The following is a 1,153,433-nucleotide window of genomic DNA, read 5'->3' as shown; positions in this document are numbered from 1 at the left end:
TTCTTCTTTGCACTGATGAATAGCAACTTCTATAGAAAAAAAGCAAAATTAAATGTGAGTTAATTGCCATCCTTAAAGACTGTTTGCCTTTTTTTATAACGTGACTCATGAGCAGCTACTGTCCACTGTAACGCTGTTGCCTACTGACACCCTGCAGCTGGACACAGCCTGGTCATTACTTCTAGTCATGCTCATCTGTTTCTGAGAACTGCTGTAAATTTTGAGTACCTTGTTCTGGGGCCTTAAAGCATGTTACTCGAGACTTTTAAGTACTATGAATAATAAAAACTTCAGAATCCTACCTCTTTGATGGTCCTTTCTCCTGCAAAATTACTTTATACTGAAATCTCCCAACAGAGCACCAGTGAAACCATCTGGAGCTCAAGCAAGAGCTGGCCACGTCTGGGCTGTTCTGCAGCCAACCCAGAATATAGGTTTATTTTTCTCTGCTGGATGTACTCCCTATAGCCCTCCCCACTGTATTATAGAGAGGAATTTTATTAAAAGCTGCTCTTTTACCTTCTATGGTGTGTGTTATAATAAATAATGTACTTTCATGAGCTGGAGACTTTTCTTGGGGGTCAAGTTTGATTCAGATGAGAAATACAAGTCGTCTAAGTGCAATATCATCTAAAAGCAACCCAAGCAATGATCTGTTTTATAGAGTTTAAGTATCTACCCAATGACTGATAAAAGTGTAGGCACATGTGCTTTCATAATCTAACAAATTCATCAACCCCTTTAGTTTTGTAGAACAGAAGAGCTAGGAGGGACTTTTATTATTGTTGTTGTTATTCTTTGAGGGAGGAGTCTCTACAAACTGAAGATCCCTGTAAACTTCTATTCACGACCCTCTATTTATTGATAGTTTGCTTTAAGATGGAAAATACTTTTTGGAGCTTATAAATTCAAAAGAAGTAACTGATTAATGTCAGGTTTCCCATGTGTTTCCAAGAAGTAATTTAAAATAAAGGGTTTAGGAATTCTATTTCTTATAAGAGACGATGAGTTTGCATGAGACAGTTCTTTCTCAAATAACAATAAAAAAACATAAAACAAAAACTACCCAAAGTCCTCGGAGAGTGACTAAAACAGAAACGGAAGGAGAGTCCAGACTTGGAAGAAGAAAATGACAGTTCCTTGTTTTTAATAGCTTCTTACGTCTAAGGGCAGGTCCTGGTCCGTGACCTGTACAGCAGTTAGAACCAGATAGGAATGAGTCATCCTAATCCCAACTAAATAGTGTCCTGACTGAGGGAGGGATCAGAAGGCAGAGTTTAGGACTGCCACAGCAACTGGAAGGAGGGAACCATCAAAGGAAGCTCAAATTCTGAAAATAAAATCTGCCCAGATCTTTGCCTTACTCTTGAAGCATTCATGCATAGAATAGACTCCAAGGCTCCAAGCAGTTTATTTAAAACTTAAATAACTAAACAAAGATTTCAGCCACTTCCCACCACAGTGGAGAGAGAATTTAAACTTTGAGTTCAATCAAGTGAACTAACTACTCAAACAAACAAACCAATCAATACTATTTGGTGAAACATATAAAAATCCATGGTCTTTACAAAATATCATTCATGATGTCCAAGATGCAATACAGGATTGATACACATACAAAAAATGCAAACATGACTCATAATAAGGAGAAAAGAAATTAATAGACACCAACTTTGAGATGATGCAGATATTAAAATTACCAAGATAAGTATTTTAAAGCAGCTATTATAACCATGCTCAATCACATGAAAGAAAAAAACACTCATAATGAATGAATATACAGGAAATCTCATGCAGGAACATATAGGACATCTCAACTGGAAAAGAACGTATCAAAAGGAAACTAATGGAAATTCTAGAACAAAATTAATTAATTAAGCCTCTGAAATAATAAATTCACTGATGGGCTTTATAGCAGATTGGAGATGACATAACAGAAAGATAAACAGAAACAGAGCAATATAAATTATTCAATCTGAAGAAGAAAGAGAAAAAAGATTGGGGGAAAAACTTAGCAGTGCATTAGTGGAACAATATCCACAGTTCTAACATATGTTTAATTGAAATCCCAGGATGAAAGGAAGGAGAGACTGGGAAAAAAAAAAATGAAGAAATAGAGACTGTAAATTTTCCAAATTTGACAAAAAATGCTGAGTGTTTAACTGAGTTTCATACTGGAGACCATATTCATTTGCTTTCTAAGAGAACTAAAAAGTGGATTGAAACTCCAACTTGTCAGGCTAGGATTCTTTAAAATAAGATGTTATTCTGATTGCCTGATGATATTTTATTTGGGTGGCAGAAAAATAGGCAAAATATGAATGGTCTTTCAAAACCCATGATTTGGTTTAATAAAGAAAATCTAAATCAGATGTTAATAAACAATTAGAAAAACCTAAAGCCGAAATGAAAAACACACACAAAAAAACAAAAGAAATTAAAACAATAACAACAATGACAAGAGCAATATGAAACTACTACTACTGAACCATAATGGTCTGTAGAATATGTCCCAATTTACTAGCTTAAATTTCAAATTATCCTAAGAAAAATCACATCACTGTGGAACGAAGTCAACTGGGAGAGCTTGGTTTGTTAGTAAACTTTTTAAATATCTAAAGTAGACTCAGAATTTGAGATGGAAGGGGCTTTTAGAAATGAGCAAAGTTGGTAAAAATGTTGAGGCCAGGGAGGGCTCAGAGCCAATTATTCCAATTTACTTCCCTTTTATATAACCTGGGAATGTTAGTTAATCTTTGCTAATCTGGGAAATAGGCTTTTAAGAGAACTATATGAGGCATTTGGGCACCTACCAAAGTATTTGGCCCAATTATCCACAAAGTTAGTGCCTGTCCCTAGTGATGTAACCAAGGCCACGTACCTCTCTAGGCATAGATCTACTCCCATCTGGTCTTGGACTCTGCCTCACAGTGCTCTTCCTCTCCGCATTTCCCATCCTGAAAATTTTCCTTCATCCCTTTGTTCCTGGGGTCCAGGAACATACTATTCCCAGAGAACTCAAATCAGGCACTACCACTTTTCCTTTGGATCCTAGAAATGGATCCCTGAAAAAATAGCTAAATTCAACCTGAAGCTACATTCTAATTATATATTGATGTAATTATAATATCCATCACAATATCTCCTCTATCTGAAAAGGAGGTTGTGAACTCAATAGGAGGCGTTGAGTGGAAGTTACATCCAGGTACGGTGAAAGGTGAGAAGAGCACTACGGAACTTCCAGTGGTGTCCTCGCTGGCTACGTGACCTGGTCAGAGACCTTCACCTTTCTGACCCGAGGAGGGTTTTTGTCTGAAAAATTATAGGCTTGAGACTCCTCCTATTTCTCTCACAGATTTCTTTCTTGCAAAAGGCAGATGAAATGATGAATGTTTAAGGGGCTCTGTAAATGATAAAATGTTATGTAAATGTGATTTTATCTTATCAATTTATGGCAGTTCCTTGAAGAGTTAATAGCACCAATCACACTGTGATCACTGTTGAAACTAGACTCGTTTGCAGTGCAGTTCTTTCCTGTGAGCGCTCTGGGCGTCTTTGGTTTATGTGACGATAAATCATGTATGTGGTGCCAGATGCTCCTTTGTCCCCGAGTCCTGCAAAGCACGTCAGGAAATGCCAGAGGTGACCACTGGAAGGCATTCAGGGTGACCTAGTGAAGCTCTTGGTGTCTAAGATTTATATCAAAGGCGGTAGACAGTCTTAGCTATTTAGTGTTTAACTTATTAGTTGATTGATATTCAACCCAATGTGCATATTTGCAAAAGTCTATATTAAAATACAAGACTTTCCAAATGAATATAAAAATTTTAAATAATACTTATCTAAATCACATCTACAAAATAACATGTAGCTGTAAGTCAAATAAGATTTGTTCTGTGCTGTCCATTTGCTCTCTTGAAAATTATGGTTGAATGGAATGTGCCTTCTTATGCCGGTAAGTGGAAGGAGATTGACACGCTAACAACTTAGTTGACTGCTTTCCCTGCATTGGGCGAACACACGAGGCATGTGTTATTAACCTCTTTGTAGTTACAGACTCTCTCTTTGGAAAAATGCTCAAGTATTCAAAATTGTTCATTCTGTTCATGGAGCCACCAGACGGCAATTGGCCTCAGATTAAGGAAACCCAAAGAATAAGGAAGGCAATATTAATTTAATTTTAATTTTAATATTTAAGGCAATATTATATTAATTTTTTTAAAAGACCATTTCTGTTCTCCTCTTAACCCACACATGCAGTGAGTGAAAGAAGGATTTTGCATTCATGTTTGACAGACTAATGCTTGTCCACAACCAGTGGGTCCCCTATGCCATTCAAGGAGAATATCGTTTTTCCTGTTCCATAGTATGTTGAGGAAAAACGAGCATGGCCAGAGGCTGTGCGCGAAGTAGGGCAGGATTGTATCCCCTCTCTCGTCCCTTTCTTGCCTTCTTCTACATTTGAGGAGAGCAGTGCCTTTTCAACAAGATAATTTTGAGGCTATCACATAAGAAGTGGTCAATATTAGCAAAAAGAAGGTGGTTTTGTCTGTCTGTCTGTCTTGCAGATGCTCTACCCTGAGGAACCTGAAGGACCTGAGGCCTCCTCCGTGGGAGCTGGGTGAGGCCTGCCTTCGCGCGTCCTGGTGAGAGCCGTGGGGGCTGAGGAGGTTCCGCTGAGATGGCCCTGGGACCGAGGACAGGAAGATCGAGGGGTGTGCAGGGACACGGGAGAGGGGTGAAGAGGAAGCGCTATCAGAGAGAGGAGGAAACCCAAAATGAGTTCTCTATGGGCTGAATAGTAACATGAAGGGAGTAGCAAAAAAAAAAAATAATAAAGATTTCCACCGTTATATAAACTCTAACATTTGTGCCCATCATTACAGTAAGAGAGCTTTTCTTTCAGGTGATAAAGTGAACTAACACACCGTTCCAAATACTGCATTACTGGCGAAAAGTTGGCAACTCTTGCTTTTTGAGGAAGACTGGCTTTTATTCAGAGGGAATGTGTGCTTCCTTCAGCGGGAACTCTAACCGCGAAAGCGTGGCTGAACTAACCGAGGCGCAGTTCGCAGACAGGCGGCTGGCCTCTGGGCCCGTTTTGAGCAGCACGGCCCAGCCAACATCTAAAGTAGGTGAAGTTAAACACCGAGAATTTGGGTTCTGAAACCAGGCAGGTCTAGATCCGAGTCCTGGGTCTACTGCTGACTAGGTGCGCGCTCGGGGGCAGATTGCTTAATTTTCCACTGTATCGGATCAGCGGAGATAGTCGCGGTTGCATCTCCTCGAGCTGTGAAGATTTAACAGAATTAATTTCTATAGTTTGTTTTAGCAAGTAGTAAGTACTTAATAAATGTTAGTTTTCAGTATTATTTTTCTTATTTATTCATTACACATTTGTTGAGTGCCCACTCTTCGAAAGGGCCCTGTGCTAAGTGTTAGCGATACAAAGATTAATGAAACGCAGTGTCTGTATATGAGAACCTAATAGCTTAGGTTCTTTCCACTTCTGAGATTTTAGACTCACATTGTGGGTCAATCACTCTTTTGTTTTTTTTTTTTTAGACAGAGTCTTTCTCTGTTGCCCTGGCTAGCGTGCAGTGGTGTCATCATAGCTCACAGCAGCCTCAAACTCCTGGGCTCAAGCGATCCTCCTGCCTTGGCCTCCCACGACATGTACAGTGAGTGCAGAGGTAAGATTCAAGTACAATGAAATGGAAATTTTGAGCATCTTCGTCTGGAAGTTACAGAGAACCTCAACTCCATCTGGCTGGGGTAATGGAAATGTACCAGCTCACATGACCGAAAGTCCGGGGTGGGTGGGCTTCCGTGCTGACTTGCTCCTGTGGCTCTGGATCCATTCTTCCTGGCATTCCTACGACTCAGCCTTTTGCAAAACACCGGCTTCCCCTCCAGAGTGGTAGAGAGATAATGATAACTTTTCAGATTTCACAGTTTGAACCTGGTCAGATCAAGAGAAAGAAAGAAGAGTTACTTTCAAAAGTTTATGCATAAAAACAAGAATGAACTTTCCCCAAACCCTTAATTTCTGTGTCCCTAATTTGAGTCACATGCCCATTTCTGGGCCAATCACCAGCAAAGGAAATTGATTCCCCTGGGCCTGTGGTTCTCATAAGAAGGATAGCAAGGGAGAAAGCAACAGCGTCCCCAGTAGGTGTCATGGGGGCATGACAGCAAGGCCCTCCAGGAATGCCTGAAGTAAAGAATCGCTGTACTAAATGTCAGATCTTGAAAAGCTTTTACAGATAATCTATTCCAATTCTGCATTTTATAGGAAAGGAACTCAAGACAATAAATAAATTAAGTGATTTTTCCCAAGTTGCATAGCCAAAGGTGGCACAGCTGCGACTCTGACTGAGGTATTATTATTTCAAATCTATTATGCTTTCAACATCAGCCTATTTTTTTATCCTAACCAATAAAGACAAAATCAAAGCATATAATTCTGATTGTTTTTCCATTGCTTTGGGATTCCAGCAGCTGTTGGGTACCATAACTTGTACAGAGGAGAAAGGTAAGTGCAGTTTATGTGATATAACTTGTTTACAATATCCTTTATTTTGAGGGATATAGATTACCTTTCAACATTCTGGTCTTGTGTCTGTGTTTTGTTTCTTATCAATAAAATTTTAAAAGGGCATCCAATGTTCTGAAAAAGAACAATATTACTTGGGGAGCAAAACTGTATTAATCTGTGATGGCTATTGTTTCGTATCATAACCTTCTGTCTCTTATCGAACCAGGTTTTATTGTGGGTGGATTCCTCGGTTTTCACTGTTTAGGTGTGCAGAATTTTACAATTATTAGAAAGAAGTTTCTGTTTTGAAGCTTTTCCTTAATGTATTATTTCATTGTACAGTATTTGGAGTGGCTCCCAGAATAACTCTTATTCTAGTGATCAACTCTACATATTGAAGGCTTTATACTTAATTATTCCAAAAATAGCTGCATACAGTTTATTGGACTTTTTTTGTTTTTTGTTTTTTGGTCCATGTCCCTGAAACAATGTTCTGGGATGAAGAGATTCCTGTGGGAAGCCTCACTGGTGTTCTGTTTCAGGTCAACAACTGAATATTTAAAGTAATTCTTTAATGTCCAGTTCTTAATGTAAAAAAAATCAGTCACCAGACTGGCAGACCAAGCACTTTATCTGGCCTGTGACCACAGGTCTCTTCCCTTCTGTAATGTGCGTAAGTGATTTGGTTACCATGTGAAGACGTCTGTAAAGCTTTTAATACCTTTTGGGTACACAGTCCCATTGACTGTTTCTCAAATTCCCACTATAAGGTTTCTGTTTTCATAGGCCAGTAAATCCAGTGTTTTAATAAAGTGTCTGGCTTGGGCATATTTAAGCCATGGACCCTAAGCATTCCTTTCTTATTCTCTTAGTGTTTTCTAGCAAGTATCGCACCATTTCTAAATATTTGATGAAGGCGATGAAGCAGCTTAGCTGGCCACGCTCCAGTGACTTGTGGGTTTGCTCCCAGTTGGAAGCATTTCTGTCCTGGGAATGTCAAAACCGGTGACCTTTTGGATGTCAATTTGTTTCTCCCTCTGTCCCACAGTGTAGACGTGAGAAACTGGGCTGACGCTATCCAGCTATGCTTCGCCTGCCTTTAGAGGTCAATATGTTGATTCCTGTATATTGAACCTCTCTGGCAATTTTGCACACATGCTGTCTCTCTTCACTAGAGTGAAGACAGCTCACAAGGAAAGGGGGTGATGATAAAACCTAAGATTGGTGGTTCATTTCCTGCTTCTTTTTTTCGTATATAGTTTCTCATGGAATTAATATCTTCTAATATTCTAGTCCTTTTACTATCCCAAATGAAATTATCTAGTTTTTTTTTTTTTCTAGCCAAGTAAGTTGACTGAGGTATAATGCTATACACTGGAAAAAGAATGATGTTATAGGAAACTGTGTTTTCATTTTCTGAATTTCTGTCAATTTTGTCATATGGGGAGTTGGACCATTGTAAAAATAATCTATGAAATAATCTTTTATATACTTGTCAATAATCAAATTAGAGATTGAAGGGAACAGATGTTGTCCTAATAATTTCCAGAATCATGTCATCTGTTTAAATTAAAGGGAATTAAACCAAGTAAGTAGGTCATTAACTTGAGACATTGTTTAAAATCCTGATTTTATGTAATTATTTTTTACCCTTTTATTTTTGAGCAGGTAGGTGGGAAGAAGCACTATCAGCTCATTTATACATAGTCCTTCTTGTCTGCATGTTATTCATCCTTAACCCTGACTTTGGTATAGAACACATAGCACATCAATTTTATTTTGTTTCATTTAAAAATTGTTGAGATTCTGCTTCTTGTTCAGGTTGCTTTTCTTATGTGCTTCAGAGATTGATGGCTTTTGTCTGGATTTTCCAAGCTCCCTTGGTCTCAACCCTGGCTATGCACTTCCTTCCTTTGTCCAGTTTTGGTTTCTGGGTCTGGGTCATTCCTTGGCCTCCACCCTTCATGCCAAACTCAAAGATAACCTTCCCAGAGCACAATCCCTGATCTTGGTGAGGCATTTCAGGCTCTGAAAGTCCCAGTGCAGACAGAAATTGTGCTGACTTATCTTGCCTTACCCTTATTTATAAATTCCTGGGAGCCTGAGGTCACATCTTGCTTCATGAATGAAGTCTACTATAATCCAATGCAAATGTTGGTCAAAATTTACCAACTGGTGGCCCAAGCATAGGATCAGCTCACACAAATGTTTTATTTGGCCAGAGGTGTGTTACAGAAAAATTTGAGTGTATTCAGATGGAGCAAGGATCCTCAGGCTCTGAGTATGGGTTCCTGCCACTGTGGTAGTCTTAAGTCTTAATGCATTAACATTACCTGCTTGTCCTGAAACGTATTTGAGATTGAGATTGCAAAGTCATACAATTATTTTAGGTTAACCCTGTACTGATTTTATTTTTTAAAGAAAACCCAGCTTTTCATCATGTCTAACATAAGGTTTTCTTGGTGCTATGACATCATCACTGCTTTCATACTTGACATTGTTTTATTCTCAGTGATAACACAAAGACAAACAGGAGTGATGGGGTATAATGACCTCTGCACCATCCTGCATGTGTGAGCAGTGCTAGTCACTGAAGACTGTGAGTGTGATGAGGTGCTATTTGTGGCCCTGGTGAATATGCTTCTGGATGTACTTAGGCTGCCCCATTTATCATGAATGCTCTTCCCATTCTTTAAAAAATAGTCTGGGCATGGTGGCTCACGTCTGCAATCCCAGCACTCTGGGAGGCCAAGGCAGGACAATTGCTTGGGGCAAAAGTTTGAGACCTGCCAGGGCAAGAGCAAGACCCCGTCTCTACAAAAAATAGCAAAATTAGCCAGGTGTGGTGGTGCACACCTGTAGTCTAAGCTACTTGGGAGGCTTAGGCAGGAGGATTGCTTGAGCCTGGGAGTTTGAGGTTGCAGTGAGTTATAATGATGCCACTGCACTCTAGCTGGGACAGCAGAGTGAGACCCTGTCTCCAATAAAAACAAAATGCAAAACGTATCCCTTGTGCTTTGATGATTCTGGTGTTTTATTAGTCAGGATTAGATTCAGTTACAAGTGATTTAAAAAAAAACAAAAATAACAATGTTTTTTTAAAAACTGTACACCTGTTTATTTCACTGTCACTTAAGAAACTAAGGAGGTGGTCCAGGGCTGGAACGAGCTCAGGCTCATTCTAATTTCCTACTTCATACACTGTCCTTAAGGCTTCCCCCTATGATCTGCATGGCTGCTTTAGCACCAGCCATCACATTCACATTTCAGCCAACAGGAAGGAAAGTAGGGCAAGAAAGGGCACATTCCCACCCTTTAAGGATTTATGCCAGAAATTTCACACACACACACACACACACACACACACACACCTCCATTTATATCCCTTTGTCCATAATCATCTGGCCATAACCAGCTACAAAAGAAGTTGGAAGATAGAATTCTTGCAGACAAGTGCCCAGCTACAAATTAGATATTTGATTACTATAGAAGAAAGGAGAGCAGATATTGAGATGCAGCCAACAATCTCTAATTTCAACATTTATAACAGAATCACTGTTTCAAAAACTTAATTTTTCATCTATTGTGCAACCAACACAAAGATATTTGTTTTCTGCCCAGAAAAAAATGCATTGCCCGATCACACTCAACCTGTCTGAAGTCAAGAGTGAAAGAGTCCTAGCTCCCAGATGCATTATTTACTCTAATAATAGCCATGCTTATTGTAAATGATAAATCTTTGCTATAGATTTTTGAAATGCTAAAATATTTAACAGTGAGTACCTATGGCCATTTTAGTTTACCAAATTAATCTAATATGTGATAGATTTACATGTTGCATTGTTCCATGAGAAATGAATATAAGTTCAGCAAATAAGCAATTCGTAAAACATGAGAAAGGATGGCCCAACATGTGAGCCTCACTTAGAGAATTAATTAGGAGCCACACCAGGAGGAGTTTCAGAGAGCAAAAGAAAACGGGAGAAGTAGCATTGAGCCACCTACAGAACTGGGGAGGTGGCTAAAGGGTCATGTGCCATCAAAGAAACCAGAAAGAAGGCCTCTCTGATGGAAAGCACAGTTGGCAGCTGAACGCCTTGGCCAGAGCAGCTGCCGGCAGATGGTGAGAACGGAGCATCGTGCTAGAAGCCTCCACGTGGTGTCTGGGGAACACTGATGTGGAGCCGTTTTTAGCACTTGCCAGGAAAAGAGGTGACCCTGCTCGGTTGTTTGGGGCCCTTGGGCCTGTAGGATGTTCACTTTGGCAGCAAAGAACCCCATCTGCAGAGTGTCCGTTTCCCTGCACCATCAGAGGGCCCGTGGTTACAGCTGCATCCACCCAACGGGAACCCACTGGGCTCCCTCAACCGGGAGCCCTGGGCACCTCTGCAGACAGCACTCAACTGTCTCCCGCAGAAGGTCAAGGGGAGACCGCGGCACTCAGTTCTGGATGCCTCCCACGCAGTGCTGGTATCTTTTTTTTTTTCTGAGACAGAATCTCATTTTGTTTCCCAGGCTAGAGTGAGTGCCATGGCATCAGCCTCGCTCACAGCAACCTCAAACTCCTGGTCTCAAGCGATCCTCCTGCCTCAGGCTCCTGAGTAGCTGGGACTACAGGCACGTGCCAACACACCCGGCTGATTTTTCATTTCTATTTTTAGTTGACTGGCTAATTTTTTGTCTATTTTTAGTAGAGACGGGGTCTCGCTCTTGCTCAGGCTGGTCTAGAACTCCTGACTTCTAGCAATCTTCCTGTCTCGGCCTCCCAGAGTGCTAGGATTACAGGCGTGAGCCATCGCGCCCGGCCGGCGCTGGTATCTAGATACAGGCCATAGATCCCCCGTGAGCAGCATGAGAACCGCACTTCACTCTGGGGTGACTGGACCGTTGTCTTCTCCCCCAGGAGAAGTTTACTCATCACCAGTCTCGGGGATGACCCAATAAACAGAACACAGACGGGCTCCCAAGGACTCAGAAAAAAGGAAGAAACACCCAGAAGTCATCAGTTAGGTGGACTGAGGCTACATGTTCACATTCCTGGAAAAAGAAGACACAAAATGTGGAGGGATGGATGACAACAGCGCACACCCGCACGCCCTGGAAATGAGAGGTGGATGTGCACACGGACAGTGGCCAGAGCATGCGTGAAAACAGAACTCCTGCGCTCAGCCTGCAGCAACCTGCCCTGGAAGCGGCCCTCTCTCTACGTAGCCGGTCGGGAGCCAGCCTGCTACTGGTAAGCCGGACTCGTGGGCAACCGAGGAAGCCAAGCAGTAACTTCTGTAACAAAATGGCCAGGACTTGATTAACAACTAACAGCTTCCTTAATTTCTGTCCCTAATTCCAGCTTAGGACCAACCGGAGAAAGCCAAACACGCCCCTTGCCAATCGCGTGGGCTGCCCACGTCTAGAGCCGCCTCCAGCTTCCCCGTTCCAGCAGCCTTCCGTCGGAGACACTGGAGCCCCCTCCTCCCCACGCTGAAGCCTCCCCACCTCTCTGCCTGCCTTTGCGTCTTTGCCGAAAGACGAGTGCCAATGACTGACTCTCTCACGAGCTCTGAATATGGAGAATTTACTTGTTCTCATTTCACGGGTCTTCATTTATTTCTGCAGAAACTATGCACTGCTGCAAAACTAATCTCATCGGCTCTCTGTGCAACTCCTCATTATTTGTCACCTTTATTTTCCTGTCCCAGAAAGCCTTCCTCTCTCTTCTCCACTCTTACACATCATGCTTTCCCTTCCAAACCCCGCTTGTGGCAAGTAACCCCACACTTTTGGTCCACAGTGGTTGGTGGTTCCTGTCACCTCCTCAAGGCCATTGACATTGGATATCTCTAGAGTGCATTTTGGGACTTGAATTATTTGGTTCTGTATTATTGGTTGTCTTATTGCCTAATTCAAATGTGTTTCAGTATCTTCCCACAAAACCCTGAGAATTTATTAAACGGTCTCTGATAGTAGTGTTACTCAACGTGGGTGCACTGCAATTGAGATGTCTCAGAAATGCATAGCAGTTGGGCCCGCCCCGGCCTGCCTAATCAGAAGGCTCCAGGTGACGTTGGTGCACACTGTCCTTCGGGAGACACTGCCCTGCAGCCTCTGGCACTGTCTGTGCATCCTAGGAAGTGTTCAGTGAATACTTGCAGAATGGAATTGATTGCTTCCCTTTGAATGAACCAAAGCTTCAAATAGAAATGCTGCCTTTTGTCCTCAAGGACTGAACACACGCAACTGAACGAAATTTCTTTGGCCTGAGAACACAGGGTAAAAACACATTGAAAGGCAGCTCCTTCCCACACATGCACCTTCACGTGCTCAGACACTCCAAGGAGCAGAGATTTTTGTGGTCTGTAAAGAGTGAGTTGAATATTAGCAAATTTACAGATTATCAGCGGTGCCCGAGTCGCCTACTAGACAGGAGTCTTGCAGAAGAAAGGAAGCTAAGGACCAGGGACGGGGCAGGGGCTGCTTCAAAAGCCAGACACTCAAGAGGGTGCAGAAGTCTAAGGTACCCATGAGCAAGGGGAATATTGCCAACATGAATCCGAGGCACAGTTGTGATGCAGTCAGGAATCTGGGGATGGTGCTGCCAAGCAAAACTGCCTAAAACAAAGTCTTTGTTTTCCTCCCCCAAGTGTAGCGATGTGTGCGAAACCTGGACTCTGTTAACAGTTGAGACCAATTGGAGAAGGTGAGAGTGTGACATTACGTTGGGGATGGAATCTTGCGTGTGGTGTGTAAGGATGTGCAGCTACAATCACTCCTGAAGGAAATCAGAAAATCAGCTGCCCTAGTCAGATCCTGAGTACCTCTATTAGCTCCACTTTAAGGAAGGAAGGCCAGATGACTGGGTTTGTTTTTTTCTTCTTATTATTATTTTTTAGAAGCACATGAAGTTGGCAAGAAAAAGGATGTCTGAAACGAATGAAGGAGATCGCAGCACCGGCCTTGCGAGCGCACCCCTGGCAATCCACAGCCCTGCGAGCCCTGCCATTTGCAATCACCGTGTTTCTGAATCGTTCCTGGGGCCCTTTGGCAATAGAGGCTGCAAAGGGGACTCTGGGACAGACAGTGAGAGCCACATGCTGGCTTCGCTAACGCATCCAGAGGCAGTCTGAAACAAAACCCAGGCTGCTGCTGCTAGGCGAGAGGGAAGACACTGCCATGGCCCAAGAGGCCTCATGCCATACATAACCACATAGGCACGTTCCATGCAAATAGCAGGCTTCCTTTTAAATAGGCCTTACCACTGCTACGCAAGCTCCATACTGTAAGAATCAAATTAAAAAATAGAGTGTGATGTTTGTTATTGGGTTGGCAGTGCTGTGTATGCTATGCCATTGGTGTGAAATACTGATAATAATACCCAAACAAAAGCAAGTATATTTAGTCCAATAGTATCTCCATCTCCCCTCTAAAGGCAATATATGATTGAAATTCTGCACAAAGACGTGAGCTTGCCTGCAGACGGGAAGGCTGGTAAATACATTAACGCCACCTTAAAATGTGAGTCTTATCATGGAACCATCTCAGCAATTAGACAGGACAGCGCAGAATAAAGAACTAAAAGCCAATTATGCATCCCCTGGGTTCTACAGAGATAAAAAATTAATGCTGGGTGAAACAGAAACCATCTGAACTACAGCTGGCAAGCACATGCAGGGCACTTTGATCGCCAAGGCTAGCAACAAAGAGCATTTTCCATTATTGTTTGTTTGACTGGAAAGTTCTTCTGTCGCATTTCCTGCCTGTGCTGAAAGGCATGTTTCGGCTGGAGAAGAAGTGGTGGGAAGTGAGGACTGGAACGAGGATGGCACTTGGCCTGTTGTGTTTGGAGTAAATGGGCGGTTCCAGCCTGCTCTGGGGAACCAAGGTGGGCTCGAGGGTGTGAGCAAACTTCCACAAGTCTGAACCGTGGGAAAGCACACTTGGGGGCGGAGGCGTCCAGGGCAGATGAGAAGTGTTGCTCTTCTGCTTCACTGGGAAGCTTAGGGGCGGACTGTAAGCCTTTGAGGGGAAAAGACGGCCTCCTTTTCTGTTCCCCACTGAATTCCTGCAGCTCCTAACAGAGTCCCTGACCCATACAAGGGTCCAATAAAAACTAGTCTATGGACTGACCAGGGTGGCAGAGGCAGCCAGCCGCAGGGACGGGCCCCGCTAGGTCCAGCTGGGCATGTGCTTTGGTGCTGCCACTGAGACCTGGGCCTGTGTCACGCTCAGGCAGAGCCAAGTGTGTCTTCCAGGAGCGACAGGAGCCCAGCTCTGAAGAGACCCTGGAACATGTAGGTTTGAAACAAAATTTTGAGAGAGAGATGAAAGCTTGGTAAGCATGCATTTTAGCTGAGACACTGGATTTGATTTTTAAAACTTTAGTTTGAGTCCCAGATCCGTGACATACCAGCTGCGTGATTATGAGCGAGTCCCTTCCCCTCTCCAAGGCCCAGTTTCCTTATTTGTGTACTGGAGGCATTGTAGGGGGTTACTGTGGGAATTTAACAGCAGTTCTAAAAGTGCTTTCTAGGGAGGGTATAGGGACTGGGCAACTGCAAGGTGGTAATATTGCACAATGAGTCACAACTGTGCTTTCTAGAATCGATCCCAATTTAAAGAAGGATAGAAAGTACAGTTGGTTCAAGTGAAAGTATAATAATATTATAGAGGCAAAGTTTTAAAATCAAAGTAAAATACTTCTGATTTCTCTGCCTTTCTTTAGACAGTTCAACTTTAGGACACCTATTATACATATATATGCATACATATATAGGTCTTATTTATTTATAAATACACTTTATATGTATATTTATATCTCTCTTGTAGAATTCTTACATAATAAAAAGATTGTTTTCCATATGAAAATTAAAATATATGTTACTAAAAGTAGATAGATAGAGGTGTAGATTTAAAGAACTTAGTACTATGGGAAATTATACAAATTAGTACTGAATGGGTCCTGAAAGAAATCATACCATGTTAATTCTCCAGTTGATTTAATTCACTTGATTTTGTTAATCTATGGCATATTTTAATTTTAATTTTCTTTTCTTGTGGCAATTTCTCCCTCTCAAATTGGGATCTTGGCTCAGGTTTCTGAGTTCCTGGGGTTGGGAACAACACAAGCAAAGCGAGGATGCTGGAAGTGGCTAAGAGCACTGAGTGGATTTATCACCATTCGTGTGTTCACCCAGTTTCTGTGCCAGTATTTCCAACCTCAGCCTCTGACAGACATTTTACAGGAATGGTGACCTCCATAAATGTCCCCCAATCAGAGCAGGGAGGACAGTGGTCTGCAAGGGAAGCCTCACAGTTCCCCAGGTCTGGTGGTACAGGACATCCTCTGTGCTCACGCCATGCTTCATACAAGGTGGGTTTGATGGATTCTCTGCTTCATGTAGCGTCAGCTACAACTCCTCGGCTGGGACCAGAGGATCCACCTGCAAGATGCTCACACGACTCCCAGGCCTACCGGTTGGCAGGGACGGCTGACTCTTTGACTGCTGGACTCCTCTCTCTCTCTCTCTTCACCTGCTCTCAGGACCTCCACCTTTCATGTGGCGTCTCTGCATGGTCCCTCCACACAGTAGCTGGGCTACAGGAGTGTAACTGGACTTCTTAATGTTGGTTTAGGGCTCAAAAAACACAAAATGGAAGCTGCTACGATAACATATAGCTTAGGCTGAGAACGGCACAGTGTTGCTTCCACTGTACTATGTTGGTTGAAGCCCAGATTCACTGTGGGAGGGGACTACACATGGCCGTGGATACCAGGGCACATGGGCAGTTGATTCAGGTTTGGAAACAGCTGATACTTGGTGAGTGAATGAGCACGATCATAAAAGAACCCTTTAGGTCTGAGGGAGGATATTTTAGCACAAGTGAAAAAAGTACTGAATAAAGCCAAAGGCATACATATATATATATATATATATATATATATATATATATATACACACACACACACACATATATATGTATGTATATACACACACATACATACATACATACACACAGTACCCTAGGAGGCTGCATACAAGGTAAAAATATAGTAGAGAAATACATGGACACAAACTGACTTCAGTTCCATAAAGCACAATGTCACATGACATCACATAGTTAAACTTATAAAACATTACTGGTTCTGTTCCCCAAAATAAAAGGTTTGAAAGGGCTTATGGATTCAAATAATCAAATCAAAGAATTTTTGTAATCAAGGACAATGGCCTTATGGAGTAAGTCATAGCTGTTAGAGGACTTCTTTTTACTTACGGTCGATGCCAGATCATTATCACACATGGAGTACAGGAGTAGGACAGACCACTCAAGACCCCTAATATAACTTCTCATACTCATGGGCACCTGTGCTGTCTTTTTCAGAACACAGGCACAAATAACTCTTCTAGTAAGTCATAACATCTGAATTTATTAAAATATATATAAACTATTTTTTTAAGTTAAAAATGTGTCGTGGGAAATATTTTCTATGGATCATGATACAAATCCATATGGTATAGTGAAGTATTTCAGATGGCATTTTAACCACTTATGGTTACCATTGTACGGAGAGAAATGCACTAACGGGAAACATTCACGGGAAGGGCCCTGGCACAGTTAGCTGAAACCTCACTGCAAAAATTGCTAAGTGAGCATCACAGAAAAGAGAACTTGCCCTGCTCTTTGGCTGTTTCTTAGCACACACACGTGTGATTATGCAATGGCTTTGGCTGGCTTGGAAATTCACAGATCATTGTCCAGAAGTTCTGCTGTAAGGAAGACCCTGCAGAACATCACGTCCCTTCCATTTCCGGCCTGGCTTTACTACAAGCTCCTCTTCCAGTTTCCAAGTTTCAGAACCTGCCTCTGCAGTTGCTGCCTCCAGAAGAGCCCTGCAGGCTGGTGTTGGTGCTTCACCTGTCAGCACGAAGGTGCAGGTGTGTGCTCGCAGCAGGGCAGCAGCCCCTTGGGCAAGGGCCTGCCATAACAAGGAGGCCCCTGCCGGCCTGCTCCCTTGGCCTTCATTAGAGGAGTTTGTGAGATGCCCGGAAGATCTGCCCAGGAAGCCTGCCCGGATGTGGGCTCCCAGATAGAACTGGCAACCGTGTGGAGACTGGTCCATTCACTTGGTGTACTGCATCTAAAATCCTTCTCCGACCCACTCCCCTGCCAGCTTCCTTATGGAGCTTCAAAATGGAAGAGTTTTCATTTGTTTCAGTTAGAAATAGACACATATATCCTCACATATACAACTACAACCACCCAATTATAAATCTAACCCCTAACCCCCAACAAGCATGAATTGCACACGAAACTCCTGAGAGCTTAAATGCTGATTAGGACACTTCGCCCCGAATTGTCTGAAACTATTAGCAAGGTAAATATTCACTTCTCTGGTAATGAGAAAAGACAGATAATAATTATTAGAAAAACAACAATATTCATTATGGATGAGATAAGGCTCAGTCCATCCCTACCACTATTGGTATATTTATTTGGAGCTAGCTTCTTGCCAGGAATGGCACAAAGTGTCTTATAGGTATTCTCTTTTTTGAGCTTCATAACCTTGTGAGGTAGACACTATTGTGACCACCATTTTACAGGGGAGATTAAGTCAGGGGTCCTCAAACTTTTTAAACAGGGGGCCAGTTCACTGTCCCTCAGACCGTTGGAGGCTGTTGGAGAGTGCGGCCACACTCCACACATGTGCGCTGTGGGCCCGGGACGAGTCAGCTGCTGAGCAGGACAGGCAGCAGTGGCAAAAACACCCAGCGGGCTGGATAAATGTCCTCGGGGGCCGCATGTGGCCCTCGGGCCGTAATCTGAGGACGCCTGGGTTAAGTAATGTACCAAAGTCACACAGGTACTGACTTCAGCTGCCTGTTGTTATCCTTGGGATAACAGGCAGCTCCTACTGCACTTGTGTGTGCACACACATGCACACACATGCACGCACACATGCACGCATGTACACACGCACACACGCACACACAGCTAGTCAGCACTCTGGCAATCTTAGTGAGGCAAGTATTGTTTGTAGAGCATCCTCATTACCTGGTGTTGGTTGTCATTTTTGGTTGCCACTATTTTATTACAACTAATGCATTTGTAACAAATTTTCAGAATTATTGATAGGTTTCATTTTTGTTGGTCATTTTATTCTGTTAAAAGAAAAACTACAGACAAATTAATTTTAAAGAGTTTAATAGAGCAAAAAAAAAGAATCAGGCAGCCCATTGAGCCAGAATAGATTCAGAGAGTCCAGTGCTGCCTGGAGATCAGAAAGGTTAGAAAGACAGAAAAAGGAAAGTGACGTACAGAAACAGCTGGATTGGTTACAGCTTGGCGTTTGCCCTATTTGAACAAGGTTTGAGCAGTTGGCTGCCTCTGATTGGCTGAAACTGGTGATTGGTAGATATTTTGTTTACACATCCAGTTAGGAGACAGTTTACTGTTTACAGACAAAATTTCTGATCTGAACATAAGATGCTGTAAGGAGGCAGCTTTAGGCCGAACTTAACAGCTCATATGCATTGCTCTGTTATTATTGTAATTGCTATTTTTCCATAATGTTTTATTATCATTCAATGCTTTTTCTCCTGCAAAGTTAGATACATGGGATGAGCGAGAGTAGGGTCTCTCACTTCATTTCAGCGGTCAACTGGGCCTCGCCAGCAAATGAATGGAATTGAATGAAACCACGCAGGTGTCTGTATTGTTTGTGGTACAGCTGGTTATGACTTCTTCTTCTTTTATTATTATTATTATTTTTTTGAGGCAGGGTACCTCTCTGTTCCCCAGGCTGGAGTGCAGTGGCAGGATCACAGCTCACTGCAACTTCCAACTCCCGGGCTCAAACAATCCTCCTGACTCAGCTTCCTAAGTAGCTGGGACTACAGGTGTGTACCACCACGCCTGGCTAATTTTTAATTTTTTTTTGTAGAGCCAGGTCTCACTATGTCACCTAGGCTGGTCTCGAACTCCTGGCCTTAAGCTATCCTTCTTCCTTGGCCTCCCAAAGTGCTAGGATTACAGCACCAAAGTGCGCCATCTCATCTGGCTGGTTATGACTTCTGAAGGCGTCTCTCCCCACTCTGGATGTCTTTCACAGTTTACATGAAAATCTCTTTCCTTCGAACTTGAGAAGTCTTCATCTTCTAAGAGATATAGTTTTTGTTGACCTTTGTCATGTTTTGTACGGTCTTTTCAAGCTTAAAAATCTCTGGAAGTCTCTTTAAACTTTCAAGGTCTATCAGGACTCTGGAGGAGTTGAGAACACAGTGGGCAATGTTTTCTGGAGCTAAACTCAAGTCCAAGAGACTCGGCATGGCTGAGACAGCCCCTTGGTACTTCCCCAGTCCTCCCCTCGGTCCGCACACTCTCACGCGTACATCACACGCACTCACACAGACGTGCGCACACTCACACAGTCAGACACAAACGCACACAGACAGTGCATGAGCATGGAGACACACACAGTCACAGATACCCTTACACGCAGATACTAAGACCCACTCACAGCCACACCATTGTGCACACCCTCACCTACAGACACAAACAACAGGCACACACACAACCACATGCAGTTGTCTGTTGTCTAAGAGTTTCTGCTTTACAAGAAGGAAATATTCTGGAGATTGCGCAATAATGTAAATATCTCTAATAATGTGAGTATCTCAATTGTGTACTTAAAAATGATTAAGATGGTAAATTCTATGTGTTGTTTTACCACAATTAAAAATAAAAATATTTTAAAAGACAGAGGTATTCACAGTCAGTAGGTGAGTGCATTAGTAAATCTCTCTTTTCTTTCATTCTCCCTGGGTGGCCCTGCTTTGAGGCAGTCAGCCTAGCAGCGTACCCTGCCCCACAGGAAGGTGGGTTACGGGATGAGGATGATCGTGGATCCCTGGCAACAGTGGGCCATGCCCAGGGAAGCTGAAGCAAAGGGAAAACTCCTGCCCTCTGGCACTGCCACCAGCGTGGATGTACATGTCTCCTGAAAGAAGGAAGAAAAGAGGCTCTTGGAGGAATGCACTTCTCTTAGCCCCAAACCCTATTGTGGTGGCAGCTGCAATGGTGCTTTATAAATTCCTTCTTGGAGCTTTAAATGTCATTGTCAGACTTTGTGAAAACTCCCTGAGGCTTCTATAAAGGTGTGAATGGATACTGAGAGCCACTCGCCTTTGCCAACTGCTTACTACCGTGGCTAGAACCGTGATTATAAACTGTTCCCGCAGCCTCCCTTCCATCCTCTCCCCCAGAATCTCTCCTCCTGGAGTGGAAAGTTTCCCCCAAGTCCTACAGGTTCAAGGTCAATGGGGGAGAAAGACTCTCTCCAGAGATGGTCTTGGGTCATTCATGTCCACGGGACTGGCATCTTTGCATGAAGCCAGTTGTTATTTATAGCCACTCAACTCCCTTTGGAACTACATCAATAACCAACAAAACCCAGGTCTTGTTCAGTAGGAAAAAACCAACAGTGTCCAGAATTGCCTGGGTTTTTTGTTTGTTTGTATGTTTGAGATGTGAACTTTTGCATGTAAATCAAATAGAGTTTGCCGGAAAATCCATCGCCTGAGCAAATAAAGTCCACTCCCTGGGTGTTGCCAAGTGGGAAAAAGATGGTTTGTCTGGAGAGGAGAGAGTGTCAGTACCATAGAAATAAAAACTCATAACTAAAGGGTCAAGGTCAGGGAACCTGGAATCCCTCCTTCCATGCATTTCCTGTTTTTCCACAAACCAGGGAGGTTGCTACATCTTTCTGAGAGGAGCCAGGATCCCAAAGGTGATGTGTTTGGGGATTCTTGCTCTGTCCCTTGAGTATGAAGTGAGGGGTAAATTGCAGCTTTCTTCAAGTTTCAGTCAGCAGAACACTGGGATGAGGCCCCCGGCAGCTGCAGAAGAGTGGGGAGTGTGCCAGGCCCCGCAGGCAGAGGGACTGCACACCCCTCGCATCTCGTCCTGAGCCGGTGAGACCATGAGAGCAGGGGCAGAATGGAACTTCCCCAGTGACCTTCCCACTGGAATCTCCTCTTGCTCTGGGCCACTGCTGACATGTCAACAGCAATGTCCAGAGGGGAGAGCGAGGGACTGGCTGTGTTGTGATGAAAGTCCACAGTTTGTTGTGCCAGCCCTGGAACTGGTTTTCCTGAGAGCCCCTCTACACCCTTCCCCAGTATTGGGGGGAGGTGGGAATGGGAGAGTGTGCAGGAAAGAGTTAACATAGCAAACCTGAAACTGGCCTTAGAAATGCCGCTTGCAACGTTGGCCCTTGGCTGGCATCTGGGAACTTGGATTGCAGGGGTCTTCCCACCAGTCCCTAACGGACAAGTGTAGTTCATGTGCTTAACCTGTACAACACTGTGGTTCACACTGAACACCTGCTTTCCTTCAGGGAGTCTGGAATTTGGGTACCAGGTAGGCAGAGGGTGTCTATGTGACCAGCCCTGCCCCCCAGTCCCTGCGCACTGAGGCCCGAGCAAGCAGCCCTGGCAGCCGACACTGCACATGCGTTGCTGCAGCCCACGCCTGGGGAGTTGACCTGGCCGAGGGACGGCCCGGGCAAGCTTCCTCTGGACTTTGCCCACGGGCCTTTTCCCCGTGCTGATTTTGATTTGTATCTTTGCACAATAATTTATTTTATATTATATATAATGTACGTACATTTACATGTGGTCACAGCCCTGAGGATGGCTGGGTCTGGCGAGTCCTCCTAGTGAATCACAGAATCTGAGGGGTGTTGGGGTATTGAACGACCTGTTGTCCTTTTTACTTCGTGGACCAGAATCCTATCGTACACAGGAGAAAGTGGTACAATCGCAGTTTTGACTTTAAGCTTTTAAGCTCTCTTAGCATCTTTATTAAAATCCCACCATGTGAATCAGGGTGGGCAGAAAGGCCTTTCTGGCATTTTTATGTTTTTAAAATTGGTATAAAACAGGATGTTATCTTAGCCCCTCTCGTTTTTTTCAGTGTGTGCTTCATAACTGGGTCAGTTTTCAAGAACAAAGCTGCTTCCTTCCTGGGGTCGGTTTTGCCTGTCACCGAGCTGGTGTCTGTGGCAGACACACCTTCGCTGCGCACAGGTGCAGACCCACAAAGACAGGCCACGGCCACACAGTGGTGGGCACAGCCACCATTGCCAGCCTCCGCACTCGTCCCATCGGCTCCCCTGAGACCCAGCCTGCGCTCCAGCCCCTGCCTCCGCCAGTTCGGGGAGACCCCACGCCGACCCGAGACTGGCGAGTTTCTGGTCCGCACCCTGCCGCCCACACAGCGCCGCCCGCATTCGCGCCCACTGCTCTCTGCACTGGGGCTTCTTGGTAGCCACCCACGGCATTGGGCTTTCGCTCACTCAGTAAATCCTTATAACACAGCTAATGTACCTCGAGCATCCTGACTTGAGATCCGGTTCTTGAGTTTGTCCCTCATTCCTCAAAAGGGGGACCTAGACCACGGTTTTCCCAGCCCCTTCCATCTGTAGTGACTACGCTTCCACCTGTCACTCAGTCACACCCCACTTGTGGGCCAACACTGACCATGCGGAGATGCCCCACTCACGGTGGGTTGGACCTGTAGCAGGTCTTCCTGCTGTGGGCGCCGTGTCCAGCCCACCTGGAATGAACCCCGGCACTGCAGTGCTCTCATACTCCCTGCTGTACCGCCTGCCCCACGCAGTGCGTCTGTGCTTCAGTTTCTCAGCTTGCGTCCTAGCCTCCTTCCCAGGCCTGGGAGGGGCCTTACCCCAGTCCACCGAGGGGACCCTGGATCATGGGGCTGCCAGTGTCTCCTCCAACACTACCAGAACAGGCTGCTCTGTGCACCCACTCAGAGTCTTGTCCCATGCAGAACTGGATCGTAGGACTTGTTCTGAGGCACAGGAGGAAGAGCAGACCAGAGGGACAGCAAAGCCTTGGAGAAGAAGGCGATAAGGAACAGGGTGCGGTGGACACAGAGCTCTTGGTTTGGAGAAGAAGCAGGAAGAGGGACCTTTCCCACTTTAGAAACAGGAAGAAAGAGGGAAAAGATAGACAAGGTCACAGGCAAATTCATGAATTTGGCAGCAGAAAACTGAGAGAATTCCTTACGAATGGCATCTTTGTTTTTCCCCCTTTTCTCCCTATGACATTAGGAGATCCACTGTCAGGATCATAAATTTGAAGATAGTGAAGAAGGTTAGAAATAGTTATAATTGAAAATAGGAGTATTTAGAGACACAAAGACTCAGGAAAATATATGGAAAATTTTAGGAGGGAAATTTTCTTTCCTTTCTCTCTAATTTTTGAAGATACACCAAAATGGTTTTCAGGTAAAAAAACAAAGTGTCATTCCTAACTTGTGGGGCACCCTTAAAGGTGTTTACTCATCTTCCCTGGGGCCGGGCGCCTGCAGGCAGTCTGGGGTAGGCTGTGGCCACAGCTCCCTGCAGTGATTCAGGAATGCAGACCCTGCCCCTCAGCCTTGTTTGCTCAGCAGGGACACGTTCCTCCAGCTTGATGCATGGTCACAGCTGTCCTGTGACCTGTCTGCGGGAGGGCAGACCTGCCTTCTACCAAGTCCTGCCAGCCAGCCTGCCTGGCACAGCGTTCCTTTGTGAGGGGCCCTTCCAGCCTCTGACCAGCGGGCAGGGGTGGGGACTGCCTGGCACTGGGGCTCCCAGCATCCAAGAGAGAAGGGGGAGGCAGAACTGGGGGTGGGCATGGGGCAGCAGCAGGAATGGGAAACTGGGAGGAAGGGGGGAAGGGGGAGAAGGGGCACATGCCGGATGGCAGAAGTAAATGGAAAGTCCTCAAAGCTCCTCTGCTCCCTCCAGCTGTCAAGAGGGGGAGGAGAAAACCCCGTGGAGGGGGGAGGAGAGTGAGGGCTCTTAGGAAGTTATTTAAGAGCCAACTTACTTGTCCCATTTCCTGCCTGCCTGTGAGGAAGTAGCGAGGCGCACAGAGGAGCCTGGCCAGGGCCCTGCAGGGCGCGCACCAGGTAAGCCGCCCTGACCCCGCGCCTGCCGGGCACCGCCGCGGTGTCGCCGCCAGCGCTCAGGCGCTGCGCTGGGGTGCCGGGCGCAGGTCAGGGCCCCGCCTGTCCAACTCCCGCTGTTGGATCCCAGCTCCGCATCTGCACAGCCCCACTTCTGAGCGGGACTTCTCTCTCCCGTGCTCCACGAAGCTCTCCCGAGGGCGCTGCTTGCTGAAAAGGCCACCAAATGGGAATGGGGGAGTTGGGAGTGCTCCCCCCAGGACAGGCCCCCTTTCCTCAGGAGATCAAGCGGTGGCGCAGGGACACAAAAAGGTGGAAGACAAGGAACAGGAGTTAGCTCCCTGTGTCTGCACACTGCCTTCCCTCACCCCAAAGCAGAGCTGAACTTGAATCCCCTGCCCTCCCCCAGACTCCCAGAAGGGGGTGCTCCTGCCCACCTCGCCCACCCAGCCCGGTCTGCACCGGCTGGGACCTGTCTCGCCCAGGGACCTCTCTCGCCCAGCATGGTGCTGCGCTGTTCTGCGTCCTAGCGACCCCACAGCCCGCCCTTCCCGTTAATATTGCTCACCAGGAGACTGCTTTTTCCTGCCTTTCCTCCATCATTGACCTTTTTCTCTCTCCTCCCTTCCTCTTCCCCTGGGCTCACTGGTGAATGTCTGTAAATATGTTTACAGATATTTATAGATACCCATTCAGCCTTAGCCTTACAGACACGCCTGTCTCCTTCCAAGACCAAATGCCCAAGGAAGAAGCTCTCTTGTCCCCAGTGTGTTGCCATTACTGCACAGGTATCTGGAACAGTTTCTACTCTGGTGGCCTCTGTAATTGTGACTCTTCATCGTTTGAGGGTGTGCCTGGTTTCTGAAAACAGCCAAGTTGCCAGGAGTCATGACTGGGAATGCAGGTGATGAAGGGGGAAAACTTCATTTGGTCCAGAAACAAAGTCCCCGTTCATTCAGTCGGTTGGTAAACAAGTACTTACAGGGGCTGACAGGCGTGTGGCGTGTACGCTGGCTCTGCGCCTGCACGAATGCCAGCCGGGGGAGAGCAGGCTTGGAGCAAGGGCAGCGTGCACCTCTCACCACACGAGGTCTACTGACAGCCCTGCTTGCAATCGCAGCCGGCCTCCGTCCCACCTCCCCAAGCTGCTCCAGCTTCTTATCCTCCCCCATGGGGTTGGTTCCAAAGCAGTCCCACCTCCTCACCCCAGCCAAGTTTGTTCATGGATCTTGGTGAGCTCTTTCCTCGCCCCACCAGACTGCAAGCTCTCAGGGCAGAAATCCTGTTCTGTTCTCCGATGTATCCCAAGTACCTAGACCACAGCTTGGCACATCGCAGGCCCTCAGCAAATACTGGCTGAATTAAATTGCAGATGTGAACGCTTTAGAGAACAACACTGACCTGGACATGTTGTATGAGTTATTCTACCAGGGACTTACAGTCTTGTAAATCTCTATGACATGAGCACAGGCACAGTGCACGCATGCGACAGTCAACGTTTCTTACAAGGACGCTGCCTTTAGAGGTCCAGGGGTGGGGGATCTGCTCTCCAAACTCGCTTAAATTTTCCATGTCTTCAAATAAACCCTGCTTTCCATATGCTTTGACACAGATGAATGCATCCAGCTCCTCGGGGATGCATTCCACCATTAGACTAATCTTTGCTTCCACTTCTCAGTTTTTATTTATGTGAAACTCAAAATGTGTTGCTCAAGTGCTACCACACACGGATATGTCTGTTTCTCTATTTTGGAATCCTGGTCTCCAATGTACTTCCCTTCATGTGGCTTTTCTGCTATCTTTTTATTTTTTTCCCAAGGACTTTATAAAGCTGAGAATGTCGGAAACCTCCACGCCCGCCTTTGGAGGCAGGAGGGCAGTGCCACCCAACACCTCCAACGCAGAGGAAGATGACCTCCCCACGGTGGAGATGCAGGCCCTGGTGCCCCGGGGCGTCAGTCTGCAAGGTAGGCGCTCACCTCCCGCCAGGCACAGCGCCGGCCTCTCTTCCCTGCAGGAGGGCACCCTCTGTCTCCACAGGAGCTCCCACTAAAGGAGGCTCCCTGGTTTTTATACAGAAAGGACTCAAAAACCCCCTTTTAAGTGGGAAAGCACCAGAGACCCAGATCCTTGTCCCAGTTCTGCCACTTACTGACTGTGTAACCTCAAGGAAGTCACTTTGTCTTTCTATCTCTCAACTATTTCCTCTATAAAACCAGGGTGCTGGATTAGCTGGAGCCTCTTCCAGCCCTACTGTTCAATGCTTTGGAGATTTTTCTCTGGCTGGAAGATTCCACTTCCAAAATATTGTGGCTGTTTTGATTGTCTGGCTTGCACCTCCTTCCTCCTCCCTCCTCCCTCCTCCATCCAGTGCTGTGAATCTCAGAGCCGGGGAGAGGTGCCAGACTCTGACAGTAGCAGAGATGGAAGCCTCTATTTCTCTCCAGGGAAGCTGGTGAGCTGGCAAAGCAAGCTGCTTCCCTGCCTCTTGCCTCTGCCTGATCCCGAGAAACCTGCTCTGGGTGCAGCAGCCAGCAGCTGACCTCTTCTCAGCCCTGTCAGCTGTGACAAGGCCCAGGTGGCAGCACTGGCTTAGTGATACAGACGCCAGTCCCTTGGGACACAGCAGGGACAGTCAGACTCATTTCCCTGAATGGCAGCTAGTAGGGAGCCCTTTTTGTCAAGAGCCTTCATGCACCAAAATTCTGTTTTGCTCCTGAGGGTGCTCTGTACTGGGTTTCAACGGGGGCCAGACACTCATGTGCTGGGGCAGGTGGGCACAATCATTCTGGAGCCAGGTGGCTGACTCGCCTCATTGCAAGAAGAGCAGCTCTAGAAAGCCCCAGATTGACGCAGCCCTCCTGGTAGCACAGGGAAGGGCAGGGCTGGTTGCTACCAGATCAGCAAGTGAGAGCCTGGCCCAGATATTGCAGGCAGGTTTGATTGTGTTACTATCATGTCTCTACAATTGCCATCAAACTGCAGAAGCAGAGAGGTATCCAGTACCATCCACCAGGCACCGTCTACGTTTGGGGAGGGAACAGAACAGCAAGTCATCGTCAGTCTAGCCATAGAGTGTGAGGGGTCAAGGCAGAACACTAGTTCTGAACTCTCCACCCCAGCGGGGAGCCTCACTCTGACACCCCACCAGGACAGCCACAGAACCAAGTTGGAGAGGACTTGCTGACCAACCAGCCTCCATCCCCACGCTGCAGGTCAGGAAATGGAGGCCCACGGCACGGAGTCGATATTCACTCTTTCTGGCCCAGTCTCCCCTCTTTTTATTTTGTAAGAATGAAAATAAAATTAGAAAGCCTGCAGGCATCACACTATTAGGCAAGTCACCTTGGTGTATCCAGTCTTCTAGCAACATTCTCCTCTGGCAGAAAGAACTGTGGGCCCCTGGGAAGTTCCCAGTCCAGGCACTGGGAAAAGTGGGCAGGAAGAGCAGGAGGAGCCCCCCAGTTGGGGAGGAGAAGGGGGTCTGCACAGAGCAAAGAGTGCCCTGGGCCAGGAGCCAGAGGTCTGGCTTCCTGTCCCTCATCTGCCTCTTCTTGCTCACTCTGGGACCCAGGGCACCCCGTCCTCAGTTTCCCCATAAGCAAAAGGGAAACAGTACTGACTTCCCAGGTTGCCATGAGGGTCTAAGGAACAGTGTCTGTGATGGTAGCCGACCCACAGCACACAACCAGCAAGTGTTCATGGGTTTGGAATGTGCCACTTACCGTACCCCAGCAAGGTCAGGAAAACTCTCCAGTGAACACTCGCTTCTACGGGGAACATGTGCAACCGTAGCCCCTGCAAATGTGAAATCTGGACAAAAGGTTGCCAACAACACATCAAAACTGCCAGAGAACTTGAGCCGGTAGGTCAATTAAGAATAAATCTGGGATTACCGTTTCTGTTTGTTTATTTGGGGAGGCAGAAGTGAGGAGTAGCTACACTGAATTATTTTGAAAAATCAGTCATTGTTTACTTGGCAGTCATATGTGTCCACAGCCCAAGTGACACTCTGGATATTCATTACACACCCTGGCACGGGAGTGTGAGTGCATGTCCAGTGGCCGTTTGTTGAATGAATGCACGGACACAATCACTTGCGAATTAAATGCCTCATAAGCTCTGGCGTCATTATTATCTTATTATTAATACCAAGTTCCAGATTTCATAAATATGCACATATTTAATACTTTTCACACAGATAAGCTAAGTGCCACATGCTGTGGGGATAGAGTCTCTGAACCCAAGAATTGTGACACTAAGTCCCAGATGAGTGGCACAGGAGAAAATACCATCACACAAACAAGGAGGTCTGTCTCCTGGTTACCTGCATTTCAGATTTGGTTATCTGGTTATCTGCATTTCATATTTCTAAATTTCTAAATTATTCTAAAAACAGGTTTTCTGACACTATATCAAGTTTCCCCCAAGTCACCTGCTAAGGGACTAAACCTAGGAGGGCATAGTCACTCAACTGTAAAATGCCATCTTCTTACAGTTCATCCAGTGGCCACTAGTGGCCTCTCAGAGGACTTCAGCCTCTCATCCCTTCTGAGGAAGCTGACTGCAGGAACAGAGGCCCAGTCAAACTCTCTCTCTTCATTTTTTTTCACTGGAGCTCTTTCCCTTAGCAAGCTGCCATTGTGAAACTGACTGAGAAACACAGAGACACAAGAAGAGGAAAAGGGGGAAAATGCCAGGTTTTTCATTTTGAATAGCTCTGAAGCAGTGAGTCCAGCCCATCCCTGTGTACAATGGATATAATTATATTATACAAGCATAGTGAGTATGTGCAATACCCTTAAGTTATGGCTTGGTGACAATTTCATTAAGAATTATTTTGGTAAAATCTCCATTTCAAAATGTATAAGCTCATGTAAAATTTCCTCCCATACACACCATCACCATGGCATTTAAGAAGAATTGAAATAGTTGAGGTCACACTGGATTCCCAGAGGTGAGACCAGCCAGTCAGCGGTGATGTTCAACATTGTCACGTGGTTTTAGGCATTCTTAATGCCCCCCTTTGAACTCAGTTGTAGCCAGGAAAAGTATTGTGACAATCCCCTCAGATTTGGATTTGCATCAATTTCTAGTTGATTTTTCAGTTTCTGAAAAACCTCTCTCTAGCCTTCCTGATCGGAAGGGTTGTGTGTAGCAAATGTAATGTTCCAGAAAATAACTTGATATTCTTGGACTGGTTTGACTCTATATCATTAACAACAGGTGGTCATTTGTAGCAGCAATTAGAATACTTATCTGACAGGTCTAATGTATGGAATTCAGACTGGAAAGCAGGCCTGGTTCTGTAAAAAATCAAATGAAGGTGGGATCTAGTAGTTTTCAGGCTAGTAAGGTCTTATGCTTTTCTGAGAATCCCCTCCCTCCCACCACTCCTTGTTAGAACTAAATGAACTAATTAGCCAGTTAATGATCAACCTTTCCTTTGTGCAAAGTAAACCTCTCTGGTTTCAAGGTTATTAAGAGAATAAGAGAGGGATTCAATATATGATTGAGAAATAACATTGTATAGCACAAGTTCATCCTTTCATTCAGTTCAGGGAAAACACATACTGGTTGTCACATCTGTGTCAGGAGCTGCTCCAGGCTCTCTCTGGGAACACAAAGATGAGTCAGTCAGTCCCTGGCCTCAAGCAACTCTCAGTCTAGAAGACAAAATAAGCAAATGAAAGGTAACTGCAGTTCAATGTAATAAATACTGTGACTGAGGTTTATGTATTAATAAGTTGCAGTGAAATAACAGAAAGGAATGTCTATTGTGGTGTGGAGTGGGGAAGAGGGTGAGGAGGGCTTCGTGTGTCTTGACAGGCGAGCACGTGGAAGGTCATTTGCAATAGAGGGGACAGCGTATGTCAAGTGAGGCATGACTAGAAGACAAAAGGCCGTGGATGAGCCGGGAAAAGAAGGCAGGAATCACACTTTAACAGGCCTCGAAGACCTTACCTTTCATCCTGCAGATAACAGAGGCCTTGCAATGGATTCCAAAAAGCAGAATTACTTAATCAGAATCATGTTTTATAAAGTAGTAAGGAAACATGGAGAGAAAGAGATACGTTTGGAAGCTATCCGGATACCCCAGGTTAAAAGAGGAGTAGACCAGAGGGATTTGAACCCCCGGAGAAGGCGCGGGTCTTGTTTTTCTTGTTCTAGCTTCCTCCAAGGAGCTGAGCATTTCTTCAACATAATAAGGTAAAGGACATCATAATAGCAACATTTTTAAAAATAAGCCCCTTAAGAAAATGTTTTTAATCATTCTAATTAATGAGACTTAAAAATTCTGGATATCCATAAGAAATGTTAGAAAGATCTCTTTTTTTCTGTTTTCTTTTCACAATAAACAGAATTAGTTCTTTGTGGATAGCATTTATGCCTGTAGTTTAGTAATATTACCAAAACTGCATGAAGAACTAAGTTCACTGGGGAATTCCCAGAATATGAACCTAAATATTTACCTTATTTCAAGATTCCATCTGTGACAGGTATAATCATTCTCTGAAGAATATTTTTAAAACTTAGGGAGAAAATAATCCACTTTTTTTCATATTAGGGAAAGAGTAGGAGGACAGGGATGCAGCTGCTCCTAAGGAGAGATTTTTTTTTTTATCTTCAAAAGTCCATTTCCTAGTGTTTTTAGAATTAGGCTAAATTGTGTTGGGCAGACATTTTGAAAGCTGTCACATTGAGAGAGCGAGCTGTCAACCCCAGCCACAGCATCTCTTACAAAGGGCACCAGGGCTTAGCAATGAGCTGCTCCATCTTGCCAGGACCTGGGCTTGGACAGGGAGAAGCAAATTCATTTCCTCTTTGTGGCAAATGGAGCCTGGATGATGAGAAGGCTCTTTCAGTCTAAACTATGTCTTGTTAAGCCAATAAACAAAGGAAAATCAATATGCCAACTTAGCCAGTGTTTGCTAAGTGCCCACTACATGGGACGGGGCACTCCTAGGACAATAGAATGAACTCTGATATTTTTATATCTATGCTCATATTTTATGACAACTATCTTCAGAGTCCTTGCCACTGTCAGATATTATAAGAACCCAATACTTGCCTTGATCTTTGGGTGACTGACCATGAGTAATGGAAATAAGTGTTGTTTAATCAGCAGTACTGGGGACCTCTCTTCCTTTCTTAATACTTGGGTCAATCCCCACTAAATCCTATCAGGAGATTACATGGGGGAAAGAGCAACATGGCTGTCATTTCCTTCTTTTCCTAAGGAATAATCCACTCGCCCTTTAAGCTTCCAGATGTCTCATACATTTGACTACAGTCTAGAACATTATTTCTTCAAACTCCTGACCTCTCAGTGTAGATTTTGATCTTCCACATCTCAGCCAAGTTGTATTTTTTAATGAAATACCTTCTTATTTTCAGATGGATTTTAAGAGATTAAAATAGGGAAATTTTACTTATCACTGCCTTAGTTTTTCTCAGTGTACCACTGTGATTTTTTTTTTCTTTCTTCCTGAAGGCTTCCTGTTGACTTGTTAAAGTGATATTACAAGAGCAAATGACAAGATAACTTAGACACAATAACACTTTTAAGAACTTCATACTTAGAATAAATGTCAAAAGTATAAGAACATAAACTACATTATTTTAAAATAAACTATTTGTAGATTTAGATATAGATATATTTGTTTGTGCTCACTATGAAAAAAACTGTATACCCATGAGGTGTGTTGTTTTGTTTTCTTTTGGCTTAAGTTTTATATACTCAAAGGTATTTATTAGCACCCTTTTTGCTTACCCTTTCTTGTAAGCAGTACGAGCAGCTATGAAGACATGGCATTTTTATTCCAATATGAAACAAAACTGCTCATCTGAAGGCTTTGCGTTATAAATCTTTACTTCACCACCTTCAACAATATATATGGTCTGAAACTGGAATATTTTAAGAAAGAAGGGTCTGATCAATGACATTTAAAAGACATCTATGGTTAATCCTACAGAAAATGGAATAATCCATTTTAAAATGAATGATCAACTCCAAATTCTCAGGAAAAAGGTTCTACTCACATTGAGGTGGCAAGCTTGCTGTGGCATTGTTGCACATTGCCCCAGGCAGCCGTCCCCAATCTTTTTGGCACCAGGGACTGGTTTCACGGAAAACAGTTTTCCCATGGACTGGGGGTAGGGATGGTTTCAGGGTGATTCGAGCACATTACATTTACTGTGCAAGTAAACCTCTCTGCTAATGATGATCTGTATTTGCAGCTGCTCTCCAGCACTAGCATCCCCGCCTCAGCTCCACCTCAGAGCATCAGGAATTAGGGTCTCATAAGGAGCACAACCTAGATCCCTCGCATGCGCAGTTTACAGCAGGGTTTACAGTAGGGCGCGCACACCTATGAGAATCTAATGCTGCTGCTTATCTTACCGGGGGCAGCGATGCGGGCAGCGATGCGAGAGACGGGGAGCAGCTGTAAATCCAGCTGAAGCTTTGCTCGCTCACCCACCACTCGCCTCCGCTGTGCAGCCTGGATCCTAACAGGCCACAGACTGGTACTGGTCCTCAGCTCAGGGTTGGTGACCAGGTGTGATGACAGGGTGTTAAAACATAGTCTAGTCCTCAAGGGATTTATAATCTCATGGCTGAAAAACCATCCCTATAAGAAGAAAATACAAAGAGGTTAATGATAATATACAATTTTCTTTAAAAAAAATAGAAATGTATTCCCTTGGTGGAATCTTTGGGGTTTTCTAGGTATAAAATCATATTGTCAGCAAAAATATGTGCCCATCAGTTCATGAGTGGATCAACAACATGTGGTATATGTGTACTGTGGAATACTACTCAACTATAAAGAAGGATGACTTAATAACTTTTGCAACAAATTGAATGGAATTGGAGACCATTATCCTAAGTGAAGTATCTAAAGAATGGAAAAATAGACACCATATATACTCACTATTAAATTGGAACTAACTGATGAGCACAAATGTGCATAGAGGGAAGTAAAACTTAACGGAAATCAAGCAAGGAGGAGGAGGGAGAAGGGGGTGGGCGAAAACCTACCTAACGAGTACAATAAACACTATCTGGATGATGGGCACACTTATACATGACTTAAGCACTATAAAAGTGATCCATGTATCCAAAAATATTTGTACCCCATACCACTTTGAAATAAAAAAAGAGAGAGAGAAATGTATTCTGAGAATTGAGAAGAAAAAAGGATTCCATTAACCTGTAGAAATACAGGAAAGGAAACACAAGCCTGTCTGGCTCAGAAGACAGGGTGTGTAAAAAGACTTGTTTCCCTGGGAGGGTTGCAAGGCCACTTCTAAAAGCTTCCCAGGGGAGATTCTTTTCCATGGTGACTCCTGTTGCTCAGACTTCAGCCTTCCACCATGCCCTCTCAGCTACTAGATTTCTTAATTCCTTGACTCTATGAGCCCATCCAAATGTGCAGTGCTGTTATGATAAGTATTGCTGTCACTGACCATGTGCCAGGCCCTGCGATAGAGCTCTTGATTCATTTTCCCATTTAATCCCCACACAAGCACCATTTTACAGATGACAAAACTGAGGCACAGGACAAGGTACAAGTAACTCTCCACGGTCACAAAGACAATAAGTGACAAAGTTGAGATTTGGGTCCTGCCAGTCTGACTCAAGAGTCCATGTTCTTACCAACTATGCTATTCTACCTTAATAAATATTTATTAAGACTTTACCAGATGCCAGGCACACTATGAGGTAGGTACTGCATTCCCATATTAAAGATAAGAAAACTGAGGTTCAGAAATATTAAATACCTTTTCTGAGGTTGCATAATTAGTCATTAGTGAAGCATTTCCCAAAGTATATTCTATAAAGCACAGATCTCAAAATAAATAAATAAATAAATAAAGTTCTCATGGAGGGGAGGGGGAGTAGAGGAGGCAAGTCCTGGGGTGCGGGAGGAGCAGTGCACTCCTCCCCTGCAGGCGACACCCCTCACCCAGAAGCTGCAGCAACCTCCTCACTGGCCTCCCAGCCCCCCGCACTGCTCGCATCAGCCCCTTTTCCGCTCTGTCACCAAAAGCAGCTCACATTTATTTAGATCTGTAAATATAATCAGGTCAGTTTGCTGTTTCAGATTCTTCACTGGTCCCTAGTGTAATTAAAATCCAAACTCCTTAACACGGTGGGCAAGGCTTACGCGAGCGGGCTCCCCGCTCTCCCTCTGCCACCCTCCAGCTACCCAGTCGTCCTTCAATGTGTAAGTCACCACGCACTCCTTGGCCTCAGCCCTTGGGTATCCTCCTCTCTCTGCCTGAAGCATTCTTCCCCGCCCGCCTTTCCACAGGGACAACCTACTCCCATTGTGACCGCTGCTTCTGCCTCATTTCCTGTAGAACATTTCCTTCATCCCCCAGTATAGGTTAGGGGATCCTTCCAGCTACCAGCCACCCGATACCCTATACTTCCTTTACCAGAGTATTTACTACATTGTATCATAATGATCTATTTGCTTTTTAGTATCTAACACCGTGCCTTTACTTACCTTGCAGTTTTTAGGTGGTTGTGTAGTCAACATTTATATCCATATCCTGAGCAGTGACACAAAATAGCATAAAATTCCTGGAGGACAGAAAGCTAGGGAGACTATTAAATATATTGAATGCACACATAGGTTCTAAAATTATCTTAAAAGCATGGAACAATGAACCAAATTCAATGAGAAGAAATGTCATATGAATACATGTAAGTCCTTAAAATTAAGCTAAAAAGAAGAAAACAATTGTACAAATAGATATGGCCAAATAGCAACATGAGTGAGTGACTTGTGGGGGTATGGATTGAATTTTAATCCATTATTGGTAGAAATGACATTAGAATGTATTTTTAAGGGTTTTGCTTCAGCAGATGCTTAATATAAATCAACAGTAAGATAAGAATGTTGAAGACACTGATAATATTTTTAGCTGAAATAATAGTAATATACTATTTATTTTAGAAGATGTAATGGTCTCATTGTTTTTTATTGGAGAAACCACAACCAGAGTAATGTAAATAATTATAGAGAAAACACTTCAAGAAAGAAATTGACAAATAGAAATATTTCAAAACACAGTAATGGGTAAAAGTTCTGGAAATAACTTCTTAAAGAACATTTTAAGAAATGTGGAATGTTTTACTCAGGGAGAACCTAATAGCAGTCTTTAAATACCTAAAGAATGCCAGATGAAATGAATAGGGGGCTTATTCCATGTTTATCCAGCATTCAGAACGAGGATCCATGGTTAGAAAAATTACAGCGAAGCCGATATCAGTTCATCTTAAGAGGATTTTTCAAATATTTAGATTTGTTTAAAAATGGACTGTTTGTCCTGTGAGATAGTGAGTTCCCTGTTCAGATGGCAGCTGGGTGCCCAGGTATTAATACTAAAGCTTTACGAAATGTTTCATGTGGTTCATAGCAGGTGTGCCAGATGGTCCAGAAAGTTCTTTGCCATCTGAGATCCTGTGAGGCTGTAATGTCAGTATATTCCTTCCTTGGGTGCTGATGGATGGAGAACTGGTTAAACCTGCTTCTGGGGATTTAATTTTTTAGCTTTTAAAAAAATAATAATGATCAAAAGCCAGCGTGCTAAGAAAGAGGACCAGATGAGCTGTTCATGAAGGTCCCTTTAAACTGGGGCATTTATGATTCTCTAGCTCTGTAATAGGCTGGTTTATCACTGGGGATTGTAACCTTAATCAGACCAGAGAACTTAGGAGAAAGCCTACTTGGAAGAGAGATGTCTAGAGAATTAAACATCTTTAGCCCACAGCATAATAGAAAGAAAGTGCCCTTCAGGGGGACATGTACTACGACGGGATTCTGAGATGCGGTAAAAATAAAACTGCAGCTTGCACTTTCTGTTTGCTGGAATGCTGCAGTCAGAATAACCCACAGAGCACCGGGCCATGTGAAATGGCTCCGTCAGTGTGTGCGTCCTGGGAGCCACAGGTGAGCCTGTGGCCGTACGTCCCAGGCATCATACCGGATGAGTTTCACCGTTATCTCACTGACTCTTCATAGATGTTCTTTTTTATTTCAGAATATTTTTATTTTAAAATATTAATGTTTTTGTTACATGGCATGAGTCAAGGCTATAAATGTGCCCATCACCTCAATAATATTCATTGTACCTCTGAGGTGGATTTTTGTCCCTCCCTCCTTACCCATCCCTGCTGCTTGATTTCTAATGACCTTTACTTCCTTCTGTGCACATGTGTTCCCATCGCTTAGTTCCATTTATTAGAGATTACAAGTGGTCTTTGTTTTTATATTCTTGAGATACTTTGCTTAGGATAATGGTCTCCAATTCCTTCCAAATAGCTGAAAAGGGCATTAATTCATCATTTTTATGGCTGAGTAGTACTCCATGGTATACATATACCATATTTTGTTGATCCACTCATGAATTGATGGGCACTTGGGTTGATTCCACGTCTTTGCAATTGTGAATCATGCTGCAATGAACACTCTAGTGCAGGTGTCTGTCTTTTTCATAAAATGACTTCTTTTTCTTTGGGTAAATACTCAGTAGTGGGATTGGTGTGTCAAATGGTAGGTCTACTTTTAGTTCTTTAAGGTATCTCCGTACTATTTTCCATAGGGGTTGTGCTAATTTGCAGTCCCACCAACTGTGTAGAAGCATTCCTTTCTGTATCTTTCTGTATCTCTGTATCTGTGCCAGGGTCTATTGTTTTTGGACTTCTTAATAAAAGCCATTCTAACAGGAGTAAGGTGATATCTAATTGTGGTTTTAATTTGCATTTCTCTGATGATTAGTGATGTTAAGTATTTTGTCATATGTTTGTTGGTCATTTGTCTATCTCCTTTTGAAAAGCTTCTGTTCATGCCTTTTACCTACTTTTTAATGGGGTTTGATTTTTTTCCTGGATTTATTTACATTCTTTATGGATTCTGGATATTAGCCCTTTATCATATGTATAGACTGCAAATATTTTCTCCCTTTCTATAGGTTGTCTATTTGCTCTGTTGATTATTTCCTTAGCTGTGCACAAGGTTTTTAATTTAATTAAATCCCATTTATTTATTTTTTGCTGTTGCTATAATTGTCATTAGGGTCTTAGTCATAAATTCTTTGCCTGGACCAATATCTAGAAGAGTTTTTCTTATGTTTTCTTCTAGAATTCTTATGGTTTCATGCCTTACATTTAATTCTTGTCTCCATTTTGAGTTAATTTTTGTGAGTGGTAAGAGATAGGGGTCCTGTTTCATTTTTCTGCATGTGACTAACCAATTTTCCCAGCACCATTTATTGAATAGGGCTTCTTTTCCCCAGTGTATGTTCTTGTCTGCTTTGTCAAAGATCAGTTGGCTATAGGTACATGGTTTTATATCTGGCTGCTCTATTCTGTTCCCTTGGTCTGTGTCTCTATTTTGTGGCAATACTATACTGTTTTGGTTACTATAGCCTTGTAGTAGAGCTTGAAGTCTGCTAATGTGATGCATTTAGTTTTGTTGGTTTTGCTTAGAATTACTTTAACTATTCAGGCTCTTTTCTGGTTCCAAACAAAGTATAGAATTATTTTTTCTACATCTGTGAAATATGATGTTGATGTATTGATGTGCATTGCATTGACTCTGTAAATCACTTTGGGTAGTATGGGCATTTTTACAATATTGAGTCCACTGATCCATGAGCGTGATATGTTTTTCCATGTGTTTGTATCTTCTGAAATTTCTTTCCTTAGTGTTTCATAGTTCTCTTCATAGAGATCTTTCACCCCCTTGTTAAGTAAATTCCTAGGTATTTTATTTTCTTTGTAGCTATTGTGAATGGTATTGAGTCTTGATTTGATTCTCAGCTTAACTGTTATTGGTATATAAGAAGGCTACTGATTTGGGTACATTGATTTTATAACATGAGATTGCTGAATTTATTTGTCAATTCTAGTGGTCACTTGGTGGAGTCTGTGAAGCTTTCTAGATACAAGATCATATTAGCAGTGAAAAGTGATTATTTGACTTCCCCTTTCCCAATTTGGATATCCTTCATTTCTTTCTCTTTCTTGAGTGCTCTAGCTAGGACTTCAGCACTATGTTGAATAGAAGTGGTGACAGTGGATACCCTTATCTTGTTCCAATTTTTAGGGGGAATGATGTTGGCTGTGAGTCTGTCATATATGGCTTTTATAATATTGAGATATATTTTTTCTATGCCTAGTTTGTTGAGGGTTTTTATCATGAAAGGGTGCTGATTTTGTCAAATGCTTTTTCTACATCTATTGAGATGAGCATATGGTCTTCATTTTTGCTTGTGTTTATGTGGTGAATCATATTTATTGATTTACATATGTTAAACCATCCTTGCATCCCTGGAATGAAGCCGACTTGGTTAGGGTGAATTATTTTTTTTTGGTATGTTGTTAAAGTCAGTTTACTAATATTTTTTTTGAGGACTTTTGTATCTATATTCATGATGGATATTGGTCTGTAGTTTTCTTCTTTTGTTGTGCTCTTTCCTGGCTTTGATATCAAGGTGATACTGGCTTTGTAGAAGGAGTTGGGAAGGATTTTTCTCCTTCACTTTTTTATGGAATAATTTCCCAATATGAGTACCAGTTCTTCTTTGTTGGTCTTGTAGAATTCAGCTGTGAATTCTTCTGGTCTGGGGCTTTTATTTATGGGAAGACTTTTTATTAATGCTTCAGTTTTGCTACTCATTATTGATCTATTCAGAAGTTCTATTTCTTCCTGATTAAGTCTTGGAAGATTGTGTATTTCCAGGAATTTGTTCATTTCCTCTATGTTTTCTAGTTTATGTGCATAGAGATTTTCATAGTATTCATAGATGACGTTTCTTATTTCTGTGCTAGCAGTTGTAATATATCCCTTTTCATTTCTGAGTGAGCTTATTAAGTCCTTTCTCTTTTATTCCTGGTTAATCTAGCAAAAGATCTATCAATTTTGTTTATCTTTTTAAAGAACTCACTTTTTATTTCACTGACCTTTTGTATTATTTTTTTGTTTTCCATTTCATTTAGTTCTTTTCTGACTTTAGTTATTTCTTTTCTTCTGTTGGCTTTGAGTTTGATTTGCTCTTCCTTTTCTAATTCCTTGAGATGTTATATTGGGTTGTTAATTTGTGATCTTTCTGAATTTTTGATGTGATCATTTTATCAATTTACCCCTTAGGAATGCTTTTGCTGAATCCCATAGATTTTCATGGCTTGTGTCCCCTTTGTTGTTCAGTTCAAAGAATCTTTTGATTTCCATCTTAATTTGACTGTTGACCCCATAATTGTTCTATAGCAGGTTCTTTAATTTCCATGACTTTGTGTGGAATTGAGTGTTACTCTTGGAATTGATTTCTAATTTTATTCCACTATGGTCTAAGAAGATACATGGTATGATTTCAATTTCTTAAAATTTGTTTATAGCAATTATGAGCCTATGATTTAATTCCTTGCTTAGCTCTAGTAGAATTTGTTGTATGTATCTAGGAGCTCTTGTGTTAGATACATATATATTTAGGATTGTTATGTCTTCTTGTTGAATTGCTCCCTTTACCATTATATAATTAATGACCATCTTTGTTTTTATTTGCCAATGGTCATTTAAAGTCAATTTTGTCTCATGTGAGAATGGCCATACATGCTCTCTTTTGGTTTCCATTTGTGTAGAATATATTTTTCCATCCTTTCACATTGAGCCTGTGTGCATCCTTGTGGTTTAGATGTGTCTGCTGAAGACAGAAGATGCTTGGGTTGTGTTTTTTCATCTATTCTGCCAGCCTATGTCTTTTGAGTGACATATTTAAACTGTTCATGTTAAGAGATAGAATTGATATGTGGGGTGCTGCTCTGTTCGTTATGTTTAGTAGTAGCTTATTGTTTTGTTTTCCCTGTTGTGCTAGTGTTTTATATGAGTTGTGAGTTTTAGCTTTTTAGGGTGATTTAACACTGCTGAGTATCTATTGTGCTAATTTGTGTATGATGCAGTTCTGAGTATTTCCTGCAGGGCAGATCTGGCCATTACAAATTCCCTCAGTGTTTGCTTGTCTGGAAATGACTTAATTTCTCTGGCAATTGTGAAACTTTGTTTCATAGGATAAAAAATTCTAGGCTGCCAGTTGTTCTGTTTAAGAAGATTAAAGATGGGGCCCCACTCCCTTCTGGCTTGTAAGATTTCCACTGAGAAATCTGCTGTTAGTCTGATGGGTTTTCCTTTGTAGGTCAGTTGTTGCTTATGTCTAGCTACTTGTAGAATTTTCTCCTTCATTATGACTGTAGCCGGGTTGACTACTATATGTCTTGGTAATGTCTTATGTGCTATGCATCTTCCCAGGGTTTGATGACCATCTTGTATCTGGATGTCTGGATCTCTGGCAATACCAGGGAAGTTTTCCTCAATAATTCTCTCAAATAGATTTCTGTGCTTTTAGCTCTTTCTTCCCCTTCATGGATACCTATAATTTGCATGTTAGTTCACTTCACATAGTCCCATAATACTCTAAGTGATTGATCGTCTTTTTCTTTCTCTTCTCTGCCTCTTTAAATGACTGGGTTACCTTGAGAGCTTTGTCTTCAAGCTCTGAGATTCTTTCTCTCCTTGGTTTAGTCTGTTGCTGAAGCTTTCTGCTGTGTTTAGAAATTCCTTAAATGACTCTTTCATTTCTTTAAGTTCTATTATATCCTTTCTTATGTTGTTTTCATCAATTTTTTGAAATTTTTTTGGCTTCATTTTGTTGGTTTTCAACATTAATTCCTTTCATCTTATTTGCCACCCATACTCTGAATTCTTTTTCTGTCATTTTGGCAATTTTCTTGTATTTGCAGTTCACTACTGTAGCTCCATTGTGATCCCTTGGGCCTGTCAAACAGTTTTTCTTTTTTCATGTTGCCAGAGTTCTTTTCCTAGTTTCTTCTCATCTGAAACCTCTTTTCTTAACTCAGGGATAATAGATTTTCAGGGCACCTGTTCTCTGCTAGGGACTCACCTGCTTAATTAGAAGAAGGGGAGGTCTCTTGATGGCCTTTTCCCCCCTACTCTGGCATGTTGACGTGGCAGGGGAGGGGCTTGTGCACCAGAAGGCTGTAATGCAGCTGTTCTGCTTTGTCCTATTCACCTGTGGTTGCCACGGTTCAAGCCTGTGTGGGATGATCTTTCTGCTGGGTGTTGGTTGTTCACCAGATAGTTGTAGAAAATTTGAGTTCGGAGCTGGGCAAGACCCTCTCCACAGAGGCTGTGAGTATCGCTCTACCTGTGGTCTGTCCACAGAAGTGACAGCGGCAGCTGGGTGAGGCTGTCTAGGTAGTAGCTGTGATTTCCCAGCCCGTGGGTGTTTGCTTGAACCAAGTCCTCATGTACCAGCAGCTTGAGGCTGGTGGGGGGTTCCCTGGTGGGGTGTTGGACCTTGAAGCAGTGGTGGAGGCTCAGGTGTGGGGTCTTGTGGTCCAGGTGCAATGCTGGAATCTCAGGGGTTGGTGCCCCAGGCCTGGCAGGAGCTCTGGAGCCACAGGGGCAGAGCCTTGGCCTCTGGCATGAAAGCCTCAGAGCTGGGACTGAGGAGGAGCCAGAAGCAGGGCTTCTGAGCAGGGCCTCAGAGCTGGAAGTGAGGCCCTACAGACAGTGGACTGCTCCAACGTGGAGGGCAGAGTCAGGGCCAAGCAGGTGGCAGGTTTTTCCACAGGCTCAGGGACTGTGCAGATGCCAAGTTATGCAGGCAGAGGTTGGTTCCAGTGGCCCAGGGACGGCAGAGTTCTCCCTGCACCCCCCACCCCAGGACCCACTGAAGTAGTCACCCAAGGCCTATCAGGCTGGCGCCTGCAGTGCCCCCATGAACCACAATGCTCAGATCCTGTGTGTAGGGGAGGGGAGCTTGGCTTCCAGTCACAGGGTATGGCTCAGAGGAGCCCTGCGTAGCCCACTCTCCTCCCAGCCCAGTGGGGCGAGGCGGAGCCACCACTGCAAAGCTGAGTCCCGTGCAGACCCAGTGCTGCACACCTCAGATCACAGGATGGCGTCAGCTGCAGAAACCCGGGATGGGCTGCTCCACGATCCGCCCCACACCTGTTATCTGGTGAGGCGACTCTGCACAGACTCCAGGCAGGTCCCCAGTGTGCCCAGGCAGAGGCCTGAGGCAGTGGAGGGAGCCCTTTCACCACTCGGCCACAGTGTCTGCAGGGCGAGCATGGCACCCTGGCCCTCTGTCTGCCTATTCTTCCCCGCGTGTAGAAGCCTCCCCAGTGTATCGCCCGTCACCTTCTTCACAGTAAATGTCCTGCTTTGCTTCTCTGTGCTTTCACAATGTTTCTTCCAAGAAGGGCTATCCATAGGTAGCCATCTGCCTGGAAGTTACCCTTCTTTTCTTGAGAACAGTGGGCTCTTGTAGTCCACCCTCCTTTTCGAACTCCGAATCTTCATAGGAGTTCCCAAGGCATTAGTAACCTCGTGTCAGGGGCGAGGAAACAGATTCTGAAAGCAAAAGTACCACACCTAAGTAATTTTGAGACCTGAGATTCAAACTCTGGATTACCCGAACTTGGAATTTATCAACAGTGTTTCAGTGACTCCTAGAATTTAGAACTGAAGAGAATCTTAAAGAGCTCAACTTCCTGGGTTTGCCTATGAGAAAAATATGGGGGCCCAGGGGGCTAGGCATCCTGTACAGGATTCCTGCATAAAAGCAGAGGAAGCCATTGGATTATTGCCGCCCATGGGCAATAATGCCAAGTGCAGCAGCAGTGCTTTCTGTGTGTCCTGTGTTTACAGCCATAAGGATAAAGCATGCAGCAGGCGGGTTAGGGGGACAAGGGAGGAGGCAAGAGACCGTACATACCCACCACCCTCTCAGCCACCCTTCTCTCTTTAGTGGCCGCTTGGAATTTAGGGGCACATACAGAAACCAGTCCCTAGACTAGATCTTCTAAACTGCAGTGTAGATAGACAGTTGGGGTTACCTGCCCATTCCATGATTATTTGCAGAAGGGAAAGAAAAAGGGCAGGAGGAGAACAACGCTTCAATTAAGGCTATTATATGCTAGACCTTTGCTAGATGCCTTCATACATGTCATCTCATGTGGTCTCATGTCACATTTATTCTTGTTGCCCATAAAATGCTGTAACATAACATGTTAGTCTATCAAATAAATGTTAGCGCTCTCATCTCATGATGAGACCATATGCAAAGTTAGACAACTAGTAAACATATAACTGACATGTACACTCTTGACTCCAGAAGTCAAAGGAAACACTTGTAAATGTTGGCTCAAACAATCCAGGTTTTGCTTCCAAATTGGTTGTTTAGTAGCTAAGGAACCCCAGGCTAGTTTCTGCCTGTGTAAGTGGAAACAGTTGTACCTATCTCATAGAAATGTTGGTTTCCTTCCTCCCCACCTGTTCCTTCTCTTTTCTGCCTTTGAGGGGCGAGATCTACTTTTAGAATTGGAGTAAGAGGCAGTTGACCCTTCCTGAGGTACGAGGAGACTTTTGGATTAATGGCCAACTTTGTCCTTAGAACATCCCTTTGCGACTTTGTCGGATGTGATTCCTTCCTTCTGAAGGGTAAGGAAATGGAGGTGGCTCCCCGCTTACCCCGACTTAGTCACAGAGTGAGGCCGTTGCCATGATGGGGTGCGCCTGACACTGAGAACAAAGACTTCGACTCTGGTCTGGCTTCTCTGTATCTGGATCTCCAAGACAGGCGTCCTTCCATCCCAGACTGAGTGCCCTGCGGTTGGAAATGATATTACAGGTTAAAAAAAAAGCTTTTGAAAACTCTCTTCAAAAACAAGAATGTCACAAGAGGCTGACTCTCGAGTCTGTACCCCCTCATATAGAGTTTCCTTTAGCAGAACTGGCTACCTGCCTTCTTTGGGAAAAATAATTTTTTGAGTTTGTGTTTAAACAAACGTTAATTAATGCTTTTCTTCTATTGTTTCCTTTGTGTTTAGACTACCTTAATGTCACCAGTGTTCACCTGTTCAAGGAGAGATGGGACACTAACAAGGTAGATCACCACACTGACAAGTATGACAATGACAAGCTCATTGTACGTAGAGGGCAGTCTTTCTACATCCAGATAGACTTCAATCGTCCATATGACCCCAGGAAGGATCTCTTCAGGGTGGAATACGTCATTGGTGAGTGCCATGTGCAAGCCCTAGTCATGACAACATGGGTAACATTGTAGAGAGGGGCAGGTACAGGTGCAATTGTATTATTTTCTAGCATCTTAGCTCAATAATAGTTGTAGCTAGAATTACTTCAAGCCTCTGGATCACTCTGTGCTCCAAGATGGTTCTGTATAATGCCAAACATCAATAATTTGGGCCTACTAGGCAAAAAAACAATAGTACCTACAATGGAGACAAAATGTTGGTTAACTGAATTATTTTTTCCCAAACAAATGATTTTGGCATGTGACTTTTCATTTATCTCTGTGATTTAATTAGTCTCTTGTGTGCTGAAAATATTTTCAAATCTTAGCATACAATCTCCAAATATGCATTTCCCAAAGTTCATTCTGCTCTAATCTAGTCCCATGGGATGGTCCATGAAAAATGAATGGTCCAAGAAAGTCTGGTAAACAACTTGTACTCTAATCTCTTGAAGATTGACAATGAGCATTGGGGTCAAAAGTTCTGTCTGGGAAGTATCAATATCATTTAGCTTTGTTTGATCTGGTGCATCTCAAATTAATTTGGTCATGGGGCCCTTTTTAAAAATTATGGCTATTAATGTTTGACACATTTTGGTAAACATATCTCTAGGAATTTACAAGACTATCAAGGAAACACAGGCACAGAGAAGCAAGCAAGGGTGGCTCATGTAAGGCAATCTGCCCATAAAATCCTGCACACAGATTAAAGGAAAAAACTAAGCAATCAAATCAATAGTCACTGAAGAGTACATAAAAAAAATTTGCATCATTTTTGGAAAAAGAGTTTAAGTAAGATAAAAGTAGAAGAAAACTTTTTAATTATAACAAAGATTTTTATTACCTCAAAGCAACTTTTAATATCTTAAGTGGAAAAAAGTTAACAAATTTAATTATCATCAAACATTAGACAGAAATGCCTGCTCTCCCCATATTCTTTGTGAAACATTGCTTTAAATATTTTAGCAGATTAACAACATAAGAGAAATATCTGCTATACACATTGGAAAATAAGAGATGAAACTATATATTTTGCTAATACTATGATTGTATATGTAGAAAACCCAACAGATTCAAAGGAAAAAGCATAGTATTAATAAAGCTTTGTAAAATGGCTAAATGGGAGATAATTACATAAAAATCAATAGCTTTTTATCTTCTCTAGCACTAAGCACCTAGAAATAAAAATAAGAAACAAACATAATAGTGACTAACACTATGAAATGTTGTATAAACTTTAAAAACAGGACACATGACCTATGTAAAGAAGTTACTAAATCTTAATAAAAGACAGGAGAAATCAATAAAAAGTTAAACATGTTGGACAAGAAATCTCAATATATATATTTTTTAAAGTCTCCCAAAATGTTGGTCAAAGGATAGAAAATTTCATTTAGACAGGAGGAATTTAGTGATCTATTGCACAAGATGGTGACTATAATTAATAATAATGTATTATATCCTTCAAAATTGCTAAAAGAAATAGATTTGAAATACTCTCACCAAAAAGAAATAAGTATGTGAGGTGATGGATGTGTTAATTAGTTTGATATAATCATTCCCAATGTATACATAGATTAAAACATAACATTGTAGCTCATAAATATATATAATTATTATTTAAAATAATTTTAAAGTCTCCAAAGTTAACATGTGAATTTAGTGCATTTCCGATTATAATCCCAATGGAGTTTTAAGTTGGTTTTTGGGTTTTGGTTTTTATATATTTTGGGGGACTTGGATAAATAACCTTAAAGTTTATTTGAAAGAATAATTACCTGGCAATAACAAAGAAAACTATACAAAGAAATAAGTAATAGAATATTTCATATCAGAAGCAGCTATCAGAACATACTATATAAAATATTTAGTAGAACACAACAGAGAATCCAGAAATAGATTTCAGTATATGAGTAATATAGTTGTCAGTTTCACGGACTAAGAAAAGTACATGGGTTTTTTTGTTTGTTTGTTGCTGTTGTTTTAATAAATAATGCTAGAACGACTGGCTCTTCAAGGAAGAAAATAAAAAATTGACTCTCATCTCATACCATATACAGTAATAAACTTCAGATAGAATAGATATTAATGTAAAAAATAAAGCTCTCATAAGACAATTTTATGAGAAAATGTAACAAATTTAACTAAGCCAGAAAACTCTGACACTGTAAAAGAAAACGAAAACTGTATATAGTCATGTGCCACATAATGACATTTTGGTGAGTCACAGATCACATATACAATGGTAATCCTATAAGATTATAATAGAGCTGGAAATTTTCTATCACCTAGAGATGTCATAGCTGTCATAATGCCATGGTACAATTACTTTATTTTTTAATCAACTTATTGTAGCGTAAGGGTACAGTGTTTAAAAAGTCTACAGTAGTGTAGAGTAATGTCCTAGGCTTTCGCATTCACTCGCCACTCACTGACTCACACAGCAACTTCCAGTCCTGCAAACTCCATTCATGGTAAGTGCCCTGTACAGCTGTACCATGTTTTATCTTTTATACCATATCTTTACTGGAAATTTCCCATGTTTAGATGCACAAATACTTACCATTGTGTTGCAGTTGCCTACAGTATCAGTGCAGTAACACGTGCACAGGTTTGTAGCCTAGGACCAATAGGCTGCACCAGATAGCCTAGGTATGCAATAGACTGTACCATCTAGGTTTGTGTCAGCACACTGTGAGGTTGACACAGTGACGAAATTGCCTGAGACAAGTTGTATTCCATGCATGAAAACAAACACCCATTTGAAACTCTGTCCACAGTTCTGTTGCAATTATGAGGGCATTTTTATTTCCACCTTTATCGCCAAATATTTAGGGCAGGGAGAAGAGGATAGGGATGCTTCAGCCCCGAACTGGACTCGTTTCAGGTCTGAAACACTCTCCCACAGGCCATTTGGAAAATAATTATGAAAATTAAAGTCTTAGTAAGAATGATGAGTGTCTTAGATTGAGTTCCCAGGAGACAAACTCTGAGAAGGAGACGTGTGTGCAGGGAGTTGAATGGGGAGCACTCTAGGGTTCACATCTGGGAGGGAGGGAGGGAGTCCAGCAGAGGAAGGAGTTGAACCTTCATGCGACAAAGGCCTCCATGGGTCCCAAGGTGAGCTCTGGAGAGGGGTAGGATCTTCAGAGCCAGGGCATGGGCCCTTCACACTGTCCCACCGACTGGAGCTGTCAGCCAGTGTTGTTGGTTCCCTGTGCTCAGGGCAAAGCCCTGAAGGCAGCGAGATGAATACGGGCTGTCAGCCCTGGCACTCAGCACTGGGGAAGGTCTGGGCTGCAGACACAGTGTCCACTACAGTGGGCACCTGAAGTCTTCTTCTCTTTTTTATATAAGAAATATTATTACTCTTTGTTCCTTCAGTAACAAAAAGAGGGAAAGCATAGCTAATTTGACTTTCTGATAAAATCTGTCCATTTTTTAAAAACTAACATGTATTCTGAACCTTTCACGGAGCCCATGCTGTGTTCTTTCAGAGTTAACCTACATTCCAATGTATATAGCCCATAGGCATTATTGAAGATTATTGAAGATTTTCTGTTTTTCCAATTTATTGTAGACACAAGAAAGGAAAATGGCAAAACCACACTCTGCTATTCGGTGTATGAGAAATCAAGCATACTTCTAAGGGTCCTTAAAAGACCAATGGCAGACAAGTTATGTTGACCAGTGTCCTTTCTGCATCTCATGTCATTCAGGAGCTTATAGGACAACCTCAACTTCCCTCCTGCAGTAGTGCTAAGTCTGAAAAAAAAGAACATTTGGGGGCACTCATTGGGGAAATAATTCTCTTAGAATTCAGTACTTGTTTCAATTGGACTGAATAAAGCCACAGAAATTAGATTTTAAAGGTAATTGCTGTAATGAGAAGAGACAAGTATCAAATGTGAACTAGAAATGAAATTAAGTGCAAAGGCTCATATAAGCAGGTACACCTCAATTTCCAGAAACTCAGAAAGTAAAACTAATGATTTAAAAAACAGGAGAGAGAATACTTTGTTGAAACTAAAGGGCACATACAAGAACGTCTACCAATTCTTCTATAAGAATGTTTATAACATGAGACTTACCAACAAAGATTGATTTACTCACTATGTATTAATACTTTTAAAGAACAGAGCTGTTGCATCAAGCAAACTAATATTATATTACAAATACAAAAAATTACTTTACATTTAAATTGCTTCCAATTTGCATTCAGTTCTTCGTTATTCCTTTCTCTTTCCTTATGACTGTGTATAAGGTGAGCTGGGATGCACCAATACACTGCAGTGTCCTTTTGTTATCCACAGAACCTAGGTTATGGGATTTATTTACAAGTGATACTACCTCTAAACAACTAAGTCCCTCCCTCCCTTCTTCCTTCCTTCATTCCCTCCTTCCTTCTCTTCTTTCATTCTCTTCTTAAATATTTAAGTAAATAGGCTCTCTTGGGTGATCCCAGATTAACCGACCTGTGCCAGGTGCTCTGGTAGGGAAGGTGAACAGGAGAGCTAGTCCATTACTGGCTGGGTGTGATGAACTTGGGCCACAGGGGCCTCTGTGCTTTGATAACTGCATTCATTAGTCGCTGGCAGAGCACAGTGATCTCTGGAGTTAGGTGGGAGGTGTTAATGCATTTGAGGAGGTGGACATGGCTGAAAAATGTGCCTGGGCATCTGCAGGGCATTTTCTCTCCTTCCACCTCTGGGCCTGCAGCCCTGACAGTCATGAAAGGCAGGGAGCGGAGGTTTTGCTAACCAGCGGCTGGAGCTGTGAAAACTTGGGAACAGCCTGAGGTGTTAATTTACTGCTACTTCAACATGGGCCCCTACTTCTTTGATACCCAGTGGAGGGTACTACTTCTTTGATACCCAGTGGAGCTGTACTCCTTACCAGCCCTCCACACCCTGCCCGGGGGCCCTCCAAGTAAGGACAGGCTCATGAGCAAGTCTCTGTCTCCCTGGAGTCCAATCACAGGAGTCCACGGGTGTCCAGGTTGGCTCCTGAGAGATTCTCCTGACCTTTTCCTCAATCCTACAATGGCCTCGCAGCTGTGGGCTTCATATTTCTGGTTATAGCAGAAAGGGGGAAGGATGGCTTTCGCAAGACCTAGTCCTCTTATCAGGAAAACAAGAGTTTTCCCAGGAGCTCCCAGCAAACCACTTGAGTCTCATTGGCTGCCCTTGTCTGTAAGGGACGCTGTGAAAGTATTTCCTTTTTCCAGTCTCTTCAGAGGAGAGAAACAGGGAGAGCTGAGGTGGACGCTGGTAGCTCCCCAGTGATGTGTGCGAGGTGTCCCTTCCAGCTTTGCCATCCTCCGGTGCCGGTGGCTTTGAGCCAGGTCATTCATCTTGTGCCGCGGCATTTCCAGAGCTGGGGCAATTGCATCATTGACCCCATAGAACATCAAAACCTCCTCAGCAGCACTTCAGCATTTCTAATTTACTCATTTCTTAAGTTGCATTTATCGAAAGCCCATTGGGGCATCAGGCTCTGACGTGTTTCCATGATGGGAGTGACATGGATGATTCAAGACAGCTTGCTCTAACCCACTTTGTGGATTTGGGAGGATCCAAGACAAGAGAAGAGATGTTCAGAGGAGAGGGGGTGAGAGCCCGGGTTAGGGCAGTGGTTGTGGACAGGGAAAAGAGTAAAATCGACAGGACTCGTGATTGGCAGTTGGTGTGGGGCGAGGGGCAGAGAGTCAAAGTCGACTCCCAGGTTGCTGGCTTTTGAGACTCTGATGATAGATGCTGGCACTTCCAGATGAGAAAAAGAATGCAGGGGATTCCAGAGGAAAAACATAAAGCGTAGGAAATGACAATGACAGTAGCGGTTCCCATTGATAACTCACTGGCGCTGGTACTGTGAGAGTGCTATGTGCTCCCCATTTAATTCTTCGTATGTCCCTCCGGGCACCATAGTCATGTCCATTTTTCAGACGAGGTAAGGGTTGGAGTGGTAAAGTAACTCACCCCAGGCCACACCTGGAAAATTCTGGGGCTGCAATTCAAAGCTAGGCAGCCTCTTCTAATCACAACACACACTACCTCTACCAGGGAGACCTCCAGCAAGGAGACAGAGATGTGAACGTGATTCTACTTGAGCCTGATGAGTTTGAGGGGAGTGAGAGACATTCAGACATACACGTCCAATGGACAGTATGGGTCTGAAGCTTAGGGAGGGTATTTGGGTTGGACAAATAGAAATCTGGATATCATGCACACATAGATGGGCAAGCTCACGCAGAAAAAGCATCAAGTAAGCAGTGTACTGAGACTCAAATCCTGGGGAAAGACAACTTTTAGGGAGTAAGTCCAGGAACTGGAGCCGCTGGAAGAGACAAAGACCGAATGATCAGATAAGCAGAAGGAAGATCAAGGGACAGCAGTGTCGCTAAATCCAAGAGAGCTGGATGTTTAAAAAGGAAAGAGTGACCAACTTTGTCAAATGTAGCTGGGAGATGCAGTGACGTGAGAACTGTCCATTGCACTCAGCAGTTGGGGGGGGGGCTGGTTACTCGAGGAGAATGCAAATTTTAATAGTCTGAAAGTAAATGAGATGCAAGGAAGCGGGTGTAGCAAATTTGGATTAATCTTTAAAGAAATGTAAAGGAGAACAAAAGAAAATTTGGATGGCATCTGGAGAACAATGGGGGTTAGAAGAGCAGTGTTTTGGTTGAGGTATTTGTTTCAGGATTGCAAGGACTGGAATGTGTATGTAGACAGAGGGGAAAGGACCAACTGAGGAAGAAACCTGAAGATCAGGAGAGACGTTGGATGACTGGGGAGAATCCTAGACGAGGTAGAAGCTTGGAGTGCGGAGACGTGGATGAGGAATGATTGGGAAAGAGAATGCCTTGTCTTCTCAGCGTGTCTGGGAAAGAGGTGAGGGGAGAGCGGATGTCTCAGGCCGAAAGAGATGGACTGAGCACTGCACCTGTCGGCCTCAAGCTATTCCAGACGTCCGGAGGTGAGCAGGGGCTACGGGAGCTTAAGGGGAAAAGGAGTGTTCTTGCATCTGAGAGCGTCACCCACATCCTTTAAGATTATGTCTCCCCAAGGATTTTTGTTTCAGAAAGTCCTGATGAATTCATCGTACTGATGTGTGATTTTCAAGTGCATGACATAGCATCTCTGTTGAGGAATTTCTTGCTCCAAACAAACAGCTGGTAAAGTATAAAGAAATAGATCTTAGCCTGTACTCTTTCAATTATTTGAAAAGTATTTTGTGCTGCATTTTGGTAAAAATAGGCTACCCATTTCATAATTTGAAGCAGCATTTATATAGGATGTCATTTCAGATTTTCACTCCTATGGGTTTCTGCATTGACGATCAACATGTTTATTTTTAAATGTCTCTGTGAAGTGACTAATAATGGCATCTAAGAAACTAGGACAGTGTTTCCCAGAGTGTGTTCTCTATGAACATCTGTCATGTGAGATGCTCCTTGGGGAAAAAAAAGTTCTGTGGTCAAACACATTTGGATCATGCTGTGTTTTTGTGTGTGCTCTCAGAGTCCCAGCGCACACGGGTCTATTAAAGGCTGTGTGTAGACACACGGTCAAAAAATGAATCTTGTTTAGTCTGTTTCCCAAAATCATTTCACTACAAACACTACCCTATCACATTTTTTATTTTTATAATACCCTCTAATAAAAGGCAGAACTCACTCTAGGAAATGCCAAAGTACAGTTGCATATATTACCCTTATTCTGTGGAATACTGAGGAGGGGGGTGAGGAAGCCTGAGTAGATTTGTAGTCTATGTGCGATGGCAACTTAACATAATATCCATGTTTTCCTTTTTGACACTTAAGATTTTGTGCCAACATTAAAATAACTCTATCAATTTGGCATTCATATTCAGTAACTTTTCAAAAGTGATTTTTAAGAAATCCTTTTATATATTTATATAATTATTTTCCATATTTTTATTTGGCTTCTTTTACCATAAAGCCCATTGACTTTCCTTTCAAATGCACTTACTGAACTCTTACTGAATACGTAGTGTGTGCACACAACCATACTGGGATTAGAATAGTGAGATATGCTTCTCTCCTGCCTTCAGGGGTTGACAGTCCAGAGGGGACAGTCTGAGTGGGAGAGGGTGAGTTCAGTGACAGCCTTTGGGCAAATGCCTGGGAAGCACCTTGGACAGTGACTGACAGCACCTCTGAGGAATCCCCCAAAAAGTGCTGTTTGAATTGGGTCTCAAGGGATGAGTAGGAGTTGACTCAGTAGAATAGAAAAAATATATATTCTAGGGGGAAAAAAGGAGTCAAGTGCAGCATGAAAACTTGGAAACATATTTATGACTTTGTATGACTTGATAAGAAGTTTAGATGCTATTCTATAAAGAGCCAGAGTTCTCTATAGAAGAGTTTTATGTAGAATGTTAAGAAGATCTGATATACTTGTTTTTTTCTTACTTTTTAGATTACTGTAGCAGAAGTATGGAAGATAAATTGCAGGACTGAGATTGTTGTCAGGGACATTAGTAAGAGACTTGGAAAATAAATCTCACTTGGAAAATAAATCTTTAATAAATGGTAGGATAAATGCATGCTGCATGGTTCTATATTTTTTATATTTTTTCCCCCTCTCTTTCTTTCCCCAGAAGAACCTATGTTTACTTCTGTAACAAGAAGTAGTAAATGGGTATGGTTTTTATGCTTTGGGGTGCTTTTTGGTGGTTTTTTTTTTTTCTTTTTGCATAGCAAAATAAGACTCAGCTGTAGTAGGGTAACGCACTATGGCCTAAAGACTAGCAGTGTGACTGGCCCTCTCCCACTTGTGGGATCATTTCAGGGATGATAGCTCCTCTGATAAAAAGGCTGGAAGCAGCTGGTGGGGGAGGAGGCTGTGGACTCAGGCGAATCCCAGCTCCACCATGGGGAGCAGTGTAGAATCACTTAAACCCCTAAATTACTGTTTCCTCACCTGAAAATATAGGGATTATAATATTTACTTTAAATGGCCATTCTTGGACTAAGGAGGACAATGTGTATGAAGCATGTTTTTATCATCACAACAAAACTGGAAAGCAGGAGATGGGGTAGGAATAAACTTTGTTAAAAATGTGAAAACCAGAGCTCATAGGAATTAAGTTACTTACTCAGGGCTGTGGGCAAAAGAGCTGAAATGACATTTCTCAAAAGGAGACATAGGAATGCCCAACAGGTATATGAAAAAATGCTCAACATCTCTAATTATCAGAGAAATGCAAATTTAAACAACAAGGAGGGGGGCGGAGCAAGATGGCGGACGAATAACACGGCCAGACAGAGGGTCTCTGCAGAAAAGACCGATTCTAGCAGAAACTAGAGGAAAGAAGCAAGAAGACGAGCATACAGCGGACAAGGGCCGGAAGGAGGGGTACCTGAGACCCCGGGAGACTCCACGGGAGGAGGCTGCGGAGGAGAACTGGAGGCTGAGACCACCGGAGCAGCCCGGAGACCAGCGGCAAGGGTAGGTGGATTCGCTGTTTCCCCTCCCCTGCATTCGGGACTGCTGGTGGGCTCCCAAGCGGGTGGAGAGACCTGCGGACATCAGCCCAGAGACTGCCGCCGCCTGCCAACGGTGAGCCTGTAGCAGACGTGGCACCAGGTTCCCAACTTCCTCTGGGCACCTCCGTGTGCACGGAGAGCCGCGCGGCAGGCGCCATATTGCCTCCTCCTCCCCTCCGCCGACCCTACCCGTGGCTGCCCAGAGAGACAATACAGCCACCAGCCGGAGGCACCTCCAGGGAACGGGACCTTCCCGTTTGGGACCCTGCCCGCCCTCCCAGGTGCTGCTGGCACCGTGTTCCCAGGAAAACGGTGCCGACTCAGAGGCTGAGAGACATAGACCCAGCTTGGGCTCCCTGTGGGTGAATTAGGACCGGAAACCCTCTCCCTGGTGGGAATACAGTTTGAACTCTGGGACCCAGAGGTCGGACCTGCAGACCAGATCCCCTGCACCGAGGGCTAGCATTGCCCGGGGCACAGAAGGATTATACGTGAACAGCCTACTGAGGTCTGTGTGCCTCCAGGGGCAGATCGGCGTCCTAGAGGGCAACCCTCCTCCCAGGAGGAGGCCGTGCGCCCAACCCAGGTGGCGTTCCTGTGCAGGGAACCTCCCCGCCAGCATCACAGTCCGGGGAGGCCTGGTGGCTTGTGGTCTGGCCTGCTGGCAGAGGCCCAGGAGTAGCTGCGGAGTTGGGGAGGGTGGAAAGAAGCGAGGCCTGCTGCAGACTGTGGGTCTCAGACAGCCCCACCCCCACACCCAGACTTTCTGGCTGAGCGGGACCATTCCAGCCCCGCCCTGACAGCAGAGAACAGAACTTTGACCCCTGCTAACGGCCTGAGGGCAGGCTTACCCAACCCAGCTCCGCCCAGAACGAGAGCTGATAACAGGACTCAAAATCAACACCATAGCCTGTTCCTCCAAGCAAACGCCACCTACTGACAGGGACGGCATCTTGCACAGCCTTTCCACGGCACCCACTGACTCAATATACAGGGAGTGGTCCAATTTCACCCACAGGCACCACCTAACGCCTCAGAAACTAAACAAGGTGTGTGAATACCCAAACAATAACCTAAGGAAAGAAACAACAACTGATCGACATGGGAAGAAATCAGCGAAAGAACTCAGGAAATATGAAGAACCAAACGGAAAACACACCCCCAAGGAGGAGCACCAGCCCCCTAGAAACGGACACCGACCAAAATCAGGCAACCAATATGACAGAAAAGGAATTTCGTATGTGGATCATAAGAACACTCACCCAGCTGCAACAACAACTCAATAACCAACACCAAGAAAACACAAAAAACCTCCAAGAAATGGAACAAAGGTTCAACAAAGAGATTGACACAGTGAAGAAAACTTTAACCGAAGTCCTGGAGATGAAGAATCAACTCAGAGAACTACAAAATACTGTGGAAAGTCTCAAGAACAGGGTAGATCAAGCAGAAGAAAGAATCTCAGAGCTTGAAGATAACACCTTCCAATTAAATAAATCAGTCACAGAAATAGAGCAGAGAAACAAGAGAAAAGAGCAAAGTCTACAAGAGCTGTGGGATTATGTGAAAAAACCTAACGTGAGGGTCATAGGTTTAGCCAAAGGGGAGGAAGACAACACTCAAGGGCTGGACAAGCTTTTTGAAGATATAATAGAGGAAAATTTCCCAGGCCTTGCTCAAAATCTCGATATACAAGTTCAAGAAGCCCAGAGGACCCCTGGGAGATTCAATGCAAACAGGAAGACGTCACGTCATGCAGTCATCAGACTGACCAAAGTATCAACTAAAGAGGCCCTTCTAAGAGCTGTAAGACAAAAGAAGCAAGTGACATACAAGGGAAAGCCAATTCGAATAACATCAGACTTCTCTAATGAGACTTTACAAGCAAGGAGAGACTGGGGCCCCATTCTCACTCTTTTGAAACAAAACAATGCCCAGCCTAGAATATTATTCCCTGCAAAACTAAGCTTCATATATGAAGGAGAAATAAAAACATTCGCAGACAAGCAAAGGCTCAGAGAATTCACCAAGACAAGACCAGCCCTACAAGAAGTACTTAAAACAGCGTTATGCACGGAACATCATAATAATAATCCACGGATATAAAAACAACCAAAACCCAAAGATATTAAAGGCCAGATATTACAATGGCTCAAGACAGAAATCATAGCAACAACATCCAACCCAACAGAATGATCAGTAATCTACCTTACCTATCAGTTCTCTCAATAAATGTGAATGGCTTAAACTCTCCACTCAAGAGACATAGGCTGGCTGAATGGATAAGAAAATACAGGCCAAGTATATGCTGTCTTCAGGAAACACATTTAACCTGCAAGGATGCACATAGACTAAAAATAAAAGAGAGATCAATAAAATAAAATAAAAGTGGAGATCAATATTCCAAGCAAATAGAAGCCAAAAGAAGGCTGGTGTGGCAGTTCTAATTTCAGATGATTTAGTTTTTAAACCAACAAAAGTAGTAAAAGACAAAGAGGGTCATTATATAATGGTGAAGGGCACAGTCCAACAAGAAGAGATAACAATTTTAAATATATATGCACCCAACTTAGGTGCACCCAGATTCATAAAGCAAACCTTACTGGAGCTAAGCAAATGGATTAATAGCAACTCCATAATCGCCGGGGATTTCAACACCCCACTGACGGCACGAGACAGATCCTCCAAACAGAAAATTAATAAAGAAATAATGGACTTAAACAAAACTCTAGAACAATTGGGTCTGACAGACATCTACAGAACATTCTACCCAAAATCCACTGAATATACGTTCTTCTCATCAGCTCACGGGACATTCTCTAAGATTGACCATATCCTAGGACACAAAGAAAATCTCAAGAAATTTAAAAAAATAGAAATCATACCATGTACCTTCTCAGATCACAGTGGAATAAAACTAGAAATCAACCCTAACAGAAACTCACATTTCTACACAAAAACGTGGAAATTAAACAACCTCCTACTAAATGATTACTTCGTAAATGAAGAAATCAAGACGGAAATAAAAAACTTCTATGAAGAAAACGACAATGGAGAGACAAGTTATCAACTCCTCTGGGACACAGCTAAAGCAGTTCTGAGAGGAAAGTTTATCTCCATAAATGCCTATAACCAAAAGGCAAGAAGATCACAAATAGACAATCTAATGAAACGACTCAAAGAGCTGGAAAAAGAAGAACAGACCAACCCCAAACCCAGCAGAAGAAGTGAAATCAACAAGATCAAATCAGAACTAAACGAAATTGAAAACAGGAAAGCTATTCAGGAGATTAATAAAACAAAAAGTTGGTTCTTTGAAAAAATAAACAAGATTGACACGCCGTTGGCTAAGCTAACGAAAAGCAGAAAAGAGAAATCTCTAATAAGCTCCATCAGGAATAAAAAAGGAGATATCACAACTGATCCCAAAGAGATACAAGATACAATTTATGAATACTACAAAAATCTTTATGCACACAAACTGGAAAATGTGGAGGAAATGGACAAATTTCTAGAAACACACAGCCTCCCTAGGCTCAACCAGGAAGAAATAGATTCCCTGAACAGACCAATCTCAACAGCTGAAATAGAAACAGCAATTAAAAATCTCCCTAAAAAGAAAAGTCCCGGTCCAGATGGCTTCACACCTGAATTTTACCATACTTACAAAGAAGAACTAGTACCTATCTTGCAGAAACTATTCCACAACATCGAGAAGAACGGAAACCTCCCCGACACCTTTTATGAAGCGAATATTACTCTGATACCAAAACCAGGAAAGGATGCAACAAAAAAAGAAAACTACAGACCAATATCCCTAATGAATATAGATGCAAAAATTTTCAACAAAATCTTAGCTAACCGAATCCAGACACTTATCAAAAAAATAATCCACCACGACCAAGTGGGCTTCATCCCAGGGATGCAGGGATGGTTCAACATACGTAAATCTATAAATGCAATTCACCACATAAACAGAAGCAAAAACAAAGACCACATGATCCTTTCAATAGATGCAGAAAAAGCTTTTGACAAAATTCAACACCCTTTCATGATACGAACACTTAAGAAAATAGGCATAGAAGGGACATACCTAAAAATGATACAAGCCATATATGACAGACCCATAGCCAACATCATACTGAATGGGGAAAGATTGAAATCATTCCCACTTAGAACTGGAACCAGACAAGGCTGCCCACTATCTCCACTTCTGTTCAACATAGTGCTGGAAGTCTTGGCTACAGCAATCAGACTAGAAAATGGAATCAAAGGTATCCAAATAGGGGCAGAAGAGATCAAACTTTCACTGTTTGCTGATGATATGATATTGTATCTAGAAAACCCCAAGGATTCAACCAAGAAACTCCTGGAACTGATCAATGAATTTAGTAAAGTCTCAGGATACAAAATTAATACACAGAAATCAGAGGCATTCATATACGCCAACAACAATCTAATTGAGAACCAAATCAAAGACTCAATTCCCTTCACAATAGCAACAAAGAAATTAAAGTACCTAGGAATATATTTAACCAAAGAGGTAAAAGACCTCTACAGGGAGAACTATGAAACACTGAGGAAGGAAATAGCAGAGGATGTAAACAGATGGAAATCCATACCATGCTCGTGGATCGGCAGACTCAATATCATCAAAATGTCTATACTACCCAAACTGATCTACAGATTCAATGCAATACCTATTAAAATCCCATCAGCATTCTTCACAGATATAGAAAAAATAATTTTACGCTTCGTATGGAACCAAAGAAGACCCCGAATATCAAGAGCAATTCTAGGCAACAAAAACAAAATGGGAGGCATTAATATGCCAGATATCAAACTATACTACAAAGCTGTAGTAATTAAAACAATATGGTATTGGCACAAAAACAGGAATATTGACCAGTGGAACAGATGTGAGAATCCTGATATAAAACCATCCTCATATAGCCATCTCATCTTTGACAAAGCAGACAAAAACATACGCTGGGGAAAAGAATCCCTCTTCAATAAATGGTGCTGGGAAAACTGGATAGCCACCTGTAGAAGGCTAAAACAGGACCCACAACTTTCACCTCTCACAAAAACCAACTCACGCTGGATAACAGACTTAAACCTAAGATATGAAACTATTAGAACTCTAGAGGAAAAGGTTGGAAACACTCTCCTAGACATCGGCCTGGGCAAAGAGTTTATGAAGAAGTCCCCAAAGGCAATCACAGCAGCAACAAAAATAAATAAATGGGACATGATCAAACTACAAAGCTTCTGCACAGCCAAAGAAATAGTCATGAAAGTAAACAGACAGCCTACAGAATGGGAGAAAATTTTTGCATCCTATGCATCCGATAAGGGACTGATAACTAGAATATACTTAGAACTCACGAAAATTAGGAAGAAAAAATCAAATAACCCCATTAAAAAGTGGGCAAAGGACTTGAACAGAAATTTTTCTAAAGAAGACAGAAGAATGGCCAACAAACATATGAGGAAATGCTCAACATCTCTAATCATCAGGGAAATGCAAATCAAAACCACAATGAGATATCACTTAACCCCAGTGAGAATGGCCTTTATCAAAAAATCTCCAAACAATAAATGCTGGCGTGGTTGCGGAGAGAGAGGAACACTCCTACACTGCTGGTGGGACTGCAAACTAGTTCAACCTCTGTGGAAAGCAATATGGAGATACCTTAAAACGATACAAGTGAATCTACCATTTGATCCAGCAATCCCATTGCTGGGCATCTACCCAAATGATCCAGTGACACTCTACAAAAAAGACACCTGCACTCGAATGTTTATAGCAGCACAATTCATAATTGCAAGGCTGTGGAAACAGCCCAAGTGCCCATCAATCAAAGAATGGATTAATAAAATGTGGTATATGTACACCATGGAGTACTATTCAGCTCTAAGAAACAATGGTGATATAGCACACCTTATATTTTCCTGGTTAGAGCTGGAACCCATACTACTAAGTGAAGTATCCCAAGAATGGAAAAACAAGCACCAGATATATTCTCCAGCAAACTGGTATTAACTGAGTAGCACCTAAGTAGACACATAGGTACTACAGTAATAGGGTATTGGGCAGGGGGGAGGGGGGAGGGGGGCGGGTATATACATACATAGTGAGTGAGATGTGCACCATCTGGGGGATGGTCATGATGGAGACTCAGACTTTTGGGGGGAGGGGGGGAATGGGCATTTATTGAAACCTTAAAATCTGTACCCCCATAATATGCCAAAATAAAAAAAAAAAGAAAGAAAAAAAAAAAAAAAAAACAACAAGGAGACATTACCTGCCACCTGTTAGAACAGCTGTCATTGAAAAGACTAATGCCAACAAGTCCAGTGAGGATGTGGAAGAAAGGGAGCCCTGTACACGACTGGTGGGAACATAAATTAGTACCAGCACTTTGGAAAACAGTACAGAGGTTCCTCAAAAAACCAAAAATAGAACTATCACATGATCCACAGTTCCACTACTGGGTTCATAGCCAAAGAATTGGAATCAATATGTCAAAGAGATACATGTACTCCCAAGCCCATTTAAGTACTACTCACATTAGCCAACATGCAGAAGCAACCTAAGTGGTGTCCATCAACAAATGAGTGGATAAATACGATGCGGCGTGTAAATACACAAGGGAACACTAATCCAGCCTGAATAAAGAAGGAAATTCTGTCATTCGTGACAGCATGGTTGGAAATGGGGGACATTGTGCTAAGTGAAATAAGCCAGACAGAGAAAGACAAATCCTATATGATCTCACTCATATGTGTAATGTAAAAACTCAAATTTGAGACAGCGAATAGAAAGGTGGTCAAAAGAGGCTGGGAGGGGAGGGGCAGCGTGGGGAAAGGGAAGATGTTCATCAAAGTGTACACAGTCTCAGACTGGAGGAATAAATTGTAGCGATCTGTTACACTGTATGGTGACTACAGTTAATGTATCATATATTTCAAAATATAAGAATGGATTTTGAACATTGTCATCACAAAAAATGATAACTATATGAGGTGATGGGTATGTTAATTAGCTTGATTGAATCTTTCTACAATGCATGCATAGATCAAAGCATCACATTGTAGCCCATAAATACACAAATTGTTATTTGTCAATTTTTTAAAAAATCTACCAAAAAAGCTTTCAAAAGGCAAATAGGAGGCGACCACGCTCATGTCTGTTGTCTCCTGGTGGCACAGACAATGTTCACTGAACCTCCAAACAAAAATACCCATGTCCTTGCAACAGCCATTCTGACAGTTTCGTTAGTCTAATAGGAGCCCTGACAACCCAAGGCCAAGTTCTGCCTGGAATTATTTGCCCACAGTTCTAGCTGCAGGGACAGAGATGGTTTAATCTCAAAGCAGGAAAGATTGCCATCCTTATTCTAGTTCCAGAGACCGTCCATGCCCCTCCCTGCCCTGCCTTTGACCCACATCCCATCCTGTGGAGCTTGTGTTTCTGAGCGAAGCTTGGGGTCCTCAGGCTGAAAGAGTCCCCAGTGCGTTTCATCACAGCAAGTGTGCTGCGCAGAGGCTTGCCAAGGACCATGGGCATTGGAACGGGAACACACACAGTGCTGCCTCACGCCCGCCACTCTCTCCCCGTCTTCCAGTCCACTAATGTGCCTTCACCTTGCTCCTCTCTGTTCCTCTCTGACTTCACATTTGTGTCTTACAGTGACTCGTTCATTTATGAGAATTCATAAGCTTGGTTCATTAGCACCCACATAATTGAGCCTGTACTCTTCCCAGAAAGGCAGGGTCTGAACTCAGGAAAGATGCAGTGTGGGCATCCTCTGGCATTTCCACATAAATTCTAAAACATTCTTGCAGTATGTGAAGCAAGAAGTAAAAAAAGGTGGGGAGAACATTTAATGAAAACAAATGTCCCATTGCCATACCTTGCTCTTAAGCCACCAACCTAAAAAAAGAAACTGTGCAGATGGAATTAAAATCCACTGGGGAAGGGCTACAAGTGGACTAAGTACCCATCATCTGTGCCCTCTAGTTACCTCGCGAGCACGTTATAGGATTGACGAGGGGAATAACCGGAAGCTCTTTGAACTGCTTAGTGATCGTTGCGTGCTAATAAGATGACCCAATTACTGGCCTTATTTTGAATATTGCAAGTATATAGGAAAGCTCGATCCTTATGGTATTCCTTCAGAAGCATAACCTTCATAAAGTGCTACTATAACGGCAACCAGGGCCAGACAGGTGTTAGCTGATTGTAATGTAACCATTTATATTTTTATAAATAGCTGTTCCCCTATTTTGTTATTCTCTTCACCTTCTCTTTCTCCCCAATATCTCAGCCCTTTTTCTCCTATTTCTCGTAATTTCTATCACTCTCCACCTCTGTCTCTCCATTTCTCCCTTGGTCTCTCTTGTTCTCTCTCTTTCATGCACATGCACACACTGTCCTGGGGATGAATGTCCAGGGATCTGCCCAGTAGTAAGGGGAGTAATGGGAGTTGCTCTCAGGAGGTAGGTATAACAATCGTTTGTGTGTCTGTTCACAAGTGTATCTTTAGCCTCCAGGAAGCCAGCACTGGCTGCAATACACGCACTGCCCACCTCTGGCTAGAGCCCAGCTTAGACATTTGGACGACTCTGCCGCACTGTTGGAAGTCGTGCTGCGGCTTCTTCAGTTTCCCTGTCTACTTCCTGTCCATTTCTGTTTATAAGCCTTTGTAACATCTCATCTGGCTCAGTGAATTTCCAGTGCAGAAACCTCTGCTGTGTCCGGTACTTTGTGACAGCCCATGGGGGTTTAAGAGGAGTTTAAGATTCCATCTGTCTGGCAAGAGCTGACTGTAGTTGGGTGAGAGGAATTCCACAGACGAGGAACATGGCCATAGAGTGTATCATCGAGTGCTATACGGGTACAATTCTCGGCCAGAAATATGTGACACAGGCCAGCAGAAATGACTCTGGGTGGCCAGGAGGGAGAAGATAGGCCGGAGTTGAAGGGTCAAGTCTTGGAATAAGGCAGACAGGTCTTTTGGTGGCTCCTGAGGAATTGGGAGTATTCCAAGAGGGACAGGAAATGCATACCCTCCTGTCTGAGAGGAGGGCATTCTGGGAAGCTTTTTGTTCTGCTACTGTACACAGGCTTCCAAAGAAAAATAAATCCTTCACTGAATCAAGTTATTGATTTGGGGCTTAGGCCCACTCACTACAGGCTCCTGGAGCGGTGAAGAGCTTACAGCCCAGGGGAGGCCGGCCCGGCAGGCTCGGCATGAATGTGCCCACAGGGGAGTCAGTCTGTAGTTACTGCCTGGTCAGGACCCCAGGCGGACAGGAGCCTTTAGTATTCTGAAGCAATTAATTTCACAAAAAGAGACAAAAACAATGTTGCTGTGACTGCAATGATGGAAATGAAGTAGTAGAGACAGCCTGAGTGGCATTTTCCATCAAACAACTTTTTTTATTTATGCAACATGTTTCTAAGCGATAGAAAATGACACCCTGTCTCCATTGCTTCATTGCCGTCATTTCAATCTTTTCTAACTTGCATGTTTGTGAGACAAATTGCTTTAAACATGTCAAAGACACTTGAGTGGAGTGTTAGCCAAATTTTAAAAATAAAGATGATTCATAAAGACAGCACTTGTGTTTATAGCCGTCAAGATAAAATTTCAGGGAAAAAATCACAGACCTGATTATTTAAGGCCCAACATAAGGTAATCATCTTCAGAAGTTAGGAACAAATCTCTTTTTGCTCTCTGCCTCATTGCTCATAGATTTATATGGCATGGTAAACCTGGCCTTGTGGCTACTCAATCATCTGGTTTCAGTGATTTACCAAGTAACCACTCGCATGGTGATTTCTCCCACCCCTGGATTTGTTTGCCTTGGTATACAACAGGATGAGCACCTCACTGAGTTCTGGTTTGCACCAGCTAGTCCTGTATTCTCTTATGGCTAATGCTGCTTGAGGAGAAAGGCCACCTTGTGCCCCTCGTTAGAGAGAGGGTGTTGCCTAGTGTTCAGCAACCAGGAGGGTATCTCTTCAACACGTACTTTTGGAGAAGTGATATTGATGCGCCAAACAAACTTCAAAACGTTGCCCTTAAGAAACTTAAAGGCCTACCTTTATATAGGTTACCACCTTTATATGGGTTACTTAAATCTGCTATCAATACTTAATTTGATGTTCAAACAGTCCTGGATTTTGCCAGTTGGAAACTGTTCCAATTGGCTTCGGTACCGTTACTTCCTTTTTCTCTGACATGATAAGATGTTTCAGGCATATTTTGTGTTTTTTCTGCCCCAGCCCTGGAAACTAAAGGTAGGCCTTTAAGTTTCTTAAGAGCAACATTTTTAACTAATGGTAAAAAAACAAAGGACATAAATATACAGGATAATTGTGGAAACAGTGGGTACATGTATTGTTTTGTTGTTATTTTAAAAAAATTTGAAACAAACTCCACTTTACAGAAAACTTACAACAATGCAAACAACAATATAAAGAATTTCTGTTTTACTCCAGAACCATTACAGTTGTCAGTGGGATGTCCTATCATTCCTGAATACTTTAGTGCGTATTTCCCACGAGCAAAGATATTCTCCTATATAAGCATCAAACTAAGTAAATTAACATTGATACTTTATGGCCATACAATCCGTAGAACCCACTCATGTTTTGCCAACTGTTTCAATAATGTCCCTTATAGCAAGACAATCTAGTTCAGGACCACATGTTGCATTTACTTGTTGTGCCTCATCTCTCTAGTTTTCTTCAATTTGGAACAGTTTTATAATCTTGCTTTGACTTTCATGATTAGGCACCTTTGCAAATGACAAAGCAATAATTTGTAGAATGCCCCTCAGTTTGGGCTTGTTTGTTTTTTCCTCATGATTAAAATCAGGTCGCTTATCTTTTAGAGGAGTATCACAGAAGCAATGCTATGTTCTTCTCAGTGCGTCCTACCTGGATGCACAGAATGTTTTAGATATTGTTACTGATCATGTTAACTTTGGCCATTGGATTAAGGTGGTGCCAAAGGTTGATACCTCAGTGAGTAGACTTTGAAATTAGCATGCGAGCAGTTGATTAGGGAGTGCTCTTGGTATCAGCCCTTATGGAAGGAAGCAGTATTAGCGAATAGAGAAGTCCGGCAGTGATGCAGTCACACCAGAGGCCTCAGCTGGCCCCATGTGGAGCTATGGCACTGGGGGGCTCTTCAGAGTTCTGCTGAGCTGGGGACAAAGGGACTGGACTCTATACCCCCATGTTGATCATCCACTGGATGTGAGCTACCCCTGGAATGAGGTGCAACCCTGGATGAGGCAATTTTCTTGAGCTAAAGCAATTCCCAAGGAAGCCTTTCCCACCAGGGACCATTTTCTGTCATCACTTGCAGTAGCTGAGGACAAATCTGCTTGTCATTCCTAAAGGGGGCCCTGGGGAGCACACCTCAGAGCCCCCCAGAGAGGTGTCTACTGAGATTATCCCCTGGAAAGTTCCCTTTGTTGTTAATAAGTAGTTTACAGGAAAATACCTTGAGACTGTGAAATTATCCCACTTATCATCAAAAGTTTTATTGATAGAATAAATGATTGATAACAGTATGAATTTCTGATTTTCTCTTTTAATTATATAAGTTACTTAAATCTGTTATTATCATTACTTAATTTGATGTTCAAACAGTTCTGGGGAGAAAGGCATAATGACAGATGAAAAACACCTCCAACCAGAGTGTCTCTGAAAGAAGGAAAGATTTTAGATGAAAGAATAAAAAACAAACAGGCAGACAAACATAGATCGCATGAGGTCTGAAGGATGGGTACCTGCGTGTACAGGAGACTCCATGGGAAGAGGTTGAAGAGAAGAACTGGAAGGAGAAAGGCATGGGCAGGATCTAAGCCCTGAGAGGCTTCAAGACCAGTGGCAAGGGTAGGTGGAGCAGTAAAATTTGCCTTCCCTTGCATTTTGGACTGCAGGTGGGCTCCCAAGCTGGTAGAGAGACCTGCTGCCACCAGCCCAGAGATGGCTTCCACCAGTGAGCAGTGAGCCTCTTGAGGACAGAGCACCAGGTTCCCAGCTCCTTCAGGATAACTCCTGCCCCACAGACCCAGCCAGAAATATGAAGAATCTGGAAATACCATGTTTCCCCAAAAATAAGACCTACCCATAAAATAAGCCCTGGCAGGATTTCTAAGCATGTCGGCAATAGAAGCCCTACCCTGAAAATAAGACCTAATAATGGGCGTGGCTATGCAGTGTATCTGCACAACCCATGCATTTCATTGTGGAGCGGTAAAGAAGATGAGCAGCACTTCTCATCTGCCCCATGAGAGCTCTATTGCTCAACATGAAAGACTAGGACCAATGGTTCTAAAAGAAATAGAGTCACAAGAAATTCAGGATGGAATTCAGGGTTTGGAGAGTTATGATGATGTTCCAGAAGAAGATGACTTAACTTTATTTGAATAAATGTAGATTGTTGTACCGTACTTAAAAAAAAATAACACATCTACTGAAAATAAGCCCTAGGGTGACTTCTTAAGGAAAAATAAATATAATACCCTGTCTTATTTTGGGGGAAACACAGTATGAAGAATCAAACTGAAAGGACACTCCCAAAGGGGAACGCCAGCTCTCTAGCAATGGATATCAATGAAATTCAGAACACCAAAATGACATAAGAATTTTGAACTTGGATTGTAACAAAACTCAATAATACGCAAGAGAAAATGGATACCGAACACAAACCACACACACACACACACAAAATCTAGGACATTGCAGAAAAATTCACTAAAGAAATTGAAATACTACAGAACAATCAACCAGAACTTCTGGAAATGAAGAATTTATTCAAGGAATTACAAAACACAGTGGAAAGCCTCAAGAATAGGGTAGATCAAACAGAAGAAAGAATCTGAGGGATTGAAGATAATACTTTTCAATTAAATTAGACAGTTGCAGAGATAGAGCAGAGAAATGAAAGAAAAGAGTAAAGCCTACAGGAAATGTGAGATTATGTGAAGAGGCCTAATATGAGAATCATAGGCATCCCTGAGGGTGAAAAAGAAAATACACAAGGGTTGGATAAATTATTTGCGAATATAATGGAGGAAAAATTTCCCAGCCTTCCCAGATATCTAGGTACAAGAAACTCAAAGAACTCCTGGGAGATTCATTACAAACAGGAAGACACCACGGCACATAGTCATCAGACTGCCAAAAATAAACATGAAAGACGCCTTCCTATGAGCTGTAAGGTGAAATAAGCAGGTAACCTACAAAGAAAAACTCATCTGACTAACTGAAGACTCTTTAACTGAGAACTTAGAAACCAGAAGAGACTGGGAATGCATTCTCACTCTTCTCACAGAATAGTGCCCAGCCTAGAATCTGGTACCCTGAAAAACTAAATTTTTTATATGAAGGAGAAATAAAAACCTTCTTAGACAAGAAAAGACTGATGAAATTCATCAAGACAAGACCTTTCCTCCAGGAAGTACTCAGAATAGTGTTGCATACAGATCAGCACAATAAACACTCACCAGTGTAAAACCATCCAAAAGCTAAAGGTCAAAGGCCAGACCTTTGACCTGGACCACAATGGCTCCAGGGAGAAAAAAAAGCAACAAGTTAAACTCAACAGGTTGAACAGAAATCTGCTGCACTTATCAATTCTTTCAGTAAATGTGAATGGGTTGAACTGCCTACTAAAGAGACATAGGCCAGCCTAATGGATAAATATATGTAAGCCAAGTATCTGCTGTCTTCAGGAAACACATCTAACCCACAAGGATGCATTCATACTCAAGGTGGAGGTATGGAAAATAATATTCCATGCAAACAGAAGCTAAAAGAAAGCTGGTGTAGCAGTTCTGATTTCAGATAACTTAGTCTTCAAAAGTAATGAAAGACAGTGATGGTCACTATATAATGGTCAACGGTACAAATCAACAAGAAGACATAACAATTCTAAATATTTATGCATCTAACTCAGTTATACCCACATTCATAAAACCAATTCTACTTGATCTAAAAAACATAAACAGAAGAATCATAATAGCTGGGGACTTCAACACCACTCTGATACAACAGTACATATCCTCCAAACAGAAAACAAACAAAGAAACAAATTAATTAAATAGAACTCTAGAACAAATGGGCCTGACATTTAGAGAACATTCTAGCTCAGAACCACTGAATATATGTTTTTCTTATCAGCTCATGGGACATTCTCTAAGATTGACCATATCCTAGGCCACAAAAGCTGTCTCAACAAATTTAAAAAACAATGGGAATTATACCATGGATCTTCTCAGACTACAGTGGAATAAAATTACAAACCAACTCCAACAGAAATTCTCATCTCTACACAAAGTCATGGAAATTATACAACCTTCTGTTGAATGATTATTGCATTAAAGAGGAAATTAAGGTGAAAATCAAAAGATTCTTTGAACTAAATGATAAAGGAGACATAAGTCATCAAAATCTGTAGGACACAGCTAAAGCAGTTCTGAGAGGAAAATTTATATCCATAAATGCCTACATCCAAAAGACAGAAAGATCACAAATCATCAATGTAATGAATTGTCTCAAAGACCTGGAAACGGATGAGCAAACCAACCCCAAACCCAGTGGAAGAAAAGAAATAACAAAGATCAGAGCAGAACTCAAGGAAATCAATAACAAAAAATCTATACAGAAGATTAATAAAACAAAAAGTTGGTTCTTTGAAAATATAAACAAAATTGAGAAGCCTATTGCTAGATTAACAAGAAGCAGTAAAGAAAGGACTCTAATAAGCTCAATAAGGAAGGAAAAAGGAGAAGTTAGAACTGGTACCATGGAAATGCAAAATATCATGTATGAATACTGTAAAAACCCCTAGGCACATAAACTTGAAAATGTGGAGGAAATGGACAAATTCTTAGAAACACACAGCCTGCCTAGGCTCAATCAGGAAGAAATAGAATTCCTGAACAGACCAATATCAAATACCAAAATTGAAGCAGCAAAGAAAACCTTCCTAATAGGAAAAGTCCTGGACCAGAAAGTTTCACAGCCAAATTTGACCAGACCTACAAAGAAAAACTGATGCCTATCCTGCAGAAATTATTCCACAACATCAAGAAGGAAGGAATCCTCCCCAACATATTTTATGAAGCCAACATCACTCTGATGCCAGAACCAGGAAAGGATGTAACAACAACAAAAAAAGAAAACTACAGACCAATATCCCTTATGAATACAGATGCAAAAATTCTCAACAAAATCCTAGCAAACCAAATTAAGGTGCTTATCAAAAAAATAATTGATCACAACCAAGTGAGCTTCATCCCAGAGATGCAGGGATTGTTCAATGTACACAAATCTGTAAATGTAATTCAACATACAAAGATCACATGATCCTCTCAATAGATGCAGAAAAAGCATATGACAAAATTCAGCAGCCTTTTATGATAAGAACACTTAACAAAATAGTATAGACGGGACTTACTCAAAAACAATGAAAGCTATATATGACAAACCACATTGTACTGAACAGGGAAAAATTGAAAGCATTATCACTTGGAATTGGAACCCAGAGGATTGCCCTGTATCACCAGTTCTATTCAACATAGTGCTGGAAGTCCTAGCCAGAGAAATCAGACGAGAGAAGGAAATCAAGGGCATCCAAATAGGGGCAGAAGAGGCCAAACTATTGCTTTTTGCTGATAATATAATCTTATATCTAGAAAACCCCAAAGATTCTGCCATGAGACTACTGGAATTGATAAATTCAGAAAAGTCTGAGGTTACAAAATCAGTGTACATAAATCAGTAGCATTCCTTTATGCCAGCAACAGTCAAACTGAGAACCAAATCAAAGACTCAATATCCTTCACAGTAGCAACAAAGAAAATAAAACAACCAGGAATGTTTTTAACTAAGAAGATGAAAGACCTCTACAGGGAGAACTATAAAATACTGAGAAAAGAAATAGAGAATGTAAACAGGTGGAAAACAATACCATGTTCGTGGGTCAGCAGAATTAACATTGTTAAAATGTCTCTTCTACCAAAGTGATCTAGAAATTCAACACAGTCCCTATTAAAATACCATCCTCATTTTTTGCAGATCGAGAAAAAATAATTCTACACTGCATATGGAACAAGAGAAGACCCCATATAGCAAAAGCAATCTTAAGCAAACACAACAAATTGGTAGACATGGATTTACCAGACTTCAAGCTCTACTATAAGGCTATAGTAACTAAAATAGTATGATACTGGCACAAGAATAGAGATATAGATCAATGGAACAGAACTGAGAACTCAGATATAAAACCATCCTCATATAGCCATCTAAACTTTGACAGAGCAGACAAAAACATACACTGGGGAAAAGAATCCTTATTCAATAAATGGTGCTGGGAAAATTGGATAGCCACATGCATAAGACTAAAGCAGGATCTGCACCTCTCACCTCTCACAAAAATCAACACACAGTGGATAACAGACTTAAACCCAAGGCATGAAACTAAGAATTCTAAAAGAAAGTGTTAGAAAAATTCTTATAGACATTGGCCTAGGGAAAGAATTTATGAAGAAGACCCCAAAGGCAATCACAGCAACAACAAAAATAAATAAATGGGACCTGATCAAATTAAAGCACTCTTCACAGGCAAGGAAACTATCATGAGGGCAAAAAGACAACCTATAAAAGCGGAGAAAATGTTCATATGCTACCCATCCAATAAAGGTCTGATAATTATAATCTATGTAGAACTCAGGAAAATACCAAGAAAAAAATCAAGCAACCCCATTAAAAAGTGGGCAAAGGACATGAACAGAAACTTTTCAAAAGAAGACAAACTAATGACCAACAAACATATGAAAAAATGCTCAACATCTCTAATCATCAGAGAAATGCAAGTTAAAACCACAGTGAGATATCTCTTAACTCCAGTGAGAATGGCTTTTATCAAAAAGTCCCCAAATAATAAATGTTGGCATGGATGTGGAGAGATAGGAACACTCATACACTGTTGGTGGAACTGTAAACTAGTACAGCCTCTATGGAAAGTAATATGGAGAGACCTCAAAGAGCTAAAAGTAGAACTACAATTTGATCCAGCAATCCCATTACTGGTCATCTACCCAAAGGAAAAAGATATTCTGTAAAAAAGACATCTGCACTTGAATGTTTATAGCAGCACAATTCATAATCGTAAAGATGTGGAAACAACCCAAGTGCATGAGTGGGTTAATAAAACATGTTATATGTATACCATGGAGTTCTACTCAGCCACAAAAAACAATGGTGATCTAGCATCTCTTATATTATCCCAGATAGAGCTGGAACCCATTCTACTAAGTGAAGTATCCCAAGAATGGAAAAACAAGAACCGCATGTACTCACCATCAAATTGGTATTAACTGATCAACACTTATGTGCACATATAGTAGTAACATTAATTGTGTTTGGGCAGGTGGGAGTGGGGAGAGGAGATGGTATATTCACACCTAATGGGTGCAGTTTACATTGTCTGGTGGATGGACATTCTTGAAGCTCTGACTTGGCCGGGGCAAAGGCAATATGTGTAACCTAAACATTTGTACCCCTGTAATATGCTGAAATGAATAAAATAAAATAAATAAATAAACAGAAAAAAAAAAGCCCTGGGTTTTGCCAGTTGGAAATTATTCCAATTGACTTCAGTACCCATGCTTCCTTTTTCTCTGGCCCAATAAGATATTTCAGGCTTATTTTGTATTTTTCCTGTCCCCGGCCCTGGAAATAATCATTTATCCAAGAAGAGTTATTTCTCCAAGAGCTGTCCTTCCTTTTAATAGAAACTGCTATTTAGAAACCGAGATCTGGGTGCTAGGCATGCTCATTGCTATCTTACCTCTCTGAGTATTTTCCAGTCTAACCTCAGTTCATCTCACTTACTGTTGTTTTCGCCTCCTTGTCATGTTAGGGTGATCTCAATTCATGACTTCTGTTCTCCAACTTTTTTATCCTTGAGGCTTCTCCTAATTCACACCTTAGGAGACTTGAGTGAATATGGGCTAAAGCCAGAAATCATATCAGCTAGCGTTCACTGAGTCCTCATGATGTGCCAACAGGGTGCTTTGTGTTCGTTTTCTGCTGCTGCTGTGACAAATTATCATACTCTTAGTGGCTTAAAACAACATAACTGTATTATTTCATTATAAGCAATGAAGACATATAGAGGTGTAATTGATACTTTAACTGAGTCCTCACATCTAGTGTCTTCCCATAAGCAAGAACCAGTGGGATTCAGATCCTGGGTATTGGCTGGTCCCAGTGTGCCTGGCCTGGCGCTGGACCCGTGATCTGGAGAGGTCTTGGAAGAAGGCAGGGTCCACAGAATATGAAGTAAATAACAGGAACCATTTATTCTCTCCAAATTTTATGCAATTAATGGAACTCTCCTATGGCAGTTTATTCATTTACGATGTTAAGGAATCATTTTGTACAAAATATAAATATGGAGGTAAGAGGAAGTACATACAGTCTTCTCACATATTAAAATTTTAGCAAGAATGGATTCATTAGCCTCTTGCCATTAGCTGTTAGCTGAGACTAGTTACCTTAGCATGTGTTGCCAAATGGCTGATTTCATGGGGTGCAATGTGATGTTCGGTGATCAGATGCTGCCAGGAAGGCAGGTCCAGGTGAGGATTCTTCAGCCACTCAGCAGACAAAGTGAAACTCCAGGCTTTTTGTTCAAAGCACTTTGGAGCTTAACAGCAATGGCAAATGTTGTGGACAAAATTTCCTCACTGTGCCATTTTCCAAAGGACTGGACTTGGGTGTCATTTATGGAAAGCCAGATTGTACCCTTCATCCCACATATAGAGAGATATTCAGCAATCACTGTCTTTGGAGAAGACTAGGCAAATCAGCAGGGAACAAGTGGCCAGAAGAGATGTCAAGGACAACAATGATGTCCCTCACAAGGTGTCCTCAGGCAAGGCTTCACTGGTCCACCCGGGATGCTGTGTTTCAAATGTGTTCATGGTCTCTTGTGCAGTTTGTCTATTTGTTTGCAAAAACCAGGCTTGGATACCGTTCTTTTTATGATACTTTTAACCGTAAATAGTGATCACCTCATGAAGTAACAATGAACCTCTATAGCAAACAAACATCCACATGTAAATATACATATGAATAGGTAAAATATATTTCTTCCTGTCCATCCTTCAAGTTGTGTATTTGTTGTTAAGTTGTTAACAAAATTGTTCTTGACTTCTCCAACAGCTACTGCTCTTGGTCTGTTATTCTCATGTGGCATTAGTATGCTGACTTAGATTACAGTCTAAACTTGGATATTTGATTATAAATCCATTAAGCATAAGAAATATATGTATCTCAGCACACTCGCCACCCTGTCTCTTCCAGATTAAGTGGTATTGCTTTGCTCATAGTAAGAACAAGTAAATATCTGTTTAAATAAATGTTTACCGAGTATGTGTTCTGAATATCCACTTATAGATTAATATCAGATTGACTGCACTTTATTCCTTTGAATGTTTATGTTGATTTTTGTTTTTACCAATAATTGGTTTCATCTCTGGAAATATAAACTCATTTAACACTTGCTGTTACATAGTACATTAATATTTATTGCATTCCAAAGACAAACAAATATTTTGTCAGATTTACCAGTGGTTTGTTCTTATTCTCATTACTGTTTTCATTAAATTATTAACAAGAATTGACTGTTTTAGTGAAAATGTCATGAGCTGATCTGTTTGGCTTGAGGACATTCAGCTAAATTTTTGGTTTTATCCTTATAGACTAATGGCATTTTATTTAAGTCAGTTGCTGTGACTTTAACTGAGTGAGTCTTTCTCATAAAACCTAGAAGCCTCATTCTGCTCATATAATAGACGGAATGCAAAGAAAACAAGCCTTGGCTTCACAGACTTGCTATTTGCTAGGGAAATTCTGTTTTTGTAAGAGAGAATTCCTTATGGCATGCTTTCTGAGCCGATCGAGCGCGTGAAAGAGGTGGGTCCCAGAGCTGCCAGCTGCAATGCATCCGGCCAGCGTCCTTCATGTTTCATCCACAGCTTGTTTCCCCAAGTCCCTCTCCACTCCTTGGGCTTCCAGAGCCCAGCCTGCGTGGGGCAGAAACCCAAGAAATATGGAGACATTCTTTGTTCATGGGAAGAATTGCATAACTGCTGGGGTCATATGGGCAAAAAGCTGGGTATACAGTTTACTGAAATCCAGCAATTTGTTGTCATTTACAACAAATTAGACATTGCGACACCAACGTCCTATTGTTTTCCCCCATCTCATTGACTGAGAAACCAAAGCCTTCTTTAAAACAATGCCAGGGCACGGGCTGGAGATTGCACCCAAAACAATGGTGATGTCGATGAACCTTTTACTTTCGATGGCCACAGTTTTTATACCATCTCCCCTGCGCAAGTTTCCCTATTTCCAATGTCCCTATTTCCTATTTCTCAGTTCTCTCCCCACTGTGAAAACCAGCTTTTAGGAAAGATAAGCTGATCAAGTTGTATATTATAGCGTAACAAATGTTAGCAAGCACATTCCCTTTCCCAGAGATACAAACATTGTAGCATTGTCTCTAATTTCTCTTCTATTGGCAGGATTTTCATTACCAGCAAGCAAAGGGGGAATATTATAAGAGGTCAAGAGATCTTCCTAGCAATCTTGATTGCTCTTCTGCAATCTTCACACAGCAACCAAAGTGATTTTTTAAAATAACTTAAGGGAGACCATGCCTCTTCTCTAGGGACTTGTTTTCTCAATCAGAATAAAATGCAAAGTCCCGACAATGGCCTGCAAGCCTCTGCTTGATCTCTTGGTTCTCTCCACCTGGGCACCCCGTCTCCCACAGTTGCTTCTGCTCTGGGCACACCAGCCTTCGTGAGTGCTTGAGTGTGCCAAGCACTACGTTCCTCAGGCCCTTTGCACATACTACAACACTCTTCCCCTGCTTATTCCTTCACTTTTCCCAAGTCTGGGCTCAAATGTCCTGCTCTGGCCACTCCCTCCAAATGAACACCCCAGCCCTACTCCCCTGTCTCCGCGGAAGCAGCTCCAATCCTTTTTTCATACTACTTATCTCCATTTGACATGGCATATATTTATTTATTGTCTGTCTACTCCCACTAGATCTCTACGTACCTTGTGTGTATTGACAACACTGTATAATCAGTACCTAGAATAGTGCCTGGGACTTAAATGATGCTGAATAAATAACCGGTTGTTTGACTAAATGCCTGAATCATGCCACATCCACAGACATCTTCTTCACTACCTATGTGGTCGTGCTCAGAAATAAAGATAAAATAGATTCAGTGTTTGTTATTGTGGCCATTAGACACCACATAATTAGAATAGTAATAATTAGTTCAGTTCATGAAACTCCCTTCACATACATTATTGTTTAATCCTCACCTTCTATAATGGCCATTTTATAGATGTAAAATAGACTGAGAGAGTTCATTAGTCTCCCCAGTCACAGCTCTGGACCAAACAGACCTGGACTCAAATTATTGTTCTGCAAACTGATAGCTGTACAGCCAAGAGCTAGTTACTTAAGTTCTCTGAGCCTCAGTTTTCCCATATGTAAAATGGACTTGACTGTTAAAGCCTGTACAGAGTGTTGATGCAGGGTCTGGCACATTGCAGGGGCAGGAATTCTATTCCAGTGTGTGGGATAGAAATTGCTCTAGGTTTTACGAGCAGTGGGAGTTTAATGAAGGGAATCAGTTACACAGGTGAGGGAATGACTAAGAAGTCAAGCGAGTGACATGGTTAGCCTGCCCAGGAATTAGTAACAAGAGAAAACTGCCACCACACTGGAGATGGTGGCACTAGAGGAGCAGGTCCTACCAGAACTAAGAAGCCACCAGCAGGAGCTGGAGCCAGGGCAGGGGCCACCCAGTGGGAGCCAGGAGCCACCCAGTGGGAGCCAGGAGCCATGGAGAGGACTCAGACTCTCACCCCAAGACACACAGAGAGAAGGGGACACACGCTGGTGCCTCCCCTCCTCCTCCCCCTGCGTCCAGTCCTCTCATTGGCCAAACCTGCCTGGTATCTGGAGGGCAAAGGAGCCTGGGAAGCGGCTTCCCGGCAGCGGGCAGGGGGTCTGGGGAGCGCAGGCGGAGTCGAGAGCAGCCGCAGTCAGCAGGCGCAGTGGCTGAGCACAGCAGTCGTTGCTGTTCCCGAGTGGACAGTAGGAAACACAAACCCAAATCCTCTGATTCCTCTTCCTCTTGTTTCTTGGAAACTGAATCGACAATATGAACAAATCTACGGTGTAATGCTATGTTCTGTGACCAACTTTGTCTAAATCGTAGAACGTTCTCCACTGGTTAATTTTTCTTAAAGACTAAAAATAATTCTGTTTTGTCTCAAGTGAGACAGAAGGGAATTTCCAGAAAACTAGCTTCATTGAGTAAACTTACATTGCAGTTAAAACCCTACCAGGTTCTCATTTTTGGAGCAGACGCTTTACAAAGTAGCACATTCGTCCATGTTTGCAGCTTCGTCACGACTCTTCGGGTTAGAGGTTCAGGGCTGCGTGTCATTTAAAACAGTGCCTGGCAACTAATAGACACTGAAACTCTCTGGTGAAGAATGAGCAAAACCTGGGGTCACCTTCGACTCTGCCCCTTCACTCAAGAGCGGAGTCTCACACCTACTGCCTCTACTTCCTGTTTCTGCCCGATGCTCTCCATTTCCTTGCCTACAGAGCCAGTGAAGGACACTGCCCTCCTCTCGAGACCCTTCGGCAGCCCTCTGACTGGTTTCCCTGGCTCCCTTCTTGTCCCCTGCAAACCATTTTCCACCCGGCAGAGTGAACTTCTGCAATGCAGTCTCTTCAGGCCACGCTATGGCTCCTGCCCACCCAAGGACACACCCCAAAGCCCTTTGCACAGCGGCACAGGGCCCCGTGCTGCTCACCTTGCCTGGGTCAGCTGCCACAGGGTCTGAGTCCTTACCACCCCCTCGGGCACCGCGCTTTCCTTATTTCCTCTCCTGGATCTTCCCTCCGCTGGGAGGCTCCTCCTCGCCTTGCCCACTTTTAAGGTTATATCCCAAAGCCCTTTCTTTTTTTCTTTTTCTTTTTTATTTCAAAGTATTATGGGGTACAAATAATTTTGGTTACGTGAATCACTTTTATAATGCTTGAGTCATGGTTATAGGAGTGCCTGTCACCCAGATATTGTTCATTAACTGTACCCATTAGTTAGGTTTTTGCCTGTCCCCGCCCTGTCCCCCACCACCCTGTTTGATTTCCGTTGAGTTTTGCTTCCTTCTACGCACAGGTGTGCTCATCCGTTACAAAGTCACTTTCTCTGAGGAGTCTTCTCTGACTTCCGCAGACGCAGTTAGCCACTTCCTCCACTGGGTTTCCACACTGCTCCTGGTGGAGTCCCAGCAAAAGCTTGCGATGCTGAAAGAACATTTAAAATGCATGCACATTTTCTTAAAGGAGCTCTGTAGTACTATTTCACAGAAACAAGACATTCTTAGGAAGAAATTCTCCTATCTCAGTGCTGTCAATGTGTCCTCTGAATTTTATCTCATGTCCTTTACTTCCTCTGTGTGTCATGGGCATCCCCCTGGGCCTGGGTCACCTCACATTCAGACTATTGCATGATCAGCCATCTGAGTGGCCCACTCCTTAAAGCCAGGAAGTGGGTGGTTAGCAACATGCAGTAGGCTTATTGTTTTTCTGGATCACTCAAAGAGCCCAGCACAATGCTGGTTTCATGTATATTTCATAAAATTAGACCTTACTCCAGAAAAGGTTTTAAGCGATTTGGGAAGCATTGAAAAAAAAGTAAAATAAAATCAAGGTAGACAAGACACCCTGAAGAGCACTTAGCTTCAATTTGCGAAATATCTATTGAGCACCTTCCATGTTCCCAGGACTGTGTAAGCCACTGGGTGTACGAAGTTAAACAAAACTCTCTATCTTCATACAGCTTCCCCATCCCCCTACCTCATTTGCTTGAGCCAAAATAAACATAGCCAGGAAGCTCTCTTCCTTTAGGAAACATCTAGAAGTATGTATACAATCTTCCAGTAGCAGGGTGTGAATGCAAGGGCAGGTCTCTACAGTAAGGACTGCAGAGATGATTTCCTTTCAAACACTTGCATTTCTCTCCTCCTCGTTGCTATCATCCATGATTTCTGTGCCTTTTGGATTGTTTCTCTTTTGGTGGCAGTGTTTTCTTTCCCTAGTTGGTAACCTGGTATTTCTAATAGTTATTCAGGGACTTACCCCAGATTGGTTCCCCACGCACCCCTATCCCATCCTCAGACTGTCTGTTAGAACGAGGTTTGCTTCCCTTCCAAGGCGACTCTGTGCACACTGCCAGCACTGCCACATGCATCATGCTGTCACCGTAATACTTCCAGGGCCTGTTTGGAAATAGATTGATTATTTTGAGCACGAAAGGTACGTCTTGGGAAAAACAAATGAATCAAATGGAAAAATGAATTAACGTCATGAAATTTACCTTTCTGTCTGGAGACATAATATATTCCTGTGTTCCTTAGAGACCATCCTCTTATAAGAATGCGCTATTTAAGGAGGTCTGCAGGCAGGTGGAATCAGAGCTCAGCTTAAAACATGCTTATATGTGAATGGAAAATACCCTCTGAAGGAAAAAGTTCAGAACTAGAAATTTTTGTTTCTTGTGAGGGGTGCTTGGAACAGAAAACCAGCTTGCCACAGGCATCTCATTCCAGAGCTGCTGGTGTCTCTGTGACGGTCTTCATGGGGCTTGACATTTGCAGAGAACTCGGTCAGTCCCATTGACATTTATTGGGCACTTACTTGGTGCAGAGCATTGTGACATTCAGTGGGGGCCAAAAAGACATATAAGACAATGTATTTAGTTCTGTTTAATAAGATAAATAGATATCTAAGTGAATAACTAAGGAGAAAAAGTGAGTTTTTTTTTTTTTTTTTGGCTTTTCTGGCAACTAATTAAGACTCACATGGCCAGAGTTTGATTATTATTAAGTATAGCATACAAGGAGAGCAGACTGCAGACACTTGACTTACAGGTAACGTGCTCAACAGCTTAGAGAAGCGGGGATGTCTTGAGTTACTGCCTTCTTCCCTTTGGAGCACCAGAGGGACGGTGACTGGCAGATGTGCCTTCTCAGTCACTGGTCCCTGTCCCCTCCTGGGTGCTGTGTATGTTCTTCCAGGTTCTAGATAGAGTGCAGTGGAGTCAGAACAGTTCTGTTAACAACAATATGCAACCCTACTGACCATACTGTGTGCTAATTATTGACCTTTCTAGGCTACCTGGGAACTTAATCACCATCCTGAACATTGTGTTTTTAATGTAAAAATATTTCAAAGCGATGAACTGACAAAAAAAATCAATTTTTAAAAAGGCAAGAATTTCCTCCACTGGGCGCTGTCTCTGCAGGCTTTTGCACGCAGTGGAATCTCAAGTCTGTGGAATGGGTGGCTGAGAGAAAATGTGCCCCTAGGTCACACAGGGCTGAGTCAGCTGCAGGTAGATTTCTCTTGCCCATCTTGTGAGAACACTAATCTGAAGAAGCCATGCACACAGCTGAAGCCCGGATAGCCAGCATAAGAAAAGAATAACATCTTAATGGAATTAAAAATTTTCATCCTCTTCCCCCTAGCTCCAGGCTAGGGGGACGAAGGTGGGCGCATCGCTCTATATTCACACAGGTACGTGTAAGGAGAGCAAGGCCCTCACGGAAGGGGCGGGGAGGCGTTCGAATATAGGCATAGGGTCCAAGTAGATTTTGCCTTAAAAACAGTAGTTTTGTGGCCTCAAAAATAACTTACAAATTAAAGCAAGCACATAAATTTAGAGTGTATGATAGGTAAGTTTTAGATCACTTGAGAAGTTGGCACTAACTTTACATAAGCGTGAAAGAATGCAATCAGTAATTGTAATGTTTCTTCACGTTTAGTGGTCCAGTTTTAAAGACTACATTATTAAAAACAAAATAAAAGTCTTTCGGGGAAGTTGTATTTCCTGCTTTGCTTTCCTTGCTCTGATGTTTTTGACACAAAAGTTGTACAATTTGAGGAAAGCACGCCTATCCAGGCGCTGTATTTCCACAAACACGTGCGGTGGCCCCTGCCCGTCCCTCCCATGCAGATTGGCCCTGGCTGCTGATGGATGGGTGTTCCAAGTGGAGCCTGACTGTGGTCTCTTAAGCATGCCGACTCCTGGGGGCGAGAAGGGCTATTTAGCAAAATGAAATACTACTCTGTCACAACCTCCTCACTCACGATTCCGTCATGGGAAATTCTTCCCCCGCGCTGTCATTGAAATCATTACGTTCAGCATTAAACACGGTGTAACAGAGCAGCCGACAAGGCCCTGCGGTTCTGCTGACAGGGCAGGTCTCACGTTCGTAGCCAGCTCTCCCATACGGGGAATACGAAAGGCCTGCCACTCTGGGTTCTTATCCTCCCGCGGAATTCGTGCAATCACTACCGGTTTCTGGTCTGCTCCACCCTGGAGCGGGGCCACGCGGCCTTCCACGTGAGCAGGCCTGCGCGTCCTCGCCGCATCTTCCTTCAGTTTCCAGCTTTACTCTGCTCTTGGCTTCTTCCATCTTCCCCGAGCCTGCCCGGCCCCTCCACCTTCCTCCTCGGGGCCGCAGGGCGCAGAGCGAGGAGAACCGGCTTCACAGCGCAAAGCCCCGGCCCTGTGCGCCTCCACCCGGCTACACCCCGCCAAATGCCCCCGCAGAGTTTTAATAAGGACCCAAGTGACAAACGTTCATTCCCGTCACTTTGTTCTCATCTCTATGCGAACTGCCCGGACAACTTTTAAAACAAATTGTATGGTCTTAAAATTGCACATTTTAGCTATGGATTGCAAGATCAGTAAACAGTTTACAACAAAACTTCATACACTCTCAACACCCCCTGAGACTGTGAGGACTCTAACGAGGAGGCTTTAAGACAACTAAAAGTTGACCCAGTGGTAGTGCAGATGTTTGTGAATATTTTAGTAATGTATCTCCCTTTGGAAGGAAAAACTGTGCGATGGTATTGTCTTCTTGGGCCCAAGTCTTAGACTGCAAGTGTCTGTAACAAATCACCCCATAAGTAAATAAAATGTAAAACCTGTAAGGCAGGTTGGCAAACTCTTACCATAAGGGCCAGATAGTAAATATTTTGGGCATCACAGACCATATGGTCTCTGTCACAGCTACTCAGTTCTGCTGTTGTAGTGCTAAAGTACACAAAGAAATCAGCATAACTGTGTTCCAATAAAACTTTATTTATACTAACAGGTGGTAAGTTATATTTGATCCACGGGCTATCGTTTGTTGACCCCAGCTCTAAAGGAGGAATGGAGATTGCAGTGACCATTAATGACTCAGAAAATCAGAAATCATGATTGGATAGCAAGTTTCAGATTCTTCTGCAATGATTCTGGAATTATTAAGACTTTTTAGTTGATACTGAATGACACCACCTTTTTATTTTTTAATTTTGGCCTGTACAGTTCTGATGGAAAAATCAGTCAGCTCAAGATTTTTTATAGAATGGGGGATAAACTGGCCTTTGAAAGTAGACTTGAGTTCTGTAGGTTTGTGGGCAGTTGGTGAACCTAGCGCTGCTGGGCTTCCCACAGCTAGAGCAGAGACAGGATCACTTAGAGCAGTCAGAGCGCCTCGGACAATGTGGAAATAACAACTGCCACTTGATGGGCTGCCTTCCCCATCACAAACCATGGCCACTGTTACCTCCATTTTATAGATGAGTGAGGTTTTAGTTGACAGGGTGAGTGCTTTGCCCAGGGTGACACAGCGAGTGTCAGAGCCAGCCGACTGCTTTCCCCTTGGCCACAACACCCTGCTCAGCACAAGGAACCTGCTTCCCCTGGGACATGCACCTTTCTTCAGGTTCAGAAGCAGAGAAGAAAAAAATCTTCTTCCTTCTGCCTTTACTTTCTACTTTCTGTTATGTTTAAAGACCAAGCAATGCCCCTGAGCCAGCCCCTACTGTGTGCCAGGCATGAAGCTTTTATTATAAAAGCTTTATAAAATGAAATTTTCTTTTCATTTCCAGAACTAAACTACAAAGAGTCAGGAAATGGAAGCTAAGATAATTAAGCAATTTGCCCCAAGTTGCACCCCGTTGTTAATTGTGGAGTCAGAATTCAACAGAGTTCTCACAAACTGCAAAGTGTTTTTAACTCAGACTATGGTAGAACTTGGTGGTTAAACTCCCAGACTCTCAAGCCAGACTGTCTGGGTTCAAACCCAAACTCCACTACTTGCTACTTGCATTACCCTGGGCAAATTGCCTAGTGACTCCACGTCTTAGTTTTCTGATTTGTCAAATTAGAATAATGATAATGGTTTCCTTCTTGTAGGTTTTTATAAGGAACAACAGGAGCATAATAAACACTACAGGCATATGCTCTCTGTGGAATATAAGTTCTTTGAGCACTGGAGTTATTGTCTGTTTTGTTAACTGTTATAGCCCCAGCACTTAGAATGATGTTTGGCACATAGTAGGCAATAGTGTATGAATGAAAAATGTCCAAACTAGAGTCTTTTTCTTCTTTTCTTTTCTTTCTCTCTCTTTTTTTTTTTGAGACAGAGTCTCACTCTGTTGCCCAGCCTAGAATGCCATGGCATCAGTCTAGCTCACAGCAACCTCAAACTCCTGGGCTCAGGATATCTTCCTGCCTGAACCTCCCCAGAAGCTGGGATTACAGGCATGTGCCACTATGCCCAGCCAATTTTTTTCTACATATTTTTAGTTGTCCAGCTAATTTCTTTCTATTGTTTTAGTGAAGACAGGGTCTCACTCTTGGTCAGGCTGATCTCAAACTCCTGAGGTCAAACAATCCACCAGCCTAGGCCTCCCAGAGTGCTAGGATTACAGGCATGAGCCACCATGCCCGGTCCAAACTAGAGTCTTTAGATTAGGTTATGACTGGGTTCAAAGTCAGCATAAATAAATATAGCTCTCTTTTTTCTTTACTGTTTTTTATATATATATATTTTTTTATTTTGGCGTATTATGGGGGTACAAGTGTTAAGGTTACATATGTTGCCCATGCCCCCCTACCCCCTCGAGTAAGAGCTTCAAGTGTGTCCATCCCCCAAATGTTGCACATCTTACTTGTCGTGGTTGTATATACCCATTCCCTCCTCCCCCCTCCCACCCTTCTGACACCCAATAAATGTTACTCCTATATGTCCACTTAGGTGTTGATCCGTTAATACCAATTTGCTGGTGAGTACATGTGGTGCTTGTTTTTCCATTCTTGAGATACTTCACTTAGTAGAATGGGTTCCAGCTTTTTCCAGGAATATGCAAGAGGTGCTATGTCACCATTGTTTCTTAAAGCCGAGTAGTACTCCATGGTATACATATACCACATTTTATTAATCCACTCATGAATTGATGGGCACTTAGGTTGTTTCCACAGCTTTGCGATTGTGAATTGTGCTGCTATAAACATTCGAGTGCAGGTGTCTTTTTCATAAAGTGACTTTTGATCTTTTGGGTAGATGCCCAGTAGCAGAATTGCTGGATCAAATGGTAGATCTACTTGTATCGCTTTGAGGGATCTCCATACTGCTTTCCACAGAGGTTGAACTAGTTTGCAGTCCCACCAGCAGTGTAGGAGTGTTCCTCTCTCTCTGCATTCTTTACTGTTTTTGTATAACATGGATTTGAAAGGTAAAATTTAATGAGTCTTTGAGTCATCATTCGAAGTGTAATATTGAAAACTAATGCTTGTCTTCATTCTTTCAATGTCCTCAACAAAAGTAGAAGTTAGTGCCAAGGTGAAGCTGGGGGTTGAGCACACAGCAGGTGCAGAGTGCTTTCAGATTCGCCCTCCTCGCTCTTTGCTAGCCCCAAAGGTGCACACTTATGTCATTAGTTCTAAAAGTCCTTTCATCCCTTATTTTTTAATCTGTCATTATCACATAGATTTTTATCTTTGAAAGTTTATTTTTACTAAACTTGTGTCTTTTTTAATACTGTGCATTCTAAATCCAATCAGAATTTAGTGGCAACAGCTACTGGGAGCCACCATAATAACTGAATTATAGACCCCGTTTACCTGGAACGGTTGCCTTTGGTGCCTGTCCTTCAGCCATGATAGGGCTTCCAGAGAACAGCAAGGGTTTAGGGGAAAGGGCAACCTCACCCAGGAGGCTGTGCGTGCTCAAAGAGGAAGCGTAAGCAGGCAGTGGGGGACAGAGTATCCTCTGGAACAAACATGCTCCTGCAGGTGGATTTATGGAGACGTCCCTGGAGGCTGAGACCACGAATTCCCAAGGCCACTGCTTGGATGCCGTGGTGCCTTGGCAGCAACTCATTAAGTTCTTATTGGATTTATGATGAATATGTGATATTCGTTCTGAGTGGTCATTAACCGATACCCCAAAACACGGCAAAGCAGTGGGCTTCTAATTTTTCTTCCTGGTTTGCACCGTGTAAATTATTATTTTCATTAAGATTAAGCATCCTCACAGAACCACCCAGCAGTAACTTATGTCACCACCTCCTTAGAATGCTCTATTTCTGACCAAAGCCCCTTTCAAAGATTTTTAAAATTACTTCAGTAGCTGGGGAGGCTGAAATGTAACATTGTTTGTTAGTTTTCATGTGAAACCCTCTACGTCTGTGGTCCCCAACCCCCAGGCCATGGCCCGGCACTGGTCCGTGGTCTCTTGGGAACCGGGCTGCGCAATACAGCCTCACCCCTCCCCCACCCCGTCTGCGGAAACATTGTCTTCCAAGAAACCGGTTCCTGGTGCCAAAAAGGTGGGGGCTGCTGCTCTACATGGTTTATATAGAACAGTTGAAGTGCACACATTTTGCTCTTGAAGGTTCTTTTGCTTACAATCAAAATAATTTGCAGACTTGTCTGATTTGTATCATTTTTTAAGCCAAAAAGAACTAATCTATCACATTATGGAAAAGTTTATAAGTGAATGATTTGCTGCAGTTTAAAATACCTATGAATTTTATTATCCTGCAAACTAAATCATAAATGAAACTATGAATTTGATCATCCTGTGAGCTAAACTGTAAACTTTAACTCCATAAGCTGGAGTTAAAGAATGCTGTGAAGTTGACTCTCTCTGTAGTTTAGGAAGCCAGTGGTTAATTTCAGTTTTGAGATTAGGATGATGAAATAAGAATTTGGTCCAAAATGGCTGCAATAAAGAAAAATAAGGTTTACATTGAGATAGCTTATTCATAAAATATGATGTGCCTAAAAATGTGGTAAAATGCTCTGATGTTTAATCTTCTATTAATAATAAAGTAACAGTTAAAAATTTTCAAGTATTTGTTGTGCACAAGAAATATGTGCAAAGCATCCTACGTGTGTTCTTTTATTTTGTCTTTCTATAAGATAGGTGGTATTATTATCCTCGTTTATTGATGAACAAAAAGGGAAAGAAATAGGGATTTGTAAAGGTCAAATAATTTGCCAGAGGTTGCCAGAGTAAGAAGTAGCTGAGCCAAGATTAAAACCAGATCATTTGCCATGGAGCCTGAATTCTGAGCCACTGCCTGTGACATAAGCCTAAATCACTAATGGGATTGGCAATAAGCATGTATTTAGGTTGGATATGAGAGTGATTACTATAGTCAGCCTTTTAGTATAATCACATTATAGGTAATATTGTAATAAATAAAGAAATTGTATTCAGAATAAATGAAACCCATTTGCCTTATGGCCCTAAAAACAGTGTTGCGTAACTAATATTACTTCTACCTAATAAAAAACTTCTAACTTTTTAGAGGGTAGAATTTTAGGGAATAACCTTACAGTACCTTACAAGGTTTGTCTTCACATTGCAATTAGTGCTTTTACATCTTTTTTGAATTCAATATCTAACCAAGCAACAAAAATCTCAAGGCTTGTTTTCTTTTTGTGAGCATGACAAATCTGAGTCTCAAAGAAGTTAAGAAAATCCATTGCTATCATACAGCTAGTTGGTAGCAGAAATAAAATCCAAACCTAAAGTTTATGATTTCAAGTCTAAAGGATTATTCTCACTCGCCCCTCTTTCAGCTACAAGATAAGTTAGAACAAAAATGGTTTATGAATCCACTCAACACTACATTTCATCTCTCTTCTCGTAGGCCGCTACCCCCAGGAGAACAAGGGAACCTACATCCCGGTGCCTGTAGTCCCAGAGCTACAAAGTGGAAAGTGGGGGGCCAAAGTCGTGATGAATGAGGACAGGTCTGTCCGGCTGTCTGTCCAGTCTTCCCCCGAATGCATCGTGGGGAAATTCCGCATGTACGTCGCCGTCTGGACCCCCTACGGCATACTCCGAACCAGCCGAAACCCAGAGACCGATACGTACATTCTCTTCAATCCTTGGTGTGAAGGTAAGGGGCAGGCACTCAGTTTTCTCGTTTAAAAATGTGCATATTTCCAATGCACCTCTCTTCGGAGAGGTAGCATTATTCTAGAAGACATGTCCTTTTCCTACATGCACTGTTTTTCATGATTAAAAAAGAGAGAAAGATATAAAATTCGTCCTCTGTATATGTGAGGATAAAACCTGTATATGTGAAGTTAATGCTGCTACACATTTATTCCAGGATTAAATGAACATTACCTAAAGTTGCACAATGAGTTAGTTATTTGTGGAGTTATATGTTGATGGTATATCCTCTGTATGCGATTGCTTTGTAAAAGAACGGGGCTCATTAAACTTGATTATCAAAACTATTACAATCCAAACCAGGTGCTGTGGCTCACACCTATAATCCTAGTGTTTTGGGAGGCTGAGGTGGGAGGCTGGCTTAAGTCCAAGAGTTCAAGATTACCGTGAACTATAATAGAGCCACAGCACTCTAGCCTGGGTGACAGACCAAGAACCTGTCTGGAGGGGCGGGGGAAAAAGGGAATCCATAATTCTGACTTCAGAAAAATAGAATCAAGTCAACTCTGTTCATACTGAAACTAACTTTTCCATCTCCCTAATTCAAAACAGAAAGCCTGAATATCTAAAGGACGTCACAAACTTGTTTATGTGCACAATGGGTGCAAATTTCAAACCGTAACTCTGAAGTGCAAACCTTTAACTGTATTTTAATACAATATAACTTGATCTCTACTGCTATTTTCAGTCTTCCTTTCTGTCTGCTGCAGAACTTTAATCTAGTTGTATTCAGATAAACTCAGTCAAGTGCCATGATGTCTCCATCAATTCTGTTTAGCAATGCAGTCTCACACAGGACTTTCTCGCTATCCCGTCTCTACCCTTCCACATCTCTCCCTGCTCCCATATGTGGTGCATGGCTGATCTTAAGTTCCCGAGGCAGATGTAGTTGTTGCATAAGCATTGATGGTGGAGGGGTCCACTTTTAGGTCTTAGGAAATGAGTCAAAAAACATATAAAAGCTGAGATGGGCCAGGAGACTTCTCACATCATCCTATCCCATATGAATTGCTAATATCTTCCGAAATGAGTCTATATTTTTGCTGATTTTGAATGACCCTTGTTTGTAAGAGTTGCATTTGGATCAAGCTTCATCTGAACTACATGTAGATAATAACTGGACAACAATGTCTTCTGCCCATCTAGAACATAAGCCTGGATTTCACTGGCCTTTTCTTTGAATCATCTGTTCTGCAGTGTTGGCAGATGGTACCAAGCTAATTCTATACTCCCCACCCAACCATCCTCCTCATCTTGTACCCAGTGCTCCTTTAGATGAGATAGATATTCAAGGTTGATGGTAACAGAAGATGTTGTCTGGGCCGTGTGAAGTTCAAAGGTGGACTGCTGTTTAGAATGGTCTCATCAGCCAGATGAAGCTGTTTAGTGGGGTGATATTTACAGAGATGAAAAGTCCTGAGGGGATCAGAGATATAAACTAAGATTTTGAAAACGTGAAGTTGGAGGTAAACATAGATGTACAAGCAGAAATGAGAAGTAGGTGTGGGGATCTGGAGGGGAGAATGAGAAATGTATATGTGGGAATTATCTGCACCCAGGGCAAAAACATAGCTAAAGGAAATAGGCTGTCTATGCAGCCCTCGGGAACGCCGGTACCTAGGAGTCCAGTGGAGAAGGAATCAGCAAAGGGGACTGAGAGGGAGAAGTATGTAGGAGATGAATGGATAAGATGGATATGAAAATTATATTTTAGAAATCCATACTTATAAAATAAATCAGGAGTCTGTTGTCAACTTCTTTTTCATTACAAAAAAAATCACAGGCTTCATATAGCTATCTAGCACCCTAGGACATTTCAAGAATGCTATGATTTACTGAGACTTTGGTTTGTTCACAACTTTTCTGGGCCACATCATCTGGGTGAAATGGGGTCCACGTCCACTGGCATTTCAACGTATGTGGCCACTCTTCTTGAGGTGAAAAGGGCTGGTCGTGCTGCCTGACATACTGCCTGCACAGGAGGACCATTCAGGAGGTAGAGAGGCTAATACCTTCTGCTGATCGCTGCCTTGGTCTTCAGCTGCATCCTGGTGAGCAGTGTCCAGGCACCTCTGTTGCTCAGATCTGCAGGTAACACTGCCCCTGCCCTGGGTGGGACCTCACTGGCATTTTGGTGTATATAAAGGATTTCTGGAAGGTGAGCTAAAACCAGATAGAGCAGTTTGGAAGCTCTGGTCTGGGACAAGGATGATGATAGACTACACTAGGGCGGCTGCAGTGGAGAGGAGGAGAAGGGGGTGGATTGGAGATCTATTTTGGATTCACAACAGAAATTGCACAGGGACTGAAGATGAGAGGTAAAGAAGAGAGGGAGGTCGAGAATTACTCAGCTGATTTGATCAACTGGGTTGATAGTGGTCCCATTTTCAGAGCTGAAAAGACTGACAGAAGTGGAGGGGGAGCTCTAGGTGTAAAACTATGAGTTACATGTTTATTTGCTGATGTCTGGGAGACATCCAGATGAAACGTCAAGTAAACACTTGAATAGGTGAATCTAGAACTCAAAGGAGATGGCTGAGCTAGATGTGCAAATATGGGTCCCATCAGGAGCAAGATTGAACCCAAATGGACTCAGGACCATCAACAATTAGAGTGGAGACAGAGGAGAAGTCAGAAAAGGGGACTACGCAGGAGCAGTCAGTGGGGACAAGGAAATCAAAAGAGCAGAGAGCCAGGGATATCCATAGATGCAGGAAGACAGCAGTTAACTCTGCTGAATGCTGCTGATTTCTTGACTGAGATCAGGAAGGACAGTGGTCACACACAGTGGCAATACGGAAGCCATTGATGATCTTGAAAAGGACCGTTTCACCAGCGTGGTGGGGACAGAGCCAGGGAGTGAGCAGGGACTGCAGCGTAAACAGGAGGTGAGAAAGGAGAGAGCAGATGATGTCATCTCTCAGGAAGATTTTCTGCAGAACCTAGGTGTTGATGTGAAGGTGAAGGGAGAATTTTTTAAAGACAAGAGAGTGGGAGTGATTTGACGGTAATGGAGATGAGGCAGGACAGTCTACGGCCCAGAGAGCGGGCAGCGCCGCGCAGCGTGGCCGCACACTGCAGTCGCCGGGGAGCTTTGAAACTGCTGGTGCCTCAAGCCTCCCACGCAGACATCCTGCTGTAGCTGCTTGGAGCGCAGCCCGGGCTTCGGGCTTTTTTATAAGCTCTGCAGGTGATTCTTGAAGCCAAGGTTGAGAAGCACTGGCTTCAGGAGCGAAATGCTTGAGTGGCCGGGATCCAGGGAACAGGTGAAGGGCTGGTGACGGGTGAGGCTGTCCCCCTCCACGAGACAGGCGCACGGTGGGAGAAGACGGGCCCAGATTTCCTAGTGTCAGTGGAAGGGGGATGAGGCTGTTTTCATTTTGTGATTCTTTGTGTCTCAGTGGAGGGTTAAGCAAAGTCATGGGTTGAGAACAAGGAGCAGGGAGGGGCTACGGGAGGCTTGTAGGGAGGATGTGCTGCGAGCTCGTCATCTGGGGAGCGGAGGGTGAGCTTATGACAGAACGTGCCAGCGGGTCCTCCCTGCTCGCCAGAACACGGGGAACTGCCACAGTCCTCTTCATTCTTTGGCCCATGGAAGTGCAAACATTTCTGTCAAATTCCGTGGGGATTTCTCTTCTCGTGGCTGTCTCTGCCTGTAAGACTCCTGTTCCCCACACACCCAGTGCTGATGCCCATGATGCCACAGGTGAGAAACTTGGCCCTCCTTCCATTTCACCAGCAGCAACAATGAAAACAGCCGCACAACAGTCTGTGATGTCTAGACCTTAATTGCACTTTGGTCTGGAGAGCAGGAGGAGGAAAGATTTACTGAGTGGTTCTCAACCTTAGAGCGCAGCAGAGTCACCTGCAGGGCTCGTTAAAGCGCACCTTTCCATGTAGCACCTGCGGACGGGGCCTGAGAATTTGTATTTCTAACCAGTTCCCAGGGGATCTATGCTGTTGGTCAGGGACCACACTTAGAGAACCACTGCTTCACTAAACAATAGTTACAAAGCCAGGCGTGGTGGTGCCCACACCTGTAGTCCCAAATACTTGGGAGGCTGAGGTAGGAGGATTTTGCTTGAGCCTAGGAGTTGGACTCCAGCCTGGGCAACATAGTGAGACCTCATCTCTGAAAAAAAAATAATCACAAAACACAGAAGAGTCTTAAATTTCACTGGCTCTTCCCTGAGCCTAATCTTGGTCTCTCCCCCTTAAAAACTCTTCTCTCTCCCTATTACTCTCTCTTATTCTCCAAACGTCTCTCCCAGGCGCAAGTTCTCTTTCTTCTCTCATGCAGAAGGTCCAGCAAGCTCTTTTATTTTGTTGCTTGGGCTCCCCCAACAACCATGCTTTTGGGCAGTACACATTTCTTTTGTTTTATTTTGCTTTGCTTTGTTTTATGAAATGGGAGAAAAGTCATCTCCTCATTTTACTGACTGTGTGGTTTCCCAACCTAGCAGCCAAAGCAACCCCAAAAGGGGATTGGTCTGATGAACCCCACACACACAAGCAGATACACAATAGCCCAACAGCCACCACTCCTTGTGCTTGCCGATGCTAACGTATGTCACAGGACTCACAGAGACTGAAAAGTAGGTCAAAGCAGAGGGGTGTGGCCTTTCCCCAGTGGAATAGATAACAGAAGAGGAGAAGGACAACCATTCCCAAAAATTGTCAAAGGAGAGCCGGGTGAGCAAGATACAGGGAACACTACACACCAGATGTGGAGCTGAGGTCCAAGGCGGCAAAGGACGCTGGGTTGACAGTTACACGGCACATGCAGCCCTATTGATGGAGGAATCTTCGGCTGTGCTCCGAGGGCCCTGCAACCTGCTTTGCATTCACAGGCCGTTTGTCCTCCTAGTCGCTAATGGAGATCAATGAAACACCGCACCGGCCAGGGAGGGGCGGGTGCAGGGAGCACTGCTGCTTCGTTTTCAATTTACCAGTGCTGACCGCCTGCAGGTCCCTTCTGTGGGGACACCTCTCACAGGGAGTGGGAGAGAGCTGGACCCACAGAGGCAGCAGGAGCGAGTGGGGCATTTACTATGAATTCTTCTTGTGTTTCTGACCACTCAGGAACTCTAAATTATGGAATGTATTTCACTATTTAAATTTAGAATGTTCCAGCATTAGTGCCAGAGAGTGGGTTCTGAGAAATTGAGCTTTCTGATAGCTGAGCCAAGCTCCCTGGGGCGGTGTTTGGCTGCACTCTGGTTGGGTGCCGTGACTCTCCTGGGGCTTCCTCGTCCTGACCGCTGCCCCCCCACCCCCCGCACTGACTTCTCTTACCTCGCCCGGCCTCACGGCCCTGGCGTCCGGCACGGTGCCTGGCACATCCTTGATGTTTAGTAAATGCTGGGTTGATTTAATAATTCCAAGTAAATACTTTTTAGGTTCCCTGCACGCTGTCATCAGAATGAGATAAGTCGTAAATGTAACCCCAGATCTTACCATCCTGAAAAACGTGAAAGCCATCTATGGTGTGTTGCGGGCAGGGTGTGTGGAGTGATGTGTGTGTAGACTTCCCTTTCTCTTAGCATCTGACACCAAATTAGCGTCTGGCATTTCTAACTTTTTTGTTCAATGTAATTTTTGCATTTTTCCTTAAAGAAATCTATTTAATTTAATGAATCAATAAGTTCCCGATACTTCTTTTAATAGGCAGTAAGTAAATTCAACTAGCTTGTATTTTATTACTCAGTTCATCCTTAGACTATCTGCTTTGTAGATAGTTATAAGTGGTCTTTTAGCCCCTTCAGTACAGAATGGAGTAATCCCCCGGGACTGGTATCCTCGGAGTAACAATGACCAACAGCTCTTCTCCCGGAGACCCTTGAGCCCAGACCAGAGCTGACACCCTCAGGCTGGAGTCATTCACGCATCAGTCCATGGACACTGACAACATGTCTGCCCTCATGCCCACGGCAACACAATTACCCCTGCATAGTACACCAGCATTGTTCGTTCCTCCATAAAAATTGAATCAATACTGAATTAAGTACTGAGAATAGGGCAGTTAAAAAGACAGACACAGTCTTTGCCCTCATAGAGTTTCTAGCAAGGATTTTACAAATGAGCTACTAATAAAAAAACTAATTATAATTGTAAAAACTACCAAAATAAGGAGAACAATCAGGGCTCAAGGAGAACATAAACAAGAGCCTCTGACCTAATTGAAGAGTGAGGAGACCAGTCAGTGACTTAGCTTTGTATGCTCTCTAACCCCAAAACAGTGCTTGCATAGAATAGCAATCAAATAGTTGGTTAACTGAATTTTTATGAAGTTTTAATACAGCTTATGTGAAAATTTTAGCCCTTATTTATTCAAGCCTTGTGTTTAGTAAAATAGTATGTGTCACTCTTCCCAGTGTCTGAATCACTCAGAGGCTCATTCATCTTTTCTATGCCAAGTGTGTGCCACTGGGTGTCGGGCACTGCAATCTCAAGGGATCCCAGAGAGCTCAAAGTAAACCTTCTGTTCAGTGGCATACAGGTGACCCTAGGAGAAAGGTCAAAGCTGATTATGAGATGTTTCTAGAAGGAGCATGGCTAGAAGGGTTGCACAATCCTCATCTCATGCCTTGCATGTGCCTGGCACAGAGCGGATGTTCCATAAACGTTTGGTAAACTCAACTGATAACCACCACCCTGAGAAGCAGGGAGAGATTATTGGATTCATATCTCAAAAGAGAAAACAGGGTCCCTGATGTGACATAAATTTCTCAAGGTCATATAGGAAGGTAGGAAACAAAGTGGGACTACAGCTTGGGTGTCCTGACTCAGGCAGGGTAAGCTCTTGTACTTTTACAACAAAAGCCACTGGTACCTAGCCATATGTAGCAACAGAAACAAGAAGTTGGTGGCCAGCCGGGAAGATTCTGCGATGATCTAACAAATGTTGGAAAGTCCCGCCACCGTGAATAAGTAAGTAAGAAAGTAAATAAGTAAGTAAATAAATAAATCCAGGTTGATATTTATAAGATCAAATGAAAGTTGTCTCTGAGGGAAAAAAAAAGTTTGCCAACAAGGGCACAGGCTCCCTTAGAGGATATGTGCTGAGTAAAGAAGCTCTGACATTTTCTTTGTAGAATTGCTTCATGAATAATAGTCTATCTTCTGAAGATATCTAAGTACACTAAAAACTCCTTAACCAGCAAAACTAACAAATTAGCACAAGTCGAATAGCCTTCGCAAGCTGGTATGGGCTGTAGCACATACGCTTGCAAGGAATGCCCGGCGCCCACACTGTGGAGGAGCCACTTGTCTGTTTGCTGGATTTATTGCAGTCCAGAGGTAGTTGGTAGGAAGCAGGGCCTCTGGAGTGTCTGCATTAAGCCACCTAAGGAAGGCAGTGGCTGTGGAGCCTTCCAAAATAAACGGCTCAGACCCCAGGAAGGCCATTGCTTCATGGGCTCACAGCTGCCACAGGCGGCAAGCTGTTCCGGAAGTGCCCGCAGCACGCCGGCCTGCTGGAGTCTCGGCCCCCTGACTTACTTTGGGTTGGACAGACAGATCACGATGACACGGCTCTGGAGCCGCGTTTGCTCTGCAGACCAAGCCACGCACGCCCTCCGGGAGTGGTCCCACCGTGCTCCTGCGCCAGCCTCCCTGTCAGGCAGCTGGGCTTCTGTATGAAGGGGCGGCAAGAGGGGGCCATTCCTAATGCCCAGGCTCTGATTCCTGCCTTGCCTAAGAAGGCGATATATTTTGTCTTTGTGAAGGGGCCAAATCATTATTCCTTCTAAAGGATGAGAAATAAAACCAAACTTGGATTGAAACTGTTGGCCTCTTGGAGATGCCTTGTCCGACAGCCTCCCTGGCAGCGCGGTTTGTCTGATGCCTGCGCGCCCCTTGCTCAGCGACCGCCTAAAGACCAGGGCGTGGCGCTGTTCTGGCTTTGGACAGCATGCAAATAAGGGAAAGGAATGCATCAGCCCGTGCAGTGGTGAATGGTCCTCCTTCCCCCAAAGAGGTCATACAGATACTAAAAGTCAGTACGCTCAGCATTCATTTTTGCATGTTTATTATAAATGCTTACTTTTTCTGGGTGGGGAGGATGGTGGGAATTTCCAAGGGTGCCTGAAATCAGCCCTAAAATTTCTCAACCCACCATCTTTTTTTTACTATCCCACCATTCCTGCCAGAGGAACAGTCAAATAAATGAGATCATCATTCTTGACTACTTGCCTCTTGTAAATGGCTAGTCAGCCCAGAAGGTGGCTATTGACCAGGCGCCCGCAGGTCTGTCCTGGAGGCAGAGCCGCTCCGCACAGGCAAGGGAGATGCCGTGGCGCAGTCACCAGTGACGCCAGGTGTAATCTGTTTTCTTCCGGAGTTTTACTGTAGTGGCGGTTGTTTGCCAGAGGTCACTTAGGATTGAGAAGTTGTCAACAGGTCCCCGGTGCCACCAATCACTCTGTGAGCCACCCAGACCCTCCTCTCAGGCCACACGCAGCTGAGAAGTGTAGCTTCCGACTCACACGAGCACACACACCCACCTGCCCTCCAACGGTCCAGACTGCTGGGTTTCAAGGACACTGAGTTGCTGGTTAGTTTGTTTTTTTCCTATTAGTAGAGTTCCGCATTTTACTAAGTGGAGAACAAGCCTCCCCCTAGAACTAGTAAAACCCTGCTACTCCTCTGAAACCAACCCCAAATTAAAAACAAACAAAAAGATCATCACCAAAACCCAACAACAAAAATCTCCAGAGGAAAATGATTAAATTTTCCTATTTTTGTTGGCCTTTCAAACATAGGGAGTTTTTTGGAGTTTCCATGGCGATATAATTTTTTTTTTAACCTAGCTTTGGACAACTATATTTTAAAGTGACAGATCTGAATAAAAACGGGAAATAAACCACTGCTTTCCACCTTCAATCTTCTTTTAAAATCATAAATAAATTTAAAATTAAAATCACGGCTTCCCATTTGACTCCCTCGCCTGGCTGTGGATTCATGGTGGTGCCGCCCACTTGGAAGTGAGATTTAATTCAGCCGCTGGAAGGAAGAGGGTGGCCCAGTCTTGAGCTTCAGAACTCCTCTCTATTCATAGTTTGCCACCTAAATTTATAACTTCCCATCAATACTAACCCAAAGCCTAAAGGTAAATCCTTCATTTTCCTGGACTTCTCTCTCACTCTCTCAGCTGCAGATGTTGTCTCTGTCTCTAATTCTTTCAGGGACGTTTGCTGATTTCCTGCCATGCCCTCAGGCTCTGTGCTGGGGCCTGGATCCCTCCCACTCCAGGTCACAGCCTACTGAGGAGGCAGCTTAGTATGCAGATCCTGGCTTCACATCTCACGAGTACCTCGGCCTTGGGGAAGAGTTACTTCCCTCTGCCTCAGTTTCCTTGTCTATGAAATGGGAATATCTTCCTCATAGGGATTGTATGAGTGTTAATGAGTTGATTTTTCTTTATCCAGCACTTAGAAAGTTCCTAGCACACAGTAAATACTAAACATATGCTTCTTCAATAAATAATTAAATGGCGATGTCCATACTGTGGCATGAAAATTACCTCCCATCCCTAGGGCACTAAGGGAGCAAGGCTTAATCTAACCTGTGCTGAAAAGAACAGGGTATGAGAGACTTAAAGAGGAAAAGTTATGTTTATCTGATGATATCTAATAAGAACGTTGATAACTACAAAGAGCACAACCCTTTTACTCTTAAAAAATTAATACATAAAGTTGTTAACCTCTTATTAAATACTTAGTTTCACTTAAATGCAAACACATTTTACAAAATAACTTTCTGAGGATGAAAATCTTATTATAGAAATAAGAAAGTAATAAAAGCATAAAAAGAACTCAGAGGTCTACAAATCAGAGACATTAATGGTAGATACAGTTGTTTTCCCCTGGGAATTCCCTAGCATTGGAAGGTTGGTGAAAAGGAGAGTTTCCTTTTTATTATCTATGTGTGTATATTTGAATATATTCAATTAATTGTCAATTAAAAATGAAAATCATTAAAACTACCATTGCAGATGCTTTGCTATCATTTCACGTATTAATATCCATATGCATACCATAGATGTGGACTTTTAACCACAAATAAGACTGTGTTTCACATGAGCTCTATCCCTCACTTTCTCACACAATGTTCTTTGGAGCGCTTTCTGTATCAGTACATGCATATGCTTCTTAATGGCTGGTTGGTATGATTGTACCATAACTGAGTTGATCTTTTATTTGCAACTATTTGAAGTGTTTCCCATTTCACTATAGCACATTAAACTGTACTGAAGGTTGCACATACATTTGGTACAAATGCATTTCTGTAGAATAGCACCTAGAAATGGCATTGTTTGGTCAAAGTTAATTCTCACTGTCGGTTTGCATAGGTGCTGCCAAGTTACCCTTTTAAGAGGCTGAGCTATTTTATACTATAGCCACAGGATACAAGAGTATCCCATTTCTTCACACCCTCATTGGTTCTAGGTATTACCATTTATTTTAATACTTGCTAATATATAATAGTAGGAAAATTATGGTTTTTCTTTGGTGTTTCGTGGCTATTTACTTTGTCTCTAATTATTAGTGAAGTTGAGCCTCTTTTCATATATTTATTGAATGTTTTCTTTCTCTACCCATTCATATCTGGAACATGCTAGGTAAGTTAAGGATTGGCAGGAAGAGATGCACATGCACCTCTTAAATCTATGGATGAGTTTTGTATATGATAAGAGAAAAAGATCATACTGACATTTTTCTTCTCATATAGTTAGCCTGTTATCAAAACACCAATGAATTGATTGGATCTATCATTATTCATTCATGTTAAGTCCTGTCTTTATCATATACTAAGATCTAATATACATACAGTTCATCCATATATTTGCCTATTGCTGTGCCCATGTCAGCTTTAATTATTGCTTCATTTCCATTAGCTATGATCAGAGTAATGCTACATTAAAAAGAACCAGAAAATCTTGGCGGCATACAACAATAAGCATTTATTCTCATAGATCTGGGGCTTGGCTGGGGTTGACTGGTGAGCTCTGCTTCAGGCGGGAACAGCGAGAGAGGCTCTGCCTCTGCCCGCATGCGGTGAAGGACAGCCCCCCACACCGTGAGATGAGGGTTTCCTGTGCTCCTCAGCCTCCTTCCACCAGGGCTTGCTGGGCATACTTTCTCATTTATAGTGAGAGCAGAGTTGTAAGAGCTCATGCTTGGCTGTGCACGCACATTTCAAACCTGCTTGCATGGCTTCTGCTAACACCCGTTACCCAAAGGAAGCCCAAGGTCAAGAGGGAATATTCCGTGTTTAGGGGGAAGAACTGCTAGTCACATGGAAAGGGGCGTAGGTACAGGGATGTACAAATTAGGGTCAGAAGTTCAATTTACCATTGGGCAAGCCCCTCAATCCTCCTTGTTTTTCAACATTTTAGTTTTACGCTATTTTTTTTATACTGTTTCTTCCAGATAAACTTTCAAATCAGCGTGCAGAATTCTAAAATATCTGAGTGTAATTTTGATTGGGTTCATATTGACTATAATGAACTAATTTGGGCTGAATTTATATCTTTACATATTGAATTTTCACATCCAATTAAAAATATTTTGTACATTTTTACTTATTTGAGTTTTCTTTTATGCTTTTTGACAAAGTTTATTTTTATTATAAAAAGTTTAAGACAAACTCAGAAGCAGAAAGAGGAGTACCACTGCCTATTGATACATCTCCCAACTCGACAGTCATCGCATCTGCTTTATCTATCCTTGTTTCCGTTATTTTTTGTCTTAGTATTTTCAAGTAAATTCCAGTCATCATGTAATTTTACCTCTACATATTTTAGTGTGCATCTTTTTAAAAATAGACATATACACAGTATACACATATATGTATGTGTTTAGGAGTATGTGGATAATTATTACAGCTAATAACATTCACAAGAGTTCCTTAGTATTACCTAATGATCCATCTTGAATCAAACTTCCACAATATCTAAAATATATTTTTATAGTTTGTTTGAATTAAGCTCTATAAATTAAAGTTAGTTGTCTTAAGTCTTTTTCTCCAGAGCAAACCTCTTTATCTGTTTTTGTCATGCCACAAACTTGTTGCTAGAACTGAATCATTTGTTGTGTAGAACTTTCCATGTTTGAATTTTGCTGATTCAATACCCTGGTGTCATGAAATATGTTTCTCTAATGCCTGTGGTGTTTTCTGTTAAGCAGTAGTTAATCTAGAGACTCAAGCATACTCAGCTTCAAGTGCTTTCTTTCTGGTGGGGGTAGGGAGCACAGCAAAAATACTTCCTAAGTCATGCTACGTGCTTCCCAGCACATTCTTCTTTTCACGAGGTACATGTTTAGATTTATCATTAAGATCAGGCTTTATCAGTCTCCTCCACCCTTACAAAGTTCCGCTCTTAACCAATTATTTCAGCCTCGATCCGTTGTTTCATTAGGGATTGCAAAATGGTGATATTCAAATTCTATTCTTCTTTTTGCATTTATTAGCATCAATTATTTTGTGACCTTGAGGTAGAATTCACATAAGAAAGTCTGGATACCTGTTCCAAACACACAAATTTACCTGGATGTGATTTATACTTGCCGGGTCCAGCCTGTGTCAAAGATGCTTTGCTGTTCTCATACCAGGCCTGGGAATAAGTGCCAGGCTGGTTACTAAGTGGGTAGATGGGGAGCGTGGCCTTCCTGCTTCCTGAGATTATAGCCACGGGGAAGGAAAGTCCTTCAGTGGAGGAAACTGACCAGGGAGGCCGGTGAGCACACACACCTACCCGCACATCCACGAGTATTTTTCACTGAAAGGAGACAACTTACAGCTTCCCTGCTCCTGCCAGCCGTGGGCCACAAACCAGACGTGATAAAGGATGTTGCTGTGTTCATATGTGTCCCAGATTTGTTTTAAAAATCATTTTCAATTCAGCTAGGTTTCTCTTAACATTAAAAGATTGGAAATTGTTTTTTGGTCTGTGTTAGAGATTTGCATCTGCATCATAGAACTCTGATTCTCAAGCTACTGATGCACTGGAATCATAAAATGTTTAATGAGACACACCAGTTTAATTGTGCTGCTTGGCACTTAAAGAGCTGGAGTTTGTCGGCTTTTTGCTGACAAGTGTCATCATTTACAGACTGGTCTTCGCACTGATGATGTTCACTGTCGCTAAAAATGTTGGGAAATGAGGTATGCTTAGTGAAACAAAAGGCATTTTTTCATTTAATTGATTAAATTGCAGTTTAAGAACAAAATAAACTTGCAAGTATTTGGAAAGAGTCTGGTTTGGTAATGGTCATTATGTTTAAATCCTGATGCAGAGGATGCTGTGTATCTGGACAATGAGAAAGAAAGGGAAGAGTACGTCCTGAGTGACATCGGGGTAATCTTTTATGGAGATGTCAACGAGACCAAGAGTAGAAGCTGGAGCTACGGCCAGGTGAGCCATTTAAAATCTGTCATCGTCAAGGATATTTTTACTTAATATTTTTTGTCACGTGTATCCCTGTAGGGTGCCATAGATCAATATTAGACAAGCACAATTTCCTGCTTTTCAGGATCTGAGACTCCAAGGCAGAGAGTATAGCAGTAGAGACTTATAAAGACAACTGAATAATTTATCAGCTGAAACCACATATCTGTGGTTATTACAATGGTACAGAGCAGAGAGATTCTATGGATAATGTGGCATTCTACTGAGAAATGCTTTTGCATCTTAGTACAGTGAAATCTCATTAGCTCAACCTGGAATGGACTGAAGTATTCCTTTTCTTATATAGAAAAGTATTTTGATAATGATACAAAGAAAACTGCAAGGTGAGTACCCAACTCAAAGAAATAACTTTATTTAAAAGTATTAGTCTAGGATACTGCTAATTAGAAAAGAGTGCTACCATTTTGTTCAAGAAGGGCCCACTGGGCTTTGTAGAAACATTTTATCAGCTGCAACTCAAGCTACTGTCTAGATATAAAGCAGCCAACGATATTTTTAAAAGATATTCAATAATTCAAATGATTTCAGTTTGGTATCTTTAACAATGAAGCAAATGCATGATATTTTACCATTTTTTCCGTAAACGAATACATATCCTGTGATTCAGATGTGATTTTAATTAGCAGCATGAGAGGAGGGAGACGTGCCATCTCTCAGGGAGCTCTGGCTGGCGCGACTGGGCTTTTGCATCATTGCCCTGGGCGTCCAGGGGAGCAATTTCACAGAATCTGACTGCACCAGGTCACATGGTACTTTCTTGGCTCCAAGTCCCTTGCTTTGACTTCCATATGGGATCTCCCTGTGTCCCTCACCACTGCTCCAGCCTGACCATTGGTGCCTGTGCCATCCTGCTACCTGGCTCTGTGACCAGCCTCTTCACCCTGACTCCTGAGGATTACACGCCCAGTGCTCAGGCTTGCCTGCCTGCATTTCTGATGTCCTGCCAAGCTCGGATCTGCATTTACTTCCCCTGTCTTTGGATTCCTGCCTGGCTCCCTGGTTATAAGCCCTCCCCTTCCTCAGTGACGCGCAAACTTTGACTACTGTCCCCAATTCTTAGCCTTTAGCTTAGCAATTCTATTTATGGCCCCAGTGTGACCATCTGTAGAAAGCTAATAAAGGGAAAAGGCATCACTAGGTGTAGCAAGGAGAACTGGGAAAGTGTCCCTGAACAGCCAAGGCACTCCCCGGCCAGCATGCCTTCGGGTGGGCACCTCTAGCAGAGGCACTGTCTGCATCTACTGTCATTCACACAGGCCTTTGATACGGATCCTTTAGCCAAAATAACCAACCAAGCTAGTTGTTTGTAGTGATGCAAGGAAACAACTAGTTCTATGACCACCTCATTAAGTCTCCAGCTAGTTTCTATTATATCCCACAAACACGGCTGAGAAATGCTGCTTAATAAGAAGAACTAGGACAACTATCCATTACTGCATCCGTCCCATCAGTGTGGGCTACACCCAGAGCTGGTATTCTAACTGTATTTAATAAAGAACTACATGGTAATTAGCCATTAAGCTTGTGGTTTCTGTCACAAGTATGTGGGTTGATACTGGGCAAGGTTTCTGTATTCAAAGAAATCTCCTTTTGCAGTAAGCTACAGTGTAGGTGCAATCTCCCCATATTGCCATTTTATTACTGTTGGCTTTTATTCCTTTTTAAGAAAATTCTGGTATTGCCTTTGGCTAGCATTTCTTTCTAAGGAAATTGAACTTGTACCAGGCTCTTCCCTGGATAGTGTAATTAATCTTCTCTGGGACTGTCTGTCTTCTCCTTGACCCTGGAGCCACCCTGTCTCAGAAGAGGGAAACCTTAGAGGCACAGTTACTACATGGATCTCCTACTATTCTGGGTCCAGCTAACTAGGCCTGAAGTACCTTTCTGTGGTACATCTGAAAGCACAGGGACTGTGTTACTTGTGAAGTCCTGAGACTGGCCTGGCTTTGGTGAATCGTCTGTGCCTCCACCGTGGGCACTGGAGCCAGTATGTTGGAGAGATCTTCTCGATTAACATGTACCACTTTCTAAATGGCTTCAAGTCAGTTCATGATCCCTGAGCACATCAGCTTTCTAGGAGTTCTGTTTATGTTTCTGGCTTGCTTTTTATGTTCTTATTCACTTCACTGAAAAATAAAGGAGGATGTCCCCTTCCTTTCACTTTAATATTTCATACTTGAGATTATGGAAGATTACTATATCAGATATACACATTTCTAAACATTAGGTTATGCTTTCATTTTATTTGTCATCAGAGAATATCTTCTTTGCAGAGTGGACATTACATACTTTGTCATTTTTTCCCCAAAAAAGTTTGAAGATGGCATCCTCGACGCTTGCCTGTACGTGATGGACAAAGCACAGATGGACCTTTCTGGTAGAGGGAATCCCATCAAAGTCAGCCGCGTGGGGTCTGCGATGGTAAGCAACAGCTAGACTATGAAAATCTGTATGTCATTTGCCTTCATCTGGATGCCAGTTCAGTAAGAGCTGTTGACATGAAGACTTATAAGTAACAAACTTTTATTTGCAAGATTCTGGCTTATGGCACCCAGTGTAGCTCTTGGAGTTCCCTGAGCTTGTCATGGGCTATAAAACAAAATTCTCATGTCAATACAGTATGTTTCTTTGGCTTCAGACAAATGGTGATGGATATCAGATACTATAGGCCAGTTATTCTTAAGAACTTCTTGCCTAGGGACTGAGAAGTAACCATGACAAAAATGTCAATGACTATAATCAAACAGTCTGTCAATCAAATATCAAGGAGTATAGAAGCAGATGTGCAAGATGCAGCTTTTCTTCATTTGCATGTGCTAGTAAGAGTAATAAAATGAATGGCTCTGTCTAATAATACTGGCTCCTATTACACTGATACCTCACCACAGGGCTTCCTCACTTATGAAGTGGTATTGACTCTCGGTGGCAATCCTTGAGGTCAGCAGGATGGGCACGCATGCCTCATGATCTTTTCCAAGTTAGGACACAGGGTGAGGGCAGCTTGCCAGTGACAAGCCTCAGCTGGAGCCCAGGTCTGCTGACCTCAAATCTAGACATTTTCTACCTTCCATGTTGCTCTCTGTAGGAGATCCTGAAACATCTTTGGAAATGCAAAAATCCTTCAGTGGAGCAGCTTGCTGAGAGAGGAGCTAGAACTGCCATGAGTGGGAAGGGTGGGGCCAGGCATGGGACGTGGATTCCCTGTGGTGCCGGGTCCCTGCGGAGTCCTGCACTGCACTGATACACTCAGCACATAGCCCCAGTCCTTGGTGTAGAAAAGCATATCAAATCTGGTTCAAGAGTAGAATATTTCTGAAAAAACATTAAGCTGGGTGGCATTTCATACAATCAAAGACTAAGAAAAAAATCTTTGTATTACAAATTTCCTCAAGTTTTCTAAAAAATTCTCTCTTTGGAAGAATTCTATCTTTGAGTTTGGTTTTGTGTACTCTTTTGAGTTAAACAAAATCAATATTGTTCATACAAAATATTAGACTGAGAGTGATGTGAAATGTAATTTCTAGTTAGCTTTTAAGAAAAGTTGTTTTTATTTTATTAATAACTAAGCTACATGTAAATTTAAGACACAGTGGAGCTTAAAAAGTGAAGGAGAAAACTAACATCTAAAGGCAGTTTTGTTTTCTGTTAGTTATTGTTGCAGAGTGAAAAGATAACAATGAATTCTAGAGAATTTAGGAATCTCTTTGTAATAACCATATATAACACCATATATTAGGCCTGCAGCCAATCACTATTTTTCCTGATGTGCAGACAAGATTTCCCTTTTTCTTCTTCTTTGAAGTTACTGTGTCAAGTTTGCCGTGAGGCGGGAAGCGCTAGCTAGCAGTGGTTAATGTAAATTAATTTCTTATTGAGCATTCTAAAATGGCATGCTCATCAGCCTGAGCTTACTCACAAATTACATGTATTTTTACTAATCCAGAAATCAGAAATCACTGTCTAACACAAACCAATGCAAGAGGGACGAAAACGTGAAGCAGCTAACTGAATGCTGTCTGTAGTGGCACATGGCCAAGCAGAAAGCTGTTAAGTAGTGAATAAGCACATAATCCTAATGCAAATTGCCTTGAAATTTTATTAATCATATAAAGCTTATGAAGTTCTAATTTTGAAAATGTATATCCCAATTAAAAGGTTTAGAACTAGACAGAGAGCATCTTTTTGGAGAATGGTGTTTGGGTTCGGTTTTATTTTGGGAGGGGGAGGCCTTGGGTGTCAAGGGGTGGAGAGCTTGCCGGGCCATTTAGAGCAATATCTCCGTTGCTATCACATCATTGTTCGCATATGCAAAATGTTCGATAGTTTTCAAAACCCTTTCATCTCTATTATCTGCTTTAATCCTTAGAATCTTTTCAAAATCTATTCAGTTATAATGAATTTAAAAACTAACATTTTGAGACTCTGAAAATCTATGAAAAAGATGACAGGAAAGTTCAACTCTTCTTTGGCCATTCGGGCTGTTGTCCTCCTATTCAAAAGTCCAGAAATCTATAGTGAAATTTCTGAGCGTAGTTGAACAAAAATAAAAAACAAAAAACCCTTTAGCCTTCTCAATTAAAGATTTGCCCTAAAATATGAAAAGATGTATTCAGAGGGCCCAGGAAGAAAATGTTTTGAAGTTGCAGGAGTCTAGCCAGAGCCCCGATTTCCCAGGGAGATGGCACGTGTGTGCCTTCTAGAACGGAGGCTGCTGCACAGTTGTTTCCGGAGTTCCTGTTAAGCCTCTCCCAGCCCGGTCACTGAGGCTGCAGATCCCTTTCTCAGGATATAAATGTCGGAACAGAGACACACGTAGCATGCGAATTCCTGGGAATGGTAACACATTGACTTCTGTTCCTTGACTTCTGTCCTAAGAGCAGGTGTTCCCGGGAGAGAGTGGGGATGAGGAGCTCAGCCCTTGGCAGCTGTCTGAAGAGGGTGTAGCTGAGTGGGGACAAGGCACAGGGGCACAGGACTGGGGCTCCAAAGGCAAATTTGTTTACTGTGGTCAAGCCCAAGTCTAGCACTAAAGGTTGGCAAGGAGTGTGCAGGGAACAGGTGGGTGGATGATGCTAAGAAAGGGGAAAAAAAAGCAAAGATAACCCAAAGTGTGCAAACGTTTTAATGATAATAATAATATGAATCTGGATTTTAAGTGTACAATCCCCACATACAATCCAGATTCATATTATTATGAACACAACATTTATTGTCCGGTAGACAACGCTGGATAATCACTTGTTGTGGGGGCTGTCCTGTGCATCTAACAGGTAGATGTTTAGCAGCACCCCTGGCTCCTACCCAGCAGGTGCAACTAGCATCTTTTCCCCACCAGTTGTGACGACCACAAGTGTTTCCAGATATTGCCAAATATTGCCTGGGGGTAAAAATCACCTTTCGTGAGTACCATAGCACTAAACCCCTCTGTGGCTCAGTTTCCCTGCCTGTGGAATATCAATAACTCTCTCTTCTCGCCTGTGTAGAGGATCTTAACTCATTGAAAGCCGCTGGTTTTCATTCCTCTGTTGGAGAGAAAGTGGAGGCAGCACCGTGTGGGAAGAGCCTCCGCCACATCAGCTCAGACCTTGGCTCTGGGTCTGCCGTTACCTTCGAGTGTGGCCCGGGATAAATCACTAACCTCTCCTTACCCCACAGCTCATCTTTAAAATGAAATTTTGTCTCTGTACTCAAACCACATTTGTTATTCCCAGTGGCATCAAGAATATCCTTTTATTCTTCAAATCAGTACTCTCCTTTCTTCTATATTTTTCCTTTATAGATTCAGTATCTTCCCTTGTTCTTATTTTGAGTTGCTGTTATTTCACTTTGATGTAAAAGTAGGATATGTTTATGACATTCTGGACAGCCTCGGGCTATAGGACTTTCCCAGGAGACAGAAATCCAAAAATCCTGCATTCTCATTGTCTGGGGATTAGGCCTGAGATGTTATACCTTACATAAGCTAACTTTTATTTAGGCTTTTCTAAATACTGAGTGGTGTGTTTTACCAAAGCTATACTGCAGATTGATTTAAGAGGGAAAAAAGAAGAAGAAATTAGAAAAAAGAAGAAACTTATACTTCCTCCTTTAAACTGCATTGCTTGATTGCTGTTTTCTTTCCAATGCATTTCTGATGTGACAGTCTCCACCAGGAAAATTGCCAGGAAAAGTTAAGAAGGATGTTTTGTGCCATCTGAAAACTGACTTCCCTCGCGTGGCATTAATACAGCATTCCACTGCTGGCCCTCCGTTGCCGTGAGGAAGCCAGACGCGGCCTCTGAGCTCCCAGTCAGCCTATCGGAACAGCTGGCATGACATGTTGTGGCAAGAACAGCATGGTCCTGGGGAAAGGGGAAGACTGTGACAACAACCTGCATTGTTGCAGGGTGGTTACCTGCCCGTGCCTGTTGCTGCCCGTGACTGATTGGATCTGGCAGCAACTACGGGCAGGGAGCTTCCCCCAAGGAGACACAGCTGCTGCTGAAATGGCTGCTGTTACCGCGGATGCCTGATCATATATTCACTGTGAAAACCCTAAGTATCTCGCTTCCATCCCGATCTGCTCCTGTTGGTTAAGACGTTACCAATAGAAGATCTATGTTGAAATACGCACAGAGCTAGCGAGCGAGATCAGGAAGGCTCTCCAGGGTCTCCTAAGTGAGGTGGCAGAGGCCCTTTGAAGTGATGTCGCTGACATAAAGTCACACAGCAAATGAGTGGCTGGGCTGGAACTAGGTACTGTCCTCACTCTCAGATCATATTACCTTGGAGGGCCACTACCAACACGTTATTACCAATAACAGTTATTATATCAAACTGAGTAGCTGGCTCCCAGAAAAGAACAGTGAGCCCCAAGGGAGTAGAGCCCAGATAAGGTGAATTTTGAAAGAGGAGAATAAGTAAAGAAAGGTGTAAATCAGAGGATTCGAAATAGTCAAGGCACTAGGACCCTGGAGAAAAGTGCCCAGAGGGGACTAGGTACCAAATATAATAAGATGGTGGTATTGGTGGTGGTGGTGGTGATGGTGGTGGTGACGTGGAGGTGGTGGTGGAGACAGTGATGACAGTAAAACACTCAATGTTAACTCATCCATTCAAGAATTATTTGCTAAGAATCTACCAGTCTGGACACTGGGGAACAATTGTGAACAAAACATCGTCTCTCCTTCACAGAGCTCACAGTCCAGTAGAGGAGACAGACTAGTAAGTAGAACGTTTCAGCTCAGCATGGCATAATCTCTGATGGAAATAGGCACAGGATGATTGTATGGGAAAGCAAATCCCGCAAATTTAGCTCTAAGTTTTCCCGGGACTAAGCACCGACCTGACAAGTGTTCACATATTGGATGGAAAGATGGAAGAATGGCTGACAAGGACCCACAGCAATCACAAAAGTGCTACTATTCACAGAAATCCTTTCTCCATAGCGGAAATGAGATTTGAATAACCAGTCACCAAAAGCACTGGAGAAAAATGTCATAAGGGGTAGTATGCTCCTCTGGGGGCTTGCTTTGCAATTCAGAAAACATAAGGTTGCTGAGACTAAAGTTTGTTCCATGGGGTCCCAACATTTACAGTTACTTGATCTCATGGTATTTTGATTCAATCTAGTAAGAAAAAAGATAATATTAATGGGAAAATTTAAAAGGTAGGAGAGGAGAAAAAAGTCAATATAGTTACATATTTTTAAATTCCAGTGCTTTATACTGGTGCCAGACAGGACTTTCCAGATTCCCTTGGGATGCCACGTTTATTTTTAACCCTGGTCTTTTGCTAATATGGAACCACAATGCCATCATTAATCCCCATTAATACTTTGCTCTGACTGTGCCTTTGGGGAACTAAATCATGATTGAACTTTTTTAGCCAACTGATGTTCGATGTACTCCTTAGTTTTATAAAAAAAAAAGTCTTGAACTCCAGCTAGTAAATCAAACTGGCTGCAGCTGGGCACAGGTCCTGGCTCTTCCTGGGGCCCACGCTAGGTGAGCAACCAAGGACCTTTGAGAGGAAGTGGAGTGCTTCTGATCCTCGAGCACCTGTGACCCCACAGATAGACTGAAAATAAAGTTATTTTCACTTTGTCCATCTCTTCTTCCCCTTCTCTTTGTCCCAATATTTGGAAAGTTTTTTTCTTTACATACATGAAAAAGACAGTAGTGATATCACTACTTTGATATGATGCCAAGCTGCTCTACAGGGGGCTTACTATAAAACCATGCTTTTTATTTTCCTCCAGTTGTTTACTTGGCCGTCTTATGGGAAGCCTCATACTCAGCAAACCTCTTCATGCAACAAACCTTACATACAGATATTCAGATTACATCTAAGAATTCACTTGAGTTATAAATTTCACTACTGAATCATCCCAAATGAAGTCTAACATCAGAAATAAATACAGAAAGTCTACTCCCTGGTCATATAGACCAACCATAGTGTAATTCCCTAACAGTTTTATTTTTAAATAATTTTTAAGAACATTTACAAAGAAAATCTAAGTGCTTCTTTGGTTTATAAAGCATCGAAAACTCCCTTTCTTGGAGGGAACTGCCATAGAGAAATCTGAGGACCCAGGTGCTCAATGGCCATTGTCTCTGATCTTTGTAAACCATGAGGAGCTTTGTCATATTTCCCTATATGGATCTTATTTTTTGAAAAATTTCATCTGTTGAGTAAGCATGATAATATTTCCCCCTTCTTGGGTCAGATTTATATAATTGCCAATCAGAACTTCTGACGCTGGTAGTGGTGGTGATAATAATCACTACCAGATAACTGGTGTGACCACACTGACTGATTTGGTGCCACCTTTGTGAGGAGGAAGATATGACTTCCATCTGGTGTCCTGTAAGCGTGACAGTGATACAGCTGCATCCTAACTTGCAGATACCTAGAGGTCAAAATTTCCAGACTGGTGGCCACTGCCGGATACAGGCTCCATGATTGATTTGAGTCCCCGTCTAGAGTTTCAGGGTCTCCAACCACATCAACTTTTATTTTAAATTGTTACTGTCTCTCTTCATGATTCAAGTCAGAAATAACATCCCTCAATTTGAGATGGCAAAAAAATACCAGTTGATCCAGCAAGCCCACTACTAGGCATCTATCCAAAAGAAAAAAACACATTGTATAATAAAGACATCTGCACTAGAATGTTTATAGCAGCACAATTCACAATTGCAAAGATGTGGAAACAACCCAAGTGCCCATCAATCCATGAGTGGATTAATAAAATGTGGTATATAGGTACCATGGAGTACTACTCAACCACAAAAAACAATGGTGATCTGGCACCTTTTATATTATCCTGGATAGAGCTTGAAGGATGGAAAAACACGCACTGCATGTACTAACTGATCAACACTGAGGTGCTCACATGGTAGTAATACTCACTGGGTGCCGGTCAGGTTGGGGGGTTGGGGGTAAACCCACAACTAATGGAAGCTGAGTGCACTGTATGGGGAAAGGGCACGCTTGTAGCCCTGGCTTGGGCGAGGCAAACGCATTATATCTAACCAAAATTTTTGTACCCTCATAATATCCTGAATTTAAAAAACTAAAAAATTAAAAAGAAAAAGGGTAACCTTTCCAGTGGTGACACATTTCAGTCAGTAGGAGCACCCAGGGTGGCAACTTCTGGATAATCTCCAATAGGGTAAAATACTAAATTACCAACTCTAAAGAGATTTTTAAAAAATCTTTAAAGTTGGAGTCAAGGTGTTCCTAAGAATGGGAGGCATTTCTACAATTCTGGAATGGCCAAGGGAAGATACAGAGTCAGGACAATTCTCTAATACATTTCAAACTACACATAATGCCACAAGGTCACCTAATTCACCAGGGATTTTCATTTCTGTTTGTTGGAGAGTTTTAACAATTGACAAATATATTGGAAGCAGTGGGAAAATAGAATTTACCCAACAGAAAGTATCTTCATAGCCGTTTTTACGAAATTGTACCCATTCCACAAATAACCAATGTGCAGATGGAGAGACTGAGGATTCGAGAAGCTAGATAACTTTATCCAAGGTCACTGGCAGTGCTGGGGGTGCATCTCGGGTTGCCGGATCCCACTGTTTCACACGTGATGTTGATGTGTCCTCTGCCTGTCCTCTCTGCCCGAGTGCAGATGTAATCCTGTTACATGCCCTGTCTGAGCCAAGCCTTCTATTTAGGGTAGGGGGAGCGAGGGACAATGAACTGTTCAGACATCATCTTTTTCTGTTATGTAAAAGCCAGCCATATAATGAAGTTTTCATTTGTGGGCAAACAGCTTGGTTTCTCAATTATTAAGGTTGCATTTCTTATGCCTGCTCTCCCCATATTTTTGGAGAAAAACAGACATTTATTACAAGCCATCTCTCGAATGTGATAATCACAGTCAATCTAAATGTCTGCTTTCCTTGAATTGCTTCCTGGAATGAGGTTTCAATGCTGCATCTATCTGGTAATCACGAGGCTATTTCTGAAACACATGGACGCTTTTCAGCACTCCCTCCAAGCTGTGCAGCCGGTGAGCTCTGGTCTCCTGAGGCCAGTGTCCCCAGGACAGAGGGATAGCAAAGGAGCAAAGCCAGTGCAGTGCTGTAGGATGGGCACAGCTCTGCCCACTTTGGGTTCCCTTCACTCCCTCCCTCCCCTACCTCCTCCCTTGCCATCCTTCTCTCCTTCCTCCCCTGCTCTGCACGGTCCCTCTCCCATCCACCCGGTCCCTCCACTCAGACATTCCTGCAGGCCCACTCCACCAGCCCCCACCCTGTGCAGCAGGGGCGTGGCAGTGAAGAAAGCAGACCACATTTGGAGACCTCGAAATCTCTGTTTCCCTCTTTCTTGGTCCACGTTTGGTTTTTCGTTTCATGATTGTCGATCAGCAAAATATGTTTTGTCCCAGTGAAAATCCTCAGCTACTAAGGAAGACAGGGCAATAATTTCTTGTTGCAATGGTTATCATGAAAATGAATCTGATTACCCACCCCTGTCAGAGCTTGGGTCATATATAAACATTCACTACATAACATGTAACTACATGTAACATGTAACTACATAATAGTAGTTACATGCTTCATGTTGATCAGGATTAGTTCATGGGGTTTTGTTTAAATGAAGTAAAATTCACATACAGTAAGAAGCATGAGTATAAAATGCATAATTTGATGAGTTTTGATTGGGGAAATTATCACCCCAATCAAAATATAGACATTTCCATTAGCCCAGAAATTCCCCTTGTGCTCCTTCCATTCAACCATCACCACCTTAGGCAACCACTATCCTTATTTCTTGCAATTGATTATATTTGTCTATTCTAAAACTTCACATAAATGGATTCATACAATATAGATGGGGCTGCCTTCTTTTACTTAATCAATTATTACATGTGTTTTTAATTTTTTCCTTATGATTACTGAGAAGTATTTCATTGTATATTATGTCACTATTTGTCTACCCACTCACCTTGATGGGCATATGAGTTGTTTCCAGTTTGGAGCTATTACAGGTAAAGCCACAATGAACATTCTTGTACAAGTATTTTTGTGTACCTATTTTCACATGCCAGGAGCAAATAGCTAAAGGTGCCATGTCTAGATCAGAAGATATGTATGTGTTTGACTTTATAAGAATCTGCCCAGTTTCCAAATTGGTTGTACCATTTTACATGCCTGCTAGCACTGTATGAGAGCTCCGGTTCTTCTACAGCTTTGCCTATTCTTGATGTTTTCAATCTTTTTAATTTTAACCAAGCTAGTGGATATCTCATTATGTTTTTAATTTTCATTTCTCTGATAGCTAGTGATGTTGAGCACCTTTTCATACATTTACTAGCCATTCCTGTATTTTTTGGTACATAATCTTTTCAAATCTGTGACCATTTTCTTATTGGTTTGTTGGTACTTTTATTATTGTAGTTCTTTGTGTATGTTCTGAATACATATCATTTGTCAGGTATGTATAAAGGATATTTTCCCCAAACTATGGCTTCCAATTACATTTTCTAAGTGGCATATTTTAAGTAATAAAAATTTTTTAATTTCATAAAGTTCAATTTTTAAATGGTTTTTTAATAGTCCTCCCCAGGAAGGACTATGGTCATGAAGATATTTTATGTTTTCTTTTTGAAGCTTTATAATTTGAGCATATGCATTTTGGTATATGATTCATCTTGAGTTATCCTTTTGTGTGGTGTAGGGTAGGGATCAAGGTGGTGTTTTGTTTTGTTTTTCTCTCAGTTTAACCATTCGTTTCAGCAGCATTTGTTGGAAAGGATTTTATTTGCTGAAAAGACTTTCATTTGTTGAAAAGACTATCATTTTCCTCATTGAATTGCTCTGATGACTTCATTGAAAATCAAATGACTATATGAGAGTAGCTCTATTTCTGGACTCGCTGTTCTGTTCCATTGGTTCATATGTCTATCTGTGTACCAATACCACACTGCCTTGACTACTATTTTGCTATAGTAAATCTTCAAATCAGGTGGTCATCAAACTTTGTTCTTCCTTTACAATATTGTTTTGGTTATTCTAGATGCTTTGCATTTCTATTAATATATAAATTTTAGAAACAACTTGTCAACTTCAACAAAATGTCTGTTGGTATTCCAATACATTCATTTGACCTAGTAAAGAAATATGAAAAAGTGGCCTATGCCCCTGTCATCTAGTAATACCACCTCCATTCATTCAACAGAACATATTGAGTGTCCCCTGTGCAGCCCTGGGACTGCAAAGTCAAAGCAGTGTGGCGCCTTACTTTCCCCTGGGAGCGTACAGCCTGGTCATGGAAACAGAGACAGAAACCAGCGACACGGTGCAATGTGATAGATGGGAGGATAGAACTAAGCAAAGAGTGTATGTGAGCATGGGGTAAAGACAGCTAATCAAAAGGTAATTGGTGGTATAGATTTCCAAAGAGAAACCAGCTGAGTTTTAAGGAATCAGTAGGCATTCACCAGGTAAAGAAGGGGTTTGAGTGTGGACTGGCATTCCAGGAAGAGACAGTAACATTTCCAGTAGCAACAAGGCAGAAAACGACTTGCTGTGAAGCCCAGCACTATGAAAAGCCAAAGAGAGAGATGGTAGAGGCTTTCTTTTCCTTTGGATCAAGTGTGTGCCCCTGGCTGTTTTAAGTGCTATGAAAGGATCAAGGACGAGGAGCCAAGCAAGGAAACAGAATTCCTACTACCCTGTTTCTTTTCTCTTGTGTGTTTTTGCTGGGCTGCCTGTTCACAGCGTAACCTGTCGGAGCACTTTGTCTGCAGCTCCTCTCTCTGTCGATCCTTAGCACATAACTTGGCAAATGGGACAGCAGGCACAAGAAATAGATCTCTGTGTTCCCAGACCAACGGGTTTTCAAATTTTATTTTATGTTTTAGAACTATTTTTTTTTCAAATATCAATTTAACCCAAATACACAAAAGAGAAAAGGCAGGGCAACAGTTATTGAAGAGGGGTGCTTCCTGAAGTCCCCACCACCAACACTCAGTCCTCTCCTGCCCACCCCCAACACAGTACCAACCGAGCTGCTTTTGCAAAATGCTTGCATGCCATGGGGCACAATTTGACATCCACTTTACCACTTGCACCTAGGTAGGTTTCAGATTGGTCACCACCAGACTGTGGGTGGGGACTTTGGAGTCACAAAACCTAGAAAGGATTTTCTACAAGGAATAATTCTTCTCCTTCCCAAATTTAACTCTAGGCCTTTAAACCTAGTTCATGTTATCTAAAATCGAAATTTATATCCAATGGACTTAGAGAAACTATTATAGACAAGATTAGATATAAAACTATTTTCTGAAAGAAATCCAAGCCTTTCTACAGAATTCTAATCTTTAAGAGAACATACCTTTTAACAATGAAATTTAACAGAATATAATAGGTTTATAATGGAGAAAAGTTATTTCATCATAGCCATATAAAATGTGCACACAGGAGAAGAAAAATACCTTTATATATTTAAAGAAAGCAGGAAAAATAGTAACTACACAAAATGTTAAGGTCTGTGCTACAGGAAACTGAGGAATCAAGAAATGCCCATTTCTTCATCTGTCAATGTCTAGTTAGAATCTGCTCAAGCCCCAGTGACCAAAATTGGAGCCAAGTCCAGTGTGGGTCGTGCTTTAAGGTTCTTCCTATCCTTTGAATTATACAGGAGAAATAGTTTTAAAATCATAAATATTATTATACTATAGATGCTAGTTTAATTTAAAAGTATTACATTTACTTTTTATAGCTTTATTGAGATATAGTTGACAATAAAATGTACATATGTAGAGTGTACAATTTGATTATTTTGACACGTATGTGCACTCATGAAGCCATCACCAAGATCAAAATAACAAGCGTGTCCATCACCCTAGAAGTTCCCTGTTGTAATTTCTCCCTTTAGCCACTCGCAGCCCTGTGGACCATCCCCAGGCAGCCACTGGTTGACTTTCTGTCACTATGGGTTGATTTGTGTTTTCTAGAATTTTAAGTAAACGTAATCATGCAGTTTGTGCTCTGTCTTGGTCTGGCTTCTTTTTATGCTTCTTTATTGCATTTTGGTTGATCTCTGCTGTTGTTTGTATCAGTAGCTCATCCCTCTTTATTGTTGACTAGTATCCCATTGACGGATAAACTGCTATTGTGGATGGACATTTTGGCCATTTCTAGTTTTTACCTCTTACAAATAAAGTTGGAACATTCATGTAAAAGTCTTTGTATAGACATATGCTTTTATTTGTCTTAGGTAAATACCTAGGAGTGGGATAGCTGGGTCATATGGTAGATGTTTGTCTAATTTTTAGGAAACTCCCAGACTGTTTTCCAAAGTGTTTGTGCATTTTGCATCCCCACTGGCAGGATATAAGGGTCCTCAGTGTTCCACGTCCTCCCCAAAACTTGGTATGATCAGTCTTTTTAATTTTAGACTAACAGGTGTGTGGTGTTATCTCACTGTGGTCTTCATTTGCATTTCCCTAGCAACTAATGATGTTGAGCATCTTATTGGCCACCCATGTGTCTTCTTTGTTGTAGTAGCTGTTTAACCATTTTTTGCATGTTTTTAAATGGCTTGTTTTCTTATCTTGGGCTTCAAGTCTTCTTTACATATTCTGGATACAAATTCTTTATCAGATATGTGATTTACAAGTATTTTATTTATGTTCCTTAATTTGTTTTCTTCTGTGCATGATTTTTTTCATGCTATCTCTCTCTCTTCCTACCCCACTCTCTCCGCCCAACCCCATACTGCTCTTTTTTCTTTCTGTTCATGGTGCCTTTCAATGAGGAAAAGTCTTTAATTTTGATGAAGTCCAATTTATAAATATTTTCCTTAGGGATCATGCTGTTAGTATTATATCTAAGGAATCTTTCCCTGACCAAAAGTCACACAATTTTCTCCTGTGCTTTCTTTTAGAAGTTGTATAGCTTTAGGTTATAGATTTAGGTCTATAATCCATTTCGAGCTAATTTTTACATATGGTACAAGGTATGAATCAAACTTCATTTTTTGCATATGAATATCCAATTGCTCTAGACTTATTTGTTAAAAAAATTATCCTTTATCTATAAAATTGCCTATGCAACTTTGTGAAAAATTAGTAAACCATATTTATGTGCATCTATTTCTGTGTTCTCTATTGTGTTCCACTAATCTGTTTCTCTGTATTTATGCCAAATGGTGTCATCCAACTTAAAAGTGTTACATTTAATTGTACTCAAATTCTATTTAATTTTAAGTTTTGTTTAATTTTATTAAATTTCATTTTAATGGGAAAAAAGCTGAATTGCAACAGAAGAAATTGTTAAACTTTAAATAAATGTTTCTTCACTACAAGAGCTATCATTTCCTAACGGGTCCCTCTGAGGTTATTAAAAAATTATGAATACCACTAACAGAATAAAGTAATTATGTACTTTTAAATTATGTTTTAATTTTAGATGGTATCAATTAACTATGAGAGACCAACACATTAAAACATTAGCATTTTCCTTCTTCCTCTCCTCTTTCCTCCCTCATGTCTAATTTTTTTCTTAGGCTGATTATTGCTTTTACATTATCAGATTTAAAAATTTATCTGTAACTATAATTTCCAAAGATGCTTAAATTACGTGGACTTTCTTCACCGCTAAATCTTTTACCAGAGCCTCTGTTCCTGGGTTATTTGATTGATTAAGCCCTTAAATACAATATCATGATATCCCTTTTCAAGCAGTTTGGTTCTGCTGGGTACTATGTTCTCTGGTTCCTCCAGGTCTGAAAATGTGCACTGGTTTCCTTTACATGTGCACACCATCTCAGCTGTGCATGGTATTCTTGGGATAACCTTTCTTTCTTTCAGAACTATGTAAATAATGATTGACAGTGCTTTGCCAGTGAGTGGTACTGCGGAAAAGTCTGAAGGCAGTCTGATTCCCTAACTTATTGCTAATTTACATTTTATGTCTAGATGACTAAACAATTATTTCTTTATCCTAATGTTCAAATTAATTAAAATTCCTTGGCATTAAACATTCTGCATCAAATTACCCTGGAGCACAAATTATTCTTTCAGTGTATAGATTCAATTTTTCCTCCGTTAAGTAGAAATTTTTTGCACTATGAATGTATCCTCTGTTTCATTTGTTGGGTTCTCTATTTTAAGGACACTAATTATCCTTATGTTGTATCATCTTTGTCTGCTGTAACTATGGAACTACTAGCTCCTCTTTAAATAAATCCTCTCTTTGTCTTTTCATTAGCATTTTCTTTGATTATCTCAAACTTTTCTTCTATGTCATTAATTTTATAGTTAGCAGTTATCTATTCTGTTTCTTACAGCTTATAATTTATTATTAGTTGTATAATGTTATAACTTGATCCTCAATATGTTCCCTTTGGTCTGTGATCTCCTAAGAGATTTTGAAAAAATTCTTTATGTTCCTTAATTTGTTTTATTCTATGTATGATTTTTTTCATGATCTCTCTCTCTCTTTCTCTCTCTCCACCATGCTGCTATTTTCCTTTTATTCATGCTCATACTTGCATAACTCTTTTCCAGATATTTTATTTGCTCTAATAAATGAACTCTGGACTCTCTTCTTGATATAAAATTCATTTGATTTCTCCTCTGGTCTCCAACTTGAGGTCAAGGTATTTCATTGTATCTACTCTTTAGTAATCTGAGAGAGATTTGAGTGAAGAAGGGAGGTTAGCTGAGGATATGGGCAATCTTTGCTAGAATACTTAGGCTTTGCTCTTTCTGTTAAACTTCTCATTCCAGAATCCACTCTCCCTACCTGGGTATATCTCATTTCCATGGGGGATACTCTCAGGCCTAGTATCATTTTCCCATTGTAGTCCCAGAATCTCTACCTTTATTCCGGTGCAGACACTTTTTCATTGGCTTCTTCCCCCATTCTGGCAGAACAAGAAAAAGATCAGCATTTTGATGCGGTTTTTTTCTGTCCAGATTTTGATATATAAATGAGAAATCTCAGGATTGTGTTGACTTGCCAGTAAGGCTTCTGAAAAACTGTGGTTAGGGTTAGGAGCTGAGTCATGCTGCCTCTCTGGTCCATGCCATAATCCCCGTCTTTTCTTGGCACCGTGTTTTAAAGTGCATTGCATGTGTTATGCCACTGAGGTTACTGATGGCGACTTAGGGGGTGGGGAGGCCTGTTTTCATTTCTCCAATTCCATAGGTATTATGGGAGGGCAATTTAGTGCAACCTTAATGAAGTTAAATAACTCTTCCTGTCCATAGTTCTGGGTTCACATTGTCTGCCTGACCACCAGTGACACAAGACCAAGAATGAAATCATTCTGCCACTAATCAAACCCTGAGTTCATGGTAAGGTGTTAAAATGGCCAGATGCAGCATGAAAAAGGACCAGCATGCCCTTGAAGTGTCCTCCAAACATATCCTGTTGTCTAGGGATGGAGATATTACTTTAACCCTTTACATCTCTTACTAAAGACTTATCTCTCTGAGCTCCCCAGAAATCAATGTTGTAATTAGAAAACAGTAGCTAATCTGGCCAAATGCTAATAAATGAGAGTTGTGATTTATCTAGCAACAGGGGAACAGATCAGCATTAACAATTAAAAGGTCTGCAGAGGACAGAGCTTTTTTTCTTACTCCTCCCCTTAGCTGATTGAGTTCAGCCTTGTGTTATAAATAGCCCTTCTAATTAATGGCTATCTGTTTGAAAATCAGTTATCAGAACCACGGTTTAGGAACCTTTACCTCTGAGATTCATAGTCTATTCTATTTCTCAATGATAAAGGAATGGCAATGTGAGTTCAAAGCTGAACCCACCCACAAAGACCAAACCACATCATAGCACACTAAGACACTCTTCAGGCTTTATTATGATAGGTACAGACTTTCAAATAATCAATCCAACTGCAAGGAGAAGTATTAATCATGAATACAGCCAGAACGGTTGGCTAAAGCCAACTATATCCCAGTCATTTCATCAATCTACAGGCTACAGTCAAAGTTTGCATCAAAGGCATGAGTTTGCAATTAGCTGAGCAAGGGCTTTTAGAAACCTCCAAAGAATTATAGTTTTCTACATTGGAAAAATTAACTGGGCAGTTACTAAAACTTTTCTTCACTTTAACCTGACTGGATACTGAGCCAAAAATAGTATGTCCAAATCAAATCAAATCAAATCTAGACAACACTCCCCAGAAGGACCCTCTTGGGGAAACACCGCTCAGTGCTGGAGTAAATCTCACGTTTCAGTGGAGGGTTTGACATTCACAGTGGAAGGTGTTTTCTTCTAGTATTTTCTGTTTCATCCAATATTGCCTACTTACATGATACCCATGCAGAGCTACTAGTAGGTCCCTGAACCTACCATATTGTTTCATGACACCAAGCATTTATTCAAACTGTTTTTGCCACGTAGATGAGCTTTTCTGGTCAGCTTGCATGTCATCTCCTTTATTAAGCCCCCAACTCCACCACCACACCACCCTCCAACCTGGCTGGTTACCACCTCCTTTGGGCCCCACCCCCACTCTACCTGTGTGTTTTTCTGTCTTAATATCAAGAACCTTTACTTCCACTGATTGGCTTCTTGTCCATCTCTCCCTAGGGAGAAGCTCTTATTCTCATTCAGATGTACAATGCTTCTTTACTTGTTGACTATACCGTGATTATTGAACAGCTATTGAGCACCAACTCTTTGTTAATACTTGCTAGATTCAAAAAGGCAAAGATTTTTTTCTCTGTTCTCAATGAATTCTCGAACCAGTGAGAAAGGCAGGTTCCTCTACAACTAAATGCAGCAAGCCAAAGAGAAGGGTCTAGGCAGGTGCTGAGGCTGAACTGTTAGCTGGGAGGCAGCAAACAAATAAAAAACTCACCCTATTTTAATATATCTCTTCCGTAGTTTTCATAATTCAAACAAACATGCTTCAACCATGTGTTTCACATTGCTTGCTAATGTCTTTTCAGCATAACCCTTACTTCTATGCTGTGCACACAGATCACCTGGGGGATCTTGTTAAAATGCAGACGCTTATGCATGAGGTCTGGAAGGGGCCTGGCCTGGAAGGGGCCTGGCAATTGACATTTCTAACAAGCTTCCAGGGGATGTCAATACTGCTGGTCCACAGACCACACTTTGAGTAGCAAGGCTCTAAACAATTGCCGTGTCAACTATAAAAATTGTTGAAGTGGTGCTAGTTTTTGGAAAAACTTCTACCTCTGCCCACCTAGACTCTTCTAACTATATTAAAGGTGATGAAAGTTACGAGAGACGTAGATTCAGCAGTACCCAGAAAAGGCCGGCAGGATGCCTCAAAACTGTTACTTCTTGTCCTTTGTTTTATTGTCTGACAATAAAAGGTCTTTGCTCTTGTATTTTAGGTCTTCTGCTACTAGGTGGGTATAGTCTGAAGGCACAGCAAGTTTTTCCAAATATTCAAGATTACCTTTCACTGCTAAGTTTCCTCCATATTTAAACCATAACATTGCAGCCCCTTTATGTAAATAGAAATACCTTTTAACAAAATTATAAAACTTTAATCACTTTAAACAAGCATAGAGTGCTTAAGTGAATTTTTTTTAAAAAAAAACAACTGTAAGATTACCCTGGGAACCTGTTTTCTTACTAACTCTTAGTGGTTCCAATGGCAGTGTCTGCTCACTTTTTCAATTTATTAGAGTCTGCCATTCAAAATAAAAGTAAAAAAACCATTAGACCTCTACTTTCTCATTTGTCAGTTTTGAGTTTTCATTCCACCAAGACAAGATCCCTCCTTGAGTTCTTTCTTTTGCAGGTCTTATTCCTCATGTCATGCTCCAGGAATATTCCAGCTCAAACCAAGTGCCTCTGTGTACTTTCCCCCAGTCATGCAGAGAAGAGGTCTCGGCCCCTCCTGTCTGCTACTCAGCTTCACCTTCCACACTAAGATGCTATTTAAGAGGCAGTCGTGGTTATTTGGTCTCCCCTCCCACACTTAGTTTTCTCGTCATTTTCCTTGACAACACAACAATGAATTGAACAGAAATGGGACTGTTTTCCCTGCTCAGAACACATGAAAGGCACCGAGGGAAGCCTTGGCTCACCACATGCCGTAGTCTGGGGAGGGAGGACTCTTCTAGATGAACTTCCTTCCTTCTCATGGCTCATGGTGTCATTTAGGTTAATGCCAAAGATGATGAGGGTGTCCTCGTTGGATCCTGGGACAATATCTATGCCTATGGCGTCCCCCCGTCAGCCTGGACTGGAAGTGTTGATATTCTCTTGGAATACAAGAGCTCTGCGAATCCAGTCCGGTACGGCCAGTGCTGGGTTTTTGCTGGTGTCTTTAACACATGTAAGTATCCAACTGAGCAATTTTTTAATGTAAAGGAAATTTTACTTCAAAACATTTTATCTATAACCTGGCAAAGTGACTCAGCAGCCCCTGTTGGCACTACAGAATTTATGGGAGAGCATTCTGGGATGTAGTCAATGCATAATTAAGTTCTACTGGGCCAAATATGTTCCTAGTTTCTCTCTGACTGCAGAATCTTTATAGAAAGAATGACGGACCAGTTCCCATATAATCTTCCTTCAACACCCAGAGAAACGGAGAGTCACAGGGGCCACCTGAGGATGTAGGGGAAGACAAGCCACTTTCTGTTCAGTAACCACATTTGTAAAAGACTGAAATAGGAAAACCTAAAATAATAAATAATAAGAAAAGATATATACTATGTATTTGTTATTGAGAGTTGTACAAATATTTATTTGCTTATTTATTGTTGAGATGTTTTATAAATATATCCACTAAATTTTTGTCCCAGCTATGGAAGGGATTGTGGCAGGTGGTCTCATCTCCATTTTTACTTGTGCCCCATGCCCGTGAGCAGTCAGAGACCAGAACGTAATCAACAGTCTCACCTCCCCGCTTCCCCTCTAGTTTTTAATCTGCCCCACACCCGATCTGTAGAGGAAAACATACGGGAACAGAATTATTCTTTCCAGCCTTGTGCATCATTTTTCAAAATGGCATTTGCCTCTCCAGGCCTGGACAATGTTGCAATTAATTCAGTGAATATTTTAAAAAATACATTTATTTCAGTATGTCTTCATCCTTGGTAATGATTTTCGTTCACATGCCATTTCTGCAGCCTTGGAGAAACATTAAGCTCAAGTCGGCATGTCCTTTCTGCCTGATCATTAATAAAGAAGGTTTTACCTAGTTAGCATTTTTTAAATCAAAAAACCAAAGAGGGGCTGGAGGCTTGAGTAAAACCATTTTAAAAAATGATTATGAAACTATCAGTTTTAGCTCAAATGTGCAGCAGTCTAAGCCTTAGTCAGTGATCCAAGTAGGAAGAAAACATGAGTTTTGTTCCTTGTGGCATCGAACTGAATAAGGTTACGTTCTTAGCTATTTAAATATACCTAAGGGCTAAAGGAATATGTGTTTTCTGGAAGCAATAAAGGCCAAAAGTGTCAGTCTTCTGGAAGCACTGGTCTGCAGTTCCAGCTAGCAGCATGAACTTCATGTTGGGTTAAGGGTGGAGGTTGTCCCTCCCTCCAGTCTCCCAAGCTGAGACCAGGAAGCAGCTGCCCAACAGAGGCACCTACTCTTGTGAAATGATGTTAGGAAACCAGGAAGGACCCAAGCCCTCCCAGGCCTACTGTGGCACTATCCCAGTGTGATTCCTTCAACCTAGAATCAGATAAGATAGTGAGCACCTTACATCCACCTATGCCTTTGGTATAAAAGGGTTATCTGATTTATGCCTAAAAACAGGCATTGGTGGTAAATGAGGAAAAGGCAGAAACACACTGTGGGGAAGTTGCCGAGAGAGTAAACCCGAACAGGGAATTTGGGGGAAGGAGGAACTGGTGCTCCAAAGTCGACCTCCACCTGTCTTAAAATTATGAATAATGTGGACTCTTGACCAACTCTTATTTTGTAATAATGTGAATTAGCGTTCAGCCAGAAACAGGATGAGAGTGGCAATTGTTTCACTGGTAAGAGCAGGGTGAACAGGGCTGCAAGTGAATAGAGGAAGGGGGAGAGGGAGGCCCCTGGTGGCCTTGTTTGAGGTGTTAAGATCCAGACTCAAGTTTGCACTTCCAAGGTTGTTTGTTCTGTTGAAGGAGGTGGTAGTCTTTGGTTAAAAATGCTAAACTATTCTAAAGGATAGAGAAAAAAAAAGGCAAGCCAAGTCATTAATCTTAAAATTGTCAGCTGAATTATTTTCAATGAGCCCTGATGTCTCGCGTCCCAGGAGCCAGCGAGGGCATTTGGATTAAGTTTAATCAATAGGTACATATGGCAAGAGATGTATCCAGGTAATTTATTATCTAACAATTAAAATGAATCTGTGGTGTCACCCTCCACTGAGTGTCACAGAGCAAATTCCAGCCAGGAGAGCAAATGCCACTGAGTACCTGCTCTGCAAATTCCTAACTTTCTTTTTGCTGGGTTTTAAAAATTTTATTTTCAGGAACATAGCCCAATCACTGAACTAAAATTATATTAATTTTATGATCATATGATCAGAAACTAAACAATTAGGACCCTGTTATTGGGATTCTATTCCAGTTGGCTGCATTTGGCACCAACTGCTGTTCTTGTACCAACATTTCTCTCTAGAGCCCCCATGAGATTGAGTGGTCACCTTTCTTCAGTATGGAACATTTGAGGACAACTTGTCTAAAGGGGCTTTCCATGTTGGTAAAGAAGAAGGTCCCATATGAGAAGGGATTTTTCGCTATGTATTTATTTAATTTTGGTGATGTGTTTAGTTGTGTTCTGTCCTTGTTTCCTGCAGTTTTACGATGCCTTGGAATACCAGCAAGAATTGTTACCAATTATTTCTCAGCCCACGATAACGATGCCAATTTGCAAATGGACATCTTCCTGGAAGAAGATGGGAACGTGAATTCCAAGCTCACCAAGGATTCGGTGTGGTGAGTTTGATTTATAAGGGCATATCAAATTATAGTGACATTACACATTTACTACAAGACAGGCTTGGTCTAATATTCCTTTCCCTTCTATTTTAAGGATCCTTCAATAGCATGGGCAGAAATGCCTGACTGTCAAAATTTTTTTTTTAGCTAATGAATTAGAAATGTTACTGAACAAGTAATTTGGGTTCTCAGTGATAAAAATCAGTCATCCATTATAACACCAACCACCAAAAAAGGCCATGGTTTTGACTGCTATATATGCCTATACCAGTTCTCTTTACCTTAGCACGTTAACATTACGGCTGGTGGCAGAAGTACTGGAGCCAAGCGCTCGCTGTCTGTCACTTGGGAGTAGGAGAGCTGACGTTTATGAGCGTTTGCTATGTACCCGTCTCTGTGTGTGCATCATCCTACCTGATTCTTTCAACAGTTTTATCAGGTGGGTGCTATTAAAAAATCTCCACATACAGATGAGAAAACTGAGGCCCAGAGAAGTTTGCTCAAGGTCACACATCTGATAAGCTGGGAATAAACCCAAGCACTTCTGACCCTTAACTATTAATACAACCCTTTGGGTTTTTTTACCTCTGCAGTATAGGATTACTCTTTGAATGTAAAGATGAGGAAGGATCTTCTTGATTGTTTCCTCACCTTTCATCCAGAGATAGAAATGGAAATAAAGCTGGAATTGTTTCTAAATACCATCCACTTGGTCCTTTCACTGCCATGAATGGCTACAACATGAGATAGCTAGAGGGAGTTTAAGATCCCAAAGAAATTTTATTTTTCCTTGAAACCACCCTCATTTCAAATAAAAACACTAAAACGAGGGTAAAAACCCTGAATCCAAATTGGAAGGGCAGTTATGAAGGTCTATAGGGAGGAAATTGGGGCATAATTTCAGCTGTTGCCAGGCCTTGAACTAGGTAGAATTTCTGAGCCAAAAATGTGTCTCGTACAGTTGTTCTTTACAAACAATAAAGCTGAAACACTGTCAGTTGTAAAAGCATCCACATGGTGATGGTAGGAAGTTATAAGTTCATTTTAAATAAAATTAAAAGTTAGAAATGCCTGGACTCCCCTGTGACTCAGGAACAGGTCACAGTCATGGGAGCAGTAGTAACTCCGGGACTGCTAACTGCTCACTGGAGAATGTTGAAAGATGGAAATTGCTGAGCTAGTGGCAAAGTGCTACAATGGATAAAAAATAGTGCAGTTCCTTGGAAGGGGACGAGCGGTAAGCTGGAGAACACTGGCAAGACAGAACCTCCCCTCTGGAAATTGAACAGAAATTTAAAGAACCGTTTAAGCCTGCGGAGCTACAGTACAGCAGCCCTGCGTGTATATGGAATGACAAAAACAGACCAAGACAGTTCCCCAAAGCCCATTGTGGTAGTTAAAAATGGCAAAATGAGAAATAGTTAGCATTCTCCACTCCATAGCCCTTCCTTCCGCGCACGCACACATACACACACACACACTCCCAATGCCTTTGCAACCAGCTGCAGGTTGAAGTTACCCCTCGCTGCTCCTTGACTCAAGTTCCTCCCCATCATAAGGCCCTATGGGGCACCCAACAAACAGCCCCCCAGGCCCTAAGCAGAACTGATACAAAACTGTGCAGCTGCTAGACCTCGCTCCTGGTCACCCTTTCCTCTTCCAGCCCCCTGCTCTGAATTCTGTCCCCTGACATCCTTGCTCTTTCAGTGCCTTCCTCAAATATGCCATCACCTGGGACCATGCTCTCTGGTCTGGGACCTTCACCCACCCTCACCTGCAGACCACTGCCCTGGGCCCCTCTTCTCCCCACTAGGTTGGCTTGTAGTAGGTTTTCAATAAATGCTGACTGATCACGGGGCTGATGCCAGCCCAACTCAGGGCACACCCAGACCATGCAGCTCAGGGATTAGGGGATCCATCAGGTGTGAGGCCAAGGCCTGGCTCTGCCACTGACCAGCTGTGTGACCTTGGGCAAGACACAACCTCTCTGTGCTTCTTTCTCCTCTAAAGTAAAGACAACAACATGCCCTACTTCCCTCAGCACAAAGCAGAACATACCAGGTGCCTAATGAGCGTGAGCTGCTCTCATTGCCTTCGTTATTCGTCACACAGCTGGACTTTCATGCAGGCAATATGTTGCCATCAACCTAAGCACATCGAAACAGTCAGAGAAAGAGGGGTGCCCAGTTTCCTGAGATGATTATGCTATTTCTGTCACTTTGGGGTATCTTTTAAAAAAAATCAGAACTTGTGCCTCCCTAGAACAAACACTGGTGTACCTTAGGAGCCATAGGTGTTCCCAAAAACCAAGAGTATGCTTGGGAGAGGCTGGGTTGAAGAGGCTGAGGGGAGCTGTCCTTGGACACATCAACCAGTACGTGGTCACCACAGCCACAACCCCACGTCAAGCTCCACCTTGGGCAGTTACTTGCTGTGTGGCTTTGAGAAAATGACTTCACCTCTCTGAACTCCTGTTTCTTCATTAGTAGAAGGAGGGTGATCTTAGTAGTTACTGTTTCCTGATGGGAGGCTAGAACAAATGAGGTCATCCAGGCAGAGCACTTGCCTTAGTGGTGCTCAGTGGCAGATGTGTGGGAGCCAAGCGTGTTCTTTGCCCGTGCCCTAGGAGCTCTTACTTCTCTGGTAAGAAGTAGGGGCTGCCTGAGCTGCAGGGCTGGTGAGGAAGACGAGGGTGAGGCCTCGAGTCTGAACAGAGTCTGAAGGGAGGGCAGGAGTGATTTGCGGGACATCAGCAGAGCTCTGCAGGGTCAGTGCAATGTTGGCTGCCAACACGTGCTTTAATGACTCTCCTAGCAAGGGTCGCAGGTGCAATTGGCCTCCCCCAAAGCCCAGACTCACCTGCCTCCACAGGCTCTGGCCCAACAAACCCAGCCAACCTGTCTTCCTCGCCCCTGGTTTGTGCGTGGCTCAGGCCCCTCTCCTCCCCAAGGAAAGGTGACAGTGAGATGCCCTCTCTCTCTCTCGTCCTCCATCACCTGTTCTTCAACACGTGGCTCACAGTGGTCCACAGCGTGTGATGACTTGATCTGTCCAGTTAAGTCCCAGTGACCCAGGGCGTCCTCTTTCCTCTTCTCCATTGACTCAGCCAAGCCCCCCACCCCACCGTGCCAAAAGCGGAAGTCAGCCAGGAGGGCCGTTCCGAGGGAGAGCTTGGCAACGTGCAGGAGGGTTTATTATGCACATTGCACTCCAAAGCCAGGAGTGACAAGTTTGGATTCCATCCCTTGCTCTGACACCTCTCCCCTTCTTACCACAGACCATCAGGGACAGACTGCTTATTTTCACACCTCCTGGTTTCCCACCCTAAGTCCCCTGCATGTGGATTTTCTCCTCCGAGAGCCTCGGCTCACAGAGGCTGCAGCTTTGCACGGAGTGCACCCACTGTCAGCGCCAACGGAGGCCACAGCTGGGCTCCTTGACTGTTCAGGGGAGGGGCGGGGGCAGAGTAATTGGACCCCCAGGTAGCAAATGAATTTCCAAGTGGGCAAAGCAAGGTAACAGATCCTGGAAGGAGCAATTTCGGCCGCCTGTCCCCAGTGTGCTGACGGGTTCTGAATTATGTGTAACCTCTAGGGAAAGGCAGCTATGAATCACTGTGGACAGTTTAATGAAGACGCTTGCTCAGTGTTGAGCTGCAAATAGCGAGCAGGAGTGTGAGGGCTCGGCAAGGAGGGAGAGTCAGGCTCACTCGGCTGGGCGGGGGAAGGTGGTGGCTTGGCCTCGCCTCGGAAGAGCTCAGCTTGATCACCTCATTATACAAAGGTCACGCTGGAAATGGAAACAATTTTAAAAGACAGAGATGGTGGCACTTACTAGGATCATGAAAGATTTTTCAATGAAAGGCTTCGCTCCTTCTAAATGAAAGCATTTCCCTGTATCCTTCTGCTGGAGCCAACCTAGTCTGATGGGATGATTCGGGGTGGAAGATGGTGCCCTCCTCTTGGTTTGCCCCCACCAGAATTCACCCCCCACATTGGGAGAGTGGTTTCCAGTCTATTTTATTTTTGTTTGTTTTGCCAGCATGGGACAGTCTGCAGGGCATAGAGCAAGGACTGAATAAATGGTGTGAGTTGGAAAAATTTAAAAATGAAAAAAAAAAAGAAAAAAACCTCTGTGCTGAAATGTGTAGTCTTAATCTATAAACAAATCTCTTTCAAAGCAAATTTTAGAGCAAACATTAACCAGCTTTCAAACCCAGGAACCTGCCCTAACCAGCATGCAATACTAACTCTCATTGCACCATTAGTGCTCATATGGTGGTTCACACATTATACACACATTTTTTAAATTCAGACTCTTCCACCTTTACATTATTTTAGATGCTCTGTATGATCCAGCTAGTTGGACTTTTATATTGTTAAATTCTCTTCAGTTTTAATCATTGTCTATGAAATGGAATGACCTGAAAATGAATTCCAAATAAAATATTATAGAAGAAAAATTCTGAATTTAGGCCAAATTGCTTAAAGATGCTTAAGGATTTATAAAATTATCCCATGGTGCATCCAAGTTACCAATTCTAGACAGTCATTAAAGATACTTCTTTCCAAACATTATCTCATTAACCACATTTCTGGCCAAATTGGTTTTTGGAAGTCACCTGGAACCAGATCATGAGCTCTATCATTAGAGGACTAAGGATACACATTGAATGCACACAAGGATGTTGAGAAAAGAATTGAAAAAGTTATTTTCCATCTTCAAAGAATAAAAATAGCTCATATTTATGAAATACTTTCTTTGTATCAGGCCCTGATCTAAAAGCTGACATGTATTACCTCATTTAAGCCTTTTGACAGCATAAGATGATTAATATTATTGTCTTCATTTATAGATGGAGAAACTGAGGCACAGCAATTTAACCAAGGTCCCAGTCAGTGAGCAGAAGAGCCTGAATTATAGAGCCAAGGGGGCTGCTCTAGAGCCCACTCTCTTTTAAATAACATCCTTATTGAAATATCATTCATATACCACAAAATTCACTCTTCTAAAGTGCAGAATTCAGTAGCTTTTAATATATTCATGGTATTATGCAACCACCATTATTATCTAATCACAGAACATTTTCATCCCCCTATACCTGTTAGCAGTCACTCTGCATCCCTCCAACCCCAGCAACTACTAACCCACTTTCTGTCTCTATGAATTTGCTTATTGTAGACATTGCATACAAGTGGAATCACACAACATGTGGCCTTTTGTGTCCGGCTTCCTTCATTTAGCAGAATGTGTTCAAGGCTCATCTATGTTATTGAGTGCATCAGTACCAAATCCCTTTGTATTGAGGAATAATATTTCATTATATGGATAAACAAAATGTTATTTATCCATTCATCCATTCTACATTTGGGTGTTTGGCTCTTATGAATAATGCTACTATAAAAGTTTTTATGTGAACACGTTTTTATTTCTCTTGGGTATATACATAAGAGTAAAATTTCTGAGTTATATGGTAACTCTATGTTTAACATTTTTTGAGGAATGGCCAGACTGTATTTTATATTCCATTTTACTTTCCCACAAGCAATACACAAGGGTTCCAACTTCTCCATATTCTTGACAATGGTTGTTATTTTCTGTTTATTGATTACAGCCATCCAATTGGGTGTGAAGTGACATCTCATTGTGAGCTTAATTTGTATTTCCCCAATAACTAGTAATGGTGAGCATCTTTTTATGGTTTTGTTTATATATCTTCTTTGGCAGAAGGGTTATTCAAATCCTTGTCCATTTTAAAACCAGGTTGTCTTTGTATTGCATTGTAATTGTTCTTTATATATTCTGAATGCAAGTGCTTTATCATATATGTGATTTGTAAATATTTTCTCCTATCTATGGGCTCTCTTTTCTCAATGATGTCTTTTGAACCACTAAAGATTTTAATTAATTTTTATAAAATCCAATTTTTCTATTTATTCTGTGGTTGCTTATACTTTTGGTGTCATATTGAAGAAACCATAACCTGATCCAAGGTCACAAAGATTTCCTCCTCTGTTTTCTTCTAAGCATTTTGCAGTTTTAGATCTTATATCTAGGTCTAGGATCCATTTTGAATTAACTTTTATATATAGTGTGAAGTAGAAATAGAAGTAGAGAAGAGAGAAAAAATAAGAAAGAAAATAAGAGAGAAGACTAAAATTACCTTATGGATGATCTCTTGTGCATGATGAATCACTTTTCTCATGCTGTCTTAAAGACTCTCACTTTGTCTTCAGCTTTTGACAGGTTGGCTTTCATGTGTTTAAGTATAGATCTTTTTGAGTTTATTATACTTGGAGTTTTTTTAACATCTTCAATACATATAGTAATGTCTTTCATCAAATTTAGAAAGTTTTTGGCTATTATTTCTTTAAATATTCCTTCTGCTACTTCTTTTCTGTTCTTATGGGCCTCCCATTATGAATATATTGATATACTTGTTGTAACTCATATGTCTCTGGGGCTTTGTTCATTTTTCTTCTTCTATTATTTAGTTTGGATTATTTCAACTAGTCTATCTTCAAGCTCACTGACTCTTTCCTCTTTTGCTTGCTTAACTATACTGCTGAAACACTCTAGTGAATTTTTCATTTCAGTTAGTGTGCTTTTCAGCTCCAGAATTTCCTCTTCATAATTGGTTCCTCTTCATAATTACTATTTTTTCATTGATAGTCACTACTTGATAAGGGATTATTCTCATGACTTCCCTTGGTTCTTTGAATATGTTTATAATACCTGATTTAAAATCTTTGTCTAGTAAGTCCAATGTCTTGGTTTCCTTAGTGAAAATTTCTCTTGGTTGCTTTTTCTTTTCTGTATATGAGCTATACTTTTCCATTTCTTTGTGTGTCTTATAATTTCTTATTGAAAATTGGACATTTTAATTAATATAATGTGGCAATTCTTAAAATCAGATTTTCTGCTCCCCAGGGTCTGTCAATGATGCTTGTTGCTTTTATTGTTATTATTGCCTCTGCTGCTATTTATCTATTTAGTGAATTTCCTGAACTAATTCTGTGAAGTCTGTATTTCTTATCTTATTTGGACACTGAAGTCTATGCTGAGTTAGCTTAGAAGTCAGATAACAGTTGGACAGAGATTTCTTAAATACCTTGAGCCAAAAATGCCCTAGCCTTAACCAAGAAGCTTTGTGTGTGTTATGGAAAGTCTTTAATTCTCCAGCAAGAAGTTTACAATTCTGCCATAGCTTTCACTTCCTGAATGAACAGAGCCTCAAGGTCAATCAGAGATGAGAGTTAGGACCTTCTTGGGGTTTTCTTGGGCATGCTCACAGCCCTGCACATGTGTATGGCCATCTATGTCAGAGTTGTACAAATCCCCCTATGGACATTACATTCCCTGGTTTTTCTTTCTTTGGGGCATAGCCTTTTGTTAGTCTCAAGTGGTATTGCCCCCTTAGGCACCTGTGATATTAAACTTATATTTGCTTATAATTGTTTATGAAAAACACTCTATGAGCAGAGCTATTTGTACAGAATGAACTCTGAATCTGATGAAATAAAAACAAGCCCTGAGAATGGAGCTTTTCGGAGAACTGCCAGCCAAGGTAAATAGTGACAATTTGGAAAAAGAGAGCTTGGAGGGGGATTCCAAACCCATTTTTTCACCTTCATTTGTTTCCAGGCAGCAAATTTTCATAGTTACTGAAGATGTTGGTTTTTAAGACTACTATGGAGCTATAGAGAGGGGTGGGAATAAAGCAAGTTAAAACTATGAAGTTCACTGTTCTTAGTGACATTCATCTGTTTTTCTTAAACAAATGCTTCCCAGATTGTTGCAAGTTTTTGGTTTATTTCTAGAGTTCTGGAAAAGTCAGTTTTGATCACCTTTGTGAGTGTTCTCATGGGAAATGCAGAAGTTATTACTCTGCCATTCTGGAAGTGCTTCCCAGAGTCCACTCTTAGCCACTACACAAATGCTTCTATCAAATGGGGGGGGGGGATCTACTACAGCCCTCAGGTGTTTTACATTTTGTAGGGCTATTTTTGGCATCTAGTAGTCTTTCTGACATATATATGTTGAAACTTATTATTTATGTTTATTCTTTTATTTCTTCATTTCTCCTATAAATTATAGAGCATTATCTTGATCTTTTAGAAATTATGGATATAGAAAACAATCTTTGGATTTCTTTTCAGTACAATGAAGGGATGTTATAAAATATTTGTTTAAACACTAGACAGGGGCATTGCTCTTTGAAGGTTGGAGATCACTTCCCAAGACTCTCTGATTCCTATCACATCTCTACCCTACCCCTGGTTCTGGAAGATCTCCAAAAAGTGTCTGTAGCCCCTCTCCCACGAAAGTCTCACTTGACAGTGAACAAAGAGGGAATTGGATGGTAAAAAGTGAGAGGCCATTATAAGTATTTCTCAGGAAATTAGGCAGAATGGGAAAAAAGTGGGAACCATCTAATAAACCACATAGAACACACTAAGGTATTTTCCATATAAAATTGTCATCTTCTGGTTAATCATAAATTTTGCCTATGAGAGGTATTTTATATATATCATTCAAAGGTTACTAGTTTTCAAATAAACAGAAGCTAATAAAATATGCACCACCTAGGCTATACTGAATGTAATTTAATTTCTTTTGCTGATTAATAATGCCTCTAGAAAAACTTTATAAAAATAAGAGCTATCAATTTTAGGATATCATATTCATAAATAGCTTTATAATGCAAAACAGTAACTTTGGTTCCTACTGGGCCTATTGGCTGGATATTTTTTTAAAAAACCCTCTTCAAAAATTATGGAGAAACTTGGCCTGAATTTATCATAGAAAGTTTTTTATACATTAGTTTTACAGACAAATATTCACAAAACCCAATCTTTTCTTCATTTTCAGTCAGGGTATCCATTCCTAACTTGCTATGTGAGAGTAATAAAATGGTATGAAGTCTCATTTTCAAAATGAACCCAGCAGAGGAAACCCAGCAGAGCTCGAGAGGGCCTTCTGCTAATTAGTGATGACAAATGTGGTTCATGTGGACAGGTGGCATCTACCTTCTGAGAATTTCTTATTTCATTTTCAATGGGGTTTTTGCCTTGTTTCGTTTTGCTTTATTTGTGGGTTTCTTTTTTCTTTGTTTGTGTTTTATTTTTGCCAAATTTAGTGCATTCTCTCTCTCTTCCATTTGCTAGTACTTCATTAAAAAAAACAGATAATCACAGGAGATGAAGCAATGAAAATAGGGGAAAAAAAGAAACCTGGATGAGCATCCCTTATATTCCTAAATATTGCTATTAATAAAGTTGCTATAAAGTTTAAGAATAGAGCGGAAAGGCTGGTGGTACTCTCAGGGCTCAGGAATGACAGGCCCCCAGGAGACTTTGTAAATGGAGACTTGTTAATTTTGCTGCACATGTGATTGAGTACATCTGGACCCGGTTTAGCTAGTATGCCCTGGTAGGACCACACCAGCATGGAGAGCCAGTGTCCTTTCTATTGACTGCAGCATCCAGTTGGTTCAGGTCTGTGTCCAAGCAGTTACTAACTATTTTGACTATTACCCCTACTATAAATACACCTCGTGGTTTTATATTGGGAGTTACACAGTCCCCAAGTCCACCCCCCACCTGCAGCCCCTCCATTGGTGTCTCTTGTGCTACAGCAGACTGTGCCCAACAAGCATCTTCTCAACAAGCATCGCAGAACCTTTTGCCTTCATAAGACAAGCAAGAACAAATACCTTCATTACTTTTCTTTTTTCTGGGTGGGCAATTGGTTCCTACAACAATGTTATTTACTGAGCTGGGATGTCCATGTTGTCCCCATTATCTCCCCATGAAGTCACCATACAAATGAGGCCATTCACAACTGGCCACCCCTGGCCCCTCCAGCCAGCTCCCAGCCAGAGGGAACCGAGGTAGCTGAGCCTAAGGGAATACAGGGGCACCAGCCTGGTCTCCACCTGGTTTTACCTCTGGCTTCTGACCAATGTGACCCAGTGGGCACCCACATGCCCCTTCCTGGTTTTAGCACTCCACTAGCCCTTAACAGTGAACAGCCGCACTCTGTCATGGTGGAGTGCTCTCCACTCCCAGCTCCACCAAACGCTCCTCCAGCATGGCTCCCTTCCTCTGAATAATTCCTTTGTCTCCTCTTGCTTCATTGTGTTTCCTAACCAACAAGCTTTTTCTCAGTCCAGGCTTTCATTTCCACCTGCAAATGTCTGGTTAGACAGGCCTTAGAGTCCACCAAATTGCTCCCACTTCTTTCCAATAACTCCCAGCCTGACCCTTCCCTGCTGCCATTGGAATGGCCAGAGTTCAATAATCCCAGGATGTGCTGTCATTTCTGTCACCAATATCTTGCCTATATTTGGAGTGTATTAGCAGAACCCAAGAGGTGGGGCTCTGCCTATATGCTACACATGCACAATTTGCAAGATAGACCAGTGCCTTTCTTCCACCCTCTACCATTTGTTCAAGAAAAGAATTCAAATACTTTGCTTACATTTGGCGTTGGTCCAAGACATCTCCTCCAGGGCTTTCTCTCAATCTTATCTGTGTTCTCCCCTAAGCCCTAATAAAGCTACACAAATAAAATTACAAACCCATATCTCTTCCTTCTCTTTTAAGAACTCTTCTTCTCTGAAACCTTTCTGGACAGATTGCAAATGGGATGACCCTGTGGAGCGTCTAAACAGTTAGCCAAGTTAAAGGCAGTAAAGGACTCTTTGTTTAAATTAACTACTTTATTTTCTTTGAACACATGGCACACAGAGCCCCGGAGCTCATGTTGGTCTCAGCTGTGTTCTCTGGCCAGCTCTCCACCATCCCATGTGCTTCTGCCCCTCCGGATGTGGCCTTAGCCAGGAAAGATTTTGAACTGTGCTTTACCTTTTTTGGGGGGGAAAGTAGTCCTCTGAATGTTTTGGGGGGGAAACTAATACATGTTTACTGTAAAAAAACTTCAAAAATTGCAGAAAAAAATACCAAAGTAAGAATCATCCACTTTCTAACTACTCTGAACATCCATAACATTTCATTAAACATTCTTTAATATGACTCTTTGCATATTATGGGCATTTTTTATTGATGCATACTAAAGTACCACAAACTGAGCAGCTTAAAACAATACAAACTTATCATCAAGCAGTTTCTATGGATCAGGACTTTGGGCATGGGCTGGCTGGGTTCCCTGCTCAGGGTGTCATGTGACTGCAACCCATGTGTTGGCTGGGACTGTTGTCCTATCTGAAATTCAGGGTCCTCTACCAAGCTCATTCGGGTTCTTGGAAGAATTCAGTTCCTTGCTGCTGTAGAACTCATGGAAGCTTCCATCTTCTTCAAGGTTAGCAGGAGAAAGTCTCTGCTTGGAATTCCTGACTTGCTCTGTCTCTAACCTCTAGACCCAGATTTAAGGGGCTCATTTGATTAGGTGAGAACCACCCTGATAATCTCCCATCTAATTAACTCAAAGGCAACAGATTAGTAACCTTAATTACAACTACAAAATCCTCCTTGATGGGTAAAGTAACATGATCACAGGAGTGATAGCCCTTCCTCTTCACAGATTTCTCCTACACTCAGAGGAGGGAATTATGCAAAGAGGAGGGTAGCAGGAGTCATTTAAAATTCTGGCTTCCACACTTATATATGCATACAATGAACACATACACTGTACATGGTGTTCTGTAGTGATATTTTAAAACACTAATATGCCATGACGTCTTTCCTGTCTAATAAATATAGATCTGCATTTTTATGGCTGAATAGGATTCTATTTTGAGTTTCAGAATACCTAATCAGATCTTGGACAGTTAGGTTGCTTCCAATTTTCCCTTCTTATACATTACACTAAGATAAATTTTCTTATGTACAGTCTTGTCTTCACATTTGTGTGATTATTTCCTGTGCACAAATTCAAAGCAAATGGGTTTATGAAATCAAAGGATAAACTAAACCAATGCTGTGAGGTCCCATGTAGCTAGGGTCTGCCAGCAGGGCACGGTGCTATTTTTCTAGTGAAGTTCTGTCTTTGGTGAAGATTCTTGGATCCTTTGTACCATTTCTGCTGAATTATTGGCATCCTTGAAAGGAGTTCTAAAAATTACTAGCTGTCACTGCACGGAACATACGAGAAGTAGCATAAAGCAGAGATGTGTTCTTCACTTGTCATCTCCACCATTAACCCCCTAAAAGCTGTTCCATTTGAATTAAACAACTATCAATAAAATAGGATCTTTATTTTAATTTCTACACTGCTTCTTTAAAAAGAGGCAATGAGGAAATTAGATCATTTTGGAAGTTCATAATTTTTTTTACCTATAAAGGGACACTATACATTCTGACTGTATAGTGAGAACTCAGGTTTCAAATGCAGACTCTTAGAAAATATAATTGAGTCTTAAGAAGAAACAATCCAACAAACATTTAATTAAATTACTTTGCGAGATGTCCTCATCATTCATTTAACCAATACTTAACAGCCCCTCCTGGAGGCCTGGCCCTGCTCCGGTGCTGGGATGGGGGTGAACAAGACAAGCAGAGCCCCCAAAGTGGATTCGGGCACCCACAGAGAGACTACTGTAGATCTACATAAAGAAGCTTTAAAATCAGAAGTAGCGTTTCAGGAATCAGTATCTATTTCCCAACCTATAGAGTCAGTAGATAGAATTAAGAAAAGTCTGTACAAGAGAAATAAGTGTTTGGGATCTAATGCACAGTGTGGTTACTATAGTTAATGATAATGCAGTGCATGTTTTAAAATTGCTAAGACAGTACACTTCAAATGTTCTCACGACAAACAAAAAGTATGTGAGGTGACAGATATGTTAATCAGCTTGATTTAATCATCTCACAATGTATAAATATAGCAAATCATCACTTTGTACTTCTTGAATATATACAATTATTATGTGTCAATTAAAATGTTTTAAAAGAAGTGCTAAAGGAAGCTTTTCGGCCCAAAGGGAAATGACACTACTGTGTCTGGAAATTTAGACCCTCCAACACATGTGTGAATTGCATCAAAATCATTAAATATCTCGTGAAAGCCAGAGACAATTTTTTCCCCTTTCCACTGAAATTTCTCTAGAAGTCATTTACATGTTTAAAAACAAACAATAACAAAACAAAACAAGGGGAAGAAATGTCTGTAAACATGAGCCGCTTTCATGGGGGAACTTGGGATGTGGAATGTGGGCATTTATGGGCAGAATTGTGTGACATCGGTCCAAGGGGAGCCTCGCGGGGCACGTCTCTGGTGGCCGTTCCTGGCAGAGAGGACCGCACGGTGAAAGGAATCCCACGGCCATGGAGGGGCCTGCCCCTCGCTCGGCTCCTGGCCGGTCTGGGCCGCTGCCACCAGCTTTCCACTCGCCGCGAGGCCCGGCCGCACGGGGAGCATTCCCACCCTCGCCTTTGCAAGCTTCCGGCCCTGCCAGCAAACTCTCCCACCTTAAACACACGGTGACGTCTCAGCCACAGGTGAAACTGGAAGAGGTCACGGGTAGCTCATTCGATGTCAGAGTGAGAGAAATAAAACTTGTCCCCAGATCCTGAGCATTTGAAAAGAAATATTCTCAAAGAAAAGTCTTCACTTGAGATCTGAAGTACAAAGCATATTTATCTTGTCGCAGGCTAACCTTGCCAGGGAGATTGGAATTTAAATGAGGCTGTTCTGGAGCGCATTAATCTCGGGTGGCGGGTGGGAAGCAGGGCCGGCCCATTCGGGGTCACCCGGGTTTCACTGCCGCTTCCCCCTGGGGCCCTCTGCCTGATGGGGCGACGGGGGCTCTTCCAGGGGAGGCTGGCGGGGTCACTGCTGGCTACGCGCAGGGACCTTCCTTCCAGCCTCCAGAAAAGATGGGGACTCCCAGGCGGGAACCGGTCGTGCTCCTGCTCGGAGACCCGCACACCTTCCCGGCCCCTCTGCACCCTCCCCCGACCCGCCCCACTTCCCAGCCCACGGGGCTGCTCTCAGCTCACTGCCCCTGCTCCCCTTCCTCCGGGAGCAGGCCTCGCCCTCCCAACTTACAGGCGATCAAATCGGTCTCCCCTGCTTTCTGTGGCGTGCTGGCCACTGCGCTATGCTCTCTTCCCCTTCACAGCCCAGGCCACTATTGAGGAAGAATCTACACTGCCCTCTCCCCTTCATTCACTCCTCTCCTTTGCTCAACCCTCCTGCATCACCTGTAAAGACAGCCAGACCTCGGCCTCCTGCTCTGCCATCCCGAGTGTCCTGTATGCACAAGAGTGCCCCTGGGGTCCCATCGCCTGGATTCCCGCAGGCACAACCTCATCCTGGGCGCCCGCCCATCGCCCACCCCACCACAGACCTTCTTCTCGTCCCCTTTTATTCCGAGTCTTGGTAAACAAAGCCATCGTACTTCCCGGGGACAGAGAAGTCTTTTCCAGGTCGCCCAGGCCCCTGGCATCTCCACAGGCTGGTTGGATTACCTTCCCACGGCTTCTCCCCCTCCCTGAGGTGAGGGCCCCTCTGCCCTGGAAGCTTTCGGTCCACTGAAGAGGACTGCGGGCTGCAGGGGTCGGGGGAGGGGAGAGAGGGACTGGGCTCAGGTTCCTCCTGCCTCTCCACCCATCTTCCACAAACTCAGATCTGCAAATCTAGCCTTTCTTACGTTATTTCAATGGCCTCTTATTGCCTAAGAATAAAGCGCAAATATTTAATTTGGCACAAAAGGATCTCACCATCTTATCCTCACCTATATCACAGCTCAGTGTTTAAAAGCATGGACTCTGTCACTCACTGGCTGTGTGATCTTGGGCAAGGGTCTCAACCCCTCTCTGCTTCAGCTTGCTCCCTGGAAAACTGGGGATAATTATAACACTATCGCTCCATGGGGCACTGGGAACATCAGATGTGTTAATGTGCACAAAGGTTTTAGAACAGCACCTGGTACATAGGAAGCCTTGCATGTATTGGTTAGTTTTGTGGGTTGCCTGATGTCACTATGGTCCTCCCCTACACACAAATATGCACACATGCTACCCTCCAGCCACAGCTAGTGGCATGCTGTTCCCAGACACACCATAGTGGCTATTTCATGCCCCTGAAACTTTAGTCTCCTTTTTTTGACCTTCTAAACTTCCAATTACATTCCAGGACTCAGATCAATACCACTTCTGCTGGGGAGCCTTCCCGAACACCCCGAGACTTGTGCCCACTGAGACTCCATTGCACCTGAAATGAACTTCCATGTTAGCATGCATCACTGCAATTAATGATTTTTAAAAGTCTGAGAGTCACCATTTTTGAGCATGTGTCACATGCCAAGCCCTATTCTAAATACTAACATGTATTAGCTTATTTACGCCCCACAGCAAACCTATGACCTGTTTTAATCATTGGTTTACATGTCTGTCATTCCTCCCAGCGTGTGAGGTCTTTGGGGCAAGAATCTATGTCTGGATCATCTTGGAATTTCCAGCACCTAGCAAGGTTCCTGGTGCATAAGGGGCACATGGTTAAATTAATATCCCATAACTGAGCCGATCAGAAATGGGCTACACTCTGAGAAAGATGGGAACACGCACAAATTAGTGACATTGAAGGACATCCAGAGTAAGGATCCATGGTAGTTGGATCTGAAATTCATCAGTGCCATAAACAAAGACTGCCTTAACTACCTCCCCTGTTATTAAACCCTTATTACTGTGAACATTTTCTATGGTGCTGAGGGGTTAATGTGCTCTCATTTGATTCTGTACTGTCATATAATTTCAGGTCTTTCCAAGGACATAATAATACAATTCATCATGACATTTTATTTCATGCTCTTGCTTCAAGGGTCACATACAAAATTCTGAGAAGTGTTGCATGGCCCTTAGCTCCTAGATTGCCCACCTTTGACGAAGGGTGAGGAGACACTCACCCTGACCACTGTTCTTCCTGCTGAACACCACATGTAAATTTGCCACAAATTGTAGAGAAATACAGTCAGGAGTTAATGTTACAGTTTCTATGGCAATGGTCAAAGACCATAAACACAAGTATTTATTGCTTAATTATTGCAAAGAAATATGCTTTTCTACATCAGAACTATATAAAAAAATTCAAAGATAAGTATTTCAGTTTCAGTTAACTTTTCTTTCCACCCCTTCAGCACATAGTAAGTTCTGTTTTATTAGCCCACAGAGAATGGTTAAGATCAAAACTGTCTGATGTGTTTATTAAAATATCTCCGGGTGTCCTTGAAGCCGATCTTAGCAGGCGGAGAGGAACATCCGGCCATGTGAGTGCCCCCACGATGCCAGCGGGAATGGAGGTGCCCAGCACATGCAAACATGAAGACCCAGAGTGTCTCCTGGAGCCCCCAGATCTGGCTTACTCCATTTCAGTAATCCGTAGACAGCATATGCACAGGATTTAGGGTCACTTTTTAATTTCTTGAAGCATTGAATGTGATGGGAAGTGTAACCTCTCATGGCTGTGTTTTCCAAGGAACTACCATTGCTGGAATGAAGCGTGGATGACAAGGCCTGACCTTCCTGTTGGATTCGGAGGCTGGCAAGCTGTGGACAGCACCCCCCAGGAAAACAGCGACGGTAAAACTGTATCCTCCCTCTGGGGACTGCTTGTTCACCGTTGATCTTTATTTCACTTTTACGCTTGCATTTGATGTGTGGAAACCACACCCATTGGCAACCGACATCTGAAATGTGCTTTTTAGGCACATGTACAACTCCCTGCGAACCAGGTTTAATTTCATTTCAATAGTCAGCTCTACCCTGATTATTTTACAACTTTTAGGAAAATAATATAAAATTTAACACATATAATTCATTTACTCTTGCTTTGATAAGCAGTTTTGAAGACAGGAAAAATATTTGTAAGCATTTTTACTAGGCTATAAAATATACTCCAGCCCTCCTGACACACCGTGCTAAGCTATAAGGCAGTAGAGAAAATAGAGAACTCAAAAAATAATTATAGATCATCCTTTAGATTGTTGTTTTTTTCCAGAACCTGATTTCTTTTTATGTTGTGTGATTTCTTCCAAAGCTTGCGGATGTGGTTATTTGTCTTCTCACTTGCCAACTATGCTAAGCAGCGGCAGCTCTGGCCTCCCCCAGATTTTTGTAAAATCATATTATAAGCCTCCACCTCTCTTTAATATGATAATATAAAAAAATCAGTGGACTAGGGACATTATGTTTATGCCCTGAGGTGTTGAAATGAGATTCTGATGTGTACACAGAGGAGAGATGCATCAACATTCAGTGCATATTCATAATAGAACTATATTACTGTACTGGGCTCTAAAGAAGAAAGTTCAACACTTCCTGCTGCTGTGGATAATATATCACGAGGAGACTTCAGAGGTGACTAAGGGCGGCTAATTTCTTATTAGCTATGGATAGGTGGTTAAAATTTAAAGAATTTTAGAAGAGTAACATGAGCCTGCTGACTTCCTGAATGCACCGCAGACGTTGGCCCACGTGTGTCGTTAATGTCCAAATTCTCCAGTTAAACCTGACATATGTCCAAAAACAAAAGACAAAAATCAAAACAAACAACAACAGCAACGCACACACCAAGGACACATCAACATTTCCCACATTTCAGACACCAGCTGAACAGGGGTGAACACTTGTGTAAGCCGACCGCATGGCACCAACACGCGCGCGTGTGCTTGCAGTGGCAGAGCAGCTCCAGGAATAGCGCTGCCTCACATTCTTTCCATGGCTTCGAGTTTAGCTTTGAGAAGGCATTGCCAACAGAGCCCTCTTGATTCCACACATGGGTCATCTGCCCTCTCGAGCCATACAGTGTACTGGCTAAATCAGGGAGGGCACTGGGAACGCTGGCCTCTATGGAGGCCCCCTCAGTGCTATGAACCGTGCGACATCTGGACAGATTGGAGACGACATACTCACCCACGCCTCCTCTGTGTGCTACAGGCATGTATCGGTGTGGCCCCGCCTCTGTGCAAGCCATCAAGCACGGCCACGTTTGCTTCCAGTTCGATGCGCCCTTTGTTTTTGCAGAGGTAAGTGAAGAGCTAGAGGGAAATGTTGTTCCCTCCCCAACCTCTTAACTCACGGAAGAGTGAGATAGAGGTTGTTACTTCTGGCTGTCCCCAGTATGTGGTGTATGCTTTGTGTTTACAAAGTTAACTGGCATCATTCCAACCTCCAAGTTCTTAATGCTAAATGCAATTCTTACTTAACGTTTTTCTTTTCTTGATGTTTTGAGATTTTTTTTCCCAAAAAAACAAACCCTTTACTACCTTACCTTAGTTCTTTGCACCTAAGAAGTAGATGTCAACTGCTCCAGAGAAATTGAGTGGCTAACTGGATCACTCAACTAAATAGTGGTGGAGATGGTCCAGGAATTGAAATTTCAGAGAGTACCGCTTCCCTCTGAGACTAACCCAGCAATCCATGAAAAACAAAATCCACACGTTTTCCAAACCACAGTCTTAGACTGGGCCATGCAATCCATGTCCTGCCATTCCAGGTCATCACCCGTGGCCAGGGGAGGCGGGGAGAGCTGAGTTGCTAAGCAAGGGGGATTGCAGGGGTCTGCTCTGACTGGGCAGTGCAGCCCACCTAATGGTTTGGTGGGGACACTTGGGTGAAGGGCCTGAAATTCTGGAAGAACCAGGTGGGGTCCAGAAGCAGAGGAGGCTGTTAAAGGATGCTCCAAGGAGAGCCTTGAATATCAAATTAAAGGTAAGAGGTGTCAGGTAAAGGAGAAGGCTGGGAGGCTGCTGGGAAGGGTGGGGTATGCACGAGGCTGAGAGGCAGGACTTCCCCAGAGCACGTTTGCACCAATGAATACAGTGAAATAGTGTCTCTCACTGTGTCTACCATTTGATGCTCTCAGCAACCCTTTAAAATATGTATTAAAATTCTACCCATTTTACAGAAAAGAAAATTGAGGCAAAGAGTGGCTCAGTAACCATTTCACAATCATCTAGCTGATAAATAGCGGTGCTAAGATGTGAAGCCAAGCAGACACCTGAGCTCACACTAGTAACCACTACACTCTACTACTCTACAAGGAATAAATAGTTATTACTATTAATAATACATATCAGGCACTGTGCTGGAGGAATTCAGAGGCTCGTGTCCTTAAGAAACATAATTCTAGATGTGAGGTGACAGGACATAAACACACCAAAAGTGAAATAACAATAACAACAATATAAGCAGTGCTGTGGAACTAATTGTCAGATGGGCAGTGTAGGTGACACATGGCCTGCAATTGTGCATACAGACTCAGTAATTGAGAAACAGGGGCCAGGAACTGAAGTAGGGCAGCAGAAACCACAAGACACTGTCCGGGGAGGGGAGGGAGGGCAACCTGAGAACTGACAACAACGATGCCCCGTGGGAGTGTCGCCACGGTAAACAGGGGCAGAGAAGTGTGGGGCCCATGGGGCGGAGGGATGATTAAGCAAAGGGGGTTAGAAGAAGCCAGAGGAAGGAAGGAGCTGTAGGCAGAGGGAATGGCTGGAGCATCCGAAAGCTGTGTGCGGGCAACTGAGAGCTGTGCAGACTCGCTGGAACACCAGGGGCGCAGCTGGGATGTCAGAAGATGAAGGCGGAAGGAACTCAGCTTGGGGGACCCCATGCCCCAAGAAATTTACCCCTCACCCCGTAAGCGAGGGAGAGTTGTCACTGGGGAGTGGCGTGCGCAGGGCGCTGGTGGCCTCATGCAGGGATTGGAGGGGATGATCACGAAGGTGGCAAGAGCTGCTAGAGGGCCAGGTTGTCGCTCTGTCCCGGGGACAGAAGGCCCTGAACTAGACAAACAGCAACCGCAGGGGAAGGAGGCGGCAGGATTGAGAACACTTAGGGAGTAAAATAAGTGTCGCTATCAGAGAGCTATGAAATCAGAAACCTGAAATACACGAAAGGAACAGCGTTCCTCTCCTCCGCACCTGTCACGGCAGTTTGTAGACGCCTTGGGAGACCAGGCTTACTGGACTAGGAAGTTTATCCCCTTGATTTCACTTTGGGATTTGAAGATTTATACAAACCTCCCCAGCTGCTATCTGGTAATTTATGATGCTCTGAGAACCTCTTAAGGGGAAATCACTCTAAAATCCACAAAGCCTGTGTTCATCTTTTTATTATACTTTATTGCTGCAAAGAGGAGAGAGGAAGGGCCTCCCTGCACAAGTGAACTGCCTAATAGCTGTTAATGCGAATGCTTTTTGCTATTATTAAATATAGATCGGGTGTTATGAATGTCACCAGGATTTGCAGGTTATAATTACTCCTTTCTCACCCACTGCAGAGGCGTGTCTGACAGAGAGTACAATTTGTTGCCTTGGCACGGGCTGAGCTCCAGGGCTGAGCCGTTTGTAAGAGACGCTTGAGCTGAGGAGAAGTGTATGAGGAATCTTTCCTCAAGGGGCCCAAAGTAGGACCCCGTGAGGGGCGTCGAAGGAAACTTTAATGGAGCCTACGTGCCTCAGGCCTGCGGCTGCGGCGCCCTCCCCTTTCCTGCCCCCTCCTTGCAGCAGCGAGGCTGTGCCGCCCGGGCGCCCGCGGGAGTTCGCCTGTCCCCCCTCTCAGCGCGCTGACTTCTGGGTCATCCCCTGCTCATTTCCCGGCCAGATTGAGCATCATGTTCAATGACTGCGTTGTAGTTTTCCGAAGGCCTTGGTTTCCTTGAGTGAAAACAGGACCCAGCAGGAGAGGGGTGTGCTTCCAAGGCACCCCCACTCTGCGCCTTCTCCTCTCCTCCCCCATCCTGGACGTTTATCTTCCACATCCCTGCACTTCTGCAGGGCTTGAAGCTGTTTCTCCAGCCCTCCCTTCTCAGGCCTCACCGCTGTGGTGGTTCCTTCAGTTCTGAAAGCCCATCTGCCTTTTCTGTCCCCATCTCATGGCGGCCTAAGGCTTCCAGAGGTGAGAGGAGAGCGGAGCAGCTCTGCGTGCCTGGAGTCATCTTCCGGGTCCCATGTTCACTAAGCACTTGGGGTTCTCAGCGGAGAATTCTCCTCATCTTAGTAAAGGTGGTTCTCTTTGTCTTACCTTCTTCTAATTGGCTCTCTTGTCCCTTCACCCTACTCCACCCCAGACTTACACACGCGCACATGCACAGTACGGCATGCACACATGTGTGTACATGTGCACACTCCTACTTTCCCTCCCTAACACTGACATGATTCTCACGGCAGCAATGACGCCACCACCACAAGGCCACGTTAACCACCCCCTCGCTCCAGAGGCTAAGCCCTCCTCAGCTCTGGCCGGCAGTTCTGTGTACAACCTGTGCAGAGGTCTCTCTGTGCATTCTTCCTTCTCAATTCAAACTTGTTTATTTTGCTACCACTTATTAGGTACAGCCCAATTTTTAGCATCTCCTAGTTGAATCAAAAATAATTCAACCATTCATTCAAATAGCATATTAAACATTGGAATTATGTTGACTTCTCTTCTTAAGGCTGCTCATGCATCTTGCTAGAAATAACTTTCAAAAAATATCATGGATCTAACAGCTTCCACAATCTCAATTGGTGCCCACTGAGCCACATGAAATCACCTCCTGACTCACCTCTCTACTTCTTCTCTCACCCCTTTTCTGTGTACTCCCACAAATCAGCCAGAATTATCCTTCAAAATGTAAACAGAAACATCACACCCCTACCCCAAACCTTCCACCCTTAGAATAAAATGGAACATACATTTTTATGAGATTCGGTGTGACCTGCCACCTGGCTTCCCTTCTATTTTGTCCCTTGCTCATTTCCTTCCAGCCATACTGACCTTCTTACTCTTCTGGAAGCATCCAAGCATGCTCTTGTTTCAGAGCTTTTATACATACTGCTCCTCTTGCTGAGCAGGTGCCCTCCCTGCTCTCTCTTCCTGCGGTGGAAAAGCGTCTGCATGCCCGTCCTCTCTCCACCGTCAAGTCTCTGTCCAGTCGCCTCTGCAAAGACACCTTCATTCACTCCCCCACCACCTAAAATATCACTGTCTGCCCTGTTGTTTCCTCCTACTCTGCCTTAGTGTCTGTTTCTCTCTTTTCTGAAATATACTCTCCATTAAGGTAGGGTCTGGTGCCAGGAAGACCTCCTGGCCAGGCAGGCATCCCCTGCCTCCACGTGCCCTCAGAGCAGCAGCACTGTCTTGGCAGACCATGGATGAGGTTATCTCCACTTGGAAACAAATGAACAAACCAAAACAAATGCTGCCCACAGTTCTAAAACCAAGAGTGAGTCTCCATCCCCAGTGGTGATGAGCACAACTTCTGCCAGCCATGGATATGTGTCCACGTTCTAACAGAAAATTAAAAGTTTGCAGAGAGTATTCCTGCATGCAGCCTGCTGCCCACCCCAGCTTTCCTGAGCCCCCAGGACCTGGACAATGGCAGAGGTTGCGTAGGAAGTGCCTGTGTCTAACAAGCAAGGGTGTGGTATTGCAAAGAAAGCACTGGATTTCTTGTATGGATGCCCAGGTTTGGCATAATTATAGCTCCTTCAAAGACTAGATAGATGATCACTAAGATTTCATCCCATTCAAAAGAATGAAAAGAAAATAGTCTTAAACTTAGGACTTTCACAGGTAGTATTGATCTACCTACCTACTCTGCAAGCCAGGTAAGCTCAGAGAGATTCAGTAACTTATCTAAAGCCACACAGCCTAAGTCCAATGTTCCTCGAAGTATTCCCTGCACTTAACGACTGTTCTGTTGTACAGTTAGTTGGTCTTGGTGGGGCCGATCACTGGTACATTTAAGTCCCTCAGTGGTTCTCCTGTGTGTCCAGGATAGAGAACCATTATGCTAGTGGCTGAACCTGGAAATAGTACTTTCCCTCCAGGCCTGACCCCCAGTGTACATATATAAAAGTCAACTCATACATATGTCTCTCCTCTAACCCCCACAAGGGCTGTGCTGTTGGGCTGGCCTGAGATTTTCACCTATGTGAATTTCTGTAGCCATACTCAAGAGGAGCCCGGGATTTAGCCACTGTCCTATTAGCTTGCCTCCCATAAGCCGTTGTAAGGGTTGTTATTAAGAAGATATTTATCGCCCATGCTGCTATAATTTGCAAGTGGGAGAGGTAGCTGTGTGTGCCTGTGTGGCTTCCTCCAGAGGGAATGCCGAGATTCCCAGGCAGTTCATTTAAAGTTTCCTTAACTTTTTTTCCTGAAGTGACACATATTCCTTAGGTATCTGCTCTGTCCTTTCCTGTCCTCATTCCTGATTGCACACCACGGCCTTTCACACCGTATGGCTACATAACTGAGTTCCAGACACTCTGCTGAGCCACCATTCATTACCCTCAGAAATTTGAGCCTGAGCACAGAACCAGCCCCCACCTCAGGGTGGTGCCCCTGGCCCCGGGGTGAGCGGGGAGGCAGTGCGCTGCCAAGGTCAAGGCAACGGCTACTGACCGCTCGGGTTTGCACCTCTCCACCAGCTCCCAGCCACGTGACCACGGACACTTTGCTTCCCCCTTCCGAGACTTGGTGCCCTCGTCTGTCAGACGGTTATAACAATACATGTTAACACTTCACAGGCTTGTTGTCGTGAGGTTTAAATTAAACCCTTTATAAGTCCCTGAAATATTGTGCGTATTCAGTGAATGTTGGCTATCTCCTTAGTAGAATTCAGACTTTATATACCCTCAGAACATTTGTGAGAAAGGAGAGAAAAGTTGCCCTCTTTGATCTCAACTTTAAAAGATAGGGATATATCACCTCGTTTCCCCAGTACCCAATAATAATGGTTACAATTTTGCTCAATTTTGAAATTTACAAGTCTTATTCACTTAGATCTTATATCACTCTGACCTAAAAGGTTCCTATGAAGTTAGCAGAGCAAGAGCAGTCATTTTCATTTTATGGAATCAGGAACTGAAGTTCAGAGAGGCTAACATGACTTTCTACAAGTACACACCCAGGATCAGAACCCAAGTTTCCTGCAACTGATCCGGTGCCTCCCTCAAATACCTGCACATGGTCTCACCTGCCGGTCCCTCTGCCTATTCTGTCCGGCCTCCCCGCCATTCCTCAGTTCTCCAACCCCTCTGCATCGCTCAGGTTTCAACTCGGCTGTTAGTTCCTAGCTGCCCCGTGAGCTCCCAGGTATCTTGGACTTGCCCTCTCAAGGTACTTACTGTGCCGTACTGCAGGGCTCTCAGGCCTGGGCATCCAGTAGAATTATCTGAGACCTTTTGAAAAATAGAACAGATGTAGGGTCTCACCCAAAACCTCCTTAATCAAGCATCTATTTTTCAAAAGTTCTGCAAGCGATTCTGATGCACAGCGACACCGTCACTAGAGCGTAAACTCTGTAATGGTAGTGACCAGATCTATTTTGTCCATCATTAGGAACCCGGAACCTTGAGCAATATCTGGCTATGTTATTAAATTATATGTTATTATCAATAAGATTTATTGAGTGTTTATACCAGGCACTATGATAACTAATTTATTTCAATTAATTCTGCCAATCATCCTATGAGGAAGGAGTTGTTATTACCGTATTTAAAGAGGGGAAGACTGAGGCTTGGAGAGGAGCTTGGAAAACATTTAATCAATATATCAGTGGCTGTCAGCAGTGCAATTCATGTTTCCTACCTGCTTCCATGCTAATAAATGGAACTCCCAAGAAAGTGATTATAAAAAATACAACAAAGGACTCTGGGAAATCAGCTTTCAGGCACAGATTAGACATTATCTTTTTAAAATAGAGTGATAAAGCAGAACCCTGGAGGAACTTGGGGACCCACCAGCATGGCCCCCAGATGCTATTTCCAAGTGCCATAGATAGCATATTTTAGTTGTTGACCCACCAGAAAATTGCCTGAACTCCTCCTGAATAGTCCAATATCGTTTTTTCAATTCAGATGCTTTGGGCTGCAAGTAACAGCATTAATATGACTGAAACGGTTGGGGGTTTATTTTTCTCATATTAGGAATCCTGAAGTAGGTTGGTCCCGAGGCTGGCGTAGCCATTTAACAGCATCATCAAGCCCCCAAACACCTCTCATCCTTCTCCTCTGCTGTCTTCTGATGGTGGCAGAGTTTCCCTTCATTGACCCAGGATGGCTCCAGCAGCCTCAAGAGACACTTCACTTTGCGTGAAAACCTCTGAAAGCAGAAAGGGAAGGACAAACTCTCCCGTGTACCTCTCTCCTTTTGTAAAGCAGAAAGATCTTTCCCAAAAGCATCCAGCAGACTTCCTCTTCTTCCTAGAAGTGGGTCCATAGCCACTGCTAGCTTAAAAGAAGTCACAGAAAGCAGGTGATAGGCATGGTGGTGTCAGCTCTCCCTTAGAAGGTGGAATTTACCAGGAAGACAAAGGAGAGAAAGAAACAGTTGCTGCGTAGACAACTGATTGCCCTAGTCTCAAAAATTCTTCATTTAAAAAAGTGATGATGAATCTAAACTGGATTCCCCTACAGAACATGTGAAAAACCAGCTTAGCCCTGTGTACCCAATGCCATCAGAGAAAAGAGCGTGTTAGCTCCAGGGATCTCTGGATGACTACACTGTGGAGAGGTGGAGATTTTAGTGACAAGGACATTTGATCATGGCTGACGCTGTCCCCTCCTGTTTCCAGGTCAACAGTGACCTTGTCTACATCACAGCTAAGAAAGACGGCACTCATGTGGTGGAAGCTGTGGATGCCACCCACATTGGGAAATTAATTGTGACCAAAGAAATCGGAGGAGACGGCATGAAAGATATTACTGATACTTACAAATTCCAAGAAGGTAATTTACTACAACCGAATGAAGATTTATTTGCACGAGTCCACTTAGTATTTATTCACTGTCACTTCAAGATGTGTCCCAGAGAATGCACTGGTGTTTGCAGCATTTGGTAGCAAGAGCATAAGTATAAACTCTCATGAGTTTATAGAGACACATCACACACTCGATTTTTTTGTAGCTTTGTGTTCGCTTTGAACAGAATCCCCCCTCATGCGGCTTATGAGATTATTTGGTTTAAAGTCAGATCTATTTTAACAGAATATAGAATATGTTCTTGCCTATAAGAATCTTTATTTTAAATAATCATTTTAGAAAACACTGTATAACTAATGTTATTTTAGTTCAACAATAGAAATTTAAATAACTACTTCACATGTCTTTAGTACTTTAAAAATTATTTTCAGATATGTTTTCCCATTGAATTATCACAGAAGCCCTACAAAGGTGGATAACACAATATAAGTTTCCATAATTCAGGCCAATTAGGTCAAAGGCCAATTTCAATTATAAAATAATATTATAGTGGGAGATTGTCAATTTTTATTGTATAGAATGTTTCAAATGACACTGTGGAGTTCACTTCTATCTCAGTCACTACTGTCTATTCTATATCTGCCATCAGTTTGGTGCTGGGGGTCTCAGTAGTAAGTAGGACCTAATTTCTGTCCTGGGCCAAGTGATAGGATTATTATGCAGAGGGGGCTTTGGCAACAAGGAAGAGTGACATTCAGTCCCACCAAGAGACTCAGAAAAAGCAGAGCCCAGAAAGAGAAGTGAGAGACCTGAGTTCAGGAAAGCTGGACAGAGGTTTCCAGGCAGGGGGTACATGAAAAGAGGCAGGAGGTGTGAAGTTGCCCCGTGTGTTTAGGGTCTTGAAGGCCTTACTAATGCGTCAAGCTTGGAATGCCCAGTGGCTGGAGACAAAGCTGCCCAAGGTCAGTAGCAGCCAGGAGGTCGAGGACCTTGGGTGTCTTGACAGGGAACACAGAATATATTTTGCAAATGTTTTACTGCCAGAGGTTCTTAGGAGCAGCATTTATTTTATTGAATGGATAAAAATGACAAGTAATTACCATATACCTAAATATTCATTGGTATTCCTGAAGTGCTAAGGAGTGCAGAATTTGTTTTAAATATTTTAGACAGTTTCCCTGCTCTTATTTACAAAAGCAATTTGCACTATAAAGGAAAAGCTTGCTGAATTGAGAACTCATGCATAGTCTCAGAAATGGCAGATTTTTGTCATCTGAACTAGTGAATTTTTACTGTATTTCTGAAATGGTTCCCTCTCTTCTCCTGTTGGTTTTCTTCCATTGCATTACATAGATGCAAAGGGTTTTTTCTTTTTGACTTTTTTCCTAAAAGGGAAGTTAAAAATAATATAGGCACAATAGAACAAAACTAACAAGCAATGCCCTTTTACTATAGAGTTACAAGCAAAAAGGTTAGAAAGGGAAAAAGCAGGGTTCGTAGAAACAGCTGCAACATTCACTCATTTAAACATTCATCCACTCAACAGCTTGCCCCTACCACCTGTCACATGCGCGGCTGGGCAGGGCTGGAGGCATGTACAGCCCCGCCTTCCCACCCAGCAGGAGGGAAAAGTAGACTGGGCCCTCACCGTGCGGGTGCAAACTGCTCTGTGCACAGGATGGACAGGTGCAGCAGGGCGCAGGGAAGAACCGGAAACCCAGACTCCGCTGGCAGGGAGAGCCCTAAGGGGGAGCTAGCGATGGGTAACTCAACCCAAAGAGTGGACAAGGATTGGCAGGTGAAGCTGGGGAAAGAATTCCCCAAGAAAAGGTAGCAAGGCAGGGACTGTGGTGTGAACTGCCCTACTTTGGAGGAAGTCCTGACCAGGCAGTGCAGAGAACAAAAGGCGAACCGGCAGGCAGCTGGGAGCAGCCGTAAGAGAGCCGTCCACACGCCCAGCGGCTCACGGAAACCACAGAGCAGAGCACAGCTGCCACTAGCTGTCGCTGTGGAGGGGACAGTGAAGGCCAGATCAGGAACAGGACAGGATCAGAGACCACAAGAGGAAAGACCAAAAACCAGTCCACGAAAGAGGAGTTGGGGGCTGGGCCAGGGGTGGGCTCTAGATTAAAACAAATAAAACGCATCACCTCTGCATGAGGAAGACACCTGAGGTCCAGGCAGGAAGGCGGGACTCGGGGAGAGGAACAGCGGGGTCTGGCCCAGCAGGAAGAACCCCTGAGTCCACATGGACGGTCGTAAGAGACGACTCATCCCGCCTCTGGGGCGGAGTGTGGTCCCAAGTGGATAATTAGCCCCTTAATCAAGGGTCAAGTCCCCTAATCACACACACTACACATGCTAACTGTGGAAATGACTGAGTAGGGTGCTGCTGTGAAGACCCGAGCCTGCACCCGAACACGCTGGGACACGGTGACCGGCTAACGTTGTCCGCCACCAGCACGCAATGAGGGCAGGCCGCTCCGCGTCCCCGCACTGACCACCCCCGCCCGCGTCCCCGCGCTGACCACCCCCGCCCGCGTCCCCGCGCTGACCACCCCCGCCCGCGACCCCGCGCTGACCACCCCCGCCCGCGTCCCCGCGCTGACCACCCCCGCGCTGACCACCCCCACCCGCGTGCCCGCGCTGACCACCCCCGCCCGCGTCCCCGCGCTGACCACCCCCGCCCGCGTCCCCGCGCTGACCATCCCCGTCCGCGTCCCCGCGCTGACCACCCCCGCCCGCGTCCCCGCGCTGACCATCCCCGTCCGCGTCCCCGCGCTGACCACCCCCGTCCGCGTCCCCGCGCTGACCACCCCCGCCCGCGTCCCCGCGCTGACCACCCCCGCCCGCGTCCCACGCTGACCACCCCCGTCCGCGTCCCCGCGCTGACCACCCCCCGCGCTGACCATCCCCGTCCGCGTCCCCGCGCTGACCACCCCCCCCGCGTCCCCGCGCTGACCACCCCCGCCCGCGTCCCCGCGCTGACCATCCCCGTCCGCGTCCCCGCGCTGACCACCCCCCCCCGCGTCCCCGCGCTGACCACCCCCGTCCTCGTCCCCGCGCTGACCACCCCCGCCCGCGTCCCCGCACTGACCACCCCCGCCCGCGTCCCCGCGCTGACCACCCCCGTCCTCGTCCCCGCGCTGACCACCCCCACCCGCGTGCCCGCGCTGACCACCCCCGCCCTCATCCCCGCGCTGACCACCCCCGTCCTCGTCCCCGCGCTGACCACCCCCGCCCGCGTCCCCTCGCTGACCACCCCCGCCCGCGACCCCGCGCTGACCACCCCCGTCCGCGTCCCCGCGCTGACCACCCCGTCCGCGTGCCCGCGCTGACCACCCCCGCCCGCGACCCCGCGCTGACCACCCCCGCCCGCGTCCCCGCGCTGACCACCCCCGCCCGCGTCCCCGCGCTGACCACCCCCGTCCGCGTGCCCGCGCTGACCACCCCCGCCCGCGACCCCGCGCTGACCACCCCCGTCCGCGTCCCCGCGCTGACCATCCCCGCGCTGACCACCCCGTCCGCGTCCCCTCGCTGACCACCCCCGCCCGCGTGCCCGCGCTGACCACCCCCGCCCGCGACCCCGCGCTGACCACCCCCGTCCGCGTGCCCGCGCTGACCATCCCCGCCCGCATCCCCGCGCTGACCACCCCCGTCCGCGTCCCCGCGCTGACCATCCCCGCGCTGACCACCCCGTCCGCGTCCCCTCGCTGACCACCCCCGCCCGCATCCCCGCGCTGACCACCCCCGCCCGGGTGCCCGCGCTGACCACCCCCGCCCGCGTCCCGCGCTAACCACCCCCGCGCTGACCACCCCGTCCTCACTGTTCAGTCGCTCGCGTGATTCCTCTGACCCGCAAGTGCTGACTGGACACTGAATATGGAGATGAGTGAAATCGTGGGGAAGAAATTATTAATTAGAAATTAATAATATTAATGAATTAAATCATGGAAATATCATTTTTCACTTTCGACTTACTAAAGCTTAATATTAACTTCATAACTTTTTTCCAAAATATACAAGTAAGAAACTACAAAACTTTGAAAGCTAGCATGCAGAGAGCTGCTCTCTGGGCAGCATACCCTCCTTGACGACGGTGCCTTGACCTCATCGTCGCTCTGCTCCGCAGTCGCCTCCTCTGTCGCCGGTATCTCCTCGATTTTCTCCCTCCAGTGAGCCTTCAAGGAGGCTCTAGGGTCTCCTGTGTTTAAACACAAAGGTACTGAAGTGTTTTTCAACACTGTATTCCCTGCCAGACACGCCCCACTCTGCCTTCCTTCCCGCCTCCCTGGACCTGTGCGCCCACACGGTCCTGCTCCCCATTCCCGCCACCGCGTAGCCTTGACGCTGTGGCGCTCCGGTTGCCCACGCTTCCTACACTTCCCGGTGTGTCCTTCGCTCTCCTCTCTTGAAATCTTTCCTTATCTTTGTTTCCACAACCCTGCTCTCTCCTGGTTCCTCCACACCCACCTGGCCCTTTTTCCCTCTTTCTGCAACTATACCTTCCCTCTGAATGTCACTTCATTCTAGGCCCCAGTCCTTCCCCCCTACTTTATGACTTCCTACATAGCTGGTGGCGACGTTCACATATATCCTGGTCACCCCAAGTCTGTGTCTCTGCCCAGACTTTCTGTAAATGTCCTACATTCCCAAATGCCGCCTTCTCTCTCTCCCCTGCCCATCCCCGATCTATTTCTCCTGAGCTCCCCTGGTGAAGAGAACCACCATCCACCCACATTTAGCAAATTACAAGTGAGTCAAGCAGCAAATCCTCTAGATGTCCCCTCAGATGCATCCCCTCCCCTCCAGCTCCATGATCACTGTCCAAAAAGTCAACAGTCTCTGGTGTGTAAAATCCTTACTATAGTGCTGATACATAGCGCATGTCCCGCGAAGTTAGTCCCACTCCCGCTTGGAGTTCTGTGATTGCTGCCATGGTCTTCCTGTTAGCTTGGGCTACGATTATTTTTCTCCTGGAAAAATGCCTGCTCTAGCTTCCCCATCCCACCTTCCCTCCTCATCCCCCCCTCCTCTCAGTCTAACCCCTGCCTTGCTGCTACAGTGACACTATCTGCCATGTAAGCCCGAGCCTATTCCCGCACTGCTTCCAGGCCCTCACGCTCTTCCTGCCTCCAGGGCGTTCCCTTCCTAACTCACACAGCCTCTGATTAGCTGGCCTCTGCGCGCCCCTCGCTGTGCCCACAGGTACCCGCCCAGCAGCCAGCTGAGCCGCTGGCAGTTCCCCCAGCAAGCCACGCTCTCACCCGCCTCCCTGGCTTCGCCCTGGCTGTGTAGGAAAACCCCATCCAGGAAGTCCCCCCGCCACCCTCATGTTCCCATGCACCTCGGCCAACCTCTGTCCCAGCATCTGTGACGAACACATCTGTGCTCCGACAGTTCTTCACCTGTTCCTCTGGTACCTGTGAGGGAAAGGCCGTGCTTCTCGTCTGTGCCAAGCACGGTGCCCGGAACCATAGGGGCTCCCACAGCATGAGATGACAAATGAATGGTCACCGAGGTGACACTTTCACAGGGGGGCTTAATTAAACATAAAATGTCCTAAACTGGACTGTTTAGTGCCTGGTATAAAGATGAGAATTTTGCCTCTGGCTGAAAGCAAAGTGCTTCTCCAAACGGCCATCCTGCGGATCCTCTGTGGCAGGTCAGGCCCAGACCCTGGGGACACAGACAGAGACGGACAAGTCAGACTGCATGCCCGTGCTCACGGAGCTTGCATTCCGGCAGAGGAGATACTGTCACACAGTGATTAGTGCTGTGACAAGCAGGGGAACAAAAACCAGGCATGTGTTAGTGAGAGACGAGAGGACCAGCGTTTGGGGACACATTATACAGGGTGAGGGGGGAGGACTGAGGAGGTGACAGTGGACCTAAGGCCAAAACAATAACAAGAGGCTTCATCCAACATAAAAGGGCTGTCTTATTATATCCTAGTTAACACGAAGATTTTTTTTGACCTTGTGACTGGAGATTCCCACAGAGGAATCTCACAAAATAAAATCTGGCTTTGGATAAATTTCTCATAGCACTAAAATTTTGCCCATGGCTCTGAATTATGTAAGACACCAGAGCGCAGAGCGTAACTGTAGGAAACGGGCATGACTGTGCCCTGCTCTGGGAAAACCCTGCAGCTCCTTCCTCTTCTCCGGGCCTGCGCTTCCCGCAGCAGCCCAGCCTGCCCCTCCCGGGCTGCCCGGAGGAGAGCTCCAGGTGCCTGCACTGCCACGCGCTGCCCAGCTGCTCGCAGCCTGCAAGCCTCCCTCTCCCCGGGCCTCGCCCGGGCCAGCTCGCCTCCTCTCCCCGAAGGCAGCCCCTCTCTGATCAGATTCCTGCTGCTCGGATTTGCCTCCTGCATTGTGCTAAATGCACATTTGGCCCCCGTCCAGAGTGAGAATCGATGGTGCTTTCTTTCTCACAGACTTACCTGCCAGATGATTCCTGCTGACACGTTCCACTGCGCTGTCCTCACCCTGCCTCTCCTTCGCTTCACGTTGTCTCCTCCTGTGGACCTATGAACACCAACTCCAGCCAAGGCTTACCCCGGGCCAGCTGTTTCTGGCACATCCTTGCAGTCCTGACAATCAGGGGAATCGGTCACACACACACACACACACACACACACACACACACACACACACACCACCTGCTGGCATTTTCTGTCTTCGCAGAGTAGCTTCCTCTTATTATTTGCCTACCACCTCTAATCCACCTAACACTCCGAGGATGCAGGAAACAAAGAAACTGATGGTGTTAACAGTGCCTACCTTGTAGAGCTCTTATGAGGATTAAATGAGATAATTCACAAAAGCACTTATCCCGAAGCTCGGCTCACAGTTAGCGCTCAGTGGTAGTTATTGTGATTAATTGGCCTCTTAATCACCATTCTATTTCATTATTAACTAGGTAAAATAGAAGGCAATATCTTAAAATTAACATAATTATAAAAGCCAGAATTCATGTTTTGAAGTGATTTTTTTCTGCTAGCCATTCTCATGACCGGTTTTTACAAGCCAAAGAATTTGCCTTCATCTTTGCATGCTGTCCTCCACGATGCACAGGGGTAGACCCAGGGCTATTTAGGATGGAAAACAGAATGGCCGCCACCCCTCTGCACCTCCAGCAGCCCTGTCCCCAAGGCCACGCCCTGTCTCCGCAGCTCTGCGCCCCTGCTTGTCAGTGGGGGCAGGGCCTCTCCGAGGCCTGACCCGTGTCTGTGTTTCCTGCCTCCTCGCCTACACACAGCTCCCTTTCTCTTCGTCCAGAGCTCAGCCCTTCCCCTCCTCCCCACACCTTCATCTCCATCGCGACCAGCTCGGAAACCCCACGCAAGACATTTTCCTCAAAACACGTCAGCCGGCGTTAGAACGTGGGTGCGCTGCCACCAGCCAATAGCTATCCCTCAAAAAACCACATCCAATGTCAGATGCATTTGGGAGACCTTACATTAAAGAAAAGTAAGTCGGTCTCTTGCTGTAGGGCGTCATCTCAGAGCCTCTGACGGGCTAGTGGCGCCGGAGGACACGCGGGGGCTCTGCACAGCTCGGTGCTCCTCCCGCGTCTGACCTGAAAGCGCTGGGACAGGGAAGGCCTGTTGATGTCTTGCCAGAGCCCAGTGTGCTGGGGCAGCTCGAGGTGTGCAACTCTGCGTGGGGTGGGAGGGAGGTGGGGGAAGGCAGGGCGGGAGCCCTCTAGGTCAACCCAGCAGAGAGCAAGTGGACAGGCCCAAGTGGAAGGCAGGAGGGGGAGGACAGTCTTGTTGGGGATCCATAAACTGGAGAGAATTTATACTGCAGGAGGTGGAATGGCAAGAGGCAATAATTTCCATGATCGATGCCTAGAGGTCCCCAAGTCCTTGCTACATGGCTAGGACTCAAGAAGGGAAGCAAATTCACCCCACAGTTTGAGAAGAGTCAGATTTTGCCAATTTTACCTGGTGACCCCTGAAATAGTGGCACTGGAAAAACAACTCTTAGCACATCCCTTTCTAGATAGGCCCTGGCACTGCCAGCTGCAGACTTGGCCACCCAGGCAGGTCACCTACTCTCTGGAAATCTGAATTTGCAGAATTTGTAACAGAGGAATAATGGTGGCATCTGCCACCCAGGGAGGTCATGAGGCTGTAGAGACACTCCGGTGAGCACAGTATGCAACGTGTCTATTAATGTGACTTTCTCTTTGTGGATTGCAATTCTTTTTCCCTGTCATTATCTCTGGATCTCTCCTAGGTCAAGAAGAAGAGAGATTAGCCCTAGAAACCGCCCTGATGTACGGAGCCAAAAAGCCTCTCAACACAGAAGGTGTCGTCAAACCAAGGTCTAACGTGGACATGGACTTTGAAGTGGAAAATGCCGTGCTGGGGAAAGACTTCAAGCTCTCCATCACCTTCCAGAACAACAGCTCCAGCCGTTACACCATCTCGGCCTATCTCTCAGGCAGCATCACCTTCTACACCGGGGTGGCGAAGGCAGAATTCAAGAAGGAAACATTCGAAGTGACGCTGGAGCCCTTGTCCTGTAAGCTAACCAGGGCATGTTCTCTCCAGGACTTGCTGCCTGGCTCCCTGTCTCTCTAGGACAGCTCTCTGTGCAAGTTAGCGTTATCTCCCAGAGCTCAGGAGTGTGACCCTCTATTCTAGACCAGCCTCAGTTTTCTTCACATCTGATGCATAGAAGTGAACGTTGAAATTTTCAAAGCCTAGAGCCCCATGGGTCCTGGGAAGTAGATGGAACTTAACGTCTTACCGCTCACGGTGTGGTCTGGGGACCAGAGGCATCAGCATCTCCCAGGAGCTTATCAGAAACGCAGGATCTCAGGCCCCGCCCCAGACCTCCTGAATCAAAATCCCATTTTGACAAGATCCCGAGGGGACTGGAGCGCCAGGAAAGTTGTAAAGCACACGTCTAAATGACCCGTCTCAGAAAATGGGCTCGCAGGTGGTGCCTCTCTCCCAATTTAGGGAAATCTTTTGGGGGATGCCCAGAAGGAATGTGTTTTCTCTTACTTTCTAGAAAGTAGGGAGATCTAAGGCCTGCATGCAGACTGTTTCTTAAAAATACTCTGATGGGCAGGGAGAGAACCCATCCCCAGAGATTGCCTTCCAGGAGCCTGTGGATGGCTTTGTTCTCTCTGCCATCTCTCGTGGGGCCTCCTTCTCATCCTTGTGCACATGCCTTCCAAGCATTTTCATCACTATAAAAATGCAGGCTATTTTAAGCAGGTTGGGATCCGCATGCCACTGGTTACTTTGGGGATTACAGTTTCAGCCAGTCTCATTTCCCTGGTGCTAGTATTTGGTGGGCACAGTAGTTGGCCACATGACTGGCAAAATGAGTCAACTGGAAGAAGCTGGGCTCCAGGCAGGAGTGTCAAGTTAGAGAGAGCAGGTTGCAAGGACCTGAATATTTCAGGGCACGGATTCCCATTGACCTGACATGTGACACTAAAAAAAAAGAAGAAAATAAAGAAAAAGATATTCAAATAATTTTTACAAAGCAGAGGCAAGCAAGACTAATATGACCCCCTGGGATGACCAAACCATATGTCTCAGTCGTTCTCAAGCTCTGTCCCTGTTGGCTGTCACAACCCACAGTACCCTTGCTGAAGCTTTAGAGAAATATTTTTAGAAAAATAGGAAACTATTCCTAAAAATTCTATTTCCAAGAAACGTACCCAAACCAAAAGGAAGTAAATCTCCCTAGCTTCAGTGATATTGCTAATAATTAACAAATCACTGTGGGTTTTTTTTGTTTTTTCCCGAAACTAGAAGATCTGACACTTTTCCTCTTCCTAGAGATGGGAAAGGGAGTCCCCATAGAAAAGGAGAGTCAGTGTAAAGGCCTAAAGAGGACAACAGTCACCGTGATTGCTTGAAACAGGCACCCACATGTGGTTTCCGAGAGCTTGAGCCTTGAAGTCAGACAACTCTGTGTGTAAGGGTGTGCTGTGTCACCTACCGACTTTCCCTGGACCAGTTACTCAAGCAATCTGAGCTCTCCCTCCTCATCTGTAAATGAGAACAACCCACCACTCCACAGGATTGGTCTCCCCAAACCTTTATTTAGTGCTTGCAAGTCCAGGTTCTGTTTTGTGCTCGAGATGTAGCAATGCCCTCCCCTTATGGAGTTTCTGGTCTCGTGGGGGAACTGGACAGTAAGAAATCAAATGAGTGAATATATAGTATGGCTATATGGATAATATCAACTATAAAGCAGGTGGCGGGGAAAGGCAATGCTGGTGGCAGTGGGATAGTTGGGCAGCCAGGTCTCTGTTAAATGTCTCTAATAGGGTGACATTTAACAGAGACCTAACAGAAGAACACAACTAAGCATTCCAGCCAGAAGAAACCATATGTGCAAAGGCCCTGGGGCCAGACCATGTCTAACATATTCAGTGAGCAGTGTGGAGCTAGAATTAGAAGCAAAGATGGCAAGGGGGAAAGTGGTGGGTGAAGATCATATAAAGAATTGTAGGCCCTCGTAAGGACTTTGCCCTTGATGTTAAGTGAGCTGAGGAACCATTAGAGGGTTTTGAGCAAGAGTGTGGCATGATCTAACTTAAGTTTTGAAAGATCATTCTAGCTGCTGTGTTGAGAAGAGACTAAAGCAGAAGTAGGCCTGAAGCTTAAAGACCAGTTAGAATGCTTTTGCAATCATTCAGCCGAGAGGTGGTGGTGGTAGTGAGGGGAGCAGTGAGAACTGGTCAGATCTGGGTGTGTTCTGAAGGTAGAACCCACCTGAGCAGCTTATGAATTGGCTATGTGTTATGAGAGAAAAGGAGTGTGGAGAAAACCAAATAAGACAATTTATATGACATGCTTTGCACATGGTAGACTTTCAATGAGTGGTAACTTCCAACATATTTACATTGGGGGAAACTGAAGCTAGAAAGATGAGTTGATGTGTTCAAGGCCACACACAGCAATTAGAGGCAAAGTAGGTAATAGAACCCAAGTCCCATTCAGGCAATGACAATGAGCCAGTTCAGGACAAACTTGGCCCCGGGTGGGCCAGTTACCTTCCCTGTGTCCTCATCACCTGCAGTCCAACCCAGATCTTTAGGTGGAAACTAAACACCAGCCTTTTCCCATTTCACAAGAGCTTTGTCTCTCAATCTCCTTCCTCTTCTCTCTATGCTCCAATTAAAGAACAAGCTCATGTGAGTGAGGGGGCTAGAATGGAATGCTTATCATCATGTCAGTCATTAATCTAGGGACAGCCTACCAAACTTACATCTGAGTTAGTAGGATCATGCTTCCACCCACTTGGCCAAACCTAGGGCTTGTCCTGAATAACCTGAAGGGAACTGGAGACTCTTTGTTCCTTTGCCCTGCAGGTAGGTGGCATTAACTGCCATGCAATGAATTGCATATTGCAATCTAGAATAAATTGCAGAATATTGCAAAAAGCATCAAATATTGCAAAACACATCTTCCAAGCATTTAGAAGACATAATTCTAGACCTCGGTCAGGCATTCTTAGATCCCTCTGTTGCAGAGACAGTCCTCTAAGCAAAATGGGAGGCGAACTTTCCAGATTGATAATTATAAGGAATGTGTGTGCTAGAATCAGCTTGGAAGATCTGAATAACTTAAACCTCCCAGTACCTTCAAAGGTGCTATCGTTTCCACTTGGCTATATTTAGTTTTCTCTGCTTTTTGGAAAAGAGATGAGGCAGCTCCAGTCTGTGTCTCCCTTGGCTTTCCCCAGACACTGTAAACGATACTGGCAGCATCCCAGCCCCTGCGCATAGAGTGAAAATCTATTCCTCTTTCCCTTGCCACGTTTAATAAACTTTATCTAGAACAATTTCTTGTGCAGTGGCAAAACACAGCACTTACATAACGTACTATTTCAGGAGCACTGTTCTCTTGGGCTCTGAAACGCAGCCCGGTTTCTTTAGTGCTGTGACTTAGGGAGTGTTCTACCTTGGAGAAGAAAGGGGTCCTGATTCCGAGATTATAAAAGTAGCAAGAGTCTCTGCGAAGAAGCCAGGCACATCCCACCAGCCTAAAGAAACCCAGTGGTCAAACACAGCCCTCTATAAATAGCCACAGGCAGTCTGTTTTTAAAAAATTATCACTGGAGGCAGCTGGAGGCAAAATGCATGTTCTCCAAGGCCTGCCACTTTGCCACTCCATCCATCCAGATCTGGGGACATGAAGAACCACATTGTCATCATCTGAGCCAGAGCCTCCCTCATCTGGATGGGGGAAGTAATTAATTGCTAAGGGAGCCATGGAGGAAGCAGGGTCCAGGCTCATGTCCAAAGAAGGTGGACAATTATGAGTGGGTCATTTGAAAAGGCAGAATTCAGGGGCCAAGGTGAAGGCAAGGTCATAGCTTCAAAGAACTGGCTCTAAGTGGAATAGCACCAAGCCAGTTGTTTATTGCTTGCCTGGAATGGACTAATATATCCTAATAATCTGCATGGCTCAGGGCAGGGATCCTCAGTCTCAGCAAATTGACATTTCAGGCCAGATATTTCTCTGTCATGGGCACTATCCTGTGTACTACAGGACATGTAGCAGCACTGTTGGCCCCTACCCACCAGATGCCAATAGCAAGCCACCCTCCACTTCAGCTGTGGCAACAAAAAGGTCTCCAGACATTGCCAGACATCCCAGGGGGAAGGAGGGCAAAATTCCCCGCCATTGACAACCACTGGGTGATGGGGTCCCAGGGATGCAAGACTTTGGATTTCAAACCCAGACCCTCCTGAGTCCACCCTCATGCTTCTCTAACTCCCCCTGCCTTATTTTGTTAGAACCTCCCATCTCTCAGAGCTGCTCACACCTGAATAGGCACCTCTAGGACCTCATTCAAATGCAGAACCTGCATCTCTCACAAGCTGCAGCTGCCCTGACATGGTTGCGGTGCCCTGGTCTGCAGAGCACTGGGAACCTGCCAGGGCCTCGTCTAGAAGGGCCACCCCCACTCTGGGAGCAAGGATTCCACCTGCTGGCTCTGTGGGGAGCCCTGGTCATTGGAGCAGGCCTTCTCAACCCTGGCTGCACATCACAGTCGGCTGTGGACTTTTAAAAATGCTGATGCCTAGGCCCCAACCTACAAGGCTCTGATTTAGTTGGTCTGGGCTGGGATATAGCATGGCAAGTTTTTAAGGGTCCCCGGGTGATTGTGCCATGGAGCCAAGACTGAGAACTCTTCAGTCCGAAGGTTAGAGGCAGGCACAGCAACTGCACGCCTGTACAGAGACTTCCAAGTTGAGGTGTTGCCCAAGGCCTCCCCAGCCTCTTTAGTCTTCAGGGTCTGGAGCAAGCTGCTGCGGATCCAGTCCAGGTGTGAGAGTCCAACCACGGGTGACGAGCACAGCTCCATAAACGCTCACCTGTGAGCCAGTGGCAAGTGGAGCCCTCCCCCTGCCCTGGGGCTTGTCTGCCCACGGGCAGCATCCCATCCTCCCCACAGGCTGCTGCTCAGTGCGGTGGGCGAAGCGAACTGCCCCCTGCCCTCAGCTACTGGCCAGGGGAACTGCTTCCCACAGTAACTTGGCAGGAGGCCAAATGCCGGGCAGGGAGGCAGTGGAGATTTGCCACGGAGCACCACGGAGTCTGTTCCCTGTGTGTGGGAATGGAGGCGTGAGTCACGCACCCCCTGCTGGGCCTGCCAGCTGTGGGTGCAGCACAGGCACCTGGCTCAGACCAGGTAGCAGCAGGTGCCACGCCTGGGCTTGGCCTGCAGAACTGCCCTTTGCACTCTAGAATCCCGGGCTCTGGGAAATGGGGGTGGTAGAGAAAGTGGGCCAGAGCCACAAGCTGGAATGCACCATCCTCAGCCAGATGGGGATGAGAGGGGAGCCAGGACCACCCTCCTCCTCCCAGTGCCGTCCCCACTGGCTTGTCCTCAGGACCAAAAAAAAAAAAAAATCAGTGGCTTGAGAAATATGCATTTGGCACAGAGGTCTTCTAAATTACAAATAGGGAGGGGCTTGGCGATCGTTGAATGTTCCAACAGCTTCTTTGTCCATAGAAAAAGCATGATATCAGATAGGTGCAGAAAAAGCCAGAGAGAAAATGTGGAGCACTATAAGGACAGTTTAGATAGTTGACAGTTTTGCCCAAGTGTGGTCCCTGGCCTGGATGAGACATTTTCTTTTCCACAAGGGGTCAACACGTGCAGTGGTGGCCTTGGAACTTCACCACCCCACATGTGCCATTTGGGGACTAAACCTACCCAAATCAAAGCCACAGTTAAAACACCTTGGCCCTCCATTTGAAACATCTTTGCCATGGCCTTCCTTTTACAACAGCAAAAGCACTGATTGGAAAGTTCGACACATTTTCTCCAGTAAGACTTGGCTGAATATTAAATGTCCAGCACATTCTTTGCACAAGAAGCAGAGAGCTTGTCCCCGATTCACTCCAGTGCCCCTGGCCTGTGCTGTGCTCCGGGGCTGCCGCGCTAAGGTGGGGAGGACGGGACCTTGGGAGAGTCAAGCAGACCCCGTCTCAGGTCCTGACGCTGGGCCTGTTTTTCCTCCTGCCAGTCAAGAAGCAAGAGGTGCTGATCCAGGCCGGCGAGTACATGGGCCAGCTGCTGGAACAAGCGTCCCTGCACTTCTTCGTCACAGCCCGCGTCAACGAGACCAGGGATGTCCTGGCCAAGCAGAAGTCCACGGTGCTGACAATCCCCACGGTTGTCATCAAGGTCAGTCTTAGCGTCTCGCCTCAGACAACGGCGAAAGGCAAGGCTGTTGACTGGGCCCCAGGCCTGGCATGTGTGTGTGTGTGAGGAGTGTCTGCTCAGACACAAAACACAGTGGAGCTAGAATCCTCTTGCTCTTTGAAGAAGTAAACTGCCCTATATATAGACGCGCACACAGAGCGCTCTCCGCTCCTCTCCAGATCCAATGCAGAGATGTGGCTGCGATATAAATATCCCCCGTGGGTCTAAACACACTGGTGAAGGAAGATAAGGAGGTGTGATGGCTACAGGCACTTAGAACTTTCAGCATCTCCAGAGTAACGCAGGCCGGGCAGGCCGGGAGAGAGGGGAACTGCCCGGCCAGCGTCCCGCCTGCGTTTTGGACAGTAGTGTTGTTCACTGCGGTGCAGCGGTAGACAGCAGACTGCACAGTCCAAACGCGCTGCTTGATGATTTTGTGCATCTGTGGATACCTTGCAGCCAGCAGCCACATGAAGAGATAGAGCCTTTCAACACCCCGCACAGTTCCCTCAGGTCTCAAGTAGTCGATAAGCCCCTAGCCCATCACCGAGAGGAGCACTTTTCTGACTTCTAGCACCATAGCTTGGTTTTGCCCAATTGTTCAATAGTTTTAACCTTGCCTCTGCAGTTACCACCAGAAGTCTCTGCCCAAATGGCTCAAAGGAATCGGCAGAGGAGGATGAGGGTGGACAGGAGTGGGAAACTGATATAGGAGCCTGTTCGCTCCTACTTTTCAGGGCCACAGCCAAAGCTCCTGGTGGTATCTGTGGCCACATCCCTGAGACACCTTCCTGCCCTGGAAGCAGGAACCCAGACTCCAACAGAGACGCAGGGAGGTGACATCTTATGCTAGCCCTTATTCAGGGCTGAGAGTCCTCCCCCAGTCTCTGGGGAACGGTCTTGAAGTGATTAGAGCGATTAGCACGACCCTGCGAGGAGGCCTTCCTCTAGAGTGGGAGTAAATCAGAGCTTCCGTGAAGTCTGTCATACTTTCAAAGGTTTTGGGGGCAGGGTGAGGGTAGGCCTTGTTTCTCATGAATCTTCTGCTGTGAATCATTTATAGAGCTCAGAACTGATGTATAGCATTCAAAATGGCTTTGTTTGAGCACCTACGGGGTTCAGACACCATGATCACCGCTTTACAGGCATGGTTGTGTTTTCAACCTCAGCAGCCCCACAAGGCAGGGAGTACTGACATCACCACTGTACAGATGAGAAGACTGAAGACTAGACAGGTCAAAATAACTCACGCAAGGTCACACGGCCAGCAAGCTAGGCCTCGAACCCAGGCCGTCTGCCTGCAGAGGCGGGGCTGGGAACCGGCTCCTGTCACGGTTCTCAAGGACTGGCCCTGGATAGATGGCACAGTGAGCCACCGAGACAGGGCTCGTCCAAACTCACAGACGGGTAGTGACCGTCGGGGAGCAGAACACCAGGCCCTTCATTCTGGAAAGGCTCCATCATCGCTTCTCCGTGGTTCTTTCACCACCTGTGTCGCTGCCCACAGGCCCACCATGGCACTGTCATCAGCACAGGAAGCCTTAAGAAGCAGGACGAAAACGAGGATGTGCAGGGTTTGCAGGCAGAGTCAGCAACAAACGCAAAACCAAGAAGTGGGCATTGACTTTCTGCAGAGGAGCCGCAGCCCTGTGAGAACGTGTAGCGAGTAGCGTAAGGAGCGAGGCGGCCTGGCCAGCAAGGCTGCCCGGCACGGCGGCCGCCCTCTACATACGTGCCAGCCCCCCAGGCCTCTCCCAGCTGCACGCAGACGCAGCTTTTGCCAGGCTGGTGGGGCCGCTGAGCAGGGCTGCTTCATGAACTCAGCCCTGACCCTTCCCCCCAGGGGCGAGGCCTGCCAGCTGTCCTAATTACAAAGCCTGGCCTATCCCTGCCAAGGTCTCAGGAGAGAACCTTCCCAGGCTATGAAGTGCTCAAACCACAGCAGAAAGTAGAATCTAATTGCACCACTGATAATAAACTGGAGGTAGGAAGGAAACTGGTAACTTTCATCTTTTAGGCATTATTAATTTGAAGGATTATTTGTGAGTTATCTTCTGGGTTTACATAAAGTGCAATTTAATTCCCCAGGGGCAGAATCAGAAATACCTTATTCCCACAAGTTAGCAGACCTGGGCAGGGAGGTTGTAGTTTAAATAAAGAGTTGTGTTTGTGTTTGTTTCTGCAAGGGAATCAGGGATGCCGTTGCTGGAGTAAACGTGTGTAGAGGTAGGGCCGTTTGGCACTCCAGTGTGGGAGACATGGGACTTCTGGCTTCTGTCTGTGCTATGTTGGTTCAGAAAAAGGGGATGAGGCATCCTCCCATCATGTCTCTTAACCATTAACCGCAACGAGAAACTAACTTCAAACAGGGGAAGGGTGTTCCTGCATAAATCACCTTGAACCCTAAAGACCACCCCGGTGTGACAGGCCCTGATTCCAGAACTCTGGCTACTGGGCTGGGGACCTGGAACGCTGCTTAGCCTCCTGGAGATGTGAAATGTGGGCCGTGGTGGAGGAAGGGAGGAGAGAGGGGAGGAGAATGAAAAGAAAACATCCAGTTGAAGTACCCTGCCAGGGACCTCAGGCAGAGGAGTTGCATAGATCAGATAAAACAGGACTTGGAGAGGGAGCTAAATGCGGTAAAAGTAGAAAACTACCATGGCTCAGAAGTCCAGAATTACTGAGTGTCCCCAAATTCTAGGAAAGTGCTCCAACCCTTCCTCGATCCCTTTGGACCTGAGACAGTCCCACAGCTCCTGAGCCTCTCACGGCTGCAGGGGGTGAGCGTGCGGGCGCAGGGTGAAAGGCTGCAGGGACAGAGAACATGCCGCCTCCTGCTCAGCTCACAGGCAAGAGGAGGGACGGGACCGGTACCTGCCCAGCAGTGACAGCAGCTGTGGCTTATTAAGCACTACACTATTAAGCATTTCTCTTATACTGTCTTCTTTAATGCTCATTAGCATCCTATGAGGAGGATATTTCTGTAACCTCCATTTTACAGATAAGAAAACTGAGAAGCCCAGAGAGTAGTGCCTTGTAGCATAGTGGCCAAAACATGAGGACTGGAACCAAACTGATTTCAAAGCCTGTTTCCTTAACATAATGACCCTGTAAGCCTGAAAAAAAATCATTTAACCTCCCTTGGTTTCTTTTTTCTCATCGGCAAGACAAAGGTCATGGCAACATGCCTCCTAGGGTTCTTGCAAGTATTTAATGAGTCCATGGACTTATGGGGCCTGGGTCACAGTGACCACCTGGTAGGTGGTGGCTATGGTTATTATTGCCATTGTTGTTGTTTGTAAGTAACTTGCCCCCAATCCCAATCTCAAGCCTAATGAGGGGTGGCACAAAGCTTCAATCCAGGTCTTCCTGGCTCGGAAGCCTGTTCAAGTAGCCGATAGGCCAGGTTGCTCTCACAAGGGAACTTCACAGAAAGCAGAGGTGCTAATTGCTTTCACAAAGTAGTTTATGTTCCAGGCAGGTGAGATCACACAAGCTTGAGTGGAGTGGGGCATCAAGAATGAGGGCTATAGAGTGACAGGTGATCCCCAGCATGGGGTAGCATTCAGCCAGTCAAGATGGCGGACAGACCATTCCAGAGACTAGGAAAGAACCTTCACAAGGGCTGGGGCAGGTACACAGCAGGGAGAAGCCTGCCACGGCTGAAGTGGAGGCCAGGGACAGCGGACAAGTGACAATAACCCGACGAAGGCGGCTTGGGGCCATTTTGAAGTGCACCTACAATTTTTGGGTGAGAGGTTTATAATCAACTCTGTGGGCAAAGCGCTTTGGTGAAGATCCAGAGCAGGGATGTGACATGACTGTCAACTCCGCCCTCCCACCCATCCAGCCTCTTCTTTCTCCTTCTCTTCAAAGCCTTTGGCCAAAGTACTGTCTTCTTCTGGGTGTCCCCAGCTCAGCCTTGGGACTGGAGTGGCCTCGCAGCTGAGTTCCAGCTGTTCTTACCTAATCCCTTTTTAGAGTAAATCTAGGCCGACCTGGAACAATCCAGGCCCACCTGCCCGGATCCAAGTCATCTTCAGCCCAAGCCGTTAGGCCAGAGAGTGCGTGTTGAGAGTCCTAATCCACCCAGTCTCATTCACCCCGGGTGATGAAGACTGGGACTGGGGTAAATCGTGCTCCCAGTTAACTATCCCAGCACCCACCCTGTGTGAGTCAGAGTGTGAGATCCCCTTATGCAAAAAGACAGGGAGCGGCAGTCATTAAACTTTAATGAGCACACATCTCGTTCCCCATGCTATCAAAATATTTTGATGAGAAAAGTATATTTTATTAAAATCAGACAGAATTTTTCTCTGATTTCTCGTATTTTGACTGTTCTCTCTCTCTCTCTCTTTCTCGCATTCTCTCTGAACTTCATTATCCCCTCTGCAACATGAATAATTCTAATAATTAACACTAATAATTATACCACTCCTCCTATTAATTACACTCATATATAAAACGCAGAGCTATTGGGGGGCTCATGTCTGCGATAATGTTTGTGAGAATTTGCAGCCCACGCCAGGACCTGGTAGTTGCTGGTAAGTGCGTCCTCCCTCCTCTCTAGTCCTGTCCGTGCCTCGAACCCAGTGGTCATATCCCTGGGAGTTGTGAAGGGCAGTGGAAGGTCACCCTCACCTAGTGGCATGGGACCTCTTGACTCTGGTCACCTCTGCGGTGTTCCCCAGGGAACCCAGGGAGGCTGGCCTTGGGGAGCCTGGGGAAAGCTGTGGGGAGACAGTAGGCGCCCCCGGTTTTTCAGACGCCTCTGCTTGTGTCTGTCGTTCTAAAACACTCAGGAACCAACACCTCTGTAGCATTATCACGAGGAGCAAGTCCTGCAGCCTTTGCAGAATGTCACCGATCACCAGTAGAACAAATTTTTTCATATAAACTAGGAGCAATTTTGCTAGGGAAAAATATTGCCACTTTCTATGTAGGTGATTTTTTAAAATTATAATCATGAGCAAATAAGTGCTTTAAATTTTTTTACATGTTTAAACTTTTAAAATGTGAACAACTGTTTCCGAGAGTTTTTATTAACATACATTTGCTCCTTATTTTGTTACATAAAATAACTTTATAGTATTCATTCATCTCTTTGCTTAGTCACTCATTATTTATTCATTCATTTATTCAATTCATTCGGCTTATAGTTATTTGACGCTCACTCTGTAAATAAGTTGTGGCAAATATGAAGGGCTTTTTAAAAAAACATCAGAGAAAAATTCAACACTGGGAATATGTTCATTGCCTATTTATTTTAAACGAGGAGCGATTGCTGCTACTTCCCTCAGCGCCGGCTCACCCGGGCTGCTCTAGGAGGGCGGCCGCTCTGTGTCAGCCGGAGCCAGGCGCCTCTCCCGCGGGCCGGCGCTGCTCTCGCGGGGACGCCGCTGCTCTCGCGGGGACGGCGCACGCGGCCGGCGCTGCCCTCGCGGGGACGGCGCACAGGGGCCGGCGCTGCCCTCGCGCACGCGGCCGGCGCTGCTCTCGCGGGGACGGCGCTGCTCTCGCGGGGACGGCGCTGCTCTCGCGGGGACGGCGCTGCTCTCGCGGGGACGGCGCTGCTCTCGCGGGGACGCCGCACACGGGGTGGGAGACAGGCTTCAGCCATAGGCCCCCCCTCAACCAGCAGAGTGTGCACAGGTCGGCTCTGAGCGTGCCAGCACTCCGTGTGGGGAGCACAGGTGCCACCGGAAGCGCCACGTGGGCCCCAGAGAGGGCGGGCCTTCCTCCGGCTCCGGCCTCGAGCCCAGCGCTTCGCCTGCAGACGCGCCCGCCGTCTGGGCGGAGAGCTGCACACCAGCTGCCCCAAGCCCTGCGGCCCGGCGGAGAGCTGCACGTCCTGGAGAAAGGGGCTCCCCGTCTGCCTTGCTCAGACGCCCCTGCCCCTGGCCCGTGGCCAGGCCTCTTCCAACATGGGGCACCAGCTCGTTTCCTTTCAACAACCATCCTAACGTTTTGTTCTAACTGGAGCCTTTGATGAGCAGTCGGCGGTTTCTGCTGAGGTTAGGCGAGGAACCCTCTTCAGTCCTGTCCTGCTCACGCCCCGAGGCCGCCAGCGCGGAGCCAGGCAGGGTGGGGTGCTCAGGTGGGCGCTGGGCCTCGCTCCCCCCACAGCCCCCTTCATGCGCCTTTATCCTGGAGCAAGAGTTAAAGTCAGGGAAACCACCCGAGGTGTAATAAGCCACTGGTTACATTGTGGGACTTAACTGCCTTTCGCTCTGTGAGAGCCCAAGTATCCTCACTTTCCGTCAGGGCAGAGAGTGAACACCAAGACTGCTTGTTCCAGTGGTCCCCGGACCACCGTCTCCCTGCGGGTCTCCAACGGGCACATTCTCCAACCCCTGTGCGCTCTGGCTCCGTGGCACCTCCTGTCACCAGGACTCACCCCTGCCCTGCCTCCCCCTCCGCCCCCGCAGGAGAGGCGGGGCTGGGACTGAGAGTGCAGTGGGCTTCTCTGCTTCTCTCCTTTGTGGTTCTCGGCGCCAGTGCCTGAGAGCCGAATCCGCACCATTCCCCGTAGGGGACCTTATGGGTAAGGACCTTCTCATGGTCACCCTGGCAACACTTTCTCCGGTGAACCACAGATTCCATAAATGCTAGCATGTTTCAGACCCTCTGCCATAGATCATTACATTGACTCATCCCATTAACCACATAAGAAACTAAGGCCCAGAGAGGTCCAGGGGCTTGCCCAAGGACACGCAGTGGCAGCTTCTGGTCCTCAGCCCTTGAGTCCAGCTTGCTTTCCCCTCAGCTTCACCAGGAATGACATTGTTGTCTGCAACCCAGCTACCGCCGTTTTCTTCCTGACACTGTGCCAGGCGGCTGTGAAGTCCTGCCGCAAGGCCTCTGAGCAAGGGAAGACTCACTGGGTACCCCTGAAGGGCACCTCCAGCCTTTGCATGCTTGGGGCAGCGACTCTCACCCACTCTGTTGGTCCCCAAGGATTTGGCCACGGAATCACACGGTGTATATCCCCAGTCAGCCAGGACACGACATCCTAGACTGTGTCCACACGCGGGCCCTGCCCCTCTGTGCTGCGCATTTCATCTCTCCCACTGGGCAGCTGCAGAACAATGGGCGTTTGGGAATGGAAATAAGAAATCGCTGGTAACTAGAGTTCGCTCTATGTATTTCCTGTTGGCTATTTTTTTTTTAATCCTAAAAGAGACACACACAAAGAAAAGCATCAAGAATAACCAATCCCATGCACCTGTTGTGTAATCCCAGTATGTTTAGGTTACTGGTTATCATGTAAAAAATAGCATCTCTATCATTTTTTAAATAGAAAATCCTATATAGAAATTCCTTTTATTATCCAGTGGTACATATCAAGGCCTCAAGGCCACTTTGTCACATATTACTCTGGCATAGGAATCCAATTCTTTCCCCATAAAGTCAAAAAGAAAGAGGTGAGTTGTAGCTGTGTTTTCAAATTTAGGTCAGAGTCAGCTTATAATCACCCTCAACTGCTACCTTAGTGATAACATAGACAGTCGCTGCAAATGATTCTGCTGTGGATTTCAGAAAATAAAGAAACACTTGCAGCAAAAAAAAAAAAAAAAAGTCACTATTTTTACCTCTCTTCTGTCAGAGATCACAGCGGATGTAGTTTTAAAGACAAATGATTTCGAGTCAGAAAGACCTGGATTTGTATCCAAGTTCTGCCACTTTCATGGCATTTTATTTATTTCCAAGTTTCATGTCCACATCAATAGAATGGGAATAACCATAACGCCTGACCCCAAACCCTCGGGGATGTAGAAGGGATCAAAAAGGGTGGTACACATGAAGCAATGAGCAGACTTCCTGCTGATGAAGTGAACATTGGATAACTGTAAGCTGTCTGCTGCTGTCATCATTATTGTTACTAACGGGAGTCAGATCAGGACGTGGTTAAGCAATGACTCGGGCCCCAGACTGTCCGCAGTCTAGTCCCACCTCCCCTGCTTACTAACCAAGTGAACCTGAGCAAGTTACTTACCTTCTCTGTGCCTGGGTTTCCTCCTCTATGAGATGAAGACTCACAGTATCTACCTCACAGTGTTGTGCGGATTAAATGACGTGGTAGAACATTCTAGGATGTTGGGAATGGTCTAAATCTGCACTGGCCAGTGCAATAACCACCAGCCACACGGTGGTTACTGAGCCTTGAAATGTTGCTGGTGGGACCGAGGAACTGAATTTTTTTCACATTTCATTTAATTTAAATTAATGTAAAAGCAAATAGCCAAGGGTGGCTAGCGGCTACCATAATGGACCACACAGACTGAGAACGCTGACCATGGTAGAACCAGTAGTGTTAGTTAGTAGATGCTCATCTAAGTGTCAGCTAGAAACAGCAGTGGTGCAGGTGCTGGTGAGCAGAGTTTGCAAACAACAAATGGCTCATTCTAGCAGTGACCACAGGCTGAGAGAGAGAGAGAAAAATTCAGTTCCCAGTAATCTGTGGAATACATGATTGAAAGCACTTGAAATCAAGGCTGTTAGGTGCACTGATAAATCATGTGCATCAAATTATCAACTTAATTCATTCTTACTCTTCCTCAAACTTTTTCCTTCATTTTAGTTTCAGTTTTGAATACAGTTACGTATTTTGTGAAGCATATGCTCAGTGGATGATATTTTGTAATTTCCTAAAAAGTAACTTCTTCCAAAAAGTTTACATAAGAGACTGTGTGTGTGTATGTGTGTGTGTGGGGGGGGGGGGCGGTAACTTTCTTGTTTGCTAAAGAATTAGTAGCAGCTCATTAGCATGAAATCATGTAAAGAACAAGAACTCAGTGTATTAACATTGGTGAGTGGTATTTGCAAAAGTATATTACGGGTCTATTTTTAAAAACAGACATATTTTAAATGGACTATTGAAAAAAATCACAGCTATCCAATGTGCAGAAAACCATTCAGTGTCACTTAGTATGACGTATGCTTTATTCGTTTCTCTGGTTCAAGTAATGGGTACTCTTCATCTAAAGTGAATACACATAAAAGTCTCTTCTTGATCTAACCTTCTCCAAATTGCCTGAAGGCTGCCTTTATTTAAGATTTTATGAGCACAAGAAAATCAGAAATACAACTACGAAGGTATGGAATTATGTTTACAGCAATAAAGAAAAGGGAGCTGTGCAGATTCCTAAAAGAGTTCGATGCAAACAGACGCTTTCTCCCATAACAGTCATTGTTCTCAGCCTTTTATAGACACCATAGCATGGCGCATCACCTAAATCAACATGTAACTTGAAAACACTGTGTGGAAGCTCCATTTTCCTCAAAAGATGTGAGGAGGAAGAGACTCCTCCACTTAAATTTCCCAAGCAGAAAACGATGATGTTGAACTGGTGATGGGCAGGTTTTTATGTTTAGTTTGGTTTGCGTGTCTAAGGTTCAGTATCATCTGGGTAGTCAGAAGCAGGAAGTTTAAATTCTCAGTACAGGAAACAAATGTTAGCAAATGTACAAGGAGTCTTTGTTAGTCGCAAAAGAAACACACCACAAGCAGAGAAGGGCCTCTCCTTTCATCCCCCCTCCCCAGCCTTCGTCCCCCTCCAGTATCGGGGAAGTCTGGGCAGTATTGATATGCCCATGCCAGCAGCTATTTACATAGGAAATATCTGGAAGCACACTGATTAGGCATGACATATGACATTACCCAAGAAGGCTTAATCTTCTGATCAGCTTCAAATCTGAAGTCTGTGCATGAGAGCCCAAACGCATGCCAGCCTTTCAAATACAAACTGTTCTCTGTCACTGTCATGAGTGCCCCAGAAGGGTGTACTTTGCTTTCTGCAGCATCAGGGTCTTCTTGAAGAGCTAGCATACCAATATGGAAGGTTCTTAAGCTGGGGATCATGGGCTCCTAGAGAACCATGTGTACCCGGCATGGGTCTATAATGCATTCCCTAAAAACATAATACATGCTCATAGTGTGTATATCTTGTTTGTCACTATGCATGTCTGTGTGGAGGGAGCGTCAGTAGCTACTATCAGGCTTATTTTTTTAAAGGTCTTATGCTCATACTTATAATGCCATGACATGGAGAAGCCAGATGATGCCAAAATATTCTTTCCAGAAAGAATTACAGTGATCATAGCAAACACTTTTACCAACAATGTCTCTGTAGCAGTGCCACCTTCTCCATTTGAAAGAGCTTTTGTAAATGTTATCTTAGTTTTGTATTTTTTTTAATCCAAAGATTTTTTTAAATTTTCCATAATGCATGAAAAAATAGATTGGACGCACTTGAGAACTAAACCAGGGCACAATGTAAAGTATTCTAATGTACTTCTATACCCCAATGTCTAAATGGATCGAGTCAGGACATCAGAGAAGAAAGTGAAAACTTCAGTCTGTCCTCCACATGTTGTGTCTGTACCAGTGGTTCCCACCTGGAGGAAGTGGGGGTGGGGACATGGTGGCAATTTTGCTTCCCAAGAGATATTTGGCAATTGCTGGAGACACTTTTGGTTGTGATGACTGGGGCAGGGGTTGCTCCTGGCATCTCGTAGATAGAAACCAGGGATGCTGCTGAACATCCCACATTGCACAGGACAGCTCCACAACAAAGATGAATGCAGCCCAAAATGTCAATACAGCTGGTGCAGAAAAACCGCAGGCCACACCATGAGTCTCGGCTTTGCCACAGCCTCCAAACGAGGCTGACCCACCCACACCCCAGGTGCCAGCCTACCATAAAAGTAACTTCTCTTTCATGTTCCAGTTTGTCCATTATTTAACCAGCATCCTCCCCACTGGGCCTTATTTATTCTCACTCTTGTCATTGCATCTTCATATCCAACACTGCTCCCACCAATTTGATCATCTCCCTTGCTTCCCGGCCGGCACTGCAGGCCTCAGTACAAAATGGTTATTGCTGAGCCGTTGGCTTTCCCAGCTCCTCTGGCCTCAGAGGCCAGAACTGTGTCTTAGAATCCAAGCTCTCTAGTTAGATGGACTTTAACTGAGTGCCAGCCTGGTCATTTAGTAGCTTCCGATCTTCGTGCAAGTTACTTATTTCCCTGCACCACAGTTTCCTCTTTCATAAAATAGAATGTCTGGCATCAATGATTCTGCCCCAGAAAACCTCCTGCTTAAGGGAACAGCTATTATTATAGTATTCTCTTGTTCCAAAGTTCCCTAGGGCCGATACAAATCCAGCCCTTGTGTTGGGAGGCTTATGGGAGAATATGTATGAATCATTGTCGTCAACTGGGGTGGTCCTTAGAAATCAAATAAATGAATCACAGGCTCCACCACCTGAGATTCTAATTTAATTATTCAGTGTGGATCTGTCATTTTGAAGTTCCCCTGGTGGCTTTATTACGTATACCGGATTGAGGACTGCTGGTTACAGTGCTGGACTCCCTGTGTGGCACACAAGCCATGCTCTCCAGGCACACCTGCTCTTTTCGCCTCCGTGGTCATTGTCTGCCCTACCCCGATCCTCTTGAACCCAGCCCTCCACCCACTGCCCCCCAGGACATGGAGATTTACATGTTACAAACCTGGGGAATTGGCTTAAAGTTTCATTTTTCTTATACATTTAAAAAATCCTGTAGATATAAATTTAGGCACAAACCATGGCTTGATTAGTAAAATAGGATTTTAATCTTTTTCTATTGATATAATATAATATAATTTACAAAGTACATATGGTATTTTGATACATGACAACAATGTGTAATGATCAAATCAGGAAAATGTTATTCTCTACTGTAGAGAGAATAAGCGATGGTCCTCTTCTCTGGTCCACATCCTTCATCTTTTCTTCCATTCATAAGAAAGTCTCATTTTCATGTGTTCTTCCGTATTATATGTTGGCTAAAAAAGAAAAGCCAACAACAAGGTATGATAATGGAATGGCCACGTTGTCACATTAAAAGCTCAAACATCCAGTAAATTCTATTTTTGAGCTAGCAACCTAATTTAACAAATATTTATTGGAACCTGGCTAGGTATTGGAGCTAAAAGTGAGCTAAAATATACAGGGAATGCAACAAGCCGCCCACAGCACTGCTGCTCTAAAACAACAGAGCTGCCACCACATGAGCCCGCCGCGAGCCTTGCTGTGTGCCAGCCGCCTCACGTGTGTTGCCTCAACCCAGCCCTTTCTCGGAGGGAAGGACTACTGTTATTATCTTGTTCCCAAGTCACTTAGAGCTTCTACAGATCCACTTGTTTGGCATCTATATCGCCTAAACAAAGAAACAGGTCTTAGAGCCACCTGGCCATTTTGCAGCACCTTGTGTTTGTATTGCGAACGCGTGTCGTTCTCAGTATGTGACATACAGTAAACGCAGCATAAGATGCACTAATAATCATAGCATTCCCCATAGATTACCACATGCAAATGTCAGTCCAATCTAGAGACAAGAAAACCAAGTCTCGGAAAGCTTCATAAGTCACCGAGGCGCCCCTGCTGGTGAGTGCTGCGTCTGGGGCAGCTTCCGCCATGTCCTGGGATGCTTTGCCAAATGCTTGATCCTTCGGAGAGTCTTTATAGAGAGCCACCAACAATAGCCCTGTGCCCTCCTGGACTCAGATGTTGTGACTGCAGATAAAAAGTCTTTTCACTATTTTAGTGTACAGAGTCTCCTTCCTCACATTCAATAGCAAGGATTCCTTCGTTGGGCATATCTCCTTCTAATAGATCTAAAAGTAAGAAGGCACAATCCACCCAGAGCATTTTCTACCTCTTGACCCAGGAATCCCCTGTGTCCTGGCAGGAAAGTTGAGCCCGACCAGAAGCAAAGTCCACCGGCAGCCCTCACTCAGAAAGCTGTTGCTACGCCCACTGCACTTCCACCTCCTGCTGACAGACAGCGGCCAGTGGCCATGGCTATTGGCCTGAGCTCTAATTAGGTTGGTTTTATAATGAAGAAAAGAGCGCAATCCTGATTAGTAATTTTCCATCTTTTTCTCAATAGGTATCCCCCAGCAATAAGCAATAAGCTAGCCTCCTCACACTGGTTCCATGGCCAAAACAATAGTCGTACTCTACACCTTTAGCAAAAGGGGAGATGGTTAGGGAGACAAAAGAGTAGAAAGAGGTTTTATCTCCTGCTAATGGCTTCATTCTCCTTCAACTTGTTTCTTAGGTCCGTGGCGCTAAGGTAGTTGGCTCTGACATGGTTGTGACAGTGGAGTTCACCAACCCATTGAAGGAAACTCTGCGGAATGTCTGGCTATACCTGGACGGTCCTGGAATACTGAGACCAAGGAGGAAGATGTTCCGGTAAGCCCTGGGCGCGGGGTGGGGGGCAGACAGTGTGGGGCTGCAGGAAGCTTTCTCTCTCTGCCTTCTACAAACATACATATAATCCCCAGTGAAAATGCTGAGGAGATGCTACCTTATGGACTACTTCTGTGGGCTGTGGAGTAAAAATGGGTTGGTTTGACCAGCACTTGCATTGTTTAATCCTAGAACCACTCTAATGAGGAGGGCACCCTTATTATCTCCCTTCTGTAGCTGAAGGATGTGAGGCTTAGAGAGCTTGACGGGTTGCCCTCCAAGTTACAAAGTTTATAAGAGTAGAGCCAAGATTCAGACTCAAGGTGGCTAATTTCGGAACCAGTCCCGATCATTTCACCATACTGCTTACTCAGGTATCAATTCTACTAACATCTGCTGAGTTCCCACCAGGCATCCAATATTATGCTGGAAGGTATTCTTGTCCCTCTTCATGGGCCCTTTCTTTCCAACTCCATCTCACAACCCAGCCACTGTCCAGAACTGTTGCTTTCTATTGCTATACTTTCAGTTGAGCCTAAGGACTTCTAGACTTGGCTCTGATTCAGGGGATCAAAGACTACCCCAGGCTCTGAAATAAAATGAATGAAACTCAGCCTCTTCCACACATGACACCATCAGATTGTGCTCAACACGTCTTAGTTTCTGTGACTTCCCTGACAAAGAGTCACCCAAGAAGATAGCCCCTCCTGCGGTCAGGTAGCTCTAATGGTAAGAATGCATGCCTTTCCACCTATTGATCCCACCAGTGATCCTAATTCTGCCTTCTGGACTGACGTGAAATCAGTCTCATATCTCTTCTGCCACGTGGCCTGTAGGTGTTTGCAAACAGCTGTCTTTCCTTGCATCTTTTCTACCTGGGGCCACATATCTGCCCTGACTTTATCTTTCTCCGCTAATGTGGTTTCAGCTCCCTCTCTCTCCCACACATTCCAATTTGTCAGCACTACTCTTAAAGTGTGACACCCAGAATGGATCCCAATCTTTGAGGTTTATTACTTTCATTTCTACCACAATAAGTCTCTGTCAGCATCAATCAATCAAGCACATTTCCTGTGGGGTGACCTTCTAAGGCATGGAAAGGGGGTGGAGGACTTTGGAAACTGCCTTATGACCAGCTACGTTAGGAATTTTCCCAATGCCCTTTGTGAAAGTTACCCCCTCCAGAACCTGTGGGATGGGTGCGAGGCCTCACTCGCCCGCTCTGGGACACCTTCGCTGCCCATGAACTGCTCTCTGCACTTGCTGCAAGTTGCAGTGCACAGCTCAGCATCCCGTCATTTCAAAGATGCGTGATTGCAGATGCAATAAACAACAGAGAAAATAATTTGAGTGCTTTTGAAAAAAAACACAAAATATAACAACCTTCCTGTGCTAATAAGAAAGTTGCAAGAAAAAAAAAGGAAGTAAATTAGTAATCAGGCCCAGCTGGAAGGAGGGGTCAGCAGTGATAGCCCTGCCTCTGTCAGAAACGACAGTCTCGCTCACCCACTCCTGCACCTTCCCACTCGAATCAGATGCAAGAATCAGTCTGGCAAAGTAAAACACATTTCCTCTTCCAAACAGCGCCCTGCTGTATCCAGTTTTTCCTTCTCAAACAGTAACCCCACAAGCTGCGTCTGAGTGTACTGGAACCTCCTGCTACCTTTACACTTTGGCTGTCCCAAGAATCCCACCTTGATCAAAGCTGAACACGAAAAGGGACATTCTGTGTCTTAGAAAAAAGGTGAATTCCCACACAGTGCAATGACCCCCATTTGGGAGGCATAGGGCCCAAAGTAGGTTAAGTCCCCAGACGCGTTGCTTGTTGGCAACGTATGACACTGGGGTTGGGCAAAGTGCGGTGAATCAGGGAAGGGTGGGCAAGGCAGATGTCCGGCCCACGCACTGGCTTAAGGCCCTATTGGTAGTTACTACAATCATACAGGGCTATGGCAGATGGGTGGACAGACAGAAAGCTGGGTGCTCTTATCAGGCTGCTGTCGCAAGTACCAGAGACCAGGGGACTCAGACAACAGGCATTCACCTCTCACGGTCTGGAGCCTGCTGGCCAGGTCGGTCTCTTCCTGGCTTGCAGACTGCCATTTTCTCACTGTGTCTTCCCACAGTGCACAGAGAGGCAAGGCAAGCACTCCGACGTTTCTTCTTCTAAGATCACTAATCCCATCACGGGGCCCCACCCTCATGACTTCACCTAAGCTAATTACTTCTCGAAATCTCCATCCTCAAATACTATCCCATTGGGGGTTTGGGCTTCAAAAAATGGATTTTAGGGAACACAAATATTTAGTGCATAACCATTCTCAGTCTCTTAAAATAATGTTTTATGATACATTGTAATTGTACATATTTATGTGGTATGGTTTGGTGTTTTGACATATGTATATGTTATAGAATTATCAAATCAGGGTAATTAGCCTATCCATCACCTCATGCATTTATCACCTATTCATGGTGAAAACATTCAAAAGCCTCTCTTCTAGCTATCTTCTAACAGACAAAACTCCACTCTTAGCCATCTTCACCCTACTGTGCAATAGAACACCAGAACTCATTCCTTCTATCTGATTTGCACTTTGTACCATTGATCAATCTCTTCTCATCTCTCCTCCCTCCACCCTCCCCAATCTCTGATAGCCACTGCTCTACTTTCTGATTCTATCATATCAACTCTTTTTTTTAGATTTCACTTGAATAAGATCGCTCAGTGTTTGTCTTTATGTGTCTGGTTTGTTTCATTTAACATGATGTCCTCCAAGTCCATCCATGTTGTTGCAAATGACAAGATTTCATTCTTTTTTATGGCTGAATAGTTATGGGAACCCAGATTCAGGGTGGAATCTTGCCCAGACAAAGAAAGCCTTATTTTTTCAGAGATATTCAAAAATTGGGGGAAAATCACGATATAGACAAGATTTGTTATCTAGGCTGGGCTTAGGGCTTTAGAGCCAGCATTACTTTCTCTGTTTCCTCGTGACTCCAGTGCACACCTTCACAGCCAAGGCTTGAGCCAGCCTGCACTCACTTCCATATGGTCAGATAATTAGAAACACTCACTGCACCCGGTGTTGCTGAGATCTGCTCTAGGAATGCCAGATTCATGTAACAACTTGGACCCCTAGAAAGTGAAATTCCCCAGAGCCAAAATCCTTTGCAACACCGTATTCCTTTCTGGGACACAGATCTCAAATTGTCGGGAAATACTACCCCTACTCATCTGCCCACACCCCTGCCAGATGCGGTGTCTAGAAGGCAGGGGGTGGTGAGCCCACAGCAGAGGGCCTGGAAGGCGGGGGCTGGTGAGCAGAGAATTGGAACTAGGAACAAAGAAGGCGGGGCTGGTCACTCCCCACTCCACGCCAGTCGGCCTCCCTGCTCTCCGCCTGCCTCCTGCCTGTCTGGATGCCCAGAGCTTCCACGTCCATAGACTCTTTAGTGTCTGCACTTGGTGCTTCCAGAGCATCAAATAATTCATCTTCTAGATCCATTTTTCTCTTTAAAAAATGATCAGGTTCAAGAAGTTATTCCAAGAAAAAAATTCCCTGACTTTGTGATTTGGGTTTAAACTTTAAGTTTCTCAAGTAGGACAGAAGCTGAGGGCTAGACACGCAGAGGACAAACTGCGGGTAGTTGCAGTTTATTGTAATAATAATCCCATTTGCCTGCGTGCATTCGAGATGATAAATGGCCAGTACGGCCTGATGGCTCAGCACATTGCTGAGAATCATCCATCACAGCGTCCATCCCCAGGAAACAGGATTATTCCAGCACTGCTCCACTTACCAAAACGGGTAAATGATTTCTCTCTCTCTGTTACGTATCTGTCAGTAGGTGAAACGGCATGCATGTGTATCTTCATGTGTGAGTGTTTCTGTATGCGGGCACATTACACGATGCTTCCAGGAGTAAGAGCAAATGATGGGTCCCGCTCAAGATTTCATTTCTCTTTGAGGCGGTTACCTACAGCACGTGGTCCTGGGTCAGATCCTAAAGCAGGACGACTGTTTCACAAAGTGACACTGATTGATCACTTGGGGAAACCAGGGGAGAGAGAATGAATGGATATGTGTTAAAGTAGCACAGCCATTGAGAAATAAATATCTCGAACTATATCCATATTGAATTGATTACTGTCAATTAAGGACAGAGAATTATCTCTCTGCGCACAGGCAAAAGAAACTTTCCTGATTATTTTGCAGAGAGTTCCAGCAGAGCAAACAATAACCGCAAGGATGGAGGTGATAATAATAGTAATAAAAATAACATATCTCTACCATTTCCTGGCACTCACCATGTGTTGCCATGGTTCTCAGTGCAGCGCAAATATTGACTCACCCCACCCTCTCCTCGCCCTACTCAGTATCCCACTGTGTCCACCTTTTACAGGTGACGAAAACATGGAAGTCAATGTCTTTCAAACCTGGAATCACAAACTCAATTCACTGGGTTTGACAAAATACATACATTGGTTACATCTGTGTGCATTTTTCCCATAATTTGGCTTTTATATAACTGATTAAAATAATTTAGACAGCCACATTTATAAAGAAGTAAAATTAAGAAAAATATTAACAAATAGCAAATTAATGTATATATTTTAGATTGTGCCTTTTCCAACTCTTGCTAGCCACAGATTTGACAGAGAAAGGGATTTCTTTTTTTTTTCTGTTTTCTTTTTTTCAGCATATTATGGGGGTACAAATGTTAAGGTTACTTATATTGCCCTTGCCCCCTCCCCCCTCAAGTCAGAGCTTCAAGCGTGTCCATCCCCCAGGTGGTGTGCATCGCTCTCGTCATGTATGTATGGGTTCTTGACTTTTGAGATTTGGGCCTTTCCCCTTTTTACCCCAAGGAATGTACACCCACAGCCAGCTGAAATATATATTGTTTTACTGACATTAGAGAAAATCTTGAGGCTCTAATTTTACCTGGATTAGGTAACGTACAGGTGTGTGGTGTCAGATCGCCCCCTCACTTTAGCTCTGTGTGAAGTGGCCCCGTCTGGCCCCAGGCCTCCCAGGGCAATTAGGGACTCATATAGCTGAAGCCTTTGAGTCGCTCTTGACTTCCCTTGACAAGTCCCCTTCCCCACAACTCCTCCCCCAGCCACCTAGTCCCAAGCTTAGTGTCTCCCCTGCTCCTGGTTCCCAAACCCATTAGAATTCAAATTCAGTAAGTGCCAATTTTAGTGACCGTAAAGTAATTTTGAGACTCAGCTGGGCTTACATCCGAACAAGTCATGTTTGGAGCAAGTCGTGCACTACATCGTGCAAAGACACATGGAGCAGATTGTGCTGTGTCATCCCTGGTGGAAGCAGCCAGTATTTTGCTATGATGCAAGTCTTTTTAACATCCTTTGTTTTCCTGATGTTCAAGTTTTCATGAAACGCAAAATAGTATAAACTCTGTTCTACTAACAGGAATCTAGGAAGAATATGCAGCTGGCTCCAATCCCAGCTCCTCTGTTATCTGGGCAACTGGGTTCTTGGAGACTGTGTAGGCTCCTTAGGACCTCAGTTTCCTTTTCTGTAAAATGAGACAGTTGGACTAAGTGATTTCTCAAGTCCTTTCTGACTCTGACCTGCTGTGCCGCAATAACACCCTGACAATAGCCAGGCCCCTTTTTCCTCTTTTCAAGACACTCGTGGTGGTCTCGCTTCACCTACCTTCCACGCTCCCAGAGAAAGGGAGGCAAGGGTTCCATGCCAGGTCACTGAGCACGTGCCCTCCCTGAGGGCTGGAGAGCATAGGTCAGGAATGCTCCGTGAACATTTGCAGGAAGTTCTTAATACTGAATAGAGGAGGATCTGTCTTGAGGAGTAAAAGCTGTGAAGAAGTAAGCATGGTGGTCAGAAAAAGTATTTCTTGTGGAATATAGCATGAAATTCAATGTGCAGTAGCACTAATAGAAAGAACATGGATTTGGGACTCAGATAAACCTGGGTTCAATCTTGTCTGTGCCCACTTATCAACTATGTGATCGTAAAAAAGTAACTTCGTTTGTTTAACCCTCAATTTGTCTTAATTATAAAATGTGTTGAATGGTATCTACCTCGAAGGACTGTCACACATGTAAAACCTGAATGTAATCTCCTCCCAAGGCTTATAGAGGAGCATGCATGAATGTATGAAGCACCCAGAGAAGCCTAAATCTCCCCAACCCTGATTGACCTCCGTCATCCACTGGAGTGGCTTGTCCGTGAGACTCAGGAAGACCTCAGGGCACGGGCTGGGAGGAAGGAGAACACCAGGACCATTGAAGACTACATCATTATCAGGACAGATTAGAGCACTGGGAACAAATGAGTAGCAGAAACTTGCATGGGTGGATAGACCCAATCTGGTGGTTGAAATAGAATCACAAATTACAGAACATGAAGATATTCAAAGTCACATGGCAGCAGGCAGGGTTATGTTCCAGATGTTGGGCCTGAAAACAAGGTCTATCCCAAGGGGGCTGGCTAGCTGGGGTGTCAGGGTGCCAGCAGAGGCAGCTAGGGGATTCGAATGGGGCTCCAATCCAAGCAGGGAACTGAATGGCAAAAAAAGAGCTCAGGCAGAAGATTAGTCACATAGCTAAGGCTGCCATGGAAGGCCTGAGGACACACTAGGGCTCAGCCGCCTGGTGCTGAGTGGGGCTCAGCCAGCTCCTCACAGCTCCTGGGAGGCCACCGGATGTATCCCAGTGGAGGAACGTGACCCAGGGGGACTGTGGGTGACAGGCTCTGCAGAACCCCATGTGAAGACCTCATTAGGCTTGTAACATACTGAATCAGCCAGCCAGGCCCCTCAGTCCACTAAGTACCATCAACTGAGAGAAAGAAAGCAAGAGGTCCGGGCAAGGGTTCTCACTGCTTCCTGACCAAGATGGGAAGCTGGATTTGCCAACCTCTCCTCTCTTTTCCATCCTTTCAGTGAAATCCGGCCCAACGCCACCGTGCAGTGGGAAGAGGTGTGTCGGCCTTGGGTCTCTGGCCCTCGAAAGCTGATAGCCAGCATGACCAGTGACTCCTTGAGACATGTGTACGGCGAGCTGGACTTGCACATTCAAAGACGACCTTCCGTGTAAATGTACAAGAGGCTGAGGTGGACCCAGGCTCTGGGCCTCTTGTAGTTGTGGCTAAGGAAACCCTAATGCAAACATAATCAGCTTCTGCTTTAACGTAGGTGTCAAGACCCAGACAGGACCGGAGAGGGCCTCAGAGTGCTGACGCCATGTATTACAAAGATATGCTTTTCAAAATCCAGGCTATTCAGCGTGGAAGTTAGTTTTTAATGGCTCCCTCTTCCAAAGGGTTCTGAGCATTAGCTTTAAGCTCTAATTAAGCTCTCATGGTGCATAAGAGTAAAAGTCGTCATTTATCATCATGATCGGCTGCAGCTCCAAATAGCAAAGGCCCCCTAGCAGGAGGATTGGATCTATACCTGCGACTTGTGATTCCCCACCCAGTCTTTTGGGGCAACACATTTCCTAAAAGGGAGGGAAATAGTGATTTGGGCCCTGGAATTTTATTCCCCTTTCTTGGAATCGGGTTCTATCCTCATGTCAGAATATTTTTCCCAGGACTTGAGAGCAACATCATTTTTCTTCTTGGCATAGCCAGGGAAAGGTCTTTCATCTTGCACCTGAAGCCAACCGACTGCCTGCCAAATTTCACAGATTTACCTTTTGAGAAGGTGCGGCCCCACATTAACAAATTGCATTTGTGGGAAACTTAATCACCTAAGAGGAGATAAGAAAGCAGGTGCAATACTCGGGTCTATTAAATAATGTGGTTTATGGTGCATTTTATAGAAGGTGTCACACTGTGGCCTGATCGGCAGCAAGCAATATCCCCTAATTTAACCCTTTCTGGGATGCAGCACTAGAAAGTAAAGAGGCTGGTTTGCTACTGGAGGAGTGAGGTAGTCTCCTTAAGTGGGGTTTATACTTCACCTCTCTCTCTGGAATCTTCTCCTTCACACACTGATGCAGGCTCAGGCCCTTCTGTAGAGAAAGAACAAGCCCAACAGGTTGGAGATCTAATGGCCAGACATGTGGAAGGACAGCAGCCACTGACTCTCCTGTCCGTCCCATCGCCTGTGTTGGGCCCCCAGCTTGGCACTCAGGTGCTGAGAGGTAATACAGACTCAGCTTTACAAATAGCCAGTGATAGTTCTGACCCAACGACAGAGGACACTGACATCTTTGTGTTATGTTCCAAAGCACCAAATGACAAGGCTCCCTGGTATTTATTTGCAAGGCTGATTTATGATCAGAATTTCCCACTGATGTGCCTAAGGTGAGATTTAGGTCAGCAGACTGTGATTCTTAGCAAAAAATGAACAGTGGGAAGCACGCTAGGGGGAAAGCCAGAATTCAATACCCTGGTTTGTATAACTGCATTTCTAAGCTTTTGACGCGGTTCCTGAGCCTTCAACACTAACCTACGAGGGTTAGCTGGTCCCCTCTGCGGACACATCATACGTGACTCCACTAAGGCATCTCCCAGCATCTGCCAAGCCTTCCAATAACCAATTTTAAAATGAAATTCATTTTCTAGTCTGTTAAACTGGCTTAACTTAGTATATTCTTATTAATTAGAATGTAATAGAAGCTTAAAATAAAGTTAATCTGATTATATTTGCATCTGCACAGACGTGAATGTTTTTAATTTTCAATACAACACTCTACTAACTAGAACTGCTTGAGAAATCACCTTTCTCCACAGTAGACAACCCAGCCCAGATGGGAAGACAAGCATTTGTCTTTTAAAGAAAGTTACCCCTGGCCGGGCACAGTGGCTCATGCCTATAATCCTCATACTCTGGAAGGCCGAGGCGTGCGGATCACTCGAGGTCAGGAGTTCAAGACCAGCCTGAGCAAGAGTGAGACCCCATCTCTACTAAAAAAAATAGAAAGAAATTAATTGACCAACTAAAAATATATATATACAAAAAAGAATTAGTTGGGCATGGTGGCGCATGCCTGTAGTCCCAGCTACTCCGGAGGCCGAGGCAGTAGGATCTCTTGAGCCCAAGAGATTGAGGTTGCTGTGAGCTAGGCTGATGCTATGGCACTCACTCTAGCCTGGGCAACAAAGAGAGACTCTGTCTCAAAAAAAAAAAGAAAGAAAATTACCCTAATCGGTGTTAAGGTCACAGTTAGCTTTCTTCACCTCTGTCTCTCTCCATTTTATTAACCACATTCAGAGAAGGAGCAAATTGCTTATTTAGTTCAAAAACCAGCTTCCAGAAACTTCAATATCTCTGCAGATATTTTCTTATGAACCATCTCATGAACCATTATGGTGAATTAGTGGACAGCCAACATGGAGATCTATCATCATGAATGCCTGATACAGTTTTAGAACAAGGATGGAAAATGTATGACGAATATGTACAGGAGAGCCTATGTTCATGGCAGACAGCCTCAGAGTCCTTCTCAACTGTCCTTAGCAACTACCAGCTGATTTGGCACACAAGATGAAACCTGTTTGTTATGCCTGCCTTAGAGCTAGCCTGTCCTCATTAACAGCTCGGACTCCATGCTGTGTAAGAATGCCAAGGCTCTAAGAATCAAATTCTAGCAATGGTAACAAATGATATGTCTCAGATAGTGGCAGAGATTTTGGGCTCCAGTTTCTGCCTGTGCTGGTCCTCAGTGCTATCAAACAAATCCCCGTTTGTGTTTAGAGCTTCAGTGACAAAAGAAGAGTAATAATACTTATATTTCCACAAGGTTCTTATGGGGGATATATCAAACAAACCTTAACAACAATACACATAAGATGACAGATAGATAGTTGTGCTTTGTTCAAAAACTTTCACCTCATCGACCTTGTGAACGAAGTAAATATATTTCTTTCCAACGTGTTGAGGAAGAACCCAGTAAGGCCGGAGAGCCTGTGTCATGGCAAATCAAGCTGAGGGTGGGAGTAGGGAGTGAAAACAAACTCTGGTTTCAGAATTACCGCTTGCTCTTGTTATCTCCTTGGAGTTTAAGAATGCTGACATAAGACCAACTTCAAGACTCTTTGAACAGCTGCAGTATAACAACAAATAAAAATATGTACCAATTTATATTAGGAATGTGGAGGGAAATGAAGTTTGTGCTAGACTCATTGGCAATTGAAAGTCACAAAATCCCAGGTGTAAGGTCATTTTTATGAATATCTATCCAATGTTGCTATAAGGTGAACAAATAGTTCAACCAACCCAAACCATCCATGCGTTCCCCTCTTCTTCCATCTGGACACCCCCCTACCATTCAGCCAACCATCCAGCCTTCAACCATCTATTCCAACCATCCATCCATGCATGCATCAGGTATCATTCTAGAGCCAGCAATTCAAAGATGAAAATTCCATAGTCCCCACACAGAAAGGGTCCATAAGGCAGAGGAAATGCAAGATCTATAAACAGATAAAGAACTACAGGATAGGTATGATAATAGAGGAATGCCCGGGGTACCATGGGAATAAAGACAAAAGGATGCCTGAAGACGATTTCCCCAAAATCACCAGGAATAAAGAAGAGAAGGTTTAGATTGAATCATGAAAAAAGAATAGGAGGTAAGTAGGAGACCAGTTAACAGAGAGGAGCTCATATAACAACCTGGAGAGAAGAACATGAACCCAGCCCCCCGTCAGCTTGGTATAGAGAGATGGTGAGTACCCAGCACAGAGAGGCAGGGCCAGGAACGAGGGGTCCATGTGGGTCCGAGTTGGAGTACTTCCTGGAGTGAGAATTTGTTCCTTCTGGGGCGTATTGTGGAGTGGAGCTAACAGAGGCTGCTTGCCACAAACTGGATATGGAACTATAATGAAAGCTTCAGATGAGTCAAGGAGTGACAGGGCCAAGCGAGCAGAGGGTGGAGTGCCTAATTCAGGTCAGCGAGGATGGTGTCAGATGACAGATGTGGCCACAGCTGGGCTCTGGGATGGGCCCAAAGGGGTCAGTGGGAGAGCTAGCATGTGGGGTGCTGTCCATGTTGGACACTAATAGAAGTGTGGACACACAAGTCCCCAGAAGCTAACACTGGGGCAGCCACATACTCACCCTGGGCAGGGACCACTCAAGACCCAGGATCTTGCCCCAAAGGTCATGCTCACTTCCGTATCCAAGGCAACTGGAGACGCCCCTTCCCAGCTCAGGCCAAGTTTGTCCCTCTGTTCTCAGCACCTCTGCGCATTCAGACTCATAAGCACCTGCCTTCCTATACAAGAAAAAAAACAAGCCAAACAAACAAACAAAGGCTGTCTGTAAGAAATTACCTTATAAAACAAACAAATAAATAGATGAGAAACAAAGCACCCCAGTGGCACTAGGAAAAGGAACAAGGAAATTGTGCTCCCCTCAATTGGCAGGAATTATACTAAGCATTTTCTAGCTCTAAAGACAATGGATATTTTTAAAAGATACTTGGTAAACTCGTTGCTGACACAATTCATGAACACTCATTAATTTTCACACTGGCCGTTACTCTAGGACTTAAGTAATTATCTAAGCACTGTTTTACCAGCCCTGAAACTAACATAAGGGCTCCTAATGAGTATTCCCTATTAGTAAAAGTGTGCACCTATACACAAAGAGGATTCTTTCCTCTTCTCTCTGGTGTGAGCAAATTTAGACAGTGAGTAGATACAGCAAGAAAATTAAAAAAAAATTACACTAAGATTTAGACTTTTTAATCTGAAGATGGCAGATTTAAATTACCAGAAAATGATTATCACCTTTTCTATGGAGAAGTGGGGTCTGCATTTCCTCTCTTCCCCTTGATTCTAGGCCAGGTCTGTGACTGCCTTGATGGGCAGAATGTGACAGAAACAATGCTGCCAGTTCTCAGGCCCAAGCTTTGGGAAACTGGCAGCTTCCACTTCTTGTCTCTTGAAATCCTCTTCATAGAAGCCCTGAGCTTCTATGTAAAAGTTCAACCACTCTGAGACCGCCATTGCTGGAGAAGCTACAAGGAGACACTCCAACCGTCCTAGCTGAGCTCAGCCTTCCAGCTACCTCCGCCAGGCACCGGACACACTACTGAGGCCATCTGGGGCCCTCTAGACCAGCCCATCTGCCAGCTGAATGCCACCGAGTGACTTCAACTGACATCACTTAAGAATCCCCCTGCCACGCCATGCCCAAATTCTGGTCCCACCAAATCATGAGATATGATTAAACAGCTGGTTTTTTAAATTATTTTTGTTGATATATAATAATTATGTATATTTATGGGGTACAGGTGATATTTTGTTACACGTACAGAATGTGTGATGATCAAGTCAGGGTATTTAGGGGTGCCCATTACCGTGAGCGTCTGTCATTTCTGTGTGCGGAGAACATTTCAAGTCCTCGCATCAGGCTGCTTTGAAATGTACAATACGTTGTTGTTAGATGTCGTTTTGAGTCACTTGATTTGAGGTCATTTGTAATGCAGCAAGACGTTACCAGAACGCTTCGCCTTGCAACCACATAAAAGAGAGCATTTACCTACTAATGCTATTCTTTGCTTCAAGAAAATGCTTGGTGTTTTTGAACTTCATCCTTTCTTTCTGAAGAATGTATACCATATGTAGTTTGTTGTTTCTCAGCAGCCTCCACGTACTTCAGGAGACCTAGTGTGCTTGCCCTAGTGGAATTGTTCCAATATTCCCAGTTTCTTTAACTCTTCCCGCTAAACTGGGTTTCAGGGCCTTTCACTGCCCCATCTCCCTCAGGGTTTGGTTAGATGGCTTTAGGGGTGACTCTAAGATGAGAGAGAAGGATGCTCTTATTTATGAACCATAGCATTTAAAGTAGATTTTGAATGTTTTCCTTACCACAATGCCATTTTTATTCTTTTACTCTTAATGACATTGTATCATTCACTTTTCTTTACTATTTCTGGTGCTAGCCACTTACGGCTAATATTACCCATATTTCAAATTTGAACATTTACATCTTCCAAGGACTTTTAGGTGTCAAGTACACACCCCACCATGCATTCCACTACCCAAATCAAGTCCATCGAGGCTGAAGTGCCATGGTGTTGGCCTGCTACTGCCAAACTTGCTTCTTTGTACACTACTTGTATTGTAGACACAAGGCTTGGGTTGTGAGTATTATTCTTTTGGCTATAGCTATGAATTAAAAAATTATGACTCCAATAAAGGAATATGCCTTTTATGCTGATCATTAAAAAGAGATGCTGGGTATCTTCAATAATATCCCAATTAGCTTTATTGAGTGTACAATGCTAAAAACTCATGTAGATCAACAAAGTGTTATTACTGACATAAAGTTGAAAAATAGGTATAATACTATAAAATCTCTCTCTACAATGAAAAATAATAAGCTTTAGTGATATCTTCACTAGCAATGTTAACCAGAAAAAGAAGACTATTATCTGGGAAATTTAAGCTTTAAAAAAAGCCTGAGCTCACCTGAATAACCTAAAGATTGGAAATATAATATAAAAGCATTCTACTTTAACCATGTCCTTTCTTTAATCCTAGCTATCTCCTAAAAGTCTAATTTAAGGATAACTATAGTATCTCTGTGTGCTAACTCATGCCTAGTATTTCGTTCTGTTAGTGCTCCATACACATAAAATAATAAAATATAACAAAGTGCTGACTGTATCTTTGAAAAGTAATACATCAGATAATTAAGTATCTGAAAGATCTCATTGACATACTTGGTCTTGTGCTAAATTGAGAAGCAGCAAAGAATCCTGATGAAGTTGTGAAATGAAAGTTGGTTCTGGACTGCTGGTGAAGTGTAAATTGGTGCAACCCCTTTGGAAAACTATTTGGCATTATCTATTAAATCTGAACACTGTGACCCAGTCATTGCACTCCTAGGTATACTTCCAACAGAAATATGCTGCAATGGAATGGACAAATTGTGACATATGCATACAATTACATAATATACAGCAGTAAGAATTAAATATATATAAATAATAAAATAAATATCTTCCTAAAATACAAAATGATATAAAGTATTATAATATAAAAAAGCTGCAGCCAAACATTGAAAGGAACCAGACACAAAAAAGTACCTGCAGTAACATGACTCTATTCACTTAGAGTTCAAATATAGGCAAAAATAATCTATAGGGCTAGAAGTCAGGATGGTGATTTCCTTGGAAGAGAAAAAGGGATTATAGAGGGACACAAGAGGGCATCTGGTATACTGGCCATGTTGTGTTTCTTGACCTGGATGTTGTAAAACTTCATTGAAATAAACATTTATGGTTGTGTTTATTATTTATTGCTGCTGTGACAAAGTACCCCAAAACTTAGCTGCCTTTCAGTTTTTGTGGGTCAGGAATCCAGGAATGGCAGAGCTGGGTCCCCTGGCTTGAGGTTGCTCGCAAAGCTGCCATCAAGGTTAGCCAGAGCCAAGGTCTCATCCGAAGGACCAACTGGGTGATGATCTGCTTTTGAGCTCGTTTGTGGGTTCCTCACCATCTAGGTGGCTCTGGCCCTAGCTCCTTGCTGGAGCTTGGCTGGGGCCCCCCCCAGTTCCTTGTCATGCAGGTCTCTCCTCAGGGAAGCTCACAACCTGACATCTGGCTTCCACCATGGTGAGAAAACAAAAGAACAAGAGAGGGCATGCAAGGCAGAGCCAAAATCTTTTTGTGACCTAATCTCAGAATGGCATCACATCATTTTCATCATATTCTACTGAAAGTGAGTCACGGGGTCCAGCCCACAGTCAAGGGGAGGGAATTACACAGGGGCGTATAAGGGGCAGGGATCACTGCACACCAGCTTAGTTATACTTCAATAAAAGTCAGGAGAACAAAGAATTCTTAGAATCACCAAGAGGAAGTCACAGGGTCCAGCTACACAAGTTTTTTGTTGCATATTGTCTTTCTTCCTTGGCTTAAGAAGCTGTCCATGAATATTGAGTTCTGATTCGTTTTCTAGAGGACTTTTCCTCCGTAACATAAGACATCAAGTTTCAGGATCTACTTCTTAACAGAGCACCATCTGAGTAGGCCCAAATGAGCCACTCTGACCTGCTAGTCAGAGGCTCAAGTTCTCTAGATAGAAAGGCGCCTGGATGCCAGGGAAGGAGGCACTGCTGTTCCCACTTCAGCACCGCATGACAGACACAGCTTGGAAAAGGACCTGCAAAACTAACACTCTTCACTATTGATGTTGGGGCCACCTCAGTGGAGATTTGCTTCATTGTACCTGAAAACAACTAAATGCAGCAGACAATGTATGGCAGACCATATGTTAACACATGGGGAATAATACCCTTTGAGCTTAAAGTTGATTGTCTCTTTCGTCCCTGCTGTGCCTTGGCATAGCTTCCCTGACAATTTCTACCAAATGTTGAAAGATGTTGTAGTGTCTGCCCCTGACCCATCGCAATGATTTCCTTCCCCAAAAATGTCTAACAGTCCCAAATGGCTAGAATAGAGCTCATTTAGGCAAGTACCACTTTTCAGTATAGAAAAGGGGCTCTGTTGTTCTGGCTACAAACTGCCATGTACCTAGTGCAGAACGAGCATTTTTTGAATGAATGAATTATCCTAATGGCCACACAATTAGGAGTGGGGAAGGAGTGGGGAAGGAGTCTTCGTCCCCTACACTTCATAGTTCAGACGGCTCCTGTCATCTTGGTTACTCCCGTTCAGGCATTGCTACCACCAAAATCCCAAAGCCCTTTGTCTTCAAGAAGTTTATTTCCTTCTTTACCATTCTACCTTCTAGAGGTGACCCAAGCATCAAAACCAAGTCAAGATAGGATAAGAACCAGAATTGACCACTGAATGTAGCTTGTTTGAATATATTCTGTTGTCTATCTGCTCCCCCTGGAAAGGAAACATGCTGAATCATCCTAACCTGAATTATCCTAACCAATTTTTCCCAACAACCCACCTCCCATTTTCCCATATGCAAGATAATAATCAGAAAACCAAAACCAATCCTTTTCTCTTCCCCATACTGCTGCCAAAGTAGCTTTAAACAGAAACTCCAGAAAACACTCACCGTCACTCAGAGCTCCTTTCGTTGCTGGGATTAGGGTTCACAATGGACCTAACTTTAAGAGATGAAGATACAGAAAAAGAGAGAAGTCAATTTTTCATTTTCTATCTCAAAACCAGGCCCCATGTGCTGACCTCATGGTGACCCCATCAACACCCTGAGCTGAAACAGTCACTGTGTCACTCAGTCTTTCTTGTGGCCAAGATGGCTTGTGGGTTGTGTTTGCAGTGTGCTATGGGTTGTGTTTGCAGTGTGTGTCCATAAACAAGAATTTTGTTTCCTTACCCAGGTAAGAATTTAACACACAACTTCAGCCCCATCAGCATACACTTCTAGCCAAGTGTCTTGATCAGGTAAAGACAATGTACCCATGGAGTGCCAATAACGAAAGGTGATAGGAGTAACAAAAAGAGAGAGACTTCCCAATTTATTAGCTGGATTCACAGACTTTTTCCATGATACCTGACACCTGATTTTTAATGACAATTGCCTTCCAACTAACAACCACAGGATGTTGGTAAAAGCAGAGAAAATAAAGGTCTGGAAGCAAAGAAATGTTGACAACTCAGCAACTACTAATAATCCAGGCTCCAAAGATAACCGTTAATTATATTAGTTGCTTGGAGGAGGTTGAATTTGCAAGAAGCACTGCATATGTACTGGAAGCATAAATTCACATGAAAACATGGGGCACTGTGTGCTGCATGCACCCGTTCCTAGCTAAGCAGGAATGTGGACAATGCAGAATGTGGACGCGCTTCCAGACAGCCAGGAGTGAGAAGACAGGGCTGGGAGGAAATGCTGCCAGGAGCAGGACAGGTGAAGGACATGTAGTGAGGCAGAGGCTCCTCCTGCATCCAGGTTAGCTGAAAGGGGAGCCCCTCCTTTAAGCATGGGAAGTGTCAGGACCCTGGCTGGGAAAGGTAGGTCAGAATGCCCAGAAGAATGAAGGGCCTGGGCCCAGCAAACGACATTACGCAATAGAGAGACAGGGCGTTTGAATAAGAGAAGTACCGAAGTGTCCCCTACTTTACAGCTCTGCATTCACTTCATACTACTCCACCTTTGCTCTGCTCTGGGAGAAGCACTAGCGGTTCTTGGGCGCTGGTCCTTGGGGAGCACGTTTCTCTCACCTTCTCCCGCAGGAGGCAGCAGGAGTCTCCTGCCGGGCCCTGCTGAGCGAGGCTCTTCCCTGACGACTCCGCCCACACAGCCCACAACCCTACTAAAGGTCAGAGAAAATTGGGATTATCTGTTCTGCAAAGAATAAGCATTAAGGGCTGATGATATAATTACCCTTTCTGTGCCCTTCATCTTCGTAGAGCACAGGAGATCCCAGCCCTGCACGGAAAGGATGCATGTTCAGATTTCATTTTTGAATCTCTTTGCCTCCCTGGAAGTAGTCCTCTGGGAAAGAGAAAGCGTGTAATTCCAGATACACAGACGTCTCATTTAGGATGAAATATGGAAGTTTATTGTTTCTAAATTCTTAGGGCTTTAAATGTGTGAGAACCATGGTCTCAGGGAAATCTGAATTAAAAGAATTGATGACATAAAAACAGAAAATTATCTGTTTCTCCAAAGACTACTCATGATACCATGTCTCCATATATTACATATATTGTCACTAAGTCCTAGGAAGGGTGAGACGGGCTGAGGGGACCGGGAACTGGTTAGGTGGCCTGTCCACAGACAGACTGCCTGGCACTCCCCACTGTCTCCTCTCACAGACTCCGCAGAGGCGCGGTAGCTTCTTCCTCTGCCTTCTCCGGGCCCTGTGGGAGGCTCCCGGCATGTTGGCCTGCTGTACACATCTCCTGTCCATTTCGGCTCATTTGCATGTGCCTGTGGGAAATGTTAGGTTTTACAATTCCAGGAAAGGACAATGACAGCAGATGCGCGGTTTGGCTCTGGCTAATCCCTACGTGGACCCAGATTAAACTATGGGCAGTGCTGAGCACAAAAACAGTATCAACTATGGAGCTCACCAAAGGGATTCTAGATTTGAATAGTAAGAAAGCTTAAGATAAAGACAATAGCCTTCCTCTTTAAAGATGTAGTCACTCTTAGCAGGATCTATTTTTGTTGACTTTCATGACAATTTCCTTTTAATTCTATTACATTTAAGTCTCTTTCTCATATATTGAAAGAAAGGAAAGAAAGAGATGAGTGAAAAGCAATTTCAAAGTTAAATGACAGAGATCTGTTTTTTCATGATCTGTCTCTTGATGACCTAGGTAGTCTATGAACCAACAATGATGATTTCATTGCATATAGTTGTTGGAAAGAGGGATCATGTTAGTCTTAAAATGCCAACTCATTATCTATGCTTCAGTCATTATCCACATCAAGAAAATAGCCATTAGACTAAGGCTTACAAATTCAAGGTTATACTTCCTGATTTTGTAAAATAAATTATTTTTCTTATTGGATCACCTAAACCAGGCTTAATTAACCATTTTGTAAGGCCATCCAGGTAAGAGTAGCTAATCCATATAATTTGTCTAACTTCTGTTTTTCTATATCATCTATATAATGCTTTACATGTAGTAAGTTCTCAACTAAGTGTAAGTGGAATTTAATTTCATTTTCAATTATTGGAAGAGTCATAATCCACGTGGAAAAAAACGCTTAAACTCTCCTCCTTTACACTACACTAAAATCATGGTAGTTTTACTATTTCTTTGCAGTTTTCCCAAAGGCCATGGACTTATTGAGAATGAAAACTGGTTAAGGTCAGATTCTCAAGGTGTCACAAAATGACAGGGCCCAGGAATATAAGATGGGGGTCGAAGCCCCTCCAAAGGTCCAATGATGTGTGCAGGGACAGAGACCCCACTGCAGCCACCTGGAATACTGCCAGCTCTTCTAGAAACGGTGCAGGGCCAGTGATCCGCCGTGGTGCATGGGCATGTGACCCGCAGTGCCCAGCACTGGATGTGTATAGGAGAAACAAGGTTCCAAACGTAGACAGCTGGAAGCTACTCTGTATAGACTTGTAAATAGGGATTCAGTTCTTATCAATACCAAGTCAAAATGAAAGAACTCTATTGTCAGATATGTACTAAATAATACAGCATATGTAGTTTTAAACACTCCAGGTGACAGTTTTTTATGGAAATAATGTAGAATACAATTATGAAAACCCTTGTGTTTAAGCACATAAGCAATTACATCAGCATGTGAACTTGTATGTTTTATGCATTCCAAAATATCAGATTACATCTTAGCGGTTTGATGCACCTAATCCAAATAAAGTCTGGTAGTTCCAGATGAAACATCATGAAACTTCCCACTGGTGCAGTGAAACAGGCTAAAGAACCAAGCATTCCAGTGACAAACTCCTACACGTATTCATCAATCCGTCAAATGTGGGATGTAATAGTGATTTGATTACACAATTATACAACTAATCATAACATAACAGTAATTTAAAAATGCATTTGAATTGCTCTTGCTCATGGTTTAATACCAGGTAAATTTTGAGATATTTTCAAAATCCTAGATCATACTAAAATTCAAATGCGACTCAAAGAAAGAATCCTAATAGAAGTCAAAATATAAACTAAAAGAAACCTTGGATAAAAGACTGATTCCAGGGATAGGGATGGGAAAATACAAAGTGAGCCTGGATTATTTCATGGGAAAGTCAAAAAGTACTCAAAGAATGTAGGGATATGTGAAAAGAGCACAGAAGCCAGCTTGAGGAGACAACCAGAGACTAACCCTGGCACAGTTTTAGCATCCAATAATAATGCCAAGAATTATAACCTATTGAGCAAGCCAGGAATCCTTGATACTACACATACATACACAAACTAACAAACAGGTAGTGTTTGACTTACACCAACTAATGAACGTAGAAGAAATAATTGAATTATAAAATAACCATTTAGCAACCATCATAATAACTAATTTGGTAAAGAAACACCAATGAATACTAAAAGCAGTGAAAGTTTGATGATAAATGGGAGAGTTAAATAGTCTTCAAAAATTTTCCCACAAAATGTATATGAATTACAGAAGGAAAATAAGTAACTTAACAATGGAGAAACCAGGCAGACATTACCTTAATCAAACGGTCAAAGTTAATATCACCAATAATGGAACAAATCAAAAACCTGTGTCACCTAATACAATATAATAAGAAGAAAACAATAATCCTGTGATATTCCTGCCACAGAGGCACAACTTGAACAGAATCATAAAGAAATATCAAGAAAACCTAAATTAAGAAACACTTTACAAAATAGCTATTTTGTAATCTTCAAAAGCATCAAGATTATGAAAGCCCAGGAGAGACTGCGGAACTGTTCCGGGTGGAAGAACTCTAAAGACATTATCGTTTAGAGGTCCCACAGACCACTGCTGGGACCACTGCTGAGATGTGAACGGGGCCTCCAGATTGGATGGTATTGATATATCAGTATCAATTTTCTGATATTGATGGTTCTGTTGTAGTTATGTAGATGAACACATTCGTTTGAAGGAAATGTACTCTAAGTATTCAGGCAGTGAGGGGGTGTCATGTCAGCAATTTATATTGAAATAGTTATGAGTAAAAGGTTTTCGAATGGCACTTTCAGCTTTTCTTTAAGTTTGAAACTATATCAAAAGAAAAAATATCAAAAGAAAAATGTCAAAACTTGTTTTGTGTTATTACAATGGAAACTAAAACCTATGATAGTCAATATTAGAAATATAATGAAAAGAATCAGGATAGTTAAGAAAATATAGACAATAAAAATGATAACAGAAGAAATAAAGAAGATTATGAGAACTGGTACACTCCCAACCAGGAAACAAAAATTTAAAAATTAAGATAAATAAAAAGCAAGAAAAAAGATGAAAGTAAGAGTTAATAATTCACACAGTTGTACAGCCAATAAAGCATGCATGCATGAAAGTCAACAGCAGCTTCATTTGATGAATTTGTTGATGTCAATTTGTACTGTGATCTTTCCTTATGACTTATTATAATAAAAAATAGGGCTGGGTGTGGTGGCTCACACCTGTAATCCCAACACTTGGGGAGGCCTAGGCAGGAAGGCTTCTTGAGTTCAAGACCATTTCAACATAGCGAGACACTGTCCCTACAAAAAATAAAAGAACAATTAGCCAGGCATGGTGGTGCAAGCCTGTAGTCCTAGCTTCTCAGGAAGATCACTTGAGCCCAGGAGTTCCAGGCTGCAATAAGCAATAATTGCACCACTGCACTCCAGCCTGGGTAACAGAGCAAGACCCTGTTTTGAAAGAAAGGAAAGAAAGAGAGAAAAGAAAAGAAAAGAAAAGAAAAGAAAAGAAAAGAAAAGAAAAGAAAAGAAAAGAAAAGAAAAGAAAAGAAAAGAAAAGAAAAGAAAGGAAAAGAAAAGAAAAGAAAAGAAAAGAAAAGAAAAGAAAAGAAAGGAAGGAGAAAGAAAGAAAGAAAGAAAGAAAGAAAGAAAGAAAGAAAGAAAGAAAGAAAGAAAGAAAGAAAGAAAGAAAGGAAGAAAGGAAGGAAGGAAGGAAGTAAAAGAGAGAGAGAGGAAGGAAGGAAGGAAGGAAGGAAGGAAGGAAGGAAGGAAGGAAGGAAGGAAGGGAGGGAGGGAGGGAGGGAGGGAGGGAGGGAGGGAGGGAGGGAGGGAGGGAGGGAGGGAAGGAAGGAAGGAAGGAAGGGAGGAAGGGAGGAAGGGAGGAAGGGAGGGAGGGAAGGGAGAGAAAGAAAGAAAATAGAAAAGAAGAAAAGAAAGAAAAGAAAAGGAAAGGAAAAGAAAGAAAAGAAAGAATTCCATTCAATAATCTTTAATAAAAGATAGTTTGGTTTTTAAAATCATGATCCCCAAAATGTTTACAGAGAATCAGTCAGAATAGACAGTAAATTTTAAAAAGATTTTTCTCAGACAGCTATTTTAGTAATGAAAGTTAAATTTTCGAACTATTATGAGATCTTGGCTAGCCTATTATAAAACTAAAGATTTTGTTATTGTTTTGTCATTGTTTCATTCACTTTGTTGGTAAACAGCTTTTAGCAAGGCAAATATGACTTACATCACATGAATTTTCAGACAGGACAAATATATTAAAACCTCTTGAAAGTCTTACGACTATATTCCACAGAGCACAACAAGCATCTATTTATTGGGATTACATTTAAATAAAATAAAAATGCACAGAACCAACATCTTAAAGAACAGATAAGAAAGAACATCATTTTGAGGTGCTATAGTATAGTTGCACTTGCTACATTTTTTATGTGAAAGAGGTTTGTTCTTACATAGCTCATGCTGAAAAACAGCACTCTTCAAATAATAAAAATATGATTGAAATTGCCAAGCTAATTGCTAAATATAATCCACTTTTCTTGACCACTTAGAAGGATATAAATAAGAAAAAACAAAGTGACTAATTGATCCAAAATGTTTTTCAAAGAATTAATTGAAATAATGAAGAAATGTGTATACAAAATTAAGTCAAACTAATATTACACTATTATTGTAGAGTCTACAATACAGGTGAGAAATGCCGATCATTTGGGGATTATTCTGCATACATATTCTAATGTAATATGCCATGAATGATGTATAGTATTTTGCCAAGTGAAAATCATGTATCTGTGAATTTATTAAACAAACTGAAACAAGGTCTGGAGGATTGTAATTTGCCACTGAACATTTGTGTTCTGTCAGTTAACAATGAAGTTGTTACAAATAGTGAGAACAAAGGACTCCAAGTTCTTTTTCAAAAACATTAGTAGGGTACTTCAACTTGTAATCATGACCAAACAATGGTATGAGACTAGTTCTTAATCTAAATAAAATGTAAGAAACAAGTCTTTCAAGATGTGGACCATCAGCAGTGCAGAACGGTGTTGCGTGAAAGAAGGGAAAAGCAAAATAAGCCATGTTATCTCCCCAGCTTTCTGCCTGGACGTGCTTTTCAGGTTGTAGGAGGCACAGGAAGGTTTGGCCCCAATAAAACGTAGCAGTTCTGCTGAGCTCCAAGGATACAGAGATCCGAATTCAAGGCTACTGAAGTGTCAACATTTTGTAGAACAGAGTATGACGTTGAAGAGAGCTGTGAAGAGAAGGGGCTCCAGAGATCAGCAGAAGGGTCCTCATGGGGTCTTGCTTAAAAGGGAAGCTGTGTATCCACAAGGTGAGATTCCGAAAGGTCAAGCAGAATACAACTACCAGGAAAAGAAGAATTACTAAGCCCTGTAAACTGAACAATTACCAGAGGTCACCAAGGGCTAAGAAATAGTTTAAAACCAATAGCTCTCAGGAGATATCCCAGAAAGGCCAGGCCTTAGAAATAGGGCTAATCTAGTCCTGAAATAGAGGCTGCTCTTGATTCACCGTAACAACACTTCAAAACTAGGCTCAGACAGATCAAGTTAGTGCTCACTTGATCATTATTATTTGTCCTCCAAGGACAAATATTAACACTCTATTAACTCATACAACATACTCCAGACACTAAAAAGTACAGTAGCTATAATAATGTAGCATCAGCACACAATTAAATTCATTAGCAATGGAAAGTAGCAGGAAAATGTGACTCATAAGCAGGGAAAAATTGGTCAATATAAACAAATCCAGAAATGACAGAGATGATGGAATTAGCAGACAAGAACATTATAAGAGCTACTATAAACATGGGCAAGGATTTTTAAGAAAGCATCTACATAATAATGGAACAAATAGAGAATGTTAATATAGAGAATTAGAAAATATAAAACAACTAAATGGAAATTCTAGAACAAAAAGGCATATTTAAAATGAAAACATTCACTGGATGTGTTTAACAGCAGGTTAGACAATTGAAGACAGGGCAATAAAACTATTCAACAGAAGTACACAAAAATGTCCTAAACAATGAATATAACTTCAATAACACATAAAACAATATCAAGTAATCTGAAGATATATAAACATAATTAGAGTACTAGGGATAAAGGGAGAGAGAGAGAATAGAAAATGTATTTGAAATAATAATAGTTAATTTTTTAATATTTGGTGAAAAAGCCCTATGGGCTTTATTCAAGCAGTTTAACAACCCCCAAGTAGGATAAGCAAAGAAATCCATACCAAAGCACATTATAATCAAAGGGCAGAAAATGGGTGGTAGAGAATAAAATGTTAAAAGCAGCCAAAGAGAAAAGGCATACTACATACAGGGAATTACAGTAAGAATTATTATTGACTACTCAGCAGAAACAATGCAAAATAGAAAACAATACGAGGACATATTTAAGGTGCTGAAGCAGAAGAAAACCCCATCAATCTAGAATTCTATCTCCAGCCAACATTTCTTTCAAAATACTAGAAAAAATAAAGATATCTTCCAGAGAAACAAAGGCTGAGACAATGTCTTCCCACCAGACCTTCAATACAAGAAATGTTTATTTAAAAAAGTGTTCTTTGGCCGGGCGCTGTGGCTCACGCCTGTAATCCTAGCTCTTGGGAGGCCGAGACGGGCGGATTGCTCAAGGTCAGGAGTTCAAAACCAGCCTGAGCAAGAGCGAGACCCCGTCTCTACTATAAATAGAAAGAAATTAATTGGCCAACTGATATATATATAAAAAAAATTAGCCGGGCATGGTGGCGCATGCCTGTAGTCCCAGCTACTCAGGAGGCTGAGGCAGAAGGATCGCTCGAGCCCAGGAGTTTGAGGTTGCTGTGAGCTAGGCTGACGCCACGGCACTCACTCTAGCCTGGACAACAAAGCGAGACTCTATCTCAAAAAAAAAAAAAAAAAAAAAAAAAGTGTTCTTTAAGCTGAAGGAAGATGATAACAGATGGAAGCTTGGCTCTACGTGGAGGAATGAAGAGCACTAGTAATGAGTAATTACAGAAGTTATTTTCTCATTTCCTAATTTATTTAAAAGATAATTAACCGGTTAAAGCAAAAGTAGTAACAGTGCACTATAGAATTTGTAACATGTGGAAGTAAAAGCATATAGCAACAATAACATAAAAGATGAAAAGAAGAAAAATTAAAGCACAATGTTGTAATGTTCTTATATTATAAGTGAAGTAGTATAATATTATTTGCAACTAAACTGTAAAAAGTTAAGACCAAATGTTAATAACTTTAATTTGTTAAAACCTTAATTTGAGATGGGGAAAAGAAGAATGAATAGCAAAATGGTAGTCTTATATCCAACTATACGAAAATGTAAATGGACCAAACACTCAAACAAAAAGATAGAGATTTGTAGAATGGATAATAAATGATGTCCCAATTATGTACTGTTTACAAGAAATACACCATAATATAAGGACACAGATATAGTAAAAATAAAAAGATGAAAAAACTGTAAATAATACAAACACTAATCATAAAAATGCTGGAGTGACTATGTTAATATAAGATAAGGTAAACAGAAAGACAAGGAGTATTATCAGAGATTAAATGGTGGATAATTCATAATGATAAGAGTCAATACATCAAGGAAACGGTAATCTTAAATATGTATGATTTAATATATTCATTAAAAACACATGAAGTGAAAATGGATAGAACTGAAAGAAAAAATAAACAAATCCACAATTATATTTGAAGATTTCAACATAGCTCTTTTATTAATTTTAAAAACGTGTAGACAAAAAATCAACAAAGATAAAGAAAAATTGACCAACACTATCAACCAACTTGACTTAATTAACATTTAGAAACCATCACAACCAACAAAAGTAGGATTTACATTACTTTCACATATTTATGGATCATTAACCAAGATATACCATATTCTGGGCCACAAAACAAGTCTCAATAAATTTAAAATAATAGACATAATACAAAGTATATTTTCTACTCACAATGGAATTAAATTAGAAATCAATAATAAATGGTATCAGGAGATGTCTCAAATACTTGGACATCAAACAATGCTTCTCTAAATAACCCAATGGTAAAAGAAGAAATTAAAAGAAAAGTTAGAAAATATTTTAAACTGCATGATAATGAAAATACTACATACCATAACTTGTGGAACATAGCTTTAAAAAGTGCTTGGAGAAGTGATATAGCTCTAAATATTTTATTAGAAAATAAACGCCTTAAAATTAAACGCCTAAACTTCAACTTTACTAAGCTAGAAAAAAGAGTAAACCTAAAGTAAGTGGAAGAAAGGAAACAATAAACATTTTTAAAAAGAAAATTATTTAAATAGAAAATGGACAATTTTTAAAAATCAATAAGACCAAATGATGGTTCTAAGAAAATATTAATAAAATAGAAAAACCCTTAGGTAGATTGGTCAAGGAAAAAGGAGAGAATACACACATTGTTAACAAGAAAAATGAGACATTGCTATATATGCAACAGATATTAAAAGGATAATAAGGGAATAGTGACTTTATGATAATAAATTCAATAACTTAAATGAAATGGACAAACACATTGAAAGACACAAAACTGACTTAAGAAGAAACAGAAAATCTAAATCACCCTATATTTTATCAAGAAATTTAATTTGAAAAAACAACAACAAAAAAAAAGAAATTTAATTTGTAAGTAAAAACCTTCCCAACGCACACACACATATGCACACACACACATATATGCACACACGCACACACATGCAAATCCAATCCAGCTGACTTCACTGGTGAATTTTATCGAATATTCACAAATTCTACACAAGCTTAGAAAATAGAAGAAAAGGGAACCCTTCTCAGCTTATTAGGCCAGCAATACCCTGATACCAAAACCAGACAAAGATATTTTAAGAAAATAAGGTTGTATCTTTCATAAATATAAACACAAAAAACCTTAACAAAATATTAGTAAATCAAATCCAGGTATATACAAAGAGGATAATATATCATAACCAAGTAGAGTTTATTCAAGAAATGCAAAGTGTTTTTTAACATTTGAAAACCAAATATACACATTAACAGAATTATGGAGAAAAAAACATGATCATCTCAATAGAGGCAGAAAGAACACTTGACAAAATTAAGCAAAGTAAGAATGGAAGGAACTTCCTTAACCTTACAGAACTCACATGGAATAGAATAATTTATAGTGAAAAATGGAATGCTCCCCTATTATAATTGGAAGCAAGGTAAGTATATCCTCTCTTAATGCTTTTATTCAACATTATAAATGGAGGTCTTAATTAACACAATAGAAAATAATAATAATAAAAGGTATATAAATATAAAAAGAAGTATTAAAAATGTCTTTATTCATAGATGACATGACTTTTGCTTATAAAATCCCAAGAAATCTGCAAAAGTATAACAATAATAATATAATAAAATATCAAAAAATCTCTACATTGAAAACTATAGAACATTATTGAGGAAAAATTAAAGAAGGCCTAAATAATGGAGAGATATACAATGTTCATGGTTTGGAAGTCTTAATACTGTTAAATATTAATTCTCTTCAAATTGATCTTATATATTTAACCAATTCCAATAAAAATTCCAGAAGGGATCATTGTAGAAATTGGCAGGCCACTCCTAAAATTTATATAGCAATGTAAAGGGCCTAAAATGCCCAAAACAATCTTGAAAGAAAAGAACAAAATTGGAATATATATCCATATAACATGATTTTAAGGCTCACTGTATAGCTAATGAAGATATCAGTGTAAAGATAGCTCTATAGATCAATAGAATGAAATAAGAGAGTCCAAAAACAGACCCACATCTATATGATAAATTGAATTTCACCAAGATATCAAAGCAATTCAATGGAGAAAGAAGGTCTTTTCAACAAATGGTCCTGGAACCAGTGGATAACCATGTGAGGAATAAAATGAAACTTGATTAATACCTCACAAGATTCACAGAAATTAATTTTGGATGACTCATAGACCTAAATGTAAAACTTAAAAATATAAATCTTCTAGGAAAAAAACATAGATGAATATTTGGAAATTTTTCTTAATGCTTAGCATATATATATCCTATGAACCAACAATTCAACTTCTAGATATTTACCCAAGAGAAGTGAAAAATATATGTACATAAAAAGAGCTGTACGTGAAGTTCATTAGTAGCTTTCTTCCAAAGAGAAAATAAACTTGGAGGAAAATGTTCCCAGCAGGAGGATGGATAAACAAATTGTGATTATATTCACACAAGAAATAATCCTTAGCAATAAAAAGAAGCAAAATACATATACATGCAACAACATGGACGAATCTCAAAATCATTTTGCTGAACAGAAGAAGCCAGACACATGTATGATTCCATTTAAATGAAATTCAAGAATAGGTACAACTAATCTACATTGGTAGAAAGCAGAAAAATTGTCTCTTGTGGTTAAAGGTGTGGGCCAGGATTGACTCTGAAGGAGAATGGGGATTTTCTGGGATGAGGAAATGTTCTGTATCCTGATAGGGCGTGGGTTACACAGATGTAAGGTTCTCCAGTCTCAGTTTGCTCACAGGCCGCACAAGTCAGTTCTCTGCTGAATACACAAGAATGGATGAGGTTGCATGGCTGGTTCAAACATTTTGTGAGCTATGCTGCCAAAAACAAGCCCCCAAAAGCATTTCGCTTATATATCCCATACAAGTTGGAGGGTGAGAATGAAAATGGTAAATGAGCATGGTGTTCCTTAAGGATAGACAAGCTCTGGTACTAACGCAGTATTTCCCCCTGATCCACATGTGTTGGGGTAAGAGAATCCAGGCTCAAAACCAAGCTTGATCTCTTAGCAGGCTCTGATCATGTACCAGATGGGACTATTCAAATATACCCAGAAAGACCTCTCAGTGACAGTGAATTTTAGCATAGGGAGGTTGATGTTGCCATTCCTACACTTTCATTTCCTGTGATGCAATGAGCTGCTTTGACATTACTCCTGGTTAATGATAGTTATTAAGATGCTTTGATTCTCTTTCTCACTCTGTGGACCATTTTACTGCCCATCAGTGACTTTCGATGCTATTAGTGACAAATCAATTTTATTCACAAGCTATCAAGGTCAACTTTAACAAATGCTATAGTCATAGGTACAAAGCATCTGTTAAAGCAGAGTGCAGTTGAGGGAGCAATTTACTACTTCCCGTCTCATGGCTTGACTATCCCTCCAGTGGGTGATGTGATTCATTTGCTTGCCCAACACAATGAATCAGCACTTCCCATGTGCCAGGGCCCTGGGCACAGAGCAGTGATCAAAACAGACACAATCTCTGCCCTCGTGGAGCATATATTCTGGTTGAGGGAGACACATGATAAACAATTTAGTTAAATAAACTGCATATTATGTCAGAGGTAAGTGCAAGGAGACAGTTAAAGCAGAGAGCAGGAGAAGGAGGGCTGGAGCCCAGCAGTGGGGTGGGTTTTGCAATTTTAGATGGATTAGCCAAGGAAGGCCTCTTCAAGGAAGAATGACATTTGAGTAAATACCTGAAGAAGAAGAGGGTGTGAGCCATTCACATCTCTCGGGTAAATGCATCCAAGCTGAGCAATAGCAAAAGCCAAGTTTTGAGGCAGGAGAGTATCTGTCATATGCAAAGACGAGCAATGAAACCAGGTGGCTGGAACAGAGTGAGCGAGTGGAGGGTCTAGAAGCTGAGTCCAAAAAGGTGACTGTTGTCCTGATCACGCAGGGCCCTAGAGCCGTCCCAGGGGCCTTGCTTTCACTCTGAAGTGGGAAGCCACTGAGACTTTGGAATAGAGAAGTCACATTCCAGTGGCTCTGTTGACAATGCCCAAAGGAGGTCAAGGGCAGATGTAGGAAGACCAGTGAAGTCAACATTATACACAATGAGCTTTGACTAGAGGTTTCCTTGCCCCAGCCTCTGGTCCTTAAGCTTATACATCCAAGTTAAAGCATTGTCAGGGGAGAGGAAAGAATAAAGCCATTCAAAACAAATCTACCTAATTTCTTGGCAACAAGTTATAAAAATTTTGAAGGGTAAGTAGAGAGAGAACACATCAAGAATTATTCTCCTTCGCCTTTATTTCTCTGTTTTTAGCCAAGCTCTGCGCACTCACGTAAACTCATGGCACTTTTCTCTGCAAACATGACTGATGTTGGAGGTGAAGGCATGATTCTGTGACTTAGTGGGATTCCTGCTGCACTTCAATGTATCTGTGAATTAAAAGGAAAGACAAGTTTCCTAAGAAGGACCGAAGGGAGTTAGGAAGGTGTGTTATAAAATGGGAGAGAAATTCCTAGATGGGTGTAGAAGGGTAAAAGGAAATCCTATGACTCGATCTCGTTAGGAAGCCGACCTAGAAAGACTGGGCTTTGTGAGAAGTACGCGCCCTTAGTTACGAGGCAGGGAACGTATAAAAACGTTGGAAAGGTTTTCAGTTATTACTGTGAGGGGCTCCTCCGGATTGGATCTTGAGCCTCGGGGAATAAAGCACAGAGGGTACCCTCACAGCTCCTTGAGGTGATCTCACACGGAATGAACAAGGAGAAACAGCGCAGTTATCACAGGGGGTTTTAGGCACAGGAGAATTTCCTGCAACTGGCGTGGCGACTGCTCTTTACACGAGCTTCTAAGAAGACAGTCCCGGTAGCCGTCTTTGCTTTATTACCCACGGAGCACGCGTCTGTGACAGCTGGTGCTTGAGGCAGGGCACGGCCACCAGCAGCGGTTGAAAAGTCTACCATAAGCGCATTACAGAGTTGGGCAGAAATATAAAGTGGCATTAAGTGTGCTAGATGCTGGTATGGGGCTGTGGAGAAGATGCAGGAAACACTCTCACCTCCCATTGTTTCACTCAGCATCATTGGGGATTGAGGTAAGAAATGCTCAAACTGGAAATAGTGAGGTTTCTCCTTTCCTGATTTCTGCCCAACTGCAGGGGTGTCCCCAAGGGCTGAACCTGGCAACATTGATGGCCACCATCTGAGCTCCTTGCTCACACCAGCACAGGAATTTTGCACTATGAACATTACACATTGTTGGGATTTGTTTCAGGCATTTTTTCAATTGTAGAACAAAGGTCCTTTTGGCTCACAAAATAGCTCCAAATATTGATTTCAGACTCTCCAAATATTTCCAAAATCATTAATATTGATCTTGAAAGATGTGTATTACAATCTCTGCCACACTCTAGTTTTTTCCTTTGGAAGAAAGCATCATTTTATGGCAAAAGAGAAAGCTGGTATATTTTTACAAAGGTTCTTTCTCTCAACGAATCTTCTCCCCATTTTTCTTTCAAAGTATTCACTGGTGTGTTCAAGGATAAGAAATGGCCTACACTCCCTAATACAACAAGGATTGGCAGTTTCTATCCTATCATGGTCCCTCAAGCGTGACTATTCAACCCCCTATAGTGAAGTCCTATAATTCTACGCTGCTCCAGCATCCATGTTGAATATAAGTTGTACCTTCTCACACAGAGGCAGGGCTCAGTCACTCTTGCTCAGTTTCTGGTTCTTGGCCTCCTCCTAGTTCCTCAAGGTGGTCATCCCAGTTATCTGCCTTACACAGACACCTCCTGGGGACCACCTCTCTTTGGGACAGGTGGATACAACCTACTTGACTCACAGCCCTGACCCCACACTCCACATGAACCATGCCAATGTGCCACAGTGACCACCCCTCAGTCACAGTGTGACCCCAGGGAACTCACACCTGCTGCTCTACACCCACCAATCGACCTCCCCATGGGGAATCTGCTTGAGTGACATCCTGCACCCCAGTAAAGGCTTTGGCCCACAGGTCCCTCATGCTTTCTCTCTCCTCCCGTCCATCATCTCTCGTTCCCCACCCGTTAGTTGAACATGCATGTCCCTGTCAGCTCCTCACTTCCTGTGGGCCTTGTGAAGTGCCCTCCTCTCTCTGGGACCTGTGAGCAATACACTGTTGTGGGATTTCACATGTTCTGCTGGGCTGCCTCTCTGTGTCCCACCTGATCAACACACCTGGACTCACTTTCCTCCTGGTCAGGTGTCTCCTAGAGAGTGGCTACCTTGGTAGGAATAAACTGGACACAGGCCAGACAAGAGCCGCAAGGGCAACTGCTAGTATAAGCACGTTTCGTGTGAGAGGGACACCCAGTCACCTTGGACACTTAAGCATCATACACTTAAGCTGCCCGCCGGGATAAAGGAGTGCCTCGCAAAGGACACACAGTAGACACCATGACCACCTCCCCTGGAGCCACATCAGCTGGAGAGAGACCTCAAGACCGGATTAGAGAAAACACAACACCCTCTTACTTGTCACTTGCCAAGAAAGGGTGCTAAGTAATCAGGTCTCGATTTTCCCCTGATTTTACTCCTGTTCTCTCCCACCTAGAGAGTTAACTGTAAGTTGACTTTTTCTCTTATAGATTTGCTAAAAGCAAAAGCAACAATCTTAGCCATCTGAATATGAGACTTGTTACTTGTAACCAGAAAGACACTAGTTACAAAAAGGAAATTATCACCAAAGGCCTGTGGTGACCTTGGTGCATACCACCTTCCTGTCATGGTTGTGCCGGTGTGGAGAGACCTCAGAGCATCTGGTCCGATGGCAAACAGACAGACACACTAATTAATGCTCACTTCTCTCAAAAACTTTAATGATTTATTTGGTTGGGCCAGTTTTATAGTTTCTACAACTTTGGAAAGCTGTCACTCAAAACAATCTCTGGCCATTTGTTCATTAGATGGTCAGGCACGAGACACAATTTTTCCTCTGATTACCAGCAAGCTAGAAGGGGCTGAGAATATAAACTATTTCTGGTTAGCCCAGAAACTCCTGCAAAGGTTGCTGTTCTTCCCAACTGACTAGTGTCAGAAGCAGGCAGTGGAAGTAGCTAAAGTGATTGTCCAAAAGATAGAAGGGTCGAGAGCAGCCCTGTCCCGTGGAAATATAATGCAAACCATGCATGTGATATGGAATGTTCTAGTAGCCACATTAAAAACAAGTAAAAAGAAACTGGTAAAAATCATTTTATTACTATATTTTATTCAACCCAACCCATAATATTACTATTTTAATATGTAAGTAGATAAAATAGTTTCCTTTTGCTGCTATAACAAATTAACAAAAACTTAGCAAATTAAAACAAGACAAATGTATATTAACTGGAGGCCAGAAATCCAAAATGGGTCTCACGGTCTAAAATTGAAGCATTGAAAGAGCCGTGCCCCTTTCTGGAGTTTCTAGGGGTGAGTTCGTTGTCTTGCCTTTCCAGCCAGCAGAGGCTCGTCACATTCCTTTGCTCATCTTCAAAGCCAACAATGGCTAGTAGGGTCTTTCTCACCGTATCATTTTCACTGACTTCTTCTGCATTTAAGAATCCCTCTGATGACATCAGGCCTACCCATATAATCCAGGACAGTCTCCTCATTTAAGGCCAGCTGATTAGCCGCCTTAGTCCCACCTGCAGCCTTGATCCCTCTTTGCCCCGTGACAGAACACACAGGGCCTGGGGGTCAGGACATGCACACCAGGCCAGGGGGCCTCATTCTGCCACCACTGCTAATATGAAAATTATTAATGAGATATTATTTTTGTCTTCAGAGTTTTCAAAATGTGATGTATATTTTGCACTTAGAGTACATCAGTTTCGACTGCAGTCACATTACAAGAGCTCGATGGCCACATGCAGCTAGTGGCTACCAGAATGACAGCAGAAGTCTGAAGCAACGGTTCTCAACTAGGGCGCACACTAAGATCCTCTAGGGAGCTTTGGAAAATCCTGATTCTCAGCCCATACGCCATCCCAAAGCAGTCAGAAGCCAGCCATCGGTATTTTCTTAAATCTCACATGATTCCAATGTGTAGCCAAGACAGAGAACCTCTGGTGTACGGCAAGAATAAATCTTGTTTTTTCTATGCTATTGAGACATTTCCCTAATCTCCCTCTCTCAAGAACCAGAGCTATTTCTCGGTTGTCAGAGGCTTAGTGGTTGTGCCATCCTAGGCATCTAAAATGGCAGGTGCCAAGTGCGTGTGAGTGTGCGTGTTTGTGCATGTGTGCATACAAACGTGTGTGCGCTTAGCTGCCAACATTTGAAAACAAACTCAATTTAACCTCTGAATGTTCTGATTAGGTTTGAGATCACATATGTTTGCTTGTTCACTAGATATTTACTGCATACCTGTTGTGTGCAGAAAACATGCCAGAACATTCTGGCTCCTTCTGTCTATGGTTGGTGAGAAAAGATGCTATGGAAGAACTGTAAGGTCAAAATTTCCATCTCAGAGTGTCTGTTGATTCATCTGGGAACACAGACTGCACACACACACACACACACACACGTCACAGCATAGGCACTGCTGGAGTTAGATCTGGCCAGATCCATTCTATTCCTGGACAAACAACTCAGGATGAACTCATCCTCAAAGAGAAACTGTGAAACCTTAACAGTGACTCTGCTGCAGAGTCCCAATGGCGAAATGGTTCCTGCATCCTTAAACACCAAACTCCCTTGCAGCCTCCTGCAGACCTTCCCTTTCTGCCACCTTCTCTCTGCTTGTGTACTTCTGGGTCTCCTCTCTTCCTCCGGAAGATGAGCCGTCTGCCTGCCTTCGACCCTCCTACTTTCCCAGGCAACTGGGTTATCATGTATTAGACGTCTGTCACCCACAGTTCCAGTTCCTCTTCAGTCGTCCCCTCCCGCTATTCGGCACAAATCTCACCAAACACGACCACAGTGCTCTTCCCTAATAAAAACTCTCCTCTCTTTCTTTCTTCTTTCAGCATTTATTACACAGAGAATAAAATCTAAGTCCTTTATCATCTTCCACACCTTGTCACACAGTCACATTTTCACCTTCCTCGCCCACTGTCGCCTCCGTGTCAGGTCCTTTGGGCAACAGGCTCTGTTCCTCCCTGGAGAGACCGCGCTTTCCCCAGGGGAGCTCTCCCTTCTCGTCAGGAGTAGGTGTCCTGCCTGCACTGCATGCTTCCTCCCCACGGCTCCCGCATAACCCTCCCCCACGGACCCCCGAGGGTGCGCTCTGACTGGTGTCTTTGTAGGAGTTGTGTCTGCACCTCTGCACTGGTCAGGCTTCTGCAGAGAGACAGACCCAGTAGGACGTGTGTGCGTGTATAGGGAGAGAAAGATCTATTTCCAGGAACTGGCTCACATGATTATGGAGGCTGACAACTCCAAATCTGCAGAGTGGGCCATCAGGCTGAAGACCCCGGAAGAACCAATGTCAACAGTTCAAGTTCAAAGGCTGTCTGCTGGCAGAATTCTCTTTTCTTGCTGGGAGGTCAATCTTTTGTTCTACGCAGGCCTTCAGCTGACTGCAGGAAGCACACCCGCATTACAGAGGGCAGTCTGCTATACTCAAAGTCTACGGATTTCAATGTTAATCTCGTCTAAAAACACCTTCCCAGAAACATTCAGGATGTTTATCCAAATATCTGGGCACCATGGCCCAGCCTAGGTGACACATAAACTTAGCAGCCACCACCTCTTTGAGCACCCAGAGGGCAAAGACTGTCACTTTCTCCTCACTGCAGGCACATCTGCATCTGCTGCCCGGCACGCAGAACGCGCCACGGCTACCCGAGACAGGCCCTGGAGCCCTGGGCAAAGCACACACCGCTGCCCTGACCGTGACAGTATGTCAGGAGTCTTCACCAGACTAGGTATTTGAGAGGCTGTCCTTCTGCAGAACTTCTCTTGCCTTTGTGGCTTTCTCCTCTCTCCACACTGCACTTGCCTATAAGTAGCATCACATTTTTTTAAAAAAAATTCAAATCAAAATAACTACCTATATTAAAATATCCTGGATCCTAATGAAAATTTCAAACCACAACTTGGGGCATCAGAATGGCTAACTGTGCCTTTGGCTAAGCGGGTGTGAGGATCCTAAAGAGAGAGCCCGGAAAGCCAGGTCTGGTTTGCTGCCCTGGGCACGCACGGGCTTGCGGGACAGAGGCCTCACCTGCGGAGAGGGGAGTGAGGAAACAGGGACCCCCCACACCCCTACACTGCCGCCGCGCCGGGCAGAGCTGAGCAAGGCCCTGGGGACTGCAGCGAGCAGGGCGGGGGCAGGCGCTGCCAGCCCGGCCGTCCCTGGAGCGCCTTACGGGAAGAGACGGGGCTCGGGGAGGCTTATTTCCTTTTATTCTTTCACTAAGACCGTACGGTTTCATAATGGCATTTTAAGCTAGCTGTTAATGTGGGTAATGTAGTTTGGGAAAGAGCAGAAAGGCCCAATTATAAGAATCAATATATCGTGTGAAGGGAGAACTAAAGCCTCTATTAAATATGAAGCAGGGCTTCAGTTCCAACAGAACCAGGCCGAGCCAGGAAACAGAAGCCACCGCGGGAGACTGCTGCGGGAGGGAGAGAAGGGATGTTGCTCTGCGAGAGGGAGAGAAGGGATGTTGCCCCGCGCGTGTTCGTTCCGCCTTCCTGTTGAAAACGCAGCAGCGCATTGGGCAAATTAGGTGCGTGATCCCAGGCCCAACCAGCACAGAGCACACGATAGGTCCTGGGAAATATTTGGTGACTTACTGAACGAACAAATGAGTGAATAGACTAGTTGACGATGGCCCTATCCTTTCTTTCTTTTAGGCCTGTACTTTGCAAGTGTGGTCCCCCGAGCAGCAGCACTGGCATCCCCTGGGAACTTGTTCATAAGGAAAGGCTCCCTCCGCAAAACTTTGGGGCTGAAGGCCAGCAATCTGTGCTTTACCAAGTCCGGCCTGCGACCCTGATGCACACTCTGTGTTAGGCAAAGGCCAGGTTCCAACTGGGAAATCTACCACCCAAGAACTACGCATTCTTAGCACCACAGGGGTAAAAATGTGAATCTGACATAGCTACTGCCCTCAAGGAGTCTTTGGCAACCATTTCTTCAAACTAGTGGCACTTACAGGGTTCAATAAGAAATTCTTAGTCTTCCCTCCCACTGTCCCTTCAAAGACAGCTCAAACCCAACTGTGGGCTAGCCTGGCCTTGACTGCTGGATGAAATCTCCTGCAGGACTCATCATTTCTCCAGACTTTCCAAAATAATAAAAAGGTTTTGGTCCATTTTAGTTTATCTAGTTGAGTGTCAAAATCACCTAACTCCATACTCGTATTCTTTCCCTCCCTCCAGCTCTGTCTTGCTTCAAACAGGAAGGTGGTAAGGAAGAGTGGGCTTAGCCACCTTCTGCAGGACATTTCTCCAGGCCCTTTGGACGTGATTAAGTCAAGACGGTAGAGCCCTAGTGAATGGGATCAGATGCCCTTATGAAAGGGCTTGACCCTCCCACCTTCTGCCACGTGAGAGCATGGTGTCCCTCCTCCCTGGAGGATGCAGCCTTCAAGGTGTCATCTTTGGAGCAGAGAATGGACCCTCACCAGACAATGAACCTGCCAGTGCCTTGATCTTGGACTTCCCAGCCTCCAGAACTTTGGGCAATAAATTTCTGCTTTTTATAAATTACCCAGTCTATTGTATTTAGTTGTGACAGCACAAAAGGACTAAGACACACCTGGGGATTTAAATCTGTTCTCGCCTCTCTCCCGTCCTGTCCCAAAGGTCCTGAAGTGCACAGCTAATGGCCTCATATTGATTAAGTTCAAATAAAACTTCCATTCGACCAGAATTCAGAAGAACCTGGCTCTGTGGGCCTTGAAGAAGTTCCTCCACCCATCTGCACTTTGGGTGTCTCACCTACAGACCCATCTCTAACATGACGTGATTATGTGATCACGTGATCAACATGACGTGATTATGTGGGTTCCTGTACTTTGCCATCAAGCAGACAGCTGCAGGAACTAATGCAGAACTGCTATACTTAACCAGAGATTTCAAATATTGATAAAGCTTGCCCCTCAGTGCCCAGGCCCTGGCCAAAAAACATTAAGTATTCAGGAAAACGCATAAAGCTAATTGCTAAACAGCACTCCAGAGTTGGACTCTCCTTACGGGGCCAGTAAATGAAGCATGTGAATAATTTTACAGCACAAAGAAAATTGCCTCCAATCGTATAGTGTATATTCTCTGTAATGCTTATAAGTGGGTTGACCGTACCTCCTGCATCTGCTCATTCACCACCCACTCACTACTTACTTGTAATTGCTTTGAATGTCCGGAATAGCCAGCCCTGACCTCTTCATTCAAAGAGTTTGGCATTTTTCCAAAGCTATGACCCTCTCCCATACTCGCTGGCCCCACTCCACCCAAGGAAGCTCTCTTCCCTCTTGACTGACTTGTCTGATGCCCTTTCTTTGGCTCCCCCAGTAGTATAATAATACTACTATTATAATAGTATAATAGTAGTATTATACTTACTAATGATATGTATAATACCATTTTCTCCAAATTTCCATTCTCTGCTGTCTTCTCACCCCATCATGCTCTAGACCCTCTACTTAAGGAACATCCTTTTCCAGAGCTATATCACCAACTCCAACCTCTCATCTGAGCTCCAGTCCAAATTTTCTAAGCCCCTGGTGGGTAGTTGTACTTGAAGGTTCTTTTGGATGCCTAGCATAGGAACCCCTTTCCTATCTGGGGAGACATCCAAGAACCAATTAGCTTTGGTGGGATACAGAGGTAGCACCCAACTATAAATGAGCTGAAAAAAACACATACTTTCGGGCCAGGCGTGGTGGCTCATGCTTGTAATCCTAGCACTCTGGGAGGCTGAGGTGGACGGATCACTCAAGGTCAGGAGTTCAAAACCAGCCTGAGCAAGAGCAAGACCTCATCTCTACTAAAAATAGAGATTAATTGGCCGACTAAAAATATATAGAAAAAAATTAGCCAGGCATGGTGGCATATGCCTGTAGTCCCAGCTACTCAGGGGGGCTGAAGCAGGAGGATTGCTTGAGCCCAGGAGTTTGAGGTTGGTGTGAGCTAGGCTGATGCCACGGCACTCTAGCCCAGCCAATAGAGTGAGACTCTTGTCTCAAAAAACAAACAAACAAACAAACAAAAAACCCCACATAGTTTCCCCGCTGCACTTGCAGCTAGGCATGGCGGCATGGCCTGGCCTCTCAGGTGCCCCTGTCCTTCGTATCAGGAGCTAATGACCCAAGGAATCAGGGACCCAGAAACCTAGCAGTAGTGGTGACTGCTACAGTGGCCATGAGTGTCAGGAGTTCTGAGGGGCCTGCTGCAGCATCCAGGGCGTAGAAGCAGCCCCCAGGGATGAAGCCCTGACTTGAGGCACTGTTTCAGAATGGGAAGCCCTAAGTCTGGTCTCCATGCATCTCCTGAAGACTCTGCAAATGATTCCATCTCCCTTTAAAATGTTCCTTTGCCTCTTAAACCAGAGTTGGTGTTGGTTGCTTCCAACTAAGAATCCTAACTGATACAGGTTCTTATCCATCATCTCAAATGCAACTTGTCTAAAATTGAATTCTGTCTTTTTCCCTAAAATCTGTTATTTGTCAAAACTTTCCATTTCTTTCCAGTGACATTACTCTCCCAGTCACCCAGGCTGTAACTTCAGAGTTACCTTTAACTTTCTGTATTCTCTTTCCTCGAGCTTCCATTCAAGCACAGCTACCATAAGTTTTTCCATGATAATGTCTTCCTCCTTCATCTTTTTTGCTTGTTTGTCTGGCCTCAGCCCTATTCTTCTAATTTAGTCAACTTTAGCATTATATGAATGCAACAAGCAGTATTCTAACTGGTTTCCCTGCCTTCAAGTTTTCTGCTTTCATTTGAAGTGCATTATCACTTGAAATGCCCATAACACTATTTTCCACCATATTAGCTCTTGCTTAAAATCTTGTGTAGAGCTCCCTAATTCCAGAGTAAGTTCCAAACAGTTTAGTGTCACCCAGAGGCCAATTGGCCCTTTATCCTTGGGTTTCTCCTTCCAGACCCAGTATCTGTGTTTTTCCCCACATCAAACTGGATAAAGAGCTTAGCCCCTCTTTGGGTTTCCACAAATACACCAAACATTGCAGAGTATTAGTGACCAACTGAGACCGTGAAGATTTCATAGGAGACATGGAATAGGGCTCACATTGCACGCCTCTAAGCAAACATGGTAGAAATCTATACTCAACACCTGTGTTGCTTAAGTCCTTTCTTGGCCATGGAGCCATTAGGGTTGGTTTTTGTTGTTGTTTTTCCCTATCTGACCCTTTCCCCACACAACACTCAGTCTCCCAGGCCTGTATCCCCTCCTCGACTCACCCCACCTGCTCTTTATGCAGAGCAAGACAGCTCTGCTGACACACAAACTGCAGTGGTTATGAGCCAGCGTAGGCCACTTACCAGCCAAGTGGCCTCAGCATGTTTCTTACCCCCTGGTGCTCCGTTTACCTGTCTGTGTGGGTTTGCTCATGGGCAAGATGAGAATAATAGCAGAACCCAACTCATTAAGGTCTTTGTGAAGAGTAAATGGACGGCTGGATGTAAAGCACTTGGACTAGAGCCTGGTGCTATACACATGTTTATTATCATTGCCCCGAACTTCCCAGTTACATAAGCAAATTTGGGTTGGGTTCCTGTACTTTGCCATAAATGACCTGACCATAAAAAATATATAAAGATCATAAAAGATACAATTGTACAAGGTAGGTTTTATTTTCCTCACTTTTATAGTGACTTAGTGAAGCCAGGTAATATTCTTTAGAGTCTTGTACCTTTATATTTTGGCCTTCAGTGCCATTTTAACCATGAGAAATTGGTTTATGGTTATCATAAATATTTTACCTCTTAGATTTTCTGAAACTGCCTCCAAATACTATAATTCATCCAAAGATCTGGTTCACTTATTTTTTTAAATGACTTTTAGCTATGAAATATTTTAAACATATAGAAAAGTACTATAAATAACAGACATCATGGGTTTATTTATAAAATGTTAGTTTGTTTTTCATAATAAGTCTGTAACTATCGGGAATTTATTTTTGTGTATAGGAGGAAGTGGGGATCTAATTGCGTCTTCTTCCATATAAATAACCAATTGATATTCTATCATTTATTAATAATCCACCCTTCCCCCAATAATTTATAATGCTGTCTTTATCATTTATTAAGTTCCCAGATATTTGTGACTCAGTTTCTAGACTCTTTATTCTATCTCATCATGTATCTCTGCCTCTGCTGCTCCCTCCCATGACCGAGGGTTTTAATCGTTACAGCTGTCATTATCTCTGATACTCCCTTCTTCAGGTTCTTTTGTTCCTCTTTCACCTTGATCCCTGGAGCTATTGCTTTAAAAAGCCTTTTTTTCTCTCTCGTTTTTACTGTTTATGACTCTTTTCTGTTTTATATGAATTTTAGGATAAACATACTGAGTTCCATAAAAAATGTTCTGAGAATTTTTTGTTGAGTGGGATTTTACAGTTATTCCAAACTGTAAGGTTCTGATAACCTTACAGTTTGGAATAACTCTGATAACCTTACAGTTTGGAATAACATTGTACAGGTTGTTTTTTTTTTAACATAACATCATTAATCATAGTACTGCTATTTAAGTATGCTATTAATTCTGTATATTGATCTATAGCTACCGAATGTTCATTAGTATCAACAGATTTCTTGATTTTTCCATATAGACATTCATATCATCTGCCAAAAAAATAACAGTTTGCTTCTTCCTTTCCAGCCTTTACGTATACTTCAGTGTCTGGTCTTACTGCTCTGACAAGGGCCCTATGTACAATATGTAGTTGAAACAGTGACAGCAGACATCCGTATCTTATCCCCAACTAATTCTCATGTATCATCCTAAAGAAGCTGCCTTATTTACCACTACATTAAATGCTTTTATCTTAGATGACTGTTGAATTTCCATAAATATTTTTCCTACATCTTTTGAGATCAGTCTCTTCTTTAATCTGTTCATGTGGTAAATTACATTAATAGATGTATTATGTTAGATTATTAATGTTAGATTATTTGCCCATTCCTTGATTTGAAGTGTTATTATTTTATTGAGAATTTTTCTTTCTGTGCTCCTGAATGAGAATTGCATAAATTTGCCTTGTTAGTAATGCCCTTGACCAATTTTTGTAACAAGATTATAGGAGCCTCATAAAAGGAATTAGAGAGCTTGCCTTTTATTTTATTCTTTGGAACACATTACATAAGACAAGAATTATTAGTTCCTTAATATTTGATGGAAATAACAAATGAAACAGTTCAAGCCAGTATTTTCTGGGAAACTTTTTTTACTATCTATTCAATTGTTTTAGTCATAAAATGATGTAGATTTTCTATGTGTCCTTGAGCAGATTTTGTTTCATATATTTCCTAGATGATAATGGTTATTTCTACTAAGTTTTCAGATTTATTGGCATAGATTATTTTATGATGTTTTACTATCTATATAGTTACTATAATTAAAGCTCCTTTTTAAATTTCTAATATTGTTTTTTGGTGTTTCACTAACCTTAAAGGTTTATGTTATTAAGGATTTTTTTTCCTTCAAAGAAATAACTTTTGGTAGAGTTTATCTTCTCTAGGGTTTATGTCGTATTTCTTTAATTTCTGCTCTTTCCTTCATTATTTTAGTCTTTGAATTTACTCTGTTTTTGTTTTTCTAACTCTTCGAGTTGTACATTTGTGAATTTTTTTATTCTTTCTTTTTTAAACTATATGCATTTGAAGATAAGATTTTTTTTCTAAATACTACTTTATCTACAACCTAAAGTTTTTGTATGTAGAGACCATGTTGTCATTCATTTCTAAAGATTTTGTAGTTTTCATTGTGACTTCCATTGACCCAAATCATTTAGAAGTGTGGCTTTCATTGTCTAAATGTATAGGGTGGTTAGTATCTTTCTTTGACTGATTTCTAATTTTATTGCATTGAGATGACAGAATGCTGACATCAACAGATATCTGTATGATATCAATTTCTTAACATTTTTGAGACTTGCTTTATGGCTTCTTAAATACCCAGTTTTATTTTAAATGTTTTATGTATGCTTAAAAAGAATTTGAATCTCTAAATATTCGATACACCTGTTTATGTAATCCAAATCTTTCACATATTTATTCATTAGTTGTGAACTTGATCTGCCAGTTTCTAATAGAGAGTGTTAGAATCTTCCACAAATATGTGAATTTGTTTATTTCCACCTATAATTATATCAATGTTTGCTTTATATAGTTTGGTGGTACTTTGTTAACTGCGTACAAGTTCAGGATTAGTCTACTTTCTGGTGAATTATTCCTCTTGTCTTTGAGTAATGGCTATTTTTATCTCAAATAATGCCTTTGTCTTAAAGTCCATTTTGTCTGGTAATGTTACTGAACCAGCTTTCCTTTGACTAGCATTTGTCTGAGACAGTTTCCATGCTTTATCTTTCAAAATTTGTCTATCATACATAAAACTATCAAGTTTTATGTATGTATATCTTATAAACAGTGGATTTGGTGGATTTTCTTAATCTAATCTAGGAATATCTGGTTTTAATAGATTTTTTTATTAGTTCCCCATTTTTGTAATTATTACTTAGTTTTAACTCATTTCCTTTTACCTTATTTTGTGTTTTCTATTTAAGCATGCTTTTTTTTTTTTTTTTTGCTTAATTTCCTCTTCTAGTTTTCCTTTTCTTCATTAATTATATTTTTTATTGCCTATTTTCTCTCCCTCTACTGAGCTGGAAGTTCTGTATTCTATTTTTAAGTGGTTTTATTTTAAATGTGTAATTATTTAGAAAAAAGTAGGGGGCTAGAATTACTATTTCTACCTTCCTCCTGAACAAGGCCAGGACCTTGGACCATTTTAACTCTGATTGAGATTATTCCATTCCACCTTTCCTATCATTACTGTTTAAATTTTAGTTTCACCTTGTTTTTATTCCCCTAAGTAGTCATGCTGTTATTATTATTGCTTTTATTGACATCGAGTGGAGATGGGCTGTCTCTAACCTCCTGTTTTCCGATTTCTTTAGGCATCATTGCTCTGACATACCACTCCTTACTTTGGGGCTCAGTTTCTTTTCCCTCAATTAGTTCACTTTATGAAGATCCATGGTGTCAATCTCTCAGTTTTAGTCTGAAAATGCCTTCATTTCATCTACACACTTTAGCGGTTGTTTCTCTGTGTAGAATTCTGGGTTAATTTTATTTTTCCTTGGCCCTTTGAACCTATTATTCCATTGACTTCGGGCTTCTATTGTTCCTGTTAGAAAGTCTGTTTAAAGTCTGCTATTTTTCTTTTGTAAGAAAGTTTCTCGCTGAGGCTTGGATTGTCTCTTTGATTCTAGTACTACTACACAATCTCACTGTAATATTTCTATGTGTGGGTTCATTTTTATTCAGCCTACATATGACTCTGGAGTTCTTCAATCTGAGGCTCATTGCTCTTCAATTCTGGTAAAATCTTCTACCATTATTATAGTGTATGCCTCATTCTATGTATTCTTCTCTTCTGGAATTCCTATTAAATAAACTATACCCTCTTATTTTATTTTCCATGCTATTAACTTTGCCTTCATGGCTTCCAACTTTTTATCTCTGTTTGCTGTATTCTTGGTAATTTTTGTTAGTATTACAATATCATTCATTTCATTACTTCTCTGTTTGTAACTGTTACTTAACATATACAAAGAGTTTTATATTAGATAACTATATAACTATGTCTTCCAATTCTAGAACGTAAACTGATACCTTTTCAAATTTGCCCATTCTTTTCTCAGGCTCTTGCTATTTTTTTAGGGCACCAATTGCTTCCCATGTCTTTTATTATTTTAAACATTCTTAATTTGTATTCTCTTTCAAGTGATCTACTGTTTTAAGTTCTTGGGGGAAGCGAGTCTAACCCTACTATCTATGTCTGCTCTTGCCCATGGTAAATTATTTCCTCATCAATTTTGTTACTTTCATGTGGGCCCATTTTAATTTAGACTTCTTTTTTTTTTCTGTGAGAATGCTTTGTGGTCTGGGTTTTGAATGCGCCCTTCCAGAGGGATTCTGGTTTGGCTCTGACACAGTGTATTAGCATCCCAGGTTGAAGTTCACATTAATATTTATTGATTTAGCTTTATGACTACAGGAGTAGTGAAACTGGAATTCCAAACTTCTGTGATGTTCAAACTTGGGTTTTAGAAACCTTACGAGAGTCCTATTTTTTCTACTCAAAACCCAGTAGATGCAAACAAGCTTTATTTTCATGTTCTGATTCACTCTTTTACTAAGGATGCAGCCCTTCAAAGGGTCTTCCATTATAGCAGGGTGCCTTAATTCCTGATTCCTGCCTCACATAGACCCAGGGCTTCATCTTCTGCTCCCATGCACACCTGGCCACCTAAGTCAACACGGCCAACATACATTCCCTCCCAGGACACCATACCCTTTCACTCTGAGTTTTCAATTTCCTCTCTTTTATGCCACTAGAGCTAGCTTTCTTTCTTTCATTCTTTCTTTCTTTCTTTTTTCGAGATATTAGCTGTACACATACACAGACAGTCCCCAACTTACAATGGTTCAACTTATGATTTTTTGACTTTATGATGGTGTGAAAGCAATATACATTCAATAGAAACCACACCTCAAATTTTGAATTTGGATCTTTTCCAGGGCTAGCAATATATGGCTTGATACTCTCTTGTGACGCCAGGCAGTGGCAGCAAGCCACGGCTCCCAGTCAGCCACAGGCTCACAAGGGTAAACAGCCCACACTAGCTGTCTTCCTCAAGAACACTGTGCCTACCAAACTGCCAACAGGTGCCGATGCCCCAGGACCTTCCTCCAGCTATTCTTGAGCCTCATCAGAAGAGTGAAAAATTGATGACCCTGTCACCATAGCATCCCCATCATCCAGCAATTAATTTTTTTGAGACAAGGTCTCACTCTGTCACCCTGGGATAGAGTGCAGTGGTGTCATCATAGCTCACAGCAACCTCAAACTCCTGGGCTCAAGCAATCCTCCTGCCTCAGCCTCCCTAGTAGCTGGGACTACAGGCATGTGCCACCATGCCCGGCTGATTTTTTGATTATTTGTAGAGACAGGGTCTTGCTCTTGCTCAGACTGGTCTCAAGCAACCCTCCTGCCTTGGCCTCCCAAAGTGCTGGGATTATGGGTGTGAACCACCATGCCCGGCCCTAGCAATTAATTTTGAATTAATGCTTCGAACATCCTTCAGGCCCAGTGTGTTTTCAGCTGTGTTTGTTAATGGTGAGTACCCAGACAGTCACTCTATTTTGTACTTATAGTGCAATATGCAATAAGTTAAATGAAATATTCAACACTTGATTACAAAATAGGCTTTAAGGTAGATGATTTTGCCAAACTATTGGCTAATGTAAGTGTTCTGAGCATGTTTAAGGTAGGGTAGGTTAAGCTATGATGTTCAGTAAGTTAGGCGAATTAGATGAATTTCAACTGACAATATTTTCAACTTACAGTATGTTTATCAGGATATAACCCCATCCTAAGTTGAAGAGCATCTGTATTTAAAAGATTTATTTGTTACTGTTTTGTCCACTTCTCCTAAGTCCTTGGAACAAAAAGGCTTCAGGTTGCCTTGGTTCATCCTATTGCTAGAGACAAGCCCCTCATGCGTATGTCTTCTTAGGTTTACCATCTCTAAAAACAATATCATAGGAAAGTTGGGAATAACCCAGAGAATAGTTATGTAACATACTTTCTCATTCATAGTTCCCTACCAGTCATTGCTTATTTTCAATAAAATCCCACAGATTTTGTTGGAAAGCAATAGGTAAATTCCATATTAATACAAAATGACAGAGAGCCTCTGGGACTACTAGTAGTAGTGTTCTTTTGAGACAAACTTCCCAAAGTTCCTAAGGAAGAAATAAAATGAGCAAAAATACCTTTGAAGGTGGGCCAGGTACAGTGGTTCATGCTTGTAATCCAGGCACTTTGGAAGTCCAAGGCAGGAGGATCATTTGAAGCCAGGAGTTGGAGACTAACCTGGACAACATAGCAAGACCTCATTTCTACAAAAAGTAAAGTTAGTAAAATAAAATAAAAACAAATTTGAGGGAAGTAATATTTTCAATACCAGATATGAATTAGTGGTGGAGTAAACAATAGTTTCAGCAATTGAAAGATACAGAAGTGGGAATGCATGGCTGTTGCCTTCATGTGGATGTATTCAAGGTGACTTCCTAGTGGTTTGAACAGATGAACCTTTACCTTTCCATGTGAAAATATAGTCAATGGGACCACATCTTTCTTTGAAATTCCCCAATCACATACTAAAATCACAGATTTTCATAAGAAAAATGAAGCAAGAAGAAAGGATATTTTATTCCACACAGTTAGACCACCTAAACTTTACTTCAGTACTGAGAAAGCATTATGGTGATGAAGGGTCCCTAAGGTCAGACCTCTGCGAAGCCCCAAACCAGTACTGTGCACGAGCAATATAATGTGAGCCACACATGCAAGTCTACATTTTCTAGAAGCCACATTAAAAAAGTAAAAAGAAACAGGTGAAATTAATTTTAGTACTATATTTTATTTAATCCAATGTGTCCAAACTATTAGCCCTTCAACATGTACTCAATATAAGATCTGTTTATTAGATATTTTACAATATTTTTTGTACTAAGTCCTTGAAATGTAGTCTGTATTTTGCACTAACAGCACATCACAGTTCATACTGGCCACATTTCGAGTACAGATGCTCCTCAACTTGCAATGGGGTTAGGTCTCGATAAACCATGGCAAGCTGAAAATATCATAAGGTGAAAATGCATTTAATACACCTGGCCTAGCCTACCTAAAGATGCTCGAAGCACTTACATTAGCCTACAATTGGGCAAAATCATCTAACACAAATCCTATTTTATAATAAAGTTGAATCTCTCATGTAATTTGTTGAATACTGGACTGAAAGTGAAAAACAGGATGGTTGTATGGGTACTCAAAGTACATTTTCTACTGAAAGAACATCATTTGCACCATCATAAAGTCAAAAAATGATTAAGTCAAACCATTGTTAAATTGGGGACCATTTGTACTCAATAGTTACATGACTAATGACTACCATATTAAATGGTTGCAGCTGTATTAACCATGTTGTCTTATTTTCTGTATTTTTATTGATACATAATAATTGTACATATTTGTCGATAGTAGAATGATGGTTTTCAGAGGCTGTAAAGGGTAGGGAAGAGGGGAGGATGAAGAGAGGTTGGTTAATGGGTATAAAAACACAGGTAGAAGCTATAAGTGATCGTGTTCAACAGCACAGTAGGGTGACTATAGCTGACAATATTTTTAGTATTCTAGAAGTTCTGGCATCTGAGACCTTGCTGGCGCTGGAGGGACTTCCCAACCCAGGATGAGCTTATTCCTGGAGAAAACAAAGGACTTGCCAGTGAGCACACCTACTGGTTAGATGCAAACCAAGCAATCCCGTATCCCCAACTTTTGTGGCTCTCACACTGGGGCCACTAATCCCTCTCCCCTAATCACTGCAGAACCAGGTACCTGACAACTAGGGACAGCCCCTACAGCCCAAAGCCCACGGAAATTTTTTAAACAGTTCCACCCTAAACCTGTTCAGCCTATTCACCTTGTCCTGCCCATTCATTCCCATGAAAACCACAATAAAGTGTCCCACCAGCAGTCCCCTCCTCAAGCTCATGCCACCTCAGTGCTTCCCCAGGAGGCTCTACATAACATGCCACTCTTCCTGTTTCCAGAGGACTCGAAACATAAAAACTTCCTCCTTCATGACAGTCACGCTCGTGTCTGCCTGTCTCTTCATACTTGATACTTCATACTTGATACATACTTCAACAAATCCCAGTTGCTATTAGAACAGCAGCTCTAAACATCCATATGTAGACGTACATTTTTTACAAATATATTTCTGTGCAAATGTTCTATTATTTCATCAAAAGAAATCCTAAAAGTGCAATTTCTAGACAAGGAGCAAACAAATATTACATTTTTAATTCATCACCTAGTTGGCCTCCAGAAATCTGTGTTAAATCAGAACTTCCACGCAGTGACAGTGGTGTCCTCTCTCTCTCTCCATGATAGTCCCCTTTAATTGGAAGACAGAACGACATGCAACTAAAGTACCATCAGAAAAAAAGTTTGAAAACCAAGACATATTACTTACGTTAAAAAATTATATTTTCCCTAATTAAAAATTAATGCATTCACAGTGCATTGAAAATATTAACAAAGAAGAAATCATTTATAATCCAACAAACCAGGGATACCTGCTGTTAATGTTTGGGTTTCTGTCTTCCCAGATTTATGTCCTATCCTTTACTTATTTAAATAAACCTAAATACACAAAATTATGAACAAGTAAATGCATAGCACAGGTATGGAAGAGATTAAAAATTATAATAGAACACAATGTACTATGTTTAAAAAAATTAAAATCACAATAAAACAGACCATTTTATGCAAAAGTAGAAGCTGCAGAAATTGCTCATGAAGAAGTTGAAACTGGCATAGTTTACAAACTTTGGAAAAATATGAAAAAAGGAAGTATCTCCCCCAAAGTCTCTAAGTTTAGAATGTTTTACAAGTAAGGTCCTTAAAATTTTAAGAAATAGAATTCTGAACCTATATAAATAGTTTCAAAGCCTAGAAAATAAAGGAGAGGATAATCCAAAAGGTTTCAAAAGCAAGAGGGTTGAGGCTATAAAGAGATAAACTTTGAACATGGACTGCATGATGATTGTCCTCCTTATGTATATGCTGTGACTATTATTCTATACAAATTGCTCATAAAAACGTCATAGATTTAGTCCCTCAGAATCCTATTTTATCTATTAGGTTAGAAGTTTTTTAAACTCTTTATAATAGCCTGGCCCTCAGTCTTGAGGACTGAGTATTACTCAGTTATAAACTTGGCTTTCAAAGAGATTCTACTCTTCATAGGTTAATAATGTCATGCTAGCGCACCAAGAAAGATCATTAAAATATGGCCCCCAGGCCGGGCGCGGTGGCTCACGCCTGTAATCCTAGCTCTCTGGGAGGCCGAGGCGGGCGGATTGCTCGAGGTCAAGAGTTCGAAACCAGCCTGAGCAAGAGCGAGACCCCGTCTCTACTATAAAGTAGAAAGAAATTAATTGGCCAACTAATATATATACAAAAAATCAGCCGGGCATGGTGGCGCATGCCTGTAGTCCCAGCTACTCGGGAGGCTGAGGCAGGAGGATTGCTTGAGCCAGGAGTTTGAGGTTGCTGTGAGCTAGGCTGACGCCATGGCACTCACTCTAGCCTGGGCAACAAAGCGAGATTCTGTCTCAAAAAAAAAAAAAAAAATATGGCCCCCAATGAAAGATAGATAGGTCCAAATTTATATTCATTCTAGAAACTTTCTATGACTTCTTTCCTATAATAGTAAAAATCCAGTGACTATTTTTTCTTTCTTGTTTTCAGAAGTTCTGGGTATCTAGTTAAAATCAGTTTAATCTATTCAAGAATGATTAATCACGATTATTGAGTCTATTTCCATTTCTTTCTCTTTTTTAAAATCAAATTGTTTTATAAAATTTGCTGTGCACTAGGTAATGATGTACTTTAGTTATATAACAATTGCCTGGAGAACAGAGATTGTCTCCTTTCACAATGCTGTTTGTCTAACCCAAATATTATTTGCACCTAGAAGGTAAAACATGGCATCAGTGCTTCACTGCAAAAACAACCTTAAAATGTCTGTCATGAGAAATAACTCCATTCTACTGACTTATAAGTAATTCACCAATGCTAGGCAAAATTAAAGGCTTTTCTAAAAGGTATGTTGTCTGTGAGTATTAGAAGAGGAAATATCACAATGGATGAAATTACCTCTCAAAAAAACCCTAAGACATTAGATTGCTTCTTTTACTTCAAAAGCTTTCTGTAAAGTTAATATCCTATCTTGAAATTTTTAAGAAATTTTATTTTTTCATATGTATAATAAATAAATGCTTAGTCTATTAAGGGTCCAATGTTATGATAATATATGCTCTTTGAAATCTAGGGATAAAAGGCATTCAGCAGAGCAAATTTTTATTATATTTTATTTTTTTGCATATAATGTTGCTTTGACCACATCTGCTAAGAATGTTTTGAGACACCAAAAATAAAACTTTAAAATAAGAAGTTATACTGAGGAGCTAAGTAGCTCTTTCTTCTTTGCTTTTTTCCACCTAACTATAAATCTTAGAGATATCTTATGTTAGTGCATATAGATCTATTTATTCTTTTTGATACCTACTTAACATTACTCCATAACATGGAGTGGTCATTAATGAACACGTCTAGTTTTTTATTACTATAAATAATGCTACAGTGAACAAAAGAGATGAATATGTTTTTGCACACTTGTATTTCTGTCAAAGAAATTTCTAGAAGTAGAGTTACTAATTCAAAGGACATATGAATTTTTGTTTTGATATATACTGCCATATGGTTTATAATGAGGCCATATAAAGGTAAATAATATGAAAGCTCTGTAAAATATAAGAAACATCTTATTTAATCTATTGCTAAGCTAGCCCCTCACCCCAAAAGGAAGGAATCTTCAAAGTAAAAAAAAAGAGTAAAAGTGAAAACCTTAGATTAACAAAGCATCCAAATTGACTTTGGTCCTGACATTGACCCACAAACTCCTTGATCTTGTAACTCCGCTTTTAGAGCTACATGGACCATGGGTAAAACCCAGGGTCCAACCAAAGTAGGAATCACATAGAAAATCCCCACATAAAGCTGGGACCCTCAAAGTCCTAGAAATTCTCTATAAGGGTGAACAGGAAATAAACTTTCAATTGGAAACTTTCTTCTCTTGACTCTGGTACTTGATAAAAGGCAAAACAAATTGCCCCAAGAATTTTTAACAAGTTAATTCTCAAGTAAATTTGGGTCCCACTTGAAGCTTTGACTCAGGTGGGGCAAAGGCAATATATGTGACCTAAATATTTGTACCTCCATAATATGCTGAAATTAAAAAAATTGAAAATTAAAAATAAAAAAAAATGTTTGAGTCCCAAGTTCACACTACCTTTGCAATCCAAAAAAAGTCTTGAATGGATAATTTAATTTACTGTAGCCTAGGATAATGAGTGCCCCCAGGAGACTAGAAGAAAGAAATGCAAATCCTCAATGAAAGACTATAATTTCAATGCAGGCCTCAAAGCATTTTTAAAAATAAAATTCCAAGGAAATAAATTTATAGTTCAAAGTCATTCACCAAAAACATAGATAGAGAATGAGCACTATGAGTGACAGCCAGCAGAAAAAAAAATAGAACATTAAACTCAGAATCACAAATACTTCTGAAAATAAAAGTAATATCTTTAATATTAACAAGAAATAAAAGTGAGACTTAAAATATGAAAAAATAAGATCTTAATAATAATCAAAAAACTTGAAAAAGAACATAATAGAACCAGTGGCAATATTAAACTCAAGGATGACTTAAACAGAAGTATAGACACAGCTGAAAATAGAGCTAATGAACTAGAAATGGTCCAAAGAACCACTTACAGAACGCGATCTAGGGAGACTAACAGATAAAAAATATAATATGGATATTAAGAGACATGGAGGACAAAATGATAAGACCTATCTTACATTCAATTGAAATTCCAGAAGAGATAATAGATTGATATTACTGAGAAAACCAATGTTCATAGAGATTATGACTGAGAATTTTTTAGCACTGTTGAAAGACTCCAAGTTGCATATCTAGAATGATTAAAGAATCTTAAGCAGGATAAATAAAAAGGAATGGACAGCTAAGCACATTGTTGTGAAACTAAAGAACATCAAAGACAAAGAGAAAACCTTAGAAGCAGCTGGAAAGAAAAGACAGTTTACCTATGAAGCAAGATACTTAGACTAATGGATGACAGAACACAATGGAATAGTATCTTTAATGAGCCAACCTAAAATTCAATGTGTAGACTTAAAATTACACACTCAGTGAAACTGTCTTTCAAGAATAAAAGTGATATAAAGACATCATTCAGATAAATATAAACTGAGATGGTTTACTACCAAAAGACCTTAGGAAAGGACCTAAGGAAATCACAATATTTGTAAGAATAACTTCATGTTTTAAAAAATAATTTATTGTCTAGGGTACTGTGCAAATCAAAGGTAGTATTTTAAACTACTAGACATGAACTAGCACAAAATAATATTACAAGTGACTTAAGAATACTCAAACTTTACTCCACAAATAAAATATTTCAAAAATGTTTACTATGGTTTGGCTTTTAGTTCCCTAAAATCTAGAGAACACAAACGTATTTTTAAATTGCTCAATCGGAAGAATTTTGAGTGTGTATGATCTACATTAAGTTTATGCATGATTTTCAACCTTTTATAAATATTGGTCCCATTTAAAACTAGAGGGAAAATTCTAAGGTTTATAAAGATGCAGCATGACTAAGACGGCTATTTTGCTTAACTTCCTCCCCAAATATGCCTTTATTTTGGTGGTCTCATCTCATAAACTTGGTCTTAAAATCCCCATCTTAAAGCAGAGTTCTAAATCCTAAATCCTTTCTAAGAATCCCTGTAGCTTTAGACATATAGACACACAGATAAATTAGACATCTAGATATATCCCTTCTTTTGTCATTTTTCTTCCTATGCATTAGCCTTGAATCCCCACCCAGACTTTAAGCCCACTGAAGACAAAAATGATTCTTTATTGGTTTGGTTTTTTATGCCAACTTAGCATTTAATAAATGTTTGTTGCAATTGGTGATCGTGAAAATAATGATAATTTTGAACTCCTTCTGTCCAAACCTGCTCAAAACCCATAATTATCCCTTCCTCATCCATGGAAAGGTCTACAGGTTATCTATGAATGATCTATAAAAACATCTTATATCCTGCTTCCATGGGTCTTCACTGCCCCAAACTCTGCCACATCAAAGCCACTGTCCTTACCAGCCCGATGTGTAAAGAGTTTAGAAGTCATCATTTCCACCTTCGCAATAAGGAGAAGAGGCCAAAAAAACTGAAAAATCGAAAATTCTTCTCAGATTTATCAGAGAATTGCAGTTACAGGGAAAACTGCTACCACAAAAACTAAAGAGACAGGTGAATACAGAGAATCAATCACAGATTAATACAATAAGGTAAGAATAACAACAGACTCCTGTCCAGAAACCATGGAAGCAAGAAGAAAGTGGAGTGAAACATGTAAAGTGTTCAAAGAAAAAGACACCAAGTTAGAATTCTGGGTCTAGTTAAATTAACCTTCAAAAGTGAAGAAAAAGTAAAGACTTTTTCAGACAAACAAAGCCACTGACTCACCCCCTTCCCTGAGCTTTGCCACACGGCCAGCTTAGGCCACCCCCATGGGAGTCCTTGTCATGCTCCCAACACTGACAGTCTAGCTCATACAGTGCCGCAACTACAGTCTCTTGTGAAATAAGCCATAAAACAATCTTTCCTTCTGTGCTTAATTGGGAGACAGAGAGGGAGGGAGAAAGGGGGTATCCCATCAAGTTTGCTGAAGGTGTACAGCAGGGGTCCTCAAACTTTTTAAACAGGGGGCCAGTTCACCGTCCCTCAGACCGTTGGAGAGTGTGCGCTGTGGGCCTGGGACAAGTCAAGTTGGCTGCTAAGCAGGACAGGCAGCAGCGGCAAAAATACCCGGAGGGCCTGATAAATGTGTTAGGCAGCCCACATGTGGTCCTCGGGCCGTGGTTTGAGGACGCCTGATGTAGAGAGTAAGCAAGCATTCTGCACCTCAAGATCCACTGTCTCCTCCCACGGCACCTACACACCACTGGCGTCTCTCTGTGCTCTCAGTAACTCACCATTCCTTCCGTCAGCGCCATTCCCATCGCCCTTCACCCACTTTGCTTGGCCGACAAATCTGTATGTGTCCGAGCCTCACCTAAACATACCATTATTATGTTCACAATGGCAGGTTCATAAAAAATAAAAATACAGTTAAAAGTTCCATCCGCAACAGCCAAATGTAATGAATGGACTTTGTTTGGATCCTGACCACCCATCCCCTAAATTACACTTTTGATTAAAAATTAGATAGCACATGATACCAAGAAAACATTGATTTTGTTGGGTGTGAATAATGGCAACGGAGACATACGAAAGTATTAATATTTTTTAGACATGAATACTGAAGTATGTAGAGATGAAATGGCATGCAAAATGGAATTTGTTATAAAATATTTCAGCAAGGAAAATAAAAGGATAGAAGCAAATGTTGCAACATGTTGATACTTGTTAAATCCAGGTGATAGGTAAATGAAGGTTTATTCTATCACTCTATTTTCGTATGTGTTTGAAATTTTTCATAATAATTTTCTTTAATTCCACTCCCATTACTCCTTCAGGAAACATCTTGTTTTCCATTTAATAGATGTAAACAGGAGCAAGAACAAGACTTGCTTACCTAGATTAAGTTCCATTCATTTCCAAGTATAGGACTAACCCAGCCAAGACCCATTACAAAAATAGCATTTCAATAAACACACTGGTACCTTAAGTCTTTGCTCGCCTTTCTTATTATGATAAATTTATTGAAGGTAGTTCCTGAGTCCTATTGATTGTTTTTCGGAAAGGTAAAACCAAGTACATTCCATCCAGTGGTAGACAAGGTGCCCTTTTTGCCAACCTTTGCCAACATTGGGTTGTCATTTCCAAAAAAAAAAAAAGCGTTTGCAAGTGCAGTGCAGAAAGACAGACAAGGCTCATCTTGGCCCAAGCAGGGCAAAGGACGTTGGAGGAAGCAGAAGCAGCCTCTGCAAAGGCGCAGACGTGGGAGCCGTCTGATTTCTGCAGTCCTGCATTACCAGAATTCATTCATTTAATAATTATTTTTTGCCCAGAGCCTCTATATTTTGATAGATGTTAATGGGGTTAGCAGTTGAAGATATTTTAGTAGCTAATCGAGCCTTTCTTCCAGAAGAAGTAAGCAGACATGAAAGGGCATGGCTTTAAAGTTAGCGGCTTTCCGAGGTGTGAAAATCACTCTTCTGCAGACACTACGGAATATCTGGAATATTGTCCCTGCATCTTCCCCTTTCTTCCAGGACTTCCTCATTGCACTCTGATTCCTAGAATCTTAGAACGCTATGGAGACCAATGGTATCCCACATTTTCCTTTACCTAGTTACCCTTTCCCAAAGTGTGATGGCTGAAAGCCCTTCTTGCAGCAGAAGAGTCTCGAATAAGAATTAATAAGCTCTTCCAGAAGAATTAAAAAGCAAGCTCCCCTTTAATAAAGACTGAGAAAGACACATTCACTTTCCGGCCGGACTGAAGTTCTGAAGACTCAATAATTAGATCCCAGGCTCCAGAAGTCATGATGTTTACCGTGAAGAGAGTAATGCCTCTTCCAGGTTAATTGGACAGAAAGGACGTTCCCTTCGGTCCTCGCTGCAGCTAAATTATCCCTGCACTGCGAAGCCTCGTTGCTCCGCGTTAGGTTTAAAAGCGGAATTTCTCAACCTAACGAGCTGCTTTGCTGTATTTAATACTCTGGTCGCTCCAACCTGCAGGCCAGCGGTTGCATTTGAACAGGAAGGACTGGGAAGGAGGAGCGGAAAACAACAATTACCAAGACAGTGAGCGCGAGCCCGGGGAAGCGGGCGGAGGGGGGCTGGAGGGGGCGCCGTGGCGGGGGGGTGGGGGGGGGTGGGGGGGGGGTCGCGACCCTCGCAGCAGCTCCTCTGCTCCACGCCCTGGGGACGGCCGGACAGAAAATAACTTACAATCGGGATTCTTCCTTCCGGCGCTGCAGCTATCAAAGTCTTTTTCGAGAAATGCATATTCTCCCTGCAAAGGAAAAAGCAGCAATGCCTACCCTTAAAAGCCAGAATAGGGCCGGGCGCGGTGGCCTGGCACTCTGGGAGGCCCAGGCGGGAGGATCGTTTGAGTTCAGGAGTTCGAGACCAGCCTGAGCAAGAGCGAGACTTCTCCACTGAAAATAGAAAGAAATTACTTGGACAGCTAAAAATATACAGAAAAAAATTAGCCGGGCATGGTAGCGCATGCCTGTAGTCCCAGCTACTCGGGAGGCTGAGGCAGGAGGATCGCTTGAGCCCAGGAGTTTGAGGTTGCTGTGAGCTGGGCTGATGCCACAGCACTCTAGCCTGGGCAACAGAGTGAGACTCTGTCTCAAAAAAAAAAAAAAAAAAAGAAGCCAGAATCATGAAAAACAATGTTGCTTAAAAAAAAAGCCCTACTTTGATTACTTCAGATATGTTGAGTAAATATGCAATACGTACTTGCTTTACAATTGAATGCAGTGTCATGTATGCTTCTGCAAACCATGTTTTCACACGTAAACATTCTCTCATCCTTTGGGGAAGAGAAAGGAAATTCTTAAGGGGGTGTTAAATAGACAAAAGTGCTATATTGCATTATATTGAGATATGCTGTTGTAATCTAGGGCATATTTAATACTATGTAATATACAGATAAATATATACATAAGAGCAGAGGTACAGTGCCCTCTACTGGATCAAATTGAACTTGATTAACCTCTCCCTTGAAATAGTTAATTTAGCATTCCTCCAAATGCCTATCAGCCCCAAAATATAAACTTTAATGCCAGATAATTCTTCATGTCAGGTGATTCTTCTCTGGCTTATACTAGAAACAAGCAAAATGCCCTCGCTCACATAATTTGTCTTGATGATGCTTGCTCACTATGCCTTGTTTTCTGATCATTCATGTTCAAAAGGATTGTTATTCAAATTGACTCCACAAGCTCGCTTGTGCTGCTCTCTGGGATCTTTGGAAGACAGTGTACAACACAAAGAAAAGGGAAATTTGACTGATTAATTTGTTTGAGCTATCCAAACAATAATCCAGACTGTAATTGCCAAACTGAAAGCAAACTTCCTTTATTGTGTGCTATTTAAACTAATCAGATGTAATTTTAAAAACCAGGGATTCTAACACTGTACCCATGTTCAAAAAGTTGGGCAATTCAAGACATTTTGCACATTGGGAGGTATTGATTTAAAAGCAACAATATAGAGATGACTTAAATAATACAGAAATCATCAACCTGAATAATTTCTTCTTCAGTAACACAAAGGCCCCATAGAAAACACACATCTGCTCCCAAATAAGCTGGCAATAAAAGCTCTTGTGTGGATTCTTAAAACTGGGGGATAGTAATTCCATTAGGGACTCTGTGGTATGGAAATAATTTAAAATGATAGAAAAAGCAATTTTAAAATAGGAATAGTTTCCAAAACCCCACACACTACAATTTGATGTGTATGTGACACCAAGGGATAGCTGGACAGCCGACAGTCAGTACTGGGCCATCATTGCACTGCAAGAGCCTTCTCTACTATGGCAATGAAAACATCCGTGTTTCCTTCTCCTGAGACTTACTCTTCTCTTGCCCTTGCCTGACCTGCACCTGGTCTCCTGGCCACTAAGTGCAAAGACCCTCTAAGTTCACCTTCCACAAATGTTCACAAGCTGGGCAGAGCTTGTTATGGGCATTCACAACACAGCTAATGCACGCCAGCTGGAAATAGGATACCTGTCTCCCTCACGCAGGAAATTCAAAAACAAGATGTCAGGCTGATTGAAATCCCATCCCACCTCTGCTGCAAAGAAACATGGGAGAGGAATTTTCTAGAGCCTCTCAGCCATCCCTATCAGTAACATGAAGCCTATGCATCATTCCTGGGAGAAGAAGCATGGCTGGAGGCGAGGTTCACCCTCCCACATACCTGGGCTCCCCCCACCCCAGGCTTGGGCAGCGTGTGGGGCACTTTAGCTCTACAATTCAACCATCCTGTGAAAGTGTCGACCCTTCTACAGAGCTCAGTCCTGTCCAAGGTAGAAGATAGTGAAGAAAGGCCACCAAACTCTCCCTGGGCACTGGCTCTCACACCGTAGTGAATATAGGAACGCCTGTGGGCTGTGAAAAATCTAGAGTCCACGGCCACTCCCTGAGTCTCTGATTCAGCAGCGCTAGGGAAGGGCCCAGGAATCTGCACTGTAACAAGCCACCAGAGTCACCTGGTGCAGGTGACCCATGAGCCACATGTTAGAAACACTGCTGAGGAGGTGAAGAAATGTATACTTAGCCAAACACCCTGACATCTTTGGACCTTCTCTTTATGAACATCCATCTTTAAATGAGATCCTCATGGAATAAAAACTCCTTTGTACTGATCTCTGTCCTTCCCTAAACAGTATTATAATGCATGTGACTGTCACTCTGAAATTCAGCCAGATGACAGCATACAGGACCTCCTGCCAATGTATATACCCAGGACATTTCGTAGTCCCAGGCTAGCCCCCTGCCATGCTTTTGTATTTTGTCCAGAAATCGGATTTTCTTCTCCTTTCTTAAAATGGAGACGAACGGGTTCTGGATTCAGACTGCAGTCAGCACCAGCTCCACTCTGAGTTACTTAATTCTCTACTCCCGCGTTTCCGCACCTGTAAATTAGGGATGGTGTAATACTGCTTGTGGCATCGTCACCTGTTCTTTCGGAGCAGAATCTGCTCCCTGCAGCACTGCAGGGCACACAGGCTCATTGCCTCCCTCCTCTGTCTGTCCTGCCTGGAAAAGAGCACAAGACATTTTAGGTTTCCCTTGAAGCTTTATTAAAAGCAATGAGGAAAAAACAAGAGGAAAATAAATATGGACATAGAACTAGAACAAAATCTCACAGTCTCATGCAGAAGTTACTCCCGAAATCCAGTTTTCCTTTCAGCAGCCATTGACTCCACAAAGACGATACCTGTTTTATTCCTTTTCTACTTGTTTCTTTCCTTCCTTCTTTTCTTGCTTTCTTTTTCCTCCTTCCCACCCTCCTTCTCCCTTGCACAAGCTTGTATTCGGTGTGCACTGTGCATTTTGCTCCCCGGGCTTGATGGTGGAGGCCTCGGGCGCAGGCAGCGGTGCAGCAGGGTGCCGTGGAGCACAAAGAATGGAGGCTTCCCAGCGAGGCGTCAGCGCGGGCTGCTAGGAGAAGAGACCGGGAGAAAGCGCAAGAGTTGACGGAGCAGGGTGTGGGGAAAATGGATTCCCATCAGCAGAGAGAACTGCCCCCTATGAACCACAGAGAAATCAAACAGGGCATGTCCTGGGAACCCGCAGCTCAGCAGAGTTGGGAGCAGAGTTCACTGGAGAACTGGTGGCAATTGGACTGGAATGGGAGGGGGGGTCAACTGGTTAAAGATCACATGGACCACAGTAGTGAGTGGGAATTTATCTTATATACCATGTGTAAATGACCATATAATGACTTCTTATAACCTACAAAGTTGGCCATTTTATACATCTAATCATTTAAGGTCCGAATCAAATGGGCGTGGGGAGGACGGGGAGGAGGCGCCAGGGCTAGCAGCAATTACACCAGGGCGCAGGCCCCGAGCTGGGCTGCCTGGGGCCCTGGCGTGGAGTGTCCGCATGCCAAAGTCCTTGACTCCTGTCTTCCTCCTCTTGGTGAGAAAGTCTTCATCTTAAGGACTTTACCCACTTTCTCAGCCAAATACCATAGGTAGAGATACTTTGGGGCAAGACTCAGATGCCCTGTTGTCTTTAAGTTCTTTTCTCTTCACAAAGAAAGGTTCTCCTAGGCATTTTCTTCATTTAAAAAACAGCAGCTTCTTGAAAGGAAGAATGGAATCCTTCAGTAGATGGTTGGTGATACAGATCACAATGTGACTTGCCTAATCAATCCTTATTTTTTTTAACTCTTCAATAATAAATGATAACAGGGACTGAGTTTCTACATGATCTTGGAGACACAAGGTCTGTGATTTTTTTTTTAAGTACAAAGAGTATCTTATATGTTTTTAAGCAGTATCTGCCTTTTATATTAATCAGAGTTTTACAACAGACTGTATTATCTTGGGGATCTAATAGTGCTCATCTCATATTATCAATAGCATCATGACAGTCTGACTTCTAAAATTAGTTTAAGGAGCCAGTGGGAGGGATGGTCTGCTCTCGGACCTATCCCCTGGGCTGGTGAGGCTGTGTTGTCACTATGCTGGAAGAGTGCCTAGGACCTTCCAGCCACTGCGTGGGCTCAGTCATTTTTCTGCTCATAAACCAAAAAAAAAAAAAAAAAAAAAAAAAATCACAAATTAAACAAGTATTTGGTACTGCTCCAGGGCTTAGAGTGAAATATCTTTATCTGAGGACTAAAGAGTCTCAGGAGCAGACATTTTGTGATGCTGTTTCCCTTTCAAAGCCCTTAATCCTTTTTTGCCAGTGAAGCCAGCTGTAGACTAAATGAACATTAGCAGGTCCCACGCCGGCCCAGGCAGCTCTGGCAACGAGAAAACACAGCCTCTTCTGGACTTCTCTACAAAGGTCACTGTATCCTGCTCTGACAAATGGTGTGTGTGTGCAGCCAATCGTAAGAGGTGGTCCAGAACCAGGATTCACAAACTGGAGACCTCGTTAATGTGCAGGCACTGGGCCCGGGGAGGGGACTGGGAGTAGATATTTCCAACAAGCTCCCAGGTGAGGGCACCGCTGAGGGTCTGCAGACCACACTTGGAGTCCCAAGGCCTAAACCACATTCAGAAACTAAAACCTCAGTGTTTCTAAGATGTTTCAATGGTAATGGAGACATCAAGCGAGAAAAATTGAGATGTTGAGTCAGTCCAGAATATCTGAGATGTGTGGTTCTCTTTCTTTGTACCCAGTGTCACTTACACCCCTATATGGGTTACAGACCATCACAGTTTCTCACACCATTGTCCGGGCAAACCTGTTTTGGATCCTCACTGAGGCTACTCCTAAGCACACAGGCAATCTGCAGTGCTGATCTTGCTCGTGTTCCATGTGCTTTTCCCATTTCATGGTGCCCGTTCCCCTTTCCCCACTCCCTCACTCAACCCCACTTCCCACCTTCACCCAAACCAAGTGCTTCTCAATCCTGTTCCCAATCCCCCTGCCCCTAGACACATTCTTTCAGGAGGGAAAGTGCCCCGTTCATGCCCATGTACATAACCACAGCGTCCAGACCCTCCTGTGGCCTGGGGTCCCACAGACCCCTAGAAGGAACCTCTATCCCTAGAGTGGCCCTAAACCTGCCCCAGGGCCACCGCAGTCCAAGCAGGCCCCTGGCCAACACCTCAGGACTGGTTTTATGAAGACATCTGATGCCCTGTTGGGTATCACATTCCTTTTTATAGCTCAAATTATCTAAATGAAAATTTCTAATCTCAAATTTATTTGCTCATGTTCACAGAGGTAATGGACGGAGGTTGAAACCCCCTCTAAGTGAAATCTTCTAACCCCTGTAGAACACCAGACTCTGCTGTGGCTGCAGGCGGGAGAGCCCTCTAGTCCTCGTCTTTGGGCGCATGACTTCCGTCAGATATGGGCAAGTGGGGGGAGCAGGAACAGACGGCAGGTCTCTGTCCTCCCCTCTCCCCTCTCTGTGTCTTCAACAGCACCCCTACGTCCTGGCCCAGTGGAAAAATACAATGATTCCTGCGTCACATGGGTTGGCTTTCTGGGGTTAAACTGCTGGGACTGAGCCACTGGGGCCACACTAAAAAACGCTATTGCTGTAAGTTGCCCAGTCCGTCCATGATGTCGTTTATGAGGTAAAGAAAACACTGAATCAGGATACAAGACGACTCTGGAAAGACCGGTAATGAGAAAACAGAGCCGACCTCTTCCAGCCAAGCTAGGAAGTGGCAGGGGAATGCCAGAAGCAGCTGCTCACTTTGGCAGCTGCAGTGAAGGGCAATGTTGTGGAATGTCAAAAGATGGCATATTTCCCTGCCACTCCTCCACTGGCCTTTGATGATTCCGGAGCAGAGCCATCTTTAACGACGCTTGGCGTGCTATCTGCTTTAAAGGCAAATAAAATGTTCCCGTTTCATCAGCCTTTTCAGAGAAGGAGAATTTGAAAAACTGGAGAGAAAAGGATAATGGTCAAAATACTGTTTGAATGTCGGTGTGTTGCCTGGGAGGACCACGGGCACGGTCCTCTCCTTTAGCTTTGCCTGGGAAAGAATTTCCTACTTTGCTTTGAGAACATCCACTGAGACGTTTTTAGATCCCATTCCTATCGTGATATGCAAATACCCTAAATAACGTGAATCATATTTCAGGATACAGCACTAAGTCAAAACAGAATTTTTACAACCGGTAGCCTTGCCTAGGGCCTTCCTGATCCGACAGCGAGCACGCTTCATCATCATCAACTGCAGCGTGTTCACTTACACGAGCTGCATCCTCACCAGCATCCTCACCACAAAAGTCATCAAAGGAGGTGTATGAAAATGTTTTCTCCCAGTTCAGCTCCTTACACACAGCATGAATAGAGAAGAGGATGTGGTGGTCACCGTGTTTGATCGAACTCAAAGTAAATCAACCGACTAGTTTTGTTAAATAAGTCAACAAAAACACTGTAATGTATAACTTTTACTTAATGTTCACACCAGACCCAGGTTCAACCAAAGAATCTCAGGGGCTCTTTAACAGACAGCATTTCTGTCATTATGACACACAATATATAATGTGCTATGTGCAATGGATTATATTACACAAAATCATTGATTTTCTCCCAAGATGTTATGGCTTTGAGACACCTGTCTTGTCAATATCAATTCTGAGGTGCATTACAAATAATATATTTCACTTAATTATTAAAGTGCTTGAGTTTTTAAATAATTTTCCTTTTATTTTGGCCACATAAATCGCCATACATATGTGTTAATCAGATTCAAGGTTATTCTTAATACACCATGACTCTCATTTACAATCCATCTGAATTGTTCTCTTGAGAGAGGTGGGGGAGGACAGAGAGAAAATGAAAGAGAGAGAGAGAGAGAGAGAAAGAGAGAGGTGACAGCAGGGAAATGATTATTAAGTCAAAACTATGCACACCCAAAGGTAAGCAACCACTGTAACTGCCATCAGCAATTGCATTTGAAAGGACTACTGATCAACACCTAAGTGCACATATGGGAATATCATTTATCGGGCATTGGGCATATGGGAGGGGGAGGAGGGGATGGGTATACACATACATAATAAGTGTGGTGCACACCGTCTGGGGAATGGACACACTTGAAGCTCCAACTTGGGTGAGGCAAGGGTAATATACATAACCTAAACAGTTGTACCCTTCTAATATGCTGAAAGAAAAAAGAAAATAAATAAGTAAATAAATAAAAAATAAAAGGACCGCCCTGACCATCCATTTCATTCACGGTGTTCCCAGCCCGCATGTCCCACAGGAAAGCCAGCTATGGAGATGTTCTTACGGCCCACGCCTGTGAGGAAGAGTCAGGCCATGGGTTGGGAAGCTACCTGGCCCTGCCGAGCAGATGGAAGGGAGAGAAGCCTCCCAGGAAGCCAGTTACCCACCAAAGTATTGGCAGGAACTACGCAAATCTTCCAACGCTGACCAACCTGGATATTAATTTTAAGAATACAAACACAAAATGAAACATCTGAGTAATGTAAACAATTGGCCCCCAGTAAAACTGAATTAAGGCAGAGAAGGACAGAACTTCTGAAATACTCCACTGTGAAGCCTCAGTGAGATCTGAGAAGTTTGGGAAGACAAAACAGAATCAGCAAAGGAACAATATGAGCGCAAGAAAGAACTCTTGAGAATAAAAAATAAAATAAAAAACAGATGGTAGGATTTTTCCACCTAGAAAAATTCAGAAGAGTTAGCTGAAAAACTTTTTTAAACTATACATTTTGGTAAGTTGTTGAGTTAAGAGATAATTATAGAGTTTTTTAATCTTCCTGAATCCTCCATAAAAACAAAAAATAGGATCACGAAACCAAAGAACCACAGATAAAATCTACAACAAAGTGAGATGACGTGACATTCCCAAGAATCTCCAAGAGGAGCAGGTGGGACGCGTGTGGCGTCAGCAGCCCTGCAGATGGGAGCAAGGGAGGCAGAGGGTATCTGACAGCCCTGAGAACAGAAGAGCTCACAATTGCTGAGCTCGTCACCTTCAGGCACACTGACCTTCAAACATAAAGTCTGCAGAGAAGCCAATTTGGACATGCAAGAACTCAGAGAATATGTTCCCATAACCCTTCCTGGAAAGAAAGAACAAGCCACCATCAACCAAAATGACTAGGAGACCTTGATAATAAGATTGGAAGGAATACAGGCAACAGAGGAACATGTTAAATGACACCACCCAATTCAAATAGAACATTTCCGAAGGTGGGGAACTCTAGAGGAAAAAAAGACCTGAATTCTTCAACAAGAAGCAGGAAAAAAAGGGAGGATGAACTGACGGGTTAAAAAACATTTATGAGACATCAAATAATTACAATGTATAGAATTTATTTATGTCCTGAGTCAAAGGAATTGTTTAATAATAATTTAAAGATAATTGGGAAACTGCGAATGCTGGGTATTTAATGATATTAAGGGACAGTTGCTAGCATTATTTAGGTATGATAATGGTATTGTAGTTATGTTTTTTAAGCAAGAGTCCATATCTTTTAGAAATCTATATGGAAATATATATGATATCTGGTAATCACTTCAAAATAGCCCAGAGTTGGTGGGGAACATGCAAAGGGTACAGATGGCATGGGATTGTAGCCACGTGACAGATGTTAGACTGAATGCCAGGAATTTATTGTATGTTCCATTAATTCTGTGTGGGTTTGGAATTTTCTATAATAAAAACTAAAATAAAAATAAATAAATTTATAAAATCAGTAGCTAGCATTATTCCACAAATAATCCATGAGATAATATAATGACAAGAAGGAGGCACCATTCTTAATAGCAACAAAAAATACATAAAATACCTAGAAATTAACCTCAGAAATATAAAAGATATAAAGGAGGAAAAATGAAATTACAAAATTTAACTGAAATACATAGAAGAGATTAATCAATAAAGAGACATTTGATGCTCCAAATGTAAAGCCAACATTTGAAGATGTCATTTATTTACAAGTTTATATATGCATTTAATGCAATGCCCATCAACATTTTAACATGATATTTTTGAACTTGATTGATTAGTCAGAAAGTTTGACCATAAAACGAAAGACAAGAAAATAATAAAGAAATTTTTGTAAAGCATCAAGAAGAGAGAGTATTTGCCTTACCAGTTAACAAAATATATTACAATGCTGGGGAAATTAAAATAATACAGAACTGTTCTCGCCCAGACAAATTAATCAGTGAAACAGAATAGAGACTTCTGGAGACAGCCATGGGTGTTTACAAGAATTTATTATAGGGTAAAGTGACATTTCTAATCAATGGAGAAAAGATGGATTATTCAATAAGCACTGTTGAGACAACTGGATCTCCATTTAAAAAAGAAAAAATGTTAGATTCGAACCTCACAAAAATACTTTCCAAACTGATTAAGTATATAAATGTAAAAATTAAAACCATCTGAACATAAGAAATATGACAAAATGTTTTTATAATTTTAAAAGTTGGAGAGCTTTCTTATTGAGGTACTCTGCAGTTTTAAAAAGAATGATAAAGTGTACAACACACTGATATGGAAATCACTCCAAAATATACTATTAAATGAAAAAAAGGTACAAAATATGTGCATAATTTTCTACCTTTTGTGTATATATATAAAATTTGTGTATTTATATATACTACCTTTTGTGTATATAAAAAGGAGGAAAAATAGACATCTACATTTGTATTTGTTTCTATACAAAAAAATTAACTCTGAAAAAATACATAAGGCACTAATAATTGTAGTACCTGTCATGGTTGGCTGGGGGCACAGAAACTGGCTGGATGGGTGCAGGGGTAGAAAAGAGACTTTTCACTCTACAGCTTTGTGTTGTTGCTTTTTTTATTTTTTAATTATGTGAATGTATTTCTCATATAAAAAGTTGGAGAAATAAATTCGAATTTCAAAATTAAAATATTTTCACTATAACAGACACTATAAACAAATTGAATTGACAAATCACAGTAGAGGGAAATGTTTGTCACCTGTTAAACTCCTTAATATCATAAAGCTCTTTAAATTAAAGAAAGGGAAAAAAATAAAACACTTGGATAGAAAAGCAAACAAAATACAAAAGTAAATAATTTACTCCCTGCCACCCAAAAAAGCAACCCCAAAATGTTCAAAGCCTTAGATAAATTCAAAGTCAAATAACAGATATTTTTGCCTTCCAAATCAGCAGAATTGGTAATACCTAACGTTGGTGAGATATAAGTGAAACAGAACCTGCACGGGAGCAGGCTTCTGGAAGTTGAAAGAAGAGATGCGGCAGCAACAAAGAGACATGCTTTTTATTGTTGGGGTGGGGGGGCGGTGTTGCAGCAGTGGCGAGAACATGGTGAGTACTTATATATGGCTCAAAACAATAGTACAACATGCCACGGGAAGGTGTGATCACATCAGTTCATAAAGGAAATTACACTTTGGTTACGTAAGTGTGCTTACAATGGAAGTGGCGATGGCAATAGCCTCATATTGTTCCCCAGACTTGTTCTTGACCCCTTTCAATTCATTCTTCACATTGCATCCATGATAGTCTTTTTGAATGCAAATGTGGTCATGTCATTCCTCTGATTAAAGTCCTCCAATGGCTTCCCATTGCTCTTACAGTGAGTCTAGACTCATCACTGCACCCTGCACTAGTTGGCCCCTGCCTGCCTTAGTGTCCTCCTGTGAAACTACTCTGTTTGGCAATGGTTAAAGGACTGTAGTAGATCTGTAGGTACAGACATGGAGAGTTATCCATGCTGTATAGTTAAGTTTTATACATAGGTTACAGAGCTTAAGGACTTCTGGTTCCAAAATGGCAGTTTAGAGGCAAGCTGAATTCACTCCCCCCACATAAAACCAAGGAAAAAAATGCAATGATGAGATTTTCACCAGCAACACCCCAGAGTTCAAGTATGGGGATGAGATAGTTCCTGGGGCCACAGAGAAGTAGAAAAATTGTGAGCAGATGAGAGGAGAATCAGACTTCCATATCCATGATGCCCTTCCCCTCCATTCTGCCTGGCACCAAGCATGCAGAATATCCCCTACCCCAACTCATGGTTTCTACAGTGGAAAAAGTGAAATTGAGATGGTCAACCAGCCTTCCCACCTTCTTGGATTCTCTGGAAGGAGATCTGTCCATGCCTTAACCCACAGGAAGCATCATGACTGCCTGAAAGAAGAATTATCTCTGAGGACAGGCAGAGGCAATGAGGCGAGGTGGGACTGCCATCCCCAGCCTTGGAAACTCTGCTCTGTAAATCAACCAAAGGAGACACCAAATCAGAGTGGCTGTTCAGTAGCATCACACTGTAGGAGGTTCATTCTACGGGGCCCCTGGGCATGAACATCTAACCACCCATCCCACACTGCCAGGATAATGCTTTTGGGATTTCCTCCATTCAGGACACAGTACTCAGACCATTTACTAGACCTGAGGTGAACCTGGGCTTAAGTTGCCACCTAAAGCTGAAAAGAAGGCAGTGACCTAGTAATAAAAATTCACTAAGCAAATTTATTCAATAAAAACAAAATAACCTGGATACAGAAAACTGGAATAAATAACTAATCCTTCAATGCAAAGACATCAATGTATACCCACAAGAAACAAAAAAAGCAACAAATTAAAATATACTACCAGAGATAATCACTTAACCACAAAAGAAGACAGTAAGAAAAAAAGAAAGGAAGAGAAGAGTCTCAAAAGAACCAGAAAACAAGTAACAAAATGGCAGTAGTAAGACCTTACTTACCAATAATAACACTGAGTGTAAATGGTCTAAATTTTCCAATTAAACGGCATAGAGTGTCTGACTAGATAAAGAAACAAGACCCAATGATATGCTGCCTTCAAGAAACCCACTTTCCCTTTCCCTGTAAAGACACAGACTAAAAGTGCAGGCATGGAAAGAGATATCCCATGCAACTGGAAACCAAAAAAGAGGAGGAGGAACTATACTTATATCAGATAAAATAGATTACAAATCAAAGACTATAAAGAAAAAGACAAAGGTCACTATACAATACATATTTAGAATTTATATATATGTGTATATACGTAAATATATATATGGAATGAGAGTCTCCAGAATTAATAGTGTTTTATTTGTAGACTGTTGTTATGTAGGGGAGAAGTTGACTTTCTATAGTATATACTTTGTCTTTAGGTTATACAATACACATGTATCACTTCTTGTTTTGGGGAGTTTTTGTGCTCCTAAAGTCATTTATTCATATAAAAACAAGATTTCTTATACTATATTATATTTTGTGGTATATATCCCTTTCTCTTCTTATTTTTTTGGGGGTACAAATTTTAAGGTTATGTATAATGCCCTTGACTCCCTCCCCCACAAGTCTGAGCTTCAAGCATGACCATCCCCCAGATGGTGCACATCTCACTCATTATGTAAGTATAAACCTGCCCCCCTCACACCTCCCCCCTCACACCTTCCCAATACCCAATAAATGTAATTTTTATGTGTCCACTTACGTGCTGATCAGTTAATACCAATTTGCTGGTGACTATATGTGGTGCTTGTTTTTCCATTCTTGGGATACTTCACTTGGTAGTATGGGTTCCAGCTCTATCCAGGAAAATACAAGATGTACTATATCACCATTGTTTCTTAGAGCTGAATAGTACTTCATGGTATACATATACGACATTTTATTAATCCACTCATATATTGATAGGCACTTGGGGTGTTTCCACAACTTTGCAATTGTAAATTGTGCTGCTATAAACATTCAAGTGCAGGTGTCTTTATTGTAGATTGTCCTTTGTTCTTTTGGGTAGATGCCCAGTAGTGGGATTGCTGGATCAAATGGTAGATCTACTTGTATCTCTTTAAGGTATCTCCATATTGCTTTCCACAGAGGTTGAACTAGTTTGCAGTCCCACCAGCAGTGTAGGAGTGTTCCTCTCTCTCCGCATCCACGCCAACATTTATTATTTGGGGGCTTTTTGATAAAGGCCATTCTTACTGGAGATAAGTGATATCTCATTGCAGTTTTGATTTGCATTTCCCTGATGATTAGAGATGTTGAGCATTTTTTTCTATGTCTGTTTGCCATTATTTCGTCTTCTTTTGAAAAATTTCTGTTCATGTCCTTTGCCCACTTTTTGATAGGGTTGTTTGATCTTTTTCTTGCTGATTTTCGTGAGTTCTAAGTAGATTCTAGTTATCAGCCCCTTACAAATGTGTAGGATGTGGAATTTTTCTCCCATTCTGTATGTTGTCTGTTTTCTAGCATAACTGTTTCTTTGGCTGTGCAGAAACTTTTTAGTTTGATCAGGTCCCATTTATTTATTTTTGTTCCTGCTGTGATTGCCTTTGGGGTCTTCTTCATAAATTCTTTGCCTAGGCCAATGTCTAGGAGAGTGTGTCCAACATTTTCCTCTAGAATTCTAATAGTTTCATACCTTAGGTTTAAGTCTGTTACCCAGCGTGAGTTGATTTTTGAGAGAGGTTGAAAGGTATGGATCCTGCTTCAGCCTTTTATAAGTGGCTATCCAGTATTCCCAGCACCACTTATTCAATAAGGATTCTTGTTCGCAGTGAATGTTTTTGTCTGCTTTGTCAAAGATTAGACAGCTATACGAGGATGGTTTTATATCAGGGTTCTCAGTTCATTCCACTGGTCAATATTCCTATTTTTGTGCCAGTACCAAACTGATTTAATTACTACACCTTTGTAGTACAGTTTGAAATCTGATATATTGATATCTCCCATTTTGTTTTTATTGCCTAGAATTGCTTTTGATATACTGGGTCTTCTCTGGTTCCAAGCGAAGCATATAATTATTTTTTCATATCTGTGAAAAATGATGTTGGGATTTTAATAGGGATTGCATTGAATCTGTAGATCAGTTTGGGTAGTATGAACATTTTAACAATGTTGAGTCTGCCGACTCACGAGCATGGTATAGATTTCCATCTGTTTATGTCCTCTGCTATTTCCTTCCTCAGTGTTTGATAGTTTTCCCTGTAGAGGTTCTTTACCTCCTTAGTTAAGTATATTCCCAGGTACTTTATTTTCTTTGTTGCTATTGTAAAGGGTATTAAGTCTTTGATTTGGTTCTCAATTTGACTGTTATTGGTGTATAGGAATGCCTCTGATTTGTGTGTATTGATTTTGTATCCTGAGACTTTACCAAATTCATTTATCAGATCAAGGAGTTTCATGGTTGAATCCCTGGGGTTTTCTAGGTATAATATCATGTCATCAGCAAAGAGTGAGAGTTTGATCTCTTCTGCTCCCATTTGGACGCCCTTAATTCCACTCTCTTTGTCTGATTGTTGTAGCGAGGACTTCCAGCACTATGTTAAACAGAAGTGGAGATAGTGTTCCAGTTCTAAGTGGGAATGCTTTCAATTTTTCCCCATTCAGTATGATGTTGGCTGTGGGTCTGTCATATATGGCTTGTATCATTTTTATGTATGCCCCTTCTATGCCTATTTTATTAAGTGTTCTTATCATGAAAGGGTGTTGAATTTTGTCAAATGCTTTTTCTGCATTTATTGAAAGAATCATGTGGTCTTTGTTTTTGCTTCTGTTTATGTGGCAAATTACATTTACAGATTTGCATACACTGAACCATCCCTACAGCCCTGGGATGAAGCCAACTTGGTCACGATGGATTACTTTTTTGATAAGAATCTGGATTTCGTTAGCTAAGATTTTGTTGAGAATTTCTGCACCTATATTCACAAGTGATATTGGTCTGTCATTTTCTTTCTTTGTTGCATCCTTTCCTGGTTTGGGAATCAAAGTGATGTTGGCTTGGTAAAATGACTCTGGAAGAATTCCATCCTTCTCAATGTTGAGGAATAATTTCTGTAGGGTAGGCACCAGTTCTTCATCATAAGTGTGTTAATATTCGGGTGTGAAACCATCTGGGCCAGGACTTTTCTTTTTAGGAAGGTTTTTAATTGCTGTTGCTATTTCGGCTCTTGTTATTGGTCTGTTCAAGAATTCTATTTCTTCCTGGTTGAGCCTAAGGAGGCTGTGTGTTTCTAGAAATTTGTCCATTTCCTCCACATTTTCCAGTTTGTGTGCATAAAGGTTTTTGTAGTATTCATAGATTATATCTTGTATCTCCATGGGATCAGTTGTGATATCTCCTTTTTTGTTTCTGTTGGAGCTTATTAGAGATTTCTCTTTTCTACTTTTCATTAATCCAGCCAAAGGAGTGTCAATTTTGTTTATTTTTTCAAAGAACCAACTTTTAGTTTTATTAATCTTCTGTATAGTTTCCCTGTTGTCAATTTCATTTAGTTCTGATTTGATCTTGTTAATTTTAGTTCTTCTGCTGGGTTTGAGGTTGGTCTGTTCTTCTTTTTCCAGCTCTTTGAGTTGATTCATTAGATTGTCTATTTGTGATCTTTCTGACTTTTGGTTATAGGCATTTATGGAAATAAACTTTCCTCTCAGTACTGCTTTAGCTGTGTCCCAGAGGTTTTGATAACTTGTCTCTCCATTGTCATTAAGTTCAAAGAATGTTTTATTTCCACCCTGATTTCCTCATTTATGAAGTAATCATTTAGCAGAAGATTGTTTAATTTCCACATTTTTGTGTAGAAGTGTGAGTTTCTGTTAGAGTTGATTTCTACTTTTATTCCATTGTCATCTGAGAAGACACATGGTATAATTTCTATTTTCTTATAACAAAAACACTTAATTCTATTTAAAAATTTCTTTGGGAATTATGCAATTTTTAGTGCTTCTGAGCTGTGATTTTATAGTTAATTCTGTTTGAATTTTTAGTCGACCTCAAGAAGAATGCACCAGCAGGTAAGGAACACGGCTGATAGGTACATCCATAGCTTCAGTGCACACGAGTAAGAAGGACGCTACAAAAGTGCTGCTTCGCACATCCCAACTGTTATTTCAAAATTGAAGGTAGACAAAATGACTATGCAAATGAAATCAGCAATAATATTATTCATAGTGATAAGAGTATGCTGAAAATCGATAAATCTGCATGTTGCAATTTTTGCATGAGATAAGTTTTATTTGCATTCATTCTTTAACAGCACATACTTGCTAGCTTGTTAATTTTACTTATGGCGTGACAGTCTAGAAGCATCAAGTCTCTTTTTATGAGTTTAATCATTTTTTTCAAAATTGGATAAGCCCTATTTTCTTTGTAAAAGGACAAGTTTTGAGATCTCCAGAGGCTGATTCTTTACTCACATGTTTATAAAATATGTTTTATGAATACCATAAAAATTGTAATGTTATTTGCTTTACTTCCCTGCAACATTTCGTGGGGATTCATAAACATTCAGAAATATGTATGGCAATGTGTGGTGCCTGTGAACATCGACCCTCATTCGTGTGGAAGCAGGAGAGGGGGAAGGGTGAGAACCTCTGCTGGTTTAACAAACAGAGGTCAGAGCCCTACATGTGGCATTGCACAAGGCCTTAGTGCCTGCTCCATTGCTGGGTTCTGTGGAGCTTAAATTCTCCAGCTCCTTTCTGTCAGAACACAGTTGCAATGCCAATGTTGCTGGACCAAAGCACTTACTTTAAAGGTCCTCAAATAAAAGACACATGAGATAACTACAGAGCGAAAGAAGGCCTGTGACCTTGACTTGACCTTAGCCAGGAATCTGCTGATGCAGCACAGCTCTCTACAGATATTGTAGAAAATGCTCCATGGTTGTTTCGTGCTCCAATCTGATACCACTTGTCACTTGTCTGAATACCCACAGTGATGGCAATTATTGTTCTGATGGGAAATCACCATAAATAATAAGTAATGTGACTCGGGAGTTTAGTAAGGGCACAATGTCATTTTTAAAAATCTCTGCCTGGCAGTATTAAAAATAAGCTCATGAAATAGACTTAACACATTAAGCATTGTTTACTCACAGCTGTATCTCTTCTCAGCTAACATTCCATTCCTTCTGAAAATGTCATGGGCAATTGTTTTGTTACCAACGTAATCTATTTGCCGTCTTCGCCAGCTGCTTATGACTCCTCAGAGAGAATGGCACGGGAGAATATATTTTGTTTTGTTTTTTATTTCTGTGTTTGTTGTTTTTCAAAAATGAGGCCATTTCAAGCAGTGATGCTGAGGGATTGTTTGCTTGGGGGTTACTTATTTATTGGTGGCTCCTTTATACTTTCTTTTAGCTCTCCTTCGACACATGAGTTTTATGTGTGTGGAGCAGCCTGTCCTTTGTGGGGACAAGGGCTCCAAACAGCAGCGCCTGATGACAAACACGGTGAGGAGCCTCCACATTCAGGATTCGATCTGCACGCAGAAGCGTACCAGACTTTTTTCTCTTCTTCAGCCTCCACAGCCTTTCATGGCTCAGCAACCCTTTTACTGGTCTCTGAATGCTTGAAAATAATTTTGCTCATTGCTGTGGGCTGGGAACAAGCCCAGGTGGCACCTGAGAGTCATAGTCTCGTAAGCTCGTATTCAAGGGGCACCATGCCTCACAGCTCAGCCCCCACCCCACAGCAGTGCTCTGCGTCCACGCCAGGCCATGTGCAACCCAGCCAGCTTGAGTCCCCACATCCTCCAGATGGTCTGTTCTGGCGTCCATACGCAGCCACTTCAAGATATGCAGCCCCTCACAGACAGACTGATAAAACTCCAAACTCTGAACCTCTTCCACATTTCCTTACCTCTAAAATACACTGGGCTCCCCCTGGAACTGAAAGGGATGGAAAATCTAAAGTCAACAGCCCCCAGTCCCCAGATGTGTTCATAACAGGACCCAAAACACACACCTCTCCCTCTACCCAGGCTACTTCCAGCTGCGTGCTGGCCGCACGGCCTCTTATCAGCCCCAGGGTTGCTGCAGGGGATCCGGAATCTCTGGAACCACCCAGAGCATAGGAGTGTGGGTGAGGACACCAGTCGTCACGACGCACCTCCCCTCTCATCTCCCGGGCCGTGGCAGGACAGAATGACGAGTCTCCTTAAACTTCAGAGGATAAAAGAAAACACCCCGGTCACGTCCCTCCTGCCTGTGCTGTCCGCCCTGGCTCACTCATTTGCCGGCCAGCGCAGGACACGCCGCAAGAGCCACTCGACGCCTTTCCATCTCAAGGGCTCGGGGACAGGAACTACTGTACATTTTTTACAAAGTATAGTTTTGGCCACTCCATTCCCCTCCCTCAAGTTTTCCCATCAGAGAAATAAAACAGGGGATTAGAATAAATGGTCTTTAATAGCTTCCCAGCACCAGCCATACGAGAGGAGCGAGTGGTGATACCGTGTGTGCGGGGACCCGTTTCTGGAACCCTACCAGACACGGCGCGCTGATCACAAACACTCCATTTCAGGCACTGAATCTAAGCTCTCTGTTGTAGCACTCTGCAACAAGTGAAAAACATTATTAGAATTTTTTTGCTACGTGTCTCTAATGCTGTGTTAACAGATGTTCATAATTTCCAACTCGAAGCACTGCGAAATCTTGTCAGATATTGTCAGAGAGAAGAATGTATTCAGTTTAGTTTTGATAGTCTTGAATACAGTCTTTGGAACATTGGTTCTGTCACCTCTCCCTCATCAGAACATCATAGTCCCACCAGTCTGGAAGCAGTTTACCACAAATAAGTTAAGCTACACTTCTGTCAGTGATACAGTGAGAACATTCTGGCGCTCTGGCCTGATGTTTTTCAGACTACCTTTTGTTTATATTCTTTTCCTTAGTCAAATGTCAAGAATTATTAAATATTCATGAGAAACTTATTTTGATCCTTTGCTATAAACTGGTAAGTCTTATAACACTCACATGTGAAATACTGAAATATAGCCTATTTTTTCCAAATGTGAAGAAAGTACAAAAAAGTTGGGATACATGCCAGAGGTGAGCATGGGTCTGAAGACTCAGGTAGGATAGGGCTCTTATAAGAAAAACTCTGTAGAAAGGCCTTCTTTTGGCCCCACTTGTGTGCATTGATTGAAGGCTGAGACATATGGCGCCAATATTGACAGCTTCATGATTGATCAGATCCACAATACTATAAATCTGATTTAGTTTTAGTATAACTATGGCCCCAAAGAAGCCAGGCTTTTGTATTCCTATATTAGTCAGCCGTTGGCTACAGGAGATTACCTGGCTTGGAGAGTCGACATAACCTCCTGCTGCTGGTGAAAAAGAGGCTCCTGTTAGTGGAGGGGACATCTCCACAAAGCTACAGCGTGCAACCTGGCAGACCGCACCCCAGCTAGCAGCTGTGGGTTGGAGGCACCCGCCAAGGGAAGGTGAGGTGGGCAGGCACCAGCAGCATCTACTACTCACACTAGCTTAAGACTGCCTCTAGAGCTAGGGGAACATGGGGGGCAGTTTGTCCCAAAGCCAAAGCAAACATGTACTCAGGATGATGAGAGATCCTGAACACCTCATAATTTGGAATTTTCAGAGGATATATTTTGAGTGTAGGAGAAGAGAGTAACAATAAATCGCCACCCTTGGAAACCGGAAAATTTATCCATTGGTTTATTGATTCAGAAAATATGTCTGAATCAATAATGATTCAGACATATTTTGAATGTCTAATATTTGGTCGTCTAGACTTTGGAGCTATATGGATGAATAGCCTTGTGCCTGCCCTTAAGTTGCTCACCATCTAGTGATGAGGACAGGCATTTGAACAGGTGGTGACAGTTGAGTGATGGCATGTGTAATGGCAGAGATACAGGGGCACCTGCAAAGAAGAACAGTTGCCTTATTTTGGGTTACTCTGTATATATACTTATGTAATTTCATTGCCACAATGACCCTATCAGATGAGCTCTATTACTGTCCATTTGCATATGAGACAAATGAGGCCCAGGAAGATTAGGTAACTTGCCCAAGGTCACACAGCTAGTAAGTGACAGGTCCAATTTTCTAACTCATGACTAATTTCCAAGCCCATGCTTCAGACTACACATGTGCCATGGCATATTAAGCTGGGAGGGCAGAGAGAAGAAATAGAGAAGTACTATTTCTGTTTATTTTAACCTCTGAATTCCAAATCTGGGGAGTTAACTGGGAAGAGAAAATGGAATGATTTCTAGGATTGATTGAATACAGCAAACATCATGTTGTTTTTGCATTCTAAGCAATTGGTGTATTTTATGAGCAGTCTCATGAACTGCTACACTATGGTTTTGAAGAAGAAGAAAAGTAAAATCATGTGCCAACCTGATACGTCTTATCTGCTGAAGCAAGTTAAAATTCTTATCTACATTTTTTTTTCTCTAAAATAAGGGATATATATTATCAAATTGTCTGTGAGTGCAGAGTTGTTCATTATTTATATAGTAATGTAAATGCATGTGGCAATTTACTATACATAGCACCTGCTGAACAAACAACTCCCTCCCCCAAAGAGCAGAGAAGAGTACAATATAGAACAATACAATGCAGGAAAACCATAATCTAGACAAATAGAAGGTAGTTTGTGGTCTTTATGGCCAGAAAGCTTCATAGAACAGATATCATTCTGTGTTTAAAGTATTCCATGATGAGCCTCTGTACATTGTATTTGTAAAATATGGATTCACCTAATCAGATCTATCATTTTTATGTGCTTCAGGAAACCAATGAAACCATGTTTTGAAATCATCTCTTTGGGAATCAAAGCTGAAAAAAAATGGCAGTGGTTTAGGAAAGAGAGTTGAAGAGTGCATAGGAAAGATAAAATAGGATGTAAAAATTAATATAGAACTGGTCATGGTGTAGAAAGAATTTGCCGGAGAGTTAGAGAAGGGCTGAATGTCATAGAAGTGTGTTTCTGGGTTGGGGACGGATGAGAGTAAGGTTGACATGTCCCAGTGCAAATTATTTACTTTTATCTGTGGCCACAGATTCAATCCCATGGTACATAAACAAGTCACAAATGCAGCTTGTAGATCACAAGAGGAAATTGGCCAAAGCATGGCTTGAGGGACAGAAGGCATTTTGGAGAAGTTATTTCAAGTGAGCTTCTATGCTGATAGTAACGATGTTAAATCACATTAGCTAGTATAGGTGAGTTGTTTTAAACTGATACTACTTAAGTTAGTTAGAGATGTTCTTTAAAATGGTGTGACTGTATCATCAAAATACTCAGCCAACTAATAGTAGGGTAGGTGGCCATATAATTTCTTTTCTAAGCCAGGAACACTTTTGATGGTAAAAGGGGCACTATAATCACCCTATAATCACCCTAACACAATATGGGCAAACCATGACTGTTTCAGGCAAACCTGGACATATGGTTACCCTAACTATTCATGTTCTGTGTACAAAATAAGGAAACTGGATAGGTAAGCAAGAAAAATCTGTGACAACTGAATCCTTTTTATTCATCTTCGGCCTTCAAGGAAGTCAGTTACCCTCCAGGAAGTAGGATAAATACAAGACTGCACTCCACAGAGCCTACTGCATAGCAGCCAAAATTAGGTTGCAAACAAGTTTGAAGAGTGAGTTTGTCCTTATCATCTACTGCATTTCTTAACCAGTTTTATCGACTTCAAGGAAGCATTGAAGAAAAAAGAGAAATCTTTAAGATGTGTGTGAAAACCACATATAAAAGGCATATTTGGCAGTATTTCTGGCTCATTGCTTAGGAATTTATGACCTGGTGAATGTGAGTCAGCATTTATTCATACAGCAACTCTCCACTTTTCAACAGAAGACAATGGACTTATTAAGTCTAGACCAGAGTTTCTCAACTTTGCCACTAGACATTTTGGGCTGGGTAATTCTTTGTTGTGGGGGCTGTCCTGTGCATTGTAGGATGTTTAGCAGTTCCTTGGCTTCTGCCCACTAGATTCCAATAGCACCCTCCCCCTAGTTGTGACAACCAAAACCACCTCTAGACATTGCCAAGTGTTCCCTGCAGGGCAAAATCACCCTCAGTTGAGAACCACTGGTATAGACCATGACCCTCTTTTGCTGTCCCAACCACTACCCATTAGTCCATGACTTGGAGGCCTATCAGTCATTACATCCTTCAATTAGAAGAATCTGAAAGGAAGTAAATCTTCTCTCCCACTAGTTTATTAAAGCATCTGTAACATCCTTGGCAGGTGATCACCCAGATTCTGCTGGGCTATCCCAACTGATGTTGGGAGCTCACCTTCTTGTGAGATAATCAATTTCGTGGTTAGACATTTTGAATATGAGAAAATTCATTAATGCTGAGCTGAAATCAGCTTCCTCGCAATTCCCCCTCTCATCCTGACTATCCCAAGCAAACTCTGTAGGAGGTGTCACCTCCCTCTTTTACCACACAGCCCTTCTAATATTTGGAGTCTCCTTTCTTCCCAGAGAAGCTTCCCTCTTTCCTTCCACATTAACTACCATAAACAACCCTCTAGTTTATCTCTCTGTTTCAAGACTTTCCCAATAATGAAAATCATGATGGCAGTGACAATAAGGATGATGGTGGTGGTGGTGATGATGATGATAATGATGGTGGTGGTGGTGATGATGATGATGGAAGTGGTGATGGTGATGATGATGATGGCCATGCTGCTGGTGGTGGTGATGATGATGCTAATGATGGTGGTGGTGGTGATGATGATGATGGAAGTGGTGATGGTGATGATGATGATGATGGCCATGCTGCTGGTGGTGGTGATGATGATGCTAATGATGGTAGTGGTGATGATGATGATAATGGCGGTGATAATGATGGTGGTGGTGGTGATGATGATGATGGTAGTGGTGATGGTAATGATGAAAATGGCCATGCTGCTGGTGGTGGTTGCAATGATGGTAATGATGATGGTAGAGTTGATGACGGTAGTGACGAGGTAGGTGATGATGGTGGTGATTATGATGGTGGTGACAGTGGTGGTGATGACATTAGCCACCATGTATTGAGTTCCTTCTATGTGCTATATGTTCATCATCCATCACAATGCAATCCAATGTACCCAGCATACTAGCTACCCCAAAGAAAGCTGGCAAAATAATCTATCTAAAATATCACTTTCACAAAGTCACTCCCTACTTCATGAATCTACCCTGGCTCTCTGCTACGCAGTCCTCTTCTAGGCCTTCAGAGCCCTTGTTGAGTTGTCTCTACTTTGGGGAGCCAATAGAGGGCTTCCACTATTAAGCCACTATTTAGTGGAAAATAGATTCGCCACTTTGCCCCACTGAGAGGCTCCAGTGCTGTCTGCCCGGTCTCTTCACTGTCCCCTACCCTCCCACCCACCCCACCACAAACAGGTAAACCCACAACTACACACACGCTGATCCTTCTTTCTCTTGAGTGTGCTCCAACTGTCTATGCAGCCACTCGAATCTTGTTCCTCCTGCAAAGCCAGGCTGGAGTCCTTCTTAATTCGCTTCCACTCAGTTGCATTTGCCAAACACAGTGCTGCACACCGAGATGCAGAACTCCTAGCCCACATCTCAGATGACTCGGGACAGAGATCAGATTTGGTCATTGGCCAGGGTCCCCAGCCTTCGCTCCTTCCACTTCCAGCCCAATCAAAGCACCTTATCTGGCCAGTCCAGATTCCTCTCCTCTCTCGTCCTCCACAAGAACCTTTCCCGGTCTGGCTTCTGAGGCTGTATGGAGGAGAATTAAGGGAATGGACAGAGGAAAGAGAAGACATATATACTGAAAAAGAAAGAAAAAGAGAGGGGAAGAGTTAAGAGAGGCAAAAGAGACAAAATAAAAGGTCTGGGTTGGGTGTCAGGAAAGTTAGGGGTATTATGTTTGAGCAGCTTTTGAGCAGCCAGAACTATTTGGGATCACAGGGAAGAAAGAGACTTCTGAAGAGTATCACTGTAGGTTAAAAATTAGACCCCCTTTAATGTTCTTGAGCCACAGGAAACATTTCTGATTACATTTGCCTACTATTTTGTGCTTATTTGAATGCAACAGCATAAAAAACCTGGGTTATGTTGTCCTCAGTTTATATTTGTGTTATATTTATCATCTAAACTGGGACATTTTTTAGAGGAAAAGGGAGAACTATTATATTAATAATTATTCTGGGGTAACAGACATACCAGGACTGTGCTGGGAAAACTATGATGTCCAGTCACCCAAGTTGTAATCATAATAAAATGTGTTAAATAAGAGGATGAGATATGTCCAGGACATCACTAAGGCCCAAAGGAAAAGCATCTCACCCAGTGGGTGTCAAGAGAGAGGAGAAAATTTGGGAGAAGAAAGAGTCTCTCCACCTTCACAGGCCTAGCGAAAGTGGACTTTCTCTTTTCTGAATTGAACACCCTATATCAACTGTTACTAACTAAATTACATTGTATCTCATGTCATTTGCTATTTTTTTCTAGAGTGTTGACAAAGAGTAGAAATATAAAGAAAACATCAATCTTTTATATCATCAAAAAGGAGCATCATTCTTTTATATCTCTCACAATACTGGGCAGCATGGGAGATACAAAACAAAGTTGCACAATAAATACATGTCGTCTGAGCAATCTCATTCCCCCAGACCACGGGGTGTGCACCCATTTTCCAATTATTCTGTGATGGCCTTTGCGCAAACGCTCAGTAGTGGGGCAACAGCATAATGTCGATACTTTCAGACAAGCAGGCAAACATTTCTATTTTTGATTAATGGAGAGGAGAGTGAACTGGAGTCTTATTTACCAGGCTTCCCCAACATCCCAAACCATCACTAACAGCCCAACACATGATACACCTACATTGCCAGGTGGAGGGAAACACTGTTTGTCTTCAGCCGTGTAAAAGAAAAATGCTCATTACACTCACCATCACTTTGCTCCCTCCACCCCTAACCTGCTGCTCCAACACTGCACTAGTTGGCTTGAGTTAACAATTTCCACCACTGTTATACAACCAAGAGAAAATCCACCATATTTCTCGCTCAGTTAAGCTCACTGTAACACAGAACATCAGACAGCAGGAACTTCACCCTGAAACCACGGCTGCAGCAGCTCCTTTAGGGCAGCAAATTACAGGCAGTGGGGGAGCACAATGCTGCGAAATCACCTCTTCGGGCCCTTCAGACAGTGCAGCTGGAGTGGTGCAAATTGAAAAAGACCAGTGAAATGTACGGTGGTGAATGCCCGGACTCCAGACAGGGATGCCACAGGTGGAGAAGCGGATGCGTGGTGACCCAAAACGGCTCTCTTGATTTAAATGTCAGGTTCACCCTGGCTTCATGCCAATGAGAACAAGAATGTTCTCTCACCCCGCCAACTGGGGCAGAACCTCTGCTGGTTGATAAGTTCCATTATAAAATTGTTTCTTGGGTACCCAATTTTACGACATATTGCTTAAGATACGTTTCTGCAATGCAATCAGTTTTCCTAATAGCTGATACTTATTCATTTATCTACATATGTACGTATTTAACATGATAAAAAAACTCAAGCATTGTATTCAAGGAAGAAAGAAAGGAACGATGTTTTATTACAACCAAGGTCAGGAGGCTGATAAGGCATTGACAACAGTTTGTTGGATTCCACAAAATGACAGAAACTTGGATAAACTACTGGTGAAATCATGTCACCCCTACCTTCTCCCTATTCTACTCCTTGAGAAACATACGGGACTCCAATAAGACAAACCCTGATTTTCAGTACCAATATTCTTAAGGAGTTCCATTTTAAAGAACAATGAAATATGTGCATTAATAAAACTACTTTCCTACTGTTCCATCAAAACATCATTGTCACCACCACTGAAGGGAACTAGAAATGTCACCTCAACACTAGGCTCTGTTCAAGGCAGACTATAACTAGGTACAATCTACCACAAGCTTTTGGTACATTTTATTCTGTTTTGTGGCTTAATATGAAACAATTAGGCCAAAGGGTACAGGAAATAAAGGCCCATAAAGTTCTGGGAGTCTAAACAGTCATCTGTCCTTTTATTTTGCTGTTAATAAATACGTTATTGCTGTTTAGAGAATATGTAAGTGGACATTGCGATTTCCTTCCTGCCACAGTCCTAGTAATGGTAGTCACTGCTTCAAAAGCAGAAACAAGAATTTCCTTTTAGCTGCTTGCCTATGAAGAACACTTAGACATGCAGCCAGTGTGCTTCTAACAGACTAGGCAAGAGATTATTTTGTTTTAACTTATTAAATAGATATATATCTAAAGAGATAAATATTAGACTTTGGGCAACCTTTGCTAAGACATTTGATCTTATAGCTGAAGTTGTCTGCAATTTACAGTTCTTCATGGTTTCATAATTTAGAGATCAGTGCGTGGAGAAAACACCCAAATCAATTTTCTTATGCACTTATAATTACTGACATGCCTTGTCTTCCCAACAATACTAGGAAATATCTTGTTTCCTACAAACATTAAATTTGGAGCTCCTGAACTTTGGAGTTGAATACAAGCTTCATTTTTTAGGATTCCATCATGTTTGTGAGGATCCCCCAAAAGTGTACTACACATTTGCCTGCTTTCTTAAAGAGAATATAATAGGAATGTAATACTATCCTGGGTTATTGGGAAGGCTGCCAAGACTTACCGCAGACAGTTCCAGGGGGAAGGACTAAAAGGAAGCAAGAGACCTATTGCATTAGAAACTTGAATCCTTCCATGGGAATCACACAGACCACCTCTGGGATTTGTTGTCCTCCTTCTCACTCAAGTTTATGAAGCCTCTGGGAAGAAAGACATTTATTCCAAATCCCACATACTCAGGGACCCATCCGCTGCCACACATGCTTGCAAAGGAACACACAGAGGAGCCGCACCGAGGAAATCCACCCTGCTTATCGAGCTAGGCAGAAGAGCAAACTCAAGCCCATAGAGGAACCAGGTAGATAAAGTAAAATAAGTATGGGAAGTGTTTGTGGGAAGGGCAAGAGGGAGCACTGCAGGCTATGAGGAACTGGGGAGCACAGTGTCTGTCTAAAGGGGGAAGCTACTCCTCAACTCCAGCTCATCGGGGCCAGCAATCTTGCAGGCTCCACTGTTGCCAGCTTGTCTGACTTTACAAGAGCAGTGGGAAATCTAGATTTTTATACCATGTGTTCCTGTTATTAAAATACTATGCAGAATAAATAAAAGCTATCTCAGGTCAAGGGCGAACTGAGGTCCGTCTTTTGTCAACACCTAGTTAAAGGCATTGGACCCAAGGTGAAACCCATCAGCTGAGTGAAGCATGTGCAAGCCCCGCAACTTCCACTCAGTGCCTTGGGACCAGGACTCAGAATCAATCCCAATCAGTCCTGTTGGTTCAGTCTCCTAATGTCTCAAGAATCCATCCACTTCTTTCCAATTCCACAGCCACCACCTTGCTTGCTCACCTGCCGCCTGTCTCTGCCTCCATTGAAAACCTTCAACGGCTTCCCATTGCTCTTAGAATCAACTTGGAACTCCTCAAGGCGGGGTGCAAGCCCTGGCTCTGTGCCACCTCCTCTTGTCCCCACCTCCCCCTTGCTATTCTTCGTCATTGTGGGCTGGGCTGTTTTGGGCTCTCCCATGAGCAAGCTCCTGCCCACCACAACTCCCTAGTACAGGTTTCGTACTGTTCCTGGAATGTTCTACCCTCGGCTGTCCACCCGCCCAGTTGTTCCTTTCTTCCCCCAGATCTCAGCATAAGTCTCACCTCCTTGAGGAAAACATCCATGCCCCCTGTGGTGGGTTGAATTGTGTCCCCTGAAAGGATACGTTGAAGCCCTAAGCCCTGCTGCCAGCGAATGCGACCTTATTTGAAAACAGGGTCTTTGCAGATGCTCAAGTTAAGACAAGGTCATTAAGGTGGCCCTAAACCAGTGTGGCTGTTTCCTTGAAAGTGGAAAATCCGGGCACAGACGCACACACAGGAAGAACACCATGTGTGAAGATAAAGGCAGAGGTCAGGGCGATGCACCTGTGAGCCGAGGAATGCTAAAGGCGGCGGCAGTCGCCAGAAGCCAGGGGCAGGCGTGGAACATACTGCCCCTCACAGTCCTCCGAAGGAACCAACCCTGCTCACACCTTGATTTTAGACTTCCAGCCTGTAGGATGGTGAGAGAATAAACTTCTGCTATTTAAACTGCCCTGTTTATGGTAACTTGTCACGGCAAGCCTTTGAAACATATATCACTCAGTCCAAAGTAGGTTCCTCCTGCTATCTCTTCTTTCACAGTTTGTCATTATTTACTGGTGTGCGTATCTGTGTCAAATCCGTCTCTCCTACTAGACCATAAGAGGCATGAGGTCAGAACCACGTCCATATTATTCCTCACCCTATACCTAGACAGCACCGGTCTCACAGAGGGTGGCTTAGTTCTGTGCATTGTGCTTTAATACTTCATGCTCCTTTGGGCTCTTGAGATGTGTGGGGTGGCTTATCCTAAAATTAAATGGCCCCAGAGTGCTGGCCTGATACAGTAAGTGCAGGACTAGTAAAGTCCTTCTACCCATGAATCATGGAATCATAGTGCTAGAGGAAAGCTTAGAAGTTACCGAGCTCCCCCCACACACCAGCCCCCACGGGTTTTTCAGATGAGAAAACTGCACCTCCTCCGTGTGCCATGAGCTGTCACTTCTTACAGCTATCAGTATCTTCCTGCAGTGAACAGCAGCCCCCACTGGGCACGGCTGCCTAGCCTGCGGGTCCGCAGATAGCTTTCCCCCACCTGCAGAAGAAGCACATGACTCGGTGACAGCTATTCACTGCTTGATGACATTTTTGCCTAATTAGAATAATAGAATTTTAAGCCTGGAAGGGTCCTTCCATGTCATCTAAGGAACCTGCCTCTTTTATTGAGTAAGAAGTCTCATGCATTTTAAAAACAGCAAGATTGATTGCCAGGAATTTGCCACTCCCAGTACAAGTACAGGTTCCCCCAGATTTTTCTGAGCATTTCCCAAAGGTCCACCTCCAAAGGGCCAGAAACATGCCCCTCAGATTCTGCTGTTCGAATACCTACCACCCTGGGCCTCTTCTGGTACCTTCTGTTAACCTCTTGTGTACTTCATCCCAAATGTGGGACATCATTCTTCACTGTACAGCAGATGCTGGGCTGTAAACTTTTAGTGAGACTTTCCAGAAGGTTCAGGGACAATAGAAGTGAAACACAACACAGAAGATGACACTCTGACCCCACCCGGGGCCTGCCGGGCTGCAGCCTGCCTTCCCTGCTCCGAGGGGCGGTGGCCCGTGGCAAGTGGGTTCACTCCCCGCTCCAGTGGACCTGGGGGGTGGGGAGAGAGAAGAGAGAAGACAGGAAGCCCCACCTCCAGCTCCGTCTGAGGCCTCCCTCACGTTCTGCTCAGAGACCTATGCCTCCTAGGAAGTCCATGTCTTTTAAGGAAGCCCCACTGACTCTGAGCAGTGTCATCTGTTGCACTTTGCTAGTGCTGCCGTAACAAAGTGGCACAAACTGAGTGGCTTAAAAAGCAGAAATTTATTATCATACATTTCTGGAGGCTGGAAGTCCAAGATCAAGATATAGGCAGGTTTGCTTCATTCTGAGGGCTGTAAGAGAGACCTATTCCGGCCCTGTCCTAGATTCCTGTGGTTTGCTGGCAATTTAGCCTTCCTTGACTTGGCTTATAAATACATCGCTCCAATCCTGACTGTATTCCCACACAACTACCTTCAACTTATCTTTCCTCTGTGTGTGTTTCTGTCTCTGTGTCCAAATTTCCCCTTCTTATAAGCACCAGTATTGTTGCATTGGGCCCTACCCTAGTGACTCCATTTTAACTTGATTGTCTCTGTAAAGACCCTATTTCCAAATAAGGTCACAGTATGAAGTGCTGGGGATTAGGACTTCAACATATCTTTTGGGGTAAACACTTTTCAACCCATAACACCCTATAATCCCAGCAAGACAATCACATCATAGCCTAATATCAATCTATTTCTCAAAGTCTGAGTTAATCATTTTGAAATAATGCCTTGCCAACTACCCTATCCAGATCCGACTGCTCCAAGCTCATTCAAATTTCTTATTCAACTCTCCCCCCCAAAATCTTGAGGTCCAGCTTCACTCAGGGTTATATGTTTTACACACATAAGTAATGCTTTGAGCAGTGACTAAATACCCCAGGGGCTTGGAGCGCTGTTCACCTCTCCCTTCACCCAAGTCTCTGAATGGTGGTGTACTCACATAACACAACACCAGTCTGGGCAAACACTAGGCACCTCATAGCAAGCCTTTAGTAGAAACTGGATTAGAGAAAAATATGGCTTAAGCTTGAGGCCTACATACATGGGTCTCCCACTTCCCACTCCAAATTTAGATCTTGGAGTTAACACCACACCCATTTGTCTCTACAAGGAAAGAGAGATGAGCGGGTTGCAGAGTGGGGAGATTCCAAGTTCAAGTACACAGCAAGTCGTCCTTGGAACACAGGTGGCATACAGGTCAACCTCAGAAGTCTCCTGAAAACACAAAAAAAGATCATCACGCAGCATAAGAACTGACCAATAGCACAGTGAGCCAACCCACTTGGGAAAAGTGATTCAAAAATACCAGGCTCCAAAGAACCAGAAGGCAATTGTGTGACTGAGAGACAAAAGTGTTGCACCGTGGCTCCCCTGAGTGAATAGAACCCACTGCGGTCTGAACAGTGAAGCCTGAAACGTAAAGCCAGACAGGGTTTCTCTCTTCTCGGTGCCACCTGCAATGCACGCCGCCTACAATGAGCTCTTTCAATACAATATCACACTCTCTTCTCAACAACCCCCATTCAGTAAATATCTTTATACCCGTTTCAGAGGTAAGAAAGCTAAAGACAAGAGACAGTAAATAATTGGGCCATGTTTTCAGAGCCAACACATTTAGAGAGGAAGCCAAAACCCAAGCCCACGTCAGTCTGTCTGACTCTGAGCTGTGACCCAGAGTGTGATCATTTCCATTGTGCGTTAATGAATGATTCACGATTATTAGGAATTTATTGGTTGTGATTGGCAGGGTTGGATTTACTGTTTTATCAGAGCTAGAAAAATTAACTTCCCAAAGTTTATTACCGGGAGCCTCTTTGTCACAAACGGAAAGGAAGTTTATCCAAAAAGTTTTCATAAAGATTGTCCAGAGCCCAGCCTCACACCAGGGACAACTGGGAGCCAGAACGCCTTGTTGTGGCTGCCTCAGTGCCAGCTGAGCTCTCTTTCCAGCTTCTTCACAAAGTAGTTCTTGGCATTTGTGGCCAGCCTTGCTTCTGTCTCAGGATTGTCTGTGTCTGAGCAGCACAAGTTCTAGAAGATATAATCACAGTTTTCAGAATAATAGTTGGGAAGAAATATGTGTCTTCAATAAGATGAATCAGTTGAACCTAATTTTAAAATCATAGAATACTTTAAGAGCAGGAAAAATGACACCAAGCAGCTCTGTTAAAAAGAAGTGGTTGCTCATTCCTTTGTGTGGCCACAGGGTCTTAATGGGCAGGTGAAGTGTTCAGTCTTTAGTGACAAACAGCCACTTTATAGAGGCCACTTTTAAATCTCCTTCTAAGTGTAAAAGAAAATGATGGAAGCAAACCATATTCCATTCAAATAAAGAAAGAAGAGTTGCCAAATTTAATAAATTCCCTGAAAACAGCTAATAAGGTCATTTAGCAGGTACAATAACTAGGAAAGATGAATGTTGACACCTTCAGGCTCTCGCCTCTGCAAATGAGTGGGCTGCCTGCAAGGGGGTGGCCCAGCAACCTGCAGTAACGTGGTGAGAAATGGTAAGCAGTGGGAGCCACAGGCCTCTGAAGGTTGAGAACAAGCATCAGCTTGTGAAACACCTGTATTGAGTGAGGTTTTTGCAGGGTCTCCAGAGTTTTTAAAGAGATGCTGTTCCCTTCCCGCACGGGGCAGGGAGATGCTTCTGCTGGCCTGGAGAGTACAGGGTTATCTCAGGTTAGATATCATTAGGCTCATTCACCCAAATGTCGTCATCTCAAATATTAGGGTGCCACTCTTTCCCTAACATCCTACCTTGCATTTAGGAGACTGATCAAGCCTATGTACTCAGTCTGCTAGCTCTGATACCTTAAAATTAAATTCTGGCCTCATTTTCAGCACAGTCTGAAATAAAACTGCTGAATTTCTTTAAATCTTTAACTATCCAATATGGTAGCCACTATCCACATGTGTCTAATGAGAACTTGAAATGTGACTACTCTGAACTGAGATGCTAGAAGTATAACTAAGCATATCTAACTGGTCTTGGAAACTTAATACCAAAAAACATAAATAGCTTATTAATAAGTCTTTATATTTGTTACATATTGAAATAATGTTTTGGATATATTGGGTTAAATAAAATACATTATTGAAATCAATCACACCTGTATCATTTTTACTTTTTTTTTTTTTTTTTTTTTTTTTTTGAGACAGAGTCTCGCTTTGTTGCCTAGGCTAGAGTGAGTGCCGTGGCATCAGCCTAGCTCACAGCAACCTCAAACTCCTGGGCTCAAGCAATCCTGCTGCCTCAGCCTCCCAAGTAGCTGGGACTACAGGCATGCGCCACCATGCCCGGCTAATTTTTTTCTATATATATTAGTTGGCCAATTAGTTTCTTTCTATTTATAGTAGAGACGGGGTCTCGCTCTTGCTCAGGCTGGTTTCGAACTCCTGACCTCGAGCAATCCGCCCGCCTCGGCCTCCCAGAGAGCTAGGATTACAGGCGTGAGCCACCGCGCCCGGCCCATTTTTACTTTTTAACTTGGGGCTATTATAAAATGTAAAATTGCATATGTGGTTCACATTACATTTCCATGGATAGTACTGCTTTAAATGCTTCCATGGGAGCTTTCAGGCTTTTACAATGTGCCTTGAGATGACAGTCGGTCTTTTTCTTTTCTCAAAGACTCCAAATCTATACAGAGTCCATCAATTCCAATCTGCATTTGTCAAAGTACATGGAACTTCACAGCACAAAGAGTGAACCTTAACATATGTGAATTTTTAAAAATAATTTAAGAGGTTGGGGAATCCGAAGATGGAATGCAGGATATGACAAAAGAGTCTAATTATCATACAAAGGTGTGAAACAACCTCACTGAAGAGGGTTAGGGAAAAAGGTGTTGACCAAAGTAACTTGGAACTGAGTGGAGTCTGTAAAACTAAAGGCAAGAGGAACTGCACATACACAGGACAGGCATGGAGAACTCTGGAGTGCCAGAAAGCAAAAAAACGTGCTTCAATAAAAGAAAAAGGCCTACAATTATGGGATATTGGAAAGGGATACAGGGTCCAAATGAAAGAGCTCCCAATGGTCAAAAATGGAATACGAGCAATAAAATAAATAAAATAGTATCAGATTACTGCTCAGATCATAAAGCATCAATTATTTCATACTGATATCAATGAATGATTGAATACATAAATAAATGAGGGATAAGAGACAAATATCCTGTGCATAAGAATTCCAAAAAGTATGCTGCAGTTACCCTCAAGGATATGAGCATAACTCCCCACTCCATAGATGTGGGCTTTGCATAATGACTTCCTTCCAAAGAATACAGGATGGAAAAGGAAACATAAAAAGTAACTTTGAAGTAGAGAAACCTAGCAAATGCTAGGTAATCAAGGTTAACATGAACAGTGATAAACCATTTCTTAGTCAACTCTGGCTACAATAATAAAATACTATAGACTAGGTAGCTTAAACAAGAGAAATTTATTTCTCTCAATCCTTCAGGTGAGAAGTCTCAGATCCAGGTGCCAGCAAGATAGGTTTCGTTTTGAGGCCTCTTCTCTTATAGGCAGCTGCCATCTCACTGTGCGCTCACATAACCTCTTCTTTGTGTGTGCACAGGGAGAGAAAGCAAGCTCTTTGGTTTCTCTTTTTGTATGGGAACTCATAAGGACACTGATCCCATTATGAAGGCATCACTCTCATGACCTTAGCTAACCCTAATTACCTCTGAAAAGGAATCATCTCCAAATGCTACCACATTAGGGGTTGGGCCTCAACATATGAATTTTGATGGGCCACAAACATTCAGCCCATAATGGTCATGTCAATAGCATTCCCTTGGTATTGTGTTATGAGAATGGTACTTAACTTTCAAAATCCTCTTCCAAAAACTCATAATCACAGTCTAGTCATGAGAAAAACATAAGGCAAATTTCAATTGAAGAAACTTATATGAAATAGCTGGCCATTACTCCTCAAACTCTAAGTTATCAAAAAGAAAATCTGGCCGGGCGCTGTGGCTCACGCCTGTAATCCTAGCTCTTGGGAGGCCGAGGCGGGCGGATTGCTCAAGGTCAGGAGTTCAAAACCAGCCTGAGCAAGAGCAAGACCCCGTCTCTACTATAAATAGAAAGAAATTAATTGGCCAACTGATATATATATAAAAAATTAGCCGGGCATGGTGGCGCATGCCTGTAGTCCCAGCTACTCGGGAGGCTGAGGCAGAAGGATCACTCGAGCCCAGGAGTTTGAGGTTGCTGTGAGCTAGGCTGACGCCACGGCACTCACTCTAGCCTAGGCAACAAAGCGAGACTCTGTCTCAAAAAAAAAAAAAAAAAAAAAAGAAAATCTGAGAAACAGCCACAGCAAAAATAACCCTGAAGAGGCATGAGAAGTAAATGTAACGTGGTATCCTGGATGAGATCCTGGGGCAGAAAAAGAACCTGAGGTAAAAGCAAAGGAAATCTGAATAAAGTATGAGCTGCAGTAACTATAACAAATGCGCCATATTAATATGGCACGTTAACAACTGGGAAACTGAGTGTGAGATATATGCACACTCTGCACTATCTTCACAATTTTTCTACAAATCTGTTCAAGACTAAAACTATTCAAAACTAAAAGGTTATTGTTTAAAGACTCAACTAGAAATTCTTCTGTTATTGTCTTTCAGAACAATGAGTCAAATTAAAAGCCTAATCAATCTTTAACAATGGTATAGACACAGATAAAGAGATAATTTATTAAATAAAAACTGACAAAAGAAAATATCCAGAATGAGACATGGTAAAACAAAAGGATGAAAAATATGAAAGAGTAAGACACATAGAAGACATAATAATAAGGAACCACAAAAGAGCCAGAATAGACAAAAGCAATCTTGAGCAAGAAGAACAAAGCTGGAGGAATCACACTACCTGATTTTAAAATATACTACAAAACTATAGTAATCAAAATAGTATGTTACTAGCATAAAAACAGACACATAGACCAATGGAACAAAATAGAAAGTCCAGAAATAAATCTACTCATTTATTATCAATTGATCGATCATCAGCAAAGGTGCCAAGAGTATACAATGAGGAAAAGACAGTCTCCTCAATGAATGGTGTTGGGAAACGGTATATCCACATGCCTTTATCTCACACCATTTATAAAAATCAACTCAAAATCCATCAAAGACTTAAACATAAGACTTGAAACTGTACATCTACTAGAAGAAAACATAAGAAATCTTTCTTAATAGTCTGGGCAATTATTTTTCTGATATGACCCCAAAAGCATAGGCAACAAAAGCAAAAATAGAGGAATGGGATTACACTAAAATGGGACCAAACTAAAAACCTTCTACATAGCAGTGGAAACATAAGCAAAGTGTAGAAAAAACCGACAGAATGATAGAAAATATTTGCAAAGAATACATCTGATAAGGGATTAATATCCATAATATATAAGGAACTCAAACAACTCAATAGCAAGAAAACAAATAACCCAATTAAAAAATGGGCAAAGGATCTGAATAGATATTTCTCAAAAGAAGAGATACAAATGGCTAGCATGTATATGAAAAAAATGCTCAAAATCACTAATCATCAAAGAAATGTAAATCAAAACCACAATGAGATACCACCTCACATCTCATCTTTTAGAATGGCTATTATCAAAAAGACAAAAGTGTTGGAAAAATGTGAAGAAAAAGGAATCCTTATACACTGTTAGTGGAAATGTAAATTAGTGCATCCATTATGAAAAGCAATGGAGATCTCTCCAAAAAATTAAAAATATAACTACCATATAATCCAGCAATTTTGCCTCTGGGTACATATCAAAGGAAATGTAATCAATATCTCAAAAAGATATCTGCACTTCCACGTTCATTGCAGCATCATTCAGAACAGCCAAAAAATGGAACCTACCTAAGTGTGTATCAAGTGATGAATGGATAAAGGAAACATGGTGCATGTGGGGGTGTAATAGGATATTATTCAGCCATAAAAAGGAAGGAAATCCTGCCATTTTTGACAACATTGTTAAACCAGAAGAACATTGTGCTAAGTGTAATAAGCCAGATACAGAGAAACAAACACTTTATGATCTCAATCATATGTGGAATCTAAAAAAATTGAATTAATAGAAGCAGAGAGTAGAATGGTGGTTGCCAGGGGTTGAGGGTGGGGGTGTTCAGGGGAACACTTTTACACAACAAAAACTGAAAAAATGTGTCATTCAGAAACCTGCACTAAACAAAAATGGTCCCAGTTGGAAGATCTGAGATACAGGAAGTAATGAAGAACAATGAAAGTGGTAAATATGTGGAGAATATGTAGATAAATATGAAAAAATGTTAAACATATAAAACAGTAATAGCAACATCCTATTATGTTTAAAATGTAAAAAGAATTAATATGCACAAAAATGATAGTATGCAAGTTGAAACAGACAGCAAATGGAGTTAAAGATTTGAAAATTCTTGCATTGTCCAACAAAAGCATAATTTATATTAGACTTTGATAAATTTAAAATGTATGCTGTAATTTATAGGGTATCTAAAGCTATAGTAAAATAGTATATAACTTCCAAGATAATACAGGGAGAAAATGGAATTCGAAAACATAATCAATCCAAAAGAAGGTAATGGAGGAGATAAAAAGAAACATAGAACAGATGAGACATATAGAAAGTATATAAAAATATGGTAGATTTAAGCCGAAAAATATTGGTAGTTTTATTAAATTTAAATGCACTAAATGCTATAATTCAAAGGCAAAAATTGTCTGACTGGGTATTATGCTGAGTATAAAAAACTAATCGTAAAAGTTACACACTGTATGGTTCCATGTATATAACAGTCTCGAAATGAGAAAATTATAGAAATGGAAAACAAGTGATTGCCAAAGGCTAGGGGAGGGGAGAGAGGGTATGACTACAGAAAGGCAGACCAAGGGCTTTCCTTTGTGATGATAGAACAGTTCTGTGTCTGGATTGTGGTGGTGGCTATTCAGATCTATATATGGTAGGTGATAAAATGTCATATAATTATATATACATATACATATAAAAATGCACACAAAACTGATGAAATCTGAGTAAGATCTGTAGTCTAGTTAATTGTATAATGTCAATTAATTTCATGGTTTTGATAATGTGCTATGATTTTATAAGCTGTTACCATCAGGAGAAGCTGGGTGAGGGTACACGGGACCTCTGTGTATTATTTTTGCAACTTTTGGTGAGTCTAAAATTATTTTTTTTTAAAAAAAAGCATTTTTAAACTTATTTGCAGTAGTTCCCCTTTATCATCGGTTTCCATTTGTGCAGTTTCAGTTACCTGTGGCCAACCACAGTCCAAAAATATTAAATGGAAAATTTCAGAAATAAACAATTCATAAGATTTAAATTGGGCATTGTTTTGGGTAGTATGATGAAATCTCAGGCCACTCCACACTGACCTGCTCAGGACATGAATCCTCTCTGTTTTTCCACATATCCACCCTGTAGACATTACCTGTCCATTAGTCACTTAGTACCTATCTGGGTTATCAGATATTTTGAGAGAGAGAGAGAGAGAAAAAGAAGGAAAGAGAGAGAGAAAAGCCACATTCATCTAAATTTTATTATAGTATATTGTTATAATTGTTTTATTTTATTCTTATTGTCATTAATCTCCTACTGTGCCTAATTTATAAATTAATCTGTATCATAGGTATGTATGTACAAAAAATATAGTATATATAGGGTTCAGTACTATCTGTGGTTTCAGGTATCATTGGGGGTCTCAGAACATATCCCCCATGGGTGAGTGGGACTACTGTAATACTAATATGATAGTTTCAGCGGTAGGAAGAAACCAACAGAAGGGAGAATGTATCAAACGTCTCACTTTATTTAGGAGAATATGTTTGTACTAACTCAAAATATTTTTTAAGCCACAAAAAATATAGCTTGGAAGTGGAATATACTGGAATATAAATAAGATAGTAGAAACAAGTCTAAATACATCAATAATTGCAATTAATGTAAATGAATTAAACACAAAATTAAAAGATAAATAAATATTGCTAAATTGAGGTTATAAAAATCTACCTATATGCTACTTACAAGAAATACACCTATAGCCTAAAGACAGGCCAGGGTTAAAAGTAAAAACATGAATAAAAAAGATATATTAGACATACAAACATTAAAGAAAACCAAAAAAAAATAATAATCCTGTCCTAATTATATTAATTTCACATAAAATAGACTTTAGCAAAAAAGCATTATCAGATACGGAGAGGATTATTACCTAATGATAAAAGCATTCATTTCACCAAAAAGAAATCATAATTCTAAACAAGTTCCACTTCATAAAATACTCTAAAATAGCCATGAATAACCAGGATACTTCTGAAAGGGGATCAGGAAGGTTTCCCCTCTGCAATATCAGAATTTACTGTGAAAGAGTAACAATAAAACCATGCGGTGCGGACCCAGCGCCAAGCATATGGACCAGAGGCAGGACGGCGGCAGAAGCCGGCAGTGTAGAGCTCAGGCCCTGCAATCTCAGCGAGGGGAGGAGGGCTGGCCAACACGTGCAGCCGGGAGAATGGCTGAGGATCTAGAAAAAGCTGCAATTGGATCCCTTCCTCAAGCTACATACAAAATTGATTCAGCCCATCTTCCTTTCCCTGTCCTTCCCCTCTTGTTTTCCTTCCTACCTTTCGTTCCCAGCACGGAGGAATTGCCCGGTGGCTGAGAGCGAAAGGTAGAGAGGGGGCAAGTGGAGACGCAGGCCTGGACCCCAGAAAGTGAGGATGAGGAGTGGCGGGGGTGGGGGGCAATCAGGGATCTGGGCATGCGCTGTGGCCTCTGGCCTGAAGGCTGAGCACGCAGGCCAGGGAAGGGCAGCGGGAGCCTCAGGGACAGAACCCAGGGCTGGGGGGAGGTGGAGGGAGGGAGCCTCAGGGACAGAACCCAGGGCTGGGGGGAGGTGGAGGGAAGGAGACAGCTGCGTGCTTAAAGATGGTTACACTGAGCCAATAAGTACATTGTCTGAGCAAATAAGCAATATACTGAGTCAAGATTCTCAAGCTATTAATATTTACATATAGGGAATGAGGGAAGGCTAGAAAGAACTCTGAGTTATGGGATTGATATTGAAAGTATCAGTATAAACTCATAATTTTATAACAGCATTATACAGACTGTACAGATATAGAAACAGCGGTGTGTGCGTGTGGATGGGAATGTGTGTGCATATGTGCACGTGTGTATTTCCTATCTCTATAGGGCCTAGAAGCAATGACATACTAGTAGCAACGGGTACTTCTGGGGCCTGCATCTTGGCTTGGAAACTTAAAGGAACTAGTGCTTCTGGAGAAATAACTGATTCCAGGGCTGGGGCCAGACAAGATAAACCTAGAATATCTTTTTGTGTCAGAAAGTAAGAATTCTCAATGAAAGTTCAGGATTCACTGAAAGGACACAGAAATTAACAGAAGCAAAATAATAAGAATGAATCACAGCACATTAAATAAAATACTAATCTAGGCCAGGCACAGTGGCTCACGCCTGTAATCCTAGCACTCTGGGAGGCCGAGGCGGGTGGATTGCTCAAGGTCAGGAGTTCGAAACCAGCCTGAGCAAGAGTGAGACCCCCGTCTCTACTATGAATAGAAAGAAATTAATTGGCCAACTAATATATATAGAAAAAATTAGCCGGGCATGGTGGCGCATGCCTGTAGTCCCAGCTACTCCGGAGGCTGAGGCAGCAGGATTGCTTGAGCCAGGAATTTGAGGTTGCTGTGAGCTAGGCTGACGCCACGGCACTCACTCTAGCCTGGGCAACAAGGCGAGACCCTGTCTCAAAAAAATAAAAAAATAAATAAAAAATAAAATACTAATCTATGAATTCAGAATGACATAAACAAGTAAGGAAATAAGGGAACAGGGAAGGCTTTTCCTTACAGTTGAATGCCACATAATAAAATTAGAAGCAATGAGCAAAATAGAAAATCATTTGGCAACCACTGTCCATGTGGCTGATTTGCACAGGAGTGGGCAAGGCGTGCTAAGGCTGTAGGGAGGATTTGGTGGGGACTAGTATATCAGTGTAATCGCAGAAGACTTCCCCACAAAGTTCTAATTGGGAAATGGAGAATTTAAGGAAGAGAAACCTGGCAGACACACAGCCAAGGTAACATCACCAGTGGTGGTCAACGAGGTAACATTATTCATCCTAATAATTCCTATTCACACCGAGAAGAATACAGTTTTGTTTCTGAGCTGATCCCAACCTAATTGCATGCTCTGAGCATGCTCATGAGGAAAAATCAGATGGACCACAGTGAGGTCATCCTAGAATAAGGCCTATAGTCTTTGAAACCATCCAGGACATGAAAGACTGAGAGATACTGCGATTTTTTAATGTTAAGCAAGTTTTAACTGCATGCCTGCAATAAACTATATATGCTTTCTCTTCTGTGAAGTTTATTTTAGGGTGTGTGTGTATGCCTTAAAAAACTGGTTTTGGGGAGTTCTTAAGTTCTTGATATTGATTTTTGTGACAGTCTGTAATTTGCTCTTTTTTTTAAGGTGTTACTTGGCAAACAAAAGTTTTTCATTTATTATAAGCAAATTTATCAAATTTTTTAGTTCACATTTTTTATGCTTAAAGTTTTAAAATATTCACCTACATGCTTCACTTAGTACTTTAAAGCTTTGTTGTGCACATTTAAGTCCTTAACACATCTGAAGTTAATTTTTTACAAATTATTTTGAAATGATTTCAAAGTTAAGGGAAAAAAATACCAGAACAAAATAAAGAATTTCCATACCCCTTTATCCAAATATTTCCCAGTTATTAACATTTTGCTGTTTGTTCAATTGTTATTTATCCTCATTACATTATCACTATTTCTTTCCTGAATTGTTTCTATTAATTAGAGATAAGATCTCTCTCTGTTACCAAGACTGGAGTGCAATGGTACAATCACAGCTCACTGCAACCTCCAACTCCCAGGCTCAAGATCCCCTCCTGGCTCAGCCTCCCTAGTAGCTGGGACTTCAGGTGTGCACCTGGCTAATCTTTAAAAATTTTGCAGAGATGGGGGACTCACTATGTTGTACAGGCTGGTCTCAAACTCCTGGGCTCAAGCAATACTCCCCCGTGGCTTCCCCAAGTGCTGGGATTACAGCTATGAGCCACTGCAGCAGGCTCCTTTCCTGAATCTTTGAGAGCAAGCTATAGATATGGTGTCTCCTCACTCCTACACTCTCTAGCATTCATTTCCCCCAAACAAGGACAGTCACGTACAGCTCTCCAATCAGGAAATCAATATTAGTGTAAAACTAATACCTAATTCACAGACCTCATTCAAATTTTTTCAATGTAGTCTGTCTCTACTGCAATCAAAAAGACCATACAAAACTCTTGGAATACTGAAAAGAAAGCAGGTTAGAGAAGCAGGATACAGTGTTTCCAGAGCAACCTCAGGGGACCATCCTGTCTGGCTGCCTGGAGTCATCTGTCTCTGCCAGGGAGCAGTGCAGACTGGCTTGTGGGGGAGGACATGAGCAACATGATGCCCTAGCAGTGGAGAGGGCAACTCTGGTGAGCAGCTTGCAGACTCGGTGGCAATGGGGGATGCCCAACCAGCATGGACATCACCCCAACTGTCCCAACAATTTCTCTGTCCGTTCTTGTCTAGGATCTTCTCTAGGAATACAGGTTGCATTTAGTTGTCATGTCTCTTCCAATAGTTTCAGTGTGAGTGAGGACCAAGTAGACGTTCACTCTGTAACAAATCAATGAGCCTGGAGTTCTTGTTTTGTACATTGTTCTGTGTGTACATTTCTTAATAAAAATGTTTATTTTGTAATAAAATGTTTATTTTTAAGAAGAAAACTAATCACACTCACACATTTCAAACAAGCATTTGCTCCCAGAATTCAAATGTCTGCATAAAATCAAGTTTCTTTAGTCAGCCATATATTAAAGCCTAGAAGTTTCAAACAATTTGGGTAAGAGTTTCATGACAAAGAGTGAAAAAATCGCCTAACCAAGCAGCAGATGCAAGAATAGACCCAGGACTCCAGAAGGGGATTTTTGTTGGGACTCTGACCAACATATATATTTCCACAAAAATCTCATTCCCCTCCTAATTTATATGATTGTTTAAATATGATATAGTTATTATTTCAATGAAAAGAGCTATATACATTTAAATTCATATTTTGATTAAAGGTTTTAGTTGAAGGTATAAGAATGGCAGACTGAATTTATGAGAGAGATATATTGCTAAACCAATCCATTCTAATAGAGCAGTGGATTTTTTCTGACCTAGAAGACAGAGATGGAATTTCCTAGTGGCCTTGGCAACAGCTCTTGCAAATAATTTCAAGGGATGTTTGTTGAGATAACAGCTTCTGGAAAGTCCACCTGTGATGGATTGATAGAGGGTGTCGGCGGTCAATTGGTACACTGCTCAGTCAGACTGGGGCTGTGGCAACATGAACTGAGAAAGGAAATTGGTGCCAACCAAGCTTAAAATTAGACATGGTCTCTTTCTGGCAGTTTTAGAGATAAGGAGTTTTGCATATTTATTGCCTTAATTATGCAGACTTACTTTTCTGGGTTCCTTTGGCTCAATTCAACATGAAGACCCAAACAGTCCCAATGGCTTTTTTCTCTCTCCTGAACTGTATTTGTTTCTTTAAACAGAATTACTTACCAAAAAGAAATACACTCTTTGCAAGAATTGGCCTATCACAAGCATTCTTGCATAGACCTTACTCTTTGGGCGGCACAGTCTCACCCCCAATTCCATCTAAAGTATTCTAGAAAATCCTTGGCTCATAGAATTTCAAAAGTGAAAACAGCCTTGGAAATTACAGTCCTGCCTCCTTTATTTTCCAGAAAAGTGTAAGCTCGGCCTACTACCTGAATTTCTCTTCCTACTGTACCTTTCACCTCAAATATGATATGAGATGGGCTTTCACACTAATAAAAGAAAAGAGGAAAGTTCTCCAATGCCACCTTCAGCCAAGGACGTTGCCTTCAGTGTTACGGAATAGTCAGCATGCATTGGCCTCCAAGGATTACATTACCCTTTAATTAAGGACCTAGGAAGAACCTGCATGGAGCCTCAACTGCAGAAAGATCTGTAATTTAAAACATAAGAGCTTTAAAAATTAAAAAAGAAAAAGCCACCATTAGCATCTGCTTTCAACCATTCACTCGGAAAATAAGTTATGTACAGCACTAACTCTGCTCGCCTCCCACTTCACTTTTAAAAAGACCCAGCCAGCGACGGAGGTGGGACAGCGCGGGGAAGTGGCGAGGGCAGGACGAAGCGGTTGCAGGGGCGGCGCGCAGCCTCCGCAGGGCACCAGGGAGAGCCCGGCGGGGGCCCGTCCGCGGCTGAGCGCACGCGCGGGCCCGCGGGCGGCTGCTCTCCCGCGCTCCGCTCCACTCCGCTTTATTTAGCCCTTCGGCGCTGCCTCTTCCCACGTCCCCACCGCCCAAGTTCAGGGCGACAGAGGACGGGTGGGGAGGATCCCAGGGCTCCTCAGACGACGACGTGTTGGAAGACACTGCGGTGTGAGCAGGAGGAAAGCAAGGACGTTGAGGGCAAAACACCTTAAGGCGCCCCAGCCCGCGCTCCGCAGGGTGCGCGAAGGCCCGCGCTCGAGCCCGCGGCCACGCAGGGCACAGGCGGCGCGCGCGAACCCCGCGGGCGGGGCGAGCCGTGGGCGGGGCCCTGGCGCCCACCCCCGCCCTGCCATTGGAGGGCGGAGGGGGCGGGCCGAGGAACGCCCCCCTCTCGCCACCAGCCCCGCCCCGCCCGTGCCCGCCCGCGCCCACGTCTTCGGCTCTTCCCGGAGCCTCCCAGCGCAGGGGAGGAAACACCGGGGCCGCCACCGGGCCCCTGGACGCGGGAGCGGCGAGCCCCCTGCCGCCCCGCCTGCCCGCGGGTGACGTCACCAGGGGCGGGACGAAGTGGCTCCGCCCCCGGCCACAGCCGCAGCCTCGGAGCGTGCGGCTCCCGCGGGAAGCGGGGCGGGGGTGTCGCTCAGCGCTAACACCGCTGGTCACCCTTGGCTGCAGCCAGGACCCGCGGCTCCCCTCGTCCTCTCACCCTCCACCCACCGTGCATCCGTCACTTTGCACCTTTCTCTTCCTTTCCCGTCTGAGCATCTCCAAATGTCCGAGTGTGGGGACTAGATGGGTGCACGAGGGCAAGCTGCCTGGAGAAGAAAATTCCATGCCAATCTCCTTAATCCGTTTGCATTTCTACTGCTTGTTTGGTATTTTGACATCATCTTGTGTCGTTTTGCAAGATTTGGGAGGAGGTCGTTTTCATTTTTTTTTCCTCCTCACAGGCTTAAGGAATAAAGTTGGCCCATGCCGCCTTTGGCATTTGAGTCAAGCGGCTAGGATTTTGGGGTGTGGGGGTTGGTGCAGAAGAAGGAAAGAAAACCAAAGTTTAGCGGTGTGTAGAAAGGAAATAGCCCTGTTAATTTTCTTTTTTGCCTCAAGCTATCGTGGAGAGCGCCTTGCACAGAGCACAAACACAGCTGCGGGAGCATCTAGTTGCAGAGCAATCTGCATGCGTAGGGTCTGTGCGGGAACATCAAAAGACAGTGCAGGTGTGTGTGGGTCTGGGTGTGCGTGTGCGTACGTGATGTGCGTGTGTGCGTGTAGTGTACGTGCGTATGTAGCCCAACAAATAATCCCAAGAGGCACGTCAAGATTAGAAAGAAGCCCGTACACTAGCTCTTGACTTGGAAATTTCCTAAAGCTCTGAGTTAGTAAATCGGAAGTCCCTGAAAATCGTCTTAGCAGAAGCTGCTCCCCCAAGGCCCTCCCGGCCCTAAAACAGGTGTCGCCGTGTATCCCAAAGCTGCCCTTGGCGCGCGGGCCTCGGAGGTGGTGAAATTCACAGAGGGCACGCCGCGTATATTTCAGAAGCCCCACGTGTGCAGACCAAACCCCCAGGGCCCGGGTGCGTGTGCGCACTCGCGCGCAGTGTGTTCAGAACTGCCAGGGTGCGCTTGGCACGGTTCTCGGGCGCGCGCGTGTGTTTGTGTGCGTATGCCCGTGTGTGCTCGTGTGTGCTCGTGCGAGGGGCCGGGCCGTGTGCTCACGCGCTCCAGGCTGCGCCCGGAGCTCAGCGGCTGGGTTGGAGAGAAAGAGGATAGACAAGTGCAGGGAGTGGGCGGCCAGGGGGGATTCTGAATTAGCAGAGCTGGCTTAGCTGTTTTTCCCTCTCCCGCATCCGCTCCTTTAAACCCCACTGCGCCGCAGGGAGAGGGCTGGATTCGCTGTAGTGCTGGTGGAGGAGGGGGAGCAGGTTGAAACAATTGAGTGGGCGCGCCAGGACTCCCCGGCCCCTGGCGGGGAGGGGAGGGGTAGCCCTAGTTCTGCGCAGGGAGGAGGCGGGGTTGGGGGCCCCGGGAACAAGGAAGGGGGGTGACCGCGGGATGGGAAGTGGTCACCCCTAGGAGGCGAGATTTCGTTCAGATCGCACATTAATTGGGGATATCTGATTAATTCCAGTTTCTGATGACTATAAATGGCGATTCTCTACCAAGGTGTCTATATTAAAAAAAAAATCATTCCGTGTCATCCCCCACGTCAGGCCTGCTCGTGGGCGTGAGGCTGTACTTCCTCCGCCCCCTCCTAATGGAGTGAACCATTCCCAGCTCTTCCCCTCTCTCTCTCTCTCTCTCTCAGCCTCTCTCTCTCTCTCTCTCTCTCTCTCTCTCTTTCTGTCTCTTCCTCGCTCCCTCTCTCGCTCTCCTCCCTCTGCCTTCCCGGTGCATAAAGTCTCTGTCGCTCCCGGAACTTGTTGGCAATGCCTATTTTTCAGCTTTCCCCCGCGTTCTCTAAACTAACTATTTAAAGGTCTGCGGTCGCAAATGGTTTGACTAAACGTAGGATGGGACTTAAGTTGAACGGCAGATATATTTCACTGATCCTCGCGGTGCAAATAGGTAAGTGGCCGCCCAGCCCGGCTCTCCGCGGGAGGCGGAGGCAGCCAGCCCCGGCCCGAGGCGCAGAGGGGTACCCGCGGGCCGTGGCCGCCCGGGGTACCGAGAAGCCGGCAAACCCCCGAGGGTGGGGGCATCAGTTCCTGGGGACTTGCGCGTCCCGGTTTGGTTTTCCTGAAGAAGGAGACTCCAAACGTTCACCGGGAAATGTGTGCGGCCGGCCGTTTTCCGGATAGGGCTTATCCCCCTTTTTCCAAAGCACACATCCATTTTTGCTTCTCTTTTGGGGGGTTAGACCGGGTTTGATGCGCTCTGGGGCAATGCATTGGCCCCTGCAATACTGCAAGATTTTATTTTGAAGGGTCGAAAGGTGAATGCAGGAACAAGATGGCTAGGCAACTAGGACTGGAAAGTTTATGTGCAGAAAGCAAAGATATTCCGGGGCTCAGACTGCTGCATTTAGAACTTTGTCATTCTGCCGCCCCTCCTCCCCCCATATCCTAGCTGCAGCGTTTGCACCGGGCACCGCAGACCCGGCTGGGGGGCAAATCCAGAATGGTAGGGAACCCCGGACCACATACTTTAATATGCTTACCACTGAGGAGGATGAATTCAGCCAAATATACGTGGATATACTTTTCTAGGCGCATTTGCCTGTTACTTTACAAATCGGCGTCTGTATTTTATATGTAGGAAAGGGTTAAGAAGTGTTTGCAATATGTCATGTCGAGTGTTCCTTATTTTTTGTTTTTGTTGTTGATTGTGGACGGATTTATTTAGTCCCCATTTTATGTTAAGGAATGTTGAGTTATACTGTCAGGGGGCTTTTTGAAGTTGACATTTTTTTCATCCAGAATGAATTAAACACGTGGGAGGGGTACTAGAAAATCCCCGTTCTCAGAATCCTGGTCAGAACATTAATTAAGGTGGCCTAAAAGTGAAAGTGAAGCAGGTTATTAATAGAATGGAGGAAAGGTGGAAGAAAAACTCTTCAAAGGGGTTTTCTGGAGACTAAAGGAATTGTTACCTCTTGTCAGTTCAGGCTGTGGCATTCTTTGCAGACATCCTTGCAGTATTGGGGGGGTGCTTTAGGGAATTGGTTTAGGGCAAGAAAGGGAATGCATAACATGTATTATGAAAAATGTGGAGGAAACAGGGTTTGAGTTCTCTAGACACTAAAATGGATTCTTTGCAGTGGGGTTTTATGCATTTGACATGATTTTGAGTATCTGATTTTTTTGCAGAACCATTATAGGGATTTTAGAGTGTGTGACTGCGGGATTTTGGCGTTTTCCTTTAATTCGAAGAAATGTCACTGCTATGAATCTGGTTGTTTTGAATCTTTGACATTAGTGCAAAGATCTGCAATAAATGAAAAACATTTCTAAGGGGCAGCAAATCCCTTAAATGTTGGAAATAAGTGAATTTGGCATTTTGCAACTATCCTATGAATGTTTAGGAAGCAGAAGACAGCAGTTGTTTTTGAGATAGGGGTTTTAATCAGAGATATTTGGGGCTCTGTTTTCCCAGTGCGAAATAACCTTACTTTGAGAGGTTAAAAAAAAAAAAAAAGGTTGTGCATGAGGGATGCGTTTTGAAGACATTAACTTCGGCCTGAAAATGACCATTTGTTGGCTGTGGAATTGAAATTGAGCGTATTTGTTCCCGAATGTCTGCTCTTCCCTGCACCAGAGCCTCGGTCTTTATTAATTCATGGCTAAGAGCTGTCCCAAATCATTGACATTTGGCAAGAAAAGTGGGGGTTGGGGAGGGGCGGGGAGGTGGAGAGGGTGGTGAACGTGAAAGAAGACGCGGCGGGAGGAAGTTTGGAATGAATGAGAGGTCGAACAATTGAATGAACGGATGGAAACCGCACAAGAAAGAGACGCCAGAAAGGACGAGGAAGGAGCCAGGGTCGCCCTCCCGGGCCTCGCAGACACGGGGTTTGGGAAGGACAGCGAAAGACGCGCGGGCTGCGACCTGCTAGGACGCGTGCGCCTGCAAAACCCGTCCCGCGCGCAGCCTCCCGGCCTCCCGGAGAAGGCTAGCACCCGAGGAGTCACAGTTGCAAAAGACAAATTTTCACGACTTCTTATTTTACACACGCACACACTCACACATGCGCGCTGTGCGGGGTTTTCTCCAGCAGCGCCTGGCATGATAACGTGACAAGAGCGCTCCCCACCCCCGGCGAGACCCAGTTCCCCTTTTAAAAATTGTCAGTGCATCTATGGGCTTCTTTTTCGCCACCGAATTTTGGGGGTGGAGGTAAGGGGTTAGGAGAGACTGGAGGGCTGGGTAAGGGAGGGCGGACTGCGGTTTTTTTTTCGGTTCTTCGCTTCAAAACGGTATTTCTGACATGCATTACAGAGGAAGATGTGCAGGGTTTATTTCATTTTGAACGAGTTCGATTAGGACAAAGATTCGTTTATTTTTAAGATTCTACATCAGTGTTCGATTTGCCATTATTGCAGTTGTGAGAGCATTTAATCGTGTGTGTGAGGGGAAGCGGGAGGTGTAGGAAGGGTTACGTGTCTGCCCCCACGGAGGTCGAAGTTAACATTGGTCCCTTCCCCAGCGCTTCCCGTTCCGGATTAGAAAGCGCAAGGCCCGCCTCGCTCTTCCTGCAGCAATTTACAAACGGTACGCTCTCTGCGGCTGCTACGGGTCCGGTCACCTTTCTCCTTGTCTGCGTCTGGCCGGACGCTTGGGGACGGGCGGCTGCGTGGGGGGACGGGGGCAGTGAGGTGTCCGGTCCTCCTGGGACACAGTCATACTCGAGCCGCGGCAGCCAGAACACCGCCGGGGAGGCGGCCGGCGCCAGGGCCGTGGGCACTGCGTGCTGATTTCGATCCTGAAATTTACCCCTGCTTCCTGTCCCCGCCCAACAGCCCAGACCTAGGCCTCTCCCGCGCCCTCCCGGCGCCAGGTGCTTTGACCTCTAGGAATTGAGCCTCCAGCCCGGATCTCTAGTCCCAGGTAGAAAGAAATGGCCTTGGCCGTGCCGACCGCCTGGAGCCTGTCTCTCCCTTCCGGCGCCTTGGGGTTTGGCTGACCTGAGGCGACAGCGAGGACATCCGAGCGGCCAGGGCTTCCTCCTCCTCCTCCTCCTCTTCCCGCCGCCCCAGCTTTTATCCCGGCTCCCTCTCCGGAAAGCCCCAAGCCAAAGGCCTTGAGCCCCGGACCGCAGCGAGTTCAGCGCTCTGAAGCCAGGCTGGGATCTGGGACCTGGAGAACGGTCTCTCCTGGCTCCGGTCCCGAGTGGTGGCAGGCTTTTCGGGGGCTGCGTGGAGAGCTGGGGGCAGGCAGAAGAGAGCAGGGGCCCAAGGCCTCGGCGGAGGTGACCCAGGGTCACCCGTGCAGACACATCCGTGACCCGCCCGGCCGCTGGCCCTAACCTCCCAGACCACTCGTCCCCCGCGCTGGGTCTCGCACGCCCAGGTTGTCCTCTTTCCCGCGGGGCGGGGCGCATCCGAGGGTTTCACTCGGAACACAGGCTCCATGGTATAGGCAATTGGTTTTATAAAGAAACAAGCCATTTCAGTGACTGCTCGTGACTTCCAGAGACTTTATTTATGCGTTCATTCATTCAGCAGTGTTTGCTGGGCGCCCACCCACCCGGCGCCGCGCCTGAAGCTTATTAGGGCGAGGTGGCGTCGGTTCGGCTGCGTGACCCCACTCCTCGCTGCCTCCCCATCCCATTCTCGCCCCCGCACCCTGCTGTTAAGACCCCTTCCGTCACCTCAAAAATGGAAGATTGCATTACGAGAGCCGTGACAGGACTTGCTGGGGAAGTGTTGGGAGACGAAGGAGGGAGTGAGGAGAAAGAGAAATAAGAGATGAGGGAGGTGAGAAGAGGGGGCGATGGAAACAGAAAAAGATACAGAGCGAGATGCGGGAGGGAGCTGGGGGAAAGGAATGGGCTCACCTACCTCCACCCACCCACACCTGCTCGCACTCGGACAATCTGCGCTACATAAGGCGCTGGGTGCAGGTCAGTCATTCTTGGACCAAGTCTTTCAATCACCTTTTTTAACACTGGGTTGCCCGAGGCCGGGCGCTGGGAGAGACTACCTGAGGGGCTATGGCGCAGAGTCGGGAGAGCGGGCCGGGGATGGCAGGGCGGAGTTGCAGGGCTGCTGACCAGTGTCCCCTCCTCCCCGCAGCATACCTCCTGCAGGCCGTGAGAGCAGCGGGCAAGTGTGATGCGGTCTTTAAGGGCTTTTCGGACTGTTTGCTCAAGCTGGGCGACAGCATGGCCAACTACCCGCAAGGCCTGGACGACAAGACGAACATCAAGACCGTGTGCACGTAAGTGTTCGCTCTGGCGGGCTGGGCTTCTGTTTTGCGGGCGCAGCTGAGCCTGAGAGCACGGCGCCTCCCTGCCAGCGCAGCCTTCTGCGCCAGCGTGAGTCCGCGCGCTCTTGCCTTCTGGCTCCCACACCCCAGCCCGGAGGCCCAGGCCCCTGGGTTGGAATCTGCATTGTCCAAGGGGACCCCACCGCCTGGGGTGGGGTGCAGTGGAGGATCCTCCAGCAGGGTGCCCGGTGTCAGTATGCCACAGCCTCACAGCGCGCCGATACCCAGGGCGAGGGGCAGGGAGCTCTGCCACCAGTTCCTCGAGCTGCAAAATCTCTCTGCTTTGAGGCAGTCTTGATCATTCTTTCCTCTCTTGCTGGAGAATGAGTGGCCAGCCAACTACTCTCTGAAGAACAGTTGGTTTTGGTTTGAGGAGCCTTTTGGGGAGTACTAAATTTGTCTAAAGGGAGAAGCACTCCCCTATTCTGTCCATTTCCTGTGATAGAAGGCCCCACCAATATCCACCAAGAAAATGTGGGAAGAGGCAAGGGGGAGGTGGTCTCCCTTTCTGTTTCTAGGAGAGAGATTGGAACAATATTTTATTGTGTGCTAATGACTTTGCCCCAAAAAGAGTGTGTCTGGGTTGTCTGGTGACAGTCTCTGCTGGGTTTGTAGCATATCTTGAGGTTTGGGGTAGCCACCCTTCTTGGTTTCCTACCCCTTGGCATGTCTGCACAGTTTCCCCAGATCAGGCTGCTGTGGTCACAAAGAGGGAGGGGAAGGAGTTCATGGCCAGGCCCAGGATGTTTTCCCAGAGTTTGGCTGAAAGCAATGCTCCCACTAGCCATGAGAGTAAGTGGCAGGGCCCTGCTGCAGTGGACCTGCAGCACCGTAGCTGCTGCAGACCTTAGAAATGCCCCCACCCTCTGCAACACACATTCCTTTTATCTTGGAAAAGAGAGAGCGAGCTGCATTTTCCTACCTCCACAATGGCTGGTTGAATAAAGTCAAGGCCTGTTTGTTCCTTGTTCTCAGAGGTTGGAGTGACCCTTTTCTGTGGCATCCTTTCCATACTGTGAAGTCCTTCCTCTCTCCCTAAGGAGGAGGGTGGCAGAAGGAGGAGTGTTTGTCTGAATAATGAAATGGGGGTCAGTTTTCCTACTCTCTTTCCTTAATACCCCAGTGCCCACTAGGAGCCAGAGCAGCTAAATGGCTAGTATCTTCCTATACTAGAAGGGGCAAAAGGCATTTAGTTCCAGAAGTCTGGTAATAGGTAAGAATGTATCTATGAGGCATGACAAAAGGTTACACATAGAGCAACTTCCAAATCCTCCAGCATCTGCTGGAATTTCGTTATTCCAAACTATTTTAATTTTTTAGCAGAACTTTGGTTGTGGTTGTGGAAACCAAGGAAATGTGGAGGGTCTCTGCCTGAGGTCACAGGCCACAGCTGGGTTCAGGTCTTATTCAGTCAGTGGGGCTGGTGACTCAACACCAGCTGAAGCCTACCTCCTCCCAGCCCCAGGTGGGTGTCTGCCCTTCTTTGCCAGCTCCTTCTTCCAGGAGGAGGCTGTCCCCATCTGGGCATGATAAAGAAGGGAGCAATGTAGACATCCTTTGGGAGGTACAATTTAACAGAAGGTCTTCAGGAGAGCAGTCACCTGGGGCTCTTGGTGTCTCTAAATGTTGCTATTTATTACAAGTTGAGAAATTCGCAAGCCCTGTGTCCCAGGCCCCCAGTCCTTATAGATTAGAGGTCATTAGAAATCATCCTGAACTTGAGGCAATCCAGCAAGCAGCTATAACTTCACCATTATCCAGAAGATGGGGTGGGAGTGGGAGAAATCAAAGCCCGCGCCTGCCTCCAATGCGCTTACAGCCCAGGCAGGCGCGCAGGAAGAGAGGGCAGTCGCGGGTGGCCTGGCACTGGGGCCATGGAGAGGTGGGGGCCAGCCCGGAGTTACTGAGACTCACAGATCGACCCAGCTCCAAAAGGAGACAGCGCCCCAGGAATCGATCACGGGTTGGGATTATATTTAGTCTCGGGATCTATTTTGGGTACTCTGAAGAAAGGGGGACAATAAAAAAGGACAGGTTGGATGAAGGTTGTGGGGGCGGGGCTAGGAGCTGAGCCTGGGAGGAGGAAGGGGCTGAGTTAGGCTGGGGCTCGGGGCTAGGGGAATTAACGGGAAGGACGGACTGGGGGCCTCGAGGGCTGGCAGCGGTGGGCGCCGCGCCCGCCCTGGGTTCCAGCGGGGACTCTACACCCAAAAGGCGGCGGACAGGAGGCCCCGTGGGACCCAAGCCCACGGAAAAGACTGGGATAGGCGGGCAGAGGAGGGACCCAGTGCGCAGGCCTGGAGCACTGGGATTTGCAAGAGCAGGAGAAGGCTCTGAAGCTGGCCCGGGTGCCCGGCACTAGCACTCACCGACCTCGAGCAGGAGAGAGGCAGGCAGGAGTCTTCCCGACTGAGTCGGTGCCGGGGCCTGCGGAGCCAGCGGGCTGGGCCACTGAAGACCGCAGGGGGCGAAGAGGAGAAAGAGGAAGTGAGGAACGGAGGCGAGGAAAACGGAGGGAATGGCAAAGGAAAGAGAAGGAAAATGAGAACGGGAAACAAAGGAAGAGGTGGGGTGGGTGCAGGGAGAGAATGAGGGCGAAGGCTAGAGAACGGCGGGGAGGAGGAGGAGGGAGGCAGAAGGGGCGAGGGGGAGGAGAATGTGAGAAGCCCAGAGGGGAGGGCCGTGCTCGGAGCTAGTAACCCATCTTGCGAGCTAAGAGGCATTAATGGGCGGCAGCTTGCAAGGCTTAGCACTGTGTTCCCAGCTTTCCCCGGGGAGGGCTAGCAATCTGTTTGCGCAGGCAGAGGTGCCAGCGCGACGCTGCGGGTGCGACCCGGCTCTCGCTGCGGGTCCTCGCCCCGCACCAGCGAGGTGAAACCAGACAGGGGAGGGTGCGGCCCCTCCCCTGGGACAGCGGCTGCGGGGTTGGCCGAGGTCCCGGGAGTCCAGACCTCGCAGCCCAGGCGCCTGGGCGGTGAGGAGGAGGCAGGGGGGCGCCCCGGGAGTGCGCGAGGCCGCGAGTGGGGAGGCGCAGGGGCGCGGGCCTGAGGTCGTCCCTGCGCCCCAAGTGAACCTGCTTCTTCTTGTGTTTTGTTCTGTTCCTCCCCAGATACTGGGAGGATTTCCACAGCTGCACGGTCACAGCCCTTACGGATTGCCAGGAAGGGGCGAAAGATATGTGGGATAAACTGAGAAAAGAATCCAAAAACCTCAACATCCAAGGCAGCTTATTCGAACTCTGCGGCAGCGGCAACGGGGCGGCAGGGTCCCTGCTCCCGGCGCTCCCCGTGCTCCTGGTGTCTCTCTCGGCAGCTTTAGCGACCTGGCTTTCCTTCTGAGCTGGGGCCAGGTCCCCCGCGCCCACCCACACTCACTCCATGCTCCCGGAAATCGAGAGGAAGATCCATTCGTTCTTTGGGGACGTTGTGATTCTCTGTGATGCTGAAAACACTCATGTAGGATTGTGGGAAATCTTGATTCTCTTTATTTCATTTGATTTCTTTCTTTCTTTCTTTTTTTTTTTTTTTTTGCCAAATGTTACCAATCAGTGAGCGAGCAAGCACAGCCCAAATCGGACCTCAGCTTTAGTCCGTCTTCACACACAAATAAGAAAACGGCAAACCCACCCCATTTTTAATTTAATTTAATTTAATTTATTTGGCAAAAGAATCTCAGGAACGGCCCTGGGCCACCTACTATACAATCATGTTAATACATGAAAAATGATGGGCTCCTCTTAATCGGAAAGCGAGGAGAGGAGAAGGCCAGGGGATGAATTCAAGAGAGATGCCCACGAGCGAGCGAGGCGGGTGGCGAACAATCCGCGCTCACGCCGTTCTTCCACAGGGTCTTGTTTTGATCATTTCCACTGCACGTTTCTCCGCAAGACAGCGAAAGGACAGATTGTTGGCTTTGTGTTTTAAGGACAGGAAAGAGAGGGAAGGGGTTGAGGGAATGAATCTCTGATGTAAAAGAAACGGCTTCCCAGAAGATGCTGCTGTGGTCACTGAGGGGTTAGCTTTACCTGCTGTTGTTGACACATCTTTCCACGTCCACTGCCTTTATTTTCCCTCCTCTCTCTTGTTTTAGCTGTTACACATCCAGTAATACCCGAATATCCAACGGTATAGATCACAAGGGGGATGTTAAATGTTAATCTAAAACATAGTTAAAAAAGATTTTGACATAAAAGAGCCTTGATTTAAAAAAAAAAACAGAGAGAGATGTAATTTAAAAAGTTTATTATAAATTAAATTCAGCAAAAAAGATTTGCTACAAAGTATAGAGAAGTATAAAATAAAAGTTATTGTTTGAAATGGGGGTGTCGTTTGTTTCCTACCCCAGTCCTGCCCTCTCGGCCGAACTCTCAGGGCCGGGGGACACACGGTGCCAGGTGGTAGCTTCACCTGCTCACAGAGCTGCCGGGAACCTGCCGCTTCACTCAGACCCTCCTCACTGGGATGCTGCCGCTTCTCCGAAATCCTGCTTAAAGAGGAGAAAATGGAAGTTGCTTTTTTTTTTTTGATTAATGAATTAGAAAGCAAAGATGTTTCTAGGTGAGGTTTGGAGGAACCGGGCTGGCTCGGAGAGCCCAGCGCCGGCCCGCAGCCCGCCCGGCAGGCCCTCCTTCCTGTGCGGCCGGCGAGGAACCGCCATTAAGGGCGCGGGCGCAGGCCGGCGCGGCTGCGTTCCCTGCCAGGGATCAGGTGAATCCTTTCATAATTAATAAGACAGCTCTGCTGAAATGGCGAGGAGACGGGGCCCTATTGATCTGGCAGTAGAGCTGCTTCCACCTCGCCTATTTATGGGCCCCGCATGGCCTTACAGAGAAGTAAATATTCCAGCGTAAACACGAGCCTGGGCGACCCGGGTCGGGGCTGCGGGCCTGGCGTAGGCGGGGGAGGGAGGACTGCCCCTGGGTCTCAGAGCTCAAAAAAATCGAAATCCGATTTCTTGGAGAAGGTGGAGGCGGGAGGGAGCTGCGATGCACCCCACCCCCACCCCCGGGCGTGGGTGGCGGAGGGAGGAGGATGGCGGGAGGCCCTGGAGGCCGCGGCAGGTTCCCGCTGGAGAAGCCCGCCGCCCGCCGCGGGGAGGGTGCGCCAGGGCTGAAATGCAATGTGTAAACAACCGCTGGTGTAACAGTTCATAAATCAAACCCAGTGGGTAGCAGCCCGATCTGCATTCCCCCCACGGATTGAATTCCAGCAACACATGCGTCCCTGCGCCCCGAGCGATGGAAGCTGCACCGGTTCTTAATGGCAGCATGTATTACCGCGGCGATCCACGCACGCGCGGGCCACTCCCGGGAGCGGTCTCGCCGCTACCCCCGCCCAGCCCCCTCCTCAGCCGAGCCCCGGTTCTCAGGCAAAGCCAAGGGAGATCCGCACTGCGTGCGCGGGGCGGCGGGCCACCTGGAGACGCGTTTGTTTTGGAAAATAGTTGCGTTTTGTCTGTTTCATTCCGATAGTTATTTTTGGTCTACGTATAAATAGAATGATTCTAACCCGGAGTTCAACCCCCGGAATTCAAATTAAAATATCTGAACCTATTTTAAATAGGGATCTATTTAACGAGGGAGAGGGGAACAGGGAAAAAGAGGGAGGGTCTTCCCTCGTCCTTTTTGCCATGATAGCGCGCTGCCTCCGATCGGTATGACATCTTTTCCTCTGAAAATTGGAGGCGAACCAGTGCGCACAGTTGGGCCCCTAGCTTGCCAAAATAAAGGCACGCGCCGTCCTCCTCGGACTTGGGGGGAAGGGGACTCCCGCGACTCCCGCAGGACGCCCCTCCCTTCGCGGCGCGGGCTCCTCCACCAGAAACGCCTCTCCTGCAAGATCCAGGAGGAGGCAGCGGGAAGGGGCAGGAGTGACGAGGGGGCGGGATTGGGAGCGCGGGGCTCCTCAGCTCTCCCAACGGGGTTTTCTCCAGGAACCCGCTTCTACTGCGGTTCCAACTGCTTCCCCTCCGCCGCACCTCGTCCTTGCACGTCCCCCGACACCTGGTCCCAGGACGCCCCGAGTCTGGAAACCTCGGCTTCCCAGTCCTGTCCATGGCTGGGGACCAGGCTTGCAAGCACTCGGAGAGCTCTCCAGGAACCCAGGCGAGGTTCTTGGAACCGCAGGCTTCCGCATCTGGCTCGTTAGAGAACATTTCTTGTTGCGGTGATTGTTTAGATTATTATCACGCCATCTTCGACTATAATTTGCTGTTTAATCATGATGACATCTCCATATGTTAGTTGATGTTATTGTTTTTAAGCAGCAACGCGGCTAGTCTTGTTGACAATTGGGGAAACGATGTTAACCGGGGCGAGCATGCCCCATCAAGAGGTGAGGGTCAGATAGGATGGACCGGCGTCAGGCACCGAGGACATCAGCACAGGTACCTCGGCCCCACGTCGGAGCAGGCGCTCCAGGTCTTCGCGCCGCCGGTGGCTCTCCCTGGGGCCCACGGCGCTGGCTTCGAGCCCCTGAGAAGCTGTTGGGGTCACCCTTTGCTCCTTCCCCTGTCCGAGCAGCTTCCAGACACCGGAGTTCATTTCAGTGTGATGCCGGACAATACTTGTGAAGGTGTCAGAGGCCCCTTCCAGAGCCCAGTCGCAGCCGGGAACCCAGGGCCCGGGGAGTGGAAACGGGGGGAAAGAGTAAACTGGCAGGAGAGGGATGCGGGCGTGGCAGACGGCGGGCGGGGAACGAGGAGAACGAGAGTAGGGTTCTGCAGGGGACAAGCGCGTGGTCGTCTGAACACAGGAGGAGATGATGGAGAACAGAGCTGGAGCCGACGGAGCCGAGGCGAGAGGTGACGGACCGAGGAAACCTGGACTTAGTGTCATTCAGGACTCTCAGAGCAGCAAATGGGCACAAAGACCCCGCACAGATTCTGCTTCTGCGGATCCAGAGGGCCTTCCACTGCGACCCGAGCCACGGCCAGGGCCACAGGGGACGTGGCGAACGACCCCAGGCTCTGCCCTGAGTCCTGCCCAGGCAGAGATGGAGGCAAAGACTCTTACTTCCCGAATTCTCCCCCAAATGCCCGCAGAGCGGCTTCCAGGAAGGCGTCAGCCATTCCTCCCACCCCCTCCCCAAATACCCAAGCTGTCCTGCGGTGGCGCCGGCGTCCCGGGCTCCGCCCTCTGGCACAGTCGGTCTACCGCTCCATCCTTGCCCCACTCCTCCCTCCTCCGGAACACCTACCAAAGGAAACCAAACCGAAGCCTTGACCTCCTCCCCCTCAGCACCCCTATCCTTTGGCTCGGAAACAAAGTGGTGCAGGCAAATGGAAGGGAATGGCGAGCACGCCAGCTGTGGGCTTGTCCCCTCCACACCCCCCTTTCAAGTCACTGCAACTCCCTAGGCCAGGAGGTCTGTAACTTTGTCAAAAGTTGTACCTTGTGGTTCCTCACCCCCTACTCCTTACACCCCAAAGAGGAGAACTGCGTAGAGAAGCCCCCTAGGGGCCCTGCCTAGCGGTCAGCGCCGGGCGGCCTCTGCCCCAGACCGAAGGCTCGAACAAGGAATGAGGGCCCAGCCAGGCCCAGCTCCGGGCAGGGGTGCTGGGCTCAGAGCCCGCCAACTCCCGCAATCCCCGCCCCCACGCGCAGCGGCTCCTTCTCCGCTCTCCACTCTCAGGGCCGGGGAGTGTGATATTTCCATCCCGATTTGGGTCCCGATCGCCTTTAGGGTATCTTCCAAGATCTCAGACTTCACTTCGGAGCTGAAAGACCTCTGTTACCACCTGTGTGACCATGAGTGGGTTACTGAACCCCTATGCCTCAGTTTCCTCCTCTGTAAAATGGGGACGATCATACCTACCTCACAGGGTTGTGCCTTGCATCAGAGAGGTAAAGCGCTCTGCGATAACATGCCAATTACCTCGTGCTGGTATTATTCATTTAATTTCCTCCTGCTGTGACCCAGCCTTAATCCAATGCGTTTCACTGAATTCTTCAAAGTAACGTTGAGTAGCGAAACTCATTCTGATTTTTAATAGTTTTTCTTTATAGGTTAGTAATTTGAATCCCTCTTGCTACAGGCTATGCCGATTGCTCCATACCCCTGTCTGGCCTTCTCAGAGGATGCTCTAGACAAGCTCCCTGAATTAAATCAACCCTGCTGCTCAGCAATGACTGGGTGCCCAGACTCTACTCCACCTCACCTTTAGCTTCCCCCAGACCCCCAGCCCCAGTCCCTGGGTTCTCCTGGCTAGGGATTCCCTCTGTCTTTCCCCATATCTTCTCTTCCCACCCCCCTCACTCCTCCATTTATATTAAATTCCTCTCCAACATTAAAAAAGTAACTTAGTTATTGTAAACAAGGAAGCAACTCAAGGATATGTAGAAGAAAAATAGCAACCCTGCCTCCCCTAACAGATGTTAGTAGGCTGATGTGTGTTCTTCCATGCCTTTCCCCCTGCGCCTGTCAACGTTTATTAACATATACCCATATGGAGGGGATCTTGGGGCTTTTTTTAATTTATGTAACATTGTAATATATTTCTCTGCAACCAAATTCTTCAAAATCAATAGTTAAATATCTCCTCCTTTTAAATAGTCACACAATATTTCTTAGAATGACTATACTACAATTTATTTAGTTTTCCACCTATTGATGGACATTTAGGGTTTTTCAAGGATTGTTTGGTTTTGTTTTGTTTTGCTTTGATTTGGGTACCCTATGAATATTGTTGTCATAAATATTCCTGTTCTAACAACGTTATATACAAGTATTTCTATTTCATCCATAGAATAGATTCCCTCAAAGTTGGGTTGCTGGACAGAGATATGTATGTGTGTTTTCAATTTGAAAAGATGGTCGGTTACTTTCCCAAAGGGTACAGAGTGCCAGTTTCCCTGCATTCTTCTCAGCACTGTATATTAATACATTTTTTGTCTTTGTCAACCCAGTAGGTAACTTTGCAGTTTTCTGGAAGGCCAGCCTTTCCTGGCACCTGCATTGGGTTCCATGGGTCCTTCTCCGGCCCTGAACATCACCAGTGTGTTCTCCTGCACTGGCAAGGGGAAAGGTCTAGCTAGACTTTGGGGGCGTCCCTCTCCCTGGGACAGTGGCAAGGGGCACTTAAGTAGTGACTTTTGTATAAAGCCAGGTGTAATTAGTCCTAGAAAACCCTGTCTCTGGCTCATTAATCTAATCAAAACCCTTAGGGAACTTAGGGTTTGGGCCTTGGCAGGCTACTCAGTGAGTGCTTGTGGGCACCCAGAGGTGGGGCTTAGCTGCAGGAGCCCCCACTGCACCTGCGGCTTCCACTGGGACACTCCCTCTGTGCCAGCTTCCCCCGGTAGCTGGGCCGGTGCCAAGGCTGCAATCCCCTGGCCTGTCTGCAGTGGAGGCCTGAGATGGAAGGAGGCAGCAGAAGAAAAGAAAACAGCGGCAGCAGAGCAAGGGCAGCAAAGATGACAGGTGGGCTTTTCTTTTCTTCACCCAGAGAGCCTGAGAGGCTTCTACAGGCAGGATCCAACCCTGGGTGGGTGGCCAGAACGGGTGAACTATCTGTGGGGGAGACAGTGTACAGAGACCCCAATTACACTCTCTCTTCTCTCCCTCTCACCACTCCCACTCCCACCCCATTTACTCTGCCTAACTTTTAAGAAACTTTTTCATTGAGCAATTACTACATGCTAGGCATCATGCTAAAGCCTTGCAAACACATCCATTCCCTTTGCAATTTCTGTAAGTGGAGTGTATTACCCTGTTTTACAGAGGAGAAACTGAGGTTTAAAGAGAGGTTACTAGCTTGCCCAAAATCAACAGGTAGCAAGAGTGGGAACTGATATTTGAGCACTAATCTGTTTGGGGAAACTGTTTTAAGACATCACTTCACTTTTTTGTTCTGTTACTATTTTGAGCTAAAAGAGAGCTAACACAAACAAATAGACAATAACAACAACAAAAATTTAAGTCCTGGCTGGGCGTGGTGGTTCACGCCTGTAATCCTAGCACTCTGGGAGGCCGAGTCGGGAGGATCGCTCGAGGTCAGGAGTTCGAAACCAGCCTGAGCAAGAGTGAGACCCCGTCTCTATAATAAATAGAAAGAAATTAATTGGCCAACTAATATATATAGAAAAAATTAGCCGGGCATGGTGGCGCATGCCTGTAGTCCCAGCTACTCGAGAGGCTGAGGCAGGAGGATCGCTTGAGCCCAGGAGTTTGAGGTTGCTGTGAGCTAGGCTGATGCCAGGGCACTCACTATAGCCTGGGCAACAAAGCGAGACTCTGTCTCAAAAAAAAAAAAATTTAAGTCCTATGGTACACAGAATATCAGTCTCACAAAAATGTTCATGTCCCAAACTCTAGAATCTGTGAATATGTTAGTTGTGTGACAAAGGAAAATTAAGGTTGCAGATGGAATTGGGCTGCTAAACAGATGACCTTAAAATGGGGAGATTATCCTGCAGCGTCCGTGTGGGCCAATGTAATCACAAGGTCCTTAAAGTGGAAAAGGGAGGGAGAAGAGGTCTGAGTGATGTGATGGGAGGACTTAACCCACTATTGTAGGCTTTGAAGAGTAGGAAGGGGCCACAAGCCGAGGAATTGGGGCAGCCTTTAGAAACTGGAAAAGGCCAGGAAATGAATTCTTCCCTAGAATCTTCAGAGGAGAATTCCACCCAGTGATTTTAGCCCAGTGAAACCCTTGTCAGACTTCTGAACTACAGAACTAACTGCAAGACAAGAATATTGTATTATTTAAGCCACCAAGTTTGTGGTAATTTGTTACAGCTGCAAATAGAAAAGTGATGTGAGCCCTAATTTGCATTGGTACAACTAAATTGTACCAGTTTAGTTGAGGAAACACATCCCATCCAGAGAGGCTAGGGCAGTTTCTCAGGGCCTTTCTGTGTCCCTCTGTGTTCAGAGGAGGTGGCAGCCTCATTTCTGCCTGGTGTGATGGTGTATGTGAGAGAAAGAGGACATTAGGGAATAATTTTCTACAGACAGCAAAAAGTTGTGTTGATGTTTTGCAATGTCTTGATGTCTCACACTAGAACCTTATTCTGTTATTATTAAACATCTTCCCCTTTTTGTGCCTCTTTTGGCTGCAAGAGCCTCTTATTTGCTTCCTTTCCCTCTGGTAACTTAATAGACATGCAGAGCAGTTCTTTGGCTCTGAAACAGTTATGGACCTGTCCTAGTATACAAAGTTCCTCATTACAGCGATAGAAGGCTTGAGATACGTTCATGGAATGTACCACCAGATAGCTATTCTCTTGATAAATCACAGTGACTATTATTAGCTACATATCTCATCACCTGGACAAATCGTGTTGGATTGCTTTTGATGGTGGTGGCATTTCCAACGTTGTGTTGTGCATTACCCAGAGCACAGAAGGAAATGGGTCTAGTCTTTGTGGAATACCTGAAATGAATCACTTGCTATGGATGTGCCAAGGGAGGGACACAGGCAACCACTGCCTTTCCCATCCAGAAACTTCTTAAAAATAGTCCGGACCTCCTCTGGGAAAGAGAAGGAGAAAAGGACACTTTTGTCCATCCTTGATCTGTTAATCAAGTCACAAATTGCTTTGTTTACATTAAGACACCACCATGGGAGACTCTTCCTGATTAAGAAAGAAGCAAGACCAAGCAAGCGGGCTGGTGCGGTGCCACCCGGATAATTAACTTCAGCGCCCCGCTGCCCACAGCGCGGGTTCCTGCGCCCGGACCTGCCTCGGACTTTCCATTTCCTGGGAGAGGTCAGAGCAGCTTCAGTGAGTGACTGTGAAAAATGGCTCTCTGAGTCCTGTGGTTGCTTGCTTCCTAGGGCTGTCACCTGAAGCACGTTGAATTGTGCTCTCCCTGGGGCAGGAGGAGAAATCCCAAGCAAAGTGGTTCATTTAACTCTGGCCAAACACAGATTCTTCAAAACAGGCAACTTTGAAGGGGATAAAGAGCATCAGAGCGCGTGGGAGGCGCATCCGTCAACCCCAGGCCAGAGCTATGACGTCCAGCCCCTCTCGAGGCTGGGCCTCCAGGAGGCTTCTCACCACTCACCCAGCAAGGGGGTCTGGTCGGGCATGCACGCTGCTTCTCACACTGCAGCCTCCCACGTGATCATTCTTCTCCCTTCTGCTCATTTGAACATAATGAGGTGCAAACTGCATTTCCTCACTTGCTTTGTTTATAGGGATCGGTGTGTATTTTTTCCTATTTCTGAATAGCCCTTGGACATTTCTACAGATAGCAGAGAAAAACAGCTCAGTCACTGCCCAAATTTTTGTCTTCAAGAGTCGCTATAAAGTCATATCTGAAATGCACTCATGAGTACCCACTTACACAGATATTCATAATTATGTATTCTCTAATGCAGATATTTGCTAAGTCACACAGACCCACACGGACCTGTGTGCACGCTACACTTGCAACCTGGACCTTCCTCCCTCTGGCGGCCTCTTGGGTCTCACCTTCTTCATTGTTTTTGCCATTTTGCAGCTCATCCTCTGTGTGCTCCTTCCCCTCAGCTCACAGACACACTCAAGTCTCTTGTAGCCTACAAGAAAACCCCCTTTCCTGTGCTCCTATGCCGTGCTACCCTGTTTCTCTTGCAAACTCCCAGAGCAGGGCCCAGCCCCAGGCAGGCACTGCGTGGGGAGGGGACGGTGCATGAACCGACTTCTTTTTCCCTCCTTGCCGGCTTCCCCAGCCAGGTTCTTCCCTACCTGCTGCAGACACCCCATTCTCATTGGCCTCCTTCTTTTCCCTCATTTGTATCTTACCCTTTACAAACTATTTTGTGCATTCTATTTTTAAAATTTTGCCAAGAGTCCACACTCACTGTGGGAAAATTAGACACTGCAGGTGACTCAAAAGGGAAAAATTAAAATAGTCATGATTTCTTCAACCAGAGATATGTATTTTGGTCTGTGTCTCTTGTGTTAATTCTCTCCCCTCTACATGGGTGTGATAATGTCATTTTCCTCCTTAAGAACCTTCACTTCCTTCCCATTGCTGAGTCATTGCTGAGTGATTCTGACTCCCTGTGTGGCACCGAAGACTCACCAGGATCTGGTCCCATCTCATCTTGCCAGTCTCCTTCCCATCCACAGCTCTCTGTGCCCCCCGCCCATAGACTGCAGCAACAGTATACAGGTGCAGCAACCCGACATTTGGGTGGCTCTATTACCTCTTGTTCTTAATTTGGTGTTATAATTAGCTGTCTGCTGATTCATTTGATTCATTTTTTCTTTAAACCTTAAGTTCCTTGAAGTCAGGGACTATGTCTCATTCATCTTTGAATCTCCCACAATACTTAGCACTGGGCCTGCCATAGAAGTTTATTAAATAAATAACATTCCCAGCCCCTATTGCCTCACATATACATAGTTGCACATTCTAATTTTGAAAACATAAATAAAGGTATTGCTGATGCCAGCCCTTCTCTGGGCCACTTCTTGTTAATGCCTTTTTGCCCCCAGAAACTCCCCCTTGGCAGCCTAGGTGTGTGTTCCTAGGAGAGCAGAGGCACAAAATTGTTGGACGAATGTCATGAAGTACCTACCATGGTTAGAAACAAAGGAATAGATGCACCCGTAGCAATGCAGATACAAGGAAATGAACAAATGATGGCTAAAACAAGAGGGTGGAAAGAGAAAAGAAGCGACACCTACTTAGTATAGCTCATGCATGCCACTTGGAGCAACTTACTCAGCATTTCATTAGCATGTTGTACTTTCTCATAGGCTGCAAAGAAACCTGGGACACTCATGCTCCGCCCCTCATTCTTTCCCTCTCATTTAAAGAACTCTTGAAATCTATAACTTTCCTGCTCCCTCATTTGAAGAAGAGGATTTTCCATGTCTCATCATCACTTAGGCTATGCACTTACCACCTAACGTGTGTGCAGTGACTGTGCACATGGTAGCCATCCCCCAAACGGCCTCCAGTTATCCTTGACTCCTGGTACACATGCCTGTGTGTAGTCATTTTCACAGTGAATCAGGGCTGGCCCTCTGTGGCCAATAGAATACGAATGAAGTAATGATGTGTGACTTCCTAGGCTAGATCATAAAAGGCATTGCAGATTCCTCCTTGGTCTCTTGGATTACTTCCTTTGGGGAAAGCCAGCTGTCATGCCATGAGGCACTTAAGCAGCCCTGTGGAGAAGTCTACCTAAAAAGGAACTGAGACCTCCTGCCAACAGCCAACACTGACTTGGCAGCCACATGAGTAAGCCACTTGGAAAAGTAGGTCCTCCAGCTCCAGTCCAAACTTCAGGTGACTACAGCCCCAGCTGATACCTGACTGCAACTTCATGGAGACCCTGAGCCAGGACCATCCAGCCAACCTGCTCTCAAATTCTTTACTCACAGAAACCATGAGAAATAATGAGTGATTATTTTTGTTTATACCACTGTTTAAGGACGACTTGATGTGCAGCAATGGATAACTATTCAAATGCATCTGGCATATTTTTTCACTTTACTTTTCAATGTTTGTTCATTTGTCCACATATGTTCACATGAGTGTTGATGGTTTTGCTTGTAAGATCAATAAGAAAAAGACTTTATATATTTAACTCACTTTATATAGTGAATAGCAAAATACTTTGAGCATTTAAATTCTTTAAACAATGATTCACATCAACTTTGAAGTAATTTGGGAATATATCAGTAAGTATACAAATAGGAAACCAGAAAACAGTCCAGATATTTCAAACAGAGAAAACTCCAGACAAGAGATTAACTGAAAGACTATAAAGGAGTAGTAATATTACCCAGAGACTAGTAGAAACCACTGCAATACTCAGGTCTGAATGAACAAATGGGAAAATGACATTACCATTGTCACACCAAGCTGCTGTTGCAGGGCTAGAGATACCCCTAGAAGTTGGAGGGAGAACCCTTGTCTTAACTTTCCTCCCACCTTCTAATCTCCTGCCAGAGCCTCCCATTGGCAGAAGCTAAAAGGAAGCAGTAGGCAAAGGATTCTGGGAAATGTAGTTTGCAGGCTTCTTGCCCTGGCAATAGGGAAAAGCTATAGAGAGGGCAACTAAGGAGCTAAGAGCCAATAGTCGCTATTCATCACCAGGAACAATAACAGAGATAGTGGAAATAAAGGTGTATGTAATTGATAGGGCTTTACTCAAAAATGAAATAGCCAACATCTGTGATTATAGAAAGTCAGATAAATTAAAATGATCCCACATTCATCTTCCAAGACATATTCCGGGATCCCAACAAAAGACTGGGAACCACCATTGGTTCAGACATCTAAATTCTTCAAAATGGCTGCCATAACAAAGTGCTCTTGGTAATTGGAGAAGAGCATCCCTATAAGAAGAACTAACACACTGAGTACATAATATGGGTCAGGTGCTGTTCTAATTGCTTTTCAATTGTTAACTCACTTACCTCCCACCACATCACCATGAAGTTGTTCCTATATAACCCATTTTACAGGTGAGAAAACTCAGTCCTGGAGAAGTTAAGTCACAGAGATGGTGAGTGGCAGAGCCAGGTCCCAATATGGCCGTCTGGCTTCAGGGGCTGTGTGTTTAACCTCTCCACTGTGCTGACTCTCATGCTGTTATCACATGTCCTGAAATGTGGGAGCTACTTATCACTGGTTGAACTATTTTTCACTGGCCCAAAGTATCAAAACAGATTAACAATATAAAAAGGAACAAAAGAACATACCCTGTAAAAATCCACCCCGTGAGCTGTAGGACCAATCTTCAACTCAGCTTGTCCAAATGCTGACTCTACTATAGCAGGGCCCGCTAACTCTTTTAGAAAGGCCAAAAAAAAAAAAAAAAAAAAAAAAAAAAGGCCACAGTTATTGAATTATCTGGGGCCTTTTTCCGAAACTCTGAAAGAGCCTTCTTAGTGTGGAAATATCCCTCCCAACCCAAGTGTGGAGAAGGGTCATTAACCAGTACCCCGGGGGGACCTGTGAATGGGAGAGCCATGTGCTTGGGCAGTGACGGAAACCCATTAGGGTGCTGTTTCCTGCCCGCCTGGGCCCAGGCCAAAACCTGAAGATGATCATTGCGACAAGCTTGCCTGGGTTCCTTCCTTTTGATGGAGAGACAGAAAGAGAGAAAATTAAGGTCTTCAGAAATGTCATTCCAGCATCTCTGACAATTTTATTTTTTCATGTTTGAGAGATTTATCTTATTTTATAAACAGCAGGTGATTTGCACCATTTTGAAATAATCAGTACCCTGCTCATCATATCTTGAGAGAGACTAGGCTAAAGAGACAGGAGCCCCGGGGGCGGGACACATCCCATGGCAGCACTAGACCCTTCTATCAACTACCCTTGTTTTCCAAAGGTGCTGTTTCCTTCTTGGAGACTACATGTTGGGCCTGTTAGGTTTTAAAAGGAGCAGAAGGAGAGCAGTGGAATATATGGATTCTCAAGTAATTTCAGATGGCAGACCGGCACTACCTGGGTTCTATTTAGACAGAAGACATACGGTACCCAGGTGCCACTGAGGCTAATACCTGCAGCACTGATACTTCTTATGCACTAGCAGTGGCAGAGGGTGGAAGGGCAGAGCTCCATTGGGCCCAGAGCTGTCACCAGGCACTTTAGGGCAGTGCTGTGTGCTGGGGTTGCACTGTATAAAGCTAGCCAAAGTGGGCCCAATTCATGTCCTCTCAGAACAGCACCTGAAACAGAGAACATTGACATGGAAACAGACAGAATTATATACCTGTGATGCTGATGTAAGACACTGGCTTCCGTGTAGTTTATGAGAATAATATTCATTGTTTTATAGGCATTCCATCTACACACTTGCATAATAAAACAATCAGGTTTGCCTTTGCCACATATTGCCTTGCTCATGGCCAGACAAGAAAAATTGGGGTATCCCAATTAAAAAGAAAGTATTTGGATGTCCATGGCTATGGATGGAGGAGTGAAGAAAGAAGAATTAATGCACACAGTAGCCTTTCTCAAAATGAATGGCTTGTTTTAAAGAATGTGTTCCTTTCTCTGCGAGTACAGAGCTACTACAAAACAACCATCTCTGCCGCCGCCTTGCACGCCCAGTGGGAACGAGCCCTCTTCTCTTGCTCAGAGGATGTGCCAACTGTGAACTTTTCCCTCCACACATCCAACACAGGGGGGTGGTAACTCCAAAGCTCATACACACCCAGAGCAGCCTTTTTAGGTTTTGTCCCTCTCCCTGAGGGTCATTTTTATAACACAGCTGTCCACGTGACGAGAAGGAAGTCAGCGCCAAGCTGATGAGCTCCAAGAACTCGCTGATACAGACAGTGTTTTCTGAGCAGGGGCAACAATAGGAAACAGGATGAGAACTACCAAACCACGGAAAGATGCCTGCTACCGAGAGGGGAAGCAGAGAGACGGGAGAGCCTGCCGGGGCGTGGATCTTCATTCGCTCTTTCCGCAACGCGTCTGCCCTGATTCAACACCTGCCTGACTCTCTCACCTCACATTTTAACAGCACTGTCTCCGCCTGGCACGCTCCAAGCTTATTAAGCCTTAATGCCTTTGAACTCTTCATTTCTCTACCTCTCTTTCCCCAGCTCTTTGCATGGAAGGCTCCTTCTTGCCTGTTAGGTTCAACCTCACTAGCATCTCTTCAGAGATACCCTCTCTGACCTTCCATTTTAAAGTGATAGTGACCTTCTCTGGAAACCCTCCCAGCAAACAGGCCCTGTCACATTGCCTGGTGTTGTTTCATTTACAGCACTTAACATTTGCACAATTAAAAAAACAATCATTGTCGCATCCTCTAAGCGTTGATGCCCTAGGCGCAGCTGTGCCCTAAGACTCTTTCGGTGCAGTTTTCTGACTCCTAAAGATGCTGAGCTGCCACCTCCAGGCTGCTCCCCTGCCCCCTGCATTTGCACAACTACAGCTCAACATCCAGACTTTATCTCCGCCACTCAGCTCATCTCCCTTGGACTTAACAGTAAGCGGGCCTCACTCAACACAGCGCTGGGGAGCAAGTGCCGGACACCCTCCCGAGGATCTGGCGTGGCCTGCCCTCCACATACACGGCACAGTTGGCAGGTGACAGTGACGCTGGTTTGGTTGGAGGCTCAGCTGGGTGAGCTTGGTGCTGGGGGCAAGGTGGGTGTCTGATCATCACGGGAGTGGCTGACTGCACCCCAACCACAGTCAACACCCAGAAGCTGATGTCCGATTACAGTAGGAGGGTCCAGATGGTGCTCAGCCCAAATCCAGCACTGGCCGGAAGCCCCTGTCCAGCTGTCATCTGCACAAACACAGAGAGTAGCCGAGGATAAGACAGTATTTATACATTAATGTTCACTTCGTGCGAAACCGTACCATCTTCACAATAACTTAAATGATTATTTTTTTAACAAACTTCATTCCAATAGGATATATATAACATACTGCCACTTTCCTAAGTAAACCCACCCCCAACTTCTGTTCCAAAAGATCCACTTGTTTTGAGGGTCTCCAGGAAATTATTTCTACCACGACGAGGCTGCCCTCCAGTGGGCACAGCAGTCTACCCCTGACATCCTGCTCCTGCCCCAGGGGAATGGATCTCAACCCTGTCCACACCCCCTGATCTCCTGGGGAATGTTTTGTTTGATTTCTCAAAGTACAGGCCAGCCAGGCCCTATCCCAGTCCTGCTGAATCCAAGGTCAAGTGCGGGCCAGCACTGGTCATGGACTTAGTAATTGTAGTTGGAAAACTCCACCGATGCTTCTGGGCCAGAGCCAGGCTGGTGCTCACTAAAACGTGGATGAACAGCCCGTTAACTCTCCCTTAATTCCCCATTAAACAGCATGGACAAGACAAGAACATTTTAAAAAGACATTACCAAAGACCTGAGGAGAGGAAAATGAGCACAGTAATACCCAAGTAGATGAGCAGGGTTGCAAGTCTCTGCGCCGGGATCCCCTACAGCACCAGATTGAAAGGAACAGTAAACTAGAACGAAGTTCTGTTAACATTAAAACACAAGAGATGTTTGCACAGCCAAATGGGTTTGGGACACGCTGTTTATCTGCTCCCAGTCTTGGCAGTCACCAAGTACATTGCATTTTGAAGTTTTCTGAAAGTCCTACAGCAAAGAAACCCGTTGACATCTGTGTAGCCCATAGTTTCCTAAATGTGCGTCACTGCCAAAGACATGCTAAAGCACTTCCAGATCTGTTCGAAGCCCACAGCCAAGGCTCAGGGAGCAATTTGGGGCTCTCCCACCACCTGCTTGGCCCAGCTAGAGCCTCCTCCTCTTTGGGCAAGTTATTTTCTTCTGACAAAACCCAGGCCTACCACGGGGCCACTCCACAGGCCAGTGCATCAGGATTCAACACAGTGAAACTAAGGACTCCTCAGGCATGCACACAATACAGTAGCAAAGAGTTTTGACTTAAAACAGGAAATTGATGCAGCTGATAGTCCACCCAGATGAGCAGAAAGTCAGCTGATGCAACCCCCTTCTTCACAGCCTGCTGTGGGGCTCACCACCCCACCACCGCACGGGCGACATCTCTGATGCAGGCTGAGATTGGAGAAAGACCGTGTGAGGTCGGGGAGGAAAGGAAGCTCTCTGAGACGCTGGGTGAGGCCATCAGGGAGAGAGGGAACATGAGTTTCTAGGGTCCCTCGCTGAAATTTGGAACACTTTTCCCAGTAGATTAGTGTTTCTCAACCAGGGGTAGGTAACATCTGGAGATCTTTTTGATGGTTACATCTGGGGAGGGTGCTGCCGGCGTCCCGTGGGTGGAGCCAGGGGCGCTGCTAGCACCCTACAATGCACAGGACGCCCCCACAACAAAGAGTGATCTGTCCCAAAATGTCAGCAGTGCTGAGGTTGAGAAACGCTGTGTAGAACAAGGATGTATGTGGTGATTTGGTCATTAGATTTAATAACTCAGCCATGCTGGCTTAAATAGGTTTCAAATTAAATAGGTTTTAATATCTTGCTACGTGTCTCCACACGATAGTGTATTTTAATGTTTACTTGGTCAAATAACAGCAATTACATGGCTCACACACAGTAAGTGTAATATATACATTCCCTTGTTCATTTCCTTCACCACACTAATCATGAACGGAGCAACCTTTTTTAATTTGTTTAATTAATGACTATCTGCCCCAACAAGGGTATAAGCTCCTAGCCTGATCTGGAGTAGACACTCAATAAATATTTGCTGAATTAATGAATTCAGACAGTTGGCAACTGCCTGTTGTTCTTGGGAGCAGAGGCCATGTCTTGTGTATATGTCCATATCCACAGGGCTAGCCCATATTTCTGCATATAGGGGAGGGACTCAGTGCATACATAAATCAAGGCATGTGAATAAATGAATGGGCAGGCATTATTATCTGTGTCCACTGTGAATGAATAAACATGCATGCTACTGTAGAGGATATTTGAGAACACACGGTGAGTGTAAGGGGCCTTGTTGCTCTATGCTCCAGATTCTCCTCTCTAGAACTTTCTCCCAGGGATGCAGGTGAAGAGTATAAAATGAGTGCTAGAAACGGTGGTTCTTTGCAGAACTCTGAACCCAAGCTGAGGACGTGATGATTCTGCTCCCTTCCAAACTACTTTCTAAGAATGTTTTGGCCTTCTGCCATCAAAGTATGAATGCCGCAAGTGGTATGAGTTAGTAATATGGGCAATGTGGTGATTCAAATGGCTTAGAGGAGGCAAAAAATAAAAAGACTTTGTTACATAGTTTTCTCTTTTCCTATTCTTTTTAATAAATAATATGCTGATTTTTAAGAGCTGTTAGATTTTATAAACTTGCTTTCCAGAGTGTCAAGCATTACTATCATCCTGTAGTTCCATATTCCTCTCCTGTGAGCAATAATTTATCCTTTTTTCCCTGAGATAAAACTTTGCAGGATTAGCAGGTCTCTAATTAGGGATTATAGTCATTTTGGAGGTCTCAGCAAAGAAACAGCCAACAACTTCAGGTGAGGAGACTAAACACAAGAGAGAAACAAATTTTGCAAAGTGTCTCAATAATGTCTCCCATAGTGCCTTTTTCCCCCGAGCCAGGATCCAACATGGGCTCATGCATGTAATTGTCATGTCTCTTTAGTCTCCTTTAATCTCCAACAGCTGATGGGCAGATCCTTGTAGCAGGTATCAGTTAAGGAATGCTAGCACTCTCCAGACCCGTCAGCTTGGTTAATTGGAAAGTTTTATTTATTTATTTAAGAGATGGGGGTGGGGGATGTCACTCAGTCACTCGGGCATGAGTGCAGTGGCAGGATAACAGCTCACTGCAGCCTCAAACTCCTGGGCTCACCTGATCCTCTCAACTCAGCCTCTCAAGTATCTGGGACTACAGGCATGTATCACTACTCCCAGCTGATTTTTTTTTCCCATTTTTTAGAGAGGGAGGGGTCTCCCTACATTGCCCAGGCTGGTCTTGAAATCCTGGTCTCAAGCAATCTTCCCACCTCAGCCTTCTGAGTAGCTGGTATTACAGGTGTGAGCTGAGCCACCAGGCCCAGCTCTGGAAAGCCTTTAATAATTGTTTTAGTACATAAAATTAAGAGTTGCTGTAAGAATCATTAATAACACAGTATTTTACAATAGTTAATATGTATGCATCAACCAACCATAGAATTTCAACATGTAAAGCACATAAAGAGAGTTTTCACCCTAAGTTCCATCTAGAATGCTTATCTATATTTGAAAATGACTATTCAGATACTGACAATATAACCAAATGGTATCTTATCCATATTACTTGTGTTGTCATGATGATTACATGGGATAATCTAGGCATTCACATGCTCACTAATTGCACCCAAGGGCAGAAGTGTCAGACATGACAATGAAGTCAGTGTTCAATTAGTTTACCTTCTCAAGACCAAGGCCAAAGCCAAATAACAGATTTTGATTAAGACTGAGGTTGTAGCCAATTTTTGCACATCTACAACATGTCAAGGTGGCTTTACTGTGAAGCTAAGTAAGTTAAGCTGGGACCCTCGCCGTGTGCTGGCTGGCAGGGACCCCGGCATGTGTGCCATGGTGCACTACGCACCTCCCCTTCTCTGCACATGGCCTCCCAGCACACTTTTTACTCCAGTGATGCTGCAGGAATCACCCCCTGCAGGCGTCACTGGGGCACTTGCCTCAGCCACCCCACATGTCCCTCTGCCCCAGGGCTTATCTGACTCCGAAGTGATTGATGCTCCCAAGAAGCCCATGCAGTACTCACACGTGTACAGTCTGGAAGTGCAAGAAAAATAACTCTGTGAGCAACTGTTGATGAATGGAAGGCAGGAAGCTGGTGAGGAAACGCTCCCCTCTTCTGAGACACTCCCTGCACATTTTCCCAGAAGATCCTTGCAGCACTGAGATGCATTTGCCCACAGAGGTGTCTCTCTTAGTCTGTACAAGCTGCTACAACAAATATACCACAGACTGGGCGGCTTACAAACAACAGATAATTACTTCTTACAGTTTTGGAGACTAGAAATTTGAGATCAGGTGCAGCATGGTTGGATTCTGGTGAAGGCCCCTTCTTAGTTCATAGATAACAGTCTTCTTGCTGGTCCTCTCATATGACAGAAAGGGGAGGAGAAAGAGAAGTCCCTGGGGCCCTTTCATAAGGGCACTAACCCTTTCATAAGAGCCCCACCCTCGTGACGCGACCACCTTGCAAAGCCCCCACCTCCTAACACCACTGCCCTGGGGGTTATACTTTCAACATATGAATTTGAGGGGCAGGGCACGAACATCCTCTCCATAACAGTGACCAAATTAAGAACTCACCCTTTGGACAATCCAGGAAGGGAAATTAAAAAAAAAAAAAAAGTTAAAAGAAAAATGTGATAGAAAAGTTAAAAACATGGAGTCTTCATCCAGGAGCTCACATATTCACTGATGGAAGCTCCAGAAGGAGAGAACAGAGAAAGCAGGAAAAATGGTTGAAGAAATAAAAGAAAATTTCCCTAGCTGAAGAAAAGCACCAGTTGTCAGTCGACGTTGCCTGCCGAGTGACTTCTGGCTGTTACCTACAGTGGAAAGAGAAGCAACCCGGCACTGCACTGCCCACGGCAACACGGATGCCGCGAGACCCAGGGGCAGCAGTGCCAACCTGCCAGTGGTGAAGCCTCCACCGCGTTTCCTCCCTGGACAGAGGTGTCTTTTCTCTCCCTGATGGTCGTGGCAGTCTGGAGGTCTCACGTTCTGCTTTCCTGTCTCCTGGCCGCTACAGCAGGACATCGCTCCAGGGAACGAAGTTCGCTTGCTTCAGAGTGTGGTGCTCCGATTTTAACCTAGAATCTCACGCGTGTGTTGGCTATAAACAGGGAGATCGGGGAGGGCGGGTTCCCGGACTCACCTCTCGGGTCTGATGCGGTTCTTTATTACCACCGGAAGATTTGCTCCGTGGCCCTGGCTCTCTTGTTCCATTTGTTCTCTCTGGATTTGGAATCTCTCCGGATCAACTCTTCTCTCAGGCGAGCTGTGGCTGCAATGTTCTGTTCATGCCTGTCCTCAGTGTCCGCCCACTCATTTCCTATCTTCTTTCCAGGGATGTCTTGACATTTCTAGTTTTTTGATGATGGTTTCAGTTCATGTTTTCTTTATTTGTTGTAAATATGTTCTTTTACAAGGATAGTTTTTATTTTAATAGATTCAGGATTGGAGGGAAGGTGAAAAACTGTACTCAGTTTATATCTTGATCTAATATCATTCATGTGTATGTACTAATATATATCTCTGTTTTATATTTTTATATGCTGTAGAAAAATTATACTATAAAATATATATTAAAACTCACATTGTATGTGTTATTTTGTAGTCTCTTTTCACTTGGCATTGTACTTTAAACACTTCCCTATAGAAAGACTTCATTAAATCTCTCTCCAAGGACAATACCATGGGTAAATTTGGCACATGACAAGAAAGAGGATACTAAAATTTAGGGGCTATTAATTAACTGAACTGAGAAGTGTGTGATATATTCTTTTCTTTTTTTAAATGTCAGATCTTAAAACATCTGTTTCTTACCCTACCAAAAACTTGATCACATTATCAATGTATGTATTAATTCAGCTGTTTTGAAGACCAGTAGTTTCAGTTTCCTAATGGCTGGCTGTGTCAACTGTGTAAGAATCCAGTAATATAAAGTCAAACATTTGTTCTGGTTGGATATTTTTTTATTTATAGTTATATTCATAACATGAAGTCAAGATGCAAGGAAATTGCACAAACATCTCTGTTTAAAAAATGTCCTTATGGAAACATCAGAATGCAAGGATTGTATATAAATTTAAAAGTCTAGGGGAAAAAAAATAGAAGGCAAGTGAGAAAACTCTTTCTCCTCTCCTGGACACATTTTTTTCCCCCTCTGAAAAAAAAAATAGGGAACTTTATGATCTAGACCCTCTCCAAAAGACCTAGTAGAAAGAAACCAAACATATACAACAAGGAAAAGCAGAATATATTGTAGTTAATGACTCTAAGGAAAAAAAGAGAGTTCAAGGAATAAAATAATGATATTGAGGCTCTGCGTAAAGCTCAGTGGGGAAGGGTAATAATGTTCTTTGAGAGTTTTCTAAAATATAAAGGAGTTCTCCAAGAAATATTAATAGCAATAGCTGAAGCTCTTAAAAATAAGAAGCATAAGGCTAGAGACTTTACAAGCATGTCTTTTTGATTCACCAAGGAGCTCACTCAAAGTTCTAAAGAAATTCTCTCAGGGCCCACCTACCTCAGTCAAATGAACGTCTGTGAGGTAGGCAGAATAATGGCCCCCAAAGACATCTGCCTGCGAGCCTCCAGAACATGATTCCTTCCGTGGCAAAAAGGACTTGGCAGATGGGATTAAGGTTAAGGATTTTGAAATAGGGAAAGGAGCCTGGATTATCCAGGTGGGCCCAATATAGTCACATGAGTCCTTAAAAATGGAGAACCCTTCCCAGCTACAGTCAAAGAGCTGAGAGGGAACAAGAAGAAAGAGAGATTGAAAGCATAAGATGGACAGAGGGACCCCAGCCACCACTGCAGGCTTCAAAGATAGGAGATGGGAGGAGGGGCCATGAGCCAAGGAGTGTAATGGCCTAAAAGTTGGGAATGGCCCTCCCCGACAGCCAGCAAGGAACTGAGTTCTGCCAACACCCCAAATTAGCAGGATGTGGATTTTTGCCCTAGAGCCACCAGAGAGGAACATTCCCTGAGTACTGCTTAATGTTCTGCTTGGCCCAAACCAGGGGATATTAAATTATCTAAATTCAGCTGTTGGTAACTACCTTTGTAAGTATTTTGATTAGCAAGTTTATCAGACATTGTGTGGATAGATCTAACTTGGAACTGTAATGTTTCCATATTTTTAAACAAATCTATGACTAAATTATATCCATGCTGTGTGTGTAGATTACATACCACAGACACTGGTCAATTATGCATGGTTGCAGTGCAGATTTAGGACAATAGTTAGGTACACAAAGAAGGTTTGGTATTGCCATGTACCTCAGGATTCACCCTTGTAACTGAATGTAGTTGAATTCGCCATTGTAACTGAACGTAGTTGAAACTAGCTTCTTGCTTCCCACTTGCCTTCCTTATCCCTTTTTCCCTATTTTATTCATCAGGTATTTATTAAGTCTCTACTATGTTATCCATTGTTAGTGCTAAAAATTCAATGATTAGAAAAATATGTATGGCTCCTGTCCTAATGGGACTTAGAGTCTAAGAGGTCAATCAGACTTTAAATAATAGCACCAACATATATAAATACACTCTAATAAATGTGTTTAAGGAGAGTCTATAGTAGGGGGCCTAGAACTGCTTCAGGGACTCAGAGAAAGCTCCAGAAGGGAGGTAACCCTAAACTACCCTGCGAAGTATGAGAGGAAACCAGCTAGGACAGAACAACATGTGCAAACGTCCCAAGGAGGGGGACCATGTCAAAGACTTTCCTCCTTATCAAAAAAGCAAAGGGAAGACATTGAGGAGGAAAGGATAGAGTTAGATTGCTGAGTTTTAAAAAAAAATCTTTGTGAGTACAGAAATGATTAGGATGGGATAGGGGAGACAATAATGATCAGGTGAAATGGTGGCCTGTAAGGTAGGCTAGAATGGAGCACGGGGAGGTGTCCGGACTCCCTCCCTGGTCTCTCTAGTAGGAGACTGGGGGGATTCACTCGTAAAGCCATCAGGTCTGGGGCTTTTCTTTGTCTGGAGATTTTTTTTATTACTGATTCAATCTCCTTACTAGCTATAGGCCTATTCAGATTTTCTATGTCTTCATGGCTTAGTCTTGGTAGGTTTTGTGTTTCTAGAAACTTGTCCATTTCATCTAGGTTATTTAATTTGTTGGGATACAATTGCTCATAGCACTCCTTATAATATTTTTTTATTTCTGTAAATCAGATAAAAAAGATCCTCACTTTCATTTCTAATTGTAATAATTTGACTCTTCTCTCTTTTTTTCTTAACTCATCCAGCTAAAGGTTTGTCAATTTTGTTGATCTTTCCACAGAACCAACTTTTGGTTTTGTTGATTTATTCTATTATTTCTCCACTCTCTATTTCATTTTTCTTTATTCTAATCTTGATTAAGGAAATGGTATTTCATGAGAGAAATAATAACATGTTTTATGCTAATGATTTCAAAGAGAAGGAAAAATTAATTGATTTAGCAAAAGGATTTCTAGAAGAATGTCTTTGAGTTTGTCAGAAGAGGTGTCATTTAGTGTGAAGCGACTGGATGGCTTGGATAAGCACACGGATAGGTCATCTAAGTTCGTGGCGGGAAGGCAGAGTGAGTGCGTGCAGAAGAGGTGGGAGAAGGTGGGGGCCATTGCTGTTGCAAGAAAATCATTGCTTCTCTGCACCCTCACTGTCTCTGCAGCTACACTCTGGGGTGCAATACACAAGAAACAGAGTGACGGGCAGGGATTGGCTTTATTGTTTCTCTAGCTGAGAATTTTCTTGAGATTCGCTCAAGAGCAGGCTGTCATGGAGTCGGGGCCAGGGTCATAGGGTGGTGCACATTCACGAGGGACATGACTTCCAAATGACACTATAAGATGATCATTGTGTGTGTGTGGAGTGTGCTAAGTGTCAAACCCAAACATCTGGAATAAGTTACAGTATGTGCTACTTTATCAGTTCTAAATCATTGTTATTTAGGCCCTCAACACTAGAACTGGCTTAGTTCTGTCATCCTCTGAGATGCGGATCTGAAGAGCTTGAGAATCTAAGAGTTAATTGTCTTCCGCACACTGAATTATACTGAGCCCTGATGAGTGTTCAGCCAGTTCTTTACTGAATGGTCTTGCAAAGGTCCCAGAACCGTGCGGGGCTGTCACAGGAGGGGCCTGGGGCATGTACCTCCAGCCTACCTGCCTCATTCCCCTGCGTGAATGAGGGTAGAGGACTCTCCGCCACTTAACACATTTCTCCACCCCTGCATTTCCTGTAGGTTATGCTTAGATCTGGTGGCTTGATTAGATTCTGGTTTCATCTAGATGGTGCTAGTGTTGTGTATTGCATGGTATCTGGGGTACACTGTGTCTGTCAGTCCCACTTCCTGTATGATAAGGTTGATGCCTGTGTCCTTTTTAGAAGACCCCAGGAATCTAATCTCGGACTGCTTTTCTTCCTGTCTCAATTTGCACATGTCCCGCTCCAGCCTTGGAAATGGCTACATTTCTAAAGAGCCCTGGTTCCTTTTGGTGAAAGGTACTCAGAGACCACAATCTGAGTACTTGTGGAGTCTTCCAACTTGTTTTTCTAGGGTCTGCTTGTCTCTCATAGATCCACCAAAAGTAGCATTGCCAGATAAATCTTCCTGCACCCCAGGTGGGATGTGTTTTCCTGCCATTAAGTACCTTTCAGTGAGGTTCTGCTGCCAACAGGATACAAGCCATTGGCGTCAGCCTAGAAGTCAAAGCCTCGTGCATCAGCCCTGCTCTCATCTCTCACCGCAGCTCTGGCGGCACCAGGATCCAGCCCGCAGCCCTGCCTGCTGGAGAAGCTCACGCCTCCCCAGAGCGGCACTGTTGGGCTTGGGCCAGAGCGCGAGAGGTCAGACACCACCGCATTAGGGTTGGCCCCGTGTGTCATTTCCAAGCTGGTGGTTTGAGTTTGGCTGCAGACTCCTCATTTACAAAAAAGGAAGATGACAACACAACCTCACAGGGTTGCTTTGAGGATTAAGTGAGAAGACTTCCGTAGATCATCTAGCCCAGGACACTAAAGGACGATAAATAACAGTTCCCTGCCCCTTCCCTGGATCACTTGCCCTCAGTTATATAATCAGATGGTTTCGAATCTAAAAATTCTGAGTTCTTCCTAAAGTGCTGTTGCTATTTTTACCTGTCCTTTCACAAAAGGTTACAGCCCCGTCCTGTTGTCGGGGAGAGGGCAGCCCTGAGTCACTTCCTCCCTCCCTGTGCTGGTCCTTCTGTGCCCAGCTGGACCAGGGCCAGGAGGCTCACCGAGAGCTGCCCATGCCACAAGGGCTTGTGCTCGTTGACATTCAGGACGGTTTTCATAAAACCACCGGCTTTGCGGGAGACTGGGCTGACCTCCCACTTCCTGAACTGGTCATGCACCTCCACTTCCCTCACATCCTCTCTGAAATTGATCATCGTTTCTCCCGGAGTCAGCAACAACTAGCAGGTGGTTGATATTAGAATTGAAGGCTGACGTCTTTGGGCTTCAAACAAGTGCTAAGACTCTTTCCTTTAAAAGATGAGAATGAGTGTTTAGCTGTGATTCACAGCCTTAGCTGCATCTCAGAATGACAAAGGGAGCTAAAAAGTACTGATGCCTGTGTCCCACTCCAGAGACTGACATAATTGATCTGGGGCATGACCTGAGCGTTGGGATCGTTTATAAACTCTCCAGATGATTCTAATGCACAACAAAAGGTGAGAACTGGTATAAGGTAAATGCTTAGGTAAGTGCAGTTTTCTGTCCCCAAGCCCAAGCAGGTATCTTATCAGCTGGGGAACTACAAAATAAAGCTAGCTTTCTCTGGCTTCCAGGCCTCTCCTGTGTGCTGTGCATGCCGGTGAGGTGAGGGATAGAAGCACTTGTCAAGTTGTGGAAGGTTTATGGGCCATGCCAAAGGCCCTGGGCTAGATCTTGCTAAAACCCTTGTTGAGTTTTCAGCAGATTGGCAACTTGGTCAGGTGTGCACTGTAGGAAGTATTACCTGACAGCACGGGAGAGAATGGGTTGCAGTAGGGATGGTCAGAAGAGGCCAGGAGACCACTGAGGTCCCAGGGAGATGGACAGAGCCTGAAACAAGGCAGGCACGATGGCAGGTGGCCAGGGCACGGAGAGAAGAAAGAGGGGCTTCCCTTCCTCCTCCTGGCCTTACTGCACTGAGCTTGTTCTAGCTGTTGCCTGCTGGTCTGTTGGGGGTTTCGTATTGTACCCAGGCCTCAGTATCTCCACTGAGTTGTCTCTTAATCATTATAATGACTCACATTTAGTATGCTTGTGCTGTGGGCCAGGTACTGGCTCAGAACTCACTTTACCATTAAGAAAACTGAAACTTAGAGAGGTTAAGTAACTCGTCCAAGGCCACACAGCCAGGAGGAAATGAAGCTGGATACAGAGGCAGGTTCCTGACTTAAGGGTTAAATCACCCTGTCTCCACTTCCCACCGGTGGCTCTGCAGGGCGCTCCCAGGCTGAGGCCACTGCCTTTTGAATTGAGCCTCGGAACCGGCCACACCACAGGCGTCATCAGATTCTCTATCCTGGTGGTTCCTGCCAGCCTGGCCTCGGAGTCTTGGTCCCCACATGAAGGAGAGTGTTGGGCAGGGACCAAATCTGCAGGTGGTGGAGGCAGGCCAGGAGGGCAGTTCCCAGGGCCAGAGAAGCCGGGGAAAGGGACTGCAGGAAAACACAGCTGACAACAGCAAAGAGCCGGAACGTGAGGTTCGAGGCATCCACACCTGTGCAGCTGCAGCTGTGTTACAAGAGCACCTGTTGATCATGGATATCAATCACCTGCTGACATCCCACACCTCCCATAAGCCCTCCCCTCCCCCGGACCAGGCCAATAACAGGAAACCACCTAGGAGTCCTCGGCGTCTTTCTCTTTCTCCACTCATGGAGACTGAGCCACTCCTCTCTAGAACGTACTCCTGCTTTGTAGAGCTCCCTTCTTTTCTGCAATGAAAGCTGTTTGTGTGGAATTGCTTCTGTCCGTGGTGGCCACTCGCTGCACCGGCCCTGCTTGTGAGTTTTCCAAGCAAGGAGCCACAGAACCAGGACAGCAGCCCCGAGGAGGCCAGGCCTGACGAGAGGCTCCAACTTGTGGTGACACCGGCTAGATTGGCCACCTCCGAAAATATTTCTAACTTACATTACTTCAACTCCTCTTTCTTCATGACTAAAAATATCCCCATGTCCCTTAAATCTCCCATATGCTACAGTGTGGAAGCCCCATAATTTCACCCTTTCTTAATCAGAAAAAAATTTAAAACTAGTATTGGGTGAAGAACTTAATCTTTGTGACTAGTCAGGAGTTCCTATGTTAAGACTTGGAGTTCAGGTTCTCAATACCCCTAGAAAAATCCAGAAGGCTTAAGGGGCGGGGGTTACACTTTAAGAACTTCCATGTCAACACTGTTGGGAACGCAGCCCGGAAGTGTGCCCACAACATTGGAACTAACTTCTTACGAAGCTTTTGTCAGTTTCCAACAGTGACCATTTACTTAACCATGTTAGTATTTCGAGGTTGTGGTGAACAGTTCGTGAGTACGCGTCAGGGGCGACTCTGGGCCGAGTGCTTTACGTAGGTCCTCTCTCACCGTGGCATCCCGTCACACAGACAAGGAACCTCGGAGGGTAAGCAACTTGCCCAACTCCCTAAGCTGGTATGCAATAGAAACTGCACTTGAAACTAGACTGGTCTAACCCAAACACCATGCTCTTAACCACTCCCTATACTGTTAGGACTCGCGATACTATAAAATTATAGCCTAATGTGTATGTTATTGTCCACCACTTCACCCATGGCATCTATTAGCAATAGCTGCTCTGAGCTTTGTTTTTAAAACTTGTATATTAGAGGGGTTTTTTTCCTATAGCTATCATTGTAATATTTCTCTTTCACTCTAACCTTTGTACAATGACATCACAGGTGTATTTCAAATAGATTTGCAGTCAGTGATGGTGTTGCCAGGGTCAAGTTTCTTGCTAATGTCACAGAAAGGAATTTCAGGATGCGCACACGGTTGAAAGACAGTGGCAAGTTGATGAAGTGGATGCAGGCAGGCTTAGAAAAGGCTGTGCAGCAGCAAAAGTGAGCTCTCAAGAAAGGGAATGAACAGGCTCGGAAAGAGCAACTGCCCTGAACCCCAAGCGTTTGCTGCTTTTATTTGTGGAAGTCAAGGAAGGCTGAGCAGTCAGTGTTCATTGTCCAACCTCAGTTCTTACTCATAGTTCCCGTTTTTCTGACAAAGGGGGTCAAAATCACAATGTTAATTACTGTACTTGTGGCACCATGATGGAAAGGTCACTTTGCACCTGTGCAACGCTGGGAATCAATGGCTCCTTTCTTCTTCTCGGGTCAACTATGGACCCAGCTGCTTGTTCAGGGGCTGCTTGTTGTGCCGAATGGCTAACCTTTCTGTTCCCACCTCCCTTGCTCATACCCAATCGACTGCCTGCTATAACAATAGTAGATAAGCAAAGGCATAAGGATTAGAGGATCATTTCTTCTTGAGATCTTTGAGCACTGGCTAAGTCTCTGCCAGTCATGTGGTGCAACAGGGAAGCCAGTCGTCGGGGCAGCTGGGATCTGCCAAGGGTTCACTCAGCCTTTGACTCAGGGTGGGGCATGGGATAAGTGTTCTCCCCTCCCCGTCTCGGCTTCCTGCTCTGCAATACAAGATGTCTCACAGCTCCAAGCTTCTGTGGTTCTCTGGCCAGCTGCTGCCAGTGCATTAGCGGCTCTCTGAAGAGTCCTCTGGCGCCATGATTTTACAGCTTTATTGTTGTCTTTTAAAAACAGGAACCCATTTATATTTTGCAGAACTCATGTTTCCCAGCCTATGACATTCATTAACATCAACCTCTTGTTAATAAAAATGAAGCAACAGTCGATTCAATAAGAGGTTTCTGAAAAAATAAAATCAGCAGAACTCAGGCATTTATGACCACTGGAGACTCCACCGGTCACACTGGAAAGCCAGGCAAGCGTGAGGAGGCACCAAGTGCACTCGGTCCCAACTGCCACCACCTGACTGTCCTGTTCATCAAGTGGCTTTGCCAGGCCACCTGCTGGCAGTATTGTTTTCCCTGTGTAGTCGAGTGTATCTTTAATTGTGGGAATCCCAGGCTCATTACCAGTTTGAAAGAACTCTTTGGTAATCTTGGGGGAAACGTTAAGAATTATTTTGGGATATGGATAATTTCCTCAACTCTATTGGGGGGATTTTTGTGTGTTGGGTGTTATTTGAGTATGGCAATTGTAAGACTGTTGTAAAGAACCGTGGGCTGGACTAGCCTGGGAGCTCCCTGTGAGCAGGAGCCGTATGCCATCTCACCTGGCATGAGCAGGTCCTCAGTATGTGCTTGTGGAATGAGCGAGTAAATGCATGAACAGTTAAATTTCAGGACTCAAAAGCCCCTTGAATTCTAATTTCTTAGCTTTTATTTTGTAAGAATGATTGAATTTACTTAGATGCTATAGATATATGTCAAATTTATATTACAAACATACTGTTTACATTTTATAGACTTCTAATACTGAAGAGGGTGAAATGAGAATAATTATTTATGCTTAATGATGTTCTCCAGTAGGATTTATGATTCGAGAGTATGGCTTTCTTTGGTATAAAATGGTATGTGAACAAGGGCAGGAAACCATATAGGAGGAAATTAAATGGCAGAAGAATTTCTTCCTTCATTTAGGTAGAACTGAAAGAAGAGGGTTTTTTCAGATCTGACCACAGAGAAGACACTTGTAAAAACTTTGGTGTGATATTCTATTGGGTTCTGTTGATTTAATAATGCCAGCAAATTTTCAATATATATACTACTCAAGTAAAATAACCCCTTAACTATGAATATGATTCTTCATTTAGATAGATGAGTATAAACATGGATCAATTGGCACTAAGCAAGCTTTAGAATCAGTGTAATTATCTAGATGACATTTTTAAAGTCACCCCTATCCTTGCAGGTGCAGCATGACATATAGGACGTTGTCCCTCCCCCATGGACAGGATGGAGCCTTGTCACGAGCGTCATGTCAGGCAGAGTGTGGCATGGCGGTGGTGTGGAAGTTTAGCTGCGGGATGACGGTGTGATGGCTTCTGTGCCGAGTGATGCCAGCACCTTCCCTCGCTCCTGCTACATTGTATTCTGCATTGCCAGAGAGAAGCCTGCAATTTCTTTTCCTAGGATGGTTCAGAGTTAGGCTTTTCTAATGAAAAGTGGAAGAAAAGAATTCTTTCAGGCAGGTGAGCCAATTTGCTGTTGCTTTTGTGGGGAGCGTCCCTCAAGAGCCATGCACTGCCGCAGGCAGCTGCACTCACTGGAGGCAGGTGGCTGCAGGTGCCCTCCTGAGAATCTCCTGCTTTGATGCCACAAGGCAGCCGAATTCTAGGTGGCGGCTTCTCTCTAATCCCTGCTCTTCCAGATTCTGTACTAGCAGATTTCCTGACCCTGATTTTCCCAGCCCTACTCAATGGCCACATACTTCCTTGAATTCAGTCTTTCTGTTTGAAATGCTTAATGTCTCCTTTCTTTTTCCCTGAAGGAACTCTGCCTGTTAGACCATCTTCACCAACCTCACAGCCAAATGACCCCGAGCCCAGCTTTCTGGCAGTTTTAGAATAGGGGATGGGGAGGGAGCTGTCCAGTTTCTGAAAGTAAATGGAATTCACACCCTGGGCAGCCCCAAAACATGAGGCTCCAGGGGTGGGGAACAAGAATGGGCTCAAGGCTTGGGTTGGCCACAAGGAGCAGGGGCAGCGTGGAAAAGCAGAGCCCATGAAGGTCATCAAACAAGGGCTAGCGGGGAGAAGAATTTTTAAAGGGAATCTCTGGTGGGTGGGGGAGGGAGATTGGTTTTGGCTGGGTCAGTTCTCAAAGACATTCCTCTGGCTGTTAGAGGGCATGTATAACAAAGGAACAGACCAAAAACTAACTAAATATAGTGTCTTTATGAGGAAGCAGCATCATGCACAGATTTAACCTGCACTGACTGAACTAAGACCATGTCTTTTATATAATTAAAAGGATACCATAAGGATTCATGATAAATTGAATTATTCGCCCCATTTCTTCATTCTTCAGTAGTAATGCTAGGCAGCCACATTTGGCCATGGCCTCATGGTGTGAGAAATGTACTTCCCTGCCCCTTGATTTTGGGCTTGGCCACGTGACCTGTTTTGGCCAATGTAACATTAAAATGTGTTGATGCGAAGAGAGGCTTCACATGCACTTACACGGTTGGCCTCGCTCTCGTGTGTGTCTGCCGTCACCACGGGAAGAAAACACCCTAGACAGCCAGTGTCTGTCCAGCCTGGGCTCTGGAACAGGCACCGGGAACAGAGACACTGCAAAGGACCCACACACTCAGAGGCACGTGAGTGACAAATGCTTATTGTTTTCCACTGAGATCTGCAGGCTGTTTGTTATGCAGTGAATTCGTAACAATAGCTACCCGATATAGGTTGTGTACACCATATCATAGACGTTGTTCTTTATGGAGTAATTAAAGAATTTTCAAGGACACTTTGACTATATTCAGTTTTCACAATCAATGCACTGACTTTAACCTCAAATTCTTGTGTAAGGTAAGATTCCACCCTGCTCTCAACGACAGCTTTGTTTCAGTCTTGTTTCATAAGTAAAAGCTGTGCCAGTTTGTTGCAGCTCATACCCTAGCTGGCTTCCATATCACTTAGTTAATGAAATGATAGGCCTAGAATTTACATGGACAAAAACATCTACAGATACAAGTCCATAGAAATTCTTTCCTCCTCTTATCAGCAACTAAAACCTGTGCTTTTAGATAATTTTACAATTGTTTTCATCTTCCATTTTGCATCTTTAGTGAAATTCACACAGCAGAGAAGTGTCTTTAAAAATGAACAAACTTATGAAAAAAAAAGGCATAGAGAAATATACATGATTATTCATTTGGCACCATCGTCTAAAATTTCACACTTCAGAGATAAGCAAAATGAGTATAATTCACTTCTTAAATTGCTTACTAACACTGTAAGCCGGGCCATGTAGGAGGAGGGAAATTGCAGCTTTCAATGAGACGTGACAAAGTGGCCCTCCGGAGGGTTTCAGTGGACAGAGTGATGCTGACAGACGCCAAACCTACTGACCCAGCGCCGATGGCTTCTCGGTGCTGAACTGTCTGACCCACTGTGCCCCTTTGCAGACAACACCCAGAGTCTGGTCAAGGGAACTATTTCAGTCGCCAAATTTTTCCACTGGCTTTTGCTCTCTGCGTTGAATGCCAATGGTAAGCTATGCAGGCAATAGTTCTTTAGGACAAAACTCTTTCCTTTCTGTGGGGGTAGAGACTGGGGTATAGCATGGTCGCCATGGTGACAGACTCCTTCCCTGAGTTCAGAGAGGGCCCCGTGGTAGCCAGGAGAGCTCTGTCTGTGCGGGCCCAGTGCCCGAACACTCAGTCTCAGGGGGCGGATTGAGAGACTTCCCCAGCCGGTTTCTTACTGTGCAGGTCAAGGGAGGAACGGGAGCACCTGTGACATGGCTCCCAAGGTACCTTGCGTCGCCTGGCCGCATGTGACTCTGTTTGTTCCCGCTCCCCATTCTCCCCCAGGCCCTGCACAGGTACAGTATGGAGTGGCACCTCTGAGTCCCCACCTGACCCCTCGTAGCTGAGTGAACGTGCGCAGGTTACTGAACTGATTTAGGCGCGATCATCTGAAAAGGGGAGACAACAGCGCCTACTCTGCAGGTTTGTTTACTGTGAGAACAAGGTGAGATGCGCCCAGGAAGGTTCCTGGCACAGCATATGCTCTCAGTTACTGTTCCCACTAACGTTAGCTGCCGTAATACTCAGGTAATCACTATTATGAAGGGAAGACGCCACAGAGCAGGCCCCTTCCTGGTATGGCAGGAGGGCTTTCAGCACAAAGACAGCAGAGAAGATGGGGTCCGTCTCCACCACCCACGCCCTCCCAGCACCCCTCACGGCTATAGACGACACGGCCGGCGCTGCGGGGCCCGGGTGGGCAGAGCGGCCTGCCAGCGTGGTCGGGCAGAGCCGGCCGTGACTCACTCCTGGCGGAGCAGGACGGTGAGGCAGGACGGGACGCCCGGCTTGCAGGGGCTGATTTTGACATCTTGTTTCGGGTCTGCTGAGGTTGCCCAAGCTCCCCCAGGCCTCCTTCTTTTGCGGTTTGACACACACATCTGTCATTGGGTACATGCTATTTGGGGCCACACAGTGACAGGCAAGGCCACGTCCCCTGGAGCTACACCACCAGGATGAGCACGAGGAGGAAAAGCACGTGCGTGACACGCCTCTCGTTTCTGGGATGCGTCTGGCACCTCCCTCCCGCCTACGCTTCTAGCTCCTGACGCTGGGGTTCGGAAGAGCCGCAACTGTGCTACCACTCTGCTCCAAAATGCACTGCTTTGAAGCCCCTGGTTCCTGTGAAAAAGCACTGAAAGGACTCCAGGCCGTGTGCTGCATGGACAGACCTCTTGCACCTGAGTTTGGGGAACCTCACCATGGGAGCCCTGCTCAGCGTGGGGAAGGCTGGCTCTTGCTTCCCTGACCTTGACCTTCACTTTCTGCGACTGACCTGTGAGCTGTATTCGTTCATCCCATTATCCGAAGTGGAGGGGCTGGGTACTGCGACAGACGCCAGGACACACAGCCCCGCCCGGACGGTGGAGGGGCCACCAGGGAGTGGCTGCTATGAGGACCCATGATGAGGACCACAATATAGCAACAGAGCAGAAAGGGAGGCAGATGAGGAAGTGCCTGAATCTTCCAAAGGGACTCGGGCGGGGGTTGTCAAGGAAGGATTAACAGGAACTGACGTGTGAGAAGGGTCTAGGAAGAATTCCCCGGGTGGAGAAAAAATGAGCATGGTGTGAGCGGGAGAAAGGACACTTCAACCTGAGAGACGAGCACACCAGGTCGCCTCCCCAGTGTGGCCGGAATGCAGGGGGTGAAGGGGGGTGACAGTGAAACGCTGGCAGGGCCCAAATAGTGAAGAACTTTACACACTTAGAGTAGCGCTTTAGGGAGTCTTTGTGAGCTACTTTCTGTGCAGTGTCCTCAAGGGCCACGTGTAAAAGCAGTCCATTGCCCCAGTTTCATATGGCATCCGGGGCAAGAGCAGGAAAAACTAGCGGAAGTATTTCTTCCTTCAAGATTAACCTTCTTGCCACGCTAGACAAAGGTCAGAGGTAAATCAACCTAGAAACAGTCTTCTCTAGATTAAAAACTCAACCCAAGCGCTCATCTTTATGGAAGGAGACAGCGGCGTCAGAAGAGCTCAAGTTCACGGAGGGCTGGGGGCGCCCGAGCTGCGCAGTCCTAGCCCGCCCCGCGCCCCGCTCTCAGCGTGCTGCGACGGAGAGGAGCCAGTCCTCTCAGGGCGTCCCACTGCAGCCCAGAGGAAACTGAGACTCTTCAAGAAGTTAAATGAAGGCATAAAATTTTAAAATTTTAAAGTCAGAATCACGCAAACTCAAACTGTCATCACGCGCAGACAGGATCGAAAAAGCCAAATCTTCCCAAATGCCCAAACCGAGTGACTCTGGCAAGTGACTCTGGCTGTTTGCTTCAATCAACCTCTTCGCTCTCCTTTGCCTGTGGCGCCTCGGGGCGCCTCGCCCCACCTGCCCGGAGAGTGAATGCGCCTTTCCACTGGGCACTTCAGTGGGGAAGCAGCCTACGGAATTATCTTGAGTATTTTTAACACAAACTTTTAATTTTGGAATAATTTAAAATTTTCAGAAAAGCTGCAAGGATAGTACGGAGTGTCCATGTGTCTCTGGCCCAGTGTCCCCCAGTGCTAACTTCTTGCCTTACCGCGGTACACTGGTGCACTGCCATTACTAAACTACAGACTTTATTTGGAGTTCCATAATTTTCCCCCTAAATAGGTCCTTTTTTGTTCTGGAATCTTACCCAGGACCCCACATTGCATTTAGCAGAATTTTGCTTTGAGGTCCCTGCACCCTTAGTGAAAATTACTGTAAGTAAACAAGGCTGTTTCTAAGCGTTTAGAATTTGGACTAATAATTTCAAAGGACAAGCTTACATTTCCCCTTTGTTTTGTGTCTGTACACACAGTTTAAATAATTAGCTTAGCAGTCAACCATTTCCAAAAGAAAAATTGAAGTCTGCTTTGGTTTTTTTGTTTTTTTTATTTGCAAAACACATTTTCTACTCCTGACTCCTCACCCAGAAGCGGCCGCAGCTGACTCTTCTCACTGGATGTGCAGAACTCCCCACAGGGCAGAATGCCCGCTCTTTGGAGTCCCACGAGCCCCAGGGAGGCTGGGGCAGGGTTCCTTTCCCCTGTAGGTGTGATGGGAAATGTCTGTCCTCTAACAAATATGAGCAACCGGCTTCCTGAACACTCTCATGAGGGTGTGAGGCCCAAGACAAACCACATTCCTAGCTGAGAGCTCCGGCCTACAGCTCTAAGAAGTGCTGCCTGGCATTTGTGTGACACCTTTTCATGGAAAACTCCTGCAATGGCGGTGACACTGTCAAGTTCAGAGCTGGGTGTGCCCGAGGACCCCCAGCTGGTGCCAAAGGGCCCCGGGCTGGCTGGGACAGAGAGGCGCACACGGCCCTGGCTTCTCTTCTCACGGGCTCTGCGAAGCCCCGCAGGACAGCGCCTGCTGACGCACATTGCCACGAATCCCACTGTCCCCTCATGAACGAATATACTGGGGGGGGGGAGGTATTGAAGGGTGATGACCGTGACAACTGTCATTCATATTGTCACAGGCAGTCCCTGGTTAGAGACAGCTTGACTTACAGCATCCCGTACTTACAAACGGCTCCCGAGTCTCCCCACAAGGATAATTTATAATTAAATTAGTAATTCGGGAACTAGTTTCTTCTGAGCACGTAACCAAACCTGCATGGCACCTGTGTGCTAGCGCCTGTCTCCTGTAATAAGTAGAGGAGGAAGAGCAAGGACAGGAGGAGTCAGACGACCCAGAGCCAAGAAAGTTCACGACAAAAGAATTAGCTGGATCTTCGGTCTCATTGAAACAGGATTTGTTGAACTTGAGGAGCAAGATCCTAACACTGAGTGGTCTACAAAGGTTTACCCTTCTCAAGAAACCGGCTTCCGTGGTAGCCCCTCCTCTAGCAGCAGAGTCAAGCCCTGACTCTCCAGCTCCCGCCCCTTCCCCTCCTGCACTGTCCTCATCATCACCTCCCACTAATGTCAGCTGCCTTCCTGCCTCAAAGTGCCCCTTCCCGCAAGCAGGACGCTGACGCAGCATCAGGTGACCGATAACCTGTAACATTCTTGTCTGAAATTTCTCCTGTCTTCTATCTAAATGTGTTGTATTTGTTTTTATGCACTATTTGTTTGAATTAAGGAAATAGCACAATAGTTTCTGTAACTTATTATTACAGGGGTACTATTGTTATTACAGCATTACACTGTAGTATAATGCCCCACATGGGTGTAACAGTATTGTTACAGTGAGGGTAACAGTATTGTGATTATCATCATTACCAATATGCACTGTTCATCAGGGATCTGAGTTACAGACATCATCTGACCTAGAGACGTTCTCAGGAATGAATCTTGTCCATAACCCGGGGACCACCTGTCTTTAAGTATTGAGTGTTTCGACACATACCACGTGCTTACTAATACGTGCTAGTTAATTGATAAGTGGCCAGGATGAATGAAAACTTAGAAGAGCACCAAACTTGCTAGAGCTACTTTGAGGAGCACGCTGTGTTCGTTGGCGGTGAGCAGGGCATGGGGAGGGCTGACGGTGGAGAGAAGGGGCGGAGAAGGAGGCCGCCACCCCCAACAGATGTTATCGGACCCCTGACTCTGGGCACGTCTCTGTTTCCCTTTGGGGGCAGCCTTCCCTGAGCACTTTTGTTCCTGATTCATTCATTCTTTTCAGAGAAAAGTACAATCTCAAGAAAACTGCCTTTAGAAATTTCAACATCATTTAGTCATTTTTTCATAGGATGATAAAAAATGATTTTAAACTAAAAATTATTTTTGTAAATAGCTAAAGAGTGCATCATGTAATTTTAGCTACAATTTTAAAAATAGTCTGTCTTTCCTCATTTAATAAGTAACCTTTTGTGCTTCCTTCTTTAAATGAATCACACAATTATTTGTTAACAAACTACAAAATTATCTGCATTATATTTGTATTGGACCAATGTATATTAACATATATTGAAATTTAACTATACATTATAGTGTTAAAGTAGATGAAATTGGTTTATCTATATAATTGTATTGTTTTGTTTCAAAATAACAACAGAAGAGAAAGGTTATGTATTATTATTTATGAGTTCTTTGCCACAAATAATGCATTCCAGGGTGAATAGCAGACATCTGTACCAATAAAGATTGTGTTTGTTGGTTTGTATACTATTACATCATATAGAACCAACTGGACGGTCTTTCGTTAGGTATAGAGGGTGTGTTTGGGATAATATGATTTACAATATAGTCTGTATGGCACAAACAAAATTCTGTCTGGTCACCTAGAAAGCACTGACAGGGCACAGACACCCTCCCAAGTAGCAAAAACAGGTCAAGTTAGAGGCTCCTGTGACCACCAGGCAGGAGCCTCTAGCTTTTCAGTTCTAGTATGTACTACACGCCATGACTGCCTTGGACATCGTCAACCCTGCTGAGGCAGCTCTGCTGAATGCTCAACAGAAGTCAACCTGCGCCATCTCCAGCTCCACCAATTAACTAGAGGTGAGACTTTGGGAAAACCTCTTAATCTTTCCATGCTCAGTTTCATCTGGGAGTCCACACTTCAGTGGATTCCCATTCCGCATGGCTTCCAGCAGGGTTCAGCCGGTAAGAGGCTTATCCAACAGGAGAACACAGACCAGGGCTGATCACGGAAGGTAACTAAGTCCAGAGGATAATAACCACAGCTGATGCATGTGACGTGTTCTGTGAGTCAGGTATGGACCCGGGTGGTTTTCATGTGTTAATCCATTTAATCCTCATGACAACACTGAGGTGAGTAATATTATTATCCCCCATTTACAGATGAGGAAACCGAGGCTCAACAAGATTGCTTGAGTAGTGAGTGGCAGAGCTAGGATTGGATTCCAGAGTCTGTCACTCTGAGAGAACCAAAGGGACCAAGGATAAAGACAAAATGCCCTATGTCTGAAAAGCATCTTCCAAGCAAGGACCCATCTCAGCATGTGAGTAGGTAACTAGGAGGTGGGTGCCCTTGGCAGGATGAAGAAAAGAGAGTGGATTGACAGAAAGATGGATTAGATACACTCTTCCTTACAGGTTTGCATGCACCTGATCTTCAACCTGTAGGCCAGGGACCTGGCCTCGTGGTCTGGCAACTCGTACTGGTATAATTCCAATTGCGTGTAGAACAAAACACCAGAAAGTTGCTGTATCCTGTTTCATCTGCCAGCATATGAGAGGCAAACAGCCAGGCACTATTTCCCAGCCAGGGATCATGTTACTTAGGTGGCTATCCATTCTAGTAGGGTGGCTTGAAAACATTGTCCTATTCTCACATGGCCTTAGAGATTCAAGAAACTGCTAGTATTAGGACCAATCTAATCCAGACCTTTTAAGGAATGTTGTATAACAGGACAAACAATCCATAATACTCATTAAGTTAAATCAGGAAAACTTCTAAATTGCAGGCAGGAAAGAAATGAAAACCAAATTATTCTAGAATTGCTTTTTAAAACATACAACCAGAGTAAATGTCTTGCTAATGATTTTATTGTTGCTATCCCAGTTTGCCAGAAACTTTTTTAGCAACATTTACTCCTCAAAAAAAATTTTTTTTAAGATATAATAATATCTAGTTTTCTCTTATTCATAACTTCAGCAGAGTTGCTCAAATACTTGGCTAAAAGTATCAGTGCCCCCATCCAGGAGGGCAGCCCACTGAGGAAAACAGCCGATCGCTGCCTCAGAAGCAGCGGGGGAGGTAAGAAACCAGAGGGGTTGGAAGACAGACAACCAGAGCTGCACCCTGTCAGGAAAATGCATGGTAGATATTTCCCCTGCAGGAGCCTCCCATAAATTCACACTATGTACCACAAAAACAATCAGCATGTGGATGCCTGCTATACTGGGGCATTGCCTCCAATGCCATTTAAGTAAGAGACATTTGCCTTTTCCTTGCCTTCATCATCCGCAGCCCAATACTCTGGAAAGCCCCAAGACCCAGAAGAGAGGGTCTTTCCAGAGTCAGACAGTGCCCTCGCCCACCCCAGTCTAAGGTAAGACCAGCGGCTTTTCCACACTCTGAGACCTTTATGCCAAAGCCTTGCTGGGGCTTAGGGGAAGGGACTGGAATTAGATTTGAGACTGGAGTTTCAGTCTGGATGAAGTTTCTGATAACAGAATGTCATTAAGTAGTTAAGGAATCTGCCCACTTTGTCAATATGGAGTAAGAAAGGGGGATTTAGAACCACTTAATTGGGGAAACGATAGGAAAAAACTCCATTCATGTTCTCACTTTTTTGAGTTCAAGCTGCTTCATAAGCCCATGGCTAGTGTGAGAACTGCAATGACAGGTAAGACTGACTGAGACCCCTCAACCTAGGAAACAGTGTGAAACCCCAGGGAGACTGTGACACCTTTAAGGGGCAGAGAGGAGCTCTGTGTGGCTGAAGCTAGGAGGCCGGATGTGGGGTTGGGGTGTGACAGGGAGAGATAGTGAGAGACGTTGGCAAGGCAAGCAGGGACCAGACCACAAAGGACCTTATGAGGATCAGCCACCCTAACGATGTCATTCTAAAAAGAATGGGAAGTTGTGAACGTGTTTTAAAGCTACGAGGAGGGAGAAGGAAATGGGGTGGAGGCCGTCGCACTAATCTAAGCAAGAGATCATGATAAACTGGCCCAGGATGGTTGGCAATAAAAACGAAGAGCCCTGGGAAGGCGTGAGGCGAGTAGGCTTGCCAGAGTAGGATCAGCAGAACCTACTGTGAACGGCGGGGTGCGCGGCAGGACAGCTGCATGGGGGACCGAGGAGAGGACGCCATGCAGCTGCTACTCTACCCGATCTGGACCCACGGTGCCGGAGGATCTACCACCCGCCGTCTTGAGTGGAATGCTTAAATTCCAGCTAAACAAACCAATTGTAGGGACCAATTCAAGGGCAAAAAGCCTAATTCATTATGAGAAGGAGTGTATCAGTGCTAGAATCATACGAAGTAACAAAACCCTCCCCAAACTCATTCTCTTAAAAAAAAGTATTCATTTATTCTCCTTGATCTGTACGTTTTCCTGGGGAAGGTCATCTTTTCTGGGCTCCATGGGGCATGCTGCTTCAAATGTAGGTCTCGCTGGCTTTGGCTGGGGGCCTCTGTTCCATCTCATTCTGCGCTGAAGTAATAGTTACTTGAAGAAAGTGCATCTCATGAAGTTGGCAGAACCTGGAGAACAATCCTCATCACGTAAGTGCTCTTCAAGCCTTCAGTCACGTCACATCATTAACATCATCTTGGCCAAAGCAAACCCTACGGCCACACCCAAAGTCAACGGGCAGGGAAGTATACTCTGCTCATAAGCGTGAAGGTAGAGTGGAAGTGAATATTTCTACAGGGTAATGTGGTCTACTATAAGGAAATATAATAATAGAAGAGTTTTCTCCCCCTGTGTAACTCTGCAGGGCACATTATTATAGGTTGTGCAACCAGACAGGGAAATGAATGTACTACCTCAAGCAAGATTGCTGCAATATTCAAACTCAGTAGAGTGTAGAAACAATTCCAATTCCACTGAAAATTCCCAACATTGTATAAGTTAGAGGTTGCAAGGCTAGTCCTACAGGACTCATTATTTCATTCTAGACTTTATGTCTAAAGTTTCTATAGCCACTGCCAGGTGAGCAGTGATACCTGATGTATGATAATGTGGACCAAATGGTTAAGCATGTGAATCGCAGAGAGACCAGACACAAAACACACAATTCAGTCATTCATGAATTTTCTACCAGAGTGTAACTTCTGATTCAAATAACAGCATAAATATTTACCCTCTTGCTGTGTACAAGTAATTCTGTATTTAGCTTCAACTGTTATTAATCACTATCTTATATAACTCTGGTTTTAACTTCCAGACTTGAGGTTAGAAGCCTCTGGGGATGTACACGGGACTCTTGGCATTTGGCCCCAGCGCTGCAGCTTCAGAGCAGTTTTCTCAGAGAAGCCCTTGCTAGCGACTTGCATTTGTAATTTCCTTCTGTCCCCAGTCTTACAGCCCCATACCCTTCCTCCACAGCCTTCATAAAGTTTCTGATATTTGGCTGCAAAGTGCCAACTTCACAGACACCCTCGGAACATTTTAAAAGGTTTTAGGTATGTTGCTGACCTTTTAAAGTAGGTGAGATTTCAAGTCAAAATCCAGTCCTCTGGTTTTCCTTGGAAGGTCAGCAGATCTGTGTGCTGCGGGCCTGAACCTGTGGGCTGTGATGACTGGCAGGGCCCAGTGCTACCCCCTGCACCTGGGCTCGAGTCTCCAGGTCAGTCCCAAACCTCCCTTAATTTACATTGTCGGGTTGGCCCGGGAGGCCCTTAAGTTGCCATCCTGCCTTCCATCTTTGCACCGTCTTTGCTTGAATGACAGCCTCTCTCCACCCCGTGTAATCACTCTTGTGCACAGCTTCCTCTCTGCCGCAGAAGTGAAATTGATCTGTCTCTCCCCTCCATCTCTGCTGCGGCTCATCCCATATATCCTCATAGGTGAGAAGACGGCTCTCCGTGTCAGCATAAAAGCCTGTGGTGGCTGCTTTTCAAGCAGAAAAATATCTCCCTGGCCATCATCCAACCATCTTACCACCCAGCTTTCTTGGTGGCCTCTAAATCTCAGTTTGTTTCAAATTATTTTGCAGAGAACACTCAAGTCTCTGAAGATCATTCTCCACCCTCGTGTCTCCAATTTACATTAAATGATTTCTTCAAGTGGCATGTTTTCTTTAGAAGACATTCGGAAAGCCACAGTTTTTAAGCAAAATTATACAACAATTTTTTTCACATATACTTCACAAGTTTTTTTCCCCTTCTAAAAATGTCTAAAGAGTTTCCTACTGAATATGGAAAGGCCTACGGTCCCCCCCAGTGACCCTTCATGGTTTCTTCAAGCTATAAAGACTTTTAAGTTTTCTTTTAATTAATTCTCCAAAACATTCAACTCTCTACCCAAGGATTTCAAGGTGGATTCAAGAACAATGATAAATGTAAGAGCAGCACATCTTAGCAGCTAACTAAATTCTCTCTTAATCACATGTGAATGACCAAATCAGTATAATTGAAGGGAGAATAAAACAGACAGCAAAAGGTTAGCATTCTTCCTTGTTCAGAAGTGGAGGCAATTATTTGTTTTCTGAGCTGCCTGTGAAAGGATGTACCTGTGTCTGTGGTCTCAGCCTGTCCACTGCTGCATTACTTGACAGAGCCCTGAGAGCAAACCAAAGGCAATTCCAGAACCCCCCCCCAGTCACACTCACATGGAAACCCCAGACTCTTCCTAGGCAGAGACACGACTTAAGCAGAATAGACTTAATCTAGCTGTTTAGACACATCCCATCCTCCTAAAGAATCTATTTCTGGCTCTAGGCTTCATTATAAATGTCAGGACACGATACAGTTATGGTTACAAAGGCACTTTCATTATAAATCCCTCTTCCTAGACATTTGCAGTTTTTGGAATAAATTACCCTTTGGGAATGAAATTTCTCCTCAGCATAAAGGTAAATTGGTGTAGAAAGCTTGACAAAATCCAGGTTGTGTTTTCTTTTTGGCGGGTGGCAACACAGCATAAAGGAAATGAACGGTGCCTGACACTAGAATCTCAGGGGCGTTGGTTGCCAAGTTAAGGTGGGACCGCCTGTCTGGGTGGTCTCAGTATTTGCAGTTTCATTGTTTGATTTCATTATCAGTAGTGCATCAAAGTGGGGGGGCGTCTAAAAGGGAGTGTCTAGCTCTGTTACTCTGACATGCAGGTAGTCACTGCCCTTCTTCCCTCAAGGGGCTGGAGGCTGGGAAGCGGCTAGAGTTTGGATGTTTGACCCTCCAAATCTCATGTTGAAATATGATCCCCAATGCTGGAGGGGGGTGCCTAATGGGAGGGGTTTGGGTCCTGAGGCAGATCCCTCATAAATAGATTACTCTCCCCCTGGGGTTGGGGTGGGTGAGTTCTTGCTCTGTTAGTTCCTGAGAGAGCTGGTGGTTAAAATGACCCTGGCACCTCCCTGCTTCCTCCTGCGTGCTCTCTCACCGTGTGACCTCTGCACACTTTAGCTCTCCTTCCCCTCCCACCACAAGTAGAAGCAGCCTGAACCCCTCACAGAAGCAGATGCTAGCACCATGCTTCTTGTACAGTCTGCATAATCCTGAGTCAAACAAACCTCTTTTCTTTACCGACTACCAAGTCTCAGGTATTCTTTTATAGCAACACAAGCAGACTAAGAGTGTAGCTAAAGTCAAAGGCCATTTCTATAGGGCCTGAGTGAAAGCAGGGGTGTCCTCTACTTTTCTAGGTGGCAAGGCATGCTAAGAGCTGAAAGGTTGGCTAAGTGAAAGTATGCAGGAAGAAAAGCTGAGTTCAAATACAAATTCCAGGAGAGCAGAGAAAGGACTGAGGTCAGAAGTCTGGAGGCAAGAGTTGAGTTTCATTGGAATGAAACTGGAACAAAACCTAGACTGGTGGACTGTGGGTGGGTGGGAGGGGCTGTACTGGGCTCTCCCTTCTGCTTGACAGTAGCTGCAGAGTTTGATGCCACTTCTCAAAAGGGTCACCGGCAATGCAGAGAACGTGAAAAAGGCAATGATTTCAAAGACCAGTTTCCATGATGCCGCCATGCTAGCTGCAAATGCAAATGGCTGGACATTAATGTTACTGACGTGACCTGAACATCTTGTCCATCCCAAGAGTCAAAACTTGGAGTGAACGTTTGGAGACAGGTGACCTTCGATGTGATTAACTAGTTGTTCAACTGCTTTATACTTTTTGGTTTTGGATGACAATTTCTGAATTCTTTATAAGATCCAAACAATCAGTAACTGTGATCACCCCACATAAATCATACTGAATATTTTGAATTAAGAAATATTTTGGTGAAAACTTGAATGCTTGAGAAATATTGGGCTGCATCTTACTCCTCCCCACTGAGTGGGCGTAGGAAGATGGGTTGCAATAGCTCTCTCTTGACATCACCCCCAGCTATGGCATGTGAAGGACCTCCTTACTGCCAAAAGAGAAAAATTCCTGCTTTCACCCTGGAGCCTCTAATTTCTTCTATATTCTGTCTCCTGCCTTCCCATCATGTGTGGGTGAACAGTAAATGCCTTTGACACTTTTGAATAGACCTATGTTAGGAATGAATCTCCAGGGCTTTTAAAAACCACCCACTGAACAAGTAAAAGTTGTCTTTCTCACCCTGATAGAGATTTTCCAACTTTTTAATAATAATGTATCAGGGTAGAAAATGCGACGTACATTGAGCCGCCACACTAGTAATGAACATCCAAGGATTTTTTTCCTGGCACATTTATAGCCCAAAGAAACCCTTCAGATCCCCAAGCATTCTGTAAAAGTTGACTTATTGGATCTTTGCAATCCTTGCAGGATATGGAAAGGCAGCCCCCATTAAGATTTTCCCTCTCCAGGGTCTAAGCCACAGTTAGAAGAAAATTCCACAGCTGAACTGAACTCAAACAATGATAACTGAGCACCCTGCCAAAGAAGCAAAGAAAAGATTAGTTGGCCAAATACTTCCATAATTACACTAGAAGTCCTCTTTAAAATAGGGGTCATTTGCACCATATTCTTGTGAGAAAAGGAGAGTGAGATTGATGGAAACATTTAGATTCTGTTTACATTAAAATTCTGTCTAGAACAATCTGGGGAAGAAAATAACTTGTGGTTCTTTTCTCAAAGCAAGATATACATTACCTTCTGCTTCAGCATTGAGTTGCTGAAGATTTCTGTAGCCACGGCGGCCTGTTCCTGTATCCTGGTAGGAGACTGACATTGGGGGGCCCTGTTAACAAGGGTGCAGATACTCACAGTTTTTTTCTGTCAGTGCTCAAGCCACAGCGTGAAGCTCTTTCAAGGACTGAGGTCCTCTCAGCACCCTGTGGCAACTCTGATTCAATTAGCACCTGCACCAACACTTCCACACCAAGAAGTTACTAGATTTCTGACTCCTCCACCACAGAACAGACTCCCCTGCCATTCTGGTTTTCCCACATGCCAGGCTCATTGACCTGTAAACTCAACTCATGCTTTTGGAATGCTTATGCTTTTTGCCAACACCGAGGCAGATTCACCCTTGGGAACTGAGCTCAGTTCTCCGTCCTCTAGTCTCCCCTGCCCCAACTCTTGTCTTCACTGAGGTTCCCCTCTTCTGTTAACTATTGCTTCACCTTGTCTTGTTTTTCTGTTGTGGAGTAAAGTTTGCTGAATGAGAGGCAACCCTACCAGGCTCAGTCTTGCCAAATGGCTGAGCTTGCACAGTCCCGGGAAGGAGCACGTGAGGGTCTCGTGTCCACCATGGCTATAAGCCCGGGAGCTGGAAAGAATGACCCGGCCACAGGCTTTCTCTATGTCTCACCATGTGAGAGGAGTTCAGGCCTCTTCACAGGGGATTGCCTGGGTTCCTGATAAGCACTCCAGTTCCCCTGCTGGAATGGCCGTGACACTCTGGTTCTAAGAGACTCGTGGAGAAGATCCTGCTTAAGTCAGCCTCCAGAGAAACAGGCCTTTGCATCTGCATTCAAATCAGTTTTGTTCTTTACCTTATCTCCAAGAAGATAGGCACCAAAGAAGCCAAAGGTTCTCCATCTTAATTGCATTTAATAAATTTTGCTGAGCCTATGTTGGAAACCATCCATCATTAGTACTTGGGCACCGGTAGTGGGTAGGGAGTAGATAGGAAGGCGCTTGGAATTCGAACGTGGCTAAATCAGGGTGTCTGCCTTCATGGAGTGTACGGCGGGCTGGAAATAACCACATAAATAGCTAAGTGCAGTATAATCCAGATTATTATAGTTATTATAATCAAATTTTCATGGGTCACAGAGGTGGGAGGACTACAAAACAGTCCTTCTTAAAGGAGATAATATTTTAACTGGAGGTTGAAAAATGAAGGAAGTATAATAGGTAGAGATGGAAGTGAAGTGAATTAGGTGAGTAACAGGTAGGGCCATCAGAGGGCAAGGCCTGTGAACACCAACAAGGTATCTATCCTCATATCTGAAATCCTGGGCTGACAAAGGAAGAGGAGTAGCAAGAAGCAAGACTGGAGCCACAAAGTGAAGAATCTTTTTGAGAGATGGGGTCCTTTGGCCATAAACAAGCCTATCTGTTTTCGTACAAATGCCTGTGAGCCCACCTCCCTGCGCCGTTTGAGGCTAAAATCTGGATGGGGAACTGTTTCCAGTTCATGGGTATCTGCCCGAGCGATTCTTAATCTCCCTGCCGCCTCATCCCCTGCTTTCTCCAAGAACAAGAGAACATGCTCTTTCCCAACTTCTCCCCCAACACTTCTAGAAATTTGTATTTTAAAGTATTTAAAGATAATGGGAAAATGGGTTTATTTTACTGTAATTTATTTCACTTAATGCAGTCTTTATTTCTTGGTGTAGATTCAAGTTTTTATCTGGTATCATCTTCCTTCTGCCTTGAGAGCTTCCTTTAACATTTCTTGTAGAGTAGGTTTCTGGCAGTGAATTCTCTCAATTTGTATTTGTTTGACAAATTCTTTTATTCTCACTGGGTATAGAATTCTGGTGTCATTCCATTGTCTCTGGCTTTCATGGTTTCTGTCGAGAAGTTTGCCGTTAATACTTATCTTTGTTCCTCCATAGGTAATATGTCTTTTTTTCCTTCTCTTCCCTCAAAATTTTTCCCTTTATATGTTGTTTTCAATAAGTTAAATGGGATATGCCTAGGTATGTGGGTGTTTTTTGAGCTTCATGGATTTGTGGCTTTTCTGTCATTAATATTGGAAAACTCTTGGTCATTATTCCCAATATTTTTAATCTAGAACTTTAAGGATGGCCTTGATTTCTCTCATTGTTTATTATATTAGACTATCTCTGCTCCAGATTCTCAAGGTAATTTGGTACCTAACCCACTTTCAGGACTTGGCAAATATGGCCAGTTTTCAGCCTGCATTGACCTGACCCCTCAAAAGGGAAGCAGATACATGCTATGTAAGAGGAACTTAATTTTGCTGGTAGCATGGGAGCCATATAAGATTTTAAGTAGGGGAGAGACTTAATCACAACTATACTTTGAGAAAATATAACTCAATGCAGAGAAAAGAATGAGCTAAAATTGGTAGAGACTAAAGGCAGGGAGAATACTTAAAAGGCTAGTGCAATGGTCTGGGTAAGAGGGAAATTGCAGAAGAAATTGGCAATAGGTACATCTGGGAAAGGCTTTTCGGGGCCACACTCCTAACAGAATTCTCCATATTAGTTAATAATGAACCACTATTAGGCAGAACATTAACGGGAGTGCTAAGGAAGTTTCTGTGGCTAAAAACGTGTGGGAAATTCTGTGTTTGATAAAGTTTAACTGGTTTCTAAATTGCAGAACTTCTCAAAGCCTTTAATATGCTAACACACTCTGAAAATCTCTAAAAAGGGATACAATATGTAGTGTTTTCTAAACTTATTGTCTAAAGAATACTGTTCTCATAATTTCTCCAATAACACCTTCTGTGTTCCATGGCTCATCAGTTTGGGAAATGTATTTCCCAATAAAACTCAAGAAAGCTGCAAACGTTTGAATACAGTATTAAGCAGTTCAAGAGAGGGGTGAGAGAGAGAGAGGAAGGTGTTGACCAGAGCTCTGAGGTTTTTATCCTGGATAATTAACTGGATAGTGATGTCAAAACTTAAGAGGAGCAGCAGGCTTGGGGGAAGAAGGAGAAATTCACTTTTGGGCATGAAAATATAGATGCTGAAAAGGAGAATGGTTCTTTGATCTTTCCTACAAAAATGATTCATCTCTGCATAGGAAATTTCCAACATAATCAAAGATAAATCTTACATCATCTAAGCCCATTAACTAGAACAAAAATCTATCCACAAATGGAAAGCTGGATTCTAAAAACTTGGATTTAGTTACCTAAAATTCCTCTCCCTTGGACTCTCCATATTACTACAACCACCACCAGCATGGCCTTGGGGAAGGGCCTGCTCATGACTGTAAGTAAATTCCTGACCTAAATTGGGAAACATGACCTTCCCATTTATACTCAATAGCGTGGCTAACATAGAGCTGGAATTTTACTAAAGGCTTTGGCTGAACAAAATGAAAGTAATCACAAGAAACTGCTAATCTGCCCTACACACGATTATTTCCTCACCTTCCATTTTAGGGCCTAATCAGTTTTCCCTCCTTCACCTCCTGTGAAGGCTACCACCACCTCCCTCACTCAGGAGCAACCTAAAAGACAAGACTACCTCCAAGTCTAACACCAAGAATGTGATGGTCACATGTAGCACACTGAGCACCCGACACATAGTAGGCTCCCAATAAATACTGTTGAGTTAAACCAAATTTTGTTTGGAGACAAACGGAGTTTCTCTTCCTGCTTCCAGAGGTTTGTCTTCTCCATTCTGCTTTTCTGAATAAGGACAAGCCTTGTCTTCATGTCCCTGTCAGTAGGAATGGCTACTGCCCCCTACTCAGGAGAAAATACAAGCCTCAACATGACAACCGCATCAGGATACAAAACACGATGCAAATCACAAAATACAAAACACAACACCCTCAACGCTTACTGGATATACGCAGCAATCCCGTGCAGGGAGAGGGTGGTCCTGTGGCACTACAGGTCTGGCTACTGAGAGAGAAGGAATTCAACTTTGAAGAGAATCTGGTGTGAGCAAATGATGTGTGGTGAAGCAGCAGGGGACAGAGGGGTGGTTTGAGAGCTGCTGGCTCTCCCCAGGTGTTTGGGACCAAGTGACAGGGTCCAGGGACATTAATCAAACTTGTCAGTTTCCTTCTTTATGGATGTGTCCAATCAAGTTGGCACATGTTACGGAAGGATGCAGATGGCATGTGGCCCCCCTGTTTAGAATCAGGTTTAGGAGAATGAGGCATCAAACAGTGAGTCCTTATGTGGCTCTGTGTAAATCTAAAATCCTGGATGAGTAACTCCTTGGAAGTACTTGGAAGCAACACCCTAAGTTACCTGGGCTTCTTTATAATATTTCTTGGCCTAGTCCTTCAACCTAGAGGTTGCTATCTGACAGCCCATGGCTAAATCATGCCCTCAGAGGATTCTTATATAGTTGGAAAGGTGTTTTGGTTTCATTTAAATTGGTTACAAACTTTAATAATCCAGAGAGTTCATGCAAAATTCAGACTTCCAACTTCTCCTGAAAGCTCAGAAGATTTGGCAACGCCGAGCCTGCAATCCATTATCAGCCAGACCCGAGTGATGGCCATGCCTTCCTCAGCCCAACGCAGCCCCTCTGGGCCCCTGCACTCACATAACTCCCCTGCCTGGTCCCCACAAACATCTGAGCGTGTGACTCCTGGTTCAGACAGGGCTGGCTGGGGCACAGTCATCACTGCAGAAGTGGGCTACCCATGTGACATCCGCCCGCAGCTTCAGCCGTTGGTAAGGAATTCTGCAAAGAACTGACTGTTTCTAGGAACTGTTCTCCTGGAATATATCTGGCATGCTTTGCCAGATGTACACATGGCTCTCTTCACCCAAGGAAAGCTGCTCCTTAGCTGTATGTTTCATTTTGTTTACTTCTGATTACCGTTTAGGTAAATTCCACATAAGGCAAACATCATTTCCCTGTGATTCCCTTTGAGACAGAACCTGTGTTCCAAGGCATTTGGCTGACTGTGGTTGGCTGTAGTCTGGTCCCCAGTGAATTTAGGAACATGGTTTAATGACTCATTTTTCAGCCTCACCAGCAGCGTGAAAAGTGAGTGGAGGGAAATGAAGCCAAGCAGCACCTCTGGCACCTTTAGGCTGCAGCTCAGCAGTTCACAGGGTCAGGGGCCTCTTCCTGCGGGCTTGGTGACCAGGGTCCGGGGAGCTGCAGAGAGGAACACGAGCTGGTCAGAAGCGGTGAGAGGCACAGAGGGGGCAAGAAGCAGTGGGGACCTCTAGGAGAGAAGCACAGAACCAGTCAGAGAGGGACTCATGGGGGAGGTGCTTTGCATAAGATTTCTTTATGGCAGAAGTTGTAAACTGGCCATCTCAGGAATGAACTTGGCCTGTAGATGTATTGTGGTTGGTCTACACAGTGTTTGTTTTCGACTTGAGCTAAGAAGATTGTACAATTTTTAAAAATCTAGATTTCTAGTTTTTCTTCGAAAAAAATAGGAAGATGTTGCCATACCAGGCAAACATTCCAACAGGGCAAAAATCTGCTGCAGCTCAGCGAAGGCTGCACCCTTGCACGCTGGGCTTCATACAGCTCCCCGTGCACAAGCACATGTGAGCATGCTCACGCCTGGCCTCCTCTGAGCACCGGCATCACCGGCCTGCTCCAGGTAAGCGTTTGGGTTGAGACCTCTGCTTTGTAGCATGGAAAGGAAAAAGTCAATTAACCTGTGTCTGATGCTGGCTTAGCCAATTGCTATCTTGTGGCCTTGGGCAAGGCACCTCACCAAACCTGCACCTCAATATTTTCACCTGCAAAATGATCTGTACACTTGCATATAACTAAGAAGACAAATATTATTTATATTTAATATTTAAATTAAAAATATTATTAAGATTATGTTTAAATTTAATTATTTTAAAATATCTAATATTAAATATATAATTTAATATTAAAATACTATTAAATATTTTTAAAAATATTATTGAAAATATTTAAATATTGTTAGAACTAATTAGGCCCAATTTGCCTTCTGAGGTGAGGAGGGGTGTGGATATAATTGCATCAGAGGGTATTGAAACCCCTTGCACAGACCGGGCAGGGGGTGCCCTAGAGCCCTGGGCCCACTGGCCGTGTGAAGGGAAGCTCAGAGCCCAGCTCAGGTGTAGGGGTTGGAGACAGCTGAGCTCCTCTGAATGAAAACCTGGGAGAAACTGAGTTTGCAGGAGGGCAGAGTGTTTCAACAAAAGGAACGCCCAACGTCCAGTTCTCAGCTGTGTGTGTTGGGAGTACAGTCCCTCTGCTGCCTGCCCGGGGGAGAGGCTTTACGTGAGTAGGGGGCTTTGTGGGCAGTCGAGGGAGGCGTTTAGGTCCTTGGGTATCTGGGTCATCTTAGTGTGATAGGGTAGCTGCCCTCACAGGTCACGACAGAGCTCAGAAAACAGGAGCAGCCCACCGCCCCCGTCCCTGGAGAGTGTGGGAAGCACACGGGCTCCCTCTACAGGCGGGGCAGGACTGGAGCCGACGCCTTTGAGCGCCAAACACTGGGCTTCTGCGTGGAAGTCTGAGACGCCACACTTGTGAATGTGCGTGCGCGTGCGTGTGTGCGCGTGCGTGTGTGCGCGTGCGTGTGTGCGCGTGTGCGAGTGCGAGTGTGCGCATGGGTGTGTGTGTGTGTGTGTGTGCGCGCATGTGCGTGTGTGCGCATGCGTGTGTGTGCGTTCGTGCGTGTGTGTGTGTGTGTGTGTGTGTGTGTGTGTGTGTGCGCGCGCGCACATGCGCGCTGTTCTATCCTTTCCTGGACTTCTGTCTCTAAGGCTCCCTTCTCCAAGCTGCCAGGGCACGGTTGTGAGTGGCTTCTCTTCCCCTGGAAAGCAGGCGGATTCGCTGCTTGGGTTGCTCGGGGCACCATGAAGGGAAGACCCCCAGCAGCCAGAGCGGTGGGTTCATGGCCGCCCTTCCTTCTCAGGTGTGCTTCAGAACGCGCAAGAGGCCGGAAGAGTCCCCGGGGTCACCTGCCTGGGAGCCGTGGAGGAGCTGCTGAGGGGCAAGCCTCCGGGCATGTGTCCAGGGCCACCGGCAGGGAAGTCCTGTCATTTCCCTCCTTCCTCTGCAGAACTCCAGCCCTCACTCACAGAAACACTGGCCCACGGGCCTTTTCTGTTTAAAGCATTTCCATTTAAAAAGCACCGTCCAGAGGAAGGGTTTGTTGGGGGTGTGCATGTTCGCTCTGTTGTTACAGCCTCATTTTTACACACTGGCTCCTGCCACGCTTCGTCTTAATCCCCAAGGGCAGGGATGATGTCATTTCCAGATAAGTTGTGATGTGCCCAGAGGTGCAAGCGGGCCAGAGCTGTAAGGCCCAGGGAGGGGTGGTGACGTGCTTGCCGGCAGGTGTGCGTGCGCTGTGGATTGCTGCTGCCTCTCGGCTAACGACTCTGGTTGTGCGGCCTTGCTCCGCCCCCACCCGTCTGTTTCCCAGCTCGTGGCTTGGGCCGTGTCCTAAAGCATTTTGGCACAGCTGTCTATTTCTGGGTCAACCCCCCAAAAAGAGAATAGTACTGACTGCACTCATTCATTCATTCAATATCTCTTGAACAACTTGTATGTTCTAGCTCCTGTGGAAAAGCAGTGAGCATGAGAGAGATAGTCCCTTTTCATATTGTGCTTGCAACCTTGCAGACATTAAACGGCTAATTAGACAATTTACCATTTATTACAGCTATTATTAGTACTGTAAGGAGCTACTGGGCTCTGAGAGAGCATATAAAAGGATGGCCCGGCCTGATCTGGTGTGTCAGCAAAGGCTGCTGTTAGAGACGACTGTATCCCATTAAGTCTCAGGTGTCACCAAATGTAACACACACAATTATTGTATGTACCACTAAGAAAGAAAAAAAATGCTTCCAATTAAATATGACACAAGGCTGTCTCAAGACTTAGAATATTCATTTTACTTTTAATTTGATGTAGATTTTCATTAAATATCATTTTGTGCATAAGTAAGAAAAGAATATAATCAAAATAGGTTCTTAAGGAATTCCTAGAATTTCTCTAGAGTCAGAGTCCATTTCTTCCCACTCACTTTCAATGCAGAGCTGTTGATGTCTATATTTTTCCCCACAATACCATTCTCTATGCGATTAAGAGCATTAATGATATGGTATTTCTTTATTTTATTTTTATTTTTATTTTTTTAATTTTTTTTCTTTTACATTTTTTTTTATTACGGCATATTATGGGGGTACAGATTTTAAGGTTTCAATAAATGCCCATTTCCCCCCCCCACAAGTCTGAGTCTCCAGCATGACCATCCCCCAGATGGTGCTCATCTCACTCATTATGTATGTATATACCCACCCCCCCTCCCCCCTGCCCAATACCCTATTACTGCAGTACCTATGTGACCACTTAGGTGCTGTTCAGTTAATACCAATTTGCTGGTGAGTATATGTGGTGCTTGTTTTTCCATTCTTGGGAAACTTCACTTAATAGTATGGGTTCCAGCTCTAACCAGGAAAATATAAGATGTGCTATATCACCATTGTTTCTTAGAGCTGAATAGTTCTCCATGGTATACATATACCACATTTTATTAATCCATTCTTGGATTGATGAACACTTGAGCTGTTTCCACAGCCTTGCTGCTGTGGAATTGTGCTGCTATAAACATTCGAGTGCAGGTGTCTTTTTTGTAGAGTGTCATTGGATCTTTTGGGTAGATGCCCAGCAATGGGATTGCTGGATCAAATGGTAGATTCACTTGTATCGCTTTAAGGTATCTCCATATTGCTTTCCACAGAGGTTGAACTAATTTGCAGTCCCACCAGCAGTGTAGGAGTATAGAATTTTTTTATTTCCATCTTGATTTCTTCATTTATGAAGTAATCATTTAGTAGGAGGTTGTTTAATTTCCACGTTTTTGTGTAGAAATGTGAGTTTCTGTTAGGGTTGATTTCTACTTTTATTCCACTGTGATCTGAGAAGGTACATGGTATGATTTCTATTTTTTAAAATTTCTTGAGATTTACTTTGTGTCCTAGGATATGGTCAATCTTAGAGAATGTCCTGTGAGCTGATGAGAAGAACGTATATTCAGTGGATGTTGGGTAGAATGTCCTGTAGATGTCAGTCAGACCCAGTTGTTCGAAGGTTTTCTTTAAGTCCATTATTTCTTTATTAATTTTCTGTTTGGAGGATCTGTCTCGTGCCGTCAGTGGGGTGTTGAAATCTCCAGTGATTATGGAGTTGCTATTAATCCATTTGCTTAGATCCAGTAAGGTTTGCTTTATGAGACTGGGTGCACTTAAGTTGGGTGCATATATATTTAAAATTGTTATCTCTTCTTGTTGAAGTGTGCCCTTCACCATTATATAATGACCCTCTTTGTCTTTCACTACTTTTGTTGGTTTAAAAACTAAATCGTCTGAAATTAGAACTGCCACGCCAGCCTTCTTTTGGCTTCCACTTGCCTGGAATACTGATCTTTTAGTCTATATGCATCCTTGCAGGTTAGATGTGTTTCCTGAAGACAGCATAGACTTGGCCTGTATTTTCTTATCCATTCAGCCAGCCTATGTCTCTTGAGTGGAGAATTTAAGCCATTCACATTTATTGAGAGAACTGATAGGTAAGGTAGATTACTGTTCATTCTGTTGGTTTGGATGTTGTTGCTTTGATTTCTCTCTTGAGCCATTGTATTATTTGGCCTTTAATCTTTTGGTTTTGGTTGTTTTTATATTCGTGAGTTTTTATTATGGTGTTCCGTGCATAACACTGTTTTGAGTAGTTCTTGTAGGGCTGGTCTTGTCTTGGTGAATTCTCTGAGACTTTGCTTGTCTGAGAATGACTTTATTTCTCCTTCATATATGAAGCTTAGTTTTGCAGGGAATAAGATTCTAGGCTGGGCATTGTTTTGTTTCAGAAGAGTGAGAATGGGGCCCCAGTCTCTCCTTGCTTGTAAAATCTCATTAGAGAAGTCTGGTGTTATTCAAATTGGCTTTCCCTTATATGTCACTTGCTTCTTTCATCTTACAGCTCTTAGAAGGGCCTTTTTAGTTGATATTTTGGTCAGTCTGATGACTGCATGTCGTGATGTCTTCCTGTTTGCATTGAATCTCCCAGGGGTCCTCTGAGCTTCTTGAACTTGTATATTGAGATTTTGAGCAAGGCCTGGGAAATTTTCCTCAATTATATCTTCAAATAGCTTGTCCAACCCTTGGGTGTTGTCCTCTTCCCCTTCTGGTAACCCTATGACCCTCACATTAGGTTTCTGCACATAATCCCACGTCTCTTGTAGGCTTTGCTCTTTTCTCTTGTTTCTCTGCTCTATCTCTGTGATGGTTTTATTTAGTTGGAGGGTGTTATCTTCAATCTCTGAGATTCTTTCTTCTGTTTGATCTACCCTGTTCTTGAGACTTTCCACTGTATTTTGTAGTTCCCTGAATTGATTCTTCATTTCCAGGAGTTCAGTTAAACTTTTCTTCATTGTGTCTGTTTCTTAAGTGAACTTTTTTTCCAGATCCTGGAGGCTTTTTGTGGTTTCTTTGTGTTGGTTATTGAGTTGTTGTTGCACATCGGTGAGTGTTCTTATGATCCACATACGAAATTCCTCTTCTGTCATTTGGTTGCCTGATTTGGGTTGGTGTCCGTTTCTAGGGGACTGGTGCTCTTCTTTGGGGGTGTGTTTTCCGTTTGGTTCTTCATATTTCCAGAGTTCCTTTGCTGATTTTTTCCCATGTCGATCAGTTGTTGTTTCTTTCCTTTAGGTTTTTGTTTGGGTATTCACACACCTTCTTTAGTTTCTGAGCCGTTAGGTGGTGTCTGTGGGTGAGATTCGACCACTCCCTGTATAATGAGTCAGTGGGTGCATGAAAAGGCTGTGCAGGATGCCATCCCTGTCAGTAGGTGGCGTTTGCTTGGAGGAACAGGCTATGCTGTTGTTTTTGTGTCCTGTTATCAGCTCTTGTTCTGGGTGGAGCTGGGTTGGGTAAGCCTGCCCTCAGGCACCACCAATGCTGTTAGCAGGGGTCAAAGTTCTGTTCTATGCTTCCAGGAAAAGCTGTCAGGGCGGGGCTGGAACGGTTCTGCTCAGCCAGAAAGTCTGCTTGTGGGGGTGGGGCTGTCTGAGACCCGCAGTCTGGAGCGGGCCTCACTTCTTTCCACCCTCCCCAACTCCGCAGCTACTCCTGGGCCTCTGCCAGCAGGCCAGACCACATGCCACCAGGCCTCCCCGGATTGTGATGCTGGCAGGAAGGTTCCCTGCGCAGAAACGCCACCTGGGTTGGGCGCACGGCCTCCCTTTGGGGGGAAGGTTGCCCTCTAGGATGCTGATCTGCCCCTGGAAGCACACACACCTCAGCAGGCTGTTCACAAATATCCCTTCTGTGCCCCAGGCAATGCTAGACCTCGGTGCACGGGATCTGGTCTGCTGGTCCAACCTCTGGGTCCCAGAGTTCAAACTGTACCCCACCAGGGAGAGGAGTTCCGGTCCCAATTCACCCACAGGGAGCCCAAGCTGTGTCTGTGTCTCTCAGCCTCTGAGTCGGCACTGTTCTCCTGGGAACACCGTGCCAGCAGCACCTGGGAGGGCTGGCGGGTAGGGAGCTCACAGTCTGAGTTCCCCTTAGTCAGCTGTAGGGTCCCAAAAGGGAAAGTCCCATTCCCTGGAGGTGCCTCTGGCTGGTGGCTGTATTGTTTCTCTGGGCAGCCGCGGGTAGGGTCAGCGGAGGGGAGGAGGAGGCAATATGGCGCCTGCCTCGCGGCTCGGGTCTGTGCACACGGAGGTGCCCCGAGGGATTTGGGAGTGTGGTGCCGTGTCCGCTACAGGCTCACCGCTAGCTGGCGGCGGCCGTCTCTGGGCTGGTGTCCGCAGGTCTCTCCACCCGCTGGGGAGCCCACCAGCAGTCCCAAATGCAGGGGAGGGGAAAGGTGATTTATCCACCTACCCTTCCCGCTGGTCTCCGGGCTGCTCCGGCGGTCTCAGCTTCCAGTTCTCTTCCGCAGCCTCCTCCCGTGGAGTCTCCCGGGGTCTCAGGTACCCCTCCTTCCGGCCCTCGTCTGCTGTAAGCTCGCTTTCTTGCTTCTTTTTTCTAATTTCTGCTAGAATCTGTCTTTTCTGCAGAGACACTCTTTCTGGCGGTGTTTCTCGTCCGCCATCTTGATCCTCCCGATATGGTATTTCTTAAAAGGATCCACAAAAGAACTAAACTCTTTTTGCTCTTAAGCCAAATTTGCAACTATGTAGAGCTAACCTATTTTTGACATCTGCTTGGGGAATATGTGTATTAAACAAATCCGATCCACTGCCTTCCCCACAACCACTTGCTTCCTAAGAGTTAAGAGAGTTCTCCACGTCAGCTCCAGGACTGGCTGCCGAGCCCAACCCCATCCTGCAAGTCATGAGACTGGTGCTCTGATACGTGCACGGACAGACAGCCATGTCCCCACAGCTGCCAGCCAACAACTGTCCCAGCGTACACACCCCAACTTCAGAGATGTTAAAATGTGGGAAAAGTGTTTTAAAACCAATGAAGCATGGTAGATTCTCAGATAAGATCTTATGATTAGCAAAAAGTAGCTAAGCAAAGAAGGGAGCAGGAGAGGGAGTGTTCTGAAGGTTGAGAGAGTACCCGTGGTGGCGCCCAGGTGGGGGAAAGCCTGGCACATTCCAGGAGATTAAAAATGCTAGTGTGGCTGACACCCAGAAACAGGTGAGATGGGAGGGGTGAAGTTAGCTGGTAGGTAGGGCTCTAACTCGTGCAAGTCATTGCAAGTCTTGTGAGGGATGTAGAATCTCATCCTGAAAGCAACAGGGATCCTTTGAAAGGTTTTCCACAGGAAGTGGATCTGGGAGGGTGAGTGACAGAGGCGTGAGATGAGGTATTTAAAAGAACTCCCCACCGAGAGTGTGGAGAACAGACTACATGGGGCCTGACTGGATACAAGAGGATCCCGCGCAGCCTGGTGGCTTTCTCGTTGGAACCTGTGGCCGGAGTCATGATTCTCTAGATAGGGGCTGGGGAGAGGGAAGGAGGAAGAAGGTCGATTCCCAGGCAACCTCATGGATGCTCTGTTCCCGGAGTCAGCAGACACTGCAGCAGGACTAGGTTTGAGAGTGGGAACAGCACTGGTTCATTTCGGCCAAGTTGCCTCCGGGGTAGCCCTGAGACATCCATATGGAGATGTCATGTAGGTGGAGGACAGACGGGTCTGGAGCTCAGAGCAGATGTCTGGACTGGAGGAGTGAATTTGACAGTCACCAGAGCACACCTGGCAGCTGAAGCTAGTGGCTCCTTAGAACTTGGGCACCCCAGAGAACTCCCTCCAGAGTGTGGCCTCATTCATATTTCTGTGGTGCCTTTAGCATTTGCCTCCTTTGTAAAGTCTCTTGGTTCTTTCCAACAAGCCCAGTTTCATTTGCTTTTACATGGAGTTTACACCTACTCGTCACCTCTCCATTTGGGCAACTTTAACCCAGCTCTCAGCAAGCTCATTAATTTGGGTCCTGGTTATAAAACTACTGAGTACTCCTGAGAAGAGAGAAAGAAGAGAGATGAAAAGAGGAAGAAAGTAAAGGAAAAAGAATGACCAATTATATGAAGCACCTCTTCTGTACCGTTTCTTACACTTGTCTATGCCATGCAACATGATGCAAATGGGTAATATGATGCCCATCTTACAGAAAGGCAACAGGCTCCGAGTGGTTAAGTAACTTGGGCAAAGTCACACAGACTGTATACTGTATATACTGAGTCAGGACTTCAGCATATATCCACCTACTTGAAAACATCTTCCGAGGGGCAGTCCCTTGTAGGAGGCTCATGAGTGCTTGTGGAACACAAACATATGATCCGTGAAGCAAAAGGGACATCTTACAGTAGAGACAGATTCCAGTGTAAATAAAGAATTGGTAATAGTCGACAACGGAAGTCTAAACATGACCCTGATGAATGACCCCCCATGAATAAATTTGCTCCTTTTCCTTTAATTACATTGGTGGGTTAGACTTTAGTAGAAATATGTGTGGTGTAATAGATTTCTTGGTGGCAATTACAAGTGAGAAGTCTCCTCCAATGGGTCTATTTTAATGGGAAAAGCGTTCAGGGGAATGAGCAAGGACAGCCTATTTATTTCTCTGCCTCACTTGTTAGCGCCTCTGGACTCTGTAGGAAGCTGCGCCTAATGTGGCCCAGATTCCCTTCAGAATAGGCAGGGTCCTCACCGTGCTCATTAGGAGCCACTGGGCGGGCGCGGGGGGAGGAGCTGAGCCGGGGCTGTCCGAGGGGACCCAAGGAGCTGTAACCACCCTAGCTATTATTTGGAAGAGGTGCTGCTTTGCGCTGAATATTCTGGAAATTAACAAATAACAAACATCCCTAAAAGTAGCCTAAGGCTGCCAGTTCCTATTTCTCTTGCCGACCAGAGGGGCTAAGGTTGAGTGAGGAAAGTGGCTGTGCGCCCAGAGGCTGCTTTCAAAGACTGGAGCAGATTCAGCCGCGCACGTGTGCAGGGCGGAGGGGATGGGGGGCAGGGTGGGGGGCAGAGTTTTGCCACACTGCTTTCACCTGCAGATGATCACTGGAGTGTCCCCCTGACTCTCAAAGAAAACATCTGGGACATAAGCTTAGTTCTGTAGGAATGTGGTGGGCAAATGTGCGCCCAATCTTCAAAACACAGTTTCGGGTTGTAGCACCTTGACACCACATAACTAAGGTGGCTGACATTACAAACCGGCATCTTCAGGGATTCTTTTGTCTGTGTTCAATATAGGCTTCTTTGGGTGAAACGTCCCAGGTGAGGGTGAGGGTGTAGAATAAAACAGAGTGGGAATCCTCTGAAGTGTGTCCAACATCTGCCTGGAGCATTCCAGGGGATCTTCTGCTCTCCTTTTCCCACCCCTCTCCTTCCAAAAAAACTAGATATAAATATCAAGAAGGGTGAATAAAGAGGGGGGTGACCCAGTAAAGAAAGTTGCAGTCAGAAGATCTCGATTGTGTTTCCTTTTTGCCAAACAACATGGAAATCTGAGAAGGGTGCTGAAGCGCAGACTGGCTAGTCACTAACTGGAATTACCTTCCCAAGGGTGATCATACTGCGGCAGTTAAGAGGGGATGGGCCTTCTCAAGCTCTCTCTGCATCTACCTTGTCTTCTGGCTAGCTGATGTCAGGGTTTCCAAACGTTGGAGATGGCTGTGCCTCTTCCTGGAAGGAGCTTGGATCCCTGAATGACTGTGTGGAACAGAGCCACTGAGCACACTGAATTGTGACAAAAGCAAGCAATAAATTTGTGCCAAATAACTGAGATTTTGAAGTTAATCTTTTTCTGTAATCGGCATCACTTCCTCTAATATAGTTGCACAGTTATTAGAGGTTGCACAGCTAAAGTCATGGTTTTTGCAGTAAGCCTCCTTCTTTCTCACTTTCTAAAGTCCTTAACATCTTTACAAAAATCAGGATTGGGTTTTATTGTTGTTGTTCTTGGGGGGTTGTTATTGTTAATGAATTTGTCAGGGGCAAATCATTTTGTCAAAATAATTATTAATGAGCAATCAATAAAAAAGCTCAAGCCAATATAACAACTTGGTAATTAATCATTCAAAATGGTAAGTTGGATGTTCAGGCTCTGATGTGCCAACCAGGTAAAATTACAGAGATTTGTTTCAAAAGCCTGTTCAACATTTTAAGACAATAACAAAAAGTGCTCCTTGTTTTCTTTTCTGAGCCTTCCTGTTTTCACCTCTTGCACTGTCCAACATCCTGTGTCAGCTCTTTGGAACATGTGCCCTCACGTGTCCTTTCCTGGGGAGATGTCATGTGCTGCACTTCAACTAACAGTTCCCAAACATGGCACCAAAAGACTATGCCTTTGTTCACTGTAACACAGTCATCCTCTTCTTCCCAAAGCCGCATTTCTAATTCTCTCCCCTGAGCCCAGAAAATGTTTTTCCCTCACCACTTCTATCTGGAGTTTGACTTTGTGGGCTTGAAAGTGACGTCATGGGAACCAGAAGGAATTGGGAACCAGAAGAGGTGAAAACACAGACTCCAGCCTCCAGTGCATTTCTGCCTCCGTGGCTTCATGCAGCTCTCACTCCTGTTCCTGAAATGTCTTCTTCATTCTTCTCAGCCTCTCTAAAGCCTCCTAATGATGCAAGGCCTGTCACTAATTCCCCCGAAGGCTTACAGAATTTCCCACAAGAACCCTCAGTAGGTTAAAATTTCCAAGAGCATGAAGAACACATTTGGTTTGTTCTCCACCACTTCCCCAGCATCTAGCACAGTGTGTGGCATTTGTCCAACACTTGAAAAATACCTGCTGCAAAAAAAAAAAAAAAAAAAAAAAATCTGCTGCATGAATTGATGTCTTTGAATGGATGCATTTTGGGCCCTTAGCTCATCTCCAGAAAATGTGAATCATCAGAAAGAGTGGAAAGGAAGAGAGATCCATTCATTTTTATCTCAAAACACACATTGTCTGTAGTTAATTCAGCAACTGACCACATTTCATGCTCATTTTGACAGAGCCCAGAACCAGCAGCATTTATTTTCATGTCACAACACTTCTAACTCAGCTGACTTATTGTGGGGCAAGGACAGATCGGAATTATTAATACGAATAACCGAGTATGCAATAACCTCTCCCAAATACCCAAAGTGGACAAATGCATTAATGAATATTGAGCTTCTTGGGGTTTTTTCTCTTGTTTTATGTTTTGTCTTTATTTATTTAACTTTTTTTTAATTTTTTTGAGACAGAGTCTCACTCTTTCACCCTGGCCCATGGCATCAGCCTAGCTTGCAGAAAAATCAAACTTCTGGGCTCAAGCAATCCTCCTGCCTCAGCCTCCCGAGTAGCTGGGACTACAGGCATGCGCCACCATGCCCTGATAATTTTTTCTACTTTTACTAGAGATGGGGTCTCGCTCTTGGGCTGGTCTCAAACTCCTGACCTCAAGCAATCCTCCCATCTCAGCCTCCCAGAGTTCTAGGATTACAGGTATGAGCCACTGTGCCCAGCCTCTTGTTTTATTTTTTTTAACCCAATAGCAGTATCTGTTGATCTACAAGACATTTTGTCGGCATAGAATTCTTTGAAAAATATCCCCGCTGAGTATGATAGGTAGAACGAGGGCCCCCAAAGATGTGCATGTCCTAATCCCCAGACCCAGTGAATACGTTCCGTTACATGGCAAGCGGGAATTAAGGTTGCTAATCAAACTGGCCTTAAATAAGAAGGTTGTCCTGGATTATCCTGGTGGGCTCAGTGCCATCATAGGGTCATTAAGCATGGAAGAGGTGCAGAAGAGAAGAGCCAGTGTCAGGTGCTGTGCTGTGACAAAGTCCCTTGGCCATTCCTGGCTTTGAGGGTGGAAGAGGGCCACGAACCACGGGATGTGGCCAGCCTCTGCAAGCAGGAATAGGCAAGGACAGAGATTCTCCCAGAGCCCCAGAAGCAATGCAGCCCTGCCAGCACCTGGACTTTATCCCACTGAGACCGTTTTGAACTTCTGACCTCTAGAACAAGATAATAGTTTGTGGTGATTTGTTAGAGCAGCCACAGGAAGTTATACACTGGGCATGCTGAATAGAATGGAGAGTGTTGGGGTGCAGATGTATTTTATAATTTGTTGAAAAAAAAGATAGAATAAAAGCATTTATTTTTCTATTTTGTCCACTTGTATTTATTTTTTTCTGTCCCGTCATTCTTCCCAGCGGAGATCAGAACTTCTGCTTTTTCAGTATTCAACACAGAACGACACATGCAACAGGTGGCCAGCAAACAAGGACAGGTTAACAATACATGGTGAAAAACAACAGACACATTTGATTACTCAAACTGCACTAAATTGGTGTTTTGCCAGCGATTTTTGATGATACATTGATGGGAAGACTCACAACTCAAAACAGAATTATCGTATAAACGAGGCTCCCGTGGTCCCCAGTGGTTGGGGATCGGCAGATCCCAGGGGCAGCACCCGGGCCGCCACAGCAGGGCACAGGCTGTGCAGAAAGTGCCCTTGACAAGGCATCCCATTAGCTTCCAGCTCCTCGCCCACCCGGCCTTTAGCAGCGCTGGTAACAGGTAACGTGTCTGACAGATTCGAGCTTCTGCTCATCTCCTGTTCCGTTTGCAAGGGGCACAACTACCAACAGGCACAACGGAAGGCGGGCAGGAGGAAAAGGGAAAGAACAATGAGCCCAGGCTATTTTAAAACCTTGGTAATTGGTCCTGGAATGGTCAAGAATAGGCATGTATTTTATGTAATAGCCACACCTAAAAAGGATTATTTTCCAAAGGGAGAAGTAATTATTAGCAAATTCAGCATTTCATGGACAACTTGAAAAAGAATCGCTTGTCATTTGCAAGCATTAGTTCAGGAGCCCAAGCCCTTTTCTGAAACAAAAGCTGAATGCAACACCAACACACTTGCGGGCATTTACCGGTTAGTAACTTTAATATCAGCTATCAAGTAGGATTGTTGTAAGCATTAACTGAATCAGTGTTTATAAAGTGTTCAGAATGGTGCCAGGCACATGGTAAGCAGTGTGGGTGTCACGAATCATTATGGGAAAATCAGAGGAAACCATATTACTTAGAACTCTGATGCAAAAACAGAACATGGTTCTTTCCATTTATAAAATGACACACCAGGGCTTGATGAACAATTTGGTTCACAATTTGGTGGGTCCCAGTCAAGTTTGTGCAGCTTTCCAACCCGAAAGAAATGAAAGGAGCTAAGGCAAGGTGCTCATGGATGTGAGGCAGTAGCAGGGACAGGGGCAGGGCATGCCACCCGTCCAGACGGCCTCACGGAGCAGCCCCACTCGGGCACCAGTGATGTCACGTCAGGAAGCCACACGGCTGTGGTGTTACCCACCATGCATCTGTCAGCACAGCCTACAAAGAGTCAGGCTCCAGTCCTGATAAATATCTATTGGCTGAATGAATTAGCTGGGCAAGTGCCCCCCCCACGCACACACATGCACGTGTGTGCGTGCACACACGCACACCCTGAGCCTCCATTTCCCATTCTGTAAAATAAAAGGAATGAACTTCAATCAACCTCTCTAGAGACTGTCCTAGTGCCTTCTTGCTATATTTTTTAAAGGGTCCTCTGAAAGATTATTGAAAAATAATAAGGGAATCTGTGTTTACAAAACAAAAGCAAATTAAAGCAAGCTCACTGGCATCTGTTCTTCTCTCAGTTGCCTTTTCCTTTCAGACTTTATGGGACACCACCTGACCATAAGCAACATGCCAAAGAAACCCGCATAACTATTTTAGGTCAGTTTTCCAGGGAACAGACCTGAGACCCGTGTGCAGGAGTCTGTCGGGGAGTGGTCTCAGGACCCACAGCCAAGGGGAGTCAAGAAAGGGGCGTCAGTGACAGGGGGCTGTTGAGCGGCCCGGCAGTCACAAGAAGGCCACAGCCAAGTCCGTGGAGAGCTCTGGCATCATCCTCCAGAGCTGTCCCCGCCTGAGGCAAGCAGGCCACGCCTCTGCCCTGCCCCACTGACCAGTCATCGACTAGTTATCGGGTCTGCAGGAGGGGGCCTGGCCCTGGGGGAGGGGGCTGCCTGCATTTGAGGACAGTTCCCAGAGAGGGACTCGGCCACCTACACCCTGGGGCAGCAGTCTGGGCCGGGCTTATCTGGGTCTTCTGCTCGGCGTCCCGCAGGGCTTCCATCAGGGAGTCCAGCAGTGTCCAGCAGAGAATTCAGGCAGTCTCATCCGAATCCACCTCCACGAGCATTCGGGTCAGCGGCGGGACCTGTCGCCCCGCACCGTGTGACTGACGGCCTGGCTTTTCCATGGCTGTTGCTTAGAGACCGCCCTCAGCTCTACAGCCACCCACAGTTCCCGGAGTTCACCCCAAGTTCCTAGAGGTCACCCAGAGTCCCCGGCCAAGCGGGCTTCCCTAGCACAGCCACCTACTTCGTCAGGAAGACTCTCACCGAGGGGAGGGCCAGCCCCTCGCTCAGGGATGTTCACCTCAGTCACACCCTTGCGATTCACTCAAAACCAATGGATTTGGGGACTAAATTACATCTGCAAAACCCTTCCTTTGCCTGTGCTACGTTCTACTTAACTTTCTGGGGTTCTTTCTCAAAGGCAGCTGAGGCCAGGTGGGGACAACACTACCTAAATCTGTCACTAACGAGGGAAAAGCCGCAGCTGGGTGGGTGTTGGCAGGGCCCTTTGCACACGGTGAGACTCCTTAAATGTCTGTTGGATGAAATTCGTTGTGACTGAGAGCTGTGGCTTATGCCACATGAGAGATGTTTGTCTCTCCAATCTGAATCTTCACCCGAATGTCTAACCACTCCTGAGTGACCAGATTGTCAGGGAAAATAATGGCCAAGTTTGACTGCCTGTGAAAGTCCGCAGGAGTGTGTTTCTTTTGTCAAGTGAAAATGCCAAGAGAACTCAGAAAAAGTCTTCCCTAGACTATATAAATTCATGTTTATAAAAACAAATTTTAGTAGGTAGGGTACATTTACAAGCTTTTATTTTTTAAATAGAAACAGAGTAGAGGGCAATATAAAAATTGATCTGAAGATGCAAGACAGAACTTACAGGAACCCCAAACTCCCAGTGAGAGCTACTGGTCTTGGCACTCCAGTGTGGGGGCTGAGTCCAGCCATTGAACCTGCATCTCTGATTGACAGACCCAAATGGAGAAAATTGTTTCCAGACAGGAGGGGAACTATCTGCTTAATTCTTTACATATCTCGTTGGCAGTTAATGCTTCAGGGTAGGTACAACACCTCCCTACTTATCCTTGTTTTATAGAAGAGGCAACAGTCTTTGCTGCCACATGGTTCAGAGCCTACAATGGCAGGCAGAGGAGGAGAGAGGCCGCAGCTGCCCAGCGTGGTCTGAGGGAGAATGCACAGGTGCACAGCGGCAGAGAGGAGGGCCCCTGACCCAGGCCTGGGGAAGGCGTCCCCAAGGAGAAGAAGCTGACATGCTGTCGTTGCCATCATGGGGCAGTGGAGAGGACAGAGCATCTTGCATGTTGGAAAGGGAGCAGAAGGAAACCCTTCTTATACTTTGCAGTTTTGCCTGAAGCAAAGCTCTGACAGTTCTTGCCACCCGAGAGCCTACAAGCTGAAAATCACTGGTGTCTTGTGTGGAAGAGGATGGCTTCTGGCTAGTTCAAATAAATAAATGAAAAGAGGCTCGACAGACAGACAGACGTAGCTTACACAGATACAGCTTATACAGCTGGTAAGAAGCCCTGCTTAGGAACACAAGGTACGCTCCTCCCCTTCATTGAAGGTAGTTTACGCTAAATGTTGCTTCTAAAAACTCAGATGTCTTTTTTGATGAGTTTTGGAAGCTAAGGATTAATATGTCCCCTCTCCCTTTCTTCCCTAGCATGTTTCTCCTCTCAATTAGGTGTCTTCATTCCCACACCCGGAAACCTGACGCACTCTTAGAGCTGAGAAGCCACATAATTAGGGCAACCACAGTATTTCTCATCCAAACTGGGAGCACTTATGAGAATGAAAGGGAGCATGAATGATAATTACCCCAAGACAGCAGGCAGACACGGGGGCCACCCTGAGCAAACGGGGACTGAGTGTCACACAGCACTACGCGTGTTGGGCTCAGCCCTGTTAACATGGGCGTGCTGCAGGGAGGGGCTAGACTTTCCAGCACTCGCAGTTGCTTCCATCTCCCGGGCAGAAAGAGGGCGGCGGCAGCGCTTTCTCCTCGTTCCAATTTCTTTACAGTGTCGCCATCCTTTCCCTGAAAAGAGTGCTGCTATTGAGCAGGACTCTAGACGCCCTGTGCGTGCAAGAGAAGGGGGCAGATAATAAACGTTAAGTTGATTAAATGCCAACATTTTAAGAAATTGGGCAATTTTTTTAGAAAGCTCATTTTTATCCCCTCAAAAAATTATTCTGTTCCACCCTAGAACTGAGAAGACATGACGTTGTAGAAGTTGCTCTGTGATTGCCAAAGTCACTACGTAGGGACTTAGATGAGCCCCCAAGCTTTGCAGTGGAACTAGTGAAAACTCCATATGCAGGGGAGTGACCCATCCGTAGGAGAAACACATCTGAGAACACGGTTGTAAAATGCTGCATGGCGGAGGCCAAGGAGACATCGAAACCTAACTTCAGGACCTGGGATACTTGCTGGTGGGAATGGAACTGATGAACAATGCAGCTGTAAGCTTACCGGTTCAACTGATATATCTGAAGACAGAATGTCTTCACCAAAGAAAGACAGTTTGCATAAGGTCTAATAAAAATTGCATAAGATGAATATATGTGTGCTGGTGCTTATCCAACAAAGCCCAGGGAGGGGAGGACTGAATCTTTCAGATTGGAATATTGTGACTATAAATGTGGTTTTCTGTGTTAACAAGCAGGGAAAGCCCCTCAGACTCGGGCACAGTTTGAGTGAAAGAAATCCTCTTCTCCCCCCAGGAAAAACTCCTCCAGAGCAACTCACTTTCCTCTGTGTTAATTATACATTTGTCAAGAAAGGTGCTGAGTGATCCCCCCATCTTGACAGAGACTCTCTGATTTTCTCAATCTACTGTTAATTATTAGTTAACAGCATCTTGTTGATGGACTTCATCACCAATAGTCATATCTATAATTCTCCCAAAATATTAAGAAGATTAAAGATGACAGTTTCAAAATCTGTTTAGATATGAAATATCACAGAAAAATTCTCACATTAATTTGTTTTCACTTGCCACTTCACAGAATCTCACATTAATTTAGATTATTAGAAACTAAAGATAGTATGCTATGAAGATAGTATGCTATGAAGATAGTATGCTATGGTCTGAATGTTTGCGTCTCCCTCCAAAACTCGTATGATATTAGAAGGTGACGGGGTCAAGAAGGTGGGGCCTTCATGAATGGCATCAGTGCCCTTATAAAAGAGGCCTGGGAGAGACCTTTTCCTCTTCCATCACGTGAGGACACAGCCCGAAAGTACTGTCTATAAGCCAGGAAGTGGGCCCTCACCAGACACCAAACCTGCCTTTACTTTGGACTTCCAGCCTCCAGAACAATGAGAAATAAGTCTTTGTTGTTTATAAGCCACCCAGTCTGTGGTATTTTGTTAAAGCAGCCTGAACAGACTGAGACATAGTAGAAAGAGAAATACTGATAATGTAATGTTATTGGACAATTTTAATTTTAAGTTTAAATTTAAGTTTAAATGTATAGCAATTTAAACAAATTTTCTAGTCCTGGGAGGACCAGCTAATAAGGACTGGATAATGTTTATCAAACAAGATACAGCTGTTAGCATCATTTCCTGGTCACTAAGATAGAATTCACAGGATGTCAATGAAATTGTGAGAACTGACCCCCAACTCAACAAACCAATATTTTCAATCTGGTGATTGTATTTCAGTTGAATGGAATCAAGGAGCCTGACACATATTAGCCTAATACACATTATAAAAGACCATATATAAGCCAAAATGATTATTTATTCTTAAGGAGTGGTTCTTCTTTCCAGTAATAGGAACTTGTGTCCTATTCTGTCAATCCTGTACGAAGCCACTTTTTTTATTCTGGGACAACTTCCATACACTATTGCTTCCACTCCCTGGAGAGAAACAATCTGAAGGATGACAGTCCTTCAGATTGTTGCAACCAATTCTTGTGTGCCTTGGAACTTATTTCTTCTCCAGGTTAAATATTCACAACTCCTTCAACCTTCTGAAAATGTGATTTTCAGAACTAAACATGATTTTCAGATGTGGTCTGACCAGCTAAGAATAGAGGATAACCATGTCTTCTCTTGACTGGTCCAGTTAAGGTAGCTCAAGACTGCATGACTAAGATTCCATCTACTTCTCTGTGTGTATGTGTATGTGTATGTGTGTGTGAATTCAACTTTTTATTTTGAGATAATTACAAATTTGCCTGCAATTATAAGAAATAATACAAATAAAACTTGTGTAGACTTTACCTAGTTTTCCCTAGTGGTATCATCTTGCAAAACTAAGTACAATATCACAATCAGGATATTAGCGTTGATATAGTCAAGAAACAAGACATTTCCATCACCACAAGGATCACTCATTGCTATGGTTTGAATGGCCCCTCTAAAACTTAAGTTGAAATTTAATTGCTACTGTAACAGTATTAAGAGGTAGGATCTTTAAGAGGTGTTAAGATCCTGAGGGCTGTGCCCTTGGGAACTGATTAGTGCTGGTTTTGCCGGAGTGGATTAGTTATCATGGGAATGGGTTCCTGTTAGAAAGGATGAGTTTGGTCCAGTTTCCTCCCCTTTTGATCTCACGTGCTTACTTCTACCTTCCACCTTCTTCCATAGAATGACTCTTGCCAGGTGCTGGTGCTATGCTCTTGGACTTCCTAGCCACCAGAACTGTGAGCCAAACAAATATTTTATCAGTATTAATTGTTCAGCCCAGTCTGTGGTATTCTGTTATAGCAGCATAAAATGGACTAAGACACATGTTGCTCTTTCATACCAAAGGCCCATTTCCTTCCCACCCATACCCCCTACTTAATCCCTAATAGCCATTAATCTATTCTTCATTTCTATAATTTTATCATTTTATGTTATATAAATGGAGTCACATAGTAGGTAACCTTTTTGATTGGCTTTTTTTTTTTACTGAGCATGATTCTCTACAAATTGATCCAAGTTGTTGTGTGTATTGATAGTTTTGTTTCCTCTATTGTTGAGTAGTAGTCCATAGAATGGATGTAGCACAGTTTGTTTAATCATTCACCTATTGAATGACATCTGAGTTGTTTCCAATTTGGGGCTTTTAGTAATAAAAGTGTCATAGAAATTCATGCAGAGATTTCTGTGTGAACATAAGCCTTCATTTTTCTACAAATGAAGGTGTGCAATTGCTGAGTAATATGGTAGCTACATGTTTAATTTTTTTAAAACTCCCAAACCATTTTCCAGAATGATTTCTACCTACTCCTTATCAAGATCTGTAGTCAAGCCTGCCGTGTCTCAGTCTAAAAACATAAAGTGTTTGTGTGTGTTTGTGCTTCTGCATTTTTCAGTTTGGTCTCAAATGCAAAATATAGTATTTATCTCCCTTAACACATTAACTGCCATGTGAGTTGTATTTAACACATGCTAGTTTTGAGCCCAGGGCCTTGTAAAGCATATATAACTTACATGTCTCTTTACCTTGGGTGCCTCATGGTGTGCAGGCAACTCATGCTGCCACATGCTGTAGCATATGTGATGGGTGCCCCCTGGGCAAAACCCTGTAATTGGTTCATGAAAATCTTACTTGTTGATGTTCTTATTGTTACAATTAATATTTATAATTTAATTGCATATAGCTCACACATAGAAAACAATAAAAATAACAAAATTTTCATTAAATTTGAAAGGATCATTGTGTTTCTGAAGTTTTTATTCTATTTTGTAATAAAACACTATAGCCTTAAGAAAAAAAGTTTTTTTCAATGTGTTAAATATTAGTATGTTAATTTTATCCTAATATTCCAACATATTAACTATCCATCTTGATTTCATTTTATCAGTATATTTTGTAACTATGTTTATTAAAGCTTCCTTCTTCAAAGCTTGAGAAAAAAATTGAGCAGGACAAAACCCCAAAGCATACTATTAGAGACAAATTCACCAACTATAATATCAGCCAAAATATATTGATTGTCCTTCCTGTCCATAAAGATGTCAGCAAAATTTTTAAAGGATTTGTAAAATTCAGATTCTCATTTACATAAAATTTCCATTTCTATCAATCTAAGCACTTTATTTTAAAAAGAAAGAAAAATTCAAGTTTTTAGGTCACGCTATTTCACTGTGAGCACACTTTAGTTCTTATGGATCGACATTTTCTTTTCTCAGATAATAAAGACTGAACACATTAACAAAATAGCTTCATCATGGTGGCTTGCTCTTTTAACCAAAGGCTACAACACTCTTTTAGGGCACCAAGAGTTTGGAAATGTCATGATGATGATGATGGTGGTGGTGATGATTACAGCTAATATTGGTGGCATGCTTACTACGTGCCAAACACTGCTGAAAATGACGAGGTTCTGTTTCATTTTTATAACTGTATCTGTTTTTCCCATAATCATATTTGTGGTGATTAGGAATATGTGTGTTCTTCTTGATTCACTGTATAGCTGTCAGGCACTAATCGTAAGCTCTACTTGGGGATGTGTCTGAATTCTTCATGGAAAAGAAAACCAGTCACTGTAAAATAAAAGCCAAAGAAAATTTTTGTTTAATTATCTAATTATTTTAAGCATAGTGAGATTGGAGAAGTCTGATTGCCTTAATTTCAGTCACTATGAACTAGATCCTTAAATAATTTTAATCTATGTCCTTTTCTATTTTAGCTCACAAAAATCACAATTTCAAACAATTAAAATTAAAATCAAAAGTTTAATAAATAAAACATCTTAAGCTGTTTTAGTTTTCCTCTGATTCTCAAGAAAAATATTAGGTTTGTGATATGTGATACAAGAAAGAAATATGCAATTTAAAGAAACAGTATAGAATGCCAAGAGAAAATAGTACATGGTTTGATTTATAATGTTATGAGGATGGGGAAAACAGAGGCTATTATGTCATACTTTTTTATAATAATTATCATCCTAATTTAATTGTTTTATTATTAAAAAGCAAAAAAGTTAATAAAAGCTTTAAAAATGTTGAAAATCAGCCTGACTTAAGAATCTTTTTGTATCAGTTTAAACAGCCGTGGAAAGTGCAAAGCTGCCCTGTATTAGAAGAGAGATGCAATGCAATAAACAGCAAGATATTCTCCTCACGTGGAGGCATGCAACCACAGTTATAAGCAAGAGCTCATTCTGGCTCACACTGTAATGATATTCCAGAAATCAGATAGAGGAGTCAGTACCAAAATGGGATTTTTAAAAAAACAAATCAGATCTTGAAGAAAGTCTTGGTTGAAACATTCATTTACTTTGTTAAATCCAAAGAGTATTGGCTTGCAACTATATAGACTAAACCAATTGTTACTCAGGAAGCACTGTGTTATTTTTTTATATGTAACTTCAAAGCAATTGAAACCAATAAGTCAGTTTGAGCACAAAACAGTCAGCTACTGGCAGACAAGGAGATACTAGTGTTTGGGAGCCGAGATGCTGGTAAGATGGCAGGGCGCTCCGAGTTGATCCTTATCACACCCAAGAGCAGTTACTAGTCATGTGACCTTGAGCGAGTTTCCCTTAGCATCTCTGAGACTCAATTACCTGCAAAACCAGCAGTTAAAATAACTGCCTTGAGAGAGTATGGAAAGAAAACTATTCCAGTATCTTGTGCAAATTGTTGGGAGTTTTTGTCACTCAGTCATGTATTTAATGACTATTATGTATTGAGCATTTATGATGGGCCAAGAGTAAGTGTTGATCTTATTATCCTATCAAACCTTTACAATCCTCACAACCCTCTCAGGAAAACACCTTATTTTTCATTTTGCAGATGAGGAAACTGAGGCACAGAGGCTAAGTGAATTGGATGAGATGATCGGTTAAAGGGGAGTTAGCCCAGATTTGCCCCTGATTGGTGAGATGGCAGAAATCAAGGACTTGATCATGAGACTCTATGGCACGAATTAAATGACAATATACTGGAAATAAGAAAACTAGGGTCTTCTGACTTGGACACCGACTTCCTCGATTTCAGGCTGAATGAGCTTGGACTTCTATAAATCCATTTTCTTTGCCTTTATTTTGGTAACAAATAGGTATTAATATCTCATTATATTTTATAAACCCACAGTAGGTATTTTAGGAAACACAAAATTCTTAAAAATTCAACACAGTCACTATTCTAAACAGCAGTCATTCCACACAGTGTGACTCTGCCAGGCACTGTTCTGAGCATTGAGGGTACATTGGATAGACCACAACCTCTGCCCTCATGGAACTGCCTTTAAAAAAAGAATTATTGAGATACAATTTATATACCATAAAATTCACCTATTTAATTGCATGATTCAAAAATTTTTAGTATATTTAGAGTTGTGCAAACATCTCCATAATCTAAGTTTAAAACATTCTCATTACCCCAAAAGAAACTTCATATTCATTAGCAGCTACTCCTCATTTCCCTTTGCCTGCCCTAGGTAACCACTAATCAATCTACTTTCTGTTTCTATACATTTACTTCCGTTTTGCCCTTGGAAGGTTTGCTGAAAAATCAACTCACAATAAAGCAGATTAATAAGAGAAAAGCCAGACAGACTTTATTATTACCATGTCCATGGGGACAATCACAGAGTGCCTGATATCCCAATGAGACCCAAATACTTACGTATCTTCATTTTTGACGGAGGAGGAAGATGAGGAATATAGGTGATTCTGTTGTGAGACAATAAATGATTCCTAGGGAGGATGAATAGATACTTGGAAGAATGAATGGATGGGGGGGAACAATTGACTTGTAAATTATTCTCTTTTGAAATTAACCTGAGAGACAGATATTATTTTGAAAACAGACTGGGCCAGGTCTGGTTGATATTGAGGTGACAGGAAGGGAAAGAAGAGACAGTTGTTCTTCTTGATGGGTCTCTCTGGTCTTCAGGGAGATAGAGAGAAAACGCCCAATGCCTAAGGGCTTTTAATTGATCTATAAAGGACCTTTAATTCAAAATATGCTTTATGCCAAGGAGTAATGTTTTGGGGTGAAATTTCCTGCACTCCTTCACTATAATGAAGATTTCATATAATGAAATCATATAATAGGTGATCTTTTTTGCCTGGCTTATCTCACATAGATTAATGTCTTCAAGGCTCATCCATGTTTTTGCATGTATCAATAATTTATTCATTTTTAAGCCTGAATAATATGTTATTGTATGACTATACCACATTTTATTTGTCTTTTCATCAGTTGATGGACATTCGGGTTATTTCCAGTTTGGGGCTATTATGTATAATGCTGCTATACATTATGTATACATTTGTGTACAAGTTTTGAGGTAGACAAGTATTTTTATTTCTTTGCAATAGAACTCCTAGTATTGGAATTGCTAGGTCATATGGTAACTCTATGCTTAACATTTTGAGGAACTTCCACACTGTTTTCCAAAGTGGCCACATCATTTTAGAATACCACCAGCAATATATGAAGGTTCCAATTGCTCCACATCCTTGCCAACACTTGCTATCCACAACTAGTTGTTGTATGTCTTTTTGAGGATAGCTATCCTAGTAGTGTGAAGTGGTATTCCATTGTGGTTTTGATTTGCATTTTTTGGAAGGACTAATGATTTTGGGCACCTTTTTCATGTGCTAATTGGCCATCTGTATATCTTCTTTGGAGAAATATCTATCCAAGTCCTTTGTCTCTCTCTCTTTTTTTTTAAATTGGGTTATCATATTAAATTGTAAGTCTTCTTTATGCATTCTGGATACAAGTCCTTTGTCAGATGAACGATTTGCAAATATTTTCTATGGTTCTGGTGGGGGCGGTCTTTTCACTTTCTTGATGATTTGTTTGAAGCACAAAATTTTTTTAATATTGTAAAGAATTTTTTTACATATTGTAAAGAATTTTTTTCTTATTTATTTACTTATAAATCGTAGTAAAGTATACACAATATAAAATTTACTATCTTAATCGTTTTTAAGTGTATAGTTCAATGGCATTAAAGTACATTCATATTGTGCAACCTTCCACCATCCATCTCCAGAACTTTTTTCGTCTTCCAAAACTTAAACTATGTACCCATTAAATAACTACTTATTCTTCCCGCCCCCTCCCCAGGCCCTGGCAACACCATTCTACTTTCTGTCTCTATGAACTTAACTACTCTAGGTACCTCATATGAGTGGAATCATACAGTATTTGTTCTTTTGTGTCTGGCTTACTCCCTTTAACGTAACGTCCTCAATGTTCACCATGTTGTAGAATATGTCCTCACAATTTTCTTCCTTTCTAAGGCTGAATAATATTCCATTGTGTGTATATGACAAGTTTTGCTTATTCATTAAGCCACTGATGAAAAATATTTAATTTTTATAAAGACCCACTTATCTATTTCTTTATTTTATTTCTCATGCTTTGGGTGTAATATCTAAGAAATCATTCCTTAACCTGAAATCATAAAGACTTACTCCTAAGTTTTCTTCCCAGAGATTTACAGTTTTAACTCTTACATCTACGTGTATGATCCATTCAAGCTAATTTGTATATGTGATGTGAATATGCAGTTGCCTCTGTACCGTTTATTGAAAAGCACTATTCTTTCCCCATTGAACTGTCTTGGCATCTTTGTTGAGAGTCAATTAATCACAAATGTAAGGTTTCATTTCTAACATCTCAATTCTATCCTCATTGTCTTATCTTTAAATGAGCAATTTGACATAGACCACAGTGCCCTCAAATTTTCCTGATCAGAATCATGACTGGTACTTGTAAAATAAAGGTCCTCAGATCTCCGTCCTGGTGACTCTGATTCAGTAGGTTTGGGGTAAGGCTGGAACCTGTTCTTCCTCCAGTATTCCCCAACCCCGGTTAACAGCAACACATTTTACCCAGTTACTCAAGCCTCAAACTAGGAAGCAGCTATGACAGTTATTAATAGTGAAACATTCTCTCTCATTCTCAAACTCACCCTTCCCCCCTCTGCTCTGGTGTTGGGGCTGGGGCTTGGCAAACCACATTTCTCCTTTGCCAGCTGCTCTATATGAAGTTCTGATAGCAGAAGGAATTGAGAGGGAAACTGGGGAAGAGGAAGATCTTGCCCCTTCCAGTGGGCTTCCTGTCTGCTGGGGTCCCAGGGCATCACTAGCAATGCTCACTCACCCTGGTGGCAGCAATTCCTTCCCATTACCAGCAATTAAATCCAGTGGTCAGTTTTAAAAATATTTTCAGAAACAGCTTCATGAAACTGCCAAAGAAGACACTAGGACCAACCAGCCAGCACCCTCCCCTAGGATATCTGGGTTCCAAGCACACAGGGCACTCCTCCAAGCTCAGAGACACCAAACCAACTCCTCCTCATATGTCTAAGTTTTAGCTTCACAGGGCTCTTCTTCTAAGTTTCCAAATTTTTTTTTCTTTTTTTTTTGAGACAGAGTCTCACTTTATTGCCCAGGCTACAGTGAGTGTCGTGGCATCAGCCCAGCTCACAGCAACCTCAATCTCCTGGGCTCAGGTGATCCTGCTGCCTCAGCCTCCCGAGTAGCTGGGACTACAGGCATGCACCACCATGCCTGGCTCATTTTTTCTATATATATTAGTTGGCCAATTAATTTCTTTCTATTTATAGTAGAGACGGGGTCTCACTCTTGCTCAGGCTGGTCTCGAACTCCTGACCTCGAGCAATCTGCCCACCTCGGCCTCCCAAAGTGCTAGGATTACAGGCGTGAGCCACCGAGCCCGGCCAGTTTCCAAATTTTAATAATCCCAGTCTCTTCCCTTTGTTCTATCAATACTGGGATTAGCAGCTGCTTTCTGTTGCTTATGCTTCCACCATACTTTAGAGTTTGTTTTTCATTCTTCCAGTTACCAATATAACAATTAGCTAATAATTTTATATATTAACTTATCTTTATGGACTTCCACTACATGAAGGGGTAATTTGTTTTGGAATTGCTTATTGGACAATAAGCAGCTGCAGGACTATGGTCCCTGAGCAAACAAGGGAAAGCAAACAAGGGAAGCTCTATAATTGCCCCAGATTTCTGCCTGTGGGTAATTCTCACCCCATGGCACAGACAGGGAGGGAGACAGACTGCTAGCAGACAGACCCAAGCAAAGTCCAGTGTGCTTACTGAGTTGAGGAGACAGCTGCCTGGACATCCCAAAGCAACTGGAATTTGCAGAGCAGAGTACCAAAGAGGAGAGAGGTATACACAACAAATATGCATAATAGTCCCTTGTAGTCTTTGTGGTATGCTATTCTGGGGATGCATAAGGTGAAACCCTGTGAAGCCAGGCAAAGAATAAGTGACTGGAATGAGGAAATGTTTAAGTTCTAATCAACCTAAGTGGAGAGAACTAGTTGAATACCTGGGGCATTCAGTAGATGACCAGAAGGGTCAAACTTTAATAGTAGGGCTAAATTATCTTAAAGTGAAGGCTTCAGTAGATACACACTAATAAAATTCATCAACAGGCCTTGAAAGGACCAAGCTTACCTGTAAGTAACTTAACTGCTTCCCAAAACAAACAACTTCAACTCTCTTTAAAAGAACACAATATATCAGGAGAAAGAAATTAGTCAACAGAAACCATGTAGTCCAGATTCTCCAAGAAGCTGACACCAAACAGGACTGAGCATGTAAGGATTTTATTGGGAGAAACACCTACATGCAAGAAAATGGGGAAAGAGCCAGATAAGGCTTCACTCAGGGTCAGACAATGTAAGTCTGGGCGCGGACAGAGGGAGAGAGAGAAAGATGGAGGAAGAGAACAAAGCCTTAGTGACCTAAAAAACAACATCAAGTGGTCTAAAACATGTATAATTGCAACCCCAGGAGGAGAGGTAGAGCCAGGACAAATAGCTGAAGAAATAATGGCTGAATTTTTTCTACATTTGATGAAAACTTTAAATCCACAGATCCAAGTAACACAATAATCCCAATCAGAAAACCATAAAGAAAACCACACCAAAACACATCAGAATCAAAGTGCTGAAAAACAGTGAAAAAGAGACAAGTGTAAAAGCAGTCAAAGAAAAAGATACACTATATACAGGGGAACAAAGATAAGAATTAAAATAGGTTTTTTTGTTGTTGTTTTTTGTAAGAGATCACGCAAATCAAAAGACAAAGGAATAGCATCTTTAAAGTTCCAGAAGAAAAACTCTGTCAAACCAGAATTCTATATCTAGTGAAAATATTTTTTAAAAAAATACAGAAAAAAGAACAAAAACCCAAGAGGCTGTCACCATCAGACCTAACGTATAAGAAATGTTTACAGGAACTTTCACTCTAAGAAAAGAAAGCTTTTCAGAGTGTGCAAATATGATACCAGATGAAAACTTGGGTCTATAGAAGGAGAGAAGAGTGCCAACAAATGGAAAATGTAAGTAAATAAAAAAGACTTTTCTCCTTGTTCTTGAGCTTCTTTAAACTGCCCCTGTTGCAGTAATTTGTGTGGTTTCCGTCTCCGGACCGAACTCTGATGGAGGCCACGGCCTCGCTCTCCTATCCATCAGCCCAGAGGCCTTCGTCAATCTCATCGTGTCACTGCCTCCTGACAGCTGCCCCTTATTCTTAAACAACTAAAAACTTATAAAACAAAAAGGAACTGCTTTTGTTGATTGCCCACTGTGACCCAAGTGCTGCTTTTCTCCCCACCGTCTCCTCCTCTGACCTTCTCTCGTCTGACCCTGCGAGCTTCTCCAGCTCCATCCTCTGTTCCTGCCCACCTTCTGTCCTCCAAATCACGCCAGCCTTCCAGTTAGTTCCTCAAACACATCAAGGTCGTTTCTACCTCAGATTCTTTTATACTCTCTGGTCCTTCCACAGAATGCTTTTCCTCAGATACAGGCATGACTGACTCTTTATTAATAGGATCTTTGCTTGAACGGCATTCTGAGAATGTTTTCCACCTTCCTATCAAAATTAGCCACCCATTTGTTTCTCCCCACCCCCAACACCACCACCATTCATTTCCTATTCTGTGACCCTGCTCAATGTTCTTCAAAACATCACTATTGGAAATTAAATTATTTGTTTATTTTCCTATTAGGTCTTTGGGTTCTCTAGTAAGCTGAATAAAGTCTTCCCAAAAAGGTTCATACCCCAATTCCTGTTACCTGTGAATATATTGTTACATGACAAAAGAATTTTGCAGACTAAGTTAAGGATCTTGAGATGATGTGATTATTGTGGATTATTTAGGTGGGTCTGATGTAATGGTAAAGGTCATTTTAGGAGGGTCACACTCACAGCAGGTGATGTGACCATGGAAGAGGAGGGTCAGAAAAGGATACATGGTTCTGGAAGCAGGGTTTAGAGAGAGGCACGTGGAAGACATGAAGGAGCCATGAGCCAAGGAATGCAAATAGCTTCTAGAAGCTAGAAAAAGGAGGAAATTGATTCTTTCCTGGAAACTTCAAAAGAAACCAGCACAGCCTATACACCTTAACTTTTGCCCGATGACATTAATTTTGGACTTCTAACCTTCAGATCTATAAGATAGTAAATATGTGTTGTTTTGAGCCATTATGTCTGTGATAATTTGTTACAGCGGCAAGAGGTATCTAACATAGATTCCCACTCTAGAACATAAGCCACGTGAAGGAGTTACATTATCTTTCTTTATTCTACATCCTACATCTAGTATCACCAAATCAATCACATCAGTTCTTCCTTTAGAATACATCCAAAACCCAACAACTTCTCAAGACCACCACACTGAGACCATAGTCCAAGCTGCCGTTTTCTTTTACTGGGAGTATCCAAAGACCTCCTAATTGGTCTCCCTGCTCCTGCTCCTGCTCCTGCTCCTGCTCCTGCTCCTGCTCCTGCTCCTGCTCCGGGCCCATACAGTCCATAGTCCACAGAGCAACCACAGCAGCCTTCTCCAAATGTAAGTCACATTGCAGACGCCTGTTGAAAACTCCAAAGTCTGTTCTTGTCACTCCAGGGAAAATCCAAAGTCTTTACTGGGGCCTCAAGGCCATGCACCACCCGGTCCTGGGCGGCCTCCCTCATCTCATCCCCAGACATTCCACGTCTTACTCTCCTGATAAGGCATTTCGCGAGTATTTGATGGACACGTGGCAGAGTGGGAGTTCAGAGGAGAGGGAGAGCCGTGAGGGCTGAAGGTAGTCAGGGAAGGGTCCATGAAGGAAGCAGGATCCCAAGAATTTTTAATAGATCAATAAGGGAAGAAAAAGAGAAAGGCACATTCTATATGATGAAGAATGACCTGAGTGCAGGCATCATCTCCAGGAAAACAATCCCAGCCTGTGTGTCCCTTTGCCAGGCTGGCAATGGCCTTTGACTCTTCTCAACTCTCTGCAAGTCGTTTCTGCCCCTTTCAGTTGTGACAGCCAGGACTGGAGCCAATACAAAGGGGTGACAAGAATTGTATATGGTAAGTGATCCATGTCATGGTTTCCAAAGGTTAAATTTGTATGTTATATTTTTATGTGTTAAAAAATATAAAAATTCTCACTAAAAATAGGGTTCAATTGTTCTTTCCCAGCCAGTAATATTATATTATACTAAAGTTGGTTGTGTAGCTATGTGTCCTCTTTTGAACTCCAAGATCATTGTGTCATATTCATCTTGCTGTACTCACAACATAGCAGAGTGTGACATACAGAGTTGAAGGGGTTTGGGTTTAATGGATGAACATCCAGCTTTTGATCCATTAAAATCCCTAGATGTTTTGCCGTCATGTCACAAAAAACACACTCAACACATATGCGCACACACGCACAAACACAAACACCCCACTTCGAGATGTTCCCCTAAAGCATGTGCTGTGACAAAGTGTGAACAGGACTAAAAATATGGTCTAGCCTATCAGGAATCATGGCAGTGCTCCAATAACACAACAACAGCAACTACCACCACAACGCTTGTTAATCAGAAATCATGCTAAATGCCTTAGGCGTAATTTGTCATTTAATCCACAGTAACTTTATCCTGAGGAGGATAGTATTGTTAATTCCATTCTATAGGTAAGAAAATATTAACAGAAGCTAAACGAGGGTAAATGACAAGCTTGTAAGTGGCGCAGTAGGATTAGGGCCTAGGACTCTGCTGTCACGCGAGCTCAGCCGATCGGGTTTGATTGGGCATTTCGACCAGGTGCCAGCGAAAGTCTGTCTGTCTCAGGGTTCCACTGCGCTGCGTGGGATTCAGCTGCTCATTGAAATGCAGATTGCTGGGCCACTCTGCCAAAGAGTTTGACTCAGTTGTACTGGCATGGGGCCCAGGAATCTGCCCTAAATATTCAGATGCACGTTGTAGGCTGAGCATCTCTGTGCAGCTCCGTGAACAGGGTGGGCATTTCTTCTTTTTAATTCGGCTGAACATGTGGCAACAGCACCTTGTGGGTGGGCACAAGTGAGCCTGACTTAGGAAACCCAAGACCAGAAAGACCGATTTGTGTCCCATCAGCTCTCTCAGCTGAGCAGCTCTGCAGGAGGCCAGCTTAATGGAACTGCACCGCTATGGGAAAAGCCAAATAGTTACGGGAAAATTATCACTATTCCTTTATCTGCCTAGTGTTTCCTAGACACTAAAAGAAATCTTGGTTTCCCCAACCCCCGAAAGCAGAGGACAGGGCTGGGCATAATGGCAGATCCATTTACCAGCTGAGGTCTAGACAAGCACAGGGACGCCGCCGATTGGCATGAACAATTCTCTTGGGAGATCTGGGCCAACTGGCCAGTGTCTGGGGGTGAAGAGCACAGTCCAGGGGGTCTGACTGACCCAAGTTTCAATTCCGGCTTCATGACCAAGCAACTGTATAATCTTAAACAAAGGACTGCCTTTCTCAGCCTCTGTTTCCCCATTTGAGGATACTCATAGAACCTATTTCTTGAAGTAGCTGTGAGGGTTAAACCTGAGAATGTCTGCAAAGCCCTTATCCCTGGAGTGCAGCGAGCGCCCAACACCTGTTTGACCATCATAGCCCGTCGTTCTCGTCTTTGCCTTAATCACCTGCTCAGCTTAGCTTGTTTGAAGGGTCGTTGTTAGGGCTTCATTTTTCCATTAAGGTTTCCCCGAATGCATCCCATAGCCCCCCTAGAATGCACGCAGCACTCCATTCACGGGGGGCTACCCTCAGACCTGAGCCCCGACGGACAGCCGTATCTGCAAATGGCTCATCTGTTTACACCTCCGCGTGCCTGACGCCACGGCGCTGGGGGCCGGGGCCTGCTCTAGGTGGCATCAAAGCCCTCCCTCAGCACTGGTTGCTATGCTGAGCATGCAGATCTAGTATGTACTCAGGAAAAACATGAGTGAATTCGGAGGTGGAACCCTGGGATTCAGGGATGACACAGAGGCCCTGCCATTCCCGTAACAGAGGCTACATAAGGAAGCGAGTTTCACTGGGACTTCATTGCCATCACTCTGTGGAAACGATAGTGATGTAAGCATAGAGTCAGCTTTGTCCATGTAAAGTCTGAACAAAATTGGGTCTTGGGTAAAATGTTTCAATAAATATTAAAAATGTGTTCGCTGACACTGGAGCACCTACTCAGACGGCAGCAGAGAAACTAGAGACTCGCTTCTGGGCCTGCACGGCTGGGCCTGGCTGCCACCCTGGCTGTGTTCTGCCTGGAGCTTGAGATTCTTGACAATGAATTATCACCTGCCAGAGGTCTCATAAAAATAAGAAGTGATTATATGAAGAAACTCAAGACCTTACTGGTCTTTTCAGGGACCAAAGTCCTTTCAGCCACTGCCACCCTTATTAGGCAGGACCACATAAGACGTGACCTTCTGAGCGCCCCTGCGTGGCGCGGTGTGAAGGGCTCGGGCTCTGGAGTCCCGCTCTGCGCCCACGACCTGCCGCCTCAGTTCTCAGCATCCCGTCCTCGTCCTGGAAAAGCTGACGGAGGACTGCAACGAGCTTGCGCATTAACAAAGCGCATCGTTCTTACCCAGAGGGCGATACCTGCAGGTGTCAGTCATCCGGGCGGGACTAGGAAATTGCCGCAGCTGTGTTTAAAGGAAGGGACCGGGACGTGCTGGAAGGGCGGGAGGAATGACTGTCCGTGCGCCTGCGGGACCCGCCGAGTCCCAGGGCGCACGGCAGAGCGGAGACGCAGGCTCAGGAAGCCCGCGCCGTCAAGCCAGGACGGTGAGGACTGCACAGTGCCGAGTCGGGCCGCGGCCACCAGAGTGCCTGTCGCCATGCACGGAGTCGAGGGTGCCCAACTCGTTCGTGAAAGTTGCCGTGTGAGCGAGAAAATGGCTCCGGCCTCCTTTGGGTTTCGAACCTCCCGGCACGTGCGTGTGGTAGCCAGCCCCTGGGACGCCCAGCGACCCCTGCTTCCCGCTGTGCCACCTAGGGCAGGCTCCTCCCACGTGGCATGAGGGTGGCCTGTGTGAGCAACAGGGTGCAGCAGGAGTGACGATGTGTCACTTGCAAGATTGGGCTGCAGAAGCCACTGCGACTTAGATCTTGGTCGTGCATTCGTGTTCTCTCTCAGGTCTTTCGCTCTGGGGAAACCGGCTGCCCTGTCATGAGGACACCCAGGCGGCCTGTGGGGACGCTCACGTGCGGGGGCCGAGGCCTCCGGCCAGACCCAGCGCAGTGCGGAGGCAGCTCCTCCTCCACAGCCACCGCGGCCTCGCGAGGGGCCGAGCCAGCGGCTGCTCGGCGCCCGGACCCCTGACCCTCGGAGCGGGGAGAGGGAATGTTTACAGCAAGTTGCAGAGTGATTCGTTACACAGCCCTAACTGGGAGGTTGCATGCGGCTCCAGCCCCAGCAGCAGGCGCAGGGCACCGCGTGCAGCTCCGGGCGGGAGGCACACGAGGAGGGGGAAGCACACGAGGGGGGGAGGCACACGAGGAGGGGGAGGCACACGAGGAGGGGGAGGCACACGAGGGGGGGAGGCACACGAGGAGGGCAGCTGCGGGCGGAGCGGCCCCCCAGAACGTGCCACACCTCCTGCACCAAGGGGGCCGACGCGATCGCGTTTGCGAGGAGCGAGGGATCCGAAAACCAACGCGCCGTGCCGGAGTCTCGTCCACCTGTGCTCAGTCTGGAGAGTCAAGCCCTCCTTTTCTTGTGATCGGCATCCGCCGGGAGTGCCTGTTTCCCCCTGACTGCAAAGAGGGGACAGAACTCTTTCTGCGTCACACAGAACGTCGCGGGCTTCTCCGCCCCCAGAGCCGGTTCCCGGGCCTTAGAGGCAGCGCGGATACTCGGCCAGAAACAACCGGCGGCAGGTCAGGAGCGAAGCCGGTCTGGGGACTAGCGACAGATCCGTGTGGCGGGTCCACTTTGGCTGCCGTGGGACGGCTGGCGAGCAAACGGGGGAGCAGCCCTCTGCCAGCCCTGCCGCCTCTCCGGGGAGCGGAGCGGGAAGGAGCCGCAGCGCCACGTGCAAGGCGCAAGTTGTTTTCCTTTGTGCATCGATCACAAAGCTGTGTGGAAGAAAAGGCCCGAGGCTTTCAAGCAGCTCATGCGTTGTCCTCCAAGGGCCCCACGCCAGGAGGAAGTACCTGAGGCAGGTGCTAGTTGCAGTGACGGACACATTTGTGCCTTTGATTTCCTGAAGCCAGAAGGGCCATTTCAGGGAGAAATGGTGCCCTAGGACCAGGGCCTTGGCTTGGGAGGCCAGGGAAGGGCTTTGGACAGAGGTAGTAGGGCGGGCAGTTCTCAGAGGGTAAGAGGAAAGGGTGGCAATAATTAATACCTTTTCTCCGAGAAATTATAAAAAGGCTGACACAAAAGGGGCAAGAGACTGAAAGTGTCCCAGAGTGGATGCTGTCTACGAGCAAAAGTCCTGAACAACAAATGATTTATTAAGGGCCCTTTGTAAGAGGTAAGCAGGGCAACAAACACATTTACTTTGTACCTAGGACTCGTGTTACTTTAACATGCAATATGACAATCCGATTGATTCTCTGTGCAATTTGAAGTCAAGGAACAATATTAGAGAATCTTATTAAAAGACAATGCACAAAAATCAAATGTGGTTGGAGAATTTATAATTTCTTGATCTCTGGGAAGGAAACCTGATTTCTAAAGTATAGCTATTTTGGTCTCTTAGAATCACAGGGATACGTTGTATACAAATACTGGGACCAACAGGCAGACAGCTCTCCAGGGGCAGTTCTTCACTGTCATGGTATAAATGGAGCTCTCCTGGGCCCAAGCAACCAACAGACCTGGGCTTCTTCCTTCCTGCCTGCCTGCCTGCCTTCTTTTCTTTCTTCCTCTCTCTCTCTCTCTCTCTCTCTCTCTCTCTCTCTCTCTTTCTTCCCCTCCTCTACTCCTCCCTTTTAAAAATAGAAAACAGCCACTGCTTTAATTACACACACTCACAGATACAGCTTAGAAGTCGTATCGAGGCAGATGTTGACATAGACATAGACATTAACACACATACACATACATGAAGTCTTCTGCTCACCTCTGTCCCTTTCCAATCAAGGAAGTTATTTAATGGGTGAAATTTTAGGAGCTGTTTGATGATAGAACAACGTAGCTTGTGGGCTGGGATAGGGAAATCATATTGCAACCGTGGTCCCAAACGAGGCTTGTGTCTGAGACGGGGCTCCTTCTCCTCTTTCATGGCTCACTAGGAGATTGCATCTGCATGCCTGAGTTCTGCAAGCATCTGGAAGAGAACTGGAGAGAACAGATCTTTTAGAAATTCAAGAGGTTTTAGAAACTGACATGGCCTGCCCTCTTCCTATCTCCCATTAATGCTTATTTTAATGATAAAAAAAAAACACAACACCTCAGTGTTTTTGCCCTTTGGTGCAGAATTTCTTGCTGTGGTAATCTTGACTAAGGGAAGGATGATATACACACAGGGTTTAAAGCACAAAGATGTTGTGATGGCCAACAATGACAAGAAAAGTAAACAACCTAAGAGTCTCCAATAGAGTCATAACTAAGAAAATTATGACAAGTGAATCATTTGTGTATATTCTAGGTTCTTTGGTTCTAAGATAAGCTCAAACTGGTGGGGATGAGGGAGCTGTATTAAAGTGTCCCTGGGGTGAGAAGGGTGATGTGACAAAGAACAGGAGCTGGGGTCTGGCCAGTTCCCAGGAAAACAGGAGCTTGTCCAAGAGAATTCCGGGGATCCTCACTGTGCTGTTCTGTCTCTAGTAAGTTCCGCCACTCTCTCCCTCTCTGTCTGTTCTCAACTTGCTCAACAAAACTGACTTCCTCAGTTACCACCTGGAACCTCTTCTCTCTACCTCACAGCTTTTCATGATAGTTTTTATATCATTAAGTTATTTTTACTATTCATGTGTTTTGATTCCTTATGACTTTAATTTGCCATGACCCATCAGGATGCTCCTGGTACTTTCATCTAAACTTTAACTCTCATCGGTAAATGGAAGATTTCATATTTCCATTTAACCTTTCTAGGAGAGGGAAGTTGACCAGTCCAGTGAATAGCTGTCACCACTGTCAGGGCTGAGCCTCTAGGTGTCAGGACTTATTGTAGGGTGCCGCTAATCCTGTGGGTTGCCTGCCCTTGTGTGAGCCATCGTAGGGAGGGATGGGTTTCTATGTTAAAAACATCACTAGTAGGATGCCTCTTCAAAATGAACCAGGGTAAGCAGCTTCCCTTATAAGGCCTGGGCAGGTGGCATAATTGACAACTCTAGTGCCCACACTTGGTGTAGTGCTATGAAAGCATGACAACTGCCCACCTGGTGCCCATGCGTGCTCCTAGTAGGGAGGATATTTTGGCAGTGTATATCAAATGACTTGAATGTTTATAGAGTTTGCCCAATAATTCTGCTTCTAACATTTTATCTCAAGGATAATCAGAGATAAACACACAGATCTCCAGAGAATCTGAAGTTCTCTGGAACTTCACCAGAGAATTATTTGTATTAGAAAAAATATTCAAAAAGGAGACTAATTAAGTTATGTTACATACATGACACATGTATGAGTATTATGCAGGTTTTTAAAAGGATGGTGTGTGATACAGACAAATATGTAATATTTCAGAGGTATGTTCAAGATACAAAGAGAGAAAAATAGATTGAAACAGTAACATTAGAAACATTTAGAAACTTAGAAAACATTCCACAATTTTATTTGTAAACACATATGCAGTAAAACTGCGGGACTATGCAACAAAATCTTAGTTGTGGTTATTTTTAAAGGGAGAGATGATGGATAATTTTTCTAAAATTTTCTCTGAAAACTAGCTATCATTTATATCATACAATTTACCTTTAGCATTCATGTTTAAAAAGAGTTTGTGATAATGCTCATTTTATAATGTTAATTCAAAATGAGGACACAAAATTAAACATTGTGTATGTTTACAACTATACCAAAAATGTCAAGAAAAAAATACAGGAAAGATATTTCATAGTGAAGATGTCTATTTCTGGATACTTTTCTGTAGGCTACATTCTGAGCCTACAAGTAACTTTTTATTCTTTCTACATTGCTATATTTTGCATGATTTTCTAAAATGGTATATATTAATTTAAATCTTTCCTTTTTTCTCTCTCTTTTGCACTTAAGGAAACTTGAGGATCAGAGAGATTAAGAGATTTATCAAAGGCCACAGTTGCTAATGGACAGGCTGGGATGAGAGGGCAGCTAATCTGATCAGGGTGCAGTGGATGCTGCGGTGTGTTGCCCAGAACCCCTTCAGGAATGAAAGACTTTCCCCCTAGCTGCCCTCAATGTCAAAGTGCCTAAGCCATATAAGCCTCCTTGCTCAAGGTTACATAAACTTACCAGGGTGGCTCATAGCCAAGGATAGTGGATCACAAAGGACTCCAGTTGGGATCATGCTAAGGCTGTGGTCCCGTGCCCTGGCTGCAGACTGGTACTGGTCCGTGGTCTGCTAGGAACCGGCCACACAGTAGGAGGTCGGGGTGGGGTGCTTCCCCGTGGCTCCCGTAAGCCCCGCCTCCTGTCAGATCAGCGGCATTAGGTTCCCACAGGAGCTCAAACCCTACTGTGAGCTGCGTGTTCCAGGGATCTCAGTTGCGCCTCCTCATGAGAATCCACTGCCTGGTGACCCGAGGTGGAGCAGAGGTGGTGATGCCAGTGCTGGGGAGCGGCTGCAATCAGATTGTCATTAGCACAGAGAGGCCTGACTGCACAATAAATGTGATGTGCTGGAATCTCCCCAAACCATCCCCCTTCCCCTGCTCCGGTCTGTGGAAAAATTGTCTTCCAGGAAATCCGTCCCTGGGGCCAAAAAGGTTGGAGACTGCTGCTGAAGAGGACGCCTCCACCTCCAGAGCTCCTGGAGGGGTCGCCTGAGGCCTAAGTTGGAGCGATTCTCAGCTTGACTTCTTCCCCTGCCAATTCTGCTTTCTTCCCTCCCTTCACGGTGCGGCTCCCAGGGCTCTCTCAGGAACCATCCTGCACAGTGGTCTGCACTCGGAGTCTGCTTCCCAGGGGACGCGACGGGTGGCAGCTGACATCAGACATGGTCTGAGGAAGCAGACGTGAAGACGGGGTGCTGGAGCTGGTCTCCTGCCCCTAGGCTGACCGTGGACACCCTGTTGCTGGTGGGAAGTGGAGGCCAGACAGCCCTGGCACAAGAGGGAGGGACACTTGCTAGGACTTCTCCAGTGGCGAGGCGGCACAGCTCACCAGTGGTGGGGAAAGCGTTGGCTGGTGCCGTTCGCCAGGCATCTGCGAGGGACGAGGGACACCGTCTCTGTAAGGACAGCATGCTGGGTGTCCACTGCTGAAGTTGACTGGCTTCTGCAAAAAGTTAATGGGAAGCTGAGCGTGATTAACCAGCAATTAATGAAAAGCTAGGTTTGAAAGCCAGAGGGCTTTCTTGGGAGCCTATAAAGAGGCTCGCGTCTCCTGCGGTGGGAGAGCAGAGAAGGTCAAAGACCAGGCAAAGAATTAATCTCAAGAGCAGCAGCGTTCCTGAGAAGGTTGCACTTCTAACAAGGCAGGCCTGCTGTGCGCGGCCACGGCCCTGCTTGGGAAAGAACGGTGCCCCGACACCACGTGGTGACGTCTGAGCCGCCGCTGCTGAGGACCTGGAAAGCCGGGCTTCTCCCTAGCCCCCCGAGCCTACAGAGTGGACCCTGTCCCGGACCCCTTCCTCAGATGGTGCACAGGCCTCTCCCCCATAACACATGTGCCCATCAGGATCCCACCCACCTCCCCTGCTGGCCACGAGTCCTAGAAATAGGGTTAAGTCGCAATGTAACCCAGCCAGAGCCATGCTGGGCCTGAGGGAGGAAAGGGACTGTCCCTGAAGGAGCTGCAGGACCCAGGCAAGTGGCGCAGCAGGACGGGAGGGTGTGCATGGACTAGACACTGAGGGTGCAGAGTCAGGGTGGGAGCACATGAGATTTGATCAAGGAAACGTTGTCGATTTGGGCCCACTCTCCCTGGCTTCAGGATGGAACAGCAGATAGAGCCCTGGGAGCTGGGCATGTGGCAAGGATGGCCCCACATAGCCTGGGGAAAGGGACAGCTGCCCCGAGTGGGGCGGATGTGCTGGAATTCCAGCGGCACACGGTGGGAGAAGGGACAGTGGCTCAGAGGAATGCGCGTGCTCGAGCGATGCCCTCCACGGCAGGGCGTGTGTGCCACAGGAGGGTCCGGGGCATGCGCCGTTCAGCAGGCACTGAGAATGCACCAGCGAGAGGGTGCCAGCTTCACTCCGAGCCCGGTGGTGGCTCTGAAGGAAGTGCCACAGGACTGGGCTCCCCAGCAGGAAAGGGGATGAGCGGACCCCAAAGCAACAGAGAACACTGCCCGGTACAGCACCATCAGAAGCCCAGTGGGACAATTGTCATAGCAAGAAGTTAGGGGGCCTTGACCCACAGGGAGTTAGGGAAAGAATTAATGAAACACAGTGCCCAAGGGGCAGAATAAATGGGCAGCTAGTGAGGACATCATTCCACCTGTGTCATCAAAGAATTCAAGGGTGGCTGAACTGAAGGCCAAGAGCTGTGCTCCAGCAAATGGTCCTTTGCTCGGTTTCCAGACCTGCTCCAGACTTTGGATCCAGAACCCACAGCCGAAAGGAGAGTCTGGGTTCCCACAGGAAGCGGGAGGGTAATCCCTGCAACAGCATGGCAAGTATACATGGGCATGACTCACCCAGCCTTCCCCAAAGGGACGGTTACTTGGATAACTGCACTGGGGCAAGGCAAAGGCCCAAACATTTGACGACTACTGGACTCAGAGTCTCAGCTGACACTGTGGAGACACAAAGCAGGGCCATGCCCCTCACCTTGGATGCAGAACATACAGGGCCAGGTAAAAAATGGAGTCTTAGCCCAGGCCTGTCCACTGGGCCCACATTCAGCCTGGCAGTCAATTCCCTGCCCCTGCATGTATACTTGGGACAGAGAGATTGCAGGTGGCCCGGCACCCACACCGAGTCCTTGGCCTGTGGGGTCTAAGCTCCACAGTGGAAAAGCCACGTGGAGGCTCTGAACTTCCTGCTCTCCCCAGCCACGGGAGTAAATAGGGGCTGGCAGACTTCTGGACAGGGCAGGGAGCACATGTTTTAGGCTTTCCGAGCCAAGAAGCAACGTCCTCAACTTCCCCACCCCCCACCAAGGCTAATTGTCTTTTTTATGTTTGAAAATATAAAAAACCATTCTTAGTTCACAGGCTGTGCAAAATCAGAGAGCAGGACAGAGACTACAGTGCAGTCTCTGTCAAGTTCTCCGTTTTTAAAGCTGGCCTGGAATGCCCGAGTGGAGTGTGAGTTCCCTCAGGAGGCACAAGGGAAATGCAATTTTCCTTTGGGTCAGATAATCTCTAGGACGGTGGATTGTTGAATCTTGGACACATCTGAAGTTTATTATGATATTTTTTCAAAACTAAGGCACTAGTTCCAAGCAGAATAAACTTAAATCAAAGGTTTTTAGCCTGGTAGTGTAGCTCGTGCATTAAACCGCATGCAAAGGTGTGTGTGTGGGGGGGGGGGGGCGCCCATGCATTGCTTCTTTACATGTTCAAAGACTAGAAGAACCAGCATGGGCATGGGCTGGGCATGTAGGGTGCCATGCCCAGCCCCACACCCTGCAGGACAGAGGATTAATGCTGCCTGGCTTCCCTGGTGAGAACTCACCATCAACAAAAGCCCTCTGGGTGGCCACCAGCTCCAGAGGGGCTTCAGGTGTCCGAGAGATGTGGGGGGGAAAGCGGCCCCAATCGATAGGCTGAACGGTTCAATGACTCATTTTGCTGCTGAGGCAGTAAAATAAATAAATAACAACCTGGCTGGAAGCTGAAACCGTCCGTGTTCAGTGCTTCTCGGAGGCCAAGTTGATGGGCTTTAATAGCGTCAGTCGGCGCAGAACACAGGCAGACTGTCCCAGCAGTGTGCCCTCTGTTTCCCAGGCAACCAAACTTGAAATAAGATGATGGCTCAAACTGGGTACCAAATCAATTTGTTGGAGGTCCAAATGTGGGGAAGGCGAACTTCTCGTAAAACCACAGACTGCAGCATCTACTACGTTGACGATCACATCAGTTCATGTGTACTACTGCTCATTTACCTCCCACCCATGTCACCAGCCCCTTCCTTGCAACCCCAGAGCCAAGAAAAAAATTCAGAAGTTCCAATTGTGCTGTCATGATCAATGAGATGCTTCTTTCCAGGCTGCCTGTCAGGGGAGAATCAGATGAAAGAGCCAGAGAAAGATGTGCATGGGCAAAGCTCTTTTGTGTTACAAGACTTAGTGGTGGGGCTCTGCCTAAAGCAAGGATCTGAGAACTGCTGTGTGAATCTGGGGTATAAAGAGATTGTTCCAGGGCTTTCTCACTAGGGAAGAAAATTCCCAACTACTCCAGTGGGCCAGCCAGCAATTCGTAGCCTTTACCTGGCTTTAGTCTCAGGGCATCTACACCTCGGCTCCATCAGAGGGTAGGATGGATATAGGGAAGAAGCCTCCCCTGGTGTCTTGCACCACTCCGATCCTAACACTCATCATGCTATATCGTAATGCCTAATAATTGCTCCATGCCGTCTACTCATCTACTCGGCTATGTCTTAGTAAGTGGAAGTAGCTCACAACATGCTTGATGAATGAATGAGCTTTAATGGAGTTAGTGGTGAGAAATCCCTCAGCTCGTGCACAACCCTTGAGGGCTTTTATTCTTTTGTCTTGAGTCTTTACTTCCCAAGCTTGCAAAGGAGAAGTGCACCCTCTCCCTTCCCTGAAGCCACAGGGCCCTGAGTAGGAAGCATTCCCCCCGGTCTGACACATGCCTGGCACTCAGTCAATGCTTGCCAATTAGGCTGCACTGATTATCATGCAAAGTAATCTGGCATTACTTTAGAATAGGCTTTGGGCTTCCACCTTTTATATTGTCAATTTAATAAGTCAAGACACTTTCATTGAGTGTATCAGGCAGGACAGGCAGGCATCAGCAACCTTTCTCTGACAGGGCCAAATAGTACAAGTTGCTGCTTTGCAGGTGGTGTCTGTTGCAACTATCCGTGGCTGTCACTGCAGTGCGAAAGCAGAGTGGACAATATGTGAGTGAATGAGTGTGGCTGTGTTCCAACGAAACTTTATTTTAAAACACAGGTAGAAGATCCGATTTGGCCCACGGACCATAGTTGGCCAGCCCACAAGCTGGGCTAGGCTATCGTAACAGACACCACCAGTCTCGGAGGCTGAACACACTGAAAGGTCATTTCTCCCTCGTGCAACCTGCCCAGCATGGGTTGATGGGGAGGGGGTTGCTCCACAAAGTTGCTACCTCATCGTATGACAGCACTGTCTCTGCGTGAGGCTTCAGTGTCCCGGGGCAGGAGAGGAGAAGGCCATTGAGTCAAGCCCTGGCAAATAAATGCCTTAGCCCCGCAGGGACAACATCACTTCTGCTCTCATGTCCTGGTCTAGAACTCACCACCTAACCACTCCTCATTTCAAGGGTGAGGAAAATTCCAATCCAAAATTAGAAGAGAACTGAATATTGGTGGGTCTTAGTCATGTCTACCACGTTGAGCATTAGTCATGAGCAAAACTCCAATCAGGAGGCGAAAGTAGCTAAGAGGAAGCTCCAGCTCGACAGGCATCCAGTCAGGGGCAGAGACAGACACTTGCGGAAGGAGCTGCTGCAAGGCAGGGTGGCAGGAGGGCGGGGTCCACGCTCCCCTTGGCCCTAAGCTCCACAGCCAATCCTAAGCATGATGATGACGAGAAGCACACAACACACGGCAAGGATATCGGGCAGGAATCCCAAATCTGCACATCCGATGGGCAGTGCAAATCCGGATGACTTGCGTTCTGACATCCGCCTCCAACCTGCTTCTAGACTGAGGGGTGTGGGCTACTGGGGAGGGGGGCGGAGCAGAGAGAAGGAAGCAATCACAGCCTCCCATGGGCAAAGTAATAATGTAAATTCAAAAAATAAAATAGTTACCTGGAAAACAGTGGGAGGCTATCAAGGGCGGACATTGGGCTCACGCATGCTTTATTCCACATCAGCGACAGACACTAGCGGTTTCTCATTTTGAACATCCAAGTGTGGCTTTGGGAGGAAAACCCTAGTCAGATTCACTCGTAAAGCAGAGGATACTCTGGAATTTGAAAGACCTGGAGTGAGGGTGGTAGCGAGGGGTAAAGAGGAGAGGCGCGGCCACGCCACGCGGCGCCCTCACCCGGCCTCGCCCCTCGCCACGGTGCGGCAGAGGCCCCAGGCCGGGCACGGAGAACGTGCGGGGCAGATGTAGGCACGGGGCTCAGGGGAATGGTCTACCTGCTTAATGAACAATCCATTTTGTCAGTTCCCAGGAATATTACCTTCTCCCCAGAGACTTCCAAGAATTAATTAATACTAAATGCTTGTCAGGCCCTTTGCCAATATTAAGGATTTGTTTAATCTGAAAGGCCAGAGTAAGCACAAATGGAAGAGTTTCTCTTTATTTTATAAATACTCTCTCTGACAGCAAGCAAAGTGACCTTGCGATGTGGAAAGTACCAGAGAGGCCTTCCTACAAAAGAGTGCTGTGTGGGGACAGGAAATGTAGGGAAAATTTCTGTACCTTCGATTTGATTGTGCTATGACCCTAAAATTGCTCTAATATATAAAGTCTGTTACCAAAAAAAAAAAAAAAAGCTGCAGTTCTTCGGCGTTGCTCCCATGGAGTGGTGCAGGGGGCGCTATCTCCCCTCCTGTTAGATCTGGGTAGGCTGGAGACCCCAGGGCTTCCCGGGCCAGCTCAGGAAAGACAAAGCTGCGTCCACTTTGTTTGATGGGACGCTCACCTTTGGAGCCGCCAGGATCTAAGCCCAGGCCACCTGAGAGGCCAAGTCCAGGCGTTCTAGCCGCAGAGCCAGGTGAGGTCCCAGCTGACAGCCAGCATCACCTGATGGGCATGTGGATGCCTCTGGGTGACTCCAGCCATGACGAGTCAACTCCAGACACACGGCAGACCAGAGGAAACAAGCTGTCCCTGCTGTGTTCTGTCCCAATTCCTGAGCCAGAGAATTTGCGAGCATAATAAAATGGTTGCTTTATGTCACCAGGGCTGGGGTGGTTTGTTACACAGCAATAGTAACTTAAACATGAAGATTGTATAGAGTAGTGATTAATAGCAGGTTCCAGAACCCATCTGCCTGACTCCCCCACTTAGCACCTCTGAGACCTGGTGCAAGCTATTGCATCTCCGTGTGCCTCCGTTTTCTCCCGGGCAAACTGTAGATGCTATTAGCATCTACCTTATTAGGGCTCCTGAGAGCATTAAGCAGCTTAGCAAGCACTTAGGACACTGCCTGGCACCCAGTGGACCCTGTTTAGCTGTGAGCTGCTTCGATTCTGATGCCTTCCCTGACCACATCGGCCCATGGTGGCCTCTTTTCTTATCCGATCGCTCATCTAGCACCGCTCGTCTCTCCTCAGGGACAACTCTCAAGCTGTCTACGCATGTCTCCTCTCCCTGGCTGGGCTGCTGGGGCCTTCAGGGCAGGGAACAGCGAGCAGCTGCTGTCTCAGCAGCGCTGGGCACAGGGATTTGCCCAGGATGGGTGTTCTACAAGAACATGTTGAAGAAGAGAAAACAAAGCCCAGATAAGCACATGGCTGGCACTCGGTGGCACTGCATGACAGCCGGGGGCGGTGGGGGAAGTCATGCTCCACCCTCAGCATGGTTGGCCCGAGACCATCCCTCTCCCTGGCGCTTCTCCCTTTATGCTCTTCATTTGCTCCCTTGTGTTCCAGTCTCTTTGGAAGACTTTGGTTCAGTGAGTTCCTTTCACCCTCAGTGTCAAAAGTACTTAAACCCTTTATCATATTTTCTGACAAACAGTTGTTTGGACCAGGGAATCCACACATACAGAAACTCCTAGCATCACCCAAAGCCGATGTGGGCCTGGGGAAATGGTCACTGCCCCGCCCCGCTGGTGTGTGTGGATGCAGGCATGTTGGAAAGTGAGCTGGTGATGTGCATTGGAGGCCTTAAAAAATGTATACCCTATTCTGAGAATTTGTTCTAAAGAAATGCGCCATGCATGCACAAAAAGTTTTGCTGGAGTGATAGAAGTTCACTGCCGCATTATCTACAAGAGTAAAGAAAAATTAGATACAATCAGATGCCAACGTACAGGCTGGTTCACCGTGCCATGATCTGCGCAGGTGTGGCGGGCTATCCTCCACCCAGCAGGGGTGCGTCAGGGGCCTGCTCTGCACCAGGCACGGCTCCAGAGACGACAGGGGCGCAGCGGACAGACAGACAGAAATCCTTCCCTTGAGGAGCTGGTGGGAAACAAAGGCCACAAACACAATACATGTTTGGTAAAAGTGCAACATGTGGTGTGTGACAGGGTGCTATTGGGCTGTGGGGAGACATACAACAGGGGAGGGGGGGGATGCGTGCGGAGGGACTTGGGGAGGAGCAGAAACTGTTAAGGAGGGTAGTCAGGAAAAGTCTCATGGAGGAGACATTTAGGTTAACACCTCCAGGACGCGAAACAACAAGCTGTGCAGATATCTGGGGAAAGAGTGTTCTAGAAAGAAGAAGGAGGAGCAAGTATGTGGCCCTCGGGGTAGAGCATATTCAAGGAACAGCAAAGAAGCCACCGCGGCTGATATGGAGTGAGCACAGGGGACAGAGAAGCAGGTGAGGGGCAGCCAGATGGCATGGGGCCCCGGACCACAGTGAGGACTCCAGAGTTCACGCTGAGCAAGGGGGCACCAGTGGGGGGACAGAGGAGGATGAGGAGCGACAAGATCCGGCCCCGGTCAGACGGTCCCGGCTACCATGCTGAAGACGGACTTCAAGGAACAGGGCCAGTCGGAGACCTGTTGGAAGGCCCTTGCAAATCCCCAGCGCGAGGTGACGGAGCCCCCGGGGGCAGCAGCGGCACGCTCGCTTCCGGACCCGCTCCACGCTGGACACAGGATGAAGCGCAGGACGGAAGTGAAGAAGAATCAGCCACCTGAACGCGCGCGGGAGAAAATGCATGATGTGAGAAATATTCAGAATACGTTCCTACGCGATGACGCATGTGATGAAACAGTATTTTCAAATGACTTTATTTTTGGAAAGGAAAACACATGTCTAGGTAGGCAAATACAAAAGGCCTGAGATTCTCAACTGAACGGGGAATAGCGGTTACTTCTGGAGTAGGACTATTTGTGGTTTTTATTTTCTTCCTTTGCCTATATTTAATTTCTACTTTGAATACGAATAGTTTTTTAACTGAGAAAACTAAAACAAATAATTTAAATTTGATCCCTCTGCCCATCTCCCTAACCCCCAGTCTATCAAGACGGGACTCTCTTTTGAGGTCACTTCATGGTTTTCCCTGTTTCCCTGATGGTGATTTTGGCTATTTAAGACCTTACAATGCGAAGAAGAAAGACAGTGAACATTCAGAAATCCTCGTTTTATTTCTCAGAAGCAACGCCAGGCAGAAGGGGCTCTGCGCCTCCTGACTGCAAGGAAAGCAGACGCATGGGGAGCTTCTGGAGGCAAAATGCCACAGGGTCGTATGGACGTTTCCGACTCATATCAGATAGTTGCACATAAACGAAGGGCCCGCCCAATATCAAGAACAATCATGGGCACCAGGTTGGAAGCGTGACTCTACCTTGCTGTTGAGGACCCGTCTCATGCTCTGTTAGGAGAGTCAAGACACACATGTGCGGAAAAATAAAGGCGTATGTTGTGTAGCTCAGTCAGTGTTACATGTGGGTGGAGAGAAGGTGAGAGAGTGTGCTGAGATATTTGGGGGCAGCTGACTGGAGGTTGTGAGAGGGGACCCCAGCCCTAAAGGAAGAGAAGGGAGGGGTGAGGGTAGGCAGGGAGGAGAGAGGAGGACGTTCCAGGTTAAATAAGGGGGCTGCGGTTTCTGTAGCTAGTCAGTAAATGACGACAGCTTTTTGGAGAAATCCTCTTAGGAACATTCCCCCTTCCTTTTATTTTATTTTCTTCTATTAATTAATTTATTTTTTGAGACAGTGTCCTCACTCTGTTACCCGGGCTAGAGTGCCATGGCGTCAGCCTAGCTCACAGCAACCTCCAACTCCTGGGCTCAAGGGATCCTTCTCCCTCAGCCTCCTGAGTAGCTGGGACTACAGGCATGAGCCACCATGCCTGGCTAATTTTTTTATATATATATTTTTTAGTTGTCCAGTTAATTTTTTCCTATTTTTTTAGTAGAGACGGGGGTCTCACTCTTGCTCAGGCTGGTCTCGAACTCCTGGACTCAAACAATCCTCCTGCCTTGGCCTCCCAGAGTGCTAGGATTACAGGATTATAAGGTTTATAGGATTATCACTTATTTTGATAACATGAGGTCCCATTACTTCTGGTACACAGAGGCTATTCACCCAGCTCTCCTTGTGCATGGAAATTTTCCTACCCACCTAAAATGAAAGTCTATTGAAGTTAGGATTATTTAACTAATTCTTCCCTTCTTTTAAATGAACAGTTAAAAATGAAACCTTTGAATTATGTGCATGATATTTATGGGTTTAAGAAATGAATTTCTTTAGCACAATAATTTTAATATTGTCAATTTCACAGTTAATGACTAAATAAATGACTCCCCACTTTTGGGTTTGGTAAATATTTCTCTCTCCATTATCATTTATTCTCTTATGGGAGCCATAGACTGCGTCATAAGCCCAGCACAGAGAATTGTTTTATTTTATGCAATATTTAGTAGAAACTTTCTATAACATCCATTAGGGAAGATAATGGACTTCTTTCCTTTTCTAGAAAGACTGTACTCCTACTACAGTCATAAAATGAACATTTTATACACTCTGGACCTGGGTCTACCCAAGTTCTCAAATTGTGCAAATGTGGAAATAGGCATGAGAGCAATTCTCTGCCATTCTGTAAATATCCAGCCTTTGTCACCGCCTTTCCTGTAGACGGGAAAGATCTGCCGTGTGAGACTGAACACCCGGCACCCCTGAGAGTCTGTGCGGATGCCTGTGTTTGAGAGCCAGCGGTGTACCCTGAGTCTGTGACCAGTGACCTGGAGGGCGTGACACAGCTCACGGAGGCATCAGGGGCAATGCTTCTCCCTTAATGGCAACAGAAGGCTCAATCCGTGGAGTGCCCGGTGTGCCCGCTGCACGCCAGAGAGGTGGGCTGTCTCGCGCGCTCCTGGAGGGCAGGCAGGGCCTTGGTCACCCACGTCGAAATGCACATGGCAAGGTTTTGGCCTTTCTCTTCCCCACACAAGCACTCTCTCCAGCCTCTCCTCTCCTTGGAATGTTTTTCAAAGCACCTATCGCCATCTATATTAGCCAGGGTTCTCCAGGGAAACAGAACCAATGGCATATATAGAGGAAGATATAGGTGAAGACTTATTATGGGAATTGGCTCCTGGGAGTATGGAGGCCAGGAAGTCCCTATGTGCCACCTGCAAGCTAGGGACCCAGGAAAGCCGGGGGACTCCATCAGTGTGAGTCCAAAGGCCTGGCTGGGGGAGGTGCAGGTGTAGGTCCCAGAGTCCAAGACCCAAGAATCAGAAGCTCCAGCATCTAAGGATAGAAGATGGATGTCCCAGCTCAAGAAAAGAGAGAAAGAATCCACCATTCCTTGACCTTTTTGTTCTACTCAGGCCTCAACGCACTGGGTGGCACCTGCCCACATGGATGAGGGCAGACCTTTACTCGGTGTATCAATTCAATACCAATCTCTTAGAAACGCCCTCACAGACACACTCAGAAATGTTTTACCAGCTATCTGGGCATCATTTAGCCCAGTCAAGTTGATACATAAAATTAACCATCACACCTAATTTGCCTAATACTTATGTTACCTTACTTAGTGTCTGTCTCCCTGACAAGGCAGGCTCCGGGAGGGCGGGGACGTTTGGCTGTTTGTACAGCTCAGCTTCCCGGGTTGCTAGTGCGCTGTCTGTCACTAAACGAGTAATTGGTGAAGAATGAGTGAGCTGTCCCATAGTACCTGCGAGAGCACCTAGAACAGTAGGTTCTTAATAAATAACTGCTGGATGAGTGAGGCTTTACACATTTTTTCTCATTTAATTCTACATGATAGGCATCATTATCCCCATTTTATAGACAAGAAAATGAGACTCAAAGGGGTTCTATAGCTTGCTCAGGGTCATGTGAGTGGTTAACGGTGGGGAAAGGTGGCAAAGCTAGTTCTATCTAGTGCCAACACTCTTATAATTACGCTAGGCTGAACAAGCGCATTTAACATGGAATTTGGAAACATCCATCGAAAATGCACAGCTCTACTGATATCTATGAGTACATTTAATTACACCTTGTAAATACTAATGACCTAGAGAAAAACAAATCTAAGATCTCATTCAGGTTCTCTTTTGTAGTTATCCATTCATCCTCAGATTGCTTCTGCATCATCAAAATGTATTCAGCAAATATTTACTGAGCATCTATTATGTGTCAAGCATGGTTCTAGATATGTCAGGATGTGCCAGTGAACAAAAACAAACCATCCTGTCTTTGTGGATTTTTTAAACTTGCAGGGGATAGAGATCATAGGCAAGAGCTATAAGAAATGAGTGTGTTACCTGTTGTGGGAGAAGGCGATGAGTAACTGGGGTGGGAGCCGAGCAGGGTAAGGGAAGCCAAGCGCAAAGGAGACAGCAGACTGAGCCGGGAGGGATTTGTGAGAATTAACCACGCAGAGAAAAGAGTTCTAGGCAAAGGGAACAGCCCAGGCAAAGGCCTACGGCTGGGTGTGTTGGGGTGTGGGAGGACGGCAGGGGCCAGTGTGGCCGCAATGGGGGAGCAGGAAGCAGGAGGCAGGGTCAGGAAGGTAAGGGGCCAGTCCTGCAGGGCTGTGTCAACCACATAAGGACTTCTGCTTTTATCCTGAGACAGCTGGGCAGCCACTGGAGTGTTTGTGCAGAACAATGACATGATTAACTTCAGTCTCAGAAGGATCACTGTGGCAGCCGTGTTGTAGACTTCAGGGGACAAAGGTGGTAGCAGGAAGACGAGGTAGGAGGCACTATGGTGACCCAGACAAGAGAAGATGGGGTTCTTGGAAGGGTAGCAGTGGAGGTGGTGAAGAACCATCCAGGTTCTATTTTCTAGCACGTCAATGCTTTCTTCCTTCAATACTGCTATCCCTGCAGCACCTGTCTCTCTGTTGGGTTTCACCAGACAGTGCCTGATCCTAAGCGTATGGCTTGATGAATGTTCAAAATAACACATTCACCACCCAGATGAGCACCCCTGAAGCCTCACTGGTGCCTCCTCCTGGTCACTACCCTCTTTGCCTCTATAGGGGATTGGCCTCAAATACCAGAGATTAGTTTTTGAAATTTATGTAAGACTACACAGGCTCTTTTGTTTCATGACTCTTTTTTTCAATGACTTCATAGTGTGTAGCAATAGTTGGTTCATTTTATCATACTTTCAGCCATTTTATCCATAATTTATTTTCTTTATGATCAATCATAATTATTTTAAAATCCATAACAGACAAACTCCAAGATCTATCAGCTGTAGGTCTTTCTGTATTGCCTGTTTTTTCTCTTTTGATTGAACACTGGCATCATGTGTGGAAAATTGTAAAGGCGCTGGATGATGATTCTTCATCCCAAAAGGATTTATTTGTATTTCTTGCAAAGTTGAGGCAGAGCACCCTAATCTAATCTGCAGCTGAGCTGGTTGGGAATGTGGCTTCAGCCTCAGAGGGTTGGTCCATTTCTAATTCACCCTTACCCTGGACTACTGTCTCCAGGGTCCCTCCTCACAGCAGCACTCAGATCCAAAGTCTTGTCTTCTCGGCACTGTGAGACCCTTGAACTCTCTGCTTGGCTTCTCTGCTTCATGGCCACCACTGTCTGCTTGTCTTCTCCACATTTCTGCTGCAAATATGTGGACAAATACAAGAGAAAAATAACACCAGGCTCACTCTCTGTGCTTCCTTCTGTTCCAGGTTCTTGGCTCCTTACACTGTAATTGCTGCAGTGGCCTTGAAAACCAATGTTCTTCTTCACAGTCCTGTGAAATTCTGGGAACTTTCCTCAGTTTCTCCACCTGTTAGCTGAGGTTTCCTGCTCTAGGTCACACCTCTCCACCTGGTGGTGCCGTAGGAATCGTCAGATGCCTCAAGAGGACAAGCACTGAGGAAGGCTCAGCTCGCCCTGCACTCTGGGACGTTGGTCCTTCCAGTCCGACTGCCTTGGTGTCTACTTACACCTCCAAGGGCTTCACTTTGTATCTTACTCAGCTGTTCTAGTTACTTTTGGTAGGAGGGCGTATCCACTTCTCTGATACAAGTTAGATCACCATAGTCACAGGCAGAAACCTAATCTCCCATTTCTCTTTAGTCTTCAATAACATGGTCATATTTGCCCTTGCACAATTGAGCATTTCACGATACGGCTGAAGAGGCTGATTTTCACATGGTCTTTTACATAGTCATGTAACCTTGTAGTCACCTTGTCTCCACTATTCTTCGTGGCCACTATTCTCTGGCTGCACTGACTACATTTTCCACCCTGACCAATAGCCACCTGAACCATTGTCCCCTAGTCTTTATCTTTAACTTAATTTTTTTAAGTTGACAATTTATAATTGTACATATTCATGAGTTACATAGTGATGTTTTGATACGTAGAATGCATAGAGATCAGATCAGGTTAATGAATATGTCCATCATCTCAAACATTTGTCATTTCTTTGTGTCGGGACTATTCAATATCCTCCTCCTAGCTATTTGGAACTGTATTCCATATTATTGTTCGCTATAGTCACCCTACATGCTATAGAACACGAGAACACGTTCCTCCCACTTAGCTATAATTTAGAATCCTTTAAGTTTATCTCTGTTTTCCTACTGCCCTTCCCATCCTCTAGTATCCTCAGCTCCTCTGATCATTGTTCCCAATCTTTTTTTTTTTTTTTAGACAAGGTCTCATTCTGTCACCAGGTTATAGTGCCATGGCATCATCATAGCTCACTGCAACCTCAAACTCCTGGGCTCAAGTGATCCTTCTGCCTCAGCCTCCTGAGTAGCTGGGACTATAGATGTGGACCACCATGCCCAGCTAATTTTTCTGTTTTTGTAGAGACAAGGCCTCACTCTTACTCAGGCTGTTCTCAAACTCCTGGGCTCACGTGATCCTCCTGCCTTGGCCTCCCAGGGTGCTATGATTACAGGCATGAGCCACCACACCCAGCCTTATCCCCTAACCTTAACACACTAACTGCCACGTGAGTTGTAGTTAACTCACACTAGGTTTGAGCCCAGGGCCTCGTGAAGGTTTTACCCTTTTACCTGGGTAAATCCCTGCAGTTGGTTCCTGAAAATCTTACTTGTTGGTGTTCTTATTGTTACAATTAATATTGACAATTTAATTCTAAAAATGTGGATTAAATGAATAAAAGTCAATAACAAAATGTTCATTAAATTTAAAAGAATCATTTTGTTTTCAAAGTTTTTATTCTATTTACATAATAATACTCCATGGCCCCAAAGAAAAAATTTTTTCTAGTGTGGCAGCCAATGTGTTAACCATCAAATCTCATCCCTCTTGGCTTTAAATGAATGATCCTTCTGAGCTTCTGCTATCACCACGGGAAAGTGACCCTTCCCACAAAAAGAGGCTTGTCTGCCACCCGCTTCTGTGCAGCACGGTGGAGGACACTCTGGCAGAAACTTACAGAATCTATCACATACCATAGACACCGAACACTCCAGGTGGAGTTAAGTGTCATTGCCGCTCCTGCTGAGATGAGTCTGAGAACCTTGAACCCTCGGTTCCCCGTCCCTCTGGGAATGGAAGCAGCTTCCTCTCCTCCGCTGGAGGAAGGCAGCCTCCCATCACCTGAGCACCACAGGCAGTCCTCGCCTCACGGGGCCACTGCACGATGATCCTGTCCTCCACAAGATGCACCCTCGCCTCACCTCGTTCCCTCAGACCCCTAACTCGGGTCAGTTCTCAGCAGAGCCCCGGACAGGGAAATGCAGTCCGATTGCAGACACACTTGGCAAAAAATATTCACTAATTATTTGGTGACTAGATTAGTAACACTCTTCAGAATTCAACAAATGCAAGTGTGGGTGTCCCCATCACTCCCCCCTTCAATCTATACATACGGTCTCTGCAAAAACCTAATGGACTTTCATGAAGGATGGAAGACGACCAAGACCGTATCTAAGTGGCAGTCCCAATTGCTCATGGCTGCTGAGTTGAATGTAGTATCTCTACTGGAACAGATCCACACACCCTTTGGTTCCTGGGCTGTGGATATCCATCTGGCAAAGGAGTTAATTTCCAACCTCCTTGGGAAAGATGATCAAAGGCAGTTGTGTTTCACACAGAAGGGACGTAAGTGCACATGCGCTGCCTTTCCCCAGGCTGTGTCCGTCCCCTGGCTCTCTGTCATCTTGACAGTCCGCAGAACATCATGCTGGCCTGCTTTAGTATTGACATGATGCCAACTGGACATGCGAACAGGGCGTGGCCAGTGCTCTGGATGCCGTAGGAAGATACAAGAGGGCGGAGCACAAACCTTCACAGTATCAAAGTCCTGCGTATTGGTGAAGATGTTAAGAGTCCCACAGTTTGAGGCCTGCCCTCTAAGGCAAAAAAATTGCCCCTATGAAGAGGTACATTGTTTGGTGGGCCACTTCGTATTTTTGGAGTCAGTCAATATTGCAACCGAGGTTGTTCCTCTGGCCCACTTTTTCAGTGATTCGAAGTCTGCCAGTTTTGAGTGAGGCCCAGAGCATAAGAGGGCTCTAAAGAAATTCTAGGCTTCAGCACAACCTACCCTGACGTTGAGGCCACCTAACTCCACAGATCCAATAGTGCTACGGGTATCCATGGTAGAAAAGGATGCTCTCGTCCACCCAAAGGAACAAAAGTCATTCTATAATAAAGACATCTGCACCCGAGTGTTTATGGCAGCATAATTCACTATTGCAAGGATGTGGAAACAACCCAAGTGTAAATCCATGAGTGGATTAATAAAATATGGTATATGTATGCAATGGAATACTACTCAATTATAAAAAATGATGGTGATCTAGCACCTCCTATATTTTCCTGGATAGAGCTTGAGCTCATCCTGCGAAGTGAGGTATCACAAGATTGGAAAAATAGGCACCACATGTACTCGCCACCAAACTGGCTCCAACTGATCGGCACTAAGGTGCTCACACGGTAGTAATATTCTTTGGGGGTAGGGGGGCTGGGGGTGGGTAAACTTCACAACTAATGGATATGGTGAGCGTTGTAGTGGGGGAAGGGCACGTCTCAAATCATGGTTGGGATGTAGCAAAGTCATAACATATAACCAAAATGTTTGTACCTCCATAATTTCCTGAAATAAAAAAGTAAATAAATAAAAATTTTTAAAAAAGGAAAGGATGCCGTGGGAGCCCTGGGCAAGCCTGCTGAATTATTCTCCTCTGACTTTGGGTAGATTCCTGAGCGGCGGGAGCTGCCACTACAAGGTGGAGGCAGGAGGGAGTCATGTGTAGCAGGCTGCTCCCTGCCCCCTCTCAGTGTCCCAGCCCAGGAAGAGGGGGCAGCTGCACAGTCATGCACCAACAATGGCAGCACAGCAAAGCGCCGGGACCTCTCGGCACTTTCCCGGGCTGCTCTACCGGGTTAGTAGCCTTAATCGCGGAGGTGCCGTGGAGAAGGGGACGTCTAGAAAAGGTGTGGGGAAGGGATAGGAGGCATTAGCTGCAGCCTCAAAGCCAGCTGCACCAGTCGGCACTTTAGCCTGGGACGTATTCTTTGAAGAGTGAGGAACCTGCTGTCCCCTCCAAGACTTACCGACAGTGAACTTGATGTAGGGCTTGGGCAGATCTGAGTGGCGCTGGGTGGACCTCAGGAGATGCTTGGGAAGCCCCACACCACACTGTGCCCTTTGACCTCCCTCCTCCTTCAGGGTAGCCCTGGTAGGGAGTGTCGTGCGACTTCCACCCGAGTGGCTCTGCGTTCTGCTCCGGGCAGGACACCTTCTCAGGGCACCTGTGGGCCCATTTGGCCCACGCCCAGCGTAGCCCAGAGGTGCAGGTGCATGGCCACACCCGGGGCAGCCCTCCAGCAGTGGGGGCTGTGGACATGTGCTCCCACCTCCCAGCCCTCAAACACACACCAAGAGGCTTCCTGTGCACCTCTCAGCCGTCCCAGCAGATCCACCCCCTCTGCTCACAGCAGCCATCTCAGTAATGCACCACACTGTCAGCGCCTCTTCCTTCCCTCGCCCTCCCTGCCCTCTCACTGCTACCTCCTGGATTGTTCTCCCATTAAAGGTAACTGCTCCCAAGCCCTTGCCTCAGGCTCTGCTCTCAGGGTTTCCTGAACTAAGGCAATAGCTGCACCTGCAACATAGAGGCTATTTGTTAATACCTGATACAACCCAGGTAAGCAGGGTTCTATCCAAAGTCAGAGGAGAATAATTCAGCAGAGTGAGTGTGGGTGTATATGGGTGGAGGGGGCATTTTTATAAGTTCAAGCCTACCAAGTGCAGTACATTCAACAAGCCAATAACACAGGTCTTTAGAGCTGACATGAGAGGGATAGCATACAAAAGCTTAGGCACAGAGAGACAAGTGTCTTTCTCCTTTGCTTTGAGAACATGTGCTTGCATGGTCTGGGCGTGCAGGCATGCACACACACACACACACACACACACACACACACACGACTATAAGGAGGAGTCACCACAGCCATACAGGGAAACCTGGCTATGGGGACCACACGAACATTCTCCAGGCGTCATTAGTGGAAGGTAGCCTAGTTACAAGCCAAAGACTCAAGAGTAAAAAGCCTCTGGAGTGAGTAAACTGATAACACCAGACATATGTGGCAACTGCAGAAGCAAAGGGCAGAGCAAGTCCCTTTCCATTTTTCGAGGGAGGGAATTTGCACACATCAATCACAACTGCCGCCGGCCGTACTTCCAAGAGCTGTGCATATTCCTTGTGAAACACCGGGGGTTCTGTGAAACACAGCTTGAAAACGTGGCTAACCCATCCCCTTCCTTCTAGAAATGTCTCTACTTGGTCTCTGCATGTCCTCTAGTGGACAGGACCCCTTCATTTTGCTGAAACACCCCAGAGGAGGCCGAGCAGACTCCGTTCAGATACCACAGTGCTGCTCCACCCTGGCGCGAGCGGATGCTGCCTTAATGCCGCCCACCGCGGCTCGGTTCTCATTCGTCTTGTCCTGACCTCAGTGGAAACAGTAAAACGTTCCCATCATTTTATGTTACGCTTTTACATACCTCGAGGTAGTTAATGATTAATGGGAATTAAAGGAAGTCGAGAACATATGAAGCAATTCTTATTTGCAGTGAGTTTTTCATTCAGCTTGTGTTTGCCGCCTGAGTAGACAGACTGTGCTACAGTCACTTTTTTCTTATTGCTAGAGGCTGAATTGTGCCCTCCCTCTCCCCTGAAAGAGATGCTGAAATGTTAATCCCCGGTACTTCAGAAGTTGACTTTGTTTGGAAATAGGGCTGTTGCAGATGTACAGTTCAATTAAGATGAGGGCATACCGGAGTAGGGCGGACTCTAATCCAGTGTAACCGGTGTCCTTATAGGAAGAAGGCCGTGTGAAGACAGACGCACACAGGAAGGATGCCTCGTGACAACGCAAGCAGGGATTGCAGCTCTGCAGCTGCAAGCCAAGAAATGCTGAAGATTGCCAACAACCCACCAGAGGCTAGTGGAGGTAAAGAAGGATTTCCCTGCAGGGTTTAGAGACCTTGATTTCAACTTCCAGCTTCCAGAACTGTGAGAAAGTACATTTCTGTTGTTTTAGGCAACCTAGTTTGGAGCACTTTTGTTATGGCAGCACTGAGAAACTAATACATTTATATAAGTGATTTCTCTTTGATCAAGTACCTAAGGTGTATTGATCAGGAAAAAAGTGTGTTTCCATCTTTTTTACCCACTTTAGAGACTTTGGAAGTTTCTGAATTAAGAGGCTATTTTCAGGAATAGTAAGACAAGTATCAGTTTTGGATTTATTTAATTATAATTTATAAATGAGCAATACTGCTTCCAAAAAGAAGCTACATCCATCTGAGATTCAAAGATGAACTGAATGAACTCACTACCTCTGCTGAACCTAATAGATACATAATTCTCTCTAAGAATTGCAGAGCATTATTCTAAAATTAAAATAATCACTAAAGCTGGGTGACAGAATGCCTTTATGTGGGGCCTCCACAGGCATGGCTATGCCAGATTTAATTAAGTAGTTTTATTTGCATCTATAAATTATTATCCAAGGTAAAATAAAAGTTATTCAATTTGTTCACACTCAATTTCTTTTAGGTGTACAATTAGTGGTTTAAGTCTATTGCAAAATAATTCAGCCAAGAAATCAATTTTAGCACCTACAAAAAAGCCAAACCAGGCTATAATTACAATCTTCCAAATGCTAATTGCATACAGTTTTGGATGGGAAATATACATATGTATATATCATCTTACTGTTTACCATCAAAAAATTATACTTGCATAAAACATGAGAAAATTATCTACATTATTTATGACTCTCAAAGGTTAGGATGCTCCTTTTAAAGCCCCTTTAGGATTGGCCTATATTAGTGATTAATTGTCTTCCTGCGCTGTAGTTGTACCTTTTATTCTTCTTGTGCCCAAATGGGTTGAGATAGAGAACCCCATAGCAGGAGATAGCAGGTGCCGGAGATCAGAGAGGAACTGGGACCTTCAGAGAGGGGGCTAGGTTTCTGGGAGGCTTCTGCCGTCTGCAGCGTCAGTTTCCTTGGCTGGACAACCAATTCACAGTGTTGTCATCTATAAGAGAAAAGGTCATTAGCTGGAGGATGAGCAACTAGTAGAATGATTGATGTAAACAATGTTTGTTTCTTATTGATAGCATGAAATTAGAAATATGCCCCAGGCAGGCCATGAGGTGGCCACACTTGATGGAGAACAGTGAGAAGTAAGATAGCATTCCATAGGTTGTTCGGAGAGCCAGTGGCCTCTAGAGCAGTGTGTATCTCAAAATTTTAGGTAAATCACCTGCAGCAATTTAAGAATGCAAATCGGTATCCATTTGAGTTAGGTTGTGTTATATTGACTATATTCTCTCACTCTCCTCCAAAACCACACTCACTGTGACAATGATGCACTCACTGTGTTTGTATAGTAGTAGGTCACAGTCTGTGAGGGTCCAACATGTGTGTCTCTCCCCGAGAGGTAGATATGCAAGTGATTACTACTGTCACGCCCATTTCAGAGTTGAGGAAGAAACTGAGTGAACTGAAGAAGAAATTGAGGATTGGAGAAATCAGATGATTCATCCAAGGCCCTATATAGCTACTCCAGCACCACATTTTGACATTGTACATATTTAACATCTGCATTTCACAAGCAGTGGTGAATACTACAATAAACAGAAATGCATTATTTTCTTTATTGTAAAGAGTTATTTTGTATGTTATTCACTGTACCATACAGTGTCTTCTTTCCTGGACTGTTGAGAGAAACTTCCTAACATCTCAGCACCATACAAACTGCTCTCCTGAGCGTTGGGGCAGTTGCCTATTCACGTAGCTCATTATCCCGCTGGAGAAATGGATGTGCGCTCTTCTGGGTCACCTTTGCTCATAATGATGCCTACATATCTCTCCATGGTGAGATATGTAGGCATCATTATCCACAGATGAAGATGGGAGAGGCAGGTAGAATGGGTAACAGTGACTGGGATGAGAAGGTGTCAGCTTCCCCACACTGACCCCTGCGTGGCTCACTCGTGGGGACTTCACATGACTTTGGCACTACGTTTGAGGACAGATGGTGATGAATGCAGCACTCTGAGAAGGAGGAATGGTGGGCAGTTGAGAAAGAATTCTTAGGGGAAGCTGTTGATGGAGCTGAGAAGAGTTTAGTCTGGATTGGAGAAGCCTTGGGAAACATGATACCTGCATTCTCCTGTGTACTGCAGATAAAGAGGCTTGAGAACTTCTTTGGTGGCTGCACGGGGCATAGCGAGATCACTGAGAAAAGATTGCCAGGAAGGAAGGAAAGCTCACCTCAATTTAAGAAAAAGCGTTCTAACAATTGCAGCAGACAAACAGTGGTCAGGGTGTCCTGTGGAGCTTTCCATCCTAGGTTGGAAGTTTACAAGCCATGACTGGATGTCTGTCAAAAAAAGAAGCACATGAGGTCTCTTCTGCCCCTAAATGCTGATGATTCTAAGAATCAATTCTGCTTGGCTCCCTAGTTTCATTATTCTTTGGTGTTTGCTAGAGACCACTCCACGGGGCAGTAATTCTTTCTACCTACCATGATCTCAAGGCCATGTCATAGTATCATCCCTTGAGCTTGTTTCTTCTACTCTGGCTCCTTGCCTCTGAAGAGCAATGCCAAACCCTGGAGAAATCATGAACTGCTGATGAGAAATCTCCATTACTTGATGGTACTGTTATCTTAGTAGAATTTTGTGTCTTGTAAGTACCTCACAGTTTGCAGGCATTCAACGACATCTTGATGGGTGAATGCATGAATGACCGTGTGCGTGAGTGTGAATATTGGCTAAACAGCTAACTATGAAAATGATAGTCCAGGCTTCAAGGAGAAAAGAGAAGAGGGAAAATACAGAAAATCTTTTGAAACTTTTAAAGTAGGTATAAGTTAGAAATTAATTAGCAATACTTCTTATGATTTTTTTAAAAAAATACTCTTAGCAAACTAGAAATAGAAAATTTTCTTAGATTGATGTTTTTAAATATATAAAAATCTCTAGTATATATCTTAATAAATGGCAAAATATTATTATAAAAGCAATTCCTTTGAAATCAAATAAAACAAGGATGCTTGCCAGTGCCATTTCTAGTGAGCATTTCACTGAAGGTCCTACATTGTGCAATAAGACAAGGTAAGGAAATAAAAGGTAGAAGGACTATAATATTTAAAGCAAAACTGGCATTATTTATGTATAATATGATTTTTGACCCCAGAAACCCAAATGAATCTGAGTTTAGTAAGGTTTTTGGATATAAATTCAATATATAAAAGTCAATTGAGTTATCTACACACCAACAATTAATGGCTAAAAAAATACAAAACTAAAAATTACAATTTATAAAAGCAACAAAAATATAAAGTATGTAGGAATAAATATGCCAAAAGATTAAAGAGCATTTAAGTAAATAGTTTTAACCTCAGTAACTTCTGCCAGAAATGTAAGTTTTTACAATCACTTTGGAAACATTATTTAATAATTTTAAATATGTGCATATTCTATGACCCAGCAATTTCATTCTCAGGAATATATTGCAAAAAAGTATTTTTTCATGTGCACCAAAATATGCATACAGAAATCTTCATGGCAGCATTGAAACAGCAAAATTTTAAAACTATGTCCATCAATAATAAATGTCCATCAATAATAAAATGTATAAATATATTGTACAACACTAATAATAAAGGGGGTGAGAGGAAATTTGGGGACATGATGGATGTCTGTGGCCTTGATGGTGGTGATGGTTTCATGGGTATAGTATGCACATTCCCAAACTCTTTGAGTTATATACATTAAATGTGTACGACCTTTAAATGTCAATAATACCTTATATATTACATATGTGAGAAAGAGAGCACGCACATTTATTCCATGAAATATTATACATGAAAATGAATGAATCACAGCTATACACACTAGAATGGCTTAATCTCAGAAGTAAAACATGGAATGAAAGAAGTAAGGGAATAAAGAATACACACGGTGTGCAGAAAAAGCAAAACTAGACAGTTTGTTATTTGAAGATACATACGTATGTGATAAAACAATAATGAAAAGCATAAATAGATTAAAACAACATTAAAACTTTGTTGGGGAAGAGCTTAAGGTGCCTTCAAAGGTATTGTGAGTGCTCTATTTCTTAGGTGGGGAGGCGGGCCCATGAGGGTTTGTTTTACTTTTATTATTTACACTTTCATCTGGGTCATATTTTTCAGCTCTGTAATTATTTTTAGGAAAATGCTCTTTAAACAAAGTATGGTATTTATCTAAATTTATCCATTCATTCTACTGATGATGTATTACTGAATAACTCCTATTCTAGAATGACTAAAAATACAACTGGGGTGCCATAGACTTTAAATTTTAAAATGCGAAGATTGAGAATTGGCTTGAGGAGATTATATAGGAAGAAAGTTCTCTCTCATATTTAATAATATGCAAGGTTTAGAAAGATCTACAATCTACACAGTGCAATCTACACAGTGCTAACACAGTGATGTCACTGGTCTTAATTAATGATCAAATTGAGAAATTATTTGCAAAATAATTGAAATCAATCGTGTTCAGAACATGCCATAAGCCAGCACATCACCTTTTGTGCAGGCCACATGGGAACTGCCCAGGACTCTTGGTTGTAAGCCAGCGGTCCCCGCCTGAGACTCCTGAATCCTAATTTCTAAAGCTGGTAGGAAGCAGGAGAAGGTGCAGCAGAAACCTTCCATGTTTCTAACCTGCACCCAAGGTGATGTTTTAAAATTTGAGAATTAGTGGCATAAATAACGCAGATCCACAAATCATAAAGTGCTACTCTTTTTGTGACTTTCAGTGATTAACTTTACTATTTGAAGAATCAGGGCATGTCTTAAAAGGATTCTAAATTTCCTTTCTTCCTAATGGTTTCTTTACCAATTTATTTGTCTCTGTGTATATTTCTTAAAGTTGCATAGCAGCTATTTCAACTTAAGAATGAACAATTTCAGTACTTGAATACTTAGAAACTCATGAAAACATTACCTGAGTATCTAAAATAAATATTAATAGTTGTCACTTAACTAGCAATGCCTCTACATCAAGCACTGTTCTAAGTACTCTACATGTTTTATCTAATTTAATCCTTCCAACAAACCCTATGAAAGACCCACTTTACAGAGGATAAAACTGAGGCATCAAGGTATTAAATAAGGCAGGCATCGTGGTACACACCTGTAGTCCCAGCAACTTAGGAGGCTAAAGCAGGAGGATATCTTAAGCCCAGGAGTTTGAGTCCAGCCTGGGCAACATAGTGAAACTCATTTCTAAAAAAAAAAAAAAAAGATGGTAAATAAGTGGTAAATAACATCCCCTCCCCCTGCCAGATCCAGCTAATGAATGGAATAGCAGGGATGTGAATGTAGGTAGTCCACTCCAAGATCCTAAACATGATTTATTCATAATACTGCCTCAGTAAATACAGACTTGATCAACACAAAACTTAAATTTAGAAATTCACTTTATGGTCATAAGTAAATCAGAATAAAAATAAAGCAAAATAAACAGTAAAGATTTATAACCTCTAAAATGATGTCTTTTTAATTTGGCCTTGACAAGTCTGCTTTGACTGTCTCTGTTCCCAGTGGCTAAATAGCATGTTAACAAAAGGTTTCTGCTCACTAAGTTTCTGTGAACTCACCTGAGTTTTGACTGTTTCTTTTTGTTGTTGATGTTAACAGATTTATCGAGGTATAATTGATATAAAAACTGATATATAAACTGTTTATATATGTTTATATATACTGTATATATATACCACGCATATGTTTAATGTATACCGTTTGATACATTTGGACAGAGGCATAATACCCATGAAACCATCACCATCTGTCAAGGCAAGAGATATATCCATCACCCCAAAGGTTCCCTTGTGTCCCTTTGTTTTGTCTGTGGTAAGAACATTTAACATGAAATCTACCTTCTTAACACATTTTTAAGTTCATAATGTAGTACTGCTGACTATAAGCAGCATGCTGTACAGCAGATCTCTAGAACTAATTCATAGTTCATTACTACAACTTTATCCCAATCGAGCAACTCCCCACTTCCTCCTACCCCTAACGCCTGGTCACTCTATTCCCTGCTCCGTGATACCTCCTATAGGTGGAATCATGCACTGTTTGGCCTTCTGTGACTGGCTTATTTCCCCAGCATGATGTCCTCAAGGTTCATTCATCTTGTCACATATTGCGGATGTGACCTCTTTTGTAAGGCTGGACACTATTCTGTTGTATGTATGTGCCACATTTTCTTCATTCATCCATCAATGGAAATTTAGTTTGTCTCCATTTCTTGGCTATTATGAATAGTGTTTCAATGAACATGGGAGTGCAGAGATCTCTTTGAGATCCTGATTTCAATTTTGGGGACATATACCCCAAAGGGGGATTGCTGGATCATAAAGTAGTTCAATATATTTTTAGCTTTTTTTGAGGGAACTCCATACTGTTTTCCACCACAGCTGCACCACTTTACCACGCCCCCGGCAGTGTAGAAGGGTTCCAGTTCCTCCACATCCTCACAACTGACTGCTCCCTGTCCCTCCGCCCCCACAGCCAGCCTCTGTTCCCCTTCAGGAAGTCCCGCCCATCTCCAGTGAGCAGCTTCCTGTTGGGAGGGGCGTCTCATCTTACTCTTTATAGCGCAGCTCTCCTAGAGGAGCCTAAGGCAGACCTTTCCTAGCTGCACTTCCTGCTTTATGTATAGTTTCTATAATCCAACTGCTAGGGACTCATCATAGGTTAAATGTAGTTGATTCTCTTAAACAAGAATTTAAATGAAATTGAGGGGTTTTTCCACACACCCGCCATGTTAAATAACTGCGAACAGAAATACGCTGTGGGGCCAGAACAGGCACACATAGGAAAACAGGCGAATCGATGAGCATCGGCTGCAAGAGATCGCTCGCGAGCTCACTGCGTCCCTCCCGCGTGATCAACATAGCAGTGGGCGGAAGAAAAATAGGACGTGGCCCTGCCCACAGTGGCACCAGTCACAGTGAGGCAAATAGTGCCAGCTATTGCAACAGAACAAAAGCAGATAATATATGCTAAAGAGCTAAATTGAATATTCCCATAAACAGATGGGAAAAACTGTGGGCTGGGTGACAGAAGTGTTGGGTGATTCACACATAACTGGTTGAGCAAACATACCCATGAGGGCCTATTAACGAACAAATGTCAACAGATAGTGAGATCTCTATTGGCTCCATCCTCACCGCAATCTTGTGCGACATTTTGATAAATGATTTGGATAAGAAGAGGGACAGATAATTGATCAAATCTGTGATATCATGGGACTGGAAAGGATAGTAAATACATTGAATAATAGAATCGGAGTCCCGGAAGCCTGAGGCCAGCCCCATCTGCCAGTGTGGTCAGTGGCGTGGTGTGAGTGACTGAGGGAGCAGATGAGCGTGTCATGCCCAGCGCTGTGCTTGCCACACCTGTGGCGGCCCTGCTAGGGCAGCTCAGTCAGAGGGGAGTTTTAAAGCAGAGCTGACTCTTGGCACAGTGGCCAGGAAAGTGTGGCTTGAACCCCATGAAACTGGGGAGAGGATGTGCAGTCTGGCATAGGGAAGATAGCCTATGATCTCCTGATCATCATTTCATACATTTAGAAGAAGAGATAGGAAATAGAACTTCAATTTATTTGATGTCATTCTGCAAGGCCAAACCAAGATAAGACACAGATTGTAACTTTATAATATAAGCCATGCAAAGAGAAAGAAAAGGAATATTGATTTATACCTATCCAGTGCCAGAAACTGTACTTAGCATTTCATACTATCCTCCCAGAAATCAAATAAGATATGAAATATTATCCTGTTTTACAACTATTCCATTTATCTATTGCTGAATAACAAACTACTGCAAAACTTAGTACCTTAAAACAACAATTTATTATTCTTACCCCTCATCATTGTGTGGACCAGTAGTATGGACTGGGCAGAGGTGGAAGAGCTTGTCTCTGCTCCCTGGTGTCCGGGGCATCAGCTGGGATGTCTTGAACGGTGGAGGCTGTTCAGGCAACTCCCTGTCTTTCCACACCCAGCGTCTTCCTCTGTGTGCTTCCTCACAACTCGGGGGCTTCTGGGTAGGACAACTTCGTACATAGTGGCTCAGCGGCCCAAGAGAGTGAGACACACGCTGCCACTCTTCTTAGGTCCAGCCCTGGAATCAGACCATCACTTCCTCTTTACTCCTCTGGTTGGAGTAGTTGTAGAGCCAGCCCACATTCAGCGAGAGGGAATGAAAGGAACATCAAAGCAATTTATGGCCGTCTTTAATCCATTACATAGACAGTAAAGTAGGAAGTGGCTGAGCCAAGACTCAAACTGTATCTGACCAATTACCCTTCTCCCCTCATTACCCTCGGGAACGTATCTGTGTGCATGGGTTCAAGGGTCTCCTCTAAGATAACCTTAAACTGTGTGTTTTCAAGCCTAGCCTTGCTTCCAAGCTCCAGACCTTTACCTCCAAATGGGAATTCCTCATCTCCCCTTGAATTTCCTCAAAGCAACTCATACTCAGCAGGATGAGACAAGAATTCAGAACTTAACAATGGAGATGGATCTTGTCTCCATCCCCAACTAGGCAAACCAGCAGCACCAAACACCCACCAAGTTACACTGGCTCAGAATCTCACAGTGACTTCTGTCCCTGCCCTCTCACTCATTTCTGTGTGCAGCCAGCTCACTGAGACCTGTGGATTTTCAGGCACAACAGCCTGCAAGGCTGCTCAAGGATCTGACCTGCCTACCTCTCCAGCCTCCTGCACCACTCTCCACACTCCATGCTTACCCACCCCAACCACACTGCCTGCTGCTCCTCAGAGAGACCACCCTGTCAATCGTTACCTGATATCTCTGTATCTGTTTAGTTGCTTATTTACTTATTGTCTGTATCTCCCACTACAGCAGTGCTATTCAACTGAATTATATTTGAATCATGTATGTAGTTTTACATTTTATAGAAGCCATACTTAAAGGAGGAAAAAGAAACAGTTGGGATTAATTTCAACAACTTATTTTATTTAACCCAAGATATCCAGAATGCCCTCATTTCAACCTGTAATCAATATGAAAAAAACCATTAATGAAATATCTTCATATTTGGGGCCTAAATTTTGAAATGTGGTGTGTGTTTTGCACTTAGCACTCTTCTCATTCAGACTAGCCACATGTCAAGGGCTCAGTGGCTGCATGTGCTGGTAGCCAACATCTTAACACAGCTCCAAACCAGAAGCTCTGTGGGCATGGCCTTTATCCTCCTTGTTCATCTCTCTTTTCATGGTGCCCCGAACAGAGCCTAGTGTTCAGCAAATTTTGCCATTATTCTGCCTATTCTTTTTTTCCCCAATATTTTTGAGATATAGTTAACAATTAAAAATTTTATATGTTTAAAGTGTATAATTAGATGGTTCAATATATGTATACCTTGTGAAATATTCTCCACAATCAAACTAATTGACATATTCATCACCTCACATGGTTACCATTGTCTTGGTGTGGTGAGAACACTTAAGATCAACTTTCCTTGAAGTATCCCAAGAATGGAAAAATAAGCACCACATGTACTCACCAGCAAACTGGTATTAACTGATCAACACCTAAGTGGACATATAGGAATAACATTTATCGGACAACAGGCAGATGGGAGTGGGGGGGGATGGGTACATACATACATAATGAGTCCGATGTGCACCGTCTGGGGGATGGACTCTCTTGAAGCTCTGACTCTGGGGGTGGGGGAGGAGGGGAAAGGCAAGACACATAACCTAAACATTTGTACCCCCATAATATACTGAAATAAAAAGAAAAGATAACCTTCTTAGCAAATTTCAAGTGTATAATACAATATTGTTAACTCTAGTCACATTTTGTACAATAGATCTCCAGAACTTATTTACCTTATGTAACTGAAACATTGTGCCACTCAACCAACGTCTACCTACTTCCCTCACCACCACCCCGGGAAAACACCGTTCTACTCTCTATTTCTATAAGCTTGACATGTTTAGATTCCACATATAAGTGAGATCATGTAGTATTTGCCTTTCTGTGTCTGCCTTATTTCATATAGCATAATGCCTTCCAGGTTCCTGTTGTTGCAAAGGGCAAAATTTCCTTCTTTTTAAAGGCTGAATAATATTCCATTGTATATATACTACATTTTCTTTATCTATTCACCTGTCCATGGACATTTAGGTTGTCTCCATATCTTGACTATTGTAAATAATATTACAAAACTATAGTAATCCAAATAGCATGGTAGTGGCATAAAAACAGATACATAGACCAATGAAACAGAATAGAAAGCTCAGAAATACATTCAAACACATCTGATAACTGATCTCATTTTCTTTGGGCATATACGTGCCAATAGGATTGCTGATCATATGGTAGTTATATTTTTCATTTTCTTGAGAAACCTCCCAGTAGGGGAGGTTTTTTCCATAGGGCTATGGAAAAAGCCCTATTTTCCATAGGGCTGTACCAATTTATAGTCCCACCTTCAGTGTACAAGGATCCCTCTTCTCCACATCCTCACCAACACTTTTTGTCTTATCTTTCGGATAATAGCCGTCCTATCAGGTGTGAAGAGATTTGCATTTCCCTGATGATTACTGATGTTGAGCACCTTTTCATGTACCTATTGGTTATTTGTATGTCTTCATTTAAGAATGTGCTTTGTCTATTCAAGTCCTTTGTCTATTTTTTAAAAATTTTAACTTTTTAAAAAATTGAGACAGGGTCCCACTATGTTGCCCAGGCTAGTCTCAAACTCCTACACTCAAGTGATCCTCCTGCCCCAGCCTCTCAAGTAGCTAGGATTATAGGTGCACACCACCATGTCCAGCTTACTTTTGTCCATTTTTTAATCAGGTTATATGTTTTTTCTTATTGAGTTATACAAGTTCCTTATGCATTTTGGGTGTTAACCCTTTATATGATATATGTTTTGCAAAAATTTTCTCCCATTCTATATGTTGCCTTTTCATTTTGTTGACTATTTCCTTTGCTGTGCAGAAGATTTTTATTTTTTTTATTTTTATTTATATACTAAATTTAGGGGGTACATATGTTACCTGGGTATATTGCATAGTGTTGAAGTCTGGGCTTTTTGTATAATCTTCACCCAATTAGTGTACATAGTACCTACTAGATATTTTCTCATCCCACTCTACCCTTCCACCCAATGTCTATTATTCCACTGTTTATACCCATAAGCAGTCATTATTTAGCTCCCACTTAAAAGTGAGAACATGTGGTATTAGACTTTCTGAGTTATTTTATTTGAGGTAATAGCCTCCAGTTCCATCCATGTTGCTGCAAAAGACACAATTCCATTCATTCTTATGTCTGGGTAGTGTTCTATGGTGTGTGTCTGTGTATGTATCGCATATCTTCTTTATCCAATAATCAGTTGATGAGCACTTGGTTGATTCCATATCTTTGCTATTGTAAATGTGTTGCAATAAACATATGAGTATAGGTATTGTTTTGACAGAAGCCTTTTAGTGTGATGTAGTCTCACTTGTTTCTGTTTGCTTTTGTTGCCTGTGCTTTTGGTGTCATATAAAACAAAATCATTACCAAGACTAACGTCATGGAGATTTTCCTCCATGTTTTGTTCTTGGAGTTTTATAGTTTCAGGCCTTATGTTTAAGTCTTTTTGAGTTGATCTTTGTGTATGGTGTAAGATAACAATACAGTTTCATTTTGTTTCACATGGATATGCAGTTTTCTAACAGCACTCCTTAAAGAGACTATCTTTTCTCCATTATATGTTCTTTGGCAACTTTATTGAAGATTAGTTGACCAGATGTGTTTGAGTGTATTTCTGGGCTTTCTATTTTGTTTCATTAGTCTATGTATCTGTTTTTATGCTACTACCATGCTATTTGGATTACTATAGTTCTGTAATATGTTTTGAAATCAAGGAATGTGATGCCTCCAGTTTTGTTCTTCTGATCAAGATTGTTTTGTCTATGAGGGGTCTTTTGTGGTTCCATATGAGTTTTAGGATTGTTTTCTCTATTTTTTGTAAAGAATGCCATTTGGGATTTTGATAAGGATTGCATTACATCTGTTGATCCACTTTGGGTAGTATGGATATTTTAACAATATTCATTATTTCAATCAATATGGATTCTTTTTCATTTATCTGTGTCTTCTTGAACTTTCCTCATCAATGTCTTATAATTTTCAGTGTCCAAGTCTTTCATCTCCTTGGTTAAGTTTATTCCTAGGTATTTTATTCTTACTGTTGCTATTGTAGATGGAATTGTTTTCTGAATTTCTGTTGATTGTTTATGCATAAAAGTGCAACTGATTTTTATATGTTGATTTTGTATCCTGTAATTTTACTGAATTCATTTACTAGTTCTAACATGGTCTCTTTGTTGTTATTGCTGAGTCTTTAGGGTTTTCTATGTATATGACCATGTTACCTGCAAATAGAGATAATTGTGCTTCTTCCTTTCTGACTTGGATGTCTTTTATTTCTTTTTCTTGTCTAATTGCTCAGTTCTGACTTCAAGTACTATGTTGAATAGAAGTGGTTAGAGTGGACGTCTTGCCTTGTATCTGATCTTCAAGGGAAAGCTTTCAGTTTCTGCCCATTGAGTATGATGTTAACTGCTATCATACTATTCTTCAGCAATCTTCTCTGGTTCTCCCTGTGCCACTGACTCTTCCACAAATGACCCAGTCCTCAGATACCCTTTTCTGAATGTCCATAAAATTTGTCATCTATAACTTTCATTTCACATGTCCTTTATGTCATCATGTATTGTTCCCTGAACGAAATGTAAAATCTGGGAAGGCGTGGACCACATCTCACCCTGAGGGTAGAAAGCATGGCAGAGCAGAAAGGCAGGGGACTGGGAGCCAAAAGGCTGCTGCGTTCTGTCCCACCCCTGGACTGGGACACTTTGGGCAAGTTCTGAACATCTCTGATCCTCTTTTCTTCTCTATAAAACAGATAAATCCCCGACTGTAACCCTAGCCATTGTAAAAATTACAATAAAACAAGATAACAGTGGAAAACAAACAACTCAACTAAAAATGGACAAAGGACTTGAATAGACATTTCTCCAAAGAAGATATACAAATGGCCAATAAGCCCATGAAAAGGTGTTCAACATCACTAAGCATTAGGGAAATGCAAATCGAAACTACAATGAGATACCATTTCATATCCAGTAGAGTGGCCATTATTATTAAAAGGACAAAAACCCAGAAAATAACAAATGTAGACAAGGATGGAGAAACATAGGAACCCTTGCATATTGCTAGTATGACTGTAAAATAGTAAAATGGTGCAGTCACTTTGGAAAAGGTATAGCAGTTCCTCAAAGAAAGTAAACGTACAATTACCATATGATCCAGCAATCCCACTTCTGGATACATATTCAAAAGAATTGAAAGCAGAATATCAACAGATATGTGTACACTCATGTGCACAGCAGCATTCGTGACAATAGCCAAAAGACAGAAGCAACCCAAGTATCCAAAAATGGATAATGAATAAACAAAATATGGTCTATCCATACAACGGAGTATTATTCAGCCACTAAAGGGAAGAAACTTCTGATACTTGCTGCAACATGGATGACTCTTGAGGACATTATGCTGTGGTAAATAAGCCAGTCACAAAAAGACAAATACTGTGTGATTCTGCTTATATGAGATCCCTAGAGTAGTCAAATACACAGAGACAGACAGTAGAATGGTGGCTGCTGGGGGCTGGGGAGAGGAGGTACCGGGGAGTTGGTGTTTAATGGGCAGAGTTCCAGTTTGGGAAGGTGAAAAAGTCCTGGAGGTGGATAGTGGTGAGGGCTACAAAACACTGTGGCTGTACTTAATGCCCCTGGACTGTACACTTTAAATGGTAAATTTTATGTTATGTATATTTTGCCACACACACAAAAACACGCGTACAACATAAGGTGGCATTATTCCTGATCTCCCTGACCTCTCCCCGCATACACCCGCCCCTCCTCCTGTGCACATCCCAGATTTCGGTAAAGACTTGCTAAGCCAGCGTGTCCCGGCAGAACACAGCCTCCTCTTTTCTTCTTCCCCTGCCTGTCTGCGGTCGTGTGTCGCTGCCTGTCTTACCTGAATGTATCTTTTAAACCATAGCAGTCTGAAAATTTTTAATGTGGCAAAGCATGAAAAGGAATGGAGAAAGCAAGGGAGAGATATGTGTGTGTCTTGTGCATTCATGGATTTGAATTTCTACTCCAATGATCTTGTTATTTTTAAAGTCTGCTAAAGCTGGTTCCACCTGCTGGTTTCTTTCAGTGCCCCAAATCTGTGTGTGCATTCTCCATATGCTTTGGAGTCAGCGAACACGGGCTGTTTGTCCCCCGTCTGGCTTTACACAGCAGAAGAGGCACAAACAGAATCCACAGCACGTAGGACAGGGAGCCCGAAGTCCCAGCCACGCAGCACGCCGTGTGTGCAGGAGCCAAGGGAAGCAATAAGACTTAATAACCTCACCCGTTCTCCTAATTGCTTTCTTTTCCTCACAAAAGAACCACACCAGCAGCTCTGGTGGCCCTCGGGGAAATCTCTGCTTGTTATGAGGCTGGTGGGCAATCCTTTCATCACTGTGAAATGCTGGCAGTTTGTGTCAACAAATCCAATTTCAGTCAATCAATAGGCACCCGGGCTCCCAGCTCTGTCCTCCCAGCTGGGCAGAGCTACAGAGCTCGCCTCCCTCCCTCCTACCCGTTGCCCCCATGCTCTGGAGCCCCAGCTGCAAGAGCCAGTGCCCACTGCCACTGGCTGGGTGGGAGGATGCCCAGGCAGCCCGGGGCAGGCTGCATGCGGCAGAGAGCAATCGACAAGGTTGGTCCTCCTAGAAAGACATTGTGATGTGCAGGTTAGAAGAGCCAGGTTTATGCAGACAGGCTTGGGTACAAGGTCTGGTTCTGCCACTGCAGGCTGTATGAACTTTACCTTAAAGGCAAGATTTTCACCTCCTTGAACTCTAGCTTTCTTAGTTATAATGTATAGTGGGATGACAATGGTGCCTGCCTACAGGACTATCAGTAAACAGTGATACAATGCTTGCAAAGCACTTTGCCCAGTCCCTGGCACACAGTAAAAAAGGGGGGGGGGAGAGTGTAGGTGACACTAAGTCTTACAAGCCAAATAGGGCAATAAATGGGAGCTTCCATGATTGTCACTATCATCATTAGCAGCATCATTGTCACCATTGTCATGTTGAGTGTTGCACAGAAAAGAGCTCCAAACTGTCTACCCGTGGGGTGCAGGGTAGAGGAGAACAGCCTGAGGCTCTGCCAGTGCAGGACAGAGCCCTCACCTCTAGTTCAGGAAGGTGCACTAAGCAGAGACGTTCACTGGATGTCATCATTTTGTAAAAAGAAATAATGGAATTGTAGGTGTCCATCAAAGGGCTGCCACCAGCCTTGGGAGGGCATTCCCAGGTAGAAGTGCTGTTGCATGGCCACACGCGGTAGGAAAGGAGCCCGGTAGTGGCTCCCTGAGATTTCTGCATTCCCCTGGGAAGCCAGAGAAAACAAAGACCTTTCCACAAAGGAGCTCTCTTGCTTGTAGGGGAGATCACAGCTTCATAGAGAGCTGTTTCCCTTCCAGTGCTAGAGGTCCCTGCCGGGCAACAAAGAGTTAAACACAACTCTATTGCTTGCTAGTAGCTGTCACACCTAGCAGATTGGGGCCAGACATCTCTGCATTCCTATGTGAATTCCTCCAGATGAAGGCAGCAGCAAAGCCCTGTGGAACAAGCCACAGAACAGAAAGAAGCCAGTGAAGGAGTGCACTGCTTTACACAAGATCCAGAGGCTTCTGATATGGGAGGAGCACGACATTTTTAATTGACTGAGGATGCAAGAGTTCCTCCAGCAAGAAATGGCTAAGAGCACCTTGGAGCTCCTTTTGTGGCTTCTTCTGCTGCTGCTGCTGTTTGTATAGTTGGGGAGGGACAGTGAATAATCAGAGGTGAGGTTTTCAGTCACAGAATGCCCTAGGATTCACTGACTTCACCCCTTTTGTCAAGTGAGAATGCTGAGGCCCAGAAAGCTCCAGGACAGCAACCAGAGGTTGGCAGAGACTTGCCCAGCATGGCAAGTCAAAAACAGAACTCAAACACAAGCCCTAAAGATGCAGACCCCTCCTGACACCCCTCATCTCTCCCTGCCTGCTTGCTCAGGCAGGCCCCTGATGGGCTTTGGCTCATCAGAAAAAGTTCTGTGGGAGAGAAAAGCTTTTTCCAGGCAAATCTGCCCTTGAACAGCGGCCAGCCTTCTCCGCACAGCCCAAAGACACATCCTCCTGAACATTCAGGCTAGTCCTAGATATTTGGGGGAGAAATTCAAAGATTCTAAATTAAAAAAAAAATTAGAAAGACATTCCTTCTTCAGACCACATGACTCACATGAACATGACTCGCATCTGTTATGAATTAAAGGGGGGTCTTCATTGTGTGACAGGGGCCCTCCACAGCTCCCAGATCCTGTCTGAAATTTATCTTAGTAGGATGACAATGGTAAACACACACACACACACACACACACACACACACACACACACAAAGCAAGTAGCTATGCATGTTTGGGCGACATGCAAGAGTGGTAGGAAGATTCACTGCTCCTGGAAATTTAATTGCTGGATAGAAATGGACATAGAAATCTGAATTTCCGGACAGCTCCATGACAGCATATCAAACTTCTCCCTGGAATCCCTGCTTGGACGCCCCATAGGTGGAGAACATGCAACATGCCAAAAGCAAATGAATTGTTTGATGTTATGCCATGCCTACCACCGCCACATGTCTCTGATTGCAATCTTAGTCTCTCCTCTATGCATCACTGGTTCCAGAGAGATTTTTCTAAAATCCAAATTTCACTTTGGCTATCCCTACTTACTACCTTCAATCACCCACCAGCATAGATGGTTCTAAGGCCCAAGCTCCTTAGCATGGCATGAACACCCACACGAACCCCAGAGGGGAATGCATTGTGCCTGGCTGCAAAGTATGTGCAGTCTAGTTAAATAAGCACCATCTTGATGGCTAATTTTATATGTCAACTTGGTAAGGCCATGTGTATGAGTCTGCTGGGGCTGCCATATAAAATACCTGGTTGCCCTTAAAAACAACAGACATTTATTTCCTCGTTCTGGAGGCCGGAAGTCTGAGATCCGGTGCTGGCAGGGCTGGTTTCTCCGAGGCCTCTCTTCACGGCTTACCACCCTCTTGTTGCCTCTTTATATGGTTGTCCTTCTGAGCATATGCACCCCTGGTATCTCTCTGTGTGTCCTCATCCCCTGGTCTTACAAGGACACCAGTCAGATCAGATCGGGTCCCACCCTACCAGCCTGGTTTCAACTTCATCACTTCTTGGAAATGCCCTCTCTACAGTCACATTCTGCGGTACCAGGGCTTAGGGCTTCAACGTAAGAATTTGGAGGGGGCCAAATCTCACCTGTAACAGCTACAGTACCCAGGTTTTGGTCAAACACCAATACTGAAGTTGCTGTAAAGATGTTTTTTAAAGATGAGCTAAACATTTAAATCAGCAGATTTCTCGTAAAGTATATTACCCTTCATAATGTGGGCGGGCCTCATACAATCACTGAAGGCCTTAAGATAAAAGACTGAATTCCCCTGAGGAGAGGGAATTCTGCCTTCAAACTCCCTCAGACTCCAGCTGCAACATCAACTTCTCTGCAGAGTTGGAACTCGCCAGTCCCACAACTGCATGAGCCACTTTCTTAAGATAAATCTGTCTGTCTGTCTGTCTGTCTCTCATCCTCTAGGCATGTGTGTACGGGCACACACACACATATAATGTATACACATACATAAAGGTATATATCTCATGTCTATCTGTATCTTGTTAGTCATTTTTCTTTGGACAACCTTGACTAATACAATCATATAGCCCCCTGCCCCCAAATTTGATAACACAGAAGAATGTATGTTCAGTGGCAGGCAGTCCAGAGCTGGTGCAGTGTCTCCAAAACCATCAGCGACCTAGGTCCCTCCATCTTGTTGCTCCACAATCCTTAATGTGCTGCCTCATGGGCCAAGTTGGCTGCTTGAGCTGATATCATGTCTCTATTGCAGCCAGCTGGAGAGAGGAAGGGACCTAAAAAAGCCTTCCCTACCTAGTCCAGGGACAGTTTCCGGAAGTAGAACAGGAACACCCCATTGGCCAGAAATTAGTCACATCTAGTTGCAAGAGAATTGGGAATGTAGTCTTGATTACAAGAGCCATTGCCCAGCTAAAACCAGGAGGTTTTGCATAACGGTGGAAAGGGGGAGTGGATGCGGCTCTGCGCCACAGTACGTTTGCTACAGGTACCAAGTGATGGGCGCTGAGAATTTTAGACATTAAGAGGAGAATAACGCAGGCTGGAGCAGGCAGAGAGGGCTGCACAGTGCAAGGGGGACTCGCGCCGACTTTGAAGGAAGAGCGAATGCGCCTCAAACACGCGAACATTGGAGCCTCCTTGCCCCAGATGAGCAAAAACACGGTGGAGAAAAGCAATGGCACCCGGCGGCCTCCCGCCAGGGTTCCTGCAGCTCGAGGCCGCGCGGAGGCGGGCTCCTCCGCGGAGACGTGCGGGCGGGCAGCAGCGGCCGCGCCGGGAGCCCCGCGCCCGCCCGCCCCGCCCAGGGCACCGACTGCCCGCGCGGCGCTCACCTGCGGCGCGGGCGGGGCTCCCGGCGCGGGCGGGGCGGGGCCCGCGGGGCCGCAGCCATCGCCTCAGGGCAAACCAGCCAATGGGCGGCCTCGCTGATGCCGTCATGCTCCAGCTCGGCCTTTCATTGGCCAGCTCCCTTTCTGGGCTCCAGGTATTTATGAGATTTTTTAGCCACTGCGAATGGGCGTAAACAAAATCGGGGAGGGAGGGGGCGCCGGGAGTAGGGAGGGGACCCCGGCCCCAGACGGGGCTCCCCCAGGCCCCCCGGCCCCAGACGGGGCTCCCCCAGGCCCCAGCAAACGCTGGAGGCCGCCGCTCCCGCACTCGGTCTGCAGGGGCTCCCCCGTTGTTTGTGTTTTGTTTTTACCTTGTTACAATTCACGTTTCTTACTGTGGGTCGCTCAGAGCCTTTAACGCGCCAGAGGGGACCGTGAAGCAACAACAGGGACAGATGTTTGCAGGAAGTAGCGCTTCCCAAATTTGGCCCGTGTTGGAGCCCTTTACTCCCGTAGCATGTCCCAGGTCCAGCGTTCCACAGGGCACACTCTAGAAAATGCTCCTGTAAAGAGCAGGCCACGCTGGAATCCCCACTCTGGCTGTCCTTCCCACACACTCGCCTTGGGGCCTGCCCCGGCCAAACTCTGGTTAGTTCAAGATCCTGACATGACAAGGCATGAGCAGCTGCCCCTTGCCACCTTGGCCCCAACTAGGGGTGGGAGGTGGGAGGTGGGGTGAGCAGTTTGGGCTGGGAGCCTCGCTCTCCCTGCCATCCTTCCCCTCGCACAGAGCGGGATCCCAGGTGGCCCGATCCCATCCAGCCAGCAATGCCTGAGGACCTTCTTAGCACCAGCGTCATCAGTGCTGGAGGCCGACTCTGCCTTAAGGAGCTCACTGGGAGGACGAAGAGACAGAGAAATAAGCAAGTCATTGCAATGCAGTGTGCGGGGTACAAGAGTGGGGGGTGACACCAGGTGTGGGGGTGGCTCCAAAGGAGGGTGTGTTGCCTTGTTTGGGGTGGTGGGCAAGTGGGAGGGGCTGTGGCAACAGGGAGAAAGAGGGTAGAAGAGGTAAGGACAGAAGTCTGTGTTGGAGATGGTCAAATGACAATCACACACAGTCCAGTGGCCTCAAAAGTGTTCTCATCTCGGGAATCAAGTCTGGAATCCGGGAATCAGGCTGTTGTTCTTATGGGACAAGGGCCAGCCTGGGAGTTCAGGGAATGTCCAGGGCCTCTGAGAGGCGCAGGGAGCCTGGGTTGGTGCATGCCGTGGCCAAGCCTGTGTCTGGTTTTATGCTGCAGCTGCTGAGTTCTGCTAGATCCCACAGAGGGAGCTTTGGTCAGGTGATGGCCTCAGGCAAGCCCCGCAGCATGAAGTAAATCACGAGGTGGTGGGCAGGGGCGTGGGGGTCGATGCTGCAGCAGTGTCCTTACAGGGCTGAAGGGGTAAGAAGTAGCTGGGGGCAAGATGGAGCAGAGACAAGGTGAAAGGGGGTGGGGGCAGTCCCAGTGCTGTGGGGATCAGGAGCTTTGTGCTCTGGCCCCAGCTCCCCTACGACTGCCTGTGTGACCGTGGGCCAGTAGTCTCTGCTCTGGGCCAGGTCCCTTAGCTAGAAAATGCGGTGGGGAGAGCACTGTGATCTCTAAAGCCTACTCCTCCTCAAGTGGCATAAGTATTCTCTTTTCTGGAAGAGCTCTTACAGCTGCAGCTGTTGCCACCGTGAGGCAGAATGGGCAGATGGGTGCAGATGGCACAGGGGTGCTGACGGGCGGGGTGGTGGTGCTGGCACCCCGATGACTCAGAGTGGTGCAGCCTGAAGGCCTCCCTCCCTCCTTCCTTCCCCTCCTGCCTGCTGCACCCCCAGGACCCAGCAGCTAATGTAACAATCTCCTCTTGCCCGTAATGGCCCTGCGGCAGCCCCGCCTCTCTGCTGGCAGCAGGCTGCGAGTTCAGAGGAAAATGAGCTCCCTGCTCTCAAGAAGGCGAAGTCAGGCTCCAGGGTCAGCCCAGGACAGCAGCAGGGCTGCAGCGTCCTCTGGACAAGGGGCCTGTGCGGGGAAAACCCCACCCGCTCCTTCGCCCCCCAGAGTCTAAGTGGAAAACAAGGTCCTTTGCTCTTCATTTGACACGGCGTCCTCTCTAGCAGCTGCTTTCAAATTGTGTTTAGCTAAGAACCCTGTCTTTAAGTGAAAGATGCTATGGAAGCAGACAGCACATCATTCAATAATGATGTCTCGAAATAAATGCATGCCAAGTACCGTGTTGAGATCTAGGCACACAAGGGTGGCCCAGACAGACTTGATCTCTGCTTGGTTTAAAAGGCGAGGCCTGCCACAAACGAGCAAATATTTAATGACTCTGATCAGTGTAATAAGGGGAGAAATATGGAGCAGCGGCAGGTCGTGTTGTCCACCGTGATTTCCTGAGCGAGGAGCGTGCTCCTGCGTCGCCGGGCCCAGTCGGTGTGAGAGCTGGGCCGGGACCAGCGCAGAGCTGGGGGCGGCTGACAACATGTGGGAGGAATGGGTGGGTGCACACGCAGAGGGGACAGGAGGCCCCTGCCTGGGGCACATGCGACCTTCCCCACGGTGCAAACCGAGCCATTAGCTCCCACCCACACTGCAAGAGGCCAAAACCCGAGCTGCAGTTTAACAGGAAGCAGCAAACAGAGAGATTTGCACACAATCTATATATGGAAGACATTTAAGGATGCTCAACCCGGTAAAAGGGCATCAGCAAAAGAAAGAATTTATAACTGAAGAAACTAAGCTAATAGTCTAATCAGAACTGAAATGTAAAATCTGTATATTTAATGTCTTGGAGAGATATGGGAGAGTGTCTATATCTCACATAAAAGATGGTTATGGTCAAGAGCTGGCAGTTATGAAAAGAATCAATGGAAGATCTTAGAAATGAAAAATGTCAGTATTCAAAAATCACTCTGGCTATAGTGAGAATGAATTGCAAGGAGGCAAGATGCATATTGTCCAGGTGAGCGGTGATTATGGCGGAGCAGACGGAGCCAAAATAGATTCTGAATAGAGAGTCTGCAGCACTCGCTAACTACCTGAGGGTCTGGGCGTGAGGATGGGGGCAGGGGCATCTGGGGATGAGGTCTGGAATGGATGGGGCCCTGCTCTGGGTAAAGGGTGCTCAGAGACTGTAACGCCCTGGCCCCCTGCGTAGACCGCAAAGGCCTCTTTACCCCTGCGTGTGCACCAGACGTCAATTTAGGTGGCCCTGGTCATCGTGCAGTCCTCAGACTGCATCCTCAAGGCTTCCTCCTCTCCCCCCGGCCCTTGGCCAGACACTACCCAGAGGGCTGGAAGGCAGGAGGAAAGCCAAGCCCAGCACTGGCCACTCTGGCTGTCACCCCTGATGGCTTCAGGAGAGTCTGGCTGTTCAGGGAGGGAAATGTGACGATTGCACCTTGGATGCCCTTGAAAGCAGACTCTAAGAGGGAGATTTTTGTGAAGAATGTTGATGAAGGAGTCGATACCTGTGAAAGGAAGGGGCAGGAATAGGAAGGGAAAGAAATTGAGCCAAGGCCAAAGCCAGCCTCAGTCAACCCCATGGGCAGGGCTTGGGAGCACGAATGCTCTTCAGAGTTGTTCCCAGTTGGGCTAAGACGCCAGATCTTTGTGTCCACATGTTCAGTCATTAGATTTGTGCCCCCTTGGGCAGGGCTGTGACCTGTGACGCCAGCAAGGCTGCCCTTTGTGTGCTGGCAGCATTGCCCACCCCTGGGGCAGCAAGTCCTTATGGAAGGGAGAGTTGGGTGGCACTTTATGTTGTTCACCACCGTGACTAAGGCTACGGCAGCCCCTCCAGTGGCTTGAGGTACAGCCTTGAAGGTACCTCGCTGTGCTTTGTATGCACCTGCTCTGAGGTCCTTCCTGAATATGGCTCCAATATTTGAGGGAAATCAGAAGTTCACAGGCAAGGACAGGTCTAAGCAAAACCAAAGAGAAGGGGGTAGAAGAGAAAGGGATGGCTTTATACACAGTCAGCCTAAAGCTGAAGGTGCCTCGCCCGTGGCAGCCTGTATCATCTAAGCAAGAGTCTTTGGAAATCCATGTTCTGCGGTCCAGATTCTACCTGTTCTGAACATAAATATTCCGCTGAGAAAAGTGAGTGTAACTCAATTGACAGTTGTGGCCCTCTCTGCTGATTTCATTGCAGTTCTCAGTTGACCTGGCTGCCTGTGGGCTGAGCCCAGGCTCTCAGAACCTTTGAAGCATTGGACGTATGTCCGTGAGCTGCCACAGAATATGTGTGTGCCCCCACACTGCTCAGTGACCCCATGTTGTACCTGAGTTGGCTTTCGATTTGTGAACATTAAAACTGAGGTGGGGCCAGGCACAGGGCTCACACCTGTAATCCTAGCACTCTGGGAGGCCCAGAGGATCACTTGAGCTCAGGAGTTCATGACCAGCCTGAGCAAGAGTAAGGCCCTGTCTCTACAAAAAATAGAAAAATTAGCCAGGGTGGTGGCATGTGCATGTAGTCCCAGCTACTTGAGAGGCTGAGGCAGGAGGACTGCTTGAGCCCAGGAGTTGGAGGCTGCAGTGGGCTATGATATGATGATGCCACAGAGGTGGTTGCTAGCAAGAAAAGATATAAACAGAGACCGCTCTCAGCCATTTGGTTCAACAGGGCCAGGATCTTTGAAATTAGAAGCTGACCCTGAGCTGAAAATTCATGAGAAAGTGATTGACTGGGCCGTACCCGCTGCGGGGAGTGAGGAAGCGCAACAGGGCGGAGAGGGAGCCAGGCAAGGGTGCACCGTCAGGCAAGCCGCCACCCTTGCAGGGTTGCCAGCTCCTCCCACAGGGGTCTAGAGGCCAGGAGCCCCTCCACCCATTAGCTAAGGGCTGTCTCAGAGAGACGTGCATTTCCAGGCACTCCCCACTCTGTGCCCACAAGCACAGCAGCTTCCAGGAGCGCGAGGGCAGCCCTGGGACAGAGCAGCATGAGTTCCGGATGCTGGGAGTAAAAGAAATGGGGAGCCGGGCGCATGAAAACGGGAAGAGACCCAAGGAAACAGAGTGCAGCTTCAGCCACGGGTGGGCTCACAGCTACCGGGTAGCACCTGCTGTGCCGGCACCGTCCTAGGCATTGTGCAGCAGACAGACATTGCCAGACGTCACCACCGTCATCAGTAGGGACTACTGTCGGTCCCTCCGCACATCAAACCAGCATTTAAGGTTCATAATCTCTCCCAGAAACGGCTTCCCTTCCTGGGATTATGGCAGTGAACATCAATGGACTGTTAGGACCCATGACAGCAACGTGGCCAAGAGCAGCTGGGTGCTCACCACAGCTCCACCTGGGCACACAGCAGAGTTTCTATTCCAGACCCCTTGGATCTAGGTGTGTCAAGTTCTCCACAATGAAGTACTTCCAAGCCAAGTTAAAGCACTGTGACTTTCCTTCGGCAACCTAAAAGTCCCTGTGTCGGAGACAGTGGTGCCACAAAGGAAGGGCAGGATTCTTGAGTCCTTGGGTCCCCAGGAGAGCTGATCAGCACCACCTATGCTGGACTGTGTGTGAGTGAGAAGTAAACTTTGTTAAGCCGCTGAGATTTGAAAGTTGTTAGCAGTTAGCTTGCTATAAGCCAATTCATACTGATAATCACAGTGGCAACAACCTGTTGGGTCTTATCATTATTCTCACTTCGTAGGTGAGGAAATTGAGGCTCAAAATGGTTAAAAATCTAGAAGAAGGCAGAGCTAGGGTTCAAAATCTATTTTATAAATCCCTATCCTGTGCTAATTGGTCAGGAAAACCTAGTGTGAATACGTTTGCTGCTTCGCCAGGGCAGAGAGGAGGATGTGGAAATGCAGGGTCCCTCGGGAGGGCTGTGGGGCAGGAAAAGGACGCAGAAAGGCTCCCCACCTCAGAGGCGGCTTTGGGCACTCCAGGATTTGCTAAGGGCTCCCTGCCTTCTCACGTGGGATTGTTCCTCAGTACGCTCACTCTAATGTAATGTGTAATAAAAACACATTTTGCTCATTTCTCTGATGTGATTCTATGGACTATCTGCTACCAAGGAGAAGAAATGAGATAAACAAAGGGACATCCCCAAATTTCCAAGGCTGTGCCCCTCAAGTCCAAGCAGGGAAAGCAGAGAACCCTTGCTTAACATGGACAAGCTGGTTGCCTTCCCATCTGCCACTCACACATTTCCTTATTAGTAGAACTCCGATTCTGTTCGTCTGAGTCCAGGTTATCAAGTCCTTCAGGGAAGCCAGGCTGCTCTGCTACCTGGGGTGAGAGTTCATGGTCTAAGCCAGATGTGATGCAATGACTAGGTTTAGGCATGGGCCTGGGATGCAGTTTGGGCCAATGGAACTAAGAAGGAAATTTGCTGATGGGACTTCTGGGAAAGTTTTCCTTGCTCAAACAAAAACCAACCAACCAAACAAACAAAAAAAAAAACCCCAACCCAAACCAAACCAAAACAATAACAAAAAACAAAATAAAAATGTTTGCTTTTCTGTCTTTGGACTTGGACTCTGTCTGTTGTTCCTGAAACCAAAGCAGTCACCTTGGGTCCATTAGGAGTGTTTAGGGTGGCAGAGCAGAAAAATCAAAATAACTTGCATTTTGAGATGTTGGTGAGCTGATGAATTAATCAACCCTGGAACTGTCATCCCTCTGGACTTCTTATTATTTGAAATAACAAATCAGCTAATTGTACAAATCAGGATGAATTAGGGTTTCTGTTACTTGCAGCCAAATGCATTCCAAATGACTGAACTGATATTCTGTCAGATGCTCTTTGAGAACAGGAAGAGTTTCTAACTCACACAACTCCTTAGTGACTCAGTCAGCTTTCTAGCTCAACTCTCAGCTTACACCCCACAGCCTGATTCGTAATTAACTGTATCTCTCCTCCCTTACTCATGATTCCACTCGTCTTAGCTCCTCACCTGTCAGAGGAGTCCCTGCTGAATCCCAGCAGAGCACATCCGTGCGTCTACCCGCCACTGGCCGGCTGCCCGCTCTCAGGGCTGTGAGCAGGAGAAAGATGTTGGGAACCACGAGTCCTGACAGCGCTTTGTCAGGGGACGGCAAATGTTTTCTTGGGTTTCCACAGGTGAGTAATTGGAAAGACAAGGGGAAAAAAATCTCATTTTTACTAACACTAATTAATTCACACAAGGTCACATTTTTCATCATTTTAATTAACTTTCATTGAGTTCATGTTCAAAATGAGAGGCAAAAAATGTTCATATATTATGACTCATGTTCGAGTCATAAAGACCCTAGGAATAACAGCGTGGGGTATTTAAACAGAATAGAAAATTGGAAATCTTTTCCTTCTGCTCTCACGTATGGTGGAGTTTTGTGAATTCCTAACTTTTTTCCAACATATCCCCTTTGCAGATGATAGGAAAAAATAGACTTGCAGGCGTTATCTCTTTTTGGAAGCCTTTCCCAAGACTTCTCACCCTGCCTGTCCCTTTCCCCACTAACACTATGCAAACTCCATCTCACAGCCACCACGTTATCTTGGAATTAACTGTTTACTTTTGTATTTTCCCCACACTGTTGTGAGCTTCTTGGAGGGAAGACCTTGTGTTATTTCTTTCTTTATCTTCCAGCATGAAGATGTGTGGCATGTAGTAGCTGCCCAGTAACCTTGGGAATGAATGAATTGAAAGCCAAGAAAATGTTTTCTGGATTTCATTTAATTTCACTAAGAATAAATACATCTATACTGCCACATGGCACTGCATACAATGAAAAGAAAAAGGGAAAAGTCCTTTGTAGTAGGGTCAAAGGGCTGCAGGGCAGCCTTCATGGGATGTGTGCAGGGTAGCTGGTGGCTGGGCCAGTCTCTGAAATGTGGACTTAGGATGAGTGCTAATCACTGTGCTTCATACTAGGGTGACAGAGGAGTGACGCGTCTTAAAGCAAGTCTGGTAGCACATCTGCACTGATCTGGGTGGCTATCAGAGATACTCTGTTCCATGTTTTGGCTTTTCAGATTGTCCCCAAATTAAGCAGAAGCATTCTTCTTAGCTAAGCTGACACTGACTCTCCAGATCCTTGCCCATCTCACTTATAAATCCCCCCAACTCACTTTTCAGTTCTCCACAATCTCATCAGAGGAAATTTCATCCCATAAGTTCTTGTTGAGCACATTGATGTGCCCAGTTGTGGAACAAACCCAAGTGCAGAGCTCCTGGTTGCCTCATTTGTGTCCCTCCTCAATGTCCACTAGCCCCTAACTCACCGTCCTCCTCGTTCCAACCCCCACATGCAATGACCTGGCCCAGCCTCACTTGCCAAGCCAGCAGGAAATGACCTGGAGGAAAAAGCAATGGTCTTCTTGCCTTTGAGAGGAAGCTTTGTCTCTAGGCAAGTTTGAGGCTGAATTTCCCCATGCTTGGATTGATCTCGTTGAAATTTGTAAGTATATACTCAGTGACCTGCTTCTAAGAAAACCAAGTGTTCAAACTTCTAAATGTAGACTCAAACATTATTCATACAACTAAAGGGTTCTCCCATTTTCCAAGGAACTGTCTTGCTTGAACTGCTACAAATCAAGAATGAGACTGATAACCAAATAGAAAAATGGACAAAATGTTTGAACAGACATTTTTTGTAAAAAGTTATCTAAATGGCTATAAACATGGGAAATATGCTCAGTTTTATTATTCATCAGGGAAATGCAAGTTAAAGCCATAATCTAATGCCAATAGAGTCCCATCAGAATGGCTAAAATGAAAAACATAGAAAATAGTTGATTGTTGTCAAGGATGTGAAGCAACCGAACTCCCCACACGCTGTTGTGAGAGGCTGAACTGGTACAACCACTATAGAAATCTGTTGGACAGTATCTCTAACACTGAGTATGCACATAACCTGTTTGTTGCAAATATTCCACTCTTAGGTATATACCCAACAGAAATGTACATATACATTTAATAACACACATGTACTAGGATATGCATAACAGCATTATTTGTTATAGAATAAAACTGGTAATTCTACAAATGTAATCAGTGGCAGAATGAATATAAATAAATTGTGATATATTCACACAATGGAATATTCTATAGCAATGAACATGAATCTACAACTACATACAACAACATGGGTGAAATTTACAAACACAATGTTAAGCAAAAGAAGGCAGACACAAAAGAGTATAAACTAAGTACTACTACTTTAAACAAAGTAAAACCTGGAAAAATTAACCTATGCTCTGAGAAGTCAGGACAGTGGTTATCCTGGGGGTAGGTGGCCAGAAGAAATACAGGAGTTTAGAGTTTTGATAACGTTCTATTTCCTGACCTGAGACTGGTTACATAGGTGTGTTCAGTTTGTGATGTTCACGTTTTTGGTATATGTATTATAGTTCAACAAAAGTTTTTTTAAAAATATGTCAGTTTATAAAATATCCATGCCATGTTAAACTTTCTAGAAACACATTTTCTGTCCAGTGTGAAATGCACCACCCATGTTCAAATGCATAGAGTATTTTTCCCTCCTACCCTATCTTCTCTGGTTTATTTATTCTGAGAAGACAAGGACTTGAGTTAGGCTTTAGGGAGCCACCTCTATCTGCATGGCATTGGACCTGCACTTTGGGGTATTATTTCTGATTGTTTCATGGCCATGCAGTCAAATTGAGAACCAGAGAACAGGGAACATTATACATTCTCCTACTTCTCAATGGCCAGCTGACCAAGGGCTCCTTCAGAGGGACACAGGGCTGGGCTGGAGAGAAGGATCCCTGTTCCTCTAACCCAGCTGTGGAACCAGTTCTAAGTGGCTGCCCATCCTTTACAAAGAGAGCATTTGCTTTGTGCCCGGCACTCACAGGCAGCATCTCAACTCACCTGCACGTACGCTGTAACCTATGCCCATTTTATAGAGTAGGAAACTGGGGGGTATCCTATCCCCCAAAGCCACACCCCAGGCAGTGATCCTTTGGGACCAGGATCCAGCCAGCCTCTGCCAGGACACCACACTGCCCAGAGTTTTCTAGAGAAGGCCTCAGTCTTTGATTTTATTTCCTTACTTAGGTGGCTGCCTGCCTTCTGCAAGTGACCACCAGGGCTGCTGCTGTTCCGGCCAGCCACTGGCGGGGGGCTCTGATGCCCCCTCCTCCCTCCTAGAGCCCGGGGACACTCCATCGGGTTCCCTTGCCGGCGGCGGTGGCTCTCTGCAGATCCCAGCAGCCCAGAACAGTCTCGCCAGACTCTGAATCCGCCTGTTCTTCCTCTGCCAGGAGAGGAAGGAAGCCCCCAGAGCTCTGCCGGCTTTTCTATTCCAGGCAGAGTCTAAAAGCCACCCTGCTCAGCACCTGCGAGGGTCTGCTGGGTGCACAGCCCGGCCTGCCCTGGTTACAGACAATGTCAGGCCTCCTGAATGCCCCCAGGCAGCCTGACTGCAGCTTCACATCACAGCCAGCCGGCCAGAAGTCTCCACCTCCACTGCTCACACCAGCTGCGCTCCGCAAACGCAAAGCGCTCCGCAGTGTCCGGGAGGGCGCAGTGCTACCCAGCCGTGTGCCTGCAGCTCTGCACGGTGGAATGAGCCTCGGGCCGCTCAGCCAGCAGCCTGTGTCTCTAAGCCAACTTGGCCCCCACACCCGGGGCCTCAAACTTGACCTGTGCTCTGTGCTCCGGTGTTGCCATGGAAATCAGCAAGGGCAGCCTCACAGGCAGTGTCTAAAGTGGCCATCATGGGTGGGGTGGCATGTGTACCATGCATCACTATGCCAGGGTCCCTAGACCCCAATCTTTGGCCAACCTCCAGGGGTGAGTTCTGCTTCCCTGGCCCTGGGGAAGAGAAACCGCTGCGCGATCTCAGCAAGAATCCCAGAGTTTCGGTTTGGCCAGGACCTTACAGGTCATCTGTGCTCATGAGGGAACAAGCCCAGAGAAGTTAAGTGACCTGCCCAAGGTCACCCAGCTGTGTGAGCAGAGTAGGTATGAAGGGAATCCAGGCCTCCTAATGGCAACCTCCCCCACCCCCGACACACACACAACAGTTCAGGCTGGTTTCTTTGAAATTAGGGATTCCTCTAAGCCCTGGATGGGTTGAGGCTGTGGTTTGAGGAGTGTCCGGGTGTGCATCTGCTTCCACTGGGAGGCCAGAGAGATCTGTGGAAGGACCTTCAGGGATGATGGGCTCTAGGGGACAGAGCACCCTAGCCACCTGCAGGCCACTCGCAGAACAGAAGAGCAGAAACTCAGCCTGTTTGGAGCAGTGGGGGGAGGTGAGGACACCTTCACCCCCTACCTGCAGAGCAGCACTAGTCAGTGGTCCTTCTAGGGGAGGTGGCAATGGCTGGCCGCCCCGAACGTCTCTGAGAGCAGCAGTGATGTTGAGGTGACCTTTGTGCTTTGCTCAGTGCGTCGTTGGAACCTGAGAAAATCCATCCTGTCTCCTGGAAGCCTGGCGTGGAGAGCAAACCAGGCAGCGACGGTGGCGTCAGATCTGTGAGGAGCCGTGGTGCAGCCCACGTGGCCACTGCCAGTACTCGAAGTGGCCAGAGCAGGGTCGCACGTTGGCTTGATGTCCAGTCTGGAGCTGGCATCTCTGCAACTGCCCTTCTCTTCCCAGCCCCAGGCAGGGCCCGCACACCCGCTCCCTCAGCTGTCACCTCACTCCGGTTCCTAGAGTTTCTTTGCTGTGAAGTCCCTGCAGGACAGAGCACGGTTTCTCTTCAACCACAACGTCCAGCTGGGCCTGAAGCAAATAGCACTTTCGTGTCAGTGGGGGCGGGGAAGGCGGGGGAGGGCTGCCTGAGGCTCCAGGGGCACAGAGGGGCTCCAGGGGCAGTCCGAGGTTGCATGCTCTCGGGCTCTGCCAGTCTGCGCTTGTTCTTCAGCGTTGCGCTCGCCTTTCTGCACCCCTGCAGGGCCCGGCCCTCGCCTGCCCTCACCTGCCCAGGGAGCTTCCTACTAATACCTGATCCCGAGACAGGCCCTGCTTCGGCGTTTCCTCCTCACCCCCCTGCCCACCCTAGCTTGCCAGGCGGGAGCCCACCTGCAGGGCAGCTGTCTGGGGGCTAAGGCTGATCCGGTACCACGTGAGGGTGACCACGGCGGCTGGTGGTTTTGACTGCGAGCCACCCCCAGATTACTGCTAAGAGCATCGGTCCACCAGTGCGCCACCCCGGCCAGGCTCCGCCCCTCCGGCCTCTGTTTCTACAACTGGAGCTCTAGATCTTTTTTGACAAGAAGAACTGTGCCCCCACCCCAACCCGAAGGTAGTGCTGTGACTTTTATGAGAAAATGCTCTTACATTTGAGACAGAGTCGAGGCTCTGAGTTCAGACAGAGCAGATCTGAGCCCAGCTTCGCCCCGCCCTCGCCGCCTGTCCCCGACCCCTCGGTTTCCTCATCTGTATTATAGGGACGGTCATAGTGTCACCCTCATGGCTTGTCTGAAGGATTAAGTGAAACAATACATAGAAAACGGCCGGCCCCGCGGCGCCCCGGTGAATGTGCCCAACGCTGGCACCGTCAGTCCTGCCATGGCAGCAAGGGGCGTTCGAGCATCAAAACGGTGAGTGCAAGAAGTGACCTGCTAGCACTAGGGGAGCTTAGGCCACACCAGGAGAGGAACCGAGGACACCTGCCAGTCCCACCTGCTCAGCGGGCCCGTCTCTGCCCCGTGGTCTCGGGTCTCTGCGTGGGCGTGGCAGATGCAGAGCGAGGCGTTCTCCGGACTGCGCCGCATGCCAGAGTCCTGAAATGAACACACTCCTCAGAGTTCGTCCCAATGATTTACTTTATAGGTGAGGAAGTTAAACCCAGAGAGGTCAGTGACATGCCAGGCTCACACAGGTGGGTAGCAACCTGTCCCCCTCTGCGGGGACCAACCTGTCCCCATTACCTGAGGTGCTGTCCCCTCTTTGATTCAGGGCTGGAGACTTTTGATCTAGGTGGCTGTTGGCGCACTCACTCACTCCCAGGTCCTGGAGCCAGGGAAGCTCCAGTACCTCGCCGTCCAGGACCCTCTGGGGACAGGGAGCCCCTCCTGACCCCGCCGGGCCCAGGCCTCTCCTGCCTGCTCCCCAGTGCCAGGCTTCACCCCGGCCAGGCCGCGTGCCTGTTCTCCACACAGCTCTGGTTGCCTGTGGCTCTTCCCCTCCTCAGGCCTAACGGGGCCTCTCTGTCACCTCCAGCCAATAGGCCACGGTCAGAGCAGGAGGGACCAGGGCTCGGCTCAGCGTGGGTGGCCCCTTGGCCCGGCAAGGGGCAACAAGTCCCTGCTGCAGGGCCGCAAAGCTGACCGTCCCCTGCGGCCCTGGTGGGCCAGAGCCACCGCTGACTCCCCTCCCCGCCAACTCGGTCACTGTGCTGACTCCACCCCAAACTCTGGCTCTGGGGCTCCCAGGGCAGCAGAGCCCGGCCAAACCCCAGCTGGACAGACGCTGCTGTGCGCGGGAACAGAGTCGGCGCTCACAGGCACGTGGGCTCCCCTTTGTTGAGCCCAGTCTGGAGTGTTCATGCGGGGCCTGGCCCCAGAGGTGAGGACGGCCCGGCAGGAACCCCGAGAGGGTCTTCCTCCCGGGAGCTCACAGGAGAATGAATACTCAGGTTTGCTTGAGGAGAGCCTGGCTGGTGCTGCTTTTGACAATGTTGAGGGCATTTTGGGGTTCGACTCTCATTTTTAGGAAACAAACACAAATATTTATTTTTCACAACAGCCAAATTTATGTTTTTTACAAGTTCCTATTCACAACCATTTTCCTACTATAAAATTAGCAAAAATTTAAAAAACATAATATATAAAGTTGGTGAAGATATTGCGAGATAAACATTCTCATTCACTGATGCCAAAAATTCCAACGAGAACACATTTTCTCAAAAGCAATTTGGCAAAATGTATCAAGAGTCTAAAACATCTATTTTATCTCTCAATTATACACACACACGCACACAGAGCAAAAGAAAATGCAATTTCCCCCCAAATCAAAGAATAAACACAAGTATTTTCAGGCCTCAAGCAAAGCAAGGCGTATGTCTCGGCTCAGAGAAATTCTCATCCACCAAACCCAGGGATCCAGGCACAACCTCAAACTGGGGCTCAAAACACTCTCCCGGCACAAGTCCCAGCTGTGACGTTGCAGTGTGACACTAGGCCTCCTCAGGGGGCTGTGCCTGGCAGGTAGGGGGCACTTGCGGGCGGGGCCACAGGGGGGCCTAACGTCTCCATGAAATTATGACAGCCGGGAAACCGAGGAACTGTGACCATGGCCACAAAGCCTGTGAGTGGCACAGGTGGCCCGAGCCTCACTGCCACCTGGGGAGGGCAGGGAGCCCATGGCGGCCCACCAGTGGCCCTGAGTCCCACTCCTCCAAGATCCCACCAGGCCCGGGAGGGCGCAGAGGAGACACGGGCAGGCCACCAGGGCTCCTCAGTGCTCAGCCCCTCCCTGGGTGCCAGAGCCACCCCACCCCACAGCGCCCGGGGCTCCAGGTCCGCTGTCTTCAGTCCCTTCTGCAGCTACGCTGTGCTCGTTTCAGGTTTTTAATTTTTTTCTCCTCATTTTCTTGTTCCCTCTGAGAGGCAAATGCTCTAACAAAGATGTGCTGCCGGAACGAGGCATTAATTTCAATAGTCACTTAAAAGCAATTGCCTGGGAAATATCTCATTTTCCCGTTAAACGCCGCAGAGGCGACCCTCGGTGATTCTCCTTCCCCCTGCGCCCCCCTCCTCCTCCCCCCACCCCTCCCCGCTTCCAACAGCTCATTTAACGTGGACACAGTTTTTCGCTTCCTGCCCTAACACGCTGCCCTGGGTAGGTAGATGACTCGGTTTGGCCTCCGGACAGCAAACGCGCCCCAAGTCTGACTGTGAGCCAGACCGGGACAGACAGGGTGTCTTCTTGGGGGCACAGGCAGGTGGCTGATCTCATTAGCAGCTCTGCGAATGCTGAGTTCTCCAGGCTGGGGACACGGGCAGGCAGGGGCCAGGCAGGGCCCCGAGGCCTCCCCTCGATGATGGGACAGAGGTTTCCAGGTCTTCCCTGGCCTCCACGAGACACCCCAATAAAGGCCCCTTTAAGGGAAGCTGTGGTCGGGGGTCAGAGCCTGACACACGTGTGGTTGTTGGCTTGGAAAATTGATCGAACAAGAAAAGGAGTCTCATGCTCCTGAGCTGCCCTGTGTCTCCCCACCTGGCACTGGTCCCCGCTAGGCAGGCCCTTCTCCTGTGCTCTGTTACCACAGTGAGCTGTCACCCAATCTCCCTGCAGCAAATCTTCATGATTCCCTCCTCTTGTGGCTGTTCACACTTTGGCAGATTCCAATTATTATTATTAAAAATAAGAGCAGGCTGTTTGAGAGCCCTTTATCTGAAGTCTCTGTTTCAGCGACGCTTGTCAACCTCTGTGTGTGGAGGTACCACTATTAGCACCAGCCCCAGCCCACAGGGGCTCAGTAACGTCCCTAAGGCCACACAACTGAGCCTGGAGGTGTGCTTGGCTCCGGGACCTGGACACTGGGCCTCCCAGCTATGGTGCGCGTGCAGCCTGCAAGACTCGGGGACTCCTGCGCAGTAAGGGAGCTCTGAGCGCTGGCAGTGCAGAGCTCCCTGTGGCCTGGGGACCCACCCTGTAACCTTTGTGCCATGCCACAGCTGGCAGCACCTGCAGCCACCTCTATGCGGAACCCTGAATTATAAGGCAGACCATGAGCCGACAGCTTTGCATATGTTATTTATGAGTCTTAGGGAAAAACTTGCAAAATAATCTTATTGCCACTTCATAGATGAGAAGTTGAGGCTGAGAGAGGTTAAATCAAATGACAAAGTCACACAGCATTTGAGGCCTCTGCTCTTGCTGCTCCCCTCATGCAGCTCTGATGTTGTTGCTCTCTCCCTCCCTGGTCTCTTGGGGGCTCCCGACTTGTCCTCCTTGGGTTTTGATTCAGCCAAGCTCTTGGGGTTTTACACAAGTGTCGACTCAGAGACGTGTGTAACAGAGTGGTCGCCTTCCTCCCACGGACATGGACGTGTGAAATTGAGAGACGGGAATATGTAACAGCGAACAGCCTGAAATAAAAACAAACCAGCACAAATATGTGTCCCCTCTTTTGTCCCCACCCAGGCAGTGGCTGGCAGGAGCAGGGAGAAGGCCCTTTGTTCTTGCACCCCAGGCAGTGCCAGCCCCGGGTGGGCAGCTGGTGGAGGTGACAGGCTTTGTCTCTGGCAGAGACGAGACAGTTAGAATAGTTAACCACGATGGCCTAGAACTGAGGGGCCTCCCTTTAAAAGCTCTGTGCTTCTGCATACGTTCAGGAAATTTGGGTTTTGAGATGAGAAGGTCTACCATTTTTCCTTCATTGCCAGCAACAAGAAACTTCTCTTTCCTTCTCCTCAAATCACTTGCTCTCGTTCTTCTGATGTGGCCTTGAGGACAAGTGCCGAGTTTTCGGCCACATGTGCTTGTGATTCCTTTGTGCGCATGCAGCCCATCTAGCACACGGATGTGGAACAGTGAGCGAGACGTCCTGGCCAGGCCCCAGAAGGCCACCTGCGCAGGCTGGACACCACCCAGGCTGGGCCACAGAGCACACGGTTCCGTCGCCGCCCGGCTCCCTGAGCCCCGCCCACGCAGAAAGGCATCTCCCTCCCCCAGGAGCAGCCTCGCGGCCGAGGGACCCACATGGCTGTGAGTGGCTGCTCAGGGTCGTCAGGCTGTCTGGGGTCAGGTACAGCTTCCAGGGGCCCCTGGCCAGGTCATGTCTTTCCTGCAGAAGCAGAAAAATCAAAACACAGTTAAGAAGACCGCAAGAAGGGGGCCATTTTCCTCCCTGAGTTCCTGGGGAAGACTGTGCTTGGAGAATTGGCTGTTGGCGAAGGCCTCCCCCTTCCTGCGGCCCGGCCCGCCGCCCTGCAGCCTCACTGGTGCAGGTGGCAAGAGCAAGCGCAGAGCTCTGTGATCTCAGGGTCCGAGGCAGCCCACCGCAGCCAGAGAGCTGCCCCGGGAGAACGCAGCTTTGCACTCCCTGTGGCCGCCATTTCTGCCAGCGCTCGTGTGGTTTGAGGCAGGTAACACAGCAGCCAGCCCAGGGCCAGGCAGCGTGGGGCCAGGCAGTTAGCGTAGGAGAGCGAGCCCGGGCTAGGGACCCAAGAAGACAGCTCTGTCGCTATGCTCTGGGCGACCGTGGTGAAGTTGCTCAGCCTCTCTGAGCCTTAGTTTCCTCACCTGTGTGACGGAGGCAATAGTGTCAGCTCTGCAGGCTAGTGTGACAATTAAGTGAGACCTTCACAAGAGCCTGGAAAGGTCAGTGTCACAATGATGCTGGCCCTACTGCCACCAGGGGCTGACATTTATTGAGCACGGACTATGGACTGTGTTCTGTGCTGAGCATTTCATATTGTCCCATTAGTCCTCCTAAAATCTGATGGGATACCAGATAAGTGTTATTACTCTCTCCATCTTACAAATGAGGAAACTGGGACTTGAAAGGGCCAGCTACGTGGCCCCAGGTAACCTCGCAGGGGATGCGGGGGGGGGTAGCGAGGAGGAGCCCCAGCTGTGGGTGCCCACCCTGCTCTGCTGCCTGCCCGGCCGGTGCCCCCAGTGCCATTCTAATGGATTGAACGTGCCTGTTCGTTTAGTCTAGGTAGGTATGTCTGTCATTTTCCAAGTGAAGACACTGCAGCATTGGGGGTTAAGACACATAGCCAGCAAGTGGCAGAGAGTGAAAGGAACCAGCAATGAAGCGCCAACTGTATGCCAAGTGCTGTGCTTATTTCATGATCCCGTGATCTGCTGGATGCGGTTTTCAGGAGATGGCCTTTTGTCAGCTTCCTATACTACCCTGCAGATAAGGTCTTGTTAGCGTTATCTTCATCTCACAGACGAAATCGGGGCATGTTATCAGACTCTGAAGGCTGCTGATGGGGAAGGAGAGGGTCCCCCTCTGCTTCTGAGGAATGTGTGGGCGGATGTGACTCTGGCCCCAGGAGGAGAGGACACGGCGGGCTCCGCGCCCCTTTCACAGGCCGCGCCCCACCCCGGCCCCCAGACTCTCAGGGAAGCTCTCTAGCCAGCGCTTCCAACAGGGCTTCCCGCAGGTAGCGGCAGGCCTAAGTGTGTGTGCCCTGCACTCCCTCTTCCCCACCCCTCCTCCCTGAGCCCGGCAACGCCCCGTGGCCAGACAGCCCCAGGGACGGCAAACAGCACAGAGCGCACGTCCGAGCCCCCGAGAGTGCAGGGTTCCCTGCACACCTAGGTCTAGCAAAAGCAAGCTTCCTTTTCTAGCAGTGCACAGAGGAGTGAGGTCAGTGCTGGGTGGGGTCTAGAAGGACACCAGAGAACAAACAGGCTGCGAGGGAAAGGGAAAGACCAAGGCCGCTCACCTTGCCGGCCCCTGAGGAGCCCTGGGTGGACACTGGTCACTATTCCAAACACTGAACTCTAAACTACTTGCTCACTTCCAGTGTCAGTAAAATTAATTAGAGCATGTATCCCACAATGTGGATGACTACCGATTTATAGATTCTATACACGTGCTACTGAGCTCATAAAAACATCACAAAGCAGACACAAAAGTTGGTGTTTTATAAGGATAAGAGGAAACCCTAGCTGGGGTCTCTGATGCTTTCTCCTTGCACATCCAGCAGTTTATGGCGCGCCCTCTGGGCACTGGGGCTTCTGTGCTAGGCCTGGCTGCCACGGGACCCTGCCCTCCCTCCCTGCAAGAGGCCGTGGAGCGCGGCGTCTGGCCCAGGCTGTGGGGTCAGACGGAAGGGGCTCTGCTCTCCGCTCTGCCCCTGAGGAGCCGTGCCCTGTCCCCCACCCCCGCCCCTGTGCAGAGCGCAGGCCGGACCACAGGGCACAGCCCGGAGCGGCACGGAGGGAGTGGTCACCGGTGACCTAATTAGCAACCAGCTCCCAGTCCCCTGTGCCGCGGAGGGAAGGAGGTGGCCTGCGTCTGAAGGTCAGTCTGCAGGGTGAAGTCTAAGTGGGAGCCTGCGGGGGCGTTTCTGGGCACAGCCCCTGCCCGACTCCAAGCTGTGCTACCGCGGCTCCAGGTAGAATTCCACAAGCGGAAACACACACACACCTTTGATTTTATCCCTCTTCTGACATCTTCCCAGTTCTACTGACAAAGGCTCGTGAGTCCCTTTGGCAATTACGAAGCATAGTAGAATCAGAAAAATAATTCTGCAGCAGCAGAAATTTACTTTCGACTTGGAATAGCCCCGTGCACGTACTGGCCCCCGGCAAAGCAGACCCCCTGTCCCGTGCCCTTCAGCAGGACTCACACACCCCTCATGAGGCCCCCAAAGAGACCAGACACCTCCTAGGCCACAAGCGGCAGCCGTGAGGGGGAAATGCCCAGGCGCTCCTTCCGGGATGAGGGGCAGGCTGCCCGCCACGGAGCTGCAGGAGGGAGGCGGGTCATCACCGCTGTGGGCTGCTCCGACCACACCTCAGAGTGGCTCCGAGGCTGTCCCATGGCCAGGGACAGAGTATTTCTAGCAATAGCAGTCCACGGCTGGGCAATCACCGGAACGCCTCCCCTTGAAGAATTGCATTCAAAATGCCACCAAATTAAACCCCGTCTCCGCCTGGGAGGGAGGAGATGTGTAATGGTGGGGTGCAGGGGGAATTGGTCCCAGGGTGAAGAGGCCTGCATTGTTTTCGCCAGAGGGGCAGCCAGCTCCCTTGGGAACCAAGCTACTGTTCTTTCCAACATCCCTACCCCAGAGAGCTCCCTGTCTGAGCTTTGTGCGCAAGTATTAGATTCCCAGTGGCTGCAGCAGGCAGCTGCTTCAGAGACCAGCTGGGTTCAAGGACTCTCCCCTGGTGCAAGCCTGGATTGCACAGACCATGGGGCTGGTGGGCTGGAACAGATGCCCCTTGATTACCCATATGCCCTAGTGTTCCCTTCTGCACCTCTTGCCCTGCCCTCTCTGCCTTTCCCCCTCAGAAGTGAAGGTGCTCCCAGTAGCCATCGGTGTCCTTACAAAGCATTTAGCTTAAAGTTGCATAATTTTTAACTTTCCCCAGGCCCCGGCCTGTTGGTCTCTGAGACAGCCACTGTGAGGACAGGAAGAATTCATTTGCGAAGGACAAGCACAAACCGCCGGTGGAAAACAAACGCAATGTACCATAGTAAATGGGAGCAGCTTAAAAAAAAGGCACAAAATCCATTGGGGACCCCGTTGCCATAGGAACTGGCATTACAGCTTGCTTCTGATAATTAATGGAGGGTTTTGCTATTACAGTATTCTTGAAATTTCGCTCTCCCTGTGCTGCACTGCAGAAAGCAGCGTTCCTCCCATTCATAAATATTTCATCACCGCCGCTGCCGGTCTCATCGCCGAGAACGCTCAGCCTACCCAGCCTCGCCAAATTCCCGTTAGCCTGCCAGAGAGCAGCCTCCACGCCTTCCTCCTCCATCTGCAGGCTTCGCTCATTTGGTCTGAAGTTCTTGACATCCCCAAACCCAGAGGTGGCTTCACAGGGGCTTTGTCCTTCCTGAGCCTGTCCCACTTTCTGGAGGCCGCGGCCTCCCCCAGAGGCCTTGGCCCTGCCCAGGCCCTGCTGCCCTCTGCCGTCCCGGCTGGTGGAGTCCTGGGAGGACACTGGGCGCCCAGACTGTCATTTGCAATAACATCGATGAACCTAAAGGAATGTTGAGTGAAAGAAGCCAGGCACGGAAAGACAAATGCCGCATGATCTCTCTTGTGTGTGGAGTCTGAGAAAGTCGAGCTCAGAACCAGAGACGGAATGGTGGTGACCAGGGGCTGCCGGGTGGGGAGAACTGGGGAGACGTGGGTCGTGCTGGCTGAGCCCCTGTTCCCTCGTGGTGGAGTAGAGGTGCCTGCAGGCAAGGAGACAGGGTGAGACCAGACACAGCGGTGTGCCCGGCCCATGTCTGGCCAGGGATGGGCTCAACATGGCGGTGGTGGTGGCTGGTGTTGGTTTGTTCTCTTTGATATCTTGCTTTTGTCTAGATTGAATAAAATCCATAACTTTTTAAATTGACAAATAAATTGCATATATTTATGGTATACAATACAATGTTTTGATATGTAATACATTGTGGAATGGCTAAATCATTACAATTAACATATGCATTACCTCGCATACTTATCATTTATGACAAGAGCACTTAAAATCTGTGTTAGTAATTTTCAAGTATACGGTACATTGTTATTAACTATAGTCATCATGTTGTACAATAGATCTCTTAAACTTACTCCTCCTAACCGACATTTTTTATTTTTTGACCAATATCTCCCTAATCCTCCCCACCCAGCAGCCCCTCGCCACCACCATTCTGTTCTCTGTTTCTGTGAGTTCAACTTTTTTAGATTCCACATGTAAGTGAGATCATGCAGCATTTGTCTTTCCGTGCCTGGCTTCTTTCTCTTAACATTCCTTCAGGTTCATCAGTGTTGCTGCAAATGGCAGGATTTCCATCTTTTTAAAGGCTGGATACTATTCCATTGTGCACATAGACCACACTTTCTGATCCATCCATCTGTTGATGGGCACTTAGGTTGATGCCGTATCTTGCAATTGTGAATAGCACTGCAGTGAACACGGGAGTGCAGGTACCTCTTCAACAGATTGATTTCATTTCCTTTGGATGTATACCCAGAAGTGGGATTGCTGAATCATATGGTAATTCTATTTTTAACTTTTTGAGAAATCTCCGTATTTTTTTCCATAATGACTTTAGCAAGTCATATTCTCGGCAATAGTGCGAGCCTGCTTACAAGGACCATGGGAGTGAGGGCTGCAGATTCCCGCCAGCACTTGTAATCTTTTGTCTTTTTGATAATAATCATTCCAACAGGTGTGAGATGATATCTCATTGTGGTTTTAACGTTCAATTCCCTGATGATCGGTGACATTGGACATTATTTCATATACCTGCTGGCCATTTGTATGTCTTCTTTTGAGAAATGTCTATTGAGGTCCTCCTCTGCCCATTTTTTAATTGGTTTACAGATGCCCCTCAACTTATTATGGGTTGCATCCCAATAAACCCATTGTAAGCTGAAAATATGGTTAAGTCGAAAATGGCACTTAACACACCTAACCTACTGAACATCATAGCCTGGCCTAGCCTACTGTGCTTAGAACCCTTATATTAGCATACAGTTGGGCAAAATCACCTAACACAAAGCCTATTTTATTATATAATAAAGTGTTAAATATCTCATGTAATTCATTGAATACCGTACAGAAAGTGAAAAACAGAATTGTTGGTTGGGCACCATGGTAAAGTTGAAAAATCGTAAGCCAAACTATTGTAAGTCAGGGACCATCCATATTTATTTTCTTGCTATTAAGTTGTTTGAGTTGTGGTTGTTTTAGCCTTAAAAGAACTTCCTTCTCCTCACCGCCGCCACTGAGGGCAGTGAGTCTGGACTCTGTGGCAGGGACGGCCAACAGCAGGAACACGGGGGTGCGGGGGTGGGGGGTGTTGTCATGGTCTCTGCTGCAGGGCTGGGGCTGGGTAAAGGCACCAACGTGTGATGATCTTACCCACTGTGACTGTGTTTCTCTTACTGCCCTGGGCTCCTCCTCCAAACCCAGCCTTAGTCAGAGATGCGGGCTTGGTGGCTGCCACTGAGCTCAAGAAACCCTCACCTAGGTAGGACCTCCCGTCATGGCAGTGTGCACTCGGGCCAGCGGCTGCTGGTGGACACACTCTTCCCTGCCCCTAAATTCCCCACATTGCCCCCAGAGCTTGGACCCCTTTGACAGAGCTTTCGGCCTTCTCCTCAGACCGAGGAGGAAGCTGATCCGAGACTCAGTGCTCACTCTGGGCGCCCAGGGGGCCCTAGAGCTGTCTGATATTCCTCTCTAACCCCCCAGTTGGGGAGGCCTCGGACCTCAGGTCCTGGGAACATTTGCTGGAAACCTCTGCTGCTCTGGTTCTGCCAGGCCCTGCCTGTGGGGTGGGCTCACGCCAGCCCCAAGGAACCAGGCCCTTGGCACCTGCATGCAGCCCTGGGGGCAGGACCCCTGCAGCACCCGCGTGTGGGGGCCGCTCCGGCAGGCTCCCTCTCCTGGGCTCCTGCTCTAGGCTGGTTTCTGAGATGCAGATTCGGTCGCCTCCTTCCTTCCCTGCCTATCTTTATTCTTACCAGTGTGCGTGTGTGTGTGTGTGCGCGTGTGCGTGTGTGTGTGTGTGTGTGTGTGTGTCACTATCTATGTATTTTATTCATAATATAAACTTTATCATCTTAACCAGTTTTAAGCATGTAGTTCAGTGGCATTAAGTACGTTCACATGTTGTGCAGCCATCACCACCATCCATCCCCTGAAGTTTTTCATTTTCCAAACCTGAAACTATGTTCCCATTAAACACTCCCTCCCTGTCCCCCCTCTCTCCAGCCCCTGCAACCACCATTCTACTGTCTATAAATTTTATTACTACAGGAATCATTTGCTATTTGTCTTTTTGTGCTGGGTTTATTTCACGGAGCATAATGTTCTCAAGGTTCATTCGTGTTGTGGCGTGTTCCAGAACTTCTTTCCTTTCTAAGCTGGACAACACCCCAGCGTGTGTGTGTGCCAGATTGTGTTTGTGCGCTCACCCTTCAGTGGACACTCGGGTTGCTTCCATCTTTGACATCGTGAATAATGCTTCTGTGCACACAGGCATACAGATACCTGTTTGAGACTCTGCTTTCAACCCCCTTGGGTATATACCCAGAAATAGCATTGCTGGATTCTATGGTGATTGTTTTTAATTTTTGGAGAAACCTTAATACTGTTTTCCACAGTGGTTGCACTATTTTCATTCCCACCGACAGTGCACAGGGGTTCCAATTTCTCCACACCTCACTGACACTTATTTCCTTTCCTTTTAAAATACTAGCCATCCTAATGGGTGTGAGGTGGTATCTGCTGGTAGTTTTGATTTGCATCTCCCTCATGATAGTGATGCTGAGCCTCTCTCCATGTGTTAATGGTTATCTACACGCCTTACTCAGGGAATATCTGGCCAAGTCCTCTGCCCACATTTTAATTGGGATGTTTGTTTTCCCGTTGTTGAGTTGCGTGACTCCCTGCCTCTTTTAAAGCTCTTTGTGGCAGACACCTTCACTATGAATGAGCCCCAGTGACTCCGGCCGCACACCTTTAAGGGTCCTTCCGTCTCCCCTGCCCTGTCACAGCCCTCCCCAGGTCCCTCCTCGTCCCTTGCAGCCAGGATAAGAAGCACACACAGTGTTTTCTGGGTTCCTGGGTCCCTGGGTCCCCTTGTATAGGGCGAGTAATGTGTTACTCCTGGGGCCTCCCCTCCTGCCAGGGTCCCTGCAGCACCCAGGGTCAACAAACTCCGCGAAGCATCAATGAAGTTCCTCTATCGCCTTTCCCCGGTCAGAGCAGAGAGCTCAGCACCAAACATTTCATCGTCGCCACTTCAAAGATTCCTTACCCTGCACACTTCAAGGATGTCTGAAGGGCGAGGAGAAAGGAATTGTGTGTGGAAGTGTCATTTCGCTTCATTACTACTACCACAAGTACCACGTACTTACTCCCAGGCCCCACCACGTTCGGGCCTGGAGCACCTGGCCACCAGGCCAAACGCTGGTCCCAAAGGGCTTCTCTGAGTGACTCCCTCGCATTTCCAGCTTGGTTTCAATGACGCCACTTTCGAGCTCTCTGGAGAATCAACACAACAAAAGGGGGGGAAGCAGAAGAGAAAGCAGACAGATGGACAGGGGGAGGAAGGAATGTCCCAGAAAGGGTCCCCTCTTTCACCCTCAGACCCTCCCTCTGTCCTCGCTCCCACTGGGAGAAGTCCCCTGGGTGGCTGCCCTGGCGCCTGCTTCCTCTCAGGTCTGAATCTGGTGGCTGCAGGCTGCACTAGGGCAGGGGAAGCCTGGGACGGCACAAATGCCCAGGGTCTGGCTTTCAAGGACAGTGACATCCCCCAACATGGGGACATCTGATGTATTTGCAGGTTAGACCTGGCATCGGAGGGAGGGGGTGCCCCAGGGAGGGGGCAGGTGGAGGTGCACTGGGAGGGTGGGAGGCCGGGGCCCAGAGCACAAGAACAAGGTGGACTGGGCGGGGCGCGGGGAGACACTTGTGCCGCGCAAGAGCAGCCGGCAGCGCCTGGCACAACAGACATGCCCCCAGGATGCCCTTCACATCAGACTGTGGGGCTGGTCCCACTGAACCCTGTGGGATGGGGGTTCTCCTCGTGGTTGCTGACCACTCCCTACCCGTATCTCATCTGTACACAATAAGAGCTCAACATGTGCCCTGTGGAACTCAGAGTTTCTCAGAGGTGCCTGAGCCACCAGGTTGCCAAGAAGGGGACATTGCAGGGAGGAAGGGGCGAGCCTCCAGCCACCAGCCACTGAGAGCCACTCAGCTTTGACCCATTTGACGTGTATTCGAAGGATGTTCCACTGCTTAATTAAACATAAGCACGTGTACCACTGGCCTGGAGGCCCCCGAGGACCCTTCCACCTCAGACATCCTGTGGTCTCCACACTCTCTATTAGCCATGAGGAGCTGGCCAGGTGTGAGGGGCCACCCAGAGGGGAGGGAGCTGGACCATATTCCCTGCCTGGACCGAGCAGGTCCATGCTCCTCACCGAGAACTGTCACCCTGAGAACTGGGAGACGTTGAAATTGGTCAGACACCCACGGTGGCCTGGGTAGGCCCAGCGTTGCTGGAATCACTAAAAGGACACCTTCTGGGGCCTGGTGTCAGTCAAAAGGAGTTTAAAAGGGAAGCTGTTAACTTTATATAAGAGACGTTTTAGAAAAATGAAATTGATTTTTGGTCAAATGAAAACCACTAGTAGAAATGTTTCATAAAACATAACAAACACTCATTTAACCATTTCCCTATCACTCTCAAAGTCTTACCTCTCTCTAGATAGAGGAGCTGACAGAAACCTGCAGAAATAGGAGAATCTGTTGATCCTAACACTGGCTGCACCCAGGGGCGGCCGATGGGTTAACACTGAGGTGCCAGCCCCACCCGCCACTGAGGCAGATGCAAATTGCTGGGTGGAGTGGGCACAGGGATTATTTAAATGCTCACCAGACCGAGGCAGGAGGGTCAGTTGAGGTCAGGAGTTTGAGATCAGCCTGAGCAAGAGTGAGATCCTGTCTCTACTAAAAATAGAAAATATTAGCCGGGCATGGTGGTGCATGCCTGTAGTCCCAGCTGCTCAGGAAGCTGAGGCAGGAGGATCGCTTGAGGCCAGGAGTTCAAGGTTACAGTGAACTATTAATATGTTGATGCCATTGCACTCTAGCCTGGGTGACAGAGTGAGATCTTGACTCAAAAAATAAAAAAAAAAATGCCCATCAGATGATTTCAATGGGCTGCCAGGTCTGGGAGCCACTAATCCACAATAAAAGTTGCACAACTTCCAGTGGCCACATTCCTTATTATTTACACAAAGGAGTCGAAAATTTATGTCCACACAAAAACCTGCACACAGACATTTATAGGAGTTTTATTAACACTTGTCAAAACTTGGAAGCAACCAAGATGTCCTTCAGCAAGTAAATGAATAAATTGTGATACACCCAAATAATGGAATATTACTCAAAGCTCAAAAGAAATGAGCTACCCAGGCCATGAAAGGGCCTTAAATGCATATCACTAAGTGAAAACAGCCAATCTGAAAAGGCTACAAACCAACCATATAACATTCTAGAAAAGGCAGAACTGTGGAGACAGTTAAAATATCAATGGTTTCCAGAGATTCATGGGGCATGAATAGGCAGGGAATAGAGGATCGGGGCAGTGAGACTACTCTGTGATGCTCTCACAGCAGAAACATGGTGTTGCGCTCACTCAAACCCACGGAGTGCACAACACCAAGAGCAGCCCAGGGCGAACTATGGACTCTGGGGGACAGTGAGTGCCCATGTAGGTTCATCCACTGCAACAACAGAACACCCTGGAGCAGGATGTTGGTCACGAGGGTCACGAGGGAGGCCGTGCATGCGTGGGGACAGAGGGCACATGGGGACACCGTACGCTCCACTCAAATTTGCTAATTGAACTTAAAACTGCTCAGAAAGCAATGTCTTTAAGAAATAAAAAGTTAGGGCTTTGTTCTTTTCCCCATTGGAGAGAAAGCCATGTCTTCTTATGCAGCTCGGCCTCATTAGAGACACGACAGTGAAAGTCTGACTAATTGGATTTGGCCACATTTAGCACCTGGTCACCAGAGGTGCTTTTAACTCTGGTTAAGTGGGTATTTTTGCCACGATGACCCTTTTATTGACCTCAACGCAATGGTCTACATGTTCCAGCATGAGCCACTCACGGCGAGTTCGATGGCAGAGTCGGGGAGAGAACGGAAGCTTGTCATCGATGGGAAGCCCACCTCCCTCGTCCAGGGGCAACATCCTGCCAGCGTCGGGGGCGAAGCTGGGGCTGAGCATGCTGTGGGTCCACTGGCGACTTCAGCACCACGGAGAAGGCTGGGCTCGCTTGAAGGGTGGAGCCAAAAGGGTCGTCATCTCGGCCCCTTCTGCGGATGTCCCCTGCTCGTGATGAACCTTGAGAAGTAGGACACCTCCCTCATCACCAAACACTTGGCCCCCTCGGCCAAGGTCATCTAGACCACAGGCCATGCTGTCACTGCCACCCAAGGACCACGGATGCCCCTTCTAGGAAACTGTGGCGTGACAGCCATCGAGCTGCCCAGAACATCATTCCTTGGTGCTGCCAAGGCTGTGGGCACGGTCGCCCCTGAGCTGAATGGGGAGCTCACGGGCATGGCCTCTGCCACCTGGAGAGAGCTTCCAAATATGACAGCACCAAGAAGGTGGTGGAGCCGGCATCGCAGGGCCCCTGCAAGGCATGCTGAGCTATCTGAGCACCAGGTTGCCACCTATGTCTTTAACAGTGACACCCACTCTTCCACCTCAGTGCCCGGGCTGGCATTGCCCTCGACGACCACTTTGCTAGGCTCCTCTCCTGGCATGGCAATGAATTTGGCAACAGCAACAGGACCACGGGCTTCATGCTGCACATGGTCTCCAAGGAGTAACCCCGCTGGACCGCCAGCCCCGGCTACAGCAGCAGAGGAAGAGAGAGCCTTCAGCTGCTGGGCCTCCCCACCCCAGTCCGCCCCCCACTGAGAATCTCCCCTCCTCCACACAGCTTCCCTCCCAGACTCCTCAGAGGAGTGGGGCTTACAGGGCTCCGGCTTGTCGGGTGCCATCGATGAAGTATACTGCACCCAGCCAGAGACAAGTGCACATCTTAACATGGGCAAGAGTCTTCTCACATGATTCGCTGCTTCGAGCTTTTGATTAGTGAAACAGAAGAGGGAAACACCTTCTAAAGATTCTAATCATGTATGAATTGACAAAAGAAAATCATTACAGCCTGTCGCTGCTGGTGTGCCACAAGAAGTGCCTTTGGGGGAAAGTGCTGGCGTAAACTTTCCCCAGCTAACCTCGAGACCGGCTGGTGGCCAGCTCTCAGGGGGGACTTGGGGAGAACAGGACTCCAGAGATGCTGGGAATCCCTCAGCCAAAAGGAGCACGCCCTAGCTCAGCGCTGCCTAGGGTTCCAGCCCGCCCCGCCCAGCCTTTGGGCGGCAGATGTCCCTGGGTGTGTGCGTGTACACTGTGTGGGTTGCTTTGTCACCCCTGTTCCTGAGAGCGGGCACGACAGGAAACAGCAGGACGCAGGGAGACAGTGGGCGAGGGGAGCCCGCTCACCCTTCCCTCCAGCACAGTGGTTTCTAGGGCGGCTCTGGGGCGGGGCCTGCTGCGGGAGGGGAGTGTCTCCAGCAGGCCCCGCCCCCGCCGTGTGCGGGAGACTATCCCAGCCAAACCCTGGCCGGAGCCGCAGAGGCTGAGTGTGTGCGGCTGAGTCCCCACGCCCCCCCCCCCCCGCCCCCATCAACTGTTGGTGTTCACACACATCCAAAGAGCAAAGGTAAACAATCCATGTCAAAATCCATGCTAAAACTTCAGCCTCTATCCCTCTCTCCTCAAAACTGCTTTGGGAGTATTAGTTCTTGAGAAACCATGCTCTCTGGGTCCAATTTCAAGACTTTGAATGTGTCCCTTGTGAAGGATGCTATGCGTTTCTCGAGCCTGAACCATTCCTTAACGGGCCCCAGCTGGCCATTCCAAGGTCAGTGTCAGAACAGGGAGGGGTCGTCCAGGGAGGCTGGGGGTGACTCGCCCCTGCGGATGTTCGTTCTATGCAGGGCACCTTCAGGTCACAGTGGTCCACATACAGGGTTCAAAGGGACAAGTTCTGAGCTGTTTTGCAGACCAGTGAGCTCCCGTGTGCAGACAGCACTCACACACAGCCTTCGAGGCGTCAGCTGGGCCGGCCGGGCTGCGGGCTGCAGCTGGTGCCTGAAGTGACATCCCCTCTGCGGAGGGATCCTGGACCCCTGCTCACTTAGGAGGAGGATATCGGAACGCAGCAGAAAGAGCTTCAGGTTCAGAGTCAGGAGGCCTTCTGTACAACCCTCTGGTCTTATCTTCATCTCTGAGCTGGTGCAAATGCCCTGTGGTGTCTACCATCCTGGAGGGTGTCAGGGTCAGACGGGCTGTTTTGGAAACACGTTGAAACTGTATAGAGCTTTCTGGATATAAGAGATCATTCTTTCCTGATCTCCCAGGGGCTCTTTGAAATGGGATCAGTGCTGAGCAAATGCAAGTCTCAGAGAAGTCAAGACACAGGGAAAATTGGTTGTAGAGGCCATCGGTCCCACCCTTCACATCATAGACGCAGTAATTCTTTTGGGCTGCATGATGCAGGTCTTAGTGACTTCCAAAACAATGAATACTTTAAGGTCACATTTTAAAAAATTTTTTTTCTTAATTTTTCAGAGTTCAAATTTTGCCTTCAGTGTCTGTTTCTGCAGAGGACTATTAACACTAATAGCGCAGTCTCTGGTTCTGTGGGCAGGCCCGCTGTGCTGGGGCCGCAGGGCAGCCCTCCGGGGAGCCCTGGGCACCACCCGGCGCGAGAGGAAAGAGGGAGCCCGCTGCGGCCCAGCTCTGAAGGGCCAGCCGTCCCCTCTGACAGCTCCTGGCTCCCTCCAAAGGCGCGTGGCAGCAGGGCCCCTTATAAATAGGCTCCTCCAGCTCAGGCAGTTGACAGTTTCAAGAAATCCGTTAGAAGAAACAGCCAGAGTTGCGATGCTGGCAAAATTCTAGGGCTTTTTTTTTCTTCCCCATTTTAACTGTTAAAATTTATCTCCGACATTGCACAAACGAACGAAATCAACAGCCTCTTATCAGATCCCAAATCTGTCAGCCAATGTCTACCAGCCGCCTGGAGCCAAAAGCCTCTTAGCACATGTGCGCCTTGAGCTGAGAAGGGACGGGACAGGAGTGCAGGCAGCTTTGTGCTGGCACCCTCGCTCCCAAACATTTGCTCATTTGGGGCCCGGCGGCAGCGATGCCGCCACTGCCTCGCATCTCGGTTCTGTAGGCTTCTGGACGCGGCCCAGACGCCTCCCTGACACGCCTTAGTCTCCTCTTTCTGCAGGCGCTGGCCACACCTGCGCTCTACGGCCAGTGGCCAGACGCCGTGCTCTTCTCCCAGCCTTCCACGCATGCCCAGGTCTCCAAGGGGTGGGAAGAGCCAGGGGTGCCGCTGAGAAGCCACAGTGCCTTGGGCTGAGCCAGGGAGTGGAAGAAGGCCAGCGTCGCCAGGGCAGGCTTACCCTGGCGCCCATCTCGGGCCGAGCGCCTTCGGGACCAGGGGGCTGTTTAGAACGAGTGTCCTCAGGCAGCACCTCTGGCTGGCCCAGCTGCAGGAGTTTCTGAATGTGGACAGATGCCACCGTACGTCTCTCCAAGACATATTTGTTCCGTTATCTAGTGGAAAGACACAGAAAGCTTAACTGAATGCAAGCTTCCTTAGAACACGTTTGGGTTTATCCGTCTGTGTGTTTCTGGGGTTGGCGCATAACAACTACCAATACTAGTATTATGCATGGGGCATCTGCCACATGCCAGGTACTTAGTATACTGGCAGAGCTCATCGCTCCGTGCTTTGCCTTATTGTGCTCTGGGGATATTGCGTTGTTTACAAATTGAGGGGCTGTGCAGCCCTGCATCAAGCAAGTCTATCAGTGTCATTTGTCCAGCAGCATGCCCTCACTTCATGTCTGTGTCACATTTTGATAATTCTCATAGTGTTTCAATCTTTTTCATTATTATTATACCTGCTATGGTGATCTGTAATCAGTGATCTTTGACATTACTATTAAATTGTTTCGGGGTGCCCTGAGGCACGCCCTTTAAGACAGCGAACTTAACAAATGTTACCTGTGCTGTGACTGCTCCACTTACTGGCTGCTCCCCGTTTCTCTCCCTCTCCTTGGGCCTCCCTATTCCCAGATACACAGCAATATTGAAATTAGGCCAATATTGAATGAATAACCCTGCCATAGCCTCTGAGCGTTCAAGTGAAAGAGTAGTGTGTCTCTTACTTAAATAAAAAACTAGAAATGACTAAGTTTAGTGAAGAAGGCATCTCAAAAGCTGAGATAAGCTGAAAGCTAGGCCTCTTGCACCAAACAGTTAGCCAAGTTGTGAATGCAAAAGAAAAGTTCTTGAAGAAAATTAAAAGTGCTGCTTCAGTGAAGGCACAAATTAGAAGAAAGCAAAATAGCTTTATGGCTGATGTGGAGAAAGTTTTAATGGTCCAGATAGAAAATCCAACCAGCCACAACATTCCTGTGAACCAAAGCCTAATCCAGAGCAAGGCGCTGACTATCTGCAATTCTAGGAAGGCTGAGAGAGGTGAGGAAGCTGCAGAAGAAAAGCTTGAAGCTAGTAGGGGTTGGTTCCTGAGGTTTAAGAAAGAAGCCATCTCCATAACATAAAAGTGCAAGGCGAAGCAACAAGTTATCCAGAATATCTAGCTCTGATCATTGATAAAAGGTGGCTGCATAAACACCAGGTTTTCCATGTACATGGAACAGTCTTGTGTTAGAAGAAGATGCCACCTAATACTTTCATAGCTGGAAAGGGGAAGTCGATGCTTGGCTTTAAAGCTTCAAATGTGGCGGGAGACTTTGGCTAATGTAGCGGGAGACTTTCAGCTAAAGCCAATGCTCATTGACCATTACAAAAATCCTAGGAGGACCCTTAAGAATTATGCTAAATCTACTCTGCCTGTTCTCTTTAAATGCCTGTATGACAGTACATCTGTTTACAACAGTTTACTGAATACTTTAAGACATATTGCTCAGCAAAAATATTTCTTTCAAAATATTACTGATCATAGACAATGTACCTGGTCACCCAAGAGCTCTGACAGAGATGTACAAGGAGATGAATGTTGTTTTCATGCCTGCTAACACAGCATCCGTTCTGTAGCCCATTGATTAAGGAGTAGTTTCCACTTTCAAGTTCTATTATTTAAGGAACACATTCCATAAGGCCATAGCTGCCACAGATAGTGACTCCTCTGATGGATCTGGACAAAGTAGATTGCAAACCTTCTGGAAAGGATTCACCACTCTAGATGCCACTAAGAATATTCATGATTCATGGGAGGAAGTCAAAATGTCAACATTAATAAGAGTTTGGAAGAAGATAATTCCAATCCTCATGGATGACTTTTAGGAGTTTAAGACTTCAGTGGAGAAAGGAACTTCAGGTGTGGTGGAAATAGCAAGAGAACTAGGATTAGAAGCGCAGCCTGAAGATGTGACTGAGTTGCTGCAATCCATGATCAACCTTGAACAGATGAGCAGTTGCTTCATCTGGATGAGCAAAGAAAGTGGTTTCTTGAGATGGAATCTGCTCCTGGTGAAGACACCACGAACATTGCTGAAATGACAACAAAGGATCTAGAATATTCCATAAACTTAGTTGATAAAGCAGCAGCAGGGCTTGAGAGGATTGACTCTAATTTTGAAAGAAATTCTACTGTGAGTGAAATGCTATCAAACAGCATCACATGATACAGAGAAATCTTTTGTGAAAAAAAGAGTCAATCAATGTGGCAAATGTCACTGTTGTCGTATTTAAAGAAATTGGCCAGGCATGTGGCTCACGCCTGTAATCCCAGCACTTTGGCAGGCCAAGGCAGGAAGCTCACTTGAGCCCAGGAGCTCGAGACCAGCCTGAGCAACATACTAAGACCTCATCTACAAAAAATTTAAAAATTAGCTGGACCTGGTGGTGCGTGCCCGTAGTCCCAGCTACTCAGAAGGCTGAGGGGGAGGATCGCTTAACTCAGGAGTTTAGGTTGCAGTGAACTATAATGACACCGTTGCATTCTAGTCCAGGCAACCGAGCGGGATCCTATCTCAAAAGAAAGAAAGAAACAGAGAAAGAAACAAAGAAAGAAAGAGAAAGAAGAAAAGAAAAAGAAGAAAGAAAGAGAAAGAAGAAAAGAAAAAGAAGAAAGAAAGAGAAAGAGAGAGAAAGGAAGGAAGGAATAAATAAATGGCCACAGCCACCCCGACCTTCAGCAACTACCACCCTGATCGGTCAGCACCAACATCAAAGCAAGACCTTCCACCAGCAAAAAGATTATGAGTCACTGAAGGCTCAGCTGCTCATTAGCATTTTTTAGTAATAAAGCATTTTAGATTAAGGTATGCACAGTTTTTAGACATAATGCTATTGCCCACTTAATAGACTATAGTATAGTGGAAACGTAACTTTTATATGTACTGGGAAACCAAAAAATTCATGTGACTTGCTTTTTTGTGATATTCATCTTACTGTGCTGGTCTGGAACCAAACCCACAATGTCTCCAAGGTATGCCTGTACATCATCTTGTGGGTATCAGTATATTTTTCACAGTAGGTAAGAGGAAAAATCTAGAAAGTCAAGGAAATTTTCTGATGTAGCAGGACTGACAAAGTCCCTATGCATTTTCCCTCTACTTTGTTATCGCAGTGACTGATGAGTGAACATGATAAAAGGATGAATGAATGAAAGGATGAGTCTCTATTTTCCCATCTGTGAACTGTTGGTCTGTCTGTCTGTCTGAAGGCAGGGAAAGAACGTGGCCAAAGCATGAGTCTGGGTGTGAGTGTCAAGATGGGGGAGCTGAGAGCTGGGCTCCCAGGTGGGGGCGTGCGCTCGGACTCCTGTGCTCTAGAAGCAGGAGCACCTCCTTCCTCCCCTGCTGCCTTCCTGCCCCACCCCGGCACTACAGGGGTGTAGAGCCAGAGCAGGGGTCCCTCTCTGTGCAGGCCAGAGAAGAGGCCATTCACATGCTGCCACCACTGCCAAGCGGAAGAGGTGGCACTTTTGGCTCTGGTGGCATCTTGTCCTTGCACAGCAAGTTTGCCTCAACCAGATGGCCCCTGGTGGCTGTGTTAATCTGATTTATCCTGCATACAATGCAGCAGGGGAGAGGGGAGACGCAGAGGGGTACGATATGCCCACCCAGCCTCTCCAGCAGGACCGCCTGGCCCTGCAGCCTCTCCGTCCCGCCCGGGGAGGGGGGGGGAGTCACCACTTGGGGAGCAGCTGGAGGGGTGGGCCCAGACATTCTGCCTTGGCCAAAGCCCCGCCTTCTCCAACAGGGCCTTGGCCTTCCTCTTCCCTCCTCCTGCACCCTCCCTGCCCTCACCCTCAGCCGGCAGGGCCCTGAGGCTGCCTCGAGGGGGACAGCACTTTGGTGTGCCAGCGACTGCTACTCCGGTGCCCCACAGACAGACACCTGGACGCCCGCAGGAGCCAGGAGCACCGTGTGGGAGCTTGGGCAGGGTCCATGGAGCCCTGACCGTGCCCCGGGCCTGTGCGGAGCCAGGAGGGCTGAGAGAGGCGGAGGCGGATGAACCAGAACAGGTCTCCTGAGGGACACATGAGCACGTGCTTATGTGTTTCAGGGCCACCCAGGGTTGCTTTGCACCAGGATGGCAAGGCATGCAGGCACGAAAATGACTGTCAGGAAGGAAGAAACATCGTCTCACAGATCCCTGGAAACAGAGGCAGGCAAGGCACAAGGGGCCACACGGTGACCTGGGGCAGCAGGAGGGGACCCAGGGCAGGAGCCTTTGCTGTGGCTTCCTGGGGAGGAATGGATGAGGCAGGGCATGCAGGTTAGGATCGGCTGGTTTGAGGAACTTCAGGACTCTGGGGCATAGAATTGCCGTAGTTGCTGGCACCTGGGGCAGCCGCTGCGACAGCTCCTGACGGCTCTGTGCTCTCTCCCCAGGGGCCGGCGGAAGCCGGGGACCGCTCTTGGCCTCTGTGAGCAGCTGGAGATCACTGAACATTCCCGCAGCCTTGGCAAGCACAGGGTCTTCACAGAGCCTTTCTGCTCAGTAGGAATGTCCCATGGGCTCCAGCATTTTGGCAAACACCAGCTTATTCTGGGGTGTGGCCTGCCGGCTCCATCCCTCCCGCCTCGCTTTTACTTTGTTCTGGGGATGGCTCACTTCCATCTTGTGGAGAGGACCTTGGGAAAGCTGAGCTCTGCACAAACCCCCAAGGGGCTGTTGGGACTATCTGCAGGTCGCAGAGCAGCCACGCCGTGGCACCAAGGAGGGACTACGTGGAGGCTGGTTGGTTAGGTTTGACCTCCCTTGGACTGGAATACTCAGAAGCTAAGTGTCATTTTCTGTCAATGTAACTCTTTATATATTTTCTTTCATTTAAAAAAATATTTTCCCCGAAGTCTAGGGTGCATGTGTATATGCCCAGCACTATGAATCCTTTCTGGCATTTTCTTTTCTACCAAAATTCTTGCCCAATTCATCTTCATAGATCAAAAATAAATCCAGATAGTAGTTCTTATTGGTTCCTCTTTTTGCTTTCATTTTATAGTAAATTCAATGTTTATTTAAAAATATTGTGAAGTATTTAATATGTACTCAATGTTTGTAGAATAATTCAATGAACTACCAGGCGTCCACCATCCACTGGAAGAAATACACCATTCTCAGTACATTTGAAGCTCTCTGGGTACCAGTCCCAGGCTGCATATTGTATTAATACCTCCTGCAAGTAGATAAACATGACTATGAAATTAGAGTTTATAATCATCACACTTTTCTTTATACTGTTACTACAAATGCTTGTGTCTCTACATAGTATGTAGTATTTTTTTTCATGTTTTATACTTACTACAAATGAATCTTGACATATGTATTCTTCTGCAACTTGCTTTTCTTACTCAACATCACATATCTGAAATTCGTGCATGTGGACATATAATAACACTGGCTCATGCATTTTCACTGCTGGGTAGACTACTACCTTGTATGACTATATCATAATTCATGTATCTAATATTATTCTACTGATGAACATTTAAAATGTTTCCAGGTTTGGGGCTTAGCTTTTTGTTTTTGTAATTCAAAGAATGCTGCTATGGACATTCTAATACACGTCTTCTTCTTTCAATGTGGCACATCGTCTTAGTAGATTTTGTCATGTTAAACCGTCTTTGCATTCCTGGGATAAACTCAACTGGTCATGATGTATTTTTATTTTTATACATTACTGCATTCATCTTGAAACTTAACGCAGGGACCTGCATTTGCAGGTAGCAGGTAACCTTTTCCAAAGGTCAGGAATATCCTTGAAGAGCTTTGTGTCATTCAGGGGTGGGCAGCACGACCGGACTGTTGTGTCTGTTCCTGGCCCCAACCTGAGCGTCCTGTGCTCCCCTCCCCTTCAGAGACACCCTTGACCCCACAGCAGAGCCCCCTACAGTGCTCACGGATGGAACAGCCCTCCTCCCACCCCCTGGGCCATTGCCAGGTGGCCGTACCTGCCTCCCCTCCTGTCCCTTAGCTAAGGCTCAGTCTTCTGCTGTGGAGCCCAAACCACTCAGAGTCCATGTTCACCTCCCCACTTCCGGGGCAGCTGGAGAAAAATGTCGTCTGCACAGCCAGGTGCTGCTTTTCTGTTGACACTGGAAAACTCAATTTGGGAGAGACACAGGTCCCATCTGATTGAGAGATGATGGTACACACTTGGATGAGAAGTACATTTTCTTTATGTGGACACAAGGATTTGCAAGAGGAATTATTTGGCAGAGTGCTATTTTAAGAAATTAATGAAGAGCGAGAGAGATAAATAAACCCCAGAAGGGAAATAGCCACATGAGGTGTCCAGACTGGCGGTGCCACAGGAAGACACACAGGAATTCTTTGTCCTTGGTGTGGCCTTGGGAGCAGCCATCCCCAGACGCCTGCCACGGGCAGCTCAGCAGCATCCTGTGCGTAATGGTTGCCGAAGACCGGGCGGACGCTGCCCTGGCCAACTGCTTTGTTAAACCCCAGAATTCTAGCCCAATGTTAGGGGAGTGGGAAACCATCATTATTAGGTTTTTTTAATCTGCCACAATGGAAGTTCAGAGTTAAAAAGTGCATTCTAGAAAATGTGAAAAGGTACATATTTTTGCACACCCAGTTTGTGGGCTATGAGTCACACTTGCTACCCATCAGTATGTGGGAGATTCTGCCATTCTGCGTCTCGTGAGCCCAAAGCTGTGAAGAAGGCTGTCCCTGCACACCGTAGACGGTGCCCTCAGCAGGCAGCAGCAGCCGCCTGCGTTCTGGTCTTGCAAAGTCACACCCACTGCACGGCAGCAGGCCCCTGCCCCCCCTCCATGGGGCTGGCTTCTCCAGCTGAGCAAAGGTAGTGGGGGTGCACAGAGAGGTCCAGTGTGTGCCAGGCCCTCAAAGTCCCACGGCAAGTCTGGCAGCGAGAGAGTCACGCCAGGGATTGAGCATGTGAGTTTGCGACCTCTCGTTCGTGGGTTTTATATGACCGTGACAATCACCCGATTCCGCCTTTGCTCGTTTCCCACTGGGGCCGCCGGGGTGGGCTCGTGTGGCAGGGACATTTGATGCCATGCAGGCTGGATGTAATTAGGTGCCACAGAACACGCCGGTGGTTCTATTGTATTAAAGAAAAATGGGAATAAATTCATCTCACAGAAAAGATCAAACCATGAAGTCATACAGAAAAAGAAATAGACCAGAATGTTCTGTGTTGTGCTTGGCACCCATTCCTGAGGTTAACAGTTAAATTGTCTTTTAAAGACATTTTCTTTTGTCTCCCCATTTTGAACTAATTCTGTCCGACCATGCAGCTCAGATTCAGGACTGTTAACCTGGGAAAGAGGGGGATGCAGAGGTCTCCTTGGCAACTCCGTGTGCACGCTGGCTGGAAAGCAGAGCGCCGCCCCCAGCTGCTCTGCCCGCTCTGCTCCCAGCAGCTTTGCCTGCGGCCAGCAAAGGAGGTTTGGAAAGATCAGCGCCAAACACCCTGTGCTCAGAGCAGTCTATGCCGGGGTGACACAGCCCCGCTTCCCTCAGGACTTTTAAATTTGCTCATTACTATCTGTTGCACATCTGCCTTTCTGTATTCTCAAGTTTCTGTTTATATCATCAGAAACAGTTTGAAATAAAATAGTACCCTTTGATCTAGAAACTTTCCCCTGGGAATCTAGCCCAAACAAACTAACCCACAAGACAGCAAAAGCTGAATGCGTGATGATGTTCACTGCAGCATTTTTTATACCGGTGACAAATATCAGCTTACATATAAAATAATAGGAAGATGATTGTGTAAATTGTGGTATATCCAGGCAATATATTATTATGCAGTCAATAAAATTATAACTAACACTATGTGGCAACAGAGAAAAACACATCTTATAACCTTAAGTTTTAAAGGATTTACAATATTATAGTAAGTAAAAAATATATGCACGGGAGAAGGGGCTAGAAGGGAATGCACAAAATAGCACTAGTCCTTATGTTAGGTGAGTAGCTTTGAGCGTGAGTTCCCTTCTGCTTGGGTAATTAATAAAACGAATAGCACCCTTAGCTGCTTCAAATATAAATCAATGTCATAATTATTTAGAAGACTCTCTTACCATTTTTTTAACTAAGCCTATTAGGTATGGGGCCAAGTGAGTAAAAAAAGATGAACAATGGGGCTTTTTCAAATGTGAAAAATGATCTCTTTTCACCAGGACAGTAAAATGGCTCTTTTTTCTACCCCCCTTTTGTTTTTGTTTCTTTGGATAAATTGCTACTTTTTATCACCTATTTTTTAATGCTGTCTCCCATGCAAATTTTTGATCTTCAGATAACTATTTTCCTATTGATCCTCTTATCCTTGCTGCATCAGTCTGGCCCTTGTGTGTCACCACCGCAGACTCCGGGAATCATTGCACGTTAGCCAGGTGCAGTGCTCACTCCTGGTCCCAGCTGGGGCAAGCTGAGGGGGGAGGATCGCTGGAGCCCAAGGAGTTCAAGCCTGCAGTGAACAATGATCCCACCTGTGAATAGCCACTGCACCCCAGCCTGAGCAATATAGCAAGCCCCTGCCTCTGAAAAAGTAAATTCTTTTTTAAAAATTAAAACAAAGGAAAATAATTACATGTTAGAATGGAAAGGGATAGTACAGTTCTTATGCCACGGTCTCTCAAACTGGCGTCAGTAGGGGGTGGGGAGGCTTTGCTTTTACTTCTTCAATTTGCTTTGGGTTGATAATTGTATAATAGCTGTAAGCATAAGGCTCACAGCTTAAGGCTTTGCAACGGACTGACTGTTTGTGTTACCCCAAATCTGTGTGTTAGATTACTACCCCGCCAGGTGGTGGCATTAGGAGTCGGGGCCTTCAGGAGGTGATTGGGTCAGGAGGGCGGAGCCCTCAGGGTGGGATTAGTGCTTGCGCTGGTGATTTGGGGCATCACTTACTGGATCAGGGATCCTCAGAAAGCTCGTAGAGTGTTATTCTCAACGCCTCAGCAGGTGCTGAGCTGCCCCCTTCTGCTGAAAGGGAAGCCAGGTGGTTCCGCCTTTGATTAGGGTGCTGATGAGCCGCCCTAGGCGAGGCTGGCTCCAGAGATGGGTTTGGGAGTCAATGAACTGAGCCGGGAAGATTCACCCTGAACGTGAGCAGGTGATCAGCTGGGGGCCCAGATGGAACCAAAGGCTGGTGGAGTGCGGGTTTTCCCTCTTTCCTGGAGCTGGGGCTACTTTCTTCTCCTGCCCTTGGTGCTCAGAACTCCGGGTTCTCTGGCCTCCGCACTCGGGGACTCACACCAGAGTGCAACGCCAGCCTGGGACAGCCACAGGCACCCAACTCCAACCTCTGAGAGCTGCCTCGGGGACCCCCCCCCCAGTGAGTTTGGACGGCAGGACATGGAGTAAAAGGCGACTTAACGCCTGAAGATTTCACGTTGTTTGCCCCATTGGTTTTGGACTTGGGATCTGTTGCCTCTGCTTTCTCATTTCTCCCTTTTGGAATGGAGACGTCTGTCCTTAGAAACACGTAACTTGTTTGATTTCACTGCTCACTGCAGGAGGAAAATTTGCCTCAGAATGAATCATGCCTTGAGTCTCACTCTGGATTTAGGCAAGACTCTGGAGTTTAGACTTTAAGTTGATGCTGGAACACGTTAAGACTTTGGGGGCTGTTGGGATGGAATAAATATATTTTGCATGTGAGAAGGCCATGAATTTGGGGGGGACCAGGGCAAGATGCCATGGGCTGAATGTGTCTTCTCTAAAATTCAGGTGTTGCCAATGTGGTGGTGTTAAGAGGTGGGGCCTTTAAGAGGTGATGGGGCGCAAGGGCTCCTCCCTCTTGAATGGGATCAGGCGTGCTGATAAAAAGGTTTCACAGAGGGAGTTCGTCCTTTTTGTCCTTCTGCCTCCTGCCATATGGGGACACAGCATTCCTCACTTCTGGAGCACACAGCGATAAGTCCTCAGTTTCCCAGTCGCCCCATCTCTGCCTCGTCTGGGCGCCTTTGCACAGGCTCTGCCCTTGGCTGGGATGATGTTGTCCCTTCAACTGGCACCTTCCCACTCTTTGGGTCTCAGATTCAACCTGCAGAGACACTTTCCTGACCAATGCATCTAAAGTGTACCCCGTCGCTCTGGTTCAGGGTGTGCTCATTTTCTTCATGGCTCCCGTTACAGTCTGTACATACTTATTTGTCTCTCTGACTTCTCGCTGCGTTCTCACTGGAACGCCAGCACCATGAGGGCAAGGCTGTGCCATCCTTGTGGACAGCAATGTCATACTCACACGCCTAGGCGAGGCCCGCACTCAGCGTGTGGTAAACTGCCAATCAAAATACTCTGAATGACCTAACTAACCTTGACCGACTTTGCCTTTTCACAGAAGCCCGTCAGCCACCTGCTGCACAGGACGTCCATTTGCAGGCCAAAGAGCACAGCCTGCCCGGTGGATCCCAGGGGACTGTCTGCGCCAGGCAAGCTCTACCCCTCCGCCTCGGTGCAGCCAAATGCAGGCTCGCCTGTAGCAGGGGAACACATATCTCTTACGTTAGCCTGAAAGTGGCACTGAGTGTCCTCACATTTTGTGTCACCAAGCAGGGGTGTCACGTAATGTGGCATTGGACGTTGTGTGGGCCACGGGCAGATGAGCTTATTCTTCTTAGAACAACCATGAGTTCTAAGAAGTTGAAATGCACCCAAGACCACATTTGGGAAATGTGATACCTCTTCAACACGACAGCAGAGAATTTCTGTCTTTTGTTTCCATCAAAGAAGGTCACTGAAACTAAAATTAAGCATAAAAAGGAGGTTGAGGTTTTATTTGTATGTGTGTGTGTTTCATTTTAGCCTATAACTGAACCATCAAGTATGGCTTTTTGCTCAAAGTGGCTGCTTTATGTGCCTCTGGCACCTGGTCCCCAGTCAAGCTTCCCTAGCAGCCCCACGGGGTGGGGGAGGGGTGGGGAGGGGGCGGGGGACGGGGCTGCTCAAGAAATTCCCGTGGCCTCCTACACGGCCGCACCCTCTCGAGGGCGAGCACTTCCAAATGTGGACACATCAGGCTTATTAAAGGGCCCAGTGAATAGGTGAGAGGGAACACAAGCCCAGTTAGAAGTGTAGACAACCTGTCCAAGAAACAGTAGGTGGGGTGTGGGCAGGGCGGCGGGAGCATGAGGACTCTTCTGATCGCGTCCACACTGTGGGTGAACAGAGAATGGCGGCCTCTCCCGAGTGGGGGCTGGAACAAGGGACACTGGAGGCCCAAGGCGAGAGGAGGGTGAAATGGTGTCCGGGAGAGGGGAACTGCCGACTGGCACACTGCAGTGGGGCTGGCCACTGAGCTGCGGTCCCGAATGCGGACGGCACCCATCGGTGCTGGTTGGTCTCTCCGTGAGGCTGTCAGGGCGCACGTGCAGGGTAAGTGGGGAGATGCAGACACCGGGGGCGGGGGTGGGGAGGGCGATTTCCAGGCAAGCATGAGGAGGGCAGGGAGGCACTCGAGTCGTAGATATTTTCCAGGGACTGATTAAATGACGGAATATGGTTTTACAGTTTCAGATTTTACATTTAAGTCTTTAATCCATTTTGAGAAAATGTGGGGAGAGAGGAAGCTTCTTGACATTGGCCTTGGCAATAATTTTTTATATGTGACCCCAAAAGCACAATCGAAAAAAAAAAAAATAGACAAATGAGATTGCATCAAACTAAAAAGCTTTCTGCACATAAAGAAAACAACCAACAGAAGAAGACACAGCCCATGGCATAAGAGAAAATATTGCAAACCATATATCCTATATGGGGTTAATCAAAAATATATAAGGAACTCAACTGAATAGCAAGAAACAAATAACCTGATTAAAAGTGGGCAACAAACCTGAATGGACATTTCTCAAAAGATAATGTACAAATAAATGGCCAATAGCTATATGAAAAAATGCTCAACAGCACTAATCATCAGGGAACTGAAAATTAAAGTCACACCTGTTACTCACACCTGTTAGAATGGCTACTATCAAAAAGATAAAAGGTAGGCATTGGTGAGGATGTGGAGAAAAGTGAACCCTCGTACACTGATGGTGGGAATGTAAATTAGTACAGTCACTATGGAAAACAGTGTGGTGGTTCCTCAATGAATTAAACATAGAATTACCATATGCTCTAGCTATCCTACTTCTAGGTATATACCGAAAGGAAATGAAATCAGTATGCCAAAGAGATAATTCACTCCCTAAGTGTCCATCAAGGGATGAATGACTAAAGAAAATGTGGTATGTATTCACAATGGAATACTGTTTGGCCACAAAAAAGAATGAAATACTCTCATTTGCAGCAACATGGATGGAACTGGAGGTCATTGTGTTAAGTAAAATAAGCCAGATGAGGAAAGACAAATACTATGTGGTCTCACTTATGTGTGGAGTATAAAAGTTGAACTCACGGAAGCAGAGTGTAGAATGTGATTACCAGTGGGGGAGGCTAGGGGATGGGATGGGAAATGGAGAGATGTCAGTCAAAGGGTACAAGGTTTTAGTTAGGAAGAATAAGTTCTAGAGATCTATTGTACAATATATCATGGTGACTCTAGTTAATAACAATGCATATTTGAAAATTACTAAGAGATGAGATCTTTAATGTTTCTCACCACAAAAAATGATAAAAATGTGAGGTGATGGATATTAACTAGCTTGATTGTGTCAATCATTTCACAAGGTATACATTCATCAAAACATCACATTCACAGTAAATGTGTACAATTTTTAATTGTCAGTTATACCTCAATAAATCTGGGTAAAAAGGAGTTCATTCAAATGCCACATTAAATACACCTCAATGTTTTTTTAATGATGGAATATTGGGGTCTTTCCGTTGTAAGTTCTTTTGTGCCATTGATTGGTTACCATGTCCGTAATTGCTAGCATTTTTAACTAGTAACAAAGAGTAAAGCAGATGTTGGTCAGATTAAGAATGAGAAGGTCCAAAGAGATACCACGGGGAAGCAAGTGTGTGCGCACCCTACACACCTGTCAGGTACTGTTTCCTCCTCACACTCCTGGGGTACAGGAATCAGCAGGACGTGGAGAGTGGGGAGCGCCCCCTAGAGTCTCCGGCACCTCTGAACAGGTTTTCTAGCCAGTTGGCCTCTCTCCAGCCTGGCTCCCACTCTTCCTATGGTCAAGTCCACTCCACTCTTCGTTAGGTAAAACACCAGTTCATAGACCAAAGGCAGGAAGGCCGCAGAGACTGGCCATCCACTCTGAGCTGAATTGTTTTCCCCCAAATCCACCGTTGAAGTCCTAACCCCTAGTCCCTCAGAGTATGACTGTATTTGCAGAGAGGGTGTTTACAGAGGTGATTCTGTTAAGATGAGGTCGTATGGGTGGACCCTAATCCAGTCTGACTGGCGTCCTTCCAAGAGGAGACGAGGACACAGACGCACAGAGGGAAGACCAGGGGAGGACTCAGGGAGGAGGCAGCCGCCCCAGCCAAGGACAGAGGCCGCGGGAGAGACCAGCCCTCCTGACGGCTTGATCTTGGACTTCCAGCCTCCAGAACAGTGAGACAATCAACTCCCGTTGTTTAAGTCACCCAGTCTGCGGCACTTCTTTACATTAACTCCGGCAAACGAACACATCGTCCAAACTAGGTAGACTGTTTTTCTAGAATATTACTAAATCGTGTCCAATATTTAAACACTGTTTTATAAAATACAAGCTGAAGTGTTTCAACAAAGTGTCCTCATTTGCACATTTATGCGCTAGTGAACTGCTGGTTGACATATTCATAGGTTTAAGCATATGGTATCTGGTTCGTTTCATATATGTGTTTGGATTCATCTCGCTGAATTCTTCTGTTATTTTTATTAAGTCCCCAAAGGACCTCTTCATGCAATGTTAAGGAGAGATCACGAAATAATTAAACCAGATAAATAAATTGAATCAGATGGATCTGTTAATGGAAAAAGACCCAAACTCTGTAAAATAATTTGAAGAGGTTGATTCTGAGCCAAATGTATGAAATCAACCCAGAGCACATGGCCTCAAGAGATCCTGAGAAAATGTTCCTGTGGTAGCTGGGTCACAATTTGGTTTTATACATTCATGGAGGCATGGACTGTCCCAAAAAGGCAATATATCTGAAGCAGGGGTGCTTACAGGTTATATGTGGGTTTAAAGAATCTTTGATTTGTGGTTGATTAAAGAAATAAAGCTTTGTCTAAAGCTTGGAATGTTTTAAGATAAGGATGTCTGATAATCAGAGATAAGCCACTGGACATTTACAAAACTCAGGTGATCTGTTGAGTAAATCAATTGCCTGCAGGTGTGGTTTAAACTTTGTCTTGTATAGCCCTAGGCCTGTTAATGAGTTACATAGCATATCTCCAAGAAGGGAAGGGGGCATGAAGAAGCATGTTTTATCTCCCTTCTCCTGGCCAGCAACTCAGCTTTAGGGTACTTGTGGGGTCCCCTTGGCCAAGAGGGGGCCCATTCAGTCAGCTATGGGGGCTTAAGAATTTATTTTAGTTCACAAATGCAACCTGAATTAAAAGTCATCATATCAGGGTCAAGTTTGCTCTATTATGGAATTGGACGTAAAACAAGATGCATTCCTAATTAAGTATGTGTGTGTGTTTGTATGTTGGTATATAAATTCTGGGCAAAAATTTTTTTTTAAAGAACTGATGGAAGGCACCCAGGAGTGGTTAAGAGCAGGCAGAAACTGGAGGTGTGTGACTCTGTAAGGGATAGGTGCTGTCTGGCATCCGCGGGGGCTGATGCAGAAAGCAGTTGCACGGCGCACTCTCTCTCAGTGCCTTGAGGATTCAGATGGGGAAGGGCTTCTTTCCTAAATGGTTGGAAGATGGGGAAGGGGCCTGGAAGGGAAGGCCTCCTAAAATCTGTGCATAAATCCCTCCAGGTCCACAGCTGAACTCTAGCCTGCACCTGAGTGGGGGAGAGTCAAGAGAACCTTCTAGAAGGAGCCAGCTGGAGTACTCAGGGGAGAGAGGGAGGGATCATAAATAAAGCATAGTAAATCTCAAAGGTTGACGGTTTGGGGAGCTTGTTCTCTGACCACAGTGGAATTAAACTAGAAATCAACATCTTGAAAAGCCTGAATGGCTACAATGGACATTATTGGGGCAACTGATAAACTTTGATTATGGAATGAGAATTAACAACTAATATTGTATCAATGTTAAATTTCCAGATTCTGATAGTTATATTGTGGTTATGTGCAAGATTGTCTTTGTTCTTAGGAAATACTCACTGAAGTATTTGGAGGCAAAATGTCTCTCTGTCCGGGAAGGGGGAGGGGAAGTGGGGGAGGCGGGAGGGAGTGACAAGGCAAATGTGAAACAACTGGTGAATCTGTAAAGGCGAGATGGGACTTCCTTGTACTATCTTTGCAACTGTTTGGAAAGTTTAAAATTATATCAAAATAAAACCTTAATAAAACTAACTGTGATCGTATTTTGCTTCCATTTCCTTCTGGAATTGTCTGCATTGGAGACTGGCGGCAACACTTTCCCCAGGATGTGATGCCTCTTCCGCCCCCGCCCCAAGGGAGCTGCTGTGACCAGTAAGGTTGGGACTGTGCCCTAACAGTGGACAGGGGCTTTGTCACCCCGCATGAGGGCAGACAAGGTCCCCGAGGCTCCCTCCGGCTGCTGGGCACGTCTCACTGTCATTGGGCTTCTAAGTGGACAACAGCCAGGCCCTGTGTTAAGCTGCAAAGCAAATCACAGAAAGCCAAAGGCAAGGATTAGCGTCCACTAGACAAACGACCAGCTGCTGTTATTATCTTGTTCAAAGTTTAGAAACCTCTAGATCAGAAAGGTGAGAGAGCAACTGTGTTTGAATAACGAGTTAGCGTGTGGTGGGAGTGTTCACGGAGGAAGGGGGAAGGCTGCCTTGCAGGAAGAGCCCTTGAAGGAGCAACACTGGCCTTGTGATCTGCCTCTATCTTAGCATTTTGCAGGAGGCGACAAGAGTGCCCGCATTCCCGCACATCCCCACGTGCCAGGCTCCTGAGAGATGTTCTCTCCTGTCTCTGAAGCGGGCAGTAACTCCACACACTCCTCGTCCGGAACCCCCTCTCTGCCACCTCCCTGTGTTTGGGAGATTTCTACCTCCGTGTCTCAGTGTCTCAGCAGGGCCTGAGCCCCACGGTAGAAGGTCAAACGCCAGGGACTTGCTTTCTTGGCCTTCCTTGCGGCAGGGGGCGAGACATGACCCAGCCTCCCCCAGTCAGGTGTGTTTTCCCGGAGGCCCGGGAACCCCAAGGCCCTCTCTCAGGCATCTGGGATGGCTGCAGGTGACGGCGACTCTGGGCCAGCAAGCAGTGCAGCACCTGGTGACCCGTCTGCAGCGGCTGCAGTGGCAGTGTCCCCAAGGACTCCCCAAGGACCGGTTCCAGGTAGATCCCAGCAGGCCCAACCACTCTCCGACTTGCCCAGTATCCTTTTTTTTTGCAGTTTAATATCTACAGTTTAAATTATTGTTATAAAATACACACAATATAAAACTTACTATTTTAGCCATTTTCAAGTGTACAATCCAGTGGCATTAAGTACTTTAACAATGCCGTGCCACCACCGCTACTATTCTAGAGTTTCTTTATCACCCCAAACGGAAACTCCGTACGCATTAAGCAGGCTCCATTCCTCCCTTCCCTCACAGTCCCTGGCAACTGCTAATTTGGATTCTGTGTCTATGGATCTGCCTGTTCTGGCTATTTCATATGAAGGGATCGCACATGGCATGGTCCGGCTTCGTTCCCTTAGCGAGCTGTGTGCGAGGTCACCCTTGCCGCAGCGAGTGTCAGCGCCGCAGTCCTCGAGATGCCGGACTGGCAGCCCCTGAGTGTGCGCGCGTTTGGCTTATCCATTCACCCTGGACGGACACTCGCTGGTTTCCAGCTTTTGGTGATTGTGAATAGAGCTGCTATGAATATTTATGTGTGAGTTTTTGTTTGAACACCTGTTTTCAATTCTTTTGGGTATATACCTAGGAGTGGAATTGCTGGGTCATATGGAAATTCTGCATTTAACTCATTGAGGAATTGCCCAACATCCTTTTAATTTTAATTTTTTAATTAAATTTAATTTCCCTCAGCATTCTTTTGATACATTATTTTCTATTTAATATGTGCAGTGTTTATTTCTTTTTTTTTTTTTTCTTTATTCACGTGAGTTGTCTAGTATGCAGTGTTTATTTCTGTTGCTTGCAACTAAGAACCCTGATTAACATCTCATTCCCATCTTACTGGCGTGAACACTGAGGCTCAGGGAGATTGAGTGGTTTGTCCAGTGCTCCTGGCTCATAGGGGCTTAGGCCAGGCTACGAATCCTCTAAGTTTACAGGTAGGACTCGAGGACAGTGAGATTCCCTTTGCATCTTACTTCTTGCATCTTGTGGTGCTGTGGTTCCCAACAGGGTCCCTGGAGGCCAAGAGCACCATGAATTATTGACCAGGGTCTGGAAGCTATTTTGAATATTTCACAAAGTGTAATGGAAAACCTCCACTTTCCCGCAATGAAGCTGTTTAGGCTATCTAAAATGTCAGGTTTCTTTGCTTTTGGCAGGAATTAAATCAACCCAGGGTGGTAATAAGGGTTATTGCCTGCTGATCAGAGAGACTCTGGCTGGCAGTTATGTATATCTTTGATTAATTTTAAAAATGGGGAAAATGAATAAATTATTACTTAATAAATGCAGTTGTTTGGTGGATGAAGATCTTTTAAAACATGGGGTCCTTGGGGAGAGAAATCAGACGTGTGTTTCCGGTTGGAAAGAAGTCCTTGAGGCCTGGGGAGCATGTCCTTGGCCGGGCATCTGGGGCTCTGCGTCTGGTCTTGGTTCTCCCACCTTGTGCAAGTGACCGCCAGTGACCCATCTCTACCACGGAGGGGCTGACTCGCTGTGGCTCAGCTTCTTAGCTTCCTCCCGCTGTAGTGTCCTTGACTCTCACCCGCCTATGAGGGAAAGCGGCAGTGAACAGGGCGAGATCTTTCTTCCTGGCACTGGTCCATGGCCCGTTAGGAAAACAGGGCCACGCGTCACCGCCTGAGCTCCGCCTCTCCCACCCCCACACCCATCCATGGAATACCTGTCTTCCATGAAACCAGTCCCTGGTGCCAAAAGGGTTGGGGACTGCTGTTCTAGATGGCTGCGGCACAGTCTGGTTTCCCAGGACACAGCGGCACGACCAGTGAGTGACAGGGGATCCCGCAAACCTCCCTGTCTCTCTCCAGACGCCTTCTCCTGCTGCGTCCTCTGTCTTGGGGATGGCCACTGCCATGCGCCCGCACCTCTGCCCTCACCCTCATCCCCCAGCCTCCCATCGCCAGGGCTCTCTGTCTCCTCTGGCCCAGCCCCCTTCGTCCCCATGCTGTCCCCTAGGGGACCACAGCTGGGCCTGAGCCTCAGTCTGGCTGCTCCCAACCATCCCCAGCTGCTCCCGGCCAGCTCCGCAGAGCACGGAGCTCGTCCCTGTTTGCCAACACGGCGCCCGGCATCCAGAGCAGCACGAGCCGACCCCCGCCCCCCGGCACAGCTCTCACCAGCCCCCTCGCAACACCTGTGCCCCAGCCGCGGTCCCCCAGCTGCCTGGCGGTGCTGGTCTCCAAGCCTTTGGGTCACCTGTCATTGCTTTCCTGACATTTAGCTTAATAAAGTGACAAAGGGCTTAGCGTTCTAATTCCTGGTGACACACACTGTTCCTGACAAACACAGGAAGCCGGGTGGGCTCCCGTGCGATTCCGCACGGCCTCTCCAGCTCTCCGCACCTCGCCCTCTCACCACCGGGAACATTTCCCACCTGCCTGCCTGGGAGTCACAGACACAAACAAACTGCATTTGCAAAGCGCTGGACACACCCCAAGGAAAGGCACCGGCCGTGAGTAAACGCGCCTTGCCACGTGCCAGCTCCGGAGGGCACCCTCTCGTGTCGTGACTGGCAACGTCTTCGACCATCAACCCACAGCAGGTGCCGCCACCCCCTTCCACAGACAACCCCCCTGCCCCCCCCCCCGCCGGCAGCAAGGTCTCGAGGGCTGAGCCCAGCAGGAGCTCACGGGCAGCCCAGTTGCGTGGGGCGCTGCCGCACTCGGGCTGACCACGCCGCCCCGCCCCGCGCCTGCCTGGGGCTCTGAGCAACAGAGCCAAGGAAAGCGTGTCCTGGCCCAGGGCGAGTCCCCAGCACATGCAGGCACTGGCTCAGGAGAGGCCAGTCAGCGGGCGCCTGGGCTGGGCCCAGGCAGGGACAGCACAGCCTAACCTGGGCGGAGCCAGTCAGCCCCCAGCGAGCCGTGAGGCAGGGAAGTGGCCTTGTTTAGCTTTCCCCTTCGGGGTTCTGTGGTGCCTGTCTCTAGGGACAGAGAAGCTCTGCAAGCTCCTTCTTGCCATGCTGTTAAGAGGCCCTGCGGCCTGTGCCGGCCTGGCCGTGGAGGTGATTAATGCACAACGACAGGAGCGTGGCCTGCTGCCCTGGCTGGGAGCAGCGATTGGCCAGGCGTTGCTTCCCTCCTCTAACGGGGTGAACAGGTGGCCAGGCCCAAAGAGCTTCCCTCTGTCTGGGGGCCGTGGCCTCATTGCCACCATCTAGGGCTGAATGAACTCGGGCCAGAGCAGCCTTGTCCAGGTGGGCGGGGCAGGAGGCAGGTGGATAGGGGAGGCGGGGAGAGAGGGGCGGAGGCAGTTCCCTTGGGCTGTCTGAGGCCAGGGCTTTGCCACAGGGACAATGTGAGAGGAAGGGATTAGAGAAGTGACTCTGATCATCCAGAATTCCCTTGTGACAATCAAGACTTCCTTTAATGGGCCCCCATGCCCTAGCTCATTTTAGCCTCACTACAATCCCATGCCTATGATTAGCACCCTCATTTTGCAAATGGGGAAATTGAGTCACAGAGTTTCAGAATCTCCTCAAGTTCTCCCAGCTGGTTAGTGGCAGAGCCACAGTTCAAGCCTGATGCCCGAGGTATCTTTAACCCTCAGCAGGGCCATCGGCTTTACCCACTTGGGGGTGGCTAGTCGTTGCCCTGTCCAGCTCAGATGTGTTACCTGGGGGTGAGGAGCTTTGGATTGAGAGCGGGTGCTGGTCTCCTAACCCCATCTGGGCGGAACCAGGCTGGTGGCAGGGCTGGCGGCGGAGAGCAGGCGAGAGGGGCTCCTGCTGACTCTCCTGGCTGGGAGAGGGCTTTCCTCGGCACCAGGAAGCCACAGGCACCTGCCCTGGCCTTGCTGTGTGGTCCCTGGGCAGGGGTCGGGCTCAGGAAGTGCTTCGTTGTGAGTTCCACGCCGCCTGCTGCTCCAGTTCGAAGGGACTTGGGGGCTTTGCCATCAGTGGGGCTGGGTCCTGCCCTTCCCCCTCCTCTCTCTGCCCGCCCTGAGTCCCCCTGTGGGTTGCTGGGGCCCATAGGAACCCACCGCCTCTCTCTCTTTGTCCTTTGCTGGACTGGGCTCGAACCTCAGACACCTCCAGCTCCACCCTGTGGTTTCATCCATGTGGCTGTGACCCTCCTGGAGAGAGCTCCACCCCCCAGGTGCTCATCAACTCAAGGATGACCTTGTCCCCAGAGTCCATTCAGTGCCACCTGCTGCGTCTCCCGTGGAAGCCCTGCTCGCTCGGCACCCACCCGGCCTCTCTGCTTTGCAGCTGCAGGGCTCGTTTGGTTGTGAGATGAAGCAGGAGTCATTTTTCTTCTTCTTTTTTTTATTGTGGTATAATTTACATACAGCGAAAGGCAAAGATCTTAAAGGGTGTAGTTTTATGTGTCGGGACAAACACATTCATCTGTGCACCCCACACTCCTATCAAGATACAGAACATTTCCATCACCTAAAACTCACCTTGTGCCGCTTTTCAGTAAGTCCCCTCCCAGCTCCAGGCAACTCGGGTCTGCTTTTTGCCACTGTAGATTAGTCTTGTCTCCTCTATAATTTCATAAATTCGTTTCCCTGATGACTAATAATGTTGAGCATCTTTTCATCTTACTGGTCATTTATAAATCTTTTTTGTGAAGTGTTTTGTGACGTGCACCCCGAGATCCGTCCTGGCCTGGGAGAGGGGCAAGCCGCGATCTGCACACAGCCTTGGGTGTCCTGGGTCCCGCACGCGACGCTCTGTTAGCCGAGGGTCAGCGTTGCGGCGGGACGTGCCGCTCTGGGGAGCCCGGCACACCGATTCCTTTTCAGACCGATCCTTGTGGATTACCCAGTCTCCAGCGCCCACGCTGATTTCTCCTGTTGAGCTCAATGTCCCGCCATCACTGTGACGCGTGAGCACGCCACGCCGTCCCAAGGCTCCCGTCCAGCGCAGACACACACAGGCTGACGTCATCTGGGGAGAGGGCCGCAGAGGGCGAAGCACTGCCCGCAGCGTCCCCTCTGTCTTCGGCACAGGTGGAAGAGCACGCGCTCAGTGCCACAGAGAAGGGGCCTCACAGCCCAGCTCTCACCTCACGAGCCGGAGAGCCTGGTGCAGTCCTCAGGCCTCAGCAGACACGGTGGCCACCTTCCACAGCTTTTCTGAGGTGCAAATGAGATGCCTCAGAGTCTTACACACACCGTTTTCTTACTCCTTGCTCAGCTATTCACACTGGCGCCGAGGTAGGAAGGGCAAAAACTATCGCCTCCATTTCAGAGTTGAGGAAAGGAAGGCTCGGGGACGCTAATGACTCATCGCGGCAGAGCTGGTCTGGACCCCGACTGGGCCCGGGCTTGCTCCGTGCCGGGTGGGGCGCTCCCGCTCCAGTCTGCTCAGAGCACAGCCCCCCAGCTCAGAAACGGGCTGGAGGAAGGACAGAGCAGGATGGTCTTATCCCCATCCTGGAAATCTGTCTGCACCCTCCCTTTGAGGAGGGCACCGCTTTGTTGGTTTGTTTTGCTGTTTCCTTTTAAAGCAATGAGGCATTTCTGGTACAGCAGCCACTCAGACCATCCAGAGCCAACAGGCTCTCGGGTGATCGCAGAGGCAGGAGTGAGCGCGTCCCCCCTCCGCGGCCCACCTCCAGGGGCTAGGACACACCCTCCCTCCGGGTGACACAGATCGCCCTCCTAGCGTCCTCAGGTTGCGCAGCTTCCGAGTCTCCTGTGTCAGTAAGGAGCTGACCCTCCCAGCTCAGACTGTCTCCTTCATCTGACTTGCCGTCCTGAAGCCACTATGGGCAAGGGTAAAGCCGCTTTGAATCTCTGAGGTTAGAAGACAGGCTTCTAATGATTTCGACACGGAGCCCACAGCTGGCCCCAAAGCCACGTCCCATGGCCTAGCACCTTCCTGAGAGGCTCCTGTGGCTCATCTGTGGCTGCCGCCACTGTCCTGAAGGCTGAAGTGCCGTGCTGGAGATGTGGAGGTGTCACCGAGTGTGTCACGGTGGTGGCCCATCCGCCTCTGCCAGTGTCAGGAATGAGTTTCTAGCCCAGGCTGCGGGCGTGCCTCAGCAGGGCGTGGGGAGGAGTGGGGGCGAGGCTGAGGGTGCAGATGTGGATGTCAGGCCTTCTTAAGTGCTCACTTTGCAATGTCTCCTTGAGCATATTAATCTCTCACCCGGAGAATGGGGAGAAAGGGGCCCACGGGCTGGAGAGGATGGAACGAGATGATGCGTGTGGACTCAGATCGGCCGGCCGGCTCTCTCTCTCGCATGTGGACCAGTGGCCGCTCTCTAAGGGACTGGGTAATGTAGAGCGCCACACCTGAATGCCACAGATGTCAGCCACCGTCACCCCACCGTTACTGCTGTCAGTGACCACTGCCCTCCCACCTCCTGCAGATGCGCGGAGCACACGTGGCTCTGGCTGGCAGCTGTTCAACGGGTGACGTCAGTGGGGAGCGTGAAGGACACGCGTGTGCCCACTGGGGTGTCTCGGTAAATAGAGCCCACTGTGGGGGCATTTGGGGGCTATCATATATTCTTTTGAGTTTGCTCACTTGTTTTTTCTTATGTATGAATAAAAGAGAATGACCTCAGTGTGGAAGGGCCTCCTTGTCCTCTCCCGACTGCTGCGCTGACCGGCCCAGGGCTGAGCGGCAGGGTCCGGCCCAGGGACCAGCCCCCAGGCCTCCCGAGAGGAGGAGGGGCGGGCAGGGAGGGGCAGAGGCACAGGGGCTGCTGAGCCCACAGGCCCTCCGCTCTTCGCGAGGCTCCAGTTGGTCACAGGACTTATGTCCACGACAGTCACAGTCTCCAGGGCCTGCTGGCCTCTGTGTGCTGGTGTCTTTGGAGGCCTGTCATACGGACAGGTGACATGTGTGCTAGAGGACGCTTGGTCCTCGGCTGCAGGAAGTGGGCTTTTAGAGCATCCTTACGAGGAGGGACACTCTCTGTAGGCTGTCCTCACACCACCACGTCTCCAAGCACCTGGCAGCAGGGCTGCCGGGATGCTGCTCCCTGTGGCCACCGCATCACAAGGGCCCAACTCCTGGGCTCTTTAAGAGGACCCCCCCAGCTTTGCCTGGGTGCCGCAGGCTCAGGGACCCTCCTGAGTGATGATGCTCTGAAGAGGCCTAAAGACACGCTCGGGACGTCTGACTCAACGCGGTGTTGGAAACCGCTCTGGACACCCTGGCTCTGGGCCAGCTCCACAACACGTCACTGTCATTGTGGCCTAGGCTAGGTCGTTTTGTCCCTTTGATCTTCAGCGTCCTCAGGCACGACTGTTCCAGTTCTAATGGTTCATGCTTCCATCTTTTCTCCCTGAATGCTGATCAGTGCAGGCGACCCTTACTGGCGGCCGGCTGGGGCCGGGCTCCGCCAAGCCTCGTGCGGGTGAGGCCTCACTCGGTCCTCACCAACCTCTGGACGAGCACTGTGATTGTTCCCACTTGACAAAAGGGGGAACGGAGCCTCCCGGAGGGTCACAGCAATGGCGCTGTTATTGGTCACCATGCTCCAGTTCACATGGGAGCCGTGTGTTTCTTGAACTGCACAGTGACTGTTCATCTAAGGGAGTCACTTACCTTTCTTTCACTGTGTTTTCCTTTTTCATTCTCTCTCCTCCTGGGGGAGTCACATGACGAAGTCTGGACTTTCCCTTGGCTCCCTGGGGGTAGGGCGGAGAGCCCTTGTGGCAGGAGCCTCTGGCACAGCGGCCCGAGGGTCTGCGCCAGTCCTCACGGAAGCAGAACCGCAGAACGCAGCCCAGGGAGCAGGAGAGAGGTGCAGGCCCTCCAGCCAGCAGCTTCTGTCTGCACTGACGCTCTTAATCTGAAGGCAGCAGCTTGAGCATGAGGCCTGCCACCTCCTCGTTTTGTACCTGGCCACGTCTCGTGACTTCTTCAGGCCTCTGTTTCCTCATGTGTAAAATTTAGATAACAGTCTATTATGCCTCATTGAGAGAATGTTCAAGAAAGGCCTCTGTGAACCCTTCTGAATGTCAGCCCTACCCCAGGACCTAGTACAGGGCTTGGCACTACAGGAATGTGCTACATAATGACATTTTGGTCAACAACAGACCACATGCACGACGTTGGTCTCATAAGATTCTACGACTGAGTTTTTAGTACCTTTTCCATGTTTGGATGTGTTTTGACGCACGGATGCTCACCACTGTGTTCCAACTGCCCCAGCACCCAGTGCAGTAGCCTGCTGTACGGGCTTGTGGCCTAGAAGCAGCTGGCTGCGACATACAGCCTGCGTGTGCAGTGGGCGACACCATCCAGGTTTGTGTGAGGGCACTCTGTGATGCTCATGACGATGCAATCACCTAAACATGATGTAGGTGATTGCATTTCTCATTTCTTAGAGCACGTTGCTCTAAGACTGCTCATTTCTTAGAGCACGTCCCTGTCGTTAAGTGATGCGTGACTGTATCTGACAAATATCTGCTGAGGCGCAGGCCATGGGACGCACCATGGTGGCCGCATTGCATTCGCCAGCTTGCTTTCTCGAAGTGTAATAACAAATGCTTAACCAGGCCTAGGGAGGAACGGATGTCTGGAAGTGCAGCCCAAGGCCGGATCAGAAATGGTTTTCTAGCAAACACTTCCAAAGAAGAAATTACTGATCACATCGTGCGTTCCCAGTCAGATCCATCCGCTTCGGGAACTGCGCCAGACCAGTGGGCCCAGGGCCCTGGACAGTGGTTTGCTTCCAGACTTGGGGTATAGCTTCCTTAACTCCCTTGAAAATCCAAGGGAAAAGACCAAATTAATCACACGGTAAGATGACATTAAAGCTATTCCTTCCCTTCGGGAAGCAGCTGCCCGCCCCCACGCCACTAGCTGATAATGGCCACTCCTCATCAAATATTTATCCCGGCACTCACGGTCCTCCAGCAGCCTCCAGCACCACGCCAGGGATGGGATCTGATTATTGAAACTGGTCATGAATGAAGCAGGCAGACTACAAAGTGCCCGGGACGGGAAAGGGGAACATCAAAGCCCCTGCCGCAGTGGAGGCCTCCTGCTGGGACACAAAACTCGAAGGGAGTTTGAAGACCTGGCTCTCTGTGTGCCTCCAAGACTCTGGGGCCACTCTCTCCCCTTTCTTCCTGCTCCAGCGGGGCAGAAGGCAGCCAAGCCCAGGTCCTGGGGCCAGAGGCCTGACTCCAAGCCAGGAATGTATGAAAAGCAAATAGCTATCCTGCCCCTGCTCAAAGATGCAACTCCGCACTTGAGAGGGGAGCCCCGGCATTTCATTAGTGCCCTCTTTGAAGCCTGCCCTTCGCAAAACAGAAAAAGAAGAGAAGGGAGGAAGGAATGGAAGCTGATTCAAAAGGTTTCCTGCATTGTATCTGAGTTTCTGATGTCCCTCTGTGTGGCTTCAATCATTACACGGGTAGAAGAGGCTGTCAGGCGAGAAATCACACTTAGTGCTTAATGGAACCCAGGGACCAATTAACCGCAGAGCGCCAACGCCAGGGGCACAGCCTTTCTAGGAGGAATAGGAGTGAACTCATATCACTCTTTTCCCTCCTTCCTCCAAATAAAAGACAAATGCTATGTCAACAGTTTCTCAAGAGCGATCCTTTATTTTCTGAAAGTCCTAAAACTGACCCATTTATCAAAAGATGACTGATGCCCCAGTTGACAAACCATTTCTTTTTCTCTCTCGGCAGATCCTGGAGCCCTGGGAGGGCCACAGCCCGGGTGAAGTGGTGACATCAGAACCTGCCCTCCACGCCCAGCAGCTGCACCACAGCCTCCTGCACAGCCTGGTGGACTTGCCCGACCTCTCTCTGGGACAGCGTCCGCTCCATGTGGCGGTAGGTGATGCGGTAACAGTGGCTGGTCTTGTGTGTCCTGGAGAGAGCAAGAGAACGCGGGTGAGTGAGGGCACAGGGCCAGTGCCTGCAAGAGCAGCACGGCTCGCCGTGACAGCCACCCGCACCGTGGCGGGGGGACTGACATGCATCCAGGTACCGCTTGCCACTGACCACCTGCATCTCCTCCGTGCTCCAGGGGCCAGGGGTCGTTAGGGAAACATTGCCTTGACAAATGGAGACTTCTGGTTCCCACTGGACTGGATGTACCAAAGTCCCCAGGGAAGGAAGCCGACAAATTTGATGTCCTAGGCCAAGGCCTGGAGAGCCGATTCAGCAGGTGGGAGGCAAGGCCTGGGCTTCCGGGCCAATCCCAGGCCCGCCAGGTAGCTCTGGCAAGCCGACAGGGCTGGGCGCAACTCGAGTGCGCCTCCACCTCTTCCGTGTCACAGAAGACAGGCGTGTTGTGTGGCACGTTGTGTGTCAGCAAGGCCTGAGACAGCGCCGAGGGCATCACTCAGCACCCATCAGCCACAGGAAGCACAAAGACCATGCATGCCACGCCACCATCGTGCTAGTCGCCTGCTTTGCCACAATGGTGTTGACTTGGCTTTCCTGGAATAGCTGAGTTGTTCTGGAATGTGTGGAAATGACCGCAGCAGGGCCTTCTCATCGCATGACAGTGGCTAAGACACGCCGGTCAGTGGGTCCCATCAGAAAGACCCCTGGCCACGAGCTGGCGGACCTGCCCCTCCACCTGAGCTGCCTCTCACGGGCTGTGCGGCTGGGGTCTGGCACCTCCCCTCTCTGGGCACTCGCTCTTCTTTCTGTATAGTGACGGGGCCTGTTCAACGTCACAGCCACGTGAGTTCCTCTTTCCAGCCCCCAGCAGCAGCACAGTCGACCCATGCCCGTCCTCACCTCAGGGAGGAAAGTGGAGCCCCGCGGTCCCAGGCAGGTCCCCTCTGGGATCACGTCACCCAGCTCTTGGCCTAACCAGGGAGAGGACATGTACTCTCCAGCAGGTGAGGCAGGGCTGGGCCTTCAGTAACGCCAGGCCCTGGGGCAAGTGGCCTTCTGCTGGGGCTGCCTTCTGCTAGGGCTGCCACCACCTCAAGTCCCTGGAAGACCTGCTAGTTCACACTGTTGCCCCCTGAGTCCACAGCCTTTGCTTGGATGCTTCATGGATTGCTCTCGCCGCAGTTCCTCCTCCTTCTACTCCCCCACCCCACCTCGGTTTTAATGCCAGAGTCCTCGGCTGGGCAGAATATGCCTGGTAAGTGGGGAGTCGGGTTGGTCCTAGCCTCCCTGATCTCCTTCACCTCCCCCTCCAGTGTCTCCTCCTCTCTCTACCCCAGCCTGGCTTGGTCATCTTTGTCCTGCTTTCATCCTCCCTCCTGCCCAGAGCCCACTTTTGGGAAAGATAAGCTCCTAGGATGCAGGGTGCTGTGCATTTCAGCCGAGTACACAACCCCTACTTGGATCAAGCCACAGGAATAAGGTACCACTGAGGTGCTACCACAACCAAGCCAGGCTGGGGGAGGAAGGTTTCCTTGGGGGGCTTCCTGGGGCATCCTGACAGCACATGGAGGCTGCTCTGGATGAAGGGAGAAAACAAAACTCCTCCCCATCCTCTTATTTCAGCCCAGCTCAGGCGCATGGCTCTGCTGCCCAAACTGCCCCAAGGGCCTCCCACAAAGTAGTGTGGCTCTCTCCCTCACTGTCTGCTCTAACGGGAGTGCCCCAGACACCACGCTCACCCAGGCCTTCCAGACACCAACATGCCAGTGAGACAGGAAAATCCAGCACAAAGAAGGAGTGGGAGCTGATGAAAATATACATCCAAGCCCCCTGCTGCCACCAAGTGCGGACTTCTCCCATTCAAACCACAATTGCCCCATTTATAGTTAATTGTTTTTTGACAAGGGCACCAAGACCACCCAAGGGGGAAATGTCTTTTCAATAAGTGGTGCTGAGACAACTGGATGTCCACATGCAAAAGAATGAAATCAAACCCCTACCTCATACCACACACAAAAACTAATAAAAAGTAGATCACATATCTAAATGTAAGCTAAAACTATATCATTCTTAGAAAACAGAGGAATAAATCTTCATGATCCTGGGTCAAAGCCTCCTTAGATATGACAACAAAATCACAGGGGACAAAAGAAAAAAATAAATCAATAAATGTGGACTTCATCAAAGTTAGAAATTTTTGTAATTCAATAGATATCATCAAGAAAGTGAAAAGACAACTTACAGAATGGGAGAAAATATTTGAAAGTCATATATCTAATAAGGGACTTGTATTTAGAATATATAAAGAACTCTTAAAACTCAGCAATAAAATGACCAATAACCCAGTCAAAAATGTACAAAAGATTCGAATAGACATTTCTCTAAAGAAGATATAAAAAAGGCCAATACACACATGAAAGGATGTTCCTCCTCAGCCATTAGGGAAGTACAAATCAAAACCACTATGAGATACCACATAATACTCATTAAGATGGCCATAAAAAATGGAAAATAACAAGTTTTGGAGAAGATGTGGAGAAATCAGGACCTGTTTGGAAAGTGACAGGGCTCTGCAAATTCTAAAGTGCTATATGTGTGTGAGGTGAAAGGCTCGCTGTGGCAACTGTCATTACATTACCTTTTTTTCACTGGTTCACTCAAGTACCTCCTAGCAGAAGGTTGGTGGTATGGCAAGTCTACAACTTACTGCCAAACATGAATGGGGGAACGAAATCTGTCTACCTAGTTCTGTGTACTTCAAAAGGGCACTGTAAGTACTCTTGGACCTCAAACAGCTTATACAAAGCATTTTGATGAGTTAGGTATAAACGGATCATAAATATATGCATTAATTTTTATGAATCAAGAGAAATAATATTTGTCAGAATATTTGGTGATTCTGTTGAATTCAGTAGGATCAACTGAAAATTAATCAGGTTTGCCTCTTTCTAACAGCAAAGAAGACAGAGAAAGTTTCATTTCATTGGTTTTCTAGAAATTTCTGTTTGGAGCTTCCAATGGTAGGACATACTCCTGTTGCACTTTTGCATGTTGGAGAACTAAAGGAAGTGCAGCTGGCAGATGGTCAAGGGTGGAAGACCGAGGGCTCCTCATTCCTGAAGAGTGGCCCAGCCATGGAAACCACAGGAACATGAGCTGAAGGATCGCACAACGTATCAGTAAATAGGTAAGAAGACGGGTTCCTCAAAGGGTGGGATACCCTCAGTGACAAACTCCATGTGTTTGGACTGGAGCTCTTTTGGTTCTTTTATACCACCCAATGCAGCCTCTTTTAGCCCGAAATCTTTTCAGTCTTTCATCTGCCATGACTCCCACTGTCCTTAATAACAGCTGCAGCAGTAAACGTTTATGTAGCACCTGCTATGTACCAGATATGTTCTAAACCCTTTACATACATTAACTCATTTAAGCATCAAGACCCACTGAGTAGAAAGCATTACTATCCCATTATACAGATGAAGCAACTGAGGCACAGAGAGCATAAGTAACTTGCCCACACTCACACAGCTAATAAGTGGCAGAGCTGGATTCAAAACTAGCAATCTGGTGGGAATGTAAACTAGTACAAGCCACTGTGGAAGACAGTTTAGTAGTTCCTCAAAAAGCTAAACACAGAATTATCATACGATCCAGCAAGTCTACTCCTAGGTATATGCCCTAAAGACCTGACAGCAGGTATTCAAACAAAAACTTGTCCAAGAATTTTTACAGCACCACAACTCACAATTGACAAAAGGTGAAAATGTCCATCAACAGATGAGTGGATAAACAAAATGTGGTAGATCCATACAATAGAATATTATTCAGCCATAAAAAAGAATGAAGTACTAGATGGATACCAAATGCAACATGGAACCTGAAAAATGTAGGTGAAGAAAACCAGGCACAAGAGACCACGTATTGTATGATGCCATTATATAAAATATCCGGCAAAGCAACGTCTGCAGAGACAGGAAACAGACTGGTGGCTGCCAGGGCTGGGGAGAAGGGAATGGGGAGTGACTGCTTGGTGGGTATGGGGTTTTCCTCTGGGGTGATGAAATGTTTTGAAACTAGATAGAAGTGATGGTTGCACAACACTGTTCATGTACTACATGCCACTGCATTGTACACTTAGAAATGGTTTTAGTGTTATGTAAATTTTACCTCAATTAAAAAAACAGAACCACAATGGAGGAAATCTGGTTTCAGAGCCCAGCTGTTAACCAGCACACGGGACGGCTCCAACAAACACCTCACTTGTTCCCTTTCATGGTCTCCGACCGCTTCTTTTCACTCCGTCTCCTCTAATAAGGACAAGGTTTGGAGACCGCTGAGAAGGAGGCCTGCTTTTACTCACCCTGTTCAAGAGAAAGATGCACAAGCCCATGTTCCTTCCTGGCTCTGCCCTTCCACTAACAGGGCATGGGAGAGGATGGGCGCGATTGGCCTGTGGCTTGGAGGGGCTGCACTGGGGCAGAAGTGCTTACTAAGGCCTTTCCCGCTTGGGGAGGCATCAGCAGACGGGCTGCGAAGCCAGGCAGCTGGCTGGGAAGATGAGGGCTGCGAGGGCCAGAAGGCAGGGTGAGGGCCGGCCACAGCCCTCAGGACAAGAGACCTTCCCTGAAGGAGAGAACACGCTGCATTGACAATCTGGAGTTTTACAGGCAAAAAAACTTCTCTTTCCTGTACCTCACAGCTTCTACTCACAGGTAAAGTAAACAAATTGCCCATTACTGAGTTTGAGAGGTCAAATCCTACTGTAATGAGTTTGGAGAGAGTCTAAAACATTTTTTTTTTTGGTGCTGGAATTTCACTGCATTGGGATATTGGCTAAAATGAGCTGGTCATTAGCTAGAGCATGAGATTGTTTTTAGAGATTTTGGTGCAAGAATCTTAGAATATTTGAGCTTCCAGGGCTTTAACCCTCACTATCACATTCATAGATTTCTTTAGTCACTCAACACCCAGCATGTTCCAGGCACTAAACTGGACACAGAAAAGTGCATGGAGGGAGCCCAGTATCTGCCCTTGACCAGCTCACACCCGGGGACGCGGCATCCAAGGCCCCGCAGCAGCCAGGCAGGGCGCAGAGTGGAGAGCTGCTCCTCGTCACACCCATGGCAGCAGGAGGGGCCTGTATTTGCTGGGCAGTGAAGTCAGCCATGCCACACCCCATGTGCAACCTCAGGCCATCCCAAGATTTGCCCTCGAGTGCATGTCCATGTGCTGTTTGTCCAGCACAGCGCTGGCACCACTGGGCCCCCCAGAGCGATTGGGATCATCCTGCCTGTTAGGGGCTCACCTCTAGTGGGGAGAGCCCAGGACATAAGACAGCCCACATTCCCCTACGACTGGCGAGTCTTGAACCATGTCATGGTGCACAAGTGTGCCTGCTCCCCCCCCCCCACCTGGCCTCGCATCAGCTCCCCTCTGAGACATTCAGCCTGGCTCTTGAAATGGGAAACATGACTCCAACTTTTTCTGAAACTTACTTTCGCTTAGATCCTGTACCTTGCTCCAATGTGACTGCCAAGGCCTACTCAAGTCTACCATCCTGTCCAAGTCCAGCTGCTCATATGGAAACCGAGACCCAGAGCTGGAGGGGCAGCCTCCTCTTCCCAAAGCCCTTGCCTTAGAGCAAAGACAAAGACGTGTAGGTGCTGAGTATAGTCAAATCTGGATTAGCAATCGGTCACAATTATAAATGTTTCAAAGGGGTTCCTTCCCAGTTCTTTCTTGTTTTTCTTCCTGACCAACCCAATGATAACACTAACAAGTACCAAAACTGCTGCTGGGAGCAAACTGCGCTCCAGTGCAAAGTGTACCAGTGACGGATTTCTAAAAGAACTCAGGGCTGTCAAGTCTCATTAGAAGGAAGGAACAATGGGTCAGAGTGTTAGTGAGGGCTGAAATACTTCCATGATACAACCGCTTGGTTTACCCTGGCAACTAAATGGGCTCTAAACTCGAAATAAAATCTTTCCAGGGGATCCAGCCAAAACCCAGCTCCTGCAACATCCACAGTAGTCTGCTCGCCATCTGTGACAGAGCAGCGACTTCATGTTCTTGGATGGTGCGCGCGACACCTCCCAGAATAGATCACGTAGGACCAATAGTCACTGCAGATGCCGCCTATTCATGCAGGGATTACTCAACGGGAGAGAAGATGCTGTCACGGGGCAGGTTCCATTTTCAGAGTAACAAACACTGGGCTTCCCCGGCTCTCCGCTCATCGTCTCCTGCCCGTCTAGTGCAGACACTGCCTGCAGCTGCCCACGGCAGGCACAGTGTACACGGTGGGAGGGTGGGTACGTGCAATGCTTTCATGGGTGGGAAACACCCATGGACTCGGGTGGGGGATACAGTGTGGGAGGGGGACTAATTCCACAACCTCTTAAGAAAATACAGAACTGAAGGGCATGGTGGAGTGAAGGAGCCCAACTCAGCAGTTAGGGAGACCTAGTTCCAGTACCTGCTTTGCCCTGTGCTATCTGTGAGACTGGGGCGGTTTGCATAACCCCTTGTGCCTCGTGGCCTCATGTGTAGAGTGCAGCTAATGGCACTTGCTTCCCAGAGGGTGGGGCTGAGTGCGGGGTCCGCAGGGTGTAATACAGAGGCTGCTGCCCAGAGTGGGTGCTCTGTGCCCATCCCCCTTGTTTACTTCTGTGGCTTACTGGAGAATGGAGCGAGACTTTGGGGATGGGGGCTTGTGTTTCTGAGGTGTTCTTTTGCCCTCCCTCTATGGGTTTGGACTCTGACTGCAGACGGAGGATGGGAAGAGCAGGAACGCATTAGTCAGCTTTGGCTGCAAAAGTGAAGTGAGGAGTGGGAGGCAGGGAGAGTGAGGAATTACGGCTCAGAACTGGGCACGATTTAAACACGTGGTCTGGAAACTAAGGAAATCATTTTTTTCCTTTTCCTTTTCCTATATTAAAAAAAAAATCCAAAAGGGAAGGGGAGAAAGTGAAGCTCTGACAGTGAGTCTCGGGGTCTGGTGACTCTGTTGCTTTTCCTAACAAACTGCTCTGGGCTTCTCTAAGCAGGACGGAACCACGGAGTCGCTGCCAGGAGAGGACACAGGCCTGGGAGGCAGAAGGCCCCGGGCCAGGCCAAGCCCCCAGCGAGGACGACGTGAGTTTGGCTGAGTCCTTCTACTGGGCTTCTTCTTCGCCCATGAGAGGGCTGGACTGGGCCCGTCCTGCTCTGGACGTCCCAAGAGCCAGCTGGGAGGACCGAGGAGGCTCCGCAGGAAGCAGCCACGTGCAGGAAACGCCCCGCTAGTCAGCCGGCACCCACGGAGCGTGCACAGGGCGAGGCGAAGGGCTGAGACAGGGGCACAAGACGCCGCCATGATGTGAGTGATCAAATCGAGAGGGACGCGGCTCAGCTTAGCGAGGGCAGCGCATTGCTCGCAGGGCTCCGCGGGCAAGCCGCCTGCGGGCAGCGGCTCCAGGCCGGGGCAGACACCCTAGACACCGCGGAGCCTCTGGTAGCCCTGGCTGTACTTGCTGCGCCGTCGGCAGCTTCTCCCCATCCTCCTCCCGACAGGCCATCTGCAGCCCGGCCTCCTGGGGCCATTCGGGGCGGTGTGTCCCAGCGCACAGCCAGCCACCTCGGAGGTGCCTCACTGTGCGCTTGCGATTTCCTCCCAGAGGGACTTCTGTTCCTTGAGCCAGTCACAAGACACCAGCGCAGATGCTTCCTCTGACAGTTTCTGGAGGGAGAGACAGCCCTGGGCGGAGGCCGAGCCCAGGCGGGAGAGAGAAACCACGGGCCTCCCTGGCCCGGCCTGGCGCTGGTCAGCCACATGCCAGCATCACCGGAGCCCTTACAGACACACGCTTTGCAGGCAAGAAATGCTTTTCAACATCAAACGCCTGCCCAGTCCTCAGGGAAGTTCCAAGGCACGGCCAGCGTGCTTCTCCCCATCGCACCCATGACTCCTCCTGGACTTGCGGGAGTCTCCCGCCAGGCGCCTCTGGAGGAGTCCGTGCCCTTGCCCGGGACAGCCTGGGCTCCTGGTCTTTAACGTGTGTGCACGTGAAGGTAACTGCTCTGGGGAAGCCTAGTGGAATCTCTTATTTTTCTTGTATTATGTTTATGTAGATAAAGATTATAGAGGCCCTACTTCAGCCCACATAGAAAGACCTGAATGACCTTAGATGAATTACCTGAGCTTCAACTTCCTCATCTATAAAAACGGATCATTGATTCAACACACCCTACAACACAGATGAACCCTGAAACACGCTCAGTGAAACAAGCCAGACACAAAAGGACAGGCAGAGGATGATTTCACTCATACGGAGTAGCCAGAGGAGTCAAGTTCACAGGGACGGAAAGCAGAATGGTGGTTGCCAGGGGACATGGGGGACATGGGGAGGTGTTTAATGGGGACAAAGTTTCAGTTTGGGAAGATGAGGAAGTTCTGCAGACGGATGGTGGTGATGGTTCCACAACAATGTGCATGTACCTAATGCCACAAAACTGTTCAGTTGAAAATGGATAAAGTGGCAAATTTTATGTTATATACGTTTTACCACAATAAAAACAATTCAAGGAGGGTTTGCCTAAATAACCTGGTTGACTATTACTGGAAGTGGAAGTTGAGAACTCACGTTATAATTGAAAAACAAACAACAGATCGTCGACATGCGCATGGTAGGATGGCTGTGATGAGTATGATGTGATTCAGTTCTGCTCTCCCTGGACAGAACATCTCCATGATTTTGTCCCCTGTAACAACCAAGATGGCTACTTCTTAAATACAGGACTTTTTTTTTAGATATCCCCACCTATAATGCTATGGCAGGGTTTGACCATATTTGACAAATTCTTTTCAACTATTCCATTGTTTTCCAAACCATCCTCTTACATTTCTAACAAGATGTAATGTCTCATTTTGCACAGATTTCCAAAGCTCCGTGCTTTTCCATTGTGTGGAAAATTTGGAAGAGATTATATTTTTCTCTCTGGCTTAGTCTGTCCAAAGTCAACAGAGCTAACTTAATTAATTCCGTGCTGTTACAGGCACCTTCCCAACTGTGTGGATTCTGGTGAGTGAGTCAGGTTACAAAACAGATGATTTGTGCCAGGTGAAGTGCTATATTTCCAAATCAATCAATTGATCTCAATCAGTTGATTGGCAATTATTTATCCTTTGCTGAGGTAGACATTGTGGGAGATACAAACATGTATACTGATTGTTTGATCGATACATGAATATTCAGGGACTGGCTGTTCTGTGCATGACACAGTAGCAGTGTGAGGGGGAAAAGTAGCCCACAGTTATAGAAAAAAGTATTAGGTTATAATTCACTTGGAGATTAAAACATTCATACATGAAAAGATAGCCAGCAGGATGAAGCTATTATGCTAAATGTTAAATAAATGGCATGGACCATCAACAACTTGGAGGTTAGAAAAGACTGGCAGAGGAGATGAGATTAGCTTTAGATCTTAGAGTACAAGTAGGATTTTGACAGATGAAGGGTAAGGAATCATTCTAGCTGGCAAAACAACACCAGCAATACTGGCGGCAGGGGCTTTTACTATTTTTCCCCCTTCCATTTCAACAAAGACTGGCTGAGTGTATGTTCCAGTTATAAATGGCCCAATGAGGACCTCTTTAGAGGATAAATGATCTACCAAAAGAGGAACAGGTTGTATATAATCACAGCATGAAGCTGGCTTTTCTCATGGCACGTACACAAAGTGGCTCACCCTACCCAGGAGAGGCCAGAACAGTTTCTCAGACTGGTGCCAATTGAACTAGGGTTGGAAAGCTAAGACATGAGTTTGGTACATGGATAGGTGATAAAGAGGAAAGGTCATTTCTCAAAGGCAAAGATGAAGCATGCATGGACCAGTGCAAGGAGAGGTGAGTGGTTCAGAGGGGAGTGGTTCAGAGGGGCTGGCTGGAAGGCTGCAGGGTGGGTTGGGGTCACAGAGGAGGGTCTTCTATTTCTGGCTAAGAAGACAAAGCCAAAAATCCATCATTGAGTAAACAACCAAAACATCTGGGACCAGGATCAGGCCCCGACAGAATCCTCTGAAAGGTTAAAAGGACCTTGCTCTGGGCAGCATACAGAGGCTGGCTCTCAGTTAAGTTCAGATCTCATTCCCTGCAAACAGTAGAGGAATACTGAGATGTTACAGCACAGCATGTCACCAATATGCTATTAACCTACCCAAGGAGTATGCTATAGCTCCAGCCTCAACTCCTATTACTCATGAGCAGAATTACTCATGTCTATGTTATATTGTATAGCTTTTATTTCTTTAGTGACTAATAGATGAAATAGGTTAATTACTTTAAGACTGAGTGTCAATTAATTATGAAGGAATTAAACATTAGCAAAGAGAAATTTATAAACATTTCTGATGACATTGATATTCTGCAAATACCTTTGGGGAGGGACTCTCTGAGTCTAATTAATAGTGGCAACTCTCCACAAATAGTGAAGGAGACATTGAAGGGGAAAGGGACAAAATAGAGATTTGGCTGGCAGATGAGCTTCCTCTCTCCATAATATTCTGGGCTGGAGTATAGCAGTGATATCTTGATTAAGGATTCTTCATAAAAGTATCCAAGATAAGGGACAAAAGAATCCAAGATAAGGGACACTAAAGATCTATGGTCCATGCTTGAAGGTCCAAGGCCTGAAGTTGGGTTACTGCTGGGGCAGCCCGTTCCAGGCTTTGACGGTGGAGGCTGAGAGGGAGCTGCCCTTTACATTGAGCTGACAAGAGCGTCCTGTGTTTCTCTTTGTTGGCGGTGGATTCTCTCCAGTCTTTCTCCCCCACAATAGCCCTTCCGACTTTTCAATTCACTAGCAGCAGCAAAACAGTATGATGGACCTGGCTAGGGAATGTTAGGACACTAGTGGTCAGAGAGGGAAGGGACCTTGGAGGCAGCACATGTAATGTTTACCATCACTGCCTCCAGTGTCAGACATTCAGATATCCATCCATCCATCCATCCATCCATCCATCCATCCATCCATCCATCCAATTCACTGATTTACTCAGCAAATGAATAGTGACCACTCACTGTTCGCCATGTATTCGGCCAGGTACCAAGGACTTAATGATGGAATAAAACAAGACAAACAAGACATGACCTGACCCTTGGGGAGTTCATAGTCTAGCATAGGAGACAGGCATTAATTAAAAAATTACAAAGAAATGTAAATTACAACTGTGCTAAAGATATGGAGAAAGGTACATGGTGCCATGAGGCCATACACTTAACTTAAAGGTCAGAGATGGTTCCCTGTGGAAGAATCCATGTGCTGAGGCTGACAGAGGGTACGAACCAAATAGGATAAAGAAGGTCAGAGGGGCGGCAGGCAGTGTCCCAGGCAGAGAGGATGGCATGTGTGAAGGCCCTGTGACCTGTCCAAATCCTAATTTCTCTTCCTCTGAGTGATAGGATCCAGAAAGATGAAGTGACTTAGTGAAGGCCACAGCTAGAATATGGCCTGGATGGGACTTTGCTCAATTCTTTGTCATTAAACTCTGCTTAATTTTTGTGTAAGCACATTCTGTTTAGCTTATTAATGTCCACTATAGTCAACCTCAGTTGCTTTTAAACAGGGACATCACAGTAATAGTATTCACCAATTAAATTCCAGGATACTTCTAGATGTATAACTGTGTCTTTATCACAAAAAGGAAAAAAAATAGATTTATTAGTAAATATTGATTAGCAGAGAAAATATAGGGAATAAAATGGAAGAAAAGGTGAAATAAGAGAAAAAACTTTAAAGGAAAGAATGATCTGTTATGTATTAAGTGCTAGGTACTTTAATATATCTCATTTTATTCTCATAATTTATAGAAAAAAATTAATAAAATAAAAAACAGAGTGAGGGAAAATATAAAGGTGATGAAGCCGGGAGAACAGATGTGGAAAACAAAGAATACAGATCTGTAGGTCATCAGCTAAACCAGTGGAGGTATCAACTTGTTTTGAAATTTGCAACCCAGGCAAGGGAAAGCTTGGTAAATTCCATGATTCAAATTGCCCATGAGGAAGAACCACCACAGTTCTTCAGGAAAGCAAAACTTACCCCGGCATAATATTCTAAAATAATTTCTTGGGTGGGGCTTCATACAGTGAAATTTGTGATTAATAATGGCCATGATTTATGGGTCACTTAGCATGTCATCAAGCCACTGAGCTAAACTTACATGTATTATATCATTTAATTCTTACTACAGTTTTATCATAAGAGGAATTATTTCCCCTATTTTGTGATATAAAATTGTAGCTCTAAGAGTTTAAAATTTGCTCAAGGTCATCCAAGTATTAGGTGACAGAAGTGGGATTCCAACTTAGGTGTCCAGATGCCTCCAAAGCTATGCTCTTAATCCTGGCTGGGGAACATCATCTGATGTTAGTAGCCCATGTCTCAACTATATCCCTATTTCAAAGCACTAGTAGGTTTCATAAGACTTGATGAAACTTGAGGGAATAGTTTTAAAACGTACTTTCATGAAAAAGCAATTTTGCTCGGGGCACAAGGGCATGCGGTAGGTTCAATTACACAGCTTTTTTGGTGGGCTGGCTATCTTTGCCACTTGGGTAAATCTATGGCACTCTCCAGGTTTCAATAAAACAGAAGTAATGCTATTTGTTCCTAACTACTCCCTCGGTCAGGAAAAATTGAAGTCATGTGAGTGAAGCACTGTCAGCAACTTGGAACAAAGTACTAATGAAGTAAAAGTCAGAGTCAATAAACCATTTCAAAATAACATGGAGTTGCAGTTGTCCATTTTCAAACTTCATGAAAAGAAGTATTCTCCTTTTAGTATTTTCTTACTTCAAAAAGAAAAAAAAAGATGGCAGGCTTACATTTCTGGTGCACTGGAGAGAAACATAATCAATTATCTCAAGTTGAATTCTATCCCTTGTAAATGCTCAGGCAAAATTTAATAAGACTGCCCAGGGGTTAATTTCAAAGGCAAAGTGTCAAGACACTTCAATTACGGCTCGAGGAGCATTGTGAAGCACTGTTATGCCTTGAAGAAGCTACTGGTGTGGTCTAACATCTCCAGGCCTCCTTGATTTGTGCTAAAATTTTTGCTGGGCAAAGGAATGAGTGTAGGTTGGGCAGAGTGTGTGTTTTGGACAGATTGCTGGAACAGGTGATCAAAGAGTATGTCTATTCCTTTCCCTACTACATTTTGTCCTCTGGCTGAAGATTAATTCATAATAAAATAGTATGACTTAGGAAGGTTCCAGAGTGATAACAGAGTAAGATAAAGATCCTACTGCTACATATATATTTAGATGTGCCTAATAACATATCAGAACAATGACTTTCTAAAAAAAGTAGATTGCTGAGGAGATCATATGAAAGCAAGGGGAAAATCTCCAGGTACAAAAAATAAAGAAGACAAACTACAGCAGTAAGTGCCAGTGCTGCCTGGAGTAGAGAGCAGAATCAGTTGTAACCTGGAGTTTAGATTTTAATGCTCACCTGAGAATAGAAGATGAAGGGTTTGGCCCACATGAAGCAAGAAGTTAGAACTGAGATTCCTGCCCAGTGTGGTATCCTAAAGGGCTGCATTCTTGATGTAATTGTAGACTAGAAAAATATATACCATTGGTACAGATTAGAGAAAAAGAATCATCTCGGTCTGGATTCAGAAAACACAGAGAAGAAGCCTACCCTGAGAATTAGAATCCTAGGTCTGTGTCTCAACTGGATTTAGGGTTAAAAATGTATGCTACCTCAGACTCTCAAGCTGAGAAATTAACACAAAATTGGTCTTGGGAAGGTACTCACCCTAGAATAGCTGGTGGAAGAGAATGCAGAAATAGCCCTGGGACAAGGCTGGCCATAGGGATCACCTCAGGGAATGCTGCAGTGAACGTAACCTTATGGCCCAAGGTTACAGAACGTAGGAGGAAGTAACCCAGTATATGCCAGAATCACTAGACAAGAAAGACAGAGGATCAGTACTACAGGGATTTCAGATACAAAAACAATCTAAAAAATATTTACATTTTTAAAGATATAAAAGAACCATATGAAAGAACATAATGAAAAAAGAACAGCAGGTCTGAAAAAGACCTACATAAAAATATATAGAAATAAAAATATAGTTATAATTTTAAAATAAGTGGAAGGGTTGGTTAAACAACAGATTAGATATCGCTGAATGGAGAATTACTAACCTAGAAGACAGATCTGAGGAACTGTTTAGAATGCAATAGAGAGAAGTACAGTAATAAAAACCATAAAAGAGTAAGAAACATGTAGGATAGAATATGAGTAACAGAAAAAGAATATACAAAGAAAAAAAAGAGGCACCATCTAAACAGACAATGACTGAGAAGTGTTCAGAATTAATGAAATCCTCAGACTCAGGAAGCATAGTAAGCCCTGAATAAGATAAATGAAAAAAGCCTGTTAACCACATTGTAATAAAACTGCAGAATGCCCCAGACAATGAGATGACCTTGAAAATAAGTAGAGAGAGAAAATAGAGAATTTACAAAGCAACAACATACGAATAGGAGACTTCCCAGTAGTTACAAAGAGGTCAGGAGGTCATGGAGTAATACCAACAAGATGTCATCTTGTATCAATTATACCCAGCTAAGCTGTTATTCTAGAACAATGGTAAAATAAAAACATTTTGAGACAAAGTAGGACAAGATGAGAAAGTTGGCAACTCACATGCCTTTAAAGAAAGACGTATGAAAGGTATATTCCAGGAGAAGGAAACTGAGCTCAGAGAGGAAGTGAACGAAAGAAGCTAGTGACAATAACAGTGAAACGAAGTTTACCCTCCATAAAGCTGTGGTTTTGTTAGCCCAGTTTTCCAGGGATAGCCCCCATCTTGAGAATATTCCCAAATGGCCCTAAGTTGGAGTAAGTAGCTCAGGAGAGCTGATCTCCTGCCTCGGCCATTGCCATTGGTCCCAAGCTCCCAGAGACCCGGGCTGCCTGCTCACGGGAACACACTGTGCAGCAAGACGGCAGAAGGGCTGGGAGCGCAGGCTCTAGTCTCAGCACGTACTAGGTGGTTTCATTCTGGCAAGTCACTGAATCCCTCTAATCCTCAGTTTTGATACCTTTAAGTGAGACTAAAAAAATACTTTATATCTATATACGTGTATGAGATCCTAACAGTGCTTGGCATAAAATCAATACTCAATAAAAGATGGCAGTTACTATAATAATTATTGACATTATATGCTTTGTTAATTAATTTATTTAATGAGCAGTACATATATTTATTTAAGCTAATAAAAAGTTATGTGTCGCTATAGTTACTTAAAAAGAAAAAACTAAACAAGAGCACTAACGTTAACTAAGATTTGGGCACTATGTGCCAAGCCCTGTCCAGGCATCCGCACACCATCCCTGGCCTGTGAGCACTGCAAGTGCACGACATCCAAGCAGGGCCTCTGCCACCACCAACACGGTGCCAGCTCAACCTTGACTGTCACTTTTCATTAAAGCTACGAAACACTTCAGGGCTGCTGACTCTCTCTCTGAAAGACTATGTTGACTGTACTTGATTTGGAAGACATATCCTGGCTAGTTTTGCTTTTTAAAATCACTTTCTGCAGCAACCTCTGGCCACAGGAAAAATCAAAACAGAACAGAGAGAAAACAGATGTGCTGTTCCCTTTTCAACAGATAGGACAAAGACATGAAACGTCTATGCGTGTGACATGGGATGTGACGGGTGGCGATAGAAAGGATGGGTTACTGTGGCTCCGTGCCTCAGCCGACCATGCTACAATTAAAAGACACGCATTCACTTTAGACTCTAGGTATAGACATAGGGCTATTCCGATGACAAACGCACAACTCCCAGGCAAGTGTCCAAGGAGGAAGCTGCAGAAGGATCTAATAGCTTGTTGGCAGACATGGAGCAGAGCTCTATAGCTGGAACAGAGGATTAAATATAAATTCTGGGCCCTTAAACAAAAACGTCCAAGAGGGCACCCTTTTTCTTTGTTATCTGCCAAATAAACTGATGTCCAAAGCAGAGTCCCCTCTGGCCACCACCCTTCTGCCATGTTTGTGAAAGGGACTTTGATTCATAATGTTTGCACACAATGTTCTCTTTCTCTCTCTCATTCTCCCTTTCCCTCTCTCTGCCTCAAAGCCCCCAGATCAAGATTGAAGGGACTTTTAGGTGCCTGAAACAAGAGTTTCTACTTTGCTTTGGGCACTTTCATACGGCTAACTCATATACTTCTCAAACTCTCTTACACAGTATTACGTTCGTGGCAACTATCAGGAAACTGAGCCAGAGGGTTGTGTGACTCGCTCACCTGGCCCTACCGTGGGGCAGAGTCTGCAGGACCCTCTCCAGGACACACGCTGCCCCTTCCTAAGACGCGGCTCTGGGCGAGAGACAAGGGGGGGAGCAACGTGTGCGGCGCCAGGAGGTTTGGGTTCTTGCATCGTGGGCCTCCTGTGTAATCCTGAGTAAGTGCCTAACGCCTCTGGGCCTCTGCTCCTCCAGCAGGACTGGGCAATCACTAGAGCTCCGGCTCCTCAGTTCTGTGAGTCTCCAAGCTCTTCCGTGTTGATCTCTGGTAAGGACAAAGAGCTGGGATCCAGGGAGAGCGCGTCTCGAACTCACCATGAAGCCTTGCGTCTGTCCTGTTCCGGGCAGGCCGTGATCATTGCTGATAGCACACAAGCCCATCAGGGCTGGGAGACCTGGCTGTCTGGGTGTTTGAAGCCAGACTCTGCTGTATCCATTCTGAGTAAGAAGCTACAAAGCTGCTAATTGGATTCGGCAAGTTGCTGAGTCACTGTCATGTAAGATCAAGTTGCTCTGCGCTGACAATGAGGCCCATCCTGCCAGCAGCTAAGAACATTTTCTTTGTGATTAAAAAGGGTAGGGGTGTGCAAAGACACATGGTGGATTAGCTTTCACAATTTACCATGAGTAATTAAAATCTAACAGACCACAATTAGAAAGCATCCACCACAACCTTATTTGGTCATTAGTCTTTTATTTAATAATTAAATGCATCCCATGATTTAGCTCTAATTCTGCACAGATTTCTGATGGGAGCAGGGGACAAACACAGAGCTGGACGCCCTGATGTATTGATTATGACAAATTCCTGGAGGAGGAGGGCACAGGGAAGAAGTTTGAGTGTCTCATATAAATCACCAATCTTTCCCTTCTTGGGATCTTTGCACACTTCAGCAGAGATGTGAAGTGAGCCTGACCCTTCACAAGACCACTACCAGGCACGTGATGCATCCAGGACACCTGACAAAGATAGGCCCGGCCAGAACCGGTTGGGGGACTTTCATTTTTTAATCTCTCAGCATTGACAGGATGAGAAGTGGGAGAAATGTACCATTGTGCAGTAGAAAAGAAATGTTTAACAGGGCACTTGGGCACAAAGTAGGGTAGAAGAGATCATTTTTAAAATGGAAGAAACTGAGGCAGGAGGATCCCTTGAGCAGAGTTTGAGGTTGCAGTGAGCTGTGATGAGGCCATTGCACTCCAGCCTTGGTGATTGAGTGAGACCCTGTCTCAAACAAATAAGATAAAATAAAATAAAATGGGACCTTTTTCTGTGATAACAATGGCTTATCATGAATGAGCAATGACTTAGTGCTTGGCATGTCCAAGGTCACCGGGTGGAATCAGAGCCATGGAACAAGGACGTGGGGAGTAAGTGTCCTTGGGGAGGACCTGTCTTCCTGTGCACAGGCTGGGGTGGGCTGCTCCAGCCACATGGGCTTCCACCAGGCCTGCCCCTGGAGCCAGAAATGGGCAGAGAAACATTTATTCACCTACCTCATTCTCTGGAGCCGGGCACAGGGGGAGATATTCCATTCTAGAAGCTTGGAAAGGATCCATTATTGGAATTAGATAACTGACTCTCTTTTAAAGGATTTCTCACTAGAATAAATGTGGGTAAGGACAGAGTTGCAGGCAATTCACATAATGGCTCATTCTTAAGCTTCATTTTTGCTCAGTATGAAAAAGTTATCAATTGCTTGGTAAGAATTGCTGCATTTTTATTATTTCATCCACCAGTGAGTGCCCCAGACAGCAGCACATGACCCCTAGGCTGGAAGATTCCATTTGCCTGATAAATTAAAAGAGAGAAAGTCTATGTCATTGAGCTTGAGTCAATTTGTTGGTGACTCTTGCCTTCCCTCTTGAGATTAACAAACCAAAGAGGTTCAACTTCCATGATTTCCTGAAATAGTTAAAATCACTTGAGGGGGGGGTCCTTTATGGAGAGGTTACGTTCCAAAACATTATTTATAAGACTGAGTTTGGACCTAGAATGCATGCTCCAACTTGGAAGCATGTTGCATAGTATATGGTGTTAGGATTTCAGCCCAGCTCCTCAAAACCTATCTGACTTATTGTATTCATGTATTCCTTAGCATGGAAAAATGAAGCATAAAGTTCTAGGTTGAGTTAATTGGATGCCCAGCCAAGCAATATCCAAAATGGTGGTGAGAAAAGACTTAGAAATCCTAAAAGAAGGGGATGACCAGGAGAGATAATTAGAAATGAGTTGGGAAGTTGAAAGAGAGCCTATTAATAGTCACCTTTTGAAATGACCTAACATTCCTTTACAGGCAGAAATAAGAAGGTAACCTCTTCAATGCCCTGCCACCAACTCACAATCCCCCTGCCTTGGTAGTCTGCATTCTATTGCTTTCAAACTCTTGGAGCCCTTGTGTGCCGTGACTCCTCCTCTCTCCTGGGACCCTTCCCTTCCCTAGCAGCAACATTTAGACAAACCTGATTCTCGCCCAGCTTAGAGAAATTTGCTCTTGCCTGGGCCTCGGCTCTGGTTCTCACTGTTATCTCTTGCCTCTCCTTCTCAGCCACGCTTCCCGACATGTCTGCCTTACTTTCTGGCCCACTGCAGTCTGGTCTGATGCAGGGGCCTGGCAGGCGCTGACGTCCAGCTGCTGCTGTGCTTGCCAGGGGCCGCATCTGGTGCAGGGCTGGGTCTGTGCCCCAGGAGAGAGAGGTGCCTGGTCGCCACTCCTACGAGAGCTTGTTCATGGCCACTGAGAATGCTGTTCTTGTCCTTCCTCTATATACCACTCCCCCTTCAACCTTCCATTTTACTAATTCCTGGTTATTCCTCAGGTTTCTGCTGGGAAGGTCGTCCCTGGAAAAGATTTCCCTGGCTCCCCCGGCACTGCCGTGCCACTGTGTCATGATGATCGATGCCCACCTGTGCCCCCAACCCGCAGCCCCCACTAGCTCTGAGAGGGCAGGACTCTGCCACGCTCTCTCACTGTTATGTCTCCAGTGGCGTGAGGCTGGGCCCACAGGAGGGTGAAGATATCTGGTGACAAGATATCTGGCAAAAGAACACACTTCCTTACCCGGCGAATGCCTGCAAAGAGAAAACTCCACAGCCCCAGAGCTGCTCTGCTGGGCCGGCTGGATCCCGTGCATAGTGGCATTCAACAGAATCAGCCTGCAACGTGGGCCTGGAGTGTCTCTTGTCCTCCCATCAACAGCGAACACACGTTCGCCAGTGCAGGAGGAAGTCGGCCTGGCAGCCTGCCGACAGGTGCACCTTTGGGTGAGAGCTTGGGGATGAGGGGCCCTTTTTGCTTCATAAACTGCAAAAAATGCCAGAAGGAAGAAGTTTTCATGCTGGGAATGAACCTTGAAGAGAAAACACCTTCCACAGGGGCCTTCGGCTCAGAAGGCTTGGGCCAGGTCTGGGGCCTGGGCACAGCACGGCTGGTCTCCTCAAGGACGGGCAGCTGTGTTGGCCCCACCCAGGTCTGCGTCAGTCCCGGGGGAGCCGACAACAGCAGGCCTCCACCACTGCCGCACCTTCCGTCCAGGCCGGCAGTGGGCTTGGGAGCCACCCCAGTCTTCCGGTTTCCGGTCCTCCCCACCCTATGGGGCCCTCCTCCAATCCACTGAGCCCACCACAGCTGGCGTGATCTTTTAGAAACACAAATCTGATCATGTCACATCCCGCTTAAAATGCTCAGTCAGCTTGTCACTACTCTTGGGAAAGACAGAGAAGCCCTGCAGGTCTGACTCTGGCCACTTCAGCACTCCTCACCCGCTCCCTTCACCCTTGCAGGTGCGTCCCACAGCCTTCTCTTCGTTCTTCAGGGCATTCTCATGTGCCAGCCCCTCCGGGCCCTCCCCTTGAGCAGGGTGAGTCTGAGGGAGGGGTTGGGGAGGTGCTGGGCCATCCTCTGGACGTGTGCCCATCCCCCACAGTGGAAGGAGAGATGGTGTCAGGGAAGGCAGGTTCTGGAGCCTGACTGTGGCTCTCATTGCGCCGTGTCAGTAATAATGCTATATTTGATCTTCACCCGTCTGAGTCCTGTCTCTATTTCTTAATTATGTCTGAACTCAGTGAAGAAAAAGGAATGCCATTTATTGGTCTCCCCAAAACATCAGTAAACCCAGTCTATTACTGTTTCAGGCTAACCATATGCAAATTAGAAAGCAAAGTAGCAAAGACCCTTGGTGTTTGCCCACAGGCAGCATAACCCTTCATTTGTACTGGCCAGATGAAAGAATGGAAAGTATTCAGGACTGCCTGGCAAGAGTTGAATTAACTTATTTTTGCTCCAGTCTCGGTCAATGACTAGTACTGTGTCTTTAAACAAGTTTCTCAACCTTGCTCAGCCTCAGTCATGTTATTAGCACAAAACGACACATTGCATGCAATACACTTAGTGAACTGCCTGGCGTACATTGATAATTGATGTTAGCTTTTTATTACCAATTTTTACGCTTATCCCTGATTTTTGCCTGTGGCCATGCCTGGCCCTCGCCATTCTTGAAGAGAAAAATGGTCAAGATCCTACAGCACGTTAGCCACGAGGCCTGAGGGCCCCAAAGCTTTCAAGATTATTTTCTGCATTTAAGCCGGCTGTGACCTTTGTACCAAACATGCCATCTTTTCCACTAGACATGAATCTCGGAGACACACTTTTTTCTAGATTTTTCTCAGAATGGGAGGTGTCATGTCCTTCCTTGGACAACAGTGAAGAAGGTTCCAGAAAGCCCCAGGAAAAGGGTTGAGGAGGAAGGCCAAGCTCCAGGAGGCACGGATTCTGCTCCTACAGCAGGGCTGACGGGAAGCTGAGGAGTAGAGCGGGGAGCGGGTAGAAGGGTGAGGGAGGGAGGGAGGGGTGCCGACCAGAGTTTTCTTAGGATGGGGTTGAACTGGCTTGGGGACAGATTTTGATGGATATTATTGTTAAAGCCATTTTGGATAATCTCTTGATCTTAAACAGGACCCACACCTCTCACCTCTCACAAAAACCAACTCATGGTGGATAACAGACTTAAACCTAAGGCATGAAACCATAAGAATTCTAGAAGAAAATGTTGGAAAAACTCTTATAGACATTGGCCTGGGCAAAGAATTTATGAAGAAGAACCCCCAAAGGAAATCACAGTAACAACAAAAATAAATAAATGGGACCTGATCAAATTAAAAAGCTTCTGCATAGCCAAGGAAACTACCACAAGAACAAACAGACAACTGATAGAATGGGAGAAAATATTTGCATGCTATAATCCGATAAAGGGCTGATAACTAGAATCTATATACAACTCAGGAAAATCAGCAAGAAAAATATCAAACAGCCCCATTAAAAAGTAGGCAAAGGACATGAACAGAAATTTTTCAAAAGAAGATGGAATAATGGCTAAGAAACATATGAAAAAATGCTTAACATATCTAAATCATCAGGAAAATGCAAATCAAAACCACAATGAGATATCATTTAACTCCAGGGAGAACAGCTTTTATCAAAAAGTCCCCAAACAACAAATGTTGGCGTGGACGCAGAGAGATAGGAACACTCATACACTGCTGGTGGAACTGTAAACTAGTACAACCTCTGTGCAAAGCAATATGGAGATAGCTCAAAGAGATACAAGTAGAACTACCATTTGATCTAGCAATCTCACTACTGGGTATCTACCCAAAGGAAAAAAAGGCATTCTATAAAAAGAATGTCCTTGAATACTTTTGAATGTTTATAGCTATATTCCAATGTTTATAGTAGCACAATTCACAGTTGCAAAGATGTAGAAACTACCCAAGTGCCCATCAATACATGAATGGATTAACTAAATGTGGTAAATGTATACCGTGGAGTACTACTCAACCATAAAAAATGACAAACTACCTATTGTATTATCCAGAATGGAGCTGAAGCCCATTCTTCTTGTGAAATATCACAAGAATAAAAAACAAACACCATGTGTACTCACCATTAAATTGGTGCTAAGTGATCGACACTAATGTGCACATAGTAGTAACATTCATCAGGGGGTGGGCAGGTGGGAAGGGGGAGAAGGGGATGGGTAAATCCACACCTAATGGATGCGCTACGGGATGCCTGGGGGATGGGCACGCATGTCAGGTGGTGAAAAGGCAACTTATGTAACCAAAGCGTTTGTACCCCCATAATACTCTGAAATTAAAAATAATTAATTACCCATATTTGGTTATTAGATATTATAAGCTTACATCAAAATATTACATGGACCCCATAAATATGTACAACTATGTATCCATAAAAATTAAAAATTGAAACGTAAAAAATGGTCTAGGATGAAGCAAAAAATATTTAAGAAAGGAATGCACTTAGAATTAGAGAAAATAGAGGCTTTGGATATAGATTTTAAGATCAATTGATCTCTAAACTCAATAATTTTAAAAAGAGAGGTACCTTAAACATCTAAAAATGGATTGATAATTCAATATATTTGAGCAATCAATGAGAAAAGATTATTTATCAACAAAGTGAAGGCTGTTGGGTGACTGCATGCCAGCTTTGCCCTTCTGACTCTCAAGATCACAAGTGCAATTTTGGCAAGTGACTGAACCTCCCCGAGCCTTGTTGTGGGGGCAGATGGGCACCTCTTGGGCATCCATTCACCTCCACCCATTGTGGTGTCCAGGCATCTGGTACTCCTGCCCTGTGTAATGCCCTTCCAGGTAATACTGGGCTTAGCCTGTGTGCCAACAGCATATGGCAGACGAACAGTATGACACTTCACACCCCGAATCTGACCCAGAAGCAAATGGTACAGGTTCTATTTTCAAAACATATCCTGAATCTGGGCACTTCTCACCGCCTCCATCCTTGCCACCCAAACACTACCATCTATTGTCTGAACCACAGCAATAGTCCAGTTGTTCTCCCTGCTTCCATCCTTGCCTCTTTAGAGCAGCCAAAGTATTGCTGCCCAAACATAAGGAGCATCATGTCACTTCTGCTGAAAATCTCTTAGAGCCTCCCCTCTTCATTCAGAGTGGAAGGCCAGCCTACTTGTTTCTGATCTTATCTCCTACATGTCCCGCACTCACCCTGCTCTAACTAGATGGTCTTTCTTGGTTGGTGCCCACTATACCTCCCGGCCCCATGTGCTGCCTTTGCGCCTTTGTGACTGCTGTTCCCTCTGCCTGGAATGCTCATTTCCCAGGTTTCCGCAGGGCTCATTCCCTCGTCTCCTGCATGTCTCTGCTCAACTGTCACCATCTCTGCAAAGACTTCCTTGATCACCGAATTGAAAACTGCATACCCTCCCCCATTACAATCTAAAAATCCTACATATGTTACCCATTTATTTTACCATCTATCTCTCCTCACTTGTAAGCTACGTATGTGCAGAGTGCTTTCTCCTTTGTGTTCTCTGTTGTGGTCTCTGAACCCGGCAAATAGCAGGAGTTTAATAATTATTACAGATGTTGATACCGGTCACTGTTAAGTGATATGCACTGTTCTGGGCACTGAAGGGACAAAGATGAGTAAGATCTGACCACAGCCCTAGGGAGCTCAGCCTGGGCCCCTGCAACCCCAGCCGGCTATCTCCCACCTCCTCCTGACTGAGCCTCCAGTCTCACCAGCCAAATCCTGCTGCAAACTGGAGGCTGGGCCACTATTCACTCGCTGAAGCCCCAGGCCTGAGTAGGTGCTGTCTGCAAAGAACTTTGGTTTGAAAAATCTAAGAGCACTCTACCACCATACTTGGCTGAGGGACTCTGAGTGGCAGGACCTCAATGACAAGGGGGGCAGAAAGCCACTATCTGGAGTTTACTCAAAGTGCAAATGAATGTATGGCAAACAAACAAAAGCCTGCTATTGTCAAACACATAAACTGGATACCATTAGTATGGAAGAATAGCATGCCTGCACACACACACACACACACACACACACACACTTTCTCTCTCTGTTTAAAATTTCCTCTTCCATGCACCATCTGAGACCACTTGGCAATCATGTCACTGTCTTTGCTCATAAGGGCAGGCTCTGACTGCTCCTAGCAGAAAGGCTGTGTGGTGTTGGGCTGGTCTCAGTAGCGTAGAAAGATAATTATCTGCTGGCTGCCTGGGAATGTAAGGTATCAAACAGATTACTTTAGTAATTAAAATAATGAAAGAAGTCATCAGGGCTAGAAGATATTTTTTTATCTTTTTAATTAAAGACTCTAAAAGAAGGGTTAAAATATGAATTGGAGAGGGAACGTCCTCATTAATCCTTATTAATCCATCTCATAATTACAGGCACACAGTTGGAGGCTTGCTGCCTCCTCACAGGCTTTTGGGGTTCCCTTCAATAGTGAGCTCTCCCGAGGTTCTCCTGCTCTGCCACTCGGGGTCGGAGGGCTCGCTGTGGCGTGCAAGGTGCCGTGAGGCACACTGATTGTTTTATTCTCTCATTTGCGCAAATGGACATTCTGTGCTTTCTTCAAACAGATCTTTCGATTCTATTGTCTTTGAAAAGAGATAATAAATAATCAATTACAAGAGGAGATACACACAGACAGAAACTGGTATTTATATACTTAGGCTATCTCCTGAAAAACAGAGAGATCATTAAAGCATGGCACACACCACAAAGCGTGTCTGCTTACAATGGCAGCGCAAATGGCGAGCGCCCCGTCAACAGGAGGGAAGGGCCAGGCGAGGCCATCGAGGCACAATGGTTAACCCTTCCAAGGGCCGTGGAAACAACTCTATTCTTTGGGGTTTCCTGGAAATCTCTTTAGAGGCCATTTTCCCTGAGAATTTGGCATTATGGGAGTCAGAGAGTGGAACAGGGCTAAGAGCAGCTTCATTGCTGCCATGGTCGTAACTTGGAAAGTCAGTTTTACTTTTTAATGGCTCTGTTCTAGGATACCATTTTGTGGGTATATCCATGGATGTTCATTATGGCATAAATGGTCTAGATCAGTGTATGAACACCATTACTCTTCCTAAAGAGTCCAGTGCTGCAGATGGGTATGATGTAACTAGGCTGGGAGAATGCCTAGGATGACCGATCACCGCTGTTTCCTTTGCCACTGACTTTTTTTTTTTTTTTTTTTGTGAGACTGAGTCTTACTCTGTCACCCTGGGTAGAGTGCAGTGGCATCAGCCTAGCTAGCAGCAACCTCAAACTCCTGGGCTCTAGCAATCCTCCTGCCTCATTCTCCTGCCTCAGCCTCCAAAGTAGCTGGAACTACAGGTGTGAGCCACAATGCCCAGCTAAATTTTTCTATTTTCAGTAGAGACGGGGTCTCACTCTTGCTCAGGCTGGTCTCCGACTCCTGACCTCAAATGTTCCTCCTGCCTCAGCCTTCCAGAGTGCTAGGATTACTGGTGTGAGCCACCGCGCCCAGCTGCCACTGAGATGTAATTGCCAAATACAAACAGATCTTGACTGGGGCATTTTCCTTATAATTATTTATTATATCGTATATTTATGTTTTATGCACTTTTATGCACGTGTATTATATTTGGCAATAAAAAGGACTAAAAGATTTACTGTGCTGCCTCCTGTGAGTTTCTGTGGCCAAGAGCCAATCATGACTGCCCCAAGCTCCGAGGCACGTTGCAGAAGCACGACGCGCTTGCCCTGTGCTCTGGCCTTTATCCGCTGTGGCGCAAAGGCAGAGCAATGTGGGCTCGGTGGGCTTCCTTCTGCCTCCCACAAAATCGAGTGCCTTTCCGATGACCAGCTGATCAGGGTATGGGAATAGATGGGAAGTGCTGGGCAGGAGAGGCAGGCTTGGGAATCAGACAGAACTGGGTCTGCACCCCAGCTCTACTGCTTACTGGTCCTGTGACCTGTAGAACTTACTTAACTCTGTAAAGCTTCTGCTTTCTCCTCTATGAACAGAGACTCTAACAGTACCTATCTCAGAGGACTGCTGTAATGCGTGATTTGCTAACATGCTGTTTCGCACTAACACAAACATACTGCAGGCTGTGGGTAACAGAAGTCCCAATTCAAATAGCCACAAAGAATGGAGAACTGCATCGGGTCTAACTCATTTCAGTAAGAGGAGGGCAGGTGACAGGGTTGTCCTCCCACAGTGGCTCTGGCTTTGTTTCCCTGCCTCCTTTTCACCTGTGCCCTCCTGTGCACGGCAGCTTCATCCCTAGACCTGTATCAGTGGGTCCAGGCTTCTCATCCTCCCTGAGCTTCTCCCTCGAGAATGAGGAAAACTCCCAGAGGTTCAGATATCTCACTCCTCCCCTCCTAACCACTGGTGTGGGCTGGGCGACCGCCCATTCCTACACCAAACCCGGCAGGAGGGGGAAAGGCCAGGGTCAGTGCCCCAAACTGCAGAGGTGCTACACAAGAGGGAAGGGGCTGGGTGTCGAGGGGAAATGAACAGTGAGCGGCGACACATGCATAAAATGTGGCCAGTTTGTAATGAGCACTCAATGACTGGAGCACTCACTACCCCTGTGTAATAGTGTAAGTGACAGACAGTTGTTAAATGTCTGTTGATAAAATACCTTTAGTTTTCATTTCCTCCAAGCACAGTGGAATAGCTAACTTTAAATTTAGTATGTTTTCAATGAAAGTGCTTCCCAAGCCTCCACTCGCCCTCTGTCCCAAGTCCTCCAGACTGTGGTACCTGTCCACAATGACCTCCCTTACGAAGCCACCCTAACATGAAAACAATTTCAGGCCAGGTGCAGTGGCTCATGTGTATAATCCCAGTACTTTGGGAGGCCAAGGCAAGAGGATCACTTAAGGCCAGGTGTTCAAGACCAGCCTGGGCAACATAGTGAGTAAGAACCTGTCTCTACAAAAACAAAACAAAACAAAACTTTTTAGCACCAGGATTCTGAGAAGTAAGATTTAATAAAAAAAAAAAAATTCAGTATCAGTATGAGCCTTCAACAACAGCATTTGAAGGAACATGGGTTTATTCCAAGCCAGGCCTGTTACTGATCAAATGCTAGCATAAAACTTTCATAAGGTCATTATAAAGCGTGGCTTTCACCTTCTAATATTCAAGCTGTTTTTTTACAGTTGCAAAGGGACAACAAAACTAGGAAGCGCCCCTATAAATCAATACAAACACTGTGGCCTTTCAGCCGCTATAAGAAAGGTGAGACAAGATCTTGGCCTCATCTGGTGCCCTCCAGGCCTCATGGCCAATGTCCCCACAACAGGGTGTGCTGTGCATTCCAGGCCTAGGGCTGGCTGGATGAAAGAAGGTCTCCATGGTTTCCAATGTAGCAGTTTGAAGAATGAAAGTCATCAACTTAAGGCAGTCTCATCAAGGGAATTTTTGAGATGAGAAAAGTGAAAGGTTCAAAAGGGAGTTTAAGTCGCCATTTAGTAAGATATTGGCATCCCTAAAGGTTCTCGAGAGGGCTTGAGATGACAGCCGGGAGAAATTTTCAAAACTCAAATATCTAGACACAGCTTACAAAGCAGTAAAAATTGATAATGTTATTGATCTCGTGGGCCTGTATATCCTGCCCCTGAGCTCATCTAGACGCCGCCCCCCCCCCCCGCACTCGCAGGTCAGTCGCCGTCCCCCCCCTCCCACACTCGCAGGCCAGTCGCTGTCCCCCCCATCCCGCCGCACTTGCAGGCCAGTCGCCGGCCAGCGGGCAAGCACACATCTCTCAGGAGCGCCGTGGCCCGTCTCAGCAGGGCCCTGGGAACCTGTGTCTCTCCTTCCAGACTGAAGAGTTCCTTCAAAGACTATGACTTATTTTTTCTATTTAAAGAAACCCTTATGGGTTAGGGAGTTTACGTGTTCAGAGCAACGTCACCTGATTCCTTTTCCTTTGCAACGCTCTCAAACATCTCCTTTTTTTGTCAGACACTCAAAAAGCAAGGGGCAAGTAGAAGAGAAGTGGTGGCCAGGTTGTGGGAGGGTGAGAAGAAGCAAACCACCCATCAAACCAAGAAAACAAAATAAATAATTCTGCCAGATAAAAAATAGGAGGAAACTTTGTATGGACAAAAAAAAAAACCCCAAACCAAAAAAACCTCAAACTCTTCTATAAGCTTTCCACCAGCAAGATTCTCTTCGAAGTCAGTGCTTAGAAGGTACTACATATAACGGGAAAAAAATAAAAGACTGTATACTTAATAAAAAACAACTTACTCGAATTCTTCAGAATTGTCGTCCCTCTCCTTACTCACCCTCATCACTTAGACTGACTTTGTTCTTTTATAGAAACTATGTTTAGAATCAAAAGGATAAGAAATCTGGGAAGAGAAGCAATGCAGGAAGAAGGTGACAAAATAAGAAATGCGAGAAAAGTGTGACGATTAACTGCAAAGTTGTGGGAGGAAGCAAACCTGTACCCCGACTTGGATCTATGAGAAAGAGGCATCAGCACCCCACACGAGCCCCGCTGCATGTGAGCACCCTGGTGACAGATTATAGGAAAGGTCATGGGCGCAAGCCACCCTGTGTGAGAGTTCCAAGGGAACTGTGGGGAAAAGCTGGCTCCAAGGTACCCATTAATCTCAGAACTGAAAGACTCTGGTCTGTCTTTCCCGAGGCCGCATCTACACGGAAACTTTCTGTCTCCGGCAGAACAGAGGGCAGGGTCAGAAACAGAGACCCAGGAAACATCCCAGGAGGCTGTCAGTGGAGACACTGACAACTAAAGAGAAGTCACCCGGAGCTGCCGGCTGTCAGTGTGCAGCCAGGGGCTTGCAGACCCCAGCGGGTGGCACGGGGGAGCAGAGGTGTGACGGAGTTGCAGGAGTGGGGCTCACTGCTGACGTCAGCTGAGCCGCAAGCCGGAGACCCCTCCAGCTGCCCGGCATCCTCATCCTGCTCGGAGTGTGGAAGAACAACCAGGAGACCCAGAAACGCAGGCAGAGCGTGCAGAGGGGTGGGAAAGACCGTGTCACAGCAGAGGCTGCTGCGTTACACACACCCTCCATTCCTGTGCCCTCCGTCCGGGTAGGCAGTGCGTGGTCACTCTCTGCACAACTGTCACCCCAGCACAGAGCCAGATGGAAGAACAAAAGTTGAAAATGAGAATCTGATCTTCCTACTATTTGGTTAAACTCTTCCTCTTCAAACTGAAAGTGAACTTAGGTCATAACGGAGCAAGGAATCAGTACAGCAGCTTTCTTGGGACACGTTCAGGATGTGCGCAGAGGCTAGTGTGGGTGCGGGAGGAGGGCAGGTGTTTCCTGGGAGGCCGGCGGTGGGGCAGACTCTGACAGAACAGACTGGCTTGAACAGTGTTGTGGTCAGAAGCCAGCTTGTTCCTTTTAGTTAAGCCAGTAGGTTGTTGCACATATTCAGCTTCAAACAGCTCCTGGCAAGAAGAACACCCCACGGAGGGCACAGAGTGCCCACCGCTATCTTCTCAAAGGCACTGTCTGCAAAGGAGGAGCCCAGGAATGAAACGCAACACAGATTCTGGGCACAGTCTCTGGTCTCGGCATTACTCCCAACAGGTTAGAGACAAATGAGCCGCATCCCCACCTTCTCTGTGCCCAGCGCCTTGTGACACTGGGGATAACAGCAGGTCTCCCAGAGGGCTCACCCAGGTGAAGCGCGGCCACAATGCTCTTTATGACTGCAGGTGAGCAGTGAGGAACGGGAAACACAGCACCTGGAAACAGGGGCCTTCCAGGCTCTGTGATAGTCCTGGGGGGGGGGAGGGAGGGGAGGCTTTGTAAATGTCCTTAGTGGGGTTGCCCAAACCAAGCTGAAGGATTTTGCTCTTTCAAAAAAAAAAAAAAAAAAAAAAAGGCAAGAGAAAGGCAGCAAGGGAGAGAGCTTTACAAAAATATTTCAATGCTTTGCTTCAAGCTGCAGCCACCAATCTGTAAGTGCACAGGCCAAGTCACCTGGTACTTTATTTTGACTAGGAACAACCCTTGCAAGGCTCTACTTCCGCCATCTTAGAAAATCATTACTATTTGCTTACCCCATTAGGAAAAATTAAAAAGGCCTCACAGGTTGCAGGCATTTCAAAAAACCACCAAGGTAGGCCCTTCTACCACGAGTCTTCTGAAATACTTATTTCTAACAGTTTCCTTACTTGTAAGTAATAGCTGAAACTTTCATGTTTGTATTTTATCAAAACCTTAGGTTAAAAGGTTTTGAAGGATCCTAACTCATGGTTTAGGGGAATCTCTAGATGTCTAGTGCCCCACGACCCACTCTCTACCAGTGCCTAGGGGACAGATGGTGGTGTATGTAGGAACTTCAGCCCATTGTTCACTTTGGACTAAAATAATGCAGTGGTTAGTAGAATGGACTCTGGATGCCCTCAAACCTTGCTTCAAGTCCTAGGTTTGCTATATGACCTTGCAGGTGTTAATTTTTCTAACCCTTCATTGCTTTGCTTGTAGAATGGGGTCAGTGACAGCATTTTTCTTGTAGAGTTGCTAAGAGGACTTTAAAATTAGCCGGGCATGGTGGCGCACGTCTGTAGTCCCAGCTACTTGGGAGGTTGAAGCAGGAGGATCACTTGGAGCCCAGGAATTCGAGATTGCTATGAGCTAGGCTGACACCACGGCACTCTAGCCAGGGCAACAGAGCAAGACTCTGTCTCAGTAAAAAAAAAAAAAAAAAAAAAAAAAGAGTTGCTGAGAGGACTAAATAAAATAATGTAAGTCCTGCATTTAGCAGGGTGACTGGAACATAACAGGCCCCAAGAAGAGAGAGATCTAGATCTAGACCCAACTCCCTCCCTGCCTCTGCTTACAAAGATCATATGACCATGTAGCAAAACTGTAAGCCGTCCCTCCTGACCCCTGTTCTGGGGAGGGGAACCCACTCACCCACTGCCCTCCTGGATCCAAAGCAGAACTATAGAAGATCTAGAAGAGAGATTCTCTTTTACTAATACTCTAGAATTTTGCTATACACGAAGTGGTCACTGCTGGCCTGAGAAACACATGTCTGCCTTGCAAATGTTTCCCACCTGCTGGTCCACCTCCTACACACAGACCTTCAGGGACCTGGAGGAACCACAGGACATAGTTTCTACTCCTAAGCAATCTTTAATTTCTTTCAAATGCAAAAAACAGCCACTGCTTTGCTTTGGTTTTATTATTGCCACACAGGGAAGAATCAGTCAAACAACAGGCCAGTGCTCCAACTTGGCCAAAGTTGCAGGTGGCTGACCTAGAAGTTAGGATTATTTTTTTGAAACATGCAGACACTTGAATAGATCTCAAGAGCATTGTGCAGAGTGCAAAAAGCCCATCTTGAAAGGTCATATACAGTACGGTTTCATGTATATAATCTTCTTCAAAGCACAAAGCTATAGAGATGGGAAGCTGATTGGTGGTTGCCAGAGACTAGGGCTGGTGGTTAAGGAGGGCGGGTGTGAAGATGAAGCCCGAGGGAAGTCTGTGTCACGATGCAATGCTGCCGGCTCACATCTGCTCTGACCTGTCAATGCCAGGCTATGCTGGTTGTTAAGTATTTTGAATATAACTCTTAGGTCTTAAAAGACTTTGTTTTGTATTTTAGAAAGAGAAAAAAACCAACAATAACGCACAACTCGGATGAAAGTTTTATGCTTTCAGGAGTCTTGAAACTTGTATTTTTTTCCAAATGTAGGTTCTGTGATAAGTTTTTTGAATTTAACTGTTGGAAAGAAATCTGTGACTAGCTTCGTGACTTGTAACCAACTCTTCTTGCTGTTACCATATGGTGTTTCCTTTAATAAAAACATTTTTGCAGAAATAATGATAAAAAATTACTTTATGCTTTTATAAAAGTTAGATGTTTCTGGCAATAAAAACATTCCTTATAATTATGTAGATAGCTTTGTCCCCAGTAAACAGGAAAAACCCCGCTCTCCTTGCTGCTTTACTCCTAAGAAATAATGATGCTGTGTTCTGTCGTTCACCCTCGGGCATACTCTGAATATCTTATTCATTGACCTCACTTAGGTTGTAGTAATACACATCCAAGGATCCTGTTCTATTCATGTATCTTTTGGGATCCCATTTCTTCTTACTATTTGAAACAGAGCAGCATATTCCACCTCTGCAGAACTCTGGCACACTCTGTCAGTTCTGATGAGATCAGCTGCATGCAACAACAGAGAACTGACACACTGAGAACATTCTGGAGGTATGCAGTCCAGAGTAACTATGAATGGTGCCGTGAGGGATCTGGGCTCCTTCTTTCTTTTCCACCCTTCTAGCAAGCAGTCTACTGTCTTCATGTGTGTTCCCTCATGGTCACAAGATAGCTCCTCTACCTCTGGCCCTCACATCAGTAGTGCATAGGTAAACATGGTAGCAGGCCAAAGGGGTATGCCAGGCAAAGCACCCTCAGTAAGCCCCACTCAGAAACTTCTGCTGATTCTCGTTGGCCAGAAATGGGTTGCATGGCTATCTCTAGGCTAAGGGTGGGAGGTTATGGATGAGGATTGGGTCAGCCAACCAGTACCATCTGCCTTTCACAATCTTTTAGGAATGGGGGCGGGGGCTTGCTTGCCTTCCCATGGATCTTATTTCCCCCAACTGCCTTTTAGGACCCTTTGAGTGGTTCTCAGTGTATTTCTGTGAGGTTTTGGCTACTCAGTTTTACTTTTGATGGAAGTCACTATGTGATCTCCTTTCATGCTAGCTCAGCTGTGTTGCCAATGTATGGAGCCTATGAAGTTTGATTTCATTTCCTTACATTAATTCATAGGGCAAAGGAAAAGTGGAATAAGTTTAAATCAATGTCTTTATCCAAAATAATCTGGCTTAGTGCAGAGGGAGGGAAGGAACAGCTTCACGTACTAACAAGGATGGCAGAGACAGAGAAGAGAGGAGTGAGACCGGATGCAAATTACCCCACATGACAGCAGTGGAGGCATTAACCTGGTTTGATACGTATGTAACATCATTCTTAGATGACTCTGCCTTCTAGATTACAAAAGAAAAGGACTGTTCTAAGCATCTATGATGGTTTTAGATTTCTAAAAGAGATGAAATTTGTGCTGGTCTATAGGTAAATTTATAGCCATTTCTATAATAAACAGCCTGGGTACACATAGTTAAAAAATTTTTTTTGAAGTTAAACTGAAAACACAAGTTTCTAGCTTAGGTTTTTACACTAACATGCTCAGTTGGGCTTTTTGTGTTGTAATATAAACCGCAGAATAAACAGGTGACATGTCTTAGAATAACAGCAGACTGAATTTTCTTCCAGAAGGCTGCCTGCCCTATTGGGTTGGTCTTTCTAGAGGCGAAAGTTGTGAGAAGTGGAGGAGGAGGAGGAGGAGGAGAAGGAGGAGAATGATCTCAGTGTCCAAAGATGAGAATGCATTAGCTGTGGGGTCAGATCTCTTGGTATTCCTGCCCTGCGTGGCCCTTCCCTCACCAGACCGGGGCTGGCCTGTGTGACGGAAGTGATGGTGTGTCAGTGCCAAGGCTGGGCTAGGAAAGACATCGTGGCCTCTGTCCTGCTCTCTCTCCTGGGTCCCTTGCTTGTGGAATCCGCTGCCATGGGACCTGTGGAGGGCCAGGTGGGGAGGAACTGAGGTCACTGACCAACAGCCAGGGAGGAACCGAGCTTTCCTGGCACAGCCAAGCGCATGAGCTGAGAAGTGGGTCCTCCAGCCCCGGCCGAGCCTTCCAATGCCCACGGCCCCAGCTGACAACCTGACCGCAACCTCATGAGAGACCAGAGGCACAACCCACCCACTAAGCGGCTCCCTCTCCAATTGCTGACCACAGACACTGTGAGAGAAAGAGTGTCTATCTGCTGTGTTTGGCCACTCTGTTTTGGGGATAATTCATTACTCAGCAATAAATAACTAATCTAACGCCATTCTCCCTTTATGAATGGTTCAAACCAGCTTTCCAGTCTTGAGAACAGTTTCTTAAAAGAATATCAACGGCTGTCAGGACACCCAACCTTTCTTACAATTTTCGGAAAGTCAACACAGGACAACACAGGGCGTGGTGTCACAAACAGGGCCAGCCTCACAGGGTGTGTTCAATAGGCCAAACAGGGACTCCGGGGGTTTGCTATTACTGTTCTGACTACAGTCATTAATAGTAAATATTCAGAGCTTTCCAACGGCCTCTCAGACTTCAAACCTTTGTGCTAGTGGGCCAAGGAAAAACAGTTCCTGAGAGAAAACAGCCAGGGGCGCATGACGTGCTATTAACGGTAAGCACAAGGGCCACTTACGTGCTGACACTTTACATCTTTGTGTCACATAATACAACAGGCCCGAGAGAAATGGAGGCCACTGAGGCCACTGGAGAGCAGGAGGCGACGGAGCCAGGGGAGCCCGGAGCTGGGCCCAGATCTGCCTCATCCCAAAGCCCCGAGCCCTTCATCCAGAGCTTCCCGTACTTTCTGTGGTCTAGTCCACGGGCACCCAGTGAGCTGCCACGGCAAGTGCAGGCTCAGGGGAGAGAGATGCGGAAACGGCAGTTGACAGAATCGGAATCTGGAATCGGATTATAGTTCTGTACATATTAACTCCGTGACCTTGAGTAAGTTACTTAACTTAGCTCTGAGTCGGTCATAGATAGATTGGTAGACAGACAATAATTCTATAATAAACAACCAAGGGTACACATAGTAAAAAAGCCCTTGAGGCAAAACTGAAAATATAAGTTTCTAGCTTGTGTTTTTAAATTAATAACTAATAATGATGCCTTTTGCATTTTAATATAATCTGTAAAATAACCAAGTGAAATGTCTTGCAATAAATGTGGACTGAATCTTCTAGAAGCCTGCTTAGTTTATTAGGTTGGTCTTTTTAGAGCTAGCAATTAGGAGGAGGAGGAGAATTATGTATCTGTAGCTAGATTATAGTATACTATACTATAAATAGATACAGTTTCCTATCTGTCACTCTATCATCTCTCTTTGTTCCTTATTTACACAGAAACTCTTTAGGCTCTAATTACCTATCTTCATTTTTGTGTCAATTTCCCTACGTAGAGGATGTTCATAACACAATACCTATATCAAAGATTATAAAGATTAAATAAGGTAATTTATATAAGGCATTTATAATACAGGCAGTCCTTGGGTTATGGACATTTGTTCCCGAGAACATAGGTTGGGTTTGTATATAACTCACATCCCTTACGAACAGCACATATGCAGCAATGATAATAATAACAGCAACAACACAATGACTCCTATGTGGTACTAATAACGCGGTGCAAGGCTGCAATAATAATAATAATGATGCTCTGTACTGTAATAGTAAGTTATAGAAACTACTGTGTTCTTTCTTTTAATTCAAACAACATAAAAACAAACTAAAAAAGTTTAGAGAAGAGACAGGAGAAATTTCAGACAAGAATGTTACAGGTTATCGTTCACCTGATGCTGCGTCAGCGTCCTGCTTGCGGGAAGGGGCACTTTGAGGCAGGAAGGCAGCCGACAGTAGTGGGAGGTGACGATGAGGACAGTGCAGGAGGGGACGGGGCGGGAGCTGGAGAGTCCGGGTTGGACTCTGCCGCTGGAGGAGGGGCTACCACGGAGTCGGTTTCTCGAAAAGGGGACCTGGGGTTGTTTGCACAGCCTTTTTCTTTTTTTCCTCATGAATGGCCGTGTGGCAGCTGATGTTCTCCCTAACTGCACGGTAAACCTTTGTAGACCGCTCGGTGTTAGGATCTGGCTCCTCGAGTTTAACAAGTCCTGCTTCAGTGAGACAGAAGCTTCGGCTAATTCTTCTGTCGTGGACTTTCTTGGCTCCGGGTCTTCTGACTCCTCCTGGCCTGGTGTTTCCACCAGCTGCTTCTCCATCTACAAACCAGCCTCGAGTGTGAAGGCGCTGCGCCAACGCGCCGCTGACACCAAGCGGGTTTGTTTACACTTGCGGAAGAATCTAATGCGTGCGTTATTACCTTAGTTATTTAACTACAAATCATCCTCATGGGGAGACTGCTGTGAGCACGGAACGCCGTAGGTCGGCTGTGTGCAACGCGGGGCTGTCTGTGTTATCTGGCCACATTGAGTGTTATGTTCCGTCATCATCACCATCCTCCCCCCCCCCCCCCCAGGCAAGCGATTCTGATCTGCTGGGTCAGATTCCAGGACCAGCTGAGCGCGGGTCCGCTGTGTGTTCAGACGATGCCACGGAGGCTCCTCCTGACGCCCTCCCTGCTCCTTCTCACTGTGCAAAGACGATCAGAAGCCCAAGGGCTGCTTTCTTCTCCCAAGGCCCGGAGTCCTGAAGAGGACCAGCTCTTTTCCCGGGGGAGGAGAGCCGGCCAGAGCTTCCCCAGCAGGGGAACGTGGACTTGGGACCTGCAGTCGGTCCTATAAGCCTGCACACTGCTTAGGCCTTTAGGACGGGGCTCCTGCGCCAGCCCCGCTTTCTAGAATTCTCGTAAGAATGATGTGCGACTACATTTCTGAATAATTCTGTGACTGGAACTTGTTAAGAAGTGATAGCCATTGTCCACGGTAGGTTTTGGCAATCCCAAATTCCTTAGCTTTAATACTAACTTGGCACTCTTGAGTTCAAGTATTACTTCTTACTACAGCTACAGTGATTATAATAGCTGGTATTTTCTTGTGGACTTATTGCACTAGACATTCATGTGTCCATTGATTTAATTCTTACAATTCTAATGATGAGAACATTCCAAGCCCTATTCTATACATGTAGAAAACAAAGCTCAGAGAGGTTAGCTGATCTCAAGGGGTTGCGGAGCAAGGAGCTACGCTGGGACCAGAACCCAGATCTAGCTGACTTCAGAGCGGGTGTTCCCGCTGCTGGAGAAGCTGTCGATGTGCAGCAGCCATGGGCTCTCTGGTCTGCTTTTGTAATATCATGCAAAAACCAGATGGGTAAGTAAGGCGTGAACTCCACGGTTCTGACAACCAAGCCCAGCTCTGGGCTACTAATTTTCACATGTTCTTGGGCAAATGTGGTTAAAGACTGGAGAATTAGTGTGACTACTAACGTCAGTGTGGCAGTAGAGAGGGCGGAAAACAAAATAGGTAAGACCCCAGCTGGGTCTATGAAATATGTTTGGTATTTTGGTTAGGATGGAAAAAAATTCCCATCTCTTCAGAGTAAAAATTCCCTTTCTTGGCCGTGGCATTGCACAGATTAAAGAAAATGTGTCACGTGACCTCCTGCTCTACTTAGAAGTGATTCAGGGCACACTCCACAAGTAACTGATAGAACTCTAATTTCCTCTGTTGAAAACCAAATCCCATTTTCACTTGTGGGTATTTCATTCATCTTTGCTTTTTTGGTTTTTTAATTACATAGCAGAAAGCGCTACTGTGATTTCCTCCTCATGCCATGACGGCAGTATTCATCAAGAAGATTTTAATTCTACATAGCAATTGCTTCTCTTCAAAATCTGATTTCAATCTCCGCAGAGGCAGAAGGGTAGGATTTTTTGACCCTAGGGTTAATTATCTGCAAATAAGTTAAAATCACACAAAACCTCATCCTGGGAAAAGGGAATCCGGGCCCAGCCTTTTGCTTTAGTGGCGCTGTGGAGGCGAGGGCGGCCGGCAACCCACACCTGGGGCGGGGGCAGGTCTCGCTCACGGCTGATTTTCAGAGCCTGGCGCAGCATCTGGCACGCAGGGAGAACGCCGTGACCGTCTGTGGGGGGATCTGAGTTGAAGGGAGAGTGAATAGAAGAACAGGCTTTGAATCATTCCTGATTAAAAAATTTAAAAGAGTAGGAAATGGTCCTAGTTCTGGAGAAAAAAGTAAAAGGGAAGCAATGAGGAGACTCACTAGGGGCTGTCAGGGATCTAGTGACTGGGGCCGGAGGGGTCTGGCCGACCGGGGTGGGGACCCAGTCTCTTCCTCCTAGGCTCTCCCTCCTGATGCACCACTTCCCTCACCTCCTCCCCAAGAATGTCTTCTCTTCTCTCCAACTTCTTTTAGGAGGCATTTCTGAACGCGGTCTGTGTGGTCTGACGTTGGAGGTTGGGGCAGGAGGGAAGAGAGAGGAGAATGATGACAGCTAACAGGCACTGAGCGCTCACTGTGTGCAGGCCAGACTGCAGGCACCTCCCCAGCCCCAGCCGTCCAGTCCTCCTCCCTAGGCAGGAGGCCGGACATTCACCTCTCTCATTATGCTCCTGTCTCCTACAACCAGAGCCATTTGTTGACCCCCTGTCACTTCTAAAGACTGCTCGTTCACTTTCGTGTCCCCAGCATCTCACTCGGCAACTGGCACATGATCAGCACTGAGCAATATTGCTGTATTATTACACTTAAATCACTTCCAATCCAGCGAGGAAGGGCACAGATGTAAGAAGCCACACAAGACTATACACAAAGAGCATCGGAGGGGCGGCCTGGAAATCCCGTCTCAGCAATGGGGTCAGCAGGACCCCAGGGAGGAGCACAGGAGAGGAAGGAGGAGAAAGAGGGCCTGGGGGGCCAGCCCAGGACTCCCCTGGCACAGGCTGCAGGAGGGTCTGAGACAGCTGGTCACATGTGGCCCAGACCAGACACAGTGGGCTACATCATGTTAGGACACCGAGAAAGGAAAGGATCCCAGCCACGGTTGACAAATGTTGGGGCCTAGAGAGAGACCAAGGGACCCTATTTTTCTGATGTTCAATTTTTAATGAGAAAGGATGTCAGAGAAGGCAGATGGAGATCAAACAGTGTGCTCCAAGCCCAAGCCTCCACAGGTTCGGGACGGAATTTCACCGCAGAGGGCCTTTGAGCTCCATGTGTACAGCACACCCAGCTTCTGCCCTCCCACGGCATGAGGCTCCTCACAGAGGAGCGTGCAGGAGATCAACGGGTATGGCAGAGCAAAGGTGGTCATTAAAACCACATTCCTGTGTGTGAAAAATGCCCAGCAACTGTCGCATCCCCGGGGCAGGAGCCCGAGGCGTGAGCGCAGAAGGCAAGACACACAGAGAGGTTGGGCGGGGGTGGAGGATGTGGGGTCACACTCCCTGTGGCGGGATGCAGCCCAGCAGAGGGGCGAGCCTGGAGGGCTAAATGGAAAATGGGGAGATGAGAAGAAGGAAGAAGGCTCAGGGAAGAGAGGAAGGAAGGAGCGGTGGGACCGGAGGAAGGGGGCTTACCTTCCTCCTGGCGGCATCCTGGGGTCTGTTCAGTACAGGCTTGTTCCCCAGTTTCTTTGTGCCTGTTCTAAAGAACCCAATTCCCAGATTCTCTTAAATGACCATGGTTTGTCACCTTGTCTGATCTCACTGCTCAGATCAGCTGACTTTCTTGAGGCGCCCTGGCCCACCTGGTGGCATGGAGGCTCATGCGTGTCCCAGCCTCAGTGTGTTCTCCAGACAAATGAGCGCATACTCGTTTGGGTCCCTGCTTCCCAGCTCTTCCACTTAGTAGCAGTGCGACATTGGGCAAGTTGCTTAACCTTGCTGTGTTTCAGTTACTTCATCTTTAAAAGAGCATATAGGGCTGAGAGGATTAAGTGAGTTAATCCATGCACAGCTCTTAGAACAGTACTTGATACACAATGAGCACACAATAAAAGTGGCAATTATTATTGCAATGGTCAGGGGAGGTAGTGCTACTACTAACAAAGGAACCATTTAATAAGAGTAAGTGAAGACTTAGCCATGACCTCTAAAAGATTTCTCAACTCCTGTATAATCTGTCCTTTGTGATGAATATTTTTGTCAGTTGGAACAGAAGCTCTTAGAAGGAGCCTTAATTCCTCTCTTCTGGCCCTGTGCTAGGACGTGGGCACTGAGGGCAGTGAATTACTGCCCTGCGGCGTATCTTTGGAAAATAACTCTGAGAAAAACAATTCTAGTTGGACAAAGATTTTTTTTGTAATCTAGTAAATCCCTTTTTCTACATAAACAGATCTTGGGGTTACATGAGGAAATCTTCCTTACCACCAAAACATTGTCCTCCCTCTTTTCCATTCTTCCTTCTCTCTGGTGGGGGGGGGGTGAGAGAAATAAAAAGAAAACAAAAAGGAAGCACCTATCTTCTCCCAAGTATTTTCCCCCAACAATTTAATGCCCTGGCTCATACCCTGTTTCCTCAGTTATTATCTCCTCTGCCTTTATTCTCTCTCTCCCTGAAAGAAGCCCAGGTTCTGAGTATGTCTAGCTCCAAAGGCACTATTGCCCAGCATGATGGATAGTTGGGTGGTTAGCTGGGTGGACAGATGGATGGGTCAGTGTGTAAATAGGCAGGTGAATAAATGAACAAATAATAAAGAGAGTCTAATAACTAAGAACAACTCATCCCACCATGTAGATCGGCTTATCTTTAAAATGGGTGGGCTGCCTTGGCGTGGTTGGGGGAAATTTTGTTCCCCAAGGGACACTGGGAGATGTCTGAAGATATTTTTGGTTGTCACGACTGGGGGCATGGGGCTGTTCCTGGCATCTGATGAGCAGAGGCCAGGGATGCTGCTAAATGTCCTGCAATGCACAGGACAGCCCTGCAACGAGTGATCTGGCCCACAATGTCCGTCATGTTTCACAGGTCACCTTTGGGAAGCAGGCAGGTGCCTTGGTGGTAAGAGAAGGAGCACAGTGGGTCACTTTATACTTGAAATATGTGCCCAAAAGCAAACAAAAAATAAAACCGAAGCAGGGAAGCCTGTGCTTAAAAAAATGAGGGCACAGTCTCTTGTGGGTAACCTATATGTCCATCCCTCATGGGGAAAGAGAGGCCAAGAAGGACAGAAGCAGAACTCTGAGTACAGAGAAGGACAAAGCATTGTGAAACAGCCTACAAATTTCCCAAGAGAAAAATACATGAGCACAAACCTTACCTTTGGAAAACACAAGTGGCTGGACAGATGCACGTCATCTTTTCCGGACAAGCTCCCCAGAAGCTTGGGTTGTGCGTCTCCCCACTACTGCCTTTGCCCATCTCCTGCCATGACCTCGCCCCAGTGTCCTCTGCCCACGGCCTCTGGGAGACCCATGCCCCTGCCCAGGGGCAGGCTCTGAGCCTTCCCTCTGCTCTGCCCATGGCAGGGCTGGGACAGTCACTGGGCCCAAGTGGGCACCACCAGAGACTGATGGGGCTCTGGGGACACCTCATTCATTAGCACAAGCTATTCATTTCCGTTACCGTGAGAGGAAGGTGAGTCAACATACACTCAAAACTGACTCCAAACACCAGCTGCCCGGGGCCTGGCTCTTTCTTGCAGCAGGAAGATTGATTCTGCCTGGCACTAAATGCCTACTTTGCTTAAGTGCCCTTTTCAGCTAAGTTGTGAAAAATGGAAATAACAGCCATCTGCAGCATGAGTGAGCACTGCAGATGCAGAAAGCCATCGGAATCTCCCGCCAGCTTCATGGGTAGCAGGTGTCCGAGCAGGCGGTGGGACAGGCCACTGTCAAAAGTGAACCAGCCAGTGCTAAAGACACGGACATCCCACCTTCTGCCACCTTCCAAAGCCAACAAAAGAAGGGTAGTGAGCTCACACAGGGCTTCAGGGGTCAGGGAGGCCTCAGCACAGCAGGCTTGGCAATCCCTACGATGCAAGGCCACCAAGGGAGGGCCAGGGCAGTGGCTGCGAGTGGAAAATTTCAGCAAAACCCACAACTTATGCTGGGCAAGTACCTGGTTTTCTGGGGAAACCCAACCACGAGAAGCGAAAGCTGGGCCTGCCATTTCCAGTATCTAACCAGGCCTGCATTTCTGTCCTCCAGCTAGGTCCTCCTGAAGTCGAAGAAGCTGTGTACACTGAGCCTTTCTTTATGATTTAAACCAATTCGCTGCCAGTTATAGCTATCCACGGAACACAATGTGTTTTTCCTGTCACTTACTGCAGGCAGAGAATCATGTGAGTATGTTCTCAGTTTTGCCAACAGCAAAAATCATTTTGAAGAAGGCATTCTTTCTAGATGAGCAGAATTATTTCCTATACCTCCTCACCCCTTCCCCATCATGAATAAACAGTCATTTTAGCTTTAGCAAACCTCACTTCAAAAATAGGCAAAGCAAAACAAAAAACAAAAACAATAAAGCTGTAATGCTCTAAAATCCATAATCCCCCTCCAAATGTCACTGAGTGAAAGCACTCACGTCCCTTCTAAGCACATTAGCAAGCCAAACGAGGCCATTTCTAGCTATTAGACTTTTTTGAAATAAGCCCAATTATTGGGTGGCATTGCAAGTCTGGCCTAATTTTTCCATTTGAGTTTCTCATGAAACTGTACCCCTGTGATTGGAGACTCCTGCTACCATTCGCAATGAACAAAGGATGCAGACACTGCTGATTAAACATTAATGACTAATTTGCAAATGTTGTCAGACCCCCTTAGTTCATCGCAGGTTCATCAAGGCACCATCCACCCATCTCTCACTTTATTCTTTCAATTATTTAGCATCTGCTAAATGCACATGGAGGTAAGCCAAGCCCCAGCAACCTCCCACCCTATCATTTCCCCTCTGATGGTGTCCTCACCTGGTGGCCCCAACTACACCGACAAATCGACCTTTGCCTCGAGACAAGAAGCTCATTTAGAAATCACGCTCTGTTGGCATCCCTTGCCCTACATTTCTAAGTGCTGAAGACACAAATCCAGAGCAGGATGCGACAGGAGCTCGGGTAAGTCTTCTGGGCTGTCACAACGCACTGGAGGGAAATGTACCTGATAAGGTAATCCTTGTGGTACCTCAATCTGTGAGCTACTCAGACTCATTTTATCTGGACTTAAAATTAGGCACCACAACATTCCAAGAATTGCCTCAGTGGGAGGACAGGGATGCATAATAGCTGCAGGGAGGGCAGGGCAGGGCTGCCACCCACAGGGCCAAGTCCTGACTCCTTGGAGACCAATGAATGTGTTTTCTTCAGTTATCAGAAATCCACCAGCCTAGCATTCCTGGTCTTTACTTAAGCAGACAGTCCCTGACCTGGCCTTTCCTGTGTTCTGGCCACTCAGCACCCTGCCTCTGAAAAGTGATAACAAACATAAAGGACACTGCTGCCATGGAGAAAGCAGCAGATGCTATGAAACAGACAAACACAATGTTCTAGGAGGCCAGGGCAGAGGGAGAAAACCCTTGGCAGAAGAATGGGGTCCAGCCTCATGGAGGAGGCTGCATTGAACCATCTAAGCCACTAAATAAAACTAATAACGGTAATAGTAACCCTACCCAACTCTAGCAGCAGCAGCAGCAGCTACTACCATTTACTGAGCAGCTTCCTGGGTGCCAGGCACCCAGCATTTGCAAATTGGTCATTAATGTTTCATCAACAGTGTCTGCATCCAAGCTTCTCCTGTGGTGACAGCCCATGGCAGGAGGTATTGCAGAGGTAGCACCTTGTTCTACAGATGTGAAAGTGAGGCTCAATAAGGTCATGTATCTTACCCAAGGTCACACCATTTGCAGGGGACAGTGGTAAAGCTGGAATTTGAATTGTGTTTGTTTGAACTGAGACCAGTAACACGATGGCCTAAGGACGTGACCTCACCCATGTCCAATTACCTGGTAGGCTCACTCTGGAAGGGCCCACTGTCTCCGAGAGCTGGTAGAGGAGCCACTGGCTAGAAATGACCCTTTGTGGAGAGGACGGCACATTCTGGAGCCAGGGGACTCTGCAGGCCGGGGCTGGCTCCCTGACCACTAGCCCCCCGCTGGCCCGTCCCGCTCGAACAGCAGGGGCGCCTCAGCACACTCTCCCTGTTTTCACATCCTTACGACCCTCATGTACGCACAGTTTTGGGTTTTATTTTCTTTAACATTATAACCTAAATATTCCCCATGCTGCTGCCGAGTCTTCAAGATGGTCACCATGGGGTGGGCTCCAGCCACCAGCACGTGCCCTTGGCCTGCTGGAGAGCGAGCAAGCGCTGTCAAGTCTGCACGTGGGAAGACTGCCCTCACGCACGCAGAAGTGCATCGTTATACGCCCTGATGAAGGGTTTCTGGGAGGTAGTTAATCCCAAGTGAGGATTAAAAAAGATTTTAAAAAGGGAAAAAAGAGCCACACTTCCATTTATGTGAGACAACCTGGTGCAGGTGCCGTGGTGGGGCAGGTGGCAGCACCCAGTCTGCTAAGGGCGGGCCTGGAGATGCTGGTGTGCCCTCCCGTGACAGTCACTTACCTACTCAGATTTCCCTCCCTTCCTTCCAATTCATGTTCTAAAATGACAACGACCACAACGCTGGCAATCAATGCCAGCTAACACCTTTATGGCACTTTCCCACAGCCAGGCGTAGTCTGAAAGCTTTACATGTGTCCACTCACTCCATCCTCCCCAGCACACACTAGCATCATGCCTGTTTCACAGGGGTGGAAACTAAGACACAGAAAGGCCAGGCCACTCTTCCCGCGGCTGGTGGACAGGACTGCGCCTGGGCAGCCACGCTGCAGCGGCCAGGCCTCGGAACCGTTTTGTAATAGTCGCCTCAAAGGTCAGATCTTGCTTCCCTCCCTGTTCAAAGCTCTTCTTACCTCCTAGTGATTATCACATTCAGTGCCAAGTCCTTAGCCTGGCATTTAACCCCCGCCTGAGCTGCCTCCAAAGCCCTGCTCCAGTTTTCTCCCCACCCGCATCCCCTTCAACCTGCTCCACACACCGCAGTGCCCGCAATTTAAGTCATCGCTCCAACCCCAGTGCAGGCTGTGAACCTCGTGAACAGTGAACCTCACTTCCGATCAGAACAAAGTGATCGCTACAGAAACTGCACGTCATACATTCGTGCTCTCATTTGTTTAATGGCATCCCCCCACTACGATGTAGTCGCCCAGAAAGGAAGATCTAGGTCTGTTTAGTCTGCTGCCTAGCACAAAGGCAGGACACAAAGTAGACCTAGCACGAATTTTGAAAAGGGGCAGGCGGCTCTGGCGCTACTGCAGATACCTGAGTTCGGATTAACCCGTGGACATCGCAGGGAGGCGGATTTGGCTCAGTGTGGGAAGAGCCCCCTAGAAGCGGGGAGTGGCTCTAGGATAAGGTGGGGGCTGCGTGCGAGGGCCGAGGGGGGTGAGAGGAACGCATGCCAGGGAAGTCACAGAGGACGCGGCAGGACGGGGCAGCAGGAGACTCAGAGGCCTCGCGGTCCTTCCATGGAGGACGGAGCCCTGGCTGCCCCAGCAGAGCACCGTGCTCCCGCTGCACCGGAGGTGTCCCCATCTTCCCTGCTGCGCTAAGCTGTGGCCTTTTTCTGTCCCCGAGAAACTCTCCTCCTTGGCTGTGGACCAGCTCAGCAACTCAGAGCTCGCCCTCTGGACGCTGAATGGGCACAGGCAATCCTGACACTCAGGCCATGATGGCGTCACTACATCCGTGATTTTCCTGATGACCACTAAGGGAAGTGACAGTGACAGCAATGGAGTCCCCTGTCATTCCTGCACATAAACCTTACGCTTGCTCCTTTGTCCCTGGCAGCTCCTCTTCATCACGGGACCCACTGAGTGGGGAGCAGAGTGACACGGGTCACTCTGGTGAGGAGGGTGCCGGCAGCTGCCACCTCAGGTCTCTGATGGCTGCCAGCCCCGTGCCAACCACTTGCCCGGGAAAAGTCTCTCAGCTGTGCAAGCTGCCCAGTCGGGAGATTCTAAACCCCTGTCTGAGAGGGCCGGAACCACGCAGAGTGGGGAAAGCACACAGAATTCAGAACTCCTGTCTCGGTATAACCCGCAGGGTTGCCCTTCATCCCCGCGAGCCCACCCCTTCTCCAGCAGGCCCTGCGCAGGCAGCCCAGCGCGCCAGCGCCCCGCGGTGCCCGCAGGTGCTTCCTGTCCTTGGGGATGTGCCTGTCACCAGCAGGGACCCTCACAACAGAGGCTGCCTGCTGCAGCCGCTTCTAAATTTCATTTCAAGCCGCAGTTTGGCCCAAAGCCCTGAAGCCTCTTTTCAGGAAGAAAGCATGGAGCCTCCCAATTTCATTTTGTTTTCTTACTGCTTGTTCAAAGAACAATCATATAAAATAAAAATATCATCCTCAGGCAAAGAGAATTTAATTCAAACATCCTTAAGAACAGATTCAACAACCTTTTCCTCACAAGCAAAATAAAAAACAATTCCGGTGTTCCCCGGTCACATGGAGAGAGACTGGCCGAGGCGGCGGCACTGTGGGCAGGAGAGGGCTCCTGCCACCGCGGCCCCCAGCAGCGCTTGGCGGGCACTGGCCTCCCATGTGCGCCAGCCCGGGAGACCCTGCTCTCACTCCGTGCGGACGGACGGGACCCTGAGGCCCCGGGCTCGCTCCACGGCCAAGGTCGCGCGGCTGGTCCAGCAGCCTTTGCTCCTGACCCGTCTTACAACGCTCCGCCCGGCGTTTGCGCGGCTAAGGTCTGCGCACGCCGGGAAGTGGGTTTAGGTACCTGAAGAAATGAGACAGCTATAGGTTTTAAACTTGTTTCTTTCTACCCTCACTCTCTTTTTCTGTTAAACCAGGAGCACACACTTGGGTCGCCATCCATGGCTCCCGACACCCTCACGACTGGCCTGTGCCCGGCCTATTGCTTTCACTCATCCGGCGTTCTCTGTAAGGGAATAACCAACCCCCCAAGCAGCCACTCGCCGCCAGCGCTGCAACGTTGGCAAGGACCTCGTCTGTCTGTGGTCTTCCCCCAACCCATCCTCCCAACCCCGTCTCCAGGGTAATCACTGTTCAGAATCCTCATTTATTGTTCCCTGGACTTCCTTTTTATTTAGCTTTATCACAACTATGAGATTTTTATAAGTTTTTTTATTTTATAAAACAAGTATTGCACTGTATGTAATCTTCTGGGGCTTTCTTGTAACATATATACTTTTTTATTTTGGCATATTCTGGGAGTACAAATACTTAGGTTACAGGTATTGCCTTTGCCCCACCTGAGTCAAGCTTCAAGTGTGTCCATCCTCCAGAATGTGCACACTGCACCCATTAGGTGTGAGTGTACTCATCTCCTACTCCCTGTTCCCATCTGCCCGACACCTGATGAATGTTACTACTATATGTGCACTTAAGTGTTGATCAGTTAATACCAATTTGATAGTGATTATGTTCGGTGCTTATTTTTCCATTTTTATGAGACTTTGCTTAGTAGAACAGGCTCCAGCTCTATCTAGGATAATACAAGAGGTGCTAGATCACCATTGGTTTTTGTGGCTGAGTAGAACTCCATGGTATACATATACCATGTTTTATTAATCCACTCATGTATTGATGGTCACTTGGGTTGTTTCCACATCTTTACGATTGTGAATTGTGCTGCTATAAACATTCTAGTGCAGATGCCTTTTTTATAGAATGTGTTTGGGAGAAAATATTCGCACGCTATACATCTGATAAAGGGCTGATAACTAGAATCTATATAGAACTCAGGAAAATCTGCAAGAAAAAAATCAAATAACCCTATCAAACAGTAGGCAAAAGACATAAACAGAAACTTTTCAAAAGAAGACAGAATGATCTCTAATCATCAGGGAAATGCAAATCAAAGCCACAATGACATATCACTTATCTCCAGTGAGAATGGCCTTTATTAAAAATCCTGAAACGATAAATGTTGTCCTGGACGCAGAGAGATAGGAGCACTCAACACTGCTGGTGGGACTGCAAACTAGTGCAACCTCTGTGGAAAGTAATATGGAGATACCTCAATGAGATACAAGGAGAACTACCCTTTGACCCAGCAATCCCACTACTGGGCATCTACCCAGAGGAAAAAAAGACATTCTTGTCACTTATATTTATAACTTTACAACCAGGGGTTAGAGTTTCAGCTCCAGCTATGCACACCTGGAGAAAGGAGGTGGAGTGGGAGCCGAGTTGCCACGCCCTGGGGGCACTAGAGAGAGGACATCATCTTTCACTTCAGATCACCTCCCTCCAAGCGCATCCTCAGCACACCTGAATAAAATCCACCTGGATTCCTCAGGCCCGACTGGTGTGGCCCATAAGTGCCCACGGACCTTCTCTCCTCCACACACTCTCCTCACTGTGCCAGCGACCCTGCCCCTCTTGCTGTCCCTGAACATTCCCCAGGTGCTTGTGCCCTGCAGCCTGAGCCTGGCTGCCCCACTCTACTTGCTGTTAAGTTTAGGTTTAACTGTCACTGCCTCTGCACAGCCTTTCTCAACCATCCGATCTGAAATAGCCCCTCTGTCATGCTGCACTACTTTATTTCGGCCACAGCCTTTTTTGTTTATTTTCTGTCTTCCCCCATATAAGAAGAAAGTCTTGTCTATGTCAAACTGCACATCTAGTAGGGAGTTTTTCAAGGAGGGTTCTGCAGGCCATGGGAGCCTCCAAGACCCTTCCGGGGATTAACAAGGTCAAAGCATTTCCATAATACTAAGGCTTTCTTTGCCCTTTCACAGTGCTGACTCTTACACTGCTGATGCAAAAGCAACGGTGGATAAAACTCCTAGTGCCTCAGTCCGGATCAAGGCAGTGGCACCGATGTATGCTGGTAGTCATTGCAATTTTTACCATCTCATACTTGCAGGGAAAAAAACCCAATAATTTAAGTTTCACTAAAACTGGATAAAAAGAATATCTTAAAAAGTCCCCCCAAAAGCAGTAAATAAAGAACCTTTATAAAATCTCAACCCTTGAGTACATGACTTTTTTATATTCTGTGTAATTAAGCAGGAAATACAGAACATTTTTGCTACACACTGAAGTACGAGGTAACCTCAAGGAAAAGCACATCTGTGATTGAGTTATGAGCTAAGCTAGCAACTTTTTTCATGGAATACCTTTTTTACATGAGAGAAGTACTGACAGACCAATGATGGCAGAGATTTTCTCAATAATAAACATATTGGCCGGATACGGTGGCTTGCACCTGTATTCCTGGCACTCTGGGAGGCTGAGGCGGGAGGGTTGCTTGAGCTCAGGAGTTTGAGACCAGCCAGAGCAACCATCTCTACCAAAAATAGAAAAAATTAGCCAGGCATGGTGGCACACATCTGCAGTCCCTGCTACTAGGGAGGCTGAGCCAGGTGGATCACTTGAGCCAAGAGTTTGAGGTTGCAGTGAGCTATGATGATGTTACTGCATTCTACCTGGGGTGACAGAGTGAGACTATCTTAAAAAAAGAAAAAAAGTAGTGTACCTGCCACTTCAAGAACTGACAGTATCTGTTTTGCCAGTGATAAAATTCAAATGTTCAAGTAAAAATCTGAATTTTGGAAAATGTGTATTCACCAATGCTTCCAATAAATAAGACATTTCTGATAGGATTTGTGAAAATGTTAAAGAATGTGATTTTTGATCTTGGGTATAAAATGTGTCAACATTTAAAACAGTTACATAACTCAGTGAACCAATATTTTCAACTGAATGATGCATGTCACAAGTCATGTATGAGTAAAAGATCCATTCACATTGTAAGAAAGACTAACCAATTTTAATGTAACAAGTTAAAAAAAGGTCATTGATATTCTTTTACATTTCACTGAACTAACATTACAAAAACCTTCTACTTGTCTAGTTCTTGTATAATATCAAAAAGTATGCATAATTTTCTCAAAAGGCTATTAAGACAGTTCTCCATTTTCAATAATATATCTGCAGTAAGGCTGGATTTTCCTCTTATACCTCAACCAAAACAACTTAGTGCAACAGACTGAGTACAGAGCTGACATAAGAAGCCAGCTGTCTCCTATTATGCCAGACATGGAAGAGATTTGCAAAAATGTAAATCAATGCCACTTTTTTCATGAAAATTTTCAAAGTTATTTTTCATAAAATCATGTTATTTACATTAACATGCAAAGGTTTTATTATTGATATGTTTAAATGAATTAATAAAATATTTTTAAAGTTACATTTTTAATTCTTAATATGGTCAAGATCAGAAGATAAAACCCCACATAAACAAAAACTCTCTAGGGTCCTCAATAACAATTTGTACCAATATAAAGGGGATCTTGAGGCTATTTAAATTTAATAGTTTTGAGACTATTAAGAATGTAAAAGGGATCTAGAAAACTAGCAGTTTGGGAACTGCTGCTCTGGCGTCCAGCGGCCTCAGTACAGTGTTGCATGAAGATCCTAAAGACACATTCTCTTTAATATTTGCCTGCCTTCTGAAGCTTCTCTCTTCCAAAACACCTCCAGTTAACATCTGGAAAACCGATTTGCTTGTTCATTTGTTTTATTTTCTAGCAAGCCGTAAAGCCTTAGCAATGGCTCCTAAGTGTTAGAGTGATGCTATTTACCCCAGAACTCAGAAGTATCCCTCAGAATCACTGAAAATGTCTCCAACTTTTTTTATCCTTTCCTTTGTCTTAAGTGCCTATAACAAGATAAACATTTAAAAACCAATGTCATGATAAAATTTAAAAACAAGTTCTAAATGTGTTTAATGTAATTGTTTTTATTTTAACTACTGGCATTGCAGCAGTATAATTTCTTCCTGTTGTGCATTGTGGATGTGGGCGATCTGGCTGCACTGCACACCAAACAGGAGCCTCACTGCCATTTAAACATCAGTTTTTAACAGGACAGCAAATGCCAAATTTTAAAAGTGACTCTGAAGCTTCCTTCTGGAAGATGAGACATTGTGGTTATAACAATTTCTGTGGTATAACTGAGAGAGTCCACAGTGGGTTTATGTCACATTGAAAGGAAGCCACATAAGGCACTATTTCATGTAAAAGCAAACAAATTGTACCTTATAAGATTATTTATGAATGGGCTGAAATACATAAAATGGGCTGAATGATGCTGCAGAACCTAAACTTGGAATTACTTTGTCTTGGAAAGATGTACTCCCTCTGTTAGCATCACATCAAAGACAAACTAGTGACAGCAACAGCTCTTGGCTGGCCATATCCCCGACTTCTGCTAAAGTCCACATAAAGCTTGTCTTTGTGTTGAAGCTTGAGAGAATGTTCTCATACAAGGACACTGAGTGTTTCTTCACAACTGCCTTGCCTGGGTTTTCCAGAAAAAGGTCTTTTGGTTTCAAAATCCCACGTTAGCCTCTAAGTGCTTTCTGTCAACTACATGTAGGTCTTTTCTTTAGACAAGTATAACTGAGTCAGTAAGAGAGGGAGTGAGGCCAGAGACAAACCTCAGAGCCTGAGTATGATGCAAATTATGATTTGCTCTGCACAAGTTGCAAGCAGTCGGGCTCAAAGTGGGATTAGGAACAATCTTGTGATCTTCCATGGGGAGACTGGTGAGAAATATATTGGTTCAGAAGAACCAAAGATTTAGTATTAACAGGAAGATTCTAGGTATTTCCCTGTTCTTACAAAATACTTAACCTGAATTTAATAAACCAGAGTTTAATAAAAATATTTTATTTTCAAATCCAAAATAGCGAGCCACACAGCTTTGGACTGAGAGTCAGATTTCAAAGACTGAGCAGAACAGCTTCAGTCTTCCATTAGCTACTCAGTGAGGCAAGGGGAACTGGGGCTACAAATTGGGAGGAAAGAAAAGGCCACATATTTTCGGTTTCAATTAGATAAAAGAGGTTTTGGTTAAAAAGAAAAACCAGAGCTTGCATTCTGAATTGTCAGCCTTGAATTTAATATTTCAAATGTCTCCCATGTATATCTGTGAATTCAACAGTGGCATCATCTGAAAAGACGGAAGTTGTTAAGAAGCTATTAGTGGCTAGGCACGGTAACTCATGCCTGTAATTCCAGCACTTTGGGAGGCCAAGATGGGAGGCTTGCTTGAGACTAGAAGTTCGAGACCAGCCTGAGCAACATAGTAAGACCCTGTGTCCACAAAAAATACAAAAATCAGCCTAGCATGGTGGTGTGCACTTGTAGTCCCAGCTACTTGGGAGGCTGAGGCAGGATTATCACTTGATCCCAGGAATTGGAGGTTGCAGTGAGCTATGATGATGCCACTGCACTCTAGCCCAAGCAACAGAGTAAGACCCTATCTCAAAAAAAAATCTATCAGCAAAAATGTTGCTAATACTAGTATCACAGGAAATCTTCAGAAGACAGTATACAGTAACAACTACCCAACATTCACTCTCTTACTAAATATGTATTTAGTGAGCTCTTACCGTGGGCCTGACCAGGGTGAGGGGTGGGTAGGCACTGACATCCAGTAGTAATAAGACAGACCTAGTGCCTGCCCCCCAGTGTTCACTCAAGCACAGAAGGCCACCCAAAGAGGCCAAGAAGAGTCTGAACAGACAGACCTTGCTGGGTTTCCCCTCCCAGTCTATTACTATTAGCTCACACTCCTTTTGTCTAATCACATGTCGACATTTTTGTCCATGCTTCCACATGCCTATCCAATGAAGTCTCCAAGAAAGCCTCCAGAGGCCAGGGTACAGAGAGCTCCTGAGGAGCCAGACATGTGGAGGTTTCTTGAGGGTGTTGCACCCAAGGAGGGTATGGAAGCTCTGTGTTCCTTCCCCCTATCTCGCCCTAAGCATCTCTTCATCTGTATCCTTGGCCTCTTTGGGTGGCCTTCCTTCCTCCAGGGTTGGGGCAGGACCCTTCTGAAATGGGGTCTTCTGGCCCACAATCAGACAAGGTAGGTCAGAGCAAGGCAGGGGAAGGTTGGAGGCCTGCCTTGGGGAGCAAAAGGAGCCAGTGAAAGGAGAGCAGAAGGTCAGAGAGAGAGATTATGTTTTCTGACGCCTAAAGTGCCCCAAAATCATGACAATGGTTTGGACAGATCAAATGAGTGGATACATTTAAGGTACTTAGCACAGCAACTGGCATAGGTGAAGGGTTCAGTGAAGGCAAACTGTTATTACTCTCATCTGCGTTTCCTTGGGTCAACTGCTTCAGGGGTACTCATTTCTTCAGTAATCTCCCCTAGAAACCACAAGAATTAGGGACACCCAGTAGAGGCTCCCAAAAGTCTCCCTGACTTTTTCGGCTCCATCCTTTATAATTCTTATGATGGGCATTATCTTTAAAAGGTTCTGTCTTTTGTGACTTAATAAGTTCATTGTCATTCTGGTTTTAGGCTACACAAGGAGATTGAGGAGCAGCAGCAAGAGATCTAAGAAGGACACCACATTAATGGACTCTGAGCAGGAGGGCCGCACTCCCCCACCCATGGCCCACGCATGTGGGGACAGCAAGGATGAATCCCACAGATGGTCCTTGCAGACCCCTGCCCTTTGCTGGTGCCCTTGCTGGAGGTGGCTACACATTGTTGCTAATGTTAACAGACCTACTCACTTTTCTTGGGTTCTTTTCTTCTGCCTTGGTCCTCACTCTTGGACCCCAACAGTGGCCTCCTAAATTAGCAAAGTGCTTTGGCTCCTTTTCAATAACAAAGGCTCTTCATGAACCTCATCAGTGAAACTATGATAAATATTTTATAAATGGCACTCTGAAAGCACAGCTCAGACACACGCACACACGATGGGGTTTATATGCTCACATATGCTCTCAACACAGAGCTGCAGCATTTTCTCCCATTCATGTTTGCTCCCAAACAGATTTTTTTATTTTTATTTTGTAGTACTGTATGCATCAACTGCACAAGGCAATCAGCCAAGGAAGAGATTTAAACATATGGACTACATTTCACGACTTTGGAAAACACGGTAGAGCAAGGCAGCAATATGCTCTTCTGCTCTGCTCTCTGGAGCTGCCACTCGGCGGGACAGGGGCCATGCCACACCTGGGCCAAATCACCCTTGGCCTACAGGGCAAAGGGCCATCCCCGCGTCTGCAACGGCCCGTGCAAGCATGCAAGGGCTCCTGGGAAAGCCGTGTCTTGGAGCAGCGCCACTAAGCAGTGTTGTTTCTACCTTGAAAAATGCATGTGAAACCTCCCCGTGGGCACATCAGGACCGGCCAATCAGCAGTGTGAAATGCGTGTGTGCATTTGATGTGCTACCAGGGAGAGAGAGAGAGTGTCATTTACAGTGACAAATAAATGTGCTGTTAATTAAATTTATTTCCTTGTCAACATCTCCAGACCTCTATTCCATTTGTAAGGTGAGCAAACATGTTCTACAAAAGAATATGCCAAAATAAACTTTATTTCACTGTTATAATAATTAGAATTTACACAGTTTTAGCATTTGCCAAAATGAGCAGTATTTTTCCAATTGACTTGCATAATCCCTTTGTATTCCTCTGGTTTGGAAATTGAAATAGAACTGTGTACTGTAGTACTTTGCTCAGATATAACATTGACATTGATGTTTTATAACCAAAATACTGCCATCTCTGCATACAGTGTATTGTCACCTACACTGTGTATCACTTGCTTTCTTCCCTGTCAAATGCATCCATTCCCAAGTGATGTAAAAGAGAATACAATTTAAAAAGAATCCCAACTCTGCAGCCCTACCATGAAGTCGGACTGCCATGACCGTTAAAGCTTTGTGACTGCCCATTGGCGGCACAGGCCAGGATAAGCTGGGAGCACATTATATGTTGTAACTCGGCTCTTTCTATTTCTTTGAGAAAGTTTCTCAGATGAAAGTATCACAATGGTGACAGGGAAAGTTACAAAGGGATGCTTTTTGTATGCTCTACCTTAGGTACAGGTACAGGTACAGGTAAGGCATCGGCAGTGAGTAGTGCAGGAGCTCTCCCCCATCCCATTGGGGATCACTAAGACAGCAGGGACTGGGACAGGTGGGCGGGGAACTGGGGGAGAGGCAAGGGCTGCAGCGGAAAGAGGGCTGTGGCCTTTACTGCCAGCCACACCTCAGTTTCACCTGGCGAGGGAACGCCCCCTCCAAGCCCAGCTGTCTCACCTGAGACTGTGCTGCTGAGGAAATGGAGAGGGGACAGCGGGTGCTCAGCAGGGGCCCAAGGTTGTAAAGGGGGTGCAGAGCTGTGGAGTCCCATGCCAGGTACCCAGCCCCCCACTATGGGCACTGCCACCCTCTGCACCACTCACAGGAGACCGGGCTGCCTGGGAGCCAGAAGGGTCCCCGAGAGACTGTGCATCTCAAGAGATCGCTCAAGCTTAAGGCATTTGTTGGCCTGATTTATTTTTGTAATTAATTTGGGTTTCTAAATCTAAATTTACTATCTTGTGTGAATACTATGGAGGCACGGACATCTCTCCAGATATCAGGAATGCTGTGCCCGCAAGAGCGGGAAGGAGAAGGCAGGAGGGAGAGATGCAGCCACTCCAGCCGTTCTGGACATCTCGTTTTGGTGCCTTGTCAGTATCTAAAATAAGCTGGTGAGGGAATAATTTAAAAAATGTTTTGAATATTTGTTATCTCTGTTTTAATTATGTTATTTAATTGTAAGTTTATGTAATTATTTCTTGATATACTTTTTCTTTTAGAAGAGTTTTAGATGGATAGAAAAATTGGAAAGAGAGTAGAGTCCCCACTGCCTGCCTCCAGTTTCCGTTATTAACCCTTCACATGAGCCTGGTACATTGTCACAACAGGGGACCAATGTCAGCACATTACTTTAGCTAAAGTCCACACTCTGCTCGGATTCTGTTAGTCTCCCCTACTGTCCTTTCCTGGTCCAGGGTCCCACCCCAGGCGCCACACTGCATCTGGTCATCACGTCTCCCCAGGCGCCGTTGGCTGTGGCAGTTTCTCAGACTGCCCTTGTTTTGGGTGCCGCTGACTGTGCAGGAGTCTTGGTTGGGTACTTTGCATACACCCTTTGATTGGGACTTGTCTGGTTTTCTCCCCTCATGATCCTACCAGGCTTTTGAGGTTTTGAGGAAAGATCACATCACTTGAAGGGTACATACGACCAACATGACATCTCTGTGGATGTTGACCTTGGTCACCTGGCAGAGGGAGTGTTTGTCAGGTTTCTCCGCCCTCTCCAGGCAATGAGCCGGGGCATCCACAGGGCTGGCCTCGCTGTTCTCCCGCTCAGGGCCACCATCCTGTGCTGCTTTATATATTCTGCCTTGCAGAAGACTTGTTCCCCGCCATGCACGGCGAGAGAGGAGGTGTACCATTAAGGCAGACGAGGGCAAGCACCCTGGTTCTAGAGCTAATTGATACGCCTGTCTTAAGAATGGAAGGGTGTGTGATGGAGAGGGCACAGAAGGATGTGGGGTATTGTCATGAGCTCAGGGTCAGCCGGAAGCCTCCTTGAGTGGTCCGTGCAGGGGTTTTGCGTTCACATGGCACACGCAAATCTCTGCTGGATTGCACTGAGGTACTTCCAATGACTCAGCCCCTTTCAGCCCATTCCCTTCAGGACAGCTGCCTGGGGTCACAGTCGTGGCTTTCCACACCCTAGGAGGCCAAGGACAAGCTGAAGTTCACTGACCATTTAGGACCTACTGATTAATGGTCATGAGCCGGCCAATGATAGATCCTCTTGGATCTCACATCCTGACAAGGAGTGAAGTTAGATCAAAAAAACAAAAAACAAAAAAACACCAATCCAATGCAACTGTAAGCAAATCCTACCTCCTGGGCAAATCTAAGAGATGGAAGTTTCTAACAAAATTAAGCTGTTATTTTCTACAATGACTACTGATTACCTTCAGCACAATGTTGGTACCAAGATCTTCTACCTGGGCCTTTTACCACCATGCCAGACTGCTGGCTGCTCTACAAACACAACACACCTCCCAGGCATACACATTTCCTTTTTCCCACAACCTCCTCCCCAACTGCTCCACCTGGCGAATTCTTGCTCATTCTTCAAGGTTCAATTCCAGTGTGCCTTCCCCGTGAGGCACTCCCTAGGATCCCAGAGCATCTGTCCTGGCAATGAGGAAGTCGCAGTCAATGCCTTTCTTTCCTGGGCCTTCTGTTTGGGACTGGAGGCAGCTGAGGGCAGGGACTGGGCCTTTCTCTGGGCCCCGAGGCTAGCAAGTCACGAGGCGGGGTCTCCAAGACAGGCGCACTGGGGGACGGGTAGGAGGAAGGACAGGAGCTGCTCCTCGTGAGCAGTGCAGCACCTCCGGATTCCTAGCAGACACTGGCATCTGCTCTCTTGTCTGCCCTTCTCTTCCTCCGGAGGCAGAAAAAGTATGATTCGTGGTCTGTGCACAGGACACTAGTGTTTGACAGTGATGCGAAGAAGGAGACTGATGTTGCCCAGAGTCCTGAACATGACCCACAGAGACCTGGGTTCTTGTCTTGTCTTTCCTCCCAAGGATTCTGGGTGACTCTGAGCAAGTCTGTGGGCCTGGGCTGCAAGGAATTATCTAAATTGTCTCCGATCCAGCTGTAACGTGTTCATAAGTGGTGAAGCCCGAATTAGCACTGAGGTTTTCTGATGCTTAGTGGCTTGTTGGAGGTCCTGGTGCCACTTCATTCTCAGGTGCAGAATTTGTTTTTCAAATTCAAGTAATATTGGAATAATGGCTGTTCCCCAACTGGTAATGAGAAGCTGTTTTTATGAGTGAAACCCGCATCGCCAGCACGGCTCGGGGTAGGCCCATGCTGCTACCTCCAGACAGGGACCGACAGGACACTGCACAGACCCACTCATTTCTTTCAGCAAATACGGCAACACGGTGATGATATCCAGCAGATCTCTAATGAAAGAAAGCGGGAAAAGCACATACAAAAGAATAGAAGTGGGTAGGAACAAGCAAGCACTTACAGGCTCTGGGCTGGCTGGGCCTCTGTTCAAACAACAACAAAACATTTTGGTTCATCAAGGCACATGGGAGAAAGCAAAGCTGTGTCTGCTCCAGCTTTATTAAAGCATTGCTGACTGTGACATGGAAACAACAGGAGCTTATAAATGGATGGAAAGACCACAATTTCTCATACTGCTTCAAGTCTGACAAAAGCCTTATCTAGAGGCTGTTCTGCGTGTTTCATCCAGTGACACGGCAACTTTCTGGGCTGGAGACACAGTAATAGAATGAATACAGAAGGAGGAGTTGCTGAGTGCATTTCTCAGTCACAGGCAAGGAGGAACAGCACAGAAGTTAGAATGTGGCCAGTGATTAGCAACTGTCTTGTCCTGGTTAGTAGCCAAAGGCCTCGTTCAAAGGCAAGCCAAAGGTCTCATTCAGTAGTCTTCCTTGTTGAAAACCCAGCAGTCAACGTAGGCTTGGGTTTAAAAGAACCTCCTGGGGTGACTGTAAGGATCCCAGACAGGGTAAGTGGCACAGGCTGCCAGCCAGGCCCAGGGAGCCTCTAGTCTGTAAGAAGTCAGCATCACCGCTGTGGCACAGGGAGGGGACCTGAGGTAATGGGGACAGCGTGGGCCAAGTTTAATTCAAGAACTATTGATCATGAGCCTACTACATGGGAGGGACACGATGGTGACTAAGACACAGCCCCTGCCCCGAGGGTGCTGCCATCTAACGGAAGGGGTAAAAGAAACATGTCACTGCCGAACACAGAAGACAAAGACAATGCTCATCAGCGGGAAGACAATGGCAAAGCGTGGTGGAGGTTCAGAGGGGCAGGGAGCACGGAAGGCTGGGAGAGCAGGAGTGGCCTTGTGTGGGTGGCAGCATTGAGATGGGCAGGGAGAGACGGGAAGATGCAGGGGGACAAGCGTAGGCTCCGGGATGGATGCGTGGAGGGCAGTCAAGAAACGGGAATGTTCCATATGGCTCAAGCAGAGGCCAGGCAAGTAGGGAAACAGAAGGAAATAACATTGAGACTACGATGGGACCAAAAGGGCCTTGAGTGAAGAAGCACTGTGCCCTTCCCAGCAGGCAGGTGTTAGGTCTGCCTGCCAGGAAGGCTGGCTGGACAGCTGGGTTCAGGATGAAACAAGGTGGGGAGACAGACAAAGGGACACTGGTCGGGATTCAGGAAGAAGTAGCTCAAACAGGAGGCAGTGAGGACTTGCCCTCGGCTGCCCATCTAGGCCTAAAGGGGGAAAGCTGAAAGGGAGCTGGGAAGAAGGGGCCAGGAAGGTGACACAGGCCCACACCAGGTGACCCGGGAAGGCGGCAGCCATTGGGAGGTGAGTCAGGACCCTGTTTAACCCCAGTGCAGGCGATCGCCCAGGCCAGCGGATCCACGGGCAGCTGGAGCCGTGGGCCTGCGGGTCAGCAGAGAATGGACTTCAGAAACGCAGCCAGGAGCTGTCACTGTGGGTGGGGAGGGTGACGGAGGGAGAGGAAGACCAAGACAAGCCACTCAGGGGAATCAGCAACTACAAAGGCAGCGCCACCAGCAGAAGCTGCGGAGCGCCAGCCACACACCCCAGGGAGGAGAGCAGCGGCCCAGGTCCCTTAAAGCTGCGGCCGAATAATGGTCTGTGGCCTGGTAGGAAACGGGCAGCCGAGAATCACCCCTGAGCTCTGCACCACCTCCCCCACAGTGACACCCACCCCCTACCCTCGGCCCCTGGAAAAACTGTCTTCTATGAAACCGGTCCATGGTGCCAAAAAGGTTGGGGACCGCTGCCCTAAAGTACAAGTCCATAGCCTCGGCCCATGTGATTCCTTTGGTGCATGAGCAGTGGGGTTCTAAAACAAATGGAAGCAAGCCAGAAAGGAGAACAGGGTGGGTAAAGACGGTCCCTGCTTTTCAAGACGGAGGCCCTTGACACTTCAATTTTAACAGGAGGAAAGTACCTTCCGCTCTTACTGCTCGCCTGCTCTAGGCTCTAGGCTGCGCTAAAGCTCAGAACTTCTGAGGCTAGACCAGAGTTTCCTGGCATTCGAGGTCTACTTTATGGGCATTTGTCACATGCATGGGCTGATATTATTTGGTGATTTTTAAAAAGGTGCAGAAATACTGGATAACAAAAACGAACATTGACCACTTCTGTAACAAAGCACTATTATTCTAATTCATTCCGGGAAAACCTGATAGGTTTATAGAGAGATATCACTGTGCTTTATGTTCATAATAATATCTACAATAACAGACAATACATAAATGTGTACAGAGACTTTCTGTTAATATATAGGTTAACTCATTTATTCCTCACAACAATTCTGAGGTAAGTTCTATTACTATCTCCACTTATAGATGAGGAACCTACTTAACAGAATTCCTTAATAGATCATCAGCAGGGGCTAGAGTTGAATGGCTCCTGGATGAAAAGTTCACATTTTCTGATGTTCCTTATCACACTTCCTATTAGTATCTTTCTTTTTTGGCTGCTTTTGAAAAGTCATCACACTTGCAGATACGCAATCCACAGTCTCATTATATGGTTAACTATTACCATTTGCATGTGATTTGAATTCTAGGATTTATGTATTATTTTTGCCTTTTTGGGACTTCAGTGAACCACCTGAACCTTTGATCCAACTACTGATGAAAAAGGCAAATTTAGCATATGTAAATATTAATATGTGAGTGAGGCAAAATACATTTGTAGAGAATTATACCCTTTTAACTAAATGTTAGCTGAAAAGTGTCCTAGACAGTCCTCGTACGATATGGGCAATATTTAATATTTTATCACTGCAATGGACGGAACGTTTACATCTCTCCAAAATTCATATGTTGAAATCTGAACCCTGGAAGTGTTGGAATTAGTAGGTGGGGACTTTGGGAAGTGATTAGGTCATGAGGCTCCACCCTCATGAATAGGATTAAGTGCCCTTATAAAAGGGATCCTGGAGAGACCCCTTGCCCCTTCTGCCCTGTGAGGACACATCAAGAAGACAGCCATCTATGGACCAAGAAGTGGGTCCTCACCAGATACCAAATCTGCTAGTACCTTGATCTTAAATTTCTCAGCATCCAGAACTGAAGAAATAAATTTCTGTTGTGTATAAGCCACTCAGTCCATGGTATTTTGTTATAGCTGCACAATGACAAACATCATGAAAACAAAGCTAAACAGTGTTAGTGCGTTGCCCCTTCCCCACCATCTGCAGTAAGGAGAACCCACCAAAGGGAGAAGGTGACACAGGACTGCCCAGGGGAGGAGGAAGAGGGAGGCAGGGGTGCAGAAAGGGAGGAGAAACAGCTAGATTACAGGCAGTTTAGGAGGCACAAGCCAGAAAGGTAACAGAGGTTTAGAGCAAGGGTCCTCAAACTCTTTAAACAGGGAGCCAGTTCACTGTCCCTCAAACAGTTGGAGGGCTGGGCTATAGTTTTAAAAAAAACTATAAACAAATTCCTATGCACACTGCACATATCTTATTTTGAAGTAAAAAAACAAATGGCCAAAAACACCTGCATGTGTCCCGCGGGCCGTAGTTTGAGGACGCCTTTAGAGGTTTAGAGGATGCTGAGAAGGGGAAACCAGGGGCCCGGGCCTGTGCGGCCTCCTGGCAGGGCCTCCGTGGGAGGACCCCAGGATACAGCGACTGCTCATCAAGAGCAGAAGCTTCTGGAGCCTGAGTGAAAGGCCCCTGTGCCCAGCTTTACACAGAAGCAGAGGAGCTGAATGCCTACAAGGGACTCTCACGCGAGGGCACAGACATATTATGACCAGGACGGTGAGGCTGAGAGTGCCTTTTCCCAGATGTTCTCAAGACCCTTGTCCAACCTGGCGTGTGTGGTAGAGGGAAGGGAGACAGTGGGAAATAGACGAAATCAAATTTAGACAAATAAAAGAAGGTTACATTTCTCACACCCAGAGTTGTGTGGTAAAATGTTTCCCTGCTGTATAAACTTATTATTAAGAATACAATGGGATATCTGCAAACATCACAACTAATCTTACATATCATATGTCCTCTAAAATTAGCCAGCTGCCAACAGACCCATTAGCTAGCCCACCAGAAACCAGTAGGAGTCCATAAACCTTATTTCACAAAACACTGTGCTGGACCTTAGCAACATGAGAGCAGGGTCCTTTCAGCACCTTGCAACTGACAAGCAGACCACAATAGGTGTTGAACAGAACTGATGACGTCTGACTCCAGCTAAGTTTGTGACTGCAGAATCGTATCACAGTAGGAAAATCTCCCATCCCTGAGGCTACCAGAGGCTCATCATTCTTTGGAACCATGACATATAATCCATAAGACTTGACAGCTATATTTGCTTTTGACAACTGTCTGAACTTTATTTAATGAGGATTTAAGGAAAATAGTTTGTTTCCATATAAAATTTTACCTACAGAAGTTTTTGAGCTGGAGAAGACTCTGTTTCACTACAGAGCTGATGTCCCTAAGCCCAAATTTGTGAGTGTAGGAGTTTCGCCCAAGTCCCTTTATGTGAACTTATCTGGTGTCCCCAAGGGGTGACTATGAAAACAGTGACATCCCAGAGGGCGCATGCCCAGGACCCTGTCTAAGAACATTCCAGCCTGGGCCTCCTCTCCCCATTCTCTTCGCCCTAAATGTTTGGGGACATGGCAGAACATGAAAGAGAAGGGAAAACCAAAATAAATTCACCAAAAATCCTACTTAACTATAAAACTCAAGAGGCCAGAATCTTCAGACAAGCTTTATTTTGCTGCCTTATTTCAATTTTAGGGAATGCCAGATGGAGCATTTGTAAACAAAACAAAACTTCCTAAATACGACTATGGGGCAGTCCAATTGTAGCCCAGAACTCCTAAATCTTCTAAAGTCTTACAATAAGAAAAATTGACTTATACTGACGTGTCAGTAGAGGCCTCTATTCGGCTCCTGGCTGAAGTCACTGTTGTGGAGTCTCTGGTCCCAGCCAGAGCCCAGCAGAGACACCAGGGCACACTTTCATGTTTATATTCATATGAACACAATAGGACTCTCCATCCGCATGACACATGCCCCGTGCCTCCAGGCTGTGCAGAGGTAATGTGCAGTGGCAGCCCCAAAGGAGAGGTGACTTACAGTGGCTCAGGCAGACACCACTAATACTGGATTTCCATGCATTTGACCAATGGCATTTGCAGAGAGATGCATACGTGGGGCTCTAACTCTCCAAGGGCCGTGAGGGGCAGAGCCCAGGTAATCCTCGCGAATTAGCCGACCCTGTGCTCCCTGTGCCGGCTGCACACTCGTCGCAGACTGGCAGGCCATTTGTCTGCTGTGGCCCACCAAATCCCGCAGATCCTCTGGGCCCTTCGCAGTAGGCTTTTCATACCCTGAATCTTATTTAACGTTCACATGAAAAAGCATCTGCTGCTTGTGGTGCTCATAAAAGTCTTGTTGGAAATTAACACCTTGCTTGAATAAAAACATAAAGGAAAGTATTTAACATTTATCTGAGGTCACTTAGGAAAGAAAGCAATATCCTCATGAGCAAGGTCCCAAGACAACAGGCGCCATGGTGACAGAGGTGCTGTCTCCAAAAGGGCAGGGCTCCATTTGTGAACCACTGGCCCAGCGGACACAGCCTGCCCTTGTTCCATTAGGAAAGGTATTAACAAGGTCAAGCATCTTGATTTCTATCTCCAAAACCAAGTGTCTCTCAAATATGTGTCACTGATCAGAAGTTGAATTGAAGCAGTGAGACAAATTACTACAGAGCAGATTACTTCAGCTGCTGTGGCAATTATATTTTTAAAAGCCCCTCAGTTTATAACCATCAAAATTAAACAAAACTAAGCATATTCTTCCAATTATCTGCCATATTTTTGAGGTTCAGTAAAGAATCAAATAAGAAAGAAAACACGGTAACACAGTAAGTCATCCTTAGGCTGTCATCTGGGGAAATCAAGTTTTAAATTTTATTAACCAGGTAAATACTAAATGTATACATTAGCACCTGAGTGTATTTGTATCTCTGTGACTTGCAGTCATGGCATTTCCAAAGCAACATTTAGATGTGGTGGTCCTAAGCCCTTGTCAGTCATTAGAAGAGGCAATGTCTGGTGACTTCTGATAACACGACAAAACACTTTCTAGGAAAGCACAGAGCCTGTAATCCCAGCAACTCAGGAGGCTGAGGCAGGAGGGTCGCTTGAGGCCAGGAGTTTAAGACCAGCAAGGGTAACATAGTAAGACTCTGTCACTAGAAAAATAAAAAAAAATGAGCTGTGCATGGTGGCTCATGCCTATAGTCCTAGTTGGGGGGCTGGGGCGGGAGGATCGTTTGAGCACAGGAGTTCGAGGTGGCAGTGAGCAGTGCACTCCAGCCTTGGCAACAGTGAGACCTCACCTCTAAAAACAAATGAACAAAGCATAGGGTGAATTTGGGGACCAGAGGTCAGTACAATACAGTTAGAGTGAAGGATGGCTGGCACTGGGAAGGTTTGGGGGGGGGCACATGAAGTGTGGTTGGGAATGTCACTTGAGCTCCTGAACAGCAGTGGTTCTCAAACTCCAATGCACCATAGAGTCACCTGGGAGCTTTAGAGAATCTTGGTGCAAGACATCACTCCAGATCTGGAATCCAGGAATTAGAAATTTTTAATGCTCTCTAGGTAATTCAACTGTGCTGCCAAATTTGGGAAACAATACTATGGATACATGTTTTTCAAACTTTGATGTGCACACAAATCTCCTGGGATCTTGTTAACATGCAGATTCTGACTCGTGAGAGTAACTTGGTAACTGTGCATTTTAACAAGACCCTAGTCAATGCTGATGCCGCTGGTCTGTGGACTAGTTTGAGTTGCAAAACTATAGACAATGGGAAACCTCCAAAATTTTCTGTATGAGGGAGTGAAGTAACCAAAGCTGAGCTTTCAAAACAGGAAGCAAGCATCCCTTAGCATAAGTAGACTTACAGGGGAAGGAAAGAGATAGCAGAGGAGGAAGGAAGCTAACGAGAGAGAGACCAAGAGATGGGTTAGAGAAGTCTGGGCAACTCTGAGCAGCACACCCCCTAGGGAGAAGTAACCCTGTCATATCCAACACCACCCACAGGGGGCTGCTGCTATGGGGTGGGCTTGTGAAAGGTCCTCCTGGGATCCACAGACCCTGTGAAACTATAGTCTACTGTGATATGTGGCTGTTCCCAGCAGTCTGAGTCACTGCTGGGGTGTGGAAGTCAGCACAGTGGTGTGTGGAAGTCAGTGCCTTTGGCTTCTATCCTTGTGGGAAAAACTCTGTGGCCACTTCCCTCTCCTCCCAGGTACGTGATGGGACTGCCCACGTGCACCCCTTTGCAGCTGGGGAGGCAGGTATCTGGTTCCGATCAGCTGATGGGGCTTCCTTCCCGGCAATGCCGACAGCACCAGGAAAAGCTGAGTAGAACCCACACAGGCCAGGTCCCTGTGTAAGAGGGACATGGAGCATGCCCCATCCACACATGGCTGGAGTGACAAATACACTTCTGTTGGGTTAAATCAGAGGTTTTTCAGGTTGTTCCTGCCATATAAGCCTGGCAGATCCTAACTGACACACTAATTGAGTGGCTCCACACCCTGTGGGCCAGTCCCAGGAAGCTGGCAGACATGACCCGAGGCTCCTGGTGGCCTGGTGAGCCTTCTGCAGAATGGCTTAAATTCCACTCATGGGGGATATTGCTTACAGATCCTGATCCTAATGACTCACCTAACCCCGGGGGCCCCACATCTCAGAAGGGTTTCCTAAGCTCCTGAAGCTTTCTTTATAAATATTTCCAAAATAAGTGCTCTTGGCTGTGATGTTTTTCCTTTTTGTCCCTTGTCCCCCATCTCATGGCCAGTGAGAATTGGACATTATCATTTGGCTTTTAGCTCTGCTCTCTACTTCAATCCAGTTTTCGTTTTCTACTTTCAGAGCTGTAACTAAAGAGCATGACACAAATCTGTTAAGAAAATTCAAATAATATTGGATGTTTTTTTAATTAAAAAAAATAAGTGTTGCTTTTAAGCTAAGGATTTAGTTTGATATTCTTTTCAGACCTCTCACTTCGCACTAAGCCAAAGATGGTTCAGAGGGCTCTAATGTCAGTCAGCTAAACTTCACCCTGAAATGAGATATTTGAAGTCTGCAAATGAATGTAAAACAGGTTCTGTGTGAACAAGGTATTAAAATAATGACCTGAAACCACTTCAAAGGTGAATCATCAATTTTAGTTGTATCTCATGACTTTGCCTTTGTTTGTTGAAGTCCATACGTATTTCTCAAGTGAATAACGAGGAATGTCCTAGGCAAATATTCCTTCTTGCAGAGACAGTATCAGGAAGTAAAAAGAGAACTGCATTGACTACTTGATATTTTTAAATTTAATTAATGAATAAATGGCACCCAAATTTCTCATGTGTAAAATGAAGGGGTTAGAAGTATGTTCATCTCCAAAGTTCTACACAATGCTGGTTTAGGATTCCCTTCAGTGGTGGGTGTGATACTACCTCAGCTGGAATTTTGAGTACTTTTCAAAGGATGGCTTTACTTCCTCTCTCACATTCTCTTACACGTCATCCGATTCTCCACCCCTCTGTCTGTTTCCTTCACCTCTTATACAACTCAGTTCAAAAAATTTCAAAATTTATTCTAATCAATCATCAGTTTAGCCATCAATTTGTTCTCTTTGCATAGACATAAACTTGTAACTGTTATGTGCCTAAATTTGCAGCCTGTTAAAAATAGAGCCTATGTGCAATTATTGGTACCTTTCAAATTTTGACAATGAACAAGTCACTTTAGTATATAGAAAACAAAAAGGGATTAACATATACACAGAATTGGACAAGATCTCAGAAAGTGTCCTTCCAAAAAACCCTATTTTTCCTATTTCTTTTGGCTTGAAAAGCACATCTAGCCAGAGAAACTCACTCCCAAGAGATTCTAGTTGGTTTTGCTAAAATTTTTTATTATCTTTATTGCTTATTAAGTCATTGATATCTGTTCTCTATGGTTGGATAAGTTCTGTCAACATGGGATGATTCATTTACACAGGCTGCTTCCTATAAATGGGTCCCTAATAAATGAATGTTTTCCACACTGTATTTTTAAAAGTTATCATGTTATTGTAAAAATAATATATATTCATAGTAAAAATTTTAAATTGTCTGTATATACACTGAAAATTAGAAGATACCTTCCATTTCAGTCCTTGGGTGCAGAGGTAATAATTGTTAATAATTTACTCTGTATTTTTAAAGATATTTTATATGCACAAAAAAGTTAACATGTTTATACAAGCAGAAAATGGGATAATCTATAGAATGTTGCATAACTTGGTTCTTTCAATACATCTTTGTCTTCTTATTAGTATATAATGCCACTTCATAATGGCTACTAGTATTCCACACTATAAATATTCCACAATGCAATCATTCTTCTGTTGATGAACAGTTTCTGAAATTACATGCAACTCTGCTATGCATATACAGTACATGTATCTTTGAATACCTATATTAAGAAATTTATGGGATAAATAAATTCTGGGTCAAAGAGTATATATATTTTCAGTTCTGAAATATATTGAGAATCTGCCTTCCAGAGGAGCTGCACCAATTTGCCTGTCCACAGAGAAGTAGATGGAGAGTATGAATTGTCCCACACACTTGATGGCACTGAATATGATCAACTTCTATGATCTTTGCCAATCTTACAGCTGAAAAAGGGTAACTTGAGGTTAATGATTTGTATTTCTCTAATTACGAGTGAGCCTGAGTACCCTTTCCTATATTCACAGCAGTCTGTATTTCTCGTGCTTGTTGACTGCTAAAAGTTCTTTGTTATATTAAGAAAATTGACCTTTTATCACATCCTGCCAGTTGTCCTTCCCCACCCTCAGTTCATTATACACCCTTGATCCAATTTTTTGGTAGTTTGTTGAGCAGAAGCTTTAAATCTTTATGTGGATAAATTCATCATTCTTTTCTTTTATGGCTTCTGGGTTCCCCATTAGGTTTACTTTTCCAAGAAAGGAAGAACTGCTTCTAATTTAATCTCTATAATCAGCTAAGAGTAGTTGGAGAAGCTGGTTCCATTACTTACGTACAGTGTGACCTTCTACAAGTTACTCCTCCCAGAACTTCAATTTCTCATCTGTAAAACTGGGAGAATAAAAGCTACCTTAAAGGATTACTGTCAAGACCAACTAAATAATGTAGTTATGACTCAGTGCCCAGCACAAAGGAAGTATTCAATAAATGGTGGCTTTGCATCCCCTAGATTTTAAACACCATCATCACTTATAGCTCCAGCACATGAGCGACAGGCCTGTGGCAAAGTCATGTCCTCTGGAAGGCAGAGATGGGACTGGAGACGGGAGCACACACGGTGGGCCCGGGTGCTGGCTCTCACTGGTACTGCTACAAATGTCGATGTTGCGGAACTGCCCAGAAAGCAGGACTCATTGTTAGCACAGTTCTCAGGTCACTTTGGAATCTAAGAGATTTTTCACTCATTCTGGGATTTGAACTCAATGAAATGTCTCAGGACAAATGCCAGTGAAGGCTATATGGGCACAGAACTTTTAGGTAAGTGCAATGTCATTACCTTAACTTCCATGAGAATGAAGAGGAGAAATTACTTAAGATCAAAAAGATAGAATTGATACAAGATATAAAAGTATAAAAACTTATGTGGCATTTCACATGAGAATCCTCCTCTGTTACAGGAAAACTCGTAAGCTCTGTACATTGGCAACTCCTTTAGAACATGGAGAGAAATGCACACACATACCTAACAGAGGGTATATACTGAATATTCACACTCAGTCTCTTATCTGGTTTTACTTATCATGGCAAAATAGATTTAAAAAAATGAAAAATAAAAATCCCTTCAAAGAAAACAGTTATTCAAAAAGCTTTTCTAAATAGAGTATAAAGTCAAATTTTAACCAATTTTTATATAAAGGAATATATGTTTCCCATACGTTTTTGTTGTTGTTGTTGTTGAGACAGAGTGTCACTCCGTGTCCTGGGTAGAGTACAGTGACTGTAGTCACTGCAAGCTCCAGGTGCTGGGCTGTGAGCGATCCTTCTGCCTCAGCCTCCCGGGCAGCTCAGACAACAGGTGCGCGCCACAACGCCCGGCTGGGTTTTGTGGTTTTGTGTATTTTTTTGTCTTTTTTCTTGTTTCTTGTCTCTAGAGATGGGGTCACACTGTGCTCAGGCTGGTGTCGAATCCCTGAGCTGCAGCCATCCTCCCACTTTGGCCTCCCAGAAAGCTAGGATTACAGGCATGAGCCGCTGTGCCCGGACAATTTCCAATGACTATAACCTTCTAATATTCAGGGAATAAACTAGCTTAGATCTAAGGTGTCATGATGCAATTGATTCAGAGGGGCAGTAACTTTTTCAGTTAAATTTCAATTTCCAAGTAGCTAGGAAATACTCGCTTTATCCACCCATTGTGAACTTGGCATTCAGGTCTACTGTTCAGGTACTAGGCCTAGCATATATTGACCTTAGCTACTAGAAGAAAAACTATAGATTAGCTGTATTCCTACAACCATATTTTCAGATGTGTTTTAGTCAGAGAACCCAACTTGTTTCTTACAGAAACTTCTACGTGGAGCACGGCATAATCTCTCAAACATGACAGCAATGATATCTTCCATCCTACGTGATCTTCCTACATGACTTTGACAATCATCCCTTTGGAATGGGTCTGCTATGTCCTCTCATTGAAAATGGATGGGCTTTTATGACTACCCCCACTAATAGAAGGCATTGGAAGTGATGCTATGTCACTGCCAAGGCCAGGTGACCAAAAGAGTATAGCTTCCAAACGTTTATGGGGACTCGTTCTTGAAACCGTCAGCTACCATGTAAGGAGTCGGACAGTCCAAAGGCCCCCACTGGAGAGGTCATACGTTCTCCAGCCAAACTCCCAGCAAGCCCTAGTGGAGAGCCAGTGCCTACCGCCAGATGTATGAGTGAAGATGTCTCATTCCAGCCCAGCCATCGGGCCACTCCCAAGTCTTTGAGTCTCCCAGACAAGACTCCCAACATCACAGAGCAGAGACAAGGTTACATGAGTATAATAAAATTAGTGCTTTATGTCACAAGGTTTTGAGGCAGTTTGTTACACAGCAATAGATAACTAGATTTTCAGTCCAGGTTTATTTGAAAACAGGCTACCTTGCAACTGCTAAGGATGAATGACTCCCTAGAGCACCTCAAAACTTCTGCAGGGACAACATGAACACATTAGCCGCCTTGCCCATTAATATCCTGCTCAACAGCCACACTGGGAAGCAGTTGTTCACCTCCTTCTCCCTACGTAAAAGCTAAGCCATGGAGTCCCCATAAATCATCAGGCCACTCCAGGATTAGTGGTGAGGGACCAGATCTGGTGAGGGTTTTCCGAAAATAAAATAAAATATTTAGATCTTCTTGCAAGTTGCTTTTCAGATGCCACCTTTTTCTCTTTCATCCATTTCAGCTGACAATGTGTGACAGTTGTCTCTATGGCTGTTTAACCTTAAAACCATTTATCCTGAGATCATTAAAGATGAATACCAGCCTGGATTTGCTATGTGTAAAAGTAAACTAACACGATGTTACTGTGCCAAGAGAGTACAATAATAATTTGTCGTCAATATTTATTTTGCAAAACAGATGAAATGTGAATTCCCTAATACAGATGAAATGTGAATTCCCCATCCCACTGTTTTGTCTAACACAAAACAGTAGGATGGGGAAGAAGAAATATACTATTGATTAACCTGAATCCATGAAGATCTTCACTTCTGGTGGCAACGAAACAAAACAAAACAAAACGGAGGAGGGCTGGGAAAAGAGCCAGGGAATCACCCCTCGAAGCTTGGAAGGGTTGGCAGCAACCTGGTGGGCCTAGTAGACAGCAGCATTGATCTGGCCATTATGACACCTTTTAAATATCTGGGCCAACATACAAGGATATGAACGCAAAACAGCAACAAACACACCATATCCCACATGTACATAAGACATGAATTCAACATATTAGTATGTATATGTTTTCATGCCAGTGTCTATTATGTATTTTTTGATATATTATAAAAATAATTTAGCATTCTCTTGCTAATGTTAGTTAGCAGTAAACAGATTAAAATTTCTTACTGTGAAGCAGTACATTTTTTAAGCCCATTAACTTCTGCCTGTATATTTTACTTCAACCTAAAGTTTTCAAATATCCCATTTTCAAGTCAGTTCTGAACATGACTTTGCATGCCTAGCCCAGTGTGTGGTGCAGAGTACTCGAGTACTTAGCCAGTATTTTCTGATGGCCAGGAAAGGAAACCTGAGGCCAAGGGAGCATGTGTGGCTCGCCAAAGGGGACACCAAGGGCTCGTTATTACTTTGAAAGCTGAGGTTGAGATCAATTTTGAACAGCCTGAGAAGTTCATGGAAACAAAGACGTTATCATCCACAATACCCATCCTGCATGACTTCCGCAGAAATGCACTGGGTGTCCAGCATGGCCCAGGCGCTGCACTAGGGAATGCAGGAGAGACAGGAAATTTCACCATCTCCAGTCTCCCTTGGCCGTGCTGCAAATCCAGCCCAGGCGTCACCTGCGCCCTTCACACCGCAATCCTAAGGTAGTAGAAAGTGACCTGAGCATCCTGCTAGTGTGACGTAGAAACTGTGCTCTGAAGTTTTTCAACCTAAATAATATCCTTTAAAAATTAAAGTTGTCTTCTTCTTGCTAATATAAGGAGTGTCTTCTCACCTTAAAAGAGTCAGAGACATTGTCAGCTGACTAGATGTGAATAGGAAGAGGCCCAGTGAGCCTCTTCCAGGAAGCCTCTGACTTCAACTTCAGCTCTGGTCCTGGTGGCAGCCAGTCCAAGAGAGGGTGTGACATGTTCCTCTTACTGTCGTGTGCAGCCCCTAGGCCTAAAACCTTGCATACCTTATCAACTCCAGGTAGAATCTAAAATGCCTTCTCCTGCCCAGAGTCACTCTGGCTTAAACTGGTCTCCGAATCAAGTTCTTCCTACTCTGTCCAGCAGAGTTGGCCAGGCTCCTGGAAATGTCCCTCATTCACAGCAGTCACCTAACAGACTGGTCACCTATGGATTAAAGCTGCCCATTGCAACAGTGACTTGCACGGTGTTGCAAAGAAGCCTAACCCTTCACCTCTGTTGCTACAATTCAGGATGGGTTGGAAGGACTGGACAGGGCAGTTCGGAAGCCAGCCAGTGGATCTCCAGACCGAAATCTATTTGACTCTGCAGTGTGGGGCAAAGGGAGGGAGAGGCTCACAGGACAGCCACAGGAGAGTCCCGGCTTCTGTACCTAGCTCACCAATAATGAACCCTTTGTGCAAAAACAATTTACGTACAAGGGGGGGAAATCCTTCCCTGAAATGGCAGGTTGATTGGTTTTGTTCCCAAATGACAGGACCCCTTCCCTTTGGCTGGCAGCCTGCGTTTCGGGTGGCTCTGCCTCCTTCCTGGGCTGTGAAGAGCCTCCTGCCAGCTGGCTCGCAGCCCCCACAGGACCACCCTCCCCACGGATGGCACGAGCCTCCACGGGTTCCAGAGTTCAGGGTCAAGGATCCTGAGTTTCTTCACTTCAAGAACAGAAATTATAAAAGAAAATTGTTCTCTGGCTCCACTTATTTATTTTTTTTTAATTGCTATGGATAAGGACTTACACATTTTTCTCTGGCTGGTGAACCAGCAGTTTGAATGACTTCAGAAGTTTAAACAGAGTACCGGGAGTCACAGAAACCTGTCTTAATACAGTTGTCTCACACATACAATGGAATTAGGCTCCTGTTAGCAAGAGAAACATCTGATGGCTTAGATTAGCTCCTTAAATTGTCCTTTCAAAACCCATTCCACCTCTCAGAGTATCAGATGTCTCCTTTAGGTGACAGATACCAGGACGTTTCCAGATGGTATTTAAGAAGGAGAAAGGAAAGATATTTCCTGACTGGAAGTACTAAGTAGCTTGGAGGGGGAAGCTTGCTTCTTGTCGCAACTTTTCATTTATGTGGTTGGCTTCATCTAGGCTAAGGGTGGTGGAAATGTTCCTTGGAAACAAAGTGTAGCATTTGCTAACACAGGAGAGCAGTGACAATGAAAACACATGAGGCCCGGTGCGGTGGCTCACGCCTGTAATCCTAGCACTCTGGGAGGCTGAGGCAGGTGGATTGCTCGAAGTTAGGAGTTTGAAACCATCCTGAGCAAGAGCGAGACCCCATCTCTACTATAAATAGAAAGAAATTAATTGGCCAACTAAAAATATATAGAAAAAATTAGCCAGGCATGGTGGCGCATGCCTGTAGTCCCAGCTACTCAGGAGGCTGAGGCAGCAGGAATGCTTGAGCCCAGGAGTTTGAGGTTGCTGTGAGCTAGGCTGACGCCACGGCATTCACTCTAGCCTGGGCAACAGAGTGAGACTCTGTCTCAAAAAAAAAAAAAAAAAAAAGAAAACACATGAAATCACCTCAGTTGCAAGAAATCCTCAGAGAAGGACATGCAGGTTTAATTTCCCTGATCCTCGGGGATTCGAGAGAACGTCCTTTGGTTTCCGTCTTGAAGGGGATCAATCTCAGCCATGGCTTGGCGGCTTTGTGTACCTGTGCACCGTGCCAACAGGCGATGGCTGAGCTGCCAGTGCCGGGCGGGGACCAGGGCAAACTGGTGGGCTTTATTAGTGGAGCCGGCATGCCAGGGGTGGTCTTTTGAAGACCTGGGCCATGATTCTAAACATGATGCTCACTGCATTAGGAGTGTAGGTAACAATGGTGGCACCACCACGTATCTGAATTCAACTAAACCATTTACAAAGCTCTGAAAGACAGTCCAGGCAGACATACGGGAAGTTGCATTCCTAGAGGCAAAGTGGTATGTTCTTGATCAAACCGCTATTTTGTAGTAGAGGTGGACTAGACTCAAGTTTTCCAGCTCCTAGGTTGGTGGTCTCTCTACTATCCCAAGAAATCCTTTTCCTGCTCTGAAGAGATAGCCATGGAATTCCGGGAGTTGGCGCCAGCTTCCAGACTGACTCACACACCAGGGTCAGAACTAGGCAGCTTTTCACCAAGACATAACAAAACCTACTCCTTCTTCCTCCTAGAAGGTGACATCGCCATTCACTTGGTTACTCAGTCCCAAACCTAGGGCCTGTCCTTGTCTCCTGGCCTTCCCTCACACCCCACACAGCGTGCCCTACATGCTCTGCCTTGAGACCAGACCCTGACTCTGCCATCCCTGTGCCCACCCTCCCGGTCCAAGCCACCTTCACCCTCCATGCAGATTGCTGAAACCCTCTAGCTGCCTCTCCTTCCCCTCTTCTCTGACAGTGCAGTCTCTCAAGAAGTTGGATCATTTGCCAAATGAGAATATGTGTCATGCCCCATAAAATTTGCCATCACATTTAGAACAGTTCCTTTCTTGTGGACCACAAAGCCCTACACTTCTCAGCCCCTGCCCACCTCTCTGAACACGTTTCCTCCCATAAAATACCAGCTACATCCTGCCCCAGTGCCTTTGCACGTACTGTTCCTGCTGCCTCCCCAGACTTTACATGGCTTGCTCCTTCATGTCCCTGCTTTCTCAGAGGTCTTCCCTGATTCTCCTCAAAATAAGCTATGCTTTTCATGTCACTCTCTGCCCCCTGAACTCTTCTTTACTTTCCTTCCTACTTGAAATTCCATTTCAATTGAACTTATTCACTTATTGAATGTGTGTGTCTTTCCCAAGAGCCTGGTCGCTCCACAAGAATAACACCTTGTTGTCCTAGTCCCTGTGCAATCACCCACATCTGAACAGAACCTGGCACACAGCAGGGCTCGGTATCTGCTGAGCGCATGGATGAAAGAATAACACGCAAGGCAGAGAGGGAAGCCCCATCTGCTTCACTGAGGATTGAACATATTGGAGAAGAATCATATATCAAGTGTCCCCTTTGGATAAAGTCAAGCTGCTCATAGTAACATCTTTGAAAATGAATTCCATCACCCTTACCTTATACTTCTTGAAAATTTAACATATTACAAAACTACATTTTAAAAAGTACACACAGTCAGGCTTGGTGGCTCACGCCTGTAATCCTAGCACTCTGGGAGGCGGAGACAAGAGGATCGCTTGAGCTCAGGAGTTTGAGACCAGCCTGAGCAAGAGCAAGACCCAGTCTCTACTAAAAATAGAAAAACTAGCCAGGCGTACTGGTGCACTGGTAGTCCCAGCTACCCAAGAGGCTGAAGCAGGAGAATCACTTGAGCCCAGGAGCTTGAGGCTGCAGTGAGCTATGATGATGCCACTGTACTCTACCTGGGCCAATAGAGTGAGACACTATCTCAAGAAAAAAGAGAGACAGAGACAAAGAGCCCAGATCTAGCACAGTGTCTGGCATATGGTGAATGCTCAATATTTATTGCTGAACTTAAAAAAATTTTTTGTCAGCCATTAAATTTTCATTTTTCCATGCTTCCTCTATTTTCCCTTCAATATAAATATATTTTTTATATTGTTGTGACCATATATAGGTATTAATTTGTTTCCTGTTTTTCTTTTGTAACACCGTTTGATGTTGCAACCTAGTCATTGTAATTTTTAATTGCAAGGTACTATTCTATCAAGGTGATATACCATAGTTTACATTTGCATTTTTCTCTTTGGGCATTTGGCTACTAAGAGTTCTGGAAAGTAAAAATGCTGCATAAATTGAGGTAGTATCAGAAGCGTCTTTAGCAGAACCAAAACCACATGCCAACCAGGGCAGAGCAAAATTGTATGATGGTCTGTCACGAGCAGTCTGAAGCTCAACTCTTGACTGCATTAGTTTCTTAGAGCAAATTGTAGGTTGTTGTTAGAAAGCCTTAAATCACTTCACAAATTATTTATAAAAGAATGACTTCAACCGCTGAACGAATGTAGCCACCAGCTTCAGGAAAAGCACCAAAGGACTGAGGGAGGGAGGCAGGGGGAGGGGCTGGGAGGGAACAACAGCTGTAAGGAAGCTGAGAAGACTTTAAGGAAGGCTGCTGCTTACAGCCCTGGGTATTTCTTTGATCTCCTGAGAAAACAGTCAGCAGTTTGTTAGCAGATGGATCAACCATGGGGAAGAGGGGCTTGTGTATCCTGCGGATCCTCCCATCTTGCTTTGTTAAGATGCTTCCCACTCTGCTACAAGGGAGACCAGTTTCCCTCTTTAAGTGACCCCCCCCCCACAACGCCCTGCACACAAGTGAAATACTCACTCATTGAAAATAATATGGGAACTATGAGAAAGTATAAAGAAAGTAAAAATCACCTGTAGTCCTATGAGCCAGGGATAATCGCTGTGAAAACTGTAGTTGCACTATCCCTTACGGGTACAACATGAATATTTATAAAATGAGAAGAACACATATTCTGTTCTTTCCCCTTTAAGCCTATTGTTCTATTGTGAACTTTTTCAAGGTGTGCTACTATTTTTAAAAATGTTTTAAATATCTGAAAAATCATTTATTGTTCAGACAAATAAACCATAATTTGTTTCTCAATAGGTAACATTCAGGTTATTCCTAAATTCTTACTCTAATAATCACGCAGATGACTCTGAACCTTTCTCAGATAAATCCCTCAGCACAGATTTTTAAAAGTAGAATTACTGGATCAAGGATATTAAGCACTTCTAGGCTTAATATTGCCAAGATATGCCCCTGGAGTTTACATTCGATCCAGCCTTGTAGGAGAGTGATCGTGTCACTACTGCCTCATCAGAAGCAGATATTATTGTTTTTGTATTTTTAACTGTAGATGAAAAATGGAATCATTATTTTAAATTACATTTCTTTGAATACTGCTAAGGCTGAACTTTTAAAATTTGTTTTCTGGCTATAAATGTAGATAAACAGTTTAGTGAAGTATTTTTATTGAACTGCTGCTCATTTTTCTATTGGAACAAGAAATTTTTTTCATTGATTGTTTTGAGCTACTATAACATTACTTTGTAGAAGTAAAAAAAAAAAAAACCACAAAAAACCTTGTATACATTTTAAATGCAACTTTGCAAAAGAAAAAAGATGTGTGTGTGGAAACAAAATTTTTACACTATAGGAATAACCAAACTTATTTCTCTTTGGCTAACACGTGTTGATTGTAACAGTTCCTATTTTGATTAATTAAAGATGTGTTTGAGCCTAGTTATAATGATTTAAAATTCGTGGTCCAAAACCGCAATACTTTTGTACCAACCTAATAGAAGGAAATGCTCGGGTATATTGACCACATGTTATGGATTAGGTGGCAGGGCCATGGGACTTGCTGAATTTTCTAGAAGTAGCATAATAAAAAGTAACAATAAACCACCTTATATATAAGCCTTGTGGTGATGATGCCAGGACAGAAGGGGCAGCTGTGTGGGAAATTTGAGGATTGATTTTCTTTTTTTTACAGTTTACCATAATTCTCATCTAGCACTTTCCTTGTGTTTGTCTCCATTGTTTCTAGAGAAGCAAATCCTTTCTATTTGGCCATGTGCATAAACAATGCAGGTGACACGTGGCTGAGTGAGTGGTGTGGGTGGTTATGTCTAACTCACAGTTACCACGGCCATCACTTAGTCTTGTCTTCCTGCTTATGCATAAGTCTTGGTGGTTGGGCACCTTTACTTAAAGCCATCGACTAAGCTGCAACTGTGTGTGCATTTACGCAACGTCCAAGCACACGGAAGCACTCTGAGCACAGCGTTGTGGGGCGCGGTGTCAACGCCATTACAAGTTGGCGCCTGTTTCCGGCTTTGCCTAGAGCAGCAAACAAGTTCAGCGCATGCGCAATTGTCGGTTGCCCTGTGGCGCGAGAATGCAAACAAAGGGTCCTGATATGGGCTAATGCTTTGGTGGCTCGGACAGTTGAGCGGCCTATCGCAGCTTAGGGGTTGTACTTCTGGGGTATATAGCAGCTTGCACGCTGCCGGGCTGGGTCTTCCGCATCATGTAAGTTTAAAGGGAACCCCATTAAAGCACGGTCAGAAGAACTCCTGTTGCCGCGTCTTCCTTGCTGGCGAGGCGGGCGCGACAAGTGGTGCCGAAACCCGGGAACCTCGTGCAACTTTGAAGCACCAGCGGAGACGACCTCGACAGAGGTGAGTTCAGAACTGACGTGTGGGACGGCCAAAACTCCCCTGCTTCCAAAAAATGGGTAATATTCTGCTGCGGCACCTTTTGTGGCCTATTATCATAAAATGCCTGTATGATGAGACTTCAGGCCCGCGCGTAGCAGCTAGCCAAAGTGCACTGAGTGACTTGCAAGAAGCAAGCTCAGAGAGAAGCAGTAAGGGAAAAACCGCGGTAAAAGGTGGAAAAAAGGAATATAGAGCTCAAAAAAGGAAAATGCAGGGAGGGAAAGCGCAGCCCGACCTGCAAAGGGAGAGAAAGAAGAAAAGGGAGAAAGAAAGAAGAAAGGGGAGAGAAAGAAAGAAAAAAGGGAGAGAAAGAAAGGAGAAAAAGGGAGAGAAAGAAGGAGAAAAAGGGAGAGAAAGAAGAAAGGAGAAAAGGGAGAGAAAGAAGAAAAGAGAGAGAAAGAAGAAAAGGGAGAGAAAGAAAAAAAGGGAGAGAAAGAAAAAAAAGGGAGAGAAAGAAGAAAAGGGAGAGAAAGAAATGTAAAGGTACCAGGAATAAAAATAACAAAGGAAAGGACAGGACAGAAGACAGAGGAGATAGCCTTTTTCTGTCAGAATTTAAGAAATTAAATATTTCTGAGGATGATTCCTCTTCTTCCTCTTCTCTTACTTCCTCTAGTTCAGGAGAGGAGGCGGGGGAGGAATTAGAAAAGAAAGAGGAACCGGTTTTTCAGGAAGCGGCAGGTTGTGAGCGGTACCGCCCACCTCCGCATGCCCCGCCTTGGGAAGGGCTGGGATTTTCTTGGGGGCTGCTCGCCGCTGGGGATCCTCTGCCCATACCCTGGAAAACAGAGGAGCCAGTGTGGGTACCTCAGTGGCCCTTACCCTCTGAAAAGTTACTCGCTGCCCATAATCTAGTGCAAGAGCAGCTTACTCTTGGGCATCTTGAACCCTCTCAATCTCCTTGGAATACTCCTATTTTTGTGATTAAGAAAAGGTCTGGTAAATGGAGACTGTTGCATGACCTTAGAGCAATTAATGCCCAGATGCAGCTTATGGGGCCTGTTCAAAGAGGACTGCCCCTTCTCTCAGCTTTGCCTAAACATTGGAGTCTAATTATCTTGGACATTAAAGACTGTTTTTTCTCTATTCCCTTGCATCCACAAGATAAAAGCAGATTTGCATTCACGCTTCCTTCCATAAACCATGAACAGCCTGATGCAAGATATCAATGGCAGGTTTTGCCTCAGGGCATGGCTACGGCAGTGCTTTGGCAAGATGGTCCCCTTTTATGGGTGCATCCTCAAGCCTCTCCAGGAAAGGTGATTAGCCATTATCCTACCTGTGTGGCCGAGATAGCTTTAAAGGGTATTAGTTTGGCTGTGTCCCATTTTGGACGTCACCCTGATAGCCTGATTTGTCCATATACTGCCAATCAGGTAAACACCTTATGTGCCAATCTTGATGCATGGGCCATATTGAGATGCACCTTCCCAGGGAGCATTGACAACCATTATCCCAGACATGCCTTGTTGCAGTTTGCAATGCGGAACGAGCTTATTTTCCCAAGAGTAACTTCATTGTTACCTTTGGTTAATGCCTTGGATGTGTATACCGATGGCTCTAAGACGGGTATTGGGAGCTATGTCATTCAGGACAAGGTGTATACCAAACAGTTTAACTATTCTTCTCCTCAGCTAGTAGAGTGTGCCGTAGTCGGTCTGGTTCTCAGTACCATCACTGAACCTATCAACATCATCTCAGACTCCTTTTATGTGGTCAACGCAGTTAAACAGTTAGAGAACTCCTTTCACATTCTTGCCAAGAGTACTGTCTTTTCTGTATTTACAAAAATTAGGAATACTATTCAAAATAAGAAAAACCCATTTTCCATTCAGCATATCAGAGCTCATTCCTTGTTACCTGGACCTATGGCTGCAGGAAATGCTATGGCAGATCACGCCACTCGCGCCCTCTGGGTGTCTGATGGCCACGCCGCCGCCATAGACTTTCATAAACTTTATCATGTGCCAGCTGAAACCTTACGACTTAAGTTCAACATCACACGTGCAGATGCTCGTGAGATTGTACTGCAATGTCCAAGTTGTGCTCCTTATCGCACCGTTGTTCATACGGGCGTAAATCCTAGGGGTTTGCGTCCTCTACATATGTGGCAAATAAATGTAACTCACGTCCCATCCTTTGGGAAGCTTCAGTATGTTCACGTGTCTGTTGACACGTGCTCAGGCGTCCTTCATGCCACGCCTCTGGCTGGAGAAAAGGCAAGTTACGTTATCATTCACTGCCTAGAAGCTTGGGCAGCCTGGGGCAAGCCCCGGGTTATTAAGACAGATAATGGCCCGGCTTATACCTCAAAATCTTTTCAGCAGTTTTGCACTCGCTTGGGTGTGGAGCACCGTACCGGTCTTCCCTACAACCCTCAAGCACAAGGCATCGTGGAACGTGCTCACGGCATGCTCAAAATGTACTTACAAAAACAAAAAGGGGGAGATGCCCTACAGCTAGGGCTATCACCCAAAGGACGCCTCTCCTTTGCTCTCTTTACTTTAAATTTTTTAAATTTAGATGTCAAGGGACGTTCGGCAGCAGACAGGCATGTCACGCCTGCTCCGCCACAGAAAGAATTAGTGAAGTGGAAAGATGTGTTGTCTAACCTATGGAAAGGCCCGGATCCAGTGTTAATGAGATCCAGGGGAGCTATTTGTATTTTTCCACAGGACCAGGACAATCCCATCTGGGTGCCCACGCGGCTGACCAGAACGGTGCAGCAGCCTCCAGAGCAGCATGGGGACCCAGTGGCTACTCCTCCTGACGACAGCATAGATGATCGCGAGGATGGCAGCGGAGCCACGCTGGAGGATCCTGTCAGTGCCTCCTCTGCCGATGCCTGTGACACATAACTCACCAATTTTCCCTCGCTTCTTTTCTACTAATGTTTCCTTGGACACTGCGTACATGCCGTTGGACACACAGAGTAGTAAACTGAAGGGAAATAGATCCTTCTCCTTGAAGGGGACTTTGTGTTTTGTGTGGGGTTAACGGAAGCTGCACGGACTTGGCCCCCCTGTCCATTGGTGGCTGGGGGTATGGCAAGGAATGCTAGTTTCGCATGAAATCTTAGCGACTCTTTTAAAGGTTCTGTGAGGGTGATTGCGGGAGGGCAAAATGCGACCTTTGCCCCTATACCTGTCTGGGTTTGGCCCCCGTTTATCTGGGTGGTATCCATGGAAAAACCCTCTGGTACACATGTGAACTGTTCCTCTAATACGTGCAATTATACATTGTGTTGGAATGCCACGTCTCACCCCTCTGCCATTGTTACTTGCTTGCCTAGATACATTCCTGTTCCTGTTGAAGCTCCTAGCTCTATGACTTTGTTTCGGTCTTGCAGCCACGGACCATGTGGTATTGGCACAGACATTTGCTGCGCTTGAACTGAGACAGTCTGCACAGGTGTGGTTGACCATGCTAAAAGGTTAGCCTAGTTTTGGGTTGCACCCGCTCCTACCCCCAGGTATTTTAGCAGACATGGCCTTTGCACTCTGAGGGGTCTCTCCCATTGCACCAAATAAGGCATGTCTCCTATCCCACAGCCAGCCTTTGCACACCTCCGAGTTGTGCTCATTGCACGAGGATAGGTGGTTGCTGGTAAAAGTGAGGCTCTGCAACCTTGATCGCACGGTCGAAGGACGGTGCTGAACGGTTGCTCAGCTCTCATTAAATTAATAAAACAGGGGGAGATGTGGGGCGCGGTGTCAACGCCATTACAAGTTGGCGCCTGTTTCCGGCTTTGCCTAGAGCAGCAAACAAGTTCAGCGCATGCGCAATTGTCGGTTGCCCTGTGGCGCGAGAATGCAAACAAAGGGTCCTGATATGGGCTAATGCTTTGGTGGCTCGGACAGTTGAGCGGCCTATCGCAGCTTAGGGGTTGTACTTCTGGGGTATATAGCAGCTTGCACGCTGCCGGGCTGGGTCTTCCGCATCATGTAAGTTTAAAGGGAACCCCATTAAAGCACGGTCAGAAGAACTCCTGTTGCCGCGTCTTCCTTGCTGGCGAGGCGGGCGCGACACAGCGTTGTTTCTAATGCCTTCGTCGAGACCCCAGTAGCATCAGAGCTACACAACACTCTGTTGAAATCGAATCATTATTAAAAAAAAATTATCATTATGTAGCAGGAAGGAAAAATTGCTATTAGCTTTTACCTGGCTGCAGCTATTTCCATATTCGGTAGAAGCATGAAATATGGCTGTAGAGGGAGAACAACTCTATACTTTAAAGAAGAACAATTCAATGAATTTTTTAACTATGAAAAGTAAGGCCTCAGGAACTGGGAATTCTAAACAGAGGAAGCTACACTGCTCTATATAATTAAGTAAAAGGATCTTGTTGTAAGGGACTGTTACGAAGAAACGGATGTGGGGTTTCCTTGGAGTCAGGTTAAAGCAACAGCAGTTTTAGGGAGACCAGGCACTCAGGAGGAGCCAGGAATGACAGCTTTCCTCTAAAGATACAGCTGTGTCCTGGTGTTAACCTAGCAATAGGGAAAGGGTGGCCAGTAGGAGATTCTTTATGGGGACGAATCACTGATAAACTGGCACAACTGTGATGCGGAAAGTTAATTTTCATTTCCTCTCCATTATTTCTAATCCTTTGAAAGCTACTGCATGTTTAAGGTATGCTGGGAAATGAGGGGTTTAAGTGATCAGTGACGTGGAGTTGTCACCTACCTGGGCAGTGCGGACCTAGAGCTACAGGGGACAGGGGGACACAACCACCTCCAGGCAGTCTGCAAAAACACTCAACAGGGCAGGGCTTAATGTTTCTGTTTGGATTTTAAAGGAAAGGTGAGAGGAGGCTGGTGACCCCAGGGCACATTTGTGTCCCAATTACCTTCCATAGGCTGGAATCACTTATTCTGAGGACCTAGTTATAATGTCTTGCACAGACATGGTCTCTCAGGATGCAGAGGATATCACCCCTAAAAAGCATAGCCTGAAGGAAACATTAGAAAGGAAGAGGATTGGTTTGTCACCTCTGTTTTCTGGCCTTCAGCAGAAGGTCAGTTGCAGCATGTCACTGCTTCACCAGCAAAAAAAAAAAAAAAAAGTGTGAGACTATTTCCTAAGGACAGGCCTCTGGCAGGATGTTCCTAAAGCTTAGCTTACTATTCTGACCACAAATCAATGTGTTTCAGACATTCCTTCTGATCCAAGGGGCGCTGTTTCTGGATTGAAATAAGACTGCAGCCTAATTCACTGGGCTGGCAGACAGTGGGCAAAAGCTCCAGGAAGCACCTGGCAGGCATCTTGCACTCCACCATCTGGTAGAACCTTCAGAAAACTCCTTGGGAAATTTAGAGAGTTCATTGCAAAACTTTGGAGAAAGAGGGGCTAAAAAGAGACAGTGAATTATTTGCCATATTCCCTTTGTAACTCACAGACTTTACAGTGCACATATCCGGGTCTTCGCTGCCTAACTTCCACGCCACCCAGCGAGGTCAGCCCTTCCTCGGCACTTGGGAAGGCTGTAGGGATGAGACAGTAAAAACCGTGCCCGGGCAGCGTGCAAAGGGTGTTGCAAAGGGCAGCTGCATGTGAACCGAGGTGAATCTCCTCTCTCGAAGGCTATTTACTTAGAAACTAAGAGGCTATCTGTAGTAGTGGCTTGGGGTGCAGAACTCACAACACAGACTATAAAACTGTGTCTTCTCTGGTGTGAACTTTGTGCCTCTGAAAGAGGCCGAGGCCTGAGGGGGTGGTCCTGGCCCTCTTCCAGGAGGGGAGAGCGTCTCCTCAAGACACCAGCCTCAGATTCCCCATCTCCCTCCACCCTCCAGTCCTCCCAAGTCTACAAAGGATGCTGACCTTCCAGAGCTGATAGAAATGTCCTTCAAAACATGCAAATCTGCTATGTCTATCACATTTATTTTCTGCTGGGAAGTGATTTATCTGAAATCAGACCTCCAGGAACTTGAGTGGGGTATGGTAAGGGGAGGTGACCTGAAAGGGTAGAAACAGGTGCATTTCAGAGGCTGCTTCTTTGAGAAAAAGATTCTGACGAGCTGTTTATCTGTCAACGTCCCTCATGAGATTTCTCCTGTGGGGATCTCCCTTTTGCTCAGCTCAAAACCTTGAAGGCCCCCTTGGTCTCTCCTACTTTTCTCTTCGTTTTACTGCCCTGTTTTCTGCATCTATCCATTTCTTGCAATTTTCAAAGTTGCCATTTGAATTCATATTATCCTTGTTGTCACCTGGACTAACTGATTGCCTGGCAGACTGATTCATTCACTCATTCACTCCACACCCACCTGCATGCCTCCTTTGTGCTAGCATAAGACAGAGCTCTGCCCTCAGGAATTTCACAATCAAGTGGGCAAGCAGACATGTAAACATTTCAAGTAACTCCAAGACAAAATTAGGAGTGTGAGAAATGAACACACATTCTATCTTACAAACTCACAGGGGAAGACCACTGGCTCTAGGCTTTGGCAATAGCCCCGTGCTTGGCTTCAGCTGGGTTGGGTACTTGTTCCTCTCTGTCTTACTGAAGCCAGGTTAATTTTCCAAAGCAGCCTTATTAGTCACTGTCACTAACAGGTATTCACCTGGCCCCTGTAGGACTGGTTCCCATACAGGTGTCTTGGTGTTACGGCTCTGTTAGAAAGTGTTTGGAACAGAATATCTAAAGGTTCACAGAAGTCTGGCTAACAGAATTTGATTGTTGGCTCATTACCAAGTTCATAAAGCAGGGAGCAAGGCAGAGGCGGGGGCATTTGCACCTTGCAGGAGAGGAAGGTGGAAAGGAAGAAGCGGGAAGAGATTAAAGAAAGCTGAACACCAACCTTGACTACTTTACGGTTCCCTTATAGACCAGTCTGTTTTAATTATGGTTGTTTTGATTTTCAGCATTAATACCACACCCATATAAAAAAGAAAGCGAGACACATGGTTTGACAAAGAATTTGTTCTGATTCACAAATTTATGTAAAAGTTAATCATTTTTGGTTATATAAAAATTAACTATCTTTGGTTTATTTAAAATTTAAAATATTTAAAATGCTTTTAATTAAAAATAACATTTCATGAAATTAATCGAGAACAATCTTAGATGTGTGGGCACTTTAAACATACATATGCCTCTGAATTGAGATAGATTTTTTAAAAAAATTCTTTCCAACAGTAATAACCATCTCTTGGTTGTTCCAAGAATGACTATACTCTGTGGTTTTCTCAAATGGAATTTTCTTCGTACTAGGTAAATATTGAGACAACATTTAAGTTGGCTCAAGTCTGTCTATATTGACTGCAGAAAGCAGCAAATACCATGGGACAACAGCAGAATGAGAGAGAGAATCGTGTAGTTGTAAGATGGGGCATACACTTAAGATTGACAACTAAGATTTTATTTTAGCAATATAGAATAAAAGTACAGACTAAGCACTAGTAAGATTGGGAGCATTCGATAGATAATTAAAGAAAATGAAACTTTCACATTCAGAAATATGACTCTTAAAATTCTACGAAGTATAGAATTCTTTTAACTGCTTTGATCTTTTTCCATATAAAATCCCATCTGCAATCATTTAATATATTATTACAAGGCACATGGCATACAAGTTACCTTCATGTGACTCTGTAAATGTCCTTAGGGCTAGTTTTGCTCTCTGCAATAGTTTTATTAGGATGTTATTGCAAATTAAAGCAGATCGCAAACTAGGACACTATAGGCACGTGCAACAAAATATATTGTTAGCCTCGTAATTTGAAAATGGAAGATTATATAAATCCAAATATGTATCCAGTCTAATACATATATTGTTTGTATTTAATGCATATAAAATCCAATTAAAGGTTAAGGCCAAATTTGAGATTACAGGAGAGGAAGAGAAGAATCAAATAAATGAAATCATCCATAAAAGACAAGTACAGAAACCCTTCACTCATCTAATGCTCAGTTCAATGTGTTTTCTTCGTAACTGAAGCCAACACATTTAAATGCCATTAAAAAAAGCTTCTTGCATACTTAAATGGATTGCACTAAATTAAACTTCTCTGTCTCAAACTTGAGTCAGGTTGTTTTGACTTCTATTTTTTACATGAACCTAATCAAATTTAATAGTAGTTATCTTTATTTTAATTTATACTTTGCCTCCTTCATTCATAAAACAGTAAAATTTCCCTTAGGTGGGGAAAAAAAGAATGATTTTCACCCTAGGTTCGATGCAGTATATACCATAATTATGACCAATATGTTGTTTAATATGTAGGAAAGGTGATTAGAAAAACATATTCTGTGGATATGCAAAAGAAAATAAAATTCAGCTTCCTACTGGAAATGCTGACCAATGGAAAACATGATGAAACCAGTATACTTTCTGTAGGTTATTTAGGAATTAGTCCAGGTTTATTTTATTTATCTCTGAAATTTTTACTCAATTTTGGTAAAGATCAGTTCTTCCAGGCATATACTGGAATTTCTCTTAATGTTTTCTAAGTTACTCTTTCAAAATGAAACATGAGAAACTGGGAAACACAAATCTAAGACAAAGACAGACTATATAATTACTGGTTAATGTTCTTACTGTGCTTTTTTTCTATGATTTATCCTAATTTAACAGGACTCTTTTAACACTATATTTGGTGCATGTGGAATGGTAAGTAACATATTTCATGACTAAGCAAAAAATTACTGCTATCAAAACACATGCATAGAGATGTATATGGCTTTCTCATCGCAACAATTCTTGTAGGTTTCCATTGAAAAGGAGGATATTTTCTCTGTCTTCCAAAATTCTGTCACTCCTCTCCAGAGCTTCTTTCTTTGAACAGAGTCACAGAAACTGGGATATGCAATAATCAAATCATTGTGTGGACTGACAGCTACATATTGCTCAGTGTCTATCTATCTACCTACCTATGAATATGATGCATTTTTTTATTGACCTAAGAGGTAAATATACGCAAGTTTATCAAATATCTTCTTCACCAAATATTTACTGAATCTCTGTTGTGGAAGGCACTGTATTTTTTAATTTCTTTTCCCCTTAAAAATGCAAATTAAAAAACATTTTCTTTTAGTTCTCCATAATAATAGGGAAGTTTTAGGTAAAAAGTACAGAGTTATGAGAAGTAGTAAAAAGAGAACTGGGCTCTGGCCCCTGCCCTGCTACCAACCACTTCTTGTGACTTTGGGCATTTCCTTTTGCCTGTGAGGGTTTCAATTTTTTATTTGTATAATGAAGGAACCACATCAGACAATTTCTTTTAAAAATTCCTCTGAGCACAAAATGCCACAGTTTCAAATATGGAAGTATTTTATAATGTTTGCAAGATGCAAAAATAGTACTTCTCCCAGGAGAACTAAATGATATTGATCTCATTTAGGTTATAGGCATTCCTAAGAGAGAAGGTGGCAAATATCATATACCTCACAGCCCCCTTAAGGATCTGGGCCCAAGCAGAAAGAAATTAGGCATTTGAAGAATTGTTGTGAAGAAAACAAATCTGAATGACCGTAAACATTTTACAAATGTAAGATGCTATAAGATACAAATATCAAATCATCACTCCTTGTCTATAGTTGCTGGGAAATAAGAATTCCGAACTCTTAGTCTACTGCTTCTGCATTGCCTTCCCCGGGTCCCATCCTCAGTGTCCTTTACTGCTGTGGCCCCCAACCCTTGGGCTGCAGCCCATTACTGGTCCATGGCCTGTTAGGAAACGGGCCACACATCACTACCGGAGCTCCGCACCCCACCACCCCATGGCACCGCCTTCATCCCCAGTCTGTGGGAAAATTGTCTTCCATGAAATAAGCCCCTGGTGCCAAAAAGGTTGGGGACCACTGCTTTACTGTAAACTAACATTCTATCATCGGGGCTTTCTCTTAATATTTCTATCACATACATCCTTAACAGGAAAGTAACATCAGAGATATCTACAAATAAAAAAACTGGCTGTTAGGGCTGTTACCGATATTATTAATAGGTTTAGAGGCAAAAAAAAAAAAAAAATGGTGTGAATCCATCAAGATGCAATAATTTCTCTGATTTCTGACATCTGCTTTCCCTTTTCTTTTCTTTTTCTTTCTTTCTTTTTTTTTTTATTTAGACAAGCATGCACTGACTGAAAATAGTCATTTTTAAACTGACAAAAAAGAAAAAAAGGACATATCCTCAGGGCAAATGGTTTCTAAGTCAGTGTTTAAATATAACATATACATAAACCTTTGGCTGGATCACCAAACCTTTATACCTCTCACTTCAACATTTCAGTTAGTATTTGGTTGGGTTGAAAGATTGCTCAGTGGTCCCCAGCATTTAGGCACCAGGGACTGGCTTCACAGAAGACAATTTTTCCACGGATTGGTAGGGGGGAAGAGGTGGTTGGGATGATTCAAGCTCATCACATTTATTGTGCAGTCACACCTCTCTCTGCTGCTGACAATCTGTATTTGCAGCTGCTCCCCAGCACTAGCGTCATCACCTCAGATCATCAGGCATTAGATTCTCATGAGGAGCCACAGCCTAGACCCCTCGCGTGTGCAGTTTACAGTGGGGTTCTCACTCCTATGAGAATATAGTGCTGCCGCCCATCTGACAGGAGGCAGGGATCAGGCAGTGATGCAAGCAATGGGGAGCGGCTGTAAATACAGATGAAGCTTCACTCGCTGGCCCACTGCTCACCTCCTGCTGTGTGGTCCGGTTCCTAATAGTCCACAGACCAGTACTGGTCCGCAGTCTCGGGGTTGGGGACCTCAGATATAGATGATTTAAAAGTTAAAATAAACAAGTAAAATGATTAAAGGATACCATAATCCTACCATCCAGAGATGAGCACAGTTAACAACTTCGTGTATAACCTTCTAGTATCCTCATGTACAGATACCTTGTGTGTATTATATATCTGCATGTATATTCATACCTAAAGCCCATACTCCAGAAATACCTAGGTGTCCAAAGAGCTGTGGAGATCAGTATGCTGGCACTCCTGTGTGTATAAATCTGTGCCCCAAGGCGCCCTGTTCGGGAAACTGCTCTACATTTCCTATAAGTTTTGAGTTTATCAGAAACAAGCATCCTCAGCACGGCAGCGAAGAAACTTCATTTCTTGGAAAGTCCTCATGTTTCTTATATCTGTCCCTCACTTCCACACAGCTGGCATGAGTTCAACTAGCATAAGTTTAGCTGAATTCTGCACAAATGCCAGGGAGCATAGAATGTTTTTACTGCCCAAGTCCCATTTTAAAAATAAAACCATTGTGATTGTATCCTTGCTAACATGGATCTATTCTCAATTTCCTGGACACTTGCACCAGGTGGACAGGGCCAGATTGGTGGCTTTGTTACTGTGGTTCCCTAGGAAAGGGATAAAGGAATGTTGTCTTGACTGAGTCCTTCTGACAGCAGAAGCAGGGAAGCAGGTTCTGCAGGCAGTGCCCGTCCACTTCAGCTCCACGAAAATAGGCATCGGGTACCCAGCAAAGCTAGACGTGGCTTCTGCCCTTGAGGTGCATACTGCTTTGGAAACTGACACACACATGATTAGGATCAACATGGGAAGTACAGGGTCCTGCTTTAATTGGTCTGTGTTACCCCAAGTTCCTTTAGGATAAAGACTGAATCTACTGGATCATTTGCCCCTCCTCCACGGGAAGCACAGTTTGGGCCCAGAGAGGTGCAGGGGCACTTGGCCAGTACACTGACAACACTACACTGCAAAGGGAGAAGAGGTAAATTTCCTTCACAGCTATAGGCTCCATAGGTCTTTGGTTATGTTAATTACTCAGAACTTCCCCTAAGGAATAGCCAGGAATTCTGTGTCTCAGCAGGAGAGCCCAGAGGGCGCATTAATTGCAGTGGCCCATTGCATCCCATGGCTCTCACTGTGCAAAGGTGTTCCTACTCCAAAGGCAAATATGGCGTCCCCAAACCCCAGGGAAAGAACAGAGAGGAACACATGTTGTCAGTGGCAACTGAACTTAGCTTCATCATGAATCACTGTGGCCTCATTCTGACAGGTCCTATTGCAGCCTAGCCCTGCATCACACCAAGCAGTGACTCAGCTACAATGAAACTTCAGATGCTATTTTTAAGGGGGGCTTGCAAGGGGAGGAGGGAAGTGTAGAAAAGCTTTATTATTTTTTCCTGAATTTTCATAGCCTCAATTAAATCTTTAGTTTGAGACAAAAATTCTGGAAAAGTTAACCTGTCCCTGAAATTATATAACCCATACAGTTTACTTTTTATATCACAGCTTGCCCATTAAAGTCACAAACCATCTCTACAGCCAAAATTTGTTACAGCAAAACCCAAAAGGGGAGTTTTCAGAAAAGTCCGGGCTCTGGGGAAGAAACTACAGTACAGTGGGAAGAGCACTAGCTTAAGAGCCAGAAAGCACTGCCTTTGTAAGCTGTGTGGCCCTGGGACGCAATGGCGAGGAACTGAGCAGGGGACGGCGAGGCTGGTGTGGCCGTCCTAGGGGGAGTGTCAGGGCGGCCGCTGGGCACAGGCTGGTTGCTCACCCTGTGAGCTGTGCACTCTGGGTTTGGAGAAGGAGACCCCACTGAATCTGCTGCAGATGCCACAGGCTTCAGTGCAATCTTTTTTTACTCATGCCTCCCTGCTGAGGGGCTTTGGTGCTTTCTAACGCTGCGTTCACAACAGCTATTAATACCTCTGACTCCGTGTTCCTCTACTCATCCTTCTCTGGACTTTGCCCAGCTGCTACCTTCTCTTAAGCAATTAAAGCAGTGCATATATTTCCAGAGCAGAAACGTGACATTTTTGTGGAAAAGTAGGACAATGTTTTCCTCAAATCCACGTTCCTCACGATGATTGGAATGTTGTTTCCTCTCCTGGCACCGTCCTTTGTCTTCAGGGAACAGTCCACCTACAGTGAGTCCTGGCTGTTGTTCTTGGACACAAGCTGATGGCTCCGAAGTCATCACCTGTCAAGGCTGTAATTTCCCTACTGGTGTCCCCGTAAGGTCTGGCAGAGTCAGCCATCTAGCTCAGAAGAGCTATCATGAGGCAAAATCTACCTAAAAGGTGTTCAATGGAAACATCTTTACAAGGTTAAACCACCCTCTGCAAACATGTGCTTGGTTCTTTGAAGATGTCCTTTTACATTTTTTTCCAGAGCAAACACACTTCCAGGCTAACACCCAAATTGGAGCTATGATCTTGGGGGGTGGGTGGTAGGAGCAGGGAGCCTCACAGTCTGCTAAGAAATCCGTTCATGTCACAGTGACCTTGGCTGTAATGGTTCTTTCTGTTCCTTCAGGAAGTTCCAACAGAAACAAGGAAGAGAACCTCGCGCAACCCTGGTCGAATGCTGAGGTTTGCTCTTGCTACACCACATAATCTGAAGCCTGAATAGCTCATTAGCCAACCACTTTCAGCAACAAACCCATCCAACGCTGGGGACAGGAAGAACGGAGACAGAGTGGGAGTTACTCTTACGTCATATTCTGACAGCTCAGCCGTGGAGCCTCATTTTTCTTTCTGAGGAACTCATGGACACTGAAACTTCCTCCTCCTCAGCTGTTGGCCAGCAACAGGCCCTAAATTAGTTAAATTTAACTATAATAAACATGCAGCAAATGAATTATATTTAACTCTAACAGCCACCTCAGGGTTTGTCTGGAGATGAAATAATTTTAGCTTTTGCTACCATAAGTCCCCCAACTAAGGCAGAAAGTAATTACCTAAGGATTTACCATAATGAGTTCACTGACACTCATTATTTATTATAGTGCATGAACATTCCTATCTTTTATATAGCAGGCATAGACTGCAGACTTCTGAATATATAGTCTGGAGTGAGCACAATAAAGACATTAAAATAAAAAAGCTTTCAGGTACACATAAATTCAGTAAAGCCACCTGATTTCAGTCTTCATTAAGACTGATAATAATTAAGACTAATTAGTAAGACTAATAATAACGAAGCATCTCAGTTGGAACTTTACATGGTCAGTGGAATAGGGCCTGCTAGGAAAATGAATGATGGAAATCAGATAAGCTTTTTGAGACAATATGCTGCATAGAAACACTTAAAAAGTGTGTTTATTAAAAAATGTAACTGGGCTTCAGTGCTGTGCATGCTAATGAGGAATCATGTTTATCTCTTCATGAAAGCAGGCTCTTACTCAGTAGCATTTGGTTAGGGGAACAGTTTGTGTTTCTGAAAGTACGTGCAAGTAATAACTTGTCCAAAATGCCATTCCTTCTAAAATATTATGATAGTTTACATTTCATTCTGAATAATCTCCCCATTAAAAAATTCTCACTTATCCAGTCATCCCTTGTGATTTATTGTTCATGAGTCATGGGCTGAGTACGATACGTATAAAGAACAGTAAGACATGGTCTCTGCTCTCTAGAAGCTAAATGTTGAGCAGGGCACACAGCCCCGTAAACAGATGATTTCCTGGAGGATGATATCTATAATTAGAGGGTGTACTGCCTGTTAAATACAAATTAATTAGTCAGTATTAATTTATGTTGTTTGAGTGGAGAAACTTAACTATGACTTGACCAAGGACTAAACCGTCCATGGCCAGCCTCGTTCACTGAACGCCCTTTGTGCACGTGTGCATTTGGGCACAATCACCCATGCTTGGGTGTGTAGATCATTAACATGCTTCCTTTAATTTGTATATAGGTGTTTATATCTTGCCTCATTCTACAAAAAATGTAAAGAGGCTTATGAAAGAAAATATACAATAATATTTGTATGCAAATACAAATGAAGAAGCGTCTTCTCAAGCGAGACTCCCTCTGCCCCCATCTTCCACATTCCCCTTCAAAGCCCTACAAGCGGGCAGAGAGATCTGAAGATGTAGGTTAGAAGGAGGTAGACCGTGTGCTTAGCCAACTCAGCTTCTTCTCCTGTTCCAACTCCTCCACCAAGTCCAGAACCCACCTGTGGACTGGGGCGAACGTGGGCACAGAGATGGACCCTTGTTTCACTCTTTGTTTGACTCTTGGGAGCTCATCAGGGGCCAGAGTGACTGGAGGGCAGGATTTGGGAACTTGAGAGTTGGGCCTATAATGCCACACAGCGGCGTCAAAACCCCTCTCCTAACACTCTGCAGGATGGCGAGGGACACGCCAGGGGGCCAGGCCTGCTGAGGTTCAGGCCGTGAGCTGTGGAGCCGATGCCCTGGCCGGGCGCCCCTCCGCAGCCGCAGGGGAGGACGGGCGGCCACGCAACTCTTAAGGGGATTTACCTGCACCGTGAGGTGAGCTAACGCTCGGCACTTAACTCATCAGACATTTCTTACGACGGGTTTTATAGAGCACACGGGGTGATAAAACGGATAAGACCCTCAACAAGCTTCCTGTCACACTGCAGTGGCCGGTTTCCTGCGCTGCCTCTCCCGGGTCTGCTGGCGGGCGCTGAGTACGCATCGTTTAAGCACGACCACAGAAGACGAGCGCGAGCCAGGGTAACACGGCCGCTTCGGGTCAACAAGTGGCTCCTGCTTCCACCTCAGGATTACCCTTTCTTAGGAGGAAGGGAATTAACATTTGTTTTTTTGTTTTGTTTTGTTTTTCAGGTACTGTGCTGGGTACCTCATATTGACTATTAAAATATAACCTTCTTGAAAATAGTATGGGGTGTGACCATCGTTACAAGCGAAAACCCTTGAGGGCCAGAGAAGTTAAGTAACCTGCTCAAGGTTACAGAGCAGCAGAGGTAAAACCAAGATGCAAACTGGGATATGCCTTCAAAGCCATCCAATGTGCCTCAGCTCTTTCCACATGGAGAATAACAGAATAAATGTTTTTTTCTGAATCAAGCAAGTGAAAGCATCTAAAATTCAATTCATTTAGTGAAACAAGTTTTCAGGATTCTTTTTCCCTTCAGTTTCTTTGGCTGTATGACTGAAACGAGCGATGGGCCAGTATTTCAGTATGGCATGGACGCTGGGTGACCCCCCGGCACGCTGGGACCCACCACGTGTCCTCAAGGGCAGTCATTCCCAGGCTGGAATTGGGACACGGTCATTTACCTTACTGCTGCTGTCCAGCAGCTACAAGAGTGACAATAAACTAAATATCTGCTTATGTGGCTTCTTATAAAATACACACAAGACAGAAGATAAGCCTTACATTATAAGTCAGTCATCACTATTTATAAGTACAATTCAACATAACTGAAGCCACTAAACCCCGCATCATCCCTTGACGGAAAAAGCCAAATTTAAAAGCCTCTCATCTGTTTTCAGACCCACTGTTTATTGTCATGCACAGAGACGTCTGAAGGGGCCGGGCAGAGGGGCAGTACAGCGAGCCTCTCTGACTGTGGGCAGTCCAGGCACCTGGGCTACCAACAATACAGCAGAATGTGAACAGCTCGGCAGTTCAGGAAAACCACACACCACAGACTGAATCCAACAGCAACGTTAGAAAGTGTTTCTCTTGCTCTAAGAGTCGGTCACCAGCAGCCAAAATATTTTTAGAGGAAACAGCATCTGTCTTTTCAACCCACTAAAGTTAAGGTGCATTTCCCCACTGTAAATGCAGCCAGAAAGAAATGTAAACTAGATGTTGCTGATACCTGTACCTCCTTGGGTTTCCATTTCCCCATCTATAAAATAATATGTTTGGACAGATTGATCTAAGGGCTATGTAGCTCTGATGTTCCATAATTCTGTGGATTTAGCTGGCTGGCTCTACATTTGGTACCAATGTTTGTTTTTTTTTTAATGGGTTATCTTTAATGTCAAATGATTTCTCCTTTCCCTCCCAAATGTTGATTTTAATCACATTTTAATTATTTTGTTTCCTATCTGTCTTTGTATCTCCAGTGTTAGCACTGCATATGCTTGGTACATAGCACTAAACTGCTCTCTCTCCTTGCAAGTGGCAGGTTCCCTGGGGCTCCAGGCACTGTATAGGAGAGGACTCAACATTGTTCCTTACACAATTAGGCTGGCTGCTCTCCTGATAGGAACTCATGGGAGCATATAGGTGGTACCTTTTCCAACTCCAACCATTTGGGGACCTGCAGTGGTCATTAACCAGCAAATGTTTACTGAGCACATTTGTGTGCCTTGCTCTAGATAAAAAGTAAGAGAAATAGCCGGGCGCTGTGGCTCACGCCTGTAATCCTAGCTCTTGGGAGGCCGAGGCGGGCGGATTGCTCAAGGTCAGGAGTTCAAAACCAGCCTGAGCAAGAGTGAGACCCCGTCTCTACTATAAATAGAAAGAAATTAATTGGTCAACTGATATATATATAAAAAATTAGCCGGGCATGGTGGCGCATGCCTGTAGTCCCAGCTACCCGGGAGGCTGAGGCAGAAGGATCACTCGAGCCCAGGAGTTTGAGGTTGCTGTGAGCTAGGCTGACGCCACGGCACTCACTCTAGCCTGGGCAACAAAGCGAGACTCTGTCTCAAAAAAAAAAAAAAAAGTAAGGGACATAAACAAACAAAAAGCACTGGTGACTCTTACTTATGTTCCTTTTAGTTAAGAAATAGGCTGGGCATGGTGGCTTATGCCTGTAACCCTAGCACTTTAGGAAAAAGAGGCAGGAGATCACCTGCTTGAGGCCAGGAGTTCAAGACCAACCTAGACAACATAGTGAGACCCCATCTCTTAAAAAAAAAAATAAAAAGAGAAAGAAAACTTAGCCAGGTGTGGTGGTACACATCTGTAGTCTCAGCTATTCAGGAGGCTGAAATAGGAGGATCGCTTGAGCCCAGGAATTTGAGGTTGCTATGAGCTATAATGTTGCCACTGCATTCTACCCAGGGCGACAGAGCAAGACCCTGTCTCAAAAAGAAAAAAAAAAAGAAGAAAAAAGAAATATTCTAAGTCAGGTAAGGGAGTTCTTGGATATTTGTTTGTATAGCCCACCATTCCTAGTACAGGGCATTTCCCATATGAAGTGCTTAGTACTTTGGGGTTAGCTGGTTCAATGAATCAATAAGCACCATAATGTTTTCAAGTATAGCACCCTAGACCTTCTGTGGCTATGAACCCTCCCTTCCTTCTTCCAGATTCTACCATGGTACCAGATGTACCTCCCTTCTCTGGGTCTCTTCAATGCCAGTGTCTCTACAATTACAGCCACCTCCTCTCCAAATCTCTCCTGACATTTGGCCACATCACCAACTCCTTCCACTTAAGGAAGAGTGGAATTGCCACAGGAAGGAAGATTGCTTCTCACCCATCTGAGTTCTGCTCGGGTCTGCTTTGTGAAAGACTTAAAAAGACAATACTATGTACTTAAACCTCAAAGGAATTAGTTAAAAGAAAGAAAGAAATACAATTTCCATTATCTTTTCCAATGTGGCTAAATGCATTTCAGTCCCTATGTTTCCAGAAACTGTTTATAATGTACTTTTCTCTACTCCAGGTCACTAAAATGCCTGCCCTGGGCTATGCGGTTCTGGCTGAAACATTCCAATATAAGGGAAAAATGAATACAGTGAAACACAAAGCTTACTACCTCACTAGCTGGCAGCTAGAAAGCTCCCTTTCCACACACACCATGCCTCGTGTCTCCTCGACAGTGTCGCCTCTAATCCTTCTGGAGCATGTGAATACTAAATCTCCAAGAGGTGCTTTCCGTTTGAGGATGAGCTGCATCGCAGCCCCTGCGCGCCTCCCCAGTCAGCATTCTCTGAGCATTGGACTCAGGCAACACTGCTGGGCTGCCAGTCCCAGCCGCCCCTACAGGGAGCCGAGAACCACCACCCTGAGCCAACGCCCTGCCACATCTCCTGCACTGCCATTCCTCAGCTGAGGTTCCACATGGCAAGGCTGCGTGGGGTCTCCAAGGTAGGCCGCCAGTCAACACCCTGGCCAGCTGAGTCTTGGGCTGGGCATCCTCCAGGACAATGGTCTTATGTGACCCAAAGGTCTGCTTAAGCACATTCAGTCCTTCACAGTCTGTCCCAAAAGCTCTTTGTATGGAGCTGAAATCAATCTTTCATAATTTTCCTTCCAGTGGTCCTAATTCTGGCCCTGAAACAAGTATACGCTCTTTTCATCCTGAATTGTCTCTTTAAAACAACAACAAACCCCAGCATCATTGTGTATGGAAGGATACAGGAGACTAGTGAAGAGAATGGGCAGGACCAAATTGATAAAAATAAAGTATCTTTGCGAACCAGTGAAACAGCAGTGACAACCAGACCCTTCCAATCTCTTCTACGTCCAAATGCTACGAGCTACTGCTGGATGTCAGACCCATAGGAATCTCCACGGATCAGTTATAAAACCCAACATGCACAGACGACCCACGCTAAGGAAGGGCCCATGCTGGCACTCTCAAGATACAGAGCTGACTAGGATGAGATTCCCACCCTCCACATCTCACGTTCCACTAAGAGAGACAGACCAGCCTAGAAGTAAACATAGCACACTGTCCGCTTCTTATACAAAGAACTTACAGTCATAGAATTATAGGCTACTTTGTGCTTTTGAGATAGTGCTTTTAATGGATTATTCATTCAAAACTGAAGTGGAAGAAATCAAGGGAAGTCAATACTGAGATCTGGATCTCCCAGGAAAAGCACTGGTACAAGACTGAGAACAGACTCCAGGCCAGGGCTCCATGCCCAAGGCCTGGGAGCGGGTCCTGGGTGGCCGGTGAAGCCCTGACTCCCTAGTGGGACCTTCAGCATAACTTTGGCTGCCTTGAAGGCATTTTCTGAGTGGGATTGAGGTGAGGGGCCCACTTGACTCTCAGCCACTCAGACAGTCTTTGAATTCCCAGGAGACAGACTTCTCTGTCTCCTCTCCAGCACAGGGGAATTCCTATTTTCAGCATAAAATTAGCATAGAGATGAAACAATTTCAGGGAACATAGAGTGCATTGACACAGGAGACATTGAGCTTTCCATTTCTAAAATGAAAAAGTGTCCCTTTTTCTTTAAAACCCCAAAGCTGCCACTTAATTTGTGTTCAGGGTGCACTTCCACTGCAGGGCTGCCAGCAGTGGGCACTGGTCAGGAGGGCTCCAGGGAATGGTGGAGGGTGGAGGGGACTGGGGAGGACGGAGGGGGGTCAAAGGGGGCTGTAACCATGGGTTATGAACAGAGCCATCCACCGTGGGGACATTTAAGCGCCCACAGGACATGGCACTTGGCAGCCTCCATGCTGACATGACCCAGGAGCAAACAATCGCGCCAGATGAACTTCTCCCGGGACTTGCAGGGCACGACCTGGCCAGCTCAACTCCACATCCGACTTGGGCTCCCCTCACATCATTTCAAAGACATCTTCCTTGTTCTTTTGGACAGGTTTTTTCTCCATCTCTTCCCACTGGAAAAAAGATTCTAAATAGCTGGGCTGGGACGAATGACAAATCTGCCGGAGCCTGCGCCACCCCTTCTTCCACACCAACTTTTGTCTTTTTTTAGGTTTTCTCACATCTCTCCTCTCCCCTCTTTTAAGCTCTCAAGTTCTCTCCACTCTTTCTTTAGTGGATTGCTTCTGATCTCATCGAAAAGCATTGTCTGAGTCATTAACAGTACAAGACAGTAAAGAAAGCTGTCTGCTGGTGGCCCCAAAGGCAAGCCCTCTGCAATGTCAATGTCAGGGCTTTTCAATTAAGGGAGCACAAAGCAGCTTAGAATAATGCCAGATTTTTACAGCAAATGATCCCATCCAAACAGATTTTAGGAAGAATTTTTTTGAAAGTTCAATCATCTGATGCCACTGCTAAATGTTTAAAACGGCTGAAAAAGAAAGTAGGTTTATTTGTGTCAAACTAGCTAAGCCACTCTCTACATCACAGGGCCTTTTGGTGCCTGGGCGTGGGGTGGGGGCTTGTTTTTAATGCAAAGGGAATAGATACTGGTTATTACATATATGGGAGAATATGTACACATTCACATACGATAAAATCTTATTACTGTGGACCATATTAATTTAGACACTGTGAAAACGTAGGCATAGAATAACCTACTTTTAGAGTTGTATATGAGTCAAACAAAAAGGGTTTCCCAAATGAAACTGCCAACAAGTGGAGGCAGCAGAAGACAACAGATGCCTGAAGCACCATCACTGCATCTGAGATGATAAACAGAATTTATTATTTATTATGTGTTAGGTATTGTTCTAAGAGCTTTATTGAATTAACTCTAATCCATACAATAATCACATGACATGGAGAGTAATAAATGCCTATTTTATAGAGAAGTCAACTGAGGCACAAAGAAGTTGTAACCGCCCAAGGTCACACATGACCAGCAAGTGGCAGTACCAGCATGCAAACCCAGGTGTGGTCTGCCCTGAGGATCTGCCCTCTTGACCACTGTACACGCCAATTACACGCTGCTAGCTACCCACATGAAAGATGACTACTTTGCATAACTTTCTTAGGCAAGTATGTGTCTTTGTACACGTTTGGATGAATCTAGAGACACCTGTTCCCAAGTTAATTCAAATGGTAAAGCCAGCAAGCGGAGTAGCCTCGGTAGGGATTGCCACCCTCCAGGGCTCCACCCAGAGAAGGATGGGGGGAGGGGGGCTCTTTCCAAGTGCAAGTGGCAGCCTGAAGCTCTGGAAGCTGGCCGTGGGGCTGACGACTTCCACACTGCTGTTTGGAGCGAGTTTAACGCACAGCACAGAGGTGTTCTGAGAATGATTGTCAGATTTCATATATTGCATTCTGCTATTCACAGGGAGGTCCCTGCAAATCTAAAGTAATAACATGCATGCAGAACAGCAATAATACCACTTCGTGCGATGCATTGTAAGCATGGGGAAACAACAAATGAAAAGTACAGTCCATAATAAAAGGGCTGACAGAGAAGATGATTTTAAAAACAACTTTTTGAATTTAAAAGTGTTAGGTGGATAACCCATAGTAAGCAGTCAACAAAAATTACAGTGCCCTAGATTCATGTCAACAATATGCCCAAAATAAAAATCTAAGCAAAACAATAAAAAATATTTTTTCTTTTCTTTTTTAGTCAATGTAAAATATCTTTTTATCTGGTCTGAGGTCACCCCTGCTCACCACCTCTGGCCTTCTCAGGGACATGGCACCATTGGGTGCCCTCCTCTGTCCCTCTCTCTGTAGAGTTAACCTCACATCCCACTGGATCTTTCCATGACTTTTGTTTTATATTTTTGGGTTTTTTTATTTTTCATCTTCTTTATTTTTTTATTTTACAATATTACGGAGTACAAAAGTTTTGGTTATATAAATTGCTTTTTTACTGTTTAAATCAAAGTTACAAGTGTGCCCATCCAGCAGATAGTGTACATTGGACCTGATAGGGTCCCTCCTCTTTTCCTCATCCCCTGCTTGATTTCCAGTGAATGTTATTTCCATACGTGCATATAAGTGTTGATCAATAATTTCCAATTTAATGGTGACTACATGTGGTGCTTGTTTTTTCATTCTTGTGATATTTCACTTAGAAGAATGGTCTCCAGTTCTATCCAGGATAATACAGGAGGTATCAGTTCATCATTTTTTTGGGGGGGCTGAGTAGAACTCCATAGTATACATATACCACATTTTATTAATCCACTCATGTATTGATGGGCACTTGGCTTCCATGACTTTTGAACAACACTGAAATTCATTACATTTTTTACGAAGCATCTCTTGACATACACCCCCTCTCCAACCACAACCTTGCCTCTTTCTTTCCCTTGTCTCTACTATCTTCATTTCTTCTCCTTCCACTTTTTTCCAACCCACTGCAACCCTGCTCCTGCCCCTCAAGAGTGATCGTTTCTCACTATAGTAACCAATGACCTCCATGCTGCTAAACACAATGGCTCTTTGTATGTTATTTTATTAGTCTGCCAGCAGCCTTGGCTGATGTTGGCTGCTACTGCCATCCTGAAACGGCTCTGCCTAGCTCCCATCACCCACATGCCCTGGCTCTTTCTCACTGCTCTGCTCTCCCGTGCTCCATGCAGGTTCACTGTCCCCTACCTGCCTACTGAATGCTCTAGTCCTCAAGGGTTGCCCTTGGCTCTTCTTGCTCCATACTGTCTAGTCCATCTTTTCCATCCCTTCAGTTTCAAGTACATTCTCACTGAAGATTACCCATGAATACATATGCCAGTCCCTACCTGTGTCTCCTGTGAGCTCCAGACTGTTTCAGACTATCTGTGCAACAAGCTTACCTCAGCATCTCTGGGAAACTTCAAGGTCCTGTTCAAACCTAAATCTCAACCACTGTGTCCTTTCTGTCAACAATGGCAGCACTGTTCACCTAGTTCCATGAGCCACACTCAGCATCATCCCTCATCCCTTGTGTTCAACTAGGCAGTGAGTTCTGGAAATTTTAGATTTTATTTATGTTGGGATCTGTGGACTTACCTCCACCCCTCCATCCTCAGTCAGAGCAACGTCACCCCTGTGTAGCAGCAGCCTCCTCCTGGTCCTGTGGCCACACTTCTCCCTGCTTCAACTCCCCTCCATGGAGCAGATAGAGTAATATTTTTGAAAAGCAACCCTGATCGTGTCACATCCCATGTTTAAATGACTCTGGTCATTTGACTCTGGTCATCCCATGCTTAAGTGACTCTGGTATCCAGCATAGCTCAGGCACTCAAAAGAGTTTTTTAATGAATGATTCATACACAGAAAAACAAATGAATGTATAAATGGAAGGACAGGCATCAAAAACAAAAGTTGCCTACTTTACAATCATGTGGATGGGTAAGAAACTGAAACACTGTCTACCACTCATATCTACTATTATGATAACATGATACTAATATGCTATCTACTATTCATATCACCCTGACAAGGGGCAGTCCAGTATAGAGGAACAAGTTATGGCTGAGGATTAGAAGACAGTTCTGTAATTTTCTGCTCACTTGATTGTTACCTCACTAAACTCTGAGTTCCTCAAAGGGATGGCAGGGTCTGTTTATTTGTCCTTAGGCCGAGTGAATGTGAGCTCTCATCATGCAGTTACCAAATGAATCAACCAGTCTAGTCCTGGCTCTTGCCTGGGTTATTTGTGGCTGGAAAAATCTTTCCCTGGACTTAAAATGAGACAGTAATACTAGATGATCTCCAAGATCTTTCTCTCAGTTCTAACATTTGATGAATCCATAGCTAACCATCTGAACAAGAAAAGTCAAGCTGGGAACAGCTAAGGCCTAAGCAATTGCACTAATCGCAATGGGTTACATATGACCTGAAATTTCTTTCCATGTTGCCAATCATATCAGGCACTGCTAGGAAGGATCATAGTAAAGAAACAACTGAAGTCCAACATGAGAAGTTACTATGAAAGTCTCCCAATATACTACAAAGCACTATAGGGAAAATTGTAAAACATAGGGGTGAATATCAGTGTTGGGTAACCTGCAGCTAAGGAGATAGTAATTCAGATAAAATATAACCAAAATCTGAAATTGAATTTGAGCACATATCAGATATTTTTACTATCAGAGTCTACAGAAAGGATGATTAAGCAATTTGACATGAATTTAAATTATCTAATAACTTGACTTTACTTGGGGGAAAATGTTCAATGTCCCCTAAAATTCACCTCCTTGAAAATTTCTATGACAGAAATCCAGTCATATATTTTGCTAAAAATCCATCTCATTATGGAAAAATTAAGTTCTTTAATGAGAAATTCTTGGTAACTTTCCTCCAGTCTATACAATATAAAGGCCATCAGGGCTGTGACAATAATATGCTGTGCAATATACATCTCTTAAAGAGGCAATGTCCAAGTAGGTAAGTACTATATATAGTTAATGTAGTTAGGGCACATGTGTGCATACTACGGTTAAGCTGGTATGCACTAATGACTGTCTGAGACCCCAGAAGGACAAACTGGAGTAGCTCAATGGTCACCCCCTTGAGCAACCATACGTTTTTTTTGGAAAATCTTGGAAAGATGTGATAATGCTTCCAATCTCTGCCAAGTAATAATAATAACTTAATAAAACTAACAACCACCAACATACATTGAGCAATTATTTTGCGCCAGGCACTAAGAGCTTTTGATATGTTATCTTATTCATAATATTTACAACTATGAAAAGGGCATTATTTACTATTATTCCCCATTCCACAGATGTGGAAACTGAAGTTAAGTAACTTGTCTAAAGCAACATGGCTGGTAAGTGGTAGAACCAAGATTTGAACCAAGGCAATCTGCTTCTGAGCCCACACTTTTAACCACGGCTCAATATTGCTCCTTATAAGCCACGACTCAATACTGTTCCTTATAAACCACTGACCATAACATAAACTTTTATTGAAAACTGAGACTTACAAAATTGAACATCAATTTTTGAAAATGACTCTGTCCTCCCTTTCATTATTCTCTGCTTTTAAGAACCATTAATGCAATATGAGCTCCATGTAGCTAAATGCACATAAATCCCAATGGAGCACTAACAAGCCAAGGCCCCTCTGAAGCCAGAACCTCGTTTATCAAGGGCAGAGGATGCTAGAACATTAGACCCCCAGGACCAGTTTCATAGTAACCACCTTTCTGCAGCTTAACAGTGAAAATCTCTGGGTCTCATAATAAGTAGATTTTCATAATCTTATAACAGGAGGGCAGATATTTAAATTATTTCCCGCATCTGATCTTCCATGCCATTTTCTATTCTAAGCTTGATTGGTCAATCTTATCAGTGCAGCAAAGTGGAAGAGATGCCTTCAGTGCACCTGAGCGGGGTTCGTCCAGAGGGATTTAAACTCATAGGCCCTTATTTAAATAAAGCCTTCCCTCTTAAAAGATACAGGGATCAGTCTTCTATAGTATGCGGGAGTTCAAAGCTGAACAATAATAAAGGCAGCTGAACTTCCTATTATGTTTTCTTCTCTTAAATATACACCTCATCAAAAGAGGATAAAAAGATAACAGTTGAAAAAATCCTCAAGGCTTTTACATATTATATATTTTTCCTTATTACATATAATATGTATAATCATATATACAATGTATATATATATGTCATATGTATATGTATGATATAAGGATATGTAAAAATATGTAATATTGTAGTGTCCATAATGTATCCATGTAATATTAAAGTGTCTCTCCAGAGCCAATCAGGTGACACTGACTGGACCACAAAGATACATATACTATGGTTGGCAATTCACAAGCTTTTCATTCTTATTGGGACATACCATGTGGATGCTTAAAACAGAGAAGACGGTTAAGGAGATACATGGTGTAGGGTTTGTTTTAAAATGTCACTGTGCTGGGAGGTGGGCAAGAAATTAGAACATAATTTTTCATAATTAGAACATAAAAGTGGACTGGGCACTTAAGCTCAAGCACATTATTCAGTCAGTTTATTTCCTCTTATTTCCGGACACCTCCCTCAAGCGAGGCTCCCTCCTGTGACTGGGTAGCAGATGAGCGGCTGGAGCCAGCTAGAGACGACGGGGGTCAAGGCTTCCATGGGGAAGACCAATGATGTTGCTGGGGACATAGAAGACGAGAATTCACAACAGAAACAACAACAAAGATGATGGTACTAGCAATAACAAAGGGTCTATCCTCTTGCTTGTCTTCTATTTTATTTAGAGATGAAAGGAGAATTTCCATGAAAAATAGAGATATTGGTTTTCCTAGAGTGTTAACAACTTCTAGGATTATATCCAAGACACATGGAGTTCAAGTCCAGTTTCCAGAACAACCCACAATCACTGTAAAGATAACATAATAATTTCCCAATTGTTTTACCAATAGAAATTTTCTAAAATTTCTTAATTTATAATGAAGAAGTTATGCATCTTGAAAACCTGGTCCATAAATACTTAGGGACGGAGAAGGGTAAAAGAAACAACCAGCTGTTTTTTAAAAACATTTAATTAGCTCCTATGGTAGACAAAAGAATGATCCCACAAAGCCATTTACAACCAGTTCCCTGGAACCCGTGACCTTACCCAGCAAAAGGGACTTTGTAACTCTAAGTTAAGGATCTTAGATCGGGAGATGTGGGTTATCTGGATGGGCACAATACACTCACAAGAGTCCTTCTAAGGGGGAGGTAGGAGGGCCAGAGTGAGAGGAGGAGACGTGACGCCAGAGAAACGAGGTCGGAGTGCTGTGAAGAGGGGCCACAAGACAAGGGATGTGCAGGTGGCCTCCAAAAACCAGGAGAGGTAAGTACACGGATCCTACCCTAGAACCTCCGGACGGAACCAGCCCAGCCAACACACTGATTTCAGCCCAGTGAAACTGATTTCAGATGTCTGACCTCCATAGCTGAAAAATGATGAATGTGTGTTGCTTCAAGCCACCAAGTTTGTGGTAATTTGTTACAGCAGTGCTAGGAAACTCGCACAGCTATGCACTATAGTAAGAGGTAGGATCCTGGACATAAAAATGAATGGGGAAAAGAAATCAATCAGGTTGAAAAGGGTTATTACTCAAACAAGGAAAGAGAACTTTCTCAGATCACATGCTGAAAGCTCAAGCTCTGTAGGGTTTAAGAAAGACAAAATTGGCTAGAAAGACAGAGAAAAGCATATACAGTTAATTCTTTTTTTTTTTTTTTTGAGACAGAGTCTCGCTTTGTTGTCCAGGCTAGAGTGAGTGCCGTGGCGTCAGCCTCACCATGCCGGCTAATTTTTTATATATATATCAGTTGGCCAATTAGTTTCTTTCTATTTATAGTAGAGACGGGGTCTCGCTCTTGCTCAGGCTGGTTTTGAACTCCTGACCTTGAGCAATCCGCCCGCCTCGGCCTCCCAGAAAGCTAGGATTACAGGCGTGAGCCACCTTGCCCGGCCTACAGTTAATTCTTGAATAACACCAGGTTTGGGGTGCCAATCCTTCCAGGCAGTTTGACTCCCCCCAAACTTAACTACTTATAGCCTACTGTCGACGCATAGCCTTAACTGATAACAGTTGGTTAACACATATTTTATATATGCATTATAAACTGTAGTCTTACATTAAAGTAAGTTAGTGAAAAGAAAATGTTACTAAGAAAATCATAAGGAGGAGAAAATGTATTTACAATTAAGTGGAAGTGGATCATCATAAAGGTCTTGTCATCTTCACATTGAGCCCTACCCAGGCTAAAGGGAGGAGGTTGGTCTTGCTGTCTCAGAGGTGGCAGAGGCGGAAGAAAACCCACATGTAAAGTGGGCTGCACAGTTCAAACTCGTGCTGTTCAAGGATCAACTATAATTAAAAGAGCGCCGCTTCCTGAAAGTACAGATGCTAAAATGGACCCATTGGCAGGATTCGGGCACAGGGAATATGCAAATACTCCTACACGGTCTTTATGATGCCTGGAATTCCACCCTCACAGACTTGTAGGTCTTTGGGTCTTAAAAGCTTTTTGGTGTTATAATATCCTCAGTGAACATTCAGTTAATCCTAAGGAAAAAGTACCCTAACCCTAGGGGCAACTAATACAACCAAGCTTTGATTCACAAAGGATGTATCAGTCTAACAACGCCTTTCTTTTGGGCATAAATATTTTAAACATCATCTCCAGGAAAACATTTTAAAATTCTGATTTAATGTCTCTTGAGATTGTTATTGGCTAACGATGTAATGGAGAGACTGGGGAAGAGTAGGCTGACCCAGGATCTGCCAGGAGGAAACATGTGGACACAGCAGGTAGGACGGCCCAGGGGAGGATGTCACAACCCACCAAAGCAGATCCACCCTGCCGATGACTCAGTTGGGCTGGGCAGCCCTGGCTTTCACAGAAGGTCTTTTCCTGTGGCTCCCCTAAGGCCTTAGGGTCCTAATGTCACTCGGATTCCATGGCCAAAGGGTTAGAGCAGGAGCTTTTGCCAACGTAAACACTGCTCCCTCTGCTAGTGATGCCCTGGGTGCTGTCAGAGAGCCCAGGGAGCCACTGCTACTGCGTTTACAGACAACACCCACACCAGCCAAACCCAAGACTGCCAAGAGCTGGCCAGCCTTGCTGAAGGTAAATGTCACATGTGCATTACACAGGAAATTTCTGAATGGCCATGGTAAGCAAGGTGGAGTCAGAGCAAAGGAGATGCAGCCTACCCTTTTCCAGTACTCTCTTTTGTGCACTCCATGCGGGTAGGCGTTGTTTTATTCACAGGTGCACCCTCGGTGTCCAGAGGAGCACCTGACACATAGTAGGCACTCACAGCTGGTGAATGAGTAAATGAATGAAAGAAAAGAGGCTGGAGATGTGCTGATTTTATAATTACGGTAGTGCAAATCCCCAAGACTCAATTCATTTCAATCTTCTTCTGACCCCTGAAGTGAGATCTCTTCCCCTCTGTGCCCCAGGAGGGGCCTGCCTATCCCCCTCATATGCCATTCTTGCCAGACTTGTGTTGCTGTCACTTAGGTCATATGGTTTCCCTCTCCACAGCAAGTTGTGAAAGGCCGAGGGCTGAGCCTGCCTCGGTCATCACTGCGTCCGCTCCAGCCAGCCCGGTGCTTTCCATGCGGTAGGGACACAGGAAACATCAGTGGATTTGAATCAGTAAAGCATTTCTTCTCCAATCTTCTTGGAGCCGTACACTTCACACAGAAAATGTCACTGAGCAGAAGATTAGAGTAAATCAATATATTCTTCCTTTAAAACCAAATTCATAATTACCCTATAACAGGAAGAACTACTATAAAATAATAAAATGAGAGATACTTCATCAAGAGGAGCCAGGTTCATTAATGTCTGGGGTTCTGCCAGGAATAAAAAGCATTTTAAAATAAATTTATCTATACATAAACATTTGATATTAATATAAATATATATGCATATATGTATGACTGGATTTACTAATAGGCTTTCCCTATCTTTGAAGTAAGATGTAAAAATACAGTGGCATATTGCATTCAACAAATGGCATATGGCATGCTTCATAAATATACACACGTTGTCTCTCTCCCTCACACACACAACCCAAGTTCTGCCTTTCAAGGTACTGGCCTCTTGCCCTAGTTGGAGGTGCCTGAAGGGAAACCCTTAGGATCCTGGACACCACGATTTCCTTACAGCCATCTTGGGGAGCTCCCCGGTTCCCCAGTCAGGAGGGCACCGGTGGCTGCAGGCAGACGCTTTGCTGCCCCTTCCCGGTGCTGCTGGGGGTTCACGCCCACAGCGGCCGCACCCTCCCTCCTGCCATTGCTGGGCCTCCGTCCAGACCTCAGACGCTAACAAGCACTCATCAAAGTTCTCTGTTGACAGAATCCCCTACTTTTCTCCCCTTCCCTGGAAGTTAACAAGCGAGAAATGAAAGGCTGAAGGGCAGGGGCCATTCTGAGGGAGGCGAGCGGGCAGCGGGCAGAGTCGTGCACCAGCCTTTCATTGCTGCCTGGGAAAGGAACCTGTCCTTTGAAAGAAAAAGGAAAGAGGAAAACTAACATTTACTGAGTTCCAGGGAAGATGAAACAGATTTATTTTATAACAGTACTGCAAGGTATTTATTCCTTTCTGAAATTTAGCTTTCATTTTTATCAAAGTTCTATTTGCACAGATTTGAAGGAGCCCTCAGTCATTGTCAGGACTGATTCTCAAAGACAGCAACCCCTGTCCCCCATCCTGCCACCGTCATCTCAGCCAGGCCAGGGGCAACCTGTTTTCAACCCCTCCAGCTGGTTCTGGGGGTAGTTATCTCTGTATCTTTACATGAGATATTTTTATTGCTACTTCTTGGTTGGTTGGTTTTTCATTCTAGGCATTGCATTTTATCTCTCCGTTGTAGAAGAAAAGTACGTAGCTCTTCTACTCCTCACTCTGCTACCCACTGTTCCATCTTCCCAGTGTGGGTATGCTGAGACTTCACACTGTGAGGTGTTCAGGTCACTACTGAGCCATAGAGTAGACTATTGACTACCTTGCCTTTTCTGAGCAACATTTTGTTTTCCCTGGCTTTAACACCTGTGTGAACTTGTCTTCCACTTTGTTTCTAACATCGTTGGGTGATGGAAGGTGTGGTGTGGTGTGGTGGTTATGAGTGTGGATTGCCTGGGTTCCAATTGCAGTCTTGCCACTTACTAGCTACATAATTTTCAACAAATTATTAATATTAAGCACCAAGTGACTCAACTCCCTCATTCATAAAAGGAAAATAATGATTATTTACCTGGGAGGGCTACTATTAGAATTAACACATATGTGCTTAGAATTACATCTGACATGCAATGAACACTCAATAAATATAAGTGGTGATGATTTTTATTAGGTATTCAATTATTTTATCCTCCTGAAGTGGAGCCTTCTGATCTGGTCCAATTTGAACAGATCACCCTCCAATAACTACCGCGTAGCTGTGGCTTTGGGATGACTTTTGCCTTTCTCTGTGCTGTACGTCTTATTTCATGGGTCTTGTTTTAGCTTCTAATTTTGGTGGGAACACAGAGAACAAATCTACAGACCTACCAAGAGGAAGGCTTGTTGATTTTTGGACATAGTGGTCCTTTTACTACACATAATTGGGTAAAAATCTGGAGTTGGGCTTCACAAACACATTTTTAACTCATAGTCCTGTGTGAGCCCCATCTTTAGCTCTACTTCCACAGAAAAATGTACTATGAATTTAATTCCTGGATCTTTGGGTGTTCTATAAGTTTGGGTCGGGTTGCTTCTCAACTGTCCCTACTGCCAACTTGGATTTCAGCTCTCTTGGGTCTGCACAAGGTAGCTACTCTACTCCTCCATCTTTTTTTCAGCTTCCAAAATTATGTTGCTGATGTCTTCTCTCCCCTTTACTTAGTCCTTAATTAATTTATGCCTGAAAAAAAACCTTTACTGTTACTATAATAGCATTTGAGAGGCAACTGAGGTTAATGTTTGTGTTCGATCTGCCATCTTTAGTCAAAAGTCTATTAACTTTACGTCTTACTGATAAGGCAACTGATGTACCAAGACAGGGGAAATAACTGGTTGAAGCTTGTAAAACCAGTAAAAAATAAAATAAGAAGTGAACTCAGCAGTGCCTGACCCTCAAGTCCAACCCTTTCCACCAGAGCACATTACCTTTCCAGGGGAATACGGGGCCTTTTCCGACAGGAGCTGTCATGGTTAGATGTGTCCACTTTGAATCGATACCAGGATCAACAGCAGTAGACCTTGGATATTAAGGTGCTGTCAGCCCACTGCTGCCACCACGCTCCATTCCATACCTCGTCCTGAGTGCCCCCCTGCTTTTGCTCCATGACCTCTCCTGAAAAACCCAGGCTCAGCCCTCTGACCTTAATATGAAAGGGTTCCTAACAGGGAAGGGAGAGAGATGGGCTCACCAGTGGGACTCTGTCACTTGCTTGCCCAAGAACACGACTGTCAACTATAACCTTTCCCAATGATCGAAATACTTGTGGGAGATCTGAGAATCCCCTTCCTAGAAAAAGTCTGAGGTCTTTTTACAACAAAGAAAACAAGAAGGACACATTTAGGCCTCACTCACCAATAGTCATTGCTTTCATCTGATGAGCAACCCTAGACTGCCTCTGCCAAACTTGGTCTGTGGAGCCCCATCAGAACCAATCTATCCTGTATAGCCCTGTGGATAAGAACACAGGCTCTAGAATCACATGGGCTCAGTTCTACCCAGCTTTGTCCCTTAATACTTAAATGGACTTTGGGCAAGTTACTTAAGTTCTGTATGCCTTGGTTTTCTCATCTATAAAATGATAACAGCCACAGCTTTCACTTTACAGAGTTGTCATCAGTTTAAATGAGATATTGTATGTTAAGCATAAAATCTGGTCTGGTGCCAGGCAGGGTGAACAGCACAGGTATCCCGAGTGGGGTTCCTGGGACTGGAGCCACCAGAGGCCAGCGCACTCGGCTCTCAGCTTGGCATGTAAACCTCAAGGGTCACTAGAAGCTGGCCTCAAAGTTGCCAAGCTTGCTCCTAACGACTCAAATCTTCCAAATAATGTGTACTGGGGACAGAAACTTTGGTTATATAAAAGTTTAAAAGAGTAAAATGATGTAAGCTACTTTAAGAATACCGGAGATAAATGATCTATTTATATTTTTATGGTGAAGACATAAATAGAAAAAAACACAGCACCCAAAGAAATGTTCCTTAAAATATATGTACAGCATGGATGAGAGAAATATGCACAGAACAAACAGATGCTAACTATATACCTTTTCACATCAGCCATAACTCTGCAAGACTCATTAATTCAAGGAGATTTACCAGGCACTATCATAATTACAAAAGTTAACCCTCTGATAAATTGGGACATGGTGCACTTGGATGATTTTTTAGAGACATTTTGTAATAAGACTGTTGAAAGAGAATAATGAAGGGCACCTAAATCTCAGCCTTAACTGTTGACCCACAGACGTTATGAATAATATAGGACAATGTTGTTTTATATAGCATTTATTCATTTAATAACTTTTTAGGCATGGTCTGGGCTCTGGTGATAGAACGTGAGAACTACACACAAAATTCTTGTTTCCATGGAATGTGTTTGGTGGTGAAGAGAGACAGATACTAAACATGCTAATAAGTAATATTTTGGGCCAGGTGTGGTGGTTCAGCCTATAACCCCAGCACTTGAGGGGGCAGAGGCAGGAGGATTGCTTGAGGTCAGGAGTTGGAGATCAGCCTGGACAACATAGCAAGACTGTCTCTACAATTTTTTTTTTTAAGTTAGCTGAGCATGGCAGTGTGTGCCTGTAGTCCCAGCTACTCAGGAGGCCAAGGCATGAAGACTGCTTGAGCCCAGGAGTTTGGGGTTACAGTGAGCTATGATCACATCACTGCACTCTAGCCTGTGTGACAGAGTGAAACCTGTCTCTAAAAAGTAAAATATTTTTAGAAAATAAAAAATAGTAGTGGACTTGAATAATATATTTCAAATAAAGGGAACTGAGTAAAAAAAATCTAGCCTTTGGATTTAAATTCTTTGAAGGAGAGAGAAAGGGAGAGAGAGAGAGAGAGAGGAGGCACACACAAAAGAGGAAAGAGCAAGCATCAGGAAAGAGGCGAAGGAACTCGAGGCTCATGAGACAGGAAACAAGGAAGGATACTCACCCAGAAACCCTGGATCCAAACACCCTGGTTTCCTCCCTCTTTCCTTCCTTCCCTTCACCCTGCAATGAATGGGTCCTGAGACACTAGGAGAGGGAGGTCACCTTTGTGTCCCACTTAGGGCACAGAGAGCCCTGACATACAGCACCCCAGGTAGGGAGAGAAACACACTCCTCAGGAGAGTCTGATGGGAGCAGAGGTGACATGGAGATGGGGGGTTGTATTCTTGCCAACAAGTGAGCGCAGGGACTGAGGGCTCCACATAAGAAGCCAGTCCTGTTTTCTGAAGTTTGAAGAGGCATTGACATTAGCAAGGTGGCAAATGAGGCTGGCTGGCTGCTACACGACATTAGGACATAGCATTTAACTTGGAGAATTTACTCCTGTTCAGAGTATATGACTTCACTGAAAGGAAATTCTCTGAAATAATCTTAGGTTTTGTGGACTGTGTACAAACCAAACAACAGTATATTTGTTTACTGTGAGAAATATAACTGTATTTGAGACCAGAAGGCAGAGTGCCTGGCACTTAAAGTATTTTAATTCCTTGGACTCACACAATGATCTGAATACAGCAGAAACTATTATTACCTCTGTTTTATAGATCAGGAAATCAAGGCACAGTGAGATTAAAATAACAGCAGGTGAATACAGAGCTAGGATTCAAACCCAGGCAGTTTGGCTCCAGATCTCATGGTCTTAAGCATTAAGTTATGTGCTGATTGTGGGAGATGAGAAAGAAGGTACAATCAAGAATGTAGTGGGTATGGTTCAGGTCAGTGAGTGTGTGGAAGTTAAAGCACATGTTTGGGCTGGGCACAGTGGCTCACGCCTGTAATCCTAGCACTCTGGGAGGCCGAGGCGGGTGGATTGCTCGAGGTCAGGAGTTCGAAACCAGCCTGAGCAAGAGCAAGACCCCGTTTCTACTATAAATAGAAAGAAATTAATTGGCCAACTAATATATATATATATATAGAAAAAATTAGCTGGCATGGTGGCGCATGCCTGTAGTCCCAGCTACTCGGGAGGCTGAGGCAGCAGGATCGCTTGAGCCCAGGAGTTTGAGGTTGCTGTGAGCTAGACTGATGCCACGGCACTCACTCTAGCCTGGGCAACAAGACTCTGTCTCAAAAAAAAAAAAAATAGCACATGTTTGCATTTCACCTGCATTGAAGCCTAATCCTTTCCCCATTGTCATGCTTTATTTTGATGTCATGCTATTTTTGTTCTGTTGAATTCAAGGTATGGTGCTTGGTGTATAAAGGACAAGCTTCTCCCACTTTCTGAATGAAGAAAACAGTGATTTAGGTGAGTTTGATAGAATAAGCTATATATTTTCCATGATACAGAAATGACAGGTGATCAATGAATTGCCAATACTTTTTAGATAACTCTTGCCAACACCCATGCAGGAAATACCCCTCCCAGGTGCAGGTTGATAACTGTGTGCATGTTCTACCTTCCCTAGTTTATGTTGCTAATTCCCATTCTATAATATTTTGAGGACATGATTGATCATGTTAAATTCTAATTTTAATGCCACGTCTTTCTTCTCATCTTCTCAGTCTAGTTTTTGGACCAACGCAGTCAACACTTGATTACCTGCTATGTGCCAAACACTACTATACTAAGGGGATAGACATCGGTCCCTACCGGGAAGGGAGGGAGGGAAGAAGCAGGAAAAGGCAGGTAAGCCTAAAGTCCACCTCACTGCTTGAAACAGGATGAAGGTGAAGAACTCCCCGGCAAAGAGTAGCGAGCAACAGCAAACAACCCTCCTCTCACTGTTGGCGGGGACACCATGAGCAAAACCAAATCAACAACATTTGGGCCACTGTTTTCATTCTCCTGTTCCCAAGTCTCAAACCAGTCAGGACCGACGACAAGCAAAGGAAACATGAGGGGCTCTTCTCACCTCCCTGGATCCTCTCTGAAGAAAACCTTTACACGATACAGTTGGCCCTCCGTATCAGGGGGTTCCACATGCATGGATTCAACCAAACATGGATTGAAATATTGGGGAAAAAATGGATAGTGAGGTTTGTACTGAACATGTACAGACTTTTTTCTTGCCATTATCTAAACAATACAGTGTAACAATGATTTATGTAGTATTTATATTATATTAGGTATTATAAGTAATCTAGAGACAATCTGAAGTCTACGAGAGCATGTGCATAGGTTGCATGCAAATACTACACCATTTTATGTCAAGGACCTGAGCATCTGTGGATTTTGGTATCTGAAGGGGGTCCCAGAACCAATCCCCCCTTGTGGACACAAAGGAACAATTATAGTAAACAGATTCATAATCCAAACCCCTATTAGCTGTTTTTTCTTGAGACAGAGTCTCACTTTGTTGCCCAGATAGAGTGCCATGGCATCAGCCTAGCTCACAGCAACCTGAAACTCCTGGGCTCAAGCAATCCTCCTGCCTCAGCCTCCCGAGTAGCTGGGACTACGGGCATGCGCCACCATGCCCGGCTAATTTTTTCTATATATTTTTAGCTGTCCAAGTAATTTCTTTCTATTTTTAGTCAAGACGGGGTCTCGCTCTTACTCAGGCTAGTCTTGAACTCTTGAACTCAAATGATCCACCCGCCTTGGACTCCCAGAGTGCTAGGATTACAGGAATGAGCCACTGCACCTGGCCTAGCTGTTCTTTTTAAAACCCCTCCTCTAGAACATGGGGCATAGGCTGCAGACTGGCGACGCTGGAGTAGACCATGACACCATGTGATCTCGCCCCCAATGCACAGGTGGGAAGCGGTTCACGGAGATTAAGCGAGTTGCCCAAGGGCATACAGCTGGTTACTGGCAGAGCCACGCAGACAGCCTGCAGACCTTCTTCTCCAAACGAAGTCTCACTGCAGTATTGTAGCCTGGATATTAGGGGCAGTGCTAGAAATACTCTGAAGGCAGTGAGAGGCCATGGGAATAAGAATGTCATTCAAAAGTCATAATTAAGGACACACAGCGACCCTCAGCAAATCTAACCATTTTTACTCCTTATCTCCCTGCTGCCCCCTCTGTCCTCTCAGTTCTGGCCTCTTATTCTACTAGAAAAATCATTATTATCACCCCAATCTGCCAAAGCATAAGAGACTTAGATTGAAAAATACGTGCTCGGTCCTGGAAACAGGATGGCTTCCTGGCATCATGCTAGTTTCTACCTCCATTAAACTGTGAGTAAAAACATGTAAAAATGCCTCACTCTTTGAAGGGAGTGTGAGACAAGCAATTGCCACATGGCACTAAGAATGGGAGGGCTGAAATGCTCTTTGTTGAGATGCATGGCGTATTTATCCTACAGCCTCCAGAAACATATGCAGCCTGTGCAATTAATTTTAATATTTCACCCGTGCCAATCTGTCGAAGCACCAGGTCAACTGAATGCACCCAACCATGCCAGACAACACATTTGCCAAGACAAAGGAGGATTCAACTGGAGCCCAGCCCCCCAGTTCTTAGGGCGGGCCCCCTTCTTAAACCTGACAGCCTCCACGTGCAGCTTTCTTTTTGCTGCAGTTCACACACACAGGAAGTTTCAGAGGAGGCTGAAGCAGGAAAACGGCTATGTGGCCGCAAATAAAAGGCATATCTGCTCTTCTGTTTTCTTTCTCGGTACTCCCAAATGAATCTGTAAAACCAGGCCTGACTGAGCGTGGGGACAGAGGAGGAGTCTGGCATTCATCCCTTGTCCCTTAGGGTTTGTTAATCTCTTTACGATCTCTTCCAAGGTAATATTCAAATCAACCACACAGCTCAATTTACTTTGCTTGTGACTCTGATTGAATAAATCTAAAATAACAACAGGCACATTGGCCCAGAGTCTTGGCCAAATTCCTCCTTAGACACTTAAAGTACATTCTGGCTGTTTTAATTTTGCTTGTAAGCAGGTAAATATACTCTTGACCAGTCCCTAATTTTATACCAGAGGCAGAATGCTGTTATTCGCTGTTCCTAAGGAGGCTAATATTAACTGATGGGTAGAAGCTTTGCAGGATAAATAATCTAAGAATTTAAGCATCCTTGAAAGCGGGGAGGATATTCTTATCCAAGTGGGTTAGTCGGCCTTTAACACAAGATGTTCAACAGGGCACTAGTCTGTGATGAAATATATCACTTCTTCAGCTCGTAAGGACTGAGTTGACTGTGGAAGTTTGTTTAGTCTACGTTCTAGGTTATGTTTAGGTGAGTCCTTGATGATCCTGAGTTTGCAGCTATTCCCATTTGTAAACATACCCAGACAACGACTCCTCCAACAAGCCTGCCACTCATTCTGCCTTCCCCTGATCCTTTGCAGAGGGTAAGACTTTTGAAAACTGCATCACTACCTTCCAGGACTAGGAATGCAGACTGAGCCTTAGGAGCATGGCAAGATGAGCAAGCAGCAGGTGGCACTGCATTTAGAACAGGTAGGCCAAACTTGGTGTGTCCACACTTTTTTCTGGGAGGAGTATTACCTTGCAAGAGTGCTTCCAAAGGGATTATGCAGTGAAAGATGTCGAGTGAGTGGTCACATGAGCAGATCTGCAGGCATTCTTTCAGTTGTTTGAAGGTAAGGATTAAAAGGAACCAAACACACAATTGGTACCTCTTTGAGAAGGAAGAAACATGCCAAGGGTGGCTGTGCTGTGGCTAAGTGGTGATGGCATGGGGGGAGGGTCCTTTGTCTTAACAACAATGAAGACAACTGCCTCTCCTGGGAGGTATCCAACAGTAGGACGGACATCCGAGGAGCATGTCTGCCGCTCACAGCACAGAGTGTTCATTTCACTTTCATCCAATATTCTTAGGGGCTTGGAAACTCTTTCTCCTGGATACAGTAAAATGCTCAGCAAGCACTTCAGGCTGAGGACCTCTTGCTCCTCTACAGAGACCAAATGTTACCTTCTCAATAATCCTGCACTCTCCTCAGGTTTTTCTTTCACTGTTAGAATTATTCCAAGTCTTCTATTCCCTTTTCCAGGCCGCTGGTGTCTCATCTTGGACTCATGAAGCCCAGGTTCAACTACTGCTCAGGCTGGTAGACTGTGGGCTCAGCAGTTGCTGCTTGGGAATTGGCTCTGACCACTGGGGAACCCAGTGAGAAGGTGTAGGGCTGGTGGCCCAAACCCACCCATGGTACAGAGCTCCTCTGAATCCAAGCTCATGCTTTCATGAGAGCCAACCAGACACCCTGTGTTTGTATATGAGGGCAGCATGTAGTAAGTTACCTTAACACCCTTGCTAAAGCCACCACCAATGCTCTGAAGAGGAAGGAGATGTTTACCGAGTAAATGAACAAATGTGGACATCACTACCTGGAGCTTATTAAATACCCCACCAGCCTGTGCATTTCGGCTCCTATTTGAGATTCTTTCTCCTTATATTCATCTGATGCCCTTCTGATGTCACATCTCGTTCGTAATCACAGCACAGAGTGAAACACGTGTAAGGTGATTGCTCCTCATCATGGTGTGGTAGCGCTTACTGATTAGAAATCATTTTCAGGGGGATACTGTTACAAGGACTTGTGATCAAAGCTGGATCATTATTCCAGTTCTTTGTCTCACCCACGTTCATTTGTTCCCTTCCTCTGAAAGAAAATTTTCGAGTGTGAAGATAGATCAGAAGGGAGTTAAGAGAATTTTTTTTAGAATGAATCTATTTCTTTAATTAAGCTCAAGTAAATATTTCTTTAAAAATAAGTTACTAATCAAGCTTTTTCCTGAAGCTCATGCTCTGAGCCCTAATGTCATTTCCTTCAATCTCATCTCTCTGTGGCGAGGCTGTGTTCGCGTGCAGCTGCTGTGCGTGGCAAGCCCAGACCAGCCACAGCTGGGGTGCACACGCCTCGTCAAGGCTGTCGGTGCAGGGGCAACAGGACCTGGGGGAATCTTTTACGACATAAAATGGACCATGGAGAGTTTGCTGCATCTGGTGACTTTATCTATAGTTCCTCTCTTTCTGTGCCTACCCTAAGAGCAGACTGACTCCTTAAAATGATGAGCACGCACGTAGCACAAAGCATTTCGAACGTGCCCTTCCTTTGTGTACAGCTGCACACATTATTCCTTATCCAGCACTGGAGAGCAGCATTCCAGGTCTGTCTCAGCAGCTGGGGTGAGATGCACAGAAGGAAGTTCAATTTTCTTTTGACATTTAAAAAAATCATCTTCCATTCTTCTACCTGAGGTGCTAGGTTAGATTCCACACACAATGGGAAAGATCGGGTATACTATAATGTCAAGTCTCAATTACTGCTTTAGATGGGGAAAGAATAACTTAAGACATTGCAAAAGGTTTTAAAATTGAGATTTTTTTTCAGAGTATCAGTTTTACCTTGGAATAAGCTATCATCAGTCCAGAGAGCTTAAACTGTGGTCCCCAACCCCCAGGCTGCGGACCGGTACCTGTCTGCGGCACGTAAGGGATCTGGCCACAGAGCTCCGGCCTCTCCCCAGGTCTGTGGAGAAATTGTCCTCCATGAAACTTAGGAAAGGGCGTGGGGGTGCACAGCAGGAGGTGAGCAGCAGGTGAGCAAGTGACACTTCATCTGTATTTACAGCCACTTCCATCGCAGCATCACTGCCTGAGCTCCGCCTCCCGCCCCCTGGTCTGTGGAAAATCGTCTTCCATGAAATCAGTCACTGGTGCCAAAAAGGTTGGGGACCACTGGCTTAAACAACAGACGAGTGGAGCAAGCTTCTTCCGTGTTAGCTCACTGGGCTAACATCAATCCCGAGTTTCATTACTTGCACTTGGCATCAAGGGAGTACAGCCCGCCCGGGAAGGTGCCTTCCTTAGAACTGTTGACACGCGGAATCTAATGGGCAGCTCACCATATAGAGCGGACGTTCACCGGAAATGTCCGTTGAACTGAATCAGTTAGAACACCTCGCCTCTCTGTAGCTCTGTGATGTCACACCACTGTAAGAAGCACGCCAGGGAAACGAACGGTGTTTTCAAAATAAGGACACTCATCCGAAACAGCTGTTTATTATTCTCGCAGCGCTCCCCCTCCCAATAGGAGCAGACGTGGGCCTTGTCTCCAGTCCACTCAGGGGCAGGGCGGTGGGGCTTTGTCATGAAGCCTCTGCTATTAGCATAACAGCTGCGTCAACAGGCCAGGCTTCAGTCTGTTACACTGACCTGGAAGAGATAAAACTCAGGTGCTTCCACTAAGGGGGTATGGGGGAATGGCCAACTCTTAGATTTAACTTGGCTGTTCGGCACAACATGAAGCAAAGTCAAATGTGCTGCCATGACTACTTAACAGCTGTGAGATGTTAGACCAGTAAGTCAGACTCTCCGAGCCCTGGCCCTCCCACTGTAACAGCACATGGTATAGCAGCTCACACAGAACAGGTACTCAACAACGTGTGCGCGTGTGCGTGCGCACGTGCGTGCGTGTGTGGGTGTGTGTGTGTGTGGCGGGGTGCACATGCCCTCATGGGACTGAAGGAAAAAGAGATCCGAAAGACACATACTCTGGAAAAAGTTAAACATTATCTTGGGGATACAACCTTTAAACCTTAGTCCAATAATGGAGCAGATATGGCAAGATGGAGTCTGACTTAAAAAAAACTATTCAGAAACCCACCAGATGACTCGAGAATTTATTAAAGAGACAACTTATCTCAGGGGAAGTATGGGACCCACTCGGGCACTTAGGCTCTGAAGTGAGGGGAGTGAAGCAGGTGATGCTTCAAAGACCTCCAGGTTCTAGCCTGATGCCCAGGACCTGCAGAAGTGGCTGCTACGACAGCCAGCACAGCGGTACTGGACCCATCTTCAGCAGTAAGTGACGACTGGTTCTAGAAGCAGAACCTTGCTGGTTCAGAAGCTTTCCAGTCAAGCAAGCGTTGCAAGTACAATACCTTTTCAAGGCCCTGAACTTCAAGAGCCCTCCGTTGGCCCTGTTCTTAGCTGACCCATTTGTAAATAAAGAGCCAAATGTGGATGAAAGAAGAGAAGGTAGGTCTGATCCCCCAGTTTACAACCAAAAATGGCCTTTCCCAGGCACCACGGCGTTTCCCACAGGGCATTTATGCAAAGGGCCGGAACACATTCCTCTACTTAAGCAAGAGAAATCAACTTCTTATTCCTGAAAATCCCCAAAAGTATTCTGAATATATCTGACAGAATTCCCAGATGAGCACATATCTTTAGGAGTGTGTTAAGCGCAGGGTGTAAACATAACATTTCATAAGCAAATTTCAAATAATCACTGAGAACAATCTGGTTTCTGGTTAAATGGTAACTCCCATGGCAGGACACAAAATACAGAGATGGGTCACAGGGCGCTGGCACTGTGAATATGCTAGCCAATAAAAGAAGGTGGAAGAAACATATGTTAACATGAAAAATCCCAACATTTTGCTTTAAAAAATTTACATATATGTTTAAGCATTTCATCTCATTTTAGACATTCAATATTGTGTTATTACACCTGTGGCTCAGAGAGGCTGCGACTTGTCCCAGTGAGAGAGAAGCTGGGGTTACAACGCAGGTCTCTTTCTACTACATTAATCGATTTTATTGTACGTGCATTTTAGAGAAATATCTTTAAGATGCAGATTTTATCTTGCAGTGGACAGGCTGTACAAGCTACCTGCCAGCTATGAGTGCTGTTATGGGAAGCCTCGGAGTGCCTGCCACCCCCATGGCCCCTGTATCAGTCACCACGCCTGCGGTGCATGGCCCCATCACCAGGGATTTGACTGGACCAAGGGTGGGTGCTGGTCATTCGGCCATGAGTGGCCTGAGCTTTGCCCAACAGAGGCCCTATCCTGGGGGTGACATTCTAGACCAATCAGATTCTCTCTTCTGAGGAGGCTGGAGATGCCACAAACAGAAAGCATTGTAGAGAGTGGCGGTATTCATCCAGGCAGGCACCGTTGGGTGCCCGGGCAGCACACTGTCTGAGCGCGGTGCAGGGGACTGGCCACAGCGTCCTGGAGTGCTCTGAGAGACTAGGGTGGTTTTGTCCCTCCTAACAGCCTGTATGTCCTCTCAGTAATCCCCTACTACCTGAAGTAGCTCTTTCATGGCAACTTAGAAGAGCTAAGTATATTATTAATTTAAAGGACTGTAGTAGAACACAGGATCAGAGAACGGCCAGATGGCACCATCTCCCTGCATAAGGTATGGCATGCCCAGGCACAGGTCACAGCTCTGAGACGGCTCTCCTTCCTTGGTTTCACCCCCACCTTGGAAATTAGACTGAGAATGATCAAGAGCTGTCCATAAAGAGTCCTAGAGGGGCTGCTATGGGCTGAGTTGTGTCCCACCAAATTCACATGTCGAAGCCCTCACCCCCAGTACCTCAGGATACGGCTGTATTGGGGATAGGTAAGGCCTTTAATGACGTGATTAAGAGGTCATTAGGGTGGGCCCTGATCCAATCAGACTGGTGCCTTATGAGAGGAGGAGATGGGGACACAGACACACAGAGAGGGAAGACCACGCGAGGACACAGGGAGAAGATGGCCATCTGCAAGCCAAGGAGAGAGGTCTCAGGAGACACCAACCCTGCTGACACCTTGATTTAGGTAGAGACTTCCAGCCTCCAGAACTGTGTGGAAACACATTTCTGTTGTTTAAGTCATGTAATCTGTGGTATGTGTTCTGCAGCCTTGGCAAACTAATACAGAAGACTTCAAGTTGGGTCCCTATAAATACACAAAATAGGCCCTCCAGCAATTAAATCAATATGCTGGAAGCAATATAGAGATTTGGTAAGAACATGGTCCTGCATTCAGACTGCTGAGGTTGATGCCGGCTCCGTCTCTTACAGGCTATGTCTCCTTGGACAAGCTGCTTTACCTCAGTGGCCTTGTGAATAAAAAAAGGTAGGGTGTGGTGAAGGCATATTGAGGTCAAATGTGCGAAAGACTAGGGATGGTGCTGGAGCCAGTGAACCACGTCCTCAAGAAAGCTTTGCTTTTATTCTTACACAGTTAATAGGATACAACTAACTAGACTGGTATATGGGGTATGAAGATATAGTATCTAAGGCCTCCTCCCCAGGATTGGCTGAAAAGTGCTAGTCTGACTTGGCAACTGGAATGTTCCACAACCTGCTCTGGGTCGCTCCTCGCTGTGAGTCTGCCACACTGGCGGGACTGTCTTATGCCACTGCAGCCCAGACAGCTGTGTGCATCTGTTAGGCTCGGGACTCCAGCCCCTCCCTGCGCACTAGCTGGAAGCTCCCGGTAACTGAGAGTGTTTATGAAAAGCTTTGACAAAGAGGTTCTGCTTCTTATCAGTGTGTTCTATGGACTTTTTCCTGCCATCGGGTGCCTGCAGTGGCTCTTCTACCCATGTGGGTCCCTGTGTTAGGCTGTGCTCACCGCCTGAGCCCTGTCTGCCACGCGACCTGCTTCTGCCAGCACAGTGGGTCAGGAAGGGGAATGCACTGACTGGGTAGGCAGTTAGGCTAACAAAGGGGCTCCTGGGGGACAGAAACAGCACACTTTTGTATTCCCACAGCACCTCTGCTGGACTCCTGGGGACGAGTAATGGAAATCTACTCCTGCTGGCTTGACTGGGAAGGGGAACTTGTTTCAGGGACCAGGGAACCCAGGTGAGGCACGCATTTCAGCCTTAAGAAGGCACAGAAATGGGGACTGGAACGCCCTCTGGACTCTCGTCTCCCTACGCCCTTCCCCCTGTGCATCTGCTTGGCTCTCTTCTCTGCAGGTGGCCATTCTTTGCCTTGCTGCTTCTCAGGGCAAACAGACAAGTAGAAAGTACTTCTGTGGAAGGACAGACGGAATCTGCCATCTCCAATTGTAAATTTATGGAGACTTTATTGGATGGGCTGTCAATCATGTAGAAAGGTGATTGGACAAAAAGGTTATGATCTAAACCCAGCAAGACCTGTCTGTTCAGATTCTTCTTGGCCTCTCTGTGTAGCATTCCTTCCTCCAGGGTATGAGCAGGATCTGCTCTGGAATGAGGGTCTTATGACCCACAGTTAGATTAGAGTCCTGCCGTGGGCAGGTGAAAGAGGAGCAGGAGAAGGTCAGAGAGAGAGATTCTGTTTACTGTAACCAAAGTGATGGGAATTATGAGCCAGGAACCATGGACAAAAATATACCATAATGCCTCACTGCACAAAACGCCTGCCAGGACTCATTGCGCTAGCCTGGGCAGGAGGAGCAGTTCCTAGAAAAGGCGGAATCACGTTGAGCTGGGTAGACACTCCAAATGGTGACTGGTGACCAGTGCACCATTAGGCCTTATCCGCGAAAACTCAGGGTTGTATTGTCAAATGATCTCAACCTCACAATCATATGGATGACACTCTTCACAGAGATTTTTTTACTCTTAGTCTTCCTTATAACTGTTGCCCATTTTCTTAGCTACAGCTAGTCTTATAATTTCATATATGATTTTAAATTTTAGAATGCTCATTAGATATCTCCAAGCAGTAATGCTGATTAAAAAAAATCACTCTTCTTTAAAACCCTACCCCAAAAGAAGCACAACTGCTTTCTTTGTAAACTGATATAGCAATGCTATTTTAAAACAGATGTCTAGCAGCTGATGTGTTCTGGAAATTATTTTACCACAATGTAGTTTTTAAAACACTAATAGATGACAAAAGAGTATCATCTTCTAAAAAAATAACTGATATCCCTTTATTTCATGAACACTGAAAAGACCCACTTGGCATTCACTTACATCATCAAATCAGAAGCTTCGCTGAATTACAAATCAGAATACGAAGTGCCATGTGCCTTCTGCAGGCTCCCTCTGCGACTTAGACTCTAGGGGCGGACTTGTGGCCTGAACCAACACCTGGGGACGCAAAGACACAGGGCCGGGCCGGGCTGCACGTGTCCGGCTGCACATTGCAGTCCTGTCACTTCCTACATGGGGCATCTTTCCCATTCCCTTTACCTTACTTTTCCATCAGCAGTACATGTGCTATCTATATCCTACAGCACTGACTGTGTTTAGAAAAGGAAACAACTAGGTGAGGTGGCTCACACCTGTAGTCCCATTTACTGGGAAGGCTGAGGCAGGAGGATTGCTTGAGCCCAGGAGCCAGAGTCCAGCTGAGGCAACATGGCAAGACCCCCAGTCTCTTAAAAAATAAAAGAAAAAGAGAAAAAAAAAGTATATTGCAATCCTTTCCTTAAGGTGACAAAAAAATTCCTTTCTCAGATATTAAACTCCACCACAGTTTTACTCCCTTGTCATATCCTGAACTGGCTTTATTCTTTTTTCCTCTTGCTATCCAAAACAAGTAGGCCTCGAGAAAGTGATTTTGTTGTTTGGAATAAATTATCATCAGCAACTGGATGCCTGTTTTGAGTATGAGCTTAACTATAGTAAACATAAAACGCAATTTGCTAATTAGAAGCTTTGTTGTTCTTGGTTTGTATTTAATGCTTCTACTTAATTACAATTAGTTTCTCCCAGAAGAAACTCACCACTAGGATATTATCACCACCACCAACAGCAGTTAACACTTAATATACACTTATTATGTGTCAGGCACTGCAAACAACTTTTTAAGGTAGGTTCACTGTTAAACCCATTTTAAAGATAAAGAAACAGGCTTACAAAAGTAAGGCAACTTGCTCAAAGTCCCAAGAAGTGACAAAGCCAAGACCTGGACTCAGAGTGATCTCCAAAGCCTATGCTATAGCCACTACTCTACAAAGGCTTCACAGTCCTGAGCAATGACATGCTCCATTCCTTCCAGGACACGGTGAGGAATAAGAGGGAATATGACAAGAACTGTATGTGTAGCCACTGCAGACCACGTGAACTTCAAGAATCATGGTAAGATCTCAGGAAGTTCATCAATGAACCATGGAAGGGTTTACCTGGGCGAAAGCACACACCGAGGCTCTGCATTCTGATTATCCACAGCTATGCTGTAGCCTCCAAAACAGAGACCAGGGGGTTGGCACATGGGCTACCCTGGTCCGAAATGAGAGTATGGCTGTCTTTTGGTAAGAACAGAAATGTTCCACAGATAACCACAGAAATGTACCACAGATAACCTGTTTCATATACAGCTTATATTTAAAGTGTCTCTAAAAAAATTGAGCAAAATAACCGGTTTCATGTCTTTTGTAATAGATTAACTTATTGCAAACTATCCATCTTCTAAATGGTATCAGGAAGTTAGTTAACTGTTTAGGAAAATAAAAGTTTGATTCTCTCGTCTCACAACACCATAATACATTCCAGACAAAAGTAGAAAAAAAATGTAATGATACACTACAAGAGACGATGTAAGTAAATATTTATATGACCTTTTGATGCTTTTGATAGATAGGGACTTTTTACATGTAAAAGCAATGGAAGAAATGAATGAAAAAAAATGTTAGATATGACAATACAAAAAATATAAAATAACTTCCTGCCCCAAACATCATAAAGGATGATACAAGGTAGATAACAACCTAAAATAATTTGTAACAAATATGAGAAAAAAAAGGACTAGTATCCTGAGTATATAATTAGTTTATAATAATTGATATGAGATGTTTTATTGTTTATAAAATTAACAGAAAAAAGTGGGCCAAAAGATTTGAACAATTAAATAAGGAATACAAATGATTAACAAATACATGGAAAGATTCTATTTCACTAGTTATAAAAAAAATTACTGTGATAAATACATGTAAATAACTTCACCATGTCAAAAAAGCATTAAAATAGTAAAATATGTGACAACTACTATGAATTCTTTTATTATATATGTATACATGTTTATCCTACACATTAAAAAAAAAAAGACTAGAAAAAGGATATAAAAATTATCTCTGGTAAGCCAGGTTCCGTGGCACAAGTCTATAGTCAGAAGTACTTGGGAGGCCAAGGTGGGAGGATCGCTTGAGACCAGGAGCTTGAGTCCAGCCTGGGCAGAAAAGAGGAAGGAAGCAAGGGAGGAATGGAGGGAGGGAAGGAAAGAAAGACAAAAAGAATTCTTTACCTTCAAAAGGTTAGGAGGCAATAAAAAGTTTAGAGTGATAAGGGTCTAGTTTTCAGAATATACAAAGAACTCTTATAGCTCAACAAAAAAAGACAACAGGGCTGAAAAGTGGACCAAGGGTTTGAATAGGTATTTCTCCAAAGAAGATACACAAATGGCCAACAAGCACATGAAAAGATGCTCAACATCCTTTAGTCACTAAAGAAATGCAAATCAAAACCACAATGAGATACCACTTTATACTCATTAGGATGCCAAGAAAGACATCAAGGAGGGAAGGTGAGTGGGAAGGAAGGGGGAGGGAAGAAAGGGAGAAGAAAGGAAGAGAGGGAGGAAGGAAGGAGGGAACTGCTTAATGGGTATGGGGTTTCTTTGGGGTAATGAAAATGTTTAACTAGATAGTAGTAGGTAGTTGCACAATACCATGAATGTACTAAATACCACTGAATTGCTCACTTGAAAATGGTTAATTTTATGTCATGTGACTTTCACCTTATTTTTTAAAAAAGAAAAAAGAACCAAAAACTAAAAAATTTAAAAAGTTTGGAGCGGCTCTTCTATGGTGACAGTATGTGAATGGAGATCACTGTACAACAGACTTGCAGCACACCTTGAATCTGAGCCTCTGGCCTCAGGGGGCAGCACAGCGAGTGCTGCCTGTGAGGCCTCTCCTCCTGGCATCAGCAAGTTGCTTGGCTGCATTTTTCCACAGGATATACCCATGTGATATTTTAACAGGTACAGTTTCTTTATTTTTACTGGGGGGTGGGAAACTGGCTTTAAAAACGTAATGCAAAGGCTGAACTGATAAAGTTTTGGAATTGTAGATTGTTTTACTCTAACTTTAATTTTCATATTTACTATTAAAAAAGAACTATAAAAACCATCATCTAACTAAAATTATTAGCCACTCAAGGAAGCATACCAACAGATCATAATAGCTATTTTTCGCAGTTGCTTAAAAATGTGTCAGAACAGTTGAATGTAATTTTAATTAAACAAATTTGCAATTATGAGTATAATAACTGCCTTGCCATTTTTATATTACAGCATCAACTGGAATAAAAAAATCTTCCTATTAGAATAAGCATGAAGCCTAAGTAAAAGTACTATTTAAAGTAGTTATTGCAATTACAACATATAAATACACAAATCTAGTCACAGATTATAGGCTCCAACTTCAGACCTCTCTTGGCACAGCCATGGACAAGCGAAGCTGCTTGAGGGGCAGAGTGGAAGCCCAGACCTCAGGTTTCCAGGCGGGGAGGAAGCCTCCTCACAGAAAGGATACCGGGAGCAGGCACTGCCTTGGGGGCCCAGGACTAAAATCTCTATGAGACAGAGGTGTTTCTTGAGAAGTACTTGAAATAGTTCTGCTGTGAAGGTTAGAGGGACCTTGAATTTTGGTTTTCTATTAATTATTAGGATTTTTCCATCTTGAATATCTATATTGATCTCCTTTACTTAAACTATGCCAAGAATAGCTTCTATTCAGACCAGTCTTGTCAAGATTTTGATCTGTTTAATATTGCCAGATACATTCCTGTATCAGACATGATATAACATTATTTGGGACTCATATTTAAATAGATTCTCTTGCAGTAGAAATTCCAACACTAAGATGTTCAATGCACAAGTATTCATTGATTCAATCTGGGTTATGAAAAAAAAAACATTCTAAATATAATCAACTCTTCTCTGTTTTTCCTGCAATATGTCTCTCACACCTTCCTTTCCTAGCTTTCCTTCTCTCATTTTGGGGAGGTTGTTTTTGATTTGAGAGGTAAGTGGAGGTCAGGTCTAATTTCAAAATTGTGCATACTTGTATTATATTGCACTTTGGTTGCCAAAAAGTGGATTCATTCTTTGGAGTAGGCAACTCCATGCAGCAGGTGAATAGATTCACCTGTCACAAAACACTGAGGGTAAGTATATGCAACTTTAAGGAGTTTTTTCCCCCTTTGTACCATTTTAAGAAATGCTGATCAAAGCATCCTTCAAATTCCATTCATATTTTCAGGTCTTAATTTGCACACCATATCCTTTCTTAAGTTAGATACATTGGCTCCACTTTATGAAGTGAATTAATGAGGCTGTCTTAAGTGGGCCACCCCACCGCTAAGGAACTCTGATCTCTAATCACATCTGCATAATTCCTCCTTCTCAGGGCCTATAGGAGAGCTTTCAGCTGTCTTATTCTATCCTTTAAATGAGCTATACTAGGAGGGAAAATAAAAACAGGTAAATGACAGCAAGGTGAAACTTCCTTATAGTAGGGAAGTTACCAGACACATAACTACGAAGAAGCAGGTCTAGTTTCTGGAGTCAGGACATTTTGTTTGATCCATAAGACATCAGCCCTTTGCATAAATCCATTAAATCAAGTATTCTCTAATTATTAACATTTGCGGAATAAATATAAGCAAAGGCACAACAGAGGGGAAATGTGAAGAAATATGATTGTCCAAAGTATTTTCTCTCACTGAACTGACTACTGAAGACTTCTAATTGCCAAATCCACGCAGTCTGGGCTGTTCTCCGGCTGACTCTACAGACTTGCTGCTGCAAGAGATGACCTTCGGTGGCTTTCTAGTTCTTTCCAGCCTCTCCTCCTGGACCTCCACTCTCATCGCATCCTCTTTAGTTCCTCACTGGCTCTCTCACCAGCCCTCACATCTTGGTGTTCCCTGGGTTCTTTTCTCCTCTTACTCTGCCCTGTTCCAGACACTCACTGGGCGCCTGGGTCACATCGGAGCTCCAGACGCCAAGTGCAGTCTCCATTCTAATCCTGGCCACTCACTCACTCATCAGCCCTCAGGGCAACATTCCCCTGCATCCCACCTCACATTCAGAAAGTCCAGAAGTAATCAAATACTCTCCTCCCCTACATAATCCCTGCCTCGATTTCAACACCACCCTCTTGGGCACACAAGTCAGAACTGTGGGAGTTATTTCCTTCCTTCATCTACATGGGCTCTCCCTTGAGGTGGCCCGCCTTTCCAATAGGTTGAACTCCAACATGCCTTTTCTATCAGTCAGGTTCATCCCACAAGGCCCCAGGCACTGTCTCAGCTCAGACTCTCATCTGCTCTCACTCCGACTACTGAAATATGCCCCGACCTGTCTCCCAACCTCCAACCTCATCCCCGCCCACATGGCTCCACAGGGAAGAGAGACAATCATTTAAAACTGCAAATGGTTGAATGAGTTCGCTGACTTTCCACATTTTCTCCCAGATAATCTCACACCTTTAGAAGGGAACACAGGCCTTTAAGATCCAGCCCCTCTGAACTCTTCAGTGTCATCTCTCCAACTCTTCCATGCCCTCTGCTAGTCACACTAAACGACTCTCATATCTCTCTGTCTTTGTACATGCTGCTCCTTCCATTTCAAATTCCTCTTTGTCTTTCAAGACTCAGCTGAACCATGATCTGTAAACATTTCCTGAGTATTTAAGGCAAAGTAAGGTGCTACCTCTGTTTGAAATAATAGTGGTGCATTTATCTTTTAAGACATTTTTTTCACAATGGATTGCAAATATCTAGGGATATCTCTCCTTTCAGACTGTAAGCTCCTTGAGGACAAGCACCCATTTTCCAAAAATCATTTTTCTATCTGCTGACCACAAATGTGACAAACAGCACAGTGCCTCACCATGGTGAGCATGCAGTACATGTTCACTGGAATGCATGAATCACAGCCTGGCACAGCACTGATTGTTAGCTATTCTAGCTATAAGGAAAGGAACCATTTTTAATTCATACTGAATAACCTTTGGTACCCCAGGGCCAACCTCAGCCTCATCCCTGTAGTGCTCCAGTACTCTGTCACAAGGAAGTTGATCACTTCAGCCTGCCACCTCTTCCTCTTTGCCCTCGTACTGCCAAAGCTGGCAATTACATGTGTGTTAGAACTCAGTTGGTTGCAAGTGATGGAAACTCACATCAAACCAGCTTAAACAACAATGGCTTATAGAATCTGAGGAAGGACTGGACAACTGAGCCCTGGGAAGGGCAGGGTGCAAGGGGGCCCCAGAACACAAGGGAACCAGGGACCGAGACACACGCCAGCACTTCCTCTCCAACTCTCATCTGTGTGTGCCTGCTTTCTCTTCTCCCTCTGCTCACCACAATATCCCCATGATGGGAAACATGGTGGGAAACAGAGACGGCTCCTACATACTCACAGCCACTTCACCCAAGCTGTCTTTGGTTTTCCATCCAAATATTACAGAGAAGAGGCCTTACTTGCCAAGCTTTGCTAGATGCCCATCCTTGGATTAATCAACTGGGCCAAAGGCGGGGAGTCCCACTCTGCCAGCATGGAGGCTCCCCTATCAGCCATGTGTGTGGGGGAAGAAGCTGCTTCTAGAAAAGAATGCTGACAGCCCATGTCAGGGGTCCATTACTGTTATTACTCTACACAGGATGGCTTAGGTACATATAGCAGTTTGGAAACTCCATATTCAAGAGATGCAGTTTCTCTGCCTTCCCTGTTTTTCCTCTCACGTAACTTTCCTTGAAAATCTCTCCTTGCTCCTCATCTATGACAAACACACACACAAACATATTATAACTTGACTTCCTGAATTTATATCCAACCCTGTGACCTTCCTCCTTCCAATCAGAGGGTTTCCCAGGTAACCATGAATAATTTGCATACTTCCTATAATTTTCTGATCCTGGAAACTCAGAGTTTTAAACTGTACTTTGTATAGGACATGACCAGCCTTGTTAGAGGTGCTTTTCTTTTTTTCCTTTCTATTCTTTTCCCTATCTGAACATTTGGCCTGAACTAAATTATTATTAAACCAGCAGTTTGCTCAGAACCCAACTTATAGCACCCTCAAGTTCTGTTTCTAAGGAGTATTCCTTACTCCACTGTTTCTCCCTTTTAAGAAATCACCATGATTGACACTAAAGAGTTCTCGTCACCCAACTGGAAAATGTTGCCAATTGAGGTAAGTTCTTGGCCTGTATAGTAAGTCAGGTCAGTTACATCCTGAGGAAAAAGAATGATACAACATATGTTGTTGGTCAAATTTCTTTATCATTCATTCATCAAAATGTGTACTGATTACTTACTCTATATCCCAGATACAGTAGAAAGCTAAAGACCCAGTACTTGACAGAAATTCACAGTGCAATGATGAAAAGACATATAAATACCATGCAATGTGGCAATTGCTATAACAGAGAGCCCATCATCACTGCAGAAATATAATTGCATACCATGTACATTGCGGGATAGATGATCTGCTAGGAGGAATTACCATATTTAATGAATGCTGGGATAAGTGATTATTCTGGTAAGATTCTATGTAAATGTCTAGACCACAGCTGTTCTTCCTTGTTCAAATATTCCACCTGCTTAATTTTCACTACTAGTTTTCTCTCTCCTCATTTCTCATTTTCCTGGTGGGGGGTAGGGAGAAGTGGAGGCAAAGAAAAGTAGCCATATCTGTCAAACACAGAATCCAAAAATTATTGTGGGGTGTTCTTTCATTTCTGAGAAATATAACACAAATAAGTTCATCTTGTAAAATGCAATCATGTGCCACATAACAATGTTTCAGTCGACAACAGACTGCATATGTGACGATGGTCCCATAAGATTATAATGGAGCTGTAGAATTCCAGCCAGGTAATGACATCATAGTCATCTTAATGTCATGGCATAACACGTTATTCACATGTTTGTGGTGATGCTGGTGTAAACAAACCACCTATGCTACCAGTTATATGGTAGTGTATCACATACTATGTTTGGATATGTTCGGATACACAAAAACTTAACATTGTGTTACAATTGCCTGCAGTATTTGTTACTGTAACATGCTGTACAGGTTTGTAGCCTAGGAACTATGGGTTATATACCAAGGGTGGGAAATATTTTCATGTTAGAAGGCCACATTTATTTAGCTATAATCAAATAAGGCCATGTTCAAGCAACCTAAATTAGACATACTTACAAATGTATATTATTTTGTAAACATCTAACTACTATGTACTTACTAATTTCAAAAAATGAAAACTATTTGTTAATTTTAAAGTTAACTAACTAACCTTTCATAACTTTGTTTGTTTTTTATTGAAAAGACTCGAATGTTTGGTGGTTGCATGGAGATCCACAGTTTCAGTTGATGCTCTAGATGGGTACCAGTCATTTGTGACCTTAAGGGCATCTTGATTTGGGTTAGGTAGGAGAATGTAGATTAATAGCAATAAATGGTTGAAAAGCAAGAAAGCGGTTTTTTGGCATGTTGTCAAAGGTGTGGGTATTCTACTGCATTTTTACATATTTCAATTGGACATTTCTTAGTACCAAACAATGACTTTAAAATGTCATCTACTAAGAGCTCAATCAATTCCATCTGTAGTTGTTTAGGTGCCTTGGTCATATCAACTAGGTGAGGCTGAAATGCTAATTTGAGTGTGATGTCATGATTCTCAAAGACAGTGAACCTTTCATTGTATTCTCCAATTAATAGGTCTACAGCAGCTGCATATTCTTCAAATGAGTCACATGTTTCATTCTGTTCATCAATGACCTTTACTAACTGGAGAAAATGTTCATCTGTAATTTCGTTTTGAAGAAGAAGCATCTTGAAAAAAGATAGCTTTTTTTGGAAATGCTTGCAATTTTCTTTTGCCATATATCACATATAGACTTAGTTTTACCTTGCAAAGAAATACTCAAGTTGTTTTGATTTGACATGATATCACACAAAAATGGTGAAATCCTATAGAATTCTTCCTTCAATAATTCACATTACTGATTCCATTCTTCATAAAATTTAACTATCTATTCTTGCAGGGATAAAATTTTGGTTAACACCCGTCCCTGTGATAGCCAACACATTTTAGAATGATACAGCAGATCCACACTGAATACAACATTGTTCAACTTTAGCATGTTACAAAACTGATGATGCCATGCTGCATTTGCACAAACATAGTTAACAATACTTATTACTTTTTGCAAAGTGTCACTTAAACTAGTAAGTAGCCTTAGCACAGAGATTTTGCTGATATATGATACAATGAAAAGAAATGAGAGCATCTGGATCTGTTAATACTTTTTTTAAACCCTTCATGTTTTCCTGCCATGGAAGGTACACTGTCTGTACATATACTCACTAAATTTACCAAATTCAGTCCAACTTCACAACATTTATCTTGAAAGTTGTTGAAGATACCTATTCCTCATGTTCTGCTCCCAAGAGTGCCCAAAGCAAGTAACTCTTTGTAGCAAAGAAAATCTTCTGTTATGACCCGAGTGAAGTATAAAGCCTATTCCAAGTCAGTAGGATCAGTTGATTCATCCAAAGCGATTGAATAATGTATATTTCATTTTGAAGTATTACATAAAGTTGTTCTGGTAGATTGGAAGCTAACTCATGCTGCCAATCAGTTATGGTTCTTGAAAAAGGCAGTTGTTTGTACTCTGAAACATTATCCAGGTCTAAGCATCCTACAACTTGAACAATGCATTCTTTCACGATTTCTATACCACTGATTGGCTCCCTTTTCCCCCAAGTATATAATCTACTTTATAAGTTGCTTCAGTGGCATTATTTCCAGGTCTTATACTGCTTGAAAGAATTGTCTTTGTTTTTGCTTTTCATCTTTTAATTTCTATAATATAACCTTCCATGGCTCTCCCTCTAATTTAAAATATTTGTGGTCCTTATGAGTGTTATATAATGCTAATGAGCATTGAATTTCTTTAATGTTGATATTGCAGTATCACAAAGCAAGCAAATCCTCTTATCTTTAGCAGAAACAAGATAATATAGCAATTCCCAATCCTCATTAAAACATCTGTTTTCTTCCTTCAGTATTCTCTTGGTTTTCTTTGACATCATGGGCTGTTAAAGCAGACAGAATTAAAAAATACTGTCTGTGCAACTATTCAAAAATTCCACTTCAAACAGAAACACAGTGCACTACTGTTCAAAGCTGATAACTGATGTATTTGACCCCCATAAACTCTCGCCAACCAGCCTTGCGCGGTAGTGGCACCAGTCAGGTGGGGGAAGTTAGAATTATATCATGAGCGCAGCAGCCACAAATTTAACCCTTATGGTTTGCTAATGTTCTGTGCCAGTCAATCTAGAAGGATTACTTCGTTGAAACTTATTTTATTCTTTGGTATTTTCAATGTGTTCATTTTAAAAATAAAATAAAAATATAAAAGATGAACAAAAATGTATTAATAAAAATAAAAGGATTTGTTTTGTAAAATTTGGATTCAGTCAAAAGGCCACACTTAAGGACCTCGAAGGCCACAGGTTCCCTGCCCCTGGGTTATCCCATGTAGCCTAGGTGTGTAGTAGGTTATACCACCTATTAATAGGTGTGTGGGCCGGGCGCTGTGGCTCACGCCTGTAATCCTAGCTCTTGGGAGGCCGAGGCGGGCGGATTGCTCAAGGTCCGGAGTTCAAAACCAGCCTGAGCAAAAGCGAGACCCCGTCTCTACTATAAATAGAAAGAAATTAATTGGCCAACTGATATATATATAAAAAAAAATTAGCCGGGCATGGTGGCACATGCCTGTAGTCCCAGCTACTCGGGAGGCTGAGGCAGGAGGATCGCTTGAGCCCAGGAGTTTGAGGTTGCTGTGAGCTAGGCTGACGCCACGGCACTCACTCTAGCCTGGGCAACAAAGTGAGACTCTGTCTCAAAAAAAAAAAAAAAAAAAATAGGTGTGTGCATGTACACTTTACGGCGTTTGCATGAAAACAAAATCTCCCAATGGCAAATTTCTCAGGATACATCCCCATCGCCAAGTGATGCACGACTACAGTTGTGTTCACAAAAGATTATTAGACAAGTTAGCATTTTGTTGATTCTGTTCTCATTTCTGAATGGTGCTCCCATGGAAAACATTTTAGTCTAAACTGAGGTTTGGTTGGGTATGAAGTGAAATCTCCAAGGCTTTATTGGCATGTGTTCACTCGGAGGTGAAAGCCTAAGGAGGATTGGAGGTGCGGGTGTTTGCAAGGTGGGGAGAGGGTGGGGATCGAAGCTGAGTTGCTTGTGTCTCAGGTGACAAGTTGATACTAGGCGGGAAGGCACAGCTCTGCACAAACCTGAAATACCACAGGACACCTCGAGGGCCTCGAAGTTTCAATGCTGTGCCCTGAGGGTCCAATGAGAGTCCTTGTCACATCCAGTGGAAGTACACCTGCTGCAGATACCCTCTAGGACTTCCAGAAATACTTAAGTGGGGACTGCAGGAGACAGAGATCCCTGGGAGCAGGTGGGTGGTGACGTGCTATCCAATTATGAACATTATGACTGCTTTCCTGCATCCCAGGATGGGGATGTTTGGGTTTGTGGAATCATTTCCTGAATGTCTGACTAGCCCCTTTTCCTTGTCTCACGTGGCTCCTGCTAAAAAGTTGGAATTACCTTACTTGTACTATGTTGCCTTGAGGTGTTTTTCTCTTTTTCTTGTGAATCTCCGGGAACATTCTACCTAGCTTTTTCCTCACTAGACATCCAATTAACTTCCAATCATGACAACAGCTTCTCTGGCTCCAAACAACACATGAATAAGTAGGTCACTGTGAAGACACAGACTTTTGAACATACTAAAAACAAAACAAAATGTAAGTCTCTCTAAAGATGTGCTGGACTGCTGGATTTTCTAATTTAACATCCCAACCATCCCCACCACACCACATCTTAGATTCAGCCTCGGTCTGACTTCAAGCCCAAAGCCAGGCCTGGGAAGCAGACGAGCAGGAGCCCTGGCCAGCAGCCCACCAGCGGAGCACCAGGCGGTCCTGCTGAGCAGTGTTGCAGCATCGGGCCGCACATCCCTGGAAAGTGGTCTCCACGTTCCTCTGTAACTACGCTGTACCTAGCACTCAGTTTCTCTGTGACCACCTGTCTGCCTTGCCACAGAGGTCCACAGTGTCCACTGACCTCCTGGCCTTCTACCAAACATCCCTTATAAGACAGACATCTGCATCTTGGATGCTGTTTGGATCATCTGCCATCAGTTGCCCCCATCTTGGAGTTGGCCTCTCACCCCCTATGTGCCTGCCCCTTGCCTTCTCTGATACACCCTCCTAGCTGCTACCTCAGCCTCAGTTATGACCAGCTTGAAGAAAATGACCAGCGCAAGAGACAAGGAGCTGCCCCAGCGCGCACTACCATGTGAGTTGTGGCCCTGGCCTGTGTGATGCTGAAGTCAGCTTGTTTCTCACTCAGGAAAGATTGGCAAGGTGAGGCCCAAGTCTGCCAGGCCCACCTTTGCTGTTTAGAAATGTGGATTTTTAAACAGTGACTCCCATAGGTCTCACCTGCATATCCTTGAGACTTCCTCACACATCATAGGCTCACCTTAGAGACCTAACTCCAAAATCTACAATTAGGATAACTGTCCCTTGGAGGTTGTGCAGGGTCAGGCTATATGTAAATTCATAAATCTCTTGGTTCCTAAGATAAGATCATTAATTGTAAGGGCCAGGGTATGTAAGGCTGAGTCACCCATGAGGGGGAAGAACTCAAGAACGCACACAGGGAGATGGCAGGGTGGGTGGACTCCCACTGCTGGCTCTGACATCAAATATGGGTGGTAGCTGGGGAAAGAAGTGATCTTGTGAACTATGATAACAGATTCAAAGACCCCAGACAATTTAGAGTCTCACTCGTAATTGCCCAAAATGATAGTGTGGGGCTGCATACCCTGCCCCCTCTCATTTCTGGCAGTGTTTCTGTGACCCTTCTAGGTTGTTCTTGGTGTGCTTTTAACTTGCTTTGATATAATCACTACCGTCAGGGGGCAGGGCAGGGAAACATCAAATGATGTGAGTTACTCTAATCCAGCATCTTGGAAAGAGTGTGTCTGATCTGCATACTACAAAAAGGTTCATGGGGTGCCAAGTGAAGACAATATTCAAAGAACCCCCTGGAAACTGCTAACTGAGAGTCAAAAAGGAATGGGTGGCTTCATTGCTGATTTTCATGAAGGTGTGATGTACTGCAGCAGATCACTGAAGACACAAGTCCATTAAGCGTCTGGCCTCTCTCTCCTTGCCTAGCTGTCACGCAGCAGTCTATCTGCCTCTGCCCTGCTCTCTATGGAGATGCCACTCCTGGGGCCCAGCCAGGGCAGAGCTGGAGGTAATCTCAAAGAATCCTTGAGCAAATGGTGGCGTGCAGGTGGATGGGGCAGAACAAGGTGTTTGGAGACTGAAATAATTGTGATTTAATTTGTCTAATGCTGGTGGCAAACAGGGCTGTTGTGTGCTAGGGAGGAGCTGCACCCCTTGTGGAAAACTGTAAAAAGAAAGCTTGGGGCAGGAGGGAAAGGAATACAGCTATCCAGGCTACACATAGTTCTTGAGAATTGCTTTCTGGGCTGTCTGAACCATCACAATAAAAGTTCTTGCACCATGCCACCAGCACTGCAGTGAAAAAGAAAAGAAAAGGGAAGCAGCAAGGAGAGTTCTAAGCAGGCCCAGCTGCCTCTGGCCCTCTCATTGGTGCTGCACACTGTCAATTTCAAGGGGACACAACTTCTGATAAACTCCCTGTACTCACTGCTGTCCCAAGATTAGCTGTCACTGGCTTTTCACTTTGGGCAATTTTTAAGTTTAGATAAATGCACTCATTGGGGCTGTCAAAAGAAGTAAGACCAGGCAAGCTTTGCAAACTGGAGATATCACCCTATCTGCCACTGTCCCTGGCATTTTCCCAACACAGGACTCAGAGAACACCCACATTGGTTACATAGCTGCACTGACCAGCATCTATGTCACTTTACAAAGTATTTTTATTTTTTCTGAATAAAATTTACTCATTAAGTTGAGGGAAGAACATGCATCATTTCAGAATGACAATTTTATGAAAAGTCTCATTCTGCTTCCCTTCATTCCCAGAACTTCTCAGTTATATGTATTTGGCTGCCAAATCCAAGACTCCCAGCTCTACTGATGTTATTCTTAATCTTAAAGAACAAATTTGATTGATTATGAAAGTTTTTTTTTACTCTAATAGCTAAAAAAAAAAAATTAGAATTCTATATAGTTTCCAAAGCATTTCACATATACAGCATCATCTAATTTTTATAGGTACCATTATGGATGATATATTACTCCTGGTGGTAGATGAGGACACTGAGGCTCACAAGGTCCCAACATCACACATCCAGGATGTGGAAAGTCCGGGCTTAACCAATGGCTTGTGATTCTAAATTCTGAGCTCTTTCCACTAAACGACATTGCCTCTACTTCTTATGTCATAACTATTCTTAATCACTTAATAAAAGCTTCTCTAAAGGATAAAGAAGGATTAATTAACCATCCACCAAGCATTATGTAGTGAACTTCCGTCCACTAATATAAACATTGTGGGAAGATGGAACCGAGCTACTGTCTTAGTCCATTTTTGTTGCTATTACAAAATATCTTAGACTAAGTAAATGATAAACAATAGAAATTGATTTCTTGCAGTTCTGGAGGTTGGAAAGTCCAAGATCAAGGTGCCAGCACATCTGGTTCCTGGTGAAGACTTGCTCTCTGCTTTCTAGATGGCTCCTCATATGAGTCCTCACATGACAGGAGTGAAAAGGGCAAGAAGTATGAATAGTGTGTCCTCCCATGGTGGAAGAGATGGAAGGGGCTAGCCATTCTGAAGCCTCTTTTATAAGGTCATTAATTCCTAAGAGCAGAGCCCTCATGACTTCATTACTTCCCCAAAGGCCTTATCTCTTAATACCATCACAGCTCATTGCAATCTCAAACTCCTGGGCTCAAGCGATCCTTCTGCCTCAGCCTCCCAAGTAGCTGGGACTACAGGTGTGCATTACCATGCCCCACTAATTTTTTTTTTTTTTTTGTAGGCACTGGGTCTTGGGTATTTTGCTCAGGCTGCTCTCAAACTCCTGACCTCAAGTGATCTTCCTACCTTGGCTTCCCACAGTGCTGTTATTACAGACATAAGCCACTGTGCCTGGCCCAACAATGAATTTTTAACCTAACAGTGGTCCATCCGCAGACTGCTCAGAACCCCGGGAGGCAGCAAAGGATTTTGCCCAAAATGTGTCATGGTAGTTAGCTTAGTTAGGCTACTTTCCAGAATTTGTACCAAGAAAATGGAAAGGACTGGCCAGAAGAGGCTATAGGCAATGCAGAAATAGGCAGAGAAGTTAATGTGTGAATATGGGTGGGGAAGAGGAGGATACAGCAGGCCAGGAGAAGGCAGGAGAGGAACAGAGCCAGAGGCACCTGGATGCTGAGGGTCTATGGCCCTTAGACCTGTTTCAGTTCCTGAGAGCTTTCAAGTTCTGATTCAGGTGTAGCCTTAAGTAAATCCCCTTTGTCGTAATGTGCCCACTGTAAGTTAGTCTGTCTTGGCAACAGTTTGTGGAAACTGAGGGTTTCTATTAATACTAAAGCTTAGTCACATTAACTAAACTCAGGAATATGTACATCTCATTCACAGGTAGCAGAAGAAAGACAAACCTAGAGAGCTAGCTGTTCTGTCTACTTGGCAAATCTTATCAGGCCTCTCCCCTTTGGATCTATAGCTGTAGGTATGTGCCTCTCATTTCACTCAATGAAAGTTTCTTGGGCATGAATTATGTGTATGAAACTGCACAGGCCACTCATTAGGCTTAACCAAGCTCATCATCACCTAATGCTTTTTATTGCTACTTTGCTTTTTGCATGTTATGAGCTCCATAAAAACTGGGATCTTGCCTCAACACCCTTACGCTCCCACAGCAATTAGCCTGATGTTTCCCATAACACAGGAGCTCAAGAATCAATTGGTAAATGTATCTATGGCATGTCTCTTTGTGTGAAGTTCAAGGAAGTTTAAAAATGGTAGTGCCTGAATTAGAACCTACAGTTTAGATTAAAGAGAAAAAAAGAAGGATCTGGATAAGTGGTAAAACTACTGGCCCATCCACCTGACCCATGTGGCTAATTAGACCAAGGGCAGGCATCTGACTCAAGTGGAGCCCACTGCTGGCTGCCTAATGGCCTCTGATCTGGCAGGAAAAGTTGAGCTGGGTCACTCAGATTCCTTTGTAGAGAATGTCAGGATCAGGCCAGAACTTGGGAGTTGGTGCTGATGTACTGAAGGTCATGTGGACTCAGGAGCTAGGTGAGGTCCTCAACTTTGTGCAAGGTAAGGAAGAGCAGAGGTTACATGGGGGGAAGGTGAAGTGAGAGACAGTTTGAGAAAATAAAATGGAACAGAGTAGCAGCAATAGGCAGACACACCGTGGAAGAGTGAACTTAATTTAAACCTGTTTCTTGGGACTATAAGAAACCCCAGTAGAACACCTTCCCCATGACATCTTTCCATCCTTTCTCCCCACTGGTCATAACACAAAAATCAAGCACAATTTTAGGAGACATTTTTCATAAGAAACATAAGACATTTTCCATTAAAGGATATGGGTAAATCTCACTGGTATTTATATTGGCTGCAATTTGACAAAGCAAGAACAAATGAACATATGAAAAAGGAAAGAAGGGAGGGAGACTGGAGGGAATGGAGGAAGAAAGGAGAATTCATGTGAACTGTCCTATCAAATGCTGCTCCCAGTGTCACACAGTGGCGATCTGTGACCAGGTCAATGTCCATGACTCACGTCCATTTGGAAGCCAGGAGGGCCACACTGAGCAGGTGCCTCTCATGGTGACCTTCTTGAGTATTCTGTTCAACATTGTGACAAGTGTTTTGGTACACCCACTAATGCCAAATCTTTAGAAACTGTGATGGGTTGCAAAAGGGAATATAATTGTTAGGAAGACCAAGTAGGGATGAGGAGAATTGAGACTCGCCTTTAGTGACCTATAGTTCAGGGTGCTCACCTCTAGCACCTCAGGTCTGACTGCCAGTTCATGGATTAAAGAAACCCTGCCTATGCCTGTATGAAAAGGATGTGGCAGGTAAGCAGCAGCCCCAGGAACAAGGAAGGAACCTGTGAACAGAACTGATCTGGGGGCATCAGTGTACCCACCCTCACCAGCCAGCCCCTGCTGCAGATACCTGGGATATTTTCCACCATCACCACCTTCTTGTAGTCAAATCAAATGCTTTTTTTTTAATGCCCCAATTCTAATTCTCAAAAGGTCTGTCTTAAATCCAAACCAAATCTGTCCTATTTAGGTCCACTTCACATTATAGTCTACCTCTACAATCCATAAATAATTGTCTGGCATCTCCAAATGAAGTGTCCACACTGAAGACAATGGTTAAGCTTCCCCATGCTCCTCTTTACTCTTTCTCATACTTTAGGCTAAGAAATATTTTGAGCAATTGTGAAATAGAAGAAAATAAACAGTCTACCATAATTCCTTAAGTTGCATGAACTTAGAGACCAAAGATGATCAATGTATCCACAAATGCGTTGAAGGGCTATCAGGTTCACATGACAACACACATGACTCACCTTCTTAAATTTTCTCATCAGTCAATGCATGAATGAGGCACACCATTGCAAAGGTACCAATGGACACATGGGGATCTGGCTCCTCTCCCCAGAGGTAATCGTTATATTTTTTGTTAACATTATATCTTTTTGAACTACAAGAACTCTTCTGCACATTAAGTGGCAAAGATCCTCTGGGAGAAGGTTCTAAATGACTAGATGGAACAGAATGCCATCTTCTTCTAACCTGAACATCTATGCTCCTTCAGGGCACAAACTGTTATTGATAATTATGAAAATAATTTCTCCATTTGTCTAATATTAGGAAATTAGCTTCATATTCGACAGTTTATTTCTCCCTGAAACTTTTGGGATCTGTTCTTGTTACAAAATAACAACGTGTTCAACCACTTGTTTATTTCAGAGAGTATCCTTTCACTCAGTCCTAGCATATCTCACACTGAGCTGTGCTTTGATGTTAGGCAAAGAAAACGTCAGAGCTCTTTGGCACTATCTGGCAATATTTCACTTATATGTTTAGAGAATAAAATGAATCTTGGGGTCAAGATTTGAGGTCAAGAGACCATTCACTTCCTACCACTCAAGTCAGGGACTTGGGGTTCAGAAGGAAGGAAGAGTCCCTGGGGAGGTTTTAGAGTCCGTGATCTGAGTCTTTAAAACATTTCATGTATCTCCCCCCCCATATCAGAGGTTAGCAAACTATAGCACGTGTCTTCTACCTGATTTCGTAATTAATGTTTTATTGGAACATAGTGAGGTTCATTCATTTACATTTTGTCTGTCGCTGCTTTTGCAACTGCAGAGCTGAGTAGTTGTAAAAGAGAGCATGTGATCACAAAGTCAAAAATATTCACAATCTAGCCAACCTCTGCCCTAGATAATTATTGAGAATCATTGCACAGTAAGCCATCATTACTGAATAATGTGTTTTTTTCCTCAGGTATGTTTCTCAGAGGCACCATAGCTAGGTTTAGCTTTGGCTATTAATAACGAGGCTGAACTGATACTCCACAGAATCAGGAACACAGGCTACTTCTATGCCGTTGCTCCACTCCAGACAGCTTCCATTGCCAAGGTCACAGCATGGTCCAACGTGGCTGCCAGAGTACCAGCCATCACATTTGCAAACAAGTAGCAGGAAGGAAAAAGAATAGCCTCAACTCAACTTTTAAAGAAATTTCTAGAAACACCACTAAACACTGCTGCTTATAAATTATGGGCCAAACTTGGCCAGCTGGCTGTGGTAGGCTAGGAATAATGGAAGCTTCAAGTGAGACTTTTAGTTGGGTAGAAAGTTGCTTAGCTAAACAATAAGGGTTATATCATCACAAAAATGGGAAGAGGGTTTGATATTGAGAGATAATCAGCAATCTCTGCTGAAGGAACCTTACTCAATCACCAAGCCCCTTATTAAGAGGCATGCCTTGGGCAGGTTAATTATTTGGCGTAGCTCCAAAACGATAATCTTTAAATATCTGTACAATATTTACTTAAGAGACGGTGAGATCAGTGCCAGTGAGAACTGTTTTTGGTTGAGTATTTCTAATAAAATCCAGTGATTTTTTTTTTTTTTTAATGAACTACCTGTTGCCTGATCTGTCCTGGGTTCACAGGAGCCAGACCCTGCTCTACTCCCACTGCAAATCTCTCCAATTACCAACTTACCTACAAGGCAGAAAGAGTCAATATTTACCACTCACACTGAGCCACATCTCCCCTCACATCCAGCACAGCAGAAACCTCTCTCAGCTTCCTAGGTTTTGAACCTCTCTTTGTAACCTTATAGGTTCTGGGAATCTCCAACACAAAGGGGCTACTCCTCTCAACTTTGACATGGTGGTGGGAGAGTCAGGGGTGGAGCTGAGGCCATAGCAGACAGCAAGGGACGGTGGAGTCAAAAATTCAGAATGAAACTCTGAATCCTTGATTCCAGAGAGTTTTCTGTAGGATTGAGCATCCCTAATCTGAAAATCCAAAATCTGAAACTTTCTGAGCACTGACATGACAACTTTGATTTCTGATGTTTCAATGTACACAAACTTCATTTCATGCACAAAATTATTAACAATATTATATGAAATCACATTCAGCCTACTTGTATAAGGAGATATATGAAACATAAATAAATTTCATGTTTACACTTGGGTCCTATACCCAAGATATCTCATTATGTATATTCAAATATTCCAAAATTCAAAAAATCCAAACTCTGAAATACTTCTGGTCCCAAGTATTTTGGATAAGGGATACTCAACTTGTATTAAAAAAGAATAGGAAAAAATTACAAGTCATATGCCTTTGGCATATCAGTTAGTACTTAGCATTCAGTCTTGTTCCAATATTTTTCCTCCTCTTGAGAAATAAATAACCAAACTTTTGGTATCAACATGGAAACTCTGGAAATTTCTCTCTCACATGAAAGTCCACGGCTGAATTGGCTCCTCACAGGATCAAGGATCCAGATTATCCCATATATTCTATTTTCCATAAAGTTAGGAGACAGATATCATCTGTAAGCTCCAAAAGATATTTAAAGGCTGCCAACAGCAGCTGAATCAAGTAGAAGCCAAATAGGAGAAAGTGAAGAGAAGAAATACATAGAGTGGCATATTTCAGAGAACTCCAACAAAAATATGTTTTCATTCAGAGCTAAGGGTTACAAGTGCAAAGTCCCTATCACCAAATGTTGATACTGGGGTAAGCAAAGGTAAAATTTTCTGTTTCTAACAAGTTTAGATTTGGGGGGGGAGGCAGACCTATACAAGGGATCAAAGAGATGAATCATATGTAAAGAAAGAGTTGGTTTCTTGGCAGTGGAGAAAAAGCCTTACGGGTGTGAAAAGGCTGAATGACTGCCCCAGCCCCTCCCTGCTGTGCCAACCCCAGACCTCACCCCCAGTCTTGTACAAATAGCTGGTTCAGAAAACCCAATGCATTCAAATATGAGCGACAAAAAGGCAATCATATGTACACCATTGATAGAGCTATTAAAAACGAGTTAAGGGAAAAAAATGAGAAAAATGGCAGAAAACTTATAAACAGAAAAGTCACAGAAAAATGTTGCCACTGGAGCATATGAAATTTCTGGCTAAATATTTTACAATGAATTTTAAAAACTAAGTGAAGCAATTTCTCCATGAAGGAAATTCACAAAGCAGAAATAACTCAGAAGAGATGGCAAGAAAACAGGAGGAGCTAAAATGCAAGCTTGCTGAATTCAGAAAAGAGTGAAAAACAAAGTAACTGCAGATGGAGATGAAATGTGTACCAGGGAGAAAAAAGAGCAGAAAACACGGTAAGAGACAGAGAAGATAACAATGAGCAGACCATACCAACTGAAGTGGAAATAAAGAGTTTTAAAATATTAGAGAGAAAAATAATAGGTACAGAAGTCAAGACAAAGGAGAACCCACTTATGCACAATTGGGATCCCTGAAGAATGAAACAGAACAGAACCGGTCAGAACAAATCCCTAAAGACATAATTCAAGAAAACTTTCCTAAAATAAAAGCAGTCAAATCTGACCTATGAGAGACAACAACATAGACTAGGGAGAACAGGTTAACACGAGGGGCGTCCCGATCAGGTTATTAAACTTTAAAGATAAAGAGGCTGGGTGCCAGGCTCACACCTATAATCCTAGCACTCTGGGAGACCAAGTTGAGAGGGCTGTTTGAGCTCAGAAGTTTAAGACCAGCCTGAGCAAGAACGAGACCCCAATTTCTACTAAAAAAAGAAAAAAAAAAAAAAGAAAGAAAATAGAAAATTAGCCAGGCATGGTGGCACATGCCTGTGGTCCCAGCTACTCGGGAGGCTGAGGCAAGAGGATCACTTGAGCCCAGGAGTTTGAGGTTGCGGTGAGCTATGATGATGCCATTGTACGCTAGCGAGAGCAACAGAGTGAGACTCTGTCTCAAAAAAAGAAAAAAAAAAAAGATAAAGAGAATCCTTTAGGACAAAAAGTGAAAAGATCAAACAAGCCTGGTATCATATTTCTTTATATCAAATTAAAATCCAGAGGATTTGGAACCACACTAAGATCCTCAATAAAAGAAAGGGCAAGTCACATCCAACCTAGCTGCCATTCGAGTATAAACAGATAAACAGTTTTGAACAGGCTCTGGGAATACTGCTGCCAGTCCCTGAGCATTCTCCTTCTGGAGAATGAACTTTAGTCATCCAGACTACTGTGGAAACTGAGGCAAAAGAACTGGCAGTGAGCACTGAACATCTTTATCAAAAGAAGAAAGACTTTAAAAAATAAAGAAGGAAAACGGTGGAGATTTGAATGACAGCAGAGAATGTGGAAGCTATATGCCCTGACAACCAGGAGGGGAAGGGAGAATGAAGATGTGAGTTATACAAGGTTCGGTGACTGCACCTTCTCTAACAGCTGGAGGTCAAAGGGGACCATTTATAGGTGATAAGTCAGAAACATAAATTAGATCATGTCACTCATCTCTCTGCTTCTATTCTTCTGTAGCTCCCAACTGCAGTTTGAATAAAAATCCAAGTCTCAGACTGCAAGTTCTGGCCTTGCCTCAGCCTGTGAACACACTTCTACCCAACAATCATCACTTCACACCCCTCCCCCTGGTTCCGTGAGCCACCGTGTTCTTGCCATCTCCCCCGGCATTGCCTGTGCTCTCTGGGACACTCCTGGCCCTTCCTCCTCACCCATCACACTCTGCGTCAGCTTACGTGGCGCAAAGCGGCCTGCTCTGACTCCCCAACTGAAGTTCGTTCTTTAATTACACCCAATGCATTTTTCCCTCATAATAGTCACTACAAACTTGTGTAATTATGTATTTAATATCTGCCTTTCCCGTAAGACTGTAAACTCTAAGAAAGCATAGAGCTAAGTCCATTTGGAACATACTTAATTCCTAGGTCCCAATAATATAGGTCTTGCCATGTGGTAAGTGCTTAATAAATATACACTGAGAGACTAACACAACAAAGTTTATTCCACAAACCTCCTCATCTCCACTGCACCTGGAACATCATATGATATGGTAAGAGATCACTTCAACAACAATACTGAAAAACTTCAAGATCTTTAAAGCATTTGTTTCATATGCATTCTTTACTAAGGCAGGAAAGATTGAAAATGCATTTTATTAATAGAAAGATTTTTAGAGAGGACTGATATAAAAGAGGTTTTTGATAAGCTACCCATTCACTAGAAATTCAGAAGACATTTCATCTCAGATGGATTGGGTTTCAGCAAAATTTTATCATATGCTTCCGTATGACATTTGTTACACAGAGACAGTAAAGGATAAAAGCAGAAAACTTCTCACTTACTTTGGATGTTCAAACTTGTCTATAAGATCAACCTTTTCCACCAGGTCTCCTCCAATTGTCCGGACTAAGTCATAGAAATCATTCTCTGCATAGTTCTCAGAGGGCAACCAGAATGAAATGTCATTTATCACAGCAGGATACTTGCTAAGAGGCTAACAAAACAAGAGAAGAAAAGATAGATAGACTTGTTAGTTGGATGAGAATGTTTAAATTTTTCATAAGAAGTTCACTTGGCTAATTAGAAAATGCTGATAAAATATTATTTCAGCATTTGAATTTTCAGGAACAAAATGAACTTAAAAGATAAATCAATATTCAAAATTGGCAAATTCCATAATGAATATTACAGATTCTTACCACTTTCGGTGTAACATTACCATATATTAAATTTTATTATCATTAGTGGTCAATTTAGTGCAAAGCAACTTGAATATATATTTCAGCATTTTCCATTTGAACACTAGAAAAGTTCAAATTTAATTGACATGCAATTCTTTAACTTCTTGTGATACTTTCAGGAAGCCATTTTAGTAGAGAAATAAGAGCCTATCAAATTTGACATTTCAATTAGTAATGCCATTATTTGTTAGTATTTCTAATTATTAAATAAATGACTGATAAGTAGTCATTTAGGGAGTTATTTTTCAAGTTATGCCTCTAAGGATGTGATAAACACAAATGTAGTAATTTCTCCCACTTTATTCCATTTTTCCAGTTTATTAGCTTAGTGGTTCACCATTATATTGGATAGACATTTAAAATTAGATATGTTTAGAAGTTCCCGCATTTGTTTATGGTTTTCACATATTAGAATATATATAAATAAATCTCTCTCTTTCCATATATATATATACACACACACATATATATATGTATGTATGTTCTGGTCTATAAGTTACTGCCATATAAACAAAATGTTTTGTTATATAACTATGAAATCCTAAGGGGATATCTAATAAAGCTATACATTTTTTAGAAGGGCAAATTTACAAATTGATTTATGCCAAGCCTAATATCACTATAAAACTTTGGTGAACCATTGATCAGAAAAAGTATAAAACTTTTAAATGGCAATATCTTCAAAGAATTAAATACTCAAATATAAATGATTATTCAACTTGAAATATCAATAAAGTTGTCAAACAAATATATCAGTTTAGAGCACACATTTCAAACAAACACGATAAAGCTATCTAGTCACAGTGCCATGATAAATAACCCATGGGTTAATGTAACAACAAAAGATGATAGTAGTTTGGTGGTTATACAACTTGCTCTTCCTTTTGTCCCTTATGAAACACAGAAATTTAGGGAGATTAGATAAGAGACTGGGATTGCCAAGAATTAGCATGAAATCCCCTCTTCAATTAATCCAAGCTGACGTACCACACTTTTTGAGCTCTGATGAGGCAAGGTGACAGAGAAATGGGAGAAGGTGCCCTAACCAAGCCTGCAGTTCATGGACAACAGTTCACATGATCATAATGCAGTCAGCCAGAAAATATCCTACAAGACGTTTTCAAAATATACATTACAGTAAATACATTTTTAAAAGCCATGGAGTTAAAAAGAAAAACCCAGACAATGTACTATATTGCAAACCTACTTCAAGCTAACAAATGTAATAAGTTTAAAGTCATGGCTTAACTAAAGAGAACATTTACCCCACTAACTGTTTAGGTATCAGATGTGGGATACCTACTAGTGGCCCTTGCTTACTTGAGCAGGAGAAATATAATTTTGTTTTGAAAAAATAACTGCAGACCCACTGTTACTGAGATGCAAGATTTCCAAGTGCTTAACCAGTAGTGGTGTTCAAATCCATCCAGTGGCTTCGCATTGCTTCCAGGATAAAGCCCCCATTTCCTAAGAGCTTCTACCTCCTTCTGATGTTCTCCTGGGTCGGGTCAGCCCAACTTATGGGGTATCTTGAACACACTAAGCTACTCCTTCCACATACCATTTCCTGCCCTCCTACCCCAGTTCTGGCCCTCACTCAGCACCATGTTCACTTCATCTTCCCAGGCTCTGTCAGTCACTTGTTGCAGCACCTACCTTTCTCTAGCATGGTACTCTTCATCATTGTCATTGTTTGTGTAGCTACTTTATGTCTGTCTACCCTGGCTGTTACGATATTTGAGGGTAGGGTGTGTACTTTTTTCACCTCTGGACTCTGATCTCACACAGCACAGACCCTGTTACACTGCAGGTGTTCAGTAGGGGCACATTATGGCACTGCCTTGTGGGAGCAACGACTACATCAGAGTCAACCAGTTCAGTTGTTTTATCTCCTCTAACCAGATCGGCAAATGAGCATACCAGCTAAGTAAGACACAGAGACTTTCTCCCATCCCTGGCTTATCTAGGGTTTAGCAACCATGTGGGATGACAAATAGGCAAAGAAACCTGGCAAAAACTTGATAATCCACAATTGTAAAATCATGGAATTTTAGAATTGGAAGGGGCCTTAAATTATATCTAAATACTATTTGTGTATCATTTCTTATCTAGATTTAAACAGAGGAATGTCTATTTATTAGTTTCATCAGATAACCACATACAGCGTTCCTCGGTATCTGAGGGGGTTACATCTAGGACTCCAGAGGATCCAAAATCCGCAGATGCTCAAGTCCCTTATATAAACTGGTGTAGTATTTGCATATAGCCCAGGCACATCCTCCTGTATACTTTAAATCATCTCAAGATTACACATAATACCTAATGCAATGTAAATGCTCTGTAAATTGTTATGCAGTATTTAAAGGTTTTATTATTTTTTATTGTTGTGTTATTTTTTTCCCAAATATTTTTGATCCACAGTTGGTTGAATCTGTAGATGTGGAAGCTGTGGATACAGAAGATACACGGGGCTGACTATATTGATTAGTTCTTTTGTTGATCCTCTCAATTTTTGTTTTATGGGTTTTTTTTAAAATTGAAAAGGGCTAGAGCTTAAATTGTATATCAGAAAATAAAAGAACTGAAAAGGGTATCAAAACTATAGATAGAGACTTTAAAAGTCACAAGTGAATATTATGAACCATTTATTAACAATGAATTTGAAAACTTGGATTAAATGGATATTTCGCTCAAAACAGAAAACTTAAACCAATGACTAAGTACCAAATTGAATTATCAGTCATATTTCCTTTCAACAAAAATATTAGACCAATGGTTCACAGTATAACATTATGAAATGTTTAAGGTAAAGGTAGTGCCTTTTATATGTAAATTGTTTCATGAAACAGAGAAGGAGGGAGACTCAATTAATTTTATGAGACTACTTTAAACTTGAAGTCAGAATTGTACAAGCGCATTACAATTCATGAAAAAATTTTAGAACAATTTCACCTCATAATCTACATTAAAAAAAACCTAAATATAATTTTAGCAAACACAAATCAATAGCATATTAACATAAAATTGCAAAATGATCAAGAAGGTATTATTCCAGAATTATGGTAATGATCTGAAACCAAAAATAACCCATTAATCAACATATAAAGAAAAACCCTGTGATTATTTCATAGGGGGGAAAGTATTGATAAATGTATTACTAATTATTTTTTAAAATCTTGGCAAACTAGAAATAGAAGGCAACCTCAGTACATGGATGGCTTGAGAAGTTCCATTCTAGAGATTTTAGTCTTGAAAATGAGCCACATGGGCAACCTTAGATCAAGGTGGATAATGATGAGCTGAAAGCTGTAGGAGAAGGGAATCCATCTCAACCTAGACATGAATTAGCATCAAGGTTTGACGTTACTATTCCAACAATATTGGACCACTGGAAACAAATTGGCAAGGTAAAGAAGCCGGATAGATGGGTTCCACATGAATTGAATAAGCGTCAGAAGAGAAATCATCTTGAAGCTCACCTATTTTTGCTGTCATGACATAAAGGCAAACCATTTCTACACCGTATTGTTACATGTGATGAAAAATGGATTCTTTTTGATAATTGCAAGCATTTGGCACAATGGCTGGGTAAAGCTGAAGTGCCAAAACACAGTCCACAATCACATATTCATCCAAAAAAGCTAATGGTGCCTGTTTGGTGGTCCGGTGCTGGTAGTACACACTACAGCTTCATGAAACCTGGTCAATTGATAACAGGAGATGTCTACTGCAACCAATTGGACAAAATGATGAGGATGCTTGTGATTAAGCAGCCAAGACTGGTCAATAGAGACATGCCAATCCTCTTGGAAAACAATGCTCGACCACATGTAGCACAAACAACGCTGCTCAAACTGCACAGGCTGGACTTGGAAACTCTCTGTCATCTACCATATTCACCAGATTTTGCACCGACTCCCACTTTTTCCAGGTGTTGGATCACTTCTTGCAAGGAAAAATAGTTGATTCCCAAGAAGGTGTGGAAAATGCCTTTCATGATTTCATTGCCAATTGCTCTCTAGGCTTCTTTGCTGCTGGCATAAACAAGCTACAGTTAAGATGGCAAATTCATTCAAAATCGGACATTTCATATTTAATGACCTATATTTTTTTTGAAGCTATTAGGTGAATACAAGTTTATATATTTTCTTGGTGGATTTTTCCTTAATAGCAGTATTTGTGTCCTTGCTAATCTCTAGTAGGCTCTTTGACCCAAATTAGAACTTGTTATATCGCCTTTGTTTTAGTATTTTCTTTGTAAATATTTTTTCAATCTCTTTGATTTTAATTTTTTTTAAAATTTTTTTAAACAAGCTGAATTTCATTTAAAATCCAAATGCTTCACTTTCTTGTTGTTCGTCAGTATTTCATAGTGCAACAAATGTTTATTCAACTACATTTTGAATAGATTCCCTTTTCTTAAAAAAATGAAAAATTACATGTTTAAGAACCTTCTGAACTTTGCTAAGAAAGCTCAACCACATGTGTCAATTCATATTTTTAAATGAATCTTGAAAAGTTCAAATGGAGGATAATGAATATCCCAAGAAATAAGATTAGTCAGTCCAAGTAAAAGGTTCCAGAAAGGAATTATGCAATCTCTGTTTCAGGAAGTCTTTGAAAAAAAGGAGTGAGTCTAGTTCTCTTCTTGATTTGCAATACATGAGTTGAGTAAATTTGGAGGCATCAGCTGTCTACTATTCTGTTTCTTTTCAGTGTGGTAGGAGCAGAGTACTGGGCAGACTTCCGTCCTTCCCCACCTGGCCGTCGCTCTCCCCAGCTCAAAGAACCCCAGGTTTTGTTCAGGTAAGCAGTTGGATCTTAGGGAAAGTAGACCCCTCCTCAGTTCAGGGAATGAAAGTCACGATTGGATGATCACGTCATGGTTACTTGTGCCCCTCAGCCAGTCTTGGCGTGGACATAACCTCAGTTCCATTAATGCTATGTTGTGGTAATTCTGCTGAGAATAAAAAATTCACACCTTGGTGAGGATGGCCTTTTGCCCTTGACTCTTTCTTCTTCTTGAGATACTGGAACAAGGTCACGATGACTGGAATGGCTTCAAATTTTTAATAGGTCAGTTTAATGTGCATATTCACTGTGATTATTGATATTTTTCATTTCTACAGTCTTCATTTGTGCTTTCTGTTAACCAGTCCTTTCCTTGTCATAATTTTTCTCCTTTCCTTCCTTTTATTGGATTGATGGATTTTTTAAATATTCTAATATCTTTCCTTCTTCAGTGTAAGAAGCTATAAATGGTATTTCTATTCTTTAAGAATATATATATTTATTATCCTTTAATAAATTGTTCCAAAGCATAAAGTTATTTAGCGTCTTTATTTTAGCTGCTAAATAAGATAAGAAACTTTGTTTTCTTTAACAACCCCTGTTTCCAACTACCCATCTTCCTCATCAGTGTTGTCTAGAGTTTTATTTTTAAAAATAATCACACACAAAACAATGTTATTTAAGTCAATTTTTTTTTAATTCTATATTTGTTTCCTGCATTCCACCTCTTCATTGAGAGACAATGAATGCTCCATGGAATTCTCTCACAATGTGTGACAGCTTGTGTACCAAACAGTGCTGGAATACAGACATTCCTCCTCCTATGGCAGAAAGCAGATTTCTTTCCTCACCAGAATGGTAAAGATAATAATGTCTTCCTTGAGGACAAAGATTGGGCAGGTTTACTAACAGCCCCTCTAAAAGATTGGGAGAAAAACAAACACAAATAGACAAACAAAATATTGGGCTCCAGTTCCCAAGTGCAAGGTTTTCAGCACCACCCAGTGTGTGCAGCAGCCAGAACTCAAGCCGCCTCTGTGCTGTAACACAGTCCTTTGTCTCTGAGGTACGAGTCTCTTGTCATTGTATTGGCAACCATGAAACTGTGGCAGTACTTTGTTAACCTAGCAGTGGGGGAAGACGGGCCTTTCCCAGTCCTGATATCCTTCTTTCTTTTTCACTTTTGGTCTCTCAGATGAATATCCTTCAACAGTTTTTTCAATGAAAGTCTCTGGGAGGCAAACTCAGTATCGACATGTGTGAAGCCCCTCACATTTAAATAATTTGGTAGGGTACAAAACTATAGATTCATGGTTGTCTTCCCCCAGCACTTTGACAATATTTTCCTGGTACCTATTAGTAATGATGACAAGTCTGCTGTCAGCCAGTGCTATTGCTTCATAGGCAATACGTCTTTTCTTCCCGGCAGTTTGGGAGCGGTGCATCTTTATCTCTGAGGTTCTGCAATTTGACTCTAATGAGGCCAGGTCTGCATTTATCTTTATTTATTCTGCTCAGTACTCAGAGTATGTTTTCAATCAGAGGGTTTACGTCTCATACCAATTCTGAAAAATTCCAGCTACTACTTCTCTTTGGTCCTTTCATTCTCTGCTGGAACAGCAGTAATACATATTGTGGAGCTTCTGAATCCACCTTCCATTTCTCTCTCTTTTTTTTTTTTTCCAGAAATAATCTTTACTGCAATTTCCACAATTACAAACAAATTTGGGGATAACTATTCATAGTAATTGGGTGTATATAATTTTAAATTGCCATGCTTCTAACTGAGATTATTTGGATTTTGCAAAAATCCATACTGGTTGATGACATGCTAGAATCACTGAATCAAACTTTGTAATCTTTAATTGCTAATATCAGGGAGTGGACCCAAATATTTAGTAAAGGTTTGTATTCAAAACAAATTTGTTGTTTTCACAGACCTTGCAAAGATAAAGCATTCATATATGTGAGAGATATTCACAGTTTAGCTGTGTTCTACATTTTTCCACAGGTATGTTTCTATAGAAAAGTATTTTGTGTCCCCAATCCTGTTCCATGTGATCCGTCTAGCCAGGATTGGCCGGATCCTACGTCTGATCAAAGGAGCAAAGGGGATCTGCAGGCTGCTCTTCGCTCTAATGATGTCCCTTCCTGCGTTAACATCGGCCTCCTGCTCTTCCTGGTCATGTTCATCTATGCCATCTTTGGGATGTCCAACTTTGCCTATGAAAGCAGACATGATTATCGACAAATTAAACGGTAACCCCAGAAAAAACAGATGGAGGCTCCTCTACCACTTCTCCTCCTTCCAGACACATCCAAGGTTACCCGGCTTCTTCATGAGTGATGTGAATGGTGTGCACAGGAGCCTGTGTCGAACCCAGGCCCCTTCAGGCCTGTTCACGCATAACCATCAGGGCTTGACCTCCTCCTTGGCTGTCTGGGTCAAGGGGGGTGATTCTCTGGGCCATGATAGCACATATTTGGTTCAGAATAACTTTTCCATTGACAGAGGCAATTTAGCACATTGCCTGGGGTCAAGAGCCACTCTCACAGGGTTACCTTCCATTTCTCTTAACTGAACTATTTTAGGTTTTTATCTTTATGTGTTTGTATAGCATTCTGGGTGAATTCTTCAGTAATGACTTATTAACTACTAATTGTCTCTTCAACTGAGTCTAGTCTCATCTGGCTTTTTTTCTTCTTTATTTCAATGAATCTATTATTTATTTCTGATATTCTGAGATTTTTTTTTGCCATATCTACTTATACTTCATTTCTGCCTCTTATTTAGAATTTGTTTTTATTTTTTATGATTATTCCTCCATTGATTGCTGTTTTTAAGATTGCTTTTTGAGTTTAATATCCAGTAAATTCCGATTCTGATTGTTGATGCAGATGGCTGCACTCTAAGGTCAGAGTTCCTGGAACTCAGGGTTTGGAATCCGTGTGTGCGGGCTCATCCTGTATAGGAGGTAACTGCAAATGTTCTCTCGCTCATCACTCCCCGCTTAGAGATTTTTGTGATTCCTCTACTTGAACTGCTAGACCAGAATGGAGTTGATGTGCTGGTCTAGGTCCCTGCCCATGGTGCTATAGCTGCAGATAAGATAGGGGGACTTAGTTCCTGAGAAGGAGCTTTGTCTCTGTCCTGCTCTCTTCCTAGGATCCAAGCTTCCCATACGCTAGGATATAGCAAGCCCTGATACTCGGCCTCCTTTCTAGATTAGGGGACAGTACTACTGTCCTGCCCCTGTTCTCAAACAGAGCCTATGCTCTGGCCCAACACATCAAGCAGGGCTATCTTAGTCCTGACACTCCATCAGAGCTAAGCTGCCACACTCCCCCTCCTCCTTGTGATCCCAGAGCTCACTGTCTACAGTTTAATGCTCTGCTTTGTGTTGGTCTCTTTTCCATGGTGATATATCTTTTTTAGTGGAATGGGGAACTTAATTATGACTTTTTCATTTTATCTTTTTAGATTTTGATCTATCACTGTTGTGTATTTGGAGCAGGAAAAGTGCAGCCTACAAAGCAACATCAACTTGACTCTATTTCTTTGCACAACGTTTCCTAACTTTGTTGGGGAGGAGGTCACAGACATCTCTGAGAAAATGAGGAAAGATTCAAATCCTTATTCCAGAAAAGTCCATATTTTTACAAACACAGATTTTTGCATGGAACATCTAGGATTCACAAACCCAGTAAAAGTCATTTAATGAGTCAGAATAAGGACCCAGTCTATGACCTAGACTCAAAATTGTGTTGTGTAGTTCAAACATAAACAGTTGAGATGACTATCCTAAGAGAATTTAAAAAAATACCCAAATCGTATTTTACTAACATGATATACATACATATGCACATATACTTTGCATGCCTCTATACTGTAAAGAATATATACTTTATAATAACAGAACTATACATGAAGGCATCATTGTTTGTCTTGTGATAACTACTTACATTGCAGTTACATTTACTTAGATTTAAAAAGTCTGACTGTTATGGGCTATACTAAGAAACCCCTTCCTGCAGCTCAGACAGCTCTGAAGGCCTCCTCGTGTTCTGCCTGGCGTCCCTGAGGCCTTGGCTGTAAGGGCATCGCACCCTGATTCCTCCCATGCCCAATCCTACTGCTGTCCCTTCGTCCCTTCCCTTGCACAGGTCTTGATCCCAAGAGCACCTGAAAATAAGCTTCTGTCACCATCATCTCCACTATGGTTTGGATATTTGTCCCCTCCAAAACTCATGTTGAAATTTGATCCCTAGTGTTGGTGATGGGGCCTAATGGGAGGTGTCTGGAGTATGGGGGAGGATCCTTCATGAATAGATTAATGCCCTCTCTGGGGGAGAGTCTCATGGTGCCTGGCCCCTCCACCTACTCTCTCTCTCTTCCCCTCTAGCCATGACCTCTGCACACGCCGGCTCCCCTTTTGCCATGAGTGGGAGCAGCCTGAGCCCACCAGAGGCAGATGCCCAGTCTTGAACTTTCCAACCATCAGAATCATGAACCAAATAGTTTTTCTTTATAAATCACCCAGCCTCAGGTATTTTATAGCAACACTATACAGGCTAAGAGGAATATCCATCCATCTCAGAGTCTGCTTTCTGAGGAAACTGTCCTATGACTCCCAGACCTCAACAAAATGTCAACAACCAGCTGACAAGAGAATCTGGTGTGCCCAGGGGGATAGCAAGCCTCGACAGGTGAACACTGGAGGGAAGCAGACCTGGCCTAGACTCTGTCTCCATCTTAGCAGCTGTATGACACAGAGGAATGGCTGTGCCAGGCCTCCCTGGCAGTCTTGCTCATATCCACCTAAGCCACACAGGCAAAGACCTCAACTGTGGCTCATCGGCATCTCACCACCCTCCCGTGTTCCGGCCCATGAGCCATCTCCTACTCACCTTCTATTTCCCCGCAAGGCTGTCACGAAGCAGCTTCTCATCACCTCCAGGGTTCTGAAAGGTATGAAGCTTCCTGCTTCACACTCCTCAGAACAGAGGTACAGAACATAAAACCTCCTCTGCAGTAGGCCATCTCATGACTGGCATTGCAGTCGCCTGCTCTCTTAGGTTAAACTGTGCTCCCCCAATAAAGATACGCTGGAGTCCCAACCCCCAATACATCAGAATGTGCCCTTGCTTGGAGAAAGGGTCTCTACTAAGGTAATCAAGGTAAAATGAAGTCCTTTGGGTGGGCCCTAATCCAGTACGACTAGTGTCCTTATAAAAAGGAGGAAATTTGGACACAGACACACGCACAGGGAGATTGCCATGTGAAGACGAAGCCAGAGATGGGATAATGTTTCTATACGCCAAGGAATGCCCAAGCTCGCCAGCAAATACCGGAAGGTAGAGGGAGGCGTGGAGCAAATCCTCGGAAGGAAGCAACCCTGCCAACACCTTGATCTCAGACTTCCGGCCTCCAGAACCGAGACACTAAAGTTCTGCTGTTCAAGGCACCCTGTCTGCGGTATCTGTCTACGACAGCCGTAACAAACTATTAATAAAATACCCACCCTTTGTTTCAGTGTCGTCCCTGATGTGTGAGAGCTGGCACCTTTGGCTCCTCTTCCTTCTGAGCCAATATAAGCAGTAAGTGGTCTAAATCTTGAATCTCGTGTATTTTTACCAGCTGAATCGGTCAGGCCTTGGCCTTGGCCTTGCCGGGTGTGCTGTGGGCTTGACAGGCCGCTGAGGCCAACTCGCCTCACGGTTCCCTCACCTATGAAATGGAGACTGCACCTGCTTCCTCACACTGTGGTGAAGAAGACAAGAAATAACCTTCAGAAAGCACACATGTATAGTGTTCAAACCAAAACATGGATTCGAACAGTTCTGCAGATATACAAGTTTGATGGTTGTCCATGACCCAGTTATAAATTATAAACTTGCCATGGGGCTGGAAAGGGGCGGTCTTGAAAGCGGGATTCTGGTTTGACCATACTATTCCATCCTCACTGGCCCCTGCTGCAGGTTTATCCCCATATCTGAACAACAACGTCTCCAAGTCCCTTCCAAGGTTAAAATCCTCGGAGGCTCCCTTCTTAACATTCCAAGATTAAATAAAAATTCTTCAGCCTCCACAAATCTGTTCACAAACATTCTCAAGGAAGCTAATCTCGCATTGTCAGTTGGTATAATAACACAACCCTGTATTCCAGCACCTTTATTCCAGTGAAGTTTGTTCCTACATCAAAATCTTTCCCAAACTTAATACTTTCTTCTTTTTTTCAATGTTACTGAGACAGGATAACAGATTATCAACCTCCCTTATGCAAATTTTTCTGTACTAGTCAATCATTGTTAAATCAGTCTCTGGTTTGGTTTTCTTCCTTTTAGGCTAAGTTACTATTTTTTTTTTTTGGCTCAGAAATTATTTTGACAGAGTGTCAAATGGGGAAGGGTCTCTGCTTCCTCTACAAGTTCTCCACAGAAGTCTGAGATTGCCAAGCGGACTTTCAGTCAGTTGTTGTTTTTTTTAATTTTACTTTTCTCCACATACTTCCTACTTGACGGAATCAGTCAGCTTTTAACCATGGTCAAGTTTAGTCAAAGCATAACTTTGCAGCTCCCATGAGCAGTGCTTTGCTTTCCAGATGAGAACACACATCCCTTTTATTTTATTGTGATTATATGATCAACAACGGTTGCCATTCATGGGGCGCTTCATACGCACCATCTCATTAACGCACAGCACAACCCTATGAGGCAGCCACTATTGCTGTTCCCACTGTGTCCATGAGGAGACTGAAGCTTAGAGACCTAACTACCCTTAACTAATCTGTCTAAGGTCAAACAGCCACTAACTGGCAGAGCTGAGATCAAACGCAGGTCTAGTAAGGCCAGGCTGTGCTATTAACCCCTTTGCTTTAAGGCCTCCCATTTAAAACTAAGGGCTCTGTCTTAGCTTGGGCTGTTATAACAAAAATACCATAGACTAGGTGGCTGAACAACATACATTTCTTTCTCATAGTTCTGGAGCCCATGGTTCAGGGTGCTAGCATGGTCAGGTGTGGGAAGGCCTTCTTCCTGGGTTATAGATGGCGGCAGCATTGAGGGGATAGAGGGAAGGGAGGGGGGAGCAGGGAAAGAGAGAGAAGGCATGAGAGCAAGCTCAACTGTTTCTTCTTGTAAGGGCACTGATACCATTCCTGAGGGCTCCTCCTTCGTCATCTAATCCCCTCCCAAGGGCCTTACTTCCTAATACCAGCACACTGGAGGTTAAGATTTCAATATACGAATTTTTTTGGGGGGATACAAACATTCAGTTCATAACAGGCTCACAGGAAACAGCTTAGTTCCTACTACTGTTTCCAGAAGTAGTCTATTCAGCCTAATTAACAATTACGTAAATAAGACCAAATCTAACATTTATCCCTAAGGTGCCTTCTAGGACATTTCCTTTTCAAATGATTCATTTGGCTATTAGATTAATTACCTTGATTTATAAGCACTTTCAGTCTGTTTACACTCTGTGTGATTGAGTTCTTATCTAAATTAACTTAAAAATCAGTTTTACCTATAAAAATAGTATGTCCAACAAATTACTTTGTTTTACATCCAGATGTTTGATAGCCCTTACTTTAATTTTAATCTGTTCGCTCTGTAATAAAAAAAACCACCTATCAAATTTGGCTGGCAGGTTTGGTACTTTAGGATTTCAGGTTGTTTTAACTCATGATTCCATGCTGCTTTGATGTTACAGATTTTTTCACTTTGTTCCAACATTTTGTTTTTATTCCTACTTAACTTCACTGAGTGCCAGGAGCACACTGTGTTGGTCAGAGGAAGCACAGTGCCTACTCAGGAAACTTTTGTTCTGTTACTTCACCAAGAAACCACATGAGACTCATCAAGTTCTAAACAGTCTTCTAAACTTTAATAGGATATTTCCCATATTTGTGCTTCAATTTTAATAGAATTTCAGTTCTTTTTGAAGATCCACAGAAAACAAAAAAATTTTTATAATAAAATCATGTGGAACAATCATGTTGGTAACCTTGTGTTCAATTAACTTTCAATGTTTCTGTATCATGGTATCCCAACTAACCAATGAACTCCTTGAAGACAGAGCAGCTTTTCAAATCTTTTTGAATATTTTCAAATTTACTCTAAAACTCCAGAATGCTTTATTTAAAACAAGTCATATATTTGAAAATGCAGACACACTGTGCTACTCTACTTAAACAGGGGAGTGGGGAGCCCAGCCATTGCATGTGGCCTCATACTCTCCAAGCGACCTTAGGGATCTGGAGCAAGGCTTCAAGGCCCTTGCCTGAAGGTAGTGGTTTTTAACTTAAGAAAAATAAAAAAAAAGCCTCAGAAATCTTTGTTTAAAAAAAATATTGCATGTGCCTTTGGTTAAAGAAGGACTTGCAGAGGGGGTGCCACCCAGAGTCCTATTTCACTGCCTGTGAGCACCTGGCCAAGTATTTACACAAGATTAAAATGCCGAAAATAACTACCTTATGGGTGATGAAAATGTTCTAAAATTGACTGTGGCGATGATTGCTCATCACTGTGAATATACTAAAAAAACCCACCAAACTGCTGATCTTAAATGGGTGGATTGTATAGTGTGTGGATTACATCTCAATAAAGTTTTTATGAAAATAAAAAATGAATAAATAAACATATTGATGGAAGAAATAAAGGTTTCTAAAAATGAAGAACTAGTTTCTATCTCATCTTTAGAACATATCAAAGCTTTCATCTATTAAATTCAATTTCTTAGACTAATACTTTAGCCTTTTTGGAGGCAGCATACTGGTCACTCTCCTCTTCCCTCTCAGCAGTGAAATATTTGTAGAAGGTTTGCCCAGCTGTGCAACTCTTCCATTGCACGCCTTGCCTGTATCGGCATGGCCTTATATCATCATAATCCTTTAAGTGAACTCACACATGGTTTTGTGCTTATAATTTTTCCTAGTTGATCATATTTATTATACTAAGAGACAGGCATGTCCTTTCCATTCACTTCATTTAAAATGCTTGAAGCTCTGACTCGAGGGGGGTGGGGAGGGGGGGCATGGGAAATATACGTAACCTTAACATTTGTACCCTCATAATATGCTGAAATAAAACAAAGCAAACCTAAGAACTTAAGACACATGATTTCCAATGGCTTGCTCAGAACTGCAGCAAAGATCAAACGCCAGAATCCCACAGGAGCCTTTTATAGAGTGGACCACTTGGACTTGACCTTCCTCTCTTTCTCATGCTATCCCTTCCCCATACCCATGGCTAGTGGTCCTTTGGGGCCAGACCCCTTGATCCTGCATGTTCTACTATTTCTTCCTGACCTCCACAGTGGCAAAGAATTAACATTGTTTCAGTCGTTTCTCTGTGGTGACCCGCGCCCGCCCCCAGCAGTAGGCAGACATTCACCCTGCCTGTCTGAAGCTTTGTTCTCCATCCCATTTGGTGACAGAAATACCCAAGGAAAGAGGGTTAGGCTAAGTTAATTACTTCTGAACACATTTATTGATTTGATATCTCTAGAAAGCCTAATATCAACTCTCAATCATAGCATAGAAGTAGAGAGGGAACAGAAAAACTAAACGTGAACACCTAAATTTTGAAGAGAAAACATCCTGGCTGCTCTGGGAGAGGAAGGGGACGGGATGGGAGGACAACACAAGTAGATGCAGGGCTGGTGGCACCATCACAGGCTGCGTGGGAGCTTCTCGGGTACCGTGTTATTATGCTATGCAATTTAAACACACCATGCTTTCCCAAATATCAAATTATTATTTAAAGAGAAAATTAAAGAGAAAAAGAATATCTATGTTTAGTCATTACATACAGAAATTATGTAACAGAGGGAAATACTGGCTACAGTTATTGTATTTGCATTTTGTAAATAATTGCTTTTTCTATATTTAAAATAAAATTCCAGCTGTTTAATATTAGAGTCTATCTCAACAAAACAGACAATGAGTACAACTTCCTCACATTAGGGAGAAATGTACAGTGTTACTTTCTTTTGTACCAAATTCAAATGAGTCCAATAAAGTCTATACCAAAGTTCACAGAGGGCCAACGTGATGCCGTACTTAGAAGTAAGAGGAGTGTGAACACGGGGTTCTGATGGAGAAACGCCCAGCCCTGAGCTCAGGCAGTAGCCTGCAGAATAACTTCTGTAGCATCGGAGCCAGAGAACAGAACATCTGGTGCCTGCTATGTATCTTGCCTGCGAGGGCTGTGCCCCCCACTCAGACTTCCTCCCTGCTTCCCGAGAGCTCAGAGACCAGAGGGGAAGGGCAGCCTAAGATGCGATAAGTGCAAAATGTGTCGTGTGTGTGCAAGGAGCAGAAGCAGACCCTTCTGTCTTTGCAAATCTGATTACTCTCCCCTTCCCAGAGACAGCCACACCTTCCACCTTGTAAGTAAAAGTCTCAGTAGGATCGGTCATTCAAATAACAAAACACAGGTGAATATTCACAAGTTTTTGGCCAGCTGTTGGGTCAAAGGCCAAACCTGGCAGGGAGCAGAAGACAGTACTGAGCACTTTCTGGAGCAGCTGCTCACCGCCCGGGGCAGCAGTTCCAGGGCCAGGCCTGCTTCTCCCTGACCAGGCACCTGTAGCCAGCTCTCTGCGCCTAGGATTCCTCACCTGTAAAGGCAGTTGCTCAGCACTACCTGACCATAACTGTCCCATGGGGTATCACCAGGGGTACTTTGGAAAACCTGAGCCACTGTCAAGTACATCAGAGAGATGCTGGGTTTAAGCAAGTTAGGCATGAGAAACCTCAGAAAAATTATTAGTGGGGTTTATCCTTCCTAAATTTCAAACTAAAAAGACCAAGTGCAACCCAAATTTTGGATTCTACTGGTTACCGAATCCCAGCTATCCTGTCTTTCAGAGGCCAGAACAGAACCCAGCAGGGGCATTCAGTGAAAACATTCACCTCCTGGCTTCCGGGGTACCCCAAGTCTCTCTACCACTCAAATCACAATTCCTGCCTCTCAAGGCTTCTCCAGCCTAGGCTTCTTGCTAGTTTAAGAATTTTTAACTATTTGGAATTGGGAAAACTAGCTTTTTAGAATTTCATCAAATAAACCCTATAGAGTGTCACTGAGGCTATGAGCATGCAAAATCATTAATCAAGAGGTAACATTCCAACCCCATCAATGACTAATTTCCCTTATGCAAAAGGAAGAATAATGGCTCTGTACACGGGATTAACCATGAAGCCAGATTCTGGGATTTCTCCTTTTCTCCAAAAATCTATCTTATATGCTGGTTACCTGTGTATGACAAAAAAGTTTTCAGCTTGCACGTACCCGCACTCACAGTGGAGCAGGGCGGATGGTGTTGCCCAGCTTTTGTAGCTGGAAAAAGGGAAGTGCAGAAGCTCCTGTGCTGGGGGGGGGGGCAGAGGGGGCGCACAGTTAAGGAGGGGAGCACAGGCCCCTGTGACTCCCAAACCTCCTGTTCACCCATCAGTCACAGCACGTCCCCTCTTCCCAAAGACCTTCCTGAACCCACAATGGCTGGGACGCCTCTCTGCCTCTTAGGACCCCTCTACTCCTGTGTTAGCCTCAGTAGGCTCCTCTGTAAAACAGGACCGATATCCTTACCCATTGAATTATTATGAAATTTAAGTGGGAAAACATATATTAAAAACCTTTATAAATTACAAAACCCCATACAAGGTAAGGTAGGATCAACTACCCCTTTCTCTTTGTTTCATAAGCTTTTTAAAACAAACTCATCAGATTAACAACATAATATTAGTTACCACTTAGTGCTTACCACATACCAGGCAGTGTTACTTCATTTCATTTTCAAATGAAGCACAAGGAAGGCCACTCAGGGACTACAACTCAGCTCTGCTACTTGCTAATTTTTTTGTCCTTGGGCAGTTCCTTAATTGCTCAATTCCCCACGTGCAAGAGCAAGGCCATTCCAGTATCCCCTCATGGGGTCCCCATGAGAGTTCAAGGCATTAGTATAGGTGCTGCACATAGTAAATACACATTGTTTACTATTTTATTGCTCATTCTTATGTGGCCAAACCACAGTTGAACTCAGATCCAGCTGCTTCTCTCACCTCCTGATGTTGTGGCACTTATCATTATGGTCTGTAATCTAGGGAAGAGTCTGTATATCTGTGTCACCTGATTAAATGTGTATCAAGGACAGGGACATTTTCTCCCTCTTTCTAGTAAGCATAGCACATTGTACACAATGGAAAAAAGCAATGTTTGTGGACTTGAATTAGAAAGCCTAGCACCTTTCTGCATGATTCCTTTTTTCACCAGCCTTGATTTGGCTGTGGACCAGGGAGAAGGGTCACCACAGAAATGCTGACAGGGAGGAGCACATGATTGGAGTTCCAGCTGAGACGTCATTTCCCCCTTAGGTACCTACATCAAAGCATCAAGGGCTAGATCATTCAGCAGAAGGAATGAAGGGATTATAAAATGGAAACTTGGAAATGCTGAGGGTCTTTTAGACTTTTTTTCTGGAGAGCTGAAGGGAGAAGCACAGAGCTTGACAGGAAGAAACACGAAGAAGATGCTCTTGGCTCAGAATTACAAGAGAGAAGGGACCTTCGGACTTGCTCCAGGCTAACGCAGTTATTACATTGCTGGCTCTCAGCTCCGAATCCACCTTCCTGCACTCTGCCCTGTGAGGCTGGGCGCTGCAAGCTGCACTTCTGCTTGGTCAGGGCTCCAGGTCAGGCTCTGCCAACTGGCCCTAGAGGGAGGCTCCAGGCCAGACGAGGAGAGAGAAGGACTGGCTCTTCCCCGCCTGTTCTTGCCAGGGGCCCCAGCAACACTGCTTCTGTTAATACCTGCTGCCAATATCAGTTTGACCAGTAGTAGTGGCTGAATTCACTTGGCAGTTTTTCAACATCTGCAGAACCAGCATCATCATACAGTTCCCCGGACAGCCAGCACAGCTTGGAGGTGGGTCCCAGTCCCCCGGGTCCCTCCCCTGAGCTCAGAGACACCTGCTCTTCTGCCTATTCAGAGGTCTGGGCCTTAGCTCTGAGAGACCCCTCCACCAAGCTTTTAAATTTCATTAATTCCAACCTCTTCCTTTGTTCCCTCAGCCTCGGGGTGGGGGTGGGGAGCTGCTTTCTGCACTTGCTGCCTCCATGACACCTTCATGTTCTCCTGTTGACTCTTCACTTACTTCCCTGGAAGGCTAACACTTCTTTACGTTTAATTCTCTGTATTAAAAAACAAACAAACAAACAAACAAACAAACACTGGTATGGCTCTGTCCCTGCCTATACCTGACTGATACAACAAGGAAGGAAGGAAGATTTGCCAAGAAGAGCCTGTGGTGGCTATCCTAGTTATTATACCAGATTCTAATAAATGATGGAAATAAAACCCAGGAAAACCAATTCTCAACATAAATCTAAACAGAGTACTATCAGTTATAAGAAACAACGGTAATATAGCACCTCTTGTATTTTCCTGGATAGAGCTGGAACCCATTCTACTAAGTGAAGTATCCCAAGAAGGGAAAAATAAGCACCACATGTACTCACCAGCAAATTGGTTTCACTGATCAACACCTAAGTGGACATATCGGAACAAAATTTATCGGGTGTCGAGCAGGTGGGGGGGGGGGAGGAGATGGGTATATACATACATAATGAGTGCGATGCACACCAACTGGGGGATGGACACGCTTAAAGCTCTGACTTGAGGGGGGAGGGGGCAAGGGCAGTATACATAACCTTAACATTTGTACCCCCATAATATGCTGAAATAAAAATAATCTAAACAAAGGATGAAAAAAAGGATGTTTATAAGTCACTCAGAGAATAATAAAGTTGATTCAGGCACAAATCCTCTGCTCATTTAGGGAAACTTCAAAGGGACCAACTATACCTCCTTCTCTTGTAATTCTCAAAGAAACACTCTACAAGTACTACATCCTACACTGAAGACCCCCATTTCTGCAAAGAAAGACACCAGACCTACAAGCCTTCACATTTCTTTCTATTCCATTCTCAAATAAAACTCAGTGGTGTTAGAAGAGAGTCCAGCCAGGCAAGGGATGTGGAAGGACTGGGTCAAGAGGGATGGAGGCTTCTAGGCTGATGGGACAGGACCAGAGGGGCCTGTCACTTGTACCTGCCACATGGCAACCACTCCTTCCATGAGACCTCAGCCATGTGTCTGGCCACCTGCTACCCAATGGGGCCATCACAAATTGCACTTGATAAATAGCACTGAGCCAGGAAACAGAGCTCCGTCCTGTCATCAGCACGAGATTCTTCCACCGTCCTCCCATCCCCACGGCTTCGTCCCTGACCTGCAATGTCATAGGAAATATAGTCTGAATAAAATGGAATCAAACATTTTTCTATAGGCTATTTTTCCATAACCTCCTCCCCAGGTAACCTGAGGATTCAGTGGCTTGCAGCACTCTATTACCCCTTGACGGGTGAGATGCAGACAGCCTTTGTTCCTCCGGCAAGGAGCTACTTGCCGTAGTGTGAAGAGCCTGAATCCCACAAACCAGACAGGAGGTAATTTCCTCTTGGCAGAGTTTTCCAAGGGTCTGAATTTATTTTATTTAGTTATTTTTTGGAGAGGTAGGTTGAATAGGGTGGGCATAAAAAGCCGAATTTTGCCTTGTCATTTCAGGTGGAGGGTTGTGTCTGCAATATTTTTCTTTAGCTTTTCTCTGCTGCATCCATCCTCTTACCTGAAGCACCCTGTCCCTGAATTGTGAAGGTAACTATGATGCTGGGCACAAAGGAGCACCTCTGCTGAAAGGTGCTGGCGGAGGCTGGGAGGGCGGGAGGCGCAGTTCCTGCGTGGAGGTGCCATAGGGGCAAACCTTCCAAGAGAAGCGGCTTCAGAGTGAGCTGTAAACCTCAGACTTGCCCAGAGTGGGTGCACTTGTTAGTCGCTCCTGCTGGGTGGTTCCGTCTGTGCTACTCGGCCTCCTCATGTGCTCTGTGTGCTGCTGACAACCAGAACCACGGTGGGGCTCAATAGGGTTTGCTTTGCTCACTCTGTCTTGGATTGTGACAAGGAGAAACGGCAGAGAGCAGAGATGGAAGGAAGGAAAGGACCAGGGGGAGGATTTGAGAGCTGGGGCAGAGGGTTAGGGAGAGCTGCTGATCCGCTGATGGCCTAAAGAGGCTGGGCATGAGCAGCAGCTATGCAAGCCAGCATGACGGATGGTCGCTCGAGCCATTAGCTGTCACCTTCATGAGGCCTGTGTCCCTACCCCTACATCCTCCTTTCTGGGCTTCTCCCACTCGGGGCCTGGTAGCAGGCAAGGAGTACTGGCCATGTTGTGAATTCACACGAACATGTCCTTGCTGAGGGGAAGTGCAGGAAGACACAAAGCAGGACACGTGAACTGTGGGTGCTTGAAATACGGGGTCCCTTCAGGTGACTGGCAAATGCTCTCTAGCAAAGGCACTAGATAAGTCCAAAAAACAAAGAAAGAGTCTGGCGTGGGGGCTCAGTCTATTTTAGGGCTGGCAGGTTGGCAACTTTTCCACTGCTAGATTGCACCATTGTTTTCAATGGATTTAAAATATTATAAGTGATAGTAGAGGTTAGACCTCTTAAAGAGTTGAGGCAATTAAGGCAAAAATGGCACATTTAAAAAGGTTAGAGCAAGAATATTAGAATATGAATGTCTACAAAATGTATTATCTGCAAAACTTTGGCATCAAGCCAATTTAGTTTTTTTTTCCTCTTTCATTCATTCAACAAATATTTATCAAACACTATATGCAAAGAAACATGAAGGGCACATAAGAATCACTAAGATTAGTAAGATATTCTTTTTCACAAGAAATTTGCAAACTGCTGGGGGACAATTATGTGCTAAGTTAATTTATTAATAAATATTTAATTTAAACATTGGTAAAAACTAATTTAAGGAATGAAGTACAAATGTAGTACTATGCGAATCCAAAGAGCAATCATGACCCACTGGGCTGTCTGTAAAGGAGTGGCCTCAGGTGTGAAACTATTAGAATTCTAGAAGAAAACGTTGGAAATACTCTTCTAGACATTGGCCTAGGCAAAGAATTTATGAAGAAGACCCCAAAGGCAATCACAGCAGCAACAAAAATAAATAAATGGGACCTGATCAAATTTAAAAGCTTCTGCACAGCCAAGGACACTATCAGGAGAGCAAACAGACAACCCACAGAATGGGAGACAATTTTCACAAGCTTACACATCCGACAAAATGCTGATAACTAGAATCTATTTAGAACTCAGGAAAATCAGCAAGGAAAAATCAAACAACCCTATCAAAAAGTAGGCAAAGGATATGAACAGAAATTTTTCAAAAGAAGACAGAATAATGGCCAACGAACATATGAAAAAATGCTAAACATCTCCAATCATCAGGGAAATGCAAATCAAAACTACAATGAGATACCACTTATTTCCAGTAAGAATGGCCTTTATCAAAACGTCCCAAAACAATAGATGTTGGCGTGGATGCGGAGAGATAGGAACACTCCTACACTGCTGGTGGGACTGCAAACTAGTTCAACCTCTATGGAAAGCAGTATGGAGATACCTCAAAGCAATACAAGTAGATCTACCATTTGATCCAGCAATCCCACTACTGGGCATCTACCCAAAAGATCAAATGACACTCTACAAAAAAGACACCTGCACTTCAATGTTTATAGCAGCACAATTCATAATTGCAAAGCTGTGGAAACAACCGAAGTGCCCATCAATACATGAGTGGATTAATAAAATGTGGTATATGTATACCATGGAGTACTATTCAGCTTTAAGAAACAATGGTGATATAGCACCTCTTGTATTTTCCTGGATAGAGCTGGAACCCATTCTACTAAGTGAAGTATCCCAAGAATGGAAAAACAAGCACCACATGTACTCACCAGCAAATTGGTATTAACTGATCAGCACCTAAGTAGACATATAGGAGTAACATTTATCGGGTGTCGGGCAGGTGTGAGGGGGCAGGAGGGGATGGGTATATACATACATAATGAGTGAGATGTGCACCATCTGGGGGGTGGTCACGTTTGAAGCTCTGACTCAAAAGGGAGGGGGGGGGCATTGGCAATAGATATAACATTAACATTTGTATCCCCATAATATGCTGAAATAAAAAAAAATTTAAAAAAAGGAGCGGCTATGTGAGTATGATGATCATATAAATGTCAGGAGTGGGAGAGAGGAGGAGGGTCCTTGGGGCAAGAAAAAAATGGATCCAGCAACGATATTTCATCTGCAGACCCTAATAGATGATATCTGAAGTTCCATCAGGCTCCACATGTGATGGCATTGATGAACTATGCTTGGCACGTTGAATTTGGAACACAACAGGTCATCCATGTCGGATGGTCGGCAGGCACCTGGTTGACCGTGATGAGGAGTCAAGGCCATGAGCAAAACTCATGGGAGCAGAAGTCACATCTGTGCTTCTGTGGTCTTCCCCACATAGTCTAACGGAGCGGCTGCTCAGAGAAGTTGATGTAACTTGTTGAGATAATATAATATTTCTTGTCATATTCAATCAACTCTTTAATACAAAAAAACCAACCACCTAGTCTAAGATCACACTATGATTAGGTTTTTCCTACTTCCTGCTGCTACTAGGCCTTGGGTCTTTCAGTGTGACTTTGTGATAGCTAAATTTTATTTAAGTATGGTATTCTTCTCCCCAAGTCCAGGAAATTAATTTTGTCAAAAAGGATGACAGGGTAGGGTTTTCTTATCCAAATCTCAAAAGCATTGATACTAAAGAGTTCCCTTGTCTATTCCCAAAATTTTGGTAAATGGAAGTCTGGATTCACTGTTAAGTACAACGTTGCATTTATACTGGCTCTCTTAGATCTACACTTTTTTGGAAAAAAAAACGTTGATTAAATGGATAATTTAATGACATCAGAATACATTTTCACAGCTAATCTTCATGACTGGCTAGCAATTTCTCATGGCTAATCCAATTCTCCAGGAATTTCATTCCATGCTTACAATGTACAAAGCAGTGAGTTAGCTGTTAATAAATAAAACAAATAAAACATAAATATTATTCCACAGGAGCTTAAATTTTAGAGAAAGAGAAATGTCTAGAAATGCTTATAACATGACATGATACGCTATTTGGAAAAGTAAAACAAAATCTTATTTTTTTTCTCCTCAAAAAATCAAAGTGCTGACCAGGTCAGTACAATTTACAGAGCTATACTTTCACGGACTAATACAAAATCTACTGGGATGAGTACTATATACACGGGGTTTAATGGCAAAACATGAGCGTGAGTAGTGCATTAGTCCCATCTATCCAAATCCATATCAGATTATATGCTGGGAATATTTTTCTCAGAGGTAGGAGTGGATCTCTGAATGCCACATGCCAAGTGCCAAGGTACAGTTTGTAGCTATGACCTCAATAACTGTGGATCATTGTGCCAAGTGCCAAGGTACAATCTGTAGCTATGACCTCAATAACTGTGGATCATTGTGCTCAGACCAGGGGCTCTCAACTGAGCTGTCTAGGTGCCTGTGCCCCTAACCAGCTGGATCTAAACCTCTAGGGACATTGTCTGGCTTCTATCTCTTCTGCATCTCCAAAGAGAACTCCGAGGTCCACAGGGCCTGGGGAACCACTGCTCTAGCCTAGTGTGGTGTGTTCATCTCACTCTGTAAGAGGCCACTGGCCACCCAGGCATCATTCTTCACTGTCACATTTGCTCACACTGAGATCCAGGTCAGGAGCTTCATCACCTTTAAATAGATTACCCAACATGTGCTGAGCACTGACGGGGTGCCAGGTACCAAGAAGAGGACCTTACATAGATTTTGACATATAATCTTCAAAACAACCTTAGGAGGTAAGTACTATTATTGGTTTCCCAGTTTGTAGATAGTGAAACTGAAACTTGCAGTTCAGTGATTTCTTAAAGTCACATAGTTGCTCAGGGTGGAGCTGGGATGGGAACCCTGTCTGCTTGGCATCAAAGTTTGTGCTTGTAATCACTACAATATAGCAGCTCATTTATATGTATGGAATATTCAGTTTTTTAAATGTATTCTGCATCTATGCACAAAAAGCTAGTTGATACATATTTATCCATAAAATGGAGAAAAATAAAATATCTACCTGGAAGCGATTTACCAAAAGGTTATATATTTAGCATCTATTTTCATAAAACACTTTGCTGATTATGTGTATCCAATCTCAGCATCCAGACTGTTAACAGGATACCACCGGCATGCCCAGATACGGCAGGTTCCAAAGTGCTTCATCTAGCACTGAAGGAATCACTGCAGTGCGACTGCTGCAGTCCAGCACGTCTGCAGAGGGGACTGCATTCAGCCCACACACCGGCAGGCTCTGAAAACACAACACCAGCAAGTGAAGCTACAGGGTTTTTGCTGTTTTCAAAATAAAAGATGATTCTTGTATTGTTTAAGGGAAGATTACTGCCAAAGACAAACCAGTTTTCTGAGCTCAGACCTCTGATAAGCAGAGGCCCCTGCCATACGAATACTAATCCCACTACTAATAAGAGTCAATATTTATGGATCTCTTACTATGTGCCACATGCTGTCCTAGCACTTTCCATCAATCCTAACACCAACCCCTAGTTACAGATGAGGAGACCGCGGCTGAGAAACTTGCCCAGGATTAGCCAGGAAGCAGCCGAGCTGGGGTGAGGCAGGGGAACGGGGCAGCTGGCTCCACTCCCGGGCTCCTTACCACCCCTTGCTACACAGTGGGCTCTGTGACACACACAGGGATTATAAAGATAAATAAGATGCGGCTCCTCAGGAAGCTTAGAAACATACCAATCACAGAGGAGATCTGACGGGGAAGGTCAGTTTTCTGTGTACATCCAAAGGAGCAACATGGTAAAGACTAACCTAAAACTGCCAGGAGATACCATCAAGAAAGGCTCCATCTGATAAGAGTATTATTCCTGGAAAATGGCCCCCCGAGGAGCTGATCGCCACATAAATGGTGTGAATATAAGGAAAAGCCTAGAGAAAGAGGCAGGTGGCCTTAGGATGCAGAAAGAGCCCGCTCTGAGAGACCTGACCTAGTGACCCTGAGGGCCCTACGGGGTTGCCCAGGGATTACAGCATTAGGCAGTTGGACCCCCAGAGGGGAACTGCATGTGAAGCTGGGCACAGTGGCTCACACCTGTAATCCTAGCACCCTGGGAGGCTGAGGCGGGAGGATTGTTTGAGGTCAGGAGTTTGAGACCAGCCTGAGCAAGAGCGAGATTCCATTTCTACTAAAAAATAGAAAAATTAGCCAGGTGTGGTGGCAAATGCCTGTAGTCCCAGCTATTCAGGAGGCTGGGGCAAGAGGAACACCTGAGCCCAGGAGTTTGAGGTTGAAGTGAGCTATGATGATGCCACTGTACTTTAGCCAGGGCGACTAAGTAAAAAAAAAACAAAAGAATTGCACATGAAAGAACCTATAGAATCTGGTGCCTAGTGGGCAATGAAATACATGGTGATCACTGGGCAGGAAGTATTCAGAGGAAAGAGTCCTGTGATGTGAAGAGAGATCCGGTAGGCACAGCCAGTGGAAACCATCAGTTGAACAGAAGACATGAGTTTTCTTTCTTCTTAGCAAGGCGAAAGGGCAGATGTCAGAGTAAAGCTAAAAGGTGGGCAAGATGGCACGGCAGGGAGAAGGTAGCACCCACCATCTCATTAGCAGAGGTGCCAGTGACTTTGCTTTTTAATGTAGATGTTGTAAAATTGACAACTCATGCGCCAGGGTGTTGCTTTGTGTTTTAATCTTAACAATTTGTCTACATTCGAAAATTAGGACATTTTTAACATCACCTAGATTTCTAACTTATCTTTTCAAAAGTAGAAGTGGCAGCACTGGGCTTGGACTTCCAGGAGGCCACAGCAGTGGTCCCGTGGAGAAGGGGCTTGGCAATGCCTGACTGCTCACGACTCCTACTGCTTCCCCATGCCCTTCACACGGGCCCTTAGCTGGTCTGCATCCCCTGTCTGGCCGTATACACATCTGAATAGGTGACCCTAAGTTCAGATACCAACAGTGGGAGGGAACAAGGCTGTCTGTGGAGTAATTGAGGACCATGCTTCACAGTAAAGGGGAAAACCAGCTATCCTCTTCACTGGGAAATAAAAGGCCAAAGAGGACTACTGGTGCCCAAATGCTTCCAGTCTGCCCTCCACCCCACCAAAATCAGGGTTTTACATGTCTTAAAATGTTATCTCATAATTCACATATAATATCCCATTTAATAACACATATAAAAAACATATTATCTCATTTAACAACCTTATGAAATAAATGTCACTGTCCTCTTTTTACAAATGAGAATATTGAGACTCAGAGTTAAGTAAGTATCCCAAGGTCACACAATGGAGATTTGAGCACAGCAGTCCACCTCCAGAGCTCATGAACTCGAGGCAGTATGGGACATTAGACCCAAAGAATGTTTACAGATGCTCTCTTTAAAAGGGTTTTTCATGGTTAAGTTTGGGAAATGCTAGTTTCAGGTTTCTTGCTTATGACTTCTCTCAATCTATAAAATACAAATGAGCTTTGTGAATTTGTAAGTAAGAAAAGCCATGACCCCAAATTAGTCTTGAAATCTTCTTTGCCAGAAACATAGCATGGAATATGTTGAGGTGGAAAAGAAGGTTCTGGAACAAGATGATTGAAAACTTGTAATTATGGGTTGAGCAATACAGATATTCTAAATCAAATCAAATATGTGCAAACCTTGTATTTTTGAAAACAATATTCCATTTATAGAAATCTATTAGCTTATGACCCTATCTTTTCCTCACTAACCTAAAATCTCAATTTAAAAAATCCTATTGTCATAATTCTATTAATCTGAAATTCTATTAACCATAACTCTAACACTTCTACAATAGCAAGAAAATAAAAAATAATCTTACATGCAGAGTAAGACATTTTGACATTTACTGGTTTACATATTACTCGATACAATCTTTGTGAATTAGGAATAATTGCATTCTCATTTTATAGATGAATAAAGTTAGGCCCCCAAAAGTAAAATGAATTGACAAAGATCAAAGAGCTACCATCTAGATGATGGGACATTAACTCACTCTTTCCATTGGAATACATCTTTAATTGTTCCCAGATATGAAGGTACTGATTAAATACTAATTTAATATAGTTTTTATAGTGATTTTGTTCTATTTAGCATTCATTTGAAGATGAGTCATATGATCAAGTCACATAGCTCCCAATTAGCTACATATTTATATTAATCCCATTCCTCAACCTTGGTAGTCTGTAGAGAATGTAACAAAACTTCTAAAAGTATGGCTTAGTCATATTGGAATTACAGGGACTTTAATACACCAAAAACCAATCCTAAGTATCAGTAGCCTTTAAAACAGAAATGTGGCTACCAAGAACTTAAAGAAAAATTAACACCAATCTTTCTCAAATTCTTCCAAAAAACTGAAGAGGAAGGAACACTTCCGAATTTATCTTATGAGATCAACTTCACTTTATTCCAAACTTAGATAAGGATACTACAAAAAAAAAGAAAGAAAATTACACGTTAATATCTCTGATGAGCATGGATGCAAAAGCCCTCAACAAAATACCAGCAACAAGAATCCAACAGCACACTGATTATACATGGATCATATATCATGATCATACAAGGATCATACATCATGATTAAATAGGATTTTCCCCTGGGATGCAAGGATAGGTCGACATACACAAATTGATAAATGTGATACACCACATTAACAGAATGAAATATAAAAATCATATGATCATCTTAAAAAATGCAGAAGAAGCATCAGACAAAATTCAATATCCTTTCATGATAAAAACACTCAACACATTAGGTATAAAAAGAATATATCTCAAGACGATAAAGGCCATATATAACAAGACCACAGCTAATATCACAATCAAGAGTGAAAAGCCAAAGCTTTTCCGCTAAGATTATGAACAAGATTAAGGTGTCCACACTTGCCACTTCTTCTCAACATGGTATTAGAGGCTGTACTCAGAGTAATCAGGCAAGAAAAAGAAAGAAAAGGCAACCAAATAGGAAAGAAAGTTAAATTGTCTCTGTTTGCAGATGACATGATCTTATATATGGAAAATCCAAAGGACTATATCAAAAAACTGTTAGAACCAATAAACAAATTTAGTAAAGTTGCAGGATACAAAATCAACATATGAAAATCAGTTGCTTTTCTATACATTAACAATGAACTATCCTAAAAAAAAAAAATCAAGAAAAAAATTCCATTTATAATCACATCAAAAAGAATACTTAGGAAGTAAATTTAACCACAGAGGTGAAAGATCTGTACATTGGAACTTGAAGACATTGATTAAGAAAATTGAAGATACAAATAAATAGAAAGATATCCTGTGTTTATGGATTTGAAGAATTAATATTGTTAAAATGTCCATACTACCCAAAGTGATTTCCAGATTCAATGCAATTCCTGCCAAAATTCCAATGGTATTTTTCACAAAAATAAAAAAAATCCTAAAATTTGTAAGAAACCATGAAAGAACACAAAGAGCCAAAGTATTCTAGAACAAAAAGAACAAAGCTGGAGTCATCACACTACATGATTTCAAATTATAATACATTACAAAGCTATAGTAATTGAAACAGTATTGCACTGGCATAAAAACACACATATAGACTAATGGAACAGAATAGAGAGCCCAGAAATAAACCCTTGCATATATAGTCAACTAATCTTTGACAAGGGTGCCAAGAATACACAATGAGGAAAGGGTAGTCTCTTTAATAAATATTGGAACAACTGAGTATCCACATGCCAAAGAATGAACTCTGTCTTACATCATATGCAAAAATCAACTCAAAATGGATTAAAGACTTAAATGTAAGCTCTAAAACCATAAACCTGCTTGAAGAAAGTTTCTTAACATTGGTCTTGATGATGAGATTTTGTACATTCTGTGTTTCCCTGAAAATAAGACCTACCCATAAAATAAGCCCTAGCAGGATTTCTAAGCATTTGCACAATAGAAGTCCTGCCCTGAAAATAAGACCTAGTGATGGGTGTGGCTATGCAGCATATCTGTACAACCCATGCATTTCGTTGTGGAGCGGTAAAGAAGACTAGCAGCCCTTTTCATCTGCCCCACGAGAGCTCTATTGCTCTACATGAGAGACTGGGGCCAATGGTTCTAAAGGAAATAGAGTTTCAAGAAATTCAGGATGGAATTCGGGGTTTGGAGAGTTATGATGATGTTCCAGAAGAAGACGACTTAACTATATTTGAATAAATGTAGATTGTTGTACCATACATAAAAAAAGAAAACACATCCCCTGAAAATAAGCCCTAGGGTGTCTTCTTGAGGAAAAATAAATATAAGACCCTGTCTTATTTTCGGGAAAACATGGTAACATCAAAAGCACAGGTTACAAAAGCAAAAAGAAATAAGTGAGACTACATCAAACTAAAAAGGTCTTCACAGCAAAGGAAATAATCAACAAAACAAAAAGGCAACCAACCTATGGATTGGTAGAATACATTTGCAAGCTATATATCTGATAAGGAGTTAATATACAAATTCTACAAGAAATTCAAACAACTCAAGAGCAAACAAGCAAATAAATAAAAACAAATTACTCAATTAAAAAATGGGCCAAGGATCTGGATAGATATTTTTCCAAAGAAAAGATCATTTTACAAATGGTCAACAGGTACATAAAAAGGTGCTCTACTTCACTAATGATCAAGGAAATGCAAATCAAAGCCATATGATATATCACTTCATACTTGCTAGGATGGCTGTTACCAAAAAGACAAGAATGAGATAACAAGTATTGGCCAGGGTGTGGAGTAAAGGGAACACTTGTACACTGTTGCCGAGAGAGAATGTAGATTGGTAGACATTTTGGAAAATAGCGTGGGAGTTCCTCAAAAAGTTAAAAATGTAACTATCATGTGATCCAGCAGTCCCTCTGCTGGGTATATATCTAAAGGAAATGATATCAGTACCTAGAAGAGACATCTGCACCTCCCTGTTCATTGAATCATTGCAGCATTATTCACAATAGCTAAGATGTAGAAATAACCTAAGTGTCATCAATGGAGGAATGCATAATGAAAATATAGTGCCTATATACAATGGAATGTTATTCAGCCATACAAAAGAAGGAAATCCTGTCATTTGTGACAACATGGATGAACCTGGAGGACATTATACTAAGTGAAATAACACAGAAATACAAATACTGCATGATTATATGTGGAATCTTAAAAAAATTGAACAAGAATAGAAAATTGGTTGGTTGGGGATGGATAGAAATGGAGAGATGTTGATCAAAGGGTACAAACTTTCAGTTACAAGATGAATAAGTTCTGGGGATTTAATGTACAGTATGGTGACTATAGTTAATATTACTGGAAATCTGACAAAAGAGCAAATTTTAAGTGTTTTCACCACACACTCTCACACAGACAAAAATGTTAACTGAGTGGTGATGGATATATTAATTAATTTGATTGTGGTAATCATTTACACAATGTATGCATATATCAAATCATCACATTGTACACATTGAATATATACCATTTTTATTTGTCAATTAAATGTTTTAAAATAAAAAACAAATACAGAAGATTTTTATTTTTAGCCTGCAGAAAAGTAAATTTTTATTTTCCCCACATAATTCTGTTTTCTCTTTATATATAGTTATTCCTAAAGGCCTCTAGCACCATGTTTTTATATGAAAAAGAACATGGGAAGAAGGATATTACAATAATAAAAATAATCTATTTTTCTTCCCTATGCTGCCTCTTGTCATTTAGTTTCTGAGTAACCTAATTCTTATTCTGATCAGAGAAGAAGGAACTGAAAATCAGGATTTTATTAACACCATCGATATCTCCCCACTCTCAGGCAAATGCACAAACACAGTCCTCTGGTTTCTAATTATGCATTTCACAGATGAGCTTCCCTGGCTGCTCTCCATGCAGATGATGAATAAAGTAGTTTTTGTTTTCAGAGATTTATTTCAAAGATCTCTTCATTAAATGCTATTTGGGGGCAGATACATATCTATGGAAGGTTAAAAAAAAAACCATGTCAATGATAAAATACCCATCAAGGAAATGTGCCACTGACAGAATCTAACATGGGCTTTCTCCAAAGGGTACATTTAAAATCCATACATATACACACATGCACATAGGCACACATGGGAGGGGGAGGGAGGAAAGAGACAGAGGGAGAAAAGGCAAAGAGGGAGGAAAAGAGGGAGGAGGGATTTACTTTTAAAAGGCCCTTAAAACCATTTTTTAAATGTATGAAATTCCTATGTAGAGTGATTATCATTCGAAGATATGGTTGGAAAATGGATGGCTGAGGTTTGTTGAAAAATCAAACCAAGAAGTTTGGTGGCTTGCTTGTTTGTTTTGATGGTGGTAGAGGAGGTGGTGTTGCAAAACTTACCCAATTCTTTCAGAGAGTACGGTGGATCCTACTATTTCTGTCTTACTGCTTGGATGAATGGGTTTATAAAAGTAAAAGGAAGAGGGCAAGTAGAATGCTGATAAGGGAGTGGTATCAACAACCAGCGGGAGGGCTGCTCTGCTCCCACTGGCTTCAGCCTTGTCCGGCAGGAACTCGGCCCGCGGGCCCTCCTCTGCACGCTCGCTGAGTGTGTGTCTCTGTGAGGGTGCTGGCCGAGGGGGATGGGGAAACTGTAACTGCTGACTGCTCCATAACGGAAACAGAGATATCTCCTGGAAAAGTCTCTCCTTCTGCTTTTGAATTTCACCACAACTTGCATGAAAAAGCCATTAAACCCATCACATTTAGGGACACTAAAGAGAACCCATCCAACACAGACTTCCCCAGTGAAAACAGACACTTGCCTGTGCCTGGGACAGACCAGACTGCAGGGTTCAAACCTGGCTTAGCTACTTACTGTCAGAGGCTTGTGGCCATGGCCCTGTTATGTAACCTTTCTGGGTCTCAGTTTCCTCCTCTGGTAAATGGGGATATTAACAGTATCTACATAATAGCTTTTTATGTAAAGTGCTTAGAATGGTGCTTGGAAGTAAGATATAAAGATCTGTTAAACAATCAAACTACTAAAATTGGAAATATGCAGAAATTGAGTGAGCTGGTTACTGTTACTGAACAATTTGATTTACTAATAATTTAAATAGCATCCATGTTTCTCTGAAAAATTTTAAGCTGCCATACAAATGAAATCCCTTGGAAATAGGGCTGTCTTTACTCATTTTATAAATGGGGAAACTGAGGCATCAAGGGGGCATACTTAAGCATGTATAATCATACATGAGAGGCAAAGAGCCTCTCACCTGGCTGCACACAGAGGAGGCAGTCAACAAACACTGGTGGCCTGAGCTTAATTTACTTGTCTGTGAATGTAACCGAGACAGGAATCTTCTTTATTCTAATTTCATTGATTTTATAGATTCTAATTGCTAAGGCAGAACAGGAATATATTTGGTGTATTGACCATTTTGTTTCAACAATTACTTTCTTGTTTTAAGTGTGGGAATTACGCATTGGGCATGAGGAACACTCATTCATTGGTGGGATGTTTGTTTACAGTGTCACTGGTCTAATGACAAACGAGGGCTGGAAATTACCAGACATGGCAGCACATTTATTTCTTAAAGCCCATTAGTCCTTGGCTAAGCACTCATTTAATATACCTCCAATGTCTGTGTGAGCTTCGAAAACACTGCTTTGAAAACAGTGCTTTGAAAACAGTGCTTTGAAAAGTCTGCTTTGAAAACACTCACGCAGTCAAAAAATAAACCAACACATTACATCATGGAGTCTGCAAGGGTGAACCCTGCTGCTTCAGCAATGACATCATAAACCTTAGTGTTCTGTACCTCACACTTTTAATATAAAGGACCATCCTATTTTGCTGATAGTGCAAAAAAAAAATTAACTTTGGAAAAGGTTAGTTTTTTCATCTGGTGAAATCTTATTAAAAGTTAGCCCACCTGTAAAGAGCTTTTACTTCAATATAATTTAGTAAACACACAAACTTCAGAATTAGCTGACAGCAAAGTTTCCATCAGAAATTGTCAGATTGCCCACACGAAATTGATAACTGTTTTTTGACACCCCAAAATGCAATTTCATATGGTTCCACCTGACAGTTGTATATTTTATACCAGATTTCTAAACTTTATAAATCTCAGTTTCCTCATCTGCAAAATGGGGATACTCGTAGTACTTTCTTTATGCTGTTATCGTAAAGATTACAGAAAATACATGAAAAGTACTTGGCAAGTCACTGTGGGCACACAAGTGCTTAATAAAGGTTAGTCATGATTTGTAGGAATAATAGTAGCATCTGGTTCTGATTCTGAACTGGAAGTATCTTACTATAATAATTTTTATGAGCACATCAGGATATGAGAGCCTGGCTCCTCTGAAGAAACCATTCCATGTCCCCAACATGCACAGGCAGGACACCTCACAATGCCCTTCCTTCTTTTCTCTCCCTCTTTAGCATTAACAGCAGTTTCAACAAAGCAGCTGTCAGCTGGAGGATGGTTCCAGAGCTCAGAGCAAATAAGCACACCCAACGCCTCACACACACCTGGCTGGAAACCGCCTGCGTGAGATGCCGAGAGTTAACGTGCCCTGTGGGACCATGTTCAGCAACACACTGGCTGCTTCTGCAGCTGCAGCACCAGCAAGCTGACATATAACTGATTCTGTTATTTTAAGAAAAAGCCAAATATGGACTCTATAAAGGCTTTTGGAAATTTACTCTCTGTCCACTATTGCCTATCCTCATTTCTGTGTGTGTGTGTTTTGTTTTTAACTTCCTTTTGAACTCCTAGTCAAGAGAGCACTAAATGTTCTGAAACTGTTTCTTGTGCATTGGTTTTCTCTCCCCAGCTACACTGGGTGCTTTCTAATACAGGAGCCATCCCCAGTGCTGGGCACATGCCAGGCTCTCAATAAACAGATGGTGAATAATTGATGCTGCAATTCCAGTTGCAAAAAGGGCTCCCTGTCTCCTGTCACTTCGCACACTTTTAAGGCTACAAACCTTCAACAATAACCATGGTCTTTTTTGGCTTCCTGTAAACTCTGCCATGCTGCTGTGAATTCCAAATCCTTGACTTAATTGTATGCACACAGAAGGGTAAATTTCCAAAACCAATGAATAGACAACTTTTGTAACGGCTGTTTATCCTTCATATTAAATGAATGTGGTTTTTGGCAACCCATGTTTTCCACTAATTGTACATATTGGCAGATACATATTTATTTCTACAGATGGTAACAGAGATAGAAACCAGTATCCTATGTAGAAGAGAAGAGGGCTTCTTGGAATGGGACAAGTGAGCCCTCTCCCTGAGGATGGCTTTCCCACCTTCATCTCATGCATGGCCATCTCTAGAACCATGCCCATAGTTCACATCTTGACAGCACCACCCCGTATTGTCCCTGCACACAAAGCAATTGCTCAAGCAAGGCCTCAAGTTACTCCTGTGATCTAAGTGGGGGAGGAATTATACTTCACACATAGAGAAACTGATGTAAATGTGGCTGCAGAGCCACATGGTGGCCTTTTGGGTATCTGGGCTTTGGAGGGAGATGGTGCTGTTAGGACAAGGGTACTTTGTTTCTGTGTGGCTGTCTTTCTGGTCAACTGGACTACAGCATAGCAAACACATCTTGGAGCCTCAGTTTCTTTAAATAAAACATGGGGGTAACACAATCCAGGGAACCAAACTGTCTTAAACATCAACGCCACCCTTTCTTTCTATGGGCCCTATGTTCTGACAAAGAAAAGCAGATAAAACTAATGGCAGGGAAAAAAAGAAAGCAAACTAGGATGAGTACTTGATCCCAAATGGCAATATTAAAAAAAAAGCTATTTTATTTTTAAGTAGATTTACAGAGATGTGTTTTATTTGCAATAATTGACAGCATTGCCATGGTGATTGCTTATTTCTTTACAGAAAAGAAATAACCATAGATAAATCATCAGTGACTCAGTAAGATACAAAGTGCTGGTCACAAACTGTCAGGCACACTCTCCCCCATATATGTATAGCATGTTCTAATGGACAAAGAATAATACTGGTTTTGGGGAAAAATAACTTGGTCCTTCTCCCAAACCCAGAGAATAGGCACTGCAATCTCATAATATGCACAGTCATTCAGTAAAAAGTAAGAGCTTTCAAAAAAATATTTTTATACATTTCATCTTACCTTGACATACATACAGTACTTTTTTTTTGAGACAGAGTCTCACTCTGTTGCCCGGGCTAGAGTGCCGTAGCTTCAGCCTAGCTCACAGCAACCTCAAACTCCTGGGTTCAAGCAATCCTCCTTCCTCAGCTGGGACTATAGGCATGAGCCACCATGCTCAGCTAATTTTTTTTCTCTCTCTCTATATATATATATTTTTGGTTGGCCAATTAATTTCTTTCTATTTTTAGTAGAGATGGGGTCTCGTTCTTGCTCAAGCTGGTTTCGAACTCCTGACCTTGATCCACCCGCCTTGGCCTCTCAGAGTGCTAGGATTACAGGTGTGAGCCACCACTCCCGGCCAAATACATACCATACTTAATAGGGCAGGAGAAGAAGGTTTTATATGTAAGATCTTAATGTGCTCATTTAAACACAGGTAATGTATTTATTTAATTCACTAATATAAACATTTATAGCTTTAATATTTAAGATTTATTTAGCATTTTCTATGTCAGGCACTGTGCTAAGGATTTTGTGTTTATTTAAACTCTTTAATTTTCATAAAAACCTTACCCTACAGGTAGGATTTAACAATATTTCCATTTTATAGATGAGAAAACAGCCTGGAGAAATCTCCTACCTCGTAAGACAGTATAGCTGGCATTTGAATTCAGGCAGTCTGGCTCCAGAGCTCATGTTTTACCACTATTTTCTTTTTGCTTATTTATCTTTATATTTCTCTTTTAAATTTTATTAATAAAAGTTTAAAGTTATTAATAAAAAAGTACTAGAGTCCACTCTTCTCCCTCCTCCTAGCCTGCACATACCAGGGCTTCTTTATGGCCATTTGCGTGTGGAGGGAGGCATAGGCCGTGAAGAGACGCTGGTTGAGTCCAGGCACTCCCCAGGGTGGTGGCGCCTGCCCAGTGAGGATGGGCCACTGTCTGCGCTGCTGTGGGGCCCTGGCCAAGAACTAGGCTCTTATGCTGGCAGACACCAGGGGACTTCACTACTTTTCATAATTATCCAAATGGAATTAAAATATTATCAAATTTCAGGAAATAAGAACTAAGACTAATATCTGCAAGAGGACACTATGAAAGATACACTGGCAGACGAAGGATTTTCTGATTCAGAGCCACTGCTAGATATTGGAACATCCTACTTTCTGGATCTATGCCTGTCAGAGACTCCATGCAGTTTAATAGAAAAAGTGAATGTAATTAAATCCTTCAGAAAATAATGTGAAGGAAGAAATAGAAAAATATCACAAAATCATATCAAGTTCAACAAGATAACCCAGGATCATCTTCTCTTTTCCCTGTCCTCGCCATGGCTTCAGTCTCTTTAACAAGGAGCCCTGCTTCCTCTTAATGAAGAATTGTATCGAGAAACTAAGATCTAGGTGCCAGGGTTGCTCACTGTTGTATCATTGTTTCCAAGCCCTCAAAGTAGGCAGAGTTAGGAAGGGGGAAACATAAACATACTCTTACTCTCTCTCTCATATTTACTATGTAAAAACCTGTGAGTTTATATTAATACATCTGATTCTAATCTAATGATTAGAATTGATTCTTGCCTTTCTTTTTCCGTATCTACAATTCTCTTCTCAAACAGTGAGAAAACTTTCATCCATTATACTCACTATATTTATTCTTTAGCTCAAGCTAGAATAAATAGAAGGTAGTTTTCAGAATTGTTAACCTATACCATTATAAAAAAAAAAAGACCTTCCTGGCCATAGTTCAGTATATTTTTACTGTCTTTTTTGAGTAAAATTTACATAAAATGAAATGTACAAATTAAAGTATATATTTCCATGAGTTTTTATAAATGTATATGCTCTTTTTTTTTTTTTTTAAAGAGATGGGGTCATGCTATGTTGCTCAGCTGGAGTACAGTGGCTATTCACAGATATGATCATAGTGCACTGCAGCCTCAGACTCCTGAGCTCAAGCAATTCTCCCACCTTAGCATTCTGAGTAGCTAGGACTACAATGCATGTCATCACACCAGGCTCATGTAAATACTCTTATAACTCAGCCCACTATCAAGATATAGAGCATTTCCAATGACCTCAGAAAATACAAAAGTTGTCTAAGAATCATGGAGGCACATCAAAAGGACATAAGTGGCAGACTGAAGGGGCTCTTACTAGCCAAATCTGAAAAAATAAGAGGTTCAAAATAAAAAATAATAGTAATGGATTGCAACTCATTGAATAAAATTCTATTTATTTGTTATTTATTTGGCCATAAGTCCTCCTGATATAAATTACCGAATGAATAAATAAATAGATGGGGGAGAAAGGAAAGCTCTTCCTCATAGCAGAATGTCAATTATAAATATCAATTAACAGATGACATAAATAGATGCTAAAACTGGTGAGTGCAATTGGATGAAACTTAAAGAGATTTAGAGTATCACTCCATAAATAAATTGCCTATTATTTATAAAGAGAAAAGAATAATTTTGTGATAGAGAAACATGGTAGGCAACACCTTAAGCTAGTGGTCAAAGCTCTCACCACCAATATTGGGGCAAACTGATGTCATGCTCCTCTTGACACAATGCATTGAAAAGGACAAAACATCACTTCTGTGGTAATCCTGCTGAAAATGCACAATCCGAATCTAATAAATAGAATAAAAATAAATAATAGAATTTTATGTCATAAGGAAACTTCCACCAATTTAAATGGAAGCCCATTCTACTATGCAATTGGCCTGTATTCTTCAAAAACATCAGTCAGGACACACAAAGAAAGGCTGAAAAACTATTCCAGATTAAAGGAGATCAAAGAGCTATGACAACAAATTGTAATGTATAAAACTATATTGGACCTTGGCCAGGAAGAAAAGAGCAATAAAGGACGTTATTGGGAAAGCTGACAAAATTGGAATATGGACTTTGAATAAGATGTTGAATTAAGATGAAATTTCTTGATGTATTAATTTTACTGTGATTATATAAGAGAAGGTTCTTGTTCTTAGAAAACACATGATGCTTTTAGAAGGAAAGGGCATGTGTCTCCTATTTGTTCTCAAATATTTGGTGGGGGAGGGGTGTACATGTATACACACACACTCATCCCCATCATTCCCAGATTCTGTATTTATGAATTCATCTATTGCTAAAATTTATGTGTAACCCCAAAATCAATGCTGGCTGCACTCTGCAGAATAGTGAAAAATTGGAGTTGCAGAATGTACATGTTCCAGCCAAGGCTGAATAAGGCGACGGTCTACTTTCTTGTTTTATTTCGATTTAGTGCCACATTGTTTGGAATTTGGTGCTTTAAGTTGGTGGTTTAACTGTTTAAAATGACCCTCAGGCAGAGTGCTGAAATTTTCCCTTGGGTCCCCGAGCACAAGAAGGTGTAACGTGCCCTATGGAGAAAACACGTATGTGCTCCATAAGCTCTGTTCAGGCATGAATTACACGCCTGAGCTCAATGTTAATGAACCAGCAACATACAGTTGGTTGACCCTTGAACAACATGGGTTTGAACTTTACTGGTTCACTTATAGGCAGATTTATTTTTTTAGCCAAACTAAGATGGAAAATACAGTATTCTTGGGATGTGAAATCCAAGAATATACAGGACCAACATTTCTTATTAGTGGGTTCCACAGGATCAATTGAGGGGCTTGAGTATGTGTGGAGTTTGGTATCTGCAAGGGTCTTGGAACTAATCCCCAGAGTATACAGAGGGACAACTATTGATTAAATAAGATGATGCCATTAAACAAAAACACATGTAAAACAAGGTTACTCATTGATTGGTTTGATGAAAATGTTGTGACCCAAGGCTCCCTGGAACCTAACCCTGAATTTCTTCTAGGAACTGCAGCTCAGTATTAAGGGCAGGTTTGTAAAACATACCTACTATAGATAATGAGAATCTACCATGCCCACGCACACCTACACGCACACACACAATTTGGGTAAAGGGCATTTGAGTGCTCCTTGTACTATTCTTGCTTTGCTTCTGTAAGTTTGAATTTGTAAGAAAATTAAAAATTGCAAAAAAAATCTTATCCAGTATAAAATGGCCAAAATTGTACTACATGCACATAGCAAACAAATCAAATGTTATAACAAGGTATGAAATGAAAGTGATATCTCACTCCTAACCTAGACTACTAGTTCCTCCCCTCAAATGCAACCATTGCTAATAGTTTCTTTTGTATTCCTCTAGAGATTTTCTTTGAACACTCAGGTGTGTGTACACTTTATGACTTTTTTAAAAAACAAGTGGGAGCATACTATGGCTACCGTCTTTACTTTTTGTACATATCTTATTCTTTTTCATTGCAACATAGTATTTCTTTTACAAGTATTGCATAATTTATTTAACCAGTCTCTTCTTGATGGAGGTGTAGGTTTTCAGCCTTCCACTATCTCAAATATTACTGCTGCATGAACTATTTTTTTCAAGAGACTTTCCTAATGATTTTAATAAAGCAGCTGAGAAGCACATGCAATTAGCATGTTGACTACTTAAATACAACTGCTGCTATTGAAGTGGCCCTTTGAAAAAGTTTGACAGTCTTATTGTATAGTAGACTAAACATTTCTCCTATTTTCACCATTATTTTGGTGAGCAAATACTTTAAGTCATAGACTATAGAAAAGACACTTTAACTGAAAATGCTCTAGTTCATTGATACCATTCACTAAATATTACTGAATACTGATATGACCCAGATACACTGTATTCGTGATAGAGAGAAAATCAGTGCTGGGCACGAATATAAAAGGAGTACAGATTTGATCCACTATACTTAAGGGTCTCCCATGTCCTGAGGCAGAGAGAAAACAGGACCAACTATGGTACAACCTGGAAAGCACTATAGTTCACCCTAGTATGGAGAAGGCTCTTAAATTTTGTTAGATGTTTGTTGAATAAGCAAAGGGCAACAGGGACAGCAGGATGAAAGAATAGATGTAATGTCTGAGCATGGCCTAAAGGAGGGGCAGTGAAGCACAAAGGAGAAGAGTAAGAGCTCAGGAGTCAGAAGACCAGGGTTCCAAGCCACCCTCACCAGCTCTAAGACTCTACCTTTCACTTGCTCTCACTGTAATATGCAGCTCGCAATGCCATTCGGCTGAGAGTAAATAAATTTACACACATACGTACGTATGTGTGTGCATACGTGTGCGCATGTATGTATGTAAATAAAAGAAAGGAAGGAGCAAGAGAGGGCTGGCCCAAGGTAAGCACTCAACAAAAGTTAGCTCTTGTTTTCGGCAAGAGACATTGGGAGGGAGGGAGGGAAGTTTCTAGGAGGAATAATTGAACAGAGATGTGGCTATCATCTCAGTGGGGGCAAGGATGATGACTTGGTTATAAACTCAATGTCTGAACACAGTCTGGGTCACACCAGATGCTCAACAAAGAGTTACTGAATCAATGAATCAATAAATAATTGACTTCAGGGAACAGAAATCCTATGTGACTGTCAAAAAGAAGGTCTGAGGAAGGCAGGGGTGAGAGACTGGATAGGAAGAGACATTTAGTTAACAAATAGTTTAGATAACATACTAAGGAGCTGAAGATCTATTCCATAAGCAATGGGGAACAACTGAAAATGTTAGAACCAGCAGGTACCATCATGACATGTGGATGATGGTGGGAGACAGAAGGGGCTTGGGAGAAGCAGGTAGGTGGTTACTGCAAGTGTTGCTTAGAGCTTCTCAAACTTTAAGGCACAGAAGAATCACTGGGAACATTTTAAGAAGCAGATTTCTAGATCCCATCCCCAAAGATTCTGACTGGGTGGATCTAGGATAGATGGAGCTACCTTGAAAAAAATCAGAAGTGGAGAAGAAGGAAGATGAAGGATTTCGTGTTGGACAACCTTAGTTTTTTCCAGTGATTAAATGTGGTTATTTGTTAAGGGCTGGGGTTGAGGGGTTTGGCAGGGAGGCTGTGGCACAAACTTGGAACTTCAAAGGGGATATCATAGATTTGTGCGGGGACAGCCAATCAGCTTTCTTACTATTTTTTTTTAGTGTGCTCAACATGAAAACATGTCCAAACATGGAAAAGATAAATTTGGAGGTTGACATAGGATAGGGGACAACCTAACTAAACAGGCTAGCAGAAATAAAAGGGTGAAGGGGCTGAGGGAGCTGGGGAGAGAACAGTGGACACAGCTGACCATGGGCTTAGCCTGGGCAAGAAGTGAGGCCTAGGGAGTGCAGCAGACTGGGCAAGACACAGGGTACGGAGGGGGCCAAAGAGAGGGCTTGGTAGAAATGGGGGAGTGGGGATATGAGAACAGAGGATTGTGGAATAAGAGGGAATTTGTAACAAAAGAATGGTGGCTGGATAAGCCAAGCATGGCTGTGAAGGTTTGTTAAGTCAGGCAGGTTTCTTCTGGTTTACAGAGGCCAAGTAACTGCAGCACCTGGGCATTGCCCCAGGCTGGTGGGGAGAAACCTAGCCAGGTGCTAGAGACACTAGATGACATAGAAGGGTGGTCAGGAGGTGACAGATGAGGCGAGGAGAGTGGCAAAAGGGTGTTATGAGCAGAGGGCTCATGTTTCAGAGAGCCATCTCTAAAATTGCCAAACTTGAAGAAACCTAATTAAGGTCTCACTGTGCCTTCTTTTCAACTTGATACTTTGGAGGGTAGGGACTTTCTTTTTTTTTAAACAATTTTTTCCACCAAATTATCTATTATTATTTAATAGCTAAGTAAGCATTGATACCATTTTTAAGTATTAACCCATATGTCACAGAAGAGGAATGAATTAATTCAGATCAAAATGAAATTAAGATCTGCTTACATTCATGCAGGCCCACTGTGCATAGTTTTACACATTTCTATAGGCTCGCCTCTGATTATGATAATACTAATTAGTCAATAAATAACATTTGAGGCTCTACTTCATTTATTCAGCACTCAGGTCTATTTACATACTAATGGCTTCATATTTGCCTTTAATAGATGCAGTATGTGAAAGAAAGTAAAATAAATGAATAACCATTTGAGTGTAAAGTTGCCATGTCTTCATGAAAAATCTGAAAATGAAACAGCCAGAGAATCTATTTATTTCTTCTATATCAAGAAATAAAGCTAATCCCAGGATGAGATGATAAATGGAGATTATTTCAGAGTGGCCCAGTAATGGAAGTGGCTCTGTGCCTCTCCCATAAAGCAATGTGCAGAAAAAGAGAGAGAACAGTCCACCCACTAGGCTCGGCTTCTGTCGTTTAGAGCTGCAAATGCCCACACAGTTGTGCCGGTGCAGATAACCTATTAACAGAGTGTGTTTTCCATTCTCCTTCTTTTCTTTAAAAGGGTTAAATGGCATAATACAATTTTATTTTAATTCTTTTTGCTTGTAAAAACTGTAATTATCAGATATAGAATATAAAATAGTTATATATATCCAAGGAAATAATAGAAGTTTTAAAAATTTGCACAAGATACAAACAAAAATAGCAAAAGTATTAATAGTTCTTTACAAAAGAAGAACATGAACAACTCAAAGGACAGGTTAGAGCCAATGAAGAAACTAAGTGTAAAAATTATCTGGAATGTGGTGGGGGGAGAGATGAATGAAAAGAGTTTAAGACATGGAGGACAGAATGAGATGGCTCTAACATTTGTGTAAGCAGAATTCCAAAAAGAAGTTATAAATAGGGGGGAGAGGCAATCGCTAAAGAAAGCATAATACAATTTTCTGTGCAGCAGATGTGTAGTTAACAAGGCGCTAATTAGGAAACTGGGTGAGAATGAGAGAAAAAAAAACTCATACAAAACTAGCAATAAGAATCATGTGGAAGAGGGCAACTGAATTACCCTTAGAAGACTCAAAAGTTATGGTAATACAATGTTAAAGAAGCAAATTTAAGTCCAGAAGAGTGAAATAAAGAGAAAATTTTAGAGATTTTATCACTGCACCAGAATGCAGAGGGCATTCCATAATATTCAAGATTGTTGAAGCTTCAAATAATGCAAGTCAACTTTCAATATCAACCTCTTTTCTCATTTCCACCAAAATAAACACATTAGGAAGATCTTCCAATTATTCAAATGTGGACAGCATTTATTAGAATATTTTACTCTAATTTTTTTTTTCATTTTTCAGCACTTGGTCAAATAAGAAATATTTTCTGCTTCACATACACAAACATTTGGGAGATCTACAAAAGTTTAACACAACTATGATTTTTTCTTTTTTTTTATTAAATAATATGAGCTTGCCTTTCGAAGATGATTTACATTTACATAACTGTCCTTAAGCAAAGTTCAAGAGCTTGAAGCATCTTTAAAGTGTCACAGCAGACAGTCCAGCAAGCTGAGCAGGCACCAAAGGAGAATTGTACCTCTGAGCCTACAACCCCTTCCTCTCCTACCCACCCCCACACCTGTTAATGCAGTCCTCTTTTCTGGGGGAAGCTTGGCCTTATCTTATTTGTTGGCCTTTGCACTCTGTCCTCTTCACAGCAATTTCCCAGCACCAATCCATGCCAGCACTTGCTCACTGACTACCTCGCTCTTGGTAATAACGCTCACACGCCCAGACTTAGCCCGCCCTGGGCCACCCTCTCAACAGGGCTCAGCTCTGACCATCCTCCACAAGAAAGGAGGTGCCAACTTCTCATTTCTGCCTTGGCCTGAGTTGTCACGTGGGCCCAGCCACACCTACAACCATATGCTCAACTGAGGATTTGACTATGCCAATTAAACAAATCAAAGACTGTGACAATAACAACAAAGTTGTTTAAGTTTAAATTTTTATACTCCTGTACTTACTTGACCAAAATTGGACTCCTCATCTTCTCTAGGCCTATTGCCCACATACCCAGCTCCCAAGCCAGACACTTGTGAATCATCTTCTTTCTCGCTTGCCTTACCCACTGTAGTTCAACGCCCTGTCTGCCAGGTCAGTCTCAGTTTGCACCTGTAGACGTGGCATAGTTTTCAACTGTCCCCCTTGGCAGCCAGATCCAAATTTAGATGATAAACTATATGGTCACTGCCCCTCTGCCTCACATCATTATTCAAAATCTTTCAACATCGTCTCATAAAATTTCTTGAGCCCAAACCCTACCTTGTGGTCTCACTACTACTGCCCTATTTGGGATCACATCATTTTTTCCATGTAGGCCTTGAGTGGACTCCTAATCTCACAGCTGTAATCTATCTCTGTGTTATCAGCACTGGGATCTGTTGAAAATGGAAATCTGATCATGAAATTTGATATCTTGCCAATTGCCTTAGAAAATTCAAAGCCTAAGTTTCATGTTCTACCTTTGCCCTTGCCCACTTTCCCACCCTATCTCAGCGCACTCCCCTAGAAACCCCTCAACGGAACAGGAGACTGTGCTGTATCGTGATGCCTCCAGGCCTTCCTTTGTTCAGCTTCCCTTTCCTTCCCATTATTGGCCTGACTGCCTCCCCCCACTCAGTGCAGACTCCTGAGGCCCAGCTACCTCTATCAAAGCACTTATACATATTAATGTCCCCCCTCACTAGAGTGTAGTCAGGAACTACAATCTGTATCCCAGTGTTGAGCACAGTGCCTGGGATAAGAACAGATGCTCAGAAATGTTTTCCGAATGAATAATCGATTATGTTCTTGTGTTTGGGATAAATTCTGTCAAATTGCACACACATCAACTACAGTCTCAATAAACAGCAGGGAAATAACTCCCTTTGTGGATTTCATGCAGCCTGGGACCATTTCCTCCTTGCTATGTTGACAACCTCGCTTCAATAGGAACCACATACCATAAGAGTGACAGAGATAGAGGGAAAAAAGTCACAAAGAAAAAGACAGCAGGAGAGACAGAGAGAGAAATTTGGAAGGACAGCAGCACACCGAGAGGCCTGCATTCTGGGAAACAACAGCAATCCCACTCACGTTATAGCACCGGAAGCCAACAGAGGAAGGGATTCTTCAGCATCTACAGTCTTTGACATCAGCTGTACTACTACAGGGACAGCCAGCGCAAATGCCCAGGATGAAAAACTGATTCCTGCTCCTAAACCTGCAGAGGGAGCAACAAGGAAGGAGGGCCCCACTGATGGGCACTACCCCCGAGGCTCCTCAGAAAACAGCAGTTCAAGGACATGATTTCAAAAGTCACAGTTTTGGTCCTCTTTCCCTGATGCCATATTGCCATCTCCTTTTTGCTCCTCTTGCTCTTATACCAAAATCTGTGTTGAAGTATTTCCACCATCTGGCAGGACTTTCCTGAAGGATAAGCGCCCAAGAATCGTCAAAATTTCTTTTCATAAACATTTTTTTTAAACTGGCAAGATTAAGTCAAAATGAATGTCAGGAGTAAAAACATAATCTGAGATGGACAGCAGACGTGCTAGGGAAATCCTACTCAGTGTCATAGCATCAAAGAATAAGGAGTGGCCTTTGAAAGTATCTTATGAGAGTATGCAACTAAACTTATTTTACCAGTGAGAAAGTTGAATGACAAGCTTTGCCCACTTTTTAAGTGTACCAGGGCAAAACAGCTAGTGACTAGCTAAACAGTTCCAAGGCCTTTAAATTCCAGATCAATTCTTTCTCACATATACTCAAAGATAATCTGGGGAAGATCTGACTGCTATGTCATATGTATGGATAAACATATGCATAATTTTAAAAGACTGCTAGAATCAACTCTTTATCCTTCAACTACTGTCTGAACCTCACATATAACCTTAACATATATCACCTAGAGTGATGGCCCTAGGCTATACTCAAAAAATAGATCTATACCTAGAAAAATAACAGATAACAAAGAATGAACCCACCCACCCCCAAAAGAAATCACATACAAATAATAGCAATTATCTTGTGGTCAGCAATGGTCTAAATGTGTTATAGAAAGTTTTCGACCACGATGCTTAACAATGTGATCTGTATTGCCAGTAATTAGTTTATAGCAATACAAAGGCCAAATGATTTACTTTCTAAAATATTTAAAAACAACAAAAAACAAACAACTTAATTTAAAAACAGGCAAAGAATTTAAATAGACATTTCTCCAAAGAAGATATTCAAATGGATAACAAGTACATAGAAAGATGCTCAGTATCACTAATCAGTATACAAATGTAAATCAAAATTATAGTGAGATCCCACCTCACAACAATTAGGATGGCTAATATTTAAAAAAAGCAGAAAATAGCAAGTGTTGGCAAGGAAGATGTAGAGAAAATGAAAGCCTTGTGCACTGTTGGCAGGAACATAAAGAATGGTGTAGTCACTATGAAAAATAGTGAGGTGGTTCTTCAAAAAATTAAAAACAGAATTAACGTATGATGTAACTATTCCACTTCTGAGTACATACTTAAAAGAATTGAAAGTAGGGTCTCAAAGAGGTACTTGAACAACTATTTTTATAGCAGCATTATTCACAATAGCCAAAAGGTAAAAGCAATACAAGTGACCATTGACAGATAAGTGGATAAACAAAATGTAGTACAGTTTGAGCATCTCAAATCCAAAAGTCTGAAATGTTCCAAAATCCAAAACTTTTTAAAGTACAGACGTGATGCTCAAAGAAATGCTCGCTGAAATATTTTTTATTTCACATGCTCATTCAAACATTCCTGGTACCAAGCATTTTGGATATGGATACTCAACCTGTATTTACATACATTGGGATATGAATCAACCTTAAAAAAGAATGAAATTTTGAAACTTGCTATAATGTGGAGGAACCTTGAAGACATTATGCTAAGTGAAGTCAGTTACAAAAAATCAAATGCTATAAGATTCTACTTACATAAAATATCTTGAGTAGTCAAATTCATAGAGACAAAAGATAGAATGGTGGTTGCCAGGGGCTGGAGGAAATGAGGGGAGGGGAATAATTACGTAATAGGAACAAAGTTGCAGGTTTGCAAGACATTTTTCATGAATTCTGGTAATGGCTGGTGGTGATAGTTACACAATAATGTAAATGTACTCAATGCCAATAAACTATATACTTAGAAATGGTTAAATGATAAATTTAATGTGTATTGAACACAATTAAAAATATATATGTATGGAGTGGAGTCAAGGTAACCACAGTAAGATACTCACCTGCATTATAAGTATACTTTCAGGGGCGGAGCAAGATGGCAGACAAGAAACACCTCCAGACAGAGTGTCTCTAAAAAATGTAAGTTTCTAGAAGAAATTAGAAGAAAGAAGCAAGCAGACGAGCATATATCGGCCGAGGGTCGGAAGGAGACTATGGGAGAGTCCACCGGAGGAGGTTATGGAGGAGAACTGGAAGCAGAGACCACCTAAGAAGCTAGGAGACCAGCGGCAAGGGTAGGTGGAGCAGTTAACTTTCCCCTCCCTTGCATCTCGGACTGCTGGTGGGCTCCCCAGCAGGTGGAGAGACCTGCGGACACCAGGCCACAGACGGACACCGCGAACGAACAGTAAGCCTGCAGCAGACGTGGAACCAGGCTCCCAACTCCCGCAGGGCACCTCCCTGTGCACAGACCCGAGCAGCGCAGCAAGCGCCATATTGCCTCATTCTCCCTTCCCCCGTCCCTATCCGCAGCTGCCGAGAGAGACAATATAGCTATCAGCCAAAGGCACCTCCAGGGAATGGGACGTTCCCTTTTGGGGCCCTACAGCTGACTAAGGGGAACTCAGAGGGTGAGCTCCCTACCCGCCAGCCCTCCCAGGTGCTGCTGGCACGGTGATCCCAGGAGAACGGGGCAGACCCTGAGGCTGAGAGACATCAACCCAGCTTGGGCTTCCGTGGGTGAATTGGGATCGGCACTCCTTTCCCTCGTGGGGTAAGGGATTGAATTCTGGGGCCCAGAGGTCAGACCTGGGGACCAGATCCCGTGCACCCAGCTCTTGCGTTGCCCGGGGCACAGAAGGGATATTCGTGAACAGCCTACTGAGGTGTGTGTGCCTTCAGGGGCAGATCAGCGTGCTTTAGGCCAACCCTCCACCCAAAAGGGGGCGGTGTGCCCAGCTCAGGCAGCAATCTACGCAGGGAACCTCTTGGCCAGCATAACAGCCAGGGGAGGCCCGGTGGCATGAGGTCTGGCCTGCTGGCAGAGGCCCAGGAGAAGCCGTGGAGTTGGGAAGGGTGCAAAGAAGCAAGGCCCGCTCCAGACTGTGGGTCTCAGACAGCATGACCCCCCCATGCAGACTTTCTGACTAAGTGGGGCCATTTCAGCTTCTCCCTGACAGCTTTTCCCAGAAACAAAAAACAGAACTTTGACCCCTTCTAACGGCATTGGTGGTGCCTGAGGGCAGGCTTACCCAACCCAGATCCACCCAGACTCACTCCCAGATCAGCCCTCACTGTGGTGGAGAATAAGGACACACCTGGAAATCCCAGAGTCCCACCCACCACCTGAGGCACTAGAGTGCCTCTCCAGGGGAACAAGAGCTGGTTACAGGACACAAAAACAACAGTGTAGCCTGCTCCTCCTAGCAAGCACTACCAACTGAAAGGGAGGACATTCTGCACACCCTTTTCACAGCACCTACTGACTCATCATACAGGGTGTGGTTGAATCCCACCCACAAACACCACCAACTGGCTTAGACACTAAACAGGGTGTGTCATTACCCAAACGAGAACCTAAAGGAAAGAAGCAACCACTGATCCAGATGGGAAGAAATCAGTGAAGGAACTCCAGAAATATGAAAACTCAAATGGAAAGCACATGCCCAAAGACGAACACCAGGCCCTTAGAAATGGACACCATCCAAAGTCAGACCACTAAAATGACACCAGAATTTCGAGTGTGGATTGTAAGAAAGTTCAGTGAGTTGCAAGAAAAGCTGGATAAGCAACACAAAGAAAATGCAAAAAGACTCCAGGACTTAGAACAAACATTCACTAAAGAAATTGAAACAATGAAGAAAAGTCTAACCAAACTCCTGAACTGAGGAATCAATTCAGGGAACTACAAAACACAGTGGAAAGCCTCCAGAACAGGGTAGATCAAACAGAAGAAAGAATTTCAGAGATTGAAGATAACACCATCCACTTAAATAAATTAGTCACAGAGATAGAGCAGAGAAACAAGAGAAAAGAGCAAAGCCTACAAGAGATGTGGGATTATGTGAAGAAACCTAATGTGAGGGTCATAGGGTTACCAGAAGGGGAAGAAGAAAACACTCAAGGGTTGGATAAGCTATTCGAAGATATAATAGAGGAAAATTTCCCAGGCCTTCGTAAAAATCTCGATATACAAGTTCAAGAAGTTCAGAGGACCCCTGGGAGATTCAATGCAAATAGGAAGACGTCACAACATGCAGTCATCAGACTGAGCAAAATATCAACTAAAGAGGCCCTTCTATAAGCTGTAAGGTAAAAGAAGCAAGCTACATACAAAGGAAAGCCAATCTGAATAATGCCAGACTTCTCTACTGAAACTTTACAAGCAAGGAGAGACTGGGGCCCCATTTTCACTCTTCTGAAACAGAATAATATCCAGTGTAGAATCTTATTCCCTGCAAAACTAAGTTTTGTATACCAAGGAGAATCCAGGATATTCTCAGATAATCAGAGACTAAGGGAATTCACCAAGACAAGACGATCCCTTCAAGAAGAACTCAAAACAGTGTTACCCACGGATCAGCATAATAAGCACTCATGAATGTAAATCTACTCAAAAGCTAAAGATCAAAACCCAGAAACCACAATAGCTCAAGAGAGAAAACAAAGCACCAAAGTTCAAACCAACATAATGAACAGAAATCTGCCCCACCTATCAATTATCTCAGTAAATGTGAATGGCTTGAACTCCCCACTCAAGAGACATAGGCTGGCCGAATGGATAAAAAAATACAAGTGAAGAGTCTGCTGCCTTCAGGAAACACATTTAACCTGCAAGGATGCATATAGAATAAAGGTAAAGGGGTGGTGAACAATATTTCCAGCAAACACAAGCCAAAAGAAAGTTGGCATGGTGGTGCTGATTACAGATAACTTAGTTTTTAAATCAACAAAAGTAATAAAAGACAAAGAAGGTCACTATATAATGGTGAAGGGTACAGTTCAACAAGAAGACATAACAATTCTATATATACATGCACCCAAAGTTGGTGCACCCAGATTCATAAAGCAAACTCTACTTGATCTAAACAAATGGATAAACACAACACCATACTAATTGGAAACTTCAACACCCCACTGACAGCACAGGATAGATCCTCCAAACAAAAAATCAACAAAGACATAACGGACGTAAGTGGAACTCTAGAACAAATGGGCATGACTGACATTTATAGGACATTCCACTCCAGAACCACTGAATATATGTTCTTCTCATCAGCACATGGGTCATTCCCTAAGACTGACCATATCCTAGGATACAAAGTATGTCTCAAACAATTAAAAAAAAATAGAAATTATACCATGTATCCTTTCAGATCACAATGGAATAAAAGTAGAAATCAACCCTAACAGGAACTCTCATTTCTACACAGTCATGGAAACTAAACAACTTTCTGCTGAATGATCACTTCATAAACAAGGAAATCAAGATGGAAATCAAAAGATTCTTTGAACTAAACAACAAAGGTGACACAAGTTACCAAAACCTGTGGGACACAGCTAAAGCAGTCCTGACAGGAAAGTTTATTTCCATAAATGCCTATATCCAAAAGTCAAAAAGATCACAAATAGACAACCTAATGAACCATCTCAAAGAGCTGGAAAAAGAAGAACAGACCAACCCCATACCCAGCAGAAGAAGTGAAATCATTAAGATCAAATCAGAACTAAACGAAATTGACAACGGGAAAACTATACAGAAGATTAATAAAACAAAAAGTTTGTTCTTTGAAATAATAAACAAAATTGACACACCTTTGGCTAGACTAACAAAAAGCAGAAAAGAAAAATCTCTAATAAGCTCCATCCGGAACAGTAAGGGAGAAATCACAACTGATGCCACAGACATACAATATATAATTCATGAATACTACAAAAACCTCTATGCACACAAACTGGAAAATGTGGAGGAAATGGACAATTTTTTATAATCACACAGCCTCCCTAGGCTCAACCAGGAAGGAATAGAATTCCTGAACAGACCAATATCAAGTACTGAAATTGAAACAGCAATAAAAAAAACCTTCCTAAAAAGAAAAGTCCTGAACCAGGTGGTTTAACACCCAAATTTTACCACACCTACAAGGAAGAACTGGTGCCTATCCTGCAGAAATTATTCCACAACATCAAAAAGGATGGAGTACTCCCCAACACATTTTATGAAGTGAACATAACCCTGATACCAAAACCAGGAAAGGATGCAACAAAAAAAGAAAACTATAGACCAATATCCCTTATGATTATAGATGCAAAAATTCTCAACAAAATCCTAGCCAATCGAATCCAGGTGCTTGTCAAGAAAAGGATCCATCACAACCAAGTGAGCTTCATCCCAGGGATGCAGGGATGGTTCAACATACGCAAATCTATAAATGTAATTCACCATATAAACAGAAGCAAAAACAAAGACCACATGATCCTCTCAATAGACACAGAAAAACATTCGACAAAATTCAACACACTTTTATGTAAGAACGCTCAACAAAATAGGCATAGACGATGCTTATCTAACAATGATACAAGCCATATATGACAAACCCACAGCCAATATCATGCTGAATGGGGAAAAACTGAAAGCATTCCCACTTAGAACTGGAACAAGACAAGGTTGCCCACTATCTCCACTTCTTTTCAACATAGTACTGGAAGTCCTTGCTACAGCAATCAGACAAGAGAGAGGAATTAAGGGCGTTCAAATGGGAACAGAAGAGATCAAATTCTCACTCTTTGCTGATGACATGATATTATGCCCAGAAAACACCAAGGATTCAACCAAGAGACTCCTTGAATTGATAAATGAATTTGGTAAAGTCTCGGGATACAAAATCAATACAAAGAAATCAGAGGCATTCATATATGCCAACAGTAAAAGTGAGAAGCAAATCAAAGATTCAATTCCCTTCAAAATAGCAACAAAGAAAATAAAGTACCTTGGAATATATTTAACTAAGGAGGTAAAAGACCACTCCAGGGAGAACTATGAAACACTGAAGAAGGAACTAGCAGAGGACGTAAACAGATGGAAGAATATACCATGCTCATGGGGCGGCAGAATCAACATTGTTAAAATGTCTATACTACCCAAAGTGACCTACAGAGTCAAAGCAATCCCTATCAAAATACCATCATCATTTTTCACAGATATAGAAATAATAGTTTTACACTTCGGATGGAACAAGAGAACACCCCGTATAGCAAAATCAATCCTAGGCAATAAAAACAAAATAGGAGGTATCAATTTACTAGACTTCAAACTATATTACAAGGCTATAGTCATTAAAACAGCTTTGGATTGGTACAAGAACAGGGACATTGACCAGTGGAACAGAACAGAGAACCCAGATATAAAACCATCCTCATATAGCCAACTAATCTTTGACAAAGCAGACAAAAACATACAAAGGGGAAAGGAATCCTTATTCAATAAATGGTGCTAGGAAAACTGGATAGCCACATGTAGAAGACTGAATCAGGACCCACACCTTTCACTTCTCACAAAAATCAACTCATGCTGGGTAACAGACTTGAACCTTAGGTGTGAAACTATGAGAATCCTAGAGGAAACTGTTGGAAATACTCTTCTAGACATTGGCCTAGGCAAAGAATTTATGAAGAAGACCCCAAAGGCAATCACAGCAACAACAAAAATAAACAAATGGGACCTGATCAAATTAAAAAGCTTTCAGAGAAACAGCCCAAGAAACTGTCAAGAGAGCAAACAGACAACCCACAGAATAGGAGAAAATTTTTGCAAGCTACACATCCGATAAAGGGCTGATAACTAGAATCTATTTAGAACTCAGGAAAATCAGCCAGAAAAAATCCAACAACCCCATCAAAAAATGGGCAAAGGACATGAACAGAAACTTTTCAAAAAAAACCAGAATAATGGCCAACCAACATATGAAAAACTGCTCAACATCTCTAATCATCAGGGAAATGGAAATCAAAACCACAATGAGATATCACTTAACTCCAGTGAGAATGACCTTTATCAAGAAGTCCTCAAACAAATGCTGGTGTGGATGCGGAGAGAGAGGAACACTCCTACACTGCTGGTGGGACTGCAAACTAGTTCAACCTCTGTGGAAAGCAATATGGAGATACCTCAAAGCGTTACAAGTGGATCTAGCATTTGATCCAGCAATTCCACTACTGGGCATCTACCCAAAAGATCAAGTGACACTCTACAAAAAAGACACCTGCACTCCAATGTTTATAGCAGCACAATTCACAATTGCAAACCTGTGGAAACAACCCAAGTGCCCATCAATTCATGAGTGGATTAATAAACTGTGGTTTATGTATACCATGGAGTACTATTCAGCTTTAAGAAACAATGGTGATATAGCACCTCTTGTATATTCCTGGATAGAGCTGGAACCCATTCTACTAAGTGAAGTATCTCAAAAATGGAAAAACAAGCACTACATGTACTCACTAGCAAATTGGTATTAAGAGATCAACACCTAAGTGGACATATAGGAATAACATTTTTTGGTGTCAGGCAGGTGGTAAGGGGGAGCGGGGATGGGTATATATATATATATATATACATAAGGAGTAAGATGTGCAATGTTTGGGGGATGGACACGCTTGAAGCTCTTACTCGAAGGGGAAGGGGGGCATGGGCAATATACATAACCTTAACATTTGTACCCCCATAATACTTTAAAAAGTATACTTTTACTGTTCAGGAAAAGAAAGGGTGGAGTTACAAATAGCTCACAAGCCTGTGTGCACCTGTGGGAATGGGCTGAGTCAGCGATTTTTAGGGGCTGACTATAATCCACATGCCATGCAACTTGGTTTCTAATGAACAAGGAGAGACTCACTCAAAAACCTAAATGTTAAGGAAATTATTTCATTAGGGTCTTATTCCAGCATCTTGTCATGACATGTTAGGAGTGCATGCTTTGAGTCACCTCCTCCTTTATAGGAAGCTGTGGGCCCTGGAAGAAGAAATACTAAATACTCTTGGTCAGGCATTGAGCCAAAACCCTCACAAACTTGGTGACTATATAGTCAAGAGGTGAGCCTCTAAAATGCCATTAAAAGATCAATTCATAACTGGGCACACTGGGGGCAAGTGGATGCCACACAAGGCTGGTGGCCAAACTGGATAAGAGTTAGTGACAAAAATGGAGAAAAAGTGAATATGTGTTCAAAACAAGCTTGCAAAAATCAGATTTTGAAGCACAGAATCATCATAATATGAAAAAACATAAGTAAATCAACAATCAGAATATGAACTCATTTTAGTTAAAAAATAATTTTATAGAATAGCTAATGGCTTTAAAATAAACACCAAAGATATTCAAATTGCTAAATAAAATAATAACCATTTTAAAAAGCAAGGCATTAGAAAACAAAATCAGGCAGAAATTAAACAAGAAAACAGAGGAGAAAAGAAGCTCATATATTTAGAAATAAGAAGTAATAGCTATTAAGTTAAAAAAAATCACAGAGGAAATTATTGAATTGGTAGAAAGTAATGAGAAATTCACCAAAACAAGAAGACTAAAAAAGAAGAAATATCAAAGAATGGTTAAGATAAGTGATAACTAAGAAGCTCCACTACACAATAAGAGATGCAGAAACAGATAACAGAGGGAATTGAGGAGAACCACCATTCAAGGAGAGCTAATAACTAACTTTTCTAGAATTGAGTAAAGATATGAATCCCAGAACAAAAATACCCTTCAAATACTAACTAGGATAAATAAAGATGAATGCACACCAAGATGCATCATGTTAAAATTGGAAGACATCAAATGTAAACAAAAAGTCATAAATATTATCCAAAAGGAAAGACATTATTACCTACAAAGAAACAACAATTTGATTAATGTCAGACCTCTGCAAAACAGAGGCCAATAGTATCTTCAAAGTGCTAAGGGAGAATGATCACTTCTCTAAAATTTTATACCCTGGCTAAATTATCATTTGAGAATGACAATACGAAGACATTTTCAGACATACAAAGACCAAAAGAATTTACCACCTATAATCCATCACAGAAAAAATAATCAAAGAAAAAAAAAGTGAGTACATGGGACAAGTGTCTTCTCCAGTCCTAAATATGGAAATGGAATGTCATCTTAAAATTTATAGAGTGGAATTATTAGCATAAAAATGTACTGCTTCAAGATAATAAAATAAAAAATGTATAGTGGCATATATTGTCACTAAGAATAGTGGGCTTCTACTTAAGTATTTGTCAATAGTAGTCTTAAATAAGAATAAAAAATAATTACACTTAAAAAAATGAGCACAAAATTTGATAAAATGTTAGTAAATGTGCTCAACTACTAATTTAAAATATATTTTTAAAACAGGATATTAAAATAATATTATAAACTATGCCAACACATTTGAAAATTGATTAAATGTACAAATTCCTAGAAAAATACAATTTATCAAGCTGACATGAAATAAAACAGAAAATATGAATTGCCAAATAACTATTAAGAAATTTAATCTGATTTAAACATTTCCCACAAAGAAAACTCCAACTTCATATGACTTCACTAGTAAATTTGATCCAACAATTAAGAAACAAATCTTATGTGTTAAAATTCGATCACTTAAGAACATCAATCTTTAAAATACTCTTCCAGAGACTAGAAAAAAAGAAATACTTCCAAACTAGTTTTATGAATATATCATAATCTTAACATCAAAATCTGAGAAGAACATAACAAACACAGAAAATCATAGGCCTAACTCATCCCTAAACACAGATTTAGAAATCTCAAACAAATAAAATCCACAAATATATAAAAAGATAACGTTTTACAACCAAGTTATGTTATTTTAGGAATATAAGATTGGTTTAACATTCAAAAACCAATCACCATATGTCACTACATTCACAGAATAAAGCCAAAAAACCAGGAGATCACATCAAAATACATGGAAAAGTTTGATAAATTTTAGCATTCATGTTCAATAAAAATTCCTAACAAATCCAAAATAGAAGAAAACATCCCTAATTTGATAAAATGCTTTACAAAACACTTACAGCAACCTCTTTAAATAAATACTCATTTCAAAACTTTGAAGATCAGACATTTAATTAGGTTCTAATTTTACATTACCATAGTTCATTTAGTTCAACCTCCTCAATTCAATTTACTCCAATAAGAATGAAAGAATCACTCATGGTAAAATGACTTTTTCAAAGGCAGCAAGCTAATAAATTGCCCTTCACATTTAGATCTACAACCCCCTAGAATTCACGTTTGAACAATTAGGAATATGGGGTCAAGTTTCATTTTTTCCATATGGATTCCCAATTATCCCTGTTCTATTTGCACAGAAGACTGTTCCTCTTGCCTCTGTTCTGTGGTGCTGGTGTTGTCATGAATCTGGCACAGACACAGATGGTTCTGGGCCCCTTACTGCAGTCCATGTGCCGACAGTTTACCTTTGCATCTCTTCTGCATTCTCACAATTACTATAGCATTTTTTTTTTTTTTTTTTCTGAGACAGAGTTTCACTCTGTTGTCCGGGCTAGAGTACCATGGCATCAGCCTAGCTCACAGCAACCTCAAACTCCTGGGCTCAAGCGATCCTCTTGCACCAGCCTCCTGAGTAGCTGGGACTACAGGTATGTACCACCATGCCCGGCTAATTTTTTCTATATATTTTTAGTTGGCCAATGAATTTCTTTCTATTTTTTTAGTAGAGACGGGGTCTTGCTCTTGCTCAGGCTGGTTTCGAACTCCTGACCTTGAGTGATCCTCCCGCCTCAGCCTCCCAGAGTGCTAGGACTATAGGCAGGAGCCACCATGCCTGGCCTACTATAGCTTTTTAAAGAGTTGACATTAGATTAAGCAAATCCTTCGCCTTAGTTACTCTTAGTCCTCTGCATTTCGATATGAATTTTAGAATTTCCTTTCAAATTTCTTACAAAACTTCTCTACATTTCTATTTTGTAGCTACTTTAACCATGGAATATACATTTTGAAGCAATCCTATAAGGTTTTTTGGATACACACAACGTAGTAATAACATGAGAATGATAAACGTCAAACTACAGTGAGTGGTGACCTCTGGGGAGAACAGGAAGGGGGATGGCATCAGGGAGGGACAGGTATTCAGGTGCATTCTTCAAAAGAATCTGTGGGAAAATCCTAAGACTTGACAGAGGTAGATAGCTAGGTGGTGGAACACAGTTCTATGTTGCTATTAGCAAATCAAGTTCAAAAACATATGTTTAGAATATATCATCACTTAAAAAGGAATAAAAAGAGATAAAAATAGCTTTTCAAATAGCAGTTAACCTGCAGTTTGAACTCTGCCATATGGACTCTTATAAGGGTCCTCCATTTATCATTCACTATCCTTGGTAGTAAATTATAACTCTAATTTATAAATCTCATAGCGAGGTCTTTTAGAAAATAAATTCTTTCCTCACACTGAAAGAAAAAATTTAATTCATTATTTAGCTAAGTGATAGAAAGAATAATTAAGCTATCTACTATATAAATTACAGCGTCCTTTAACCACATTCTTCAATTTCAAGATCACAAGATTACACATAGAAAATGCCAACATAAATGCACAAAGTCTGAAAAGCCCTGCAATAATTTAAGCACAAAGAAATTCTTATCTCTGTCCAAACACAGGCAACCTTCAAGTCCTAACACCGCAGATGAACCCACATGCTCCTCCGACCGTTCCAGTAAACGAGCAGGATGAGCCTCTGATGGAAACAGTGAAGAGATTCGTTTGTTCTTTTGTACAAGATGAGGGAAATCAAAGTCACAGAACAACTATACTTACCTTTCTGAACTAATTATTCTTAATAAGGTAAATTACTTTGATTTAATTGGTCCCTAGGACATTAATATGAATGTTGAATTTTCCACTTGAATTAGCTCTGATCAGCATTTGTTACTTCTTTGATAATGCTGAGGATCTCATTTCTGGGTTACATGATCTTGAAGTTCATATTTCAGTCTTTTTCCCTTTGGCCAAATATAGTTAATGTAGTTGAATGTGCCATGATGACCCTGCTTTCTATGCTCAATTTCAAACAGAAAAAATTGTTCCATAGCCACATTCTGTCCACTAATCCCATCCAGTGGTCCTATGAAAAGCAGGCATAGCCAGTTCTAGACAAAAGGGACATTTTACGTTTGACCTGAGATCAAAGCATTGAACTAAAGGAAGCAAACTCTAAGGGGACATTTCAATCACTAGTCAGCAGAAGGTAAAGATTTTAGGCTGGAACAGTTTTTCCAGTAACCCTATCAATCCACTTCATAAGTGACTGTCTATTCATAAAAATGGCTGCAGTGATAAGAGATATCATTATTAACAGGGCCTAATTATACACGTGATGTTGTCAGTTGTGAAATAATGCAAAAGCATAGGCCTTATTGCCAAGAGCTCTGTACAGATATCAGAAAACAACAGACTAACTTCCCAGAATACTCTACCTTAAAAATGAGGCGGGAGGGAAATCTGCTGAGGATGTCTGGATGTTCCTCACACTTGCAAAAAAGAAACTAGGCTGTTCCATTTTCTGCCTTTGGACCTACTGCGTGCTTCTGCCACTATGTTTCAATCCTGAGGGCACCAGCCTGAGACAAAAGTGTACAGGGTTCTAGAGCCCTGGCATCACTGAGGGTTTGCTGCTAGTGTTCTTACTGAAGCCATTTTTAGTTGGGTCTTCTCTTGGGTGAAGCCAAAGGCACACCTGCCTCCTCTGTAACACTTATTCCCCATATCCACACCCAGGGGGAAAAACAAACGTTGAATTGCCCACCACCACTCAATTGACATGACCTTTCTTCCTAAGTTATTAATAGTTCCTTCAAACTTGTATTTGTTTCTTGTCCCTATTGGGACAAACTCTTCCTAAAACTATAACTTTTAACTTTATAACCCATCAACTATTAGTGTCTCATTTAGTTGATTCTGTACAGTATATAAAAATATCTCTCCAACTCCAGAGATGGAAATACCAAAACTTCTTCCAGTCAGATAGAAAATTCCTAAAATATATTGCACATAATTTGTCAAATTTTATAGATGTTGGTAAGATTTAAGGTTTAATATGTTATCTATAAACAGAACGTTCTTATACACTGCTGTAAGGTTAATAGCAGAGAAAATGCAATAAGAATATTGAATGTGTATACATATTAAGATCACATAACACACATCCTTCTGATCTACACTACAGGAAAACTATGCCAGATGTTGAGGACTTCATTCTTCTTCTTCTTTTTTTTTTAAGACTGAATGGGTCTGTGGAATTCTTCTTTTTTTTTTAAAGTACCTTAATAAACATGAAAGAAATTTGTGATTACAATACTCTAAATACTTAAAACGTATCTGAAGAGCTCCTGTTTTCACAAAAGTGAAAAGCAGTCATAAATCCACAGGCATCAGTCTGATGACAGAGGCTCCAATACAAACATGGGGCTACAATCTGTAGGACTCAATAGACTACAGGACAATGGAATGTCCTTTCGTCAAAGGCTTGGGTTACATAACACCCATGTTGGCAAAGCAAGCTGAAGATGAAAACTGAGGGTACCAAAGACCAAAAATCATGAGGACTGTGGCTGCTGCCCTCAAAACAGTATATGGCTAACAGCAGCTGTGGTGGTGGTGGTAGTGCTAGGGACAGTGATAGTATTAGCAATGGTGGTGAAAATATAAATAACAGTTAACATGGATTAAATGCTTATAATGTGACAGGCTCTACTGTAAATGCTTCACATATAAGCCCTGTAATGATTCCCAGTACAAACTTGTCTATTTTCTTGATCATTGCATTTCTCCTTATCTGTAAGTCAACAATGCTTACTGAACACATATAAAAGGATCTATGGTTGGTCATCTCCCCCATTTCTTCCTCTACCCCTTTCTATTAGTTTCTTCTGGGATAGTAATCTCTTTTCCAGCAAAAGAAAATAATTAATATACTTTTGGGGGAGATGAATGGGGAAGATGCACATTGAAATAGTAAAAAATTTGAGATCATTAACTTCATTGTAAAAAATGAAGTTGATGGGATTCACAGCTGGTTTTATTTGGGAATCGAATGAGGAAACGCTGCAAAATCCTGCATCAAGTTTCTATCAGACAACATTTATGATAATGATAGCAAAACCTGATCTAGGAACTATTCCAAGCCATGGAGATTAGTAAATAATCACAGGCTCAAGCCCTAATACAATTCTGGAGAGACATGGAAAGACTGAGAGAAGTAACTAGCAAAAAAGGATTAAAGAAAGGAAGAAGAAAATTTGACCTCCATATTCATTGGTCAGTATCCATGAAATTCTATATTCACTTATATATAGTTCTATCACTGTTCCATATTATTTTATAAGTGTCCCTTGAGAACTTTGTCTCATCCTCTAGATTAGAAACAACTTAAATTCAGGAACTGTCAATTTCACCTTACCTACTGTAGTATCTAACACAGCATCTTGGTATAGACAACAATAAGAGCTTACTAGTTCAAAACCAGGAGGTTTCTGGAGTCAGCTTTGGTTAAAATCCTGGCTCTGTCACTTACTAGTAGAGCTATTATGGCCAAGTTACTTGGTGGTGTGAAGCCTCAGTTTCATAATCTGTAAAATAGATTTGTAGTAACCACCCCATCCATTATGGTACATAAAAGCTTTAACATAAGTGAAGTATTTAGTCAATGAATTGCACATAGTATTCAACAAATGGCAGGTGTTATAATGTTCTTAACAAATTAATGTACAGATGAGTGGTATATTGAATTGTGATTGCTGGAAGGCATAAATAAATAAGGAAAAAGAGCCAATCTTGGCCTTAAGAAACTCCCAGGCCCCATATAATGAAGCCCTCACCACTAGTGCTTACTAACACACAAAAGAAAGAATAAATTCTGACCCAGAGTCTCCCCCAGGACTGCAGGCATGACTGCCCTCAGAGATGACTGAGCTGATACAAGACCCTTCACAGTCACTGTCCTGCTGAAGCTTCCAAATTCTTTGCCCTTCCTGTTTTTTCTTTCATCATCTTTAGTTCTATTTCTTTTCTAATTTAAATACTAACACTTTCCCTTGACAAATTACTTCAAGTACACCAGCAAATCCTGACTTAAGTATAATTTTTTTAAAAGTGCATTTAAACTGTATGAGTTTATTCACACAGTCCCTGCACCTTGACCAATACACACAAGGAAGGGAGGAAGAAAATCTTCAGCAGTTCATCAAAAAAACAAGTTTAATAGTATTGCAACTTTGTTTGCAATTCATGGTGACAAAATTTAGGGCAAGATGAAAGAAGAAAGTGTCAAAATTAAGTGCAAAAGTTATCAAATTATAGACCTACTTATTATAATAGTTATACTCAACTTAAAATGAGAGTGCAATGGAGGAGGAAGTGAGTTTAAGCTCCTGGTCAGATCATCTCATTTTACAGATGATGGAGCTGAAGCCCTGAAAAGCTGAATAATTCTGTCCATCATTACTATGATTCAAGGTGTGGCCCCTGGACCAGCAGCAATGGCATCACCTGGTAGTTTGTTAGAAATGCAGAATCTCAGGACTCACCTCGGACATACTGAATTAGAATCTGCATTTTTTTTTATAAATCGGTACTTACTGAATATGGCAATGGATTCAAGGAGATTCACTGCTACTATTTTTTCTACTTCTGTATATGTTTGAATTAGAAAATAATTACATATATTAAAAAATGAGACAAGAAAGTCAACCCTTTAAGAAAAATGTTAGTTTTTACTGAAAAGAAGAAGAAAAACGGAAGCAGTTACAAATAACTATATAAACCATCAAAGTTTACCTAAATACACATTCATCATAGGAATATTTAAGACTTAAACCAGCCAAACGTGTTTTTGTTTCATTTATGTCATCAATTATATATAATTAATATGTGTAATTATGAGATACACACATGTATCATAATGAACAAATAACACAAAATAAGAAATGATACTGATAAAATAGCCAAGTACACAAAATAAATTTCAAAAGCAAAAAATACTATTTTAGACATCTTTATGCAGGTAATTTGAGAATCTGGCGAAATTACTTATAGGTCAATAAAAATTATAAACCCTACCCCCAGAAGTGACAGAAAAATAGAACTTTATAAAATAAGTCAAGAAAGTGGTTAAAGAGCTTCTACCCCCGACAAAAATCAAGAGGACCAATAGAATCTGCATTTTAACAAGATCCACAGGTGACATGCACATTGAAGTATGAGAAGTATTACTATTCATAGCTTGTTACCAGTAAGTTCATAAATTAGATCATTTAAACTCCATGCTTTATTGTTGGATTTACTTTAAAAAAGTTAAATCCTTTGGCTCTGATAATCCACCTATGAATTTTATACTCAGGTTAAACTTTGGGAATTGCCTCCTTGAAGCCCTGAATAAACAACACACTGAGTTAATGCTAGTACTGAGGTGACTACTCAGCTACCATTTCTTAATGTGTGAAATGGGGCTACTGAGAAACCTAAGTTGAGGCATGTAAAGGCTTTAGGATGGTGCTTGACAAAAAGCAAGGCCAAAAGGAATGTTAACTACTAACTGTGATTATCATGACTAGCTTGAATACAGTGAGGTATGATAGGTTTGTAGTCACTACCCACCTGTTCTCCTATATTCCTGTTGTAGTGACGAGTATTTGAGATAGCATCTAGGACTAGGAATGTTTTAGCTTGTGGCCGCAGAAAAGGGCCAGCAAAACCCCTCAATTGGGAGAAAAAATAACCACCAACATTACTGAAATCATTTCACCAAATGAGGACTAACTTTGTGTAACAGTATGGACATGAAAAAAAAATAACTTTTTTTTAAAGATGGAGTCTCTCTCTATTGCCCAGGCTGTAGTACAGTGGTGCAGTCATAGCTCACTGTAGTCCTGAACTGCTGAGCTCAAGGGACCCTCTTGCCTCTGTCTCCCAAGTAGCTAGGACTACAGGCACATGCCACCATGCCTGGCTAATTTTTTTTTCATTGTTTTAGAGACAGGGTCTTGCTATGTTGCCCAGGCTGGTCTCAAACTCCTTAGCTCAAGTGATCCTCCCACCTCAGCCTCCTAAGTTACAATAAATTTTAAATAAAATATGTACCTAAAATGTGCAATGTTGAGTAATTTTCATTAAAAAGTATTATTCTATGTAGGACTAAGCATTTAATACATAATTTTGGACTATTTAAAAACATTTAAAGAATGAATAAAAGTTAGATTATTGAATATTTTTCAATGTATTGAACAGCAAATTTTACTTTAGGGATGTTGGCAGGAATATACACACGAAGGCCCAAACACCCAGAAGGAACACAGCACGGAAGCTGCAGTGGTGAACAAAGGTCTCTTGTCAGAACAGGATGACACTTGCATGACAAAACAACCGTACTGTTCAAACATGTATCTCAAGCACTGATCCAGGGTGGTAAAAGAGAGTGATAGTAGGCAAAGCACTTAACCCAAAATATGTTAAAATGAACCAAAAATTAAAATCACATTATAACTCAAATTTCCTTCTGACTGGATTTAAACAACGGGTTTCAAGGTATTCAGGAAGAGAGTTGTGCAGATGGGCGCTCAGGATGCTCTCGATCAGACTTGCTAGCACCTCAGACAGCACTCTTAACAACCAGACACGAGGACTTACAAAACCAAAATCATGGAGACTATGCAGAGGAAGCTCCCGCAGAAGCCAAGAGATCCTAATATAACTTAGGAGGGCCTGAAGGGAGACCAAGGAAGAGACATTTCTGCCTGCTATACAATAGATCGCAAAGGGCTCTCAGAGTTTCCTGGCCAGAGGAGCCACATGCTCCCAGCTGCCGGCAGGCCTTTCCTCCAGGTTTCTTTCCCCATGGCATGCAAAGAGCTTGCACAGGATTATGACCACTTCAAATGTTCTTCTTAAGATAGGTCAACTATAGTAAGTGACAAAAGGGGTCTCTTAGTTCCCTCTTATATTTAAATATGAACACTCTACATAGTTAAAAATTGCTAACACTTTAATACTATCTGTATTACTTCTCCCTAACAACAAATTACATCTGAAGGCAAGCAATTTGCCATGAAGAAATAGAATATGAAAAGGTATACGTGATAGGCTAAATAATGTCCCCCACCCAAAGATGTCCACATCCTAATCCATGGATCTTGTGAATATATTACCCTTACATTCAAAAATATCTTTATAGATATAATTAAGACAGGCTCTTGAGATGAGGAGATTATCCTGGTGGGCTCCATGTAATCCCAAGAGTCCTTGTAAGAGGACAGTGAAAATTCAGAGAGCAGATGATGTGTTCACGGAGGGAAGTGGGGGAAGGCAGTGTGCTGTGGACTCAGGAGCCCAGGGCTGAGCACAGCCTCCAGAAGCCCGCAGCGGCAAGGAAACAGATTCTCCCCGACAGCCTTCCAACGGAACCAGCCCCACTGACACCTTCACTGCAGGCCAGTCAGACTGATACTGGATTTCTGCCCTCCAGAACTATAAGGTAATAAGTCTACATTGTTTTAAGCCACTGAAGTTTGTGGGAATTTGTTACAGCAGTGCCAAGAAACTAATATATACTTTGGTATCTGGAACTGACTGCTGCTTGTAACAAATACCTAACAATGTAGAAGAGGCCTTGGACTTGGTTAATGGGTAGAGAATTTTGAGCACCATGATATAAAAGGCTAGTTTCCCTTAAATAGACGGTTGCAGAGATATGGATGTTATAAACTGATGAGCAGGAAAGAGTGAGGAGTATGGAAGAGAAAACTTATACTGTCTGCAAATATCCAAATCATCATTAACATACAGATGGTAGAAACATGAACGTCAAAAGCCCTGCTGGTGAGGTCTTGCAAGGAAATGAGAAACATGTTAATGGAAACTGAAGGGAAGGGGATCCTTATTACATAGTGCCAGAAAGTGTAGTTGAATTGGATATGGAAAGCAGAACTTGTAAGCAATGAACTTGAATATTTATCTGAGGAGATTTCTAAGCAAAGAATTGAAAATGGAGTCTGGTTTATTCTTGTTGTTCATAGTAAAATGCAAGAGAAAACAGACAGATTGAGAGAAGAACTGTTAAGAAAAAAGGAACCAGGATTAAAATTTTGAAAATTCTTAGCCCATCCACATTGCAAAAGTGATAAAAATTAGGAGATTCACTGTGAATACAGTGTGTTCTGGAAAGAAAGCCAAGAGTGCAGCTGTATCACCCTTTGTTAGTACCTTGGAAGAATCAAAAGAGCAGTGTATTTAGTGACACAGAGAACTATTTGAAGAAATCAATCACATGGATTCCCTCAGGCATCTCAACAGAAGCCAAAAATAGCAATGAATTATTCAAGAAAGATCTGCAGAGGAGCCTCCCTGTGACATACATAGGAGACCTACGGGTTCTTGAGAATGGTATATCATCAGAAACACCAGACATTTGGGGTGAAAGGGATAAAGGAAAGAAAGAAAGAAAATGAAAGAAGGCCATCTGGTTCCCAAAATTCTACAGTCAAAAACCAGGCTGATAAAACGACTATGCAAATACCCTTAAGGAAAAAGAAAGAATATCCCAGACAGCAGAACAGGTCTGGAAGGTGAAGCTGAAGGCCACTGAGGATTATTCCCATGCCTTGAAACCTAATGGTTGGATTTTGAAATTTCCTGGGACCAGTGATTCCTTTTGTCCCTTTCATTTTATTCCTTTTTGAATGGGAATGTCTGACTATTCTTCAATGCCTACTTTACTCATTGTATTTTGGGAGCAGAGAACATGTTTCAGGTGCATAGGTGATAAGGAATTTCACTTCAGGATGAATCATACCTACAGTCTCACCCATATGAGATTTAGATAATTAAATTATGAGATTGATACTTCGGGAATGATGATACTTAGATGACATTTTGGACTTTGAGTTGATCTTATAATGGGTTGAGACTTTGGGGGGCCTTCGCACAGGGTGAACATATTTTACACATGGGACAGAAGTCAATATTTGTGGTCAGAAGGCAGACTGTGATAGGCTGAAAATTGCCCCTCAATACTAACCAAAGATATCTGTGTCCTGATCCCTGTAACCGGTAAATATGTTACCTTTTATATTTCCTTTTGTGTAAGAGTACTAAATTTTACACCTGCAGGCACAGGGCAAGGACCAGAACCCAGATAGCTTAATCAAGTGTGTTTCCAACTGCTCCCAGGTCCCGATTCTTACCAGGGAAACCCAGACCAAATGATAAGGAAATGAAAATGAGCCAGGTGGGGTCATTACTATCACTCCTTAAATTTTCCTCACCCTTTCACCCACCCAGAGAGGGGACACGGACTCAGCCATAGGATTTGTCAACTTGGGGCATGCACCTCTGCCTTCACATGCAGTCTGCAGCGCCTCCCCTGTATTAAAGTATTAAAGAACACTTTTAAAAAAGTATTTTGAGATTAAGAAATTATCCTGGATTATCCAGTTAGGCTTGATATAATCATGAGAGTCCTTATAATAAGAGGAGGGCAAAAGGCCAGACAGAAGGCAAGCAAAAAGTAAAAGAGAAAGCAACGAGAGAGAGAGAGAGAGAGAGAGAGAGAGAGAGAGAGAGAATGAATGACTGAGACTTATGATGCTGGGATATGAGCCAAGGCCTGAGGGCAGCCGCTAGAAGCTAGCATAGGCAAGGAAATGCTTCTTCCCTAGACCTTCAGAAGGACCAGCCTTGCTGATACTTTGACTTTAGTCCAGTCAGACTGATTTTGGATTTTTGACCTCTAGAACTGTAAAATAATAAATGGTGTTTTAAGGTATTAGGTTTGTGGTAATTTGCTACATAAGCAACAGGAAACTAACCCAGAATAGATACGGTGTAAGTTAATAATTAGGTAATAGTTTGCTAAGATTCATAATTTATTAAATATTTTATAAACATATACTAAATATGGATATACAAATCCTAACTGCCCCATCAGAAGTTCTTAAGTTTCTTACACAAAAACAATCATATAAATTATATTTTAATATACATTGCATAAATTGGCTTTCAAATTGAAGGGAGAAAAGAGGAAGAAAATGACATTTCACTGAAAATGAATTTTGATCTCCAAAAATCTATTCCTGACTATGTCTGTGTCTCATAGGAAAAGACTGCTGTGAGCACACTTAAAACTGAATTTAAGCCACTTAACTGTGGTAGCAACTGTATTATTGTTCATCAGAGAATACTCTGAAAAGGAAGCAAATGGAAATTCTAGAATGGATAAATATGGTATCTAGTATGATTAATCCATTAGATAGGCTTAATGGTTAATGAGACACAACAGAAAAAAACTTAGTAAACCCAAAGAGAAGACAGTAAAAATTACTGAAAATAAAGCACACAGAAAAAAAAATCAATCAATAATAAAAAACAAAACAAAACAAAACCTAAGCATCAGAGTTCTATAGCACAGGACTAAATAGTCTAACATGTACGCAATTGCAGTCTGAAAAATGAATGGAGTAGAATTGTTGGAAGAGATATTAGGTGAGAATTTTCCAAATGCTTGAAAGACATTAATCCAACAGAAAATCAGCAGGACAAGACAGAATATCATATATAGGTCAACTGCTGAAAACCAGAGTAAAAGAGATAAAGGTAATGAAACGACATGTTTAAACTGATGAAAGAAAAAAGAAAAAGCACCTGGCAACCTATACTCCTATATGCATGGAAAATATTTGTAAGAAAAATAAAGGTGAAACAAAGGCATTTCAGACAAACAAAAGCTAAGAAAATTCATCCTGCACCATAACAAAAGAAAGTTCTTCAGACTCAAGGGACATGATCACAGAGAAAAACCAAGATCTGCAAAAAGAAATGATGGTCAGTGAGGTAAATATCAAATGAAATATGAAATGATATAGTTTTAATTTCTTTAAAAGATAACTGATTAAGGCAAATATATCAATATATTTTGGGATTATAATATATGGGGAACTAAAATATGACAATAATACAAAAAAAACCAGGAGGGATAACAGAATTACACTGTTATAAGGTTGCCAAATATTTCACAAAGTTGTATAATATTTATTCATGATAAAGTATAATGAATTATGTATATGTAATCTAGAGTAACCACTTAAAAATCATATAAAGTGGTAAAACTAAACAGCAATGCTGGAAATAAAATACAACACAAAACAAAAATAAAAAAAACAAATCTCAATTTCTACACAAAGGAACAAAAAAATACAGAATAATTGAAGAAAATGGGGAAAAAAATAAAATGATAATAGAGTTAAGCCCAAGAATATAAGCAATTATATTAAACGTAAGTATGCTCAATTGTCCAATTAGAAGACAGATACTTTTAAATCTGAGTTAAAAAAAGACCCAACTGTATACGGTTTGTAAGAGACATGCTATTAATATAAAGACACAGAATGAAAGCAAAATGATACACGTTGCAAATATTAATCATAAGAAAGCCAGTGTCTATATTGGTATCAAAAAAAGTAAACATTAAGAGACAAGTATCATCAATGACAAAGACAGATATTTCATAATGATATTAACAGAGCCCGAAGTTGGTTCTCTGCTTACACTAATAAGAATGACAAATCTCTTTTCTCTTGCAGACAATTTCTGAAGGTTTACGGACCCCTGTGTGTTTATGGACTTCCATTTAAGAATTTCTTTTCAAATTCACATTATCTTAAAAATTCAACAGTTTTCTTTTCAAGTACACGATTCTCTCAATCCTTGATAACTTTTATTATTATTTACTTAAATCTTGCAAGTCATTTTACCTGAAACTTCACCTTCTGATTAATGTCAGACACACGGAACTGCTTCAAGAAGCGCTCGTCCTCACTCCAGAAGAGGCGGATGTCAGGAATGTCGTAGAGGATCATGGCCAGCCTTTCTAATCCTAAACCGAAAGCCCAACCAATTCGGTCTTGAGCACCAGCTATAATTAGGAGATAAAACAAAACAAAACAATTGTGTAAAAAAGTATGAAGATGAGACCAGCACATGCCACGCCCTGACAGTTATCAGTGACGTTGATTAGATGCCCACCAGGCGCAAAGCAGTGGGGAGCTGCTACAAACCCTTGCAAGAGGCTGCCCAATCTTACATGTTCCTTCCTCCTGACACTCCTGACTTCCCTCAGGGAAGCACTCTGAAGTCATACAGTCTTTCATTTCTGATTAAATTCCAGGCTTTCTTAAGCCCTGGTTCCCATCTCTATGAGTTATGATTTTTCTGTAATCTTTGCTTGTCCTGATTCAAACACTTAGCCTACTATGTGCAGATTACAGAGGGGAAAGAAAAGATAGTCTCTGTCCCTAATTGGCTTACTACATCAGGAGATATGTTCAAAACATGCCATAGTGGACTGTTAACATTCTGGAAGTGTGTGGCAGGCCTTTAAGAACCTCAGCTTTATTAAAACACCATAATGCTGCTGCTTAATAAGAGCTACCTCAACAATGTGTGGAGAGCACGCAAGCCAGGGTGAAATGCATATCATGTACCATTTATTCCAAAGGGATGGTGTCCTGTTCAGATTATGTCAACACCATGAATTCTAAGGGTTTATTTTATATATACATGAGGTGTAAGCGAGGAGATACAAACTTCAGAACAGACAAAGGCAAGCAAACAAGTCATACTGCTGGAAAACTTATGAAATGAGCTTGTGAAAGAAACATAATTCCAACTGGACACCAAAGTATGAGCAGGATACCATGGCAGGCTGGGACGGCCCCCAAGATACTCACCCCTGGCACCACCCGCCCCCGTTAAATGTGGGTGGGACCTGTGAGTAGGATGAGACTTCACACCTGTGATAGCTTTACTTTATATACGACTCCACTCTGGCAGACTGAAGAAAGGTTCCCTTGGCGGGTTGTGAGGAGTGGACCGCCAAGTCGGAAGGGCCCCGTGGCTCAGCCCTCAGGAAGGCATAAAGGAGCTGAGAGAGGCCCCAGCAGCCAGCGAGAAAACGGGAACCTCCCTTCTACAACTGGAGGAGTCCTTCAAACAACCTGAATGAGCCGAGAAGCAGACCCGGCTCCAGCCTTGCCAACAACTTGATGTCACCCTGGTAAGATCTTGAGCAGAGGACCCTGTCAATACTTTCCTGGACTCCTGCTGTAAGGACATAATTGTGATATAAAAGGTTTGTGTTGTTTTAGGAGACTGAGTGTGAGGTGATTCGTTACCCAGGTTGGGAAGAGGGGGAAAGGACACCAATCCAAATCCACAATGTGGAGAAAGATGATAGGGAATTCCAGAATGAGGGAATCTCTTCGATAGCAAAGGGACAGGGTATAGCACAGGCATCTGGAGACACAGATGGGGTTCCTCTCAAGCCATGTCTAACATCTTGTCCTTGTTTTTATTTTGCACATAATGTCTTTCTAAAGAACTTATAATTGTTTCACAGATCTCATTCACTCTGTTGAACCCTCATGGAGCCACAAGATTAGATGCTCAAGATCCAGGAGGAAAAAGACTTCATTGTAAGTTAAATACTAGCACCTTTAGTCATCACTTGTCATCAAGGCAATCATAAAGATGATTGGAGACACAGGCATTCGGCAATAAGCTACAGAAAGATTGAGAGGCACTGGTATTTGATGAAGTACACTTTAAAAAAATTTCCACTACATCACAGGCTGACAATTTGTCACATATAAAATTATACAGATGACAATCTGCTCAATAACAGAATGCACATTCCTTTCAAGTGTACATGGGCCATTCATCACCATATTCTGGAATACAAAACAAATTTCAAATATTTAAAATGATTGAAAATGTAAAAAGAATATCCTATGCCCAAAATGCAAATAAATCAGAAATTAATCGTAGAAAAATATCTGAAAAATCTCTCAAATATTGGGAAGTTTAGTAATGTACTTCTAAATAGTCCATAAGTCAAAGAAGTGATGACAAGGGAAATTAGAAAATACATGAAAATGAATAAAAATTAAGATATGACCCATGAAAACTGGAACTCATAAGTTACTGGGTGGGAATGCAAAATGATCAAGCCACTTTGAAAGACAGTTTGGTAGTTTCTTACAATAAACCAATGGTTCTCAAGTACCGGAAATTTTAGTCAACAAGGTAGACACTTACCAAGGCCTGGAGACATTTTTGGTTGTCAAAATGGGGAGTAGGAATATCCTGACATTCAGTGGGCAGAAGCCAAGGATGCTGCTAAACATCCCATAATCGACAGGACAGTCCCCCACCGCAAAGAATTATCCAAACCAAAACATCAGCAGAGAAACTCTGAGTTAAACATACACTTAGCATATGACATAGCAATTCATTCCCAGGTATTCACCTAAGATATGGAAACATATGTACATTGAAAGTCCAATGCACAATGTTCATAACAGCTTTATTCAGAACAGGCCCAGACCAGAGACAACCCAAATGTCCATCAACTAGTTAATGGAAAAATTGTGGTACATCCATACAGTAATAAAAACTTATTTCCAGTAAGAATGGCCTTTATCAAAATGTCCCAAAACAATGTTGGCGAGGATGTGGAGAGATAGGAACACTCCTACACTGCTGGTGGGACCGAAAACTAGTTCAACCTCTATGGAAAGCAATATGGAGATACCTTAAAGCGATACAAGTAGATCCACCATTTGATCCAGCAACCCCACTACTGGGCATCTACCCAAAAGATCAAATGACACTCTATGAAAAAGACACCTGCACTCGAATGTTTAGAGCAGCACAATTCATAATTGCAAAGCTGTGGAAACAACCCAAGTGCCCATCAATTCATGCGTGGATTAATAAAATGTGGTATATGTATACCATGGAGTACTATTCAGCTCTAAGAAACAACAGCGATATAGCACATCTTGTATTTTCCTGGATAGAGCTGGAACCCATACTACTAAATGAAGTATCCCAAGAATGGAAAAACAAGCACCACATATACTCACCAGCAAACTGATATTGACTGAGCAGCACCTAAGTGGACACATAGGAACTACATTAATTGGGTACTGGAGTGGGTGGGAGGAGGGAGGGGGGGCGGGTACATACATACACTCACACAATGAGTGAGATGTGTACCGTCTGGGGGATGGTCACGCTTGAAGCTCAGACTTGTGGGGGGCAAAGGCATTATTCGAAACCTTAAAATTTGTACCCCCATAATATGCTAAAATAAAAAAATAAAAAATAAATAAATTATATATACAACAAAATAAATGAATCTCAAAAGCATTAGGCTTAGCAAAAGGAAATAGTCACCAAAGACTATCTACAACAAAATTCCATTTATATGACATTCTAGAAAAAGTGACATTACAGATAACAGATCAGTGGCTGGCTATGGTAGGATATGAGGGAACTTTCTGGGTCAATGGAAAGTTTCTATATCTTGATTATGTGGTGGTTATATGACTTTAAAACTCATTTAACTATGTTTTAAAAATATGAATTTTCTGTGTATAAATACTACCTCAATAACCTGACTTTTAAAAAAATCCTACACTTGGATGACTTGCAATCAAGTCAAATTGCTGTATGTTTCTAGACACTTACTCCCAAGCTTCCATGGTTATCTCATTATGAATTGGAAACAAATAGTTTGTGGACCAGCACCACTCCAAGGCATCAATGATCTGAATGATGTAGAATATACTTATAATTTTTTTAAGCCCTCCAAATTAAGAAGTTCAATAGCAAACTCTTATGCACTGTAAGAATCTATCTGTGGAACCCTAACAATCCGCAGACCGCAGCCTGAGCATCATGATGCTGGGGAATGAAATATAACCCCCTACCAACAGCACTGGCGCCTGGCCCGCCACGCCAGATTATTGACAGGCCTCTAAACATCCTACGTCCTTGTCATGATACAGCATGTTTTTCTTAAACTTGTCCCTCTTCCTAACATGAACACCCGCCATCTTCTAAAGATTGGCTGAAATATTCTGACTGAGGGATTCTCCCTGACTCTCAAGGATGATTCAGTTTGCCGCCTTCTCTCCTCTCACCAACATCCTGAACGTAACTTTCATTAGCAACTACCACATTTATAAGTCTTTCTCCACATCCAAAGCTGAGAGTTCTGAGACAACAATCCCAACACAATGTTCTATACGTTACTAATTACTAATAAATGGTTTTTAGACATACACCTGCACTAATGAAACAAATGAGCACTTTCCATGTGGTAGATTATTTGAGTCATTGTCACAGTACAAAGCTGAGGATCACAAGGAGAATGAGTGAAATTCTCTGAAGAAAACATAAAAAAGAGCCAGAGTTCTTAAATGCAAAATTTGCACAATGTTTACAATTAGGGTTGGGAAGATAAAGGAGTAGGGAAGGAGAGAAAAAAGGATATAGATAAATGCTTAATTCATTGCTTGCTGGACATCTAATAACAATTTCACAGACAGGAAATGTAAAGAATCACAAAATGCTTACAAGTAACAAAATTAAAAGAAATAAATACCATTTAAAAAGTGAATCTACACACTATGAAATTTGTCAGAATAGAAATATCACAAACAATAAGAAATAAAGGTATGAGTCCAAAATAAAATCATTGTAAAGTTATGGCAAAATAGTGAAATTCCCCATTTACTGCCTTCTTCAAAGCTGAGCCAGGTTGCTGCAGAGCACGGCAGGCTTCTAGGAGCCAGACCCAAGCACGGTCATGGGGTACAGTCCAGAAACATGGCTCAGGAAAAGGCTAAGGGACGTCCCAGAAAAGGGAGCCACAGGTTGCCACTGCGATGGCAGTCTAGGCTCAGCTGTGATATGTCCCCAAATCAAGGAAGACCTGCTTAGCAACCTGATGTGACCCGACTGCTGAATGAAACAGATTAAGAACAAGCAGATAGAGCGTTGCCAGCCAGAAACCACGTTCTCAAGAGACAGCAGGGGGCGTCTGGCCCCCTGTGCGAGGAGATGAAGCCCACACTAGGAGTAACGCTGAGGACAGGTGTTCAGCTTCTTGCATTGGAAATAGCCACAATGGATAGTTGATTCTGCCATTTGATTATTGCCACAAAGCTTAACATTAGTCTAAAATTAAAGTCTTATTCAGATTGGCTAATATCTAACAATTACATTCAAAAGATCAAAATAGTCAGTTACCTTCACATACAATTTCCATCTACTTTTCTCAGAAGGCTCACTAGAAAGCTCCACTGCTGAAAGTCAGATGCTCTAGAGATGTTTTATTGGAAATGTGCACTGGCCTAAGTGGATGCCTGGCAGGGCTATGCTGAAATGTTCATCGTGCTGGGGATGCATGACTCAGGGGCCTTGGTCCCATGAGGCTGTCGATGGAGACAGGCAGACCCCCTTCTGGCTCTACCTGAGAGGACCCAGTGTTAAGGTGAACGATGGGTTATTCCATCAGGCACCTAAAATCCCAACCACTGTGTGTCAAAGCTTCTGGACTAGAACTTCACTGGGAACAGAGAACAACCAGACTCCAGCTTTCTGCCGCTGCCTACAACATTTGACTCTCACAGTCATTCTGATCAAAAAGTTTGCAATCAATTTTATGGAGGGTTCCAAGAAAGGATACGGTATCCATTTGCTGAGTATGAAATTTTACCTTTAAAACACTTCATTTTGGTCCCATCTAGATTTGCTTCTTCTGAATTGCACCCCTGCATTGTGTCATTGGCCCATTACATTGTTAAAACAATGCCAGAAACTCCTGTAAAGGATGTTGGTCACTCTGTCATATGGCCTTCCACAGGAAGCTTCAGGAAAAAAGTTGATTTCAGATTTAAGAAAATGCCTCTGGGTCTTAGGAACAGAAAAGATTGCCTTTTCCTGAACAACTGGATTGTTTTTAATTTTAAGGATGTGTTACATAATTGATCATAATTCATTTTTTACTTTGGCCCCATGAAAGCTTAGAGCCAAACCTGTAGGTCACCTCTATAACTACATAAGTGTTTGGGGTACATTTATTGGTGTGACTCTTACCCCAGTTTTATTTTCTTATCTGTATCTCCCTTTTTCCCCGATTATCTCAACTATTTATTTTATCCTCTTGTATGTACTTTTATAAGGCACTTCAAGTTCTTTATGGAAGAAAGTGAGCCATAAATAAATAGACACTTAGATATTGTCAGCCAAGGTAGGTATAATTTCCAGGTCTTTGGCACTCCTCAGCTGTAATTTGTTGCCAGGTGCTCAAGGGCTGACAGATCTTAAAGGCAGTATTTTTCCCCCTCATTCCCAAACTAGAGGGTTCCAGTAAACTAGAATTACCAAAGCAGAGAACTGACTGCAGAGGAACATCTTCAATTAAACAGGTTATTCAGGATGGGAAGCAGTTAGGTATTTTGATTAATGTAATCCTATACATGATTGAGTGCAGGGAAAATTTTTATATCTATTGTTTTTGCTGAAAATGTTTCTAAGGTGGCCAGTTACATATAGAAGCAAAAGAATGTAAGAGAAGAGTCCAGAAATGGGAAAGTTAAAAAAACAGGAGGAGGAAGTGAAGGAGAGGGAGGAGGAGGAGGAGGAGGAGGAGGAAGAGAATGCAATAGAAAAGAGGATAGTGAGAAGTCGTCAGTGTAAAAGGGGAGATACCGAACCTAAAAGATTCTAATCCCATGGGGTAGTCCTTCTAAGCAGCAGCTGGCTCTCCAGGCTCTGCCTCTGCAGCTGCAGAGAAAGAAGCACTTGCAAGGGAGAGCCCCAAGCACAAAGGATCTACACACAGCCTCTTGTCTGCACCTCCAAAGTGAAGACTCTGCAGGCAAGGGACATCTCCAAAGGGATCATGGCGACACTGGGGGTAGGGTCTGGAGTGGGGAGCAGGAGGCAGGGAGCAAAGAGCACTGCGGAAAGACTAGAAATGAATGCCACTGCTCAATGCTGTAGGACATCTGCTTCAAAGGCGTAGGACATCTGTGCTGTCTGTAGAAGGCACTGGGGATGGGATGGTGATACTTCTCAAGCATCCATCCCCAAAGTCCTTAGTCCTGCATAGTGTCATGCAGGAAAGTACACATCACCAACCTGAGAAAGGGTTAAGAATGGCCAGGGGTTGAATATGAAACTGGGGTCTATACACAAGCAGCCAAGTACTTGAAGTCATACCAAGGCAGGTGCAGCCTACAGGTCTTTATGTCCAGGTATACAATGATTTTCAGTCACAGGAAAAAAGGGTACATTATACTATTACACTATGTCAGTCAGTGCTAGAAGGTGAGTAATTTTGGGAAAAAAATTAAATTTCAAACAATGTCATCCATTTGAGTGATTATCCTTCAACTTCTAAGAAAATCAGCTTTTCAGACTAACCCTTTCTGAAGGTATAGATAACTTGGAAAGCAAGTGGTGCTTACATGAGTCAGACCTAATTGTCTATTCAGCGAAGTTCCTACAGTGAGAAGATCATGTCCATTCTTTCCCAAGAAACTTGGAAGGACATTTACTCTTTCATCTGTAATTCCTGATCAATGACCTATTTAACCTTTTGAAGACTGAGTAAAATCCTTGCTTCAGAACACAATTTACACTAGGTTACAAGCAGAAGCCCAAACACAACAATTTTTCAGAGATGAAATATAATATTTGATTTGGTTTTTGCTGTGCTTGGTGCTATGAATGAAGAGGTAAAGGTGTCAGAGTATCAATATAGTCATGTTCTGTTTTCTTGGCCTCCTTATATAGTTCTGCCTTCTTAACCCTCACAGTGCTAATAAATGCCAGAGTGTGCTCTTGGATCACTTATTTAAAATAAGAAAAGAAATTCCCAGCAGACACTCATATTTTTTCAGAAATTATAATGTAAGGATGAAGAAAGATGAACTAAATGAAAGATAATAGAGTTTTAAAGTAAAATTAATTTCAGAGGGGCTCACTACAAGAAAACCACAAACCTAAGAAGATTGGGGCTTTAAAAAAGAAAAAAAGAAAACCACAGACCAATATCCATTATGAACATAGATGTAAAAATCCTCAACAAATGACTAGAAAACCAGATTCAGCAGCATATTAAAAGAATTATATGCCATGATCAAATGGGATTTATCACACGAATGCAGGCAAAGATGGTTCAAAATATAAAAATCAATCAATGTAATATACCACGTTAATAGCATAAAGGAAAAAAAAAAACCCATGATGATCTCAATTGATGCATCTGACAAAATGCAATACCCTTCCATGATAAAAATACTCTATAAATTAGGAGTACATGAGAACTTCCTCAACAAAATAAAGACTGCATATGAAAAATCCACAGTGAATATCATACTCAATGGAGAAAAGTTGAAAGCTTTTCACCTAAGATCAGGAACAAGACAAGAATGCTCACCATCACCACTTCTATGCAATATAGTATTAAAAGTTCTAACCAGAGAAATTAGGCAAAAATAAATGAATAAATAAATAAAAGACATCCCAATTGGAAAAGAAGGAGTAAAATTATCTCTATTTGGAGATGACATGATTTTATATGCAGAAAACACTAAAGAATACACACATGAAAAAAAAAGTGTTTGAATAGACAAATTCAGTAAAGTTGCATAATACAAAGTCAACACACAAAAATCTGTTGCATTTCTATACATTAAAAATGAACAATCTGAAAAGGAAATTAAGAAAACAATTCCATTTACAAAAGCTTCAAAAAGAATAAAGTACTTAAGAATAAATGTAACTAAGGATGCGAAAGACTTGTACACAGAGAACTATAAAATGTTACTGACAGAAATTAAAGAAAACACTAATAAATTGAAAGATATACTATGTTCATGGATTGGAAGACAATGTTAAGATGACAATACTATTTAAAGAAATATATCCCTTCAATAGAATCCCTATCAAAATATGCCAATGGAGTATTTTGAAGAAATGGAAAAATCCATCCTAAAATCTATATGTACTTTTAAGGGAATAGCTAAAACAACATTGAAAATGAAAAACAAAGTTGAAGGACTCACATTTACCAATTTCAAAACTTATTACAAAGCCACAGTAACAAAAAGTGTGGCACTAACATAAGGATCGATATGTAGACCAATGGAACAGAATAGAGATCCCAGAAATAAATCCTCCCATTAATGGTCAATCGATTTTTGACAAAAGTACCAAGACCAGTCAATGGAGAAAAACAGTCTCTTGAACAAATGCTGCTAGGAATACTGGATGTCCAACATGCAAAAGAATAAAGTTGAACCCTTACCTTATACTATATATAAAAATTAATTCAAGTTAGATAAAGATGTAAATTTAAGAGCTAAAACTATAACATTCTTAGAAGAAAACACAGAAAATATTCATAAGACACCAAATGTACAGATGACAAAGAAAAAAACAGATAAATTGGACTTAATCAAAATTAAAAATTTGTGTATATCAAAAACCACTATTAAGAGAGGGAAAAGATAATCCACAGATTGGATGAAAAGATTAGTAAATCATATATTTGATAAGGGTTTACTATCCAAGATATATAAAGAACTTCTACAACTCAACAACAAACAAACAACTTAGTTAAAAATGGGCAAAAGACTTGAATAGACATTTCTCCAAGGAAGATATACAAATGGCCAACAAGCTCAACGTCATTAGTCATTAAGGAAATGCAAACTAAAACCACAATGAGATACCACTTCACACCAATAAGAATGGCTATAATAATAATCATAACAAGTATTGGAAGGATGTGGAGAAACTGAACCCCTTGTGCACTGCTGTTGAGAATGTAAAATAGTGTAGCTGCTTTGGAAACAGTTTGGTGGTTCCTCATATGACCCAGCAATTCTCTTTCTATATATATAATATACACATATGTACACACAAACACATGCATATATATATATACACATACATATATATATATGTCTATATGTATGTGTATGCCTATATAAATCTGTCTGTATGTGTGTATACACATATCAAAAAGAATTGAGGAAAGAAACTCAGACAATTGCACACCAATGTTCATAGCAGCATTACTCATAATAGCCAAAAGGTGGAAACAATTCAAGTATCTGTCAACACATGAATGGATAAACAAAATGTGTTATTTATATTCAATGGAATATTAATCAGTCCTAAAAATAAATGAAGTTCTGATACATGCTATAGCACAAACAAACTTTGAAAACAGTATGTGAAGCAAAAGAAGGTAGGCACAAATCATGTGATTCCACTTATAGGAAATATCTAGCATAGAAAAATTCATTAAGAGTACAAGTAGATTAGAGGTTTTCTAGGGTCTGGAGGGAGAGAAGGGAGAGTCACTGCTTACTGGTTATAGAGTTTCTTTCTGTTTGAGGTAATGAAAATGTTTGGAAGTAGTGGTGACGGTTATGCACCATTGTGAAAGTTATTAATACCACTGAATTGTATACTTAAAATGGTTAAAATGGCAAATTTTATATAATATTTTATCAAATAAAGATAAAATTTCAAAAGGACTAAACTACAAAATTTGAAGAAAATTTCCATGCGTTCTTTACTTTCCAAAAGGAAAACAAATTTTTCTTCTCATCTCTCTGACTCTCAAAACACTGAGATCTACTAATTGAGCCATTATGTGGCCAATTATTTCAGTGGATATCAGCTTCTTCTTCCATAAAAAAAAGAACATCAATATTAGAGTGTCTTAAGTTTCTTCTAGCTCTTAATAGTGTATGATTTGGCTTAGTTGAGAAGTAGTTAACTAAAGTTCTATTCTGAGTATTTCCCAATAAAATATAAACTATTGCAAAATAATTTTAACATTTAACAACATAACAAAAGATATCTGCCAAGTACTGTCTCTCCTTTGGCCACCTGGTCTCCTTTGAGCCTCAAACACGGTGGGTACGCTCAACATCACATCCCTTACTAAGCAGCAAGGTCTATGGGAATGGTCTCCCCCCAACTGCTTCAGGTCCCTGTTCGAATGTCCCCTTCTCAAATGAAGCCTCCCTGGCCACCCTTAAAATCATAAACCTCTTCATCAACCTGCCCTCCCAAACACCCTTACTCTGTACGCTTTTCTTCAAAAACATAATTTTCTAATATGCTACAGACTCCCCTGCATCAGACTCCCCTGCTAGCCTATAATCCACGAGGGCAAAATATTTGCTGGTTTTAGTCATTAATATATCTTGAGTGGCTGGATGTCTCTGTATGGCACATAGCAAGTGCTCAGTAAATATTTGCAAAGAAATGATGCAATGATATGAAAGGAAATGTTTCAAGATTTTTCTACTTTTTAGTTTACTTGCTTCTTTAAATGGATAGTATTATGAAGATTTCATACTTAAAGTTTTCAATACAAGTAGTAACTTTGTAAAATTTTGTATCTGTGGGAGATTTTATCTATCATATTGGAAGGTGATATTTTAACAGAACTAATATTAGAGATGCCATTTATGAAAAGACATCTCAGAAAAGAGAGAATTGGAACACAAAAAAGCAACAGTAGGAAAAAAATGAATATTCTATTCATTCACCCTACCTTTGTCACCGTTAACTGAGCTCTACTGTATACAGGGTGATAACAGGCATGAGGTCGCATGCTCCCCAAAGGTTAGGATCTGATCGCTTCTTCTGCTTCAATATTCCATCTTCCTATTTTATTTTCTTCCCCAGTGACTGAACTGTGGAAATGTAAATAGCCCCTGCATCCTGAGTTTTCTCCTCATAGACTGTTTTGTTACAAACCCAAGGGACAAATGAAAAGTTTAAACAATTCCATGCTGAAAAATAAAGTTTTATATTATATAAAGTATATTTTTCTTTCCTTGTCAAAAGGGGCCAATTTTTTTTTTTATTTCAGGGTATTACAAGGGTACAAACATTTTGGTTACATTTTATATCATTGCCTCTCCCTAGTGAGGGTTAGAGGTATGCCCTTCCCCTCCACAATGCTCACCATGTCAAAAGGGGCCAAATTCTAAGAATCCTTTAATTTAATAAACTCATATGTTCCCCAAATAACTGCTATAAGTAACACTGAAACAACTTAATTAATATTTATATTTTATACAACACCAATTACAAAGAATTTCACCTATATTATCTTGATTTTGATCCTCACAATGATCCTATGGAAAACATCAGTCTGGTATCATCTATATTTCAAAAATGAACACTGTTTAACCAAGATCACATAGACAATGGGACTCAAATCCATATGTTCTGACATCAAGTATATAAATCCAGTGAAAGCTTTCCCAGATTTCATGCTAAAAAATTAAGTTAGAGGGGCTATGTTCAAAGTATTTCAAAACATCAGAAAACTCTACTTACTTCTGTGCACTTTCTACTTTGTAACTGCCAATTTCCTGACTATCATTACTTCATGAAAGCCAATAAAATGGCTTGCATAAGGAGATGCTCAAATATATCAATAGATTTCTTTTCTGAATGCTGTGTTTCTTCACTCCAAAAAATGCCTTTAACACTGGATTTAACTGGAACATACATACAGACCTACAGTGGTATTGAACAAAATCTTCCTTTCATCATTAGTTATAATGACAGCCACATAGGAATAAAAGCACCAGTCTTCCAGTGAGACTCTGCACATCCAGAGGCAGGCCTAGAAAGGCCAGTGCAGCTCCATAAATCCTGGTTTCTTTGCTTCCTACCACGGACGTAGTCCTTGACCCCCTGCTTTCTAGTTGTAGTTCTTTAACTGTTTCCTCGGAGACTTGCCACTGGATGATTGACTTTTCAAGCTGTGCCCAAAGATCAATCTCCTGCCTGAAAAATTTCTCTAGTTTTATATATCCTTGGCCCCAAATGCTCTATCAAGAAGTCCTTCTTCCAACCCAAAGGCAGACCTCTCTTTTAAAAGAAAGCTTTCCATGTTACGGAGCAGACTGGATGAGAGTCTATATGTCTTAACGGCAGTATTCCTTAACATAGTCCAAGCTAGATGGCACTCTCATCAACTCACACCAAAAAAACGTTCACACCCATCTTTAAAAACTCACTTTGGGCCGGGCGTGGTGGCTCACGCCTGTAATCCTAGCACTCTGGGAGGCCGAGGCGGGCGGATTGTTCAAGGTCAGGAGTTCAAAACCAGCCTGAGCGAGACCCCGTCTCTACCAAAAATAGAAATAAATTAATTGACCAATTAAAAATATATATACAAAAAATTAGCCGGGCATGGTGGCGCATGCCTGTAGTCCCAGCTATTCGGGAGGCTGAGGCAGTAGGATCACTGAGCCCCGGAGATTGAGGTTGCTGTGAGGCAGGCTGACGCCACGGCACTCACTCTAGCCTGGGCAACAAAGTGAGACTCTGTCTCAAAAAAAAAAAAAAAAAAAAAAAAAACAACTCACTTTGGACCATCCCCTTTCCTTCCTGAGTCCAGCAGTTTGGTTTTCTGTACTTTAAAAAAGAAAATAGCAGTTTCTGGAGCATATGCTAGTCAACAGTACATGATGCAATGAAGTAATTCCCAATAGTTTTGCCCAGTGGGAATCCCCTTACAGATGTCCCTAGCTTCCCTTAGGGACCTATGACATAGAAATGTCATCCTTTTGCTCCTTATTCATCACATTTTCATCCTTATGCTCCTGTAGCCTTGAATCAGGTGTGGTGGACAGTGTTAGCGGACACCCTTGCAAGCAGCATCCCTCCTTCTTAGCAGTTTGGATAGTGATGCACCAACCTCCAGGGACTGGGCTCTCATTTTCCAGTGGTTGGTCTAGGGGAGGGCATGGCCAATGAGACGTATGTGAAACTCTGCTAGAGGTGAGAGTTTCCTTTTGGATAAAAGGCCCTTCAGAACTCTTCCCTTCTTTCTTCCTACATTAGATGCTACCACTCAAGAATATGATGCCTGGAGCTGCAGAAGCCAACATGTGAGTGGAAGGCAAAAAGCTGATAGTTGGAAGCCAGTGTGCTGAGGAGAGGGGAAGTGGTGAGTGCAAAGAGTCTGGGCCCCCCAGAACCAGCCCTGTAACCTCTGCATTAGAACTTCTGATGGCACCAGACATGGAACTTAGAATGTTATGACGTTATGATTTACTTTCACAATTTCTTCAATATGTCCAACAACTCAAAAGTGCATACGTACATGAATACTGTAGACATCTCTACCTGAGGAGTTAGTCGGTATTACGACCTGAGCCAGAAAAGAGATTAACACAGGTATGCCCAGTAATAAACTTCTTTCAGGAAGGGACCTGACAAGCATGTGTCTCAATCCATGTGCTCTAATGACAGGGCAAAAGAAATCAATGGTGTCAACAGGTAAGAGGCACCAATCAAAAGTCAAAGTACAGCAACCCTAAACTCCCAATGGTAACCATTGTAGAAGGAGAATAAATATAGCAGCAAAGGTGGCAGTGCCTTGATATTATGGACTGAGAATTAGTGATGATAAGTTTGGTTTCACTCTTATAAGCCTCATGGGGACCACATATAACTCTCATTTTATCTGAGCACACCAAAAGGTACAATCTTCAGAAGAGTTCGTACATTCTATAGAAACTTCATATGCTTGCAAAAACTTTCCTCTGACAAAAGAATGTGACAGTGGCTATATCAGTTATTATTTTTATTTTATTATATTTATTAGTATAAATATATAAGTAATATAATTGTTTCATTATTTTATTATATGCTATATTTATTAATATATTTATAAATAATATACTATATATTTATTGACATATTTATAAATATTGATGTTTATAGCATATGCATGAATTATATATTTATAATTTATAAGTATAAGTATAAATACAGTTTCAATTTATTGATATATTTACAAATATATCAATAAATATATATTACATTTTATTACATATTATAATAATCTATTGTGCCATCTGAGAGTAGACTGTATACATGCTCCTTTATCCCTTAATACTTCTGTGTAGATTTCCTAAGAACAAAGATATTGTTATGTATCCATAGTACAATTATCAAATTCAGGAAATTTCACATTGATGCAATACTCTTACCTAATCTGTAATCCATATTCAAATTTTGTCATTTGTCCCAGTTATGTCCTTGAGCACTTTTTCCCTCCAGTTCAGAATCTAGTCTGGGATCACATGTCACACTTAGATATCATGTCTCTTTAGTTTTTGTTAATCTACGACCATTCCTTAGCTTTCCTTTGTCATACAAGACATTGACATTTTGGAGAATGCTGGCCAGTTGTTTTATAGAATGTTCCTCAATTTAAGATTAATGTTTCTTCATGATTTGATTCAGGTTCTGGACGCAAGGCTGAACACTACAAAAGTGATATGTTGTCCTTTCCTAGGTATCATACCTGGAGATGCCTCATGCCCATCTTATTCATTTCAGAGGTCCCCCAAACCATCCCTTTATCATTTATTTTTTACTGCAAAACAAAACACCTCAAAACTTAGTGGTTTAAAACAACTATTCTGGGAGGCCAAAGTGGGATGAACACTTGAGGCCAGGAGTTTGAGACCAGTTGGACAACATAGCAAGACCCTGCCTCAAAAAAAAAAAAAACAACAACAACAAAAAAAACGACTATCCAGGCATTGTAGCACACCTGTAGTCCCAGCTGCTTCAAAGGCTGAGGCAGGAGGATCACTTGAGCCTAGGAGTTCAAGGTTACAGTGAACTATGATCCCACTGATGCTTCCCAGACTGGGTGACAGAGCAAAACTCTGTCTCTAAAAAATAAATTAATTAAATAATTCATTTAGCTCTATATTGGTTGGCACTTGGGCTTAAGTGGAAAGTTATTGAGTTCTCAACTGGGTTTACTCATGCACATGTGGTCAGGTGGCACTCACATGTCTGGGGTTTTGCTGCCTGTTGGCTGTGCCACTCTGGTTCTCTCACATCATCCAACAAGCTAGCTTACACTCATTCACATGGTGGTTGCAGGGTTTTATTTATTTATTTATTTTGCATTTATTCTTTGTTTAAATTTTTATTTCAGTGTATTATAGGAATACAAATGTTTAGGTTACATATATTGCCTTTGCCCCACCCAAGTCAGAGCTTCAAGCATGTCTAACCCCCAGAAGGTGCACGCTACACCCATTAGGTGTGTTTACACCCATCCCCCCTCCCCACTTCCATCTGCCTGACACTCAGTGAATGTTATTACTATATGTGCGCTTAAATGTTGCTCAGTTAATACCAATTTGATGCTGAGTACATGTGGTGCTTGTTTTTCCATTCTTGTGATGCTTCACTTAGTAGAATGGACTCCAGCTCTATTATATACAAACTACCAAAACCAATATCTACTCTATAAATATTTGTTAAATGCATGAATGAATGAGATAAATTAGATCATTTAGTTGTATGTTTTAAAGAATCAGAGAACCATAGAAAGCTATTGTATCTTGGAGCTAATCTAACCTAGACTATGACAGGGAACACTACGTCTGTTAATAAATATTGAGTGATAAAATGATTATGTATTCTAATTATTTTGAAATTCACATCATCACACTGACAATTCTGAGAAGGTCTATAACATGGTTGGCAAAATTTTTCTGTAAATGGCCAGGAAGTTAAATAATTAAGGCTTTGTGGACCATATGATCTCAATCATAGCCACTCACTCAACTTTGCCACTGTAGTACAGAATGAATTATAGACAATATGTAAATCAGTGGACATGGTTGAAGTCTAATAAAACCATATTTATGAAAACATGGAACTTGGTGGGTTTAGCCTGTAGGCCATAGTTTGGCCTATTTTAACATTCATGTAATACTTCACTTAGTAGAATGGGCTCTAGCTCACTCCAGGATAATACAAGATGTGCTAGACCACCATTGTTTTATTGTGGCTGAGTAGAATTCCCTGGTATACATAGAAAACATTTTATTAATCTACTCATGGATTGATGGATACTTGGGTTGTTTCCACAGCTTTGTAATTATGAATTGTGCTGGCATAAACATTTTAGTGAAGACGTCTTTTGTTCTTTTGGGTACATGCCCAGTAATGGGATTGCTGGATCAAATGGTGGTTCTACTTGTAGCTCTTTGAAGTGCCTCCATATTACTTTCCACAGAGGCTATACTAGTTTGCAGTCCCAATAGCAGTGTATGAGTGTTCCCATCTCTCTGTAGCCACACCAACATTTATTATTTTGGGACTTTTTGATACAGGCCATTGTCACTGGAGATAAGTGATATCTCAGTGTGGTTTTGATTTGCATTTCCCTGATGATCAGAGATGTTGAGCATTTTTTCATATGTTTGTTGACCATTAATCTATCTTCTTTTGAAAAGTTTCTGTTCATGCCCTTTGCCCATTTTTTGATAGGGTTGTTTGATTTTTTTCTTCCTGATTTTCTTGAGTTCTATGTAGATTCCAGTTATCAGCCCTTTATCAGATGTGTAACATGTAAATATTTTATCCCATTCTGTAGGTTGTCTGTTTATTCTCATGATAGTGTCCTTGGCTGTGCAGAAGCTTTTTAATTAGATTAGGTCCCATGTATTTATTTTTTTAGTTTTATGAAGCCAACATCACCCTGATACCAAAACCAGGAAAGGATGCAACAAAAAAAGAAAACTACAGATCAATATCCCTAATGAATATAGACATAAAAATTCCTCCCCAAATCCTAGCAAACTGAATCCAGGTGCTTACCAAAAAAATAATCTATCACAACCAAGTGGGCTTTATTCCAGAGATGCAGGGATGGTTCAATATACACAAATCTATAAATGTAATTCCACACATAAATAGAAGCAAAAACAAAAGCATATAATCCTCTCAATAGATGCAGAAAAGCATTTGACAAAATTCAACACCCTTTTATGATAAGAATGCTTAACAAAATGGGAATAGATGGGACTTACCTAAAAATGATACAAGCCATATGACAAACCCACAGCCAACATCATATTGAATTGGGAAAAATTGAACGCATTCCCACTTAGAACAGGAACAAGACAAGGTTGCCCTCTATCACCTCTTCTATTCAATATAGTGCTGGACATCCTAGACAGGGCAATCATACAAGAGAAGGAAATCAAGGGCATCAGGGCATCCAAATGGGGGCAGAAGAGGTCAAACTATCATCATTTGCTGATGATATGATCTTACATCTAGAAAATCCCAAAGATTCTGCCATGAGACTAATGGAATTGATAAGAAAATTCACCAAAGTCTCAATGTACACAAATCAGTAGCATTCCTATACAACAAGAGTCAAACTGAGAACCAAATCAAAGACTCAATACCATTCACAATAGCAAGAAAGAAAAGAAAATACCTAAGAATATATTTAACTAAGCAGATAAAAGACCTCTATAGGGAGAACTACAAAACACTGAGGAAGGAAATAGCAGAGGATGTAAACAGGTGGAAAACCATACCATGCTCATGGGTTGGCAGAATCAACATTGTTAAAATGTCTATACTACCCAAAGTGATCTACAGATTCAATGCAATCACTATTAAAATACCAACATCATCATTCGCAGATCTAGAAAAAAGAATTCTACACCATTTCATTTGGAACCAGAGAAGAACCTGTATAGCAAAAGCAATCTTAAGCAAAAAGAACAAATGAGGTGGCATCAGTTTACCAGACTTCAAGCTATACTACAAGACTATAGTAACTGAAAACAGCATAGTACTCTCACAAGAACAGAAACATAGACCAATGGAACAGAACTGAGAATCCAGATATAAAAACATCCTCATATAGCCATCTAATCCTTGACAAAGCAGACAAAAACATGCACTGGGGGAAAGAATCCTTATTCAATAAATGGCACTGGAAAAATTGGATAGCCACATGTAAAAGGCTGACACAGGATCCATACCTTTCACCTCTCACAAAAATCAACTCATGGTGGATAACAGACTTAAGCTTAAGGAATGAAACTATAAGAATTCTAGAAGAAAATGTTCGAAAAACCCTTATAGACATTGGCTTAGGCAAAGCATTCATGAAGAAGATCCCAAAGTTTACAGGGTTTTAATTGTATCAAGAGGGTAACTCTTGTTACCCAGAGTGTAAATACATTTCAAGTATCTGTTTGCATCATGTTTACTACTCCTCTGACTGTCCAAAGCAAGTCATAGGGTCAAGTCAAATTCTAGAGATGGAGAAAGACTGTCAACTCAGCCATTAAGAAATCTGTGGGAGGCCATTAGAGTGGCTTATCTCACAATGTCTGCTCAACTGCTTTATTCTAATATTCATTTACTAATTCAACAGATATTTACTGAGTCTTCTTTTTGTACCAGACAATGTGGTAGATGCTTTCTGGTAAATGACATCATATAAGGGAAGGAGAAAGAAATAAACAATTATTTGCTTACCATGAGTCTGAACATGTGATCTCATTAATCCTCATATTGACTCTGTTATATCACTATTACTAACTCCATTTTATAGATGAGAAAACTAAACTTTGGAGAGTTTAATTTGCCCATGATTACACAGCTATCTAGAAATACTTTTGGCTGCAAGCAACAGAAAACCCTATTAAAAGTGGTCTAGATAATAGGTATTTAATTTCTCTAACAAGGATTCTGGAGGTGGGCATTTCCAGGTTCAGCACAGCAGTTCAAGGATACCATTAAAGACCTTTGCTCTTTTTGTCTTTCTGCTTCAGGTTTCTTAGCAGGCTAGTTTCCATTATTATTATAGTGATTTCATGACTGCAGAATAGCTACCCCATCTCTAGTCATACACAAGGCAGAAGAAAAGCAGAACAGTTCCAGTGAGCATTACTTACATATATATTGCTTTTATAGGGAAATAAAAGCTTTCCCAAAGTTCCCAAACTTCTTACATTTCATTGCCCAGTACTGGATTGCTTGGCCAGCCCTAGATGTAAAGGATATGAAGAACATGACTGTGTGGCTTCTCAAACTCTCGAGTGGGACATCTCCAAGGACAAATAAGGTTGGGAATGACATTGGGTTAGCCAACCAAAAGCTAATAAGTGCTAGATATGGGCTGTGAACCCAGGCATGTGTAGCTCCATAGTTCATGCTCTCAAGGGATATATACCTTCAAAGCAGAGAGAGAAAGACCTATAAATGCATATGCAATCAGTTCCATGAGTGATAGAAATTAGGTTATATTGGGCAACAAAGGAAGTGGGGTCACTTTAAGGTAGGCTGAACAAGGACATTTTGGAAAGGTGAGTTAAGTATGGTCTTAAAGGATATGCAGGGGTTTAAAAGGTAAAAGATCTTCCAAGAAGAGAGATAAAAGCAAACATATGAAGGCAAAAACATGAAACTATGTTGAGTTGCCCAAATTGACTCTAGTTTAGGGTAATTGAGAACCTTTTGAAAATGTAAAGGGAATTAGTTATGCCTTGCTTCCATACCATGCTCGTGGGTTGGCAGACTCAATATCTTTTAAATGTCTATACTACCCAAACTGATCTACAGATTCAATGGAATACCTATCAAAATCCCAACATCATTCTTCAAAGATATGGAAAAAATAATTTTATGCTTCATTTGGAACCAGAGAAGACCCTACATATCAAAAGCAATTCTAGGCAATAAAAACAAAATGGGAGGTATTAATATGCCAGATATCAAACTATACTACAAAGCAGTAGTAATAAAATCAATCTGGTATTGGCACAAAAATAGGAATATTGAGCAGTGGAATAGATCTGAGAATTCTGATATAAAACCATCCTCATATAGCCATCTAATCTTTGACAAAGCAGACAAAAACATACACTGGGGAAAAGAATCCCTTTTCAATAAATGGTGCTGGGAAAACTGGATAGCCACTTGTAGAAGGGTGAAGCAGGATCTACACCTTTCACCTCTCACAAAAATCAACTCATGCTGGATAACAGACTTAAACCTAAGGTATGAAACTATTAGAATTCTAGAGGAAAATGTTGGAAACACTCTTCTAGACATCGGCCTAGGCAAAGAATTTATGAAGAAAACTCCAAAAGCAACACAGCAGCAACAAAAATAAATTAATGGGACATGATCAAACTAAAAAGCTTCTGCACAGCCAAAGAAATAGTCATGAAAGTAAACAGACAACCTACACAATGCGAGAAAATTTTCGCATCCTACACATCTGATAAGGGGCTGATAATTAGAATCTACTTAGAACTCATGAAAATCAGCAAGAAAATATCAAACAACTCTTACAAAAAGTGGGCAAAGGACATGAACAGAAATTTTTCAAAAGAAGACAGAATAATGGCCAACGAACATATGAAAAAATGGTCAACATCTCTAATCATCAGGGAAATGCAAATAAAAACTACAATGAGATATCACTTATTTCCAGTAAGAATGGCCTTTATCAAAATGTCCCAAAACAATAGATGTTGGCGTGGACGCGAGAGATAGGAACACTCCTACACTGCTGGTGGGACTGCAAACTAGTTCAACCTCTATGGAAAGCAATATGGAGATACCTTAAAGCGATACAAGTAGATCCACCATTTGATCCAGCAACCCCACTACTGGGCATCTACCCAAAAGATCAAATGACACTCTATGAAAAAGACACCTGCACTCGAATGTTTACAGCAGCGCAATTCATAATTGCAAAGCTGTGGAAAACAACCCAAGTGCCCATCAATACATGAGTAGATTAATAAAATGTGGTATATGTATACCATGGAGTACTATTCAGCTCTAAGAAACAATGGTGATATAGCACCTCTTGTATTTTCCTGGATAAAGCTGGAACCCATACTACTAAGTGAAGTATCTCAAGAATGGAAAAACCAGCACCACATATACTCACCAGCAAACTGATATTGACTGAGCAGCACCTAAGTGGACACATAGGAACTACATTAATTGGGTATTGGGTGGGTGGGAGGGGAGGGGGGCGGGTACATACATACATAATGAGTGAGATGTCCACCGTCTGGGGGATGGTCACGCTTGAAGCTCAGACTTGTGGGGGCAGGGGGGGCAAAGGCATTATTCGAAACCTTAAAATTTGTACCCCCATAATATGCTGAAATAAAAAAAAGTCAAAGGCTAAATATGATGACATGCATATGATCAACCAATGACTCACTCATACACCACTTCCTGCATCACCTTCTGACTAGCCCCCAACATAGTATCCCTTTCTAGCAAATTTCAATCTAAGATCCTAGAACTCAAGAAAATTAAGAACTATGAAGCAGCTTGTTGCAAATAACAGTTTTCATTCAGCAAAAGTCAGACTTTCTAATAGTTTACTAGCTTTGGACATTTTCCATTTTTGAGTTAGAAATTGTTTTTGTTTGATTGTTTGTTTGCTGTGGTTTGTTTTTTATTTTTATGTTTTCTAAATTGACAATTTATAGTTCATCCCAGTAATAACCACTTTCACAATACATAAGGTCATCTGTGTTAGAGAAAACTCACTAAGGTAACATAAAAGGAAAATTGTTATTTCTGTCTTTACATTAAGAAGTGGGTGTGTGCGCACATAAATTGGGTTTTTTAACTGCCTGAGTTGTATACAGAGCTTCAGGTAATAATATATCTCCCACATCTGCAGGTGAGACTTTAAAAAAACTGAATCATATCGTAAATGCATTAAGATGATCATTAATTTAAAAATCACTTTCAACTAAATGTGGATTTTTCATATAACAGTTTTCATGAGATGAGTCATGTGTATAACGGGAGTTTGAGCGAACATTGTCCAACACTGTACAGAGTTAGTGTTGGGAAATATTTCCATTTACTTCAAATTTATCGTTAGGTTCCTTATTAACAATAGTTACCGAAATTGGGCCACAAGCAGAAAGCTACCCAGAATTTAGTGTGTTCAGTACAGTAAAAAGAAGTCTTTTAGGAAGAGTGGAGCAGAAATGGAAAGAGATTCAGTAAATCCCCTGAGCCAAAATGACAGGAACACTGTGACCCCAGGAGAGTTGCCTTTGGATGGGAGGGTCAACACAGTCCTCTGACAGGTGCCTTCAGCCTTTTATCACTGGGACTCCACTCGCCACAAAACACAGATTTACAAGGTCAGCTCCAAGTTGAGAGACTCACTGGCCCAGCCCCTTGCTGCCTGCGAATAAATGCCAAGAGCTGCCAGAAGGAAAACATTGTGGCCATGGCACTTGAGTAAGTTTTATAGGTATCTATAAAATACTGTGTACATTAAGAAGAATGTCTTATTCCTTTCTCAGTGAGGAGAAGATGAAAACCCAGTGATTAAACATTTTAACCCACTGCTGAAATTCCTGAAGTATTAAGTTAGATGTACTTATCTATTCCTTCTGTTAAGAAACCTAGAATAATAGTTGCTTCCATATCTCCATTAGAAAAATTACTTTCCAAAATAAAAGTTAATAGTGCTCTATTTCTTGTCACACTGTTATAATTTTTTTAACCAGGAAAGGAACTTAATTTAGAGTAAGTAATGCCACTGTCACTTAAATATATTAATGATAAAAGGAACGTCAGCCATTCTAATTCCATAATTCCCAAGTAATGACAATTAATGAAACACTCTGTACTAGTGGGAGTTGTTCTAAGCAGTACATAAAGGAGTCACTGAGCCTTTTAAGATTTATTATTATAATAAAATTGCATCTCTCTTCATCATTATCCAAAATATAATTAAAAGATGACATTTAAAAATAAACAAACAAAAAAAAATCAAACTGCATCCCACTCCCAAAGGAAAAGCAAATGAGAAACAAGTTTTTCTTTCACTTGAGTACTGAGAGAAATTTGGGAAACTCCTGTCTCTAACTTCTAACTTTGGGGCTATAGCTGTCACCCTGGAGCATAAACTAACTTGTCAATATGGGAAATGCTGGATAATATTATAATTTGAATCTTATGAAATAGATATTGAGTTGTTCCACTTCTATGGAAATATCCTTTAACCTTTCCAAAAAGAAAACAAATCAATTGGAGCACGTTGTAAAAACTTCTGTTTTCTCCCTCAGTTTGTTCCAGTAGTTTAAAATTTATTGAGTTATGTATTTGTGGTCTTTCCTGTTAGACCATCTGTTTTGGCAACTATCTATACCAAGAGAAAAGGCATCCTTTAATATTAGCCCAAACACAAAATTCAGTGGCTTCTATAACTCCTTAGCTGAAGCCAAGTTAATTAAAACACACAAAATTTCTGAGCAGAAGCTAAATAGCTTGATCTAATCTATTCCCAGATATCTTAAGGACAAGCAACCAAAACCTTCTTGGCAAGCTGTGTGAACCTCTTTTTCCTCTTTATTTGTAAACCTTAACCTGCTGGTTTCTGTTCCTCTCAGTGATACACAAATTTCTTTAAAGGACTTAACTCTAACAAAGTGTTTGCTACTAGAGGGCACATCCCTTATGAAGCCACAGTAATCAGGGGTTAATTGGAGGCATGTGGTCAATGTCACCCTGGAATTCTCCAGGGCCTCCTCTCAGTTGTGTGCAACTACTTACAACAAACCCTGAAAATACATGGATCACGTCCTAACGCAGTCCTGAAGGGGCACTATTCATTTACTGTTTAATGGAATGTATACACACAGCTGGCAACATTACAAATATCAGTTACTGGTTTCCCACTGTAGGAGAGCCAGGAATGTATTAATAATAGTAATTTAACTATAACAACAAGTCATTAATAGTATTAAATATATACCAGCCTGGGCATGGTGGCTCATGCCTATAATCCCAGCATTTTGGAAGGCTGAGGCAGGAGAATCACTTGAGGCCAGGAGTTTAAGACCAGCCTGGGTAATATAGTGAGACCGTGTCTCTACAAGAAACAAAAAAAAATTAGCTGGGCATGGTGGCATGTGTATGTAATCCTAGGTACATAAGAGGCTGAAGTGGGAGGAACATTTGAGCCCAGGAGTTTGAGGCTGCAGTGAGCTATAACTGCACCCCTGCACTGTAGCCTAGGCAACAGAGCCAGACCCTGAAAACAAACAAAAACAACAACAACAACAACAAAAACAACAAAAAGAAAAAAAAAAAGACAGACAAGAACAGAAAAAATATATATCAAATGAATTTTTTATATTAACATATGATATACATCAACCCAGATTTTCTTAGTCTGTGGATTTGGTAAGAAAACGAAATAAGTCAACCAACCACTAGAAGGCCAATCCATTATTGACCCAAGAGGTCAAAAGCTAGTGTCCTAGATGTCCTTTAACCAGTGAATGATTAAATGAACTGTAATACATACACACCATGGAATACTACTCAGTATTAAAAGAAATGACCCATTGATAGACCCAACTTAATGGTTACTAAAGGACAACAAGAAGTATCCTTGTGGTGATGAAACTGTTTTGCATGTTGACTTTGGTGGTGAGCACACACACTTGCACATGACAAAACTATACAGAACCAATCACACACACACACTATATATATATATATATACACACAAAATGAATTCAAGTAAAACTGAGAGAATCGGCATAAGATCAATAGATTGTACCATGCCAATAACCTAATATGACACTATACTATATTTTGGCAAAACATTAGCAGTGGAGGAAACTGGATACAGGGAATCTCTCTGTATTAGTTCATACAACTGTGTATGAATTAATGGTAGTCTGGTAAAAACCCTTCCTAACAGGGTTGTCTATAGTTCTTACAAGTAAATAGAGTTGAGACGCTCTCTCTAGCACCATGGCAACTCATCCAGCAGGGAATGTTAGCACACCATCCCATAACTTCTTTCCCCTAACACCCTGTTATCCAGTCTTCCTTTCCCAACAGACACTGCTCTGATCACATCCAAATACTTCTTCCACACCAAGATGCATTATTCATAAATGACTTTTTAGTTTGATAACTAGTACCAATGGGATCCCTGAATGTAGAGATTCTTGTGCGTTTTTCCCAATGTAAATCTGAGCTCCTCTCCACCCCTGTGCTCTGCTTAGTTTTTCTGGACATTTCTGGGCTCTCAGAACCTGAGTGCGAAGAGGAGATAGGCAAGGAGAAGACCCATTTTCTCAATCAGGGCAACATATCTGTACACACAGGCAAGAGAGTTTTCTTGTGGGGGCTCTGCTTGCTGAGAATGTGGAAGCTGAGTAGAGATAACTCTCTTGACAAGCAGAGGCCATTGCTTTAGCAGCCACTGCTTTTCCAGAAATTCCAGAGGAGAGTGTGTGCCCCGGGAAGAAGGAAGGCCAGCCCTCCTGCATCCCCCAAGACCTGTTCATTGGCTGTTCTCTGCTCAGAGTCCCCCACGAGGCAGCGCCTGCTTTTTAGTAGTGCACGAAGATCTCAGGCCCGTGCAGAAAGCTGCTGCTGACGGACCAGGACTTGTTTTCTTCCTCAGAGGGAATTTGGGCTCTAAGTAAGTTGCAACCTTTCCTATCCTATAGGCATAAATATACAGTTGATCACACACTCCTAACCTGTCTAAAGAGCAGGCAGGTTAAGAGCACTGACTCTGGAGCCAGACTAATCCTGGCTGCACTATTTACTAGCTGGTAACCTTGGATGAGTTAATCTCTGACTCAACTTCCCCATCTGTAAAGCGAGGTTAATAATAGCACCTACCTCATGGAGCTACTGTTAGGCTTAAATGAACCATTAAAGGTAAAGGGCTCAGAAGAGGGCCTGATACAAAGGAAGGACTACAGAGGGAATGGAAATCATCATCACATGGTTCTGTGTAGATGCAAACCTATAAAGTAGCTGTGAGCATGTTCTGCTTTTAACTTGTGATTTGTCCCTGACCCTTCACTGTGAACAAACAATTCCTATTATATACTAATAAATCTTCTCATGCTCTCACAGTGCCTTTCATTCAGCTTGAGGGATTCCAGGATCCCTTGTAGCTCCCTCTGCCTTGAAACCAAGGGCCCCGACCCCACCAGCTTTCTCTGCAGCCGGGCACTCAGTGGCCTCCCAATTCCACTTTCCTGCATATGTCCTTTTGTCCTTGGAATCTAGGGCACATCCTCTTCCAACCTCCCTCTCTCATATAGGTCTCCCTGGGTGTCTTGTGGGATGCCCATCTTAACATCTCCTTTCTGTAGGTATCACTGTGGTCTCAAAAGATGTGACTATGAAATAGAATGCTAAGTAGAACATTTTCTATTGTCATTAGAGGTTTCAAAGGCTGAAAGAGATAGATGCAGGATACACTATGAGACAATGAGACTGGTTTGCACATCACTCATCTCCGTGCTATTTAGTAAAATGGTCATGTTCTTGGAGAAATGACCCCTTAATAATAAATGCCTTTCCCTCTCTTCCAGGGAAAAGAGGGAGTAGCTCCCCCTTCAAAGGATTCAGGGAGCCAGTTGAAGAACTTGACATGTGTCTCCTTGGATTTGGGGGACCTAGAGACCACCCCTCACCCACACTTGACAAATTCTATAGGGTGAAAACAAAATAAAAAAGGCTACAGTAGAGGATCTAAAAAAAAAAAACAACAGTCTTTGCTAGACAGTAGAGAAGAACTGTGAGTTTGCTGCAGCTGCATGGGCATTGAGCACACAGTGGCTGCCTGTGAGCCCTAAGGAAGGCATCCTGCTCAAGAGATATGATGCAGTGCATGAGCTGCCTTCAGCAGCAAGGGCCTATAGGTACACCACTGAGCATAAGGACCTTGGGGTGGAACCCAACCATCAGCTAGAAGTGACATCTCCCATTCCTGGGCCTCCAATCAAAAGTCACTAGTGGAGAATATCCAAGGAACCCACAAAAGCACCCCAACAAGGAAAAAAGATGTCAGCATCTAGATATTAGTCACACCTAGAAGGCACCAATGTCAGAATCCCACTCTACAGTGAAAGAAACCCTTTGCTGCCCCTGCCCCACTTCTCTCCTCCCTGCTGGCCCCTCTTCCCTTGCTTCCTGCGCCACCCTTGCCACACTTCAAGCTTCCCCTGCCTGGGCTGCATCCTGAGCTGAGGGAGGGGAAAAAGCTTTAAGTTAAATGGAAGATTTAACTTTGCCATTAGGCTGGACTGAACTGGAAAATAACCAGGCAAGCTACAGGATTCCTTGAAATTTCACTCTGGATTAGGAAATATTTGACAGAACTTGTCGAAGGCAGTGGTGTGAAAAATAAAACTATTCTAGAAGTTTACCTCTACTGAGTCCAGCTCATTGAATGCAATGGCTATAAACACATTTTATGCCAACCTTCCCGCCTCCCTCCCCTAATTCCACATGCCCTCATTGAGTTCTCTTTTCCTTTCTGCTTCCCTCTGCCTCTTAGCTGGTCTTGGCACCTCATACCTCAAGCTAACAAATAAAGACTTGAAATATTTAAATATTTTATTCACGGCCCCAATTAGAGTGGCACATAATGTAAAACTGAGTAGAAATGATGAGGAAAGAAAAAGAAAAATGGAAGAATGTGGGTTAAATAGGTCCAATTTCTTTGTTCTTGTTCTTTTCTTTCCAATATTAAAACTTGCCAAAAATACATCCATTTAGTCAAGAAAATAGCTCACTCTTCCCAAGCAAATCCAATGCATCTTTTAGACATGGCTATGGAATCTAAGAGAGAAAACAGATGGAGGGGGACTGACAAGACATTGGAATGGAGATGAACAAAAATAAGACAATGGTTGGTAAAGCCAAAAACATACTTCCACCAGTCCAAGCAAGTGAAACTTCTGTAACAAAATGTGTTAATGAAGCAAGCCAAACTGGCAGCGTATATCTGTGGAACAATGATGTAGACTGTCCTTTTCATCATCAAACTTTGTCGAGTCACACCTGAGCCAGTAAAAGTAATCTACATGAAAGAAGGTGCTATGTGAAAACCACACCCTACTTCATTCTCTTCTCCCTGGACTCAGAGGTCCCAGTCCCCTTGGAGAGACTGGGCCCATGTGACCTTATTCTTGCTAAAGGCATCTAAGCAGACAGGATGTGAGCCCGTTCCAGGTCTGGCCTGGAGAGACCCTCCAGTTCCCTCTTCCTTTGCTATGGGGGCCTTGGTGGCCACATCTTCTAGATGCTTTGTCTGTGGATGGAGGACTCCATATTGGTCTCTCTCTGACTGAGAAATAAAGTTTCAATGAATTAAGCCACTTAAAGTTCAAGGTGTTTTATCTGTTAGCACAGCAATTGCCTAGACTATCCTGACTGTTAATCATTCCTAAGTCTGGTACACAGAGGGCTCTGGAGTCACTGAAAAGCTGCATAAAAAAGAATAGTACCAAACTCTGAGGGCCAATGCTACTTTATCCTTGTCCTATAAAAATGATTTTGTTAACTAATTACAAGCTTTTAATTTACACTCTGGAGGAGATCTATAGAGACTCAATCACTTATAAATAGTTATTAAGATGATGTTCCTCAACTGTACAAAGGTTCAATAAGCAATAATTTGGCTAAAATATAAGAAAAAAATTCCTTGACTGTCTAATGGACTACACATTGAAACAGGCCACCCAGGTAGGTTGTATAATCATGAGTTCTGGAAATCCCTATAATTAAGACTGACAATCACCCAGTCTTGTCTGTATCAGAATTTCAGTTAGTTCCTTGCTTAGCCAGAGCTTTGGGTCTTGGTCAGAATACCCAGAAGAGCTTTTCTAGCTTTATAATTTTTCGTTCAAGCAAGCAGTGGCTTTCTATTAGAGGAGGAGAATAAAGGTAACTCTGGTGAGCATTCACCCAGTAGTGGCCCAGTTGTTTAGGGGGCACCACCTAGGTATGTGCCAACACTACTCGACTCACCAGGTGCAGGGGTTCACACCTGTAAGCTGAGACAGGAGGATAGCTCCAGGCTAGGGTTTTGAGCCTGGGTCTGGGCAACATAGTGAGGCCCTGTCTCTAAAACATAAATAATAATAGCCAGGTTTAGTGGCCTGTAAGATCAGCCTGGGTGACATAGCAAGACCCTACACCTCAAAAAACAAACAAACAAACAAACAAGCCCCCACAAGAAACAAACAAACAAAAAACTACACAAAACGTATAGGGAAACAACAGGAAATAAAGAGACTCTGCCTTTCCCTTCATAAAGTCATAGTCGAGTGGTTTTATGGGATATCCCCCACATTTTTTTGGTCAGACAAGAACAATATCATACATTGAACACCACTTCTCAACTTCAGTGTCAACTGCCAACATACTCTGAACAAAATAGTATCAAATGTCAATGCACAGACAATATCCTACTGCCTGTCAGCACCAAAACCCAAATCTTAGATAAACACTCAAAAGAAATCTTCAGGATCTTCTTCAAGCCTCTAGGATTCAGTCATTTCAGAAATTTGTATTTTAAAAGTTACAAAAGAGAGGCAAGCAAAAGGGAAAACCAAAAATAATTAAAAAGGGAGAGGAAGGATTTTGAGGAACTCCTACCAGTATACAACAAAGCTTTTGGGAACCAGAGCTCCTCTGTAGCGGGATCTTACCAGGAGAGACGCAGGTGCAAGGCGATCCTTCTCCTTGCTAAATAACACCTGTCAAAAGCAGCCTACCCTGATTCTCTTGGGGTCAGCAGCCTGATCTATCATTCCACGACCAATCAAAATCCATAAGGACATTCAAAATATTCTGATTCACTAACACACACACACATGTCGATATTCTCTCATGTTCAATTTTAATAAATTTATCATGAACTTTTAATCAATATTTTCCTTCCTTCAGGGGCTATACTTCTCTGAGAATTTATCCTCCATGTGTTATCTATTCTCAGGAAATTCAAGGATAATGTGAAATATATGGCTTCATCATTTTTCACTCATCAGATTGGCAAACATTTCAGTTTGACAGTGAAAAATGTTGGCAAGAAAGTAGTGCTGCCAGGGGCAAGTAGGGTCACACAACAGGCTTCGTCTGTGTCTGTAATGTCTTTTTTCTTAAGCTGGTGATGTGAATAGGGTGTCTATTATATTTTTCTCTATATTTCTGGAATGCTTAATATCTTTTTTAATAATAATTTTTAAAATGTGTCCTGTATAAGGACAGGAACAGGACAGGTCACTTCCTTCATACACTGCCAAATACAAAGAGAAAACCATGCCAGTTGATAGAAAGCAAGACACAGCACTTGCCTAACTGGGAGCTTTGAACTACGTGTCCCAGCAAAAGCCAAAATCCAGAAGGAAATCGTGAATATCTGGTCACCAACTATAAACACAGCCTCGTTTTAAATGCCTGTCCTGAGACTTCATGAACATTATTGAGAATAACATTCTTCATTTTTTAAAAATCAACCCAACATAATGGTCCATCTTTGAACTAAATTTATGCTCCTCAGGTTTTGCTCACCCTAGGGTACGGGGGGGGGGGGGGGGGGGTGTCCCTGGGCACAGTCCTATTTTGGGTCAAGAGGTAGTACTGTTGTCCACATCCCCTGAAAACTGCTGATAGCCTGGCATTGTAAGGAACCGACCAGGACTATTCAGCAGGGAAACCCCCATCTTACTCGATTTGACAAGAAGCAAAGTCAAATTTTAAGGAAAAAGATCACAGCTAAAACTTCTGTGCTTGAATTATCTCTTCTAATCTAATTTGCCTATTCAAAGCAACACAGTAAAATTATGAATAGACACTCTGCCCACTTTCTCAATATAGCTCAACATTAAGATCACAGACCACACCTCAATTCATCCAGTGAGAAACAATGGAACAAACACTGTGATGGTATCTACAACCAGACAACTAAATTTGATAATACAAAGGGACCCTTATTTTATTTTACCATTTTTTGATTTCATAGAAGACTGGGCTCAAAGAGTCATATTGTCATTAACAGCAGAGTGAAAAAGGATACTTGGAATACAGAACTGCTCTTTTATCAGATGCATTTTCTTCCTTGGCATTTTTGGGAGTACAGAATTGATAGGAAAATTAACAGCATTATTTTTGTTCCACACCCAAGACTCTCTAAAACCATGACCATGTTTAAAACTCTCCTAACACAACAAAACCTTCCTTACCTGTGCCCCTTCCAGCTTATTCTACTTCTTTCTTCTGGAAAAGCTTGAAAGAGTAGTCTCCACTCCCTCAACTTTTTTCTACTCCTCAGTACAATTAAATTTAACTGCAGTCTGGCTTCTACCACACCATTCAATTAAAGTTACTTTCACAAATGTTGACAAAAGTCCCTAGCCACCAAATCCCAGGCTGCCTCCTAAAGCCAATCTTCTAGCAAGCTTGCTGCTTTGGACACCAGTATCAACACCCTTCCTTTGGTTTTGCTTAGACAAGCCATAGCTCATACACTCACTTCAAATATATATCTTTAGCTCACCTCCTTCCTTTTGAATATGCCACAACCAAGTCATGTCGACATTTCTGAAATGCAACTATTAGCCTCCCCAATACATAGCCTACTTCTCCAAAACTCAAAATCTCAGTTTTTGTATTTTGGGCATCTGTCACCCAAGATAGAAACCCAAGAGTCACCCTTGATTCCTCTTTGCTCCAAACGCTTCCTCCTGATCACCATAGTTACTGCCACTGCCCTTATGCAACTCCTTATATTTTTCCCCAGATAACATATCAGCCTCTGACCAGTATCCCACCTCCCTTCTAGACCCTGGCACACCATCACTCTTACAGCCCAGAGCTACCTAAAATACAGATAGGACTTTGTGATTCTTGTATTTAATATTCATCAGTTTAAACACCCTAAGATGGATTTCCTTAGACAACACCCAAAACTCCCTGCACCCTGATTTCTGCCACCCTCCACATCATCAATTCTTGCCATATCTTCCTGTACAAGTTATGCCCAGCCCAACAGAAATACAATGCAAGTCATGTGTGTAATTTTAAATTTTCCAGTAGCTACATTAAAAAAGTGAAAAGAAACAGGAGAAATTGGTTTTATTAATACTTTTTGTTTAAACCTAATACTATATATGTAAAATATTCATTTCACCATGTAATCATGGAAAATTGAGATATTTTACCTTCCTTTTTTGAACTAAGACTTTGAAACCTGATGCATATTTTAGACTTAAAGCAAATCTCAATTTTAACCAGTCATATCTCAAGTGTTTAATAGTCACATGTGGCCAGTGGCTACCACATTGGAAAGTTTGGCTCTAGCCTTAACAAAATGCTTGATGCATTTCCCCATAGACCAAGCTCTCTTATGCCTTTGTTCTTTTTTCCAAACTTATTCATATTCATTCTTTGAAACTCAGCTCAGACAGCCCTTCCCACCTCCCACACTGTGCCAAGTCCAGAGATTCATGTTCAAGCTATGCTTATGTGTACCACTCTCACAGTACCTCCCAAAGCATAATGAATTCATCCATCTACATTTCTATCTCCAGTGATAGAATACTAATTTCTTCAGAAATACATCCTACCTGATCTACTCATTTATATACCCTAAACATCTTGCAAAATACTTATACATAGCAGTGGACAAATCTTTGCTGAATTCAAAAGATTCAGAGTAGCAACTGCACCACTGAAATCAGAGTTGTAAGTTTAAATCTGGGTTCCTAAGTGGACATATCATATTGTTAATTAATCAAAAACTGCAAGTTATGTTACAAACATACATAGTCCTATCATAGGCTCCCTTTCAATGCAGTGCCTACTCAGGGGAACATTATACCTACAGTTAGAGCTGCAGTTATAAGGCATCTTGGACATGATCTAGTTACTTTACAAATGAGGAGAAAATAGGTTAAAGAGTTTAAGTGACAAATACAAATTTACAAAATTAACTAATACAGAATAGCACCATAATCAGGTGGGTAAGTGCCCAGGTCTCTACAGCTTTCATTAAACCACTGTTTCAGTGGTTGTGTCAGCTATACACAGTAATCAAATAACATTTGTATTTAAAATCCATTTAAAAATTAGAGAAACCTGTATTATTGAAAAAGTTTTGGTTGTTGCAGTTATTGTTTCAATTCCTTCCAAGATGGCATGGCAGAGAACACACTGTTCAATAAGTGTTCTTTATGCTCTACTTTCTGGTACTTCTACAGTTACATGGGGGCTTCTGACTAGTTCCAGCCAATAAAATATATGTGAAAGTGACAGGTGTCCCTTCTGGGCTGAGGCATTTTAGAGCTGGTATGACAGCTCCAAGCTTTTCTTCCCTGACCCCAGAACCAGTATTTGGATAGCACTGCCACAGTCTGGAAGGGGCCTGGCCTGTTATGCTGAGTTGTCCGAGGGAGAGGCCAGCCCCTGTCGACTCATATAGCATTTGAAAGAGCAAGACATGACTTTTTGTGCTAAGTGACTGAGATTTTTGAATCTTTTTTTCTGTTGCAGAAGCTCATGCTTAATTACCCTGACTAATACAGACAGCAAACAGAATTACACATGTATGGCTGTGCATCTCAAAGTTGACAACTGTGACAAATGTAATCAATACAACCCTAAGTTACTAAACACAAACTCACTTTAAAGTATTTTTCTGCTAGTATTTTTATTTTAAAATAAAATGCTAAACTATACATTAAATTTAAGGTGCATCTGGTGTAAAATCTAGTTAAAGTCCTATAAAGTTGTCAATGTAGAAAACACAAAGAAAAAAATCAAATGCTGAGTCAGGTTTATAGCACAAGTTACTTTTTCTAAAACTGGCAACATACCCATGAAATGACTAAATTACACTCACTGTCTGAGTCTAGGACCTGGAGTTTTCTTCCCACATGGGGATTATACTCCATGAGGAATTCCTATTAGCAAGAGTCTCATGGAACTCCAAATAGGCTTCATCCATCATTCCTGAGTTGCACTGCGGCATCACCTATTTCTGAAACTATAACAAAGTTTTTATTGCTATTGTCAGATGTACTGATTTAAATTTTACTATTTGCAAATTATTTCCCTATCTCCACAGATATTATAATATGTATATCTTTAATTAAAAGCGGCAAATGTCATTTTGGGGAGGATTAACAATGTACAATTTGAATTTCATGGCTGTACTCACAGGGATGTCAGTGTAAGACTGTATTGGAACATTTGGAAAGAGAGTTGTTGCCAATTTTAGAGAAAATACTCTTTACCAGGTAGAGCTGCTCACAGCAGCAGTTACTTTGTAAACTAAAAGCATGATTACTTTGTGTTTCAGCAAGAATAGTTTTAGCCAATCGTGGGGTAAATTTCCTGGGCCCAGAATGTCTGAATTTTAAATTCATACTGAAAAACATTTAGACTTTAGATTTTTATAAATGTTTAGACTTTTAAATGCAACCAACCCTCTCTAAATAATGGATTAAACTATGTGATTCCCAATTACTATCACAAAATGATGGTGCAAGACATCATATTTCTGAGATGATCAACAATTTTCTTTTTAATGTTTCTCTAAAGTACATTTCCTTCCATTAGAAATGTGTATTTGGTTGGAAAGAATTTCATTACAATTCACAAAACTTGCTTTAACTAGATGGTTGGCAGATTTCTTGTGCTTCATTAAAGAATTTGGCTGAATATTTGTGAAGTTGTTAAGACACGGAATTTTTTAAAGAACCACAACACATGTGGGACATCCCTAGATTCACTTTATCTTATGTTTTTATCTGTCCTGATTTTTATATTAATTTTCTATTTTTTTCTACATTTCTGTATTGTGTGTTTTCCTGTAAGCACCTCAAACTTTCTATGTACCACAGGAGAACACAGGTTAACTGAATGATAAAACAGCACATTTGACTGGATCAATATTTTTTTAATCTAAAATGCACCTCATAAAATCTTTTTTTCTTGAACTCTTGGGATGGTGTATAATATAATGGTGTATCAAACCTTCCCCAGTCTGGGCATCTGGCAGGACCCTGACTAGAGACTCAGTGCCAAGTCAGAGTGTAGCAAGCCCTCAGGGCTTAGTGGTCACCATCTATGGCCAAGGGCGACTGAAAGAGGTTGCTAAACTGAACTGCTTAATAAACAGTAGTCACTGTGATGTCATCATTCTTATCTCCCCGGCCAACCCGCTGCCTCCCTAGATACACAGAAGAGGCTGGGGAACAGAAGGCCAAGCAGCTAAGCCAGGAGTGGAGAGGGGGTGGGGGCAGCACCCAGAACAAAAGACAGATGGGCCCTAGACAGAAGTTCAGAGTCGCACACAAACGTATCAAACACTTCTACTCTGTCTTCCCTGTTGAATTCCAATTCGTCCTTCAGCCTTCAGCCAAATATCACTGCCTTCGGGAGTCCTTCCATGACCTTCTGGATCAGGATGAATTCCCTTGCAGTACTTCCTGGAAACCTACTGTCCTTTTGGCAATATTCCGATATTCACTAGAAAATATTTATTGAGCCTCTGCTATGTGCTGGGTTACTGCACTAGTTATGTGCACGCAACACAAACAGAATTCCGCTCCTTTGCCCAAAGTTCCAGTCTCAGTTAATGATCTCACTGTTCACTCAGATGCCCAGAATCTGTCTGTACTTCATTCCCTCCCTCCCTCCTCACATTAAATGAGTCACTAGGACTTGCTAATTTGGACTTCTGAATTCTGTCTTGAACTTCGCTCCTCTCCTTCCCTACTGCCGCCGCCTGGTGAAGTGTTCCCAAGCCTCCACCTGGTTTTCCAGCCTGATTTTCTAGCCTGCAGTCATCCTCTCCAACGCAACTTACACACCTGCAACTGGAATTCCTAGAATGAAAACCGGATCAGGACACTTTCTTTTGTCAAACCTATCTAGGGTCCCCAACATGTCTAATGATTTGACACCTACTTTTTCCCTCAGCTCCCATATCCTCCCACTTGTACTGTGCTTCTGCGATATTAAACTACCTGTAGTTCCCCACTATGTTCTATTTTATGCCTACCAATGACATCCTCCATGGTCCCAGGCAACTACAATGTGCTTAATAATATCGGTCGATTACAAGACTGAACAAATGAAGATATTCATGTTCTTTACACTTCCTAGTCATTTGGCTTGACTTGTTTTTTATCTCCAATTGTCAATGTTGTCATCACATTTGCATCTCAAATACCTAATACAGCAGCTATAATCTGGGAACAAATAATGTTTTCCGAATAAATAGATGGACAAATCATGTACATTAGCTCAGGACACAAAGTAGAATAAAAGTAGGTAGATAGCAATGATTTATTCCTTCATGAAGAAGCCCAAAAGCCTTTGCTAATTTCCTTCAGGAACATGATCTATGCAGGTCTTAAGAGGTAAAATCAGAATAAATTATTAGTGACCCCAAGGAGAAGACATGCCCTTCTTGTTTCATTTTGTTTTTAATTCAGCCAATATTGATTGAGGTAGCATAAAGGTAGCACTGTGTAATGGAAACAGAATTGCCCTGGGAGTCAGAGGACCTGGAGTAAATTCTAGTACTGACTCTACCTCTAATTAGCTGTGTGGCCTGGACTCAGCTGCATCAGAAGCAAGCCCACCCCTTGGATTTCTATTTATGTGAGCAATTTTTTTTTCCTTTAGTTGGGTTTCTGACTCTTGAAACTAAAAAAGTGCTAACATCCCATTCTTATTGTCTCTTGTGATTATATTGCTATGTGGGTAAGCCAAAAAAAATGCCATAAAGCATATTTTGATTATAGCAAAGCACTTGGCTAGTCTCTTATGATATACTTATAAAAGAGCGAAAATAGCCTCCATTGTTCACTTAGATGGATCTGAAACTTGTTGAACCAAAAACATGCAAAATGTTCTGATCGATGAATATGCATGTGTGGAAAGAAGTCTCTTGTATCATAGTACAAGTCCCTAAGCCTGTCCCTATTCTGTTTAGAGTTCTCAGCAGGCACTTGGAGAGATAAAAGGGGTGCTTATTATACTTCCAGATCTCTCAAAACTAGAAGAAATAGTTAATATAAAAGATGTACAAGTCAAGATTCACAGCTTTAATAAACAGAGAAAATGCCCAATTGGGGACATAGGTCTCTGAAATTACCCTTTTCCTCAGTTTTTCCCCAAATACATTTGGAGACAGTACTTAGCTTAGGAAATGAGACTCTTCTGTTTTTCTTTTTTGTTGTTATGGCTTATAATGAAGTTTCTTGTCTACTTGTGTATTTTTATTCTACTTTGTGCAAAGGGTATTATTTCTTAATTGTAACTGTTCCTAGAGTTATTTGGGAAAGTTGCCCATTTGTGATTAATTAGAGTTTTGATTATTGTGTGTTTAAGAGCCTTGAGGCCTTCAGGCATGTGTACCTGAAAATTAAAATGTATTAATATTAACATAATGAAATGAAAATGATTTTATGTAACTACATGATTTATGTTTATTCAGGAAGTTATTTAAGTATAATTTATAGGTTATTTCTCACCAGCACAAATGCTTTCATTCTTCTCATTTTCTCTTGCAAGAAAATCTCAAGATTTATTAAATCTCTTCTCATGTATAAAATCTTCATCTTGGCACCTATTAGTCTTTCTTGTTATTGCTTCTGCCCCTCTCCCTTTCCTACCGTTTGCTGATTTGACTCAAATTCAGGCCTGTTTGGGGAGTGGGGTCCAGGACACTTGCACCATCAGGCCTCTCATCCCCCTCACTGTGTCTTGAGAGTGAAGGGACCCTCAGTACCTTCTGATCTCAGGGGAGAGCATAGGGGACACTTTGGTCCTCATGTCCTCACAATCCCTGATGAGGGAGAAAGAGGAGTGATATCACATATGCCCCAATGGTGGGCTCCAACTTTGCATACCAAAATTCCCAACATAGACAAAGTGGTTCCTGGACATTTGCCCAGCCATTAATACGCTCATTTCCAATCCGGTTACTGCTTTTGCGAGTTCAGCTCCCCTGACAGTGAATCCCCAAGAGGACGAGAGGATGGTGGTGGGGCTCAGGAACCAAGCTGAAACCCATTCTGCTACACACATGGTCAGGCTCATCCGCTTGTTCATCATTCACATACTCACTTCTCATTCCACAGACACTGATTGGTGTGCTAGGCTCCCTACTAGGCAGAGGGATTACCAAGTGAGTACGACACAGACTCTGCATTCAGACAGCTCACAATCATTTCACTCATTCAACAAGCATGTGTACCTATGATGTGCAAGGCCCTGGGCACGTGGCTTTTGAGGCCTTAGGGAGCTTAAGGACTAGAGGGAAAGATAGGCCAGGCTGTGGCAAAAGAAAGGTTCAGAGTAATGCTCTTTTAGGTCTTAAGGAGCGAAGCTGCTTCAGCTCCGCAGGGTTCCATGGAAGGAAGCAGGGCACGATGATGCCCTGCAGGGAGGTGGCAAAGCAATCAAGTGGCATTTCCTCTACTCTGCCATCCTGAGGGCAGGACAATGAAACACTTCACTCTACAGATATCCACAGAATCACCAAATTAAAAAAATAAAAAGAAGCACATTTTTTTTAAAGGAACGAAAAACAAACATGCAAACACACACACACACAAAAACCCAACCACTCACCTTTGGCTCCCCTGTAAAACTCTGGTGGCACTGCCTTTTTGCCATCTATCTAGATGACATTCTCCTTAATCTCCAGCCCAACACTGGCAGGCCTCACAAAATATAAAGCTAAAATTACAGTTAACGAACCACACACAGCTCTGCGTTAAATGAGAAAACAAAATTGGGTGACATAATGTATTTTGAGTAACAGGAAAATAAACCAGAAACGATGTGTATATATAAACACATAGAGGAGTATACATATGTTATGTCTTGGTATATTTAGATGTTGTGCATAATGCTCTTCCCAGTAACCTGTTTTTTAAAAAACAGCACACTCCAGCAGGTATCCACATAAAGAAACCACCCACTTTGTAAGCAGACTGCAGTCCTGATGCCCAGCCTACCTGCCGATGTCCCTTAGCTCTCCGGCTCCGGCATCAAGCTTGACTTAGTACCCTCCTGACATCCTTTTCTCACTCATCATCTATTCCCTGGAAAAGTAAGCCACTCACAAATGACTGGGACATCTTGCCTTATCCTTAAGAACCCATATCCTGCACGGGCACCCATCAAGTTTGCCCCTTATTTTCCAAGCTGCCCTGGAATTGTAAAAACCTCGCCTGATGTGTGTTCTACCACGATCAGATCACTTCTCCAGTATGTTCACTGAGATTTCTGTGCGACATTTTCATCAGCCTCGTGATGTAAGCTAGAAGCCATTCATCAGAGGGCTAGCTATAGGCACCGGTGGGGCATCCTGGAGTTGCACATCAAGGAATGCAGGCACAGATGGAACTGGGCAAAGCTGCATGTTTAGCATCTTAAAAAGAAAGTGTTGATGATGATTCTGATTGGGTGAAATAAAACCCTGGTTACAAGATCATCCATCTTTACCCAAAGACCACTTTTATTCCTTAAGGGTAAAAACATTTTTCTTCATTCCTTCTATCAGGGGTTGGGGTTGGCAAACTATGGTCCTTGGGACCACTCATGCATGCATTGCCCTGCTTGCTTTCGTGCTGCAATGGCAGACCTGAGTAATGACAAAGACCGACTAGAGACCGGCCCATAAAACTCAAAATATTTACTATTTGGCCCTTTACAGAAAACGTTTGCTGACTCCTTCCTTATATTTATCGCTAAATACTGTCATTTCTTCCTCCAAAAGATTTCTCAATATCTTAGTGCCCCCTCACTTCCAATGATAGCACTATGATTCAAGCTCTCTCCACCTCACAGTGTGTGACAGCTTCCCAGTCCAATCTACCCTGCCGAATGCTGCCTAGCTCTCTTCTGGTTACTTACTGAGATCATTCAAACCATGCCCCAGAACTTACATGCTCTTAGTTTCCACCAGAGCCAATCTCCTAGTTTTACCTTTCAGGGCCCCCAGTTCAGACTCAAGTCTCACTTCTGTCCTCTGCCACTAGGCTCACACCCTCCCTGCTGCTCACACCCGAGGCGCCCCACCCCCCAACCTGGCCACCCTGTTCCCACATCCTCAATAGGACCTCCCCCTGATGATCCGCAGATTCCCTACTGCCCAGTACTCATGCACTTGGGGGTCATTTCTTGCTAAATTATCTGCTTACTTTATAGATTCTAATGGTGGCAAAAAATAAAGTAGGATAAAGACTACGAGAGAGATTCTGTTGAGAGGAATTCATCTTCAGGATGATCCCATTTTAGATGTGGCATCCAAAATTATGCCAGATTTCAACACATGGACCATACACACTCTGAGCAAAAATTCCCATCAGTGCACACTGTACTCGTGGGTTTGCATCACTCACTTAACTGTTTTCAAGATATTTCACATTTTTGTCTTTTATCTCCTCAGAGTTAAAAACTCTCGATTGGAATATGCAATATATATTGCAATGCTAGGTAATAAGTAAAGGAACTAATAACTGATTGTGAGACATAAAATATACACTGCTTTGATAAAACCTCAGACCCTCACTTTTTCTATCTGCACCTAGAAACCCAGAACTCTTTATCATTTGCTTACTAGACACTCTGAAATTGGGAATTAAAAAAAACTCCCGGAGGGGGGGGGCATGTGCTATGGCTACACACACATTTAGATGGTCAGAAACATTTATAAGTATAGTCCTATAATTCTAAATAAATAATAAACCCCCGCTATAAAATACCTAAGAAAGTGAGGCTGGAAGTTTTTCTCCCCTACTTTCTGCTTTTCCTGTGTCCCTCTGCTCTCTCTCCAGTAGTCTCTCAACGTGCCATCAGGATTTGCCAGCTTCACCCCAGTAGATCACAGAGGCTGGCTTAGTAAGCCAGGAGGTGGGCTGGGGCACTGGAAAAGGAGCCTAACTTAGAAACTAAGCTTAAATTAAGATTTCTGCCTCCCTTGAAAGCTATAAGCATTGACGATGAATTTCTCTACCTTCCCTACATTTTCTTAAAACCATCACAAGCCTTCTACCCCAGCCCACCAATTACTTGCTCTTGTCTGGGAACTTTCACTTAAAACTGCTTTTCAAACATAAATGAAAGTACTAAAAATTAATGTCTGAAAGAACATGAAAAGGAACATGCTTCATTCAAACTGCTTTATAGCCATTACAAGTCAAGAGAAGCTAAACGTCAGCCTTTTAAAAAAAATAGCTTCCTTTTTTATGAACAGGTACAACATATGTAGGAGATAATACCTCAACCCCCAAATGGGTTGTGAGCATAAAAATTTAAGTTGTGTGCCCGATTCCCAAGTAAATGTTAGCTAGTGTGACCAAAATTAACAATGGGAAAGCCAGTCAGGCATGGTAGATTTAAGTGACTGCTATCGTCAGCCACACTGTTAATGTGCTACAAGCCATCACTTTTTTGCTGCCAAATTCTAAAACCTTTGTCTTTGAAAGGCTGTAAGCACTGTATTCGCAGGGAAGGTAGGTGGCAGAAAGGGGTTAAAGAGGTTAGGTGTCGGTGTGAATCAGTTTTTAGAAAGATCTGAAACTCCAAACAGCAGTGTGTGTGCACTCAAATGTGCAAAACTGGAAAAAAGTCATCCTGTGTTGAAAAATCAAAGCAATTTACAGTAGCACACATCCAGGAAAGGGGGCAGGCTTTAAATATATAGTTAGCCTCTTAGCCTCTCTCTGTGGAAAACTCTGGATTGCCAAGAGCAACACTGAAGATTCATTGTTACAGTGAGATTTCCCCTGCTATCTTATTGTTACAAACTTTAAGAGTGATCCTCCTTCTAGCTGTTTTCACGAATGCCTCAACGATCAACCATGGCACCAGATGGCTTTTCTCACCAGTTGCCACATCTATTAGCTAAATCTGCTCTGTCTCCGCAAAGCTGGTCTTTGCCAGGCCCCAAGCATCATTAGCAGTGCCACTGACATTCATAAATGCTAGTTTTCAAGAGTGACACACATCAGAATCTCAGGCACTGGTAGGAGGAGCTAGACACAAATGAGGGAAACTTATTTGGTGATCTCAACCAACACATAAGGAGGGAGCTCAGAGAATCATAAATAACATGGTTGTTGAGAAGGCTGGCACCCAGCCCCATGCTCTCTAGCTGTCCCCATTTAAATGTTGCACATATAGGACCAATTGTGGGGCATTTACCAATCTTGAGAGTCTAGGTTCAGGGTTTAGTTTGGACTTGTGGTGGGGCGCCTCCTTTTTGTTAGCCTTTTGTTTCTATCTGCAGAGAAACTTCTATTAGAGAGACTCTCCTGACCTCTCACGCTGCCATTTACTGAGCCCCTGTAGGAGAAGTAAGTCCATATTTCTGTATGAGGTGGAGCTAATCTACTAAAAGATCTCAAACAGTGGGAATTTGCTTTCTTCCCCATGCTCTCCACCTCAGACAAATGAGAGACTATGTCTGTCGTGCAGACCCCACCATTCTATTGGTTGGGCTGGAGGGCAGAGGAGGCAGTGGCAGGAAGGAAGGGACAGCAGGCACTCCTGATGCAAAGCCATGTGGTCTCATCCGTTTAGGAAAAATAAAGTTGACTTTCTGTTTCCTCCACTTGCACTGATGTCTTATTCTTAATCTGCTTTAAACTCAGGAGCTCTGGTTGCCAATGACATCAAGTAAACTTGAATTTATAATAGCAAGAGGCTAATAAATATGTTTCTAAATTTTAAAATGGGTGGTAGAACCTAAGGGGTGCCTTGGAAAAAACTACCCAGGAAAGCAACATACCTGCCTCTCATTCTTCATCTGTTTCTTCCTTTTCTATCTACAGGCTGGCTATCTCCTCCAGGATAAAGAACAAGACACACACCACTAAATGCTCCCAAGCATCACCTCCCACAGCTTCAGCCATTGAAGAGAGACAGTACTATTTCTTGTCTTAAATCCAAAGTCCTGGGCAGGACTTTGATTGCTTCTCATGATCAGGGGACCATTCCTAGACAGTCAGCTGTCTAGGACGGAGTGGAGATGATCACTTATGGAATGGGGACAGGGTGGAGTACAATAGCTAAGGCACCGCCAGACTTTGAGTATCAAGCTGATGACGCAAAGAACCCCCAAGGCAGTGACTGTCTACGTTACCAAACCCTTACGATCTAACCCCCAAATTCTGAATCCCACAAGGTTTTTTAAACCTAAAGATTCACCAAAGCTATTAATGAATAAAATAGTCACATAATTTATCATTTACACCAAGACACTTTTGAGAGAGAAAGTGGGTGCTATAGATATTATAATTAAAATTATATTATTTTTGAAATATTTATTGACTAACAAACTAGTTTTCTTATATTGACAGATCTATACAATCACTTTTATTCAGAAGCTGTTTCCAAAACTAAATTATTTCTTTAAAAACTTCCATATACATTAAGGAGAACAGAAAAAATCTTTATATTAATTTTATGAACATTTAAAAGTAAAATAAACAATTGGTTTCTACCAATAATTGGTAAATACATTTACATGCTTTGATCAGTTTCATAACCATATGTTTTTAATTCTGTCTCCTGTATTTCTCTAAAAGCATATATTTTCAATATGACCTTGGTATTCATAATTATCAAAGCATATACTTTCAATATGACCTTGGTATTCATATTATCATGAAATTTACTACAATCTTCTTTGAAGCTGCATTTTGTACAAATGGAAATTGTTGATACTTTCAGCGGCATCTTCTGTGACGATCACACTATTTTGATTTTTGAAAACACCTGAGGGTATGTGATATGCTCAGAGCAAGTCCTACTAAATGGAAAATTCCCAATTTTTTATTGGAATGCATAAATATTAACAGGCCCAATATATTTAAAGAAATTACCTTTCTATTTGTACTCAGAATACAGGTGTGCATATATTATTTAGATCTCACGTGTAAGTGAGAAAATGTGGTGTTTTTCTCTGTGTCTAGCTTGTCACTTAAGATAATGGCCTCCACTTCCATCCATGTTGTTGCAAAAAACATGATTTCATTCCTTTTTGTGGCCGAATAGTATTCCCTTGTGTATATGTACCACATTTTCTTTATCCATTCATCCACTGGTGGACATTTAGGTCGATTCTGTATCTTTGCTATTGTGAATTACTATAAATGTGCCATAAACATACAAGTGCAGATATCTTTTTGATATATATTCTGATATATTTCTATTCCTTTGGGTAGGTACCCAGTAGAGAGATTGCTGGCTGGAATGCTAGTTCTATTTTTAGTTCTTTGCAAAATCTCCATACTGTTTTCCATGGAGGTTGTACTAATTAACATTCCCACCAACAGTATATGAGTTCCCTTTTCTCCACATTCCCACCAACATCTGTTGTGCTTTGGCTATTAAAAATTATCTTATAATGAGAGTTATTTGATCTAAACAAAAAGCCATTTCTCAAAAACAATATGCAGAAGTATTGCATTATAACTTGGAATTTTAAGATAATATTAAAGTCTTCTTCAACAGATTTATTTCTTTTGGAAATATTGTTATGATATTGTTACGACTTTTATGTGAATGGTTAATATTGACACATTCTATACCAACTTTCTTGAGAAATCCAGTAATTCATTTTTGCTTAAAAAGAAATTATCAAAAAGTAAAACAAATGAATAGCTTCATATGTATATCCTATAAAACGTGACTAACCTCTGTAGCAATGGCACACCAACTATTCTCTGCATCTATATGTTCTGCCACAGAACTGCTGGGCCACTCTCCTACATATTTCTACTATAATTTGCTATACTTCTCACCGCTTCATCTGACCAAAAGCCAGCAGCTCCTGTACCCTGGAAGCATAGCTGGCAGATAGACAACGAGGTTGGCAGGTATCAAATACTTGTCTCACACCATGCTGGACTGGGAGGAGTTAACTGCTCAGGTCACTGGGTGTCTCAGCACACTCTTTTATCAAGAGCACCTGCATGCTGTCCTTCAAGAAGGTGTTGGTTCAGCTGTACCTTGAAAGGGTTGGGAGAAGAGAGGAAGGCACTGCTGGGCAGACTTAGATAGCACTGAGAACTCTGTCCACTGCGTGTGCATCTCATATGCGACTGGAGGGCACCCTGGCAAGCTGGAAGTACAAAGCAAAGTCTATCAAGCCCATTCTGCCATATTTTATGCAACCTGTAACAATAATACTTTGTTTAAAAAATGAGAAACTCAAGACAATGCTAATCTGAACAGTATAAAGGCATTAACTGGGGCTATCCTGGGAAAATTGAGATGTGTGGTCACCTACCAGTTAACGACTCTACTAAGAAAATGTATTTACCACACAAGGCATATGCTGAGAGCTTTGCAGACAGTATCATTTTCAATGCCCCCAGTGAGCTTATCGCTGAAGTAGGTACCATCTCTTCATCAAACTTATGTCCCTCAGTTTTCTTAGGTACAAGGCTGAGGTACTCCAGGTATTATCTAAAGTCTTTGAGGTTTAGACACTAAGATGCCATGTGACACTATTCATTTATATCATATACATCTATTGGTTTGGCCTGTTTAGCAACCCTAACCCTCTCTTTTGATAAGCATAGCCCAGTTTTCTTTGGGTGACCAAATCTTGTGTCTATTAATCACCACGCCTCTCCTTCCCACCCCACCTCCAAAAGAGAAAGGCCAGACCAGTCATCTCTCTCTCAGGGATTTAGATCTTGAATGAAATGTCACAAAGATAGAAAATGTTTTGTTCTGAGTCATTCCAATGACACCACCTTGAAGTGGCTGCCCTAGATACCAGAGCTACCTGTATCCTGTCCTTCATCCTTTCAACTCTTTTACCAGTTCTGTGAATTGCTGTGTCCTTTTAATATATATCCCATCCCCTCCTCCTTTTTATAAAATTTAAGTTAGCCAAAAAAAATTGGTTTCTACAGCTTACAACAAAAGCACCCTGTCTCCCTTAGAAATTAAACCCAGGTCTGCCAGGTCAAGGTTCCAGAGTCTGTGCCCTTGACCCTGGCAGCTTCCTTAGCCACCACGTGCGGCCAGACAGTCCTGCACTGTATCACGCTGCAATGAAAACACTGGAAGGAAACCACGCTGTCCTCTCTGCAAGCCTCCATCTGAAGCTTGGTTTGCCCACTCTCTGTTGGTTAGGCTGGCCTTGATTTCCCTTGGGCTGTCTGGGAGAGACACCTCCTAATGTGGTACCTTCCTCCTTCAGTCTTATCTGGTCTACACTCTGCTTCAGCAGAGCCACAGCAGCTCTCGCAGCATGGAGAGAAGCAGCATTCCATGAGTACTTTCCCAGCTTCCACCACAGCCTTTGCCCAAGATGCTGAAGAAAATGCAGTATCTGAATCACCAGAATTTCTCACTGTACCACACACACATTTTTCCAAGCCAGAGAAAATAAAGTTTTCCAGGGAGAAAGGGAGGCAGGGAGGCAGCACAATTAAATAACAAAGGACTGGATCAGATACTCAATAGACTTTTTAAACAATGTCAAATTGCAAAACTGCTGATGCAAAGAATCATGTAAAAATTATATCTTCATAAAACAACACATTTGCAAAGAACACTGCCCCTAGAATTGCTACGTCAGCTTGGTACAACTGGCATTTGCTTCTGCCAAAATCTGGATGCCCCTTGTACTAATTTACATAGAAGGAAGAGAGAGAGTACTGAAAAGGAAGCAGGGACACAGGAAAGTTGAAAACTAACAAAAGGAACAGGAAATGTAGGCCATTGCTATCCCAAAGTTAAAGTAGTTAGTGACTACTATTTGAGTCAGATTTAGTTTTAAAAAGTAAAAGAACAACTTATGATCTCATCAAAGATATTCTGGCACACAGAACTAGATAAATGGCTTTGTACCAGTTTTCTATTTCTGCATGCAATGACATCAACAAGCCAAAGGGAAGCAAATTGGGAGAAAATGATCCCAAAGTTTAAACTATAACAAACAGTGAGAGTTCTATGGAGAACTTAAGGGAACTCTGAGTTTTCTAAATGCATAGAATTTAAAAGCTATCACTCTGCTTAACTCACTCATGGATGAGCATGCTGGGGCTCAGAGAGATTAAATGATTTGCTCCAAGGTCACAGGCCCAATTAGTGGTAGATCTGAGAATAGAAACCGAGCCTTCTGACTCCATTCTTTCCCTTTCCTCGTGTTGCCCTAATTCACTCATGTTCCTGAGCTGAAGGACACTAAAGTGCACCTTCATCTCATGAAGTGAAGACGTGACTGACCTCCCTAATGAACCCACCAGGGAAGTACCGCACTGTCTGACTTGCTTCCCTTCGTTCTATTTCCAAGACACTTCACTCTGAACCCAAGGTGTTTGCTCCAATCTTCCAGGTTCCTTGGGGTCCACTTTGGCCAAAGCAGGTTAAAGAACTGTCACAAAGTCGGACGCAGTCTTTATCAACGTATGCCTAGCCAAAGACTCCTTCAGTAACAAAAAGGCACTGCTTGCCTCAGCGAAAATGCAACTGCCATATTTCAGTTTCTAGTATCCTGGAAAGGATCTACTTATGTTGTAGATCCTCCCAATAAAATTGAGGAGTTCCTCTTCTTAACTCAGCAATCTTTATCTTCTCTTCATGCTGCCATCCTGCCGAAAAGACACAGATTCAATCTAAAAAATGACTAAATGCTGGTAGTAAAGTGATAGCTGCTTTGAGCAAGTCTGAAGGAGTCAGTCACAGGCAAGATAAAGTCAACAGTACTCTCTGTCAAAATTAAAAACAAAAAATACATGGACCATAAATCTAGTTCAACAATTCAACTTAGCCAACATCTACTGAGCACCTGGTGTGTGCTGTCACTTTGCTGGTGTTAGGGACACAGCGATGAATAGATTCCTTCCTCAAGCAACTTAAAATTGAGAGAAGAAACACAAAAATAAAAAGATCTAAACAACTTCAGCTTTGTGATAAGTAAAATAAGATCCATCAGACTTCTTGTAGTCAAATAGTTAACTTGGCCAATCTGATTCACCTTGTCATTTCTTTTCCTCTGCTGATGCTCTTCAATAACTTGGAAAGAAAGAACTAAAAGCCTGGTGACAAGGACAAGGGGAGAAAATAAAGAGCCTAAAAACTCCATCATCCAAATAATCATATATTCAAAGATAATCTAGAACTGACTATTTTATCATCAGAGGAGGTTGTGTTTCCAATTTAAAACTCAGAAAGATGAAAAAACTTTTAAATCATTTCTCATCCTTTAAGATATGTCCTAGATTCCATTCAGTGAAATTACATGCAGCATCACATTGCCTAACTCAAGAAATACGTAAGGCCTAAACACCCCAGAGAGTCCCCCACCCCACCCAGGTCCCCGGCATAGGCAGCTAAAGCATATGGATTTGGAGAAGACATCTATCCCTCTCAAAACTGGCTCGAGAGCTATACAGCTAACTACACAATCCCTAAATTATAGCACTCTGGGGAAAGAGGGATGAAAACTATTTGTTAATTCACAATGAATGATAATGCAAAACACTTAATTGCCTTCAAATGCTCATGCTCCTATTACAATGAAAAGTTAATGAATTACTTATTTAGGGTAGAGCAGAATAAATTAAGGGATTACATTTTTAAAATAAACATATCCTAAAATTCTGCTTAAAATGAAACTAAGGACATTAAAATTACCCACATCTATAGCTCTCAATCAGAACACTGAGGAAAACATTTATTATATATTTAGGGAACTATAAGAAGTTTGAATGATACAACTGGCATTCACTTTCCAGCAGTATTATTCAACACCGTATTTACCATGATAATAGTTATATAGGCTTTTAACTGAAGGTGTGAAATGATGTTTCATTGGTGAAACATTTTGATTTCTATTATTAACAAAATAAACACCCAATGTTCCTTTTACTCATTTTTCTGACATTTAATCCATGACACCAACCATTTCAGATACTGGGCAGTTTGTCCTTAGTCCCATATTAAAATTTGCTTTCTCAAAAAGCCTGGCAAAAGATCCCCTACCTTAGAACTGCGCAGAACTCAGCAGAGTTGCAGTGCTGCTGGCCAGGGGCCTTTCCCAACACTTGGATTCCCTTCTCTATATGGACTAGTTTCTCTGGGACTCTGCAAACAAGAATCAAATTCAAATGCCTTCTTTCCTCATGTGAACTCAGTCATTTCAAGCATTATTAGTTTTATATTATAATGATGATTATGTTTATTGTTATTTTATATAGTATAATAAGTAGGAATTTGGAGCTTCCAAAATCTTCATACACATTTAAGTCTCAATACTTCTAAAAATACCATCTATAAGGAGGTTATTCTTAGCTTTTTTTTTTTTTTTTTTTTGAGACAGGGTCTTGCTCTGTTGATGGGACTAGAATGCAGTGGTATCTTCATAGCTCACAGCAACCTCAAACTCCTGGGCTCAAGAAATCCTCCTTGTGTGGACACAGGGAGAAAGTGACCATCCACAAGCCAAGAGGAGAGGCCAAAGGAGAAACTGGCCAAAGGAGAAACTGACCCTGTGAACGCCTCGATCTCAAACTTCTAATCTCCAGAACTAAGAGAAAATAAATTTCTGCCCTTTAAGCACCCCAGCCTGTGGTATTTATTATGACAGCCCTAGCAAACTAATACTGTGAGGGGTTGAGTCATTGCACACCTGCAAGGCCCCGCGCCCCCAGTGAAGCCGGAAGCAACTTCCGGGAAAGCTAACCGAGACGTCCGCTTCTGGAAACTGTTGCTTGCTTGCCTGCGCCATAGAAACTGTTGCTTGCCAACTTTGCATTGTTCGAACCCCTGTATAGTGGGGCTACCAGCCAACCAATCATGTTAAAGGTCAATGCATGATCCACGCGTGATCAGCCAATGCATAGCATATGCACCATAGGGATAAAAGGCACGCTGCAACCCTGGTCGGGGTCCTTGCCTGCGAGAGTGGCCACTGTGTTGGTGCTCTGGGGCTTGGACCCTGGCTAGCCAGAAAATAAACCTCCTCTTGTGTGATTGCATCCTCGATGTCTCTGCTTTTCTGTCCGGTGGGGCTGTGGAAGGTCGGTCCCTAACAATACACACACACACACACACACACACACACACACACACACACCCCTCTCTTATATGCTCTACACAGATGTCCAGCTTTTAGGTATGGCAAACTCACTAATTTCTCAAAACTTCTCCCTACCTGTTGACAAAATATTCGTAATCCTGAACATCTCATAAAGTTTCCCTTTAATAATCTTATACCGACCCCTTTAATTCCAACACCAGAGCTGTCACCTAAAAACACTGAAGTGACAAGAGAATCACTTGAGCAACATGCTCTGCTAGAACAACTAGAGAAATATACAACATATTAAAAAACTGGATATCAAATAGAACATTAACCCCTCCCCAAAAAGAGATAAGAAAAAAAGGACATATATTGTTTTATGTGGCCAAAGTATGAGCAGAAAGTTAGAAGAATGGGGAGAGTAGGACAACATGAGATCACAATGGAAAGCCAGGTCATAGTAATTTGGGATGATTTCAATGAGATGGGTTTCCTGCCATTATGCAGATAGTAAGGGGCTGGTTAGCTACTGGGGTGGCGGCCGGGGCTCACAATACTGCAATACTTTAATAGGATCGCCAGTCTACCAGCCCTGTTCTCCAGGCAACCAGTCAATTATGTCTGATATGCAAGCTGTAATTTATTTACTACTCCTGTTAGAGCATGAGAATTTAAATAAAAATCTCCCTCAGATCCCAAAGTGTCCTACTCTGGTCTATGCTCTTGATTACTTCCACTGGGAAGATAATTAGTGTGGATCAAGCCCATCGTAAGCTGCGTGAACTACCACCTCAGCATTATTGGTTTAATTTTGGATAAAACTTAACTGATGATTTCCTGACCCAAAGAAAAGAGCAAATTTGGAATAGATAACCCAACGGCTTAAGAGCTTATGTTCTATTAGGAACCCTTTAGCCTGAGGAACATGCTTCCATTTTCTCTGCCTACCTCCAGATTCTTTTTTTGTACTTTTTCATGTTTCTATTAGACTAGACCCCAGAAGCATCGGCAGAACACAGGCAGTGTTCCCATTTCCAATTCACTTTTAATTATAGAAAACAGTTGGCAAAATATCAAAGCCCCATGTACAATTTCTTCTGGTTCCACTGGGAGCACAGGGGCTTACCAAGGGGAGAGGATAACAGAGAAAAACAATAAAGTTTAAGAATTATGACAATGCAGAAAAGGAAATAAAAGATGAAGCAAAATCAGAAGATGATGACAGGCTTAGAAGCAAAAAATGTGCATCCTAATTTAAGGTGGCTACAATTTTCAATGGGTTTAACCTGAGTCACATTTTTGACCTCTATAGTTTCTATAGTTGGGAAAAGACTGTATTATTTAAAAGGGTAGAAAACAAAAGCAATGAGAAGGAGGGAAGGAAAACAACAAAGTTCTCCACTCTGGCCGACCTTTGTCACCAGAATGCACAACCTCACACAGCTAGTCATTTTAGGGACTGTGTTCTGAGGAGAAGAGCAATTACCCCCTTAGATGGGCCAACATGTTCATTTGTTTAAAAGGGTCAAAAAGAAAGATGAATCTGAACCATAAGGAAGCTTGTAATAGAGTTATTTTCTATTACTTTTTCCTCATCTAGTTTTCTTTTGACATTTTAGACCATTAGGACACCTTGAACTAGTTCTAGGAGAAAGGGGGGAGAGAGTAAAAGGAAACTAATACAGCCTCTTGGTACAGACTATGTTTGAAAGTTCGTTCATCAAACACGTGAACTCACATAGACAATGTGGCAAGGGAGACACAGGAAAGATAAAGAAGGATAAATGTGAACGATAAACCAGGAGAGAACACCCGAAGTAGAAAAGATGTTAGTGGGAAGAGAGAGAAGAGGACTAGCAAGCATGAACCTAATAATGGGGTTTGCCCGTCCTGTAGAGGACCACCCTCCACAAACATACACGTCTCTCCAGTGCAGACCAAACTACTTTGCTCCTATCAGCAATGGGAAGACATGAAGGGAATGAGAATGCATGACGGGTACATCTAAATGTAGCAGAGCTTCAAATGAATGAAACTCACTGAGAAACAAGGCAATGTGGAGCCAACACAGACTGGGATCCCAGCCCTTTAGCTGTGCAACCTGAGTGGGCTTCTTGAACTTTCTAGCCTTGTTTGTAAAATCTCGAATGGCTGGACTGTATGATCACCAAAGTTTCTTCTTTCTTTTCAAAATGTTATGGTTCTAAAATCTAGAATTTTACTTTGTAAAACCAAACCTGACTCAAACAGTAGTTACTAACTACTTAAACATTGAGTATATACCCCAAGAGAAAAAGTAAAAAAAAAAAAAAAAAAAAAAATGCATAGGTGTCTTTGCAAGCCATTGGGACTATATTATAGGAAGATTAGAGGCAAATATCAGCTCCATCCCACAAAGACATACTTTTAAAGTTGAAAACCTTCAAGTGGTGGGTGGCAGGGCAGGAATAGGATCTGCTGAGTCCAAGGCAGCACAACCCGGCTATAGTCACTAAACAAATGAGCAAAATGTTGCACAGGAAGCTGGGCACAGTGGCAATGGTGTGCACCTGGATTTCCAGCTACTCAGGAAGCTGAGGCAGGATGATCGCTTGAGCCCAGGAGTTTGAGGCTACAGTGTCCTACTATCATGTCTGTGAATAGCCACTGCACTCTAGGCTGAGCAACATAGCAAGATCTCATCTCTTAAAAAAAAAAAAAGCTGTCAAAAAAAAGAACAAATTGGTTAGCAACATAGAATTTACGAAGTTAGAATAAAGTATCTGTTTAGACTACATTAAGTTGGGCTCCAATTATTTAACAAAGGCATTGAAATAATCAAATTACATGGCCACAAGTGTATTTAATAATCACCAAAAAGGAAGTGAATGCACTCATAAAGTTAATATAAATAATCTGGATCAGTGCTGAGATAAGGAAAAGAGTCACAAAAATAAAATCAGAGGAGATCAGATATAGTCCTGTCCCTCTAAAATCTGTCAAGTTTTGATTCCAAAAGCATTCTGCCTTCCACAATGCAGATGGAGCACATAGAAATGTTTATACTTTAGTTCTCAAAGACACCTCTGTGTACTGTCTTACCCTGCACGCTCTGAAACACCCTCTCCTCACTCTTCTCCTTCAAAATTCTCCCAGTGTTACTCTTTCAGGAAGCCTCTTCTGGCATCCCCAGGCAGAACTCACCGGGCGTCCCTGGGAGGTGCCTCTGTGCCTTAGTTCCTGCCACATTCAACACTGCCACGCAGGGATTACCGGCCACCACGTCAACCTCGCTAACCAGCACTCCAGGACTGTAAGATCCTTGGCGTATTCATTTTCAAACATTCACTGTCTAATTCTAGGTCCAGAACATGTTAGGGGCTCGAAAAATACATGTTGACTAGAAAATACATTAAAATTCATAGAAAATATGTCAACTGCCAACATTGGCATTTACAGACCTACCACAATGCTTAATACATAGCAGATACTCAATAAATATTTGCTGATATGATTATATTGCTGATAGAATTTAAAGTCTGTGCTTAAAACAAAGCTGTGAGGAAATGTCCATTTAAACAAAACCAGCAATAAATAGTAATATTGTATCAATGTTTACATAATACATTTTACTTTCTTAGAGTCTATCCCTACTCATCTCTTGAGCTGGGAAAGTCAAGATGCTATCCTATTAAATCTTTCCAACAACCCCATGAGGTGGATGTTAAGAAAATTCTGCTAATCTGATAGAATATCACTCTAATAGGAATTCCCTGTGATTTATACTTACTTCTGAGGTGTTATAAGAGTAATATTAGCCCCATGACACTGGGTAAGGACAGAGGTAGTGAGTGTTAAAGGCACTAGTGAGAAAGAGGGTAGGATTATGATGGAAACAGAAATTAGGGCTAACTAAAGAATATAGGAATACAAAGTGGTACAATCACTTTGGAAAATAATATAACAGTATTTTATAAAATTAAACATATAGCTCTGCATGACCCTTCACTCCCAGTTCTAAATATTCATGCAAGAGAAACACATATATCCACACAAAGATGTGTACATGAATGTTCATAGCAGTATTACACACAATAGCTCCAAGCTGCAACAATCCAAATGTCCATCAGCTGAAGAATGGATAGACAAATTGTGATACAGCCACACTCACTATGGAATACTACTCAGCAATTATAAAGATGAAAATATTAACAACACAAAGGAATCTCAAAAATACTTTGAAAATGAAAGAAAGCAAACACAAAAGTCAATGCATCATATGAGTCCATTTATAGGAAATTCTAGAAAACACAAACTTTAGTGACAGAAAGCAAATCAGTGATTTCTTGGGGCTGGGATGGAGAGAGAGGACAATTGAAAAAGCCATGAGGAAGCTTTTTAGTTTGAGAGAACTTTACCTTGACTGCGATGGCTATGTGACTACATACACTTACCCAAATCAAATTGCACACTTGAAATAGATGTGTATTGTTTTACATAAATATCTTAATAAAATATTATCATTATGTGCATGATCTTACTGTATACTTCTCAACTCCCAAGAAAATAATGGAAATCTATTAAAATTTATAAAACTTTCATAACCTATATATTCAGATATAAGTTTACTATACATAAAATGCAAAAACATTTCTATATGTCATCAATGAATAATTTAAAAATCAGATTTAAAAGAGACTAGTGCCTGGTAGAGCCATCTGGAACTAAGACACCTGCATAGGAAAGGGTGCTGGGGCCTGAGCTAGAGCCACGGCATTGTGAGTGGAGAGAAGGAATGAGACAGAAGCGCAGTATCATAGGGGCTGAACTGACAGGATCTGTCAACTGACCAGATGGAGAGTCAAAGGATACATTCAAATGTCAGGATACCACTGGAACCTCAAATGTTACCTTCCCAGTGAGGCATTTGCTGATTGTCCAAAACTGAAATACCCCCACCCTACACTCAGAACTTCCTATCCTCCCTCCCTGCTTCATTTTTCACTCTATCATTTATAATCTCACGGCACTAGACAACGTGATTTATTCATTTGCCTTCCTGATTGCTACCCCTAGAAGACTATAAGCTCCAGAAAAGTAGAGTTTTACCTTGTTTTAGTCACTGACATACATGCAGTGTCTAAAAATGTACCTGGTACACAGTAAGAGCTCAATAAATACTTACTGAATGAATTGAATGAAAACATTAAAAGAAATCAGAACACCAGGAAAAGAAAGGGGTGTGTATATGTGTATGTCTAGGGAAAGCAGGCAGAAGTGATGGGCTCAGATTTAGACATGCAGAGGGCGAAATGTTTCACAGCTAAGGAAGAGCCAGAGGCTGCAAGAGAAGTCAAGGTTGATGATTTCCCACAGTCAATGGCTCAGGCTCTGAAAAGACATGAGATTTCCAAGAAGTGCCTCAGATTCAACATGTCTACAATGAAACTCTTGTGCTTCATTAAACCTGCTCTCTTTCAACAAAAGGATTTATGGCAAATAAAAATCTACGTTTTCTTCAGCACTGTTCTTTGCTGTGCTGCAATAGAATTCATCTCTCTGAGGTATGAACGTGTGAATAAGAACAAACTGTAATGATGACTTTATGTGTTGTCAAATGTTACAGAGCAAATAATTCTGTCTGTGGAATCAAATTTAATTACATTAGGTTAGAAACAGTTAGGCAGTGCAATAGTAGACATCAACCCTACTAAATCCTTAAGCCCTGCTGGAACTGGTGGGAGCCTGGATACTTAACATATGTGGAGCCAGTGAAAAAGTTCTTTACAAGGAACAAATTATAGTCTGACCAAAGACAGCCTTGGGAACATTGTCACTAACATATGTCTGTACTTTTTTCCTTAAAGCTTGAGCATTTCAATCACTGTTGTTTAGGGAAAGGTTGGGATGGAGATAGGAAAAAGATTCAGAGAGACAGAGGTAAAGGAAGGGTGAAGGCCTAATGCAAAAGCAAAAGATTAACTCCCGGGCATACAAGAAATGACATTTATTGGAGAACACAGTTGACTATAACACCTACTTTCTGATAAAGAATAAAATCCAAAAGAAATCACCCTCCAACAAAGGATACTGCTTCAAGGAGCGAACATTCTCCAGCATAAGCACTGCCCCAGAGGCCAGTTCCCATGCTCCTGGCAACATGGAACGATAAAGGGTTCAGTTTACCCATCAGGACTTACTGAGCCTGACCACGCGCCACACAAACATGACCTGTGTCCTTGTGGAGTTCAACTGAGGTAAATGAGTAAAGGTGCTGAGGGAAGGTGACAATCGAAAAAAATCATAGCATGGCAATGACCAAAGGGACTTCAGAGCAGTCTAGTCAAACCACTCACTTCTCAGAAGAGGCCCAAAGTATTAAAGCCACGTACCTGTGTCCAAAGTCAGTCAGTGGCAGAGACAAGAAGAGAGCCACGTGTGTGAGCGAGATCACAGGATTGGCCGGCAGACTAGCTAGGGTTGAATTTGGCTCTGCTACCCATTAAAATGTGTGGCTTCAGGCAAGTCACCTTCTCTAGGCCTTTGTCCACTCCATCATCGGTGAAATGGGAATAGCAAACAACAGTGCCAAATATATAGGGTCATTGTAAGTATTAAAGAAGATCACTGAGGTACGTTTTTGACCTTGGTACCTGGCATATGGTTGCTGAGTGCTCACTATGCATTGGGAACTACAATGCCACTTGAGTTTATTACCACTCTGATTCCGTTTTTGTCAATAGTTATTAGAGACTGGTTCTTACTAACTTCCAAGATATAGAGTCACTGTAGATCACTGGGTTATTGCATTTAACTCGCTTCCACGAGCCTGTCAGTGTAGATTGTGCGTTCCTGAAATGCTGCCATCGGCACAAGTGCGCCTGCACTAGAAGCTGTTCTGGGGCTCTCACCTGCCAGGACTTGCACCTCCCCACACCACCTGCTGTCCCTGAGGCTGGAACACCTCCAGCGGGGCCCCCTCAGTCCCACCAGCTCATGATGACAAGGAATCCATCCATGTGGTGAACCCAGAGGCCCAGGCACATGTCAGAGGGGAAATAACAAAACAAACTGAAAGACAAACAAACGAAAGGCCTTCTCTTTATAAGCAGTGTTATTTCAGCTGGGTATTATCTTTTTCTATAAACCTAACTTTATAACTTTGAAATAATCACCAATACCCCTGGGTACGAGCAGCCAGCATCCAACCACCTTCATTTCAGTCAGTGACAGGATGCCTCTTGGATACTAATAGTATGATGTACACAGCGTGGACAAAAAAAAATGAGTATATAAATCATACAATGCAACTGATCAAAGGTTCATTTGAGATTGCTAATAATATTGCCATTATCAGCTGATTATCAGCATTTAAAGAGCATGATCTCTTTGCATCAAAAGGCAAAAGAGTTTGCTCTTCGTGGCCTACGTACACATTCCCATGATGGGCCCATGGCTGGCAGCTGCCCGGGTTTGGGGGGAAAGAAAGCAACACCAAACTTAGAGGCCCATGACCCAACACATTGACCTCCTGTCATCACATTTGGCTCATTACAATATATAAAAGAAGTCTTGTTGCTCAGTAACAAAATATACCAGCACTGAAGGAGAAGCTAATCAATATAATGTTGGCATGCCTCCTTCATAAGCAAAAGTAAAGCAACAATTTACTCCGAAATTCTGATTGCAGAGCATTCTCTCTTGTGAGATAACCTTTATCTCTACTTTCATCACTAAGCTGAACAAATATTTACCACAGATTTTTTTCATGACATTACCACAGGATGAGAATTCATCTGAATAGAAGGTTAAAATGAAAACAAGTCTTAGAAATGACAGACGACAAGAACGTACCTATTCTGTGTAGTAATGTGGTTCGGGGCTTAGAGAAACACTTTGTTTTCACAGGTCAACTACTAAGACTAAAATGAAAACACAGTCTCTTACATCACAGATGTCCTGTAAAAGAGGACATCTTTATCCAAACATAACATTTTAAAAAGTTAAGCTTTACTAGAACTACCAGTAACCGAAATGTATCTGTTGCTATATTAATAGCTAACATTTACTGAGTGCAAATGGCCCTGTGCTAAGCACTTTGTATTCATTAAATCCTTATCACATCCTTGAGAGAGGTAACACTGTAATTTCCGGTTTATAGCTGAGGGAACAGAGGCTCAGGAATAATAAATAACTGGTGTAAGTCCACAAGGCTAGTTAGTGGCAAAGTTAGGATTCTACTCAATTCCAGAGCAGGGTTACCTGATAGAACTTCCCACGTATGGAAAATATTCTGTGTCTGTGCTGCCCAATTCTGTAGCCGCCAGCCACAGGAGGCTTCTGGACACTCAAAATGTGGCCAACGTGACTGAGGAACTGAATTTTCAGCTGTACTTAATTTTAATCAATTTGAATTTACATAGCCATGTGTGGTCAGTGGCTACCGCAATGGACAGAGCAGGTCTAGAGCAGCGGTTGGCAAACTTGAGCTGTGGGTCAAATATGACCTGGGCCTGTTTTGCATAGCCACAAGCAGAAAATGTTTTCACACTTCTTAAAAGGTCGAACAGAAAGAAGCAGAGGCAAGAGAGACAGTATAAAGCCTAGAAAGCCTAAAATATTTACCACTGGGCTCTTCACAGAGAAAGTCTGCTGACCCTGGCACGAGAGCTAAATGTTAGCCTCCACAATCACCAGCCTCGGGATTGCACACCCAGTCCCCTGGTGTGAACCTTAACAGTATGAGGATGGCATTAAGAACCATGTCATGTGAGCATTTTCATATTTTCCATTATAGTATTTAAGCAATCTAAGCCTGAGCAAAGGCAAAAATGCTGACTAAGATATGCCCTAATTAAGTTCTATATAGTCAGCTGCCAAAATAACACTTCACATTCACAAACTGCTTTTGCATTCATTATCTCATTTTTATTTAAAACAATCTCATGAGCAAGTATGCCCATTTTACAAAGGAAAAATTAAGACACAAAGCTTCACTGCTATATCAAAGGAGCAGCAACTCCAAGTTCACTGACTTACCCATGAGACAAGACTTCTGCTGAAGAAAATGGTACACGTGCTAGGGTTGTTTCAACTGATTCAAGAATAGTAAGGCCCCTCTGTGGAGAAATTGCCTCTATTCTTTCCACCAAGTAGGTGAGCACAGAGGGAGAGGTAGGGCCAGGCTCCTTCAGGGCCACATCTGGTTTCCAGAACACCAGCAGTCTCTGAAGGCTAAGGTGGCTTTTTCATAGGAGGCTCTGAAAATCAACAGGAACATAGCTGCCAGGAGTCCAGGACCCCTCAGAAGCATGAGCAGCTTTGCACCCTTCTACCTGGCCCTCAGTGTACCTTTTAAGAAAGATACCACTCTCTCAGCAATGACCGACACCCTTTGGAAACTCACTGTGCCCTTCGAAGCAGCTGGCAGATCTTCCCTCTGACGCTCCTGTGATTCCCAGGATATGAGGAGCCTCTTGTGTGCTCTGAATCAAACTATCCCTTTTGGCTTGGGGACCATGGACTGTCCTCGGGTTTCTCTAGAGGTGACAAGAGACTTTGATATTTTGGATCATTTCCTTATGCTCTAAATTGACTGTCCAATAAAGCAGCCAGTAGCTATATTTGGCTATTTAAGCTAATTGAAACTAAGTAATATTTAAAAAATCTAGTTTCTCAGTTCCATTCATGTGCAACACAAGCTCAAAAGCCACATGTGGTTAGTGGCTACCTTTTCAGACCACCCAGACACAGAACATTTCCATCCTTATTGTGAGTTCTGCTGGACCATGTTGCAAGCTAAAATCTAACTGTAATACAATTCTCATTAGACGTAAATACATAAGGAGGGAGATCACAATTTCCTTCTAACTTCTGGTTGGTAACATGCCAATGCCACATAACCAATACCAAATTATTTCTATTAATTAATAATATAATTCCTTCACAGCCTCATAAATTCAACTCACTATCATGATTACTTTTTGAACTGCTCTCTACATGTTCTCCTCCAACCATCCAACAATTAAATCATTTATTTATGGGTTTCCCTGAAAGTTTTACTGGGCATTTTAAGCTTCTACATCTCCTTTCTCACCTGGACTATTCTGGCCTTGGCGGCTTGCACTGAATCTACTCAAATAGTATTTTCCTGCATGAACCACACAGGCTTACAAACGCGTGCACATATGTGCCTTCTGTCTAGTTAGCTCTTGGTCGTCTTTGTCTTAATGCCTTTCTTAACCTACTCATCTCCTCCATCTCCATCTCTTGGGCCCACTTTGTTGAGACAGTTTTACAGCATATTCTAAATCTCCTTAATTCAAGCTTTAAGTAATTACTATGGAAAAAATTTCAGTAGTGAATTAGTTTGGGTTGCTAATGAAAGCAGAGGCTGAGACAAGGACTTCGTTGCAAGTGGGTTTTTGGGGAACTGACTAGAGTAAAGGAGCAGGGAGAATGACAAAAGCTAAACTAAAAATGTGATTTGAGGTTGCTACTGTGAGACCAGTAGGGTCTCAAATCCACCACACAGAACATTCTTAGGAATTGTTAGTTTGAAAAAAAACATGGGCATTTGGGGAATTGATCCACCAGTTCCCACACCTCCCCGCTTAGTTGGGGGCTGCACTGCAAGGCTGGCCCTGTACAGAGGCCTGGCAAGCACACACAGAGCTGGAGAAGTCCCAGGGCAGAGGTAGAAAGAAATGCCTGTGGCTTGAGGTGAGCCCAGTGGCAGTGCTCAGTCTGAGCTTGTGTAATTTCTTCCGCCACAGCCATGGGAACATCAAAGCTGGGTCAGGGAAAGGAAACCAGGGAGTCAAGAGGACAGCATAATTTTTCCAACTGTAATTTCTTCAAAGTGCCAACTCTGAACTTCCCTAGCTGACCCGTCATCATCTCGTAGGACTCAGCCTGAGGGGCTCTTTCTGTGAGGCCTTCCCCACGCATGCCCACCCCACCTGAGCTGGGTGCTTTTTCTCTGTGCTTGGAACACTCATCACAGTAATTTATGAATGTGTGTGCTGTTCTCTCTCTCCACTGGACTCTGAACTCCCTGGGGGCGACATTCCTTCACCCCCAGGAACCCTGCACCTAGCACACCACTGGACATACAGGTGCCCAATACCTGGATGGAACCAAGTACGATATGAGCAGCCCTAGACATCAAGTGAGGAAACAGGATTCCAACACCCTACCCATGCTTACACTCTCCATTACTGAATCACGGGGGAAGGGCCCAGGTGCAGCAAGGTTAAACAGGCATTTGTAGAGCTCTGTGTGCCATGCCCCATCTAACTTCGTTTAAGCCAGCAATGGCCCTGGTCAGCAAAATCATATTTCATCAAATCTGAGAAGTCACTGATTATAAGATGCTACATTATTTTATTTACCAGTGAAAGAAAAATAATTCTGCCAAATAACTGGAAAATGATATGGATTGCAAGACAAATATTGATTTCAGAAGTACAAAAATGGAGGGGGACTATATTTCCTAGACTTTTTGAAATGTGATTTTTTTTTTATTCCAAAAAAGATTTAAGGTGGGGTTCCACTGAGACAGATATTACTATTCACTTTACTGATAAACATCTGAGGTTTCTAGAGAAGACAGTATGTGTTTCCTTGCCTTTCCTCCCTCAGCATTTCATGAGGCTCAGCCCCTGCCCTGGCAAGACCTCCCCGAAGGAAAGCCCACATGAACTCATTCATGCCAAGAAGGCATCACAAAGACAGCCTTTAGGCACAACTACGGATCCTGACAGATGAGCAAAGGGCCATCCCTGAGGGCTGCACCTCCAAGTGTGCTGGAGCAGCCTGGGAGAGTGGATTTGGAAGCAGGGGAGTCTTTTCAAGAGCCCGCCATTCCAAGCCTCCCTAAGCACCCCTGCCAGAATGTGTACTAACAGACATCCCAAATCCCCAGGGAAAAATGGCTGGATAAGCTCAAATGACCAGTGAGAAATTTAAAAGCAAGTTATCTCGAAGCTATACATGCAAGCTATAAAAGCAAGCAACCAACAAGACTGTGTTTCTGAAAGACAAGGGAACTTGTGTTGGGAAATTACATCAAATTTCTGTTTTCTTTTAAAGAGTCAATAGGTACAGATCTTGAACTACTGGCGACAATGGTTGGAGACAGCTTCTCCACTTCCCAAGCCTAAGAATAATGAACTCAGGAGGACCCAAAGAAGATGAAAAAAGGAAAAGAAATTGTGGTAGTAACTACAACTTGCTCTGTGCCAAACTGACAGCTTGCAATGCACCCCACACCTTTTATTCTCCCTTCTCAAAACCATGGGCAGTCTTAACTAGCTAATAAATAGGTGGCTGTGGCTAAAGGCTTCAAAGTGCTCCAACACATCCCCCTCCCCCTCCCCTGCCTATTAGCACATCCACCTGGCACTGTGTCCAGGTTTCCATGTGGTGTGCTTGGGCAAGAACACACAGAGGGCTCCCCTGGGCTCTGGAGGCAGGTGGTACCCGTCTGAGCTAAGAGCAGAAGATGCTTGTGCCAGAATATTTCTTTCCAGGGGGAAGAGATGGGGAATTGAAAGGGAGGTGTAAGACACACATAAAGGACTGACTGCCTTTTCCTGCTGCCAGTGAACACTGCAAAGAGTTTTTAAAGAGTGCTTTCATTTTTAATTTTGTAAAATGGATTCAACCAACAGACAAGCATGAGCATAAACGCATGAGCACAAATGCACACAAACACTGTTGTTTTCATTTTTAAAGTCTTCTGTACATCTTATAGAGCCCTGTTTTACAGAAAGAACCATTAAAACACTCTACATTCACCATAGAGTTAAACCTGGGAGGGAGAGGGAGAGAAAAAGATTTCAGTCACTCAGTCAGAAAAGAAGACATCTACTTAGTAGTTTTGTTTCAAGCGGTAGTGGTAGCAGAGGTTTTCATTCGAGGATGGACGACAGAGGGCCAGAAAACCAGAAAGGAGAAAGCACAAGGAAGGGCTTGCTACAGATTTTTAACCATTTCCCAAAATGTGTTTGAAACGGTCATTTCCATTTCAAAGATTTTACCCAAAAGTTACATATCTCAACCTATCTCAACTTGCAGTTAGAATATTTTCATTTAACTCATTATTAACACAGGCATGTCATTTGGTATTCTTTGAATTTTACCATATCTCAGGTAAGGAAGAGAAAGGAAATAGCGTATACAATAATCTAGATGTGGTCTGCTCCATGTTATTACTTTTCTTGAACTGCATATATATTTCTATAATATTGCCTACACTTTTCAACAGCCTTATCATAAGTTAACTCATATTGAATTTATGACAAATTATATTCTCTACTTCTCCCCACTCTGGAGTTGTGTAATTAATTTTTTAAATCCAATTTGAAGACTTTACATTTAATTTTACTATTTTTCACCCTGTTATTTCTGGCACATCCTTTTAGACTATCAAGATTTTCTTGACTCAAAATCAAGTCACTAATCATATTAGCTATCCCTCCTACCCTTGTGTCAACTGCCAATTTGATAAACAAGTCTTCATCAAAGTCATTGATAAAAATCGTGAACTCAACAAGTCTGAGGACAGGGCTCTGCATCACTCTCCAGATTTTCTCTAGGTTAATATTAAGCCAATAATCTAAACTTGGGAAAGATCTGTTCAACTAAATGCAAATATAACTAAATGCATTATTCCTCTCTCCAGTCCACATTTCTCCATTTTACTCACAGGGACCTCTGGGGAAATTTTATCAGACGGTTTGTGGATATACAGATGTATAATATACTATGTGGTCTCATCTGTTGTTAGATAAATGAAGGCACTGAGCTCAAATGGAAGGAAGGGGAAGAGGGGAGGGGAGAGGAGGGGAGGGGAGGGGGAAGTCTCAGCCATGTCTTGGCAGCACTATGGCCATGATAGCCAGGCATAGCTGCCTCAGCATCCCCCATTCCAAGGAAGTATTTTATAACCATCGCTCCTCTGACCCATGACTCCAGCTTCTCTACATCAGGGAATAATAATCTGATGGCTTATACACTCTGTTTACCAGAGGTTTGCACATTGGTAGGATAAAAACCTCAGGTATTTCATCTTTAGAAGTAAAATAAATCAAATGCAAAACCTGAAAATAACTTTAAAAAATCTGCTTCAAGCAGAGCATGCATAAGCTATGAGCCCTTGGCAGTGCCGATCCCCCAAGTGCTTGAGCTCCTCTCCTGGAAGGAAGTGGCACTGAACTGGGGCTCAGAAGACATGTGCCAGAGCTGCCAGGAAATGCCATTTTAGTCATTTTATCTATCAAAGGAGGGTGCTGTCTTGTGAGGGCCCAGCTACAGGCCTTTCTCCATTCTGCACAAACCATTCTTGCCTTTATTTAGCCTCATACCCCTTTTAGGTTGGGGAGCTGAGGCCTGACATGCAAGGACAAGAAAACGCAATAGAGTGTGTGTGCACACATGTATGTGCACATGCCTGTGTCAGCATATGTGTGCTTACTACAGTGGGGATGTGGTGGATCCACAGACATGAGTGTGAAAGAATGAGGCTGCTGGTCCCTAAGTCTTCCAATCATCCTCCCATTTCCCTCTAAGGAGCAGAGGGCTGAACTAGAACAAAGTGCATTAACATGGCTGGCTGATGTGCCCCTGAAATTGGTATATTCAGGTGTGGCTATACATGTTTTGACTTAACTGTTTTAAAGTTGTTACTTAACCTTAAAAATTAAGTTGTAATGTAGCTAATAGTACAGTTCAAACTGGAATGATTTTTTTAAAGTATTGTGGAATTTTATATGTACCATACCACCTGAACTAGGTCACTGCACAAGGCTTTGGCAATTGTTTTATTATGCAGAGACTTGAGCTGTAACAGCATTATGGCCTTTATCAAAAAGTCCCCAAACAACAAATGCTGGTGTGGATGCGGAGAGAGAGGAACACTCTTACATTGCTGGTGGGACTGCAAACTAGTTCAACCTCTGTGGAAAGCAATATGGAGATACCTCAAAGTAATACGAGTAGTTCTACCATTTGATCCAGCAATCCCACTACTGGGCATCTACCCAAAAGATCAAAAGTCACTTTATGAAAAAGACACCTGTACTCGAATGTTTATAGCAGCACAATTCTCAATTCCAAAGCTGTGGAAACAACCCAAGTGCCCATCAATTCATGAGTGGATTAATAAAATGTGGTATATGTATACCGTGGAGTACTACTCAGCTTTAAGAAACAATGGTGATATAGCACCTCTTGTATATTCCTGGATAGAGCTGGAACCCATTCTACTAAGTGAAGTATCTCAAGAATAGAAAAACCAGCACCACATGTACTCACCAGCAAATTGGTATTAACGGATCAACACCTAAGTGGACATATAGGAGTAACATTTATCGGGTGCCGGGAGGGTGTGAGTGGAGAGGAGGGGAGGGGTGTATACAACCACAATGAGTAAGATGTGCAACGTTTGAGGGATGGACATGCTTGAAGCTCTTACTCGAGGGGGGGCATGGGCAATATAAGTAACCTTAACACTTGTACCCCCATAATACGCTAAAAAAATTGGTTAAGAAAAATTGAAAAAAAAAAAAAGCTCTATAGATACATTATGTAAAAATAGAAATTGGAAATCAGAAAGATAAAATTAAAAAGATAACCAACTATGTATTAGAAATGGTTTTATCCTGCTGGAAGATAAAACCAGATGAATATCTGGAGACCCTCCTGTTACCCGGGTTTTCAGGAAAAGACTGTCCCCTGATCACATATAAGGACACTAGAGGAAATGAGAATTCAATTCCTGGTCCAGACACCTTAAAAGTATTCTATGTCAGGTTGCCTTTCTCATGGTAGTATCTCTTGGAACAGAATATAACAAATTTTGAACAGAATGAATAGAACATAACAATTCCAACAAGAAGGAGCATATACACCTAACACATTTTGTGGGCAACATGCTAAATACTATAGCCCAATGAGGATTTCCGAGCAAAGAGATGGCAAGTGAAAAGATCTGCATACAGAGAACTAAACATGCCCAAGATGACCAGACTTTTAACCTGGGTATGAGTGACTATAGGCTGATATGCAATGCAAGGATGTTCAGGAAGCAGATCCACAGATTCAACATGATGGAATTCCTGAAAGCCATAGTTTTACTACATAACAAATAATTTAAGTGCTTTTTCATATTAAAATATACATGAATTTATGATGATGTAAATAATTTGTATATTTTATAGTCAAAAAAAGACAGGTAGCTTCTAAAAATATGTGCATTTGCAGCAAGCATTTGGTGTTCTTTCTTACCTATGGGCCTGAGTGCCCTCTCCTCAGCTCAGCAGGAAAATGGGGACAATTCTGGGAAGCACTGGCACCAAAAGAGAAGGAACACACCACAGCCACCTGGCCACTCATAGCTGTTCAGACTGTGTCATGAGACTGCCCAAACTAGCATCAACTTAGGGGACTGCTAGGGAAGTGACCCTGGATGAAATGCTTCACTTGCCCACCTAATCCGACCATTTTAATGGTGGCGTTGGTTGTTTTTGCTTGCAAGTTGGAGGCACTCAGTTGACCTGAAAGAATTATGGTGGTTTGAACACTTTTATCTTGCCTATGCTTCTGGGCATTTATTCTACTTTCATTGGTAGCACAGGCTGGATTAATAGATGGACAACTCCTACTAGGAGCTGGGAAACAGGAGACTCATGTTCTACTCATGCTTCTGCCATTAGTTATTAAGGACATTTAATCTCTGTGACTGCACTTCCTGTTTCATGAACTGGAAATGATATTCCCTGTCTATACCCAAAGTTGGCTCTCAGACCAAGATAATATGTAAAAGCACCTTATCAGCATTTGGAGAATTATTTCTATCTCTAACATTCTAGAATTTTATCTAGAATTAGAAAAAGCTACCAAAGGACAGATAATTCAAACAGTATCTGGTCATAGGTTTCACTAATGAAATGATCTATAGCCTCTTTTGCATCCACATTAATCTGTACTCTTTCATTTAGATTCCACAAATATTGATTGAATGCCCTTGTGTGCCAGGTTAATACTGACATCATACTTTATATGTGTCAAGCACTGCCCAAGTATTTTATATAAATTTATTCACTTAATCCTCAAATTACACGCACACAAACAAAATTAATTAACTTACAATATTTAGTAAATTGATGCTCAGAGAGGTTAAGTAATTTATACAAGGTCATCCAGCTATTAAGACAGGATTCAAACTCAGGCAGTTTGATTCCAGAGCCCATGTTCCTAATCGCTGTGCTGTATCTCCAGAAGATGCTACAGCGAGACAAGACAAATGACCTGTTCTCATGGATCAAACAAATAAAAGTGGTATTTTAGGGAAGCAGGAGGTGTCGAGAAGAAAATAAGACAGGGTGATAAGATAGGGTGTACCTGAAGCAGGTCTACTGTGGGCTGAGACTCTGCACAGAAACCAGGTCCTAGCTAATCTCTGAATACCTAAGTATTCTTAAGACCGGTTCTATCTAGCCCTGTTAGACCCAAGGACAGTCAAGGTCTTTATTTGCTTTGTGTTTTGTTTTAATTAAGGAATTATTTAATATTAAGGTTTAAAGTACAACATGTCTGATTTCCTTAAGTACTAAGTTTGATAGTTGATATCTCTGACATTTCATGTTGTCATTTCTTTTTTTATTTTTATTGTGAAGGTACATCCTCAGTCTTTCAAATGCACATTTTGGCTTGTGATTATCTTTCAAATTTTTTTAGAGCAATTTTTGTGAAACCATGGATAAGTCAAAAGTTCATGTTATTTTCGAATATGAGTTCCTTCATGGAACCAAAGAAGCGTAGACAGCTTGAAATATCAACGAAGTGTTTGGGAAGGATGTGGCTAATGAACACATCGTACCTCCATGGTTTGAAAAGTACCTTTCTAGTAATTTTAATCTTGAAAATGAGCCATGTGGGCAATCTGACACAAAGTGGATAATGATGAACTGAAACCTATAGTGGAAGTAAATCTCAACTTATGTGTGAATTAGCAGCAAAATTTGACAATACTATTCTGACAATATTAGGACATTCGAAACAAATCAGCAAGGCAGCTAATAGAAGGAAGGAAGAAACAAATCAGCAAGGAAGCTGGATAGATATTCTGCATGAATTAAATGAGCATCAGAAGAGAAATTGTCTCGAAACTTGCCTTTCTTTGCTGTCATGACATAAAAGCAAACCATTTCTACACTGTATTAACATGTGATAAAAAATGGATTCTTTTTGACAATCACAAACATTCAGCACAATGATTAGATAATCATGAAGTGCCAAAACACAGTCCAAAACCAAATATTCATCAAAGAAAGCTCATGGTGTCTGTTTGGTGCTCCAGCTTTATGAAACCTGGTCAATTGATTACAGTGGATGTCTGCTGCAATCAATTGGACAAAATGATGAGGATGCTTGTGATTAAGTAGCTGAGACTGGTCAACAGAGACAGGCTTGTCCTCTCGCCAGACAATGTTGGCCCACATGTCGCACACACAACGCTGCTCAAACTACAGAAGCTGTATTTGGAAACTCTCTGTCATCACCGTATTCACCAGACCTTGCATCAACTGACTACCACTTCTTCTAGGTTTTGGGCCACTTCTTGCAAGGAAAAATATTCAATTCTCAACAAGCTGTGGAAAACGCCTTTCGTGATTTCATCACCACTCGCTCACCAGGCTTCTTCACTGCTGGCATAAACAAGCTACCATTAAAATACCAAAACTGTGTCAATAGTTTAGATGCATACTTTGATTAATTGTACTGCTTCTTGTTTGAGATATAATAAATTACACTTTTGATTTAAAATTAGATACTTCATATTTAATGACCTAATATATACAAAGTATTAGAATAGGCATATATGACAGGGTCTTTGGCCATAAAAAATTGAACTGGATATAGATTCTACTTTTGAGTCATGCATAGTAACTAGGAAAGAGAAGTATCAATTGCCAGGCCTGATTATTGTTATAAAGAAAGAGAAGGATACTGTCTTATGATTATAAAAGTAGTCAATCTTCATTCTTGCATTTTCGACTACCAGCTAGAGCTCCCCACTTATGCTTAACTGACACTTAATAGCCTACATTTCCAAAATTCACTTCCTTGTTTTCTAGTATTGTAACTGTTCTTCCCTTCCATCCCCACTCTTCCAATAACCCTGGTTGCAGCCTCAGGAGTTAAGCCCACTCCTCCTCCTGTTTTCCCTCTTGGTGCAGTTCCAAGTCCTGCTTAGGTCTGTCACATCCCTCTTGCCTGGCCCTGCCCTCACTCCACTGCCACAATTATGGGGCAGGCTCTCAGTGCCTCCTTATGAACGTTCCTGCAATAGCAATAGCCTTCCACCAGCCCTCTTCAACACCTCTCCGTGATATTTTATACAAGGCAACACTTTTATTTCTTTTCTTTTTTTATTCATTTATTTTTAATATACTTTTTAACTTTCTTTTCTTTTTTTTTTTTTTCCTAGCCATGGAAACCTGGCTGAGTGCAATATACAAAGCAACATTAATCTCCCTCCCCCTTCTTTCCCTCCATTCTTTCATTCATTCATCCAATAAATATTTATTGATCGCCCACTAATACACCTCACACAGTTCCAGGAGTTGTGGATTCAACAGTCAACAAAACAGATAAGTTCTTGCCCAAATGAAGCTTAACTGCTAGTAAGGAAATAGATAATAAACATGAAAATAAATAGGATGATTCACAGGTAGAAAAATATCAGGAAGAAAATAAAACAGATTGATATAAAAGAAAATACATCAATTAGAATGCTTTTGACTCAGGTAATAGAAAACTTGACTCAAAGGGACTTGGGAAGGAAACAATATATCACAAAACAAGAAATCTAGCTGTCTAGAGCAGGTTCTGGGCACGTGCCACCAGGACCCTTGCTCTTCACAGTTCTCCTGGGGCTGCCTTCCTCTGAGCATTGGCTTTATCCTTAGGCAGCAGACCCTGACATCACCTCCTGATCTTCAACTTCCAGGGGATGAAAAGGAGACCACCACTTCCTGCACACTCTCTCAGAAGTGAGGACACTTTTCCCAGAAGCCCCTAGTTGACTACCTCATTTCTTATTGGTTCCTTGCTGGGTCACATGCCCCTGCCCAAACCAATCACCATCAAGAAGAGAATGACTACAATTGGATTAAACTGATCAGGCCAAGGGCTAAGAAGCACCTTCCCCTGAGTTACCAAGGGTCAAAATGGCTACATGAGCAAAATCAGGGGAGAAAACAAAACCAAGGTGCAACCACCATCATCTGTGACAGTGAGCCACTTGGGGCCAATCTGTAGAGAGAACTGGAGGTTGGGAGATGGGCAAACAGTAGGAGGATTCTTGGAGCTGCACCTAAGTAATGAGAAAGAGGTATCCATGCAAAGCCCAATACAGAGACCAATAAGAGCAGAGACTCAGGCCAAAACAAGGTCAGTCTGCTCAGGAACAGAAAACAGCATGACTACAGAGAGTCAGTGAAGCAGACAGTGCCGATGCAAGCAGAATAGGAGACAGGTGCTAGCCATGCAGGACCTGAAAGTGGGGATTCTACCTGAAGCTTCATGGGAAGCCTTTGGAGGATTGAAGTCAGGGGAGACACCTGGGCTGAAATAGCCATGCCTCATGAAACATTCTCTTATCCATCCTCTTTTATTATCTCTGAACTCACTGACTATAAAACGAAGTCCAAATTCCTTGACTGAGCATTTAAGGTCCTCCATAAGCTGGCTCTAAACAAATGTTTCTACATGAAACATTCAAATCAAATTCTCTTCCTTTGTTATGTCCAAAGTAGTACCATACCCACATTCTTGCACATGCCTAGAATATCCTTCTCTTCAAGCCTGCACATCCAACTCAACACTTTTTGAGAACTGTTCAAGAAATCTAGTCTTTCAACCATTGCCTTCGGGTGAATCGTGAACCTTTTCAAAGACTAAGTCAAATGCCACAAAATCTTCCCCAATACCATGGAGAAGTCATTTCTCCCATCTGCAAACAATCACATTCTTTCACAGTTTTCCTCTTGTGGCACTTACCAGTTTCCACCGTGTATATGGTTCTTTCTATATTCTGTCATACACTGAATAATGATGTTTCAGTAAATGACAGACTATATATACATATGATGGTGTATATATGTATGTATGTAAGATGATAATACCATATTTTACAGTACCTTTTCTGTGTTTAGATATGTTCAGACACACAAACACTAACCACTGTGTTACAGCTGCCTATAGTATTCAGTATAGTAATATGCTGTACAGGTTTGTAGCCTAGGAGCAATAGGCTATACCATCTACATTTGGGTAAGTACATTCTATAATGTTCAAAGACATTCTATAATGTCCATACCCAGTCAGTCTCCCCATCTTCCACCTTCATCTCCACTTCAAATACCAAGCACACTGCCTAGCATATATCACTTGCTCAGTAAATAATAAATGAAATAATGCATTAATGAACAAGCAAATGAACAAACAGTGCTGGCTGGTCCTGGACATTAAAGCTCCAGTGGAAATTAACACAAGTAGATAATGGTATTTGCCATTAGAGAATTCAGAAATGGTATAGTGGCTAAAGAAGTAGGCAGTTCCTTTTGTCTGAAGGGTATGAAGGACATTTCATGAATGAAGTGTTTTCCCACCTTCACGTCAATCCCCAGCAGAATTGAAGGGCTGGTTATTGGTAGGCTGACATGGAGAGCAGAAATCTGATAACAGAGGGGACCCTGAGGTTCCTAAATCATCCATAGCTAGACTTGGCTTCTTAGTTGGTGCTCTAAAAAGTGGTACGATCAGCAGTTAGGGATGCAAGTGTCTAGAGGTATCTAATAGGGCAACATCCATTCTGTGACACCTATGCAGTAAGATTTTTGTTTTATTTCATTTTGCTATTATGTTGAAAGATGCTGCTGCCCACATCACAAACAAATCCTTTATCTTTCTATGCCTGGGTAGATCAGGCTAAAATGCAAGAAAAAAACATAATCCAATTTAGTTTGCAAATTAAAAAAACGGAGTCTTCTACCAAATGCACTTTAAGAGCAAGAGAATAACCCTGAGGAATGCTGAAAAAAGAAAAAAAGTGTGTGTGTTTGTGTGTGTGCATGTGTGTATATATAAAATTTAGTATTTTCTAAAGCTTTAGATGCCCTCTCATGAATTAGGTACAGGTATTCTTAATGCACACAGTGTATTCAAGGTACGCGAGTTACAAAGCATGAGGCTTTGGCTTGTGCTGGTTTGTGTCACAACCTCCTTGGCATTATTTAAATGCAGTGTTTTGTATGCAAATGTGGATAACACCAAAACAACATCTAAAATAAGAACAAAATAAGAACAGTACATACTGGTTAAAAATAATTCCACATATGAACTTATCTATGGATTGCAAACATTACCCTTTTATGCTACGAATGTATGTTTGCAGATAGTTCACCCACATGTTAACAAATTTTTTCTTGTGCGCAAAATTTTGTGTGTGACATATGTATACTGAATTTGTGATCCTTCTGTTTAACAAAATTGGGGAGGTATATTCTTATTTCTTCCACCCAAATAAACAAGCAGATTGACATCACAAGGTTTCTTTTTACTTAGGCAGAATATTGAGCAAACAAATATTTATTCTGGGTTACTCAGCTGTGATCCATAAGGGAATTCATGACATGTTATGGCTGGTGCCTGCTTAGCTTTTATGAGATAATTGCACCTTGGACCACCTAGAACATCGCATTAAATAGAGAGACCTGATTTTGAAATTTAAAAAACATGGAATGGGCAGAATTTAATCAGTCATGCCTCCATAAAATTAAGGGAGTTATAAATAAATGGGCAATAGAAAGGTGTAATAAAACCAGGATTAATCAAACCGTGATTAATTCAGGATCAGATTAAAACCAATAGTGCCAGCTGGATCAGATCCCTTCCACAGCATTATTCTCTCCTACTCCTTTTTGTTATCCCATTTTTCCTCCTTCTCATTCCCCTTTGCTCTCACCCTTAGGGCACCCTCCTTGGTGGATAAACCTGCAGGAGAGTTAATTGTCACATACATGGATTTAATCACATTGTCCATCACATTTGGGGGCCCTGCCTTCAGCGATCCATGACTAATTGTTGTGGTAATTTTTCAATCATTAACAGCAGTGCATATGCTGCAGACAAATCCCAAGGTGCCTACTAAACCCCGGTGACAAGCAGCCCACAAGCTCCAGAAGGGCCACCACACGCCTCACCCCAGCCCCCAACCCCAATCCTATTAGTCATGCGTCGTCATTAATATACATCTATTCCAGGGATATGTCAGGGGGCAAAGAGGTTGGAGGAGCCTGAGCATGTATAATATAGCCCCGTTTCAGTCTATTCTTTGAAAAAGGAAGACTAAGAGGAAAGAAAAGGAAATTAAAACTCCATGTGGGACAAGAAGCTGAGCGGCTATTCTGAATTCCGCTTGTTTCTCATTCATTTTCAGGCAGGCTCCTGAGCTGCGGCAAGTGCCCTTTCTTTGAGTTTCAGCAGTATTAGCGATCTCCATGGCAACCACCAGTGCGCATCTGCTGCACCACACTGCAGCTTCCCCGGGCTCAATTCTCAAGTCGCCCTGGTGTCAGACAGGGCGCACCATGTGCGCTGGTGGGACAAGACCCTGCCTTGGGGAATCATCCAGCTGATTGAAGCCCTGCTCTAATCACCACATAATATGAGTGAACAAGATCACACGAGTTTGGCAATGCTACTTGGCAATAGGATTCTAGGAATGCTATTTATTTTTCATTTTCCTTTTCTTAAGGGTCTTTGTTGGTTGAAAGCAAAGAGCCACTGGAATAGCTATCTACCAAAAAGGATTAATTTTAAAATAGGTGGTACAGTGTTCAGGGTAACTTATTTGAAGCATACATCTGATCATATATGCTTCACTAAAGGAACTGTTCAAGAGGAAATTAAAATTCCTGCGGTTTTCCTTTGGTTCTTCTTAAATGAAGGGACGTTTGAGATATTAGCCAGAGTATAGAAAAGTAAGGATTTTTACTGAATTTCTGACTCATCTTATGGAGTCTTAGGAAATTCCCTCTTACACCCAGTTTTTCCCCAAGATTAAAATAAGATCTACTTATTTTAGGCACTTAGCACTGGATCACTGAACAAGGCCTTAGCAAGGCTTAATTAATATGTACAATTCATTTTTATCTCCTCAAATGAAAGATGTTTGGTGCAGACTCCATTAGTATGAAATGAGGGGCTGAGCGCCCTCTACTGTTGCTTCTAGGTCAGTCTCAGCGTCGCAAACCCTACAATGGGGTTCACTTATTGTTAACAGATAACTCTGATTCTCTGGCTTCGAAAGCATTTTCTGATCAGTAAGAGCAAGAAGAAAGAGGCAAGGGAAGAGGAAGAGAACAGATTAATAACCGGCTGGCTGTTATAAACAGCATAATTATGCACCAAGACTACCTGAGGTTATTTACAGCAGTGAGAGAGGTCCAGGTGCTCAATTTTGCATCAAGTACACACATTAAAAAGATAAAAAAGGAGCTTCTTGTCTTCCTCTCACATTCATCCAGGACAATGACACCTAGAAGATCTTATTGATTGGTCTATATTCTAGAAAAGTCATAAAATTCCATTTTTCTTGGAATTTTTAACAATCATAGCACCTAGTTAGCTTCCAACTTTGTTTCTGAGTTTAGTTTGAGCAAACCCAGATACATACAAAACTAAATAAAACAAACTCTACAGAACAAATCCACTTTTTGAGCTCATATGCACTTATTAGTTATTATAATAAAAAATTATAGAGAAAAAATAAATCAATCTGAACCTTACTTTTATCCCTTTTTCCATTATGTAAATGATGACACAACATTTATATTAATACAACTGTAAATACAAATTTAGCTTAGAAATTAAGCAGTATATAGTCATCCCTTGGTACCCACAGGGGCATGATAAGGATGTTCAAGTACCTGATATAAAATGATATAATATTAGCATTTAACCTATACACATCCTCCTGCATACTTTAAATTATCTGTAGATTACTTATAATACCCAATAAAATATAAATGCTATTTAAATAGTTGTTATACTGTATTGTTTTTTACTTGTACTATTTTTAATTTTTGTGCTCTTGGTTTCTTTTTCAAATATTTTCCACCCAGGGTAGGTTGAATCTGTGGATATGGAGGGCTGACTGTATTAAAGAAATTCTGCTTCTTTTTTTTTTTTTTTTTTTTTTTGAGACAGAGTCTCGCTTTGTTGTCCAGGCTAGAGTGAGTGCCGTGGCGTCAGCCTAGCTCACAGCAACCTCAAACTCCTGGGCTCGAGCGATCCTTCTGCCTCAGCCTCCCAAGTAGCTGGGACCACAGGCATGCGCCACCATGCCCGGCTAATTTTTTATATATATATCAGTTGGCCAATTAATTTCTTTCTATTTATAGTAGAGACAGGGTCTCGCTCTTGCTCAGGCTGTAAATTCTGCTTCTTTATTAAAAATTAATTCCTTTTGGAAAGATGTTTATAATAGAATAGTGATAACAATATAGTAGATAATAATATATGAAAGTCTAATATTCATTAACTTTTATTCTGTATCAGAAACTGTTTCAAGTGATCTACACACATCGTTCTTTAATTTTTGCAATTATTCAAGGTCAGTACCAATATTATCCTTATTGTTGAGATAGAAGAATGAGTCTCAGAGAGGTAAGTATCTTGTATAAGTTCACACAAATGACAAAACAAGAATTCAAATGCAGATCCTCTAAATTCTAAACCCACAAAAGTTATCCATTAAGCTATAATGAAGAACAATGAGTAAAATAAAATTCTGGAAACTAGCTCCTTTAAAAAATAAACAAAAATTGTGAAAGCTCCGTTTATCTTATATATTTCCTCCTCCAAACCCAAACTTTGTTTTCAGAAGCAAAGACTACATATTTTCCCATCACCTTTTATTTTTCTCATAGGACATCATCAATTTACCCTTGAACTGAGTCCAATCACTTACAGAAACCCAGTTCCAATGAGGGACACCAGGACCAGTGTACAGAATAATCTACATGACTGAATTCCAGGGCTGGCATATGGTTTGTGAGTTGCTGGAGCGGCAGTTATCAGCAAGCTGCTGGATCTGACCTGCTGGAGTGGGGAGAAGGGGTTTTCTCAGCTCTGAGCACTTGTCCAGGGAGAATGCCAAGAAGGTATTCAAAGGAGGGATTAGCTACCAATCTTCCCCCCAACCCAGGTACACAGAACAGGGATATGAGGTGTGCCTGGGGCTCTGCACAATGGGAAGGAAGCATGGTTCCTCCATGAACTGGCCTGAACAGAGTGGGCTCAGGACAGCACCGCTGTGCACAGGAGAGGCGCCTCAGCGAGCAAGTGCAATGGTGATGGCCGCATGTAGGAAAACAACACAGGATATGGTTGGGCAGCTGACTGTGGACCTGACACCGAGTGTCCCCAAGAAATAGTCAGTGTAAGTGGCAATGGTTAAAGACTGGTTCTGTCAAGACATTTGTGTGAGGGATGCATGTCAGTCTTGGACCCTTTTCAGGGACCCAGCCCTCATCAAAGTGAAAGGACTAAATTCCAGCAGACTGAGACTGGCAGGAAGACATACTGTCAAATTTTTCCTGTTACACAACAGCTGGAAAAGGGAGTTATGAGATGCCAAGTCATATACACATCTACATTATACAGATACAAATTCCAGATACAGAAACCTTTCATCCTTCAGAAAGGACATGGACTATACAGGTACATGCCCTGGACAACCCCCTAGAAAGACAAATGTAATCATCTTTTCATTCTTGCCTATCATTTCCTGTATAAGACCAGAAAATGACTATAGCATCATAGGATCCTACTCTCATGGAAAATGTGAATAATTTGCTAATTGTTAGAAAATGGAATGGATTGCCAGTTATGTAGGGAATCTGTAAACCATTCTGCAGACATAGGAAAAAGATGAGAGATCAAACACTGGTATTCAGAATGGCATCATTACATTTTGACTGAAATGGCCCTCTTTGAAACAAATTTAAAGATTTCTGGTCAAATTATATTTACGGAAATAAGTCCAGAAAAATAATGATATAATATCAATGCCAATAATAATATTGACTATTATCATCAAACTAACATTTATCAAAAGGCAATCATGTGCCAACAACTATTCTAAATGGTTTACATATATAATATTCTTTAATCTTCTCCAGAATGCTAAGAGATAAACATTAGTATTATAATCCCCATTTTAACAGACAAGGAAATTGAGGCACAAGGAGACTAAATAACTTGTTTAAATTTCTCCAGATGACAAACAACAGAGCATTACTAGAACCTAGCAGTTTGACTCTGCAACTCTGCTCTTAACTACATGAAACCAGCAGAAATCACACCTTCCCAAATAAACTGACCAAGTTATTACAGTTAAATTCATGTTATTAACTAATGTAAGGATTACCATGTCCATCTTTTTAGTACCTTCTATTTGCCAGGTACTAGAGGTACCTGGAGAGTTAAGACGGGCACACTGCCCTCAAGAAGGCTGCCCTCTAGACAAGAAGTTAGGATGAAACCCACCCAAGTCAGAATCCAGAGAAAGACACAGAGAAAGTGCTACCACGCACAGATACTAATCCCACACTGAGAAGCACACTCTAAAAACTAGGCAGCATCTCTGAGAGTAGGAGGGAAATGTGGTGGTCTGTGTTTAGTAAGAAGGGGGTAAGGGAAATTCATATTCATTTGATAGCTACTATTTTATATATAAAAAAGATACCATTTTTCGTGTTTTCTTTCTCATTGAGCCCAGAATACCATGTGAATATTCACAGCCTACGAAAGAAAAGTAGATGGCAACTCACTCTCATTAATTTATAATGAGAAAACTTGGCCATGAGGTGGTTAAATGATTTGCCAGATGCCTTCATAGTAGGGAATGGAAGCTCCTGAAAAAACTTAGATTGTTCAGCTAGAAGAGCATGCATGTGTGGGGATGAGGCTGTCCAAAAACCCACATTCTGAGGAGCTGGAAAAGGAAGAGGGTCTAGCAAACATGATCGTGAAAGCAGATCACTGAAGAATATGTTATCAACAATTCAGACCAATTGTATCTTATTTTGTCATCTAAAATTTCTTCATGGGCCAATGTTACTAGCTCACAAATGTGTAGACTCTCAGATATTACAATGAGAATCTACTCGGGCAATGATCATGAAGAATTTCTCAGAAATGGAATGGCCCCTGAATTAGGGCTTCTGAAACTTCCAAAGTAATTCTTCAATTGCAGTACAATGTTGTTACTTAAACCTTAAAATATCCATTTAAGGATTGGTTAAGAATGGGTGACTACCTAGGGAAAAGAATCAATTATTAAATTTTACAGACAAAAAATTTAAAATTAGAATTTAGAAACTTTTAATTTAAACAAACTAATTTTTTAAAATGTAGGCCTTAACAATCAATAAATCAAGGAATGAGTATTCAATGATTATTCAACTTATGAAAGAATTCACTGCAGGTCTCCCATTTTTCCTTTATAAAACTTTAATTTGTATTCAACTTTTCAGGAACACATCTGTTGCATGAGCTGACGAATATGTGCCTCTTACCATTCCTGCCAAGAAGGTCACAGGCTGTGCCAGTAAAGAGAGAAGTCACTGCAGCATATGGCAGAAGTATCCATGTGCTCATGGGTTCAAAGAACCCACAGAGGAGCCAGTACAGGCCGCTGACTCCAAGTGGGCTCCATTCCCAAACCCAGGGCTTCTCAGAGGGTGGCTAACAAGCTCCTGCACCAGAATCACTAGAGCTGCCACTTCAGATTGCAGATACCAGACACTCCACACACAGCCTGAATCTGAATCTCTGGGAGGATGTGCATCTTTATCAAGCTCCCCAGGTTTGAAAATCACTGCATTGATGGCTGAGTCGCTTTCCCAGGCCTGAGACTGGCCACTGCCTGGATGAGTGGGCACCATCAGGACTATTATGAAGTCTCACATCCTCTGGGTTGATGTGAAACTGAAACAAACCAGGGAATAATAATCAAATAAACCTCCAATGTGGTATATAACATACTACCTTACCTTCTTCCCCCAAACATTTGTTGATTATGTTTTCAGAGCTAATCTTAGAGGTACAAGGTTGACTAAGACACAGTTCTTGCCTTTAAGGAGCTCAAAATCTAGTGGGGGGAAATGGGAAAGTGTCGTCCAAAGGAACATATGGATGGCGTAGAGTTTCACTGGCAGTATCAGTTTGCTAACCAGGGAGTCAAAGTCTCCAGCATGAACTGAAAGTGGTCTCTATGAGGAACAAAGAGAAAGTTGGAGGTTTTACACAAAAGTAGAAACGTTACACACCATTCTTTGGAGAGCTGGCAAGCTCTGATTGGTAGGCAAAGGCAGTAGGCAAAATTAGTCCTAGAGTTGTAGCAAGATATAGATAAAGCTGGTTTCAGGTTACAACAAGCAGTTTCAGTAGTTACGTTTACAGAGAATTACATTCTTGCAGTAATGTTTTGTACCCTGAGTACTTTGCTTCCACCCAGCTTCTTGACTTTGTTTTAGTTGGGTATGCAGGAATGACCTAATTCTTATGCTCAACTTTCTTTATGGAACACCTCTTGAAAAATCCACTCTAACCCCAGGTATTTCTCAAATCTATTTATTTAAAAGAGAAGGAAAAAATTGGATTTTAACTACTTAATTCTTTGTTGTTAAAACCATTTAACAAAAGAAACTCAGAAATCACACAGGTATGGCAGTGGCATTGGAGAGATGTACACAGAGCATTTTAGAAATACAAAGAAAGGCCCCTTCTTGGCCTGGGGTGGGGATAAGAATGGCAATGGAGGCAGAGACAGGATCAGTGAAGACTCTCCAGGTAAACCAGGTTAAATCTTCAAGGATGAGGAGAAATTAAGGAGGGTGGGGTGAGACTGCAGACAGAGGGAGTGGCCTGTGTGCAGTTACAGGGGCAAAGAGAGGAGGATCCAGAGAGCTGCACATTATCCATGATATTTGAAAGGAAAAAACTGTGCAGGAGTTATGTGTGAGGAATGAGGCTTCAGACATATTTAAGGGTCAGAAAAAATGGGCAGGTATGACCTGCTAAGGGTTACTATAGGGTTATTGAGGTATGTTAAAAATAAAGATAAGCTTGATTCCTCTGCAATGGAAGCATTGTAGAACCAGGAAGAATCTGGAAAGGAGGAGTCAATAGTATTTTTTTTTTAAAAGGAATATGGCTATGAAGAGGTCTTTAAGATATATACATGTTAAAATTGAAATAGTAAAAAAGTTAATGATACACTAAAAAATTTCTAATAAATGAACTTTTTATATCTAAAAGAGAAAAAAAGATGTCTACTAGTGCTTGTCAATTTCTGACAGATACAAAAGGCTAAAGAACTGGTTTTCACAGGCGCTCTTAGGCTGAAATAGCTACAGAAGGTATCACCGGATTGAGAATTAGAGGTGTGTCCATCTGTGCAGAGTTAATGGCAATGAAACACATAAATGGAAAGAGTTAGCAGGGGTCTTTAATGAGTCCTAAGTAAAAACAGAAAATCAATTGGGGATGTAGTCTAAGATAGTATAATAGCTCTGCCATAGCAGCAAGGTACTAAGCTCATCTAGTTTTAGTTAAAAGCCAATGCAAAATTATGAATGAGCTATAATATGTAGATAAGACTAGCAGGGTGCTCAGACTAAGTTAACTTTAAATGAATGTTAGCTAACATAAAATGGAGAAACAAACAAACAAAGCACACACAAAACACCACCAACCACCCTGCTAACTGTTCTCTCATTCTTCACATTGTGTTTAGCTTTCCAAGTGACATAGGCTTAACTGACATAGTCACTGAGGATGAATACATACTCAGTCTGCATCCTACCACAACTACAGAAAATCAAGTAGTTAAAATCCATTTTTTCCCTCCTCCTATTGTTTTTAAATAAATAGATTTGAGAAACACTTGGAGTTAGAATGGGTTTGCCCAGAGATGTTCTATAAATCTACTCCTTTCAAGAGGGCTATATTTAAAATATAGGAGAGGAAAATTTACTCACTAAGTTTTAAAAGTTCAACCTACCCGATTTCCACAGGCTGGGAAGTTTTCCTTACATCTGACCTAATGCCCTCACACTGCAGTCTGCATGACTCCTCTAGTTGTATCTTCAAGGACACTTGAAAAGATAGATCAGCTTTTCTGTAGAAAGATGGCCATTTCGCTATTTTCAGTCTGTTAAAGCTAAATCATGTAAACACATGATGACGTCTTTGACCATGTCAAAGAAGTCAATGTTTTTCTTTTTCTTTTTTCTTTAAGTCTATAGAAGAGATACTTTTACCTGGTTTGGAGTTGCTGTGCATTATGAAATCTTTCAAATATTATATAAAAAGGTATAAGGAATGCTGGTCTGCTGCTGATTTCACAATTACAGGAAAATATTACATATGATCTTAGTATTATAAGAGCTTATAAATGAAAGAGGAAAATAGATATCAAATAGGTTGAGGAAAAGTGGAAAAGTTGAGCACTATTAAGTAATGTTCCCATCAATGACAATTAAATAAAGGTAGGGAGGGTTTTTGAAATAGAGAAGTGCCAAAATGACAAAGCAATCTGGTAGGTTCAGCAAAGCATGACTCTGGCAGAAGCTCTTTTCCCCTAACATATCCTGGATAGTGAGGAGGAACAGGGAATAGGCTAGAAGACAGCCTAGGAATTCCAGTGACTCCACGCAGACTGCCCTGATGTACTTGACATTGGCCTGTGAGCTAGTCAAGGTCATGACTATCCATACTTGGGAGTGTGAGGCCGGTAGAACCAGCTACTGACCAATCCAGCTGCTCTGCAGAGTCACAGTCTGCTCCTTAAACTCAGCGGGGTGGCAACCTAAGAAACTATTTCTGTCTATTCCAAATGGAACCCTGGCCCCTTAACTTTCCTTTGCATTTCTAGGAAACAGCACACAACAGGTGTTAATAAATATTGCTGAATAAATTGATTAGTAAGTTAATGAATGAATAAATGAACAATAATCACTAAAATAATCATTAAATCTCCAAGAGATCTCTATGGCCTAGTTTACTATCACACTCCTTCACAGAAAGATGGAGAAATGCAACCAGATGCATATGCTTAAGGTCAGAGGCTAAATCTTGATTTATCCCACAGTGCCTGGCATGAATTACCTACAGTAGGATAACCCCTTATGAAACTTCCTATGCCTGAAGATATTAGCATGATTGCATTATCACAGTAAAGACTTTTCTATTCCTTCCCTTTAAGAATGCTGTTACTGGGGGGAGGGAAGAGAGGAAATCAGTAATGTAAAGCAAAGGAAATGAAAACGAAAAGCAATTTAGGGTTGAAACATGCTGTTATGGGACTCTACCATGCAGAATCACTGAAGCAGTTTTCGTGCACAGAAGCAACAGAAAAATGGCATGTGCTAAGTGCCTTAATCCAGCTTTTTTTATAGAAAACAAATCTGCTCATAATGCTGTTGATATATTTATGCCACAGGCACAAGAAATGAAATCTACAGATAATCTGTATTATTAAAGTTTTATCACACCTATTATTGTTGTAAATTTTTCCTATGATATTTTCAGTAGAGACATAATAACATATCTGTGCTCTTTCTTTTTCCGTACAAAGCTACAAAACAACCCCCCTAAATTCATAAAAGGAATTCCTCGGTTAGTTTTCTTCAGAAAACAAGAAAGTCAGCTCACACAATGGATGAAAGTAGATCCACACCAAAGTATATAATGTGAAGTTTCAGAACACAGAGACAAAAAAAGGTTCCTAAAAAGTCCCAGGAATCCACAAAATCTTCTAGAATTAATAAACAAGTTTAGCAAGGTCACAGGAAACAAGATCAATACAGAAAAATCAATCATATTTCTATGTACTAAGAATGAAGAATCTGAAAATAAAATTTTAAAAGTAATTCTGTTCACAGTAGCATTAAAAAGAATAAGATATTTAGAAATAAATTTTGTTAAATAAGTGCAAGACTGGTATACTGAAAACTACAAAACATTGCTGAGAGAAATTAAGGATGATGAAGTCTGAGGTCCATGGTCCGGCCTCCATTTGTTGTAAATAAAGTGTTACTGTAACCCAGCTCTGCTCATTGTCCATGCTACTTTCCCTCTACAACAGCAGAGTTGAGTAGCTGTCATAGAGACTGCATGGCACACAGAATAAAATAGTTACTACCTAGGACTTTAAGTTTGCCAACCTCTGATCTGAATAAATATGGAGACATTCCATGTTAACTCAGGACTACTTTAAGATGGCAATTTTCCCCCAAAATGATCTACTGATTCAATGCAATGCCTACCAAAATCCCAATGGGCTTTTAAAAATAAAATTGACAATCTGATTCTAAAATTTGTATTGAAACACAATGGAGGCAGGGCACTCACGCCTGTAATCCTAGCACTCTGGAAGGCTAAGGAGGAAGGGTCACTTGAGCTCAGGAGTTCAAGACTAGCCTGAGAAAGAAGTAGACACCATCTCTGCTAAAAAATAGAAAAAAAAATTAGCTGGGCAACTAAAAATAGAAAAAGTTACCTGGGTATGGTGGCTCATGCCTATAGTCTCAGCTACTCCAGAGGCTGAGGCAGGAGGATTGCTTGAGCCCAGGAGTTTCAGGTTGCTGTGAGGTAGGCTGATGCCATGGCACTCTAGCCTGGGCGACAAAGCAAGACTCTGTCTCAAAAAAACCCAAAACACATACAAAGGATCTAGAAGAGCCAAAAGAATTTTGAAAAAAGAACAAAGTTTCAAAACTTATACTGCCCAATTTTAAAATATACTATAAAGCTATATATAGATGTTCAACAAAGATAACAAGACAATTCAACAACAGAGAAATAGTCTTCTCAACAAATGGTTCTGGGACAAGAGGAAATATACATTCAAAAAGATGAATTTAGAATCTTTCCTTATACCACAAACAAAATTTAAATCAAAATGGATCACACACCTAAATGCAAGAGATAAAACAAACTTATAGAAAAAAATGTAGGAGAAAATCATTCTGACTTGCGTTAGCCAAAGAATTCTTAGGTACCAACCAAAAGCATGATACATACAAGGAAAAAAATGATAAATTAGATTTCATCAAAATTTAAAACTATTGTACTTCAAAAGACACTACTAATAAAAAGACAAGCTACAGACTAGGAACAAATATATACAAATCATATATATAATAAAGACCTCATATCTAGAATACTTATAAAGAACTCTTAAAACTATATCATGAGATAGTCCAATCAAAAATGGGTAAAGCATGTGAACAGACATTTCACCAGAAAAGACATACAATTGGCTAATAAGCACATGAAAAGATGCTTAATATCAGTATTCACAAGGAAAATATAAATTAAAACTATCAGGACATACCTCTACACACCCATTGGAATGGCTATCTCAAACAGTCAGATAATACAAAGTGTTGGTGAAAATACAGAGAAACTAGAATCTTCATACATTGTTGGTGGGCATATAAAATGGTACTGTCAGTTTAGAAAACAATTTGCAATTTCTTAAAAAGTCAATCATAAGCTCTCCAAAAAAGCCAGCAAATCTATTTCCTGGGTATCTACCCAAGAGAAATGAAATCATATGTCCACACAAAGACTTTGTACATGAATATTCATACAGCATTATTCATTACAGATGAAAACCAAAAACAATCTAAACACATATAAACTGGCAAATGGGTAAATACAATGTATACAATATTATTGAACAACAATAAAGAACAAACTACCACACAGCATGCTAATACAATGAGCTGGAAAACATGCTGAGTAAAAAAAAAAAAAATACAAAAGACTACATATGTTAGATGTCTAGAAAAGACATATCTATAGAGAAGAAAACAGAGCAGTGGTTGCCTGTGTTTGGAGCTTGGGGCCTGGGGAGAGGGTAATGATGGCTGCAATGGGCATGAGGAAACTTTTTGGGGTAATGGAAATGTGCTTAAACGTGAATTGTGGGGATGGCTGCAAAACTCCAAAAACTTACTAAATAATGCTTGAATTGTATACTTACAGTGGGTAAATTTTATGTTATGTAAATTTTTCCTCAATAAAGCTATTAAAATTTTTTTAAGTTCCTGGGAAAAAAACTGGTTACAAAGAAATGATCAGAAATTGAAATGTTTTCAGAATTCTAAACAGTAACACTGGAATATATACAACAATGTTGAACATTCTAAAGGAAAAAGATTTTCACAAACTGTCATACCCTGACAAATTACTGTGCAAACGTCAAGACAGACTAAATTACTTCCAAGTGTGCAAGGACTCAAGAAAACTGCTTCCTACGTATCCTTTCTCAGAAAGGCACTGGACTGCAGGATAAGGTTCATCAAAACAAGAGTGTGTACACACACACACAAACACACACACACATATCCCCGGTGTGTTGTGCAGAGTGGAAAGGTACTCAGCATTCACTTCCACTTCTCTCCGCCTTTCTGTACCACAAAGCCCGGAATGGGAAATACTACCCAGCCTTCCTGACAACTGGGCTCCCTGAGTAAACCATGTTCCTCCAATTGGATGTGCTGAAGCAAGACTTGGGAAACAGAAGTGGAGGCCATCCCTCTGCAGCTTTGCCTTGCTCTTCTGGTCAGCATGGCAGGAGACTACTAGAGTTTTCTGTAAGTGTTCCAGGTGCCAGTCACCAGCTTCATGGATATCAAGAGACAGTAGTTGCAATGCAAAGTTTTGATCCTTGGACTGTAACTATAGCAGCATGTTCTTGAAGTAAGCAGTCACAGAGGTGGCCTCCTGACTCCCTCCCATCCTAAGGCAGCAGAAGAAGCAGCAGCCCTGGCAGGTCAGGGCAGCTGTGTGGTTCCCGGGCATCACTGAAACTAGTCTCAAACCCACTCCCCTGGCAACTTCCAATAATTGGCATGACACCTAATCTCTGTTTTAAGCCCCCTTCTGTTTAAAATAGCTAGTGTGGTTTCTGTCTCCTCCAATTGAACCCCTGAATAATACAATACACAGGAAAATATAAGAAGGAGCATACCCACACAAAAGAGCAATAAAAAGCATTTCCAAGAGTATGGCAAAGAGAGACCCCAAGATGATGTGAGTGCCAGGTGTAAAGATAAGCCTGCCCAGATGGGAGCAGGCCAGAAGGCTCTGGGACAGACATCTCCAAAAAACCAAACAAATAGAACACAATATATGTGAATATATTGAAAGCAGGTTTGGACAATTTGCAGAGAGAATGATTTTGCATTAATGAAAAGTATATAGAAAACTAAAGCAAACAGGGTGGGTGTTGTGGCTCACGCCTGTAATCCCAGCACTCTGGAAGCTGAGGCTGGACAATCACTTGAGGTCAGGAGTTTGAGATGAGCCTGAGCAAGAGCAAGACCCCATCTCTAAAAAAAAATAGAAAAAATTAGCTGGGAGCAGTGATGTCTGCCTGTAGTCCCAGCTACTCGAGAGGCTGAGGCAGGAGGATCGCTTGAGCCCAGGAGACTGAGGTTGCTGTGAGCGAGGCTGACGCCACGGCGCTCTAGCCCAGGAGGGCGACAGAATAAGACTCTGTCTGAAAAGAAAAAGTAAAAGAAAAACTAAGCAAACAAAAAAAGGCCAACGAAAAAGTTTTGTGACAGAGAAAAGGTCATCACAGTCTACTAAATATTTCACCTGTGAATAGCATCAGTCAACATACCCCAATGCAGAGCACTGATCTATCCCCAAATACACTGTAACTGTAGAGAAGCTAGGGGGATGAAAAAGGTGCCTCTTAGTTGTTTTGGTGCTAGGGTAAAGAAGAAATGGCTAAGTCCTCATATTTCATGTTACATAATCAAAAGAGAAAATTTTAAATGGGAAGAAATCAAGAAGCACCCATATGAGCATGTCACTTAGAGACACAGGGAGTGACACAAAGACGCAGCCAAAAGAGCTGAAACTGGCTGCCTCTAGGGAGGAGGACATGGGAAAGAGGGAGTGGAGGAGGTGTCTGGGGGATGGCTGGGGTTTGGTACTACACCTTGCAGTACTAAACCTTGCAGAACTATTGACTCTTCAAACTAGAATGTGAATAAACTTTAATAAAAAGAAAAAAGTCTTTTTAACAGGAGTAAAGGAAGAAGAAAAGGCAGTGACATAGATCCTCTGCATCATTCTGAGCCAAGTGCTCTGGCGCATCAACATGGGCAGCATGCAACTGGACACTTCCCACTCCCATCTGTGAAGGTGGCCTGGTCACCATGAACCAAGAGCACAAAAGAGGAAAGAAGTTCCAATAAAACTGAAGCTAGAGCAATACAAGAAAATCAGATATAAAAGCAATATCCCGGAATACTTGGGGTCAAATTAAAAAAATCATAAATTGTTTTTTAGAGATAAAGGATCTGAAATAAGTTTAAAACAATCACTAACAACTATCTCTATCTAAAAGAGCTTTGAAAATACCAACATTTGCAGTTAAAGGTTAATTAGATGGCCTAAATTCAAATTTGTTTCTGAAGTATCCAAGAGTCACCACAATATATAAAACTAATTTGTTTTTCTTGGAAGTAATGTAGGTCCAAGAAACAGATTTTTGACTGCTCTCAGAGGAATCACATTTCCCTCAATGCTGCCCACATGGACCAGTGTCACTGGTTCTGGTAAACATTGTGGGTGAGGAATCAATGTAAACGTTTTACAAACCAACGTGCCTTGTAGTGACAGATCCATTTATTCAAATTAATATGTTTCATGCTTTAATTTTTAATCTAATGCAACAGAGAGAACAAAAGAAGAATAAAAACTACTACCACCATCCCTGTTCAAATTTATCTTCAGGATAAAATTGCACCATTTATGCAGGCATGGCCTTTCTCACCACAACAGACAAATTTGCACTTGTCTGAGCAAAATTTCATTCTTTCTGCAACCAAATTGCTACCAGCATGTTTGTGAACACTGTAAATCTGCCCATGTTGATTCTTGAAATGAAAAATATCAAGGGAAATAAATAATCCTTTACTCCCTGCCATTCCTAGAAATAAGAAACAAGACATTTTGAGGAAGTAGAAGATACAATAAAAATGTCCTGGCCTAGCAGGTCAGAAGTGCCAGCCTCAATGTCACCCACGTGTGCCAGGTGAGTTACATAAACCGCCCAAGGGCTGATCTCTATATGGAAAACAAGATCCTCATTTTATGTTCTTAGCAATTCACTAGTATTAGCAGTTGGGGATGTGGATCCAGATCACTGCATGCTCTTTCCATGTGTGGATTCATGAGCTGTTTTAGACTACGGAGGCTCTTGGTCTGGCTGGCCAAGGGGCTGGAGAACGTGCCCCTTCTTGGGCTACAATGCTCCTCAGCCAGCCTTCCCAATCCAGGCTTCTGGCTTCCTTAGCCCTGGCAGGGCCTCAGGTCTTTTAGGCACAGTACAGCCCGTTCTTACCCAGACCCCTTTCTCACCAAGCCAGGGCTGCATTTCCAGCCAGCCTTAGGCAGGCCACGCTGTAAATGATGATAAAGGACTAAACCTAGACAGACCCGAGCAGCAGAAGGCAGAGTGAGGCCAAAGCAGAGCCAGGGGGAAGGTAGCCAAAGGGACTTGGCCATCAGGGCAGACACACAAGCTGCGCCCTGGAGCTGATCGAGTCCCTCGCAGGAGAGGGCTGAGCAGAAAAACCACAACAGCCATGAGGACGCCACACGAGAGCGATCCAATGTCTCTTCTCCCTTCAGTCATGGCCTCCACCAATGCCAAAGCAAACCCGTTCAGCTTCGGAGGCTTTCCAGCAAACAAAGCATAATTTGTATGACAGATCTGCGTGGGAAAGGTAGGAAACACTTCGGAAAGGAGCAATTTGGAAGCTCTTCAAAATTATAATCCTTTTATTGCTGAATTTCTTTCTGATCTCTCAGTTACATCCCTTGATTTTTAGCCCTGGCTGACAAATCAGCTCATAAATTATTTATTTTCCTTTGACTCAGTTTCCCCCAGAGAAACTAAAACAAAAACCATATGCTTATTTCCACCTTTCAAATTCAACTATCCAGGAATTAAATTCTGTTTATTTCAGGCCATTAAATATGCATGGAGTCCAGGAACCAGGTGCTTCAGGGGATTAAAAAATAAATAAAACACAGGCCCTGCTGCCAAGCAGCTCAAATCTAGAAGGCTTAAAAAAATTCTGAAATAACCACTCCAAAAGGTAAAATATAATATCGCAGGAGATATGGCAATAGTCTGCACAATAAACAATTTCAGTGAATCAGGTATGTGCCAGGTATTCTGTTAGGCACAGAAGATAAGATCAGTGAAAGTCAACCAGCCCTTACCCTCAGGTGTGGACAGTGCAGCAGGGATTGTGGAGGTTTCCAGAAGGAGAAACAATCCCCGACCCTAGTAGTCAAGCGTCAGGTGAGAGGGATCCAGGCTCTGATGGCACTGCCGTTCCTCACACATGTCCTCTGACAGGGGTGGTGGGTATTGGCAGGCACAGATAATGAGTCAGCTTCTGCTGTGGACACGTGTAGGGGAAAGGGAGGAAGGTAGCTTAGACCTTGGCTGGAAAAAAGTGTATTTGTACTTTGTTCTGTGGACAGTAGGAGACCCTGAACATTTGGAATGTCACTACTGGAAGCTAAATCCAACAGTAGGGAAGACTCTCACCAAGGCAAGGTAAGTGGAAGACCCTTAGCCTGCCTTTCCCTACAGTCGTGCTGGTGGCACATCCACCAGGAAGTGAGGATGGACAGGGATGGGGAAAGGGATGGCAATCATCCTGTTCTCCCTGCTGACCCTTCAGGGCCCATGGGAAATGCCCTGCGGGTCCATTCCCACTGGCCAAAGATGGATGGAGCTTCACTTCTCAAGTCCTGCCTTGAATGCCCCTGCCCATCCCTTCGCTCAGCATATTCTCTGGCCACAACCGTCAGTCCAATGGAACCTTTAATGAACTGGGATTGCACAAACACCAAACCCTTCAAGAGCTTCCTGAATGCAGGAGGGCAGGAATATTCATTTGTTTGCACTCTGCTGTATCTCAGGCACCTAGGAGAGTACCTGGCATATAGTAGGAGTGCAATAAATATTTGTGAAATGAAGCTTGATGCATGGAGGCAAATATCCACTGAGACTATTAACTATCTTAAATACCACCTCTAATAGTTTCCTTCTGTAGAGGAGAAACTGAGGCTCAGAGATGTCAAAGGATTCCTGTAGGGCCACAAAGTCAGCCAGGGAGTAATCACTTAGTTGTAAAACTTAACTATTATCCAGATCTCTTGATGCTGAGTATAAAGCTCTTTCTACTATCCTACATTACCTCTGTTTTTTACATTTTCAGTACCCTATAATTAAGAGCAATAAAATCAGAAAACAGCAGTTTATAGATCTCCAAAGAATTTTATTCTAAAGATGTTGAGACCCTCTATGACACAGAATATTAAGGTAATAAAAACAAATTAGAAGTAGGATGGGGGAAACGACCTGATTTCAGGTCAATGAAATGAAAGCAACACTCTCTGTGCTTTTACAACACTGCTGCTTAGAATTTCTAAGATTACCTCCATTACTCTGCTTTGAAATCGCTCAGTAAACTACATCAGACATTACTCCACTAACACTCTCACAATCTGGCCTTCCCCCGCTGGCTCCCTGGAGACTAACACAAAGCCAAGCTTCAAAAATTTTCCCTTGGCACTAAAAGTGTATATATTTTGAAAGGCAATAAATAGAGGTTTGTGTCATCTTTGGAGGGGCTTTTTGGAATATTCTGCAAAGATTTAAAAATCAAAAAGCTGCTTGGTAACCATCTGCAGGGTAAGAAACAAATAACAGATAAGCAATAACCAAGACAGTTTGAATGAAGACTGGAATAGGAAACCTCCTCATAATGACACTGTTGTTCAAAACCAAGTACATGTGATTACCAGCTCTGTGCCAGGCATTGTGCTAAATACTGGGGGACAGTGGTAAACGATCAAAAAGGTCCTTGTCCTCATGGTACTCACAGTCTTGGGAAGGGGAGGCTAGAATGATAGACATTAAATAAAGACATAATCACAATCAGTTGATTACAGTGATGATGCTTGCCATGAAGGAGAGAGGCAGGTGCTACAGGAGTGTCCCATAAGGTCATCGGATTTGCACAGGCAGCCCCAGCAAAAGGAAGGGAAAACTGAAAGGCCTGAGCAGCAGGAATGCCAAGTGCCAGGAGAAGGTGGGCCCGTATGGTAGAGAAGTGATCAGGACCAGAGCAGAGTAGGCACTGCCTCCAAGGACATAGTTGCTAAGGATTTGGGATTTTACCCTCAGAGCAATGAGAGTCTAAAGATTATACAGAGATGATCATGACAGAGTTGACTGTTAAATAATCATTCCTTAAAAAATAAATGTTCATGTTTTCAGAACACTACAGTTTGAAATAAAAAAACATAAATTAGGATATAAGGATTATTTGATAGTTCAATATTTAGGAGGGAAAGCAGAAAAGCATGTCCATGGGTCTAAAAAAAAAAAAGAGGTCCCCAAATAATTAATAACCCAAATGGTACTGATAAAACTACTAGGCATACCGCTTTGCAAAAATAAGAAATAAAAAATCAGGAACTTGATGTTTCTAAAGACTGCATTAAAATTCAAAGTTTGTTGAAAGAATCAACTAATGACTCAATTTCCAATTTGGTATATAAACTAGGTAATAGCAGTATTGATGCTTTCATTTAAAAACAAAATCATTCCTCCTTCTCAAACCTCCCTCAGTCTCTCCAGCCCACACTGGTCTTGCCACCTTCTAAATTCACAGACCCCATCTAACATCAAAGCACATACATGGTAGTGAATTAGACACAGCTTCACTGGCTCTCCTATGTAGTTAGCTCATTATTCAACTCTTGCATTTAACATACTTCCCATGTGTTTATGCCTAGACTACCCACTGGCACTGCGAACTCCTTCAGAAATTCCTACACACCTTGTACCATCTGGGGCACCCGGCAACCTGCCATGTGCACAGGAGCTGTAAGCATTACTCACCAATGGAGCAATCAGTAAAAGATGAAAAATGGAGTTTGGAAATAATTTGTGGATTTGGATTATAGAGATCTTTCTCAATTAACTTCATGTTAAAACAGAGCAAATCAAAGCCTATTACACTAGCAAGAAAAGACTAAGAAATGTCAGAAAGCACATTTTGAAATTCAACTGTTGTTCTTGAACATACTCTGCCTCAGGCCTCAGATGAGGGGGAATTTTTCCCCAGCTTTCTGTTTCAAGAATATTGTGCTTTCCCTGAAAAAAAATGAGCATGTTTTTATCTTGCAGACATTGTAGATAGCATTAATCAATTATGTTTCCTTCCTTCCTTTCACCTAGGCAGTTGAAAGCCAAATCTATGTTTCATTGTCACAACTGAAAGAAATGTATATTTCTTTATTTCAACTTTAACCCAGCTTTATTATTTTCCCATTCTTATTTTCCTTTTGCCCCTCAGTTTTTGTTTTATCCAGATATATCTATGTCTATAGATGTCACTCATAGCCTTTGTAGAACTGCATTGTAAATAAATCTGTAAATGAATTAAATAATTAAGCTAAAGAATGCTTTGGTCAAATTGCTCCACAATTTACTCTTATGTGAAACCTTTGGAGGTAGAGTTTTTGAAAGCAAGGCAGTTAATAATCCTCAGTTAAGCTGATTTTTCAATCAAATCTGCAAGGAATAGCTTCCTCTGCCCTCTACAAAACATCCAGAGAGTGACATGATCAGGTGGGCTTCCAGCATCTAACATTTCCGCTTCCCTTGGCCCTTCACAGCATCTATTGTATCCAATGCTCACTGGATCTTGTCAGTTCTACTTTCCCAGGTTTCCAGAACCTATTTCCTTCTTTGAATTTCTACTGCCACAGCTGTAATTCAAACATGTTTCTCTCCTAGGTACAATGCTCCTGGCCGATCTCACTGCCTCCCATCTCTGCTCCATCCAATCTATCTTTCGGTCCAGAAGTGGAGGTTTTGTGCCAAAATGCATTTACCCACCCACGCATTCGATAAATATCTACTGAATACCCACTAAAACTTAGGCATGTGTGAAGCCCTGGTGACAAAGAAATAAAGAAATCTGACCTCCTCCCTTAAATAGATTGTGAATTGTGCAAAGGCAAAGCAATAAGCAAACTATAGCACAGTTTGACAAACGGGCACATGGAAGGCCTACGATCCCATCGGGAAACACTGAACAGAGTGACCATGGCACATTCAAGAGCTCCTCAGGGCATGAAGTACCTACAGGCAAGAGTAGGAGAGAAGCTGAGAGAGGCAGCCAAAGGCCAGGGCAGGAAGGATCTGGGAGGCCACGTGGGTCTCGCCACAGGATTTCTGTTTAGAAACTTTCAGTGGTGCCCCACACCAAATCCTTAAGCATGGCCTCTGTGCCTACTGATCTAGCCCCCACGCTGGCTTTCTGATCTACACTCAGCTCTTAGTACTGTGCTACCCCCAACTACGCCTCATCCCCAAAGACTCTAAGTAACCCACCTCCTCAGCCTGACTCAAGTTGTTCCCTAGGTGGCTGTGCGCCCCAGGCCATTTCACCCATCTCTCTGCCTACTGAAAACCCTACTTACCATTTCCACAATATGTTTTAATATCACAACCACTAACAAAAATGAACTAAGTATGGTTCCTACCTTCAAGGAAGTTAGAGTCGTGTGGGAGAAAAGGGTAAACTTAATAACTATCATATAACTATAAAAGATACGGTGGTGTTATGTGACAGATATTTCTATAATTGCTTAATTGCAATAACAATATACAGTGGGAGTTGCTGGAATTATATACAGAATCAGGAAATGTTTCAAGAAACAAGTAACATTTAAACCAATCCTTACTGGTTAAGTAAGGTCCAACCAACCAACCACAACAGAAAATGAATACCAGCCAACTGTTACCCTTTCCATCTCTTATTGTACTTTGTTCACAGGAGAATCTCAAAAAATGGCTGCTAAATAAATAAACCATATATAAGAATAATGAATTCCAAAATAAAATATTAACCATGTGGAATAGCATCCTTAATGTTACTGCTTTTAATTCTTAAAAACATCTAGAGAGGATTTTATATTAGCCCCATGCCACAGAGAGAGATGTCCCCGAAGTCCCCTGTAACCTCAGATACAGACTCAAGGCTACAGTGATGAACAGTCTCTAAAGGCCACTCCTCCACTGATTAAAAGATGTCCAGTGAGCTCTGAATCTCCAATTCCTACAACAATTCAAGAACCATCACCATGACTTACTTGAGAATTAAATACTAAGAAGAACATGTTTCCTGGAGACAGGAATAATTGAATTTTCATGAAACGTAATGCGATGTTTGTTCATTCTATGTAAACACATACAGATTGCAAGTAAAGCTAGATTAATTCCTTCAAAGCACACTAGATTTCCACAAACATAATGAAGCTGTCTGAGGTAATAAAGCCTTAGAAGTCAACATTTGAAGACTTTTTCATTTATTTCCCTATACCTGAAGTGGCAAGATAAAAATAAGATGAAAACATAGGACTTTTATATGTAAATTAATCCAAAAGTAACTTTTCCAGGAAATATACAAACAGCTGAGAATGCAGGCAAACTATGTGTGCATGCACAGGAATGAGCAGTGGCCTAGAAGGCCTGTCAGAGTTTATAGTACCTCCAACCTTACCTAAAATACAATGTTACTGTCAATGGAGTAGAATTTTCCCCAAATCCCCCCTGAAAGGAAGTTGCAGCAAACAAAGCAGAATGAGGGGAGGACCTTGAATACCTTCCAGGAGAACCACTGAAGGCTTTTCAGAATAACACAGAAACAGGGAAGGGGGAACCGGGCAGCTGTATACAATGACTGCAGCCAGGGTGGATGGGAACAGGGAGATCCGGGAGGCAAGGGAACTAGTAAGAAAAGGACATTACAGAAGCCCTGTGTGTTCTCTTGTCACTCAACTTCCGCACATGCTCCTCCTTGTGCCTAGACTAAGAGGCAGCAAACTGTAGCCTGAAGACCAAGTCTAGCGCCCCCAACTCTCTGTTTTCATATGGCCTACAAGCTAAGAATGAATTTTACATTTTTAAATCACTGAAAAATATCAAAATAAGAAAACTACTTCATAACACATGAGAATTCTATGCCAGTTTCAGTATCCATAGATAGACAGTCATCAGAACCCTGCCACACTCACGTGCTCACCTACGGCTACGGCTGCTCTCGCACAGCAAAGGGACAGTGGAGCTGGAACAACAGAGTCCAGAGGGCTGGCCGGCCTCAGGTGCTTCCCTCCCCTGGCCCCTTACCAACCTCGCCCAGCGCTGGCCCACACACACTTCCCTCTCCACGCCCTGTCACCACTAACTCCACTCACGCCTCACGTCTCAGATTAGCAGGGCTTTCTGAAGACTTCCCCCAAGTCACACTAGATGCCACTTTCTACTGTTCCCAAAGTACAATGTACTGCCCTCCTCGCGGCAGGCATCACACCATTCTGCCACTGAACATTTACCTGTCCCCATTCCCCACCTGACTGTGAGCTCCAGGAAAGCAGATGCCATCTCTAGCCTTATAAGTTGACATTTGAACAACATGGGTTCGAACTGTGTCAGTCTACTTCTACATGAACTTTTTTCAACCTAACAAAGAAAAAAATACAGTATTCACAGGATGTGAAACCTGTGTATACAGAGGGCAAATTTTTCATACACACAGGTTCCACAGGGCTGACAAAAGGACTTGGGTATGTGCAGATTTTGGTATATTTGGGAGGCCTGGTACCAATCCCCACTTACACCAAGGGGCGGCAGTATTTCTGTTATTAGTCGGTATAGGTGAGTGTCCCTAATCCAAAAATATGAAATCTGAGATGCTCCAAAATCCAAAACATCTTGAGGGCCAATGTGACACTCAAAGGAAATGCTCATTGGAAAATTTCTGATTTTGGATGTTAGGGATGCCAAACTGATAATATAATACAAATATTCCAAAATCTGAACAAAAATACAAAATTGAACCACTTTTTTAACCAAGAACTTCAGATGAGGGATACTCAATCTGTAGTCCTAGGTATTCAGTAAACATTGAATAAATAAATGTATAAACAAATGAATAAAGACCTGAACCATGTGAGAACTCTCCCCTTATACCAATGAATTCGAGTGAATTCAATAGATAAAGGAAACAAGGAGAATGTCTATTTTTCTGAAATCTATTTCTTAGCTCTTCTCTCCTTTCTCCATGATGATTTTCTCCTATATTATCCTGATTTCATGACTTTTAACTACACTTATGAATCCAAAATCTCTTACAGAGCCCTCTTACATTCTCCAGTCTTTTACGTCCAACCATCTCCATATTACCACCTGGATGTCTTACAGATACTTCAGATATCAGAAGTCCAAAGCTCAGGTGCACCCTACATTGTCTTCTCTGTCTTCATCTTGTGAAAAGGCATCATGAGTCACTGAGGCTAAACTTAGCACCATCCTTGACCTCCCTATTGCTCACCTCTCACTCCCATTCAATTCACATATCAGATATGGCTGCTTCATCTAGGTATACTTAACAGGCATGATGTCTATAAAAATTAAAAATGTATACACTGTTTGACCTAGCAATTCTACTTCAAGAAATGAATCTCACAGATATACTCATGTATGAAATGTGACATATGTACAGTTATTCACTAAAACATTGTAGCAAAAGATTGGATACAACACAAAATGCCTATAAATTGGGTACTGGTTAAAGAGATTATGGTTCATATCCACAATGGGAAACCATGCAGCTATGAATAGAAATGAACATGTTCTCTAGCATTCAAACATCTCTAAAATATACTGTAAGTGAACAAAAAAGGATGTAAAATCATATTGTATGCCACTTTGGTTTTAAGAAGGAAGAAAAAAGAATATATATTTGTATTTTCATTAATTAAAAAAACCTTGAAGGATACAAAAATAAAAAGACAGGAAAGCAATGGAAGGAAGAGTGTACACACACATACACTATCCCCAAATAACTGTGCTACCCCAAAAATATATTTATACAATAAATGTGAAGGGGCTGCCTCCCTCCTTCTACTCTGTGCTTCCCTTTTCCTCCCCAGTAAGTTCCGGCTTTGGGTCAAAAATCACAGCTGTAAGTCCGTACTTCTTAGCTTTGCACACAAGCCCTTCATGCTCCAGGCTTCTCTCGATCTACCTTTCACCATCTCTGTCTCATTGCCCCCTACACTACCCCAATCACACTGAAATTCTCTGTCCTCAAACATTCCAGATCTTTTGGAACTCCGTATCTTTGAATGTGTTGTACCCTCTGCCTAGAAGTCCCTACCGGCCTCTTGTCCTGGCAAAGTTCTACACATTCTTCAAAATCAAGGTAAAATAACAGCTCTTCAAAGTAATCTTTCTGGGACAACCTCGCTAACTCCCACAGACCTGCTTGCCACCTAGCACAACAAGGTATCTGCTTATGGGTCTATCTGTGTGACTGATCGGCACACCATTAATCCCTCAAGGGCAAGAACTCTGCCTTATTCATCTTCACTTGCTAAGCATCTACCTTTCTAACAGATGCCACCCACCACCCCCACCCCTTCCTCAGTAAACACCTGATGAACATTTTGCCCTTCTACATAACGAGTGTTTTCACCTAACAGATTGCACTTCTCTGAATAAGGCCCTAAAACAACGCCTCCATGATGAGAAAGAGGTTATGCTAGTTATTATGGCTTGGGCAACTCAAGGTACAGAATGGGGCTGGGGAGCTGGTGGTGGAATTCACCTACAATTCTCTGGACGGTATACCACTGGCAGAGCACTGTCTAAAGGTTCTGTGTGTTGAGTATGCCTGGGAAAGCTGCAACCAGAATTAACTGATCCCTCAGCCCATGACCTCTTCCTCATGCCAAGAATGTGTCCCCCTTGCACACAAAGCCTAGTGATAACTCTAAAAAGGCACTGCAATTGGGGTATCCTCTCTCCCCATAGCTGTCGCTTCAGCTCCTGCTGTTACCATTTAGTGTCTAGACTGTTGACTTGTCTTTGAACTCCCTGCCTTTGAACTTGTATTTCTTCTACTAACTCTCTCCACATTGCCAGTTTCCCAAATATTCATCATATCACACCATTCTCCTACTTAAAATCATTCAATCTCTCACTACTACAAGAAGGATGAGATTTAAGGTCTTTCATTTTGCCTTCTAACCCCTTCTGGAACTGACCCTATCTAGGTTCCCACCTCCTTGACTTAATTCACTGGCTTCTGGTGTGTGCCGGCAATCCACATGAATCAGTCTCCCCAGATATACAGTGCCGCCTCTCACTCCCTGCATCTCTGTGCGCGAGCAAAAGAGTAGACCATAGCTGCTCATGACACAGGGATGAAAATGGATGACTGTGTGAGATGACGGACATATTAATTTGTTTCACTACAGTAATCATATTACTACATATATCTTATAACACCATGTTGTTTACCTTAAATATATACAACAAAATTTACTTTAAAAATCTCATTACTCTGCCCCTGTTGTATAACCTGCTCAACCTTTATTGCTCAGCCCAAGCACTACATCTGAGATGGAGCCTTGCACAGTCTGTCATGAACCATTCCACCCCCCTCAACTGTCACCATAGCTCCCTGGACACGGGGGCTTACCTGTCAGTCTCTACCGCTGGACCCTAAGTCCCTCGAAGGCAGAAACTACTTCTATCTGCAGCACCTACACATGGTTGCTGTCACATAGATATGTAGTAAAGGTTTGTCAAAGGAATGGAAGAAGAGATGGAAGGCTAGATCTAATAAATGGAATTGTCATATACACATAATAGATTTTCCTTCCTAACATTAAGGTTCATAAGCCTTCAAATTCCAAGGCTCCATAGACAGTCAAAAATGCTAAATAGATGTTCTAAATTACTTATGTTAATATCTGCTGTTCCCCTTGGTATTGAAGGCATACCTCTAGGTCAAATTTTAAAAGAATATTTTATTATAGTTTGTTGCTACTTCCCCAAAATACATTTCTATCACCCTCATAGTTTATTGTCAATCCTAGCAACCAATGGATGAGCATGTTCCTAAGTGTCCTTCTTAGGAAACGCTCAACAAAAGAAATCTTTGTGTAAAGAGATTCTGTGGTCAAATAAGCTTGAGAAGTGCTGCACACTCCATCTCTCACACAGAGCTAGTTCTTCCTAGCTCAAACATGCTCTCCAGTAAAGAAAACCATCAAACTTTTCAAGCCATCATTTTCCACACTTGGGTAACTAGCAAACCTTTTTTCTGAGAATCACCTAATATCATTCAACTCCTAAATTATGTCAATTAAAACTCACCACTTAAAAAGCTGGCATAAATCTTGCCTAATGACATTACCTCATTTTATCCCTGGACATTAACAACATGGCCATTTCATGAAGACACTGCTACCAGCCTAAAATACAGGAATGAACCTTGAAAAAAATGATACAAGAAAAATAACTTAGCAGATTGTGTTTATCCCCACAGTACCATAAATAATTCCTAAACTTCTAAATTGCCTTTTTGCAAGGGAGAAAATAAAATTGAACCATTGAGAGCACATCACTACCTGCCTGCAAAGCTGCAGTGATCTCATGAAGCAAGAGTTTCATAAATAGTTTAAATAAAATTCAATTATATGAGCATCCTCTTTTTTGTTGTTAAGGTTTGAGAATTTTTTTAAGGGGGAAAAAATCCCTCATTAACCAACCATATATACCCAAGTCCTGCTGCTATGTAATTTTTCATGCAATGCTATAAAACAAAACACAATCTCCTGTGGCTTTTATTAATAATAAGAATTTCTGGGTTGTTTAGGAGGCTGGAATCATAGGATTCGAGAGCTAAAAGGAAATCTGGAAATTATATAATGTGGGCCCCTTATTTTACAGATGAAGAAACTGAGACCCATGGGACTTGTCTAAGATTTCCTGCCCAGCTAGTGGCCAGGCCTGACTGGAGTTAGATCTCAGCTCCAACGCCCAAGGGCTCCCCACTGCACCATCCTTGTTAACTAGGAATTGTGCCGAAGGGCTGAGGGCAGAAAGAGCCATGAGCACACCTAAAAAATTAGTTGGTTTCCCCCAACATTTTGCTGTTTCTATGAACCTGGAGAAAGAATAATAAACATTAGATTGAGGAGTTGAGGGGTTCTACCCCTCAATATACTCATCCACTCATTTTATATATGTATATAGAGTGCCTACTATGTGCTAGGTATTGTTCTAGGAACTAGGAATATAACACTGACCAAAACAAAAAAATTCCCTGCCCTCATGATGTTTACATTCTAGTGATTCTAGAGTCTTCTACCTAAGACTGATTAAATTCCAATACCTGGCTCTAAAACTTTAAAAAGGTTATGCTGGGAACACTTACACACATGCACACATACAAGATCTTTCATAAGCCAGTGGCATTTCAAAAACCTCCCATGGGGAGGACTTTCCAGATAAATCTCACCCCAAATCCCTATCTTGTTTACAGAACCACCACAACACACTTCAATACAGAGAAACTATTTCAATTGCTTCTCTACAGAGGGAAGACAGTAGAAAAAGTCAAACTCTTCTCAAACATCTCTCTTGCTAAGCTAGAAAGGGAGGTAGAGAGGAAATACTTGAAAGAGATAAGTGAATTCATCTGAATTTTCTGTGAAATGATATTAAAAGAGAGTATCTTATGGATACTATGAGCCCTTGGTAAGCTCAGCTATAGCTGATCAACAAACCACTACAAAACCTCAGTGGCATGCAACAAAAACCACATGTCTGCAAGGCTAGGGCTCAGCTGGTCCAGACTGGCTGGTCTTCAGGCCCCAGGGTTGGTTTAGGCCCACTCTACATGCTTCTTACTCTTCTGGAACCAGCAATCCACACACAGCATGTTCACTTCATAATGACAGTAGCAAACGGGCAAAATCAACTGCCAAGTACATTTCAAGCCTCTTTTCCTATCACATCTGTTAATATCCCTTTAACCAAACCAGTCACAGGGCCAAGCCCCAAATCAAGTAGTATATTCCTCCCACAGTAGAAAATAATTCAAAGTCACTGGACAAAGTGTATGGATACAAGGAGGGATAAAGAACTGGGAATAATAATGGAGTCTGATGAAAGAAGTGACTGCTTGCAACAGTCCAAACTTGCCAAATTTCCATTTCTTTCCAATCCACATCTCTTATTTGGGCACTCCCAAACTACCCCACCAGCTTCTAAGTGTCAAAACTTAATGAATGGGTTGTGTTATTGAGGTTACTGTTTTAAGAATGGGAGAAAGACAACAGGAAAAAGAACAGTTGAAAATGCAAAATTAAGTCCACAATGATGGTGAAGGACTAGGAAATTAAATGACAGTTGCTACATATAGTTGCCAAATACACAAGACCTCAGACATTGAGATGAACATACAGGACAGAATTTCTGCTTTCTACAAGCTTCTTATGTATAGAAATTATGCCACAGACAGTATACAACACATATCACAACAGCTGTAAAAACATCAGAAATGTAGACACATACCACAACTTGAATCAAGTTGCCAAAGCCTTTACTTTTATTACAGTCATTGTAATATTGGAGGGGTGGCATGCATTAGAAGCAAGATTAGGGAGAACTAAAAAATATACCAGGAAATAAATCCAATTCTGTGTAAATGACATATCTGGGGTCCCCAGGCAAGCTCTGAGCTACAATTCCTAGTCAAACAAGCACATCTGAAAGTACTCCTTTCCAGTCAAGAGAAACTGTCATAGAGGGTGGGACTAAATCTGACAGAACACTAGGGAAGAGAGGGTAGATGTTTCAAAGTCATTAAATATTTAGAATCTCAATGCTGAAAATATGAATGATATAGCAATAACATCAGAGACTTAAGCTACCAGAATCAAGCATGACAAGCAAAAGGGTTATCATCATGGAACTTGTCAACTTACACCCACTCACTTTCCCTGACGAAGTGACTTTTCTGGAGAATGATATTATATAAAGAAACCTAAAGCTATTCAAGAAATATATATGTTTTCCATTTATGAAAGAGCAACTTAAAAAAAGGAAAGAAATGCCACAAACTTGGAAAATATAATTGTTAATACAAAGAAACAACAAATGATTAGTATCCAATATATATGTAGAATTCCTACCAATTGGTTAAAAAGAAAACCAGAAAAAAGAGCCCCACCTGAAAAATGAACAAAAATAAAAACTACAAATGTCAAATATATAAAAATGTGTTCAACCTTAATCATAATCAGGTGAATGCAAATGAAAACCACAGTGAGATACTATTTTAAACTCACCAGATTGCCAAAATAAGTTGAACAATGTCAAATGTTAAAGAGGACATAGAACTTTCATACAAGAACTTTCATACAAAGGCTCGGGCAATGTAAACTGGGCCAACCATTTTGGGAAATACTTTGGTGACACTCAATAAAGCTGAAGATGCTTGTAAGTACTGACTTAGCAATCCTACTGCTAGATAAAATATACCTTAGAGAAACTCTTACATCTATACATTCAGATGTATTACAAGAGAATGTTCAGCAGTAGCATTTGTAATAGCACAAAAACTGGAAACAATCAAATATTTATTAAAGAATGAATGAGTGAATTATGACATATTCATCCAATACAATTTAAGCAGTGAAAAACAAGTGAACTAAAACTCTGAAAATGATAACATAGATGAACTTCACAATGATGAATGAAAAACTAAAGTCACAAAAGGATCTATAGTGTGACTCCACTTACTAAAATATAAAAGCAGGTGAAAGTTAACTTGTTAGACAATATCCATAGTAAAACTATAATGAACATCAAGGTAGTAATATAAAATTCACAACAGTGATTGGGCAAGAGAAGTAGGGAGGGAAAGAGCGAAGATACTGACAGGAAGGGATATATAGGAGACTTTAACAAAGATGAGAGTAAGGTTATAATTTGGGGTGGGAGAATAAAAAGAAAACATGCAGAATATATCCTAGCATCCTTTCAAGTGCCATTAGAAAACAGACTGAGCCAATAACTTGTGGAAATGTATTCAACTAACCTAGTAACCAGAAAAAGTAAATTAAAATAACACTAGTGCCAGCTGGGTGTGGAGGCCTTTGCCTATAGTCCCAGCTACTTGGGAGGGTGAGGCAGGAGTATCACTTGAGCCCAGGAATTTAGTTTAGCTTAGAAAACACAGCAAGACCCCAACTCTAAAAAAGAAAGCAGCACAAAATTTTTTCCCTCTTAAATGTAAAGAGTAAAGAGATTGATAGCATTTAATGTTAGTGAGTATACTTTCAAATACTATAGGTACTTTTTTCCAATGTGCCTATGGCAATCTGCATCATAAACCTTGGGAGGAAAAAGTAATTCCACTTTTATAAATTTATCCCAGGGAAATACTAAGGCAAGTGTACAAGGACACATGTATAGAGACTTTGTTGTCAAATGCCCATCAATATGGGGTAAACAAAAAGATCCAACCACAATGGCTATGCAGCCATTAAAAATGATGATGTGGGTGGATATTTGGTAATATGACAAGACATTCAGGTCATATTTGTTGTGAGAAAAAAACACAATACAAAAAATATTCAAAGTGTGATTCTATTTTTATCAAATATATATGATTTCAACATATAGGTATATCTGATAATTATATATATGCATAAATATTTTTAACATTTTATATAGGTGACCATAGAATTGTGAAGGAGAGTTAAAACTTAGAAAAGTAACCCACATTGGGTGAAGTTCCTAGATTTTTTCCTCACCTATCAAAGGTGGGTGCTAGTTACAGAGCAAACTCAAAGAGAAACCTGCCCTTCTGTACACAGGTAAGGTGATTCTATGAGATGGAGAGTCTGAGGGTAAAATCCTGGGGTGGAAAGAGACCAGAACGAATGACTTAATTCTACGTGTAAACCTGCACAAGTATCAGCCTAACCCCTGAGTGACACATGGACAGCACAGACTTAAACCAGCATAGCAAAAGTTCAGAGAACTAAACTGCTATCCGAACCAGCCACAAAAGTTTTGGACTAACACCTGAGGTAAACAGGACAGACACAAATAAGCATACCCAGAGTGTATACAACTCACCATTCACAATGTCCAACATATAACTCAAAATTACTTGACAAAGAACCAGGAAAATGTAACCAATTCTCAAGAGAATTCAATTTTGAAATGATCCAGACACTGGACCTATCAGACAGATACAAGTCCAGCATTCCTAATCCAAAAACCTAAAATCCAAAATACTCCAAAATCTGGAATTTTCTAAGCAATGACGTGATGTTCAAAAAAATGCACATTGGAGCATTTTGTATTTCAGATTTTCAGATTAGAGCTACTCAACCAGTAAGTATAATGCAAATATTAAAAAAAAAAAAAAATCCAAAATCTGAAACACTTCTGGTTCCATGCATTTCAGATAAAGGATACTCAACTTGTACTTTAAAGAAATTATTATAACTTTTCTCTATGAAGTAAAGAAAAACATACTTGATAGGAATGAAAATGTAGAGATTCTTAGCAGAAAAACAGGAACTATGAAACAACCAAATGCAAATTTTAAAACAAAAAAAAAAGCTTTGGGAAAAAAATATATTTGATGATCAAGGAAGCAGAATGGAGATGACAAACAGCAAGAGTCAATGAACATGAAGAGGGAGGAATAGAAATTATCCAATGTGAAAAACAGAGAGAAAAAGAAGGAAAAAGTGACCAGGGTTTCAGTCTCCTGGGACAAAAATCAAAAGATGTATCATGAGTGTTAGAGAAACATAAAGAAAACTGTACTGAGACATATCAAAATCACCTTGCTGGAAACCAAAGATGGGAGAAAAAAAACTTTGAAAGTAGCTAAAGACAGCACAGTAAAAATAAATAAGTTTTTTTAAAAAAGAAAAATATAGTATATACAGGAGAACAATGATTGGAATGATTATGAATTTCTCTTTAGAAACCATACAGGCAGAAGACAATGGAACAATATCTTTAAATCACTGAGAAAAAAAAAGATCCATCAATCCAGAATTCTATATTTGATAAAAAATGTATTTTATGATAAAAGGAAATAAAGACATACTCATATAGAAGAACTCTAAGAAATTCAACACCAGCAGACATGATCTATAAGAAATGCTAAGGGAAGTTTTTCATACTGAAAGGAAAAGAAATATCAGAAGGAAACATGGATTTCAGGAATGAAGAAAAAGCAAGAGAAACAGTAAATAGCTAAGTAAATAAAAAAGGAATACTATTTTCTTCTTAAATTTTTAAAAGGCATATGACTGTTTAAAGGGAAAAGTGTAACATGGAATGGTGAGGTTTTCAATGTATGTAGATGTAATATATGTAGCAATATAAAAGTAACTGGGAGGGGAGATAATGCTGAGATGGATTATTTAATATAAATAAAATAGACTTAAAAAAAAATTACGAGAGATAAGTTACCATCCAAATTACCAGATGGATATTTTAAAATGATAAAAGGGGCAACTCCTTCAGAAAACATAACAGCTATATAAATGTATATGCCTAATAATATGGCTTCAAAAAAACAAAGAAAATTTGACAGACTAAAAGGGAAAAACAGACATGTCCATAATAACACTTTTTTCCAAGCGACTGATATAGTACTAAGACCTAAAAAAAAATATCAATAAACATAGAAAGAAGAGGTGAACAACACTATGCAACTACCTTGATATCACTGAGGTAGATATATCAAGGTATCTGACAAATTCCAATAGAGCATTCCATTCATAGGCTTTTTTCTCAAAAGAAATGGAAACATATGTCCACATAAAAACTTTTACACAAATATGCATAACAGTTTTATATTCAATAGCCAAAAACTGGAAACAACCCAAATGTCCATCAACAAATGAATGGATAAATAAGTTGGAGTATGTTTATATAATGGAACGCCAGGCAAAATAAAAAGGAACAAACTGATACAAACAACATCGATTGATACACACAACATAGATAAATCTCAAAATCACTATATGCTGATTGAAAGAAGCCAGATATACTGAATAAATACTGTATGATTCCACTTATATGAAATACTAGAAAATCCACACTAATCTATAAAGACAGCAGGTAGCTCATGGCTGCCTGAAGACAAGGATGGAGGAATAGACTACAAAAAAGGACACAGGAAAACATTAGTTGGCGATGAAAATGCTTATTTAATGACAGTGATGTTTTCACTGATGCATATTTATGTCAAAAAATGATCAAATGGTACACTTTAAATATGTTCAGTATATTATACTTTAATTATGCCCCATTAAAATTGAGGAATATATTCTATCTATCCTCAAGACAGAGTTTTCGAAGTATGGTCAGAGTGTGGGTCATTCACAAGAATTTTCTAGGGTATTAGTTTAAAACACACATTATGGTCTCCATCCCAGACCTGCAGACTGTGCTGTTCTCATGAGCAGACATTTTAAATATACTCTCCAAGTGATTGCTAGTCACATATCTGAGAATCACTGTTTAAGGCCCAGTTCAAAGGCTACCTCCTCTGTGAATCCTCCAGTGATCCAAATGATGGGCATAGTTCCCTCTGCTCATCTCACAAAGCTCACACTCACAAATGGCATTTATATTAATACATAAGACCATGCTATAATGATATAATCTTATTTTCCCTACTACACAAAACGAACTACTGTAAGTTTTCACAGGGAGAAGTCATACTTTAATCCACTTTTGTAGCTTCCTCACAGGGAGGAGTTTTCACAGGGAGAAGTCATACTTTAATCCACTTTTGTAGCTTCCTCTTTGTCAAGCACAGTGCCTTGCACACAAAAGACACTAACTATATAAATAGCATGTCTACTTGTATATAACACCATGCCTATCATAGCCTTGGTCCACGCTATCTACAAGTTCAGCAACCTAGATCAATCACACTTAACCATGTAAGTGTGTGTAGAGACTACAGCAACCGACTACCAAAGAGAAGAATAAACTAGAAATAGATTCTCATTCATACAGGAAAAGAAGCATTAGGTATATCAACTGGGCACCCAAGCAAAGATAAAGTACATACCTCCTTGCAAATATTAATAGGAACTTAAGTTATTCTGGATTCACATTTCAAACAACCTATATCATCAATATGCCATCCTGAATATAACGAGACATGGCCCTGGCACAATCTTCTCTAATCCTTACCCTCCCCACACACTCTTGTCCATTCTACCTGTTATGAAGACGTACTACATGGTACTGTAATCAATTGTTTTTATATCACTGTGTACTGTGATATTCTCAAAATCAGTGATAATGATTATTCACTTTTCTATAGCCTTAGAAGGACTTCAGGAAATATTTAATAAACAAACAACAATTGTTTAAAACCAGAAACTATTCATTTACCCATTTACAAGGTTTTCCCAAAGGAGTCAATTTTTAAATTTTAATGATACAGTAAGGAAGGAGCTTTTGTTTTTAAAAAGTTATTTTCTACTATAGAGCTTCTTCTCCCCCTTGGCTGATGTACAAACGTCACAGGGGGCTCAATAAATGGATCACAGCCCATAGCTGCCCCCGGTGATGGTTTTAGATGTTTGTGCTCCATGTACCATATGAAAAGGCACAAGCAGTCTGAGTCACCGGTGAGAAGTAAGTGTGTAGTATTTGGGGACATGATTCAGCACTGTCCTCAAAACACTTTCCTGAGGAAAAAACAATCAAATCATCACAAAAACTGTCACTACTCACATTGTAATTACTAAATCTAAGGAGTCTGGAAGCAATGGTGAAGGCACTAAAATCTAAAGAAGAAGAAATAAAGTAAAATTCTATAAGCCATTTAAAAGAGCCATATTCTATGCCCACAAACATATACCACGGTCACTTAAATGTACAATAAAATGTTTTCAATGGCTGTGCAAATTAGCAACCTAATTTCATGCTTTAATTAAATGCACTCTATCATAGGAGATAACATAGGTGGTGGTACAGCCCTTCCTTAGATGTAACTACAGAACAAATAAAATTTTGATTGCTGTTTGTTTCATTTTGTTGCAGTTCTTCATTCTATATTATGCAGAATGAATTATTTGAAATGAATTTTTAGCCACTTCAAAATCATGCAATTTACTATTTGGGTAGCACAGCATATCAGTTAACTGTTTCAGAAAGACCTGGGCAACTCTCACTAGCACTATCTAGCTATTTGCTCTGGATCACCTTTGTAAAATGGAAGTAACAATAGCAGCTGCCTTACAGCCTTCTTATCAAGGTAAAATGAAAGAAAGCGTATAAAGCTTGCTTTACGAGACGCTGGCACACACTAGGGGCTCAACTGCTGTCTGCAACTATCATTGCTCCATCAGCTTCTTCAGTTTCTGGGTATGTCAATGCTTACCTGATTCTCTGTAGAAGGCTTAAAGGAGGAGAATCTACAACCATCAATTATATTCGAGTAAGGAAAGAGATGAAGAGGGAAGAAAAGGTGAAGGGAGGGTGGGGGGAAATGTAGGAGAAAAGAGGGATAATGGCAAAACTGAACTAGAGGGATGAAGTATACAGAGCCAATCTTTCTCTATGCCACAGGAACTCAGAAACAGAAAATTAGCTATACCGGCAAATAATATCTGTGGTTAGTGACCTCCAGGCACACCGTTTAAAATTTTTAACTACAGACAACAGAACACATTTGAGTCTGAGAACACAGAGCAGAACTTTGTCATAATAACATCAAGTTCAAATAGCAGACTCTACATAGAATTTCTTTTATAATATTACCTCTTCTTCCATTTCTTTAGATTCCCTGTCTTATAAGGTATTTAATTTAAATTTTGCATGTACAACTTCCCAAAAACTCGAAGCACATCCTACCATTGCTGTGAATCTCTCAAACATATTTGAATCTCAGGTGTCTTTTTTTTTCACTTTTTTTTTTCACTTTGCCATTCCATTCAAGAATACCTAACATAGCTAATCTAATTATAGAACAGCAGTCTCATTAATGTTCAATAATGACTGGGAAATCTGTTTCAGATAACTATATCCAGCCAATTACTGTACAAATAAACCTCATAAAAACCCATCAAGGATATTGGAAATCATACAAGGAAGCACGATTCCAAGTGACAAATGATAGGTAAGCTGATCATCCCCTGATTTGCTTTCTTAGCTCTGGCCCCCTGGCACCAGGCACTCTTGGGAGGAAGTCTGGGATTCATTCAAAACTTTTGCTAATAAACAAAATAAAACTAACAAAATAGCTCCTACTCAAGGAGAGATTAAATCTTCCATATTTGCTCCCATGATACTGTGTTTTCTGCTGAGAAGCATATACATCTATTTGGCTGATTTTCCTTTTCTTCCTGTTTCTTACTACTTTTGCTTTTCCCTCTAAAATCAATCACTCAATCTAGAATCACAGATTCAGAGATGACTACAGATTAAAGAAGCAACTAATTTCACTTGGTAAGAGATCGTTTCTATGACAGGCAGGATAGCCTCTGTTTAAACATTTCCCATGGTTCTAGCTACTAGAAAAATGTTAAATGCAATATCAGCAATTAATTTTTATTGAGTGTTTCCTGTGGGCCAGACCCTTTGCTAAGCACTTTATATGTGTCACCTCAATTAATCCTCATAAAGGAACTTTGAGAATGTTATGGTTGCACCCATCTTAACCATGAGAAAGCCAAGGCTCGTGGGGGTTTAACATCTTGTCTGAAAACACACAACTGTTAATTGAGAGTTGTGACAAAAACTCCTGGGTTTCCAGACACCCAGGCTCAGATTTCACAACTCATACGTCAGGCCCTGATTTCAACCTCTGCTCTCCCTTTCTCCTGAGAGAGCCCTTCAAATATTTGAAAACTGTCCATGAAGCATCTGGCAACTTGCTGGGTCTTACCCCATGCCTTCCTCAGGAGAATGGAGAGGAATCTAGGATCCTGTTGGGTCCAGGCCCCTGCATATGGAAGGCACTTAAGAGTAAGAAGCAAAGGTCAGACCTCCAGTTTCCCAGCCCAGGTAACACAAGCTGCTGCACTTCATGCATCCTGCGTCTCCACTCTCATTACATCCTCATTCTCCAACCCCGTGACCAGATATCACAACCTTACCATTGGAATATCCATGTTTCTTAGTCACCAAGAAGGACCTCTCTTCTCCATTCTGCGGCAGGGGGCCCCGTGACAAACCCTGAGTCAGAGCTGCTCGCTAAGGCCACATAGCTAATGTCCTTCTCCAGGAACAAGATGGGGTGTTCTCTAGAACAATCCACATCATTTCCTCTCCATTTAGTGCTTGCTGCTTATGCAGTGAGCTCAAACATCCAATCCCTATCAATTTTCCCTGGAGGATTTATCCTTCAAAAACAAATTTTTTTAATTAATTAAATTAAGATAGTGGTTTTTTTAATTAATTAAATTCAGATAGTGAGTTAAAAAAAAAAACTCACGGCTGTAAAACTAAGTTTAGAAGCAATTATTTTTATTAAGCAATGGTCCTACAGAAAAGAGCCAGAAAGACCTTTCTCAAGTACCTACAGATGTGGGTAGAATCTAGTCCTCACCCTCATCTGCCAGCCTCCCTCAGTCAGGTGGCATGGCCTATACCAAGGGAGGTGATCGACTAAGCGTTACGGGCCTAAGTGTATTACATGTATAGTATATTTGTGAAATACCTGCTAAATTTGGGGCAGTATACTACATGCAATAAGAACAAAAAATGATTGTGCATTGGCTTTATTCTTAAATAGTTTTGTAAACAAATTACAGTTATGACATGCACCAGAGGCCTTTGGGGTATTACAAAGCAACAAATAACAAATACAACTTCATAAAGTACAAATCCAGCACCAAAGTGCTGACAAGGAAGATGTCTAAAGAAATTTGAGGAATAACTTCTTTCAGAGTTCAATGTCAGAGATAAATCTAGAGGGGACTCTGAGAAGGGAAAGATGGCAATGCCGCCCCTATAGAAGTATGTAAATACCTGTAAAACTGCAATTGAGGCTACATGAAAAGAGAGTGCTCTTTAGAGAGCCTGCCAATCAAATATGAGATTCTCGTCTACCTGAATTGACCAGTTGTTGTTCCATCACCCCACAGCCAAGAACTTCTAGCCATTCTCCATGGAAGTTGATCTCCATCTCAAAGGAAGGATGAGTAAAAGGAAAGTAGCAGTCTACCCATCTTATCTCCAGCCCTGCAGAGTTGCCAAAGAAAAAAACAAACAGTGTTAAAAGGCAGTCTACCCTTTCTTGTGATCAAATTTGCCCTTCCACTAATGATACCAATTACTACATTCTGAGTAAAATAAATAGCAAACAAACTAATTTGCAACACATTAAGGTGAGGTGATAAATCTTAAAACTTGTGAAAAACTGGGCATGTCTTTTCCAATATGAAAAACACTTTGTGCAATTCCAGGACCTTCTAAAATCAAATCAATCATCTGTCAAATTCCTGCAGCCACTTGGCAGAGGGAAAAATTAGAGCAAGATCATGAGAAAGCAGGTAATTCTGTTAGTTTCTATAAGTGAAAATGACATCATTTCAGAGTTAAACTGTATTTTTACTATATTGCCCTCCAAACTTACATATCAATAATATGACCAATTAAGGATAAACTGATCAACTTTTACTTCCATAAGTACACATTTTAATTTCTAAAAATTAAGCTATAAAAGCTAATAAAAAGTTAAACAAAATAAAGTCTATCAAATTTAAATAAAGCATTTAAAGAGTCAAACATTTTTCCTAAAGATAAATGGTATACTTCCTTCTAAATAAACATGTACAAAAAGTACATGCTAAATGCCAGAAGAAACTTCTCAGTAAGTAATCGTAAAATAGAACTTTTGAACAAAGACATTATTATTTAACAAAGGAAAAGACTAAAAAATTCAAAACAATTAAAGCCTACAAAGAGCTGAAGTCACTAAAAGCAGAGGGTCAGGTAGAAGCTTGACGCCTACAGTGAGGAACACAGAAAAAAGTGGGCATTTAGCAAAACAGCCATTTCCCCTTCCTGTGTTCTTTTCCCTTCATGTGATGATCTTTCTCATCTTCTTTCAGGTAACACTTTGCTAAAGATTTCAATTCTCCATGGTAACATGACCCCCTGTGAATTTAAAATACTGTATTTTCTCACCCAAGACTACCTGCATTTTAAATCTGTGGAAATCAGAATGTGAAATGAATAAAAATAATAGCAAAGATTGCTTCCATCTTACTATGCCTCTACCATCCCATTTTACAGATAGGGAAAAAACTATCAGATGGTACAAGTGTCTTGCCCAAAGTCACACAACTAGAAGATAACTGGGTCAAACCAAGGTCTGCCGAACTCCAAAACCCCCATTCATGACAATTAAAACATAACTGCCTGCCCACCACGAAAGATATTTCAAGAATCAAAATTCAGATGGGGTCTTTTTTATGCCCCAAATTCCATAGGAGGTAGATTTTTTTTTTCTTTCATTGTTCTTTTTAGTTGCATTTATTTTCCTTGTTACCTGCTATCTATGGCAAGTGTCAACTGATTTCTGTTTACCACAATAATACAGTATTTTCCCCTTTCATTATCTCTGTGGCATAACAAACATTAAATTGCACATATATAACACGTATAATTTGATAAATTTTGACATATGTATATACCCACAAAACTGTCACCATAATCAAGACAGTAAACTCATCCATCACCTCCAAAGTTTCCTTGAGTCCCTTGGTAAATCCTACCCACCTGCCCACTACCCTTACCTCTTCTCCTGGTTCCCATATCCCCAGGAAACCACTGATTTCTTCTGTTACTACAGATGAGTTTGCATGTTCCAGAATTTCATAAAAATGAAATCACACAATGTACACTTTTTTGGTCTGGCTTCTTTCACTCAGTATAACCATTCTATACGATTTACACATTAGTTGGATATATCAATAATTCATTCCTTTTTATTACTGAGTAGATCTCATGAACACTTTTTCTAACTGGAAAAAAAGCTGGCCCTGTTGTGGGCCACTGGGGAAACATATCCATAACCCCTGAGTAGTCCAGACTTTTCTATATGGAGATCATATGTGCAAAGCAGTTGCTCATTTACAACTGTATTCTGAAAAGGTATTCGCACACTTGTGTGCTTGCCCATCTTTTGGGACCAATATTTTCCTTTCAATATTTTTAGAAAAAGCACCAGAGACAATCAGGCTAACAAAGAGAAATGTGTGATGCCATGGGACATATAATTGAGAGCACAAGGATCGGCAGACAAGACAATTTTTATCATTGTTTTTTATGACTCCTGGTAGATAAACAAAAATCATTTTATAAAAACAGTTTAGAAGAACAAATTCTGTATACATGGCTTTTAAGATCTGGCTTGAATTTTTTATCAAAAGCAGGAAGAGTACTCAGGGTTAACATCATGATTTTACCATCATATAATTAAACATTACCTAAGTGCTTAGAACATAGTGTAATCATAAATGTTGACTAAAGTTATTCCATGATCAATGATTATTAAGCCCTAACTAAATGCCTACAGCATATGGTCTCGTGGGAAGCCAGGCCTTCACAGAGACAGGGCCCTGTTTACACACATCCATCTGAGCTGCTGGTGTCAACAGTGCCAGCACAACACAAAAATGGAACTGAAAAGTGATGTGATGGTCCATACCCTTCTCCAGGAATCTTCTTTTACTGAAGGGCTTTGTTTTATCACTTTTGTAATTAGATTTAAGTCTGTTACTCATGTTGAATTAATTTTTGTGGGTGGTGAGAGATATGGATACTGTTTCAATCTTCTACATATTGCTATCTAATTTTCCCAGGACCATTTATTGAATATACATTCTTTTCCCCAGCGTATATTGCTGTCTACTGTGCCAAAGATCAGATGGCAACATGTGTATGGTTTTATATCTGGGTTCTCTGTTCTGTTCCATTGGTCTATGTCTCTATTTTTGTGCCAATACCATGCTGTTTTGGTTACTATAGCCTTGTAGTATAATTTAAAGTCTGCTAAAGTGATGCCTCCAGATTTATTCCTTTTGCTTAAAGTTGCTTTGGCCATTTGGGCTCTTTTCTCGCAACAAAGCATACAATTATTTTTTCTAGATCTGGGAAAAATGACATTGGTATTTTGACAGAGATTGCACTGAATCTGTAAATCATTTTGGGTAGTATGGACATTTTAACAATGTTGACTCTGCCAATCCATGAGCATGATAGGTTTTTCCATTCATTTACATCATCTGCAATTTCTTTCTTCAGTGATTTGTGGCTCTCTTCGTAGAAAGATCTTTTACCTCCTTGATTAAATATCTAGGTATCTAGGTATTTTCCTAGGTACCTAGGTATCCTAGGTATTTAATTTCCTTTTTGCTATTGCAACCTACTACAGGGAACCAGGGGCACAAGAAAGGCAGCACTGCATCTCACCTGCTCTGTGTACCAATCTCCCAACTTCTGCACCCTTGGCAACACCAACTGGGGACACAGTGCAGGGATACGCATGTTCATGGGGGATTGGTGCTCTGTTCCCACCACTCCCTGACTCTGTCCAATGCTGAAGTGCCTGACCACTCTGTCTGACATACTGTAACTAGTAAATAGATGTCATTCCATCCCACGCCCAACACACTTCATAATAGATCTCATTCTTAATAAACATAATATAACATTCAATTTCCATGATTTCGAAGCTTCAAATCAAGTGAGAAAAAAAGAAAAAAAATTAAAATAAATACACAAATTATTTTTGTGATTTACTGACTCATTAAAGAAATTCTTCCTGTTTCCCTTATCCCTTATATTTAAAGACGAGACTTTGCTATCAGAACTGCTTTCCACAAGTGGTAGAATCTAAATTTTGAAAAGCTGACAGTCCAAACTAGAGCACATACCAGTGATTTTCTATATTTTACCAAGGCTACCTTCCACAAAAGAAAATAATTTTTAAGATTGACTATACAAATCTGTAATTAATTATTGCTGTTTAGTGTTAATTTTGCAATAGGTTTTCCCTCAGCTGGTACCAGAGAACTAGCAGAATGTAGTGATCTGATACCAGGGTTGCAGCTCAGCACTTTCAGAACAGCACACACTATGTATCCAAGGAAGAAAAGGAAGGTGGAAAGGAAAAGAAAGGAGGGTGCTCTATGGCTGGAAATAAATTCTTTAAAAAATGGGATCATCATAGATGACCACAGGCTAGCCAGGGAAATTACCCATCCATCACTGTCAAAGACATCTGACAATTCCATCTCCTCTGCTTCTGTTCAAGATCGGGAACACTTTGAATTCAGTATGCAGCAAGTAGCATGCAGGCCGTTTTTTCTGATTTTTCAATATTACTCTATTCTAATAGCTTCCTTTTAAATTTTGTTTTGAATAGGTAATATGTTCACAGGGTTCAAAATCAAAACACTGTAAGAGGCTCATCTCACGATATAACCCGGCATCAGTGAGAATTCTCACGTGCACCCTGTCCCTGTTTTACCCCACTTGTCTGAACCCTTACAGTACACTTCTAGGGTTTCCTTTTTATTGCCATATGTAAGCAAAAAAAATATCAATTTCTATTAAGATTTTCCCTGCTTTCTTATATAAAAAATAGAATACTATGTATGTTATTCATCTCCATGCTTTTTTCACTTAATGGTATGTCTGGAGGCCTCTCCACAATACAGAGACCACATCTTCATTCCCTTTCTTTATCCTACAAAGGGACTCCCCCATGTGGCTCTCCCACATTTATATAAGAAGTCCCTTACTGATATATACTTGAAGTATATTCAATATTTTGCTGTTGAAAGCAATGCTGTAACAAAATACCCTGTTGAGACAAAGAGTAAATGCTTTTAAAATTTTAATAAATATTGCCACATTGTCTTCTATAGGTGTGTATAACACGGTGCACTAACGTTAACTCAGTGCTTTTCACAGGGGCCAAGGCCATATAACTAACTAATAAAAGAGTGAAAATAGAGCTCGGGTCCCAGATAAAGATCCAGGGCTCTGCTGATAAAAGACCACCAGCTTGATCCTTTTACGCAGCTCCCATTTAGCAAAAGCAACAGCTGAGCAACCATGGAAAAGATTCCCAGGTTCCTGCTGCCTTCTCACCCTTTGCTGCCTGTTTATGTCATCTCTCTCTCTCTCCTAGCAGGGGAAAAGAGCATCTGAGTGTCTTCTGGACCTAGTAACCATGTGGTTGGCAAGAATATGGAAGATGTGACATTTTTAAGGCCTGAAGCATCCGTGTGGGGATATGAACACTATTTCATTTCCAAAGCCCACCTCACAAGCAGCACGAAGTCATTCATGACTTACACTTCATCCCCATCTAGGGCCTTAAAAACCCGGCAATGCCATCACGGTAACTCTTTAGTGTGCCATATATGTCCTATGTGTCCACACAACCACGCACCCTGGAGTCCAGTGCTGCAGGCTGCAAAGTGGAACTAAATCATTCCCTCTACAAAGTTAATGGTAAACACCACATTTTCCCTATCACAGGGGATAATAAAATCCTCTGGTGTGGGACCTCCCAAGCACACAGTGGAAGATATTAGCACCATCTTAGACACAGTGGCTCCCTCTGCTAAGACACACACAAAGTAACAGAGGAAAAATAAAAAGCCCACGATCTCCCCCACCGTTGGCGATGGTACAGATGGTACAGCTATTAGTCTTCTGCTTGGTGGAAAGACCAAAGTGTCAGTGTTGGTTCAGGCTGTTCCCCTGGGACTCCAATACATAGGAATCCTTTTGACTAGGGCTTGGATCTGAAGATGATATTATCATTTGGATAAATGTAACAATGAGGTTACAAATGCAGTGCAGCACAAGGTAATGGGCCTCTCGTGCTGAATTCCGGGCATGGGGTCAGAGGCACTCAGGTAAGTGACCACTCTGCTGCTGTTTGTCAAGCAGCATCTATCTGGATGCAGAATGACAGCAGCCTGGCTGGGGGTGGAAGTGGGGAGCCACAGCACAGGCCCTAATCCTCCTCCCCAACCCATTCTTCAAAGGGAATTATCTTTGGATCCCTACAGACCACACGGAGAAGCCTTGTAGGCAGAAGGCTCACACTAAAGCCTCCAGAAATCTGCTCACAGAGAATCAGGGCAGGGGTGCATCATGGATGGAAAAAGCCAGCACAGGCCTAGGACCGAATCCCAGCTCTATCACTTTTAGTCCAGTGACCTCAAGCAAGTTACTTAACCTCTCACTGCTTCAATTTTGTTTAAAATAAAAATACTACTTACTTCAGAGTTTTTGTGACAATTCAGTAAGAAAAAGTGTGTCAAGAACCTAGTGCAGTGCCTGGCACCTACTCAAAACACTCAATGGGTGATTTTTTCATTGAATGTCATGGAATTCAGCCCCTAATTTAAATATTTTCACCTTCTTATAAAATATGAAAAAGATTAACATTGCTAATTGTGTTCCTAAGGCTACTGGCATTTGTCGTTCATTTGCCGCATGCTAGGACTGTGCTGAGCACCTCACATGCCTTCTGTCGCTTCATGATTACCCTGATGTAAGGCTGGCACACACACTGCACCGGAATTGTTATTATTCCCATTCTACAGACGACGCAAATGTGGCTGAGACAGTTTACATATCTAATCCCAGTATACAGTAGTTAGTAAATGCCAAGATCAGAGCCAAGGGTTTCGACAGCAAAGCCCCACACTGCCCTCCACTGGAGCAGACAGTGGAAAACAACATTAAGTCAGTTTCCCACACCAAGGGAACCCACAACCAGACCAACACAGCCCTGTAGGGCACCCTTTTCTTCTAATACACACCAATAACAGATATGATAAAAAGGAGAAAACCAAAAAGGCATAGTTTAAGTTCAAAGATAAAAGAAATACCTCCAGAGGCCAGAAAGAGCAGGGAGAAAGGATGAAGTATGGGTTTGCTCAGGGTCCACGCCCAGGAGAGGTGCCAGGAGCCTGCCTTCTGCAGTATGGCAACTCAGGCTTCAGACCTGAGGGAGGCTAAACACATGAAGTCAGAGGTTGGGACAGGATAAGCTCTATGCTTATCCTGGGTAACAAAATTTGCCACCCAAATGCAGGCTAGGGCTGTAGCTCTGAGGACCTGTAGGCGCAGGGATCTAAGCTGGGGGCATGGGATGCGTTATATTCCCTCCCTAGATCAGTGCTGCTTAGTACATCTGACAGATCCTTATGAAACCTCATTCTGGATTTCAGGGCTAGAGAACTAGATGGAGCCAATTGCAAAACCACTTCCAGGGGGAAATAAGCAAGGGACAAGGCATGAGGGAGAGGGGCAAGAGGGAGAAAAACAGAGAAAGGGTGAAGAACAAAAACCTTCCACTGAATATAACCCTGCAAACCAAAATTCCAAAATACATGTATAAATTCAATGCTGAGACAGCCAATAAAACCAGCAAACATTAATTCACACTAGATGAAATTAATTTTATGAAACAATCTGAGACTTTAAAATAAGAATGTTTTTGATAGCCTAAGAAATACAGGAAAGCATAACTCTCTGGTGTGTTCTAAAAAAATTCATAAAAATTCTGGTTTTGTTAAAAATACATCTTTAGGGATTTTATCCATCCTCCAATCAAATTCTTCTCTGAGAAAGAAAGCACAAACTTGTAGGTCCAAAGAATTTCTGCCACAATTGGTGCCACATTATGTAGCACCAGAAAAAAAGACACAGAGAGTAAGTGATGAGAAAAGCATAAGAAATATAATAAAAGACAGAAGAAAAGGAGAGTGAGATGTAATGGAAAAATGAGAGGAAAAGTCAAGAAGGAACAGACAAAAGCATCAAATGAAAAAGAGAAACTTTCACATCTGGACAAGATGGAACAATGAACTGCTCCATATGAAAAACTAAAAAAAGACAAAATGCACAAAATAATACCACTCAAAACACTGGTAACCAAGAACACTGGTTCTTGAGGGGAGGGACCTAACATCACCCAAGAAGGAGGGAGAACACAGGACAAGCCCAGCAGTCTCCCATGAGCTAGGAGTCTGGAAGTCAGGGCAGCTGGAGTCCACAGAGCAGAGCAAAGAACAGGAGAGATCTTTATGGAGAGGACTCCAGGGCTGCAGACGACCCCTTCAGTGAAATTTCATTAAAAAAACAAATTTATAGATCCAAGAAGCACAACCAATCCCAAATATAAGAAACCTGAGAAAAGTATACCTATGTAAATCACAAATTGCTTAAAACCAGTGACAAAGAAAAAATTTTCAAAAGCAGAGAAAAGAGACACATTATACACTGAAGAACAAAGGCAAAAGCAAGAAGCAGACTTCTCATAGGAAATAGTGCAAGTGAGAAGAGAGAGGAATAACATCTTTAAAAACTAAAAGGAAATAACTGTCAATCTCGAATTCTTTATCTATTGAAAATATCTCAAATATTAATATTTAGGTAAGATAAAAGCTTTGTCAGACATACAAAAGCAGAGGAATTCATCATCAGACTTGTACACTACAAGGAATGTTACAGATAGTTCTTCAAGCAGAAGGAAAATGGTATCAGTTGGAGACCAGATGAGGAGTACTAGAAATAGTAAATACTTGGGTAAATATAAAGACTATTTTCCTATTATTTAAATCTGTTTAAAAGCTAATCAACTTTTTAAGCAAAAGCAATCACAATGTACTTAGGAGTTGATAACAAATAAAGAAGTAAAATATATGACAACAATAGCACAAAGGCCAGGAAAGGAGAAATGGAGGTATACTTTTATGAAGTTCTTATACTATACATAAGTGATATAACAGCAGTGAAGTTAGACTGTGATAACTATAAACCCTAAAGTAACTGCTACAATAACACAGCAAAAAGTTATAGCTAATAAGCCAAACAAATGACAGAAAATGGAACAGTGAAAAATGTACAATTAATCCAAACAAAGCAAAGAAAAAGAGAACAATGAAAAAATGTGACTAATAGAAAATAGCAAAATGATAATTTAAGTCCAACCATATCAATAATAAGTTAAATGCAAATAATCCAATTAAAACAACTTTGGAAAAGGAGAAAAAAGCTAGAAGATTTTAACTGACTTCAAGAGTTATTATGAAGCTACTGTAATAAAGAGAGTGAATTATTACATCAATATAGATAAGTAATAGGTTAATGGAAAAGAATAGAGAGTCCAAAAATAGATATGTACGGTTAATTGATTAGGACAAAAGTACAAACACATTTCAGTGAAGAATGTAAGGTCATTTCAACAAATGGTGCTAGAATAATTGGATATCCATACACACACACACACAAAAATCCAATCCATACTTTACACTATCCATAAAATTTTTCAAAATAATCATAAATCTAAATATAAAACTGAAAACTATAAAACTTCTACAAGAAAACATCATAGGAAAATCTTTCACCCTTGGGATAGGAAAGATTGCTTAGAAACATAATCAAAAATATAGTCCATAAAAAAAATTGGTTAATTTAATTTCATCAAACTTAGAGAATTTCTCCTTTGTGAGAAACCCTGTTAAGAGAATGAAAAGACTAGGAGAAAATATTGCAAATCACACATCCCGCAAAAGAGTTATATCCAAAATACACAAAGTTTCAAAATTCACTGAAAAGAAAACAAATGAGCAAAATATTTGGACACTTCACCAAAGAATAGTTATATGAACAGCAAATAAATACATCATGCTCAGCACCATTAGTCATTAAGAAAATACAAATTAAAATCACAATGAGATAGCATTATATACCTATTAGAGTGGCTAAAATTAAAACGACTAACCATACTAAGAGTTGGCAAAGATAGGGAACAACTTCTACTCTCATATGCTGCTAGTGGAAATGTAAAATGATGCAAGCACTTTGGAAAACAGTTTGACAGTTTCCTAATCTGTCAAACACATATATACCTTCCATTCAGCTATTCCATTCCTAGGGATTAACACAAGAGAAATAAAAGTCTATGTCCATATAAAGATTTGTACACAAATATTTATAGCAGCTTTATCAGTAATGGCCCAAACCTGAAGACAACCCAAATGTCCATCAAGAGATGGATGGAGGCCGGGCGTGGTGGCTCACACCTGTAATCTAGCACTCTGGGAGGCCAAGGCGGGCAGATTGCTCGAGGTGAGGAGTTCGAAACCAGCCTCAGCAAGAGCGAGACCCTGTCTGTACTATAAATAGAAAGAAATTAATTGGCCAACTAATATATAGAGAAAAAATTAAGCCAGGCATGGTGACACACACACCTGTAGTCCCAGCTACTCGGGAGGCTGAGGCAGGAGGATCGCTTGAGCACAGGAGATTGAGGTTGCTGTGAGCTAGGCTGATGCCACGGCCCTCACTCTAGCCTGGACAACAAAGCGAGACTCTGTCTCAAAAAAAAAAAAAGAGATGGAGGGAGAAACATATTGTGGAATAGCAATACAACTCAGCAATAAAAAAGCATGAAGTATTGCTAACATGTTACAAAATGAATGACCCTCAAAATAATTATGCTGATGGAAAGAAACCAGATAAAAAAGGAATACATACTATAGAATTCAATTTGCATAAGTCTAGAAAATGCAAACCAATCTGTAGTAACAGAAAGCAAATCACTAGTTACCTCAGCATGGTGTGGTGGGGAGAGTGGGCATAAGAGGTAGGAGAGGGAGATAACAGAGGAGCACCAGGAAACTTTTTGTGGTGATGAATATATCCATTACCTTTATTGTGGGGATGGTTTCTTATAAGCATAATCATGTCAAAAGTTATAAAATTGTATACTTTGTCAAATGCAGTGGCTTAAATGGCTAGAAAAAAATTGAATTTAAAAAAATAAAACTGTATACTTTAAATATGTCCAACTAATTAAAAGGAAGCTAGATATAATTCAATAAAATTGTTTTTATTGAATTAAAAGATTCACGATAAGTATTTTTCTCCCAATTTGTTAGATTTTATTATTTGGAAATTTGTAACTGTAATAGAAAGGTATGATGAACTATTAATCATCAACACTACCTGTGTTGACCAGCAACTAGAGAGTATATTTCATAAATCGTGGCTGAAAAGAAAAGGACAATAAGCTTCCAGTTAAGGATGGGGAGGCAAATGATAATGTTTGACTGGTCTTGGGACAATACAGTTTGTAATACATTTTAAGCTGTGGAAATAAAGTTCTGGAGAAATGATGGAATGGGAATCAAGAGAAATGGGATTAGGAACCCAAGTAAGTACAAAATCCACACTCAGTCACCTACATTTTCTTAATGAAATAGCAGAGCTTATCCTCTGACATGGAACAAAAAAATCAACAGCACAAAATGGTCTGGAATAACTGAAAAAAGGATTTGCACAGTGAGTTGACCAAAACTAAGAAAGAAACTAGCTACTAACCTTGGCCTGGCTAAGGTGCCAAATCATAATTGCAGAGTCTGAGTCACTGCAGGAGGGACACGCAAAAGGAGCAGATTTAGGTATCAATTCAGTTAGGTCTTTATCAAGTGAGTAGTTCAAGTCAAAGGTGCAAAGGAGTTAAACTGGTTGACAATAGAGTTTAGATAACTAACATTATCCTGATTATCTATGCCTTGGTAGAGCTTGAGAGAGGCCAGAAAAGAAGTGGCAGCAATGATTCCAGAAATTGAGCTATGAAACTATGGAATAGAGAGAGAACCTTCCCTCTTAATATTAATATTCTCATAAATCTTAATATTTTCTAGGTTGCCTGTATACCAACCACCTGAAAAGCTTATTAACATATGTAGAAATAGCATGTAATAAGTATAGTTCCTGGCACATTAATTGCTTTGATTACAGTATCCGAAAAATTTTCAGTACTGTCTTCATTGTACCTTAAGGCCCAATTATTTTAATTAACACAAAACCTGAAATAATTTATTATTTCCCTAGAATAGGGAACCTGTTTATAATCCCTCTGCTCAGCTGCATAGAATAGGAAATTTTCTAGGCTCCTTATAAGTAATACAGTTCAATTCAGTTATGGCTATCTCAAGCTTTCTCCGAAGAGGTCTCCTGTACCAATTCCTCGGGCCTGAAAAGAACGTATGTGCTCTAGTACATATTTTCTCCATTCACTGGACATCTAAGGAAAAGTGGGTCTTAGATCTCTTTCCACCTGATTCCTAAGCTGATGTCCTTTTTCCATTGAGCACTTCTACTGGCACAATGCAAGGTACTTCACATCCCCATGTCATTGTTAATGATCCCAAGCCTAGAGAGGCTGAACAACTTGGCTAATTTTTATTGGAAAGAGCAGCCTACTGGGAACTGCATCCAAGCTACTGTGAGGTGAGTACAGGCAACTCAACATTGCTTGCATGTAATAATTGCTCTGCTACTTCACTTCCTAGGACAGGAATGGGGAACCTTTTCATGTTGGAAGGCCACATTAATTAATTTAGCTGTAATCAAATAAGGCTACATTCAAGAAACTTCAATTAGATATACTTTAAAATGTACATTATTTTGTAAAAATCTAACTACTATGTACTTAACTTTAAAAAATGAAAACTATTTGTTAATTTTAAAGTCAACTAACATTTTAATGGCTTTGTTGTATCTGCTTTTTGTTGGAAAGCTTTTGAATATTTGGTTACAGCATGAAGGTCAGCAGTTTCAGTCCATCTTCTCAATGCGTATCAGTCATTTGTAACCTTAAGGGTTTCTTGATTTGGCTTAGACAAGAGAATGTAGATTCACAGCAATAAATGGTTGAAAAACAAAAGACCATTTATTTTTCAGGCATGTTGCTGAAGGCATGGGTATTCTACTGCATTTTTCCTTATTTCAGTTGGATCTTATTAGCATCAAGCAATGACTTTAAAATGTCATCTACGGAGAACCCCATCAATTCCATCTGCAGTTCTTTAGGTGCCTTGGTGATATCAACTAGGTGAGGCTGAAATGCTGATTTGAGTGTGATGTCATGATTCTCAAAGGCAGTGAACCTTTCATTGTGTTCTCCAATTAATAGGTCTACAGCAGCTGCATATTCTTCAAATGATTCGCATGTATCATACTGCTCATCAGTGACCTTTGCTAACTGGGGAGAATGTTCATCTGGAACTTCCTTTCGAAGAAGTATTTTGAAAAAAGACAGTTTTTTTCAAAATGCTTGGAATTTTTGCCATGTATCACATATAGACTTAATTTTTACCTTGCAAAGAAATATGCACATCATTTTGATTTGACATATCACACAGAAATGCTGTATTCCTATAGGAGACATATTACAGTAATTCACATTGAAAGAGGGTGCTCTAATTTTTAATTTTGCTTTTCAACAATGAAGGAACCCAATAATAGTAAAAGGTGAAATGCCTAGACCATAAAAACAAAAATTCACTGAATATTTCCAAGGCCTATAGAGGCTGTTTCCATGCATCAATTTATTACAGAAAGAGTGAATTTAAGGTTTTTAAGTGATCTCTGGTACCCAAAGTGTAATTGGATATGATGTAGCAAATAGAGGCTTTACCAAATTCTGTTCTTCATAAAATTTAACTATCTGTTGTCACAGAGATGAAATTTTGGCTAACACCTGTCCCTGCAATAGCCAATGCACTTCAGAATGATATGGCAAATCCACACTGAATATCACATCATTCAACTTTAGCATGTTATAAAACTGGTGATGTGTGTTGCATTTGCACAAATATAGTGAAAAATACTTATAACTTGTTGCAAAGTGCTACTTAAAATAGCTTTAGCACAGAGATTTTGCTGATACAAGATACAATGAAAAAATTAGAGCATCTGGATCTGTTAATACTTTTTTTATCTGTGCAATAAACCTTTTATGTTTCTCTGCCATGGAAGGTGTACTGTCTGTACACACATCACTAAATTTACCAAATTCAGTCCAACTTGTTGTCAGTGACAACACTTATCCTGAAGGTTGCTGAAGATATCTATTCCCCGAGTTCTGTTCCCAAGAGTGCCCAAAGCCACTAACTCTTTGTAGCAAAGAAAATATTTTGTTATGAAGTATAAAACCACGAAGTATAAAAACCTGTACTGAGTCAGTGGTATCAGCTGAGTCATCCAAAGTGATTGAATAATATATATTTTCCTTTTGAATTATTGCATGAAGTTCTGTTAAGTTGAAGGCTAATCCATGCTGCCAATCAGTTATGGTACTCCTTGAAAGAGGCAGTTGTTTGTATGATACTTTGAAATGTTATTGGGGGTCTAAGCATCCTACAACTTCAATGATGCATTCTTCCACAATTTCTACATCACTGAATGGCTTCCCTTTTTTTCCCCCGAGTATATAAGCTACTTTATAAGTTGTTTCAGTAGCATTATTTCCAGGTCTTATTGCTGCTTGAAAGAACTGTCTTTTCTTTTGCTTTTCACTTTTATTTATTTATTTATTTATTTTTATTTTTTTTTTAAGAACTCTTCCTGTGTCAGCTTTTCACTTTTAATTCTGCAATACAACCTTTTGTGCCTCTCCATCTCATTTAAAGTATTTGTGGCCCTTATGAGTGTTACAATGCTGATAACCATTGAATTTCTTTAATGTTGACATTGCAGCATCACAAAACAAGCAAGTCATCTTATCTTTAGCAGAAACAAGATAATATTATAATTCCCAATCCTCATTAAAAAATCTGTTTTCTTCCTTCAGCATTCCCTTGGTCTTCTTTGACATGATGGGCTGTTAAGCAGACAAAATTAAAAAAATACTGTCCACCTGTGCAACTATTCACAAATTCCACTTTAAACAGAAACACAGGGCACCCTTGTCCAAAGCTGATAACAGACTGGCATACTCAACCCCCATAAACTCTCACCACCCAGACTCGTGCAGTAGTGGCACCAGTGAGGGGCAGGTGGGAGTTAGAACTAAATCATGAGTGCAGCATCCACCAATTTAGCCTTTATGACTTACTAGCATTCTAATTGTACCAGTCAATCTTGGAGGAGTATTTCATTGAAACTTATTTTATTCTTTGATATCTTAAACATATTCATTTTAAAAATAAAATAAAAATATAAAAGATGAACAAAAATGTATTAATAAAAATAAAAGAATTGGTTCTGTAAAATTTGGATTCAGTCAAAAAGGCTGAACTTAAGGACCTAGAAGGCCACAGGTTCCCCACTCCTGTCCTGGGAGTATGCTGAGAAAGACAGCCATCTCCACATCAGACAACACCAGCCAGCCCAAAAGAGTTGATTTAAAAATTATTAAAGAGATATGCTTAAAAATTTTTAAATGTGATTCAATTTTAGAAACAAAGGAGGAGTAACAATTATAGACCTATTGCTATTGTCAATCGCTTTCACTTCATTTATATTTGCAGGGCTTCATGGATAGAAAAATATGAAAATATATGGAAGATACATGTCCTCATTACCATGACCAAGTGATCTCACTCCTGGCCAGGACATCATTCATATCACCGGGCCCTAGAATGTTTTTGTTGAGTGAGACCCATATATAGGTCCCTATGCAGGTTAGGTTGACAAGTATTTTCAGGGAATCAACATAGTGGTAGCAACTTGGGGCAGAGGAAGAAGTCAACCAACTGCAATCAGGCCCAACAAAGCCAACCTTGCCAGAGGTCTGGAGTAGACAGCCCATCAGAATTGTCCCAGCAGGGCCTTTATATTCCTGCCACATTGGATCAATGGATGTGGGCTGCCCTGGGAAGGGCATGCCCTCAGGCAAGGAGGTTCCCAGCAGTGGAGACAATCCACCATGAAGCTGACAGCTGGCGGCTATCTGCAATCCCATCGACCTGGATCCTTGGAGGGGAAGCTCGGCAATGCATTTCAATGAATACTACAGCCTTTTAAACAAGCAAAAAGGAGACATGACTCCCCATGGAGACATACCTAGTCAACAACAGAGGATCACAATCCATCTCTCCTCAGACTAATTAATCTAAACTATGCTATGAGGCCAATGTCTTATAAAGGGAAACTTCAATGTCTAGCAACGAGATTTTGCCAAAGAAAGGCTGTAAACCCTGAAGGACAGAAAGAGAAATTAAAATGTTAGAAATCCTAAATCCCCACCTTAGTTACACTGAAAGAAATGATCTACCAAACATGGTACAAAATATACAGAAAGCAGTTGAGAAATATTAAAAATGATGAAATCCACAAGCATGAAAATAGTCTAAAGGGTTTATTTCTTTCTAATTCTAAAATGATAACCTCTCTTATAATAGCCTTAGGATGCTGTTACAATTGAAATGTTAGCAGAAAATAATAAACTACATTTGGAGAGGGAAAAAACCTGAAACTAAAGCAGCTGCAATAACAAATTGCCACAAGGAAATAGTATGTTCTAATTTTTAATTTTGCTTTTCAAGAACAGAGGAATCCAATAATAATAATAAAAGGTGAAAAGCCACGCTAGACCATAAAAACAAATATTCACTGAATATTTCTGAGGCCTGCAGAGGCAGTTCCCATGCGTCAATTTATTACAGAAAGAGTGAATTTAAGGTTTTTAAGTGATCTTTGGTACCCACAGTGTAATTGGATATGATGTAGCAAATTGAGGCTTTACCAAAAGCTAGCTACCATGAGTCAGAGAATGGGAAGAGAACAGGAAGGAAAGAAGCAGAGAGAGCCCATATGGTTCTTTTGTTTTCTTTTAAACACATCATGGCTTTCGTAAGATTTGCAGTCTCAGAAATATAATTAAAACTATTTCTATCTTTTCAAAAGAGCTAACTTCTAATACAGCCTCAGAAGTCAAATTGCCTCCAATACTTACCAGCCATGTGCTCTTCACAGGGCACTTAATTTCCCTGTGCCGAGGTTCCCTCATCTGAAAAATGGAGATTATAATACCCACATCATAGATGCAAGACAAAAGAAAAAACTCCTTGTCAAAGTGTTTTATATTGTTAACTATTATCTCCATTTTTGCCATTATCATCATTATCAGTACTGTTAATCTAAATGACATATACAGGTTGATGATACCTAGATAGGTTTGCCAAGACATTCTTCAGAAGCTAGCAAAATAAATGCAAAAACATGAAGCAGCAACAACAAAAAAACTCACAATTAAATAGTGCCTCTGAAATGCCTAAAATAGGAACAAGGCACTTTTCTTTAGAGTTCAGTAGAAACAGCAGAGAATCTTGAGGGAGGTGTTAACATTCGGTGTGAACACTAAGGAAGCACACAGAGCACCTTCTGTTTTCTATACTACAGCCTCCCTCACTTTACTTGCTCATAAAGTGGGCCTGGGTTTGGGTCACCTCCCCACCTCACATGGCATCTCCCCTGAGAAGCAGCACAGAGGACATTACAAATGTGGCAAACAAAACCGGGGTTCACACACTCCTTCAACAACAGCTCACAGCAACATACCTGGCAGGGACGCCCCAGGGTGATGTGCTGGCCTGATGCGGGGATGTGTGGGTAATGTGCCTTTCAGCACTTGCGGGGTGCTGGGCTACTGCGTGGGTAAGGTTAAAGATGGCTGTGGCTCAAAGGAAAGGAAAAAGTCTTTTTTCTCAGACAGACTTCGGTGAAAATGAACATTCATTAGGCGGGCAGTTTTTTACTTTAATTCTATTCCATGATTCTGCTAAGTCTTAAACGCAAAAAGTGAATTTGAAGATTTATAAAACAGTAACACTGATCTGTAATAAAATCTGAAAACCTTAAATCTAGGCAGACAGTATTTTTTAAATAATAAAGCAAATGTACGCAAAATATGTCTGATATAGAGCGCTACAACTTCATTGCTGTTTCAAAATGTAAGATTCCTATTTTTTTTTTTTTTTTTTTTGAGAAGACCCAAGATCTTGCTCTATCACCCAGGTTACAGTGCAATGGCCCAATCATAGCTACTTATAACCTCCAACTCCTGAGCTCAGGTGATTCTCCCACCTTAGCCTCCCAAGTAGCTGGGACCACAAGTTTGTGCCACCATACCCAGCTAAATTTTTTAATTTTATATAGAGATAGGATCTCACTATGTTGTCCAGGCTGGTCTCAAACTCCTGGTCAAAATGTAAGATTCTTAATTCTTGGCAATGAGTATGCCCACCATGTCAAGACAGGCACCACAATTAGAAAAATCATATTACAGAAATGTTTTTTTTATAAGGAAACCTACCACCTGGAAACTCTAACTTCACTGCAGGTTTTGAAAACTATATAAACACAATTATTAAAAATAATGACACAGAAAAGTCTAGGACCATATTCAGAGAAATGTGTATCTTCAAGTACCCTGCGAAAGTTTTTATAATCCATACAGGGTCTAGGATATTATTTATTTTTCAAAATACCTGCTGAGTACGTGAAAGCCGCCATCAACACCAAACAACTATGTTCCAGAGTTACATGTCATTCCATTAGATGCAACAAAGACAAAACAACCGTAACTACTGCTCTTTGGTTGTATTACTCCTTCCTCACATTCTCCCTGTTTTTATTGACTTAATTTCCCTTCACTCCCTTCTTCCATCATTTTTCATATTTATACATTCATTTAATATTTTCTACTTACAAGGCACATTTCATGTTACTTTGTTTTAGTATCATGTAAAACAACTATCATCTCAACTTTTAGAAGCCAAAAGACTGAGGCCTGAAACACTAAATGACCTGTTCAAGACTTCAAAGTAAGAAGATGAAAGAGAATTTTAATTTTTCCGATTCCATACTATGTTTCCCAATGGTCATAAGATTGTGTTGTCGATCATTTTTCTCCCTTTCACCTTCTCTTCTTTCCTTAATGTGGTACTGCATCACGCTGCTGTCAGTGACTAGTATTTGTGTTGCCTCCTTGTTATGTTTCACTCCTTTCTTCTCCCAATACCCTTGCTTAGTCCCCCTAGATATACCCTTCACACCTGGCTAATTCCTACTTACCCTCTAGGTGTCAGCTTGGATGTTCTCTACCAGGAATCATCCTGGAGCACAAGCCCAATACTGGAAGAGGTGCCTCTCCCATGTGCTTGCAGAACATCTTATGTCTCCCTAGAAGAGGATGTAATATCCATGCTCCTTGAAGACAGGGATTATGTCCTGCTTATTCAATATTGTGATGCCTGCAACCTGGTGGAAATATAGTTTCTAAACCTCAAATAGCAAATCATTGGGCTATGGAAATGAATAGGAAGACATAAATAAGGAGGGCTCTAGAAAAATTCCCTCCATAATTTGACAATGGAAAACTTCGGATGAGCCTGAATCTTTCTGCAAAGCTACTAGAGACAGAACACTATCTCTTCCTTAAAATATCAGAACCTCTTCTATCCCACCCTGCCTCTAAAATGGCTTGACAACAAAATCCATCTCCCTGTAATTCAGTGTTAAATAGACTATAATACTGTTTAAAATATCACAATTCCTTTCTTTTATCATGAAAGTAAAGAAACATTGGCAATAATAGGATTTTCATATCAGCAACATTTATTTGAAACCTGTTTCACTCTCACATTATACCATTTTAATATCAAATATATCAAACCTAGAGACAGGAATAGAAAATAATGACCACCCACACACCCATTATTCAGTTTTATCAAGTCATACCATTTTGTCATATTTAACTTCATTTTTTTTTTTTTGACAGAGTCTTGCTCTGTTGCCCCTTGTTCTAGAGTGCCGTGGCGTCAGCCCAGCTCACAGCAACCTCAAAGTCCTGGGCTCAAGCGATCCTTCTGCCTCAGCCTCCTGAGTAGCTGGGACTATAGGCATGTGCCACCATGTCTGGCTAATTTTTTCTACATAGATTTTTAGTTACCCAGCTAATTTCTTTCTATTTGTAGTAGAGACGGGGTCTCACTCTTGCTCAGGCTGGTCTCGAACTCCTGACCTCAAGGTATCCTCCCAGAGTCCTAGGATTACAGGCCTCCCAGAGTCCTAGGATTATAGGCGTGAGCCACCGTGCCCTGCCTAAACTTGATTTTTAAAAAATAAAACATTACGAACAAATTTGAAGCGTGGTTTCTACCCCTTCCTAATACCATTTCTCACCTCCTAGAAAAAGACATTATTCTGAAGTTGATTTGCTCCTTTTGAAACTGTATGTATATAAAGAATACACAGGACTACTTAGTGGATTCTTAAATATTACATGAAAGTATGCATTTGACAATATGGCAAAGATATTCTAACAAACCTTGCCAAAAGCAGAGCAGCAGAGGCTTAATAAATTACAAGACTCCCTTTAGATACATGTTTGACTTTACACATGAATAGGGAAAATTGTAGGTATGAAAAAACAGTGAATCAAGGGTAGTGAGTGAGTACTTACTAACATCACATCTTGGTGAATGGTAACTACAACTCCTACGTAAGGCCAGAACTGTACCACACCCTATTTCTCTACATCTTTGTCAACATTACAAATGTGAGCTTTTTAAAATCATTTCCCATATGAAAAAGCTCCTGGTGGTTTTCATTTGTTTTTGCCTGATTACTAATAAAGGGAAGCACCTTTTCATATATTTATTAGTCATTCTTAATACATCATTTGTCACCTTCATGTTCACCCATTTCTCTCTTAGGTTGCTTTTTGTTTAGTTGGAGGAGATCTTTATAAGTGTTGAATGCATATTTGCTATACCACTACACTCCTGTTAGAATGGCTACAATCAAAATGACTAACCATATAGAGTGTTGCTGAAGATGTAGAGCAACTGGAATTTTCATACACTACCAGTGGGAATCTAAAATAGTACAACTACTTCAGAACCCAGTTTAGTAGTTTCTTAGAAAGTGAAACATACACCTATCATTTGATATAATCATTCCATTGCCAGGTATTTACCCAAGAGAAATAAAAGCTTATGACCACGGAAAGACTCATACATGAATTTCCAGAGAAGCTTTACTTGTAACAGCAAAAACCTGGAAACTATCCAAGCGTTTATCAATGAGTGAATGAATAAAAAAAATTGTGGAATGGAATAATGCCTAGCAATAAAAAGGAATGAACTACTAATATACACTATGATGTGGATGGATCTCAAAATAATTATGTCAAGTAAAATAAGCCAGACCAAAAGGGGCATACATTATTTAATTCCACTTATAAAAATCTGAAAAATGGAGACTAAGTACTAGTGACAACAGATCATAGGTTGCCTGAGGTAAGATGTGGGGAAGGAGAAGATGGAGGGACTACCAATAAGGAGGAGGAAACTTTTGGGGATAATGATATGTTCATTATCTTGATTCAGGTGGTGGCTTCATGGTTTATATATGTCAAAATTTATAAGATTGTACAAATATGTTCAGTTCATTGCATGTCAAATTATTGTACACTTTAGATAAGTATAGCTTATTTCATGTCAATTATATCTCAATAAAGCAGTTTTCTTTTAAAGTTCATAAGAATAAGAGAATGAAGGAGAATCCCAATCATGATAGGCTTCTGTCTTTTCAGCATTTCTTAAATGTAGGTCACAATTAGGAAAATCTCCTAATGTTTTCTTTACATTTTGCTAAAAACAAACAAAACACTATCTCAAGTAAGTTAGAAATAGAAAAGGAAAGGTAGCATTAGTGACAAGAAATTTCTTTGGAGAAATAATTGAGGCCAAGTATCTAGTCCAGATCTTAACAATATTGCTCCTCCTACAGGAAATATACTGTTAATATTTTAACTGATGGTAGTAATCAGCATGTCAACATCTAAAATTTTCCACTGTGTTCATTCATAAGGTTCAGAACCTTGCCCCATTGATCAAGTCTGATCTAATGATGACATAATACCACCATACTAATCAGCCTTTATACGTTCTCCCCATTGATGACACTGATCCTGATGCATTTACTCTTATCAAAGGTTGTAATTGTTTTTCTTTCTTTACCTAATTCCATTTTCATACACTCCTGTTCCTCAAATGGAATGAGGAGGAAATCCATAAGTTCTACCCCACTAAAAATTGGAAACGATAAACTATAACTTATACGAAAAAATCTACATATAACCACCCTAATTATTTGGAAGATGGTAATTGTTAAGCCTCCAAAGACAAAGGTACAGGTTGAGTATCTCTAATCTGAAAATCCAAAATGCTCCAAAATCTGAAACTTTTAAAATGCCAAGCTGACACCAAACTGAAAAATTCCACACCTAACCTCATATGATAGGCTACAACCAAAACACAGTCAAAACTTTGTTTCATGCACAAAATTATTTAAAATATTATATAAAATTACCTTCAGGCTACGTGTGTAAATAAGGTGACAATGAAACATAAATGAAACTTGTGTTTAGACTTGGGTCCCATCCCCAAGATATCTCATTATATATATGCAAATATTCCAAAATATGAAAAATCGAAAATCCAAAACACTTCTGGTCCAAAGTATTTCAGACAAGGGATACTCAACCTGTGTCTGAGTACCTACCATCTCCGAAAAGATGTCTCACAAGCCTGGTAAGCGTTTGCTTAAGGTCAAACTCCACAAGCTTCATGGCCTCCATGGTGTGTGTCTCTTGTTTATGGGCAGAGCGAGAACTTTGTTCAAAGAGCTGTAGGCTTTCTCCATCCTTTATACCAGCAAATAACTGTAAACCAAAAGGAGTAACATACATAAATAAAATAGTATCCTGGTACTTTATATGAAGTAACTTAAAAATTATGCTAAAATTTTTTGATTCTAAGTTATAATGTGGGAATAAGACTCATTATGTCTTACAGTCAATAAACATAATGAAATTAACATTCACTTAATACCAAATGTGAACAAACCACTATGCTACATAGTCTGGAGGGTCTTTAGGGAATTAAAAGACACTGTTGTGACCTTTGCTGATCTCTCTGTTTTTCATTTGAATGAACTTATACTCATTTCCTAACAAGACACATTATCCTCAATTTCTAGCAGAAACAGTAGTGAATCAGGCTTTCTGACTTTAAAATTATATCTCTGACCATACTGCAGTATCCTTACAGTGTGACTTGAGACTAGTTAAGAAAGTATTATCTAGGAATTAAATCCTATGAAGTCCATGAAGGCAGGAAACATGCTGGAATTTGCTAACCCTGTATCTCTAAAGCCCAGGACAGAGCCTGAAACCCATTTCTGCAACTTGCTACCTATGTAAACTTAGGCAAATGATATGGTGGCTAAGCCTCAGGGAATGATCTGAAAAATGAGAATAATAATAGTAAATTAGTAGATTTTATTACAAATAAAATGCATGAAAAATACAGAGTGTCTGGAATATTTCAATGGCTAAATAACTTGTCCTCATCATCACTATTACTCACAGCTATTATTAGTCATAAGTGGCTTTACCACGGAAATAAAGTACCCTCATTATTAGCAACATAGCAGATCTTTACTTGTTAGGAGATTAGCTCAAGATGGATAATTAAGCAAATGAATCTATCATTCTTCCCACATGAAATCCCATGAAGTTGAAAATAAAAAATGTTTTACAAGAATGGGTCAACTGCCATTTCTAGTAATGTTGGTTTGGATAATTAGAAACAAACCTCCTGATAAATAATACTAAAAAATAAAGATTCTTAAAAGCATTGAAGAAGGGAAACAACAGAAAGGAATTACTAAATAAAACTCTACAAGAAGCATGAAGCCAGAAAAAAAAAAAAAAAAGCACAAAGTGAGAGAGAAGCACTGAGAATATCTGTCCAATCCAACATATCAACTGAAAACCTGAACATAGGCTGTGACAATTTACCACAGCAAATGAGATAAAACGAAGCCTTGCTGTCTGGCCAAGATGGAGTGTTTAATAAACAGCCCTGAGAGGACTCATCCCCACAATAAGCATGAGCACAAAGGTAAACCATTCCTTGTGCAGACTTGCAGTCAGATGCCACATTTCCTGGGCAATAGCCTCAGGCTGTGAAAATGAACTAAGGCAATTCTATAGTTCCTCTAAAAGCCCACCAAAATCAAACAAAAATGTTTTTAGAAAAAGATTCTACTATCCTTAGCCTCAAATTATTCTTAAGAGAGCTAAAGACAATGACAGTTTCCAAGGTTTGCATCTTCTAATAACTTCCTTTAAAAATAATTTAGAAAAAAACACAAAAAAACTCTTAAACATTATGCCTTCAGCATAATTTGAAAACAGAGAATGTCCAAAATTCAAAATAACTGTATGTAAAAAGGAAGTGGGGGAGGGAGGGAGATAGGCCAGCCAAAACCTAGGAAGAGAACCATTATACTCCCACCACACTATATGCCTTTGAAGTAAGCAAGGGCAAGCTGAGAATAATGAAGGGAAAGAGAGAAGAGGGGAACAAATGAGATGCTAAGGTTGATCTAAAATCACCACCAGAAAGACTAAGTTATCCAAAGTGTGAAAATAATAAAAAAAGTATCCTAGTAGACCTGAGCAGGAATGCAAAAGTATGGCCAATTTAAAGTGATAGTCTTAAACAAAGGAAAAGAAAGGGGCAAAAGAAAGTGAAAGACAATCTTTGCAATTGGGTGGGAAGGAGTGAAAGAAACAAAAGAGAAAATTCAGGGTTTGACATGATAAAAAAATACCTAAAAAATTAGAGGATTTACACCAGCCCCTAACTCCCACCAAAAAAAAAAAAATTAAAGAATCTGTGCTTTGCTACACTGACAGAAGAAGGTACCAGAAAACTAGAAAATCTACAAAACCATAACCAAGAAAAAGGAATAGAAGAAAATTTAATAAAAATATAGAAAATTATCACCCCAAATCAGAAAGCCAATTCAAAAGATTAACTGACAAAAATCCAACACCTCCCCTCCCCAAAAGAAAACCAAGAAGTAGAAGGAAAACATAAACTAATATTTGAAAAGCAAGCATTTAGGGATATAAACGATTGCTTGAATAAGCAAGATTAAGAACAAAAATGGATTAAAAAACAGAAAGAAATGAAAATAGAGTTGATTGAACTCAGGAAAAAATAAAAGAAATAAAATCCTCTCAGAAGTGAAGTCTAAATTACAAAGTATGCAAGGAATAAGGGACTCAATGAAAATTTAACAAGAGACATTGAATAAAAGCAGGAAAATAATGACAAGAGGGACAGTGAAATAAAGAAAGAAAAATCAGAGAGGAAGTGGTGGAAATGAAACACAGGAAAAGAAGGAATAACATTTATATAATTGGACTCCCTGATAGAGGGAAAACAAAACAATGGAACATAACTAATGAATACCAGACAAAATGGGTACTTCAGAAAATGAACCTGGCAGGTTCAAATATAGAACATATTCTAGTAATACTTCAAAGATAATGGGAAAATATTCTCAAGGGCCCTAGGCAAAAAAGCTCAAATAAATAACCCTAACACCAGAATTGTCAAAAACAACATAGAAAACAAGGCGACAATGGAGCCACATTTTCAAACAATTCAATTTTTAAAAGTATAGACTAAGAATTTTATAGCCATCAATGTTGTTCTTTAAGTACCAAGTATGGGAAATTTTTAAACACAAAAAAGCATACAGAATGTTATACTAATGAGCTCCTTCTGAAGAATTTACCAAAGCATCAATTTGGTCACACAACAAATAACTGGGAAATTTTTAGCAAAAACTGATGGAGAACATATTAATACACAGAAAGTATAGATGTGAGACTACAAAAAAGATAAGAATTAGTTGGAAGACTATTATACAATTGTTATAGATTCTGACAAAGTAGAAATAATGTAACTTAAAGTGGAAGAAAGGAGAAGCAAAGAGGAAAGTAGACTACACTCATTGATTATTGTACAGGCAATAGATCATAATATTTAAAGAAGACCTTTCAGACAAACCAGACAGTACAAAGTTAAATATGAATATAGCGAGATGAGGAAATTTAAAAGTTTTAAATATAAAAGCAAACATTAAAATAAATATATAACCTAAATAGCAACAGAAAGGTTAAATAAATAACAAATATAACTAGGTACATAACTATAAAATATTAAGACAGAATTGAGATCATACATATCCATAAATATCAATAAATATGAAAGTCATTAAATGAATATGAATGGGTTTAATTGACCTCTTGAAAGAAAAAAAAAAACATTAAATTTGGCCACAAAGCATGACCAAACTACATGTTATATACAAAAAATACACCCAAAACAAGTTAAAAACAAAGGAATGGAGAGAGTATAACAAGCAAATAGAAACAATTAAAAAAACAAACAGCACTCTTGAAATCAATCCTAGCACTGCGTGAGGCAGAAGAGGGAGGATCACTTGAGCTCAGAAGTTCAGGACCACCCTCAGCAAGAACGAGAACCCATTTCTACTAGAAATAGCAAAATTAGCTGGGAGTCATGATGCAGCTCCTGTAGTCCCAGCTACTCAGGAGGCTGAGGCAGGAGGATCACTTTAGCCCAGGAGTTTGAGGTTGCTGTGAGCTAGGCTGATGCCAGGGCACTCTACCCAGGGCGAGAGAGTGAGACTCTGTCTTTAAAAAAAAAAAAATGGGTAAATGGGAATGGAGTATAAAGAATGGCAGAGTGAGGGTGGTGACAATTCTCTATGTAAACATTTTTGTACAGTTCTGATTATAAAAATCATGGTAATATTTTATCTACCCAAAACATCAAAAATAAAATCTACCCAGAGGTGGGGAGAACTTGAAATGGAATACAAACAGTAATAATGAACAGAACCTTATTCTAAATAAATGACATAGCCACAGTGAAGAGGGTGGAGAAGAAAAAAATTAACCCAAAGTAACTTCAAAATACAGTATTTTAACTAAATATTCTAAGGTTAAAAACAAAATAGTTATTATAAATATTGGATACCAGTTAGTAATTTTTTCCCCAGAGGCAATATTAACAATTCTGTAACTACCTTAAGTTCCTTCTAGGACTGCTTGAGTAAAGTAAATATATTGTGGGTAAGAAGATCCAGGTTGCTCACTGTCACTGTCAAAGACAATGGGGAAGGCTAGCATGAGCCACATGGTACTGGCCTAGCTTAGAGGTAATTACGTGAATTCACACTGAGTAACACATATACATATAGATCAATATTGAAACAAAAGTACATGTATATATATTTCCTAACTCTGTCCTCTGAGGAGGCCTACAAGTCTGGGCTTCTAAATACAATTCTTTAATAAAAAGGAGCAGAGTTTCTTAGATAAATGACTGATTTAAACTGGATATGGTGGCCCATGCCTATAATCCCAGTAATTTAGGAGGCTAAGGTGGGAGGATCGCTTGAGGCCAGGTGTTCAAGCCCAGCCTGGGCAACAGAGTGAGACCCTGTCTCTTAAAAAAAAGAAAATAAAAGAAAGAGAGAGAAGGAAATGACTGATTCTAAGCTTGGGTAGAGAAAGTAAAAGATGAATCTGGGATATCCCATGGGGACAAAAATGATGACAACATGTCAGAGGACACAGGAGACTACTTGAAGGGCCTCCCAATGACTAAATCTGGGTCAAATTGACAAAAACAAATTCATTTTAGTAATGATATTTTTAGTAACCCATAAAATAAACAAATATCCATGAAGTATATCCATATTGATATAAATAATTTAAAAAATATATGGGGAAGAAGATGAAGGTCTTCCTTATAGTAAAATCCTAATCAGTACAGTTAGAAGCAATGATAAAGAAAATAACTTTTTGGCAAACACCATGGTGATTTCAGACAATAATTCTCAATAGATTCTAAAGTTAGTGAGGCAAAATATGATGAGAAATAGGATATTTACATAGTCTCAAAGTACCTTCTCACAAAAAAAGTAATTACGGTGGGAACAATAATAACTTAATGGCAGAGAAACTTAATAGATACCATCTTTACCAAGTGATCACAGTTAACATAACCAAAAATGACACATATCAATACCATGTGCCTGATGATATAAGGCACTAATAAGGGCACAACATAATTTCTGTAACATTCTTGTCAAAAACGTATAACATGAATTTGACCATGAGAAAAGGTCAAATAATGTCTAATTGAGGGACATTCTACAAAATATCTGGCTGGTACTCTTCAAAAGTACCAAAGTCATGATACACAACGAAACACTGAGGAACTGTTCCAGTTTAACAAAGGAGATGGAGACAGGACAATTAAATATAATATATAATTCTGAATTGCATTCTAATCCCTCAAAAAGATATGTTTTTCAATTTCAAACATATTTTCAATTTTACATGTTCTATTTAGTTCTTTCTCAAATCTGCAGTCTTTTCTTTATATAAAGACTTTAGTGTTTTAAGAACACTTTTAGGTTCATAGTAAAACCGAAAGGAAAGTACAGAGACATCCCAGGTAATCAGTGCCCCACACAGGCATAGCCTCCCCCACTACCAACATCCCCACCGGGATGGGACAGTTGCTACAGTCAATGCACCTACACAGTCACATTATAATCACTCAAAGTCTGTAGTTTACATTAAGATTCACTCTTGGAGTTGTAGGTCTATGGGTTTGAACAAATGTACAATAACATGTATCCACCATTGTAGCACCACAGTGTTTTCACTGCCCTAAAAATCTTTTATGTTCTGCCAACTCTTCCCTCACTCCTCAATAACCCCTGGTAACCACTGATCTTTTTACTGTCTCCATAGCTTTGCCTCTTCCAGAATGTCATATAGTTGGAATTATATAGTGTGCAGCCTTTTCAGATTGGCTTCTTAAGTAATATGCATTTAAGTTCCTCCATGTCTTTGAATTGCTTGATAGCTCAAGTACAGTCTTTTTTTAAAAGATATTTTTATTATTTATATATTTTTGAGATTTTACTTTTTACTTCTTTAAACATTTCATACAGTTATTTTATACTCTGTGCCCAGGAATTCAAATAGCTGAAGAAATTGGGTGTTATTTCTGGCAATTCTCACATAGGATAGTTTGTATTTGGTAATCTTAGATTGGAGGATATCAATCAGAGGGAAGCCCAAGGGCCTAGGATGAGGAGGCTTTCCTTCAAAGGCTGTGTGTAGCCAGAGCACCAACAGTCCTGGGACCAATTTACCTCTCTCCAAGAAGCTTAAGGTAAGAGCCCCAGGTCTGACATCCCCAGCTGGCCACCATCACAAAGCCTGATCCCTGATCTCCCAGGTGCCATGAGATGACAGCAACTGCAGAAAGCCACTCATTTTACATGTACTTACCACTTCCAGCTCTCAGTTCATTCCATTTTTCCCCTCTCCTTGGGGAGTGTTCTCACTTTCCATGAGCCTAAAAATTGTAGCAAAATTATTTTATAAGGAGTCTAGTTGGCTTTTTTTTAGCCAGAATATCTAGTATGTGATAGGAGTTGAAGTTTCTGAAACCTGACTTATCAACTTTATAAACTACTTTCAGAATCAGATTATAAATCACCCTGGGTGTGAAAAATCCTTTATACTTTTATACTTTGGGAGTTTTGTTTTTTGTGGTTTTTTTTTGAGACAGAGTCTCACTCTGTTGCCCAGGCTAGAGTGTCATGGCGTCAGCCTAGCTCACAGCAACCTCAAACTCCTGGGCTGAAGCAATCCTTCCACCTCAGCCTCCCAAGTAGCTGGGACTAGAGGCATGCACCACGATGCCTGGCTAATTATATATATATATATGTATATATATATATATTTAGTTGTCTAGTAATTTCTTTCTATTTTTAATAGAAATGGGGTCTCGCTTCTGGCTCAGGCTGGTCTCAAACTCCTGAGCTGAAATGATCCACTCATCTCAGCCTCCCAGAGTGCTAGGATTACAGGTGTGAGCCACCACCACGCCCAGCCTATACTTTGTTCTTAATTAAAGAAAACATTATATTGTAATCCTAGCACTCTGGGAGGCCGAGGCGGGCAGATAGCTCGAGGTCAGAACTTTGAAACCAGCCTGAGCAAGAGGGAGACCCCATCGCTGCTATAAATAGAAAGAAATTAATTGGCTAACTAATATATATATAGAAAAAAAATTAGCCAGGCATGGTGGCGCATGCCTGTAGTCCCAGTTACTCGGGAGGCTGAGGCAGTAGGATTGCTTGAGCGCAGGAGTCTGTGGTTGCTGTGAGCTAGGCTGACGCCACGGCACTCACTCTAGCCTGGGCAACAAAGGGAGACTCTGTCTCAAAAAAAAAAAGAAGAAGAAAACATTATTACCAAGTTTAATCACCCAAAATTCTAGCCTTGTGTCCAAATGATTTTTGACTATATTCAAAAACCAAATTTTTCGGGTGATAAAGTCATAGTATCAATGACAATATATGATGGTAGAATTAAAAACAACTCTAAAAATAATTTGAGCAACTTCACCAGAATTAATATCTTGAGGAAATTAATGGAAAGATAACACTAGCCTTTTAATTACTAGAATCTGTAGTAAAAAATCTCTTTCTCAGTATCTTTTAAACATAATGTACATATAATATTGAGTTTGGGGGCAAGAGCCTATATTCTAGGTTTCATGAATATTATTATTCTTTAAGAATGGCTTTAGTAAATCCAACAGATTAAATTAACAAGTAATAACAATTTCTCCTTATAGAACAGTTATATGTGAAATAAAGTTATTCCATTAGTAAGATGTTGATGGGCCATGATATTAACATTAAAACTCAAGATTTTAAATAAAACCATAACATTAAAAAAATTATATCGGCTCTAGTTGGCAAAATTACCCATAATTTTTTCTTCTTCTTGGTGCTTTTATATATTTGATACATTTCCTTAATAAGCAAGTTTCCATTTGAAGTTACACAGAAAACAATAAATGTTATTTGAAGAATAAAATGGGTAATGGGAAAGGATTCAAATGTCAGTATCTTCTTATGCTTAAAAATATAGTAACCGACTGAAATTGTTATAAGCACACAGTGTTTTGATATTACTACAGATAAAGATAAAGCTGTTTTGTCCTAGGATGGGAAGTAACATGTTCCCAGAACATGTTAACTAATGAAGAATAAGTAGAGATGAACTAGTAAGATGAAATGAAAGGGAACATTTCACTAGTAATGATACAGAGAAAAGAAGAATGAGGTGCTCTCGATTAAAATGTAGATGCAGGTAGAAAGTGCCATAGCTAATAAATAAAAAACCTGGGACCATAAAGGTCCCAGGTTCCAAGAGATATCTTCTATTATCTGATCTGGTTTGATAACAAAAACAAGCATTTGCTCACAGTTACACATTATAAAAACAATCAGCACAATGTTGAATATGATTCAATTAGAAAAGAGGACTAGAGTAGGATCTTGCTGATAATCCTAGTTTATCTAACAAAAGACACAAAAGGAGGCCCATGGATGACAGCCCTACGCTGTCTATTCCGAAAGATACAGATCACTCTTTTTTAGATGATGGAATATAGCTCCTATACACCTTCAAATGTTAAAATAAGTGTCATGTGAAAAGTTAATGAGCACCAAGAAAAAGAATCTTTTTATACTGCTGCTACTTTTTAATAACAACATGGATATTTCAAAGCGATACTTGTAAAAGAAAATAAACAGTCTCTATTCCATGTCAGATATAGATTAAAGAAAAACACATTTTCCATCACATACCATCCAATTAGACATTTTATAATTGAGCGCTTACATTCTAAAATCCTGTCTGAACAATCAAACCTGTTGGGAAAATAGACTAAGAGATGTGAAAGGTTTCAGGAGTTTTGCAGGGCTTTGCCTTGAAGGAATCTGTGGACATGTTAGTTCACAGAATAGAAGCTGCTCCCAACAATGGAGGTATTGAAAGAGGACATTTGCAAAGCAACATTTCTTCTTTGCTGCCAGCCATCACCTTGAGCTTTTTTGAAAGGCAGTGGTTCGGTCTGGGTCCTTGGCGGAAAAGCTGATTAAAATGCCTGCCCAGCAGATAAGATAGCTGGAACTATCTTAACCTTCCTGCTTCACTCCTGACTACATGTCTCTATGTTTAGAAGAAATAGATTAGTGTAGTACACAGACTCAGTGTTTATACATTTTGTCTTTAATTTGTATGCTCAGCTAGGTCTGTTTCTAACTTAGGGCTTAACATGCTTATCTTAGAAAAATTTTGTAACCATTTATTCTTATAGACAGAATTACTTAAGGATCTCCTGGAAACCTCAAAGAATGAACTGTACCCATAATTCTTTAACCAAGGACAACTATTTACTGTAACAATAAATACTGATGTGGGATTTCACTCAGTGCCTCACAGCTCACAGGAATGCTGGAGGACTCCTGCCTCCCCCATCACTTTAAACTGTACTTTGTCTCTGTCTCAGTTATTTCTCCATCATATTATTTCTATTATTTCCAAATCTCTTGTAACGATCCTGCCTTGGGACTTGTTTTGCTGGGAGAGTAGCTAACTCCCTGCAAAAACCCTTATGGTTTTAATGTAATCTTTATTTACATACATGTATATATCCATGTAGGTACATAAAATGTATAAAAAATATTAAGGGGTTATGAGGATAAAGCAACAAATCCAAAACCCACAGATGTTTCCCAAAATGCAGCACACATTCCATTGAGAAGATTTAGGAAGGTACAAAACTTAATATTTTAATAGATATATATTACTTTCAATGTGTACTGGAAAAATATATGACTCTTCAATCGAAACCATGATCAGCTACTATAGCTTTGGAAAATGACAAGCAAAAGAAGTCATTCATTTTAAAGCTATTTTTGAAAAATGATTAAGATCTAATACATGTAATATATAAGTATGACCAAAATAAACCTGTGAGATACACTAAAGGGTAAAGTTTTGGCTGGGCACGGTAGCTCACGCTTGTAATCCTAGCATTCTGGGAGGCCAAGGCAGGAAGATGGCTTGAGGTCAGGTTCAAGACCAGCCTGAGCAAGAGCTAGACCCTGTCTCTACTAAAAAAATAGAAAAAAATTAGCCAGTCATGGTGATGCAGGCCTGTAGTCCCAGCTACTCAGGAGGCTGAGGCAGGAGGATTGCTTGAGTCCAGGAATTTGAGGCTGCTGTAAACTAAGCTGATGCCATTGCCCTCTAGCGGGCAACAGAGTGAGACTCTGTATCAAAAAAAAAAAAAAAAAAGAAAAGAAAAGCTTTGAAAACTCTGAAATAAAGGAAAATGGTACAACACAGAAGAATGAGACCTACTGAACAAAGCCAACTATTATTTCTAATGGAAATGTAATGTTAGAGCTAGAATTTTAGAAGATCACCTAAGATAATGCCAAACAAGGATATGAAACCCAGAATGTGAAGACCCAAAGAGAGTAGGATCACTTAATCAACCAGACAGCAGGCCAGGACCAAAACATGGATCTTGCCCCTGATTCCAGGAGCTTTTAAGTGGCTGCCTCTCACTTAGCTTTATATTTGAGAGACATCACAGTGTTGATGAAATTAAATTAGATTTCCATTAATTGCACACAATAGTCTGTGCCATTTGTTTTCCACTAGGACTTCTATTTCTCTGATATTTTCTTTAATGTCTGTATACAAATCCCAATGACCCACAACATAAATTCCACCCCAACTACAATTGCTTACAGAACCCAGGGAAAGTAGTTCAGAAATGAGAAAAGAACAGGTTTGAGAAATTAATTCTAATCAGGTATAAGAATAAAAGTGGATTGCCAAAGCTAATTAAATTAAAAATTTTAAAGCCAAAAAATTTTTCCAAAAGGTCCAGATTTTAAACATGCATTTAAAAGCAAATAAAAAAGCAAATAGAAGAATATACAACTATGCAAAATACTACAAGTAGCCAAGTGACAAAAGGGCTTGGTTGATAACAGAATTTCAAGGAGTTATTTAGGACTGGTCTGTGGTTCCCAAAGAAGTCATTTTTCTACTTGGCTACTTAAAAATAATTACTTATGATGGCTTTCACCAAGCATTCTGCCTTACACATTAATGGTAAACACCCATCCTGTCTTTCCCCGAGTTCCTGGGACTGATAAAATGACCCTATAACAAACTGCTGTTACTTGCACTACTACTGGCTATGGTTTATAGCCTGTAGTAGTTGTAGTCTATAGTTACAGACCATTTGCTATATTTGCTACTTTATTGGGTACTTATGTTGCCTACTATATGATTACAATCCTTATTATTCCCCCATTTTTGAACTAAGAATCCTAAGGCTTAGAGAAGTTAAGTAATGTGCACCATTAAATAATAAGCGGTGGACCTTGAATGCAAACCAAAATCTCTGACTCACCACTCCATCTTCCAGGCTCCATGATTATTTCCATGGCGGCATATACGTCACCATCCTCTTTGGCTTTAGTATAAAAAGGATTAGCAGGGTCAGATGGATGGGATTAAGAACCGGACATAAAACATGAACAGAGTTGAACTGCAGTGGCTCCATGTGCTTATACTGCTTTAGGTACCCTGCATAAAATGACAATTCACCCTAACTAAATCATTTTTATTGCACAAGAGCCACTAAATTTCTCAGAAATGATAAATTCAGGATTGCCTTTCAAATGCACTAAGCATATGTGCAATTGCATCATTGTGAAAAGTTTTGGGGTCATTCAAGGAGGACTGCTTTGAAAAAAACATGAGTGACGATATGTTCCGCATCATTCACATGAAGGTATTGTGGCATCAGAGGCCACATGAACTTCCAAAGCAACAGGGAAGCAGACCTTCCTGAGGCATTATTATGACACCAGTGCTAGACACTGGTCACCTCAGCCCCTTTTCCTCCTAAACTAAAGGAACAGAAGAGAACCAAAGGAAAATAGCAGAAAAAATAGAGGAAAGAAATATTTTTAGAATGAGAAATAATCAATCTTCATACAGATGATAAGGGAGAAAAATATTGCTCAAGCCCAAGAGTTGTTCAGAAGAAAGCCTCCAGAAGGAAAATACATGAGTTTGTAACATTGTTGTTCAGTTTATGAAACTCTGAAAGATGACATATTATAGAAAATAATCAAAATGAACCCTTAAGTAGTGGTAGGGCTCAAGTAAGTGGTGGTTAGCGACTCATAACAGGCAAGATCCCTCAAGGGGATCCCCTCAGTGAGGGTATTTTAAGCATGTGGGATGCATAAGAACATATATTCATTGCATACTAACTTAATCCTAACACTGATAAAATAATTCCATCTACTGTTCCTTCCTGAGGTGTCTGGGCCCAAGTACAGTTTTGGGGGCCAGCCTAACATCACAGGGGAAAAAAAGCATTAGTGCTCACATTCTGAATAACCAAAACAAGCCAAGTAAGTACTGGAGCAAGACAGTATACTAGTAGCAAAGTTAAGACAACATTTTGGAGAGGAAAGTGAGAAACAGACATAACATTTTCAAACTACAAGGCATTTTTTCCATTATAACATTAAAACAAATATGATGAAGTCACTTCAACTGCATTTGAGATTTTAAAGCAATTGGTAAGTCAGTCAGCTATTACATCATCAATTTAGTTAATTCTAGGTTCATAAGTTAATCTTTGCCTAAAGTAATAGACCAAAAGGCTAAAGTCCTATAGGATACATACAGCATACATACATACATACATACATACAGACCATACAGCATTCTTGCTCTGCACATACTGAATGCAAGTACAAGTGACATAAGTAGTGAAGAGATGATCCAAGATGATGCTAATAGAAAAATATTGCTGGATAATGCAGTCAAAAAAATAGTTCAAGTAGACAGATTGAGTGCACAAAAGAAAGGCAGTCATGAGTAGGAATTCAGACTGTGCAAACCAGCACAAAGAGGGGAAAGGGAGAGAAAGGAGCAGTGAGAGGAGGAGAGGAAGACAAAGAAGAGGGAGAGGGAGAGGGCAGTGGAAGGGAAGGAGAAGATGGAAGAGGAGCAGCAGCAGCTTTAAAAACTCAATAGCACCCAAATAACTCGTCAGTTGATGTGGTTTGTCCAAGAATTATGCTATGCCTAAAGTCATAAAATATTTCTGCAAACTAATTTTTTAAAATTGTTTATTTAGCTGTATGATGCTATTAGAAATAATCTGATAGAAAAAAATTAGCAGCTTAATTAGGAGAGAAAAAAAAGGTTACTCTAAGTAACAAGAGACTTCTCTGGCAATTGGGGACATAGGGGAGTTTTCACTGGGTAACAACAATAAAATCATATGGTTGAGAAGGGAAACCCCAAAGGTTCCCATGAAATATAAGATAGCGGCAAAGCAGATTTTTTTCTAAAACATTTTGCAATTTCCTGGGTCTGAGATGTGGATACCAAAAAACAAAGTTTTGCCTTGGAGGAAGGCTTAGTACAACACCCGCTGGCAACAGAAAAATGCACATGGAGAAAAGAGACCAACCAATCAAATATTTTTCAGAATGATTTCACTCTAGGTTACATGATATGAATGCTATCCTTAACCTTACTTACAATTCATCAGCAAATTCTGTATCATTCATTAATGATTTTGTAGTGACTCAACTCTTACAGGAACTAAAAGAGGTTCCTAGTTCTGTGTTCTGCTGAGAGTGAAGTAAAAGCAGAAGACACAAGTGGACACAGATACCATATTAACCAGAAGAAAAGAGACTTTTATTCCAAAATTAGTAGCTTAAAAATTATAGGCCAGTATAAAATCAGTGCCATCTAGAGGCAAAGAATATAAGAAACTACTTCATCACTCTGGCAATGGCACATGATTTAGTCACCAGAAAATACTCTTTTCATTATTTATCCCTTATGAACTCCATTTTTAAAAAGATTTGTGTCTAACAAACTGTATTTACTGAATAATAATACTTCTTAAATTGACGGCACATATAACTGACACCAGGGCCATATTAACTTGATAAAATCCCAATTGATATTTATGTTTCTCTGTAGTCTTTTTCCCCCTTTCAGTTGTATAATTTTTGAAAAAGCAAGATGTAGGGTTTAGAATAAGACAATTCCAAAGACACAAGCAGGAAGATGGTCCAAATTACTGGTTCATCTCAAGTTTCTGAAATATTAATAAAGAAGTGCTCCTCCCACTGCAAAAGATAATTGAAAGGTCATAGCAAGAAGATTTAGAAATCAAGGAACAGAAATGAATATAAGTAAAAATGTTTAAAAACAAAGGTTCACTAATTGTGACAAATCCAACATACTAATGTAATAAGGTAATAATACAGGAAACTGCATTTGGGGTATCTGGGGACTCCCTGTACTGTCTTTGGAATTTTTCTGTAAAACCTAGAACTATTCTAAAAGTAAAAGTTTATTACAAAATTTAATATAGGGATACATACTCCTTTGATTGAAGTCAGCATGCCATAGAAAGACTAAAATCGAGAGCAACGTTTCAAACTCACTGTGAGGGAAGACAGGAGACCATGACTTTTAACTGACTTGAGAGCAGTAGAAGGGCTCTGGAGAAGTAACAGCAAGAGAACGGACCACCCTCATGGACCTTTGCACACAGCAGACGCGTTGCCTCGTCTTCCTAATTACTTGACCACTTTACAACTGTCTCTATAAGCACATGCTGAGTGTATTAATACTAATAGATTGGTATTAGCTGTTCTCTCCAATTAACTTCAGAGACTATGCTAATCATGTATCTCCTTAAAATGTCTATCCTACCCATACTTTCACCTGGGGAAAAAACTGGCTTTGGCCTCTTCCTACTGAGAACACAGAAGCCATCAGATAAGAATCCCCTAACTTCTAGCCCTCTATTCCCAGTCATAAACATCGGTGCCTTTGCTGCAGCCATGCTTCAATCCTTCACTCCAATCTCAGTGATGAAAAGAAACGTGCACCTGCCTCTAGTCACATTCTAGGCTCCAGGCATTACTAACCCCTCTCCCTGCATCTTGGGTACACCCTATCCCACCACTTTGTCTCCTCAAAGTTCTTCTTTAGAAATCATCTCATCTCTCTTGTACCAGTAATCTCTCTTCTGGCTCTTTCTTCTCAATGAACATGGTCAATTCTTCCCCTTAAACAAAGAGTCCACCAAATAAGCAAAACTCCCTATAACTCCAGATCATGCTACAACCATCCCCTCTCACATCCACAATTAAGTTAGTCAGTCTTCACAGCTTCCCTTTCCATCCACTCTCAGACAAATCATAAATCTCCATCTCAACTCTTAAAGACTGTGCCAGGGCTCTGGCATATATGCACCTGCCCACTGCACATCTCCACTTGCAAATCCCAACCTAAACAGATCTCAGGCTCAACTCTCTGCTGCCCCAACCCAAAACATTCTTCTCTTACTGAGACCCCTAATTCTGTGAACAGCACCAAGAAGGCAACCTGGGAATTGCTTTTAACTGCTTTTCCCTTTCCCTCATTTCCCCACATGCAGGAACTAAATCCAGTAAATTCGATCTCCTTAATATCTACCCTTTCATATCCACCATCCCTACCACTTCCTGGGCTTGGCCTGCATCAGTCTCTCCCGGATGATGACAACGATCTCCTAACTAGTCTTTCTATCTCCAATCATGCCTGATCCTGCTCCATTCCATGGGCTACTTTGCAGAATTATTTTCCTAAAGTGCCAACCTGACTGCCTCACTCTGATGCTTAAAAAGTATTAATGATTCCTCATTCTTTTAAAACTAAAGTTAAAATTCCAAAAAAAGTTCCAAAGGAGGCCTTTCGCAAAGCATTTCGTGCCTCCCTCCCTACGTCCATCTCCTATCACTTCACTCCATAATACATGTTCCAGGTACTTTTCACATTTCTGCATGTCTTTGCACCTTCAACCTGCTACTCCTACTACCTGAAACACATCACAGCATCCCTTCCTCTCTGCCTCTGTGACTATAACATTTTGCTCAAGATTCTTTGGGACACCTTCTATTACCACCTCCAGGGATAGAGATTTCTGTCTTCTGTGCCTTGGCCATATCTCTCACTGTGCTGACTGCAGTGTGCAAGGTTTATAGCTCATTTATCTGTCTCTCTCACTAAGCTGTAAACAAAAGGAAGAGCACTTAGTCAGGATCTTATTTCACATCAATCCTATTTAGGATGTGGTTCCCAAGAACATGTGGCACCCAAACACAAAGACAATCTATATTGTCTCAGCTCAACTCAGCTCAACCAAAACCTGTCGCTAAGCAGATAACCTCTGAGCCCCAAAGACAAGCCAGTCATCTGGAGAGTGACAGATATAGCCTGTAACTCTGATGAATACAGCCATATATATTTGGCAGGCCCACTGCTTATTAATTCTTGGTTCACAGACAAATAAGAATCACTTCTAAACATAAGCACGTTCCGTGTCTTACTATAGGAACTCCCAAGCCTTCATTTTCCCTAAATGCAGCAAGCAAATTCAATTACGTTATTCAAATCCAACTAAAGCATTTCAGCAAATATTAAGTATTCATATCACTTTGGAGGAAGGATTGGGATGTCTTAGTGAGATGAACAGACAGACATATTAAAAGGATAGCAGACTCATCCAAGTGGATTTCAGCTGCTAATTTCTACAGTTTTTAATTTCTTTAAACAACTGAGCCCTATGTGGGATCTTCTACTGTTCATCATTTGGGAAGACTTGTGTCTGAAAGGGCTCAGTTAAATACAACTCTGTCCTAGGGTCTCTGTGGGAAGTCTGTTCCTGTTTTAGCTAATTGATATTGAACTGGCTTTGTCATTCCCTGGATTTTCTGTAATGTACCACATGCCAATTAATCAAGTTAGAGAGATTAGCACAGGGGAGGGAATGCATTAAAGCTCTGTACTGCAAAAAGCAGACTTTATTTTCTCCCTGCTGCTTGTCTCATTTCCTCTCCTTGCAATGAGACTTTGTGCCAGTGGAGTAATGGGAAGAGATTTGAAACAGTGGATGTTCTGTGATGAAAGATGCTACAAAAATACACTGGTGGCTGAGAAACGACTTCTCCCAGGCAGCTGAACAAAATATTGGCTGTCAGGGTGCTGTACTAGATGAGAAGCTCAAGTTTCAAAAGGACAAGTTACCCTGGTTTCAGTCTAAGCTTTCTCAAAGAACCCTCCATGCTAAACATTCACTTTCTTTTATTTTTTCCTTTTTTTATTTTTTTTATTTTTATTTTTATCTCAGGATATTGTGAGGGTACAAACATTTTGGTTACATTTTATATCATTGCCTCTCCCTAGACCTTCACTTTCAAATCCAAACAGGTCCTCATGGGACAACCACGGCCTGTCCAGATCTCCCCTCACTTAAACCTCCATGACAGAGAACTGAAGTGGAATATATCACAGAGGCCACTCAGTTGTTTGTTTAATGACCAAAACACACGTTCTCAAGAGACCAGGGTCAACAAAATCCTCAGGGCAGCAAGTTGCACCCGCAGGACTGCACACGGCCGTGTGCCTGGCACGAGCTGAGTTGCACTGTGTGGCCGTGTCAGTGTTGTCAGTGGAATGTCCTTAGGCAGTCACCTGACACTCCGCCTCCCCAAAAATACTGCCACATGCTTCTGGGTATTTTGGAAATCTGATCAGTTTGCCTGCTTTTATAACCCTGCTATTACCATGACAAGTATACTTTTCAGTACTTTTCTTCTCTTAGGGGTTCGCCTAGGGGTACCAATGGGAGAAGGAAGTAGATAACACCAAGCTCTGGCCTATACAGAGATAACCATCAGAAACTTGTATCCATCAAAGCAAGGAAGCCGCATGAAGCTGTACACAAACTCCATGAGAGATTAAATGTCTGAATGTGTTGAGGCAAAAAGCAAAAGTGGCAACAAAAAATACCCCATCCTGGTGTGAATTGGTTCTCATGACAAACACCATTTAAAGGAGGAGAAAACTTCATCCATTCTGCTGCTGACTTTAAAATTATGATCTCTCATCAATCCTCTTCCCAGGCCATGATGACAGATAAAACAGAGAGAAAGAGATTGCATTTTCTTCTTCAGGTGGCTAAACAGCTCATTCCTGATACCAGTGGGTGAAATATAACAGGACCAAGGCCCCATCTAAAATCTATCACCTACTCTAAAGGAAGGTGACAGAAGACATATAACTAATCAGTCAACCACAGGAAGAAACAGAAAAGATGGCAGTGGCTTAAAAACAAAAATGGATCAGACCCATAAGATAACTGATTGACAATGACAATATGCAGGTAGGTCTATGCATAAGACAAAAAGAGAAGACATCTATTTTGAAGACAAATATAAGGGGATAGGTAGGACAGCTACCATTTGCTGAGCACCTCCTATGTGGCAGGCAGCATGCAAAGCTCTTTCACCACAACTTGGAAATTGCCCTCATTTTCGATAAGTTATTTAACCACTTTGAGCCTAAATTCCTTATCTGAGGTCACCAGAGAGTGAGTTGAAGAGCCAGGATTTGACTCTCCTCTCACCAGCTCAAAACCTGATATTTTTTCCAGAATAACAGCCACTGCTACCAAAACAAACATTTTCATGATATGATGCCCAAGGCCCATGGCAGGGATCTATGAGCTAACAACCAAGAGTTTATGTTCAAGGAATAATTCCATATTTTTACACTTTTATGTATAATAAAGGCTATTTTATTAGTAATTGACTAAGTGGCATACTAAGGGTTGCCAAAATACGGCATCCTCAGAATAAAATTAACAGTTACTAGAACTGACTAAGGACTCCCATTGCTCCACTATGAAGTGTAGATGACCACGAATGGTGTGATGGTTAATTTTACAAGTCAAGTTGACTGGGTCACAGGGTGCCTGATATTTGGTTAAATGCTATTTCTGGGTGTGTTCATGAGGGTATTTCTGGATGAGATTAACAATTGAGTTTATAGACTGAGCAAAGCAGATTGTCCTCCCCAGTGTGGTGGGCCTTAGCTAATCCATCTAACATCTAAATACAATGAAAGGCTGAGTAAGAAAGAATTCTCTCTGCCTGACTGTCTCAGTGCTTAGACATCCATCTTCTTCTGCCTTCAGACTCAGACTTGGACAAGAACTTACACCATCAGCTCCGCTTCTCAGGCCTGTAGATTGATACTGGAACTATGTCATTGCCTCTCCTGAGTCTGGACTCCTCAGCCTATATAATCTCATGAGCCATCTTAAATCTCTCATATATCATGTGGGTTCTCCTGCTCGGGAGAACCTTGACTAAGATAAACAGACAATACCAAAAAAGCTCCTAACCCCTGGAGCACATTTGAAAGGTTGGAATCACCACAATTCCTAAGAAAGAAACTATCAGTAGATCTTCAATGATATCTTGGGCTGGTTATGGATTTCAAATGCTGGTAGAGGCCTTTAATAATAAATCATTAGTAATCTAGCTACATCATTATGAATGAATTTATTATGAGTTGTTTGATAAATCCTATAGCATATACTGATACACAATAGAATCAACATTTAATTAGATTTTAAAATCATATTTATGATACCATAGTTCAAATAAAATCATATACCACTACTGCCAAAGCAGAGGGATACATATTCTACATAGTTCTACCACCAAGTTGCCAATGACACATCATTGTTGTCACTGAGTTCTTTCTGCACTGAAAAGGGGGAAGAGTTAGGGCAACTGAATTTAGGGATCTTATCTAGGAGTTCATAGCCTAAAAATACCAAGAACACCACCCTGGAGAAGGTAAACCCAAGTCCCCTTAGAACTCATTCTCTCACTCAGAATCTCTGTGCTAAGAAAGTTATTCTTTTCATTGATATAATGTAAGCCCTCCCAGGAGTTTGAGGTTGTTGCGAGCTAGGTTGACACCATGGCACTCTAGCCCAGGTGACAGAGTGAGACTCTGTCTCAAAAAAAAAAAATTGCAAGTAGGACAGGACAAAGCCTCAGAGAGAGGACACTGAAAGCACCTGGACAAGGGCACATAATCAGTAAAACAGCAGGAGTATAGTCTTTTACATACATGAGGAGGCCCATGTAGCTGAACACATAATTTAACAGGATGTGAATTGCACAGGTTGCTAGCTGGTTCTGAGGCTGTCTGGTAAAAAAAACTCCATCTCACCTCCCACCCACCTGCATCTACCATGCTAAAAATGTGAAATAATGGCATTCCATCCATACGAGTAGTATTCAGTAATATGCACCAAGCAAAGAAATGTGGTCGGCAGCAAGGTGTGAAGTCTACTGTAAAAGAGCATAATAGCACTGTGAAAATATTTTTGCTACTTTCACACATCACTTTGGCTAGTAGAAAAAACATTGTTACTGTAATTATATGGGCTTGATAAAACTTAATGAGGCCCTTTTAGCCTTTGTTGAGGCAAGTATAGAATCTAAATGGCAATAATTTTACTGAGATCTTAGAGGAATGAGATGAAAAGGATATTCATCTATTTTTCTTTGGATGCTATGATTGCAGCAACAGCGCAACCTTTCACCCTTCAGAACATCCTCTATCCTTTATGCATTCCATATACTAGAAACCAATAACTAGAGAAATTCCCCACTACCTAGTTATATTCAGAAATATTAAATTAAAGTTAATATTTTTTCCTTCCTAAATGTGACTTTTCCTAGCAAGTTGTTATATTGGATAAATAATAGCCTATGTCCCTAAAGGCTTCTAGGCTTTCAGGAAAAGGAGCAAGTAGACTTTGCCAGTTACCAATTTATTGCCTCTCTGCTACAAATCAATCAATCTTTCATTGCCTGATCTGTGAAACTTGAGTTGAGCCCTTAAAACAGTCTTCCTTTGCCAATTGGCACAATGTTAACCTGTCAGAGGAGGTCGCTGGAGAGAAATTGCAAAGGAAGGTATTCTTGCTGAGCCCCCTGGACTCCTTTTACCAAGCCCTGCAGTGTAGGTAGCAACACCCTAGTGGCTCCCCCACTGCCAGCAGCTTCCCTGAGTACCCTCTCTTGGTCATTTTCAATGCAGAATACTTCCTGCAAGACACATCTCCCAAATTAGCTTTCCCTAGCACCCTGGAAATCAGATTTCAAGCAAATTCCAGAGTGTGCATATCAAGCAATTCCACTAGCATGGCATCACTACCACCTCTGAGCCAATTAGTGAGCCACAGCTGGGGGAAGAGGGAAGGGACTCTTTTTTGAGCCATCTGTATCAGCTCTAGGGGTAGCACCTGCTCCTTATATCTGCTAGTCCTGTACCTTTTAGAGTTTACTTTATTTACTAGCCAATCTCTCATTACTCAATCCCTGTTTTGTAGTTAGAAATTCTTTATATTTCCCTGATCAAGTTACTATGTGGTTTCTGTCTCAGGACTAGACCCTAACTGATACATTTGCTCCTTTGGAGAGCTGAGGACTAGACCCTAACTGATGCATCTGTTCCTTTGAAAGGCTGAAGTGTGAGAAATAGCTTTCAGAATGTCTAACCAGAAAAAGCAGACCAGTGAACTGTGCTGTCATCCTTTGAAGTGAAAGTTGGCGGTCCAGAACGAGGGAGACATCTGAGCGCCACATTTATCGACTACTGTTGCGTGCAGGATACTGGGTCAGAAAGAGGATGCACAAAGAAGATACAGTGACGCCATAAATGAGTTGACTAACCACTTAGGGACACCAGGCATCCACAAACTAACATGTCAAAGCAGTGAGCTGCTAAAAGCCAAATAAGGGTCATGGGCAACACTGCTACAGGGCAGTGACAGTTCCTGGGGTAAGAGGCTAATACTTTCTATCTTGTCATAAGCAAGAACTAATTATCTGCATAAGGCCTGTGCCACAGAAAAAGGGATCTCTCTCCAAATGGTCCTCCACGTTCCCCTCTGTGCTCCAATAATGGAGTATTACTCAAATCCAATAGACCATGGACTCCTGGCTGTGACCAGTTGCCTTCCACTTCACTGTCCAGAGATATAACTAAGTAAACATTTGGGCAGAGAAAAAGAATTTAAGAAAAGAAAAGCTGTTTCAATTTAAGTGTGTCTTTGACAGGGGGAATGCTTTAAAGGATTTAAAGAAGAGATTAGGGAAACACAGTGACTATAATCTACCAAAGCCAAATCCAAATGCCTTCAACAAAGCCCCTCCACATGAGTCTATTAAGGAAACCCAATAACAACATGGTGGAGAATAAAACCTTGTCATTCACTGAAAGGCGGAAAAGTGATTTGGAGCAGAAAGCAGGAATAAAGAGACTACCTTTGGCTCACCACAAGAGTAACAGTAGGAAAGTTGGAAAGAAAAGCCCAAGAACAGGAGGACTCCAATGAACCATCTGGAAAGTGGGAGAGAATAGCAAAGGGAGCAAAAGTGAATTTTTCTAATGATAAATGAGAGCAGCTTTCCTGACAAGACTGAACCACAAAGGACTCCAAAGGATTTGTTCAAAATGAAGGATATTCACTCCATTAGGTTAAATCATTCCAGGCAATGAGCACAACCAGTGGAAGGAGCCCCTTTACCGCACCCCTAGAGGAGAAATGGTGCATGGCCACGACCACACACAAAAAAGAAGAGGTAGTACGTGAACTTAACACAGACATCTTAATGAAGCACAATTTCAGTGATACACTGTGGTCAAAATTACATCAACACTTGCTTCTCTGAACACCTTCACTCAATCACTTTCTTAAAAACATTTCCTTTTGTTTCTATGTGAATATTCATGCATTACATATTAATTATATAATATGTATAAGTTTTCACAACTGTCTTCATTTATTAAGATCCAAAGTTGTGTATTTCATAGACCAGTAAAAATGTTTAAAAATTCGAGGGACTAAAATAAGGTGGGCAATGCATTATTTTGCTAAGCACAGGCATTTGCTTAAAATACTGTCACCATCACTTTATAAAAGAAATAGTATTCTAACACTCAAGAGAGTAGCAAGGAAATCATCTCAGGACAAAGGAGAGCCCTTTAAAATAAATAAATATATCTTTATAAAACTTGCTACATTGCTCTTATATTTCCAATTTTCCTGTAAGATCAACAAAAACTTGGGCATGGAACAGAACTGGTTAATACACTCAAGTTTGAGAACTAGCCAAAAGGACAAGGAACAAAATCCATACACACATTCTTTCATAAAATTGAAAAAAAGAAGAGGCATTTAGAAAATGGTTTTTTAAAAATAATAATGAAGACAGAAACAGGAAGGAAGGAAGAAAGGAAGGCAGGCTCATCATGAATTATCTTAAATTCGGGAGGAAGTGCCACCTGCATATGTATGTACAGGACAGACAGAGCCTGCATGAAACTGGCCCAGAGGATGTTATCAAAGGAGAATGAAGACACACTAAGAAAACAGAGGCTCTGCAGCCAAGACTGAAGAATAAACTACAGGACGCCTGTCTCTCAACAACTCCTCAGAACATCCTCGGAGAGTACACACAGTGCATCTGGTGAGAAAGGACAAGGCACTTTCAGGGACAACAGGAAAATAGAGCTTCTCCAAGCACTGGGTCCACATATGCATGCTTCAATTAATATTTTTAAATCAGATTCCATAGACACAGGATTTGTATGAGCTCCCTCTGGTGGGTCTGCCAAATATATGAAATCTGCCATTCTTTGCAAAATAAATGTCTTAATAACATTTTATAAAAAATTAGCTTTGAAGCTATAGAATAGTGGTTCTCAAACTTTTTAGTCTCAATATCCTTCTATACTCCTAAAAATCATAACATTTTACATCATTTGCAAATAATGATATGATACCTGATCTCATTCACCTTTCTTCCACTTCATAGATAATCACCACTCTCATTTTGGTGTTTACCGTTCCATACCTATGTACTTACAGAGACAGAGAGGGAGAGCACAAGCAAGTACATGAGAACATATATTGTTGGGCATATTTTATTCTTGGGCATATTCTGAATACCCATGAAAAAGATATCATTCATAATATATTTGTTTCCCTCAACATTGTAATAAATTCTCATCCATGTTGATATAGGTACCTATAGAATAGATTGTTTATAATTGCTATAAAGTGTTCAATATACAAATAGAGCCCATTTTATTTATCCTTGTTCCTCCTGATGAACATTTGAGTCTTTATTTTAATACTTAAAGAAAAAAATGCCAGATGATGGAGCATATGATTTTTGTTTTCATTGGAAACTATCAAATTACTCTCCAACATGGCGCTAACTATATATATACCCCCAGTAGAAAGGTATAAGATGTGTGATTCTTCTAAACCTTTGGGATTGTCAGGGTTATTAAATTTTGGTAATTTAGCCAATCATGTGTCTTCTTCTATCAATAGGCCATTATTATTCTTGGCTAATTTTTCTTTCTTTAAAAAAAAATTACACAATAAATCATATACATAAAAGTATATAAGTATATTTAAAGAATAACAAAAGCACACACACGTGTGCTCATCACCCACATCCATTTTCAGAAAAAACAACAGTACCAAAAACCTGGAGGCCCCACCATGCCCCTACCTGATCATGTACCCTTTGTCACTCCTCACAGAGGTAAAACTAAATTTTTTGTTTATTACTCCCTTGCTTTCCAACTACATATACATGAATCCCTAAATAATATAAGGGCTAATTTTGCCTACTTTTTCAATTTTACATAAATGTAACTGTACATTGCAGGCTTCTGTAGCTCTCTTTTCTTGCTCAACACTGCTTTTCATAGTCATTCATGTAGATTGATCTAGTTATGATTTATTCATTTTCATAGACACATGACACTCACATATTCTTAAGTAAATACACCAAAATTCATTACTCTGTTCTACTCTTGGCAGAAATGTGGTTTGTTCCAGTTTTTTGTCTAATATTAATAGTACTATGAGCATTCTCATCTATCTCAAAATAGAAGAGACACATTTAAGAATGCCTCTAAAGTCCGTATGTGAGTAAAATTTCAGGTGTTGGTTTGATACTTTCCAGAGCATTCCAGCATACCAGAGCCAAATACTTGGTATGGTCAGATGTTTTCCAACTGGATTCTTTTTTTCATTCTGAGACTTTTTTACATGATCAACCCAATCTTCAGTCAGTTATAAAAAATCAAACACCTCCACCAACCATGTAGCTTATCTCTTAACTCTGTTTATGCAGCCTTTTACTAGGCAGAAGTTTTACCTTAATATAGCCACCTTTAACACTTTTTTCATTTATAGATTTTTCTTGTTTAAGGAATCTTATGTTTGAGATATATTATACCAAGGTGATAATGGTAATCTCCTATATTTTCTTCTGAGAGTTTTAAAGATGTCCTTTTCACAAAGGGATTGTTAATCCATCCACAATTGAATTTTGCATTTGGTGTGAGGTAGAGATCAATTCCTTTCCTATATAGATAACTGTTTTAGAACAATTAATGCAGAATCCATCATCTCCCTACTTATTTAACATCAGTTCTAGTTTACAATAAGCTTCCTAATATGAGAAGAACTGTTTCAAAGTTCTCTATTTAATTAACATTGTGCCATTACTAAGCCATCTTAATAACTATAGAAGTATAGGTCTTAAGAGCTGCTCAAGGCATGTCCTATTACACTAATGCTCTTCCTATGAATAAGATCAGTCCCTCGACTTTTCCAAAACACCCAGTGATTAGATTTGCACTGAATTTATAGAAAAGATTAATTTTAGAAGAATTACCATCTTCATGATATTATTTTCCTACCTATGAATCTACAAACATGGTGAATCTCTCATTTTTCTCTTTTGCCAATTTTAATAATATTTGATAATTTCATCTATAAGTATCTAAAGCATCCTATGCAAGATTTATACCTAGGTACTTCAAAGTTTTAGTCAGTACTACAAATGAAATCTTTTATTACATTTTCTAACTGGTTGTTACCTGTAGGTAAGAAACATTAATTTTTCTATATTGCCCTTGCACCCAGCAATTTTGCTGAATTGTCTTATTAGTTCTAATAGTTGATCTGGATATTCTATAAATTTGTAGGTACACTATCATATCATCTGCAAATAAAGCAGTCTTATCTCATGTTTTCCAATGTTTATATCTCCCATTTCTCTTTCAGGTTTACTACATAAGCTAGATATCCCACACAATGATAAATAGGCAGACTGATGACAGGAGATCCTGAATTATGGCTAATTTTGATAGAAATGTTTAGAACAATTCACCATTCATTATGAAGTTTGCTGTGAGTATTTAATACATTTCATGTATAAAGTTAAGGAAATTCCCTTCTATTCCTAGTTTGCTAAAAGTTTTTATCAGGAGTCATTAATGTCATGAGATACTTTTTTAATGTCATGAAACTCAAATGCTATCAAAGTATTTTTCTACACCTATTGAGATGATAACATGCTTTTTCTCCTTGTATCAGTTAATATGGCATAATGTAAAACACGTATAATAGTAAAGCAGTAGGACATAGTGAATCAATGAATTAAATTTTCAACTACTCATTTAATAATTCTATATATGTTCATTAAAAAAAATGATCTATGTTCATAAAGATGAAACTGGAAAGAGGGGCCAAGATGATAGACTAGAAGCAGTCTGCACATACCACTCTCACAAAGAAAATAAAAACTGGCAAGTTGGCCGGGCGCAGTGGCTCACACCTGTAATCCTAGCACTCTGGGAGGCCAAGGTGGGCAGATTGCTTGAGGTCAGGAGTTCAAAACCAGCCTGAGCAAGAGCGAGACCCCGTCTCTACTATAAATAGAAAGAAATTAATTGGCCAACTAATATATATAGAAAAAATTAGCTGGGCATGGTGGCGCATGCCTGTAGTCCCAGCTACTCAGGAGGCTGAGGCAGTAGGATTGCTTGAGCCCAGGAGTTTGAGGTTGCTGTGAGCTAGGCTGACGCCACGGCACTCACTCTAGCCTGGCGAACAAAGCAAGACTCTGTCTCAAAAAGAAAAAAAAACAAAAACTGCAAGTAGATATTCACCTTCAGATCGATCAATCATCTAAAAGAGAACATTGGGGACCAACAGAGAGGTGATGAGAGGAATCCAAAGTGAAGGAGAGAGAAGTGGGGCAACCAACTCATCAGGAATGGCGGTACACAGGGAAGGTGTACATACCTCAGGAGGATCAGAAGTACACAAGTAAAGTGCCCACACATGTGGAAGGGACAGAAGAGAGAACCTCTGGGCTCTACACTTCCCCCACAAACAATGCAGTACAAAATATCATCCATGACTACTGTGAAAACCTCTGTGCACATAAACTAGAAAAACTAGAGGTAATGGATAAATTTGTGGAAACACAAAATCTCCCAAGCTTGAATTGGGAAGAAACAGAAAGCCTGAACAGACCAATAACAAGTCGCAAGATTGAAAGAGTAATAAAAAAAAATCACCCAACAACAAAAAAGCCCCAGACAAGATGGACTCGTAGCCAAATTCTACCAGACCTACAAACAAGAACTGTCACCTATCCTGCTAAAATTATTCCATAACATTGAGAAGGAGGGAATCCTCCCTAATCCTCCCTAATTCTACAAAGCCAGTTTCACCCTGATACCAAAGCCAAGAAAGGACATAACAAGAAAATGAAACTACAGACCAATATCCCTCATGAACATAGATGCAAAAATCCTCAACAAAACACTAGCAAACCAAATCCAACAGTATATCAAAAAGACAATTTGCCATGATCAAGTGGATTGCCAGTCAGGGATGCAAGGATGGTTCAATATACACAAATCAATAAATGTGATTCACCACATAAATGGAAGTGAAAACAAAAACCATATAACCAGCTCAATGGATGCAGAAAAAGCATTTGATAAAATCCAGCACCCCTTCATGATAAAAACCCACAACAAACTAGGCACAGAAGGAACATACTTCAAAATAATAAAAGCCATATATAACAAACCACAGCCAACATCACACTGAATGGGGAAAGGTGAAAGCATTCCCCCTAAGAACTGGAACAAGACAGGCATGCCCAATGTCACCACTTCTGTTCAACTCAGTACTGAAAGTCTAGCCAGAGCAATCAGGCAAGAGAAAAAAATAAAAAGCCTACAAATCAAGAAAGAAGAGGTCCAACTATCTCTGTTTGTCAACCATATAATCATATATCTACAAAACCCTAAAGACTCCACCAAAAGACTTCTAGAATTGATAAACAAGTTCAGTAAGGTCTCAGGTTACAAAAGTAATGTACACAAATCAGTAGCATTTCTATATTTCAAATCAGTAGCTGAGAGTCAAATCAAGATCTCAATACCATTTACAATAGCTGTAAACAAAAAAACATCTAGGAATATGTTTAACCAAGGAGGTGAAAAATATCTACAAAGAGAACTACAAAACACTGATGAAAGAAATGATAGGCGATACAAATTGAAAAAACATCCCTTGCTCATAGATTAGAAGAATCAACATTGTTAAATATCAACATTGTTAAAATGTCCATACTTCCCACAGTAATTCACAGATTCAATGCAATTCCCATCAAAATCTCAACATCATTTTTCACAGATCTAAAAAAATTCCTTAACTTCATATTGAACCAAAAAAAAGCCCAAATAGCCAAAGCAATCCTAAACAAAAAGAAAAAAACATTACTTGACTTCAAATTATACTAGAAGGCTATAGTAACCAAAAGAGCAATGTATTAGCATAAAAGTAGACACATAGACCATGAAACAGAACAGAGAACCCACAAGTACATCCACATAGCTATAACCAATTGATTTTCAACAAAGCAGACAAAATTCAATAAATGGTGCTGGGAAGACTGAATAACCACATGCAGAATAATGAAACTGGACCCCTAGCTCTCACCATATATAAAAATTAATTCAAGATGGATTAAATATTTTAATGTAAGACCTAAAACCATACAAACCATACAAATTCTAGAAAAAAATATACACAAAACTCTTCTGGACATTGGCCTAAGCAAAGAATTTATGACTAAGACCTCAAAAGCAAATACAGCAATAACAAAAACAAATAAATCATACTTAAACTAAAAAGTTTCTACACAGCAAAGGAAATAATCAACAGAGTAAATAGACAGCCCACAGAATAGGAGAAAATATTCACAAACTATATATCCTATAAAGGGCTAATATCCAGAATATATAACGAATTCAAACAAATCAGCAAGAACAAAAATAACCCCATCAAAAAGTGAGCAAAAGTCATGAACAGATTTATTTCAAAAGATAAACAGATGGCCAACAAATATATGAAAAAGTGCTCACCATCAGTAATCATTAGGGAAATGCAAAGTAAAACCACAATGAGATACCATCTTACCCCTGCTAGAACAGCCATTAGTAAAAAATCAAAAAACAATAGATGTTGGCATGATAAAGGAATGTTTATACACTGTTGGTGGGAATGTAAATTAGTATAATCTCTATGGAAAACAGTATAGAGATTCCTCAAAGAACTAATAGCAGACCATTTGATCCAGCAATGCCACTACTGAGTATTTACCCAAAGGAAAAGAAGTCATTTTATAAAAAAGACACCTACCTGTACCTCAATGTTTACCACAGCACAATTCACAATTGCAAGGATATGGAATCAACCCCAGTGCCCATCAACTGATAAGTGAATAAAGAAAATGTGGTGTGTGTGTGTGTGCATATACACACACACCATGGACTACTACACAGCCATAAAAATCAATGAAATAATGTCTTTTATAGCAACTTGGATGGAACTGGAGACATTGTCCTAAGTGAAGTATCTCAGAAATAGATAAACAAATACCACATGTTCTCACTTATAAGTGGGAGCTAAAGGGATATATATATATATATCCCTCCTATATATAATATAGTCATAGAGTGGTGTAATGGACATTGAAAACTAAAAAGAGAAGTTTCTACTTAAGTGTCCCTAATATCAGAGGGATAAAAATCTACCTATCAGGTATAATGTACACTATTCTGGTGAAGGGTCATAAAGTGGTATAATCAACATTGAAAACTAAGAAGGGAAAAAGAAGTTTCCATATAACTGCTCCTGATAACAGAGGGATAAAAATCTACCTATTAGGTACAATGTATACTAGTCTGGTATGATGGGTACAGTGAAGCCCTGACTTCAGCATTATACAATTCATCTACATAACAAAAAACACTTGTACTCCTTAAATCCATTGAAATAAAATTTAAAAAGATGAAATGTCTAAGACTGTCTTTTTTTAATCTAATTTGAATATTAACATGTCAAAACCCATAAAATGAGATTGAGAGGTCTCTCTTTTTCTATTTTCTGAAACAGACTGTACAGTTCTTTCACAACTTGATAAAAACTCACTTGTAAAATCATCTGGGACTGACAGAGGAGAGGCTATTAATTCCAGAGTTAATTGCTTTCAGTTTTCTACTGCATGCAATGTATGCTCTTATCTTTAATTTTTCTTGACTCCTTTTTTTTCTTTTAATCTTGATAGCTCTCTTCCAAAGGAAAGCAGGGACCATCTCATGATTGTTTGATACCTTCTTACAGTCTTGGTTCCCAGTACATATTCAGCTAATGTTTGCTGAGTGACTGATGAATCCCAATGTTTTCCTTCAATCGTTTTCTTGAATCTTATTTTAGGAAATTTGCAAACATATGCAAACATAGAATTAATGATTCCTCATGTATCCAACACGCAGCCTCAATAGTTAACAATTATTAATCCTCTTACATCCATCCCAAAATGCCTAATCCACCTTCCCACATTATTTTGAAGAACATTTCAGACATCACATCATTTTGCACACAGGTATTGCAAAGTGTATCTCTAAAAGAAAAGGAGTTTATAAAAACATAATACTATTATCATGCCTAGAAAAATAAAAATAAACTCCTTCATTTCAAATAATCAGCGTTCAAATTTGCAGTGGTCCCAGATTATGGGGCTTTTTTCTTTAAAAATATGATAGGATGTGTACGCTGTGACCTTTATTTTAATCTATGGGTGTCACTTCCATTCCTTTTATTTTTCTTCCAATTTATTTAAAGAAATGAGGTCAATTACACTATAGAACAGTGCTTCTCCAATTGTGGCAAAGGGACAGTTTTAAATTCCAGTGGATCCCAAACTGATCCATGGGCTTACTGCACACAGTATTACATAGACTGTGCACACGCAAATTACCGAGAGCATTTAAAACACCTGAACCCATCTATATACTGTTCAACAAAAGAAGTCCACTAATAATGTTCTTGAATACGATTACTAAAACATTTCTACATACTTAGTATTGCTTAAACATTTCTCGGTACTTACTTCTGAATTCTCTCTTTATTTCATTCTGAAAATCACAGTTTGAGCAGCCCTGTTACAGAATTTCCTGCAGCCAGGATTTGGCTTGTTATATCTCAGTGGTATAGTTTCATGTTACTCTGGACTCTGCACTTCCTATGAAAATACTAGTTGGACCTAGAGAACTAATCAAACTCATGTCCAGCTTTTTTGGAAAGACTTTATAGTTGGTATTGCATCCTTCGATCATGAGACCGGTTGTTCCTCTTTTTGTGACGATAGCAGTCACTGATGAACTGTGTTAAATAAAGTACTTCAAGTCAAAGTCTCTCCAGTGAATTTGGTTGTAGGAAGTTTTTTTCTTCGAAATAACCCTAAGGAAGCTCTCTTTTTGTCAGGCACCATTGCATCCTTATACTACCTTAGTTGGATAACACAGTGTAGAACTTCTATCAGTTGTGACTTCCCATCCATTTGTAAGGATTTTAGGGAGACCTTGTCACCAAGCTGTGTTATAGATATTGTCTGTGTATTTTTCAATTTGCTATTCTAGTTGCTCTATGCATTCGATAAGATTAGAGGATATTCAAAAACTACATACCTACTTCCCTTCTACTTTAGAATATTTTTTAGCATCTTAAATTGAACACTTAAGTCACTGATTTTCATTTTAAATTTTTAAAATAAATGTATTTAATGCTAAATGTACAAGTGCTCATTTAGCTTTATGCCATCAGTTTTACTTTTTTAATGTTAACTGTGATAATATGGTTTAAATGAAGTCTACCAGGTTTCTCCATATTAAAACAAATTATCCCCCCACATCTGGTCAGTTTGAAGTGAGTATTTTCATTGGTGGTCAGTGATAAGTAATTTGCAATTTATTATTAATATTTCCCTTTGATCAATGAATCTATGGTTGTAAATTTTTTAATTTCTGAGAATATGGAAAGTTTTTATTATCTTTTCTTATTTATTGCTTTCTACATAAATTATATTGTAGTCAGGAAGGTATAGTTCTATCTATGTTATTGATTCTTTGAAATTTGTTTAGATTTCAACTGCCAACAAGTAATGGATAAGTTATCTTAAATATTCCATGTGACTTATACTTCTGACTCTTAGGTACAGAACTGTGTGTGTCTATATGTCTGCACATGCACAAATACACACATATAAATATATAAGCCATGTAAATATACATGGCTACCAAATTATAAAAATAAATATAAGCTAATCTTGTTAATCATATTTTTCAGATTATCTACCTCTTTACTTAGTTTTTCTGCTTAATTCACTGGTTTCTGATTGAGGTCACTTAAAATCTACCATGGTTATGAATTTGTCAAACTTAACATTTAATTCTTCAGTTTTGCTTTATGTATTAAGGATATAATGTTGAATACATAAAATTTCTTAATGCATTAACACTTCTTAGTTGATGTATTATCCCTTCTTTATTCCTATTTATCATTTTTCCATAAATTCTATCTCACCTAATCTTATTAATATTGCTGTCCCAACTTTCTTTTGATAAGTTTTTGCTTGATATATCTTTTTCCTGCCCTTTATTTTCAATCTCTGGTGTTGTTTTGTTTCAGGTTTCTCTAACTGAAAAATGTCCAATCTGATACTAATTTATTTGGACTTATATCTACACCCTTAATTTGAGGTTACTATTTATCATACTTTCTTTTCTTTCCTTTCCTTTTCCCCCCTAATTTGTTGACAAGAGATCATTTTATACATTCTTACTTTTCTACTCTATCAATGTGGAATGCATAGATTGTATTGCAATCCAGTTTTTTTCAACAAAATCTAAAGTTACTCAGCATTTCTAACCTTTCCCCACATATGATAAGATCCTTAGCAGATTTTAATTACCTATTGATTGCCCCCTCCAACTTGTCATTGTTGACTAAAGTTTTTGTTTCACCTTTTCAAAACAAAAAAAGAGTTTTTTCATAATTAATAGTTAAATATATATTATTGTAGTTTATCCATTTCTATGTTTTTCATTGTTTCTCTTACACCCTGTACCTCTGCATTCACTTTTCTACTTGCTGATATATACCTTAGAGTGATTTAAAAAATAATTTAAAAGATTAAGAGAAAAACTTTAAAAGATAATAATATAATTTTTAAAATTACATCTGTAGCATGATTACAACTATCTAAAATATTCTATTCATAGGGGAATAAACTGAAAGAAAAAAAACCATTTTCTTGAGAGTTAAGATTAGGTGAGACTTAGTATCAATACATTAGTTGAAGCCAGGAATTCAGAAAACACTACCACTCCCCCTGTCCCACACCATTGTTTGAATAAAAGCTCCCCTTGGGTCATAAGCTGGTCCCGTTTACTAAACAGTTCCATGAAATAAGCTGAATACAGTAAAATGGGTAGTGAATTCACAAGACCTAGTCCAGTTTTAGCTCCGCTACCAACTGGTTAAGCAACCTTGGACAAGTCAGTATACCTTCCAAGACCTCATATTCCTCATGGCTGAAGTGAAAATTATCTACCTCACATGTTTTTATTAAGGAGAATAAATGATACAATGAACACAGAAGCACCTTATCATATAAGAAGATTCGATACATAGCTACATGTGTGATAAATTTTTAATTATAAGGCAGAATATACAATAACATAATGTGATGAGATTAGCTATTTGTGCTAACCACTAAATTGCACTGGACTCGAACCAAATATGAAACCAGGTAAGGGCTAACTCTCTACCCACTTCCCATCTCCCACCTTCTGTGGCAGCCTTGACTTTCCCTCCCTTAAAATGCTAGGTGCACCTCACAGCCTTCATTGCCTCTTTCATGGCATGCAGACTTACAAATCAGTGCGCACGTTCCTTTTTTATTCTTTCATGAGGTAAGCTGCGCTGAGCACCTGTCTGCTGCCGTGACCTGGATATCACATTACTGGGATCACAGCTCTTCTTGCACATTAATTTTAAGTGATACTCTATCAATTGGTCATATTTCCCAGACTTAGACCTGTCTTTTTTCATCTTGTTTTAGTTTCCTAATAAATCTGTATTCTTATACATAGTTATCATTTCTAACTTAGAAAATAGTTATTCCAAGAGTAAGAATGCTCATCTAAGCTCCCCTGAGATCCAGCATGGGTGGCATTTCTGTGCAAGACTAACCTATTATTGTATTATCATAGATCACAGTATACTAGCACATCCTAAAGCAAACAGAAAGAAGAGAATGGGAGGACAATCTTGTTCAGTTGTCTCCTGCTACATGACTTATTTAATACAACAAAACAACAGTTACTTATTAGTCTAAGGATCCTATACTATATGTTTTCAACTAACAAGCCATTTAGCTTGTGTTTGCAGGAGGAAGTTTTATGATAATAATAATTCCTCCTGTTCCACTGAACACGTTTGGAAGAATTGCTGAAGAAGTAAAGTGAAATACTTCCTGTGCCTAGTTTAATGCCATTTGTTTCTGACATAAAAACAGAGATGGCTTTCAAAATATACAAATAAGGACAGGTAGTGTTGCAAATTTTTAGAACACAGAATCAAGCTTTTAGGGATTTTCATAATTTGCCCAAAAAAGATGCACATAACATATCGGATGCAATTATCTAAAAGATGCAAGATTCCCTGATCAAAAGGCTCTATGCCTGCAAACATACACTTTCAGAATAGCAGCAATTAAGACCTCCCACACCAGCATGCAAAGCAGGGGAAGGTAAGGAAAGAGCTCAGGGATAAGAACACAGTTTATAGTCCAAGCCAATAAATCGCCAGTCCCCTAAGGTATATAAGAAATTCATTAATCTCTAACAGCATGAAAACATAATTAACTTCTACTAACTGAGAGCTGAAATAAGCTGACCACAGGTTTCAGTGTTGTCTCTTCAGCCATCCTGGATTAAGGGTGAATTTGAGCCACTAACTATCCATTCATGAGAAGTGACCCAGAGAAAGGCAGGTCAGCTTTGAGAGAAAGGATAAGGACAGACAATTGAAAATAAAGGCCTGCTGATTTCTGCAGTTACTAACACAACAAATCAATCAAAAAATATCGAGGCAGGCCTGTACAAACAACATCATTAAAGATGGATTCACCAAAGTAAAATAAGTTCAAGGAAGGATGAGTATACTCGCTTTACTGAGATAAACTTTAGTGACCTGAACATGACATGTCCATGATGTCCTTCAGCCATGAGAAATGTCTCAAGACTCACCTCGTGCTTGGAGAAGAGCCGGACAGCCTCCAGCTGGTGGAAAACAGGGTAGTGCTGGGAGTCAATCTGGTCGCGCCTGTAGACGTCGCCCACCACTAGGAAGGCATCCAGCCCTGCGTGCAGCAAGTCCCATTGGTGCGCTGACGTGTGTGCTCTCAACATGTGTGTCCGATTCAGATAATAGTTGTCCCCCTTCTTCCTACTGGGGTGATGAGCTGGGATGAGCAGGCTGTCAAAGTTCTGCCATGTTGTGACCACTGGAGAAAGGTCGTCATAGACTGAAAACAGCGGGGTCCCAAAGCGGCCCACATACTGCTTGTAGAAGTGCTCCTTCACCCTCTCCTTGATCAGCCACAGAGGGTGATGCTGCTGGTTGTGTAGATTCCTACCTACCCTTGAGAGGACCTTCTGGGTGAGGTTGGTGTGGTCATCCTGAGGGTAGGACTTGCCCAGCAGCTCCACCATGTGGCCGGGAGCTGCTTGGGCAGCAAGCTCGGAAGCAGCAGGCCTCGAGCCCCAGGCCTGGTGCTGATGGCCTCTGGAGATGTGACTGGCCTTGCTCAGCAAGTAGAAACATGCACGGGTGACTTGCCTGAGAGCTGAACCAACCATCATAGAAACTTCTCACGAATTCTGGAGAGAGCACACATAAAAAGCACAAGTTTCACTTTGTGAAAAGCAAGTGTGTCCTCTGTGTCTCCCACAAGCCCTCACTGTGCTATTGGCATACATGTTTCTCCCACTGCCACCTCCACACAGCTGGAAGATCCAGTTAAAGAAATCTGCCGACAGAGGCTTCATGTTTACTGCACTAAATTGAAAGACTCTCGAAAGCCACTTTTAGATCCCTAATTTCTAGTTGTCCTTCATTTGTCATTTAGGTTCTTGGCTTTGTAGAAGATTTCCTTTATCACATTGTCCTGAACTCCTGATATGGAACAAAACTTAAATGTGACAACTTCCATATTCTAGAATCAAAGACTTCAGAGGCATGACCTAAATTACAGGACTTACTGGACCCTACTAAGGGCCTCATTAATTAAAGGGAGCACATGACTACATACAGGCCTTAGAAGGATAATAAAAGGGAAGATATGTTAAATAGCCATCCTTCACATTTCCGCTTTTGTCCTCTTAACTGCAAAGTACTGTTTATCCTTGACAGGTTCTGACTGCTGGATTACTTCACTAAATCACAGAATGACATTAATAATACTGTTTTTAAAACATTCTGAATAAAATACACCACTTTAGATGGTGGCTATCTTTAATATTTAAAAAATTAAAAATAGAAAACATAAGGAAATCTGATACAAAGTGATAGACTATACCAATAGACAGCTGAAACTATTTTTATAAATGTGAACCTTTCCTATAATCACATCTGGTCATGTCATTTAAACTTAATAGCATTGTAGCATCCTCTCAATTACATCTTTGTTTTGTAAAATAGCAAATTGCTATAATACTGCACACTCACAACAAACCAGGTGCAGGACTTAGCTCACTGAGGAATGGACAGAGAGCAACCAGAAGACAGAGTACTGACCCAGATTTTTAAAAAAGAAAAATGCCTAGAATTTAATAAGATCACCAAATTTCACAGCTGAAAGTCACCTCAGCTGTCATCTAGTCTAAGTTGTTCATGTCACAGACGAGGTGACCCAGACTCAGATATAACTGACCAAACTCTATGGTAAGGTGGCGAAGAGTAAAGACAACACAAAGGATTCCAGACCATGCAGTGTCCTCCACACTGCCACAGAAGCCAGTTTTAAATACACTCAGCAATCTCAGTAATGAGTCATTAGATGTCAAATCCTAATGTTCATAAATGATTTAAGTTCACAAACTTAAATCACACAAATTTATCTTCTAAAATTTGGAATTTTTATCTATTAGGCTACTTTAAAGCATATGTGGTTATATTACTTCAAGGGCCATGCAACCATACCAAAAAATACATAACTTCATGAGACTAAGATGCATAAGAAGAGAATTCTACTGCTCCAGACCATGAAAAGCATACCTACTAAGCAGCACAACTCACCTGATTCTAAATTGGAACTGAGAATATCTAGCTCCAAGTTAAATTGTTGTACTTGTGTATGACTGCTTATAAGAAGCCTGTGCATAGCACTTTTGTCTGAGATTGTCATCATGTGAGTTTTCAAAGACACATAGGAACTCTCTGGATTTATTCATTTATTTTGTCAGAGCTGCTTCAAAACGGCTTTTGGCTGAGCTGCAACTGAAATACATCTTCCTATCTACATTGTTCAGTGGCTTGTCACCACAGTGCATATGAACTTTAAATATGCATATGCAGCCTTACACATCTTAGCACAAAGCCAAACTGTTAGGTTCTTAGCTAACCAATTCAGCACCCTCGGCAAAACACAAGAAAGCACTTCTTCCTTCTAAAGGCATATGCTGTTATACAAAGTTCAGAATTGTTCTGGGAAAGAGGCTTTTGATGCAGCTATTTGTGGCTTGTTAACTATACTCTTCCTTCCCAGTTTCCAGCTCCTCACACATCCAAAGCCACTTCTAGGATCTGCACCCACAGATGTGCCCCGTCCTCACGTCCCTTGCTTGTTCTCCTCATGCAATCCCCAGCTTGCCCATGAAGGTTTAATTTTCTTGTCCTCATTTTCTTGTCCTTTGGTCTCTTGGCCCAGTCCTGCTTATATTTTCCATTGTCATTCTCCCCACCCAAACCAGTATTTGTCCTTTCTATTATTATCTCTTACAGAGAGAGATTAATAACAAGGGTTTCCTACTTCTACCTGAGACATGAATTCCTTTCCTTCTGCCTCTGTCAAATTTCACTATAAGAAATATTTCATCTGGAAATATATAAAAGACCCAGCAATATAATATCAATAGTCAGATGTCTATTGGTAAAGTGCTCTTCCATTTCATCCTTTCAACAACTGTGTGAGTTAAGTATTATTCTTACCATTTTAATGATGAGGAAAATAAAGCTCAAACAGATCGTGTAACTTGCACGAATTCATATGCCTAGCCATTAGGTAAAGTTTAGAACCCTGAGTAAGTACAGTTGACCCTTGAACAACATGGGTTTGAACAGTGTGGGTCTACTTATAAGCATATTTTTTTCAATGAAACTTACCCTGAGTGTGCCTGCCTCTCCTCCACCTCCACCATCCTGGAGACAGCAAAACCAACCCCTCCTCTTCTCCTCCTCCTCCTCCTCCACCTACTCGATGTGAAGATGATGAAGATGAAGGCCTTTATGATGATCCACTTCCACTTAATGAATAGTAGATATATTTTCCTTTCTTACAATTTTAATAATATTTTCTTTTCTCTAGTTTATTGTAAAGATACGGGATACAATACATATAATGTATAAGATATGTTAGTCAACTGTTTATGTTATCGATAAGGCTTCCAGTCAAAGTAGTTAAATTTGGGGGTAGCCAAAAGTTATATATGAATTTTTAATTGAGTGGGGGTTCAGCACCAAACCTCCAAGTTGTTCGAGGGTCAACTGTATTTCTCAAAGGCCCAATACTATTAAATTCAACTTATATCTCTTCAACCACCTCCTTAACTTCTATTTTATCTGAATAATTTAGATTATACATCAATGCATTTTGAATACATAAACAAATGTATCAATAAATAAATCTAATAAAACACATTAGATCATGAAAATGAAATAAATATTTAACTAAAGACTCAAGGACCAAATCTGTCCAAGGCCTGTTTTTATAAATAAGTTTTTTGGGACACAGTAATAATCATTTGCTTACTTACCATTTTTTGTGGCTTTCTCACTACAAAGGCAGGGCTGAGTAGTTGTCACAGAGATTATATAGCCCACAAATACTCTAAAATACTTACTATCTAGTCCTTTACAGGAAGTTTTCTGAGCCCTGTTTTAGTTTAACCCACTGAAAAGTTCTTCCATATTATCAATAAAGTCATTCTGGTCACGAATATATGTAGACTGTATAGCCACACAAAGTAGAAAAGTATAAATATGGATGTGAAGTATGCTGACATTGGTATAAAACAGATAATGAGACCAACTGTGAGATAAATCAATATAATATTAACACAATAGGCAACAGGACAGACTTTACAGAGACACCCATATGGGTTTGATCCTAACTCAACCTCTTAGGAGCGGTATATCATCCTTGATGCATTATTTGACCTTTCTGGACCTAAAGTTCCTCATCTGTAAAATAGAGACAATAATATCTATCTCATAGTGAAAAGCTTAAACTAGATCTTGTTCATAAGATACTTAACTCTTTTAACTGTGTAAGAGATAAGATGAGTTAAATCAAGAGTTAAAAGTGACCTAGAGATTTCTAGAGACCAGGTAACAGAGAAAATAGAGTAATTCACTGAGATAGGGAACTCCGAATGGATGGATGTTCATTTGTTCAGATGATTTTCTCTGTGTTTGTGGTTACAGAAAGAAACAGCTTTGGACATAAGGAAGTTAATTATAGATGAGATAGCCCTGTTATAATTTCTATGAGGAAGTTCAAGGTATGGTTTGGAAATGAGGTAAGAGATTAGTTCTAGAAAGGTAGACCTTGGAAGCAATTTGTATACAGGTACAAGTTAATATCACATGGGTATATAAGAATGCATGGTAGGATGAGAGAAGAAAACAGAAATAGCCATATTGTCTGTCTCCCTGTTAGACTATATGGTCCTTGAGAGTAGAACACATACACACACACACACACACACACACACACCCTCTTATATTAATCTTTGTATACTCAGAGCCTAGCACTATATTTGACACTAGGTAGAAAAGGAGAGAAGAAGAGAAAGAAGAAGAAAGGGAAAAGGACAGAAAAAATTGGTCAGCAAGATCTAACAAGACAAAAAGGGCAGCATTTTTTGTAGGGGCAGCTAAAGTAAAAAATTATTTAAACAATCAACTGAGTGAAGAGACAACCTATGAAATGTGACAAAATATTTGTGAGCCATACATCTGATAAGGGGTTAATATTCAAAATATATAAGAAACTAAGCTCAAAAAAAAAAAAGACAATTAAAAAATGGGCAAAGGGTCTATACAAACAGTTCTCAAAAGAAGACATATAAATGGCCACAGGTATATGAAAAAATCCTCAAAATCACTAGTTATCAGAGAAATGCAAATCAAAGCCACAGTGTGATATCACTTCACCTCTGTTAGAATGGCTACTACTGAAAGAGAAATAGTAACAAATGCTAGCCCAGATGTGGAGAAAGGGGAACTCTTACACACTGTTGGTAGCAATACAAATTAGTACAACCATTATGTAAACAGTATAGTTTCCTCAAAAACCTAAAAATAGAACTACCATAGGATCCAGTTAATCCCCCTTCTGGGTATATGTACAAAGGAAATGAAATTGGTATGTCAAAGAGCTGTCTGCACCCCCATGTTCATTGCAGCACTGTTCACAATAGCCAAGATGTGGAATCAACCTAAGTGTCCATCAGTGGATGAGTGGATAAAGATAATGTGGTTATCTATATAATGGAATACTATTCAGCCTTTAAAAAGAAAATCCTATCATTTGAGACAATATGGGTGAACCTGGAGAACATGATGTTAAGTAAAAAAGCCAGGCACAGAAAGATAAATAATGCTTGATCTCACTTATATGTGGAATCCAAAAAATTTGAACTCATTGAAACAGAACAGTGGCTACCAGGAATTTGTAGGGAGAGGAGTTGGGAAGATGTTGGTCAAAGGATACAAAATTTCAGTTAGATAGGAGGAATAAGTTCAAAAGATCTATTGTACAATGTGGTGACTATAGTTAATAACAATGTATTACTATATTCTTGAAACTTGTTAATAGAGCAGGTTTTAAGTGTTCTCACCATAAAAAAAGGTAAGTATGTGAAGTAATGGACATGTTAGTTAGCTCAATGGCCATTCCATAATCTATACATATTTTAAAACATGTTGTGCATGATAAATATGTATAATTTTTGTTAATTAAAAATAAATAAATAAGAGAAAACATCAATCCACATCCCCAAACCAAAAAAGAAAAGATATCTATTTAACAAGATGATCATCAACAGGGTAATTTCAATGGCTGGGTGAGGCAAGACAAGAGATCATGATGGGTTAAGAAAGGAATAGAGGCTGGGCGCAGTGGCTCACGCCTGTAATCCTAGCATTCTGGGAGGCCGAGGTGGGCGGATAGCTCGAGATCAGGAGTTCGAAACCAGCCTGAGCAAGAGCAAGACCCCGTCTCTACCAAAAACAGAAAAAAATTAGCCAGGCATGGTGGCGCATGCCTGTTGTCCCAGCTACTTGGGAGGCTGAGTCAGTAGGATTGCTTGAGCCCAGGAGTTTGAGGTTGCTGTGAGCTAGGCTGACGCCACGGCACTCTCTCTAGCCTGGGCAACAAAGCGAGACTCTGTCTCAAAAAAAGAAAAAAGAAATGGGCCGGGAATGGCGGTGGCTCACGCCTGTAATCCTAGCACTCTGAGAGGCCTGAGAGGCCAAGGCATACAGATTGCTGGAGGTCAGGAGTTCGAAACCAGCCTGAGCAAGAGCAAGACCCCATTTCTACTAGAAATAGAAAGAAATTAATTGGCCAACTAATATATAGAGAAAAAATTAGCCAGGCATGGTGGAACATGTCTGTAGTCCCAGCTACTCAGGAGGCTAAGGCAAAAAGATTGCTTGAGCCCAGGAGTTTGAGGTTGCTGTAAACTAGGCTGACGCCATGGCACTCACTCTAGCCTGGGCAACAAAGTGAGACTCTGTCTCAAAAAAAAATAAAAAATAAAAATAAAAAAATAAAAGAAATGAATGGAATACGTGGAAACAAAGGAGGGTACCAATGAGAGAATGGATAAAATCTTACAAGTTCTACTACTAAAGCAAGGTAAGTTGAGGAAGTTTTAACAGATGGCCCTGATCTCCCAAGGAAAGCTTTAAGATTTGTAAAGAAAAACATTCTGTACAATCTAAACATTCACCAAGTAAATGTGTTTTTTTCTCAATGAGCAATGCTATAGTTTAGAATGAGAAGTTATAAATATTAGATAGGAGTCCAGGGATGGTATGACACATAAAATTAAGAGAAATCACGTAGGAGTTATTAGTAGGAAATAAAAATTAGAAGAAATATGAGAAATTAGAAAAGGAAAGGGAGGTGAATTTAAAGAAGGTGTAAATTTGGTACGTGTAGGGAAACTCGGAGGAACAGGGATGACTAATGTGGTTCCTGGGACCTCAGAAGTCAGCCAGAAAGGAGAACATTAGTTGGTGGCCCATCATCCAGGAACAACCCAACAGCAGACAGTAGTCACTAAAAGACTTTCTAGATAGACTCAAAAGACACAGAAACAAAAAACTGATATATATTCTGCAAGGAGTCCAGGGAAGTCACCAACCATGGGTTCTGGTAGCTGTGAGGTAAGTTTATTGATCTGAGCCCTTCTTAGCTCCAGGAGTTGATCTGTCCTTCTTGCATCAATCTATCCTTCCTAGCCCACCTTCATCTTAGTCAATTTAAACCAACCCTTGGCTCTCAGGGCCTTCTTAATTGGATTTTAGGTCCACTTTCAGATGCACTAATCATCTGAAAGCCAGTGTTTCTCATGGGAACAAATAGTACAGCTGGCGAATGTGCTACTCCCGATCAACAAGTTAATGTTGCTATTTTTGGAAAAATAATCCCAATAACAAGAGTGTTTTACATTTTACAAAATAATTTCACATGCATTTTATTACCGATTCCTGCAATACCTCCTGAGGTACACACAATTATTCATAATTCACAGATAAAGAAACGTTGGTTCCTAAGTGGCATAACTCAGCTCCTACAAATAAAACTATGGACCTCAAATCTTTGTCTCTTCAGTTTAAAATCCTGTGTTCTTTCCACTCTGCTATAAGCTTCCCAATAAAAGAAATAAGACATGGTCAAAAAAGGCATAAAAACAAAAGTGTACATAAGAGTATCTATAATTACTGGAAAAATGCTTTAGTTCTATAAAATGAGTACTAAAATGTCATGCATTAACTATATAAGGAACTTTGTGTGCTTTTCACTGAATCATGACTTTAAAATAATAGACTAGATATAGCTGACATTACTAAAACATATGTTTTACCTTTTTACATTTTTTCCTTAGAATTTACAGGGACATTTTGAGATACTTAGAATGAGCCAAGACTCTGTTAAAAAGACTATTCCGGTAAGTTTGTGCTGATTTTTTTTTCTTGATAAATTTCCCCATAAAAGTCAGAAGGAAACAAATCATACTACTGGCCTTAGACTAAGTGCCTGAGAGTCCTATAAAAAACTGCTTACTATTGTTGTTGATGACGGCAATGAAAATGGGGTGGTATTTCTTCCACTGTAAAATAACTTACAGCAATTACATAACCTCACATTACTAGAAAAAGACAAATTATAAATCACCCAAACTTAAAAAGAAATGCAAAATCAAAGTAGAACCTGCCTTTTCTTATATTCTTGGATATTGGTGGCTATAAGACCACAAGAACCCTTTCCCTATTACTTTCTGGTCCTCTATCTACATAATGTGGGCTATTAGAAAACAGATCTCTGGCTTCATGTTCGGTTACCATGAGTAACTCTGGTGCACCACCCAAATCCGCCTTCAGGAATGAAGGACTCATCCATGTGGTCAGTGAGAATGCTGCAGGAGATGCCCCTCACATCTTTTTTGAGGATAGACACACCTGAAGAAAACTGTTTTGCCCCAAGTAACACACCCTTCAAGGCAGCCACAACTATGAATGCAGAGTTACAACTCAGGATGGCCTGGGCCATGGGCCCTGCCAGCAACAGCTCCCCGTGTATTTGGCTACGATCTTCACTGGTACTTCACTGTAGCTCAACCTTTCCCTCTGCCCAATCCTTCTCACCTTTCACCCGCAGATGCTGATGCCAAGATCAACACCACAAAATAAGTATCCGGCGTGCTAGCCTTCATCTCAGCATCTGCTTCCTGGTAAATTTGACTTGAGATGGATGTGAAAGAATTGAATCCTCCTCTAAACTTCCTCCTAAAATAGAAGTACAATATACTCCTCAACTTTATTCTGACACTTTTTTTCCTACTGATCAGAATGATTATTTTTTGTGTGGCTAATAGACATAACATAAAATTTGCCATTTTAACCTTTTTTTTTTTTTTTTTTTGAGACAGAGTCTCACTCTGTTGCCCTGGCTAGAGTGCCATGGCATCAGCCTAGCTCACAGCAACCTCAAACTCCTGGGCTAATGCGATTTTTCTGCCTCAGGCTCCTGAGTAGCTGGGACTACAGGCATGCGCCACCATGCCTGGCTAATTTTTTCTATATATTTTTAGTTGTCCAGCTAATTTCTTTCTATCTTTTAGTAGAGATGGGGTCTTGCTCTTGCTCAGACTGGTCTTGAACTCCTTAGCTCAAATGATCTGCCCGCGTTGGCCTCCCAGAGTGGTAGGATTATAGGCGTGAGCCACCGCACCTGGCCCCTTTTTAACCATTTTTAAGTATACCACTCAGTGGCACTAAGTACATTCACTCTGTTGTACAACTATCACCACCATCCATCTCCAAGACTTTTTCATCATCCCAAACTGAAGTTCTGTACAGTGATTACTTTTAAAGCAAAATTATATAGTGAACTTATTATCTTTTAACATTGTGAAATTCTTAGGTAAGTGAGGATAATGTTCATTTCCTTCAAGTGTCAAAAGCATTACACTTAGGACAGAACTTAGGACACAAACAGGTTTTCCTAAAAAATTGACATTGGAACTAAATGGCAGGAAGAGGAAGTGCTAACATATCTTAAGCAATACACTTCAAGCAGATACTGAATTACCTTTCCCAATCTATTTTGTGCCAAGTAGTATCCTTATTTAATAAGGTAGAGCTCATTCTAACCAAAAAACATGGTCTAAGCTGTCCAATAGAACTTTCTGCAATGACAGAAATGTCATGTATCTGCACTGTCCAATATGGTGACCACCAGCCAGCCACATGTGGCTATCGAGTCAAATGTTCCTCAGCCAGTGCAACTGAGGAACTTAATTTTTAGTTTTATTTAATTTTACTTAATTTTAATTTAAATTGTCATATGTGACTAGTGGCTGCCATATTAGACAGGACAGATCTAGACCCTCATATAAGAAAAATGGGAATTGTATATCCAAAACAATCAAAACTGACTTCTGAGATTGTGCCTGTATATACAAACTAGCTTCTAAAATAGTGTGTGGATTTCAGCTTTTATACAAAGGAGATACTGAGTCTTCAGAACAATAAAAAAAAAAAAAAAACTAAAGAACTAGAAAGCCCCCCACCCAAGTCATTTATTCCAAAGCTCATGTATTATAGGTAATGAAATCAAGCCATAAGTTAACTGTTATTCCCAAGGATATGTAGCAAACCATGGTCAGAAGTGACAACTGAGCCTAGAAAAATGTTCTTTCTATTTCAACTTATTACCACCCATTCTTGCTGACTCCACCACTCATTTGCAGAGAAACCTCAGTTTTGTCACCTTCAAAGCCACTGGGCCACTGTGAGGACTTGATGAGTTATTACATACAAACCCCTATAACAGCACTGGGCACATAGTAGGCACACCATAAATGACAGCTACAATTGCTACTACTTGCCTAAATATACTGGGCATCTACTCCCTAAACAAACTCAAACAACAAAGCTTATGACAGCAAGATGAGTAGAAAGACAAGCCCAGATCACCCATCCATCATCAAGGAGATGCCACATACCTCCTCCATAGTGACGTGAGCAGTGTTTTCATAACTCCTAGACTTCTACCATATCAGTAGGTTTTTACAGCATCATTAATACCAACCTCCTGAGCCTCAGCCTCCACCTTTCGACCACTCTTTGTATCCAATGCACAGAGATCTGTGTGATAAGGTGGAAAGGGCACTGGCATTGGAGTCCAACAGGCCTAAGTCGAGACCCCCTCTCACCTATTATAAGCTGTGTGACAATGTAAATTGCTTACTCTTTCTCTGAAACTTTCCCTACATTTCTCAACATGAAAATAACATATACTTTGGATTGGTAATAAGAGCATAAAATAACAATAAATGTAAAAAACATAACACAGTATCTTGAAGGAACATAATAGGTATTCAAAAATGATAGCTATTATTATCATCTATCATTACTGTTGGGATTCAGCTGCCTAGCATGCCCAAACAGTGGGTGCTGTGGTGAAGCCCACTTCTCTATTAGACTGCTCTAAGTGGTAACATTAAAAAAGGTATCTAAAGGACCTGTTATATGGTCCTGAATTCTTTTGGTTGTTTTGGTTTTTGGCCACATTGAGAATGCTGTAAACTTTCTTTACCAAAACAAATTGAATAAAACACTGAATAAATGTTTGTTTTTACAATGAATGAATTTTATAACGGTTTCAGCAGTCCTTTCAACCCCCCTCATTCTTGTAAAGGAAAAACTAAGTAGTACATGAACTTTACTGGACTGGTGACTTCTCTAAAGCACCATTAGCTTACTGAAAAGGGCCAACGGTCACCATCTTATAAAAATGATGAAGCACATTCCATAAGCTACAGGTGCAGTACTTAAACAGTTTCTATCATGAGAAAATGAATCTTGGTTCAGTCAACACAGTTACACATTTTACACTATGACATAATGTTGCGGTAATGGCCAGCTTCCATTATTTTTTACTCATAAAAGGGCAAGTAAAGAGTATGTTTTTGTTCCTGCTGACTAGTATGAATACAAAGAAAACATCTATAAGTAGGCATTTTCCTGTATTACTTGTGAGAGTGTTATTGGCTCAACCTTCCTAGAAAGTAATTCAGCACTACCAAGAGACTTAAAACTGTTCATACCCTTTGACAGGGTAATTACCCTTGTAGGGATTTATCACTAGGAGATAATGTAAGTGAAGATGGAAGTTAAACACAAAGAAGTTTCATTACAGTATTATTTATAATAGAAAAAAATTACAAACAACATAAATGTCCAACAAGGGAATGATTAAGCAAATTACAGGAGAATCATAAAATAAAATATTATGAAGTCATTAAATATAACGGCTGCAAAGATTTTTAATGATATAACTATATAAAGTGACAAATAGGATATAAAATTGTATGTATATGATCTTAACTATATAAATATACACCTACCTATAAACACATACACACTATATTTAGAAACCCTGGGAAGAACTAGCCAAAATATTTAATACTGATTATCCCTGGTATATACTTTCTAGTTTCTACTAGGTTGGTGCAAAAGTAATTGCAGTTTTAGCCTTGTTGAAATTTGCCGTTTGCTATAGGAATACATTCTTCAATAAACATGGTTATGTTATACATCATTTTAATGCACATTTCTCACTTTTTTTGCTAATGACTTATTACTTGCTGGTTATTAATATTTATTTTAGACTATGGAAATGTTAGACAAAAAGCAAATTGGAGCAATTTTCTTACTCAAGTTCAAAATGGGTAGTAAAGCAGCAGAGACACTTGCAACAACACCACATTTGGCCCAGGAACTGCTAACGAATGTACAGTGCAGTGGTGGTTCAAGAAGTTTTGCAATGGAGACGTGAGCCTTGAAGATGAGGAGCGCAGTGGCCAGCCATCGGAAGTTGACAAAGACCAATTGAGAGCAATCATCAAAGCTGACCCTCTTACAACTACGTGAGAAGTTGCCAAAGAACTCAACATTGACCATTCTACATTTGTTTGTCTTCTGAAGCAAATTGGAAAGGTGAAAAAGCTGAATAAGTGGGTACCTCATGAGCTGACCAAAAAATCAAAAAAATCGTCGTTTTGAAGTGTTGTCTTCTCTTCTTATACACAACAACGAACCATTTCTCTATCGGATTGTGACGTGGAACTTAAAGTGGATTTTATACAACAACCAGTGATGACCAGTTCAGTGGATGAAACAAGAAGAAGCTCCAAAGCATTTCCCAAAGCCAAACTTGCACCCAAAAAAAGTTAATGGTCACTGTTTGGTGATCTGTTGCCGGTCTGATCCACTGCAGCTTTCTGAGTCCTGCCAAAACCATTACATCTGAGAAGTATGCTCAGCAAATCGATGAGATGCACCGAAAACTACAATGCCTGCAGCCAGCAATGGTCAAAGAAAGGCCCAATTCTTCTGCATGCCAGACTGCATGTAGCACAACCAATGCTACAAAAGTTGAATGAACTGGGCTACGAACTTTTGCCTCATCAATATTCATCTGACCTCTCACCAACCCACTACCACTTCCTCAAGTATCTCGACAACTTTTTGCAGAGTAAACACTTCCACAACCAGCAAGATGCAGAAAATGCTCTCCAAAAGATCCCTGAATCCCAAAGCACAAATTCTTATGTTACAAGAATAAACAAACTTATTTCTCATTGGTGAAAATGTGTTGCTTGTAATGGTTCCTATTTTGATTAATAAAGATGTGTTTGGGCCTAGTTATAGACCATGATTTAAAAGTCATGATCCAAAACTGCAATTACTTTTTCACCAACACAATTATTTTTATATTTATAAATTTTCTAAATAGACATTTATTATATTTTTAACTTTTTATTTTGAAATACTTGAATTATTATAAGAAAAAATTATTTTTAAACTGTCAAGTTGAGCTCTATACATTTTAATGACCTTTATTAAAGCCACTTATAATTATATCAAGAATAAATGCCAATGTAAATATAACTTTGCCAAAGGTAGTTTAATTAATTGTGTTCAATGACCAGCTAAACAATTGTTTTTGATAACAATGTGGATAGAATGCCTGGCATACAAAAAAAAAAAAAAACTTATTTGCCTTTCCAAATTTTTATCCTAGCTGTACATCAACTGTCATAAGCACAATGGCAATCACTCAATACTATTTTTCCAAGACATTTAGATTGTCTAGGAAATTGACAATACCTGATTCTATACCATATAGTTATTTCTCAATTATACCCATAAAAGAAGTCTTTAATATATGTTAAAGCTAAGATGTTATATTACATTTTAGTAAGAATAAAATGTTTCTTATTTCTAAGGATAATATTCATTAAAACTTAGTTCAAACTAAGCTAATACCCATGCTAAACATGTAGCTTATTATATGGGGTTCCTCTGGTATCTTGGAGAAGTGGCTACATCAATGGTACTATCATCATGGTAATCATGTGGCCATCTAATGATGGCCCTGAAACATCCTTCTCAAGTGACAGACCAGGTCTATGACAGATGGCTTGTTCCAGTCTCATATCTCTTTAACATAGGTTTCTGTCCAAGTAGTCAGTTCTGACTGAATTGAGTAACCTCTTGCTTTATGTTATCACTACACATTATTCAAAGGCCAGTAATTAAATGATGACACATTTTTCACAGTGTAGTTTATAGGGACTTTTCACCTGTGTTCATCATGATTGCTACTCTCCTCATGTTTATGTGAATTTAATACTATTCCAGCAATTTCTCTATCAGTCAAGAAACATATAAGAGATACATCATTATAAAGTTCAGCATTTACTCAACCTAGTTATTATTCTGGGTGATTGACTTTTGGTATAAGAACAGAAGTGTAATATAATCTTTTCATTAGTGACATGAAACCCTTCACTATCTTCTCTGCAAGTCCACTTTCAAACATCACTACAGCCCAAACTTAGTATCAAGCATTTGTTAATACTGACTTATCATCCTCATTTCAAGCATTAAGAACTACATAAATAGCATTTTTAAGGCTGAATTCTCTCAGAAGATCTTGGAACCCTGGGAGTCTGTGAACCACAGCAAGCATACAGTTTTGTTATTCTAAGTGCAGACTTGTTCTTCAGGAGACAAAAAATTATTTGGTCACCAGGCTTTATTATAGGGGTCACACTGTGGAGAAACTGAATGCCAAAAACATTACTCTTCACAAGAAGTTGAAAAGGAGGCTTTGTGGAGCAATTATATAGGAACAATAAATGTTACTTTTCTCCTAGTTCAGTTTATCTTTAGTGAGCTTGTGTTACTAGCACAAAGTAATATTGAACTGGTCAGAAAATATTTCTATGACTACCTATGCTTTCTTATATATAAATTAGAAAGCAATTCATCAATAAGGTTTTCAGCTAGCTTCTGATGAGCAAAGCTCCAGATGCCATGGAGATTCTTAAATTCCTGCAGCCAATCTCTGAACAGTCACACCCACCTTTGATATTCAGCTGTGTATGGTATATTCTAAGTTATTTCATAATCAATAAACCAGTCAGGGACACACTTCAATTTTTTGCTGTCTAATCCTCTGTATTAATGCCCTGCCAATATCTTCACTCCTTTGGCTACATAATGTTTTCCCATTTCTTATTCATTCTTGGTCATCACTGTCATTGTAAAACTCACACAACTTGCCTTTCTGTTTCTTCAGGTTGCTGCATGTGGTGGAGTCTCACATTTATAAGCTACTCTCAAACACACCACAATCAGTTTTATAATAACTATTTTCTGTGGGAATGAAAATAATAGATCCTCCCAATTCTTCCTTTCACGTTACCCATAGGCTGCCTGTCACTGCTTTTCACATTTTCATAGTGCAGTTCAATTCAAAGTCACACAAAAAAACAACAAAATACCAGGAAATGGCAGAGATCAACATGACCAGTACCAGGAATGAAACAATTCACATATTCAATCAATTCAGTTCAGATTTTGCAGCTAAATGAGTTTTGGAACCACATTTATAAACAACCTTCAGTTTTCAGAGCTTTTTCAGATTTTGGAACTGTAAATAAGAGTTTGGGGCCCAGGTTTGCCTTGGTCCTATTGCCACTATTTCACATCAGCTGGTCCCCAATCTGGCCCCTTCCCTCGGCTTTTGTACCTTCACCTCCATCCCACACTGTGACTCAAAGAGGTCCTTATATTAATAAAATACACAGGTGACCACATCACTTCTCTACTGGCAAACACTTAAGAGTCCCCAATATTAAGTCTAGATTTCTTTACAGCCCAATCCCAAACTACTTTTCCTGCTTCTTTTTAGACTCTTTCTCAAAACACATACCATGTTACCTATATGTTGGGAAATGACCTAAGATTTTGGGTCCTTCCATAAACAGCATTTTCCTCAATTCTGATATATCAACATAAGCATGTTAACAGATGTATTAGAATTTTAATTATGTGGCAGAACAGTAATTGGGCTCAGTTAAAACAGTTTCACTTCAACTATTTGATAGGTGGCATTGATGAAAAGGGAAATGTAATTTAATATAATGAAGAAGTAGAATATTAATATATCATAAGTAGAAGGGGCATATTCTGAATTGAGAAGAATCAATTCCAGTACTCAAGACGTTTTTAGAAAAACTGACAAGATTAGCCTACAGAATGCTACAGAACCAAAGGAGTGGTTTGGGTCACCAGGCTTTATCACAGAAAGCCAAGAGCACAGTTGAAACTTAGTCAGATAGGACAAAGCTCTTAAAGATTAAACTGCACAAGCCCAGCTCCTGGTCCTGGTAAACAATAACCTTGCTTCTGCCCCGGACAGACAGACAGTCTAACAGCCTTCAAGAACATGAAGTGAATAAACTCCTTTCTGAAAAGATTTAACACGATGTGTTTTTCTCATTGATTCTGGAGCATGAAAGTGACAAAAGGAGAGTCCCCAAGGCAAGAAGCTATAGCTCCCCCTCCACACACACACACACATATAAGAGGGTCTGCAGCTCAGAAATAGCAGCAGCCCCTTACCATTCACAGATGCTCTTGGCTTGCATGGATAAATGTAAATAATTTTTAGCTCAAATGACTATTTATCCATCAGTGGTCTGAACAATGTATTTAAGGCATGGTTTATAAATATCAGCAAGAAGTTGGCACTGGACTTTGCTGCCTCGGGCACATGGCTTCCACAGGTTGGCAAAGGCCCATGATAGCATTAATGAGTATGCCACTTCTCAAGACAATTATGCAAGAACTTGGCAGCCACACAAAGAGGGCAAGCCCTGTGAGAGACAGTACCAGGGCATATGGATCAGAGAGCCTGAAAAATCCCTTGACACTCCAATCTTATTTTGTAATAGCTACCTTTTATGTAGATAATGTCTTTTTAAAAAATTAAGTCTAAGGGTAGTGAGAGAAGCAATTCTAAACACAATGATCTGAATATACAACACCATCTTTCCCATTAAGAAGAGATGTCTTTTCATCATCATAATTCAGTTGAGAAATGACTATCAATACCATTCTTTGCTAAAAAATGCCATATTTTCAAGAATGAGAGATTTGAAGGTATTCTACTTTTTAATTATTCTAGAATAGACAAGTATCCTTGAGAAAGTATTTGGTATCACACTACTTGAAATTGCAGTGATTCCCAATCATTCTTCAGCTACTTTTCACTTTTAAAAAGTATCATCAGTTAAAATTAAGTTCATGTTACCAATAGAATGAATCCATTAGAATGAATGCATTCCTAAACATACTAGGGAAAAAGATTCCTCTCAATGAATGTAAAAAAATAATACACACATATACTCTAAATCAAAAATACCAAAATCATGGTTCATGTTCATTAGCATCTCAACAAAGTGAAATGAATCATCAAAACTGCTTGTTAATCTCAATATATCAACCCTACTACTCATCATTTATTTTTTGCTTTTAAGAAAGGTAGTAACTGAACTATAGTTCTACATATTCCATATTTGGGAAATGACTGCATAATTATCCATGAAATTCAGCATTTAAAAGAATTGCATAATAATCTCACTAATGCACATGTATGTACATAACAGTTTTAAAATTTAAAATATTCAGCTAATGAAAAAGAATAAAGTTTTCACCCAGGAATAATGTAGCAAGCAGAATAGTTACAGCAAGTAAAATTAAAACTTGCTTTAAATCAACTCACTAAACTGCATATTAAAAAACATTTAAGCAATTAGAAATATTAGTATTATACAGAAGAAATAGCCTCTAGGTTAAAAATTCTTTTCTCCTAAATATTCTAAAGAAACTGATTATATCTAAGATTCTCCAAATGAAGTCACTGCATATAAACCCTAGATCTTGACTATGGTAGAACAGAGTAAATTACAAACACAAAGTCTTTGCCAGTCTTTAGGCTCACAATTTTTAAGTAGAGCTAACAGCCTGAAATATGTCTCTACCTACAAATGGTAATGTAACTTCACCTTCTCTAAGAAGACTTTTCTTTCTTTTTATAAATTATTTCTTTCATCTGATCCTCACCATACCACTATGACAAACTAACTTGTCAAAAATCATGCATACCTGACCAAAAGTACTGAAATGGCAACAACAGGATTCAAACCTAGCTCATCTGACTCTTACCTGGTTCTAGTCCATCCTTGCTATTTTCATTGCCTGTCCTCCTCTCCTAAGCTTTTTTTAATAGATACAGTCCTAATAAGTTCTTTGTGAAATTTCTTTCCAAATTAAAACACAAATTCCCATTGACATGATTCATAATTCTAGGATAACAGATCTCTATAAAAATCATGCAATAGCCGCCCCCTTACTGTTCTGAGGGAGAACTGAGGCATATTTTTGGTCTTCCCACTCTTTTCTATACACATTTCACTCATGGCACATAAAATACTCACTAAACTTATCAGTTAGAATGCTAATACAGCCATTAGACCTTAAGCTACTGGAGGACAGGGACAATGTTTTGTCCTTAAAAAGAATGTTTTTCCAAGATAAAAGGAGTAAACCCATTATGCATCTATGTTATATATTTCCAAATTGCTGTTTAGTTGAGAAAAGACACCATTAATTTAACTCACAGTGACACTTCCTTAGCTTCATTCTCTTCCCATAGCGGATATAATGATAAAATAGTTGACAAACCAAAGCACAGCACTGAAGTTCATTTAGCAAGTCATTCACAAGGATAGAAATCTAACAACTTTTTAATTCATAAGTCAGAGAAAAAAATCATACTCTGAACATAGTGGCAAGATGGCAGAAGAAAAGACTCACATATCAGAGTTCCATAAGCCCCAATCAGCCCTATCATATGGTGCTCTCTGCTAAAATCATCCTGTTAAAAAAAAAAAAAATTAGCCCTCCACTTTGTACTTTTGTAGGTCTGTTGTAAGGATTAGCTAATACATGAAAGCATTCAATCAAAATTGTAAGATGTATAAGATATAACACATGTACACACAGTCAATTTTCATTATATGAGGTAGTTACATTCCATAAAGTTGCTGTGATCATTGAATTAGCAAATAGAGGAAATATGGGGTTACTTTCTCTTGAGCCTTTGGTCACATTTTTGTCAACTGATCAGTACATAACCTTGTCCTATGTGTGTTTCTATTTAAAGACATTTTATTTAATACATATTGTTGACTCACTAAAATTGAACTCACAGCCAACAGCACTATACCTCATGCCTGAATGAAGCTTCCAACATATATGTTTTCTCAGTAAGGCACATCATGGCCTTCTTGCACTTAGGAACACTATACAGCACTTCATACTACACTTGGGGGCCATTTGAAGCAGCAAAATCACCAAAAAAATGCATGAAAGTTCAAAAAACATAACACTAAATAGACCACAAAAAGGACACTGGTTTACAGTATGAGTGCTGAATAAGGCAAAGCTTTGCCTTGTTCAACCTCAGCTGGGAATGTGCACAGCAGGTAACTCAAATTTTTTCCCACTGTTCTGCATATGTCTGCAAATGACGGTGAAAGCACCTAGAGTAATGATTTTGAGGTTACAAATAGATTTTAGAGAGCAGACAAATTCAAAAATACAGAATCCATGAATAATGAAGACATAGTATATATCTAAAAAATAATAACAGTAGATGCCCCCAAGGAAGGGAACTAAGTGGCTAGAAAATAGAAGAGAGAGAAATTTATGTTTTGCCATAAGACCTTTTAACCTTTTGAATTTTATAGTGTGTGGGTATGTTTTCTCACTCAGAGAAAACAGAATTAATAATCTCAAAAAAGTAAAATTAAGCTTTGGGTTCAGATAGTAAAAAAGAAGCAAAAAAATTAAGAATAAAGAAAAATTAAAATAGAAATGACTTCAAAAATGGAAAATCACAAGTATTTGGAGTCTCTCTTCACTGAGAAAACCAAGGGTAGACTTCCATGGGAGGGAATGGCACACAGAATTATTTAAAAGCAAATAATCCCATGACCATAAGCACAGCCCAAAAGAGGGGGGCACAGGAAATATGATAAAAAAAATACTTTAAAAAGGACTGAGCTTTATCTCCCAAGAAATTTAAACTTATTATTTTAAACAATACTTAAAATAATTTTGAATACAACAGTAGTTCTCAAAGTATGGTCACCAAACCAGCAACATCAACATCAACAACAGCACAAGAGATGTCAGAAAGACAGATTCTCAGGCCCTACCCTCAACCCAAGAAACAGGAACTCTGGGATGGAATCCAACAGTCTGTCCCCTATCAATCCTTCAGGGTGATTCTGAAGCCAGCTAAAGTTTGAGAACCACTAGTATAGAAACACACTGAAATGTTACTATACTATTAAACCAAGGCTATAAACATAAACTTTTCTCAATAACAATGATCATCCTTTAGGAAAATCTGTGGCTGTTCAATCATACATTTTTCAGTGTTTTTCATTTTTGTCTCTTTGATTTCACTTGGCCAGCAGGTCTTCTACTATTAATACTGGTATAACAGTAGTACTAATAGCTCTGCCATCTTCTCTGAGTCTGAAGCTTCCATGCTGTTACAAGCTATCTGGGAAGCAAAATAATTAAGCTCATGAGAACTGAATGCTAAGTAGGTTTCAATAAAGCTGGGCAAAGACCTAAGGAATAAGGTGCCCGATTATAGGGTAGGAAGATTAAAATGGCTGTGTTTTATCCTTAGAGGCTTTGGATTCTCAGTCCTGGGCTGTGCTCCAGAAAGATGACATGGTTAGAAAATTAATCTGTAGATAAGAAGGTGATGTTAACATACTGAGATTTGGGGAAGAAAATTTATCACTTAGATTAAAATATATGTCAGTGACCACTGTTACAATAATTTGCTTAAAAAAATATATGAGCAGCAAAGAGGAGGCACTCAAAGGCCTGTTTTCCTCTTCTGCCCTGGGCTGCAGTTCTGTACAGCCCCTCTCTGTACACCTTAGAAAGGACAGCTCTCTGTGAAATCTACAGAATGAGAGAAAATATTTGCAAACTATACATCGGAAAAGGGGTTAAAATCCAAATTACATAAGGAACTCATTAGCAGAAAACAAAATAATCCAATTAAAAATTAGCAAAAAACCTGAATAGACATCTCTCAAAAGAAGACATACATATGGCCAATAGGTATATGAAAAAATCCTCAAAATTACTAGTCATCAGCAAAATGCAAAATCACAATGAGATGTCACCTCATCCCAGTTAGAATGGCTATAATGAGAAAGACAAAAACTAACAAATCCTGGTGAGGATATAGAGAAGGGAAACTCTTCTGCACTACTAGTGGGAATGCAAATTAGTATAGCAATGAAGGTTCCTCAAAACATTTAAAAAGAACTACCATATGATCCAGCAGTACCACTACTGAGTATGTGCCCAAAGGAAATGAAATTGGTATGTCAAAGAGATATCTGCACTCTCTTGTTTATTGCAGCACTGTTCACAATAACCAAGATATGAAATCAACCCATCTATCCATCAACACATGAACAAAGAAAGTGTGGTAGATGCGCACAATGGAATACTACTCAAACTTTAAAAAGAATGAAATCCTGTTATTTACAGCAATATAAATGAACATGGAGAACCTTACATTAAGTGAAGTGAGCCAGGAAAGAAAGACAAATAGCAGGATCTAAAAACAGTGATCTCACAGAAGTAAAGAGTAGAGTGGGGAAAGAGGAATGGTTAACACACACAGAGTCAGAGTTAGACAGGAAAAATAACGTCTGCTGTGCTACTATGCAGAGGGGTGATTATATTAATAGTTAACAATATTGTGTGGCATATTTCCAAATATGTAGATAAGAGGATTTTGAATGTTCTCACCACAAAGAAAGGATGAATGTTTGAGATGATTGAAATGATCATTACACAATATGTATGTATCTAAACATTTCACCATACCCCATAAATATGTACAATTATGTGTCAATTTTATAAAATAAAAAATAAATTTAAAAAAAAAGAAAAAAAGGACTGTTCTCAGGGCTAGTCAAGCAAGTATTTACATTTCAAAAGAAATTTAAAATGTACAGTTAAAGGGAACTTAAAGATGAGCTAGATCAACCACAGAGCATTTAACAGGTGAGGGAACTGAAGCCCAGAGATGGTTTTCTCTGCAGAGGCCATGCCAAGTGGAGGTGACAGGGGACAGGCTTTCCGTTCTCCTTTCCTCGTCACCTAGGGCTCTCTCTGTATCTTCCTCCATAAGCAACGCAGAAGCACAAGGCACTGATGTGGTGGCAAGCAAACACTTAAGCAGAGTGGGCATTATACACTTTGATTATTTTAAATTTTGGATTTCAAAAATCAATGCTAATCTTCTGGAAAGAGAGCTTTATTTTTTTAAGGCTCTCTTCCAGAAATTAAAGTTACCTTCAAGGAGTATCATGGCAGTCAATGACCTATCATACAAATAGAAAGGGGGGAAAAAAAGCTGTTTTCAAAGTCTTATTGCCACAGATTTAGTCTGGTAGGTATGACATTCTTGTCCTTTTAGAGAGATTGCAAACGTACACTGCCTCTAACTGAACATGGTAGAATAAGAAAATAGCGATTATTCCTATTTGGAAGCAGCTTGGGTGTACAACCTTTAAGGAACTTATGAAATAAAGTATAGTGCAATGATATAAGACAGAAATTAAGAATATTTTTTGATGTTGTGCAATAGTCATGATGTAGATAAAGCAGCTAAAAAAATATACATATATCAAGATATCAACTTTATTGTGTATGTGTATAGGTGTGTCTTATACTAGAAAAAATACTAGAAGAACATATAAAGAAATTAACTATGAGATTATGACATTCCATCTGATTTCCCCTACCATGCTTTTATGCAATGGGGAAAGAAGTCAAATGTAATTTGTTGGGGGGGTATTAGTTAACCTCTGTCAATATTCTGCCAAAGTATATCTGAAAATCTTCTATAAGCTATTATAAGAAACATGTCACAAATATGTTCTTTGGAGACATTGGTTTTTCTGGGTCGGCTAAATTTCAGATCCACCAAACAGTAGCTATCATAGTACTATGAAAAGATATGCTCCTGTAATCCAAAAAAAAAATTAGTTTTATATCTCCCTGCCCAGTTCCTTTCTTTGGTCATATGGCTCACTGCCCCATAAAAAGCGAAAGCCTGTACTCATGTATTCAATCAATCATTCAGCATATTTGCATTAAGTGCCTCCATATACACCAAAGGCAGGTAGGTGGAAAATGAAGATGAATAAATAGCCCTATGCTCTAGCTCACAGTCTGATGGCGACAGCTATGAGGAACAAATACAATAAGTATAACTTTGATGATCTCTGAAATTATACATCCTCCTGGGGTAATATGCTACCACTCATATATTCCTGAATCCCACATACTTATATCCAGACTTGGCCTCAGTTTTTGAATTTTCAGAACCTGTCAATGAATTTGGCAGAAAGTAGGAACTTACTAAATGTTGAGTATATAAATGACTAAATGAACAAATATACAATGGGCTTGAAGACAACCCAGATCTCCAAGGGAATTAGCTTTTAAGTGAACTTTTTTAATTAAACTTTTTGCGTAATTATAGATTAACGTGCAGTTGTAATAATACAGAGCAATCCCATGGACTCTTTAACCAATTTCTCCCAATAAATAACAACTGGCAAAACCAAAGTATAATATCACAACCAGGATACTGATATAGAATCATTGATGAATCCCTAAAAAAAAAAAAGAAAGAAAATACCATCATCACAAGGATTCCCTCATGCCCCTCTTTTATAGCCACATTGACCTTCCTCTCTCCACCATATGCATTACTCCTGGTAACCAGTAACTCTGTTCTCTACTTCTATAATTTCAAAATTTCAAGAATGTTATGTAACTGGAATTACAGAACATGGGACGTCTTAGGAGTAGATTTTTTAACTCGGCCTAATTCTCTGAAGATTCATCCATATTTTTGTGTGTGTCAATAATTTGTTTGACTTTATTGGTGAGTAGTAATCACGGTATAAATGTCTAGTTTGTTTAACCATTCATCCTTTGAAGGACATCTGGGTTGTTTCCAAGTGTTAGCTATTATGAAAAAAGCTTCTACCAACATTCATGTACACTTTTTATGGAAATATGTTTTCATTTCTCTGGGATAAATGCCCAAGAATGCAATTGCAGGGTCATAAGGTACTTGAATGTTGAATTTTATTAGGAAGTATCAAGCTGTTTTCCAGGGCAGCTGTATCATTTTACATCCCACCAGCCACCTATGAACAATCCAGTTTCTCTGCATCCTCACCAGCACTTTGTGTTATTTTTTATTGTAATCATTTTGATTGGTGTGTAGTAATATCTCTTGTGCTTTAAATTTTCACTTCCCCAATGGCTGATGTTGATCATCTCTTTATATATTTATTTGTCATCTGTATCTCTAGTGAAAAATTCATTCATGCTTTTTGTCCATTTTTCGTTTTACTTTTTTTTTTTACTGTTGAATTTTAAGAATTCTCTGATATTCTAGATAGTGGTCCTTTATCAGGTATGTGGTTTACCAATATTTCTCCCAATCTACAGCTATCTTTTCATCCTCTTAACAAAGTCTTTCTCGGGGTAAAAGTCTTTAATTTTTATGATGTCCAATTTATCAATTTTTTCTTATATAGTTAGTGTTTTGGGTGTCAGGACTCTTTACCAAGCCACAGGTCCCCAAAAACTTTCTACTTTTTTCTAGGATAGAGAATTTCTAATTCTCTATTCTGTCCTGCAGATCTCTATGTCAATCCCTCCACCAATACCACAATGCCTTGGTTATTATAGCTATAGTAGATGTTAATATGAGGTAGAAAGATTACACCGACTTTATTCTTATTATTCAAGATAATTTTAGCTATTCTAGAACCAGTGTCTTTTCATACAAAGCTTAAAAGAAGCTTGTGTATAAAAAGCCTTGCTGGTTCCAAAGAGCACAGTAGGGAAAAGTGGGAAAAAAAGAGTCACCGACCAGTAGACAAACCTGACAAACACCACTCTGCCATGTGATCAAGGTCAACATCTATAGTATTAAGCTATATTGATAGTAGGTACTGTGATGTGTTGTGATGAAAATGGTCCTTTAATACTGTGGGTTTTCTCCAAAGAAACACATAACCCAGTCTAAAAATGAGAAGAACAGATAAATCCCAATTGAGAGACATTCCACAAAATACCTGAGACAGATACTTCTCAAAACTGTCAAGGTCATCAAAAACAAAAGAAGTCTGAAAAACAGTCAAAGGCAAAACAAGATTACTGACTAAATGTAATGTGGTATCCTGGATGAGATCCTGGAAGAGAACAAGGGCATTATATAAAAAATAAGGCAATCTGATAAAATATAGACTTTACTTAACAATGATATATCAATACTGGTTCATTAATTGTACCAAATGTACCACACTAATTTAAGACATTAGTAAAAGGAGAAACTGGATGTAGAATATATGGAAACTCTCCATACTATCTTTTCAATATTTCTGAAAATCAAGAATTAGTCTAAAATAAAAGCTTTCTTAAAATATTTATATGTATTTCTAAAAGAAAGCAAGTACTAAAGGGTTGAAATACTGTTTCATCGATGATACTTTTAAGCAAAAAAAAAAAAAAAAAAAAAAAAAAACTTTGCTGGGATTTTCATAGGCATTGCATTAAACCTATAGGTCTATTAGGGAGAACTGACATCTTCACCATGTTGAGTTTCCAAACTGTGAGCACAATACATATCTCCATTTATTTGGGTCTTTTAAAAAAAAAAAAAAAAAAAAAAAAAAAAAACAGCTTTTTATATCTTCAACATACAGATCCAACAAGTTTTGTTAAATATATACCTAAGTATTTCATTTCCTTGAGAGTGATTATAAATGGTACTGTGTTTATAATTTTGTTTTCTACATGTTCATTGCTAATATATAGAAATATTATGGATTTTTACGTGTTGATCTTATATCCTATGATTTTAAAGAACTCACTTATTAGTTTTAGGAAAGTTTTACGTTTTGTTTTTGATAGATTACTTGGGATTTTCTATGTAGACAATTATATCATGTGCAAACAGAAATAGTTTTCTTTCTTCCTGTAGAATCTGAATGCCATTTATTTTTCCTGTCTTATTGCAGTGGACAGAATTTCCAATTTGATGCTGAGAACAAGTGGTGAAAAGCAGACATATTTACCTTTTTCTCAATATTAGAGGGAATGCATTCCGTCTTTCACCATTATATATGAGTTTAACTGTAGGATTTTTACAAATGTTCTTTATCAAGTTGAAGAAATTTCCCTCTATTCATAGTATGCTGGGAGTTTTTATCTTGAATTAGTATTGGACTTTGCCAAATGCTTTTTCTATGTCAATTGATATAACCATATGATTTTTTCTTCTCTAGCCTGATGATATGCTAGATTCTATTGACTGATTTTCAAATACTGAATAAAGGCAAGTCTTAAAGAATAAATAGAACTTTACCAGACATAAATAAAAAAGCATTTATATTTAATGTCTATCCTTACTAGACTACCAGATGCACAGTGGCATAATTTATATTTTGTTTAGTATTACATACTTGATGCCTATTCAAGCCCCTAGCCCATAATAAGCACTCAATAAATAAAGAAGAAAATAATACAATGTACTCCTCAATGTATATACATTTGGGGAATGACCAGTCAGCCAGGGCAAAAGCAGCAGAGATTATGTTGGAGAAGTGGCCAAAAGAAGGCAGTGCCCCTATCGCACAGCATACGCATGAGTCAATTCAGGACTTAGCAAAGACCTGAACATAAAAACTAGTGACCAGCACTTCTTTTACAACAGGGGTCCATTCTCCATTCTGTGGCGAATGTATCTTGCTCTTACTCTGTAAACCCATATCTTGCTCTTGCTCTTTCTCTGTAATCCTCTTTCTCTCCTCAATAAACCTTGTTCCGTGCTCTAAAACAAACAAAAAAACACTAGTGGCCAAAATGTGAAGCTTTTAAGGAAATATATGAGAATACTTTCATATCTTGGAGTAGGCAAATGTTCTTAGAATGCAAAAGCAATAATCATGAAAGAATTATTGATATAGCAGATTTTTTTGAAAATTAAAATCTTCCATTCTTCAACAACACCTTTACAAAAATTAATAGGGAAGCCAAAGACTGGGAGAAAATATTTGCAAAATAAAAATATGACAAAAACTGGCAGCTAGTATATATAAAGAATTCCTACAACTCAATAATAAAAAGGCAAATAGCCCAGTTGAAAACAAATCAACGGAGAATTTGAATGAACACTTCATCAGAGAAGATACACAAATAGCTGATAAGCACATGAAATAGTGCTTGATATCATTAATCAGCAGGGAAATGCAAATAAAACCCAGTGAAATACCACTATTAGTTATCACCACCATTATTACTATTGTTGTTATTATTATTACAGAATAACTAAAATTAAAAAGACTGACAACACCAAAGGTTGGCTAGGATATAGAACAACCAGAACTCTCATTTGTTAGTGACAATGTAAAAATGCTACAATCCCTTCAAAAAAAGAGAAGGCAATGTTTTGTCAAGCTAAACAACCCTATGATTCAGCAATTCCAGTTTTAGGTATTTAACCAATAGAAAACGTCAGCAAGAAAAAGACTTGTACAAGAATGTTCATTGAAACTTTACTCATAACAGCCTCCAAATGGAAACGGTCCAGAAGTCAATCAACAGGAGAAGGGTAAACACACAGTGGTATATTCATAATGAAATCTTATTGCACACACACACTACTATATACACAATGTGAATGAACCTCAAAAACATTATGACAAGTGAAGGAAACCAGTCACAAAAGAGTATGTATGATTCCTTTTATGTAAAGTAATATAACAGATAAAACTAATCTTTAGGTGGGAAAAAAAATCAGAACAATGCCTTCTGGAGGGTGTGGGTGGAGACTGACCAGAAGGGGCATGAGGGTACTTCTTGGGGTGATGGTAATGAATAGTATCTTGACAGCACTTTGAACTGCACAGATAGATACTTGCATCAAAACTCAATGGATGGTATATGTAAGATTTGTGCATTTCATTGTATATAAATCTTACTTTAAAAAAAGAACTGTATACAAATACTGAGCTCTAGCTAATCAGTGATCTACATTTTGTGGGAGATCTGCAACTTACTTTGAAATCTATCAAAAAAACAAAGATGGACTGGTAGATGGATAGAGGATAGACAGATGAGTATGTAAATATGTGATAAACCAAGGGTAGTTGCCAGGCTAACGGTAGAATCCAGCTGTAAAATTTTTCCCATTTTTTCTATATGCCTGAAAATTTTTATAATAAAATGCTGGTGTAAAAAGTAGGCAGAGAATTGGATTAAGAATACAAAGGTATCTCGGGAGCACAACAGCACCCTACATGTCTAGTTTTCAAAGCCTAGGGCTCCATGAAAGTGGCTCAGAGGATGCTCAGGGGGTGAAAATGAGACAGGAAAGTAGGGCTCAGGCCCTGATGAAAGCACAGCAGCTCTACTTTATATATTTCATAAACTGACAATTCATGTAAAATAATTGACATGTCTCCAATGATGCATAGAAACACACAAACACACAAACAAAAATCCATTGCTGGAGGCAATGGTGAATTTTATCTGATAGGTACCACGGGCCTCAGTGACTAACAGATTACCCATGTCTTTTCCAGGAATGGATGAGTGAAATATGCAGAGTGGTGCCTCCTGTATATACACAAAGACCTAGAACAGGAAAGAACATTAAAGATCAACTAGTTTAACGTCTTGACGTTACAGATGAGAATGCTGCGTCCAGTGAGGGAAGAGCCTTCCATGGGACTGGGCATTCCCAGGAGTCCATGTGAGAACAGGACACCAGGCACATGAGGCACCGCTGGTCCTGCGTGCACTTCCCTACCACCACTTCCTGCCACATCCCCAGACACTCTGAAGAGTCTTTTAACGAGATTTTCTAGTGATTCTGTTGACGAGGCATTTGAAAAATAAGGTCTGTGCTTCACATGACAAAAATGCTTCAGCAAACCTGTTTTCCTAACTGCTTGTGAAAGATTATAGGCCTATTTTCTACTTTGACATTTATTTGAAATTCAGGTTCTATCGGATAACCCAATTTGAGCTGTGGAGATAATTAATACAAATGTGAAAATCTCAGGGTAAAGTGAGAGAACAGAGGAAAGGGAACATTCTTAAAGTTCAAGCCACTTTCCTATGCTACTTTGCAGCATTTAATTGTCTGCTATTCTCAAACACAAAATTGACACACTAAACTGAAATTACATTTCTCTTTAAATCTCTATTACCTATTCTGAACAAAAAGCAAAATGGACCTTCTCATACACATTTGTGTATGAGAAGCTCTTGGTAAATTGCTACTTAATGGAGCCCTAGAGTTGATCTTTTGCTATAATCAAAGACACGTCTCTTAATTTGCCTCGGGGTGAGGTGACACTCTTGTCAAATATACTCTAGGCGGTAAGCTCCCAGTTTTACAATCTATACAGTCCTGTGTCTTTCTGATATTGTCCAATATCAAAATAGCAGCTTGCCTTTAAGGTGTTTCACCTCTGTAGCAGACCAAAGAACATTTCTAAAAAGCCACTTACCTTCTTACTAACACCTCCAACAAAAAGTATAATAAAAGAACAGATGGACAATACAAATAATAACAGTATTATTTTATTATTATTTCTTGAGTCACTTCACATATGTTAATATTATCTCTTCTAGTCATCATCATAATTCAAGATTGATATTACTTTATAGAAAAGGAAAATGATGCTCTGTGGTTACATAGCAAAAAGTGGGGCTGACAAGCACTGGAACACCAAATTGAACTCCAATGCCCACAATTTTTCCACTGAATCTGGACGATGGATTAATTTCAGATATCCAGGCCAAGCCTGATCACTCTCATTTCACTGCTTCTGGTTGGTGGAATATATTTTATCAATTGGAATAATGTGTCCATTACAGATGAAAGCTTCAAGGAGACATGCTGCCTCTGTGACCACTCACTCTAATATACAGTGCCTCCTCCTAAACCACCCAAGTTGAGTATAGGTTCAACTGCCTGCACTTGGCCTTTCAGTCCAGCAGATTACGTAGGTTCAGTATATTTAAGAGGATGAAACAGGTTGCCCAAAACATAAGAAGAAACAGTAGCAACCACCATGAATGTGAAAAGGAGATGTGTTATCTACCTCAGGGCTTGCCTTCAGATCTGTTACAAATCCCCGTAACCTCTTTCTGGGCCTGTGATGCCTACTGTATGCCCCTTACTACCCCTGTCTCCATGCCTCCACGTCCACACTCCCGTGATGTGATGGTATCAGTGAGCAAATCCTCCCCACAGGGTACGCAGTCCTCGTGCATACATCAGCCAGCCTCTCCATGGGCAGCAGTCACAGTGCCCTTTCTGGACCAGGACTTGAACCTTAGATAAACTGGACCTGCAAGCTGCTTACTGGAGCAAATGCAGTAGCTTTTGTGACATTTGGTGAACTGAGATCAGAGTTGACCATGTACCCAAGAAAGAAGCAGGGAGGCCGCTGAAGAGAAGCACAAAAGGGCACAGCTATCACGTGGCTCACAGCAAAGACGCCCAGAGAAAGTGGTGCCCATTCTCAGTTATCGCTGTGCAGAAGGACCACGTATGCCTGTGTTTAGTATTTGAGCTGTAAGTTACTTTTTATTCTTTTACAGAGACTAGGGAGGTGAACTTCAGTTTTTAAATTCTCAAGGGGTAAAAGTAACACCACAGTCTTAGACAGAGAGGCATGAGAATCTGTAGGGCAGACAGCTGAGGAGACAAAGGCCCTCTCCCTCCCATGAGAACCTACAGACAGGCCCACATAACACCAATTTGCACCAGGGCTCACCCCTTCCCTCCATCAGTGTCCCTAACACTCTCAACCTGCCCACACCACAAAGCATCTGCAGGCCCCTAATGGCCAACACAGTTACCGTACGCTCATATGGTTCCTATTTTCCACTTTCATTTCTATTTCCCTACTTGGGATTCTTTATATTCTATCATAACTTTATATTCTGTTGTAAGCTGCCTTCAATTATATGAGTTAAGAGGAAGGTAAAAAATAAACAATAATTCCCATCTTCTTATATGGCCTGGGTTAAAAAAAAAGAGACAAAATAAACTTGTTCAAATTACACATCATTCCCATTGGCTATCTGTAAAGAGGGAATTAAAATTAAAAAAAAAATTTAAAAAAATAAAATTAAAAAAAAAAAACAAATTACACATCACAAGCAAGAACACTCAGTTTCTGTGTAAGGATCTGAATAGCCCAAGTAGAATCACATTATCGCATTGGAAAGCATCTTAAAGATCATAGAGCAATTTGATCATCTTGCAGATGGGGAAACTGAGACCCAGAAAAGATTCAACTTACAAGTTTTAACTCCACTATGTATGGGTACTCTGCAACTTCACAGCATGATTTTCATGCAATCAGCACTTCTACACATTAAAAGGAGATACCCTCAAACGCTTTCCTAGGCCTAGTTGGGACTTCCATGCATCACCTGAAGAATACACATACCCTGTTCTTTATCATAGTAAGCATAATAATCAATAGTTTCACTTTGCTCAGCAATGTCTATTTGTGCAATTATTTGAATTCTTGGTGTGTTTATTTATATTAGTTTCTAAAAATAAATAGAAATGGAAAAATATAAGTGCTGATACTAACAACAATACAACTGAGATAATGATGGACATTATATAGGAAAGTGGTGACACACAGTCAACTAGATAGTTATAGAACATAAGCTGATCAACTCAGTGTGCAAAGGTAAGGAGAAGAGGTTAAACATATCACAAATACCAAGACTGCGATGTCTAAAGATTGCCCAAGTGATGAGGGGGAGTGAAAGAAAATGGAGATGATATCACTATAATACCAAATGAAAACTAGCATAGAACATTCCAGGAACTCTAATACAGACAGGTTTATGGGTGTCTTTGCTAGGTATATAGCTTACTACAACCCATGCATCAAGAAAAGGTAGCTAATGCCTTACAAGAAAAACACAAGATAACATCAAAATCTACATCACTCATCCCTGCTCTACCCATCATGAATTCTCATCAATAACTCCTTACATTTAATGGCAGTATTAACAATTTATTTTACTGATTAGAGACAGGGCTACTGCTGACAAAACTGTCTACATTTCAGTTTAACATATTTTTGATGTTATAAAATATATATACATTGTATAACAGTTGGATATAAAAATATACATTTTATCACCAGAAACTTTACACTCTTTTAGTACTCCAGAACATATAAACCCAGTGTTGAACTTCTGTGCACTAAATTCTTCTCATCTTTTTCAGGAATGTGTTGTGAATGAAAGTGAAGGACAGCCTACAGTGACAGAGAAAGGACTAGGATCCAGACTATGGAGCAGGACATCTTTCACACACTATTGTGAGGCTAGCTCCTAGGATTAGACTGCATAGGCTCTGTAACCCCTACTTTGGCTAAACAGAAACCATTTTTAATTGCTCGCAATTATTGGCACAGGATTCCCAGATTCCTAAGGGTACAGATAAGTGAAGCATGAGTAAGTTAAACATTCTCTCACTCCACTCCTACTCTGTGAGAAAATGTGGTTAAGGGACACTCACATTTAATTCTCAGTTTCCTTTTTAAGTAAAATACATCCAAGGAAATTAGTTTTGAATCATAAACAAAACTTCATGAAGTAAAGAAAGAAAGAAATCAAACTGCAAATAACCACTGCCATTGTCAGCCTAACTTATAAGCTCCTAACTGCAAGATGGAAAGCAAAAATGAAGGAAGAAGATGGATTTTTCTCGATGAAAGAACACACAAGTTAACAGGATCTGCATAAAAGCCAGAGAATGACTCTAGGATTCCCATTCATATGGAATGATTTGGTCAAATAATTAAAATAGAATCAGGGAAATGCAAATCAAAACCACAATGAGATATCACTTAACCCCAGTGAGAATGGCCTTTATCAAAAAATCTCCAAACAATAAATGCTGGCGTGGTTGCGGAGAGAAAGGAACACTCCTACACTGCTGGTGGGACTGCAAACTAGTTCAACCTCTGTGGAAAGCAATATGGAGATACCTTAAAGCGATACAAGTGAATCTACCATTTGATCCAGCAATCCCATTGCTGGGCATCTACCCAAATGATCCAGTGACACTCTACAAAAAAGACACCTGCACTCAAATGTTTATAGCAGCACAATTCATAATTGCAAGGCTGTGGAAACAGCCCAAGTGCCCATCAATCCAAGAATGGATTAATAAAATGTGGTATATGTACACCATGGAGTACTATTCAGCTCTAAGAAACAATGGTGATATAGCACATCTTATATTTTCCTGGTTAGAGCTGGAACCCATACTACTAAGTGAAGTATCCCAAGAATGGAAAAACAAGCACCAGATATATTCTCCAGCAAACTGGTATTAACTGAGTAGCACCTAAGTGGACACATAGGTGCTACAGTAATAGGGTATTGGGCAGGTGGGAGGGGGGAGGGGGGCGGGTATATACATACATAGTGAGTGAGATGTGCACCATCTGGGGGATGGTCATGATGGAGACTCAGACTTTTGGGGGGAGGGGGGGAAATGGGCATTTATTGAAACCTTAAAATCTGTACCCCCATAATATGCCAAAATAAAAAAAATAATTAAAAAAAAATAGAATCAGAAATATCACAGAGTCATAAAAAGGCCAATAAGTAGAAGGTAAAATTATAAATTTTTAATGTACCCTTATTTCTTTCTTGGTGGCCTGTAGGGCTGACTCAGACTTTTCTATTTTTTTCTAATGAAGTATTTAAGCCTTATTGCTGATTATTCATATAGTCATACAAAATGCTATAATATTTCCATCTTTTAAAAATTCCCTCTCTTGATCTCACCTCCATTACAGCTACTACCCCATTAATCTCTACTCTTTTACCACAAAACTCCTCCAAAGTGGTCCACACTGCTATCTTTAATTCCTCAACAGTTCAAGATCTCTCAGCCTCATTCCACTGAAGCATTTCTTCCTGCCACCACACCAAGAAAACGGGTCCTGTCTAGAGGAGGATCACTAACCTCGTGTAAGTGATCCCAGTGTTCACCTTTCTTGAACTATCAGAGACATCTATACTTGGATGTGTAATAATCATTTAAAACCTAACACATCCTAACACAAACTAAGCTCTTGATTTTTGTACTGTCCACTCCAATTTGCTCCTTCCCATCTTATTCTTCTAGTAGATCAAGTCCGAAACCCTGGAGTAACCTTTGGTTTCTCTCTGTCCACGTTCCATATTGAATTCATGAGCAAATTTTGTTAGCACTATCTTCAAAACATATCAAGGTTCTAACTTCTTTGCCTTATCTCCACTGCTAAAACCCTGACCTAAGACATCAATATCTCTCATGAGAATTTTTACAACTGCCTCCTAACTGCTCTCCCTGTTTCCATCCTTACTTCCCTGCAGTTTGTTTTCCACATAGTTGCAAGTGTGATCTTTTAAAAATCTACTATATTCTTAGCTCCTCAATCTCTGCCTAACACAATGCAGAGGCAGAATTCTAAGAGGATCCCAGTGACCTCCATCCTTGTATACTCCCCAGCCCTTGAGTATGAATATGATGGCTACCATTCCCATGATTATGTCACATTATATGGCAAAGGTGAAAGTGTGGGGCGCGGTGGCAACGCCATTCCAAGATGGCGCCCGCTTCTTGGTCAAACCCTGTTGTTAGTCTGACAAACAATTGCTCAGCGCATGTGCAGAGTTTGTCTCCTCCCTTCCAAGTGCCTTATCCAATCAGACAATGCCCAGTGTACTTACTGCCTTTATAAGCAGCCGCTGAGAACGCCTCAGCGTCTTCCGTATCATGTAAGCCTAAAGGGAACCTCATTAAAGCACGGTCAGAAGAACTCCAGTTGCCGCGTCTTCCTTGCTGGCGAGGGGGCGCGACATGAAAGGATTTTGTAGATGCAATTAAAGTCCCTAATCAATTAACTATGAGTAAAGCAAAAGAGAGATTCTCTGGGGTGGATATGACCCAATCAAGGAAGCCCTTTATAAGAGGGTTTGGGTCTTCCCTGGGCTAAGAGACTGGAAGCATCAGAGATTGTCCTCCTGGCCTTGAAAAAGCAAAGGGCTATGACATGAACTACTTATGGAGGGGTTCAGGTGGCAGGAGACTGTGGGAAGCCTCTAGGAGCTGAGGACTATCATCCCGCAATCCCAAAGAACTGAATGCTGCCAACACCCATGTGAGTCAGACCCCAAGTTCCACATGAGAATGCAGCCCAACTAACACCTTGGTTTTAGCCTTGTATGACCCTAAAAAGAAAAACCATCTAGGCTGTGGCTGGACTTCTCACCTGCAGAAACTGTGAGACAATAAATGGGAGTTGTATTAAGCCACTAAGTTTCTGCTAATTATTATAGCAGCAGGATGTATATTCATTAAATACTGTTGAGTAAATGGTTTCCCATTTATTTTAAATGCTTTAAATAATAAAAGCTAGAGGTATCAAGGTTCTCAAACACAACTGACATCCCTGATCATTTAACTAAGAAGTTACTTTATCGCTAATTCACAAGATTTGGTATCCTAAAAAATAAGGCAATGGGAAAGGAACACAATCATTTCAGTCAAATAGCATATGACAGTGAAAATCAAATTTCCATAAAAAATAAAAAGAATTCAGGAGTTCTTTTATTTTCTTTTTCTATTGTATTCTCAATACACACTAAATGAGTGTAATTTAAATTAAAAACTGCATTTGGAACGCTACAGCATCGACTTTAAAAAAAGAAAAATATGTCAGCATTGAAAAATTTACCAGTCTGAAGATGTGATGTGATGCTAAGTACGGGAAGAAAACTTCCCTGAGGTGTTTTTAGAAATTTTTTCAATATTTTAATTTTGTTCAAATAACTCTTTCACTTTTGAAGTACCTAAAATATAATGTTAGGTGGGAGTTACATGTTTGAAGACAGTAATAAAATCCACAAAAAACATAAAAATGGATGTCAGTGTAGAAGTTACTCAAGACAGGAAAATGAAAATAAAAAATAATGCCACCACAGTCCATGAGGTTGTGGGAACACCACTCTAGCAAACTGCCAAACTACTCACCATCTCCCAGGTAAAGCTCCTCACAGCTTCCCAAAACAACTTCCATCACGGGACAGAAAAATCTCCCCCCATGGCCAATAGCAGGCAAATAAAAGTGAAACAACATGCACATATGAAATTGGGTCAATAAAAATATTTCTCCATCCATTTTGTGTCCCCTGTTCCCTCTTAAGCCCCCAACCAGATGGCTCCTCCTCCCCTTAACAGCGAATTAATTTACAGCCATAGCAACAGCCAAACAGGAAGGACAGAAGATGGCTTTAAGCCTTGACTGGAAACAGCAGGGAGTTCCCAGGGAATGATCCCAATGCCCCCAACCATATCCCCATTGTTTCTACTGAAAGAACAGGAAAGCTTAATGTAGCCATTTCCCTGAGACCCACTTGCATCTTTCTTGCTGGTTCTCCAACGGTCCCTAATATTAGCAAAATGTAGGCTAAAAATGGTAAAAACAGGAAATTCATTCCAAACTAAATGGATTAACTTATTTACAAGAAATTACAGAGATCAGAAGAAAAGTGAAAATTCCTGTTAAAGCATTCTGAGACCTCAGAAATAATAATGCAGTAGGATAAGTCTTTCCCCAAGAGCAGACCTTAGTTAGGATTTTCTACTTAACCTAATAAAAAAATCATCAATGAGCTTGGGATATTTCTAAGGTACACACACTCCTTCCTCCTGGAGCACATGCTGATACTCCAAGTCATGTAACAAAGCCTGCTTCCTGGACATTTGAAGTATCTGATAGAAGCAAGGCCAGGTGGAAAAAAACATCTCATTGGTGACTACTTGTCACCTGATCACACCTTTTCACAAAATGTGGCCTCACCATTAAATAGCAGTGCAGACTCTACATCACCCTGAGCCTACTGAGATGAGTAGATGTGAAAGGCATATAGTAACAGCTCAGTTGGTATTTAGTTGTTATTAACATTGTTTTCATTGTTAAAGTTAGAATCAAGCGGAAGTCACAGTTTGGGTATATCCTTAGGCCAACCACCCATACCTTGATTTCCCCAAAATGCTGGCTCTGGCCTAAAGCTCTTCTTCCTGGTCAGCATGATAAAATTAAACCAATCAGCTACAAATAAAATTTTACAGCTCTACTTGCCCTAAAAGGAATGTAAGTTTATAATAGCCAATCACAACAGAGATTAATGTACTTCCTTATTTATGCTTTCTAGCTGTAGTATGACTGCCGTGAGCCCAGCTCCTTACCACTATCTGTTTGAAGGCTCCCGGTTTGTGAACTTTTTTTTCCATATGCATAATAAACTTTAAAAATGTTCCAACTTGATCTGATTTAATTGTTGACATTATCATTACTATTATTAATCATGATAAAAATATACTTATCGTTGAGCTGGTTAGGAATATTTGATAGGTATAATTAATTGTTACTGAGATAAAACTTTCCCAGTTATATGACAGTTCCTAAAATGTTACACATTGGCACTAGCGTTTCACTGACGGATGCAAAATATTGACAGACGTACAGCCACGCAACTAGTCACAAAGTTCTGGCTTTGGCTACATTTGTATTTTTATCATCTTGCATTTTTTCTGGTCTTTCTGGTATATTTTTAGAATAATTTTTTAAAAATTTAATGAAAAGGCCATTTTAAAAAATCTTCAGTTTCAACTAATTTTTACAATAGCAATATATGAAGCCTAATAAAAAAATGAAAAGCATATAACTATATGCATCATGACTAATGTTAAGACAGTATTTTTGAAAACAGCAGCATATTCAGGGAAGGTTAGTAATGTGGGAATGGTGTAGAAAAAGTGCAGGAAAACTGCATGTTCCAGGGCACTAAGCACTAAAACACAGGCAGCCCTGCACTCAATAAACAAGGTGGTGTCAAGCACTGGGCATTCATAGAGAATGCCCTATAGCCAAGAAAACACTGTGCCAAATTATCAACGTGTCTCAAATATACAGAATGCAAACTACAGAGTACTAAATACCAGAGAGAATACCATAAAGTACCCCGATAATCCAGGAATTCGTGCATGAAGTAACCAGAGAATGCTCCATCAAAGAGGTGAACTTCCGCACAGGTGGCCTGGGTGGGTAGAAAGCAGGCAGGGCATTTTGAAGTAGAGTAAAGAGCATAAGGAAAGTCACTGCAGCAGCAGTGATATGGGCAAGGCCACGTTCTACGTGGATTATTCCACTCAGGACTGCAGGACATTGGGAAGGCTATGCAAACGACTGCTGAAAGCAAAAGAAAGAAGACAGGTATCTGCATCCAGGTAAAGGTACAGAAAGGGAAACGTACTCACACCAGAGGGGAATCAGGTAGATGGTTTCAGCTTTCCGTTAGGAGTGAAAACAAAAGAGCAATACACAATTCAGGTGATAGAAACAGCACATCATGAAAGCAAGTTAATTAGTAGGAAAGTTACAGGAATAATTTTTTTAAAGGTAATTCTTCCTGAATCTATGAAAAAATTCAAACTATTTTACTCTAAATAACCTATAGATCTATTAAAACAATTATCCATAAAACTTGGGTTTTACTGCAGAATCACTGAGTTCATATTTTTTAACTTTTTAAGTTTCTCTTTCTCATTCTCACCAAGTTTCCACCTAGAAATACAAAAAGGATAAAAATATACAATAATCTATTTTAAAATCTCCTTAAAATAAATTTTCAAGACCACTATTTTAACGAGTTTTCCCTAAAATTCTAGTTACTCTATTAAAAATATGAGAAGATACCATTGATCATTACCAGCTAAATGCAATGACTGCCCAGAGCCTTTCTTGATAGTAACCAGCAGTCTCTAGGTGAGTCTCACAATCATTCCTAACACAGAGTAGACACTTCACAGCCAATCATTTCTAAGGTTTAGAGGACTTTAGCAGATATAAGAACATAAGACTGGAAGTAATGGAACATAACTGCTGGAAGAAAGCAAAGCACTAGTCTACGGCCACACCACCCTGAACGCGCCCGATCTCGTCTGATCTCGGAAGCTAAGCAGGGTCGGGCCTGGTTAGTACTTGGATGGGAGAAAGCAAAGCACTATTATTGGCCACGACATAATAGTATATCCACCAGAAAGCTCAAATGAATCAACTGACAAACTATTAAAACAAATAATAGCTTGGTAAAGGAAATGAATTTAAGAATTTGAAAAAATCAATAGTATTCTTAAATCCCAGCAATAACCAACAGTAAATAAAGTTATAATGAAAAACATCCCTTATAATGACAAATATATAAGTGTGCCTATTTGAAGCAAATCACAAAACTTTATACAAAATCATGAAAGAATATATAAAGAGATATACCTTGCATAGGAAGACTGAGTTGTGTAAAATGCCAGCTGTACTGAAATTATTTTCATATAATTCACAGTGGAAATTTCTGCAGAGGAATGAGGAAAGTGAGGGGAAGAACTTGTAAAAATCATCCCCAAATTCATTTGAAAGATTAAACAGGTAATAGGAACTAGGAATTTTTTGAAAAAGAAGAATAACAGGAAAGCAACAATGAAAACTGGCAAAAGAACTGACACAGCAAACAGACTCTGCTATATAAAACACATATATTATATATGTGATCTCATAAACCAATGTAGAAGGACATGTAAATAGTGTTAAGAAACTGACTAAGTATTTGGGTAAAACAACTCATGCCTTGTTCCAAAATAGACTATAGCGAGTTCTGTTACATGTTTTAAAAGGAAAAAAAAATTGGTACTTCTTTAACTGATTGGGGGTTAGGAATGACTGTCCTCCAAAAGAAATAAATTAAATCAAATGAAAGATACATAAATTTGACCACAGGAAAATTTAAAACTTTTGATGTTTACAAACATTTTTAAAAGATTTGAAGGGGTAAAAAAGTATTTGGGGGAAATATCTGCAGTGAATGAGGAAACACATGCATATATTTTATTTCCAAAACAAATCTGGGCTTCTGGAAATATATGCCCATAGATTTATGAGATCCCACATATGTGAAGAAATATCTTTGGTTCTAGAAACACTTTGAAAAACCTCACAGTTTCCAGTTACATGAGTATGAAATAAAGACCCTAAGACTTTTAAAAACCACCTGTCACGTCTCGGTTCTTCCAGAGAAAAAGGCTGTCTTATTTTATAACCCTGAAGTGATATATTTAGAACTAAGGTTTTTTACTTCTGAGTGTTCTTAGCAAAAAAACAATCTTAACTTTTGGTTTGTTTTAATCCTAAAGGACATAGTATCTGACAAATAAAAATAAAACACAATAGGAAAAAAGCAACTGAGAATGTTCAAGTACATTTATGCCTCTGCAAGTTTTCCTATTAAGTCTTACCAAGAGCTCTGTGCTTAAGAAACAGGTCCACTGCCCCACTAAGTCTGCATTAGAAAGGCAGTAAGCAGGTAAGGCACACTATTCCTGTCTCTCTTCTCTCCTCTACAAAAGGCAAAATATCTGCCCCCAAAGTATAAGAAGAACAGAGTTAAGAGCATATGTTTTACATAGCTATCCACTGCACATATTGTGTTACTTTTTAACAATATGACTAAATGAAAATGAAGTCTATCTTTACATTTCAAATGTTAACAATTTTTCACTTTCCACTTTGCTATTTTATAGCCTTTGATTACTGGTCACACAATTTCTCCAAAAACTTAAATCTCCAGAAATAGTGAAAAACTCATTCATAATACTTTTTACACATTGAATCACCCAATATAAGTTGATTTCACATAAAAGCAGTGATAAAGTATTACAGAAAAATGATTTACATTACAACTAATTACTAATTGCTCAATAACATGCTAATGTTCACCTAAAAATATTTGTTTAGAAGAAACAAACTTTGAAATAGTTTCTATCTGAATGATATCTGTGTAATTAAATTAATTCTAGATTTCAATACTGGGCCAAGAAAATAACATCTATATGTAAGTGCAAAACAGAAAGATGAACAAAAGTTTATCAATCCAGACAGCTTTCAGGATTCTAAAGAAGAAACGTCAACATAAAGGACCCTTCAATTAGCTATGGATCTTTCCCTGGCACTTAATCATTTCTTATTCCCAATTCCCCTCTCTCCAGTCCTCTTTTGGGCCTGGGCTATAAAACGGATCCCAAAGGACCAGATGGGGGCAGAAGTGAAGTGGAGAAGGACTTTGCAAATATATGAGTCACTTAAAGCAATGAAAATTCCTGAAGTGGGGACACTGATTTGGAAGTAATTCCGACAACTGTACCTTACTAGAGTTGGTCATGGATGTCAGAGAACTGATCTTGCACAGGTCAAATGTCAACAAATGGTGACATGCCTTCGAAGCCAAATTCAGTTCCATCAACTTAACAGGAATCATCAAGTCATCAAAGAAATCATCAAAAGGCAATATCAAATTCTAAACTTAATTCACAGTTAGAATGCCTTGCTTCTCAAACTATATAAAATATATAACTAGTTATGTGAATATATTTGAATATATTTGAAATCCCTACACCTAGAGACAGGAGGCAGCGGCAGACAGGGGTTCTACATTGCCACAAGATAAACATGGCTCATTTGCCAAGACTACAAATTTTCATTGGATACATTTTTTATTCCCTGGGGAGATTATCATTTCATGTTAAAAACAAATAGGGAAATATTAGAAGAAAATAAAGAAAAAAAATCATAATTTTTAAACCAAAGCCTAAGATCTATTAAATATTTTACACTTTACACCATCATCTTTAAGGTTACTCGGATCTCCAGGTTAGGATAGGAAGCAGATGGACATTCACTATTCTTTGCCATTAGGGGTTCCTCAGTGTAAAATCCCTGACTACAATCACTATTCTAACATTGCTACCACAATCACCACTGCTCATGTCATTTACTGACTACTCACTATACATCCAGAACCATGCTAAACTTGTTACACACATTATCTACCAGTTGCTATGTCTATACATGTGGTTATTTTAAGTCTGTACATTTATTTTGTTAAATGTTAAATATTCTTTATTTGATATTATACATATACCACACTATAATGCCTTCCAATAAGTAAAAGGCAGCATTTTAGTAGATACAGGGATTTAGACTGGCATAGTTAAGACCAAAAACATAAAGTAGATATTGCTACCTCATCTCTAGCCCTCACCTTTAACAGGCTAACAAACACAAATTAAAACACCAATGAGTCTAGCTTGGTTCTGAGACAGTGAAGGGATTTCAAATATATTCACATAACTAGTTATATATAAATCTAAATATAAAACCAATCTTCAATAGGTCTTGAGATGCAATTTACCATTTTTGTGAAAAGATGAACATTACTAATCAAATCTAATCGTTTTTTTTGTTTGTTTGTTTGTTTTTTGAGACAGAGTCTTACTCTGTTGCCCAGGCTAGAGTGCCAAGGCATCAGCCTAGCACATAGCAACCTCAAACTCCTGGGCTCAAGTAATCCTCCTGCCTCAGCCTCCCAAGTAGCTGGGACTACAAGCATGTGCCACCATGCTGGCTAATTTTTTCTATATATATTTCAGTTGGCCAATTAACTTCTTTCTATTTTATAGTAGAGATAGGGTCTCGCTCTTGCTTAAGTTGGTTTCGAACTCCTGACCTTGAGTGATCCTCCAGCCTCAGCCTCCCAGAGTGCTAGGATTACAGGCATGACCCACCGCACCAGGCCTAATCATATCTTTAGAAGCACAAAACAGAGATAGTGTCAGGGAAATCCGAGTCATGGCACCAAAAATGTCAGGGTGGGAGTCTGCCCTTGGTTCTTGGTGTGGTCTTGGCCAAAGAATGACCAGACACACCAAAGTGTCAAGTCCAGATTCTGATCCTGGTCCTCTGACTCCATGCTTGCGAAACTCACCAGCAAGGCCAATGCAATGGAATAACCTCAGGCAGGAAGCAATTTCACAGGAGCAGCTCTTTACTGTAGAACAAAATAGGTGTGTCCCCTCGAGTGAAGAGAGACAGACCAACTAATTCACCCACCCTCCCTCTGACTTCTCAGATTGCTTCCTTTTATTAGCCCAGTCTGGAGGCAGCTTTCCGGAGGTTTGGGATGTAATCAAATGATCAGCAGGTGTCCTGAAAATTCCATCTGCCTCTATGAGCTCTCTCTAAGAAACCCCCCCTGGGGGGGGGGGGGGGGAGCGGCTTGTGAACCATAATGCAGATTCAAGCTAATGGCATAATACTTACCCTTAGGTTACTACTCTAAGTCACTTTCTAAATCTTCTCATGCCTGGGCTGGGGATTCCTAGATTGATAAAGCATTCCCTCCTTCCCCAGGTGTAGCAGTTGCTCAGGATAGGATTAAGGATGGGGCAGCACCAAAATGGAGTGCCCACCCTTATCCTTCTTCCCAGGTGGAGCAACTGCTCCAAACAGCATCAAAGCAGGGAACACTTGTCTGGAGAAGAGTGGGAGATCTTAACTATCTACCTAATAATAGCATTTACTGAACTGGAATTACTATCAAAATTCAAAAAAATGATCATATTCTTTTAACCACAAGCCAGTCTTAGTTAAATCAGGACTGTCCAACAAAAATATTCTGTCACTCACTCATGATCTGAACTCTGGTGTATGAAATTACAGTACACATAAAAAAATCCATGAGACATTTTGTAATAAATAAGGAAATGGCCAATTACTACTCATTAGTAACTCTTTTGAGATAACCTATCAAATTTGCCCTTTCTGCCTTCTTAACTCCAGCAAAGATCATTTTCATTCCAGGGAGGTACTTCTTGGGACTCTCCAAATACTCCATGAGTATATCCTATCCACAGGTGATGCCTTTGTTCTTACTGACAGCTGTATAAGAGAATCCAACAGGTGACCTGACCTCCACCCAGAGGGTCACTGGGGATTTGGACCTGGACCCATCTTGTGCTTGCCTCCCTTTCCCACACTGTGACACTGGGCATACTTCTAAAAAACTATCTTCTTGCCTTTCTCAGCATCACCCATATTTAATTCTCATTTGGGTTGTGGACGGTACAAAAATTCCTGCTAGGAAGCCGGACAGCCCACTCTCTAAGTTCAAGAACATGGCAGGCTGCACCAATATCAAGCCTGTATTTTAGACTTTAAAAAAATTAATCAGATATTCTTCATAGATAAATCATGTATATGGTAATAAAATTCAAGTGTTATGAAAAGATGAACAGCAAAACGTAAACTCCACTGCCTCCTTTACCTCCCTCCAGGCATGTTTCTATGTTATACAATTGTGCACATGTATATGCACATACACAAATGTACATATATGCCCATCTCCCACAGAGATTAAATTTTAAATGTGTTGGCATACTGCTCTGCCTGTGTTCTTGTCAATTAAGAATTTGCATTAGTGACCCTCCATCGTACTACAGAACTGCATACACATCTATATAGATCTACTTCATTCTTTCAAATGGTGCAAAGCATTCCATTATATGAAGCCCACATTTATTGAGCCATTTCCCTACTGATGAACCTTTAACTTGTTTCCAATACTTTGCTAAAATGAATAACTCTATAAAGGACATACTTGTACAAATATCTTTACATTCATATACATGCATTTTTAGGATAAATCCTAAAAGTTGAATTGCTAGTCAAATGGTTTATGTGTTTTAAATTTTAACAGATAGGACCAAATGGATCTCCCAAGAGATAATGTACCAGTTAGGACTCCCACCAACAAGGTAGGAGTGCCACACTCCCGACATCCTTTGCAACAACAACCACAATTAAACTATTTTACCTCTATGCTGCCATGTAGTTTTAATAAAATTACTTACACTAAATGATGTGTGAGAGGACTTTAAAAAAAAAAAAAAGTTCTACTTCACGCAAAATATTGTTATTTAAATCACCATCCCTGACCTCAAAGACTTTAAAATGTATAAAGCCAGAGGGCTATCATATTCATATGGAAAAATACAAATACATTTCTAAAAGAGCACGTGACTAATAAGAGAACAGACATCAAATCCCTCAGAGGTTCAAGTGGAAGAACAGCAAATGTGGAGAATGCGAGGGAAGATATTCATGGAAGAGGTGAGACAACAACTGGATATTTAATGAAGAGTAAAGTCTGGAAAGCCTGGAACAAACAAAGAAGGTACAGTACATGGTGTGCAAACAATATGCGCAACAGTGGAGTTCAAAGTCAATACAGAATTACATGATACGCTATTGGTCTAACACCTGACTAGGAACTGCTCAAAATATCAAGAGGCCAGACAGACAAGAGAATCAAAACAGTGGCCAAAGAGTACATTTTCAAAAATAATAGCTGCCAAAAAGAACATCTAAAAAATCAATTCTGCTCTGAGATCAGCAATTCAGAAAGACACCTGCCTCTGTTCGAGGTAAATATATCTTCAGTAAAAGGCTCATTCCCTTTAGCAAGGTGGGACTTTCTTCAGACATGTTCTAGAGTCTCTATAGGACTCTCTTGAAAATATTACTTAATATGATGGCATTGCTCAAAATAAGTTAATCAAAAACAAAACTACAGTGTTTCACTTCATGTTCTATAATCTTGTTAACTGCTGCAGTTCAGTCATTCCAAACCATATTCCAGCAAAACAAAGGGCTTTACAAGAAATAGTCCTGGGTTCAAATCCTGACCTCATGTTATCTAGCAAGTCATTTAACCTCTTAAGATCACAATTTCCTCTTCTGCAAAATGATAATAAATGCTATGCAGACAAAATGAGGTCATATAAATAAAGCTTCTAGGAGGATGCCTGGCACACAATAAGTTCTACACACAAATCTCTTTCTCCTCCCTTCCCATCTGTTTCAAGTATGATCAAAATATATATTATCACTTAATTATTGACTACTCCCAAGATCTTTTAGTTTTCTAATTTTATTGATATAACTCTATTAAAACAGTAAAAAAGGATTGGGTGATGAAAACTTTCCAGACAATTCAGAAAGAAAATGGTATACTTTAGAGGTTACCGGTACCAAGAAAAAGTATGGACTAAATTTAACAGATTATATAAGAAAATCAGTATTGGTATAATATTCTTGATTTGACCTATAAACCTAAGAGCTGAGTCAACTAAGAATAATTCAACTAAAAATAATTCATTTTGCTCAATAAAAACAAATTTTTAGTATCTGCTCTTACTATTCCTTAATACTGAGCCACTGTGTTTTTAATGCAGTTCATCCCTTGTCTTGATTCTAATCATCTTTCCATAATAAGTATTTGCCCCTTTTGCCCTTCACATATCATCACCAACCTCTGAGGCACACTACCACGTGCAATGTACTGGTAAGTGGTCTTGAAACCACATAAGACCCTTGTTTTATTTGTTTCCTCTCTGACTCTGTAACACCAACATAACACAGGTGTGTACCTTCAGGCGAACTAAAAGGAAGATTCTCTGAGTGAACATGGTTTTAATAAAGCAACTCATGTTAAGCTGAGTAGCTCAGCTACTTTAGGTATATCATCAATCATCAAAATCAGCCAAAAACTGCTAGAGTAGCATCTTCCAAACATCACATAAATAAATCTGCTAGTTTCTTAACATTCTATGCTTTCAATTTAGCCTTTCTATGGCTCTGCTCATTTCTTTTTTATAACCATATACTTCTTTCTATTGATTCTTAGCACTACATATATTGGCAGGAAACCACTGCCAGCCTAATGTCATGCATTTATGCAGTGCTTTCAATTAAGTCATTTTGGAACCTCCTTAGCATTCCAATGAAGATGACAGGCAAATCACCCTGGAGTGTGGGTGGCTTAATTCTTCTTTGTATTTCTAGCACCCAACCCAACACTTGCCGCATATTCAATGCTCTGTGTCCCTCACTGGAGCAAGATGAAAGCATATCTCCAAAGTCACTCCGGTCCTGGGTTTGAATCTCAGCCCTGGTACTTTCCAAATTTAATGTAAGACCAGAGCTAATCAAATTAACTCTCAGGGCTTTAGTTTCTTATCTGAAGCTAAACAGAATCAAAAATATCTATTTCATGGAGTTTCTGTGAAAACTAAATTAAATAATGTGTTTATAGTGACTAGCAGAGCAGCTGTGCCATGGCACATTAGGGCTCAGAAAATCATAGCTGATTCTCACTAGACCATGCACATAACCTCCCTCAAGTTCTCTTGGAGATAACGAATGATCTAGCTAATATCAGGCAACAGGTCCAGAGCAATGCTTCCTTTCAGGCAGTGACTACAGAGGGGTGGCCCTAACAAGCAGCAGATACTCTCTGAAATTCACATTGACCAGGTTGGAATATTTTCCAAACCTTATTTTTGGCCCAATTCTGTCAATGTTAATGCCTTTTAGACTCAACCCTACTATGATGCAGTAACCATTCCAGCTGAGGTGAAATTAAGCCAGCTAATCCCCAGTTCTCCCTTACATATGTCCTTACTCATATCTAAGCTTTGCTATTCCACTATTGGCCCCAATATTACCGAGGAAACTAGAGATGAATGTAAACAAGACTTCAAGTAAGTTAACTTATGTGGTCAGACAGAAGAAAATCCCAGCCCCCAGAAGAACACTGTTATTCAAGCCCTTCTCTGAGGCCAGGGAATCCTAAGAGGTATAACTCAGCAGACTAGACGTGGGGAATGCAGGGACATTTGAAAGCTTTCGGAGACATGAACCATAGTTCTGATTAATCTCTCATTATGAATATCTAAATACATAGCACTTTAAAACTATATAAGTCATTAGTCAGGTAAATACATTCTGTAGGAGGTGACATTAAATGAAGAAGGCCATGATTAAGACAGCCAAGCAAAATAGAAAATTAAATCTGTTAACTAAAGCACACCTAAGTATAAATCTGAAAACATCTGAGAAATAAGACTCAAACGACAAGTGGAATAAGATTATCAATCAAGAATTAATGACTTTATGTCTACCACAGTATCATTTAGTCCTTTAGATTTTACAAAGTATACTCAAATACATGCATATTTTGTCTACTCAAATGTAACTACCCCATCACAGTAAAGTGAACAAAAATATCCCTGGAGAAACAGGCATAATCCAAAGATGTCGGTTAATGAACATAAAATTTCATTGAGGCCACCTGCTTGTGAATTATTTCCTACTCCATAATATTCCTGTATATGTTTTAATATAAATAATTTCCTCCAAAGCTCTCAGTAAAATTAAAACTCCATGAAGATGTGCTATAGTTATCCTACTATCCTGTACTATGCTATAAGGAAAGTAACACCCCAAATGCCCCCATGGGGACCTGAGACCCAGTTTGAGAAACATAACTTCCTCTTTGCATACATCACACTGAGCCAAATGGAGCTAACAAAACAAAAGCGGAGTGAGATATATCTCCTCTCTAGTGGTACTTAACTCTATTTCAGGACATGAAACTGAAAAAACAAAAATCTACATGGCAAGGCAGTGCTTACTAAGGTAGGTCCAAGAGATGTTCAAAGAAGGGGAAATTACAAACAAGAAAAGTGAGGACAGGTAAGATTTAGAAAAGCAGAGGATACTATGTTACATTGCGATATAATAAAAAATATTTGGCCAGGGTCCCAGCTTCCTAACAAGGAGCTCCTCAAACCCTTGTAATATCTTGAGTGTCAGGGATAAAAGGAGTATCATTTTTTCTAAAATTTAGTATTTGTCCCCTGTTCCTGACACAGAGCTCCTAAATCCCTTGGAATTTCCAGAAAAAAGGAGTGTGTTTTTGTTCTAATGGAGGCCACTCTTAGTGGGCAGTTACATAGCTTCAGGATGGATGCTGGTCTCCAGAAAAGACCAAGGCAAAAATAGAAGGTTTGTCACTTTCAACCCTACCTAACTTCCAGAAAGGAGAGAGAGGTTTGGAGAACAAGGCAATCAATCACCAATAGCCAATAATGTAATCAATTATATCTATGTAATTAAACCTCAGTAAAATACCCTAAACCATGAGTTTCAGAGAGCTTCCCAGCTGGCGAAGGCATCCAAGTACTAGAGGGTGACGTGCCAGGAGAAGGCATGGAAGCATGACAGCCCCACATACACCTCACCCTACCCACCTCTTCCTCTAGGCTGTTCTTTAGTTATATCCTTTATAATAAAGTGGTAGTAGTAAATAAAGTGCTTTCCTGAGTTCTGTGAAACATTCTAGCAAATGATTGAACCTGAAAAGGTCAAAGTAATCCTCAATTTATACCTGATTGATGAGAAGTACAAGTGGGAATGTGGGACTTGCAACTGGAGACTGAACTGGGGACAGTCTCGTGGGACTGAATATTTAACCCATAGGATCTGTGCTAAGTCCAGATACTGTCAGAACTGAATTCTAAGGCACCCAGCTGGAGCCCAGAGATTTTGATGATAGGCTGGCATCAGGAAAAAAGAGCCTACACATTTGGTGTCACAAGTTTTATGGGGAAAAAAAGCCAACTTAAAGGCACATCAACCATGGCAGGGCAACAAGCATAGTCACTCCAAAGACACTGACAAATTCACTCTAGATTCCAATCACATTCATAATTCTGACCCATCACTATGACGTTGGGAGAAACTGAATAAGGTAAAGCACATAACTTGTTTTACCAATTGGCATTTTACATTCATTTTAAAATGTTGCATCACGTGTCTACCTGAAATTATGAAAGAAAGACCTTCTACCAACTTGTTTATAAATTGAAGGGTAGCCATATATATATTTTTTTTCTTTTTCTTTTTTTTTGTTTTTTTGTACAGAAAAAATGTTCAGCAGAGAGTTTAGAAACACAGCACTCCATTACCTCTGAATCTACCCACCACACAGAATAGGACCATTCTGGAAAGGTACAGAGACAAGAGACTTTCCCTAGCTGTAACTTCTCAGCCAGGGCACTCCCACTTCCCCTCTGGTGAAGGTTGATGAGGTCATGTCTGGGACAGCAGTGGGAAAAGACGAGCTCTTTAGAACAAAACTAGACACATCTGCAATAAGTAAATGTCTTCAATATTAGCAGGCTGGTTGACAGCAGAAGGTTCTAGACGCTATGGCTGCAGTGCAAAAGTTATTCACCAAGAAAAGGAATTACAAGGTGTTCTTACTAGGAAAAGATTCTCAACTCAATGGGCCATAATATCGTTAAACCAAACAGGGATAAAATAGGAAGCAACAGGATACCATAAATACACTGCCACCAGTTATGGTTCAAACCACAAAATAAAACTAATTAAAACATGTAAACTTAATGTGTTTCAGGGAAGTCACGGACCAGTGGGATCAGCAAAGGAAATGGAGGCAGAGATTGCCCAGTATCATGTGGAAACTCTTCAAAATGGGGCTCAGCCAGAAAACCTGGGTCTCCTGAATGCCAAACTGTCCATCTTTCATGACATGACACTGCCAATAAAGAGGCTGATTCAAGGGACCACTGTTGTATTGTTTTGGTTTTTTTTTAGAGACTGGGTGTCACTATGTGCCCAGGCCAGTCACAAATTCCTGATCTCTATTGATCCTCATACCTCAGTCTCTTGGGACTACAGAAGGTCCCAATGTTAAAAAACAAAAACAACAACAACAAAAACTTCCTATCTTTGTATCATTCATGTTCAAAACTTATGGGGAAGTATCACTGCTCTGAAAAACTATAAAATTATTCTCTAGACCAAAATTCTCAACAGGAACCATAATGGATTGGGGGAAAAGGAATAATAAGAAGGAGGACTGAGGAGTCTCTTCCTAAAATTAAAATATTTTCCTACATTCTTAACCACTTCGGTACGGCGCTCACCAGCTGCAAAACCTTGCCCACAGCCGGCACTCACAGACCCCACAATAGTTTCTGCTGCCCATTGACGACAAGTCCATTTTGCTCTTGTGTGATGAGGAAAGCTTTAAAGCACTGAAAGCTTGTTTTATCTTACAGGCAGCTTTACTTATAATCTAAATCAGAGTAGGTAACATATACATATATGTTTTTATTACATTACTTTTAAATGTTCACAATTTTATTTTGATAAATGAAGGATTAGAAAAGTCACATCACGGCTGTTGGCTAAAGTCGATGCTGTGCTGTGCGCGTTCATCTGTGGCTATAGACTATAGTCGACGCTGGTACCGAAGTGGTTAAAAAGAAAAAAAGCTAATATGTAGACTCGTCCCAATTTATTTTCTTGGAATTTAATTAAGGAAGCAGGTAGGCACTCATTAATGCTGGCCTATACTGTAATCTAGTATAAATGAATATCTGCTTTAATAGCAACAAAAATAAAAGGTACACATTTAGTCATTTAAGATCTATTAAGATTAGTATTTTCAAGGACTTGAAAGAATAGCATGAATTTCAAGTACGTTTTACTATTTGAAAATAGATCCCCTACCCCCTGCCTGATCTCCAAAGGCGTAGTATTTCCCCAAGTGCTAGTTAAAGTCAGCTGCACAAACTAGTGGTAAGCATGGAATTCAATATCAATGCCCGGTGGAAGCCATAAGTGGGAACCACCACAAGGCTGAGCTGCCCCCTCCCTGGACTTTCAATGTTCCAGTGAGGCAGGCTGTGGTCTAGTCACTCCAGGATAACAGGTAAGAAGGAGAAAAGGAGGAGAGGTAAACTCAGAGCCGCAGCCTGCACTTATCCAGGTCTTGCTCTGCAAACCCTCCAGGCAAGCTCCACATAATCTACAAAATCCACAACATGACCTTTTCTATGTGTTTTGACTCTTCTTAAACCAATTTGACAATGTTGATGTCTTATTAAATAATGGAATAATAATTATGATAGCATTAGAGTATATATATAAAATGAAAGATAGTAAATTAATATTGGTTTCCTTTTCCTTCCTTGTTCTTTGGGGGATAAGAGCTAATTTAGCCAAAAGGTATAAAAGGTACAATTTCCCTGGAATTTGTGAATTGAGACATCACTCCAGCATAAGGAATCAGGCTAAGGAACAACTATTGCCAGCTGCATCTGTGAGCAGCTTAAGCTGATTCACCATTACCATGATTATGTTTTTACAAATCTATTCTGTAATTCACACATGTAATACCCTTCAAGCCAGGTTGGACTACAACACTGGTTAGCTGCACTAATTAGTTGAATTCATAGAAGAGTATCTGGAGTTAGTTATCAGATGATGATATGCAAATTAATGTAAAGTGTATGTAAATGATTTCTAATTCCAAATGTTGCCTCTAGAAAAAAATTCACAACTTAACTGCTGTATGCTGCCTACACACCCCTCTGACCATCAGATGACACTTGCACGTGGAGACACCATTAATCATGACAGAGAAAAGCCTCCTGCTGTGAGGGCACTCGGGTCTCCCAAATAGACAATAAGCCCTGGACCATGACTTTAACGGGAGTGGAGGGACAGGGCTGCTATTCCTGGAACTCGAAGCTCTGACTAAAGGTGGCAGAGGATGGAGAAAAAGGAGAATCCAGGCTGATTCCTCAGCAACCCCGGGTCATTCCGGTCTCTAGTTCCTGCTAGTGCCAGTCAGAGCGGGAGTGACCAGCCCTGCCCTGAATGAGGGCCTACAGGTGGATCTCAGGGCACCACGCTCAGCCCTGGGGACGCAGCCATCTGGGCGACGCTGCCACTACTGCCATGTGCTGGACGTTAATGGTTTGTTAAAGGAAACACGAAGTGGCTGCTCCTCATCACATGCCCGGGCCCTGCTCTAGAATCCGTGGGATGTTTCCACCCAGAGCAAAAGAAAAGTCTGCTCGGCCACTAGCAGGGCGCCTGGGGCTTGCTCTGAGGCTAAACGTAAGCCCGAATCCAGACACACGGAAGGGAACAAGCAGCAGAGTAGGTTCTCCCGTGAACAGCACGTGAAATAAATAACGCTGCACTGAATAATCCGGGCCGACCTCCTTTGGGGTTTGTATGGTTAACTCAGGATGAGCTAAGAAGTGGAAAATGCACGTGTCAGAAAATGAGTGTGCATATTCTAAGTTGTCATCATACGTCGCCACACAGCTTCACCTAAGCGCCGTCCCTGTGAATGCTCCCACCAATAGTAAGTGAGAAGGCACTTGGCCCAGTTCCTCCCTGACATGAGTACTGCGAGATTTTTCAATTTTTGCCAATCTGATGCTTATAAATGTATGCTTTTATATTTATTCATAATATTTGTGAAGCTTAAAATATTTTCATATTTTTATTAAACTTTGGTAATTCATTTATTAACTGCCTATTCTTGACATTTTGCTATTAGGGAGTTGATTGTTTTCTTACTAGTTTACCCATGATGTGTATTGCATATAATTGCAAATATTTGGTCATTTGTGTTTCACCCTTACTATGATACTTAATAATTAAGTAATCATTTAAAATTTTCACCAAAAAACATAAATCATGGCACCTTCATAAACAAGCAAACCATTTCTTTCACGGCTAGCTTGACAATGTATGCAAGTAGTTCTAATTAGAACTTGTTTAGGAACCTGTCACTTGAGCTGTAGGAAGATTACCACGCCCTACAATAAACTAACAGAAATGCTTGTGGCTCCTTTGCTACTGAGTAACCTTTTGTACTCCTGACGGTTGGCACCAGACCCTGCGCAGGGCGGTGGGCAGAGGCAGGGAGAGCAGAGGGGACCCTGCTAGTCCCTGCCTGCCACTGGAGGGCAGAGAAAAGGCCGCACTCAGCACACCTGTTAGGTGGACCCAATATCAAGGGAACAAAATTCATAATGCATCACTCTGGCAACTCCTTACCTACGCTACTCAAGCTGGAAAGAGATATGCTTCAATTGCTCTGGTATACAGTATGTTAGCAATCCCTCTATCTTTTGATTGAGGAAAAGAAAACAGATTTGAGGTGCATCCACCAGAGCTGCCAGCTTATAAGGGAATGAGGTACCCAAAAGGAATGGCTATGCTGTATATCTGTCGAGTAGCCAAGTGATTTTCAACCATTCCTTTGTAACTAACAACATTGAAGAAAACTAAAAAGAAATATTTTTAACATTGAAAGACATTTCTGATTTTGAAAAATAGTGAAATTTCTTAAAATCTGTAACCGCTGGGTACGTACACAGGAAGTACAAGGAGCCACATGTTTGCAGAGCTTGCTGACATGCTCTGTCCTGTGGCAGGACGGCAGTCTCTCATGTGACAATCGCAGGAGGCAGGGACATAACAAAGGAGGCATGTGATCTGTTCTCTATGGAAAGCCATCTGCCTCTCCCTCCTGCACACAGTGACCTTAGAACACACCTTCCTCGCAGGTGACTGACTCAAGGGCACCGGACACCAGAAAGGCCAAGGAAAGGCTCACGTTCATTGGTCAGTTCATCGAGCTGTAGTAGTAAACAGCCAGATTTTCTCCAGCACTGTTTGTGCACAGTTTATTATACACCTATGTTCGGGGTCCCTGAATGTGTACTCCAGGCACATGGGTAAGTGCAAATTCATTTCACCAAAATGGCTCAACTGCTCCTTCACCAACATGTTCAAATAACTTGGAAGAAGCAGAACAAGAACTGAGAAAGGGAAGGGGTGATGGTTGAGAGGTGGGAGGATATGCAGTTTCACAAAATAACAGAATGGAATTGTAACAAACACTTCAGTAAAAAATGTTATAGTCTCTTCCCATAACCATCTGTAAAAAAGAACAGTGAATGGCAAGAAAGGAAAGAGAAGAGTGCATAGATTATATATCCATTGATAAAACAAAGCTCAAAAAAAATCCCAGACATAAATTGTGAACAAGTTTCAAGCAGGTGAAATGTATAACCATTATCCCAGCTCTTCTGAATAATTTCACAGCCCTGGACAGTGGTAGCTGTCACTGTAGAAACCAAGGTCAGCTGTGGACAGTCCTTAGTGTAGCCAGCATCCTTCCAGCCCATCCCACAGGCCCAGCAGTGATGAGCCCTTCCCCCACCGGGTCATTGTACTCTGTCCTCTCAGTTGGTGTCAGAAACCCTGGTAAGATGCTAGATGTAGCTGCTTTCCATCCTAGAGATATGCACAGTTTAACAGAAATACACGATGAAAAGTCTTTAAGACTTAAAAGCATAAATCTCCACTTGTATATTTTGGGGTATATGAAAAGAAGTAGGAGGTCTTTTCAGTATCATCTCTCAAATTATACTGCAAAAATATCCCCCATCTCCATAAGGCCAACTTTTAGTATCTCTATTTGGAAAGGAGGGGTAAGTCCAAGATGGCATAAAAGATAGGCTGTGTGCATCATTAGCCTCAGTCCAACACGACTCAGTTTAAATTACTTTAAATCTCACTTTAAATAACTCAATGAGTCTTTAAATAAGTCATCAAGCATAAGGAAAGAAAAACATTCTTAAAAAGGAAAATATTTTATATCAGAGAACAACCTTCTAAAATTTTAACATCTTTTATTTTATTTTATTTTTTTGAGACAGTCTCGCTCTGTCACCCAGGCTAGAATGCCACAGCATCAGCCTAGCTCACAGCAACCTCAAACTCCTGGGCTCAAGTAATCCTCCTGCCCCAGCCTCCCAAGTATTTGGGACTACAGGCATGTACCACCACACCAGGCTATTTTTTTCTATTTTTAGTTGTCCGGCTAATTTCTTTCTATTTTTAGCAGAGACAGGGTCTTACACTTGCTGACGCTGGTCTCAAGAACTCCTAATCTCAAGTGATCCTACCGCATCAGCCTTCCAGAGTGCTAGGATTATAGGCATGAGCCATCACACCTGGCCTAAAATTTTAACATCTTATATATATTATATATTATATAATTATATTTTATATAATTATAAAATATAATATATTATATAAATATAATATATTATAAAATATATTATATGCCCTATTCTATCCAATAACTATATCCTATGAGTATATGATCAGTATTTTCAAAATTAATATTTTTAATTTTTCCCTCAAAATGTACAAATGCTTAATAAAAAACAAATAACTAAAACCTGGAACACATAATTAATTTTTGTTATATTGATAAAAATAACGACATACCAGTATCTTCCACAGGAAAGCTTTCCAACAAAACAATCGTTCTGGGCAGTGACTGTGGAGGACGGCGCTACCCCTGTGAATGAGGGGTAGCGCCGTCGGTTTCCCTGCTGACAAAGGTGTTTAATCAGATGCCCACCCACTTGGGAATCAAACTACATGGTCATCCCTGGAAGCATTCTTAGAACTTTCCCTTTGGACACAAGTTTTCGTCTTCAGATGCAGCAGATAAAAACCAAAACAAGACAAACAGCAGCCAGAGGAAGATGAACCTGGCTTGGCAGGCACAGAAAGGAAATTCGTGTCTCCGGGTGACACCTGCCACAGCCCTGCTGTGCGAGGGCTTCACCAGAACCGCACGAGACCCACTCGGCGAGAATAGTCCCCGGGGACCTTCACCTGACTCCTAGCTCCATCAAAACCAAACGAAACAATCCAAAGGGAGACAAAGAATACAAGTTGAAGTTTTAGTTCCTTATTTAAAGCACGCAAAGCATCTTATAGGAAATTCAATCAATGGAAACAATCTATTTGTCTTCTGGTTAAAAAAAAACAAACTACTCTTTAATAAGAACATGCTCTATGCTTCACTGTTCAGTGTGTTGTATATAACCAATTTGCTTATGCAAACATAAACATGCATAGTTTTTATCAAAGAGAGATTAGATTACACTTCCTACTTTTTAACTATACAGTGTTATTAAAATCATTTTATAATTCTTTAAAACAATTTCAATGGCCATATAATATTAAAACAAAATGACACAATTTATTTTACCATTTTCCTATTAGACATTTAGGTTGATTCTCATGTAAATCTATGTATATTTATGTGACTATTTAATAAATGTTTGTCTACCTCATTAGATTGTATACCCTTGCATTTGTTTTTGGTCACCATTATTTCTCATTCTATAGCAAGACCAGACATTTCATAGGTAATCAATAGCATCTGGTGAACAAATGAAGCTATACTTCAATTCTTAGCTCAAATCAACTCTATCTACAAAGTATTTCTGATCCTCACCTCAGCGATAGGTACATAGTTATCTCTCTTCTAAAATTTCCTTCTTGCTTTTTGTTTGTTTGTTTTGGTACCTCACTTGTAGGGAAAAGAAGAAAAATACTATTTATTGAACACTATTATATGTCATGCACCATGCTACACATATTCAATAAGAAAGTCCATGCCAGAAGTGTTGCACCTCAGTCTAGACGACATGCCAACAAACCTTGCCATGAAATTTTCACTCCAGGGTCGTTCTAGAACTCTCCAGTCCCTTCCAACCCCCACCATCAAGCAGTCTGACTCTGGACAAAGCACAAGTCCCACCCTAAATGAGATCTATGTCCGCTATGTCTGGAGATAATCTGGCAGCACATAAACTGAGGGAATCAGCTGTCGTATCTGATCCCTGGGCAGGGTGACATGAGCCGGCAGCTCCGGATGGGTGCACGAGAGTGACTTCTACATAGCGCTATCAGAGAGGGAGTTTGGTAGAACTTTTCGACATCATCTGCAAAGAGAGGGGAAAGGTAAAGAAGAAAGCCCTGAATGCAAAGTCATTAGCCCCTTCTGGAGAAAGGGAGAAGAAAGTAGTATTTAGAGACTTTCTTGTTTTGTTAATATATTGTACATACTCTAAAGGTTTCTTTCTAAAATAAAGACACAATACTGCCATTTCCTAAAATTGCAAACCAGAAATAGATGTGTGATTTTTCACTCACTCAAGTGCACAAAGGTCTTTATTTCCTTCCCCTTAAATGAAAATTTGAAAACTAACGAGTACCTCGGGTTTTATATGGGAAACACAAAAACCACAAGGCTTTAGCACCAAGAGCTAACTGAAAATAATGAAGACATTTACATTCCTCCACACCATAAATTTTGAATAGCTCTATTTTTTAAACTTATTTATTTTTTTAGAGACAGGGTCTTGCACTGTTGCCCAGGATGGAGTGAAGTGACACAATCGTAGCTCACTGCAACTTTGAACACCTAGGCTCAAGCGATTCCCTCAGCCTCCTGAGTCACTAAACTACAGGTGCAAGCTACCATGCCTGGCTAATTTTTATTTTACTTTTTTTTTGTAGAAGCAGGGTCTCGGTATGTTGCGCAGGCTGGTTTCAAACTCCTAGCCTTATGTGATCCTCCCACCTCGGCCTCCCAAAGTGCTAGGATTACATGGGTAAGCCATTGTGCCAAGCCTGAATAGCTTTATTTTTTGTGTATCAAAATATACATGTGCAAGCAGATGAGCAATTATCTAGTTAATATTTACTAATGAGGCCAGACCAGGTGGCTCACACCTATAATCCTAACTCTGGAAGGCCAAGGCAGGAGGATTGCTTGAGCTCAGGAGTTTGAGACTAGCCTGAGTAAGAGCGAGACCCTGTCTCTACTAAAAATAGAAAAAATTAGCCAGTCAACTAAAAAAAAAATGAAACAAAAAATTAGCAGGGCGTGGTGATGCATGCCTGTGGTCCCAGCTACTTGGGAGGCTGAGGCAGGAGGATTGCTTGAGCCCAGGAGTTTGAGGTTGCTGTGAGCTAGGCTGATACCATGGCACTCACTCTAGCCTGGGCAACAAAGCAAGACTCTGTCTTGAAAAAAAAAAAAAAAAAGGCCGGGGGTAGTGGCTCACGCCTGTAATCCTAGCTCTCTGGGAGGCCAAGACGGGCGGATTGCTCAAGGTCAGGAGTTCGAAACCAGCCTGAGCAAGAACGAGACCTCGTCTCTACTATAAATATAAAGAAATTAATTGGCCAACTAATATATAGAGAAAAAATTAGCCGGGCATGGTGGCGCATGCCTGTAGTCACAGCTACTCGGGAGGCTGAGGCAGAAGGATCGCTTGAGCCCAGGAGTTTGAGGTTGCTGTGAGCTAGGCTGATGCCATGGCACTCACGCTAGCCTGGGCAACAAGTGAGACTCTGTCTCAAAAAAAAAAAAAAAAAAAAAAAAAGATTTACTGATGATTCCAGGAAAAGACTACTTCACTTCCGAATGACACTCAATGAATGTGAGGGAATTGGGGATGAGGGAGGAGGAAGTAGTACTGGAGGTTCCCACATTTACCCAGATTTGATTTTAGAGATAACATAACCTTTCAAAAGTTAAGCATTTTATGGGACAGATTTCTATATGGATGAAAAATGATTGTAGGGGATAATCTAAACACAGAAGACACATGTGGAATGGGGATGAAGTAGATATAACAAAGTTGAGTATAAAATTTTGCTGTCTATACATGTCCCCATCTGAACACTCTCACCTCTTCACCCTCGCACCATCCTTACCTCATCTCCTGCAAGGCACAGAAGCCACCATCAATTATGACAAGAGGGAAAGATAAATATACAAAAGAACCCCCACAACATACGCCACATTCCACACTCCATCTCTGCTCATACTGTTTCCATCCCCCCACTTCTCATACCCAGGGCGTCCTCTTCCTTCTAGACCCACCTTAAAAGCTACTTTTACAAACAATGCAAGAACACACCAACCCCAATGCATTATCCAACATCATCTGAGATGGTCTTTTTACCTACAGGATATTAAAAGTCTATGAAAAATAAAAATCAAATACTTACTGAAAAAGTTACACTCAGGAGATACTTAGTGACACCAGGAGAGTGTCTGGGGAAATAATCACCTTATACAGGTGACCTGAGAGCAGAGGCTCTATGGAATCAGGAGAAATCTGATACTGTTTTATTCCTCTGATGTCCAAGAGGTGGTCAGATCCTTTCTGAATGACCTGTCCTCACAGTAACCCTGACATTTCCAATATAGGGGACAGATAAATCTAATGTAGCTTTCTTTTTTAAAAAATTTAGCTAGCTTTTTCCTGTGGTCTCAATGTTTGTGTCCTCATAAAATTCATAAATTACCAACCCACAAGATGATGGTATCACTTTTGACAAGTGATGAGGTCATGAAGGTGGGGCCCTAACAAATGGATTCAATGCTTTTATTAAAGAGGACCCAGGGAACTAACTTGCCCTTTGCACCATGTGAGGCCACAGCTATAAGGTGCAATCAATGAGGAATAGGCCCTCACCAGACACCTAATCTGCTCATGCCTTGACTTTGGACTTCTCACCCTACAGAACAATGAGAAATAAATTTCTGTTGTTCATAGGCCACCCAGTTTAGGGTACTGTTATAGCAGCTCAAATGAACAAAGATGTTGCCTTTGACTCTGAAAACTGTAAGTCTTAGAAACCACAATTTTCTCAAGTCTCGAGATACGAAACTACATCAATTATTTCCTAAGATCTCCTACAGCTATCAAGAATTCCTAGTTTCTCCCACCAATATTCCAACTATAAAAATATGTGTTGGTTTAAATATCCATGCTAGTCACTTTACCAACCTGAGAGGTCAGAAGAATGCAAAGAAGTGAGGGAAGAATGGAGTCAACGCTTTTCAGCCATAGCAGGAAGCTGGCACTTTGGGCCTGGGGGCAGAAGGGCTGAGGCATCAGCACAGCGAAGATGAGCAGCAGGTAAGCTGAAGGTCAGACACCTGGATAGCTTCTTTCACTGTGTATTTCTGGTCTCCCATCCTTCACAAACCTGCAGCCTCTCCCAATAGCTGCCTCGAGCCTGTGCTGATCTCTCAGGAGAGTGGCAGATCTTCAGGGAGGATCAGATCTGTTCACCCAGCCAGGGGAGCATCCCTGCCCATGAGCACTGGCACCGCATTGCCCCAAGTATGCCCAGAACACTGGTTTCTCATGATGCTTAGGTGAAAAGCTGTCGAAGCCTTCTGGAAAACCACAGACTTTACCTCTTTTAAGATTCAAAATAGAATTCCATTTTTTGAACCAACTAGACCCTGGGACCTATTTATCAAATAGCATTTATCCCAAGCATCTTGTGTCCTAAAGCTATGCTCCCCAAGCCCCGGGCCATGGCCCAGCAACGGTCTGAGCCAGTTAGGAACCAGGTTGTGCATCACTGCTTGAGCTCCACCAGCACCCACCCCACCTGACCCCGCCATTTTTGGATAAACTGTCTTCTGTGAAACTGGTCCCTGGTGTCAAAAAGGTTAAGGGCCACTGTACTGGACATATTCTGAAAATCACTGAGTTTGTGCATCTGAAATCTGAAATCATCTTGATTAGTTAAGGTCTATATTCTAGGCAACTCAGTAAAGTGGATTAAGTTGCCTCTGTTGGCCCGCAACAGCCAGAAATTAATTCTTCTCTTCTCTACTTTTCCACATAAAAAGAGTGCTATTCTCGCTACCCAAACAGGCCCTGCTCACTCCCAAAATGCACACTGTGCTGTCATCTCAATGCCAGGTCTCTAAAGACCAGTCCCACCCTGTTCCCTAACCAGCTAACTTCCATCATCCACCCACTCAGACATCACTCCCATAGGAAGCCTCACCTTCCATCACCTGAATTCCCACCAACCCAACCTTGCTCCACCCCAGGCTGGGTTGACGAGCCCTTTCCTGTTCTTATCTCCACCACTCAACAAATAAAAGTGAAGAGAAACAGTAAGTCTCAATATAACTTTGAGCAAAATTACATATAACCATACCAAACTTATCATAAGCTAATTGGTATAAACTAGAAATAAGTTCCTCCGGTATATTTCGGGTAAAAAAATATCACTGAATGTCTAAACACCAACAAATTTCTGATATTAAACACTAAAATTGCTGTGAGCTATAAATACATTTCAGAAAAAAATTATTTAAAAATATAATTATTTGTCCTTTATTAGAGTCCAGTGGCGTGAGCTTATCCCAGTAGCTAGGGCAGCAGGCAAGACCGAAGGTTGGAGAGGATGCCATTGCATCACAGGGTACACTCACACACCGACAGTGTATTAACAGACATGCCAATGAATCAAAAGTACACATCTTTGTTTTTATTATTTAAAGTATTTTCTTTATTTATTTTTATTTTAGCGTATTATGGGGGTACAAGTCTTAAGGTTATGTATATTGCCCATGGCACCCTCCCCACTCGAGTCAGAGCTTCAAGCTGTCCATCCGCCAAATGTTGCACTCGTTGTGTTTATATATATACCCATCCCCTCCTCCACCATCCCACCTGCCCGACACCTGATAAATGTTACTCCTATATGTCCACTTAGGTGTTGATTCATTAATACCAATTTGATGGTGAGTACATGTGGTGCTTGTTTTACCATTCTTGAGATACTTCACTTAGTAGAATGGGTTCCAGCTCTATGAAGGAATATACAAGAGGTGCTATATCACCATTGTTTCTTAAAGCTGAGTAATACTCCATGGTATACATATACCACATTTTATTAATCCACTCATGCATTGATGGGCACTTGGGTTGTTACCACAGCTTTGCAATTGAGAATTGTCCTGCTATAAACATTAGAATGTAGGTGTCTTTTTCATAAAGTGACTTTTGATCTTTTGGATAGATGCCCAGTAGTGGAATTGATGAATCAAATGGTAGATCTACTTGTATTGCTTTGAGGTATCTCCATATTGCTTTCCACAGAGGTTGAGCTAGTTTGCAGTCCCACCAGGAGTGTAGGAGTGTTCCTCTCTCTCCACGTCCAATCCAGCATTTGTTATTTGGGGACTTTTTGATAAAGGCCATTCTCACTGGAGTTAAGTGATATCTCATTATGGTTTTAATTTGCATTTCCCTGATGATTAGAAATGTTGAGCATTTTTTCATATGTTTGTTGGCCATTATTCTGTCTTCTTTTGAAAAGTTTCTGTTCGTGTCCTTTACTCATATTTTGATAAGGTTGTTTGATTTTTTTTTTTTTGGCTGATTTTCCTGAGTTCTAAATAAATTCTAGCTATCAGCCTTTATCAGATGTGTAGCTTGTGAAAATTTTCTCCCATTCTGTGGATTGTCTGTTTGCTCTCTTGAAAGTTTCTTTGGCTGTGCAGAAGCTTTTAAATTTGATCAGATCCCATTTGTTTATTTTTGTTGCTGTTGTGATTTCCATTGGGGTCTTCTTCATAAATTCTTTGCCTAGGCCAATGTCTAGAAGGGTATTTCCAACATTTTCCTCTAAAATTCTAATAGTTTCACAACTAAGGTTCAAATCTGTTACCCAGCATGAGTTGATTTTTGTGAGAGGAGAAAGGTGTGGGTCTTGTTTCAGTCTTCAACATGTGACTATCCAGTTTTCCCATCATCATTTATTGAATAAGGATTCTTTTCCCCAGTGTATGTTTTGTCTGCTTTGTCGAAGGTTAGTTGGCTATATGAGGATAGTTTTATATCTGGGTTCTCTGTTCTGTTCTACTGGTCAATGTCCCTGTTCTTGTGCAAGTAAAAAGCTGTTTTAATGATTACAGCCTTGTAGTATAGTTTGAAGTCTGGTAAATTGATACCTCCTATTTTGTTTTTATAGCCTAGGATTGATTTTGCTATATGGGGTCTTCTCTGGTTCCATCCACACGAAGTGTAAAACTATTTTTTCTATATCTGTGAAAAATGATGCTGCTATTTTGATAGGAATTGCGTTGACTCTGTAGGTCACTTTGGGTAGTATAGACATTTTAACAATGTTGATTCTGCCGACCCATGAGCATGGTATATTCTTCCATCTGTTTACATCCTCTGCTATTTCCTTCTTCAGTGTTTCATAGTTCTTCCTGTAGAGGTCTTTTACCTCCTTAAATATATTCCAAGGTACTTTATTCTCTTTGTTGATATTTTGAAAGGAACTGAGTCTTTGATTTGGTTCTCACTTTTACTGTTGTTGGCATATATGAATCCCTCTGATTTCTGTGTATTGATTTTGTATCCTGAGACTTTACCAAATTCATTCATCAATTCAAGGAAGCTCTTGGTTGAATCCTTGGGCTTTTCTAGGTATAATATCATGTCATCAGCAAAGAGTGAGAGTTTGATCTCTTCTGCTCCCATTTGGAGGCTGTTAATTCCGCTCTCTTTCCTGACTGCTGTAGCGAGGACTTATAGCACTATGTTGAACAGAAGTGGAGATAGTGGGCAACCTTGTCTTGTTCCAGTTCTAAGTGGGAATCCTTTCAGTTTTTCCCCATTCAGCATGATATTAGCTGTGGGTTTGTCATATATGGCTTGTATCATTTTTAGATAAGTACCGCCTATGCCTATTTTGTTAAGCGTTTTTACATAAGAGCATGTTGAATTTTGTCAATTGCTTTTTCTGCATCTATTGAGAGGATCATATGGTCTGTGTTTTTGCTTCTGTTTATATGGTGAATTACATTTATAGATTTGCATATGTTGAACCATCCCTGCATCACTGGGATGAAGCCCACTTGGTTGTGATGAATTATTTTCTTGACAAGCACCTGAATTCAATTGGGTAGGATTTTATTGAGAATTTTTGCATTTATATTCATATGGGATATTGGTCAATAGTTTTCATTTTTTGTTGCATCTTTTCCTGGTTTTGGTATCAGAGTTATGTTTGCTTCTTAAAATGTGTTGGGGAAGATTCCATCCTCCATGTTGTGGAATAATTTCTGCAGGATAGGCACCAGTTCATCTCTGTAGGTGTGGTAAAATTCGGGTGTGAAACCATCTGGTCCAGGACTTTTCTTTTTAGGAAGGTTTTATTGCTGTTTCAATTTCAGTACTTGATATTGGTCTGTTCAGGAATTCTATTCCTTCCTGATTGAGCCTAGGGAGGCTGTGTGTTTCTAAGAAATTGTCCATTTCTTCCACATTTTCCATTTTGTGTGCATAGAGGTTTTTGTAGTATTCATGAATTATATCTTGTATCTCTGTGGCATCCATTGTAATTTCTCCTTTTTTGTCCTGATGAAGCTTATGAGAGTTTTTTCTTTTCTGCTTTTCGTTAGTCTAGCCAAATGTGTGTCAATTTGTTTATTTTTTCAAAGAACCAATTTTTTGTTTTGTTAATCTTCTGTATGGTTTTCCTGTTGTCAATTTCCTTTAGTTCTGATTTGATCTTAATGATTTAACTTCTGCTAGGTTTGGAGTTGGTCTGTTCTTTTTTTCGAGCTCTTTGAGACGATTCATTAGGTTGTCTATCTGTGATCTTTTCGACTTTTGGATATAAAAGTTTATGGAAATAAACTTTCTTCTCAGCACTGCTTTAGCTGTGTCGCATAGGTTTTGATAACTTATGTCTCCTTTGTCATTTAGTTCAAAGAATCTTTGATTTCCATCTTGATTTCCTCATTTATGAAGTGGTCATTCAGCAGAAGGTCGTTTAGTTTCCATGACTTTGTGTAGAAATTAGAGTTCCTGTTAGGGTTGATTTCTACTTTTATTCTATTGTGATCTGAAAAGATACATGGTATAATTTCTATTTTTTAAAATTGTTTGAGATGTGCTTTGTGTCCTGGGATATGATCAATCTTAGAGAATGACCCATGAGCTGATGAGAAGAACATATATTCAGTGGTTCTGGGGTAGAATGTGTTGCAAATGTCACTCAGGCCCATTTGTTCTAGAGTTCCACTTAAGTTCATTATTTCTTTCTTGATTTTCTGTTTGGAGGACCTGTCCTGTGCTCTCAGTGGGGTGTTAAAGTCTCCGACTATTATGGTGTTGTTGTTTATCCATTTGTTTAGATCAATCAGTTTGCTTTCTCAATCTGGGTGCACCAAGGTTGGGTGCATATAAATTTAGAATTGTTATGTCTTCTTGTTGAACTGTACCCTTCACCATTATACAGTGACCTTCTCTGTCTTTCATTACTTTTGTTGATTTAAAAACTAAGTTATCTGTGATCAGCACCACCACACCAGTTTTCTTTTCGCTTGCGTTTGCTTGAAATATTGTTCACTACCCCTTTACCTTTAGTCTGTATGCGTCCTTGCAGGTTAGATGTGTTTTCTGAAGGCAGCAGACACTTGGCTTGTACTTTTTTATCCATTTGGCTAGCCTATGTCTTTTGAGTAGGGAGTTCAAGCCATTCACATTTATTGAGATAACTGATAGGTGGGGCAGATTTCTGTCCATTATGTTAGGTTCAACTTTGTTGCTTTGTTGTCTCTCTTGAGCCACTGTGGTTTCTGGGCTTTGACCTTTAGCTTTTGAGTAGATTTACATTTGTCAGTGTTTATTGTGCTGATCCGTGGGTAACACTGTTTTCAGTACTTCTTGAAGGGCTGGTCTTGTCTTGGTGAATTCCCTCAGTTTTTGCTTATCTGAGAATATCTTGGTTTCTCCTTGGTATACAAAACTTAGGTTTGCAGGGAATAAGATTCTAGGCTGGGAATTGTTCTGTTTCAGAAGAGTGAGTGGGGCCCCAGTCTTTCCTTCCTTGTAAAGTTTCAGTAGAGAAGTCTGGCGTTGTTCAGATTGGCTTTCTTTTGCATGTAACTTGCTTCTTTTGCCTTAACACTTGTAGAAGGGCCTCTTTAGCTGATATTTTGGTCAGTCTGATGACTGCATGTCCTGACGTCTTCTTCTTTGCATTGAATCTCCCAGGGGTCTTCTGAGCTTCTTGAACTTGTATATCAAGATGTTTCCAAGGCCAGGAAATTTTCCTCTATTATATCTTCAAATAGCTTGTCCAACCCTTGAGTGTTTTCTTCTTCCCCTTTGTGTAACCCTATAACCCTTACATTAGGTTTCTTCACATAATCCCACATCTCTTGTAGGCTTTGCTCTTTTCTCTTGTTTCTCTGCTCTGTCTGTGTGACTGATTTATTTAATTGGAAGATGTTATCTTCAATCTCTGAGATTCGTTCTTCTGTTTGATCTACCCTTTTCTTCAGGCTTTCCACTGTGTTTTATAGCTCTCTGAATTGATTCTTCATTTCCAGGACTTCAGTTAGACTTTTCTTCATTGTTTCAATTTCTTTAGTGAATTTTTTTCCAGGTCCTGGAGTCTTTTTGCGTTTTGTTTGTGTTGATTATCCAGTTTTTTGTTGCAATTCATTAAATTTTTTTAAGATCCATGACCAAAATTCTTCTTATGTCATTTCAGTGGTCTGATTTTGGTTGGTGTCCATTTCTAAGGGGCTAGGGTTCCTCTTTGGGGGTGTGCTTTCCATTTGAGTTTTCATATTTCCAGAGTTCCTTCGCTGATTTCTTCTCATCTGGATCAGTTGCTTCTTTCTTTTAGGTTTTCATTTGGGTAATGATACACCTTGTTTATTCTCTGAGCCAATAGGTGGTGTTTGTGGGTAAGATTCGACCACACCCTGTATGATGAGTCAGTAGGTGCTGTGAAGAGGGTGTGCAGAATGCCCTCCCTGTCAGTAGGTGGCACCTGCTGGGAGGAACAGGCTACACTGTTGCTTTTGGGTCCTGTAACCAGGTCTTGTTCCTCTAGGGTGGGGCCCTGGAACTTCCAGATGTGTCCTTATTCTCCACCTCAGTGAGGACTGGTCTGTGAGTGAGTCTGGGTGGAGGTGGGTTGGGTAAGCCTGCCCTCAGGCACCACAAATGCTGTTAGCAGGGGTCAAAGTTCTATTCTCTGCTTCCAGGAAAAGCTGTCAGGGAAGGGCTGGAATGGCCCCGCTCAGTCAAAAAGTCTATGTGTGGGGGTGGGACCATCTTAGACCCACAGTCTGGAGCAGGCCTCACTTCTTTCCACCCTCCCCAACTCTGTGGCTTCTTCTGGCCCTCTGCCAGCAGGCCAGAACTCATGCCACCGGGTCTCCCCTAGGCGTGATATGGGCTCAGAGGTTGCCTACACAGGGCCGTCCCTTTGGCTGGGCACATGGCCCCCCTTTGGGAGGACAGTTGCCCTCAAGCATGCTGATCTGCCCCTAAAGGCACACCCACCTCAGTAGGCTGTTCACAAATATCCCTTCTGTGCCCTGGTCAGTGCGAGAACTGGGTGCACAGCATCTGGTCCGCAGGTCTGACCTCTGGGTCCTGGAATTCAATCTCTGACCCCACCAGGGAGAGGAGTGCCAGTCTCAATTCACCGACGGGAGCCCAAGCTGGGTCGATGTCTCTCAGCCTCAGGGTCTGCTCCCCGTTCTCCTGGAGTCACCGGGCCAGCAGCACCTGGGAGGGCTGGCAGGTAGGGAGCTCACCATCTGAGTTTCTCTCAGTCAGCTGAAGGGCACCAAAAGGGAAGGTCCCATTCCCTGGCGATGCCTCTGGCTAGTGGCTATATTGCCTCTCTCAACAGCCACGGTTAGGGTCTAGGGTGGGGAGAATGGAGCAATATGACACCTGCCATGCAACTCGGGTCTGTGCACACGGAGGTGCCCCGAGGGAGTTGGGAGCTTTGTGCTGTGTCCGCTACAGGATTACAGCTCACTGGTGGTGGCCATCTCTGGCCTGGTGTCCGCAGGTCTCTCCTCCCACTGGGGAGCCCACCAGCAGTCCGAGATGCAAGGGAGGGGAAAGTTAACGGCTCCACCTACCCTTGATGCTGGTCTCCAAGCTTCTTTGGAGGTCTCTGCTTCCAGTCCTCCTCCACAACCTCCTCCCACGGAGTCTCCTGTAATCTCCAGTACACCTCCTTCCGACCCTTGGCCGATGTATGCTCAGCTGCTTGTTTCTTTCTTCTAATTTCTTCTAGAAACTGTCTTTATTGCAGAGACACTGTGTCTGGCAATGTTACTCGTCTGCCATCTTGCTTCACCCCCCCCTCACTCCAAAAGTACACATCTTTGGGATCATAGAGGAGACCGAAGTACCCAGAGAAAATCCATGCAGACATGGGGAAAAGAGCATGCAAACTCCACACAGATAAATGCCCTGGCAAGGAAATGATTTTTTTTCTTATCAACATTATAACAAAACAATATTGAACAAAATGATGTCACTCAGTATTGCTATATTTCTTCATTATTTCCTTGATGTTAAGCAAGTAAAGGTGCTCAATAAATATTTGTGAATGAATCTTAAGACTATATTGGTGTGTTTACTGTTCAGGAAAAAGTATTATATTTTAGACATCTTTCTAGGCATAGCACCCTGCAAGAACACAGTAGCTGTTCAATAAACACATTTTACAAATAAAACATATCTTCATGCTCTGGACTTCAAGGGGTCATCTCTGGAGGATGGTGGAGCTCTGCTGACTCTTGTTAACAGCCTTCATGGCCACCTGAGTCCCCGTCAGGATTTGCTGGGCCAGTCTTACCTCAAGGATGCTGCCATGGTTAATGTCTCAAAGACCCAGTAGCTGTCCATGTGGTCTCCTCCCCAGCAGAGGTGGCCACAAGGCGCTACTGCACATGACCCCCTAATACACTAGCAATGCTAACTGCCAACCTAAATATTTAAAAATATATGTCAAGAAAAAAAAATAAACAAATAAGAAAAAGTGAAAATAAAGAATACATGAGATGAAGAAAAAAGGTGAGAGCAATAAAAACCAAAGAAAAAACTGAGAAATCAAAAATATCTTAAAATGAGAAAAAATAAGAAAAATAGGAAATAAAAAAAAGAATAATGAGGAAAAAATAATGAAACAAAGAACAATATTTTAAAAGAGAAGAATAAGGAAAAAAAATAGTAGGGAGGAAAAAAATAACAGACAAATGCCAAAGAGGAAAAATGGTCGCTGCGGTCAAAGCCCCTCAGATCACCAAGAATCAGCTTCCCGGGTTAAAAGGACCAAAAGCCTAGGCACAGCCAGGGACTGGAAAAGGGGACTGGAATTCCCTAAAAGTGGTTCCGCACGAGGTCATAGCAAGAAATAGGCCGATCAAGGATGGGCATAAACTACAGTGCTTTTTCTCAACTTTGGACTCAATCCTTTTCTCTTTCAAAAAATAAAGAGGTGATGAGGATCTCAGAGGTCTTTTTGTTTATTTGAGTTATGGCAATTAATATTTACCTCATTAGAAATTAAAACCTGTAGCATGCTTTGATGCCTTTTCATTTCCAGTTTGAAAAGCTATAATGATTTTAACCTTTTAAGAACTCATAATGTCTACACTTAATATATTCAATTCCTTTTTCTTTAAACTCTGAATAGTCTCAAAATGATGCTAGAACTTAACTGGCATGATGATACTAAAATAAAAAACGTTCCCTTGCATAATCCACAATAAGCTCGCTAAGTTGTCCATATGGGTCGCCTCTCCAGTAGTGATGACATGAGGCCCTACTGCACATGACCTGTTAACTACAGTAACTCATAATACATCTCAAAACCTGAGAGAGATAGCTTCCATCCTATTTTCATTCCTCATTTACTGTTTTGCCCAGTTTCTTTCTAATAGATTTCTCCCTTCCACAAGCCAGACAACCTGCTATGTCCATTTCGGTTATCTTTAAATGTAGAGGCTGCAGATGAAACAACCCACATGTCCATATTATTTAGCACAAATGGGGCATCCAGTTACTGGGCATGGCACTGGGGCCTCAGGGGAGGGCACCAAGAAGCCCCTTCATTTATTCCTTCTCTACCACGCCTCCCTTCTTGATATAGATTTGGGGTTCTGATCTATATAATTTTCTTTCTCTTTCAAGAATCTCTCTTAACATTTCTTGACAAGCAGATCTGGTGATACATTCCCTCAATTTTTGTTTGTCTAAGGAAGTCTTTATTTCTTCACTTTTAAAAGATAATTTCACCGTATACATAATTCTACATTTTTGTTCGTTCTTGCTCCCATGGTTTCTGAAGAGAAGTCTGATGTAATTCTTCTCCTTGCAGCTCTATAGGTTAAGGTGATTTTTCTTATAGGTTCCTTCAGTATTTTCCTTTTGTCTTGGATTTTTCTGCAGCTTTAATATATCTAAGTGTAGGTTTTTTGGTATTTGCCTGCAGAGTGTTCTCTGAGCTTCCTGGATCTATGGTTTAGTGCCATTAATTTTGGAAAACTCTTAGGCCTTATTACTCTAAATATTTCTTCTGTTCCTTTCTCTTTTTCCTCTCCTTGAGGTATTCCCATTACACATATATCATATCTTTTGTACTATTACAATAAGTGCCCTACAGTTCTTGGATATTCTGTTGGTTTTTTCATTCTTTTTTACTCTTTGGTTTTCAGTCTGGGAAATTTGTATGGATATATCTTCATGCTTGCAGATTTCTTGGCTGTATCTAGCCTACTGATGAGCCCAGAGGCATTCTTCATTTGTTACCATGTTTTCATTTCTAGCACTAACTTTTGAGTTTTTGTAGTTGCCGTCTCTCTGCCTCCATTACCCATCTGTGCTTACATGCTGTCCACCTTCTCCATCAGCGCCCTTAGCATATCAATTCTAGTTATTTTACATTCCTGGCCTGATAATTCAAAACTCTCTGCTTATCTGAATTTGGTCTCATATTTGCTCTCTTAAGACTGTGCTTTTTGCCTTTTGGAATGCCCTGTAATTTTTTGTTGAATACTGGACATAATGTATTATATAAAAGAAACTGAGGCAAATGGGCTTTTAGCATGAGGTTTTATGTTTATTTGGCTAGGATTTAAGCTCTGTTTACTGTTTGCTAAAACTGTAGGTGTCAGAGGCTAAAATTTCCTGTAATGTCCCTGGTTTCATCTCCTCTAAGCCTTACACTTCTTTTAGTTGTAATCCCTTATTACCACACAGGACGGGGACTGATGTGGAAGTAAGGTGTGAGGAGACGGGAAACCCTCTCTGAGCTAATATCTTCAAAAGTGGGTCTCAGCTTTATTTTCCCCCCTTAGGTGAGACATTAAGGCTAGAGGGGGCTAGAGTTGTATATTTTCCACCCCTCAGGGCAGTTAGGCTACCAGTAAAACCCAAGTAGTTAGGCTTTGGTAAATAAAAAGCTTCTTTTGAGGGCAGGCTTTTGTTAAGGAAAACAGAATGCTCTGGGTATATTTCAAAATGCCAGAAACAGGAGAGGAGTTTTGTGAGAGGCTGGTGGGGCTCCCAGATCTTTACCTCTCAAAGCTAGTGCACACTGAGCTTCCAGCAATTCCTCATTCACAGTTTAGCTGTTGTTACTAGTATGGGGGTAGAGATGGAGTTCTGCTCCTGGACTTCTGTTTCTAGTAAACTGTGATCCTAGGTATCCCCTCTCTCTCCATTTCTCAGGACAGCAGTTTACCCTGTGACCTCATTTCTCTGAGGAGTCTAAGAAGAGTCACTGATTTTTAGTTTGCTCAGCTTTTTTCTTATTGCAAGTAGAGAAGTACAGACTTCCAAGCTCTTGAAATGTTGTCCCATTACATTTTTTGCTAATTAATGTGTTGTTTTTGTACTTTAATAGTCTTCCACGTTTATAATGTTCAAAACATCCAAAATGTAGGTTTGTTTCACTTTGTTTACTTATAACATGCTGTTTGAAAGTACTATTTACACACAGTAAAAATATACTCAGCACGCACGAGTGTTTAGAGAAGTTGCTAATGTTTCCAACTGTGCTAGTCACCCCTCATGAATTCTTCCTAGTACATCTGATGTTTAAAATCTCTCTGCTGTTTTGATTACAAGGCTCCTTTCTTTATAAATAACTTCTAAAACCAGATGTCAGCAACAGGAACATGGCTCCATTAGTCAGTCAGGGCTGCCAGTTAAGCGTCTGGATAGCCATCAGCATCCCTCTCCATAATGAAGCCCCTGCCAGATGACGGACTGAGCCCCAGCAGAATATGCTACTCTCTTCCCCATGCACGACTCATTTGTTGATGCCCTGTAAGGTAGCAGGAGGGAAATTACTTCATTTAAATGAAGCCGTTTCCTAGATGTTAGTTTATCATGGTCATTTGCCTCTGAACATGCATTTATAACCAGCCCATCACAAATATGTTAGATATTCTGGTGTCCTATCTTCTTCCTTCTCAAAAAAAAGAAAAAAATCAATTTACCCTTTAAAACTAAAACAAATAAAAAAATTACTTTCAAAATAATATGTTAGCAAGAGTATATTTTGTTTTTTGGGGAAATATATATTTGACTGTTGATATCCTGTTATCCTTTCTTTGAAGGGTAGGGGAAAGATATTACTTCATTGCAAATATTTAATATTGAAGTCTTGCTGTTTTTCAGATTGTAGGGTTTTTTTTCCCAGACTTTGTTTTGATCATTTCTCTTTGGTCCTTTTTTTCACCATCAAATGAATGTCCCATTTTCCCCTGTGATTTTTGGCTTAAAACTTACTCATTTATCTAGGTAAATCTATAGTGAATTTTATTACATATAATTTATGACTTTAGAATCAACTTATGGAAATAGACCAAAATGTCACACACAGAGTTTTGGTTTTACTACGGGGTTCTGCAGGTGCTGCATGCAAGGAAGGAGATGGGAAAACTTTAAAGCCACAATAATGGAGAAAGGCCAAACAGTGTATATATAAAGGAGACTTTCTTTGTCTGACTTTATCTCATATTCTGTGGAGGGAAAGCTACCTTAAACCTTCCTAATGCTTGTCCAAGATTCTCATAACAGGACATAGCGGATTGTATAATACCCAGATAGGCTGTTATTAATACTTATCCCAAAAGATTATTCTTGAAATCCAAATCACTTAAAGAACATAGAAACCTTACTTTACAAAAGATTCCTAAAGGACTTTTCACAAAGTCAAGAATCCATTGGCAAAATCATCAACCACCAATTATCTCTACCCAGAATATGCCTGCTTTGTAAATTCAGATTTTTGTATATTGGATTTTTTAAAAATAGAACACAGCTCAACTTTTGTTACAAAGGTTGTATTTCCTTCTCAAAAAACTCAAGACTGTTATATAAAATTGGCCTCACATTTTCCCAAAAGCTATTCTGATAAAATTTTCAGTTCAACTATATGAAAGAGTAACTACCACTAATTCTTTGCAAAAGGGACCTCAAGTTGTTTAGAAGCCACTGAGCCAATGGTCATTAATCCCTCATCCATCAGGACCTCCATGGATCACAAGTGTGAGGAGAATTCCCCTTAAATAAGGTCATAGATCTCTCATGCAAATAAGATGTACAAGATGATTAATCAATACAGAAAAACACCCACTCAAGCTGAGGAAGAACAAGGTACCACCTCTGCCTGAGGAGAAAACAGGCTAGAGGCAGTTTATCACATAAGGTAAGTGCTTAGCAAAGAGCTGATGGATTTCCTCAGCTAGTTCTTGAAAGGAGAAACCAGCACAGCCCATGGTTCAGTAAGGCTGGTAGGATGATCCCTACCCTATCATCTCTTTTCTCCTGCCCACACAGCTCAACTCAGCCCATCCCCACCTCAAACGCCCATCCCATTATCACACCCATGCCATCCATCACAAGTCCTGTTGAGCCCATCTCTTCAGCATCTCAAGGATCCATCTACCATGTTCCATCTCTACTGCTATTCCCTCCATCAGGCCACTTTATCTTCAGGGTCATTTAACTGATTTCACTGCCTCAAATCTTAGACTCCTCAATCCATTTTCCCCAAAGCAATCAAAACCATCTTCCTAATTTACAGAGCAGCTGGTTAAACTCTTTCAGTGGTTCCTCAATGCCATAAATCCACATATGAAATCCAAATGCCTTAGCATAATTTGCAAGACCCTTAGTAAACTGGCTAAAAATTTGGTCCCCAAATTTTGCATTATGATCTGGAAAGCATTTCCAATCCCCAATGCCTTGGCATACTCCATACCAAGTTAGAATGTCTGGGGGTGGGAACCAGCATCAGTATTTTTTTTAATTTAATTTTTCTAATTCCTGGGTGATTCCATTATGCAGCAAAATTTGAGAATCACTGAACCAATAACTACTTACCCTCTAGGCTCACCTATTACCACTCCCCTACCACATAAACCACTCACCTAAGCCATTTTCCTTTTTTCAGTATTTTCTCATGCTTTCTTACATCTAAGGCTTGCCTAGGCTGTTCCTTCCCCCTGAACATTCCTCCTCCATTAAGTATTGTACAATTCTGCTTCCCAGAATAGCTCAACTCGACTTACAGTAGAGTTCTAAAAACATTCCCTAACAAAAATTGCCTACTGAGGGAAACCCAATCGGGTTACCAAGGAAAACACACATTAAATGGGTCTGGTGCAGTGGCTCACACCTGTAATCCTAGCAGTCTGGGAGGCCAAGGCAGGAGGATTGCTTGAGCTTGGGAGTTCGAGACCAGCCTGAGCAGGAGTGAGATCCCATCTCTACTAAAAATAGTTAGCCAGGAGTAGTGGCACACATCTGTAGTCCCAGCTACTCGGGAGGCTGAGGCACTTGAGCACAGGAGTTTGAGGTTGCAATGAGCTATGATGATGCCACTGAACTCTAACCGGGGTGACAGTGCAAGACTCTGTCTAAGAAAAAAAAAATACCACATACCACATATTAAATGGCAATACATGCAGATCTGTGTTGTAAACATTGTGATGTGTAATCAGTGAATACACCTGGGAATCAGCTAAAATGATTAAGTATGGTCCTGTATCAATTGGACTTTATTCATAAATAAGCTAAAAAGCAATGTATAAAAACCAGCAGGAAATTAGAAGTGACCGGGAAATCAGGACTAGCTGATGGTCGACTCTCTGGATGTTGGCAGCCCTCAGCAGATAGACAACCTGAGACCCGTGTAAAGGACTTTGTGGCATATCCCAGTCTGAAGACAAGGGCAGGTGAACATCTACATCAGATTTAGATGATCCTTCAAAACACATTATCTGTTGATCCTTCAATAAACCATTATCTGTGTAAACAATGAAGTTTGTTTTATGGGGCTGGTTGGTGGTACTTTTCTGATTAGTTTGCTTTGCACACCACTACCTTCCAAATAAACATACAAACACACACACACACACACACCAGAATCCTCAAAGCTGGGTTAGATGCCACACCTATGTGCTTTCTTGGCAATTTGCACTTCCCCTATTTATTATACCACTGAGCTCAATGTGCGAGGGCTATCTTTCTACCTGACGGTATCCCCCATTAGACTCCAGGTTTTCTGGGAGCAGGAGCATATCCACTGTATTGACCATGAATCCCCAACAGGAAGCACCAGATCAGATGTAAGCTCCTAAAAAAAAGGGACTGTGTTACTGTTGTTCAACACTGAGTCTCTAGCACTTACTACAGTACTTGCACACAGTAGACACTCAAATTTTTATTTGAGTACAGGTTGGACCCTTTGAATTCAATACTTGGCACTGTTGTCTTGAAAATCGAAGCGACGAATCTTTAGGGAACAAAAGCCCAGAATAGAGGGCATGAATAGAGAGTCCTTCATTTCTGCACTTTCTGGCATATCCTGAAAATAAAGTAACCCTATTTTTCAAAACCCTTTTTGGTGAGCACATTCCCAGAGGTGAGTTAAGTTTTTTTGTTTTTTAGAGACAGGGTCTTACTCTGTTGCTTAGGCTGGAGTCGTATCATGATCATAGCTTACTGCAGCCTCCAACTTCTGGGATCAAGTGATCTTCCCATCTCAACCTCCCAAGTAGCTAGGACTACAAGTACACACACCACCACACTAAGCTAATTTTTTAATTTTTGTTAGAGACAAGGTCTTGCTATGCTACCCAGGCTGATCTTGAACTCCTGGCCTCAAGTGATCTTCCCCTGCTCACCCTCCCAAAATGCTGGAATTACATGATGAGCCACCATACCCAGCCGAGCTAAATCTTTGAAGCTTTCATATTGCTATGCTTTTTTCTGCTGTCTTACTCTAATAATCTATACCACTGTAAAAATCTTTTCTAAGTTAGCAATATTGTCCCCAAATACGAAACAGTAAGTCCTCAGTTAACGACAATCCCCAGACCACTTCTCAGGGTTGTCATGAAGCTTAAGTGAGAGCGTATGATAAAAGCTTTCTGAAATACAAAAAATACTACATAAATGCATGTTATGAGACTTATTATAGATTACTAATAAGCAAAGCCCAGAAGAAATTCTTACTGAAATTTTTACACTTTAATTTCTGGGAATAAATTAATGCTATGAATGAAACTGCCATCCTTTTGAATTAAAGGCACATTCAGAAGGATTGCAGTTTCATTCATAATCTGAATTGCTTGCAGAAGATGGTCCCAAGTTAGTTATCTATTAAGTTTCAGACATTGTACATATGTGAAAAGTTCACTAGAAGTCAAGGAGCTTTATGTACCTAAATTTGGTTTGTGGATAAATAAGTTTGTATCACATAAAACCTATAATAAACACTCAGAAGATTCTATGATTCTATGAACCAGAAAGCCCTCAACAGACATTGAATTTCCTGGTGACTTCATTGTGGAATTCTCAGCTTTCAGAACTATGAGAAATAAATTTCTGTTGTTGATAAATCACCTAATTTATGATATTTTGTTATAGCAGCCCAAATGAACTAACACAGCTGTTAGCACTTTACCACTGCTTGGTCCAGAAAGTACTCAATATGTTGTCAGATATTAGACCTACAGTCTTAGTCAAGGCTACCCAAAGTGTGGCCCACCTGATACCAGCCCACCAAGGTTCTGAGAGGTGCCACCCCTTCCCACCCACTACAACTTTAAAGCCAAGATGAGGTAATTAAGACAGTAAATCAAGTAGCTAAATAAATGTGTGCTGAAATGCTCAAAGTTACTACAAAGCAAAGAAATTTAAAACAATGGCATTTTTTGTCTATCAAGTTAACAAAGTTAAAACAGCAATAATACCCAATGTTATGTGTGGTGTATGGTTTGTTTCATATATTTGACATTACTAGTATCAACTTGTAGAAAATAATACACAATATAATACAACATAAATTGAGTGTATGTGTGTGTGTGTGTGTGTGTGTGCACAGAATATCAAAATGTTTATCCCTTTTTGGCCAGCAATTCTACTCTGGGAAAATATGCTAAAGAACTAATCCTAAATAAATATAATGCTTCATGCACAAAAACCTTCCTAGAAGATCATTTAAAATTGGGAAAATATAAGAGAATTGAGAGCAATGACTCTCAAATGAAAGAGGGGGCCTGGTGACTACTGACTGAAGAGATAGCTGTCCTATTAGTCATGATTACTGATGGGGCAGTGTCACCACCCTCTGACATTCCACTGATAAGAAAAGGAATAAGCCACTGGTCCAGATATGGAAAGAACATGTGAAGATTTTCATAAGTTCCTTCCAATGCAAAATGAATCTCCTGCAAAGGAAGTGACATAATAGCAAATAAAAAAATATGTGTTAATTTTTAAAATGTAAAATTTTCATAAACAGTCTGATTATAACCACATAAAAATTATGTATAGAAAGAAAGAATGAAAGAAAATTTTAAATGTTATAAGTAGACTGTACTCAGTTGGAGGGGCTTTGGATAAGTTTACTCTTTCAATTTTTACATATTTTCTAAATTTTTCAGAAGCTTATGTTTCCTTTGTCATGGAAAAAAATGTTAATCCCTTCCAGTTCAAGCAAAGTCAAAAGGTGCCTACCTCAGCATGCTGTAGCAAAATATTTATCAATAGCAGGTCATTAAGACCCTTAACTTCTTTTTACTGTGTAACCATATTACCTGGTTATTGTACAGAATACTGTCAGATTATTTGTACAGAAGACAGTATGGAGCTAGTTTAGTAGGGAAGAGGATAAATATCATCCTGTCCACTAGTAGGATTAACTAGATCATCTTTGTGCTGTTCCAGGAAGAAAGCAGCTTACACACTGGGACACACCTGGGAGTGTTTAAGGGGCTTAAACACTCTAGCACCATGAATAAAATTTAGTCATATCAAAGACAAAGATTTCTAATCCAAAGGTATAGAAACATAGTAAAAGCCTTCTGAAACAAATGCCCATAAATTCCAAACCCGATTACCCAGTAGCTGTAACTACTGACAGCTTAGGAGGTTAACATCAATTTCAAGGGGCCTCTAACCACCATGGAATGAGCAGGTTCCAGTCATCTACAAATCATTCAAATCCCAGGGCAGACATCACATGGCTGTTAAAAGAACCAGTAGACTGTTAATTCTCTTTCTTGCTTTGTCTCCTCAGTACTTTCATTTGACATGAATACTTCCCTCACAATTATGCAGTTAGCTTCAGAATTTCAACTATACAACCAAATGTGCTCATCATATTGGGGGTGAGGGGTTATGGAAAGAAAGGAGGAAAACACCACCATACAGTTGATACAATATTCAAGTTTAGATTTCAGTCACACAAGAGAAATCAAGAAGCAGAAAGTTAATGCTCCCTTGACAACCTTAAATCTCTACTCTGAGCATATGAGTCATAATGGGAGTTGTATTGGGATCACAATTGCGGCAAATATACACTCAAATCATGTACCACACCTAACACTGTGCCTTCTCTCTTTAAAATAACAAACGTTTACATTTAAACTTGAAGATAATGAAGAGCTGTAATTTTGTATGGAGTTGAATTTTGATCCTGCACTGTCTCTTGGCACTCAAGACAAATCTCCATGCCTTTGTCACTCTGGACCATGTGACTACCGCATTGAGGTCACAATTTCTAAACACATTTCTATTTAGTTACAAGAGACAACAAGCCTGGTCATTGAGCAAAGAAAACTCCATATACATATCTATAGAGAATACAGTGGGGAAGAGGTAAGTAAAACAAGCACCCCAAGTTCTCCCAACATGGTGCAGTGAAAAAACACTAGACCAGGAATCAAGCAACCCAACCTGGAGTTCCCCTCACCTACCATCTGTGTGACCTTGGGAAGACCACTTACCCTTAATTGGCTCAGTTTTTTCCTCTGTAAAACAAGGAGGTCCCATTAAATGATTTGGGAGTTTATACAGATGAGTCAAATGTCTTTTCTGGCATTACCTTTCCTAAATTTCAGCTGAAATTTTCTTATTTTAAAAACCCTGTGAAGTCTGCTGGAGGTTTCACATGTGAGCACAAGAAAAGGGGGTTCCCGTTAGTTAACCACAGGGCTTTCTTTGGTAGAATGCTTGGGATGATGAGTGAATCTCCCTTATTCATTCATTCATTCATTCATTCATTCAGGAGACACAAAACTACCATATACATATATCACATGCAAAACTTTAGGGAATGAGTAGAAAACTTAATAATTTTAAAAAGTACAGACCTACTTTAAAAGCATTTAATGTTTACAATCCAAAGGGAAAGATAATAAGCGAAGAAAATTGCAATAACAAAGATCTAAAACAAATTGCTAATTAACCACAGTACCTTCCAACTGAGCCTAGGTGAGACCTCAAAACCCTTCTCAATACAAACACTTCATTCAGCACCCAAAAGACCGTCCTTATCAGGCTAGGGTGCAGTGACTGGTGCAGTCCGGGTTAGGCACTCCCCTGCAACATGACAGTACTTCTAATGCCCTGCCCCCTGCATGTCCTACCAACCTCCTTTGACTTCCATCTTCATCTCCAAATTATTACATATTTCCGAAAAGTAGGGGGCCACTAAGAACCTGTCACACAGCTGAACGTTTTCTCGCACTTCACCTTTGCCAACTTTTCAGAAAGTTCAAATTCCTGGGAAACAGGAAACATCTATAACTTGCTTTATTTCATATTGAGCACACTGCTCTACTAAACACTAACTGGATGACTATTATATTGACATTAGACCCCTAGTACATCCCTATTAGACCCCTAGTACATTAGACCCCTAGTATATCCCTATTAACAAGGACAATGCCTGGTGTCATTGGGCTTAAATCAATACACATATGCACCAATAAGTCTTACAAAGGCACACACACTGTTCCTCCTCCTCTCCTACTGTGAGAGGCTGCATCCCTAAATCTAGTTGGCCACCTGGGAAACAAACGCCTTTCTGACTGCATTGTAAATTGCCTCCACTCTTCCCGAAAGCAATCTGGCAATATGTTTTAGAAGCCATAAAAATGTTTATACTCTTTGACCCAGTAATGCCACATCTGGGATTCTATCATAAGAAACTAATTCAAAATATGGAAATAAATATATGGACAAAGGTAGACCTCACACTGTTATTAATAATGGTAAAAGTTAGAAGAAATGTACATGTTAACAACAGAGTTAAATAATCGATGGTGCAGCATCACAGCAGGATCTTACATAACCCTTAAAATGGTACCTATGGAGGTTACGCAGCAATCAGGGGATATGCAGATACAAAACAACAGATGTAACTATGAAAAGCCATTGGAAAAGAGTTTAAAAACTGATAACCATGGTTTACAGTGGGGAATGTCTGAGTCTTTTCCTCTCTAAGCTTTTTGTAATACTGTCACGATGATTCTATAATTAAAAGATAATCGTTTATTTTTAAATGACAAGTATGCCTTTGATCTTAAGGACAAAGAGCCAAGGGGCCACACCAGATGTGCAGCCTGCTATCTTGGCCAGGGAGGAAGAGGGGCCATCAGCATTCCGCAGCGTGCCACACAGAGCAGTTCACAGAGAGCCACCTGGAGGTGTTGGGTACTTGTCAGGGGTTGCCAAAAAATGAGCAGTGTCCATCTGCTAACCCAGTCAATTCCCTTCATTACGAGCATCCTGAGGTAGAGGATTGCCTGGGCACACTTCATGTGCTGTCAGTTTAGTTATCCATTTAAAAAATTTATATGGGGTCACACGGGGCTGTACAATCATTTGGTTAAAGTAACGAGCCCAGACTTTCACTTTGGGAGCAATGAAAAATGTCTGTGGCAAGAAATGCAATAATCACAAAGATGGGGGAGGAAAGCAGAAGCAACTTTCCCTTCCAGTGACGCTGACAGCGGGGGCACAGCTAGGGTTGCCACACACGCGTGTGTCTAAGAAACAGAAGTCAGTGGAGAGCAGCACTGGGCTCTCCCTGGCTGACATGGGGATGAAGACACCAGAGGTCAGGACATGTGCTCAGTCCTAACAAATGTTAACCACCAAGTGGAAACTGACTTCACCTTGGGGCCATTTAATCCCACACACAATTTCAGTCCAGTGCTCAACTCAGGCACCAGCCTGATCCAGGGAGACGTTAGGGAGCTCCCGTCCAGTTTTAATCAATCAGTCTCAGGTGCTGCTCTTGTGCATTCACCCTCATCCCTGTGCCCAAGAGGAAAGAGTAGTTCTTTATACCCTAGTGTTAATGACCAAGTTCTTATCTCTCTTCTATACTTTAATTTCCCCTTTGAGTCCTCGCCCAGGGAGGTAGCAGGGCAAAGAAGCTTCTGATACAGGTTCTGAAATCAGAAAGTACTGTCTTAAAATTCAGGTTACATTGTTCTCCTCCCTGTATGACCTGGTGGAACTTAACCTCTCAGAACTTCAGATTCCTTCTCTATAAAATGTGTACCTGCACCGTAGATCATTATAAGGTTTAATTGAAATAATGAATGTACACCCCAGCACCCGACCCTTATTAATGCTTAGTAAAAAGTTTGCTGTATTTACTCTCTCATTCCTCGGCAGCTGGGACCCTGTGTGTTTTCTTCTCCCATAGCCCTGTTCCTTGAACATGAAAAGCACAGCCCCACTCTCTATTGATAAGCCTTCCTTATACTGTTCACAGTCCTGAACTCAGCTTGCCTTCTGGAACCACTCCACTGCCTAAACCAAGACACTCTCATTTCAGAACTGTGATCCAGCTCATCTTGGGTACCGAGACATACTGCCTGGGTCCAGGGCCCTGCCCTTGCACTCGTCAGTTCATGTGACTTTGGTCCAGCTACTTAACCTCTCTGTGCCTTATCTCCCCACCTGTGAAAGAGAGATAATAACAGTGTCTACCTCCTAAGACTGGGGAGAGGATTCAGTGTGTTAGCAAAAGTTCTGAGAACTGTGCTAGCACATAGGAACCAGGTACTTTTTTATAAACTTCAATTCCCTGAGGCCAGGATATCTGGTGAGGCTATGTCATCCTATATCCCCAGATAACCCAGTTTTGCTACTCTCTGACACTAGGGAGATACGAGTCCTCCAGAGCAAAGCCTTGCTATCCACTGCATGGTTCACGGAGCAGCATCGGCACTGTCCGGGAGGCCGTTGGAAATGCAAAAGCTCAGGCCCCATCCAGATTTGCTGAAACAGAACCTGTATCTTAACACATTTTTCAGACATAGTCACCTGGAGTTCTTGTTAAACATCACAATAGGTCTGGGTGGGAACTGAGATTCTGTTGTTCCTAGTACCACACTTGGAGGAGAAAAGTTCTAGAGGGAAGTTCCAAAGTGGAAAAATGTGCCAAGCTGTGGAAAGACTGTTGCCTGGAGTTTGTGAGCGACAAGGAGGATAGATGGGGCGTGACTCACAACTGTGGAAAAGTGCATGGCTAAGAAGATAAATGGCCAACAGAATACAAGAGCTGGAGGAGATGGTTCACCAAAATCATCTGATACTACCTTTTACTTTGTGATGTCCAACAACTTATCACCATTTTCAATAAAACCATAATAATGTTTGTGAGTTTTACCAAAAAAAATAATAATAATAATCATTTTATATTAGTTGCCCCTCCCCATCCTACCCTAAAATAATATTTAACTCTATACTTCCTACATGAAGAAGATGCAAACTGTCCTCAATAGAAGAATGGTTTCTGAATTGTTTGCTTTAGAAATGACACTGGCTCTGAGAGACTCAGGAGTTGGGGTGGGCTGGGGTAGGGCTAAGAGGAGGGGCTGAAAGAACATACTCTGAAAAACAATGAGCTAGGTTTTTAAAGATAACTTACTGCTATCTGCCATTTTCATTTCAAGCTCCTAGAATATAAAAAACCAACTTAAGGAATCAGAAAATTAAATGCTTCCTTTCTATAACCCTTGACCTTTTTTAGTGACATATAATTTACCAGCTGCTGGAAGTCAACAAACAGGGAATAAATACAGAGAAGAAAACAGGAAAAATAAATGAGTAGAACCTAGAAAAGTCATACCAATTGATCCAAGAGCCCCTGAAAGTCCCCCTTGGGGAGCATAACCTTCATTTTCTACCACTTTGGAAATGACCAGATGCCCATGCCTGTTGTCTAAGCAATCTGTCTCTCTCATCCAACAGGGCCCCCTGCCCCACCCCCCACCTCCACACACACCTGTCACCTCGGTAATTAACTAAAGGGAAAAATTTGCACAAAGGTAAGAAGAGAGCTATATTGCCAGTCCCCACAACTATTATGAAATTATCTAAACAGGAATGCCATAGCAAACCCAAATGTGCTTCTCTTTGAAAAAACCAAAGAGGATCAGCAATAAGATGTTTCTTGTAAGTCCTTCTAAGTCAAAAGTGAGAGAGAATGTCCACTAGGACACTCTGAATCAGCAGCTACATATGAAAACAAATAGACGTAACAGCATTGATACTATATGCACACAAAGACACACACAAGAACATATGTGCATCTTTCCTCTGCCTGTATCAAAAAAGGTTTTAGAGTGGGTAAGAAGTCCTTATCCTCATTTATGAGATTAACTCAATCATTTTCTGCCCTTAAGAGAGGTCTCTAAGAGATACACAGCAGGAAAGCTACCACAGATCATACATCCTTTCTGCTCCAACTACTCACAGACCTCTCATAGATAAATAAAAATAATGAAAAAAAAATTTTTAAATATTACATCTAAATATGCCTTTTTAAAACAAAATCAAAGCCAGGAGAACAGCAACCCCACCAATAAGGTCTGGTCCCCCTGTCAGGTCCCAGCCATCCTGTGCATGCTACAAGCTGAGGCTTTGAGAAGAAAATAACACATCCCCTGAAAATAAGCCTTAGGGTGTCTTCTTGAGGAAAAATAAATATAAGACCCTGTCTTATCTTCGGGGACACACAGTATGTACACCAGAGAAAGTGAGGGTCTAAATGAGAAGCCTTCAAGAACTATAAGAAATATCAGCACAAATGTCATCATAGGCTTCAGTTTACAAAATGAAAGTGCCATCAAAACCCAGAAAGTGAGCTGGAGCTTGCACTGAAATCTAGGCAGGCAAATAGCCCACCCTCGGTTTTCCGAAATGCAAGGTTCTACAGAGTCAATTAAATCTATCTTCTATAGCAACCAGCACTAAATCTTATTAATATAAAGACGTACTCCATAAAGACAAGAAAATAATTTTCCACCACAAATAAACCAAAGGAGGCCCTGAGTCTGTACTTTCAGGGGGCACCTCCCTGGCAATGTGAGAGGTGTTAGAAACAGGTGTGACATGGCCCAGCTAAGCCAGTGTCACCTAGGGATGGCGCTATTCTCAGAGCACCATGCGGCCCCATTGTGAATCTTTGAGGGAAAATGCACATACTCTTAACAAAATATACACAGGGAAATGGATAAGTTTCTGAGCAGTTGCTCCTCTGTTGATAAAGCTGGAAAATTAATTTTATCTAAATACAAAAAGTCCTCACTGTTTACCAGATACCCTCCAGAATTCCCCCAACTGAAATCCAGCTTAACATACTGTTGCTTGGTTGTATTTGAAAGCAATCTTCTGATGGGAATGGTACAGTGGAGATGTTTTGTAATACTCCACTGGAATCAATGCATATTTATTCAAAAAATTTAAAGGGAAAATTTTACCCAAGAAACTTAAAAAGAAAATCAAGCACATTGCAGACATTTTTAAAGATGATGCTTTAAATAACAGGAATGTTTTAAAGCATAAATTTAAAAGCCATATAAAAATGTTCAAAGATTAATATTCTTTTAAAGAGGACTTTTATTAAAAAAAAAAAAAGGCTGACTCTAGAAGTCCTTCACAACATAAACTCTGAAGGCAGGCTTCACATCTCAGCTCTGACATTATTGGGCAGGGACCTTTAATCGTGCCCCGTAAACTCTCTGTGCTTCATCTTACCTGTATGTCACAGGAGTTAAGGTTCTGAAGTCGGGCTGACATATTAAAATTGAGATCTGCACATTAGCTGTGTGAGCTCACTTAACCTCTCTGTATCTCCCTCCCTCTGCTACAACACTGAAAGACAAATATTACCTACCTCCCACGTGGAGAAACTGGAACCCCTGTGTGCTGCTGGTGGGAATGGACAATGGTGCAGCCACTGTGGTAAATAGAATGGAGGTTCCTAAAAAATTAAACATAGAATTGACACAGGATCCAGGATTTCACTTCTGTAAATATACCCAAAAGAAAGGAAAGCACAATAAAGAGATATTTGTACACCCATGTTCATAGCGGTAATATTCAAAATAACCAAAAGGGGGAAGCAGCCCAAGCGCTCATCACTGCATGAATGGATAAACAAAACATGGTGATACATACAATGCAGTATTATTCAGTCTTAAAAAGGAAGGACATTCTGACACAGGGACTGAAAACATCGTGCTCAGTGAAATAAGCCAGACAAAAAGGACAAATACTGTATGGTTCCACTCATATGAGATACTCAAAGTAGTTAAATTCATAGAGATAGAAAATGGAATGGTGGTTGCAGGGTTATAGGAAGAAGGAATGGAAAGTTATTGTTTTATAGGTACAGAACTTCAATTTGGGAAGATAAGAAAGTTCTAGAGAAGGATGGCAGTTGCAGTATAAATGTACTTAACACCAATAAACTGTACACTAAAAAATGGTCCAAATGGCAATTATTATACCTCTACATTTTATCACAAAAAACATTTAAAAATAAGAGAAAAGTGTACAATCAGGAAGGGCTCTGGGATGGCTGACTAGATACACCTGGTACTTGCCTCTCCACAAAGAACAAAAAAAGCAAGTAGATAATCACACTACCAACAGGTCATCTAAGACAACATTGGAATTCAACAGAGAAGTGACAGGAAACACCTAGGCCAAGGAAGGACAGGGAGCCTGCTGGGTGGGGAGGCTCCCCAGTGCAGGGAAAGGTTAACTAAGAGATCCCAGTGGTCCCTGTCCCCACCACAGACTCCTCGTAATCCTAGCCATAAGAGAGACCCTCAACCCTTGTGGGCCCCCTGGGAGCTGAGACCAATATACAGAGCTGCCTGGAAACCAGGAGAAGGCATGCTCCAGAAAGGGAGCTCACACTGGGCCCTACGTCCCACCCCAGACCTGACAGCTACAGCACAACATCATTTTGAAAACCCACCCCCCATCAGACTGCAGCCTACCCTGGGCTCAATAGCTCCTGCATCTCCTCAGCCCTGGCAACCCAATGACACCCCCCACAGCCACCACCACTGCTGGCAGCTGCTGCCAGAGCCAAAGTGTGAGCCACTGGCAGAGACCTGACAGCCCCAGCAGCAACGCTACCACACATTTGCATACACCCTGAGGTCAGGCTCCCCTGCCCACACCTGTTGGCTGCTGCTACTGCCAGCTGCCACCAGAGGTGAAGCACAAGCCACTGACAGTGACCTGCCTCCCCCAACAGCAGAACCATCTAGTATTTGCATACACTTTGAGGATAGGCTAACCCAGCATCTATTGTTGTTGGCTTCCCTGAGGCTGAATCACAGGCTCCCCAGGCACCTGCCTACTGCTACTGCTAGAAAGCAACACCACCCTCCCCAGCAGCAGGACCCCAGCATGCTTGCACATGCCCTGAGAGCAGGGTCCCTTCACACAAAACCTCTGCTGGGGCCTGGGGATCACCTTGCCCATAGTGACCACAGCCACTGCCCATACACACCATCAGGGAGCATGAGGACAAGACTCCATGCTCCAGCACCCAAACATGCAAACTGGGGGCATGCAGATCACTTTACCCCATCCAACACCCCATTGGCACCGGCACACACCTCCTGGTGGCCTGAAGGGGAGCCCACTCAGCCTGTTGCTACCACCACAGCTGACACTCGTTCACATGTATCACCTCCAGGGCTAGAGACTGGCCTGCCCAAACCTTCATAGCCACTGCCAGCACTAGCACAGATCACTTGGGAGCCAGAGGGTTGTCCCACCACGGCTACTATCATTGCCTACACCACGCCTACTGCACATAGGCCCAAGGACACGCTTACCCACTGAGCCCAACATTGCCCCTGCTGGCACCCAAGCAAGCCTCCTAGAGGCCCCAAGAATCAGCCTGCTTGGACCCACTAACACCAGTGCCAGCCTACACTGCCCTGAGAACCAAGGAAAGACACGCTTGGCCCACCACTGCCACCACCAGTGCCTGAGGACTGGCTGACCTTGGTGTCCTGATCCCCAGCACAACTTTACCACACTAAGGACTTCATCCAAAGCCACAAAGGAAATCACAGATACCACTGATGCTGTTTATAGCCAAAGAAAATGTACAAAGACTATACTACTGTACGCATCAAGAATCAAAGCAAAAGTGCCCTACCAAACCAATACCATATATACATGTTCAGGAAAAAGTCCTCCCCTATGAAAGAAAATATAAAAATTGGAAGAAGAGACTCTTTCACCAGATGCACAGACATAGATGTAAGAACACAAGAAACATGGAAAAGCAAGGAAATATGACACTCCCAAAAGAACACAATAATTTTCCAGCAACAAATGCTAATGAAAAAGAAATGTCAAAGAAATGCCAAAAAATAAAATTCAAAAGAATGATATTAAAGAAGCTCAGTGAGATGAGATACAAGAGGACACAGATAAATAATACAAAGAAATCAGAAAAACAATCAGGATATGAAAGAGAAATTTACCAAACAGATAGATATAACCCTAGAAATGAAGAAGTCATGAAATGAAATAAAAAATACATTTTAGAGCTTCCACAACAGACAAGATCAAGCAAAAGAAGGCATTTTAGAACTTCAAGAGAGGTCTCTTGAAATAACTCAGACAAAAATAAGGAAAAAAGAATTAAAAATAAACAAAGCCTATATAACATATGGGTTGTCATAAAGCAACCAAATACTTGAATTTTCAGTATTCCACAAGGCAAAGAGAAAACAAAAGGGACAGAAAACCTATTTAACAAAATAAGAGCTAAAAAATTCCAAAATATAGCAAGAAACTTAGACATCCAGATATACGAAGCTCAGAAATCCCCAAATAGATGTAAACCAAAAAGTTCTTCAACATAGCACATTATAGTCAAACTGTCAAAATCCAAAGACAAAGAAAGAATTCTAACATCAGCAAGAGAAAAGCATCTAGTCACTTACATGGGAACTCCCATCAGAGTAACAATGGATTTCTCCCCAGAACTCTTCCAGGCCAGGAAAAAATGGAATGATATATTCAAAGTGCTAAAAGAAAAAAACTGCCCATCAAGGACACCAAGAATGAATCAGTAATAAAGTCTTCCACCAAAGCAAAACCCAGGACTGGATGCCTTCACTGCTGAATTCTACCAAATTTACAAAGATCTAACACCAAGTCTCTTCAAACTATTTCAGAATCAGAATCAAAGAGGAGGGAAGTCCACCTAAATCTTTCTAGAATGCCAGCATTACCCTGATACCAAAACCAGAAAAAGATGCAACAGAAAAAGAAAACTACGGGCCAATATCCCTGATGAATACAGAGTCCAAAATCCTCAAGAAAATACTATCAAACTAAATCCAACAGCACATTAAAAAGATAATACACCATTCATTCTCAAGTGGGATAAATACAAGGGATACAAGGATGGTTCAACATGCACAAATCAATAAATGTGATACATCACAGCAACAGAATGATACACAAAAACCATATGATCACCTCAATAGGAACAGAAAAGGCATCTGATAAAATCTAACATCTCTTCATGATAAAAACTTTCAACAAACTAGACACAGAAAGAACAGAATATACCTCGATATAATAAAGGCATTCTGTGACAAATCCATAGCTAACATCATACTAAATAGGGAAAAGCTGAAAGCTGTCCCTCTAAGAACTATATCAAGACAAAAATGCTCACTTTTCCCTCTCACATGCAACACAGTAATGGACATCCTAGTCAGAGCAATCAGCCAAGAGAAATAAATAAAAGTCATCTAAATTAGAAAAGAGGAAGTCAAAATATCCCTCTTTGCAAATGACATGATCTTAAATACCCCACCCAAAAACTCCTAGATCTGATAAACAAATTCAGGAAAGTTACAGGATACAAAATCAATATACAAAAATTAGCAGTGTTTCTTTACAGTAATAATGAACCAGCTGAAACAGACATCAGGAAGGTAAAGAAATAAATAAATAAAATAACAAGGAATAATTTCTTTTTCTTTTTTAAATTGTTATCTCAAGCATATTATGGGGTACAAATGTTTAGTTACATGTATTGCCTTTGCCCCACCCAAGTCAAGATTCAAGCATCTCCATCCCCCAAACAGTGTGTAGCGCACCCATGAGGTGTGAATATATCCATCCCATCCTCACCCCTCGCACCTGCCCAACACCCAATGAATGCTCCTACTACATGTGCACATGAGTGTTGATCAGTTAATAGCAATTTAATGGTGAGTACATGTGGTGCTTGTTTTTTCATTCTTGTGATACTTCACTTAGTAGAATGGGGTCCAGCTAAATTCAGGAAAATATAAGACTTGCTAGATCATCATTGTTTTTTGTAGCTGAGTAGAACTCCATGGTACATATACCACATTTTATTAATCCGCCCACATATTGATGGGCACTTGGGTTGTTTCCACATCTTTGCAATTGTGAACTGTGCTACCTTAAACATTCAAATGCAGATGTACTTTTTACAGACATTTTTACAGAATGTCTTTTTTTCCTTTGGGTAGATGCCCAGTAATGGGATTGCTACATCAAAAGGTAGTTCTACTTGTAGCTCTTTGAGGTATCTCCATATTACTTTCCACAGAGGTTGTACTAGTATGCAGTCCCACCAGCAGTGTATGAGTGTTCCTATCTCTCCACATCCATGCCAACATTTATCATTTTGCAATTTTTTTATAAAGGCCATTCTCACTGGACATAAGTGATATCTCATTGTGATTTTGATTTGCATTTCCCTGATGATTAGAGATGTTGAGCATTTTTTCATATGTTTGCTGGCCATTAGTCTATTTTCTTTTAAAAAATTTCTGTTCATGTCCTTTGCCCACTTTTTGATAGCGTTGTTTGATTTTTTTCCTGCTGATTTTCCAGAGTTCTATATAGATTCTAGCTATAAGCCCATCACAACCCAGGGCCCTTCATCCCAGACATACAGGGATGGTTCCATATACACAAATCTATAAATGTAATTCACCACATAAATAGAAGCAAAAACAAAGACCACATGATCCTCTCAATAGATGCAGAAAAAAACATTCAACAAAATTCAGCACCCTTTTATGATAAGAAACCTTAACAAAATAAGCACAGATGGGAGTTACCTCTAAATGATAAAAAGCCATGGAAGACAAAGCCATAGCCAATGTCATACTGAATGTGGAAAAATTGAAAGTGTTCCCAGTTAGAACTGGAACCAGACAAGGTTGCCCTCTATCACCTCTTCTATTCAACATAGTGCTGGAAATCCTAGCCAAAGCAATCAGACAAGAGAAGGAAATCAAGGGCATCCAAATGGGAGCAGAAGAGGTCAAACTATCACTCTTTGCTGCCGATATGATCTTCTTATACGTAGAAAACCCCAAGATTCTGCCATGAGATTGGAATGGATAAACAAATTCAGCAAAATCTCAGGTTACAAAATCAAATGTACACAAATCAGTAGCAATCCTATATGGGAACAGTCAAACTGAGAACCAAGTCAAAGATTCCATATCCTTCTCAATAGCAAGAAAGAAAATAAGATTCCTAGGAATATATTTAACTAAGGAGGTAAAAGACCTCTACAGGAGAACTACAAAACACTGAGGAAGGAAATAGCAGAGGAGATTAACAGGTGGAAAACCATACCATACTCAAGGGTCAACAGAATCAACATTGTTAAAATGTCTATACTACCCAAAGCGATCTACAGATTCAAAGAAATCTCTATTAAAATATCACATCATTTTTCACAGATCTAGAAAAAATAATTCTACACTTTGTATGGAACCAGAGAAGATCCCGTATACCAAAAGCAATCTTATGCAAAAAGAACAAATTGGGAGGCATCAATTTACCAGACTTCAAGCTATACTACAAGGCTACAATAACTAAAACAGCATGGTACTCTCACAAGAACAGAGACATAGACCAAAGAAACACAACTGAGAACCAGATATAAAACCATCAGTATATAGCATCTAATCTTTGACAAAGCAGACAAAAACATACACTGGGGAAAAGAATCCGTATTCAATAAATGGCACTGGGAAAATTGGATAGCCACATGTAGAAGATGAAACAGGATCCCGCACCTCTCACCTCTCACAGTGGATAACAGACTTAAACCTAATGCATAAAACTATAAGAATTCTAGAAGAAAATGTTAGAAAAACTCTTCTAAACATTGGCCTCGGCAAAGAATTTATGAAGAAGATCCCAAAGGCAATCACAGCAACAACAAAAATAAATAAATGGGACCTGATTAAATTAAGAAGCTTCTGCACAGCCAAGGAAACTATCGCGAAAGCAAACAGACAACCTACTGAATGGGAGAAAATATTCACATGCTACACTTCCAAACAAAAATTTAAATAAGGAGATAAAACCTCTACAAGGAAAACTACAGAACACTAATAAAAGAAACTTAAGTGCAAATGTGAGGACAATCTCACTGTGACATCTGTCACCATACTGATTTCCAAGGTTAATTCAGCTAATCTGTCTGGCTAGTCAGGTGTCCCCTTCTTCCCTCACAGCTCCATGTACATCCTTCCCAAAGCTGTGCACTTAGCTGAAGAAGATAACCTTCCCTAATAGAGGACCATTCTTCATTCAGGCGTGTACAGTTAGCTGTGTTCCCCTGCTAGAACCTCCAAACAAGCTCTGAAGAAATTGAAGTAGACACAAACAAATGGAAAGACATCCCATGCTCTTGGATCAGAAAAAATAATATTGTTAAAATGACCACACTACCCAAAGCAATCTACAAATTCAATGCAATTGCTATGAAAATACCAATGTCATTTTTCACAGAAATAGAAAACAAAACCCTAAAATTTGTATGGAACCAAAAAAAGAACCTAAATAGCCAAACCAATCCTAGACAAAAGAACAAAGCTCGTGACATCACACCACCTGACTTCAAAATATGTTATAAGGCTATAGTAAGCAAAGCAGCATTGCACTGACATAAAAACAGATATATAAACCAATGGAACAAATTTGAGAACCCAAAATAAATCCAAATATTTATAGCAAACTAATTTTCAGCAAAAGTGCTAACAATATATATTAGAGAAAGTACATCCTTTTCAAAAATGGTGCTAGGAAAACTGGATGTTCATATGCAGAAAAATGAAACCCCTATCTCTCATCATACACAAAAAATTATCTCAAGATGGATTAAAGACTTATATGTATGACCCAAAACTAAAAAAACTAACAGAAGAAAACACAGGGAAACACTTCAGGATACTGGTCTAGGCAAAGATTTTATGGCTAAGACCTCAAAAATAAAGGTAACAAAAACAAAAATAGACAAATGGGACTGTATTAAATGAAAAAGCTTCTGTTTGGCAAGGAAAACAATCAACGGAGTGAATAAAAAACCTTTTGAATGGGAGAAAATATTTGCAAACTACTCACCCAAGAAGTGACTAACATACAGAATATACAAGGAACTCAAACAACTCAACAGTAATAAAGCAATCTCATTATAGCATGGGGAAAGGACATGAATAGACATTTCTCCAAAGCAAATATACCAATGGCCAACAGTTATATGAAAAAATGCTGAACAGCATTAATCATCATGTTTATTGCAGCACTATTGACAATAGCCAAGATATGGAATAAACTCAGTGTCCATCAACAGATGAATGGATAAAGACAATGTGGCATATATGCAACGAAATACTATGCAGCTATTAAAAATGAAATCTTGTCATTTGCAGCAATGTAGATGGATTAGAGTTCATTATGTTAAGTGAAATAAGCCAAGCATAGAAAGACAAATATTGCATGTTCTCAAACATATGCAGGAGCTTAAAAAGCTGACCTCATGAAGGTAGTGAGCAGAATAATACATACCAGATTACTGGAGGGAAATGAGGGATGAAGAGAGGTTGGTCAATGGGCATAAACATGCAGTTAGATAGAAGGAATAAGTTCTAATGTCTGATAGCAGAGTAGGGAGACTATAACTAACAACCATGTATTGTATATTTCAAAATAGCTAGCAGAGAGGACTTAAAATGTCCTCAACACATAGAAATGATAAATACTAGAGGTGATGGATATCCTAAATACCCTGAATTAATCATTATACATTCTGTGCATGTAATAAAATATTCCATGTATCCCATAAATATATACAGATATTATGTAACAATAACAAAATTAAAAGAGTGAAGTTTCCCAAGAATGGAAAAACAAGCGCCACATATACTCACCAGCAAATTGGTATTAACTGAACAGCACCTAAGTGGTCACATAGGTACTACAGTAATAGGGTATTGGGCAGGTGGGAGGGGGTAGGGGGGTGGGTATATACATATATAATGAGTGAGATGTGCACCATCTGGGGGATGGTCATGCTGGAGACTCAGACTTGTGGGGGGGGGAATGGGCATTAATTGAAACCTTAAAATCTGTATCCCCATAATATGCCAAAATAAAAAAAAATTAAAAGAAAGTATTCAATTAAAAAAATAAGAAAGAACAGTACCTACCTCCTAGGGTTGTAGCAAGGATTAAACATACGTGAAGTGTTAAGAGCGTGCTGGCACAGAGTAAGCCCTCCGCAGGTATCACCACTATCTTATTTCCTGTCTTTGTAGCTCCCTACAGTCCCTGCCACAGTGTTTTACATGCAAAGATGCTCACTGACTAGACTCTGATCTGCCCCCTTGGAGCCATATACTTTCTGCAAAGAAACATTCCCAGCCCTGGGCTTCTTTCCAGCATAAACGCTCCTTCACTTTGACAAAACTCCCACTGCAATCCAATGAAGAAGAAGCCACCAAGTTTCTGAACTGAGTCTTCACACATTACGTGAAGCTAAAATTATCACATAGAAAACAACTGATTTTATTGTCTTTATTTCCTAAATGGTATATTAATAATTTCGACTCAAAAATAGGTTCTTAGGCTAAGACTATCATACAGATGTGATAGTGGAAAAAGAGAAAAAGTCCCACTGCTATTCATAAATTTTCATTCACTTTTCATCACAACCAAGACATTTTACTTCTTTTTCTTTTTGAGACAGTGTCTTGCTCTGTTGCCTGGGCTAGAGTGCCGTGGCATCAGCCTAGCTCTAAGGATGCACAAAAATAGAGTTCAGCTAGCCCACATGTAACCAGCTTCATAACCAATTTTAACCCTTTTGACTCAAACACTTAAGACTGAATCCCAAAAAAATAAAAATTAGAATACCAAAGCAATTACACTGAGGCAATTTTCATTTCAATTTAATAACAATAGTCATCAATATTTTTCTTTACTTTTAAAAGTTCTTTTTGGATATCTTCTCACCTTCCTTCATTTCTTTCTTTGAAACTATGTATAATGTCAATATCTACCTTGCCAAGATTATTATGAGGATCCTCACTGTTATGAGGATAACTATGAAAGGGCATAGCTTGCCGTCTGGCATGTATTATGTTCCTGAAAAATATTACTTCTCCAGAGACTGCTGCCTTGCTCTACTCTCCAAGACTGACAGACATATCCCACCACATACATCCTTCTCCTTTCTTTGTCCCTTACTCCTCCTTTCCCTTCCTAAACACAGATCCTGGTTCCTTCCTGCCCCCTCTGCCTCCTTTGAAGCCAGGGATCCCAAACTAAAATGGCTGCCTAATCATAATTCTAATCATCTAGAAGAACCCAAATACAAAGGCAAATGTAATAAGTGGCTAATGGAACTGATAAATACACTTATCCATTAGGGTACCAGTTCCTGAATTAATAATAAAACATATCTCTATACCAGTTCCTAAATTAATAATAAAATATATCTCTATATTATTTATATCTATACAGAAAAATCAGGCTAGACACTAGGTTGTATAATAATCACAAGCAGGAGTTCCTAGGCAGGTCATTCCTCTGTGTGTGTGCGTTTATACTTTAAACATTAAACTACTTTTTTGATGATCTAAGAAGTTTTATATGCTAATGAGATTCATTTCCTTGCAGTACTCCTCACCTATGGCAGACCTGCCACCTCTAATTTGTTTTAAAAGGAATTCTAATCACCCAATCAATCATGCTGTTGACCTTCAGCCTTCACAGCAACTTCACTGTGGCCAAAATTGGCTCTAAATATTCATGTTGTAACAGTTCTGTTGTCCTCAACTCCAAAATGCCAATGACAGGAATATAATTTAAGCAAACCCTCTGAGAGATGAAAAGAAAACCAGTACATGGAGTTCCTATTTCATCTTATACCATGATTCTTTGAATATGACTATTAAATAATAACTTTTCCTCCATTGGGGTTTAAGAACTTATAAATTAGCCAAGATTCTATGTAGTAAATCTAGTCTTGACACCACAAAAATCACATGGCCTGGACTTAGTTTTAAATAACTTATCTTTTTTTAATACAGGTATACAGAACGACAGAGTAATAATCTTTCCAATCTCCTCCCCCTCTCCTCCTTGCACACATGCAACCTTAACTGCATGGCATCCTGCTTTCTTCTTTGCACCCTATGTCAATGCAGGTGGAAGTTTTCTTCATGCCTAAGCCAATGTCTCATGACTCATTCACTTTAGCACTTAAACATGGTCAAATTTCTCCTAAAAAGAAAAGGCATCGCCTCTCTTGACAACCCTCTCTTTATAGCTATGGCCCCTCTTTCATGGCCTTACCTTTTTCTTTCCCAAGAAGGCACTGAGACATAAACACTGAATACTTCTTGTTTTCAGTTTCTTGCCCATTCACTGCTCAACCCAGTAAATTCTAGGTCTGTTCCACCATACCACTGGAGCTATTTCCAACAATGTCACCAATGGCCTCCTCTTCACTCAACCCAACAGCCACTTTTCAGTGCTTTTCTGACTTGGACTCTCTGTAGCCTTTGACACTATTGGTTGCACTGTCTTCAAAACTGTGCCTTCCCTTAGTTTCTATGGACTCTCTTCTGGACCTCTCTGAACACTCCTACTCAGTCTCCTTCAATGATCTGCATCCTTCAATCATCCCTATTACTCAGTGACCCCAGAGTTCTACCTTTGGCCCTCTTCACTTCTCCCTCTTCTACATACCCTTTTTTGGCCTCATCTATTAATACCTTCAAATGTAATTTTGCTTCAATTGCCAGTCCTGTGCCAAGGTCCTTCAAATCTCCAATGCCAGTATCACTCAGGAGCTCCAGTCTACACATGTACTTGTCTATGCAGGACTTCCCTACTTGGGTATCCCTCAGAAACCTTAAACTCAACACATCCCAGATCTAATACCAACTAGTACATTTACTACCTGGGCAAACACTACCAACCACCACCTGATTACTCAGTCCAGAAAACTGGAAGGCATCCTTTATCCTCCTCCCCATTTATTCCTCATATGCAATCAGATGCCAGGCCTCATTGCTTCTAAATCCCAAATCTCTCTGGGATTTGCCCATCTCTCCAAGTCATCCTTCACTACTAAATCAAGACTCCATCATTCATTACCTAAATTACCAAAATATACCATGAATACTGTTCTCTACCACCAATTACCACATGTGCTTCTAACTAGCTCTCTAAGCTGCTGTCAAAATGATCTAAAAGTCTTATAAGGTCACTTTTCTGCATAAAACTCCTCAGAAAGACCTAAAGTCTTTTAACTTCATAATTTATTTCCTGAAAACCTGACCAACCTCATGTCTTGTCATTGTCTACCCCTCCTGCAGAAGCACAAGTCCATGCAAACATAGTTCCTCAGACCAAAGATAGCTCTCCCAGCTTCTTTGTCTGGTTAACTCATCCTCCTCCTGACAATCCCCTGAGAAAATCTTCTCTGACTTGACTTTTCTAGATTAAGTAACCTTCCCTTCTGATCTCTCAGCACTTGTCTTACCTATCTAGCATTGATCATCCACATTAAAGATTTTTGTTGTAGCTGTTGACTTAATAGTCTCTCCCAATAAACTACACATTCTTTGGAGGAAGGAAAAATTTCTTATTAGACTTTGTATATATAACTACCAAATATTTGTAAAATTAACAAATGGATATTCATAAAGAAACTTTATTCTTCACCAAATATATTCAATATTTAATTCTAAAGGTAAAAAGGTAGATAAATCTCTCATTAATTATCAGTATGAGAGAGACTAAATGGTTGCTTTTCTTTTTTTTTTTTTTTTTTTTTGAAGAGGAAATGAAGTCAGAATAAATGGTTGCTTTTCATGAGAGACCTCAAACTTCATTTTCTTACAAATTATTAAAAGTCAAAAAGATTATTTTCTACAAATTAAATAGTTTAGGGAGTTGGGATCACCATCCACCTCTTAGGGCCTCTTCACCCACTTCCTGTCCAAGCCTCCAGCACCCCACCTTCAGAGAAGTGCTTTAGGCAGCAGTAGATTTTGGAACAAAGATTATAAGATGTTCAACTTATTAAAAAATCAGTATCTCCTAGCACTCTGGGAGGCCGAGGCGGGTGGATTGCTCGAGGTTGGGAGTTCGAAACCATCCTGAGCGAGACCCCGTCTCTACTAAAAATAGAAAGAAATTAATTGACCAACTAAAAAATATATATATACAAAAAATTAGCCAGGCATGGTGGTGCATGCCTGTAGTCCCAGCTACTTGGGAGGCTGAGGCAGGAGGATCGCTTGAGCCCAGGAGTTTGAGGTTGCTGTGAGCTAGGCTGACGCCACGGCACTCACTCTAGCCAGGGCAACAAAAAGTGAGACTCTGTCTCAAAAAAAAAAAAAAAAAAAAATCAGTATCCTACTGAAATCCCAATGATAAATGAAAGAATCAAGGTTAAGCAGAAGCTTCCTGTGCTGGATAATACCAAGTTCCTTCTATTAGATCACATCAGCAAGATTGAACTAATCAAAGTAACTCAGCACTTGGTAGGTAATCAAGCATTTTTCCTAATGGTAAACATACATCATACCATATTTCTGGCTCATAGTTTTCTATACCTATTTCTGAAATTTATAAAAGAAGGATAAAGCTAGATTCTCATATATGGCATATACTTCTGAGAAGTCATTTGGAAAGAAATTTTCCTTCTAAGATTAGCACAGTGCTACCATTCTAAAATTGTTTAAACCATCACCCAGGGAGATATTACCAACCAAGGTTGATCTCAACAACCAACCACAGGTCATCAAAACAGAAGTATGTCAACCTAGAGTTTGTGCCGTTCAAGTAAAAAAACAGAACTATATTCTAAATAAGCACATTAGGTTTGAAAATGTATTATTTAATCCAGGCTATCTTGTTTTCAAACTTTAAAAATTTAGAAATAAATATATTGTATATTTTCATCCTCATATAGCCATCTAATCTTTGACAAAGCAGACAAAAATATACGCTGGGGAAAAGAATCCCTTTTCAATAAATGGTGCTGGGAAAACTGGATAGCCACCTGTAGAAGGCTAAAACAGGACCCACACCTTTCACCTCTCACAAAAATCAACTCACGCTGGATAACAGACTTAAACCTAAGGTATGAAACTATTAGAACTCTAGAGGAAAAAGTTGGAAACACTCTCCTAGACATCGGCCTGGGCAAAGAGTTTATGAAGAAGTCCCCAAAGGCAATCACAGCAGCAACAAAAATAAATAAATGGGACATGATCAAACTACAAAGCTTCTGCACAGCCAAAGAAATAGTCATGAAAGTAAACAGACAACCTACAGAATGGGAGAAAATGTTTGCATCCTATGCATCCGATAAGGGACTGATAACTAGAATATACTTAGAACTCACGAAAATCAGAAAGAAAAAATCCAATAACCCCATTAAAAAGTGGGCAAAGAGGCCGGGCGCTGTGGCTCACGCCTGTAATCCTAGCTCTTGGGAGGCCGAGGCGGGTGGATTGCTCAAGGTCAGGAGTTCAAAACCAGCCTGAGCAAGAGCGAGACCCCGTCTCTACTATAAAATAGAAAGAAATTAATTGGCCAACTGATATATATAAAAAATTAGCCGGGCATGGTGGCGCATGCCTGTAGTCCCAGCTACTCGGGAGGCTGAGGCAGGAGGATTGCTTGAGCCCAGGAGTTTGAGGTTGCTGTGAGCTAGGCTGACGCCACGGCACTCACTCTAGCCTGGGCAACAAAGTGAGATTCTGTCTCAAAAAAAAAAAAAAACCAAAAAGTGGGCAAAGGACTTGAACAGAAACTTTTCTAAAGAAGACAGAAGAATGGCCAACAAACATATGAAGAAATGCTCAACATCTCTAATCATCAGGGAAATGCAAATCAAAACCACAATGAGATATCACTTAACCCCAGTGAGAATGGCCTTTATCAAAAAGTCTCCAAACAATAAATGCTGGCGTGGGTGCGGAGAGAGAGGAACACTCCTACACCGCTGGTGGGACTGCAAACTAGTTCAACCTCTGTGGAAAGCAATATGGAGATATCTTAAAGCGATACAAGTGATTCTACCATTTGATCCAGCAATCCCATTGCTGGGCATCTACCCAAAAGATCCAATGACACTCTACAAAAAAAGACACCTGCACTCGAATGTTTATAGCAGCACAATTCATAATAGCAAGGCTGTGGAAACAGCCCAAGTGCCCATCAATCCAAGAGTGGATTAATAAAATGTGGTATATGTATACCATGGAGTACTATTCGGCTCTAAGAAACAATGGTGACATAGCACATCTTATATTTTCCTGGTTAGAGCTGGAACCCATACTATTAAGTGAAGTTTCCCAAGAATGGAAAAACAAGCGCCACATATACTCACCAGCAAATTGGTATTAACTGAGTAGCACCTAAGTGGTCACATAGGTACTACAGTAATAGGGTATTGGGCAAGTGGGAGGGGGGCGGGTATATACATATATAATGAGTGAGATGTGTACCATCTGGGGGATGGTCATGCTGGAGACTCAGACTTTTGGGGGGAGGGGGGGAAATGGGCATTTATTGAAACCTTAAAATCTGTACCCCCATAATACGCCGAAATAAAAAAAAAAAAAAAACCAAGGATATTCACTAAACAATTTGTAAGAGCCAAAGACAAACAAATTTTTATTAATTGGGGATTGACTAAATTATGAATAAGGCAGCTCCACATGTATTGATATAGCATTATCAGCAGGATGTATTGTTAAATGATAAAAATAAGATATTGATTAAAGTACATGGTAGCTGACACTTGTGAGAAAAGGAATAGATGTAGGTTATGCATATACATAGATATATAACAAAATGTATGAGAATTGGTAACAGCTGAAGGACAGAGGCAGGAGAAAGGCTTACTTTTCATCATACATGCATTGATAACTTTTGACTGTTACATAGTTTGCATTACAACCTAGCGGCTTTATGGCCACTCTCTCCTTCATCCCTCCATTCAGTCAGTTGATAAGATCTCTGTCTTGACATTATCTGTCATTTGGCCCACCTTTCTTCTCTCACCACAGCTGACATAATGCGGACACCTTCAGTTATGCTCCTAGACAGTTAAAACAGCCTTTAACCACTTCCCTTTTAAATAATTACCTTCTCTGATTTACCTTAGCCACCATTCCTGGACCTACCTTTCTAAAGCACAAGTTTTCTCCACTTGGTCTATCAAAGTGCTCCATTCCCTCCCAGGAACTACCCCCCACACCCCAGCTGAACAGAACTAGAACAACAGCTATCTGTCTCCCACTAACACTAAACCCTGGTGGTCTGCTCCATCAGGAATGCCCGTGTCATGAGACTCTCTCTTCTCCACATGCACTACCTAAAACAGTTTATGGCCTTTAGCCTACCATAAATACCACCTCCCTCAGGACCTTTCCCTAACGTCCACTCAACAAGTGTTTGCTCCCTCCTCTCTATGCCATGGAAAGCGTGTTTCTTTCAAGCCCTTATAACAGGCTACCTTACACGTCCACTTGCTGCTGCTGCTTCTAAGCACGCATGCCCAACAGTAAGCCTCTCACCTCTGGGGCTGCATCTCCTGCTCTGTTTCTTAGTCTCCTGAGCACAGTGATGTACCCATAGCAAAACAGAGCAAGTCATGTGGTGAAGGTAACACTTTCCTTCAAATTCCCAAAATTCCTATTGCTCAGTAAATGACTAAAAATCATCTTGAATCCCTAAGTTTAAATGTACTTATTTTGCATTGCTGCCTAGTGTTCACAATGATATTATACTGACAAGCTAGGAAGTATTAAAAATACTAAATAACTGTTATTGATTCTTTTTGCCTTTCTCAATATAGATTAGTAAATAGTTTGGAATATCAGGCACATATGCAAGACAGTCAATTTTACCACCTGTCACTTGAAAGGAATTTTCTAGAATTATTGTTTTTTTAAATGATTAAAATGACCCAACTCAGGGTGAGCATGTAAGGTTAGTGATGGCTAGGAGCAGTGACTAAATTGGATGCTTTCAGATCCTTAACAAGAAGTATCTACCATTTCCCAAAATAAGGCAATTATGCATTTAGTTAGGTTACAGTCCTTTTAAAGGAGGTGATCCCTGTAGGCACACAGATATCAGTAATATATTGGTTTGGACAATCATTGTGGACAAGAATTAAAAAATATATAATCAAATTCACAGACATAAAGTAGAATAGTGGTTACCAGGGCCAGGGGGTTAAGAAAATGGGTACAGAATTTCAGTTAAGGATGATGAAAAAGTTCCAGAAAATGGATAGTGGTGATGGTTACACAATCATGTGAATGTACTTAATGCCACTGAACTGTACACTTAAATATGATTAAAATGGTAAACTTCATGTTATATATATTTTACCACAAATAAAAAAAATCCATCATGAAACATGTCTTTTAAAAATTTACTTTATTTATGTATTTATTTTTGAGACAGAGTCTCACTTTGTTGCTCAGGCTAGAGTGAGTGCCATGGCATCAGCCTAGCTCACAGCAACCTCAATCTCCTGGGCTCAAGCGATCCTCCTGCCTCAGCCTCCCGAGTAGCTGGGACTACAGGCATGTACCACCATGCCCTGCCAATTTTTTGTATATATATTTTTTAGTTGGTCAATTAGTTTCTTTCTATTTTTTTTAGTAGAGATGGGGTCTCGCTCAGACTGGTTTTGAACTCCTGACCTTAAGCAATCCACCTGCCTGGGCCTCCCAGAGTGCTAGGATTACAGGCGTGAGCCACCGTGCCCAGCCAAATATTTTATTTTTAATACAGTAAAAGATACAACTATAGATTTTCTTTTTTCTCTCTTCTTTTTTTTTTTGACATAAAATTCAGCTCCTGCAGGATCTTTTTATTTCTAATTTCAAAACTTGAATAAAACAATATAAACAAAACATTAGCAGTTTATTTTAAATCTGATGGCTCTAATACATTATTAAAGTTTATTCTATTAAATTTTTTAAAAATCTTACCTTAGCTTGGAAAGTGCTAATATATTATTAAAGTTTAATCTGCTAATTCTTCTTTTTTTAAATCTTACTCTTCGTTTGAAAAGCTTTTAGACTCTAGGACCAATTCATGCTATGTAGTCAAAGGCAATGTTTGCATAAATACTATACTTGCTGACAATGGTTAGCCATTCAAAGGAAACTGTAGGATTCTTGAATGCAAAGTAAACCAATCCTTATTCTCTAATGAGTTTTCCCTCAAACTAAAGGTCAGGATGGCTCTAGTCACTTTGATAGAATGCAATTATAATAATAAAAATCAAAAATATACAATGGAAGGAAAATGCAATGACAATACTAAGTCACAGAATGTCACTAAAGACATAAGATCTTCTAACCCAACATACTTCTCAAGTAAACCATAACACACACCTACTATATATTGAAAAATGAATTATACACAGGGTCCTACTTTTAGAAGACCTTTTCAGCTTCAGAAATTACTTATGTTTAATACTATAGTAGTCAGTAGGAATATTTTTACATGTCAGAAACTAATAAAATCACATTCTCAAGGTCTGTGTTGCCCAATACAGTAGCCACTAGCCACATGTGGCTACTTAAATTTAAATCAATTAAAACTAAATAACATTAGAAATTCAGCTCCTCAGTTACTGTAGCCACATTTCAAGTACTCAAGAACCACATGTGGGTAGTGTATGCCATACTGGACAGCAGATGCAAAACACTTCCATCATTACAGATGTATTGGATAGAGCTGCTCCAGACACTAAGTGCCTTTTACTGAATAATTACAGCATTTTTATTCATTCACTCATTCAACCAATGTTTGCTGAGCTTCTACTTTGTGACAGGCACTATGCTAGTTGCCAGACACAAGACAGCAAATGAAACTAACAATTCAAGTAGGAGATCATTAGAAAGAAACCTAAAAATAGAAGTAGGGATCATATTTCTAGATAAAGAAGAATGGCTGGTGAAGGCCTGTCTGAGGAAGTAACCTTTAAGCCAAGATTAGAAAGAGAAGCCATTGAAAATGACAGAAACAGTTTCCAAATAAAGGAACTAAAGTACCAAGGTACTCAAGTCAGAAAGACTTAGCATGTTCTCGACACTAATTTTAGTGCATTTGCAGCTGTCTCATTAAACTTGAAACACTAAGCAAAGCATTTAACTGACACTCAAATCTATTCGAATGGGGAAGTTAGACAACAGTTCATATATTATCCAAGGCAGTTCTCCTTCTCCTTCTAAATCACTTGCCTTTTTGTCATTTCATTTCTTGAAGCACTAACTTCTGAGTGTGCAGGTACAGAAAGGACAATTAATTTTGTTACCTCCTAGCAGAAGAAAAATAGACTTAAATGAGTTTCTGGATTACTGTGAATTTCAGCTAGCTATGTTCTTCCATTCCACTATCACCATGGGTAATGAAGACATTTCATCACAGGTTGAGCAGTTGCCACTTACACGCAGGTTATCATTGATTATCCCAAGGGCTAAATATGCACATAGACTTTGAGCAGTAATATTCAGGAAGTATAGTTGGCTGCCATGTGGTGACCACCACAACACTGTCACTGCCCCATAGACAGCTCACAGATGGGGGGCCAAAAACACCACCAGCCTTCAAAAGACAGGACTGAGGGGAAACTCCAAAAGGTGAACTCTCTTGGTCCCTCTACAACTAAGGTGCTTTGAATGTCTTTGCCCAGTGTAATGGTTAATCTTATATGTCAACTTGACTAGGTCTCAGGGTGCTCAGATATTTAAACATTATTTTGGGTGTATCTGTGAAGGTATTTCTGGATAATATTAGCATTTGAATCAGTAGACTGAGTAAAGCAAATTGCCCTCCACAATGTGATAGTCCTCATCCAATTTGTTGAGTGCCTAAATAGAACAAAAAGGCTGAATAAGAAACAAGGTCTCTCTTTCTACCTCTTTCGAGCTGGGACATTGGTCATCTTCTACCTTTGGACCTGGACATAGACTAGAACTTATACCATTGGCTCTACTGATTCTTAGGCCTTCGGAATTGGACTGGAATGTATACCATCATCTCTTCTGGTTTTCTAGCTCGCTGCCTGTAGAATTGGGGGCATCTTAGCCTCCATAAACTCTGTGAGCCAATTCTTTATTATATAAATATATATTTATTTACATTTATTTATAGAGAGAAATAGAACCAGACTAATGCACACAGCAACTCACTCAACATTATTTACATACACCTTGTCATCCTATTGTCTTTTCATCTTCTTCTCATTGCCTTTTCAACTCAAGTTGCTTTCTATTAATAACATCAGGTCCCAGGCTGTGTTTATTATATTAATATTATAGCCCAAATTTCCTTTTAAAGAACTACAAAAAGCATCTGCAGGACACATCCCCAAGACCTACAGACAGGAGACAGGAGGGCCACAGTGAGCACCGAAGCCATTTGTCCTCTTATGCAAAACCTCCTGAGGATGGCTGGAAGATACTATCTTCCTCTCTACTTAGCAGGAGCCAAACCATCTAGGCATTTCCCTTCCCCACTGCATTTTTTTTCATAGAGAAAAGAACAGAACCTCTTTTGCTGGAAACAGCTGAAGTATTTGGTATTGAAAAAAAAAAAAAGGAGACTGCATCTCATATCAAATTGATTAAGAGACAAATGTGGAAATTATACTACTCATGTCAAGGTTTTAATTTTTGTAGCCTTAATGAAGAAAAGACCAATGCTGAAGATAATGTTAAGGAACATGTTTTAAATCCACATATGTCATAATACCCATTCCATAGAGATATTTCTACCCAAATATATTTCAGTAATGAAAATTAAGCTACTTTCAAATAAAGTGTGTCATTAACATTATCATTTTGTAAGACTTTGTAAAAACACTTTATTTTACCATATTTTGAAGAAAACACAATCTTTCGCTATCATGATGCCACGTAAGTTAAAAAAACAAAGCCAAAAAACCCAAGACGTAGGTTCCTAAGGTTCCTATCGAACAGCACTCATGGCAACAATACCAAGCCCAATACACCTTTTTTATTTCAGAAAATTAAAGCACAGTAATGAGAATATGTTCTTAATCTTCACAATGTTCCTAGGAGTAAGGAGAGAACAGACTATTTCAGTTCTGCTTTAGACAGAAGAAAATAAAGTAGGAAGAGGGCGCTTATTCCTGGGTCCCACAGCTAGAGAAGAACCTGGGCTGAACACCTCCCAGGGCTATCTATGTTCAGTCTTTCTCCTTTTCAGGATCATACTGTAATAACTGAAAAAGTCAACAATTGCCTTATTTGAGGTTATAATTGACATTAATTACAGACATAACATAAATTTAAAGAGAAAAAGTTATAAAAGACTAGGATTCTAGTCCAAATAGAGCAGAATATAAGATATCCACTCATAAGTACTCATTCTGCTCAATACTTTCTCCCTTGTTTATTAAGTCAGGATATGCAAAATGGGTTGGGTACAATGCTGTTCTGTAAAATTGTCACCAGCCAACCAGGTTGTATTGGCTGCTGCACAGAAAAAAGCCAATACGTTCAGACAGTCACAGTTGTAGGGGAGAAGGAGTTTAATTCTGCAGAGCGCTAAGTGAGGAAACGAGGAATTTCTCAAATCCACCTCACCAAGAATTTGGGAGAAGGGTTTTCAAAGATAGTTTGGCAAACAAAGGATCACAAACTCTTTAAACAAGGGGCCAGTTCACTGTCCCACAGAAAGTAGGAGGGCCGATGGAGAGTGCGGCACACATTCCACACATGCGCACTGTGGGCCTGCGACCAGTAGGCTTCTAAGCAGGACAGGCAGCAACTGCAAAAACACCCAGCAAGCCAGATAAAAGTCCTTGGCAGGCCACATGTGGCCCATGGGGGGTAGATTGAGGATCCCTGGTAGGCAATTGGGTCTGCTAATCAGCTAGGTTCAGGGCAAAATCATAGGGGTGTAGAAATCATCTTCTTGTGTTGAGTTGGTTCCTGGCTGGGGGTCACAATATCAGTTGAGTTAGTTTTTTGGTATGGGCCTCTGGGTTGATGGGTCAGCCAATCCACTGGAATGCAGGGCCTGGAAGATATCTCAACAATTACCCTTAGGTTTCAAAAAGGTGATGTTATCTATGGAGAAACTTAAAAATCTTTATGAGGCCGGGCGTGGTGGCTCACACTTATAATCCTAGCACTCTGGGAGGCCGAGGCGGGCGGATTGCTCAAGGTCAGGAGTTCAAAACCAGCCTGAGCGAGACCCTGTCTCTACTATAAAAATAGAAAGAAATTAATTGGCCAACTAATATATATATATAAAATTAGCCGGGCTTGGTGGCGTGTGCCTATAGTCCCAGCTACTCGGGAGGCTGAGGCAGGATTGCTTGAGCCCAGGAGTTTGAGGTTGCTGTGAGCTAGGCTGATGCCACAGCACTCACTCTAGCCTGGGCAACAAAGCGAGACTCTGTCTCAAAAAAAAAAAAAAAAAATCTTTATGAACATCAGCTATGTGACTCCTGAGTAGCAATTATAGGAAAGCAAACTAGGGGACAGTGGCTGGATACTATCACTATTTTTAGCTATGCCCATACCTTTGCAAAATGTAGGCCCTTACCACAATTCTCACCTTGCACCCCTTTATTAATTTGTAAAAGGACTTTCAAAATGAGGGGTCTAGGGAGGGTTAAAAATCGATAATTTGGTGTTACGATTTTATCAAAAAAAAAATTTTGAATGATGCTGAGCTAGGGATAAAAAACCAAATTCTTCCACATTATAAATTACAATATATGAAAATTCAATAAAACACCAAAACTCCCATGAATATCTTTCAAATCTTAAATAAACCTGGTTATTTCTGATAATATTCTGTAACATAAAAACAGATTTTAGCTTTGAAATTGCCAGAACCCTTTATGCCCTACAGAGATTATTTGAGAAATAATCCCCCTTATAAACAAAAGTATAAAGTATTCAGACATTGGCATTTTTAAACAAGTTTCACTGTATTTTCTTTGCTTCTAAACTTGTACTTTTCTAGTAAAGAAAAAGATTTGTGTTACTCTATTTTTAAAAAAGTATCTACATGGCTCACGCCTATAATCCTAGCACTCTGGGAGGCCAAGGCGGGCGGATTGCTCTCGAGGTCCGGAGTTCGAAACCAGCCTGAGCAAGAGGGAGACCCCGTCTCTACTATAAATAGAAAGAAGTTAATTGGCCAACTAATATATAGAGAAAAAATTACCCGGGCATGGTGGCACATGCCTGTAATCCCAGCTACTTGGGAGGCTGAGGCAGGAGGATTACTTGAGCCCAGGAGATTGAGGTTGCTGTGAGCTAGGCTGACGTCACCGCACTCACTGTAGCCTGGGCAACAAAGTGAGACTCTGTCTCAAAAAAAAAAAAAAAAAAAAAAGTATCTACAGCCACCCATTTGGAATTGGTATCCATTTTATTTTCCTCAAAGATATAATTGAAAAATACAGTCATTTCAAAACCTCTGGAGCCAATTTAGTTTGTTTAAAAATCAAACCACTTTGCCAATCTAAGCTGCTATTTTATTTAACAAGTCAAATATCTACATGTGACAAGTACAAATTAAAATTAATCTGAAAAAATACTGTGAACCAGCCCATGTGTACAAATGGAAAAAGCTCAGAGTAACACTAAACTGCACTCACTACTTGCTCTTTCAGTCACCATTTCATCCATGAATGACAGAAGGGTGAAGTTAATTGCAGAGCAGCTTCTATTTGAATTAGGCTTAAACACCACAGAAAGAAAAATTATTTCTCTTTACACCACAGTATTCTAAAGTTGGCTCAGGAGATATTGAGCATGCATTGATGAGGCACACATGGGTTTTATTTCAAGGTATAATAATAACATGTACTTGTTCCTGATTTACAGAGATGGGAATAGACAGACAGAAAAAAGCTTCTGGGTCCTGCCAAGCCCTTAGGAAGTCTGAAGAGCCTGACATGCCTTCCTCCCGGATGCATCAGGTGGCCACTCCCATCATACTTTGCTTCTCCTCCGCACACCATCTCCTACAAACAGCCTGGTTTGGGTTGTGTGTGTCATTTGTTTGTTTTGATAATTACGCACATGAGCCTGTGCTTATCTGGGGAGATAAACTGAGTCTGAGCTAGAGAGCAGCTTGAATTCTGCAATATTTTAAAACAAATGAAACTCATTTGCAAATATTTACTATGCGCTTAAAAGGTGCTGGGCTGTCATCTATTGGGAAAACAGAGAAGAGAAAGAAAAAGCCTTTGCCCTCAAAGATTTAATAACGCCACGCTTGCAAGACTCCAAAACTAGGTATGGGCAATTACTACAATGTTATATATTCTGGAGGCTCAGTCCTGGCTGAATATCAGAATTACCTGGAAAGCTATTTAAAAATATCTCTGTCAAGGTGACACCTCCAGAAATTTTTATTTGATTGATTGAGGAGTAGGGGGGCGGTGGGTGCCCTGACATTAGTAGTTTTACAAGCTCCAGGTGATTCTGCTGTGCAGCCAGGATCAAGACTGGCAGTTCACAAATTCCCACCACTGATAAGCTCAACAGTCCTCAAATTGTTCTCAAACTGTCAAGGGTTCTTCAATTTGACCTTGGATTTCAAGAAATATCCATAAATTTCCTTTTTTTTTTTTTTTTGGCTTTATGTTCAAAAGACTATTTCTATAATTTGAACTTCAACTAGTATATAACCGTAACTTAGAAGGCTATACCTTTAGATAATCATTTTTAAATTTTAATTAGATTTCCCAATAATATCACTTTTATTTCAAATATCACTTCATATGAAAATTTCATTTTGAATTATTTAATAATTACTGAGATGAGTCAAAATGTTATCTAATAAAAATAAAAATATTTTGCAAAAAAGTAAAAAGAAATACTGGCCTTTTTCAGAAACATCCTAAAATTATCTTCACACCTACTACAGAAAGTTTTCCTAAGACCAGTTCAACCACAGGCTAAGATAAAAATTCAGGCCTTTGTATATGCAACATTAGATTTTGCTTTATAGATTTGCTGTTAGAGTTTGAAAGAATGAGACATATATGTTATAAGAAGACTAGTTAAATGAGGTAGCAAGAAGTCTTGGGGTGATGTTAACTGTCACATATTTCAACATTATGGACTGGATCAATTCTAAAAACTGCTTAAGGGAGGAAAAGTTCAAGTAAAGGACTTATTTTATCTTAAGAGTAACTTCTCTCTCATGTCATTGGGGCTTATTAAGGGAAGCTTTGAACACACCTAGCCCAAATTTATCTGAGTTGTTCCTGGAGTATTTGGGTATGGAGATGAAGGTGACAATGATTTTTCCTCATGGTATTCCACATCATCCCACTGAATTCAGGGACCCAACAGGGCAGTGCTAATAAGAAACAGCAAGGACACACCTGCACAGGGGCAATAAACACATATGGGTAAGCCCCTGCCTTTTAAGTCAGCTGTCTGACTTGGCCTTGATGACAGTGGTCCTCAATCCTGGTGGCACATTAGAAGCTGCTAAAGCTTTTAAAGACCTTATTACTGGGACCCATCCTCAGAGTTTCTGATAATTTGATACAAGTAAAACCCAGGTATCAGTATTATATCTAATGTGAGGCCAAGGTAGAGAACCAGTGGTTACCCATCTGTCAGTTAATGTGGCTGGAAAGAATTTAAGGGATACAGGATCGGATTAAAAGGGATCTGACCTTCAGGCTTGGTCAGAAGACTCAAACCCTGGTGTCTCTCCTAGACAGAAATACAAGGGGAAGGCAGCTTATAAGAGAGCAAGGACCTTGAGCTTACAGTCAGCCAGAAAAGTGCTCAAATCCCAGCTGCACTATTAACTAGCAGTGTAGCCTTGGCCCTTTCAAGAGGGTTCCTCAGCCTGTTTTCCCAGACGTAAAACGGGATTCACATCCCCTCAAGGTTTTACCAAGACTAAAATGAATAAAATGTAAAACAACTAGTACAGAAGGTATTTAAAACTAAGAGCTATGTCAACTCTGAGCAATCCAAACAAGCTGTTGGCAGTAAAGAAGAGAAGCATTCCCTAACTCATCTCTTCATAAGAAGCATTCGATAAATTATTTCTCTAACTTTCAGAGCTGCAGGACACTCTCTGTATTTTTCTGAAGCCATAACAAAGATCTCTCATGCCAATGTATGGAAAGAGCATAGTTTACTTCTTAAAATTGCCAATAATGCCAAACTTTGAGAAAAGACAAGTGATGAATTTGAATGTCAGAGAAAAGAAGGCAAGCTCAAGAGCCTCAGCCCCACTTCAAGATAAGAATGGAATACTTAGCTGAGGGACAAAAAAGGAATCCGAATCCCAGAACAAACATATCATTGTGGCTTTAGTGTCCTGTGTCCTTGGGTTCAAATTCTAGCTTCAACACATTAGTAAATCACACACCCTTTAAGCTTTTAAGCTTTAATTTATTCACCTATACAGGGATAGTGCCATCTTTCTCAGAGTTCTCATAAAAACTAAAAATGGGAATGTAGGTAAAATGCATTACACAAAGTGGATTTCAGTAAATCTGGTTTTATTTCCCTTGCCTTGCCTATACTTTGATCTCTGGTTAAGCAATTTATGATAAATTATGCCTCTGAAATATTTCCTCTTCATGAATCAAACAACTCTTAAACCCAGACAGCAAAGATTCACAGACAATCCAATTAAAAGACACTGGAAAGTTATCTTTTGGAGGGTGATCTCCCTTTTCAAAGTGGGAAAATTAGAAAGAGAAGAGGAAGATATAAATTGAGATAAAGATGATTTAATGCTACTAACTACTAACTTCAAGTCCAACAACATTGCCAATGTCTGAACTTCAAAACTATTATAAAAATATTGATACAAAAAAGAAAGACTGTTAATATCATAGGTTTATTTTTTGCTCTTTCATGTATTGTTGCGGCAATGTGTACAGCTAGCGTTACAGCTCTTGTTACAGCTCTTATTCATTTGACCGGGGAAAGAACCGAGCGGCACATGAAGAGTTGGAGAACAGCCTTTATCCCTCCCCAGAAGGATCAATACACCTAGTGTTACAGCTCTCTTCCTGTCTTCCGATCTTCTCACCTTTCCTGCCCTTCTGCTCCTGCTTTTATACCCTTGGTAGGGCTCAAGAAGTATCCAATCAACTACAAGCTTTAACATCCAATCAGCAACAACTTTAACATCCAATCAAAAACAGTGGGATTCAAAAATTACCCAATCATGATCACGCAAGCAGTGTGGCTGGAAACAGGCAGTGCACATGGGCCTGGGGTCCCGGTGGCATGTGGGGCCCCGCGGCTCCCGGCCCCAGCAGCATGCCCTCCAACTGGCCACGCACATCGCTGGCCCGCAGAGATACGGAGCAATGGGGAGGCGGCAAGCAGCCGCGTCCCGGCGCCCAACATTTTCCGCATCATTCCCCCCTTTTGATGCCCTTATCAGTTTACACAGAGGCATTAACCTCTCTATGAATCTAATAACTGCATTGGGCAAGCTGGGTCCCATGGTTACCATCAGAAGGATCTTTTAGCCCTTTGACTTTGGTAGTTATAATTCCTGATTGGTTTACATATTCTTCCCCAGAAAGCCCCAACCAAGGACACAGAAGCACCCCATGTAAATCCAGAAAAGGATTACCAAAGCAAGTTAGTCCAGTCTCTTGGGGCAAAGGCCCCGAGTCCAATTCCCATGAGTCCAGACCAGTGGTCTCATTCAGTCCTTGGTTTGAGCGCCCATTTGGACAGACAGGCCACTGTCCTCTGCCAGGGGCCCACAGTCTGCATCAGTACCCCCATAGGTACCTGCCTCTCACCTCTGAGGGCAGCCTGTTTAGCCTCAAGCCAGGCCTGAAGCTCCCACACCATCTGTTCCAGTGTCATCCGTTCCAGGTGTGCACTTGTGTCCTGCTCTTTCTTCAGTTCCTCAGCCATCATGGTGGCATCAGTGATGGTCTTTTTGGCCTTCTCCACCTTCCCACTCAGGTGGGCCAAATCCACCTCGAGCTGCTGCTTCTGGTTCAGAGGCCTGTGCTCTGCGAATGCAAGAGGTTGAGGCGCACGGTGGCCTCCAACAGTTCCTGCTCCGCCAGCCACCAGCTGCACTAACCCTGCTTCAGCACAGCCTGCAGCTCCTCCAGCTCAAAAGCTAATAGCGCAGCCCAGTGCTCCAGGGCCTGCGCCTGCTCTCAGAGCTCAGCTGCCAGCCGCTACTCCTTATCCCTCCTTGCCTGTTCCTCCTTCAGTTGGGCCTGCAGCAGCTGTGTGGCTGCCTGGCCCTCTGTGGTCTGCTGGGTAGCATGGCCCAGCTGCAGCTCCAGGTCACTGAGGTCACCCTCCATCTTCTCCTTGAGCCTCAGCGCTTCATTGTGGGCCTGGGTCTTAGCATCCAGGGAGGCCTGCAGGGACTCCACTGTCCGCTGGTGGCTGCGCCTCAGGTCAGCGCACTCCTTATCTTTCTCTGCCAGCTTCTTCTTGGCCTTCTCCAGCTCCTCGGTCCTCTGGATGACATCTGCCTCATACTGGCTCAGCAAGTCCTGTCCCAAAAGAGGCACCGGACAGTCTGGCATGTGGAGGACCATGTGCCTTATAACTGAATATTCTGCTCCAACATCCACAAATGTCATCTGTTGGCCCCCTACTTGCATCTCAACTGTAGGTTCCCAAGGGCTGAAGGAATCCGGTTAGCCCAACTCGGAGTCAATGCCAGCGAGCCCCACTAGCTCTTGGGCTTCCAGTTTCTGTTGGGTTGTCCTGAACGGGGCCCACCCTTGCAACAGGTGACTTTTCTTATGGGGACATTCATTCTTCCAGTGGCCAAAACCCTTGCAATTGGTGCACTGGTGTCTTGCCAGGGGTGCCCGTCCTCTGGTTCCCCCCTTTCGTGGGAATGCAGGCCGCGCTAGCTGACTTCCCTTGTGGGAGCATTCATTCTTCCAGTGGCCAAGCCTCTTGCAATTGGTACACTGGTCTCTTGCCAGGGGTGCCCGTCCTCTGGTTCCCCCCTTTGGTGGGGATCCAGGCCGCTTGGATGGGTCAGATCTACCAAGGGCAGCAGCCAGGAGGGCAGCCTTTTTCTTCATCCTCTGGTCTTTCTCCCTCTGAGTCATCTGGTCGCGGTTGACATGTGCCTTCTGGGCCACCTCCATTAACTACATGATACTCATGCCTGCAAATCCTTCAAGTTTCTGCAGCTTCCTCCGAATGTAGGAGGCTGATTGCCCAACGAACGCTGCATTCACCATTCTCTGGTTTTCTGCTGCAGGCGGGTCAATAGGTGTGTATATCCAGTATGCCTCACAGAGGTGCTCATAGAAGTCATATGGTGACTCCTCTGGCTTCTGAGTAATTAGGGTAACCTTGTTCACGTTGGTCAGCTTTTTGGCCCCTTCTCACACTTCTTGGGGAAGAGCCTCTCGGTACCGCTCCAGTGCCACTTGTCTTTCTGGTGGGTTGAAATCCCACTCTGGGTTGGTCTCAGGCACTGCTCGTGATGCTCATTGTTCCACATCCAGGGTGGCCACCGGCGCCCATTCCTGCAGCCACTTCCAAGTTCCAGTCATGATCCGACGCCGTTCTTCGGTATTGAAGAGACCCAGCAGGAGTTGCCGACAATCTTCCCACGTGGGACGGTGAGTCTGGGAGATAGACTCCAGGAGGTCGATGAGGGCTTGTGGTTTCTCCAAGTAGGATGGCGTATGGAGCTTCCAATTCAATAGATCAGTGATGAAGAAAGGCTGATAATACAGGGCAGGTTGCCCCAGCTGGATGGTTCCATCATCCCAAACCTGCGACGGACCTCGCATTTCACGTAGAGGGATCTGGAAGGCTGGGGCAGATTGCAACTGGTGGACGAGTGGTGGAGATGTAGTCCCAGTCACCACTCTCCATACTGAATGCATGAAACTTATCAGCATGCACCTTACAACTGTTGGCTTGGATTCAAACCCTCCCATGTTCATCCAGCACTCCTGTTCCCTACACTGCCCAACAACACTCCTTTGCTGGCCCTTGTCCCTGCCCAGACTCTGGTCCCTGCTCTGGTTCCTTACCAGTGCTCCTGTTCCCTATGCAACCCGACACCATTCCTTTTCTGAACCTTGTCCCTGCCTAGACTCTCATCCCTGCTCTAGCTCCTAACCAGCACTCCAGTTCCCTAGGCCACCTGACAACACTCCTATCCTGCTCTCAGGTGTCCACTTAGCTGCATCCCTTGAGGGAACTTAGGCGCGTCTTGGCAATCGCCGTTATGCCGTTACCACAGAACCCCAGATTAGGACCCACTCAAACCCCGTAGCTGAAGCTGTGGGGCTACCAATACAATGACCACAAGCAGTCACTGTTCCACTCAGATACATTCCCTCCCCTGGGGGATCCCTGTCCTTAGGAGCCGATGGGGCTCCTCTTCTGTCCCACTGACGAGCCTACACCCTACGAATCAACAGGCCTATATTTAGGAGCCGATGGGGCTCCTCTTCCGTCTCACTGACGGGCCTATACCTAGGAGCCGATGGGACTCCTCTTCTGCCCCACTGACAGGCTTATCTCCCTAGGAGCTGATGGGGCACCTCTTCTGTCCCACTGACAGGCCTACACCCCAGGAGCCGATGGGGCTCCTCTTCCATCCCTCTGACGGTCCTAACCCTAAGAGCTTATCAGGTTCCTCTTCTGTCCCACTGACAGGCTTGTCTCTCCAGGAGCCAATGGGGTTCCTCTTACATCCCACTGACAGGCCTATACACTCGGGCGTGTCCCAGGGACCCTACCTTGTCCAACGTCCTGGCCTTGGTCTGCCGCTCCAGCTTGCTAAGCCCAGCACCCACCTGCTCAGCCTCCTGCTATTGCCCTTGGCCAACAGCACCGTGGAGGCCAGCACCTGCCGGGAGGCCTGTCACAGTGAGGTCTGGGTCAGTGCCCCTGCTTCCCCTCCCTCAGCAAGGCCTCGGCAAGCTTATTGCCCTTGGCCAACAGCTCTTGGTGCTGAAGGAGAGAGATGCTGCTCGGTGCTGTCCACCGTCCGGGTGCAGTCCGCTCGCCATCCACACCTCGCCATCCACACCGTAGATCTCAGCCTGCTGCCCACACCGTTTGTGACGTTCTCCGTCTGCACCGTTCACCAATCCAGTGGCTTACAAGGGTCCCGGCGCCTGACATTTTCTGCATCAGTATAATGAGCTGTAATAACCTTCCAAATCTTGGGGTTACCATTATCTGACCAAGTCTCAAAGGGGCACTCAATGAAAGTAAAGATCCAATTACTAACCAGCAAACAAATCATGTTAAATTATAATGAGATTCATATATGAAATCTCTGTCAAACACTTTTGCAACTAAGTGATATAAAAGCTGAGATGTGTGATCAACTGACAAAAAACTGTCATTGATTGACAGGGAAAAAAAAGCAGCCAGTTTTCCACCTGACTTATATCTGACTTGTTAAATCTAGCAACTTACAGATAATTTTATATAATTGTTATTATGGTTAAAATAAGAGAAGTAGAGGTATATAAGAAAATAGCATATAAACATCAATAATTTATTTTTTCGGTAAGAAGAGCAGGTCTACAAAGATCCATCTGCATGCACTCATCTGAAACATCACTACCAATAACACTGTTACACTGGTTTGGCAAACTGAGTATCTGGCACTATACCATAACTAAGAATTGGTCATAGCCCTGAAGGGGCTCACAGACTATAAGGGAACTAGGAGCAAGAAATATATATGTCTCCATCTAAACCACAAGACAATATGACTTTTGGAGGACAGTGAAGGAAGTGACTACTCCCATGGGGGAAAAGAAGAAGCAAGTAAGAGCAAAAACAACTTCACAAAAAGTTAATCCTCAGTGGTTAACAGCTCACACCATTAGAGATTACGCACATCTCCTCACAATTCTACATTCAGTGGCTCCATGTTGGTAGCCTGAAATTGATCATAAATATACCCAGCATGGTCAAATACTGCAAATCAGCCTCCCCCAATAAAAATCAGTTATTAAACACCTGCCAGTACATTGGTGATCTTGACGGCAAAGTTCTACCTAGGGGAGACTGCACTCAGTAGCATGTAAAACCAAGTAGTACAAAGGACCAGAGGAGAGAGTATGAAGATGATGAAAAAGCAGGCAGTCCAGGATGAATGGAGTGCAGAGATCAAATGGGGGAGAGGTAAAGAACAGGGAGAGAAAGGGAGTTTGAGGCCATGTTATGAGGAGCTAAGGAACCTGATTTTTATCCTAGATGAAAAGTAAGGTCAACATAATTAAAAGAGCAATACAATGACATATCTATGTGTTATACACATCACCCTGGAACTCATGAGGGAGGTGGAGCTGAAGAAGAGGGAAGAGCAAAGTACACCATCTTTAATATCTAGAACCTATCTGTGAGTCAGTGTCACAATGAGGTAGGGTTGAGGGACAGAAAACCAGCAGTCCCTACATTACAACAAACAGAGCTTTTAACATAAGCCACGCTGATCTGAACACAGCAAAGTGAGGTGCGCCCAGACTGTGGGAAACATCCAGACTAGAATGGAGGCTGCAGGAATTGTGCTCAGCAGAGAGAGATGGCCAATCTGGTAAGTAATAACCAGAAAACTGAATCAAAGACCACCCATACACATCGGTGGATAAAAACAAAGTAAAAAATCTGAGCAAAAAAGAAGAAAATGTTCATCAGAAGAAAAATTACTCCAGGAAACTAAGTGTTCAGACACAACCCAAGGAATTAAAGCTTAAAAATAAAAAGATAAAATAGTCTTGGGGAGGGGCAAGTCAAATAAGACATACAAGAGATTTAAAAAAAAAGATTTTAAGACAAAAGAAGATAAAAAAATGAACTGGTACAGCTCAAGAAATAAAGAAAAAAAATGAAACTAATGTAAAATGAGTTTTATATTAGAAGTAACAAAACGTTAAATAAACATAAACAAAAACCTAGTCAGAGGCTGGGTGTGGTGGCTCACGCCTGAATCCTAGCACTCTGGGAAGCCGAGGCTGGAGGATCACTCAAGATCACGAGTTCAAAACCAGCCTGAGCAAGAGTGATACCCCATCTTTACTACAAATAGAAAGAAATTAATTGGCCAACTAAAAATATATAGAAAAAATTAGCCAGGCATAGTGGCGCATGCCTATAGTCCCAGCTACCAGAGAGTCTGAGGCAGGAGGATCACTTTAGCCCCAGAGTTTGAGGCCACGATGAGCTATGATCACACCAGTGCACTCCAGCCTGGGTGACACAATGAACCCTGTCTCAAAAAAAACAAAAAACAAAAAAATACATAACTAGAAAGAAGATGCTAGATATGTAAGACAGATCTAACTTCACATTACTGGTATTCCAAAAGAACAAAAATCAAAAAGAAAATATTCAAAGTCATAGAAAAGTTATCTCTCCTAAAATTAAGACTTATTTGAGTCTGCAAATCAAAAAAGCAAACCATGCTTCAGGAAAAATTAATAAGTAATGATCAACACTATTAGCCTGGTAAAGTTACTGAACTATGCAGAAATAGAATTCTTCACACGAGCTCTGAAAGGCAGCAGAGTGATTCAAAGTATGGAAACTGGAACCAGATTCCACATTATTAGGCAGAAGCAGCTAGTTACCTAGGAGATAAAAGTCAAGCTGACATCAGTTTTAAGGCCAGCCATGATTTCTTTCAATATAAAAGTAACAAATAATCTCAAACTCACAAGAACAAGTAACAAATAATCTCAAACTCACAAATAATTTCAAACTCACAAGTATTAAGGACATAATACTGATAAACTCTTCTTAGAAAAAAAAACTTGGTCAAAATACATACCCAAAATATGGAAAACTGTTACAAAGGAACTGGTTGTTGATCACTGACACCACTTAGAAGAGTATGGCTAAACAACCACTGGAGTAGATGGTAACAGAACAGGAAGTTCCAGGTAAAAAGCTTAACAACATAAAAACTAAAATATAACAAATCAAAGGGTAGAAGGAGGAAAGGTTGGAGAAAATGCAAATGCACTCCTTTTTTTCATCTTTCAAAACAACCATATGGACCAAGTAAAACCAAAATATCCTGTCAAAAAATCATAATGATCCAAATATCAGTGTTTCATGATTGGTTTGAAGTTCAGGAATTCCCTCAATTTCATAATTTCTCTCTCTTCTGTTATATTTAAGTTAAATTAGATTGTTTTTTAATTTCTTTTTAGAGACAGGGTCACATTGTGTCGCCCAGGCTAGAGCATAGTGGTGCAATCATAACTCCTTCAGCCTTGAACCCAGGCTCAGTCAATCCTCATACTTCAGCCTCCCAAGTAGCTGGGACTTTAGGCAAGTGCCACCATGTTGGCATAAAATGAAATGTTTTTAAAACTACCACCCCGAGGTCTTTTTTTTTTTTTTTTTTACTTTCTAGCCATCCATCCTTCCATCCATCTATATAAAAATTCATAAAGGTAATTAGAATATTTACTAAATATTAACCACTGTTTCTAGTTAAAAGACTTGGGGCTTAATTGCCTCTCTCTCATTTTCTAATGTGTTTGGATTCTTAAATAATGAGTATGTACCATTTTCAGAAAACTTGTATGTCAGGGTGTTAAACTGAAATTTTGAAGAGGCGAAAATGAATAAATGTCATATAACAAAATATACAATGGGTGAAAATCATTTCTGCAACTGTAGGACTACGATCCATCCAAATATGCAAAGAGGAGTCATTGTACCTACCAGCAGTGGGTGCGTCTAAAGGGCCAGGCATGGGCAGTACAGGAGAGAGCCAGCACTAAGCCACTCTAAATCTTGCCCAAGAAAGCACCTGGGCAGGTGAGAGGATACCAACAATAACATTTCTTCTGTGGAGGGGAACTCAGAAGAACAAAAGGAGGCATAACAAGCCAAAGAAGAATTGCCTAATTCAAGAAAGTTGAAGTTGGAAGGATTCAGCAGGGGATCTTCTAAAGAACCCAGGAAAAAGCCATCAGACATCTAGAGTACTAGGCTACCCAGCTTATGCAGAACTGTTATGTCCCTTTAGTCTCTGTTCCCCACTCTTCAACCCTGGCAGGGGGCTAAGTAGTAGACAGTAGGCTTAGGGGGAAAAGATGAGAGAAAGAAAAAGAGCCAGCCATATGCTTCCACCCCTTCCCATTTCTGGGTCCTTTGCAGAGGAAGTGGGTAAGGAAAGAAGTAAGTTTTCACCCAAAGGCAGAAAAAGATTACCCTCATTGATCACATTTTTTAATAGTTGAAAGATCTCAGTTGGCTTTATTGTGATTCTAGAATCAAGCAACCCTTCATTCTGTAAATGAGAATAAGTGTTCCTGAACACAATTTTAAAGGGACACTGGGGGAACAAATTGTGTTTGACTTATATCTCATGGGTTATGCTAGTTCAAAATATTGGTTACATATACAATATCACCAAATCACAGGTAGAAATCTATAGAGGGGAAGCCAGGCATACATATACCTATAAGCTTTCTTCCTTACATTATAAATCAGTTCTACTAATAAACGCACATATCAACAAAGCAGAATAGGGAAATAATTGGAACTGGTAACTACAGTCTAAAGCAGTATGTTATTAAACAGCAGTGAACATGGCATCTAGGCTAGCTAAAGAGGGAAGTAAGGATGTGAGAGGAATATCACACAATGAAAAGGTGGTAAGACCAATGAATTGTAAGTCTTAGAGGTTTCAAAGAATTGTGGAGTAGTGGGAACAAAGGGAATCAGCTGATGTAGGAATAGCAGAGTCAAAGAAATGCTTAAAATTGAGATTATGGAGGAAGTTCAGCCAATAAAACATGTTTGACACCAAATCCCAGCCAGCTCACTTACAATTTATGTTTCCTGATTCTATAGGATCATTATGAGTACTAAATATAATAAGTTAACATCTAGAGCAGCTACCCAACACAGGGTACATAACAAACATTTTAAAAGATAATGCTTAGTAGTATGTGATGAGTACATGAACCAGGAGCATCAGAGGCATGAGGAGGACAAACTGACTATCAGAACAGAACCACATACATTTTAAAGTTTGCATTACTTAGCTTCAAACATAAGAATCCTGCAACATGAAAGAAATCTAATTTTGAGAGGAAAAGAAATAAGAAAATCAAGAGACACCAATAAATCTTGAAAGTACAGCACTAATAAGGTATTTCATTGAATTACAGATCAGTCAATTAGCAAATATTTATTGAATACTATGCAAATAGTTATTGAATCCTATGCAAGGGGCAGTCAGTCTAACAATTTATTTCAGTATATATCTGCTGATAATATATTGTTCAGCACATAAACAAAAATCAGAGCTAGAGGCAAAATAGATGGAGTTTATTGACTGCTTGTATTTATAAAAAGGAGAGAGAGCCAAGAATAACCTGACCCAAGAGACTGTCCACAAAGTGATGAGAGAACATGTTTCTGCCATATGATGGAAAAGAAGATGCTCTGTAACCATGGAAGAGATGGCAGCCATATGGTTAATATGGCAGAAACATCCTGGCCTGCTTATTACTTTACCAGGGGTTCCCAAGCTCTTCTAGCCTGAGGATTAGTTTTAACTTTGAAAAAAGTATCCAACCTCCCACAAGATCAGACATACGCATTCACCATTCACTGTATAATTCAAAATTACTTGAAAGCATTAATGAATCACAATAGCATTTAATCACTGCATATTTTCATAATCACTACACTGTCTGCATTTGTTGAAAAAGGGGAGGACGTACATATGTTAGAAAGTGTTTAATCTGCAGATGATATTGGGGGCCCACAGGGATTCATAAACCCTTCTTTCTGTGGCTCCCACAACTGCCTAACATTAGCATGCAAGTTGGAAACCACAGTCGTAAACAATTGAGCTGACAGGACTGCAAATCTTTTAAAATTTATATTCCTCAGGCTAAAATTGCAGAACTTGCAATATAGCAAGGGAAAAAAAATGATACTGAAGCTGAAAAAAGAAAAAGGTTGGGAAAGATTCTAACAAAATACAAAACCAAAACTCAAGTTTCATCAAATTTCTGATTAAGTAGCAAACATTGAATTGTATATGTATATTGTATGCATAGTAATGATCATTTCCTAAAATCCTACTAAAGCAACTACACACCAATTGTACTTTTTCAAGCACAGAGTCAGAGAATAACCCAATTCTTGGACAACTAGGGCTTGAAAGGTAAAGCTTACTCAGAGGTCAAATGCTTACCTGGTGTAGCAGCATGCTAATTACAGAAAAAAAGACTAAAGTATAAGTTATTTTTTAGTTTTTCAGGACTACTTTTAAGCATGAAACACCAAATAAAATATGGAATGGCATAGTCTGGAAGATACAAACATTTGACAATCAAACAGTTCTTGGTTCAAATATTAATATCAAATCTGCCATGTGAACTAGGGCCACTTATTATATTTAAATGTTCTAAGCTTTGGGAGTAATAGGCGATTTGATTTTTGCTTAAGGTAAAATATGAGTAATAATGTCTACTTCATTCAGTTAGTATGACAACCAAGAAAGAATGTATCTCAAATGCCTTTTGCAATGCCAGAAAATCAATTAAAAATTGTTTGAGAAGGAAGGGAACTCAGTATTGTCTGTGACCCTCAGGTAAATCTCCTACATGAAGCCCAAGACCATGTCATACTGACATGTAATCATTTTTCCTTTTTATGAGAAACAGATTGAGTTAACAGACAACGACCATCGTAATCCAAGAAAAGCAGTTATAGGCCCCTTCCAAAGCACTGGCTACAGAAAAAAAGAGACAAAGACTTGAAAACTCTGCAAATCCCCTGCTAAAATCTCCTGCATTGAAATGTCTGATTGCTTTTTTATGTTCCTGTTAATATTCTGGAGCTTGTTTTAGAAGCTCAAACAATATAAAATAAGATTGAGATTAGGTATAACCATGCGCCCACAATTTCTGTATTAAATGAACACATTCCTTCTTCCCACACCTTAGTACCTTAAGTAGAGACAACTAATCACTAACAAACAGATTCAACCTTAAACAAAGAACACCCTTTTGTTGTGCCTCACACCCTTGATCTCCTACTGCCCATGGAGCCACATCAGTTTGGGGATCTAGAGCAATCCACACAACTGAAGAATCCCACCTCTGGGCAGAAGGCATTGAGGATGCAGACATTCTATAGGGAATAAAAGGGAAGTGAAGTTTTTTCATGGGCCAATTCTTGGTTCTTGCAATTTCTAAGTCTTTGCTATTTCTTTGCAAACAAAACAACCTACAGCCTTGTCATGAGAGTGGAAGACTCCCTAATTTTGGAAGGCTCTAAAACACAAGGGTATGCAAATTAATAATGACATAGGCTGTGAAATGCAACCAAATTGACAAAAGCCTAGTCAGGTTTTCTACCTTACTATCATATACATACAGCATTTACGATCATTTCAAAAATGCACAATAAGGCCAGGCACGGTGGCTCACACCTGTAATCCAAACATTCTGGGCAGATCCTTTGAGCACTGGAGTTCGAGACCCCATCTCTACTGAAAAAATATGGAAAGAAATTAGCTGGACAACTAAAAATATATATAGAAAAAATTAGCCAGGCATGGTGGTGCATGCCTGTAGTCCCAGCTACTCAGGAGGCTGAGGCAGGAGGATTGCTTGAGCCCAGGAGTTTGAGGTTGCTGTGAAGTAGGCTGACGCCATGGCACTCCAGCACAGGCAACAGAGTGAGACTCTGTCTCAAAAAAAAAAAAAAAGCACAATAAATCTCCCTAGACACAGTAAAATACCAACTATCTAGAATTATAACATGTTGAAACTAAAAAAATTTATTAAAAGTATTTCCTTTGCAAGTCAGTAACTTGTGTCAATAACTCATATGACCTCTCCCAAGACTACTTTTTTAGAAAGAAAATACAGAAATTCTAAATGCAGTTTTAAATAATGTGCCTAATAAACAAGCACAAGAACCTGCTAAAATGATAATTATTCCCATGCTTCTAAAACATAAAATAAAAATATTCACTACCAGAGGTATTCACATCAAATTCTAAAAATAGTGTCAATAAAGCTTGTTTTAGGATAATGCAAAATCCTAGGAGAAGAAATCATAAGAGAAAAATTACCCACAACATATATCACTCTTCTAAAGAAACTGACACAGTTAGTATGCTAAGTAACTATGCTAATCCTATTATATTTTCCATCATAGCAAAGAAAATTCAAATCTAACAACATAAAACCTTAACCTAAATCCTGACCAGTAAGGAGCAATATAAGTGAAACAACAATAAAATCTATGTTGTAGCTGAACATCTCATATTTCCTAACATTGCTAGTGGTTATGGAAGGAAGATGCAGAAATCCAAAGATTTTAGGCTTATTTTCCTTCATTAACTCATTCAACAAATGTTTACTGAGCACCTACTAGGCATGTTGCCTGTATGATGAGCAAAACACATATAGTCCTGCCTTCATGTAATTGACAATCTGGTGGGAGAATCTACATTAAACCAATAACCTACCATTATGCAGACACATGATTTTAAATTGCAAAAGTTAAGGTAAAAATAAGATGTCATAAGAAAAAAATAATAAAATCAGGAGGGTGCAATTTAAATTGGTGTCAAAAAGACAGGGAATAACAGATGCTGGCAAGGATGTAGACATGGAAGAACACTTACACACCGTTGATGGGAATGTAAATTAGTATACCCACCATGGAAAATTGTATAGCGGTTCCTTAAAAGACTAAAACTATAACTACAGTTCCACAGCTTGGTATATAACCAAAAGAAACGATATCAATATATGACAGATATCTTCACTCCCATGTTTATTGCAGCACTATTCACAATAGCCAAAATTTGGAATCAACCTAAGGGCCTATCAGTGAATGAATGGATAAAGAAAATGTGGCATATATACACAATGGATTATCATTCAGCCACAAAAACAAATGAAATCCTGTCATGTGCAGCAGCATGGATGAAACTGGAGGTCATTATGTTAAGTGAAATAAGCCAAGAACAGACTGAAAAATATCGCGTTTTTCACTTATACGTAGGAGCTTAAAAAAAGTAGATCTGATGAAAATAGAGAATAGACTGGTGGTTACAAGAGGCTGGGAAGAGCAGGGAAGAGGGGGAATGCGGAGTTTGACTAATGTGTACAAATGCAGTTTAACAGAAGAAGTAAGACCTAGTGTTTGATAAATCAGTAGGGTAACTATAGTATATAATATTCTACTGTATATTTCAAAATAGCCAGAAGAGAATAATTCAAATGTTTCTAGCATAAAGCAAAAACAAATATTTAAGATGACAGATATCCCAATTACACTAATTTGATTTTTATAGATTATATGCATTAAATTATCACATGTACCTCAAAAAAAATAAATATATAGCACCAATTTTTTTTTGAGAGCTTTATTTCTCATAAGGGGTTGCAGCATGTGGGTGGCCATTCCAGTAGGCTGGAAAGCTAAGCCCTTGGAAAGCTGAGCCCCCAGCCAGAAGCCACGAACACAAACTATAATGTACCAATATTTAAAAATAAAGAATCTGGGATAAGAAAAATATAAACTATTTTAATCGTAATATTATATCGATATTTTTCTGCCTGTTCTCTGATTGTATTTTCTCCTTTAATTATACAATTGTTTCTGATATTGTTTTTGCATAAGATGGTGGTTACTATATTTTTTGAAAAGTTAAAAAAACTCATTAAATTAGAAAAAAATAATAAAATAAAACAATTATAATATACTATAATAAAAGTTATGTGAGTGTGATTTCTCTCTCTCAAAATGTTTCATTGTACTGCACTCACCCTTCTTGTTGTGATTTGTCCATCTGATAACCCAGATGGCTACTGAGTGACTAATTAGCATTGTGGAGACCCTGGACAAAAGGAGGATTCACACCTCCCGCAAGAGATTTCATCCTACTACTCAGAACCAAAATGGCACGTGATATAAAACATGAAAACATGAATTATGTATTTCTGAAATTTTCCATTTAATATTTTCAGACTGTAGCTGACTGTGAGTAACTGAAACCATGGAAACCAAAACTGCAGATAAGGGGGACTACAGCATTGAGAACTTATGTGATTGATTCATTGTGCCACTGCTATTAATGACCATCTACTATGTGCACAGGTAGGTGCAAAGTGTTAGGGAAACAATGGTAATCAAAAACAGACACAGTCCCTGTTCTTGTGGAATACACAGCTTACTATCACAGAAAATTATAATCAAGTAATCACACAAAAAAATACATAACTGGCAAGACAGCTCTAATGAGCTTTGTTGCCTTTTAAAAAAATAATTCCCCTTTCTCTTTCATTTCATTGTGTGATCCCCATGCTTACATACTCATCCCCCAACTTTCACAGCCTGCATACTTTGGGGGCACCTGCCCCCACCCTTGCCTCTAGGAGTTAGGCAAGTGGCTCAAGCCTAAAAGAATCACGACCTTTCCCTGGCTAGTAACTGATTCAGAAATGATGAGCACACCACTCATTGAGGGCCACTGAGATTAACACAGAGGACTACTAGGCACTCCTGGCCCAGAAGCTTTCTTACTTCTCTGAGGTTCTGGAAACAAGTACCCCAGAATTGTTGGCAGCCTTCCACAACCAAGAGAGGATGCCAACCTGAGGATTAAGTTGACATTGGAGAAAACAAAATAGAGAAAAGGACAAAACCTGGTCTTTGGCAACACCATTCAAACCAATTAACCCTAAAGCATACCTAGCTTCTGAATTCTCAAGACACAGGAGACAATAAAGCAAATATGTTAGTTTAAATCAACTTGACTTGGGATTCCTGTTACTTGCAACTGTAGTCACTGGGCAGAAAAGCAGTTCACAATAACAAAGGAGCTTTAAAGAGGAAGATTTACCCAAGTCAGAGAAGGTATATTTGAGTGAGCTTCTCTTAAACTGAGGTCTAAAGAATAATTACGAAGAAAAAGAAGGACATTCCAGATAATTGGATCAGCATTTACAAAGGCCTCCAGGGTAGTAGAGAAAAGAAAACATGTGAAAGAATAAGGTATGATACGGGGCTGGAGAAGTAGGTAGGGGCCATACTCCTCAGGGTCTTATAGGTTGTGTTAGAAAGTTTATACTTTATCCTAAAAATTCTGCAGGGTTTAGAGGGGAGTGTAGCATAGAAATTACTGTCTACAGTGTGGTGACATCAATTCTTATAAATCTAAAGAACATACCTGAGGACCAGTACTTATTTATAATGAGCATTTTATTTTCAAACAGCTCTCAAGACAACAGAAAAGGATTTTTAGGAAAAACTGTAATTTGGCACCCATGTGCCAAAAGTTTTTATAAAAGAGCCATACACACTCAACTTGGAGAGTTCTCATGAACCACACTCAAGTCCTGAAATGTATTAACCAAGGATAGTTTACTTGGAATTCTTTGAAGACTGGAGCTCTACAAATGAAAGCTGTACCAAAATTACCATTACACTCAACTCTCACAGCACACAGAAGCCAAGGGCGTGAATGGGATTTGTAAGGGGGCTTAAACTTATAAATACTCAGGCACATGCACTTGTTTCAAAGTGCTCAAAGATTTGATAGCATGTTCTTACCTCAAAATGTCAAGAAAGAGATGAAAGTACCATGTTTTCCCAAAAATAAGACCTGCCCATAAAATAAGCCCTAGCAGGATTTCTAAGCATTTGCACAATATAAGCCCTACCCTAAAAATAAGACCTAGTGATGGGCGTGGCTATGCAGAGTATCATGCATTTCCTCCAGGAGTGGTAAAGAAGAGGAGCAGCCCTTCTTATCTGCCCCATGAGAGCTCTATTGCTCTACATGAAAGATTGGGCCCAACGGTTCTAAAGGAAATAGAGTCCCAAGAAATTCAGGATGGAATTCGGGGTTTGGAAAGTTATGATGATGTTCCAGAATAAGATGACTTAACTATATTTGAATAAATGTATACTGCTGTACCATACTAAAAAAATAACACATCCCCTAAAAATAAGCCCTAGGGTGTCTTCTTGAAGAAAAATAAATATAAGACCCTGTCTTATTTTCAGGGAAACACGGTTCGTCACCTGCTAAGCTTTCTTCTATTTCATGTCTTTTCCATTTTACTTTCCCCTGCACTGCATAATTCTAGGAATTCTTAAAAAGATAATTCTTCCCCAAAACTCATCCTCATTAACTAAAGCAAACTGTTTTATTGTCTAACAATATGACTATAATCCACATCACACAAGCCAGGTTTTTATTACTCTTAAACATTATTAGTTAACTGAAACTCACAATTACACATATAGATTACTGGTTTGCCAAACTGAATTGCTTCAGTTGAGTTCTGCAAATAAATGTTTAGATTAAAAAGTTATAAAACATTAAATCATGTAGTCACTATAATGGCAAAGAAATCACGAATTCTCTGTATAGCTTTTATTGTTAATAGTAGTCTCCAGTACAGTATGAAAGATACATATATCATCCTTCTGAGAGACCAGAACTCAGTTAAGACACAAAATCTAGTATTTCTTCAATGATTAGTAAAACATAGGCTGGTTTTCCTTTTTTTTTTTTTTTTTGAGACAGAGTCTCACTCTGTTGCCTGGGCTAGAGTGCCATGGTGTCAGCCTAGCTCACAGCAACCTTAAACCCCTGGGCTCAAGTGATCCTTCTGCCTCAGTCTCCCTAGTAGCTGGGACTATAGGCATGTGTCACCATGCCCAGCTACTTTTTTCTCTATATTTTTAGTTGGCCAATTAATTTCTTTCTATTTTTAGTAGAGACAGGGTCTCGCTCTTGCTCAGGCTGGTTTCGAACTCCTGACCTTGAGCAATCCTCCAGTCTAAGCCTCCCTGAGTGCTAGGATTACAGGCCTGAGCCACCTCGCTGGGCCTAGGCTGGTTTTTCTAAGCAAAGAGTCAACACCAAAAATCCTAAGTGTTTTCTGTAAGCAACCAAGTGATCTGAGCAAACAAGAGATGGTACCTATTATTCCCATCCAAAGAAGTCTATCAGGACTTTTAGAAAAATCACTAAAATGAGATATTGGTAAAATCCCTGGCAAAGTTCCTGGAAGAGAAAATAAATTCTAAATAATTAATAACTATCATTATCATCACCTATAGCTACTGATTAGCAAATCATTCTAAAATATCCAGATAATTCAAAAACATTATTTCTAAAATAGTGATCCCATAAGTAGGAAGAAAAAGAATTAAAGTGATCTGTAATTGCTTATTGCAAATCACAGTGTGAAAGAATTCCCACCTTGGTGGGAGTTTGTTGTAGGAAACAAGGTTTCTTTTCTTTACAATAAAAAGAATTAATGTGTTCAAAAAAAAAAAAAATCCTCTAGACCTAAGTGACATTTGATATACTTTACATAAAACCAATTGTCAATTTTATTGCTATTGCCCACAAGTAAGGGAATCCTTAGCTCCAATCAATGAAGCTAGATTGTCTAGTTGCAACATACCATAGGTTTCTAAATTTCTCAAAACAGAGAACAGATTTACATAAGTATATTTGAAAAGAACTTCTATATAAATGTGAGTCTCAGAGAATCCCCCAAGAGGAAATGTCTCACACACACATAAATAGACAACCTAAAAAAGGCACTAAGTCTTTTCAAAGACATGTTAATAGAAAAAAATGTAAATTTATCTTAAATGACTAAAAAGCTAGTATAAAAATCAACATTTGAGATTCCCTGAATATTTATATTTCGTATTCAAATCAGTTAGCTTTACAAATAAGTGAAAATCCAACTAAATTAAAATTTAAATATGACTAAAATTTATCCATGTTATCCAAGAAAAAATAATAAACTCCAAATTCCTGAAGCTAGCACTGAAGACCATCTGTGAGGCAGTATAGCATCACAGCTACACAGATCACATCCTGAGCCAAAGTCCACCTAGCTGCTTCCTAACTGTCTGACTCTGGCTAAATAACCTAACCTCCCAGCTCCTCTTTCCTTAAATGGGAAAAGGAGCTCTCCCATCAGGTTGTGGAAGGATTAACTGAGAGCACGTAAGGACTCAGCTGATCTCGTGCCTAACATATATGAAAGCTGATATATTACCTTTCCATTGGATCTCCCTGTTCCCACCCTCATGCACTCTCCAGCTCTGGCCAGAGCTCTGTCAGGTGTTCTCTAGGCATGATTATTTTTCCCCCTACCTGTCACTCAAGGTCTCTCCTTTACTCTTTCCAAGATAAAGGGTAAATCTTCCTCTTACAGCAGCCATCTTACCACCACAACCACATATCCAAATCCTCTCATTCCTTTCAAAGCCCAGCTCAAACTTAAATTCTCTCAAGCCCAACACAAACACTAGCTCCTCGATAAAGCCCTTAATTCCTACAGATCAATGTTTCTCAACCCTGGCTATAACCAATCATCTAGGGAATTAAAAAAAAAAAATTCCCTGAGGCCTGGGCTTCAACCCTGTTGGCTGTTGGTCTGAGGTGTAGCCCAAGCATCAGGGACACAAGAGAGCTTTCATTGAGACTCCACAATGCTTCAGCAGTCCTTTCCTTGCAGTACTCTATACTTCCTATCTTATATTCTAATTATGTGCAAATGCATTTAAACTATAAACTCCTAGAAACGGAATCTGTATTTGAGTTATAGCCCTCAAGATATTATAAGAACAGTGACTTGAACTAACAGGCTGGTCAACCATCTGTTAAAAACACAGATAAAGAAATAAATAAAATTTTAGTGTTCCTGGAATATAGGATTCAAAATCACGGTTTGAAACAAAACCCTATCAATACCTGGATAACTAATCTGCATTTCAATAGCTCAGCTGTTAAGTTCTACTTGACTTATATAACGCAGCCAATGCATAAGAGAAGAAATGACTAATTCCAAAAAGGGAGAACACAACTAAAATAAAGCTGGCTAATCACTTCTGTGGTCTGATAGAAAGTCACTCCCTTCCCACCTCCCACCACTCCAAAACACTCACAGTTCCCTAAATAGATCCTACTCCCTCATGCCCCATGCTTGGAATATACACCTTGGAATATATACTTGGAATATACACTCTAATTTAGCACATTCCTCATCTGGCTCTTACTACTCATCCTGGATACACCTTCTAGGACAGAAAGCCTTCCCTTAGGTCAAAATGCTGGTTGAACATCCCTCTTCTGTACTCCCCTAGCATTTGGCAATGTTACTCTTATCATAGTGTCAGTCAAAAATAAATTATTGCTTTGTTTATCTAGTCACGTACCAGTTTCATAGGGGTGGGGGTCGTTTATCATTTTATCATCTTATATAATGTATGGTATTTATGAAATGTTCAATAAATATTGAATGAATGAATGAGGGAGGAAAAGGGCTTTAGTTTGCTCATCTACACAAATGAGTGAGTTGATGCCTAAGGTCTCTTCTGGCTTCATATTCTATTACAATGATCAATAAAAATAAATGAAAAATACGCATAATATGTAGATCCATGTATGGAGTATAGAATAATTTGCAAATAATGAGTTATGTCTTCTATAAGAGATTTACTTTACACATAATTTTGATATGTAATCTTAAGGACAGGAAATTGCTGTTATACAGCTTATTTTGATTAGAGAAATTTCTCTTCACAAAACATTAAGTGCTCATTGACAACCCTAAGTTTAATATAATAATTTTACATAGGTAAAGAACTATAGACAGTTGATAACTACTATGGATAAGTGAACACTAAAGAAATTTTTACATTTTGAGGCCTATGTGATATCCCCTAGTTTAATTACCTAAGAAAAATCTCAGCCCAGATTAGAATGAATATTAAAGGACATATGAGTAAAGTCCAGTCTCAACTTCTGGCCCAATTCTACTCACAATCTGAAACAGAATTGTTGTTTAAAAACAAAAAAGAAACAAACAAAAAACTTATCTCTGCAATGAAGATGTGCAAAAATGGAGAATTAGCTTTGGAATATGTTTTTTATTAGTCTTTCAAAGCAATGATATCTAGCACTCTGGTAAATCATTTCAAATAAAATAATAAAGTATTTTTGTGAAGATTTACCTTCAAATTACTAGGAAGCTACCACTATCCTAACTTCAGCTATTGCCTAACAGATGAGTAGGCTACCCAAACTATTTAAATTTTACATATTTATTTGGAAACATCTTATTTGATTACAACAAAGTTATATCATTTAGATAAATCAACTATATACATTAACGATTAAATTCCTTGATAATTAGGCATAAAAAGTACACATAGTAATTATTCCAACTTCACCTTCAAGACAAAAACAAAATATAATAATGTAATCTCTACTGTTTTTAAACAAGCCAAAATAATTCTTATGTTTTTCCTTCTCACTCTGATAGATAGAATAGCTTTCTCTATCAGTAACTTGCCTTAACGTAATAGCTTTCCCAAGTGTCTTGTATCATCATCAGCATTCAACAGGGTATCACATTAAGAGACAATAGCTCTGTATCTTACTCTGTAACAATGTGCGATTCCCTTGGGCTGGGATCCTTTAGGAAATGCCAACTAACTAAAATATTAAAAGCGCTTTCAATACATCTGAGGCTAGACTTGCCCGATCACCTGACCAACTCAAAAGTGACAGATCTACCATCCTGCGAAAATGTCTATTTTTAAACTCACAGATGTATAAGATTTAAAGAAATCAGACAGGGGGCTTAAAGGGATTTCAATAAAAGTATTTTCTCTTCAATGCCCTTTTTAATATGCCATTGCAACATGACTAGTAAGTATATTTGGATGCAGACACCAGGTTGCAAGTATACTGAGGAACAGTAAGGCCAGGCATGTTGGCTCATGCCTGTAATACCAGCGCTCTAGGATGCCCAGGAGGGAGAATAGCTTGAGCTCAGGAGTTAAGGACCAGCCTGATCAGGAGCAAGACCTCGTCTCTACTAAACATAGAAAAAAATTAGCTGAGTATCGTGGTGTGCACCTACAGTCCCAGCCACCATGGAGGCTGAGGCAAGAGGATCACTTGAGCCCAGGAGTTTGAGGTTGCTGCGAGCTAGGCTGACGCCATGGCACTCTAGCGCCAGCAAAAGAGTGACACGCTGTCTCAAAAAAAAAAAAAAAAAGAACAGTAAGGTCACAGAAGTGTTTCCTGCCCTTAAAGTTTCCGAAAATACGAAGTTGCTTCGATATCCAGCAAGCGTTGTTTCAAAACCAGATAAACGAAAACGAGAACACAACTGTGACCCAACATTTGCAAGACAGATGTTAATACAAACTTGTTTTCTATGTATAAAGTTACTCCTCATTGTGTTTGGGGAAGAAAAGTGCGGCTCTTCCTAACGATTATATAAAGCAAGATTTCAAAAATAAGAGAAGTGCTTTGCAAACACAGTAACTAGAACTGGCTGAGGCTTCCCTGCGCCTAGTCCCATGCTCAAGGATCAGAACTAACTTTATCCACCACTTTAACAAAGGTGATTCAGAAAAGTTGAAGTCTTCTGAGAAAAGTCACGACAAAAAACTTGTTCAGCTTCATGCAGCATACCTAAAGCCCTAAAGGTCCCCAATTAATTACCCAAGTCTACCACCCAGGCTGCTCCGCCTTTTGTACGTATTTATTCGATTACAAAACCATGTGGATTTTTTACTTCAAAGCAAAAACATCCACAAAAGGGAAAAATCCATGGCCTGTGCAAACTCCCTACCTACCACCCCAGCCGCCCACGTCGAACCCCTACTCTGCAGCGAGGCTGGCACTCACCCACCGCTCGCCAGGTACCTAGACCCGGGGTGTTTCAAAGTCAGAAGTGAGGCAGGCAGACTCGCTGGGTGCTACCGGCAGGGATATTACACTCCCACCTCAGAGGCTCCCGTACAGGCTGGGCGCTGCCATTTTGACAGAAAGTAGGCCCTGCCCCGGAGGCCCCTAAGCCGGTCGCCCAGAGCGGAGCCCGAGTACCAGGGAGACCCTGACCCGTCACCCTCACGTTCCTCAAGCTGCGTGCCCCAGCCTGGCAAAAGCCGCGAAACCCTGTACTGCAGACTGGGCCGGCCGAAGTCAAGTCACCCTTGAAATCCCGCACAGCCTCTCAGGCAGCGCCAAGGGCGGCCGCAGCCACGAGGGCGGGTCTTCAAAGCGGCGCGCGTTCGGTAACCCAGGCAACGCGGCCTCGGGTCTCCGTGAGGTAAGACGCGGCGCTGCGCCCGGGGAAGCAAATGTCTCCGCCACAACCCTGAGCGGTTCGCTGAGGCAGTCTGTGGCGGGGCTGCACGCCCTCAGTGCTTGGTCTCCGAGGAGGAACGTGCCTGGATGTGGAAGCGGCCGGCTCCCTCACTCCCCCGCCTTCGCGCCTCACGGAGCGGCTGCTGCGCCGGAGCCTCCCTCTGCGCACCGCCCCTTAGTTGCCCGCAGCCCTGCCTGCGCCCGCCTCCAGAGCGGCGCCCACTGCTGTCCGCAGCAGTGCTCTAGGCCGAGGCCCGGCCGCCTAGCAAGGCCGAGCCGCTGCGTTTTATTTCGTTCGTGATTTTTGCATCGGCCGAAGTTTTGTGGGTTGGGTTAAACTGGGGACCTCCGGGAAGAGGACCCATTTTTTTTTTCTTTCCAAAATGGCAGCCTCCAGCCGCGCACAAGTGTTAGATCTGTACCGGGCGATGCTGAGAGAGAGCAAGCATTTCAGCGCCTACAACTACAGGTGACTCGGCGGGTGGTGGGGACCTGGAGGGCCTGGGGCGCCAGCTTCCCCGGAATGTCCCCAGGGGAAAGGGGAGCCACCGTTCTGTGCTGGCAGCTTCGGGACTGTGACCCGGGCTTCTCCACAAAAAAGCGTGCACCTGCCCACAGGTGTAGCCCTCTGAAACCTCAAGGGGAGAAGCAGAGGGCCTTGCTTGCCCTTCATCGTATCAGGGAAGGTGTTCATCTTGTGACTTTTTCTCCCAATATGGATACTTTCGTTCGTGCTCTAGGAGCATGATTAGTGTCGTGTTTCCGCGGTGAAAAAGGATGCACGGGAAATCTGCAGTTGTTGAAGTTAGAGCCAGTGTATTGCATATATAAAAACTTCTCTTGAAAATTGGAAGACTTGCTAGTGGAAGTGGCGGGTCGGTAGCACAGGGCCACAAAGCTGAAAGCTCGCTCTGTATCTCCCTTTTATTTCCTAAGAGTCCTAATTATTGTAGTTCTTTTGGTTGCAAGAATCAAATCCATTTTTTTAGGGGACTGGGGGTGGATACACAAGTAGCAGTAAAGGAAAAAGGGTCTGGCAAGATTCCAGGAGTTGAAACGTTAGTTTATCGTGACTCACCAGACAGTAATCCCGCTTGTGGGACTTTAACAGCAGGACAGTGAGAATCTGAACCTTCACATCTTTGATATTGCACACTCACTTTTAACGTAATGGCCTCATTGCACTATTTGCTTTTGAGTCCCCTGTTGTTGTTTTTTTTCTATATCTTTTCTCTACTGTAGAGCTTCTGCTTTCACAGTGTCTGCTTCCTTGTAAGTTTTTATTTATTTACTTATTTTCTTGAGACAGAGTCTCACTCTGTTGCCCGGGCTAGAGTGCCGTGGCATCAGCCTAGCTCACAGCAACCTCAAACTCTTGGGCTCAAGCAATCCTCCTGCCTCAGCCTCTGGAGTAGCTGGTACTACAGACATGTGCCACCATGCCAGGATATTTTTTTTTTCTATTTTTAGTTGTCTGGCTAATTCCTTTGTATTTTTTTAGTAGAGATGGGGTCTCCCTCTTGCTGAGGCTGCTCTAGAACTCCTGACCTCAAGCAATCCTCCCACCTCAGCCTCCCTGATTGCTAGGATTACAGGTGTGAGCCACCACACCCGGCCTGCTTCCTTATAATTTCTAACCATCATTAATTACTTTATCTTATGGATTCTCTCTGCATTTTTTCAGATTTGGTGTCTTTCCTAACTACTCAATCCTCTCTGATTTTGAGCTATATTCCCAACAGCAAGAATCTGATTCAACCAACCTATCTCTTTACACCAAACCTCACTTTAGGTGACTGGCCAGCCAATGGACTGGGAACAGGTGCCTAACCTTGGAACAGACCTGATTAGGTCGGCTCCAATCCACTGGGTGTGTGAGCTGCCAGGCTTTGTAATAGGTAGCTCCAGTAAAAGGACAGGAAGGCTAAGCCTCTCAAGCAAGGACTATCTAGTCTTTAGATACTTGCCTAGAAAATGTACTACTCGTCCTTTAAATTTGAAAACAGCATCTAGGTTACACCTGTAAAGTCATAGCCACACAGTCAAACATTTCACAGGAGGGCCCAATTTTACTTAATGATTTTGGCTTTGCAGGGTAAAGGGTGTAAACGCTAGGCATACTGGTAGAATTTTTAACAAAAATTACCCCAACATCTAACACCAAGTACTTAACCAAGCCTGAAAATATGCAAGTAAATAAGAAACCTATCAGTCTGGAGGAAGACATTTTGTCATTTACGTTTGTTCAGAATAAACAATGCCTGGGAACCAGCATGCAATTCACACACTGAAGAAACAGCAACAGGGAGAAGGTATATTTGAGAGTGCATTGTACAAAAGTCAAGTAGGAGCCCTCAGAGGCTAAATAAACTTGGACAAGTCACTCGATCTCTGTATTTCAGTTTTCTTGTTTGTAAAATTAGACTGTTGAACTAGACAATCTCTAAGGACCCTTCTATTTCTAAAATTCCATTTGGAAATGATTTATGAGCAAATGAGGCCCAACTTTTTTCAAGTGAATAAATGCCAACTCAACAGGAGTAACTGTAGGAAAATTATTTCATGGCTATACCTGGTAGGAAGAAAATTGGAAATGAATTTCAGTGTAAGCAACTATAAGATAATATACATTTAGGAGAAAAATTGGTCAAATTATACTTTGAGTTTATACTTTTAAGCTAAACTTACTATCCATGTGTGTAAATATGTTACCCAAAGTAATCTGGTAATCATTTTACACTATTGCTTGAAATTATGGACCTAAAACCATAGATTCCTACTAGTATCTCCCAAGGTAATAAACTTACTTGTTATAAAATATGCCCTTCTTGGACCTTAGGGTTGTGTCTTGTGGATTTCAACAGTAGATTCTTCCCTTCTCTCAAATTTCAGCAACTATTTTCACTGATGACAAATCAATTCAATAACAACATCCATTGATCAATTCTGTGTGCCTCTACTGTTTTATGTTCTTTATATCTATTAACACATTTATTTATGACAACAACCCTATGAGGGTAGGTACTCTTTTAATGACCTCAGGCAACTGAGGCACAGAGAGGTTAGGTTACCTATCAGAAGTCACACAGGAAGTGCTGGATAAGCAATCAAAACTAAACTAGTGTAAATTTTGAAGCAGCCTGAAAAGTGTGATGCATAAAGTAATTGCAGTAGTGAAATAAATATTTTGAAACTCTCCTAAAAGGAGTACAGGCAATGTTTTAGTAGCATGTCCTGCTTCTGCAGTCTCCAGCCCAATAAGTCCTACACATGCATCCTGCCCTCTGTCATAATCACTTGCAGCTTCTTAAATTTGCCATGTTCTCCTGAGCCTCCAGGCCTTTGCAAGTACTGTTCTATCTGGTATGCCCTTTATGTGTAGTATTGCCTCTTCCTTCTAGATTCAACTCAGTCATGACTTTTTCTGAACAAAAGTTTTCCAGATTCTCCCCATTCTTCAGTCCCCACTTCTGTCCCTCTCCCCATCCAAACATATGCCATTTCTTTTTTTTTTTTTTTTACCTCAATGCTTCTAAAATACTTCTCTAGAGCCTACCTAACCCAGTACTATACCAGGCTCTGGAGACAGAAAGATGGGACTTTTGAACTCAGCAAGGCACCTACCATCAATGGCTTTACAGACATGAGTGGGACACAGATATAGAGACAGTTTTCACAGACTGTATTAAGTAAGTGCTGTGACAGAAGTACACAGAGGGCCTAGAATCAAGAAGGCTTCCCAAAAGGTGACATTGGATCTAAGGCATGAAGCAGCATAGTATGCTCAGGTAACAGCAAACAGAATATTGCAGGAGGGTTAAGTGCAATTCAGGGGGTAACCGGACGTGATTAAAGTTGAGGAGGACCACATGTTTTACACCTTTAGGTCATTCTAAGAAACCCCAACTTTATTCTTGGCTAAATAGCCACTAAAGTGACATGGCCAGATTTGCATTTTCAAAAGTTTACTCTGGCAGCAAGGTAGAAAATAATTTTGAGGGGCTGAAGAAAAAAAACATCAAACGGTAGTTGATTACAAGAGTTCAGAGTAGAGATTAGGACTCTAAGAAGGACAGGAATGGTGGAGGATAGAGAAAAAGACGTATTTGACAAATCATTAGACGATAAAGTGGTTAGAACTCGCATGGATTCAGTATTAAGAAGAAAATCTAAGCCAAGTCTAGAATGGCATCTAGGTTTCTGGTTAAGCTGAGGCTCAGAGAGGGCAAGTGTCAAAGTTGTGCCATTAACTGACTTAGGAAATACTGAAATAGCTGGCCTTATGAAGAGAAGATTTGTTAAGCTCGTTTTTAGTCATCTTGAGTGTGAATTTCACCCAGGATGCCCAATAGAGGCAGTTAATCACAGGGGTCTAACACTCAGAGGAGCCGTCAGTGCTGGAGTAGTCACTACTCGCAGACAGTCACTCTATTCTGCATTTTCCTGATTTGTAAAATGGGAGTAATAACTTATCCACCTTAAATTATTAAGGCTTAAGTGAATTAATACACATCAAGCACTTGGAATAGTGCCTGGCAGAGTCTCAATAAGTAAAATTTTACTTATTTACTCAATAAGTATAATTATTATAAGTGGAATTAAAACCTTGATATTAGATGAAATCTCAAAGAAGAATACTTAGGTTAGTGGTTCCCATCCTGCAGTGATTTTCTTTGGCAATATCTGGCAATATCTATTTGGCAATATCTATTTCCTTTGGCAATATGTGACAATTTCTGGTTGTCACAACTTAAGTTGGGAGTGCTACTGGCAGATACAGTCATAGGCCAGGGATGCACAGGGGATAGCCACCATTATTATCTGGCCCAACAGGTCAGTCATGCCAAGGTTGAGAAATCCTACTTTCTGGTGAGAAAATTAGTGAGCTAAGGATGCCATTCTAGGGAAATTCAAAATTGAAGGGATTGGCTGAGGAAGCACCCCTAAAGGAAGCCAATAATGTAGTTCTTAAACTTACTGGTCTCAGGATCCTTTCACTTTCTTAAATACTACTGAGGACCACAAAAAGCTTTTGTTTATGTGGGGCATAGTTACCTATATTTATCATATTAGAAATTAAAACAAAAACCTTTTAAACATTTATTTTTAAATGAATTGGTAAACATATCAGACGTTAACATAAATAATGGTTTTCTTATGAAAAGTAATGAATTTTCTTCCCCCAAAATCAGAAAAATGATATTGTTTGACATTTTTGCAAATATCTTTAATGTTTGGCTTAATATATTAATAAGGTGACTGGATGCTTTTATTTGTTTCTGCCTATAATTTGTTGCTATATCACACATCACCAATCATCTGGTAAATTCCACTGTACGCTCAAGAGAATGAGAGTGAGAAGGCAAAAGCCTTCCTGGTACTACGAAAATAGGTTTTCTGGTATATCCCCAACAAGATCTTATAGACTCCCTCCACTCCATGGTCCCTTGGGTAACTACTATAGTTTCTAAGAAACAGGAAAACAATAAGCAGAGAGAGTAGTGTTGTGGAAGTCAAGACAGTCATATATTTTGGGAGGCAGTTGTGGTCAGCAGAGTCACATAAGTAAATTGGGGAACATGGTGCCTGGATTTGGCAATATAGAGATCTCTGGTACCTTCACCAGAGCAGCATTGTTAGTGGAGTGCTTTTGGCAAAACCCAGTTCGTGGGGATTGAGAAGTGAATCAGAGTAGAGTTAACTGCCACAGTGAGTGTAGACCACGCCTCCCTCCAGCGTGGATAGCTGCTAGAATAATTCCCCATGACCTGTTAAAAGTGGTGTAACTGAGAGCACAGGTGGTGGGGTTGGTCTTGGACAGAAGGAAGGGTGCTTCATTTTCCATCAATAAAGGAGGTGAGGATAAGTTGGAATATTAGAGAGTGGAAAGTTGAAGTGATTCATGCCATGCCTGACAGCCAGTCTCTGGATAAGTTGGAAGATAAGCAGATGTTAAGGAAACCCCATGTTCTTGTCTTTATTAAAGCTCATGTCACACTATTACAATTATTGGTTAATTTTCTCTACCATTCATTTCTTGAAGGCAGAAATTCTCTTTTATCCCTATTCCTAGTGCTTAGCACAGTACCTATCTAATATCAACTTATAAATAGTTGTTGTTGAAAAGCAAGAGAAAATAGTATTTACAGATAATTTTATCATAGTCCCTCCTACAGATTAAGAAATATATTATTGTAAAACATGAGAAAAGCTAAAGTAATGCCCAAATGCATACCAAATGGAGTGTCAGAATTCCCTAATTCTTCATCAAATTTTTTTTTGGAGACAGTCTCTCACTCTGTTGCCTGGGCTAGAGTGCCATGGCATCAGCCTAGATCACAGCAACCTCAAACTCATGGGCTCAAGCAATCCTGCCTCAACCTCCGGAGTAGCTGGGACTACAGGCATGCGCTACTATACCTGGCTAATTTTTTCTATATATTTTCAGTTGGCCAATTAATTTCTTTCTTTTTTTGGTAGAGATGGGGCTCTCACTCTTGCTCCGGCTGGTCTCGAACTCCTGAGCTCAAATGATCCACCCGCATCAGCCTCCCAGAATGCTAGGATTACAGGCGTGAGCCACTGCGCCCAGCCTTTTCATCAAATATTTGAGTCTTTATTATATGTATTACAGACTAAGTGTAGGGCAAGGAGCTACAAATCAAGATGAGTCTCTCATAAAGGGTTAAAAGTGGTAAGTCCCATAAGAAATTTATCAATAAAGCACAAAGGGGGAAAAGCTGTCTGGAGGAGCTGGCCTCCTAAGTGCTGCCTTAACAATAGATATCATTCAGAAGACTTTTTTGACTGTTAGTAACAGGAAGACTTTACACCAGGTTGAAATAAATAGGAGGTTTATTCTTCTCACATACAAAAGGTCTGGAGGTATGTAGCTGCCAGAGCTGATTGATGTCAAGGTGTCTGTGAGTCTCAGTATTCCTCTCATCCTTATGTCTGATGGTTGCAGACAGCTATTGAAGTTCCAAATATCATCTCCTTATTCAGGCAGGAAGTTGAAAGAAGGGCAACCCCAACCAGGAAAGGGTAAGCTTTTTTTTTTTTTAATCAGGAAAAGGTAAACTTTTATGTCTCGTTGAACAAAACTGTTATATTTGTACCACTAGGTGAAAATATTCTGAAAAATTAGGATGTAACTATTCTAGGCTGTCTAGTGGAAGATGGCAGAGAGAAAAGGCTTAGGGAGGACTGTGGGACAGCCAACATCCTGTGACTGCCACAGATGTGGACATGGGGGACATTGGAGAAATAAAATGCAAGGGATGTATTAGAACCAGATGTAGATAATGGTGGCTGAAGCATTGAATTGAGCTAGATCACATGACTTTAAATGCTGGGTGAAATTGCCAGTAAGTGATAAAACAAGTCTAAAAGCAAAATGGGGCATAGAGAGAAGCAGCAGCTTGACTGAAATCTTCCAACTGGTCAAGAAGAAAATGGGAATTAGAAAGCTACCCAGCTCCAGGTGCCCTGCTTCCTCTGCAGCCCCGCCTTCTTCAGTGGAAACGTCCATAACCCATACATCCTCTGACTCAGCCTGCAGAAGTCTGAGAGACATCAACCCAAAGAGATTTGTTTCTACAGTTCCTTCTTACAGCTGAAATGGTTATTAAGCAGGCTCCCTAGTGTCATAAATGGTAAAATGCCTAAGTGCTGATAAAGATCAGGTCTGAGTTACTATGTACTACACAACTGAACAAAACATCATTGAAGTCTGTGATTTCAGTCTTTTAAGGTAGGGACTAATGATTAATGTTTATAAGTCTATTCTCTTTTTGAGCCATTGGTTCTCTTTAATAAATGACCAGTTGCAATCCAGACTGAATGGTGAGCTTTTGAGTTGGAACCATGAGCTCCTAGAGAATGTGGAACCAGGCAGCCAGCTCACTCATCAGAGGATTTCCTTCATGTTTATGTATTCATTGTTGCAAATCTTCCACCTGTGTGCTACAGATTGATCAAGAATGCAAATAGTACCAACCCTAATGTGAATGGTATTAACACCAAGTACCTTTCACTTTCTAAAACAGGGCAGCTACAGTGAAAGCCTTAATGCAAAGTCTTCTTCCCACTTTGAACAAATGAACAAATCCATTTCTTCCTAATATTTCTTGAAAACATATAGTGTGTGTATCTATGTACGTATATATATATAACATATATATGTGTGTGTGTGTATATATATATGTATATGTATATATATATATATATATATATATATATATATATATATATATATATAACTGCAGTAGGGAATAGATGGAATACAAACACAAGATGGCCCTGCTGTTGTAAGACTAGTATGGTTGGACATATAAAATATACACATAAGTACAGCTCAAAAACTTACAGAAGAAACATGCAAATTGAAATAGTGCCCAAACAGTAGCGATTTGCAGAAAGTATAGTGGGGGAATTGAGGAGACACATTTCATAATGATATTTTGGCTGTCACATGTTATAATATAAAAATGTTTTATAAATAACGTTGTATTCTATTTTAAGCAGCCAAGTAAGAGTTTTGCTCAATATGAAATATTGAGCAAATCATACATCTCTGTGGAAACTGCTCTGTTTATTGCAGGATTTGTAAGAACACAATAAAGGAAGGGAAAAATAAAAGAAAAAGCTGCTTTGTTAAATTTTCTAAGTTCTTCTCAAATTAAGTCTTAGATTATTGCAAATTTATATTACTGTGTTTCGTATATAGCCTGTGGCATTATGTTAGAAAGAACTGTTGTTACCTAACCTCTTCTGCAGTGCCCCACAAGTACCTAGAGATAATTCGTGTGTGCCTAAAAATACTTTCTTTGACTTTTGAAAGATTGATTTTTCATTATTAAATATGCTGCAGTTTCAAAAAAAATTAATTTTCTTATGGTTGCTAAATTCTGCTATATTAAATGATAATGATGAAAAGTAAAAATTGTACAGTTAACTTACAGAAGAATTTTGAGAAAATCATATTCAGCAAACTAAATTTGGGGGTGAAAAATAACATTGTTTTTTCTGTAGATATTAGAAGAACTTGTTGAAAAATCATTAGATCTATATTAGTGGGAAGTGTTAAAAAGTTATTAGATCTATGTGTCACTGCTGATTTATTGACTTTAGTTCACAGGAGTTTCTAAATATACTTCACCTTGGCCCTTAGATCATTTTTAAAACTTAGAAAAGCATATACAATAAAATAAAATGAAATAATTGTTATAATTAAAAAATAATAAATGAGGGAATCAAGGCAAAGAGAAAATAAAGGTAGAAAGTAAAAGTGAGGAGAAAGGCCACAAAAAAAATTATAAGTAAATAGGATTTTCTTAATCTGATGTATTTTTTTTAAATCTGAATATTATGGGAGTACAAACACTTTGGTTACATATATTGCATTTGCACTGCCCAAGTCAGAACTACAAGTGAATCTTATGTGTCTTTAAATTATTTGTTACAATAGGGTAATACTATTTTTCTATGCAAAATGTAATTATAAACCATTCTGTTTGAAAGTGGCTCTAATGAGCATAACAGAAAATTGCCTTTTAATGATTCACATCCATAGCCATATGTAGAATTTGCTGAGGGTGAAAGGTCCTTCATGTCATATCACTTCTTCTATATGACCCTGTCCTGACACTGGTTCCCACTTCCTCAGGATTTACATTTTTTTTTTTTTTTTTTTTGAGACACAGTCTCGCTTTGTTGACCAGGCTAGAGTGAGTGCCGTGGCGTCAGCCTAGCTCACAGCAACCTCAAACTCCTGGGCTCGAGTGATCCTTCTGCCTCAGCCTCCCGAGTAGCTGGGACTACAGGCATGCGCCACCATGCCCGGCTAATTTTTATATATATATATCAGTTGGCCAATTAATTTCTTTCTATTTATAGTAGAGACGGGGTCTCGCTCTTGCTCAGGCTGGTTTTGAACTCCTGACCTTGAGCAATCCGCCCGGCTCAGCCTCCCAAGAGCTAGGATTACAGGTGTGAGCCACAGCGCCCGGCTAGGATTTACATTTGTGTTAACATTTATTTTCCTAATAAACTGGTACCTAGACAATTTAGGAAAATTGTAACCTTCAGAAACCAAATTAACCAATAAAACTAGATAAATCACATGAGCCAAGCTATGACTTTTTAAATTTAGCAAGGTTTGGCTAAATTAAGGTGAGTCTTCCTGACTGTTGTCTGGATCAGGAATAGGAATGCCAGGAATAGGGTTCTTTTCAGCTCATCTCTACTAATCTTAAGAAGCAGATTTAAATTTGCCAAGGTTATGGACATAATAGAGTATCACTGTGACATATAATCTATGTGGCTTCATAGGCACTCATTATTGAAATTTTGACAATATTAATACCTGAGGTATTTGGAGATTAAAAAAAAAACAGTTCACAGAGGTAATCTTTCATGACAAATAAAGAAACAAAAGTCGCAATGACTACTTAATTCTAGAATTTGTGCCTAATTTTGTTTTCCTCCTCCTTTCCCTAGAAATTGTGACTCCTCAACTGATTTGCCCTATGTATTGTTTTCACTGTCATAATTGAGTATCATGAGTGAGGCAGTCTTGATTTAGAAAGAGTCCTGACCCTGACCTTTAAGAAACCTTGGTTCAAATTTTAAGTCAACTAGTTTTTGTTCTGTGACCTTGGTATACGTCATTTACTCCCTGTGTGTCATCTGTAAATTGAGAATAATAGAGTTGCAACACTTTTTAGCAGAATATTTGGTATTCTAGTAGGTGCTCCAGAATCAGTTCTGTATTTCAGCAAATAAAAGTAAATTAATTACTATATAGTTAATTCTTACACTGGTGGTCCAACTACCAGATATTTGAAATTTGTCATAGCTATAATAATAGTCATTTAACCAACTCAGATAAACTTGCTGAATCATATATTCTGTACCAGGTATTTATTAGTCCACAGAATTCTACCACTGTAATATGTTGCTTCAGTATGATGTTTGTTTGATCCTCCTTCATTCAGCAAACATTTATTGGGTACCTGTCACGTACCAGACTCTTTGTTGCTTGCTGGGCATACAGAGATAAACAAAACATTACCTTTGCCCAAGAGGAGCTTGTAGTTCATTGTATACATGATACACTCTCTGAAAATTTTACCACAGTATGATGGTTATGTCCTGATAGAGAAATGAACAGGGTATCATGGGAACAGATAGGAGGGACAGCATAGCCTAACCTAAAAGGGGATTGGAGGTTAAAACAGCAGTGGTGGCTCACCAGAACCGTAAAGGGTTAGTAGGAATTAGCTGGGACAGGGGCAGGAGCAGGAACAGGGGAAGGAGCAGAGGGGGCAGGTGCAAAAAACAATGTAGTTGGTGTTGGATATAAATAGCCACCAGCAGTTTGGTGTCGCTGACGGCATGTGGTGGGAAAAGATGAGGGTGGAGATATAGGCGGGACCATTGATCATATGCTGGCACATTGTGCCAGGCAGTGAAAAACCATTCAGATGTTTAAAGCAGATTGTAGATACACCTTTTAGCTAGCTCTCCCCAGATGAGACAGAGTCAAAGACATGGAGGCCCATTGGGAGGTAATTGCATTTATTCAGTTTAGTCAAATGGTGATGAAGAAGGCCTGACTAGCAACCGGGACAGTAATGGGGAAAGTGGGGCTGTCTTTGAGGTATACTGATAAATATTAATAAATTAGCTGGTCTGAATGTTTAGTTAAATGTGGGATTAGAGAGAATGAATCAAACTAAGGAGAATATAATTGGAAGAGAGAAAGTCATTCCAAATGAAACATCAGATATAGAGGACAGTATCTCTTTGGTAGTTTCATGGGAGCATCTGAACATTATCAGGTACCATCTTAAAGCTTCTATTTGGATCTGGGTGTTAACTCAATCTGCAGCACTCTATATCTGTTTGTATCTCTTTTCTTTATCCAGTTATTATATATCTTTTGTATATTATTAATTTGTTAATGTTCACCAGTTCTCAGCTGATTATATCTGTTCTCAGTAATTATTTGGTTTTTTTAATGGATGGCTGCTACCCTCATTAGATGTCATTAGTGCACCTGTTAGCCTTATATTTATTCTTTTGTTCCTGGGCTAATTTTCTGAGTGGGTTTAATACCCTGCTTAGATCTAGTTTATTTCAAGTTAACTTACAATGTCAAGTTAACTTATGATATTATAATTATTAATATTACTCTGTTGCATAATTATTTAGTTAATGACTTCATACATTTCTTTCTGCCCATCCATTCAGGTGTTTTCCCTACATAATTATCCCTGTTCCACATATGATTCCTAAGAGTGATGTTTTAATCAGAAATCACTACTATAGGCAGAAGCATCTCTTGGCTAAAATCTCCTTTGCTCTTGACTAAACAAAAAGCTAAATTAAATGAGAAAATTGTTCCTTAACAGCCAGATTGGAGCCAAAAAGAGTCATTGATCCTCTATCCTGGTTCAGTTGTCTCTTATTGATTCAATAAATGTTGATTGAGCACTCACTGTGTAGGAGGGTCTAGGGTTCTGTTTCCTTCCTCAGACTAAGGATAAAAGGCATCCAGCACTGTGGTAGCCTCTGCACTTGTGGGGACACTAACATAGTTGGCAATTTAATGCTTTAGACTTGAAACTTAATGCCCCAGACTTGAAACTTTAAAGGAAGGAAGTCCCCAGTGAGATTTATAACCAAACAAGAGCAGAGCCTGGTCAGGCAGCTTCTGGAAGGTGTGTTGCTCACAGGCTATGCCCACTGTAGGCCCCAGAATCCTGACCATAATGGTCAGTCACAGCACGTGATTTGGTACTTCTCCTTCCCACATCTGAAGGACTTTTTTCACTTGAGCCTCTGACATACCAAGAGGTATATCTGCACTCCCCAGGTCTCTTTGACTAGTCCTTTACTCCTTCCCCTCTTTGTACTTTCCCTGTAATTTTATCACACTCCATTTTGGCCACGTCTTTGTTTACTCCCAAGTCTGTTTCCAGCCCAGGCCCCTCTTCCAAGAACCAGATAAGTTACTCAGCTGCCTCCTGTGAGGCCCCCCTTAGAGATGCATAGGCAACTCATACCACCTCCAGACCTGCCACAGCAAAGCTGGGAACTGGACATTCATCCAGGACTCCTTCCTAGCCCCAACTTCCCTACATTCTGCCTGGACACTTCTCAGGCCCATCCATCCTCTCCGTCCTCACTACCTTAGCCCCTCTACCCAGCCCATGGTAACTTCTTACCTGGATGGCTGCATCCATGCACTAACATCAGTCCCCTCTGCATCTTGCCCTGCTCTCACCGTGAGCTCTCTGAAATGCACTAGCAACTTACTGAGCTGTGTGCCAGGCGCTAGGCTAAGTGTGGGAGTTGGGTGATTTCTGGGTGGAGGAAGTTCAATAGTTTCTTCAATTTAAAGACCATGTAAGGAGGGGAACAGAGAATTGAACCCAAATCTTTGACTTTGACGCCAAAACCTGCACCCTTTACCCCCTGCTTCATATGTGCTAGTGGCTCCCTGTGGCTTTGGGAATAAAATTTATTCTTAGCTCTACATGCCGTTCTTGTTCTCCCCGTCTTCCTATCTACTCTTCACTACAGCCACATCAAACTGTTCACATTTTCTTGATGGTGCCACATGGCTTTAGGCCTTCATGTGATCACATACTGATTCCTATTTTGGAACACACTTTCTTCCCTTCTTAGAGCAAATTTCTACTCATCCTTCCAGTAGATCACTCACGGCTAATAGATCACTCTTCTGAAAACTAACAACACCCTTCTCCCTTATTAAGAATTTTTTAAAAGAAGGAAAAAGAAAAAGGAAAAAACTATAGTGGCTTCCCATTGCTCTTGGGATAAAGACCAGAATCCTTACCATGGCCTGCATTTCCCTGCCTCTGTGGCTCATGTCACATCACCTTCCTTTTTGGGGATGCTGTCGTCACACTGGCCTTTTCTTGACCTCCTTAAATGCTCTGCTCCCTTGTGCCCACACTGTCCTTCCGTCTTGAAGGTCTTCCTTCTCTGCTCACTTGCCTGGACCCCAGTGAAGACACCCCCCAGTCCCGTAACCTCACAGCCCCATTCACTTCTGCCTAGTGACACTTATACTACTTGTCATTGTACATTTGTTTTGTATGTGAGTCATGTTTCCCCCAGTCATAGGAGGTCAAGGACTTGGGTGTGCTTTTGCTTATGTCGCCCCAATGTCTATGCCAGGTGGCTGGTGTAAGTCTGTGGCGAGCGCATGAAGCATATCTATAGCAGTCCCTCCCTCACTCTCCAGATACCTGTGCAGTGTCCTGCCATGGCATGTCACCATCACTGTTGCCACTTTTCATTACACTATCCTCTTCCATGGATGCAGGGACCATGTTTGAGTTGACTGTTTCCCAGTGAGAGCACACTGTAAAAGCAAGGGATGTTGGCTGAGTTAATACTGCGTGAGGTAACTGTTTATTATTAACAAGGAAGGGTAAAAGGAGTTTTATGAACTACAGGAGTGGCCATGTTCAGGGCCCAAACTGTCACTCACTTTGTTTTCCTTACTTCCCTGTCACATGTCTGAATACAGAGGATCCTTACAGAATTTTGCACTCAGATTTGGTTTTCCCACGCCAAATAATTTACCGTTATTTTTTTTCCGGAATTTCACCTATCATGTATTTTTAAAAGGTCTTCCTGCAAATGAAACCAACATGGTTTTTAGTCATTGGTAGCAGAGTCAAGGATGTGTAGTCAAGCAAAGAGCTAACACATGGTCATACAGTAATAGGTGAGTTCTCTAAGCCACCTCTCTGAGCAGAAACAAGATGTATTGGAAATATAGTAACTTAAAAATCATTTCCTTCCCTTTTTAAAAAATAAAAACATAAGGAAAAATTACCCCAAATGTGAATACAGACGATGAACAAAATTTGGAGTGGGAAGAAGAAAGGTCCATGTCATTTAAAATATCTACTCATGCGGTGATTGTGTACATGTTGTTTTATTACAGGCAACTATCTTGATGCCACTGGTCAGGAGAACCAGTGTGTAAGATAGTGTATGGAAAAATAATCCTCTTTGTTAAAAATAACTGATATGCAAAAAACTATTTCTTGTTTCATAATCTCTACTACAGTCATCTCTTGGCAATAATATTATTTCCGTAGTAATTAACTTTAATGCATAATGTCCTAAAAAGCTTCATATACCTCAGACAGGTGATTATTATCGCAGAGAATTGTTTCCCTGCATCCTTCTAACTAACCCTAGGGAATAGGAAGTAATTCAGTGTTTGTTTTCACTATGTCCTCCATTTTTTCTCCACCTCTTTAAGAGTGGAAGAAAGAGTTATTACCTTTCAGCGCAGCCTGTTTTCATTTTGCAGTTCCTTTATATTTTCATTTGCCAGCTTGGAGAAAAATGTGTTCAGAATATTAGAACCTAAGAAAAGAGAATCTGGTTGATTTATTTCCTATTCTCAGTCTTTACCATGTGCAAGAGAGTGGGAACTATGGACAGCAGATTTAGAAACAGCATGCTGTGCACCTAGGTGAACATCTCTGAGTCATGACTGACTGACTCTGAAGAAGTGTAAGGAAAAGAAAGTCCACAGTGGAAGCAAAACACCTGGGTCAAGTGTGGGTGTAGCATGTGGACAAACTGAACATTTGCTTCTCAAATTTACCTTTGAAGGATTCACTTGTGGTCCTTACTATATTTCCAGTTCTTTAAGGGCAGAAATAATGTCCTATTCATCTTTTTTTAATCTCCCACTGACTTTGCCTATAGCAGAAACATTAATAAAAGTGTAAGCCAGCAAATTATGAATGTGAGAATTGTGTGTGAAGGCTTCGTAATCTATAAACCACTTATAAATTAAGGTAACCGTAATATGGTTGTAAGCATTTGGTGGTTTCTTTTTCAGGTTGAAATGTCTTATTTTATGGCCTTGTTAAAGAAGATGAAGGCCTTTATTAGAATCCCTATATTCCTGAGACTGACCAATGTCATGTGTCATTATTTGGCATTCAGTTATCTCCAGTGCCTATTTTCCTCTCTCTTATCCTTGTGAACAGTAACTTTTTGACAAAGACATTGCTATATAACATATGCCTGTGAGCCATATTCATTCAGTTAACAAACATTTACTGAGCTTCCACTAGGTTCCAGGCACTGGAGATATGGCAGGGAATGGAACTTATCAAATTCCTGCTTTCATGGAGCTTACATTATCATAAGATTGTATTACAACAGAGACTTCCAATACTTTTGGTTATTAAATCCACTGGAAATAGTAGTCTCATAAATGCCTTTGCTGTATAAAATTATGTACTATACTGAGGCTAAGTTATAGTTTGATTCCAGGGATCAAAAGCATTAGAAGAATTGGTTTCATTCAAATTCTGACGAAAACTCTTGTAATGTTAATAAAGTCTGTACTTGCCAATGAGACTGTTTACTGCCTTGGGATATCTCTTCCTTACCCACCCAAATTCCCTAGTGTTTGGTGGTGGGGGAAGAAGAAAGGGTAGCTCCAAAATGAATTAACTTTGATTGAGCACATGCTATGTATTAAGCACTATATGTTAGGACTTTAATATATATAGAATCACTACAAAATAGGCATTGTTAGTCCATTTTACAAATACAATAATAATATTAATAGCTCTTTATTTATTTGTGCATTTCCCATGGGCCAGACACATGCTAGGTCCATTCTTCCATTAACTCGTTTAATCATCACAAAAACTCTATGAAGCAGGAACTTTTAATTTCCTCCATTTTGCAAATGAGGAAGCTGCAGGACAGAATTGAAGTAGCAAACCTAAAACTTAAAATCACATAGTCAGGTGGAGTCAGGTTTACACCTTTACACTTGAGTTTATCCACCTTTACACCTGAGTTTATCGCCCGCACTTTTCCCCGTGTTCCACATTGATTCGGGCAGGTAGCAGCCTACTGTCCCTACACCTCCCTCTGCATCTTCGGATATGCTTCTTTACATAAGAGACAGACAGGCATGCTGTGGTGTCCTGCCAAATGGGTGTGTGAAAGCTGTCAATGAACTGTTGAGCTACTGTTGGCATCCGGTGACTCTTTTTCTGTTATTTGCTTCCCCCTGACTTCTGGATTCTCCAAATTCAGAATTTGGACTCTAGTTGTTATTCCCTAAGTAATAATTTTTATTTCCTTTGTAGTCCTTGCTTTCCCGGGCCTTGCTCACAACACTATAATCCACATTGAATACTACTACTACTGAGGGTTTACAGTCATGTCTGTAGGGAGATGGAAGCGCCTTAGTACTTTCCCTTCCCCAGCTTAGCAAAGCCCTGTGTGCTCACCTTTTAAGACAGAGGGTAAAACTGATACTTAAAAATTGTCATTTCACAGTTAGTATTTTGATGTTACTCCCAGCTGCTATTCTATTTTAGATTTCTTAATGTTTTGTATTATGTTTGTATGCCCTAAGGTAATATTATCACAAAAGGGTACAGTTTTATATATTGAAAATAAATTACCTTGGGTACATGCCATATTGTAAAATATCAGCAGAGGAGTGGGATCAGCGTTAATGAGAAAATAATATTTCTGCAAAGCAGTAGTAATGGGAGACAAAAAAATGGAGAGAAAGGAAAGATGGGGTAGGGAAGGAGAGAGGGATCAATCAAGAAGTCAGCAGGACTGGAAAAGGTTAATGCGTTGAAAGGAAAGTCTTCTGCAGTGGAACACAGGTGAGGCCAGCTTTGGCAGAGCTGGGTTGCGTGCTGGAAGGTGATGTTTTTGAGGCCTGTGATGTTCTGAGTCTCATTTGATGCTGTTTACTCAGAGTGCTTCCTATACTTCTGTCTCCTCACACTCCTGTTTGCCCCACATCTGGGTACTGTTCCTTGTTCCTGGGTGGTGAGGCTGTTGCTGAGGGCCTGTGCTCGAGGAACCTCAGAGCTGACACCCAGGTTCTGTTGGGACAAATCATTACACGAGACAGTGTGGTCTGTACTGTTTCTGACATCAGTGACAGCCTGCTCCTGGTGGGAATGGTCTACATCAGGAATCCCAAACCTGTGCTGAGTTGTATAATTATTTCTGTATATTAAAATGTAATAATAATAGAAATAGAGTGCACAATAAATGTAATATGCTTGAATCATCCCAAAACCATTCCCTCCCTCCCCAGTCCATAGAAAAATTGTCTTCCATGAAAAACGTCCCTGGTGCCAAAAAGGTTGGGGACCGCTGCTCTACATAGTCTCCACTCTATCAGCTTCTACTTGTACTCTTCACCCTGCTGCAGTCTGGCTTGCCACCTTCTTCTGTTACTTTTTATCTTTGGCCCATTTGGCCTGTCTTCAGCTTTTGGCACAATCTGCTTTCTTCCTTCCTTCCCTAGCATATAGGACTCCACTTTCTCCTGGTCTTCTCCTCCTCTGCCCCTCTTCTCCTTTGATATTGGAACCTCCTTGGATTCCATCCTTGACCTTCTCCCACCCTCCCTAGATGCTCTCTCCAACCGTGGCTTCTGTGTGCTCTGATGACTCCCCTCCATTTATCTTTTCCAGTGGCTTCCTGGGCATTTTCTGGGTGTACTACCAACACCTCAAATTGAGCATATATAAAGCTCTACATCATCCCTAACCCATTCCAGCCCCCCTAGCAAACTTGGCACTCCTGCAATCCTCTCCTCATCCAGGTATTTTCACTTGCTTAAGCTAGAAATCACTTCATTTTCTCTCCTTGCTTTACCCATAGTTGGTAGGTCTTTATGCCTGGCAATTCTCTGTCACATTTTCCCTCCTTGCTAAGCCTTCTTTTTGTCCTCACAGGGATTGCTTTCATGAGCTCCTCAGTTTTTGTCTGCATGTTATCTCTCTGCCTCCAGTTCTTTGCTCTACCAGACATCCTTCATATTGCCACCAGAATGTCCTTCCAAATCTCAAATCTGCTGTGCCACTCCCTGAACTCATATGTATAAAAGTAGCATAAAGAGTTAACAGGAGTAGCAGTCTTCCTTTAGAAGCTAAAATTTGTCAAGAAAATTTGACTAGATAGAATTCAAATGAATAAATGCTGAATGAAAGCCCAGTAAATAAATAGTCTGGGACTGTGAATAATTATGTCCAAGACATTATTATGTTTATCTATATGAAATATGTTGAATTTGCTTATAAAATTCGAGTATTCTAATAGATTAGTTTTTTGCTGCTGGAAATATTAAAGATCGACCCTGGGCCAAAATTTGCATTTGCTTTCTATCGTGGAAACTTTAGCAAAATAAATGGATCATACAATTAACATTTTATTGTTCTTTAAAGATCTGCATTCACTACTCTCACTGAATTTAATTACCCTATTACTTGTTTATATAAGGGAAAAAGAGCAAATCAACTTCAATGAATAAAATATGGATTATTTACAAGGCCCTTGGACATTCTCTAAATGCTTATCAATTTATTAGTTGACTTAACTTATGTATCTTGTGCATGTATGAGTTGGGACAATCAATGATATCTCTTTTAAACACAAATCGTCTAATAAGTAAAATTTCTTTTTTAACATGAATATAGAATTACCCTGTAGAACTTATCTTGATTAACAATGGCTTCTCTTAATACTATCATTTTCTGTATTGTGGTTAAATTATATTTCCTTGGACTGGCCTGAGAAGCTTACCATCTTTTAGCATTGTTTCAACTTCTGAATAAATAATTAAGAAATTTTGGAAGCTCATACTGTCTCATAAACTGAAAACAAGCTGCATTTAATTTATTCTTAGTTTATGTTTTTTGATCAAAGAATCAAGATGTTTTAACTGAAAAAAATCAGAAAAATAAGAATGGGAAAACCAAAGTAAGCCCTGGGATCTGGTTTGCAAGCAAACTGAGTGCTTAGAAGGCAGGACAGTAGCCAGCTAGGCAACTCTCTTTGCATAGGAGCTTCCTAGTAGCCTATGCAAAGAGAGGATCATGATTAGTTATCTGATCATGATTAGTCAGAGCTTCCATGATATATTAGTAGCTAGTTGCTTAGAAGAATTATAAATCTTTCTGGTACTGACACCCAAGAAATTTCTTTTGTGGCTCTTTCTATGAAGTGCAACATCCTTAGCATAAATACAACAGTTTCAAAGGACAGCTTCTTCTGGCATCCTGTAATGTTGGCTGATGGCACAAGGCCACAGTAGTAAAGCATTTTGCAAGGAACCAAGTTTTCAGTCTCTGGCATGCCCCACAGACACATCTTAGATTATGTAGAGGAAGAGATAGAGGGCTTGCTTTTTAGACAGTCTTCCATAAATAGAACTTACTTCAGTCCAAGTTTTGATACATTTTTCAACAACAGTGGATGTTGTTTACTTCCAGATAAGACTAAGTAGAAAGCCAGTCCTTTACCTTTACCTGGAGGGATATCCCATGGACAGAGCCAAAAACCTTAAGGACTTTGGATCCAGTCCAGTTCAAAGCCCTCCAATTCTGTACCTGAGAGATCTTTTTAAGGGATTGTTATGGCAGGCCATCTATTTTAAACAAAATAGCTTTCAGGTGAGACCTTCAAATAAGTTATAAAATGAAGCTCTATATAAGTAAATAAGTCTATAGAGTTAGTTTCAGTTAAGACTTTGGTTTGAGAAAATTTTATCTAAAACTAATTTTTGAAGTAATATTTTGAGCTTAGAGCCTTATCCATTAAGATCACTCTTTGTTTGTTGAAACCTCAATATCTGCATACAGGAAAGTGGTTTTCCCTCTGTGGTCAGGAACAGACATATTTGACTATACTTTATTCTTGTCAAATGGTCATAGTTTTGTTGACAGAATTCCCTCTTAGATACTGATAGAAAGGTGGAGTTGAACATTTAGCACAGTAATAACAATTTTTTCTTAATCTACTACATCTAAAGTATTAGTAATCTCAAAACTAGTGAGAACATTTTATATTTTCACATTTTTCCAATGGCAGTCAGTCACTAAACAGATTTTTTCTGATGAAGCCACTTTGTAACCAAGTAAAGCTTAGACCAGAGGTAAAAGAACAGACCTTGAGCTATGTTCTTAAGACTGACACAACTGACACAATGTTATTTTTTTGTCCAAAAGAATTTGAAAGTAACTTACATCCACATACTTAAATATTGTGCAGGAGTAGAATTGTGATGTGTTGAAATTCCTTATGCTTAACACCACAAATGTTAAAATATAATATGCTAATAATTGAAGGTATTTCTAAATTATTTCTAGAATTGTCTAATATTAACAATTTTCTATAATGGTTATTAAATAATGAAAAGATATAAATGTGGTTAGTAGGCAAAGCATAAAAATATTATCCATAATTGTTTGGGGTTTTTAAATTTTATTTATTTATTTATGTATTTTAATAGAGACAAGGTCTTACTTTGTCACCTAATTTGTTGGAGTGCAAATTAGGCACTCTCTGCGGCCTTAATTGGGCTCATGAGATCCTCCTGCCTCAGACTCCCAGTCAGCTGGCACTATAGGCATGAGCTACTCTGCCTGGCTAATTTATTTTTATTTATTTATTTATTTGTTATTTTAGTGTATTATAGGGGTACAAGTGTTAAGGTTACATATATTGCCCATGCTCCCTCTCCCCCCTTGAGTAAGAGCTTCAAGCCTGTCCATCCCCCAAACGTTGCACCTCTTACTCATTGTGGTTGTATATACTCATCCTCTCCTCCCACCCTCCCGACACACGATAAATATTACTCCTGTACGTCCACTTGGGTGTTGATCCGTTAATACCAATTTGCTGTTGAATACATGTGGTGCTTGTTTTTCCATTCTTTTTTTTTTTTTTAATTATTTTTTTTATTTTGGTATATTATGGGGGTACAGATTTTAAGGTTTCAATAAATGCCCATTTCCCCCCCTCCCCCCAAAAGTCTGAGTCTCCATCATGACCATCCCCCAGATGGTGCACATCTCACTCACTATGTATGTATATACCTGCCCCCCTCCCCCCTCCCACCTGCCCAATACCCTATTACTGTAGCACCTATGTGTCCACTTAGGTGCTACTCAGTTAATACCAGTTTGCTGGAGAATATATCTGGTGCTTGTTTTTCCATTCTTGGGATACTTCACTTAGTAGTATGGGTTCCAGCTCTAACCAGGAAAATATAAGGTGTGCTATATCACCATTGTTTCTTAGAGCTGAATAGTACTCCATGGTGTACATATACCACATTTTATTAATCCATTCTTTGATTGATGGGCACTTGGGCTGTTTCCACAGCCTTGCAATTATGAATTGTGCTGCTATAAACATTCGAGTGCAGGTGTCTTTTTTGTAGAGTGTCACTGGATCATTTGGGTAGATGCCCAGCAATGGGATTGCTGGATCAAATGGTAGATTCACTTGTATTGCTTTAAGGTATCTCCATATTGCTTTCCACAGAGGTTGAACTAGTTTGCAGTCCCACCAGCAGTGTAGGAGTGTTCCTCTCTCTCCGCAACCACGCCAGCATTTATTGTTTGGAGATTTTTTGATAAAGGCCATTCTCACTGGGGTTAAGTGATATCTCATTGTGGTTTTGATTTGCATTTCCCTGATGATTAGAGATGTTGAGCATTTCTTCATATGTTTGTTGGCCATTCTTCTGTCTTCTTTAGAAAAATTTCTGTTCAAGTCCTTTGCCCACTTTTTAATGGGGTTATTTGATTTTTTCTTCCTAATTTTCGTGAGTTCTAAGTATATTCTAGTTATCAGTCCCTTATCGGATGCATAGGATGCAAACATTTTCTCCCTTTCTGTAGGTTGTCTGTTTACGTTCATGACTATTTCTTTGGCTGTGCAGAAGCTTTGTAGTTTGATCATGTCCCATTTATTTATTTTTGTTGCTGCTGTGATTGCCTTTGGGGTCTTCTTCATAAACTCTTTGCCCAGGCCGATGTCTAGGAGAGTGTTTCCAACTTTTTCCTCTAGAGTTCTAATAGTTTCATATCTTAGGTTTAAGTCTGTTATCCATCGTGAGTTGGTTTTTGTGAGAGGTGAAAGGTGTGGGTCCTGTTTTAGCCTTCTACAGGTGGCTATCCAGTTTTCCCAGCACCATTTATTGAAGAGGGATTCTTTTCCCCTCCATTCTTGAGATACATCACTTAGAATGGGTTCCAACTCTATCCAGGAATATACAAGAGGTGCTATATCGCCATTGTTTCTTAAAGCTGAGTAGTACTCCATGGTATACATATACCACATTTTATTAATCCACTCTTGGGCACTTGGGCTGTTTCCACAGCCTTGCTATTATGAATTGTGCTGCTATAAACATTCGAGTGCAGGTGTCTTTTTCATAAAGTGACTTTTGATCTTTTGGGTAGATGCCCAGTAGTGGAATTGCTGGATCAAATGGTAGATCTACTTGTATCGCTTTGAGGTATCTACTCAAAGGTATCCACTTGTATTGCTTTCCACAGAGGTTGAACTAGTTTGCAGTCCCACCAGCAGTGTAGGAGTGTTCCTCTCTCCACATCCACACCAGCATTTATTGTTTGGGGACTGTTTGATAAAGGCCATTCTCACTGGAGTTAAGTGATATCTTATTGTGGTTTTGATTTGCATTTCCCTGATGATTAGAGATGTTGAACATTTTTTCATATGCTTATTGGCCATTGTTCTATCTTCTTTTGAGAAGTTTCTGTTCATGTCCTTTACCCATTTTGTGATAGGGTTATTTGATTTTTTTCTTGCTGATTTTCCTGAGTCTAAATACATTCTAGTTATCAGCCCTTTATCAGATAGGTAGCTTGCAAAAATTTTCTCCCATTCTGTGGATTGCCTGTTTGCTCTCTTGACAGTTTCGTTGGCTGTGCAGAAGCTTTTAAATTTGATCAAGTCCCGTTTGTTTATTTTTGTTGCTGTTGTGTTTGCCTTTGGGGTCTTCTGCATAAATTCTTTGCCTAGGCCAATGTCTAGAAGGGTATTTCCAACATTTTCTTCTAGAATTCTAATAGTTTCACACCTAAGGTTCAAGTCTGTTACCCAGTGTGAGTTCAATTTTGTGAGAAGTGAAAGGTATGGGTCTTGTTTCATTCTACATGTGGCTATCCAGTTTTCCCGGCACCATTTATTGAATAAGTTTTCCCCAGTGTATGTTTTTGTCTGCTTTGTCGAAGATTAGTTGGCTATATGAGGATGGCTTTATATCTGGGTTCTTTGTTCTGTTCCACTGGTCAATGTCCCTGGTCTTGTGCAAGTAAAAAGCTGTTTTAATGACTATAGCCTTGTAGTATAGTTTGAAGTCTGGTAAATTGATACCTCTTATTTTGTTTTTATTGCCTAGGATTGATATTGCTATACGGGGTCTTCTCTGGTTCCATACGAAGTGTAAAACTATTTTTTCTATATCTGTGAAAAATGATGATGGTATTTTGATAGGGATTGCATTGACTCTGTAGGTTATTTTGGGTAGTATAGACATTTTAACAATGTTGATTCTGCTGACCCACGAGCATGGTATATTCTTCCATCTGTTTACGTCCTCTGCTATTTCCTTCTTCAGTGTTTCATAGTTCTCCCTGCAGTGATCTTTTACCTCCTTAGTTAAATATATTCCAAGGTACTTTATTTTCTTTGTTGCTATTTTGAAGGGAATTGCGTCTTTGATTTCATTCTCACTTTTACTGTTGGTATATATGAATGCTTCTGATTTCTGTGTATTGATTTTGTATCCTGAGACTTTACCAAATTCATTTATCAATTCAAGGAGTCTCTTGGTTGAATCCTTGGGGTTTTCTAGGTATAATATCATGTCATCACCAAAGAGTGAGAGTTTGATCTCTTCTGCTCTCATTTAGACGCCCTTAATTCTGCTCTCTTGTCTGATTGCTGCAGTGAGGACTTCTAATTTGGAGATAGTGAGCGACCTTGTCTTGTTCCAGTTCTAAGTGGGAATCCTTTCAGTTTTTCCCCATTCAGCATGATATTGGCTGTAGGTTTGTCATATATGGCATGTATCATTTGTAGATAAGCACCATCTATGCCTATTTTGTTGAGCGTTCTTACATAAAAGCGTGTTGAATTTTGTCAAATGCTTTTTCTATGTCTATTGAGAGGATCATATGGTCTTTTCTTTTGCTTCTGTTTATATTGTGAATTACATTTATAGCTTTGCATATGTTGAACCATCCCTGGGATGAAGCCCATGTGGTTGTGATGAATTATTTTCTTGACAAGCACCTGGATTCGATTGGCTAGGATTTTGTTGAGAATTTTTGCATCTATAATCATAAGGGATATTGGTCTATAGTTTTCTTTTTTTGTTGCATCCTTTCAGGAAAGGTATCAGGGTTATGTTTTGGTATCAGGGTTATGTTCGCTTCATAAAAGGTGTCAGGGAGGTTTCCATTCTTGTCAATGTTGTGGAATAATTTCTGCAGGATAGGCACCAGTTCTTCCCTGTAGGTGTGGTAAAATTCGACTGTGAAACCATCTGGTCCAGGACTTTTCTTTTTAGGAAGGTTTTTTATTGCTGTTTCGTTTTCAGTACTTGATATTGGTCTGTTCAGGAATTCTATTCCTTCCTGGTTGAGCCTAGGGATGCTGTGTGTTTCTAAGAAATTGTCCATTTCCTCCACATTTTCCAGTTTGTGTGCATAGAGGTTTTTGTAGTATTCATAAATTATATATTGTATCTCGGTGGCATCAGTTGTGATTTCTCCTTTATTGTTCCTGATGGAGCTTATGAGAGATTTTTCTTTTCTGCTTTTCATTAGTCTAGCCAGTGGTGTGTGAATTTTGTTTATTTTTTCAAAGAACCAACTTTTTGTTTTATTAATCTTCCATATAGTTTCCCTGTTGTCAATTTCGTTTAGTTCTGATTTGATCTTAACAATTTCACTTCTTCTTCTGGGTTTGAGGTTGGTCTGTTCTTTTTCGAGCTCTTTGAGACAATTCATTAGGTTTTCTATTTGTGATCTTTTTGACTTTTGGATATAGGCATTTATGGAAATAAACTTCCTCTCAGGACTGCTTTAGCTGTGTCCCACAGGTTTTGGTAACTTATGTCACCTCTGTCATTTGGTTCAAAGAATCTTTTGATTTCTGTCTTGATTTCCTCGTTTATGAAGTGATCATTCAGCAGAAGGTTATTTAGTTTCCATGACTTTGTGTAGAAATGAGAACTCCTGTTAGGATTGATTTCTACATTTATTCCATTGTGGTCTGAAAAGATACATGGATAATTCTATTCATGTATAATTTCTATTTTTTTAAATTGTTTGAGACATGCTTTGTGTCCTGGGATATGGTCAATCTTAGAGAAGGACCCATGAGCTGATGAGAAGAACGTATATTCTGTGGTTTGGGGATAGAATGTCCTGTAAATGTCAGTCAGACCCATTTGTTCTAGAGTTCTGTTTAAGTCCATTATTTCTTTGTTGATTTTCTGTTTGTAGTATCTGTCCTGTGTTGTCACTGGGGTGTTAAAGCCTCCAACTATAATGCTGTTGTTGTTTATCCATATGTTTAGATCAAGTAGAGTTTGATTTATGAATCTGGGTGCACCAAGGTTGGGTGAATATATATTCAGAATTGTTATGTCTCTTGTTGAACTGTACCCTTCACCATTATATAGTGACCTATTTTTCTTTTCTTTTTTTTTTTTTTGAGACACAGTCTCGCTTTGTTGCCCAGGCTACAGTGAGTGCCATGGCATCAGCCTAGCTCACAGCAACCTCAAACTCCTGGGCTCAAGCAATCCTGCTCCCTCAGCCTCCCAAGTAGCTGGGACTACAGGCATGCACCACGATGCCCGGCTAATTTTTTCTATATATATTAATTGGCCAATTAATTTCTTTCTATTTATAGTAGAGACAGGGTCTCGCTCTTGCTCAGGCTGGTTTTGAACTCCTGACCTGGAGCAATCCACCCACCTTGTCCTCCCAGAGTGCTAGGAATATAGTGACCTTCTTTGTCTTTTATTACTTTTGTTGATTTAAAAGCTAAGTTATCTGTGATCAGCACTGCCACGTCAGCTTTCTTTTGGCTTCTGTTTGCTTGAAATGTTGTTCTCCATCCCTTTACCTTTAGTCTATATACATCTTTGCAGGTTAGATGTGTTTCCTGAAGGCAGCAAGCACTTGGCTTGTGTTTTTTTATCCATTCGGCCAGCCTATGTCTCTTGAGTGAGGAGTTCAAGCCATTCACATTTATTGAGATAACTGATAGGTGGGGCAGATTTCTGTCCATTGTGTTGGGTTGAACTTTGTTGCTTTGTTTTCTCTCTTGAGCCATTGTGGTATCTGGGCTTTGATCTTTAGCTTTGAGTAGATTTACATTCGTGAGGGTTTATTGTGCTGATCCGTGGGTAACACTGTTTTGAGTACTTCTTGAAGGACTGGTCTTTTCTTGGTGATTTCCCTCAGTCTTTGCTTATCTGAGAATGTCTTGATTTCTCCTTCATATACAAAACTTAGTTTTGCAGGAAATAAGATTCTAGGCTGGGCATTGTTCTATTTCAGGAGAGTCAGAATGGAGCCCCAGTCTCTCCTTGCTTGTGGAGTCTCAGTAGAGAAGTCTAATGTTATTCGGATTGGCTTTCCTTTGTATGTTACTTGCATCTTTCGTCTTATAGCTCTTAGAAGGGCCTCTTCAGTTGATATTTTGGTCAGTCTGATGACTGCATATCGTGAAGTCTTCCTATTTGCATTGAATCTCCCAGGGGTCCTCTGAGCTTCTTGAACTTGTATGTCGAGATTTTTAGCAAGGCCTGGGAAATTTTCCTCTATTCTGTCTTCAAATAGCTTGTCCAAATAGCTTGGGTGTTTTCTTATTCCCCTTCTGGTAACTTTATTACCCTCACATTAGATTTCTTCACATAATCCCACATCTCTTGTAGGCTTTGCTCTTTTCTCTTGTTTCTCTGCTCTATCTTTGTGACTGATTTATTTAATTGGAAGGTGTTATCTTCAATCTCTGAGATTCTTTCTTCTGTTTGATCTACCCTGTTCTTGAGACTTTCCACTGTATTTTGTAGTTCCCTGAATTGATTCTTCATTTCCAGGAGTTTGGTTAAACTTTTCTTCATTGTATCAATTTCTTTAGTGAATTTTTTTCCAGGTCCTGGAGTCTTTTTGTGTTTTCTTTGTGTTGGTTATTCAGTTGTTCTTGCAGGTCATTGAATTTTCTTATGATCCACATTCGAAGTTCCTCTTCTGTCATTTTGGTTGCCTAATTTTGGTTGGTGTCCATTTCTAAAGGGCTGGTACTCCTCTTTGGGGGGGGTGTTTTTCGTTGGGTTCTTCATATTTCCGGAGTTCCTTTGCTGATTTCTTCGCATCTGGATCAGTTGTTGCTTCTTTCCTTTAGGTTTTCATTTGGGTATTGTCATATATTTTATTTTTTATAGACACGGCATCTCACTCTTGCTCAGGGTGGTCTTGAACTCCTGACCTCAAATGATCCTCCCGCCTTGACCTCCCAGAATACTAGGATTACAGGCATGAACCACCACACCTGGTCCCATAATTACTTGTTATGTTAACAACAACAAAAAAAATTAATGACTACTGTCTTAGTTTAGTCTATTGACGTATGTAATTCCTCTGAGTAAATGTAAATGAATTTTTATTCCTGTTGGAATAGAAATCTTATATTTACCTTCAAGTCACAGGTTTTGTTTTTAAATTTCAGTTCAGCTGTAGTAATATCACCTACTTGTTCAAAGCCTAGCATGGGAGATAATGATGAGTAGAGTACCAACCTCTTGTCTTGATGATAGGAGAACCATGTGGGGAGGGCAGACCTATAGTCAGTCCCAGAACACAAGGACGTATAATAGGGTAAGCAGTAGTGCAAGCTACAAAGTGCTGTGGGAGCCCAGGGCTGAGGTGTGGCCTGGGAGTGGAGCTGGCAGTGAACCTGGGATGAGGTGGGAGCTGGTAGGGGGGGGGCACAGGAGATGGATGTTTTCATTTGTGGAAACTGAATTTCGCTTACTAGCTATAATACTGAAACTTCTACTTTAAGGATATTTTCCTTCTCTCTCAATTTAGCAATTAAATATTACTATAGAATTCCATCCCATGTTCAGATCCACATGTTTCTTTTTTCTTAATCTTTCTCTTTTGCTTCACAGCCTCCCTCTTCTTTCTCCAAAACTTCCTATTTCTTCCATATTTTTTCTTTCTTTTTTTGTGTATTTTTCTACTCATATAGATATATGAGAATTTGAATTTATTATGGGCCTCCCTTTGCAGAATGGCATCCCTCCCTCTCTGATAAAATTCTATTCATCCTTCAAAGATGTCAACCTCCCTGGAAAGATTTCTCAAATCCCTATACCGACATTCATGTTACTCCTTCCTCCCCCTCCCCATCCACGTATATACTCCTGTTATAAGATAATTTATATGTCCCAAGTACCAGGAGCTTTGCAAAACTTGTCCTGTTTTCATTTCAATCTTTAGTGTCTAATCGCATCTGGTGCCTCCATGGATGAGCGAATGAGTGAACAAATGGGTGAGCTGGTGACTTGTCTTTGGGTGATATACTAGGGGTACATCTCACAAAAGTTCATTGTTTTATCTACATCTCAGGGATGTTAGATACAAACAATAAATATTTTTAAGTAGTGGGGAAAATTAGAGTCATTTTTGATTACCCCTCTTAAACCAAGTGAAATGGTTCATTTCGGTAGGAAAGCAAAGGGGCAGGCTATAGCACAGCAGCGTGATGAAGAATATTGAGTAAGAACAGGTTTCACATCCCTGGGTCGGCATCTTCCCAGAGCCAGGACAGCGTTTGATCCCGAGCCACCCACAGACCCCTATGACCTGGTAGTGGGACCCATATGGTAGAGGACTTTGGGAGAAAGTACAGGAAATAAATATATTGAAGATCTCTGCTGTAATTAATGGAACTCACACAACTAAGATTACCAAATGCAAGCCAGGTGGGCTCAATGGCACACGCCTGTAATGCCAGCTATTTCGAAGGCTTAGGCAGGAGGATCACCTGAGCCCAGCCCTTCTTAGAAAGAAAGAGAGGGAGAGAAGGAAGGGAAAGGGAAAGAAAAAATGATTATTTGATGTGTGGCTAGTGGGTTAAATGAGATTCAAGTAAGGTACTTAAAGCTTTGCCTGGTGCTCAGGAAACCTGTTGAATCAATTAGCCATTGCTTTAAGGATTTGAGGTGAGTTATAATGCTTTTTTAAAAGCCTGAGCCTTAATGAATAAGCAGGACTTAGACCTGCCGGATCAGCCCCAGCCTCTGAACCTTGAAGGCGCTGTCTGGGTAGAAATTTTGTCCACAGCAGCATTTCCCAAAATGTTATGGATGCTATTGGAGTGAGGACAGGCTCTGTGAATGAACCCGGGTCCCTAACTTTGTCTTCTCCTGCTCCCAGGATTCTCTACTGCTTTAATAAGCAAGTATTCTTTGAGACTCTTCCCAAGGAGATAGGATGCTGTTTTTCTTTCTCCTTTGTCTCTCAGGACTAGTATTTTCACATAACACATGCTGAGAAATGCTGGTCCACATATCAAATATGATTTTCACCTTCTTTCTGCAACTCTTGAAAGCACAGCTAGGCAATTGGAAGGCTCCCCAAATCTGCCAAGTCACCCATTTCTTGCCTGCGGTTGTTGATCATACGAATGAGACCTCCTTACTTCCATGAAACAAGAGCAAGATGTTTGAGAAAGCAGTGATATCTTCCTGGCTGGACCTCTGTGTATTGAACATGGGCGAAGAGGGTGGGACTTCACATTGAATGCTAATCCACTGATGATGGTTCTTTACATATTCTAATAAATACAATTTACCACACTTGTGTGGCTTTTAATGCAAGGTGGACAATTTTAAATTTTTAGTAGGTAGTTAAGATGGAGCTTAGTTAGGTTAGTCTGCCTTACATTAAAATACTTACTGCACACCCACAATGAACCTGCTGTTTGTTGATTCTGGGAAGGTTTTATTGGATCATGGAATTACAGACAATACTGAGGCCAAATACCTTCTTGCTCTGAGCATTTATGTATATTGAAAAGTCAGCCTTGGATTTTGGCCAAGTAATAAGAGCTTCCTGCAACTCAAAATGAAAGTGTGTGGCAGATTTCTGATCCCCGAGGATTTCAGTGCTAAAATACAAGCGGTAGGGAATAAACCCCTTCTTATTTTACCATTCATAACCTGATATCTACACAGTTGTGGTCAGCATCCAAAGATCAGTAGTTGCTGGGACCCTGGACCTAAGCAGTTAGAAGAATATCATATTTAAAAGAAAAAATCCAGTGAGATATGTGAGGAGTTTTATTAGCAGTGCAGTGAATTCTTCTCTTGTACTTCTTTGCACTTCTGTAAAGTATCCTGGCTCGCTCTATGTAATGATACTCAATTACCTATCTTTTCTATGTCTTCTAAGGAAGGCATGCTCTCTTAAGTGACAAAATGGCACAGCCTTTGAAAATCATCTGTATCCCAAGAGAATTTCCAAGAACTAAGCTATCATGCATCAAGCTGGCAGTTTTGCCCCAGGAGCTCTATGGAGTGACTTCAGACTTAGGGCAGGTTACAGGGATAGCCCCTGGCCAGGGTTCCTTCAACCAGGGTGTGCCCTAAAGGGAGAGATACAATATTCCCAAAGGTGAATACTCCTTTTGCCAATCGTATGGCAGAAAGGAAAAGTTAGGTTTATATTACTCATCAGAGTTTATTTCAAGACTGAATTTTTCATTTGACCTTCCATGCACTTTCTTTTTGTGTTTTGACAGATAAATGCCAAGTGCCATTCTGATATTGTTTAGTTAGTATTAATATTAAAAAAGCAGTATGCTAAACAGTAACAATTTGCAAATGCAAATGTTTGCTTACTGTTCTTCATTCTTAAAGTCTTCAAACTCTTCAAAATTAAATCCTAACACACAAACACCTACTAGATGATTCACAGGGATGTTATAGACATAAATTATGTAATGCACAGAAATATTTTGACCTACTTGGAAGAAAGACACAGTAACAAGTTATTTGTATATAAATAGCCAAGCAAACAAACTTTCTTTCAAGGTAGTATGGCACTGAGATCAAAATAAACCCTCCCTGTGTTATATTTTGTGGTATTATATTGTGTGTCTCATTCTGCTTGTGGCATTCCAGGAGATGAAGAGGCTAGTTGTATTTTTAAAGTCATAGAATTTCAGACTGGACAAGACTTAGACATGCCTCTTCTATATGAGAGGCAAAGTTAAAGCTCTCCAAAGGGAGAAAAGGCTACCTACCATATTTTGTCAATAAATCCAGGGATGTGATTAATGTTCATTTGCATATGTCTACATAAAGAGTTCAGAGCCCTTTAACTGCAAGTAGGCAGAGTTATCTAATGGACTTCCTTGCCCTAGATGCAATCCAGAATTCAGGGATTGAGGGAGCAGAGACTCAGCTTGTCCCTTGCTGTTTTTTCAAAGCCAGGACATTCAGGGGAAACTCAGGAAGATTTTGATTATATTGTACAATCTCCATGAATTTGGGCCCTACCTTCTTTATTTACCTTCTGGTTACTAGCTTTCTTGCAAATAGGTGAGGTTACTGGATACCTAATATATTTTTATGGACACTTTTTTCCTTCTGAAAAGCTCAGTTAACACTGTGCTATTACACATTTTGGGAAGGGGGAGACAGAACTGTGATTTTTCTGCTGTGTGAATCATCCTTAATGTGTTATGCACAGCTGTGGTCCCAACCCCCAGGCCATGGACCAGCTGCACAGCAGAAGTTGAGCAGTGAGTGAGAGAACAAAGCTTCATCTGTGTTTACAGCTGCTCCCCTTCTCTTGCATCACTGCATAAGCTCCACCTCCTATCAAATCAGTGGTGGCATTAGATTCTCATAGGAGCTCAAACACTACTGTAAACTGCATATGTGAGGGATCTAGGTTGCGTGCTCCTTATGAGAATCTAATGCCTGATGATCTGAGGTGGAGCTGAGGTGATGATGCTAGCGCTGGGGAGCGGCTGCAAATGCAAATTGTCATTAGCAGAGAGGTCTGACTACACAATAAATGTGATGTGCTTGAATCATCCCAAAACCATCCCCTGCCACAAGTCCATAGAAGAATATCTTCCATGAAATCAGTCCCTGCTGCACAGGGTAGATAACTGATACATGTTCCCTTTTCTCTTTCCTTCCTTGCTCATTTATTGTCGCTAGTGACTAATAGCAGTAGGAAAGGGTACAATAAAAGGCATTTTATTTGGCTCCTTTTTAGAAGTGCTGATGGGAAGTTTCAATGAAGAAATTTAAGTTTAATGACCAAGAAGAATTTCCATTGTTCATATTCTGTTTTCCACTATAAAGTGGAACTGCGAGAATTAACTAAATATTCTACTGCAGGTTGTTGTTCTCCATAAATGTTAAATAATTTAAAGGTCATGTCTCACAGTGTCTAGTTCACGCTATAACTTTAAAATAAAATTCAGAAAATTGTTTTCTATAGCCTAATGTCTAGCCCCTATTGCATGATGAAAGCTTAAACTTGCTTTTTTGGTACAAGGTCAAGCTCATTCCTGGTAGGAAGGGGGTAAAAGAAGCCAGAAAAATCTCATCCCTGTACATGGAGGAGCTTTTATGTCCCAGCAGTACTTTTTTTTAAAAGAAACATAGCCAATTCCATAGCAAGAAGATAGGAAGATGTGAGACAAGTGTTTTTCCCCCTTATAAGAGTAGTTTGTTGGACTCCACAAATGAAGCATGTGGTCATCTTTGAGTCTTGGAGCATGTGAGGAGGGAACTGTGGATCCTACTCATAGCTACCAGCTCTGGAACTCCAGAGATCTGCACTATCAAAATAGCCACATCTAAAACCAAATAAAGAGGGGGCTAGGGACCTCACTGCTGCTTCATCTGTATGCCTTACTGCAGACTAGCTAAGCACATTTTATAGGTGGCCTTTAATTTGATAAATTGGTTTACATTTTGAAAAATCTTGTTTGCAATGAAATGTCAATGGCTATGAGGATAGATCCAAGTGGTAATTAGAAGTTTAATTGTGATGAATTATAGGTTAAAGATCTTAAATGTTTTTAAGCACCTAAAGCACACTTATACAGAAATACTCCTAAACTGTTCCTTTAGGGACTGAGAGGAGCACCTGCTACTCAGATAGTAGTACTTGCTTGCTTTTTGTTATTTTTTAAATTTTTAAAAGAGAATATTACTTTAAACAATCCCCATAGAACCTTATTACTTCAAGTCTGCAGTTACATAAAATTGTTTTATCTCATATTGTTTTAAATGAACTTGTTTGTACATAATTTTCATATTTATTATTTCACCAGGTATATTTCATTAATTTACCATAAATTCTTTGACTGTTTTTTATTGGACACTTAGTTTAGGACTTTGGATCCTACAAAGGGGACTAAGTCAAAGGATAGCCTAACTCCCAGGAACTGGGGCTCTGAGAAGTTTGTGACTATAGGGGAAGAAATTCCTAGCACTACCCACTGTGAGCCCTGTAAAAATTTCTTCTCTCCTTCTTCGCCTATCTGTTACACCTTTATGTGTCAAAACTGTATCTGTTGGTTTAATCAGACATCTGTCTTTCCTGTAACTACACCTGGGCAGCTAAACATAGCTGTAAGAGAATCACCCAGTTTGGCAAATTGGTACCACCATACTGGATGTTACCAACCTCAGTTGGCCCTTTCGCATTACTTGGCAAATCCTGGAGTCCGTGCCATTTCCAAAACAATTCTTTAAACCCCTCTTCTTAAACTTCCAAACCTCTTCACTATTTTTTCTCATAGTTTTGTTTTCTGATGTATAACCCAATAGTCATAATATAAAAAAACACACTCAGTTTCCTTAGCTAAGTCCACTGATTTTTTTTTTTAATCTGTTTAACAAATATTTTTACAACCTTATTTTCTGTTTTCTCGTGGTAACTATGGTATTTTGCTCTTCTAATCTTCTAGGAACTAGTGTTAATTTATTAAACTTCGCTAGTATTTTATTACTAATAAAGATACTTAAGCCATTAATTTTCATCTAAGTATGGCTGTGATGACATTCCAAAGATTTTATGCATTATCTTTTTCATTTCTTTAAAGACATTTTCTTATTGTGTAATGAATTTCTTCTGAGGCCCAATTATTATTTATGAATGTATTTCCAAGAATTTAGGTTTTCTACCATATTTACTACATTGGGATCAGTAAGTATATGCTGATGTTATTCTTGCTAAAGTCACTAATGACATCCTAACCAGCAATCTTATGCACTCTCTGTAACGTTTGCCTTCTTGTCTCCTGTGAATAATTCTGACTTTCCTGCCTCTATTCTGACACTTCTTTCTCTGTCTCCTTTCATAGATCCTTCTCTGCCTGATCTTAAATGTTGGCATGATTTCTCCTATATTCTATCCAAGGCTAATGCTTTTTCCCATTCTACTGCTTTCATTGTCTCACACTTCTTGTCGATTTGCAGGCTTACTGCCAGTGTGGACCTTCTCACCTTAGCTCCAAACCCTATTTCTGGCAGTCTACTGGACATGTCTACCTTGTTGTCCTCTGGTTGCCTCAAAATAAACTGTCTAAAAATAAACTTATAGAACCTGTTATTTTTATATACTAAATACTTCTTAATCCCTTCTTCTTTTTCACCATGGTTTAATTCTTCATCATATATATCGCCTGGTTATATGTGTCATTCAACTATATACCCTTCAGCAGTCTCTTCTCCCACAAATTGAGCCTTCTCTACTGATTTTTCCTTATTGTGGCATATTGCTCATTTAATTATGTCACTAGGAACTTAAAAATCATCAAGAAATAATGATTATTGTAATAATTTAGGAAGTGTAAACTCTAATAACCAAAAGTAATTATTGTTAACATGCTGTTGTATTTTCCTTCTAATTTTTCCTATACCTGTATTTTCCATAATTGAGGATATCCTGAATATAAAATTATATCCTTCACTTTAAAAAACTTAACAACAGATGTAAAGTTAGATTCATACTTAATATCCACCACCAAAACAATTCCAGAAAGATCAGAGGTAAACATGAAAAGTTAAACCATAAAAGTTCTTGATAACACATGGATGAATGGTTTTTAAAATCTCACAGTAGAGAAGGCATACATATGGTATATAACCTAAAAGCCAGAACATAAAATTGATCACTTGACTACATAAAAACTGAACATTTCTACATGACAAAAAAAAATCATAAAGCCAAATGACAACAAACCAGCGAGAACATTGCACCTCCTCACGAAGGGCTAGATTCTTAAGACCTTCTTAAATAGGTCTTACAAATCAGTTAAAAAGACCACTCAATTAAGAAAAGGGAGAGGATATAAACAGAGAAATACAAATGACTGTAAACTTCTGAAAAGCTAGTCAGTATCATTCATAATAAGAAAAAATGTAATTAAAATTAAAATGACATAGCATTTTTTAGCTATTAGAATAGCAAACAAAGATCAGAAAGTTTTATGACATTGTGTTGATAAAGATGCTCGGGAAGCAGGCACACTTACACATTGCTGGTGGAAGAACAGGTTGATACAACTGCTACAGGGGGAATTTAGGCAATATTTTGTCAAAACTATAAAATATACATATTCTTTGATGTATCAGTTTCATTTCTGAGAATTGATCCTACAGATATACATGCTTACATGAATATCCATTAATGAAGGGTTGGCTAAATTAATTCTAATTCACCCAGACAATGAATACTATACAACCATTTTTAAAAAGTGAATCAGCTTTATTTGTATTGATATCAAATGATCACTAAAATGTATTTTACTTAAAAAATTAAAATACACAATGTGTTTAGAACACGACCATTTGTGAAGAAAAAAAATGTACATATAGAGGCTTTAATATGAATCTAATGTCTCTAGAAAGCTGCATAAGAAATTGCTAACTGATTGCATATAGAGAGAAGAACTAGTTGTTTAAGAGACAAGGACAAGAGGGAGACTGATTTTTCACCTTATACCTTTTTTACCTTTGACTTTTGTACCTGTGACTTCAGAGGTTTTTTTTGAAACATCTACTTTATTAAATAAAAGCTACATAATACCATAATTTATGTAGCCAGTTCTCTATTGTTGAATATCTAACTAGTTTTTATTTATTTACTTTTGGGGGGGTACGGGGGCCGGGTCTCACTTTCTTGCCCAGGTGCTATCATAGCTCACAGTAACCTCAAATTCCTGGGCTTGAGAAGGGTAATCTTCCATCTTCAGCATTCCAAGTAGCTGGGACTCTAGGTGTGTAACACCACACCCAGTTGATTTTATTTTTCCTTAGAAATGGGGTCTCACTGTGTTGCCCAGGCTGCTCTCGAACTTCTGGCAGCCTCACGGAGTCCTCCCACCTGGGCCTGTCAAAGTGCTGGGATTATAGGCATGAGCCACCACACCCAGCTGGTGGTTTCTATTTTTAATGCTTATAAATAATTATGTAATGAACATTCTGTATCTATCTTTGTACATATTTCAAGTTATTTCTGCAGGGTAGATCACTAAAAGTACAATGAAAAGATAAAAGATTATGAATATTATTACACTTCTCCATTATTATTATACTTCCCCACAGGAAGTACCAGTTCATGCTCCTACCAGCAGGGTGAACCTGTCCCTCTGCCTTTTCAAAAACTTCTGTTAATTTGATGAACAGAAAATGATACCTGTTTAAATGTGCATTTCTTTGATTATGAGTAAGGCGGAACATTCATGCATAGATATCTGTCTTCCTAAATGTAGTCACTCATTGTGTTCTCTTGTGAATTACTGTTTTTGTACCTCTTATTTACTGTGGTTTTAATGTCATTCTACTAAATTTATATGTTCTATTTATATGCTAAGGATATTAATCTTTTGTGATGTTTGTTTCTAACTGGGTTACGTCTTTAAAAATGAGTAGGAGTTAGCCAAGAAATCCAACTGGAGGACACTCCATGTATGGAGAAGTAACAGACCTCAGAGAGAACTGAGGACACTAAGTCTTTCCCTATGGCTGGAGTTGTTGGTCCATGGCAGAGCTGCTATACGGAGTGGGAGAGGTGAACAGGAGTCCAGAGAGTCCTGTATGCCAGTGGTCCCCAACCTTTTTAGCACTAGGGATCTGTTTCATGGAAGACAATTTTTCCTCAGGCAGGGGCGGGTGGGGGGTGTGTAGGCGCTGGAGAGTGGTTTCAGGATGATTCAAGCACATTACATTTATTTTGCAGTCAGACCTCTCTCTGCTAATGATAATCTGTATTTGCAGCTGCTCCCCAGCGCTAGCATCACCATACATCTCCACCTCAGATCATCAGGCATTGGATTCTCATAAGGCGCCACAACCTAGATCCCTCACATGCACAGTTTGCAGTAGGGTTCGTGCTCCTGTGAGAATCCAACGCCACCACTGATCTGGTGGGAGGTGGGGCTTATGTGGTGATGCAAGCGATGGGGAGCAACTATAAATACAGATGAAGCTTCACTTGCCCACCGCTCACCTCCTTCTGTACAACCTGGTGCCTAGCAAGCCACAGACTGGAGGCTGTCTGTGGCCTGGCGACTGGGGACCGCAACTGTATACTGTCCATGCTAATGCATTGACCCTTATCTCTGGATAAAGGAAAACCATCAGGGAATTTTAAACAGGGACCTATGTAATAGGTTTTATTTACACCTGCCCAAAAACTTAGAAGCTTTGACCTCCAGAATGGGTTTTCTCATGGTAATTTCACCTCCTTACTCTACAACCCTTCATTGGACACTGTCCTCCTTTTTGAAACAATTAAACTCAGTTATTTCACTTATTCTTAGGGCTTTTGTCAATAGCTGTTTCCTTCATAATGCTCTCATCCACTTGTCTTAAGACATGCTTGGTGCTTGAACTATTTATAGGAACACTTCAAGCAGTGTTGAGAGATAAGATGACCTTTTTAAGCTCTGTGATCCCAGAGACAATTTTTTTAAATGCCTTTTCAAATGAATAACAACTTTGCTTATACCAAGTACTTATCAAAGATTGGATAGAGCTTATTGACCTGTGGAGGAGGAATAGCCTAGGGTTGAAAATCAGACTGGCATCAGTGGGGTTCAGAAACCAGCCCTGCCACTTACTAGACATGTGGTCTTGGCCTAAAATATTTTTAATCTCTCAAAATCATGGATTGTGAGGATTAAATGAGATAAATGTATATCAGATACTTAGCCCAGTACCCTGTGCATGGTGTTTGCACCATAAATTACTGATAATTATTTTTTTATCCTGTTGGACAATAGCACCAAGTTAGACAAGCATGGTGGAGTATGCCTATAGTCCCAGCTACTTGGAGGCTGCAGCAGGAGGATCTCTTGAGCCCAGGAGTTCAGGCTGAAGTGAAGTGAGCTATGATGACACCACCGTAATTCAGCCCCAGTAACAGAGCAAGATCCTGTCTCCAAAAAACAGTACTGCAAGTGACTATGGAAAGCAGCCCTTATTTTGAGGATTTTGAAAATAGAAACCTGAGGATATGCTTATCTATATTCCATTCAGTATTACCTACTTAAAGTTCTTTGTCCTTCCTTAAAGTATTTTTTTTTCTGACCTTGGAGTTTGGGATTTTGTAACTAAATATCTTGGCATTGTCCTCTGGTTGTTAAACCTCAATGAGTCTTCTCAATTTTTTATAATCACGTCTGGGACATTTTCTTCCATTATAAATTTAATTACCTATGCAGTTTAGTTTGTTCACAGTTATTATTCATAGGTTATATACCTTTGCCCTATTCTGAAGGTTAATTTTTTCCAAATTTTCTCACCAACTTATTTAATTTTTCTAAGTTTTAGAGTTGAATCTCTAGTGTATCTTCTATTCTGATTTCTACAAGTGTTAATTTTTGCTTTTTTGAACTATGTACATACTCTGTGGCATTGCAATCTTAATTTTTTCTTTTGATTTTCTTAAAAGTGGGCAAATGTAATATAACTTCTATACTATTTATTTTTTAGTTTACCTTAAAAGTCAACTTGGGAGTAATTTACTATAATAAAATGCATCCATATTAAGTGTACAGTATAATTTTTTTTGTTTGTTTATTTGAGACAGGCTCTTGCTCTGTTGCCCAGGCTAGAGTGTAATGGCATGGTCATAGCTCACTGCAACCTCAAACTCCTGGGCTCAAGCAGTCCTTCCACCCCAGCCTCCGAGTAGCTGGGACTACAGGCATGTGTCTGTAGCTAATTTTCTAGTAGAGACGAGGTCTCACTTTTTCTCAGGCTGGTCCCAAACTCCTGGCCACAAGCACTGCTCCCACCTGAGCCTCCCAAAGTGCTAGGATTATAGGCTTGAGCCACTGAGCCCAATGCAATGTTTTAAGAAATATATAGGTCTATGGAAACACCACCCAATTAAGAGAAGAACCATTCCATTACGCCAGCAAGTCCCCTTGGCCCCCTTGTGTTCACTTTGAATAGCTCTTATTTCTTATTTCATCTCTGCATATAGAGATCTCATCGCCTACCAGACTCTGAGGTTAATAACCTTGTTATTCTCTACTGTATACACAGCACCTGGCATAGCACTTACATAATAGGCATTTAGTATATATTCCTTGGGTGAATTCTAATTGTGAATTTTATAATCATTGTCTTCCAGAGGTCATTTTAATCTTTGTGCCACAAGTCCTCTTTCATCTATTTCTTTTGCAGTTTCTTATTCTTTGTGTGTTTTCCTTATTGATTATTGGTATTTTTCTTGAAGGTTTTTGATATTGCCTATGATATTTTGATAAGTTAATTTATTCAGTAAATATTTATTGAGCACCTTCTTTATGCCAGGCACTTTAGATAGACCAGTGAGCAAGAAAGATTAAAATCCCTGCTATGTGGGTCTTACATTCTAGTGGGAGCCTGCATTTATAAGAAGGAAGCTTTCTGCTGTGTTCTTCACTTTGTTATCTGCCCAGAGTGCTTATGACCTTCAAATGGCCCTTGAGCTTTCTCTCTGCAAGTACTATGATGCATTTTATCATAAACCACACACATAAACACTGTAATCCCAAGGCTGTTGCATTAGTCTGAAAGATAAGAGCCTACACCAAGATTGATTGAATACAGGGATCTACGGGAAGGAAGGAATTTAGGATGAATCTTCAAGTGTCTGACTTGGGCAGTTGGCTACAATGAAGATGCTCCTACCTATAGAAGGAAATACTGGCCATTGGGGGCAATGAGAAGAGAAGGTGGTAACTTCACTTTCAAATGTGTTCACTTGAAGAATCTGTACTTTTGCTGACAAATCCAAAAGGTAATTGGGTTATATGGATTTGGACCTCAGCAAGAAGGTCTGGGCTAGAGAAATATTGGTAGCCAATGGCATATATAAAAATAGTTGAAACCTTGGACACAGACAAAATTACTGGGAGTGGCTTCATTTTAAATAACACAGATCCATACAGGGGCCCTAGAAAATGCAGCATATGGGTAGCAGCCAGATGAGATGAGCCCACAGAAGGAAAGTAGGAAGGAGTAGCTATTAGATCTCAGACCAAGAGAAGAAACCAACTGACTAGTGATAGCCCTCCCTCCATCAGTGAAGCAAATATAGATACCTCAGTAAAAGATTGCAAATGCTGTCATTTAGGAAAATTGTTGATATGAAAAGAATCTTATTTTTATTAAAAATTGTGATAATTTTTTAAATTACCTAAAACTGGTGATCTGTGTATGCCCTGGGTGCCCTTTAGATATAAAGACTTTATAAATCTTTAGACTTGACCTCCAGAAGTGAAAAGATAAGAGTGTTGTGGAAGCATGCAACATCGTCAGATGGCATAGTCGGACTATAGTCAGATGGCGTAGTCAGACTATAGTCAGATGGCGTAGTCGGACTGTAGTCAGATGGCGTAGTCGGACTGTAGTCAGATGGCATAGCCTCAGAGATGTACAAGGGTGAACGATGATATGGAAGCAGCAGCAGGATCCAGCAGCAGCACTCTCTCCTCTGGGCCTGTGGAACGTAGAGGCGTGCTAGAGTTAAGTAGCTTCCTCTTAGTGACTGTAAAGGAAGCACTGTCGTCAGGGCAGGGCACCTTTCAGTTAAGGCAAGTGGGTTGAGGACACGTCCTTCCAGGTAGTTGGAGGTGGATGGCAGTTGTTCCCAAAGAGGCCAGTAGAAAAGGATACTTGACTTGGAGTTGGAGAGGTGCCAGAAAAGGTACAGATATGTTTACAGGTTGGATAAGCAGAGAAATCAGTGTTTGTGATGCTGATAAAGAATGACGGAAATGAGAGGCATTACATTAGCTGTTTTCCAGATCGCACGTTGGATGCTAAAGCTGATGTGAGCCTCCGAGGCTTGGAGGCTGGGACTGTGGCCTGCATTTGTCTGACAGTAGTTCTGGGAGGGGAGAAAGTGAAGCACGACCTCAGCTCTAAGGAGCATTATTGCTGCCTGCTGTGTTGCTTTGCACCTGGGCGATTGGCATAAGTAGGGGAATCTCAGAAAGTACACTCCTTGCAGTGGTGAAAGGACAGCCAATACAAGAACACTTGGGCTCTGATGGCAGACTGAAAGGCAAAGGTTAGAGTGGAGAAGGAAAGCCAAACGAGAATCTCCTGCACAAAACAGCTCCAAGACCCTCCCAAGATTCAGGAGGGGAGGGAGAGCAGTGTCTGTGAGCTGCATCGCCTTCATGTTTCTGTGGATGCAGTCTGCTTTCTCATGTTTGGTTCTGTTGCCCTTTCTGTGTGAATTTTTCATGCCTTATTTCAAACAGCATCTAACTCATATTGGGATAATTGCATAGCAGCTGGATGCCATTTTCATTGCAGCATCTGCACATTTTTCTTTGAAATGTTTTGTTCAGTGATATAGTCAAGAGGCTGATATCCAGAATGTGCTCAAGGATAAATGGTTTACTTTAATAGCAGGCAAAAAGAAAAAAATGTAAATGATAAAAACCAGGGCAGGGGTAGGATTGAAATAATTGGTAGTGAGCCCTCTCCCACCAAATTTAAGGATTCGGCCAGATTTGTGTTTACCTTCCCAAAATTGTAATCATTTGAAATAAGAATTCATACAACTGAGAAATGAACTTGATGCAGTAGTAGCTACTTTTATGGTTCGGAGCCAGTGAAATGTCCTCCCTCAGTGCAGAGAGTAACATCTCATGCTTTAACCATTTCGGTACGAGCATCAACTATAGTTGATAGCCACAGATGAACGCGCACAGCCAAGCGTCAACTTTAGCATTAATAACAAAACTTGACTTTTCTAATTTTTCATTTATCAAAATAAAAGTGTGAACATTTAAAAATAATGTACTGAAAACATGTATGTATATGTTACCTATCCTGATTTACATTACAAGTAAAGCTGCCTGTAAAGAAAACGAAGCTTTCAGTGCTTTCAAGCTTTCCTCATCACACAAGAGCAAAATGGACTTGTCGTCAATGCACAGCACAAACTACCGTGCGGACTGTGAGTGCCGGCCGTGGGCGAGGTTTCGTGGCCGGTGAGCGCCGGACCGAAGTGGTTAAGTGATGCAGGAGGAGGAGGAGCAAGAAAGGGCGGAGGGAACCATTACATCATTCTCTTCAAAGGTGCATACAAAATTTGAACCAGGACTCTTGATTGCTTTAGACACATTTAATTCTAAGATCTAGAGCTTCATTTCTGTAGATAAGGACTTGGGAGAACTGAGGAGACAAAAAAATGCAGCAGAATATTCTGCCTCTAGACCTTGAGCTCAATTGATATAAATTATAGGTGTCTTAAATTAGTTGTTAATTTCCTTAAACTGGGGAGGAACTTAGGTCTTTATATTCCAAGCAGTACTTTTTCCTTCCTTGCTATTCTGGGCTAGAGAAAATGAGTTCAGTGATTACTACTGTTGCCCACTTTGTTTTTCCAAAAAGCCCATGCATCATCCTCAATGAAGAATTAAAACAATGGATGATCCCCTGAGGTAAATTTATGTTATAAAACCAATTTTGCCTATGAAAAAAATAAGAGAATTAAATTATTTTGTCCCCTCTCTGCTGACATGACTGCCAAAAAAGAAACTGTTTTGGAGGAGTGTGTGGGCACAAGGAAGAATTAATAATTTACATATTGATAATATGTATTACATACATATTACATACATAATTTATATATTAATAACAGTGATGCTATTATTAATATGTAAATAACCATTCTATGCTGAACAAGAAAGCACACCAGACATTGCTGTTAATTTACTTAGCTGCTATCTAAAATCTTGTTAGATTAGCAGCTGCACCTCAGGAGAATCTATATCTGATTTATTTATTAGTAAAATCCTCCCATATCCCTTTGTAAGTGAATTAGCGCCAGATACCTAAAGGCTGCTAATGCATGGATTTCATTTCCAATGGTTGTAGCCCTTTAAGATTGCTACTAAACACTCAGGCTCCTCTGCAAACACTCCAGCTGGTTCATGGAGGGTTAAGATCAAAGTCTCAGCAGTGGCTTAAGTTCTGAAAGTGTGAGTTCCTAAACTCTTCTGTTCTCTTTTATGGTTCCTAATGTTACAAAATTTGGTGTTACTGTTGCTTTTAAATGCAAATACTCCTGGCATTTGAATTTTTAATGTAAAACTTCCTTTTACTTTAGAAAAGTTTATCTAAAACAAAATTTGTCCTCTCTAAAATAAGGTTTCCTAAAATTTATATGCATTTCCCAACACCCACCCCCAACTCCTAAGAATATTAATTTCCCTTTCTCTCATTTCTTTGTTTCTATTTCTATTCTTTTATTGTTAAATGTTACTGATAGTATCACATGGATTCTTTAGTGTTTAAAGTTAAAAGCAGAACCATCAGTGATTATTAAAAGGACTGGAAAGGATGACCTCCAATGTATCCAACTCAGGCTGCTTCTCCTTGGTCTCTTGTCTTCCAATCTGGAGTAGTTGGGGTGGACGTGGAAGTTAAGACCACTGTGGTCTGAGTGTGGGAATTTGTCTGGTTGAGGACACTTGAGTTGTCTGTTGTGGCTAATTATCTCGACCACTCTACCCTCTCTACACTATGATATTGATCCTAAGGATGTGGAATGAAGGTGAGGCCGTGACCTGAGGAGAGGGGAATACCAATTGCATTGAGGTATAACAAGAATAATAACAAGAAGAGTAGCTTTCATTTATTGAGTCTTTCTGTGTGCCAGGCTTTGGGCCAAATTCCAGACACTCGTTATAAATCCTAATCCTCCCAGCAGCACTGAGCAATACGATGCCTTTTTGACAGATGAGGAAACATGGCCTTATGTTAAGAAGCTTGCCCAAGTTCACACAAACAGTAGGAGCTGAAGCAAGGATACAAACCCGAGCCTGTCTGACTCGAAAGCCTTGCTCTGGAGCTGCTGTCCTGTGCTACAAATTATCTTTATCGGTGGTAGATGTGTACAGATGTGTGCGCTTTCAAGATGGAGAAAAGCATTTGGGCATAAATCCACAGTTTCAACTGTGGCGGGATCCTAATGTGGACAGCAGCCTCACCTTCTATGGTACAGAAAGGGAAGTGTGAGCCAAAAGATGGTGCAGGGATTGGAAAGCTAACCAGAGTCTGCGTAGATCACTGTCTTGGTACCTGCATCTGTGATGTATCATTTAACCTCTGAATTCTTGATTTGTCTCCATACACTAAAGGTTCAATTACCCATGTTAATGGAGGGAAGCCAGACATGAATAACACTAAAGAAGCAGTAATCTAAGGAGCATTTCAATAACAGTTTGCCATTTGTATGTGACTTGTTTAGTATAGATTTATTTTCCTAAATCTGTTTGCTTAGTCATCCCAGAATGGTAATGGATCAGTTATCCCTTGAGATAAGATCAAAGTGGATTATCCATAGGGGAAGGTTAGGCAGTTAATTCTAAAGGAAAAGCTTTTAAATTCATTTAAAAGGATAGCCTGAGACATGCTGACACATTTTCTTTTTTTTTTTTCCTGTGAATTCATTTAGAACGTATGCTGTCAGAAGGATAAGAGATGCCTTCCGAGAAAATAAAAATGTAAGGGATCCTGTAGAAATTCAAACCCTGGTGAATAAAGCCAAAAGAGACCTTGGAATAATTCGTCGACAGGTAAGATGTTTCAATGATGGACTGTTTTTCATTAAGAACTTTAAGCTTTGACATATCCCCCTTTATTAGACATCACTGCTTTTGATGTTTGTGATTGGCAGAACAGGATCATGAAACTCTGTGCCTTTTACTAATACAGACATAGAAAGATAAAGTCTCCCATAATCAAACTCAGGAGAACATAAAGGAAAATATCAGCTTTCCATAATTTCTGGGAAATGCATCTTTCTGAGAAGCCCAGTTCTCATAGTTTACTAAGCGTTGTTGCTTTAAGTATGAGACACTGCAGTATAACTTTTTTTAATCTAAGGCTTTGTAAGATGTATTGCATGTGTATACGTGGACATATTTTGAAGTCTAAATATACCCTCACCTAGAATTTAATCATATTTCAAGATAAATAGAATGTTGCCCTTTTCTTGAAGATACCATCATGGGTGATGAACCTGAATTATGTGGCCACGTGGGAGGTACTGTGGAAGTACAGATGGTGGAAAGCACATCTGCTTGAGTGCTGACCGCATGAAGGACCCTGCAAGGTGTTTTTGTTTACATTTTGTGGAAGTGCCAGAGACCACCTTGATGTGTGCTTGCTTGTCTCTTTCGCATGAGGTGGGTGGAGTGTGTGCAGCAGCATGGCCTCCGGGGTGGTCAGATGTGTCTGTTGTCCACAAGAGTAATTAGAGCATCAAAGTCTAAAGCAGCCTTCTATCGATTGGTTTTCTTGCTATCTAAAAAAATCACCCTTTTTGCTGTTTTTCTTTGATTTAGCAACAGTCACACCATAAGCTCCATTTCTGCTTCCATTCGTTTTTCTCTCTTAATTGCAATAAGTTTGTTTATAAAGTGTGAAGTACTATTTTTATAAGTTCTGCTCTAGGGTTTGGCAAGGGCTTCTTTGGTATCATCAGGAGATGCCAGCCTGGCTGACATGGTATCACAATCTTCCCTGGTATCACAATCTTCCCCTGTCTTTAAACAGAAGTCAAACAGAAAGCAATGTTCAAAACTGTAGTTTTCATTTTATGTCAAGATTAGAAGTCCTGTTATGTTGCCTACATAATGGAACAGTTCCTTCTAGAAGAACATTTCAGAGTCTAATAGCCATCCTTGAGTTCTACAGTTGTCTAGCAATGGAATAACTTTGCCACATTGGGCCACTACGAAATGATCTTTAAAGGCATGAAAAGGTAATAGGGTAGTCAGAAAAAGAAACTGATCTGCATGTTTGCACATACTTTGAGAGTGGCAGATATCTGAGTTGACATTTTGAAAACTCTAGAACACTGGCATTTTCCCATCACCAGTGGTTGAATTTTATAGAATCCTTTAGCAGTGGAACTTAGAAAAACAAGCAGCCCGAGTCCTTATTTTGCATAAACTCAGAAAGATTCAGTTCTTTGGCACTTTCTCTGTGTAGAGGTTGGCAAGCATCTCCAAAACAGGCAGGTTTTGTCTTTAAAGTTATTCAGAGTATACACTGCTTAGAAAAGGGACCTGTAAATCATGTCTGCCACCATTTCTTCTGTGATGTCTAATTGTCTGTGTCACTTCTTGCTTTGAAATGCTAAAACTACCCTTTCAACAACAACAAAAAAAACTAGACTGGCCTCATCCATCAATCCTTCATCCCAGTGAGTCCACGCTGAAGACAGATGCAAACTGAAGACAGATGCAAACGTCACTAGAGCATTGGATGGTGTGCATGGCGAGGGTGCCCTCCCCAGGACAGCCTGGCCACTGCACCTTCCTGATGAGGGAATGCAGGCTGCCTACTGTCAGGCCAGGGCTTTCACAGTACCCTCATAGAACAGCATGTGATCACTTCCTCAGAGGGGCCCTGACAAATGAAAGTGTTCTCATTCTGTCGGAAAGCTACTTTCTCATGTATCAGCATTTGGGAAACTTCTGCTCACTTCCCTTTCGTATCAAGACTGTTTTTGAATCCACTTGCAGCGTTTGCTGTGGTTGGAGTATGAGATGTGGTAGAATCCTGAGCCACCTCTCTATAAGCTGGTATAAGTTGACTTTGGACTACATGCCTAAAATGAGGTGGAGGGCCTGTATTCCTTCACACCGACCCCTGCAATGGCTGATGTAGTAGCCTTCTAAGTTGCCCCGCATCCACCCCAGGGTCTATTCTCCACACACCACCGCCATGGTGATCTCTTCAAAACAAAGAATCAGGCCAGGCGTGGTGGCTTGGTGGCCTATAATCATAGCACTCTGGGAGACTGAGCTGGGAGGATCACTTGAGGCCAGGAGTTCGAGACTAACCTGAGCAAGAACGATATCCCATCTCGAAAAATTTAAAAATTAGCCGGGCGTGGTGGTGCACATCTGTAGTCCCAGCTGTACAGAAGTCTGAGGCAAGAGGATCTCTTGAGCCCAGGAGTTTGAGGTTGCTGTGAGCTATGACAAAGCCACTGCACTCTAGCCCAGGTGACAGAGTGAGACCCTATCAAAAAAAAAAGAATCAGATCAGGCTACCCCCTTACTTAACACCCTCCAGGGGCTTCATAGCACCCCGATTATAAAATCTGAAGTTTTTATGAGGTCCTCAGGGGCCTCCATTGCTCTCTTCTTCCTCACTCACACTGTTCTGTTGACCTTCTTACTGCCCCAGTGCACACCCAGCTTGTTCCCATCTCAGAGCCTTTGCACCTTCTGCCTCAAGGAGAGCCCCTCCCCAGGTTTTCCCGTAGCTGCCTTCCCATTTCCAGCCTGGCCTCTGCTCAGATTTCACCTTCTGCACTGCCTAGAACAGCCACCCTCCCTCGCCCTGTCTTCATTTTCCTTACAGTACTTATCGATACCTAAGATAACATTACTCCTTGCCTTGTCTATTTTCTCCCTCCTCTGTGAGACAGTAAGGACCACAAGGTTGGGATTCTTGCCTGGCCTGTCATCGTCACCTGGTGGGCAAGAGCATGGACTCTGGGGCCAGCCCGCCTGTGTTAGAGTCCTGACTCAGCCTACTAACTAGTGACCCTAAGCAAAGATAGTAACCTCTCAGTGCCTAATGCACACTGTACAGGAGAACAGAGCAGGTGGTGGTGGAGATCAAGTAGGCTAATATATGCACAGCCCCTGGAGTGATGCTGCATACAGTCAGCATTGTGCACACGCTTGTTGTTGTCATTATCCATAAGATCTAGAACAGCCCCACATAGAGTTGACTCCAAATATGTTATTTGTTGACTGAATGAATGCAGGAAGAATTGTCCCCTGAGATTTACCCCTGAGTTAAGTGGTCTAGACCATCAAAATTATGGTGTTTTACTGGCCTCCCAGAACCTCCCTCTTGAAGGAATGAACTATGAAAGAAAACAGAAATCTGATGGGGATCTTGACATGTTACCCTCATGAGCTGTGATACCCTTCATGTCAAGTCTCTCTTCCACTTGAGCATTTGGACCCAACTTCCACCCTACCAGGGTGCACATGGTTCTCAGTGTCAATTTCCATGGATAAGGAAGCCCATGGCCACTCTTCCCAGCTGCCATAAACACATACCATAAGGCAGCACTTACACTGAAATCCTCTAACCTCAAACTCACTTGTTTCCCTGCTCTCTACTTGCTCTTTAGAGTGTGCCTTCCTCAGTCATGTCAATCAGCTGCAATGCTAATGATACCCACCCACCCCATAAGCCTCATAAGATTTTTCAGATTTTAAAGGAAATCACTGAACAAAAATGTGTTTCTGGCTAGAGAAACTGAGGTGCAAGAAATCTGGATGCCTGTCCAAAGCCACGTGGCTGAACATGAGCTCAGGTCTTCTGAGTCCCTACAGCAAACTCAGAAGTTCAAGGGCATGAGCTTCTAAGTCAGTAGAAACTGAAGGATGAGTCATCTCCATTTTGTTCCCAAGATATTTAAGGACCACATAACCATAGCTCAGCCTCTCCTCAGTGGTCATACACTCTTCCTTCACATCCTAAATGTGCAAGATGTTTACTCTTTGTTGTGACAACCCTGAAGGACCCTAGCTAACATCAGCATTCCGGGTTTTTGTTGTTGTTGTTCTTGTTCTTGTTGTTGTTTGTGGGCACCATCATGCCGGCTAACTTTTTCTATTTTTGGTAGAGACAGTATCTTCCTCTTTTTCAGGCTGGTCTTGAACTCTTGACCTCAACTGATCCTCCTGCCTCAGCTTCCCAGAGTGCTGGGATTACAGGTGTGAGCCACCACACCCAGCCTACATCTGCATTGCTTTCACACAGTTGCTAAGGGTCACGCTCATCTCAAGGAGAGGCAGGTGGCTTTTCTTTTGTGATGAGCAAGTCAGCCTCCTTTTGCCTATTCTACATGAATGATTATGGACCAGCCAATAAAAGCTAAACATACTCTTGTTCTTTCCTTACCATTCTTGGAGTACGATCCAGTCTGTCAGTCACAAATCTCTTTCCAGCTATATGCATCATATGCACTCAGTAAACTGCCGTTATTTCAGTGTAAGATAATTTTGAAAAGACAGATTGACCTTGGCAGCTCTTATGGATTCATCCTCTCTGTTGAAAGCAAGTTCTGGACTAGCGCCCACTAAATCTAGCTTCTCTGTCTCCTTCCCAGGTGGGATCAGAAAGATTGGAGAGAATTTTTGTGTCCATGCCAGCTGGAACCAGAAAAGGGGGACAAAGCTGGGCTGTGTGCAGTCGGGCAGACAGCTCTCGAACAATCTGGGCAGCAAGGAATTGTGGAAGGATTTCTGTGTCAGACAATAAGCAGGGCTTCTTCAGTGTCTCACATCAGAAAGATAAGCAAGAAAATCAGCCAGATTTTGCTTTTTTCTTTGTTTTCTGTTCCATTTTGTTATTCTAAAGGTAGTCCTTCTGATTCTTACCTGTAGGGCACTAGTCAGGATAACTATTAGTTAACCACTCTGCAGTTTACCATGCCCCTTTGCTTTTTAAACAACCATAGTGGACCTTGTTTTGTGTCAACTCCCGGTGCACTAGCACCTTGCTACTCTGAGTGTCTTCTACAAGCCTTCAGCTCCAGCATCACCTGGGAGCCTTCCCTCCATATGTAGTTGATACAGATTTTATGAAAATATTTTCCAAGCATTTTGAAATAGAGTTGTAATCTTTGTAGACCTAGCTTAATAGCTGCTTGTCTGTGAGGGAGTAAGAAGTAAAGGGGACCCTTGGGAATGGGAAACGGGAATGGGAAGGCAGCAAAGGAGCAGTCGCCAGATCTAGATTTCTAGATTCCAACAAGATTCCCTTGAACATGGGAATAAAGATTATGATTTCAGGAATATTCAGCTAAATCCTAAATGTGTAGCAACTCTTATCTTAAGACCCAATAAGAATTAATATATCCGTGCAAAGTTAGGGTGCATTTACAGCAATGGGTTACAATCACCGTTGATTAGAATGAAGTGACCTTTCAGGTTTTCTAGGTTCCATATAGCAAACATGGGTAACTGGCATTGTGGATGGTGGTAGCTGAGAGCCTCTAAAACCATACATGTTTTTACTTCTGTTGGCTAGTTTATGGTTCAGTCTTTAAATGACCATTCAAGAGAAATGCCCACCAATAACTCTTTGAATGTACTGTTGTGAAATGAGAAGCTAGTAAATAGTGATCACCTTCTCTCACTGTCAGTCACTGCAATATCCTTTCCAATACCGTAGATAGTGGTTAAAACTTGAATAAAACTGACATCTTGCCCACAATTCTTGTCCTTTTAGAAGAGCCTGTGAAAAGGTAGCTTTGTTCTAGGCTCTTTATGGGAAAAGTGGTAGTATACCCTGTGTCTTTCCACATGTAATTTAACTTAAGTACCATTTTGATAGGTTGGGAGAATTTCTAAAATTTACTTGACTTTTGTTTTGATGGAATAAGGGAAAGTCAGTCCCTGTCTCAGAGGCATTTAAAATACAAGGAAAGAATGATACACTGTTTACAGTAGCCAAAAGGTTAGAAGCAATCCAAGTGTCCATAGATGGTGAATAGATAAAATGTGGTATGTATGTACAGTACAACATTATTCAGCCTTAAAAAGGAAAGAAATTCAGTTATATGCTACAACATGTATGAACCTTGAGTACATTATGTTAGGAGAAATAAGCCAGGCACAAAAGGACAAATACTGTATGATCCCAATTATATGAAGTATCTAAAGTAGTCAAATTCATAGAAACAAAAAATAAAATGGTGGATACCAGGGGCTGGGGAGAATAGGAAAGGAGATATTGCTTAATGGGTGGAGTTTCAGTTTAGGAAGATGAAAAAGTTCTGGAGATCTGTTTTACAATAATATGAATATAACTTAACATTACTGAACTATACATTTAAAAATGGTTAGGATGATAAATTTCATGTTTTGTGGGGGTTTTTTTCACAATAAAAAAATTCCCTTCCTCCCCAGATGATTAATAGTCATTGATTTTCTTTAATTGGGAAAAACAAAATTAAATGCTTCAGACATTGGTATTTGAGGATAGGAAGCTTAAGTCATTTGAAGCTTGAACTAGTGAATTTATGTCTATGAGCCTTCATTTTCTTGTCTGTAAAACCAAAGGATCATACTATGATATCTAAGGCTACTTCCAGTTCTATAATCCCATAAGGACCAAGAAGGCCACATTTCGCCTTAAGGTCACAGGTTCCCCACCCCTGCAGCTATGTATTTATACCATCATAAATTCCAAAAACTTCTCTTACTCTAACTTTTCTACTGCCAGGAAATTCACAAAATTAAATTATTTCATTCATGTTGCTAACACCTCTACTGTTAGCCTTCTTTCTTCCTGGTAGAAAATATGTTACCAGTACTAGAGCATATCTCTGATCAGACTATTTTCTTCTAAAGAAAATGAAATAGTAATTGAAGAACAATAGTATAATAACTGATAGACAAGGGAAAGATTAAAATTCTTTCCCCAAGTCCCACCTGAATGTGAATACTGGTTTCTTCTTGGTTTCACTTCTCTCTGTTCCCTGGTTGGCTTCTCGGCTGTATTAAGCACAATCCACTAATTAAATTCAATGGACTATATGTTTTTCAATTCCATGCTCACAGTTTCTTTCTCTAAATATTTATTGAGTGTCCACTCTATGTCATATAATTATGAATTGACTTTATAAGGTCTTTGGAGATAGAATTGTCATGGAATTAACAGGGTCCATCAGACCTTGTAGAAGTTCTTTTTCATTTTGACTCTTTGGAGACATACTGCTCTTCTCAGTGCTAAATCCCATCTATTCTCTCATTTAATAGAACAGAAATAGAGTTTAATAGCACATCCCAGCAGCACTTTCCTCTATTCCTATATAGATCAACTAAGATTAGATCAAAGGGTCAATCTACGTATTTTAAAAGTACTAATAAAGCAGTCAGAGGCAAAAGCGATTTAAGTACTCTGTCTTGGACTTCAACAAAAATCCTCAAGAAAGCAACATGAATTTGTGTACAATGACCAGAATTGCCCTCTAAGTGAACCTTATACCTTTTGGATATAAGAAGTTTTGCAATATGAATGGAACATTCCCCAACCCCCTATCAAAATTTAAGAAAGTAGGGCAGTGAGAAGAATTGTTTAGTTTTATAGCTTGGCCTGTGTATGACATTCATTTTTTCAGTCTGTTCAATCTATAGTTTCTCTGCAGCTATAAAAAGATCTCTTCATACAAGAATTTAAACTAATTTCCTCCCTTCCTGTGTCCCAGTTCACAGCCCCCCCCCCCAAAGGCACCAAGAACCATGTAACAGATATCATGTAACCATGTAACAGAAATTTCTAGAAATTTCAGTAAATCCTCAAGTCTAGGGCAATAGCATTCCCACAGCTGGCATTCTTATAGAAAGAATGCCTCTTATTTGGTTGGAGGTTGCCTGTTAATTTTGCTTGATTCCTCCAGGGTTGATGTATATAAAGCAAGATTCTGTTTCCTTTCTAAAAGAAGTCTATCTCACTTGCATCTTTCATATACAACGAAAGTTCTTTAATATATTTCTATGTGCAAAAGAGCTCCCAAAGAAGGCAGTAGTAAGGCTGTTTATAGAAAACTTTTGCAAGAGTTTCATTTGGGAATTTTTACTGTGGTATCCATCCTTCTCCCATTTAATCACCATACTCTGAAATTCCTTGAAGAACTGTATTTGAACCTGAAGTACCTAAAGTGGAAACAGATATTACCAACTCTGACACAGAAAGCACATTGGTCTCATAGATAAGAAGTGGAAGTTATAATCTCAGCTCAGATAGCAACGTAACTCATGACCTGGGGCAAGTTGCTTATTTACCTAACTTGCCACATCTGTAATGAACTGATTTTATTGAGGACGGTGGTGGTGGTGGTGGTGTCCTGTTTGCTTGTTGTCCAGTGTTGCTGCCTCAAACCCTCGATATGCACCAACCACTGTACTGTGCTGTGCACTTTAAATACACTGTCTCAGTTTCTCCTGACAGCAGCCTTATGAAAGAGACACTATTCTCATTTTTTAGATGAAGAAATTCAGATCTGGCATGCTGGAGTAATTCTTCCAAGGATACACAATTAGGAGAACGGTAGGCCAACATATATTCTCACTTGTTAGCCAGTTCTCAGAAGAGGGATCATACTGAGGATTGCCTTATCTTGACAGGCAAACAAGATGTTGAAGATGCAAGAAGGCAGCAAGATGTGTGTTTCCTTTCTCTAATTGTTCAATTAGAGCCTTTATTAGAAGGTAATAGCTTACCTTGTGTAGGCTCATAAATAGTTCGATCTCTATAGGCCAGGCTCCTTTATCATTTCTCAAAAAACTCTCTTCACTCTCTCTGCCTTCAAAAGAAAAAAAATATCTAAAAACCACACTCTGAAAATGTTAAAGTTCAGCCACCTTATTTAAGAAGCGTTTGCTCAGAATTTCCCCACAGATCTGAAGGTTGCAGCTCCAATTGTGCTTTTCCTGACAAGCTATCACTGGAGTGCCCTTAAGTGGAAACTTTTTGATGCCTCACTGCTTGGCTTGTCCTTCCAAGTAATCAGAGTTGACTCCAGTCATGCTTATGCAGAAGATCTTCGCATAAGATGACAAAGGAACAATGTCACATCTTTTAAAGAGGGCAGTCAAAGGGGCTCCCCCTTGTTTGTGTTAATTTGTGTTTCTGTACTGCATCCTCTGAGGTTGCAGGGAGGTAATGACCCACTGTGCCCACTGTGTATATGGGGACATACACTCATTTCCTGAGCAGCTGATATCTGCAGTTGAATTTTCTTTTCAGATTAGATGGATTTCACCTTTGTATATATGAAGGCTTGTTTCATTGGTGCTGTTGGGAGGATTTCTCCTAATTGTACATCTATCAGTCTAAAAAACTGTTTGGATTTTTTTTTTCTTGTTGTTCCCCCTAAAGTATAATAGGAGTGGTGGATAAGAGAAGAGGTCTTGAGTAAGATAACACTTAAATTTAAATCCTAATAATACTCACTTAATAGCTTTCCATCCTTGGTCATGATATTTAATCTCTCCAAAAACATTATCATCAGTCAGTTTTTGTACTAAAGGGAAGGAATACCATTCTTAAGTTTTGTACTTGATGTATGTTTCTGTGTTCTTACAGAAATGGGGTCTTGTACCATTGCCCAGGCCAAAGTACAGAGGTACAATCATAGCTCACTGCAGACTTGAACTCCTGGGCTCAAGCAATCCTCCTGTCTCAGCCTTCCAAGGAGCTGGGAATACAAGTATGCACCACCATGCCCAGCTAATTTTTTTAACTTTTGTAGAGACAGGGTCCTACTATGTTGCCCAGTCTGGTCTTGAACTCCTGACCTCAAGTGATCCTTTGACCTTGGCCTACCAAAGTGCTGGAATTATAAGCATGAGCCACTGTGCCCAGCCTGATGTGTTTTTGAAATACCAAAGCCAAGTGATGTGTCAGAAATTTTACATCTTCCCAATCTAGTAATTAAGGCTGTCATTTCCTGTATTGGTCAGTTATGAATACTCAAATGGCTCTAAAAATTTTCTAAGATGTGTTACCATAATAATCTTAGTTTTACTAAATAATGGTAGTCCAGAACTAAAATCAGTATTTTAAATATTTTTCTTTTCCCCAAACATTTCTACTACATACAGCCAAAGAAGTGTTCTTCTCCCCACCCATCTCACCTCCTCAATCAAGTGAAAATAGTGGCAACTGGGAAGTCATAAGGATTCCCCTTCAAAGTCTATCACAAATTAATAATAGCATCACCAGGAGGTCCACGACTCTCTAGGCCTCACCTGTAAAGAGTAAAGAATCAAGCACATTGGTTTCCAAGATCCCTTATAGTGCAAGCATTATTTCATGAATAGGCTGTATTTAACTACCTAAGTTTAACTGCTTTGTTGAAATTGAACTTGGGGTTTATTCCGATAGACATGGCACAGGAGCCTGATAAATACTCACTGATCGCCTGGCCCAGTAAGCCAGGAGACCTGGTTCTGCTCTCACCTCCCACTGGCTGGCAGCCAGCTCTTATATGCCAGCTTCCTCCCATGGGTAAAGAGAGGGATCTCTAAGATCCCTTTCATGCCTGACATTTTCTGATTCTGAAAATAAATGGTAATGATTGTTAAGTCCTAGAAACATCCCTGTGAATGTTGGATTTTGACCAAGGGTGAGCTATGTTACTGACCCCCTCTATTGACTGAATTGCCTTTAAAAAGAAAACTTGACTGCTGGTATCTCACAGCTAGTGTGTTTGTTGAGCACGGGGGAGGAACTGGGTGATGTAATGCTGGGTTATGTAACGTGAGTTCTTCACAGATAGCCTCAACAGCAGGGCCTGTTTGAGAAAAGCCTTTGGTTGCACTTTGTGAAAGCTTTTTACGCCCAGAAATGGCACGAGTGTTACATGGTTCTTGGTGCCTTTGGGGGGGGAGGCTGTGAACTGGGACACAGAAGCTGCCCTCTCCTACGGGTGATAGGCTGTAGATGCCTCATTTACGAATGAGGTTTCCTTCCCTGGGACTCATTAGCTTCTGAGAAGGAGTGGGGTGGGGAAGAGGGTACTGGCAGAAACAGCAAAAATAAATTTTCCTCTTGCTTTGAACCAGATTCTGTTTTAGAGAGCCAAACTTAGTGGTGTTTTGTTTGGTTTTTTTTAAATAACTCAGCTATCATTTAAAGTTCACAGATGTCTGTGTAGCTGTCTGTATTTTTCATAATGTTAAAGTATTTTTCTCACTGGAAATATTTTTTAAAACTCAGCTCTTTTTTTTTTTTTTTTTTTTTTTTTTTAACAAGACACTGACCACACTTTTCTTAACCAGGCAGTTCAGAGAACCGTTAGGAAAATGCTCCTTTCTGTTTCATGACCACATTCAGCCTGTCCCTTATTTTGGAATGGCATTTTATAAGTCAACCTTGCCCATAGCCTGCGAGCTTCCAGAGAGACAGGGTTGTTTTCTTATCCACCATGGGGATTTGGGGCCTCATAGATGTAGTAAGCACTGTATTAATGCTTAATAAAGGTGAGCTGGCTTTGTAGGAAAGCACAGAAAAGAGAGCATTCCACTGAAACACCGAAGCACTGGTTCTAGTCCAGGCTCCGACTTGCTGTGTCAGCAGAGGACTCAGCCTTTCTGACTGGAAGTCTTCTAATGTGTACAAGTGGTGTAAAAGCACCTCCTGTGTACACCACTTAGTATTTTTGTGAATACAAAATGAGATAATATGTACTAGAGCCCTCTGAAAATAGCAAAACTGCTGACCAGTGAATAGTGTCACCCTTAACAAACAAACTAAAAAGCCTCCTTTGGTTGAGAAGGTTGCCACCACCCTTTTCAGAAAGGAGGCTGTGGCTGTCTTCTGGAAATTAGAGTATTCACTACACCCACATACGCAGAATAAGCTGAAAAGAAAAGATGAGCTGATGAGGTGAATTCCTGCAGGCTGAAATGAGGCCATCCAACTCATTCTCTTTGTATTTTCTCACGTGCCCCACTGAGGGGCGTGAAGGGCACCGACCAGGGAGTCATATAGGAGTGGTTTCAGGTCCTGGTTGTCACTCCCTAGCTTATGAATTTCGGCACATGACTTTCTGTGGGACTCCTTTTCCTGTCTGTGAAAGAATAATGGTCTGCACTTCATAGGGGCGTGAAGGAAACTGAATGACAATGTGTCTGTGCAGCACACAGCATAGTGCTTGGCCCACAGTAAGTGTTCAGTAAATGAGAGACAGTTGCAGCTTCATCCATGCTTCAAATTGTTTTTTTTTCCATGCTGCTTTTAAAAGCTCAAGTGCTAAAACAAATCCCAATGGAGACATTCCCAGTTTGGTGTCAGACCTCTAAGTGTGCAGGAAGGGAGCAGCTGTCGGTTCCTCTTTCATGCGGTTCTGCTCTCCAGCCGCACCCGAGCTGACACCAGAGGCCCTGCTCATCTGCAGGCTCTCAGCATATGGTTCTTGTAGTAATATAAGTCAGACTTCCCAAATGCTTGTCATTGCTTTAGGTGGAGCTATGAAGACTAAATTACAAGTGACACTTTCAGTATGAAATATTTATCACATGCTGATAAAAGTATATCTACCGAATAGAATCAGGAGGGCCAAGGGGATATTTCAGTCCACATAATCTTCCATATTTTAAATGTTCCTATCACATTGCAGACTGCTAGGCAATGAAGTGAAAGAAAGGCTGCAGGAACATAATACTAGCATGTAGGGCCGGTTGGTGTTTGGAAGCAAAAACTAAGGGTACCTTAATTTGAATAAAGGCAGTCTCAAATTCTGAAGATGGACAGGCAGGAGTAGGAGCTGTTAATAGGCCTCGCAGGCAGCTTATTCCAGGCATCAGACTACTGTATACAGGTTGAGAGGCCTGATTCCACAGTTGTCTTTTCCTTCATACTCATAGACATAGAATGGTGCCTGACCAACAAGATATGCCTTATCAGAGCTTAGATGAAAATTTCCTTAGATTTCTGTAATACTCATCTCAGAAAGTCTGTTTTCCTAAGCATCATGGAGTATCCCCTAGAATGAGTTACCAAAATATGAGGGAGAGGGGGAAGTCGATAATCTGTATTTGAAGACTTTGTTTTCTAATGACAAGTGAAGAACAGACTTCATGTGTACATGTTCAAACACATGCCTACATAGAGAGACAAGTAATGAAAATTTGCTTGTGTGGCTGCTTGGTTTATTAGGGTTGTATGTCTTTGGTTCCTCGGAGACTGGCACTTTCCTCTCTGTCCCACACTTACCACAGTGCCCTGCACACTGACAGTGCTTAGAAAATTGGCTGGGCATGATGGCTCACGCCTATAATCCTAGCACCATGCGAGGCCAGAGTAGGAGGATCACTTGAGCTCAGAAGTTCAGGATCAGCCTGAGCAAGTGCATGACCCAGTCTCTGGTAAAAACAGAAAAAATTAGCCAGGTGTAGTGGTGCACGCCTGTAGTTCCAGATACTCAGGAGGCCAGGGGGTTGAGGTTATAATGAGCTATGATGACACCACTCCACTCAAGCCCAGGTGACAGAGCGAGACTCTGTCTCAAGAAATAAGCAAAAGAAAAAAGTATTTTCAGATGAATTATATGCGCATAACTTTATTTTATTTTATTTGAGACAGATTTCACTCTGTTGCCCGGCTAGAGTGCCGTGGCATCAGCCTAGCTCACAGCAACCTCAAACTCCTGGTCTCAGGCGATCCTCCTGCATCAGCCTCCCAAGTAGCTGTGATTACAGGCTTGCACCACCATGCCCGGCTAATTTTTTCCATTTTTTAGTAGAGATGGGGTCTTGCTCTTAGGCCGGGTCTCAAACTCCTGAGCTCAAATGATCCTCCCGCCTCGGCCTCCCAGAGTGCTAGGATTATAGGTGTGAGCCACTGCGCCTGGCCAAATATTCCATAACTTTAAAGGACTGAATCATATGTACTTGAATTTCATTGTAGTAGCTCCATATCATTCCCCGTATTTAAGGAATAACCTTTATGAGAAAAGCAAAAAGTCTAAGCTAACAAAATTTTATCTATATCATGGAATAATATTATAGAACCGTAACTAATTATAATAGCTGTCTCTTTGGAGGCAGTTGGTAGCCCTGACATACATACAAACTTACAGCAGTCTATTCACATTTTCTTGGGAGAATTGGGGAGAAATAAGGAAGGTGGGCTGGCCAAAAACCACTTTGGAAAGGCCTGTATAAGCAAGTAATTCTTGCCCAAAGATTTGAACAAAAGGCATTTTGCTGAGTTAGACCACATGGTCCTTCCAGTGCCCACATCATCCTTTGGCAGCCTCTTGGGATGGCACAGAAAGTTCAGACTCCCCATATTTGTATGTGAGAAGGTTGGAAGTTGGGAAATCAGGCTGGTCGTGGTAGGTGGAGCATCAAAGGCAAGTCCAGAACCACGTGCCGCATGATGAGGCAGGCTGCCTTGCCTCTCAGTTCACGGCTGTGAAGCTCCATGGAACACAGGCGTCGTAAACACACAGGTCCTTGACACAAGGTACTTTACTCACCGTTGTCTCTGGGAGAACTCTATTCTTGTGAATTCAGACATGCCTGAAAATATAGGAAGATCACATGCAGCAGTGTTCTTGCCAGGGTGCTTTGTTTACACAAATTTATTATAAAAATTTAGATTTACCAAGAAAATGTAATTAAAGGTTAATTGAACACATCCAAAAACAAATTCTGGTTATGGTTACTTACTGATGATAGAGGCTGAAGGGGTTCATTTTTCACTGATCTCCTGCTATATGCCAGTGCTACAGACACGGATCATTTCATCTACAGTGTCCCTACAGGGCCTTCTCATTTTGCAAGGGAAGAAACTGAGGCTCAGAGAGGTTAATAAACAGACTCAGAGAAGATATAGAGTTTGAGACTCCATAGCCAGTAAAGGTCAAAGCCAGGATTTGAGCTGAAGTATCCATCACCATACCATGTTGCCTCCCAGTAGGATTCTTCAGTTGCATTTTAATAGAATGAATTTTATAAAAATTTGAGTTAGATATACTTTTGTAGCCTTGGCTAACCCCTTTCAACTGAGAGCCAGTGACTTGCTCAAAGTCAAAGAGTGTGTCCCTGGAGAAAGAGCACAGGGAGAGAAATGAGGTGCAGCCACTCCAAGCCCTGGGAAGGTCACTGTCAGCAGGATTGTAAAGAGATTTTTCCCACTGGAGCAGCAAACAGATTAGCAAAGGAGGGTGAGCCAGCAGGCCAGTCCCAGAGCTGAGCAGAAGGCTGAAAAGAGTCTGACCAGTGAAATGACTCACTCAAAGAAAAGGAAGAGAGTCTGTGGCATGAGCAAGTGAACCCCCCCAACCCCCAGTTGATGGTGATTTGAAGCATTGATACCTTTCCAGGCCACTGTCAGGGATCTAAAGTTTTGGGCTAGACAGGGAAAAGCATACATGCCTGCCGTGCTCTTGCACTTTAGGCATGCAGCACCAGGGTTTCCCTGACTGCTTGTCCCCCATCCTTGATGGCAAAGGGAAACTAAGTGAAGACTAGTGCATTCCATGTCAAATACTGTGTCACACTCATTTATGCTCCTTAGATACCTTAAATCCTATACAAGTGGAGTTTTCTATTACCTAAGCACTTTGTAACATTTAGAAAGAAAAACCATAATCAATCTCAAAACAACCATGATTCATTTCCCCCAAGAAAAGAAAGGAAAAGGAAAAGTTAATCTTAACTTTAAAATGTTTTATTCCTATATGTTACAATACACTTGGAATGTAGTTCAAGTGTTTGTTCTATTCTGTATTACTGGGTGAAACAAACACTGTCTGTCCTTTAACGGGATCTTCAAAGGCAGGACTTTTCACCTTCTGCTAGTGTTTTTCAACCTTGACACTCTACATTAGAACCACCTGGTATGCTTTTACAACTCCAGATGATAAGGCCACTCCAAGTCAATTGAATTTGAATCTCTGGGGGCGGGACTCAGGTATCAGTATTTCCAAAGCTCCTGAGGTGATTACTGTGTGCAGAGTCAGTAGCTTCCACTGAGCTAGGGAGGGACCTTGAGCAGGTCCAGTCAACCTGTCAGCCCTGATAAAGTGCGCTTCTCTGGAAAACCAGTTTCTGGGCAAGGTGTCTGGTTTTTGTGATGACTGCCCCTCATCTCTGGATCTCTCTAAATTAAACTTTTGTTCTGGGGGATTGTTTTTATTCTTTTGTACTTTTACAGTTTCACACTCTATTTAGTTCTCTTATAAATTAAACAATGAAACTCTTAATACAACTGAAAATTTCATGTGCTTCCACCCAGTAGGAGTTCATGCTCCTGAGTACAGTCTTTGGGGTTCCAGCTAATATTGCAAGACAATATTCTTCACCAAGTAGAATAACAAAGCTTAGTGTCAAAAGAATAGCAAAGACATGTATTCAAGAATAGAGTCCTTATCTCAGGGAGAAGTTATTTAACGTTCTATTGAGGGCATTTTTTAATGCAACTGAGAGTTTGCTACCCATACAAATTGTAGCTCATCTATCTTGTACTTCTGGGAACAGACTTGTCACATAAACCCTAGCAAGGTAAGAGTATCTGCAGTGTCTTACATCTTCATAGCAAGCATTTTCCCAAGCAAGATTCCAAGTACAGGTGAAATTATTAAGAAGTCACACATCTTCTCTCCTTTCAGGGGAATATGTGGGAAGAAAAGATTAATATAGTTATAAACCAAGGAAGACTTGTAAAATTTGTTCAGCCCTCAAGACTGTTGTTATGAGTATGCTCTATATTTCAAGTCTGTTTTGAAAGTACCTACAGCACAGCTACACAACTTATTCTTGATACCAACTTTCATATCGTCTTGGGAGCAGCAGAGACTTGGGGAAACATTACAGACCAACAACTTTTGGGAGCCAGCCCAGTAACAAGTGATAATACACTGGGCCAGATGTCCTAACATCCTAGGAATTTACATGTCAGGGCTTAAAGTGGGGTAGGTTGGCCAGACCACTGCACCAAATGTTTCAGGGAGTTGCCTGGAAGTTTCCTAGTCTGATTTTTCTCAAACCCTGGGCTACTCATAGTCCAGCCCATTGATGATAATCTCTGTGACAATTTCAATCTGGGAATAACTGTTCTTCCCTACAATACTGTATAAATTTCATAAGAGCACATATTGCTCAACTTGCCTTTTTTTAAAAATAACAGCTTTATTGAAATATAATTCACATACCATAAAATTCACCCATTTAAAGTATAAAAATCATTGGTTTATAGTATATTCAAAGTTGTACATTCATCACCACAATCAATTTTAGAAAATTTTCATCACCCCAGAAAGAAACCCCAAGCCCATAACAGTGACTCTCCATTTCCCCCAGCCTGCTCTCCCCTACCCCTAGCCAACCATCAGTCTTTCTGTCTCCATGGATTTGCCTATTCTGGACATTTCACGTAAGTGAAATTTATATTTGTGACAGGCTTCTCTCACTTAGCATAATGTTTGCAAGGTTCAGCCATGTTGTACGTAGCATTTGTTAGTACTTCATTCCTTTTCAATGCCAAAAAATATTCTATTGTATAGATATATTTTACTTATCTATTCTTCAGTGGATGAACATTTGAATTGTTTCTACTTTTTTGCTCTTATGAATGATGCTGCTATGAACATTCATGTGTAAGTTTTTGTGTGGCCATATGTTTTTATTTCTCTTGTGTATATGCCTAGGGGTGGAATTGCTGGTGACTCTGTGTTTTAACTTTTTGAGGAACGGGCAGGCTGTTTTCCAAAATGCCTGCACCATTGTACATGACCACCAGCAGCATATAAGGGTTCAAATTTTGCCATTTCTTGTAAATGCTTGTTATTATCTGTCCTCCTTTTGATTATTGCCATCTCAGTGGGTATACAGTGGTGTAAAATATGCCTCTTATACATAAAAGCAACCAGATTTCAATTAGAAGGCTAACTTTGACCTAGTTACCCTTTGAGGAAAGTTAAGACTTGGAGAGGAGTAGGGGCCGTGAACCTTAGAAGCCAGTCCTTCTCTGTATCTAAACTCCATTCTCTGTGGATTGAGAACCAGTTCAACTCTTTTCTGGCTTTATGATGTGTATAAGAGGTGAGTATGACTTGGCACTGTGATTTGGGTAGCCAGGGTTTAATTCAGACAATGTAGAGCACTGGATAAGAATCCTGTCTCTCATTGTTTCATGTAGCCCTCCCTGAGTTTTGATGGAAGAGAATGACCTTCCTGGATGGTAATGTACTTTGCCTTCCAGAGTGTGTCGCAGAGTCTTTTCACATAGTAGATTGATTATTGTTTACATCTAGCTGCTTCTCTACATAAATGTAACTGCTGTCTCCAAAGCATAATAGACCTCCTTATGACTAAGCCCGTCAGACTTTTGTTATCCTGTTTCTTCTTGACAAACCAGATGTCATTTACCATACCTCTCTATGAAACATCACCTTTGGTCTTATCTTTCATGCCAAATGCTTGTTCAGATATTTGCATTTGGGTGTTTTACCAGCACTTGAAACCCATGATGACCAAAACTGAATTAGTTATCTTCCCTTCCCCTTAAACTACCTTTTCTTTTCAATTTTCTCAGTAACACAGGCTCAAATCCTTCCTCTTACCTATACATAGGGAATAGAGCTTTGATCACATTATCCATTTAAAAGAAATCCCAACTGTGTTCTAGTCCTCCAAAATGTAAGATGCCTGCGAGTAATGAAATATATTCTAAGGTACTACCCCTTTTCTTGGGGTACTGGTATGGCACCCGCTCTACACTTACATAATCAGGTACAGCCAACCCAGGCACTTGGCCCCACTTTAGCTGACCTGGTGTGTCTTTGAATCCTTTTGAATACTTTCCTTGCTTGCCTTATCATGAATCCCCAATAAGCATTCTGTTTTTTCTGAAGGACTTTGCTTGAGGTTCTGTTAGATATGCCTGTTGACTAGATGCTCATCTGTTTAAAAAAGCTCACTTTTAATATGAAAGCACCCTTTGTTTCCTAGCAGCCTAATTTCTCTTTGCATTGATAGTGGTTAAATGTGTATTGATTGGCATTACTCCCTAACTGCTTCTGTCAAAGTACTTTGGGAAGCTCATCAATCTTGTGATATTTTAATTGACATCGATAATGTGTTTGCATTTATCAATATTTCCTAATTGCCAAGTTATAACAGTGGATTGTCTGTAATAAATCATGCCCACAGATAACTTCAGACATTAAAGTTTAAAATTCCTGTCAATATTTTGATGTATTATAAATTGTTTTCATGAGGCTTTTTTCCTATGAGAAAGGAAAAAAAGTGCAGTAAGAGACTGAGAATTGAGTCCTTGTCACCATAGACAATTAAGTTAAAGAACCAAATCATTCCAATGGAAATATAAGAAAGGTATTTCCCAAGCTGGTACAATTCGTTCCCATAAAGTTCGGTGTCACCATCCAGATTAATGCAAACGTCTCCCCTAAGAGTGCTGTGCTGTGCTATATCTGGGCTCCTCCTGAGGAACAGATTTGAACAGGACAGTGAGCACACTTAAGAGGAAGGCTCTGGTACCACCTTGTTTTTCAGAAGAAGAAGCTTTGTGAGAAGGCTCTGTGAGCTGCAGTTTCTTGCCAGAATCAAACGGTGGTTTTGCAGAGCTGGCACTCAAACCCAGGGCTGTCTAAGTCCATAGTTGGACTCAACCTTTTAGGGACAAACTTAACTAAACCCAAAGGAGAGAGAAACAGGGGTGTCAGAGGCTTGAATCTATCATCTGTTAAGCAGATGAAGATTCTAGAGTCTTTGGCTTAGAAAAGGGATGAATGTGAAGGCAGTACCTGCCTTCCTGTACCTAAAACATTGCCACACGAAGGAGGGTTAGGAGCAACGGGGTGTGGGTTACAAGTCACACTGCTCTGCCAGGTCCCAGCTCAGCCACCCACCAGCCACTCTCCTTGAGTGAGTTAGTTACCCACTCTCTGTCCCAGTGTCCTCAGCTCTGAGATGGGAGTATGGCAGCAGCTAACTTACAGGGTCATTGCAAGGATTCAGTGAATTAATACATGAAAAGTGCTTGTGATGGTGCTTGGCACATAGTAAGTGTAATATAAGGCTTTGCTGATATTGTGTTATAAAGCCAGACTTTAACTAGGTGTGAAGTATACATTGATTCTGTAAATCTTTATGTCTTAGACACTGTTCTAGACACTGGGGATACAGTGATAAATATGACAGATCTCACTAGGAGCGGTGGCATGCGCCTTTAGTCCTAGCTACTTGAGAGGCTGAGGCAGGAGGATCACTTGAGCCTAGGAGTTGGAGACCAGCCTAGGCAATACAGACAGACTCCATCTCAATTTTTTTTGTTGTTTATTTTGAGACAGAGTCTTACTCTGTTGCTCCTGGTAGAGTGCCGTGGCGTCAGCCTAGCTCACAACAACCTCAAACTCCTGGGCTCAAGCGATCCTTCTGCCTCAGCCTCCCAGAGTGCTTTGATTACAGGCATGAGCCACCACACCTGGCCTCAATTTTTTAAAAAAGAAAAAATATATCTACTTCCTGCTCCTGCCCTCCTACAGCTTACAGTTAATATTAGGGGGGAAAATTTACTGTGCGCATCAAGAGAACAGCTGTTCAGCACCCAAACAAGCCAGTTCTGAGCATACCCCCTCTACCTTTCCCTGATGTCACTGAAGGTGTCCAAACAGACACTGAGGTCCTTGTGAGAGGGGCTGCAGACTGTGGGGTTTTATAATGTCACTAACATCCCCCTGCAAGGGAAGGTTAATTAAATGCAACCAATAATGACAGCATAAATGTGAACATTGCTTTACATTAAAACTGCTTGGCATCCTCCAGGTCTCCAAGGTGAGATGAATAAATTTCAGGATTATGCAGGGCAATCCTGTGAGCTGCAAGAATGAAATGTAGGACTTCTGCTTTTAAGTTTTATCTCATCTTTTGAAGTTTATATTTTTATATATATTTTAATAAACATAATTAGTGACACAGGATCACATGTGGGTAATTCATAAATAAATATATGTACATTAAAGCTGTCTATGTAACAATTTGTCGCTAATGAGGTAAACAATTTAAAAAGTTTAAAGTCTAAACTTTAAAAAGTTTAAAGCCAGATGCTATTATAGTAATGAAACAGTATTCTGTATTTTCCAAATTTCTGATTTGACCATTTATGGATAATTTGCAATTGTCAAGATAATATTTTTTTCATGTTAGTGGAAAAATAAGATGTGCTTTCACTTCTACGGGAGAGCTTTAAAAATCATGAAATACTTATTTCTATAGGACTTAACAATTTTTTTCCACTTAACCCTCCTAGAAACCCATAAGGTAGGCGTTACTCCTACCTTGGAGAATAGGGAATTAAGCATTCCAGAGGTTATATCCAGGTCTGTTTGTACCTCATCGTTACCAAATTAGGGACTGTAAAGCTGGTGTTCATTACCAGCTGAGCATTAGGGAGTACCTGTCTGCGTGGGCCAAAGCGGATGCAGACCAGCCTCCTGTGTTGTTAGAATAGGGGTGGTGGCTTCCTTTGCTTACTGTTGCCACTATCTGCTCACATGCTCTTACCCCAAAGGCAAAACCCTATCAAATAGGTATCCTTCAACAAGGTGTATTAGGAACCCACAATGGGCCAAGTCTTAGGAACTTTCAGTTTATAAAAGGAGGTAACATATCTTTTCAAATCCTCAAATTGGAAGTATGAAGTTGGTTCTTAATTAGAGGCAAATTTCAATTTGGGGAATAGTCGCCATGTTTCTCCTCTCTCTCTCCCCCAAGGGGCGGGGGAAGGGAGGAGAGATATGTATATGGATATATACACAGATGCACACATACACGCAAGTGTATACTCACACACACATCCTGTTGGTCTGTTTCCCTGGAGAACTCTAATACAGGATCCGAATCTATAGAGGTCAGACATGACCTACATAACATGCTTTTTTAATGATCTTAGGTTTCTGTTAAAGCAGCTGAAAGTAAACATGAACCACTAAATTTGACCATCTGTTTTATGAAAATTTGGCAAATTTTAAGTACTGAGGTGCTATTTGTCCCTTTTCTCAGTTTCTCTTAACTCCTAGCCAAATCATATACACAGTAGGCTCCCATCTAAGCCACCTTCAATCCTGTCTGTGAAACTTTGCAAGGGCCTCTATGGATCAACTCTCAGTTTCAGCCTGGGGAGGTTGTTGGGGTCTCTGGCTGCTTTTGTCCATTTCAGCCATCAACATGGTTTCTTGATACCTTAAATTATTGGTTAATTAGAGGACAACTTTAGTTTGTCCTTTCAGCACTTCCGATTAGCTAGGAGAGTCTACTTTGCCTCTGACTTCTCCACGATTCCCTGCTGCCTATTTTTCAAAGACCAAAACAGGAGGAACATAAAATGCTACACACAGAATCTCTCTGCTAAGAGTACAAAATTTCTTTCTGGCCATCCTTTGCTATTCTCTTGCTAAAGATTAGATGCCTTGGAATCAAATAACCTACTTTTCTATTATAAGAGGGATTAATAAGCTATAACTTGAACTGGCCTTCAGAAGTACTGCTCTTAATAAAGCTATCAAGGCATTTTCTAAAAATTATCACATGATACATAGGCAGGCTGAAAATAGAGCTTATTATTTCTAGCTCTTCACTCATAGGAGAAGAAAGTATGGCAACCCCAAAGGTTTTTTTGTAATGCTAGCCCTTTCATCTTCTTGTTCCTGGAATCTTGCATTTTGGGGCCTTCTCTTGTAGGACTCCATACTTATTACGTGTCTACCAAGCTGCAAACCAGGAAGAAGCTATTATGCCCAGACGTAATAATAGATGCAGTGGAATACACAGTTTATTGTGGATATGATGCCTTTTAAGCATTCACAAATTCGGAAAAGTAAATCTCATCATAGAAGAGGATGATAGTGCCAGTTCCAAAGAAATTTTTACCCCGTTGTAAGTAACATGCCACGTCACAAGCATTCTATCCTACCCTAACAAGCGAAGCGTGAGGCTCAAAAGTCCCAACAGTATAGTAATGATCAGGACCTCAGAATTTGTTTTGTTAAACAAATTAACTTTTTTCTAATAGATCTTTACTACCTATCACTCCAGGAATAAAAGGGAGATACTTTTTCAGAGCACATTTAGGGAGATGAGAAAAGAAGTAAGTTCCCAGAGTCTGCACTTCCCTAATCCTGCTCACCAGGTGAGGACGTTATTGCATGGCAATGCCCAATACTGCACTTGGGCCTCCTTCTTTGCCACAATGGTTCTCCACCCACACTGGAGCCCTCCACCACCATGCCCCACCCCAGGGGCCCCACCCCAGATGGCCACACCCCAGGCCATCTTCAGTCATAAGTGACAGCACTTCAGATATCATCCACAAAGTCCTATGGGGTGCACGCTGCAGGATGCTTAGCAAAGGAAACACAGACTTTATATTGGTGAAGAGATAGATTATAAGCCCATTGCCTTTTCTCATATAGAGTCCATGTCACATTTCCCCAACTGTCCTGTAATGTCTTTTATAATTCATTTTTTTCTCATCTGGAATCCATGCAAGGATCAAGCATTGCATATTGTAGTCATATCTTTTTAGTGTCCCTTAACATAGATAAGTTCCCTTGCACTTTTCTTTTTCTTTTTTTTTTTTTTTTTTTTGAGACAGAGTCTCGCTTTGTTGCCCAGGCTACAGTGAGTGCCGTGGCATCAGCCTAGCTCACAGAAACCTCAAACTCCTGGACTCAAGCAATCCTGCTGCCTCAGCCTCCCAAGTAGCTGGGACTACAGGCATGCGCCACCATGCCCAGCTAATTTTTTCTATATATATTAGTTGGCCAGTTAATTTCTTTCTATTTATAGTAGAGACAGGGTCTCGCTCTTGCTCAGGCTGGTTTCGAACTCCTGACCTCAAGCAATCTGCCTGCCTCGGCCTCCCAGAGTGTTAGGATTACAGGCGTGAGCCACCGTGCCCGGCCGCACTTTTCTTTTTAACTTTTATGACATTGTTGTATTTAGTCTAGCATGTTCCCAATCTGAATTTGGCAGACTGTTTCTCTATGATTGCACTCATAATAAACACTTTTGGCAGGAAAATTGTGGTGTTCTTCCCATCGCATCACATCAAGAGGCCTGTAATGTCAGTGGTACCATAATTGGTTCGTGCTAAGTTTGGTCATTTGTGAAAGTGGAATTGATCAGATATTTCCATTGTAAACATCCTGTTTCTCTTTGTAATTAGTAAATAATCTGGTCCCCAACAGCCTTTTACCTAGTGGTTTTCAGACACATTAATGTACCTTGCCTGAATCAGTTATTACATTAGTGGTTGCAAAATGGCAATTTTTGTAATTCTCTTATCACCTAGTTGACTTCTACATAACACAATGAGGCCCACTTTTAATAAGAATAAATCCTAAACTGTGGTCATATAAATTGCACACTAATCTATGTCAGTTCCTATTCCCAGTTTAACAGACTCATGATGTCAGCCTAAGACTCAGTGAAAATACTCCCTTACAACCCATTCTGAGGTTCTATCTTTGAGTTATGTGCTTCCCAGAGTGGCACATGACTCCATTACTTCCACTCAGATGTGGGATCAGTTTGGTATCAGGGCTTCAGATTGCTTCCCTGAGCTTCCTGTGACAATCACTCAACCTGCTTGTACCATCAACATTAATAAAAATGGAGACCAAGGCTCTCCTTTCTAGTTTCTTTGGTATCATAACCTGCACACTGGGTTTATAACTTTTCTCATGTGACTCAATTCTCTTTTGACTCATTTTCTTTAATGATTTCCAGTATTTCATTTTATATAGGTCACCATGATTTGTTTATTTCATCCCCCAATTGTTGAATGTTTACTTGGTTTCTATTGTTTTTTTCCTGTTACAGACAATATTGCTATAAATATCTTCATAAAAATCCTTGATTTTTTTCCTTAGGAAAAATTCATATCATTAAAATTACTAGAACAAATAATATTATACATGTACTCTTAAAATATTAATATATGGGCAAGTTTTTAATATAGTGCCTTATTTCTGATAAAAACTCTTCACTGTTTCTTCAGAAATAGGTACAAATTTCATAGAGACAACGTTTTACATAACATATCTGGAGGTTCCTGAAGCCATGGGCTGAAGTTGAGAAAGTAGTTTGCAAGATTGAAATCTAAAGATTATCCAAGACTGTATTCTCTAAGAAGCTCTCTCAGGCTTACTCTGATCACACCATTCTACAGTTCCAGACACTAAATTTAATTCTAATACGTAGTTAAAATACTGTTAGGAGCTTTTCCATTGTGTGTTGATAAGAAATATTTATGATCAACATCTGTCAGGTGTTTATTTTTCAAGAGTAGAGTTGGAATATTTTGTGTTCATAATTGATTTCCTGCAGCTTCTCTTGTAATCCTCAGTATACAACGAATGTTTCACCTATCATGATAAAAACGTAACGAAAACACTAGTAACTGTAGGGCTATGACTGTTTTGAAAATTGCACTTTGGGTTTGAATTCTCTTTGATCGGAATTAACATCAAATAAATTGTTCTCTTTTAATTTATGTATCATTTGGAAAACTGATTTTAGAACCTTAGCCTGACCAATCCAAAGCACTGATATATTCTTTCCATTTAAGATCTTAGAGTATACCATGGTAGACCATAGACTGTGCTCTTGGGACTCTAACCCAGCAACATCCCCACCATGGGAATTGGAACCCAGGCATTTTTTATCTTTTTCCTTGGCTGGTGATGGAACATATTACCATTGAATTCTCAACAGTCCTTACTAAGGAAAAGATTGTGATTTTCAGGTCACTTAAATCAATAGCTGTCCTTCCACCTCTTCATTAAAACATAGGCATTTTTACTTACATTATCTGCCTCTCTCTCCAAGTACTCATTTCTGGGCAGCTGAAACATGACACAGAGATTTTTAACTGCACTCTGTCCCAGGAAAGCATCTGTGATGCAAAATGCTTCCAAGGATGTCAGAGGAAGATGACCTATTTAAAATACAGTTATGTGCTGCTTAACGATGGGAACGCATTCTGAGAAATGCATTGTTAGGCAATTTTGTTGTTGGGTGAACATCATAGCAGGTACATATACAAACCTAGGTGGCATAGCCTATAACACACATAGGCTATATGGCATAGCCTGTTGCTCATAGGCTACAAACCTGCACAGCATGCTACTGTACTGAGTACTTTAGGCAATTGTAACACAATGCTAAGTATTTGTGTATCTGGACATATCTGAACATAGAAAAGGTACAGTAAAAATGTGCCATAAAAGGTAAAAAATGGTACATCTAATTAGGGCACTTACCACAAATGGAGCTTTGCAGGACTGGAAGTTGCTCTGGATCGGTCAGTGAGCAAGTGGTGGGTGAATGTGAAGGCCTAGGACATTGCTGTTCAGGACCATAGGCTTTATAAACACTCTACACTTATACTACGCTAAATTTATTTCAAAAATATTTTCCTTCTTTAATTACAAATTAACCTTGGCTTACTGTAACTTTTTTACTTTATAAACCTTCTAACTTTTTTTAACTTGTTGACTCTTTTGTAATAACAACTTAAAACATATTTTACAACTAAACAACTTTATATCCTTTTTTTTTTTTTTTTTTTTTTTTTTTTTTTGAGACAGAGTCTCACTTTCTTGCCCAGGCTAGAGTGAGTGCCGTGGCGTCAGCCTGGCTCACAGCAACCTCAATCTCCTGGGCTCAGCGATCCTACTGCCTCAGCCTCCCTAGTAGCTGGGACTACAGGCATGCGCCACCATGCCCGGCTAATTTTTTTTGTATATATATTTTTAGTTAGTCAATTAATTTCTTTCTATATTTTTGGTAGAGACGGGGTCTTGCTCAGGCTGGTTTTGTACTCCTGACCTCGAGCAATCCGCCCGCCTCGGCCTCCCAGAGTGCTAGGATTACAGGCGTGAGCCACCGCGCCCGGCCTTTATATCCTTTTTATATAAGCTTTTGAAAACTTTTTTGTTAAAAACTAAGACATAAGTATACATATTAGCCTAGGCCTGCACAGGGTCAGGACAATCAATATCACTGTCTTCCACCTCCGCATCTTGTCCCAGTGGCAGGTCTTAGGGGCAGCAACACGCATGAAGCTGTCATCTTCTATGATGATAATGCCTTCTAGAATACCTCATAAAGAAACCCGCCTGAGGCTGTTTAACAGTTAACTTTTTTTAATAAGTAAATTGATTTGTTTACACTAGCATTACCACAAACACTTTGAGTAATGTGTAACAGTGTCATAACAACAATGTTATGACAGCTACAGAGTTACTAGATAATAGGAATTTTTCAGCTTCATTATAATCTCACAGGACCACCATCATATATGGTGTCCATCATTTATTGAAATGTCATTATGCCGCATATCAGTGTAAAGGTTTCTGGAATTACATGTTTTGAGTCACATGAGAGATGGTCAAGTTATCATGCTGTGCATGCATGTCTGTGTGTGTTTGCATGTATATATTGGGGGTGGAGTGATTTTAATTAAATATCATTTAATTTTTTAATGTCAGAGCCTATTAGAACCATTATATTCAATTGATTACTCATTAAAATAGTTCAGAACAGATATGGTGATACTACAGAATATGAAATGAATTGAATTTTCTTCTAAATGGACGTTTTCCTCAGAGTTACATTGTGTTAATGTGTGTGTGTGTGTGTGTGTGTGTGTGTATGGGGAGAGCACTTAGAAGTCATAGCTGTTAAAAAATGTTGTCAATTCTCAGTTTGAACCAAATCAGTTTTTTCTTTTAATAAAAAACCTCAAGGAAATCAATTGCTTTGAATCTATTAAGGACTGTACTAAGACTCCAGTACTATCTATTCTGTGTGCTTACTGTAATACTTTATTATTCCAAAATAAACTCAGAACTCATTCTAAGAAAATCCTATGAAAAAATTAAAATGAGGAAGCAATAATCCTTTTGTGCAATGTTTGAGGCAAATTAAAAACAGGAGACTCTGAATTCAGATCTGGTTCTGTCATTAAGTCACTGAAGGATCTTGGGAAAATTACATAAGTTCTTTCTGCTCTATTAAGTAGAGACACCAATATCAGTGTAGACCAGGAAAAAAATTCTTTGGGTCAGGTCAATTTTTGTTATATAAAGACTTATTGAACACAGTAATACTCCAATGAAAATGCCTACATTTGGGGATAACAATGAGTAGATTCATAGTTTAGATGAAGCATGTATCGATTATTTTTAGAGAGGTGATTTAGCCACTTTTGCGTATTTTTTCTTTTTTGCTTTTTGAACTTTTGTACTATCATTGCTAACATTTTAGACAAATTTAAGATCTTTTAAAGGAAAGCTATGATCATCAACAGAATGGAGTTGCAAGTCCATTGTTATGCTTGGACAGAGTTGTGCTCTGTCCAAGGTACCTGTGGAGTAACGTGGACTTTCATGGTCTTTACTGCCTAGGATTTCACAGTGAACCTAAAGGCTTGTCAGAGTGCAGGCACTGGTCTTCAGACAGTTGCAGTGTAGCAACGGAAACTCCGGAAATCACAGATCTTCTTTCAAATCCTAGGACTGTGACATTAGGCTAGCCACTTGATTTTTCTGACATGCAGTAAAAATGGGGCTGTTGTGAAATTTGAAATATGCTTATAGTATCTTATAACCTAAAAACATTATTTTAGCAAGGGGCAAATAACAATGATATTTGATATAGTACTAGAAAGCAGCAAGACAAAGGAGTCCTATTTATAATGATAATAATCACATTTATTGAGTACTTACTGTATACAAGGCTCAATGCTCATGGTTTCCATGCAGCATCTCATTTAATCCTCCAACCAGAACTATGAGGTAAGGAAACTGAAGTTTAGAGAGGTTTAGTTAACTTACCCATGGTTGTTCACCAGTCAGTAAGGGAGCCAGGATTCACACCCAGACTGCTCAGAGTAGGAGCCCAAGCTCTTAACCAGTACTTGACATGATTATTATGATCACTCTCATTATTTGTGAAAATTAAGAGGAACAAAAACACTATCAATGATTCCCCTCTTTAATCCTTCTTTGATTTACAACTTGGATAACTTGATCTTTCTGAAATTTGTATTTATTATAATTTGTAATCAAAATAATGCATTCTTAAAATTAAAAAATTTAAACAAAAATCTTCAAAAGCAAAAGAAAGTTTTTCTCCTAAAAGTCTCCCTTCCCAAATTAAGATTTTTGTTTATTTGTTTTATTTTTGTTTTTGAGACAGGGTCATGCTTGCCCTGTCACCCAGGCTGTAACGCAGTGGCACAATCATAGCTCACAACAGCCTTAAACTTCTGGGATCAAAATCAAGGGATTCTCCTACCTCAGCCTCCCAAGTAGCTGGGACTATAGGTGAACACCACCATGCCCAGATAATTTTTTTTAATTTTTTGTTGGGGAGGGGTCTCGCTATGTAGCCCAGGCTGGTCTCAAACTCCTGGCCTCAAGTTATCCTCCCACCTCAGGCTCTCAAAGTACTGGGATTACAGGTGTGAGCCACTGAGCCCCGCCCCCACATTAAGATTCTTACTTAGCCTTCTAAAAGTTTCCTGTGCATTTAGAGAGATAGCATATGCGGACTTGTATACTTTTTTGTTTAATACAATTTAGATGACATTATATATACTCTATTATAGCTTTTTTTTTCTCACTAACGCAATATATCTCTTGTACATTATTCCATATCATAACGTATAAATCTGTTTTTTCTATTTGACAGTCAAATAATATTCCATAGCATGGACATGCTATAATTTATCTAATCAGTCCTTTAATGTTGAATATTTACACTGATTTCAGCTTTCTGCCATTAGGAACAATGCTGTAGTGGACATCCTGTTACATGTGTCTCTATGAAGGATCAAGGCCTAGAGGTAGAGAGCTGAGTCACAGGGTACAGACATTTAAAACATAGACTGAGCAGCTCACCATCCTAGCCACTCTGTCTTCACCTTCATTCCTCATCCCTGACACAATCATGTATTTTCCCCTTTATCAGTCTAGTGTGTGAAAGATCTGTTTCTCTCTCTAGTTACAGGTCATGTGAAAGATATTTCATATATGTTAGCCATATGTGTTTCTTTTCTATGTCATTCATTTACTGTTTTATTGCTTCTCATGGTATTTATTATAAATATATTTTCTCATTTTTCATTTATTTTTTGGCTTTGTTCACTATTTTTTAATAGTAGCTTTTAATTTTTATATAGTTAAGTTTCACTTCATTGCTTTTGAATTTTATGTCATGCTAAATTCCCATTTCAAGAGTATGAAAATTCTCTTGTATTTTCTTCTGGTGCTTTTAAAGATTTTTTAAATGTTTAACTTTTGATGCATTTATAATTTATTTTGATGCAAGAATTGAGGTACGGGTTCAGCTTAACTTTCTCCAAAATGATGACCCCTGGTTCTAGTACCATGTATTGAATAAGTAGATATTTTTATCTTAGTCAAATATATCAGAACAGAAAACTTGCAATTCCTGCATTTTACTTCAATAAAAAAGCATCTATCCTTTTACCAGAGTCACCAAGTTCTTCCTGGCTCTCAGTTACCATGTTCTACTCCTCTGTAATGCTGCCAACTCTGCTCCTTCAGTTATCTGCTCTCATAAACCTCACCCTCTCCAGCTGCACATCCCAATCTCCCCAGTCCAGAAAGATCCCTTTGGCCTCTTGGCTTCCACGTCTAGCCCCTGCCCAGCTCCTTCCCCTTCACCTCTTTCTGCAGGGCCATTGGCACTCACCAGCTCCACTCCCTCACCTTCACCCCTCAACCTGCTGGCATCCAAGCAGTACCCCACTGCTGCACCGAACCAGCTCCTGTATAGAAGATACCTGGCATCCCGATTACCAAAAAGGGCATGTGTACCCTCATCCAGTTTGACCTGTCCTCGGTGTCTAAGGGTTCTGACCGGCCACTCCTAGAGATCTTCCCAGCCCTCCTAACTCTCGCCTCCCTTCCTGCCTCTGTCCCAGTCTCTTTTGCTGGCCCTCCTTCTCTGATCCTCTAAATCATTGGCACACCCCAAGCTTCCATCACTGGCCCTTCTGTTTCCCTCTGGTCATATCTACCATCATGACATATCTGTCACCTGCAAGGGTGACTCTCAGTTCTGTCTCTAGTCATGACATCTCAGCTGAGCATGGTGATTTAGAGCTCAAATATTGAATCCACACAAGCCTGGATTCAGGTTTCAGCTCCACCACTTTGTAGCCATGTGATCAGCTTCTCAGCTTTGGTGTCGGTCCATCTCTCCTACAGGACTGTGGGTTCCTATGGGCAGTGACCAGATACTGCATTTGCTATCAGACTAGGTTCACCATATCAAGTGCCCACTTTGTGTCATGTATTACACTGTGTTTGTATTCCCTTTTTATTTCAACCCAGAGCTATCTGAGTCCGCAACCCATCCCTTCCCAGTATTGTTCGGTATGTCTGCTGAAGCTTATGCTCTATCAGAAAGACAGCTGTGTTTTCTTGGGACAGTCTCCTTTGCAACAATCTTAAATGTCTGTGCTCTTTCTCCCCACTATGCTGGCTATCTGGCTCAGTCAGCATTCTGTCTCTCCTTAGCCCTGGGCACAGGGCAGGCACTGAGTCATTGTTTAGCCACTGACAGACGCAGCTTCCCTCATTCATTCATTTACTCATTCCCTCATTGGGCAAATATTTATCCTTGTCTTTGTGCCAGACTTTCACTCCAGTATTAGCATTCAGTGTGACAGGACACAGACTCAGCCCTCAAGGAACTTGGTGCAGATTATTGTGATTAAGCAAAGTACAGGAGCCAGGAAAGACACGGAGCAGGGAGGAAAGGACTTCAGAAGCATATGCTCAGGGGCAAGTAGGAGTTAGCCAGGTGAGGACAGGGGCATAGGTGACAAGAGGCAGGGCCGTGTGAGGTGAGCCCCACAAGAGCTGGAGACCTCGTGGGGCCTAGCACCCATGCTTGGGTGTGCTCTGACGGAGGGGCTGCTCAGGGTGTAATGAGAGCGGCCACATGAGGATTTGTTCTTTTGTACTTGCACAGCTCGCTGGTTTTCTGTCCTGATATCTGCATGGATCATCTGTTCATAACTGCCCTTTGGAAGTGCCTGGAGATCAAGGACTTTTTTTAGCACCAGAACCTAGAACGGTGCCTGATCCACAGTAGACGTTAAACAAGGGTTTGCTGGAATGAGTGGATGTTAGAATGTAGGGTATACGCAAAAGGAGCTCCTTGTTCTTTACAAAAGCATAAACTTAAGAGTTATTTTTACCCTGGTTGTTTTTTCCTTTGGAGAATAAGATTCATTTTTAAACACCAGATGGCTTAAATTAATTTATTAAAGTGTTTTTAAGGTTGATCTTTATAAAATATAGGCAAGGCTTTTGGGTTTTTTATAGTTTTAACAGAAGCAGAACAGAACAGAATCAAACCTAGACATGTGTGTCCCATTTGAACACCAGGATGTTTAATGTCTGTTGCTTTCTAAAGGGGAAAAAGAAAAACACATTTTTTTTCTTTTAAAGGGATACCTTTTTTCAGGAAGGAGGGGAGACTACCCAGTTATAATTTTGAACCCCTTTATTGTGAAATGCCACTCACCATTTGTATCTTGTTTTAGATTGTTAGGGTTTATTTATTTTAATAAATAGCACCTACAGTGTGGACATCTCAGGATCATACCTTTAAGAATATGTATGAAAAATACTTTGTCTTCAATGCAGACAACTCTGAAGATAAGAAAATAGACTAGATTACCCCTTAGTCCCTTGCATAAAAGCTTGATATATCAGAAAATATATGAATATGACTTTGATTCATATTCTTTTTTTAATTGACAAAAATTATATATATTTATGGTATATAATGTGGTATTTTAATATACATTGTAAAATGATTTAATTAATCTGGTTACCATATCCATTACCTCAAATACTTAACCTTTTTTTATGGTGAGAACATTTGAGGTCTACTCACTTAGCAATTCTCAAGTATAGAATACACTCTTATTAACAATAGTCACCATGTTATACAATAGATCTCAAGTCATTCTTAACAACTCAAATGGAGGTTTAAATAAGATCCAGGCTTTCTTATCTAGTTATCAGACTCTTTCTCTCCTGTTTTGTTTATTTCTAGCTACACAAGCAAAGGATGAGAAATGACCAATTCTTTGCCACACACTTGATTTTATGGATCTGAAGGGGGAGACGAGGGGTGTGGGAGTAGAGAGACATGAGCTCTGATGGGAGATTCAAAACTGGAGAGTGTATAGGCATAGCAGAATTACTCAGTAGTAAGCTCATTCTCCAGAAGTTTCTTATCAACTTCCATTGGTGTAGGTTCCCTTTTGGATGGGGAATTTTACCTCACTCTATAATAGTTATGTAAATAATAATAATAGCAAGTACCACTCAATATATTGCTTATATACAAGATACTATATAACCTGTTTTCCCTGACTAAGATTTAAAAATAAAAAAACATGCCACTCAAAGCTACAGAATTGCACATTTAATTATTTAAGATTATTTCCCCAACAGCAGATGAAGAGTGCTGTGCAGGGGTAGAAACACAGGGAACCTTTCCCTTCTACATCATAGGGAAGGGCAGAAATTACAACACAAAACATTTTTTTCTCTTTTTTTCCTGCTACTATTTGCCAATGAGCTCTGGATTAGCCAGCTAAAGAACTAATCCCTGAATGCCTTTTTGAATAAGTGCACATTGGCTATAGGTGAATTTCTGTAGTTTTCTCCACATGGAGCCTAAATTATGACAGGGTTGTTGGGGAGGGGAGGATCAGAGGGGAAGAAAAGCTTTTACTAATGAAATAATGTAAGCGTGCTAGGTACTGTCACTTAAAATCTAAGATTTATGCTTTCATTATAGTCTCTAAAACTGCCTGTGGCAAATGCTAGATTAAAAAAATAAAACATGCATGCAGATTAACTCTTTTACAAGAAAAATCTCTCTATAACATAAAATATTCTCTATCTCAGGCTAGAGCCTCCTTCAAAACTGATGCATTTCAACAAAGAATATAAAAGGTCCATCAATGTCAACAAAATGAGATTTAACTAGTGATTTAAGTGTTATACACAGCTGCACTGTTTACTGTACTCTACCACGCTGATTAAAGCACGAATCTAAACAGTGGTTCTTAAACAGGTTGTACATCAGAATCACCTTTTTTAAATGGGTGTGTCCACGCTCGTAGTTCTGAGCACCTGGGCTATCCGAGTTAAAGCCATGGCTCTCAGCCACTGTTGGGCTGGAAAGAGAGAGATGTATGATGTACATCTACAGTGTTGATTGGTTTTAATATCCAGAGGGCTTATGACCATGGGTAAGTTTATTCTCAGTTTAATGATCAATTTATTAATTTTATATATCCAATAAATGAAACTTTAAAATGGATCTGTGTTAACCATTTAAGTATTGATTAAAAGCTAAATTACATTTCCTTAACCGATTTAAAAGGCATTTACTAATCTAATACAACTGGTTCTTTTAGACTCTTCAAACACCTTAAAGAGTAACTAAAACAACACAGAAACAGTCATTACAAAACAAATTACTACATTTACACTTAAACATATTCTAAAATATTAACACCATCAGTTTCATTCAAGTCTTCATTATTTCTATATAACATCATAGAGTTTGAGAAATGTCACATTAATTAATACCTGATTCCCAGGTGAGTTGAGAATGCAGGGCAGTAGTCACCAGGCTGAGCTGCCTTATTATAGACAAACTTCATTTGTTACAAAGTTGACTTATTAAAAAGTGTGATTTTGTGTGTACACGTGTCTTTATTTGCTGCTTGGTTCAGTGGCAATATATTAATTGCAATAGAGGGAACAAAGGAGTTCCATGTAAAGAAAGGGAAATTCTCTTGGAGACAGACTGATGCCAGCATTGTATCTTCTAGGCACATCTAGCAGGCAGCGGAAAATGTAGACCCAGAGCTCAGAGGCCACTGGTGGCAGAGACCTAAGTTTGGAAATCATCTGATAAGAGGTGCAACTGGACTATGTTGCTACAGGGAGTGAGCAGAGAGAGCAGAGGCTGGGAAGAGCAGTAGGAAGAAGAGACTTAGGCCACTGAACACTAAGCCTTCTGTTACTTACAGAGAGCTCAGCTGGGAAGCCACTTGTTATTCCAAGAGCAACTTCAGTGGATGAGAACAGAGTCACCTCTCAGAGGGTCTAGCACTAGGGAATAGTCAGAAGAGGCAGGGGCCCCAAGTATGGAAGAGCAGTTTGATAGTGAAAAGGAAGAGAAGATAGAGCCACTGTTTGAAAATCTAGGGAGTGGGTATATGGGTCCATGTCAGGGTTTGGTTTGGCTTGGTTTGGGGTTTTGGTTTTTATAAGGATGTAAAGATTTTATTATGTGTGTTGACTAAGAAGAAGGAGCCAACGCAAAAGAAATCACTGAAGACACAATAAAGAGTAGAAAACAATGGACTCAGGGGAAAAAGAGTTTCCTACACTAGTTTCAAGGACTGTCAGAGAAGGGAAAGAGGAGAGAATAGATTTAAAAAACATTCAGAACAATTCTAAAGCAAAGAAGTTGAAGAAGCTCACATTTTCTTTTTCCTACCATTCATCTTTCAACCTGATTTGTGGGTTTGGTTGTAAAAAAAAAAAATTACAATTATGTAATCAATAATTTTATGCTTTTGTTACCTTGACATGAAAATTCATCTTAAATGGTCCCAATCCTTGCAGAAAATTAAATTAAGAGAGCAGAATGCTGTGGAATTGAGAAAAAATGAAAGCGTTGTTTGTTGTGGACATAGGGAGAGTGAGGGGCACTCCTTAAGAATGGGTGTGAGGAAGTGGTACGGCAGGAATAACAAAGTTACAGTTGAATAACATACTTCAGTAGCAAGACCAGTCAGTCCTGTTTGCAGTGTTCGGGAGCAGATAGGGGAAGAGAGGTTAGTGCCGTCTTCCCCAGGCTGGGATTGGAAGGAGAGTGCAGCACTAGAAGTCAGGTGAAGCTGTGAGAACATTGCTGCGATGGCAGGTCACCAGGCCCAAGCTGGCAGAGCAGCTGGGAGGCTAGAGGGAGCTGGTGGCCTAGGAGAATGGGAAGGACCAGTGAACAGGAGGTCACTGAGGAAGAGGAGGAAACTCAGGGGTGACAGACTGAGAAAAGCAGAAGGGTGGGAGATTGAGATATGTTCTAAATGGTAGTGGGATCCACACTGCAACATGCCTAAGAGTAGGTGATGTTAGGGAGGCAATGAGAATTGTTAGATTTGAGGATGCTAGGGCCTGTGTGTAGCCCAGAATGTTTGAAAGATCATTAGCATAGATGCTGAAGAACCTAAAATTGCAGGCAGAGAACTGAGCCAATAGGAAAACTGAGCTAAGTACTGAAGTCATCACAGGAAGGAAACCATTGGATAACAGCCACATGTTTGGGAAGAGGGTCAGGATTGCCACAATGTATACCTGCACCACCATACATGGTAACCCTGAAGAAAGAGTTACCATGTGTAGAACAGCAGGAGGTATAAATTCAAGAAGAATCCAGAGGTTCTGTAGAGGCCTCTAGGATGCCAGCTCTGCAGATTTCATTGCTAACCAGCTCCTGTGAGATACTGGTATTCCCAGGTCAGCTAAGTCATAATTTGTGGTTCTGTATTGAGACTTAGCTGTTTGTTTCTACCTATGAAACTGTGGTGTGTGTCTAGAAGTAAAGGAAATTGATTAGCCTGTGTGGCTGGCATAATAAGATTCCACCTGCCATAGTCACATCTCCTATCATTAAACACAATAAGAAATTATCAGTAATCAGAGCCATAATCTAAAGTAAGCATGATAGTATAAAACCCAATTAAGAAAGGCTGTTTCTCAAAAAATTAAATGTAGAATTCCCATATGATCCAGTAGTTGCACTTGTGGATATTGAAAGGGTAGAAATTTACCAGGTGGTCATGGTGGGTGGAGAAATCTCTCTTACACATGATTAGGATATACACAAGTAAAAGTTTATTTCTCTGGGAAGGAAGGAAGGAAGGAAAGGAAGGAAGGGAGGGAGGGGAGGGAAGGAAGGAAGGAAGGAAGGAAGGAAGGAAGGAAGGAAGGAAGGAAGGAAGGAAGGAAGGAAGGAAGGAAGGAAGGAAGGAAGGAAGGAAGGAAGGAAGGAAGGAGGGAAGGAGGGAGGGAGGGAGGGAGGGAGGGAGGGAGGGAGGGAGGGAGGGAGGGAGGGAGGGAGGGAGGGAGGGAGGGAAGGAGGAGAAAGACGGGGAAGGAGTGGCAGGCAGGGAAGGAAGGAAGGAAGGAAGGAAGGAAGGAAGGAAGGAAGGAAGGAAGGAAGGAAGGAAGGAAGGAAGGAAGGAAGGAAGGAAGGAAGGAAGGAAGGAAGGAAGGAAGGAGAAGGAGAGGAAGGAGAAGGAGAGGAAGGAGAGGAAGGAGGGAGGGAGGGAGGGAGGGAAGGAGGAGAAAGAGAAAGACGAGGAAGGAGTGGCCACGCCACACAAATGAAGGAATAGAAAATGCCAGGCTGCTTTGAGTTTTAAAGGATATAAATGGCTTTTTTCTCCGCTTTAGCAGACTAATAACGGAAACTGGCAAGACTCTTGCAGATGTTCTTTATTTTTTCTCTGTGAGGCCAGTTTATCTGAGTTCTTAGAGTCTGGTCCTGGGAGGAAATGACGCAGAGAGTTCACACCCCTACTGTCTGCTTAGGGCTCTTGAAGGCTGAGAAAGAACTCTTAGAAATAACCAGTTAGGCCACAGGTGTTTAATTAAACAAAACAAAGGACCGTTGTACTATGAATTTTCTCTTCACAGGGGTAATTATGTGCTGTGAGTTTATTTCACTTACTTTCTCTTCGATAGTTTATTTTCCTCCTTTAGGTATGTTATTAGTAAGGCCACCTTTCAGGTATAGACCCAAAAGAACTGAAATCGTCTTGAATAGATAATTGTACACCTATGTGGATAGCAACATTTTTTGCAGTAGCCAAAAGGTGGAAGAAATCGAGGTGTCTACAAATGGATGAATGGCTAAACAAAATGTGGTGTGTATATGCAATGGAATATTATGTAGCCATGAAAAGGAAGGGAATTCTAACATATACTACAACATGGATGAACCTTGAGGACATTATATTATGTGAAATAAGCCACACAAAATAACAAATACTGTACTATTCCAATTACATGAGGCACTACAGTAGTCAAATTCATACAGATAGAAAGTAGAATGGTGGTTGCCAAGGGACTGGGGGGAGGGAAAGGGGGAATTCATGATTAATGGGTACAGTGTTTCAGTTTTGGAAGGCAAAGAAGTTTTGGAGATAGGTGGTAGTGATAGCTGAACAAAGTAAATGTACTTAATGCCACTGACCTGTATACTTCATAACAGCTTAAATGGTAAACTTTCTTATGTATAATTAACCATAATTTTTTAAAATACATGAATAACTTCTTCTCAAAAAAGGGTATAAGTGGTAAATTTTGTTATATGTATTTTACCACAATAAAAAAAAACAATTTCACCCTGACTTTGAATTACTGAACGATGTCTGTTTTCTTTCTCTTTTTTTCGCAATTGTATATTTACTTCTCAGTGAGAAAAAAATCAGTAAAAGCATGAGCTATACATCATTTTTTAATCTTATAAAGGCATGTACCCATGCACACACATGTGTGTGTACACATGCAAATACATGCTTTATTCAGCTTTGAAACATTAAGTTTGAGTTGCCAGTAAATCTCCTTCCTTAAAAGAAACACACTTTATTTCAGTTCTTTGTAGCAGGGAGGAAACTCTTTCAACCCCACCCAATTTATTCATTTCTTCTCCCATTTCTGTCTAGGTCAGAAAAGGTAACATATGTAAAAAGTCTTTCAACACTATGAAATTCTCTCAATACATAAGGCACCCAAATGGTGGTGGCACAGTTCCCAGCCCCGCCAGCGAGCTGTGCCTTCAAACCGAATGCCCCTCCAGACACCACAGATCAATCTTAGGGCAGAGGAAACTGCCTCATCCTTTCTCCTAGTCAGAAGAAAACTTTGAAAAGGAAATACTCACTTGAAATACTACCTTCTAATCACTTGGATAAATTTTCCTCCTTTTTCCTACTCTGTATCTTAGACCTTCCTTCCCTTAGGCTGGGTTGGAGCCGCATCCTAAGATGGGAAACCCGTGAGACCCCCATCCATTTACCATTCAGAGGCCAGCCCCGGAAACAAGGCAGCAGCGTGGCCATGTCACCCTCGACCATGCAGCACAGACCAGCTTCCCTCCCTGGCTTCGCCTCGTAGCTTTGTTGCAGGCCAGTGGTGTTGGCTGAGGAGAGCCATGTCCTCTCTGCAAGGTAAACATGATGAGCTAGCTGCTGCAGGCCTCCTTTCTGTTGCCAAAAATGGCCTGATTCCTGCCCCGGCCTGGGCTCTCATTTTGTCCCGTCTATAATCTCTTTGCTCCTCTGCAGAAGTTTTAGCCCCATTGCCTGGATGATAGCAATGGTGTTTTTATTTTCTGTCACTCAACATTCCAGGGAAAGATGAGGAATGAAGGGAAGTCGTTGTTGGTCTAAATTTCAGCTAAATTCTTACTTGGTGGAAATGTTACATCTGAAAGCCAAGACTCAGAAACCAGACTCCTAGGGACTCATGCGGGTTGCCAGTAGATCCCATAGAATTTTTAATTGACCTCTTGTTTGGGGATGTTTTCAGTAAATGTTGGAGAGAGAGAGAGAGAGTCAGTGTGTGTGTGTGTGTGTGCAGGCGTGCATGCGTCTGTCCTAAGGAAGGGAAGAATTACCTGACAGTGCCTGCTTTCAGAAGCACCGTGCCAACATGGACACTGTCCACCCAGGGTGAGTCCTCGTGTGTGTGTGTGTGTGTGTGTGTGTGTGTGTGTGTGTGTGCGCGCAAAATGTCCTAACCAAACGTGTGTCGGCGCCTCTGGGTTTTCAAGAGGACTATGTAAGCATCACAACAGAAGCTACAAGGCAGGATGGAGGAATACATGTTTATTAGGTAGCATTAGATGAGCAGATCCATGAAAAGTACAGCAGTGAAAAGGCCCCTCTAGCCGGAAGTTCATATAGACTTGGCTGAACATAAACAGGAATGTACACAGCAGCTCCAGTGCTTCTAGATACTGGAGTGGATTACTGACTGGCTTTCTTCATGGTAATTAAAAAATGGCTCTCTGTTTCCATGACTATTAAGAAGCAGAGACATACTAGTTGGCAAGTCTGAAGTTCCTGAAGTTCGCTTTCAGTACCATTTTTATTAAAAATAGGATGCAACTTGCTTTGGAGTGCACAGTATTGATATTTTCTGTACCTACCATTTCACATGAACTACATAAACCCAACTCATTTTTTGTATGATCTTTAAAAGACAAAACTTTTTTTTCTGGCTTTCAACTGCTTTGGACTTCACGGAAAATAATTTAGGGGATTAAATGTGTTTAGGTTTTTATTCTCATTCTTGAAGTGATTGATATTAATGCCCAAAATGAATTCATTCACTTTTCCTTTCTGGATGTTATAAGAGAAGGGAATTACTTCCTTACAGCCATTTAAAAGATTGTTTGGTTCACTAATGAGGTCTGTGCTTTACTATGTATAAATTATACCTCAGTCTAAAAAAAAAAAAAAAACACTCTAGATAAATCAGCTTTGCACATATATTCATTTGGATTAAATGTTGGCATTTAAATACACTACATATGGCACACTCAGTAAAGAACGACAGATGTGGAGGGAGGCCAGGCTTCAGCCCTGAATCAGGACCGGAGTCACATGGGGCCTTAGCTGCCTGCTTCTGGTCACTCTCAAGGACACTTGTCCTCAGTGTGTCTCACTTCCAACCTTACGTTGGCATCACTCTTTTCTTAGCTGATCTAGGTTATCTTTTGACACTATCCCCGTTACTGCATTTCTCCACAGTCCTACATCCTGTACGTGTGGGGGAAAAGATCATGTATAGCAGTACACATAGCTACCACCACAGGAAAATATGAGCTAGAGAAAGAACAAGACTGGGCCTTTCTGATTCTGCCTGTACTGGTGTTTTACTTCAGGCTGAAATGTAGAAAAATGGGAAGGATGTGGAACAGAAAGTCAACATGGAAAGGTCCTGATTCTTGGTCCTCTTTATAGTATTACGATTGCTATAATATGAAGTCCATCTATATTTATACATCCATTTAAGAAACATTCTAATATAAATTATTTCTGTATTTTTAATCCCCCCACACACACACACACAAATTTAGAAAACAAAGAGTTTACTTTTAGAAACTAATTTTTGAAAAAGGTGTGATTCAGAATTCCTGAACAATTAGTTTTAAGACCCATATGAGAATTCCTACATCCTAGTGTTACCCTTCAAATTTCTTTGCCTTGGACAGCCTCCTTGATTACTCCAATAAAATTCCTTTTCAGAATGTCCTTTGGTTCTAATTTATGATACACATAAGAAAGTTGAGTAATATCATGGCCTCTTTCTTCACACTTATCTCTGAATGACTTTTGACTGCTACCACGAAAAAGGCAAACCTACCCTCAAAGGATGCAATTCTGCCAACACAATGAGCAACAGAATGCATGAGTTATTCATTCAATAAATATCAACTGCCTATTGTGTTGCCAAGTGTTCTGCTAGACACCAAGGATATAAGATAAAAAAACAATTTTAGTTGCTACTCTTAAGTTACTGACAGTCTTGGGGGAACACAGACATCCTCACAAACAATTAAATAACACAGTAAAATAGCGGCAGCTTGTGCAGGTCCAGCGGGAGCTGAGAGCAAGGAGTGGCTTTCAGAGACACTTTAACAAAGACACCACCTTTGGAATGCATTGTCAGCTCCCAAAGTAGCAGTCTCATGGAATGCATAAGGCCTAGTACGTTTCTTGAAAAAAAAACTATCTTCATTTCCTAATAATCACTTCACATCTCTGTATAAATGCAAAGGACCCAACTGGTTTGTGAGAGTATGAAATTGTCACGGCTCTGGTGTGATAACTTATCCTTTAGCCTCTCAAACTGTTCAGAGAAAATAATAAGTCACAACATCTTGTGATTCTAGTTGGATTATATACTTTTGTTAGTTACTGAAATAACCTGGTACCATAAGGATATATTTGACAGTTGTAGCTTAAAGGATTAAGGAAAAGACTTAAATAAAAGATTCCACAAGCTGGAGCAGCAGGACAGAAACAGCATGTCCTAGCAAGACAACATGGGAGAATGGGTCTAGAAGTCAATTAAACAAGCATCCTTCACTTGACTGATCATTGTGTTGGCACGAAGAATTTGTGTGTCACTAAAGTGTGCCCCTTCAGAGGCAGCCGGCGCTTACGAAAGGATTGTCCTGAAGAGCTGAGGTGGGTTTTCTGATCAGGTGACTTAGTTCCAAGCAATTAAAAGGTTTAGAGATAGGACTCCGTCTCCAAGGACATGATTATCCCTGACTGTCACTGTATTACTAGGAAACCTTTCTTTACTCCTTAAGAGCATATCAACTGTCATTTGAGGAAAGCCTTAAGAAGATACTAAGTCACAAAGAAATGTAAAGTTGAGAAATTTCTGAACTCATCTGTGATCTGAGTAGTGGTCCCACCTATTAAGCACAGAGTTCTCTTAAACACACAGGAAAGAGACAGGAGACCTTGATAGTCACTCCAGCAGTTCTTGGTGGTATAATACTAGCAGTTTTCCATATTTTCCCTTCATTGTGCCATTCTCAAGTTTCATGCACATTTATGACATTTACACAGTAGGGGATCCATAAAGATATTTTCAAAAAGCCAACAACCCTAAACAAAATGAGTTCTACTGAAATAGTTTATTTAGAGTGTTTTATCAAGTCTCTGGACTCTGAGAAAAAAAATAAAAAAAAAAATAATAATAAAAAATAAAAAAAATAGAGTGTTTTAAAAAGCATCCTTCTATGTATAACATTTCCCCAAGCTTCCCATCACACAATTACATGGGAGCTTTCAGAAGCTATACCTCTGCTTACATGCCATTGTAGATAAAATTATATTCTCCCACTTTTAGAAATCTGAGATTCACATTCACCAAAACTTTCAACCACTGTGCAAAAAATAGGTAATCAGCAGCTATTATCTTTGGTTTTCAAAATGAAAACAGAACTTCATTTTCAGAGGCAAATCTGAGATCATAACATAAGCACACTTATTTTGGTATGTTAGCCCTCAAGCAAGTAACAGCCAAGGCTAAACCATACTAATCAAGGGGTGCAGACTATGAAAACTGCCCAGGTACCCTCCTCCCCACTGGTTCCTCAGGAAGGGAGGAACAGACTGCAGACAGGTGAGTACTGAAGTTGAGTATAGATAAAGCGAACCCAGCAAAGGCTAACAGACAGTGACATTGGTAGCACAAAAGAAACCATTTCAGATACTTTCTTAGTATTCCACAGGCCTTGGTATGCCAACAATCTACTGCTACTACTTCAAAACTTTTAAAACAACCACTATTTTTGTCATACTCACAGATTATGAGGATCAGGAATTCCAACAGTAAGCATGGTATCAGCCTCAGTTGGGAAGGCTAAACCACTGGGAATAACCGGGGTTTGGAATCACCTAGGGGCTTCTTCACACAGGTCTGGTGCCTAAGCTAGCATCAGCTTCAACCATTGAGCAGAATGTCTATATGCAGCTTCTCTGTGTGGCTTGGGCTCCCTCACATCATGGCAACCTCAAGAGTAATCAGACTTCTTACACGGTGGTCTGAACTCCAGACAAGTGTTCCAGAGGACAAAACAAAATTACATGGCATTGTGTGACTTAGCCTTGGAAGTACATAATATGATTTGTGCCGTATTCTGTTGGTCAAAGCAGTCACAAGCTCAGATTCAAGGGTTGGGTAACATAGACCCCCAGTTCTCAATGGGAATAGTGTCACAAAGTTTGTGGCCATGTTTTAAAACCATCATAGGCCCCTTCTTAGTATTCCACTGGCCCATTGTCCTGGAATCCTCAGGAAATGTTTTTTCCTAATTATTCCTTTATTTTTTTCTCCCCACCATTCAATTCAAGGAGAAGGGCCTAGGAACTCCACCTGCATACCATTGCCTCTTGATTCAATAGGTCAGGTGGGAAAGAGAAGGGTGAAGTAGACATGTGTAAAACATGCCAGTGGAGGGAACTGTGGCTGACTAGAAAGCTTCTGAACATTTTAAAAGGACAGCTGCTAATTTCAATTAAAGGTAGAAATGAAGTCTTTGTGTTTCCAGATTACCCATTTTATTGTGCAACTGGATTTTTAAATGTTGGCTTACATTGTTTTAAAAGCATGCTGTGAGGTCTGGGTTTATGCTATTATCTATGCACTGGCTCTGAACCCCTTTTGGAAAGGCCCAGAACTCATAAAACAAAGCAGTACTTAAGATTGCACGTTTATATTTACCCACAGAAATCTCCACACTAGGGTCTAGAATGCTCTTCTTTCTTTGAATCCTGCTTACTGTACATAATATTTAAAAAGAAAACCTCTAACTGAGAATCTGGGTTCTGGATAAGTAGAAAGCATCCTTCCTTCATCTGCACATGAATGGCAGCATTTTGTACATTAATTATGTACATGATGTGTCTAAGCTCAACCAGCTCAGGGGCAGACCTTCAATGATTAGCTGTGTAAAACTGAAGAAGAGCTTCAATTTTGACACTAAGGCTGGCATGTACTTTATATTCTCAACTCTTTCAATGTTTATTACAATTTAAACTTGTCCTAAGCGTGACAACATCTATTTAAGAGAGGGGACATGATATATGTTTATATATACATCTTCGTACTTGGGACCTTCCAATTCTTAATTATAACTGTAAAGACAAAATGGATAGTGACCATGATGAGACTTAAGAATTCTGAAGCTAAAGATTTATTTTTCTTCCTACCCTCCTTGAACTAATCATTAACTAAATTTATAAATAACCTCTTCCCTCTGAGAATAAATGTCCTGGTGAAACCAAATGGGATGAAACACACTGAATAATCTTCATTTTCATGTTTGAAACCTGAATCTTTGTGAAAACGTCCCTGTCATTGTACATCCCTCGGGTTCTATTCATTATCACCTCTGGGTGATGCCAGAAGTGGGGAGAGGTGGATATAGTCCTCGTTTTAACCGCAATAATTGATTTTTAAGGTGACACTATCCTTAGTAACATGGCTGATGCCCTGTAGGGGTAAAATTAGTTGTTTTGCTCTGTGGAGGTGAAATTTTAATGATTTTTTAATATTCTGTAGAGCTCTCACTTTAAAATGCACTATAAATTCTAAACACAGGCAGCTGCTTATGGAAGAGTCTTTATTCTTTACCCTAACTTAAAAAAAATAGAGAGAGAGAATGTTTCCAGAGAAACTACTAGGAAAAATATCAGGTCTAACATTAGAGAACAGAGCAAGCTGCAGAAAAGGCTGCTGTCTGCAGTTTGCACACTGCATCACAGGTTTCTGCTCACCGAATCCTGGAGCTCAGCACCAGAAAAGATGGGAGCTTCCTCCTTGGACCCCTGTTTAGCACACGCCTTGGAACAGGGTTTCCCAAAGTGTAGCTTCCAATATCACTTAACTAGTCTTGTTTCACAGCAACCTGTTCTTCTAGGAATCTGCCAGTTATCTCTAAGACAGCTTCCTATCAAAATCAACTCTATGTCTAACTTAAATCAGGTTACAGTGCATTTGAAAACCAGTGCATTACTGTAAAACAGACCTTTTTATCAAATGGATTTCTCTTTTGCATGCATATTTAAACATGAGTCCTACACTCAGAAAAATTGACCATTTTATAAAAGGTGATTAGCATATAATAGGCACTCAGTAAATTTCTAAATGAAAAAAAGCTAAAAATATGAAATGATATATTATTGATTGCTCTTATACTTATTAACTGTTCAGTAGCATAATTTAGTTGAATTTCAAACATGTTAATGTAGGTCATTATTCATTTAAAAGCAAAGGACTATAATTTTATGCATTATGTTTAACTCTTTAAATGTGTGGCATCTTTAATGAAGCTATTTGTTCTTATTCTCTAACTGATTCAAACCTGATAGTTCATTAGCCCTATACATCTTGGGAACATGCACTGAATATACTGTTATACCTTGAGGTAGCTCAAAGGTAGCCTAAGAGAATCTTGCAGGCAGAAGGTTCCATTCGTTGAGCAGTGCCCAGAGGCCTAGCTCCTCATACAGCGTGTATGACAGTGTTAATGTGTCTAATTGGTGTGTTGGTATTAACAAATGTGTAATGGCCCAAAGACCAGGAAATTTCATTATACCTCCAGCAAATTCATATTGAAAAAAAAAAGGACAGATGGTTGAAAACAGCCATAAAATATTCTGTTACATGTCTGTAAAAATCATTAGACAACAGTTGAAGAGATGTTATTAATGGATCAGATTCACTTGGGGAGTCATGTTTCTATAATGTACATTAAAGCAATGATACTTCTGATATTGTTAATGTAGTCAAGGCCAAAGACAAACATGTCTTTCTTTGTAATTAGAAAATGGATTTATTGACAGTAAGGAAGCTGCTTTCCAGCTTGACTCCAAATCATCTGTGGAAGTTATAGTTTTCATCATCTAATGCCAAAAAATAACTGAGTGCTAGCCCTATGGGGCACTGTAATGATAATGTATTGCTTCACTGATATATTTTGGGGAGATAGGGAAGGGGTAAATTCTTATTTCTGAAAATCATCAAAAGTCCATTTTTAGCCACAGATAACTAACCAGTTTGAGAACTATGAAGGAATAATTTTAATCTCCCGAATGTTTTAACATGTCTCTTTAGAATTAATGCATATATCAGGGTGTTGACTTTGTGAGCATGAGAATGATTTTCAGTATATGTTTTATGTCTGCATGATGAGCAGCATAGTGTCTGTAAGATGTTTGGGAGCCCTTTTGGCTAGGTGCAGTAACTTGGTGTGATCCCCAATTCACAGAACATAACTTTCAGCCCTGGATGTGCAGAATGTCAGAATCAGGAGGTGCTTGGTCCTTGGGAAGAGAGGCTTTCCTTAGGATATCTCACGTTGCAAACGAGGTTGGGCCAGGGCAGCTTAGTGACTCTAGCATCAAAGCAGAGGGTAGGGAGGTGACCATGTAGCTGTGGTCATCGTTCTTGGATGATCCAGGGCTTCCTTTCCCTCAAAAATGTTTGGAAATACACCAATAAATCCTCTTTCCTCCACTCTTTCTTTGTCTGGGCTTTCTGAAAATTGTTGCTTTTCAGGTGATGTTCTTCCAACACTGCGGCAGCTGCATTGTTTCAGCTGGTTTCTGTGTGCTTTCCCATCATGTAAGAGAAATAGGTGTGTAGCACATTTTCACTTGTTACCTTTTAGATCAGCTGCCAACCTGTGGCTTCCGGGCAGGCCTGTAATCCAGTGATTGTGTCTCCAGCATACCTTTTGAGGATGCACTCCTGTGTGCAGCCTGTGATGCTCGTGGTGTGTAACTCTGCGTTCTACAGGCATGAGTGCTTTCCCTAAAGGACATGGCCTGGGCGCTACAAATACAGACAGTAGTCCTGCCCACATCCTGGCATGGCCTGTGTGGGTGTCACTGTTATGTTTATGTTTATGGACTCTGTTCCAATGGAGTGGTGATTTACAGTGTTCTATATAGAAACCCATGAACTCTGAGTAGGTTTCCCCCATTCGTAATTCTTCTCTTATCCCTTCACCCTAAAAATAATGATAAAAAACAATTTAAAGATGCTGTATAAATGTGCCATGTTTGACAAAAACGGGGTGACAATGGCATAAAAGCCCTGCATCGTGCTCCATGAGCATTTCCACCACAGAAAGAGATGCTTTGTCATCACTTTGGACTCTATATGTTTATACGGTTGGTTAACAAGCATCAGCAAAATGATAACAACTGCTTATTGAGTCCGTGGAACATTTAAACTCCCTGATTTATTTCTGATTATAAAAATATCTCCTGACTCTCTTTTAGCATTCAGTGTTTCTCCTCCGATGCCCAGTCATTCATTTTTGCTTGACATTGATGTGTCTTTCTCAGGCAAGAGGTATAAACTGTGAACAACTGGAATAGGCCTTCCAAATACTAGATGCCAAATGGCTTTAGTGACTCATACTTGTAAATGTAGGAACTGAGGGTTGGAAGACTTTCATGAGACAGTGTTTAAGTGTTTTACCTGACAGAAGAGTTAGGGTAGAAGCTGGAGAGGGATATAATGTTGGTGGATGTTTAGGGGTTTGGTTGGCATTGGGAGGGCTGGCTTAAGGGGAATATTGCTTATTCTATTATGTAAAAATCCATAAATATTTGAGGGTAGAAAGAAAAATTATTCATAAAAGTTTTGTCATGAAATGATATTTTCATGTATATCCTTCTGAAACATGACTTTTGCAGATAGATTCATATGAATATATATTTTTCATTAAATGGAATCCTACCAATCATTTATAACTTACTTTTATGATTTCCTAATTTAAAATTAACATCTTTCAAGTTAATAAAAAATATGCCTTCATTATAATTTTAAAATGATTACATAGGTTACCAGTCAGTGCACTAACCATCATTTATTTAGCCAATCCCCTGTTGTGAGACCTTTAAGTCACCTCAGCTTTTGCTACTTTAAGCAATACTGTTATGAACCTCTTTGTGAGCAATATATCTTTGTTCATTTATCTGACTGTTTAAAATAGATAACTGGAAGTAGAATTGATAGGTCAAAATTTATACCCAGTATAAAGAGATTTTATATGTGCCCAGTTTTGGAGAAAAGGGTGTGCATTTGTTTTTAACATTACTACTGTGTTACTCCTATGGTACAAGGGAATCTTGTTATTCTTATGGTCCCATTTAAAAAGAATAAAGTAACAAAGCTGTTTTGATGCCTAAATATGTTTTGGGTCACAGACCCTTTGTGAATCTGACTAAGCTTTGGATATTCTCTTTTGAAAATGCGTACACACACACACAATTTTAAGGGGTTTGCTAACTCCTGAACCTAATCCATGGACTCCATGGTTTTAATTTATAGTTACTTCCTAATTATTGCTTTTTGTTTTTAATTATTATCATCTGCATATCAGTTAAGAATGAAGTTAATTTATTGCTTCTGTGCCAATCTAGTAAATATTTTATGCTCTTGTTTTTATAGTCTTTTATATTGGACTATTATAAAACAGAGAATGAAATCATTCTGCAGACAGACTGCCCCTACAAAGTAGGCTTAAATTTGGCAGTGGTTTACCAAAGATTTATATGAACCATTTGAGTGAGACTGTTGCAAATAAATAGGATGTGATGTTCACATACTTCACTTTACACATCTGTTCATGTGTTTTCCCTATTTGTGGAATTTATCCAGTTAAATACCCAACTGTCCCATTTGGTGTAACCAAAGCCAAACTCATCATTTTTCTCTCAAAACATGTTTCACCTGCTTACATCCAAAAGCCTGCTCATTGTACCCCTCTTTTCCCAGTCACTCATGGTCAAAACTTAGATTCAACTTGAGTCCTCCCTTGCCTCGTATATTAGGGTTCTCCAGAGAAACAGAACCAAAGGAGGTACTTGTGTGTGTACTTCATGCCATTGTGGAAGCTGGCAAGTCCCAAGATGTGCAGGGTGATTTGGCAAATTGGAGACTCTGAGAGCAGAGTGTAAATTTCAGTCTGAGTTCAAAGACCAGAGCACTGGGAGGGTTGATAGTGTAATTCCAGTCTGAAGGCCAGCAGACTTTGACCCAGGAAGACCCAATGTTTCAGTTTAAGGCTGTTGGGCAGGAAAAACTCACTCTTACTCAGGGGAGGTCAGCCTTTTTGTTCTATTCAGACTTTTAGCTAATTGGATGAGGCCCCACCATCCAACTGGTATTTTTTACTTCATCAAGGTTTTTATCACCACTACCCATTTTTCTATTTTTTCCTATGAATCCAGCATTCTGAGAGAGCTTTTTCTACCATAGTAGCTGTTTTGCCATCTTTATTAGTCAACAACATTTATGGTTGTTAGTAATAAGTAGCATTTATTAAGTATTTACAGGCACTTTTCTGGCCTTTATATAATTTACCTTACATATATTTTATTTACATAAATTACCTTATTTATATAAATGACCTTTCTATAAGGCAGATACTATTCCATTCCCACTTTATGATGAGGAAACGTAAGCCTAGGTGGCTACATAAATAGCCCGATATTGCAGTTAGTAAATGGTAGAGGCAGATTCAAATCTAGGAATGATGAACCCTGAGTCCCTGGTCTTTACCCCTAGCTGCACTGTTTCTAATTCAGTACTGTGAATGATGTGAGAGCATCTGTGTGTTACCACACCAGGCTAGTGTAATCCCAACAACAACAAAAAAAGATTGATGGCTGGCTTCACTTGTGCCATGTTAATATAAATCAGTATGCAATTCCATTAGGTTTTCTGGAGAAACAAAATAGAAGTTCTTATTTTCAAGCAAAGAGGATGTGATGTTGACCTTTACCTTGCCCCTTTCTCAGATCCAAAACCCTCTGGTGTGCAAAGAATCACATAATCCTTTCTCCCTTCAATCAACACTGTACATGGAAGCCAAATTAGTCTTCTCCTTAAAATCTCTTTCATAACCATTACTAGGTCCGTGAAACCACAGCTCCGTCAGTCTGCCCAGTTGTTTCTGCACTCCCCCAGGGCTGTAGTCATGTTTGCACATTGTCCCTAAACACATCCCTCCCCCAGCACCAGTGCTGACCATTCCTTAAACGCTCATCTCTCTCCAAGCTTTCTCAAGTTCCCCTAGTCTGGGATCATTCTCTCCCGCACTGACCGTGTCTCCCCCTCCAACCCCACAGAAGTCAAGAGCAGACGCAGAACACAAGATAATAGCATAAAGCAGAACTTGTCCTTTTCCTGTGGGGCTTATGGAGTAATGAAAGAAATTATTAGTAAATAGGCAAGCAAATAAGTCAGCACATAATTATAAATTGTGAGTTTTAACCCTAGACAAAAGCATTTTCAAGGTTAAAAAAAGGTGTTAATTAACAGGGAAATATATTATGGTATGTACATATGAAAATAGGTCTGTATTTCATATATAGTCGATCCTCATTTGCATTATTCATATTTATGAATTCACCTATTCACTAAATTTATTTGTAATCTCAAAATCAATACAGTACTTTTGCCTTGTATAGTTATCTCCTCAGTTCCACTTATTTAGTTATGTTCTTGGCTGTGCCATTAAAAGTCTCATTATAATTACTTGTTTTTAAAAGGGAATTCCTGCTTGAAGATGCTCTTGTGTGCCTAGACGAGTTTTGTTGTTTGTGCCACTTCCTATGTTCTTACTCTGACCAGTGTTCCTCTCCATTGAATTCCAGAGTGATCAGAGCTGACTGCTGACATATATGGTTGCGTGGTCAAGCAAAAGGACATTAGTCTCTTTTTGCCCTAAATGTTTATTTTATAAATTTTCAAGAATACAAAAAATAATAAAAACCCACACATTCTTCCCACTGATCGTCATTGCTAGTTGTTACTATTTGCCATATTTGCTAGCTCTAGCTCATTCACACATGTTCTGGCTCTCCTCCCTCTCTTTCTCTAGCATTATCATTCTCTGAGTATATTTTTTTCCTGAACCTTTTGAAAGTAAATTTGTACATAAAATGACACTTTATCCCTAAATTCTTCAGCACACATCTGCTAAGTCCACGCACATTTTCCTGTATAACCACAGTACCAATACCAAACCCAAGACATTTATCAATGATGCAATAATATTATCCATTGCCATAAAATTCATTGCATTACAAATTTATCCATGCACCCCTAGCAAGCCCTTCCTTCCTGCTGCCCCATCCATGATCCAATAAGAGGTCAGTCCATTGGCCATCCTTGACCATCATATTTCTTTTGTCTCCTTTAATCTGGACATCCCCACTTCTACCTTTTTTGGTCTTTTATGACATTTCAGTTTTGAAAAGTCTACCTGCCTTGGATAATGCCCTGCAATCTGGACTTGTCTCATTGTTCTCATACTTAGATTCAGGTTAAATATTCCTGCCAAGAGTATTATTATACCTGGGTGATGTGTGCTTCCCATCAGGAGGCATGTGCTGTGAGTTTATCCCATTATTGGTGATGTTGAGTTTGAGCATTTGCTTGAGATTTCCCTTTCTCCTGTAATTAGTAAGTTATATTTGAGACCTAATGAATATCCTGTTCTGTAACAACCTTTCACTCAGGTTTAACATCCATTGATCATGGCCCTTGTCTGATTTAATTATCACTTGAGCAATTGCAAGGGGTGAATTTCTAACCAGGTGGCATTCTTCTATAAAGAAAAGTTTTTTCTTTCCTCCTGTCTTCTCCCTCTTGTGTGTGTGTGTGTGTGTGTGTGTGTGTGTCACTATAAACTCATAGATTCTTTTTTATTCAAAGTGTTTTAATTCATTACTATCATTATTCCTTTTGACATTCACATTGTCACAAATGTGCCAGTGGGAGCCCTTTCAACCCATTCCTGTGACCCTTTAGTCTTTGAGCACTTAGTTCCTTTATGGCACAAAAGGGTTTTTTTGGTCTCTTTCCAACAATGTAATACAAGATACACTTATCTGTTATTTTCTATCCATAGTTATATTGTATCAGAGGAGCCAAGTATTTTTAAAAAGCAAACAAAGGTATACCCCATTCATAGCTAAAAATAAAATGCAATGCATTTCTCAAGGAGTGGATTTCTGGACCAGAGCCCAGTTACTAATAACCCAAATAAGCAGGGACTTCCTTTCAGTGAAGAGTAGGCCATTAAGAAAGATCTGGCTCAGCATCGTGTATGTGTAAAATGCCTTCTGCATGACAGCAGAAAAAGGAAAGTGAATCTTATTTATGATTCAGAATGTAAAAACATTCATTGGGCAGGTGTTTTTATAATTTATATTGCATGCCCAGTACCATGATAAGTGCTATTATAGATTTAAAAGGAAACACTGTTAAAAAGGCAAAAGGAGATGAAACTAGTTGAAAAATAGAAAGAAACTTAAAAAAAAAAGAAAAGGCAAATACATGACGGTGTACTTAGCAGAGCTGAGTGTGGAGAAATCCATCAAAGCAAAGGTGAACTGTGCATTAACAGCTGTGTTTCTGGGAGTTCGCACAAGCACAGAACAAAGTAAGAAACTGTTAATACTGGTGATTGTCTTTGGGGAGGGGACCATAGGGATGAGAAAGAAGGAAACTTAAATCTTTTATTCTAAATATTTTACCTCTTGCGTATATTACTCTGATGACAAAAAGACTGATTTAAGATTTTTTTTTTCTTGTTAAAAATGTTTGAACTGATGGGGAAATGACATTTATGCCAAGTGAATAAAAGACCCCAAGCCCCAGCATGGGTTGGGTTGGGTAGTAAGAGTAGAGTTGGAACTGATCTTTCAAACAGGAACTGCTAAAGCTCATGACAAAAGTAGGTGTACTTTAGGAAGAGGAACTTAGCATAAAAACAGGTTACATATAAACTGAAAGGATGCTTTGCCTTTATTCATTCAGGAGAGTCATCATATGACTTTTAAAATTAAGCTTAATTACTTCTATTTTTTAAAAATACACTATATATATTTTATATACACATATACACACACACATATGACCATAGGCACACACCACCGCACCTGGCAAATTTGTTTTTATAAACATAAAGTAGAGGCAGGGTCTCACCATGGTGCCCAGGCTAGGCTCAAGCTTGATTTATATCTTTTTAAAGCAGAGTCATTGAGATGTGTCTTTTGAATAAGTTTAAGCATATCTGAGTATATTTAGGACTCTTTTTAGATCAATTTGTTTTTATCTACCATCTCTAAAATTATACTCCTCAGAAATTGGCTTCTCTGGCTTCACCACAACCCTTTTTTGAAGTCATCACAAAAGTTTAAATGCCAGTGGTCACATATCTACTCTTGGTGCCATATTGAAACAATCACTTCCCCAGGGTAAACGACAGGTGCCTCTTGTTGAATTCCAACGTTAGACTATTTGGGAATAGGATGCTCCCGAATGATCTTCATGGGTTAGTCAGTTCCGAGCTTGCACACTGGGCTGCTCTCACTCTGGGTCCCTCACTGCTCAGACTGCTCTTTCCCGCTTTCCCGTGTGCACAGGTGAGAATGGGAAGGCACTCATGAGTGGATGGCCCTTCCCTTCCCCTATGTAAGTCCAAGCAGTTCTAGCTACAGGGTGGTTTGGTTTGGTTTGGTTGGGATGGTTTTTTGTTTTTGAGGGATTTTATGTGTGTGTTTATATGTATGGTTTTTTTTGTTTTTTTGTTTTGAGACAGAGTCTCGCTTTCTTGCCCAGGCTAGAGTGAGTGCCGTGGCGTCAGCCTAGCTCACAGCAACCTCAAACTCCTGGGCTCAAGCGATCCTCCTGCCTCAGCCTCCCGAGTAGCTGGGACTACAGGCATGTGCCACCATGCCCGGCTGATTTTTTTATATTATATATATTAGTTGGCCAATTAATTTCTTTCTATTTTTATGGTAGAGACGGGGTCTTGCTCAGGCTGGTTTTGAACTCCTGACCTTGAGCAATCTGCCCGCCTCGGCCTCCCAGAGTGCTAGGATTACAGGCGTGAGCCACCGCGACCGGCCTATATGTATGTTTTGTTTGTTTATTTCCCTCCCTTGAATATAACAAATTACATGAAGGAAAATTATCAAACTCTCAGAATAATTCAACTTTCATTCACTCAAGTACAAATTCTCCCAGTTTTCAATAATTCATACATCCAAGCAAATTTTTGGAAAAGAATATTTCATTCCTTTTCATTTTAATCAATTTATTTGTCACTTTCTTACTGTCTCCAAAAATAAGCATGTGAAAATTCAACCAATATTTTGCTTTACCTGTGCTTGAATCTCATTCTGGTGGTGGTGATGATGGTGTGTATCCTGACATGGATTATTTTGGGGATAAAATGACTTGGGTTTTTTTTATCTCTTCTACTCTCTGACCTAAAACTTTGAAAGAAATAGGGACAAATAGAAAAAGGCTGAGATCCAACAACATTTTCTACTCCACTTCCTACCCTGCCCCCTGAATCAACAGTTGATAGAACACCCTGGACAAAAATGAAAACTAACTGCATTGATACATTCAGCTTAAAAAATGGGCCAGAATATCATGTGACATGGCTTTTTAAAACAACAATCAAACACTCTTCCAGCTCTGCACTGCTTGGATCATGATACAATTACTTTGGATAACTTCTGTGCCTTCTTAAATGAAACCTTTAAATAATAATGTGCTTAGAAAAAGTTTTTCCATGAATGGCTTTCAAAACTACCACAAATCTCTATAGAGTGAGAACATTTCTTTAAAAAAAATTTTTTAACATATTACCAAAGCTGAGATGAATATAAACATAAGAGCAAAATATTCTTCAGATCACTCTTTCATATCACTTGCTATTCTAGTATATGAGAATTTATTTTCTTCCACTATAAAAATTTTTGTTATTTTTATTGAAACTTGAGTTATAATTGTATTATAATTTTACATAATTTTTTTGAAACACTAAAATTATCCATCTAGCCATTCAGTGTACTAGTGTTGTTAAACAATCTCAGCTTTTTCCATAATTCTTAGTTTCATTTCAAATTTTCATGTAGTAGATTATAAAAATGTGAGGCTCAATCACAGCATCATATTTTCTAAAAAGAGACTAAAAGTAAATAAACTAGCATTTGTTACAATTTCACTAGGAAATGGGTTTTGTTTTAAAAATGAAACCCCTGGAATTCTGTAATTGCATTCACTGATTAGTGTTGGCACAAAACTAGAGAAAAACAAATTAGGACGAAGGACGTTAGCATAACTAATCTACAAAAACTGAAAGGCCCCTAATGATGCTGTGCCTTTTCATGATACTAGATTACATTTCTGTGAAAAATGAACACCGATACACACTGTATCTGTTCTAAAGACATTGAGAAGTCTCTATAACAGGGAATAATAAGTGATTATTTAAATGGAAAATTAAGGCAAACCCATTGAAACTGGTAGTATCTCATAACTTCTATTTCTCCATTTCCTTGAAAAAGTTAAAATGTTTCTAATTAGATGCTTACAAAGAGTTCGACATGCTAGGATGAATGATATAATAACTCAAATGTACTGCATTAAAATTTTTAAACTAATTTCTAATTTGAAAGCTTCTATAGCACATACACTTTCCCTCTTTTGGTACTAGTAATTTTTTTAAGAGAATTTCCTTTAGGTTATTTATCATAAATGTTCTGAAGGAGAGAAGAGCCAAGGGTGAACTGTTCAAAACTGAATCAGTTTTTAAATAAAAAAAAATAAATTATGTCTTCCTTTGGAAATACTTTTTGTTAAAACATATGAACATACAGAATTCATATCTGTATGAATATTCATATAGAATTCATATCTGTATGTGCTCTTATGATCTGCAGTATCATAAGAGCACAGCTCAGTATATTTTTATAAAGTGAAGACATCATGTACCCAGAATCCACATCAGTCAAGGGGACATTTCCAGCACCCACCTCATATTTCCTTGCAGTCCCTATACCCCCTCAAGAATAGCCACTATCCGGACTTCTAAAATAGGTTGGTTTTTCTGTTTTCGTTCTTTCTGTGAACAGAATTTATACAGTACATACACTTTTTATATGTTATTACAGGGAGTCTGGCAACTCTTGCTCACTATTACTTGTGTGACTTGTCCATATTGTTGCATGTAGGTGTGAATGGTTCATCCTCAGAGCTGCATACTTTTTCACTGTGTGAATAAACCACAATTTATTCATCCTTTTTACTAATGATTGACATTTGAGTAGTTTCCAATTTGAGGCTATTTTGAATAGTGCCAATGTGAACATTCTGGTACTAGTCTGTCTTAGTGAACTGTCATTCTAGGAATGGAATTGGTGGGTCATAGGTATGACATATGTTCGGCTCTAGAAGATGCTGCTAAGCACTTTCCTAAAGTGGATGCACCAATTTGCATTCCCATCAGCAGTGTATATTTCAGTGTTTCCTCGTCCTTTTTAATACTTGGTATTTTCTGTCTTTTTAAATTTTAACCATTCTAGTGGATATGGTGGTTTTAATTTTAATTTCTCTAATGACTCAAGAAGATGAGCACCTTTACATGTATTTACAGGCAGAGGGATATTCCGTGTTTACAGATTAGAATATTTAGTATTATGCAATTGCTAATGTTCTCCAAATTAATGTATAGATTTGTTGCAGTCCCAGCCAAACCACTGTTATTGAAACCACAAGGGGGTTTTGGCTTAGGTCTAGTTGTTCGTCACACCTAGATCCAATTATTGAGACAAGGATTGCCAAGGAAGAAAGGAATTTTTTTGATAGGAAAGCTGTCTTGTCGGGACAACTGGAAAAGCTGCCTCAAATCCATCTCTCTGTCTAACAGAGATCTTGGGCTTTTTAAGGAAGAGCCACATGCCTTGAAGCAGGTCATGGTGTAACTAACAAGGGGCTGTGTGCATGGGGATTATGTGTCTGGTGTCCAGAAGGCTGCCCAGGGGCCTTCAGAATCTCAACTCTTTTGTCTTGTAGAAAATCTGCCATTTCTAGGAAACAACTCAAAAGGTCAAGTACTTAATTAAGGGAGAGGATTATTTATAAACATATAGGGATCATTGAAATTTGTTCATGGAGCCAGTGCATTATTAGCAAATTTTCTGTTGCAGAAACTTGAGATGCTCATTCAAAAATTCACATGAAATTCAAAGGGCCAAGAAGAGCCAAGATATTCCTAAAGAAAAAGAGCTGGACTACTTCCACTACTAGTTGTCAAACTTGTGCTAAAGCTCTGGTAATGATGGTAGTATGGCATTGGTGCAAGGCTGGACAAACTTATCAGTGCAACAGAATAGAGTGCAGAAAGAGACCCACTGTGCTACAGTCACCTGACTCATGGCAAAAGTGTAGTGCAGTGCAGTGGGAAAGACATGGCCTTTTCAATAAATGGGTTTAGCCGGTTGGATAGCTGTTTGGAGGGAAAAGTATCTTGACCCCTTCCTCAACCATACATAAAATGGATTGTAGATTTAAATGGGAAAAGTAAAACTGTAAAGTTTTAATGGAAACAAAACACCTTACCTTGGAGCAGGCAAAGATTTCTTAAAAAGACATAAAAAGTGTGAACCAGAAAAGGAAAAAAGTAATACATTGGACCATACTGAAATAAGGACACCGTTATTAAGAAAATGAAACAGCAAAATGGAAGAAAATGTATGACAAAAGACTTATACTCACAATATATAAAGGATCCCTATAAACCAACTTTTTGGAAGACTGAAAGCCAACTTTTAAAAATAGGTAAAAGACTTGAATGTTTACTTTACAAAAGGCACTATCCAGATGGCCAATTAACATACAAGGGTTCCTTCTTTTTTTTTTTTTTTGTTTCCCTTTACTTCTAATAAGAGAATATGTATATAATTCAAATGTTCAGATACTTCTACTGACATTTCAAAATACTATGTTTATGAAGCATTGGTATTATGTATGATCACATTAAAATACAGTGTCCTTTAAATATTACTGCTTTAGGCTCATGATGTGTTGATGCCATAGACATAAACATACAGAATCTGAACGATGCAACAACAGCAAACACCAGGTGGTAGTTACATATATACTTACAACCCTTTTAAAAATTAGCTTTTCCTTTACCATGAAATGTGAGCAAACAGATCTCCCCTGCCACCTGCCCCTTCTCCCTCTCCCTCTCTCCCTCCCTGCCTCTCTCTCAGGCAGCATGCTAGTGCTAGCGCTCTCTCTTTCTTTCCCTCTCTCTCTCATCTCTTATCTCTCATCTCTGAGCTATAGATATCTCATCCCTGACCTAGAGCCACATCAGACTCACTATTGCAGGTCACTAGTGTCACTCTTAGGGACATGTAAGTGGCAAGAATGAATGAAGCAAGAGGCCTCTATTGTGCTTTGCTTGGAAATATTAAATAGCTGGAAGATTTAGTACCTTTTCTTAAGGTAAATAAAATAGGTGTGAAATTGACATAAAGACCAAGTTAAATATTCTGCTCTAATACATACTGATTGATTGGAATCAACTAGAGAGCTTTAGAAAACGCTGGGGCCAAGGTGCAGCCCTGGTGATTCCAAGGTACAGGCGAGGGACAGGCCTGTGCTGGCCCTTGAGTCCCCACGCAGTTAAAGCTTAAATACTGTGATTGCACTCCTGAGCAACCTGTTAGGCTGTGTAATTTGTGTTTTGTCTTGGCTGGGGAGGAGAGGAGTACTTGTTCTCTTTACAGATTCTCATCAGGGGTTATAAATCCTGGGAATGACATAACAGGAAGTGGTAAAACTGTCTTTTCATGAATATGCTCACAGATTTTCTAATGAGAAAGATTTCCCTCCCATCCTAATCACCCTGTGAGCACCTCACTGAAGATAATGGGCACCCAGTGCTATCTCACTAGAAAGAGCTCTTGCAAACAAGAAAGGCCTAGAATGTTCCTGCATCTGTCTGCCTTCCCTTTTTGTTTCCTTCTCTCAGCCCTACTACACTCACTGATTAAGAATTCATGAGTGTAACGCAAGTATGTCAATACCATGAAAGCAAAGAGCTCTGACAGCTTCTTCCAATGAGAAATGTGGTGATAGTAGCTGTTTGAATTTTTTTTTAAATGCCATAGTGAATACAGATATACTGTATCCATATTCACAATATCACTAAATTATTTACATACTTCATACAGCCCTTTGTAACTGCTTTCTTCAGTGAATAAAATCTTTCTTTCCTCTTCAGTAAGAAGAAATAATATGTTATATTTAATATTTTGTACTATACTGCTTTAATTGATTTCCTAAGTTATTCCAAATACTGCTACTAAGGCTCTTCTATACTCATCTAATAATCTATTTATGGTTGTAATACGTTAAAGAAAAAAAGATTATATAGCACAATTTGAAGATAGTGCAATAGAAGAATCCAAATAAAAGCAAAGAAAGGAAAACTTTTAAAGTTAAATCCTACTAATTTATCACATAGCTAATAGATTTGTATTTTGGGTTTTTCTTTACCTGTCTCCTCTGCCAAACAAAGAGCAAACAGTAAATAAATATTAACCTACAACTTCTATCATAGGTCTAATTCTTAACATAGTTTTACATTTACTAGGTCAGAATATTGTTATTTCATTAAAAAACCTAAATTTATATACCATTAACCATAATTTGGAATGTTTTCATACTTCTATAAGTTAGCAATTTCTTCTAGTATTGAATATATCACATATACAATATTATCAATGTAGATTCTCAACATTTTCAATCACTTAAGACAAGACCAGTAGTTTCATGTTCTTCATTTGTCTTGTGGGAAAAGGAAATTTAATTCCAGAGGGCTTGGACCAGGGGTGGGGAACCTGCGGCCTTAAGGCCACTTCTAAGTCCTTAAGTGAAGCCTTTTGAGTGAATCCGAAATTTTATAGAACAAATCCTTTTATTTTTATTAATACATTTTTGTTCATCTTTTCTATTTTTATCTTATTTTTAAAATGAATGTATTTAAAATACCAAAGAATAAAGTCAGTTTTAACGAAATAATCCTCCCAGATTGACCGACCGGCACAATTAGAACATTAGTAAGCCATAAGGGCTAAATTCACAGCCACTACACTTATGATTTAGTTCTAACCTCCCCGCCTGACTGACGCCACTACCACATGAGGCTGGTTGGCGCAAGTTTATGGGGATTGAATGCACCAGTCCGTTATCAGCTTTTGACAGTAGTGCACTGTATTTCTGTTTGAAGTGGAATTTGTGAATAGTTGCACAGCTGGACAGTATGTTTTAATTCTGTCTGTTTAACAACCCATCATGTCAAAGAAGACCAAGAGAATGCTGAAGGAAGAAAACAAAATTTTTAATGAGGATTGGGAATTACCGATATTATCTTGTTTCTGCTAAAGATAAGATGACTTGCTTGTTTTGTGATGCTGCAATGTCATTAAAGAAATTCAATGCTTATCAGCATTATAACAGTCATAAGGGCCACAAATATTTTAAATGAGATAGAGAGACACAAAAGATTATATTGCAGAAATTAAAAGATGAAAAGCGAAAGCAAAGACAATTCTTTAAAGCAGCAATAAGACCTGGAAGTAATGCCACTGAAACAACTCATGAAGTAGCTTATATACTTAGGATAAAAGGGAAGTCATTCAGTGATGTAGAAATTGTGAAAGAATGCATTGTCGAAGTTGTAGGATGCTTAGATGCCGATAATGTTTCAAAGTATAATACAAACAACTGCCTCTTTGAAGAAGAATCATAAGTCATTGGCAGCATAAATTAGCTTTCCACTTATCAGAGCAACTTCATGCAATACTTCAAAAGGAAAGTATATATTAATCATTTTGAATGAATCAGCTGATACTACTGACTTAGCACAGGTTTTTATACTTCATTTGGGTCATAATAGATTTTCTTTGCTATGAAGAGTCACTCTCTTTGGTCACTCTTGCAAACAGAACACAGGGAACAGATATCTTCAGTGACCTTCAAGATAAATGTTGTCAAGTTGGACTGAATTTGGTAGATTTAGTGAGTATGTATACAGATGGTGCACCTTCCATGACAGGAAAACATGAATGGTTTATTGCACAGATGAAAAAAAAAAGTATTGACAGTTCCAGATGCTCTCATTTCTTTGCATTGTATCTTTCATCAGCAAAATCTCTGTGCTAAACCTGCTATTTTAAGTGACACTAAACCTGCTATTTTTAAGTGTCACTTAAGTGACAACAAGTTATAATTATTGTTAACTATGGTGCAAATGCAACATGGCATTGCCAGTTTCATAACATGCTAAAATTGAACTATGAGATATTCAGTGTGGATTTGCCATATCATCCTAAAGTATGTTGGCTATTGCAAGGACAGATGTTAGCCAAAATTTTATCTCTGTGAGAATAGATAGTTAAATGTTATGAAGAACAGAATCAGCAATGTGATTTATTGAAAGAAGATTTCTATAGGAATGTAGTATTTCTATATGATATCATGTCAAATGAAAATGACTTGACTATTTCTTTGCAAGGTAAAACTAAGTCTGTATATGATAATGTGACAAAAATGACAAGCATTTCGAAAAGAGCTATCTTTTTTCAAAACACTTCTTCAGAAGGAAATTTTGGATAAAAATTTCCCCAGTTAGTAAAGGTCATTGATGAGCAGGATGATATATGCAAAACATTTGAAGAATATGAAGCTGTTATAGACCTATTAATTGGAGAATATAATAAAAGGTTCACTGACTTTGAGAATCATGACATCACACTCAAATTAGCATTTCTGCCTCACCTATTTGATACCACCAAAACACCTAAAGAACTACAGATGGAATTGATTGAGTTCTCCATAGATGACATTTTAAAATCATTGCTTGATGCTGAAAAAGATCCAATTGAAATCCTATTGAAATATGGAAAAATGTAGTAGAATACCCCCACCTTCAGTCAGCAACATGCCCAAAAATGCTTTCTTGCTTTTCAACCACTTACTGCTGTGAATCTACATTCTCCTGTCTAACCCCAATCAAGATGCCCTTACGGTCACAAATGACTAATACCCATCTAGAGGATCAGCTGAAAATGTGGACCTCCATACTGCAACCAAATGTTGAAATGCTTTCCAACAAAAAGCAGACAAAGTCATTAAAAGGTTAACTTTAAAATTAACAAATAATTTTTGTTTTTTGAAATTATTAAGTATATAGTAGTTAGATTTTTACAAAATAACATATATTTTTAAGTATATCTAATTGAAGTTTCTTGATGTAGCCTTATCAATAAGGGAATAATATACACACAAATTGACATACCTGAAGGAAAGAACTATTAATGAGTTGCAAAAATAGCAGTCACCAAGTTAAAGGAGTCCAGAGAAGTAAGAGATTACTTCTGGATAGGTAGTCTCCAGAACTGTCTACAATGAAAAGATCAACCATAGGCGAAGGTTAAAAAAGAGGGGATTTCAGGAAGACAAAAATAATTAAAAGAAATAAAAACATTCCAAGAACATATGATGGCTTCAAATGAGAAAGGCCTAGATGAGAGGAAATGAGGATCCTGGGGAAATAAAGTAGATTCCAGGCCAGTGCACCTGTGTTAGGTCGACATGGCTAATGTTTGCTGTATGCCAAATGTCAAATATTCATACAGACACTTTTTGAGGTTAAAGGAAATATTGAGAACTTTGGACTGAGGAGGTCCCGTAAAGCTTCACAGCAAAGGTGTGATTTGAAGTGGATGCTAAAAGGTCAGTATGAATTGTAAGGAAAACTCTTGAACAAAATGTTGACAGGAAGACCCAAGACTTAACTTATATTTGCCCAGTTGGAGGCTAGAGGGCAAATTATCTGTAGGAGAGAGCTTGAGGTAGGTTTGAATAGTACCCATGTAGGCAGTGAGGGACCACTAAAAATGTTTTCATTCAAATGCTGCTCTCACCAAGGTCACCAGTGGCCTTTTTGATGTAAATACAATGAATAAATTATAATAAAATAGTAAGCCCTTTCTGTCCTTTGTCCTGCATGATCTCTCCCAGCTTTTGATGATGTCGTTGACCTATATCTCTGGAAAACCCTCTTGCCCTGGTTTTTTGAACTCCTGACCTCAAGCAATCCGCCTGCCTCAGCCTCCCAGAGTGCTAGGATTACAGGTGTGAGCCACCTCGCCCAGCTCTTGCCCTGGTTTTTGAAGCACCCCACTCTGCTGGCTTCCCTCTTACCCTGACTCAGTCCCCTCTGTGGCCTCTTCTTCGCTTCCCCTTGTCCCAACATTTCCACAGTCTAGCCCTCTCCTCCCACTCACCTTCATCTTCCTCAACAATATATTGCCTGAGTGTTGGTGACACCCATACGTATGTCTCAGGCCCACCTCTCTGCCCAGACCTTGTGTTGACCCACGCACGTGCCGGCCAGGCATTACCCCTGAGGAGTGAGACAGCTGTTGTTAGGCTGCCCAGCAGCCTGGCTGGCCCAGTCACAGATCTGGCTATGTCACTCCCTAAATTCTTTCCATGACCTTCCCATGCAGTGTCATTCGACCTTTTCTGCTCCCACCTTCCCCACGTGGCCCAGCTGAGGTCCACTTGCTCAAGCTGCCTGTGCAATGAGGATGCCATGGTTTTCTTCCCACCCACATTTCAGCAAAGTTGTGAACCTTTAAAATACTCCCGAACTCATGGGCGTGTTGCCCCTAGAAATCTTTGGTTCTTCTGGATTTAATCCTCTTCCAACCTGGCAAAGGCAATGCCCACCAGACTTCCACTTGACAGGCATGACTTCAAAAGCTAGAGACCAGTCAGACCAGAGAAATAAACCTGCCATATAGCCAACTTTTCTCACTCTGTGACAAGTGCTTTGAAAATGAATATTCTTATTAATGCTGGCTTATGATATTGCATTCAGTGTCAATTTTCGTTAGCAAGGGTACTTGTCCAAGGTTTTTCCATTCATATTTGCTTATGCTTCTTAAAATACTTTGAATCACAGCTTAGTTACCCTTACATCTGTATAAATACATATGTATGTAAATATATACAAACACAAAGATATACATCTGTACATACATACACATGTATATACATGCATAATGAGCACATATGTGCATACTTACACATGCATGCATGTGTATTATACTTGTGTATTATGTGTATTATAACTTTTGGGGGGCAGGGACTATTATTCTTCCTTCTCTTTTTCTTTTTTTTCTTCCTCCGCTGATTCTGTCCCAGTAGCAAACAAAGTGGGTATGTTTGTGGTAGTGTTGCCTTAGAGTTTAGTGCCAGCCCTCCTCTCAAAGGCCTACCTACATCCTCTTGTCATCAGATCTGGATGGCAGCAGGGCCTTCCAACATTGTCGTAACAGCCACTGGCCGGTGAGGGCTTCTCACTGTAGTCTGTACCTACAGGCTTGATTTAAATCCAACTCATGTTACCCTGCTCTGGCTCAGGCACTGTTAAAATGGAGAGATACATTCAATTTTAAGCAACAACAAGCTAAATCTATCTTGTAAAGAAAAGTAGAAACAGCCTCCTGTGGTATTTCTTTAAATGGACTAATATGTTGGTCTTGGAGAAATTGGGAGCCATCGTTCATGTTTTCATTATTAAGCCAGGAGAAATGAAAAACAAATCTCACTCACAAATGCCACCTCTGGGAATTTTGCTGTGTTGTTTCTATTTTAAAGTAACCTGCATGATTTCTTCTTTAGTTAAGACATATTAAAGCTTTAGACACTATTAAGTTGTTTCCTATATTCAGAGCTTATACAAAGAACATTTTATAATGTTTACTGGTTGTGTATATCTAATCATGTAAAAAATAATTGCTGTGAATCTACCTTCACAAATTAAAGGAACTGCAATCTGAACCTGGCAATAAAGTACCAGTTATCAGAGTGCTGCATCTTAGTCCATATCAGATACCTAAGTCCTTATTTGTTTGTTTTTAAGTGAAATTATCAGTCATAAAATAAAATGCAAGCATTAAATGGTAATTTTTGCCATGCTAGGTTATTCTTGATCTAGGGGAAATACTTTTCCATGGTGCAGGCTTTTACTCAATACTGTTTATAAATGGGCAAATATCTGTATGATTTTAAAAGAACAGAAGAATGCTTATTTCTTTCTTTTGAAGGATCACATACTCACTCACCTTGCAACTGTCTGTACTGTTCATCTGACTTGAAGGGGGGAAATTCTGGAAAGTAGGATTAGTATTGCTTTATTCTTATTCACTAGGCAGAATTCAAAGTGCCAGGGCTAGGGGAGTGTTTATTTACTCTAAAAATCATTGGGCTAAAGTACGAGCTTAGGGGAAGGTCTTTATGACATTCCCATGATGTCTGTTGAGATTTGAAACCCTTACAGGTTTAGAAGCAGCTGCAGAGAGGCTCCTGGGAAGTCAGGACTGCCTGGCAGCAGTCAGGATTCACCCCTTCTCACACCCCATCTCCTACCACCCCACCCTGGTATCTCCTTGTTTCAGCACAGAATCATTTATAAGATATTCAGGTTTGGGTTGCATGAAACAGATGTCGGACGGGCGTTTATTCTCATGACACCTACAGCATGAGGCAGCTCAGCAAGGAGCCTCAGCAGGTCACCCACCCAGACTGGAAGTCCTTTAAGATGTACCAGCAGCTCCAGCCAGTCCACACACACACTGCTGCTTTGCCTTAATTGCTTTGTTCTCCATCCTGGCTTCTGCCCTGTGCTTATTCTTTCTGCTACCAGTGGATTCGCTCCCTCTCTGTGTTCTAATGATTGCTTTGATGAGTTTACCATGGATCAAGCACGTGCAGGCACACATCAACACACCGTGGGTTCTTGCCCTGGCCACTGCAGAGACCTGCAGGGCCTATGGTCCTGTCACTCCTCCCAGGACCTAGGGGCTTTCCACCTGAAGGTTGGTGTCTTGCTGGAAGGGCCACCTCTTGGCCACTATGCAGAAAAGGGGCTGCAAGCGTCAGCTCTGGACAGCTGCCTTTCACTTTGAGTTTCGGCTGTATCTTTGGGGCACAGTGTTCCTCTTCAGCACTAACCATGTAATTTCATCATCTTGGATTTGATAGAGGTTATTCATTCTTTATCTTTGCCTCCTGTTTTGGCAAACACTGTAGAAGATAGATGATACCATCCTATTAGAAAATTCACTATTGAATAACCAAGATTGTAAATCAGTATGTTTACCTCTGGAGAACTGTGTGTGAAATAAGAATATCTGGTTTGTCCAGCCTACCATGAAACATATCTCAACACATTCCTTTACCCTCTTTTCTTAGCCATAGAAATCAACTGACATGTATTTCACAGGGATTGTCTGTGATACTTTGGAACACACATAATTCTGAGAGCTATAAAATGCCAAAGACCTTTCTTTGCTTTGCTTAACACTTTAAACTTTTCTGCGTGCTCCCCCTACATTATCATTTTAACCTTCAAGGTAGCTAGGAAGGGCTGCTGAGGAAACAGGCCAACACTATACAACACAATAATGGCAGAACCAATATTAGAATCCCAATTTTCTGGCATATTCCCTGACATCCTGATACACAAATGCATGGTCATTAAATGATATGTAAATGTTTTTGTGGCTACACCACACCCTACCCACACATAGCTGTTGAAACCCAGTTGCTGAAAAATGACAGAATTTACCCACATCAATAATTTCCATTTTATGAATATTTTGGTAGCCGAGAAATTAACTAGTATTCTAGTAAAGATGGAGTCTGAAAATTGTCCTGTGTTTCAGTTATACTATTTATCAGTAGTCAGTCTAGCAGTAGACAGGGGAGGGGACTTGGTGATTCTGTATAAAGAAGAAAGAGTATTTTTATGTCACTCTTCTTAAACCTTCCATCCATCCATTCTGCTGACCATCCTGTTAGAATGGCATTGTTTATTTAAAAAAAAAGTTCCAGGCCGGGCGCGGTGGCTCACACCTGTAATCCTAGCTCTCTGGGAGGCCGAGGCGGGCGGATTGCTCAAGGTCAGGAGTTCAAAACCAGCCTGAGCAAGAGCGAGACCCCGTCTCTACTATAAATAGAAAGAAATTAATTGGCCAACTGATATGTATATAAAAAATTAGCCGGGCATGGTGGCGCATGCCTGTAGTCCCAGCTACTCGGGAGGCCGAGGCAGTAGGATCGCTCGAGCCCAGGAGTTTGAGGTTGCTGTGAGCTAGGCTGACGCCACGGCACTCACTCTAGCCTGGACAACAAAGTGAGACTCTGTCTCAAAAAAAAAAAAAAAAAAAGTCCCAAGCCTGGGGTGAGAGGACCTGAAGTCTGATGCCCCCCTCTGTCACCTTGTAATTTGGGTTAAGTCACTACACCTTTGTGAATGTGAGGAGTTTTTAAATCTATAAAATAAAATAAGGGTATTGGGCTTTGTTTTCTGAAGTTTAGACTGTGCCCTCCATGCTCTTAAGTCCTACATGCTACTCTCTGTCCACCACATTACCCTCTTTATAACCAACTTTCTCACCCACCTGGGCTTGAAGGCCAGGGGCCTAGGACAGGGGGCAGTTAGTGATATAGTAAAAATCAAGCTGGTCAGGTGGGGAGGGGAGGTAAACTCACAAATAATGAAAACGAAGCGCACTGTGTGCCTCTAGCCCTGGCTTGGGTGAGGCAAATGCATTACTTGAAACCAAAATGTTTGTACCCCCATAATATTCTAAAATAAAGAAAAGAGAAAAAAAGCAACCCTACGCAGACCCAATTTGCAGGTGTTTATGTCCCCCTGCTATTTAATTCCACTGAAATGTTTTTTATGTTAACTTAATAGGCTAATATTTTATGAACTTGTAAGATTGAATGTATGGAATGAAATCAATATTTCTCATAATTACTTGATAAGGATGGAAAGGCTCACTAGAAAGTCATTTAAAACTTACAGATATTGATTAAAATTAGTGTCTTAAAGATTTAGAATATCTAATTTATAGGGTGGTTTTTTTTTTTTTCATGGTTTATTCTATAGTGTAGATAAAAACTGTTGCCCTAGCATTTATGGTAACATTTAGCAGGTAATTTTCTTTACTAGATTTAGGAAAGAGCCAGTAATTTAGAATCAGAGGGGTTCTTCAGCTTTATTGCTACAATTTACCATTTTTATCAGCAATGTTTGACTTCTAAGGTACAGGCTCTCTGTTTTCTCTTAGGAATTATTATAATCTTCTGTTGTATCTTTCTGTATTCACAGAACGTATGGTCATTTCATTTAAGTGTTCATGAGCAGCTTTAGATATATTAATAATTCCTTACATTTGTTGAATACTATACAAAAGTGGTTCCCAATTCTGGCTACACATCAGAATATATTTTTGTAAGACAGAGATGATTTTGATGAGCACCCTTGTTGAAAACCACAGGTTTACTAAGAGTGTCAGGTTATATTTCACGTGGTTTTGTATCACCTTTATTCGTCATGAGGAAGGTACTGCACATGTGAGTGATGATCCCTCTCTTACACAGAAAGAAACTGTGGGTTTGAAAAGTTAAGTGAGTTACCCACGATCACACTCCACGGCAGCGTTTCATCTAGTTTCCAGATGTGCAACTTCTCCACCAAACTCAGCAGGCATAAGCCACTTGCCGTGTTGTGACCTGGGGTCTTAGTCATGTTTAAGATTACCAAAGTTTCAACAGAAACAAAACTGAAAACATAACATACTGTGCCACTTGTGGGACCCCAGAGAAACAGAGTTAGGTAAATACTCTTTTCATTTAAGGAACATGAGAGCCCAGAGGTCTTAAGTATCCTATTAAGGTTATCACATACGTGATCTGGAGATAAATACTAAATAGTTCTATTATTTAATCAGCTCTTTATGCCTGTCTCCACCTTGGAGCAAGTTCATCATAATAGAGCCCTCCTCCCAAGAGGAGGGCTTTCTCCAGAAAGGTACAATCTCGCTACCTGGGAACAGTTCTCGTTAGCATGTTAGCTAGAGCTGGGTTGTGAGATTAGCTAGTCACCAGCTCAGGCAGTGAGGATATAGGACCTGTGTGATGGGACTGTTGGAGGGAGGTGCAGACCGGAGGGGCACAGGCAGGGCAGGGCGGGCAGGCTGAGGGGGCCAGCCAGAGAAGGCGGCTGAACGCCTCCTTCATTGTCCATTTAGTTCTACCAGCCACACTTTCTGACTCGATGCTTTTACCAAAGAAGATACAGGATGGGGGGGGGGGTTAATACATTTTGTTTACGTTTTGTTTAAATTAGAATGAGGACAGATTATCAAAAGCCATCTTTCCGTTCCTTTTTAATCTAGTATGCTAGTATGTCATGTCGGTACGGGAGATACTGCAGGTAGTATTGTCTGTGGAAGTTTGCCTGAGTGGCGTAAGTTATATGGAAGATAACGTTTTCCTAAGAAATGCTGTTAGCATCACATACCTGCTGGCGATGTCCCGCTGGATCAGGGAAGCAACATGCCGGCGCAGGAGGAGAAGCACAGAGCCTCGGGTCTGGCGTGTTTGCTTGCAGAGCTACCACAGGAGAGCCACTTGACTTCTCTGGGTGGAGTTGTTTCCTCTTCTGTAAAATGAAATTGGGTTGGTGATTTATCTCTAAGGTCCTTTCCAGTTCTCACGCTTAGTGGTTCCAGTGATTCATGTTGGCAAGAATATGATAATCATTCTTTGATTTATTCATTAAATACGTGTGTATCACCTTCTGCGTCCTGGGGCTGTGCTAGATAATGTGGGCCATGCAGCAGTGAATCGCACAAAGATCCTGCCTTCCTGGAGCCTACCATTCAGCTCAGGAAATGAAATAGCACAAAAAATTCCCCCAGAAAATAAAAAGTGAAAAATACCAGTTGAGGAGGACATGGAAAAATAAATTTCTGTTTATTAAGCCTCCCTCTATGCCCTAAGGACTCTGCTTGATACTTGATGTATGTTTAATTTAATTTTCACAGTAATCCCATGAGGTGGGTATTATTATCCCATTTTATAGATAAGGAAGGACTCAAATGTTCAGAGAGTAAATAATCTGTCCCTAGTCATGCAGGTGGTAAATTGAGCCAGGATTTAGAAACAAGCCTTTCTGATATCAAAGACCGTGCTTTGTCTATTAGATCATGCTGCCTCTTGATAAAATGCTCATAGAATTGATAACAGGAGATAATAACAGTCATTTGGGCCAGGATAAGCGTTTTCTGGTAGAGGACCCATTTGCTCAGGGACGTAGAAGTGGGTGGTATTGGCACGTGTGACTGGGGAGAATATTTCCAGCAGGGACACAGGAGGGAGAAAGCAGGAGCAAGCAGGCCCCAGCATTCCTATGAGGAGTGGCGGGAGACAAGTTTAAAAGGGAGATGACCAGGTAGAGACTTCAGGAGTTATTTAAAAGGCATTTTGGAGCCCCTAAAGGTTTGGAATAAGAGGTCACGTCTAGCCATGCCTCAGGGCTACTAGCATGGACAGGAATTGAATGAGCTGATAGAGCCTTGGATTTAAGATGGGAAATCAAGAAGGAAGAAGGCACATTAAAGAGAATGCTCTGTCATTCTAATAAAGGTTGTATCAGAAAAATCAAACCCAAGAGCAGAAGTAGACTTGAGAGACATGTTGAAGACTCCCATTTTAGTGAATCAGAGATGCAAGAGATTGCTTCAGCTGTAATTCTAGAACTCAGGAAAGTGGTCCAAGTCTGAGCATGCAGAGTTCACAGCTTGCAGGGGAGAGATGGAAGCCGAGAGCTGAGATGAATGAATAAATGTTTGGCACTCCACTGTTCACAAAGCACATGCACATTTGCTATCTCAGACACTTTTTGAGATGGCCAAAAGAGAGCCCACAGAGGAAGATAATTATGCTAATCATGAACAAGTAGTGAGGACGTGCTGTGTACCAGGCACTATGCATGGGGTTTTCCATACCTCAGACCTCACACCCCGATGAGGTGAGCAGAAATATTATCTCCATTTTACACAGGAAGGTGCTGAAGTGAAGTTAAATAACTTATCCATGGTCATGCAACTAGTAAATGGCAAAGCTGAGATTTGAACCCCAGATCTGACAGCTCGAGGCCCCAGGCTTGGTTAAACAGAGAAGGAAAATGAGATACAGAGTTAGGGAAATCAGGCTCCAACAGAAGAAAGAATTGCAAGGAGGGTGGCTATAAGATTCCTCTGCTTATCAGTTTGCCATTAGAAACGTACAGAGTAAAGGTGAAGAATGGAGTTGCTTTAAATGATGATCACCATTCATGATCACCTGCCTTCCACAAAGCTTACACATTGAGCTTTTATGGAACAGATGGGCTGTGGTCCATTACTGCCTCTTAATACCTGCCATTACTTTAGCCTGAAACACAGGTGACTGTCAGAATGTCAGCAAGGACTCAGGCATGCCAGAGGCATGCTGCTGTGCTCATCTGCTTCTGTGCATAAAGATCTAATGTTTGACATTTGCCCTTATTTACATTTATTCTAGAGTTTCTTAACATTATTTTTAAGTGGTGAATGTTTTACTTGTAGGAAATCATTCATAAAAGTGATAAACTTAATACCATGATGAGCTAGCAAGATATATCCTTGGACTAGCTTATACCCATCTGTTATATGTATGCATGTTAAATGGAATTGTGTATCTAATTTTTACATATCTAAATTTTGTATATATAATTTCTTCCAGATTTTCCATTATCTCATAATTTTATTATATCAATCAGAGCTCAGGCGAGGGCTTATTTAAAGCTCCAGCCAGTCACACCAGGTATTTTAAGATATGAGGCTCTATGGTATCCTGATCTCCATAGCAATCAAGGACTTTAGGGCTACATTTTTTTTTCCCCAGAAGACACACCAAGACTTTTAGACTAATTTTTCCCCCAACCTTAGTGTATTTTGGAGAATGTCTTTCTGAAGAAGCAATAAGGACCAATGGTTTGATCTGTGACTTTGAAAGCAGACATCTAAGAAGGTTAGAATCTCAGCTTCACGACATGCTGTCTGACCTTGTTTAACCACTGAAAGTCTTCCCAGCCTCAATTTCAGTGTCTGAGATAATGAGCCAGACACCATCCTTGATACCTTTGTCCTTGGGACCTGGGAAAATTAATGATCTGGTGCTGTAACATCCGCTAAGAGTCTTGAATTGAAGGGCCTCTCATATGGAGTCTTCCTGTTGGAGTGCTTCTTTGCTAGCAGGCTTTCCCACATTTTGTGATTTCTTTCACATCCTCATTTTATTGTCATCACCAAATTAGTACCCATTTCACTTATATTTTTTGAAAACCTGAAAATATCACACATATTAATGGAAGTTTCATTGAATATTAATAAGCACTTAGAAGCATACCTCTAACAGAAAGCTAAATTGGCTAAATATTACTCATCCAGTCATTTATCTGAAATATGGTGTCATCCAAAAAATACAATAATTATTATGAAATTTCAGGCTTAAAGTACAGTTTTAAAATATCAAACAAGCATCATGTTATAAAAAGAAATTTTGTTAAACAAGGTATTCTAGATGACTAAGAAATGAAAACAAGTTCTGAAAAAAATTCAAAACCACATTTAATTTTATACTTTGAAGTGCACTCTAAATGACAAGGTAATTTTTAATATATATTTATAGATTAAATTAGCGGTTATTTCATTAAATCTTGCATGTAAATGTAACTGGAAAATGATTTCAAATAAGAGGCTATCATATTCAAGAATTATTGTTAGTAAAGTTTTGGGAGAGTTGATTTCTTGGTTGTGAGTGATGTCTGTATGTGTCTTGTCACTGGATAAAGGTTTTTCTTTCATTAAAAAAATTTCCATATCTTTTCTCATTTTCTCACCCATGTTTTGGGCTTGAGAACATTTAAAAGGCACAGTAACTTGTTCAGGGCCATAGTTCAAATGTACAGCCAGCTCAGGATTAAAATTCTAAATTTCTAAAATTCTAAAGTTCTAACTCTGCCCCACACAGCACTGGGAAGTCTGCCCTTGTTGAACTGCAGGTATCTGATAGCCTTGGGGCTTGTAAAGGCCTTTGTTTCTCCTTCCTGTTTTCCCTGTTCAGTAAATACTGAGTATCGGACATTGCAGACCCAGCCCCTGCTGTTAGGAGCTTGCAGCTGGGAGAGCAGGCATTAAACAAATGAGTATGCAGGTGAGTATGCCACAACAAGCTAAAAAAATGCTGTTAAGGATGGCAGGGGACACCCATCAAGGAAGGATGTTTCTCTGAGCAAGTGCTATTTAGTCTGGTGCGAGAGGAGGTGAGTCAAAGAGAGAGTAAGGAAGGGCAGGTATCCCAGGGAGAGACAGACTGTGCAGAGCCCCCGAGTGCTTAACAGCTTGGTACATTCCAGGAACTAAAAGAAGACAGGGATTGTTTTCCCACTGCACATGGAGGGAAGTCTCCCTACAACCTCAGCTGCCATCTCATTTATAAAAGAAAAGTCGGACAATAATCTGTTATCTGTACAGCTGTTAATGAGACCTGAAACTTCCAGGAAAATCTGGTGTAACATGTCCCACGCTGTTACTTCCTTGGGAAACTAGAAGAAGTGAGACAGACGGGCCCAATGTAACCCCCAGCCAGTGGTGCCTGACTTGGCTTGCTAGCACAAGGAAGCTTGGCAGTAGAAGGGGGACAGAATGGAATTCTCTGCACAGAATTATGTTATGATTGAATTTTGTTACTTCATTTTCCTGTCTTTCTTCAAGCAAAGACTAAAATGGAATCCATTTACAAAATAAGAAGTCATATAAGCATATATAAAATTTGGCAAGTACTGTTATATTTTCTGGATACTGATAATACATAATCTCAACCATAACCTCACATTGATCCCCAGTTGTCAGGGAAAGGGGACCCTCATCTACTTCTGGTCACTGGCATTTTAGGTGGAATCTTGAAATGATTGTTTATTGGTACCCTGATTAGGTACTTTAATTATCTGTCCCAAAATCCAGGTTAAAATGTTATGATGTCAGTGAATTCAGCTAGACCAGACTACACATGTCTACTTCCTGGAGTAGTTAACCTGGTTAAAGAAAAGGAAACCCATCACATCCTTGTTTAGGTAATAAATGGAGTTCACATAGAACATAAATGTATGTTTAAATTACTACAAAATTTCTTTTGTATTAAACACAAATATCACAGCAGAGCTTACCTGTCACTCAATTAGGAGCATTATTTAAAACATAACTCCCAAGTCTACTCAAGTAATACCAGGGGTCAGGGCTTCCTGCAGGCCACTGGGGCTTGTCTCCCAACTAGGAAAGCCTCTGCCTCCGGAAGGACGAATGATGGTGAAATCATTCCATCCGTGTCAATGCTGTGTTCTCATGTACTCCTCTGCTTTTCTGTGTATTGATCCAAAATGACCATCTTTGGTGCTCTCTCTCTCTCTTTCTCTCTAAATACCTAATGTGAGAATGTATTAGCATTCTTTTATATCACAACAAGTCCCGGGTTGGTTAATTCTGGCTCCGGCTTGGCAGTGTCCCACAGTGAAAAAAGGAAAGGCCCTGTCTCATGTCTTCTTTTAAGAGCCCTTTCACAGAAGGCTCCAGCCAATCCTTCCTCTTGTCACATAAGTCAGAGTTGTGTTGTATGATTGTGCCCTGCTGTTCACTGGGCGGTAGCCTAAGACCACCCTGGCTGCCTTAGAGCAGTCAGGAATGACGCCTGGACTGCAGGGAGCCCAGCCTCCCTGAGGCTCGCCAGGGGCTGAGCAACCTGGGGCTTTGCTGGGACAGAGGGAGTGAAGAGGGGCATCTGTGGAACGGGCTGCCCAGGGGCATGGCACAGGAGGCTTCCTGCATGGGGCTCGGAGACTGGTGCTTCACGGGCACTCAGGTACTGCTTGTGGGGTAAGCAAGCACTCAGCTTTGAGTCCGGGCTCTCGCTGTACCAGCTCTGGGTGTCTAGACAAGGCGCCACATCTAACTTCTCTGCATTTCCGTTTTCTCACTGATAAAAAATAAAGCTAACAATACTTCCCTTAGAAGATGACATGAAATGTAAGATGAATACACACACCTGGCACGGGCCTGTTCTTCATTTCCAACCAAGTCTAGTCTCCTTAGGGACAGGGCATCAATAAGGGACCCCTTAGCACTTGACAAAATTGATTTAGTTCACAGGCATTGATTTACCAGGGCCAAAGAGGGGGAAGATACTAGTGAACCACCCCTAAACTCACAGGCTGGCGCCACGTGGCAGGGCGAGACGCCCCGTGCCAAGGCAGGCCATCCGAGTCCAGGGCTGTACGCACCGTGAGCAGTGGTAGTGTTACCGAAAGGTCGGTACTTGGCCCTGAGGCCAAATAAGTGAGGAAAGGAAGGAAGGAGGACGAGTGGTTTGAGGAAAAGGAAAGAGAAGTTTACTAATTTGGCAGCAAATGAGGAGGGGGGCAGACTAGCGTCTAGAAAAACCTCCATCTTTCCTTTAAGTAGAAATTCAGGGCTTTTTAAAGGAGGGTTTTCAGAGGTTGGGCTGGGGTCTCTCTGGTCAGTGTCACATGTTGTGGCTGTGGGCTGCTGTTTCACTGTAGTTGGTGGTTTTGGTCAACCTTTCTCTAGTGAAGACAGTGAAGATGATCTCATGACTCCAGACAATTCTGTTCAGCTATCTCCTGTGGTTTAAGATATTACAAAACTAAGAACAAAAACACTTTTCTGCCCCTTTGATTACTGGCCTTGGGCAGGAATGCAGGTTTTAATTCCCAAAAAGGGTGGGGAGTTTTAAAGTGACAAATCATAAAACATTTTGCCCTTTTGCAGACCTTTACCTCTGTTACAGGAGGGTATTAGAATGTTTTAAGCAATGAAATGATAATAATGAAATTTATATGCTAGAAGAATCGCAATAATGAAAAAAATTAATTGTAGAGAGTTGATAGTAGAGGCATAGTATCTAGGTATAAGACCTAATCCAAGCAAGAGATCATTTGGGGGCTGAGGGAAGGAAGTACTGATGGGGCTAGAGAGGGATGCGTGAGCTCCAGTGATCTTGACAAGTTGAATGTGCTGGTCTGGGGCTCGAGAGACAGGTCTGTCTAGCGAGATAGATCTAATGATCACTCTTATAACATCGTTGGCAGTGAAGCCATGGGTATAAATGAGACTCCATGTGGTGGGTATTTATTAAAGGCATATTGATAGCCTTCCTGGTGTTTTACACCATTTCATGTCAATATACATGAAGAATGAAGAAATGATTTTTCTTTTCTCTCCCTGACAACCTTCTTCTCTCTGGAGATTTTTTTTTTCCTCATAATGGCTAGGGTCCTATTGCTTTCCCTTTCAATAAAGCTTTTTTATTACTTAGTAGGCAGGAGGGCCTTAGCTGCCGTCACCCTACTCACTGCAGTGATGAAGAGCACTGACTTTGGGGTCAGGCAGGTTCTAGGTTTTACTCCATTTCAGTCCACCACACACTGGCCGTGTGAAATTACATACTTCTTAATCTTCATGAGCCTCAGTTTTCTCTCCTGCAAAATGAGAATAATAATAGTGCCTACTTCTTAGAACAGTTGTGCAGTGTAAATGAGATAACACGCTTAAGTGGGTGGCATAGCCCCTGCACAGAGGGGAAGGCCAGTCGATGCTACTCTCATCTCCACACACCATGACTTCGTTTTGTTTCCTGTGTTCAAATGGAGAAACTAAACGGGAGGCAAATATGGAAAGAACAGGAAAAGCTTGCCTCACACTTCAGCCAAGATGACCTCTTAGTGACTAGACACAGAATGCCAACACGCTATTGTGTATGTGGAATGGCAAGGTGGTGTTTTCTACAGAGACGTGCTTGTCGTACTCTGCTTTCTACAGAAATCATCTTCCAGCTCTAAGCCTGGGCGTAGGGCCTGCCTTTCTGCCTCTCAAATCTGTTCTCAGTGAGAGTGTTTCCTTCTCTTGGGACCAGCCCGTCAAGGCAAACACGCCTAGGGGTTATGCTAAAGATTCTGTGGCCCGCACCTGCGTCCCGTGCCACGTCGAGCATCCCAGCACACCAGGCCTAAGTGAGAGCTCGGGAGTCATCCAGCGTGGCCTGTGGAGACACGGGCCGGAAGCGATCACGGAGGCTTGGTGGGGAAGGCCCCCCAGCCTCGGAGTGAGCACCACGCTCCATCCTGCCAGCACACATCTTTCCCGCTTCCAGCCAATCCTAGCTCAGGGTTGTTTGGAATGCCGAAGAGATGTTCCAGCTCCCAGGACTATGAGTAGCTTGGATGCTCTGGGAAGCATGGGAAGAAAAACCCTATGATTTAATATCCTATATGAGAAATTCACTTGACATATTTCTTACAAGTGAGCCATTTCTTTTCCTTATCCACACTGAGGCTAGCCCCTCTCTCCCAGAACTGACCTGCATGTCAGCACAGTGGGGCTGCGCAAGGCACAGCCCTAAGGAGGAAATCCAGGGCACCGCAGAGCTCAGGGAAGCCCTGGGCTGCTTGGCCTTGAGGAAACCCTCAGACACATTTGCTTTTCCTCATACAGACTTGGTGAGCTGTTCCCACGATGTGGTCACATCAGATCTCTCTCACCCCCTCTAAGCATTTCTTTTTCTAGAGTAAGAAGTGGCTATTCAGGGAAGAAAGCAATTTGATGTCAGGGGCTCCTTTGAGCCCTGGGAATTAGGCCCCAGAAGCTTAGAATTGGAGCTCAGCTGCTGGGGGAAAATACACTGTGAATGTTTTATTCAGTAATGCATATATAACATTGAGCAGAATCCAAATACATAAATCACTTATACAATAGCTGTTAAGAGCTACCTTCCAGCATTTCAGAACAGAGCTGCCAGAACTGCTCACAAAGGCCTCTGTTGCCATCTGCAGGCCGAATGTTTCATTGTGCTGTTAAATTCTTGCTCTCATGTATATTTTGTTCCTCTCAGCCTCTTCTTAGTCCTTTGTCATTCAGGTTCTTCTGGGGTAAAACTTGCCCCATCAAAGCTGAATTCCCTCCTGCTTTTAAAGATTGCAGACAGGACCCTTAGCACTCTTTAAGATTCTGGCAGGACAGAGGAAACAAGATGGAGAGAGATGATAAAGCCAGTTTATTCCTCTTGGCTTTTAACCAGTTCTGTAAAATCTAACAAAGGCTGTAAATCTAAGCTCCTTATGTATTATTGTTACATAATAAATCACCTCCCCCCCACCCCCAACTTAGTTGCTTAAAACAGCAATCTTTATTTTATTTATTACCACAACCCATTTCTGCAGGCAGGTCATGGTGAGGGGGCCTTGTTTTGCTCCACAATGACTGAGACTCGGCTGGAAAATGCAGAAACTGGGGCTGGAAATCGTCTCATTCACTTGTCTGGTGGTTGACGCTGGCTATCAGCTGGGGATCTGGCCAGGGCGTCAGCCAGCCTCTCCATGTAGCCTGGGCTTCCTCACGGCATGGCAGCTGGGTTCCAAAGGCAAGAGTCCAAAGAGAGAGGACCTGGCAAAAGCCACGGTGCCTCCATGACTTAGCCTCAGAAGTCTTGCAGTTTCTTCCACTGTCAAGGTATATTGGTCAAGGTTTCAAAACCTGCCAATGTTCAAAGAGAGGGAACATAAACTCCTTCTGTCAGTGGAGAAGGGTCAAGTTATGTTGTACAACGAGCACGGGGGGGGAGGGGCAAGGCAGTCTTTGGACAATACCATCTGCTGCACCTGTTTCATTCATCAGCTGTACCCTCCTCCCCACACATGCACAGCAACAGGGTACCATGTCATAGCCTTTTAGTGACCACCACGCGAGTTTGTGATGGGTTGGTCCGTGGGTTATCTCTAGTTCTGGTTATCTCTTCAAAGTTTTACCTTGTCTTAGCCTCTCTAGACTTGTTTCTTCTTCTGGGAAACAAAAAGACTGCCTTTGAACCAGTGATCACTAACCTTTTCTGTTACCCTGATACAAAGCCCATCAACTCTTACTCCAATTTGTGACCCAACTGGAGATATCTAGAAAAGAGCAGGAATTCTTCCTTCTTTGCAAGTAGTTCAACAAGCAAGTAGGTAGTTTTAATTATTCAAATAGGGTAACAAGGCATTACATACAGCATATTAAAATCTCCATCATCCAGAGGAAATGATTTTAAATATAAGTAGACAGATAGAGCAATAACATCCAGGGAGCAGAGTCGATATTCAAGGGATGCTATAGTTTACAGAAGAACTAAAAGCAGATACTCAGTATCAAGACAGCAAGATTTACAAACTACAAATTTAAACAGCTTTTTAAGCCTCTCTAACTAAGTGGAGGAGCGGGGCCAACCCCAGGAGTTTGGTTTCTGCTGCTCTAGGACTCTACTGGTAAATCCTAGAAGGAACAATTCTATATTGGGCTGAAAAAGAAGAGGAGTATGACCCAGCAATTCTACCCCTAGGTACATACTCAAAAGAAATGAAAACGTGTTTCTGCACAAAGACTTGAACACAAATGTTCATAGAAACTTTATTAGCAATAGCCAAGGCCAGGTGCAGTGGCACATGCCTGTAATCCTAGCTACTTTGGGAGGCTGAGGCAGGAGAATCACTTAAGGCCAGGAGTTCGAGACCAGCCTGAGCAAAATCAAAACCCCATCTCTAAAAAAAAAAAATAGAAAAATTAGCCGGGCATGGTGGCATGTGCCTATAGTCCCAGCTACTTGGGAGGCTAAGGCAGAAAGATCACTTGATCCCAAGAGTGTGAGGCTACAGTGAGCTATGATGACACCACTGCTCACTAGCCCGAGCAACAGAGCAAGACCCTGTCTCCAAAAAAAAAGCTCAAAAGTAAAAACAACCCAAGTGCCCTATCAAATAATAAATGGATAAACAAAATGTGGTATATCTATACAATAAAATATTATTTGGTAACAAAAAGGAATACAGCATAGTCAGGCTCTCAAGACCATGGGGAAAAGAAAGGAATAAAGCATTGATATGTGCTAGGATGTTGGTGGCCCTTGAAAACAAGAAGCCAGACACAAAAGGCCACATATTATATGATTTCATATTTTTGAAATGACCAGAATTGGCAAATGTATAGAGACAGAACACAGATTAGTGGTCACCAGGGGCTGAGGAGGATGGGAGGTTTGAGGGGTGACTAATAGGTGCATTATTTCTTTTGGGGGTAATGAAAATGCTGTATAATTGATTGTGGTGATATTGAATGCACAATGTGGATTTACTAGAAACTGTTGAATTATATAGTTTAATTGGATAGATTTTATGATGTGTGAAGTATCTCTTCATAAAGCTGTTAAGAAGAGACACAAGAAGAGACCAGAGTTCTTTCTGCAGAGCCCTCTGCAGCAGGAAACAAAGAGAGTACACCTAGTCTGAATTTAGGCATTGTGCCCTAAGACAGTTCACGCCATCACAGGAGGCTGTGGTCAGGGCCTGTGGGACTTGCCTATAGGGACCACCTTCCTAGCCAACAGCTGGGACTGTTGAAATGGTAGTCATCAACTACTAGAAGCCATTCATCAAATGCTGTCTACCAGACAGTGTACTAAAACATCATAAACACCATCTAATTTATACATTATAAGATTGATATTATCCCATTCTGTAGATGAGGAAACTGAGGCTCTAGGGTTAGGTCAAAGCCAAGGTTTCAGAGCCAGTGATCGACAGAGCAGGTATTTTTTTTTTTTTTTTTTTTTTTTTTTTGAGACAGAGTCTCACTTTGTTGTCCAGGCTAGAGTGAGTGCCGTGGCGTCAGCCTAGCTCACAGCAATCTCAAACTCCTGGGCTCGAGCGATCCTTCTGCCTCAGCCTCCCGAGTAGCTGGGACTACAGGCATGCGCCACTATGCCCGGCTAATTTTTTTTTTTTTATATATATATCAGTTGGCCAATTAATTTCTTTCTGTTTATAGTAGAGACGGGGTCTCGCTCTTGCTCAGGCTGGTTTTGAACTCCTGACCTTGAGCAATCCGCCCGCCTCGGCCTCCCAAGAGCTAGGATTACAGGCGTGAGCCACAGCGCCCGGCCAACAGAGCAGGTATTTAAACCAAATTTGTCTTGGAACAAAGCTTGGGCTCCTACCTACTAGCTTATCCTGCTTTCCTTCTTCTCCATCCTCAACCTAGCCCTATTATGGAAGGCAGCAGGAAATGGGGCAAGTTATCATTTAGAAGAATATTCACTTGATTTTTAAAGTGTTGATAGAATTACCATATGATCCAGCAAGTTCATTTCTCAGTATATACTGCAGAAAATTGAAAGCAAGAACTAAAACTGATACTTGCACGCCAATGTTCATAGCAGCATTATTCACAATGGCAACCTTAGTGTCCATCAACAAAAGAATGGATAAACAAAATGTGGTATATACAAACAGTGGAATGTTATTCAGCATTAAAAAGGAAGGAAACTCTGACGAATGTTACAAGGATGATCCTTGAAGACATTATGCTTAGTGAAATAAGCTAGTCACAGAAGGACAGATGCTGTATGATCCTACTTATGAGGTACTTAGGGCGGTCAGATTCACAGAGACAGAGTGAGGTTGCCAAGGGCTAGGGGAGGGGCGTGGGGAGTTAGCGTTCGATGAGGATAGAGTTTCAGTTGGTGAAGATGAAAAAGTTCTGGAGCTGGACAGCGTTAATGGTTGACTAACAATGTGAGTATACTTAACACCACTTAACTGTATACCTAAAATGGATAAAATGGTAAATTTTATGTTTTATATATTTTAACATACACACAAAAAATAGTATTGTATTTGTTTCTAATTCTAGAGCTAGAAAGGTTTTTTGAGTGGATTTAACAGGAAAACTTAAAAGAAATTCTTGTCTTTGAAGGAGACAAGGCCTGAGGAATGCAGAGCAAATGGCCCCACCCAGGAGCTAGTTCTGGTGTGATAAAAATCACACCTGGAGTGAATCTGCACTCGTCACCATCCTGGGAATGTAGCTAGTGAGGGAGAGGAAGGGGAATGCGTAGGGATGCGTTTTCTTACATGGACGTTTGGTGATATGTTCCCCTGTTTGTAATGGCTGAGACTTTTTGTCTTGTAACTTTTTGCTGTGGAAAAATGTGAACATACACAAAAGTAGTCAGAATAGTATAATGAGTGCCATGTGCCCATCACCCACCTTTAACAAATATTCATCCCATAATATGGCTACCCATACCCTCCCACAGTATTTTGAGAAAATTTATATCATTTCATATGAAGCTATTTTAGTACATATCTAAAAATAGGAAGATTCTTTTTAAAATATAACTATAATACCATTATAACTAACAGAATAACAATAATTTTGAATATCATCAAAAATGTTTGAATTTTGACATCTCACAAATATCATAATTTTTCTGTTTGTTTCAATTATGATTCAAATAAGATCTGGATAATATATCTCTTAAATGTTTTAAAGAAATCCATAGGTCCCACCCCTATCTTTTTTTTGTTCTTGCTTGCAAAAATTGATAGATCTTTTTGTTGAGACAGGATCTTTCTCCATCACTCAGGCTAGAGTGCAGTGGTATCATCGTAACTCCCTACAACCTGAAACTCTGGGCTCAAGCTATCTTCCTGTCTCAGCCTCCCAACTCGCTGGGACTATAGGCGTGCACTACCACTCCTGGCCAATTTTTTAAAAATTTTTTGTAGTGACAAGATCTTGCTGTGTTGCCCAGGCTGTTCTTAAAGTCCTAGCCTCAAGCAATCCTCCCTCCTCAGCTTTCTAAAGTGCTGGGATTACAGGCATGGGCCACCACACCCAGCCAATAGTTGGATCTTAACCAGTGCCTGGGTTCCCAGACATTGGACTCATCTGGGAAGCTTTCAAAATCCTGACATGTGTGGAAAACAGCTGTCACTTCCTCAATAAGTTAAATATAGAATTACCATATGACCCAGCAGTTCCATTCTAAAAGAACTGAAACAAGTGCAAACAAAAATTTGTACACATAGGTTCATAGCAGCGCTATTTACAATAGCCAAAAGATGGAAACAACCCAAATGTCCTTCAGCTGAGGAAAGGAAAAACAAAATATGGTATATCCACACTGAGGAATATTATTTAGCTTCAAAAGTAATGAAGAGAACAATCTGGATGAACCTTAAAACATTATGCTAAATGAAAGAAGTCTCACACAAAGGCCACACATTGTATAATTTTGTTTATATGAAATGTGTAGGAGAGTGAAATCTGTAGAGACGGGAAGTAGATTAGTGATTGCCAGGGCCTGTAATAAGGACATGGGGAGTGGCTGCTTAATGAGTATATGGTTTCCTTTTGAGGTGATGAAAATGTTCTGGAACCAGATGGTGGTGATGGTTATACAATATTGTGAATATATTTGGTGCCGCTGAATTATGCACTTCAAAATGGCTAAAATGGTAAATTTTATGTTAAGTGTATTTTACCATGAGTTTTTATAATTCTCATGTATAAAAACATCCTAGACCAAGTAAATCATAATGTCTTAAGTGTGACCCAAGCATCAGAGAATTCTAAAAGCCCTCCAGGGGATGCCAGTGGACAGCCAAGGTTTGGAGCACTGATAGAGGCTAGACCCGTCAGGATCCACTTCTTTCAAGCCTCCTCCACAGGTGGTGGTAGTAGCTATACTTAAATCTGTGCCAGTCTGTTTACTTATTCTAAAGGGTAGCCATGTCTTTTGAGCTCCTATCAGACAGCACTGTCAGAAATCTGCTGCCTAGAGTCGTGAAAAATGTTCTCTGTTTTTTTAGAAGATAAATTTTGGAAAACCTGAGAGGAAAACAATCAGCCACCTTGATTGTTTTCATAATAAGAGAAGAAAGGGTCCTATGTTTGTAGCTGCTGTCTAGGTATCACAGTGCCACCCATATGTGGCATAGCCCATGAAATGGCATTGTCAGGACCAGTGGCCACCGGGCTCCCCAGCACATGCACATAGGCACACACGCTGCCACACGCAGACTCTGGTTCTGTTCTGGCTGCTTCTCACAAACACCTAGAGGCAGGAGGCGAAGTAACCACCACTGATGCCTCAGGGAGGGAGGCGATCTTTCTCTAGTCTTTCTGATGCAGGCCCGTTGGTGATGCTTTCACCCCCATACAACCCAGCAGTGTGCCTCTCTGCCCTGGGAGAGAAGTGTCACTTCCTTAGCAAGACGCGCTTCCCATGAGCATGGGTCAGGCCACAGCTGCTGCCGCTCTGCAGCCTTGGCAGAGTTGCAAATAGGTTAAATGTAGATGGGCGTTCTGGTTCTCTCTTGCCTCAGCCAGCCTCTTTTTCTGGACAAATCTGAATAAACTGAAAGAAAGTGGGCAAGTGGCTTGCTGCTCCCCATGGAACTTCACAAAGATAAGTTCTACTTATGTGGTCCAAGAGCTAAGGTTGGCTTGTGATTTTCTTTGCTCAGCATTACTCATTAATATCCCAGACTCCCATTTCTGAAAATGATGGTGGCTGAGATGTGCTTCTGGGGCAGAACTACAGGTTAGATTTTGAAATCGAGCCTGTCTTTCAGTCTCAACCTTTGTAGCCCAGCCTAGGTAACCAAAAGACTCTTCTCTTTGAATAACTTGGGGTTTCCATTTAAAATTTTAATTAGAAAGAATAGAAGATACTCTTTCAGAGGAAGTATGTTGTCGTTTAAAAAAAAAAATGTCATAGATTTTGAAGTCAAAAGGCCCGGAAGGGAATATGTCAGCTCCATAATTCATTTACCAGTGGTGCAAATGTAGATAGGTTACTAAATTTCTCTGATTCTATTTACTCATTCTAAGTATATATGAATATTATCTCTTGTAGATAGGTATAAAAATTGTGAGAAACTAAGTAAAGCCTAGCACATGTCCAGTAAATGTTTTGTTCCTAAATATATCTTACTCTGCAGGGTAAACAAGTGATCCACAAACTTGATCCCTGAGAGGCAGGAGGGGTGAAGGATAGCGTGCAAAAACACCTTCTTTCCTCACTGTGGGTGTATCCTGAAAGCCACAAGCAGTTGGGCACCATCCTGAAAACCTGCTTTGGGTTAAACCAACTGAATTTAGGATCTGCTGATAAATCTTGATCCATCACTTAGGGATCTATGACTGCTTAAAGATAAAGGTATGCATAGGGAAAAGTTTGAAGCCAAGGCGTACAATGATTGCCACTCCATTCTGATCGTATCCTGCTGCTGCTTTCCACAAAATATACCTTCCAGGTCTTTAAATAGTCTGCAGTGTCATTATTAACTACATGGTAAGCATGTGCTATAGGAGAAAGCTATGAGCAACTCTGTGGCAGCTAATTTGAAAAACCTGACAAAATAAAATAACCTAAGAAGTAGAAAACTTGACTAGGCCAATTCAAGATATTAAAATATACACTGGGCTGGGCGTGGTGGCTCAGGCCTGTAATCCTAGCTCTCTGGGCGGCCGAGGAGGGAGGATTGCTCGAGGTCAGGAGTTCGAAACCAGCCTGAGCAAGAGCAAGACCCCCGTCTCTACTATAAATAGAAAGAAATTAATTGGCCAACTAATATATATATAAAAAATTAGCCGGGCATGGTGGCGCATGCCTGTAGTCCCAGCTACTCAGGAGGCTGAGGCAGCAAGATTGCTTGAGCCCAGGAGTTTGAGGTTGCTGTGAGCGAGGCTGATGTCACGGCCTGGGCAACAAAGTGAGACTCTGTCTCAAAAAAAAAAAAAAAATATATATATATATATATATATATACACACACACACACACACTGGTTTGAACTTTTGACTTTCTTTTGTCCAAGTCCTTGATCAGTTTTTATAAATGGTTATTGTTTATAAATCTTTTATAGAAAAGTTTTAAAAAATATTGTCTTTGGAGGTGTATATATGTATATTTAGTTTGTCCATTAAAATTCTCTGTCATGACCTTTATTATATACTAGCTCTATCCAGTTTTTTTAATTTATTTCAATTTTTTTTTTATTTTTTGAGACAGAGTCTTGCTCTGTCACCCAGGCAAGAGTGCCGTGGCATCAGCCTAGCTCATAGCAACCTCAAACTCCTAGGATCAAGTGATCCTCCTGCCTCAACCTCCCCAGTAGCTGGGACTACAGGTGTGCACCAACACGACCAGCTAATTTTTTCTATTTTTAGTTGCCTAGCTAATTTCTTTCTATTTTTTTTTTAGTAGAAATGGGGTCTTGCTCTTGCTAAGGCTGGTCTCAAACTCCTGCCCTCAAGTGATCCTCCTGCCCCGGCCTCCCAAAATGATAGGATTACAGGTGTGGGCCACCACACCCAGCCAACCTCTATCCAGTTTTGAAAGAGTAATATCAAAGTTCCCCGCTATAATTGTACATTTATCAGTTTCTCCTTTCATTTCTAATAATTTAGGCTTTGTATACTTAACTACAGTCTTATTTAGTGCATATAAGTTTATGACTGCTATATCTCTTTTGTAAATGTTACTCATTATTCAGTTTGGTGTATTTTTCTTTCTTGTTTAATGTCTTATTCATGATTTATTTTTTTTATTTCAGCATATTAGCGGGGTACAAATGTTGAGGTTATGCATATTGCTTTTGCCCCAGGTTTGGTGCAATTTAGACTCGACTCTGTCTTGCCTAATGTTAATATAAACTGGCTTTTTTTTTTTTTAGCCTCTCAAATGTAACTAGTGTATCTCAACTCATCTGATAGAGTTGATTTTATTCCTTCTGTCTTATTTTGTTATTTATTTTAACTTGTTTCCTCTTTTCCTTTCCTTATTTTTGTTGGTTTTATCTAGTAACTGTTCATTCCTTTTTTTTTTCTTTTCTTTTATTAGTTTGGAGATTCTATTCTACATTTCTATACCTGTAATGATTATTGTCTCTGGCCTGATGCTTTTAATTAGAAGCTCACAATTTTTACTGTTATTTGTAAAAAGATACCTATTTTTCCCATCAAGACCTCTTTCTTTCTTTCTCCTCCCCCCCCCCCCCCCCCGTGTATGTATATTTACTTCATAAATAAGGTCATTGCTTACTGGCTGTTTTTCCTGAGTCTCTTCAATGCTTTTATTGTGTGTTCTTTGTTGTCTGCTTCTCTCAACAGTTTTATAAACAGCCACTTGGTTTTGTTTTCTTAGCATTGGCTCCTAGATTCCTTTAAGAGTATAGTCATTTTTCTTTGTCTGCTTATTAGAGTGCCCCACTGGCTGCAGTTGTATAGGTGATGAGAAAGAAGGGCTCCCACTCCAAGGACCAGTGGGGAAGCAGCAGCAGTAGCTGCCGGCCTCCCTCTTGCCAGGTCCCCTGTACAATCCCAGCCTCAGGAGCAGGGAGCAGCAACCTTGCTCTCCAGCCCCTCTGTGGCTGATAAAGCCCACCTAGGGGCCAGCGTCCACCACATCCCCAGTGGCCGCAAATCTCCAGCCCTGCATGGCCCATGAGGAGAAACGCTGTCATGAACTCTCCCCGCAACCCACTTCCAAGACCTCGCTCATGCCAGCTGCTCCCCCTGCCCCACAGAGGCAGAGAGACTGGATTTGGAAGTGGAGGGAAAGCACAGTCTATTCAGGTCTCCACATTCCCAGCATCCTTCTCTCTAATACTTCTTAATAGAGAGATTTTAAATTTAATTAGTTTTTGTAGTCAGAGCTGAGAACCTAATCCGTATTTAGGACATAATCTATAAGAAAAGCATATTCCAAGCTCTTAACCAACTTAGAAACAAAGACTTTGGATCACAGCTTCTCTCCCACCCCCACACCTGCCCACACCTCTGGATCTCCTTGGCTTGGCCCTTACGCTGCTTTGTGCTCTCACTGCTCTCTCCCTTTAGTGTGCCTGGTAGAATAAGGATGGTCCTAGAGCTAGATTTTCACATTTCTACAGTAAGATATGTTAAAATTTTAAAAATAGTTGTTTTCAAGAAAGCTATAAAGTAAGGTATGGTAGGCTAAACAGTGGCCTCCAAAGATGTCCACATCCTATCCCTGGGTCCTATAAATGTTGCCTTTCACAGCAAAAAACTTTGCAGATGTGATCAAGTTAAGGATCTTGACATGGGGGATTAGCCTGGATTATCCAAGTGGGTCCTCATTGTAATCACTGGTGTCCTTGTAAAAGGAGGGCAGAGGGAGATTTGATGCACCCACAGAAGCAAAGACTGGCGTGATGTGCTTTGGAGATGGAGGAAGGAACCACAAGCCAAGGAACACAGGAGGCCACTAGGACCTGGAAAAGACAGGGAAACAGAGTCTCCTCTAGAGTCTCCAAAGGGCCCGTCCTGCCAACACCTTGACTTTAGCCCAGGGAAACCGGTTTTTGACTACTGGCATCCAGATCTGTAAGAGAATAAACTTGCATTGTTTTAAGCCACTCATTTTGCATAACTTTTAGCAACAGCAATAGGAAGGTAATCCCCAAGGTAATCCTTTGGAGAAAACAACGCTGGCTCTGGGCAGCCTGCAGGCCCAATGCCACTGTCTCCTATGTCCCCAGTCCCTGGTGAGCAATGGAGTGGACACAGTACTGTGATCACACCACACCTAGAAGCATGGCTGTGAATGGGCTGATCGTGGCTGCCCTCAGAGACAGCACTCACATGGAGGTCATCTCTACAAGTGACCAAGAGAAGTCTTTTGTGGGGAAGGAGGGGTTTGAGCAAGTGCGTACGTGAGCAGCACCCAGAACCTTTGGGAGGCAAAGCCAAGCCTCTGCAGGGTGTTGTGGGCACCAGCACAGGCTGCGAGAGAGAATCCCAGGCCCCATCTCTGGCAGTAGCATCTACTCCCACCGTGGTGCTGGGGTGTCACCTTGTCATGCAGGTGAGATGAGGCCTCACTCAAAGGATGTAAGCAAAAGCAAGGCAGATGAACTTGGTCATCCCCCACGTGGTGGTTCACATCCAGTCTCATGTGAGAATGCCAGAAGTGTAGACAAAGGGAAGAAAACAAAAGAGAATAGTAAGAGGACTCAGAAGACATGTTCACAAAATGGTTGTGAGGAAAGAGGCTGCATCTCCAAATCCACTTATTAGTGACTGTCAGTTTGTTAAAAGTGACCCCTGAAATCTTCAGATATGATTTCTTGCCCTGAAAAGGAAAAAGTTAAAAGTGGCTCTTTTTTATCTATCAGCCAGGCAGGCAGCCTTGTCACTGTGACTTTCCTCAGAGGGATGTGCTCAGCCCCGATCAAGCCTGGCAGCTTAATTTAGCCCTGAGTGATTGGTGAGCTAAGGATGCAACTCGTGGCTGTGAGGCCACAGGGTGTCCTTATTTTGCAACTGCATGAGACACCTTGGCCTTGTCAACTGAGAGCAGAGGTAGGAATCGCAATAGGGTCCCAGCCTCCAGGATGTAAATGTGAACACTGTGGTCCTCTGCACATTGAATGGTTCTATAAAATAGTTCTGTGCAGACAGCGAGAAACCTAAATTTCCACTTAAATGTTATTGTGAGAGGAGCCATGGTCATTTAATAGAAGGATCAACAACTTTAAGACAACATTTCCCATTGCATGCCCAGAATTTTCCTCACCCAGGGGTTGATTAGTCTTCCACCAAAAAAATTTCAAAGAACAGGGTAAAGTCAGTTTCCTGCCTTTGATATTGTCCTACAATTCAGAAGATGTTACCATTGAAAGAGACAGGGTGAAAGGTACATGGGACTTTTCTGTACTACTTTTTATAACTTCTTATGAATGTATATTTATTTCAAAATTAAAAGCAAAGGTCAAAATGGTAAATTTTAATATAACAATGTATATTTTACCACAGTTTTTTAAAAATCCACTAGAAATAAAGAGGATAAAACGATGATATAGACCAGCACTATCCATTAGAAGTATAATGCAACCTATTTTTGCAAGCCACATGTGTAATTTTATTTTTTTATTTTTTGAGACAGAGTCTCACTTTGTTGCCCAGGCTAGAGTGAGTCGTGGCGTCAGCCTAGCTCACAGCAACCTCAAACTCCTAGGCTCAAGCAATCCTGCTGCCGCAGCCTCCTGAGTAGCTGGGACTACAGGCATGTGCCACCATGCCCGGCTAATTTTTTCTATATATATTAGTTGGCCAATTAATTTCTTTCTATTTATATTATAGAGACAGGATCTCGCTCTTGCTCAGGTTGGTTTCGAACTTCTGAACTCCAGCCTCCCAGAGAGCTAGGATTACAGGCGTGAGCCACCACGCCCGGCCTCACATGTGTAATTTTAAATGGTCTAGTAGCTACATTTTAAAAAATAAAAAGGAACAAGCAAAATGAATTCTAATAATATTTTTTCTATAACCTATTGTATCTATAATATTGTTGTTTCAATATGTAGTCAATGCAAAAAATACTAATAAGATATTTTGCATTGTTTTTCTTCTTACTAAGTGTTTGAAATGCAGTGTTTACTTTATGCTTACAGAACATCTAGTTTGGACCAGCCATATTTCAAGTGCTAAATAGCCACGTGTCCAATAGAACAACATAAGTATAGACAGTATCGGGGCTATAATTGCAAAATCTTTAACTTTTTTAACCTGTATTTTTTAGCATCTTTGTTGAGATTCACATACTATAAAATTCATTAAAAGTGTATTATTCAGTGGTTTTTAATATATTCAGGTTGTGCAGTCATTACCACAGTGAATTTTAAAACATTGTCAGCACTTCAGAAAGAAACTCTATCTCCACTTGTAGTCACTCCATATTCTTTCCCACCCCACAGTCCACCTTCTGTGTCTGTGGAACAGGATCATACAATACGTGACTTCTTGTGTCTCACTTCTTTCACTTAGCATGTTTTCAAGGTTCATTAATGTTGTAGCATGTATCTGAGCTTCATTATTTTTATGGCTAAATAATATTCTATTGTATTAATATACCACATTGTGTTTTTCCATTCATCAGTTAATGTATATCTGGGTTGTTTCCACTTCTTGGCTACTGTGTTTTGTGTGGATTCATGTTGCTGTGAACATTCTTGTACACCTTTCTGTATGAACATATATTTTCATTTTCTTGGGTATAATTGCTGCACAGAATTATTCTTGCACTGCACTTTGGTTATTTTTCCATACGTTTCCTTTGGCCATATCTGTCTGTTGTTTGCATTCTTCAGATACCTAAGCATTTGTAGCGGCTGCACTGCTGATATCCCTGTGGCCTTGGAGGGTTTGTTTTCATTCCCCTGAACATTATAATCAGTCGGTGTTGGTGGCTGGTTCTGCCTGGATAGCCACCCAAGGGCTAAGGCTGCAAAGGGCTTTTGTCACTTTCTTCTAAAGGAGAGGAAGCCTTGTGTTCCCACAGCTGCTAGTGAGCCATTGTTTTGGATCAGAAGAGTTTGGGATATTCCCATCAAAATATGATGGAAATAATCTTGATATCTAAAGGGCTCAAGTTTGTGGTAAATTCTGCAGCTTTCTTTAACAGCATTCCAGAGCTAAGTGACAGGAACACATTAATCAAGAACCTGTAGGCCGGGCGCGGTGGCTCACGCCTGTAATCCTAGCTCTTGGGAGGCCGAGGCGGGTGGATTGCTCAAGGTCAGGAGTTCAAAACCAGCCTGAGCAAGAGCGAGACCCCGTCTCTACTATAAATAGAAAGAAATTAATTGGCCAACTGATATATATATAAAAAAAAAAAATTAGCCGGGCATGGTGGCGCATGCCTGTATTCCCAGCTACTCGGGAGGCTGAGGCAGAAGGATCGCTCGAGCCCAGGAGTTTGAGGTTGCTGTGAGCTAGGCTGACGCCACGGCACTCACTCTAGCCTGGACAACAAAGCGAGACTCTGTCTCAAAAAAAAAAAAAAAAAAAGAACCTGTGAGTACAGAAAAGACAAAAGGTGACATCTTTGTAATCGACGCTGAAAGAGGGTCTTGTCCCACCAGTGGGCAGTGCCCTCAGAGTTGGATCCAGTGTCAGGGTCCCTCAGTCTTGATCCAGGGAAATGGATCATCTGCCTTGTTTGAACCAAAAACCACATCAGAAATTGCTCCAAAGGAAAGGTGCTTATGGCAGGGTAAGCTTGGGATTCAGGGGCCAGAATGAAAACCCAGAGCACAGCTTTTATCACTGAGCTCATCATCAAAGCCTTTGCACTCAGATGTCGAGTATGACTCGACACGGTTAGCAAAAATTATAGAGATTAAAATTACTCTTTGAATGTATCAATAATTTGAAATATTAAAAAAATCCAAATAAATAAGTTAGTATGAAAAGAAACTCCAGTTTTTTATTCTACTGCTGCGCTTTGTAAAATCTGGGGTATTTAAAAAATTAAATCCCAAGTAGAATAAAGGAATCAAGAAAAAAGCAAGTGAGTGCAAAGGATTAAGTTTACTTTTCCTAAAAAACAGCTGAGTCCTTCAGATGTCACAGTCTCCTAGTTCATATCAGTATCATTAGAACATCTTGTCCCTAAATAGCGTGAAGAAGGCTCCTGGGGGGTAGGGGGGCATCCCTTCCTCTACCAGGCTCGGCTTTTGGCCAGTGACCACTCCATGTGGTGACCACTCCAGGGTGCTTGCTCCTCTTCTGCCCGGGCTTGCACTGAGACCTTAGACAAGCACCTCCCTCTCTTGGAATTCATTCCTTTGTTCAGCAGAGAGTGATTGAGACACCATGCTAGGCACTAGGGATAGCCTGGAGTCCCTGTGCTTGGGGAGCTGACAAGCTGGTGGGGGGAGGTGTCTGCTCACAGCCTGGGTCATGTGACCTGGCTGTCTGTCCCAAGGTTCCATGTTAGGGCAACCAAAGCAAGTGATTGGCTAGACCCAGTTGCTTGGAAGGGGAGAAGAGCTGGTGGAGGGCCTGGGGCTCAGCCAGGGAATGAGGATGCCATAGGAGTCAGCCGTAGAAACCACTAGGGCTTTTCTGCATCATGGTCTGGCGTGGTGAGAGTGTGTATCTGAGAGAGCTGACTCCAGTGACTGGGCAGGGTGCAGGGAGGTGGATGGAGCAAGGCCCTTTCTCCTTACATGGCCACACCAACTATGTCAGCAAGGCCACGAAAGATACTCACAGGCCTTGTGCGAGGAAAGCCGGCAACCCAGGCACTTTTGAGAATACAGCTTCATTAGGAGATTAGAAGGTTTCTGCACTGCTGGGTGCTAGGGACATGGAATGAGCACAGCCTCCGACCTCAAGGAGCTTATGGTCTCGTGTCAGAGACAAAGACATATACCACACAAAGTATAGTGACAGCACGCGGTGGCTGGTGCTGGGGCAGACATAGTGTAGATGGTCATGAGCCATGGAACAGTTTTCCAAAGCACGGTCTGTGGCTTTGTCCCAGATCTATAATTCATACTATCCGGTAAATCTGGTACTCACTGCAGCCTGAGACGCTCTGGCAGGGGGAGGCTGTGTGACCACTGTGGGGAGCCAGACAGGAGACTTCCCAGTTGGAGGGCCAGCCCTGCAGAGTGAGCCAGCGCGCTGCTTATTCATGGTTAAATGGCTGCCTACGTGCAGTTGTGTGACTAAAGTGTATCGCATCTCCCCAAGTTGAGATGATTATCTCTGGGTGGTCCCACCTATGAAGGACATATATTTCTGAAGTAACACTTTTAGCCTAGTCAAAAGCATAGGTAAAGAGGGGAAAAGGAGGAGAAAAGGAAGGAGAAGAGGCAAAGGGACACACACCATGAACTCATCAAAGTTATCTTTTAGGGAAAAAAATCTTTTCTCCGAATTTTTTTATAAATGAGAAAATTAACTTTATCGCAGAATTGTCACTGTTTTTAGCAGAGCTACTAGTAGAAAATGAGACTGAGACTAGAGCTACTGATAGGATGTTTAGCATTTACCATTGCGAAGACCATATAGAAACATGGGGAAACATGTGGTATCAGAATTATAGATTAGTAACACCAAATGGTATATGCATGTGATAGCAAGCAATGAGTTTTAGCTGGTCGCATGTAAACATGGCAAAATTAGTATGCAAAAATTAAACTAATTTGGGGTGATGGGATTATGTTGATTTTTTAGATTTCTTCTTATAAATTCAGACTAACCTCCAAAATATAAAATAAAATAAAATTTCTTTTTAATGTAATTTTTAAAACTACACTATATTCACAGAATTAAGTGAAATTAAGTGGTATTTAGTATAAAGACTATAAAGGATTCAGAGTTTTTTTATTTCAATAGATTTAGGGGGTACAAGTGGTTTTTTGATACATGGATTAATTGCATAGTGTTAAAGTCAGGGCTTTTAGTGTACCCATCACTAAAATAGTATACATGGTACCAAATAGGTAATTTTTGATCCTTCCCTCCTATCCACCCCCTTTCTGAGTCTCCAAAGTCTATTATACCACTCTGTATGACTATGTATACCCATCAGTTAGCTCCCACTTATAAGTGAGTACATGCAGTATTTGTTTTTTCTGCTTCTGAGATACTACACTTAGGATAATGGCCTCTAGTTCCATCCATGTTGCTACAAAAGACATTATTTCATTTTTTTCAGGCTGAGTAGGATGCCATGGTATAAATATACCACATTTTCTTTAGCCATTCACCAGTTGATGAGCACTTAGGTTGATTCCATCTCTTTGCAATTATTAATTGTGCTGCGATAAACATACAAGTTCATGTGTCTTTTAGATATAATGACTTCTTTTCCTTTGGTTAGATACCCAGTAGTGGAATTACTGGATGATATGGTAGGTCTACTTTTAGTTCTTTGAGGAATCTCCATATTGTTTTCCATAGAAGTTGTACTAATTTACATTCCTACCAACAGTGTATAAACATTCCCTTTTTACCATATCTATGCCAACATCTGTTATTTTGGGGCTTTTTAATAATGGTCATTTTGACCTGATTAAGGTGGTATCTCAATGTGGCTTTAATTTGCATTTCCCTGACAATTTGTGTTGTTGAGCATTTTTTCATATGTTTGTTGGCCATTTGTATATCTTCTTTTGAAAAATGTCTCCATATCTTTTGCCCATTTTTTGATGGGTTTATTTCTTTTTTTCTGGCTGATTTGTTTGAGTTCCTTTTAGATTCTGGATATTAGTCCTTTGTCAGATGTGTAGTTTGTGAATATTTTCTCCTGTTCTGTGGGTTGTCTGTTTACCCTACTGGTTATTTCTTTTGCTGTGCAGAAACTTTTTAGCTTATAATTAAGTCCCATTTATTTATTTTTTGTTGTTGTTGTATTTGCTTTTAGGGTCTTAGCAATAATTTCTTTGCCTAGGCCAATGTCCAGAACAATTTTTCCTCCAATTGCCCATGCTCCCGCACACACCCAGGAAGGACCAGCCTAAGCACTTGCGTCACTCATAGCTAATTATAGCGGGGCCAGATCCTGGCTTACTGCTGTGGTTTTTGTGACCAAAAGCACCAAGTTCAGGGACACACATACGCCAAGCTTCATTCTCTGTGAGTACAGGAGCATGAACTCTGATGGGACATTACCTCTGGCAGTTTGCCTGGGCTCCATTGTCACCATCCCGGGGAAATGCCAGGTTTACTCTGTTGTGACGTTTGGGTCCTGAGCTCTGCCCAGTTCCAAGAAGGTCCTGGTGACTCTTACGGCGGTGCTAACACGCAACACGGTGTGTTTGCTGTTTGAGTGCTTTCATCTCAGGGACCCTGGGTTACACAATGCTTCAACGCCAGCTCTAGGGGACTCCTGCCAGTGGCTGGTGCTGTTTGTGTCTGCTGTCCCCACGTGGCCAGCTCTGCCCTGACCATCAGACATGGGGGAGGGCAGGTGTGTGAGTATGATGGGAGAACAAGTGCCTGCCTCCTGTTTCATAACTGTCTCTGCACCCCAAGCAGGGGTCCAGACCAGCAGACAGAAATCATCCACAGCACCCAGCAGCACTGAAGAACAGGCGCATGTGTGGGAGCAAGAAAGATAGTCTCTTACCTTTATAGCAGGTGATGGCATCTTATGGCAATGCCGTAAGGTGCCAAGACACTTCCCCCCCACCCTGGTTTTGTAGTCCATGGCCCTACCTTTTAGAAAGACTGTACCTGAAGTGTACCCGGTAGGAAAACAGCTACTCTGTTTTTTTCTTTTAGAAAAATATTCACCCATTAGGATAAAAAAAAAATCTAGTACTAGTAAGTGCTCAGCTGAATCCCCTTAGTTGAGCACTTCTTCTTGTTCAGGGGTGCCAATCAGAAGCAAGGGAGCAATGACATGCCCAGACCACCCCGCCCCCATGACCTCCCTAGTAAGAAATGCCACAGGTGGGGCCTGGGCCACACATGTCCTAAAAAGCAGACCCTGTGGTTCCGGTGCCCAAACCTCATTAGGAACCTCTGCCTTAACATGTGTATCCATTCAGAAAGGACTTGCTCCTGCAGGGGAAACAAAAGGCTTGTTGGAATGGGAACTGCTACTGGCTGCCCACAACTTCGGACTCTCTGAGATCCATTAAAATGGTTTCATTTCCTTTACTATTATTGCCTGGAATGCAAAAGAAAGAGGCCAGCACGCAGTGGGCTTATTTTTTTTTAACGGCACATGAGACATCCAGAAAAACAGCAGACTGTCCCAGAACCCTGAGAACCATGGGTAAGAGTTAGAGGAACCATGTAATTCATTGTTCAAACCAGGACACGTGGGGAGTGAGAGGGCCCTGTTAGTAATCACCCAGGACGATACGCATAGACCGGACGCGTGGTCCTGATGGCAAGGGTACACACTCTGGCACCTGGTTTCTCACTGGTCCCTCCAAGCAAGGATGAAGCACATTAATTATTAACTGTGGCAGGGGATGGAGGGAAGGGATATGACTCTGCTCTTCACTCTGCCAGCAACAACATAGGAAATAAGAGGCCAACTCCCACCACCTCCCTCCACATTGAGAATATCCAGTATCTAAAATTCAGGATTTGGCGATGGAGTATATATGGGGAGAAAGGGCACAAAAAGATTCATCTCTGTCTTCTTTGAAACTGCCTTCTTCCTCTGTTAGTGGATTTAACTGGTGACTGAATTTTCAGAGCTACAGTTCAATTCCTTGAGGCAGTCTTCTGTTGCATCAAATGTTGGAAAAATTAAAACTAGTAATGTTATGCTATTATATGTAAATATTTTGGAAATACAGCTACTGGATTCTAGAAAGAAAAAAGATCGTGTGGACTGAGAGCTATTTTTAGAGGAACATGATGTGATCCGTATTCATAAGTTTGGGTTTTATAATACCTCTTATTGCTACACAGAAAAGACTGAAAAAATTATATATAAATTCATTCATCCCCATTTCAGTTTGCTGCTTTAAAAAAGTAGTAGGAAGTATATGAAGCATAATAAAAATGGGCTATTTGACAAATAAGCTTTTATAGCTGGTGACTGGACTATGACAAGGCTGTGGTAGTGACTCTTCATGCTGGGATCCCACCAGAAAGAACTGCTGCATGAATTGGAGACAGCATGAAAGGCTGTCTGGCCTTGTCGTAAGCCAAGGAGGGACACGGATATGCTCACTTCTGTGGAGTAGGTGAACAGGAGCAGGTGGTAGCTGGGCCCGGGCCATCTGACAGGAGGCCAAAAACTGAAATTCTGCTATCAAAGATGTATTTGTATTGTATTGGTGGCTCAAAGGTTGGGGGTTTTTGTTTTGGGTTTTAGGGGTGGTTTTATTTTGTTTTGTTTTCCTTTCAAAGCTCCTGTCAAGTGTAGCTCTCTTAAGAAAGTACAATATCTTAAAAGTATGCTTCTGGAACTAGGTGAATCAGAAGGTACTCAAAGGCACAGATAAATACAGTGCATCTTCTTGGAGCATCAGTGTTATTTGTCAACTTAGGGAAAACTTTTTTGGGGGGGAGACAGTCTCACTATGTTGCTCAGGCTGGAGTGTAGTATCTGTTCACAGGCATAGTTATAGCACACTACATCCTCAAACTCCTGGGCTCAAGCATTCCTCCCATCTCAGCCTCTTGAGTAGCTGGGACTACATGCATGTTCCACTGTGCTTAGTGAGGAAAACATTTTTATACTAAAATAAGCACAAATATGTTATAGAACAGAATATACCACTTATATGGAGATCAATAGCAGACTTCAAAGAAATGTTCTAGTTACAGCAGCCCTTTAACACTAAGCCCCAAATCCCCAGGAGTATGACTTTGTGTATTAACTACTTCTGCATAACAGCGTCTGGTTTGTTACTCTTCTATTCTGTAAATTTCCCTCTCCTTGGGCCAGTGCCATACTATTTTAATTATATCTCAAAAATACTTTAAGATTTTCCTTTTCACAATTTTCTTTCTTGACTTTTTATTCAAATAAACCTTAAAGTCATTTTGTCAAGTATTTTTTTAAATCCTATTGAGATTTTTATTATCATTGTGTTAAATATAAATTAACTTGCAAAAATCAGAATTTTTATATGATTCTATCTTTTCATGAACATAGTATAGCTCTCATTTCATTAAAATTTGTTTTATAAGATATTTCTAAGTTTTCTAGTTTCTTCCTAAAGATCACACATTTCTCACTAAGGTTAAGTCTATGTGTGTTCTTTGTTGCTACTACTATGGCTATTGTCTTTTCCCATTATGTTTTCAGTGTGATTCGCTGGGATGCTGGCTTCTGACAGGTGAAATGGAAGAGCATGCCCAGCAGAGCAAGTACACGCCTTCCAAAAATGGAAATGAAAGCAAAGCAGGGCAGATAGAGTTTGCCTATAAAAGGCTATAAATTGATGATAATAATGATACCTTCCTCATAAAGTTATTATGAGGTTAAAAGAAATACTTAAATTAATTAAACACTTAGAATAGTGCCTGGTACAAGGTAAATGCTTATTAAATGTCACAGTTAATTTCATCAGCATCATCATTATTTTTTACTAGTGATAGCATTTTCATCATTAATAGTAATAGTACCATCATGATACCAGAGGCAAGATTTAGCACTGTCCCCAGTGAGTCCCCAGCCTCTGAGAGGAAAGAGAGCAATGAGAGTCCACCCTTTGGCTTCACCAGCAAAGCCAGATGTCCATGTCTCTCTCGTAACTTTCCAGTGCCCGGCCACCTCCTTCTCACACCAGATTGCCCTGACCAGCTCAAAGCATCATGGGCCCTACCTGGGCAGGAAGCCTTGCCCCTGCAGCAAATGCAAGGAAAGAACTGACTCAGCAGTCAGTCCCCATATCGAGCCCAAAAAGCTCACATTCAAAACCAGGTGTTGGGCTCAGGCTTTGCTGATGCCATCTCAACACAGTGGGGATTCAGTTATTACAGATCATAGGCAATTACAGCTAGAGGGTGACGGGCCCTTGAGATCATTGAGGTCGAGGTCTGGGACCCCATGATATCCATCTTGAAAGAGGCCATGCACAATGCTGCACACATAAGTAACATTTGATGGGCCCTTGCCATGTGCCTAACACTGTGCTTGTTTAATCCTCCCAACAGCATTGAGACATTTCATGTATTTGAGTCCTAGGAAGCAGCTAGGGTGGTTGGTAAATCTTCTTCATGTTTGGCATCTCATTTCATTCTCATAGCAGCCCTGTGACATAGACAGGACGTGGCAGAGGCAGGATTAGGAGCCCAGCCCCAGTCTGGGTCCATTCCTCGCTCCAGCCTCCCCACCACCCATTGCCCTGGTGACTGAGCCCAGCCCCTGGGACCCTCAATCAGATGGAGATGTGTTGCGTAGGTGACTGTGCATTGCTTCAGAGGAGCAGGCAGTGAAGACCTGATGCACGGTACCCAATTATATTTTCTTTGATCCTGCTTCCTCCTCCCCAACAGGTTATTTGTCTAATGAGTCTCAGAGCTCATAAGTGTTTCTGGGCCACCTAGTCATCCCATCTACTTTCAGTTGAGTAATCTGTGTATTTTTCTAATAGACTCTAATGCCAGCTCCTAAACTTTATAGAATAAAAGTGTGATCAGCTTTAATGACCAATTTATGCGCAGCGATAGTCTGATGTGGCTGCATAAGTCAATTTGGGATTCTGGAGGGACCGTAAATTGAAGCTGTTAATTGCACTTGCTCACTCCCATTGACCAGACCCTTTCACCTGCAGTGCGGGAGCAGCACGCTCTGTCATTAGCACAGCAGCATCGATCCTGGCCGGCCTCCTGTTGTGTGCTGACACATTTTATAGCCCAAATAAATGCAACAGAACTGTTACACAAACATTTATTGCCTCAACTCTATGGCCCTTGTTGAGATAACTTTTTAATATTTCCTCTCTGTGTGCACTGAATATTTCCCTTACCTCTTCTGTAACTGCTCTGAGTTAATCCCTTACAGCCCTGGATTATGGCCTCAGCCCTCTGCTGGGCCAAATTTAAATCATTTGATGTTGCTCAAAAGTCAGTGAACAATCTTGTTGCAGTAAATGGTTCTATCACTACTTTTATTGACTCACCTTCATCAGTTTCATATTTCCACCAGTAGGCACAACCAAAACACTGTGTAATCACTTCCTGATCTGGGTTGTAGAGTCAGTGGGCATAAAGCCTTGTAACCATGGGGTACAAGACACTGATATTTTTCGTTACCAAGTACTTGCTGAGCACCTTGTGTGTGCCTGGCCCCATCCTAAACTACGCTGTGAAGGAGCTAAGTCATCTAACATGGTCTCCTCCTCTCTCGGCCTCCCCTGTCACTGACACTCTTTTAGGGGACCTGAGACAGGCTCACTTACAGTGCAGGGGCCACCTGGGTGTCATGTAGGTGGCCCCAACACGTGCAGTGGGTACCCCAGGAGGGAGAAGTTGGAAGACCTGAAGTATGATGGCACGGAGGGTGGGCAGGCAGCAGAGGGAGGACTGTGCACATCAAAGGGTCCCAGACAGAGAGGAAGATGAGCATCTTCATGTTCTCCTGACACCATTAACATTATTAAGCTCTGATTCATACTTCTCAAAGTAGAGTGTAATTTGCTTTGTTTTGATTTCGAGTTTCCTAAAACTTGGCTCTTCAGATTGTCCCCTAGTTCTTCATTCTGTGGATTTCCTCTGGAGCCTTTTACACGGGGCTGATGGGGACTAGATCACTCCACCTCACAGCCTCTCCCCCACGGGTTCCATCCTCTAGATTGGAGGACTTTGAGAAACAGATACGATGCTGACTGTCATAATGGGGGCTTTTCTTAGGAACACAGCAGAGAGCCACGTGACAGGAAGGTCCTGTGTTCTGGTTCTAGCCAGTGCGTAGAGGATGTGGCCTATAGCACACACAGCATTCGTATGGGGAGTTCTGTGGGAGAAACACGTTTGCTCTGTGGCATGATAAACGTGCTGCTGAAGCCTTCAAACAGGCCACCTAGGGGGAGTGCCAGTTGGACAAACAACTCTTCTAGAAAAGAGTTTTGCAAGATCCATCAGAAACCATGAAAATATTCATATTTATGTACCCAACGATTCCGCTTCTAGAAACATTTTTCCCATTTATTTTTATATGTATATATTCATGGAGGACGAGTGCAATGTAGCCACACTGCCTTGCGGTGAAGTCAGGGGCTTCAGTGCATATGTCACCAAATAGAAAGGTTTCTCTTTTTTTTTGAGACAGAGTCTCACTTTGTTGCCCAGGCTAGAGTGAGTGCCGTGGCATCAGCCTAGCTCACAGCAACCTCGATCTCCTGGGCTCAAGCGATCCTCCTGCCTCAGCCTCCTGAGTAGCTGGGACTACAGGCATGTGCCACCATGCCTGGCTAATTTTTTTTTTGTATATATAATTTTAGTTGGTCAATTAATTTCTTTCTCTTTTTAGTAGAGACGGGGTCTCCACTCAGGGTGGTTTCGAACTCCTGACCTTGAGCAATCCACCCGCCTCGGCCTCCCAGAGTGCTAGGATTACAGGCGTGAGCCACCACATAAATGGAAACTTTTTATCAGGAAAAAAGTCAGAGAGGAGGAGAGACGAACACGAATTGAGGTAGATAATTGCCCTAGGATTTGGAATGTGCTAGCAAAGAGGGCGGCACACAGGACTGTAGGAATCTAGAAGACAGGAGGGAGTCAGGGAAGACTTCTCAGAGGAGATGGCCTTGGGATGGGAGGTCAGCGCCCGAGGCTGGAGCTGGGGGAGGGAGAAGCACACTCCAGAGAGAGGGAAGGGCACCTGCCAAGGCGGTGGGCGTGCGCTCCTGGTGTGTTTGGACTTCGAGACTGTCAAGGACAGAAATGGGCTGGGCATGGACGCAGAAGTGTAGAGGTCAGGGGTAAAGGCAGAGAAGAGTTGGGCTATGGCCAGAACACAGATGTGGAACTCACTCTGGGGGAAATGGAGATCCCTTAAAACGTTAAAAATAGAGGACTGACTGACTCTGATCTGTGGTTAAAAAAGATCATCTTATCTCAGTGTCAAGGCAAATGGAAGAGTGGAAAAGCTGTAGCCAGGGGACCCAGTTAAGGGCTCAGTGAGAGTGTTAGTGAGAGATGATTCCGGCTTAAACGGAGGAGGTGACAGAAGGTATAGAGGCCAGGAGGGCCAGGGAAATAGGGGGATGCCGTGCAGGCGGTGGGGTTGAACCATCGCAAGATCAAGGCTGACGTGTTTAGATGCTCTAAGAATCTCTGCCCTCGTTTTTGTGGGGAGGCCTGGAAGCCCAGAGAAGTCAATCTGTGCAGGACCTGAAACCCAGATCTTCTGATCTCTGTCCAGTACTTTTTCCAAAATGCTGCTTTTCTATCTACACTTTCCCAACCAATGCTGATTTCTTTATAACACAAATTATACATCAGAGTAGTACAGTTGCAGTTATTGCAAAAACTGTGAGCCTGGCCGGGCGCGGTGGCTCACGCCTGTAATCCTAGCTCTCTGGGAGGCCGAGGCGGGCGGATCGTTTGAGTTCAGGAGTTCGAAACCAACCTGAGCAAGAGCGAGACCCCGTCTCTACTATAAATAGAAAGAAATTAATTGGTCAACTAATATATATACAAAAAAATTAGCTGGGCATGGTGGCACATGCCTGTAGTCCCAGCTACTCAGGAGGCTGAGGCAGAAGGATCGCTTGAGCCCAGGAGTTTGAGGTTGCTGTGAGCTAGGCTGACGCCACGGCACTCACTCTAGCCTGGGCAACAAAGTGAGACTCTGTCTCAAAAAAAAAAAACAAAAAAAAAAAAACTGTGAGCCTGGGCCGGGCGCGGTGGCTCACGCCTGTAATCCTAACACTCTGGGAGGCCGAGGTGGGCGGATTGCTCAAGGTCAGGAGTTCAAAACCAGCCTGAGCGAGACCCCGTCTCTACCATAAAAATAGAAAGAAATTAATTGGCCAACTAATATATATAATATAAAAATCAGCCAGGCATGGTGGCTCGTGCCTGTAGTCCCAGCTACTCGGGAGGCTGAGGCAGGAGGATCGCTTGAGCCCAGGAGTTTGAGGTTGCTATGAGCTAGGCTGACGCCACGGCACTCACTCTAGCCTAGGCAAGAAAGCGAGACTCTGTATCCAAAAAAAAAAAAAAAAAACTGTGAGCCTATGCTATCTAAATTTGATAAAACCACTTGAGATCATTGTGGCCTCCCCAGTATCCATCTCTCTTTTTCCTTACTGGGGCCAATGTGTGCGTCTGTGTCAACCCGCCTTTGCAGCAGAGAGGCCAGCGAGGTTTCCGCTGGGATCTTGGGCAGAGCATCTGGGAAAGTCCTTTAAAGGGGGCTGCCCCCGCTCGAGGGGACTCCACTGTCCCCCTCCACTTTGTCTCCTTTCTGCCTGGAATATAACTAGATGGCTGGAACCTCAGCAGCCATCTATCACTGTGATAGAAAATTCACTGTGAGGGAAATTTGATATGGGAGCTACACATTAAGGGTGGGGGGCAGAAAGGAGGTGTGTGGGTTCTTGATGAGCCACCATGGAGCTACCATACCAGCCCTGGACACCTTATTGCCAACTTTCTTTTATGTGAGAGAAAAATAAACCTCTGTCTTTTTAAAGCCACTGCTATTTGGGTTTCTTGTTACAACTAAACCAACTCCTAACTGACTTAAATGCATAATGTGCATTTTACTTTTTATTTGTATAACACAATGTGAATTTTAACGAGAGATCATATGAATAAGAAAAAAAGGTCAGTGCAGAGAAGGAGGTGATCTATGTCCTGTGATAAGTAGAAACAAGGTCCTTATCATCTGGGGAGGTGCCATGAACAGATAACACTGATGTTACCAAAGTTTAAAGAAACTATGCTGCCGGGAGTTTGTGACTCCCCCAACAAATCGGGTCCTGCGGGCAGGAATCACATCTGAAAGCCTCACCCGTTCACAGTGCCTGGGACAGGAGGAGGTACTCACCGCTTGTCTGCCGGATAGTGCGGGCTGTCCTTCCAGGCCTCCTCCAGCATTTGCTGGGTCTTTCAGTCAACAAACACCTTCGGTGTGTGCCGCAGATGACTGGCCTTTCACTTGTAAGGAAGAGCCAGCCCTGCCCTGCGGTTCATCTTTGCTGCAGAGCCGCTCACTCTCAGTGCCTTGGGCTCAGATTCCCTCTCTCGCTCACTCCTCATGGGTGACTGCCATCTCCCAGGACTTTGAGGGGCTCCCAGAGCAGTGGGAGGGATGGAAAAGGGAAGACAGACATGAACTTGAGCTTGTAAGCTCACACAGGCCACAGGCACAGAACACACAGATGGTCTGGAGGGACTACAGGGAGGGGGCAGGCCTTGCTAATTTGCTGCCTGGACTGCTGGCCTGGGGGCGCTGATGGTTGGAAGGAAGAGAGCAGCCCTTTCAGGAAGGGGCAGGAAGCCAGTCACACCTCCGGTTGCTGCAGCGAATTTGTGCTCCCCTCCATGTCTGCAATGGCAGTCCCTTGGCTAGATTGCCACCGCCTGCCCCAAGGATTCTCACACTACGTGGGCACCACAATGGCTCAGGGACCTCATACATCTTCTCTTGACATCTGCCAACTTTGTTGAAGGCCCAAAGACTGCTGGCACAGGAAGGGACCATAAAGATTACCTAGTAGTGTCTAGACCTCTCATTTTATAGACGAGGACACCGAGACCAGAGGGAGGATGTGGAGAGTTTCACACAGCCGGTGGCAGGGCCAGGACTGCAGCCTAGGTCTGCCAGTTCCCAGCCCAGGGTCTTCCCGGGGTGCCATTTCCTTCTGGCATATCAGAAGTAGAATACAGGGATCAACGCTGGGCCACTCAGAGGCCACACAGCTGGTGTTAGAGGTGTCCCGGGGGATCCCAGGGCCGTGGATAGTGCCTTTAGTCACAGAAGCTGAGAGTCAGAAGGGGAGCCCATCTGATTCAGCTCTGTCTGGCATATAAACTCTTTCTCCATCCTCACTTCACTCCTTACAGGGACAGAATTTACAGCTTCCCAAGGCAGCCTATTCCTTTTTGAACAAGTCTATTAAATAGTTCTTCCTTATGCCATCTCATAACTTCCACCCACCACCAAAGCCTTGATGATAAACTCAGTCAAGCACTCATGGAACATGTGACTGCAGACACTTCTAAGAAGGGTTCCTGATGCACCCTCCAAGATGAATTAAACATAAAACAAGCTCCTGGGTAACTGAACCACTGGCACTGTTGCATAAGATCATTTGTACTTAACCTAGTTGAACTATAAAGACATCACTGCCAAAATAATGATTTTTTTAAAGGATGATCGGTATTTTCGCCTTTCTTCTCTGAATGCCATTGGATCGGGGTCCATATGTATGTTGAGGTTAATACATGGCAGTGAAACCATGTGAGAGTCAGTGGGGAGAAAGTCGCCGGCCCTCCTCTTCTCTGTAGCAGGGACGTAGGCCTCAGCTCACCCGGCAGCTGTTTCACGCTGTTGAGGAGAGGCCCCACAAGTCCACATGCTCCTCACCACGGCTGCGGCACCGTCCCGCAGAACCCAGCCCTCACACAGTCCGACCTTGCTACCTGAAGCGTGGTCCGAGGACCAGCCTTGCCTGTGGCTTGCGACAAACGCAGCACCCCAGGTCCGCTAGCCACTTGCATCTGAGTCTCCTCTAGGACGAGGAGGGGAAGGGGAGGCTGAAGGCACAGCAAGGCCCTTCACTTTGACTTTTGTTGTGAATGGTGCTAAAGCGCTCGTTTCCCTTCACCACCACGCGGGTCTTTTAAATTAAGAATTCACAGTTCGGCATACCCCCACGATTACCACTCCCCGCAAATCTCCATGCTCTGCTTTTGCCTTCCTTTCGGATGATTGGGCCGCCTCACCCCTGCCTGCGCTTTCCTCCGCACCACAGGAGCAGTCGTTAGTCCTTAGGTGCCCTCAACACGGGCCTTAGCAATGGCATGGTCCCCCCTGTCCTGTGCCTGCCTTCTGAATACCGTGTGAGGGAGGGAGAGCCACATGAGGGTCTGATTCTGAGTTGTGGCCGCTCTAGGTGGCGGCTCTAGCCTTCAGGAGTTTTCCCTCATTTACTTAAGAGCAGTTATTCTCCCCAGATTACCTATAGATAGGGCCAACCACTATGAAATCCAGATAGATTTTCCGATGCCCAGCCCTTTCTTCTCCAGTTCTACTTGTTCCTGAAAAAGTGTCACTCAGGAAATGCTTTTAGAGAAAAACTGTGCCAGAGACCCTGTGTTCTAGAGAAAAGCCCTGCTATATCCCCAGGTTATGGCTCCAGCCTCCCCCTGGGACAGCAGGAACATGTGGACACTTAACTAACAAGGACACCTGAAAAACAAGAGGGTGGGAAAAACAGGGGGCCGGGTGTGTGAACACAGACTGCTGGCCTCAGCCCAGGGGGAGGAATGTTGTCTGCATCGGCCTTAATGCAGCACCTCTCCTACCCCAGCGTGGACAGACCCATTTCTGCATGTGCTGAAAGCTTTTCCTTATGGAGGAGCCAGTGCTAAAGGAAGGAAGTCCTGCTAGTTGAGGAGGTGCCGTGCACGCATCCGACGGCTCTACCTCCAGCCGCGGCCAGGGAGCCCCAGATCCCAGGCTGCAGCCACCCTGCCTTGCAGAGAGAAGGAGTGTGTGCGGATCTCTGACTTCTCACAGTGAGGGAGGTGGGAATTGGACGGTGCAAGGAACTGGCGAAGGCAAACCTGGTGAGCAGCGTGGCCCCACAGTGCAGATTCCAGAGGGTGCAGCCCTGTGACAGCAGACATTTGTGCTATAAATGTTTGAAACGCTTTCCAACCTTTCTCAGTGAGCTGAGTCCCACAGTTCTTGACCTGTGTGTTTTCTTCACCTTCAGGTCCACATTGGCCAACTATATTCAACTAACAAGCTTATCATTGAGAATCAAGAGAAGCCCAAGACCTAGGAGCCGGGGACCTGCCATCAGCAGCAGCCGGGGACCACCTTCAGCATCGATTCTGTGCTTGGGAGCCTCCAGCTCCGCCTGCCCTCTGGGAGCTGATAGACTGAGTCACATTTCCCTTTCGTTGCAGCCTTGCTGAGCGAGCACGGCCGTCCCCCTCAGTTCAGTGTTAGCGTGAAGAGCGGGCACGCTCAGGACAATGCCGTGTATTGTCGCGCCTCTCTCCACCCACCCCCGTTCTGTAGCTCACACCGCTGTATAGTGTGTTCTCGGACTTTGTGTCTTGCTCCTTGACAATAAATAGGCTTGTCTTCTGAAGGCCCGTCGCAACAACGAAAGCATGTTCATTTCCCGCTGCTGCAGGGCCTGCGGAGGGCTGGGGGCACCCCTGGGAGCATCCAGCCATGAGCCGAGAACACCCTTTGTGAAGGCGAGTGCGAGCACCAGTGGGATTTGGGGGGCGGTGGGGAGCAGTACAGGGATACAGGGTGCAGCCTGCAGCTTATTCCTGGGCCCATTACAATGACACAGGTGACCAGTGTGTGGACACACGCCGAGACCACATCACAGCATGAGCCCCACCTGGGAGCTTGCCGGAAGCGCAGACTCTCAAGCACCTCCCCACACCTAGTGAAGGAGAAGCCACAGTCTGACACCACCCCCAGGTGACTCCACGCAGGCTGGAGTCTGCTGGCGTCTGACTCAGCAGTGGGTGAGGCACAACAGCTTTTCTGTATTTTTAAAGCTCTCCCTGTGTTTGTCATGGTTAGCTAGTTTGGGGACCCTCTGCTCTTTGCGTATGCTACAGGTAATAAAGATATTGTTTAAGTGCTTTTATCCTGGAAACACGTTCATTCCAAATGTAGAAAGAATGTATTAAATAACTTCCCTAACTTCTGAGGCACTTACAAGGGACCCAGACCCTGTCAGAGTGATCTCTTGTTTCCTTTTCTGTACAGCGCTAAGTGGATTCGGTATTTATGTGTTAAGGTTTGGAACAGGCTCATACAAATACTGCAGGTGCTAGAATAGCTGTGGCAGGGTCACGCCACCGCCGAGCTGATCGCCCCTCCCTGCGCCTCACGGCCGGGGCGGGTAGCGGAGCGCCTGGCCTGCCACCGACTCCTCTCGCTGAGCCCGCGCCGGCCGCTCTCAGCTAGCGCGTGCAGATTTGTTGTGACAGTCGTTCAACGCGGATGGTATGTGCAGCCATTCTCTTTGGCAGCACACTTTTTGATTTCAGGATAAAGTCTGTGCACCTGTGAGACTAACGAAGCTCTTAGTAGGTTCTAGAGCTGTTACCTTCCAAACAGTCCACTCTTGGGAGCTGCAGCATTCGAATAGCCATGCAGCAGACAGTGGACGCCGCTGATGTGGAAAGTGTGATCCGTCTCTTCTCCTTCAGCTGGCTGTCACGAGACAGAGCCGGGACAGCCCTGGTATGTGTGGCTCTGGGTCACTTCTGCTCTGCGTCCGTGGACTTTGTGGTCGCTCAGCAACAAAGGCATCCAGCATCCAATGGCGTGGCTGATTCAAACAGCTGCTACTTGAAACCTAAGTCCAGATTTGAACCTCTCCCCTAAAAGTGTCACATTGCTAGTAAAATAACAGTTCCATAGGTGACATCTCCCCAGCCCCAGATTCCAGTCAGAGAGGCAGTCCACCAGCAAACACACTTGCCTGCAGCCTGTCACAGCAGGTGCTTCTGTGCTAATTAAACCACATGAATGGGTTTGAACATGCCCAAAGCCTTCAAAATACAAAGCTAATTTTTGTAACTCAGATAAAACTAACTATGCATCTGGAACCTGTGGAAAGATATAAATCAAAATTCTGTGACAGAAAAAGCCACAAACAGGTCTTGATCCTCCACTACACTGGAGGTGCAGAGACTGGCGGGCAGAGACTCACACTGGGATTCCCCAGTTCAGAGCACCCAGGGCTGACTCCAGATCTTGGAACACAGTGACATTCCCATGGGGACAATCCCTGATGTGTCCACAGTGAGGCATTCCCGATGCTCAACTAGGCCCCACCTAAGGGATGTGGGGTGAGGGGACAGGTAGGGAGCTGCACCATCCAACAGCCCCACCGAACTCTCTAGAATGTGTGACTGCTCTGAAGGGGGGATCCAGGCTAGGGTCTGGAAATTATTTTCCAGTATCAGCATTTAGCAAATGAGATATACCTTGACCTACACCAAGTAGCAATTACCTTTGACTCCCTTCATCCACAGCCCCTCAGTACAACCAGTTGTCCAACCCGACATCCTGGAGGGAAAAGCTTGGGCTGAGGTTTGCAAAGATGACAAACACCAGAGCCGGCAGACATTGGAGCTCCACTAGTCCAGCCCCCAAATCTGCAGGTGTGCAGCTGAGATCCTGAGCATCTTCCAATCACAAGCAGAGCCAGGGCCTTCCACGCACCCCTCTCCCTCGTAAATTTGTCCACTCAGTTTACTGAGGGCCAACTAATGCCCAGTGCCGGGAGCAACCAGAGCCCTTGCGTTCCCAGAGCGTGTGGTATGGCAGGATGTTAAGCAGGAAAAGGACGAGTCTGATGAAAGTTACAAAGGGGGACACACAGGTGCTGTGTGAGCTGAGGAAGGGATGCCTAGGAGTAAGCGCTGAGGAGCTGGCTGGGCAAAGGGGGCTCTCTAGGCTGGAGGAACGGCGAAGCCCCAGAGGGAGCTGGTGCAGGGAGCTACAGGGAGTCCTGCATGGCCGGGGAGCAAGGGTGAGGGATCCGCCCACACTGTGGAAGGCCCTGGGAGCCTCAGCATGGTGAGGAACTTGGAAGTCTTTAAACAGGATGAGGTTTGTATTTTTAAAATGCCACGTTGTCTGTCTGGGGAATAAAGAGGGATGCAAGGAGCCAACTGTGGGAGGGTGGGGGGTTGGGTATTGTAATCCATGCAAGCAGCGATGGAGACTTCCCCTGCGAGGATGACAGTTAGAACACAAAGGAGAGTCGCATCACCCTGAGAACAGGCTGTGGCTGGGCTGCTGTTCCAGTGAGGCTGGGAGGCGTGGAGCAGACACCCAGCTGAGCTCTGGCTGCCCTGCAGGTGCACGAGCTAGTCAGCTGAGCCTCCCGCCAGCTCTAGCCTAGTCATCCACTGCCGCCAGCCCTCGGACATGTGAGAAATAATAAATTGGTGCATAAGTCACTGAGTTTGGGGGTAGATTCTTATGAAGCAATGGCAAACTAATACAGAGAAGATCTAGTATGTTAATTTATTACTTTTTCAGGGCCACATGGCAAACCATGGGAGAAGGTAGACAAACTTGGCCCAAACTGTGGTCTCCTGCGTGGAGCCATTTCCACAGGCATCTTCAGAGTACACGTCATTCTCTTTAGAGAACAAGTCCTGGAAGAACAGGTGTCACGCGTCCTGCAGACAGAAGGGCTGGCAGACCGGGACCCCATTAGGATGGGTATTGGAAACAAGACAGGACAAAAGGAGAAAGAAGGGCAAAGGTACAGTGAGCAGGACTTGCTGACTGATAGGATGTGAGGGGACAAGGGAGAGCTGCAGGAGCCCAGGAGCAGCCTGGGGACCTGAGCAGATGGGAGGCCTGGCAGACACCTGGCAGGAGGAGGCTCTGTGTGCCGCTCTCTCCTCCTGCTGGCTTCAGACAACTTCGAATTCAAACACAGCGCCTAGAGTCTACAGCTTTTTTCTTTTTTTGCTAAGTACTTTATACAAACTGCTGGTTGCTTTCTAGATTAAAGGGTATCTCAGTTATTCAGTTACTGAGGCCCAGGCTATAAATATAGCAGAAGGGGGAAGAAAAGGTAATGACCCAAGGAGAAGGGAAAGCTTTCCGACACTGGGGCCCTGCCCACAGCCTGCGACAAGGAGTCTCTTGACAAATACTGTCTGAACCCAGAGGATCACACTTGACTGCAGAGAACCATCACAGTCTGCTTGAAGAACATTCTTAAAGTTCCAGTGAACCTGTGTTGGTGGCTTCGCATCAGTAGCCCATACGACCCAGAAGCCGAGGGCAGCAGCCGCACTGCCTGGACCGCTGGGACGCACACAGTGAGAACACACAGACAAAGCTGGAGACGCCCATGTGGGTGTTCATCGTTGTGAGCAAAGGAGCAGCCAACAGGATCTGTGCTGTGCTCGCCCCTGGAGTGGACAGATGCCTCTCCACTAATCTAGTGTTTGCCAGTTGTTACAAAATGATCTGGAGAAAACTGGAAATGGATAGAGAAAGCAATGCTTTATGATTCAGCCGGCTTTTGGGGGGAGTTTACCTAAAATCTATATGGACAGTGGCTGAACTCACCTCTGAGAACAATAGGATCTTCACTTTTCAATCTTCCTGCAGCCCTTATTAGCACCTCAGGGAGCCATTGTTGACAATTGCTTCCCAGGTTGATATCCTTCTGGGGAGTAGGACAGATGCTATTGCTTTTGCTTAAGGGCAAAGTTTTAAGTCCAAAGACCCTAAAGAGAGAACCCAGAAGGAGAACTCTCAGAGATGAATCAACGGTATTTACCTGGGGGGCTGTTGACACGACAGAGGTGACAGCAGAGTCAGTGTCTTGCAGTCTTGAAATGAGATCAGAAAATTGTTGACACCAATAGAGCTAGAACTGCACACATTGGAGTCATTCTGACCAGCTGTTCCCAGGCCAGCCGTGTCTGTGCTGAGCACAGCGTGGCCGTGGTGATCATCAGCCATTCTGACTGCACGTCCCCAGGGAAGCCGGACTGCAGGGAGAGGCTGGCTTTGCAGGAAATTAGCTTCCTAGAAATGGTCTGCATTTCTAGGATGGTAAAATGAGAAGCTTTCTTAGTTCAACGGTACAAATAGAAACTTTTTTCTTCCGTCAGAGAGTTACTTTATTTACTTAGGGAATATCAGTGGAATATTGTTAAAGCCCTTCACTAGAACTTCCTACCAATTACCTAGTGAATCCATGTGACTTCATCTGTCTTGAATACAGAGACCATTTAATAGCAATATAATTGGTTCTAGGTTTTTAAAGGATCATTTCATTTACATCATATATGTGATAGACACAGCACATGTTGGATATATGATCATGGACTATAAAGTTAATGCTAAGAGTCTTGTCAAGAGTTGCCTAATATACTCTTCCACTCGTACTTCAAGCATGCACATTTAGGATTATTAATTTGCCAAATTTTAGCGTGCATTAAAATATTTAAAACCTAGCCTTACACTTCCTGTGGTACTCTATAAATTGAATCTTGGCCAAAGTGGAAAAAGGATATCTCAATAACTCAGACTACTGAAAAGAAAACATTTCTTTAAAAAAAATCAGAGAAAGGGAAAATGGTGCCATGGGTATTATGAAGACACTGGGATGAGACAGCACAGCACACGGCCTGCCCCTCAGGGCAGGGCTGCCCTTCCCTGAACTAAGAAGGTGCGGGGCAGCCACACAAACACGCCCACGTGCACATACCTCGCTGCACGGCTGTGTGCCTGTATTTAACAGAGTTTTCTTTGCAGCAGAGACACTCCGCGGTATCGGCCCCGCTCATGAGAGCCCTTTTCCCTCCCTCACAGCATGGTCCTACCCCCGCTGGTGATCACAGCTGACAGGGCAGGATGACACCTGGCCCACAGTAGGCCAGGTGACATCTCTTAGAAACTCAGAACTAGGAGTGAGCGCTGCTGTTTCTATCTGGGCTGCTGGCTGGAGCCCAAGTGGCATAGACTGGGAGCAGCCATGTCCCATCCATCGTGTGGACCGAGAAGAGGACAAATCCAGCCTGCAGGGACAGAAGAACGCAGCAGCAGAATGCCGGGACGAGGCGGAGAGTCCCGGCTGGTTCCCGCAGGCTTCACGCTTCTTGGCTTCCAGGCCCGGGAGAGCCCCGCAGCCCGTAGACTCTACACAATAGCCCAGCATCTGTCCGGCCAAGTCCTCTGTTTGTTCAAGCTGGCTGGGGCTAATTTCTGCAACTTGCAGTTTGGAACATGGACACACGCTGAGTTTCATTAAAACATGAGGCCATGTTGAGGTCTGCAACAAGTAAGTTTACATTTTTTAGTATGTTAAGTTCCCCACAGAGGAGTGGACCTGGTCAGTCCCCGAGAAGAGGTAGGTACCTGGGACTCTGATCGCAGGCCCGTGGTAGGAAGGAGAGGGAGGTTGCCTCTGGTCCAGATATTAAGAGGTGTAAATGTCCAAGGCTGTATCCTCAGGAGAGACCAAGGAGGAGAGGAGGAGCCCAAGCAAAATGTCCTGCCAGTGGATGACCTCCAGATACGTTGTTTTCTCCATGTTTGTCTTTGCTGCAGCAGTGTGTAGTTAAGAGCAAGGGATCTGGGTGAGACTGCCCTGGGTTCGAATCCAACTCAGTCTCTTACTTCCCAGCACATTACTCAGCCTCTCCGACACTGGATTTTTTTCAGCTGTAAATTATGAGTAGCAGCTAGGTACAGTGGCTTATACCTGTAATCCTAGCACTTTGGGAGGCCAAGCCAGGAGAATCACTTGAGGCCAGGAGTTTGAGACAAGCCTGAGCAAAAGTGAGATCCCATGTCTATAAAAAAATAGAAAAATTATCCAAGTGTATTAGCACACACCACCAGTCCCAGCTACTTGGGAGGCTGAGGCAGGAGGATCACTTGAGCCCAAGAGTCTAAGGCTGCAATGTGCTATGATGATGCCACTGCACTCTACCCCAGGCAACAGAATGAGACTCTATCAATAGGAAGGAAGAAAGGAAGGAAGAGAGGGAAAGAAGGAAGAAAGAAGAAAGAAAGAATGGAAGGAAGAAAAGCTGGTTGCAGTGGTACACACTATTGTCCCAGCTACTCAGGAGGCTGAGGCAGGAGGATCTGTTGAGCTCAGGAGTTTGAGGCCAGCCTGGGCAATATAACAAGACCCCCATCTCAGAAAAAGGGAAGATTTATGAAGATCAGTAGAAACAGAACATCATCTTGATAATTGGTGTAGGCTATGGTGAACAACACGGCTACGTGTAAGAGTCTAAATAGGTTTTATAGTCTATATCTCAATGTAGTTTATATTTCCACCTTCAAGTCAAGGAAAAGTGAGTCCACAAAGCAAGCACACTGCCCAGCTTGTGGTTCCCACTCATCCAAGAGAAAGAAGAAAGCTGTGACCACCCTCAGCCTCTGAGAGGTGAGCCGATGCCACCGGTCAGTGTGGACGACAGCTGTCGGCCTCCAAGCAGGTCGCTGCAGGCAGCACTGAGGAGTGGGGCGAGGGGCCACATGTGAGGGGCGAGCCCTTCCGGCAGCCAGGGGCGAGGAAGAGGAGTCCGGAGCCCAGCCCTAACTGAGAGGCAGCACTGAGGAGAGCACCCGGCGAGGGGCGGCACATCCTGTGGGCGTCTCGCCAAACTGAAACCAGCCACGGCCCCCAGCAGGAGCGGGACAACCGAGGCGTGGGAACACCAGGGGTCCTGCCCTCCGCGGCGCTGATGGCTGCAGGTCCCAGCGTGAAGTGAGGCGAGCCCGCGTGCATCTGGACCTCCCTCACTGCGCTCCCCCAACCTGCCTCTGCGGCGCTCGCCCCGTGCTGGCCGCGCTGCGCAGGCCCGCTTCCAGTGTTCGCCTGGCGCGAGCAGCGCCACGCTAAATGTTCTGCCTGTCTCCTGGTACACACGTCCGTCCGTCCTTCTGCACGGAGGTGGAATTTTGACCGTGGGGCATCCTGCTTCAGGAGATGCTGCGGAACAGGTCTGCAAAGCGACAGTGCACCCCGCGGCTGTGTTGAGACATCCTTGCAGCGAACAGGCTTGACTGTGGGGCAGGGCCGGCCTTGGACTGAGAGGTGGCTCTCTGCTGCGGGCAGCGGCGGCCTGTGTGCACAGCCCCCCCCACACCCCCACACCCCCCACTCCCCCCGCTGCGAAGTGCCCGCCAGCGCGAGGCAGAGCAGAGGCACACGGCCTCCTCCTGCCAGAGACTCCCACAGTGCCAGCCCTGGAGATGCTAAGGGACAAGTTTATTGAGCAAAAATGGCATTTCCTGTCATGTGTGCGGCTGGCTGGGATTTGGCAAAGAAAGGAAGACGGATATGTGAGTGCAGAGAATGTGTCTATAGACACAGGTGTGGAGCTGTGCACGTAAATAAAGGGTCAACCCAGGTGAGGTGGCACATGCCTGGAGTCCCAGCTACTGGGGAGGCCGAGGCAGGAGGATGGCGCCAGCCTGGGCAACATAGCAAGACCCTGCTTGATGAATGACTGTGCGACTTTCCTGAGGACCAGCTCCACGAGAGCCATGCCCCGTCGTGGTCTGTCTCAGCCACACCATCAGCACCACGGCTGTGCCCGCCGCGTGGCGCAAGCTCCCTCCGCACTCAGGCAAAGAACGATCGGACTTGCAGGGAACTCACGACTGAGGGACAGCGGGCCGCGGTGGGAGGCAGTGAAGGCATTAGGCACAGTTTTCCCTCAGAGAATTTGCACAGTCTTTATAAGAGAACAGAGAGTTGAAGGCAGAGTTTTGGAGCACAGGGCAGCAGACAGAAGAAAAATGGAGACGGAGAAGGAGTGGCTTGGAGGGGAAGAGGATGGAGCAGGAGAGGGTGGCCACAGAACCCATGTCGGTGGCCGAGAATGGATGCTCAACAGTCGCCAGCAAGAGGCCCCCAGGGAAGCTGCAGAAGAGAGGGCGGATGATCTTTGAAGAAGCCATTTAAGGAAATGTAATGGACGCTTGTCAGGTGCACATTGTTATGCGAGAACAGCATATGTCTGCTGTGCTGGGAATGTCCCCTCCGAAACTCATGCTGAAATTTAATCCCTAATGAGGCAGTATTTAAGAAGCAATGAAGGCCAGGCGCGGTGGCTCACGCCTGTAATCCTAGCACTTTGGGAGGCCGAGGCGGGCAGATTGCTTGAGGTCAGGAGTTCAAAACCAGCCTGAGCAAGAGCGAGACCCCGTCTCTACTATAAATAGAAAGAAATTCATTGGCAAATTAACATACATAGAAAAAATTGGCCGGGCATGGTGGTGCATGCCTGTAGTCCCAGCTACTTGGGAGGCTGAGGCAGGAGGATCGCTTGAGCCCAGGAGTTTGAGGTTGCTGTGAGCTAAGCTGATGCCACGGCACTCACTCTAGCTTGGGCAACAAAGCGAGACTGTCTCAAAAAAAAAAAAAAAAAAAAAAAACAATGGGCTCACCAGGGTTCTGCCCTCATGAATGAATTAATCCGTTCATAGATTAATCGAATAGCCAGGGGTCTTACCTGCAGTCCCAGCTACTCCGGAGGCTGAAGCAGAAGGATCACTTGAGGCTGGGGGTTCAAGACCACCCTGTCTCTTGGGAAAAAAAATAGATTAATGTGTTATCACAGGAGTGGGACTGGTGGCTTTGTAAGAACAGGAAGAGAGACGTGAGCCGGCACACTCAGCCCTCACCATGTGATGCCCTGCGCCAGCTCAGGACTCTGCAGACACCCACCGGCAAGAAGGTCTTCACCAGACACGGTCCCTCCACTGTGGACTCCTCAGCCTCCACAACTGTAAGAAATAAATTCCCTTCTTTATAAATTACCCAGTTTCAGCTATTCAATTATATGCAACAGAAAGTAGGTAAGACAGCATCCGGGCACGTGAACGAGAAGCAAGTGGCATGTTTTCTGCGCAGGTAACAAGAGCAGCTTAACCTGCAGCCTTGGGCACGTGTGGCCTTCTGGGTCCTTGAGTGTGGCCTTGAAGTTTGGATTCAGTTGAGGGCCGCGATGGAGGGCGACATGTGGCCTTGAGGCCACAGGTTCCCCACCCCTGCTGGCACACTTGGGGCTACTGTCATTTGTTCCCCCAATTGGAAGATTATTTTATGCTTCCTACATTCCGATGAAGCCAGACAATGTTTAACCTCAGAAAGAAACCAGTAAAACCAGCTGGCAGAGGCCAGAGGGAAAAGAGAAAGATGTTGAGACCAATTGCACACTTGGTACTTCACAACGAATTTCCCTCCTTGCTCACAACAATCTAAGTTAGGCAGGAATTACTGCCCCTATTTTGCAAGTGTGAAAACTCATGCTCACTGTTTTAAGGGACTTGTTTGAAAGCGCAAGCTAGCCAGGGGCCA

At 42.3% G+C, this 1,153,433-nt stretch overlaps 4 protein-coding genes and 1 long non-coding RNA gene across 14 annotated transcripts; 3 read left to right on the top strand and 2 right to left on the bottom strand.

The window, feature by feature from the left end:
• Positions 1-24,404: 24,404 nt before the first annotated feature.
• F13A1 (coagulation factor XIII A chain) lies at positions 24,405-185,724 on the top strand. Its single transcript, XM_012737725.3, has 15 exons — positions 24,405-24,508; positions 26,325-26,472; positions 44,433-44,621; positions 86,294-86,545; positions 99,903-100,021; positions 102,389-102,496; positions 120,697-120,871; positions 123,333-123,471; positions 139,912-140,015; positions 141,372-141,460; positions 149,002-149,155; positions 157,375-157,662; positions 163,652-163,812; positions 176,938-177,074; positions 184,005-185,724. Exons 2-15 carry the CDS (start codon positions 26,343-26,345, stop codon positions 184,156-184,158), a joined length of 2,199 nt encoding a protein of 732 aa, XP_012593179.2. The 5' UTR covers positions 24,405-24,508; positions 26,325-26,342; the 3' UTR covers positions 184,159-185,724.
• Positions 185,725-279,475: 93,751 nt separating this feature from the next.
• NRN1 (neuritin 1) lies at positions 279,476-288,435 on the top strand. The gene is made up of 3 exons (XM_012737723.2): positions 279,476-279,744; positions 283,908-284,052; positions 287,210-288,435. Exons 1-3 carry the CDS (start codon positions 279,690-279,692, stop codon positions 287,436-287,438), a joined length of 429 nt encoding a protein of 142 aa, XP_012593177.1. The 5' UTR covers positions 279,476-279,689; the 3' UTR covers positions 287,439-288,435.
• A 39,004-nt stretch (positions 288,436-327,439) lies between these two features.
• LOC142876391 (uncharacterized) lies at positions 327,440-328,814 on the bottom strand. The gene is made up of 2 exons (XR_012923290.1): positions 328,575-328,814; positions 327,440-327,637 (listed from the first exon to the last, which is right to left on the bottom strand). It is a non-coding gene; the product is annotated as an uncharacterized LOC142876391 (long non-coding RNA).
• A 140,402-nt stretch (positions 328,815-469,216) lies between these two features.
• FARS2 (phenylalanyl-tRNA synthetase 2, mitochondrial) lies at positions 469,217-989,433 on the bottom strand. Of its 9 annotated transcripts, XM_076010448.1 has the most exons (9): positions 989,254-989,433; positions 941,048-941,134; positions 831,015-831,077; positions 823,720-823,793; positions 819,307-819,466; positions 797,011-797,142; positions 685,003-685,163; positions 615,789-615,940; positions 469,217-469,511 (listed from the first exon to the last, which is right to left on the bottom strand). In XM_076010448.1, exons 5-9 carry the CDS (start codon positions 819,380-819,382, stop codon positions 469,373-469,375), a joined length of 660 nt encoding a protein of 219 aa, XP_075866563.1. In that variant the 5' UTR covers positions 819,383-819,466; positions 823,720-823,793; positions 831,015-831,077; positions 941,048-941,134; positions 989,254-989,433; the 3' UTR covers positions 469,217-469,372. The 9 variants fall into 9 exon arrangements, with proteins under 9 accessions (XP_075866563.1, XP_075866560.1, XP_075866564.1 ...); XM_076010445.1 differs by lacking the exons at positions 823,720-823,793; positions 831,015-831,077 and adding an exon at positions 855,059-855,691; XM_076010449.1 differs by lacking the exons at positions 823,720-823,793; positions 831,015-831,077 and adding an exon at positions 826,007-826,073.
• A 174-nt stretch (positions 989,434-989,607) lies between these two features.
• LYRM4 (LYR motif containing 4) lies at positions 989,608-1,143,683 on the top strand. 2 transcript variants are annotated; one of them, XM_012737721.3, is made up of 4 exons: positions 989,608-989,677; positions 990,106-990,184; positions 1,035,630-1,035,750; positions 1,143,300-1,143,683. In XM_012737721.3, exons 2-4 carry the CDS (start codon positions 990,144-990,146, stop codon positions 1,143,366-1,143,368), a joined length of 231 nt encoding a protein of 76 aa, XP_012593175.1. In that variant the 5' UTR covers positions 989,608-989,677; positions 990,106-990,143; the 3' UTR covers positions 1,143,369-1,143,683. The 2 variants fall into 2 exon arrangements, with proteins under 2 accessions (XP_012593175.1, XP_012593174.1); XM_012737720.3 differs by lacking the exon at positions 989,608-989,677 and having other exon boundaries at positions 989,710-990,184.
• The last annotated feature ends 9,750 nt before the right edge of the window (positions 1,143,684-1,153,433 follow it).

The sequence above is a fragment of the Microcebus murinus genome, chromosome 15, assembly GCF_040939455.1.
Source record: "Microcebus murinus isolate Inina chromosome 15, M.murinus_Inina_mat1.0, whole genome shotgun sequence".
Classification (NCBI taxonomy): domain Eukaryota; kingdom Metazoa; phylum Chordata; class Mammalia; order Primates; family Cheirogaleidae; genus Microcebus; species Microcebus murinus.
This window is presented reverse-complemented; position numbering and strand designations above follow the sequence as displayed.

Coding starts and splice junctions, on each gene's coding strand:
- F13A1 (XM_012737725.3), top strand. CDS start 26,343: ATGTCGGAAACCTCCACGCCCGCCTTTGGAGGCAGGAGGGCAGTGCCA. Junction 163,813..176,937: donor TCCCCACGGTTGTCATCAAG/GTCAGTCTTAGC, acceptor CTTGTTTCTTAG/GTCCGTGGCGCTAAGGTAGT. Junction 177,075..184,004: donor CCAAGGAGGAAGATGTTCCG/GTAAGCCCTGGG, acceptor CCATCCTTTCAG/TGAAATCCGGCCCAACGCCA.
- NRN1 (XM_012737723.2), top strand. CDS start 279,690: ATGGGACTTAAGTTGAACGGCAGATATATTTCACTGATCCTCGCGGTG. Junction 279,745..283,907: donor GATCCTCGCGGTGCAAATAG/GTAAGTGGCCGC, acceptor TCCTCCCCGCAG/CATACCTCCTGCAGGCCGTG. Junction 284,053..287,209: donor AACATCAAGACCGTGTGCAC/GTAAGTGTTCGC, acceptor GTTCCTCCCCAG/ATACTGGGAGGATTTCCACA.
- FARS2 (XM_076010445.1), bottom strand. CDS start 855,673: ATGATGGTTGGTTCAGCTCTCAGGCAAGTCACCCGTGCATGTTTCTAC. Junction 819,467..855,058: donor GGCTCTTCTCCAAGCACGAG/GTGAGTCTTGAG, acceptor TTTGGTTTACAG/TTATTTGCTGGTATAAAGGA. Junction 469,512..615,788: donor GACAAGTTTGAACATCCAAA/GTAAGTGAGAAG, acceptor TGCTCTCTCCAG/GACACACAAGACCAGCCACT.
- LYRM4 (XM_012737720.3), top strand. CDS start 990,099: ATGGCAGCCTCCAGCCGCGCACAAGTGTTAGATCTGTACCGGGCGATG. Junction 990,185..1,035,629: donor TTCAGCGCCTACAACTACAG/GTGACTCGGCGG, acceptor GAATTCATTTAG/AACGTATGCTGTCAGAAGGA. Junction 1,035,751..1,143,299: donor TTGGAATAATTCGTCGACAG/GTAAGATGTTTC, acceptor CTTCACCTTCAG/GTCCACATTGGCCAACTATA.